The sequence below is a fragment of the Lepidochelys kempii genome, chromosome 7 (genome assembly GCF_965140285.1).
Source record: "Lepidochelys kempii isolate rLepKem1 chromosome 7, rLepKem1.hap1, whole genome shotgun sequence".
NCBI lineage: Eukaryota > Metazoa > Chordata > Testudines > Cheloniidae > Lepidochelys > Lepidochelys kempii.
In genome coordinates this window covers 58,438,069-59,591,501 of record NC_136386.1, presented here as the reverse complement: position 1 = coordinate 59,591,501, position 1,153,433 = coordinate 58,438,069, and the positions used below count along the sequence as shown (strand labels likewise).

General features: G+C 45.4%; 11 protein-coding genes, 1 long non-coding RNA gene and 1 other non-coding gene across 48 annotated transcripts; 8 read left to right on the top strand and 5 right to left on the bottom strand.

The window, feature by feature from the left end:
* Positions 1–11,890: 11,890 nt before the first annotated feature.
* On the bottom strand, positions 11,891–16,365 carry LOC140914661 (uncharacterized). Of its 2 annotated transcripts, none has more exons than XR_013636066.1 (2): positions 14,270–15,622; positions 11,891–13,497 (listed from the first exon to the last, which is right to left on the bottom strand). XR_013636066.1 is itself a non-coding variant. In XM_073353086.2 (2 exons), exons 1-2 carry the CDS (start codon positions 16,352–16,354, stop codon positions 12,961–12,963), a joined length of 1,263 nt encoding a protein of 420 aa, XP_073209187.2. In that variant the 5' UTR covers positions 16,355–16,365; the 3' UTR covers positions 11,977–12,960. The 2 variants fall into 2 exon arrangements, 1 of the variants encoding a protein (XP_073209187.2); XM_073353086.2 differs by lacking the exon at positions 14,270–15,622 and adding an exon at positions 15,629–16,365 and having other exon boundaries at positions 11,977–13,497.
* A 34,132-nt stretch (positions 16,366–50,497) lies between these two features.
* LOC140914662 (uncharacterized) lies at positions 50,498–110,161 on the bottom strand. The gene is made up of 5 exons (XR_012159934.1): positions 109,995–110,161; positions 109,582–109,796; positions 76,008–76,409; positions 63,032–63,210; positions 50,498–50,713 (listed from the first exon to the last, which is right to left on the bottom strand). It is a non-coding gene; the product is annotated as an uncharacterized LOC140914662 (long non-coding RNA).
* Positions 100,375–181,235, top strand: ERCC6 (ERCC excision repair 6, chromatin remodeling factor). Of its 4 annotated transcripts, XM_073353081.2 has the most exons (21): positions 100,388–101,074; positions 110,046–110,166; positions 112,542–112,650; positions 115,459–116,203; positions 129,257–129,385; positions 135,315–135,473; positions 138,526–138,600; positions 144,891–145,026; positions 157,247–157,417; positions 157,993–158,169; positions 159,734–159,850; positions 162,258–162,353; positions 165,049–165,267; positions 168,276–168,386; positions 170,871–170,990; positions 172,340–172,434; positions 175,010–175,155; positions 175,252–175,971; positions 176,559–176,760; positions 178,052–178,130; positions 178,622–181,235. In XM_073353081.2, the coding sequence occupies exons 1-21, from the start codon at positions 100,635–100,637 to the stop codon at positions 179,051–179,053; spliced, it is 4,599 nt and encodes a 1,532-aa protein (XP_073209182.2). In that variant the 5' UTR covers positions 100,388–100,634; the 3' UTR covers positions 179,054–181,235. The 4 variants fall into 4 exon arrangements, with proteins under 4 accessions (XP_073209186.1, XP_073209182.2, XP_073209183.2 ...); XM_073353082.2 differs by lacking the exon at positions 138,526–138,600 and having other exon boundaries at positions 100,389–101,074; XM_073353083.2 differs by lacking the exon at positions 178,052–178,130 and having other exon boundaries at positions 100,390–101,074; positions 178,622–178,674.
* On the top strand, positions 155,491–155,594 carry LOC140915414 (U6 spliceosomal RNA). Its single transcript, XR_012160150.1, has one exon. It is a non-coding gene; the product is annotated as a U6 spliceosomal RNA (small nuclear RNA).
* A 13,206-nt stretch (positions 181,236–194,441) lies between the features above and the next one.
* Positions 194,442–201,845, top strand: LOC140915315 (bone morphogenetic protein 2). Its single transcript, XM_073354901.1, has 5 exons — positions 194,442–194,616; positions 195,250–195,389; positions 196,334–196,450; positions 197,731–197,932; positions 201,394–201,845. Exons 1-5 carry the CDS (start codon positions 194,442–194,444, stop codon positions 201,843–201,845), a joined length of 1,086 nt encoding a protein of 361 aa, XP_073211002.1.
* A 24,220-nt stretch (positions 201,846–226,065) lies between these two features.
* On the top strand, positions 226,066–250,007 carry DRGX (dorsal root ganglia homeobox). Its single transcript, XM_073354899.1, has 6 exons — positions 226,066–226,099; positions 230,953–231,050; positions 231,333–231,434; positions 233,977–234,149; positions 234,264–234,376; positions 249,742–250,007. The coding sequence occupies exons 1-6, from the start codon at positions 226,066–226,068 to the stop codon at positions 250,005–250,007; spliced, it is 786 nt and encodes a 261-aa protein (XP_073211000.1).
* Positions 250,008–293,403: 43,396 nt separating this feature from the next.
* On the bottom strand, positions 293,404–298,011 carry C7H10orf71 (chromosome 7 C10orf71 homolog). The gene has a single exon (XM_073354898.2). The coding sequence runs from the start codon at positions 298,009–298,011 to the stop codon at positions 293,404–293,406; it is 4,608 nt and encodes a 1,535-aa protein (XP_073210999.2).
* An 82,424-nt stretch (positions 298,012–380,435) lies between these two features.
* TMEM273 (transmembrane protein 273) lies at positions 380,436–417,694 on the top strand. Of its 4 annotated transcripts, XM_073353077.2 has the most exons (7): positions 380,436–380,573; positions 385,163–385,216; positions 386,192–386,302; positions 389,234–389,258; positions 399,646–399,711; positions 412,634–412,660; positions 415,841–417,694. In XM_073353077.2, the coding sequence occupies exons 1-7, from the start codon at positions 380,519–380,521 to the stop codon at positions 415,857–415,859; spliced, it is 357 nt and encodes a 118-aa protein (XP_073209178.1). In that variant the 5' UTR covers positions 380,436–380,518; the 3' UTR covers positions 415,860–417,694. The 4 variants fall into 4 exon arrangements, with proteins under 4 accessions (XP_073209178.1, XP_073209181.1, XP_073209179.1 ...); XM_073353080.2 differs by lacking the exon at positions 399,646–399,711; XM_073353078.2 differs by lacking the exons at positions 412,634–412,660; positions 415,841–417,694 and adding an exon at positions 401,296–403,987.
* Positions 417,695–451,909: 34,215 nt separating this feature from the next.
* Positions 451,910–505,713, top strand: VSTM4 (V-set and transmembrane domain containing 4). Its single transcript, XM_073354897.1, has 8 exons — positions 451,910–452,014; positions 457,209–457,607; positions 470,269–470,337; positions 473,179–473,286; positions 479,684–479,717; positions 487,135–487,241; positions 488,205–488,266; positions 505,503–505,713. The coding sequence occupies exons 1-8, from the start codon at positions 451,960–451,962 to the stop codon at positions 505,626–505,628; spliced, it is 960 nt and encodes a 319-aa protein (XP_073210998.1). The 5' UTR covers positions 451,910–451,959; the 3' UTR covers positions 505,629–505,713.
* A 20,475-nt stretch (positions 505,714–526,188) lies between these two features.
* WDFY4 (WDFY family member 4) lies at positions 526,189–765,923 on the bottom strand. 10 transcript variants are annotated; one of them, XM_073353061.2, is made up of 64 exons: positions 765,843–765,923; positions 760,464–760,643; positions 752,938–753,206; positions 737,500–737,614; positions 736,744–736,847; positions 734,784–734,927; positions 732,057–732,246; positions 730,670–730,859; positions 726,916–727,076; positions 724,802–725,254; positions 722,402–722,506; positions 718,757–718,947; positions 714,933–715,546; positions 707,214–707,307; positions 692,412–692,626; positions 690,697–690,809; positions 689,076–689,283; positions 688,635–688,711; positions 687,408–687,626; positions 682,992–683,176; positions 679,353–679,584; positions 676,844–676,995; positions 673,413–673,524; positions 672,436–672,626; positions 670,458–670,610; positions 668,183–668,256; positions 666,722–666,883; positions 665,080–665,171; positions 663,889–663,988; positions 662,786–662,991; positions 661,993–662,162; positions 660,722–660,847; positions 660,051–660,212; positions 658,598–658,795; positions 655,903–656,029; positions 654,845–655,002; positions 649,678–649,916; positions 644,528–644,646; positions 642,636–642,827; positions 641,336–641,475; positions 624,388–624,465; positions 623,099–623,302; positions 620,183–620,219; positions 618,528–618,694; positions 607,810–607,958; positions 605,268–605,388; positions 603,326–603,411; positions 602,128–602,190; positions 587,018–587,060; positions 585,094–585,213; positions 583,995–584,112; positions 581,293–581,402; positions 575,113–575,266; positions 572,628–572,719; positions 563,214–563,426; positions 560,122–560,269; positions 551,434–551,591; positions 548,387–548,545; positions 543,424–543,603; positions 535,610–535,792; positions 534,745–534,832; positions 532,280–532,357; positions 527,886–527,997; positions 526,189–526,800 (listed from the first exon to the last, which is right to left on the bottom strand). In XM_073353061.2, exons 3-64 carry the CDS (start codon positions 753,187–753,189, stop codon positions 526,734–526,736), a joined length of 9,663 nt encoding a protein of 3,220 aa, XP_073209162.2. In that variant the 5' UTR covers positions 753,190–753,206; positions 760,464–760,643; positions 765,843–765,923; the 3' UTR covers positions 526,189–526,733. The 10 variants fall into 10 exon arrangements, with proteins under 10 accessions (XP_073209162.2, XP_073209165.2, XP_073209161.2 ...); XM_073353064.2 differs by lacking the exon at positions 760,464–760,643 and having other exon boundaries at positions 765,843–765,870; XM_073353060.2 differs by lacking the exons at positions 760,464–760,643; positions 765,843–765,923 and adding an exon at positions 760,270–760,333.
* Positions 591,750–598,282, top strand: LRRC18 (leucine rich repeat containing 18). Of its 2 annotated transcripts, XM_073354894.2 has the most exons (3): positions 591,750–592,047; positions 594,057–594,193; positions 597,213–598,282. In XM_073354894.2, exon 3 carries the CDS (start codon positions 597,313–597,315, stop codon positions 598,081–598,083), a length of 771 nt encoding a protein of 256 aa, XP_073210995.1. In that variant the 5' UTR covers positions 591,750–592,047; positions 594,057–594,193; positions 597,213–597,312; the 3' UTR covers positions 598,084–598,282. The 2 variants fall into 2 exon arrangements, with proteins under 2 accessions (XP_073210995.1, XP_073210996.1); XM_073354895.2 differs by lacking the exon at positions 594,057–594,193.
* Positions 765,924–777,553: 11,630 nt separating the features above from the next.
* Positions 777,554–1,017,969, top strand: ARHGAP22 (Rho GTPase activating protein 22). 6 transcript variants are annotated; one of them, XM_073353053.2, is made up of 10 exons: positions 777,554–777,830; positions 806,477–806,676; positions 833,930–834,017; positions 958,409–958,585; positions 983,473–983,680; positions 997,111–997,243; positions 1,004,081–1,004,154; positions 1,006,311–1,006,432; positions 1,011,081–1,011,984; positions 1,016,987–1,017,969. In XM_073353053.2, exons 1-10 carry the CDS (start codon positions 777,797–777,799, stop codon positions 1,017,213–1,017,215), a joined length of 2,169 nt encoding a protein of 722 aa, XP_073209154.1. In that variant the 5' UTR covers positions 777,554–777,796; the 3' UTR covers positions 1,017,216–1,017,969. The 6 variants fall into 6 exon arrangements, with proteins under 6 accessions (XP_073209154.1, XP_073209155.1, XP_073209158.1 ...); XM_073353054.2 differs by having other exon boundaries at positions 777,555–777,830; positions 958,409–958,537; XM_073353057.1 differs by lacking the exons at positions 777,554–777,830; positions 833,930–834,017 and having other exon boundaries at positions 806,657–806,676.
* Positions 1,017,970–1,023,124: 5,155 nt separating this feature from the next.
* Positions 1,023,125–1,148,347, bottom strand: MAPK8 (mitogen-activated protein kinase 8). 14 transcript variants are annotated; one of them, XM_073353044.1, is made up of 14 exons: positions 1,148,255–1,148,347; positions 1,098,929–1,099,014; positions 1,066,644–1,066,810; positions 1,062,091–1,062,220; positions 1,057,694–1,057,752; positions 1,057,435–1,057,573; positions 1,052,376–1,052,541; positions 1,047,068–1,047,139; positions 1,044,650–1,044,832; positions 1,039,656–1,039,780; positions 1,038,408–1,038,510; positions 1,030,564–1,030,641; positions 1,029,562–1,029,654; positions 1,028,350–1,028,431 (listed from the first exon to the last, which is right to left on the bottom strand). In XM_073353044.1, the coding sequence occupies exons 3-13, from the start codon at positions 1,066,763–1,066,765 to the stop codon at positions 1,029,566–1,029,568; spliced, it is 1,266 nt and encodes a 421-aa protein (XP_073209145.1). In that variant the 5' UTR covers positions 1,066,766–1,066,810; positions 1,098,929–1,099,014; positions 1,148,255–1,148,347; the 3' UTR covers positions 1,028,350–1,028,431; positions 1,029,562–1,029,565. The 14 variants fall into 14 exon arrangements, with proteins under 14 accessions (XP_073209142.1, XP_073209144.1, XP_073209139.1 ...); XM_073353045.2 differs by having other exon boundaries at positions 1,028,359–1,028,436; XM_073353041.1 differs by lacking the exons at positions 1,029,562–1,029,654; positions 1,047,068–1,047,139 and adding an exon at positions 1,047,483–1,047,554 and having other exon boundaries at positions 1,023,125–1,028,431.
* Positions 1,148,348–1,153,433: the final 5,086 nt, after the last annotated feature.

Sequence of the window (1,153,433 nt, the reverse complement as noted above, 5' to 3'; positions counted from 1 at the left end):
TAGGTTTTCAAGCAAACACATCCCACCAATGCTGGGTCTAATCCATCCCCTTTGAGCTTTCCTCTTTGGCAGTGGAGCACCCACACAAGACTTTTCAAGGTGATTTTTTCACTGGAAAATGCAGTTTCCACAAATATCAAAATTTCATATGTGAAGATTCCAATTTTGCTCATACTTTTTGATTTTTCCTTCAGGGAAACTGAAACAAAAGCAAACCATTTCCGTTTTTTCCAGTGAACCGACACATTTTCTTTCACGTCTGTTTGACATTAAACTGCATCTGCCTCGGGTGCTGTGGTGCCTCATGGGAGCTGTAGTTCACGTGCTCCCCACCCTCCCCTCCTCCCCCCCCCAATCCCCCCTGCTGCATTCTCCCCTATGGGCCGGACTCCTTGCCAGGCTTCATCTCCCAAACATTTTGAGATTTCAGAATTGAAATGTTTCTGAACTTTCCATGAAAATTTGGAGATTTTGACTTTTTCTCCCAATTTGGTCTGAAAATGAAAGGTGGAATACCAGAATTTCCCGCGGGATGGAAATTCTGATTTTCACTCAGCCTTATATGTGATATTGTTACATGATTTGGGATGAATTTGGGGAAGTCAAAGGGGGAAGGTCAAAACTGAGTTTATAACAGAAAGATAGACACAACTTTCAGGATGGGGAGAGGGCTAACTCCATAATATTTGTGTTATGATAACAAACAGAAGACAAGAAAGCAAGATACCATGGTGCTCTTATGTTGTGTTTGCATGAGAATGCCATTTTAATTCACTTTCACTAGTGGCTTTATGTCAACATGATTTTATGGTCATACTCTCATGTGAAATCTATATCCTGGCAATTCGTACCAAAATTCCCCCAGGCCAGACACCTGTAAAGTTAGCAGGCATGGAAAAGAATGGCCCTTTGTACTAATATGCAAAAGACAGTTTGAGGTCACAATTTTCCTCTTGTAGCTCAAGGATGAAGCATGGAGTTGCGGGGGAGAGGAGAAAGCCTGTCCTACAATTTCATGCACTGCCACATAATTCAGTGATGTCTCAAGAAACCCCCACGACTCACATGGCGAGTCTTTAGTGTGAATCAGGCATAAAATATGTACATGCTAAAGCTGCCTACAAAGAAACATTTTAGCAGATTTAATCAGTCTTTAAAGACTTAAACTCCAGGTTCTTTTTCTTTCCCAGATTTTGGTCTGCAAGCTTTGTCTAGTTAGAGTACTGTGGTTTAATCACTGAGTGCTACAACGTGTCTGCATCTGCAGTCTATGCCAATGTGGAACAACAATAGATTCCATTAACACACTGTAAAGAGCTGCCTTCACCTTCATAAACCAGATTCTCTGGCTTGACCAATTTCCTCTTGGTGCAAGACCAGAAGGGGGTAAAAGATGGCTTTAAACCAGTCCAGTCCCTAAAGATTGCTCTAATTCATGCCCAGCTACAAAAAGTTCCAAGGATCTATTCTGGTAACTGCAGATCAGGTATGGACCGGGGAACCTTGTCTGTATCCCTTTTTGTCCAGGAATGCCCCTAAGCTGGCAGCCAGCAGTGAGATTGCTGTAGTTGTCACTACAGCAGCTCTACACCACTAGGAGATTTCCCCAGTCTTTTGGGGAGGTCTCTTCCAGGGATAGTTAAGATGAGTTTACAGCTGCTTTGCACTGTTGGAACATCTGGATCACACCAGTGAATCAGGCCCTAAAACAATGGAATGGTAACGTGATTGCTGGTTCAGTAAAGTGCTAGAGACACATGTAAATGGTCTACCTTCCTATGCACTGATAAATGATCTGTAGGAGATCCACTTTAAGTGCTTCTGAATTTAAACCTTTGTGCCTTTTTTGCGGGCCCTCCTCCAGTTCACTGCCTAGAGATTAGTGGGGTGCACAGTAACATGTCATCAACATGCAATGATGTGCTGTAGGGATCGCCTACAATTGTTCCCCAAATTCCCTATGTGGTCTGGTCTTCCCGTTGGAGCAAAGGGTTGCAACTATTAATGCAAATTAAATAGGGCTCAACTTCGCCTGTTGCCTCTATGGAGTTCGAATCAGGTACATAAGGCTCAGACGTACAGCCTTTAATCACACAAGGAGTTGTGCCAAGGTCAACAGGGCTGCTCATGTGAATAAGAGGTACTCATATAAACAAGGATTTTGGGATCAGTCACTGCCCAGGCTTGATGGATCGACAATTAATCTAGTCCTGTTCATAATTTGGGGGCAAAGTTCAAAGGGCAAAGTTTTAATAAATGATCCAACTGCATATCAGTAGAGTGTGGTTTTTTTTGTAAGATCTATTGAGTGTTTCTAATGACTTAATTCCACTGACCACTAATTCCAGGGCTGGGGGATGAATTTTGTTGTGATGCTTTATGGGTATGTTGCTGAAAAGATGAATGTTTAAGCAGCTGGGTGGTTCGAAATTAAATGAAACAAGAAAGCGCTTATAAGAAGGCATCTAGTAAGCTACATCGTCTGTGTGTAACCCTGTCATGAATATACATTCCTGATAGACAATAAAGCCTACGCAAGCTGAATAGAACAGGCTGCCCCAGGCTATGACATCAAATGCTGTTTAACACAATTCAGCTCAGTTTAAGCACCTTGCCTCAGATTTTCAATGAAACATAAGGGAGTTAGGTGCCTTTGGAGCTCATTTGGAGTTGGGTGACTATCTCCCTTAGGTCCCTTGAAGATCTAAATAGTTAAGCCCTGCCTATTAGATTTAGGGCAGAGGATGTGTCTTCTGCATGCTCTGTAAAGTGCCTGGCATGCTGTTGGGTGCTGTAAAGCCAACACATCGTGCAGATTTTTAAAAGCGGCCCCTATAATTCTGTGCCGGACAGTAGATACCTAAACACAGAGGCACCCAGAATCAGTGGCCAGATTTTGAAAATGTTGGTCTTCTTAACTCATAATGGCTCTCCACCACCACGTCCTTCAGGGACAGCCTCAGAGAAGAGATTGCTCTGCAATGCTTCTATTGCCCCCATTACCAGACACTAACTGCTATTATCCCTTTTTCACAGATGGGAAATGAAGTACAGGGAGACTTGTCCAGCACCACACAGGGAGTCTGGAGCAGAGGAGGGAAACAAACACAGGTCTCCTGAGTGCCAGGATAGCTCCCTAACCACACTACCAGCGTTCTACTGCAAGCTTGCCAAGACTCACGGGTCAGGGCCCTGTTGGACCCAGAGGGGTGTCAACCAGAGCAGGGGGCCCTTCGCTGAGAATATTCTGTCCGTAGTCCGCCCTGTGTTTAAACCCACGGCCTGCGAGCATGAGAACATACCTCTTAAATGTCTTTTATTTCAGCCTCAAAGTTACTAACAAATGGGGAAATTATTCATCTCAGACGTGAGGAAGACTGGGGCTGAGGCCAGAGGGTCACTCGCACTAGGAAGGCATCCCACAGTGTTTGAAGGCATCTGCATGCACGCTTCTTGGGTGCCCCCAGTCTGCTTCTTGGCAGGTTGCTGGAGAGCTCCAGTTATAGAATCATAGAAGATTAGGGTTGGAAGGGACCTCAGGAGGTCATCTAGTCCAACCCCCTGCTCAAAGCAGGACCAACCCCAACTAAATCATCCCAGCCAGGGCTTTGTCAAGCTGAACCTGATCACCTTTGCCACCCTACTGCACATGGAGAGGAGTCACAGGTGCCAACTGGTTGGGGCACTGACCAACAAGCTCTGCTGCAAGCACGAGCCCCAGTGAACAAGCTCCCCATGTGAACTCCAAACCAATTCATCCTCCTTTTCATGGCAGATCCCCTCACTGGTCTGCATTTATGCCCGATTGGGCACAATTTAAACAATGCATCCAGACAGACAATTACCAGCCATGGATGAGATGGATTGGGATGGAGTATTTTACAGAGCCACTTTGCTGAGCAGAAAGGTACCTTACTGCAGTGGTTCTCAATCAGGGGTACACATACCCCTAGGGGTATGCAGAGCTCTTCCAGGAGGTACATCAACTCATCCAGATATTTGCATAGTTTTACAACAGGCTACATAAAAAGCATTAGTGAAGTCAGTACAAACTAAAATTTCATGCATTTCAGTATATAGAGCAATATAAACAAGTCATTGTCTGTAAGTATAATGTTTATATTCCCATTGATTTATTTTATAATTATATATTAAAAATTAGAAAGTCAGCACTTTTTCAATGACAGTGTGCTGTGACACTTTTGCATTTTTATGTCTGATTGTGTAAGCAAGTAGTTTTTAAGTGAGGTGAAACTTGCGGGGTACTCAGGACAAATCAGATTCCAGAATGGGGTACAGTAGTCTGGAAAGGTTGAGAGCCAGTGTCTTACTGTATTTATTGTAGGGGAAGGAATAGCAAATAGAGGGAAGAATTAACACACATGACCATAGAGATGTGAGTATAAAACTAAAATACAAATCACTTAAGGAAAGATGGGACTTTCAAAGAGCTTAAGGGAGTTAGGTGCAAAATCTCATTAAGTGTCTAGGTATCTCTAATTCCCTTCTTGAAATCCTTGGCTACTTTTTTCTTAGAGCTCTGTGTAGATACCTGGGTGTCATCTCGGCCAACAGCAGAGACTGAACCCAGGTCCAGCAGAACTAACCGCATGAACCGCAGCAACTTGAGTCAGACTGTGTTCTGTGACAGACTCACATCCTGGAGGACATGTAATTCCCACTGACCAATGGGTTACATAGATTGTCAAAGGCAAGTCACACTGCATTCTTCCTTGTTTTCTCATCACCTTGCTCTGTACTCATAGTCATTCTGAGTGAAAGTGTCTCTCTAATGTTTGGAGCACTGAGGGTTGGATTTAGGCCACCAGAGTGTGGTTTCCATTTCAACACAAACTAGCGGTTAAGACTGCATTCTTACCATTCTTGGTGCTGCGTGTTTGCTAAACCTTGTAATGGGCTTGTGAAGAGAAGCATGCTTTCAAACAAAGTACTTTCCCCTTGGAAGGGGTGGCCAAAATGGCCAACATTCAAGAAGCACAGCTTTCAAGAGACGAGCAGCGTGGGAGCATTGTCTTCTCTGCCCCAGAAACATCCATACTAGAGCCATCTCAGCAATCAACTGGCTAATAATGAGAAAAAGTGCACTTCCTATGAGGGATCTTTGACAATCTGTGAAATGACAATGAAAATCTATTGACTCTCAAATGCAGGAAGCAATGAAACAATGTCAGATTTTTTAAAAAAGGAATTCCATATTGTATCTCGGCATATATAAGAGACTTTGGCATCTCAGGGCCTAGAACACACCCACTTAGATCTCCCTGAGGGTGATCTGACATATTTTAACATCAGCAAATTTGCACATCATTTATTAAGGACATTAAATATAGCACTTAGCTAGTAATGAAATATCCCCCTGATTCTTTTATATACAATAACCATTGTGCTTACAGTGACTTAAGCGGCACATATTTGTTAAAAAATAATTATATTTACATGGAGCATTTAAAAAAAGAATTTTTCAAATTCCGGAAGCAGAGTTTCCTCCAACAAGGGAAGGAAATCATTATTTTTTAACTTTAAAAAACCAATGAATGTAATGCTTTAATACCAAGGGGAGAAAAACAGAAAAGGAGTTTCTTCTTAATATAAATACTTCCCTTATCCAATTAAAAATATATATAGGTTGTTCTGGATCTCTGGTGCCAAAAGCAAGTTAACAAAAAGAATACCTAGCTCTTCTATAATACCTTTTGTCAGTAGATTTCAAAGCACTTTACGAAGGAGATCATTTTACATATGGGGAAACCGAGGCACAGAGCAGTGCAGTGACTTGCCTAATGCCACCCAGCAGGCCACTCACAGAGCCAGGAATAGAGCCCAGGATTCCTGCACCCCAAATTTGGTAATCTAATCACTAGGCCCCCACATCTAACACAGAGCCTCTTTTTCCCGGGTGAATGAAACACATCTAATATGCCTTTGGGGATTCATCCAGACATCCCCCATGGTTCTCATTCATCCCCTTGTGACATTCAGAGATTATTCATTCAGAGCATTTGGGGCAATGGGAGAAGACTGGTCACAATGCAACCTTAGAGTTGGTCAAAATTATATCAATTTCACTCAGTCTTTTATTCATAGTTAAACAAACATGCCATCCACAGCTTGACCACTCCACATGGAGTCTATCAGAGCTCACAAATTAAGCAGTGCTGGCAAAGGAACAGCTAGGACTCTGCAGGAAGTAATGAGGGAGTCTCAGTAGGGGGTGCTCTTGCCACAGCTGTTAATAAACTGCTGCCCCAGCATCATGGTTCTGCTGGTGCTTCTATACAATTCAACTGCAAAACTCCCACTAACATCACTGTTGCAGGTTCTAGCCTAGTGTTAGGAGGTTCTATGCTGCTGGTAAACAGCTGCCCTGTTCCACCCCAGAGGTGGCTGCATTTCAGTGGTAGGCAATATGATTCATGTGTGTTGTTTCCATAGCATTCTGTTGAGTCTGCAAAGCACTTTGGGATCCTGTGGAAGTACATAACAATTATTATTTATTATTATTAATCATATTTATCATGGCAGTGCCTAGATGCCAACCAGCAATAGGGTCACATTGCTCCAGATGCTGCAGCAATGAAGAGATGTAGATGGTCCCTGTCCCAAGGAGCTTACAATCTAAACAGACAAGACAGATGCAGGGAGGGGGCAGGGATGTAACACACCAGCAGAATGAACAATGTGATGGCAGCAAAAGACATGTTAGTTCCAGCTATGTGGGAAGAAAAGGGAGGAGAAGGGGAGAGGGGAAAGGTATGGAATGAAACTGAGGTAAGGAGACGGCGAGAGAGGGGAGGGTTGGAGCACACAGCCTCTCAGCATGGGGCAGACACAGGACAATCACAACTGTAGAAAGTTCTGTGCATGACCAGAGCTCCCTGCTATTGCTGCTACTGGTTGGAGTCTTTGGCTCACTCCTCTCTGCAATATTCCTGCAAGGCCACAGAGTGGGGTGGAGAGGGGAGGCATCACTGGGGTCTTAGTGCTCCCATAGTGGGGGCTCTCCCTGCACAGTTCTGGAGACAGGGAGGAGTGGCCCCGGCTGTTGGCACCATTTTACTTCATCCATGCCCCCAGTGCAGCAGGCTGGTTCCACCCCTACCTGCTGCAGTCTCTGGTTGCCCATTTGGTGAATGGCCAAACCTATTCATGTCAAATTCACAGCCAGTTTCGAGTTTATTTTTCAGCAAATAAACTATTTATCTGGAAAATTTCACCCCGCTCTCCGGTTGACCCTATTGCAACTGCTGCTGCTAGCCGCCAGAACAGAACATCTCTCCCTGCAGAACATTATGTTCAGACTTCCCAGGGCTGGGACTGAATGCTGTCTTGGAGCATGCATCCAACCTCTTTGCCAGAACTGAATTTAAAAGAAATTTGGTCCAAAATCAACTTCATTAATATCCTTTTAATTTAAGTGAGAGTCCAGCGAGCGGATGCAAGGGAGGTCAGATGTCCATTAAACCAGTGGATACAGTTACTACCAGCATGGCTGGGGCTGTTGAGCAATATTTATTTCTGAAAGATCAAGAATTCATGTCGAAGCAGAAAAGAAGTTTTTGGTTAGAGATTAATCCTGACCTACAGTCATTTGTGCTGAGGAGGAGCCGGCGCGAGCTGCCAGATACCACGCTAGGACGGTGGAGAAGTGTTTCTACACTGGCCTTGTGTGTTTTGTACTTGTGCCATAGAAAGGGAAGCAGAGGTATACAAACTCCCACAAGAGCTAAACAAACCCCTGCAGCAGTCTGCTTCGTTTCAGTCTCACTGAGCTGACACACCGAGCCCTCACTTTCATGGGGGGGGGGGGGGTAGGGATCCATGTCACTGGTTCCTCATTGATGTGCAGTGAGGCACCGGGCTTAGCAGAATATTCCCTTCCATACTAACAGCCTGGTCCAACACTCAGCAAAGCCAATGGATAGAGCCCCACTGACTTCAGTGGCAGTTAGATTGGGCCCTAACTCACTAGAGACTATTTGGATTTTAAGAAGTTAAATAGGAAAGAGTGTTACACAATTGTTAGGACAGGAAAATTCAGATTCCTGGGTTCTAGTCCCACCTCTTCCACTAACTTTCCATTTTGCCTTGGGCATGTTACTTCATAGATTCATAGATATTTAGGTCAGAAGGGACCATTATGATCATCTAGTCTGACCTCCTGCACAACGCAGGCCACAGAATTTCACCCACCACTCCTGCGAAAAACCTCTCACCTATGTCTGAGCTATTGAAGTCCTCAAATCGTGGTTTAAAGACTTCAAGGAGCAGAGAATCCTCCAGCAAGTGACCCGTGCCCCATGCTACAGAGGAAGGCGAAAAACCTCCAGGGCCTCTTCCAATCTGCCCTGGAGGAAAATTCCTTCCCAACCCCTAATATGGCGATCAGCTAAACCCTGAGCATATGGGCAAGATTCACCAGCCAGATACTACAGAAAATTCTCTTCAGTTGTGTGCTTCGCCACTGTACTCTGAATATAAAGTTTCCCTACCTCCCTGGGGATTGGAAGGCTCCATTAACGTCATTAAAATGTTTTGAGAGTCTAGCGCGCAACCAAATATCTAGCCAAAAATCCAGATTACACCCACTCAGCCTAACCAGAGCAGGCAGGGATCAAACAAACTGTCATCTGCACATCAATTGTCAAAGTTTGACTCAGACTCACAATTTATCAGACCACTCTGTTTTATTAGCAAAGCTGCTCTGCTAATACATTTAGAAGTGAGCCCCCCGAGTGGGGCTTGTGTCTCTTAATTTATACAGTTTTTGGAGAATAAGTTACAGAGAAGTTACAGACAAAAGAAGAAAAAGATTTTAGTCACCACCCTTCAAGATCCCTGAGACCAGTCACGTATCTTCAATTACCTGCCACCCTTAACAATCTCCTTTACAGCTTCCAGTTAACTTAACTAATTGCCCTTCACACCTTCCATTCTGATGCCTGCTTCTTAGACGTGCTGGCTCTATCTTAATTGCTTCTCCATTCAAAAGCTAACTGTCCCTATGTGTGCTCCCTCAGATACTTTGTAACATGTTTTGGCATGCCCTCTCATATACAATGTATCCAGCATGTCCCCTTATACAACGTTATACTTATACAATGTTATACTTCCACAATCCCCCCTTTTGGTCAAGGCTACGCCCATGACCAATGACTTACTGGATTCCATATATCAATCGTTCTTTTTCATTACTTTCACTGGTGACATTTAACAACATTAGATTAGCACTCTGGTTAGGGGTAACCTGATGGATGGTGTGTCTTGTGCGGTTTTGGATACAACAAGAAATCAATTGAAAACACACGAAGATTATTAGAATTCCAAATAGGATAGTCAGGATTCCTTGAAACAACCAGTTTCGCAGACTAGAGAAATTGAATAAGTTACTTATCCATTTCCACAAGGAACTTGGTTCTTCGTGGGGAAGGTATGCAATTTGCTCCAGATGGCTAGCACGATTTATTACCTCATTAGTATTATCAGGTATGTATACACAACATTCTGTTCCAATTAGAGCACAGGTCCCTCCTTTGGCTGCCAGTATTATATCTAATGCCCGACGGTTTTGGAGGGCCACTTGTCGGACCACTCCTGCTTCTTTGGCTAGAGCTTTTAAGCTCTCTCCTGTTTCATTGGCCATGATCTCAACCACCGCTTGTAACCTTAAAAGCCTTTTTGCATGCTGGATTACCCCCCCTACTGGGACTAAAGAAATGCCAACAGCTTCTTCCCAAGTTAGGGGGCTTATGTTATCCACATATCATTTAGCATCTGGCAAGTCCCTCCTTTTTCGCCTGAAATTACGGAGGCGATTTCATGGGAGGGATTGAAGCACCCGGAATTGTGGGAAAAGCTAAGCAGGATAACAGATACCTGACCAATTTGCTGGTAACACAGTGTAAGCATTTTCCCCACAAATCCAATGATGTCCCATTAAAGCTGGGAAGGGTTGACTGCAAGAATTTGACATGTAAGAATTTACAAAGGAGGAATAGTATCCCCCAAAGGGCACAGGATGATTTTCACTGGGAGAAGAGGTAGCATTCACATGACATTTGTAGATGGTGCTGTTTTTCTCAGGGGGCTGTACGGGTAGCAAGAGATTGAATCTTTGGTTTGATCCCAGGTTGAGAGGAAGTTTATCTTTCCATACCCGGTTCGCCATTCTCCAACCTTGTTTGAATAGTCCCATACACCATGGGATGCGATGTATTGGAGACAGCTGCTCCTCCCTAGATTCAGCTCTGTCCCATTACACACCCAGCACCAGTGGCCCTTTCCTTTCACCACACTTATAAGTTTAGGAACATATGTTTTTCCCAGCCCTCAAGTGTCATTTTCCTTCCATGTCTTTTTAAGTGGATAGGGTTCTCCAGCAAGCTCTGAGGAATTCAAAGGGATTGCCATGGTGGGGATACTAGCTTGTGAGTGAGCTGGGATGTGGCTGCAGACCCAGCAATTAGAAATATTCAGGATCTGGGCTATCTGCACCTGTTGTTGGATGAAAGAATTGTCACTGTCACTCTGGATTCCCCAGACCCTCAGGACACAGTAGCTGAGGATTAAGCTTCTCAAAGGACACATGTTGGAAGCAGGACCCTTTCTGGTTCCGACAACCCCTTTCGAGGAAACCGCAGTCACGGTTTTACGTCCACCAGGCAGCAGGCGCTAGGCTCACTACTGCTTCTTGTTTGTTGGGTCCTGCTGTCTGCTTACCCTCTGCTTCTGGCAACCCTTACGAGAGCGCAGATTGTAAGGTATTGCAGGCTGTTCCTCTTTGTCTTCTGGGGTTGAAGCTGGTTCTGCGTGGTCTTGCAGAGGTGCTTGGTCCCCTTGAGGTGGCGCTGGCTTACAATGTGAGGCGTGGATCCATGCAGCGATGCCGGATAATTTCACTGCTGTCTGGATGGTGAGCAGTACCTGGTATGGACCCTTCCACCGGGGTTCCAAGGCGTGCTTCCGAAGGTGGTGCCGCAGGTAGACCCAATCACCAGGCTCAAGAGTGTGACAGGCAGCAGAGGTGGGTTCCGTCGGCCAAGCTGCTCGCACCTGCGAATGGAAGGCGCTCACAGCTTGCATTAACCCTTTGCAGTACTAGAGGAGCGTGCTGTGAGTTAGGTTTAGGTCTGGGGCTGGGGTAATAGTAGCCATTGTTCGCATAGGGCGTCCCATGATGATTTCAAATGGACTCAATTTGTGTCTCTGGGATGGGGATGACCGAATTTCCATAAGGGCCAGTGGTAAAGCAGCTGGCCAGTTTAACCCTGTGGAACTACAGATTTTTGCCAGCTTATTTTTAAGCACACCATTTTGCCTTTCAACTGCCCCTGCACTCTGTGGATGGTAAGGGCAGTGCAACAGGTGGGTGACATGTAATACCTGGTTTAGATGTTGAACAATTTTTCCAGTAAAATGTGTTCCCCGGTCACTAGACAAAGTGGCAGGAATTCCCTTGGTAGGGATAATGTGGTTTAACAGACATTTTGCGACAGACAATGAATCAGCTTTGCGACAGGGAAAGGCTTCAATCCAACCCAAAAACAGACATATTATAACTAAAATGAATTCATATTTCTGACACTTTGGCATTTGTACAAAATCAAGTTGCCAGTGTAGGAAAGGTGCTTGAGGCAAACCCCGGAACCCATGTGTTACTTTTACAGATTTGCCTACATTGTGGCTTTGACAAGTAACACAAGCGGCACAGTGGTGGGTTGCAAAGGAGCTGAAATGGGGAGCCCACCACCCCGCCTTACTCATAGCAGAGACCATCCCCTCCTTGCCGACATGCGAAACACCATATAGCAGGGTGGCTAGAGACGGGTAGAGTGAGAGGGGGGATACAAAGGTACCAGTGGGCGATCGCCAAAGGGAATCAGAATGCAAAGAGCAACCCAAAGCACTCCAGGAGTCTTTCTCTGTTTCTGGGGCAGAATCCTGGAGCTGAGCGAGATGAGACAGGGATGGTGGCATTACAGAGACAGAGAGGGGACCAGAAACGCTTATGGTGAAGGTTTTATAGTGGCGGCATGTTTTGCAGCAGCATCAGCAAGTGCATTACCTGTTGCGGTTCAGTGATGAGACAGAACACAGCTTTATGCAAGCAAACAGGCTGGTCAGCGGAGATGGGCTGTTCTGCCCCCCCTGCCTTCCACCTTCTCCTTTTATTATATTTCTCCCCCTAAGCATTACACACTGCTACACAAAGGAATGTATGACGTTGATTCATATGCTTAGTTACCATCCTCTATCTACTACAATCCTGGTTCTCAGGCCTTGAGCCCAGGCTAAAGAAACCTCCCACAGTTGCTGTCCAAACAATCAAGTTCTCAGGGTTCATATCTAGCCCTTGTCCTTGGATAGAGCAATGTGTGCATTGCTTCTAGGAAACAGTCAGGGTGTGCCCCGCCTGCTTCCAGGTGGAATAGCTAGACATTAACCCTTCATCTCCCCTTTTTTGTTTATTGATAGTTGGCCATCTCATGGTAGCCGCCAATTTGTTTTGTCATGCTATTTAACTCCCAGACAGACAAGGACATAACCTGGGGAGCTTTCCAGGGCAAAATTTTACAAAGTCTTAACAAGGAAGGAATACATTGTACACAGCAACAACAAAAAATAAGCCCAATGATTACAAACACAAAATAACCAAAAGCTTAACATCTGCAATATAATCATCTAAAAGGGGTACACTTCTTTTACTACAATTGTAACCAGCAAAAGGCAATATAAGTATCATTCTACTAAGACAGCAAAGGGTGCCATCACTTAAATTTGCAGGAATATAATTAAAGGTGCATGAACCACAAGTAAAAACCCATCCTGATGGTAGGATGATATGGCCATAATTATATGAAACATTAACAGCATGGGAACAATTTAAAAGGGATTGAGAAATTTTTTGACAGCCCAATGGCACCTTTGTACTAGTGCAGTTAACTACACGCGCACAGGTGACATTGTGAGCCCCGGCCGGGTACGGTGTGTGAAGGGATATAGCCGTGCGAGGCAGAATATAGTTGGCCGGGCCCCAATTAGCCAAGCTAGAGTACTGGGAGAAAAGATTAGCATAAGCAAAGAGCAGTATCTTATTCTCCTTCGGACTTGTAACGGGGGAGGCGCTTCCGAGCCAACCCCTACAGAAAATAGCAGGCACAAAAGGCACACAATCATCACAGAATTAGCAGTGATTTGGGCGAGAATCGCCACAAACAAAGTCTTAGAAGTTTCTGGCTGCTGATCTGCTGCCAGTTTTCGTTGAGCCGTGGCGACCAACGCTTTTACTGCTCCCCATGTCACGGGCTGGCTTGGGACGTTACGCCTCCTCCGTTTCCGTCCCGCCGTTGTCGACTCGGGGGGCAACGCGGTCTCCTCCAAGGTCAGCTGAAACTCTGGTATGGGATTCGACAGCCCCTGGTGCCATGCCATGTTGTTTAAGTGCTGGTCGCACGCACCGGGCTGGAACCCACAACGGTCCTGCAGGGAGAGACACAGCAGCATATCCCCGACCCCAAGTGATTAGAGGTGCTGGGCCCAGCCACTGTGGATCGGGCAGCTGACGGTAAAAGACACGCGGTCTTTCCAGTACCTCAGATTTGTGAAAATGCCGATCCGCAGGGGTCTGCTGATCTGCATTCAGTGTTAAATTATTTAAAGTAAACAAGAGAATATACATCTGTTGTTGAATGTCTCCTAAGGTTCGGAGACGCAGCTCCCCTTGTTTTAATTGTTTATCTAGCAAGGTTTTGAGTGTGCGATTGGCACGTTCAACAATGGCTTGGCCCGTGGAATTATAAGGGATTCCGTGTTTAAGACGGACGTCCCAGCGGGCACAAAAGGTGGAGAGGGCTGCAGAGCAGTAGGCTGGGGCATTATCTGTTTTAATTTGGCAAGGGCGACCCATAACAGAAAAGCAGGCCAGCAAATGGTGAATAACTTTGTTAGTGGCTTCCCCACGTTGTGGGGTTGCCCAAAGGAAACCTGAATAAGTATCAACGGAAACATGTAAAAATGAATAGGGGCGGAATTGTGGTACATGAGTAACATCCATTTGCCACAGCTGATTTGCTGCGGTACCTCGGGGGTTAACGGCATAAGAAAAAGTAGGAGCAGCAGCAGCACAGTGGGGGCAGGAACGAACAATGGAACGTGCATGATCAGCAGGAATGTGAAACTGCCGGGCCAAAACAGAGGCAGACTGATGAAAAAAGGCATGGCTTTCAATGGGGTCAGAAAAAAGGGAATTTACCTGACCACGCAACGCGCAATCGGCGCGTGCATTGCCCTCAGTGAGTGGCCCAGGCAGAGGGGTATGACTGCGAATATGAGCAACAAAGTAAGGGAAATGACGAGTGGCAAGAAGACGCGCTGTGAGACGGCGAGTGAGACAACGTCGATCCAAAGCCTCCTCCACCCCGAGTTCGATCCTCGGCAGCTGGCACCTGATAGGGGACTAAAATCAATTGTGCAATTGACCGTCCACGCGGGAGCGACTGTGGAAGATGAGTCCACACCTGAACCTTAATAATGCCAGTGTAATCAGCATCAATGACCCCTGGAATGACAAAAAAGCCCTGTTTCCCAGCATGTGAGCGAGGGAGAACAAGACCTACAAAGCCGGCAGGGAGAGGTCCCATCACCTGTGTAGGTATGGCACAGACCTCCCCTGGCAGCTGAAAGTCAGTGTCCTCCTGCATGATCAAATCAAGCCCTGCACTTCCAGCAGTTGCTGCCCTCATAGAGTCTACGGATTCCAAGGCAGAGGAGCGATTGCCTGAGTAGGAAACACCCCCGTTTGGCCCTGGGTTCGGGGGGGACCCGTCGCGCGGTTTCCCGACCCGCTACGACACTGATTAGCCCAGTGATAACCTTTCCCACACTTGGGGCACTTCTTTGAGGGTCGGGCTGGTGCCTTAGATGAGCGGCACTCCCGCTGAAAATGACCCTCCTTTCCACAGTGGTAACAACGCTTCCCCTCCTTCCCGGTTTTTCTGAGGGCGGCAGCCAGAACTCCAGCCTTGTGGGCTTGTGTGCCAATGTTCTGGCACGCCCGCAGCATGTCTGAGAGCTCTAAAATACCAGAGACCTGTGCTGCCTGGAGAGCACGGCGGCAATCCTCATTTGCATTTTCAACTGCCAATTTTAACAGGAGCTCGTGAGCTGCCTCAGTGTTATCCACCTGTCGGAGGATAGCCTCCTGCAATCTGTTGGTAAAATCCAAAAAGGACTCTAAGGCACCCTGACGGATACTGACAAAGCTTTTGGTAGGCTTGCCTGAATCCGGGACCTTCTTGAAAGCATGCTGGGCACAGGTGGAAATAATGGGGAAGACAGCCTGAGGGAGTTGAGACTGCATCCCAATAGTAGCAAACTGGCCCTCCCCTGCCAAATGCTCATAAATGATACCTTGCTCTCTATATACCTGGGCTTGGCGTTCTGCCATCTGCCGATACTCACTAAGCCAAATAACATACTGACTGGGTGACAACATCATGCGCAGCAGCGTTTTCCAATCCTCAGGGATTAGGGAGTACCCAGCACCCATCCCTTCAATGAGACCACGCACAAAGGTGCTAGTCAGGCCAAATTCACGAATTGCTTTCTTTACCTCTCTAACCACCGAGTATGGCAGAGTGGTCCAGGTGCCCACGGGGTTGCCCTGGTCATCATTCTGCCAGGTCACCGGGCAAACGGAGACCAGATCAGCCAGCTCCTCTGCTGTAAGATCTGATCGAGCTTTCGCTGCGTGAACCATTTGTTGCACCAGCGAAAGCTTCTGAGCAGATGCAGATGACTCTCCAGGGGGCCCCATGGGGGGAGGGTGATCACACACCGGCTCCGGTGGGGAAGGCCAGGGAGGCGGTGGTAATAGAGGCACTGGGGGCGAAGCAGGGGGAGGGATGGCTGCAGGAGCGGACGGGGGTGGCAGGATCGGCAGCTCCTCTGTTGGGGTTGGAGAGGGCCTTTCCGAGGCGACACGCTGTGTCGCATCGCCAGGAGGGGGGATGGCTGCAGGGGCGGATGGGGGCGGCGAGAGCACCAGCCTCGTGAGGGAGGGTCTGTCCGAGGCGACACGCTGTACCACGTCGCGGCAGAGGTGCCAGGCATGTAAAGCCTGCACGGGTGCCCGAGGCTCTTTGTGCAATGTCTGGCCCAATCGCTCCCAGTCTGCTAGCTTAAGGCTTCCAGCTTCAGGATACCACGGGCACTTGGCACGTACCTCCTGTAGCAGGAGAGTGAGTTCTCGAGCCGGGCAGTCATGCTGAGCCTTACGCAGCAAATACTGCAGCTCATTACAGTGTTGCACTTGCAAAGCAGAGAGGGAGCTTCCCATACTTACCACAATGAAAAATACTCACCGGGATCCACGAAGTGGATGAGTGACGCGTCTGAAACCCTTGCCGGGCGAGGTGAGTGCTGAGGGCCCCACGTTGGGCGCCAGTTGTTGCGGTTCAGTGATGAGACAGAACACAGCTTTATGCAAGCAAACAGGCTGGTCAGCGGAGATGGGCTGTTCTGCCCCCCCTGCCTTCCACCTTCTCCTTTTATTATATTTCTCCCCCTAAGCATTACACACTGCTACACAAAGGAATGTATGACGTTGATTCATATGCTTAGTTACCATCCTCTATCTACTACAATCCTGGTTCTCAGGCCTTGAGCCCAGGCTAAAGAAACCTCCCACAGTTGCTGTCCAAACAATCAAGTTCTCAGGGTTCATATCTAGCCCTTGTCCTTGGATAGAGCAATGTGTGCATTGCTTCTAGGAAACAGTCAGGGTGTGCCCCGCCTGCTTCCAGGTGGAATAGCTAGACATTAACCCTTCAATTACCCTTTGCCACCTCGGTGTCTGCTGCTGAGTGGCCAGTACACTTAACAATTGCCAAGGCAGACGGTAGTAAAACTGCATACAGGAGGGCGGCAATGTAGGGGCTATTCTTGATAGGGGTACCAGTAGAGGTAAGAAAACCTCGAGCCTGCCAGAGGGTGCCAAAGTCATGCACAACCCCAAAGGCATACCGAGAATCAGTAAAAATAGTGGCAGAGAGCCCCTCGGCTAGAAAGCAGGCACGGGTTAGAGCAATCAGTTCAGCCACCTGGGCAGAGGTCACAGAGGGTATGGGCGCAGCTTCTGTGGTCTCAGAGAGAGAGAGACCACAGCGTACCCTGCAAGAAGGTGGCCTTGGTCATTTCTATAACAGTCACATATCTTCAATTACCTGCCACCCTTAACAATCTCCTTTACAGCTTCCAGTTAACTTAACTAATTGCCCTTCACACCTTCCATTCTGATGCCTGCTTCTTAGACGTGCTGGCTCTATCTTAATTGCTTCTCCATTCAAAAGCTAACTGTCCCTACGTGTGCTCCCTCAGATACTTTGTAACATGTTTTGGCATGCCCTCTCATATACAATGTATCCAGCATGTCCCCTTATACAACGTTATACTTATACAATATTATACTTCCACACTGTATAAAGAAGTATAAAGAAAAGATGTTAAGAGTGTGACAAGTCATTATGCAGATCTGGCCTCAGATACACCCCTTATGACTTCAGAGTCAGCCTGGATGTAAATGAGGGAGATTTGGGGCCACAATTAACATCTAGCTACCTAAAGTACCTACATGGCAACCATCACCATAGCAACTGAGCACCTCAAAATCACATGCCCTATGAGGTAGGGCACTGCTGTTATTGTGGATGGGGAACTGAGGCCCAGAGAAGCTAGACGATTGCCCACACAGAAAGTCTGTGGCAGAGCAGGGAATTGGATCCAGGTCTCTTAGGTCCCAGTCTTGCACGCTAACCTCTGGCCCAACCTGTCAAGTCCCTAGCGCAGCACAGCCGAGGTTTAGTAAGGCAGCATAATTCCCCTAGTTTCTAGTGGTGTTTAAGCCATATATAGCTAATATATGTCCAGCTGTGTATAGCTAATGACAGCAACTGCTGTCCCCATATTCCACTGCTGTTCCCAAGCAGATGCTGAATTTGACACTGGATGTTGGATTTCATACTTCAGGACAGCTGGAGAATGGACCATATGCCCAGCTGTCGCAGAACAGAGGAGAGGGAGGTTGGATTCTCCTACTGGCCATTCAAAGAGCTTCACAAGCCTTGGCATCTTGGCCTTAAACAAAGTAGTTCAAGGGGCAGCCAAACAGGGACAGGGAGATATGGGAAACAGCAGAGAGTTTGCAAAAAGATTCTGTTTACATTAAAGATGGAAAAAGCAGCTCAAATCCAATGGAGCTTTGCATTTCCCTCTAGAATTGGGATATTAAAAATAATCCCAGCTGACCTTCCCCCACCTCTCTCACAGCATCTCACGGCTGCTTAAAAAAGAAAACAGCTCCTCAGGGAAGATAGAGCCACACTTTGTTCCATTATATGGGCGGTCTGGGATAACCCAGCCCAGCGAAGTAAATGAACTGGGACCTTCAGTGCCAGGTCCTCAGCAGGTGTATATCCAGCATAGCTCCATTGACTTCAACACACTGATTCACACCAGCTGAGAATCTGAGCTGATGGACTGAACATGGGGAAATACAAAAGGTGAATGTGAGAGGAAAAAGAAAACACACACGCAAGCTGTCACTCCCCACCGTGTTCCCACACACTCTCCCAAACACAAACCGTTTTCCCCTCGCATCTCTCCTGAGTTGTTTTGTGTGTTTGAGCTCTCTTCAGGGAACAGGTATGAGAATGCTTTTTATCATGGGGAAAGTGGGTTATTTTCCCCAGTCTTCTCTGACTTAGAAACCAGTGCAACCATTATTGCTCAGAGTTTTCCAAATAGTTCACCCTGGGGCAGAGCCCAAACATGGCAAAAATGCAGCAGCATCAGCACTGGGGGTGGAGGATGGAGCACAGCTGGGTGCCCTCTGTGCTCATCACTAGCCTTCCCTCCCTGCTCTCCCCCTCTCTCCTTCTTCAGCATCCCTCATCCCCTTACTGTATCCTTCCCCCTCCCTTGCTCCTACGAATTCAGCTCCTCCTGCCTTCCCCTTTTGCCCTGCCTCACATCCCATAACAAAACCAACCAAGCCAAGCGACTGGAGACACTAAACAAAACACACGGAGGTAGCACCCTGTTTGCTAACCATCCCCTTGAGCCCTCTGCTCAGATGTCCACCCATTGTCTACTTGTATACTTAGATCTATCTTAGGGTTTCATGTCACTGCTCATCACTGCGGTAGATGAGCACCTTCCTTGTAAAATCAATAGCAGTGGCAAAGCCCCACCGGCCTCCACTGACTCTCTGTCCTTCTCCCTTTTGTGGGGGTCAAGACTCAGCTTGGAGAAGGGATTTTTGGTTATTATTTGGTGGATTTGTTTCAGGGGAGTTTTGAGGGGAGGGCAGGTGGCTAGGAGGGGGTGTCATATTGAGGGTGTCATGCCTGCTGTGGAGGAAAGGCCTTTGAAAAGAGGACATTTTTGTAGCGTTTCCCCAAGACAGACAGACTCTGGATTGATCTACTCTGCTCTGGAAGTTAGAGCATCAACTCTTCAGGACAGGGACAGTCTTTTACATAGGGTTGCCGACCCTCCAGGATTGGCCTGGAGTCTCCAGGAATTAAAGATTAATCTTTAATTAAAGATTATGTCATGTGATGACATCTACAGGAATACTTCCAACCAAAACTGGCAACCCTACTTTTACAATGGGACTGTGCAGCCCTGATCCTGACACCTCTAAGCACTGCTGTAATGCAAATAGTACTAATTATAGCAATAATTATCATTCAGCCTGAAAGGTGAATGTTTCAGATAGTTGTGAATGATGCCAAAAAAGGGGTTAGCATGGAAGCTATTCTGCAGCCTCCCGCAGAGTGGAGATGGTAGGTAAGCTGGAGTGAGATAGGCCTGAACTGGAAAGCTGAGATCCAGCACTGAATTTTCTCAACATGGTGGGGTGTTTGGGTCTGGGCTTTTGGTTGCCTCATTGTACAGAGAGGACCAGATCTGTAGGGTGGACTTGGAGGGTTAGGTGGCTGATCTGGCAAGACTTTCTCCTGTACACAATCCCTACTGACACAAGAAATACTCACACGAGTAACCCCGTTGAATGTAATGGTAAGGTTTGTGGTACAGGCTCCTAGATTTGCAGAGACTAGAAACTCTGCCTTCCTCTGAAATAAAATCAATCTCCCATAAGTCACACTAGGCCCTCCAGACACATTACCCAATGGATGATAAATCACCCCATGCTGTGACGGGTACCTGTTCTCCATCAGTTGTCCTTTTTCGCCCTTCTTAGCCTAATGTACCACTTCCCCCCTTGAACTCGGCCAATTCCTAACATTGTGCAGAAAAACCCAGGGGAGACCCAACTGAAGTGTCTCCAGCAGACTTTAAGGCTCTAGGAAGTGTGAATTTTTAAAGATGTGAGCTTGGATTTTGTAGTGTTGTTGTTGGTTTCGGTGGAAGCAAGTAATAGAGCTATTCTACAGCAGGAATAATCAGGCTGGGTGGGATTTTCAGCTACTTTTGGCTGGACTGCACAATCCAATCCACTTAGTAACAAATCCTTTGTTAATCTCTCACATATTTCCTGTTGTAACATTAAACGTTGGGTATTATTCATATGGAGGCAGCAGCCATTTCATAGGAATTCTATTGTAAATGAGCAATAGCTGGCGTCCCGGCATTGTAAGCAAACAATGCCTTTTGGGAAGGTTCCTTTCAAAAGGGCTCAGCCAAAGTATTGCTTGTTTTTTCTAAATCAGCCCCCTCACCCCCAAGCCAAACCGTTGCTACTCAGGCAAAACCTGAGACTAATCCTGAGAACGCTGCCTCCATTTTTTATTCTGGCAAATTTGCATTAGCCAAATCTTGAGGCCCTGTTCTTGGATCTGATTCAGGCAAGCTCTCATTGGCCCACTTTCTCTGCTGTGCTGTCCACAAGCTAGTTAAAGCTCGCTGATTTTCTGTCCCAGTCCCAGCAAAGATGAGACCGGCCCAGGTTAGAATAGTCTCCAAAGGAGCATTCACCAGCTGGGGGTAAACGAACACCAATGTACTCCCCAGGGGTGGCAGGAGGGAAACATAGAAGGGGACTTGCGGGTGGTGCAAAGGAAATGGAACAAGGCAGAGAATCCACCCCACTGACTTAGGCAGGAGGTTCCCCTGAGTAAGGACAGCAGGGCCTGGCCCATTCAGAACTTGGCTCTAAGGTTTCTCCTTAACTGTTCACAGCAAAGTCTTTTTAGGGGTGATTGGCCCCCTTGGTGGGGCACATGGGGTGGGGAGAACCAGATGGGGAGGCTCAGTTTAAACCATTCAGACAGTGTTTGGCAAAAAGTTTCCAATACATGGGAGAGGACAGAAACCTGCCTCTGGATACTTCACACACAGGAGAAGAATCATCACTAAGAATGATGCACTCAGCGCTCAGAGCCTCACATGGATTCCCAAGCCCAGTGGCTTTGCCAGCGGTATTTTGATTTGTCAAACAGTCAGGTTTTTAAAATATCCCGGGCTTTTTTTTTTCTTTTCCTTTAAGGTTCGCTCATTGTTTTCTTAGCCCTCACTCACAGGCCATTGCTCCCTGCAATGCATGTTCGGAAGATGTTAAATAACTGCAGGTTTCCTGAACAGGCTCTGTAGACATCCTGAACCTAAACAAACATACACTGCACAGTAAGTCACAAAGCATGTGTGAAAAATGATTTACACAGGAGCTAGCACTGCAAACAACTCTACTAGAGAACGCTTAATCACAGAGCTCCCATTAAAGGCTGCAAACTGGAATGCCAACACTGATCGTCAGGGCAGACTATATTAAATTTACCATTATGCACCATTCGCTCTTCACAGCAGGTTGGCTGAAAACTGTAGCCATTTCTGCAAGCAGCATTGGATGGTAGTTTGTAGTAATTAAATTACCAGAAGTCTTCTCATGGGGGCGATTCTTTCATCTCATGTACCCATGGCAACTTTGTTTTCACTGGCTTGGTACAACGCCTCTCCCAGAAAACTGGTCTGTTTCAAAGAGATCTAAAATGTTCCCCAGGTTTCAGTTATAATTCTCCTCATCTGGTTAAAACAGAGTCCCTCGTAATACGCATCCAAGCAGGAAAAATAATGGGCCTTCAAGTGGAAAAAAAAAAGACAGTAAAACAAGACTAGATTGGAAAGCTACATCTGGGGGTAGACAGATTAATCTTGAGGGAGTGCCGAGAACCCATGACTGCCTTTGAGGTCAGTGGGTACTATGGGTGCTCTTCCCCATCAAGATTAGGCCTATGATCGTTAGACATCAGTTAGATGCAAGTAAATAATTTAAAGTATGTGTATGCACATACACACTTTTGAAGAAATGTACAGTGTCTAGAGAATATTAGTTAATGGACCTGGGATGACTCATTGTTCATGTAAGCAGAGTCAGGATGAGCTCTATCCTGACATCTGGTGGTGAACTGTGGCAAGTTGTGGAAAAGAACTTTAGGGGCTGATCTTGTTTGCATAGGCACACCCACCCTGCCTACCATGAGCCCACAGCAGCCCAAATGGTCACTTTGGTTGCTCTGGGATCCCCAGTTTCTCTATTATTGGGGCAGGAAGAATAAAGTGTTGTTACCCTGATTATGTGAATCAAGGACAGTGGAACTGTTTTATGACAGAGGGAATTGCCATCAACTAAGTAGCACTCACTAGACAAGGGACATAGGTTCCAAAACCCAGTGAATTGAGAGAGGTTGGGTATTTGTGTTTGGTGGTGTGGGCCTGAAACATTGACTGCAACTTCTCTCTCTACTGTGGACTATAAGTGCTAATTTTGATTCTATTAGGAGTCCAGTTACAGACTGCTGAGCTGAATTCATTTTGGGCTAATGGTGCACCAGCACTGAGGCTCCCTACTACAAGCTGAAATCACTGAATGCTGTGTTAAGTAGTGTGGGGCCTGAAGTTATATTGCTGAGCAGTGGGTGGAGCGGCTGGCGGAGTGGAGCAGTTCGCAGGATGGCTGGAGCAGCTCATGGGACGGCTGGCAGAGTGGCTTGTGGGACGGCTGGTGGAGCAGAGCGGAGCAACTCATGGCAAAGGCTGCAGCAGAACCCCACGGAGAGGCGGGGCACTCGGCCTCGGACCACGTAAAGCGCCCCTTAACACCCCCGCCATTTCCACCCAAGCTGGGAGGTAAAACTGCAGATAAACTTTTGAACTCTGGGGCTGCACTGACCAGGGACAGAGACTTTTGGGTTGTTGGACTTTTGGGACTTTGGGGGATTTTGAGGTTGCTGGACTCAAGAACCAAAGGGAAAGGACATGACCCAATTTGCTGGGGTGGGTTTTTGCTTGAGGTCTGGTTTATGAACCCTAGGTGTGGTGTTTTCCCAATTTAATGCTGATGTCGTTTACCTCATGTTATTAAAGATTTTCTGCTACACCAAGACTCTGTGCTTGCGAGAGGAAAAGTATTGCCTCTTTGAGGCACCCAGGGGTGTGTGTAAGATTTTCCCAGGTCACTGGGCGGGGGCTCGAGCCGGTTTTGCATTGCGTTGTTGAGAGGGAACCCCTATGTACTGAACCCGGCCCTTGCTGCTATCAACTCGGCCTGGTAGAAGGGTTACACTCAGATAATGTTGCCCTCTGTTGGAGAGGCAAAGGCACTACATGCTTTCCTATTCCTTCCCAAGCCTTTGAACACAAAGCAGAATGTACTGCATAGATATATTTTGGATGAGTGTGTTGAATATTCAGAAATTATGTGGGTGTGACAGAATTTATTCCTGACAACAGCTTTTACAGATCAGAGCAATGCCGTTCTATCTGGTGTGGTCTGGATTTGAAAGCCACAGTCTATTTATTCCCCCTGCCACTTGCTTCAAAAGATGTTGATATATCTAAGACTCCAAGTTATGCATTTGGTGTATTTCTTGTGCTCTCTTTCAGGGACTGGTCTTCATCAGTGACTTCAGAGAGCTCCAGGATTGCACTGGTGCAATGTATGAGGAAAGCCAGCTATTCTGCCAGCTATACAACATAAGGGTTTTACAGATCCATAAAGGAAGCTTTTAGGCCAGAGTTGCCAAAAATCAGGAACACAAACTTGTTTCACCTAATTTTGAACCCACTTTTAGATGATAGGTTTGAAAGTTCATCCCAAATTCAAATGCTGTTGGGCTCGCATTCTGCTCAGGAGAGGTTGTGTGAGAGAAAGTGTGTGAGAGAAAAACCCAACAAAGAAAAATTTGGGCTGGTCAAAGAATTTCATCAAAACAAATTTCCAGCAGAAAATCAGGGTTTTAACTAAATCAAAATCCGTGTTCTCATGTTGCTGCCATGCTTAATTACACTGAACTGCGCCAGGCACATTTTTCGAATACTCCCTGGGCATCTTACAAAGAGAGCCTTCTATGGTCAACTGTATGACAGTTCTTTCCAGCAAAGGGGTGAGGGTGGGGAGAGGACAACATTTCTCTTTTTCAAAGTAGCCTGAAGTGTTTGTTTCAGTATTTTAATATTGCGAATGACACATGGGAAATCCTACTAGCTCATCAAATTGTGTGGAGACATTGTGTCGTGAGTCCAATGGGTGTTTTAACACAGAGTACAATAGGGTCAGGCTTTCATCTTCAGAGTGAAGAAGGCGGACTTGTTATGATGCCAAGCAATCCACGATGCCTTCCCCCTTTCCCATCACCTTGACCAGCCACTTTCTTGCGCAACAAAGAGATTTTATGATGATTGCATTTTCTCCCAATACTTGCCACTAAGATATAATGTGCAGTGCATACAATGGATGCTGTATGAATGGGTGCATACAAACCAGTCACAATGATATCCTTTCTGCTGATCCTGCCATAAAAATGTTACAGACCAGATCTTCAGCTCATGTAAATCAGTGTAGCTCTATTAAGTCACTGAAGTCACGCCGGTTTACACCACCTGAAGATGTGGCTTAATGTGTGTGCTTTCTTTCCAGCATAAATGCCAGTTGTTGCTCACAGGCTTTGACAAAAGCTGCTTAAAGGTTTTCCCATCACACCCAAAGTGAGCGTTGATGAGGCTCCAAATCCAGAAATTGCTTTCTTTACAACTCCAAATCCCTTTCAAGCTGCCCCTCTGCCCCTAACAGTTTGAAAAAAAGCCCAAAACCAACAACTATATTTAGGCAACTGAAGAAGTGGAACATCTGGGAATAATAATAGCACTCCCACTTGGAAATGGCATTTATAAGCCACCGTCAAGCTGGCATCATCAGGCTGAACGTTTTGAAAAGCACATTTTGTACCTTTCAGACTGGAAAATCACCTGTGAGACAATTTGTGTGTCACCAGGAGTGACACAGGACAGTCACATAGAGGAATAATAGGAATATTCAAAGATCTTAAACTGGAATTTTGAAAGAATTCAGGTACAAAAGGGTTTGTAAAAAAAAAATAAAGGGGTGTCCAAAGCCCCATATGAATTGAATAATTTCATGATCCTTTCAAGATCTATTCAAGCACCAGCCTAAAGCACTGGAAACCCAAAGCCAAGAACAATTTGCTAGTACCTGAGAAACAGGGGAAATGAAACTGACAAGTGTATTTTCAGTTGGAGCTGAGTGACATGCAAAAAAGCAAACAAATAGCCTTGATGGTCATTTGGATCTTTATTCCGATTGATTCCTGGTTTGCAAAGCTAAACTGAGCCCTGGAACAATATTAGCAACATATGCTGTCTGCCCACCCAGCTCTCATTGTGCCCAGCCTGGGGCTATGTGTTTTCGACACATACATAAGTAAAATAACTATCCTTTGCAAAAGGTTCTTTGTAGATCTTGGGAGAACTATTGACCCATTTGTGGTTCTCTGTGATGCCCCAGAATGCATTGCTGCTACTGAAAAATTCATTCAAGTCCAGCACTGTAGTTTGATGACTGGAACTGGAGAAGAAAGGTCATGTTTCAGCAGGGGCCTAGGTTGGTGTAGTGCCAGAGGTTCAAGAATGCATGTTGAACAAGCCTGCTTCCACACAAACGCTAGAGCCCTGGCATGTAACTCTGACCTTTCTTCATCTCCCACAATTTTTCCTGTCTGATGCATCACTCATTCCTAATGAAACACCCTCCTGCTGGCATTGAAATCAGTGGCTAAAATGTCTAGAAAACCAAATGAAAAAGAATAAGAACCACCACCACTATTGGGAAGAGAAGAACAAATATTTAATAATGGGCTCTTCAATCTAGCAGAGAAAACTCAAACATGATCCAGTGGCTGGAAGTTGAAGCTAGACACATTAAGACTGGAAATAAGGTGCACATGTTTAACAGTGAGGGTAATTAACCATTGAAACAACTGACCAAGGGGTGCGGTGGATTCTCCCAAACTAGCAATTTTAAAATCAAGATGGGATGTTTTCCTACAAGCTCTGCTCTAGGAATTACTGGGGGGAAGTTCTCTGGCCTGTGTTAGGCAGGAGGTCAGGCTAGATGACTACAATGGCCCTTCTGGCCTTGGAATCTAGGAAGAAAAAGCTGTGGGGAAAGAAGGCCAAAAATGGTTTTAAAAGGAACTGAACAGAAGGGTCGTGGATTGAGCTACAGAGGGACTGCCTTGTGTATCCTGACAAAGGGAGGGCTACAGATGAACATCCTAACTGGAGAACAGCTTCCCCTTGAAAGATGCTAAAGGCGCCTCAGGAAGGACAGCAAGGACAATCCAGCTATTCTCAGCTGCCTGGAGAGACATTATAGTAATTTGAGTGACCGAAGCATAGGTTATGGGTGTAATAATAGCACCTTTATACACTTCACAAACATTTATTCATTTAGCATGACAACCACTCTTTGAGGTGGGGAAACTGAGGCACAGATAGACCAGATACATGATCATCAGAATCCCCTTCATAGTCCTCTGTGCACCAGTCAAGTATTTACAAGCACAGTTTGCATCACATCGGCCGTTTGCATGCACAAATACCCAGGGCTAGATTCTGACCCCAATTACTCATGTGTCAATACATGGCAACTCCACTGACAACAGCAGAGACACTTCAGATTTACACCTATGCAACTGAGTTGAAAATCTGACCTGGTAAGCTGCATGCACAATCATAGTAACTGCATGTGAAAATGAAGTCCAGTGGCACATGCATCTATTTTATTGTTATTTACTATTCTTGCTGAGTATGGTCTGGCATAAGAACCGCAATCAAGGCCCCATAGTATGAGTACATACTGTAAAAATAATACTGAGACAGTCTCTGCTCCTGGCAGCTCACAATCGAAAATTTACACTATTTAGCATGTCCAAAAAAAAAAAAAAAAGTCTAAAAGCAAGCTTGTGTCCCATCTGAAAATAGAACCCATGAGTCCTGACTTTCAGTACCCCTCGCTAGGACCACTAGACAACTCTTCCTCTTCAACTCACCTGGATTGTTTGCTTGCTTATTACATTCCATGGAAGCTTTGAGTTCAGACTCCAAACTGCCATCGCCTCTCCGATTTCAACTCCCAGACTCACTTAAAAACCCTAAGCCATATCACATTGCAGGCATTTTTAATTTGGGAATTAATACTTTTGAGGGACAAAAGGTGAAATGAAGTGGGGAAACAGGACACGGAAAGGCAAAAGGAAATTGCTTTGCTGCAACATGTTTTATTAATTTTTGTCCCGTCTCTTTTTCAGCTGGCCAAATAATGGTCAGGCCTGATGAAAACCTTGCGCGGGAACACAGGGAGACTCCAGTGATATACACTTGTCAAAGCAAAGACAATCAATTTGGGGTTCCCAACCACCGGATCCTGAGCCAACAAGGCACTTCATGACTCTGTTAACAAAATTAATAGTTTGAACCACATAGAGTGATGTCTATAAAAAATAAACAGCAACAATCATTAAAGGCTTCGAAGATTCAAACAAATGGGAGCCAAAAGGATATGGACTCAATCTCAAAAGACCACTTAGAGCTCCCTGGTGACCTTTTGGCAATTTGATTTAATTTAAAAAAGATTTGTGGGAGGAAAAGACTAAATTAAAAGAAAAAAACACACACACACTCTGCACTGCATTTGACTGATGCTAAAACATCCTAGGTCCCAGCTTGCAGATGGAAAGTCTTGAAAGCCAGAGAGCTGTTCCTGGATCGCTGAACTTGTCTCCTTTTACAGGTGTTTCTTCATCAACTTTGTTACAATGGGGCGCAACCCCTCAAGTTATGATTAGCTGGAAAGACGAGAGCCCTCGTGTCCCTAAGGCACTGATCCTAATCAGACACGTGACCAACAAAAAAGGATGCCTGCCTGCAGAGAGCAAGGAGGAGGGTGCTGCTTTGGCTCCGCCCCTATTACTGCCTAGCAAGTGGTGTCACGGCGGATTTACAATCCCTCCTTCACTCCAGTCACTAGTGCTTGCAGAGATGAAGGGAGAGCTGCCCTTTCTTTCACTGTTATATGCCTGATTGTTAAGAAACCTGTTTTACTCCACTGGCCTCCTCACACCGATCCCCAAGGATGCCGTTCTTTCCCAGCTTCGCCCTCAGTACCCTCTGGTGAAATGAGATAGTTGGAAAAACTCTCCTTTGTTCGCTGAGATATTTTGCTTCAACTGGCATTTTTCCTGTTCTTGCTGCCACTCTTTCTCCCTCCTCCCTGCTAATGAGTCCGATCCTCCCCTCACACACTACAGTGCAAATCAGGAGTGACTGTGGAAGTTCAGGGTGGAAGTCAATGGAGAGCACAGCTGGTGTCAGGGAGAGCAGAATCAGGCCCTGTGCCTCCAATAGGAGGGCAGGAGGAGAAGAGAGTGGGAAACAGAGGTAGCTTTCCCCCCACCATTTCCACAGTGATGCCCGAGGAAGACAACAGCACAAGGAAGAAGCTATTCCCTTCCTTTTCCCTCCCTATACCCATCATGTTGTCTCCGCCAGTGGCAATCGCAGCACTAGAGGCTGTTAGATGGGCAGATCAGCAGTTCTCCCCAATTTGCTTCATCTAAGCTAGCCTGTCAGTCTTGAATCAAATTCCCTTTACTGCTTAACACAGTCGGAGCCCTAAATATCAGTCTGTCCAGTCCAAGCTGCTTCTGATTTCCACGTAAACCTCAGACGGGGAGAATCCCACTGAAACTGCTAACATGATTTTGGTGAGAAAGCCTAAGAGATACTGAAAGACAGCGTGACAGCCACCATCTTGTCCAACACCAGGGATCTCCACAGCTAAAACCATGGGTCTCTGCAACTTGAGCTGAAGAGCCAGGCTTTCAAGATGAGGGCTGTGACAGACCCAGTTCCTCTGTGGATCCTGAATAGGTCACACCCTTTTCAAAATCTTCAGCAAGATGCTATGTTCTGGAAAGGTGCTCAGCACTCCAAGATGCGCGTCCCGTTAGCTCCTCCTGACAGCATGCACATTTCCTCTCTCCTGGATTCATGAACTTGATGTCCTCCTTCACTCAACGTTACAAACATCTTTGGGATTCCTGTTTCTGATTCTAAGTTGCTTTCTTCTACATTGGTTGTCACTAGGGGATGATCCAGCTCCCACTGCAGTCTATAGAAAGGCTTCCATTCACTTCAGTGGGAGCTGGACCAAACCCTAAAACAGTTACAGTTATTTTAGCAGAGTTTTGACAGAGAGCTAAATGATAAATGTAATTTTTAGGATGAAAGGCAACGTACCTCCAGTCAAAATGAGCCAGTCAAAATGAGCTTATGTAAGGGGACTGTTGCCCCCTTACTAACATTCAGTGGGGGTGTTTTAGTTGCTAGCTCCCAGTACTAAAAAGGGGGAAGGGTCGATGGGGAATCAGGACCCTGAGACTGCCAGTCCCTAGGAGCAATGGGGAGAGGCCAATGCTCCAGGTCAGCCTGAATGACAGGGCGGGCAGGCTAATCAGGGAGTCGGGAGGCTGGGGAGTCCCATCCTCCGCGTGAGCTGGACTTGCCTGGGTCAGACGGAGTGGGGCCCAGCTAAGGAGAAAGCAGGGGCCTCAGCTGAGCTGGGGAGCAGAGCTGGGCCAGATCCAGAGGGACCAGAAAAGCAGGCCAGAGAGAGCAGACCCTGTCCTGAGAGCAGAGCTGCAGCCCCAAAGCTAGAGCACAGCCCAGAGAAAGCAGACTTGCCCTAGGAGCAGAGCTGCAGCCCCAAAACCAGAGGCACAGCCCAGAGAAAGCAGACTTGCCCTGGGAGCAGAGCTGCAGCAACCAGAGCCAGAGGGGCCAGAAAAGCAGCCCAGGAAGCAGGTCAGTGCTGGGAGCAGTCACAGAAGCAGCCTGCAGAGCAGACCTGTCCTGGGAGCAGAGCTGTAGCAACCAGAGGCAGAGGGGCCAGAGAAGCAGCCCAGGGAGCTGGAGGCAGAAAAGCATTAGCAGCAGTGCAGAGACGGAGTGGTGGAGCTGGGGCTGGAGTAGTCCGGAGTTGGGTGCGGTGAGCAGCTGGGGAGAGCGAGGGGGACTCTGGGCAGCGGGCCCAGCACTGGGAGACGCCTCAGCCAAGCGGCTCTGCAGGCCAGGCTTGGATCGTAACCCAGACAGAGCGGGGGTGATACAGGGAAGAAGGGTCCTACCACTTAGAGCCTGAGAGCGTGTGACCACCACCAGAGCAAGTGTCCAACCCGTAGCATCCCTGCAGCACAGCCAGGGCCTGAGGAGGGGCCTGGGACTTACAAGGAACAGACTGTGAACGGCCCTGACATTCCAGAGACACTGTTTGTATGACGTTCCCTGCCACAGAGCGGGTTGATATGTTTCCTTTAACCTTTCCCATTTTTCCTTATTCTTTTTAAAATTAAATGTTGATTAAATAACTTGCATTTGCTTTAAATTGTATGTAATGGTCAGTGGGTCAGAGAAGTGCCCAGTGCAGAGAGAGTACGCCAGAGTGGGGACACGCTAGCCCCTGTCCTAGGTGACCACAGCAGGGTTGGGGGTCGAGCCCCCCAGGAGTCCTGGGCCCAGCCTTGTTGGGGTTACGAGGACTCTGCCAGACAGGAGAGTGGAAGGGAAGTCCCTCAAGGGCAGGGAGGCCACTGGGTAAAGGAAGTGGGAGCGAGGACTCAGATCCTTTCGCTTGCCCACTTCACCAGGGTAGTGCAGAAGCCAGGAAAGTTCTCCACAATAGTGGGATTATTCCCCCACTTACACTTAGAAAGAATCAGCTCTCAGCATTGCATCCTGTACTGAGGCAGAGTGGCCTCCCACTGAGCCAGATGGGGAGGGACCACTCTGTGAACCCAGGTGGACAGAGTCAGCCCATGCTCACCCCTCCCACCAGAAGTCAGGAGATGGGACAGGAAGTATAAAGGGCAGATCCTGCAGCTCATTTGGGTTGCAGCCACCAAAGGATACAGACACCTCCTGCCCACTCCCGAGTTGGGAGACCATAGCAGAGCCCCACCAAGCTGAACACTGGCCAGAGTTGTTGGAGCCATCCGCTAGGGTGGATGTCCCGATTTTATAGGGACAGTCCCGATATTTGGGGCTTTTTCTTATATAGGTGCCTATTAGCCCCCATCCCCTGTCCTGATTTTTCACCCTTGCTATCTGGTCACCCTACCACCCACTGACCAAGGCACTGAGGAGTCGCTGGGACTTCCACTAGCTACCTATCATGAAGAACCAGAGGACCCCCCATGGATCCAGGTACACACTGAGGGGAGGGGAGGAAATTGCCCAGGGACAACCGACCCCAATCTGGCTATGTCGCTGCCAAAAACCCAGTCAGCATGTTGCAGCTGGATTCCCCACTGACCCAGTGATGGAACACGCTGCCACTGTCAGGGCCCTGGGCTGGGACCTGGAGGAGTCGGTTGGGCCTGTGTCCCCCTTCCCCCTGCTACCCCACCCCTAGAGTGGCAGTCTCCCCTTTCTGGGCCAAGAGGCCTGCATTGGTCAGCTGTCCACTGGAGTTAGGACACCCGATCCCTTTGTTGCTCTGTCCTGAGTACAGGCCAAGCCACAGAGTATTTTCTGCCCCACCCTGACTGAGGACCTCGGTGCAGAGACTCATCTGCAGCTCTGTCCTGATTGTAGGTGAGAGACTTGAACTGGTTGCCGCTCTGTCCTGATCACAGGCCAGAGTCCTAAACTGTTTTGCCCTGCCCTACCTGAGAGCCTGGGGTCAGAGACTGTTTTGCTGCTCTGCCTTGATTTCAGCCCAGAACCCCTAACTGTTTACTGCCCTGCCCTAACTGCGGGTCAGAGTCATAGACTGGTTGGTGGCTCACCCTGCTTGAGGGCCTGGGGCCCAGAGACTCATTTGTGGCTCGGCCTGGACTGCAGCCAGAGCCATTGTCGGAGCAGCGCTCTGCTAATTCCCTGACTGTGGGCGACGTTCAGTGACATAGTCAAGCGGAGTGGCCTGCCACTGACCCAGAAGGGAAGGAACCACCACTAACTCACTACACATTCCAAACTTGTTTCTTTGGATTTTCAGACCTCCCGCAAATACATTGTTCTCAGCTAAAACAGATCAGAAATCGCTTGTCTATTTTAATACAATAATGCCAATAGCTTTTTACTGATAGTCACACAGCAGGGAATTCCAAACAATGAATGTCAGGAGAAAAATGTTGAAAAACCTGGTTGATTCATTACTTCCTGAATATGAAATAGTTTTTCTGGAATGTATAAATCACTTATTTTATGCCAGAATACTTGTTTTGGTACTTCTTCCATATCCATTATTGCTAACATCAATGAACAGAGCCATTTTTAGTGGGGTCCTCCAGAGACTGATTCTATGCCCAACGCTATTGAATATTGTTATCAATGATCTAGATTATGATATAAAATATTTGTTGGTAAAGTTTGCAGATGACACAAGATTTCTGGGATAGTAAATAACGAGGTGGACAGGCTACTGTTACAGAATTCTCTGAACCTCCTGGTTCAATGGTCACTGTCCGGCACGATGTGTTTTAACACAGCCAAATGCATGGTAATACAACTGGGAGTAAAGAATGCAGGTTACAGCTACAGGATGGGAGACTCTGGCCTTGTCTACACTACCAGGGTAAGTTGACCTTAGTTACGCTACTCCCGCTATGTGAATAATGAAGCTGGAGTCGACATAGCTTAGGTTGACTTACTGCGGTATCTACAGCATGCTGCGTCAACAGGAGACACTCTCCCATCGACTTACCTTTCTCCTCTCATTCCAGTGGAATCCCGGAGTCACCCGGAGAGCGCTCTGCAGTCGATTTAGGGGTCTTCACTAGACCCGCTAAATTGACACCCCCCCCCCGCTGCATCGATCACAGCAGCATTGATCCCTGGTAAGTTTAGACATGGCCTCTATCTTGGACAGCAGAGACTCAGAGAAGGACTTAGGGTCATCTTAGATAATCGCCTCAGCATGAGCTCCCAGTGGCAAAAAGAATTAATGTGATCCTTGGAAGTATGAAAAGCAGGAATATCAAGCAGAAGTAGGGAAGGGATCTTGCCTCTGAACACAGCACTGGTAAGACCGCTACTAGAACACTGTGTCCATTTCTGAAGCCCACACTTCAAGAAGGATGTGGAAATACTGGAGGTAGTTTAAAGGAGGGCCACAAAAATGATGGAGGAGTAGAAAAAAGCCTTACGAAATAAGGTTTGAGGAGGTCAACTTATTCAATTTATCACAGCAAAGGTTGAGAGCTTCTGACTGGACCCAATCTTGCTTAGTTTTTAGTCTGGATGGGTTCATCTCCTGAGGCAGGATAGCTGGAAACAAAAGATCTAACAATATTGCTGAAAGCTCTAAATTCTCATCCTTGTCAGTGTCAGAGGGCTGTTTGCATTTGGAAGTCATTACTGGGTCGCTGTTGACAAGCCAGTTTGGAAATTTTTGAAGACCCACAAGAGTGATTAAAGGATTAGAAAATGTGACATATAGTGATAGGCCCAAGGAGCACTGTCTAGTTAGCTTAACAAAGAGGGGTGTCTTGATTACAATGTGTAAGTAACTGTATGGGGAACAAATATTTAATAATGGGCTCTTCAATCTAGCAGAGAACAGTCTAACACCATCCAATGGCTGGAAGTTGAAACTAGACAAATTCAGACAGGAAATAAGGTGTAAAATTTTAACACTGAGAGGAATTAATCATCAGAACAACTTACCAACGGTCATGGTGGGTTCTCCATCACTGACTATTTTCAAATCAGGATTGCATGTTTTTCTAAAAAAGCTGGTCTAGGAATTATTGTGGAGGAAGTTCTCTTGTCTGTGTTACACAGGAGGTCAGACTAGATGATCACAATGGTCCCTTCTGGCCTTGGAATCTATTAGTCTATGAAATCACTTTTTGTATTTTAATCGGGAATACAACAGAAGAGGAAAGGGTCTATGTTGTTCCAGAGCACTTCGTTTCGGTTTCTACATTTCATTTTAATTTAGAGGAAGATAGTCAGTCACTTTTACAAATGTTTCAAGGCTCTCAGTGCATTCCCATCTGACATCAGAAGATGCAAGTTACCAAGCAGAGCTATTTATGTTGCTTTATTCATTCACTTCCAATGAAGCTGAGACATCTGAACCCAGTCAGATGCACTGACATGATCACAACATGGCTGGTTAATTGCAGTTTGAACGGTCTGCTCTTGATGTACCCCACATACCAGGAATTACACTCTATACTTGAAGGAAGCACTAAGCTTCTTGAAACACATGTCCTTGAGCTCCAAAGGGCATCCTTCCAGTTCAAGGAGGGGTAGTGATTATAGTTTTTATGTTAAAAGAAAAGAAGTACTTGTGGCACCTTAGAGACTAACAAATTTATTAGCGCATAAGCTTTCGTGAGCTACCATGTCAAGGTTCCTTTCCCACTCTGAACTCTAGGGTACAGATGTGGGGACCTGCATGAAAGACCCCTTAAGCTTATTCTTACCAGCTTAGGTCAAAAACTTCCTCAAGGTACAAACTTTGCTTTGTCCTTGAACCCTATGCTGCCACCACCAAGCGTGTTAAAGAACAGGGAAAGAGCCCACTTGGAGACGTCTTCCCCCCAAAATATCCCCCCAAGCCCTATACCCCCTTTCCTGGGGAAGGCTTGATAAAAATCCTCACCAATTGGCATTGGTGAACACAGACCCAAATCCTTGGATCTTAAGAACAATGAAAAAGCAATCAGGATCTTTTCTATGTTGTGTCTCTGAATGCATTTGGAGCCTGTGAGTGTTCAGTATAATTATTAATCACATTTGTTATGGGAGTGCCTATTGCACTACACAAACACAGAATAGTAGACAGTCCCTGCCTTAAAGACCTTACCATCTAAATAGATGAGACATACACAGGGTAAGGGGAAATGTGTGTAATGTACAAGCAGAGTGTTAGAAACCTGCAACTATGGCAGTTATTATTTGTAACTATTCAAAATCATTCCCTTCTGCTTGTTGTTGTTGTTGTTGTTGTTAACTTTCTTCAGCAGTTTTAGTGCTGGTAAAAAAGTACCAGATTGGTGGCTTTGGACAGCAAAGTCTTCTGTTCATTCACAGAACAGATAGAGCACAGATTACTTGGCCCTGATCCTGCAGATTGGGTCCCAGGGGTGGCTGCTGCATCCACATGCAGATCTGTAGAAGTCAATGGGGGCACAAGGTCCACCCACAGACACTAACTTGCAAATCAGGCCTTCCTGTGTTTTCTGTCGAGCACCCAGAATGCTTCTGGCTGCAATTAAATAATAATAAATAGTCATTAATAACAGCAGCTCAAACTCCACCCCTGCCTCACCCCCTCCCAACCCAATTCCAACCCCTTCCCCAAAGTCCCCGCCCCAATTCCGTCCTCTCCCTACCCCGTTCCGACTCCTTCCCCAAATCCCCGCCCCAGCCCCGCCTCTTCTCCGCCTCCTTCCCTGAGCACGCCACGTTCCCACTCCTACCTCTCCCTCCTGGAGCTTGCTACGCCGCCAAACAGCTGGGAGGTAGGTGGAGGAACGGGGACATGGCGCGCTCAGGGGAGGAGGTGGAGGTGAGGTGGGGTCGGGGGGTGGGGAGGGTAGCTTGTCTGCCAGTGGGTGCAAAGCACCCACTAATTTTTCCCCATGGGTGCTCCCTGGAGCACCCACGAAGTCAGCGCTTATGCCCATGACCATGGGTCCCCACCCTCTGCTCCTTCCCTTCTCCTCAAGGCCCCGCCCCCTGGCCTGGCTGGAAGCCAGGCTGAGGTAAGAGCTTCCCAGAGAGCTCAGGCCACTGTGTGGAGCTCCTGATCCACCTTCCCTGGGGGGACAGGGACACAGGCTGGGGGCTGCTCTTGGCCCTCCCGGCCCCCCACCCAGGTCAGGTGGATGGTTTGGGGCTCCCCACAGCTGCCTGGGCCTTCCTAGGCAGCTCATAGAACAGCCTAGGGTGACCCCCATACATCCAGTTTGGGCCAGGACAGTCCCCTTTTTAAGCCCTGCCCAGGACATCCTGACTTTTTTGGCAAAACTGAGCATTTGTCCCATTTGCTCTTGCCAACTGATCTTCCCTTTCGGGGGCCCAGCATTGCAAAGGAAGTTGCTTATGTGCAAAATAATCTATGTATCTAGCTGTTTAAGTCACGCCCATTGGGTAGCAGAGCTAAGAGACACAGATGGATATTGTCTGAAAGTTGACATTTTGACGGAAAGTGTGTGTGTGGGGGAAATTTCCGCTAAGTTTTACACTTACTTTCCCTCCTCCCCCCACATTTCAAACAGCTCTAACGGCAAAGAAGACAAGAGGACTTCCCGGGGGCTTGATCCTGGCTAAGGCAACACTCCTTTTGAGATCAGCTGTACCGGTTCAGGGCTTACAAGGGGAAGGATGTAGCTGCAAACATTTTAAGGGCTGGATGCTACACATGATAGTCCCATTCAAGAGTCAAGCTGTGATGGGATGTACTTGCCCTGCACTGAAGGTGAAGGGGCTAAGCCAGCACTCTTGGCAGCAGAAGCCACGCCCCCTCACCACTGCTGGGCATGCGCCAGGTGGAGCAGTAGTATAAAAGGGAGTCCCTCAGCTCAGTCTGGGATAACTGCGGGAGAAGAAGGATGCACACTGCAGGTTCCAGCTTGGAAGCAGGTAAAACCCCAGACTGCAGGAGCCAGAGGCGACGAGACACAGGCAGATGCCCAGATACCTGCAGATGCCCAAGGGAGATCAGGGACACAAGGAGCATCACAGGCTGAGGAACCCGGAGACCCCAAAGATGCCCAGACAACAGCCACTGGCAACACAGTAGAAAGTAGCCCGGGGGGGATTAGCCGTCATCCCAACTGAGACAGGTGGTCTCAAGCATGGGTCTGCCATACTTTTACCCCGCCCCCGATGGGTGATGGGGTGTACTTGCCCCATGAAACAAGGTCAAAGACGTGGCCAGAAACAAGCCCATCCCTCTGAGGACTGTGTGTCCAATGGGTGCAAAACATAATCACTTTGGTAGCATTTCACACCCACTGTGCACCGGTGTAAATGATGATACACGATAGAGGAAATGCAGACTCAGGTCATCAGGCTCCCGGAGTGATGGAAGTCAGGGATGGTAATGGCCCACTAGGCCATTTAACCCATCCCAGAGGGTCAACGGAGGATGATCAAGTCTCTAGGGAAACCCTTCCACAGCTGAAGAGATGTCACCATAGAGAAAGGTTTATATTCAGCTCTATCCTTCTTTCTTCATCTCTGGCCCACTGCTCATTTCTGTTGTGCTCTCCTTTTAATCTGAGGAATCATTTATTATTTGGCAGAGGGGGAAATGGCACATGGGGATTACTCTGCAAGACATAACAGCAGAACATGAATCAACTGGTAAAGTTTAGAGACCTTTGTAATCAGTCACCAGGAGTCCAGGACTTTATAAATTCCCCACTAATTGTTAAATTGCCATTAATCACGCTGCACACCCTGATAGCTCACAGCAACAGGCTTCTTCCCCAGCCCAGGGAAAAGATTTTGCATTAAGTGATAGTGTCAGTGGCTTTCCTGAGTAATTTCCTGCATTCTTACATCACCAGGAACCTGTAAGACGGCTGCATTACAGTTCAAGCAGCATAATCAGCATCAGATGTGAAACCCAGGCAGGTTCATGGGCTTAAAATGGAGACTATGTCATTTTGAAGATACTCCTCTAATGTCAGCTAATCAGCTCCAATAAAGAGGCTGTGCTCAGTTCATCAGGCTCAGAAGGGTCCTTACCTTGCAAAATCACAGGTAACAGATTGACTTGTGTGACACCAGACAGGTCTAGGCTGTAGGAAAGGGGGACCCTCACATGCTTAGAAAGTTTGGCTTTAGAATGCATCCCATCGAAGCTGCTGGAATGCTTAATGAAAGCTTTGCCGGGTTCTCTTCTACCTGCAGTATCCTCCTCCCAAACATTCATCCCCACTGAGTCCCATCACCAATGCCAGCCATCTGGTCCCAGAACTATTTTTTTCAGTCCTCTTCAAAATCAGTTCCCCCAGCCAGTCCCTCTGCAATGGTAGGACAGATTTACAGTGGGCAAGGAGGGTTGCTCCACGTTAAACCAGTGAACCCAATGGATAGCAAAGCTATCGGGTGCATTTCTGAGCAGACCCTGTGCAGAAGAGGCAGGAAGGCCACAGCAATGCTGCTCTTTTAAGAAGTTCAGGCGTGCAGAAGTGAGGCAGGTGAGAATTCTGTTTCTTTGGCTAAAGGAATGGACACGATCCAGTATCAGTCTTATTGTCCTCTCCCCAGAGCAGTCATCATTTTTAGGTGGCTTTTTGTTAGTTTCCCTTTTGAGGTCTGATGTCCATAGTTATTTTTCAGAACAGATGGAGAAATTAAAGTCTGTCTGTCTGTCTGCCTGATGTTTCACTTTTGAACATGGCAAGAGAAAATGTTCTACTGCTCCCCTGCCTCTGGGGCAAACAAGGATGAACTTTGGAACAACAAGAGTGTGCAAGCTCCCAGCGTTGTGCTTTTCTGGGCCCCCCTCTTCAGTGAATCTATCACAGCCCCCCGATCATTAAGTGCCACTTGAAGGGTTGGAGTTATTAGCCTCTGTGCAAATTGTGTGCTCACAAATGAAAACCACTTGTGTGGGGGAGGGCTTGTACAGCTGCAGGGTGTGACATCATTTCTGTTCACGGCGACTAGCGTTTGCCACCTGCAAACTGAGACTCTACGATTAAAGCAGGGGAGCTGCAGGTCCCATCTGAGAGTCAGCTGCAGACTGGGGCTGGTTCCTTGGCTCCTTTAGCTGTGAGGTCTGCCCTGCCTAGAGTGCTTGGAAGAGGAGAATCCACGAATGGGCGCTACAATGGAGTCTTTGTCTGGAGAGGGAATGGAGCTACGGGTTGGATCCAAAATTCTGAATCACCCACCTTCCTCCAACCGGGGAACAGCCCTCTCATGTTATTCAAACAGCTCGGGGCAGCACTTCACCTGTTTTATGCAGATGAAACTACACTGAAAGCAATGGAGTTACATAGGTGTAAAACTTGTACAGCAGCAGAGAATCAGAGCCTTCTTCAGCAGAGGGAAACGGCATGAAATGTGTAACTCCAACTTCTAAGCGATTCCCACACTGGGTTTCAGGTTTTTTTATTCCAAAGCCAGAAGGGAGCACTGCAATGATCTGGTCTGACCTCTTGTATAACACAGGCCAGAGAACGTCCCTGGATTAATTGCTGTTTGAACCAGAGTTTTGCACCAGGTTTTTTGTGGCATGGTCGAGGTGGTTTATTTTATCAGAATCTTTCTGCTCCACCCTAATTAAAAGCACTTCGCGCCTGGTCCAAAGTGCTATTACATCACAATAGAAAGATTCCCGTTTACTACAATGAGCTTTGGGTGAGACCTGTGGTGAAAGCACATTGCTGGTTTGACTCCAGCCGCACAAACAGTTTGGAGACTGTTACTTCCAGAAATTTTTTACTTCCTTGGAAAATTTCCTAAAAGAATCTTTTATTGGTTTTCCCCTCTTAGTGCATCTCACAGATGTCTGCTTTGATATAGAGCTAACCATTTTTTAACCTTCCTAATACAGTAACGTACCCTTGAATAAACACAGTAAACTGCTATCTGGGGGAGAGCTTGCTAAAAAATTAGCTTGCTGAAGAGAGTAAGTCAGTGTTTCCTTTCCTCCTGGTTACGATACAATCCAGAAGTGCAGGATGGGATTGCTTTGCTGGGGGATCCCATCATCATTCATGGAGTCCAGGTGCTTTCTGAGCACCAGGGGGCATTGAATCATCAGCGCAGAACTCTGCAGGATCCGAGCCTTTCCGTGCACAGATAAATGGAAGATCCAGGCTGTTGGCCCCTTTCCCCATCAAACACCCACTTAATGAAACGGTTAGGACCAAGTCCGGCTCGGGCAAGAGAAATCATGGCCAGTGAAGTTTATGCATAGATGGATTTTGGCTTCATCCGAAGTTACTGCCTTTACTTGGATGCAAATTCATTTTGCATTCAGAAAATATTTTCGACAAGGCCATTTCCTTTCTCCCCTCCGGGGTTATTTATTTATTTTTTTGCACATTCCTTCGGGAAACATTGTAACGAGCTGCTGGGTGTGCACATATGTGTGTGTGCATGCTACTGTCCTTTATTAGATGGAATCAGCCCTGCTCAACTACGAACAGCTGCTGGAAATTCTCCTTCAGCCTACGTAGCAAGGACTAGGCTTTCGGAGCAAGAGACGAGGAGTTCTGTCCCCCGCTGTTTCTGTGAAGTATCAATTGGCTTACTGCAGAGCAGAGTGACAGCTGTGAGGTTCCTAGGCTGCCACAGTTATGACTGAACATATTCAAAAGGTAATAAAGGGAATTGCTTGTTAGGCAAAGCTGGGCCTAAACTGCACCTACCCTCTCAATCAAAAGCATAATTGGTTAAAAATGTAGCAGAAATGTTATACAGTTCAACCATGGAAGTATCACATGAGACCAAATAAAGGTGAACCAGGAAGGGAACATATTCCAGATGATTAAGGCAGAATGCCGCAGGGTTATCCTTCCACTCCATGAGCATGCTGGTACTGATGTTCAGCACTGTCTGCCCCCTGGTGTTCAAGCAATGCACAGCAAAGGAAATCAACAACTTGCAAGAATGGCTGAGTTGGGAATAGCCCCTAGGTATCCTGAGTACCAGTTCAGTGCCTTATCCATTAGACAGGGCTGCCCCTCATACTATAGGCAGAGTTGATAGCACTGCACCCCATGTACCTAACAGGGAGATATGTGTGTGTCATCTGCAAACTTTATCAGTGACGATTTTCTCTTTTCTTTCAGGTCATCAATAAAATAGTTAAATAGTGTAGGGCCAAGAAGGAATCCCCATTGGACCCCACTCACTCGATGACAATTCCCCATTTACAATCACATTTTGAGACCTGTCCATGAGACATTTTTTTAATGTGTGCCATGTTAATTTTATATTGTTCACGGTTTTTTAAATCAAAATGTCAAGCGGTACCAAGACAAACACCTTACAGAAGTCTAAATATATTGCATCAGTGTAAGAGACTTTGGTGTGGGCAGTATGGCCTAGTCATTGCAGCTGGTCAAATATAATGGAATCGAGGGGAGGCCAGGAGGCAGGGATTTCCCTAGACACATACCCCCCCCCCCGGGTGTGGGTGTGTGTGTGTACATCCCTCTGAATTTCCCCAACCTCCCTTCCCTATTACAAAACAGTGTTGCCAATGTCGTTGGTTGGAAATTTGAATTGAAATCGAGAAATTAATACACACTTTAAAAGCATACACAGTATATGAGAAAATACTTGTACCTGAGAAAGCATAATGGGTTTGAAAAGTATGAATAAAGACTAGCTTCCTCATACAGCTGTATTTATGACAATGTCGGCCCATTTGTTTCGGCTATATTGGCCTACCTAATAATTTCAAATTATTATTCGTAAGCAAGGTGTGAATGAGCTCTCCCCTGCCAGCAGCTCATGATGAGCCAGTGGTGGGTGGAAAGGCTTCAGGACCAGACAGTATTTACATGAACACACCTACTCTGCCTGGGTATTCAGCAGATGGAGCTGTGCTGCCCAAGTGATCAATTTTGGCTGGTGTTGAGTTACAAATCACTTTAGTACTGAATGCGGGGGTCATGAAATGTTGTTATCCTTATTGTATGAGTAAAGGGCAGCAGAACTGTGCTTAGCCTGACTGAATGAGAGGGTCTCCCTCAGTGCTTAATTTGTGCCAGGGCTTTCCAGGGCTGAGCCCCAGCACCTCTAGGCTTGGCAGCTCATAGCCCTGAGACCTCTGGGCTTGTCACATCAGTTATGAAACTGACAAACCTGCTTGAGCCCCGACACCTCTTTCATTACAAATTAAGCCCTGGTCACCCTCAACTGAACTGCAGTCCCTAAGCAGGAGGTTTGGATGCCAGATCCTAGTGAAGAGAGAGCGGGTGGGGCACAGGTGTTTTGCTTGGTGGTGTGGGCTCTGCCTAAGAGTCACAGGCACTATCTGACCTGCCCCTCTCGCCTGTTTAGAAATAGAGCTGATTAGGCTCCAAAGAGAGTCTTTTGGTTTAAGTGACCACTAGAGCTGACATCACTGATAATCAGATCTAAGTGCCTGCTGTGGGACCGTTTCTGTAGACAAGACAGCCCAGCCTGCACTCATTGTGAGGTTCCCCTGCTGAGAGCTGAAATCACTGGTTGCTGGGCTCAAGAGACCAACTTGCAGAGGTCACAGTGGCAGGTGGCAGCAGAAGGTGACAGTGCAGGGCCATTGGGGACGGAGTGGTAGAGTGAACAGTGGCATAACAAACAGCAGCCAGAACATTTGGTTGTTGGATTATGTTTTAGTGACTTCACTCCAGAATGCTAGATTTGTGACTGGGAAACTTATATAAATACACGTTTCCTAATAGGCCAAGTTTTTTTAAATACATTATTTGCCAAGGTCATTATCTCACATCATTGCTATCTCGAGAGGTCATTATCTTGGGGAGTTTCTGTACTAAACTTTTTTATTATTATAATTAATTTGTATGTAAGAACAGCCATATTGGGTCAGACCAATGGTCCATTGACCCCAGTATCCTGTCTTCCGACAGTGGCTATTCCAGGTGCTTCAGATGGAATGAACAGAACAGGGAATCATCGAGTGATCCATCCCCTGTCATCCAGTCCCAGCTTCTGGTGAACAGAGGCTAGGGACACTCAGAGCATGGGGTTGCATCTCTGCCCATCCTGGCTAATAGCCATTGAAGGACCTAACCTCCATGAACTTACCTAGTTCTTTTTTGAACCCTGTTATAACTTTGGCCTTCACAACATCCCTGGCAAAAAGTTCCATAGGTTGACTGTGCATTGTATGAAGAAATACTTCCTTTTCTTTGTTTTAAACTTGCTGCCTATTAATTTCATGGGATGACTTCTGGTTCTTGTATTAAGTGAAGGAGTAAATAACACTTCCTTATTAATTTTCGCCACAGTCAAGATTTTATAAGCCTTTACCATATTCCCCCTTAGTCATCTCTTTTCCAAGCTGAAAAGTCCCAGTCTTTTTAATCTCTCCTCATATGGAATCTGTTCCATTCCTCTAATCATTTGTGTTGCCTTTCTATGCACCTTTTCCAATTTCAATATAGCTTTTTTGAGATGGGATGACCAGAACTGCACACAGTATTCAAGATGTGGGCATATCATGGATTTATATCGGGGTGGGCAAACTTTTTGGCCTGATGGCCACATCTGGGTGTGGAAATTGTATGGCAGGCCATGAATGCTCACGAAATTGGGGGTTGGGGCGCGGGAGGGGTTGAGGGATCCGGCTGGGTGTGGGCTTTGTGATGGGTCTAGAAATGAGGACCTGGCTGGTAGCCTCCTGGTGGTGATTAGAAATGTCAGCTGCCTCAGGCACCACACCCCCAGATTCTAGTCCAACATATCATTACAATCAACCCTATTATCTTTATCAACCAAACTTTTTTTTAAAAAATCAGATTGCAAATTAGTTTGACAGGATCTATTTTCCATAAACCCATATTGATTTGCATTAATTACTGTATATACTCGTTCATAAGCCAAATTTTTTTAGTAAAAAGGGAAGCACCAGAGAAGGGGGTCGGCTTATGAGTGGGTATACAGCGGGAGAGGTGGGACACAGCCCCTCCCCGCAACAGAGGGAGCAAGGAGAGGCAGCACAGCCAGCAGAGCCAGAAGGGAAGAGGTGGGGCCAGAGTATCTCTGCTTCTGGCCACGCTGCTCTCCCCCCAGCCTCTGAAGCAGCTGCAGCTCCAGGGTTGGCAGGCTGCAGCCGCGCCTCTTGGCCCCACCCACCAGAGTAGGCTGTGGCCGTGCTGCCCGGGCCAGCCTGCTGGAACAAGCTGCGTCCATGCCACTCGGTCTTGCCTGCCAGAGCAGGCTGCAGCCGTGCTGCCCAACCTGCCGGAGCAGCTCCAGCCAGGCCAGAGACATCCTCCCCTGGCCCTCCCCAGATAAGGTGGGAAGGGATGGGATGGGGAGAGTGTGGGAGTCCCAGGCTAGGGGTGGGGTCATAGATTCATAGATTCATAGATTCATAGATATTTAGGTCAGAAGGGACCATTATGATCATCTAGTCTGACCTCCTTCACAATGCAGGCCACAGAACTTCACCCACCACTCCTAAAAAAGACCTCACACCTATATCTGTGCTATTGAAGTCCTCAAATTGTAGTTTGAAGACCTCAAGGAGCAGAGAATCCTCCAGCAAGTGACCCATGCCCCATGCTACAGAGGAAGGCGAAAAACCTCCAGGGCCTTCCAATCTGCCCTGGAGGAAAATTCCTTCCCGACCCCAAATATGGCGATCAGCTAAACCCTGAGCATATGGGCAAGATTCATCAGCCAGATACTACAGAAAATTCTTTCCCGGGTAACTTGGATCTTACCCCATCTAAAAACCCATCACAGGCCATTGGGCCTATTTACCATGAATATTTAATTACCAAAACCATGTTATCCCATCATACCATCTCCTCCATAAACTTATCGAGTTTAATCTTAAAGCAAGATAGATCTTTTGCCCCCACTACTTCCCTCGGAAGGCTATTCCAAAACTTCACTCCTCTGATGGTTAGAAACCTTCGTCTAATTTCTAATCTAAATTTCCTAGTGGCCAGTTTATATCCATTTGTTCTTGTGTCCACATTGGTATTGAGTTTAAATAATTCCTCTCCCTCTCTGGTATTTATCCCTCTGATATATTTATAGAGAGCAATCATATCTCCCCTCAACCTTCTTTTAGTTAGGCTAAACAAGCCAAGCTCCCTGAGTCTCCTTTCATAAGACAAGTTTTCCATTCCTCGGATCATCCTAGTAGCCCTTCTCTGTACCTGTTCCAGTTTGAATTCATCCTTCTTAAACATGGGAGACCAGAACTGCACACAGTATTCCAGGTGAGGTCTCACCAGTGCCTTATATAACGGTACTAAAACCTCCTTATCCCTACTGGAAATACCTCTCCTGATGCATCCCAAGACGACATTAGCTTTTTTCACAGCCATATCACATTGGCAGCTCATAGTCAACCTATGATCAACCAATACTCCAAGGTCCTTTTCCTCCTCCGTTACTTCTAGTTGATGCGTCCCTAGCTTATAACTAAAATTCTTGTTATTAATCCCTAAATGCATGACCTTACACTTCTCACTATTAAATTTCATCCTATTCCTATTACTCCAGTTTACAAGGTCATCCAGATCCTCCTGTAGGGTATCCCTGTCCTTCTCTAAATTAGCAATACCTCCCAGCTTTGTATCATCTGCAAACTTTATTAGCACACTCCCACTTTTTGTGCCCAGGTCAGTAATAAAAAGATTAAATAAGATTGGTCCCAAAACTGATCCTTGAGGAACTCCACTGGTAACCTCCCTCCAACTTGACAGTTCACCTTTCAGTAGGACCCGTTGTAGTCTCCCCTTTAACCAATTCCCTATCCACCTTTCAATTTTCCTATTGATGCCCATCTTATCCAATTTAACTAATAATTCCCCATGTGGCACAGTATCAAACGCCTTACTAAAATCTAAATAAATTAGATCCACTGCGTTTCCTTTATCTAAAAAATCTGTTACTCTCTCAAAGAAGGAAATCAGGTTGGTTTGGCACGATCTACCTTTTGTAAAACCATGTTGTATTTTGTCCCATTTACCATTGACTTCAATGTCCTTAACTACCTTCTCCTTCAAAATTTTTTCCAAGACCTTGCATACTACAGATGTCAAACTAACAGGCCTATAATTACTTGGATCACTTTTTTTCCCTTTCTTAAAAATAGGAACTATGTTAGCAATTCTCCAATCATATGGTACAACCCCTGAATTTACAGATTCATTAAAAATTCTTGCTAATGGGCTTGCAATTTCTTGTGCCAATTCTTTTAATATTCTTGGATGAAGATTATCTGGGCCCCCCGATTTAGCCCCATTAAGCTGTTTGAGTTTCGCTTCTACCTCAGATATGGTGATGTCTACCTCCATATCCTCATTCCCATTTATCATGCTACCATTATCCCTAAGATCCTCTTTAGTCTTATTAAAGACTGAGGCAAAGTATTTGTTTAGATATTGGGCCATGCCTAGATTATCCTTGACCTCCACTCCATCCTCAGTTTTTAGCGGTCCCACTTCTTCTTTCTTTGTTTTCTTCCTATTTATATGACTATAGAACCTTTTACTATTGGTTTTAATTCCCTTTGCAAGGTCCAACTCTACTTGACTTTTAGCCTGTCTCACTTTATCCCTACATATTCTGACCTCAATAAGGTAGCTTTCCTTACTGATCCCTCCCTTCTTCCACTCCCTATATGCTTTCTGCTTTTTCTTAATTACCTCTCTAAGATGCTTGCTCATCCAGCTTGGTCTACAACTCCTGCCTATGAATTTTTTCCCCTTTCTTGGGATGCAGGCTTCCGATAGCTTCTGCAGCTTTAATTTAAAATAATCCCAGGCCTCCTCTACCTTTAAACCCATAAATTCTTCAGTCCAATCCACTTCCCTAACTAATTTCCTTAATTTTTGAAAGTCAGCCCTTTTGAAATCAAAAACCCTAGTTGCAGATTTATTTTTGTTAATCCTTCCATTCAGTTTGAACTGAATTAGCTCATGATCACTTGAGCCAAGATTATCCCCTACAACCATTTCCTCTATGAGATCCTCATTACTCGCCAAGACCAAATCTAAAATGGCATCCCCTCTAGTCGGTTCAGCAACTACTTGTTGAAGGAATCCATCAGCTATCGCATCTAGGAAAATCTGAGCCCTATTATTATTACTAGCACTCATCCTCCAGTCTATATCTGGGAAGTTAAAGTCTCCCATGATCACACAGTTTCCATTAGTATTTACTTTATTAAAAACATTAAAAAGGGCTCTATCCATATCCAAATTAGATCCCGGCGGTCTATAGCACACCCCAAGCACTATCCCAGGGGAGGCTCTAATAGCTTTCTTCCCCAATTTAATTATTGCCCAGACAGACTCAGTCATATCCATTTCATCGCTTCTTATTTCTTTACATTCTATCTCATTATTGATATACAGTGCTACTCCACCACCTTTACCTTTATTTCGGTCTTTCCTAAACAGCACATACCCTTCAATACCTGTAGCCCAGTCATGACTACTATTCCACCAGGTCTCTGTTATACCTATAATATCTGGTTTCACTTCCTGCACCAGTAACTCTAGTTCCTCCATTTTGTTACCTAGGCTCCTTGCATTAGTGTACAAACATCTTAATTTTTGCTGTTTGGCCTCACTCACATTCTGTACCCTATTAGGCACGGTTATTTTACTACCAGTATAACCTATTAGACTTGTATCTACACTGCCCTTCCTCCTACCTACAGCTGTATCCACTCTTACTTCATTTTCTTTCCACTCTATGCTAAATTCTGGCGTGGAGATTACCTGGACATCTCCCAACCATCTCCCCCAAATTCCTAGTTTAAAGCTCTCTTAATCAGTTGTGCCAGCCTCCATCCTAGAAGTCTATTTCCTTCCCTACTCAGATGAAGTCCATCCCGAGAGAACTGTCCTCTATCCATGAATGCCTCCCAATGGCCATACATCCCAAAGCCCTCCTTATAGCACCACTGCCTAAGCCATCTATTGATAGTCATAATCTTGTCACACCTTTGTTGCCCTTCTCTAGGAACAGGCAGAATCCCACTAAAGATCACCTGAGCCTCAATTTCCTTAAGCGTCCTCCCCAGCCTAACATAGTCTCCCTTAATACTTTCCAGTGAGAATCTAGCCGTATCATTTGTTCCCACATGAAGGATAATTAGGGGATTCTTTCCCGCTCCCTTTAGAATCCTTTTTAACCTCAGGTCTACATCCCGTATCTTAGCACCTGGAAGACAGCACACCCTCCTATTTTCTGGATCAGCTCTGGTTACAGGCCTATCTATTCTTCTCAATAAAGAGTCCCCAATCACATAGACCTGCCTTTTCCTAGTGACATGTGAGGGATGGTCACAGGGGTTACTCTCCTGACCCCCAGCTTCTCTCCCACCCAAAATTTCCCCACCAGTTGCTGTCCCGGCCCGTCAGGGTAAGCAGCTGGCGGGCCGGGACACTTTATTTACTTAGATTTACCTCCATGCCTGTGGACACTCAAGGTAAACAAACCATCTCAGCCACCAGTGGCTTATCCTGATGGCCCGGGAGCCAAAGTTTGCCAACCCCTGAATTATAGGGTCGGCTTATGAATGGGTCATAAAAATTTTCCATTTTTACTTATCCATCTTGGGGGCGGGGGTCAGGTTATAAATGAACCGGCTTATGATTGAGTATATATGGTACATTACCCTCTTTTAATTCTTTATTAATTGAGTCTCATATCAGCTTCTCCATTATCTTGCCCAGGATTAATGTCAGGCCTATAACTACCTGGGTCATCCAGTTTACCCTTTGTAAAAATTGGCACAACCGTAGCTTTCTTCCTATCTTCTGGAACTTCGCCAAGGCTCCAAGACTTATTGAAAATTAACACTAATGGTCCAGCAAACTTCTCAGTCAGCTTTTTTAAAACTCTTGGATGAAAGTTCTCTGGACCTGCTGATTTAAAAATGTCGAACTTTAGTAGCTGCTTTAATATCTTGCTGAGATACTAGTGGAATGGAAAAAGCGTTATCAGATGATATGACCACATCTTCTAATTTTCCCCAAATACAGCACAGAAATATTTATTGAACACTTCTGCCTCTTCTGCATTATTATTATTATTATTAATAATAATTCTACCTTTTCCATCTAGCAATGGACCAATACCATTGTCAGAATTCTTTTGGTTCAATATAACATAAAAATTCCTTATTGTCCTGCTAGCCATAGATTTCTCCTTGTGTCCCTTTGCATCCCCTGTCATTTTTTTTACAATTCCTAACTTCTGATTTATATTCATTGGACACTCAGGAAATGAGGAACACACAATTAGTGACCCCCTGTGTATAGTTTGCTTTAAGTGACTTGCCCAGCTTCACATAGGGACTCTGTGGCAGAGGCAGGGATAAAATCCAGTTCTTCAGAGGAGCAATCAATTACCTTAACCATAAGACCATCCTTTCTCTCTCTGCTATCCCCTGCTTCGTTCACTGCACTCCTCCCAACTTCTGCCACGAATGAGGCAGGGGTCTCGCGGACAATAGCCTCCCTCGCTACACAAGCCTGATCCATCCCCAGAGCAGCTCCAGCCTGGAAAATGAATGGGGCGGGAGATCGGGGGAAATAAAAGTATATGACCATGTCATTGGAGACTGTATTATAATGCAAGCACACAAGGGATCTGAATTAAAGTTGAACGGGCAACCTTAATTCTGGCATTTCATAACATTTGAGTGCTTGAGTTTGTAATCTTAATAATGTTCTTTTAACGTCGTTTGGTGTGTGTAATTGAAGTATATATCCCCAGAACAGGCACCAACGACTCTCTCAGTGAACCCAGAGCATCTAACCCTGAGACAAAGAGCAAACAGATGGTACCCAATGGGAATGTAAGCCTCCCCACACCATCACTGTGTATCACCTTTGATCTGGAAGGACCCCAAGTCCAGTCTCAGTGCAGGACTTCTGAGCTGAGTGGCAACAAAGGGGCCACTCAGTGCCAGGTGTGGGGTGTTTTTTTTAATGTGGATGCCAGTCTAGTGAGTAGAAGGCTAAGACACCAGACAGCTGGCAGATGGTAACTTTTGGTCCAGGCTGACCTGGCTGGATCCAAACCTCCACCTTAGAACTGAATGACTAAATAGTAACCTCCCGGGCTATCCAGGCTCCTGAGGAACTGAAATACTGAGGCATTTTCTGCATCCTTGTGGTGGTTTTTTTGTTTGTTTTTTTCTTTCTAGAAGGATGTTTACACATGTGCTGCCTGCCAGAGCTGGTGATTTAGTGCAGATTCAGAGGCTTCTGTTGAACCAAACATGGCATGAACTTGAGTGGCAGATTGCAACAGCATGGTGGTTTTGAATGTGAATAACGACTCATTGAGTAGATGCAAAGTGCATCAATTAATCTTACTTAAAAGGGGTCTGGCTCACCTGCCCCAAATGTTTGTCTACAATATTTATTTTTGTTACACCAGGAATAATAGCAATGTCAAGCATCTGGGGCGTCACATGCTGTATGTGCAAACTCCATCCCATTCTCCTCTCCCCTAACGTTACTTCTCTTCCAATCACAACTGAAAGCTGGCATGTTACGACAGATCGGACAATGTTTTTCCTAAGTGTTTGGTTGAATGAGAAAAATCCGTGCTGGTTTATTTATCCTTGGATCAGAGGGAATGGTTATTTCAAACTGTTTCAAATTGCTCTAGTCCCCTCTGTACACTGTAGAGAAAAGAAATAAACACCGTGAGCATGGATCTGATCTAATGCTGGTTTTACAACAGTCTAACTGTACAATACTTGACTTAGAACCAGGCCCTTTCTAAACCAAAGAGTATTATTAGTGGGGCTGGTTGAAATATTCTGAAGGAAACATTTTCCTGTTGGAAAATGGGGTATTATTGAAACTGACACTTTCTGTGGGGAATGATTGATTTCAGCAGATGTTTCCAGCAGGAAAATTCAAATGGAAATGTTTCATTTTGGGTCAGCATTAATCTCTGCATCCAACTGGGCTGCTGCAGTGTCTCATAGGAGTTGTAAATACATCTCCCACATGATCCATTCTCTCCTATAGGTCCTGCTCCCCAGCCAGACTACATCTCCCATAATGCACCGTGGTCTCTCCCTGTGGCCAAGGTGTGTCATCTGAGAGAAAAAAACAAAATGTCACAATATTAAATTTCCTATAGGACAGTAATTCCTTTTTTTGACCAGCTGTAAGTATCAGCCTGTTTGTATCTCTTTCCCTAGCTTCCTGGTGTTAGCGCAATGTTTGATGTTATGGTGAATAACCCCCGAAGATTTATAAAGCACAGACTGAAACAAAGCAAATAACCTTCGGGCTTAAACAGCTCAGAGTTCTAAAGGCAGAACCCAGAAGGGAAATGAAACAACTGCATCAAATCGGCCATTCAGATTATTAATGTGAGTCTTTAAAAGAGTCTATTCTGTATAAATTTTGCCCCACGTTGACCCTCCTTGATGCCAGGATGGGGAGCCGCAGACCCGACATACAAGGCAAGTCAATGCAGATGAAGGGGCTACTGGACACAGTGGCCTCAGTGGCTGCCTGGAGGAGTGGGGCACCCCCAGGCTGTGGCTCTCATGCCATTCCAACAGGCTGGAAAGTAACCATAGAGATGCACCTCAACCCTAGCATGCATCCCTCTGTTGGGGAATGGAATCTGTCTCCATAGCCCAGCGGGTTGTTCTGGGCTTGAGAATTATTTTCACCCTCTCTCTGTGTAATCCGTAACCATGTTTTGGAACTGAAATTAGTTCCCGTACGAAATGTGTCAGTGATTCTGTGCATGTTCATTAAGCTTTGCAGCCCCCTGGGTTGTAGGTCAGTATCGGTCACAGTGAGGGGTTTTATCCAAGACAGTAGATGAGTCAAGAACCCTGCATGTGTACAAGGAACCCAGGAGCCCTACCTCCCCTATCCTCTGCTGTAATCACTAAGGGCCATTTCAGGTCCATTAGCCACACCCTGTGTGCAGAGAAGGTTCACTGGGCAGCTGTATCCCAGCCCCCAGGTCCTCCCTGGTATGCAGAGAGAGCTCCCACACTTAGAACTAGCTGACATTTTTCACACTAATTTTTTTTTTGTCCAAAAAAGGGCCTTTTCCCCCCAAACAAGAAAATTACACATGCACGTACATATAGTTTTGGGGCAGTTCTCAATGGAAACAAACATGTTTTTGCTTTTCATTTCCCCCTGCCCCTTTTTCAGTAGCAACATAGAAACAAGGAGGGCGGGGGAGGAAAAAACCAACATGAACAACATTTCAAAAACTTTCTATTTTTTTAATTGAGATTTTTTTTTCCCTCCAAAAACATTGGTGACGTGTGAATTTTATTGTTGTTTTTCCAACCCCCCCGCCACACACACACACACACACACACACACACACCCCTTCACAGGAGGCAGCATGTTCCCACCATGCAGCCTACCAGCAGAACACAGGCTGATCTGCTCACTTCGTGCAGCACACTGTCCACCTTGGGTCACCATGTTCCACACAGGGAACTCTGAGGGAGCCACTGCTCTTCTCCCCTTTACAGAAGGGACGGTAATTCTACTTGGTTCTTATCCAGGTTGCGCTGGGGGGTGGGAAGCTCCTCACTCCTTCCTTCCTAAGTCCTGATCCTACCAATGACTTCAATCGAGCCCTTACCATGCACCCGTGTGTGGGCTCAGCAGAACCTGGCCCTGTGCTATTATGAATGGTTCCAACTTCATGTCATTCCTAGGGCTTCTCTTGACAGATTTGGGTTTCCTTTCTTAAGTGATTAGAATGCACTCACTCCTTTAACACTGAGTGAGCCATGGCTGGTTTTTGTTTGAATAAGGATTTTGTTCTGGCTAAAACAAGCCAAATGGCAATGATCAGATTACCCTGGATTTGTAGGATTTGATCTGGACTGTAATCTGACGCTAAATGGCTTAGAGAGCTGGAGGAAAGGAAGCCCTGTTCAGCCACTGGTGTTTTAATAAAGCTGCTACAATCTATAACTCATCCAAGTAATTGGTGGATAAATTCCCCTACCTTAGCCAAGAAACCCAAGCCAATCCCACCTGAATACTAAAATCATGAAGATAAAACAATGTTTGGAGCCTGCTTGTGGCAATAAATGTCTGCCATGTGTTTATATAGTCTCCACACTAGCAAAGCCCACAGAGACCAAAAATTGCTGGCACAAACAGCTGTAGGGCTAGCATGAGGTACACAGCAGGTAGCTACTGCATCGCCCTCCATGGAGAGAGGAAGCCAAAGAACATATGAGGTCCTCAACACGGCAGTGTTTAAAGAGAATCAGGCCAACTCCTGACTTACACGGGTATAACTCCCCTGAAATCAACAGTTACACCACTATACAATGAGGTCAAGAGGTCAGACTCAGAAAGAGGCTATAAGTGGTTACACTCACCACCGTAGCACTGCTTGGCAGGAGGCTGGGGTGTTGAAGAGGTCTTCCCGTCTAGCACTCCATGTTGGTCACCTCTTTGGCCCTGCGATGGGCTGATTCCATCATGACTCAGCTCTGGCTAAGTTCTGTCTAGTCCGGACCCCTTCTGGGGTGACAAAAGTACAAAACGTCCCAACACAAGCGATGTCTCCTCTTGAGCTATTCCTCAGCCCATCCTTTACGTTCAATCTCCAGCCCCATCCTGAGCTCAGTATTCCTTATGTTGGGCTTGTATGCCCCTTCTTCAGGGCTGCTTGGGGAACCCAGGCCCACCTTCTGCTCTGGATTCTGACCCAGGAATGCTGCATTGAGCGGCTAGGTCTGCTCCTTCAGACATGCTGCTCTTTCCCTGGGCCACGTCCTACCTCCCAGCCCTGTGTGCTTCTTCCCTGCCACCTGTGCTTAACTCAGCCTCTCATCTGGTTCCTAGGTCTCTGGCTTCTCCTTAGGTCCTCCCAGCTCCTTTCTCTGCTGGAACATTAACCCCTCAAGATTGCCTCTCTGTGCCTTGTCCCCTTTCCAGTGATTGATTTGTCTGTGTGGCCTTCTTTAGCATACTTTCCCCAGGTCTTTCGCAGAGAGAGAGGGAGCTCCCTACCTCCTCTCTCCTGGGTCCTCTTCTAATTGAGCTCTCCACTCTGTTCCTGTGTCTTCTTTGATCTTTCCCCCATGACTCTCCCCAGGTTTTCCTGGGGCACAGCGGGATGAGTAAAGTCACAAAGAGCAGCAGTGAATGCTCAAGAAGTGGCAGGAGAGATGTAGGGCCGTGAAAAGGCCTTGTGGTTCCATCAGCACAACTGGAGCTGTGGTTTCCTCTTGGTAAGGACCTAATATCTAGGAAAGAGCTTGCTGTTATTACTAGTGGTGGCCCCCAACCAAACGGCCGGCTCTCAGCACCTCCCAGCATTTGGACTTGCTCAGTTCTGGATTCAAGCATGGCTGGTGTCTGTCTCCGTCATGGGCTGGGCTATGACCCTAGATCTGATAAGCCATAAACATCAGGGAAATCGGGATGTGGGTCCCAACTTCACATCTCGGTCCCCTCACCAATTGTTGATAAATTGAACTAATAAGGTGTCCACAGGGTTAAGAGGCTGGTTTGCTACCAGCAAAGCTCGGGCTGTTCCTCAGATTGATACAGCGACTGCCCACTGCTCCTTGGTGTGGAACAGGGAATATGGACCAGGCATAAGGGTGGACAAGTCGCTTTGGGCAACATTCAGCACCATGCTGCTCCCGTGAACTTTCATGTTCTAGAACCGTACTTGCTTCCTAATACATGTATCCAGTTATCGTGGTATCAGGCACGAGAGTCCATTGGAGATATATTGGTAAACAGATAAAATGCCTGATAAAGGTAACAATCAACACAATCCATCTGATTTATGGTGAATGTGCTGTTATGACTCATTACAAGTCAGTCACCTGTTTTACTGTAACTATAGACCTCGCGAGAGCATTCTCCCTTCCCTTCTGTGTCTGTGATTTGCAATTGCTGCTATACTACAGCCAGACTTCAGGCTCTGTCAAAGCTACCTATCTAGTCATGGAGCCCATCACCTTAGCATGGATTAAAAAAACCAGGAATGGAGCCATATACCACAATAGGCAGAGACACTGTGACTTTTTTCAATATCTAACCATAAGATCAAGAAAAAACTGAGCCAGCCCGTGTCTGTCTGGGAACCCCAGGACAGCTGCTGTAAGGCTCTGTTGCAACGGGTTAAGACGACACCGTTCAACAATCATCTTAGCTTTTGTCCTCACATGCTCTTCAAAATCATGCCGATCTTTATAGCCAGCTGCATACACTGACTGCCGTTGCACTCTGTGAACGTGGATTTGATGCGCTCGCTCTCTCTCTAATACAAATGGTGTTGAGAAAAAAAAGAAGAAAACCACTCAAGGAGCCCTGATCACTTCCTCATCAGGCTACAGCTCTGGCCTCTGTACATCTGGTTTGCACTTGCTTTCACTTTGATTCACTTCATGTTAAGCCTGCTGGTTATTAACTGGAACAAATTGCACTCATGTTCCTTTCAGCTCCGTAATCGGGGGGGAGATTTCATACCCATAAAGACACATTAGATCGGCGCAATAACACTTTTAGGGGATGAGGAAGTAGTCAGAGACTCCTGCCAGCTTTAACACTTTGGATACTGACGCAGGATGTGGAGAGTTTCCCTGAGCTAAAGGGGGAAGTTGTGCCATGTGCCTAAGATACAGTCGCTCAGCTCCAGAAACTATCACTGTCCTCAGCAAACAGCTTACAGGGGAGCTTTCTATCACCGCTCCCTTGCTTTGCATTACACACGTCCCTTTGATGGGGATTAAAAAAGCAAAGGACGGACGTGAAAACTCACAGCGCCCTTGATTAAAAGTAAAATAAGAAACAGAAGGGAAATGAGTCTGGAGATGTAACATTTGCAGCTATAATATAATATAATTATAATTAATTAATAATATGCCCCCTACCATGATGTAGCACCTGCCATGTAAGGAGCTCCAAGTGCTTTACGGACATAAGAAAATTAATGCCCGCAATGCTCTGGTGAGATAGACAGGTGCCTACATTCTGTGGTGATGGACATCTGCCTAAGACCAGAGGTGAGCAAACTACGGCCTGCGGGCCACATGCGGCCCACGGGACCCTCCTGCCCGGCCCCTGAGCTCCTGGCCCGGGAGGCTAGCCCCTGGCCCCTCCCCCGCTGTCCTCCCTCCCTCACAGCCTCAGCTCGCCGTGCTGCCAGCGCAACGCTCTGGGCAACAGGGCAGCGCAGTTGCAGAGCCGCGGCCTGACCTGGTGCTCTGGGCAGCGCGGGAAGGGGGAAGGGGGGGTTAGATAGAGGGCAGGGGAGCTGGGGGTGGTGGGCAGGGGTCCCGGGGAGGTGCAGTCAGGAATGAGAGGGGGGGTTGGATGGGGCGGCAGGGGTCAGTCAGGGGCAGGGGTTCTGGGGGCGGTCAGGGGACAGGGATCCAGGGGTGGTGGATGGGGTAGGAGTCCCGGAGGGGCTGTCAGGGGACGGGGGGGTTGGATGGGGCAGGAGTCCTGGGGGAGCCATCAAGGGGCAAGAAGCGGGGGGAGGGAGGGCATCGGATAGGAGGCAGGGGCCAGGCCATGCCTGGCTGTTTGGGGAGACACAGCCTCCCCTAACCGGCCCGCCATACAATTTTGGAAACCCGATGTGGCCCTCAGGCCAAAAAGTTTGCCCGCCCCTGGCCTAAGACAGATAGATACTAATTAATTTATATATTTGGAAACTGAGGCACACTTTCAGGCCCTTCCCCTGCACTGCTAAAGCCAATCAGAACTTTGCAATTGACATCAAGGAGCATAGGATCAAGCCTAAAGTGGCCAGTTGAGGATCCTCCTTCTTCAGGGGAAGCCCCAAATGGTGGGGGGAGGGATAGCTCAGTGGTTTGAGCATTGGCCTACTAAACCCAGGGTTGTGAGTTCAATCCTTCTAGGGGGCCATTTAGGGATCTGGGGCAAAAATTGGGGATTGGTCCTGCTGTGAGCAGGGGGTTGGACTAGATGACCTCCTGAGGTCCCTTCCAACCCTGATATTCTATGATTCTATATGGCCAACATAGCTTGCTCTAATCTCCCTCGGCACACCGGGCATGTTAGGGGTGTGGCTGGGGCCAGTAGGGCACGGATAGGGTGGGTAAAAGAGGTATGGCCAAGGAGCAGTACTGCTCTGGCAATTCCCAGCTACTAGGACAGCCTCATGGTACCCTGTACAACCAGGTCCAACTTAAGCAGTCCTTTTCATTTGTAAAGTTTAAATGATATTGTGTCAGACACCCAGAAAATGAGGTACCTAAGCTACCAGAGAGGGTCTAATATTTTATCAGGCATCCTGTGGCTCAGGGGTGCTTTATAACTACATATCTATTATTGCTATAACATACTCCAACCCAATTATTTATTAATTACATTGGTTTAAATAATTTTCAATGTGGTGTAACACCATCAGATCACATGGCACTTTCAAACCTAGCTTACGCACACAGCCAGGGTGAAATCAGCCCTTATAGAAGTAAATGGGAATTTAGCCATTGACTTCCATGGGGCCAGGATTTCACCTAGAGTCTACAAGCAGGAGCAGATAACAATACTATCTTCTCTTCACCTAGGGCCTGAGCCAAATCCCACGGAAGTCATGGATTGTCTTGCATCCCAAAGCCCTACATTTTGGGGATCCCTTCACCCACCACAGAAATTCAACCACATGTGGGACAAAATGCCACCGCTGTTAAATAATGCCCAGCAACATTACCCATACACTTTAGGACAGGAAGTGAAGAGGAATCTCATATTCAGTTGAATCTGCAGGGGGGATATTCAGCAGGCAGGCTTCAGTTACCCAGGCTGAACGTAGGATAGCACAGTAGAACACCCCTTCTTTTGTGAAAAGTGCCATGAGCTCTTTAGTGACAACAGGTGGGCAAGACCTGGGTTTTAAAAAGTGACACCTCCAGTGGCACAGCTAGCATGTTGCTGGGCGCTGGTTCACTGCTGCCCCCTACTGAGTCACTGGAATAAATTTGACAAACGTTAGGCAGCTGGTGTGCAGAAACCACTACCTATCATGGTAACCAGTATTGTCTCATTGTTTTCTTGTACTCCTCCTGTCTGTCTGTCTGTAGCCACCTGTTGTCGCTTGTCTTCTTCTTAGTTTGTAATCTCTTTGGAGCTGGGACCGTCTTTGTGTCCCAGGTATGTACAACACCTGGCACAATGAGGTCTAGATCCATGACAGGGATTCCTAGGCACTATGGCAATACAAATTAATATCTTTATTTATTATGAATCACTTACAGCAGCATCTGGGTTTCCTTTCAAGGGCTATTGTCTATGACCATTCTCATTGCTGCAAAGATCTCTGACAGTATCAATCAAAAGTAGTATGCATAAGAGCGTAATTACAAATTTCTTCAAATGCTGCCTAAGCATGAGATTTCAATGAATTTCAATTGTATGGAAAGTCTGAAGAGTCTTGTCATTGCATTATGTGACAAAAAGACAGTTGCTGAATTTCCTAAAGGACCCATCATTCAATTAAGTTTAAATACTTTTTCATTTCACAGTATTTGCAAATTCTCCGAAAATTCATTCTATGCCCAAAGAGTCAGTGCTATATGTTTGGAGAGGATACACTGTATTTTTCTCACATAAAGCAGGGATCCAGCCTTTCTGATAAATGCTAAATGAAACTCTGCCTTAAATAAGGAGCCACAACCAGCACGTCCACAATAAAATTGCAGGCCAATATACCTTCAGGAGAGCCATTAGACAAAGTGACCTCAGATACAAAAGCCATGATGGTGAACTTTTTTTGTTGCTTTGATTTACTGTGTGACTGGGTTAATTTGGTACCACTCAATTGTTTAATGCTGCCGGTAAGATGAGTGGGTGTGTTATTCGTACATGTTTTAATGCTGCTGGGTTGTCGTTACTGTGTTGTTGTAACAGTAACTCATTGGTAAGGCAGGAGTTGTGGGTTTGTTTGTGTGTATATATATATATAGGATAAAATATGAACTGCCCAGCCATTTAGGTCTGCCCTTCTTTGAATAACTTCTTTAGCAGTGCACATAATCTCAATGGAGAAGTTACACAACTTTTTAGGGTTGCCAACCCTCCAGGATTGGCCTGGAGTCTCCAGGAATTAAAGATTAATATTTAATTAAAGATTATGTCATGTGATTAAATCTCCAGGAATACATCCAACCAAAATTGGCAACTCTATTTACCAAGTGCCAAGCAATGACTTGCTTGAAAGGTAGCTAAGAAATTAACAAGCTCTGATGTAAAAGCAGTTAGAGGGTGCCACCTAGTGGCCAAGAGACAAGATGGGTGAAGTGATGCCTTTTATTGAATCAGCTTCTGTTGGTGAGAGACAGAATCTTTTGAGCCACACAGAGCTCTTCTCCAGGTCTGGGAAAAGAACTCACATTTTGTTGTGACAATGGATGGTGGAACAGATTGTTTAGCATAAGTAGCTGGTCCCTTATAATATATGCTATTGAAGGTAGAGTGGCCTGTTAACACCTTTGCAGTCATATGACAAAAAGAGGGGATTCATGTTACAGAATGTTGTAATAAGCCATAAATCCAGTGTCTACCTGGCATTTTGCTGCAATGCTGCAAGTTCCTTTCCCAGACCTGGAGAAGAGCTCTGTGTAGTTTGAAAGCTTGTCTCTCTCACCAACGGAAGTTGGTCCAATAAAAGATATTACCTCCCCCACCTTGTCTCTCTAATATCCTGCGACCGACACAGCTACAACTAGACTGCATACAACCTGGTGGCTAAGGCGGTTCGTATGTTTCCACCAGCCCATTTTGTATGTACACTGGCATGTGTATAACCCAGCCTGCCACCTGTGTGTCCCTGACTCCCAGTCCCATTGCTTCATTCTGCCAGTTCACCTATTTATCTAGAGCCACATTGTGCCTGACCCTCATGCAAGACTGCAAGGGGTGGGAGGGCACACAGGAGCTTTCCGCAGTTTACACCCTTTGTGCAGGGACCAGCCCTCATCTGATGCACTTCAGAAGAGCTGGCTAGCTACCCAGGAGACAGCAGGCTTTCCAGTCCTAAGGGGTGCAGCGTCACCTTTTCTGTGCACTCAGGGGAGCTTCTTTGACTTAATGGTGCGATCTGACTCTGCAGCTTCTGAATCTGTGTTCAGCAGACCCTGGGTTCCCCAGCCCCTAAATTAGACAAAGGTCAAGAAGTTAAGCCTGGGACTCACATGGCCCAAATTCAATCCTGTACTCTGCCACAGCCACCCTGTGTGACCTAGGGTAAGGCCACTCCGTGCCTCAGTTTCCCCATGTGCTGGGGATAACAGCACCTCAGGGACAGCGTGAGGAGCTCGGGCACTATGGTGATGGAGGCCAGAGAAGTACTCCAGACAGATGAATCTGCCCAGCACAGGAGGCGCATCTGGACTCTGGAGTGGAAAATTTCAGAGCCAAACATTTCCAAATTTGGATACCTAAAGTTAGGCCCCTTCCACAAACCTAAATTCAGGTGGCTAATTTTAGGCACCCATGTCTGACAGCGGTGGCCTCTATCTCCTATTTCTAATGAAGCTGCACCCAAATCCCTCAGGAGCTCTTGTACTGGACCTGGCTGAAAACTTTGACAACTTCAAGTTTTGGGGGGGAATTTTCAAGTATAATCTCACTCCCCCGGCACCACCCCCCCACCCCTGCTCTAACTTTTGTTTCACAAACCCTCCATGGAAGAAACAACTGAAACTGAGAGGCTGAAACTTAGAGAGGCTGGCCCGGGGTGTACCCAGTGGAGCCGGGAGTCTCGATGGACACACACTGAAACACCAACTTGCTGCCTGCAATAATTCCTCGGGATTAAGATAAAGGTGGAGACGTGCCTGTTCTGTTTTCTCAGGAAACAAGTCCATGAGGAACTGAAATGAAAACTAGGGTGGTTATAAGAGAGACAGGATGGTCCTGGGACAAAGGCAGGGGTGTAGGATGCAGGAGAGAGGAGTTCAGTTTCCAGCTCTGATGTGATGTCCTGGTTAGCCTTGGTCAAATTACTTAGTCTCTGTAATTCAGTTCCCCACCTGTAAACAGGGATAACAATTCCCTTCTCAGAGGAGCACTTCCCTGGGGTACCCTATGGGGTTAGTTCAGTGAGTCGTCCTCAGAGTCTTCTCCATCTGTAATACACTGACCTACTGCATGAGATCACTGCCATCTAGTGGCTGGTTCCAGCCCCTATAGAGCCTGCTACTTAATGCCAGTCACACTTTTAGCTCCACTGGTCCAAGCCTGTGCTGACTGCTTGGGAACTGGAATGTCAGAATTTCCCCCTGCCCAGACAGAAATTCTGGAGAAAAAAAGTCAATCCAAACCATAAAGCTCAAAAATTCTCATGAGCTGTTCCAAAACATTTCAATTGGGCATTGTCAAAATGCTTCATTTTGTTTAGACTGTGAAATCTAATCTACCTACCACTAAGTCTAAACAAAGTGAATCAAAGTGGTTTATGCAGTGGTGTTGTAGCTGTGCTAGAGTCACAGGTTATTAGAGAGATAAGGCGGGTGAGGTAATCTCTTTTATTGGATCACCTTCTGTTGGGGGGAGAGAGACATTTTCAAGCTACACAGAGCTCTTCTCTGGGTCTGGGAAACATACTCAGAGGGCCCCAGACCTGAAGAAGAGCTCTGTGTAGCTCGACAGCTTGTCTCTCTCTCACCAACACAAGCTGGGCCAATAAAAGACATTAGCTCACCCATCTTGTCTCTCAAAATGTTTTGACATCATTGCAACCAAACACTGACTTTTGCCTGTTGTAAACTGTGTTGAAATGTGCACGACCCCACAAAACATTGCAATTGTAGGGCAGCTGCATTTTTCGACAGAGAAGCGTTCTTTCGAAAACTGTTTGTCCAGATCTGCCTTCTGGCATAGGTTCAATCCCTGCTGATGACCCACGGTGGGGACTGATAGAAAGAGGAGGCCCCTATTGGAATTTGAAATCCTGATGCTTGGGATGAACATCCCTGTACAGGGTGAGTGTGTTGTTTTCCCCCCTTCTAGTGGTTGCTCACCATAGAGGATAACAGCCTCTTACTGCTGGCTGCTATTGGAATTATTCTGCTCGCTAAGCTCACATGGAAAAGATGTGAGTAGTGGTGATGGTAGAGGTCCTGGGTTCTAGCCCAGCTCATGACCCATGGCAAGGTGAAATTACAGAGTAGTAATTAATGTAGGGCTGTTTGTCAGTGCTGGTTGATCAGGGAGGCTATGTACTCCTCTACCCCAGTGCATGGGATCGTGTTTCCCCCTATAGCTGTTCACAGTAACTATAGACCCTGCTACTCAACTCATAGCTAAAGGAATTGTCCTTTCATTCAGGAAGAAGAGGTCTGTGCTGAAGGTCCAGAGTTGGATCCATTCTGAGCCACTGCAGTGGAGAGGTCATTACACATATGCAAATCCCAGGAAAACAATCTGGCCCATATTTCTGGCCTGGTTATTTCTCTCTATGGCACAATGTGGCATTTGATATAAGCAGAAACTGACTAGAGCACAGGGGAAAGAGAGCTCTCTAAAGCTGGGTGTGCCTTGTGAAAAATAAGCAATGACCAACTCTAACATCACAGGGGGCTGGATAAACCTTTTCAATTCAAATGAACCCAAAACTTAAAACAAAATTCAGTGAAAACTCCCAGAGATCACATTGGCTTATGTTAAAACTGGCCAAGACTGTACTGCAAATTCACATAGTGAGAAGTAAAGTTGGACCAGAAATCTGGATCCAAAGAACTTTTGGAGTTTGGATGGAGCCAGATACCTAATCAATGCATTGTGACTGGTCCCTCTTTCCCTATAGGGGGCCAAAGCTAAATCCTGACCAGACCTAAACACCGCTGAACTTTGGGAGAAACCCAGATCTGGATGCTGATCAGAACTTGCCAGCTTGGACCCAGCTCTAACTTTGATTGCGACCACTTCTAAGTTTTATTTCAGAGACCCAGATTCTCCAGAATGGTCTGTCCATTTTAGCAAGCCTCCTGACAAACCTGATCTGTGACAGAAGGTGAAACCAAGTGGATTTCTCACAACTCTCCTCCTGATCTCTGCTCACACTTCCCCAGGATGCAGCAAGAAATATGGCAGGTTGAGGACTTAAACGAGTGCCGGTTAAGCTGCTGCCAGGGCTCAATAAATCATTGTCAGGCAGCTTTGCTTCAAGTCTCTGCTGTGGAGAAGAAATGGTGAGACAAAATTAAATCAAAGGAGAAGGGAGCTGACAAATAATCCAATGCAATTAGGAGAAAGATAAATCAGCCTGTTGTTTAATTCAGAAGAGGGGTAGGGAGGAATCTCAGGCAGACAGGGGCCTCAGACAGGGTCTGTGTGCTAAGTGGGGTCCTTGTGGGACATAACTGACAAAAAGGTCCCCAGGTCACAGAATCCTGAGCACAAATTGGAAAACAATAGAGCTGGGGCACTGTGAGTGACAGAGAGGTGACGGTGCTGAGAACTAGGGGAGCCTGGATGGTAGGAAAGAGCCTGACTCAGGGAAGCAGGAGAGATCAGTTAGCAAACATGGCAAGAGGCTGGGTGAAGTGTAATTGTTCCCAAGAAGGGCAACTGGTTTCCAAGTGTTATGACAGCTGCACAGCTGAGGATGTTTGTGCTATGAGACAACGGATGGCTGTGTGGAAAAGGGAGTGAGGGAGAGGAGCGAATCCTAAACCTTACTTGTACAGATGCAGCGGGCAAACAGTTAGGTACCATGGCACTTTCTCTGCACTGGGGCCCAAGAAGCAGATAATGCATCTTTGAGGACAGTGCCCCATCCCCTTAAAGGAGGAGACCATGGTGGTAACCCTCAACGTGGCCCAGCAAAAGAGGGGGATGACGGGGTGTTGGGGTTCAGCCGGTAGGTTCATTCACAGCATGGATCCATGCGATAGGCATTGCAGAGCTTGTGGGCCCAGATTAGAGAATATTAATTTTAATTTTTAAAGACATGTTAGTTTTCTTCATGGTGTCACTGGCAGGCAGAGTTAAGGTGGTTTGGGTACTTCAACTGTTGTGATACATGAAGGCGGGGGGAATAGCTCCCTTTGATGGACACCAAGAGTAAAGCAAGCAGAGAACAGACACCAAGAGGGATTTTATAGCTAACTGATTGGCTGGGTGTCCATCAAAGGGAGCTATCCCCTTCATGTATAACAGTTGTACATTTCCATTCAACAGCACATTGGGATGTCTTAAGTGTAACCTTAAATCTGAATTTGCAGGTGTGTAGTGTTGTTTGTGTGAGAATTACAACATTCTTGTAATGACTTTAACCCTTACATTACTGATTCAAATATTAAGGTTGAGAGTGCTTAACCTAATCTTTTGCTAGGACTACGGAGGGGATAGGGGGGGCGCAGAAAACCTACTATTTAAAGTTGCCCATAACTATCCATTATAAACACTTATGAGTTCCCACTAAAAGATGCCAAAGCCCCTACTATCACTGCCCTCTGTGGCTGCGTGCTTGCCTGGGCATCAGTGTTTGACAAGCTCCCAGAGCACTGCTGCCTCATCTGCCCTGCGCAACCAGAAACCCAGCCTGCCATGCTGGCCCACAACACCAACCCTCAGAACTCTTCTGTAGCCTGCTACTGCAATGATTTCTATCTGCACTTGGGTGCCACCTACTGGTCAGCGATAGATGTTGCATAGATCATTTTCCCCCATGTTTCAGAGTAACAGCCGTGTTAGTCTGTATCCGCAAAAAGAAAAGGAGTACTTGTGGCACCTTAGAGACTAACAAATTTATCTGAGCATAAGCTTTCGTGAGCTACAGCTCACTTCTCAAGAAAGCTTATACTCAAATAAATTGATTAGTCTCTAAGGTGCCACAAGTACTCCTTTTCTTTTTCCCCCATGTGTGCATTATAGTATTGGAGCATGTGTGTATCTATTTATTTGTTACCAGACATCAGCCGTAGATACAGGGTGGAGGCTTTTGATGGTTACTATGTGATGTAGGACTGTAACAGGGTCCACAACCCACCCCTCTTCCTGGGGCCTGCTTGCTGCCCCCAATAAGGCTTAGAGAGGCTTCAGGGTTGTGCAGCACCCATGTCTTTATTTACCTACAGTTATCCCACCACCAGTGTCTATCTATATACAAGCCTTGCAGGATTAGTCACCTCCTTTACAGGCAGAGTCAGCCTTCAGCTAGAAGGCCTCCAGTTCCCTGCCCTGCCTTCTGGCTCCCTCCCAGCCTTTATAGCTCTTGGCTTGTCAGGCCAGCAGGTGTTGCCAGTCCTCAAACCAGCATCAGGCCTTTTCCATCAGCCCCAATCTGTTTCCCCTGATTGGAGCTGACTGGACAGGGACTAATTAGGTGCTTTTGCACCAGCACTCTGCTACAAGGACAAAGTAGGCTTTTCCATTCTATATCATTCTGCCTCATGCTTGGTCACATTCTGTCTGTGTTGGTTCATTTCCTAGTACACATTGGGGTGCCAGGTGTGCTGCTTAGACTATCAGGGCTGGGGCAGATGAGGATTGGACCTTGGCAGGAAGGATTATTGCTCTTAGCCCTGGGAGAGCATGACACCTGTCAGACTCCTCACTAGTTTAGAAGGACAGCATTTTACACACACACACCGATTGCAGCCTCAAACACCAGCCTCCTTGCTTCACTGTTTAATCATCCATAAGAACAGACATACTGGGTCAGACCAATGGTCCATCTAGTCCAGGATCCTGTCTTCTGAGAGCAGCTATGCCAGGTGCTTTAGAGGGAATGAACAGAATAGGGGAATCACCAAGTAATCCATCTTCTGTCATCCAGTCTCAGCTTCTGGCAGTCAGAGTCTAAGGACACTCAGAGCATGGGGTTGCATCCCTGACCATCTAGGCTACTAGCCATTGATGAACTTATCTAGTTCTTTTTTGAACCCCAGGATAGTCTTGGCCTTTATAACACTGGATCACCCTTGTCTACATGTTTGTTGACCCCCCTCAAAGAATTCTAATAGATTGGTGAGGCATGATTTCCCTTTACAAAAGCCGTGTTGATTTTGCCAACAAATCGTGTTCATCTATGTGTCTCATAATTCTGTTTCATAGTTTCAAGCAGTTTGCCTGGTACTGAAGTTAGGCTTACCAGCCTGTCATTGCTAGGATCGCCTCTGGAACATTTAAAAACTGGCATCACATTAGCTATCCTCCAGTCATCTGGCAAAGAAGCTCATTTAAATGACATACCACAGTTAGTAGTTCCACAATTTCATGTCTGAGTTCCTTCAGAACTCTTGGGTGAATACCATCTGGTCCTGGAGACTTATTACGGTTTAATTTATCAGTTTGTTCCACAACCTGCTCTGTTGACACCTCCTCAATCCAGAACAGTTCCTCAGATTTGTCACCTAAAAAGAATGGCTCAGGTGTGGGAACCTTCCTCACATCCTCTGCAGTGAAGGATGCAAAGAATTCATTTAGCTTCTCAGCAATGCCCTTATCTTCCTCAAGTGCTCCTTTAGCACCTCAGTCATCCGATGGCCCCACTGATTGTTTAGCAGGCTTCCTGCTTCTGATGTACAGTAAAACCCCACTTATCCAGTCTAATCAGGACAGGGACCAGATCAGATCATCAAAACTCCAGATAAACTGGAGAATGGGAAAATGGAATGCTGCAGTGCCATCTAGTGGCCACAGGAGATATCGCCCGCTCCTGGCCCTGGAGTCCTGGTTGTTCGGTAAAAGTGGAGAGACGGTTAAGGGAGGGTTGAATAAACGGGGTTCTACTGTACATAAAAAAAAAATACTGCTATTAGTTTTTGTGTCTTTTGCTAGCTGTTCTTCAAATTCTTTTTTGGCCTGCCTGATTATACTTTTACACTTGACTTGCCAGAATTTATGTTCCTTTCTGTTTTCCTCCATAGGATTATGTTTTTAATTTGTTTTTAAAAGATGCCTTTCTGCCTCTAACCCCTTCTTTTGCTTTGTTGTTTAGGCCTGATGGCACTTTTTTTTTTTTGGCCCTTACTGTGTTTTTTTAATTTGAGAGCATGCATTTAATTTGAGCCTCTATTATGGCATTTTTTAAAAGTTTCCATGCAGCTTGCAGGCATTTCACTTTTGTCACTGTACCTTTTAATTGCTGTTTAACTATCTTCCTCATTTTTGTGTAGCTCCCCTTTCTACAATTAAATGCTGCTGTGGGGGGCTTCTTTGGTGCCCACCCCCCCAAAAAAAAGTTAGATTTAATTATATTATGGTCACTATTACCAACCGGTTCACCTATATTCACCTCTTGGACTAGAATCCGTGCTCCTCTTAGGACTAAATCAAGAATTGCCTCTTCCCTTGTGGGTTCCAGGACTAGCTGCTCCAAGCAGCCGTCATTAATGGTGTCTAGAAACTTTATCTCTGCTTCCCCTCCTGAGGTGATGTGTTCCAAGACAGTATGGGGATAGATGAAATCCACCATTATTATTGAGTTTTCTATTTTTATAGCCTCTGTAATCTCCCTGAACATTTCACAGTTACAGCCACCATCTTGGTCAGTAGTGTATTCCTTCTGCTATATTCTTATTATTCAAGCATGGAATTTCTAGCCATAGAAATTCTATGGTACAGTTTCATTCATTTAAGATTTTTACTGTATTTGACTCTATCTGAAAGAAAGCATATAATGCCACTCCCCCACCAGGACAACCTAGGCAATGAGCTGGGTTTTAACACCATTGCTGCACCTGGTTTGGAAGAGCAAAACCCCTGTTCTACCCGAGCATCTTTCACAGTGCTATGTTAGTGTAACCTACTGGTCAATGGTGAGAGAGGCCCCAAGTCTGATACAGGTCACAGCTACAGAGCCAGGCTCTTTAGCTCAAGCTGTAGCGACTCTTGCTTTTCACTGTGGAGGCCCTCGGTTCAAGTCCTACTGTGCAAAATGGCAACTGTCACCCAAATGCTAAAGCTCAGAGAGGTCTTGAAGGCCCAGGCCTGTACTGGAGGCAGTGCAGAACCACACTTCCACAAAAGAAGCTCTGAGTAGGGTTGTCCTTAAGGCTCAATAGTTCCAAGTCACATGGGGGAAAGTGTATAAATTGCAGCATTCCTTAAACCCTGCTTTCTCTTCCCTGACTCAGAGGGGCCTGGGGGAGAATGGCCCCTGTGTACTCTGAAAGCAGGGACTGGGTTGTGGATGGAAAGCTCCTTGTTTCTGCCCTCCCCCACAAAAAAACCCCACCTGAACAAGAGCCAGGTAGTACTGTTCCTCACACACGCCCCTGTCTTGAAGGCATATACCTTTAAGACACTCAAGTAGGATAATAGGTACAGAAAGAGAGAAATATGGCCATATTGCAACACACACACACACACACACACACAGAGTAAAGTTATAGAAATGCTCCACAAATATAGAGTGAAGGCATTTTATAACTAACTGCAGTAACTGCAAACAGCAGATCCCGGCAGCGCTAGAATGGGAGAGGATGGGTATTTTCTTATACGGGGAATACACAGAAGGATGTGAGACATTGGAGAAGGAGGTGATGCATTACATCTAGTGCAGGATGGAAACCAAGTGAAGCTAAAACTGGGTTGGCCAGCCGACTGCCCTGGTTAGGCTCAAGGGTATCAGCCCCAGACTAATAAGTGCAGCAGGTTGAGATTTTTTGAACAGAAAATATTTCTATTGAAAAAGCAATTTTGTCCAAAAAAAGTGTTTCACAAAGACAGCTTGATTTCAGCTAAATTTTTTCCCAGTGGAAAAACCTGAAACTGGGGTTGGGGGAGGGGCACACGACACAACAAAAACAGCAAAAAACGTCTGTTTTGTTCCATTTTTAATTGCAGTGGGTGGGTTTCTTTGGGTTTTGAAAACTCATTACATTTTGGTCAGCTTCCCCCTTTCCTCCTTCTGCTCCTCCCACCCCATTTTTCCAGTGGGGAGGAAAGAGGGGACATAAGGGGAAAATCTGCCACATACTCCAAGGTGTGTTGAGGGTTACAAAAAAAAGGGAAGGTAGTGTCACCTCCCCTAAAGGTGATAGCTCAGAAAGGAGACACTTGGGGCCAGGTGGCTCCTCCCCAGGAAGAACTAAGAAGGAAAGTGATGCATCATTCCCCTGGCATCAACATTGCTATCTTGGGAGTGCCTCTGCTTGAAGGACTGGGAGCAAAGTAGGGAATGGTGCTGCAGATCTGTAAAGCCTTTTTCACATGCAGCTCCTGCAACGCCCCTCTGTGATGGACTGCAGCACTCCTTCCTTCTGCATGGAAGGGGGGAACTTTGTGCACATACACAAAGCCCTCCTCACATAGACCTCCAGGAGACAACCCAGTCCATTGCTCTGTTTCAGTCCATCTCTGTGCTTTAAGGCATTTCATCATCTGGAGTACAGCGCAATTCGTCTCACACGTTGTCAGGCAAAATCACAAGGCCTTTCACTTTATTTATTTAAGTATTTATTTATTTGTACTCCTACTACGTTATTTGTGAGCTTGCCCCAGTAAGGACTAAGTGAATCTCAGTATTTGGCCCTTCCACAACAGGGCGTGTGCACAGCTAGGGTGAAATAGCGACCGCATTGAAGTCAGTAGGGGTTCCGTCGTCAATTTTGGTGGGGCCAGGATTTCACTCTTGGACTTCTCGGTAAAAGAAAGAAAGAAAAAAAAGGAGCCCTCCCCTCACCCCCATATATACCCCCTCTCTTTCTGACACTGGCAGTTTCAAAGACTAATGTGTGCTTTGCATGAAAGTGGAGGAAGCAGAACTTCTCCTTTTCCTGTGATAGCAAAATTTGACATGCAACAACCTTGTCTATTTCAGGTTTTATGATGTCAAAGATGACTCATGAGATAGACTCTGGTGTTACTGATTAATCTTACTTGTGCACATGTCATTATTTCTCCCTTACGACTTGCCAAGAGCATTTTATTTTTGCTACACTAGGAACAAAATCTTCAGCAGGTCTCATGAGCATTACAAATTGCAAACTCTGTCTCTTTGGCCCCCTGCATTAATTTTCTTCAAATGACACCAAGGGGCCAATATGTTAAGTTTACACTATTGCTTTGACAAAATTTTAGCTTTTATTTATAACCATTTGTGTAAAAAGCAGCAATCTGGGCTTAAATAGACCTGTTGTGGAGGGAATTGCTCTGCCATGCTTGCTCCAAAATTGCTTTCGCTTTCTATACTTGCTGAGGTTTGTGTTTTTGCTGCTGTGTGAATTGTGTCTGTGATGCCTACCTTTTTTCTTACATGTTGGGTTAGGGGGCGGCAGACTATAATGCTATATTTATGCTGATGCCGTTCTCTTTTCCCCCCATCCAAGAGAATTTCTTTACAGACACAATTAGTTATTGATCCTATTTGTGACCAGGCTTGCTTCACTTATGCGTTACTCCAATCTTTTACTGGTGCAAATGGCATAAAATTGGAGTAACAGTGGTGAATCAGGCCCATAGTTTAAACAAAGTCTGCAATATTCAAGTGGTACATAAATATCTCCATTGTGTCACATGGGCCCAGTCTCTTGTCATCATAAGAGAATGTACATCATGGGTTTGGGTCTTATAGTCACATACAAGCCTTAACTGTATTTAGGGGACCACTGAGACAAGGTGTGGAATGCTCAGAGCCAGGACATTATCTGGACATGAGAAAATAAAGGGAGAAGCAGCATGTTATACCAAGTTAATCAAAATTAGAGAAGGCAAAGCCCTATTTGCTCATTTTATACTGATCATCTTGGATGATGGATAAGATTACTCCCTAGAGCAGTGGTTCTCAACCTGCGGCTCACAGGCCGCTTGCGGCCCAATCAGCGCAGAGCTGCGGCCCATGTGACATCCTCAGGGCCATATAGTATTGGATGTGGCCCACATAACACATTGTGGGCCACATATGAAGCCCACAGTGGTAAATAGGTCGAGAACCACTGCCCTAGAATGTATTCTCCAATGCTTGGGTCTCGTATAATTGTACACGACCCAACAAAGGAGAGTCTGCATTTCCCTTGGCCGATAACAATATATAATTCTTGTGGTCAAGAAGTTTCTTGACCTTCAGTCTAAATTTTTTGTTTTACTTAATGTTGTCCTCATAGTCCTGGTAAAGAACTGGGGTCACCACAACATTTCTCCTCAAATATGTTGCTAGATAAGTCAGTACACCATCCCCTTCCCTATCTTTGCCTGTGAATTCAGGGGACCCTCGGGTCACCCGGAAATCTAATGTGTGATTCCAAGTGTATGCACAGGATTACTCTGGCCAAGCAAAGAAAAAAATCCTGAAGAAGTTGTGCATGGATCTCTTATAGACTAAGTGTATGTGCATTAAAAAATCCTGGCAGCAGTGAGGTGCTGTGCTATAAGCAGTCATTGGGGATGGGAGAGACATGTGCCAGACAACTGAAGGAAATGTTAGAGATATATTTTAAATATACCATTGATTTTCCTACCAATGGGATAGAACATGGAATCCCCACAATCTGCCTCTGAGGAAAGCACAACAGCCCCTTCTGCACATCCTGTTCTAATAGAATAGACAGTGGCTCTGACCTGTTACCAAGTTAACGCTACACCTCTGGGTTGGTCATTGGTATCAGGGACAGAACGCTGGACCTCTGCATCTTAGATGCACATCCCTCTGCTAGTTGAGGTAGGACACCCAGCTCTGTATCAGGATCCTCTATGTGGCCCAGCCACCAGCAGCAGGGGAAAAGCACCACACAGTGGTGATCGGAGTATCTCTGAATTGTGTAACCTATGTTTGTATAGTCCCAGATAGTCTCTTGCTTCCTTTTAAAGAGCATAGCTAAATGGAGCAGACTAATTTATCTGCATGAGGAATTGTAAGGGTATATTTTTTAATGTCTTCATAGGCTTTTCTATGGCACTCATTACTGTAGGATCCAAGGAGCTCATAAAAATTAATAATGTGCCCCAAACATCCCTGTGGAATGGGAAAGAGCATTATACCAGTACTTCGGGGAAACTGGGGCATCAAAGAACTCACCCAAGGTCATTCAGTGAAGCACAGACCTGAACAGAACACAGATTTCCTGAGTTTGTCTAGAGTGCTTGACCCACAAGACCATCCTGCCTGTATCTTTATATAGAAGCTTATATTTAATCGCCTACACTAGCCTTAGCTCCATTTTTGAGCTAAGAAGGGCGCTTAGGGCAATCCATATTCCCTTTGGGCCACAACTCTGCTCCCACCGAAACAAAACTAATGGCCATAATTTAATCCCATTACTCCAGGCTATAAGCCTTGGACTACTCCCTGAGAGCCTGCTCAGTCCCTGGATTTGCAGTTGTTGGTTATTTGGAAATCCCATGCACACAGTTATGAATACATGCAGAAAAAGGAGTGGACTGAGGCCCTGATGATCTTACACTGTAGATGGTAGCACCACCGTGCTCTTAAACTCTTTTGGAGAAATGTCTGTGTTGTTCCAACTTACTGCGGTCCCCCAGAACTCTCCCTACCATGTAGCAAAGATGGACTGTGAATGACTCCATGGTGCCCCCTCTGGCCCATCCAGGCATCAGTCACCCAGCAGCTGGTTTCTGACGGCAAGTCATCATCTCTTGTGAAGTCTGAGGTACAGTGCTTTAGCCATCAGCCAAGAGATCCTTCAGTCCTACCCCTTCCAGGGTGCGATGGTCCAAAAGACACCAGGAACAGAACACCACAACTCACATGGTTGTCTGCTTAACCTTCAGTGGGACCTTGCCCTTCTGTTCAGGGCTTGTCTCTACGTAGTCCATATTTCAGCCAGTCCCACAGGGTCTGGTTGTCCCTTCTAGCAGGAGACTCGTCTGACTGACAAGCCGGCTCTGTCTCTGAGCTGCAGACAGGCTTCTCTCACATCAGGAGAAGCAGTGCTCCGCTTTCCTTCCTGGGATTCCCTGCACTGGGCTAGGTCTCCTTTAAACTTCCATCTCCATGTCTGTGACTGGTAGCAGGGCAGGGACAGCTGGGGCCACAGGCTCTCATTAACCCTCCAGTTGCCAATGTGAGATCTGTCCACCCTATCACATAGACATGCTCCAAGCCACTTCAACTCCTTCTCCCTGTAGTCCAGACCAGTCACACCAGAATGGAAAACCCATCTTCTCTATCCATAATTAGGTGGCTCCTAGAATTTGAGAAACTTTTACCAGCCTCTGAAGTGTTATCTCCACTTAGCTACGCACTCTTTGTATATGGACCAGTTTCTAAACAAATTTAGGGCCTAGTCTTGCTCCAGTGAAGTCCATGGAAGGTTTCTCATGGACTTCAATGAGAGCAGGCCAAGCCCAACATGACTGATTCACAGGAATACCATTAAAGCCAAGTGATGCTTTGTCAGGCTGAACTTGAAATCAAGGGATCTATTATCACATGGGATTCACTCTGAAGAGAAAGTTTAGTCTAAGGGACCAATTTTGCTCCTATCTAGATGTGTAAATTTAAACTAATTTCAGTGACTACACTGGAGTTACTTCAGATTTTCACTGACGTAACTGGGAGCAGAGTGAGGCCCAAGGTTTATTGAAACTGAGTACTGAACCCTTTAATTAAAACCAGCTCATGAAGCCATGAATCAGAATAGGCTTTCCCATTTGTACTTGATTAGTTAATTATGAATGTATCAAAGTCCAAGAAGTCACATAAATTGGGATAATTTACATGAGAAATAACCCTAACTAATTAGTTCTAATTGATAGTCATTTTTCCTGGATAACTAAAGCCTCTCTGTTATAGAGCAAGCCAGAAATTCTAGGCCGCTTTGGTAAACTGCCTATAGGTTCTTATCAATTATATCTCACAGAACAGCCCACAACTTCCCATATGTAAATTCACAGCCCTTCAAACAGGCTCAAAACTAGGGCTGGTAGGGAAATGTTTAAAAAAAATAATATTTTTTTTTCTTCAATATTTGGAGGGGTTGCAACAAAACCCGCAAAAATGTAATATGAAAATGGAAACAAGATGTTGAAATTTCCTCAGAAAGGCCATTTTCTCATGGAGACATTTTGATAGAAATTTTGTAGGCAGTTCTATTCAAAATGCCAAAGCATTATGCATTTGATGAAAGTTTTAGGCCCATGTCTGACTTTTAACTATTATTTTGCACAGCACTATATGGCTTCTGTATTGTTGTAGCCATTTATTTTACTAGAATAAAGTATTTTTAGGTTTGAAAAACCTGGACTAGTGCTGTGCAATTTATTCTCAACATTTAAAATGCTCAACAGTGAAGAATTTTCACCTTTCCTTGCAGATTCTAAACTGGTCCCATCTTAGTGATTTTGTGTTGGGGGAAAATGTAACCTCTTTTTCCCTAATAGAATGGGGCCTCTTGATAAGTGTATTCTTTTTCTTGGCACAGACGTGTGACTATCTGCAAAAGGAAATTGTGGGAATATTCACCAAAAAAAATTGCAATTTTATCCCACCAGATGGCAAGAATCAATATGATGGGGGCTAATTTAACAATATGATGGGGGCTAATTTAGCTACAACTAATCAGGAAAAAGATTTTGGAGTCATTGTGGATAGCTCTCTGAAGACGCCCACGCAGTGTGCAGTGGCAGTCAAAAAAGCAAACAGGATGTTAGGAATCATTAAAAAAGGGATAGAGAATAAGATGAAGAATATCTTATTGCCCTTATATAAATCCATGGTACGCCCACATCTTGAATACTGCGTACAGATGTGGTCCCCTCATCTCAAACAAGATATACTGGCATTAGAAAAGGCATGATTAGGGGTTTGGAACGGGTCCCATATGAGGAGAGATTAAAGAGGCTAGGACTTTTCAGCTTGGAAAAGAGGAGACTAAGGGGGGGATATGATAGAGGTATATAAAATCATGAGTGGTGCGAAGAAAGTGAACAAGGAAAAGTTATTTACTTGTTCCCATAATATAAGAACTAGGGTCCACCAAATGAAATTAATGGGCAGCAGGTTTAAAACAAATAAAAGGAAGTTCTTCTTCACACAGCGCACAGTCAACCTGTGGAACTCCTTGCCTGAGGAGGTTGTGAAGGCTAGGACTATAACAGGGTTTAAAAGAGAACTAGATACATTCATGGAGGTTAAGTCCATTAATGGCTATTAGCCAGGATGGGTAAGGAATGGTGTCCCTAGCCTCTGTTTGTCAGAAGGTGGAGCTGGATGGCAGGAGAGAGATCACTTGATCATTACCTGTTAGGTTCACTCCCTCTGGGGCACCTGGCATTAGCCACTGTCAGTGGACAGGACACCGGGCTGGATGGACCTTTGGTCTGACCCAGTATGGCCGCTCTTATGTTCTTATTAGCATCTCTTGAGAAAAGTTCTGTTCCTAGCAAAGTCCACTCATCCTTTCATATAGATTTTTAAGACCATTTAAAGGACCATTATGTTTACGCTCCAAAGGATTCAATTATCGGTAAATGTCGATTTCACCATACACACAAGCCAACCAAAAAAAAAAAAGAGAGAGATTTCCACTGATAATTGAAGTTTACAGATAGGCAAAGAAAAAATGCTGGCTGAGAACTTAGAGTCAAAATCCAGAGACTTATACTTTTTAATTAGGCTTGTTACAAATGGACAAGCCAATGAATAGTAAAAACAAGTATGGTTTGTTAATGTAAGTATATTACCACATGTGAGGCTGACAATTTGCATTTAAAAAGCCATAAAGCTTTAACTTTGAAGCTCAATGTCTACTGTCATTAAATAATTGTCTGACACCCCCAACATAATTCCCCGCAACTGTGAACATTTACATTGATACAAATCTTTTTTTAAAAAAAATCAGTGTCCATCAAAATTATAAGAAACAGAAATAGAATTCTGCCAAACCAAGTCACCTTTCCAATACATTGAGGGCCAAGCAGTTTACTCTGTGGGTATGCTGGAGATCTTAGGGACCTAGCCAACCAATCCAAAATCGACAGAACTTTTCAGGGTAAGTCAGTTCACTCAGGCGGATTTAGAAGTTACAGAGAGAGAGCAATTTACAAAGCAAAATAGGCATTTACCTTGCAGAGAACCCTCAGCTCCGCTCCCTCAGCCTGGTCAAATCTTCACCAAAAACAGCCTGAATTTAGACCACGGCCTCTAGTGGAAGCTTACTGGAGGCATTAAACCTTATAGACCATCTGACATGTAGGGTCAGGTTCATCCCTGGTGCAACTGTCTTTATGTAGTTTCAGAGTGGTAGCCATGGTAGTCTGTATCTTGATGTGGGTGGCCTCAGCCCATAGATCAGCTTGGCTTATTGTGCCATGGAGGGGTTACTTCAGGGCACGATTAGGTCATCAGTGAAGTCAGCAGCCAGAACACTTACTGTGCCCCAGATCCTGTTTCATCCTTCACTGTCAGAGATCGATTAACACAGGGGCTTTAGGGGCTGCAGCCAGGGCCTAGGGCTAAGGGGGACCCTGCAAAAAAAAATACATAATTTTATACAATTCAGTGGTCACCAACCCATTGATCGCAATCGACTGGTCTATCCTGGAGCCTCTGCCAGTCAATTGGGATCTCCAGGCTGCTAAAATCTAATAGCCCCAGGCCCACAGGAGAGATAATCTGGCCCTGTTCACTGGGCTCAGAGCAGCAGAGGGAGCAGGAAAAAGTCCAGAGATGAGTGGGAGCAGGAGAGGAGCCACAGAAAGGACCGCATAGGGGCAAGGGGAGCAAGGAATCCAGGTTACACCAGAAAGAGAAGAGCTAGGAAAGTGGCCATAGAGAAATAAAGCGGAGGACAGTCACCTCTTATTTATAAAGCTGCTATATCAGGCCCATCCTATAATCTGAGATTGTCTGTCTGGTTGCTTTCTGGTGACCTGACCTTCCTACCTCATGCATCTCAGGTCATCAAAGCAAAATAATGCTGCCACGATCAACTTCCAGACTCATGATTCAACCATGCACCACCCCGCAACCTCAGCCAAAACATCAGGTTCAGATAAGGGTCAGGCTGTGGTTTCAAGTCCAAACCAGGGCTGAAGTTTAGTTCTGATTCAACAGCACTGAAATATAACAAGCCATGCTTGCAAGACTGCAGCCACATCTGCACCACAATCAGAAAACAGGCCCCTTCTTGATTTGGATCCAACCAAAACCAAAATGTAAAAGGGTGTGGCACTGAGGGTCTGATTTTAACTCCTGTTTAATGAAAATAAAAATAAGTTTGTGTCTTTACTCTGAACATAAGAGTGGGCATACTGGGTGAGACCAAAGGTCCACCTAGCCCAGTATCCGGTCCTCCAACAGTGGCCAATGCCAGGTGCCCCAGAGGGAATGTACAGAACAGGTAATCATCAAGTGATCCATCCCTTGTTGCCCATTCCCAGCTTCTGGCAAACAGAGACTAGGGACACCATCCCTGCCCGTCCTAGCTAATAGCCATTGATGGACCTATCCTTCATGAATTTATCTAGTTCTTTTTAGAACCCTGCTATAGTCTTGGCCTTCGCAACATCCTCCAGCACAGAGTTCCACAGGTTCACTGTGTGTTGTGTGAAGAAATACTTCCTTCTCTTTTAAACCTGCTGCCTATTAATTTCATTTGCTGACCCCTAGTTCTTGTGTTATGAGAAGGAATAAATAACACTTCCTGATTTACTTTCTCTACACCAGTCATGATTTTATAGACCTCTATCAGATCATACTCTGGTTCACAAAAACCCCAATTTAAAAAAAAATAAATAAAAATCCACTCCCAAACTGCAGAAGTTCAGCTGAGGGCCTCTGTTTTTGCAGCTCTGGCACTTCTGCTAAGACGTCTCCTACTTTGTGACATTTTAATTATTCAGAGCACCAGGGCTCTGCAAGTGGAACATGCTGTGTATTCTCCATTCACTCATTCATTAGTTTTAATTAAACCCTTTAATTTTATTTATGCTGTCACGGACTGATTAACAATTTGCCAGCACGAACCAGGAAGTCTTAAACAGCACCTTGAGAAATCTTCCTTGCTCTAAACAGAGAGGGATGTGCTGTAATAACCGCAGATATGCAGGAATACAGCTCAAAATGCTGAAGGAACCGCACCAGCAGCTTCCCCAATGCAATTTTCTTTTAACAACACATGTTTCAAAAGCCTTAGATGAGAGTCAGGCATGATGAGGCATCCCAGGGACGCAACAGAATTAAACTGCAGACAGACACCGGGAAAGTTCTTTCATGAGAAGGAGAATATGACTGAGTGGGAACAGTCTGATGCATAAGGGACAGCAGGGAAAGTCCCATGTTAGCCAAGGTACCTTGGGACATTTCCAGTCTTGCCAAAAGGACTGGGCACTGTCTATAGCACATTAGGGGCTAAGTCAGATAGGAGTCTCAGTGACTCTGAACAGTAATTTAGACATTAGATCTTTCTTCCTAATTTCTTGTAATACCTTCCAGATTTCTGTGCAAGTTTGCACAATTTACACTTTAGTCATAGTGTCTCTCCAGGTTTTTATCAGGCCCCAGTACAGCAGTTTCAGAACAGTTAGGCTCCTCACTCTGGCCACAGCTTTCCCACTCAGCTCACTCCGATACACCCCTTGTGGCACACAGGGAGCCCCCTTCCCCCAGGGAACCTCCAACTCACTTCTTAAGCTATTTTATGGCCCTTTTGCGCCTCCCAGGAATAGCCTATTTACAGCAATGGCACACTAGTTTCATGTGTGTGATTGGGGGAAAGAAGAAGTTGTTAAATCACTGACCTGTCACCTCTTTGACCCTAGGTTCTACTCAGACAGAGGTCACAAAGAAAATCAGTTTAAGGTGTCAGTCAGTCGTGAACTAAGACATCCCAAGTCTATTGTTCAGCAGAGCTTTCAGAATCTGCTCACAGAAGAACTCAGCGGCGAGCTATTTACAGGGAGTGAATTACCTCCAGTCCCACTCAAAAAGATCTCCCAGGAGAGGACAGCTGGGACAAAGCAGAGCAGCTCAGACTGAATCTTCCTGTCTCATCATTAAGGTTCAGTTTCTGTCCATCCAGGTGCAGTTTGAAACACAAATGAGGCCTCCAAAACATGCTCCAGTAAAAACAAAGGCTTTAAAGAGAAAATAGTGTTTCCTTCTCTTCCAAGACAGGACCATTTAAAACTGGAATCTATTTCAGTGGCTTTTGATTTCTTTTGGACAATCGCAGCCTCTGGTGTTAAAGCAGACAGGTGGCAGATATCCAGCTAACAGAGCCAGGCCTATCTTTTTGGAAGTGAGAAGCTTTGGGTATGTCTACTCTGCAATTAAAAACTCACAGCTGGCACATGCCAGCTGATTCATGGCTCGGGCTAAGATTTAATTGCAGCATCGATGTTCTGGCTCAGACTGAAGCCTCGGCTCTAAGATCCTGTGAAATGGGAAGGTCCCGAATCCCAGAGGTCAGGTTGCAGCCTGAGCCCAAATATCTACACTGCGATGAAACAGCCCCCAAGCTTGAGTCAGCTGGCATGGGCCAGCCGCAGGTTTTTAACTGCAGTGTAAACATACGCATTGATTCCTTGATTTACATTGTTCCTTTCCTAGCAAGCGGGAATTCATGTTATATAGACTGGAACTTCTGGGCTTTACACTATGCGGTTGATCTAAGTCAGACTCACATGTGGTCCCCTGGTTCTGTGGGTATCAAACCACAAGCAACATTTTACTTTACTTTTTCATTGCTGAGCATTAAACCAAATATGAGGCCCAACCTTGCAAGCCACTGTGAGCCCCCAAGCAGCTCTCAGGAGGCACTCGGCACCTGGTAGGATAGAAAAGCACATGGCAAAATGGAGTCAACTTCCTCCCTTCTGTACAGAATGGTCCATTTCCAAAGCAATGGAAAGAAATGTAACAAACTATCTTGATTGTGACTAATCTTCTGAGACAGGAGTTTCAGTTTCCTGGATTTGTGAGCTGTTTTCCATTATCACATTCTGTAGAATCTTAATGTAAAATCTCGAAATTAAAATTAATAATTAGAGGTTGTACACACCAAAGAGGCTGAAGGATTTTAGGATGGTATAAGGATTAAGGCTCCAATTCAGAAAGTCATCCCTCTTCAAGACAATGCTTAAGCAGGTGTTGAGCTTTGAAATCAGTAGGACCTAAGCATGTAGCTTCAAGAACATGCTTAAGTACTTTCCTGCTTATAAGTTACATGCTCAATTGCTTTCCTGAATTGTACTCATCGGAAGGAGCAACAGGATGAAAATGAGTGGGATGCTTAAGTAATTTACTTTAAAAAAAAACAAAAAAACTATGAAGCCAAGTGGTGGAAGATTAAACAACCTTTTTGTGCTTCCATCCCCATGTCCAGAAAATCCCTAAGGTTTGTGAGGAGGGGAGACGTTGGCTGACGGGTAGGTGGTACTCCTGCCGCCTCTCCTCACCCAGTTCAGCTGGTTCCTTCTCTTGCTGCTGGACTGAGGGCAGGTCTACAGTAGAAGCAATACAGGTCTACAGTAGGCTGCACTGTTGCAGCTGCACCACTGTACCGCGTCTGGTGAAGACGCTCTATGCCCACAGGAGAGCACTCTTCCATCAGCTGAAGCTATGTTGGCAGGAGAGCATGTTGGGCGGTGTGGCCAGCGCTTAGGTCATGGAATCTTGCCTCACTCAATGGGCTGTCTTTCACATCCATGAGTGACCTAAATTAGATCGACTTAAGTGGTAGTATAGACCTGCCCTGAGATGCCTGATTTTCTGCCCTGAGATGCCTGAGATGCCCTGAGATTTCCATGCCTGAGATGCTTTGTTTCTCTAGTTTCCAAGTAGCACACTTTGAGTAACAGACAACTGTATATGCAAGGATCATTTGAATGCAGCCACTCTGGAGGGGAACAAAGTAACTCACTGCAACACTACGGCTTAAGTAAAAAATTATCCTATTTCAAATTTGAAGTGCAGAAAGAATTTAGGTGGGCACAGTTTCTTGTAGCTGGAATTTGACAATGCCTGTTCTCGCCTCTCTGGTCATCAGTTTGAACTCTACTGCCCTGCCCCCAGGTGTCCAACCATGAACCCCACCCCTTAAATTCCTTGGGAATTTTGAAAGTCCCCTTCCTGTTTGCTCAGTGATGCATGCAATGGTCTTAGGGCATCTTTCCAGGTGGCCATGCCTGCTCCACGCACCAGGCGATCCCTCGGTTGGAGCAATGCCAAGCTGCTGGACCTCATCAGCATTTGGGGAAAGGCAGCTGTCCAGTTCCAGCTGACCTCCAGCCATAGGAATTATGATACCTATGGGCAGATTTCATGATGCATGACAGAATGGGGCCATGACCAGGACACACTGCAGTGCAGGGTCAAAGTGAAGGATCTGCGGAATGCCTACCACAAGTTTGCGGGAGGCAAACTGTCAGTCTGGTGCTGCGCCCATGGGCTGCCGGTTCTACGAAGAGCTGGACGTGATACTCGGTGGTGACCCCATCTCCACTGCGAAGGCCACTGTGGATACTTCTGTGGCTTATGTGCCAGTCGAGAGTGGACCAAGCCAGGAGGAGGAAATCTTGGATGAGGATGTAGAGGGGGACCCAGAGGCAGAGGATGACTCGGAGGTCAGAGATGCATACAGCCAGGAGCTCTTCTTTACCCCTTTATCCAGTCACAGCGGTCAGAACTTGGCAAAGCACATACAGGAGAGGAGGCCCCTGGTAAGTGGCTTTAATTTTGGGAATCACTGAAGCGAGTTGTTGGGGACAGGAGGGTTGCAGGAAGCAGGCTTGTGTCTGTATGATGCGCGTACCACCACATACCTAGTCTGAGCGGCGGAAGAGGGTGTTGATTGACTCTCTCACTTCACGGGAATCTGCCTCAGAGATCTCCACAAAACTCTCATGGAGATACTGGACAATCCGCTGCCGCAGGTTCAGTAATGATTGTAAGGCCCCGCACTAGCTATTAGCACTGCAAACCGAGCAGCTGCGTGCCTGCCCTCCTCTGCAGCCGCTATCGCAAAACCCTTCCCATGTGCCCCCCAGACACCACCAACACACTCTTATCAACCTCCTAGCTCCAGTCTGTACCCACTGCATTCCACTCCTGCCCCATCACAGTCCAGCGCTGTGGACTCCCAGTACCCACTGCACTCAACACCCGTCCCTCTGCAGTTTAGTCCTGCTGAAGTACAGTATCCACTGCACTGTACTCCAAAGGACAAGGTTGCATATGCTACCTGGACATACACAAACCTTTAACTGTCCCGGGACCCCACTTCCTCCTGGGACCCTCCATTCCCCCATCCCCCACAGTGCTAATGTGGTTTTTTGTTTGTCTCTCTCCTCTGGTGGTTGTTTTTTAATAAAAGAATTGTTTTGGTTTGAAAGCAATCTTTATTTTATTAATTGAAAGCAAACAGAGCCCTGCAAAGCAACAGGCAATTTTCTTAAACCTTCATAGTACATCGTCTGCAAATCACAATCACCTCCTAGCATAACAAGCTCTGCACTCCCGAGCATAGCAACAAATATTAGTTTCAGCTTCAAATTGCTGCCTCAAGGATCCCTGATCCTTATAGCCCCGCACTGTGCCCCTTTAATAGCCCTGGTCTCTGGCTGTTCTAGTCCAGCCTCCAGGTGCTGAGCCTCAGCAGTCCAGCTCTGAGTGAAGCTTTCACCCTTCCCTTCACAAATATTATGACGCGTACAGCATGCGGCTATAAGCATAGGAATATTGTCATCGGCCAGGTCCAGCCTTCCATATAGGCAGCACCAGTGGGCCTTAAAACAGCCAAAAGCACACTCAACAGTCATTCTGCACTTGCTCAGCCTGTTGTTGAACCACTCCTTGCTACTGTCAAGGATCCCCGTGTATGGCTTCATAAGCCACGGCATTAAGGAATTGGCAGGGTCTCCCAGGATCACAATGGGCATTTTGACTTCCCCTACAGTAATCTTCTGGTCTGGGAAGAAAGTCCCTGCTTGCAGCTTCCTGAATAGGCCAGTGTTCCAAAAGATGTGTGTGTCATGCACCTTTCTGGACCAGTCTGCGTTAGTGTCCATGAAACACCCACAGTGATCCACAAGCGCCTGGAGAACCATAAAGAAATACCCCTTCTGATTAATGTACTTGTTGGCTAGGTAGTCTGGTGTCAGAATTGGAACATGTGTGCCATCTATTGCCCCTCCGCAGTTAGGGAAACCCATTCGTGCAAAGCCATCCACAATGTCACACACATTGCCAGAATCACGGTCTTTCGGAGCCGGATATGATTAATAACCTTGGATGCTTCCATCAACACGAGTCCAAAGGTCGACTTTCCCACTCTGAACAGGTCAGCGACCAATCAGTAGCAGTCTGGAGTAGCCAGCTTCAACAGTGCAATCGCCACACGCTTCCCCAATGACAGGGCAGCTCTCATTCTCGTGTCCTTGTGCCACAGAGCTGAGGCGAGCTCATCACACAGTCCCATGAATGTGGCTTTCCTCATCTGAAAGTTCTGCAGCCACTGCTCGTCATCTCAGACATGCATGATGATGTGATCCCACTACTCAGTGTTTGTTTCCCAAGCCCAAAAGCAGCATTCCACTGTGGACAGCACCTACTCCTCTTACCTTTGTAATTTAAGGAATAACTCCACTGCCACTTGTGACGTGTTAGTGAGAGTGAGCAGCATATTGGTCAACAGTGCGGGATCCATTCCTGCAGACCTAAGAGGCAGAGCGCTCAGTATACAAACTGTTGAAAGATGGCACCAAATGCAGACAGAAGCACAGGGATTGCTGGGATGCGAAGCAATGCATCACAGGGCATTGGGACAGGACCCAGGATGCCCTGAAACGCCCTCCGCCTTTCAACAACTTTTAGGGACAGAAGAGGAAGAGATGCTCTGTGGGATAGCTGCCCAGAGTGCACCGCTCCAAATACCAATGCAAATGCCGCAAGCGTGAACATGCTATTGCACAGGCAGCTGACAGTGTGAACACACAACAGCAGCTTCCCTTCAGAGCTCTCTGAGCGGTGATGTAACTGCCGGCGATGTAACTCTACCAGTGTAGACATACCCTCACTTGCATGCAGGATTCAATTCAAATGTGGAACTTTCCAGAAAATCTGGGATACTTAAAGCTCAGTACACAGTAACATGGCCAGAAGCTCATTCACTGGACTATGATTCAAGACACTGGACTCTATTCCTGGTTCTGCCACTGGCCTGCCAAGTGACCCTGAGTAAGTCACTGCACCTCTGTGCCTCAGTTTCCCCATCTGAAATGTGGGGATAATGATGCTTCATAAAGAGTTTTGAGATCTACTGATGGAGTGTCATAAGCCCTGGGATGTTTTCTGTTAGCATTGTGACAGATTTAAGTTCATTCAGGATATTGTCATTCAATAAAAGTTAACCATAACTCAATAAGGTTTGTACCTTTGCGGTACATTGTATTAGAATGCAAATCTTTATGCATTATCCTGACATTGCATAGAACATCTTTAGCAGTAAGACAAGATTAATGCAACCTCAGGAATGCCAGAGGAACAATGTGTGTGAAGTGGATTTTGTAGGAAATACATTGCAGTGACGGGAACACAAGTTCTCCCCTCCCAAGCCAACCTTTTGAAGATTCTGTCCTGAAGGTATCATAAATATAAAGGGAAGGGTAAACCCCTTTAAAATCCCTCCTGGCCAGAGGAAAAATCCTCTCACCTGTAAAGGGTTAAGAAGCTAAAGATAACCTCGCTGGCACCTGACCAAAATGACCAATGAGGAGACAAGATACTTTCAAAAGCTGGGTGGAGGGGGAGAAACAAAGGGTCTCTATCTGTCTGTCTGCTGCTTTTGCTGGGGATAGAACAGGAATGGAGTCTTAGAACTTTAGTAAGTAATCTAGCTAGGTATGTGTTAGATTATGATTTCTTTAAATAGCTGAGAAAAGAACTGTGCTGAATAGAATGACTATTCCTGTCTGTGTGTCTTTTTTGTAACTTAAGGTTTTGCCTAGAGGGATTCTCTATGTTTTGAATCTAATTACCCTGTAAGGTATCTACCATCCTGATTTTACAGAGGGGATTTCTTTACTTCTATTAAAAGTCTTCTTGTAAGAGAACTGAATGCTTTTTCATTGTTCTCAGATCCAAGGGTTTGGGTCTGTGGTCACCCATGCAAATTGGTGAGGATTTTTACCAAACCTTTCCCAGAAAGTGGGGTGTAAGGGTTGGGAGGATTTTGGGGGGGAAAGACTGTAGCCAGACAGCCAGCCCCCCCCCCCCCTCAGACCAGCATTGCTGGAAACACAGGAGGAAGCCGGAACAGGGCACTTAACATATATTCCAGCACAGCCTTTGAAGCTGTGAAAAGCACAGGTGTGCTGCTACAATGTGCCTCTGGGAACATATACAACGATTAAGCTCACAGCAGGCAGAGGCCCTGTGACAGACATGGCTCTTAGCCCCTACTAAATAGCGTGATGCACACACACCAACATCCTAGGTGGAAAAATATTTACCCTGATAAAAGAAATGTCCAGTAGTCGAAACTTATTGTTTCTCTCTCTTCAAGTGTAAACTACTCTTGCGAAAGCTGGCGTCACCCCGACAGACCAGCCTCAATTTGGCATAAGAAAGGAGAAAGAGAATAAAGGAGTACAGAGATATAAGTAGGGGACCTACAGCACCATGATTTTTGAGTGCTTTTCACTATCTATCTGCTGGTCAGATAAGTGACAGCCTCCCAAGGCTTCTGCAGCTAAGAGGGTCCCTAAGCCTTGTCCCTTATTCGTCTTTCCGCGGAATTGAGTGACCGATCCTGGCTTGGCACCACTGGAATCGAGAGATGCAAGGAGGGTAAGAAGCACCCACACCTGATCTCCTATCTTTAGTGTACACATATTTTGAAATAAGAAAAGGAGTACTTGTGGCACCTTAGAGACTAACCAATTTATTTGAGCATGAGCTTTCGTGAGCTACAGCTCACTTCATCAGATGTTTACCGTGGAAACTGCAGCAGACTTTATATACACACAGAAATCATGAAACAATACCTCCTCCCACCCCACTGTCCTGCTGGTAATAGCTTATCTAAAGTGATCAACAGGTGGGCCATTTCCAGCACAAATCCAGGTTTTCTCACCCTCCACCCCCCCCCCCCACAAATTCACTCTCCTGCTGGTGCTAGCCCATCCAAAGTGACAACTCTTTACATAATCAAGTCGGGCTATTTCCTGCATAGATCAAGGTTTTCTCACATCCCCCCCACCCCCATACACACACAAACTCACTCTCCTGCTGGTAATAGCTCATCTAAACTGACCATTCTCCAGGTTTAAATCCAAGTTAAACCAGAACATCTGGGGGGGGGGGGGTAGGAAAAAACAAGAGGACACAGGCTACCTTGCATAATGACTTAGCCACTCCCAGTCTCTATTTAAGCCTAAATTAATAGTATCCAATTTGCAAATGAATTCCAATTCAGCAGTTTCTCGCTGGAGTCTGGATTTGAAGTTTTTTTGTTTTAAGATAGCGACCTTCATGTCTGTGATTGCGTGACCAGAGAGATTGAAGTGTTCTCCGACTGGTTTATGAATGTTATAATTCTTGACATCTGATTTGTGTCCATTTATTCTTTTACGTAGAGACTGTCCAGTTTGACCAATGTACATGGCAGAGGGGCATTGCTGGCACATGATGGCATAGATCACATTGGTGGATGTGCAGGTGAACGAGCCTCTGATAGTGTGGCTGATGTTATTAGGCCCTGTGATGGTGTCCCCTGAATAGATATGTGGGCACAATTGGCAACGGGCTTTGTTGCAAGGATAAGTTCCTGGGTTAGTGGTTCTGTTGTGTGGTATGTGGTTGTTGGTGAGTATTTGCTTCAGGTTGCGGGGCTGTCTGTAGGCAAGGACTGGCCTGTCTCCCAAGACTTGTGAGAGTGTTGGGTCATCCTTTAGACATCATAATCAAAAAGGCTGACAAAGGAGGTGCTGTTGTCATCATGAATAGGTCGGAATATGAACAAGAGGCTGCTCGGCAGCTCTCCAACACGAGTTTCTACAAGCCATTACCCTATGATCCCACTGAGAGTTACCAAAAGCAACTACAGCATTTGCTCAAGAAACTTCCTGAAAAAGCACAAGATCAAATCCGCACAGACACACCCCTGGAACCCCGACCTGGGATATTCTATCTACTACCCAAGATCCATAAACCTGGAAATCCTGGGCGCCCCATCATCTCAGGCATTGGCACCCTGACAGCAGGATTGTCTGGCTATGTAGACTCCCTCCTCAGGCCCTACGCTACCAGCACTCCCAGCTACCTTCGAGACACCACTGACTTCCTGAGGAAACTTCAATCCATCGGTGATCTTCCTGATAACACCATCCTGGCTACTATGGATGTAGAAGCCCTCTACACCAACATTCCACACAAAGATGGACTACAAGCCGTCAAGAACACTATCCCCGATAATGTCACGGCTAACCTGGTGGCTGAACTTTGTGACTTTGTCCTTACCCATAACTATTTCACATTTGGGGACAATGTATACCTTCAGATCAGCGGCACTGCTATGGGTACCCGCATGGCCCCACAGTATGCCAACATTTTTATGGCTGATTTAGAACAACGCTTCCTCAGCTCTCGTCCCCTAAAGCCCCTACTCTACTTGCGCTATATTGATGACATCTTCATCATCTGGACCCATGGAAAAGAAGCCCTTGAGGAATTCCACCATGATTTCAACAATTTCCATCCCACCACCAACCTCAGCCTGGTCCAGTCCACACAAGAGATCCACTTCCTGGACACTACAGTGCTAATAAACAATGGCCACATAAACACCACCCTATACCGTAAACCTACTGACCGCTATTCCTACCTGCATGCCTCCAGCTTTCACCCTGACCACACCACACGATCCATCGTCTACAGCCAAGCTCTGCGATACAACCGCATTTGCTCCAACCCCTCAGACAGAGACAAACACCTACAAGATCTCTGTCAAGCTTTCTTACAACTACAATACCCACCTGCAGAAGTAAAGAAACAGATTGATAGAGCCAGAAGAGTTCCCAGAAGTTACCTACTACAGGACAGGCCTAACAAAGAAAATAACAGAACGCCACTAGCCGTCACCTTCAGCCCCCAACTAAAACCCCTCCAACGCATTATTAAGGATCTACAACCTATCCTAAAGGATGACCCAACACTCTCACAAGTCTTGGGAGACAGGCCAGTCCTTGCCTACAGACAGCCCCGCAACCTGAAGCAAATACTCACCAACAACCACATACCACACAACAGAACCACTAACCCAGGAACTTATCTTTGCAACAAAGCCCGTTGCCAATTGTGCCCACATATCTATTCAGGGGACACCATCACAGGGCCTAATAACATCAGCCACACTATCAGAGGCTCGTTCACCTGCACATCCACCAATGTGATCTATGCCATCATGTGCCAGCAATGCCCCTCTGCCATGTACATTGGTCAAACTGGACAGTCTCTACGTAAAAGAATAAATGGACACAAATCAGATGTCAAGAATTATAACATTCATAAACCAGTCGGAGAACACTTCAATCTCTCTGGTCACGCAATCACAGACATGAAGGTCGCTATCTTAAAACAAAAAAACTTCAAATCCAGACTCCAGCGAGAAACTGCTGAATTGGAATTCATTTGCAAATTGGATACTATTAATTTAGGCTTAAATAGAGACTGGGAGTGGCTAAGTCATTATGCAAGGTAGCCTGTGTCCTCTTGTTTTTTCCTACCCCCCCCCCCCAGATGTTCTGGTTTAACTTGGATTTAAACCTGGAGAATGGTCAGTTTAGATGAGCTATTACCAGCAGGAGAGTGAGTTTGTGTGTGTATGGGGGTGGGGGGGATGTGAGAAAACCTTGATCTATGCAGGAAATAGCCCGACTTGATTATGTAAAGAGTTGTCACTTTGGATGGGCTAGCACCAGCAGGAGAGTGAATTTGTGGGGGGGGGTGGAGGGTGAGAAAACCTGGATTTGTGCTGGAAATGGCCCACCTGTTGATCACTTTAGATAAGCTATTACCAGCAGGACAGTGGGGTGGGAGGAGGTATTGTTTCATGATTTCTGTGTGTATATAAAGTCTGCTGCAGTTTCCACGGTAAACATCTGATGAAGTGAGCTGTAGCTCACGAAAGCTCATGCTCAAATAAATTGGTTAGTCTCTAAGGTGCCACAAGTACTCCTTTTCTTTTTGCGAATACAGACTAACACGGCTGTTCCTCTGAAACCTGATATTTTGAAATAGAGCTCTATACTTTGTTTTCTTTCTTTGGGATTGTGGCTTCAGTTTTGTAACTTGTTTGTGTGTGTAACATCTCTACATTTAAATAAGTAGGCACTAGCAATTTTGTAACCACATGATTAGAATCTAGCTTAATAAATTTTGGTAACCATTTGTGCATAAGCCTGACTTGGTTTCTCTGGTTTACTGTAAAGCAGCCAACACCATTAAAGAACCTCAGCTGTTTTGGCTCTAAAGCCTGGCCATTAGGTGAGAGTACTAAGAGCCTAGCGTTGAGTTGTGCCGCCTCCATGGGGCAAACTCTTGGGGCACCTGTCAGTCAATCCTGGCTGCCCGCTGCGAAGGAGCTCTGAGCTCTAGCAGTTAAAGTCATGGGTGGTTAGGACCTTGGGGCATCCGTCAGCCTAGCCCGGGCTGCCCGCCGCGAAGGGACAGTGCGTCCTAGCGGTTAAAGTCACGGATGGTATAAATGGGCATAGCTGGCACCTCACCAAACATCCTTGGCTGTCGGCTAACACAGACGTGTCCAAACTACGTTTCCCGGTAAACCCAGTTAGAGTTTGGTGGTGGCAGTGGAGATCCAGGGACAAGGGATAAAATTAATTTGTACCTTGGGGAAGTTTTAACCTAAGCTGGTGAAAGTAAGATTAGGAGGTTTTCATGCAGGTCCCCACATCTGTACCTTAGAGTTCAGAGTGGGGTAGGAACCTTGACAGGGTGTGACCCATTCTATACTAATAATCTGCTGCTGGAAACTCCAGATCAAAGAGGCCTCATCTGTATGAAGAGGATGGGCTAAATTTGTCATTGGTGTGCTTTTTCTGAGTAGAAGCCATGATGAAAAGGGATCGTCTGGATAATGCTTAATCCTGCCTGTGTGCGCAGGACTGGACTAGATCTATCGAGGTCCAGTCCAGTCCTACATTTTATGATTCTACGAACTTGTAACCACAAAGGAACACCTAGCGTGGGGTGATTAAAGACTGCTCTTGCCAGAGCCCATCCAGAGTGGGGATGAACTCTGGTAAGCTTATTAGCATGCACGTAGGGGGTTTTATTTGTTTATAACATGTTTTCTCTGTCATGTTTTTTACCTTAAGAATAAAATAGGCTTGCTTGGACAGAACTGCATGGTAACTCACATCTGTAGCTGTCACTCTGATCAGTCTCTGAAGAGAGCACAAACACGGTGAAGGCAGGGAACTGTTCATCCTGGACATACCCCGGACAGTGGGGAATAAGATGCAAGTCTCCACCCAAGAGAGGCAATGGCTGGGGAGCTGGAAGCCAAGAGTGGGTGCTCCTGCTGAACCACTGAGGGGAAATACACATGCAGTTGCCCTGAACTGTAACAAACATACAGTCCTGTAGATATATAGGATATGTAATATAGCCAAGTTAATGTGGGGAAAATCTTAGCTTCTCAAATTTGCTCACATCTAAATCCTTGGTCTTCCACGCTTAATGTTGCATTAGCCCTAGATTTTAGCTTTTAATTTCTAAGCTGTATTGTGGCAGGGAAAACAATTCTATTCCTCAGCAATATCTGGAGTAAGACGTGCTGTTGCCTACCAGCTATACAAATTGTCACATAATTAGCATCTCTCTCCGCTTGATTACCCTGGCATGGCTCTGAGAGCTACTTGTCACTCGACTTCCTGGTACAGAGAAATAAAGAAGCTTTATTTCTGTGGATAGAATTCCCATTTCTGCCAATGGTGCCAACATTTATGCCCTCTTGAGAAGTAATGCATCAGCCTAAACAATTTTTCTATTTTCATCATAACTCTCTAGTTCTGGTATTTTGTTTTAAAAGTATCACTGTGTCTCCGGGGGTAGCACTCCCACTGCTGGGCCAGGAGCCTGCCAGGACTGTAATAAGCTCAGACCTACTTCTGATACTGCGAGGATGATGAAAGCTGGAGATGCTATACTTCCTTAGACTAAAATTCCTTCTGCCCAGCTCTGGTAGGCCTTCCAGGCTGAAGATCCTTAAAGGGACTGTTGGGTACTCAGCACTTCTCAAAAGTTAGGGCACTTATTTAGATGTCTAAATATGGATTTAAGACCCTAACTTTAGGATCTTGTTTTTTTAAAGCTAGAGAAAAGGCACAGATTTTTAAGAATGAGGGTAGTTAACCACTGGAACGATTCACCAAGGGAAGTGGTGGGTTCTCCGTCACTTGAGATCTTTAAGTCAAAATGAGAGCTCTTTCTAAAAAGAGAGGCTCTAGCTCAACCACAAGATATGGGCTCGATGCAAGAACTCAGAAATTCTCTAGCCTGTGCTATGCAGGAGGTCAGACTAGATGATCTAATGGTTCCTTCTGGCTTTAAATAATGAATAAATGAAAATCTTTGCCCAAGCTCTTTGGGACACAGAGTGTCTTTAGATATTTAGTAAAGTGCTGCATCCACTGAGAGTGCTATATAAATAATAACTGTTCCTTAGGCAGAGGATTGTTACTATCTCAAAGCCACCTCAACATGTGTGGGGAGTCCCTGGGTTGCTCATTTCAGAAGTGTAGTAGAACAGGGGGCCATTTTCTTAGGGCATGATTCCATAGTATTCATGGGTGGGACCCCTTTGGAATCAGTGGAAACTCAGGTGCAGAATAACTGCAGGACTCAATACATAGAGACAGATTCCTAGTAATAGACCAAGTCCTAAGGTCCTCATTTGGCCTTTACTCTGTCAAAATTCTTACTAAAGTCAATGGGGATTGGGTCTCAGTAAAAACCAAGCAAGGAATTCAGGATTTGGCTTAATGTAAATAGAACAGCGCAACCAGGCCACAGCTAATAATTCTCACCCACTTCCAGAATACCAACAGCCAATGGCACACATGCCTGAAACAAGTCACGTTGCTAGAGGTACGATCCCAGGAGTGGGAAATACCTCTTTTTTGCCCCTCACACCTTATCCTCAGTCTCAGAGCTTGGTTACACTTGCGAGTTAGAGCACAATAAAGGAGCCCCGGGCACACTAGCTCACTCCCTGTCCACACTGGACGTAGAGCGCTCTGACTCCACAGCTAGAGCGCTCCTGGTACTCCACCTCAGCGAGTGGAATAACGTTTGCTGCGCCTTGGCTACAATGCCCAGGCGTCAGTGTGAACAAGGTGTTGCATTACTATGCTCTGATCAGCCTCCAGAAATGTCCCATAATCCCCTTAAATCAAGTGGTCACTCTTGTCGTCGTTTTTGAATCGCTGTAGGAATGCAGATATGCCCTTTCAGAGCTCTGTTTCTGACAGCCGGCTGCTTATCTGCTCCGAGACAAAGCAACCATTACTGTGGAGTGCTGTGTGTGAGAGAGAGGCGGGGGGAGAAAGCGGGGTCTGCTGCTGTCTGAACTTACAAGACAGCATGCTGACATGCTCTCAGCCCCCCAAAAACCCACTCTCTCTCCCTCCACATAGACACAACACACTCCCTGTCTCTTTCCTCCCTCCTCCTCCGCTCCATTTGAAATGCACATTGCAGTCACTTGCATGCTGGGATAGCTGCCCATAATGCACCACTCCCAATGCTGCTGCAAGTGCTGCAAATGTGGCCACGCTAGTGCGCTTGAAGCTGTCAGTGTAGACAGACTGCAGCGCTTTCCCTACTGCACTCTATGAAGGCTGGTTTAGCTCTACATCTGCAGGTGTAGCCATGCCCTCAGTTTTAAGGACAGTATTTTATTGTACAAAACAGAATAGAGAGGCTGCTGTCCCTTTAAGTCTTGTCACTGACAGGGAAGTCTAGTATCAGCCTTTTCATTAAGGATTTCAAAGGCAAAGCATCAAGTTGCTCCTTTCCAAGTTGTTATCCTATTTGAGCTTCCTCCTAGACCTCTGTTTGTGCAATGCCTCTGTCATAAACATACAGCTAAGGGTAGCATAAAATCCCTCTTTAGCCTGTAAAGGGTTAATTCCTCTTTTAGCTGTAAAGGGTTAAGAAGCTCAGATAACTTGGTTGGCACCTGATCACAAAGACCAATAAGGGGAGAAGATACTTTCAGATCTGTGGGGGAAGGTTTTTTGTCTGTGTCTCTCGGAGCCAGCCAGGAAACAGGGCAGGGAAAAATACATCTCCCTAAGCTATATCTGAACTAAGCATCTAGTATTGCAGAAATAGTAAGTAATAGGAAAGAAATGAGTTAGGTTATCTTTTGTTTTAGCTTGTGAATTTTCCCTGTGCTAAGAGGGAGGTTTATCTCTGTTTTTGTAACTTTAAGTTTTGCCTAGAAAGGAAATCCTCTGTGTTTTTGAGTTTTTTGTTATTCTGTAAAGTACTTACCATCCTGATTTTACAGAGGTGATTTTTTTACCTTTTCTTTAATTAAAGTTCTGTTTCTTTTTAAGAACATGACTGATTTCTCCATTATCCTAAGACCCAGGATCACTTTGTAACCAATTGGTTAGGATATTATTCTCAAGCCTCCCCAGGAAAGGGGGTGTAAGGGTTTGGGGGGATATTTTGGGGGAATAGGAACTCCAAGTGGTCCTGTCCCTGATTCTTTGTTAAATCATTTGGTGGTGGCAGCGTACCCTCCAAGGGCAAAGAGTTTGTGCCTTGGGGAAGTTTTAACCTAAGCTGGTAGAAATAACCTTAGGGGGTCTTTCATGCGGGTCCCCACATCTGTACCCTAGAGTTCAGAGTGGGGAGGGAACCCTGACAGCTTCCACAGCCATCCATGAACAGCTGAGCTCCGAGCAGTTGCTTTAGACACTCTGCCAGTAATCCCACATGGAAGAGGGAATGGGAGGAAGCTCCCAGAATTTAATTTCCCAGTATCATTAGTTCAGATCAAAGAGCATAATTACTCTCTCAAAAGCTGCCTGGGTCACCTCCAGCAAGGATGAAGTGTCATCTTTAATGCACACAGATTAGGGCAAACCACGGGGAGAGCACTACAACTACGTTGAAAAGACAACAATAAAAGACACAAACAAAATCCACCCTGTCCAGAAAACTAATCTTTTTCTGGTTTAATAAACTAAACAAATTGCAGGCAGCCTTGCCAACTAGCCATAAAGGTACTGACAGTGAAGAGAGGGACACTATTTCCCTTCACTTTCTATTCTCCAGCAATAGAATACTGATAGTTACACCCAAGTAACACCACCACTGGCTCCAAAGAAATTGCACGAATGGCACTGTAACAGGGTCAGCCATCTCCTAAGCATCTCCTCACAGCCTGGGGATGTCTGCAGCACCTGCCTCAGTTTCCTCTTCTGCTCAGCGCCCCTTAAAAGCAGCCTACACAGTCCAAATACTTAAAACATTCCCCTTGCTGGGGTCCAGTTAATCAAAACTTACCCAGAGTCTTTCAGAAACAGAACACAAGCAATAGCAAATACTCACCAACAACCACATACCACACAACAGAACCACTAACCCAGGAACCTATCCTTGCAACAAAGCCCGTTGCCAACTGTGCCCACATATCTATTCAGGGGACACCATCACAGGGCCTAATCACATCAGCCACACTATCAGAGGCTCGTTCACCTGCACATCCACCAATGTGATATATGCCATCATGTGCCAGCAATGCCCTACTGCCATGTACATTGGTCAAACTGGACAGTCTCTACGTAAAAGAATAAATGGACACAAATCAGATGTCAAGAATTATAACCTTCATAAACCAGTTGGAGAACACTTCAATCTCTCTGGTCACGCAATTACAGACATGAAGGTCGCTATCTTACAACAAAAAAACTTCAAAACCAGACTCCAGCGAGAAACTGCTGAATTGGAATTCCTTTGCAAATTGGATACTATTAACTTAGGCTTAAATAGAGACTGGGAGTGGCTAAGTCATTATGCAAGGTAACCTATTTCCCCTTGTTTTTTCCTACCCCCCCCCCCCCGACGTTCTGGTTAAACTTGGATTTATGCTGGAAATGGCCCACCTTGATTATCATACACATTGTAAGGAGAGTGGTCAGTTTGGATGAGCTATTACCAGCAGGAGAGTGAGTTTGTGGGGGGGAGGGAGGGGGTGAGAAGACCTGGATTTGTGCTAGAAATGGCCCACCTTGATTTTCATACACATTGTAAGGAGAATGATCACTTTAGATAAGCTATTACCAGCAGGAGAGTGGGGTGGGAGGAGGTATTGTTTCATGGTCTCTGTGTATATAATGTCTTCTGCAGTTTCCACAGTATGCATCCGATGAAGTGAGCTGTAGCTCACGAAAGCTTATGCTCAAATAAATTGGTTAGTCTCTGAGGTGCCACAAGTCCTCCTTTTCTTTTTGCGAATACAGACTAACGCGGCTGTTACTCTGAAACAAGCAATAGAGTTTCCACCCCACTGCCAAGCTGGGCACAGCCACTCCTCCTTGAAGATTTCTCTTCCCTTCGGAGTTCACCTACTCTCCTCTCTTCTCGGTTCCCCTCCCACCGCTGGGCTCAATTCACTTCCTTGCCACAGGAGCTGGTCTTTCTCCTTGCAGCACACACCTGCAGTTGCTTCCTCAGCACAGTTGTATCTTCTCAGACTTCTGTCCTATGTGGCACTCCTAGCCCCGCTTAGGTGAAGTTCAGCTCCCTTTCCTAAGGAACTGTCCTTTCCTCCCTTCTCTCTTCCCTCACTGTCTGGTGCAAATTAATCACATGGTCTCATTACTTCATTATTACCCACCTGGGGAGGTAAGTGGCTCTTGTCACAAGTGGGCTTAGGTCCCATTTCCCCTTAATGGGGCCAGCCACCCTACGATGTTCACCAAGAGCAGAATTTGGCGCTAATGCCTCTACATCTTTAGATCTGGGGGTGGTGTGTGTGTGAAGGATATCAGTCTACCCCATGAAAATAACCACACTGGGGATGCAGCTTCAAACTGATTCTGTTGTACACCATAGACAATAACTAACAGTATTTCTACAGTCTCTGAAATGTGCAGTCCATGATTGTGGCATGCTCTGGAAGCATGTTTAAATGATGATTAGGTTCCGACTCCCAGGTATTTACAAGACAGAACCATTTAACACGGCTGAGGATAACGATGTTGTAAATTCACCCCTGGATAAGGCTGGGGTTTTTGTACTGCAGATGGCTCACCTGTGAACAAGCTTTGGGTGGCAGGGGTCCTTCTTTTTATAATCTATCTACAATACACTTCAGTGGTGCTACAGTGATTGCTGCCTGCCTTAGTAGTAATAATATTTAATGTGGGACCATGGCCCCTTACTGGTGGACTGACATCTGGCCATCTTTCCAATGGGAAGCCCTCCATTAACTCATTTTCTTCTCAAGCTTGGGAAGGAAGGAACTTTTTATTTGAAAGTTCCTCTTTTGGCAACTCGTAAAGCTCTGTATGTTTTTTTCCACGACAGTCTTTGCTTATAGTTTTGCTCCTCATTAATCAGCTTCTGGAAAACAGAGACTGCCCCTCCATGCAGCTGTTTAGCTTTGACAACAGCTTCATGTTGCTCTGTCCTTAAACGCTCCCTGGTCACGCTCTTTCTCACTTGGCACAAAGGCTGTGTGCTCCATACTTTAGATTTGTTGTAGCAATTATTACAAAGTTTCATTCCTTGTACTTAGAAGATGGCAACATAGGCTACTAATGCAAATATCTTTTGCTCACTGGCTAGGATGAAGGTGTTTACTTTTAACCTATCTTTTGAGCAAGAAAGACAGGCAAGAGTACATCACACAGATGCTATACACCCTGCCCTGGTACCTCAGCCAATTTTGGCTATATCTCAAGTTGCTAATCTTTACGGCCATTAAAGGGCTAGAAGCTAGGCAGTGTTGAGACTCCTGAGGAGCAGGGGGAAGAGTGTTTTCTGCACCGTTGCTTGTTGATCGGAATAAGTTCAATCCTCATCATTTTCAGAGCTAGTCACAAAAGCCTTCCCCCAATGAGAGTTAAAGAAAACTAAGTATCATTTCTCAAGGCCAGGTGACTATGAGGAGGAGATGGGAGAAGATAAAAATATCTCTAAGTAACAGTAGCTGGTCCTTGATGAAGAAATGCACTGAAACTCTTAACTTTATGTCTGGTGCAGAAAGGCCACAGTAGTGGGCATGTTAGAAATACCACAAATTAGGCAAAAGAATCATACCAATGTTTTAAATGCTTGGGGTACCACTAGAGCTCACTTAAGCTACTCTCTTGTTAACTGCAGCCCTGTGGGTCCTTCGGTCGTGCCACAGAGATGACATTGAAAAGAGCTGTCAGGTAAATTGCACTGGAGAGATTGTTGCAATCTGTATATTCCCAAGGCTGAGTTGGGGGCTGCAAGAGTGAGGATGTGGGGCATACATAGCCTCACATCGGCAAGAGAGCTGGGGGAGCAGAAAGAAGCTGCTCTCGGATGGGATGAAGTGGAGAAGGGTTTGACAGCTGACTGCCCTGTTAGAACTTCATTTGTGGAGACAGGGTGAGAAGCATAAAGATGAAAGACGTTATCCTTGGCTAGCATGAATAGGAAGACAGAGGATTAGTAGGCAGTCAGTTGCTTGAACTCTGCTATCCACCTACCACACATCTCTCTCATAATGAACAAAATGTTCTGTATGCAGCCTGTCCAATCAGTAAAGTGATTTGGGATAAAGCGTGCACTATAAATGTGTCCTCTTTATTAGAGATAATTCCTTCCTGTTTCTGTGGCACTTCACTGAAGCAAACTGTGGAACAGACAGGCCCAGTGACAGCAATTCCGGGCTTCAGCAGAACAGTCAATGGGCCCCCATGCACGCACAAGCTGCGCCCGCACGGATGCGGTCCAGCTGACATTTGGGTGGTGCTGCACCTGCGCTGGCTGGTGCCCAGCAAGCTGCCGGTGTGGTCAGGGCTTCCACATGCCCACCCAGTAGGGTTGCCAACTGTTTAATCATGGAAACCCAAATACCGTTGCCCGCCCTTTCCCCGCCCCTTCCCTGAGACCATGCCTCTGTCCCGTTCCTTCTCCGAGGCCCTGCCCTCTGCCCACTCCATCCCCCCTCCTTCTGTCGCTTGCTCTCTCCCACCCTCACTCACTTTCACTAGGCTGGGGCAAGGGGTTGGGGTGAGGGAGGGGGTGCAGGATGTAGGCTCTGGGATGCAGTTTGGGTGCGGGAGTGGGTGCGGGGTGCAGGCTCTGGGAGGGAGTTTGGGTGAGGGGTGTGGACTCTATGCTGCGGCATGGGGTTGGGGTGAAGGAGGGAGTCAGGGGTGGCTCCCAAAAGCGACCGGCGCACCCCTCTGGCAGGAGCTCCTAGGCGGGGACCCAAGGGGTCTCCGTGCGCCACTGCCCGCAGGCACCGCCCCTGCAGTTCCCATTGGCTGCAGTTCCTGGCCAATGGGAGTTGTGTAGTTGGTGTTCGGGGTGGCGGTAGCATGCGGAGACCCCCCTCTCCAGGGGCTGCAGGGATGTGCCGACCACTTCCGGGAGTGGTGCGGAGCAAGGGCAGGCAGGAAGCTTGCCTTAGCCCGGCTGCGCTGCTGGCAGCGGTGACCAGGGGCCCCTGAGCCATTGCCCCCTTTGCCCCCCCCCACCCATCGGCGGGCCTGGGAACAGGTGAGCTATTGTTACCTTGTTATATTTACTTTATTTTCCATTATCCTCACGGGTCAATAAAATGGTTTAAAATAACCCATTTTTTAAAATCTGCAACTTGTCTCAAAACACCCACACATTTTCCGCTAGAAAAGAGATGACTACAAAACCACGTGCAGCACTGCAGAGAAAAGTCTGTTCTACAAGGGAACAACTCTACGGTCTAAACTGGCCTGAAATACACAAACTCCCTAGAGTCAAAGTTTCAAAACCACCTATCTAAGATGGCCTCATCACTGCAGTATCTGAGCAACTCCCAGTCTTTACTGTATTTATCCTCACAACATCCCTGCAGTAGAGCAGCACTATTATCCCCATTGTACAGGTGGGGAACAGGAGCACAGTCAGACGAAGGGATTTGCCCTAGGTCACAGAGGGAGTCTGTGGCAGAGGTGGGAGCTGAAACAGATTTGCCAAGTCCCAGGCTATTGGGAAGTCCTTCTTCTCCTCAACCCTTTATCTTTCTGAAATAGACACTCTGAGGATATCTCTATACTAGAAATGCTACAGTGGCACAGCAGCAGCTGAGGCATCCACAGTTTCTACAGCGATGGAAGGGGTTTGTCAGTTGCTGTAGTAAATCCACCTCCCCAAGAGGCAGTAGCTAGGTCGATGGAAGAATTCTTCTGTTGACCAAGGAGTGTCAACACCAGGGTGGAGTCCAGCTTAAGTACATTGCACAGGGCATGACGTTTTTTTCATAGTGCTGATCGATGTAGGTAAGCTGATCTAACTTTCTAGCGTAGACCCAACCTGCTGAGTTCCATGCATGGTGTCTCTGTCTCAAATAACCCTTAGAAGCAATTCTGCCAGTGCTTCAAGTGGCCAACAAAGATCCTGTGGCACTTTTTGCAAGAGCAGGCTTTTGCCCTAGGGTTCTTGCCCTACAATTCCCTCCCCTCCTGCAGCGTGCTCTGTTCGTGCTGCGGTAGCTCCATATATAACATGATGTGGCGCACTCTGGGCGGCCCCAAAAAGGAGCAATACGAGGTGTTTATTTAAATATGTTTATATGTAAAACGGCTTTATAGGACTGAAATGGAAACAAAACATTTCCACTGCCCTGCAGCTCATTTTTGGAGGGGACGGAAAATCCACCTTCCGCCCAGCTGTACATGCCGGGGTACCCGCTGGGGCTGGAGGAAGGAGCAGACGCCCAGAGCGAAAACGTGCCCATGAGGGACATCATCCTCCTAAGTTTCAGAGTACCAGCCGTGTTAGTCTGTATTCGCAAAAAGAAAAGGAGGACTTGTGGCACCTTAGAGAGTAACCAATTTATTTGAGCATAAGCTTTCGTGAGCTACAGCTCACTTCATCGGATGCATACTGTGGAAACTGCAGAAGACATTATATACACAGAGACCATGAAACAATACCTCCTCCCACCCCACTCTCCTGCTGGTAATAGCTTATCTAAAGTGATCACTCTCCTTACAATGTGTATGATAATCAAGTTGGGCCACTTCCAGCACAAATGCAGTCAGCCAGGAGAAGACGCATGCGCAGCCCTACCCCTCTCTCCAGGAGAGCCCAAGGAAGGCAGCGCATGCGCTCTTGCCTCCTGCTCAGGCGAGTGGGAGGGGGGAGCACGAGGTAGTGGCGGACCGGCGCGCTCTCTATGCGCCGGGTGCGTGCATGGGAACGGTTGTTTCTACGCATGCGCTACCTGCGCAGCGTGCCGTCCGGGTCGCGGCGAGTTCCTTGCGCTGAGTTGAGTCTCGGCGCTCGGGGCCGGCGGAGCTGGGGGCGGGGCGGACGCCCCGGGCTCGGCTGCCTCCGCCTTCCGGGGTCGCCCTGTCGCTGCGGCGCGGCTCCCCAGCGTGGGCTGGCTTGGCGCCCTGCCTGCGAGAGCCCGGCCCGCCCGGGCCCATCGCTCCGCCCGCCCGCCCGCCCGGGCCCTGCTCGCGCCGAGGATGCCCACGGAGACAGGCCGCCCGCCGGGCGGGTCCCACGAGCGGGGCCCTGGGGCCGCTGCGAGCGATCCGCGTCCGAGCAGCGCGGGGGAAGCGGGGACTGCCCAGGGGACGGGCCCGTGCCCGTGCGACGGCGACCTGGGGGGCAGCCCTGGAGCTCCGGCCTCCGAGAATGGCCCCTGCGGCTCCTCCGGGGTTCCCGCGCGGGAGCCCCCCCGCACGGGACAGCCGCTGTTACACATTGACAGGCAGCAGATCCCGTCCGTGGCGCCCAGTGCCCAGGTTGCGGAGCTGAAAGGTCTGGGGGTCGACGTGTACGACCAGGATGTGCTGGAGCAAGGAGTCCTCCAGCAGGTAGACAATGCGATCAGTGACGCGAACAGGGCCACGAAATTAGCCAGTGCAGAGGCAGAATACCAATCGGTGCTGGACGATTTAAGGTAAGTTTGTGTGCAGTCTCTTACTACTTTTAAACTCATGTGGTACCTAGTAATAAAAGTTTGTTGAATCATAGAAGTAAGAGATGGAAATGATTATGTATCACTCACTTCACCATCACATCTCAAAACAGTTGATTAGTTGAATCCTTATTACCATTATACAGGTGGAGAACGTGAAGCACATACAGGTATGTGTTAAATGACTTACCTGAGGTTATCTAGCTAATCAGTGGCAGAGTAAGGGAATAGAACCAAGGTTTACCTGATTGTCCACTAGCCCATACGGCCTCCCACCAAGTCATCTTATCCCTCTTCTGACCAGCCAGTGCAGAATTGTCCCACGCAATATATTGCAAGGTGTATTGTAAATCTAAGTGGAGTTATGCTTGGAGAAGTGACCCGGTAAAAATAGCACCATGTAATGTGCTTCCTATGATCCCATAACTGGTGGATCACAGAACAAAGTATCTTGTCCCAAGCTCTTGTAACGATATTCAGGAAATCCGCCCTATAAAAACCGAAAGCTAAAGTGGCATGTAGACAGTAAGGTCTAGAGGAATGGGACTAAGGTTTTTTATACAGTAGCACTTTTGTCTGTAAATCTTTTGTCGGTCAGGAGTGTGGGGGGGAAAAATACTAACCCTGACCAATATAAGTTTCACCGACAAAAGCACCATAGTGGACAGCACTGTGTCAGCAGGAGATGCTCCCCCGGCGACATAGTTACTGCCAGTCTTTGGGGATGGTTTAATTATACTGGCAGGAGAGATCTTTCCCGTCAGCATAGAGAGGCTACACAGGAGACCTTACAGTGGCGCAGCTACAGCAGTACAGCTGTGCCACTGTAAGGTCTGTAGTGTAGACATAGCCTATGAGACATGAACTCCTGAACTTTAATCCTAGCTCTGCTTCACAGTGTCCAACGCAACCACTGTGTTGCTACGTGATCTTGGGCATCTCATTCAACCTCTTCATTCTTTAGTTTCTCTGTTTTTGCATTATTGTTATTTTACAGTGCCCGAGAATTGTTTTTTTACAGTGCATCACAATATGTATAAGACAGCTCTCAAAGAACTTAGAAGACTTTATGCACCTGACTAATCCTTTTGACATCAGTGAATCTACTCACACATGAAGTTAAGAGGATAAATAAGAGTTGTCTGAAATTAGGCCTTAATCTTTCAGTGATGGAGCAAAAGGTGGTAGTGGGTACATGGGGGGGTTGACACAGGAAGAGTGGGGCAAAATCAATACGATAATGCATTTACTCTTTCAAGGCTGGTGCACAGCATGGGGAATAAACTTTTCATATAATCATAGAAATGTAGGGCTGCAAGGAATTTGTGAGGTCATCTAGTCCAGCCCTCTGTGCCGCAGGACCTAGTATACCAACACCATCCATGACAGGTGTTTGCTTAAACTGTTCTTAAAAACTCCAGTGATGGGGATTCCACAACCTCCCTTGGAAGCCTATTCTAGTGCTTAACTTTCTTCATAGTTGGAAAATTTTTCCCAATATCTAACCATAATCTCCCTTGCTGCAGATTAAGCCCGTTACTTCATGTTCTACCTTCAGTGGACCTGGAGAACCATTGATCATTGTCTTTATAACAGTCCTTAACATATTTGAAGACTATCGGGTCGTGTCTCCCCCCCCCCCCCGTCTTCTTTTCTCAAGACTAAACATCCCACTTTTTTACTCATTCCTCATAGGTCACGTTTTTTCAAACCTTTTATCATTTTTATTGCTCTCCTCAAGACTCTCTCCAATTTGTCCACGTTCCTTAAAGTGTGGTGGTGCCCAAAACTGGACACAGTACTCCAGCTGAAGCCTCACTAATGCTGAGTAGAGCAGGACAGTAACCGTCTCCCATAACACCCCAGAATATTAGCCTTTTTTCAGTTGTATCACATTGATGACTCATTCAATTTGTGAGCCACTATTTTTTCTTAGTTGCGTGTGTGTCACAGAAGAAATGGTCTTTAACAGTGATTTAAATGAGGGAAGGTGAGTAGTCTTTTCAGACTAGTTAACAAAGAGTGTTTTATGTGTATGAAGCTGTTTGCAAGACAGTGTGGAGATGGTTGTGGACAAAGTAAGCAAATGGGACATGAAGTCTGGTATCATTGGCAGACTGGATGGGACAGGGACAATGAGAAAAGAGATGCATGTAAGCAAGGGGATAGAGTTGGTCAGAGTCCTGGAGAGTCAAAAAATAAGTGTTAAACTTGGTGTGGTGGTGGAGGGGAGTGAGTGAAAGATTCAGATAGTGAGATAACAGGATTAGAATGACAGAACCCAAGGATAATCTTAGTAGCTGCATTTTTGCATGGACTAGACGGGGGTGATGCAGATGTCAGGGAGGTCCGATAGGATGAGGCTCTTGTGACCAAAATGAGAGGTGATAAGGGCCTAAAGGAGAGTTCTAGTTGTGTAGACAGAGAAAAAGGGGGGATTTAAGTGATGTTACAAAGGAAGCAGCAGCAGCAAGATTTGGAGATGGTCTAGTAGATGTATGGGGTATGGATAGGAAAGAGTCAAAGATGATGTGGGTTACAGACCTCAGTTATAGAGTGGATGATGGTGTGTTCAACAGTAACAGAAGAGGGAGTGGATAGAGTTTTGGAAAAAAGACAAAGTTCAGTTGTGACCATGTTACTTTTTTAAGTCAAAAGTGATAGAAAAGATGCCCAGGAGGAGATGTCAAAGAGAAAGGATGAAGTGAGTGACCGGATGGCTTCAGACAAGTCAGGAGTAAGAGGCAGATGTTTGTGTTGTCAGCATTGATGTCAGAGCTACAGTAGTTGAAGCTATGTGATCAGATGAGATCACACAAAGAAAAAGGTGTAGAAGGAGAAGAGGAAGTGGCCACGGTTATATAGTTCTGTAGGACTCTAGAAATGGGAGAGGGAAGCAGGAAGATGTGTAAGAAGACCCTGAAGGAATGGCCAAAAAGGAGGAGAAGAACTAGGGGAAAGGACAGTCACAAAATCAATAGAAGGACAACATGAGAAGGGAAGGGGTGATCTAAAGTGTTTAGTAACAGCAGAGAGGTCAGGGATGGTGAGGAAGGAGTAAAAGCCCTGAGACCTGGTGAGGAATAGATCATAACTCAGTGGAGCAGCGGAGGGTGGAATCTAGATTAGGGTAGGTTTCAGCAGCCGTGTTAGTCTGTATTCGCAAAAAGAAAAGGAGTACTCGTGGCACCTTAGAGACTAACCAATTTATTTGAGCATAAGCTTTCGTGAGCTACAGCTTACTTCATCGGATGCATAAAGTGGAAAATGCAGTGAGGATTTTTTATACACACAGACCATGAAAAAATGGGTGTTGATCACTTCAAAAGGTTTTCTCTCCCCGCACCCCACTCTCCTGCTGGTAATAGCTTATCTAAAGTGATCACTCTCCTTACAATGTGTATAATAATCAAGGTGGGCCATTTCCAGCACAAATCCCAGGGTTTAGCAAGAACGTCTGAGGAACAGTGGGGGGAGGGGAGGGGAGTAGGGAAAAACAAGGGGAAATAGGTTACCTTGCATAATGACTTAGCCACTCCCAGTCTCTATTCAAGCCTAAGTTAATTGAATCCAATTTGCAAATGAATTCCAATTCAGCAGCCTCTCGCTGGAGTCTGGTTTTGAAGTTTTTCTGTTGTAATATCGCAACTTTCATGTCTGTAATCGCGTGACCAGAGAGATTGAAGTGTTCTCCGACTGGGTTTATGAATGTTATAATTCTTGACATCTGATTTGTGTCCATTTATTCTTTTACGTAGAGACTGTCCAGTTTGACCAATGTACATGGCAGAGGGGCATTGCTGGCACATGATGGCATATATCACATTGGTAGATGTGCAGGTGAACGAGCCTCTGATAGTGTGGCTGATGTTATTAGGCCCTGTGATGGTGTCCCCTGAATAGCTATGTGGGCACAGTTGGCAACGGGCTTTGTTGCAAGGATAGGTTCCTGGGTTAGTGGTTCTGTTGTGTGGTATGTAGTTGCTGGTGAGTATCTGCTTCAGGTTGGGGGGCTGTCTGTAGGCAAGGACTGGCCTGTCTCCCAAGATTTGTGAGAGTGTTGGGTCATCCTTCAGGATAGGTTGTAGATCCTTGATAATGCGTTGGAGAGTTTTAGTTGTGGGCTGAAGGTGACGGCTAGTGGCGTTTGTTATTTTCTTTGTTAGGCCTGTCCTGTAGTAGGTGACTTCTGGGTACTCTTCTGGCTCTGTCAATCTGTTTCTTCACTTCAGCAGGTGGGTATTGTAGTTGTAAGAATGCTTGATAGAGATCCTGGAATATTTCCAGCACTCCTCTGAACAACATACTAATCCACAGAGACCTCCCTACCAACACTACCAAAAGAGGGATTCTAGGTGGACGACTCCTGATGGCCGAGACAGCAGACTGGACTTCTACATAGAGTGCTTCCGCCGACGTGCACGGGCTGAAATTGTGGAAAAGCAGCATCACTTGCCCCACAACCTCAGCCGTGCAGAACACAATGCCATCCACAGCCTCAGAAAAAAACTCTGACATCATAATCAAAAAGGCTGACAAAGGAGGTGCTGTTGTCATCATGAATAGGTCGGAATATGAACAAGAGGCTGCTCGGCAGCTCTCCAACACCACTTTCTACAAGCCATTACCCTCTGATCCCACTGAGGGTTACCAAAAGAAACTACAGAATTTGCTCAAGAAACTCCTTGAAAAAGCACAAGATCAATCCGCACAGACACACCCCTGGCACCCCGACCTGGGATATTCTGTCTACTACCCAAGATCCATAAACCTGGAAATCCTGGGCGCCCTATCATCTCAGGCATTGGCACCCTGACAGCAGGATTGTCTGGCTATGTAGACTCCCTCCTCAGGCCCTACACTACCAGCACTCCCAGTTAGCTTCGAGACACCACTGACTTCCTGAGGAAACTACAATCCATCGGTGATCTTCCTGAAAATACCATCCTGGCCACTATGGATGTAGAAGCCCTCTACGCTAACATTCCACACAAAGATGGACTACAAGCCGTCAGGAACACTATCCCCGATAATGTCACGGCAAAACCTGGTGGCTGAACTTTGTGACTTTGACCTCACCCATAACTATTTCACATTTGGGGACAATGTATACCTTCAAATCGGCGGGACTGCTATGGGTACCCGCATGGCCCCACAGTATGCCAACGTTTTTATGGCTGACTTAGAACAACGCTTCCTCAGCTCTCGTCCCCTAAAGCCCCTACTCTACTTGCGCTATATTGATGACATCTTCATCATCTGGACCCATGGAAAAGAAGCCCTTGAGGAATTCCACCATGATTTCAACAATTTCCATCCCACCATCAACCTCAGCCTGGACCAGTCCACACAAGAGATCCACTTCCTGGACACGACCATCGCTTATTAGCACTGTAACATAAACATCACCCTATACCGGAAACCTACTGACCGCTATTCCTACCTACATGTCTCCAGCTTTCACCCAGGCCACACCACACGATCCATTGTCTACAGCCAAGCTCTGCGATACAACCGCATTTGCTCCAACCCCTCAGACAGAGACAAACACCTACAAGATCTCTATCAAGCATTCTTACAACAATGCCCACCTGCTGAAGTGAAGAAACAGATTGACAGAGCCAGAAGAGTACCCAGAAGTCACCTACTACAGGACAGGCCTAACAAAGAAAATAACAAACGCCACTAGCCGTCACCTTCAGCCCACAACTAAAACTCTCCAGCGCATTATCAAGGATCTACAACCTATCCTGAAGGATGACCCAACACTCTCACAAATCTTGGGAGACAGGCCAGTCCTTGCCTACAGACAGCCCCCCAACCTGAAGCAGATACTCACTAGCAACTACATACCACACAACAGAACCACTAACCCAGGAACCTATCCTTGCAACAAAGCCCGTTGCCAACTGTGCCCACATATCTATTCAGGGGACACCATCACAGGGCCTAATAACATCAGCCACACTACCAATGTGATATATGCCATCATGTGCCAGCAATGCCCCTCTGCCATGTACATTGGTCAAACTGGACAGTCTCTACGTAAAAGAATAAATGGACACAAATCAGATGTCAAGAATTATAACATTCATAAACCCAGTCGGAGAACACTTCAATCTCTCTGGTCACGCGATTACAGACATGAAAGTTGCGATATTACAACAGAAAAACTTCAAAACCAGACTCCAGCGAGAAGCTGCTGAATTGGAATTCATTTGCAAATTGGATTCAGTTAACTTAGGCTTGAATAGAGACTGGGAGTGGCTAAGTCATTATGCAAGGTAACCTATTTCCCCTTGTTTTTTCCTACCCCTCTCCCTTTCCCCCACTGTTCCTCAGACGTTCTTGTTAAACCCTGGGATTTGTGCTGGAAATGGCCCACCTTGATTATCATACACATTGTAAGGAGAGTGATCACTTTAGATAAGCTATTACCAGCAGGAGAGTGGGGTGCGGGGAGAGAAAACCTTTTGAAGTGATCAACACCCATTTTTTCATGGTCTGTGTGTATAAAAAATCCTCACTGCATTTTCCACTTTATGCATCCGATGAAATGAGCTGTAGCTCACGAAAGATTATGCTCAAATAAATTGGTTAGTCTCTTAAGGTGCCACAGGTACTCCTTTAGATTAGGGTGATATGTTCTAAGGTCAAAAGGGATCATTGTGATCATCTAGTCTGACCTCTGAATAACGTAACACATATAACTATAATGTATAACTTCCCCAAAATAATAAGTAAGAGGGGAGTGGGGATGGCTTTGGAGGAGATGAATTCAAAGTAATGATTTTTAACTGCTTTCTTAATGATTTTGGAGCTGAAGGGGAAGGGAGATGTGGTTGAAGATGTGTTGGTTTTGAGAATAGGAAAGACTATTGCTGTGTTTAGCCATTATCCTCATTTTACAGATGAACATCTCACAGTCACAGGGGTTGTGACTATTTTACATTTACGTAGTGCTTTTGAGATGCAAAGCTGGGCATCAGGATGATATATTTTTTCTACCATTAGAACTTGCAAATGTGCCAGAGGCCAATACAGGACCCCCACATAAAGGTGGACATAAGAGAGGCATATTTAGTGGGAGGAGACATCCATGAAGATGTTTTCACTAGTACGTTCCACCCCAAACCTAATTAATAACAGAAAATGTTAAAAAGGTGGAAAAAGCATGGCTTTGCACAATGCATTTGCTGCACATACTGTGGATGGCAACGGCGAATTATGATTCTCCTTTAAAAACACATTGTAGCACTTATTTCATTCAACAGAGACCACTTTGCAAGAGTAAATGTGAATTTATCCAGTGTGTATGTCCTCAAATAATGACAGGTTTCAGAGTAGCAGCCGTGTTAGTCTGTATTCGCAAAAAGAAAAGGAGTACTTGTGGCACCTTAGAGACTAACCAGTTTATTTGAGCATAAGCTTTTGTGAGCTACAGCTCACTTCATCGGATGCATTAATGCTGTAGCTCACGAAAGCTTATGCTCAAATAAATTGGTTAGTCTCTAAGGTGCCACAAGTACTCCTTTTCTTTTTATGTCCTCAAAGAAGCTCTTCTGGCCCCTTGCTATTTAGCTAATAGGGCCTCGAACAGTGTGAGACTTGTTCTTCATCTCTGTTTGCACATTTGTTCATGTAATTTCTGGTTACATTCCAAAGAGACCTCTGTTTGTTGCATCAGCGTCTGATGGTTTGATTTCTGTTTGGCCTAATATTAGCATCTAAAAATATCACTCGGTCTTGCATTGTTATATAAATGAGCTAGCTGGCAGACTAGTCATTCAGCAAGTTATAGAAAAGTGTGAAAATAGGGATAGGTAGAGAGAGAAGCTTGCTTCTTTAATGTATATTTAAAAATCCACTCTCTCCATCATTATTTGTTTGGGCTGGTATGCTTTCCTTTGCATTTCTGATTATTAGTTTGAATGATAATGTATTATCACATGCTGCAGTTGGTCCAATGTGACATCACATGTATTGATGTTGTACACAATGGAGAAAAGAAGAACTCAGTATCTTATATTCAAAAAACGTTAGTTTTACCTCTTATCTGTAGCTAATCAGTACAGTAGGCTCTTTGTGCCGTCATTTCTATTGATGAGACAGTCCAGCCTGGCCCCTCCCGTTTCCCCCCTCCCCGCCAATTTTAAGAGATCATGCAACAGTCATTATTAAATGGTGACACTTTTTGGTTACTATCCACCTAGGCTTTACGTGAGGCAGTGGCAGGTTATATATAAGAATTTGAATAAATATAGTGGCCTAGGCATGAAAGGTTCAGTACTACTGTACCTTCTTAAAATTATTTTACAGCACAATACAAAAATAATTTTATCTGTTAAATTAAAGAGACACTAAGGTTAAAATAAGATTTAAAATAAATGCCATACCAATGTATTTTCTAACTATAGATTATTAAAACAGATTTAAAAAAGAAATCCAACTCTTTCACCGCTTATACTTATTTCTTGCACTTCTCTTACCTTGGATAATAAAAGTAGATTGCCCAGTTTCACTTCCTGGTAGAGCCCTGCACGGAACTATTCTTTAATCCCACTCCTGTTATGTCAGCAAGTCCTGCAGGACCCGTGGGATCCCAATCCCACTGCAGGGCTCTACTTCCTGGTAGTTGTTCATTAGCAGAGTTGTAATTATTGAGTTCCAAATACTGCAGTGCGTTGTTTGTATTTGAACAGAACTGTTGAACATTTTTAAAAAATCATAAAAACATTTTTACAAATGCTTGATTCATTTAAAAAACTAGCCTTTGTAAAATTCAAAGGCCAAGAAAATCAGCATACTTATTTAGAAATCCAACTTTAGCCTTTTGTTTGTTAAAATCTTGGCTATAATTTTTAGATTTAAACTCTCTGAGTTGAAAATGTCATGTACTTACTCTTCTCATTATTACAACTGAGTACTAAATGAACATCTTTGTATTTTTCAGGTCCTGTATGACTTCTTTGAAACAGATCAATACAATTATAGAGCAACTTACTCCTCAAGCTGTCTGTAGCAAAGATATAAACAGAAAACTAGACTCTGTAAAACGACAAAAGTATAACAAGGTGACTGAAAAAAATTAACTTGTGCTTTGGATTGCTTAAGGCGCTGATCCTGTGTCAGGTTTCACACTTGAGGATCCTGATAAAGGGTCAGAGTCTAAACTTGCAGTTCCTTCACCATTTCAACAGTTTTTTGGTTTTTTTGTTTGTTTTTTTTGCCAAAGGTTATAAGAACTTAATCCAAAGCCTCTGAAGTCAGTGGGAGTTGTTCCATTGACTTGGGCTTTGGATCAGTCTCTAAAATTATAGTTCTAGAGCTCGTTTGGATAAATGATTGTAATTAAATTCCTGCAGGGCCTTATGGTGGTGTTTCAGAGTGTTAGCAATGTTATGTGATTTTTTTTCTCCGCACTTGTGTCCATGTTATCTGAAAATGAATTAATGAACAACCAGTTGCAGGATAATAGCTAACTTGAATGAGGTGTTCTTTATTAGCCATTTCTAAAACTGCTGAAGTCTTATACCAAAGGTTCTCAAACTTTATTGCACCATGACCCCCTTCTGACAACAAAATTACTACTGGACCTCAGGAGGGAGGACTGAAGCCTGAGCCCGCCCAAGCCCCACCACCCTGAGGCGGGGGAGGCAAACCAAAGCCCCACCTCCCCAGGCCAGGGAGCCAAAGCCGAAGCCCAAGGGCTTCAGCCCCAGGCAGGGGGCCTGTGAGCTGAGCCCTGCCGCCTAGGGCTGAAGCCTTTGGGCTTGGGCTTGGGCTCCGGCTCCGGCTCCAGGCCCCAGCAAGTCTTAAGGCAGCCCTGGTGACCCCATTAAAATGCGGTCACGATCCACTTCGGGGTCACGACCCACAGTTTGAGAACCGCTGTCTTAGACTAAATCACTGTATAGAAAAACCTGAGCAACTTTGTTTTTATGAGTAGTCTTATTGATCTTAAGACATTAGTCAAATGAGTGAAGTTACGTGTGTGATGTTTACAGATTCAGGCCCTAAATTACAAGTTGCACCCTATTTGTGTTGTAATTTGTGCAATTTCAGTTTTTTTAATAATACTTCGCCTTTTTGAGTAGTTAAAAAAAATCCTTAGTAGGTGAAAGCCAAATTTTTTTTGATAGTGAGACAAATGTTCGTTGCCTTATAAACAGCTAAGAAGTGAAATTATCTCCTGGATAGCTTAGTACTGACATGTGGCAAGTGCTTTATAAGATGGGTATTATGACAGCAGGGATGTCAGTGCTTGTGTAAGTATCTTTTATAACTGCACACAGGTGCACTGGAGGATTTTCAGCAAATGAAACTCGAGGAAACAGCTCATTGAGGATAGTTTTACTAAATTTAAAAAAATTAAAACTTGATCCTCAAATCATGCGCCTCTAAGGGGAGCGGAAAAGATTTAGAAAGAATGAAGTTCATAAGTAATAAAAACTTGTACTGCTTCGTGTGTTTAATAATTTGATCAGTTTATTTATAAATCAGGAAATTCATAGATTCCAAATCCAGAAGGGACCATTTTGATTATCTAGTCTGATGACCTGTATAACACAGTCCATAACCTTCTTGGTCACCTTAGGAATCGTAACTTTGCCACATTATAACACTTACGAGGATAATAAAAGTGGATAAAAGATTATGAAAAAAGTGTAAATGGTGGTGAGCTACGATTGTTACAGGACCCGTAATTTTGAATTCCCTCACTCTTGTATGATTACAAGCACTGTGGTGTTAGTTTTTTGCAAATAAATTAGTTGTCTTCTCTTGAGCTCACTTGGTGTAATAATACCTGTTTATGCATGAAGAAGAACATTAACTGACTGGTTTTGAGTTCTTTCAGTCTCTTTGTGGCAACACATCTCAAAACAAATGTGTTGAAGAGAAGGTTTGTACTTAATTTTATGATTGTAATTAGCATATATGAAAGTGAAGGATTGGCACTGACTGAGCTCAAATATATGCTTAGTGCAAATTTCATAAGCTATATATGGGGCTTTTCTTCACTGGATCCTAGGCCCAAGTTTAAAAAATGCATACCCAAGTGTATGTGAAAGTATCTGATGCACATAAGATTTGTTTGTGTGCACAACCTTAACTTGTGCATGCCCATCTGGTGTTTGCATGTATATGCTGTGCATGTACACCTGAATTAGTGCACTTTTAGAAATTTGTGCCCCAGTCATGATGAACTATGCCAAACTGGGGGTGTGGATGTGTATGTGTTACGTAGAGAAGTATCCACCAGGTGCTGGGATGACGCCTTCCGCATGCATTTTTATCACATAGAACCATATCAAAATTTGAACTTGTTTCAGATGCAAAATGCTAACCTGCTACTTAACATATTAATAACAGCTTGAACCTTGTTGTTTGTAAGAAAAGCAAGTCAGCTACGAAGAGTTTTAAATTTTGTACACTATTGTCATTCAAGGAGCAACAGTTAAAAAAGATCAAAGCAAAACAAAAGCGTCTCCAAGCAGTTCTTGGTGGAGCAGAGACTTTCATTGGAACAAATGATGTTGAATTTCAGGATGATGAAGGTGAGGGAAAATGCCATTGCAAATCTTTTTCTGAGTTTGTCATTTCTGTGTAATGCCTTTTGTTGTTTGAAACTCATTGCCAAGATCTTTGCCAGTGAACATGAGTAAATAAATTTCAGTGGTTTGTTTTCAAAGAGTGATTTTAGGAACACTTAATTCTCTGCACCTGCAGAATTGCAGATCTCAGCGTATCCATATGGGGATTTTTAAAGACTGAAAGTAGATCTGTGCTTAGTTCAGTAGGGAAAGCTAATGCACATTAGAGTATTGGGCTTAATAAATTGGAAATCTTAACATTTTTCACAGCTAATGTGATAAAGCTAACGTAATGATTGAATTACATTTCATAATCAGCCATCAATCAGTACTCACAAAACTAGTTTTTCATATCTTGGTAGGAAACACTTTTTAGAAATTAAAAAATGTTTACGTTATATGAGCTGTACAGTGTGAAAACAGCAGTTTCTTACGGAATACCCTGATAATTGTCTCAATGTTTCCAAGATCAAATCTAACTGAGCATGTGTTGTTGTTTTTTCTTACTTCCCTCTGCAAACCCAGCATGAGTTCTTAGTCAAGCTGGTATCTTTCTGTTTTGTATGTCATCACTAATAATCAAAATTCTGAAGGCCAAAATAGGCACCCATTGATATCTGTGCAACCCCATTAGAGTTCAGTGAGTTTGTACAGGGGTAGCGCATTGAAATTTATAATACTTTTCTGACACATGACTTGAATAGGTTCCTGCTCTCACACTCACATCTGTGTTGGATCTGCAGGTCATGAAGGAGTAAAAAGCAGTAAAGGCTTATTTTTGACAGTAAAAGTGGTAGATTTGAATTGGAATAGATCTATGGAATAAAAATGTGCCACTTCTGAGGGTCACTTTTGTGAATAGAAATACACCATAAGATCCTTCCTTTTATGCTCTGTGCATTAAAACTCAGGCATTTGGTACGAGGAAATGTAGCTTAGTCATGACGAGGTCTTTACGTCTAGTGTATGTTCTTATTTCTGAAAGCTTACAGTTATGTAATCTGGTAAAGTAATGAGTTTACGGAAGTAGCTACATATGTGATTACTGAATCCTTGTCTTCTGTAAATAAATATTTTGAAGGAAATAGTGTTCTGATGCTATGGTCATTAGCTTATAAATACCTAGATATAACATGCAAACATATAAAAAAGTTAACATAAAGCTGTAGCAGGGTATAGTTGATCTTGAAGAGCAATCGTATCTGTTCAAAGAACATTAAACTCAAGTTACTTGCACACCTGCTCATCACACTCAGGATGTGTAGCGGAAGAACCATAGTAATTTAAATAAATGCATTTTTTTAAATTACGCATTAATTTTAAATTAGGTTCCCCTTGAGTGGGATAAGTAAGTGTGCAATTGAATCATTTTGGAATATGGTACAACCGTAAAAAAAATTGACTACACAAATTAACTAAGTTCTATATTTGGCATTTACTAACACGGGTCCTGATACAGAAATGTAGTTAGGTACATTTGTAATCTCACTGAATTAAGTGGGACTACTCATGCTTAAAGTTAAGCACAAGCTTAACTACTGTGCTGGTTCAATGCCAAAGGCCCCAGTCCTACAATCTGGTCCAGGTGTACCCTTAAGTACCTTACAGGATTGGAACTGTAATTTCTGTCCTTCTGGTGGGAAGGCTGAGGAAGAGGAACAGTTGTATTGTGGAGATATTAATTGTAGTCTCATCAAGAAACATTAATAAAAAGGAATCTGAAGGAAATGAGCTTGTGGATGCAGTGTGAGTATCTGGCAAGGACATGAATTGGGCACTGAATCGAAGAAATGGAGTTAAGAGATACCAGCATCTTGTTAACCACTCAGTTTTTAAAACATGAGTTAAAAGTGGTTTCAGATACTGCACCAGTCACTTAGTGTACCTGCCAACTTTTTGTTATGCATCATGTTGTGAATGTATATACATATAGACCAGTGTGTCTGGTGTATGAACATTTCAATAATTTTTGTGCACAGTTTTGTTTTGTGTTCTGTGTAGTTACTATTTTTTTTAAGTCATAATCAGAAGGTAGATGGCAGTGATCTATAGTACCTGTTTGGTAGGGTATTTGATAAGGTAAGAAACTTTGAGTGTATAATCAGCCTTGTGTCCCTTCTCTGATGTATGGTGTGAAGAAATGTCAAGAGTGCAAGTTTAAGAGTATAGCCATTAAATTATTAATTGTAGTGTTGGAAGATCAAGTTAAAGTGGTCTGTGGGAATTTCAGTTTTTTGACTTGTGGAAAGTCAGTATGTCAGAGAGGACGTTAGTGGTACTGAGTGTTGTAATGGCAGTGGGTTAATGCTTGGAGATCGATGATGTGGATATTGACTTAAGTTCTGATTATCTTTGCAGATATGCTTCATGTCAGAAATGGCTGCATTTCAGTGGTGGGTGAAGTGATTGCATTGTGTGTGTAGTCTGGAGATAACATTTTACATGTACAGTATATAGCATTTTTTATCTGACCCTTTTGGCCTTCTATTTCATTCTCTTCCTTTTTGGAATGCTTTTTTTCTCTTTTTCCCTCCAGTTTAGTTTGTATGGCTGGTTTCTCTAACCATTGAATTAGTTGGATGTAATTTTGGTTTATTCTGTACAGTGTATGAGGAAGGGTGCTAGTTTCAGGATTGATGCTTTATATATTATTAAAACAAATAAATTTAAAGGTTAAAACAAACCTGCTTATCTGTTTGAACTGTGGAATATTACTTAGAGCACATAAATGAGTCTGCAGATAAGATATGAATGTTCTGAGTCTCTTTGCAGAGCCTGGTCCATCGTCTCTTGGCAGTATGCTCATGCCAGTCCAGGAAACAGAATGGGAGGAACTCATTCGTACTGGTCAGATGACCCCTTTTGGAACAAAGGTCCCTCAGAAGATAGAAAAGAAGCCGCGCAGGTTAATGCTAAATGAAGCATCTGATTTTGAGAAGTATTTGGCAGATCAAGCTAAGCTGTCATCCGAAAGGAAAAGGTCAGCCCTTAAGAAGGGACCAAAGAATAAAGCACAGGCCAAGAACATTCAGTGTGAAACTCCCACATTAGTCATAAAGGGAAAGGGGGGCAAAACCAGAACCCTGTCAAAAACAGACAAGCGCCTGAAAAAGCACATGAAGAAACTTCAGAACCATGCTCTTCAGATCCAATTTAAGATAGGAATGCCAAAGGAAAAGAGGCGTCCTGAGGTCAAGGAGAAGCTGAGAGGTGAACCAGGAGATGAAAGTGAAGAGTCAGAATGTGTGCCTGATGAGGAGCTTTTTAATCCAGAGGAGGAGGAGGAACAGGAGGAGGCGGCGGCATTTTTTCATGCTGAGGATCATTCTGATTACGAACTGAAGACTTTGCCAGGAGGAAGAAAACATTCAGGGAAGAGAAACCTTAAGGAAGAAGCTGAGGAGGATGAAGACTTCTTCCCAAGCTCTGAGGAAGAGGAAGAGAACACAGTAGGAAATCGTAGAGTAAAGAGATGCAGAGATGATGGAGATGAAGATTACTATAAACAAAGGCTAAGGTTAGTCCAAGAAGGCTTTATATTAGTAACTTTTATAGATGATATCACATACACAGACAGTGGCTGAAATATACCTCCAAGAATTCAGCTGAAGGGATGGGGTTGTAAAATTAAACGTAGACTGAGCCAAAAAAAATATCCACATGCAGACTTCTAAAAGGCTGTTACGATATTGGGACTATTCTATAATAAGTACCTCAGTGTCTGCTATTAAAGAGCCTGCTTTGTGAAATAAACAATTTCTACTTCACTGTTTTTCAGTGTGGCCAAAAATGAATACATGAAAAATAAGGCAGTTTGGGGGATTGTGTGGTATTACTACATAATAATTCTGTTGACTTCTGTAGCACTTTTTAAAGGATTTTGTATGCTTTACAGAGATGTGCAAGTATCATTCCTCCTATTGTACAGATAGGAATACTCAAGTACGTAACTTGCCCAATGTCTTGCGCACACAATCACTGATAGACCTGAGAATAAAAGCTAGGAGTTCTGAGTCTTAGTCTTCTGCTATAACCCATTGATTGTGCTGCCCAAGAGGAAATAACTATCGAATTAGTGGTAGTTTTGTACAGTAGTATTTTTATATAGCCTGTTGAGTGTTTGGAGGCCTTTCAACAGGAAGTTTTGATGTCTGTAGCTGAGTGCCCATTCACACTAAATGAAAATTAGTTTTAGACCCTGTTTTTCTTTGTGCAGCCTCTGAGTGTGAATATGCAGTGCCCATATTGAACAATTCCAGTTACAGGTGAATAACCTTAATTTTTTGTGTATGGGTATTCCTTATGTCAAATCCATGTGCTTTTTTTACCTCACACTGTTTAAATAAATATGCAAATATATTACAATATATGATCAGTATTGGTCATTGAAATTTTGATTTTTGTGCTTAAAGATGCTGTTATCGTGGTCATAAGGGTGCCTGTGTTTTAAAATGGTACCCGCTTACTCAACATACCTGCTCCTTGTGTATATTCAGGATCTTTCTTACCTGCTTGCTTCAGTGACTAAAATATATTTTAGCCCTGTTAAATCAGCACACGTTTGAGGTAGGAAACTGGATTCTCTTCTGGCTCATGTATGAACACCAGAATTGTTATGGAAATGCTGGTTATGATACTGTAGTAAGGTTGAGTTGAATTTTGCACATTAAGCAGGATTCAACCGTATTGTTACGTCAGAAGAACAGAGTATCCTTTCCAGACTTACAGCACTTGCTCTTTGAGTACAGAATTAATTTTCTGAGAATTTACAAGTAAATTGTTCAGTTAGTTTGAGTTAAAATTAATTAAATTGATCCTTTAAAAAATGTAGCACCCTATGTCAGATCACCATTTTTGGACCTGAGTAATCTTAATCATAGAATTGTAGGACTGGAAGAGACCTTGAGAGGTCTTCTAGTTCAGTCCCCCGCACTCAAGGCAGGAGTAAGTATTATCTAGACCAGTGCTACTCAAAGCGGTGTGTCCGCGAGTCATCGACTGCCAGTCTGCGCGCACATTGGGGAAAAAAAATTGCCGGTCCCCCACATCAGATAGCTTGAGAAGCACTGATCTAGACCAACCCTGATAGGTGATTGTCTAACTGCTCTTAAAAACCCCCAGTGATGGGATTCCACAAATTCCCCAGGCAATTTATTCCCATGCTTAACTACCCTGATAGGAAGTTTTTCCTAATGTCCAACCTAAACCTCCCTTGCAGCAATTTAAGCCCATTGCTTCTCTTCCTAGCCTCAGAGGTTAACGAGAACAATTTTTCTCCCTCCCCCTTGTAACAACCTTTTATGTACTTGAAAACTATTATCATATGCCCCCTCAGTTTTCTCTTCTCTAAACAAAACATACCCAATTCTTTCAAACTTTCTTCATTGATCATGTTTTCTAGCCCTTTAGTCATTTTTGTTGCTCTCCTCTGAACTTTCTCCAATTTGTCCATGTCTTTCCTGAAATGTGGCGACCAGAACTAGACACAATACTCCTATTGAGGCTGTATCAACCCGTATCTCGTGTCTTGCTTACAATACTCCTGCTAATACATCCCGGAATGATGTTTGCTTTTATTGCGGTAGTGTTATACTGTTGACTCAATTTAGCTTGTGATCCACTATGACCCCCAGATCCTTTCCTCTGTAGTCCTTCCTAGTCATTTCTCATTTTGTATGTATGTGACTGACTGACTTCCTTCCTAAGTGGAGTACTTTGCATTTGTCCTTACTGAATTTCATCCTATTTACTTCAGACCATTTCTCCAGTTTGTCCAGATCATTCTGAATTTTAATTCTACCCTCCAGCTTGCAACCCCTCTCAGTTTGGCATTGTCCACAAACTTTATAAGTGTACTCTCTATGCCATTATCTAAATCATTGGTGAAAATATTGAACAGAACTGTACCAAGACCGATCCCTGCAGGACCCCACTCGTTATGCCCTTCCAGCTTGACTGTGAACCACTGTTAACTACTTTCATAGAACGGTTTTCCAACCAGTTATGCACCCACCTTATAGTAGCTGCATCTAGGTTGTATTTCCCTAGTTTGTTTATAAGATTGTGCAAGACAGTATCAAAAGCCTTACTAAAGTCAAGATATACCACATCTACTGCTTTCCCCATCCACAAGGCTGTTGAAGAAAGGCTGTCGAAGAAAGCTATTAGATTGGTTTGACACAATTTGTTCTTGACAAATTCACGTTGACTTACTTATCACCTTATTATCTTCTAGGTGTTTGCAAATTGATTGCTTATTTATTTGCTCCATTATCTTTCAGAGTACTGAAGTTAAACTGACTGGTCTGTAATTCCCTGGGTTGTGCTTATTCTCATTTTTATAGACTGGTGCACTGTATTTTCCCTTTTCCAGTCCTCTGGAATCTCTCCCGTTTTCCACAGCTTTTCGAAGATAATCGCTAATGGCTCAGATATCTCCTCAGTCATCTCCTTGAGTATTTAATCAGACCCTGGTGATTTGAAGGCATCTAATTTGTCTACAAAAAGAAAAGGAGTACTTGTGGCACCTTAGAGACTAACCAATTTATTTGAGCATAAGCTTTCATGATGAAGTGGGCTGTAGCTCACGAAAGCTTATGCTCAAATAAATTGGTTAGTCTCTAAGGTGCCACAAGTACTCCTTTTCTTATTGCGGATACAGACTAACACGGCTGCTACTCTGAAACCTAACTTGTCTATGTAATTTTTAATTTGTTCTTTAGTCTCATATTCCAGCTCATTTTCACTGGTGTTCACTATGTTAAACATCCAATTGCTACAAAAAATTTTGGTGAAAACTGAAACAAAAGTCATTTAGCACTACTGCCATTTCCACATTTTCTGTTCTTGTTTTCCCCACATCATCAAGTAACAGGCCTACCCTGTCTTTAGTCTTCCTCTTGCTTCTAATGTGTTCATAGAATGTTTTCTTTTTATCCTTTCTGTCTCTAGCTAGTTTAATATCGTTGTTTGCCTTGGCCTTTCCAATTTTATCCCTACATGCTTCTGTTTGTTTATATTTATCCTTTTGTAATTCGACCTACTTTCCACTTTTTGTAGGACTCTCTTTTGAGTTTCAGATCATTGAAGATCTCCTAGTTAAGCCAGGGTGGTCTCTTGCTGTACCTCCTGTCTTTCCTACATAGCAGGATAGTTTGCTCTTGTGCCCTTAAAAATGGCTGTTGAAAAATTGCCAGCTCTCATTAACTGTTTTTCTCCTTAGACTTGATTCCCATGGGATCTTACCTACGAACTCCTTGAATTTGCAAAAAATGCCTTCTTGAAATCCATTATCTTTACTGTGCTTTGTTCCCTTTTGCCATTCCTTAGAATCATAAACTTTCATTTCATTATCACTTTCACCCAAGCTGCCTTCCACTTTCAAATTCTCAACCAGTTCCTCCGTATTTGTCAAAATCAAATCCAAAACAGCCTCTCCTGTAATAGATTTCTCCACCGTCTGAAATAAAAAATGTCTTCAATACATTCCACGAACTTGTTGGATAATCTGTGCCCTGCTGTGTTATATTCCCAACGGATGTCTGGGTAGTTGACGCCCCCATCACCACCAAGTCCTGTGCTTTGGCTGATTTTGTTAGTTGTTTTAAAAAAAAGCCTCACCCACCTCTTCTTCCTGGTTAGGTGGTCTCTAGTAAGTAATGGAATAAGACAAATGTTTCAACCTTCCCATAGACTTGACTCATTGAAATCTTGTGTATTGGCTACTTTGAAGCCTTTTTTTTTAATAAAGATTAATTGTAATTTTTGCTATTATTTTTCTTAATTGAAAGTTTCTTCTGCTACAGAGAATTCCACTATGAATTGCCCTCTTTGAGAATGATGGCCATCTCCCATTGTTCTCAAAGGAAGTGAGGCTAAAAATGCCCTTAGTAAAGATGTCCTCTTTAAATTGACCACTATGAAGGACATAGGACTGATCTGTAATTTATGAATATAGTATGTGACCTGATTATTTAGATAGATCAAAGCACACCACATAACCTTTTGTATCACGTCGCAGGGTTCACCCTGTGCTCTAGCCTGCTGACAACTACGCCACAGCTTGCTGTGCACTAACTCTGTATTGACATACCCTTGCTCTCTCTAGAGATGTGGGGGAGAGGCAGTTGTCAGGGACTTTATGTGAGGAACCGGATGACACAAAATCAGGCCTTGCAGCAAGGTTCTGAAGTAGTTGGGCCTTCCAAGGAGATGGTAAGCATCAGGTGAGATAGACACCTATTTAGACTGTTTTATTGTTTTACTCTTCTGCTTTTCTATGTTCTTACTGTTAAGATTAAACAGTACTTCAAGAAAGCTGCTTGGTCACTCTGTTGAACGCTGGTCACAGCTCCTGAAGGGAAAACTTGCAGGTGTCGAGTCCAGTTGGACTTGCTGAGAAATTGTAGTTAGTACACAGAAAGCTTTAGCCCAGGACTCTAGGAGCGAGAGAATCATGAGATTCCAATCCAGGGAGGTAAAGGTTGAGGGCCTGTCATCAGAGGTGGTGCACTCAGAGTTCAGAGAAGGTGTGAGGAGGTGCAGCTAGCCCTGTAACCTTGACAGCCACTGCCTCTATTCAATCCTAATAGAAGTGAAGCCTAGCTGTCCTTACAGAAGATGTTGGTCCCAGATAACATAGGTGAAAATGGTTATTAACTCAAGTTCCAGTTGCAGAATCCTTACTGGTGGGGATGCCTTGGCTAGAAAGAATTCGGTTTTACTTTCAGATTGCAGATTGAGAGAGCAGAGCTGGAGTTGATAAGACAATAGGCATGGAATCACATGATGTCACTTTTCAAAGTAAAATCACGTTAGTTATGTAATTCTTCTGTATGGGGACGTCAATGAGGGATTAATCTGGCCCTATGGACATTGCGCAAAGACAGGCCTTTTTTGTAGGCTGTGATAAAGTATTAATAAATGTATTAATTGGTAAAATATTTACTACTTCCTTGAATGAAGCTGTACTCTTCCATTAAATTAGGTCAATATTAAATCATTTTTAATTCAGTGTTTTCATCAAGAGTAATTTATTTTGATTGAAAGTTTTAATATGATTCACAGTTTAAATTCATTCAAACAGATTTTTTAATAATGTTAAGATTGTGACAATTTATCCTTAGCAAAGTCATATCATAGACTACATTTCTTTCAGTTGCTAAAGTTACAATAAAAGCTTAAATGAATTTTAGAAATATCAATAACTGTAATTGCCACCAAAACACTCCATCTCTTAAAAATTTCATAGCTACAGTTATTGTGGCTGTTAAACTGCAGCTGTCCACATTGACGTTTTTACGTTGATACCCCCAGGTAATCTTCATTATGGGAAATGCTACTAGAAAATAAAATGCAATGAATTAAGGAGCATATTAAGAATGCCTTGTAAATGAGAGCAAATAACATTTCTGTCTAGTTCCATGTCAGTTTTTAGTTTTGGATACAAATGACTGGATGAAATTTCAGTACATTTTATCCCTGAGAAAGGAGGGGGAAATCCTTTAGGATTACTTAACAGAGCGGTAGTTTAGGGCTAGATGCTGAGTAAAGTGCTTTACTTTTTAAGGCAGAAAACAAGTCTTAAACATAAAACTTTTTGAGGAGTGGGAGTTGAAGGGTTTGTCCTGCATCAGGGTGAAAGAATTGTGGTGTTGAAGTCTGATAATTAGCCAGGTGTTGTACTGCTATGACCTTCTAGACCAAGAGACCATTTCAAAGGGGAAGTTTGTGTTCTTGCAATAAACAGGCCAAGTATGTGATAGTTCTGGGCTCTTTCTTTTCTTCAAAAGGTTACTTTGAGGAAGCAGGAGGCCTAATTCTATGAAGCAAGATGTAATCAGTAGCAAGGAAGAGAGGAAATGTAGTTACAGAATTGAGCATGCATCCCTCTGTGACTTTAAGTGTATTATCTTGTGTAAAAAAAAAATGGCTTAGTTCGTATGATCATGTTCACTTCTAGTGGCTATAATTGGAGACTAGAACAGCTTGCAACCTACATCCACTCCAATTTATTTTACAATAGCACCCAGAGCCCCCAGTCAGGGTTTGGGGCCTGTTGTGCAGACACATAGGGAAGCATTATCCCAGCCTGAGGCGGTTAAAATCTAATTTTTAAGACAAGGCACAAGAAGTAAGAGTAACAAACAATAAGAGAGGATAAGGATAAGAGGCTGCTAATATATATAACCTCCCAGTTCTGAATCATCTCTAACAGGTAGGTTTGGGGTTTTTTTTAAAATAAAAATATAAATGTGTCGTCATTGCCCACTGACCCTCATTCTAATAATTATTGGCTAAAGAGTTTGTCAGTTTCTATTGTAGAGTCTCATGGTTCTGGTGCTGAAGATCCTGGGTTCGATCCCTGCTAACAGACAGGGTGTCTTTATGTTGTCGCAGTTCATTACACTTAAACTACAGCTCTCATAAGGCAGAGATGCCTAAAGTTAGGCCTATGGAGTCCTAAAATACTGCCTCCTTTTCCTTGTAACTGTAGAGTGAAGACAAAGCTGATTAACTTGAAGATTTAATTGCTTGTGATTAGAAATTGCATGTTTTGCTGATTTCCTTTATTTAAGTTCAGATGATACAAATACAAATAAATATTAGTACTGTGCATTTTTATTTGTAAAGTTTATATACATTTGTATACAAAACTTGTTGGATCTGTCAGACTCTTAGCAAGTAAACATCTTTGGGTTTTCTTGTATCGTATTGTATTGTATCCAGCCCGAACCCAAACATCTACTCAGCAATGTTTAGCCCTGCAAGCCCAAGCCCTGTGAACCCGAGTCAGCTGACCTGGGCCAGTGGTGGCCATGTCTTTGGGGCTTTTATCCCCATGTAGATGTACCCATGGGCAGCTATTCAGGGTTGGAAAGGCTTTTTCCCTTTTCTACACCTCCCGACCAAAGTGTGACTGACAGAGTCCCCTGAGTTCATAGAAGTGCAAATGGCTATTGGCCCCAAAGAATTCAGTCAAAAATGTCAAGACATGAAAACTGAATTGCTTTTTTCCCTGGCCAGGCCAGCATTTACATACCATCTCTCTCCTACCTAGGGAGATTCAGCGATTCAAACGCTTCATAATTTCAGAGGTGTAAATTAAAAAAAGAAAATGCTGAAACAGTACCTTTCCTTGAAGACCTTCTCTTAGACAGAGCATCCTGACTGCTCTTAAAAATGACAACGCCAACATGCAAATGAAGATGTATTCTGGTTCATTCTCTGAATACACCTTTCATTCCAAGCTCAAGTGCGTAATTGTCTGCATCAGTCTTAATTTACTCTCTGAGGTTTGTGCTACTAACTGCATGTATTTCAGCTGCGAGGATGAACGTACCAATTAAATCCACTCATAGACATAAAAAGTCAGATCAGAAAAGTAACACCAAATGGCTCAGTTTAGCAGATTGGAATAATCGATAAGGGATTCTTAGCTGTCTAAAATAGAGAACATATTGTGCTATGGAAGTGTAAACTATATTAAACACTCAGCTTGATTCCTGAATATATGTTTTTTAAATCATATTGTGCTCATTACTGTGCTTCTGTTGTGGAATTTCTTTCTTGGGTATTGAAATAAATGGAATATGAGTTTGCTATCTAAATTCACTCCTATATTAAGAATGATTTAACTGCATGATGGATGGTTTTTCCACTACTTTTGCAGACTGAGGCTGCGTCTGTGTCAGTGCTCTTTGATAACATGAAAAATGAAGAGATTTCTCAATAAGGTTGCTGAGAATTTCAAGCAGCATGTTATATGATACATTAACATCTGTATTTCTTTTTTTGCTCAGTTATCCTAGTAAGGCCTGACCTGGGGTTAGTAAGGAATTTCCCCACCCCATATACTACATTGTACAATTGATTAGGTACGCTGAACTGCTTCTTGCTTGCACTAAACCATCAGATATTTGTCACTGCTGAGGGAAGGATACTGAACTGTATGGCCTGTCTGAACTTCTGTGGCAAACCTTATATTTCTATCCTTTCATTACAACTAAAACAAGTTGCTGCAAAACTTCATTATTTACTTTTAAAGTATCATGGACTATTGTATCTCCATTGTTCCTTAATACAATGCCTTAGCATTATGTTCACAGGGTTTCTTAATACATATGGTAACCTAATACCAAGCTTTAGAAAATGTTGATAATATTGGAGAGAGTCACGAATTGCAGCCATTTCATGTAAACTTGGTACTAATGAAAGGTACGATGACCTGTGGAGGAGATTTAGCACCAAATTCTTTTAATACTAGTTTCTTGTTGTGTAACACTTGAATAAAATAACGGATACAAAGTTTGCAAAAGAGAAACATTCCCAAAGAAAAAAAAACTGCATAATGCACCAACTCAGACTGTGGACATAAAATTATTTGGCACCTAGAAAGTTAGCAGACTTAACCAATATAGTCCAGGCCTCTTTTTACAAAATACGTTTGTGCAATCTGAGACGTCTGGCTTCCAAACATTCCATGGCCAAACACTGGAAGCACTGAGCACCTGCAGCTTTTAGTGACTTCAATTGGATGTAGTATCCTTATGGCTGTTCCTTGATCACTTTCTCCAATATGCATGCTAGGATGCTATATTTATTCCCAGAGGACAATAAACTTTCATTACTTCTTAGTGGTGATTCATATTGGAAGGATAAAATCAGAGATTGGGTCCTTCCTTATCCAAATTACTGCCCAGTTTGCCAACTACATGATACATTGCAGTCAGTATTGTGGCAGTGTAAGGTATTTAGTATGATTATAACCATGTTTCCTTCTCTGTTTGACTTTTCTTGGTAATATTTTTTTCTGGCCCATGTCTCCCTCCCCACAGGTCCCTTCCAGTCCTACATTCTATGATTTGTCAGCATTTATCAAATTTTACCATCGATTAACCATTAATTTGGGGGTTATTGCATAAACCGTGACTGGTAGCTCATCACTGTAGAAGGGAACAGAAAACCCCCGAATATATTCACTGTGTGTGTATGAAATGCAGCATTTCCTCAGCATTTTTAGACAGGGTGAGGGAAAGTACATGTGCTAGTGGCCGTAGAAAATACCTAAACGAGTCAGAGTGCATCTGTCATATGTGCATGACTATCTAAAGGAGTGCAGGGAAATAATGTTACTTACTTAAAAAAAAATTACTTCTTCTGTGTCTTGCTTTTTAAACTAATCAGGGGTTTAAAGATTTTATTTCATGGAATGTGGCCCAATGAGACAGTTTAGGAGCTTGCTTATAAATATTTGTAACCCACTTAATTTTTTGTTAGAAAATTCTGTTAGTATGAAGACCTCAGCTATTCATTTCCCCCATATTCTCATTTTTCTGCATCTACCTCTTCATTTCTTATTTAATGTCTGTCTCTTCTTCATAAGTTTTGTTCTTACAGGCGTATAGCCTCTATACAGTGGAACCAAAGTGCTTTACTAATGGAACTGGCCTCCCTGAAACTGACCAGCATCATGTGGCACTGGTCAGTTTCACAATCCAGCCATCTCTGTAGGTAATTAATTGATGCATAGATGGCAGTAGTCATCTAAGGTGTTGCTCTGCATAGTCGAAGTTACAGGTTTATTGCTGAGTTCCCTAGAGATAGGCTGTAAGGGAATCCTGGGATGGTAACAGTTTTCTAGTTGGAAAACTACCACAGAGCAATGTCTTTGTTCCTTAATTCAGACTTTTTAAAGTTCATTTGAGAGTGTAGTGATTGTCTGGTTTCACCCACATAGGTTCTATTAGGGCTCTTGAATGAACTCTTGCAGAAAAATAAGACAAAAACACCACATCACCTGTAGGTGAACACTTCTCGCAAAGTGATCGCTCTATAGCTGACTTCTCAGTCCTCATCCTCAAAGGAAACCTGCACCGCACTTTCAAAAGACAAACCATGGAGCTTAAATTCATAACTTTGCTAGACTAAAAATCATGGACTGAATAGAAACACTGGAGTTATGGCTTATTAGAACAATCTATAACCCCTGGCAACCTGCCCCCCTCTTGCTTTCCACCCTATGACTGGAGGGGTGTTAACACGCCACTTCACCTTGAGTGGTCCCTTGAAATATGTGTTAACTACTTATGCTAAACAATCTTTTCCACCTTGTATTTAGCTGTGAGACTCTGAGACCAGGTCTACACTATAGACCTGTATCGGTATTACTACATCACTCGGGGGTGTGAAAAATCCCTACCCCTGAGCAACATAGTTATACCAACATAACCCTTGTCAGTGTGGGCAGTGCTGTGTCAATGGGAGAGCTTCTTCTGTTGGCACAGATACCGTCTTTGGGAGGTGAATTAACTAAGCCAACCACAGAAGCTCTCCTGTTAACATAGCAGCGTCTTCACTAAAGCGCTGCAGTGGTGCAGCTGCACCACTGTACATGTAGACAAAACCCTAAGTTTCCCAGACCTAAAGAAGAGCTCTTTGGAAGCTTGAAAGCTTGTGTGTCTCACCAGCAGAAGTAGGTCCAATAAAAGATATTACCTCACCCACTTTGTCACACTTACGCTTGAGATGCAATACACTTTGCATAATACTGAATAATAAGATGCTTAAGAGAAAAATTAAGCATTATAGTGAAGAAAGGAAGGATGAATTTCAGAAGAGGTGTGTAAATATTCTTCAGATTATCAATAGCTCTTTAATCCATCACCCTGTTGTGATGAAATTGAAAATAAACCCTGTTAATCCATTATTTTGCAATAATTTTTTTCTGCTGTTACAGCTGTCTAGTCAACAGAGGGAGCCTGAGCTAACTAAATATTCACGTGTTACTATTCCCACTAGTAAACCTTAAGAGCTCAAATGTTAGTTGCGGGGAGAAATTGCACTGTTTGTTCAGCTGTAATGTTCATACATCATAGAAAGTAGAGAGTTAAAGATCTATTGGGTCCCATCTTGTCCATCCCCTATTGTGCCATTGTAGAATTTTTCTAGAGTATATTCTCCAGTGCTTTCTCCAGTCTAGAGTTAAATGATTCAAGAGCTGAGGCATCCAGCACTTCACTGGGGAGACTGTTCCACAACATAATAGCTATCACTGTTAAGAAGCTTATCCTAGTGTTCAGCCTAAATTTTCCTTAGCTCATTTTCATCCTTTTGCTACTATTTACAACCTTTTGGACCATCCTAAACAATTCATCTCTCTGCTTGTTTGTTTACATTTCTCAAATACTTGTAGGCTGCTATTGTATCCACCTTCTCCCCTGAAGTCATCATTTAGCTCTACATATTTGGTTATTTGAATCTATCCCTCCACCTCCATAATAGTTTTTGCAGTGAGGTGTATAGTTTCCTGTGTGATATATACTTAAGATGGGCAGTAGAGTATTTGCATGTTTCAAAGGGAAAAACTGCAGATTCATTGGGAAAGGGGGACAGATTTTCAGCAGACACAGACTTTCCTGCTAACCAGTTTTCAAAAGGCTATAAGGAAATACTCATCTCATTATCTGGTTCTTACAGTATGGGGTAACCTTTTATTAACTGAAATATTGATGACTGCTTTTGTGTCGTGCCTCCAGAGCAGCAGCATGATAGCACATTTTCCATCTGTCCCATAGCTATACCACCTCATGTGAAAAATCTCTGAATGCGCAAGCTTAGTACAGTTAGATCTGATAGCACTTGGATGGGAGGCTTTCCACGACAGCCTAAAAGCTACATGAAGTGGTGTTAGTTTTTCAGTACTCTTCCTACTCAGTCAATATTGAATCAGTTTCTCCCAGCCTGGAGATTGGGAAACACTGTGCTATTAGAAGTGAATATTTTGAATAAGACAAAACCCCAAGATGCTAACTACTTTGGGTATTAAAGATCTTTTCTCACTTATAAGAGAAGTGAGAACCCCAGTGACTTCTCCAAGTTCCGGCTTGGATAATTACACTGCCTATCTGAAATCTCTCTGTAATTTCAAATGACTGTGATCATTTTCTGCCTTAAACTGTAAGTGTTGAACAGCTAAAGGGTGGATAGCTTATAAGGGGAAGTGGGCTTTTTCTGGGTAAAAGGAGCTATGTAAATAATATTTTGCGTAAAACTTTCAAAAGCACATCAGAGCCCAAGTCACTTTTAAAAATGAATCTTAAGTGCTTAAATCCTGTTGACTTTCACTGAGATTTAGGCTTCTAAATTACTCAGGCTCTTTTGAAAATGTTATCGTTAGATATATGGAAAGAATGCAGTCAAAGTTTATAGAAAAGTGTAATTAAACAAGTCAGTAACATTGAAGACAATAGTGAAATGCATGTACACATGGAGACAATTAAGATGTCCACGTGCAACTTTTGGTATTTCCTAACTTTTGTGCTCTTAACCATGTAATCTCAACATTCTCTTAGATGGATTTTTATTTAATTCTGTTCAGAGATTTCGTGGTATAGTTTGTATGAAAGACACGATACAAAAGCTGTGTTTTCTTTTGGGGGCAGAAACACTAAAGAAGTTTTTCCATTTTCTAATTTAACTTGGGTTTTCCACTTGCTGCATAGATCAGCTTAATTTCATATTGTATTTTGTGACCACAGTAATTGAATGGCGAATCTTAATGTCTTTATAGGAGATGGCATAAACAACAATTGAAGGACAAAGAGGAACGTCGAATGGCAGAAGAAGATTCTGATGAAAGTGACGCTGAATTTGATGAGGGTTTCAGAGTACCAGGTTTTCTCTTCAGAAAGCTTTTTAAGTAGGTATCATATACTTTTAAAATATTGTATAGACTGTTCATGCAAATAAATAGTTATTAGCTGTCATTTCCAAGTACCCTATCCTGTACTCAGATGAGTAATCCCTGTGGCTTCTATTAAAAAAATAGATGGATAATAAATGATTAAGTGACTATTGAGAATATCTATATATCAGCTAATCTAGTGGTAAAAGAAAGATTTAAGAACTGCTTTTCATTGTAAAGAACACTCTGTTCTTGGCAATGCTAATGTTTAACTGGGGTATGGAGTGGAAGGAAACTATTGTTTTTAACTTGAAGATTAGCATACAGTGGCTGCAGCTGCTTTAGTTGTGGTGCATAAAAATTAGGAAAATGTGCACTTGTGTGATGGGAAGAGAGAGAGTTTAAATACTTGGCAAAAACTGTGGGCAAGTCTCATCTTGAGAACTGTTTTATAACTTATGTTAGTTTTATTTAAACCTTGCTATTTAAACTTAGACGAGAAAAAATGCTCAGACATGTTGAGGTTGAAGTCCTGTACCCTACTTGGGGTGTAGAACTGCTGTAGGATTAATAGTACCCTCTGTATGTTAGAACATTTTGTCCAGTCTGATTTTTAAATAATTATTTCATCTTTCGTTTCTTTGATACCATAATGTTGAATGTAAATGCTGAGGGACACTTACAAATCATTCAGCATGGGCTCTTCTGAATAAGCCAATTACAAAAGGCAATGCAAATAAGACAGCTGATGAGTCAGCTCATTACATAACTTCCCTCTGACATTCATGCAATATTGATTTGAGTGTAGCTGTGGCTGGTGGTGTCCGCACAATAGGAAGACCATCTCCTCTCTGGAAAGATTAACCTTAAATCCTAGTAATTAGATCTATAGATGGCTATGCTTTGTAATAGACATTGCATGGTATCCATTTAATCAGGAATAGTTAGTTTTATAACCTTAAAGAAATTACTACTTTTGTCCCACAGTTCCTCAGAATTAAAGAGCGGCTGCTACTCTGAAATCTGAGCTCTGAAAGAGTAATTGAATAAATATCAGTTTGACAAGACCCTGATCAGCCAATGTATCGTCTCCAATTGTTTATACAAAGATAATGCAGAAATCCTCCTAAAACCAGATCCAACTGAGGCAGGCAGCTAAAAATTAATCTTAGAGATATAAGCCTCACTAATGAAGGGTATCCCTGCAAGCATGAGTCAGTTGGCAAAACTTCCTAAGTGGTTAAAAAGATCAATTGAGTTGAATGATTTGTCTGACTTTTAAGTTAAATGTTCAAGTCTCCAATGTATGAAGGCTCTCAGTCAATAGGCATTAAACTTTGAGTTCTGACCAAATTTGAGTACAAAGATGGCTGAATATTGACCTAAGGAAGCCTACAGTCGTAAACTCTACATGATACTTTCTGACACTGTTTAATCGAATCTAAAACACATTTATTCCGATTGGTAGTAATAGCAGATCTTTTAACTTTTTTTCACTAAACTGTTTAAGCAATATAATGCTTCCTCACTGTCTATTCCTGTCTGCTCTTCAGAAAGTTTAGTTAGATCAACTGTGTTCCTACTGCTTAATATAGTGATGGAACCAGGTTTCAGGAATGCCAGTATAAGAACAAAACAAAAACTGGTGAGCAGGATTGATTTTAATAAAGGCTAAGATTTTGGCATGGATATTTTTATTAAAAGTCTCGGACAGGATGCAGGCAATAAACAAAATCACGGAAATGTACACATGGCCAGCATTAGGGAGTAGCAAGCAGGGCAATTGCCCATGGCCCCATGCCACAGGGGGCCCTCTGAAGCTATATTATGGGTGATGGGGCTCTGGCTGAAGCCCTGGGGGATGGGGTTTGGGCTTCGGCTGAAGCCCGAGCCCTGCCGCCCGGCACTGAATTAGTGGAATTTTGAAGAAGTTGCGATGGTCTCGTAAAATCTCAGAATCCGTGACTGACTCATAGCCTTAATTGTAAGCTATGTGATGCAGTGTACTGGCCATTTGAGGCCCCCTGCTGGAGGCCTTATGGGCCTACCACACGCAGCCCCTGAAAAGGAGCAGTGAAGGTGGGTCCTCAAGGCATGCCTAGAAAGGCTGCAGGGAAGCAGCCAATTAGAGCACAGCGAGCTCAATTAAAAGGAGCAGCAGGGCCTGCTGCCTGAGCATATCTGTTCTTGGCTGGGACCAGGAGTGGGACGAAGTCCTGGGAAATGGAGAAAGTCTCTGGCCAACGAGGCTTGGGGGAGGACCTGCTCAAGCAGGGATAAGCTGGAAAAACTCTCCAGGCAAGGAGGGCTTGGAGAGACCCTGTGCAAGCAGGGAACAAGACAAATAGAACCTAAGGAGTGTAACCTACGGTAAAGGATGAAAGTGATGGGACCAAGTGGCAAGCGGCCCAGGGAATAGCAGCAGCAACCAAGTAAACGAAAGCAATATGTGGCGGCTGTCTATAGAGTCCCTCGGCTGGGACCCAGGGTAGTAGGGCAGGCCTAGGTCCCCCCACTAGCCACTGTGGAAGTGGCCTAAGCCCCAAGAAGGGGTTAATACTCTGTACTAAAAGCCCGAGAAAGGGGCTCGAATTTAAACAGGCCTAGAGATGGGGCTGAAGATCCCAGAAAGGGACAACCATTCATTGAACTTTGTTACCCTGGAAGGAGACTGAAGTTAAGAAGTAACCTGGCTGGAGAGCTGACCCACCATAAAACTGCAAAAAGAAAAGGAGTGCCTGTGGCACCTTAGAGAGTAACAAATTTATTTGCGCATTAGCTTTCGTGAGCTACAGCTCACTTCATTGGATACATGTAGTGGAAAATACAGTGGGGAGATCTATATACACAGAGAACATGAAACAATGGGTGTTACCATACACACTGTAACAAGAGTGATCAGGTAAGGTGAGCTATTACCAGCAGGAGAGCGCTGGGGGAGAGTGGGGGGAGAGACCTTTCGTAGTGATAATCAAGGTGGGCCATTTCCAGCAGTTGACAAGAACATGTGAGGAACAGTAGGGGGGGAAATAAACATGGGGAAATAGTTTTACTTTGTGTAATGACCCATCCACTCCCAGTCTTTATTCAGGCCTAAGTTAATTGTATCCAGTTTGCAAATTAATTCCAATTCAGCAGTCTCTCGTTGGAGTCTGTTTTTGAAGTTTTTTTGTTGAAGAATTGCCACTTTTAGGTGTGTAATCGAGTGACCAAAGAGACTGAAGTGTTCTCCGACTGGTTTTTGAATGTTATAATTCTTGACGTCTGATCTGTATCCATTCTTTTACATAGAGACTGTCCAGTTTGGCCAATGTACATGGCAGGGGGGCATTGCTGGCAGATGATGGCATATATCACATTGGTAGATGTGCAGGTGAACAAGCCTCTGATAGTGTGGCTGATGTGATTAGGCCCTATGATGGTGTCCCCTGAATAGATATGTGGACACAGTTGGCAACGGGCTTTGTTGCAAGGATAGGTTCCTGGGTTAGGGGGATAAAGTTGAATAAAGACTAGGAGTGGATGGGTCATTACACAAAGTAAAACTATTTCCCCATGAAGAAAAGGAGTACTTGTGGCACCTTAGAGACTAACCAATTTATTTGAGCATAAGCTTTTGTGAGCTACAGCTCACTTCATTGGAGCTGTAGCTCACGAAAGTTTATGCTCAAATGAATTGGTTAGTACTCCTTTTCTTTTTGCGAATACAGACTAACAGGGCTGTTACTCTGAAACCTATTTCCCCATGTTTATTCCCCCCCTCCACCCCCCACTGTTCCTCAGATGTTTTTGTCAACTTCTGGAAATGGCCTACCTTGATCATCACTACAAAAGGTTTTTTCCCCCCAGCTCTCCGGTTCTCGGGCTTATAATAGCTCACCTTAAGTGATCTCTCTCGTTACACTGTGTATGGTAACACCCATTGTTTCATGTTCTCTATGTATATAAATCTCCCCACTGTATTTTCCACTGAATGCATCCGATGAAGTGAGCTGTAGCTCACGAAAGCTTATGCTCAAATAAATTGGTTAGTCTCTAAGGTGCCACAAGTACTCCTTTTCTTCATGCAGATTAATAGTTTACCTCGTTAATGATGAGTAACATTCCAGGTATGCTTGGGAAACAACTGTTATGCTAATTGGTCTTAATTAAAAACTGCTGTTAAGAACTACTTCTGATCTAAAATCAGTGAAAGGGGCAAAGGTATTTGATTCTTTGAATCGACATTCCTTGGTAGTGTTTGCATTTCAATACTCTTAAATGGCTGTCGTTATCTCATTAAGGTGTCAGACCATAATACCTCTGCTATTGCTTTTGGGGAGGTCCCTAACTCCAGTTATAACTAGTAATACTGTAATTCTGCAAACCTTTCTTCATTTTTAGCTTTTTCCTTCCTGAAAAACGTTGGGTCCATTCACGCTACAAATGTTATGTTTAGGGGGATCCTTTTGTAATACATTTGGGGCATCATCATGCTATAATGTGATCCCTCAAGTGATAACATTTGTGGTGTTAGATGATTCTTTGATCTTCTCAAATCCCTTTTTTCATTCTTATCTCATTTAGCTTTCCATCTAAATACCTAAGTTAAGAAACACATCCCAAATGTGTGTAATGATCAGTAAAACCATAGTAGTCGTTTATAAGGAGTTTGTAGACATGAGTGTTAGTAGGCCAGAGTGTTCCTAAATATTCTTCACTCAAGGAAGGAAAACCGAATTACAAAAGAAAGTGTAAGAGAGTACACTGTATGAACTGTCCCCATTCTGTCAGTAGCTACACCTCTATACTCAACCTCTGCTCCACTCAATATGCATGTTGGAGATACACAAATGCTTCAACCGCCTTGGTATTTCCCTTTAAATGACTTACATTTTTAAGTCTATCTTGCTTCATTTTTTTTCACCTTGTCCTTTCAGTTTAAATTGCATCTGTTTTAATTAGTATAATTCCTGCTTGCACTATTACATATTATTATAAAAAAGCATGTCCTAAAATCAGTCTCGATCTGGCCTCCCAAATCCGACCTTCTTGATTTTTCATTTTACATTCTTTTGTTAATCTGTGTTTAGATTGGGGTGTATTCTACATGACTGTTCATTCTGTTTCCAGTCTTTCACTTTGAATTGTAAGTGCACTGGTATCCTCTAGTAACATATTGCTACATAGATTCATAGATATTTAGGTCAGAAGGGACCATTATGATCATCTAGTCTGACCTCCTGCACAACGCAGGCCACAGAATTTCACCCACCACTCCTGCAAAAAACCTCACACCTATATCTGTGCTATTGAAGTCCTCAAATAGTAGTTTACAGACTTCAAGGAGCAGAGAATCCTCCAGCAAGTGACATCCTACTCTCTGAGACAGATCTTTGTTTCTTTGCCTTCCAAAATATTTTTGACATCTGTCAGCTTTTTCCTTATTTAAAGAGACTGAATTCTGTTAAATGAATTTCTGGTTGTATATAAAATAAACAAGCTTTAACAAACCTAACCCCTCTTGTAGTGAAGCATAAATCCCATGCATCACCAATTACAAACCTAACCTTCCAATTAAGTCTAAATGGTGTATCTTACTAGACCCCTACCTGTTAAAGTTCCGCTTTCTGAAAGGATAATAAAAATGTGGATGTTAGAGCAGCTTCCCAAGTTACTTCTAAGAGTATTTTTTAAAATACATGAAATAAAATACCCTGTAATTACCATGTCTATCAGTTTAATTAGAAATGCTTTAGCATTGCATAAAGAATGAATTTGTCACGTATAATGTCTAAGTGCATCAAAAATGCATGACCTTGTAAATACAGCACTTATGTAAAACACACATGCAGCATGTTACTGTAACTAGTATTAGAACCTTGCCAAATGATTATTTCATGAGTACTTTCTGTTATGATCTGTATTATCAAACATTTGCCATGTTTTTTCCTTGTTGTTGTAGGTACCAGCAGACAGGTGTTAGGTGGCTCTGGGAATTGCACTGCCAGCAGGCAGGAGGAATTCTGGGAGATGAGATGGGATTGGGCAAGACCATCCAGATAATTGCCTTCTTGGCAGGTCTGAGCTACAGCAAGATCAGGACTCGTGGTTCAAATTACAGGCAAGTGCTCCTCTGCAGACTGTCAGTCTGTGGAGCTCAATTAATATTTCATCAGATGTATTGCTGGTGGAGGAGGGTCCTGTGAATTATTAATGACATTTCAATTACATTATTCCTTTAATTCTTTTAGTGGGGGACATCAAAGGAAATTTTTTACGAGACAATGGAGCTGTAGGGCAGGAAAAATTAAACATGTAACACTTTTAATGAATTCCAGGCATTGATGCTTCATGTTGCAGATGAGCCACACTAGAAATTTTGGGTCAATACAATGTCTAAGGTTAGCTTACACAAATGGATTGTTTACAAACTCAATTACGTTAATATCAATAGTTTACACAATATGGAATTTTAAATTAGATGTAATACCTTTAGTTCCATTTATTAAATTTTACATTAAAATATTTGTTCTGGCAAGACACCAGGTGAATGCTTTACAGGAAGTAACAAGCATATTCAGGATGAAAGTCAGAGCTTCTCGTGGGTAATGGAATATCCTTGCAGAATCTTTTTAAAGACCAGAACAGATAAATCTACATCTGTTTCTTCTTCTGAAAGCCATTCTTTAGGTTGACCAGACTTCCATATCACACCCCTTATTACTCCTTCCATGTATTGCTGAGTAGTACCTAAAGAAGGAATTTATTCTTATCTGTGGATGAGACAGATTACCAGAAGAAGATTCTTCTAAATCCTGGAATACCAAGTGCATGCATGATAGTACTAATACTTTGTAGTTCTATAGCACCTTCTAACTTAGGATCTCAAATTACTAAATAGATTTACGAAGAGTAGAAAATAAGTAATGAAAAGCGATTTTCAAACTGAATTAAATCTTTGCATAATGAATACTTAGCACGGACATAAATGCTGTTAAAATGACTTACAAAATATAGCATCTTTCTAGAACGATTTTACCCCCAAGTAGCTTTACTAGCTGGGAAGAGGACACAAGTATAAAGGACATTGCTTCCTTCCCCAGCCTTGAGGTGGGAAAATAACTGATTTTTTTGGTTCACTGGGATTTCCAAAAAATTCACTACAACCAGAACTAAAGCCAAAAATTGTGGTAAATTTCAGAGAATCAAAAGTCAATTTTAAGTTAAACGAAGCATGTCATTTGACCTGAACCACTTTGTTTCTGGCCTTTTAAAAAGTCTAGATTCACAAAGCGGGAGGAGGAGATGATGGTGGTGTCCGTGCCTTTCTTTATAACTTTTAGCCCAGTGTTTAGAGCACTCACTTGAGATATGGGAGACTCTGGTTCAAATTCCCCATCTGCCTGATGTGGAACAAGGATTTGAGCTTGGGTCTCCTACCTCACAGCAGAGTACCCTAATCTCTGGGCTGTTGAGTAATCTGGGCAGACATCTTCTCAGTCTCTCCCATTGAAGCTGTTCTACTAGGTGAGCATTCTAACCACCAGGCTATAGTCATTTTTTCTCTCTCTCCCCTCCCTTCCTCTTTGCCCCCACCCCCTAGTGGCTACTCAAGTATTTTATACAGAGTTGAACAGCTTCAAGAGGAGAGATTGAGAGAGACCTGCCCCAGAGAGAGGAACTTTGCCATCAGGTTATACAATTGGCAGAGCCCTGTAGTTTATTTTCCTGTGCCCTTCCAGACAACATCAGTGAACATGTTAAATTCTGTTGAGATAGGAGTGCTTCTGTTTCAGTACAGGTGGCAATTTTCTAATATCATATCAACAAAAGTATGTTTACCTAATTGTCTTTAGTGCTGTCTAGTTCATGCCCCAATTTCTTTTTGAAGACGGTTTGCTTTTGCTGAGCAGGAAATACTGATATCTTCAGCTAATACTTGGAGTGCTCAAGGTGCTATCACATTTCAGATGTTGTAGACATGATCTGACCAGAATTTTCTCTTTGGCCTTGGTAGTTGGCGGCAGTGGTAGATCTGAAAATACCGTAGTAGCATAATTACTGAAATATCTGCATGGGTTTACTAGCAAAGCATGCTACTAGGCGTCAGGAAACACCCTGCTACACACACAACCACGTGCCTCAAATTCTAATCCCAGCCATGCCACTTACTCACGGTCTCTCCTTGAGTAATTACTTAAACTTTGTAGCCCACAGTAATTTTTCAAAATGTTTTAAACAGTTGTTAATAGTAGTTCAGCTGCAGTAGGGTTAACAACTCGGGGAGTACGAGTGTAGTCAAGTAGCAGCCTTGCTTGTCCTACTTACTTCTTATTTCATATTGCAGTCATTAGTGAGCATAGTGTGTCACAGGAAAATAAAAAGACAAAGTACACACTGAAGCTTAGTTGACATTATTAGTTGGCTGAAGCTATAGAGAGTGTGGGAATGGTGACAGAAGTCGGGGGGAGATACTGCCTTTCTCAAGAAGAGCAAGATATAAAAGGTGCCATGACAGTATGGGTTACTTGTTAGTGATGTCCTTTTATTAAAAAGGTAATTACATCTGTTTCATTTCATTGCGGGAACTGGAGTTGATAGGCTTTGCAAAAATGAGTTTTGAGGAGAACTTTGAATGAGGACAAGATGAAGGTTAGATCTGGGAAACATAAGCAAGTTTTCCTTCCCCCTTGTTAGAGTAATCGATTCCAAGGCCAGGAGGGATCACTGTGATGATCTAGTCTGACCTCCTCTGTAACACAGGCAATAGAACATCCCCAAAATAATTCCTAGAGCAGATCTATAGAGAAACATCCAGTCTTGATTTTTAAAATTGCTAATGATGGCGAATCCACCATGACGCTTGATAAATTGTACCAATGGTTAATTAGTCTCACTGTTTAAAAATTTGCATTTAATTTCCAGTCTGAATGTGTCTGGCTTCAACTTTCAGCCATTGAATGGTGTTATACCGTTCTCTGGTCAATTGAAGAGCCCATTATCAAATTTTGTTCCCCATGGTAGGTACTTATAGACAATGATCAAGTCAACCCTTAACTTTCTCTTTGTTAAGCTACATAGTTAGAACTCCTTGAGTTTGTCACTATCAGGTGTGTTTTCTAATATTTAAATCATTCTTGTGGCTTTTCTCTGAACCCTCTCCAATTTATCAGCATCCTTCTTGAATTGTGGACACCAGAACTGGAGACAGTATACCAGCAGTGGTCACATCAGTGTCAAATACAGAGGTAAAATACCCTCTCTACTCCTCAGGATTCCACTATTCATCCAAGGATTTTATTAGCCCATCTGGCCACAGCATTGCACTGGAAGCTCATGTTCAGCTGATTATCCATCATCACCCACAAATCTTTTTCAGAGTCGCTGTGGCCCAGAATAGAGTCCCCTGTCCTGTAAGTATGAAGTATGTACTTGGCATGACGGATATGACAGAGAGATCAGGTTTCAATAAAGACAGTAATGGCTGGACCAATGTTCCTGGTAAATGTGGCCCCTACATGAGTCGCCTCTATAAACCCTTGAGGCCCCATGGCAACAAGCAAGACAGATTCACCATATCCAGGTGACAGGCTCCCTCTGAGATGCACTATTTGGGGGAAGTCTATAGAGCATTTACAATGTAGAAAGTACTTTCAGATATCTGATTCCAGTCATGGGATGGGAAGTCCACAGAGAGGGACATTGCAATGAGGGCACTAGAAGCCAAATTTTCCAAATTGGGTGTCTTAGGTTATGCCCTAAATAGAAGTTGCCTCATTTTCAGAAGTGCAGAGCAACCCCAGCTTCCACAAAGTAAAGATTCAGGAGCCTAACTATAGACACCAAGGGTTGACAATGCTGGCATAAGTCTCTTCAGGAATCCACACTTCATATAAATGGCCTGGAGATAAGTGTAGCATTTTGTGCTGTTTGTGATGTTTGGGGTTTTGAAGATCTACAGTGAAATCTTGGCCCCATTGAAATCAGTGGGAGTTTTGCCATTGACATCAATGGGACCAGGATTTTACCCCTTAGTATCTCAAGAGGTGCATCTGATCCAGATTGACTGAACGCTGATGAGAATACGATAGGGGAGAAGGGCGTCTCACTTCCTTTGTTGGAAAGCCCTGCAGGGTGGAATTGGAAACTGTCCCTAAAAGATACTTCTGCATGTCATGTCACTTATTTGATAAGGATGGGCAAAACTATTTTGCAGACAGACTGAGCTTACCCTAATACACCATCATGAGTGGTCCTGGATAAAAGGCTGGGAAAGTATCTGTGGCACATCTGCTAATTTACTACATAAGAAATCAGAGTCAGAGACTCATACCATAGTGGCCATAAATGTCTTCCTTTGTCTGTGTACTTGGACCATCGCATAAGCCATACCGTCCCTCTGCCTCCCTACTTCTTCTGGCCTAGTAGTGATTGACTGACACAGAATTAGTTCTTACTTGGCAGTTGCTGATCGCATCAAAATGAGGACCTCGGCATGCATGAGCAGACAAACATGTTCCTTCTCTGCATAATACCCTGGAATATTATAAGCATGGCTCCTGATAGGGTAGACATTGAAGAGGTTGCTGTTTCTGAGCAGGTGTCCAAGTGATTCTAGCTTCCCAGAAGGCATCTTTTGACATATAATTTCAACTGGAAAAGGTTTGTGAACTGCAGTGAAAAGACCTAGTTGTGGATCATTTTATTTATCTCCCAAACAACTGTTTACCAACCTTCTTTGCCCTTCTCACTCTTGGTTACAGATCCTATCCATCAGAGTATATTTGGCTGCTGTTTCATTTGCTGCAGGTAGATACATTCCTGCTCTGTTTTCTGTGCAGATTTTGGCAAAACTTCACAAACGCTTTGTTAAAAGGACCCTTGTCCTTCATCTGGAGTGTACTGAGGTCCTTAGAACATCCTCCAGATTTTTCTCTCACTTCAGTCAGATGCATTAAGTCAAACTGTCTCCAAGAGAAGCATGTCCAAATGGTCAGCTAGTTGGCTGGCTGCATTTTTTGTTGCTTTTCCTCGGCAGGCCTGCTAAGGCATAATTATATTAATCACATGGGTCTTGAATATCATTTTGATGCATTTCACTTTCTCTCTGAGGCTGTGTCTACAGTTTGAGGAGATGTAATTCCCAGCTCGAGAATACATATTCTCACTAGTTTTGATTGAGCTAGTGTGTTAAAAATAGAGTGTAGCTCTGGTGTCAGGAGGGGTTGGCCATCCAAGTATGTGTTAGACAGGTATTTACTCAAGAAGCATAGCGGTTTACAGTGCCATGGTTACACTATTGTATTCCCTTGACATGGGAATTACACCTCCAGCTCAAAGTCTAGACAACCTTAGAGGCAGGAGGGCCTGCTGTACCCTTTCAGCTGGATAACCCACTGCCTGCCAGTGAAGAAAGTGTAAACAACGAGGAGTCCTTGTAGCACCTTAGAAATTAACAAATTTATTTGGGCATAAGTTTTCGTGGGCTTATGCCCAAATAAATTTTTTTGTCTCTAAGGTGCCACAAGGACTCCTTGTTGGTTTTGGTGATACAGACTAACATGGCTACCAGTCTGAAGAAAATGAGTAACTTTGCAAGGCTGGTAATTCACTGGGAGGTGGATTCAAGAGTTAGAAATCTATTATAATTAAAACCCTCTGAGATTTACAGGTCAATATTTTTCCTTTTTTTCTCTCTGACCTCCTCAGGTAGCTAGAATGGATTTTCTCTAAACCTCCGAAACAATTCATCTCAATTGAAACCAAGCATGAGAAACTAGCTGCTGTGGTAATTTTGAGAGTGATAATCCACTGAATATGAATATTTAAAGGCAAAGTTCCTTCTCAATACTGTCTGTAGTGTCCTAACAGCACTGAAGATTTTCAGTAGTTTTATATTAACTAGGTATCTGATAACTACTTTGGCTTGTATTACAAGTCTCGCTTTTTATGTTGCAGTTGAACAAATCAGAAGATGGTAGGATTTCATTAGATCATTGATGAGCAGTCTAATTTCTGTTAGAAGTTTACAAAACAGAATGCCACATTGAGCCTAGGGAAACAAAAAGCCAGCCCTGAAATTTGGGGCTAGACATGAAAACCTGCCTGTCTTCAGTAGGAATCCTTTGAGTGCTGCAGCCAGTGCTAATAATAAGCAGCAGACTCAAATCAGTTAACCATCAATATTCATATCCTGTGATCCATAATGAAAGAGTATGGTATATTGGATTATTGCTCAGATCTCTCATTAATATCGTATTATGGGGAAAAGGCTTCAATAAAAGAAGTTTATGGAGGAGATGGTATGATGGGATAACGTGCTTTTGGCACTTAATTGATCTTTAACTATTCACAGTAAATAGGTCCAATGGCCTGTGTTGGGATGCTAGATGGGGTGGGATCTGAGTTACTACAGAAAATTCTTTCCTGGGTATCTGGCTAGTGAATCTTGCCCATATGCTCAGGGTTTAGCTGATCGCCATATTTGGTGTTGGGAAGGAATTTTCCTCCAGGGCAGATTGGAAAAGGCCCTGGAGGTTTTTCGCCTTCCTCTGTAGCATGGGGCACGGGTCACTTGCTCCTTGAAGTCTTTAAACCACGATTTGAGGACTTCAATAGCTCAGACATAGGTGAGAGGTTTTTCGCAGGAGTGGGTGGGTGAGATTCTGTGGCCTGCGTTGTGCAGGAGGTCGAACTAGATGATCATAATGGTCCCTTCTGACCTTAATATCTATGAATTTGTGGTATGTTAACCCAAGAACTAAATCAATTGTGAATGAAAGTGCCCACAAAAACATCGTATCTCTTGATGTTGGCCTTTTGAGCGCCAAAGAACGAGCCAGGTTGCGCTTCTCTCCCTCTCTCTTCATTGGAAGCTCTTTGTGAGTTCTGATTCAGTTTGTTTCCATAGTTTTAGCTCTTTTTGTTTTTAAACTGTGTTTAAACGCTCTTGAAATTGGGTGAAACTTGCTTGGGTTTGGGTTATATCAGACCTCCAAACTTTGCCCAGGTTTGTGAACCCAGTGAACAAACCTGAACTGATTTTTTTTTTTTTTTTAAATGAACCCCTGAGTTCTAGGGAGGGATTCACAGTTTCAACTCATTGTTTTACATGTTTTTGATCAGAAGCTTTTCCACCAGTGTGTTACTTTGAAATGAACTTCCAGGGAAGGGTGGGTGGGTCACAAACACCTGTGAAGTGGAACAGATTACAAAACTGATCAAACCCCCTGCAAACCAAAAGTGGCAAACTTTACACCGCTGGGGAGATTTTTGGTTTGGAGTTTTGAGTGTGTAGCACTGGCAGAGAGGATTTATGCCAATGCTACCCAAGTGCTGTACCTTGTTTTCTGAATCCATTTTAAATACTACTTCAGCTGCTCAAGTCGAGCTTTCTGTTTCAGTTGTCAAACATGCTATTTGGGCCTGTCCACGCTGGCTGGCTAAACGCTTACCCCATGTGGTTTTAAAGAAACTGCTGAAGTGTACAGGGGACAAAGGATTAGCAGTATCCGACAGGGATTACGAGAGTGATAGAAATGTCAGAGAATTATACTAATTAGGGATTATTCTAAACTAGTTGAGACTGGTTGTTTATAATGAGGAGCCTGTGTTGTTCTGCTGTTTATGAGTAAACATTTGAATAGCCTGTCGCTTTGTTAACTTGGCATGGAGCTTTTCAGATTTAAGCAAAAGAAAAAGAAAAAGCCATGGTCCCTGCCTGAAGAGTTTACAGTCTGAAGAAGGATGGTCCAGTGGTTAGAGCAGTAGATTAAGATGTGGGAGGCCTGGGTTCAAGTCTCAACTCTGCTACAAACTTCCTGTGTGACCTTGGGCAAGTAATTTAATCTCTCTGTGCTGCCATTCCCCATCTTTACAATGGGGAGGATCTCTTGTCATTCTGGAAACCGATACGTTAAATAACCGGAATCCTTCATAAAATGTCCCCAGTCTCTGAAATGCTGTTATCTTTTGTTTGTGGCTGTTCTAGTTTGTTTCCTTCCTGGCCACTTACCAGTAATCTAGAGGTGTTTAGTGACTTGTCTTTAGTCTCTCACAGATAATACCTCTTGAAATGCACATGATTTTCCACCAGTTTTGCAAGATTGAAAACACAGATGTATGTGATTGTGGTAAAGATGACTTATTTATTCATGTTGATGTTTCAAGGTAGAGAATATTTGAACAGTAAAACAGTATCATTTTGTGTTGAGATTTTTCCTGCTGTTGTATCTTCTCTGTGATAGTCTATCAGTGTTTCTACCTGGACTAACCCTGTTGTGTGTGTCTCATTTAAAAAAAAAAAAGAGAGAGAGAGAGAAAGTATTTTCCTTCTGAAGAGCAGGATAGCTATGAATTCAACTATAGCTTCTTGGAGTTTGTTCCTAACAGTATGCTCTTCCTCAGAGAGAGAGAGAGAGAAGGGGGTTAGATGTGAACAAAAGAATTGAGAGCCAGGGAAGTATTAATCCCAGCTCTGACACTGACTTCCTCTGTAGATTTCAGCAGATTGTTTTGCCTGTCTGCCTCAGTATCCCCACTTCTAAAAGTGGTGTTTGATATTGCCTCATAGGGTGTTGAAGTAGTTGCTTATAAAGAGCTTGAATATGAAATGTGCTCTAATTGTGTGTCTTTAATAAAAAGGATACAAGACAGAGCCCAAAAATAGTCAGAACGCTGGGTATTTTTGGTTTTAAAGCTGTATATTCTGTATTACCAACGTAATGCAAAATGTTAGTGTATAATGATGTGGGCAAACACTTTTTTCACAAAAAGATCACTTTCATATCTGACCTCTCAGTCCGTTTTCTGAAAGGAAACCTGCATAACACCTTAAAAGACGAGCCTGGGAGCTTAAATTCATAACTGTGCTAGACACTAAAAATCATGTATGCAATAGAGATACTTTTTATGTCTCATTACACCAATCTGTAACCCTCTAACCCTCCTTTGCCCTATGACTGACCACTTCGTCTTGAATGGTGTCTTGCAACATGTGTTAACTCCTTATCTGTTCCACCTTGTATTTAGCAGTGACACTGTTTACCTTCCCAGACCTGAAGAAGAGTTCCCTGGAGCTTGAAAGGTTGTCTCTTTCACTAACAGAAATTGGTGCAATAAAAGACCTTACCTCACCCACATTATGTATAATAAGATACTTGAGAGAATGTAAGCCCCCATTTGTTTTTAGCCAGCATGCAAGTAACAAAGCTGTTGGCAGTTGATATTTTCGGTTCTTTTAAAGAGGCTTTGTGCATCCTAAATCTGATTTGCGTTACCACAGTGCCCTTTTACTATTTTGTTTGGAGCTTTTCTATTTCTGTATTTATATTGATAAATGCATCCATTAACTGTTCAACTGTTGTAGCTGTACCCTTTACCCCTTTCATCAGATGCTTTAAAAAAAGAAAGCCAATCAATGTCCTTAGCTCGCGTATTCTGCTTGAACTATTGAGTGTCTGTTGGTTATTTTAATGGGTCATTTAATATAGCGTATTTATTTCACATTAATGTTTTCTTCCTGAATGTTTTATTTTAGGTTTAAAGGTTTGGGCCCAACAGTGATTGTGTGTCCAGCCACAGTGATGCATCAGTGGGTGAAAGAATTCCATAGTTGGTGGCCTCCCTTTAGAGTTGCAGTTCTACATGAAACTGGCTCTTACACCAACAAAAAGGTAACATTTGAAAAGTGTGTGTGTTATCTCAGTACATAGGGTTGTATATCCATTATTCCTGAAGATTTGTGTGTATGCTTGACTTTTCAGGGTTTTTTAATTGTTTTATCCTTTAAAATATTCTCAGTGATGTGCATAGATTCTCTGGGAAACCCAGCGAAAAAAAGTGATGACTAAACAGTATTGTAACCAAGAAGTGTGTATTGGTCTCCACATTAATGCATGCTGCCATAGTAAGTAGTGCTATTCTGCTGCTCTCGCATGGAATTTATTGTTCACCATGCCATAGCTGACAATATTCTAACATACTAAAAACCATCCCAGACCCCTTCCAATGTGCCCTGGGGGAAGGGAATCCTTCTTGACCCCCATGTCTGAGGATTAGTTTAACCATGTGCATGTGAGCAAAAATTCCCATACCATGTCATCTAACCCTGTTTACACCCTATTGTGTTGGTGATGTCCATGTAATATTCAACACGTCTTTCTTGAATCTTGTCACATTGGATTCTTCTACCTCCAGAGGCAAAAAATTCCAAACACGGCTCATGCTCTGATGGAGGGAGAGAGTTGTCCTTGCATTTTAACCTAAACTTTTGTCATCTTAGTTTAATTTCCAGGAGTCCACATTTTCCTTTTGCTCTCTTCTAAATCAATGCCGTCCTTTCTAGGTACTTTTGCAGTGTAATGCAAGTCCACATGGTGAGCTCAAATAAATTCCTCCTCTTCAAATTTTTGAGTCTGAAGACTCAATCCAGAAAGGTGCTGAGTATCTTCAGCTCCCTCTCAGTTAAGTGTAGTCTTGATCATTTAAGTAACTCTTTTTTCTGTACATTTCCATAGAGGTAAGGTGCTCTCAAGTAAGTGCTCACCACTGTGCAAGGCCATGGTGTAATTGTTTCCTTTGTCTTGTATATAATTAGGAAACAGTGTATGAAATTATTAGCCTTCTTTTCTGCAGCTGATCAGTGTATCTAAGAAGCTATTTATGTACAGACTAGTGGTACTGGTGAATTCTTCCATCGTGCTATCTTGCATCAGAAGAGCCTTGATCCAGTCTTTAATTCATTCCAGCTACACACACACAGACACACTTCCACTTATTTTTATTTGGTCATTATCTCAGTTTAAATCAATGAGTCCCACTTCCTTGGAGCAGTGACAGTGTATCTTTTTTCTCAGACAATGTCTCTGCTACTCTTTCACTTCTGGAGTAGCCTTTAATTTTATAAAGTTTTATTCCATTTCTCAAACTGATTAAATCCATTTCACATGAAGTTTCAATATTTGGTATTTGTCAGAAAGAAAATGAGAGGAAAATTTAGATTTGTTTTCGGCTTCAGTTTCAGGTGCTTAAATGAGTTTTCAGAATTCAGTAGACCATTTTTAAATTTCTCTTTAAATATTTACTGAATTGTAATATTATTACAATGATATGGCTCTTAATTGCATTTGATTAAGTATATTATGAAATAATCGATATAGTTACAGTACACAGCAAAAAGTGAACAGCACACTGAGAAATGTGCTAATAGCTTCCTGTTGCTTAATTAACTCGGTGTGTCTTCATTCAAGCCCTAAAAGTCTACTGACCACAATAATATCTTGCATGTTTTTCTAAATTAAATCGTACATACTTATTTTACTGTTTTTGTTAATTAATGAACCTGTCTAACTTACACAGAATTTTCACAAGCAGGGGGAGAGGTACACTGAAGACTTCAGGGCTCCCCGCTCTGTCCCACCATCTGAATAATCAAATATCCTCTGCTAATGTCTCTTCAAATATTATGTGTGTTAGCATAGCACCTGGAACCTTACTTATGGACCAGCACCCCATTGTAGTAGGTGCTATACAAACAGAAAACAAAAAGGTGCTCCCTGCTTCAAGCAACTTACAGTCTTAAGTATAAGACAAGAAACAACAGATGGATACAGACAGACTGGGGTGGGGGGAATTACAAGTAAACACAATAATGATCAGCAGGATAGGCTGTGGGCTCTGCACATCAAAAACAATAATGGCACTCAACACCTTGGAGCCCTGAAAGAGAATGTCTTACTCCAGGGTGCCAAGGAAAATCCGCATGGTCTAAAACTCATATACATTTCTCATGGCTATATGCCATAATTTTTCTTACTTACTCCATAGCCAAAAAAGGATCAGTTTGTGTGTCTGATTAAATTAAATCCCTTCGTAAAATCCAATGAAGTGAGCTGTAGCTCACGAAAGCTTTATGCTCAAATAAATTGGTTAGTCTCTAAGATGCCACAAGTACTTCTTTTCTTTTTGCGAATACAGACTAACACGGCTATTACTCTGAAACCTGTGACCTACATGTAGTTTGCTGTTCATCTTTTCAGATTGTATAGTATTTTGATTCAGGGATCGTGCTGCCCCTTTGTGCTGCCAATACTGAGTTCAGTAAATAAATATGAAAATTGTGATTAAGTAAGCAAAACTGCTTTTCTCTCAAGATGAAATTAAAGTGATAAAAAGTAAAATCAGAATCTACCTGTTCTCTCAGTACAACCTAGATGTGTTTGGTTCTTAATTGACAGTTCTAGGACTGGCTTATTAATATAGCAGTATATCATAATGTGTTACTATGTGACACATGAGTTTTGAGCTTGATACTTTTGCTTTTCAGGCAAACAGGATCTGGGAGCCCTGCAGTGGTAGCATACTCTGCCCCTGATTGGGAGGGAGCAGTGGTGGACAACCTGCAGGTCATGGGCCGCACACAGCTCGTCAGGGTAATTCACTGGTGGGTCGCCAGACCATTTGCTTACTTTTGCACAGCTGCCCGCAGCTCCCAGTGGCCATGGTTCACCGTTCACGGCCAATGGGAGCTGCGGGAAGTGGTGGCTAGGCCTGCAGAGTGATTCATGGCTCCTCTGAATTAACCAGAGGTTACAGGAAAAGTGTTAACAAGTTCCAGGGGAAGCTGCAGACAGCTGCCGTTGGCCAGAAGAACATTCACAACAGTAGTCTTGTAAGAGGAGCTCTGGGATGCATGAGAGGGGCAAATGACTCCCAAGAAGCCAAGAGTATTCAGCTCCTACAGTTGATGAATAAAATTTAGCTATATGGCAAAAAAAAATTGAGTAGGAATTGACTTGGCCCTTTGGACATGGTAGTAACTGCATAGTATACTGAAGAGGCAACAGGACAAGAGTTTTATAAATCTTCAAATGAACCTTGAATTCTTTAACTAGAAGTTGAGAAAATACCTAGGTCCACCGTACTATTATTCTTGTACTACCTGGCATCCTGGGATCTCCAAGCGTTTTACAAACATTAACCCTCCCAAAAATTGTATTCACTTTACATCTAGGTATACTGTGCCTCTGAAGCTGTGATTCCCCCTCTCCCCTCCCTCCCCCCAAGTTGCACTTTGCACATTATCGAAATGTAACCATGACTGTTTTCCTGTGAACTAGTACTGGGCAATGCGTTAAGGTTTATTTAGTCCAGTGACACTGGAGCCACCAGTTCCAATGAGTAGATGTGGAAGCTCTCCAGTCTCTGAGAATTGTGAAATGTCAAACTGTTTCCTGTTTCACTCAAGAAAATAGCAGACTTTTTGGCTTTCTGTGACCTGAGGTTTTTTTAAATATACTTGTCCCTTAGTTTTATTCTCAACATCTCTGTCATAATTGCTGAACCTCAGTACTACTCTGATGTGACTTCTGTGCCAGGCGGTGCTCCATGTGCTGCTTTTAACTACTGTCCATCTTCTGGTCTTATTGCTATTTCTTAGGTATAAAAATGTCAAAGGTTCTGAATTGCATAAACCTATAGGGAGATTGTCTAATGGAGACTGGATATAAAATGACTGAAACCTTTTTGTAGTGCCAATTACCCGCCTCGAAGTCGGCAGAATGGTTAGGCATCTCTCCTGGTGCCTAACCAAATTTGCTTGTCTTTCTCACCAGAACTATGATTGCGCTGCATGACAGCTATAAGCCACATTATGGTGTGCATTAATAGATTATTGGTCCATGCCTGAGGTGCATTACCTTTTGCACTATTGGGGTGCTTTTCAAATAGCTATTAATGGCACAATCCTAAAGTGTTTTTGGATTATTAGGACCACTTTTCCTTACTTTTAGTTACCATGAGCCTAAATGGGCTTTCAGCAACATTACCAGCCACTTTCAATTTTCAGGGGAAAAAGAAACTAAACTGGATTTAAGATTTCAAAATATATATCAGTGACTTTGCCTTGCAAGAAAGTTGAGAATTAAATTGTTTTTTAATCAAAAGAACACTGTTGTTTTGCTGAAAAGAAAAGAAATCATCCGTTACTGTTAACATTCAGAAAAGCTAAACACTTGAAAGCAACGTGATGTACAGTTACGGTCACCCACGCCACCTTAACTCTGCTCCAGCCCCAGCAGAAACTCTGAGACCATTTGGCTGAAATATAAAACTGAGGTCTTCCCATTTACAATCATTGACGATACCATGGTCGTTTTGTGACGATAAAGGGTGATAACCCTGGAGTCCAAGTAAAAGTCAAATTTGGATAGTTACATCCTCCTTGCTGAATTCAACCTGCAGTTTGAACTAGATATAGTATTCCTGCCCTAGCCTGCTATGGAATGTTGTGTGCTATGGTATCTCATCCTAGAAAGAGCTTCATTTCAATGATCAGTGAAGTGATTCCTGGATGTGTAGAGTGCTTTGAAATTTTTCAGGATGAAAAAGTCTGAAGAAATAAGCCCCGTATTGAATGTCATAAATAATGTTCCACTTATGGTGTACAATAAGGCCTTTGTATAGGAGAGAATAACATAAAATACTGGTCTCATTAACTCTGTCTCTTGTCAGCTCAGGCTCTTATGATACTTTACAGCCCTGTAGAACCATAGAAATGAAGAGCTAGAAGGGCCCTCAAGAGGTCATCAAGTCCAGCCCCCTGCGCTGAGGCAGAACCACGTAAACCTAGACCATCCCTAAAAGATGTTTGTCCAGCCTATTCTTAAAAACCTCCAATGATGGGGGATTCCAAAACCTCCTTTGGAAGCCTTTTCCAGTGTTTAACTACCCTTGCTGTTAAAGAGTTTTTCCCAATATCTAATCTAAATCTTTCTTGCTGCAGATTTAAGCCTGTTACTTTTTGTTTCCTTTAGAGGACACTGAGAACAATTGATCACCATCCTCTTTATAACAGCCCTTAACATATTTGGAGACTGTTATCAGGTCTCTTCTCAGTCTTCTTTTCTCAAAGGCTAAACAAGCCCAGTTTCTTCAACATTTCCTCATAGGTCAGGTTTTCTAATGTTTTTATCATTTTTGTTGCTCTCCTCTGGACTCTTTCCAGCGTATCCACATCTTTTCTAAAGCATTGCACCCTGAATTAGACACAGTACTTTAGCTGAAGCTTCATTAGCGCTGAGTAGAGTAGGAGAGTTACCTTCTGTGTCTTAAACATTGGACTCCGGTTAATACCGCCCAGAATGATATTAGCCTTTTTTGCAACTGCATCACATTGTTGACTCCTGTTCAATTTATGATCCATTATAAACCCAGATCCTTTTCAGCAGTACTGGCACCTAGCCAGCTGTTCCCCATTTTGTAGTTATATTTGATTTTTCCTTCCTAAGTGAAATACTTTACACTAGTCTTTATTGAATTTCATCTTGTTGAATTCAGACCAGTTCTCGAATTTGTCAAGGTCATCCTGAATTCTAATCCTGTCCTCCAAAGTGCTTGCAACACCTCTCAGCTTGGTGTCATCTGCAGATTTTATAAGCAGACTCTGCACTCCATTATCCAAGTCATTAATGCAAATCTTGACTATTACCAGACCTAGGACTGATCCCCTGTGGGGCCCCACTGGGTACGCCCTCCCATGTTCACAGCAAGTCCATTGATAACTATTCTGAGTATAGTCTTTCAACTAATTATGCACCCACCTTATAGTTTTCATCTAGACTGCAAATCATGTGGAACTGTATCAAAAGCCTTATTAAAGTCAAGATATATCACATTTACTGCTCTTCCCCCTATGCACTAGGCCAGTAACCCTCCAGCTGGGTACTCCTTATGACCCTATTATCCTCTAGATGCTTTCAGACTTGTTTAATAATTTTGTTTCAATATCTTTCCAGGTACTGAAATTAGGCTGATGGCTCTATAATTTCCTAAGTTTTTTCTTTGTTCTCCTTTTTAAAGATATCAATATATGAGCTAAATCCTAATGTCAATGAACATTCTCGCATGGAACTTTGGGGGCAAAATGAGCCAAGTCATGTGCAAGACTTAACAAACAATGCAAGAGCAAGTTCAGTTAACTAAGCAAATCACTAAAATGTACAAACAAGAGGTCTTGCAGCACAAAGATTCTTACTACATGACCAAAAAAACTATAAAGTCAAAATGGTCCAATTCAGATCACTCCAATCATCAAACTTTAAAAACTGCGCAACAGACATTTCCTGTTGAATTTTTATGTGGCATGACAAGATGAGAATTTGAAGTTCAGAAAGAAAAAAAAAAAAAAGCTGTTAGTGCTGGTGACTAAGTTTTGAACTGTACCAATCAGTCTTGTAAATCTGCTGTATTCCTCTCACCCAGGGATAATATATGTTTTTGAAGCTATGGGAGATTAACTTGTTTTTTCTTTACCACCACCACCATTATAAAAGTGGAGCATAAAGCTTTCCAGTAGTGCACTTCATCACTGGGAAAAGAAGAGGGTTGGAAAGACCTTCCTCACCCAACAAAATTCTGAGGGTATGTCTACACTACACTCAGTAATTACTGCGGTGATGCATGTCCACACTACCCTTCTTGGGTCAGTTGTGCATATTCTCATCAGGAGCGCTTCCACCAACCTAAGAGGGGCAGTGTGGGGAGCTGTTAGAGCCTGGTATCTCAGCTCTGCTAGCAGCTCCCTGCCAGAAGCCCAGCTGCCTCCCAGGCTCCCGACAGAGTGCCCCGTTCTCTGCTGGGAGCCAGGGGAAGCTGCCTAGGGCTTCTCACTTCCCCATTCCCCCCTGGGAGTCAGGGTAGGGAGGGGAAGCCTCCCACAGCTCTCGGCCCTGGGGAACGGGGTCCAACTGCCCCAGCTCCCGATGGGGAGCGGGTGCGTAGAAGGGTGCCCAAGCTTCTCGCCTCGGCTCCCAGCTGGGAGCAGGGGGCACCTGGGCTCTAGCTGCCTAGCTTTCTTGTCAGTTTCATGGCACCTGCTGTGAAATTGACAAGACAGCAATCAGCCAATGTAAATAACGAAGTATCTACACAGACACTGTCTTGCGCTAACTACACCGACATAAGCCCTATGCCTCTTGTGGAGGTGGAGTAGGGCATTTACATCGGCAGAAGCAAGGCTGTAGTGTAGACGTTGACATAATTAGGTCGACATAAGCTACTTTACATAAACATAATTGTGTAATGTAGACCAGACGTGAGTAACTAGAGCACCCGCGCACAGGTTGAAGCACAGCCTGTTGTTAAAGTTGCAGTCATCTTTGTATGTCTAGTCAGTTTGAGGCAGTTGAAGAGCAGAATAGCCCAGTTATAAGTGCACAGGAGCATGGCTATATGTCCTCCAAGACAGAAAGGCAGGCAGATTCTGACATGACAATTTACCATGCAGTGCCAGACTTTGAAATCAAAGTACTGCTAATGTGTCTCTGCAGTGTACCCATAAGCAATTTTTGCTCTATTTATAAATAAATATTTGTTCAGAAAACAAACCAAACCAAAGGCACCTTGCACTGCAAAGGAAAAAGACACAATCCATAGAAATGGTTAACTGCAGTATAGTTTCACTCTTAAATTGTCTCTTCAAAAAAGAAATACCTTTCTTTCCACCAGGCTCAATATTTACTGGTGTGATTGTTCATGGTCTGGTTTTGTTCAGATTTTTTTTTATTCACATACATAGGTTGTATCACAGCAAACCCATGCAATATAACACTTAAATATTCAGCAGGAAGGAAGAATGTGTTTAGTTAGAGGTGTTTCTCTGGTGCTCATAATCAGAAATAGGACATGGCCCAAAAAAACGGGTTGCTGCTTGTCAGAATGCTGCCCTGTAGTGGACACTAGACCAATCTGAATTGGGGGGCCCTGGACAATCAGTATTTCACCCTGATTTAGGAAAAAAGATCATTGTTTCAAGTCTGAAGGCAGAAAATACTTTTCTGAATAAAAATGCAAGATTTTTTTTAAAAAGGTTTTCATTTTGTCATTGTTTCTTGACGCTGTCTCTCTTAATACCAGAACTCAGAATTTCAAGCCTAATTAACCACTGCTTAACCCTTAGGCATTGGATGAATTTGTCCCCATTAAGCAAAACTTATTCTAATGCTGTCCCAGTTAGTGCATGGCAATGACTGCTGCTTATCATTAGTCTAAATCGGTTCCCTGAGACATTCCAGTAAAGCAAACATTGCTATTAAGTACATCTTAATTTAAGCAAAATAGAGAGTATTGTGAGCAGATTGCAAACTAAAGACTAAAAATACACCAGCTGATAAAGTAGCATGAATTCTGAAATGCTACAGTATCAGAACAGAATACATAAAAATTTAACACTGAAATCTGTGAAAACCCTCTTCCTTTTAAATTATGTTAAGAGCTGTAACTTACACCATACACCCTCTCAAGTATCCACTAGATACGTTGAAATGATAGGTAATAAATGTTGTAGTATGCATTGTTAAAATTGTGTTTGCTGTGTTTTTCTTCTTTGTCAGCACAAATCCTTGTTTATTAAAGATTTAGCTTGAAGGAAATTTTAATTAATTACAGGTTCAGTAAATCCTGACTAGGAATCTGCTGTGCTGTGTTTAGTGAATGGCCTTCATGTGCCTATGTTTCACTCCTGTTCTCTCTGCTATCTGACAATGTGATTTATGGCTGTTGTTTTTCTACCAGTCCACTGTTTGCCCTCTAGGAGGGATTGGTCTCCTGAGCCTCCATAATAACAGCAGCACTTTCACAAAACATCTTTTAATGACAACAGTGTAGCATTCTGTAAGTCAGGCTAATTGCAGACATACCCTATTAATTGCAAAAACTAGGAGAGGTTACATATTTTACAAGCTTTTAATTTGAAATCGCCCGAGATGATTTGTCTTAAGTGTTTGGGTAGAGATTTCTACAATATTCTGCGATAGGCCATTACTGAGCATCTAGAACACACAGTTACAGAATACTAGGAATGAATCAGGTGAAGTTAAGTTGTGTGTGTGAATCTACGTAGGAATACTACTGCTTCTGTAATACAGAATATTATAAAAAGAGTTCATGTTATGTGAATAAAGGAGCTAATTTCTACTTTTATTTTAACAGTTGCATATGTTACACCTATGTCGGTAGATAATGTTCAAAGAGTAGAAAATCTAAAGTAGGTTGAACTGGAAGAGGTTGTGGGGGGGGTTATGTCATGTCTTCAGCTATATAGGGATCAGTTATAAATTTTTTATTTATTTATTTTACAGAAAGTGATTTGTGGCTTATCAGATGTTCATCTGAATCATTGGGGGGAAAGCAGTGTGTTTTTTAAAAAAAGAAATAAAATTGTGATTTTTAAAAAGCACACCTTTGTTTATAAGCTCAAAGTCTGCTACATACATAATCTTTTTTGTTACGTACCAAGTTGGCAAACATTTTCATGTTTTCTCCTTGGGAATTTAAAAGATCAGAAGACACCCTGGCTGTCATCTTTTTTTCTTTTCTGTTTTTGTGCTGGTGTCCAAAACTTGCTTCTATTAATGTCGTTGGGAAACCTCGCATTGATTTGACTATTGTAGGATCAAGTCCCAGGTCAGCAGTGAATGTGCACCGCTCTCAGAATAGCGTTGAGTAGTGTGACAAAGTTCCTCCTCTACCTTAGTTGGTCTTGTGCTTACTGGCAGATTTGCTCGCCTCGGAGATTCACGGCAGCCCTCAGTTTCGCTGTTTTCATGAACCCACAGTCTAGGTCAACTCCTCCTGTGTCTGATCGGGAGTTGGGAGGTTTGGGGGGAACCCGGGCCCGTCCTCGACTCCAGGTTCCAGCCCAGGGCCCTGTGGAATGCAGCTGTCTAGAGTGCCTCCTGGAACAGCTGTGACAGCTACAACTCCCTGTGCTACTTCCCCATGGCCTCCTCCCAACACCTTCTTTATCCTCACCATAGGACCTTCCTCCTGGTGTCTGATAATGCTTGTACTCCTCAGTTCTCCAGCAGTACGCCTTCTCACTCTCAGCTCCTAGTGCCTCTTGCTCCCAGCTCCTCACACACGCACCACAAACTGAAGTGAGCTGCTTTTTTAAACCCAGGTGCCCTGATTAGCCTGCCTTAATTGATTCTAGCAGCTTCTTGGTTGGCTGCAGGTGTTCTAAATCAGCCTGTCTGCCTTAATTGTTTCCAGAAAGTTCCTGATTGTTCTAGAACCTTCCCTGTTACCTTACCCAAGGAAAAGGGACCTACTTAACCTGGGGCTAATATATCTGCCTTTTATCACTCTCCTGAGCACATATACTAAAATTGGAACGATACAGAGAAGATTAGCATGGCCCCTGCGCAAGGATGACACGCAAATTCATGAAGCGTTGCATATTTTAAAAAAAAAAAATCACTCTCCTGTAACCATCTGGCCCAACCCCGTCACGTATTCTCCACACACACACCCCGCTCAACACCACAGGATTGGGCAACTTGGGATGCAGGCAGTGTACCTGTGACAAGCCACCTGCATTGCCATGGTGGCATCCAGCCTGGTGGTGTATGGTGAATTGGAAAGTTTGTAGGGACAGGAACCATCTCGTCACCCTTGCGTTCTTCTCTTTATTTTGCTGCATCCACTGGAGGCATGCATGGTTGGTCACAAGGGTAAACCGTCGTCCCAGAAGGTAATAACATAGTGTTTCCATGGCCCATTTCACAGCTAGGCACTCTCTTTCAACCACGGCATACTTCTGCTCTCTCAGGAGGAGTTTCCTGCTGAGGTAGATTATTGGGTGCCGTTTTTTCTTTCACATCTTTGGCAAGGGGAATCTGCCAGGATCCCTTTGTTAAATCAAAGGTGGTCAAAAATCGGGCATTGCCCAGGCAGTCAACTAACTCATCGATATGGGGTATGCATCGAATTTGGATATCTCATTCAGCCGGCGAAAGTCATTACAAAACCTAGTGGTGCCATTCGGTTTGGGCACCAACACAATCGGGCTTGACCACTGACTGTGGGACTCTTCCATGACTCCCAGCTCCAACATCCTTTTTACCTCTGCCTTGATCTCCTCCCTTTTTGCCACTGGGACCCGATAGGGCCTTAAAGTTACCTTTGCCCCAGGGTCTGTGGTGATAGGTTTCGGTGCTCCGACCTGGTTTGGTTGAAAACACATCCTGGTATCAGTTGATCTTTTCAGTTACCTTCTTCTTCTGGTTTCGTGTCAGATCAGTGAATATCCTGATCTGCTCCTGCATGTTATTTCCCTGGATCCAGGGTCTCTTGGGCCACTACACACGCTTCTCGTTGGTGCCAAGGCTTTCAGAGGTTAGTGTGATAAATTTGTTCTTGTTTCCGGCATACTGGCTGCCACACTTTGTACGTTACTTCCCCCATGGGTTCAACCACCTCATAGGGCCCCTGCCATTGGGTCAAAAGCTTGCTTTCTGCCGTGGGTACCAACACCATCACCCAATCCCCCGGTTGGAGCTGTCGGACTTTTTTCTGGCGATTGTAATGGGTTCCCTGGGCCTCCTGCGCCTTTTCCAAATGTTCCCATACAATAGGGGTGACCCGGGCTATCCGTTCTCGCATTTGCAATGCATGGTCAATTATATTTCTCCCCTCAATGGGTTTCTTGTCCCAGATTTCTTTTGCGATATTTAGTGTGCCACGGGGCTGGCGTCCGTATAATAACTCAAAGGGGGAAAACCCAGTTGAGGCCTGAGGTACCTCCCGGATTGCACACACAAGGTAGGATAGTAGGGTGTCCCAATCCTTCTCGTCCCGACTTACCACTTTCCTTATCATTGGAATTACTTAGGATTTGCACCATTGTATCTAAACAGAATTTTTTCCTTCATATGTATTTGTTAGCTCTTTTGTGATGAGGTAGTACTGGTCTTGGCATAGTTATTTTATTTACAAAGAATACTTAGTTATTTCAGCTGCTTTTTAACACAACCAGGATCACACACACACAGTTCAGCTGGTCTTAATTTGACATCTTAATGCTGAATTAATGACAACAAATCATTCTGTTTACAGGTGAAACTAATTCGTGAGATGGTAGCATGCCATGGCATTCTAATCACCTCCTATTCATACATTCGATTGATGCAGGATAATATCAACAGCTATGACTGGCATTATGTGATTTTAGACGAGGGTCATAAAATCCGGAATCCAAATGCCGCAGTAACACTTGCGTGCAAACAGGTACTGTACCAGAAAACAAACCAAATATCTTCATTTGTAAAAATAATAATAATAATAAAAAAAAATATTTGAAAAAATAAGCTCAGAATCTGATAGTAACCATGGATTGCTGAATCATAAAGTCATAGATTTAAATCTGAGCAAAGAATAAAGGCATATGTCATGACACTGTCTTTTAAAATCTTGCTTGGATACTTAATTTATTTGGCTTTTTTAAAATTGTTTACAACAGTCACTAAAAATCAATAGTGTTATCATAATAGGATACATTCAAAGTTTATTAGAATTTGCTGTAAATTAGTGTTAAATGTGGGTTTGAATCGTATATATCCAAAACAGATTGTTACATTCATTTTATTTTGTGGCGTATTAATGCTAAGTCCTGTTTGAGCTATCATTTTTGTAGACAACATTTCACAAGAAGCTTATAGCATATTTTCTCTGAAATAAATATATATTTTAAAATGTGACAACTCATTGATGTGAAATTGGATAGTCTCTGCGGTAGGAATCTGTATTACAAGCCAACTCATGAAAATGTCTTACTACTAAGTTGTTTTGTTTTATATTAATAGTTCCGCACTCCCCATCGAATCATCTTGTCTGGCTCCCCTATGCAGAATAACCTAAAGGAGCTCTGGTCCCTCTTTGACTTTGTATTCCCAGGGAAATTGGGAACACTGCCTGTCTTCATGGAGCAATTCTCTGTTCCAATAACCATGGGAGGATATTCCAATGCCTCTCCCGTGCAGGTAAAGATACAGCAAAATATTTTTACTAATTGATGATCATTAATTTGAAGGAAATGGTTGCTGTGTTGTTTCAAAACTCACTTCAAAATGTATATTATATTGGGTGTCCTATGCCCTAATCGAGTAAACACATTTACATACATTATATGTACATACATTATATATACATTACTGTCTGGGTTTCAAACATTAGCAAAATGCTGTAATATTTGAATTTCAGACACCATAGAGAAATGTTTAAATCCATACTGAAAACAGTTTTCATTTAAAAACAAACTATTTCCATCCTATTAATAGCAGGTTTTGTGAAAGTATTTTTAAACTAAATCTGATTTTGGAGCATAAACTGCCTAGGATTATTCTTTCAAACATGAGTATATCTGTTCATCTTTGCAGTGGTTGCAGTTATCGCAAGTATTTTATTTAGCTGACTTTTAAACATTTACCTGCATTGCATTTATTAAATTAGTTATTAGATTAATTGTTTGTAAAGTTATCTGAAGATTAAAAGTTCTATATAAATGCTTAGAATATAAATTATTTCTACTCTAACATTCCTGGTAATGTTTTATGCCCACATTTTTTTTATAATTTTATATTCATTCTGAGTTTAAGTGCTTCCCTTGTCTGAGGCTTGGTAATTTACTAAATTGAATGGCCAGTTTGATTTTTATGTATCAATAATTTATTATATTCTTTGTTTTTCTTTAAGAGAATTGAGGGTATATTTAGCCATTATGTACAGTTAATACCCATCTCACACATCCATTACCCATTACAGAACCATATGCTCCATTTAAGGCCAGAATGACCTTTAGTTTCTGTGATCATAGGGATTTTCTTATACCGATTTTTTTTTAATAGTCTCAAGTGGGCACTAATCTTCACTTATTGTCTGCTACCCACCATTGCTTCAGGCTTCGTTTTGATCTTCAGTCTGTATATGAGCAGTTCTCTGTGTGGTTTTTGGTTTATGCAAGATTACACATACGGATTCATTGATAAAAGGGGCTTGCCTAAGGGGAAGTGTGTCTTACTAGTCAATACATCTATAATTTCTGGTCTCCTTTCAGTGGAATAAATTTCACCAAATTAAGCCCAAATAAATGAATGGTATCTGATATGAGAGAGTCTATTTATTAAATATTATTGTTGGCTAACATGAATTAATTACAAATCACATTGTATTGAATACTAAACAAAAATTAGTGTAACTTCATATATCACAGAATCATAGAATATCGGGGTTGGAAGGGACCTCAGGAGGTCATCTAGTCCAACCCCCTTGCTCAAAGCAGGACCCATCCCCAATTTTTGCCCCAGATCCCTAAACAGCCCCCTCAAGGATTGAACTCACAACCCTGGGTTTAGCAGGCCAATGCTCTAACCACTGAGCTATCCCATATATCCATTAAAGGGTAGAAAATATAAATAATGTGTCTGCTTGTGCCATCTAGTTTTTTTACTTTTTCCTACTCCTAGTTAATGAATCTCATTTAAATAAAAACATAAAACCCTCTACATTAAGAACTCTCTTAAATGCTGTTTTTTTTCCCTTCTAAAGGTAAAAACTGCCTACAAGTGTGCATGTGTTTTACGGGACACCATAAATCCCTACTTGCTGCGGAGAATGAAGGCTGATGTGAAAATGAGCTTGTCACTGCCAGATAAAAATGAACAGGTTTGTTTAAAATATATACAGTGTTTGATCCTTTGCCTCCTGAAGTCCATAGCAAAACTTCAGTTGACTTTGTTGAGAGCAAGTGTGAAAAAAGAACATAGAGAAGTTAAAGCTACACATTTTAAGTTCTCAGTAGTGGTATAAGACTTATGTGCTGGGGAAGTCAAAGTGTGTCTAGCAGCTTGAATATCTACTGAGGTATTTTATTTTGTAGGTATTTATAAATCACCTGATTATCATATCATCTGGGCACAGATGTCTGATGGACTTCTGTAATGTGGAAAGTATCTGTACAGTTTACCACCTCCTCTGATTCAGCATGCAATGCTTCATCTCACCTTGTATTCTCCGCACAGCTATGCATCCATGTTAAAGCAAAGGGCATGTAAGATGCATTCTAGTCTATTTCATGCCAGTTGGTTTCAGCCCTTGGGCTCCTGGAGAGTGATCAGTGCAGCCCTCAAATGGCCAAACTTGTGCATCCTAAGAACAATGCCTGTAGGGTACCTCTTGTTGTATGTTCATTATCAGAGTTATCATTAAAAAATGTTGTTCCTGCTGTTATAAGGTTCATTTGGCCAGCAAATAATGACCGGGGAAATATGGCGTGTGCAATAGTAGTTCAGCTTGCAAACTTGCTTCCATTCTGACCCCCTGTTTGCACATGCTAAGAACCTTCCAAAATTTTCCCTTTTTGGACTGAAATTTTCCATGCTTTTTCTGTGCCTGAAGGTGAATATTTTTTGGAAGGGTCTTGAGCTAAATTCCTTCAGCCATTCTTGAGTTAATGAAAGGTTTGTGGTTTTTTAACAAAAAAGATATCTGTGACTCCCAGGAACCACTGTTTCTAGTATGGGTTAGGGTTTACTTCCTCCCTGCATCAGGCTTTGTTTCTCTACCGGATCCCTTTTTCTTCCTTCTCCCCTTCTTACCCCTCACAACTGCTCCTTGATATGCTCCTCCCTTCATTTTCTACCACCATTAGGCATCTGAGACAAGTAGTCATACTAGTGATTCCACATGGGAAAGTGTTATGGGGTGGGCAGTGAGTTAACAGGGGAGATCATTGTGTCTGCTGTGAAGTCTCATGCTCTCTGTTCAGCCAAACTCTGGAACGTGGTTTCAGTACACTTTAAAGAACGTAGGCTGCTTCCCCCTAAAGAACACATTCCTAAGTGAATTAAAATCATTTGATTTTTCTTGTCAGTCACAGAGCTGTACAAGAGTTTGACTTACAGCATAATGTTTGTTGCCTTGCAGGATGTGAGCGAGTGATTTTGTTCCATTTTAGCCCATCAATCTACGTGAAATATCATTACATGGTCACATTCAAAGATTAATGACAGATTCATAGATACTAAGGTCAGAAGGGACCATTATGATCATCTAGTCCGACCTGCGCAAGGCAGGCCACAGAATCTCACCCACCCACTCCTGCGAAAAACCTCTCACCTATGTCTGAACTATTGAAGTTCTCAACTCGTGGTTTAAAGACTTCAAGGAGCAGAGAATCTTCCAGCAAGTGACCCGTGCCCCATGCTACAGAGGAAGGTGAAAAACCTCCAGGGCCTCTTCCAGTCTGCCCTGGAGGAAAATTCCTTCCTGACCCCAAATATGGCAATCAGCTAAACCCTGAGCATATGGGCAAGATTCACCAGCCAGATACCCAGGAAAGAATTTTCTGTAGTAACTCAGATCCCACCCCATCTAGCATCCCATCACAGGCCATTGGACCTATTTACCATGAATATTTAAAGGTCAATTAATTACCAAAATCCCATCATACCATCTCCTCCATAAACTTATTGAGTTTAATTTTAAAGCCAGGTAGGTTTTTTGCCCCCACTGCTTCCCTTGGAAGGCTATTCCAAAACTTCACTCCTCTGATGGTTAGAAACCTTTGTCTAATTTCAAGTCTAAACTTCCCAATGACCAGAACAGATTACATGTGCTAACCTATTGTTTACCCAGGAGGTCATAAGGGGATTGCAGATTTTAAGGGACATAACAGATACACTGTACAAAGTGCTTCCAATACTTAGTATTCTATAAATTCTACTTTAGAAAGCCCTTGCATTAAGGGAACGTTAAGATTGCAGTTAAGCAATGAAGTCAGGAAATAGGAAAGTGAAGCTTGCATAAATAAATGCAGTTGGAGGAAATTATAAGCAACTGAGAAGGGCACAGAATGGATGCTGAAACTCATCCCTAACTATCGCATTGCCCCCTACAGATACTGTACCTTTTTCTAAATGTTTTAACTTCTGGTGGGCTCTTGTTCTTAATTTTGCACTTTTGGTGGATCAGGAGTTCCTCGGTGAAGCTTTATTCTTTTTGTTGTTGTTGTGTATTTCATATCTCATGAAGTTGATTGGTAACTGGATAAGTGCCCAATTTTTTTTTTTAGGTTCTTTTTTGCCGTTTGACAGAAGAACAACGGCAAGTCTACCAAAACTTCATTGACTCCAAAGAAGTTTACCAGATTCTCAGTGGAGAAATGCAGGTTGGCATTAATTAAGGTAGATGATGACATGTAAGAGTTTAAAGGTAGCCATCTGGATAAAGATGCTGCCTGCCCTTCAGCATTTTTCTAGCTACACTCTGAGCAGGATCTTAGAGGGGAAACAAAAGCACCTCTATACTCAAGATGTCCCAGAGCCCGTTACATAGTAATTAATTAGAGGCTAGTGGTAGAGTGACTGAGGAAGACATAATGTGTTGAACAATAGCATGCATGCACGCACAACTGGATATTGGAACCAGTTTTAGTGAATGAGGGAATGCGGGACAAGGAGTGGGTTACCGTTTCTAAAAATCACTAGGATCTTCATCTTCCACCCAAATAGCAATCACAGTTAAAAGAACTTCTTAACTTTGCAGCTTTTGCCTTAGTACATGCCCTGAAGTGTCGGACCCTCTGTTCTAGAAGTGAAAATGCTGCCTATAATGCATAGTGGTATCTACAGAAGGAATGTAGCCTATAGATTATACTTCATAATTTTTTTAATGTATGAATGATGATGAATATCTACTATGAATGACCATGGATTGTTATTGGGCCAGAGAATGAGAGAGACCGACACTCTCTGTGGCCTGGGAGTTTGTGCAATTACCTAGGATGTGGGAGGTCCAGCTTCAAATCCTTGTTGTAGAAAGACTTTAATTACTTTATCAAAAGTGAAACCGTTTAAGAGAGATCCAAGTTCAAATCCCTTCTCTACATCTGTAAGATGGCAGAGTTGAACGTACATCTCCAACATCCCAGGTGAGTGCACTATCCTGTGAGCTAAAGCTCATACGAAGGGCTTCTGTTTTGGGGGATTTATTAATTTCATTTTTCCAGGTTTATTTTTAAAAAAATTTCAGTTCTCTGTAAATCTCCAAAAATTGGGGGGGGGTTGGGGCTTTCTCTTTGTTTATTCAGTAACAAGTAATATCTACACAGCAGTGCTCTTTAGAAATCACTCTCACACACATGCACGTGTGTGTGTGTGTATATGTATATGTATATATGTGTATATATATATATATATATATATAAATAAAATATAGTCTGCCTTACTGCTCAGTATAGACAAGCCCCTAGGTACAATGAACTGGTCCCGGTGGTTTTCCTTTGTTTTGTTTGTTTTTTTGCCTGTAGCAGGGGTGTTTTATCAGTTAAAACCAAAAATCAGAAGCCCTATTTATAAGGGAGGCACCACCACCTCTGTCTCTTCTGACCATTTTATGAGTCCTTTGATTACTTTTGTCAAAATGCCTGAAAGTGTAAATGAAATTTTTTAGGTAGAAGCAAAACGTTTTATTTTGATATTTTACTGAAACATTTAGACTTCTTTAGCTTGGTTGGAAGTATTTAACAAATGTGATACAAATTCATGAATAGTTTCAACCTGAAACTGAATTTTACTGCAAATATACTATTTAATCTGAAAAATTTCTCTGAGCTCTAATTGGACAATGTGTTCCTTCTGGCTTGTTGCCTTATTTTGTAGGGATGCTAGTGAGGGCAGCTATTTCAAATTGCAGCTTTTGTTATATTGAGTAGTAGGTTTAAGAATGTGTATAACAGAAGTACTCATAAGTTGTTTTTTACCAACATCGTATCTTTATATACGATCTTTATATATAGTTGTCCTTCACTGTCTAAATGTTTGCACATTGATGTCATTGGGCCTTTAACAGATCGGTTTGGTGCTCTGACTCACTCAACTGTACAGTGCTGGGGCAGTTGCTTTTGCAACTACAGTTTTCTGAGTGTGGAGAGAAGGGATTATACTTATGGTATTTTAAATGTCCAATGAATAATTGAAAAGAATCCATCTAATGCAGTGATGTAAACAGTGGTCGTTATCATCACCCTACACACGTTCTGTTGAAACATGTTGAGACAACCCACGCTTAAGTAAGTGTGGATTCTAGAGGTTGTACTTGCCAACATAGGAAACTTTCTTTTCATCTTCAAATTATCTTCCAGCATTTGTGCATTTTTGTCTCGAATAGATTTTCATGATCTGGTTTGTCGCAATTTTGCTATTTTCAGGACAAAAAAAGGAAAATTGTGACCATCTTCCTGAAAATACAGCATCACTTACGAATTTGCACGACTTTTGGGGGAGAGAAATTCATTTTATGATTAAAGAAAAATGAACCAATTCAATAATAAGTGTAACTTTTTCCCTGGGTTCTTTTTTTATTTTTATTTTTAATTTTTTCACTCTTGGCTTAGTTAATGTAAACAAATCAGTTAGGACCCAACCTATGCACAGAAACAATTTGTACTTGTTTTACAAGTCCAGCTGCATGTATAGCAGCCTTTAGCAGGTGTTATATTTTGAATATCTTTGCTGGAAGACCATGTAATGTGCAGCTGGATGGAACTTCTTGGCTTCTGAAGTGCTAGAAAAACTCTGACTAATATGGATTACATGAATGCAGAAACTGTTAGAATTTTTGTAACATTAGCACCAAAATGGGTTCTCAAATAACACAGTATTTCATTGGCCACTGTATTATATCAACTGTATACCACCTTTTACTGAAATGGGAACAAATGTGTACTAGTGTAAAAACCAGAGCACCAGTGTTCACCTGCTCCATGACTATCAGTTAGGTCTATTATTATCTCCTCTTAAATGTAACCCATGGTAGAATGAAAAATTTGCAAGAAAAGGACAATTCTCTCCTGTATTCTGTAGGTTTTCTCTGGACTTGTAGCCTTGAGAAAAATATGCAACCATCCTGACCTCTTTTCTGGTGGTCCCAAGATTTTGAAAGGTGTGCCAGATGATGAGTTAGAAGAAGCAGATCAATTTGGATACTGGAAACGTTCTGGAAAAATGATAGTGGTAGAGTCCTTACTGAAAATATGGCACAAGCAGGGTCACAGAGTGCTGCTCTTTACCCAGTCGAGACAGGTAAGAACAAACAAACTTATTACAGTTATGTAGTAACTGCAATAAAAAAAACCCCACCTCCACCAAATTAGATGTGTGCGTGATCTAAAAAGACCTATAGCTAGAAACTAGGTTATTTTGTGGATTCCTCAAAAAAAACAAAATTCCAAAGTGGGAAATTTTTGTTTCTTAGATGTTGAATAACTGGAGGGCAGACTCTATATACTTCAGATCCGTAAACTTTATTAGCATGATAAGGTATACCAAGTATTGCCCAAGTAAAATATGTCCAGCCAAATATTGCTGTCACTTACGCCAGTGAAAATGAAAACAAGTCCTTTTGAAACCAATGGAGTAACTCTGGATTTACACTGGTGTAACTAGGAGTGGAGTTTGGCACTGTAGTACAGTACAAATAACTGTCTATGATAGGGCTTCACAGTGCCCTGGGCCATGAGTCTATTTCTGATTCAGTGACAGTTGGTTACACATCATTAGGTATTCCTGCCATGTCTTTAATTCTCTCAGAATTGTACTGAGGGTTTTTTTTTTGCTGTTCAAGGGGAGTTCTTACAATTTGGAAGTTTGAAGTAGTATCTTTCTTGAACTTCATAGTTTGGTCGGAGGAGTAAATGCAAATTTCAGCTTCCATTTCTGCTATCACTTCTTTTATAAAGTTGTTCCTTGGCTTGACACTGTATATTTTTTTAATGAGATCACAAGTTTGATTGATAAAAGTAATAGTGTTGACATAATATACTTAGACTTCTGTAAGGCATTTGGCTTGGTACCACATGACGTTTTGATAAATTGCTAGAACTATATAAAATTACCGTGGAACACATAAAATGGATTAAAAACTGACTAACTGATAGGTCTCAAAATGTAAGTATAAATGGGGAATCATCATTGAACACTGTGTTTCCAGTGGAGTCCTCTAGGCATTGGTTTTTGGACCTATGCTATTTAACATTTTTTTTCAATGACTAGGACGAAAACATAAAATCATCACTGATAAAGTTTGGAGGTGACCAGTAAAAAAAATTGGGAGAATGGTAAATAATGAAGAGGACAGGTCACTGATTCAGAGCAATCTAGATCGCTTGATAAACTGGCTGTAAACAAACCGCATTCATTTAAATACAGCTAAATGTAAATGTAGACCTCTAGGAATAAAGAATGTAGGGCATACTCTATCCTGGGAAGTAGTGACTCTGAAAAAGATTTGGAGGTCATGATGGATAAACAGCTGCACATGAGCTCCCAGTGTGATTCTGGCCAAAAGAGCTACTGCAATCCTGGGATACAGGAATCTCAAGTACGAGTAACGAGGTGTTTTTTTTAACCTCTGTATTGTGCTGCTGGAAACCCGTCTCCTGTTTTGGGTCTAGAATTCAAGAAGGATCTTGACAAATTGGAGATGGATCAGAGAAGAGCCAAGAGAATAATTAAAAGATTAGAAAACGTGTGTTATAGCAGTAGACTTAAAGAGCTCAATCTGTTTAGCTTAACAAAGAGTTTACGGGGTGACTTGATTACATTCTGTAATTGGGGAACAAATATTTAATAATGGGCTCCTCAATATATTAGAGAAAGGTATAACATGGACCAATGGCTGGAAGTTAAAGTTGGACAAATTCAGACTGGAAATAGGGCATACATTTATAACAGTGAGAATAATTAACCATTACAACAATTTACCATGGGTCGTGGTGGATTTTCCATCACTGATCATTTTTAAATCAAGATCAGATGTTTTTCTAAAAGATCTGCTGTTGGTATTATTTTTGGAGAAGTTCTGTGGTCAGGCAGGTCAGGGGGTCATACTAGATGATCTTAATGGTCTCTTCTGGCTGTGGAATCTATGAATCCCCAGTAACAAAGAATGGTATAAATTACCTTGTAAAGATGCTTTGTTATGACCTGACTGTTTTTCTGATTTTTCTTGTCCTGTTCTCCTTACTGAATGTTCCAAAGGCAAAGGCTACTGTCCTGCTTCTCTCTTGGGTGATGTAATGTTAGCATCTCTCCCTCCTGTGTCTGTTAGTGTATTAGTGTGTCCATTTTAGATCTACGTTGTTGTGGAAATGAAAACATAGTTTAAAATAAAAAAAATCTCTAGCCTTAACTTTGGATGCTAATGAATGCTGTGGTCCCTACTATTCTTGTACTTTCCAAAAACTGGGTTCCTTAAGAGGAAGGAGTAATGTTTGAATTGTATATCTTATTAAAGCATCTGCAGCATGGCTGTTTTCTGTGGCACATTTGTAAATCTTCAGCCATGTACAGTATACGTCACTATCTTCTTAGGGGCAGAGGGGACAAAAGAGGTCCACCCAGATGACCAACAGTTTTTCCAAACGAGGTGGGAAGTTGAGCCTCATCAGCATCTCCTCTCCTCTCCTGTGTCAAAAAAGTCACTTTGAAGCTTCTCCATGTGACATGGCCGGCTAGGGGAGAACCATTCTCTTGCATGCTCCCCCTGCAGAGTAGCAAAAATAGGCTGAAAAGAATTGTGTGTGTGTTTAATGCTGACAGTTCAGTTTTCTGTCCTCCACTACATGGCTGCCTGGCAGCTTTGGTAACCTTTATGTGAAGTGTCTGCTATAGGCACTTGTACAGGCAGAGCCCATAAAACTGTTCCATCCCACAGGTTCAAAGTGTATATGTGGTCTTCCCTTCTCTGTTTCACAGATGCATGACTTCACTTTGACTCTGCGGGTTCCCTGGAGTGTTCCACACTCCTCCCTGGTAATTGGTCTTTTGAAGCCATGCCCCTTGCTCCACTCTGTCAGGGCAAACACCCTCCTTCCCGACAAGATCATACATCACATATGTTTCACAGCTTAGTATAATTCATGAATTTTCTGTTCTTTAGCCTTCATAAGTCCCCACGATTCCCACGCAGGAGTGCATGATCTATCTCTTCAGTTGCAATTGCTGTTAATACGAGAAATAGTTTTGACTTGATCAGATAGTCAGTTAGTCTTCATACCTGGATTTCATTCAAATCCTTTCCATCACAATAGATGCTGAAGATCCTTGAAGTATTTCTGAGAGACAGAAACTATTCCTACCTCAAGATGGATGGTACCACGACAATTGCATCCAGACAGCCACTTATAGCAAGATACAATGAGGTAAGAAATTGCAACCTGTCCATAAGTTCATGTTGATGATTAATGCCTGAGCTCAGTTCAGAGTAGACTACATTGGGCACTCACTCTGGTCAGTCTGGTCTAAGGAAGCATGCTTTGGGCATTTGAGTTGATTCAGAACTGCTTATCTTAGTGTGAAGGGAAAGAAATCACCATTTTCCCTCAAACTGAAGTTTGGTTCTCTGTTAAAATAAAGCCCAAGACTGAATAAGAAAGAGAACTTCATTATAAAAGAACAAATCAAGTTTAGATGGTTTAAAGTGTGATTATCGTCAGAAAAGTGAGTGAGCAAGCAAGGCAATGCACTCCAAGTATCTACTCCCCCTACATCTTTGTCATATCTGCTGACTTACTTAACAAAATCAAGCTTCTACACTTGTTAGCATAGCAGAGCCAATACACCCATGGAAAATCAAACTAGATTCTTTTCTGTCTCGTGCATTGCCAACAGAAGGGGTAGCTATGGTTTAATTATAGAATCGCTGTTACTTGGGATGAAGAGGCAGAGAGTACACAGCTCAATCTTAAGATCCCAGGAGTTTGTAACACCAACATATGTCATTCTCCACTGAGGCAACCACTGCCATTATTAAGATGTCAGAATGCCTGCAAGAAATCAGCTCCTGAATGAAGAGCAGCTTGATCAAACTCAACCCAGGCAATATTGAAGTTGGAAGGGGGAAATGTTTCAAAGAACTAATTGTAACACTGTTTCTCCACATTCTACTGAAGGTGTATAGCCCCTATTTGTCAAAGTGAGATGAAGCCTCTGCATCTACTTTGACTCCTCACCTAAGTTCCTTGTAAGCTGAATGGCTGCGCAGCAGCCTGTTTAGCACCACGCAGGAACTCAGGGAACCCACCCAGGGACCTGCCGGGGGAGGGGCGCCTGGCCCCAGCCTAGCCCGGCCCTCAACCTGCCACGGCCGGGGCAGCGCCGCTGGCCCCAACTATGTCGCAGCCCAAACCTGCTGGGGCATCCCTACCCCTGCCCGAATCCAGCCATGGCTGGGGCAGCGCAGCCTGGCCTAAACCCAGCTGCGGCCAGGGCAGCGCGGCATAAACCCAGGCAGCCCAGCCCGGACCCAGCCCCAGCCCAGACCTTTTGCGGCCGGGGCATCTCTCCCTGAACCTAGCCCCGGGCAGACCTGCGGGAGCCAGGGGAGGGGTGCCTATCCTGCAGCCCCAGCCCCGGAGCTACCGCAGCAGGGAGGGGCACCTCTCCCCCACACCCCAGGTGCTGCTGGGGGGAGTCCTCTCTCCCTGCCGTAACCCCAAATCACCCCAAACCCCTCATCTCTGGCCCCACCCCAGAGACCGCACCCCCAGCCAGAGCCCTCGCACCCCAACCCTCTGCCCCAGCCCTGAGCCCCCTCCCAAACTCTGAACCCCTCAGCCCTACCCTCATCACATGAATTTTGTTATGTGCACTGATGTGAAGGTGATGTGTCACACATCACTTCCATATTGGTGCACATAACAAAATTCATTCCGCACATGGGTGGGAAAAATTAGAGGGAACACTGCTCCTCACTAGGGGTATGTCTACACTTTGAGCTTGGGGGTGTGATTCCCAGCTCGAGGAGACATAGTCACGCTGGTTCAATTAGAGCTAGCATGCTAAAAATAGAATAGAGCCATAGCAGCACAAGCGGCCAAAGGAGCCAACCGCTCCGAGAATGTATCTAGTGACCAATGGGCATGTACTCAGTCCGAGTGTGACCATCTTTAGTAAACATTGCAAAGCCTTCCTTTCCTTTAAAAAACAAAAATAAAAAAATAAGAGTCCACCATAGCAAGAATGGCACTTGTAACTCAGATACCCCCTTCCAGCTGCCCTCCCCCCCTGCAAAAAATGAATTTAAAAGGCCTGAAACAAACCAACTGACAGTAAAGCCAACTGGAGGCTGCGATTTTTAACCTTGAAATGGGAAAAGTCCACTAAGGGCTTCAGTATTGCCCATCCATTTTACATGGAAGGTGCTCAGAGACAATGGTGATGAGTGATGTTATAACACCTTAAGACAGATAGGTAACTATCTGAAAAAATAATAATTTGACTTGTAAACTGGATCCAGAAGTCCTGGAGAGGGAATACTTTCTGCTTCCATAGCACCTTTCATTAGGAACATAGGAATTGCCAGACAGGATCAGCTTGATGAGCAATCTAATCCAGTATCCTTTCTCCAATAGGGACCAGCACCAGCTGCTTCAGAGGAAGGTGCAAGAAACCCTGTGGTGGGCAATTATGGAATAACTTGTCTGTTGTGATTGGGTTCTGGGTCTCTGGATTATTAATGGTGGTCTTCACTTCTATAGTAAATGTTGAAACTAAATTAACCCCCTTTTCTTTACATAAAAAAGTGCATAATACATCCAAGAGTATAATATGACAAGATCATCGCTACTTCAGACATTCTAACTGGGGTGTTTGCTAAATCCTATCTTGTGTTGCATGTATTACAGGATACGTCCATCTTTGTTTTTCTTCTTACAACTCGAGTAGGTGGTATTGGCGTCAACCTGACAGGTGCTGACAGAGTTATCATCTATGATCCTGATTGGAATCCCAGTACAGACACACAGGTATTTTTGGCTCAGAATGTATCATTTAACGGCTAGGTTTCAAATAAAAATGAGGACTGAAAGAGGTAATCAACGTTATTTTAAATAACTAGTGAGAGATCAGTGTTATGCTGCTTCTGTTTCAGTGTTGCAGGTGTTTGAAAGATTTCAGTGTTTTTCTCTGTAGCTTTCACAATCTCGCATGGCAGGGGAACTGCTATGTCCCTTTTTTCCCCTTAAAAATAAACTGCAGTACCTAATTAGAACACCTTAGAAATTTATTTAATAAGCAGAATGAATGAACGATAAATGTTCAAAACAGCACCGACTGCTGTCTGAATCTCGCTCTAGCTAGGAATGGTCTCTCAATGGAAGTTGCCATTATGCCATGTACACCTGAGGAAGTTCTCTTATCTAATGATACGCAGTAGGACTTTGGGAATTCTGGTCCCATTTCAATGCATGAAGCTGCAGGGACATTAGCATTGTTTTAAAAGGTAAATTCTATTTTTTATTAATCCAAACATGGTTTTTGGCCAAATATTAAAGTAGCCCACACATCCAAAAACTACTTTTGAAATTTCTCTGCTTTCTCATGTGTTCTGATGGGGGCTGCATTCCCTAAATTCATCCTTAAAAACATCCATGTCAGCATGGTAGTTTCCTATTTGATTGTAAATTAAGCCATGTAAAGCCATTAGCTGCTGAGATTATATTTTATACACTGCAACTTTCTTTTGGGAAGAGTTGGGCTTTGTGTAAAATAGCCACGTTTCTAAATAAAATTACACTGCAGTCCTTTTGTTCTCAAAATGCATGTTCATATGGTGTGGGGACAATGCATTCAGTCTCTCTTTAAATGCAAGTTGCCCATTGGAAAAAGGGGGGAAAATGTAGCTCCATTAGACCATCAGCACAGCCCTATGAAACTCCCTTCGCAGACAGTCTGGGTGACCCGAGTTGTTCTGTTTAGGGTATATTTTGTAAGACCTTCCAGTTTCAAGGTAACTCAAGGAGGAGGGAAAACCTGTTGGGATGCACATGCATAAAGTAGAGTTGATTTCTGAAATGGATCTTCCTTGGGAATAAGTTCATCCAAGGGAAACCGCGGTTAGATAACATGCTGGTTCCTTTCTTCTTGAAATTTTACATAGGCTTGTAGATATGGTTACTAGAGTCTTATCTCTCTAGGAAGCTGGTCCATATGGAATTGTTTTCATTTCCTATCAGTGTAGAAATGTGATCATTATAATCTCTTGAACTCTTTGTTAAATTTTCAAAGTAGATTTAAAATAGTATCAGTAGCTGCCTGTGAATACAACCCTTTGCTTCCAGAGGGTGGGTCTGCTAAACACATCTTTATGCTCTAGGCTCGAGAGCGTGCTTGGAGAATAGGCCAGAAGAAGCAGGTGACTGTTTACAGGCTCCTTACTGCAGGTACTATTGAAGAGAAGATTTACCACAGGTCAGTAGGACCAATATTCATTGATAACTGAACTGTGCTGGAGGAGGAAAGGTTGGAGTGACTTGTCCGTATTCTGCAAAAACGAAATCATGTCTGCAACCTTACTCAAGCGAGTAGCAATAATAGTAGTAATAATAATACCTAGCTCTTCCATAGCAGTTTTTATCTGTAACTCTCATAGCAATTTAAAGGAGGTCGGTATGATTATCTCTACTTTATAGATAGGGAAACTGAGGAACCGAGGTGAATGACTTCCCCCAAGGTCACCCAGTAGGCCAATGGCAGAGCAAATAATAGAAAGCAGAAGTCCTGAGTCCTAGTCCAGGACACATTGCGCTGGGCCACACCTACCCAATTAATTTCTATGGGATTATCCATGTAAGCAAAATTAAGCGCATGCTTAAATCATTCTTCATTTTTGCCCCTTATAGCAATCCCCTTGTATACTTAGTAAATCGTAAAAAGTTACACCATTTAGTATTCTAAATAGGACTCTGCAAGTATTTTCTTATTCTGAACAAAGAGAATGCTGTAGAAAAATTGAAATGGACCTTTAGCGTAAGTACATAACCCACTGCTACTAAAAATAATCTAACAGATCTATTCCCTGTGTTGATTCAGTCGGATCAGATTACTTTCATTACCAAAGGAAGGCTACTGCTTTTTTTTATTCCTCTTAGCTGTGCATAGCCATTGCAGCCATTAACATAATGAGCTGGAGTCCGCTAATTCTGATGCACTGTCAACAGAGTTGTGTACTGACACTGAGGAAGTAGAATGAGTACAAGTTTACAGAATGCAGTGGTACACCACACAAGTGTCAGCATAGAACCAATTTCAGTGTTATAAAATGAGTTTTAAATTATTTTCTTTTCCATTACCTGCCAAAACCTGATATTTACCTGGGAGTGCTATTGCAGGTATATAGTCTGAAATCATAAGATTTCTAGTATTATGCATGATATATGTGATACATGGTATAAAAAACAGAATAGCCACTCACCAGACTTTATAGTTTGCTTCTATCCCCAAATTATTAATTTTCCAAATATCAAAATGAATAAGTCCACATGAAGAACTGGTAAATATTTAGAGGTATGTTTAAAATGCATCCATACCCCTTAAAACATATACACTTCTAAATCAAAGCTATTTTTTAGTTTGTTTCACCATTCAGTTATTGTAATCACTCCATTAATGTGAACTCCAAATGAATGTACTTAGGTACTTTGACGTCACTTGGATGTACATTTCTCTTTACAATGGGAACATCTTCTTTCAAAAGGCCGATAAATGAAAAGCTCTAAATAATCCAGTACCAGCACTTACGGAGAGCATTTGCTATTTGTTTCACCATACAGACACAAGGCTTCCGCTGCTAGTTGGCTCGCTTCCCACGGACAAACATTGGTTCAGTTTAACTAGCCCTGACCACACAAAGGAAGTGGGGTCTGATCTAAGGGTTAGAACAGCCATCAGAAATTCAGTTCTTTTCAGAGCGTTGTGATGGACTCACTCTGAGACTTGAGCAAGCAACTTTATTTCTCTTTGCCTCAGTTTCCCCCTCTGTGAAATGGCAGTAATACTGACCAATTTCATGGGGGGGGGGGGTTTGAAGCTTAATCAATTATTGTAAATGCCTTTGAAATCCGCTGATAGATAAGGATTATAAGAATTCTTATTACATTATGCTGTAGTTCAAAATCATGTTAATGTGACCTGTCTTTGAACACAGATTTTGCTAACAGGGCTCTAACACAGTTTCCCTGCACAGTGTTGACAAGGGCCTAACTAGGTTGAAAACAGTGGTGTGAACAAGGGGGAATGGTTTTGAGAACTATTTTGCAACCCTATTAGGCCGTGCCTATTGTGGATGGGAAAAGAGTATTAATAGCTTGCCATTGAATACTGTAGTACAAACGGAGCCTAACTGCAGGGGTGGACTAATGCTAAACAGAAGCCTACATCTACCAATACTGAATGGAGTGTTCTGGCAGCTTAGTTCCCCCAGACTCTGTTCCTCCCAGTCCCTCTGGATGGGCTCTTGGTATTCCTCCAGCCCTGTGGGGTAGTTCAGCCCACACCAGCATACAGTCGGGCTCTGTGCTGCTGCACTGCCTATGTGATTTGTGGCCTCTCTAACCAACATCGTACCATCTAAACTTCATCACTTTGACAATCTCGCCCTCTTCTTTCACAGAGCTTCCTGATGGTTGTGTGGTTTACATATGCAGCGTTTTCAGTTTTAATGTACAAAAAACCCTCTAGCTGTGAAGTTATTTACTACGTAGAATAAATGAAGTCTCATAGGACACTTCAGGATGGTGGGTACCTAGTGTGTTATGGGATTGCTGAAATGCAATAAATTCTTATGGTTAACAATTTAGTGGGTTGTTTAAAAGTTACTAACTCAGATTGTCTTTGTGAAACAAACATCATCTTCCCACCACTTAATTGTTCTGCAGGGTAAAATTCATGATGATAAAGTTTTCTGCTGGAGCACTGTCTTCAGTACTTAAACATCGCTAGACATTGTTTCATGCCAGCAGTACAATTTTATTTAATATTTTTCCAGACAAATCTTCAAACAGTTTTTAACAAACAGAGTGTTGAAAGACCCAAAACAAAGGCGCTTTTTCAAATCCAACGATCTTTACGAACTTTTCACTCTGACCAGCCCAGATGGGTCTCAAGGGACAGAAACTAGTGCTATTTTTGCAGGTACATGAAATCATTTTACCTAAACTGTGAAATCTAGATTTTGTACAAGAGACGATGCAAAATGTTTATTATTATTTAACTTCATACCTATATCAGGTACCGGTTCAGATGTTCAAGCCCCGAAACGCCAATTAAAACGGAAACTTAAAAAGCCAGCTGATGGTGCTTCCAAAGGTGATCTGCATTTTAAGGAGCACAACTCGCCTAAATATGACAAGCCATCACATTCTTCCTCGACATGCCAGTTGGTGAATTCTTCTTCTAAAACAATAGAGCCAGTTAGAGAAACCACAGGAAATTTGGAAACTTTCAACCAAAACAGTTCTGCGAAAGATGGTACACAAGCTACAAATAATAGAGATTCACTGATTAAAGATGAGGAGAAAAGTTTGAAAATGGCCGAGGGGTCTGTATTCCAAGCACTGCCAGGGAATGCATGGACTTCAGAGAACGTGGAATGTTCATTATTTGGTGAAATGCGTGAGGCACCTACTGTAAGTACTGAGAGCAGACATGGTCTCGTATGTGAGACAGAGAGCTCCCAGGGGAAACAGAATGATAACTTTGAAGATGAACATCTAGGTGGTAATCCTCACAAACGCACCTCAAAAACTAAACACAGTATGGATATGCTGACACTTGAGGGCCACAAGAGTAACCCTAAAAAGCCAAAACATCTCAAAGGTGCCAGATTTGAAGGGGAGCGTATCCCATATCTGGTGAAACAAAAGCAGTACAGAAAGGACAACCAAGAAGAGGAGGAAGAACAAAAGAAGAATGATGATTATGTCTTGGAGAGACTTTTCAAAAAATCAGGTAACCTTTTTATTCATTTGCACAACAGTGCCAGACTACGAAAAAGTATAGAAAAATCTACACAAGTGGGTTTCCATTATTGTAATTGCTAGCAGCCACAGTACAATAGGTGACTTTTAAACATTTTCTTTAATGTAAATGGTTTGTTGAAAATATTTATGATTTAATCTTCATATAGTGAAAACAACCACAGGTCTTTTTGGCCAAAGGTAGTAAGTGGGACAGCAGTATGGTGGGGAACACTGGTGCGGAGGGAGGTAACTGAGTTTCACTTAACTGGGAGTTACACTGAAGATAAAGTTGCCCAGATGGATTTAGCCTACATCTAGCAATACAATGGAACCTTACTAATCTGCACTAACAACTGGGAGATCCAGTATGAACGAATGAATTTTGACCCCCTAACGGCAGTAGAAGTGGTTTATTATATTCGGTTCACTTGATATAATAGGAATCTCTGTTATAAATGGATGTATTGAAATGTTTCCACTGACAGTATAAAAATGAATTAAGGTTTTTTTTAAAAGCTCACTGCTTAATTCTTACACATTCTTTCCTCCTCCTGCCCGTTGTACATACTCTGCTAGGAGTGCACAGTGTGATGAAGCATGATGCTATTATGGAGGCTTCCAATCCAGATTATGTGTTAGTGGAAGCAGAAGCAACCCGAGTGGCCCAGGATGCCCTGAAAGCCTTAAAGATCTCCCGACAGCGATGTTTAGGAGCAGCTTCTGGTGTGCCAACCTGGACAGGCAACAATGGTCTGACTGGTGCACCATCCGGACTAAAGTAAGATAGTACCCACATGACTTCTCCAGAGAGGGAGCATTTAACATAGTCTGCTTTTTGTGCTGGTTATTTGCTCTGGATTTACTTCAAAAACTATAAATGAGATACGGGGCTGATTACAGGAATTGTATTGAAATATTAGCTCTCGGATAAAATTTTTGGAAACACCTTACTTTTGAAGATGTGAGTTAAGCCCCTTAGGCACTTTTGAAAATGTTACCCCTGATCACATATAGTTGAGAAGAGATGATATAATTAGAATGAATGAAGGGTCCGTATTAACGAAAGTACCATTTTGGGGTTGTGATCGTTCAAACTAAGCCAGCTTCAAGCTGGATCAGTACCTGGATGGGAAACCTGCAAGGTGCTACAGATGCTGTGCTGTCCGAGTTACTGGATGAGATCCCTAGGTGTGCCTTGGCTGGCTCTGCACACCTCAGAAGGGGAACATGTGTGTACCTTTCCTAGGTACAGCTGGGGCAAATTCAGCAACCAGCACAAGTCAGAGCAGCCTTCTAGGGGCCATTCTGCCATTCAGGGATTCCTGGGGAGGCAGGGGGGGCAGTGCTCTCTGGACATGCCCTTCCCTCCTCTTCCTCCCCCACTCCCACACCAGAATACTTACTGCACTGCGGTGGGTGAGGGGTGCCAGGTACAAGTAACCTAGGGGCTGACTTTGTAACTCAATTTCCTGTGTCCTTTGCACCACTAGAATGGTACAGAATGGATGGAGTGGGTGCCAGGATCTGTCTCACCATCTTCCAATGGAACATAAAACCAAGGTCCTGAGCTCTCCTAGCCTGAAGGATCCTGTGTCACATTCCATGTTAGCCTGGGTGTCAGATCCTAGTGTGAATGTCAGATTATATGGTGCTATCTAAAACTTTCCTTGCAGTTTCAGTTGAATACAGTAAGTCTTCACTTCCTGTCTCAACCTCATGTGTGGTGTTGCCATGTTAAACTGCTGCTACATTTTACCCTAGAGGTGGGCGAAGTTGTAGACAACTTTGGAATGAAAGGCGAATATAAATGTAAATTGTCTTGTGTACTAGGTTACAGCTTCCTGTTGCTCTTGGGCCTCTGATAGTGACAATTGCATCCTGTATGTGAGAACCCCTTGGTCTGTAAATTCTAAGAAATTCTTATCATTGATCGCTAAAGGGGCGATAAGATCCACAATACTTGGAGCAGGTTTTTACAACAGTAATTCAATCAAAGTATCCTACAAAGTGTCACAGTGCATATTTAGGAGAGATATTGTAATAAATTACTTCTCTTGCATGTTTTTTAGGAGTAGGTTTGGTCAGAAAAGGAACCCTACTTTGCTTGTCCCAAATTCCTCCACTACATCTCTTGGAAAGAAATGCAAGGTAAAGCACAAGAACTAGTGCTACTGTATCTTTTCCATGAGTATCAGCTGATTTAGTTGAAACATTCTAGTTTAACTTTTGCTATTTAGGGTATATGTCTCATAAATAATTACCATACTCTGTACGTAACATTCCAAAGCTTTAGGCCTTGAATTACATACAGATTTGATCTTACATCTTGAAAAAGAATCATCAAATTCAGTTTAATCAGTTGCATCAGTCTTTCATTTCATCTTGCTGTGCTCACTCTGGTTCAAGAATAGAGATTTTTTTTTTTTTAAGTTACCCAACAACTGAAATACATAGTCAAGTTGTGAAGTTAGCGCACATTGACTCAAACATGTTTTAATTCACATAATTAACTCCTGCAGTTTGTTGAGGTTGGTTTGGTTTGGTTTTGTGTAAGCCTGAATGGCAGGCAAATTCACCAAGAATAGGTTCCATGGATCTCAAACTCCAACTTTTCCTATCGTGTCTGTGTTTATTTGCAGGATGCTGATATAATAAGGAAAGAGAAGGTAAAGAAAAATGTTTCCAGTGTACATTTTGATGGGAAAATCGAAGGAGGAGAATCATCATCCAGTGCACTAGATTCATCATCTTTGTTAGCGAAGATGAGGGCGAGAAACCACCTTATTTTACCACAGAGGATGGAGAATGAGGGTGCTGAGAATCTTCAGGCTTCTGCTCCACTCCCAACTTCGACAGAACATGACGAATTGCTAGTGGATGTACGAAACTTTATAGCATTTCAGGCTCATGTGGACGGAGAGGCGAGTACTCAAGAGATACTGCAGGAGTTCGAATCCAGGCTGTCAGCAGCACAGTCTTGTGTGTTCAGAGAACTTCTGAGAAATCTTTGTACTTTCCATAGAAGCCCAAATGGTGAAGGTGTCTGGAAACTAAAGCCAGAATTCTGTTGACCCTTTGATTAGGAGTACATCTGTGTGTGCTTGGCCAAAACTCAGCTCCATAAGACTTTCTATTCATCTTTTAAACTGGAAGGTTCTATTTAATTTTGTGTAAATATTTTAATTACTGACTTGTACTGTACCTGGTGCAGCACTTAAGTATGTCTCACTGGAGACATGACTGACCAACTTCCTATTTACGCTATTTATATATAAAAAGTGGCATCTACCTCACAATTGAAACAATACAAAATAACAGCACCTTTTCTTTTAAAGAAATCTTAATGTAGATGGGCTGCGGAGCAGGGGTAGTAACGTTTTATTGCAATAAGAGCCATGGATTTTGCCATGTCGTCAGATTTTTATCCGATTTCTGTGAAGTTCAGTCTTTGTCTAATTTTCTGTATGTTGTTTGACTGGTCATGAGGGTCAAACATTACACCAATGAACAGAAGCATTAATAATGAACAGTTTAGGTGGGTATAGAAAGGTAACTTGTACTGACGCAGTATCAAGAATCATTGTGAGAGACTTTCATCAGTGTTGAAAATTTGTTTGTACTGTTGTTGCTTTCCTTTTTGCCAGTAATTGATGTATGTCACTAAATACTTGGACAAAATTCTATTACCATGAAGGTGTAATTGCAAAAATAAAGAGCCAGGCAGAGCATCTGGATGTGTCAGCAGATTGGTAACAGGTTATAGAATACTTTTACCTTTAAATCACCAATTCAAATCCTGCCAAGTCCCAAAGCACTTGCCTGGTGTAATACTTACTACCATGAAGAGTCCCATTGAAACCAAGGTGATAGTAAGAAGTAAGTCGGTAGTGGGTGATTGGTAGTTGCCATCTGTGGCCTCTGTAACACCACGAAAAATCTCTCCAAAATTGGTGCTAATTGTGACCTGTTTTCAGTCTTGACCCAAGAACTGAACTAGCCGTGGAGAATGAACTGCCCTCACCCTGCTGTCCTGGTCCTTTCGGGTCAGGGCTGAGGCACATTTGTGGGTATATGGGGAAGATTTCCTTGTTGTACCTGTTCTGTGGATAAAAAGAAAACATCCATCTCCATCACTTCCAAACTTGCACTGAATGAACATAAATTTCCTTTAGAGGAAGAAAGAACTGGATTCACTGTAGTCAACCTGACTTCTGTTTCCACCACTGCCATCTTGAGTCTCTCTGCAAGATAGATGCCAGTATGCTACAGAGAGAGATTTTAATGGAAAAGTGGTACAGCTTAATGCCAAAATGAGAAAACTGCATTTCTTTGCAGCACAGCTAAACCATTATTGTATAATTTAAACTAGGAATAACCAATTGTAGTCAGTGGCTCCCCTTATAAGGGAGAAGGGCAAAGATGCTAAGCTGCAGGTTTTTATTTGAGTTCATTAGTAATAAGCAATTTCCCTTAACTAACGATATTCAAGCTGCAAATACAAGCAAAACTTAAAGTTGAATGGTGAAGCAAGAATAAAGTGTTCTACTTTCCTGCTCCAGTGTGATTTAGAAAGACATCTCTTTGAGTTTATTCCAAACAGGCTTTCCTCTGCTTGTGTATTAGCCTAGAAATACTGGGCTCTTGCTTCCCTCTCTTTGCTGAGAGATCCTTAGTGGGACTCCATTACCTGAATAGTGATGCCACACTATGCCATAACTTGAGTTACAGCAGTGCCTTCCCACACAAAGGAATGAGAGAGGCTGCTGAGTCCGACTGGCCAAGAACTGGCATCCCCTCCACACTCAGTTTGGAGGAGGGATTGCTGCAGTTCACGTTGCAGGCTATTATGACACAGTCTCTAAACTTGCCAAGGATTTCCAGTGAAGAGAGGGAAACCAAAGAGCTGATATTTCTAATGCAGAAATATGTAGAAAATGTTGAGTCTGACTTCACGCACCTTGAAAGAACGGTAAAAGGGCACAACCAAATATTTTTTTGCAGTTCCCTTTAAAGTTGTTTGTACAGTTTTTGATTGAAACTGCAGGAATTAAGTGTTTATCTCTGGTGCTTAACAAAGAATTCGAATGCCCTGCATCACATACTGCTTTCATTCTTAAAGGCATATTTCCTATATTAGAGGGAGGAAAGTTTATAGCTCTCTCCTCTGATGTGTTCATGATGTAAAAGGAGCTGTACATGCTTTTATAATTCCTCAACTTTTATGAACTTAATAAAATGTCTAGTAAAAACAAACCTATTCTAAGAGGCTTCCAGTTTTTTGGGGTTAAGTTATATAAGAGGCTTTTTGGTTGGTTAAAAGTGGGAAGACCCCCACTGGAAACCCCAGAAGAAATCATGGTGATCATCTATTGAGAGGTCCATCAGACCCTAGAATATCTTTGAGGATGTGAGTATGACTATAGTCTTAGTTGTTGCATGGGTTATTGCAGGGTTTCTATATGCATGGGTAAGTCTAACTTTACTTACAGTGTTAATAAAACTTGTAATACAGATAAGACTTTGTACTTATGATGGTGTCTGTAGTCACTGTCCTTGGACTTTGTGTGTTCCCAGAGTCTCCAAATTTGAGAAAACCACCAAAAATGATTTTCACTCAGTTGAGCTTGAAACTCTAGCAACAGGAGCTGAATACATGGTAGTTTAATACAAAGTTATTAAAATCAATTTAAATTAAAAAAGGCTTCAAGCGCCACTCTGGTTTGGAGCTGGAGGGGCGGATGTGTCAAACCTGAATGGTGCTGTGACCTTGCACCCTGGGTTGCAACACCCAGAATGGGAAGTCAGACCTAGCCCCGTGGGACAGGAGCTGCTGCTGCTGCAGTGTGACCTTCTGATGAGACTGAGTTTTTCCTCTCTGCACCTCTTCTGTGAAATTGTCTAAAAATTTGCATGACAAAATAATAGCCTTACTCATAGGTAAGGCTATGAGTCTTTCGTGCATTCCATGACTTTCCGGGACTTCCACAGCTGCAGTGGCTGACCCCAGGGTCGCCTGAGCATCTGCGGCAGCCCCAGGCAACTAGTCCCGGTCACTACCCCAGAGCAGCAGCAGTGCCCTGGGGCCTCCCCACCCAGAGGAGCAGAGGCAGCAGTGGGGCCCTGGGCTGCCCTTGCCCTGAGCAGCGGGGGCAGGGCCATGAGCTACCCCCTACCCGGAGCAGTGGCGGTGGTGGGGCCACAGGCCACCCCCCCTGCCCCAGGAGCAGCAGCAACCACCGGAGCACCCCCCCTCGAGCAGCAGCATCTGCTGAAGCACCTCCCCCAGCACCTAAGATTTAGTTAGGGGCAATTTTAGTAAAACTCATGGACAGGTTACTGGCCGTGACTTTTTGTTGGCCGTGACCTGTCCATGACTTTTACTAAAAATACCCGTGACTAAATCGTAGCCTTGCTCATAGATCACCTCCATTTGTCTGCTATAATCCCATGACTACTTGGCCATGACTGGTTTTGACCAGTCTTAGTAGTAGTGGAATTCTTTGCATAAGGGGGGAAGATTTTTCAAAAGCATCTAGCAAGACTTGTGCTCCTCAACCCCTTTGGCACTTCTGAAAAATCTTCTGCTAAATCATTACAGCTACAAAGCTTGCTATGCGGTGGGCCAGATCCTCAGCTGCTGCAAATCAGCACTATTCCATTGAAGTTAATGGAACTATGCCAGTTTACATTACCTGAGGATATGGCCCTTGGGGTCCACCATGTCAATTATTGGCATTCGCTCTTCCCAGAATATGCAATATAATCTCTTTAAGCAGGTGCATACTAAAATCCTAGACAAGTCCAACAATTTCTCTGATTTCCATGGGTATGTTTTGGATCTGAGACTGTAATTGTCCATTTCCCAACACAATAAATAATTAAGCAGTTGTGTTACTGACAGCTCTGGCTCATTAAATATTTGGGAAATGTCTTTTATGCCTGCTTCCGGTCGGGTTTTCTCTTGCTGATAAAATGCTTTTTACAGAGGATGATCTTGTTGGGGTTTTTTGGTCACCGGACTCCATATACTGTATAGCTTCTGTGATGTACTTTCAGAAACCTTGAAGAGAGGAGATATTGACCACTATCCTCATTCTACTCTCCAATTCATAACACGATGGTTTTTGGCTACTTCTGACACCAGTGTCTGGTGATTGCTGTATATGGATAACTGAGTCAGAAACTGCTCTTAGTTACATTGGTGCAAATCTGGATTAGCTCAGCTGAATCCATTTGTCCATATCTACCAACTAACTCAGCTTGATATTGAGTAAATACGGTCCCATATGCAACACTGCCAGAACCAGAAGAGGCACAGGGCGCTTCTTTATGGAGAGAGATTTTCTGGCTTTTTCTTGAGACTGAACATAAAGGAAACCCATTCCTTAAAGAGAGATGCTATCAAATGTCTGTGAGGAAATACCACAGAGGAATGCCTGTTGGTAGCACCATGTTGTGAACATTTTCCAACAGATTGAAAATGCAGAGCCTGAAAGCTGCAAGAAACAAAGGCAAGATACGATGCCGTAAGAAGAATATTGTGTATTTCTCAGTTGGATTCTCAGGAGAAATCTGCTGCCTCTTAAGGAAGCTTTCAGAGAGAAAAACGTCTTGGCAGCCATCGCATATGCAGCAAAAGCTGCATCTTCTGGGGGAAAGTTATGAAAGGGATTGATAGATTGTCAAAATGAAATTGTTAAAATGGGATGGGCTTTAAAATGAGGGCCTAGAAAACACGGAGTACCTGGGGAACGCAGACAAAGCTGTTTCAAGGAAAGGGTAATACCTTGCTCTAATAGAGGAGGCTGGCATTAGTGTTAAGGGGGAGAGCTAGGTATATGAATAAATAGCACCAAGGGGGGATAATGTATTAAGTCTTGCAGTCCCCTTGTGTACAGGGCTGATTCCTTGTGGAATCTATTTAATGCTCCAACTTGGACTGTGGATCTGTCATATCCTCGAAGTGAAGATGATTTAGGCTGGGAGGTTTCCCAGGAACAGCCAGCTGCTGCAGGCAGTAGTGTTAAAAGAAAAGGAGGACTTGTGGCACCTTAGAGACTAACCAATTTATTTGAGCATAAGCTTTCATGAGCTACAGCTCACTTTATCGGATGCATACAGTGGAAAATATAGTGGGGAGATTTTATATACACAGAGAACATGAAACCATGGCTGGTACCATACACACTGTAACGAGAGTGATCAGGAAAGGTGAGCCATTACCAGCAGGAGAGCGTGGCAGTGGGGGGGAGGACCGTTTTTAGTGATAATCAAGGTCCTGATCACTGTCGTTACAGTGTGTATGGTAACACCCATTGTTTCATGTTCTCTGTGTATATAAATCTCCCCACTGTATTTTCCACGGCATGCATCCGATGAAGTGAGCTGTAGCTCATGAAAGCTTATGCTCAAATAAATTGGTTAGTCTCTAAGGTGCCACAAGTCCTCCTGTTCTTTTTGCGAATACAGACTAACACGGCTGCTACTCTGAAAGATAGCAGTAGTGTTAGTGATTCAGTAGGAAGCACTTTTTCTTCTGTCAGTAGTGAGCCATTGCCCCCACATGGTGTTAAGGGGTGCCTGTGCTGCTGGCTGCGATGTCAGATACGATGTAAAAGTAGGTGGCAGAGTAGCAGCCGTGTTAGTCTGTATTCACAAAAAGGAAAGGAGGACTTGTGGCACCTTAGAGGCTAATGCATCCAATGAAGTGAGCTGTAGCTCATGAAAGTTTATGCTCAAATAAATTTGTTAGTCTCTAAGGTGCCACAAGTACTCCTTTTCTTGATGTAAAAGAAGTTACTGACCATTAAAGATCCCATGTCAGTTTTATCCCTAGCCTAGGAGTTGACCCCAAATTCCAGCTCAAGTAATTCTTTTCTTCCTTCCTAAATTTCCCTAAAGTTTCAATTGGATACACTGTGGTTCACTGCCTACCTTACACTGTCACTGTGAGCTGTTAAGTCACAGCAGTCTACTCCAGAGTTGGTGGGTTTCTTTGAAGGATGAATTTCTATCCGTTGGCCTAGGGGACAGAGCACTGGACTCGGAAGACCTGAGTTCTACTCCTGGCTCCACCACTGGCCTAATGGATGAGCTTCAGCAAGTCCTTTCACCCCCCGTGCCTCAGTTTCCCCATCTGTACAATGGGAGTAATGCTGGCCTCCTTTGAAAAGCAGTTGGAGACCTGTGAATCTATTACAGGCATGTTTAAAGACTTAATTGATGCTTCTAAAGTTCTTTTCAGAACCCTAGTGAAGCACCAGGATGTGCCGGCAAACCTAGAGCTGGGAGCAAATCTTCACGGGGAAGGGTAGCAGACAAGTGATTAAAAACACTCATTTAGGGTCCCTTATTCTCTTATCCATTCACGTTCAAAGTAAATGCTGAATTTACTCTTCTTAACTCACCAGTTCTCTCTACTTGTTACCCACTAAGGAGTTGCCATTCTAAGGATTCAGGTGATCTCAGCACTTCTGCCTCATTCTAAATTGCTGATGTGGTGTGAGTCTTGCTCCTTCAGCCATGCCTTTCTGGATTTGTGCTCCTGGAGGACTCTGAGCAAGGTGCTTTTATTAAGCTGAGAGGAGGAGATTAGTCTAACCTCCTCCCTGCTGTGGGAGCTGTTGGGCTGAAGAGAGCCTGACAGGCCAGTTTGGACAGTTCTTCATATGCCAGTGCCTGTCTCCCTCTGGGGTGAGGTGTCGAGTTATGTGCGGAAGAGCTGATGGTGTTTGCACTGTGCCTTGGCTGCACCAGCCCCTTATCCTCACAGAAGAGGTCAAGTGAGCTGCTCAGGCTGACAGTTGTTCTCCTTCTTGGTGAGAGGAGAATGCATCATGGGCTAGCAAAGAGTCAGGGGCTATGCAGCAAAGACAGGGGAGAATGGGGAAGGCTGCTGTGAGGCCCAGAGAGAGGAAAGCAAGCTTCACCCTGCTTCATTCCTAGACAACACACTATGCAAAAATGAAATTAAGGTTGAAAGTATGTAACTAACTTTAAGGGTAAAAATCATTACAGAAATGTTGTAATTACACCAGAACCAAGCACTACAAACTCAGAACTTTGAGTCAACATTACCCTTACAGGAAATCCAAACGTGCTGTGGGATGAAAATGCACAGCTAAGGCATTCAAACAACCTTGACTCTGCCCTGCGTGAATTTCTTGACTACCACCTCTAATAGTGGTGTGACAGCGCCGTCATGACCAACATCAGAGATTGAACCAGTAATCCTCATGAGTCACTGTGCGTTGAGCTAAATAGCCAAGTTCTATAGTTGGGGTTGTAACAGACTCTCATCCTCTAGATCGGGCACTGAGTGGGCCATATAACACACATTGACCAGTGGGTTACACTTACAGCGAATATGAAATTCCCCATGTAACTTCCTCCCGTTACAGGGTCTGTATCTCACATTCATTGTGGGTTTCCCCAGGAGCCAGGACTCTTGGCCGTGACAGGAAATGTCTAGCAGCACCAGGACCTTGTGAAAACTGGAACAATGGTAGCCTTTCCACAGCACCTTGGAAATGCTGAGCTGCCACAATGCCCATGGAAATCAATGGCAACTGCCTGTGCTCCAGCAAAATTGATCTTAATGCTACCTGAAGTCAAAAAAGGCCTTCTCAATAACTTAGCTGTTTCCAACTTGTAGATTTATTTTTTTTTATTTAGCAAGGAAATACACATCAAGCTTTCCTCAGACCACTGGAGAAAGCATCTTGTTTCAAATAGGCCTCCCAATGTACAATCCCCAAGGGCTCTGGGAAATTGCATGGTGTTACAGAACATTAACTAATCTAATGTTAACCACGCCATGTGGTTCCTGAGCTGCTATAAACCATTGACACCAATAGAGCAACCCCAGTTTTCCCCAACTGAGTGTCTGTCCCTCAGCATAGACAACTGTTGTGTTTCTAATCCAGCTGCTGGTTGTGGTTAACGCGTGGTCCCACAAGCAGATGGCAGAACGCTGAGCATTGCAGACCTTGTCTACATTGACTACTGCGTTGTGTTTAACACAGTTAGTGTTACTTGTATTCTAACACGATGTAATCTCCAGGGTGGACAAGTCCCAAGAGGGCAGTGCATCCCTGGATGGAGAGGTTGGCAGAGTTTCCATCTCTCAGTGGGAGGTGGGAAGAGACCAGCTATCAGAAGCAGGCACCTGAGAAAGGTGGGATATTTGCACGGGAGAAAGAGGAGAGAACAGCCAGTAATATTTGGTGAAATCACAAGGACAGACATAGCCCTAGCATCCAGTTTCTATTCTGAAGGCTAACTTCACAACAGAGAGGTCGGACCTGCAGTCCAGCCAGTGGCATAGAAAGCAGCTTGATCCCTCCAGCTGGGGATTCCTCTAGAGGAGGAGTCCCACAAGTGGTTTTAGAGTGGGCACAGGTGGCTCTTACACCAGCGCCCGCTGCAAAATTTGGATCTGGAGGTACATGGTAAAGCCTGCAATATTCAGTGGCGCTCAGAGTCTGGGATTTGGTTCAGACCGAAAGCCAAAAAGGAGCCAGCCATGAGATCTGGAACCAGAGCTGGGTTTGTGTTCTTAAGTTTCCTGGTATTCTGATCCAGGGATTTGGTTTACACCCATCCCTAATGTATAGTTCCTTTTAGACATGTTTGTGGCCGCAAATCCTCCAATTACCAAAAAAGGCAGAAAGAAAAGGAGTACTTGTGGCACCTTAGAGACTAGCAAAAAGGCAGGAAATCCCCGTATTGCTCCCTGCTCAGACTCCACCCCTGCCATGCCTATGCAGATACCCTCACCCAGCCATAATACTATGCACTTAAATTGCACCTTTCATCTAACTCTCAAAGTACTTGACTTACACCACCTAGTGAAAACTCTTATCACCGTAATTACGGTAGGTAGATTTAGGTGGGCTCTCTTCCCACAGATGCCTCTTTTATATTTATACAACTGCTCCTTCCCATCACAAGAGGTTCATTACAATAAGCAGCATATTAATGAAATTCAGAGGTGTAGACACATGGGCAGGACACACCATACGTAACTAATACGTTACAAAAATGGCTCTATGTCTAGTTGGCAGCTGGTATCAAGCAGAGTGCCACAGGGATCAGTCCTGGGGCAGTTTTGTTCAACATCTTCATTAATTATCTGGATGATGGGAATGATTGTACCCTTGGCAAGTTCGCAGATGACACTAAGCTGGCGGGAGAGGTAGATATGCTGGAAGGTAGGGATAGGATCCAGAGTGACCTAGACAAATTAGAGGATTGGGCCAAAATAAATTGGATGAGGTTTAACAAGGAGAAGTGCAGAATCCTGCACTTAAGATGGAAGAATCCTGCACTTAAGACCCTGCACCGCTACAGGCTGGGGACTGACTGGCTAAGCAGCAGTTCTGCAGAAAAGGACCTGGGGATTACAGTGGACAAGAAGCTGGATATGAGTCAACAGTGTGCCATTGTTGCCAAAAAGACTAATGGCATAACAGGCTGCATTTAGCAGGAGCATCGCCAGCAGATCGAGGGAAGTGGTTATTCCCCTCTATTTGGCACTGGTGAGGCCACATCTGGAGTACTGTGTCCAGTTTTGGACCCCCACTACAGAAAGGATGTGGACAAATTGGAGAGAGTCGAGTGAAGGGCAATGAAAATGATTAGGGGGTTGGGCCACATGACTTATGAGGAGAGGCTGAGGAAACTGGTCTTATTTAGTCTGCAGAAGAGAAGAGTGAGGGGGGATTTGATAGCAGCCTTCAACTAACTGAAGGGGGGGTCCAAAGAGGATGGAGCTCGGCTGTTCAAAGTGGTGGTAGATGACAGAACAAGGAGCAATGGTCTCAAGTTGCAGTGGGGGAGGTCTCGGTTGGATATTAGAAAACACTATTTCACTAGGACGGTGGTGAAGCACTGGAATGGGTTACCTAGGGAGGTGATGGAATCTCCATCCTTAGAGGTTTTTAAGGCCGAGCTTGACAAAGCCCTGGCTGGGATGATTTAGTTGGTGTTGGTCCTGCTTTGAGCAGGGGGTTGGACTAGATGATCTCCTGAGTTCTCTTCCAACCCTAATCTTCTATGATTCTATGAATACAGGCTAGCTTTGTGCTGGCATGTGCTAAGTGATACACAGCATGTGATGCCATGTTAAGAAGGACCCCTCCCCTCCCGCCACCCCAAGACAACATAATCTAAAAGCATATCCTTTCAGCATAGACATTAATGATCCCATGACTCTTCTCACAAAAGCAGGGATTTGCCGCTACAACCTTGGCCAAAAAGATCATTCCCATCTACACCAGTGTTATATAGGCTGTAGTGTTTCCCGTCCGGCTGCCAAACTCCACCCCAGAAGTGGCTGCATTTCAGTGCTGCTGTACATGAATGATTTCTTACACCCTTGAGAACTGTCAGCCTGAGTGGTGGAATGGGACTGTGAGATGTTGTTATCCTCATCAATATTTTCTTTTTCTTGGCTTTGTTTTTATGCGACTAACAATTAGCAGTGACGGATTAGTGAACAGTGTTTCTGAAGCGCATGGATTCATATGCAGCCTTCTCGAATGCAACCCTGCTCGCAGTGCACACCAATTGGCTATAAACAGGAGCACAGCTTTGCCACTTAAGTGTATGATTTTATGGTATGAGTGAGGTTGAGTGCCTGTGTGAGTTGTGCTTGGATAGTTGTATTGATTTGTGTGGGTGGCAAATAAAGGGTGTGTGCTGCAGTAATGTGTGTTTGGGGTCATTGTGTGCTGATTGTGTTGTGGGGGGGTTGTGTTGGTTTGTGTCGGAGGGGTTTTGCTGGGAGATTTGTGTTGATTTGTACAGGTGGCAGTTGGGAGCACGGGTGTGGCCACTGAGCCAAGTAATTCAGGATTTGTGTAGTCTCTTGCTCAGATAACCCATGAAATCTTTGCATTCAAATTAGCTGTGGAGTAAGGGTGATGACTGGTTGAGTTAACTCTGATATCACGATGGTCTAGGACTCTTGGCATGGCATAGAGTCACGCCTTACTGCAGCTGTGAACCATGCAGGTGTAATGTGTAAAGTCAAAATGGCTCAGATCTTAACAATTGCATGATAACTGACCATGACACCCAGTAACGATTCACCTTGCTGATCTACTGAACACAAAGAGCTCTCGGCCATGCTTGTAGTTGCTTCCATCGTGTTATACTGACTTACCAGACATTTTAGGCTTCATGCGACACACGTAGTGACGTTCCTGAACTCTGAACAGATGTATCTGTCTTTACAATAAGAATGTACTTTAGTAAAATGCTCAGTTTGGAGAGTTGCCTTATTTTAAAATCAAAATAATGTATACTTCACACTTAGTTTTCACACCAATGTTTTTACAAGCAATGTATTACGCCATACGATAAGCACGCTGTGCCCAGGTATGAAGGATAGCCTGCTAATAATTAGGACTCCAGAGATCTGGGTCAGATGCCTGACTGTGCTGCAGACTTCCTGTGCGACCCCGGCAAATCAGTCAGCCTCTCTTTGCCTCAGTTTCCCCATCTGCAAAATGAGGCTGATAATACTATAAGTAACTGGCTAGTGAGGAGGTGCACCACGGCCCTCAACTGGATGGATTTCTAAGTGCTCAGTTGCGTATCACAAGTCCCATTCTGCTAGCAGCTGGTAGGTATTCTCTTCCTCTGAGTGGTAGTGGCTCGTGCTTTTAGAGCAGGAAGATCTGAATTCTCTACTGGTTGTTACCCCGAAGAGACAAGTGGCCGTAGTGTGCAGCACAGTGACCACCTTGAAGTCCCAAGCAGCAACAGATTTGTTACTTAATACAAATGTATCATGGCACTAAACAAAACAAGTTCTGTAAAATCCTTTCATTCCCTCATATGGAAAGAACCAAAAAGAGGCACAGTTTCATTATTATTAGATCCATTTTACAGCCGGGGGAAAAATGAAATGCAGAGCAATGAAGTGACTTGTCCTAGAGGCAGAGCTGAGAATGCACGAGTTCTGTCCCCCACTACACAACATGTCCTGGAAAACGTTATAAATGTTCTATTAGACACAAGTCTGCTGATACTTCACCTAGTTCCTGAGAGGGGATGGGTTGCAGGCAGGTGGTCCTGTGCAGTTTTATTTACTGAGGTCTCATCTACTCGAGAAAACTGCATTGCTTTGACTCAAGGTGTGGTTTAGCTAAACTGGTGCAGATCCCTGTGTGAATGCTCTTATTTCCATGTAAGAAGGACTTATTGCAGTTTAACATAAATCAATTAGAAATTGGTTTTAGCTCTCTCACTGTAAGCCACTTAAACCAAAATAAGAGCATCCACACTAGAGCCTACATCAGCTTAACTAAATTGGTTTAGACGCTGATTTAAATTACACATTCATGTAGACAAAGCCTGAGAGACATCTGCACAGAGACAGAGGATCTGCCCTAGGATCCTTCGTTGCTTAGTTCATCTGCTTCTGCTGCTCATGTTCTGCCTGAGGTCATCTTCTTATGTGATATCATGCTTAGCTGCCATGAAGAGGTGGATGTCACCTGCTTGGGATCCTACAGAGCGGATGACTCTCAAAGCTGCTAGGCTCCTGTTGTCACGCTGTGTCTTTAAAACTTAAAACAGCACAAGGGAAACAGAAAGGACAATAGCAAAATTCTCCATGCCATGTTGCTCAATTGCATTTCCATGAGATGTTGTTATGCACGATGTTCAGAGGGGCAAATGGCTCCTTTGCTGTTCCCAAAAGGCAGAGATAGACCTGGACAGTGTCAATTCCAGATCCAGAATTTGAGCCTCATACATGCAAAATTTGGGAGTGCTTGGCCAGGGGGATTGGATCAGACCCAGCTGTTCTTCTGTATTTTTATTTATTTGTATTATGGTAGCGTTGAGGCCCCAGCTCCATTGTGCGAGGCACTGTACATGCACATAATGATTCTTTCAATTGTTTCTGGGCTCAACTGGTAGTTGTCCTTCACCTGGTGAGGAAGACCTGGTATCAGGGAACAATAACACAATTAGGCTCCTGGGGTAGGGTGATCAGGTGGCTTAGCTGGCCTAAGATTTGGGCTTATTTCTCATTCCAGTCTGATATTGCATTTTAGTGCCACATCCACGCCTGCTTCTGTGAATTGCATTTTATGAGGCTGTCAAGGTTCCTTCCCCATTCTGAACGCTAGGGTACAGATGTGGAGACCTGCATGAAAAACCTCCTAAGCTTATCTTTACCAGCTTAGGTCAAAACTCCACCAAGGTACAAAATATTCCACCCTTTGTCCTTGGATTGGCCGCTACCACCACCAAATAAATACTGGTTACTAGGGAAGAGCTGTTTGGAAACGTCTTTCCCCCCAAAATACTTCCCAAAACCTTGCACCCCACTTCCTGGACAAGGTTTGGTAAAAAGCCTCACCAATTTGCCTAGGTGACTACAGACCCAGACCCTTGGATCTTAAGAACAATGAACAATCCTCCCAACACTTGCACCACCCCTTTCCTGGGAAATGTTGGATAAAAAGCCTCACCAATTTGCATAGGTGACCACAGACCCAAACCCTTGGATCTGAGAACAATGAAAAAGCATTCAGTTTTCTTAAAGAAGACTTTTAATAGAAATAGAAGTAAATAGAAGTAAAGAAATCACCTCTGTAAAATCAGGATGGTAGATACCTTACAGGGTAATTAGATTCAAAACATAGAGAATCCCTCTAGGCAAAAACTTAAGTTACAAAAAAGATACACAGACAGAAATAGTTATTCTATTCAGCACAATTTTTTTCTCAGCCATTTAAAGAAATCATAATCTAACACGTACCTAGCTAGATTACTTACTAAAAGTTCTAAGACTCCATTCCTGGTCTATCCCCGGCAGAAAAAGCATATAGACAGACCGAGACTCTTTGTTTCTCTCCCTCCTCCCAGCTTTTGAAAGTATCTTGTCTCCTCATTGGTCATTTTGGTCAGGTGCCAGCGAGGTTACCTTTAGCTTCTTAACCCTTTACAAGTGAGAGGAGCTTTTCCCTGGCCAGGAGGGATTTCAAAGGGGTTTACCCTTCCCTTTATATTTATGACAGAGGCCAAGATGAAAACAAAGGGAATTCGCTGCTGCTTCTGTTCACCAGCCGTGTGCGCCCTTTAAACCAGGAGTTCTCCGCCTTTTTCTTTCTGAGGTCCACCCCCAATGTGCAGTACAAACTCCACGGCCTGCCTGGGCCACATCTGTTTTTCTGCATAGAAAAGCCAGGGCCGGCATTAGGGGGTAGCAAGCAGGGCAATTGCCTGGGGCCCCACACCACAGGCTTTGGCATCAGCCCCAGATGGCAGGGGTCCCGTACAGCAGGTCTTCATCTTTCTACCCTGGGCTCCAGCAAGTCTAATGCCGGCTCTGCTTGGCGGACCCCCTGAAACCAGCTTGCGGCCTTCCAGTGAGCCCCAGACTCCAAGTTGAAAACCACTGCTTTAAACCACTGTGTGGATCACACACAGCCAACTTCTGCCTTTTCTTCTCTGAGGCTGGGAACTGACTATAGATCTCCTGAGCCCCACTCCAGTGCCTTAACCACAAGCCCATCCTTCCTTTTTGCTCTAACGAATAGTGCATGCAGGGTACAGAAGGACAAAGAAGAGAAGCAGCTGGAGGAACAGAAACTGATCTCTCCTATCACTGAAGGTATTGCACATTCAGGGAACTACAAACAAATGGCTTGTTTGATGCTTACAAGAGTGGAAATGACACTCCCCTAATTGAGACTGAATCCCTGTGTGTTGTACTTTCACAGTCCTTAAGCTTCAATAATGGGGGTAGGGTGTGGGTCTCATTACAAGACCATCCCTGCATAACCCAGCTGGCCAGGGAAAGCACCATCCAATGGGGTGTTTGATTAGGGAAAGCAGAGCATGCTTAGCACAATTATCAGGTTTAAGGCCAAGGACTGAAAAGGGGGACTGTATCTTAGACCTAGAAAGAACACAAAAGTCCATCTCCCCCGCCCCAACCCCCTTCTGGTGACTGGAGGGTGACTAGCTGCAGCAGGGACACTGACAAAGGCCTGGAATAAAGCATTATGTCAGATGTGTGGATTCAAGCTGCTTAGTCAGCTACTTGTGTGGCTTGTCCACTTCGTCACTTGCAGGAACTCCACCCATGGCCACACCACCACCAAGCGGGTGCTCAGATTTGTCATGCAAAGCCAAGCACTCCCTGCACACTGCCTTATAGGAGCTGGTGGGGTGGATTTCTCAGCCCATTTGGGAGGCTTGGCTGCCAGTGACAAGTACCTCCTGGAGCTCTGCACTCCTCAAAGACTCCAGATCAGAGCACACCTGAGCTGCAGCTGCACTTCTCCTTCTGTAACAGCCAAAGAGGATCTAGTTGACATGGCAGCATCCCAGGGCTGGCGCTGCCTCGTATTGCTGCTCCTGCTGCTCTGTGACCCCGCTCGCTTGTCCAGGGTGTCCGTGCGGACGCAGAGCAAAGGGATTCTCGCCGAAGCCATGCGGAGACTGCAGGAGGTCTTTGACATTGAGGCCCTGCCCCATGATGTCCTGCCTCACAGGAAACCACCCCAGTTTATGGTAGATCTTTTCAATAAGGTGGCAGATTCCAATGGGATCACGAAGGCCCCAGGGCTGCTGGAGGGCAACGTGGTGCGGAGCCTTGAAGACCGAGGTAAGCCACAGAGAGGGAGAAGATGGGGGAGAGGCTGGATAAGTGGGACAAGACAAAGCTAGGGAGGCAAATTCACCCCAGTGTAACTCCACTGAAGCTAATGGGTTTGTGGGGAGAGCAGGGCTGTATCGGGGGCGGGGGGAGAGTGAGGGATTAAGAGTGTGCAGATGTGTACGTATGAAGGAATGTGGAAGGGTGTTGGGTGATGTAAGGTGTTTTGTATATACCTGACTCCTGTAGATTAAACTTTTATATGGAAGCCTTTGATACAAACTCATTGCTACTTAGTGAATGTTGGGTGGGGGGTGGGGCATTCTGAATTCAAAATAAACATAGGTCTGATTTTTTTTTTAATTCTTTTAAAATATCCCATGCACAGAAAATTTAATTTGCTCCATTTTATTAGATGCCTGGCTCTTGCATGGTTATATGCTTTTGGTTTGCTCTGAAGACCTATTTTTAATTCTATTTTCACTTCAGTGTCCTATGTCTATCACTGTTTTAACACACACATTTGAGTAGTTCTTTCTGTTACTGCAGGTGACATATTGCCATTTCCTGGAAAATCAGAGTATTCTTTCTGTGTCTTGTATGTTGGACTGGTTATTAATAATTCTGTTGTTTTTTTTCTAGATTATTTTGATCAGTCTTATTTCTACTTCAACATCTCTTCGGTTGGGAGGAATGAACAAATGCTAAAAGCTGAGCTCCGAGTTTTCAAACTAAATAAAAACCATGTGCCTCAAAAATCTTTTTGGCAACATTTTCTCAAAGTAAGTGGGCGATTATATTATTAACAATAATAACAAATGAATAATTAATCGACAGATAGTGTCTTTAAGTTAAAAAAATCAAGCATGAAAGAAATGAGACTGAAACCAACTACCCCATGAAACTATCCTGTGTTTTATGTGGTTACTGCCAGCAATGTAGAAGTTTCATCTATTTCTTTGACTCCAACAAGCAAAGAAATACAGCCAGGGTTTTGGTTTTGTTGCTATGCTATTTTTTTTTTCCTCTGAACTTTTTTCAATGAAACATCAATGCTGCCAAACAATCTACTGATTTATCTGTGCAAAAGCAAACAGGACAGTTCGGTGATCCTGAAGGTGAGCTCAAACCACAGCCAAGCTATCCCAGATTTTGAGATATTTGCAATCCAGATCCAAATTCTGCAGCTCCAGTCCATCTCGAGGGAATCAGGTGGCCTGCGAACCCAATGGGCAAATATGTGGGGCAATAGGAAACTTGGGACAATATCAAGTAGTCAAAAGAGACAAAAAATAGATGGCCAGGTGATTTTCCATTTGCATATATTTGTTTTTGTGTGGCTCTTAGTACATGAGATAATATCCAAGTGCTGAGAGAATATTCACTGTTTTTTGTTTTTGTTATGCATATTTTCATTATGATTACCAGATATACAGGTTCTTATTTATTACTTACTCCTAAAAAATTACTAAGGATTAGGGGTATATATCTATCGAGGGTTAGAGATATAGATAGATCTATCTGTATGTATCTAGTAGATGTACATTACTTCTTGCCCTTATGTGAAGCTGACCAGAAGCCACTTTTTAGTCTCAGTCCAGGTCAACAGACAGGGTGAATCCATCCTGGAAGTGGAGGAAACGTGTTTCTTTGATGCTGACCTCTTTGCTGGAGACAATCAATTGTTCCCCATTTAATTTTGTTTTGTTGTATTACCATATTCAAGGTGGATGTGTATGAGCTTTTGGACAGAGGAAGTAAGCTGCAGAGAAGAAATCTCATTTCATCCAGACTACTGTCTTTGTATACCGAAGGCTGGGAGGTGTTCAATGTCACGCAGACAGTAAGCGGAGAATTCTTAATTCCGTTGTTTTTTATGCTAAAGATATTGTAACAAATTCATGGCCATGGGCTAGGAACTTCATGGTTGCCACTATGCTGGATACCAAAACTTCAGGGCATTAGCAGAGACAGAACCGTAAATTCTCTAGCTCCAAAGCCACAAGCCTGACAACCTGAGCTTATTAACTGGTAGCAGCGTACGACCTGCAACAGCCAAATGACCTTAACTCTGCTCATAGTAACAACATACAATAACTACATAATTATGATTAAAGCATTTTAATGTTTGCAGTCCCAGGGTAGACGGCATCAATTTCTTAGGAGAAATTCGTTTTTCATTTTCTTTTTATGCTCATGGCATCACTACAGGGCAGAGTTAAGGTTATTTAGGGCTTTAGCTTTGTATTTTCCATACCTTAATGTCTCTAGATCCTTATAAATGTAACCTTAACTCTAAATCTCTTTGGTTTGTAATACATGTTTTGGAGATGCCCTTAAATTATTGATATGTGCTCTCAACCTTATCTCCAGCTGAACCTGTGTTTTTGGTCTGGGGAATTTCACTTAAAAAACAAAATTAACCATCTGATATCAGTATAGATTTGCAACTCATTACTATCAGCCTTATATAATTATTTTATTTTATCTTTAAGATCAGATTCACAAGCATGCTGTGGCTGACTGGTTGAATTACCTCTGAGGTTACAATGGCCTGAGCTAAGAGTGACCTGAGCCAGTGATTTAGCTTTACCTGTTAGTCCACAATCATAATAGTTAGATTCAGCAATTGTTAATAATTTAGCTTGATTGCTAATTTCCTCCGATGTAGCCTGTGTGTGAGATTTAAATGAGTTTTAACAATATGGAAAGTCTGGAGTCTATATTATTCCATTATTAAGATTACTTGGGAAAAGAGAGGTCTGACAAAGGGTTCTAAATTCCTGGCAAGGATCAATTTTAAAATTAATTTTGACTCCTAGATTAATCAATCAATGTACCAGTAAATTCTCCAAAAAATAATTCTGTATTTAAAGGTAAGGGCTGTGGTTTTGGGGAAGTTACACTGTATGCTTCGTACAGCACAAAGATGGTGAGTTCCTGGTTTAAGTACAAAACTCAGTTTAACCTTAACTAGGCAGTTACAACTATTGTCTTCATAATAATATAATATGTCCCGGCAATCTTTTAGGCTATTCCTTCTTCCCCCATATAAACATTGCTTAGTCCTAATGAGATAGACTTACTCAAATGATCCTTTCCACTTTTCTTTTTTGTTCTGAGGTTTCCAAATGGGTGGGACACAGCAGCACTAACCATGGCTTTTTGATCACTACAACTCATCTATCTAAAACCAAAATGGAATCCAACTTTGTCAAGTTTGCCAAGAGCCAGCACAATATGCGAGACAGTAGGAATGCTTTCTTGGTCCTCTTCACCAATAATGACAGACAGAAATCTTCCAGCTTCCTACCCTCTTCCACCGGTAAGATAATGCAACAGTAACTCTTTGAACAGAAGCTCCCTTTAATTAGTTCTGTTACTTCCTCATGCATTTTCTGCAGATAGTTGCATTAGTCACAAGCACTGAAACTGATTCTGGTTTGCCACTGTCAAAAGCTTGCTTTGATATAATCATTTTATTATTTGCCTCCTGTAGTGGGTCACCAGACATCTTAGGCCAGGTCTATAGTAGAAGCGCTTTGCTGGTATAGTTATATTAGTATTCGATACAGGCAAATGTAGTTTGGAGGCAGTTTAGACCAGCAAAACTGAAGCTTATTCCAGCCCCACCATGAGCGAAACAAATTATACTGACAAAAGTGCAGTTTTTCCTGGTATATCTGCATCAACACTAGGTGCTTTTGTCAGCACAGCTATGTCAGTCACAAAACACAACTCATCACATCCCTGACCAACACAAGTATGCTATGCCAGCAAAAGTTTATAGTCTTCCATCTATAGTCCTGGCCTAAGTATGTCTTCTCTTCATGCCCATCATTCTAGTCAAAGGTGTAGAACCAGTGACTTCCAGCCTATGAGCATGCAATGTCAACTCCACCAATATATGGAGTTCTGGACCTCATGGGATGCAAGGTAGTGCTGGGGAAGAGGACAAAAGATGATAGGGAGGGTAGCAAGCAGAAGGAGGGAAAGCAGATATATACACTTGAGGAAGGGAGAGAAGAGGACCAGAAGGGAAGACGGGCTGGAAATGTCACTCAGATTTGTGTGTGTGCATGTGCACGCTCGTGTCCACCATACAACTTTTTAGTAAGTTAAAGAAAAAAATTGGAATTTATACTACAAAGGTTTCCTATTTATGAAATGCATCTCCCACAAAAAATGTGCTGGCTATGAAGCTAAGGTTGCAGGCTCATATTGGGTTTCAGTGCATATTACCTTTCAAGCAGATAAACAACAAACATCATAACACAAACAAAAATGAGAACCCAGGAAATGCAGAGGTAAGGTTTCCCTTCTCAAACAAGGCACTCAAGCCACCTTATCTCTGCCCCTGTAGAGAGATGTTCATTCCATCTGTCCTTCTTTCCCTGTAGACTATTGAAAGCATGCTTGAAAGAACGTTGGTTTTTATCTTTCATTTCCCACAATCATGTCTTTAATACTAAGTGTGATGATTTGTCACTTCTTATGTATCTAACATCCTGACAGGGCCATAAGCAGTTAGCAAACGGAAGTGTGCAGAATCTGTATTCTCTATTTGACAAACCTCCCAGGGTACCTCAGAGGGGAATGCTACTGCTGCAAGTTACAAATCCTCTCAGGAGGTCCACAGAGAGAAGGGACTCGGTGAGCACTAAGCTTGAGGGACAGAAGATCAGGAAGGCATCCCCTTCACTCCTATGGAACTTCTGAGGTCCGCAAAAGCCCGCGGAGAGACTAAAGAAGCTTCTTGGCCCTTCACTCAGGAGGCTCGGGAACCCTGTAGCACTCTTTTATCCAGTGCCAAGGTTCCCTTAGGGTCTGAGTTACAATTTTAGGTCTATCTCTGCAAGGAAAAGGAAGTAGAAAACTTTTCGTTGTTTTATTTAAGTAAGAAAGGGACCTGCTAAGGAAAAATATATTGTGTTTATACCTATTTTTTCTTCTTTGACTCATAATAAAAGCCAAAAGGGTGTTTTGTTTTATTTGTTTAAAAAGGGGGAAGGGTTCTGCTTCTTCTTGATTTACATTAGACTTGCAGGTCCTGTCTGGGCTGGAAGATTCTACATGACTGGAGAGCTTATGCAAATGGTGATATCACAAAATGGAAGTTCAGCTGTCCAGAGGGAAGGGGGTTTTTAGTCGGGCAGTTTAAAACTTTTTTTTTGCTTTTGCTTTTTCTTTGTTTTCTAAAATGTTGATTTAACTGCAATGACTAATTGACGCTTTGAATAAGGGAAGTTTTTGTTGACTGTTCAATACCTCACCTCTTAAACTATAACAAACATTCCTTACACCTCCCACTGATCCTCCACCAGAGCTAAGGGAGATTAGTCTTTGCAGTCCTGATACGTCCAAATAAATAAAACTTAAAAATAAACTTTCCAGCCTTATTTGTACATCAGAAAGGACCCAAACAAGACAACATTGTGCTGGCTCATGAGAACCAGACAGTGAAACTGACTAGAAACAAAAGTAAAACAGACCAGCCTAGTGCCAAGTTTACAGTGAAATTCCGGCTCCCTGTCCAGTAAAAGGACTTTATGTGGTGGCTTGGAGACAGAATCCTGCTTCTCAGTGTAGGGAACCTTTGCCCCATCTACAATTTGTGGTCAATAAATCTGGGCAGTCCATGTTTCTCTGGTTCTCTCCGTTTCTGCTCCACCTTCCTATACAGAGACACAACCAGACTTGGCTCTGTAGTGCAGGGAGCTGTGCAGTCTTCAAAACTTTCACTATTTCCTGACCTTTGTTTTGTATTTTCAGTGCTTTTTGGGCCTTGCATGCCAAGCTGAAGCGAGACACATTCAGACTGGAAATAAGGCATACATTTTGAACAGTGAGGATAATGAATCCTTGGAACAACGTACCAAGGGTCGTGGTGGATTCTCCATCACCGGCAATTTTTAAATCAATATTGGATTTTTATTTTTTTTAAAGATAGGCTGTAGTTCAAAAGGAACCCTTCTGGAGGAGTTCTCTAGACTGTGTTACACAGATCAGACTAGCCCAGTGGCTCTCAAATGTTTGTACTGGTGACCCCTTTCACACACCAAGCCTCTGAGGGCGACCCCCCTTATAAATGAAAAACACATTTTAATATATTTAACACCATTACAAATGCTGGAGGCAAAGCGGGGTTTGGGGTGGAGGCTGACCGCTCGCGACCCCCCATGTAATAAGCTCACGACCCCCTGAGGGGGTCCCAACCTCCACATTGAGAACCCCTGGACTAGATGATCACAATGGACCCTTCCGGCCTTGGAATCTATGACTCTATGAAGAAGTCCTCAGGATTTGGTCCTGAGGGAAGTGCAGCCTAAATGTCTAAGTATTTAAGATTTATAATACTGTCATTGTCTAAGGCTATGTCTACACTACGAGCTGGTAATGTGATCCCCCTGCCTGTGTATACATACTCACACTAGCTATCTTTGAGTAGCAGTGTAGCCACAGAAGCACAGATAGCGCGGTGGAGACATGACTAAGCCATGGGTAGCATGCAACTACCTGCACTATTGCGGCTACCCTGCTATTTGTATTCGTGTTCGCTCAATGAAAGCTCGCCTATGTGTACCCGAACAGGAGCAATCGCACCCCTTACTCATAGTATAGATGTACCATAAGTGTCATTGTCCTTTCCCAGTTTTGTTTAAATCTGTGTGTTTCATGAGGACTATCTCCTTTGAGAGCAATAAACTCCTCCCAACGTATAGACAGAAATACAGTGTTCTTCATGACAAAGGTTTACTTACCCCTGTCATGTCCTCTTGCTTTCAGAATTCCAGCCATCCTCGCCTGAAGATGATACTTCATCACACCTACCTCACCAAAATGAGGTCTTTGCAAACATCAGAGTGAACAAAAGCAGAAGAATTCGGGATACCTCTTCCTTCTCCCACAAAGACAAAATTGTGCCATGCCAGCTCAATGATCTCTTCGTCGACTTCCATAAAATTGGTTGGGCGGGGTGGATCATTTCCCCACGTGGCTACAAGGCTTATTATTGCAAAGGGGCCTGCCTGTTCCCCTTAGGGGAAAGTCTAAGAGCGACCAACCATGCTACCGTCCAGTCCATAGTGCATACGCTGAAACTGACCAAAGACGTCAGCACACCGTGCTGTGTCCCAGACAAACTGAGTTCCATCAGTATTATGTACTTTGACGACAATGAGAATGTTGTCCTTAAGAATTATAAAGACATGGTGGCCACAAGCTGTGGTTGTCATTAACAAGAGCCCATTCTGCCTGCAACTGACTCGCATCTGGACTCAGTGCACCCGTTCTCCACAGCCCCAGTGGTGCTGGAACAACTTCTATAGTGAGGGTGCTGAAGGCGGATACCATGTATTTGGGTTGTTATTGCTACATCAAGCCAGGGGGGTGATAGCACCCCTAGTTCCAGCACCTATTCACAGCTCTTGTGATGTTCAGATTAATAACATGTCAGATCGGGGGGAGCCAGCCAGTCAGCTTTGAAAAGGCTCCACCTCCAGGCTCCACCCATGGGACAGCAGCTGAGAGGAGAATGCTGCCAAATTCTACAGACCTGCTGACTTTTCAAAGGGTCCCATGCTGCCTGGCCTGTGGTGACAATGCAGGGAAGGTGTGGGGGGTGTTTCTGTATATACAAACCAGTGGGACAGAGCGGAACTTGGTTTAATCAGGGCTATAACGTAAAACCCTGAGCATTTTAGGCAGAACCATTGTTAGAAAACACCTCTGTTTGGTTAGAGTCTCGTTGTTGGAGCAGGGAGCCAGGATTCTTGGCTTCTTTCCCAGCTCTGGGAGACAGAGACTGGGAGCCAGGACTCCTGGGTTCCATCCCTAGCTGTGGGAGGGGAGTTACATCTAGTTGTTAGAGTGGGGAAAGGGGAGTCTGGAAGTCAGGACTTCTGGGTTCTATTCCCTGCTTGGAGTAGGGGGCATTCTCTGCAGCTGGTTCTCAGGCCAGGCCAGGCCCACTCCCAGTCTGCATATTTGTCCATTTCCCAAGGAGCTGGGCCTCTGTAGACTGCTCCTCTACGGTTAGTGTCCTTCACAGCCACTTTGACACTAAACTATAGAGACCCCCAAAAGTCCTCCAGGACACTAACAGCACATTCCTCCCCCAGCCCAGCAGATCTGGTGACTATGCTTTAGGCAGGGGCTCTATGGTCAAGTGTGTCTGTGGGCGGATTCAGAGAGTGGGCTGGAACCTGGAGGTGGGAAGGGAAAAGAGAGGAGCTAGGGCAAGGGAACCAGGCATGGGGGTGGGAAGAGAGAGATTTTATGCAAATGAAATAATACATATTTATCAAATATGGCATTGCTCTATTTGCATAGGCTCCAGATTTGCAGGCCTACAGTCCTATAGGGCAGGTCCCACCCAAGTACCAACGGGTCCCCGACAGTGCTGGACAGATAGTGGAAGAGCCGTTCCTCAGCCTTGATCCAACGCCTGCCTGGGACACCAGCTCCCGCATGGGCAGTTGCCCAGCACTGCCCATTACTCTCCCCTGACACCTACTGTTTCTGAAGCAAGAGGGAGACAGACCATGGTGCTCAGGCTGCAGGAACAGCTTTTTCTGCTGTGTGTACATGGCAAATATCTGCTATGTCTTGGTGCCTTTTTCCACTCTGTCACATGCTCTGGACCTGTGTATGTTAAAGGTCAACAATGCAGGACAGACATTAGAAATAGCAAAACACATTATTAAGCAATATTGTAGTTTCTTCAAGTTCAACAGTAACTTTCTGGAGATGTCTGCTGCAGGGAGCTGGAGAAAATATTTATACTGTAAGGAACTATCTTTGTTTCTGTAAATAGCAACTTCTGCAATTAGCAAATTGCCAAATTGTTTTTACTGTATTAAACGAATGTGTGGAATATTTTTAATTAATCTGTAATAGAGTAATTTAATTTTCCAATACAATTATGAAATACGTCTTCAATGTATGTTATTGCAATGTTATTACATTGGTCAGTTTCCCTTCTAAGGCCTGGTCCAATGCTCACTGAAAACAATGGACACATTCCCATTGCCTTCAGTGGGTGCTGAATCAGGCCCTAAACTCCCATGGCAAAACTGAATAAACAAAACAAAATATCTATCCCTATGCACCTGATCCCATAGTCGTTATTCAAATAAAACTCACACTAAAGTTTGCTAGGATTTTTGCCTGAGTACCATCAGCAAGCTCAGATCCACGGGGATTAGCCCCATTCACTTTTCGTGCCGGTGCTTATCTGAGTCCCAAGCTACACTTTTTGAAAGATTGTTTCAGTTTGTTGGCAAGTAAAGTTCTTAAGGACCAAAAGCCCAGTTGTGTTTCTATATTATACACTCCCATGAATATAGAGTTGTATGAAGCTATTGCAATTACATTAACAGATCCAAATTGTAAAGACTCCTGCTTTTTAGAGCCATAGGGTTAAAAGAGACCACAAGTGTCATCTAGTCTAACCCCCAAATGTAGCTCAAATTCACGCCCATTGAATAACTTATTCTGTCATCCATCTAGAAGGCCAATGCGCAACCCATTAAACCACAGAGCCTGTCAATAAAGTGTATAAACTTCAGAGCATAAAGTGATCCCCACCTTGGGTCAGAAAGGCATCTGCTCTTATGGTACAGCGCCACGTGATTAGATGGCCAATTCAGCCCTGGTGTAACTCCACTGAGGACAGTACAGGCCAGATTTCCAAAGGTGAGCTGCCTAACTCATTGAAATCAATGGGAGTTAGGCACTTACAATGCTTTTAAAAAGAATACCTCTGGTAATCCGGCCCTATGTGTAGTTACACTAGGAGTGACTTTGACCTTGAATGTTTTATACCTTCCTCTGAACCACCTGGCCAAGGCCACTCTCAAAGGCCAAAGGCTACCATTCTCAGATCTCCATCTTTGGAAAACTATTAAAGTGAGCCTGTTTGGCCCCAGAGGTAGCTGCATGCCAGTGTTGGGTGAAATGATTCCTAATACCTTTGCTGCAAAAGACATGTTTGATGCGCATTTTGGAGAGGGTTGAGGATTGCTTCCCAGAATGATGATGGGGCAAAAAGGAGCTTTTTTTGCAGGTGACTGCATTCCTGTTTGAAAAATTAATTTCAGTGCTGCTGGGACTTTCCTGTATTTATTATTTCGGCTGCAAGCTCTTTGGCACAGGGACTGTCTTTTTGTTCTGTTTGTACAGCACCTGACACAATGGGGTCCTGGGCCATAACAGCCCACTGCAGTACAAATCATTTAAAATAATGATTACTTGGTAAGGTGCTAAAATCTTGCCTAGGCATCTTTTTATTAGTTAAATATAAATTAATTAAATAAAATAATATAACATTTGGAAAGTGCTTTGAGATCCCTTGGAATAACATTCAATATGTAAATATGTTATGACACTTTAAATAGGAACAAGCAGAGACAATGTACAGGGGGTTAAAGTAAGAGGTGAGCTCCTGCTTCTCTACCTCTCCCTGATGGAGAGAGCAGGAGTCTCTTGGAGCTTTCCCTCCTTCCACCTCCTCACTGGGTTTGCCAACTCACCAGGCTTGGGAATCTGAAGTGGGAGCAGCAGATGTCGGTGCCTAGTAGCAGCTACTGAGGGCTCCCAGCCTTCCCACCCGTACGGGGAGAAGTAGGAGCCCTTGACAGGGGAAGAAGAGGTGTCCCAGCAAGGAGATCCCAATTCACCTCTTCTCTTAGAAAGGTCTTTCTCCTTGCTGGTTCCCCCACCCACCCAGGATGAGAGGGGAAGAACTAGAATCTCTGCCACTGGTTCCCCTTCTCCTGTGAAGGCAACAAAATGGTCCAAGGGACTTTATTCCCTGTCCTGGCACCCTACATTGGGGGGAGGGGCAGTGACTGACTTCAGGAGGGATGAGAAGGGAGAATGGGAGTTTGTGGAGATGGGACTCAGAATGGGAGTGAAACTGGGAGGGAGTGGAGGTTGGACACCACTGGCAAAGAGGAGAACTGCCTACTACTTTATCCAGCTAAGGGAGTTACTCCTTTAGCAAGTGAAGTCTGTGGTTTGGTGCTGGAGGTCTCGGTTTCAAACCCTTGCTGCTGACTCATAGACATTCGTGTGGCTGCTTGTGAGCCTGCTTGAGAACCCAAACTCCTTTCAGATACTGTACATTTCTTCTCCTGCCAATGTTCTCTTCCCCTTCCTGTGCCCCAGCACCACAAGATGGTCCAATGCTGCATCACCACGTAAAGTTGAGACTCATGACAATAGCCAGCAAGATGGGTAAGCTCCCTATCCTAATATATATATTCCTACACACAAAACACTGTTAACTTAAAGTTGCTGTTTTTTTCTCTTTTAGGGTTTTATAGCACTGCCCATCACCATAGTATCTGGGTGCATTCCATGTAGAGACAATAGCAGCAGCGAAAGCCTTCCTGGAGTCTCCGGCTCTTCTCCATTTTTGGGTAAAAATTTGGTTTGGGGTAGGGTTTTTCTTTTCAAGTTAGATTTTATTGCTGTAGAACCCCTATTTTATGAACTAATAGTGGATTGAGGTGTTCATAAAATCAAAAAGTGCATAAAATTTAACACCTCAAAACTACAGGAGTCCTGGTGCATAGGTTGCAGTCTGGTGCACTGCATTACTTTTTGCTTGTCCTTCAAACCACTGCAAAGGGCTTTCCAATGCACCAAAGGCATCGGAATGCGAAGGGATGTTGACTTGTTCTTTGTCTTATGTGTTTGGTTTTTTTCTTGATGAAAAAAATGATTCTTATAACTGGTCACTTGAAAGATTGGTGTTTGTAAAACTGAGGTTCCGCTGTAATATCTTCCTCTCTTTTTTATTGGTAGGGATGATTGGGCTGTGTCGGTGTTAGTGAGTGTCATTCTTATGCGGGAAAGGCTGTTTGTGATGAGAAAATTCTTCCAACTATAAGGCTAGCACTAAAAACCTGGGAACCCATGAGTTTAGACAATATCTGCACGCAGCACAATACAGATCTCCATGCATTAGCCCAATGCCACCAAGAGATATAAGCACACAAACACACTGAATGTGGCCCCCTAATGCAATCACTTTCAATTCAATAATATCCCTCAATGCGCACATCAAAGAGTCACCTGGTTCCTCTGGGACATGTTTATGGGGCCCCTGTTGATTCAGGTGACAGAAAGAAGAAAGTTTTCTATTAAAGAGCAGATATAATTAATAAGAAAGTGATGGCATAGCTGAATACTAGATAATACAGTTCTGTGCCACAACAGGTGAAATATGCACAGCAAGTTACCGCCACTCAGTTCTTTAAATTATTTTTTTTCTGCACCACTCAACATAGTTTCATTATGGCTCATTAAACACTGATAATTAAAATAAAATATATTGGAATTGTTTATCCTGGACTTCGTAAGGAAATGAGGTTCATAATAATGCTGAGGGGAAAATGAGAACTGCTCCAGGACTTGTAATTAGAATAACAATTACACATAAGTTGGCTTTTATTTTTTTAGTAACAAGGTGAATTTTTTGTTGTTAAATAGCTGTATTAAGTAAGAATTCCAGAATAAGAATTGATGGATTTTGGAGCATTGGTTTAGTTTCAACATTTGAACCAGGCATGTGTTTACGTGACCTAATCAAAGAAGTAGCAGGAGATTTGAAGGGAATGTGGATCTCTACCAGAGTAGACAGTATGGAAAAGGGCTGTGACTCACTTGGAGTCTACCTATATCTATTATTATTATTATTTATTAATTTGAATTACCGTAGCATCTAGAAGCCCCAACTCTTAATGGGGCTCCATTGTTTTAGGCACTGTTTAAACCCATTGTAAGAGACAGCCCCTGCCCTGAAGAACTTACATTCTAAATAGACGCAGAGGGATTGAGGGTGGGATCCAAAATGGGATTTAGGCATTGTGGTGCTCAGCATCACAGTGCCTAACTTTTAGGCATCTAGGAAAGGCACCCAGAAGACCACTGCAATTCACCAAGCCTGATTTAGATGGCTAGGATAATAAATGGGAAGACATAGGCATCTAAGAACAGGATCCACAAAAGCCACCACGCTAGGCGGGGAGCCGTCTAAATTAGCCAATGGGAGATGCTGACCAGAGGGGGATGTGCTATGCCCCACCCCCTCACAGAGATAGGCGCTTAAATCCAGGGTGCAGGAAGGCCCTGAGCTCTGTTTAGCGATCCACGAATGGGAACTTGCTGTCTGGGGTCAGGAGGCTTAGGTGCCTCGGCTATTTTTGGGGACATGAATAAGGCCTTCTGCCTTGTCCATACAAAATGGGTAGAGGTGGCAGCCGTAGTGGTGGAGCTACCTATCTGATGAGTTACAGTCCTTACCTGGGATGTAGGGGATCCAGGTTCAATTCCCTCCTCTCCCTGAGGGGACCAAGTATTTGAACAGGGGTCTCTCTTGTCTCAGAAGACTCCTCCAGCCACTGAGCTATGCAATATTCTGATTTGAGGCTTTCTCAGGTTTTCCTGTTGAAGTTGCTCCACTGTGGATAAATTATGAAAGACCATTATGTAAATTATTGTAGTATATATATTTGTCATACAAATATATACATGTAATATATATATAAAAATAAAGCATAGAAATTATAAAGCAGTAGGGCTGGACCTCGCTGAGGATTGTGGGAGCGTTTAGGAGTGAGGTCGAGTGTCGGTGTGCATCACTGTGTGCTCTGTTTTTCTTTGTGCGTGTGTTTAGTTTTATGGTTGTTGTGGGTTTAATTTCAGGATTTCTTTTGTTTTAGCAGGCTTTTATCTGTCCCCTGAGGGGAGATGGAGCCCTCAGTTTCTTGTGGATTCTGAGGGTTTAACCCGTAGCCATGGGTTGCAAATTTTGCCTCCAGCCTCTTCCCCTGTGGAGCAGTGTGTTGTAACTGTGAGGAAGGTGAGTGGGTTTAAAAATGTGAGATCTGCCTCCCGCATGAGCAAGGCTATTGTGTTTGTTGCCTTGCTTAGCAGGTGGTTGTGGAGGAGATTGTTGTGGGGGGTGGTGTTTGTCCGTGTAGTGCAGTGGCTCTCAAACTTTTTTACTGGTGACCTCTTTCACATAGCAAGCCTCTGAGTGCGACCCTCTTTATAAATTAAAAACACTTTTAAATATATTTAACACCATTATAAATGCTGGAGGCAAAGCGGGGTTTGGGGTGGAAGCTGACAGCTCACGACCCCCCAGTTTGAGAACCCCTGTTGTAGTGGCCTTCACGACACCTGCTGTTGCTATCTCTAATGTTCCTCCTTTATTAGGAAGTGAGCAGCTGGCCAGAGACGTGGCAAGTTATGATAAGATCAGTAGCCCTATTAGGCTGATTCCTTTGGGCTGTAAAGCTCCAGAGATTCAGCATGCCTCTCATAAGCAGGTTTGTATGATATTAAACAATGCTTCCCAGGTTTTAGAAGTTTCCCTGAAGTACGGGATTGGGGAGTGTGACTACATTGTGGCCGCTGACACTGAGGACATGGCCTGTTTTCATTGTGGGAGTTGGATGCTTTAGGTCCGTCAGTGCCCTAAGATGAGACAGGCTGCCCTTGGGAATGGGGACCCTGTGCCTGGGAATGTGGGGGTTTCTGAGAGTAAAGCACAGGGTGGGGTGGCTGTGGCAGAGCCTCCAGATGTCTGTGGGGATGTTGGTTGGTGGGGAGATAGCACCCCCTTTACTACCTGGGGGAGATGGCATCACAGGGTCCCTGGCTCCTGACTCAGCGGACTCTTGGCCTGAGCCTGACTGTGAAATGGAGGCTGAACCTGTTGCTATGGAATCGGTGGCCTTGGCTGAGGATTCTGGCTTGCAGGCAAAGCCTCAAAGTGAAAAACAGCCGTAGAAAGTGGAGGGGTCTAGTTTCTAAGGTGCTGTGAAGTGGACTAGTTTGGTCAGTGCAGTTGCCTCCCTGAGCGAGCCATTCCTGATTATACTAATGCTTCTGTTTTCTCGCCTGTTGTTCTTCCTGGGGATTGGGATGTTGACCAGCCCGGCAGTTTTCTTGCCTTTGGGTCTGCTGAATCTACTTTTAATAGCTTAGGCCACAAGTCCTCGTATGTGCTTATGGTAAAGATTCATCCCGTTCGAATGCTTGTTACAGCATCGATGGTGACGGACTCCATCCATCCAGCCTGGCAAACTGCATGCAAGCCTCCAATTGTGAAGAGGAGGGGTGATCTCCAATGGAGAAATCGTCACAGAGCTATAGCCACACATGTGTTTGTGCATCGTTTGGCTCCACAGGTATCCACGTCCTGCCCTTTTTGTGACACGGAGGAGGCGGTTTTTCATACGTTTCTTGCCTGTTCCAGTTTACAGACATTATTTCTTTTACCTCAGAGTATTTTTTGGTTATTGTCCCTTGATTTTTTCCCCCTACTGTATTTATTTTTACTACTAAGTATAGGTTCACAAATAGATGTGTGGTATGCCTTGCAAACTTTATTTTGGGTCAAGCAAACATGGCCATTTTAACAAAACAGACCATGTCAATGATCTGGTACTGGGCTTGCTGATGTTATTCAGTTTTTTAGATTTTTATGTCTTCACTTAGCGTTTAGATATTTTACTCTCATAAGCAATTTGGATCAGATTATTTAGCAGTGGACTATTGGACATGCACTCTGTATTGGGATGAGCGACTTTTTCAATCTGTAATTTACTGTTTTTTTTCTGATACTATTATGTGTTTTAAAAGTCAGTCTGTCTCTCTCTCCGTCCCCCTCACGTCCAGTGACTACTTAAATATTTATCCACCGTGCAATAGGAGAGACTGAGGAAGCTCCAGATCGGAATATCCCAAATCTGACTGGTTACAGCGCTCTCCTGAGAGATGGAAGAGCCCTGTTCAAATCCTTTCTTCCCCTCAGGCAGAGATGGAAATTGATAAAAGTTAAAAGATGGGTGGCCTCCTCCTCCTCCTGCTGGACTTTGAATGGGACCCCATTTGGTAGGCATCCTTCCTGTTGTAGGGCACTTAGGCAGATGAACACCTGTCGTCCCTGGTTTGTGAATCGCCCTGGGGCTTAGGCCTCCAGATGCACTTGTGCACTTGCCCAGAGGCAGGAATGTAGGCGCCTAGGGAACTTTTACCCCAAAAATGTAAGTGCCAACTAGTGAACTTAGGCAAATACAGGGTTCAGTGGGAGTTTTGTGGATGCCAGTGGAGCCAAACCTGGGATTTAGGATTGAGAGGGGAGGGGCAGTATCCTCCTAAAGGCCTGAGGCAGAGAGGAAACTCCACAGAATAGGGGGGCAAGCAGTGACTTCACAGAGACCTGAAGCAGGGGGGCAGCCTCATAGGATGCAAGGAGGCAGTGATCTCACAGAAGCCTAAGGTAGGAGTAGCCCCGAGGATCTGGGCAGGGGGAAGTTGACCTCTCAAGGGCCTGAGGCAGGAGGCAGCCCCACAGGCTACAGGTCTTGTGTGGGTGGGGAACATTTGGGTCCCTTGCAGGGGGTGGTGTTGCAGTTCTCCAAATCCTGATGTTTCCCAGCTGTTCTTTTGTTCTGAGTGTTTTCATGGTGCTCCTTGAAAGGGTGGAGCTGCTGTGTTAGAGTAGGGGAAGACAATAGTGCAGCTGGGGAAAGGGGGCTCCTATTGGGGAGAAAAAGCTTGGGTACATTGTGTTTGTGTGGGTGTGTATAATGGGAATCAGTCAGGAGTGGTTTCCTTTTGCCCAGGCCATGGGCTGGGACTGTGGATGAGGGAAGGTAGGATGCCTCTAGCACGTGCTAAACTGGTCAAGTTGGGCAAGAGCAAGAGCAAGAACCTGTGCTTCAGCTCAGTCGGCTTCGCACGTGCTGAAATACAGTTTGCTTTGTCTAAACCAGAGCATTATAACATGTTAGATCGTCCTAGCTAACAGGGGCCAACCCCCCCCACATTTTATCCTAGTCAAGCCAACACCCTAGTTCTGCATCTGGCTGCCTGGGATAGTTATTATGGAGATGTCACTTACCTCTTTGTAAGGGATGGGTGCTGATGTCCTCTCTCTATGGGCACGTCTACACTGGATAAAAAAATAAGGTGTATTCTTAACTCGGGCGACAAACAGTGAAGACACAGCAACTTGGGTTAGCAGCTTGAGTTTAAGCCTATAGGGCAGGCTGGGGTTGAAGTGGAGCTGCTGATCCAAGTTGCCATGCCTTCACTGATATTTTAACTCAGGTTAGTGACTCCGAGTTAAGAACCCACCTTTGTTCTGCCATGTCCCATGTTTTATGTGACAGCTCCTCTACCCCGGCTGCTGCAGAGGATAGAGCTATGGGAAAGGGCCTCCTTGTCCAAAGTAGTGCCTGGCTGAGGGTGCTGACCAGCCCTGGAGTTCATAGAATTATAGAAGATTAGGGTTGGAAGAGACCTCAGGAGGTCATCTAGTCCAACCCTCTGCTCAAAGCAGGACCAACCCCAGCTAAATCATCCCAGCCAGGGCTTTGTCAAGCCAGGACTTAAAAGCCTCTAACTCCTAGTAAAATAGTGTTTCCTAATATCCAACCTCCAATTTGTCTAGGTCACTCTGGACCCTATCCCTACCCTCCAGTGTATCTAGCTCTCCCCCTAGCTTAGTGTCATCTGTGAACTTGCTGAGGGTGCAATCCATCCTATCATCCAGATCATTAATGAAGATGTTGAACAAAACCGGCCCCAGGACTGACCCCTGGGGCACTCCACTTGATACCAGCTGCCAACTAGGCATCGAGCCATTGATCACTACCTGTTGAGCCCCACGATCTAGCCAGTTTTCTATCCACCTTATACTCCATTCATCCAATCCATGCTTCTTTAACTTGCTGGAAAGAATACTGTGAGAGACCATTTCAAAAGCTTTGCTAATGTCAAGGTATATCACGTCCATTGCTTTCCCCATAATCACAGAGCCAGTTACCTCATCATAAAAGGCAATCAGGTTGGTCAGTCATGACTTGCCCTTGGTGAATCCATGTTGACTCTTCCTGATCACCATCCTCTCCTCGAAGTGCTTCAAAATGGATTCTTTGAGGACCTGCTCCATTGTTTTTCTGGGGACTGAGGTGAGGCTGACCAGTTTGTAGTTCCCCGGATTCTCCTTCTTCCCTTTTTTAAAGATGGGCACTATATTTGCCTTTTCCAATTGTCTGGGTCCTCCCCCAATTACCACAAGTTTTCAAAGATAATGTCCAATGGCTCTGCAATCACATCAGCCAATTCCCTCAGCACCCTCAGATGCATTGCATCAGGCCCCATGGACTTGTGCATGTCCAGCTTTTCTAAATTTCTTTCCTTAGGAAGGGAGGGGAGAGAAGCAGAGTACCTAACAAAGGTCTCAAGCCCCGCCCTTTCCCAAATTTCAAAACCTCCAATTCTCCCCTGCTGCACAACCCAATGAGTAACCCAATCCCTCCCCCACCCACCCCAGCTGGCACTCCCTCCTACAGGACAGTGCCATTCACTGTCAATGTACAGGAGCTCTCACAGTTAATTGGGAAGATTGTCAAGGGGATGCATTTCAATGGCTCTGTGTGAAAATGTCACACCTAGTCCATTTAAGTGTCCTGCTGGTGTTGTTGGGGCTCCACCATGGGAGAGCATTTAGCAGGTGTGAACTGATGTTTAGTGAATGAGTCAACTGTGGCCTGTTATTAAAAGCCATTCACAGAAATAAGAGAGCCTTTCCCTTATTACAATGTACAAGACCATAATGGGAAGTTTCTGTACCTACAAGAGCATGTGTGGATACAGCTGCATGGAGAAACTAAGTCACGCCTGTTTCTTTACTGTAAAAGCAACAGCAAGTGACCTGCAAATCTGGGCTTTGACACTTTGTCAGCATTAGGAAAATGACCTCTTACTGACAACAAGTGCAGCTGAGTACAATTTAATGGCAAGCGTTTTCAAACCAATGCTTTGATGCATTCAAGTCAGAATTATGTCCTTTCTCTGTTAAGATTTAAGGGGTGGAAAATAAGACTCAAATGTTGATGAAATCAAAAAGAAAAAGGAGAAATTTGAGATAGATCAGTTCTGCTACCTACAGGATCGAAGCAAAAAGACCTGCATAGGAGCACAAACTTCTACTGCTTGAGCTAAAGGGCTCCTTTTGTCAATTGGGGAGCAGAAGCAGACTCATACATCATTGTATATGGTCCAGTTACTTAAATGGGAAACACACTTCTTAAAAAAAATGTCCTTTTTCTTTGAAAAACATGTAATGACTTTGCAATCTGGGATTTTTCCAAGCACTTCAGAAAGGAGCAGTGAAAATAGTTTAGTTTTGTTTTTAAAAATTCCTTATTTGCATTTGCTTCTCTCCTCTGGTTATCCACATTATTCAGATTACTTAATATATCTCTTGGGAATTTTTTTGCATCTTTGTATCCTCAATAGATAGAGCAGAATTATGCAGCAAATGTAGTGAGAGGAAAAAATTATTACTTAGCTGAATATCAGAGTACATCTCTTTCTGGATTTATCCAAAGCTAAGCAGTAAGAAATGTCTATTTCACATTGCATTATTTAACTTCCATTTAGCCCACAAAACTTTGTCTTGTTAAAAGTATAAGAAAAACACAGGTTTATTCCACAATTATGACAATGTGAAAGCATTGTTAAATTCTCATAAAATTACTAACGAATCTTTGAAGGCTCCAGGGGATTTGCGCCCTCAGAGTTTACTGACTCAATAATTGCCTACATTCTGATCTGAAAGTGGTTGATTTCTTTTTATATGCCTTATGTATCATTATACCAGATGTTGCTATGTAGTTTTCTGCATGGAGAAAAAGAGTTTGTGTCTAATTAACATGTTGTGTTTATCAATCCTGAGTTGTTTCATGATCTTGTACAATATGTCAGGATTACTTCTGCTGTTCTATGATATTTTCCTTCCTTTTCTAATCCTGCTTTTAGTTTGTTTTTTTATTAACACTCTTTCAAAATAATAAATAATTTTTAAAAGTGGATTTGACACATCCCCGGTTTCCATATATGGAAACAAAATTACATTCAGCAGTAAATTTCCAGTTGTGCTTGAGGCTCAGCCTCTTTTTTTATATAAGCACAGTAACACCCAGTGACCTGCCCCCTACCCAGATCAGGGTCCCATTGTGCTAGGTGCTGCATGTACACAAAGACACCGCCCCTGCCTTGAAGAGTTTGCAGGTTACATAGATGAGCCAGACGGAGGGAAATGCCCATTGTACAGATAGGGAGCTAAAGCACACAGAGATTAAGACCCAGATTATCAAAGATATTTAGGTTGTCTTTCTCTCAGTGATTTCAATGGGAGTTAGGCACCTACCTACACTGGAAGATCTGGGCCTATGTGACTTGCCCAAAGCCAGGCAGAAAATCCATGATAGAACCAGTACCTGAACCCAGAAATTGATCACCTGAGTCCCTACACCAGGGGTGGCCAACCTGTGGCTCCAGAGCCGCATGCGGCTTTTCAGAGGTTTATATGCGGCTCCTTGCAAAGACGTTGACTCTGAGGCTGGAGCTACAGGTGCTAACTTTCCAGTATGCTGTGGGGTGCTCACTGCTCAACCCCCTGCTCTGCCCCAGGTCCTGCCACCACTCCACCCCTTCCCCCAAGGCCCCTGCCCCTTCCCCCAAGCCTGCCATGCCCTCGCTCCTCCCCACCAGAGCCTCCTGCACACTGCAAAACAGCTGATTGAGGCGGGCAGGAGGAGTGGGGATGGAGGGGGAGGCGCTGATTGGCGGGGCTGCAGGGGGGTGGAAGGTGCTGGGGGCTGGAGCCTGGTAGTGGATGGGGGGCTGCTGACATATTACTGTGGCTCTTTGGCAATGTTCATTGGTAAATTCTGGCTCCTTCTTAGGCTCAGGTTGGCCACCCCTGCCCTACACAGTACCTTAAGGAATTACTTACTGTAACTGGAGATTCTTCAAGATGGGTGGTCCATATCTGTATTCCACATGTGGGGTATGCATGCGTGCCATGCTCCTGAGTGCTGAAATTCTTCAAAGCAGTGCGGGTTGACCTGCACTTGTGCAGTAGTTTCCCTCCTGCTCCCAAGAGAGGGTGTAAGGTGAGGTGCAGGTTGAGGCCTCTCCAGTTCCCTCTTATTGCAATTCAACAGGATCCAAAGCAGAGGGGAAGGAGTGTGGGTAGTGGAATACGAACAGGGACCACATATCTCAAAGAACCTCCAGTTACAGTAAGTAACTTCCATTTCTTCTTCAAGTGCTGGTCCCTATGCATGGTTCCACATGTGGGTGGCTAGCAAGCAGTGCTCAGAGTGGAGGGGGGCACAAGGAAGCTGGTAGCAGAAGTGACTGTGGTACTGCCTGCCATTCTTATAGCCACATCCACCGTTGCAGCCTGAGTCAGAGCATAGTGTGATGCAAATGTGTGGACACAGGTCCAAGTTGCCACTCTGCAGATGTCCTGCCGCAGAACACCTATTAAGGTTGCCCTGGAGGCTGCTTGTGCTTGTGTGGAGTGAGCCGTAATACCCTTGGAACGGGGTGGGGGCTCTCTTAGCTACTTTGTTGCGTTCTAATATACATCCCGAAACCGACTTAGAAATCCTCTGTGAAGACACGGCCCGTCCATGCGTACTTTCTGCTATGGCAACAAAGAGCATTGGAGATTTTCTAATGGGTTTGGTTCTTTGTAGGTAGAACGCTAGGGCACACCTGACATTGAGGAAGTGAAGTCTCTCATCTCTGGAAGAAGCATGGGCTTTCAGAGAAAACACAGGTAAGTGGACTGATTGGTTAATACGGTACTCAGAAACAATCTTGGGGAGGAGTTTGGGGTGGAACCCAAGGCAGACCTTCTCTTTGTGGAATACTGTGTACGGGGAGGTGAGTGTGTGTGGGGGGGGAGAGACGTGTCTGCAATCATGGCTCTTAGCTCTCTGAACCTCCTGGCCGAAGTGATTGCCACAAAGAACGCCACCTTCACAGAGAGGTGAGTCAAGGCACATGTCGCCATAGGTTCAAAGGGCAGATCTGTGAGTAGGGGTTACAGTCCCATTGAGTCATAGGCTTAATAACCAGAGGGAAGATCCTGAGCAAGCCCTTCATGAATCTCACAGTAGTCAGGTGTATAAAGACAGAATGTCAGGTGTGTAAAGACCGAATGTGTAAAGACCCTCCACAGGGGAGGAAGGTACTGATTGCTACTAGTACCTGCAGTGAACTAAGGGACAGGGAGGCTGGAGTCTTTAAGGACACCAGGTAGTCTAGGATGATCAGAACATCCACAGTATGAAGCAAATGGTGGTGGTGGTGTATCCAGGTGGAAAAACACCGTCATTTAGCCTGGCAGTAGGGTCTAGTACAATCCTTTCTACTTTGGCTAAGTATTTCCTGGACATGGGTGGAGCATGAACACTCTATTTCCAATGCCCATCCAAAAGCCAGGTTATGAGGTGGGGTGCGCCCAGGTCAGGGTGCTTGCTTTTGACCCCATTCTGGGTTTGGAGATCCTGGAATAGGCAGATTCTGATCAGCAGGTGTGCAGACATGGTTAGGATTTCTGTGAACCAAAATTGTCTGGGCCAGTAGAGTGCTAGGAGGAGCATGGTGGCTTGCCTCTGTTGTGACAGATCTTCTGTGAAGATGAACTTGTGGCAGAAGTGGGATGAGAGGAAAGGCGTATTTGAGGTTGGCCATCCTGGGGAGTAGGAGACCATCGGCCTAGGAATCATGGTTTCTAGATCCCCTGGAGCAATACCTGGTGAGCTTCCGGTTCATCTGGGATGCAAAGAGGTCCCTCATTGTGCAAATATGTTGGTTTGAACTGTGTTGTATATCTCCCATTTGTGATCTATGAAGAAACTTCTGCTTAGTTTGTCTGCCCAGGAGTTGTGAATGCCTGGGAGGTATGCAGCTTGTATCATAATGTGGTTTCCAAGACACCAGTTCTGATGAGATTTTGCTCCCCACTCTTTATTTATATAAACCACTGTGGGGCTATTGTCTGACATTATCTGTACATGGAGTGAGCATACGAGGGGAAGGAAGGCCTTGCACGGTGGATCACTCATAGCTCTAGTAAATTTATATGTAATCTGGTCTGTCTTGTGGTCCTGATGGAGGACATGATTCCTGCTCAGGCCAGGAAACGGTAAGAACAAATTGGAAAGGGGTCCGTCCGCACCGCCCCTTATACTCTCAGTCAGGAGCACGACGGAAACGACTGCGCATGTGCAGGTCAACAGACGTCACTTTGAGGACTTTCCAGACTCGGGCTTATGGCGTGCACATGCCCGCTTAGTGTAGAAGACACACAAGGATCAGCACTCGAAGAAGAACCACAAGACCGTCTTTCACTTGGAACCCAGTAAATCAGTTATAGACCCAGGGTAAAATTTTCATACGTCCTAAATCACTTAGGAGCTCATGTCTCATTGACTTTCAGTGGAACGTAGGCTACACAGGCACATCTGAAAATGTTATCTCTACAGTACGATTCAAGGTACAAGTTCTCAGATCTGCACTTGCAGTTCAAATGCAAGTCTAAAATGTGGGCACAGATTTTGAGAGTTCAAATTTCACTTGCATGACTAAGAATGTGCCCCTTAACACAAAAATAACAAGGTCTGAGCTTTGCAACATATGGATACAAATCTGGAAGCCACTAACTGGGTATTCCAGTCTCATTGGATCATAAAGCATAAACAGAGAGATGAGCAGGAAGACCATCACCATTCCTCTCTACATTTTGTCAGATGACAGCTCATGATTTTATCCCCAGCTCCTGAGTCCACGAGACATATAATAACTTCTTCCTTTCCCTCTTGCATGCAATGCTCAAGCTATATAAATTCTTCCATCTTTCTCTCCATCCATGATATACTGTTGCTGCTGAAATGTTGCTTCTCATTCATGTGGTCACAACTTTCAGCATATCTCCCAAAGTTGTATGTTGTATTTTCTCAAAGAGAGGGATGATTCAGTGACACACAAATGCATCAAAGAACCATGAAAAGGAAACACAAAGGCCAGGTTCACAACCTGGCATAAAAGAATTAGTATCCCATAGGCCACTGCCTGTGACCTTTCCCACAAGGTGATGTGTAAATGCAAAGAGAGACAGCAAAGGCTCAACTGACACTTATTGCTCACATGATGAGCACAGAATGTTGTACGGGAGCCCAGAGAGCACTCCCTAGACAGGTGTACACTGTTCGTATGCGGATCACACACACAGGGTCTGGAGGACAAGCGCATACTGTTTAATCATATGATGTGAACTCCTCAGTCCCCTCAATACCTCAGCGCACAGAAAACATAGAGATCCAAAGAAATGGGGAACAACCATGCCAGATAACACTGCTAAGCTGTATGGTACCTGTATTGTGTATTTGTGGCACCTTAGAGACGAACGAATTTATTACTCCTGTTCTTTTTGCGGATACAGACTAACACGGCTGCTACTCTGAAACCTGTACAGTGTATAAACACCCACATACTGTAAAGCTACCTTCCACCTTTGGGAATGGTGCATTGTTTGGAGGAGCACACTGCAATTTAGTCTGAGCTCTAACATGACACGGCCCCCTTTTTCCACTTTGTCTTGTGACTTCTCTTTAACAGCCATATTTGCTACCTACTTAGCTGTATGCATGAGGGCAGCATACTTGTGCATGTCTGGTTAATCTCACCTCCTTTTTCCAAGCATCTAGTGCAATTTCTGCTTTTCTGTACCATCCTTTGTAACAACATGTTTTGCCATAACCTTTTCACTAGTAGTCAGTAATTTACAATTCCCTTTTATTCTCACATTTCCTCTACTGTGCTTTGGCCTTGTATCTACTGTAAAATTAACCCTGTGGGCCAAATTCTTCTCTCAGTTACACAGCTGTCAATCTGGAGTAACCTAGTGGTAGTAATTGTACTATTTATACTGGTACAAATGAGAGCAGCATTTGGTCTTACGGCTAAATCGGATAACCCATGTAACTCCATTGATTTCACTGGGGTTGCACAGGGGTAAAAGTGAGCAACATTTGGTCCCATAACTACATTTCATACACAAACCTTCATTAAAAGAAAGTTAAGGATGCAACGTTAAACATTCAGCAGGCAGCAGAGGCCAAAGCTAAGGCTGCCTTTGCAATCTAAACTCTGCCCCACTATGTTTGTGCTTCAGACAGTTTTCAATTGCATGATCACATACTAAGTTTAAAATAACACAACTTATTATATTTATTTTTTCTACAACCTTACACATACACATAGAACATCTAAAAGTAGAGGGTATTACTCTGTGTATGCCACACCAACCAAGTCCAGAAAAGTCATTTATCTGAAAAGTACGCAGTACACAGAGGAATAGTGAAAATCTGCAGGCATATCTAGGAGGTGCCGCAGTAGATGTAGGAGATAATGTTATATGCTCTCTTATCTTATTGTTTTTCCACTACACAGATCGTCTTGTGAGCAGGTGCTGTTTTCAATCTGCTCTCAGTATGTAGTGTCTGTGCTCTCTGTGTAGTGTCCAGACTAATCCCTTTCCTGCAATTTGGCTTTATTAACACAGAAATTAACAACAATACAATATAAAGTTCAGCTGAAACCTTCTCCCCATGTTTATCTGCTCCTAGGGTCCCTCCTTCAGAGCTGCTCAGCCCACACCCTAGATCCTCTCTAGAGAGTCACTCCCACAGCCTTATAAACTGGGCCACAAGCCATTTGCCTTGGTGGATCCTCAAATCCTGGTTAATACTTTTGAAGCAGAATCAACACTTGCTAACAAGGTGAGGTATTTCATGCAAACTTTGCCAGCCTATCATCTATTTCTCTTTTATTCTTATTTTCTTTCTTCAAAATGGAAAAAGAAAATATCCTTAAATCAGAATAGCTGGATGACACAAAAATATCTGCATATAACTTTCTGGGTTTCAGCCTTATTTGGTTTATACTTCTGGAGACCACTTTGATTATTTTTGTTAATGTAACATAAATGCGAAACACAGACATTATCCTTACCATAAATCGTAAGAATTCTCGGTGTTAGCTTCTCTGTGCCTCCGTTCCCTATGGGTACAATGGGGGAAAATATCCTTGCCTGGCCTCATAGGGGTGTTGTGAGCATCAATATGTTAAAGCCTCTGCAGTGCTCAGGTACTATGGTAATGGGGAGCAGAGGAGTACCATACATGGCTAGATCTCACCCTTTACTGACCCTTTGGAAGCCATTCCTCATTAACCCTGCTTTGGGGCACAGCTGGGTGGGGTGAGAATGTGACCAGCAGAGAGTTGCTTTGTATGTTGTCAGCCAGAGCAAACCCATGGGGACATACTCCCTGGGAGATATGCTGACTCTGTCACCGTTCATCCCTGTGGATCCTTGATCTCTGCTGTCACATGGGGCTAGGTAAGGAAGGGTAAAGGCAGGGCTCCAGGTGGAGAAGTGTTGCCATTGAGATGGAGCTAACTCTCCGCACTAGTGTCCCAGCCATGTACAGATGCCACCGACTCTGCCTGATTTCTCCGAGGATCTCAGAACATGGAATGGAAGGCTGGGAACTCTGCACTGAGCATTACCTAGAGGATCTAAGAACAATGCTTCGTGGGGAGGCAAACTCAGCTCCTTCAGACACCAGATTCCTCCAGAGCTATCTGGAGCTCTGTGAATACCTTTGAGGGACAGGGAGGGGACTCTGCTTGAGTATATGATATAGCCCAGGCTTTGAAATAGTAACTTTTGCCTTATATTTTGCCTGCTGTCCTAGCTATGGAGCAAATATTTTCATTCCAGACAACACTCCTTATGTGAGAAAAAATATATGCAATCCCCATTAGAGAAAGCAAGGTTTGCTTCCACAGTCAGTGCATGTAAGAATACTTTACCAGAGTGCATTTAATCTGTGCCTTTTAAACCTCCTATAGTTCCTATCATCCCTATATACTGCTTGACCTTATTGCTGCTTTCCATGATCTCCCTCTGATTTGCAGGCTTCCTTATTAGTCTCTGTTTCCTTAGACTTTACCCTCCCACTCCCAATTCTAAGGTCCCTATCTGGGAGAAAGGGACTCTAGCAATGTGGAGAGTTTTTAGGTGAATTAAGATGTCTGCTCCTTAGTCAAAATCTGAACAATGAAACAGTAACAGGATAACAAAGAGAGATATTCACCACCTAGGAGTAACCCTTTCCCTAGCAAAACTCTCTTTGAACTCACTGAGGACTGCAACCTTACAAATTCAGACCAGAAATATTGTTAATAACCTAACTAGGCTGTGTATATGTAATAGAGGTGTGTTACCCTTAGTGTCTGATTGCTGCAGGAAAGAGAAACTTTTCTTGGGCGGAGAACCCGGTGGTGTTTTCCATTGGAAGCGATTTAAATAAAACCTTTTGAAATATGGGTTTAGCTTTAAATAAGCATTTCAGTCACCATCAAAAAGGCTCTAATGTCTCCTGCAGCTTTGATGTTGAACACGTCACATTCTTCATTAAAGCAATCACTGTTAAAACAGAGGGACATAAAGCAACATAGGATTTATTCCTTCATTAAACTGATGATCCGTATATGAAGCCAATTAACATGATGAGTCTGGTGAACATCAAGTGTAAAGAGGTTACAGAAAATTAAAAGCAGTCACCTTGGTCTTTAGCTAAAGAAAGAACACTTTTACATTATAAATTATAAGAGTGTCCAAGCGGGACAAATCGGCAGATTTGGTTAATTGGAAAATACATTTTACTGCACATGAATTAAGGTAACATAACCTTTTAGCTACTAGCCTTTTTTGGTGGCCAGGTATTGAGCATCACCTAGAAAGCAAGTGTTTATGACAGCGAGAGGCCAGCAGCTGCTTCATCAAACTTTGGTCACGCCGAGTTTCTTAAAGTTTTGCCAAATCAAAGCTTAAATTTCCAAAGGAAAAGATTTTCTCCGCGCATGATTTTGTTCGGTCCCTTCAGTCCATGTCTGTGATTTATTGTAAAGACTGGTTTCAAATAAATGTGTCCCTCTCTAAGGTGCCGCAAGTCCTCCTTTTCTTATTGTAAAGACACAGTCTGCCGTCGGGGAGGCGGGTGGGCGCGTAGAGCACAAAAGCAGTTTTGCTGTAAGATTCCAGCGCCAATGGCAAAAGAGAGAGCCTACCCACCAGTAATACGTTTCCCTGCAGTCCCTGGAAAGGCGAGCTGTGCTGTAATGTATTTTTAGCGCACTGAGAGGTGATTTTACACTTGGATTTTAAAATGTTGGTCTTTGATAGTGAGGTGAGAGTGCCTCTTACTGAAACTTCCTAGATATTTTCCAGCTGCACCGACTTGGGAGGGAAACGACGAGAACAATCAAGATGTAATCTGGAGTTTCGTCTTTCCAGCAGCTCCCCCTGACCGTGTTAAATCGAAGCGTCAGTGAAGGGATCTTAATGAAGAGGAGGAAGGGAGGGTTTGGGGGGCTACAACTGGAGCTGTGCTGTATGGGATACCAAAGGCGCTGTCCCAGGTGCTGAAATAAATCGTTCCAATGGAATCTGCTTTATGATTTTGACCACTGGAGAAAAAGACTCCACTCAGATAACTTTTCATTATGTCAAATATACGTTTTATGCATTAAAATTAAACAGGCGAGGGGTGGGGGAATTATATACTGCTTAGTCATCTTGCTTGTTCTTGCAACGGCTGTTTCTTGGAGAAAAGGCAGCCTCGCCCGATTATGAAGTGGGAGCTTAGCGAGAGATCCTTCTGGTTCTATTTAAAAAGAAAACAACTTAGAGCACTTACCCTTACTCCATTTGATCAGCTCTGCCTCCTGCAATACGCTGAACTTGCAGACTTTAAACCGCTGGGGGAAGTGAGACTTGGAGCCAAAACAGCAATGCATCCCTTGACAAGAGCAAGGCCTGAAAGCGCCAGAATGAAGTTATTATTATTTTATTAGGAGTTCTTATGATAAAACACTCTCTCTTTCTTCCCCGTCCTCTCCCCCCACCCCTCACACACACACACACGACGTCAGAGAGAAAGGAAAAGGCACATCTGTCTACATGCACAGGGGTCCTGCAGTGCCAGTCCTGCCATTGGGTGTGAAAGCAGTGGATGTGTAGGGGCTGCAGATGGGAGATTCAGCTTTGACTTTTGAGTTTTGTTGTCTTCTTCTCCTTCTTCTTTCTTCTCTCTCTCTCGTTGTGTGTGTGTGTGTGTGTGTGTGTGTGTGTGTGTGTGTGTAAAAATGACCCTCTACAGCTACTTTGAGGATAAGGTTGGACTAGACCATTGCAGGAATTGGTGCCTGGTCCTGTAATAACCAGCTCAAATTCATAATACAGTTTTCTGTAGAGACTTGCCCGGATGGACAAGTCAACAGCGATATATGTTGTCAGAGGGCGCTTTGCAAGATAGAACACGTGCAGGTTCTAAATATATCATAATCGTGTTAGATAGATTCCATATCCAATCTGTTTTAGTTCTGCTTCACAAATAACGAGTCTGAAACAGACTTTTAGTCTGTGTACACTTCTTTGGGGAAACGTCCAAATCCATGCCTCGTTTAAAGCAGATGTATAGACGAATTTTCAAAGGCGTATTCGTGTTTATTTAATGAGTCCATATATGTGGACTAACTACCTAAAGACCTCTTCGTTTTAAATCTCTCTCTGCTTCTGCAGTTGTGCAATCTCCATCCATCTTTAAACGTGCTTGTCTTTAAACGTGCGGTGTCTTTAAGCTCCCACCAGGTCTGAGAGAGCTTCTGTAGGTTTGCTAGCCCTGACTGCTGTTCCTGCACAGAACATTACAGTGTTTATAAAATATTAAATCTGTGCAGTCTGCCCAAGAAGCAATTGTTCCCAAATAAAATCAGTAGTCTAGACGAAACATAGACACCAGAACTGATCAACAGTTGTCTGACTTGCATCTTCTGATGCATCTTGAGTGGGTCATAATACCAACTTTATTTTCAGTGGTGCATAAATTAATTACACGCATTTAATAACCAAAATATCATTATATTCCCCCTTTAATATCATAAAGGCTTTACGCCAGGGAAGCACTTAATAGTGCAGGGGGCCATAACAGGCCATTATCCTTGTGTAATGCTATTACAGAACCAATTATGCGCCATTATACTTGCTTTTTTTTGCAGTTTATGTGATTTGATCCAATCCCGCGTCCCTGACTTGAAAATTTCATCTGGGTACTTTAAAGTCTAATTTTCACCCGGGCTGAGGGAAGGGCTATCTCCCTCCGCTGAGCCTGTGTCTCGGATGCATTTTAAAAGTAATTGCAAAGGGTCCCGCCGCAGACGGGAAGCGAGCGTAAATCCAGGGACCCCTCGCTGTGAACAAAATCAAACTTTGCTTTTGTACGGTCGCTTGGAAAGACAAGAAGTGTGCAAAGCGGGGCCCCCAAAAACCCGTCCAGTGGGCAATTAACAAGCGCTTTGTCAGACTCCGCATCCAGGGGAAGATGCCGTGTGGTCGTGCATCACTCCCACCAATAAGGGGGCAACCCAAAGGGGATGTACAGAGGGTCTGGGGAGCTCGGTGAAAGCGAAGTGCATATAAAATAATGGGATTTTTTGTTCACATTCCTGATGTTTGCTGAGAAATGACGCTCTTTTTTTTCCTCCTCCACACACCACGTGGGCCATTTGTAGGGCCCAATAGACCTATCCAAGTTACTCACTGTAGACAGCGCTGGAAATAATCAGATTAAGGCCAATTATGCGTGAGATTATAAAGGCAAGTGCTGAGAGGCAGAGCATGCTGTAGACAGATATAAAGACATCTGGCCACTTCCAGAACTCCGCAGAGCCCTTCTGTCTCTGCAGCCAACAACTCACAGCATCTTATTCCAATTAAAAACCACCCCAAATCTTACTGCTGATTTTTACCTCTGGTTGTTTTAGGTATGGAATTTTTTTTTCTGATTATTTACCTTCCGGATTTGGGATGTCACGCTGTATACATTTTACGAGTTATTTTGCTTAAAAGGAAACTGGTGCCCAAACTGAACGCAGCTTCCAGTGGATTGGATCATTTGAAATGAAGACAGCCTTTAGAGTAATGAAAGGCTTTATTGCTATTTACTTGGGTCAGAATAGTTTAGACTGGAAAATAACTTCTTTTTAAAAAAATCAATCCGTTGGTATCTCTAGGTAGTTCTCCTTTGGGTGAGTGTTTTATCTGTGAGGAGAGAGAGAGAGATAGTATTTAGAAACTTCTGTTGGTTCTGAATGCTGTCCGCTAGCAATGAACTCTTTTACTTTCTTCTTTTAAGATCACTGTAAGCAGTATTGGAGGCGATTATTTTCTGATACTGTTGAGATGGGCTGAGGACTCACCACTAAATTTCTGTAGGAGCGCTCAGTTTATTGTCTGTTCATTAATAATTATTTGCCGCCTGATGAAATCTCGCCGCTGGGGTTTGTAGTTGTTTTGTGTGAATGATGGTGGTGGTAGGGGGGTGTGGGTGTGGTTGATTTTTGAAAAAAAAAATCCGTATTATTCCGATCAAGAGAATGACTCTTTGGTGTTTCTTCCGCAGCTCTGGACAGCCGCCGTCCTTTGCCTTACTCCTGGCAATGTTTTACTTCCACTGTCCTCCGCAGTTAGAGGGTGAGTGTTGTGGCACAAATTCGTGTAAGTACCGGAGTTTCCCTTTGGGCGGGGCGGCGTCTGGGCAGTGTACCCCCGTGAACCTTGCAGATTTTGCCATTTCTTGCCTGATTTCCCCTTTCAACGGGAAACAGCAGAAAAGCGCAGCGTTTCCCGAAGAGGAAATATAATAGCACCCCTTGGTGTTTCCTCCAGCCTCAGGATGGAGGCAGGGATGCGGGGAGGGGGTGTGTGTATTTTTTAAAATTTGATTTATGTTGGAAGTGCCTTGTTTTTGTTGTGTCCCTCCCCCACCCCCCATGACATTTTGCCACCTGCCTCCCCTCTGTGGATAGAGAGCCCACAGATCAGCCCCAGGCTAGGAAGGAAATGCTTTCCTTCCCTCCCAGCACAGATGTTGGTTTCACGGCTGTAATCGGGACACTTTCCGGACCCCTCCCCCCCTTGTAGCCAAAGGGGCCGCATAAATCTTTAATGCTATTTTACAAACGTGCTGCGGAGCGGCTAGAAAGGAGAGGACTTTAAAAGGGCTTTTTTAATGATGGTTCTTTGCAGCAATTGCGATGCCACTGTAATCCCGCTATCAGATCTGCCCTGTCACCCGGGCCGAGGCTGAAGGAGCGCCTCTTGTCTGGTCAGAGGCTAGGAATGAAACCAGATTCAACTCATTTAAAGTTCATTTTAGGAGCGGAAAACCCGTGTGGGGCTGACTCTCCCATTGTCCTTTACATGTGCTCCCGATGATTAAATAACCAGTGGAGGGTTCCTACCCAGCTGCCACATTTCCACCCAGCACAGGGGATTCCCCCCCCCCCTTCAACCACCTACAGAACTAGCCTGCAAACACCGAGACTCGGGGATTTCAGCGGACAGAAACTACCCCATCTCTTCACCCGAGCTTTGATGAATCATTAGCCTCGATGTGCCCAGTTTTGTACAGGCATCCCCTATATTCCAGCTATTAAACCGGAGCAGCGTGAACCAAGTGTTTTATACCGGGCTTCCCCCAAACTCCCATTTCACGCTAGACAATTTTGTTCATGTAGCTTATTCCTCAAAACCAAACATGCGGTGACTTTTTTTAAAAAACGACACATCCAGAGACCGACCGTGATGTGTTCAGAAATCAGCCTGAGGCCGGTCTTGGAAATCCCCTTCCTGAAAGTGACCTGTTTCAGAGTAGCAGCCGTGTTAGTCTGTATTCGCAAAAAGAACAGGAGGACTTGTGGCCCCTTAGAGACTAACCAATTTATTTGAGCATCAGCTTTCGTGAGCTACAGCTCCGATGAAGTGAGCTGCAGCTCACCAAAGCTGATGCTCAAATAAATTGGTTAGTCTCTCAGGGGCCACAAGTCCTCCTGTTCTTCTTCCTGAAAATGTCACTTCCCTACTGAAAGTTGTTTTCACTTTAGACGAAGACGCAGAAGCTTGGCATATGGGCAGGAGTTAAGGCTGTCAGCACCCCTCCTACAGAACAGCCTCAAAAATAAATTCTTTCTTCGTGAGTTTTCCCATGATGTGATTAAAAAAAAACAAAACCCAAAACAATCTGGGGACAATATTTTGGCAATTGAAGTTAAACTCTTTTTCAAAGCTCAAAATGCTCTTCTAGTATCTCCCCCTCACACACACACACGCACGCACGCGCGCGCACAAAAGTGTCGTAACTTTTTGTTTGTTTGTTGTAAATGACAATCGATTAGTGAATGACTCACTTTTCTCTAGTTAGGTTTCAGAGTAACAGCCGTGTTAGTCTGTATTCGCAAAAAGAAAAGGAGGACTTGTGGCACCTTAGAGACTAACCAATTTATTAGAGCATAAGCTTTCGTGAGCTACAGCTCACTTCTTCAGATGCATATCGTGGAAACTGCAGCAGGCTTTATATATACACAGAGAATATGAAACAATACCTATTCCCACCCCACTGTCCTGCTGGTAATAGCTTATCTAAAGTGATTTCCAGCACAAATCCAGGTTTTCTCACCCTCCACCCCCCCACACAAATTCACTCTCCTGCTGGTGATAGCCCATCCAAAGTGATAACTCTTTACACAATGTGCATGACAATTAAGCTGGGCTATTTCCTGCATAAATCCAGGTTCTCACATCCCCCCCACCCCCATACACACACAAACTCACTCTCCTGCTGGTAATAGCTCATCCAAACTGACCACTCTTCAAGTTAAAATCCAAGTTAAACCAGAACATCTGGGGGGGGGGGGGTAGGAAAAAACAAGAGGAAACAGGCTACCTTGCATAATGACTTAGCCACTCCAAGTGAGAAAACCTGGATTTGTGCTGGAAATCACTTTAGATAAGCTATTACCAGCAGGACAGTGGGGTGGGAATAGGTATTGTTTCATATTCTCTGTGTATATATAAAGCCTGCTGCAGTTTCCACGATATGCATCTGAAGAAGTGAGCTGTAGCTCACGAAAGCTTATGCTCTAATAAATTGGTTAGTCTCTAAGGTGCCACAAGTCCTCCTTTTCTTTTTTCTCTAGTTAGTATCTCCACTTGCGAAACCGGCTGAGGTACTAAATTATTAGCCACTGTGCGTGCGGAGCGAAAAACTTTCCACTCAATATGCATCATGATTTTCTGACATGCAGATTCGGTCTGTGTGTGCAGTAGAGAATCGGACATGATACCACCAGGTTATTAATCTATGCATTTTTTTTAAAATAGACCCTCTTTCAGAGCCTTCCCCCGGATCAAAATCCACTTCCTATAAGTATCTAAAGCTTAGTTTATGAGTTAATTCTTATTTCCAAAATTAATACACATGCAAAATACACGCCCAGGATAGATGAAAACACCTCCTTATCGCGCATTATAACAGCTCCTTATTAATACAGAACCCTAAAGACATGCCAGGTACAGAGATTCAACATGCAACACATTACACGTAGCGCATATAATACCAACATGCCATTCAACTAATTAGTCGTCGTATTTGTAAATACTTTGTTTTGTGAATTCTGAACAGGTACCATTCAGAACAATATCCGGTGTAAAATATGCATAAAATAGCAGAAAAGAAACATTTAGCTGGGAAAGGGGCCATCTGATCAAATAACTCTTGACTGTTCCTTTGTTGTTACTGAAGGGGAAAGAAAAGAAGTATAAAAACCAGATTTAAACAATACTAACTCCTTGGGCATAGAGACAAAAAAGGTTAGACTCAAAGTGGGGGCGCATGCATTATTTAAAATCTAGACTGTTTGTTTGTCTCCCTACCGCCAGCTCTCAACAAAAGGGGAATTTCCTCCGTTTAACACCAGGGTTTGAGCTGAGACATGAAAGGGCCGTCACTGCTTCTGTTAGAAAATCCTTGTACAAGAATGGACAGGAGTTGATTTTACAATAATACAGATTGCCCTAATGCAACGCCTGTCTAAGATCAGTATCACACAGCCAGTAAAGGGTGCATTTTCTCGCTCTTCAGAGTTTCTATAGACTCCTGGGATTCCTATTATTATAATTTATTTCTAGTGCGGTAGCACCTAGGAGCCTAGATAATGGACCAGGACCCCATTGTGCTTGGAGCTGTACAACCATAAACTCCGAACACATCATTCGGTTTTCGGGGGTAGAGGTTAGCAAACAAAGCATTAGCTCTAGTGTTACTTTGAGTGCTTGTGGGTGGGTGTGTCTAAACGTTCAAATAAAATAAGTTTTGTTGTTTAACAAACATAGAAATGCACTGATCTGGGACTTTTCAAAGACTAATCTAATTTTTAAAATACCTGGTTTGTTTTTAAAAGGGAAATCCGCAATTCAATCATCCATAATGTATGGACCAGGCTCTTGTTTTATTCTTTTTACAATTGTGAATGGGCAGAATGTGAATATTTACGAGTTAGCTGCTATGCAAGCATGCAACTGTTCCCCCTGATCTTTTAGAAACACATACCACTGAATCGCTAGCATAAATTATCGAAGGGAATGAATGCAGTCCGTCAGGTGAAAAGTTCACTTGTTAATTCAGATTCATGCTATAAGTGGTTACTTCTATTTACACTATAGATCATAGCCATTGTGGTTGATCAGGAAATGAAATTAGCTTCTCACATTATCAACTGCATATTATTTACCTGAAAGACTCCAGCCTGACATATAAATGTGTATTCATCATAATGAAACTGGCGCGCTGATAGAGTTCGGACATAATATGTATTTGTAAATGCCCTCCCTGCCCCAAGTTACAGAACAACAATAACCATCTATCCGGTCCCCTCTCCGCCCAAACAGTTTAAAGATAGGTTTCTTTCTTTCTTCCGTCCAATAAGGGGACATAAACCACAAAACACCGATGTCAGGAGTTGAGTGCCTGAAAGCAGGCACCCTCTGTTCCTTCCCGCTATGCCCAAAGTGGTCACCCTGGCTGGTGTGCTACCATCTCGGTTTCCGCAGCAGTGCCCCTTGACTTCAGCGGAGAGTTCTGCTGTGAAATTGATTGATTGCGTCGGCCTCAGGCTCAGGAACAGAAGTTCAGAGCAGAGTGTCCGCTCCCAGCACCTCTGCGCCTTGCAGTCAGACACCTGACGCTGGGTACGTGGAGAGGTTTAGTGGATATTTATAGTTTGCTACATTTTATTGTATTATTGGGAAAGGACAGGCAAAGTGGACATAGGGCCCGCTGGAGATCTCAGCCAGACTGATGTGAATCCAGGGTGACTCCATTGGAGTGACTCCGGATTTACACCGCACCGAGGTCCGAGTCCTGGCCCCAGAGAACTGGTTAGGGGGAACCGCGCGCTGCAGGGAGCAGGCAGTGCAGGGTTCCCAGCGGTATCCTACGCAGAGCGCCACACATTCCTCAGGCACTGCCCTGTCCCTTGCCCCCATAGGTTCTGCCCCCTTCGGAGGCCACTCCACGGGAGACTTTGACGATGGCTTCTTACGCAGGAAACAACGCAGAAACAGAACCACGTTCACCCTGCAGCAGGTACGGGCGCCTCCTTCCTTCCCTGTCCCTGCAGGCTCACCTCCTGCCCCTCCCCGCAGAGTTCAAAAAGCCCCTCGGATCCAGCGGAGCCAGAGTCTGCTCCCTACAGCCGTAAGGTACAGTCTGAGGTGGCTGGCTCAGTCTGCCCTGTGGCTGTGCTGTGCGGAACACAGCATCCAGAGATCCCCCCCTTTACCAGCGTGGATAAACCCCAGCAACTCAGACAGACAGCAAACCCAAACCTCTCCTCTTGATAGATATTTCCTCTCGTCCTTTAACCAGCTGGAGGCACTGGAAGCCGTTTTTGCTCAAACCCACTACCCCGATGTGTTCACTAGAGAAGAGCTGGCCATGAAAATCAACCTCACAGAAGCCAGGGTGCAGGTAAACATTCTGGTGAATTATTTAACTCTAATATTAAAACTGGCAAACTTTTTTTTTCCCTTTTGACATCATGATTGCAGAGTGCACATTTGGCCAAAGAAAGCAAATGAAGACGATCTGTCATTTTCATGATGCACTTTAATAACATCAACATAATGTGGAATATTAGATTAGGTTGATTAATCGGTCATTCATAATTAACTAGTGATAATGTTCTACACTAATTTGTCCGCGTCTCTAAGGTACTAAATTACATCAATGCACATCCATTTCCTTGCTTTGGAAAAAATAAAAAAAGAGCTGAGACGTGATTCTCCAAAGCAGCTAAGACCACTACCAAGCCAAGGGGCTAGTCAATTGCAGGAGTCCAGTTGCCAGAATAGAAACCCTTCTGCATCACTTTAACTTTCCTCCCCTCCCATTACTTTCAAAATGCTGCATTTCTGTGGATTAAAAATCTTACAATGCTATTTAAACAGCTTTAATTTGATCCCATAATTAGCAGGGCCCACAAACACCACTTCTTAAAAAAAAGTTTTGTTTTTTCCCCATATCCATAGATTAACTTTATTTAAGTGTTTTCAAAGTCTGTTGAGCGCTGCAGTCCTGCAGTCGCATGAGATGGATGCATATAGCTTTGCAAGCATCCATCGCTGGTTTTCAAGCCATTCTTTGAGCACAATTATGTATTCATTTTATTTATGGGGCTTTTCTGCATGCTGTCCCACCCCCCACCCACCCCAGTGTAGGTGCTCCGGGTTAAGACTATGCAAAGATCTAATTGTAGGAAATATAATAGCTTGCCTTTTGTTCCCTAGGGTCATGTTAGTATCTCTTAAAACCCAATGGCTGAAGAGCGATAATGGAATTCACTGCAGTAAATAGGGGATTGTAAACAAATTATTTCTCCTATAATCAGATTATGCGATCCTGATTATTAAATCTGAACATGAATCATTGGTCATATACAGGCAAATTAAACTGATTATTATTTGGAAATGAAAATCTCCTTTTGCCAGTGCATTGTAGGTGCTGGCTTTTTTTTGCTTTTTTGTTTAAATAATGTCATTTTGGCTACTGGTGCCTAAAGACTGAACTGCAAATTGAGATAAATGGGACAATTATTGAGCATTCAGAAGTGGAAGATCATAACTTCTCTCTGGAAGGTGCAAGGGTGAGATAGGGGTGGTGACAATTAGATTGCTGAGGACTGGTGTTTAGCCTTCTTGTTGGCTATTATGCAAACAGACAATAGATGCAAGCATTTGTTTAGTCTGCTTTCATGCAGGGACATGGGGAAACACAGAGGATGGGAGATATGTTTACATTTATACCCCTTGCTCATTCAAATATGATTAATGTGCTATAAAGCAGAGTCTTAATCGAAGATGATGTTGTCAAACAATAACTAAATAGGGAAATAAACGACTTCATCATGCTCTTTCCTCAGAAGCAGGCAACTGTCAGTGCAAAGTCATTAAAATATGATAATGAAAAATAGCTCAATTAAATGTTGTTATAGCTGTGACCTTCATTCAATTAAGACACAAGAAAGTGTCTGCATTTTGCTGTGCGTTTAACTGCCCTAAATTTAGTCTATAGATAAAATCATTATTCAACATTTGCTGATACATGCAATTAAAAGCTAGCTAAATAAAAATTAAGTTGTAGGAGAAAAATAATTATAACAACAATGCTGGCCATTCTGTGATCATGAGGTGCATTTCCTGCCTCATGGCTCAAGGGGGGTTTTCAGCATTTTCAACCTGCCTAACTATTTGAAGGATGTAAACACCAAGGGGGGGAGAAGAATGAAATAGGGGGTGGGGGAGAACCTGGAATAATGGAATGAAATTAAGAACATGAACATTTAAGCTGAATGTCAGAAAAAAGTTTCAGACAGTGAGATCTGTTAGACTGGAATAATCTTCTGCAATGATAATCTACCATCCTTTGAGACATTTAAATGTGGACTGGGCAAAAATGCCAGAGAATATACTGTAGGCAACATCCTACCACTAGAAACTGGATGGAAAAAATGACCTCTCATGGGCCTTTTCATCTCTGACTTCTTTGATCCTAACTGAAACTCAGTAAAGATTTATGGCTGAAATCATCTAAGTACTTAGACAAGTCCTTAAGTGCATCTATCCCACACTTTGGCAGGAGCCTAATTTTAGTCACATGCTTAAGTCCCAAAGAAGTCAATGGGAATTAAAGTTAAGCACCTGCTGATATGCGTTGGTCAGTAGAGGCACTGTGTTGGATTGGGGCCTTACTATTGAAGAAAATTGTCATTAAAAAATATTCCTATTGAGTGTTTTTAAACACAGTTTGATTTTCAGAGACAGAAGTAACTGTGTTCGTAAGGGCTTAGCAAAAATCCTGCTGAGGACACACTTGATTGTTTCACAAGAGAAAAGGAGAAGTTTTAGGCAAGCTTCAGATGACTGTCTCTACTGAAATAGTAATTCACAAGCAGCTTTATTGCTTCATGTCTGGTTAAACAGGGCATTCATCATTGATTTCTCTCCTCTTTTAGGTATGGTTCCAAAATCGAAGGGCTAAATGGAGGAAGACGGAACGAGGAGCATCAGACCAGGAAGGCTCTAAAGAAACAATGACTGAGGTGGCACCCCCAGTGAGGAATTTAAATTCCCCCTCTCCAGTTGATCAAACTCGGAACAAGAAGGAGAGCCTAGAGATTCAGCAGAGGTAAGGGTAATGAATGCATTAATAATTTCTCTCTCTAAAAGTACGCACATGCACTCACTTATGTCTTGAATCAAACAGTTCTGTTTTTCTAAGTTACTTTTTCTTCTCTGTCAGCCTAAGCCGATCAGTTGGCCCCACTGGGCCTTTCTTCCCCTCATGTCTACCTGGGACTCTTCTCAACACAACCACCTATGCTCAAGCTTTATCACACGTCGCTTCTCTGAAAGGTAAAGAGTCTCTTTGTTTAAATGTGGAGTGAAGGACAAAAGTGGATTTTTCAGGTTAAAGGGCCTAATCCCAGGAAAAGCCAAATCCTGCCTCTCTGCACTCATGCGGTTAACCTCACTGACTTTGATGGGAAGGAACAGGTGCAGATTGGATCCTTAATTTAATATTTTGCATGATTTTCAGTCAAAGCCTGCTCTCTTTACTCTAGCAGCTAGTCCTATTGCAGTCAATAGTTTTACTCATAGAAGTAAGGCAAACAAAAGTTGGCCCTTTAAGATGTACTTTGCATGCATTTTTTTCAAATTCAAATTTATACTAATAAATTAGTTATACATGTCCTTTTGCATTATACATTACCTGGCACTATTACTGAGTGCCCCACCCGTTCTCTGTGTGCAGTTGCTTATGCAGCAGATATCTGCATAAAGCCCAATCTTTATTTTTCTGCATGGTAGGACTTCTCTAAAGAATTACATTGCTTGAGTGTCAGTGTGTGAGGATATACAAAGGTAATTTCTGATTATTTCAGGCCCATGCACTGAGATGGGAACAGTCCGTACCCACGCCCCTTAGTGTTGCCAAAATGCGGCAGTATGCATCTTTTAAAAATAAATTACCAGCTGATCCATTAGCTGTTCTTTGCCTAGCAATTTATAAGTCTATGGGTGTAACCAGGATGAATTCAATTTATAGATTTATAAAACATGAAGTCCCATAATACTGCCAAGCACAAAGTGGAACATTTCTGTGCCACATACATCTATGTATTAAGTACATTTCATAAGGAAAGTTACCCAGAGTTTAAGTGCATCTCCTGGGAGTAAAAACGGAACCTTGTCCCCTTCAGAATACTCTCTTGATTTGTGTTCATGACACCTGGGCTGGTAACAAGTGTTATCATTTCAATAAATGTACCTTGGTGAATTTTAAAGCAGGTTAATATTTGCTGATGCTGAGCCTGGCATTCTGGGGCAAATCCAGCCCTTGCTTCTACAGCTGCAGAATCCACACTGGTTGTGGAGCCAGTGTAGTTCTGGTGGACAAAGCACCAGGACTGGATTTGGGAGAAGTCACACAGGGGGTGCCCGGGACCAGACCCCAGCTTCAGAGAGGCTGCCAGCATGGCAGTGCTCAGGAATTGGGCAGGAGCACATTAAAAGTTAGACAATCTGCTACTACACAGATCTTCTGCACAAATCCTTGGCAGCAGTGGCAGGTTGGGGCTATGGAGGTTGGCTTCATCCCTTGGGCTGAAACAGTCTCCCTGGAGCAGTCCCAGAGTCTCCGGGCAGGAGGATTCCTTTACCCTAGTTTCCAGGGGACACACAGATTATACAGTCAGCTACTCAGGCTGGGACTTGCTCCCTGAATTGGCTCCAAATATGCGCTTTGAATTGAGACAGGTCAGAACCAAAGCTAGGTAGCTGAGCATTCCCTTCCCCCACAAACTTTGGAGAAGTTTGCACCCAGACCCAGATTTAATGGCTTAGATTAATCACTAATATTTTACTACCCTGCACAGGGGAAAGTCCTGAGCATGACTAGGAGCCCTGGGCTATTGCAGAATGGTGTTAGCTTAAGAAATCCAGGGTGGATTTGCATATCTGTCTGGGGGATAGGGGGAGCGCTAGGAAGGGTCTGTTCTGCCTGGCATGTTACCACGTTGCCAGTCGCAGAGATGAACTGGTTACCTGAGATGCTGCTTTGAGCACAGGATACATTTTTGTCCCATTACATTTTTGGGAGCATTGTATTCTGTTGTATGTGTGTGGGAGTTGGTTATTGTTGTTTGATGTGGTAGGGTTGATTTCTAGCCCTTGGAAAATAACTGTAGCATCCCCTTATGGTGATTGCATGCAAACCATCGTCACCTTTCCCTGACACTGCTCCTTCCCACCTCCAGCGTGTTCCCTTTCTCTGCAGCACTGACTGCAATCCACACAGAGTGAGAAGGGGCTGTGGAGGTAGGAGAGCATGTGGAAGTGGTACACAACAAAGGTGTATCTCAGAGAAGAACACAGCTCTCTCCCTGACCTAAGAGATCTGCTGTGATCTCCATCGGAGTGTCAGTGGCAAAGAGGAAGGAGAGACACCTGGAGAGTGGGGTTGGTCAGCTTCCGCTATGGCAATCATATTAGTGGAGATAGGATGAACCCAAGTTTTGCCACCTGCATCTCTGCAAAGGCCTCCCCCAAAGATCAGGTTTCAGAGTAGCAGCCGTGTTAGTCTGTATCAGCAAAACCAACGAGGAATCCTTGTGGCACCTTAGAGACTAACAAATTTATTTGGGCATAAGCTTTCGTGGGCTAAAACCCATTTTTAGCCCACAAAAGCTTATATCCAAATAAATTTGTTAGTCTCTAAGGTGCCACAAGGATTCCTCAAAGATCAGTGACTGCAGAAGTGGCCCTGGAGATAAAGCAACAGGATTAAGAAAATTATGCACAGGGAGGTGGTTCAACGTGGGCATCCATCTCAGCCTTTCTTAACGGGTGTGCAGGGCACCTAAATGCTGTGATGATGGGTGCAATAAAAAGACAATAGATATGATGAAAGGCAGACAGACTTATCTGATAGGATTAGTCATAAAGCAAATCTCAAAGCAGGCATGTATGAACAGGCAGGAAGGACTGAGTAACAAAAGGTTTGGGGACAATTTAACAAATGTTTTCCCCTTGTTTGTGCCGTGTGATCCCAAACAAACCCCAGTCCCCTGGCCTTTCAGGACATGATCTCTAGCGTGGAAGCCAAACTGAATGTTTTATTGACTCTGGATTTTTTGTGGGAGCTAATTTGCTTATGCTTTCCCAGCTCACTAAAGCCCTGAGTCAGGAAAACACTTAAGCATGTGCTTAACTTTAGCCAAGTCCCATTGAGCAAAACGGGATGTTTACTGGATGAGATTGTCTAGCTTCTGTTATTCAGGAGGTCAGACTAGAAGATCATAATGGTCCCTTGTAGCCTTAAAAATCTATGAGTCTATGACTTTAAATTGTTTCTTGAGTTAGGACCTAGGTTTGCAAATCTTGGACCATATCATACCATCAGTTTTTAGGCGGACATCCTCATTATTAGGACTTATGTTGGGCAAAATACTGGTTTCTGACCACACTGCAGATTTCAGTTGCATAATTGATAAACCCCCTATTTACATCAACAGAAGCTCGACATTTGCAGGATTGAGTCCTCAACTGGTAAATTAGTTTCATGGGTTAAACGGTGCTGGTTTAGAACTACTGGGCAAAATAGTCATGAGCCTTATCCTGATCTCAGTTACACTAGCTTTTCACTAGTGGAATGCTACTGAATTACTCCTGATTTACACCAGTGTGAAAGCAGAACCAAACCCCAGATGTCAGTTCGGAGGAGAAGTAAGGAAAGGAGAGAGAGACACAGTGTTTTAGAAAGTCTGTAAATCATTTTTGCATCTTGTTGAATTCAACCAGCCAGAGGCTTGGTTTGTCCCTCTCTTCTTGCGCCTCACAAACTATGAGTAACTTACATTGATGTGGGAGTTAATTTGTAACCCAGGACAGTAGCAAAGTAGGGGAAAATCCAACCCCCTGGGTAGATATTACTTTGTAGCTATTCCAATCTCCTGGGTAGATATTACATTTTTATCTTTGGTGATGATTGAAGTGGCCTACATGGCTAGAAACTGCTTTTAGAATCACTTTGCAAGAGGAATCAGGGCTGGATTCTTCCACAGTTACTCACACTGAGTAGGACCTTATCTTGCAAGTAGTCCCATCAACATCAATGAGGGGTGTAAGATGCTAGTCAGGGTGAGTAACAGTGGCAGAATCAGGCCTTCCATTTTTTCTTTGAGGGACGGGGAAGGGAGGAGAGGGGAGAATTAAAGGGAGTCTAACTTTGCAGGGAAGATCTGAAGCATTTTTGCAAACTGCAGGAGTCAGATGACCTAAAACTCTTAGGATTTCTGTCATGCTGGCCATGAGTGACAGCTTTTTGAGCCAGCAGAAGTATTTTATCCTGTGGAGGTAAAATGAGGCTCCCAGAATTAAGGTGCCTTTTCTACAGTCAGACATCACCCAGCATGAATCTCCCCAGAACAGTGTTACCAGTGTCTCTGGGTCCATCTGTGGTGGATCCTGTGAATGGCAGCAAGGGCTGTGCATGCCCATGATTGGGAGAACAGCCCCTGCTAATGTGTTCCTTGAGAAGACAGTGAAAGCAGCCTGCCTGGCAAGCAGTGACTCACAGATGAGCCATGCATACCCAGTGAATCAAATGTTACTGGAAAATTTAGGTTATTTTACAGTTCCTAGTGGGAAAAATGATTTGCTGGTCTGTATTGGACTGCTGGGCCATCTAGTTCAGTAACAGGCTGGTATCAGTGGACAATATTTGATGGATGTTTTAAAAGAAGGCAATTCAAAATTAATGCTGCTAATAATAAATGATGATGATTCACCTAGTTAACCATTATTCTACCCCCAAGGCTCATTTTCATCCCACCACCTGAAAGCTGTACAACGAGGGGCAGCCTGTGTGAAGAAACCAAAACATTTTCTTCTCTCTGTTTTGGATCACCTGGCCCTAGTTCTCCAAAGCCACCCACAAATGCCATCTGAATCTGACCCCTTGTGTTACAAACCATCACAGGATGGGGCCTTCCTAGAGGAAGGCAACCCAATTGAGACAAGAGATTTAGGACTAGCCTCATATGGCATAGGGATTCAAGATGAGCTTCATCCTCAGAGATCACCCCTCACTCAGCACAGCTTTGCAACTCTGGCCCGAGCACAGTGAGTGCTACTTCCGACAGACCAGGAAATGTTCCTGTAGAGCAAAACAAAGTCAACCCTGCTCTCTCAGGAAAAGAGCCCCATGCCACAAGACCTCTGCTGGTTCAGGAATTCAGATCCCTTCCAAAGGGAATATTCTCACTCTAAGACCATTCAGGAAGGAAACAGGGCATTGGTACTGTAACATCAGAGAATCGTGGTGCAGAACGTAGACTATTCCACAGAGTAGCACATCTTACCATCAGGAAGTTTTCTTGATTTTCAGCCTATATTCTCCCCATATTAATTGTATCCTATTAACCCCTTCTATCACCTGGGACAATTCCTCTCCCTCCTAGGTGTTTATCTCATCAAATACGGTATTTAGATAGTCATCATCAAGCCACCATGAGAGCTATACATTTGGAAACAAACATTTGATAGTGGGCTCTTCAATCTAGAAGAGAAAGGTCTAACACACTCCAATGGCTGGAAGTTGAAGCTAGACAAATGCAGACTGGAAATGAGGTGTACATTTTTAAAGGTGAGAGTAATTAACCACTGGAACAATTGACCAGGGATTGTGGTGGATTCTCCATCTCTGACAATCTTTAAATCAAGACTGGATGTTTTTCTGAAAGATTTGCTCTAGGAATTATTGTGGGGCAGTTCTCTGGCCTGTGTTAGACAGGGGGTCAGACTAGATGATCACGATGGACCCTTCTGGTCTTGGAATCGATAAATCTATGAATCTAGATGATACGGTTTATCCATTGAAGAATCACCATGGCATTCTGAAATGGGATCAGCCGTTATGAGGGATATGAAGCCTCATGTTTCAGGATACTAGTCATCTATTAAGTTCCTGGGGTTCGGAAATAGCTTGCTTTAGTCCACCAAAGCATCAGGGGTTGGGCACCATCAGAAATTGGACTAGTTGGACCACTGCACTGGTCCACTATGGCAATTCCTGTTTCCCCGATGTTCCGAGATAAATCACTTACCATAAGCCATGCCTATGCAGTCCATTTAGCAGATTTAATTGCAGAGCCTCAAATATGAAGGGGAAATACTAGCTTTATTTATGGGCTGCATAACAATAGCCATCAGGAGAAGCTAGTGTTCTAAATGGAGAGACCTCAGAGCACCTCCTTAATGGATGACAGTATGAATGCAATTCATTAATGGAGAAGAGGTTATTAATGCGTGTAAACAAGAAACTCCGTTTTTAGCGGAAGTGCTCTGCTGTTCTTGTGGCTGAGGCCAAAAGCACGTCCGTTACATTCAGCTGAAACTTCCTGAGAACCTGCGATACATAGTGCAGCGTATGTGGAGAAAAATAATTACACTTGCCAGGGAATTACTTTCATAATTCACTCCCAGCTCCTCTCCGTGCAAGTGATAGCTCGCTCTGTTTTTGTAGCAGCCCCACTCCATGGATAGAGAAGCAGCATTGCACGTGACGTTATATACCAAAGCGGATATTCCAAAGCAACATTGATTAGGATCTTTCACGGTTTGTTTGCTGCCGTGCTTGCAGTTGGGAGCATTATGGAGGCTTCATTGTGTAATGTCCAGTAAACAGGCTAGAAATGTAGCTCCACTGTGCTTCAATTTTTATTATGGACAGATGAGAATTTGTCAAACGTCACTTGGGTAGAGAGAGACTGGGAATGAAACATGCAAGAACCCAGTTATGCTTGAACTGGTGTTTACAAGATGAAAGAAATGTTGTCTAGTGTAAAAAATAGGGGACTGGAAATCAGGACTCCCGGGTACACTTCCCTGGCTCTGTCACTAATTTGGACCCTGCCTCAGGAAAGCACTTAATTACGTGCTTAAATGCTTTCCTCAGTGTGGGACCTTGGGCAACTCATTTAATCTGTCTGGATCTCCTTTTGCTAACCCAGTGCAGTGATCTGGTAAGGTGGAAAAGCTGCTGCTTTGTGCACAGGTGGACACAGGTTCAAATCCTGATTCATCTCTTGCAGAGAGGTAAAAGCGCTGCTGCCTTATGGGGGAAAGGCTGGTACAGTTGTCAGACCTGGGCTCAGTTCTCTGATCTGTTACTAATTCCCTTTGGAAGCCCTTGGACACATGACTTGGTCTCTCAGTGCCTCAGCTCCCCCCGTACAAGGGGTATGCTAGCACTGCCCTACCTCACAGGGATGTTGCAAGGATAAATACATTAGAGAGTGTTAGGTGCTCAGATACCATGGTAATGGGGGCCAGATAAGCAGCTAAGATAGAATGAAGTAAATGGGAATTCTGCTGTTGATTTCAGTGGGAAGAAGGGTCAGGCCCTTTGTGCCATGGCTTTCCTCGTGGGGGATGGCAGCGATGGTGGGAAGATTGAATCCTGGGAAGCCTTGGTTGTGAGACAGATCCTTACTGGTGCAGGTGTTCACTCCGACCTCACATAGCATGGCACAAGTCTACAAGGTGAAAGATTGTAGACCTGTTTGGAGAGGACTTGAAGATGCTTAGGGAAAAGGTGGTGGGGGAGCTGCTAAATTCTGGTTGTTTCTAAGGATTATGGTTGGTCTCCGATACACACGCCCTGCCCTTGTGGGCTTCCCTGCCCATGCAGCCAAAGGCAGAATCTGGCCACAGATTCCTAAATTATTTTTGGAATTGCACTAACAGCACATAGAGGCTGGACACGGACTCCTTGCAGCTGGGACTATCTCTTCTTGTGTATTTGGGCAATGCTTAGTGCATCATGCATACTGCCCCAATAATAGGAATAATGGAAAAATGAGCTACTCTTTAATGTAAAACATGTGAGTACAATTCATGTAACGTGAAAACCTGGTAAATATCCTGGGCCCAAAGCTGTATTGTTTGCCAACCAAAGCTCACACTGAAATAACCGGGCCAGCACGTCAGCTCCGTTTTGCCTGCTTTGTGCTGCTCCAGTGGCAAACCTGGCAGATCTGAAATCCTGGTGGCATTAGACTATTAGAGCCACCATAGCCCGTTCTGTGCCACCCTTTCCCAGCCTCCAATGCAGAGGGTGTGGCTGGAGGAAAAGAGATGTGGGTGACATTCACCTGCACTAGGGCAATTTGGGAATGTGAATTTACAGCAGGCATGAGGCTGCTCTAAGTTACCCCAGGGGCCAGGTAGGCCCTTACCAGCTCTAGGCTGCAAGAGCTACTTTTACCCTCCCACTGATCGGTCCTGAGTGCAGCTAGCTACACTGGCTGTTTGTAGTAGTCGTGGAACGCTGGGTTAAGCCCCCCTGGTAAAGGCAATTTTACTGTGTGGGGTTCATGCTGGTGCAAACAAGTTGAAAAAAAAACAGCTGAATATTATAAAGAAAAAACATTTAAACTCTACTCCCACCCGCCCTTTACTGTAAATTAAACAGCATGTAGTGGCGTGCCACAGCCCAGGGTTTTAAATGAGGATTTCAAAGGAGCAGAAGGTAGTTAGATACTCCATTTCCTATAATTTCAGGCTCCAGCTAAGATTTTCATCCCCACACACAGAATTTGCGAGAGGAAGAGAATCGGTTTTTGGCTTTCAAGAAGATGATCTATTGAATTTCTGAAACTGTTGAGCTAAAATCATATGTATATTTTTTTGAATATTCCTAAATCAATATATGCCCGCTCCACTTCCATTTTCCGAGGCTGACTCTGAACATTAGAACAACGCAGCCTGTGCAAAAGGGTTCTATGTGTAACCCAAACTGTAGTTCAAGTACCTTTCCAATTAAAATGTGCTGTTGGCAGAGACAAGACAGAACTAATTTAATTTTTCCTGTCAGTCTCTGTAGTAGATCAATTAAACTGCCAAGTGGATCAAATATTTCAGACTGTATTTATTACATTAAATATTTATGTTCAGGCTGAGCCTTGAAAGCATGATGTCATATAGGAATGCAAGGAGGTTTCAATCAATTCAGCAGAATTTGCTGTAACTTAATGGAACCCTACTTGTGTAGTTTAATTTAGTATCCAGGAGGCAGAGAGTTCTTGAAATAAAACAGTTCACATGCTGTACTTGAGCAGCCTGATCCAACTCCCTTTGAAGTCAATGGAGGAACTCTCATAGATTTCAGGGGGAGGTGGCTCAGGCACTAAGGGTACATCTGCACTGGAATAAAAGACTCAGACTTGTGGCCTAGCTGCGGCTGGCCCGGATCAGCTGACTCCGGCTCACAGGTGTCAGGCTGTGGGGCTAAAAATTGCTGTGTAGACGTTCAGGCTTGGGCTGCAGCCCCGGCTCTGGGACCCTCCCCTCCTCATAGGGTCCTGGAGCCCAAACATCTACACAGCAATTTTACAGCCCCGCTGAAAACCTGAGCCCAGATCAGCTGACCCAGGCCAGCCATGGGTGTTTAATCGCTGTGTAGACGTACCCTCAGTAATTAAGAACAACTGTTTATTTTCCAGTAGTGTTGCATGCACTCCCAGGTTATTGCAATGAGATAATGGGCCAAGTTCTTCCCTGGCATAATCTGTATTCGCAAAAAGAAAAGGAGTCTCTAAGGTGCCACAAGTACTCCTTTTCTTTTTCCCTGGCATAAGTGGATGCATATACCAGTGAAGTCAATGCGCTTTTCCACCATGGGCCCATTGACAAACATGTAGAAGGCATGGGGACCAATTCTAATATCACTTACGCTGCTTTATGCTGATATAGCTCCACTGACTTCATTGCACTTACTGCCCATTTACACAGGTGAGGTTAGAATCAAGTCTGCCTTCACATGACTTGCTCCTGTGTATTATAATGAAGGGCCAGTTCCTGCTTTAATTTACACCAGCCTGACCCTGGAGCAACGACACTAGTTTAAATTGAGTTATTCTGGATTTATACAGGATAACTGAGAATGGAATTTGACCCATCATCATACAGGCATTTTAGTGGCAAAGAAAATTAGGCAAGCAGTTCTTGGATGAATTATTGATGGGGGTATCCATGTGTTCACCGGGGGTAGTTCAACTGCAGAAAGCCAGTGGGTAATAACAGAACTAATTATTAAGCAAAGAACCTAGATTGGTACTGAAAACTGATAAATATTTTATCCCTTGCTAACCATAGAGCAAAAATTATTCTTATTCGATTGAGTCTATTCCCACTCATCTGAACTCAGCCAGGGTGGCCTCAGAAGGGGAGATACTAATTTCTACCTCCCCTCTCCTTCCATACAGCTGGCCAAATTAATGCTAGCCTCACTTTTGTGTTACCTGTGCCCACTTCTTTCCCTTCCAAAGGACTTTGATTGAGTGGTCATGTTGGGAGGTCGATTATTCTCACAAAAAGGTGGCAAAAAAAATGGACTAGCTGAGTTGGGTGCTGAACTTGATGAAACAGCAGGACTTTTTCCTCTCTCGATTCAGGACCTAATGCTGCTGCCACTGAAGTCAGTGGGACTGTGGGAGTTTTGCTATTGATTCCAATGCAGGCTGTGTCAGGTGCTCTGTGACTAATGTCTACACTACACAATTAAGTCGATCTATGTTAGGTTGACTTATAGCTACTGCAGTAATTACTGCATTCTTTTCGTGTCCACACTACCCTCCTTCAGTTGGTGGTACACATCCTCACCAGGAGTGCTTGCATCGACTTCAGAGGAGCAGCATGGGGGACTGAGAGCTCCCAGCTCAGCTACAGCCCGTTATCTCAGCTTCCCGGTCCCCATGGGAGGGAGCTCCCAGCTGGTGCCTGGCTACCGCCCAGGCTCTCAACTCCCTGTGGGAGGGAATTCTGCTTGGAGGGGGAGCTGAGAGTCTGGGCAGCAGCCAGGCTCCAGTTGGGAGCTCTGCAGGGAGCCCCCCGCCTGGGCTCTCAGCACCAAGCAGCAAGACTGCAGCTGTCAGCAGCACTGCTGGGGTTCAGAGCTGGAACACCCCCTCCCACCTCCATTTCAAAACAGGGACCCTACAGTAGTGAAATTGACATTCTTGTCAATTTCACCACGCTGGCTGTCAGCCAACCTGACAGCCAATAGGTGGTGCAAGTAAAGCAGTGTCCATACAGACAGGGTCTATAGACAAAAAGAAAAGGAGTACTTGTGGCACCTTAGAGACTAACCAATTTATTTGAGCATGCTCAAATAAATTGGTTAGTCTCTAAGGTGCCACAAGTACTCCTTTTCTTTTTGCGAATACAGACTAACACGGCTGTTACTCTGAAACCGGTCTATAGACACTGTGTCACCTGAACTATGTCGACCTAAGCCTTACACTTCTTGTTGAGGTGGGTTTATTAGGTCGGCATAGCAGGTGAGTTACAGCAGCAGAAGGAACACTGTAGTGTGTACACTTACAAAGTTAGATTGACATAAGCTGCATTACGTCCACTTATCTTTGTAGTGTAGACATGCCCTTAAATCACAATGTTACAGCACTTGATGGCCAGTGGGAAATAATGACAGTGACAGAAATAACACAGCATTACTATCTGGATTTTTAAAAGAACTGCTGCATATTAGCATTGATATTGTGGTAGAATCTGCTGGCGCGGTGGCCACACCTGGGTTGGGTCCCATTTTCCTAGGTGCAGTACATATAAACAAATGAATGATAGTTCCTGCTAAGCTTTGGATCAGATCTCATTCTGAGATCTATTTTTTGGATATTTTCTTTCCCTATCTGTTTCTTTGCCATAAGTGAGAAAAAGCAGCAAATTTCTTAAATGCCTGGAAAAACCGACTCATGTTTTTTTATTGTAGAACATCATAGTGCTGCTTCCTTTCCTAAACTGTCATGATGTGCTGCTCTGTGCTGTTAAACTGTTGCTGCATTTCACCCCAGAGGTGGCTGAATTTCAGTGGGGCTAAGCGTACTGATGTATTTGTTTGTGGGTAGCAAAAATTATACTTCATGTTACATACTGTGCAGATTTTGTTATAAATCCCCTTTTTCATGTGCTCAAAGCTTCACCTTGTTACTTAAACTGGAAAGTCACAAAATTCAGTATGCTGTGCTGTTGTAGCCATGTTAGTCCCAGGATATTAGAGAGACAACCTGGCTGAGATAATATCTTTTATTGGACCAACTTCTGTTGGTGAAGAGACAAAAGCTTCAAGCTTACACAGAGCTCTTCTTCAGGTCTGGGAAATGTACTCAGAGTGTCTCAGCTAAATACAAGTTGGAACAGATTGTTTAGCATATGTAATAAGTAATTAGCACATATTTCAAGGGACCATTCAGGGTGAAGTGGCCAGTTAACACCTCTCCAGTCACAGGGAGGGGGGAGGAGAAAAAAAAATCTGGGGGCAGAGGCGGTTAGTGGGTTATAGATTGTTGTAATGAGCCATGACCTAAAAGTGGCTATTCTTCAACAAAAAGACTTTAAAAACAGACTCCAACAAGAGACTGCTGAATTGGAATTAATTTGCAAATTGGATACAATTAACTTAGGCTTGAATAGAGACTGGGAATGGTTGAGTCATTACACAAAGTAAAACTATTTCCCCTTGTTTATTCCCTCCTCTCTCCACCTCCCCCACTGGTAATAGCTCATCTTAAGTGATCACTCTCCTTACAGTATGCGTGATAAACACCCATTTTTTCATGTTCTGTGTGTATATAAATCTCCTTACTGTATTTTCCACTGAATGCATCCGATGAAGTGAGCTGTAGCTCACGAAAGCTTATGCTTAAATAAATTGGTTAGTCTCTAAGGTGCCACAAGTACTCCTTTTCTTTTTGTCTCTGTTCAGTCCATGATTTTTAGTGTCTAGCGAAGTTACGCATTTAAACTCCCAGGCTCATCTTCTGGAGTTGTTGTGCAGGTTTCCTTTGAGGATGAGAATTGAGAGATCAGATACAGAGTGATCGCTTTGTGATCATCCACCTTGTCTCTACCAAATTTAGGGTCTGATATCAAACACCCTCAAGGTAAAGATGTTCAGCCCACCAGGTTTGGGAAGGTTTAGGATCTGGGGTTTGTGCAATGGGTTAGGGCTCGTACACACTACCACTTATGTCGGTATAATTTATGTCGCTCAGGGATGCAAATAAGCCTCCCCCAAGCGACGTAAATTACACCAACCTAAGCGCTGGTGTGGACTGCTCCCGCTGACATATCCATCACCTCTCCTGGAGGTAGTTTTATCATGCTGACAGGACAGCTCTCCGGTCGGCATAGAGCATCTTCACCAGCGGTTCAGCTGCATTGGTGAAGCTGCACTGCTGTTACGCTTCTACACTAGAACACTTGCAAGCACTGTGGGATTAATTTGGAAGTAAGGCACGGCAGAAGTGTTACTTCACCGATCATGAGCTCTGTGTCTAGGAGTATTGCAGGGGTTAAAAAGATAGCTCAATTATATTAATAAACTCTCCACACTTCCTCCTAATTTTTCAGAGAGCATTTTCTCAAGAAGCCTTCCTACAAGTAACTAATGTCCAGTAACTGTCACTGGGAAGTTTTGCTAATGTCCAGAAAACAAACAACTGTCTAAATTCATGTTGACCCAGTGGCACTGAGATTAGCTCTGTAATAGAAAGAATACCTGCTTCATGTAGGTTATAAAATCCATCACTCTGTCATGAGCCATTTAACTTGGATATTAACTGCTGAAATTAACGCAAGTCCTTGGCTTGGAAAGATCAGACAGAGACACTGCATTGCATCAGTTGTGTTCTGTTCTGTCGTTGCCTGCTGGGGATTGGCTGAGGGTAGGATTCTGCCCTGAGTACTGAAGGAGGCACATAGGAGCTGTGGGGCTGCTGGAGCCCCTTGGAGAAATTCTGTCTGTGAAACTCTCTATGGGGAGTGCATGTTGGAGCTGTAGCTCAGCCATCGCTGCAGAGGGGGAAGGGCCCTGGCTCTGCTCTCAGGTTGTCCCTGAACTCCCCATGCCTTTCAGACACAGCCCAAGGAGGCATTAACGGGGATTTCACGCCCCCATTCTGGGATTCTGGCTTGCTCAGTGGTACAAGGGGAGGCAGTTAGACAGCACTTGCTATGGGTTATTTAGCACACACTTGCCAGGACGTCAAGGGGAGAAGTGGCAGCATGGGGCAGGCAGACAGAAAAGGTGGGTATGTCTGGTACTTAGAAAAGGCACAACTAAGTTGCCCTGCTGGGGACAAAGAGGAGAGGGGCTTTCGTTCAGTTTGTCCCAGGCCAGTAAATAAATGTCTCCCCGGCCCCACTGCCCCCAAATCCTCACAAAGTAAAATACAGCTGCACTGATGTAATGGGACTCCTGGCACGTAACCCCCAGGTGAGTCCATCAGCACAATCTACTTCCTTCCAAAGCTCCCCCTCCTATATCCCAGCAGGCCTCAAAAGAATCTAGAATTACTAATATGGCCGATGGCAGGGACTACATTTCCCATCACACCTGATGTTCTGGCAGTTTGTGGGAGCCTGGCTGGGAACCACCCAGAGCCCAGGGGTTAAAGTCAATTGAACGAGAAAGGAGAGCTCTCATCACTCCAGCCAAGGAGTGGGGGCACCCCAAGCTAGGGAGAGGAGGGGGCTCTCCCTTCTGGTTTTAGCAGTGGGGTGGGGAGGAGGAAGCCATGTTCCCTATTGTTTTATCTCCTGCCCACTCAGCTAATGGAGCTCCAGGTTCGGGCCCTAAAGCCAGGTCAACAGCTATACAACCTCAGACCACTTCCCCAGACCTCCGCTCCCCCTCAGGAGTCACGTCCTCTGCCCCAGAGATGTTGTCCTAGGAAAACCTGGCCCCGAGGGCTCCCCTCAATGGGTGGGTACAACCTGTTAAGGCAAACATGGTGCCCATCTAGCTACAAAGGAGCCAAGTTCTTAGCGTGGAACAAGTCACCTTGTATTTCAAGAGACACCCACTCCCCTTGCTCTGCACCTGTGGTACCTCTATCTGGCGTCTTGTTGTCTCTCCTAAGCTAGGAGAATTGGAATGGGGGGGGGCCTTGTCAAGAACAACACAGGAGAAAGTTTGGATCCCAACTTCAGGGTGTTGGGTTCACCTTACTGTTCATGGAGACTTTCAGGTTCAGAGCTAAGAAGGGCCAGATTCCAAGCTGGTGTGGACCAGGGATCCTCTGTTGCTGCCAATAGCATTGAGAGGTTTACACCAGCTGGGAATCGGCCCCGACTTGTGTCATCAACTCGAGCTGGTTGAAATTTATTTGTCAAGGCAGATGGCTTTTCAGCAGGAAATGCCATTTTGATTAAACTGAAATTTTTTCATGACATTGTCTCACTTTCCAATGAACTTTTGTTTAGAAAAAGAATCAGGGGGGGAAAAACATGGTGACGTTTCTGGAAAGGAAACCTTTGACTATTTGCTTCACAACCTCTTTCTGTTTCAAAATGTAATTTATTTTGTATACATTTGTTTTAAAAAAGACCAAAAAAATGGGCAAAATGAACCAGGATTTTTAAATGCTGGGTTTTCATCCCGAACGGTGACAAATATTTTTTTCAAAACCTAGAAATTTTTCAGGGATGGAAAATCCATTTTCCTACCAGGTCTAAGTTATAATGAAGCTGATTGTGGCTTTAGACCCTGTGAAGGTCCAGATCCCCAGCTGCTGTGAATAAGGGTGCCTCTTTTGAAGGCAATGGCGCTGTGGGGGTTATGCCAGCTGGGGACCAGACGCTGGTTGTGACACCACATTATCTGAAGCTGATAGTGGCTTGTCTCTTTCCGCCCCCAGGGAGCCCTCTGTGCTCTTGCTGCGTTCCAGACCCCATGGGCCTCTCCTTCCTCCCCACCTATGGCTGCCAAAGCAACCGCACAGCCAGCGTGGCAGCACTGCGCATGAAAGCGCGGGAACACTCGGAGGCCGTGCTGCAGTCCGCCAACCTCCTGCCGTCCACCAGCAGCAGCCCCACCCCCCCGGCCAAACCTGGCCCGGAGAACAGCCAGGAGAACAGGTCATCTCCGGCCAAGGAACAGATGGATGGGGACAAGAGCGTATGAGGATGGAAGATCCCCCCACCAGCTCCTTGCAAGAAACCCTTGGCCTCAACCTCAGGAAATGCCATGTAATGGACTGTGATGTGGGCCCTTCCAAACCAGATGCCCTGAGGCCACCATGGATCCTGAGGATCCAGAGCAAATACAAGAGGACTCCGACTGCACATCACACATCCCTGCTTTCCTGATGCCACTGTAGATTTATTCCTTTGATTTACTGGCACCTTCTGAGTTTGGAACCGTCTGTGATACCATCTTTAGCCTTCTTGCATCCCAGTGATACCAAATCATCCAGGGCTCTGGCCTGCTCCTACTGAACTCAGCGATGCCCCCTGGCATTGGCTTTGTCAGGAGCAGGATTGACCCCAAACACCTTTGGCCTGGCCTCGGACAGTGCCTCAGGGTAGGCCGGGCCTTCCCGGCTTGGAGTAAGGGACAAGCGGGTCTTTACCTGGCTCTGAGCTTCCTTTGCGTGACGAGCCCCCACTTCCCAGAGGAAAGGTAGCAGCACTCAGGAATCCCCTGGGTGCCTCTCACAGACCATCCGCCTCTCAAAATGGTGGTGCCTAGAAAATGACAGACAGCTCAGGGGGTGGAAAGCCACATATCACTGCCAATGGCCATGCACCTTCGCGTCTGGTGGGGAGGGAACTGGGCACAGGGGGCTGGTGGGGGAGACTCAGCAGTGCTAACTAGTGCAGTGCCTTGCAGAGGGACTCCCAAGCTCTGCTCTCGGCCAAGCCAGCCAAAACCACTGAGCCGCAGGGCTGTCACACAGCATGGCTCCTGCTGCCTCTGGTGCGATGGGGGAACTAAGCCACAGAGGCACTGTGTGTTTGGGGGCTGCCCTGGCCCATTTAGTTCTACCCCAGAGGAGAGCACATAATGCTTTGTATGCCAGTTTTGCGTGCTACTTTCCACTGTCACCAACTTTCACTGAATCTGTCCCAGCCAGCCTCTGTCTGAAAAGCAGAAAACAGAGTCAAACTCATTCCAATCATACTAAAAAGAGTGAAACTTCCATTGAGTGTTTCAGCGGAATACAGTGATCACCAGCAAAATGAAATTGCTAGTGACTGAAATCCCAGCGCTGGGCTCCATGTTAATGTTTTTCCATTGTTTGTGATACTTCCTGTATCCACTATAGGAAACAATGGAAGTACCACGACAGCATGAATAACTCGCAAGCAGCAATGTCAGCATTGTACTGGAGATGGCAGACATTTCTGGGAATTTAAAGGCGTTTTTTAGGTGGGATTGTTGAGCTTTGAAAAAAGTTCTAGGACAATTCCATGCACATTTGCAAATGTGTCTGGAAAGAGAAGGTGGCAAATGGAGTTGCAAAAGGGCAAACGTTTCCTTGTGTGTTGTATTTTTAATAAAGAGGAAGAAAGGATCTCTGGATATTCCTTTATTCTAGCCAAAAGCAGGCTGTCCTATCTCCCGATGCTTGTCAGTTTACTGGAAAGCCAGGAGTACATCTTAATTTGCTGGCTGTATGCACAGTGAGAAGAAGAAAATGACCATACTGGAAATACAGTCTTCTTTCCAGCCCGAAACTCACCCTAAACATACTAGCATATGAACTAACACTCTAGAACTCAGTCTAAATTGCAGTGAAGTTAATGGAAAGACTCCATTGACTTCAGTGGTCTTTGGATCAGGGCCTAAATGAATCAGGTTACAGAGCCAAAATCAGCCCTGGTGCAAATGGGGAAAATTCCACTGAAGTCACCGGAGCTGTGCTGCTTATTGTAAGGGCTGAATTTGACGCATGATCTCAGCCAAGCATTATGTGCAGTGCTGCATTATCCACCCAGGCACTGCGCTATCACTTTGGATCTCATCCTGTGTCATGGTGTGCTGAGAGCCTCCTTAGTTAGACGGGGTGGTGCTCAGCACTTTGCAGGACCTGACTCTTTGGAGCTCTGCTCCGGTGAGCCATGCCTGGAATAGGACCGTGCTGACTGCTATTGACAGCAAAATTCCTGCTCCTGCCTGTAGGATCTCAGCCCAGGAGTTTCACAGGACCTCATGACCCCTTTGGGATACAAAGGGACACTCTGTTGGCTTACGGTGTCTCGCCAACCCTGCTCTTTGGCAGGATTTTGTTAACCCTAAACCATCACTCGTTAGAAAGCAGAGAGGGGGAACGAACATGCAGGCCTAGTCTATAAAGGCTCAATCCTGCAATCAAATGCCCTCAACTCCCATTGACTTTGAGGGGGTCGAGACCCCTCAGCACCTATCAGGAATGGACCATGAGTGAAGGGCAAACACAGGTAAAAGGCACAATCCCGCTCCTGTTGACACAGGCTGATCTGGGATACGTTTTTTAATCTGTCCATCAGTCTGGTCACAAGAAAAATTCCAGTGGATCTGACACTGGTAGAATGGGATTCATTTTTGAATTTGGCCCTTCTTGAGCTTTTTCTCCTGCACCGATGCTAAAACCATGTCCTAACAAAGGGGGAATGTGCAATAGCTTGTGATCATTATTGTTCCAATGCTGCTGAACAGTAAGTAATGAAGATTTCACTGACTATAAATTATGTCTCAATTCAAGCTATTATTATTCATTTAAACAACAGCAACAAACCAACTCCTTCCTACCACCAAAGGAAAAAAAGAGCATATGTCCTAAGGGACAGGGGAAATCACTGTTTTCATAGTGATCTCTCCAGTCATAGTTTGTGTTTTAGATTTCTGGAGCAAAAAAAAAAAAAATCTGTCTCAAACAGGCAAGCCCAACTTCATTTCAACATAATTACTTTGTATTCAGTTACACTCCGGCCCCTCTGTACACTAACTCTTCAATCTAATTGTTTGATTAAACTCGTATTTCCTCCAGAAAGGTACATAAATAAGTGAATTGTTGAGCAAATTAAGAATACTTAACAGCATTGCATCTGAAAAGTAGTTACGCTGATTAAATTTTCTGTCCTTGAGGATTTTCAGGAAATTACTTTTGATCGTCAATAACACAATTAAGTAAACTACACGCACATTAGCATGAATAATTGATAAGAAATTATGTATTACCACAAAGCACTGATTTAATAATTCATGATGCGACACTCTAGTGACTGTGCAAAACGGGATAACATCAAAAAGTCTGCCTGATGTTGCTGGAAATGCTGCAATTACAAATGACACCATAGTTTTGTTGTACAATAAAGAAAAGTATCTGATGCATGTTGTAGTTTCTGTTTGTTTAATAAACAAATAAATTTAGAAAAACAACACCAAGAAGAGTTCTGTATTGTTTTCATTCATGGCAGTTTCTCCATGAAAGGTTCTGTTCTCATATTGATCAAATGTTGATTCTGCTTAACCATCAAAGTTATTGGAATGGGAAGTCTACTCCAGGATACATGATTGGAGCCCTGCTATCTTGCAGTTTTTCAGAACTAGGTGGCTCAGAGCTTTGCAGATACTGTAAACAATGGAAGTTTGTTCCTGTATATTGTAGGGAACAAACTTCCATTGGCCACCCACAGGGGGAATGACCCAATAGGTCTTTTGACTCCCCAGTTTTGGATGATTCTGTGATGCCAATATGATGCCAAGGTGATAACTCCAAGCAGCACTAATTGCAGAATGTGGATGTGCACTTCCTAGGTTTACAGAACACCATCCAGCTGAGACCCCAAAGCAGTTCACAAACAACTCTTGCATCCTCATTTAGAAGAAAGTAGATATTCTCATCCACATTTAACACAGAAAGTCAAATTCTGCTCTTAGTTACAGCTGTGTAAATCCAGAGTTTGGTGGAATTATCTGGATTTACACTTGTGTAATACAGGGACGGGTTTGTCCCACAGAGAGTAAGTGACTTGCTCAAGGTCACAGGGTGACACAGTAGCAGAGGCAAGGCTAGAATCCAAGAGTCCTGAGTCTTGAGCCCCACTTTAAACACTAGACCTCACTCTCTTCCAGACTGGGGAATCTCACTGCAAATGGGATACCCAGCTGCCGTCTGTGCTAAGTGTACTTGGAGATGTCACATAGATATATCAGAGCCATGCCCCTTAAACCACTACTGTAACGATTGTCTCAGTATCGCTATGATTAAGTCTGGCCTTTAAAAGTTTATAACTCAGCTATAAAAAGTCACTCAGGCTGAAACCTGGCACAAAAGGCCCTAGCCCCAGGGGATGATTTATACGCACACAATTCAAAACCAGCACAGATAATATTTTTCAGTTCTGGGAGTAAAAATTAGAAGCCTCAGGTTTGGGAGGCATTTCACATGCAAAGAATTTTTTGAAATGACTTACTTCACTTTGGGCTGAAGTCGATCAACAGATTTAATTGTTCACTAATTGATAACACTAGTGTGAGCCAGGTGTAGTATGAACAGGCTAAATGCACACTTCACTTACATCATCCTGGCAAAGAAACCTCAGTCCAGCCCTGGGCTCCCTTACGTGTGTGTGTGTGTCTCTCTCTCACACTCACACACACACAGAGCTCTGCTGATGCACCTTAGTACTCCTGACCCAGAGCCCACTCTGTTATTCCAGTCTTGGCATCCATCACAAACACAGCTCAGATGATGTCCCTCAACCCCACCCAGTAGCCTCCCCCTCAGCTACTATCCCAGGCTTTACTTCCTCCTCCCTCACACTCACCACTCCATCAACATCCCTCCTTCAGTCCTGTCCAGCACCTCCGCTATTCCAGTCTGGGATTCTACCAAGAGTCCTGTGATAGAGTGCTGAGCTCTGACAGGTGGGTCAGCACTCTGATCACTGCAGCCTAAATTAGTTCCCCCAGTCACAGCTGATAGAATAATTAACTAATCAGAAGGAGACACTGGGGAGGTAAGGAACTAATTAGCCCTCAGCTGACCAACCTGATAAAAACCCCAGGATGGACTTGTTATGGAGGACAAGGACAAGGCTAGCTGAGGCTGCAATGAAGGAGCTCCCTCAAAAGAAGGAGACCTCCTAGGATCCTAGCAAAGAAGGGCTGAATGGAGTAGAGGTTAAAACTGTGGTGTTTCACTACACTGGTGTTGGCGGATGGGGTTAGAATCACATGCAGCCTAAACCCAAAAAGAAAGTGGGTCTGGGCAGATTTGGGGGCATCAGAGGATGGGGGTAGAGCATGGCCCCATCACAGGTCCCGATTAATTGCTATTGTTTCCTGGGAGGTGTAATTTGCCAGTGGAGCCCTATTGAGGAGGGAGAAGATTCACTCACGGAGGAGGCCATTAACCCAGCATGAGGGAAGTGGTAAAGTGGGGGCAGCTTCTCCAGGGATAGCAGGGAACCTTTCTATCATAGCTGTGGTGGAAAATTAACCACGTGTTGTGTTTGGAACAGAACCAAGCCTGACATCCGTTTGTTCAAGCATACGCGTACAGGGAGAGTCAGCCGAAGCTGCTCTGCATAAACAGAAAATACAGGGGTTTATATAGGTGAAAACCACAATTTGTTAAGCACGTTTCCTTTAACAGCATTTCCCCTTATTTGGCATATAGTGCGAGCTTCAACAGCAGCTTTCCTTGTTTGGAATATAGCAAAACAAGCTTTTCCTGTTATTGACAGGTTGTTCTTTGCGGCCTAACGGGTCTTTCCTAATTTCTAGCTGTTAGGGTTACATTTCTTAAACTGTGCTGTTGCAATTGCCTTACAATGGACTTTTCCTGACTCTCTTCTTATGCTGTGTACACACAGTTAGCTTGACCAAAATTTTAGGTCTACTTGGGAAGTTTAGGCCTACTTGGGTCCAGTGGATTTTTCTTCCACTTAGCCACAAATTAAAGGTCCGATTCAAGCCCATCCAGGCGGATCCATTGGAGTCTTTCCATTGACTTTGCTGAATTTCAGATCAGGCCCTGATGCAGCCACTCCAGAGAAATCTCTGATCCCTGCCAAGCCAACTGGCAAGGAGAGATGGGCAGGTGTGCTCTGATTTGCTGCAATGGTATTTCAGAAAGAGCTAATACTGTCCTCTCCTGCATCAATCAGCGAGCCCTCGTTTGCATGTAACTAGCTAACATTGCATCTGGCCTTGGCACTGTGACCTCTGATGGGGGTTAACCATGTAAACTGGCCCATATGGCTGCTGTCAGTCACTCATGGTAGGCTGGTTGGCTGTTACACCACGCTCCTCTGCCTGCAGCTGCTGTTCTGCTGTCATTGCGGCCACCAGTTGCCTAGAGGTCTGGACAGTTGGGTAAGCAGGAGCAGCTTTCGCTAGAAAGTGGCTTAGCATGCCATTCAGCATGGGTAGCTAGGCTCCAGGACTGCTCCCATCCTGAGCCCCAGTTCCAGAGCCCAGGAGCAGCCGTGTCAAGATCCCTCCCTCCCTGCAGCGCCAAAGTCAGTGGAGGCAGGAGCATCTGCCTAAGTAACTCCCAAAGAAGGCAGGTCAGGACTGAGGGCAGAAGGGTGAGATTGACAGAGTCCTGGGCCTGTGGGGGAGCAATAAGGGTTGGGCACACAGGAAAGTAGGTAAGAGATTGGCAGTGGCCCCAATTGCCTGGCGTAAGCTCTTTGGGTCCAGACCCCAAGCCTCTTGACACTACTGCAATATCAATGTGTAATGACACAGCAGTGTCAATGGTGACTGAGTGCAGTGGTTGTTGCACTGGGCTGGCTGCTGTTCTGGGGGACAATACTGTTCACGGGGTTGGAGTTAGTGTCATGTCATGGGAGCATCTCTGTTGGATGGCATCCAGATCTACCAAGTGTCACTGTGATGGGGTCTATACCAACCTCATCCTGGCTCTGCAAGGGTTAATGGGGGCCTGAAAGGCCAAATAACCCATCTGGTTGCGTCTAAAGTGGGGAGAGGAGGCCTAATTAAAGAGGAAGCCCAGCTGGGGAGGAGCTGGGTGGTGCTACAAAGCCTGGAGCAGAACAGGATGATACAGGAAAGAAAGGAGAATTCATCAGCCAGTCTCCTGGCTGTGGAGGAACACAAAAGAGCAGCAGGAGCTGGTGCAGAGCAGGTTATGATGGAGCTGTCTGGAGCTGGGATACACTGCTGGGTAGAGGGCTCATGCAGGGCTCAGAGGTAAAGGGGAAGAAATGGCTCAGCCAGGAAGAGAGAGAGCCTGAGAACAGGAGGACCCTGGAAGGGTGTGGCAGGGGTAGGACTTGCAGGAGGAGGGACCTGGGGAGTGGAACGCTGTCAGGAGCCTGGATGTGAGGGTTGCAGTGGATCAGGACCACAGCCACGGCAGGATCTGGACTTCCAGGGTGTCAAGGTTCCTCCCCCACTCTGAACGCTAGGGTACAGATGTGGAGACCTGCATGAAAACCTCCTAAGCTTATCTTTACCAGCTTAGGTCAAAACTTCCCCAAGGTACAAAATATTCCACCCTTTGTCCTTGGATTGGCCGCTACCACCACCAAACAAATATCGGTTACTGGGGAAGAGCTGTTTGGAAATGTCTTTCCCCCCAAATACTTCCCAAAACCTTGCACCCCACTTCCTGGACAAGGTTTGGTAAAAAGCCTCACCAATTTGCCTAGGTGACTACAGACCCAGACCCTTGGATCTTAAGAACAATGAACAATCCTCCCAACACTTGCACCACCCCTTTCCTGGGAAATGTTGGATAAAAAACCTCACCAATTTGCATAGGTGACCACAGACCCAAACCCTTGGATATGAGAACAATGAAAAAGCATTCAGTTTTCTTACAAGAAGACTTTTAATAGAAATAGAAGTAAAGAAATCACCTCTGTAAAATCAGGATGGTAGATACCTTGCAGGGTAATTAGATTCAAAACATAGAGAATCCCTCTAGGCAAAAACTTAAGTTACAAAAAAGATACACAGACAGAAATAGTTATTCTATTCAGCACAATTCTTTTCTCAGCCATTTAAAGAAATCATAATCTAACACGTACCTAGCTAGATTACTTACTAAAAGTTCTAAGACTCCATTCCTGGTCTATCCCCGGCAGAAAAAGCATATAGACAGACGGAGACCCTTTGTTTCTCTCCCTCCTCCCAGCTTTTGAAAGTATCTTGTCTCCTCATTGGTCATTATGGTCAGGTACCAGCAAGGTTACCTTTAGCTTCTTAACCCTTTACAAGTGAAAGGAGCTTTCCCCTGGCCAGGAGGGATTTCAAAGGGGTTTACCCTTCCCTTTATATTTATGACACGCCCCCCAAATCTCAGCTAGGGTGAAACACTGGCTGGGATTTCTTCCTGGAGCTCTAGGAAAAACAGAGTTAATAAGACACATGCATCTCTAAATATACTACCAAGTACATAAAGACTAACAGTATTTTCTACATCTCAAGGATGATTTTAACCAGTTGATTCTGGGAAACTTTCACGGGAGAGTGCATCAGCCACTTTGTTAGAAGCTCCTGAGATGTGTTGGATGTCAAAATCAAAATCTTGGAGAGCTAAACTCCACCGAAGAAGTTTTTTGCTATTTTCTTTGATGGTGTGAAGCCACTTTAGTGCAGCATGGTCGGTTTGCAGGTGGAAACACCCTCCCCAAACATAGGGGCGTAGCTTTTCCAGAGCGTAGACAATGGCGTAACATTCTTTTTCAGTGACTGACCAGTTGCTTTCCCTCTCAGACAGTTTTTTGCTGAGAAACACTACAGGGTGGAATTCTTGATCAGGTCCTTTCTGCATTAAAACTGCTCCCACACCACGCTCGGACGCATCTGTGGTTACTAGGAACGGTTTGTCAAAGTCTGGGGCCCTTAGTACAGGATCAGACATGAGTGTCGCTTTAAGCTTGTTGAAGGCCTTCTGACATTTTTCGGTCCACTGAACAGCATTTGGCTGTTTCTTTTTGGTTAGGTCTGTCAGTGGGGCGGCGATTTGGCTGTAGTGCGGTACAAATTGTCTGTAATAACCGGCCAAGCCTAAGAAGGATTGAACCTATTTCTTTGACTTTGGGACAGGCCACTTTTGGATAGCATCCACTTTGGCCTGTAGGGGGCTGATAGTTCCTTGACCCACCTGGTGTCCAAGGTAAGTCACTCTGTTTAGGCCTATTTGACACTTCTTAGCCTTAACAGTTAGTCCTGCCTCCCTTATGCGCTCAAGGACTTTTTGTAGATGTTCCAGGTGGTCTGCCCAGGAATCCGAAACTATGGCCACATCATCAAGGTAGGCGACTGCATATTCTCCTAATCCCGCTAGGAGACTATAGACAAGTCTTTGGAAGGTGGCGGGTGCATTTCGCAGCCCGAAAGGGAGTACGGTTAAATTCATGCAGCCCGAGATGTGTGATGAAGGCTGACCTTTCCTTGGCAGATTCATCTAGCGGTACCTGCCAGTACCCCTTGGTTAAGTCCAAGGTAGAGATGAACTGGGCCCGTCCCAGTTTCTCTAATAGTTCATCTGTGCGTGGCATTGGATAGTTGTCTGGGCGAGTTACAGCATTTAGCTTACAGTAGTCCATGCAAAAACGTATTTCCCCATCTGGTTTGGGAACTAGAACCACTGGAGATGACCATGCACTGCCAGAGGGGCAGATTACACCCATCTGTAACATATCCAGGATCTCCCGTTCTATAGCAGTTTTAGCTTGAGGAGACACCCGGTAAGGTTGGACTCTAATTGGGTGAGCATTACCTGTGTCAATGGAGTGGTATGCCCGTTCAGTCAGTCCTGGGGTGGCTGAGAACGTTGGCGCGTAGCTAGTGCACAGCTCCCTGATCTGCTGTCGCTACATATGCCCAAAGGTCATGGAGAGGTTCACCTCTTCCACACCACCAGCACTTTTCCCTGTGTAGTAGACACCTTCGGGCCACTCAGCGTCGTCTCCTCCCTGGGCTATAAACTGACAGACCTTTAATTCTCTGGAATAAAAGGGCTTTAGAGAATTAATATGGTACACCTTAGGCTTTTGGTTGGAGGTGGGGAATGCTATGAGATAATTAACAGCTCCCAGGCGCTCCTGGACCATGAATGGCCCTTCCCACGATGCTTCCATTTTATGGGCCTGGAGCGCCTTTAAGACCATGACCTGGTCTCCTACTTTGAAGGAACTGCTCTCTGGCATGTTTATCATACCAGGCTTTATGCTCTTTTTGAGCATCCTGTAAGTTTTCTTTAGCAAGGGCTAAAGAGGTTCGGAGGGTGTTTTGTAGGTTGGTTACAAAGTCCAGAATGTTAGTTCCTAGAGAAGGTGTAAATCCCTCCCATTGCTGCTTCACCAACTGCAATGGCCCCTTAACCTCACGGCCATATACAAGTTCAAATGGGGAAAACCCTAAACTGGGGTGTGGTACAGCTCTGTAGGCAAAGAGCAACTGCTGCAACACTAGGTCCCAATCACTGGAGTGCTCATTTACGAATTTACGTATCATGGCCCCCAAAGTTCCATTAAACTTCTCCACCATGCCATTTGTTTGATGGTGGTAAGGAGTGGCAACCAAGTGATTTACCCCATGAGCTTCCCAAAGGTTTTCCATAGTTCCTGCCATGAAATTAGTCCCTGCATCTGTGAAGATATCGGAGGGCCAACCTACCTTGGCAAAAATGTCTGCTAGTGCCTGGCACACACTTTTAGCCCTGGTGTTGCTTAGAGCTACTGCTTCCGACCATCGGGTGGCAAAATCCATGAAAGTCAGTATGTACTGCTTTCCTCTGCGTGTCTTTTTCGGAAAAGGACCCAGAATATCCACAGCTACTCACTGAAATGGAACTTCAATGATGGGGAGTGGCTGGAGAGGGGCTTTGACCTGGTCTTGGGGTTTTCCCACTCTTTGGCACACCTCACAAGACCGGACATAGGTAGAAACATCCTTGCCCATTCCCTCCCAGTGGAATGATCCCCCCAAACGGTCTTTGGTCCTGTTCACCCCAGCATGGCCACTAGGGTGATCGTGGGCTAAGCTCAAGAGTTTGGCCCGGTATTTAGTTGGAACTACCAACTGTCTCTGAGGATGCCAATCTTCCTGGTGTCCACCAGAAAGAGTTTCCTTGTATAAAAGTCCTCTTTCTACAACAAACCTGGATCAATTAGAAGAGCTGAGAGGTGGTGGGTTGCTCCGTGCCACCGTCCAAGCTCTCTGGAGGCTTTCATCTGCTTCCTGTTCGGTCTGGAACTGTTCCCTTGATGCTGGAGACATCAGTTCCTCATTGGATTGTGAACCTATGCTTGGTCCCTCTGGAAGCGATGTAGGGGATGGGGCTGTTTCCATTGACTGTGAACCGCTCTCCGCTGGTGCACTGTGTTGGGATTCAGGCTCCGGCTGAGCCTCTTGTGTAGGGTTATCGGCTGCTGCCAGTTCAGGTTCGGTTGGTCCCTTTAGTGTTGAGGTTGCAAGTACTGGATTAAGTGCTGGCAATGGGTCTGGTGTTGGTTGTTCGGCTGGTTCCGGGTCTGGGATTGGTTCCGTCTGGGTCTCTGGGACTGGATCCACTACTGCTGTTGCAGACATTGGCCTGGGGTCTGGGTCCATCACCTCTGACTGGGTCCTGATAGAAGTTTCCGGAACAGAGCTAGGCCTCACGGCTTGTTTAGCCTGGCTGCGGGTGACCGTTCCCACCCTCTTGGCCTGCTTCACATGATTGGCCAAGTCTTCCTCCAACAGCATGGGGATGGAATAATCATCATAGACTGCAAAAGTCCACGTTCCTGACCAGCCCTTGTACTGGACAGGCAACTTGGCTGTAGGCAAATTGAAAGAGTTGGACTTGAAGGGTTGAATCGTCACTTGGATCTCTGGGTTGATTAAATTGGGGTCGACTAAGGAAGCATGGATAGCTGACACTTGTGCTCCGGTGTCCCTCCATGCGGTGACCTTCTTCCTGCCCACACTCACAGTTTCCCTCCGCTCCAAGGGTATCTGGGAGGTATCTGGGCCTGCGGACCTCTGGTGTGATTCCGGTGCAATGAACTGTAATCTGTTGGGGTTCTTGGGGCAGTTGGCTTTTACATGCCACAGCTCGTTACATTTAAAACATCGTCCAGCTGACGGGTCACTGGGGCGAGGTGGGTTGCTGGAGAATGGGGTGGTGGGATGATAAGGTGTCTGGAGGGTTCTTTGGGAGGTAGGTGGGGCCTTGGGCGGCCCCCGGTAATAGGGTGTGGTCTGGGGTTGTCCCTTCTGCTCTCCGCTCCAACTGCGACCAGTTTTCTTCTTCTCTGCCACCTCCACCCATCTGGCTCCAATCTCTCCTGCCTCGATTACAGTTTTGGGCTTCCCATCTAGGATGTATCTTTCTATTTCCTCAGGAACACCCTCTAAGAATTGTTCCATTTGCATTAGGAAGGGCAAATTTACTGGAGATTCAACTCTTGCTCCTGATATCCAGGAATCCCAATGTTTCACAATGTGGTAGGCATGTCGGGTAAATGACACGTCTGGTTTCCACCTTAGGGCTCTGAACCTCCGACGAGACTGCTCGGGTGTTATCCCCATTCTGACTCTCGCCTTGGATTTAAACAGTTCATACATGTTCATGTGTTCTTTAGGCATTTCAGCTGCCACCTCAGCTAAGGGTCCACTGAGCTGCAGCCTCAGCTCTACCATGTATTGGTCAGTAGAGATGTTGTACCCAAGGCAGGCCCTTTCGAAGTTTTCTAGGAAGGCCTCAGTATCATCGCCTGCCTTGTAGGTGGGGAACTTTCTGGAATGGGGAGTGGTACCTGGAGAAGGATTGCTAGGGTTTGTTGGGATATTCTGCTGAGCCTTTATCTTCTCCATCTCCTCCACATGCTTTCTCTCTTTTTCCTTCTCCTCCAGTTCTTTGGCCCTTGCCTCCATAGCTCTCCTGTGAGCAGCCGCTTGGTGTTGTTCTGCCTCTTTCGCTGCCTCCCTTTCTTTTTCCTTCTCCTCCTTCTTCAGCCGCATGAGTTCTATCTGTCTTTCATGTTCCCTTTGTTTTTCCTCAGCCTGAAATCTGGCTAATTCCAGCTTTTGTCGAGCCGTGGATTTTGTCATTCTAACCTCTCTGTTTTTAACTAACTTTACACCCGAGGTTTAGAAATAAACAAACAAAACTTGGCTGTAAAATTTTGCTGTGCTGGAATAGAATACCTATTCTCTGATAGTGATTGTTAGCCTACAGAAAAAGACAATTCCCTTGTCTCTGCTCTGGGCCCAAATCAAAGCAAAAAACCTCCAACTACTTGGAAACCTGCTTACCAGCAGCCTAAAGGAAAAAAAAAATTCCTTTTCAAACTTGTGCTCCTTGTAAAAAATCAAAATCCTAAAAAAAAACCCCTGCCGCTTTTGTCTCCAGGCAAATGGGTAGAACACCCCCCGCCCGTTTACTTTTAGTAACCTTAAATTACAAAAAAGATACACAGACAGAAATAGTTATTCTATTCAGCACAATTCTTTTCTCAGCCATTTAAAGAAATCATAATCTAACACATACCTAGCTAGATTACTTACTAAAAGTTCTAAGACTCCATTTCTGGTCTATCCCCGACAAAAGCAGCATATAGACAAACAGAGACCCTTTGTTTCTCTCCCTCCTCCCAGCTTTTGAAAGCATCTTGTCTCCTCATTGGTCATTTTGGTCAGGTGCCAGCGAGGTTACCTTTAGCTTCTTAACCCTTTACAGGTGAGAGGAGTTTTCCTCTGGCCAGGAGGGATTTTAAAGGGGTTTTTATGACACAGGGGGAGAGTCCTGGGAAGTGTTCAGAGGAACAGAGCAAGGGAAATCTATGAGAGACTAAAGGTGAAACCAGAGGAGGACAGAAGTTGGGTTAAATTGGGGATTTACTGGATGATTGCAGAGTGGAGGGAGCCCTGAGAGAAGGGTGACCGTAGAGGGGTCATGAGAGAGGCCTACTGACAGACTTCCGTAGGAAGGAGTCCATGAAGACAGCTTCAAAGAGTCTGACAGAGCAGACCTTGGACTGGAACCCAGCATAGTGGGAGGGCCTGGGATCCCCTGCCAGCTAGCAGGAAAGTGGCCTGATGCCCCTGGCAGTACAGGGATAAGGACACTTTAAAGCCCTGAGATAAGGGTGAAAGGACCCTGGGACCCAAAGCTGGGGCTGAAGATCCTCCTGTAAGGACGATGGACTCTTACCTGTTGGACTTTTTGTTTTCCCAGAAGGGGTGGGACTGTGTGTGACCTGGTTGGAGGGCTGAGTAAGAAGAAGAGGCTGATCGCCGCAGAGCCTGCGGCTCTTGGCAGGGAGCGATAGAGAGAAGGAGCACCAGATGCCTGCTGGCAGGGCAGCATGTGTTGGAAGCTTGTCCTGCTGCTGCCCTGTGGACAAATTGAAGGCTTCATTGGCCAGGGCTCTCTGGCTCCTGCCTTTTACCAGCTCTGAGTACAAGCACTATTTTTTAAGCCTGCACTTTTAAATCTGGCAGAGGAAGAATGGTCTGGATGTTAAGGCACTAGCCAGAGATGTGGGTTCAAATCCCTGTGCTGTCACAGACTCCCTGTGCAACCTTGGGTAGGTTGCTTAGTCCCTCTGTGCCTCAGTTTTCCCCATCTGTAAAACTGGGATAACGGCCCTGCCCTCACAAAGAAGCTGTGAGGATAAATAAATTGAAGATGGTGAGATGCTCAGGTGATGGAAGGAGGGGCCACTGAAATACCTTAGATAGTTATATGCAAACTTGTTGCAAAACATGCAAGTGAGCTCACTAAATATTTGCATAAAATGTCACAAATTGCTCTGACCACCCTAACTGGCATTTGGGAGGAAGAGTGGCACGGCACCTGTGTTCTAGGTTCTGCTGGCTTTCTCCTTGCACTTTTACGCCTTTTATGACATCACTCCTTCTGAAGAAGCCCAGGGCCTGCCTTCCCGGGAAGGGAGAGGTGATCAAAGGTCCGTACCTGATGGAAAAGATGGGGCATGCCAGGGAGGCAGGATATAAATGTTCCCCCGGGGCAGAATTCACACCTCTGGCCTCATAGCTCAGAGTGGTCAGGGGACTTCAGTGGTGCATTTCATGTGAAAAACTACTCCTGTCACAGCAGAGGGTGAGGAAGGATGGTCTAGTCACGTGGATAGGGACTCAGGAGATCTGGATTCACTTCCCAGCTCAGCCACAGACTCCCTGTGTGACCTTGGGCAAGTCACTTCATCTGGCCAATGAGGTTAATACATCCCCACCTCACAGGTCTCTCATACTAACCAGAACAAATCCCTTCATGGTCCTGAGGTGCTTGGTTACTATGGCAATGAGGGCCATGTAAGTACCTTGATAGGGAGTGCTCCTGAGCATCCTGCTGGGGAACTGGTTCAGGACTGACTGGAGGGAATAGCACCACCTACTGAACTACCCATCCCACCCTCTGCAGCATCTGGGCTGTCTTGGCAGTTTCCCATCCTAGCCCCGATCAGGCCCAAGCCTGGTTAGTGTGAGAGACCTGATAAGATCACAGCATAAGGTTCACTGTGTCTGTGGTTCTTTGGCCTCTGGTGTGGCTGTCAACCACAGGGTGCCATCATGTCAGGTGAAGAACATTGTTTTTTAAAATCCTCACCTCAGCTGGCTTAATGAATTTTCAGAGAAACCAGCACAAATACAAGCTCCCTCAGGAGTGCCTGTAAAGTGTGTTCCCTTGACTCATCCTGGGTAAATACATGGGTAGGTACATGGGAAACAGCAGGATCCAGTGTAGAAAGAAATGTGTGGAAGAAGTATCCCATGAATAGAGGGGGACAAATGGCTGCTGGAAGTCGGATTATAATACTGAATGGTCTTGACTCATTTGTCTGTATCTTTCTCAGCGATGGGGCGTAATTCAAAGAATAGCCCATCAATTTTCATCCTGATTTTGAAATGAGCTCGCTGAGGGTCTGATTGTTTGGGTTCATATTCTAGAGAAGCTTGAGCGGTTGAGTTTGGTACAAGTGTTGGTGGGAAGAGGACCTTTTCAGTTCAATCAGTTGCAGATGCAATGGAAACTCCTACAAAACCAAGTGCAGATGGTTTGAGTTTGTTTTTCATTGGATTGTTTTGCCACATGAAATAACATGAGGTCTGATCTTCATGGGTTACCTCAGCTGAAAAGCTGAGAGGAGACCAGATCTCTTGCTATTTCAGCCCCATAAATGGCTCCATGAGGCATTAAAAAAACCACAACAACTTTGTGATAAACCTAGCCATAAATAAAAACAAATACAAGAAGTAATTGGTGTCAAACCCCTGGTCCATGGGGCAGATCTGACCTGTTTGATGTACTCATGTGGCCTGCATGACACATTCAGATTCTGCAGAATCTCTGCTTTCTCTCATCTAAAAAGTAAACTTCTGGCCTTCTTTATTGCAAAGAAAAGCTTCTGTATATGACCCAAGCATAAAGGACAGTGACATTTGCCAGAGTCTGCAGACAGCCTGAAACAATAGCTCTGAGAGGTGTGAACACTCATAACCCCCCAGGAATGTAATTGGGTTATTAATTATCTGCATTAACTACATCACTGGCAATTATTTCAGCAGCTGGGGTGGCTGAGTGGGTGGGAGTGAAGCTGACCTGGTGGAATTTGAAAGTTGCTGCAGGGCAAGAAATGCAGGAAGAACAGAAGAGAGACAGGCAGGTGTGAGAGAGAGAAACTGAGAAAAGGGGATGTGGGGAAGGAGAGAGAAGAGAAATGAGCAGAAATAGCTTTAAATAGCTATAAGAGTAAGTGAGCCCTCAAGGGAAAATATTGTCACATTCAGCCTCACTCATTGGGAAAATAAGTTATTCTATAAAGGCTCTTAAATCGTACTCTAGTATCTGAGCTGCAGCCAGTAGTGCATTAAGCAATGTGACTAACATCTGTCAGGTGTGATTCAGTCTCCTCATCCTCTCTCCTGGGGGAGAATTGTGTGTGCAGTGGTTTGATAGGGTTCTGTTTTGAGTTGGGAGGGGGACGGGGGGAAGGGGCGGTGTTTGTCTGTACTGCCCTGTGTTTCTACTAGTGAAGTGAAGGCAGGTTGGAGACGTGCACCAGGAGAGGAAGGTGTGCTTAGTTCCTAACTGAGTTTGTTCCACAGCCTTGGCCCATGCCCTGAGGTGGAGGGTTCCACTGGGCTTGATGAGGGCAGTTCTTGACCATGGGACCCATCCCCGAGTCCAGGGCATGGAGTTCCTCGAAGATACAGACTGAGACTTTTGAACTAGACTCTCTAGTCCATGGGAAGCCAGTGCAGAGAGCAAAGGGCAGTTCTGATGTGCTTGTGGTTGTCAGCGTTGCTGAGGAGATGTGCTGCAGCAGTCTGTGCTAGTTAAAAGTTTCCTAAGGGAGGATGCCTTCATGCCCAGCTACGTCACATTTCTGTAGTTCCACCGAGAGGTGACAAAGGAGTGAATAGCTGAGTCAGGCACCTGCTGAGATGGGATGGAGTTTCCTAGCCAACCAGAGAGGATAGAAAATGTTACTCGTGGTCACTGCTACGTAAGAGCTTAGCATCAGTGAGGAATCCAGGAGCAATCCTAAACTACAGACTGAGCTGACCAATTAGCTAAGCTACTAAACTAATAGTAAATAAGGAACATAACTAAGAACTAGCTTGTGCCTGGACTGCATCTCTGTGCGATCCACCATAATACAGTGTGGATCTTTGTCCCCCTCTAGAGGCTAAAGCTCAGGAAAAGGCTGTGAGTCTGCCACTAAAAGCCCAGCAGCAGCAGGTTGTTACCTCAAACAAGAGCAGTCCCTGCTCTTGGAGGTGGAGGCCCCGCATTCAGTACCTACAGGCATCCCTGTGAACGTGCCTGAATTATTTCATAGGTGATATTTTTGGTTTTAGTGTTGTTGTTTTTTGTGAAAGTGGTTGACTTTGTCAGTATTTTTCTTGTTTGTGAAAAATTTCATGACATTTTTCATGGAAAATGTTGTCACAATGGTTACGAAAGCTTTCTGATTACTGAGGAATGAGGCTTTGATACAAACTTTAATTATTAATAAAAAGAAAAAGAGGTGTCTGTTTTGAGAAGAAAGCAACTTTCAGAGCTTGTCTCAAAGCTGGACTCTCATACAGCTCTACCGCCCAGGGGCATTATTACCATTGGGCGTTTGTGCTGTTTGCATCCCTGCCTCTGGATCAAAGCCTGAGAACTACCTGGCCTAGCAGCAGATACGTGTGTGGGCGGGGAGGGGGAAAGGGCACTATGTACCTGCTACTACCACGACAGGAGCAGGGAGTAGGTGAAGCTTTGGATCCAGTCCCCAGTGTCCCAGCCAGGAGAGCTGAACCAGTGTGGCATGGGAGGTAATAATTTGTCACTGGGATAGACCATTAGCCCACAATTCTTTGGGTGCATCTTAAAATCTTCATACCATGAGCTAGCCACAAAGTTCAGTTACCACATAATGACCACGGTCTAGTCTTGCTCCTCCTGCTGTGGGAGCTGTGCTGTAGACTGGGGGTGGAGTTGTGAATTTATACTTGATTCTCAAGGCATAATTCAGGCCTCTCCCCATAATGCATTTGACACCCTCACAGTAAATAAAAGAGCAGACTCAGTGCACATCCCTAGGCAGCATGCTTTGCAATTCTCCACCCTGTAAATAATACTTTACTCTTACACATAAAAAAACCTCCTTTTTACTGTCTGGAAATATCGACTTTAGATGACCATGTTACCACAAAATATGATCTTTCCCTTATACCCAGCAGTGAGATCTTTCCATATATCTCGTGTGCGTATCAGAATTTCCTGTGCAGGTAGCAAAGCCAGCCCTGTTTCAGGTGACATGCTACCAATACTTTAGTAAGGAGGTCCCACAACATTACCCTGACGGGCCTGCCATGACTCCTGTGTCCCAGGAGGGTCCTGAAGTTATGGTTCTGATGTCGTATCCAAGAACTTGGGTTCTAGTTCGGGCTTCCTTGTAATCTGATTTTTTGGTAAATGAAAAATCTTCAATAAGCTTCCCAGTTCCAAATTTCATTAAAAAGGTTGCCTCCCTAAATCTTTCAGTTTTTGGCCCATGAGTACAGTTTGACGGCTGTGCCTTTATAGCACAGCTGTAATGTCAGGGGTAGGAAACAGGTCAAGGAAACACAACTTGTATACCAGTATAAGTCAATAGGATTGTATTTATGCAGAGGAACTAAAGCCAGCTCTTTGATTGGCTGCATGACCTCCAATGTCACAGTATCTGCCTCCAACAATAAGTGGTTGCTCAGCTCTTGCAATCAAAAATAAATATTGCCATTCTTTCCCTTCCACACAGTTCCTCTGACCTAGTCTGTTCCTTATAAACAGGCCCCACAAGGGCTGAAAGATAAGTTATGCATGAACTTGCCTGCAAAACATGGTGATAGCCTGGAAATGGGTATAATGTGGTGGAGGAAAGCATAGGTGTGGGAACTAGTGGTGCGGGGGTGCTGCAGCACCCTCAGGTTTTATGCAGGACCCCGGCCACTGGCCCCCCACTTGGGGCCTTGCTTCCGGTCCTGAGTGGGGCCCTGTGCCTGGGACTCGGGTCTCTGGCCACTGGCCTGGTGCCTGGCCCCCTTCTCCCAGCCCTGTGGCCAGGGCTCTGTTCCTGGGGTCCCAGGCTCCGCTCCTGGCCCCATGCCTGCCCCCAGCTGTGGTCCCAGCCTCGGCCCCCTTACCCCATCTGGGTTCTCCCCGCCCGGAAATACGGCCCTGCTTCCAGCCCCAGCTCGGGGGGGGAGAGAGAAGAGTGGTCAGGGATAGCGGGGGGCATGAGGTAAAAAATAAAAACTGCTTTCAGTCTCCCCGCTGTTAAAAGTATTCCAACGCCATTATATGAAAGCTGAGGGTATATAGCTTCACATAGGTACCTCTGGCTTCTGATGGCATGAGGTTACCACACTCTGCTGCATGCAGAGGAAATAGAGGATGAGGTGGTGTATTCTAAAGGTATTAATATTTGTACATGTGCTGTGGTAACCCCTAGGAGCTCCAGGCATGGCCCAAGGCCTCAGTGTGCTAGGGGCTGTACAAACAACAAAATGGTGGTCCCTGCCCCAAAGAGCTGAAAACATAAGAATAAGGCAAGAGACAGCAACAGACAGGAGGAGCACAAGGAAACAATGAGACAATATTGGTCAAGCAGTGGTCTCCATACAGCAGAGCCCTATTTGTTCTCCATTTTTTTGTAGGCATCACGGCAAAGGAGAGTTTTGAAGAGGGATTTGAAGAAGGAGAACAAGTTGGTTTTGTGAATGTCTGCAGGGAGGACCTCTCAAACATGAGGGGCAGCATGGGAGAAAGCCCACATGTGTTCGTTTGACAATTTAACATGTGGGTGACGAAGGCTGGGGTCGTTGGCCATTTATCAGTATGAATTTGACTGGGTCCCCTTGCTCATGAGTGGGTAAGTTAGGCTGATCATCCCAAAGGAACCCAAAGGCACCACTAGGGTGACCAGATGTCCCAATTTTATAGGGACAGTCCCGATATTTGGGGCTTTTTCTTATATAGGTGCCTATTACCCCCCACCTCTGTCCTGATTTTTCACACTTGCTATCTGGTCACCCTGGGCACCACGAACACTGCTGTAGATAAGCTTCTGCTACAGTTTCCATAAGCAAAATCTAGCATTTTTTTAAATGGCTGCATTTATATACAGTAACCTATTATCACATGGCTACGGCTATCATCACTCTAGTTAGGTCTGAGGTGGTAGTTCATTGAAAAAGCCTATTTTTCAGGACGTTTGTCATTGTGATAAAAATTCCATCTCTTCCAAAGCTTGTCCATCAGCAGAAAAAAGAGGGAAAATGCATTCAGCGTGTGTGTGTGTGTGTCTGGTTTGCATTAATTAAAAATCCCTTTGTTTTAGGAAATCATGTTTGCTGAATGATTGGTCCCTAATGCAGAAGGATCCTGTTACTTATTTTAAAACTGTACAATTATAGAACTGTAATCTGAGCATTTAAAAGTGCTTCAAAAAGATGAATTAAGCACCACAGCACCTCCTCTGAAGTAGGTAGGTAGTTAATGCTGTTAGACCCCTTTTATAGAGGGGTGAATATTGGCACAGATGTTAAATCAGTGATGTGCTCAAAGTCACAGATCAAATTTAGTGGCAGAGTCCCAGGAGTCCTGACTCTCTTTGTTCCCTGCACTAACAAGTAGCTAGCATTCCTTCCCAGTGCTAACATAACTTTACTGCACACCTGCCGGTCAATATATTGCTAACACTTTGATTGTTGTCAAAGACAATTAAATACAGTGAAATAAAAAAGACTTTTTTTATAAAGGATTATTTATAATCCTCCAGTCCCCAGCTGAGCTTGAGTTACTGTTGCGCAAACACAGCAGAGGGAGTTCCTGCCCCGCAGAGATCATAATCTCAGTAGATGAGACTGAGGGGTGGTAACAAAAGCCAGCTGAGTTCTGGGTCATGCTAGGCTACCTGTTTATAGGGCCAGATCCAAAGCCCATTGAAGTCAAGTATTAGTCCTCCCACTGGCTTCTTGCTGGTTCTCTGCCTGCTACATGAACACCTCTGCAGAGAGCTAGACTGGAGTACCCTAGGGGTCACAGCGTGGCCCTTTCTAGAGGCCACTATACAAGACAGCACAACTGGATGGTGGCCACATATTTAGCTAGATCCCCATGGAGTGGCATGGCCACTTCTGACACCAGGTCACCATGCAGTTAGTGACCTAACTAGTTAGAGAAAGAAAAGTCCAGATTCTCCATTGCCCTGCACTCTGTACTGTTTACACCAGTGCAATGAGTGCATCTTACTCCCAATATGGTATAAATGGCTGCCCAAGGCACATGGCAATGGAGAATCAGGCCCACAGTATCCAGGTAGTGAGGTCCGAACAATGGTTAAAGTCAATTAAATCAGGAGGAGCTCTCAATACTCTGACCAGAGAAGGGGATGAGATCTCCCTCTGCTTTAAATGACGGGAAGTCATATGTCCACCACTCCCTTACTTTAACTTCTGAGCCAGAAGGTGCATACTCTATTTATCTTTATGTTTTTGCTCTTCGTATCTCTTGCTATTCCCCTTCAATCCCCACCCTGCCCAAATAACATGCCATCAAGTGGGACCCTCTAGGCAGATATTTATACATGTTTGAATTTGTCCTGTGCTCTGACCCATCAGAAGATACCATGAGAGCCTCTGGGGTTACTGCAATCCACCACCATAATGCCACAGTGTAGTTAAATGCTAAGTAGGGCACTGGGAGGCACCACAGCTGCTGAGTTGAAACCCTCTCTGAAGGCTGGTAACCACCCTGGGGAACTGATCAGCACTCTGGTATAAGAGGAAGTTGGATTTGCCTCAGCACCAGTGTGGAGTCCACAGAAATCCACAGGAGACATTCGTTTCCAAGGCTGTGAGGAAAAGACCATCTCTGGTGCCGATATAGGAATGGAAGAGACTGGCACTGAAACACGTGAGATGATGCTTCAGCCTCCCAACGGGTGACCCAAGCATCTGATGTTATTCAAACCCAGGCCAAGGCCACATTTACAGCCAGCGCTGTGGGAGCTCTAAGGAAGTGCTAAGTAATAAGGAGCACGTCACTGTGGTTGCCTCTCGATGTTTCGCATTGCTATTGCACACACAGTCAGTGCTGCTGAGCTAGGCAAGTGCCAGACAGGGGAATCTTTGAAACAGTTATCCTCTGGCTGCTCTTTGGGGATCTCACGCAAGTGATTTGGTAAGCAGGGTCACTGGGCACAGGAAAAGGGAAGGCACCTTGGGAATGAGCAGGAGCAACAAGCAGTGAACATCCATCAAAATGGTCAAACACCAAATGAGGACAAGTTCCCAGGGATGTTGTAAAACCCTGATGGTCCACCACTTTTCAAGTTTCAGAGTAGCAGCCATGTTAGTCTGTATCCACAAAAAGAAAAGGAGGACTTGTGGCACCTTAGAGACTAACAAATTTATTTGAGCATAAGCTTTCGTGAGCTACAGCTTATGCTCAAATAAATTTGTAAGGCTCTAAGGAGCCACAAGTACTCCTTTTCTTTTCACTTTTCAAGTGATGCTCTCTAAACGACAGACCATGCCCATCTGAGTGGGAGAAGCGTGAGGAGATGAGAGACAGGATCTAAAGGGCCTGTGGTGATTAAAACAGTCCTGAGACGGGTAACTAATTAGGATGCATCTAGATGGGTAGAAAGCTGGCTAGATTGTCAGGCTCAACGGGTAGTGATCAATGGCTCCATGTCTAGTTGGCAGCCGGTATCAAGTGGAGTGCCCCAAGGGTCGGTCCTGGGGCTGGTTTTGTTCAATATCTTCAAAAATGATCTGGAGGATGGTGTGGATTGCACTCTCAGCAAATTTGCGGATGATACTAAACTGGGAGGAGTGGTAGATACGCTGGAGGGGAGGGATAGGATACAGAAGGACCTAGACAAATTGGAGGATTGGGCCAAAAGAAATCTGATGAGGTTCAATAAGGATAAGTGAAGGGTCCTGCACTTAGGATGGAAGAATCCAATGCACCGCTACAGACTAGGGACCAAATGGCTAGGCAGCAGTTCTGCGGAAAAGGACCTAGGGGTGACAATGGACGAGAAGCTGGATATGAGTCAGCAGTGTGCCCTTGTTGCCAAGAAGGCCAATGGCATTTTGGGATGTATAAGTAGGGGCATAGCGAGCAGATCGAGGGACGTGATCGTTCCCCTCTATTCGACATTGGTGAGGCCTCATCTGGAGTACTGTGTCCAGTTTTGGGCCCCACACTACAAGAAGGATGTGGATAAATTGGAGAGGGTCCAGCGAAGGGCAACAAAAATGATTAGGGGTCTAGAACACATGACTTAGGAGGAGAGGCTGAGGGAGCTGGGATTGTTTAGTCTGCAGAAGAGAAGAATGAGGGGGGATTTGATAGCTGCTTTCAACTACCTGAAAGGGGGTTCCAAAGAGGATGGCTCTAGACTGTTCTCAATGGTAGCAGATGACAGAACGAGGAGTAATGGTCTCAAGTTGCAGTGGGGGAGGTTTAGATTGGATATTAGGAAAAACTTTTTCACTAAGAGGGTAGTGAAACCCTGGAATGGGTTACCTAGGGAGGTGGTAGAATCTCCTTCCTTAGAGGTTTTTCAGGTCAGGCTTGACAAAGCCCTGGCTGGGATGATTTAACTGGGAATTGGTCCTGCTTCGAGCAGGGGGTTGGACTAGATGACCTTCAGGGGTCCCTTCCAACCCTGATATTCTATGATTCTATGATTCTATGTAGTACACCATGCCTTATATGTTCTTCCCCCATAGTACATAGTGGTATACTATGGGAGAAGAACATATAAGGCATGGTGATGTGAATGGGGTAGCCCAATAGGACCTTATAAACCCAACATGGACCACCCTTTATTACAGAGCACTGGTAAATATGTAACAAGGGGATTTGTGTCTCTTGCCTTTGAACTCTCCTTGTTGATATTGTAGTATGTGATTTATGCTAGCACAAGATAGGTTGTGGAGCAAACATCCCCAAACTTTTGGGGAAATCAGGATCCACATCGCAATGCTGGCAGACCAGGTGTCATCTCCTGCCAAGGCCCCAGGCTTCACTGAACACTTACAAATACACAGCTGGAAAACGTTTTGCTTACCTGTGTGTTAGCATTATTAAAATAGATATTAGATGTGAAGTCAATAAATATGTGGCTAGTGTTTAGACGTTATGATACGCTTGTAGGATGCTGCATGTATTGATCTCACGTATCACCTCTAAGCCCATGATATAAAGTTATATTGCGTGTTTGCACTGTAAACCTCGGTACTTGTGTAATTCACCAAACAGGAAAAGAAGCATTGATTAAGGTAAAGTGCTTATCCACGGCCCATTGAAGGCAAATGACCTATTATGTAGCATCAAATGACAGAGACTTTGTTGATTGCATTCCTAATTCCCTCCTGGAAGGACAGACCTATGCATGAACTCATCCCATCAGTCTGGACTCTGGAATGGTGGGGATAAAAATCCCTGTCAAGGAGAAACTGAATCTCTTTCACACAGTCTGGACTCTGAGGAGCAAAGATTCCTAAACATAAGCAAAGAGGTCCACATGCTATTTGGTATGGGTTAGCCCTGAAAGACACTTTGAATTGACAGATTACTACAAGTCTGTCACCTTGTGAATGACAAACTGAAACTCATTTGAAGTGAGCTGTAGCTCACGAAAGCTTATGCTCAAATAAATTGGTTAGTCTCTAAGGTGCCACAAGTACTCTTTTTCATTTGTGTATGTATGCTTGCTTGCTTTAATGTGTAAATAACTCTAATTTCTTTTTCCTAGTTAATAAACCCTTAGTCAGTCTATTACAGGATTGGCTACAGGTGGTGTTTTTAGTGTGAAATCTAAGGTACAAATTGATCTAGGGTACCACTCTGAAACTGGTCTCAGGATGAGAAGCAACCTGAATTTTTTGTGATTTGTGTGTATGTATGTAACTGACCATTTATCACTACGTCCAGCTTGCCTGTAGCAAAGAGCTACAAAAGGATCTCATAAAACTGGGTGACTGGGCAACAAAATGGCAAATTAAATTCAATGGTGATAAATGCAAAGTATTGCACACTGGAAAACATAATCCCAACTATACGTATAAAATGATGGGGTCTAAATTAGCTGTTATCACTCAAGAAAGAGATCTTGGAGTCATTGTGGATAGTTCTCTGAAAACATCCACTCAATGTGCAGCAGCAGTCAAAAAAGCAAACAGAATATTGGGACTCATTAAGGGATAGATAATAAGACAGAAAATATCATATTGCATCTCTATAAATCCATGGTAAACCCACATCTTGAATACTGCATGCAGATGTGGACGTCCCATCTCAAAAAAGCATATTGGAATTGGAAAAGGTTCACAAAAGGGCAACAAAAATGATTAGGGGTATGGAACGGCTGCCATTTCAGGAGAGATTAATAAGACTGGGACTTTTCAGCTTGGAAAAGCGATGACTAAGGGGGGATATGATAGAGGTCTATAAAATCATGACTGGAGTGGAGAAAGTAAATCAGGATGTCTTATTTACTCCTTCTCATAACACTAGATCTAGGGGGTCACCAAGTGAAATTAATAGACAGCAGGTTTAAAACAAACAAAAGGAAGTATTTCTTCACACAACGCACAATCAACCTATGGAACTCTTTGCTAGAGGATGTTGTGAAGGCCAACACTATAACAGGGTTCAAAAAAGAACTAGATACATTCATGGAGGATAGGTCCATTAATGGCTATTAGCCAGGATGGGCAGGGATGGTATCCCTAGCCTCTGCCAGAATCTTGGAATGGGCAAGAGGGGATGGATCACCTGATGATTACCTGTTCTGTTCATTCCCTCTAGGGCACCTGGCATTGGCCACTGTTGGAAGACAGGATACTGGGCTAAATGGACCTTTGGTCTGACCCAGTATGGCTGTTCTTATGTTAAGATAGTTCTCTTGGGCTGTCCAGTCTATCTGTGACTCCAGGGTAAGGCTGTTACAGTGATCCAGGAGTTCACACTTATTATTGTGTTAGTGAAATCTAATTATAGAACATACCACCAGTTTGGGGTGTCTGCCCTCCTTTTGACAGTCTGCCCTGAAATTGGCAGTCTCAGTCATGAGCCACTCCAGGCAGCATGACAGACATCTCTACCTAGATCCAGACTTTGCTCCAGGCCTTTTCTCTAGAAAGGTTCAAAACAAAATCCTGGCTCTGAGCAGCCTGAGCACTGGGAAAGTTTGAATTTAGATGTGAATTTAGCTCATCTCTAATTTTAACAAGAAGATGTTGCCCTGGTTTCCCTGCAATTGATCACCTAAACAGGGGAACATGTAGGAAGCAGTAATCAGAGTCCAGGTAGCTCCTATATAAAGGCCAGGCTTGCCTCAACTCTGCAAGCACAAAGATGTTCATCTTCACCAAGGAGAAATCTGGAGCAGAAATGACTCTGATGAGAAAGGGATAGTGATCAGAGTTTAATTAGACGAGCACAAGGAAAAAGCATGCCCCTGAGAAATCGCTGGGCAGGAAGAAATGAGCAATATGGGTAACCACAGAAATAAAAGGAAGGGACAGGAAAGAGCATATGAGACATCTAGTGTAAATCATCAATATCAGAGCTACCAGTCAAGGCATAGGAAATTAAGTGATAAACAACCAGAATGCAGAGATCAGACATGAAGGGAGATTCAAGACATGACCAAGATTCTGCTATTTTGGCTCATTCTGTGGAGCTGAATATTTGAAGCTGAAGTATTTTACTAGGATAAGATATATTGAGATAAAGACTGCATCTTAGTTTAGAATTGGTCTCCATCTTTACCATGCGGTTTTAAGCCTCAACGGAAAGGAATAGAATTGTCTTCTAAAGATATATGAGCTCTCTTTTCAAAGCATTGTTCTGGAATCCCACACAGAAGGTCTTGGTCTAGTCTAGTGGTTAGAGCATAGAATAGGGAGCCAGGATCTGCTGGTTTTTAATTCCAGCTGATTTTGTCCCTCTGCCTGAGCTGTTAATCAGTATTCTGGGCCTGAAGAAATGGATGATATGAATCAGACATAACTTTGGTGTAAAGCTGTTTATTTACAAAGACTGCACAGAAAAAGGCCTGTTCCCCTGAACACAAACAATAATAGCTGGTTTCCATGTTCAGAAATCTTCAAGCCTGCCTCTCCAGTAAGTTCTGTGACCAAGAAGCTCTGTCTTCTGCTGAAACCACACACACCACAAGACGTTGCTCTGCTCATACCTTGCAATGCAGCCCTGTGCCTTGGCTGGTAGCCTCCCATTGTTTCCTGCTAATACTACATAAAAGGGCTTAATTGCTCTTGCATTTAGCTTGAAATAAGGGTGCTTAGCACACCCCTTAGCATTACCCTGATCTGTGATTATCTATAGATCAAAGACCCGCTTGGTGGCAGCCATTAACACCTTCCAGCGTAACAATATACACAACGGTGGGCAATGGTATAGATATTCAGAATTGACTACAGAGCTGATATCACTGATAATGAGAAGCCTCAGACTGACTATACATTGGTAGGTTTCAGAATAACAGCCGTGTTAGTCTGTATTAGCAAAAAGAAAAGGAGTACTGTGGCACCTTAGAGACTAACCAATTTATAAATTGGTTAGTCTCTAAGGTGCCACAAATACTCCTTTTCTTTATACATTGGTAATAGATGGTTTTATAATTCCCACAGGTGCAAATGGGTAGTGACTGTTTTTACTGCTGTGCTTCTCTTGTTTTATGTTTCTTAGTGTGTGGAAGTTTCTTTGCTAATTAAATTGTATTTGCTTTGTCATCGGAACTGGTTCCCCTTTCAGTTCTTCTGCTTAAGAATTATCCTTTATTAAACTTCAGCATCCAGTATTTTCCCCAGAGACTAACATTTGCTACAAGAGCAAATGTATTAGTCCTCCCATAGGCAAGGTCGAGCCTGTGGGTTTGTTTTTTTTAAAATGCGCACAGCTTTTTTAGATCTGCATGTGTAAGAGTTGGTGTGTCAAATGAGTCCCAAAGCCACCTTTAATGAAAAAGTCCAACTCTGCACAGATGCCTTAGGATCATAAATTTTGCCTGTTGGTATCGTATCCAGCTCACCCCGGCACCTACAGGCGCTGGCTTTTTCTTTTGCCTGGGGGTGCTTAACCCCCGCTCAGCCCCAGACCCCTCCCCCACTCCATCCCCCCCAAGGCCCCACCCCATCCTGCCTCTTCCTGTCCCCGCTCCGCCCCCATCCCTGCCTCTTCCCGCCCAATTCCACCTCCTCCCCTGAGCATGCCCTGTCCCCGGTCCTCCCACCCCCAGCGCCTCCCGTCCACCGCAATCAGCCGTTCCATGGCAGGTAGGAGGCGCTGGGGGGGGGGAGCAGGGAGGAGTTGATCGGTGGGGCCCTCGGCAGATGGGAGGCCCTGGGGGGAGCTGGCTGCCAGTGGGCTCTAAGCATCAGCTAATTTTTTTCTGTGGGAGCACCCACGGAGTGGGCGCCTAAGCTGACACCATCATGCTGACTGAATGGATCAGGTTTCTAAGGGCTTGTCTACACTTACATTTTATAGTGCTCTAGCTTGCTGCCCCTGAGTGCAGGAAGTCTGAGCGCTTTAAAGCGCTAGTGTGGACGGGCTCCGAGCACTGGGAGCCGCGCTCCCAGCGGTCAGAGCTAATCCCCTCATGGAGGTGGATTACCAGGAGTGCTGGGAGACCTCTCTCCCAGCGCTCGCACACGATCACACTCGCACTTGAAAGCGCTGCCGTGGGAGCACTCCCGCGACAGCACTTTGAAGTTTCCCGTGTAGCCTTGCCCTAAGGCATGGTCTACATTAGTATAACTATGTCTTTCCACGGAGTGAAAAATCCTTACCCCCTGAGAGATGCAGTTGTACTGGCCTAAGCCCTGGTGTAGACAGTGCTATGTCAGCGAGAGAGCTTCACCCGTCCACATCGCTACTGCCTCTTGTGGAGATGGATTAACTACGCTGACAAGAGAAGCTCTCCCACTGGCTAGTAGCGTCTTCACTGAAGCACTACAGTGGCATAGCTGCACCAGTGCAGCGTTGTAAGTGTAGACCTCCCTGAAGTGTGACAAAGAACACAGTTGCTTCACTCCTTAGGTTCAGTGCTGATGCTGCCAGTTGTTATCAGCCTGAAATGAGGGATGGGGAAGTTGAAGGACGCACTGGGCGTGGTTGGATTTTTAAATGAAATGTTTCTGTGGAGTAAAAACAATCAAGGGTGGGCAGGCTCCAGCTGCATGAAGGACAGTGGGAAAGGAAGATTTTCAGGAGAAAACAGTAACTCCCCCTTTTCCTTCAGACCATCACTCCTGGCTTGAGAGGAACTCTCATGGAATTGCTCTGGAGGTTCTGAAATCCTCCAGTCGGGTTTTTCCCTTCCACTTGCCAGCCAGGATCAGAAGTGAAGGTTCCACAAGCCCCCCCGCAGAAAAAGACTGGGACTAGTTCTTGGAGTACTTCTATTGTGAGTCTGTTCCCCAGAGCTCTCCCGCTGTGTTTGTGCAGACTCAGGGTTCAGGTAGATTGCTTGCATGATATTCCATTGTGCAATCCACTCTTTGGGTAATTATACTGTAACCCTTCTGCCAGGTGGAGCCAGCAGCAACAAGGGCCGGGTTCAGTAGCTAGGGGTTCCTTTTCAACAATACAACACAAAACCAGCTCGAGCCCCCACCCAGTGACCTGGGACAATTACACACTGCGCCCTGGGCACCTCTAAGAGGCAATAAATACTTCCCCTCTCGCAAGCACAGCGTCTGAGTATAGCAAAAACTTTTAATAAAAGGAGGTAATTAACTCAGCATTAATTTGGGAAAACACCACAACTAGGGCTCATAAACAAAAACCATGAGCAAAAGACCCACCCCCAAGTAAGTTGGGTAGTGTCATTTTCCCCTCAGGGTCTTAAGTCCAGCAACTCAAAAGTCCCTTTAAAGTGCCCGTCCCTTCCCTGTACCCCACTCACAGTTGCTGTCCTTGGCCAGTGCAGCCCCAGAGTTCAGAGGTTCATCCGCAGAGTTCACCTCCCACCCTGTGTGGGAGGGGGTGGGAGGGGGTAAGGAGGCACCTTACACGCTGCACTGTTGTCTGTCCACACTTGAAACTGAGCACCATACAACTAGTCTTGAAATTTCTCAGTGATGGCCCATTTCAAGGCCAAGAACTCTAGCTTGTGGATGGGGTAGCAAGTTTCGATAGCAACCCTTTATTACTCCTGCCCCAATAACAAGAAGACTGGGGATTCAACACCAGCCACAACTGATCATTTGGGCAAGCAATCCCATCATGCTGAGTACCTAGTAGGGTGGGTGTGTCCATGCAAACAAGATCAGCTTCTGAAGTCTTTTTCCACAGCTCACCACTAGATGTCAGGGGAGAGCTCATCCAGACTCTGCTTACATCACAAACCAAACCACAGATGCAGTCCTCTTGGGGTTCCCATATCAACAGAACTGAGGAGCTGCATGGTAAATAAATCAGTTGGCTACTTCAAGGCAACTTGGGGTGGCAGCAGTTAGAGGGATGAGGAATTCATGTTAAACAGGAGTTGAGAGCAGTCTGCACTAATCCTCAGCCACAGAAAGACATCCTGATTCACCAAGTTACTATCAGTTTAGTCCGTGTGACGCCTCTCCTGCTGCACCCCATGTAGCACTGGAATATGAGCCAGAATAGCCAGACTCGGGTTGGTGGGACCCCTTCTGGCATGGCTGAACTGGCCCTGCTAGGTGCATGTCTTGCAACTGTCCCTCAGGAGAAGGGATGTCAGCTATTTTAGACCTCTAGTTTGCCTCTGTCCCATGCTGATCTTGTGCTGTCTTGTTTCCACTTCTATGTTATCTTGCCATCAAAGATGTGGAATCCTGAAGCTGGAGTTCTAGACCGTGTTATTTATAACAAATAAATTAACTGGACAGTGATAAAAGCTCCTTATGCCATTAGTTTTTTGTGTCTTCACTTTGCATCTTCAACTCACACTGTCTCTTTCATTTGGATTTGGCAAATTGAGAGGCAAGCGTGGGAGGAATTAGGAAGGGAGGAAGTGGAGAGAGAACAAGCATCCATTACATCAGGACATTAGAGAGAGAAGGTAGGTGAGGTAATATCTTTCTGGTCCAATAAAATATATTACCTCACCCACCTTGTCTATCAGTATGTTAATCAGTTACTGGTCTAGTTAATAGATGGGGGGAAGTAGAAGACATGATCTAGCTTAATTTTAATGAGGCTTTTGACACAAATGCCATTCTCATAAACAAACTAGGGAAAAGTGTTATAGATAAAATTACTGTAAGGTAGGTTGCACAAGTGAATGAAAGACCGTACTTAACGACTAGTTATCATTGGTTTGCTGTCAAACTTGGGGGACAAATCTGGTGAGGATCCCACAAGGATCTGTTCTGGGTCCAGTAATATTCAATATATTCATTAATAACTTGGATAATGGCATGGAGAGTATGCTTGTAAAATTTGTGGATGAGACCAAGCTGGGAGGGATTGCAAGAACTTTGGAGGATAGGATTGGAATTCAGACAAACTTGACAAATGAGAGAATTGGAATCAACAAAGTAAAATTTAATAAAGGCAAGTGCACAGTATTTCCTTTAGAAAGGAAAAATCGAATGCACAGTTACAAAATGAAGAATAATTGGCTAGGTGATCATACTACTGAAAAGGATCTGGGAGTTATAGTAGATCGCAAATTGAATATGACTCAACAATGGGATGCAATTGCAAAAAAGGTTAACCACATTCTGGGGTTTATTACCAGGAGTGTTGTATGTAAGACATGGGAGGTAATTGTCCCCCTCTACCCAGAACTGGTGAGGCTTTCACTGTACTGCGTCCACCAGAGCCGCCCCTAGCTATTCTGGGGCCCTAAACAGCCCCCCCCCCGCCCGCCCGCCCGCCCGCCATAGGGAGGACAGGCCTCCACGGGGTGGGGGCTGGCTTAGGGGGCAGGGGGGAACTGTCCCCAAGCACTCACTGGCGGCGCGGCTGGGTCTGGGTCGCTGCACTTCCCGCTGCTGGTGACTGCAGGCCCAGCCCTGCTGCAATCCTCAGGGGAGTGGGGCTGGGGCTGGGGCAGAGCAGGGGCGGGAAGGGGTGGAGTGGGGCCAGAGCAGGGCGGGGCTTTGGGGAAGGGGTGGAGTGGGAGTGGGTCTGGGGCGGAGCAGGGGCAGGGCCATGGGCAAGAGGCAGGGCAGGAGCTGGAGCAGCATGCAGCTGCTTAGGGCACCAGGCAATTTGCCCCAAATTTCCTGGTGCCCTAAGCAGCTGCGTACTTTGTGTATGTGTAGGGACGGCCCTGGTGTCCACTAGGCACCACACTTTAGAAAAGATGTGGTTAAACTGGAGAAAGTCCAGAGGAGAACAACAAAAATAATAAAAGGTTTAGAAAACCTGACTTATAAGAAAGGTTAAAAAAACTGGGGAAGTTTCTTTCTGAGAAAAGAAGACTGGAAGGGCGGGCGGGCAGGGGGGAATCTAAGACCAGTCTTCAAATATGTTAAGGGCTGTTATGAAGAGGATGGTGATCAACTGATCTCCATGTCCATTGAAGGTAAGACAAGAAGTAATAGCCTTAATCTGCACCAAGGGAGATTTAAGTTTGACATTGGGGAAAAACTTTCTAACTATATGGTTAGTTAAGCACTGAACAGGTTTCCAAGGAAGGCTGTGGAATCACCATCACTGGAAATTTTTAAGAACAGGGAGGACAAACGCCTCTCAGGGATGATCTAGGTTTACTTGGTCCTGCCTCGGGGCTGGAGCATGGACTAGATGACCTGCTGAGATCCCTTCCAGCCCTGCATTTCTATGAGAAGGAAGAACCATGGTTTAGTTCTGTAGTTATCGGTGGGCCTACTCCAACCGCCATCCAAGTCCGTGGGAGAGTTGGCATTGACTTCACTGGGAGCAATGTCTGCCCCTGGCTCTCTGGATGTGCACTGTCAAAACAGACAAGGTGTGTGGGATTGGGGGTACCCTGTCACTCTGTGGGACTTACTACTTACTGAGACCCATACAAGAGCAAGTCTTAGAGCTTGTCTAAACAGAGTAGTACCCTTTAGTTAACAGTGTGAATTAATGTGAACGTAATCAAACTGGTGGAAATCTCTGTGTGGACACTCATTTCGGTTGAAGCTTCAGTGTGACTTATTTTGGCTTAGCTTAAGTCAACTGACATCCGGTTTGAGATAAACCAAAATAAGAGTGTCCCCACCAGTTTAACTGTGTAAACAAGGCCCTCCTGGGGGTTTATAGATGAGAAGCCTGAGAATCAACAACTCTGAGTTACATGGCCTATTGAGTAGGGCAATCTGGTATCTCCTTGCAGGGGATCCTTGGGCCGCAGAGGATAAGCACCATTACTGTGTGTGGGATTCCCACCGAGGGAGCTGGGATGAGAACCCTGGTGCTGTAGCTCCAAAGCCACAGGCCTCTGCCACCTGAGAACACTTACAATGAGTGAGAGCAATAGCTCCCCACACCCAGAGTTAACAGCAAACCGATCTCAGCAGCACCTGTGAGTAACAGGCATCCAGAGCAGCTGCTTCCCAAGTCCACAGCAGACCTGTCACGGCCAGCTCATCACAGGAGGGGAGGGAGGCACCATTGCTAAGGTGGGTGTTTGTGCCAGTCCTGTTGTTAGGGGAGGTAGTTGCTAGGGGGTGTGTTAAATATGGCTGGGGGGTCACTCTCTCCCTCTTTCTTTGCAGCCCTGCCTGGCCTCCTGCTGTGGTGCTGCTTCTGCCTTGGGTTTGGTGGCTGCTGCTTCCCCTCCAACTCAGCATGCCTCTCTGCAGGGCAGAGCTGAGGGGCAGCTAGTACCCACCACCCCGCGGAAGCTGAGTGTGCACAAGAGGGAGACTTGAGGTGGAGGAGGGGATCTAGCTACCTCTCCCAATGAGAGAGAGAGTAAGGATCAAAGATGCATATACATCTCCCTCCCAACAAAGGGGGTGGGGATGACCCAGATGAGCACAGGGGAAGTCAGTGCCCCCATGAGGGGAAGCTAGAGACTCCCAAGGAGAAGCAGGGACACTCCCCCGCACCCAGAGTAAGGGGTAGGACAGGGAAACTAGCAACCTCTGACTTGGTGAAGAGACACCAGGTAAGAGAGAGTGAGATTCCTACTGGGGAGCAGGAGACATGGAAATGGAGACCCATCCCCCAGCATGGAGGACAGGGCAGGAGGAGAGACATCCTCTCTCCATGGAAACGTGGACAGATGTATGAAGATAGTGGAGAGAAAGCCTCAAAGGGGGAGAGGATGCGCCATCCCTGTCTCCCCTCCCCCACAAAGCGGGGATGGGGGAAACAGAGAGACATTCTCAAAGGGGAGGGGAGAGGAACTGCAATGAGATCTCCCAGGGGGTCAAGGGGAGAGAGAGAGACACCCTCCCCCGAAGTGAGCGGGAGGGAGAAAGACTTGCAAGGGTGAGGGGAGAACTGTAGCGGAGACCTGTCTCAAGGGTAGTGTGTGACAGTGAGGGTGGAGACCAAAAGGGGAAGGTAGTGAAATGGGGGAGTCAGAGGGTAAGAGAGATCCCCAGGAGTGAAAGGAAGGGGAGGAGCATGAGATCCAGGATGGGGAGAGAGGGATTTGGAGTGAGCCCCAGGGGGACAGGACATGAACAGGGAGATCCCAGGACAGAAGAATGAGGAAAGAAGTCCCTACTGGGGGGAACAAATGCGTGGGCCAAGGCAGGGGGAGAGTGTTGGGACAGAGGGAGGGAAAGGGGAAGAAAGACAGAAGAGCAGAAAATTAAACTGCAAAAGATGGAGACAGAAGAGAGAGATGGACCTGAAAACTGTGGAGGGAGCAGGCGAGAAATACAGGGAGACCCAGTGAGTTCCCTTTGTCATTTACTAATTATATGGCAATGTGCGTGGCGCTTGACAGATGATGCAGGGCCTGCCCTGAAGAGGTTGTGGTCTAAATGCACACTATGCCAATGAAAGGGAGCAGGCAGCAGTGAAAGCTGGCACGACTGGAATAGAAAGTGGAGCATGTGGCATTCTGTTTGGATCATTTTTATTTATTAATTTTTTAATAGACAACTTGGTGCCAAAACATTGCCTAAAACTGTACACTTAGCCCCCGATCCTGCACATTTCTTTCTTTATTTTAATTTCATGCTTTGTTAAGGACTGGCTCATGAGTTTTGGACTCTCAAGCTTGGTTTTTTCCCCACAAGAATGTGGCTGGCTTTTGAATATCTTTTCTGTATGTTTCTTGTGCAGCTGCTAGAAAATGCAAGAGGGCATGTAGGGCACAGTGGTTTTGGGGTATGTTTGTTGACATTGTAGTGAAACAAGGTTTGGCACGATGACAAGTTAGTCAAATGCAGATGCAGAGAGAATCTTCTTACGGAGAACCCCCCGCCCTGCCTCCGAACCTCCTTTTTCTTAGCCTCCCCAAAGCTTCCTCCAACTATCTCAGTTTTGGTTGGCTGGCTAGAGGTCTGGGTTTGTGATCAGGTGATTAAAGACAGTGGCCTATATTATCTCCTGCACTAAGATCTGCTTGGTGTAGGGGGAGAGAAGGCCCTTAGGGAGCGAAATGTACCTCCGTGCTTCTTATGGTTCATCTGTGCCAGCCCTGGCCCGTCAGTGTAGCTTAGGGTAGCCCACAAGGTGCTCTGACTTTGTGCTAGCCAAGAGCTCCCATAAACTGGGGGAATTCTCAGCTGGCCAGTTAGGGCCTGATTCTACCACTTCCTGAGTGGTGTAAAAATGGGAGAACCTGAGCCAGTATTGTAACAAATACACACAAGACGAGAAAGTGAAGGTTGTCCAGGCAAACTTAAATCGGGGGTGTTCTGATTTTTGAGTACTTCTTCAATTGAAACATTTTTCTTCTTTATGGAGAATAAAAATGACCTGAAAGTGTTTTTTAAAGTGTTGGTTTTTTTCTGCTTGGATTCCACCCCTGCCCCACGTAGAAATACCTGAAATGTAAGAACATAATAACATAAAAGCGGCCATACTGGGTCAGAACAAAGGTCCATCTAGCTCAGTATCCTGTCTTCCGACAGTAGCCAATGCCAGGTGCCACAGAGGGAATGAACAGAACAGGTAATCATCAAGTGATCCATTCCCTGTCACCAATTTCCAGCTTCTAGCTAACAGAAGCTAGGGACACCATCCCTGGCTATCCTGGCTAATAACCATGGATGGACCTATCCTCCATGAACTTATCTAGTTCTTTGTTGAACCATGTTATAGTCTTGGCCTTCACACTATCCTCTGGCAAGGAGTTCCATGGGTTGAGTGTGCCTATTAATTTCATTTGGTGACCCCCTAGTTCTTATGTTATGAAAAGGAGTAAATAACACTTCCTTATTTACTTTCTCCACACCAGTCATGATTTTATAGACCCCTATCATATTCCCCCCATAGTCATCTCTTTTCCAAAATTCCAGTCTTATTAATCTCTCCTAATATGGCAGCCGTTCCATACCCCTAATCATTTTTGTTGCCCTTTTGTGAACCTTTTCCAATTCCAATATATCTCTTTTGAGATAGGGCAGCCACATCTGCATGCAGTATTCAAGATGTGGGTGTACCATGGATTTATAGAGAGGTAATATGATATTTTCTGTCTCTGTATCTATCCCTTTCTTAATTATTCCCAACATTCTGTTCGCTTTGACTGCCGCTGCACATTGAGTGTATGTTTTCAGAGAACTATCCACAATGACTCAAGATCTCTTTCTTGAGTGGTAACAGCTAATTTAGGCCCCATCATTTTATATGTAGAGTTGGGATTATGTTTTCCAATGTGCATTACTTTGCATTTATCATCATTGAATTTCATCTGCCATTTTGTTGCCTCTTCACAGTCTGCTTAGCACTTAACTATCTTGAGTAGTTTTGTATCATCTGCAGATTTTGGTACCTCGCTCTTTACCCCCTTTTCCAGATCTTTTATGAATATGTTGAATAGGACTGGTCCCAGTACAGACCCCAGGGGGACACCACTATTTGCCTCTCTCCATTCTGAAAACTGACCATTTATTCCTACACTTTGTTTCCTGTCTTTTAACCAGTTACCAATCCATGAAAGAACCTTCCCTCTTATCCCATGACAGCTTACTTTGTTTAAGAGCCTTTGGTGAGGGACCTTGTAGTAAAAGGTAATTTCTGAAAATCTAAGTACACTATATCCACTGGATCCCCCTTTGTCCACATGCTTGTTGACCCCCTCAAAGTAAATCTTGACTTTCCCCCATCACACTTAGAACTGAGTTGGCAATCTCAGCACAGGCCCAGGACTGAATAGGCCATGGAGAGCGCATTCACTCAGCCCTAGAAGTTCAGGGTTGAGGCACAGTGTGGAGGATATTCTGTGGCCAAAAAAAGATCACTCTCCAGAGATGTCCATGTGACACCACATTTACCAGCAGGGCTGGATTAACTACTAGGCACAATAGGCCCCTGGCCCTGGGGTGATATGATGTATGGGACAATATCATATCCTACATAGCCTGGAGCCCAGGAGGAGCAGACAGCCTTCAGCTTGAGGCCATCAGATGTAGGCCCACCAGGCTGTCAGACAGAGCCCACCTCCCTACCGGAGCTCTGCCACCCCAAGCCTTCCCACACAAAGGCCCTCTGCTGATCTAGCAGACAGGGGGCCTGCTATCCTGGCCTTCACTATGGCTGGGGCCTTTCTCCTGGGTCTGCTGATCCCTCGCTTTAGGTGGGCGGTGGGGTTGCCACCTATCCAGGTTTTCTCAGGATCATCCCTTTTGGAGGGAGCTGTCCTGGGAAATCTGTCAGAGTGCTCAGTATACACTGACAGCTGTCCAGTTTTGTGGGCTCAGGATCGTCCTGGAGGTCCCAGTTTTTTGTACCTCAGAGTTGGCAACCCTAGCAGATGGCATGTGTGTGTGGGTGGGTGTGGGTGTCTTTCAATCAATCCCTACCCTAGGCCCTTACTGTCCCTTGAGCCAGCTAGTTCCCCGATTTATTGTCTTTTGACTTCTTTTGCACAATTAACAATTGAAATGTAATTAAAGAGAACAAGCTGGGTAACAGCCTTGTAAAACAAGTCCTGTTTATTTTGTTATTAATTATTAATTTGTAAATACAGTTTCATCTGTAAAATATGCCAGCCACAGATATTTCGGGAACAGATGATCCAGTCAGAGACTAAACAATCAGGGAGCTGTTTATAAAATCCATACATGTGGGCCAGTTATATCAAACTGCATTCACCAAAACAAATCCAACATTCAGGAGGGAGAAAAGGCCACTTGAGTTCTTGGGGTGGAGAGGCAGCAGCTGGTGGTGTGGATGCCCGGCCTCAGTCTGAGGAGTGGCATTTGGAGAGAAGGAGTTGTGGCTGTCTAGAAAGGTGAGAGGAGTGAGTTTCAAAGGGAGGAAATACTGGTGCCCAGAACAAATGACTATGGAATCTCAGGTCCCTCTCTGGTTCAGCTTTCAAACAAGCCATGCCCTTTGAGGAAGACCCACCATGAAAAAGCCCCAGAGCACCGAGAAATGCAGCATGCAAAGGAGGCCACTTGTAAGACAAAAAGAGGCTTTTGTGAAATCAGGGTTCATAAACTGTATTCAATCTGCTGTACCTCTGTGCATTCAAAAAGTATGTTGTTTTTGTTAGTCCTATCATTTCTCTGGAAAGGATGAAACCCGGCTTTGCTCTAGATTTATTGGTCTACAACTGGCTTCACACTTCTATTTAAAGTCAGCATTATTCTTTGGGAGTTAGACTCCCGACCCAGTGATTGTCCATTATTTTTTATGAATATTGCACATTCCCCCCCCCCCCACAAGTCAGAGCTTATGTTTACTACTTTTGCATTGTGATCATAGAAGATGGACTGTGCATCGCAAAACTTCTAAGTGCAGTGATGTAAAAAATTTAAAGCAGTTCACAGTTCATATCACTTGCTTTTCCTCTGGTGCACAAACATTTGATGTTAGTAACAAGAACCATTGAGGCTAAGTGATACTAATATGTAAAAATAGAAACCTGACAGTAATGCTACAGTCATTGTGTTGCCTATACGCAGTTTGCTTATAAAAATCTAAAACAACAGCATTTCAAAAATGGATGGAAAGAATAATATGAAGTTTGTCCTATGCCAAGATCTCCAGCAGATGTAAATGGGTGCACCTCCATTGAAGGCAATGAATTTGCACCGTTTTTCACCAGCTGAGTATCTGGCCCCCTATTTTTAAGAATATTAACCATACTTGCTTCACATATTAAGCTTTACTAAAGTGCCATACCATAGCAAACTATTGCTCATTTTCTCATTAGGTATATTTTGATTTTAAGATGTAGTCACATGAAATATAAGCACCAAGCATTTTTAGTTACTATTAATAAATCTAATCTGAATATATATTTTTTTCTGAACCTAACCCAGAATTCCAGGGAAATAGTGTTTGTACCCACTAGGAGTCTGACCCCACAATGAGCTCCATACGGTGGATGGAGTCATTGGTCACTCATGCAGAGTCATTGCCGGACTGGGGTACAGGGCAGTAAAGCCACATCCTTCCCCCCAGAGAAGGATCCTAAGGAAAACTCCAGACACATAACAGGAATTATTTTCAGATTTGTTTTCAAAACTCTCTGTGTATGTGTTTTTCTCTTCTTTCTATGTACACTCTAAGGAATAAAGAAAAGGAGGACTTGTGGCACCTTAGAGACTAACCAATTTATTTGAGCATAAGCTTTCGTGAGCTACAGCTCACTTCATCGGATGCATTCAGATGAATCATGCATCCAGTGAAGTGAGCTGTATTTCACGAAAGCTTATGCTCAAATAAATTGGTTAGTCTCTAAGGTGCCACAAGTCCTCCTGTTCTTTTTGCGGATACAGACTAACACGGCTGCTACTCTGAAACCGCTCTAAGGAATGTCTCCCTCTCAGGTATCTACTATTTTAGAGACTCAACCAGCTAATAATGAGCTTTGTTTCACTGCAGAAATGGGTAAAAAGAAGTCCTGCATGGCAGTATATTTTAGACCTGCTCCTTCATTCCTTTCACACCCAAAGTTCCCAGTGACTTTAGTTAGCGTTTCAGGTGAGGAAGGAATGGAGGACTGTACTCAGTGTTGTTGAATGTTGAATACACAAGCCTTTATTTTGCTAAGACTTGACCAGTTGTGCCAGCACACTCATTTCCAATAGCGTGAGCCAGGCTGTTGAGTGTGCTGGCACAAATGGGTAAGTAGGCACACAAAATATACAGCTACATGTGCAAAGCAAATAAATAATGCAGAGTATGCATTTGCGGGAGAAAAAAGCAAATTGCAACATCTTTGTCCATGCAACTGAATATTTTATATCAAATATTTAGACATGGCAGAATTCAATTTTTATTTTTTTTATAATTTTGACAGATAATATTGATATTTATTTTTAAGCATTTGTTTCGTTTAAATTTTCAGTTGCACAAAATTATGGGTTTTAAGCATTTTTTTTTTCAATTTGTATCTGTTTAAATTTTCACAGTTGCAGGAAATTATGGGGAATCAGACAATAAAGGGGTCAAACAATAATTATTTAATGACAGTAGACTTTGAGATTCAAAAAACTAAAGCTTTATAACTGCAAAAACACAAATTATCATGTCAAAATATACAAAATAAGTATCCTTAAATCAAATTCTAATAAGTTCTCAAGCAGCATTTTTCTTTCTTTGCCTATGTATAATTTTTGATTATTATCGATGGAAATATGTTTTCAATAGCTTGTGTATGTTCAGTGAAATCAACATTTACCAATACAAATCTAATCATTCCAAGCCTAAAAATATTTGTATAAATACGTCATACTTGTTTTGTGCTTGATAAGATGTTGTGTTGTATAAAGGTTGGCATAGCAGACAGGAAAGTATAATGCCTTGAGTGCAGGGGACTGGACTAGATGACCTCTTAATGTCCCTTTCAGTCCTATGATTCTAATGTGGATGGTACCATGTTAGAAGTTTTGCAAAATATTGGCAATAAAAGAGAAAAGCGTTCAACACTGGACTCGTGCCTTACCATACCAATTTGAGAAGGGATATTTGTTCCTGCAACACTCATGTTTTGCAAATGCTTGTGCTCAAAAATGAGCCCCTGTTCCAGGGGAAACTGGAATGCATTTTTCTGAGGTAAAATGAGCCCACGCCAAGTCAAAGATTGCATAGAAATTTGAATTTTCACAGAATATATGCTTATATTTAGACATCTTGTTGAATTTCATTGAAAACCTAAATCTGAGAGCTGCAAACTGGCCCCCAAGTCACAAAATTGCATCAGTTTTGCACACTTCTGCACAACCGTTAAAATATGCATGAAAAAATAATTTAGGGCCCAATCCAAAGCCCACTGAAATAAACAGAATGATTCCCATAGACCATTGACTATAAGGGAACTGCATCATTGAATGGGTGCAATGAATGGCATCATTTGTTTGGCTAGTATAGGTTCTGAATGTACAGGTGTGTGCCAGCGATGATTTCAAACCATCTGAGGTTCACCCAATGCTCAGTTTGGGGAAGTATGCAAAAAAGTGAAGTTTAATCAAACCCCTTTGATCTACGTTGTGAGAACAAGCTCTCTCATGAGAAATCCAGAATTTCCAGGGGCTGGTTAAGCTACGCCCAAGAACAACCTCTGTCAGATTTATTGTTTATAATTCTGTTTTTTGTCTGTTCTTCTTCAACTATAGACAAAAGGCCTGATTCTCCTCTTACTCAATTGTAAATCAAGAGAAACTCTACTGAAGACAACTGAGTTTTTCTGGTGTAAGAGGAGAATCAGGCCTGAAGTTATTCTTCCATAGAGCTTTCACTTTTTCATTTCCTTTGGGGAGGACAAAATGAACGGGGAAGGATAAAAAAAGAAACCAGTGCACAGAATAGAGACATGTATAAGCAGACATATTACTATATATTATACTTGCGCCATCTTGTCACCATGCATTTCTGATTATGCAGATCTTTGACAAGGTACCATCCAGTATAAAGGTGAAAAAAAGAGCTAAAAAGGGTGGTATAAATTTGATACAGATATTTCAAAAAAAGTGACGATCAAAATAAGTTGCTTTTTTACTGCACTTCCTAGAAATTACTAACTTGGCTGTTCCTTGTCACTTTTTAAAATCACAGAATGCACCAGTCCAAAATAAAGAACCACTAAATATTTCTCACTTTTTTTAAAGTTAGTTTTGTGTTTCACTAGAGCTTGGTAAGAAAAAGAAAAGCATCTGAAATACAGTCATCCAAAGTCTTCCCATTCTAACAAAACATATTGCAAGTGCATCTCCTTCCATTTCGCTCCTTGGTAGACTATTTCCAGGCCAAGTTTCAATCTGGAGTGAACTATGTTATAAGTAACTTCTGAGACTGGGGGGGAATATGTGGAAATATTAATCAGTCTTAAAATGCTAGCAGCACTTTAGCGGGCATGTACAGGTATCTCGAAAGAGTAGAGCTGCTGCTTTTACTTTTCAGTGTTTTGATTTGCTTTCAGTTCAGGTGCTGTATTGTATATCCAATATACAATAATCTAGTCATTAAATTCTGGCTTTTCAGTGTACGCAAAAAAGTGACTCTGTCAGGTATATCTGATGTTCACGGCCCGATATTGTCTATTGGTAAACGTGGGTCCAAGACAGAAAGAGTGACGAGTCTTAACTAGAGTTGGCATCTGTTCTGAGACTGTTCTACTCAGCACTCTTACTCTCTGTCACCTGTCACATAGCACCATTCTAAGCACTGGACAAGATCACCTCCAATTTTGCCATCTTTGCGACCCTAGTGGCAAAGCAACAGCAGTAGCAGCAGCAGTGGGTGGTTTCCTACCATCAGATTTGTATTTTGCTAGCATTGCCCCTTTGTCTTATTGATAAGCTGGGGGTTGACCCCAACAGCAAATTTCTTCACAGTGACACCTCTCCCCTTTGGAGATGCAAGCCTTCATTTTCCTTCTCACCCAACCTAGCCACAACAAGATTCAGACTGTAAGTGTTTACAAATATCAAATGTGAGTCTGTGTCTGAATAGATTTATATTTCAATTAATTTATCATTTCAGTTCTTAAGATATCCCTTCAACAGCAAAATCCTCTAAATCGCTGATTGAAATGATGTCCATGTTTGCAGCTGGACTCGTGTCTCTTGTACAATTACACTGAGTTTCCTCAGCATGTTGACTGTGTGAGTCAGATACAGGTTCAATATAGGGTTGACTCTCGAGCAATTGAGCATCTCTGCCGTCTTGCTGCCAGTCTTCAGCTGCTTCTGCTGATGCTCCTGGTACTTTCTGCATTAGTGGAAGAGGTTCAGAGAGTTGGGAAACTGATCTCATAGTTGCCATGGGTAAAGGTAGCGCACTAGGGTACAATACACAAGGAGAATTAAAATTTTCCAAAGAGGCGGTTTGGTGTAAGCCCCTTTCTGAGGAATGGATTGGTACTTGGATGTATTTGCCAGTTTCTGGCTCATAAAAGGTCTTGAAATGAACCTGACCGGATAGATCGACGACGAAGTACTGCCCTGAGTCAGGATCTTGAAGGAGTTTACGCTGAGTTGCAGGTAAAGAGGGTGTGGGGCTTACTGACTGGGCACCTCTGAGTCTCACCATGCTCGATTCTGAAGGAGGGAAAGGCGAACGGGACCCAGGAGATGGTGGAGAATGGATCAGGGTTACGGGGGATAATGGAATCTGTCCAGAATGGGACAGCTTTCTCACAACAGTAGCTGGGTGCTCCGTTGGAAGGTTCTTCTGCTGTGCCTCTATCTTTTTTCTCTTGTTGGCCAGTTTTTTTGCTCGGCGCAGGGCCTTTTCGCTTTTCGGTGGCACCGCAGGTGGCTTGCCCAGCGGTTTCTCCATACAACTCTGTGATCTCTCGTTTGTCCGTCTAGAATCGCTGGTGTCCTCAGTGAGCAGGCTCCTCCGCGTTGACTCGAGTATTTCCTCTGCAGAAATATCAGCGTGGTTCTTTGTTACCAAATTCAACGAAGTGGAATCTGTAATATCCTCTGCCTTCGTTACACTGGCAATTTTCTCTGACAGTGGACTGGTAACAGCGGAGCACATAATGCTGTCTGACCTTGGGCTTGTTACAATGGTACACGCAAGATCATCTAACACAGCAGGTGTTTCTTCCAAGTATCTGATGTCTCTTGAAACATCTCTGGTTACAGGACAATACACATGGTTCTCTAAGACCAAGCTTCTTGCCGGAGAACTTATCTCCCTAGTGATTATTTTTTTTGCACATGACCCACCTCTTCGATTAGACAAAAGATAATTCTTAAAATAATTTGCCTTCTCTTCTGAAGGGGAGCCCAATTTGTTTTGCGCTGAGCTAGCTCCTAAAGCTGATTTTGACCGTGCTAAGTAGTGCTTCGTCTTTCCAACTGTGGGCTTCTCTTTGCTGCGGTGCACACTTTCCTCATTACTTTTCCCAACTTTATTTAATAAAGTATGAGTCACTTCACCATCTTTCCTCGACATCCCTAATGAAAAACTCCCTACATCTTCTGAAAGGGTGGGCTCCCATATCAGTTTGGTGTTATCTGCCCCTTGAAAGCCCATGCTAGCTGGAGTAGATCCCAGTGCACTGGCATCCTCATTTCTGATTAGTGCATCTCTTGCATCCTGTTCTTTTATGTTTCTTGATAATGACCGGTAAATCTCTTGAATGCTAGGTGTACCTTGGCCCTGCCTGTAAAGCTGCTTGTCCTTCTCTACGGTAGCTTCCAATCTGCTTTCTGTTTCCCTGTAACTACTACTGACTGTGTCTTCTGAGGACAAGGACCTAAGCAGAGGTAGCTTGACTGCCTTTATCACAGGAGATGATTTGAATGTGTTGTCTTTAATCAGAAACAGACTGGGTTTGAATGAATTTGAAGAAAGTGATAATGCTGGCTCTTCTGACTGGGAGGTGGAAGTATCCTTGTTGCCTTCTGCTGCAGAATTCATTCTATTGACCTCTTCCCTCTTCTCACTCATCAATCTCTCTTCTGCCATGCTCTCACTCTCACCCTGTGCCACCTTTCCCTCACACCGCTCTTCCGTGCTAGTGTCACAGTTACTAAAAGCATAATACTGCAACTCCTCTTTCCCTACCATTTTCCCTTTCCCTTTACTACTTTCCTTGTCATCTACATTCATTTTATTCCTACTCCTGTGACTTTCCTCAAGGCATGCTTTCTGAAACAGCCGAATCAGTGAAAAGGGCTCCTCCTGAAATGGCTGATCGACTGTGGTCACAAAAGAGTATTCAGAAGAACTACTGCTGGTTTTGCCTTTATTTTCATTGCTACTTCTTACACTGGTTTGATTTGCATTGTAAGGAACACCATCTTCTGCTGATGAAAGAAGTTTGGGGGGTATTTTAGGGTCATCATTTCCATCCTGGCTTTCAGCAGCTCTCTCACTTTTGTGGCCTTGTACACTGGAACTATACATTTGCATTTGCTGTGCAGCTTTTGCATTTGCATTGTCTCTACTGCAGCCTTTCAGTGACGGATAATGTCGACTTTTCCTTAAACCGTGTTCATTTGACTGGTGTCCAGAGATAGACACATTTTCACTGTTCTCAGTGTCTTTCAGTAGGTCTTTGTTTTTTGAATCATCCTGTTGCACATTGTCCTGATTTTGGTAAAATGAAGTATTTACTGTTGCTTGGGGTGAACTTAAAGATAGGTAATTATCTGTGAAGTGTCCCTCTAAATCAGTTTTATTGTCCTTTTCCTGGATACTGTCAGTTTGTACAAAAGGGCCATGGCTTAATTCATCTCTCTCTGCAACCTCTAAGCTACTTTCTTCTAGAAAAGTGGACACTGTCGCATTCATTTTTATACTTTCTTGTTTCATGTTTTCCTTAGTCTTATTTTTCTCTTTTAAGAGAGGAGAGGGACTATAAGTGCTTTTAACACGTTTTCGGACATCCTTCAGGTTGAATAATAAACTTGGTGCTTTAGACTTGTAATTATCCCGAGATTGACAATCACTAAATCCACTTCCCTCATGTTCTTTTGCTGCTGCAGTGTCAGGTATTGGTGGTGTCACCAGCACTGGTTGATTTTCTGTCTCTTGTTTTAATGGTATGATGGGTGTTAAAAGTTTTGTGATGTTGAAAGAGGGACTAATGGATTCAGGGGAGTTTACCTGGTTACCTACTGCAGTTGTGTCAGCAAAAGGTTCGACAGCAGATGGCTTTTTATAAAAAGAGAATTCTTCTCCACTGAGCTGTAACTTTTCATTTGAACTCTCCTGTGCTTTCGCCGCTACCCCTTTTATATTCCTCTGTTTCCTCCATGGTGGACAGATATAGTCCAATTCAGGTTTTGTTGCCTTCTTCTGAGAGCAAGTGACTTGGGACACAGATGGTAGTGGAGGAGGGGCCTTGGATACAGGTGATGTGGGGGGAGCAGGGACCTGGGACATGGGTGCTAGGGATGGACCTGAGACCTGGGGTACAGATGTTGGTGGAACAGAAACCTGGGGTTCAGATGTTGATGGGCCAGAGACCTGGGGTACAGGTGCTGGTGGAATAGGAACCTGAAACTCAGCTGCTGGAGGGACAGGGTGTACAGGTATTAGTGGGCCAAGGACCTGAGGTACAGTTGCTGGTGTGACATGGTCCTGGAATTCAGTTGTGCGGGGAAATAGATCCATTAGGAAATCCTTTTCCTGAATTCTAGCACCTGTGGCCTTTCTGGGTGGTGGTTTATGTTTAGATGTGTAGGATCCTGTAACCAATGGTGTTTCTTCAAAGTGTGTAATAGCCTCCTTTTTTGGTATAATATCTGCAGATTCCTCTTTTTCACTCAGTTTATTATGATGGGCATTCCATGATTCAAAAGCACTGTTCTCACTGTGAAGAAAATTGCCCTTTTTGGCTGGCTCTTTAACTTTCCCACGCCTGCTTTTGACTGTCTTTTTAGAAGAGCTGGTGAGATTTGCCTTAAATACGTTTGAAGTGTTCATCAGTGCAGGATGATAACCATCTGGACCACAATAGCCCACATCAATTTTATTATGTCTTTTCTGGACCTCACGTTTGTCACTGAGCCAGTGGTTATCTCGACACACACCAGAAAATTGGGAAAGTTCCCTTTGGATGTTTAAAATCGCTGTGTCATCCCAGAAAGCCATGTCATTTCCCTGAATTAATCTGTATTTTTGAGAACTATTTTTAACTGGCTGTTTGACTGCTCCCAGGGAACCTTCTGGACATTGGTTTTCAGCCTTATCAAATGTGTTAATCAAACAGGACACTTTAGAGACATGTTTGTTTTTCCTTGGCCCAGATGCTGGCAAATTTGGCTTTTTCCTTTCCACGGTGCTGTTTTTAGCTACTTTTTTCTCTTCTTGAACAGGTTTTGGTAATTGCTGGAATGTTGAAGCCCGTGTTGTATGCTCGTTGTTTTTCAGTGATAACTTATTGCAGATATTACTTTTCTTGATGGCATGGTTTAGTGTCCCTTGGTGAATTTTACTAGATAACTGGTGGGTGATTTCCGGTGAAATGACAAGCTCCAATTCCTTGTCACATGCTTCAAGCTCTGCCACGCACAAACTCTTGAATGCTCGGTCTGTGAGGCTGCATACCTCTCTGTCTGTATCATCCAGGAGGCTCCCTAAACTAGAGGAGTCACTAAGTCCATCCATGTGTTTCCTATTTCCCTGCATTGTCTTTGTGAGTCATGAATAAATTATCCCAAGCATTAATTGCATATGTCAAATAGATAGAAGATTCTATTGGATATTTCCAACTGTTTGTAATGTTTTCTCCTAGAATTCTTCTTCCAGAATGTATTGCTTTATATTAATTCACCTTATGGAATCACAAAACGGGAGTTTCTCCTCTGCAAAACCAACAGACATGAAAATAAAAATGAGCATACACTATACAATCATCCTGTCCTACATAGAGCATCTTCAATTATTTTGATCATATATTTAATTGAGTCAAAATATCAGGAATCAAATAATTAGTGTTTAAAAATATTTTTATGTTGGTCACCTTAAACAGGTATCGCTGGATAGTTCAATCACTGGAAGGTGCCATTGAATTAATAAGAAAGACAGGAGTCCTGACTCAGCAAGGCACTTAAAACCCATTGATTTAAATAGGACTTAAGCACATGCTTAACTTTAACTACTTGTTAGTTACCAAATATTAAACAATACATGGTAAGACTTAATTTTTCCGACAGTGAACACACCCTATAGAGACCTGTAATAACCAAAGATTGAGTAAAATCGGGATGTTATAGGCTGAGATTTCAAAAAATGTGATCCCATAGTTAGGATCCTAATAAATGGCTAGATTTTCAAAAGAATTGAGCACCCAATCGTTCCCATTGATTTCAGGGGTTTACTTGATATCTGACCGCTTATTTAGGTGCTTAAACATGAAGGTTCAGGGTTTCAAGCTACCCAGAGCCTTTCTTCAGGGTTGACTCTGCTTCCTTCCCCAGCCCTGAAGTAGAGCTCGGTGTAACCCAAAAGCTTGTGCCTTCCATGAACAGAAGTTAGACCAATAAAAGATATTCCCTCACCTACCCTGTCTCCATTCTACTCAGGTCCTTGTACTAGCTGCTCAGCCCTGTGCTAAAAGACATCAATAGACTTGCCCCTGCCCTCACCAAGATCACACTTGGTCTTTCAGGACATATTTATCCCTAACATAAACCCACTTGAGTAAGCAGAATTACACCAGAGATAAATTTCGTCCATTGTGTGTTAACAAATCCCAGGCAAATGCTCTTGCTACAAAATATTTTCGCCAAGTATGTTAGAACGCAGTGGATCTGGTATCTTGAAATTGAGGAGACTGCTAACATCAGCATAGCCAGCAGAAGGCAGGACAGCCTAGGGGGACTCCATTAGACCCACTAAACGAGCACAAGCAACAGTTGTTCTCAATTTCCAGAAGGGACAATAACAAAAGGCAATAATTGTTAATAGTTCAGTCAGAGGATGTCTGGGCCTCCCGTTAATCCATTGGTATTATGCAAGTTAAAGGCCACGTTGTCACAGCTTTTGGCCCCCTCTACAGCAGCCTGCTCAGATGGACCAGGGCTTGCTGGGGAGTATTCTGGACCCGGTGGCGGGCTGGTGTGGCTCCACTCTACCTCCAATGCAGAGCTGAGCTTTATAGGCACAGTACAGCCCTAAACTAATTTTGATTCTACCTGTATATATATATTCAGTAGCATGAGCCAGGCTGTGGAATAAAATGCCCATCATAGACCTGAGATATGAAGTCTGGATCCAGATCTGAACTCCCCCTATGTTTTGATCCAGGGTTCCTGTTTGGCCCATCTCTCCTTTAAAGAGGTCTCCCATAGAAATGGCTTGACAGCTGGATGCTGAGATTTCAATAAACTCCCCAAACATGGCTCAGGGGTGGCCCATATCAGGGATATTTCAGGGAAAAGTCTTGCTCAGATGGATTATTCAGATTTAGTTTTTTCTTCAGATTTAACACTTCTTATCCTCTTGCTCTCATTAAAAACTCAGCCAACCTATTCCTAGACTCTCCTGGCTATAGTGGAACCTGATTCTGTCCCCACAGCAATATAACTCCATTGATTTCCGTGGAGCTTATCCCAATTTACTCCAGAATAAGACCACACTCAGGCCCAATACATACTGATACTACATTTCCCTCTGTCTAGGATTTTTCTGACATGGTTTAACCTTCCTAACCCAGCATAAATTATGTTCAGCCAAAACAAAGAGAACACAAATGACATGCCATCCCATTCTTGCTGGGGCTCTTACCTGTTATGTGAGTGGATACTGCAGGCCCATACCTTTTGTGTGATTTTGTCATCCGTGCTTGGGTGTATTTAGAACTTCCTCTCATGCTTGCATTTGGCCTCATTGCTGCCCATCTTTAGTGAGGAGTTAAAAATAGTTCAATGAAGTAGATTTGGCAGATGTAGTGTCGTAATATGTTTTCGACCTTCAGCATTTTTGACCTCTAGTGAACTCTGCAATTCAAAAACAAATTCATTTGTTTGTGTGAGCTGAATTAGGTGTGACTGGCTCATGTATTGGAGCTATTCATTCATTCATTCACACTGGAATAACCATTTGAGTGGCCAATTGCAGACTGTCATTGCTGCTCTGTAATTCTTAACTTAGCACAGTTTTATACAAAATTAGCACAATTTGCAATGAACTCTGATGCTGCAAGTCAGACTAGATGATCATAATGGTCCCTTCTGACCTTAGTAGCTATGAATAATTTCTCTTTGCTCCACTTTTTCAGCTCGAAGTGGAAGTTAGAGGCCTTAGTACCTTTTGAGGATCTGGACCTTAATCCTTAATGCAGCCAAGACAACAGGCTCAATTATTCCATACTGGTTCCTCTGTGCCCTCAGCTTAACACCCCAGTGTAGTCTGCTTTCCCTTGCTGGTTTTTGGCCCAGCGCACCAGTTGGGGAGCTAGGTCATATTGGCAGCCTAATCAAAGGGGAGAGATGTTTTATACAGCAGGAAGGCAGGGAGCTTGTACCAATCCCCTCAGTCTCCCAGCAGCAAGAAACTACTTCTCCCCAGCCCTGTACCCTCCAACACATGAGAAAAACCCTTGGAAATTAGCCAGGTATTAAACGCAGGAGAATTAAAGTAAATTATGTCTGTCTGGCCAAATTTAGAGAGACAAGGTGGGTGAGGTAATATCTTTTACTGGATCTTTATTTCACTGAGAGAAGTTGGTCCAATAAAAGATATTACTTCACCCACCTTGTCTCTCGAATATCCTGCGACCAACACAGCTACAACAACACTGCATACAGCCAAATTTAGTTCATTTTAAAACACAACAGTATTTCATGTATTTTTGCCAGGAGAATCTGGTATTCGCCCAGACAGCTGACAAAAAGGGAACTGCAGGGGGGAAATTTTGAGAGCTATGAAAGTGAACTACAAACTTATTTTTTTTAAAAAAAAACGGCACCAGGAAAGCTACTGCGGCCAGGTTCGACACTTCAGGGTAGTAGGGTAGGGAGCCTTTCATCTTTAGGCTGCTCATTTGATGGCAGCCCAAGTTGATGAAAGCCAGGAATTGCTACTGCATGCTTGGCATTTTGGTAGTCTATGAATAGATGAGGTTTAGTCCAGTTCCACCCTTCTAACACTCAGGGTACGTCTACACTGCAATTAGACACCCTTGGCTGGCCCATGCCAGTTGACTCGGGCTCACGGGGCTCAGGCTAAGGGCCTGATTAATTGTGGAGTAGACGTTCAGGCTCGGGCTGGAGCCCAGGCTGTAGGACCCTGCAAGATTGGAGGGTCCCAGAGCTTGAGCTGCAGCCAAAATGTCTACACTGGAATTAAACAGCCCCATCCCTGAAAGCCCAAGTCAGTTGGCTTGGGCCAGCCAAAGGTGTCTAATTGCAGTGTAGACAGACCCTATGTAGCAGCTGAAGCAGAGAGCAGTGACTGAATGAGCTGTGGTCACTGAGTGCTCCTCCCTCTCCAAAGGGTGGTCCTTCGTGTGTAGAGCCAAGACACGTAAAAGAGGAGTGGTGTATCGGGGGAAACACGCTGCTGTTTCTAGTGCTGCCCCTCTACTGTGGAGAATGCAGCGAATTTCAGGCATGTTTTAGTTAAATATAAACAGACTGAATTTTCCAACATGGATTCATATTCACCAGAAAGGATAAGCAAAGATCAGAAAAAGGAAACAGTACAGATTCCGTATTAGAGATGGGATCAAGCCATAGATAGCGAATCCAGATCTGCACATTCCCACAGTATTCAGATCCAGGATTTTGGTTCAGCCCATTATAAAGATGGGACCAACTGTGAAGTTTGGATCTGAATCCAGATCCAAACTTCACCCAAGTTCAGCCAGGTCTGGATCTGGTGCTTTGATTTCAGGCCCATATCTATTCAATATCTACCTGCCCGGTTGGGCTCTTGTGCCCTTTTGCCACTGTTGTCTTTGGCAATAAAGACAAGATTCACTGCCAATGCACAAGCAACAGAAGAGCAAGTCTTGATGTTTTAAGACCTAAGAGAGTAAGCCACCTACCTGGAAAGAAAACCAGCTAACTACAGTTAGAAAAAGCACTGAAACTGGATTTAACCATTAGCAGGCCTGGCACTGGGATGAAGAACCTAGCAACTAGGCTAAAACAGGATCAGAAAACCTTTATGTGGGCTCCACCTGATAGACTCTCCCTGCTCATGGATACACACTCTCCTCAAAACAAAACTATTCTCACTTATTGGGAATTTACCAATGCTGACCCCTAGAAACTCTAGAAAGGCTCTCCATCAATGTGATGATGAGCTTCACCAGCAAGTGAACCCACAGTGCATCACTCCACAGTCACTGCTGGGTGAGGTGCAAGGTGTTTTCCTCCTTTGTAGTTTGGTTTTAAGGGGAGCATCAATTTAGTCTTGACTCAGGGAAAACTCCCACTGACTTCAGCGGGAATGTTGTATGTATAAGGACCTCTAGATCGAGTCCTGTATGGCTGGGGTTGACTAGATACCTGCTCTGGTGTTTTTGGGGCCCACGCTGCCTTTTTGTTGCCGTGAAACATATTTTAAGTGTGCGCACAGGTAGAGTCAGATGTGGGGTGCTTTGTGTACAGACGTGAAGTAGTAACAGCGGTAGCAACCGAGTGTTCACACTGGCTCGAAGAACCTTTCATCATTGCAGTGTAACTGAAAGCCCTCTAAAGTGGCAAAACTGAAATAAAGGGATAAGCATTTTAAGAATACAGCATAATCTGTTAGAGGATCAGAATGTCAGCAACCTAAAGACACCCAGCATGATACAACAGCTGAAATATTGGACAAAGAAGCTGTTTATAACCCACTGACTAACCTGGTGAAGCCACATTCCTTTACCCTTTTGCACATACATGGCAGCCAGCTGCACTCAGTGAGGCCCTGGAATTACATTTGAAATAGCTGTAAAATTCAGGCGTGGATCAGAATTCAAATTGTTCCATTCAAGGGACTTTGTGTTTGGCCTATTGTAGAGGCTGCAGCAAGGGATAAAGTTTGGAGGTGGATTGACAATACTCTAAAGCACAGAGTTTTCAGTGTAGGCTCGTCTCTGATCTGAAATAATTAAAACACGTGTATAAATGTGAATATTTAAGGGAGCTAACTCTGGGTAAAAAGGCTGAGTTTCTTTCCTAACGGACTTATCGCAGGTTGTCAGTGGAGCTCTTCCATGCCTAGCCAGTTGTGATTAGGAGGTAAGGTTACACAGGCTATTCCTGTTCTGGCAACGATTGAATGTCAGCTTTTGGGCAGGGGCTAGGTAAGCAGTAAACTTGACTGAAGGCTTGTGACATCACTGTTGCTGCAATATCTGAAGACAGGTTTTTATTTTTCTCCTTTGGGTCGGCGTTTGGTTGAAATGTCGCACCATGATGCATCACTGTGGCATTTTGGCAGGGACCCTGCGTGTTACATTGCAGCCTGGAGTCATCAGCCCAGCCTTGCCCTGGCGGGTGGGTATCTTTTTATTTTTATGTGATGATTTCTCCATGTGGCACTTGCTGTATGATATTCGTCTGCAAGGAATTCCAAAATGTGCATCCACAGGGTGAATACTGGGCGAGGTTTATTTAATGGAGTGCTTTGCTTGCACTTACTACTTCCCCAGAGCCTCTCATCAGAGGATTCCTAAGCTCTTTGCAAATAGCAATTAATTCTCACATACCCTGCTGAAGCAGATCAATCTCTAATGAACTGGCCATTGCTTGTGCATACACACACACCGCAACCCTCTGTTTGGTGGGAGGAGAATTGCTCCCCCATGTGTCATAGGTTTCCATTGCTTACAGCTAATGGCTGTTCTCTTTTGGCTCAAGGAGTAGTGGTCTGTTTCTTTGGAGAAGGAGGATCAGAGTTCTTCCTGGCAACAGCAGGGATAGTTCCACATGGCCATGCTATTCAGCACAGTGACCACTAGGAAGTCCTGTGTGGTCAGTCATTTATTACCGTATCATCATCTTCATTTTGCAGATTGGGAAACTGAGGCACACAGGCCCCACTCCTGAAAGCTATTTAGGCACCTAGCTCCCATTGATTTTAGTGGGAGTCGGGCATCTAAATACCTTTTGAGGATCTGGGCCAAAGATGCTTCAATGACTTGCTAAAGGTCACCCAGTGAGTCACTGTCGGGTTGAGACAAGAACCCAAAGCTTCTGTACATAGAAAATCACAGACACCTCTACTCTGGTGTGTGAAGTCTCAACCTAACAGTGGGTGAGCTGGGATGCTTGGAATGAAGAGACCCCCCTGGACATAACGGGCCACAGTCTCAGCTCGATCAGAGCTCTGCTCACCGCAACGGAGGGTAGGGAATCAAAGGTCATTTTTGTGCTCCCTGAAGCCTGGGCCTGCTGGGGACTGTCAGCCCACGGTGTAACTTAAAACCGCCTCAGAAGTGTTTTGAAATAACCTGGGATCAGATAAAAACTGTGGGGGGTGGGGTGGGGTGTAATTCCTAGCTCTGACATCCGCAGCAACGACAGGCCGAGGCATGGCGGAAGGGTGTGTGCCACATAGACAGGATTCCATGGGTTCTGCAGAAAGAGAATTTCTGGGTGGAGATGACCATAAGGTGCAATATGTGAGCAGGCCTGTACCCTGTCCCACCCCCTGTGGGGTCATCTGCAGTTATGCAAAGTGAGCACAAAGTGGTTGTCAATGGGAACCAATCAGATTTTAATCTGGGGCTGGGAGGGAATTAGCATATTGCACCAACACTGCTGAGGTATATATAACTACTGGGTGCAAGACCGTGGAGAATCAGGACTGAGATGTTTCAGTGATTCCCTCCAGACCAGAACAAGGATTGTGAATGCAGAGATTGATCAGGGAGGCAACAATAATGTTAGAAGTAGTGTGCGTGCCTTCCAACTATCCAAGTATAACATGGTTGAATGTTGCAGTGGCAGATGATTTGGAAAAACCCTGGGTCAAATCCTCAACTGGTATAAATGGGTGTAGCTCCATTTCAGCTGAAGATCTGCTCTAACAATGGTATCTTGGACAGCTTGCTCTGAACCATAGCAGAGGCTCTTCTTGACTTCAAGCCAACTTCTCTTATCAGTTAAACTGGTATAAATCTAGAGTAACTATACTGACATCAGGAAAGTTACTTCAGATTTACATCAGTGTAACTGAGAGCAGAATTTGGCCCTGTGTGACTCAAACTACATTTACCTCCATGGCCAACTCCTGTGTGTTACTCATAAGACCATGAGAACAGCCAGACTGGGTCAGACCAATGGTCCATCTAGCCTAATATCCTGTTTCTGACCGTGGCCACTGCCAGATGCTTCAGAGGAATGAACAGGACAGGGCAATTTTGAGTGATTCATCCCCTGTTGCCCAGTCCCAGCTTCTGGCAGTTGGAGGGTTAGGGACACCTGGAGTATGGGGTTGCATCCCTGACCATCTTGGCTAATAGCCATTCATCAACCTATCTCCATGAACTTATCTAATGCCTTTGGAACCCAGTTATTCTTTTGGCCTTCACAATATCTCATGGCAACAAGTTCCACAGGTTGACTGTGAGTCCTGCTGCCCATTAATTCCATTGGGTGACCTCTTGTTCTTGTGTTATGTGAGGGGGTCTGGCTAAGCAACTGTGATCATAACATAGTAAAGGGGGAACATAGCCACAAGGTGACGTTGTGACTAACATGTCAAGCCGAGGGATTTTAAATCTGTCCAGTATTGCTAAGCCCCAACATTGAAGTCATGAGTCAGACCCCCACCAAAATCATGAGCTTTAAAAAGAAATAATTAAATCATGCTTTTTGGTCACTCCCAGATTTTTAACAATTCTCCTTACCAATTGTCTGTGACAATTTGCGTTGCCGGTTCTCACAGGTTTATAGTGAGTATGGCGACTTTGCTCCCCCGTGCAGGAGCACTTGAGAATCCACTGAGAGCAGGGCACCATTGCGCTAGGGACTGGCCGCACACATAATAAGAAATGGTTCCTGCCCTTCTGAGCATGTCTACACTGCAAATGGGAGCGAGCCTCCCAGCCTGGCTAGACAGACTTGTTGTAGCGGGTCTGGCCCTAGTGCACTGAAGATAGCTGTGTGGACACTAGGGCACTGGCAGAGGCTAAGGCTAACTATCGAACTCAAGTCCTCCCTACCCCTGGGATCCAAGCTTGAGTGGCTAGCTGAGTTTCTGCCACTGCTGTCACATCCACACAGCTCTTTTTAATGCAGTAGTTCAAACCCCACTGCCACGAGCCTGTCTGCACAGATGGGGACGCTTGCTTCCAGCTGCAGTGAAGACACACCCTAAGATCTTACTGCAAAGCATGGGGGGGAGTTTGTGATATGGGATCTGCAGGTAGGATTTACTAAACTAGTCTCATGTAGGGGCCACCAAACCTCCATTAGATGGGAATGGCTTTTAATCCCTGCTGAGCTGGGCAGGCTCCAAACAGGTGATCTACAGGTGCAAGCTTTCATTGCTCATTAATAACTCCGAGGGTATTCATTTCTACACAAGCGCTAAGCTGACACTGTTTTAACTGAGGCTGCTTTCTGGAAAGAAAGGTTTATTACATCCAGATCCATTGGAGCCGACACCAGCAGGGCGTGCCATTCTCTGCCAAGACAAACAAAAATCTCACAGGCTTCTCTGCACTTGAAAGTTAGCATGGATTAAGGGGTCAAGCACATGCTAAATCTGCAACGCTCTATTCAGAAAGGGATCTCTCCTGTTTGTCATATGCAAATAATAAAAATGCAACAGTAAAACAAACTGTTAGCACAATATCCAAACCTACTTCTAAATACAAAACCTTCCCAGTCATACTACAGACCTCATCTGCTCCAACTATAGCAGTGACTACTGTGTTATTCTCTGCCTGGATGGGCCCATACAGGGAGATGCAACACATGCATTGCCAGTGGGTTACACAAGTATTTGTGAGACATCAGTAAAACACGGCATTGGGATTCTTGGTTTCTATTCCTGGCTCTTGGAGCAGAATGTGGTCTAGTGGTTGTAGTAGCATGAGTTTATATACACACACTTAATCTGGCTGACATGCTCCTTTTGAAAGACTGCAAAGTGGATGAGAGTTAGATCTGTTTTATTAAAACCATGGTTTCAATTCCCAGCTCTGCCTGAAGTGACCTTGTGCAAGTCCTCTGTTATCTTAGCTGTGAATCTGCTTTATAAGTTCCCCTGAAAATATAAAATGTTGGCTAATAATACGGGCCCAGAGATATCGACAGCGGTCAGAAGAAAAGTAAGCACTAGAAGTCATGGCTGGAGATCAGTGCATGCTCTGTAGCCTACAGGGCATTGTGATGGGAAGTGCTGCGCCCTGGTTTGGTTTCCCAAAATGCACGTGAATGCTGCAGCTTTTCACATCATCCCAAGACTGGCACCAGCAGTGGCCAAAATCCCATTATTTAAGATAAATTCATGCGAGCTGGCAACACTGCTTAGGAGGAAGTTTGAGCGTGACGTGAAAGATAAGCATAGTTCTCATTGTGTGTGTTATATGTCCCCTGTGGCACCTGACCTATAGAGGAGGTGGGTCTATTACAGCACCCTGCTATCGAGCCAGGCTATTTAGCTCGAGTGGTAGAGGTTGGTGCCACAGTGTATTTAGCACCCCCTGAATGTCCCTCAACAAAGGAAATCCTAGCAAGTGGCCTGTTTCGTTTGGAAGGAGGAAAAGATTTGCTTGCAACACAATGCATGTTACTGAGAAAGGTTTTTTGCTCCTCCTGTTTATGCCATCTCCAGAACCTGTGCCCTGCCCATCACCTTTGAAGCAAATAAGATCCTATGAAGTGCAAAAATAACCAGGAATGAAGAGGCAAAACCAGTGTGGGGAACGTGGCAAGGTACAGGACAGGAAGGCAGAGAGCAGAGCGTCAGGGTCTTAGAGAGCCACAGGACAGGGGCCATGTGCACTGCCCTGGGACTGATACAAGCGGATGATATTTAAGCATTGGAGACTGAAGAGCAGGCGTTTCTTGCCATTAAATAACTAACTAGAGGAGAGGTATGCCATGGTGGATCTCTGCAGTGGCAAAGCTAATGGAGAGCCGCCAAGTTCCATGTGATCCCTAGGATCAGAGCTGACAACACAGATCAGAAATCCACAGGCCAGTTTTATCTTGTATAGAGAAATCCTTGTGGCTGTGCTGGGGGATGATCCCACAGAGACCAGGATTCACAGATTCCCAGGCCAGGACAGGCCACTGGGATCATCTAGTCTGACCTTCTGTATAACCCAGGCCAGAGAACTGCTCCCCAATAATTCCTAGAGCAGAAAAAAATCCAACCTTGATTTACAAATTGTCCATGATTGAGAATCCACCACCACCCTGGGTAAGTTGAGGATTCCCCTCGGTTCTGTCCCTCTCTGAAACAGCAGATTCATGCCCCACCCCCGAGACTGTGGAAGAGCTTCTCCAGAGTCAGATGTGTGGGTTCAAACCTCCTTTCTAGTGACAAAATTTGGGCCATGGAGGCAGGTTTTCATCTCCTGTCTTCCCCTCTTCAGTAAAAGGAAAAGGACGACATTTCCCAGAGAAAGAGCGGAGGAAAGCAAAAGATCCCAGAGCAGAGTCAAAAGACACAAAACTCGCAGCAGAAGGTGCTGGAGCTAGACACGAGTGGAAGACAAGTTCCCACAGAGAGGGAGGTGATGAAAGAAAGAAATAGGGCCTGGAAGCAAAGGTAGATAGAGGCCCAGAAGCAGAGATAGAGAAGGCCCTGGAAGGAGAGACCCAGACCGGCAGAGTGACAGCTGCAGTCATGGGGAGACTGCAATGCTACTGAACTCTGGAAAGTGAGAACCAGAGGATGGGGACCCCGTGGCACTTCCCCCTGTCACTTACACAAGAGTATGTGCAGTAAGCATCTGACCTTGGTAGATTTATCCATCCCAGTTGGGGAATATAAGACTGACATCCACCTGAGCCGGACTGCATAACCCCATCCACTACACCTCCGCCCTCTCCTCTTTCAAGTCCAGCCTTAGGTCAGTGAAGTGTCTGAACTCCAGTCCGCCCCAGAAGGAAGTTCAGACCCACCCATGCACAAACACAACCTGAGGAACTAACAAGATGCAGTGGTGTCAGTCAAGGGAGGCCCTGGGAGGGTGAATGTGGCCCCCCTTGAGGTTTTTGCTCTTGCTCAAAGTTCCATAGGCCATGGAGTTAGGGGCCCCGACTGCTGTTAAGCAGTGTTCCTGTACTACATCAGTACAGCTGCTGCCTGAGCAGGCCAGAGCGTTGCTCCTGCTGCGGTGGTCACAACGCTACTGAAATTTGGCCCAGCCACCCCTCTGTCCAGACCAAATTGCCCAATGGTGTTGTGACCTGGGGCCTGGGGAGTCTGTTCCTGTATGTCGGAGTATGGGGCCATCTTCTGAGAACTTGACTCCTAGCCACCCTGGGTGTGTGGTGAGAGAGAGAGGAGACTCCCTGGTCGAGAAAGACCCAGGGTCCCTGTGGAGGGCAAGCAGGGACTAGAACAGGGTCTGTGCTGGTATGGGTTGGGACCAGAATTTGCTCCCCTCACTCAGAAATATCTGAATTGGCACCATTGACCAGACATGCTGCAATCACTTGGTTTTTGCTGGCTCCCCCTCTATCCCTACTTTGCTCTTTTTGATTGTTGAAGTAGGGACTTTGTTGCACTTATTTTTCTTGGGGAGGGGAAAAATCATATTTCTGGATCCTCTAAGGTGTTGAGTGCAGCCAATAAATTTCTAAGTACATTTAACTCCTACTGCAGGGCTGTGTCTAATATTTCCAAGCAAACATTTTGGACGAGTCTACGATGATTTGTGAACCATACAGAACTTTCTAAAGATCCTGTGAAATCCAGAACATCACAGGGTTTATTAACCCAAACTCCTTCATGCACAAAATGGACATCAAGGTTTGAAGTTTGTGTTTCAGTTTTTATCAAAAACAGTATAACACTTTTATTTATTGAGGACCTGTCCCTGATCCTCCATCACTGAATGCAAATTCAGAGGTTTCATTCAAAATGCATCATGGGAAAACATACCCTAGCTGCAAATAGGAAGTCTGGCTTGTCAGACAGGTGCAAGTGATTCATCAGAAAATTTCTCAGGAGCACAATCATAAACCATCGAACATCCTTCTTAAACAGGCACCAGGCGCAGCACTTCCAGGCTACATCCTACACACCAAGCCAGAGTCTAGCTTGACCTGCATCCCATGGAACTTCATTGGGCTCAGGGGGGTATAAGTCCATGGAGAATTAGGCCATAAGCAGATAAAAACCAGTTTCTCCAAATCCAGCCCCTCTTTATGCACTCATGGGACAGAGACTGAGGTCTTTACTCAGTTATTACTCAAACACCCAGGAGATTGTCTGGGTAAGTTCTGACAGAAACCGCGGGCCGAATTTCTTCCTTTATTCCAGATTCACACCTGTGTAATTTCATCAACTCCACTGGAGTTATGGCAGAGTTACAGCAAGGTACATGGGAGCAGAATTTGAGCCTGAGTAGAGGCCTTGGCATCTGAGTCATTAGTAATAACCAGTGTCAGAAAAAGAGCAACCAAACTTTAGGCCTTTTACTGTTAGTCTGGATCCGACTCACTATTTCTTGTTCTCCGGCGATTCTGCATTTCCATGCACCCCAGGCTCAGTGCTAGTTAACACCAGCACAGACATAATCATAGTACTTAAGGCCAGACCGGACAATCATATCATCCAGTCTGACCTCCTGTCTATCACAGGCCACCGACACCACCCCACACCCGCACACTAGCCCAACAACTGAAATAAGACCGAGAGCTGAGCTGAGAGCTGGCAGGGCAAACAGCTCAGACCCGATAGGGATACAGGGCTGGGAGATTCAATTTCCAAGGTTTCTTGCGCATGCTGCAGGAATACAGCTATTTCATTCTGACTCCCTGCTGTAGCCTTCAAAGCTCAGCAGATTAGGCCCTGTCACAAGTGTTTTGCCAACCTAGTGAGGGGGAGGGTGGGGAAGGAACGAAAGCTTCATATACATGCCAGCGTGTGTGAGCCAAAATTACAAAGGAATCAATTTGACATAGTAATATCTTCCCTCTGATTATATCCTCCTCCTCAGAATTTGCCCCTGCCTCAACTGTAATCATATGAAATGAGTATAGCACCAGTCTAGTGGAGGACAGGGCCCTGTTGTATCAACCAGGCAAGGTACTAACAAGCTTCAACAGGACTTTATTTGCAAAGTGGAAACCTCTTTACCAAGCTGCTGCTGCACCCTCTGTTCTCTCTCCCAGCCTCTCAACTCTTCCCCCCTCCTTCCTGTTCCCTGTCCTTTCAGACTCCCAACAGCCAGTGCTCCTAAGTCTAATAATTACAAGCAACATCTAAACACCATAGGCCCCCATCTGCCTACATAGCACTGGAGAGGTGTGTGGAACAGGTGCTCATCCATGAAATAACCTTGAGAGGACAGGACACAGGGCCTTTTTTCTTTTTCTCTCTGTCTTTTATTGTCTCTTTCTTGAGGGAGCTGTGCTCTTGGATTCTCTTCCTGTTAATGAGCAACCCACCAGCGGCCTTCTTCTGAGTGACATGGATGTTCTTCCTGTTTCCTCTTTGGCTGCGTTTGGTGTGGGCTTCTTTCTGGGAGATAGTTGATGGGCTCCTAGGATTTACTGTTCCTCTTTGGGAACCTGATTTGATGATTTGTTCTCAGCGCTGCTGTGCCTATGTCCTAGTTCCTGTGCTCTCTTTTAAGGCAATGCTCGGAGACCTTGACAGTCGGTTGCTTTTGATTTTAGAAATTTATTATAAAAACAAAGAAAAATGACAAGTATCCAGTTCTGACCAGAATCTAGTCCTGCTCATAGATGAGTTTGTTGTCACCCATCCTGTATACTGCATAACTCGCCATCACCTCAGTAAGGCCCATTCCCTCTCTGTGCATCCATTGCCACAGCAGGTGTTTAATCCAGGGTCAAACGTGGAATTTTGGAACCCACCCAGCAAGGCATTATTGTAAGATACTTATTCTCTCATTTTATCCTCCTTCCCTATTTCCTATACACAGCGGGAGTGGGGAACTGGCTAGCAGATCTCCTCACTCCTGGCTCTCCCACCTGCCTGGCTGAGAGGATGGAAAAGGCCTTAAACCAGGTTGTTTCCCAGAAGTGTGCTTGGCTACTGCTGGACGCTGAGTGTCACAAACAGCACCGCTCAGTGCAAACAGGCAGCAACAGACTCCATGGTCCTGCTGAGCAGATGGTCGCCCTCCAATCAGGAGCCTTTTGGGCCCAGGTGTACCTATGTGTACATCTCTACATGCAATTCAAAGGCATGCTCAAGAACTCAGACCACGCAGGTAAACAAAATTACTTCTCAATCCAACCCTTTTGTGGAAACATACCATATATCAAATTCTAAGTCATTCCACAATGGCTCAAGCAAAAAGACTGACAGATTTGCCTGGATAACGATTACAGGGGCTGGTCCATTCTCCACTAAAATCCCAAGCCTGCCTCAACAAAAATCAATAGCAAAACTCCCATTATTTTCCATAGGTGCAGGATCTATGTTTTCCCTTGGCATGACGCAGTACGTATACCTACACTACTTTGTGTGGATGCTACATCACGTTGTGTGGCATTTCTTCCTAGATCTGTGCATTGGAACACAATGTCTTGTACAGTGAAAAAAACAAACAAGGGCATGGCGCACACAGCTGAAATATACCATGGCCAGGGCAAAGGGGGACATCAAAATGAGCTAATTTGGATGTAATCTAAAATAAAGCTGATACCCAAGCAGAACTGACTGTAAGGTATGGCAACACATGTGTGATCCAACGAAAGCTGATGACAGAGGCAGAGCTGGAGAGGCAGGATCTACAGTAGCTGTGAACTGGCAGATTCTGCCGTTTGCTGACTTCACACATTAATTTGATGCATGGCCAGAGTTAATCTTGTTAAGCTTCTTTAGAGACTTTGCTAACAAATTAAAGGGCTTCCGCCCCCTCCCCCCCCATCTAAGTGTAGGACATGAGATATGAAGTTTCCAAGCATTGTTCTGATCCAAATCTCTAGCATATTGTTCCAAATAGCTCCAGAAGTAACACTTAAGAGCACACACAATGCAAGGAAGGGGGGGGGGCTGTGATGTAAAGGAAGCGCTGCTGGGATGTAGCTAGGTGAGAGAGTCTGCACCGCCACCAGGCCTCTTCTATTTGTGACTAGATTACTTGGATTTCATCATTGGAAAATTTAGATTAATCATTCCCAATTAGTGCCTCTGCATACATCACTATTAACAAGCCCAGGAGACAGGCAATAGGGAACTCAGTTAAAGAAACACTCCCCATGTCCATCAGTGACCATGTGGGAGGACAGCAAGGGAATTCTGAGAGAAGGGGAAGCCATAATCCTAAGTCTAAAGGGAGAGGGCACCCTCTGATGATCTCACAAATGGATTCAAATGGATTCTGGAAGGGAGCAAAGATCAGAGCCACCCACTTCATACAGGGCCAGGACTTTATGCAAGTGGCAATCACCCCCAAAACACATGGACACGCAAGCAGTGCACATGCACCTGACAGGCAGCACAACACTCACCATCTGATCATGTTGTATCTAGACACAAATCCTGATGAATGTGCACCAAATCACACAGCTTGCACAAGCCAGCTCGCGGCAAACAACCAACTCAGGCCAAATGCAGCTGGCACAACTTCACTGAAATAAGTGGAGTTACAACCACTTGCCTCTAGGCAAAGTTTGTCCACCACCAGTGCACAACTCACACGCCCACACCCCAAGATACATGCTCTCGGTTACATACGCCATACGCGTCTGGTAAATATTTCACACACCCGGATCCTGAAACACAAACCACCTCACGGTGCAACACAACACACAACTTCCACAAACACCTCTCACAATGGCATACATAGAGGACATGAAAGATACACAAAACTTCATGTGTCTTCTTGCATGCTACACTCCACTGCATTATATGCAGAGAACAAAATCCTAAATAGATAAAAAAAACCCAGCGGCTGAATTTGCCTGATCAAGCAACTCTCACTATATCAATAAACCTGGATAAAGTGAACAAACAAAACCGCATTTCAGGCAAGTGGAATTTCTCTGGTCCTGACTCTGATTTCTTTTTGATCTGCACCCTTGCTCAGCACTGGTAACACCAGCACAGACAATCAAATCCTGAGAGCAGACAAGGCAAACAGCTCAGAGCAACAGGTAAGAATGAAGGATTAGGGTAATCAATTTCTGGTTTACACTGCAGGGATATAGCTATTTCTTACCCACTTTTTGTTGTTGCCTTCAAATTCAGTAGATAAGCCCCTGTTACAAATAGTTTGCTTACCAAGTTGGGAGTGGGAGGCATAACGTGCACATAATTTGAAAACATTCGGATACCACAGTGACAAACATGGTGGATAGATAGATTTAATTGTGTGTAGTCCAAAATACAATGGGATCAATTTTACCTATCAATATTTTTCTGTAGGCTAAACCTTCAGGTCCTTACTCAGGAGTTTTGGTCTTTGTGCAGATAAAAATCTCATTGACTAAGAAAAAAAGTATACGGGCTTCAGTGTTTGACCCCAGGATTATTACTTCTTTTCCATTCCTTTACACCCCTTCTCTATTTCTCCCATTCTTTCTTTCCAGCCTGCGTCTTGGCAATGGTGGTAAACTAGTGCAGTGTCCCTCTGACCAATACCAGTATAAAATTAAACATCTCAATGGCAAATTCAGCTTCCATCAGCCCCATAGGCCCAGGGTTTGAATCCTCTTTCCTCCTCAGCTCTCTTAAAGGGCTGCCTAATTATAGATTAATTAACTAAGCATAATCAGTCTGGATTCTCAAGATCCATCTGAATTATTTGGACTTTTCTTTTTTTTTGCGCTGATGAGCTTTGCAGCTGGGATAATAAAACATGGTTCCCTATGTTGGCAGATTGAGACGTTCCTGTAACAACTGCCCTCCAAAAGTTCATGTCATTTAAGAAATTTTCCAGCAATTAAAATTGGATACATGTCATAGTCCCAGTCATTTATATTGGCCCCTTTGCATTGCCTACACATTTGAACTATTTTGTTTTTTAATGCACTCATAGCATGCTCATTGCATAGAATTTTTCCATTTGTCAAAAAAAGGAAAAATATCCCCCCAAACCCTACACATACCCCCCCCCCCAGAGTTTTAGAACTATCTTTTGTGTATGTAGTAACCAGCTGCAAAACAAAATCTATTTGTATTGCTTAAAGTTGTTTACAGCACAATATACAGTTAAACAACACGCTTAAAGAGACATTCATAACAACTTAGTAACCTTTTTAAAGGATCGAGCTATTTTTTCCATATAACGTTACATTTTATTGCATAAACACTACTGACGTGAAAAATAACAAAAACCCAACAACTTTCCATCTGGAGACTAGGGACAATCCTGCATTCTGCAGAGTGGGAGGAGATGGACAAGAGTAACCAAAGAGTCTTTTCACCTCTAATTACTGTAGGGAAAAATATAAATGCTGCTTAATGTTTCTCGTCTGATCAGTTGCACAGTTGATATTCAAGTGCACACGTGCTCATACACACACACACACACACACACAGACAGAATCATTTCCCTATTTTAAAAAGTCCATGTAATTTTCCCCCTTACCTTCTGTGATCCAGTTTCCTGATCAGAAATAGTACAGCATTGTGCTTTCTTCAATTAAGCCAAAAACGTACCCCACTCTATAGAAAAGTTAGCTTACTACTAACACTTCCCATTATTTATATGCTCCAGGATACCCTTTTTAATATGACTCTTTAATGGGAATAAGAACTGAAAACAAAACAACAAAAAGTAGAGAAGACCAAGCTCTGAGCCCTCACAGACCTGCCTAGCCAGGTGAAATGAAGTGAGCAAGAAATTCAAAGTTACTAAAATGTACTTAAATAGATATCAGGCAGGGGGAAACCAAATGGAGTTCATGCTGGGGAAGAAGCAAACATACGTATTAGAATAACCATGCAGTGTCAAGTAACAGACATACTCACTCATCAGCTATTTTTACATTGCCAGTAGTAATGCTTCAGAGATACTTGGCAGAAAATGTTATGTGATTGGCCGGCCACTGCCAACAATTCAAACCTTAAAGCATTGCGTTTTTAGGTCTCTAGATGGTGGGTGAAAATGTTCATTAAAGTGACCATTAAAGACAATATCTAAAACATGAGCTCATGAGTAACACATGATTGTCCCAATATGCCAGTTCAGAAATAGCTCATTAGTCATTTCATCATCAGGCCTGGCCAAATGTATGCTGCATTTTTAGTGTAAAGACCCCTGCTTTGCTGTCATCATCATGAGCAGCCATCGTGAGAGGGGCGCTGTCATGTTGTTCATTATGAGAATTGCAGCAGGGTATGAAATAATAGGGGGAATACATCAAGAAGTCAGCAAGCTAAGTTTTGGTCTCAGAAATATAAACAATGGGATGTATTCTGAGCAGCGCTGAGTCTGCCAAGCTCCCTGCTGAAGTCACTGAGAGCTGTGGCTGCTCAGCACCAATCAGGACCTTGGCACACTTACTGTAGCAAAAACAAGAGGCAGAACCTTCTTGATTACACGCCTGCTCCCATTGAAGTCAATGGTAAAGCTCTCACTGACTTTGCTAGGAGCAGGATTGGGCCCTGGGCTTGTTTGCATTATAAAAAGGTTTTAGCTACACATGAAATTCACAAGTCATGGCAATGTGAATAATAATCAGAGTAATATAGCACCCTCTGTCTGAGGAACTCAAAACACTCTGCAGGCATTAATGAACTAATCCTTACCATGAGGTAGGTCAGAATCTTTACCCCCATTTAACCCATGGAGAAACTGAGGCACGAATTAGTTAAGGCCCATGTTTTCAAAGGTGGCCTTTACTTGTGGATACCAAACTTTAGACAACTAAATGATTCACCCAGAATCCCCCCAAAGAGTCTGTAGTAGTGCCAGGTCTGTGCTTTAACCACTAGACCATGTCTCCATTGTAGATTTGAGCCAAATCCAGGTCCTATTTAACTCCATGGCATTTTCCCCTTGTGATGCCAAGATGTGGCCTGATATTGCTCATATTTCCAAGTGCTAGTTGCACCCCAGCCCCTGATCATGTATACCATGAGAACTGGAGTATGGAAACACCATCAACTCGTGAGAATTCATGTTTGTTGCAGAATGAGGGTGAAAAAAGAGATCTTCCCCTCAGATCTGGGCTGAAAACGAAAGGCAGCTGGGTGACCTTTAGGCAACCACAAACACTGATGAAGGGGAAACTGTCTCTTTCACACACAGCTCTGAAAAGCTCTGCAATGTCTCTGCTAAAGATAGAACAGTCCCACTGTCTGTGAAGAGAGTTAGGTACAACCTAGTCTCTGCCAACTGCTCATGACCCCTCTGTATAGGTGACTAAATCACAGCTGAAAAGGTCCCTGTGGAAATTAACCATGGCCTTCGAGTGGTGGAAGAAGCAGCTGATTGTTTTATGCAAAGGAGATGGCATGTTGTTCCAGTGCAGTGCATTATTGGCAAGAAAAGCGTCAAGTGGGAAAAGCCAGGGCAGCCTGTTATCTGGAAAAGGCACCGTCATGTTACTGTGGGCTAATAAAAATATCAAATGTGCTTTCCAGACTAAAGATCCTGAAAAGCTCGTCCGAAGCGCTAATCATTCAATTTGTGCAAGTGAATGGATAACGAATAGATACATATACAAACTTTAATACATAAACTAAATGCTGAGATAACTTTGCCTGTTGCTAAAATGAAGCCACCTCTGGGCTGAAACAGCTTAACAGAACACAGCAAACACAATACAGTGGCACACAAGTCAGTAGCAAAAATTCCTGTTGATTTCACTGGATGGTGGATCAGTAACATATCCCTTTAAAAGGGCAATGAGAATTTAGTTAGACTGGATCCTGCACTGAACACATTCTAAAGTTACATAAAAGCTTATTATAGTTTATAAAAATATTTCAATTACAATAATAGATAGATAGATTAGATTATTTAGCTCTTCCCCCACAGTGTTGAGCATCTAGACACAACTGTCCTGAGGGGAGTGCTTGGAAACCAGGAAGTGAAACTGATTATAAACAGAAAGGGAAACTGACCAGTCTTTTTTCACTAGGCAAACTACAGTAGAACCTCAGAGTTAGGAACACCTCAGGAATGGAGGTTATTCATACTCTGAAATGTTCATAACTCTAAAGAAAACATTATGGTTGTTCTTTCAAAAGTTTACAACTGAACATTGACTTAATACAGCTTTGAAACTTACTATGCAGAAGAAAAATGCTGCTTTCCTTTTATGTAGTTTACATTAAACACAGTACTTTACAGTATTTGCTTTTTGTCTTTTTGGTCTCTGCTGCTGCCTGATTGCGTATTTCCAGTTCCAAACGAGGTGTGTGGTAGACTGGTCAGTTCGTAACTCTGGTGTTCGTAACTCTGAGGTTCTACTGTAAGTAAAATGCAAAAATCAAACAAACAGCCTCCATTCTGAAAGGTAACATAGAGGATTTACAGTTCTTTCTGTCTTAATAAACAAAGGGGCTACATAGTAACAGAGGAAAGAAACTTTTAAAAATATCATATTAGTTTTAACAACCAGGAGTCCTTGTGGCATCTTAGAGACTAACAAATGTATTTGAGCATAAGCTTTCGTGGGCTAGAACCCACTTCATCAGATGCAGCTGAGTTTTGTTTATTTGTACAATATCTCTTTGCACAATCAAGTAGAGTAATGTAGGTTTGGTTCTCACATCACATTAGTATGATGCATTATTTATTTAGCTTTACATAGTCCAAAAGCAAGCTAGGGGAAGACAAAGGGTCAGATTCTGGGCACTGCTGCAACCCCTTTGCACTGCTTTGGTAGCATTCAAGTGGCTGCAGTTCCCCTTGGGAGAATATGCATTTGTGACCCTGCGATGTGCCTCCTTGCAGCCACTGGCAGTGGGCCTTTCTGGGGGTGGAGCAGAGATGGGACTCCAGCAATTATGGCTGGCAGAGCAGCCCAGATATGACTGCCATAAATTAGAACAGTCCCTGTGACTGCTCTAACATATGCCAGGCCCACATTAAGTCCTGGAGCAGACTTCAGTCCTGGGCTGTGAGAGGCATGGCACAAAATCAGGCCCCACACTTCTGTTCACACTTACACACATGGCTAACTTCTATCACGTAAGGAGCCCCAACCTCTCTTGAGTCAGGCTATCCACACTGGTGGGTGTCTGTAGGGATCAGGCCTTAATTTCCATAGTAGAAAAGCCCGAATGAGCGAGGGTAACAAAGAAACACAAAGATTCTGTTGCACTGGGATTGTGAAACTGGGAGCAGATGTGCTGAAAGAGAAATGTGATGGAGAGGAGTCACTGCAGAGCACTAGCTAAACAGAGGAAGGGAGCCTACGTTCCAGGAAGCTTGGCTGTTCTTTTGATTTGCGTTGTCTTGAAGAAAAGAACAAACAAAAAAGTCTGAGCTCTTGTCAAGGTTCCTTCCCCACTCTGAACTCTAGGGTACAGATGTGGGGACCTGCATAAAAACCTCCGAAGCTTACTTTTACCAGCTTAGGTTAAAACTTCCCCAAGGCACAAACTATTTTACCTTTTGCCCTTGGACTTTTGCTGCCACCACCAAATGTCTAACCGGGTTTATTTTTGGAAAGAGTCATTTGGAAACGTCTTTCCCCCCAAAATCCTCACCAAAGCCTTGCATCCCCCTTCCTGGGGAAGGTTTGATAAAAATCCTCACCAATTTGCATAGGTGACCACAGACCCAAACCCTTGGATCTTAAGAACAATGAAAAAAGCATTCAGTTTCTTACAAGAAGAATTTTAATAAAAGAAAAAGTAAAAAGAATCACCTCTGTAAAATCAAGATGGTAAATACCTTACAGGGTAATTAGATTAAAAACATAGAGAATCCCTCTAGGCAAAACCTTAAGTTACAAAAAGACACAAAGACAGGAATATCCATTCCATTCAGCACAGCTTATTTTCTCAGCCATTTAAAGAAATCATAATCTAACGCATATCTAGCTAGATTACTTACTAAATTCTAAGACTCCATTCCTGTTCTGTCCCCTGCAAAAGCATCACACAGACAGACAGACCCAGACCCTTTGTTTCTTCCCCCTCCAGCTTTGAAAGTATCTCGTCTCCCTGGATTTGTGCTGGAAATGGCCCACCTTGATGATCATACACAATGTAAGGAGAGTGGTCACTTTGGATAAGCTATTACCAGCAGGAGAGTGAGTTTGTGTGTGTGTGGGGGGGTGAGAAAACCTGGATTTGTGTTGGAAATGGCCCACCTTGATTATCATACACATTGTAAGGAAAGTGGTCACTTTAGATAAGCTATTACCAGCAGGAGAGTGGGGTGGGAGGAGGTATTTTTTCATGCTTTGTGTGTATATAATAAGATCTTCTACACTTTCCACAGTATGCATCTGATGAAGTGAGCTGTAGCTCACGAAAGCTTATGCTTAAATAAATTGGTTAGTCTCTAAGATGCCACAAGTACTCCTTTTCTTTTTGCGAATACAGACTAACATGGTTGTTACTCTGAAACTTGTCTCCTCATTGGTCATTTTGGTCAGGTACCAGCGAGGTCATCCTAGCTTCTTAACCCTTTACAGGTGAAAGGGCTTTTCCTCTGGCCAGGAGGGATTTTAAAGGTGTTTACCCTTCCCTTTATATTTATGACAGCTCTTCTACTTAAATCCGCACAATTATTCCATATAAGGGGAGCCTGAGCAGTGAGGAGCAATAGCTGGATGCAACAGCACCAGTCTCAGCTGAGCATACCCCACAAAAGCAATTAAAAAAAGTCAACAGAATAAACCCATCCATCCCTTGGCCAAAATCCACCCTTCCTTGAACAAAACAAACGGGGGAACAAAGCAGATGAGGGTGGAGACAGAATGCAGCCCATAGGTGGTGAGCCAGCTCTGGGTCTAGAGCCTGATCTCCACAACCGCTCTCCAAGCCAGAAAGGAAGTTGCTCCTCCACACCTGTTATGCAGGGCTTTGGGTAAGTGGACATGGCTACTCACAGATCACCCCTCCACACAGCCACACTGTGGGGTTTATGTGGTACTACTCGTGTTGGGTTCTACACCGAGGTGGGTTTCACCATAAGTTAGAGTAAAACATATTGCTATACGGCCTGATTCAGCTGCTCCTGCTCGTTCAGCAGCATCCAATTGCAGCTGGCTCAAGTACACAAATCAGAAGTGATTCCTTTAGCTTCAAGCCTCACAGACGCCTCTTGGGATCTGAAACTCAATCTGGGCTCCTTCTCTGCGTCACACTAGAAGGACTCTGTCAGCTAAGTTCTGTCATCAGTCCTGGGAAGGTTTCATGACTCACAACAGAGTCCAGTTCATTTCCCCACAACCACATTGAGTGAGATTTGCTCCCTTTGCTGACCAATCCTGCAGAGTCAAACACATACATGGAGCAGATTCATGGAGTACAAAGGGATCATTTTTGCACCGTTGTTTCACTATCTAAAACTGCACTGAACCCAGGAGACAAATTTTGCAGGAAGGGAACTTACTACATGAGGCTGGAAGGAAAAATGGAAACAGCAGAGACGCACAGCAAGGAGGCTCAATATGATGCTGTGCTAAGCTCCTCAGGCCAGATTTACAAAGGCACATATCTGCATTGTTAGGGCCCTAAATACCCTTGAAAAACCTGGCCCCTCCTGACCATCCTGAACTGCCAGTGAGTACAGAGGCTATTGAAGGCATTCAGCGCTTTGCAGGAAATGAAGAGCCTCTGACAAGATCCGGCACTAAAGACATGTCTGCACTGCAGCAAATGAAGACATAGCCAATCTAGTTTAAATCTGCACAAGCTTGTTCCATCCACCCATCCCAGTCCATAGTAAAATGGTGACCATCCGTGTTGCCATGGCTTCACTGCTATTGTTACTTGAGCTCGCTAGATCAAAGCTGGCTCAGGTATGTTAACATGTGCTGCAATCACTCTTCCTGATTGCAGTGTAGATATACCCTAAGTTTGCATCTCTATTCAAAATCAAGGCAGTGGGCACATTCATGTGACAACTCATGTTGATAAGAAATAAGAAACTGTGTGTGAGCACTCCAAATTAACTAGGAAACATTATTAGGCTTTAAAGTGTTTAGTACAAGACAGTGACATTTACCAATGTTAAAACACATGTGCCAGAAATGTTATAAACATCACCTTTACCGGGCATTTTTATAAACCCTCCATTTTGGAAAAAAGACATGAGGAATGCAGCATTATTGGTATAACACCAGTATTTCCTCTTTACAAACTACAAAGCAAGAGCAGAAGGGGAGACTATGGGCTGATTAAAATAGTGATGGGAAACATAAGGCACTATTTTTAGGAAATCATATGAGAGATTGTTTTGAAAGCCCAGCATGCTAGAAGGCTAGTCAACTTGCCTATGTCACATGGTTCCTCTCAGAATACTTCGCACTGTATTATTCCACAACAGACAAGGTGAATCAGCCAGGGCACTTTGTGTTCCAGCCTCCCATCAGCACCTCACTCAACATTTCAGGCAGTACTCTGAATTTTACACAACATGTTGGATCAGATGGCATTAAAGATTCCATGGCATATTTCACGAGGCCAGTAACCCTGTCATGTGCACCAGATTCCAGTTTGTTTTAGAGATGGATCTTATACCATCTTCCCAGAGCCAAACACCCCCAAAGTTGGGAAAAGCTCAAAACGTAATAATAACAACAATAATGATAAATAAATTATTATTAATGATTTATTATTAATTATTATTCATATTTATTGGAACTACAGCCAAGATTGGGGCTCCATTGTGCTAGGCACTGACCAGAGTCATAATCGGAGAGAGTCCCTCAGCAAAGTCTTACCAGACAGAGGAAGTATTTTTGTTGCTGTTTTTTACTGCTGAAGAATTGAGGAGCGGAGAGACTGAGTGACATGCACTTCTGTCTTCTGAGTAACAATTCAGCCCTCCCCAGAAAACCACTGATACAATCTTTGCATCAGAAACACATATCTAATTGGGTTAACTAAATTCTCCCTTCATCAGATACACTCCCTGTCCCAAACTGTTGTGTAGGGTTGCTGTACAGCTGCTGAGTTCCACTCTAGAGGTGGCTGCATTTCAGGGCATGGCTACACTTGCAGATGTAGAGTGCTGTGAGTTAAACCTGTCTTCGTAGAGCGCAGCAGGGAAAGTGCTGCAGTCTGTCCACACTGACAGCTGCAAGCACACTGGTGTGGCCACATTTGCAGCACTTGCAGCAGCATTGGGAGCGGTGCATTATGGGCAGCTATCCCACAGAGCACCTCTTCCCATTCTGGTGCTGTGACTTGTGGGAAGGGGGCAGGGAGTGCGGGGCATTCTGGGTCCTGTCCCAACGCCCCATGATGCATCGGTTTGCATCCCAGCATTCCCTTTGCTTCTGTCCACATTTGGCACCATCTTTCAACGTTTTTTGTACTGCACGCTCTGTCTTTCCTTTCGATGTGCGGGAATGGAGCCCGAACTGCTGAGGAGTATGCTGATGAGTCTCACCAGCACGTCACGTTTGGCAGTCGAGTAACTCCTTATGATCCAAAGTGACAGTGAGGGCTCCGATGATGATATCAACTCGAGTAACACATATGACACAAGTTTGCTTGTGGCATTCACAGACATGCTCACCACCATGGAACGCTGCTTCCGGGCTTGGGAAACAAGCGCTGAGCGGTGGAATCACAGCGTCATGCAAGTCTGGGATATGAGCAGTGGCTGCAGAACTTTCAGATGAGAAAAGCCACTTTCATGGGACTGTGTGAGGAGCTCGCCCCAACCCTGCAACGCAAGGACATGAGATTGAGAGCTGCCCTGATGGGGGAGAAGCAGGTGGCTATTGCAATCTGGAAGCTGGCAACTCCAGACAGCTACTGATCGGTCGCTAACCAGTTTGGAGTGGGGAAGTCGACTGTTGGAATCGTGTTGATGCCAAGTTTGCAGGGCCATTAATCGCATCCTGCTCAGAAGAACCGTGACTCTGGGTAACGTGCATGACACTGTGGATGGCTATACTGCATGGTGATAGGGGTTGAGTGCAGAGGGTTTTTCAGGGCTGGGTGGTGAAGCTACAGGTGTTGGAGGCAGCTGGTGGCGGTGAATCCAGGTGTCGGGGAAAGTGGGTTGGAGGTAACATGGGGGCACAAGGGAAAGAGTTTTGGGACAAGGGCTGTGGGGCGGGGGGCGGGAGGGGCGCAGTAGTGCTCCGCCTGCATGGCTATGAGCGCCTGGATAGAGTCCACTTGACGCTCCATTATGCTTATTAGCCAATCCTCGCTTTGCTGCCGGAGCACCGTGCTTTTATGCAGGCGCTCCTCATTCTGCTGGCGGATCCTCCTTTCACTGTCCCGCCACTCCTGCACTTTTCAATTTTCATTACTTGCATGCTGCATTACTTCATGCAACGTCTTCCTTGCTTCTATGTGGCCTCTTTCTGATTCTTTGGAGTCTTTCGGCCGGTGATAACACAGACTGGCTGAGATCTCAAGGTTGCATCTGTAAAGGCAAAATGCAACACTTACCAGAGGCAGCATTGTTCACACCAGACAGAGCAATGACTCCCCCAAACTTAAGGGCAAGCAGAGTCTACACAATACATAATTTGTCCATCCCAAAGCGAGCGCACATAACCCACAGGAGGCCCAAAATGATGAGTAAGCGTGACTGATTGTTTCATGGCTGTACTGTCCTCCGGGTTTCTTTCCCTTGGTGAGAGCCAACAGCGGCAGGGGGCCCTTATACTGAACACTGTCCCCACATTTTCCACAGGAGTTCATCCTGGAAGATATCTTGCTGCTGAGGGTGACCTGGGAAGCAAGGGAGTGTTTTCTATTGTAAAGCGGATTCCGCCCTGGCCCATATGCAGCTTGCCTGTGTGCACCAATGGTCCCCCCGCCCCTCACGGCACAGTGGCGCGGACAAGTTAGCCTTACTGGGACAAGGAACACAGTGGCACTCCCAAGAAACCTGTGCAAGCGCATTGCCCAAGTTCTGGATGAGACCTTTGAAGAGATCACTGAGGCCGATTACCACGATGTGAGAGAGCACATCAACGCCCTATTCCGCAAATAGGCATGCATGCAGCCCTAACCCTCCTCGCCCAAGAGCCTGCACCAAATAACTTCCTTCCCAAAATAAAAGCCGCTTACCGGGAACCTCCTCTGGTGTTTGTCCTTCCCCAAGCATCAGCCGCTGCGACTGGCTGCATGCATCTTGGACTCCTGTGGACCCTCCTACCTTCCTCCTGACTTGAGAACAGCTCCTGGCTGCATGCATCTAGGGATTCCAGGGTGTCTTCCTCCGCCTCAGCACCCTCACTCCCGCTTTGCTCCTCCTCATCCTCCCGCCCTGTTTAACTGGGCTCTGAAGTGTCCATGGTGGTACTCGGAGTGGACATGGGGTCGCCCTCAAGTATCGCGTCCAGCTCTTTGTAGAAACAGCAGGTCGCAGGGGCAGCACCGGAACAGCTGTTTGCCTCATGGGCTTTGTGGTAAGCATTCCGCAGCTCCTTCACTTTAATCAAGCACTGCAGTGCGTCCCGGTCATGGCCCCTTTCCAGCATGGCCCTTGATATCTGCCCGAAGGTATCGTAATTCCTACGGCTGGAATGCAGCTGGGACTGGACAGCTTCCTCCCCCCAAACACTGATGAGGTCCAGCACCTCGCCATTGCTCCATACTGGGGATCGCCTAGCGCGTGGAGGCATGGTCACCTGGAAAGATTCGCTGAGAGCACTCCACGCCTGGCTGAGCAAACAGGAAGGGAATTTTCAAAATTCCCAGAGAATTTAAAGGGTGGGTCTGACGGTTGGTCACCTGAGGGCAGGGCAGTAGATTTCAAAATGATGGCCAGAGTGGCTAGAACAGGCATTGTGGGACACTTCCGGAGGCCAATCAGAGCGCACTAACAGACCAGGGAGTCCACACTGGCACCACAGTGCTCCAGCGGGGGCGCAGCAAATGTTATTCCACTCGCCGAGGTGGAGGAGCAGCAGCAGTACTGTAGCCGTGGAGTCAGAGCGCTCTACGTGCCTCGCAAGTGTGGATGGGTAGTGAGCTAGTGCACCCGGGGCTCCTTTAATGCGCTCTAACTCGCAAGTGTAGCCAAGCCCTCAGTGCATAGCAGATGCGATGCATACTTGGAGCACTTAGGCGCTGTAGGAGTCAGGAGGGGAATTACAACACTAGAGCTGTTAAAAGGTGGGAAGCTTGCTTGAACTTAGCAGAGTTTTTCACCCTGTGATTTGCCTTGGGACCTTGCTGTGGGTTGTGAAGTGGTAACTGCTGAGTAGAGCTGACCAGAGGACAATTCCATTTTGATTGATTAACTAGGAAAAGGAAACAAGAGACTTATTTACAAGGTTAAAGCAGGTAGACATAGATACACACAAATGAGTTCCAACCTTAAGTTTCAAAAAAGTAATAGAAGCTTCTATAATAAGCAAGCTCTGTATGTCCTTTAGGGCTAACCCAGGCTATGCATTAGAGATCTTTTGCTCATGCCTAGTAATCCTTGTCCCTCGGAGTCCAAGCAGCATAAAGATACAGTTCCTTCTTGCTAGGGTTTTTTATTCCCTTCCTCCCTTGTGCTCTAAGCTCCTAACTCAGTTGGTGGAATGAATCCACTTGCATGTCTCCTTTTCATGTTGGTGGTGGAGAGCAATTAGCAAAGTTTTTTATCCTCTTTAATGTTCCACAATAGTTTCTCTAGTGTTGATGGGTCTTCTCTGTTGGGCAGGACATAACACCTTCTCTTGGAGACTAACTAGTGTGAAATGCTGATGTCTCTCTCCCATCTGGTGAGTTACACAGTTACAGAGGCTCACAATACAACTGCTCAAATATTACCTTATCTGATACAGATATTATAAGTGAGATGAACGCCACCAGTAATTTACAAGTATTCCATAAAGTCTAAATACTAAACATATTCTTAGGGTTGCTAAAATGGGTATTGGAATTATAACACACAGGTGAACCAGACTGATTCCAGCTATGAATTTGTCAGTATTCAGTTGAGGCATGGGGACCTAGGCATGAGCTGGCCCCTGATATGCCAGTGTCACACCATACCATGCTCTGCAGAGCCAGAAGAATGAGTGCTACTGCCGGAGAAGCAGAAAATGAAACTGATGAGCCTTTATCCACCCTCGTAGCGGAATGAAATGCAAAATGTAAACATAGAGCGTCAATCGTGAGAAACGAAGATTTTTTGCATTTTTGCAAAATGATACAGTGAGAACACTAAACAATCTGAATTTGCCATCCAGTCAACCAGGAAGCAGTGCCAAAGAAAATGCAATGTAGAACCCCACCTTTTCACAGTTCATTTTGTTGTACAGCCCTTATTTGAATGCCATGAATGCAAGATTAACAAGCATTCAGATGGCAGGGTACATAGATTATCAGCAACTAATGAGATCAATTGAGTCAAACACAGAAGGGTCTGAAAGATAGCACATGCACTTCCCTGAAGAAGGATATTATTAAATAATGAATCTTGGGAGGAAAGAACAGAATGGAGGAAGAGAAAGGTACAGCTGCATAAAAGACAATAAAATAGAAATGTATGTTGCTACAAAAGAAGGAAGTCCTGATCTCAGGCCAATGTGAAACTGGGTTTATAAAGGCAGACCTAGTGCTGGTTGTAAGATCCTATGGACAATCTGATTTGGAATCCAGACCAGGATTTTGGAGCAGACAGAAAAGCGACTGTCCACATTTTTCTGGAGCTGGACTTTGCTAGGTGAATTGGTGCTGTGTGGATACTCATGCAGTACAGGTATCCCCAATGAAGCTCATCATTTATGTAGGTTTCAGAGTAACAGCTGTGTTAGTCTGTATTCGCAAAAAGAAAAGGAGTACTTGTGGCACCTTAGAGACTAACCAATTTATTTGAGCATAAGCTTTCGTGAGCTACAGCTAACTTCATCGGATGCATACTCCTCCTGTATCCCAGTGCCCTGCCCCAGCCGGTGAAAATAAGCAAGCATTTATGTAACCCTTTATTAAGTTTCAGTGCCTTGAATTAAAGAGCTCCCAGTAATCAGGGACTACTCTGGTGAGTAAAGTGACTCATGGGCCTATGCAGGGAAAACAGTGACATTGACTATATGCAACATTCCAGGATGGCCAAAGTAAAAACACTGAAAACCTCCCCCTAAAGCACTGTTTTCCTCTAATCTCTTGCAGTCAGGGTGGTGCAAGTTCACCTGAGATGATTTAAATCATTCATTTAAATCACTTGACTTAAAAAAAAGATTTTAAAAGTTGGGGCTCTGTAAAACTAATTTGAAATATGTGTTATTGCAACTTTTGATTAAAATTACAATGAACTAAATTATAAATACTAGGGGTTTTTTAATGCCACGACTGGTAGGGTTTTTACTTGAATTTTACAAAACAGTAATTAACAAAATATTGCAAATTAAGGCCCTGATCCTGTAAACACGCATCTGCTTACTTTTATTATTGTGAGTAGTCCGTTTGACTTCCACAGGATTACTCATAGTGACAAAGTTAAGCATGTGCGGAAGTGTTTGTGGAATCGGGCCTTGAAGCAGGTACATGTTTTAACTCACATGAGTAATATCAGTGATTTCACGGGGACTCTGCATGTGCTTAAAGTTAAGCATGTGCTTTTGTGTTTGCAAGACCTTGGGCTACACCTGTATTTGCGTTAAAAACTTTTAGTGGCATAAAAGATTTCTCACTACAAAATAAAATCGCAGCAGTGTTAACAATGGAACATGATTTATACTTTCAGTATATTAACAAAGTTACTGTGAACTTTTTACGCACACTGGCCAACATTTTCAAAAACAGGACCCTAAAGTGAGCCTCCTAAACTTATATTTATGCACCTAAGCCCTCAACATTTAAATTGGCCTAGATGAATTGACGGGCCTATTAATCGATTAGCATGACTCTGAAAGGCGCCTTTCTTGGAAAGTTGCTATTTTGACTGTGAGATCGATGAATGATCTTCGGGCTCCAAAGTGGTGACATTAGTTCATACACATACACTAAAGTGTACTTAATAGAGAAGGTTGCCACCATCGCTCCCCACCTCAACCCTAGCTTTAGTTTATTTTCTGGCCAAGTACTATGCACCTACCTGGGGAAGAAGCTTGCAAACGGGCCTCATTGATATCCACTAAATGTGGCTATGAGTCTTGTAACTGGCACCCTGAAATCTGCTTTGTTGCCTGGGCTTCAGGTCCTCACAAACATACTCCCTCCAACCACTCGGCGGGAGATGGCTATCTTGTGCGAGTACAAGAAAGTTCTCACTAATCAAAAGCTTCTGCTCCATGACAACCTTGTTCACCCACTTTGCACTCGCCTTAAATCCTGCATTCTGGGAGGCTGGAGAAGCTCTTCTGTGCTCCAACTTCAACTCAGAAGACACCTGGCAGATGCAATGGGCAGGCTCTGATGTAAACAACAAGCACCTCATAGGTGATCCCACCATCAGACCCCCGAGGTTTCTTGCTCCGTTGAAGAATGGAGATGACCGTGGAAGATGCATGTACCTGATACACAAATGGAGAATTCAGGATTTGCCACAATGCAAATGCAGCGATCTCTTAACCATCAGACACATTGTGAACAAGTGCCCCATCTTTTCATTTCCAGGAGATATTGCAAAGGTGCACTCCACATCTCCTGAAGCTCTCCTAAGGATTTCAGACCTGTCTATTAACTTGTCAGTGTTGCTACTTCCATATGAAAGAAGAATAATGCACCTAAGGATGGTATTTTCAAAAGAACCTATGTGATGGAGGAGCATAAGTCTCACTGACCTCAAAATGCAAACCCCGATGAAGAGTATAGCCTGTCAAAGCATTTCAGCTTTCTTGGCATATGGAAGTTCAATATACTGGAAGGTGATACTGGTTGCAAATAGAGCATGGACTATTGGCCTGGTCCAGCTCCCATTAAAGTCAATGGAAACACTCCCAGAAACTTCAGCAAGAGTTGGCGAGGCCCTATTTGCTCATCAGGTCAGTGTTTTAGTTTAGTTTGTGTTGTTCCCACAGTAAGGATGTTAATGAGGCCCTGGGCTTGTCTTTGTCAGTATGGATGAACATTGTAAGAGTGAAATTTCTTCATAGAAAAAAATTACTCTGTAAAATCAGAAATTCTACTAACAGGAAACTAATTATAGAAACAATTACAAAGTTTCACTTTAGCCATTTAAGACTATAAAATGTCAAGAAAGTAAAGAACTAGCAACATGTAGATAAAAATCAATTTAAATAAAAAAAAATCAATATTTAAATTTTAAAGACCAGGGGTTTTTTAACCATTATTTTTATCCACCCTGGTTTCAGATGAAGTATTTTAACAAGAACTGTAACAATAAGAGGTAAATAAGAGTTTCAGACAGCTGAGTGATTTTTTAAGTCAGCAGTTTCTCTTTATCTTCTCTTTATCAGTTTTCTCTTTATCTCTTTATCTTTATCTGAATGTGAATTTCAGATTGTATATTCAGTTGTAAGTATTCAGAAATCTCAATATGCTCTGCATTGGTTAGTTACATATTTCATTTAATTTGGAATCAATACGAGGTGATGTATGTAACTAGCCAACTGTGTGTGAATTGTGAATTTCACTGTCAAATACACAATTAAAAATTCACTTTTGAGTATTGAAGCTGAAAATTCACCTTGTTTTAGTCACTGAGCCACTAAAGCTTGAGTATGCAAATGCTCATGGAATGTAATCATGAAAGAACTACAAACACACTCAAACTGAAATTTGCTTTTGACTTCAAATATTTGTAGAAATCTTACACCACTCTAATCAAGGCACTTTTTGCAGGGGATATTAATTCCAGTGACCTGATTCACATCCAGCTTTGCATTTTCTACAGTTCTACCACTTCTGTTGAGTCAGCCTCAAAGCTAATGTTCACCAAACCCTCATGCTCTCCTTCAAGCATTGTCTGAAAACTCACCTCTTCCATAAAGTACTCCAGCTTTCAGACCACGTGCCCCATTTGTTTAGCACTCATGCTATTTTATTTCATAATATCTCTTACACACTGATGAGTTTATAATATACCCTATTTTAGCATTTTCTATAGTGATCAGCACCCTACTAACCAAGCCCTTAAATTAACAATTAAAATTGGAGATTGTAAAATCTAAGATCTCCAATAGTTTTATTTTGATTCATCTTAAATCAATTAGGAATCAACTTCAGCACATTCTGTCTACTGAAAATTGCCCAGTAGGATTATCATGTCCTCTGTGTATCTGCCTTCCTAGCTATATATATAATTAGGCCATGTTTACACTAGCGAGTTAACAGCGACCTAGCTGTATCAATGCAGCTGTGCCGCTGTAAGATCTCTCATGGAGCTGCTCTATGCTGACGGGAGAGAGCTCTCCCGTCGACATAATTAAACCACCCTCAACGAGCGGCGGTAGCTATGTCGGCAGGAGAAGCTCTCCTGCCTACATAGCGCTGTCCCCATTGGCGCTTCTGTCGGTGTAATTTACCTCGCTCAGGGGTGTGTGTTTTTTCACACCCCTGAGCGACATAAGCTATACCAACAAAAGGGGTAGTGTAGAGCCTAAAATTCCAGGATTGTCACTCCATGTGTCATGTTGAGATCTAAAATATCATTTAGTCAGTGTGAAGCAATGGGAACAGCTACAAGGATGGTTGAAGGCTCTTTTTGTTCAGAATGTCACCAGGTTGACTCATCCCTGGGATTCGTGGTCTGTTACTGTCCAGTTTTTCAGTTCTCAGCCATTTGGCAATTTTTTACACACATGACTTTATGAATTACACCGTGTGTCAGCCTGGGCTTTCAGCTACTAGTAGGATCGATAAAGCACCCATCACGTTAGCATCTAGTGCCGTACAAAGAACAATAATAATTGATAGCTTGTGTAATTACCTTCTGCTGATTTAAATCCCATCTTCAGTTGGAATGGGGTTCATTCTTCTTCATTTCTGCTCTAAACTGTTGCCTACCGTTGCCGGACACTCTTTGGCAGCTGGTACGTTCTACCTCAGAGGTGGCTTTTGGAGGCTTCATGATTGTAAAATATGATCACTCTTAGGGAACACTTAGAATCACAGCAGCTTACCTCAGGGGAAGAGAGACACCTCTGTATGCTAGTTTCAGTGTTTGGATTTACACGCAGTGAGGGGGATGACCTGATGGTGATCAAAGCCTTTGCCCAAGAAAGTCCCAGTGAAGCAAGGGGATGTGAGTCAGTATTTAGGAGAGGTTTCAGAGTAGCAGCCGTGTTAGTCTGTATCTGCAAAATGCATCCGATGAAGTGAGCTGTAGCTCACGAAAGCTTATGCTCAAATAAATTGGTTAGTCTCTAAGGTGCCACAAGTACTCCTTCTTTTTGAGTATTTAGAAGAGAGAACCGAAACCCAGCAATGGATGAGAAGCATGGAGGATAGGTTCTGGGTAAGGAAAGGAAAATATGGAGGAATAGACGGCAGGGCAGGGGGACTCCAAAATGTACCGGAAGAATGAAGACAATGACGGAATTTGGAAAATGGAGCTATTACCTGCTTCTAACATGTGTGGGCTTGATATTGTTTCCCATTGACTCCTCTAGGACTGCTCAGGTGAGAAAGAATTCCTCATGTAAGTAAAGCTTTGCAGGGTCAGGCCTTTAATAATGAAACTAACTGGGATGTTCAAAGCAACCTAAGGGAATTGAGCACCCAAGTCCATTTTAATTTCATGCGAGTTGAGTGCTTACCTCCCTTAGGTCCCTTTAAAAATCTCAACCACAGTCAACTGACTTGACCTATAATCTAGCTCCATGAGTAAGAAGGTAGACCAAGTTTTCCAAGCTATATCAGGGTGAAATAGTCAGGTACTGCCTGAACCTTCCCATGAGATGACTTTGTGCAGGTCTAAATGAAATATACCGAGGAATCTGTCTATGCATGAAATCTCCAGTGATTCACAAGCTGCACTAGTAGCATGCGCAGTTATAGATTTTACCACCCGTTGCCTTTGCAGTCACTTCCTACTTTTGTCGGACAATATCATTACTGTCAACTTCTATGCAGCAGGATTTTTGGGTAAAGCTTAAGGAAAAAAAAACAAATTTAAACTGTTGACAAGCTCAAAACACGATAACTTGTTTATTTGTCAGGTTCACACAATGGGTCTGTTTTTCACACTGACACAGGAAGGAAGCCACAGCACACCTCAAAGACATATGTAGTTTCTGGTTATTAAGCAAAGAAAATCTGCCGTAGTGTAGAGCCTCCCTAGAACAGTTAAGCTAGGGGTGGCATATGAACAAACACTACCCATGTGGCTGGGCTTGCTTTGCGTGTCTGACCCAGTACTGAGCAGCCCTGAGGGGAATACTCCTGGGCATTGATATTTAACCCTTCTTCCCCCTCTCTGTATCTTGCCATCCACCTCCTGGTTTATTGGCAGCAACATTGCACAAGGAAATAACTCCACCTCCTGCCTAATCAGGTGCCTAAAAGGCCTTTCAGCAAGAGCCAGTGCTGCTGACAGGAGTGACAAGCAGACAGGAGCTCTTAAAAAGTCAGAAGCCTCCTTTTCTAAGTAAAGAGGGCCTTTGTTTTCTTCCACTCCTCTTTGACAGCCCTGGAGAATGAAGCCTTCTGGCAGTGTTTTCCCCAGGAACTGAAATGAGAAGGTGGTTTTTCAATTTACAGGGAGGTAAGGGCTGACCAAGGGGTGAGATAGCGAGGGCATAGGCGGGTTGTAAAAACTGAAAAATGTTTCACAACCATTTTATTAGATTTAACTCATGCTTTAAAATCCCCACAGAAATTAAAATTGGCTATTCAACCCTACTAGGAATCACAACTTCTATATCCTTCTTGGTTTCTTGTTGTAGTTTTTCACAACTCTTTTAATGAACTTCTCGGATGCAGTGCATTCATCTTTGGTGGCATCTTGTATGTCTGGTACTGCCAGTCCTTAATGATATGCTCATGATCAGGCAGAAGGCGACTTCTTTCAGAACACAAAATTCTGTTCAGTGAGGAAAAAGAACGCTCAACTGTAGCTGTTGTGACTTGGAATAGCAAGAGATGGATTCCTACTTCTTTCAATCTTGGGAAACATAGCACAAAGATTGGGTCGAACCACTAGTGATGATAAAAAAGAAGTTAAAGTCAAATCTTCAGTCGTTTGTCGTATGACATTCCACTCTGTGTTCAAATTCTGTGTTCTGTCCTGAGCACATGGCAGCCCCATTGCTGGTAGTGCCTCACTCCACTTAACTGTTGGTGTTTTATAAGACAGGCATCTGTAAAAGCTACATAGAGGCATAGGCGCTCACTTCTCCTCTTTCATGTGGGTGTTCGACCCCTGCCCCTGCTCCTGGCCCCGCTCCCACTCCACCCCTTCCATGAGGCCACATCCCTGCCCTGCCTCTTCCCACTCCTTCCCCGCCCCCATTCCAATCCCTTCCCCAAAGTCCCCGCCCCAACTCCACCCCCTCCCTGCCACTATTCCAACTACTTCCACAAATCCCCGCCCCAACCCCGCCTCTTCCCCGCCTCCTCCTCTGAGTGTGCCATGTTCCTGTTCCTCCCCCCTCCTAGAGTGAGCTAATGCTGCCAAACAGCTGTTTGGCGGTGGCTGGGTGGGAAATGCTGGGAGGTAGGCGGAGGAGCAGGGATGCAGCGCGCTCAGCAGGGGAGGAGGAGGTGAGGTGCAGTGGGAGGGGAGCTGGGCTGCCAGTGGGTGCAGAGCACCCACTAATTTTTCCCCATGGGTGCTCCAGCCCTGGAGCACCCACAGAGTTGGTGCCTATGCATAGAGTCTGAGTAGAATCCAGAAGTTGCTGTTGTAGATTTTTAAGACTCAAGTCTGTGTACTTTTTCAGCTGGCTTAATAAACACATCTGGTCCTCTTCACTTAAGGACTCAATATAAGTGTATTCATTGGTCAACTTCTGGACTGAAGTCTTTGCTTTTTCCTGTACATTTTCAGTCTCTCTGTTTCTCTCTCTGATCCAAGTATAGCTTCTATTGCTGGACAAAGATCTACTGCAATAGAGAGAATGGCAGTAGTCTTCTCTGAACTTAGTAGCAAAAGTAGGCCACCAGCCTCACTACTTAGATCTGTCCCTTCTGGGTGGATACTTTCCAAAGCCAATAATAATGGTTGCAGTAATTTTAAGACAACAGTCAAGGATCACTCATGAGAAAGCCAATGGGTTTACCCAGGTTGGACTCATTTGAATGTCAGTCCCAGTGTGTCTTCTATTTTTTCCAAGATGTTCAGTCCTTTTGGACTCTTGCTGAAAAAAGAGTATAACAAAGACAGTTATGGCTTTTTAATGTCTTTTGAGGATTCTGCAGCTTGCACTAGAGCTAGCTGGAGTAGACAGCCTCTGCAGTGTTTATAGGAGAGATTAGGGTTACTCTTTTCCCTGAGCAAAGCTTGTACTCCACTATGACTTCCAGAGACATTTTCAGGATAGGTCCACCAATGCACAAGCAGCCATCTCTTTGGGGTTCAGTTTACAAGCATTTAACTCTTCTAAGATGTGGGTTGTCACAAATGCAGCTGATGTGTCTTCTATAACCTGAACATCTAGACGGGCATCTTTTGGCCTACCACTGACATGAAGATAACCACTATGACTTAATACTTGATACCCATTTGCATTGGTGCATTCTTCAGCCATGTATGCACATTTTCTGAATGCAGTGAGAAAGTTCTTCACTTTTTCAACTGCTGAGTCTTTCACTGCTGCACTGCATGCTTCTAACCAGTCAGTTGAGTTTCTTGCAGAAAGATAGGTTTCAGAGTAACAGCCGTGTTAGTCTGTATTCGCAAAAAGAAAAGGAGTACTTGTGGCACCTTAGAGACTAACCAATTTATTTGAGCATGAGCTTTCGTGAGCTACAGCTCACTTCATTGGATGCATACCATGGAAATGTTAATGTCTGCTGCAGTTTCCCGGGAAGGATCCAATGAAGTGAGCTGTAGCTCACGAAAGCTCATGCTCAAATAAATTGGTTAGTCTCTAAGGTGCCACAAGTACTCCTTTTCTTTTTGAAGAAAGATAGTGATCATTTTCCAGTCTTGGTCAGAACCAGTGAAAATGCACTTAACACTGGCCTCCAGTTTTTAGAGTGTGGTATCTCTTGCTTAAGTAGAAAGAATGATGCAACAGCCGTGTTTGTTTGCATGAACTGCGTTTTGAGTCTCCAGCATTCCTAACAGCCTCCTTAAGTACTTCTAAAATTGGCTTATATAGTGACTGGCTTATAAGGCTTTCTGGATGTCAGTGCAGTCCTGAGGCTTGGAGTTTTGCAGCCTTTTCATGTAAGTTGTCAACGTTGGCTTTATTGATCGGTCTGGCAAACCAAGCTCCTCCACTTTTACTATATAAATCCATGGTAAGCCCACATCTTGAATTCTGTGTGCCGTTCTGGTTGCCCCATCCCAAAAAAAAAGATATATTGGAATTGGAAAAGAGAAGAGCAACTGAAATGATTAGTGGTGTGGAACAGATTCCAGATGAGGAGAGATTAAAAAGACTGTGACTTTTCAGCTTGGAAAAGCGACGACAAGGGGGGATATGATAGAGGTCTATAACATCATGACTGGTGTGGAGAAAGTGAATAAGAAAGTGTTATTTAATCCTTCTCATAACACAAGAACTAGGGGTCACCAAATTAAATTAATAGGCAGCAGGCTTAAAACAAAAAGAAGGAAGTATTTCTTCACACAATTCACAGTCAACCTGTGGCACTTTTTGCCAGGGGATGTGTGAAGGCCAAGCCTATAACAAGATTCAAAACAGAACTAGATATGCTCATGGAGGATAGGTCCATCCATGGCTATTAGCCAGGATGCAACACCATGCTCTCAGTGTCCCTAGCCTCTCTTCACCAGAAGCTGGGAGTGGATGACATGGGATGGATCACTCAATGATTGCCTGCTCAGTTCATTCCCTTTGAAGCACCTGGCATTGGCCATTGTCAGAAGACAGGATACTGGGCTGGAGGGACCATTGGTCTGACCCAGCATGGCCATTCTTATGTTTTTATGAAAAAATTAATTCTGATGTTATAATAAAAATGTTTAGTACAGAAACTCCCCAAGATAACGACCTCTTGAGATAGCGACAATGTAGGTAACGACCTTGGCAAATAACGTATTTTAAAAATCTTGGCCTACATCCAAGGCAGTTATGCAAACAGCACCACAGCCCTCTAAGGGATGGCCTTACAGGCTTAACATTGAACAGAAGGGATTTAAAAATACCAGGCGTCCAAACAAACTTCTGATGTCCCAAAATGGGTCAGGGTGCAGCAAGCCAAGGGACAGCTCACCGCCTGACCCAGGCATGGGGCTGCCATGGAGCGGGAGGCACAGGCCTCCTCCACACCCCCTGCACAATGGGAGCTTCTGCTAGCTCGCTATGGAGAGGGATGTTGGGGTAGGGCCACGGAATCCACGCGTACGTAGAATGCAAGTGGCTCAACACCCCGTAAGTGGGACCTGGAGCAATATCTGCTCCCGCAGCCCACAGCCGGAGATAGTGACGGCAGGGGGTCTGCAGTGCAGCCTGTGAGTCAGATGGGGAGGGTGAACGCCAGTCACCCCCGCAAAAACTGGTACGCGAGCTCTCCTAAGGGAGCAGTGACTCTTACCCTAGCAGCATACAGGGCAGACATCCAACACTGCACAGCAACACTGTTCAGGACACAATCTTTGCAAATCATTCTCCTTTCACTTCCCTGCCAAAACACAAATCCAGAGCTATCTGGGTACTTAGATTTATCCAAGGCATTTTACAGCGCACCCTGTGAAATTTTGATGAAAAAACTTGCATTATATGGAATTAACATTAGAGGGATTAAAAACTGGTTTACCGATAGATCTCCAAATGTAGTTGTTAAGTGGGTGATATCAGTGAGCAAGGCCATTTCTCACAGGGTCCTCCAGACAAAGGCGTCGACTCCGTGGGTGTTCCGGGGCTGGAGCATCCATGGGAAAAAACAGTGGGTGCTCAGACAGGAAGAGGTGGGGCTGGGGCTGGGGCTTGGGGCAGGGGGGAAGAGGTGGAGTGTGGGGGCGTGGCCTGAGGCAGAGCAGGGGGTTGAGCACCCCTCCCCGGGAACTCCAGAAGTCGGTGCTTCTGCCTCCTGGGTTTGATTGTGGGTCCAACCCTACTTAATGTTTCTATTAAAGATCTAGACAATGATTTAAAGTCTTTACTGCTAAAGCTTGCAGATGAGACAGAGATTGGTGGGGTAGGAAATAGTAGGGCAGGTTACTGTTACAGAGTGATCTGAATCACCTGGATAAATAGTCACAATGCAACACAGTGTGTTTGAACACAGCCAAATGCGAGGTAATACCTCTGGGAACAAAGGACGCAGGTTATGCCTACAGGAACGGAGGCTCTGTCTTGAAAAGCAGTGACTCAGAGACAGACTTAGGAGTCAGCAAAGATAGTTGCCTTAACTTGAGCATGCAGTGCAATACTGTAGCAAAAAGGGCTTATGTGAGCCCCGGAGGTGTAAAGAGGGTGTAGGGAGTAGAGGTGGGGAGGTGATTTTGCCTCTGTGCACAGTGCTGGTAAGAGCGCTTCTAGAACACTGCGCTAAATTCTGGTGTCTGCACTTCAAGAAAGTTGTGGAAAGATTGGAGAGAGTTCAAAGGAGGCCACAGAAATGATCCAGGGTCCGGAAAACAGACTTACAATGAGGGGTTACGGGGGCTCATCTTATCAGAGAGAAGGTGTGGGGTGGTGATCACAGTGTGTAGGTCCCGACACATGGGGAAGAGCTCTGAGAGCAGGGGGCTTTGCTTCCTGGCTGACAAAGGCAGAACAAGATCCTGCAGCTGGAAGCTGAAGTTAGATCAGTTTAACCTTGAAATCAGATGCAATTTCCTAGCCATGCGGATGATGAAACATTGCCACAGGTGGGCTCACCTTCGCCGGGAGTTTGAAGACAGGATTAGATATCGTTCTGAAGATGTGCTTTAGGCCAGCTCCTGGGAGAAATTCTGCAGCCAGTGTGTTTGGGAAGTCAGGCTGGATGGGTGAACATTTTCGCAGAAAGGCCCAGGGAGATAGATGCACCCACCCCATTAGAACCGTTTTTTGTCAGGGCTCGACGTGCTCAGAGCACGCCAACTGGATCGGGCCCTGCGGACAAGATAGGTGGGAGGACCTCTAGTTTGAGAACCTTGCTGGGCAAGAGCAGTTCTGCATAATGAGAACTTAGGTGGGTTGCACATGCCCACTGGTGGAAATTTATGCATCTAGGGGACTTTACTGTCAGATATTTAGTCAGCTGTGGGGTTTAGGCAGCAGCTGAATGCGGGTTTGAGGATCTCAGGAGAGCCAGCATGTCAGACTTAGGCACCTAAAGTGGCAGGTAGGTGTCCAAGTCCTTCTGTGCATCTAGCCCTTAGACTCCTAAATCTGCACATTTGAAAATGTCACCCTCAATGTTTTTATCTATCTCTCTAGCTGCTAATTGTTTTAAAGAAAACAACCTGAACTCTGAATTTCCTTCTGTTTATGTGTTTAATTCACGGCCTTAACAACTGTAGAAGGCAAGTTTTTGTGGTCAAATATATTCACACATTAATAATTTTCAGAACATTACATGTAGCACAGAAAAAAAAGAATATATTAACAGAAGAAGCCCGCATGGCACACTAGAGATTTAAGTGCCATTTTATTACATATACCGTAGAGTTAAAGTTTTAATTTTCTTTTAAAAGATAGTAATATATCATTTTCACTCACTGTGTTTAAAAATAAATAGGAAAAGTGATTTGTTCTTTGTCTTAAAAGCAGAGAAAAGGGAAAAACAAACCATGCTCGAGTAACATTAACCAAACCCCTGTGAGTTCACAGTAGTAATAAAAGAATTATGTTTGATATTATTAATTACTGCCCTTATATGGCACATTTCTTCCACGGAGGAAGCACTTCGTCTAAGGATCTTGAAGAACTTTCCAATTCTAATTAACTATCCTCATAATTCCCCTGTGAGCTATTATCAGCTCTATTTTACAGATGGGGAAACTGAGGCACAGAGAGTTTGATGGCTTGATTTTCATAGGCCCTGAGCACCTGCTGTTCCCATTAAGTGGTTTGGCGAAGGTCACATAGCTAGTCATTGGTAGATCCAGGAATAGAATCCAACAGTGCTGACCCCCAGCCCGCTGATCTAAGCGGTAGATCACAATGCTTCCGTGTATGTATCTATGTGTAGCAGCATATATACACCCAGAGCAAATACAGTACAAGCTGCTGCTGCTTTGTATGTTTCACGTGGGCGGCTGTGCTGGCAGTGGGGAGCTTTTAAAAGCAGGGAGGCATTCAAAGGCATTGTCTCTACAACCTGAAGACACTTGCCTCTTAGCAGAGATTGTCACCACCCATGCTGAGGATCTCGGTGGCTAGAAACCCAGCACAGTTTCCAAATGATTCTTCAGTCAAGCAGCTCTCCCCCACTGCCTTATGTTGCAGACTGGCAGGGCTATAATTGGAGGTGGGCATGGTAGATATTTTCCCAAGAGCCTCCAGTGGAATAAGTTCAGAGTGTGTTGTCATGATGGACACCCACATGTGTGCCCTAGCAGAGGGGAGGTCAGCCATAGCTCACTAAATCACAGAGACACTTACAATCTAGTTACAGCATACGCTCATAACGCATATTCCCCACTGTGCCCCAGTAAGCAGCTACATTTTTAATGCCTGCGTTAGCTCTCACAACAATTGGTAGCTCAAAGCCTTTCTCTGGAAGAGCTTATGCGTGGAAATGCCACACTGCGTGTAGCTTTCAATCAAACACCCAACGGCCGAGGATTTCACTCTGATATTTCAGTCCCCGTAGAAGAAGCCTGGCCTGCCACCTCCACACCTTCATTGTGATGATTTATTATTTATCCAGCACTGTAAAGGTACTTGGCTCCTGAAGTGCAGTTCTGCTCAGGAGAGTGACTGTCAAAATAGCACTGGGGGGCTCCATGTTTATCAGCTCTCGGCGAGTCCAGATCAGATCCGCAGTGTTGCCGACTCTTGTGGTTTTATGGTGAGGCTCATGAGCTTTGGTGTTTCTCTTAGAGTTTCAGCTCCTGGTTATGCAAGAATCTGAGCTTTCCTTTAAATTTCCTTTAAGCAAATAAATTTAGCCCTTATGATTGCAGAGAAAAGCCTGAAACTGACTATGACCCAAAGGCTCAGAAACCCAAAACAAATAAAAAGAACCCAAAATGTATTTTTTTTAAATAATCATGATTTTTAAGGAGCTGTTTTTGAGCAGACCAGGATACCAGGGGTTGACTTTGTACCTCTCTGGTAAGGGCATGTCTGTCTACTCAGCAGGTGCCCCTTGAAAGCAAGGATGGTCTTGTGCTTAAGGCACTAGCTGGCAACTCAAGCAATGTGAGTTCAATTCTTATCTCTGCTATAGACTCAAATAAAGGATCCCCAAGCTGAGAAGCTGCGCTAGAGGGACAGCCCAGTTATCTCCCTTACTTAAGACTGAGTGTTTGTTGCTCTTTTGCTCATGGACCATTTTGTAGGGTGTCTGAAAGCAAGTTGGTCACAAAATGGGTGGAATCTAGCTAGAGCTGAGGTGGGGAGATCTCTGTTTAGAGGTGGCCTCTTTGGTCCCACACACCTAAACCTTCCTCAGTTTCCCTTTGGGACAAGGTGTGATCAGCTGACTCACCATTCTATGCACTTCAGAAGTGTCCTTACATGGGGTAAATTGATGAGGTAGTTTAAGTACCAGGTAATGAACTAATTAGCTGGGTGATTCCACTCATCAGCTGGAAACAGTTAAGAGGCAGGAGGCAATATTAGGAGGAGGTGGGCTGGAAGGAAGGGTCAGAGAGGCCAGATTGCCCATCCTGTGCCTTGGTAGCAGGTAAAGACTTGGGGGTAAAGGCCTTATGCTGTGGGGAATGAACATTTATAAAGCACCCCAAATAAGCCTGTGGGGTTGAATTTGCCACTGGGGGCTTTTCCGGGATATCCCACTCTCTGGTGTTGGAGAAGGGAGCTGACGAGAAGGTTTGGCAGACCGGGCAACATGGAGCACTGGGTAGCAGACTAGCAGGAGGAGTTACAGAAACCTCTCCAGGAGTTTCTGCAGACCCAGTGACAAGAGAGGCAGTCCTAGTTATCCTGGTGGGAAGAACAACAGAACCTCCTGTGATTTATTATAGGCCAGGTGCAGATGCCACAACAGCTCTTGGAGAAGCTGGTGAGTCCCCTGGCAGGGGGTAAGAACCAGGTGGTGGGCACAGATCTGTGTAAAATTGTCCTGTCAGACAATTCTGGTGCCTTTTTATTAACAGTTGAGAGGGTGGCATCATGAGTGGGATGGGAGAAGAGGGCATGGGTCCTCCAATTGGCTCCCCGCCGCTTGGGTGAAACCCACACCATTGATTTGGTGCTGAGTGATGTGCAGGTAGCTGATTATGATATTGTAGAAGCTGCCATCCTAGATCGAATGAGGCTGCCTACAGAAAGGTCTAGACAGAAGCTTTGAGTGGTGAGGTGGTCAGAGGAGATGTGACCGAGGGCCTTTGCCCAAAAATTATCAGATGGGGCAACTAGGTGGCTGAGGCCAGATGACTGAGGTATCAGGGAGGTCATGGACTCTATCATTTTGGAGCAACTATTACAGAGTCTCCCCAAGGTCACTAGGACTTGGGTGAGGAGACACCAACTTGTCACCTTAGAAGCAGCCATAGAAACTTGTGGAGGCAGGAGTCCCTAATAATCACCTCTCCATTGCAAGGACACAACCCAGGAAGGAAAGGTGGAGGGTCACAGATGGTCAGGCCACAGGAAAAGAGAGAGGATGAGGAGACCCTGCCCATACAATGACAAATTGTATGTGACCAGTGTGGGGGTGCAGGGCACTTGAAAAGGGACTGCCCCTACATGGATTGTGACTTTCCTGAATCTTGTGGGTGGACAGAAACCTTTGCAGGAGAGGGGGGCAGGCAAAACAGATACGTATTGTCTCTGTGAGACTGGCGTTCAGGCAAGGGATGGGTCTTGCTGGTCAGGAAAGACTAAGTGAAGCCCTATTGGATGGTGCTGGGAGAAAAATTAAGAGTGGCGTGTACTGGGAGGAGCAAACCTGTCCAGTGGCCAGAGTACCTCTGGAGACTAGGGGCACTGTTGCGGTTTAGTGATGAGACAGAACACAGCTTTATGCAAGCAAACAGGCTGGTTAGCGGAGATGGGCTGTTTTGCCCCCCCTGCCTTTTATTTTTTTTTTTATTTTATTTTTTTTAAGCATTACACACTGCTACACAAAGGAATGTATGACGTTGATTTATATGCTTAGTTATTATTTTTTATTTACTATAATTTTGGTTCTTAGGCCTTGAGCCCAGGCTAAAGAAACCTCCCACAGTTGCTGTCCAAACAATCAAGTTCTCAGGGTTCATATCTAGCCCTTGTTCTTGGATAGAGCAATGTGTGCATTGCTTCTAGGAAACAGTCAGGGTGTGCCCCGCCTGCTTCCAGGTGGAATAGCTAGACATTAACCCTTCAGGGCACCACTCTGTGCACTTTGGCAGTGTCCTCATGTGGGGTAAATTGATGAAGTAATAGTTCCAGTACTAAGGATTTAACTAATTAACTGGGTGATTCAGCTTATCACCTGGAAACAGGTAAAAGAGAGGCAGGAAGAGACAGCAGGAGGGAGAGGACTGGAAGAAAGGGCTAGAGAAACTCAAGAGCACAGATCTCCATTCCCCCTGCTCTGCGCCTTGGTAGTAGGTAAAAGACTTTGGGAAAAGCATTATGCTGCCTGGAACTGACACTTTTAAAGCACATTGTAAATAAAGCACTTGGGGTTGAACCGATCACTGGCGGAGAGGAGGAGAGGACGGTTTGGGGTAAGAATCCAGGGTGAGGGAACCCTGCCCTGAGACACCTTCTCTGATCTCTACCTTGCTGAAGTTGAGAAGGAGAGTCAAAGAATCAGAACTGACTGTCCTGGAGTTCATCCTGGACCCATTTCAGATGCCTTGGTTAGGGACTGCCTTGGTTGAGTGCTCCCAGTCCCTCAAAGATAACATTACAGGGTACTTGCTAGTGTCCCCACCCCAGAGTTTTCCTATATGGTCCCTGACTCAGTCATATATTTGCAGTAGGGTGCAGCCTTGGGTTCCTCATGCTTGTGAACATTTGGCCAGAGCAGGAATTTTATGCTGTTCAGGAAGTTGCAGTCATCTTTGCTGTCATCTGACTTGTTTTCTGACTGCCTGGCTCATCCCTAATGGATCTACTTCATGATGTTTTTACTTATTATTATTTCTTTATTTCACACTGAGAGGTCCAAACCATAATGGTAGCTCTGAGCCCTCTTGCAGTTCAGTGTGGGTGGGTAGAAGGCTGTTTGGGAATTCAAAACTGGATTTGAATTTCACTTCTGGGGTAGGTTTCAGAGTAGCAGCCGTGTTAGTCTGTATTCGCAAAAAGAAAAGGAGTACTTGTGGCACCTTAGAGACTAACCAATTTATTTGAGCATAAGCTTTCGTGAGCTACAGATCACTTCATCGGATGCATACTGTGGAAAGTACCGAAGATCTTTTTATACGCACAAACCATGAAAAAATGGGTGTTTACCACTACAAAGGGTTTTCTCTCCCCCCACCCCACCCCACTCTCCTGCTGGTAAAAACATGCAGAAACATGCAGAAATGCAGCCCCAGTCCCCTTTCATACTCACTGTATACATGCTTCTGTACTGGGTGTTCTGTACTGGGTGTTTACCACTACAAAGGGTTTTCTCTCCCCCCACCCCACCCCACTCTCCTGCTGGTAAAAACATGCAGAAACATGCAGAAATGCAGCCCCGGTCCCCTTTCATACTCACTGTATACATGCTTCTGTACTGGGTCCCTTCTTGCATGGCAACAACACCTCCATCTTCATATGCTAAACAAACCATCATAATTGTTTCCAACAAAATCTGACTTCCTACTGAGACAGGCCAGACAGTTTATCCTGAAAGAGTCTGGTTCCAAAACTAGTCTGCTTTAAATGATGTTGTGCAACTTCTGCAGTTAGCTCTGTGTCACCCCAACTGCACAAGGAAAAGGAGAGTGCCTTTCACAAGGACTCAATCTCAGACCTTAAGCAGGTGCGAAGTTAACATTTCTCTAGTACCCTTGAGCATGAAAGAGCCCCAAACTATTTACAAACTGCATACAAGACTCTTTTTCACTCCCCACTAACATGCAGATGTTCACTAGGTGGAACACAGCTGCGATTTAATAGCGCGCAGCACCGCTGCATGACAGAGTGTAGGATGGGAAGTGCAGAATATTCATTGAAATGAACAAGAAATGAATTTGGCCACATTTCTACCCTTGCAAAAAGTGCCATGAGACGTTTGATGGCCACGACTCTGTCTTGTATCTCAGCTGGAAGATGGCTCCCCTAAGGAGAGAGTGACCCCATAAAGCCACCTGGGGCATAGTTACAGCACTGAGTCAGAGGGGAGAGCCCCATCTACTGAATAAGCAACTCCACTTCCAGCAGTGGTTGGGCTTTTCCTTGTAGGTCCCCCGTCCAAGTGCTCACCAGGTGCAACCATGCCTCCTTTACAAGATCCTAGCCCAAAGTGAAACAACTGCAGAATCCCAGATGTGCTGGGGGGGCAACAACTCAACAGGGGGTGACAAACGTCTTATCTTCTCTGATTGTCTTTTGCTCAATGTTTCTGTTGGAGAGAGCTGTGAGCTGGACCCCCGCCCATTGGGACCTGGTGGAAGAACTTTGGGGTGCCTGGCTGGTGTCTGTGCTGGGAATACTATGGCACACATTTCCAGGGGTAGCTGATAGCTGACTGGGAGCTGGTCTACTTGCTGCTGATAGTGGGTAACAAATGATGAATTCTGGTAATATGAATATTGTTTTACTGCCACAGCATATGTATGTCCAGAGAAATGTGCATACTCTTCATAAAGGCTGATACTGTAAATAAATGAAATATTAATCACCTTCATCGTCAAAACCATGGAGTGATCCATCTTTATATTATTTGGATGAGGCTGTGTGATTAGTTCAACCCTGACATTTTGGGAAATGATGAGAGCTATATAGCGGGTTGGAAGCTCTAGAGCAAGTGAGATTGTGATTTTAATGCATATTAATGGCCCAAATGGGGGGTGGGGGGGAAGGAAGTTTGTGTGAGTCCCTTATAGAGACAGAATGCTAAATAAGAGGATTCCAGCTGTGCAACAGGAAAGTTAAAATGGTTTGTTTGGATCATTAATATTGCAATGAAAACTAATTAAACCTAGAGCTACAAGGAGGAGCTCATCAGAGATTTGAGCAGAGGCAGCCCGGCATTTGGAGGCCTCCAGTTTTAATGGTTTCTTTTATTCCATGTGTGATAGCAGAGCCCGTTGAATAGAGAGAGGCTGGGATGACCTGAGGATCTTAAGCAGGGGTCTCAAACTCAATTTACCTTAGGGCCGGTGCCAATCCTCAAATCCTCCCAGGGGGCCAGTAATGTCACTGAGGATCTTGTTCAGAAAAGAAAACGTCTATATTGTATTTTTTATTTCAAATTTCTTAGAAATAATAAAACTGTCATACGACTGTAGACAATTCTTCACCTGACAGAGTTTTCAGTGTTTGCCAGATACCCGGCAACGCTTCAGTGCTGTCACTTTGTTGATGTTTGGCCTCAGTGACTGAGCAGTTGAAACCTTCAGGATTACAGCGAGGCGGGCATCAGATAGTTGTGTTCGGGATTTAGATGCTGCATCCATGGCTGACTCTGCCCGGCGACTAGTGATGGTATCTCTGTCCCTCTCCCCTGGCCAATGGAAGCAGCAGGGGGTGGGGGTAGGGAGGCGCCTTCAGCAGACATTGGCGTGTCGTGCATGGCTGCATGTGTCTCTCCTCCACGGGCCGCAGTGGGGAGGTTCTCGGGCCGCAGATGGCCCGCAGGCCGGGACTTTGAGACCCCTGATCTTAAGGGAGTTAGGTGCCCAGCTCCTACTGGAATTCAGTAGAAGTAGTAGCTCTCCTGAGCTCCTTTTGAAAATCCCAGGCACACTCTATGAAGCTTTCAAAACTTAGATCCAAGCCCCCCTTACTAGATCTCTGCTCTGACTCTTATAAATCTGGCAGGTCAGATTTATGATCTGTCTGTAGCCTTAGTGTGCACAATCCTGAATGTTCTCTATGCACTGCTTCCTTCGGTGACTCCTCCCCACCTGACTTGGCCAAGGGAACATGTGGCTTCATCTTAACACCCCACAGCTAAAGCTCTCCAAAGGCTGGGAGAGAAGAAGCACCTGCCAAGAGATTTCCATCTCCTCTGTCTGCCTCCCTCTTTGACTTGGTCTTTCCATTGGACTCCACTGTCTATGCTTCTGGTGTGAACATCAACCCTGTACTTTCCGCCTCCCACCTCTTCATCTCGCTGCCTTAGCAACCCTATGAGTGACACTGCCTCCACTCCGCCCTACTGGTGTCCTCTTCCAGGCATTCATCTCCTCTTGCCCTCGCTACTGCAGCTCCCTTCTCGATGGCTTCCCCACATCCCAGCCCACAGCACTCTGCTGCCCACCTTCACATAAATACAAGGGAGCATCACCCACCGACCTCACCATCAGACTTTCACTTCAGAAGCCAGTTCAAAATCACCTTCACTGTTCAATGAACCCTCCTGTGTTTTGCTCCAGCCACTTTGTAAATCTTCTCTCTCCTTCCCTCCTCACCCATCTAGCTAAGGCCTCCTGTGTATCTCCTCCCACAATCTCACCTTAGCCTTTTCCTCTGCAGCTGACTAAAGGAACCTTCCTACATCTCTCGCCCACACTGCAGCTCCTGGTATTTTCAGATCCCACCTGAACATGTCTCTGTTCATCCTAGTTGATGCCTCCTACTTTCCCTCGGCATATCTTTTATTTTATGTTCGTTTGGTACCTGTAGTGTTTAACTTTGTGAAGGGGAGTCTTCTGAGGAGAACCCAGTGTGGCTATGCCCCACCTACTGTGGAAAACAGAGGTGCAAGGAAAGAACCAGAAGTGGCCCAAAGTACTTAAAAGTGTGATGTCCATCCACCAAAATGGGGGAGAGGAAGACATCCTCTCCCCCAGCTCTAATAGTGAAGATCCTAAGAAATGTCTTTGCAGCAATGCTTAAACCTGCAAGGTGCTGCGGGCTCTTGGCTCTCATTGAGGTCATATGGCACTGAAAGGCATTCACCACCTTGTGGGACTAAGTATGTTGTGCATCGCTCGGCCAGTGCAAGCAGCAGCTAGGAAAAAGCACTGCCACACAGGCATCTAGGAGATGACAGATGCTGCCTGCCTGGTTAGCATTTTATGATTCAGATTGAACTATCTTGCAAAGGCTGCCAGGCAGAATCCAGAGCTGCATGCTATACACACCAAATCACCCAATAGCAAGGGGCTCCTGGACATGCCCTGAGAGGAACTCTTTTCCTGCCTCTTGGCAGTGGCTGCTGCTGGGATTGCAGGATTCCAGTAACACACGGGCTGAGCTAGTCTTTGTTTTTTGGTTTTTTGGTTTTTTCCCCACTGCTGATACCCACATTCATGGAGGCGATCTCAGTCACAGCCCACACAGTCTCCTAGGTCCACCCAGCCCATCTAAGACCTCATTCTTCAGGGAGGGGCTCAGGTTACAGTGCGCCTGCAGAGAGAACCGACATGAGACAAGAGTGTACTTGGGATTGCCCTTGGATATAGGACACCAGACTTAAATTTAGATGTCTGAATTTAAATTGACCCATGCCTCCATAAACCGTTAACATTCATCCTGAGAAATCCAACAGAAGTTTATTGCCTTTGTTCCCACCCCATCCCAAGGATTGGGAGCCAGATAATGTGGTGACATCAGACACCCCTTGCTCTAAATACACTGGGATTCTGAGAAGCTACATTCCTGTTTTCCATTTGCTTTTCTTGCTTGCTCCTCTGATCCAAAGCCCTTCAACACCATAGTTTTGGAATGACAAATACTTACCTAAGCTTGAATGACTAGAATAACCTCACATCCCCTTTTCTGGGGTAGCTCACGTGATGTCAAGATCACCTAGTTCAAAAACAGCCTTTGTATATGTGTCATTCTATGTTACCTTCTCATCAGGCTGCAGCACTTTTGAAATAGCCTCATATTGCCTCCTCACTGGCATAGCTCATATATGCCTTGCCAAGGAGTTGGTAATGCATGAAAAGGAGCAGGTGAACAAGAGACATATTGCTGTGCTCATCTGCTCATTTCCTTTTTACCTCCTACTGCAGATTGTATAGAGCCCTGAAGATCAGGGAGGCTTTGTGTACACCCCTCTCCATCTTGAATTTGCTGGTGTGTGACGCAACCCTTGAAATGTGAGGGAACAGCCAAAATGTGGAACACCTAGGTTATGTTGTGTGTTTCACCACAACTGACTGATTATACTGGGTTTTTAAGGCTATCTTCCTCACTGTGCAAATCAAATAAATCTGGTCTGCAATCTGCTTCGTAGGAGGGCAGGGTGAGGAGTGGCGGATCATGCCCAAGTGGCTAGGGGGGATGGAGGGCTTGATATGGGGGGGTCCCTGCCAGGGTTCTTGTGAGGCACCAAAGAGAGGTTGGGCTAGCAGGTTGAAGGGTCCTACGCGCTGCCCTCATACAAGTAATTCAGGCTGCCCACAGCCAGGCATTAATAATACAAACAAAGCTGGACACTGTGGCTGTCGCTAGGTTATGGATAGTGATGGTTTGCTGAACAAGGAACTGCAGTGAGACAGTCATCACCCACCACTGTCACTGGCTTCTCAGGCTTGACCAGTGGCCAACAATACAGGTCACATTTTCAGCCTGGGTGTCTGAGTTAGGCATGTTTAAGCACTGAGATCCTTATGGAGGAACCTAAAATGGGTGTTTAGATCCCTAAATGACCACATAGGAGTATGTAGGTGACTAAATATGGATTGAGGTCTCTAATTCTAGGCATGCATAGTTGAATGTTGGCCTTCTCCCACCTAGCCTACCCATCCACAGGGCTTGGAAACAGAGCAGAATCCCTGCTGTCCCACCACCAATTCCCCCAGCCACACAGCAGGGCCAGAAATGTGGAGCAGCAGAAGTCTGTCTGAATGAATGTTGTGCTGGTGAAAGGAGCTTCTGGAAAATGCCATCCTCCATTTAGCCACAGAACAGCAGCAAAACAAGTTCCCTTTCAATGTGCCTCAGCCCTACCCTGTAGGAAGCACCTTTCACTTGCTGGTGAGACAGCTGACAAGGGGACTGGCTAGCCTGAGTAGCAGCAGTGGTTATTGTCATGTACACATCTGTCTCATTGGGAACCAGACTGAGAGGCCATCTTTATTTTCCATAGGCCCCTGAACAACCCTCATCTTGTACCATAATGGAAGTAGCAGTGTGGGGCTGGGGAGGAGATGGAGAGAGGAGTATTTCAGTGCAGAGAACAAAGGGAAAAATAAGGAGAACAAACATGAGGGAAATCAAAGGACCCCATACTCGTTGCATCTGATTGAAATGTCTTATTCCAAAGGAATCAGATCGTCCCCTCAAGTGGCTGCATTCAGGTCTCATTGACATCAGTGGGAGATGAGCTCTACTGCTGAGGGGAGGATGGGCCTCAGGTATGTTAGACTATTTGACTATTGTGTCAGCTTGGCTAAATGTGTGTTTCTTTCCCCAGTGTGCTTGTGTAACCCATGCCTGCTTGGTGTGGCGCTCTGTTCCCCACTAGTGGCCCGTAGCCAGTTAGAGATTAAGTCTGCTATATCCTTGGCTAAGAGCCATGTGGCTGTTAGCTCATGTAGTAGAGGCTCATACACTAAACTTCAGAAATCCCAGAGTCTATCCCAGCTGATGGCATTACACTTGCTCCAAGGTCAAGCATGTACAGTCCCCTCCTGAGAGGTTCTTAGGAGATGATGAATTCCCTCAACCTCCACTGACGTGAAGGTTTGAAAAGGAGCTCAGACCCGTGGACAGAATGCCTGCTTCTCAGGACAAGGCAGTATATTTTAGAGCACGTGCAAGCTTTTGTGTGCGAGAATGAAGGATTGTTTTATTTTTACTTGGTGTTTATGGAGGAAACCTAACGGCGTCTAGTGCTTTTCAGTGTTTGTTAACACACAATTCTAATCCCATAGTGGTGTGATTGGCTTGCTTATGCCTATTAGCTCCCTTTAAAGATGCAATAATCTGCTTTGTCTCAGGAGAAACTCATTTGTTTATGCTTAGTCTTAGGGAAAATGTTAGTTAGCATCAAAATAAGAAGCAGTTAAATCTAATCCGATGTCACCAGCGGAGCTCAAATTAAACAAAACAAGTGGCAATTACTTTTAAGCAGAACTAATAATTTGTTCAACTGCCTCTGTTTTAGGTGAATTCAAAAATTTCACTTCAATAGTAGGAGTTCTAGGGGAAGGTGAAATATGATCTTTTATTTAAAGAGAGAAATTAATGTGATGTGATTTGCATGATCCCCTTCTTTACTGTCCACTGGGATGTTTCCAACAAAGGATATTTTTGCTATCTTTAACTAGCATTTTAAATAACGTTGTTTTCTTACCATTGTATATGTAACAACTAGAACTGATTGAAAATGCTATATTTTTACATGCAAAATTTTGACTTCTTAGCAAAAAGTAAAAAAATGAAATATTTTTATTCAGAAATGTTGCCACGGTGACTCATGGGAGTTGTAGTTTGGGTCCTGCATGACTCCATCTTTCTACTGACTAGGCTTCCTAGCTAGAATGCATCTCCCATGGCACACCACTGTTGGTCTCTCCTCTTGCTGAGGCATCATTAGAGTTGCTTGCAATGGTGCATCATGGGAGTATTAGTCAAGCATGGGAACCCTGCCCACAGGACAGAATGGGGTCATGAGGCACACAAACTACAACTCCCATGAGGCACAGCATTGACATTTCCAAATTTAAACTTTTTGGTTTTCAGATGTTCATTTCTGACAGATTCAAAATTTCCCACAGAAGGAAAAAGAACAGGAGTACTTGTGGCATCTTAGAGACTAACAAATTTATTTGAGCATAAGCTTTTGTAGACTGAAACATAGTAAGAAGATATATATATATACACACACACACATACAGAGAACATGAAAAGGTGGAAGTAGCCATACCAACTGTAAGAGGCTAATTAATTAAGATGAGCTATTATCAGCAGGAGAAAAAAAATTTGTAGTGATAATCAAGATGGCCCATTAGACATGATTCCTGATGTCAGATTTGTGTCCATTTATTCTTTTGCATAGAGACTGGGCTTTGCTTCCTTGTTTGTTTCCTTGCAACAAAGCCCGATGCCAACTCTGTCCACATATTTATTCAAGTGACACCATCATAGGACCTAATCACATTAGCCACACCATCAGGGGCTCATTCACCTGCACATCTACCAGTGTGATATATGCCATCATGTGCCAGCAATGCCTCTCTGCCATGTACATTGGCCAAACCAGACAGTCTCTATGCAAAAGAATAAATGGACACAAATCTGACATCAGGAATCATAACATTCAAAAACCGGTAGGAGAACACTTCAACCTCTCTAGCCACTCAGTAACAGACTTAAAGGTGGGAATTTTGCACCAGAAAAGTTTCAAAAACAGATTTCAATGAGAAACTGCTGAGCTTGAATTAATGTGCAAACTAGATACCATTAACTTGGATTTGAACAGAGACTGGGAGTGGTTGGGTCATTACACATATTGAATCTACTTCCCCATGTTAAGTATCCTCACACCTTCTTGTCAACTGTCTAAATGGGCCATCTTGATTATCACTACAAAAGTTTTTTTTCTCCTGCTGATAATAGCTCATCTTAATGAATTAGCCTCTTACAGTTGGTATGGCTACTTCCACCTTTTCATGTTCTCTGTGTGTGTGTGTGTATGTCTATATATATAATCTTCTTACTATATGTTCCAGTCTATGCATCCGATGAAGTGGGCTGTAGCCCATGAAAGCTTATGCTCAAATAAATTTGTTAGTCTCTAAGGTGCCACAAGTACTCATGTTCTTTTTGTAGATACAGACTAACACGGCTGTTACTCTGAAACCACAGAGAGAAGAAATTTTTTAATGGAAAATTGGGTTTGTCAAACCCAAGTTTACACTGGAAAAACAGTTTTGGCAGCAAATTTTCAAGTAGCCCTATTAACAGCACCCTTGGGTTAGTCATCTTCAGGAATTGAAACCAGGACCTTTGGATCTAAAATTAGGAGCCTCCTTTGTCTGAGTTAAAAGTTGATATTTACTTAAGTTTCTAAACTAACAGACTGATAAACTTACATATGTGGTCTAGCCACTACAGGAGGACAATTGTTATGGGAGATACTTTCTAGGGCTATCACTTCATAACCTTTTTTTCCAAAAGATCATATCACATAGTGCACTTGAGTACACGAGGTCCCTTTTTATGGTCAGGTATAACTCTGAATTTCCTAGCTGTTCTTTGGTTGTTCTTTGCAACTACACATTACTGTCAGCCTTAACTTCACCTTCATGAAACTTTTGGCCTAGGAATAGGTAGGTAGATACTCTTCCTGCTTAGCTTGAGCGGTATATGGCTGCTGCGCTCTGTGGTAGAAAAGATGCTGCTGCCAGGGCAATTTCTATGAAGGAAATCGCAAATGTTACCAAAATACACACAATGATTCCAAAAAAAAAGAGGGATGGCAGAAAAACAGATACCCAACCCTTAAAATATAAATTGACCTCTTAATCAACCCATCATAAATACAGGTTTCAGAGTGGTAACTGTGTTAGTCTGTATCAGCAAAAAAGACGAGGAGTACTTGTGGCACAAGTACCCACCATAAACAGTCACTTCCCCAAGGTCCTGGAATCCACCCATTCCAGAAAAAAAGAGGAAAGCAAAGGAGCTGCATAACACAATCCGTGCATCTAGATTCTGTCAGGTCAATATGGAGGGATGGTCAGGCAGTAAAGACCCTTGTAAACAGTGGGGCTGTTAACTCTAACGCCTCCATAAATTGCAGCTGCAGCAGGGAGAGAGGTAGACTCTTAGGTTTTGCCTTGATTAGGAAAAGTGGTGAAGTTTAGGCAGGTCTTATCTAATCAAGACCTTCGTCTTGACCTGGTCTAAGCGCAGTTTGTGTAGTGGTATGACTATGCCAGTTAGGGATGTGATATTTTTACAACTCTAGGCATGCCAGTGATACTCATAATATGGATGCAGTTACACAAGTGTAAACGTGATTATACTTGAATAGCTTATTCCCCTTCCTATACGAGAATAGCTATCCTGGCATAGGCACGCTTATATTGGTATAACTGTGACCACATTAAGGGGTCATACCACTTTAACTATACCAGTACAGTTAAAGTGGTGCAATGTCTGTGTGTAGACAAGAACAAAGACTCTACTAGCCATTAGCAACTGCACCCAATAGCAACACCAAGCTTGTGACCTCCACCTTCCTTCTTCCTATTCATCTTCTGGGGACCTTCGAAGCCTAAGTGGGTCCATTTAACTAAAAACATTAAATGAGAGCAGTTTTTCTCTCTCCTCACTTTCCTTTTAAAAAAAAAAACAAAACAAGGATATTCAGTATGTCTAAAAACCCTAACTTTCCTTTAACCTGGCCTGTTAAAAATTGTAAGCCAGGAAATGGCAAAACTAAGGTTCCTACAGCCAAACTAACTCTGCCATGTTGTACATCTTGTGGTTTTCATGGCCTGTATTTAACAACACAAACAGCAGTCTATTAAATCACACATTTAACAAGAAAAAGGGGAGAGAAAATTCTGCTCAACGACAGTGCTTGCTACAGTATTGTCATGTTTCCTGACGTTTTCATTTTTACTGGTAACCTTAACTTTCCATCAGGGTAGCTATTTACATTTACAGTGTCCTACATAATGGCTAAAGACTGAAGCCAAGATCTTGAGTTAGGCTCCTAAATAAGTTGGATGATTTTTCAAAAGGGATAAGTAAAGAGCACCCATTTTAAGTTAGGAAATGGATAATACTGTGTCACCTGACACACTCCAGAGGGAATTTTAGGTAGGCAACCCACCCAATTCTGATCCCCTCTGAACTCAGGAGCTATGTTTGTTCAAGAATCCAAATGTGTATCGAGACTAGAATTTCATTATTTCTATAGTAGGCCAAAGTAACCCCCCAAATTCATTAGGGAACCAGCCAGCATCTATTTTAAGAGATGCCCCTTATTTGGTGCGTGTTTTTCCGTGATCCATATCCAACAAAGAGCTACCGGGGAATATTGATTTGGATTACAAATTTATGTTTTAGTGGAGGTTCAGTGGAGGCAGTCAGTGGGTCAGGTTGGCAGAGGTGTGTTTGTGAGCTGAAGATACAGGGATTTGTTTAGGAGCATCACAGAGCTGTGACTGTGACATGAGGAGATCAGGGTTTGCCCTCCACCCCATGTGTGGGGGTAAAGGGAAGGGGAACATGTGCCTCTTGAGGATCCAGTCTGCATCATTTTATTGCAAAATTTTGGAGGTTGTCTCAGTAGCAAGGCATGAGGTGGTGGGGGAGGGGTTGTAAGTGGTGAGGCGTGGGCTATGAGGGCTGTCGGTGGGTTTCTGGTGAGGAAAGGCAAGCCTAGGTTTAACTGGTATTGTGTGCTGTGCTGTGGTTGTCACATTTCACAGGTGTGGTGTTCTGTCGGGAGAGTGGGCTGTGTCCGAGTATAGAGCCGGTGCAGCTCTTTTCCTTTAGAGTGGAAAGGCAAAGTGCAAATATGTGTGTTATGGATGCGTTGGGACATTGCTCAGAGTTAAGGTAACGTGCGTTTACCTCAGCTAGGTATTTCTGGGCTTTCCAAAGCTTGAGCTGTGCTAAGATCAATGTTCTGGAAGAACACAAGCTGTCCCTTGGCTACCTTCTCTCTGTATTAATGAGGTTTTTTGCGGTTGAATTTCCTATTTTTTTAACAGAAAGAAAACTCATTGGTAGGAATTAGTGGTCGTTGGGGAATTGTAGCTAGCATGCAGGCCAGCTGGACTACTAACCCTGGCCCTACACACTTGCCACCCTGCAGCTCTGTGCCCCAACGACCCTAGTGTCAGCATCGCGATCTTGGTGCATGCTCCCAGCATGCCTCTTCTAAGCAGATCCCCCACTAGAGGGGCAGGGGCCCCCAGAGTTTAGCACACACAGAAATGTAGAGACAGAGAGGGACTCAAAGCCTGGCACACAAACAGAAGGGGAGAATGTGGGGCTGACAGGTGCCCCTGCCCCTATTCTCACTCCATGTTTCCTTCCCAGTGTCCCTCCCTGTCACCTGAGCCCCGCAGCCCTCTCACCTCCCCAATCGCCCATCCCCATTTATTCCCCTCCCCTTGATGCTGCCCCAAGCCCCTTTCACCCTATTCCCCCCCCCCCCCCCAAATACCTGGCCTGCAAGCACTCAAATGTCTGTTTGTTTTTTTAACCAGAATACTACTATTCCATCACCCCCCACACACACCAATAACCCCCAGCCCTGAGACAGATTTTGGCAAAATGCCTTCTGACTTTTCCAGATGTCTGCTGAAGGCAGAACTTGAACTGGTACCAGTTGGATGGGTGAGATTCATAGGAATACTGCTTATCTCCTCTACTGGTGTGAAAATTGGAAGGATCAAAATCCTGCTAACTCTTCTGACTGTGTATGTTCAGTGTAAGCATTCGGCAGGTGAGCCTGAGAACAGCTTGGCATGTGCCTAAATGGAGAAACAACTTTTTTATTTTTTTATTTTTTAACATTTTAATTTGATTTCTGCCCAAGGGCTAGGGGGTGCCATGCACTCTGTTGGGGTAACCCTCAAGTGCTGGAGACCCTGGTGCAAGGATCCGAGCCCTGGTTTGATCACTATCCGTGTGCAAAAAAGTACTGAATCCATCAATTATAAGGAAAAAGCTGGGGGTTTTGGGAGGCTGGATCTCTGGAATTCCTTGGCCAAATTGCCAGAATTAGGATCAGTGACCCTACCCTGAGCCACGATAAGGCACACCAAAACTCAAGGCAATCCAAGTAACCATATGGATTTTATAGCACTGTGAATGGATGAGCTTTAAACAGAAAGTTGGTCTTAACTTTAGCTATACCAGAGCTGCAGAGTTGGGTCTGCAATAATATCTAAGGATATTATATTTAGAGATTCTAAGGTTTTCAAAAGGAGGCTGGATAGCCATCTGTCTTGGATGGTTTAGCCACAACAAATCCTGCATCTTGGCAGGGGTTAGAGTAGATGACCCTTGCGGTCCCTTCTAACCATATGGTTCTGTGATACAAATCTACTAGGTCCAGCTCATGGAATTTTAGCATTTCCATGGAAAGAGCAAAGACTAAATGCGGTGACAAAGCATCACTTTTACAACTGGCACCCAACATCCAAGTCTGTCCAAGCTTGACAAGATCAGTGTCTTCTACAGACTTATGATTTCAGCTTCCTTGGATAGCAGATTCCTCATAGACCCTGTGTGGAGGAAATCAGATGCAGATGGGAAGATGCCAGTGTCACTTTCCCTACGTCAGTAGACTGGCTTTTACAAGTTGAAGATGCCCACAGTCATAGTCTGTGCACTTCCTAAAGCCCTTTGAAAGAATCTTTGAGCCTAAATTAACACACCCTACAACGCAGGGCCAGATCGTGCGAATACTTAGGTTCAGATCTACAAAAGAATGTAGACATTTAGCTCTCCCTGAAATCAGTGGTTGTGAGGCATCTCAATACATTTGAGAATCTGGGCCTCAATCACTGAGTAAGGGCCCATTCAGGATCAGGCCCTACTAGGAAAGAAAACAAGAAATAAAGGTTGGATGCTGGTGTCATTGCAGTGCAGAGTTAAGGCTCCTCAGGTGCCCTAACTATGCATTTCCAGGCTTTCAGTGGTTTGAATTTCCTTTCAATGTAACCTGAATTTCCTGGGTTGTTAGTGCTCATTGTAGTTATCAAAGCAATGTTCTTGTGAGGCTTTTCCCCTGAAGTTACTGATGTGAACCCTCAACCTGGACTCCAATTGAATCAAGTTTTATGTCTTGGATTTCATCTAAGTTGTACCTGATTATACAGAGGACATCTGCACAGTGCGCTCACTGTGTGCTTCTCTTAAGTACCCTTGATGGGAAGCCCCGTTGCCTTGTCCCTTTTATCTGTACTCCTCATTTTGCTCAGATTCTGTGCTCGCTGCCTGTTAGCTTCTAAATAAAGCTGAGTGTTTACTCTATCTCGGAGCTTTTCAAGTTACCATTTAGCTACTTCAGAGCTATTTTAGGACACAGCTGGGTCTATCAGAAACTAGCAACAATGACATAGCCTGGCTGCCTGGGATGTTTCTTTCATGTTGTATGCAAAACCTACATAGGAAACATCTCATTGATACTGCCTCAGCATGGGTACTTTATCAGCTCAGAGAGGGTGGAAAATCCAGTGCCATCTGCTGATCGGGGGTCACCCCACCCTAGGCTCACTCCCCTGATTATGAAGAGCTTGGCATCTTCCCCAAGGACAGCTGGTTTTGCAGCTCTGCTCTTAGAGGTTTTATAAACTCTGTGGGATTGGAGTTCCTTGCTCCAGTCTCCCAGACCCTTCTAAGAAGATTCTAGTATCACCCCAAACACAGCGGTGTCTCTATTGTGAGTTGTAGTGCTTTGGAAAGTGGTTTCTTATAAGGGGCACCCTCTTCCTCCATCCCTGGCTCAGCTGGCTTTCGGCACTGAAATTCATCATGAGTCCTGTGGAAAAATAGCATGCGATCATATAAGTGACGTATGTATATTCATTATGATACAGTCAGGAGTATAATTAAGGTGGCACAGGCGACCTTAAATCTGGCATTCCCAACACCCAAGAGCTTGACTTTGTAAAATTCTTTTAAAGCTGTGTTTTGCATGTAATTTACTATTTTTTTTTTTTAAATTAGTAACAGGCATAACCAGATTCTGTTACAAGCCCTTGCATTAGCCTCTCATCACGCATTACAAACAGGGTGTGAACTCTGAATTTTCAGCATGGTAGCCACTTGAGCTAAAAGAGAAACTATTTTAGCAGTCAGCATCAGAAAGCTGTTTTCCTGTATGAACCAACCACTAGAGACAGATGAATGAGGCACTGAAGCAGTGGGTTACCAATGCGGGAGTAGACCCAGTTTACAGAAAGCCTAGACAAGGACAAAGATATGGCAGGCTCTTTCTGCAAGACAATGTGGCTAGGGGATTCAGGTTCTATTCTTACCTTGCAGAGTTCCTCTGTCAGGGATGAGATCTTGCTCAATAAAATGGGTTGCGATGAAGCTTAGAATTATTAACACCAGGAATGAGTCTAAAACACACAGTTTCCTGGTTCCCAAAGCAGTGTGTTACTCTAGGCCAAAGTTACAGGAGAAAAGGAATTCTGCAGAAAAGGACCTAGGGGTTACAGTGGACGAGAAGCTGGATATGAGTCAACAGTGTGCCCTTGTTGCCAAGAAGGCCAATGGCATTTTGCGATGTATACGTAGGGGCATTGCCAGCAGATCGAGGGACGTGATCGTTCCCCTCTATTCAACATTGGTGAGGCCTCTTCTGGAGTACTGTGTCCAGTTTTGGGCCCCACACTACAAGAAGGATGTGGAAAAATTGGAAAGAGTCCAGCGGAGGGCAACAAAAATGATTGGGGGACTGGAACACATGACTTATGAGGAGAGGCTGAGGGAACTGGGATTGTTTAGTCTGCAGAAGAGAAGAATGAGGGGGGATTTGATAGCTGCTTTCAACTACCTGAACGGGGGTTCCAAAGAGGTAGGATCTAGACTGTTCTCAGTGGTAGCTGATGACAGAACAAGGAGTAATGGTCTCAAGTTGCAGTGGGGGAGGTTTAGGTTGGATATTAAGAAAAACTTTTTCACTAGGAGGGTGGTGAAACACTGGAATGCGTTACCTAGGGAGGTGGTGGAATCTCCTTCCTTAGATATTTTTAAGGCCAGGCTTGACAAAGCCCTGGCTGGGATGATTTAGTTGGGGATTGGTCCTGCTTTGAGCAGGGGGTTGGACTAGATGACCTTCTGGGGTCCCTTCCAACCCTGATATTCTATGAGAAGTGTGAATTACCACCATTGTCATTAGGACACTGTCTGTATCCCACCTGGAGTTTGAGCTTTCTATGAAATGCTGAAGTGAAACACCAGGGGGCAGTACGTTTGCAGTGCTATCGAATCTTGGGGTGTCTGCTGCCAAACAAGCTATATGACACAAGCCACAGACGGGAGAAGGTGACTTTTCAACCATTTATACATTGGCCAAATCTGAACAGATTTTCGTGGGAATGACAAAAGGCACATGTCCTGAGCTCAGGACCATCACCCCACTGCCAAATTTCACAGTCCTGCTGCAATGCACGCAGATGTTAGAGCTCTTCCAAGAAAGTAGCCAAGAATTTTGCCTCCCTCCACTATACTGTTTGACTGCTGCCTGGAGAAGGGGTAGGAGAATTACTGATCCTGTTGGTGGAAGAGGTAAGAATAGAACACAACTGCATAACACTTAAGCTAGCATCCCTTACTGTAGGCCAAAGGGGTATTTAGTGTGCAAATGCCACAGGAAAAGGAGAGTAAGGGTGAAGATTTCCTTCAGTCTGTATCCAGCTTTAAAACTCAGTGTAGTTATGAAACAGTGCAGGAGTCTGACTGGGATCTGAGCACATGTGAGGTGGGCTGACAAGAGACTGAACTCTGGATGTGTATTAAACAGCATATAATAAATTGTACTAGGCATGCACAGCTAGAGAATTTGCACAGAACAATACCCGGCCACTGGAAATGTTAAATGTCATTTCCTCCCAAACGATTGTTTTCCATCCAAGTTTGAGGTGTTCTGGATTATGCAGCTAGCTAAGTAACATTCATGCACTTAATGTGGTGGTTTCGTCATGTCAAATGGAGATGCACGATTTCTAAAAATAATGGACAGGAATTTTGCGTTTGGAAACGTTTCTCAGGTGTTTTTTTAGCTCTGTGGGAACAGACTCTAACAGAGTTCAGTCAGGGCATGCACTGCTTCTGCACTTTCTTGTATGCCCTGTGTATCTGTCCCCTGAGGCTTTCTGCTCTCTCTTATGCCTTGTTTGGTCTCTGATTGCATTTAACTGTAGGATTCCTCATGTAACAGTCAAGAACATGAGTTTTTACAAGGCAGAGGATCTTCATACTGAAAGGGAGAGACAGAGAGCCACAGGAATGAGAATCCGGCAAATAGAGAGAAGATGGCTGATTCGGAGACTCATACATGGAGATACTTTCCCTTATCATTCCTTTAGAGGTAAGAGAAGGGAGGTGCTGACTAATTGGTGGCGTGGTATTTTCCTTTGTTAATGCATCCAACATCTGTTACTTGGTTGCCCTGCTAAGAGGTGGAATCCTGCACAGTTGTCTGAGCAGCTCAGAGCCCTGACAGTTAGAGGAGATTGAGAAAATAGCCGAGGAAGAGCAGCTGTAAATTCTCAAACGTAGTTCCAGATGTCCGGTGCACAAGAACCCTGATTTTTGACATAACCAGCCTGACCATGTGTCATTCCATTTGTTCCACCGTGTGATGTGATGCAGGGCAGCTCTAGCACACCCCTAGCTCGCTGTGGGCTTGTTGAAAGTACATGAGTAGTCACAAATGACAGCCTGGGGTTCCCTAGTTTTCCTGCCTTGATGGCTGGCTTTCTTGCTCTGACCCTGAGAGCAGAGTATGCCCTAAGGACCTGGCTCAGTGAGAGGCTCATTTCCTGTTGAAGACACTGGAACATAAGGCTGTCTCAAAGTTTCGGGGGGGGGGGGGGCAGTAGGAGGGTTGTTTTTTCCCTCAGTATATCCCCGCAGGAACAGAGGTATGGCTGCTTGGATCTTTGATATTTCTCAGGTTACTCAGGACTAAGGGTCTCCTTGTTTTCCCCCCTGCCTCCAGCAAGAGGGAAACCTGCTTGTGCTTAACTGGGTGTCCGCTCCCTGGAACTGCCAGTCTGTTACCCCGCCCCCCCCCCCCCCATCAATCTCTTCTGGGCTATGCAAGCCCTTACTTTGCCTTACAGGTTAACAGATGATGCATCCCAGTCCCTGAGCCCCATTGAATTGTTCTCCTGTAGAGTCTAGCCCCTTGTCTGCAGAAAACTCACAGTAACACCGGTGTACACAACAGCTTAATCATAGAATATCAGGGTTGGAAGGGACCTCAGGAGGTCATCTAGTCCAACCCCCTGCTCAAAGCTGGACCAGTCCCCAATTTTTGCCCCCTCAAGGATTGAGCTCACAACCGTGGGTTTAGCAGGCCAATGCTCAAACCACTGAGCTATCCCTCCCCCCAGCTTGAATGATTCAACTCTGGGTCAGCTCCTTGTGTAACACCACAAAACTGAGATAGTTACAGGGACAACAACAATACTTGTACTATCAGAATCAAGAGCCAATGGGAACAACAGGGTTACAGAGAAATGAAAATCATAACGAGATTTTGAGAGTCTGAGCTTATCAGGCTGCCTGCGGACAGTCTAAACAAGTTTATCTCACCCTAAATGTCCTTTGCAGCATTTCAGCCATGGTTGGTTGTGATCCTGTTTTCATAAGTGTAATTGCACTGCCCGATTACTTCCTGGATGCAGGGCTGTCTTCCTTGCCTTCCCTTATATAGTCCCCAGAATTCATTGTTTGTCCACAGAGACAGTTTATTCTCTCCTGTTCTGCCTCCCTGCGGATTTCAGGTCCCCCCAAAGACTTCCTATGTAAATGGGGGTTCCATGGTGTTGGCTTACAAACAGTGCTTAATTTACAAGTTGACAGACAGAGGACTACACATCTTTTGTCTGCAGAAAACCTGTTTGTCAACTCTGCCTTGATACAGGCTTTGGAAACATGTTTTCAGTGTACATACCTAACTCCTACAAGCATCTGTACATATGCTTCACGATGACATTAATGCTCAGCATGACCCTGGTTTTCATTAAGACGTCACGTGATATTCTTTATAGAACCAGAACATATATATCAGGATAGTCTTGTAACCTGCTTAGCAGTTGGTATTGAGGAGTCCTTAGGGTCACAGGGTCCTTAAATGTATTAATCATTTTAATATCTCCTCCTATGGAAATCTTTCCAGCTCTCTAATTTTTGTTGCCTCTCTGTGACTCCTCTATTCCTGTTATGCCATCACCAGAAATGACCGTGAGTGAGAGCATCCTATTGATTTATATAATGGTACTATAAGATTTTCAGCATTCTTTATACATCTTAACATTTTGTTGGCTTTATTGACTGGTGCTGTGGGTTGAGCAGATGTTTTCATTGAGCTGTCCACAATGATAGAATCATAGAACTGGAAGGGACCTCGAGAGGTCATCTAGTCCAGTTCCCAGCACTCAAGGCAGAACTAAGTATTATCTAGACCATCCCTGACAGGTATTTGTCCAACCTGCTCTTAAAAATCCCCAATGATGGAGATTTTACAACCTCCATAGGCAATTTATTCCAGTGCTTAACCACTCTGACAGTTAAATTTTTCCTAATGTCCAACCTAAACCGCCCTTGCTGCAATTTAAGCCCATTGCTTCTTGTCCTATCCTCAGAGGTTAAGAAGAACAATTTTTCTCCCTCCTCCTTGTAATGACCTTTTATGTACTTGAAAACTGTTATCATGTCTCCTCTCAGTCTTCTCTTCTCCAGACTAAAAAAACCCAGTTTTTTTCAGTCATCCCTCATAGGTCATGTTTTCTAGACCTTTAATCATTTTTGTTGCTCTTCTCTGGACTTTCTCCAATTTGTCCACATCTGTCCTGAAATGCAGTGCACAGAACTGGACACAATACTCCAGTTGAGGCCTAATCAAAGCGGAGTAGAGTGGAAGAATTACTTCTCGTGTCTTGCTTACAATACTCCTGTGAATACATCCCAGAATGGTGTTTGCTTTTTTTGCAACAGCGTTACACTGTTGACTCTTATTTAGCTTGCGATCCACTATGACCCTCAGATCCCTTTCAGCAGTACTCCTTCCTAGGCAGTCCTTTCCCATTTTGTATGTATGCAGTTGATTGTTCCTTCCTAAAAGTGGAGTGCTTTGCATTTGTCCTTATTGAATTTCATCCTATTTACTTCAGACCATTTCTCCAGTTTGTCCAGATTTTGAATTTTAATCCTATCCTCCAAAGCACTTGCAACCCCTCCCAGCTTGGAATCATCGGCAAACTTTATAAGTGTACTCTCTATGCCATTATCTGATGCCTAAGTCTTTCCCCTGAGTTGTTCCAGTTAATTTAAAACCCAGTAAGGCATGTGAGTAGTTCAAAATATTCCTTCCAACGTACACTACCTTGTCAACAAACAAACTCATCGGCCTTCATGCTGCCCATTTGCATTGATTAAATTAGGTCTCTCTGAAGTACCTCAGTCGTCTTTGGTCTTGACCAACCTGAATAATTTTGTACCATCTTATAAGATCATTAAGAAACTTGTGGCCCACACCACCAACTTTTTGTGATGTTGAAAACTGACCATTTACACCTACTCTGTTTTCTGTTTCTTGGCCAGTTTCTACTCCGTGACAGAATATTACCTCTCTGCCCATCAATGCTTAGTTTCCAAAATAGCCTTTGGTGAGGGATTTTAGAAAAGGCTTTAAGAAAGTCCAAATAAATTATATCTACTACTTCTCCTTTATCCATTATTTTGAGGACATGCTCAAAAAATTCTCATTGATTGGAGAAACTCAACTTTCCTTTACAGAAGTTATACCAATTGTCCACAGAACCTGTTCATATAGGTGTATTTTAATTATGTCTTTAATTATGGTTTCAACCAATTTACCTGCTAGTGAAATAAGGCTCCCTGATTGGTCATTCCTGAGGTCAGCCCTTGCTGTACCAAACTTTTTAAAAAGGTGCATTTGTTGCTCTCCAGTAACTTGGCATTGTTGTTGTTGGTTTTTAATGAGAGCTTTTTTTGTTAGCAGTTCAGACGTGTAAGGTAGGATTATCAAAAACACTCTGCCTTGCCTAACTCTTCTAACCCATTGAAGTTAATGGTAAAAGAGACTTCAAAGAGAGAGGTCAACAATGACTACTTGAAAAACCCCACCTTTCATTCTTAATTTCCTTTGGAGCTCTTGGGTGTACCCATGTGGTCTTGATGTTTTGTTGATACTTAATGTATCAATTTGTACCAGTACTTGCTCATCTGATATCTTAGTCTCTGTTAGTATCTCATTTTTATTACGTGAGGAGTAGGCATCTCCCCAACATCCTCTGTGATGAACATTCATGCAAAGAAATTATTTATCTTCACTAAAATGTCCTTGTTCTCCTTAATTGCCCCCTTCATCCACTTGTAGTTCAGCAATTCTCTTGCAGGCTTCCTGCTTCTGATACACTCATAAAATTTTTTGGTATTTGCTTTTATGACTTGGCCCTTCTCATTTCCATCTGATTTCTTATCTGTTATAGTCTCTGTTCCTTCCTATTTCTTTCACTTGGGCTGGATTTCCCTTCTTTCACTGAACGCTTGTTTTGCTAGTAAAACCTGATGAACCTCTATGCACGACAACATTATTTTTTCCTTGTCTTTTACTTCCCTTTTCATTCAGAGGTTTCCTTGACTCTGTTATGATCACTTATGTCGCCTCCATGCTGAGTCTAACCATTTCCTCACCTTTGCCTAGCTCCTTCATTCATTACAGTGGTGTTGGTGGTGCTCATCAGTTTGCAGGATCAGGTCTTTAAAGACACAATCCTGCAAAACCGTACTCGCGTGAATGGTCCTGATTCATGCAACTAGCCTTATTGACATCAGTGGTGGGACTTCTGGAGGGACTTCTGGATTGGACCCTAAAGGCCTCATTTCCCTTTCAATGTGTAAATCAGGAGCATCTCCACTGAGGTCAATGGAGTTATACTGGTGACAGTGAACGGTGAATGCATCCTTGTATGGCCAGTCCTTCTGTAAGTCTTTATTGGGGTCCAATCTCCCAGTCCTCTCTCAGCAAGCAGTCCCACCAGCTTCAGTAGGAACTTTCAGGTGAGTAGAAGCTGCCATGTTGGGCCCCTGATTTGTGTAGAATGTGCAAAAACATTCTACACAATTTGATTTCATTTCCCCCTTGTTTTGCAACTTCTAGATGGATTCAATTGGCTCAGGGAGATGTTTTCCCTGAGCCTCTGGTGGAAGGAAAGAGCAGCATTATAGCATGCCTCTAATTACAGCCACCATGACAGTTCATATGCTGCGGCAATAAAAATAACCATAAACCTACCTAATCATTAAAGTAAAGCAAACGGCTCCTCACTGTATCATCATGCCCAGGTACTAGAGTTGCTAATAAACCAGGAAGAGCATTGGGGCATTGAAGGAGCATCTATCCTATCTCCACAGTTTCTTAAACAACTTTAGAGGCATATTTTTATTAAGGAGATGCAAGGCAGATGATCTTAAACCTCGAGAAGAGTGTGCGTAATAATTGTGTGCTCCTCTAATGCTCTCTAAAGACCTATTCAGAGTCCATTCTGAAAGACAATAATATATCAAGAAGTTCTGCAAACTTCCCTCCTAATGAACACATGCCAATTTGAGACCAAGAATTCTGGTCTCAGAGGACAAAATAACCACTGCTCTTAGTCTCTGGGTGTTTTGCTACTTTATTTCAGAGCGATTCAAAATCTAATTAAATTTCTAAACTCTAATGAAATTACAGAAGAAAAATCATTTAGGATGATATTATACACAATTACTCATGGCTGAAAATTACAGTTAGCCTCTTTCACCAGGATAGAGTCTCCAGAGAAACCCTTGTTATTCATCTCACATAAATCTGGCACTACTCCCACTATTCACAGGTCAAAGGTAACAGTGGAATTAATTAAACATATATATCCTGCCCTGTAGCTGGATGGTGGGGAGTAGGTAATGGAGCAGAGGGCTGAGCAATAATGACTGTGGTTTGAGTCCACATTTCCCAGATCGGTCAAGAATCAGGGTAAATCCACTGTATGTAAGAGCTTATTAAGCATGGCTCATTCTGATCAATGCTCCTCCTTTTGTGGAGATATGCCACGAATGAGAGCTTGAGCAGCACTGAAGTATCTACATTGGGCGGTGTGTGGTCATTTTCTTGAGCGTCTGAAGCATTTTAGTACGAGTTAGTAAAAGAAAAACCTCAAAAGGGTTCAGATAAAGATGCAGTTGTTTAAATTTGCTTCTCTGAAATACTGCAACATGTAGAGCTGGGCTAGAAATGATAACACTTCACATTTATAGAGCCCTTTTCATCTGATTTCAGAGGAACAGCCGTGTTAGTCTGTATTCGCAAAAAGAAAAGGAGTACTTGTGGCACCTTAGAGACTAACCAATTTATTTGAGCATGAGCTTTCGTGAGCTACAGCTCACTTCATCAGATGTTTACTGTGGAAACTGCAGCAGACTTTATATACACACAGAAATCATGAAACAATACCTCCTCCCACCCCACTGTCCTGCTGGTAATAGCTTATCTAAAGTGATCAACAGGTGGGCCATTTCCAGCACAAATCCAGGTTTTCTCACCCTCCACCCCCCCACACAAATTCACTCTCCTGCTGGTGCTAGCCCATCCAAAGTGACAACTCTTTACATAATCAAGTCGGGCTATTTCCTGCATAGATCAAGGTTTTCTCACATCCCCCCCACCCCCATACACACACAAACTCACTCTCCTGCTGGTAATAGCTCATCTAAACTGACCATTCTCCAGGTTTAAATCCAAGTTAAACCAGAACATCTGGGGGGGGGGGGTGTAGGAAAAAACAAGAGGAAACAGGCTACCTTGCATAATGACTTAGCCACTCCCAGTCTCTATTTAAGCCTAAATTAATAGTATCCAATTTGCAAATGAATTCCAATTCAGCAGTTTCTCGCTGGAGTCTGGATTTGAAGTTTTTTTGTTTTAAGATAGCGACCTTCATGTCTGTGATTGCGTGACCAGAGAGATTGAAGTGTTCTCCGACTGGTTTATGAATGTTATAATTCTTGACATCTGATTTGTGTCCATTTATTCTTTTACGTAGAGACTGTCCAGTTTGACCAATGTACATGGCAGAGGGGCATTGCTGGCACATGATGGCATAGATCACATTGGTGGATGTGCAGGTGAACGAGCCTCTGATAGTGTGGCTGATGTTATTAGGCCCTGTGATGGTGTCCCCTGAATAGATATGTGGGCACAATTGGCAACGGGCTTTGTTGCAAGGATAAGTTCCTGGGTTAGTGGTTCTGTTGTGTGGTATGTGGTTGTTGGTGAGTATTTGCTTCAGGTTGCGGGGCTGTCTGTAGGCAAGGACTGGCCTGTCTCCCAAGACTTGTGAGAGTGTTGGGTCATCCTTTAGGATAGGTTGTAGATCCTTAATAATGCGTTGGAGGGGTTTTAGTTGGGGGCTGAAGGTGACGGCTAGTGGCGTTCTGTTATTTTCTTTGTTAGGCCTGTCCTGTAGTAGGTAACTTCTGGGAACTCTTCTGGCTCTATCAATCTGTTTCTTTACTTCTGCAGGTGGGTATTGTAGTTGTAAGAAAGCTTGACAGAGATCTTGTAGGTGTTTGTCTCTGTCTGAGGGGTTGGAGCAAATGCGGTTGTATCGCAGAGCTTGGCTGTAGACGATGGATCGTGTGGTGTGGTCAGGGTGAAAGCTGGAGGCATGCAGGTAGGAATAGCGGTCAGTAGGTTTACGGTATAGGGTGGTGTTTATGTGGCCATTGTTTATTAGCACTGTAGTGTCCAGGAAGTGGATCTCTTGTGTGGACTGGACCAGGCTGAGGTTGGTGGTGGGATGGAAATTGTTGAAATCATGGTGGAATTCCTCAAGGGCTTCTTTTCCATGGGTCCAGATGATGAAGATGTCATCAATATAGCGCAAGTAGAGTAGGGGCTTTAGGGGACGAGAGCTGAGGAAGCGTTGTTCTAAATCAGCCATAAAAATGTTGGCATACTGTGGGGCCATGCGGGTACCCATAGCAGTGCCGCTGATCTGAAGGTATACATTGTCCCCAAATGTGAAATAGTTATGGGTAAGGACAAAGTCACAAAGTTCAGCCACCAGGTTAGCCGTGACATTATCGGGGATAGTGTTCTTGACGGCTTGTAGTCCATCTTTGTGTGGAATGTTGGTGTAGAGGGCTTCTACATCCATAGTAGCCAGGATGGTGTTATCAGGAAGATCACCGATGGATTGAAGTTTCCTCAGGAAGTCAGTGGTGTCTCGAAGGTAGCTGGGAGTGCTGGTAGCGTAGGGCCTGAGGAGGGAGTCTACATAGCCAGACAATCCTGCTGTCAGGGTGCCAATGCCTGAGATGATGGGGCGCCCAGGATTTCCAGGTTTATGGATCTTGGGTAGTAGATAGAATATCCCAGGTCGGGGTTCCAGGGGTGTGTCTGTGCGGATTTGATCTTGTGCTTTTTCAGGAAGTTTCTTGAGCAAATGCTGTAGTTCTGAGGAGCTCAAGAGGCTTTGGCTGCCTGGGTTTCCTTGCACAGCAGCAACATGAGCTAGGTAAGGATTGAGATTTTCTTAGAGGGTCTGATGCTTCCTGCCTCAAGCTAGGCCGGAAATACAGTGAGATCAGCCTCTCTCATGGTATTTTAGTGCTTCTACTTCTGAACCCAGCTGGAACCAGAAAGCATGAAAAATTAGGGGGCGGGAAATAGTCAACCAGTTTTGTGTGAGTCTTAAATAAACAGATGGACTCAATGCAAGTTTTGGCTCACATTTTATTTTAACCAAATCTTTTTGCCCATCCTTGGCTATGATAAGGCTGCATCCACAGATGCTCTCTTAAACAACTGTGAGTTTCAAAATGTAATTCACTAGCTAGGGAGGAGCTCTTCATGACATGCCAGTCCAGAATGTGTCTGATCAATGCTTGTTCTCAATAGCTGTTTTTTAATCAATTGCCATCCAAGATCAGAGCCGTGGTCCATCTAATCCAGTGTCCTGTCTCTGACAGTGGCCAGCAGCAGATGCTTCAAGAGACTGGTGTAAAATCCACCCCCCATAAACATCTTTTACATAAGAACTTACTCTCATGACCCCAGTTTTCCTACATCTCAGTAACTGCTGCCACTATCAAGCTTTGCACTTGGAAATTTTTACCTCATGTCACTCCTCACACTGCTCCTTTATTCCAAGCACCCTGTCCTGAGCAGCAGGGTGTTTGCTGGTAAGTATGGTAGGTGCTTTTCAAAGGCTACTTCAGGAAAACTGTCATCACAGCTTCACTCCAGACATGTTTTAACAAGCTCTTACTTTACTAACTACAAGTGAACCCATGAATGAACTCAGCTGCTGTTCATCTAGAGCAGTAGTTCTCCAACGTATGTGATTGTGCCCCGCCTTCTTTGTGTCTGTAGTAGTTTATGCTTTCCCCTTCCCACCACACAGGTACATATACTGATTAAAAAAACAACATGCAACTCTGAATCAATGCCTTACTGTTTTTAACGTTTTGTCAAACAGCGCCAATGATCCATTGTAGCAAATGGCTTAACATACAGATGGCAATGACTTTGACTAATGCTATGCAAGCTTAACAGAAATCAATCAAAATGCACAGCACCATCTAGAGTCAAATGCACAGCGCCATCTGAGGAGCTGATAGGGCAGGAGAAATCAGTTTTGCTAATTATTCATTGCTGTGAGTAAAATGTGCACAGTAAGGTTTTTTTCCACACACCCCCCTTAAAGCTTCTCACCTCACCTCCCCTGCTGAAATACATTCCATGCCTGCTCCCGCAGGGCCCGCCCCCCCAGTTTGAGAACCTCTGATCTAGAGGTACCCTCTTCACCCTCTTGAGCACAGGAAAGTCTTGCTACACATCCCCAGTTCCAGCTCCCTTCTCTGAAGCTGCTGGATCCTACTAGGCCACAGAGACCCTTTGGCAGTTCATTGCTCTGTGTCAGCAACTCTTGCCAGGGTTGAAACACCTGAAACACTCACTACACCTAACACACCTGTGTCATAATCTGTATCTAAAAGGTGTCTTGCAAGGTATCATATACACAAACCAGTGACACACTGGTCCCAAAAATCACTACGTGGGGTGTGTACAAAGGGTTATAACTATGTGCTAGAATTGTTTGTTTGGCAAGCAGTGCATAGTCCAGTCTGCCCTAAACAGAGGAATGTGGATTTGCTTGTCTGACCAGCCTGTTCCTCAGGCAGAGATCATGAAGGTATATTTACATCAAAGCTCAGAAGCATGGTAGAAGACAGCGTGGCATTTCCACTCCAACAGGACAGAGAAACTTTTTCTGGGTTTACTTTTTGAAGAATACATTTCAAAGGTTTACTGGACTATAAAGAGAGGGGGAAAGAAGCTGAGCACTTGGAGCTCTGTGAAGGGTCTTGGCTAAATAAAACTGCTACCATGCGGCAAGAATAACTGGTGGGGAAAGTTTTTTGAACAAAGGACTTTAGTCTGTTAAGTTAGACTGAAGTTTTAGATGAATATTCTATCCAGACTCCAGCGAGAAACTGCTGAATTGGAATTCATTTGCAAATTGGATACTATTAATTTAGGCTTAAATAGAGACTGGGAGTGGCTAAGTCATTATGCAAGGTAGCCTGTTTCCTCTTGTTTTTTCCTACCCCCCCCCCAGATGTTCTGGTTTAACTTGGATTTAAACTTGAAGAGTGGTCAGTTTGGATGAGCTATTACCAGCAGGAGAGTGAGTTTGTGTGTGTACGGGGGTGGGGGGGATGTGAGAGAACCTGGATTTGTGCAGGAAATAGCCCAACTTGATTGTCATGCACATTGTGTAAAGAGTTGTCACTTTGGATGGGCTATCACCAGCAGGAGAGTGAATTTGTGTGGGGGGGTGGAGGGTGAGAAAACCTGGATTTGTGCTGGAAATGGCCCACCTGATGATCACTTTAGATAAGCTATTACCAGCAGGACAGTGGGGTGGGAGGAGGTATTGTTTCATATTCTCTGTGTATATATAAAGCCTGCTGCAGTTTCCACGATATGCATCTGAGGAAGTGAGCTGTAGCTCACGAAAGCTTATGCTCTAATAAATTGGTTAGTCTCTAAGGTGCCACAAGTACTCCTTTTTCTTTTTGCGAATACAGACTAACACGGCTGTTACTCTGAAAATTCTTCCTTTTGTTTGTTGGTAACCATTTCTATCTTAAGTCCTTACAGTGGATATCCTACATTCTTTTATTAATAAGTGTACTTTACTTTTACTAGAAACCAGCTCAGTGCTTTGATTGAAACAGAGTGTTTAACTCCAGTTAAGGCAATAAGCTGCTGTGTACTGTCTCCTTGAAAGAGCAGTGAAGAGGATAAGATGTTGTGAGTAAGAACCCCAACTTCACCCAGACCCCATTCTGAATCCTAACTGTGCATGTCTTTTCATAACTGCAATCCATTCAGAAAGGGAATTAAGATGCATCTGCCTATCTCTCTGTGCTCTAGGACCTGGGTCTATCTGGTAATCAGTTGTTTTGACAAGAGCTATTTTAGGACAAGTTTCAGAACCCATAAAACATCCAGGCTAGGAAAGGATGAGAGCAAATCTTTGTACTGAAATCATATTTTCCATCCCCCACAACCCCACCTCACATATCTGTCGCTGCCTGACACTCATCCATCAACTGTGTTAGAGGAATTTCTCCTGGCATGGAATTAAGTGCCAGACAAATCTCAAACTGTTTGGCGTCTGGGTCCAAGCCATGGGACTGTCTGAATGACCAGGTGCTTCTTCCAAGCCCAAGACGCTGAAAGCCTGTTGGTAGCAGGGTGTCTGGTGGCACTGCTCTGCAGTATGAAACAAAAAGGCATGAGATTTCTTTATCAGAGATGCTCTGCAGTCTGTAGCATCAAGAAAATTGAGATGACTTGATTATGAAGTATAAGTATTATGAAGTATAAGTAACATCACAGGGAGAAAATATGAGGTGCTAAAGGGGTCTTTAACCTAGTAGAGAAAGGCACAGCAAGAACCAATGGCTGGACGTTAAAGAAAGATGAATTAAAATGAGAAATAAGGCATAAATCTTACAGTGAAGGTGATTAACGGCTGGAACAAACTCTTTAGGGATGTGGTGGAGTTTCCATTTCTTGATGCCTTCAAATCAAGACTTTCTGGAAGATTAGTGTTAGTCAAACACAATTATTGGGTTCAACACAGGAGTAATTGGGTGAGGTTCTCTGGCCTGTGGTATCTCTGTGACCTCTGACAAAAAATGGACATACCTTAAACCAGGGACAGAATCTCCTGCTTGACTTTAAGGCCTTGTCTACATGCAGAAGTTGCACTGGGTTAATGAAAATCAGTTTTGAATCTGAATTAGTCAAACCATTACAAAGCCCGAGTTTGAATCCTCTTATCTGGATTTAAAATGGGTCATGTCGGACAAACTTGTGTCTCTATATTTACTGACAAACAAAACTGATTAAAAAAATTAAACAAAAACCAACCCTACCCAAACAAAATATGCCATTGCACACACAATTCTCCCCCTAGGGAAAGCATGAGAGAGAATGAACACCAGGTGACAGACATTAGGAACCTCACTTAATGCATGAGTGGAGGGCGCTCAGATACTCCAGTGAAGTGGTCAGGATAAGAACCTGTACAGGATGGAATAAAGTCGAGATTTAGGGCTTGGCTACACTTGCGAGTTAGTGCGCATTAAAGGAGCCCTGGGCACACTAGCTCATGACCCGTCCAGACTGGCAAGGCAAGTAGAGCACTCTGACTCTGCAGCTAGAGCTCCTGGCACTCCACCTCGGCAAGTGGAATAATGTTTGATGCGCCCCCACTGGAGCACCGCAGCGCCAGTGTGGACTCCCTGGTCTGTTAGTGTGCTCTGATCGGCCTCCGGAAGTGTCCCACAATGCCTGTTCTAGCCACTCTGGTCATCACTTTGAATTCTACTGCCCTGCCCTCAGGTGACCAACCGTCAGACCCGCCCTTTAAATTCTCTGGGAATTTTGAAAATCCCCTTCCTGTTTGCTCAGCCAGGTGTGGAGTGCTCTCAGTGAATCTTTCCAGGTGACCATGTCTCCACACACTAGGCGATCCCCAGTATGGAGCAATGGCGAGGTGCTGGACCTCATCAGTGTTTGGGGGGAGGAAGCTGTCCAGTCTCAGCTGTGTTCCAGCCATAGGAATTACGATACCTGTGGGCAGATATCAAGGGACGTGATGGAAAGTGGCCATGACCAGGATGCACTGCAATGCAGGATTAACCTGAAGGAGCTGCGGAATGCTTACCACAAAGCCCACAAGGCAAACTGCCACTCCGGTGCTGCCCCTGCGACCTGCCATTTCTACAAAGAGCTGGACGCGATACATGGGGGCGACCCCACCTCCACTCTGAGGACCACCATGGACACTTCAGAGCCCAGTGCAATGAGGAGGAGGAGCAAAGCGGGAGAGCAGGAGTGAGGATGCTGAGGCAGAAGAATACACTCCGGAATTCCTAGATGCATGCAGCCAGGAGGAAGGTAGCCAGTCACAGCGGCCAGTGCTTGGGGAAGGACAAACGCCAGAGGAGGTTCCCGGTAAGCGGCTTTTATTTTGGGAAGGAAGTTATTTGGTGCGGGCTCTTGGGCGAGGAGGGTTAGGGCTGCATGCATGCCTAGATGCGGAATAGGGCGTTGATGTGCTCTCTCACATCATGGTAATCGGCCTCAGTGATCTCTTCAAAGATCTCATCCAGAACTTGGGCAATGCGCTTGCACAGGTTCCTCGGGAATGCCACTGTGTTCCTTGTCCCAGTAAGGTTAACATGTCCGTGCTACTGTGCCATGAGGGGTGGGGGGACCATTGCTGCACACAGGCAAGCTGCATATGGGCCATGATGGAAGCTGCATTGCAGTAGAAGACCCTCCCTTGCTTCCCAGGTCACCCTCAGCAGCAAGATATCTTCCAGGACGAACTCCTGTGGATAATGTGGGGACAGTGTTCAGTATAGGGGCCCCCTGCCACTGTTGGCTCTCCCTAAGGCACAGAAATCAAGAGGAGAGTACAGCCATGAAACAATCAGTCACGCTTGACCCTGTGCTTACTCACCATTTTGGGGTTCCCATGGGTTAAGTGCACTCGCTTTGGGATGGGCAAATTATGCTATTGTGTAGACTGTGCTTGCCGTTAAGTTTGGGGGAATCATTGCTCTGTCTGGTGTGAACAATGCTGCCTCTGGTAAGTGTTGCATTTTGCCTTTACAGATGCAACCTTGAGATCTCAGCCATCCACGTTATCACCAGCTGAAAGACTCCAAAGAATCAGAAAGAGGCCCCGTAGAAGCAAGGAAGACATGTTGCATGAAGTAATGCAGCATGCAAGTAATGAAAATCAAAGTGCAGGAGTGGTGGGACAGTGAAAGGAGGATCCGCCAGCAGAATGAGGAGTGCCGGCACAAAAGCACGGTGCTCCGTCAGCAAAGCACGGATTGGCTAATAAGCATAATGGAACATCAAGTGGACTCTATCCAGGCGCTCGTAGCCATGCAGGCAGAGCACTACCGTGCCCCTCCCGCCCCACAGCCCTTGTCCCAAAACTCTTTCCCTTGTGCCCCCATGTTACCTCCAACCCACTTTCCCCAACATCTGGGTTCTTACCGCCACCAGCTGCCTCCAACACCTGTAGCTTCACCACCCAGCCCTGAAAACTACAACCCTTACCCTCTGCACTCAACCCCTATGGCCATGCAGTATAGCCATCCTGAAGTGCAGCACTCATTGCACAGCACTCCAGACAGGAAGGCTGAGTATGAGAACAGGACATACGCAAATCTGTGATTGTACTATTCTCCACCCCACCCTCTTGCCCTTTCTGTTTCCCAAGCAGTTGTGTTTCTTTTCAATAAATGAATTTTCTTTTCAGTAAATGGATTTTTTGGCTTTGAAAACATTCTTTATTATTGCATAAAGTAAAAATATCTTAGCCTAGGAAAGAAACAGGCACCGCAAGTCAGCGTAGCAAACACAGATTCCTACTAACATTGGAACCACTGCACTTCACTCCCGTGCAGGACACCAGACATTACTGGTGGCTTTCAGCCTCAAATTGCTCCCTCAAGGCATCCCTAATCCTTGCAGCCCCACGCTGGGCCCCTCTAATAGCCCTGTTCTCTGGCTATTCAAATTCAGCCTCCAGGTGTTGAACCTCTGAGTTCCATGCCTGAGTGAATCATTTACCCTTCCCTTTCCAAATGTTATGGAAAGTACAGCACGCGGATATAACTGCAGGGATGCTGTCATCAGCCAGGTCCAGCTTCCCATACAGAGAGTGCCAGAGACCCTTTAAACGGCCAAAAGCACACTCCACAGTCATTCTGCACCGTCTCAGGCTGTTTGTTGAACCGCTCCTTGCTGCTGTCAAGGCTCTCTGTGTAGGGTTTCATGAGCCACAGCATTAAAGGGTAAGCGGGGTCTCCAAGAATCAGAATGGGCATTTCGACTTCCCCTATGGTGATCTTCTGGTCTGGGAAAAAAGTCCCAGCTTGCAGCTTCCTGAACAGGCCAGTGTTCCAAAAGATGTGTGTGTCGTGCACCCTTCTGGGCCAGCGTGTGTTAATGTCAATGAAACACCCACAGTGATCCACATACACCTGGAGAACCATCAAGAAATACCCCTTCCGATTAACGTTCTTGCAGGCTAGGTGGGCTGGTGCCAGAATTGGAATATGTGTGCCATCTATCGTCTCTCCACAGTTAGAGAAACCCATTTGTGAAAAGCCAGCCACATCATGCACGTTACCCAGAATCACGGTTCTTCTGAGCAGCATGTGATTAATGGCCCTGCAAACTTGCATCAACACGATGCCAGTGGTAGACTTTCCCGTTCCAAACTGCTTAGCGACCAATCAGTAGCTGTCTGGAGTTGTCAGCTTCCAGATTGCAATAGCCACCTGCTTCTCCACCGTCAGGGCAGCTCTCAATCTCATGTCCTTGCACTGCAGGGTTGGGGCGAGCTCCTCACACAATCCCAAGAAAGTGGCTTTTCTCATCCGCAAGTTCTGCAGCCACTGCTCGTATCCCAGACTTGCATGACGCTGTGATTCCACTGCTCAGTGCTTGTTTCCCGAGCCCAAAAGCAGCGTTCCATGGTGGTGAGCATGTCTGTGAACGCCACAAGCAAACTTGTGTCATATGTGTTACTCAAGTCGATATCGTCGTCAGAGCCCTCACTGTCACTTTGGATCATAAGGAATAACTCAACTGCCAAATGTGACATGCTGGCGAGACTCATCAGCATACTCCTCAGCTGTCTGGGCTCCGTTCCCGCAGGCCAAAAGGCAAGACAGAGCGTTCAGTACAAAAAACATTGAAAGATGGCGCCAAATGTGGACGGAAGCACAGGGATTGCTGGGATGTGAATCGATGCCTCATGGGGCATTGGGACAGGACCCAGAATGCCCCGCACCTTCTGCCCCCTTCCCACAAGCCACAGCACCAGAATGGGAAGAAGTGCTCTGTGGGATAGCTGCCCATAATGCACCGCTCCCAAACGCGCTGCAAGTGCAGCAAATGTGGCCACACCCGTATGCTTGCAGCTGTCGGTGTGGACAGCCTGCAGCGCTATCTTTACTGTGCTCTCCGAAGGCAGGTTTAACTCAAAGTGCTCTACATCTGCAAGTGTAGCCATGCCCTTAAATCCATTGAAGAGCATCCACACTTGTTATGTTAAACTGGTGCAAAACCCAGCTTTAGTTAAATGAGTGCAACTTTTTGTGTAAACTAGGCCTACGGGATGCCACACCCTGGAAATCAAGATAGAACCTGTTTATGCAGGCAGGAAACAAAGCCAATCTCTCCTCTATTCTATTCACTGTCCCTGCTGCAACACTGAAAGTCGTAAGATTTTTGGGTTAGGCCTGAGGGATTTCCCCAAAAATCTGTGGTTTGGCAAAGATGCTCTGGAGCCCAGAAAAGCCCAGGTGAGGGAAGGTGAAGAAAAAAGAATACCCCTACTCCTGTATGAATCCTTTTCCTGTCCATCCTGATAGCTCCAGTGTGCACAGGGCCAGCATAAGTTTTTGGCTAGGGGCTAGTCAGATGATTCTTTGTCATGCAGCCCACGCTTAACCAACTCATTGATATAAATAGTGCATATGCAGTGCATGGATCTGAAGACCCCTGCCCTTCTCCAGTTATCCATTGCAGAAGTGAGTCCTATCATCTTGTTCCTTTCATCCCTAGTCACCCATTAACATTATCTTCACAAGGAAAAGGACTATTTCTACATGAAGCCTGATCCTCTCCTGTCCATTGCTAGTTTCTGTATATCAGGGAGGCCTACAACCATGAGAGATCCAAATTCTGGCTCTGAATAGGCAACCCTGACCAAAAGGTTTGGACCGCCAAACATCCAAATTTTCATGTCTCCCACCTCTGTAAAAGAGACACTGGAAACTGGTCCAAACCTCCTGTTTGTTAGGCCCTGAACAGAACACAGTAAGAAAACACAATGGATTCTTCTTCACAGAGCCCCAGGCCAAGGTTTTCCATCACACTACAGCAATTTTTTTTTAAAAGGCAGTCCAACCCCTAGAGAAAGTTCCCTTCCAGAAAAAAGAACAGGAGTTCTTTGTGGCACCTTAGAGACTAACAAATTTATTTGAGCATAAGCTTTCATGAGCTACAGTTCACTTCATCGGATGCATGTAGCTCACGAAAGCTTAAGCTCAAATAAATTTGTTAGGCTCTAAGGTGCCACAAGTACTCCTTTTCTTTTTGCGACTACAGACTAACACAGCTGCTACTCTGAAACCTTCCCTTCTAGAGATGCTCTAGTTCAAACAGGAATACTTTGGGGAAGGTCTCTGGCCTGTGCTATACAGGAGATGAGACTAGTTTATCACAGTCATCCCTTCTGGCCTTTGAAGCCATGAATCTGTTGAAGCCATGAATCTGTTGAATCCATGAATCTGCCAGTTTGTTCTCTGTGTCCTGTCTTCACCCCAAGTCAGCATGTTTTATTCAAGTACATAAAGGTTGTTACTAAGAGGAGGGAGATAGCTTGTTCTCATTAACCACTGAGGATAGAACAAGCAGCAATGGACTTAAATTCCAGCAGGGGAGGTTTAGGTTGGACATTAGGAAAAACTTCCTAACTGGCCGGGTCGTTAAGCACTGGAACCAACTGCCTAGGGAGCTTGTGGAATCTCCTTCACTGGAAATTTTTAAGAGTATGTTAGACCTGTTAGGGATGGTCTAGATAATACTTAGTCCTGCCCTGAGTGCTGGGGACTGGACTAGATGACCTCTCAAGGTCCTTTCCTGTCCTATGATTCTATGCTTCTTGTTAATAGACACGGGCACTGTGGGTTTCCTTTCCAGGCACTGGCTTGGATTGATGTTTTGTCAGCTCATACAAGGTTTCCCCAGAGTCCTGAAAGGCCAGTACCCCTCACCAAGGGGCCAAAACAAAACCCACATCCAGACACTGGGAGTGGTTGGGATCTGGATGTAGATCTAGTGGCTCAGACTTGTCTCTTTAAAGAATATATGAAATAGTTAAAGTTGAGCTCCAAATATTTGGCAGCGTTCAGGGGGTTTCTGGTAGATGGTTATTATTAAATCTGAACCAGGGCAACCCCACATGACAAAGTCACACCCCTGTAGATTTAAAGGACTATTGCAAAGACCATTTCACTACTAGAAAAGGAGTACTTGTGGCACCCTAGAGACTAACTAGAGACTAGCTTATTTGAGCATAAGCTTTCGTGAGCTATAGCTCACTTCATCGGATGCACTACTGATAGTGTTTGCAGTTCAGTCATTGCTGCTGGAAGAAACTTGTTGCTAGGTCAGGTTATGCTAAATAAGCAAGAGGTCTGTATTGGCCTGAGTCTGTTTGCAATCCACCATTTCCATGCCACCCTTTCAAGCAGGGACATGTTTGCTACCTTGAACTTAAATCCAAAAAAGGGAACCGATATATCTGCAAACGCACAGATACTCAGGATGTGGCTGCTGTTTCCTATCACAAACACGTGACCTGAGTTGGTGGTTGTTTTTCCACACTGCAAAAGAAAGAAATCCAGCAAGCTTAGGTGATACTTTTGTGTCACTGAACGATACAATGATCTTCCTGACAAGCTGGATTCCTGTCCTAACTATGTTTCTGCTTCTCTTATGTAAGTGATCCAATGTATTTCCTTTTTGTCTCTTTCCACAGGCTAAATATTTAAGCTCTGGGGTGGTGCTATACTGTTTATCTCTTGATCGTGCTGGTGCTGTTTATTTCTCAGATGGATTATGTGCATGCTGGGTTTTAAAGTTTATTTCTCTGCAAAGTGAAAAGGGAATATTTATAGACGGGGTGGTGTTATTTTGCGGAGCTTTCTAGACAGAGTTTCATAGCTGGAGTGCAGCAGATATATGAGGGATCGGACATGACAAAACAAAAGGCACAGTTCAGTTACATACCTGCTTCTTTGCTGGTGAGAGAGCTGATGGCTGCAGAGCGTTCCCCTAGGGATTTCACTTACAGGGTAAATAAAAAGCAATAGTCTATGTGCATTCTGTGTGCAAGCCCCTTTCTAACCTCTCCATACACCTTGCTTAGCAATTCACATGCCACTCTGGACATGCAGAACATAAAGTTTTCTGGGTGTTCTCAGAGCACCTGCCAGCATCTGGCACATTTGCTTTCACAACAGCCCTCCCATGAGATGGGTTAGGATTATCCAGCCCCATTTTACACATGGGGACACTGAGGCACATTGAGGGGACGTGTCAGGAAGAGCCCTATTAAGAAGGGGCAGAGCAGAGCCTGCAGCTCATGCAAAACATCCAGCCAATATGCAGATTAGCCTCGTTTCTTTTGATTTATGGGATTGGGGAGTCATCTGCTGCTACTGGGGGACACTCCCCAGCCTTCCTTCTCAATGGGAGTAATCACAGGAAACTCATTAGCCTCATACAGCCTCAAAGAGTTACCCCAGTGCAGCTTGCTGCAGTCCCACATGTGCACACAGGTCATTCTAGTTCAACTGCACTGTGGATGCAACTGCACTGAGACTTGCTCCATTGCAGTGGCACCATACAGAGCTGTAAATCCTTTGGCGGAGAGGCAAGGGGCGTTAACAGGGTGTGTGTGTTTTACTCGTACTGCTGTAGCCAATGCCACATCTCTCCACTGCAGATAAAGCTAGGGAGGGGCCCAGATTCCTGTCTCTGGGTGGGTGTTAACATATGGCCCATAGTGATGAAGAAGGAAGGACTCAGTTTGCCTGGACATCAACAGTGCCTGACTCATGAACCAACCCATTAGTCTAACTGTTGTATTCTTGGTGTGCAAATGCCATAGTACCTAGCCCAAATATTTTCCTTTTTCTAATAGCTCAGGAATGATTTCCATCCTCCCTGGATTTCTCTCTCCCCTTCATGTCCATGGGTAGTCTATATTTGTCTCCAGAGTTGTCTGCCCACTCAAGGTTTGCTATCTGCCTTTCCCCCCACTCCACCTCTCAATATTCCAGGACTCTGCCTCTCTCTCCCTCTACCCACTTGCTTTCCCCAGCACTAACAGCACTGACCACATGCCAGTGGTGGCTACTGAGATGCCACAAGGCCATTTGTTGATTGCTGGAATGCTGTGAAGAATGGGAGGGAGGGAGAGATCTGAAAAAGTAAAGAGGCAAAAGGTCTCAAGGGACTAGAAGATGAAAAGAGGCTGGAGAAAGTGCTGATCGCCATGAGAGGTGAGGCATCGTATTGATACAATTCACAGCCAGGTGATGACATGGGAACATTTGACATGGTTTATTTTTCACGTTATTGTTCAGCAGTGAGATGTGAGGGGTGAGCAATTGATGTTTCCTCCACACCAGTCCGCACATCACAGTGCACCACAGAGCCCTGGTTTTCTCTGCACCTTGGCCCATGGACACACCTACACAGTGAAATTCACCAGCAGAGTTGTGCACAAGGGTCCATTTCACATTGCAGCAGTTCACAGTGTGGGTCATTTAGTTATGATTCTATTCTCTGTATTCTGCCCCTTTATATTTAAGGTCTGCTGGGGTGGGGAGAGCATTCACAGTGGAGGTCCTTTCAGACTGAGAGATGCTCTGGTGCTGCTCATGGAGACATTGCATTTGTTCTTTGTTTGTTTGTTGTTTTCTTTAATCTAAAATGCAATCCATCTAGACTGGAAATGCAGGTCTCACTCTTTGTGCTCATGACACAGTCAAACCTTTTCCTTTTCTTTGAAACTGGGTGGATTCACACGAATGTCAGGCTGGATTTCAGGTTCAAACAAGAACTCAGAGCAACACTCAGTTAAAGCTGCTGAGTTAAACCCTCATAAGACAGATTGTGAGCTCTTTGGGACAGGGACTATCTTCCTGTTCTGTGTTTGTTCTGTGTTTTCCAAACACAAGGGAATCCTGATCCATGACGGGCTTCTGGGTACCACCACAATACAAATATATTTGCATTATTGTGCAAATTGCATATTGCACGTGAGTTTGGTAGTGAAGGGAACAGGACGAAGGACCATCAGTTGGCCCAGGTTTGCTTGAAAATGGTCCAGTGGTCGCTCAAAACCAGAGATAGTTCTGTAAAGTTGCAAAGTTATGATCAAGATCTAACTATTTCCAAAATTATGGGGGATTCAGATCTGGGAATTATGTTTGGCACATTATAGAGATGGCGGCCAGTCGTAAAGCTGGATCTGGACTTCTCCAGAATTTGGGGGGTATTCAAAGCTATTCCCTTCCTTTCTGCTGAGAAGTTGCAAACATTTCAACAAACCAAGCTGATTTTGTGGGTTGCAACAAACATGCGAGCAATGCATGGTTTCAGGTGTGGTCTCCATGACACAGCTCTTGTCACGTGGAAGAAAACAACCCGATTGTTTTACATATAAGTGAAGTTAAATTCAGAAGCAAATGGTATTTAAACTGCACCCACTAGCTATTATTAAATCAAATCCATATTGAAGCGTATGAATTGAAAGCATCATCCCAATTCCTATGGGCTTCCAGAGGCCTCCGTCCTTCCCTTTTTAAAAAGAAACTAATAATTAAATCTCTATGTATTAAACTGACCTACATGAAATAGTCCATGTAAAATATGATTCCTGCCATAAAACACATAATCCACCACCAGTTTAATTCCATTAGAAAGCAGTCATGAAGGTCTCTGTATTATGATCATTAGGATAATAAAAGTAATACAATATTACTTTTATTATGTTTGAATTTAAAACATTCTTCATATGAGCAGAAAGAATAATTAAGGGGATGGGTAGAAGGAAGGCTTTTTTTACATTTATAATGAAAGAAGTTCACATGCTGAAGCAAAGTGAATTAAGTTAGTTCTTTGGTTTCTAAATTAAAACCTAAGTGTTCCACACCCTTTCCTCCCTTAGAGCCTTTCAACATCATTTTAATTTCCTCTTTTGTAACCAGGACACTGGTCATGCAGTGTTGTCCACTTTTGCGGGTTTATCATAGCTGTTTTTCATGAAGCCTCAGCTCCTGGAGTCATGTGACTACAATAGGAAAACAAATCATTTTTTAAAAGTAAGTTTACAGCCCTCCTGATTGCAGAGTTAAGTTTTAAAATGTGAACACTGAGGGCTCAAAAAGCATCTGGACATTTATATGGCTTAAAATCTCATGATTTTTCAAGCCAATCTCAAGATTTTCTGAAGCCTTAATATGCAGGCTAGATTTGTTCCAACATAAATCCATTGTCAATCACTGAGATTAATCCAGGCCTCCAGGTCTGGAGCCCTTTCTCTGTTATTAGCATCTTGGTAAAGGAGACAAGAGCTTGCACCCTTCACGAAACACACCGAGGAGGAATGATTCCTTACGTGAACTTTTTAAAATCTGCATAAAAATCCCATCTCGGTGTCTGTGTGCCTAATGCCATCAGGTGCCACTGCTGTCATTCTGAGCAGAGCTAGTCGGAAATGTTCTAGCAAAAATGGCCTATTTTCCTAAAACAAAATTTTTGCTGAAAATTTTCATTTCATTAGAGATTTTCAGTGAAAGACCAAAATCTGGAGGGGCAGGGGGAAATTGTTAACATTTTTTTAGTGGGAAATGTTAATTCCTGCCCCCCCCCCCCAGCTTGAAATTGTCCATGAAAAACAGTATTTTCTGTTTTGCAGAAGCTGATAGCTCAGAATGTAGGCCGCACACGGTTTTGTGGGAAAGGATGGAGCTTGGCAAGTGGCCCTATGATGAAGTGGGAGGTTGGGGCTGAGGGTTCTGGAAAGTTCCCTCTCACACCATCACATTTTCCCTTGTGAGACAACATCCCCGAGGAGACCCCCTCTGTCAGCAATCTCATGCTGAAGGCTGGACTCGTGGTTTAGGCAGGACCGGAGCAGATGTTTTTACTGGGGAGGTTTGCCATGGGTGGATCTGCCTTTCCCAAGATGTTTTAATAGAGTCATCAGATTTGGAATCTCTCGCTTGTTTCCAGTGGGAATGATGACATTTCAGACTTGTCTCCCAGGCATGCAGCCTACAGACTTGTAGAATGGAAAGGCTGATGCCAGTTCCTCAGGAATGTCCCCATTAAATATCATTCTGATGATGCATCTCTGCTTTACAAGGACTTAGATCCATTTATAAGCCCTATGTACAGCTATTAATTGATCATATGTTGTATCCTAGCATGATGCCTTCCAGCTCTATTTATCAGGCAAGTACAGTCACTAGCAGGATACAATACATTCTCCTATATATCACTTTTATTTCAGATTTCTGGAGTGCAAAGGTCTCTGCCTCTGGAACATCCGAGGAGGAGGAAATAGGTGAGTCCATCTCAGACTGTTACCTTCTGTACAGGGGTAGGAGCCAGGAACTAAGAAAGTGCAGTCACAGCAACAGCTGTATTTAAAGGATTTTAGACTTTGTATTTTCATGAGATCATGAAACGGGAATGCAGACCGGAACCCCAAAGGCTTGGAGCAGGGGCAGTATACGGTCTGCGAACCTGCTTTTTTAACAGAGTAGAGCCATCACGTGCTTCGTAAGTCATATCTAAAAACGCTACTCTCTCTCTTCTGCAAAAATTAAAACAGCAGAGTTGTTGAGTTGGGGGCTCATGGCTCCAAGCCTTCCTGACTTTTACATAGCCACTTACTAGTATCCCAGGAAGTATTATTATAATTAAAACTGAAATACAATTGCGAATATAAAGACATTACGCATAGCAATGCCGTAGCCTGGCTTTTAAAATTACTATTAATATTAACATAGCAATCAGTGTGGTACCCCATTATGTTATGTGCTGTACAAAATACACAGTTACAGATAGTCCCTGCCCCAAAGACCTTACAATCCAAATAGACAAGGTCACATGGGATGCCAATGGCAGAATCAGGAACAGCACCCTTGTCTCCTGAAATACAAGCCACCAGCCTCGTCTCTAGCCCACACAGGTTCTCCTACTGACCCCATGTCTTACTGAAGGTTGTTCATTTACTCACTGATTCACAAAGTTCAGAAACCTGCCATGGGTCCCCCAGTCACCAGTTCCAATGAGCACAGTTCTACTGTGGGAGATGTGAATTAGCACTGCAGGTGTGCGGCTGAGGAGGGTCACTAGCTAGCCCCACACATTCAACTTATTCTAAAGTGGGACAACTAATGTGGCCGCCATTTGCCAAGAATAAGGCTCAGGTTAATTTTGGAATCTTTGTCCTATAGCCCCACCCCCCAAAACACCAAATATTTTATTATTTAATAATGTGTATTCAGTGATTTATTTTCATTTCTCCTTGCAGACCCCAAGTATGTTATCATAGGAGTTACCCTGGGAGCCTTCCTAGCAATTGGGTTTTTAGCACTAAAGATCTGCATGATCAAAAGGCAATTGACTGACAGTGACTTTGTAGGTAAGAGAAACATACTCTTGCTTTCTGACTTTCGACAGAAATTCTTCTCACCCATCAACAGAACAAATCTAAACTCCATTACTCTGCTCCCTTGGTCAGAGTAGATCTGTGTGTAGTAAGAGCAGAGTATCTGCTGGGTGGAGCTGCAAAGGGAATTGTGTTTGAAAAGGGGTGCAAATTTCAGATTTGAAATCCCTGGCATCCATAGATCCCCATGTTTGAATCCTGACATGGTCAACTCAGCTTTCCAAAGGAAATAAATTGCATTCTATACTGTGTAAGCATCTTTTGGAGGAGACCTTTTTAAAAAGGGTCCTATCTACTCTGCATGTACGTTAAAGATCCCATGGCACGTTAGCTCTGAGTAGGTGCCTGCACAAGCATCCTGACCAGAATTTCCACTTCCCCCACTGTACTGGTTCCAGCCTTCCTCCTCAGAGGGTACTGTCTGATTCCTGTAACTTCCATCAAGGTATATGCCTGGCAAAACTCTCACTGGCGTCTAAAGAGAGCAGGAACAGGAGCTTGGCTTGTAAGATGCTGTTGGGTTCTCTGGGATGCCAGTTACTGCAGGAATGTATGCTTTTACTGGCTGCAGTATTTAGGGCAGAGAAAAGCTCAGTGGTCTCACTTCATAGCTCTTGGAACCCACACCTCCTTTGGTTTCAGACCACATGACTTCACAGGCCACATAGAGTGTTGAGTTCAAACCTGCAATTTAAAGTGAAACTGAGCTGAAACTGCCTCCTTTCATGTGAATATATAGCAGTTTAAAAGAGAGCATAATTTGCCCCACTCACTTCCCTGTGGGGAGATTTTGACCCTTTGACTTCCCTGAGTGCAGACTTTGGCTCATTGGCATACATCCTCTGCACAGAGAACCTCTCAACCAAGATTCCAAAATGCTTTATGAACTAAAACACAGAGTAAAGAAAGGGATAATTTCTCCCACCATGGAAATGCAATCAGCTCTGGTGCAGGACATGATAACAGCACATAGCAACACTCCACAGCAGTTGAGAGCAAGGAATAAAGAGGAATACCAAACCCTGCTGCAACTATAATGAGAGATGAGGCCGCAAAAAATACTTACCCAGATTGAAATTTTTCCAGAACACCAGTTTTAACAGCCCCACTCTTGCAAAAAGACCCATAGGATTTTTAAGAAGTACAAGATCTCAGGAGCTCAGTTGTACTTGTCAGCACCTCCAATAGCCAGAGCATGGGTTAGAGGGGGACATATTGCCTGCCGAATCACCAGCAACCCCTCATCCAGTATCCTCGGTTTTTCTTGGAGGTCTTGTGTCCCAAGCACTGCAGAGCTGGGCCTCAACCAGTACCCCAGATCCAGACACCCCAGTGCTGAGGGAATCCTTGGAAAAAACCTTCTCAGCCTCATAGCCTGAAAACTTGTGTTGTCTTGAATGACAAAATACTGATTTTTAATACCTTTCTCAAGCCACCTTCTATTAAAAAAAAAAGGCATCTTGAATTGCATTATAGTACAAAATGGAGTCATGATGCAATTTCATGTAACATGACCATGGAAAACAGATAAAAGAAAGCCCCCCCAAAACTTGAGGGAAATGTAATTATTGTGGGACCTAGGACCCAAGCAGGTATTGTCTTTAACAACATTTCTGTGATGAATTCCACTTGGACATTTACATGCCCAATAGCAGGTGAAGCACATGTCATGCAGGGAACTGATGCTAATCTAGCCGCTGTTTAGATGAAGGGAAATTTTAAGCACGTAGCCAGATTGTGCCATGAAAACCATGCCACGTATTAAAGAGGAAAATATTGTGAAAGACATTGGAATGTTCACAGAGAGAAAGAATGAGAGCATGGCTAGGTATTTGCTTTGTCATCCGTATTCTGCATTTTAAAACATTTGCTTCTGTGGTTGGAACATTGTGGTAATCTTCATGCAATCAACAGAAGTAAAGGCTTTGCCAACATGGTAACCACCTAAACCTGTTAGGTCAATAGCACTGCAGGACAAGTAGCTGCAACACCAGCCCCACCACCTAGCTCAGTAGTGGGGATGGCTTAATGCAAGTGGTTTTCAACCTTTATCATTTGCGGACCCCTAAAACATTTTGAATGATGGTGCAGATCCTTTGGAAATCTTAGACACAGTCTGCAGACCCCCCTGCCCCCCTGACAGGTTGAAGACCACAGTTGTATGGTAATGACAACCTTTTGCAGACTCCTTAGACATAGTCTGCAGGACCCCCAGGGGTCCGTGAACCACAGGTTGAAAATCACTGGTTTAGTGGCCTCACCTTCAGTGTGGCAACAGACTGTCTGAAACCACAGGGTCAGATCCTGCTAGGGTTGCCTCACCCCTTTCTTCTAAGGTAGGTAATTTGATTCTATGCTGTTTTGTGTAAATGTGGGTATTTAAAGGAAAACTTAGGCATCCCACTTTATGCTGTATAGACACTGAAGATTAGCTGTTAAGAGGGGAGGCCTAAATTTCTCTTATTGCCACTATATAACAGGTCTAAAAAAATCATGTCCATTCCTCCTAATTCCCTCATCATCATTTATCTGTTCTCAGAATTGTTTTTCACTACATTTGGGGCTGATAAATGAACCAAAACCAGCTGTGGTATTAGCTACTGTGCAGTTTTGAAAAAGCTGAATATCAAATGTTCCAAATTAAAGGGTTCAGAAAGAATTTGGAATATTATAATATAATATATTACATTTTATATTGGGCTTGATCCTGCTATCCATTGTGAGACAACAGTCCCTTTAATGTCAATGAGTTTGCCTCTGTAAGATTTGGTAGATCTCCCTCCTTAGCTACACTACCTGGGTTCTCATGGCCCCATCACCATGGTATCCGAACAGGCCGATCAGCTTTGCATTTCTATCCCTGGTATCTCACATAACCACCTTTTCTTACTGTTCTCTCTTCAGATTCAGACAACAGAGTGGATAAAAGGTAAGGGTCATTGCTGTCAGCAGTTTCTATGGTGCTTTGGCATGAGAAATGTAAAGTTCAAATTCCCCTCCCCCTACATGTATTACTGCTAACACTGACAATGCTTTAGATAGAAATATATAAAGGATACAAACCTGCATGTAAGTCACTAAGGGTGAGATTTCCAAAGGCATTTAGTAGAGTTGGGCAGAGAATGGAAATTCCATTTAGATGAGAATTAAAAAATTTATTTTCAGTCCGATTAGGAACAAAATCCCAAAATTTCAAAATTCTGCCTATATATATATATATATATAAAATCAGAATCTAAATGAATTTTTCCTATGATATTATAATATATAATATAACACAAAATACAAAAATTCAAACCAAACTTTTGAAAGGAAAAATTAAAATATTTTGATTTGAAAATGTTGAAATGGGACCCCTCCTGCCTTTTTTTCTCCAAAACAAAATTTCAGGGAAATTGACACCATTTTGTGAATCACTTTTATTTTAATGGAACTTCATTCTACCACAGAACATTTTCTGACCAGCTCCATTTAGCCACCTAAAGATGCAGATAGATGCCCAGTGGGAATTACATAAGTGCCTGAGCAGGTTGGGGTGCCTGACTGCTATGGAAACAATTGAGAGAGACAAGGTAGGTGAGGTAATATCTTTTATTGGACCAACTTCTGTTGGTGGAAGAGACAAGCTTTCGAGCTTCACAGAGCTCTTCCTCAGGTCTGAAGAAGGTAACCTGAATTTCACAGCAAAATACAAGGTGGGACAGCTTGCTAAACAGAAGGGGTTCACACATGTTGGAGGAGACCACTTATAATGAAGTGAGCAATTAAGGGCTAGCAGGCAGCAGGATGTGTTACAAATTGTTGTAATGAGCCATAAAACTCTGCTAAGTCCACAGTTTTGAGTGTCCAGCAGAGTTATGAATTGAAGCTCCCAGGCTCATCTTGTGAAGATGTTGGGCAGGTTTCCTTTGAGGATGAGAACTGAGAGGTCAGCTATGCAGTGATTGCTTTGTGAGAAGTGATCACCCACAGGTGATAAGGGTGTTTTTGTCTTTTATATTTTTTTCTGTGAGAGTTCACTGGAGAGCATAGTGATTATCTGGTTTCATCCACATAGTTGTTATTAGGGCATTTAGTGCACTGGATGAGGTACATCAATGTTGTGATAGGCATGTGGAGGACCCATGGATCTTGAAAAACTTTTGTGGAGGGTAGTGATCATCACAGCAATGGAGATATGTCTGCAGGTTTTGCATCTTGTACTGGCAGGGTATGGTACTGCCTTGAGTTGGTGTGTCCTGGTCTATGGGGAGCTTGTGTTTGATGATGAACTTGGCAAGACTGGAAGGCCATAAGATGGGCTTCAGGAAAGATTTATTTCCAGATGTGGTCCCCATCAAGTATGGGAAGAAATTTTAATGATACCCACTATGGTTTCCAATGTGTGTGTGTGTGGACGGGGGGTAGGTGACAACTAGGATATGTGATCAGAGGAGATTTTATTTCCGCATTGAAGCAGATTCTCTTGAGATATTTTGATGGCCTGTTTCATAATGTGATCTATTTCTCTAGTGGAATGTCCTTGTTTGGTGGAACCATTGTCAGAGGCAGGATAATAGTCGTGACGGACCCTTGGTCTGACCCAGCACGGCAGTTCCTATGTTCCTAAGAGTGAGTCACAGAACTAAAGGCCAGAAGGGACAACCAGATCATCTAGTCTGACCTCCTGTCTATCACAAGCCACTAGCACCACTCAGCGTCCGTGCACCAAACCCAAAAACGGAATTGAGACCAAGGTATTAAAGCCCTCAGGAGACTACACTCTTTTGTGTGAGAACTTTTAGGCTGTAGAATAGGCTCTCAGGGCAAATTGTGGAAGCTCCATTGCCAGGGACAATTAAAACTGGACTGGACAAAAACCCATGAAAACAGAAGAATTACTTCTCTGCTATGCAGAGCCAGTTAAGGCTCCCTGATTCGATGTCAGCCCAGCCCCAGTATCTGCTAGAGCAACCTAGGAGTTGCTGTAACTTATGCCAGTGTAGAATCAGAAGAGTGGAGCTCCACTAGCCCCTAGACTGCCCCCTACTCTAGGGATGGATGGGTTGGCTGGCACCAGAGTTGGCTATGCTGGCTTTATGCCAGTAAGGTGTTGCCTTCCACAAAGGGTATTCTCTGCTGACCAATTACAGCTTGAATCCAGCCCACAACCATAACAATCCTGCAATGACTGGGGTATGCATGACCTGACTGTTGTTTTTTAGCGTTTAGCTGCTTCAGTGCAATGTTATGGACCCAGTCCTGGGAGGCATTGATCTCCTATTGCTTTGAACGGGAGTCAGCAGCACTCAGTACCTTGCCAGAGTGCTCAGCATCTAAACATTTTATTAAGTATTACCATGACTCAGCCTATCCACCCATATGCTGTACCCCACAGCAATTCAGTTATAAGCACTGGCCAAAATACCCACAACAGGATCAAGCCTGGGAGCTACCGTCCCATCACAGCATCCTCCAGAGGGGTAAGGAAAAGCTCTGACAAAGAGCCCCTAGAAAACCTGGCTGTTTTATACACAAGTGATGTCACTGCCAGTTACTGGACCTTAGCTAAAGTTAGGAGTTTTAGGGTTGAATCCTGCCCTCTGGTTTTGTTAAGACAAGATTCATGGCTGGGCCCCTTTCTTCTCAAGGTTTCCTTCTTATCTCATAGATTCATAGATATTTAGGTCAGAAGGGACCATTATGATCATCTAGTCTGACCTCCTGCACAACGCAGGGCACAGAATTTCACCCACCACTCCTACAAAAAAAACCTCACACCTATATCTGTGCTATTGAAGTCCTCAAATCGTAGTTTAAAGACTTCAAGGAGCAGAGAATTCTCCAGCAAGTGACCCATGCCCCATGCTACAGAGGAAGGCGAAAAACCTCCAGGGCCTCTTCCAATCTGCCCTGGAGGAAAATTCCTTCCTGACCCCAAATATGGCGATCAGCTAAACCCTGAGCATATGGGCAAGATTCGTCAGCCAGATACTACAGAAAATTCTTTCCTGGGTAACTCGGATCTCACCCCATCTAATAGCCCATCACAGGCCATTGGGCCTATTTACCATGAATATTTAATTACCAAAACCATGTTATCCCATCATACCATCTCCTCCATAAACTTATCGAGTTTAATCTTAAAGCCAGATAGATCTTTTGCCCCCACTGCTTCCCTCGGAAGGCTATTCCAAAACTTCACTCCTCTGATGGTTAAAAACCTTCGACTAATTTCTAGTCTAAATTTTCAAGTGGCCAGTTTATATCCATTTGTTCTTGTGTCCACATTGGTACTGAGCTTAAATAATTCCTCTCCCTCTCTGGTATTTATCCCTCTGATATATTTATAGAGAGCAATCATATCTCCCCTCAATCTTCTTTTAGTTAGGCTAAACAAGCCAAGCTCCCTGAGTCTCCTTTCATAAGACAAGTTTTCCATTCCTTGGATCATCCTAGTAGCCCTTCTCTGTACCTGTTCCAATTTGAATTCATCCTTCTTAAACATGGGAGACCAGAACTGCACACAGTATTCCAGGTGAGGTCTCACCAGTGTCTTGTATAACGGTACTAAAACCTCCTTATCCCTCTCCTGTTGCATCCCAGGACCGCATTAGCTTTTTTCACAGCCATATCACATTGGCGGCTCATAGTCATCCTATGATCAACCAATACTCCAAGGTCCTTTTCCTCCTCCGTTACTTCTAATTGATGCGTCCCTAGCTTATAACTAAAATTCTTGTTATTAATCCCTAAATGCATGACCTTACACTTCTCACTATTAAATTTCATCCTATTACTATTACTCCAGTTTACAAGGTCATCCAGATCCTCCTGTAGGGTATCCCTATCCTTCTCTAAATTGACAATACCTCCCAGCTTTGTATCATCCGCAAACTTTATAAGCACACTCCCACTTTTTGTGCCAAGGTCAGTAATAAAAAGATTAAATAAGATTGGTCCCAAAACCGATCCTTGAGGAACTCCACTGGTAACCTCCCTCCAGCCTGACAGTTCACCTTTCAGTAGGACCCGTTGTAGTCTCCCCTTTAACCAATTCCTTATCCACCTTTCAATTTTCCTATTGATCCCCATCTTATCCAATTTAACTAATAATTCCCCATGTGGCACGGTATCAAATGCCTTACTAAAATCTAGGTAAATTAGATCCACTGCGTTTCCTTTGTCTAAAAAATCTGTTACTTTCTCAAAAAAGGAGATCAGGTTGGTTTGGCACGATCTACCTTTTGTAAAACCATGTTGTATTTTGTCCCATTTACCATTGACTTCAATGTCCTTAACTACCTTCTCGTCTCATTTTGCCATATTCCTTTCTAACTCCTAAACTATACATTTCTTCATAATAAACTAAACAAAACAATTATTTACTGCACCTGGGCCCAATTAACCATATTTTCTTTATTTCTATTACCTCAACCCAAACCTTAAATCAGATAACACTGGTATTTCCAGGATCACTACAAGTTTAGCACAAACAATGCCTGTTTCTTGTGATCTCATTCTTTTTGGTCGCATGCTTTAAGCCTATCACTCATGTCAAGATCCAAACTCAACTGAAAACCATAGTTCATTCAGAGTTAACGTGCATCTGTGTTCCTTTAGCTGGATAGGAACAAGTGTAGCCAGCCTTTCCTATGCCACCGGAGATGGCAGCACACATGTCAGATATTCAGTGACATAGCCTGACCCCACCAGAATATGGGACAAAGCCTCTGAACTGATTGGGAGAATGTTTATGTTAATCACTTCTGGGCAAGTAGAGCTCAAAAAGTTAATCAAGTATCAGGGTTTTCTGAAATTTAATCAAATATTTTCTATACACACATATGCATGACAGATGCGGGAGTTTCTCCCTGCAGGCTGGAAGGCTGAGGCAGGTTCACTTACAAACCGAATGGGTGAGAGTCACACAGCTCAGCTTCTCATCCTGACTGTCCCTGAGTTCAAGGCTGTTGAGAGCTAGGCTTTTGTTTCCTCCCATTATGGAAGCAGGGTCTGGTCACAACATTTCCCAGCATTTTGGGATGGGGAGTTTCAGATCTGCGGTCGGTCACTAACCTAGCTTGCGTGTCCAGTTCCTTCAGCTGGAATTGCGGACAGTGACCCTGCTCTTTATAAAGTGCTCTGAGACCTACAGGTGAAAAGTGCCATATGAGAGTTAAATACTGTCACTGAGGCCCTGGCCTGGCTGTGAGACTGCAAACAAAGAGAGGGAAGTAGTTGTGATGCTGGTTTTGTCATGACCATTGCCAACTGGATTGAGGCTACCAAACCAGTATCAGATGGTTGCTGCACCATACTAGTGATCTCTTTTCTCCTTATTCGAGTACATCCAAATAATATGAGAGCTCTTTCACTGGAGCTGGCAAGTGTGATTTACAGCTCAAGTGCAGCCATGGCAGTGTGAGTGGCAGGGGAGACTAGCTGCTCTGAACATGTGCCTAGTGTTTCACCTGGAACTGTGCTCAGGACAGCTGGTCCCTCCTGCTCCATGTCTATTTTTAGCATGCTAGCTCAATCACAGCCAGTACGGGTATGTCTCCTTGAGGTGGACATGACATCTTCCGGCTCCGGTGCCGACATACCCTAATATGAGAGGGGATGGGGAGGGAGCATATGGATCTATCTCCTGCGTATTATCCGGACCGCCTGCAGGGATCTTTAATCGCCAGGAAACTGTCCAAAAGTGAGTTAATTTTTTCTGGAGTTTGCCCTTTGCACGACCCAGTGTGCAGGTATCTGCTGTAAGTCAAGGAAAGTCTCTAGGACCATGTTAATTCAGGTTTTAATGCCATCCCAGAAGCTTGAAACAACTGGGCACGTCCCAAACACATATGCAAGTGTAGCTCCTCCATCCCCACACCTCCAAAATAGATCTTTGGGGGCAGCTTTAATTTTGTAATTTTGTGACCAATACCCCAGAAAGAGGATATTTCTGTTGAATGAGACATAAAGAGAGGTCCAAGGTCATTTCTTTTTCTGATTGCTGTATTCCCCTATGGGGGTAAGATATCTATTGCCAGTTCTTTGGTTTATTTTGGCCTCATTGCAACTATATGAACTCTTTGATGGGTTATTAAGCTTTCACACAGTATAGTTGCCAGTCTGGGGAAATAGTATAGCTCTCTGCAAAACTGGAGGAGTTCAGGCACTTCGGACAGCACAGGTGCTTCCCAGGCCAAATTCTGAGGTGACAGAACTGAATATGTTGCCATATTGCAGTACTTGGCATGTTGTATTGGGGTTGTAGAGAGGTCAGTGGTGTGATCCAGCCTTCAGTTATTAAGTGGGATATATATAGCATGCCACATTCCATCCAGTTTTCCACTTTATCTTCCCCCCAATTTCTAGCAGGGGATTCCACCAGACTGGGAACTCTACACGAGAAGAAGGGTGGAATTTGGGGTGGCATGCAAAGTTGGCCCATCACTGATTGCCTGTATGGATGGCGAGGATTAGATCTTTATGGTATCTACAGTATCCAGAGCCTAAAATAGCTGTGTGATGTAAAAGGGAGGGCAGCTCCTTCTTGACGCTCACCTGTGTAGGCATTTTATTTGTGATAGCGTATGCCCATGGCATGGCGCTGCTTACAAAGGCATGATGGGGCAGCCTCAGATTTGGGAATATAATTGCCCTAGTTCAACTGGTAGCTGAAGTCTCTTCAAGGAAACGGGTGGGTGTTCCCCATTCTCCATACCAGTGGTCTCCAAAGTGGGGTGCGTGCACCACAGGGGGTGCGCAAGACGAGCCAGCGGCACGCCAGCGGCAGCTCTTCTACCTTTGGTTCTGCGGCGGCAGGAGGAGCGCGCCTGCGGCAGCTCTTCCACAAAGCAGCTCTTCCCTTGGTTTTTCTCCGGTGGCATGCCTGCGGCAGCTCTTCCATGTTTTTTCCTGCGGCGGCACGCCTGTGTCAATTTTTTTTTCCCCCTGGGGGGGCGCGATCAAAAAAGTTTGGAGACCACAGCTCCAAGTGGTCTTTAGTTTTAAGGAGATCACTGATTTTCTGAAAATAGGGTTGGGGTGTTTGGTGTGGGAGACTCTTGAGAACATATATTAATCTGGGTAATGCGTCCATGTTACCATGTTTATTTCTCCTCAGAGGCTGAGGAGTATAGTTTCCCATTTACTCTGGTCACTGGTGACTTGTGTGATAATCAGGTCTAAACGGATTTGAGTTATTTGCTTTATATCTCTGAGGATTAGGATTTCTAGATATTTTAATGCCATCGGCTGCCATTGGAAACCTCACTGACTAAGCAAGGCCCTGTATGCCTATTTAGCTAATCTTAACACGGAGTTGATTGTATATCCATGGGTGGCAAGTGAAGCTTCCCCTGGGGGAGGTTAGCTGCCTGTCCCACCTCTTTGTCCCCAGCTCCGCCTGCACTCCATCCTCGTCCTGCTCGGCCCCTCTCCGACATCTCTTCCCATATCCCTCCCCACCCCCTGCCTGCCTGCCGCTCACCTTCTTACTCCCCCGCCAGAACCCTGTGCCCGCTGCGAGACTCCCCACCCATAGCTCACCTCCTCACCCCCCTGCCTCCCCTGGCCTATTATACCCACCGCCCATCTGGAGAAGCCCCTGAACCTTTCAATGAATTCTAATAATTTGGGTATGGACCTCTGTAGGTTAGGGAGTAGAACCAGCACATCATCTGCATACAACATAATTTTTTGTTCTATATGTCCAGTCTTAATACTCATTATATCCACACAGCCCTGGCTTGTGCATGCCAACAGTTCCAGGGCTGTGTCGAAGAGCAACAGGATAGCAGGCAGCCCGTAATGTGAATAGTTCTGAAATGTAGTTATTGGTGACCACCCAGCTGGAGGAGTTAGTGTAAAGCAGTGGTTTTCAACCTTTCCAGATGACTATACCCCTTTCAGGAGGCCGATTTGTCTTGTCTACCCCAAGTTTCACCTCACTTAGAAAGTACTTGCTTACAAAATCTGACATAAAAATACACAAGTGTCACAGCACACTATCACTGACAAAGTGCTGACCTTCTCATTTTTACCCTATAATTATACAAATAAATCGATTTAGAATATAAATTTTGTACATACATTTCAGTGTGATACAGTACTTGAGCCTGTTTTTCACTTGTGAGCCTTGTCTGAAGCCTGATCCTCAGGCGTCAGGGCTGAAACAGGTAAGTTAGCTTCACGGCTGCATTCCATCTAAGGTGCACACCTGGGCTGCACACGTAATTAGCAGAGCTGCAGAGCTGCATAGACGTGCACACTGTACTCAGGGGTGTGGCCACAGGTGGGCCTAGAAGATGGCAGTGGGTTAAGGTGGGGAATAGGTGGTAGGTGGGAGTAGTGGGGAGAGGTGGGGATGATGATGGGGGCGCTTGGGGTGTGCAGGACTGTGGCAACTCCCCCAACCTCTCCCCCCCAAGTCCTGGGGCTACGCTGGCTGAGACGCCTCTCCCTCCCAGCTCCAGGGCTGTGGTGGGGTGAGACGCCTCTCCCTCCCAGCTCCAGGGCTATGATGGGGAGAAACGCCTCTCCCCTGGCCCCAGCCCTGGAGCGGCTGGAAGAGATGCCTTTCCCCCTGTCCCAGGACTGTGGCAGGGAGAGGCACCTCTCCCCCGGCCCCAGCCCTGGAGCTGCTATGGCGGGGAGAGACTCTTTCCCCCAGCCCAGGTGCTGCTGCAGGAAGAGAGGGCTGGGGGGAGTCCTCTCTCCCCGCCATAGCCCCAGAGCATCCTGCACTCCAGACAACTTCATCCCCAGCCCCACCCCAGAGCCAGCACCCCAGCTGGAGCCCTCATCCTCCGCACCCCAACCCTCTGCCCCAGCCCTGAGCCCCCTCCCACACTCTGAACCCCTTGGCCCCACCCTTGCCACACATCACATATGGTGCACAGAACAAAATTCATCTGCGTGTGGATGGGAAAAATTAGAGGTAACATTGCTTCACAGGGCCCCCAGTGATGTGGGACCCTGGGCGACTGCCCTGCTTGCCATCCCCTAATGCCAGCCCTGCATTTGCGAGCCCCCTAAACCCGTCCTGTGACCTCCTGGGAGCTGCAATCCGCAAGGTGAGAAACACTGATCTAGGTGAGTTGAGTTCCCCCTGGAAGACTTCTGCATACCTCCAGGGGTACGTGTTCTCCTGGTTGAGAACTGATGTAGGACAGCTTAATCCAGCTGATAAAGCGTCCCCAAATCTGTGTTCAGACTAATTTTTCTTTTAATTCCAACCCATTACTTCTTGTTATGTCTCACATAAAATAATTTCTCTCACTCCCTGGGCCATATTCTGAACTGGGGTAAATCAGTATAATTCCATTAAAGTCCAGGGATCTACACCAATTTACACCAGCCAAAGTATTTAGTTCACTTCCACTCCTCCTGGAAGTCAATCATTCCAGCCTCTTGAACTTCTTTGTAGAATTTATCTGAGTTTCCCACAATATGTCAACATCTTTTGGGTATTATAGTTTCCAGAATCAAGCACCACATCCCTGGTACAGAAGCACTAAATAAGCAGTGAGAGACACATGCCTTAAAGTGTATGCAGCCCAAAATCACATTGGCAGTTCATTAGGAAGTAATTAACAGCATTTGCCTCTTTATTTACACAGGTACATATAATTATTTAAGCAATAAATTCATAATGAGATGCCTGTAAACACAATGGGATATTTACTAATAGTTTGAAAGCCTAAAAGGTTTTAGGCATCATGCTGTCAGTTAACGAAACAGTCATTTTGATGTCAACTGACAATTATTAGGTGTCATTTAAAAAAAAATTAATAGCTCACATCAGTTTCAAATGCCATCTTGGTGTAAGCTTGGTAAATTATAATGCCTAAAATATCATGCAAGTTTAATGTATTAATAAAAATGTCTGGGCACATTTAATGTTGGCAGTATTTTGAGTTAATTACAGTACGTGGCAGACAGATTTATTTTGACAGAAAGAGACAAAGAAAGAGACAGACAGAGGCAAGGAGAAGGACAGAGAGACAGAATATTTACTCAGAAAGAAAATATACGTATTTTAAAACCTTTGCAATAGCCAGCAGGAATTTTTTAACTCAACGAATCCTGAGCAACACATACACTGACCCCCGCTCCCATACAGCTCACTGTATCAATCACCAATGTAAATCACTCAGTGTGAGATCGTGTTTTAAATGCCATGCACAAGTCATTGGGACATTTGAGGAAGGAGGGAAGGAGCTTGGCAGCTGCATACCCAACTGCCAAGCCCGACAAGGATTTTTTTTTTCTTTTCTTTTCTGCTACTAGGAATAGCCTCTGAATGTTATCTGTTTTTCCATCTCGTTTCTTCCAAGGTATCTGCTGCCTTTGCTAGGCCCTGTGGCGTTGCCAGTAAGGCTGGTGAGATACAGCTTGCTCTTGTGAGTTATGGCTTTGCAGCATGTTTACCATTCCTTTGACTAACACATGAGCATGTGAAATTAATTTGAGCATGTATCATATACCTACTACTGGATGGAATCAGAACTGCTCACTTCTGTGTCATAGTCCCTATACTATTAACAGCTAATGGAGATTCTTTCTCCAGTAGGCCAAATGGTAGGGATTGTGCTTTTGTGACCACGGAGTGCAGCATATGAACTGTCTGTTCATTTTAGGCACATGTAATGCACCAAATCCCCTAGTATCCTGTTTCTCCTAACCTAGCATATTGAGAATGGTTAAGTCCTTGGCTACCACATATTTCTTATAGTACTGTAAATAAAAACAAGCTCCAAGGAAAAGCTCCAAGGAAAATTCCCCTTGAAATAGATGCAAGAGATAATTTAACAGCAAAAAGCATACCATTCTCTATATAACACTACAACATACATAATTTACTCTATTGCAATGTACATCTCTGTTTATATCAAGGGTGGACAAAGCACCACCTACAGGTCAAATGTGATCCATGGAGTTCTACAAAGTGGTTCATGGCCACCTACATTTCTAATATTGAGGTGTTGTTGATAGAAGACATGTCCTACAATGCTACCTGCCATCGTAATCTAATTATCCTCCACTTCAACCAAGATGCCATGTTGGGATCTGTTTTCTCCATGAGTTGAAACTTCCTCTAGCATTTGATTTAATATGGCACAGAAAGATGGTTTTGACTCTTGGCTAGTATCCCTCACTCTGTGAAAGACACTGGGCTTTGCAATGCATGCCTTGACTAATATACTGTACAAACTATTCACACACAGCAGTATACATTCCATCTATACCCAAGTGAGGGCTAAAATCTCAGCAGCTATACCATCCATTGAAATTGTATCTGTTTAAGAGGCTGACACATACTGTACTGTAAACAAGTTCTCAGAGAAGAGCACTCAGAATAGCTAGATACCAAAAATATACTTGCAGAGAAATTCTCTTTCTCTCAGAGCTCATTTCTCTCAGAGTTCATTCCCTTGGCGTGGGGTGGGTGGTGAGTGAGATTATACACAAAGAGAGCAAGACAGGCGGCCAGGAATTTCCTGTTATTTTAACACACACTACAGCTGTTTTGTGGATTTTAACGTTTTCAGCTGAATGTCCTCCTCTCTGTGGAGACTGCCAATGTGAGGGTAATGCCCTTTGTGATGGGGACACCTTTCCATAAGGAAATGGATTGAAAACACCAAGTCATTTCACATAGGGCACTGATTAGTCAGCAGCTAGAAACTGCTTATAACCACTATTCACCCCAGCTGCATTTGAAGCAGTGAGATTATGGAGGCATCGGTAGCAACTCCAAACTTGAGGCTGTGTTGAGATTTCCTCTGAAAGCAGGATTTATAATCCCTCCATTTCACAATTTATGAGTGAATTTACTTTCCACGTGTAGCAGATCAACTCTTCAGAGGCCAGGTGAATTTTCCATCAGATTTTCACGTACAGTTTTGGAGTGGTGCTATTTTAAATTGCCCTAGCTTGGAAATTTGGCTCCTCTGATGCACACATTTCTTTTTGCCTCCCAACAGATAAAGAACCACATTCACCACAAAATATATACACACACACAAACACATTCATTACATTTGAAAAGTGGCTTATTTCTTAAATATTGAGTTATCCCCTTTATTTGTCACTGTGTGTAACTTTGTGACTTTGTCCTCACCCATAACTATTTCACATTTGTGGACAATGTATACCTTCAAATCAGCGGCACTGCTATGGGTATCCGCATGGCCCCACAGTATGCCAACATTTTTATGGCTGACTTAGAACAACGCTTCCTCAGCTCTCGTCCCCTAATTCCCCTACTCTACTTGCGCTATATTGATGACATCTTCATCATCTGGACCCATGGAAAAGAAGCCCTTGAGAAATTCCACCATGATTTCAACAATTTCCATCCCACCATCAACCTCAGCCTGGACCAGTCCACACAAGAGATCCACTTCCTGGACACTATGGTGCTAATAAGCGATGGTCACATAAACACTACCCTATACCAGAAACCTACTGACCGCTATTCCTACCTACATGCCTCCAGCTTTCACCCAGACCGTACCACACGATCCATCGTCTACAGCCAAGCTCTATGATACAACCGCATTTGCTCCAACTCCTCAGACAGAGACAAACACCTACAAGATCTCTATTAAGCATTCTTACAACTACAATACCCACCTGCTGAAGTGAAGAAACAAATTGACAGAGCCAGAAGAGTACCCAGAAGTCACCTGCTACAGGACAGGCCCAACCAAGAAAATAACAGAACGCCACTAGCCATCACCTTCAGCCCCCAACTAAAACCTCTCCAATGCACCATCAAGGATCTACAACCTACCCTGAAGGACGACCCATTACTCTCACAAATCTTGGGAGACAGGCCAGTCCTTGCCTACAGACAGCTCCCCAACCTGAAGCAAATACTCATCAGCAACCACACACCACACAACAGAACCACTAACCCAGGAATCTATCCTTGCAACAAAGCCCGTTGCCAACTGTGTCCACATATCTATTCAGGGGACACCATCATAGGGCCTAATAACATCAGCCACACTATCAGAGGCTTGTTCACCTGCACATCTACCAATGTGATATATGCCATCATGTGCCAGCAATGCCCCTCTGCCATGCCAATTGGTCAAACTGGACAGTCTCTACATAAAAGAATAAATGGACACAAATCAGATGTCAAGAATTATAACGTTCATAAACCAGTCGGAGAACACTTCAATCTCTCTGGTCGCTCGATTACAGACCTAAAGGTCGCAATATTACAACAAAAAGACTTCAAAAACAGACTCCAAGGAGAGACTGCTGAATTGGAATTAATTTGCAAACTGGATACAATTAACTTAGGCTTGAATAGAGACTGGGAGCTGATGGGTCATTACACAAAGTAAAACTATTTCCCCATGTTTATTTCCCCCCACCCCCACCGTTCCTCAGACGTTCCTCTTAACTGCTGGAAATGGCCCACCTTGATTATCACTACAAAAGGTTTTCTCTTCTCCCCTCCCCCCCCCCCCCCGTCTGCTGGTAATAGCTCATCTTAAATGATAACACCCATTTTTTCATGTTCTGTGTGTATATAAATCTCCTCACTGTATTTTCCACTGAATGCATCCGATGAAATGAGCTGTAACTCACGAAAGCTTATGCTCAAATAAATTGGTTAGTCTCTAAGGTGCCACAAGTACTCCTTTTCTTCTTGTCACAAGCTTGCACTGTCTCCTTCTCTGGGTGGACATCACTGTTGAGGGGACCCGACCGCCGGATCCCATGCACTTCTAAGCCCCCGGGGTCTGGTTAGACCCAAGCCACTGTTCCTAGCTCTGGGCCTTTGGCACAATCCCAGCACAGACCCTATGTCTGTCACCTTTCCTTGGGATGTGGGGCTCCACAGCCCAGACACTTGAATTCCCAAAATCAGTGCCCCAGCCTTCCCAAGCCCCCAGTTGCTGAGAGCTCTACCTTACTATGAGCACTCAGAGCTTCTTAACTAACCCCTTCAAGAACAACATGGTAGGCAAGCAAGGAACACACATCACTTTTACTCTCAGGAAAGCACAGGAGAGATACAGATCTTTGCAAAACAACCAACAGTCCCAAGGCACACTTCCCCCGTCCGATCTGACCCCTTCTATGAGTCAAAGGTCCGGTCAGCTTTTCAGGCAGAGTCCCTCTTACCCTCTCTCCCTCCCTCCCTCCAGCTGGGCTTCTGACATGTGGCAGAGGACAGCCCCTCTACCCCCCATTTTCAGAGAGCATCCCCCTCTCTGGTGCTGTTTGCCATGTGCCCAGACTGCAAAATTTGGACCCTCCCCCCCCCAGGCATGTGAGTCCCACATGAAGGAAACCCATGTCTCCTGAGGCAGGCCAGTCCTCATGTGTCATTCAAAGTTGATTGCCCTCGATGGCTCTTTCATCATCCCTCCTTGGCAATGCAGTGTGTGGAACAGACTGACCTTCTCAAGGTCACACTGACATTCCCACACAGAATGACACGTAGCAGTTTAAATGGAAGGCACAAAACCAAACAAAGTTCACAGTTTGGATCAGACATGTCACAATCATCATCTAACTTAATTCCCCAATGGAACTGCCCTGATCAATCAGCTATCGGCCCGCTCTCCTCACACACATCCCTGCCGTTTCTGAGAGCAAGGAGGCCGGGGGCAGTCTAGCGTGTGGGCAGACTGGTGTGGAGCTGTGGAAAGGCAGAGAAGATGCTCTGGAGAAAAAATCAAGAGACCACAAGCCCTGCCTTGCTTTTCCTGCCCACAGACACCCTGTGATTTGCTGCCCCGGCCCTGCCCTCTGAAGATCCACAGGAAGTTCAACCGGTCCCTGATGGCAGGGGTGAGTTAATGGCTGCCGGCCTCCTTCCACCCCACCATTCATTCTCCTCCCTGGCTCCAGCAGCCCTGCTCATCTCCTTGTGCACACGTGACTTTCTCACGTCCCCACTGTAACCTCCACTTCCCGGCTCATCTCCCATAAGGAGCACTTGAAATATTGCTGCTTCACTGCATACTGACTGAGCTCCCCTCCCCATTCCAGCCTCAACTCCCCTCCAGAGCATCCCACTGCCCGCACGGCTTCCCCACTCTTATGGTTCCAGGGCTAGATGCACCTCTGTCCTTGCTAGTCTCACTGAGTGCATCCCGTCAGCTGTCAGGCCCCATGCCTTTACTCCTCACGCAATCCTCCCACTCTTAGGCTGGGCCCGGGACTATAGCACCCATGTATCAGCCGTGGTTAACCAGCAGCTCCAACTGAGTAATGGCACATGTGGTGCTTCCCTCTATGGGAGTTTGTGACCAGTGGTGGGGAAAGAAACAACCCCAGACTTCCTAAAAACCAGGCTAGCAGGAGGTCGAGCCAGAATCCTCAGAGCCAAGGGCTCTGTCATTGTCCCTTCAACATTGTCAAGTGTTTGCTGAAGGACGACTTACCTTGAGCCATTCTTTTGCTTCCTGCTTGTTTTTCCTCACAGCCCCCTGTTAAACTAAGCCCTGATATTCACACAGTAAACATCCCAATAACTAGTGCAACATACAGTATTCTTAAGTTATTGCCGCACAGCTCCACGTAAGTTACTTCCCCTCCCCTCCTGTTGGCCTCCAAAGGGGACGGGTGAGGGACTTGGCTCTGTCAACCCACAGGTCGTCCTGCAGTGAAGAGCTCCACTCTGCCAAACCATAGGAAGGTGGACAGAGCAGAGGTCCCCTCTGATGAGCCATAGGCTGCTCTACAGAAGGGGCTTCTCTACAGTTTCTCCCCACCAAGCCTTCTCCCGTTCCGCAGGGCTGAAGGGCTGCTTTTCCCCATCAGAAAGTTTGTGAAATACAAAATGCAAATCCCCTGTGGCCTGCTTAAGCTACAAGGCTCCTCATCTGCCTACCCCATCCCCGCACATTAGCCCCTAAGAAGCACAGGGGGCAGACGAGGGGAAGAGTTGCTGCCCATTGAGCCAGAGCATGAGCGCTTGCACTGCTGCTAATGAGGAAACACGTTCTGTGTCTGACAAACTTCCTTTGCCCTGCGAGAGGGAAGTCCTGCTCTGATGAGCCTGATTCCCTATTCTGAGGAGGAGCGCTGGAGGAATTGGAGGGAGGCCATGCGCGGTGGCATATGTAATTTTCTAATACAGACTCTCTGAACACATATACCAGAAATTAAGTTGAATGCATAATACTCCTTAGCCCAGGCAAGTGCCACATAATACATGTCACCGTGAATAAACATATTTATTAGAAAATTAGAGAACAATCAAAAGGACGCAATATATATAAAAGAAATGTGCAACTGCAGTAAGAAATAACTACCCAACCCATTCACATATACATATTGCAGAAACAAAAATTAAATATCCCTGCTATACAGAGGCCATGTTGCCTAGTGGCTAGAGAACTGGACTGGGACTCAGGAGAGCTGTTCTCACTCTAGCCTGCTGAGTGACCATGGAAAAAAAATCACTGTGCCTCAGTTTCCCGATCTTTAAAACAGGGAAAATACCACTTAGCTTCTTTGTAAAATTCTTTGACATCTACTGATGAAAAGTACTGTATACGAGCTAGGTATTATTATTATTATTATTTATTTATTACCTCGCACACTTTAATGAGGACACCAAGATTTTCACTGACCTGGGAAACGTGAGGGTTTAAACGGAATTACTACAACAATTCATAGTCAAATCTAATTGTTCAGGTTGGCTGGTCGTAGGTTCCTCCAGCACCACCACAGAATGTACTAACTACTCCTGACCTTTTCCTCATGTCACCATTGTGCTGCTGCCACCTTTCTTTCTGCGGATGCTAGTACTGTACTCCTCCAGCTAACCTCTCCCAGATCTTTTCCAACAGCACTATTCAGACTCTATTCCATCGTTGCTGTCAAATGTCTCTCTCTCTCCCTACTTTACCTATTACCTCTTATCTGCTCTGGCTCCACATGAGGGAGGACATGATACCACCTCAAAATATATCAGGCCAGATCCTCAGCTGTGTCAGTCAGTATAGTTCTGTTGGCTTCGCCAGGGAGGATGTGGCCCATCATTACTAAGCATAAGCCCATAGTAAGGGGCAGTGCATAGAGGATCCCTCAGAGGCACTGTGCCTCAGAGATGCACAACACCTTGTGGGGCTCCCTGCTTGTATGGGGGATGGACAGAGTAATTTGTTATACTCCTTTGCAGGATGCAGCATACTTCACTCATGCTGCCAGCCAGTTCCACTGGCTAGAGTGGGTGGGTGGCAGAGCCATGGTTCCTCCTAATCTTTGCCTCTCCTTGTACCTTGGGGGGAGCATCTGGGCTGCCACTCCTCTGCTCCTTTGGCTGCGGGGGTTGCGTTTGTGGCTGGATCTTACACAGCTGCAAAAGTGAGAAGAATCCTTATTCCTTCCTACTGTGCTGCACAGCCACGTAAGGGCTAGTCATGATGTAGCCCTAGATCACTAATCCCGGGATTAGTCCAAACATTTGCTGAGGCAGAAGAAGAAAATACATTTTGTCAAACTGAACAGAACAAGAGGGTCCTGGGTGTAATTGCTCAGAACAGATGTCAGAATATGACAAAACCTTGGATACCACTGATTTCAGCAACACTGCAGGAGCTCTTCACTTCCCTGGAGCTGCCACGGTACAAACATGTCAAATACTTTTCAAGGAACATCCAAACACATGTTCCTAAAAGACACACAAATTAAAAAAAAAAAAATGAAAAATACAATTTCAACTCCCACACCTGAACACGGCTCATTTTCAGCAAGCCACAGATTCATAGCATCATTGATGTTAAGGCCAGAAGGGGTAATCATCTAGTTTGGACTCCTGCATAAGACAGGCCGTAGAACCTTACTCAGTGATTCCTGAATCAAGCACATAACTTCTGGCAGAGCTCATACCTAGCTTAAGAAAAAAGCACTATTGTTTCAGACTGACTCTGAGTAGACTTTTTTTCCTCAGCTAATAAGTGTGTGTATATCCTCCTATACTGTCCTGTATTTCCAGTCAGGACATTTTCATCCTGTACCCTTGTCTCTATCTTGCTCTCGCTCTCTCTTGATGTGCTCATCTGAACAAATTTGTATTAGACATCAGCAAAGCTAAGTTTTCATTTCTTTTAATTAGCACTAATAATTGTCTAGCTTCTTATTCAGCCCAATATGTGCACTTTGCTCTCTCACACTCTTTCAAGTTTTTAACAGCAAGTTGAAAGAGCTAAACAACACACAAGATTGGAGTGATGGCAAGAAAATTGTTACAGTCAAATAACCACTACCGAGAGCAGTGTGGAAGAAACCATCAACCTCCAACCACCAACCCATTTATTAATGCCCCATAAAAAAACAGGTAGCTCAAATGCATTTTGTATCACCAAACATCAAGGAAATCACCAGTTAAGACATTAAGTTGCAGAGCACCTCATTCCACATACTTGATTTGCCAGTCATAATATCCCAAGACACACAGACTCCATCTCCTATTGCAAATGTTTTGTCAAATTGAGAATAACTCATAATGCACACATCCAATTCCTGACAGCCACACTCCTTTCCTAACTTGTAACTCAGATGTCATGCTTTCTCTTGTACAAATATTATACGTATACCACTACTATATCTTTAACTCTGACCACACTAAGGCCACGTCTACAGTACCCGCCGGATTGGTGGGTAGTGATCAATCTATCCGGGATCAATTTATCGCGTCTAGTGTAGACGTGATAAATCGCTCCCCGATCGCTCCGCCATCGACTCCGGAACTCCACCAGGATGAGAGGCGGAAGCGGAGTCGACAGGGGAGTGGCGGCCGTCGATCCTGCGCCGTGACGACGCGAAGTAAGTGATTCTAAGTCGATCTAAGATACGTCAACTTCAGCTATGCTATTCTCATAGCTGAAGTTGCGTATCTTAAATCGATCCCTCCCCCCACGCCTAGTGTAGACCTGGCCTAAGATTAAGTGTGTTGAGAGAGTGCAACACATAGAGTGACCACTGCTGTATTCAGTTAGCCAGCGAGAATAATCCCAACAGGTTTTATTTTACATGGGAAATACATCAATTTGCAACATGTCCCATTCTACATTCAGCTGGTAGATTTTGGTGACATAATCAAAAGAAAGTTGTGTTCGCTTTTTTAAATGACTGTGGTCCTAATCCTGCAAACACTTGCATAACTTTAATTGCATGCTTACAGCTCCATAACTTCAATGGGACTAGCTGTGTAAGTAAATTCAGGCAGGCGCATACCTGTTTGCAAGACCAGGGGCTTTGCTTGTTTTATAGAGTCCATTTCAGAGAAAAAAGGCTACTTTAATTTGATTTAGTTTAATTTAATTTATACCACAGGGCTGGCCAAACTTATTGACCCTCCAAGCTGCATATGACAATCTTCAGAAGTTTGAGAGCTGGGGTCCACCTGCTGGGGCTCAGGACTTCAGCTTCGCGGGAGGCGCCTGCCGGAACTCCAGGCTTCAGGCCCCATGGCGCTTCAGTTACACTAATGTGACTGCATGCAGAGTCCTGAGCATTATTCCCAGATCTGCTCTGGACTTTTGTGACGTGGGGCAAGTCACTTATCATCTCTGTAAAAATGCAAATAATACCTTACAGGTCATTCTGGGCAACTGCGAGGCATAACTATTGTCCATTATCTTTGAAAACTCATGGCGATCCGGGGAAGTCTCGGACGACTGGAAAAAGGCTAATGTAGTGCCCATCTTTAAAAAAGGGAAGAAGGAGGATCCTGGGAACTACAAGCCAGTCAGCCTCACCTCAGTCCCTGGAAAAATCATGGAGCAGGTCCTCAAGGAATCAATTCTGAAGCACGTAGATGAGAGGAAAGTGATCAGGAACAGTCAGCATGGATTCACCAAGGGCAAGTCATGCCTGACTAATCTAATTGCCTTCTATGACGAGATAACTGGTTCTGTGGATGAAGGGAAAGCAGTGGACATGGTGTTCCTTGACTTTAGCAAAGCTTTTGACACTGTCTCCCACAGTATTCTTGTCAGCAAGTTAAAGACATATATGCTGGATGAATGCACTATAAGGTGGGTGGAAAATTGGCTAGATTGTCGGGCTCAACAGATAGTGATCAATGGCTCCATGTCTAGTTGGCAGCCAGTATCAAGCGGAGTACCCCAAGGGTCGGTCCTGGGGCCAGTTTTGTTCAATATCTTCATTAATGATCTGGAGGATGGTGTGGATTGCACTCTCAGCAAGTTTGCAGACGACACTAAACTGGGAGGAGTAGTAGATACGCTGGAGGGTAGGGCTAGGATACAGAGGGACCTAGACAAATTGGAGGATTGGGCCAAAAGAAATCTGATGAGGTTCAACAAGGACAAGTGCAGAGTCCTGCACTTAGGACGGAAGAATCCAATGCACCGCTACACACTAGGGACCGAATGGCTAGGCAGCAGTTCTGCAGAAAAGGACCTAGGGGTTACAGTGGACGAGAAGCTGGATATGAGTCATAGAATCATAGAATATCAGGGTTGGAAGGAACCTCAGGAGGTCATCTAGTCCAACCCCCTGCTCAAAGCAGGACCAATCCCCAATTTTTGCCCCAGTTCCCTAAATGGCCCCCTCAAGGATTGAACTCACAACCCTGGGTTTAGTAGGCCAATGCTCAAACCACTGAGCTATCCCTCCCCCCAACAGAGATGGAAGGGACCTTGGGAGGTCATCTAGTCCAACCCCCTGCTCAAAGCAGGACCAATCCCCAATTTTTACCCCCAATCCCTAAATGGCCCCCTCAAGGATTGAACTCACAACCTTGGATTTAGCAGTCCAATGCTCAAACCACTGAGCTATATGAATGAATAGTGTGCTATATGAATAGTCAACAGTGTGCCCTTGTAGCCAAGAAGGCCAATGGCATTTTGGAATGTATAAGTAGGGGCATTGCCAGCAGATCGAGGGACGTAATTGTTCCCCTCTATTCGACATTGGTGAGGCCTCATCTGGAGTACTGTGTCCAGTTTTGGGCCCCACACTACAAGAAGGATGTGGAAAACTTGGAGAGAGTCCAGCGGAGGGCAACAAAAATGATTAGGGGACTGGAACACATGACTTATGAGGAGAGGCTGAGGGAACTGGGATTGTTTAGTCTACAGAAGAGAAGAATGAGGGGAGATTTGATAGCTGCTTTCAACTACCTGAAAGGTGGTTCCAAAGAGGATGGATCTAGACTATTCTCAGTGGTAGCGGATGACAGGACAAGGAGTAATGGTCTCAAGTTGCAGTGGGGGAGTTTTAGGTTGGATATTAGGAAAAACTTTTTCACTAGGAGAGTGGTGAAACACTGGAATGCATTACCTAGGGAGGTGGTGGAATCTCCTTCCTTAGAAGTTTTTAAGGTCAGGCTTGACAAAGCCCTGGCTGGGATGATTTAATTGGGGATCGGTCCTGCTTTGAGCAGGGGGTTGGACTAGATGACCTCCTGAGGTCTCTTCCAAGCCTGATATTCTATGATTCTATGATTCTATGAACCAATGCTTATAAAGCACTTGGATGAAAGGTGCTATAGCAATGCAAAGCATTATGGGCCATATTCTGCCATCATGCTCAAGTTGAGTAGAACCTTGTTCCGTGAATCTCACTGAAATAGAGGGACTGTTTGTTGAGTAAATACTATAAGTGTGGAGTTTGCAAACAGGGGCAAATGTAGCCTCCCAGTTCAGTGGCTGCACCATCCCCTTCCAGGAGTCCCTGCTTGCTTCCACCCCACTTCTCACCCCCCTACTCTCTCCCACTCCCCAGTGGGCAGCCCTGCCTGTGTGAATGCGCATTCAGGCCTGATTTCTGTGGGTGCACTTGCACCCATGGACCCTGTCTAGAGCAGCCATTGGTTTGCATGTTGAAAAAGGACATGAAGGGCCTGATTCTGTTCTCATTCCAGTCTACAGTGGTGTAACTAGGATGGCCAACACTGTATTTCAGAAATACTGGACAGCTTTCTTAGTACCACCCTGCTCCTCACCCCCCTTGTTGGCTCATGTCTGTTCCACTTCATGGTCCTCGGCACTGAGATGAGTCCTCACTCTGTGCCCTCCCAGAAGCCTTTGCCTCCCCCTCCCAGGTCCCTACTCCGTACCCCACCCCAGTGATGAGCTGCCAGAAGGTGAAGAACCGGTTCCTTCAGTCACTCCGGGTCTTCGGCAGCACATCCTTCAGTCACTCCAGGTCTTTGGCAGCACTGAAGGGCCCGCCGCCAAAGTGCCGCCGAAGACCCGGAGCGACTGAAGGACATGCTGCTGAAGTGCTGTCGAAGGACCGCAGAGCCGCCAGGTGAGTAGAGCTCAGGCGGGACAGACAGGATGGTCCCGCAGGCCGCATGTGGCCTGCGGGCTGGAGTTCGCCGAAACCCTTTAACAACCGGTTCTAAACCGGCTGCAAAATTTAACAACCGATTCGCGCGAACTGGTGCAAACCAACTTCAGCTCACCACTGCCCCTCCCTACTGGTGAACCTCAGATCCATGTCACTTCCCAGGGAGCCAGCAAGATTTCAGGAGTTGAGAGCCCGGGACCAGCACACAGATCAGGGCCCAGGGTACTGCCCTGGCTGTGCTGCCGTCCACGTGAGACTGTGACATGTGTGGTATCGCTGCCAGGGCATGCATGCTTGCAGCTTATGTTCTGGGTTTTTTTCACTGGGACCAGCATTCCCTTAGTGGATCCCAGTGAAAAAATAAATGACACATTTTCACCGCACTCGGCATGGCTGTACAAAAACTGGCCAGGAGGCAATCCTAGTTGAAATATGGGATCAAAGGCAACCCAAACTGATTAAATAACATATTGCCTGTCCCATACTTAAATAAAGGACATCCCTTACAATATGGGCCTACTGGCAACTGTAGGTGTAATTACCTGGCCTCCAGTGGAGTTACTCCCAGTTTACACTTGTGTAAGTGAGAGGAGAATCAAAGTCCTTAAGAAAAAGCTGAGGCCTAATGACTTGTATTGAATTTCTCTGCTCTTGCAAAATCTATGTTTCTGAAAAATAGTTTGGCTAAAAATTTCTTTGAGGGAGGAAAAAAGACTCATGAAAAGCCAACTACTGAAGAAACATTTCCTGCCTGCCAAGGCTCTGAACAGCTCCTTTTCTGTAGCTGTGTGAAAATGTTTTAGTCTGAAGGAAAAAGACTCTGCAGATCGTTCATTTCCAGGAACTGACACTAGGGGGAGTAAAACAGAATAAAAGGTTGGAGAGAAGTAAAGAAACCATAGAAGAGTTAAAGGAAGAAAAGAATCCGTGTTTTGATGGGTTGATTCTTTGAGTGAGCACTTTTGGATGGCTGCTCCTGTACTCACACTCCCTGTCTCATTCTTTTACACTTTGCAGGTCACACGTGGAATCAGCTGCGATCAGGTATGTTCTACAGAAGGGGCCAGGTGGGAAGAGCTCAGGATCTTCCTCCAGTCTGATGCAGCAGGAATGGGGTGGAGGGTAACACAGAGTCTTTGGTGGCAGCCAGTAACAAAGAGGAATAAATGTGGCCACATACACAACAATGAAGGAGGGCTGTGAGACCCAGGTCCAGCAATTGTAAGCCCAGGTTTACAATGCAGTGTGGACACTCGTGGGGGCTTGGAAATACTGAGGTTTACACAGACCCGGGTTTACAATGGAGTGTAGACATGCCCTTGGCAATCCTGGGCAAATCACTTAACCTTTCTGTGCTTCAGGCTCCCCACCTGTAAAAAAGTAGTAATAATACTTACCTACCTCACAGGAGTATCACGGGGCTATTTGTTTTAATGTTGGTAAAATGCTTTCAGATCCTTGGGTGGAAGGTGATGGGGAAGCCTAAAGTGATTTTATTATGAAGTGCCATTCTCTGATATGTATCAATCAAATGTCAGACCCATAACATGTGTTTGCTAATGTAAATTTCCTCCTGCATAACTCCTTTGCCCAACAATCTTATGTGGATTTTGCATGATCGTTAGGGAAATTAGAATCCGTAAAAGTAAAATACAGAAAGTAAATTTCAGATGCACACACAATCCTGCTTCCCTATGTGTTATGTTACTTAAAGGGAAACTATATCTTTATGCTATAGGCCAGTATTGTGAAATGATTAAGCAGCACAACCAATTTTATAAAATTCAATCAAAATAGCAATGAAAAAGTAGATTGTATCTCTATACCCTTTCCAAAGCCACCCCTTGTGAGTGGGAAAAACTGGAAAAAACCCGGAAAACCCCTCACCTTATCTTCCTTCCAGTCCCTCCCTTCAGATCAACTGTGCCTCCTGCAGAGCACTACCAGTTGAAATGGTTTGCTTACATAGCAAGTTGAGACCCACTGCTTAGGGTAAAATAGCTTGTGCTCCCCTTCCTGCTGTTCTGTTTGTCACATTTACTTCTTGCACTTTGTCATAAACTAGGCCCTGATCCTGCAAACACTTATGCATGAGCTTGACTGCAAGGGCAATTCCATTGAAGTAAATGGCACTGCTCACATGCATAAGTGATTCCAGACTCAACGCCCTACATTGTTAGCTTTCTGTGGCATGACTGTCTTTTACTGTGTCTGTACAGTCAGTGTAATGGGGTCCTGATTCTTGGCTAATGCCCCTAAGAAATACTGTAGTACAAAATTAAAACAAATGTTGCTATCTTTTATTATCAGAATGCATGTTGGAATCCATGTCTTTGCACAGAAATATAAATGTGAAAAACAGAACTATTCCAGGTTTCAGAGTGGTAGCCGTGTTAGTCTGTATCAGCAAAAAGAATGAGGAGTCCTTGCGGCACCTTAGAGACTAACACATTTATTTGGGCACAAGCTTTCGTGGGCTAAAACCCACTTCATCAGATGCATGCAGTGGAAAATACAGTAGGAAGATATATATCCACAGAGAACATGAAAAAATGAGTGTTGCCATACCAACTCTAACGAGACTAATCAATTAAGGTGGGCTATTATCAGCCGGAGGAAAAAAAAAAGTTGTAGTAATAATCAGGATGGCCCATTTCAAACAGTTGACAAGAAGGTGTGAGTAACAGCAGGGGGGAAATTAGCATGGGGAAGTAGTTTAAATGAGCTCCTTAGTCATTTCTGCACCGGACATTATAAATATCTTTTATGTTTGAAAAGCAGAACAGGGTTCCTTGAAGTAATAAAAATAATACATTTATAGCATTTTACATCTTCAAAGCATTCTACAAACATCAGCTATGCCTCAACCCCTGTGAGAAAGGTGGATCAGTATTATCATCTGCAGCTTGCACAAAGAGAAACTGAAGTGAAGCAACTTGATGAAACCACACATCAACTGAGTTTCCCAGCTGGGGTTATGTCACATGATTTCCTGTCTCCCCTGCCAACACTGTGCTCAGTCCTGCAGGCTACTTGCTGCCAGGGACTCTGCATGCTGTTAGTTGACCCCTTCTTGCAGGGATAGATGGCATCTGCAGTCATTTCCACAACTAGATCCACAGGTTGGAAATACATAATTTGTCAATTTGTTAAAACAGGGCAGCTGTAAAGACACAGAGATGTCTTGCCAGACAAGAGTTAACTGTGAGGATCTTTATGACTGTAGAAATGATCAAATAATATTAGAATAATGTAGGGGTTCTCAAACTGGGGGTCTTGAGGTTATTACACAGGGGTCACTGGCTGTCAGCCTCACACATGGCGGGTCTCTGGCTCTAAAGAAAGGGTGCCAAAATAGAAGTTCATCCAAGGTGCAATTTTCTCTAAGACCAGTCCTGAGACTACGACAACATTATAGGACTTACTTCTGGCACCTTAGAGACTAACCAATTTATTTAGTCTCTGAGGTGCCACAAGTACTCCTTTTCTTTTTGCGAATACAGACTAACATGGCTGCTACTCTGAAACCTGTCATTATAGGGCTTGATTGTTCAGCAGCTGAAGAGCTGCATTAAACTGCAGACCAATCAGAATATTAAGAGTGGCCAAAAAAACCCTCATTTATAATTAACAGTCAGACTCACAGGCAAGGGTGGTCCTGGGGGAGGCTTGCAGGGGCTATAGCCACCCCAAAATTTGCCTTAGCTCACCCATAGCCGCCCATCCCAGCACAAAGGGCAAACTTTCCACAGAAGTAAGGATGGCATAGGATGGCATTGCTACCTTTGCAGTTCTCTGCTGCTGCTGGTGGCGGCGCTGCCTTCAGATGTGGGCACCCGGCCAGCAGTCACCACTCTCTGGCCACCCAGCTCTGAAGGCAGTGCCTGCCGCCAACAGCAGCACAGAAGTAAGGGTGGCAATGGCACAATGTGAACAATGATATTGACAAAGTTTCTTCGCCCCCCCCATCCGCCCCCCATATTAAACAGTAACTATTTAACTCAAGAGGCTTGCTGTGTGAAAGTGGTCACGCATACAAAAAGTTTGAGAAACAACTGGCATAATGGATTAGAATGACTTTCCTTCCATTTAAAAAAAATATTTTTTTTATTTACTAAATAACATTTCTCCAGCTCTAACTTTAGTATGTTACCCTAGATCACTGCTGCCAAAGGGAGAGAAATAAAGTCTTGTTTATCTAGGATATTTTTTCTTCTTTTTCAGAGAAGAAGTCGATTTATAAGAACAGCAAAATATAGCTGACCTCCAGCCATTTTGGAATGGGGTACATTCAGACTGGACATTTAACTACTGCTGTACCTGATCTCTGCATCAATTGAAGACCTTCGTCCACGGGGCTGTCTCAGCAGCCCCAAATTCGGTTTTTTGAAAAAGTGAACCAAGTGACTGATTACAGGAAAGGCTTTATAGTGTGCACAACCTAAGGTTATCTCTGCACTCAGAAAACATTGTGCACTCATATTATGTGCCTGAGGGGAATGTATGATGGAAATACACATGAGATGGGCTTTGTTCATTAACAGGTCCTGTTTGGGCTATGATAAGTATATGATTTTTTTTAAATGAATGAAATCAAAGGTGCCCCAAAACTAGAGATGGGTTCAAGCAGCAACATTCATCTACATTGACATTGCAAGCGCCTCAGAGATGGGGCTGAAGGGAGAGAAAATGGCAAGAGGGGTTGCTCAGCCCAGTGCAAATATAGGGGCCATTTGGAAAATGTGGAGTAAGGTTTAGTTTTTGAACACCAGCCCCTTGATGCAAAAGCTACGGGTGTTCTGATTTGGGGCCTCACTTCTGTACCTGAACTAGAAGGTAGAGAAAGGGGATTACTCATGATCTTTCTTTAATATATATTTAGGGCCCTTTGTTTTCATTTTTTATTTTATTTATTTTTTTCCTGGGAATTTATCAGTGTTTATTACCATAACAACAAAAGCAGGTGAAAATCAGTGCAAAAAACTATTATGAATTTTTTTGTGTAAATACCAGGTCTATTTTGGTGGACGGAAAGATGGGGGGGGAGGTATTCAGTAGATTTGAATTCTGTTCATCAGTGTGGTTTGCTGCAGAACTAAAACAGAACTCAAAACACAATGCCACCTCTGAGTTTAAGAAAACAATATATCTCGAATCCCCAATAAAACTTTTCATTTGAATAAACAGTTTACTGTTGTAGACTTAGACCTATTAGCCTATATTTACATTTAATAATTGGGCCACACCATGTGCAGCTTGTACACTCAGCTTCATCCTTTAAGCTGTGAATCTAAACTTTGTGGCTCTGGCTCATCTCTACAGCCACATACATTCTACAATATCATATTTTAATCCTGGGCTTGATTGCTAAATCTGAATTTAGAGCCAGCTTCTGCTCTCAGTTACATCAGTATCAGTCTGGAGTAATTCAGTTGAAATCAGTGGAGTTTCCCCAGTTCTGCACAAGAATTTGTCCTTTTATTCAACAGTGCTTTTAGTGGTGGTAGCCTGAACCCCAAACTGGAAACACTGTGTCTCAATAAGAAGGACTGACCACTTGTTCATGTGTTTGCCGAACCATGGAAACAAAGGCCTCAAATTCAGTAATGAACAGGAGCAGACTCAGTTGATCCTACATGGTTAACCAAGAGCTGAATGAGGGTCTTAATGATCAATGCACATTCATTACTTGGCCATATCATAACTGCACAGCTGTAATGCCAATTTTTTCACCTGTGAAGAAAAAATATGTTTACTGTGTCTAAAATCATGACAAAACCATTATTTGTTCTATACTCAGCAAACTGGGGAATTCCAGATATGTCAGTGAAACTAGTCACCGTGGATCTCTCTGCTTTGAAATACACCTCATCTTTCATTGCTCAGAATAAGGGGGAAATGCAGTCGAGACAAAGAAAAGAGCTATATTAGAATGATTTGCCTGGATTCCCAAGGTGTCTTTTATCCGATTCAATAGCAAATGTTGCCAATGAACTGCTATGTTAACAGATCACCTAAAGCAATAATGTGATACTTGTAAGTAATTTTGTGGGGGTGGGGGAGAGAATAAACCATTGTGTAGGGTATCTATTGATTGATTTGCTTCCTTTAGCATCATTTTAATTAAGACTTCTGGTTTGGAACAGGAGAGAGGATGTGGTCATGGAGGGAAGCTGTACCTTTATTTATCTTTATGAACAACTCTTTCATTCACACCCTTGCAGAACTGCATAGGAAAATGAGACATTACAGGCAGGCAGTGAATGGGCAGGGTTGGGGAGTCAGGGTTAATAATATGGATCAGGTAAATTTAAAGGGCTGAAGAATAATACTCTGTCCAGGAGAACATGGGCTAGGAATAAAAAATATATTATGGATGGGAGTTTCAAAAGCACTCAGGAGTGGCCTCGCTCTGCTCCCATTGAAATCAATGGCAATGTGAATGTATGATAACTCTCCCCCACTAGCTCTGTCTCATAGATGATGGGCATAATAGGCCAGGGAAGACTAACCCTCCCCTGGCGCAGCTGCTGCTACCGTGCCACTTGATGCCTGGGCCATGGTGGCCCCGCCTGTGCTCCACCTCTTTTCCTTCCTGCTCTGCCCCTTCCTCGAGGCCTCCACCACTACTTGGCAGCTGAGTGCTTCCTCTCCTTCACTCCATCCCCCCTCTCCAGAGGTCCCCACCACTCCACGCATCCTCGTGGGCGGTGGAGACCTCGCTGGGGACGGGGGGGTGCAAGGGATGAGGGACGTGGAGAGCGCATGCAGCAGTGGCCTTGGGAGAAGGGGTGTGTGGAGGAGAGGAGGAATGCAACAAGCAGCAACGGGGGGCGGGGTGAGCGGGGGGGCTGGCGTAGAGTGTGAACGGGGCCCCGGGTGGAAGAGGTGGGAGTCAAGCAAAGAAGAGGTGGGACAGGGAGCTAGCCTACCCCAGCGGAAGCTTCACCCACCGCCCATGCTCTGCCTCTGTGCTATCTACTTAGACTGTAAGCTCTTCAAAGCAAGGCCTGGCTTACTATGGGTCTATAAAGTGCCTAGCATACACTTTAATGCACTATGGTCAACATTTTCAGAAGTGCTCATTAATTCTGTATTCTTCTGGAGGGCTGTGACCAATGATGAGCTGCCAGAAGCTCAAGAACCAGTTCCTTCACTTGCTCCAGGTCTTCGGAAGCACTTCGGTGGCACATCCTTCAGTTCCTCCGGGTCTTCAGCGGCACTGAAGGACCCACAGCCGAAATGCTGCCAAAGACCCGGAGCGAGTGAAGGACCCGCTGTCGAAATGCTGCCAAGACCCGGAGCAAGTGAAGGACCTGCCGCCAAAATGCTGCTGAAGGCTCAGAGTGCCACCGAGTCAGTAAAAATTCACATGGGAGCCTCCCCAGCCGAGAGCTCAGGCGGGACAGACAGGACGGTCTCGCAGGCCACATCCTGTCTGTCCCGCCTGAGCTTCCCCACCCCTTTAACAACTGGTTCTAAACCGGCTTCAAAATTTAACAACTGGTTTGCGCGAACTAGTGCGAACCGGCTCCAGCTCACACTGGCTCTGACCCTGCACCATTGAACTCAATGGGACCTCTGCCCACGATCAAGTCCTGTTTGTGTGCCCAACTTGAGACACCTTGTGCCTAGTTGTCAGAGATGCTGAGCACCCAAAGCGCTCAGTGAAGTCATTGGAGTGACTCTGGATTTATACCAGTGTCAACGATTTCAGAATTAGCCCCCTGATATGCAGACAACTACTTTCACTATTTCCTACTGGACCATGCTCCTTCCTCCTAGCAGATGTACAGAATAATGATGGATTGGCTCATTTAGATGAGAAAACAAATGTATACTTGTATGCCACCTACTAACAGTTAGGGTTTCATACACACCATGCATTTTTAACAAAGAAGTAAGCAATCAGTACATTTAGTGACAAACAGTTGTCCAGCAGCAGCTGGAATTGTTCACTAGACAAAGAGAGAGAGTCAAATTCTGCTCCCAGTTACACCACTGTAAATCAGGAGTAATTGCTGAAGTCAATGGGCCTGACTGTGCTCTTACTCATATTGGTATAAAATAGGAGTAATTCCACAGAACTCACTGAAGTTACATTGGTATAAAAGCAGTGGCAGTGAGATGGCAATCAGTCCCAGTGAAACAGGCCGCACTCGTATACATCTGGTAAATGAGCGAAGAATCTTCTCCCATGTTTCCCAAACAGGACACATTGTGAAACATGTCAATAGGCAAAACAGTTGCCTCCTGGATATCCCTTAACTATTCTCCTGCCCATAACTGGAAAATCAGGTCGCTTTAAATGCAGGAAACAAAAATGCCCTTCACTAATCAAGTGCAACAGAAACAGACAATTACCAAAGAAGGGGCTCTGTCTGACTCACCAATGACAAAAAGGAAAAAATATAGCCAAAGGAAAATATATACCTACCACACCAGTATGGCATATGGGTAGAATACCAGAAGACATGACACACATCCACAGAGTACTAATTAAACACAAGACTGAATCAGAGAAAGGTATGAGTGGTGATGGAACAGCAGGTGTGGTTTTCTAAGAGCTGTGGGGCACCTACAATTCCAGTGGGAGCTGTGAAGGTTCAATACCTCTGAACCCCCCTTACACATGTACCGGTCTATCATAATCAGAAGGGAGTGAAATAAAAATGAGTTGCTCTTGGCTATATCATACACAAGGCCCTTATCTTCTCTAATTTGATATCTACGTCCTTATCTGGCCCCCCATTACCATAGCATCTGAGCACCTCACCATCTTCAATGTAATGAACCTCCCAAGACCCCAGAGTGGTAGGGAAGTGTTCTTCCCATTTTATGGAGAGGGCCATGAGGCATAGGGTGGATTAAATGATTTGTTCAAAGCCCCTCAGGACACATACAGCAGAGTATGGAAAAGCACCCTCCCTAGCCTGGGGCTTTACAACTACACAATCCCGCCTCTCTAATATTGCTGCTGGGTGATGATTACCATGTTTTGTCTTACCTAATGCATGCTCTTGTCAGATACCTTAAAATTAGACCCTATAATTCTCTTTTCATTCACAGCAATGTGAACCAGGCGACCCGGCAGAGAACTCTGTGGCATTATGTTGGTATAAATGCAGCCTGAGCTGACACTCAGAACCAAATACAAATGTTCTCCTGCGAATAAAGCCCATCCTCTGTGTTCCTTTTACAAACTTGTTCAGTCTTTGTACACCATGCAATGGGTGGGCATAGGACGGTGGTAAAGTCTAACTTGTAGTACCAGCCCCAGTGCTAACTCATGGTTTCTCCTGAATGTGATCGTCACAAAGGCATTTCACCAGACAGATTATGTTACACTTGTGGCTAGAGAATTAATTCTGAGTTATGCATGATTAAAATTATTACTTTTAACCGTATTCTTCAGTAATTCCAGGATGCTCAGAGAAAACTCAAAGGCCTGGGACCAAATGCAGACACGTTCTCTTGTGACTATTGTAAGGGGACTTGTGTCCCCTTTCTAAAACTCAGTGGGGGTGTTTCAGTTGTCTAGGTCCCAGTAACAAAAGAAAGGGGATGGGTTGATGGTGAATCAGGACCCTGAGACTGACAGTCCCCAAAAACAATGGGGAGAGGCCATTGCTCCAGGTCAGCCTGATTGACAGAGCAGGCAGGCGAATCAGGGAGTCAGGAAGGGTCCTGTTCTCCCTGTGAGCTGGAATTGCCTGGGTCAGACAGAGTGGGGCAGAGCTAAGGAGAAAGCGGAGGCCCAAGCTGAGCTGGGGAGCAGAGCTGTGCCAGATCCAGAGGGGCCAGAAAAGCAGCCCAGGAAGCAGGTCAGTGGTTGGAGCAGAGTCACAGAAGCAGCCTGCACAGCAGACCTGTCCTGGGAGCAGAGCTGCAGCAACCAGAGCCAGAGGGGCCAGAGAAGCAGCCCAGGGAGCTGGAGGAAGAGCAGCAGCCGCAGCCGCCGCCGTGCTGAGACAGAGTGCAGCTGGAGCTGAGGCTTAGTGGAGCTGGAGCAGTCTGGAGCCAGGTGCGGTGAGCAGTTGGGCAGAGTGAGGGGGACCCTGGGCAACGGGCCCAACACTGGGAGGCCTGGCAGGCCAGACTTGGAGGGGGATTGTAACCCCAAGGGGGGACTGACGCTGGGAAGAAGAGTCCTGCCACCTAAAGCCTGAGGGCGTGTAGCCACCACCAGAGCAAGGGTCTGACCCGCAGCATCCCTGCAGCACAGCCAGGGCCTGAGAGGGGGCCTGGGACTTGGGAGGAACAGTCTGAACTTCCCTGACATTCCAGAGACACTGTTTGTGATGTTCCCTGCCACAGAGCGGGGTGATGTGTTTTCCTTTAACCTTTCCCATTTTTTCCTTATTTTTTTTAATTGATTGCTGTTTAATAAATTGTATTTGTTTTGAACCATATGTAATGATCAGTGGGTCAGGGAAGCACCCAGTGTGGAGAGAGCATCCCAGAGTGGGGACGCCCTTGCCCTAAGTGACCACAACAAGGTTGGGGGTTGAGCCCCCCAAGAATCCTGGGCCCCGCCTTGTTGGGGTTACAAGGACTCTGCCATACAGGAGAGTGGAAGGGGAGCCCTTGAGGTCAGGCAGGCCTCCGGGTAAAGGAAGTGGGAGCGAGGACTCAGATCCTTTCACTTGCCCATTTCACTGGGGTAGTGTATAAGCCAGGAAAGTTACCCACAATAGCGGGACCATACCCCTGCTTACACTAGTGCTTGATGACTCATGTCCACTGTATAGAAAACACAGAGCATTTTGGCTACACTGTGCCTCATGTCTTTGAGGTCATTCTCCTCCCCCCCACCATATATCCTGTGGAGCTGCCCCCTGCCTCAGAGACCACTGCTCCACCCCCTCCCCCCAATAGGCCTCAGACCACTGGGGCTACCGCCCTGCCCCAGGCCCCTGAGAAATCACTGCCCTCTCCCAGCTCCTGTGGGGTTACTCCCCCATCTCAGAGCCAGGTGAGGTCTATGTCCTCCCTGGTTCCTGTAAGCCTGCTGCCCGGCCTCAGGCCCCTGAGGTCACTGCACCCCATGTGTCTCCAGGAGGCTGCTCCCCTTTTCATTCTGTATCCTGTGTGACTGCCCCTCTGCCTCAGGGTCTTGAGGCCTCACCACACCCCTAAATTCCATGGAGCTGCCTGTGACACTTCCTGGGGGTACCCAGGGTTTTGAGGCACCTCGCTAGCACCTGCCCTTAGCATGAGGAAGCCCTAGCTGTGCCTGCCAGGGTCTGCTCCCTGACTCCTCCAGCCACGGGCAACACAAGCACTGCCCTCTCAGCCTATGCATGTTAGCCATGGGCACGCTCTAACCCCCTTCTCCGTGGGGGATGCTCAGTGACCTTCCACTGGACAAGCACGGTATTCACAGTGTCACTGCCCCCCTGCCTACCAGTTTCACCCTCAGATAATTGCACCACATAACATACAGCACTTAGATAAATGAATTTCTACTGGGTTCCACTATCAATTTCACAATACATAGAGAGTCAAGTGATCGCTCATAGAAATATTGGAAACAAGTGATTGATCCACAGAAACTAAAATGATACCGTGCGTTCTAGAGCCTAGACTTAGTTAACCAGATACTCTCAGCTATGAAACAGGCAGGCTGTAATCCCTTTTTCATGGGACAAGACACACTGTCAGCTTGGCCAGGCCGCAGAGGGAGTAGAGGAGAGGCAGTGGGGAGCAAAACTGAGGAGCGGGCAGGTGTATTAGTTCACAAAAATTCTGTTGGGGGTCAAAGTTTTGGCAGCATATAGAACCATCTCTGTCCTAAACAGCATTGCAAATAAGAAAATACAGGCAATTATTGCTTTCCTCATGACCGTGTCCAAAGTCTGGGGGTGCAAAAAGTGGAAGACAATGGAGCATATCAATCTATGAAAAGTTGGGGGGGGGGAACATCTCCCTTTGCCCCATGGTAAATGATGCCTCTGGCGGGGGCATCCAGGATTGATCTGGAGGTTACAGAGGCAGAATTAATTGCTGGGCAGGGAACTGATGTGAGGGCGAAAGCTTCTGCAGTGGGGGCCAAACTCCCCTTAATACATTTGGGATCTGAGACAACACTGAGTCTCTCTCACACACACACCATGCGTCCGGGGATGGGCAGGGGGAAATCAACAATCAGAAGACAGACCAAAAAACACAATCAAGCTTTTTAAAAAATATATCTTATGATTTTTGGGCCAGTCTCATGGTTTTGACTCATCATTTTTGATCTCTTGAGGTTGGCAGTGCTGTTACTCCCTGCATGCTGTGATTCAGCCCCCACCCCCACCTCAGTGATTCTTCCCCCTTGTGGCCCGAGGGGGCTGCTCCTTGCCTAATACCCCTGAGAGGTCACTGATCCCCATGTCCAGTGGGGCATGCCCCTGCCTTTGGCCCACGTAAGGATACTGTGCCCCTGCATCCTATGGGGCTGCTCCTCTGTGGTTACTGCCTCGCCCCATAACATTTGAGGCTGCCCCCTGCCTCAAGCCCCTGAGAGGTCCCTGCTCTGCCCTTCTTCCCCCCCAAATCCTCCCCACCCAGGGACACCATGCCTCAGGCAGAGGCAGGCCAAGCTGCTACAAAGGGGACCCGAGCCCATTGCAATGAAGAGCAGCCTGAGTCCTGAGGGGACACGGAGTGAGGAACTGATTTTGAGTGCTGGGTTTGGGGTGTTGGGGAAGTGATTGGTTTTGAGAAGGGAGAGCAGCTTGGTTTGGAGATGGACAGTGGGCTGATTTTTGAAGCGAGAGAGCTGATAGTGTGTATGTGGGGGAGAATGGCCGATGTACTGTGGTGTGGGATTTGTGGGGAGAGTTGTATTGTCATATGGCCTGATAATCTAGTTATTGTGGGTTAGCACAGCTGGGAATAATGATGCAGGCACAGTGATGCCAACTTTCATGATATTACCAGGAGTTTCGTGCTATTCGGAATTTTTCTTAAAGCCTCAAGTCCTGGAGTCATGTGATTATGTGAGACTTCACTTTCATTTAAAGTAAAAAGTACATTTCTAACCCTCATGGTTGCAGAGAAAAGCTTGAAAGTATGACCCCCATGCACCATAAAGGCCCAGAAACCAGACAGCAAAAAAAAAGAACCCCCAAAACAATTACTAATATTATTTATTATTATGTCATTGTTTTGGGGCCTGAGCGGTGATTTTGGAATACTTGGGTTTGGAAATATTTCAGGTATAAGCTCAGCAAACAACAGAACCACATTTGTTTACTAGTGGAGAGAGTACAGAGACAGCCCCTCTGCTGCAGCTGGTACCAACCAGGTCCCATCTTTCCCAGAGGCAGGGAGCACAAAACAACCCCAACTATACATGCAAAATGATGAGGTCTAAACTGGCTGTTGCCACTCAAGAAAGAGAGCTTGGCGTTATTGTGGATAGTTCTCTGAAAACCTCCACTCAATGTGCATTGGCAATCAAAAAAGGTAACATAATTTTAGGAACCATTAGGAAGTGGATAGATAATAAAACAACATATCACAATGCCACTATATGAATCCATGGTACGCCCACACCTTGAATGCAGCATGCAGTTCTGGTCACCCCAAATGAAAAAAGATATATTAAAACTAGAAAAAGGTACATAGAAGGGCAACAAAAATGATTGGGGTATGGAACAGGTTCCTTAAAAGGAGAGATTAAAAAGACTGGGACTGTTCAGCTAAGAAAAGAGAAGACTAAGAGGAAGAGGCATATGAGAGAGGTCTATAAAATCATGAATGGGGTGGAGAAAGTGAACAGGGAAGTGTTAGTTACCCCTTCTCATATCACAAGAACCAGGGGTCACCCAATGAAACTAATAGGCAGCAGGTTTAAAACTAATATAAGGAAGTACTTCTTCACTCAAGGCACAGTCAGCCTGTGGAACTCATTGCCAGGGGATGTTGTGAAGGCCAAAAGTATAACTGGGCTCAAAAAGAATTAGATATGTTCATGGAGGCTAGGTCCATCAATGGCTATTAGCCAAGATGCTCAGGGACACAACCCCATGTTCTGGGTGTCTGTGAACCTACAACTCCCAGATGCTGTGAATGGGCGACAGGGGATGGATTGCTGGATGATTACCTTTTCTGTTCATTCCCTCTGAGGCACCTGGCTTTTGCCGCTGTCGGAAGACAGGATACTGGGCTAGGTGGACCATTGGCTTGACCCAGCATGGCTGTTCTTATGTTCTTAATTACTTTCTGAAATAGGGAACACATGGGAGGGGCAGGCAGTGAGATCATAGAATATCAGGGTTGGAAGGACCTCAGGAGGTCATCTAGTCCAACACCCTACTCAAAGCAGGACCAAGCCCCAGTTTTTGTCCCAGATCCTTAAATGGCCCCCTCAAGGATTGAACTCACAACCCTGGGTTTAGCATGCTAATGCTCAAACCACTGAGCTATCCCCCCCCCCCCCCCCCCCAAGATGTGAAGGGGGAGATCTTCCTCTCAAACTCAGGTGAAATAACCTGCCTATTTGTTCTGATTCACATCTAAAATCAAGAGGCACACCTTAGCAACTGCTAGGGCTTAGGGAAGGCTAGTGAAAACGGGCATCACTGTATGTCCAGAAATGGCTTGTACCAGACATTCCTGAACTCCGGGGGACTTGGAATTGAAACCTGGACTGAAACATGAACCAAACAGAAAAAAACCTCAGACCTGAGCACCCATAAACTTTGGGGGATAGTTTCTAAATCTGGATCCAGAAGGGGTTCCCAATTTTGCAGCTAAAATCCATTCTGCTGGTAAAAAAGACCCTAAATAAATGAGTTTCCCAATTGGGCTAATGCAGCTCTTTGTTCCTACTGTAATGAAATGCTGCTTCTGGAGAGGTTGTCTACCAGGACTGAACTTTGACTTCTGGTCATTAAGGTTACACACATTTCCTAGCTGAACTAAAGGACCAGGTCACTTGCTGGCAGGAAGTAATCGATTCCTAAACCTCACATATGGCCTAACCAAAAGGGAGGTGGGGACAAAGCCACTTTGTGTTAGCAGGCATTGGAGTCAATTGGCTCTCACCAGTATTTAGGGCCTGGGTCTGTTCCTTTGATTTCAATGGGAATATTTTATATTTAGCTTAATGGGAACAAGATTGGCCACTTAAGCATTGATATTTATGACACACATATAAATTGTTTCCTTAGGTAACTTGGGTCACAAAACCCAAACAATTATGAACAAATAGGACATTCAATATATGCTGTAGCTCATCCATTACTAAACACCAGGCTTCACAGTAAGAGCGAGTTTCAGGAAAGCTTATTATCTATGAGGTTATTTGATTGATCTGAAAGGGTTGGATGTGCAGAGGGCACAGAAGGAAAGGTCAAATTACCACTTGCCACTGTTGCATTTTAGATAGAGTAAGATCTGTACTGGCCTCGAGGAAAACCACACAAATGTCAGGCCGAGTCCGGAAGTAGTGCTAGGCCTTAGACCAAACAGCAGCTGTTCGTCCTCTGCTCCCAGCCCTTCCTGCTGACTTATTTATTATCTCCTCCTGCGTCATTTGTCATAATCTCTGACTAGTCAGGCCAATTAATCATGGCTCAGAAAAAATGAGATTTCTCACAAGGAGATTATCCGTCTCTGACAAATGAGGGATAATTCAATTAGCTTCCTTTTCTAAACATTTATTAACTGGTTTGGGTAAATTAGCCCATTTTGTAATTTAGCTATAATTTGGGAAGATTTAAAATATCATTAGGTGCCCAAAATCCTATGTTAATGGAACATTACAGTTGAGATTTTAATTACCCCAGAGAGAATGTGGAGGTAAGAGGTCTGATTCCCTTATGGAGGGGTCTGATAGAATGTCATAGGTACAAAAGCAACAGGGCTCTAGAGAAATTACCCTTAAGAGCCCCAGTTCTGGAAAGCATTTAAGCACAAGCTTCATAACTTTCCTGAATAGAGTGCTTTTCTTGAATTGGGGTCAAAGCCTGCAGAATTTACCTGATAATATTTATCAATTTTTTGTACCATCCTATAGAATCCTATAGTGTGCATATATATACCTACATACATACATACATATACTACCCAATACAGTGGTTCTCAACCTTTCTATACCTGGGATCCCCCTGGGACTTCCCTTCCATCTAGCCAGAGCCAATTAGCAGAACTGGAAGGGCAGGGTGGCCACAACTACCTGCTTGTGACCCTATATCTCAGGGGTGGCCAACCCGTGGCTCCGGACACACGTGCGGCTCTTCAGAAGTTAATATGCGGCTCCTTGTATAGGCACCAACTCCGGGGCTGGAACTACGAGGCACCAACTTTCTAGTGGGCCAGGGGTTGCTCAGTGCTCAACCCCTGGCTCTGCCACAGGCCCTGCCCCTTCCTGCCCCCTTCCCTGAGCCGCCGTGCCCTTGCTCCTCCCCCCGCAGAGCCTCCTGCACACCACAAAACAGCTGATTGGGAGGTGCTGATCAGAGGGGCTGGTGGTGGGTGGGACGTGCTGAGAGCGGGGGGAAGACAGACTATGGGGGGCTGCTGATGTATTACTGTGGCTCTTTGGCAATGTACATTGGTAAATTCTGACTCCTTCTCAGCCTCAGGTTGGCCACCCCTGCTATATCTATTGAATTCTATAAGATAGTTTGGAGAACCTGCTGAAATGTTGTTTCCTGGTTAATTCTGTAGGCTGTTTCTATAATGGTGTTGCCAATTTCATACTAGTGTAATTCTGTTGGCTTCAGTGGAATCATTCCTGATTGACACTGGATCAGAATTAGACTCATTCACACTGGGGTAAATCAAATGCCCTGAAGCCAATGGAGTTTGTGTGTCTAATGTAATAGAACTAGGTGCAGTATAAATATACTGTAATGTGACACAACTCACTTCATCTACTCAATCTGACTAGAGGAGCAGTGTTGAAAGTGTGCTGAAGAGAATGTACAGTAAATAGATGACCCTTCTCTGTGGCTCACTTAGCCCTCCCTTCTTTGTGCTTTGTGTGCATCCAGGAAAATGTCCCAGGAGGAGGAAGAATGCGAACTTCGGGCTGCTTCTGCACTGACTGTGCAGATAAACTCCCACTGATGACAATGAGAGCTCAGTGGGTGCAATGGCAGCCTGAGGAAGGCTGGGTCATGTGAGCAAGAAACAGCACCTTCATTTTGTTCAAATCCTGCATCTCCCATTCTTGGGCTGCTCCAGCTTATGCCCTTTTCTAATTGCCCCAGAGACTAATGCAGGGCCACCGAAACAAAAAGGACACCGGACTGCCTGAGCAATCAAAATCTTTTACAGTGAGAGCCGTAAGAAGCTCAATCTATTTAATTTATCCCGGAGGAGTTGAAGGGATGACTTGGTCACACTGTGTAGCTGAATGCTGTTTAATTTAGCAAAGGTAGAATGGGATCCAGTAGCTGGAAGCTGAAGCTAGACAAATTCAGACTGGAGGGAAGTTTTTAACAGTAAATGTAATTAGCCATTGGAACCATTTACCGAGGGATATGGTGGGCTCTACATCTTATAGAGTCTTTAAATTAAGACTGGGTGGCTTTTTCTCAACCAGGAGTGATGGATTTGATGCAGGAATCTCTGGATGAAATTCTATGGTCTGAGTTATGCTGAAAGTGAGACTAGATGTTCATTTGGTCCCTTCTGACCTTTAAAAAAAAAACTATGAATCTGAGGATTTGTTGCCAAAACACTACTTTTTCACATAATAAAGGGAGTGAGTTTATACGTGTGTGTGTATATATATATATATAAATACAGACATTTCCTTTGTTATTTCTATAGGTTTGCTTTTAAAAATGCATCTCAATCCCAGCAGAGATGGTATACAAGCAATAGATTTCCTTATGTTAATCCAGTGTTTGAGAAACTCCTGGTGTTTTTAGAAGACCGTGTCTAGTAATTTAAGCTCTAAATATACATGGTAAATTAGGTATTATGAGACCTAATATGAATAGAAATGTTTTCACGAGTTACTCAAAAAGTAACAATGGGCTTGATTCTGCATTCAGTTACCTCAAGTTGCTTCACCGCCCTCGCTGGAATTACTACAGGGTAAAAGTGGTGGAAGTGGGAGGAGAATGAGGCCTATTCTATTTTTATTGAAATAGTCCCCTATTTAATTGAAAAATATCAATATATATTAATATGATACAACTCACTCCAGTCTGACTAGTGGAGCAGTGTTGAAATTGTGCTGAAGAGAATGTACAGTAATGCATGACCCTCTTCTTCTGTGGCTCACTTAGCCCTCCCTTCTTTGTGCTTTCTCCAAGGTTGTGTGTATCCAGGCAAAAAGACAGTCTCCCTTTTCCCCCCACTCCACCAACTTTCATGCTTTAAAGCAGTGTACTCTATTGAATTTGGTTATATGCAAGTACTTTTCTAAAAAAATATTATCATGAAGGATTCTATTATGCGAGCCTTGCTCAGGAGAAAGTCCAACTCACCTCAGTGGGAATTCTGCCTGAGTAAACGTCCCATTGAAGTAAATGAGACTACTCTCACCTACTTATAGTTAAATTCATAAGTCTTTGCAGAGTCAGGTCTTATCCTTTGAAAGGTCTTTCATTAACTCTCTAAGGTGTGGTTAACACTACAGGTAAAGCTTTTTTAAACTATTGGGCCAGATTTGCTCCAGCCCTGGTACACCACTTTGGTAGACCCATTCATACTCCGCAAAGGGCTGGGGGACAATTCATAGGCTCTGTGGATGGCCATAGTACGTTGCCACCTCACAAGCCCCAATATAGGGAAGTGTATTGGGGGATGAAAAGGGTGCACCATGGGCACACAGCACTGTGGAGTTTCTGGCTGGTGACATAGCTCAGTAGGAGTCTTCCAGAGGCTATGGTAAATTAGAATGACTCTGGCAGTTCTAATTTACCCCAGGGATTGCAGTATAAATTACATTTCAAGCATGCATGTGCCTTGTCTTTCAGGGTGTGTTTTGAACGTATCCTACCTGTGTGGTTAAACGCTGACACCTCCTTTTGAAAAACTGAGCAGAAAAATATTGGGGCCAGGGAGAATTCTGATATTAGTTCCAATGGTGTAAATCCAGAGTATCTCTGCCAAAGGTACTTAAGATCAGAATCTGGCCCAGGGGGATCAGCAACTTTAACCCCTTTCACATGTTTTATTAACCCACCAAATGTATGGTCATTTACGATGGAAATAGTGAGAAAATGCTACCGATGTTATTCATTAGTGGGACATTACTCACATTTCATCTTAAAACAGCAGTGTGCAGATTTTTTAATTACAGTGACTAATAGAGCATATGCTGTGTTTTGCAAGTAGGCCGTGTTTTAAGTAAGGTTTTGATTTTATTTACTTTCCTAAGGGTTACTGCTGGAGAAGGCAACTATAGTTGTAACATGCAAATGGATCAAAGGAACAGAGAAGGTCTCCATGTATTATCAGAAACATGTGTTTTGGCATGACACAGTTGCAGCTGGTAAGCAGAATGCTAAGATTCCCCAACTTCACTCAAATTCCTCCTTCTCAATTATTATATTTCTCTAGCCTAAGCCTATACCCCATAATTACTGTATATTTTAGTGCATGCCCCATGTACTACTATTTTTAAAAGAGATATAGTCTCCCTTTTTTCTCCCTACCAACTTTCATTCTTTACAGCCAGTGTACTCCTCTTAGAAAATTACTTCCATATGCTGCAGCTTGTATTATGCTTATTTACTAATGGTCATGCTACAGTAAACCTAGTTTCTTTTTGGTCAAATGGTGGATTGCCCATTTCCTGGCAGCCGGACAGGAGTCTGCCTGAAAATCAAGCTATTGGAGCAGAAACTTGGCCACGACAAGGTTTTTAATCAAGCTGCTGCCATGAATAGTTTTTTTTTGGTTTTATCACAGACATTTCATAGAATCATCAAAAACAATGTAAAATTGCTCAATAGACGTCTTTCCCTTGATTATTCCCTATAGGATTGCCTCAGTGCTTTGTCCGGAGGTTTTACACCACATTTATATCTTGCAGATGTCCCACCTTTTGCTGTATCACTGCCACAGCTCAAAAACTAAGCAGTGGCAGGCTGAGTCAGTATTCGCACAGGGGACCTCCAAGGAACACCTCGGTGATGCAGGAAACAGTGTAGGTGGTGCCCTCCTCTGCCAATCACTGCGGAACCAATCCCAGCCTGGCGTTAGAAGGCACTAGGCCGCTGGAGCTGCTCCTTATCAGAGGACGTGAAACAGAGGCTTAATGGTCTGTGGGCGTGATTGAGTATTTAGGTTGGTGGCAGCATTTGCTTTGGTTAACTTGAGTCCCAAAATTTTTAAAGTTTAAGGACATGTTTAATGCTCCTCTGCAATTGCCTCCCTTTCCATCACAATCCTATGTTTCAGTTATTTATGTCTTTGAGTCGAAATTTTCCAGGCTTGGTCTCTGCACCAGGTTGGGAGTTTGTTTGGAGAGAATGAGCAAAACTTGTTCAGCTGTTTGAAATGCTGAGAGTTTTGCCAATGTTAAACACAAAACGAGTCAGAAAAATGTTAATAGCTTTAGCACCATCATGGTTAGGAGATGGCACTTGAAATTTGTCAGAGGAACAATTCAGAGATCAGAGAGGTGTCTTACACTGACCCCCATGAAAATCCATCCAGATTAAGCCAATTTATAAGACATGGGGGGAAGTATGTCTTTACTTGTGCACCAGAATTTGTTTGATTCTTGCTCTTAATTCTGTGATAACCCTGCACACTCTGCAGTCCCGCTCTGCCTATTACATCACATTCAATATGATGCACACAGGCTAGAGCTCCAGACAGGACACAGGCAAAATGGATGTTCTTTGGGGAAAGCAGCACATCAAAATACCTTTGGTGCATTCTAGTCTCACCTCTTCCACTGCACAGTATAAAGAATTCTGCATACTTCCCAACCCTCTATTATTGGGCAAGTCCTTAGGAGGTAAGCAACTATATTTCCCCATCCACTTTGAAGATCAGATTGGTAACGAAACACCCTTTTTACAGATAGGTGACTTCGTATAAACTCTCAGATCTGCCCTGTGACAGCCCATTTTGTGAATGGCAAACCCATGTCTCATCTACGTAGCCATACTGTTGCTAAGAAAAAAAAAAACTGCCTAATGTGTGCTTGGCTACAGTAAAATTTGGCTTCTTCTGAACACTCAAAGCATCCTTAACAAAGAGCACTTGAAATTCCTATCTCCGTTCCTTTTTTAATAGTGGTTTCCCCCATCACAAGGTAGCTGGTCCCTGTGAGCAGAACTGGGCTCCGTGCCCGTGTGTCACAGCTGGTGAGCCCAATCCATCCAATTAAAGGGGACTAGACTACACTGGGGCCTATAAAGGGCTGCCAGAGAATAGGAAATAGGAGATGGAAGGGAGTGAGTGGGACTGGCTGTGCCTGGGGAAGGGAAGCCACTGTGGAGTGGAACTAACTCCTGTGGTGGGTCCCTGGCGTGAAGGGCCAGGTGCTTATGGAAGCAGCCCTGGGGCTACTGCTCCAGGAAGGGAGCATAGCTGACCTGAACTGGGAAGCTACCAGAAGCAGGTGTGCGGGAGACCCTTCAGGGGTGGCCCTGAAGCCCGAGAGAAAAGGAAGGAGCTGAAAGACTGTTTTGTGTAGCTTTGCTTGACTGTATTAAGGAAACTGGGTGTGGCGGCAAGTGTTTGGAAGCTGTGCAGAAATCCTGCCCCAGGACACCTCCGATTTTTCACCTTTAAAGAGATGAGGAAACATATATAAAGACACTGCATCTGTGGTTTTACAAAGGAGAGAGCAAATAAACTCTACCTACCAGACCAGCCTGATTTCCCCCCCTAAAGGCAGCTATTACACATCCTCCTCCATGACATGTGCAGTCCATGTCCTGAAAAAGAAATATACCAACATTAAAACCAAAGGAGTAACATTTCCCTGTGTTCAAAGCTGTGGTGAAATGCTATAAAAGGATCAGCAGAGAACAAAGAAGTGAGGAGACTTTCAGATCAATTAATCAGATTAGAACTTTTATAGGGAATAGGGAGACAGTGGACTGGTTCACAAGTTTGCTTGAGACATGCAGGGAATCCAAAACAAGGAGGGAAAATGTACGGAGGCAGAAGAATTGCTTAAGGTGGTAAATGGGTTTTAAGCAGGAGTGCCAGGATGAAACCAAGAAAAATGCTCTGTCTGAGCTTCAGTCTATTGGACTGGGGAACTGACTGAGGGGAAGTGGGGCATTATTTGGGGGTATTTATAACGGGACTGGACCAAGCTTTGGGGAATGGCTGCTAGCACTACATATTATATTAACATTGCCTGGCACTTTAGGACTATTTTCAGCTGCATACAACTTTCCCTAATGTTAACCATCTTGGGCTGAAATTTTACGTGCTAGGTGTCTGCCTCAGGTTGGACTATTTTGAAAATTTCAACCAAAATGATTCAGCCGGTCCTGGAAGCAAAGCTAGGGGAAAATCCATTGTTTTGCCCATATAAAAAACTTCTGGGGACTTTTTCTTTGAAAATTCTAGCACCCTCATGCTTTAGAGCAGAGGGAGTAGCCGTTGTGTCAGCAATGTGCCTTTGCTGTCCCTGTGAATTTAGCCATGTATTACGCCTCTGAAAAACAGCAGCCTGCACATGCTCTAACCTTTTGGACCTTTGCAGCTCAAAACTCCAAAGATTCCAGCTGCACTGAGCATGCTCCAGTCTGCACGGGCACTGGGGTGAGCAAGACTTTGCCTGAAATTACATCTCTGCTGTGGGGCAGGGTAGGGGTGGGCTATGGAACTGAAAGCAGGGGGATGCCCCCTGCTGGGTTCAGGTAGTGTGGAGAAGGAAGCCGCATGATCTGAATGCTGAGGGGACAAGTACTAGACCTACACGGAGGAGGTTAGGACAAGGAGCTAGGAAGGGCTGGAACTGGGGCAGGGGAGGAGAACTAGGAGTTGGGTTGGGAGGAGACGGAGTGGCTGGGCAAGAAAACTTGGAGCTGGGCAGCACAGGAAACTGGGACCAGTTGGACAAGGAGACTGGAAGTGGGATGAAAAGCATGAGGAGTGGAGAATAATTGGCTAGGACAGGAGAATGTGACAGGGACAGGTTTGAGGAGACTGGGCAGAAGGGGGACACAAGTTTGTGGAGGAACAAACAAAAGAATCTGACCACTAGAGCACACTCCCCTTCCAGAGTGTGGAGTAGAACCCTATGTTCCTGAAGGTCATTCCTCTGCTGTCAGCAGATATCTGTAAAACCCGTGAGAATAGGGTTGCTTCCCCTTCTCGTTCTGGTCCACATAGGGGATGATAACCTACTATTTCCATCAGTTACTCCATTACCTGAAGTGACAGAGGTCCAGGTGGAGGATCAAAAGGTTCCAGCCTTGCTGATGAGCCATGAGGATGTCAATATGTTGCCACCTAAAGGAATTTCTGTTTTAGCAGTTCGCTTTAAAAAAAAAAATCTAGGAAATGACACACAAACAAGTGTTAAAAGAATATTGATAAGGAGACTAAGTCAAGTGCTTAGAAGCTAGGAAATGCCAGAATTAAGGTTGTCTGTACAACCTTAATTTGTCCATATAAAGGGGTTCACTCACCACTCTGGCTCCTCCTTCCAGCTGTCATGGGAATTAGCTCTGCATTGCAGTGCACCCTCTCCAGAGAGTGCCACACTGCCATCACTCCTGCTCTAAGGCCCACATTTCACCAAGGACTGCGGCATCCTCTTCAACAACACAGCCCTCCAGCTGTGCCACACTCTGTGTTCCCTCCTTCTTGGGGTCAGTATCACAGTCCCTCAATCCAGCCACTTCCTCAGTGGCAAATGGGGGCAGGGGAGACCCAGGCCCACCCACTACTCTAGGTCCCAGCCTAGTGATCCTGTAGATGGCTGCCCCTTGCTGCGCCCCCTCCGACTCCTCTGTAGATCTCCCTGGGCCACTTCCCCACAGCCCCCAGCACCCTCTTTGCCCTTGCTTCAGGGCCTTAGCCGCAGATCCCTGCAACCTGCCAGGCATTGCCTTTAGTTCCCTGGGTCTCTGCCTGCAGCACTACTATGTCCAGGGTGCTTCCAGCCCTCCACCTGCAAGGCAACCAGTCCTCCTCCTCAAGCTCTAGGGAGTGATCAAAGCTACTCTTTTCTGCAGCTCTTCTTATATGGGCCTGCCTAGCCCTGATTGGCTGCTCCTATAAGCCCTTCTGTGATCAGCTGCCTCCTGCGCAGCCTCCCTAGGACTCTGTTAACCCCTAAGAGCTCAGTGTGGGGCAGGTGCTCTATCACACACCCTCTTGGGTATCTGCATTGTGATGCAGTCTTTAATTACATGACTGATTACATACTGCCTCCTTAAGTGCCTGGTCCTATTGGTCCTATAAGCCTGAGCCAGGCAGATCCCCCTCCTTCAGTGCACAGGACGGACCTGCACCAGGGATGAATCAGGGATGTGCAGTGAAGGAGGCTGTTGTTTGTAGGACCCCTGCCTGGTTTGTTGCGGAAGTAGGGAGGTGTGCAGTCACTGAATAGGGGACTGCAGGGAGAGGAAGGAAGGTCTCATGGTTAAGGCAGTTGAATGGTGCCCTGGAGAACTGGATTCTATCCCCTCCATTGATTACCATTGAGCACTCATCGCTAAGTGCCTAAGTCACTGAGCAGAGCAATTCCTAAATATCTTTACAAATCTGGCCCAGAGTAGTCTCCTAGCCATCCAGGGATGGTAGAAAGCATTACTTGCAGATGCTGTAAGAGCTTAGCAGCAGTGGGGGATCCAAGCACTCTAAAACCACAGACTGAACTGACCTATTTTGTGTGCATGCTTTCAACCAAAGAGGTATGAACTGTGGCCACAAACTCTGCAACTCTGCACAGCCAGTCATTCATAAACCCAAAAGGTCATGACACTGTTCTTATTCCAAGTCCTAGACACATCTGATCAGTCTACACAGTAATGGTTCTTACAGTATGCACTGCACGCCTTTGAAATGGAAGAGAATTCCTCAGAACTGGGATAATTTCTTTTTAATTAACAAATAATAATTGACCTCAGCATTATCCTCTGAAGATCTCAAAGCACTTAAGTAGCACTGACTAAATAATTCTTACAACAAAGAGGCCTGTGAGGTATGTAAGGGATGTAGGGATCATTCCATCCTGTACTGAAGTGCAGTCAGTTCTGGGGAGGAGCGCAGCAGCTGTTTACTTCCTAATGTGCTGTATAATGTTGCTATACACTGTTAAAGGAGGACCCTTACCCAACTGAAGTTGCAGGAGAGATAAACAGGATGTAATGATCACAGTAGGAATTTGGCAAGAACCCCCGGGTTAAGACCTGCTCATAAAGAAAGCATTGTGTGATCTTTTATAACAACAAGTGGTCAGGATTTTACATGTCATCCAAAAGGCAGCATTTTCAGCAGCATGCTAGCACCTCGTTGGGCCATTTGTTCATTCGTGATTCCGAGGGAGGAGAACCACCAACTGATTCACGGGTAACACTTCCTGAAGCTCATAGGTGGTCTCGCATCTAAGTACTGGCCCAACTCAACCCTACTTAACATACAAGAGCAACTGCATCACAGCACCACAGTTGTTGTTTGAAGAAAAACATTACTTAGAAACAGCAGGTTCCTGCTACCCTGAAGCATCTGTTTTCTCTTTAATAGATGTCAGAGTTCAGAAGCTTCCTTTCTGGCTGGCAACAAAGCCGAGTGGATGGTGGGCTCCTCTGCCAGGGAGATTCCTGAGGCAGAGAAGGCTTCCCTGCTTTTCCGGTGACATGTACAGGGCCATGCACTGCGTGGACACTTAGCATCCTATATAGAATGTTTTAAAAAATGCAAAACAAACCACAAAGCAGCAGGATTTAGTCTTAAAACCGAAGGTTACAGAGAGCAGAACAAGACTGTCGGGGAGGCAGTGGAAAACAGAGACATGGGACTGAATGGCTTCCAACTCTGAGCAGGACAAAGCCGTTGGAGAGAAAACTGGATTGTTTCTGAGAGCTACCGGGAGGAGCTTAATGTTTCTTCCATGTGACGTCCAGTGCCTTCATAGTTCTATCAAGGGAAATAAAGTCCTCTAAAGATGGGCCCAGGCTGCAAAGGTCAGCTCCAGATGTCAACTTGCAAAGATCAGGGGTGGTCGGATCCAGGGTTTTGGTTCAGCCCATTATATTATAGAAGTCATACCCACTATAAAGTCTGATTTTAGATTTCCTCCAAACTTCCCTGAAGGGTCGTGGTTTTAAGAGAGCCAGAGATTGTATTTGGAACTCTCTTTAAATTAAAAAATGGATAGGCACTGTCTTATTTCAAGAAAGCTATTTGGATGAGGAGGATTCTAACTGTATCAAAGTTCTGTGGCTAAGAGGAATGGCACATGATTTATAGGTGCCAACACACACAGGGATGTATGAGTTAGCAGAGGTGGCTGAGTAGGTTTGCTTAAAATGAGAGCAAACCTACTCAGCCACCTTCTCATTTTAATCTTCAGGCAAAAGCCTGAGATCCAAAAGAATTCACTTTCGTATTTCTCCATTATCTTCATTTTTGTACCCAGCTTACCTGGCTGGGTTCTAACTGAATTGGAAAAGGTAGGGCAGAAACACTGTGAAAGAAGCTCTTCTTGTGGTATTTCTGGACCACACAGAAGTAGGTAGGACCAGCAAACTCACATGAGAGCCCTGCTCTCGTGACATTTCCAGCCCATTCTTGCTAACCCAAAAGATTCAGATTAGGGATGGACTGGAAGCTACAACAACGAACCCTAGCACAATGCCCCTCGAACGGCAGGAAAGTTGGGATCCAGATCTGAATTCTATTGCTAGGTCAGACCCATTTCCTGTTCAAGACCTTCTAGATGAGCATCTGATCTCGTGGGCATTCAGCTGAACTGAATCTGAACTTGCGATCTTTTGACATTAGCTTGCCTCTTGTAGCAATATGGCTGTTCAAGGAATGAGTGTGAACACACTGATACTAGCTCTCAGATGCAGAGACAAGCGCCAGCTATCCCATCTAAGGAGTACAGTGCAAGTCTAACATAGTTTTAAAGGCAGTTTGAGACTTGCTTAGGGGTGACAGTCTTCTCATGTGGACCCAGCCGCAGTGATGCTCCCATGCTCACACCCCTAACCCATCAGACTCCTGCCCACTACTTCCTGTTTAAACAAAGAAGATGCATGTTTTATTACCTCCAAGCCCTACTCCAGTGTCAGGTCGCTTTGGGGCCACCATGCTCATGGGGGTAGGGCATGCAAATGCACAGCTTACGGGTTCCTGCCACAGGCTCTGAAGAAGTGCCTGATATGGTTGATCCATCCGTTCCTCACCAGTATTCAGGGTATTTGACACCTTCCCAGTGTTAGGTGGGGGGCCTGAAGCCAAGGAATGGGCTCTGCACTTGATGTATGAAAGATTTCAAATCTGCAAATGACGTTGGCCGCACTGTCTCCAGCAGTGAATCTTTCAGATGCCTGTGCAACCCCCACATTCAACACCATGTTGGAATGGTTATTTTCTGACGGCAGATAATTTGGCACAAGGACAATGTAGTACACTCTCTGTCATTTAGCACACACTGCTCGTGTTAACGCTCTCAGGTTAACTGCTCTGTAATGCCAGTCTGTACAGACTTCCCTGGGATCTCTGCGGGTTTACACTGGTAGCTGACAGCAGAATTTGGCATGGTTTTGACAGTATCATTTTAAATGGGAGAGCCACTTAATGGGAAGGTTTCAGAGTAACAGCTGTGTTAGTCTGTATTCGCAAAAAGAAAAGGAGTACTTGTGGCACCTTCGAGACTAACCAATTTATTTGAGCGTAAGCTTTCGTGAGCTACAGCTCACTTCATCGGATGCATACTGTGGAAAGTTTAGAAGATCTTATTATATACACACAAAGCATGAAAAATACCTCCTCCCACCCCACTCTCCTGCTGGTAATAGCTTATCTAAAGTGATCACTCTCCTTACAATGTGTATGATAATCAAGGTGGGCCATTTCCAGCACAAATCCAGGGTTTAACAAGAACGTCTGAGGAGGTGGGGGGGGGGTAGGAAAAAACAAGGGGACATAGGTTACCTTGCATAATGACTTAGCCACTCCCAGTCTCTATTCAAGCCTAAGTTAATTGTATCCAATTTGCAAATTAATTCCAATTCAACAGTCTCTCACTGGAGTCTGGTTTTGAAGTTTTTTTGTTGTAATATTGCAACTTTCATGTCTGTAATCGCATGACCAGAGAGATTGAAGTATTCTCCAACTGGTTTATGAATGTTATAATTCTTGACATGTGATTTGTGTCCATTTATTCTTTTACATAGAGACTGTCCAGTTTGACCAATGTACATGGCAGAGGGGCATTGCTGGCACATGATGGCATATATCACGTTGGTGGATGTGCAGGTGAACGAGCCTCTGATAGTGTGGCTGATGTTATTAGGCCCTGTGATGGTGTCCCCTGAATAGATATATGGGCACAGTTGGCAACGGGCTTTGTTGCAAGGATAGGTTCCTGGGTTATGGTTCTGTTGTGTGGTGTGTGGTTGCTGGTGAGTATTTGCTTCAGGTTGGGGGACTGTCTGTAGGCAAGGACTGGCTTGTCTCCCAAGATTTGTGAGAGTGTTGGGTCATCCTTCAGGATAGGTTGTAGATCCTTAATAATGCATTGGAGGGGTTTTAGTTGGGGGCTGAAGGTGACAGCTAGTGGCGTTCTGTTATTTTCTTTGTTAGGCCTGTCCTGTAGTAGGTGACTTCTGGGAACTCTTCTGGCTCTATCAATCTGTTTCTTCACTTCCGCAGGTGGGTATTGTAGTTGTAAGAATGCTTGATAGAGATCTTGTAGGTGTTTGTCTCTGTCTGAGGGGTTGGAGCAAATGCGGTTGTATCGCAGAGCTTGGCTGTAGACAATGGATCGTGTGGTGTGGTCAGGGTGAAAGCTGGAGGCATGTAGGTAGGAATAGCGGTCAGTAGGTTTCCGATATAGGATGGTGTTTATTGACCATCGTTTATTAGCACTATAGTGTCTAGGAAGTGGATCTCTTGTGTGGACTAGACCAGGCTGAGGTTGATGGTGGGATGGAAATTGTTGAAATCATGGTGGAATTCCTCAAGGGCTTCTTTTCCATGGGTGCAGATGATGAAGATGTCATCAATATAGCGCAAGTAGAGTAGGGGCGTTAGGGGACAAGAGCTGAGGAAGCGTTGTTCTAAGTCAGCCATAAAAATGTTGGCATACTGTGGGGCCATGCGGGTACCCATAGCTGTGCCGCTGATTTGAAAGTATACATTGTCCCCAAATGTAAAATAGTTATGGGTAAGGACAAAGTCACAAAGTTCAGCCACCAGGTTAGCTGTGACATTATCGGGGATAGTGTTCTTGATGGCTTGTAGTCCATCTTTGTGTGGAATGTTGGTGTAGAGGGCTTCTACATCCATAGTGGCCAGGATGGTGTTATCAGGAAAATCACCGATGGATTGTAGTTTCCTCAGGAAGTCAGTGGTGTCTCGAAGGTAGCTGGGAGTGCTGGTAGCGTAGGGCCTGAGGAGGGAGTCTACATAGCCAGACAATCCTGCTGTCAGGGTGCCAATGCCTGAGATGATGGAGCGCCCAGGATTTCCAGGTTTATGGATCATGGGTAGTAGATAGAATATCCCAGGTCGGGGTGCCAGGGGTATGTCTGTGCGGATTTGATCTTGTGCTTTTTCAGGGAGTTTCTTGAGCAAATGCTGTAGTTTCTTTTGGTAACTCTCAGTGGGATCAGAGGGTAATGGCTTGTAGAAAGTGGTGTTGGAGAGCTGCCGAGCAGCCTCTTGTTCATATTCGGACCTATTCATGATGACAACAGCACCTCCTTTGTCAGCCTTTTTGATTATGATGTCAGAGTCGTTTCTGAGGCTGTGGATGGCATTGTGTTCTGTACGGCTGAGGTTGTGGGGTAAGTGATGCTGCTTTTCCACAATTTCAGCCCGTGCACGTCGGCGGAAGCACTCTATGCAGAAGTCCAGTCTGCTATCTCGACCTTCAGCAGGAGTCCACCTAGAATCCTTCTTTTTGTAGTGTTGGTAGGGAGGTCTCTGTGGATTAGTATGTTTTTCAGAGGTGTGTTGGAAATATTCCTTGAGTCGGAGATGTCGAAAATAGGATTTTAGGTCACCACAGAACTGTATCATGTTCGTGGGGGTGGAGGGGCAGAAGGAGAGGCCCCGAGATAGGACAGCTGCTTCTGCTGGGCTAAGAGTATAGTTGGATAGGTTAACAATATTGCTGGGTGGGTTGAGGGAACCATTGCTGTGGCCCCTTGTGGCATGTAGTAGTTTAGAAAGTTTAGTTTATCATACACATTGTAAGGAAAGTGATCACTTTAGATAAGCTATTACCAGCAGGAGAGTGGGGTGGGGGGAGAGAAAACCTTTTGTAGTGGTAAACACCCATTTTTTCATGCTTTGTGTGTATAAAAAGATCTTCTATACTTTCCACTGAATGCATCCGATGAAGTGAGCTGTAGCTCACGAAAGCTTATGCTCAAATAAATTGGTTAGTCTCGAAGGTGCTACAAGTACTCCTTTTCTTAATGGGAAGGTGTGGCCAGAAACTGATTTCATATAATGTATTCAACAGACCTTGGAATCTGTTTTATGGTAACACCTTGGACATCACCTGCCAGAAACAAGAACAGCTAGAAGCCAAATATTAATTTCTTTATGCAGCTGAGATGGAAATAGAGTGCACTGTTTATAGGGCCTTATATGACAAAGCATTGAAACTGCTCTTTACCTTTATATGGAGTTGAGGAAATGTCTGTGTGCATGAAAGTTTCATTCAATACAACTTTACCTATACTGAACTAATATAATGAGTGTAAATAAAGCATAGAGAGTATCTGATATGATAGAGACTCTAAACAGATTTGCAGAACTTACCAAAACAGATGAAGGGCAATCTCTTCTTTCAGGAAAAAATAACCCCAACTATACATGCAATATGATGGGGGCTAATTTTGCTACAACTAATCAGGAAAGAGATCTTGGAGTCATCATGGATAGTTCTCTGAAGATGTCCACGCAGTGTGCAGCAGAAGTCAAAAAAACGAACAAGATATTAGGAATCATTAAAAAAGGAATAGAGAATAAAATGGATAATATCTTATTGCCCTTATAGAAATCCATGGTACGCCCACATCTTGAATACTGCGTACAGATGAGGTCTCCTCATCTCAAAAAAGATATACTGGCATTAGAAAAGGTTCAGAGAAGGGCAACTAAAATGATTAGGGGTTTGGAACAGGTCCCATATGAGGAGAGATTAAAGAGGCTAGGACTTTTCAGCTTGGAGAAGAGGAGACTAAAGGGAGATATGATAGAGGTATATAAAATCATGAGTGGTGTGGAGAAAGTGAATAAGGCAAAGTTATTTACTTGTTCCCATAATATAAGAACTAGGGGCCACCAAATGAAATTAATGGGCAGCAGGTTTAAAACAAATAAAAGGAAGTTCTTCATTCAGCGCACAGTCAACCTGTGGAAATCCTTGCCTGAGGAGGTTGTGAAGGCTAGGACTATAACAGCATTTAAAAGAGAACTAGATAAATGCATGGAGATTAAGTCCATTAATGGCTATTAGCCAGGATGGGTAAGGAATGGTGTCCCTAGCCTCTATTGTCAGAAGGTGGAGATGGATGGCAGGAGAGAGATCACTTGAACATTACCTGTTAGGTTCACTCCCTCTGGGGCACCTGGCATTGGCCACTGTTGGCAGACAGGATACTTGACTGGATGGACCTTTGGTCTAACAGAATGGCCATTCTTATGGGAATTTCAGCCCAGCATTAATGACTGGTACGCAGAGAGCAACTCTGCCTCAAGAACTGACTCTAATTAAAAACACAGAAAAAACTCTCCTGCTGTTCATAGTGACCTTTAACCAGAACCTTTTCTAACCAGAAATTACAACACGTTAAGCATTTCTTCCCAGACTAAAAACTCGCTCGCACTCAATGAAAAAAGAACTTGGGAGACTATGTGTAACAGTGACACCTGGTGACACCTGCCATAACAGTACCAGCATTAAGGATTTCTGCTTTCTAGAAAAATATATCAGTGTCCACCCAAAAAAAGCAATGCCACTCCAAGCTCTGAAAGCAAAGAGGAAAAAACTGTGTCCATCCCTGGGTAAAAGGAAAGACATGGCAGAAATGACATACTTTCTAGCAGCATGCCACCAGATCAGAAATGGACAGGAACAACAAATGAGCCCATACAAACAAACAAACTCACTCAGTATGAAGTCCCATTGTGAGCAGATTGTACTCACCTGTGACAGAGACTTGCAGGTTTGACTCTCACCTTCTGGCAGCCCTGGTATAACCTGTTATGTTGATGCAGGATTGTTACCTACAGTAGTTTGTGGAACGCTGGTGCTCCATGGAGAACTTTGCTGAAGATCTGCAGCAGGTGACCACACATAGTGCTGGCTCCATCTCCTGTTTCCAGTGGCTTCTAAAGATGCCCAGACAAAGAGGAGCCTCCCTGGATGCCTTTAAAAGCAGCTGGAAACAAGGAGAATGAGCCAGCCTGGACTTCTCCACCAGCAGCCGCTGGAAGCAGGAACTATCCTCGGGGTCTGGTTAAAAATAACCAACTACTTTTCCATCGGAGTGAGTGCTGTAATAGCCACAAGGACATAGCCACAGGGACGTGGTGCAATCACAAATGGGAGAGGAGGCATTCACAAAGCACTTTCCCTGTCTGGCCCTTGCATGGGGGGGGCTTCCACCATTTCCTTTCAGAGACTACACCATTACAGGATAGTATTCTCAATTAGCACATTCTTCCCATTCCTTGTTTCAACCCACGGTGGCTACTTCTATCCCCTTGTACCACCCTAAACCAGTTCCTCTCTTCTCATTTCCTCCTTCAAATATTTCCCGTCACACAAGCTATGTGAAAACCCCAAAGCCTGAGTTTGCATCCAGATCCAAACTTTTCTGAACCTCTAGGGTTTTAAGGTTCAAACTTTAGCTTGGTCCATTCCACAGGGGCGAGGCGGGAACAGCACTTTTCCTGCCATGCACTCCATGGGCAGCTTTGATCTCTGCTTCTCTTGCTTATCTCCAGCAGGTCCTGCAGGAGGTTGTTCCCCACCCTAGCTGCCCCCAGCGAACCACCCGAGCGGGCTGAATGCCATCCTGCCGGTCTGTCTCTGACCTGCATCCTGCAAACACTGCTACGTGCTTGTGCTCCACACTGTTCACTTCCTCCTCCTTGTGTCCCATCCCTGGCGGGACCTACTGTCACCTTTAGAGAGTGAGGAGACCCAGTGAGCCAGCCTGTATTCCACCCTAGTTCCAAGCTCTCTGGGGCTCTATGCTGTTGGATCTTCCATGGCCCTATGAGCACAAGCATGTGGTGGGGGCAGCTGTGAAGTTCAGAAGCAGATCCAAATTCCCCCAATACTTGGCAATGTCCCAGATCACAGGTTTGACTTGGCCTCATCTTTGATCACTAAAAACATTCATTCATCAAGTGGACATTAGTGGCCATGGGAGCGGCTGCTGACTGTGACTTTACAGTCTGCCCTGAGTAGGAGGTGGCACAGAGCTGTATGGCTCCAGGAGCTTCACGGAGCATGCTCACCCCACACCACAATGTGGGTAGCCCCCCTTGGGCCCCTTTACTCCCCCAAAACAGTCATAAGGGAAAGTCACGCATCCCTGCTCACAGCGACTAAAATCGGCCAGGGCTCTGTGGAGGGAGGACGGAGGTTTTGGGAGGGCTGCAAAGAAGGTAAATAGGAAAAGCTAGACTGAGAAGAGCAGCTGGTGGGAAAGGGGGGGGGGGCGGCAAATCCACCCCTCTGCAAAGGGTTAGCAGAGCAGGAGGAAAGTGAATTGAAGCCCTTTCCCCCCCGATAGCTGAGGAATTTGAATAGCAGCTTCTCCAGGGAATGAGGGCTCCAAACTGGGATTGAGAAAGTCATTTGATCTCAGTCAGCTGCCCCAGGAAAGTGCTGCGTAGGCCCTTTCCCGGTTAGAACAGACCCATTCTGACAGGAAACAGGCCAGATAGGTGCTGCCAAGGCAGCGGAAGCTGTATCCAGAGGGTTGGAGCCTCAGGGGGCGTGCATCGGCATATGGAGCTATGCCAACTTATGCCAGGTCAGGGAGAGTCTAATGCACACCCATCAATCTCACTGGGGACCTGTCATTTCTGTGTGGCTACACTGGAAGCTGGCTCCATTGGGAGGCACAGAGATGAGTGAAAACCTCGTCTCAAAAGCAGAAAAAACCTCAATTGCCACAAAGGGATCAAGAAAAGAGATATAGGGTTAGGCGGAGAGATATGTATTGTATAAGTGCAAGCGTTTACCCAGAGCCAAAGCATTTCTATACCCATCAATAAATCCTCACAACCCTGATGTGCAGAAGCTTGTCACATAATGAGACTGTGACACAGAGAAGAAGTGAAATGATTTGCCTAAAGTCACACAGTGAGTCAGTGGCAGAGACAAGAACAGGAGTCCAGAATCCGAGTCCAGAAAGTCCATGGCTTTCTAATCACAGGACCGTGCAGTCTAATACCCTCAGCAAGGTCTGCATTTATGGCTGATGTCTACCTCTGCAATGGACCTACTGAACCCCCCAAACAAAACAGCCCCACAGCTTTGGGGGATTTAAATGCTGCCATCGATCATGCTGCCTATAGGCCTGGGACAGCAAAGTTTACATTGCTCACTGCTCAGTTATTAACCTCAGCCCCATTGATGCCATGGAATCAAAGTCCTGGAAATTCTCATGAAAAAGGGGAAGATTTAGATTGACAGATTCCCATTGAATTCCCGGTGTATTAACTTTTCGTAATGCTAATTCCAGTGCCTCTGTGCTCAGGACCTTCCTGCCTTGTAATTCTCTCTGGTATGCCACCAACATGGGGCGTTCATTTGGGCAACTATGTTGATCTACTGTGATGGCAGTTAATGCATATTCAGACCATTACTGAAAGAACCAGACTGGCCAATGGCCCAGCCAACCGTATAGCACATTAGTAAGCTCCTTCGTTTTCCGTTTAAACCGATTTTTACTGAAAAATTCCTGGGTTTTTCAAAAAATTTTTTTTTTCAATTTTCACCCTTCTTTTGTATCATTCAAATGTATTAAAAAAACTTGTTTTATTAGGAATATACACTACATTGGATGAGATATATGTATTAGGATAATACCTTAATTAGTCTGTGTGTACACACAAAGCTGCCTGTTGATGTAAAGCTATGTGTTAGTCTAGCTAGACACAATAAACAAACAGACACACGCGCAGGCTATGAAGTGCATGCACATCTGAACGTACTGGTGAATCTCACACCCACCACATACACGTTTCAAGCTGTAAGCAGATAATGGTTTAAAGATTTGACACATTCAAATGGGAAGAAAATGAAAATCTGTATGAGAATACGTTTCAAGGAAGTATTCGAAAGTTTAAAAAAAACAAACAGGAGAAAAGGATGAAGTTGAGTGTACACACTGCACATGGTTTGGCCCAATTATTAAATATAAATATAGGCTAATAGTTCCAAGTCTACAACAGTAAACTGTTTACGCAAATGAAAACTTTTATTTGGGGATTAGGGATATAGTGTTTTCTTAAACTCAGAGGTGGCATTGTGTTTTGAGTTCTGTTTTAGTTCTGCAGCAAACCGCACTGATGAACGGAATTCAAAGCATTAATCTACTGCCTACTTTCCCTGCCGACTTTCTGTCCACCAGAATAAACCCTGATATTTACCCAGAAAAATTAGTAATAGTTTTTTGCACTAATGGTCACCAGTTTTTGTTGTTGTGATAATAAACACTGATAAATTCCCAGAAAAAAATTAAATAAAATACAAACTGAAAACGAAGGGCCATATACACCTAGAGCCTCAAAGCTATTTAGTTCAATGGGAGGTAGGCACCTCAATGCCTTTGAGGATTTAAGTCCTGCAGTGGCCTTCACTACCCAGCAGCGTTGATGGAAGTTAAGGGTACTCAGGAATTGCTCAGCACATCTCAGAGTCAGTCCCTCGAGGTGCCCAATTTTCATAAAACAGACACGTATTGCCTTGACTAGAAGATTATTGGCTCCGGCATGGAGCAGCTAAATCAGTACTAATTACCCTAAGCAGGGAAGCCGGGATTCCAACGGGCTTGTACCATGCACGCGTCACACAGGTTTAACACTAACATTTGATGTGATCCTACACAACTGGCAATAAAAGGATTAACTGACACTTCTGGATATTTGTGGGCCGCCAAGTGATAAACACCCTCAGATGGGGAGAGGGTAGGGGCAGTGAGAGACTGCCAGCCTTGCCCCTCTCCCCCCATAAACAGATTGTCTCTCCATTTTGGTGGGGTGGCCTGGAGGAGCCCTGTGTCAGGGTGGGGCTGGCCGGAGATGAGGGAAGAAGGGCACTGTGGTCCAGTCTCAGAACACAGGGATCTGATGAGTCCTCCACTGAAGTCAATGGGACTGCACAGGGTATTAATCAGGGCAGTCCTGGACCCAGAACTGTGCAGCCCCCTGTCCAACTCTGGGGGCACTAAGTCCCAGACGGTGCCTTCCCTTCCCCACCATGTGGTCTGGGGGGGAACTGCAGGTAGAAGAGCTGCTGAGCCAGCCAGTCGGAGCAGAAGCAGAGATAGTGCCAAAGCAAGGTGTGCTGGACATGCAGAAAACTTTCTACAGTTGTGACAGGACTGTCTCTGCCCTGTGCTGTGAGGCTGGTTGCGCTAACCCTCCCCTCCCTTGCAGCTTCCTCACCTGAGTGTCACTCCACACCTGCCCCCCATACCCTGCCCCATCCGCCTCACCTCCTTCCCTTCCCTTTCCATTTCGCTGATCCCCTCCTAACTAACTCCCCAACCCCAAATCATGGCACTAACAGGCCACTTACGGCCGTCGCACTGCTCACTCTGCGAGACCCCCTCTCCCTGCGCTGCAGGGGCCACATCTGTTTAGACTGTAAGCACTTCGGGGCAGGGATCATCTGCTATTCTGCCCAGCGCCTAGCTCTTAGGCACCACCACAATAAACATGATTAATAATTGCTAAAGGATGTGGACCAAAGACCTTGACATCATGTGGCTAAAAATCACTTCACTTTGCAGATTACTCAGCCATGGTATCTGCGCCCGCCCCACCCCTCCAACCCCCTTACTTCCACTGAAATCAGGAGTAGTCAAGGGTACTCAGCATCCAGCAGGATTGGGCCCTTAGGGTGGAACCTCGTGATTTTTTTCCCCATTGAGCCAGCTGGTGCTGCTCCTCTCTGACTGGCACCAGCTCCGGGCTGAGGCAGGGATTGGGGTATGGAAGCGGGTATGGGCTCTGGGCTGCGGGGGTCAAGGCTCTGGGGTGGGATCAGAAATGAAGGGGTTCAGGGTGTGGGAGGGGGATCCAGGCTGGGGCAAGGGGTTGGGGAGGGGAGGGCTCTGGCTGGGGGTGCGGGTTCTGGGGTAGGGCCGGGGCTGAGGGTTTGGGGTGCAGGAGGGGGCTCCGAGCTGGGGCAGGGGGTTGGGGCATGGGAGGGGTTTCGGGGTGTGGGCTCTGGTCAGTGCTCACCTTGGGCAACTCCCTGCAAGTGGCGACATGTCCCTCGGCTCCTAGGCGGAGATGTGGCCAGGCGGCTCTGCATGCTGCCTCTGCCAGCAGGCGCTGCCCCTGCAGCTCCCATTGGCTGCGGTTCATGGCCCATGGGAGCTGTGGAGCTGATGCTCGGAGCAGGGTGGGGGCAGCGTACGGAGCCCCCAGGGCCATCCCTCCGCCTAGGAGCCAAGGGATATGTTGCCGCTTCCGAGGAGCCTCATGGAGCCAGGTAGGGAGCCTGCCAACCCCGTGCCAACTGGACTTCTAATGGCCCAGTTGACTGGAGCTGCAAGGGTCCCTTTTTGACCAGGCGTTCCGGTCGAAAACTGGACACCTGGCAATCCTTTGGTTGTACCACAGGAATTCAAACATCTTCATCAACTGGAGCACCTCTGGATGCACAGATGGACACTGTCAGCTCCCCCCTCAACACAGCATGTGAAGCATTGACAGTAGCCACTCTAAATCAGTTTAAAAAAATTTCCAGACAAAAGATTGCACCCCAGGGGTTGTCTGTGATATGCAGGAAGTCAGACTAACTAGTCCCTGCTGGCCATAAACTCTATGAACGTATGAATTTAACTAAATCAGTGCAATATCTATGTGGTGAGAAACCCTAAGCGCATCCTGCTATACCAGACGATTTGTAGAGATCATCCTCAAATTGTGGTATCACTGATGATGATGATGATGATACCAGACGACTGATCAGTTTGATCATTTTTTTAAGACACTTAGGCCCCATCCTCAAAGATGTTTAGGAACCTAATGGCTATTGATTTCAAACCAAAATACCTTTGAAGGTCCATCTGGGTCCCTTGCCCTGCATCCTGTGTTGCCATTTATAACCCTGTCCAGTGCAACCCAAGAGGGTTGTGTTTTAGACCCACCCTGCACAGCTCTAAATGACAGCACATGATGTCAGGCCCTTTGGTTTTTGTTTAAAATTTCCCAGGAATTTATCAGCTGATTACAAAAGATAAAAAGCGGCTGAAAATTGGTACCAAAAATTAACTTCACAGTTTAAAAAGCAACAAATAGAGAAATATCAGAGTGCTGAAAGTAAAAGCAGTTTAATAGTGCTGTTTATTTCATGAACTACACATTAACTGTGTGTACATAGATGCATGCCCCTGTGTGTCTTCCACTACATTGCCTTCTTTAACAGGCAGCCACGGATTTAGACTTAGACTAATTTATTATCAGCATAAACACATCTACCAAACGTAATCGATTGCATTTTCTTAACATAATCAGTATTTTCATGTACTTGAGTGGTCCAAAATGCGGGTGAAAAGTCAGTTAAAATCAAGTAATAGCATTGGTAAAACCCAGGAATTTGGGGGGTAAAAGTCAGTAAAACATGAAAACAAAGGGCCTTACACCTTCCCCAGGGAGCTGCAGTCAGGCTGAGTGCCATTGTAACCCGCACACCTCCTGGGTGTGGTGTTCTGTCCCTTCTAGTGGCACCCCCACCAATTAGAGACTGAGTTTGCTACAGCCTTAACTAAGAGCCCAGTTACTTTTAGCTCATGCAGTAGAGGCTCCTGCATTTAGCTTCAGAGGTCCCAGGTTTGAGCTATCCCGCCAACTACCGTGGTAGTTGTGGTCCCTGTCACACCAAGAAAATGGAGATGGGCCTGGACTAGACCTGTGACCGGGAATGCACCTAGTGAACTCTACAGAAGCTGGGATCTCCAGCTGGACTCCATCAGTGTTGAGGGCAAACCAGGGGCAGCGTGGGAAAGATTTCAAACTCTTCCAACAATGGAGAGAGGGCTGGAGGCAGGAAAAATGCCCCCTCTTCCCCTTCCAAATACCGTGGCGCCAGCAGGGAGCCTCAGCTGTGAAGAAAAGGAGTACTTGTGGCACCTTAGAGACTAACCAATTTATTTTAGCATAAGCTTTCGTGAGCTACAGCTCACTTCATCGGATGCATACCGTGGAAACTGCAGCAGACTTTATATATACACAGAGAATATGAAACAATACCTCCTCCCACCCCACTGTCCTGCTGGTAATAGCTTATCTAAAGTGATCATCAGGTGGGCCATTTCCAGCACAAATCCAGGTTTTCTCACCCTCCACCCCCCCACACAAATTCACTCTCCTGCTGGTGATAGCCCATCCAAAGTGACAACTCTTTACACAATGTGCATGACAATCAAGTTGGGCTATTTCCTGCACAAATCCAGGTTCTCTCACATCCCCCCCACCCCCATACACACACAAACTCACTCTCCTGCTGGTAATAGCTCATCCAAACTGACCACTCTCCAAGTTTAAATCCATGTTAAACCAGAACATCTGGGGGGGGGGTAGGAAAAAACAAGAGGACACAGGCTACCTTGCATAATGTGAAGGGAGCTCTCCCCAGACCCTTTGCGTCCTGGGAGAGCAGATCCCCAGTTACCCTCCTGGGATGGGTCCCACAGCCACTGCTGGAGATCTCCGCTCTCTTCCCCCACCCCCCACACAGAGCAGGTCCTGGGGGAGGGATCCCACAGACCTCCCCAGGGGGACTGGAGAAACTCCACCGCTCTCCCCTGGCTAGCGGGAGGTGTTGGGAGGGCGGGGGCGAGGAGAGCAAGAGGAAAGAGGCTGGGATCCGGGACGAGGGGGAAGGGGAAGAGTCGGGAAGGAGGAGGGGAGGAGATGGAGGGGAAGGGGAGAAGGAGGGAGGAGAGAGGAAGGGGGAGGAGAGGCGAGATTCAGGCTAGGAGAGGAAACAGAAGGGTCCCTGTGCGCTGTGGGCGATGCGCCTCCTGGCCCTGGCCCTGGCCGCGCTGCTGGCCCAATCGCCCACCCCAGGTAAGGAGCGGTGGGGAGCGGGGGCGGAATCTCTGCCCTCCCCCCTCAAAAAAAACCTGCCTCCCCCCGGCAGCGGACCCCTGTCCGCCGCGCTGGCTCTGGGGAAACCTGCGTCTCAGGTTAAATAACTGGGGGGGGGGGTTGCGGGGCGCCTGTTCAAGGAGAAGTTACAGCCCCCTTGCGCTTTGCCCCGAGCCCACCCCGCGGACGCACCCAGGGAAAGGGGGGCCGCGCCGCCCCGAGACGCGCACCCGGGGCCGGGCTGACTTCGGCCCGTTGCTTGGCACGGTTTTTGTTCGATCCCCCAAGCCCAGCCCCAGCCCGAGCCCGCTGATCCGACTCCTGCCCCGGGACCCGCTTGTAACCCGAGCGGGGTCCCTGCGCTTTCGCAGTCATTTCTTCAGGCTCTCTCTCGGCTCCGGGCCGCTTCGGCTCCGATCAGTTCAGACCCTGGAAGCTGGTGCAGATACTCGGCCCCAAACTCCAGACAATGCCTCAACTTCGTAAACAAAACCGGGAGGAAAAGGAAAAGACACTGAAAGGGTTAAAAACCCTCCCCACCCCACTCCCCCGAATGTATAGTTTGTGACAATTGTCACTTTCTGTTTAACAGGGCAGGAACAACATACAGCTCACGGTATATTAAAAAAACCACAACAAAATTACTCTCTTTACTAACACCTTGTACAGTACTAAAGCTTCAGGAATTTTAAACCTCTAGTTTACTTTACATTAGGTTTGCTGGTAACTTTTTGCATTTCTCTCAGCTTGGGCAATTGAAACTAGACTTGTCATTTTGACTTCTCTACTCAGTTCCACTAACATAAGCCTTGCTTGCTTCCTGCAGAGGGGGTGGGAGGGCTTAATAAAAGATCATGTTTCCAGGGAATTTAAGAAAAAAACATGAAAACATTTCTTGTGTGACTAGAGGTGAATCTGTAGCAGTGAGAGATTTGGTGGACAATTTTCAAATGCATCTAAGTGATGTAGCAGCCTAAGTCCAATGAGAAAGTCCATAGACTTTCAATGAGACTCAAAGTCCTTTCTGAAAATGGGATTTAGGCACTTTTGTAATTCTTACCGGTGACTTCTATGCTTCCCAGATATGGGGTTCACCTGGGCACTGCTGATTAACAAGAATTAATATTCTGATGCGCACACCACTCCAAACCTGAACTTCACAGTGTGGGGATATTGCAAGGAGGGATTTTTGTTTGTCTGGCTTTGAGTTCTGGATCTGCATCTGCCTGTCAAAGTTTTGAAGGATGAATGGAGGTTCAGGCCAAATTCTGGAGCTAGGCTGAGAAGTTTTCTTTGAGAGAGGGGCCTCCTAACTGTTGAAAATTAAAAAAATCTCAGTCCAACTGAAAACATCTGGTTGCTTGTTGTGATCTTTCTTGCCACATACTAATTATTTTTATTAAATATTTTATTATTGTTGCTCAGGGGTGTGAAAAAAACTCCCCCGGGTGACATACATTTGCTGGCCCAAGCACTCGTGTGCACAGTGTTATGTCAGTGGGAGAGCTCTCTACCGTCGGCATAACGCAGCTACACAAACACTTTGACAGTGGCACAACTACATCGGTACACCTGTGCTGCTGTAAGCTTGTAAGTGTAGACCTGGCCTTAGCAGCAGGGGGAAATCTTTGCCAGATGTCCCTAGTGTAGATAGTCTTGCAACTAATCCACTATCCCAGGCTGCCTCCCAGCGAGCCAGGGAAAAAGGCGTTTAGGATAGCCAAAGGAGACAAATGAGACTAAAGCATTGACAATTACAGCAGCCAGTTGTAAATAAAGCTAGACCAGACAAAGGCCCTTGACAATTAGGAATGTTGCAATTCAGACAATGCAGACTGGAAATAAGGCGTACATTTTTAACAGTGAGTAACTAACATTTGGAACAACTTACCAAAGGTCGCAGTAGATTCTCCATCGCTGACATTTATTAAATCAAGATTGGATGTGTTTCTAAAAACTCTGCTCTAGGAGTTATTGTGGAGCAGTTCTCTGGCCTGTGTTATACAGGAGGTCAGACTAGATGATCACAGTGGTCCCTTTTGGCCTTGGAATCTATGAATGTATGAAATGAGTCCTGAATATTTGACTCTTTTGTTTGTTTGTTTTACTTCTTCCATGTACTATAAGTTCCCTTCTCAGGCAGTGGAACAGCAAGACTAAACTCTTGTGGTGAGCTCTGTCTGTGCTGCAGCGTCATCCATGCCACATAGTTTTCATTCCCTGCCTTCCCGAATTGCTCCCCATTTGAAGCAGCAATTGTGTAAAGTCTGCACACTCAGCACTGTGTGCATGCGAAGGTCTGCTGCTCTCTAATTGATGGAAGATTCTCCTCTATTGGAAAGGAACCTGTTACAGCTTGGGGGCTGAGCCAAACCCACCGAAGTCAGTGGGAGGCCTTCCACTGTCTTCAATGTGCTTTGGGTCAGAGTTTTCATTACTGAATGTGTCTACAATATCCTCAGTTTCCCCAAATCTCCTACTGTTACAACTATCATGCTGGCTCCACTGGTGCCCCACTGGCTCCATCAGTCACTATGTTTGCTTGTTTTAAATACAGCATTACCTAACTCTGCTTGCCGCAGGATTAGCTGACACGGTGATTAAAATGCTAGTGGCTTCAAATACATAAAGCTCTCCCTAGTGCTACCCCTGCGGAGCAGCTCTGGTGATAGCAACAGCAGGAAGTTTAAGAAAAAAGAGTCTGCTGTTGAGTGTTTGGACCAAATCCTACATGCCTTACCCATGCAATTGGTGCTCTAGAGTCTATGGGCTTTCTTGCTTGGGAGAGGAGAGCTGAATTTGATCATTTCTTTGGAACAACCCCAAAACCTATCAAAAAGCCAAAAATTTGGACTCATGGACATAAAAAAAGAAAAGAAAACTTTTATACTGGGGCCAATAATCAGGTAGAAGTGATCAGAGAAATTGGAGAAGCAGTTTGAATTGCTTATGCTGGTCTCTGCCACCAGCAGTATCTGAACTCCTCTTTTATGTACTCTGTTGTGTATTTTTTGGCATTGTGTGCTGTCTAGTTTTAAATTACTCAAACAACAGTCTCTTACTCTGGGAAACTAGGCCACAATTAGAGCTGGTCAGCATTTTTTTAACAAAAAGTTTACATATCAAAAAAGGACATCATAAAAATGGTTTGTCCGGAAAAATGTCAGGACCTTTGAATAATTTCCAATAACGTTTTATAGTGCATTCAACTGACGAAAAAACATGGTTTTGGTCAACCAAAAAATTCAAATATTTAATAACGTTTGATAAATAGGTCATGAAAATGTAGAAAAAGCCCTGATATTTTGAATGAAACTAAATTTCTCATTTTTGATCAGCGTTATCCACAACCTTAAAGATCTCATTGAGGGTGTAAGCTTTTTGAGATAGCAAGCCTATTTCCATATCTCACGGTAAAGCACCTAGTTAGTGCTCTGCTAGTGTTAGACAAATAAGTAATAAACCATCATCACCACACTGCAGGCAGGCTTTTCCTGCTATTCAGCCTAAATTTCCTTTTCTTTATTGCAAGCTGCTATTTCTACTCATACCCCGGCACAATCCAAAATAACCTCTCTCCTTGGGATTTACAATTTTCTGTGCTTATGGACAGTTATCATGATCCCTCAATTAATATAGCTGATCCAGACTATGCCTAGCTGGGTCATACATCTTCTTACAAATCAATTCAAATAAGAACCATTCAGTATTATGGGATAATAAGGATGATATTTTTATTTTCCTCTCATTTTCTTTTTTTAAATGGCCCTTATTTTCTAAAACAACCAACCAAACACAAAAAAGGAGAATGGTCTATAAAAAAGGCCCAAAACAGTACAGGAATCCATGGTTTTACTGTAGTGTTTGGAGCCGTTACTGTAATAGCAGAACCTAGCTTTTCTCAGCTGTAGATCTCAAAGCACTTTACAAAGGAGGTCAGTATCAATACCCCCATTTTACAGATGGGGAAACTGAGGCAGAAAGGGGACATGCTTTGCCCAAGGTCAGCCAGCAGCCGGAACCACCAACAGAATGCACATCACCTGAGTCCTAATTCAGTGCTTGATTCACTAAGCCACCCTACTTTTTGAATAAAGGGTCTACATTTAAGTATCTGTGATATGTAATGCTTTATTTGAAGTCATAGCCTACTAAAATAAAATATATAACCACAGCACAACACTCAGTTTCACAGCTTAGAACTAGCACCTCTACTTCCAATACTCCTGCAACAGTAGATGGAAATACTTGACTTGCTTATTCTGAAGATAAGTATATGTTTGTGTTTCAGGAGTTGATGTCAAACAAAATCCTCTACCAAACGCTCATCCTCTCTTGGTTATCCTGTTCCTTGCTGATGTGCTGAAAAAGTAACTGGAAGGGAGAGAGCCATTCTGCCCTTGGTTGCGTATATGCCATTATTGTTTGTACAAATGAGGCAGAGAGGCCAGAATAATACTTCACATTTTCAAAGTGCATTTCATCCTGAAGGACCCCAAAGTACTTTGCAAAGGGGACTGCAAGGACCATTTGTCTGCTGCTGAAATACAGCTACAACTAGGGTAGAGGGCAGCACACTATTCGATAACACATTGGAGACAATCTGTGGAACTCATTGCCACAAGACAAGGTTGAGGTCAAGAGTTTTGTAGACTTCAAAAGTAGATCATAGATAATGAGAACATCTATAGTTATATTAGAAAGGAAGAAATAGGAATATAATCTTTCGTGCTCCAAGGTATAAGTCAAGCACTATCTGTCTGACAAGGTCAGGAAGCAATTGCCTGTATGTGTAGATATGCCATAACTATCTATTACGGGATTTCTTCCACCTATCTCTGATGCAGTTGGTACTGGCCACTGCTGGAGGCACAATAGCGAATTAGACATAGCACTAGTCTGATCCCAGCCTGGCAATTCCTACATGGGGAAAGTTTAGGCAAGAACACTAGGGCAAATGCCTTGAAATAAATGTCATGGGATCTTTAATATCCATGGAGAGCACCCAAGATTTCAGGGTTTAAAAGCTCATCAGAAAGTCTTTATAAACTCACCTGCACAGACCTCAATTTATCTGCCTCAGAGTTACCTGCCAATCTAACTGTTCGCTGATTCAGGTGCTTTTGTGCTGCCATGCACGGAAGAGTCTCACGATCCATTCTCTCCTTTGCAGATATTTGCGAGGCTCTGAATGTGACAGTCTCTCCAGGACCGACAGTGCAATACGCCGAGGGAGACAATGCTACTCTTTATTGTCACGTTTCACAGAAGAGACGGACAGACAACTTACTTGCTGTCCGATGGGTTTTTGCCCTCTCACCCACACAGGAGTATCTGATGATCAAAATGACTAAATTTGGGATTGTCCAGTACTATGGAAATTACACCCACCGCTTCCACAAGCAAAGACTTCGCCTTCTCAAAGAGAGACACGGAGCAACGTACAAATTCCTAATTCTGAATCTCCAGCCAACGGATCAAGGCCATTATATATGCAAAGTCCAGGAAATTGGCAAGCACAGGAATAAGTGGACTGCATGGTCAAATGGCACAGCAGCTACTGAAGTTAAAGGTGAGGATGCATCTGATGCTACTGAGTCTGATCCTAACCTTTTTCTTGCTCATTATCGTTAATTGTTGGTTTTCTCCCCATGTCAAATTAATCCAGAAGCAGGGCCAGCTCTAGGATTTTTGCCGTCCCAAGCAAAAAATTTTTTGGCCGCCCCCGCTTTTTTGTGTGCCCCTGCCCCCGCACCAGCTCCGGCCTTTCCCAACCCCTTCCCCAAATCCGGAGTGCCGTCCCTAGAAATGTGCAGCTCCAAGCACCTGCTTGTTTTGCTGGTGCCTAGAGCCGGCCCTGTCCAGAAGATGCTTGAATTTAGGGGTTTTTCCCCCAAAATCATTTAGAAATAAATACTTAGCTTCATAAATAATAATTACCTCACAACTGAAAAATTAAAGGCAGGAAATCCACCGCCGTAGATTTCTAGGTCATTACCGTAGCTGTTCAGCCAAAATGATGATAGTTAACAATACTTTGCACTCATTCAAGCATAGGTCTCAGAGAACTTGAAAAAGGGACTGAACAATATTATCCCCATTTTAAACCTGGGGAAACTGAGGCACAGAAAGAGTAAAGGTCATACAATGAGTCAGTGTCTGCGCTGGGAATAGAATCTGGCTTTCCTGTGTCCCAGTTCTCCATTCTGCCTGTAGAAACCTCCAGAGAATAGATGTTCCTTATGAGATTGCTTTCATTTCTAGTCCCAGCTGGAAGTAGCTCAGGAGCAGTCTCTCTAATGCAGTTTCTGGATGTTCAGCTCTAGTCTTGTCCTGAAAGTGGAAAAGCACTGATTGGAATGTTCCAGAATTGCATAGAAAGGTTGGGTTGAAATCCAGCGTAAATATGACCTGAGGTGGGCCTTCCAAATCCAGATCCCACACTTACAGCTGCCCCCTCTTAATAGTGGGCCATATCAAAGCCCCTGGTACAAACATACGCAGACTTTGAGAGAGGGTTGTGTTCTGGATCTGGATTTCATAGATTGGGCTCATGTCAGAAGGCAGCTATGCTCAACATTGCAGTGTCAATGCTGGCTGGGAAATGCTCCTCTGCATCTGATAGATGGTCTCCTCATAGATGTGGGTGTGTGGTAAAAGGAAGTGTTGACTAAGTTCATTGGGGCCTGATCCAAAGACTACTGAAGTCAGTGGGAATCAGGCCCTAAGTTACTGGAACTGGAGGGTGTGAATGTCTGCACGACCTACGGGGGAATCACCAACCCAGCACAGAAAAACCTGTCGGATGAAAACTCTGGGGTTCACCTCATGAAATTTCCTCCAGCCCTGTTGGCACTTGATTTGTTGGGTGGGTTTTTTTAAATTAAGAAGCAGCAGTAAATATTTAGGAAAACGTATTCCTAATGAACTAGTATGTGTTTCTGGGGTGAGGGAGGGCATGCACTTGATTCTCCTCTTACTTATACTAGTTTTAGACTGATGGAGCTCCACTGACTTCAGCAGAGTTCCTCCTGATTTACAACTGCTGGGAGATCAGAATCAGGCCCAAAGGTCTCATTTCGTTAATATCTTGTGCCAGAGAAACCTAAACCATGTTTCCCATGGTGCTAGCTTCATAGTTTTAATTAAGCTTCCTATAGTATCTTTGTACTAACACACAGAGGGAGACAAACAGTGCAACAGACGATCTCTATTGATAGCTCATAGACATCACAAGTTTTTGCTTTGCTATCTCACAGATAAAAGACAGAATATGAAAAATATATGATCAGAAATAAATAGCAGCTGCATTTTACCCACTAATGTTTATATGTGCCTTGATTAAAATCAGAGGATTAAAGTAAGGTAATTAGCTGAAGTTATTAGTAGCTGTGGAAGCTTTTCCAAAGATCTAGAGTTGAAGTTCAGTTTGGCTCAGTACCAAATTGTATGAATGTGAATTTTTTCAAAAGTCATAATCTAAAACATCTGATCCTGTTGGGTCTGCAAAATTTGGCAAGATTTCTGCAAGATTTTGTATGCTTCCTGTATGCAGCCAGCCAGCCATAATGTGAGAAGAGTGACCTGATCTGAAATCTCAGATCCAAGCAACCCTCACTTATTTGGGGGAATGTACAGATCCAAATCTGGATCTGTTCTTTTCCTCTGGCCCCTAGCTAACTACCCCAGATCTTAATTCCCCCAGTTTTTGGAGCAGTTCAATGCTAGATTTGCATTTCCCTTTCAATGGTGTCAAAATATCTCTACTATTTTGGCATGTCTGCTTCAGGTCCTGGTCAAAATGTGAAAGGAAGCACAGAGAATGCAAATAGGTAAGGTACCAGGGCGCTGGGAAGAGAAGGGAGGAGAGGATTGTCACACTTCCCCAGACCACAGAGAAAGCTCGTGTTTAGTTTGAGTTTTGGCCAAGGGTGTTTGTCTTAGTTTATCCAAGTGGTGTGTTTGTCCTCAAAGCAGGGCTCCACACATCAGCATATCAACAGTGGAGTTCTGACCTTCCAGCTGCAATTGGATTTCCTATAGAACCTGACATGGGCCTGATCCAACACCCTGTGAAGTCCATGGACAGACTCCCACCAATGTCAATGAGCATTGGGTCGTGCCCACCGACCCTCGTATTAAAATAAAAAGCTCACAGTGAATGTGTGAGAAGCCAAAGGAGGGCAGCAAAGGTGTTAAATGGTGACTTGTGAAAATAACTGAGTTTTCACAGCCAGGAAAACCGATTGTAATCCACTGTTTAGGCTGTGCTACATAGCCCCCTCCAGTGACTGGGGCAGAGGACAGAAGTCATACAACAGCTACTGACTGGAGTCAGTCCTTTAGTTGAGTGATTGAGGATCTTGATTTTAGGGTCTGGAGTTCAAATCCCTGTGACAACCCCTAATGGTAGCCATTACAAAATGATTGGTAAAAATGATTGGTAAAAATGACCTTAAAAATCCACCTGTCCTGAAGGGGGAATTTTATTGGGAAACATGACGTTCATGCACAAAAAAAGGACACTCACCCACTACAGAGCAAGTGGAATCTTAAGATTCAAAATCTGTAAGAGGAATTCAACATAAATCATAAATCCGGACCCAGAAATCATGAGATTTTAAAACAATCACAATTTTTTTTAAAAAAAAAATGCATTTTAGGTTCTTTATGTGCCTGCTGGTTTTTGAGTCACATTTTCCAGCTTTTCTCTGGAGGGCTAGAAATTCTCACAGCAAAAAAGAAAGCTGAGATTATCCTACAATCACAAGCCCCAAGGAGCTGGGGTTTTGAGGGAAAAAGCCACCAAATATTGCAAGAATTGCAATCAAAGTCATAAGAGTTAGCACCCCCAGATGTTCCAAACCTAATCTTGGGGCCAAGTTTCAAAAGTGACCCCCCACTTTTTTTTGCACCGGGCTGAAGCAAATTGCTGGATCTGAGCATCTCTGGAACATGGTGATCTACCCACTCAGGGTATTAGTCTTTGTAGCTCTGACTATGTCAGGTGACTGTGGCCAGTCACAGTCTTTTTTATGACTCAACTGTGTGCAATGCAACTTGACTGCATGTCTCATAACCTTAGCCCTGCTGAGCTGTCACATGTCCAGCCCAGCACCAGTCAGGGTTCCTACTAGGCTTTTGGCCAGCCACGGTGATGACATGCCAACTCTCCTCCTCCCTTCCCACTGCTCCTCCCAGCCCCCATGAAAGAGCCAGCCACTGCTAAAAAGAAAGTGAGGAGGAGAGGTGGGCAGCTGCCTCAGCCTCCCAACTGTGGGCAACTAGGAAGCAGGCTGTGGGCAGTAGATGTGAAGAACTGGTGGCTCCAAGGCTGTGCTGGGCCATGGGCGCTAGGGCTGTGTCTAGTCATTAAGGCTATAGGGATGTGTAAGCAGGGCGTGGGGCACTGGAGCTGTGCAGGACATCAAGGCATTGGGCAGGATTGAGGTGGGCTCCTGGGCTGTGCACATCTCGTAGGAATGCTGGGTGAATATGGGAACTAGCCCTGACTTCCCCTTGGCCCCTGTATCAGCTGCCCCAACATCTCCAATCCCCAAGCACTGAAGTCCTCAAGGACAATGACTCCCAACCTCTCATTCCCCTTGTTCCTTTCTGCATGAGGTCCCATTCCCCACTTCCTGCTGCTCCCCTTCAGATTCACACAGTTCCCACTGGCCCTCCCATGCCACCCCCTCGACCCAGCCACCCTGCTCTACCAACTGCCCCAAAACCATCAGCTCTGGCTACCCTCATGCCCCATCCAACCCCGTGCTTCCTCCAGCTCCCAGGCTCTGCCTCTTCCTCTCCAATCCAGCCACAACGCGGTGTCACCCAGAGAGCTGCCCCAAAATCCCTGCTCGTTTCCTTCTCCACTTCTCATTCGCCAGCCCGAGGTTTCCAGCAGAGCCGGAGAATGTGTATATTAAAATAAACAGATTGCGGGGGCCTCGGCTACCTGCACTTGACAGTCCCTTTAATAAGTCAGAGTGGGCACAGGCTCAATGAGAGTTGCCGTCCATACAGGGAAAGGGGGAGAGCCGGGGCTCACTGCTGTGTAGGGGTCTGGGAAAGGAAGGGGAGTGTTGGCAAAAGCCTTGCTCTGAATTCCGTGCCGGGAGGGGCGCATTGCCAAGCAACCAGCACTCAGCAGCAAGCTGGAGAGAGGCCTCCACGGTTGCTTGGCCAAACTGCGTCTACTAGGGATTTTTTTAAAAAACTGAACAAAGAGTTTTGCTCCTTGCGTGTGTGTTAATTAAACTCTGGGCTGGTGAAAGGAGCCACCCGCGGAGATTGGAGGCCTCTGTAAATCCTGTGCAGGAAGCTCCATTACTGATGTCCTGCTCTCTCAGCAGACTACTTAGCCTGGCAAAGCCCATGGCCAGCTCCCCCGCACCCTAGGGTTGCCACCCGTTTGGGTTTTACTCAGACAGGATGGTTTTTGGCTTCTGTGTCCAGGGGCTATTTTGGGTTGCCAGGTGCCTGGTTTTCACATCAGCCCCTGCTCAACTGGGGCCACCTCCTACCTGCAGGCAAGCTCCTTGTCAGGCTGCAGCAGCTCCTGTCCCAGTCCTGGAGCAGAGGGAACCCAGCTGGGGGAGAAGGAGGGAGGTGGAGGTGATTCAGCGAGCAATGCAGAGAGAGGAACAAGTGATGGGGCGGGGCCTTGGGAGAAGAGGCGGAGCAGGGGGTGGGGCCTGGGGATCCAGTTGCCAGCAATGAGAAAGGTGGCAACTCTTCCACATACTTGAGGGACAAGGGATGTAAAGGAGAATCTCAGCTTCCATTTCATAGATTGCAAGGCCAGAAAAGACTTATGAACATCTAGTGTGACCTCCTGTATAGCACAGGCAAGAGAGCTTCCCCCAAAAAGTCTTACAGCAGATCTTTTAGAAAAATATCCAGTTTTGATTTAAAAATGATCAGTGATGGAGAATCCATCACGACTCTTGGTAAGTTGTGCCTATGCTTAATTATCCTCACTGTCAAGAATTCACACCTCATTTCCAGCCTGAATTTGTCTAGCTTCAGCTTCCAGCCATTGGATTGTGTCATACCTTTCGCTGCTAGATGGAAAAGCTCACTATCAAATATTTGTTCGCTGTGTAGGTACTTCTAGACTATAATCAAATCACCCCTTAACCTTTTCTTTGTTAAGATTGAGCTTCTTGAGTTTATCTATTTATCACTATTAGGTAGGTTTTCTAAGCCTTTAATCATTCTTGTGGCTCTTCTCTGAGCTCTCTCCAAGTTATCAGCACCAGTATCCCAGCAGTGGTCACACCAGTGCCAAATACAGAGATAAAATAACCTTTCTGCTTCTACTCAAGATTCCCCTATTTATGCATCCCAGGATCACATTAGCCTTTTTGGCCCCAGCATGGCACTGGGAGCTCATGCTCAGCAGAATCACTTTCTAGCCCCTTCCCTTGCAAAGAGCCTGGACAACGTATCCAATGCTGCAAGCTTGCTGCCCGTCCCTGGTTCTTCCCAATGATGCCAGGTTAGTCACAGCCCAGCCCAGAGAGGTTGCGAGGAGCTATGGGGCCAGTAAAACCATGGCCTTTGTTCTGGGGGCTGTTGGGAAGATGCTGGCTCAGTTGTCATCTGTAGCGAGCAGCCCCCACCAGGCTATTGCTGAGGGCACTGGGCTACTGGAAACCCCCTAGCAGCTGCGGTCTGAGTCTTAGCCCACTCCTCTGCCAAGGCATCCCCTGCAGGTGCAGCATCAGGGGCTGACTGAATGCAGAGCTGATCCCAGCCCATAATAAATATTTTCTATTACTTGCTTCTTCCTGTCCATTTCAGCTAGCCCAGCTGGGGTAATGCGTTGTGGGCATCTCTGCTGGTGGGTCGTGAGGCGGGATGGGAAGGAGAGATAAGTGCTTTAGCAGATCAGTTCAGGGATGTATGTGCTATCACAGTTCAGGGAAACTGCGCCTGTGTTCCCCCTTTATGGTCCAGCAAGGCCACAATAGGCTCCCAATCCCTCATCATCACCTATTTTAGTCAGAGACCCATGTCTCTCTCTCCCTTCTGACCGGGGTTTTTCCAGACTGCATAGTTCCCTTTCTTATACAGTGATATTCCTAGCAAGCCAGACTGCTTAAGTAGGCCTGCTTGGCTTCTCTCTGGAGATGGTTAACTATGTAAGTGCCCACAGTTATAACTGTTACCACACAGTTCTTTCTAAGCAAGCACATTTATTCTTAAGGTGAAAGCATGACAGAGAAAACAATACAGAACCTATATCCAACACCCCAACCCCAGCCTCAGGTGCCGGCAGGTGCCAGTCCTTCCAGCCCTTCCCTAAGGATTGGGGCTCCCCTTGGACAGATAGGCCTCGCTGCTTGCTGGATCAGAAGGAAGATTCTGAGTCAGTTTAAACTGGGGCGGTTTAACCAAAAGACTTTTCTTGATCTACCGGTCTCTGATTTATCCAATTTGAACTGGTGTATGCGAGCTTCTCCAGGAGGTGGTACCTTGAGGTGCTACAACCTAGGAGAATTTGTCTAATTACCCCTCACTGTTCTTAGTTCCTAGAGGGCTGAGGTCACCTTCCTCGCCTGGAATTATAGACAGTCCCTGACTCATGATGATAACTAAACACAATACAGTAAGAGCCCCTAAAGACATGGCAGGAAATTGTCATGTGTCACATGCCCGTTCCATGAGTATGGGGCTTTGTGGAAGTGGGGATGAGCATGGCCATAGGAGAAGAGGACAAACTGGTAGGGTAGGTGGGGTGGAAGGAATGGGCGTGGGGATGCAAAAAAGGCAAATAAATAGAATTGCGAAGGGTTAGTTACATTTGGGGTGCATGCTAAATGATCTCCTGCAAACCTTCCAGCCCTGTTCAGAGCTGCGTGCTCATACAGTCATTTACAAGTGAAGCATGGCTTAAAATTGGCCATAGCATCTCTGGCATGAATCTGGAAAACTTCAGGGATCTGCAAAGTATTATGAGGAATGCATCCAAATAATGGAGAACAAGATCTGCAGGACTATAAGGCTAACAGCAAGTGAAATACATGGTCATTTTTGTTCCTTATTCAACCAGGTCAGATTGTCAGGCCCTTTCTGCTTATGCAACATTTCTCCGCACAGTTCACATAAGCCACTTAAATATAGCCTGGTCATTAAAGAGATGTTCGTCTGTGTATTTCACATATTGAACAATGGAATTTCCTGAATGCCTGCAAAACAGGCACACATGGATTCATGTGGAACACATGGATAGGGAATGAGAACATGTTCCAGGTAATTGGCAGCAGAACAAAGGACACTATAAAATATGGGCAGGCACCCTTGCAGACTGCTGCTCTGTATCTCTAATAGCCTCACAGACTCATGATACCTGCACTATACAAAGCTCTGAAAAGTCCTAAGTGACAGCTGTCAAGTTGCTGTTAACAGCTGAAGTCTGAGGTTCAGATAAGTTTAATTCTTCCAGGAAAGAAGAAGGGCAAATCTTGAATCTAGCCAGAAGGTCAAATCCTGCTCTCCATATTTACAAATACCGTTAAAAGCAATGACAGGGAATCAAAGTATTGGTGGTACTCTGCCACATCCCACCTGTACCCCCAGCTCTGACCACCTGAGAGATGCCACTGTCTTCTCCTTTTCAGCCTCTCCTCAAGATACACTTCTGTGGTGCATGCAAGAAGCCACCCTACGAATAATTGTTTAGGCTAAGGAACAGTCAAGGATAGTTGACTATTTATCCTTTTGGGGGAGGGGGATTTTTAAGTGAGCCCAAACCCCAAGTGATTTAGGCACTTTTGAATATTCCACCCCTGGCTTGTCAACTCATTGGGGCAAGGACTGTGTCTTTATGTGTTGACAGTATATGGTTGCTAACAATTGCAAATAACTGTAGTAACGCCATATCTCAGGGTAGGTTGTGCCTCTCTTCAGCATATGACCCACTCTCTCCATCCAATTCCACTTAGTGTTGCAAACTATTTTCCAAATCAGGGTATACCATTGGTTTAGATAGTGACATTAAAATACGCTCCAGTCATTTCTTATACAGCATGATATCCACATCAGGATACTGCTTCCCCTCTACACACAGTAGCAGAGGGGAAGACTGGGCTTGAGTCATTAGCACACAGGTGGGTTTGATGCCATTCCTTGAAAGTGCCACAGTTAAGACATAATTTCCTCACAAGAAAGCCAGGTTTGAGCCTTCCTATGATACTGTCTTCTTGGAGAGAATCTCCACCTCTTAGCAGTTTTATCAAAGTATTGTTTAATCTTAACGCTAGGAACAAAGCAGAACCTGAGAGAAGAGGTTACGAAAACAATACAGGATCCACACATGGCTCATATACATAGAGTCCTAGGTGAGCCTACCTTACTCCACACACCCCAATCTCTGGGGTCTAGGTTCACCTTAGCTCAGCCTTGAAGGATTTTTTCTAGAAAGAGTCTTTGAGCTCTCTTCCTGGGCTCTCTCTCTCCCTTACTAATACAAAACCAGTTTGGTGAGCTCTGCAGAGGGTTGGAGCCAGAGCATCAAAGTGAATGACTTCTGATTGGTCCTTGAAGTGTGTATCAGGATACACACAGGCTCAGCTCCTTCTGGCATAGGTGCTGGGGATGCTGCCACACCTCCTGGCTTGAAGTAGTTTCCATCATATACAGGGTTGATACTTTGGTTCAATGGCTCTCAGCACCCGCATCAGTTTCAGCATCAGTGTGCTTCTGGGTGTGTTTTCTGCCAAACCTGCTTGTGAATTAACTCAATATATGCATGCAATAAACACAACCCAGTCAAGATACAATATTCATAAATTATTACAGGTAGCTCCAAATCTGCCACAATGATAGTTGCTATGGTAGCACCGAGAGGCCTGAGCTGAGATCAGGGCCCATTGGGCAAGGCATGGACATTGTACACAGTCCTTGCTCCAAAGAGCCTACAATCTAAACAGGAAAAATAAAGCATGAAAGAAGAAATAGGCGAAGAGAGGTGACATAACTTGCCCAAGGTCACATTGCAGAGCTAGCCCGAGAACCATGGTCTCGGGGGAGGGATAGCTCAGTAGTTTGAGCCCAGGGTTATGAATTCAATCCTTGAAGGGGTCACTGGGGTGGGGGGGGGGGGGGGATTGGTCCTGCTTTGAGCAGGGGGTTGAACTAGATGACTTCCTGAGGTCCCTTTCAACCCTGATATTCTATTATTCTTACCCCTATGCCAGTTCCCTGCCCGCTGGGTCATGCTGACATACTCCCAAAGTACTCTTTGAAATATAGTCTTTCAAGCAGTTTGGCTGTTGGCTGATGAACAGAGCATTAAGTGGCAAGCCATTAGAAAGTCATTCTCTGGAGAGCTAGGTCTGGGAGCCACCTAGCTGGAAAATGATATTCTATCATCAAATTGCAGTTTTGTTGGATTTTGTTTACTGGCAATCCGTGAGTAGGCTCAGCTGGGATAATCTCTCACATGAGGTTAGCCAGAATTGTGGCATGACTACACATCTGTTTGGGGAGCATGGTGAGGTGCTGTCAGTCACAGCCTGGGGGTTCTAGTCCCGCCTGTGTGGCAGATGTATTCTGTGCCTTTGAACATGTCTCTTAGCCCCTCATGGCTGCAGTTCACTTCTCTGTACAATGGAGAATGTAGTTCTCTGTGAAGAGCTGTAGGTGTCTTCTCTCATTATTTTCAAATCAGCTTCTTGCCCCTCAGGCAAGTCTGAAGTTCTTCAGTCATCCTGTGTCACAGTTCTCCCATCTTTAAAATTGACGTGGTAGTAGCACTCACTTGTGTAAGCGTGAGCTGTACTATTGTACAGATGGGAAGGCCAGCTCCTCAGCTGGAGCAGCTCCACTGAACTCATTGATGCTCTGGCCATTTACACCATCTGAGAAGCTCTAGACCAATGTAACTAAGTACACAGAGCTGAACCAGTATTTCAGAGCCACTGAGGTCTGGTTGATAAGGACCTCTCCCCAGCTCTGCTACACGCTGCCTGGCAAGTCACAATGTTTCGCTGTGCTTCAGTTACCATTTCTGCAGAGCAGAGAGGTTGGCCTGGCTCCGCTGGGAGCGGTATGGAAGGGTTTGCACATGGAGAAAACGGAAACCTGTAATTGAAATAAACCATAGGGGGCTTCTAACACTCAGCCCAGAGTTCATTGTGATGGACTGAATGGGTGCTTGTCACAGGGTGGCTGGTTCATTAAGGGAGATGGGCCTCAGTCTGCTTGCGACAGGCTTAACTCACCTCCTCAGGTGGGGAGAATGAAGGTCAGGTGACCAAATCAGGTTTCTTGTGAAGGAGAGGCCTGAGGCGCTGCTAACACTCCAGCATAGAGTGCCAGACATGACAGACTCCTGGGAGGCTGTAGCTGGCTGAGGAAGCAGCTGCAGGCAGTAAAGGGACAGTGTGAACGATAACCCAATACTGGAAAGGTGGGCTGGGGACTCCTGATGCAAGGTCAGGAAACTGTTTGAACTCTGGAACCAATGGCCAGCTGGGGCTGTGGGGTATTGTGTGTATAGACTGAATAGGATGGATCCCCTCAGAAGAGTTCTATTTTAAAAGGATATGGACTGGGTGGGTTAGTGGGGAGCCTTGTGAGAGAGGGAAACTGAGGCAGAATGCTGCAAAGCCACCCCAGGCTGTGTGCGCGCGCGCGCGCTGAGGTGGCAGCTATCCTGGCACAATGTTTTTGTAGGAGTGTCCTATTCACCAGGACTGGCGTGTCCCTGAAATATTTGGGAGAGTCCTAGCTGTTCAAGGGACTATGGAGTTAGCTGTGGAGGGAGGCTAAGCCTGCAGTGACTCCTTTAGCTTTGAATGTGGCTAGAACAATTGTCACATTATTATACACTATCATGTTGAAAAGGCTCCTAACTTGGTCAACCCAAGTCAGTTTTCTCAGGAACTCTTCAAAGCACGTCTCCTCGGGGAGGCTATTTTACTCCTGGCATTTTAGCACGAGACCTGTTATTTTTTTTTAAAAGAGACTTTTGTTGCTGGAGATGTAAGTGGGAAATTAATTATGTTTTTCTCTTCTCCTTGTTGGCCTACAAACTTTTCCAGAATAGTTCACTTTGGGACAGAGATGAGGTTTGGAAAAGTACCTCCCCTAAGACAGAACTTTTGGAGAGTTCTGACCAAAGCAAGGCATCAGAATGGAAACATTTATATACAGCCTCTGCGACAGGGCTTTCTGCCATACTCCACCTACCCCACAGATCTGGGGCACAACTTGATCAAATTGTATTTGTCATGCACTCTGAGAGCCATACTTGAAAGTCACCAGTCCCTGTGCAATACGGTGACCAGATGTCCCAATTTTATAGGGATAGTACCAATATTTGGGGCTTTGTCTTATATAGGCACCTATTAACCCTCGTCCTGATTTTTCACACTTGCTATCTGGTCACCCTACCGTGCAATTGCCTGGAGGGCCAGCATGACCTGATCCCCACAGAAAAAAGGGGGATGAAGGAGGAAGAAAAAGGGAAGCAGAGAGAAGGTAGAAGTAGTTATAAAAGGGGCATATCAATATTTAATTTATCATCATCTACACCGAAATCTTTTGTCCTATTTCCCCATAAATTCTCTTATGTCTCAGGCAAGTCCTCACTTTACTCAGCCTGTGCCCACGCTCACAAGGTAATTGCCTCTCCTGTCCATTTCTGGTGCTTGCTTGCCCCTTGGCTTTCCTCCAACATCCCAGTGTCTTCTTAGGTGTTACCTCTTCTCCTCCCCTCTGGAATGAGCTGGGTCTGGTTTATAGAGTCCCCAGACCCCTCCCACTCGCAGCAGCCTTCAAGAGGACTAGATAACTGGAGTCAACTGCTCAGGTTTTTTTTCCCTCCCCCATGACAGTTCACTCTGCCACAGCACCAGATCAGTCAAACATATTGCTATCACGGATCAGTCTATTTATCTCCTGTCATAGTCCAAGGTGGAACAGAGCTGCAGGCTGCCAGCGTATTCTGTTGCATCATGGAGTGTCTTCCTCATGTAAGCCCAGGACTCAGTCTGGAGAGCTCCCTGCCATTTCTATGAGAGTGGCAGATATTTGGTGCCAAAAAGGATCAAGTCTTGCCAAAAGAGATTTTGCCATTTTATAAATTCAGTTGTTTCATCATGAGAGATGAACATTCTGTTGGACAGTATGGGTGAAGTCCTGGTCCCATTGACTTCAATGGAGAGAGAATTTCACCCCACGTACATAGTCAGTATACCGTGTTTATTTGTCCTTCACAGTGATTTCATCGAAAGCTTCAGAAGATCCCACTTTTGAGAAAAACCATGAGGCCTGGAAATTTTTTGAAGGTAAAGATAACGTTAAATGTATCATTTGTTTACATGCAGTTTCTCATTAAGACGCTGGCTGTAGTTATATTGTGGTAGCAACCAAGAGCCCTGTTTGGGGTCAGAGCCCCATTGTGCTAAGGGCTGTACAAAGCCTGGCTGCTCCCAGAGTGCTTATCGTGAATTACTTAGATTTTCTGAAAGCCTTTGACAAGATCCTTCACCAAAGGCTCTTAAGCAAAATAAGCTGTCATGGCATAAGAGGGAAGGTCCTCATGGATTGGTAACTGGTTAAAAGATAGGAAACAAAAGGCAGGAATAAACTGTCAGTTTTCAGAATGGAGAGAGGTAAATAGTGGTGTCCCTCAGGGTCTGTACTGGGCCCAGTCCTATTCAACATATTCAAAAATGATCTGGAAAAAGGGGTAAACAGTGAGGTAGCAAAATTTTCAGAGGATACAAAACTACTCAAGATAATTACGTCCCAGGCAGACTGAGAAGAGCTACAAAAGGATCTCTCAAAATTGGGTGACTGGGCAACAAAATGGCAGATGAAGTTCAATGGTGATAAATGCAAAGTAAACTAAACTAAATTAGCTGTTACCACTCAAGAAAGATCTTGGAGTCATTGTGGATAGTTCTCTGAAAACATCCACTCAACATGCAGCAGCCAACAAAAAAGCAAACAGAATGATGGGAATCATTAAGAAAGGGATAGATAAGACAAAAAATATGGTATTGCCTCTCTATAAATCCAGGGTATGCCCACATCTTGAATACTGCATACGGATGTAGTCATCCCATCTTAAAAAAGATATACTGGGATTGGAAAAGGTTCAGAAAAGGGCAACAAAAATTATTAGGGGTATGGAACGGCTGCCATATGAGGAGAGATTAAAAAGACTGGACTTTTCAGCTTGGAAAAGAGATAACTAAGGGGGAATATGATAGAGGTCTATAAAAATCAGGATTGGTGTAGAGACAGTGAATAAGAAAGTGTTCTTTACCCCTTCTCAGAACACAAGAACTAGGGGTCACTAAATGAAATGAATAGTCAGCAGATTTAAAACAAACAAAAGAAAGTATTTTTTCACACAATGCACAGTCAACCTGCGGAACTCCTTGCCAGAGGATGTTGTGAAGGCCAAGACTATAACAAGGGTCAAAAAAGAACGAGATAAGTTCATGGAGGCTAGGTCCATCCATGGCTATTAGCCAGCATAGGCAGGGATGGTGTCCCTAGCCTCTATTTGTCAGAGGGTGGAGATGGATGGTAGGAGAGAGATCACTTGATGATTACCTGTTCTGTTCATTCCCTCTGGAGCACCTGGCATTGGCCACTGTTGGAAGACAGGATACTGGGCTAGATGGACTTTTGGTGTGACCCACTATGGCCATTCTTATGTTACAGAGTGTGGGAAACCAGAGAGGGAAAGGTCTCTACTTCACCAAATTCTCATATGACTGGGTTTTCTTTTTAAGATCATTAGGGAACTAATTTGTATCTGGCCTGTAGGCGAGACTGCCATGCAAACAGAACTCAATCCAGCCTGGTGCTGATCACCTCTTAAGACATACCAAGCTTCCTCATCTTCCAGTGACTTCAGTGGAGGCTGGCTGAGTGAGTTTAACACTTCCGGGACATGCAACGGTACACTATAGTAACAACCCAAGCAAATGATGCCTGGTCTGTTGCATGACAACCTTTCTAGCCCTAAGCAAAAACCTGTTCAGTGCAGTCAGTTTGTTCAGGACCTGGCATGCCATTACACAGTTAGTTCTGCAAATGTGGGGGCATGTGAACCTCAACCCCTACATTTTTAGAAGTCTGGCCTGCAGCCTTCATATATCACTTTGCCACAGTGTGTGTCTTTGGCACTTTGCTCTTGCTCCAGAAGAACACTGATTGCAGCGACACCCCCCATGTCGGGTTCTTGGACTGCACTTGTACCTGATAATACCACACCTTTGGTGAGATGATCCACCGGCTGGTTATTTCTAGTGCCCATTATAAAGCAAATACCAAATAGAGTACTTAAGGCAGACTGGTGAGTAACCATAGTGGTACTGGGATCAACCAACCTTTTTCCAATGCATGCCAGTCCAGATTAAGTGACAGGTGTTGCAAATGTTCACAGCTATTCTGGGTATGTGTCTGCTCAGTTGCTGCTATATTTGACAATGTACAAAGGTTCCACTTGGGAGCTTTTGTTACATTCTTTAAAACACAGTTTACAAAACATACAACTGTCCTGGGCAGAGGGAGTATGGACTGGTGAGTAGAGCAGAGGGCGACCAGTCAGGATTCTGTTCCCACCTCTGCCACTTTCTACAAGTCACTTGAACACTCTGACTCAGTTTCCCCTCTGCAAAACAGAGGTAAAACTGGCCTACCTCACCGGGGCATTGAAGGCAATTAGTGTGTGTAAAGCGTCCTTCAATAAAATGGGCTATGTACATTGTTATATGAAAGGCAGGAACAAGAAGAAGCATGAGGCCCTATTTTAGAAGGCAGGAGTTTTCAAAAGTGCTCCATGTTGGCCAAAATCTGTGATGCTCAAATTCTCACTGACTTCAATGGGAGCAGATTTAGGCCAACGGTGGGTACATTTGAGACCCCCAGCCTAATTGTCTTGCTCAGTTTAAAGGTTGGGGGTAAGATTGTAAGAGACAGGTAAGTGCCTAAATCCTATAGACTTTCAATTTAGGTGCCTATGTGACTTAGACACCTCTGAAAATGTTACCCTATGCTATGAGGCAGGGCCTGTTTATTTCTGTCTTGCACAGAGGTGATCCTTTTTCCTGTGTTAAATGTTAATCATATCAAGAGCCAGGCTGAGTAATTCTCTGCTTGCCTTTCAGACCTGTATGTATATGCAGTGTTTGTGTGCTCCATTGGCATCATCAGCGTCCTCCTTTTTACACTTGTCATTCTCTGCCAGTCGCTGCTGAACAAGAAAAAATCCAGAGGTGAGTGACAGACAAGCGTCAGCCCATTGGCACGAGGGGATTGGATTGTAGAAGAGAACAAAAACATGAGAAGGCGGCAGATGATGCAGAGGGAGGAGACAAAAAAAACAAAAAACAAAAACAAAAAAACCAGCTTTCCTTGAAGTTACAAATACAGTCCTCCAGCTTCAAAGGTGGGGGAAAAAAATCCAATTTATTTTCTGCCAAAATTTTGAACAATTTGTACTGACATTTTTCAGAGAATAATTTAGATTTAAAAAATTATATCAAAAAGAAAAGCCATTTTAATTTTGCTTGGCACTGAAATTTGCTTCACTTTGGTTTTCAGAACAAAATGAATGTTTTTATTTTTTCCATCAAAACCCCCCTGAATTTTGTTGAATCAGACTTCTTGCAAAATATTTAGACTTAAACTGTCCCCCTCCCCCTCACTCCATTTTAACTAAAAATGTGACCAGTGCTAGTTAACATCTAGGTTAAAAAAACCCTTTGTTTGAAGAGATGTGTGCAGAGGGTGTGTCTGGGGGGGGGGGGGAAGGGGGGAGAAACAGACTTGCCCTAGGTCTGTAAATTGTATAGACAGGGCTGTACTGCCTGCTTGTCCAGAGAAAGCAGACCAGTCTCTCACCTCAGGATCTAGCCCCACCACTCACTTGGTGGCAGTGGGCAGAGGCTAGCTCCCCTTTTGTTTTCCCAGTTATTACCTCAGACTTCTACTCCATACTCTTAGAAATAGGAGACATCACCAATGTTAATACTACTGCCACCACCAAAGGATCACTCTGTCCTGAAGGCTGTTTAGTATCAGCAAGTGTGAGGAAGAAGTGATCTTTCAAGACATAAGCTAATACTTTTGTAATTCACGTAAAACAAAAACTTATACAAAATATTCTATACCGAAGTAGAATTGTGGCCTCTCATAGATCAGAGTGTGTTGAATCATAGAAATATAAAGGTGGAAGGGACTTCAGTCATTTAGCCTATTTCCTTGCGGATATAATGCTACTTATTATATCTTCTAGGAGGGGGTGTTAAAATATTCACTAAACTTGCTGTTAAGGAGTTCCTTCATCTGTTGCTATTGACTTTAAGCTGTGCTTGGATAAGGCCCACTGACTTCAGTGAGCAGGTTGGTGATCTGCACCTCTGAGGATCTGCCATATCAGATGACACATTTGGTCTATTGAGTTCTGTATCCTGCCTCTGGTACATGTGAATCTCTAATGCATGAGAAGGTGAACCCCAGCAATAATGCCCTTCTAAGCGGAATAAACTTAGAGTCTTTCCGGGAGCAATTGCATTAGCAGAGTCAAAATGTTCTGACTTTTGAAGGACTATATTTTTCAAAAATACAAGTAGTGGTAGAAAAGAAACCTTGAAAAGTGCTAGCAATTTTTCATCGACTGGCTCTAGAACTGGTTAGGGTTTTCAATTTTTGGGAAAAAAAAAATTAAATCTCACTGAAATTTGAAAAAACCCAAAACCAGTTAAATTAACAAATTCTCACAAAATAACTTTTTTTTTTTTTAATCAGTTGTGCTTAGAAATAGGGCTGGGTAAATAATGGCTTTTTGGTTCATTGGCAGTTTGGAAAAAAAAGTTGAAAAAAGGTTTGGTTTTGGATCAACCCCAAACTTTTTTTTTTTAATTTCAGCAAATCAAAAAGTTGGAAAAAATGTGGAGCTAGTCTGAACAAAATGTTTATTTGCCAAAATTTTTTTGACCAGCTCTACTTAAAGGCATTGTTCTAAGCTGCGACTTTGTGGCTGTAAGTGTTATGTTCATGTTTAAAGTGCAGATGTTACTTGAAAAGTGAAATGACTGGGCATTTAGTGAGAAGCTTGAACCTGCCCAAAATCCTGGTTATGTTGAGATCTGGACCCAGACTCTGTTTTATACTTATTCTCTCTCAGTGGGATCTATGTCAGATTTACTGTAAGTGAAAAGAGTAATTTTCCAGCTGCCAGTCTTGCAAACTACCTGGAGATCTGAAAGCCCAGCTATGAAATGCCTCTCACGTTATCCCCATTAAGAGACAGAGAGGCCCTGAAATGGGAACTTAGCTAGTGATTTTCTCTGTGGTGCATTAGACAGAAGAGAATCCATCTTGTTATCTTGTGCTGGCTCTTGAGGACTAATATGTTTGTGTCAGTAAGGAAGGCTCTCATGACTCAAAGATACACACAGAACAGACATGTCGGGGAAAAGAGGGATAATTTATACAGGTAATCTTGTCTGACCATAAGCACATTTCAAGCCGGGGCTGCCTTTTACAGGTGGAGCACCTAACCAAGTTGCTATGCTTCTGATTGATAGTTTCACAGAGTTTGAGGCCTGAATGGACCATGAGATCAACTAGTTGGACCTCTCTATACCACAGGCCATTACATTTCACTCAGCTACTCCTGTGCTGAGCCCAAAGATCCTACTCCGACAAAAGCATTTTAGTCCTCAGAAGACTACACTGGGTGCCACAGGCAGAGAACAGGAGAGAGACCGAGGTGCCACCAGTACCCAAATCGATCTGATTTCATAGGAATAGCAACCAAAAGAAACACACAGTACTTTTCCTACCACTTCAGAGTGTAGAAGAATCTCTGTGCCAAGACAGCAACAAAACACTAACTTAAATGTTTTGTACAATGAGTCACATGGATAAGACACACTGATTTATTCTGGCCGATCTTCAAGAGACATCTGGGAAGATTTTGCTCCCAATTCTGTTTATGGACACTGGGGTAACTGAATGAGCAGCCTCGAGAAAAGCCCTCTCTTGAGCTAGTGCTAATGTAGGATGGGTCCTGGCCCGTGTAATTCCTTCTGTGTGTGTGAAAGCGGTCTTTCCTAGGCTGCCCTAGAATTAAATGAATGGCAGGCTGAATTCAACTTTTATTTAAATCTTGACCATCACCAAGCAAGAAGTGCCAACATTATGATTCTGTATTGGATGGGTGAACCTTACCTGGGAGAGGCTCTCAGTATGCTACATTTTGATAATTGGCAATACTGTTAGGGCAAGTGTCTGCTCAGACCAGCACCCCATGAATATGTATTCTCCTGAGTCCACATTGAGGAGTCACTTTTGGCTTTGTCTCTAGCCCTAGAGCAGAGCCGGAACCAGCCTGCCTCTGAGAATCACAGCTTGGTCCCTTGCTCGGTGGGGATCTAGTCTGCACCACCACTATGCCCAGCCCAGCTTAATCCCCCTGGTGGGCTGGCTCACCTGAGGTGGGAGTGGGGCGGGGCGGAACCCAGCCACTCCCTGCCGACCTGCACAGGAGCAGCAATGCCATGGAAGCTCCTTTCCCTACTCACGGTGTGACACAGGTAGCAAGCACAGGGGAGTGAGGGGCTCCTTACATCCCCTGCATAGGCAAGTACCACGAGTCACATTCTGGCTCCTTCCCATTAAATCTCAAATCTGCCTTTTCTCATTCAACAGCTTCCCTCTCCCTTTGACATTCACATGCAGAACATAACACCAAGAGCCAACTTTAATTGGCTTCCCCAGCTCCCCCAATAATACCCAGTGATATGATCTGCTTACCTTCTCTGGGTCCTTGTGCTCCACACGTCAGCTTCCCCTTCTGGGACAGGCTTCTTCATGATGGGCCCTTCCAGCCAAATCATGCAGCCCAGCCCATCTTCCAGCTGGGAACAAACAGAAAGGCCAACAAAATAGTCATGCAGCAATATCACTCTGTGTCTTCAGCCAGGATTCAGGCTCAATAATCCTGCCATCCCACATCTCAGGGCTGTCACACCTCCTTCCTCTGGGACCTTGTAGGGGGTCCCAGGCCCTCCCTTCCTCTACTGTAGGTCCCAGTCCAGGGACCCAACTGCAGCAAAGAAGATCCAAGTGCTCTGGCTCCTTGCTTCACTTCCCTGGACTACTGCCTACCTTGGGCTGTCTCATAGCTTTTCCTCTAACCCTTTCCTGGACAGTCAGTCAGTCTGTCTCCTAAACCCACTATGGGTGGTCCAGCCCATGCCAGATTCTCTGTCTTTTCTCCAGCCCCTTAGCTGATTCACCCACTAGCTTCCTACAGGCCTTTTATACCTGACTTTGGAGAGCCCTTCCTTGCTCCTATCATCACTCAGGCACCTGTTGAACTCATGCTTCTTCTTATAGGAGCCTCACACCCAGGCTACCATGTCATGATCACCTGACCCAACCCAAGTCCATCACCTGGCAGGTGGATAAATAGCCAAAGGTGAGGCTGACCCCAACTCCCTTAAAGGTCCAGTCCACCTTGTAATAATGAGCAAATCGTATAATGATGTACAGCAGGTGAAAAAGTAGATGTTGTGGTGTCAGTGTGAAAAACCTGACCAAAGTTGTGGTTAGCTTCATGGCACTAATGTGAAAACGTGTAAGACTGGGGCTAATTCATCACAGGTTTAACTCACTGAATTCCGTGGAGTTGTGTCACAGAGGAAATTGGCCCATCACGCAGAGTAGCAACTTGTGCAGTTCAAAAGCCCTGTGTGTCTCTAGTAAAGACTGAAGTCCACTCTCTAATCACAGGACAAATAACAATGGTTTAGACTTTTCCAGATAACCCCTGGATATGAAGGGCTGAATGATCTCCTCTAGGCCACTAAACTCTCATCTAGAGCTGGTGAAAAATTTTCCTCAAAACTGTTTTTTGAGTGACTGCTTTCCTCAAAATATTTCAACATTTCACTAAAAATCTGAATACCTGATAACCATAACATTTTTGGTTTTCAACCAAAACCCAAAATTTTTTGGCCAAAAACTGAAATATTTCATTCAAAATGCTGCCACAGTGCCTTCATCGGAGTTGTACTTTTGATGCCTTATGCCTCCCATTCTTCTCAATTGGCTGGGTTTCCATACCAGACTTCATCTCCCATGAGGCACCATGGCCAGGGAATCCTATGATGCACCCCTCCCTTCACCAAAAGGGAGGAAAATAATGCTTAATGGAAGATGTAGTCAGTCAAAGAGCCTGGCCCATACAGGAGAATGGGGGCATAAGACACCTAAACTATAACTCCCATGAGGCACTGAGGAGCCATTTTGAACGACAATATTTTGGGTATTGGCTGAAATATTTCAGTTTTTGATATTTTGCTGAAAAGTCCAACATTTTGTGTGGGGAAAAATTCTGTTTCCTGACCAGTTCTACTTATATCACGTCAGCCACCAAACAGCTGCCAAGTAGTAACAACGTTTGATGACCACGGACCTGAACTAGATTAGACTTGGGGACCTAGCTGTAGTTTAGCAAGACCATCCCTTGAGTCATCAGCTTTCCTTTTAGTGCTAAAATGCAGTCCTTCAGGACAGGTAACCATTTTTTCCCCAAATGGGTGAAGCATTGTGGGGCCTAACATAAACAAAGATATGCCCACACACCCTGATCAGAGATGTGGGCTAGATTGGGCCCCAGTCTTACACAGCCATTCAGGGGATCTGGGGGAATATGCCACATAAGACCAGGCATCCTGGCTCAGGGCATGGGGAAGAGAATGGGAGCTATATGCCCAACCTTCCCCCCTGCAAGTGGGCAAGGCAAGTCAGAGCTCCACATGGCAGCCAGCAGAGCTTGCCCCACAGAAGGGTGTCTATGAGGCAATATCTCCTCAGTCCCTCCTCAAGGGCGGGGGCACACCACTGGCTCAGGGCTGAAAGAGGGATTGGATCACAAAGACAGCCAGAGTTAGAATAGTTAATGCTAAAAAAAATTGTTTTGTAAGTGATATAAAGCCTCATGCTTCAGGGCCTTAGCCAGTCTGATGATACCTTCCCGGGTGGCAGATCATCCCACATCTGCTACTGTGGGGTTCTTACACCAGCTACTGCAGCAGCTGGTGCTGAGCACTGGCAGGGACAAGATATTGGCCTTTGGTGCTGATCCCATCTGGCAATGCCTCTGTGCCTAAAGCCACGACCTAGCCGTATGTTAAGAACTCAATCAGCTCCTGTGGGTGGACGGTTTATTTTTTACTTCAGGTTTTCAGAAACATACATTTTTTAAAAAGGAAGTTTGGGGACAGAATGCAGAACTGAAGCACCAGGAGAGAATCAAAAGCTTTTAAGACAGATACTCAGCTTTTAGTGGCTCTCCTTAGCCTGCTCTCCCTTGCCTGGGCTAACCACTGGAATTTGTGCAGCCCTGCAATTCCTAGCTTTGTTTGCTACATTCTTTCTCCGTGGCCTTACAATCTTATTCAAGTTAGAATATGTTCTAATTTGCAGCATAATGCATGGTTATAGCTAGCAGCTTTCTGGTGGTAAAAAGTTGGCATCTATACTGTTCCAGGAGTGGCTATGCTAGGACCTATCTGCTGTGTCTCTTTGTAGCGCATAAATCCTGGATATGTGAAGCCACATTTCTTTATTTATTGCTGTTGTTTTTTTCTTTAACAGTGAAGCATTATCTGGTGAAAAGTCCCCAGAACAGGTAATGAGGATGCACTTCTGTTTATTATAAGCTGTTGTACCAATCTTGTTTTATTTTCACTGGGGCTCCAAAAAAGATGCGTAAAATTTCAGAATGTGCCTAAGCGAAAGTCAGTGGGACTTAGGCTCCTAAATCTCTTAGGCACATTTGAAAATCTTACCCGTCTTTTGTATGGGTTGTGTGTAACGCACCCAGCATTCTGTCGTGCACTGTATAGATAATAAATAATGGTGGTGAAGATGGTGACATGGACGTAGGTCCATTCTCAGACATATATTGGATGAAATCCAGCTCTGGATTTCATGCATCTCAAAGATCAGCTGTTCTCATCTCTAGCACAGAATGCACAGCAAAGGTACACAAACATAGTTGTCTCCTGCCTTTGACTCCTTCAGCAAGATCCCATTGTGCAAGTGAAACTTTACTGAAAGCAGAAACTTAGCCCAGCGGCAATCAAAGACACACAGGCCAGAGGCCAGTACTGTTACCATGGACAACTTAGAAAAGCCCATCATAGTCTGGTATGGTTATAAAAGTCAGTGAATCACTGAGACAGACAGAGTGGTAGAAACTGGACATGCTTAGATGAAAAGAACTCTGCAAGGGTCTGCAAGTCGCCTGGAAGGGTCATGGGATGACATGACAATGAGCGGAATGCTTATTGAAGTGGGAGGGAATGTTTATAGCTGAACTCACTGAAATGTGTTTTGATTGGTTAATGTTAATGGCCGAGGTCACAGCCTCCTTTGGGACATTGTTTATTTGAGAGACACTGACTGAGACAAGGGAACAATGGGGGTGGGTGGATTGGAAGGGGAGAGCCCCTGGTTGAAGCTGGGTAAAGTCAGTGTGGTATGCTGGGGGTGAACACAATCCCTCAACTCTGGATTGCAGGAGGATGTCCTCTAGGAGATGGACAGAGACTGCATCCTGATATTCCTGTTTGTGTCTGCCACAAGTACACCATGCCTAGGGCCACAGGCATGAACTTCCAAAACAAATTATCAGGGGCTGGGTCTCCCAATCAGAGAGCAATATAGGCTTATTCCAGCATGGGCTCTCACTGCTGGTGGTCAGCCAGCGTGCTACCAGATGGTAATGCCACCAGCTAGCTATGGTATTTCCTTCCTGTCCACTAGATGACAACATCACCATGTATTTCCTCCCCCTTAAGAAAGCACTTAACCCCCAGTGCATAAAGACTCTGAGCTGTCCCAGCAGAAGGGCTGCTTGGCATGGGCACAATTCCATTCTAGACATCAGAAGGGAGAGAGAAGGCATGAAATGGATGCCGGTGTGACCAGACCATCGGTCCTTGCTGGGATTTGAACCATCAACCTTGCTGGAGCGAAAACTGGAAAAATCTGTATGGCCTCTGTGGCACCACACTTGACGTGTTTGTGTGCAGCAGTTGGTTTGTTAACAGTTTAACAACATGTAACAGTCAGCACTGAATTTAAAAAAGGAGAGCTGGGATCTTACAGGTCTTCCCCTTGGGAGAGCAGGGCCAGGACTTGTGCGCAGATAACTTTACTGCTCCTGTAAATATTTGTGCTGTCGTTCCCACAGCAGGGTTCCTAACACCGGGGAGCAGCCCTTGCAATCACAACATTCCTATTACCATTTACTTTGACCCTCTATGGCAACTGTGACTTTTAGCGTTAGACACAGGGTGGGATTTTCAGGAGTTATTTAGGAGCTCAAGTCCCATTGATTTGTGCCCCTAAATTTCTGAAGACCTGAGACCTACTTACAACCTCAAATAAAAGTTCATAGAATCATAGAATATCAGAGTTGGAAGGGACCTCAGGAAGTCATCTAGTTATAGTGGTGGTACTCCATTAGTTTCAGTGGAGTTACTCTTGATTTTGCAGCTTTGTAGGGTCATCATAGATTGCGGGAGGGGGGAGGATTCAAAGTGCTTGAGTGACTTAGGAACCTAAGACTCAGAAGTTCCTAAGTCACTTAAGGTCAGATTTTAAAGTTATTTGGCACCTAACACCCATTAATTTCAATGGGAATTAGGCACCTAAATGCCTTTAGAAATCTGGCCCTGTCGGACTAAGATGGAACCATTTCTCATCATCTAGTCTGAGCTCCGGCACAGCACAGGCCAGCGATTTTTATTAATGATTTGTGCAAACAGCTTAATAACTTGTGGTTGAGCTGGAGCAGATCTCTAAGAAGGATATCCCATCTTTATTTAAAGACTTCTAAGACTGGAGAGAATCCACCAGGTCCCTTGATAAGCTGCTGCTGTGGTTAATTACTTTGCACAGCTGTGAGGGCAGAATTCCAGTTTTCAGATTGTATTAATCACCGATTCCCAACTCTTGAGTTTCCTGAGATATAAATAATACTGGAACTAAAATAAAAACAAAATAAAATAAAATAAAATAAAAAAATATGACCTACCAGGCCCAGAAGTGGATGCTTCATATCAGTGCAAAGAAAGCAGAGGTTTGCAGCTTTCCAGTGACATAAAGCATTTGTTTCTAGCTCTTATAGTCTGAACGACGTTGGACCTCAACTCTATCACTAGTCCTTCGGTCTAGTAGTGCTTTTTGGCTCTGGTCCTGGACTAAGTATAGCATATCCCAGATCCTGCCAGTGTAATGTTCAATCCCCTCTAATGGGATAATTATTGCATTCATGCATAGCAACCTACCCTACATTGAGCCCTAAGTGAATTCACAATAAAGCAATTGATAGTTCAAGAAGAGTCAATGCAGCCCAAGGCTTTGATGTTACTCTTGGAATGACCTCTGTTCTGTGACCCTCCCAGTCACGGCAACTGCAGCATGGATTCAGAAGAGACAGCTCAGCAGTTCCATCTTTCCCTTCATTGATGATTGCCGCTTGTTTCTGTTTTGAAAGCAGCTCAGATGAAGCAGGAAGGGGAAAAAATTGAAAAGAGATCAGTGGAGAACACAGTGAAAGGAGAAAATTAAACCACTTGAAAAAGCCCACAAGTGCAAAGAGACAAAAATAAGCGTATGGTAGTTAGATACAAAGCCTTGGTAAGTCAGAGTCTGCTGTCCCACCAGTGCCTGGTGTAGCACAGATAATATTGTAAAAATCAAATAGGAAACACATATAACTGAACGCCAGAGGGAAGGGAGGAATGGAATCACAGCAAACAAAAACTGTGGGAGGAAACAGGATTAAAATCAGCAAGCAACAGCATTTTTAGTATGATGCCCTGATCTGACAAACACTTACACATATACCCCACTTTAAGCACGTGACTATTCCCATTGACTCCGGTGTTTAAGTGTTTGCCACATCTGGGCCTTAGTTAACGTATAATGTGCACATCATTTTTATTTTCCACCCTATAATCAAGATAATTTCTCTCCTGGAACATGATCATGAATCCCATAGAATCTATCCAATCCTTCCAGGAGAGACTGATTGAGAAATACTTGCTAATAAAGTGCCTCAATTCAGCTTGGGACTTGAGCATGCATCTAGGGGTGTGAGAATCCATCGAACCAAACCCCTTGAACCAGTTTACACAAGACTCTTGCAAATCCTAACTATTGCATTGTGTATAGCTGAGATCCTGGTTAGAGACAGATCCAACTCTCCACCCAGCCTTTGGGACGGTTCAGATTTGAACCAAAATCCAGGTCCCAATTGCACAGATAGGGCTAGCAAAGGGACTTGTATGGCCCTGATTATTGTCATATCTGAGCACCTGACCTCACAGTCTTTAATGTGTGTATCTGCACAACACCCCCGTAGGGTAGGACAGTGCTATTAGCCCTATTGTATAGATGGGGAAGTGTGGCACAAACTGATTAAGGCCCAGACCCTCAGAAAAGGTATTTAGGATCCCAATTTCCATTCCAATCAATGGAATGTAGGATCTGGAATATCTTTGAGGATCTGAACTCAAACTTGCCCAAGGTCACTCAAGGAGTCTGTGACAGGGTGGGGAATTGAACTTAGGTTTCCTGAGTCCCACAGTAGCACCCTGAACTCTAAGCCAGCCTTCTTTTCTGAGCCAATACCAAACAGCCAGTCTTCCCCTTGGAAACCCCTCCATCTCACCGCCATTGGGAAAGTGTAGATTCTGCTTCAAATCCACGTGCAAATTTCATGGCTTGGTCCAATCTCTTGTTATCCTGCAGCAGTCTGGAGGAGGGAGAGTACTTGATCAAAGCAAACACAGGAGAAGTGGTGCTTTCTTGACATTAATGTGGATAGTAAAACCCTAAAACTCAGCATGTTGCCAGCTCTCGCAAGAGTCTGAAATTCAGAAGCACAGTGCATTGATCCTGTAGGCACCAGCAAAGCAAGCACATGCTTAGAGCGGCACATTTCCAGGGGCGGCATTCCGGCCACCTTTTTTTTTTTTTTTCCGGAAAAATCCACCAATGTACGAAAAAAAAAAATACATGAAGATCAAAAAAATCTCCAGTAGTGCGATAGGAGCATGACGTGAAAACTATCATGTCACGTCGTGACACGGTCACTCATAATGTGAACGTGCGTAAATGTATAAATGTTAACGGTTATTGATTAATTACATCAGGAATCACGATTACTTGTGTGTACTGTGCCGCCCTATCGGCGCCATTCACGCCAATTTCCGTGTCGCGTCGGTGCCAGTGGTTATAGGGCTAAAATTAATTTCAGTTGAAAGTACCATTGCAAAAAATTTAGATTTCGCTGAATTATTAAAAGACCACGCAAGTATAAAAACCAGAAATATTCAGTTCATGTCAATTCTTTTAATTTATGAGAAACTGGGCACATCCGAAGACACTAATGTTTTTCAGGACAGTGTATAGTTGAACCCAAATTGTTTGTAATTGTGATTTTGTTAAAATTAAATGAGTACACTACTAGGAAATTGTTTTATTTCACTAACTACAAATTCTTTGCTTTCATTTTTTAAAAATTTTAAACAGCCAAAAAACAAAACAAAACAAAAGCATTACAAAGTGCAAACATGTGTAAAAGCCAAAAAAGGGGGGCGGCCAAAATTTTTTTTGCTTGGGGCGGCAAAAAACCTAGAGCCGGCCCTGTTGATGCTCAACATCAATAACAGACCCGCAAATCACTCTCTCTCCCGGTGCTCTAATCTTAAGACAACTTGCATGCCTATTTTTTCCAAATTCCTTGCTGTTCTTTGCTCTCTAAAAGCCCGCTAGATCCTATGAGGAAAGCATAATGTGACCTGAAGTACAAACCAGGAGGTGGGGGTAGCCGTGGGGGGAATCCCAAGATTAAAAAAGAATCTTTCCTTTCAACTCTGGACAAGAGAAGCAAGACAAAGACACAGTGTTTCTGAGCCAAGGAGTCTTTATGAATCTCCTTGTTTAGTTTGAGGACCTAGCTTCTAAGATTGCAAGTGCAATTATTGTATCTTCTGGTGCTAGTTAACCCTGCAGAATCCCTGCATTTATAATTAAAAGGGCAAGCCACAAATAAGTTTCTCAGTGGTTTCTCTTTAAAGTGGCCAAGCAGGAATAATAATGAATGAACTGAATTGACTTTAAGCCCTTTCCGATTGCTGCCCTTAACTGGCCAACATCAGGATAATCATATGTTTAAACCGTATTTATGCTCTAACAACGCTTTCAATGCAGAAGAATTTTAAAACAATCAAATTTCCTTTTCATTATGGTTTGAGCTTTCCTTTTTGGCATTGTGCTCAATTAGTCAAAAAAGGCTGTTCAGTTGCGTTGCCTGTTGTTGTTGGGGGTTTTTAGGTCAGTTTCCCTTTGTGGTTTTCATGCAGTAACAATTTGCTGGGGGTGTTCAGTGCAGAATAGTGCAGGGGAACTTTTAAATTGCCCTCAAACTTAGTTTGCATAGCTGAAATTAATTTTCAAAATCACCAAAAAAAAAACTGAACATGCACTTTTACAAAAGCGCTTTTTAACATAAACCTACACTTCCGGCTAAATATTCCAACCATGGTGTCCATCAAAAACAGTGAACCAGATTCTGTTCTGAGGGATGCATGTGTAAATCCAAAGCTTCCGCTGATGGCAATGGCATTACCCCAGCTTTACAGCTGTTTAAAATGAGAATGTGGCCTGATTTCTGTTACTCTTGAGTGGACGATGTGACTGCCTCTTCATGAAGCTTAGTTGAAAAAGCATTAGGATGAATAGATTTTAGTGTTGTTATTAATTATTATTGTGGTGGCTATGAGCTCCAGTTATGGACCATGACCCCATTGTGCTAGGTGCTGTACAAACAGAACAGACAGACAGTCCCTGACCCAATCAGCTTACATGCCTGAATACTTTCATACATATTCAAACCAGGAAGGACTGCTTTAATCCTGGCCTTCAGAACTGATAATCACGCTGGCAAAGCTAAGAGAACTCTGTGGGACTTATAGGCTGCTGAACCGTAGTGGCCCAACGGCAGAGGTCCTCTTTCTACAGGTGTGTTTATGACATGCCATAGCTATCATAATCCCCCAAACCAACTAGTGCTCAGGAGCACAGACATCCTACAGAACTCTAGGTGCTTCCGTTACAGACTAGGGTCCGATGTTAAGCATGTTTGCTCTTTTTTAAGGCACTTTTTGATCCACTGAAAACTGGGGCCAGCTCATGAATCACGCTGAGCATCCACAAGTCCTGTTGAAGAAGAGACATTGGGAGGCTCTCAGCCCCATGCTAGGCCCATAATGACGCTAGTTAATGGCTTAAGAGTAAGCACAGAAATTCTTGACCTTACCTGTAGGGGCTGCAGTCATTCTGACACCTTCTGTGACTGCAGGCTCATGTCCCTCCAGATACTGAACCAAATTCTTCTCTCAGTTCCAAAAATTCACAGGGTAGATGGTCCACCAGTTAGAGTGTTAATCAGAGACCTGATGTCAAGACCTCATGTTGCCACAAACTTTCTATCTGGCTCGGGCAAGTCACATCGGCCCAGATCCTTCAATTCCCAGATCTTCCAACTGCCTAACTCTCATTTAAATCACTGGGCCTTAGTCTCTGTGTGCCTGTGGTCCCCATGAGAAAAACAGCACTTTCCTACCTCCAAGGGGTGGGAGTTTACAAATTGTAACATGTGCAGATACTGTAGTTCTTGGGTCATGTAAGTATCATAGCTAAAGGTACAATTGCCACTGAAATGAACCTGTGTCGAAATCTGGCCATGTGGACACCGTGCACTTCCTGTGGTAGCCAGAGCAGATGAAGCTACAAGTCTATCAACCGTATAGCCTGTGTACTAGACAAGGAGTGGGGCCTGGTGGAGTGGGACAGAAGTTACAAAGCATTATTAGAGATTTTCAAAATGTTTTGTAGTCAGAATCCAAGTCATTTGCCACGGACCATGAAAACATTTTTTGTTTGTGTGAAAACAATCAGTTGGAACACGTCAGTGCACAGATTTCATTCTTGCCATAACCATCCCTTCTCTTCTCTTTGCTTTCCAGCTCAGGGGAGACGGTCACCAGTGTGACAAGTCTGTCCCCGCTACAGCCCAAAAAAGTAAAGAAAAAGAAAGAGAAGGCTGAGCAACCCCCAGCTATCCCAGCGAAAGGTATGAGGCAACTAACACAGCCCACAGAGCTGTATTTCTGCCAAGGGGTGTGATTGAGCAGGGAGGGCAAGGAGTTGGGAGCCAGGACTCCTGGGTTCTATCTTGGACTCTACCACTCACTGCATGAGCTAGGCCAAATTCATTCATGTCTCCATGCCTGTGATCTCCCACGTGACAAATGGGGGCCCTACATACCTAGAGTGTTTCCCACGAGTGCTATGATGTGTAACCAATGTTTGTGAAAGGCTTTGGGCCCACATCCTGAAATGTATTTAGATGCCTAACTTCCATTGATAGGCGCTTAAATGCCTTAGAGACTCTGGGCCTTGTAATCCTCACTGGCAAGGCAGTGGAGAGAGGGGTTTTGTTACCTGAGATCTGCTAGGGCATGTCATGCTGTTTAGACCTGTTTATACATCTAGGGCCAGACTGTCAAGTGCTCAGCACCCCGGCAGGGGGCAGGTTTTCAAATGGGCCCAGCTCCCCTCAGCTCCCATTCATTTTCAAAAGAAAATGCACCCAGCATGCTGAACTCCTGCGAAAATCCTGCCTGGGTTGTAGAGACTGAGTGTTTGAAAGTCCAGTCCTCAGGGTCTAATTTTCAAAGTGGGTTTCCAACTCCATACATGCAGGCCACTGTATGTGACTTTCTGAGCACCATTGCCCGTGTCATGCAAGGGGTGCAGTGTGCCTGGGTCTCATGAGTGCGTGAGAGTCATAGCACTCAGAGACGCCCAGGCACGTCTCTCTACACACAAACGAGAACCATGCTTTGAAAATTGTGCTCTTTCTATGTTACAGGTTTTAATAACAAATGTGCTTCACACTTCAAGACTTGCATGTAGGTTTTTTGCTGCTGTTGCTAACCTGCTATTAATCCAGGTGTATAACTGCTGGTGCACATGCTAAAAGTAATCCCAAATTGCATTATGTGAAGTAATCTCTTGATATTTATTTTTATAGCTCCAATAGCCAATACTTTTCAGAAACCTAAGCTGTTGAAACCTCAAAGAAAAATTATCCTGGTGAGTAGTTATTTTATATAACTTTATTTTCCCCTGTATTTGTTTCTCTCAATATAATTTTGGCAGTATTGCTAACACCCAGTGTTCAGAAAGTTGTGAGATTGGATCAAGAGATCATTTTAACGTCATACACTTTGGATATTTCACCTTTGTCTTCTGGTGCCTGAGCCTTTAGCTTACACTTGGGTCTTGTCAAGCTTTTCTCTGCAATCATAAGGGCTAGAAATGTAATTTTTTTTAAATGAAAGCTGAGATTGACAGGTTTCAGAGTAGCAGTCATGTTAGTCTGTATTCGCAAAAAGAAAAGGAGTACTTGTGGCACCTTAGAGACTAACCAATTTATTTGAGCATAAGCTTTCATGAGCTGCAGCTCACTCTGATGAAGTGAGCTGCAGCTCACGAAAGCTTATGCTCAAATAAATTGGTTAGTCACTAAGGTGCCACAAGTACTCCTTTTCTTTTAGCTGAGATTGAGTCTCACATGCCTCCAAGAGTTGGAGCTTTGAGAAAAATACCAGATAACACAAAACTTGATAGATGGCAACGTTGGTTTGAGTGTTTTCCAATACTAAATATAGGGCCTGATTCTGCTCCAAACTGGGGAAATCAGGAGTAACAAAGGTAAGTGAACTTACCCATCTGTAAAGCTTAAGAGAAAAGAAAACTTCCAAGACAGTTGGTGAATGGGTCTTTAAAACAAACTAACCTCCAGATACTGCTGCACTGATGCCACTGTCTGGCATCCTGACTAATGTTGTCTCATTGTTTCCATGTACTCCTGTCAGTCTGTCTGTAGCCATCAGTTGTCTCTTGTCCTATACTTGGATTGTCAGCTCTTGGGGGCAGAGACTGTCTTTGTCCCGTGTTTCTACAGCGCCTAGTACAATGTGGTCCTGGTCTCAGGGTTAGTCTGCAGGCTCAAATGATCAAGAACATAAGAACAGCCAGTGGTCCATCTAGCCTATGATCCTGTCTTCTGACAGTGGCCAGTGCCAGATGCTTCAGAGGGAGTGAACAGAACAGGTAATCGTCAAGTGATCCATCCCCTGTTGTCCACTCCCAGCTTCTGGCAAACAGAGGCTTAGGGACACCCAGAGCATGGGGGTTGCATCCCTCACCATCTTGACTAATAGCCATTGATGGACTGAACCTCCAGCAAGCCAAGCAGACTCTGACATTTTTCACTGTTGCTAATGAATCAATACCCCAGCAGGGCATTGGGGCACTGTGTCCCCAAAGCTTCTGTTTAATGGCTTTGCTTTCAGATGAGAGAAAAACTGGGTACCTGGTTGTCAGTGGTCGTTCAGTGTTCCATGCCCCTTCATGCATGAATGGGTGCTAACTGTGGAGTCCTGGCCTAATTCCAATTGGGTTCATTAACATCCTGCCAGGTGAGAGTTCCTGGAAAGGCTGTTGCATTTCTCCCCAGAGTGGGCAGGTTTCACTAGTGCAGGGTGTGAAGTTTGCAAAGTGCATGAAAGGAATTACATAAATGGAGGTTATTATATGATCCAAACGCTTTGTGCAAAGAACATTGAGGTCACAGAGTAAAACACTCAAAATCATGAGACTGCTGCTACCCTATAGACTATGTGATATAAATACACAAATGTTAATTACTATTATTCTTATTTATTGTGCCTGGGGGCCGCTGCTGTAGCTAAGATGTTTCCTTCTTCAGACCTCCTATTTAAAGATGACATGAGCAGCCAGACGTAGCCCTCCGTTCAGCACTGTACTTAAGCACATTTGATTCCAGTTGCTTTCGTCTCTCTGGAATGCTGCTGGTGAATCTGGCCCCAAATATTTTTTCACTCTCCAGCCGGCTACATCACATATGGCCCCTGCTGAGGCTCAGTCTCTCTGTCTGTTTTGGAGGTGGACAGGAAAAAAAGGCTTTTCAAAGAAAGTGATCTGCTTCATTTTTCCAAAGTAAGTGAAGACTCCCATTCTGTGCAGTCAGCAGACTCTGGGTTAGTGCCTTGCTGTCAGGCTTTAATCTGGAAGCTGTCTCCCTCCCTGGCTGTCTTTTCTTTCACATCAGATTACACCTGGGGACCCACTGGAGCATGAGGAGTACAGTTCATCTGCTGATCCAGGCTTGTTTTTAAAGAACAGAATTCACCCAACAAAAACAATGTGAAAGTATAGGCATACTAGAACTACTGCAGTGTTAGCAACAGTGGGAAATTTCCCAGACAGGTATTTGCAAGGTGCCATTAGCCTTCGTATATAAGTTCCCGGACAAAGTTTGAACCCAATGCCTGCAGTAAAGGTGTGTGACCACATCCTGGATGGCATAAATTGGCATCATTTTGTGGATTTCAGTGTAGCGACCCAATCTGTACCAGATGAGGGTCTGGCCTAATATCCCAGCAGAGTCGAAACCTGCACAAAATGGATTATACTTGTCACAGCCTCTATATAGACACACTCTAATAGCCATTCCTGGGTATAGTAACCCTCCTCAAACAGCAAAGCTGATTGGTGAAACAATCTGACTTAATATGCCATATAGGCACCAACTCTGTGGGTGCTCTGGGGCTGGAGCACCCACAGGAAAAAAATAGTGAGTGCTCAGCACCCACCAATCAGCTCCTTTCCTCCCTCAGCACCTCCCGCCTGCCAGTGATCAGCTGTTCAGCGGTGTGCAGGAGGCATGGGGCGGGAGGGGGAGGAACGGGGGCAGCAAGAGGCAAAGCGAGGGTGGGGTGTGCTCGGGGGAGGGGGTGGAATGGGAAGGGAAGAGGCGGGGTGGGTTTGGAGGGGCGGAACCCTGGGGAAAGGGGTGGAGTGGGGGAGGGGCCTGGGGTGGAGCGGGAGTCAAGTACCCCTGGGGAAACCACGAAGTTTGCGCCTCTGATAAGCCATGTCTCTTATCAATGAGAAAATGTTGTCCCTTTCATGATGTGGAGTGTAAAAAGAAGACATTACAGACCCGCTGGGGGTAACAGTACATCGGGTCGGAACTGGTTGGACAAATTTTTTAGTTGGAGGAAAGAATTTCCTGTTTTTCCTGATCCGTAGTGTTCTGGGATGAAAAACTCAGCTGGGAATCAAACTGGGTGTTCCACATACACGGGCCTTCCAGACCTGCAAAGCTCCAGTTATGATCCAAAAATAGACATTTTGATGCAAGTTTGTTTTCGCAAAAACATTCTGGTTTCATACCAGTGCAGAACCAAACCAAATTTAAAAGCAAGTGTTGCTGTCACAAGAAATTGTCATCCTCTGGTTGGCTCTAGTTAAAGCTATAAACAGCATGGGAATGAAAGCCTAGGTCCCATAATCAATAACAGTTATTACATCTCTCCATAATCAGATTAATAATGCAGCCTAAATGAATTAACAGACATGAATGTGCAAGGAATTTGTTACACTTTTGTAGCAATTTCCTTATGCCAGTTCATAAAAATTACCAAGAAATTTGTAGCCGTTATGTTCAGATTTCCATCAAAACATTTAAGATGCAAATTTTCAAAAGTGCCTGAAATTTCAGGTGCCCCAGCTGAGTTACTGAAGGTGCGTGCTCAAAAATTAAGATTCCAAATTAGTGAACAGCGCTAAGTAGGCCATAGCAATTTGATCTGGGCTGTTAAAAATGGAATAAAACATATGCCCAAGAAAAGCCCACCACAAGGATTTTGGTTAAAAAAAAATCACTCAAAGAGGTCTGAATGTTAAGGATCAAATTCTGCTTTTGATTAATCTGGTGTGAATCAGTGTAGTTATTGCTATGAGGGTAAGTGAGAGGAAAATTCGGGTCTAATTCTGAGCTCAGTTACAGCAGTGGAAATCAAGAGTGACTCCCCTGAAATCAGTGGAGTTACATAGGCACAGGGGAAAGTGAGAAGGGAAATATTCATTTTTCTCCTTGCAGAGTTTAATGAAACTCAGCACTAACCTAATGCTCCCTGTGGGAATCACCCCACACACACACACGCACTCCTCTCCCCTTCCACACAACAGGGCATAATGTGGCATGTTCCATCATTAAAGTGCTCTAGACATGTGACCACTCATGGCACCTCGGGGAGATGGTCCTTATGATCCCTGATGGATAAGCTGGACCACAGAAATCTTAACTGACTTGCCAGAGGTCCCACAGGCAGTTTTCCATCTGAGCTGGAAGTAAGTCCCAGAGGTCCTGACGCCTGTTTTCTCACTGACCATCAGAGCAGGCTGTCTCCCCCAAGGGATTTGGACAGAAGAACTTCTCAAGAAGCCCAGCACTGTGTGACCCTCAATCACGCATCAGTTCACTCTTTATCTGAGGGCACACCTGAGAAGGAGGTGTGCCATGGATGGAGGGCTGTTTGCACCACTTACTGCATATTTCCTATTGGCATTCTCCCAAGGGCACAGCTACCTATGCTAGGCTAAAGGACATCATAGTAATGCCTTCTGCACTAGATCTGCGTTCACAGGTGCTGTGTGGTCACTTGATGATAGTGGAAAGATAGACTTGCTTAGACAGAGCTGTTGCATTGTGAGCTTCTCTTGCAGCCTCTCCCCATCCCCCAACCTGAGATAAGGTACCACAACTATGATGGAAACAGAGTGCTCGGGAAATCCTAAGCCATCAAGGTAGGCCTCAGAGCCACATTACCAAATAATTCCAGTGTTGTGGGAGAGGTTTTATAATAACCTAAATACCAGCAAAATTGTTTCCAGAGGACATGTGCTTTAGGTTTCTGGAAGGATGTTTATAATAAGCTAGAGAATTTCTTTTGTTGTTAATATGCTAGAATTGGTTGCAGTTGAATTTTACAAAAGAATTAAAGAAACTAATATGGTAACCTGCGTAAAATATGGACATAATCTCAATTGAAAATTAAAAAACCCCAAAAACATAATAATGCATTCAAATCCACAGCCCTGCAAAAAGCCTTTTAAAAAACTTTTCTCAAGTCATATTGCTCTTCTTTTATCTGGAATAAAAACTATATGGTCCCCTTGATGCTTATGCCTTCCCCTTGCGGTCCTTTCCCTTTAGTGACAGCAGGAGATGTGCGCAGATCAAAGGAAGCAGAGATGCTGAAATGCAAGGAGGGATGTATATTTATGGGATGCTAGAAGCTCAGAGAGTAAGAAAGGCCGAAAGCCATGGGACAAATTCTGCCCTCCATGCCCCTGGGGATCTTCTGTTGTAGCCAGTGGGAGTCCTGTCTGCACGTATCCAGAAGTGTTTGGTCTTATGATTTTACGCTTCCTCATCTGTGTTGTTTTGCCTGGCCTTCGGCTGTCACGCAGAGATAGGCTTTGGTTGCCCAAGCCCTTGGAGGAGCACAGAGTTCCAGCTTCAGAACAGAGTCTCAATAAAACATCTTTGATATCTTTCACATTGCTGAGCTTTAGCAAATTTAGGGCCTGAGCCATGAAAGTCAAAGACTCCCCATGGGCTTAATGGACTTTGGATCAGACCCATAGCCTGCAATCCTTAATCAAGCACTGACATGAACACCTAGACATAGGTTTTTAAAGAGAGGAATGTTTGGGGGTTAAAACACAGGATTGGGAATATTCCTTGCTCAGCCACTGACTTGTGTGGCCGTGGCCCAATTACGTAACTTCTCCATGCCTCCAAATTGGTCAGATAAATTATTTCTTACAAATGACTCCCTCAGCTACAGTAGTCGAGTGCTTTGGAAAGGTAAAGCACACTAGCCGTTTCATTATTAAGGGTCTTACTTCTTCAGGATTTGGTTTCCATACCTTTTCCTGGACTTTTCTGATGATGTCACAGCCATCTGAGAGAGGGGAGAGGTCCAGGGCTATAGAAGACTGAGACAGGGCTAAAGAAGTCACTTTGGCTATAGGTAAGCAAGGGCAGAACACTTCCAAAAGCTGATGCAGGCTCCCTTTTCTAATATATGCTTATAAAGCTCCTACTTTTAAACTGGATTTTTTTCAGAGCCACCGGGGAGTTTTGGATTCCCAATTCCTATTAATTTTAACTGGGTGCCCAAATTTTGTTGCAGCTTTGAAAAGCTCAGCCTTAATTATTATTCTGTGCTAAGCGCTGACAATCCACTCAGTAGCTGTACAGTACACAACACTAAGGACAGGCCCTGCCCTGAAGAAATTAGAGTCTAATGCTTAATTCATCAACATGACTAGCCCCTGCAAACATTTCTTCCAAAAGGACAACTCCAAAACCTCGGAGGTGTTTTTTTAAGTCTAGGAGGACAGGAAACCAGTGAAGATGTCCAAGGAAGATATGATTTGGTCATATTTCTTAGTGCATATATTTCCCTATAAATCAAACTTTTCCTTCAGTGTGGCTCCCCATAATAAGCATTTACTTTTAAGTATAGTGAATGTAGTTAAATATTTCACATCACTGTCATCTTCTTAAGAAGACACTGAGAGCGCATGCCTACACAGAGCAGGTTAAAAGCATTACAGCTTATGTTTTCCTAAACAAACATCCCTTTGACGGTTAGCTTCCAGGAAAATGTTCCTGGCACTACAGTCAACCATAGTAACTCCACACTCACTGCAGGGAGAACATGAATAGTATGTCCTAGGAGCTAGCACCATAGCATAATTAAGGGGTTTAAGTATCCGTGAATTAGAAACAATCCAATTACTGTCTCAGAAATATAAGCTTGTGAAATACAAAGACATGATTTTAGCTGCTTTACAAACCCTTGCTTGGTGAAACACTTTCCAATATCTGATTGTGACTTTGGGGTGACATTTTTAAACTAGTCATTTTATAGCTGTAGCCTCTTGCAGGCATGGGAACAAATTCATCCTTTACCTACAACATTGTACTCATCTATGTGCCTTGGGTGAGTGATTTTTTTAATGATTGAATAAAATGCCATTCAGGTTGTTTTTCCCATTACAATTATTAACCTGGTAACAGTGAGGCAGTCAATTATATGCCTAAACTGGTACGTTTGCATGATTATTTTTCCAGTTGGGGTTATACCAGGGATGAGTTTGGTTCATTCCCTGAGTGAAAAGTATGTTGTACATTATATATATATATAGACATAGTGATCTGGTGAGTCTGACCACATGAATGATCAGACATGAGCTCCCCCTTGTTGAGTAGGAGTCAAAGACTGTGCCATGTGTTTTTGGAAAGGTTATTTTTCCCAGGATGTGTCAGACTCAGCTGTGAACTCTCAAGATATTAATGATCTCTGTAGGAGTGATATGAAATTGAGCAAATATACATAGAAAATGGACTGATCCATTTTCACAGTCCCTCTGTCATCTTGAAGCCTTTCATCCAGTCCCATTACTCATCTCCTTTCCACACTAGATAAATCTTTTTTTTTGCAATCTCTTCTCAGAGACACGTTGTAGGAGTTGTGGTGAAATTAGCAGTTGGGAATTTGAGGGGTTCATGAGGACATTTCTTTTGCACTCCCTGAAGTTTGCATTCACATTCAGGTTCAAATTCAAAGCACAATGCATTCAAACCTGTTGAGTCACAGCGGCTTTCACGCCAAGACCAAAAATCCTCCTAGCTTCACATATGAACAGAAACAGTTTGTGAAACCTTGTCAGACCTTTGGATGGAACTGGGCTAAGCACTGAAAATATACAAAACCCCTTAGCAGATGAGGTTTGTGTAATGACATTTTTGATGTGTCTCTCTCTAATGAAAGTCCCAGTAGAACTCTAACCATTTTTATTCCCCTTCTTGGGATCTTTTTAATCCCCATGATATCTTCTTAAGAGGAGGTGATCAAAATGGGACTCAGTGGACCAAATCCATCCCTAGTGTAACTTTGATGACTTTGGTGGCATTATACTAGGGATGAGCTATTACACTGAGAGGGGCTAAAACCTGTTTGAACTAAGGATGGACGAGCCTCCTGCTTAGTGCCAAAGTCCATCTGTGCAATGACAGTGTAGGATTTTCCTCTAGCAGTTACTTTCCTGGTGAATAAAGAATGGGCACATACATTATCTTGGAGAGGGGGAACGCTATGTGAGAGAAACGACCCTTCTGTCCTGGGCAAGCAGATGTCCCCACCGTGGAAAGCTCGATTCATATTTCTAACTCTAAGGACAGCATCTGACATTCCAATGTCATATTTATTGATCCCTTCATGTGGAAACTCAATTGAACCCTTGACATTTCAGAGCTCACATTGGCCAGCAATTGCATTTTGCTTTCATTTCCAAGGACTAATTCAACTTGCAGATCCAGCTGCATCTTTGCAGAAGTGCTAACTTGTCACAAGTGTCTGCATAAGCGATTTTTAAAACTCCTCTCTTCCAAGGGAAAATCTGACTTTCTGGCTGGATTTTCCGCTGGGTATAAAGTGTGGGATTGTCAAAAGCACCTTGGGTTGGCCAAACTCTGCTCTTATTGAAGCCAACAGGAGTTTTGCCAGTTAAACCAGCACCAAGCAGTTTGGAAAATTTCAATGAAAGTGAAGTGTTCTTGTAGGCCACTTGCTCTCAGTGTTGCACACTGACCCCCTTCAGTGGTTGGATCACAGATAGTTGTTGATGAGACTGCTAAAGCCTTGGTTAACAAAATGGGATCTTTTAGCTCAGGCTTTTCGATCCAAGGCTGTAGCATTATCTCTGCTTCTGAATTGTAAACTGTTTCATTGCTCAAACGCTGTTGAGGGTGAAAGGGTCCATCCTCCCTAGCTCTTGGGATCTCCGGAAGGACAGGACTGCAGGAGTCTCGGAAACCTTCTGCACCTGCCCATGCTCCTTTGTGTGGAACATACAAAATGGGGAGGGAGGTCACTCTGCCTCACTACAGGCAGACTGCAAGTCACAGTTTGTAGGAGAAACTCCGGGCCCGTGGTGGGGCAGAGCACAGTCTATAGCCCGGCACCTTCTGGCTGGGGCCAACAGTAATTAACAGTCTATAAGGGAGTACTGTCTCCCTGGGCAGGGCGGAGCACAGTCTGTGAGCTCCAGGCCCTTAGGCAGGGGCAGACCAGACACAGCAGACAAAGCAGTCTGGGATCTGGCGTCCTGGCTCGGGTGCACGGCAGACAAACGCAGGCCTCTTGGGCCTCAGGTGGGGAGGCTGTCACTCCAGAGGTGAAATGGCAGGGAATAGGGGGATGCGGGCCCACCCAACTCCACCGCGTCTCAGCCCAGGGCCCTAACTGTGGCAGAGTGTTCCGCCACTGGGTCAGCAGGGAATCCCACTGCAACACGCTGACTCACACTCCGGAAGCAGAACTGGACCAGAGTCTGGTTCCCCTAGGCTACTTCCTTCCACAGTCTGAGCGTAGGGCTCTGCAGTCCAAAGGTCCTCTGTCTCCTCGGGGTACTCGGCTGCCGGCAGTCCCCACAGCTCTTCAGGGCATTCGTCTGATGGTGGTCCTGGCAGCTCCTCGGGGCATTTATTTGTCTCCTCTGGCTGCAGGACGCAGCTCCACTCAAAGCCTCTTTTGAGATCCTGTTGAGAGCCCAGCTCCCTGGAAGAGCCCTCTGCTCCCTCCGGTGCTCCAGCCCCAGATGAGCTCCGGGCAGTCCTTTTATACTTCCTGTCCAGACTCAGGACTTCCAGTGGGGTGGGGGGAGGGGGTGCGGCGGATGTAGCTCCACCCACCATGGGGAGTGCAGTAGTCCCTCACTTTCCTACTCGGAGGGAGGCCACTCTGTCTCACTACAGTGCCCAAATATGGATTTCAGCACCTCGCTTTAGTCACTCAGGTTTGAATATTGAGCCCAAGTTCCCGTGTGCCACCTGGGTAGCAAGAATCCCCTGGGGCTTCTCACAGTCAATGGGATTTGCACTAGCATTCACAAAAAACAAAAGATTTGGGGGTCATGATGGATAATCAGCTGAACATGTGCTCCCTGTGTGATGCTGTGGCCAAAAGGGCTAATGTGATCCCGGGATGCATAAACAGGGGAATCTTGAGTCAGAGTAAAGAGGTTATTTTACCTCTGTATTTGTCACTAGTGTGACCACTGCTGGGATCCTGTGTCCAGTTCTGATGCCCCCAATCCAAGAATGATGTTGATAAATCAGAGAGGGTTCAGAGAAGAGCCACAAGAATGACGAAAGGATTAGAATACCTGCCTTATAGTGATAGATTGAGCTCCTTGAGTCTATTTAGCTTAACAAAGAGAAGGTTGAGAGGTGACTTGATCACAGTCTATAAGTCTCTTCATGGGGAACAAATATTTAATAATGGGCTCTTCTATCTAGCAGAGAAAGTTCTAACATGATCCAATGGCTGGAAGTTGAAGCTAGGCAAATTCTGACTGGAAATAAGGCGTACGTTTTTGACAGTGAGGATAATTAAGCATGGGCACAACTTACCAAGAGTTGTGGTAGATTCTCCATCACTGGCAATTTTAAAATCAAGACTGGATGTGTTTCTAAAAGCTCCGGTCTAGGAATTATTTTGTAGTTCTATGGCCTGAGCTATACACGAGGTCAGAGTAGATGATCACAATGGTCCCTTCAGCCCTTGGGATCTATGAATAAAACCTCCTCTGCCCCCTGTGTGCTCACCCCATCTGCTAAACAGGGGGAAATCCCCAGAAAGAGCTCCACCGTCCCAGGGCCTGCAGAGGCTCAGGAGATCAGGAGATTGGAGCAGCCAGGAAGATTCCTTCCTGCAAAGTCCCATGTGGCTCATGGCTGCTGAAGGCCTGAGGACTCATAAGAATGCAGTGAGCTGAATCCACCACCCCATCCCCCCAACCAGGGAAAAAAGGTGCAGCTGGAGAAAAGGAGGCTTTAAAGCAGCCTCTTCAGGGGTGGGGCATGCGGTCCGTCAGCCCCACCATCCTAAGGATCTGTAGAGAATCCCGAGGAAAGCTTGTGGCTCCCAAGAGCTCATTCCAAGAGCCCAACACCCAGTAGCAGAACAGCCACACGGAGTATAATGATGCCAGTGGCTCTGCCCCAAAGAGCTGTGTGCTGCTCCCTCCAATCCCCCTGTGCCCCATAAGAGGAGGCAGAAGCTACTGAGCAGGAGTTTGTGCTGCATCTGGCAACATTAACCATGGGAATTCCTACGGGGCATTCTGTAGGGCACATGTATAAGCCACTGGCCAGTGGATGCTACACGTCCTCCCACCGCACCCTCCTGAGAGAAGATGAGAGTCTGTTACAGCCCCCCACTACACATACTAGCTCTTTAGCGCAAGCTATAGAGACTCATGTTTTTCCCTTTGGAGGTCCCCAGTTCAATTCCCAGGGCTGGCCCACATGGCAGCTGTCCCACATAGTCCTGGCTCCAACAGCCTGGGGCTTGCACAAAAGACTATCTGGACTGAGGGTGTCTCTTCAGTTTCATTCCCTTGCACTCTGTGATTTATGCTGCCTTTCTGCAGAGAGGACCAATGATCTGTCCTTGGGCTGGGACAGTTTCATCTGGCCTGGAGAGGCCTGTCAATGCTTTTTGCTGCTGTAAATATTTGGATGTGACACTGTATATTTATGCGTCTGAGCTGCACCATCTGGATAACATCAGCCCTCTTCATGTGGAGCGGTCACAGAGCAGGAGTGCAAAACAGGATGTTACTCAAATATCAAGTGGAAAGGACCCAAGCTTTGTGTCTGGCATGTGCAAAAGAAAATGAGTGAAAGAGTGTCCATTTGGGAAAATACCAAGGAAAAAGTAATTTATAGCATCTGGGCATGGTTGAAAAACTCAACTCTTGAGAGACCAGATTGGATTGGGGTGGGGGGGAGACTTGGAAAGGTTCATGTCAGAGATCATTTGGATCAAAGAAGCAATGTCACAACTCATGTCTACATGTGGCATTTTTAAGCTAATCATCTTTTCTCTGAAGTAGCAATCGACACCTGACAGCACAGTGCAGTCACCCACCCTGAGCTACCGAGTCAGCTGTTGGCAAGACAGCTTTGGGAGTTAATGTACAACTGGTACTGCTTCATTCCCGCTCTCCTAGTCTGTACACACCCCCAGTTCAGTGCAGCCAGGCAGAGGAGGGTTTCACTCTGAAGGGTTTCTGTAGTACACAAGAGCTAGTATAAATTTTATATTTACGCAGCTCTCTGAGGTACCAGTTTGGGACTCATGTATTTGTGCAGGCCAGAAAATAAACAGGTGGTAATTCACCGGGGCAAGTAAATATAACACTTTCTCTCCATCTCGCCCTTGTTAGAGTCATTCACCATGGCAGTCTGATAGTGGTGCAAGAATGTGGAGACACTGAACTTCATTGCTAACATCTGTAGCTGATGCAGTAGTTGCCGAAGTTTTTCTGTCCATTGAGATTTAAAAATGACCCCCAAGTGGAATCGATCAGGTTTGGGCCTCTTTTGCCTCTTTACGATGGATAGAGGAAGCCCAAATGGCTGGTTTAAAAAAAATCTGCTTGTTTTTTAAATTAGAAATTCACATTCAGCAGGGGTTGGAAGCAGAGAGCTAGCAAAATGGTGAGATCACAAGAGCCGAGAGAGTGAAAGTTCAGCTATTAAGAAGTGGGGGAACATGGGCTATTTTGTCAGACTGCTCAAAATTACCACTTTGGATAAAGATATCCTTGCTTAAGGGTTCTAAACCCTTCACTCCTTCAGCTAGAGCTCACAATCAACATCCCTGAGACCTCCCAGAAGTTCTCTAGCTAAGCCAGACTGGACATTCCTGATAATTCTAAGGTCAACATTAAACAATAATTATTTTTTTAAACCTCACATCTTTCAGGCCTTTTTTGTAAGCCATAAAAAAGCGATAAATGGTACAAACCCACTTTAAAAAAAGTCTTTTCCAGCTCAACTCTAACATCTCAGAGAGTGAGTTATGCAGGCTGACTATCAGGAAAGATATAGCTAGCGGTGAGCTCTATGGAATAGTCTCCCTGGAGAAGCCTCATTACTGGAGTAACTTAAAAACTAACCTGAAGAAGACTTGGAAGGAGAATCATGATGGTTCTTCTTAGTTTTATGATTCTGTGATGTATGTTACACTGTATTGATCACGAAGCCTGAAAAAATGATATTTACCAAGATGAAGGCTCTGAATCTAGAAACCTTGCTTTGGAAGTGATTTAGATTCCGAAGAATTCATTTTTGACACCATTTTAGACCAACCGTCTAATTTTCCAAAGTGCGTAGCAATGTGGTCAGTCATAGTTGTGGTTGCATTGCTAACTAACCCACACACTTCTTTGAAACATAGAGGGTGAATGGCCAGTCATTCATTTCTCTCATCTTCCAGCCCTGCTGGTGAGTTTTTTTGTTATTAAGGGGGTGGTACCGTTCCGGTAACAGAGGGGTGGCATTTTCCCAGCTCTTACCTTGCCAAAATGCTATCAAACGTAAACGAGAGGAGGAGTTGCAGAATTCGTTTTCTTTGCCTGCCTGTCTGAAAATGTATTTTCAGATAAGCAAATCAGCAAAATAGTATTAAACACATGGCCAATGAGTGAAATACAGAAAAGTGCCTGGAACCCCCCAACACACATACACACACACAAAACCCTAGATATTATAGGACCTTTAAAATAGTGTTGGCTCCCATGTACTGTTATTACACATCCTCTGCTGAAAGCTGTAGACACTTCTCAATTTTGAACCTCCTGTGTGTTTCCTCATATTTTCAATCAAATTATTACATACTAGAAATATGCATATGGGAAATTATTCTACACATTTTATGGTGTGCTGTTGCTTGTAGCAGTAATTGCAGTACCTTTTCCACTTATGAAAGTACTAATTTTATTTGGTTTTATTGCTTTTCTAGATGCAATTATTTATTTAGTATGTTTTGGCTTTATTAAATTATGTTTACTATAGGAACATCATAAAAATGTATGAAAGCAACACATCAGCCAACGTTGCCCGATGACCTGTTTTGGGGAATCTAGTGTTATTTTTCATATCCAAACATAATAGAATAAAGTAGGAATAAAGAGATAATCTACACTAGAAAACAATGCAATTTTGAGATAATATAATAAAACACCTGGACAATATGATTTCATGAATCTTAGTTCTAAAATTTACATGAGCTGGGCGTCAGGTGGCTATTTTAGGACACACGGCATTTTCTAAATGGAAACAAACGTGAAATGTAATTAAACAGCAGAGAGGAACGCAAACATGGGTTGAGTTTGCCCCTAGCTATTGATTTCTACAAAGCTATGTAAACATTTCCATTGCAAAGGATGAACTGGCAGAGTCTTGAGCAATGCAGAGCTTTAAACTGGCAATGACCAGTTTGCCAAAGCTCACCAGATTCAGTCTTGGAAGAGTCTCCACCTGCATCATGCAATTTTACATTTAGGGCCCACTCCAGTTCTCATTGAAGACAATGGCAAAACTCCCAGTCACTTCAGGCTTTTAGGGTGGATCTCGTGCTGTATGTTTTACATTGTAGCCTAAATGCTTTGCGTATTCTTACTGTTCTGATTAATGGGACATTAAATTAGCAGAGCTCCCTATTTTAGGTTTTGTATTAAATAAAAGCCAGCTGGGAGGGGGGGGTGAGGGGCACAGACGATTATGAAACCTCCAAAGGGCACTTCAGTCTAGCAGAGAAAGGCAAAACAAGATCCAATGGCTGGAAGTTGAAGCTAGACAAATTCAGGCTAGAAATAAGGAGTACCTTTTTAAGAGTTAGGGTAACTAACTGTTGGATCCATCAAGGGATGTGATGGATTCTCCAACATTGGAGTCTTCAAATCAAGATGGGATGCACGTTTTGTAAAAATGATGTTCTAGCTCAGTCACGAGGTCCGAACTTGACACAAGAATCACTGGGTGATCATGCAGGAGGCCAGACTAGATGATCACAATAGGCCCTCCTGGCCTTAAACATCTATGAAAATGAACAGATATTTGATACCCCAGTTTTGCAGCATTGTGCCACGCAGAAATTGAGGTTGAATGGGATTTACTCATGTACTCGAAGATAAACACATGAGTGTTTGCAGGAGTGAGGCCATTGGTCCTAATCCTGCAAACCACCCTTACTCACCCACCTAGCCCCTCTTCCTGTGAGTTGACTTCAACGAGATACCACTTCCTCAGCAGACTCAACCCGAGGACAGGGGTGCAGGAACAGACCTATGGAGAGGATATAATGAAATGAGATTTGTGCTGGAAAAACGCAAGCAAGTATACTGAAAATAAACACAGATACTGAGTGATATTCAAGGCAAAAATGAAGAGAGTCCAGATAATAGCAACAGAAGAGGATTAAGGGACTGACTCAGAGGGAATAGTCACAGAGTCTGAAAAAGAGCTCTGTGTAAGCGCAAAAGCTTGTCTCTCACACCAACAGAAGCTGGTCCAAAAAAGGTATCACCTCACCCACCTTGTCCCGCTAATATCCTGGGACCGACACGGCTATAACACTGCATATATCAACACTAGTCACTTCAGAGTGTGAGAGACTGGAAGACCCAGGATATAGGTCCCATGTCCTGAAACCAGTCTGAATCCAGATGAATTGAACAGTGATATATCACCTGATGGCTGTTCTGTGGCATATTTATAATTAGTTAAATAAAACGACACGTGTTAACTCAGTTGTCTGTATCTTGTTTTGGGTCAAACATTCACCAATTTTAACAATGCTTTAGCCTCTTTGGGGCAGGGACCTTGGCCTAAGTCTGACCTCATCTAAAACAGGAGAGACCCCATTGAAGTCAAGCACCACAGTGGTGTACAGTCAGGGTAAGAGGAGAAACTGGCCTTTGGCTTATTCTGTAAGGCACTGAGGAGAGTTTTAGGTAATGTAAAAACACGGCATACCAATAACAGCGAGTAAAAGTGGCTGCCTCTGAGTCTGATTGTTGTGTGATGGACACTGGTGCATGTGAGGAGCACAGCTGGTAGAAATTTCTAATACTTCGAAATTTGAAAATAAAGGGGGAAATGGAACATTTTTCTGACCAACCACACGGCTGGTGGCCACTTTTCAAATACTGAACTTTTGAATTGAGAAATACAAAAACAAAAATTCAAATTGCAAAATTTTGGAAAAAAAAATAGGTACAAATTCCCCCCAAAAATATTGTCATAAATATAAAGGGAAGGGTAAACCCCTTTAAAATCCCTCCTGGCCAGAGGAAAAATCCTCTCACCTGTAAAGGGTTAAGAAGCTAAAGGTAACCTCGCTGGCACCTGACCAAAATGACCAATGAGGAGACAAGATACTTTCAAAAGCTGGGAGGAGGGAGAGAAACAAAGGGTCTGTGGCTGTCGGTATGCTGCTTTTGCCGGGCATAGAACAGGAATGGAGTCTTAGAACTTTAGTAAGTAATCTAGCTAGGTATGTGTTAGATTATGATTTCTTTAAATGGCTGAGAAAAGAACTGTGCTGAATAGAATGACTATTCCTGTCTGTATGTCTTTTTTGTAACTTAAGGTTTTGCCGAGAGGAATTCTCTATGTTTTGAATCTAATTACCCTGTAAGGTATCTACCATCCTGATTTTACAGAGGTGATTCCTTTACTTCTATTAAAAGTCTTCTTGTAAGAAAACTGAATGTTTTTTCATTGTTCTAAGATCCAAGGGTTTGGGTCTGTGGTCACCTATGCAAATTGGTGAGGATTTTTACCAAACCTTCCCCAGGAAGTGGGGTGCAAGGGTTGGGAGGATTTTGGGGGGAAAGATGTGTCCAAACTACGTTTCCCAGTAAACCCAGTTAAAGTTTGGTGGTGGCAGTGGATCCAAGGGCAAAGGATAAAATTAATTTGTACCTTGGGGAAGTTTTAACCTAAGCTGGTGAAAGTAAGCTTAGGAGGTTTTCATGCAGGTCCCCACATCTGTACCCTAGAGTTCAGAGTGGGGAAGGAACCTTGACAGATGTTCATGATTATTTTCTCTCTTCCTTCCCGCCAACCCCAAGCAAGTTCTAGTGAGGAGTAAACTGGTTTGCTGCAGCGTAGAGCTGAGAGGAAAACAAGGCCTATTGAACCAGATTTTTTTAAAGTATTTACCCATCTAGTTCCCAGTGAAATTCATAGGAGGTAGGCAGCTGAACACCTTTAAAATCTGGCTCATTGGGTAAGACACTACAGCAGTCCTTCGTACTCAGCCGTCCCACTGGGAGGGCCATAAGAACCTTGTAACTATTTATTTTAAATTTAGATTAAATCTCAGGCAAAACGTCCTAACCGTAAGGCCAGTAGGACAGTGGAACAGATGCCTAGGGCGGTTGTGTCAAAAGGAGGCTGGATAACCGTCGGTCTTGGATGGTTTAGACACAACAAATCCTGCATCTTGGCAGGGGGTTAGATATGATGATCCTTGCAATCCTTTCTAACCCTATGGTTCTATTTTGTGGTTCTGTTTTGTAGCCTAAAATTGCAGAGGAGAACTTAACGTACGCTGAACTTGAGCTGATCAAGCCCCATCAGGCAGCCAAAGGTGTGCCCACCACGACGGTCTACGCCCAGATCCTGTTTGAGGAGAACAAGCTGTAAAAGCCGGTGTCTGGCTAAATGTTCTTTGGCCGCGTTGTATTTAATTCTTGCTGTGCTGTTTATTTATAAAAATCATACAAATGTTCTTATTTTTTTACTTCCATTCATGCACTTCCATTTTTTATGAGACTTTTTAAAAAACTGTAGTTGAAAAGAAATGTAGCAAGTGTAAAATGACAAACCATTGCCACAGAACCCCTTTCTGTAGCACTCAGCAGCACCCTGGGTCATTTGCAATGTTATTTCCACTTCCATGCAAATCTGAGATCTGAACACAAAAGAGACCAGTTGAGATAGAGATGTCCATAGCCAAGCAAGCCCAGAAGCTCCGGTGATTGGATCTACCGCGGTAAGCCTGACACCCAGGGCAAGAGTCAAGCTGGTGAGGAATTTTTCGGTGAAAAATCAGAAAATGCCAATTTATCAAAACCAGAACTTTGCCCAGGAAAGAGTTGGTTTTAATGAATTTTTCAACTAAAAAAAAAAATTTCTTTTCAAGTTTTGAAATTGTCAAAACTTTTCATTTTGATATTTTCTAACTAAAGAATTCTGGTTTAAAACTACTCTTTGTTTTTAAATCGAAGCTAACGATAGTTAAAAAAAAAGAATTAAAAATGGTCAGCATTGAAACAAAAGGTTTTGAGATTACTGAAACAAACCATTTCAATTGACCCGAACCAATTTCCAGCCACCTGCCCTCCACATTCCCAATTTGTGAAGATTTTGACTTATCCAGATTTTGGATGGGATTTTTGGGGCGGGGGGATATCTTGAAAAGCATAGGGAAAGGAAAGCTGTTTCCCATCCAGGTCTAGGCAAACTCATCCACCCGCTTCACCCTCTACAAATCTGCCCAGACCAGGGCGGGTAGAGAGTTGAGCCTAGAGCCCCCTAATGTGTTGTGAGTTGGGCCCAGGATGTTAAGACATCTCACTTCTTTCTGCTCTCTGAATTGATGAGCATGGATCCCCTTTCTCCTTTAGTTTAAAAGAAGGTGGGTGCTGAGCCCCAGGGCCTCTCTTTCTCTGATCTCTGGCAAACGCACTGCAGAGCGCTCCACCAGGGAGGAGACATGGGCTGGGATTTTCAAAAGAACGTGTGAGTGTTAAGGCACAACACCCATTGCAGGTCAGTGGCAGTTGGGCTCCCTTCTGCCTCTCCAGGTCATGGCCCATGTGTAATTCGTCTCTGGGTGGGGACACCAAAGCCAAGATTTTCAATGTTAGGCTCCTACATCCCCTTTAGGCTCCTGAGCCCCTTGTTTTGAGTGTGCGGAGCCCTCAGCAGTTCTCTCGGACGTCAGCGGGAGCTGCTGGGGGCTCAGCACTTTTGAAAATCAGGCCACTTATTGAAGCTCCTACCTATGGACTTTGGAGCCGCACTTTTGGGCCCTTATTTTTTGAAAATCTTGACCAGATTGGCAAAAGCTGCATCCTCACGGGCTGGCTGGGCCTTTTTGATGATGTCACAGCCAGGTGCCCAACAGTGCGCAGCTGGGACCCCACTTCTGAAATGGTCAGACGCTACCCTGCAGCCAGTGTGCCAAGCGCAGGGGAAGAGAGGAGAGATGTTGATGAGGGGAGGACACAGAAAACCAGGTCAGAGGTATCTGCAGGGATGGGAGGAGTGGGGAAGAAGGGTGACAACGTAAAGGAGAAGCTCCCCTTTAGCTCAAAAACTACCCCCTCCAAAGTGCAGCACTCCTCACCCCCCTTTCCTTCCCAACCCAACCCAGTCGTGAAACCTCTCTCAGGTCCCATCCCCCCAGATTCCTAACCCCTGGCCCAGGCTCTGAAACCCAATCCACACGCAGGGAGCCTTTCCTGCTTGGCTACCCCCCCTTCAGCGTCCCCGGACCTACACTCACACACATAAACAGGCAAAGGTCAGCCCCTCCCACACAGCACACGCACCTGTTGCTGCATCTGCAGGAACTTTGGAGAGGGTTTGAGGCTACAGGCAGCAGGGGGCACCACACACTGCATGGGGGACTCTAACCTGCCCTTTGGGCTCTGCTTACTGCCTGGAGCCCACCTGCTGCAGGGAGAGGGTTGCCTGATAGCGCTGGAGCACAACCAGGAGTCTCCCAGTGGTAGCAGGGGCTAGTGCACCGAGCAGAACACCAGCCCTCTCCCTCTGCAGCCTTGAGGGCCACGGGCGGCGTGTGGCCTGAGTGAAGTCACAGCCTTCTGCCCTTCCCAAGGGGAGAGGTTTGTAGCAGCAGAGCCAAGGAAGCCACACAGAATTACAGACCAGCAGTAGCAGATGTCCCCGCTGGATTGGACCCGTGTAGATCCTCATTTGCAGCCTATGGGAAGTATTTTCCACTCCTCCTGCACTGGGGATGCCCCTCAAGTATAGCACTTAGCTAGAGTCACCCAAGGCAGCATGAGATGCAGAGTGTGGGTTGGGTTCTATTCCTGTCCGATCCGGATCGGTTCCAACCGGTTAACACATACATTGTAGCTGCTGAAATCCAGCGACAGGCCAAAGTGCAAGGACTGGGAATGGGCACTAGCCATTTTAGAATGACAGTTTCACATCGATGTAGCATGCGGTAGTTAATGCTTCAATTCTGGTATTGCCTGGGGATTTGAACAGTCCTTGCCATTCTGATGAACCTCCCCCCCCCATCCCCTCGCAATGCAGCTTTAGAAAGGCACCTAAGAGCCCAAAGGGCAGGTTAGAGTCCCCCATGCAGTGTGTGGTGCCCCCTGCTGCCTGTAGCTGCAAACCCTCTCCAAAGTTCTTGCAGATGCAGCAACAGGTGCGTGTGCTGTGTGGGAGGGGCTGACCTTTGCCTGTTTAGGATCACAAGTCCCACTGAAAGAAGAAGGTATTTGCACTCCAAAATCCCTTAGTGCTTTTGAAGATCTCTCCCTTGTATTCTAAAATCACGTTCCCCACTCGTTCATTTTTGCCTAAGATTGTGAGTTGATATTTTGTCTGTGGTGGATTTGGGCAAAATTGTGCTCTCAGGTGCACACAGACAGATCACGCCTGTATTTATGGCATGCCCTTTTTTCACTTTGGGCATTCTTACACTGCCTAACCAAACTGACCATGTAAGGCACTACTTTATTTTATTTTAGTCTGTCAAAACAACCTAAGAAATTCCATGCAAAGAAACTACATTAAGAGCACACTACTTAAGGTTGCAAAGTCAAGCACTCAAAAATAAATAAATCAGGAAGTATAACGTTGAGGTCATGTATGCAACTTTAATACTGAGCTGTTGAATATATAGTATGTTACTATACAATTTTTAATCACATTGTATTATTTCTGCAGAACCCCTGCCTCACCCATTGCACAGCTAGGATGGCAGAAGTTTTGCATGTAGAGAGCACAATTTTGCCTTTTATGAGGGTTCCCTTGGAAGAGATTAGTTTTTGTATAAATCAGGTTTTTAAACCTCTTTTTTTAAATGGGTACATAATATTTTACATAGTCAACATAATTTATCTTGTAAACATGGTATGTATAATGCAGTCATCTGTGTGTTTCCATCTTAGCTAAGTTGCTTTGGAAAGAGAAAATGTTAAGAACAACTAGGTAAACTTGTTGTATAATATTAATACCATATTCAGCCCCTTTTCAGAACAACCAATCATTCTCAAGCTGGCCCCAATTTCTGTAAGTAGTTTGTTGCTAGTAACTATTTGAATGAATAATATTCAGGCTTGTGAGCTGTTGAGAAAATGTTCATTTTGCCATTCAGAGGATGGTGTTGTCTATCTAAGTGGGATGATATTTTTCCTGCTCTCTCATTGGGTGACACACATTATGAATGTGAGACTAACCAAAGGTTAACAACACTCTTCCAGTGGAATCTTTTAATCAATAATAATTTGTGCTAAAATTCATGAAACATTCAAGGATTATTATGGACATTTTTGGAACATCTGGTTATCGACTGAATGCCCCCAACAGGTGAAATTCACCTTGTACAGACAACTGAAAAGATGCTTTGTCCATGTGCACACTGGTGAATTTCATTTTCATGAATAGTCTGACCCCATAAACATCAATGAACTGGTCATGTGCTTTTATTTATGAAAATATCCCAAAATCTAGGTTTTAAACAACTTTAGTCACAAACAGCTGGACATTGGGCCCCTTGTTTAGAAAAATGCATTACTCCATGTTTAATCTTTGCCCAATATTTTAATGAATACCTTTGTTCATGTATTAAAGTTATGTGTAGTCTTGCCTATATCTAATTTCCCACATTAACAGTTGATTGAGCTAAATAAATTACCTTTTCCTTTTCGGTGAGAAGTTCAGTCAGCCTCTGTAGAATTTTTTGCTTGCTGTAGAAAGGTCAAATGGATATTGAGTGCGAAATTCCATGATTTCTGATTTTCCATTCCAAAATGGAATAAAACAAAAAAAAAATCTGAATTTCCTGCAAAAAAAAAAAATCCAAAAATTCATTTGGAGTCCCTTGAATCATTTAATTTAGGTTAAATCAAAAGGTTGTCTTTGTGATTTTGACTTTTTTAAAAAAAAAACATATGTAACATAAAATGTTAAATAATTGAAATGAAAAGTTGTTTGTAAACAGAAAATTGAAACATTCCATTCCAAAGAGGTCAAAATTTGACCTTACCAAAACACTTTTTAAAAAATTTCTCTCTTGAAACACAATTTCATCGAAAGCGGAACATTTCCATGAAATGTTTTGCCTTCAGCAAATCAGCATTTTCCAACAGAGAAATGTTCCATAAAAAAAATTCCAACTAGCTCCAATAATTATTGAGAAAGATTCACCAAGGTGCGTAAGCATGTGCTTAACTTTAAGAACGCATTAATCCCATTTTCCCCTGCACACAAAAAAAAAAAAAAAAAAAAAAGAGCCTCCCCTTGTCTCTAGAATGGGGGTGAGGGACATGAAAATGTTTTTATTCATACCTTTTATTCCACAGTATTCATACCTTACCAAGTAGCCACCAAAAGGAACGACAAAATGGGATGGCCATGGGGAGCAGAGGTTAAGTCATTTGGGAACCTTACCTGTTCATTTACAAACGTTCAAATACTTGAGTTCTTGTCAGTTTAACCTTAATTCTGAATTTCCTGGGTTTCTAATTTTTTTCTTTAACTCCAAATGTTCTTAAATGGTAACTTACACTCAAAACATACGCTGTGGCTGCAACCTTAACTGGACCATGCCAATGCTTTTGCATGGGAATTTCCCTAGTTTTTTTAAATGGTCCTGACACGGTGGGCCCATTCCCTCTCATTTCTGTTCCATTTCCCAAGTGTTCAACGCCATGCGCTCAAGCTGCGAGCTGTTGACAATGTTGGAGACTGACTGATGAGGCAGAATGGAACCCAGCACCCCCCTCCATTTCTCCCTCAGAAGTTGCCGCAATGAGAATAAAAAATAGTTTTTTGTACTGTAAGAGGCCGATAGACTTCCAAACAGAGAGAACTCCATTGTGAGCCCAGGTTGCAAGGCTATAAGGGGATGTAATGAGCTCTCATCATCCTCTGCGTGGGCTACCCCACATGGGCAGACCCTGCACTGGAGGAGAGCAGTCATAGACAGGCTGCTACTAGCCTTCCTGAGCAAGGAGTAGGTGGAGACTTCGCCCCTTCTGTGAGCCAGCGCAGAGCAGGAAGTAAGATGTACCACAGCAGTTTACTTCCTCCTGGAGCGAGTGAAAGCAGAGACGGGACTACGCTTGCCAGAGTTAGAGTTCAGCTTCTGCCCTGCTCCTGGGCTATTCCCTTTCTTGGGATGGATGGCAGGGTTAATCTAGCCCGGTGGAGAAGATCATTTGAGGGAGGGGAGGCTGGACTATCACAGCCCCTTTTCTTAGCAGAACCACATACCAAAGCTGTGCTCACGTAGCTCTATTCTTAGGCTTTTCTTAGCAGAGTCCCCCCAGAGTTAGGAATTTCAGAGCACGTTATAGGGAAAAAACCCTGTCCCTGCCCTCCAAATAATGGTCCATTTTTAAGTAGCTATACAATTCATTTTGAAAGACGTACAAACAAGAAAATTCATTGGGCATAACATCCCTTGACAGGAGAATGCCGTGTCCAGTCAATTTAATAGGAAACACAGGGCCAAATACATCTCCGGTCCAACTTTTCTGGCTTCCGTGGAGTTACTGCAGAGTTGAATGTGGCCTGCCCTCCTTTTAGGTGCCAGGAGCTCCCAAGAGGACTCTTTTAAAACCTGATGGAGCAGCGGTTGGACTCTGCTGAATCATACTATTTGGGCTACTCCTTCTGTTGTCATTGGTAAAACATGGCCTGGTGCCGAAATTTTAACAAATGCAGCTCTATTAGCGCCACACCAATTTTGTGGCAGATTGTTAAATGTTAATGAGCTGCACTCTATAGCTTTAAATAGAATTAGAGATGTTTACAGCTTTGCTTAAATGCACCTTGTTCCTCCACATTAAATTTTATCGCCAGAATCCTCCATCAGCAAACAGGAGTAAATCACATTAGTGTCAGATGCTGTGTGGGGGCAGATTCTGCAGCTCCAGGAAAGGGGGGAGGGTTATTATTCTTGATTACAGCTTTCTAATTCATAGGTGTGGCTGGAATGTCGTTATCTCCCCATTTACAAAGAGATCATTTGTCTGAGAATAACTGTAACATCATTGTGGGGTTCTCTCTGTTAAGGACAGTCGACTTATGTCCTCTGCTAGGGCTTTGCCCATACAGCAGAACTCGGAATGAATGCCATTGCGTTAACATGCATGGGTCACGTCCTGAGGTTTTTATTTCGTTTTCAACTCAGTCCTTGCTCAAGCTGAAGTAAAGGGGAGTTTTGCCTGCATAAAACCCAAAAGAAGAGCCCGAGGATGTGACTGGGTTAATAAAGATGCTGCAGGAAGCAGAGCTGGGTAATTCAGAATCAGCATCCCAGCATGGTGCTAAAGAGTGCTGTGCCGGATAAGATGGACATTTCAAATATTTGCCCCAATAGTGATTTGTGGGCCCAATTCTGCTTCCTTGAGTGCTCCCCTGGACCTCAACTCACGTGCATAAGGGCTGCAGAATCGGGATATGACTACCCCATGGCACGTTTGCAAGACTGGGGTGTTTAGTCCCAGTGTGCAGGATAAAATGTGTAATTCCATTCTTCTGTCCTTAATGCTTCCTGCAGTTGCAATTATTCTCCTGGACTTCCTGTGTTTTAGTAATACCACCTACCTATTACGTCACGCTTTTCATGAGTAGATCTCAAAGCACTTTCCAAAGGAAGTCAGTATTACTATCCCCATTTTATAGATGGGGAAACTGAGGCACATAGAGACGTGACTTGCCTAAGGTTGCTGAGCAGGCTAGTGCCAGAGCTTTGTCTAGAAAGCAGGTAATCCTGACTCCCACTCCAGTGCCCTCTCCACTAGGACACAGTAGTGATGCTATGTGTTGTTCCACCCCAGCAAAAGCTGCATTTCATTAGTGAATGATGTGGTGTAAAGGGAGGAGTCATATTATTGTATTATGCCTTATATGAAAGACTAATGGTTTCCAGTGAGAATCCTGCCTGTGGGTTAGGAACAAGTAGTTCCAGAGGAAGTAAGTGTACTCCCACTAGTGCATGCAGTTGTTCTTCCTGGCCGACTTGCTGCCAAGAGGCCAGCATAGCTACAGTAGGAAGTCCTAACAGATTGAAATGGCTGGGCAGGGTCTGGGAGTCAGAAAACCTGGGCTCTATTGTTGGCTCTGAGATCAGTTGTGTGTGTGACCCTGGGCAAGTCACCTTGCCTTGTCGGGCTGCAGTTTCCCCAACTGTAGAATGGCAATAAACACCCGTATCAAAGGGGTACCGTGAGGTTAGTTTAATTCGTGTTGGGAAAATGCTTTGAGGACTCAATTGGAAGGTGCTATAAAGTTTTATTAAAGCAGCCAAAATCATTCAGGAAGAAAGCCACTGCTGACTCCACATCCTGCACACAGCTCACATCGGCCACCCGATCTATCCGAATAAAAAATGTTGCCATGGCTGCCTCCCTCTGCCATTTGCCCTCAGACTACCCCAGGGAATGGGGCAGCATTTGATGGTCTGAGCAACACATAGGAGCCCACCCACAAGAATGGGAGAGAATCTGACGCCAGTTGCCACCGATGGAGTGCAGGAGGCAGCATTTACAGCATGTTGGACTTTGTTTCTGTTACAAAACCTTTCCCACACCTCATCCAAGATAGACAGTGGTGGGATGGGCAGCTCTCCAGCAAACATATATGATGCTTTCTGTTAAAGTGGCTGGGCTCAGGAACTAAGGAAACTGAAATTAGAGCGTGCCAGGAGATTTTTCTTATCACCTCAAAAACTAAGAGGCAACATTTTTGTACCAGAGAGGTCCATGTGAGATGACTGGCAGAATTATATATGTAAGGGAGATGATAGGCACCAACTCCGTGGGTGCTCCGGGGCTGGAGCACCCATGGGGAAAAATTAGTGGGTGCTCTGCACCCACCGGCAGCCAAGCTCAATGCCAAGCCCCGCCTCACCTCCTCCTCCGGCTCCTGCCCTGAGTGCGCTGCGTCCCCGCTCCTCCGCCTACCTCCCAGCACTTGCCGCCGCCAAACAGCTGGAGCAAGCTCCGGGAGGGGCGGGGGAGGAGCGGGAACGTGGCACGCTCAGGGGAGGAGGCGGGGAAGAGGTGGGTCTGGGGTGGGGATTTCGGGAAGGAGTCGGAATAGGGACAGGGAGGGGGCAGAGTTGGGGCGGGGACTTTGGGGAAGGGGTTGGAATGGGGGATGGAGGGGGCGGGGCAGGGGTGGAGTTGGGGTGAGGCCAGGGACAGAGGGGGGGGTCAAGCACCCACTGGCACCAGTAGAAGTCGGCGCCTATGATGGATATTATCTATTCCTCATGGCTTTTGAATACAGTGTATTATGGGAATCATTTAAGTTACAATACCATAACAATTCCACTTTTATACCAGCTTCTATTTAAGGCTTCAAAGCACTTTACAACCATTACACAAGCCAATGGCCAGTTATAAGAACGGCCATACTGGGTCAGACCCAAGGACCATCTAGCCCAATGTCCTGTCTTCTAACAGTGCCAGGTGCTTCAGAGGGAATGAACAGAACAGAGCAATTACCAAGTGATCCCTCCCGTCATCCACTCCCAGCTTCTAGCAGTCAGAGGCTAGGGAAACCCGGAGCATGGGGTTGCGTCCCTTACCATTTTGGCTAATAGCCATTGATGGACCTATCCTCCATGAATTTATCTGATTCTTTTTTAACCCAGTTCTACTTTTGTCCTTCACAACATCCCCTGGCAGTACTTCCTTTCGTTTGTTGGAAACCAGCTTCCTATTAATTTCATTGGTGACCCCTGGTTCTTGTGTTCTGTGAAAAAGTGACTAACCATTCCCTATTCACTTTGTGCACACCACCACTCATGACTTTATAGACCTCTCTCATATCCCCCCTCAATCACCTGTTTTCTAAACTGAATGGTCCCAGTCTTTTTAATCTCTCCTCTTCCACATCTATAGCCGCTTAGCCCTCAAAGTACTTTGCAACCATTACAAAAGCCAACAACCCTGTTTTAATCTGGTTCTTTGGCAGGTAACTCTGGTCTCTTGCTGTCTCTCTACCAGAAGATTTTAACCATAAAGGGTAAAAGAGCATGGCTGGCCATGGCATTGCAGGGGCTTTCTCCACAGCTGTCTCCACCAAACACCTGCTAGTGGTCCACTTCTTCCTGTGACTTGGGGTGCCCTGGAAGGGCTGGGACAGAATGTGATCTAGCAGAAGAACCAAGTCCAAACGAAACACATAGGACTGAACTATCCCACCCTTCCTGGGCCCAATCCTTAGCAAACTCATCCCCTCCCTCCCAGGCTCTGCACTGTACTTTCCCACTCTGCTACAGAGCACTGCCTTCCAGGACTTTCAGCCTGGCTTCTCTCAGGCCACTGACCCTCAGGGCTCCTTCACTGGGGTCCCCCTTCTCCCTCCAAAGCCCATCCTAGGATACCAGCTCCCTCCGGCAGCTCCTCCCTTCCTGTAAATCAGCCACCCCGCTCCTCCTCAGCTGGGTCTCATTGTTCACTAAACCTCACATACCCTCCAGGTGCACTAATTCAGCTCTCCAGCTCCCCTAACCCTTTCAGTGCCAGCGTGGAGTTTCCACACCTCATCGCACAGAACTCCCCCCACACACACACGAATTGCATTGGCACAGCAGGAATCTGACCAAGACAGAGGCAGTGTGTGACTTCTCAGGTCTCAGTGAACATGGATTCATAGCTTTGAAGGCCAGAAGGGACGGTTGTGATCATCTACCCTGACCTCCTGCGTAACATAGGCCTCAGAGCTTCACCCAGCAATTCCCGCATTAAGCCCATAACTTTTGGCGGCGCTAGAGTGTCTCCTGGAAAGAGACACCCATTCCACTGACCTTAGTGGGTCAGGGCTGGTTCCCTTTGGGCAGACTGGATCCAAATGTCAGCTGTGTAGCTCAGGCCAATCTCTAGTCTCTCCTTTACCCCAAGGGGAAATGCCTTCCCCAAAGGGGTGTGTGAGAAAGGGACAGTCTGATCAGAAACACATGGTGGTTTCCAGCAGTACCAGAAAGGATGGCTCACTGGGCTTCAGGAAATGGAGTCTGCAGTCAGTCACTAAAGCCAGAGCTAGTGCAGCCCGCTGCTCAGAGTGTGTTGCAGCTAGAGCAGGTCAGAAATTTCCCGCCAGAACAGAGTCACATCGGAAAATGCCGATTCCTCAGCTCAAAACATCCCATGGGAAAGTGTCAATTTTGGTGAAACGTTCAAAAGAAACCAGGCCGTCCCAGTCCCCTCACATCTCCCCATCCAAGCTGTCTCCCTCCCCCGCCTTCAGTTGCCAACAGTGCCAGTGGCTCCCAATCCCCGTGTCTTCATCCAGTCTCCATGTCCTCCCCAGCTAGCTCATTGTCCCCGTCTCTTTGCCTCAGTGCCACATCAGATCCATTGGCCCTTTCCCCAGCCCCCTCTTACCCTCTACCTCACTGTTCCCCAGTTCCAGTCTCCGTCCCGGCTCTGCACCCAGTCTCAGCCTTCCCCCATCCATTGGCTCCTAGTCCCTTTTGCCTCCCTGGCTCCCACTCCAGTCTCCCTGCCTATCCAGTCCCAGTCTCCCCACACCCCCAACTCCCAGTCCCACTTTCCCTCACCCCCTGCCTCCAGTCCCATTCTTACCTTCCCTGGCTCCCAATCTATTCCTCCTCCCACCAAGGTCCCTCTCTTGTCCCCTCTGTATTTGAATCTCACAGCCTCTTCCTCCATGCTGCCTAGGTGCCAGCAGAGGCCATCAAAAGCACAGGAGAGACAGGCTCCTTGCTCTCAGTTCTGGTGCCCAGCCCCAACCCCGCCTGGTGCAGCTGTTACAGCGCAAGTCCAGCTTCAGCCCTTCAGCCCCTGGCTGGAGCATGTTCAATTGTTCTTCAGTTGCATGCAGAGTCTGGTCACACACAACAGCTGTGAGGGGATGGAGCATGCTCAGTGAGCACAGACTCTTCACTGATTTTAAATGCTAAAATCAAAGAAGTCTCTGCTGAGCATGTGTGAACTACAATTTTCAAAGGTTTATATCTTGGCCAAACTTGGGTGGATTTTCAGGGGGACATGGCCATCCCTGGCAAAAAGCCACATACCTCCTGCCAAATTTCAAATCCAGCACAGCAAAAGGGCACTAAGGCTGGTCAAAGAAAAGCTTGCCAGATTTTTTTTTTTTTAACATTGCAAAGCATTGTATTTTTCCCTAGCGGAATTCTTTGGAAACAGGTAAACTGTTTTGGCTGAAATTTTCAAAAAAACAAAATAATCCTGAGGCACACACCAGGTATGTAAACTTTCAGCCCAAACAGTGAAAGTTTTGCAAAGTTCTAAGCAACTGAAAACAGGGTCTTATAATGGGAAGCGTCAGGCAACCTTAATAATAATAGGTGGCGCTACCAGCCCTGCCTATAATAAGCAGCTCAACCTCCTGATTATCAAAAGTCTGACACTGCAAACTGCTGGTGCCTGTGTCCTGCACAGAAATCCATGGGCACTTTGTGCGCTGAGCATACCAGAAGATTGATCCCTAAAAGGGATCTTTTTGCCCTGCTCATTCTGTGCTGGTGTGGTGCCTGGAATAACTTAAAGCAGCTCCGATAGCTGCTTTAAGTTATAGCAGGCTGCCCAGAATACCCTTTACCACTGTGTGCTATGGCCTCAACCCCTCCAACCTCAATCCTGCCCCCTACATGGGGAGAAGGGAATTACAGAGTACCTGTGTGAGGAGGTCTTTTTCATTCAGCCAGCTAAGAGGCTTTCACAGCCCCCATATGCTGCCATCATAGCACAAGAGAGTCAAAACAGGGATGTCTCTTCCCTGGGTGCCTTGGCCTGTGAGAATCCGTCAGTCAGTGAAGTGAGCGTTCACTATTATCATATGCACGGCACAGAGTGCCCTGCCCACGGAAAGGCGCTCTGCTCTCATGGAAACAAGCATGTCCTTTAGATGGAGGCCATCAGCAAGACAGGATCACAGCCACTTCTGCCACCAGTTTTTTCAGCTGCTCCCCAGCGATACCAGAGACTGGAAGGGCTTCGTCTTTCAAGGGAGCTAAATCAAAAACCCTACTCAGTAAATCATGGCGCGCGAGATGGCGGCAAATGTCAAAGGCCGCTTCTATGTATCACTATAAAAAATAACATTAATTGGGATGCTTTGCAATTTCCTGTACAACCCATAATTAGGTTAGATAAGAAACTAGCAGTGTCCAAGTGCTATAAATGTCTAAATTAAGTTATTTTGAAAGTGCCCAGCACTTTGACATTTGAGAGTTCAGAGTAATTGGGGTATTGAAATAAAATTGCTTCTGTTATTTAAAAGGTCATTATCTTCTTCAGTTAGATATATGAGGACTATTTTCCACTCTACTGAGCCGTTCTATTTGGTACAATTAGACCTGCTTGAGTAGATTTCTAGAGGGCCTACTCCCACTTATCACAGCTCTGGCATGGCACAAAGAAGGGCTTATAAATATACATCCCAAATATCAAATGCATATTCAGCTCAGAACTGGGATCCAAAACCCTCAGAGCTACCCAAAATCCCCCATCGGAAGCCAAAGAGAACCATATGGCATTGGATGACATGTAGTCTGCAACTGATACCTTGAACTGATGAGATCAACGAGTGTCATGCTATTTACAGTGTTGTCGTAGCTGTGTTGGTCCCAGGATCTGAGAGAGACACGGTGAGTGAGGTCATATCTTTTATTGGACCAACTTCTGCTGCTGGAAGGTACAAGTTTTCAAACCACACAGAGCACTTCCTCAGGTCTGGGAAAGGAGGCAGACTAGCTTTGCAAACGAAGGCAGAGGCTGATAGCAAAACAGCCAAAATTCAGAAATAATAGACCCTAATGTACATTGGTGTAGTACCTGATCACACCGGCTGGGGGTCTGGCCCAAAGTGACTCTGCAAGTAGACAGTGGACAGTGGACCACCCTCAGCTTTCCACCAAAAACACACCGCCAAACTCACCCCTTTCATCCTCACCCATAACAATTTTACATTTAACAACACTTTGTCCAAACCATGGGAACAGCCAGGGGTACTAGGATGGCTCTGTATTGAGGCAGAATTCTGGACAAACGCACCACAAAAGCAGTGATATACCTGAGGTACATCAATGATGTTTTCATCATCTGGACAGACAACCTAAACTCCCTCATAGATTTCCACCACAACTTCAACAACCACCACCCATCCCTCAAACTCTCTCTAGAGTACTCCCACACCAGCAGCAACTTCCTGGACACCATGATCAGCTTCAACAATGGAACCCTACAGAAAACTATGTACAAGAAATCCAAGGATTGCCACAGATCCAGATTCCATTCACAGATCCAGCAACCAACTCAAGGACACCCAGAAATCTGTTATCTACAGCCAGGCACTCAGATACTGCAGAATATGTCCAGAATACACACCTTAACACACTTAAAACTGCCTTCACCAAAACAAGGACATTCCACCAGAGAAGTAAATCATGTCATGGAATGGGCCACCCAAATATCCTGAGATAACCTGCTTCAATGCAGAAATAAAATCCCCTCCAACTACACAACCCTAGTTTTCACCTACCACCCCACACCGGAACCCATACAGGGTACATTTAAACAATTGCAACCTACAGTCGATGGGGACTCCCATCCTGAAAGAAATCTTTCTTGAACTCCCTCTACTGGCCTTCAAACAACTCATCATCAGACGCAAGCTCTCCCTGGACCAAGACACACTAACTCAAAGCGGCACCAGATCCTGTCAGAGCAACAGATGCAAAACCTGTATAAGTATCTTCACTGCTACAATGATCAGCACCCCACTCCCCCACAACACACCTTTCAAGATCCATGGGTCCTACACATGACTATCACAACGTGGCGTACCTCATCCCGTGCACTAAATGCCCCAATAGTAACTATGTGGGTGAAACCAGACAATCGCTATGCTCTTGAATGAACTCACACAGGGAAATGATAAGACAAAAACACCCCATCACCTGTGGGTGAACACTTCTCGCAAAGTGATCACTCTAGATCAGACCTATAAGTCCTCATCCTCAATGGAAAACTGCCCAAGACTTTCAAAAGACGAGCCTGACAGCTTACATTCATAACTTTGCTAGACACTAAAAACCATGGACTGAACAGAGACACTGGATTTATAGCTTATTGCATCAACCCACAAACCCCCGCACACCTCCAGCGTTTTTTTCCTTCCTTTCTTCTCTATGACCAGAGAGGTGTTAACAGGCCACTTCACCTTGAATGGTCCCTTGAAATATGTGTACATCTCTTACACTAAACAATCTGGTCCACGTTGTTTTTAGCTGTGGCACTCTGAGGTCAGGTCTACACTACAGACCTGTGTTGACCTAACTACCTTGCTCAAGGGTGTGAAAAATCCACACCTCTGAGCGACGTAGTTTTACCAGCCTTAACCTCTTGTGTAGAAAGTGCTGTGTCAAGAGGAGCGCTTCTCCCGGCAGCATAGCTACTGGCACTTGTGGAGGTGGTTTTATTATGCTGATGGGAGAACGGTTTCCATGCAGCTGTGCCAATTCAGCGTTTTCAGTGTAGACCTGCGCTTAGTGCAGTCCCCAGACCTGAAGAAGAGCTCCGTGTGGCTCAAAAGCTTGTCTCTTTCACCCACAGAAATTGGTCCAATAAAAGATATTATGTCACCCACCTTTTCTCTCTAATACCCTGGGACCAACACGACTACAACAACGCTGCACATCTGCAACTATGGCACTTTCTTACTTAACAGATCCGCCCCCTGTATGTATGAGAGTCTCAGTGACTTTAGTGACTCAAATACGTTTTTACGGTTTTTTTCACTGTGGTTTGTCCCATAGAACCAGTAAAGATGAGAACAAGCATGTGGGAGTCTGTTCCTGATTGGCAGGATTCTGTTGATGATTCTCAATCAGCCTAAGCCCATTGAAGCTCACAGGGTCAAACAGATATCACTGCTGTCATAAATTGGCCTGCAGAGCTTTTGACACTAATGATGAATAAGAAAGAAGTAGCCCAGCTTGACTCTCAGATCCCAGGCTGTTTGCAGGGCTGGCAGCTGGGTAAAAAAGAAATCCTTTTGCTTGTAATCTGAGCAGGTTTGATGTGAAGCTGCTGAGAGCCAATAAACCTGGTGCCCCATGATGCATATTTAGGATACTTTTTCCAAGCCAGCCTGCATTTAATGGGACTATTTCAATGACACATTTAGAAAGAAGAACCCTTTCTCCCTTCTTAAATATAGTATTTCATAAATGCAAGCCCCTTGCCATTTCTGCAGAGGTGAGGGCAATGGGAGTGTTCCAGAGGCATCCCCCACCAAGACAAAGCGAGCAACGAAACACACCCAGAAGTGGCACAGGGTGAGTTCAAAATGCTGCCTTTTTCAGTGCACCAAAACCAGTCACTAATTAGGGCTGAATTTGATGAATAGTTTCACCAAAGAGCCGAAAACATTCATTTCAGCTGTTTCAAAATGAAACATTTTGACTTGTTTGGTTTCAAAATTTAGCTCTATTTTTTAAAAAGGGTTGGGGCTGAAAAACAACCAAAACTGAAACAAAATGAAACCCAAAAAAGTGTCACTTCAGGTTTTTTCAGCTTTGCTTCATTTTGGGTGGGTTTTTTTGCTCCAAGCCAATATTTTTTGCTGATTTTTTTGGTTCAGCCCCCGAGCTGCATAATCAGTTATTTGCTCAGCCACAGTCCCCACATGGGGTGTGTGTGTGTCTCCCCCATTCTGGATAGTCACTGGAAAACCTGATGCTGTTTCTAAGAGCAGGGGTTTGCCAGCTCACCACCCCCTGCCCTAGGAGTGGCTGCCCTGCACCAGTGCTGCATACACACAGCATGGAGTTAGTACAGTGATTTGGCATGAAACGTGCCGTGTAAACGTGAGCGCGTGGGTCAGTGATCCCCACATCCGCTACCTTTGTTCATCACTAACAGCAGCAACCCCTTCCTTTGCTCCCCAAGGTTTCTCCACACATCCGTATTGCCGCCGCGTGGCTGGTTCTACTCGCCCGCACCATGCGGCCCTCTCTGTTACGCTTGGCTTGGGTCTGTGCCTTTAAAAATCCTGTGCATCAAATTTCCAGGTGTCTCATAAAACTCGGGTAGCGTTGGCCTCTAACTGATACTAATGACAACCTTCCTGTAAAGAGAGCACACAAAGAAGGCTGGCCTTCCATCAGTTCCAGCCCCTCTCCCGGCCTTCCCAGCAACCCTGATGACTCTGATGACAGTAATTACTGCACACTCTTCTGGCAGCTGAAAGTGGTAAGGTGACAATTAGCCTGATCCTTAGGTGATGTGCGTCTGAATGCAGGGAGAGCCAGAAACCACATCTGAAGAAGTGGGTTTTTTACCCATGAAAGCTTATGCCCAAATAAATCTGTTAGTCTTTAAGGTGCCACCGGACTCCTTGTTGTTTTTGAGAAACCACATCACCACTCCCACTCCCTGCCCCAGCAGCTCACTGCCCGAAGAGTCAGAGTGACTTGATTTTCCAGGGATGCTGGGCACCAGCTGTTAATTCCAGTAGGTGCCATGGACCCTCTGCCCTGCTGGCCACGCAGTCACCATGTGACAGGGCTTTGTAGAGTTGATAGAAATTGGGCTGGCAGGAAAATGCAGGGCTCCAGGCCCTCGCCTTTCCACCTCTCTCACGCAGGCTGTGTTAGCATGGGTTCCTGCAGGTTCAGATCTGGGAGCGTGGCTCAGTGCATTGGGGCCTGCTGTGATGATCAGATCCAGACTGGGGTTTGGATTCTCCACATTCAAGAGCTGGGATTTTGCTTTTGACTTTTTGAACCTTATGCCCTACAGTGCTTTAATGTCTCACCAACACAACGTATGTTAAGATGAATAGGGTGGGTTAGCACCTTATAAATCCACATGCTGATCCACCTCCATCCCCCAGATTTGCTTTGTGGCTTAGAGCTTGGCTACTGGGAATTTGGGTGTCACAGCAACTTCCCTGTCCTGGCAGGTTTGATGCAGGGATTTCTGGAGCTCCCCAGCACTGGCAAGGAACTGGGACAAAATGTCTCCCTGAAACTAGGGGCTCTGCAGGCACAGCTTTCGACACAGCTTCTAACTTGGGAGCTGGCAGCAGCCCCAAGGAAAGAGCTGAGGCTGGGCAAGGACTGGAGGGGCAGGGCGTGAGGAAGGGAATTACTATGATTAGCAAGGCATCAACTCCTACTTAACTTTAGGGGCCTTCTCATCTCTGCTTCCCTGTAGTCTTGGTAACACCCAAGAGGACGAACCACCAGCGCCCTGGCCAAGTTTATTGATAGCCAGGGGCCAAGATCAACAGGAAAATATAATTCACCCCATACTTATCTTGAAAGAGCAGCTGGGCAGGTATGGGAGGTCAAAGGGCTGGTAAAGGGATGTGGAGCCTTTTGGGTATAGGGCAGTCGTTCCAGTCTAGCCTGAAAAATCTCCTCAGCCAGGGGTTCAGGGCCACAGTGGGAGCAAAGAGCTTTTCTGGTCTCGGGGCCGCAGCGGGGGTGGAGGGGAAGGAGTGTGCGGTGGGGCAGGGCCTTGGGAGAAGGGGCGGAATGGGGGTGGGGCCGGGGGTGGAAGCGGTGGAATGGGGGGTGGGCTCGGGGCTCCAGCCAGGGCCGAGAGCTCTGCTGTGGTCCCAGTTGAGGCTAAGTCTAGAACTCGGCCCTGGCTGGGGCCATGGCGAGGGCCTGAGAGCAGTGAGCAGGGGTGGCAGGCCTCAGCTGGAAGAAACGGGGCAGGGAGCTAGCCTCTCCAAGGGGAAGCTTCACCCGCTGGCCATGGTCTTCCAGAGGGCAGAGGTGTCTGTATCAGAGGAGAGGAAGATTGGTCCAGTGGTCAGGTACCTCGGCGATGTTTAGGCTCAAACCTTCTATTGAAATCAATGGACATTAGGAGCCTCAAAACCTTTGAAAAGATCTGGACCTTAGGCCCTCTGTGCCTCAGTTTCTCATCTGTCCAATGGGCAGAATAGCCCTGCCCTACCTCACAGGGTGTATGATACTAGATACTGTAATGACAGTAAGGTGCATGGATACTATGGGAAGGAGGGTGGGATAAGTACCATGGCTAGAAAGCTGGCCTGTAGGATAAGCGACCCGTCAGAAAGTTTGCGAGTCACTGTCCGGTTTGCAGCGGAAGCTCAGAGCTGTGCAAAACTGACATGCAAAAACTGCTGCTGATCTACATGTTCTCTCTGCCTAGAGGAAGCAGATCCCCCCAGCACTTTGCCAGAGGCTGCACAGCATAGGAAACCCACAGGCATTCAGCAGTTCCTGCTGGCAACGCCACTGGACCTGCGCTCAATCACTTCTGGCTGCCTTGTTTGTGGTCACCCTGCCTAGCGTCCCACAAAGGGAGAGGACTCTTTCACAGTGATACCCACTTCCCGCCCATGAGAGAACATGTGGTGTTTGCCGGCGATCCAAGCCTTCCCCCAGGCTAGTCTCTCATTAGAGATCCAGGCTCTTGCTTGAGGTTCTTGGCACCAGTTCATTTAGCTCCCTCTCCCTGCTGCGCTTCAGGAGACAAGCACTTTGTTAAGGAGGGATGTTCTTCCAGGGCCTGGATTGCTGGCGTCTCTCAGGGAACGCCGTGCTGCTGAAAATCTTAATCGCTAGCTTAGGAGTCCTTCAACAGCTGGGGGACGGCATGACCCTGTACACAGAGGAATAGGTGGGGCTTTGGGTGCCCCTGATTTCCTTTTTTAAAAAAATTGAAGAAATTACAGCCAAGAACTGTGAGAGAAGAATGTTTTCTTAATAGGTTTTGCAAAGTCAGCCACTCAAAAGTGAGGCCATGCCAGATTTAAGGCCGCCCGTGCAAACTTAATTCAGCCCTTTGCGCGTTTAGGTTATGATTCAAGCTTTAAACGTGGGACCCCTGCCTCCTCGTGGGCACAGAATGGGCCAGGCTCAGGAACTAAGACAGCCGCCCAGCATTTCTTTTTATCCTCCTCATTCAGAGGAGCACCTTATAAATCCACACGCTGATCCACCTCCATCCCCCCAGACTTGCTTACCTGTATCAGTGCTATTGGGCAAATACACCCCAGTGCTGGGGTCTTTCCAGGCGCCACCAATGTTCAGGGCCCTTCTGCATAGGGCCTGTGTTCAGGATGAGCTAAGCCCCTGTGATAGGGGGCCTGGCCTGGCTAGGTCCCAGGAGGCTCCCAAGCCTGGGGCGGCACACCATGTGGATGCTGGGGGCTCAGACACAGATGCTACAGCAAGATAGCTGCAACAGGAGAAGCAGGAGAGATCTTCTCCTTCTCTCTCCTTTTCAACTTGCATTTGATTCCTCCTCTCCCTCCGTTTCTCTCAGCAGCAGCCGGTGAGGAAGCGGGTCAGCATTAAATGTTTACCTGGGAGATTCCGGTCCCCAGCCCCTGGCACCCTCTTCCTGAACCCCTCGGGGTGCAGCCCAGGACCAAGCAGCACAAGATGGGTGGAAACCAACCTCTTAGCAATAATGAGGTGCAGGAGTGCCACCTCTGCCCCCTGCTGGATGGACTGTCAGCCCTGCTCGGCGGGAAGGGGCTCTGAAGAGATCATTCTCTGGACTCCAGGCTACATAGACTGACACCCCCCCCCCCGGCACAGCACTGACATCTCTAATGCACGTGTATCATCTTCTCCTCTAGAAACCCTAGTACCAATCCACAAGCAAGACTGTTTCATAGGTCCCAGCTGGTTTCACATGTTAACGCCCTCCTGGCCTTCCAGGGGGCCACACTCCGAGCTCCTGTGCCTGGCTGCTGCTCCATCCACTTCAGTGGGTGAAATTTCCCCCCGAACAGTGACATAATATCTAAACCCTAGCCAGGATCACTCTGGGAGCCCTGCAGTTGGAACCTCCCAGCATGAAGTGTGTCTGAGAGGTTCAATCTACATCCCAGCACGAGGTTTGCGTACCATCCTCTGGATCCAAGTTAAAAAAAACCACACACACAGACCACCATCAATTGAGTACACTGAGCAATTACCATCCTGTTAAACCACACAAATAAACAGCTGGATTTTATTTAACGCAAAAACCACTTTGTACAGAGGAAATTCATGTGCAGTTCAAATGCACGTGCCAACGAGGATCAGTTTTAAACACATTTTGATAGCATTTACCTGCTGTATTCTATACAGTGGCCCACAATTCAGAGCCCAGATCTGTTCCGGTTGAAGAGTGGTAAAATTCCCATTGATTTCACTGGAAGCAGGATGGGACACTGAGACACAGCAGACAGAACACGCACACTGCATTATACCACTGGCAGTGATTCTCATTGGCAAATTCAGTGACGGGGGTTGTATATGCGGCAGGGGCAGGACTAGACCTTCATACCTTTTTACTTTAATAACAGGGCAGAGCTGTATCAGAGGATGTCAAATTCCTTTTCCGCTCCCAACTTGACCCTACAGGTTGCTGACTCTCTTGAGATTCGTTTCACTCCGCTCTTCCTTACAAATCTTGTGTACTCTGAAGGATAATTTTCATTCCGTCCATAGACACCACACAGGGTTGGAGGAGACCAAGAGCTCCTTGTTGTTTCTTCCTACCCATCCACAGCCCAACTGAATATCCTCCCCCTCTCATCACCAACTAGGATCTTGGAGGAATTTCTTGGGAAAGAAAAGAAAAAGAAAAAAAAAGATAGCATTCAATAACAAAAGGCAAAACTGGTGCTGCACGTTTGAGATGCTCTCTGGTTTGTGCAGCAGTTGGGACAGAGAGCGCCCACCATTAAAGCCTGAATAACTCTCACGTAAACTAGATATAGGTCCAAGTTTCCAAAGGCTGGAGTTGGATTCAGAGCAAAACTTTCCCAGAGTTCAACGGGGTTAGGATCCGAGGTTTGGTCTGGCCAATTATGGACATTGTGGCCAGTTGGGATTTGGATCTGAACTGCCAAGAGCTTGAAGATTCATTCATCTCCAATACAATGAAGCACAGCCCCCAATAAATCTGTTTGGCAGACAATGATAGGAATCAAGTTATTCTCTGACATCTCTAAATCCTGTACACACTCAGGAGCCCCAAAAGATTCAAAAGTGCAGGGGACAGATACACCCCCTCCCAAAGTTCCTGCAATCTAGTGATGCTGTTTACAGAAATCACTTGGCTGACCGCTGAAAAGCCACCACTTCTGGAGAGGAGCACAGCACCTGTTTACCAGTGCATAGCGACAGGACAGGACAGGAAATGAGGCTGAACCTCGGAGCCAACTGAAATGGCAGGAGGTAGTTAGTGAGGCAAATGCTAACTTGCTATGCTACTGGGAATCTGACTGGAGTCCAACAGCCTCTTCATTTTGGAGAATAAAATCACAAGATCTTTACAGAGCACTTCTGGTCAAAGCCTCACTTTCACATCTCCCCGAAGACAAGAGATGGCAACTCCAGTGGCCCCTAGCACTGTACTGGGCCAGCGGTTTCAACCTGATTCAGAGGTAGGAGTGGCAACTACGAACAGCTTCCTACAACAGCTGGTTCTTTCCTTGGCGGTCTCCCAGCTGAGTCCTGACCATGCTTAGCTTGGGAGAGCTGACAAGACCATATCACAGGATGGCTTCATCTTATTAGGACACGTGGATATTTTAAGAAATAATAAAAATAAGCGATAACTCAGGACAGACACTTGGAATCACTGGGGCTGCTACTGTGCCCTCTGCTGGACAAACGATACATTGCAATGGAAATTACTGTACCTGGTTAACGCAAGAGCCGTCACTGTGGGATTATTCTTAGCTGGTTTCCCAGTCAAGGTGACGCTGATGTTCAACTCCCGGCAAAGAAGCAGATGTTGCCCCCACTTGTTACCTGCAGAATAAATATTTAGAAACTGCTTGTGGGGCAAGGGTGGGTGTGTGTGCGTGATTATTTACGGTCAGCAAGTTGTTAAGTTGAGAACAAATATATTTAATCTTGGCCTGTGCTGTTGCAGAATAGGCCCATCCCAATTTAATTTGCGGCGATGATAGTTACATGTGCTGACGTGCGGCTGTACCAATTGTGCGCTAAATTGGATTTGTGTATTATTGCTTTCTAAATTGCATGCCTAGTTCAGCAAAATTGTTCATCAGTGTTTACTGGCTCTATGCTTAATAAGATGCCCCAGAATACCTTGCTGCCAGGATATAATGCAGCCTATAATTGCCTACTAAAAATAAATTACAGAAAGCCCGGTATCATCAACTTATCTAAATCCGCTCATAACAGAACCGATAATTAAATGTGCGTGTGCATATGCACACACGGACACACACACACACGCCCCCAACAATGTAACTCAGTCATTGTTACTTCAGTCTTCTTAATCGCCACATTTTGACTTAAAGTTTATTTCCTTTAATGGATAGAATGAGATGTGGGAATATTTAGGCCATCTAAAATCATTCTGAAGTCATTCGAAGAGTTTTGGGAAGCGTCTCGTTGCTGTAATTAAACATCACGACTGGCTAATAATTAATGATGCTGCTTGTGGGTGCACATGTGAGAAAATGACAGATCCTCTTTCTAGATGCCTGGCTGGCTGGTTCTTGCTCACATGCTCAGGCTCTAAGTGATGGCTGGATTTGGGGGTGGGAAGGACTTTCCCCAGATCAGATTGGCAGGGATCTTGGATTTTTTTTTCATTTCCCTCTGCAGCATGGCGTGAGGTTTGCCTGCTGGGATCCTCTGGGCATATCTCACCTAATCAATCCCCTGCCACTGCAGGGGCCACCACTACAGGCATTGCTACACCTCAGTCTCTCCCATCCTTTGTCTGCAGCCACAAGAGTTTTATCTCCTGAGGACTGAAATGATTCAGTCTAACTAAAGTCTCTGGGTTTAACATATGATGGCCCCGACAAGAACACCCTCTTGTGACAGCCCACGGCATGACAGGTACACCTGCCTCAGTTTTCCCTACCCAGTAACCCAAGGACTCTGTTGCCCCCTTGGGGCTAGTTTAGTACAAAACCATAGTGTAAACAGACCAAAGACCATTTATCACCCCCTGTACATCCCAGGACAGCTCATCCTGACATACCTCAGCTTCCACTCTCTGATAGCTTCTACTCACTGGGACTCTATAAGTCTTCTTCTGTCCTTCTGCCAGGACAGGTATCCCAGCCCTTCCACTCTTCCTAACAGGACTTCCCCACCCCCCAGCCTCTCTGCTGGGAGATCATCTTTACCAGGGAAGTATCCCTCACTCCCCCTGTTCCCTGGGTTCAGCTCTCTGGTGTGGAGACATCATCACGTAAACCCCTCCACTGCTCCCCTGCCTTCAGCCCTAGTTAGAAATCCAGCTTAGAGCAAGCAGGCACCTCCCACCTTCAGCCCTCTGGCCCCAACTCTCTGGCTTAAGATCAGACGGCACACCCCTCTTGCTGCTCTCCTTGCCTTCAGATTTCCCCCAGGAAACACATTCTGCTCTGGAAGCCCTTCCTGACTGACCAGGGCTTAAAGCCCAAAATGTGGCCATAGTTTGCATAAAGATATACCTATGTAATTAGATCTACCAACATAATTATATATATGTGATTAGACTGTGGAACTCATTGCCACAGGAAGTCAGTAAGGCCAAGAATTTACAAAGATTCAAAAATGGATTGGACATTAATATGGATACCAAATATCATACGTATCATAATTAGTTCCAATAAAATGTAGGAGGACTATTAAATCTCCTCCTTCAGGGCTTAAGTCAATTTCTGACTACTAGAAACCAGGCTGAGACTTAATTTGGGGGGCAGGTTATCTCACAACTGGCAAGTGAGGATTCTTACACTTTCCTCCACAGCAGCTGGTACTGACCACTGTTGCAGATGGGATACTGAGCTAGCCGGACCCCTGGACTGATCCAATCTGCTAAATCCTATGGTCCTGTGTAGGTGTTTATAAACCCTTCTACCTAAGTGAGTTAGGAGCCAAAGTCCCATTAATGGGACTTGTGCTTCTAAGTCACCAAGGTGCTTTTGAAAATTCCCCCCGCAATGTCTGATTACTGTAGAATATCTTAGTATGCAGATGACCAAGCTGTAAACCTAATCCTGGAAAAACAGAGAGTGCCTTCAGCACCAATGCCTTCCGCAATGAGAGTCACAAAAATAAATGTTATAAATTATACCTGGTCTCTCTCTTGCTCTCTCTCTGTCCCCCATACACGCATTTTAAAATACCCAGGGAAAATAAGGGAGCCCTGCTTTAAAGCTCCCTGGCAGGCGTTGGCGCCTGTATCTGCTAGGTCAGGAACGTTTAACTCCGATTACTTTTATTACCATGACAGCGTTGTAGCTTTCAACACATCGTAGGCCTCCGGCTCGCGGAGCTACCTTTAATAGCTTCGCCATCAGCTCAGCATAACCACTGGCTGTTCAGGAATACAGCTGGGGAAACATAAATAAACCCAGGCTCCAGGGGCCCCCTGCTGGCCTCACACTGCCTTGAAAAGCCTCCCGACTTCACTGTGGGTGGCAAAGGCAGTACCCTGAGCAGAGCCAGGCTCTGTCCCTCCAGCCAGGTGTCGAGTTTGGCACGGCTCCTTCCTGGAATCAGGCCAGGGCACTTTATTACAGCCAACAGCACAGATGTTATGGTAAGATTCTCTGCAGTTCCTCAGGCCCTTTGGACACAATGGGGCTTTCAGCCAGTGTCCTCTTGTAAATAGTTTTGCAGTAGGATTGTTTATTAAGCACATTACGTTTATTGAGCCGGTAACCAGGGCTCACTTAGGGCCTGATCCTGCCACAGGTGAGTACTGAGCTCCCCTGGCTGCAGCATCAGCAGCTCCAGGCAGGATCTGCCCATTGCATTGTGTCTAAGTGCTGCCCCGTATGTCCAAGGCAGGGCAGGCCTTCCCCCGGCTATGCACATTCCACGGTAATGCTGCACCATTCACAGAGCACAAGGCTCTCACAGCGCTGTCCACACACATGTGGGGGAATGGTCTCCCTGCCACCTCTGGGGTGGAACGTGTAGCCCAGGGGCCTCAAACACGCGGCCCACAGGCCGCATCCTGCCCATGGGGTTGTTCCCTGTGGCCTGCCAAGCTCCCAAGTGGGAGCTTCGGGGGAGGTACCCCCAGGCAAGAACAGATCACGGAGTTCTCTGCTCCCCCTCCCCCTGGGGCCTGCACCCCAACTCCCTGCCCTGAGCCCCCTGCCACACCCCCAACCCTCCTGTACCCCAACTCCCTGCTCTGATCCCCCTGCTGCACCCAAAACCCCTGCCACACCCTGCACTCCCTCCTGCACCCCAGCACCCTGCCCTGAGCCCCCTGCTGCACCCCACACTCCCTCTTGCACCCGAGCCCCCTGCTGCACCCCGTGGGCAGGGGCGGGGGTGGAGTGGGGGCTGGGGGCAGCGGGAGGCGGGGATGATGCGGCCCTCGGGCCAATGTACAAGTCCTCATGTGGCCCTCCTGATGATTCAAGTTTAGGACCCCTGGTGTAGCCATTTTGCAGCATGGTTTAGGACAGGAAGCAAGGACACTATTTGGTGGAAAGCAGAGAGGCAATGCAGACCTGACTCTGCCCAAACATTTCTAAAGAAAACAGGTCTCCTGGGTCCCAGTCTGGTGCTTTATGTTCAGTGATGCCCCTGCTGGCTGAGCACTTTGTCATGCTGATCCCCGTGCCGGCTGGCCGGACTCTGGCCCTGCATTCTGACCTGTGCATGCTGGCGCGCCAGGCAGTCAGGAGCAGCTCTGAGCGGGGCAAGTGCACAGGACAGGGACACATGGCTGGCCTGCTGGAATGGCTATGGATCTCCATGATGGGGATGGCACCAGAGGGCAGCAGGGGGCTTCTCAGTGGGCCAGGGAGGAAATGAAAGAGGGTGGGAGGAGAACAGGGCAACAGCAGGACTGGCTGACTGCTCGCATAGGGAGGGGAAAGGCATAGAGCCTAAGGCCAGAAGGAGCCATATATATATACCCAAATAATCCTGGCAAGTGACCCACACCCATACCCACACCCACACCCACACCGTGGGGGGAAGGCAAAACCCCTGCAAGGTCCCTGCCAATCTGACCTGAAGGGAAATTCCCTCCAGCCCCACTTGTGGTGATCAGTTAAACCCTATGCACATGAGCAGGACCCAGCGAATCACGCACCTGAGAAGGAGAAAGCTCGGTGCCCCCTCAGAGCCCTGGCCCGCCCGTCCAATGTCCCATCTCCAGCTGTGGCCGTCCCTGTTGCATCAAAGGACGGACATAAACGAACAACCCAGAACACACTGTGGCGGGATGAGACTCCCTTCCTGATGCCTGGGCAGCTGAAACCCTAAAGCCTGAGCTTTAGGAATGTGAGACAAACGGGAAGTGAGCCCCAGGGTAGCTCTGCACCCCTGCAAAGAGTGGGGGTGAAATGCAGCCCTCCTGGCGTGGCAGCGTTTCACCCCAACTTAGCACATGGCTGTGTGTGCACGCAAGGTGGTGGGGCAGAAGGGAATCCTGCCCTAGCTGTCTAGGTATTTTTGAAGGCCCATCATGGCAGTATCTAAGCACCTTACTTAGCCTTCTCGCTTTTAAAAGTGATGGGGCTATGCCACACTGGCCTCCCCTGTTTCCGTGCCCCTGGCTAGGGCCTTGCTGACCTCCACTTGGAAGGAACTCCACAGCCAGGGACTGGACTGGACTGTAAATCAGGAAGTGTTACTTACTCCTTTTCGGGTTTCAGAGTAACAGCCGTGTTAGTCTGTATTCGCAAAAAGAAAAGGAGTACTTGTGGCACCTTAGAGACTAACCAATTTATTTGAGCATAAGCTTTCGTGAGCTACAGCTCACTTCATCGGATGCATAGTGTGGAAAATACAGAAGATGTTTTTATACACACAGACCATGAAAAAATGGGTGTTTATCACTACAAAAGGTTTTCTCTCCCCCCACCCCACTCTCCTGCTGGTAATAGCTTATCTAAAGTGATTACTCTCCTTACAATGTGTATGATAATCAAGGTGGGCCATTTCCAGCACAAAAACCTGGATTTGTGCTGGAAATGGCCCACCTTGATTATCATACACATTGTAAGGAGAGTGATCACTTTAGATAAGCTATTACCAACAGGAGAGGGGTGTGGGGAGAGAAAACCTTTTGTAGTGATAAACACCCATTTTTTCATGGTCTGTGTGTATAAAAACATCTTCTGTATTTTCCACACTATGCATCCGATGAAATGAGCTGTAGCTCATGAAAGCTTATGCTCAAATAAATTGGTTAGTCTCTAAGGTACCACAAGTACTCCTTTTCCTTACTCCTTTTCATAACACAAAAACTAGGGGTCACCAAATGAAATTATTAGGCAGCAGGTTTAAAACGAACAAAAGAAAGTATTTCTTCACACAACACACAGTCAACCTCTGGAACTCTTTGCCAGAGGGTGTTGTGAAGGCCAAGACTATAACAGGGTTCAAAAAAGGACTAGATAAGTTCATGGAGGATAGGTCCATCAATGGCTATTAGCCAGGATGGGCAGAGATGGTGTCCCTAGCCTCTGTTTGCCAGAAGCTGGGAATGGGCAACAGGGGATGGATCACTTGATGATTACCTGTTCTGTTCATTCCCTCTGGGGCACCTGGCATTGGCCACTGTTGGAAGACAGGATACTGGGATAGATGGACGTTTGGTCTGACCCAGTCTGGTCGTTCTTATGTACACCCAGGATGCTCTGCCCTCAGCTTCAGCATCCCAGAGAGGCATGTCTCTAAGCTAGCTAGTGTCTGCTTCACTGTGGCACCTTGAGATTAGGGACAGGAGCTTGACTCAGACCCAGAAATGAATGGGGAGCTGCACAGAGTCCTGGAGTGATGGGAGGGGTGAACCCACAGTCACTCTGCAGGTACTGGAAAAGAACTGTGGCTGCTGACTGTGGCATAGTGGTCCTGTCCTCCAGGCGGAGGGGGAGAGAAGCTGCCCTGCCTTGCAGCGGTGTGCAGGCTCCTTGCCAGAGACAGCTCATCTCATTAAGGTGAACTCAATCCAGTCCAAGAGCTGGATTTCAAGCCATCTCCTCTCCGCTGCCATGTGCCTTTTACAGGGTACGTGCTCCCCATGCCCATGGGAGAGACCTTCTTTGTGTCTGTAGCAGAGGAGAACCCACCAAACCCACAGACACAAGGACAGTTTGGATCAGGCTCCAGGCTCAGGCCCGCCTCTGGTCTTCACTAACTGCAGGCAAAGTGTAAGAGGTTCCAATCTGGGGTCAGGCGAGGCTAAGCACTTGGACTTTCCGATGCTTCTACCTGAGCCTTTGGCGAAGCTGGGGCTGGGAATTCTCCCTCAGCCTCCAGCATTTCTGCCATGGTTTGGACCAGTCACCGCAACAGCAGCAACTCACCCAGCATTCGGCCCCGCCAGAGCCAAGACATCACAAAGGCTGGAAACCCATGGGTCACTTCAGGACCTTCACCAGAGTGTGATTCAGGTTCAGATCTAGATAGGTTTTGTCGGGGATGGAGAAGGAGGGTTCCCTCAGTTTTTCTGAATCTCAACACCCTTTCCTAGCCCTAGCTGCTTCTCTTTCACAAGTATGCAGTGCACACGACACAGCAGTGTTTCGTTTCAGGATCGTAAGGTTGTACCTTTGTTATCCAGAACTTCTGTTGTGGCTTTTTGTGATCCTGATCCAACATCCTGGCCTGGGGCTTTTGCATATTCTGTCTTCCATAACTGTGTCGGTAAGAAAGGAGGGGTTAGAAAATGCAGAGGTGTAAGAAAGTAAGTCATCAATTCTGGGGCTCGTAGAATCTCTATAAGGTCAAAGGTACGATAGCTGGATCAGAGGTTGGTATTGCTCTGTCCCTGCTCAGCTGTCCTGCTGGGTTCCATGCAATTGCTAGAGAATTAGACAGGGACTTTGTCAGAGAGAGCACTCCCTTGTTGAAGTTCAACCACCAGCCTGAAGGTAGGAGCCTAAACACGCTTCTGATCAACGATGTTGTTTTTGCCTTTGGAATAGACCAGAATGAACAGCATTTTCAAAACAGTTTCTTAGGAGGATGAGAGGCCTCTTGAAAAATTTTGCCCCCAAACCTTCCCCCTGTTCCAAATGATCAGAGCGGGTGAAAAACAACTCACTGAAACACTTTTTTTCCAATGAAAAATGTCTTTTTGATAAACGAACTCTTTCCTTTTTGTCAGCTTTTGTGTCAAAAACACAATTTTCCAGTTTTTGGAAAAAAATAATTGGTACTGAAAATTTCTGAGGACTATTTCAAACAAAATGACATCGTTTGGTTTCTTTCTAAATTTGTTGTGGCGAATACTTAGTGTTTTCCACACCAGCACCACAAATTACACCACTTCAGTTCTGGGTTACGCTATCGCTCTCTGTTCATAATGTGCCTAGGGGGAGATGTGAAGCTAATGAAAACCATTGTCGCCCCACTCAGTATGGGAAATTCTGCCTCTTATCCACAGCTGGCTTAGCAAAAACATGACACCTACCCTCACAATTCCATCTGTGCCTCCCGTGATGATGACGCTACATGTGTCCCACTCCATTACTTCAGCAAAGCAGCAGCAAACAATGACTTCTTCCAGGCCGCAGGCGGTGCTGATGCTTGCCAGAGGCTGGCCGTTGATGGTCCACAAATGTAAATAGGATCCAGCACAAGAGGCAATGTCACCCTAGAACACACCAAGCAGCATTATTTCAGGATCCCACCAACACCACCTGTGGCTGTTAGGCCCTTGTTGTAATCTATGGCATTTGCCCTTCTTCATTTTATTTCTCTTCCACTCTTTTTGTCATAAGAGCTGATCAAAAAATGAATTTTTTTATTCAAAAATCTAGAATTTCAAAGCAAAAATTCTGGAATTTCATTTTGCAGGGTTTGAAACAGATTCACTTGCAGGTTCTTCACTTTTTTTGTTGCATTTTTTAATCAAAAGTTTTATCAAAACGGTTCTTTTTCATTTAATGAGAAATCCAGTTTTTGATAAACGAACAACACTGATAACCATTTTTGATTACGTTTTCTAAAATATTTTCAATTAAAAAAATCACATAAAATTGTGAAATAATTAAAAAAATCGGAAAAATTGTTTTTTTTAAAAAAGGCCATTTCCCTACAAAATGACTTTTCATTTGAAAATTTTCCAGCAGCTCTAGTTAACAGCCTGATATTTTTTACTACATTCTGCTCTTGAGGGACAAAAGTCAGCTGAGGCAGTACATGCAAGTAAACTTCACGCATCAGAACTAGCAAAGAAATAAGAAAAATAACATCGGGTGTTGGAAAGCCGAGGCTGTCAAGTATTGCCAAAGGAATAGGCACAATACCAGTGTTGGAACGATGATGCCTTTGGATGAAGATATGAAGTTTTGCTGTGCATGTGTTACTGAAATATGTTGTAAAGTTGGGAACACCCACAACCAGTCTTTCAGGTGCGACAGTGGAGGAGCCAGATGCACTGAAGGCCCATTAAAGGAAACCATACTCCCAAGGACTATCCAAGGAACCGTATACAATGGAGACTTCTCAGAGATAGCACGTAGACAATGGAGACTGCTTGACTCACATCATAGCAAAGGGTCTTTCCAGCAAGCTGGAAGAGACTATAAAAGAGGGGAAGTGACATCACCGCTTGGCCTCTCTTCCCCCCCCCAGCTCAACACCTGGAAACACGTTTGGAGGTAAAAGGCTGAACTAGGGAGGTGGTCCCAGGCTGAAGGAGAGTCCCAGACTGTATGTGGAAGATCTGTAACCTGCTTGTACTATCCGTCAGGGTGAGACACTGTTTGATTCAAATACTATCTAGTTTATAGAACTCAAATTGTGATTTTACTTTTATTTCTTAGATAACCAACTTTGATCTGTACTCTTATTACTTATAATCACTTAAAAATCTATCTGTCTGCAGGTATTAAATCTGTTTTATATTTTACCTAAAACAGTGCAGTTTGGTTGAAGTGCTTGGGAAATCTGCTCAGGTTGCAAGGGTTGGTTCACATCCACTTTCCTTTATAGAAGTGGCAGACTGGGTAATAAATTTACACTGTTCAGGTTTCTGACCAGTGCAAGATGGTACAGCTCTGGGGTCCTAGGCTGGGGAGCTGGAGGAATTGGCTGGAGCCTCTCTGTTGTTGGTGCTGAGTGGCTGGCAAAAACATTCATATAACTCAGCTGTGTGTGTCCCTGCCTGTGGATGTCTGTGTAAGTGCAGTACCTAGAGAGGTTTACACTTGTCACAACTTCACAGTGTGAGAGGGAGCCCAGGTTGGTAAGCTCAGCGGTTTCCCCAATTCCAAGCTGCACCCCAGGGAACCTGTCACAGAGAAATTCATACATTTTGGCCAAATTACTGAATAATTCCATGAGACTGATGACGATCGTTTACAAGACAGAATGAAGCTGGGAGACATTTTGAAGAACAAAATTTACTTTGCAAAATTCCTCATGACCCCAGAGATTTGCAGAACGGGGCGTGTTCCTGAACCCCAGGTGCCCTTCACTCGGACACCGAATGGTGATGTTCTCTTTGATACAAGGCTGTTGTAACTGGCCAGCAGAACCTGTTCCTCAACAGTAGGGATTTTTACCTAATTGTAATCCCACTCTGTTCAACAACACCCCAAGGACAGAGCGATAGATAGATGCAGAGCAACCAAGCTTGCATGTGGTTCGTATGCCTCCCCTCCATGGACACGTCTAGGCTGTAACCTAGAATGGTAGGCATAGTGGTTTGGCTAGCACGTGTGCAAAAGCCTGAAACCTGCAGGGGAGACTGTCCCATCCCAGGCTGCTCCTGAGTGTTGGGTAACTTGGCTTGGCATTTCTGTTCAAATAATCACCACTACCCCTGCTCCCCACCTGTCTGCAATATGGCAATTGCCAATGCCTCCTTCTGGTTGGGATGGGTTGTAGCTGCTGTAGCATCTAGTGGAAGAAATCTGGGGACCACCTTGGAGCCGAGCCAAAGCCCCGTGCCGGATCATGGGGAAAGTGGTGCCTGCATCATCCCAAAGTGCAAACAGAGCCTCGGGTTCCATTACCGACATTTGCTATTGGTCTACAGCGCAGCTACAGCCATCCTGAAGGCAAGGAGGCAGTCAGCCTGCCGGTAGATCCTACTGGTCCCAACATGCAAGACTCGGTCTTGATACAAGCACCATCTGCTTCACTGAACACTAGACCAGCATTCCCCCAAATAAGCTAATGCCCAAACACCCTGGCAACCCTGAAGGGTTAAAAAAGAAACACAGCCAACAGAAAATGTAGATAATGAAGGGAAAATAATAATAAATTTTGAGGGCTGAATCCTTAGCTCCTTAACTAGATTTCACTAGGTCCTTGCTCTGGCAGAACTCCTAGTGACTTCATGGGAACAAGGGGAGAGTAAGAACTGTCCCAGGATTTGAGCCTTAACTTTTAATGTAGATAATTGTAAGCTCTTTAGGGCACAGACTTGCATTTCATTCTGTGTTTGTACAGTGCCTAGCACAATGGGGTCCTGGTCTCTGACTGGGGCTTCCACTGGGTTAAAAATAGAACTAAACAAATTCATGGAGGATAGGTCCACCAATGGCTATTAGTCAAGATTGGCAGGGACACAACCCCATGCTCGGTGGGTCCCTAAACCCCTGACTGCCAGAAGCTGGGAGTGGATGACAAAGGATGAATCACCCAAAATTGCCCTCTCCTGTTCATTCCCTCTGAACCACCTGGCCCTGGCGGAAGACAGGACAGTGGGCTAGATGGACCATTGGTCTAACCCAGTGTGGCCATTCTTACGCTACTGAGATACAAATATAAAATACTACTACTAATAAACATTCTCATAAATCAGTAATTCACCATGTGGACACTGATTCCTAAACCTCTGTCCAGTTCAGCATCCTCCTCTGCCCCCCAGAATGTTTAGTGTTATGGTATTTTAAAATTATGTTTCACATATGGTTGGAGAGCTCTGCATTCATGGGAGCTTGGCTCACAGTGCCAATAACACCCTTCGCAACTGAGTCTCTCCTCTCCTTGTAATGCTTGTGTGTACAGCTTTAAGGGCAATTGTGTGTGTGCAGTGGGAGCAGAAAGTCACAGATCTCCAAAGCCTTAAGAGCAAGGAAAATGCAGATATTCAAAGCTCCAGGAGCAGCCTCTAGGATGCGGTCTTTATAATATTGCCCCTGATCTATCTACAAGTGCATTTTTATTAAACTTCCTGGGTTCATCCTCCCCGATATAAATTCCATCCAAACTTTCCAACCCCTAGGAACCAGCTAAAATAGAATAGCAGCAGCAAGTCCACCTGCTCCTGGCAGAGGCTGGTGTGTCCTGAAGTAAGCAGCGTGCATCCGGTTTAAATTAACTACTGCTGCGCCTTTCCCTCCTCCTGATTTTGGACCAGGGCTCTTCACATCGCAGTGGAAAAAAATCAAGACAGACTGAGAAGGGTTTATTTGAAACTGCATGGCCAGTACGGAGAGAATTGAAACTTGGGCCCTGGCTACACTTGAAACTCTACTCTGGTACAACCACAGCTGTGCCACTGTAGTGCTTCAGTGTAGACACTGACTACAGCAACGGGCGTGGTTCTCCAGTCGCTGTAGTTAATCTACCTCCCCAGGAGGTGGTAGGTTAGGCTAATAGAAGAATCCTTCCATTGACCTAGCGCTGTCTACACTGGGGGTTAGATCAGCTTAACTATGTCCCTCAGGCTGTGGATTTTTCAAACCCCTGAGAGATGTAGCTATGCCGACGTAACTTCTCAGTGTAAACCAGCCTTTAAACTACTTTAACTGCATGGGAGCCTGGGAGGCTCCGGGATTTGGTAATGGGCTATAGAGTTTTTCAGGTCTACATCGCTGACTGAAATCCAACAGAGATCAGCAGCTACATAAAACCTTTACTTTCTTACTCAGATTGTAAATTCTCCAAGGCAAGATCACCTTCTTGCTCTACTTCTGTACAGCACCTAGCACAACAGGGTCCTGCTCCATGACTAGAGCACCTAGGCACTACCGTATTAAACCTAATAATGTACCATGCCTAACCTGGCACTATGGGGTTCTGGTCCACGACTGTGGCCCCGGGTGTCATTGCAATAGACCTAGCATTGGGGCCCTACTTGCTACCACAGGACAAATAATAAGAGTGTAACACAGAGCTATGTGGAGACTGGAATTTCTGTTTTTCAGCAAATTCCTCCATTTCAAAATTTGTTTTATTTCAAATCAGAATGAAAACAAAGAAATTCAAAATTTCCCATGACACAAACTTTCTGAAAAAAAAAATCCTCAAGGATCAAGCCAAATGTTTTTTTAATAGGTTTCAACATATTCCATTTCAGTTTCAACGTTTTTAAATGTCTGTCTTTACAATATAAAATGAAGCATGTTGAAACGAAAAGTCATTTCAGACTGAAAAATGGAAATGTTATGTTCTCAAAAAACTGAAATGGAACATGTTGACCTTAGAGAAATACTATTCTCATGGTTTCCCCCCCAAAATGAGATTTTATCAAAAATCAATGTATTCCCGCAGGAAGTTTTGGCTTCAGTGAAATGATGTTTTCTGATAGAAAAGCCTTCTGTTGGAAAATTTTCAATCAGCACCGATCTAACAGCTGCTCAATGACCCCCATCAAAGTACTGATTGTCTCAATCCAATCCCTAGTGCACTAATTCCACATCACAACAATCATCACCACTGTCATGGACCCTGCTTGGCCCACTGCTTGGCAAAGGAATCAAGGACAGCATGGGCTATAGACAATGGACCCCACTCTCCCTCCAGGGGAAACCTATGGTGGGACACAGTGGAGGAAGCTTTGGAAACAGATACATTTATCCTCTAGCATCTTAACCCAGCATCTTTCACCAGCACTCCTATTTATTTTAAAATGTGTGGCTTCTCCAGTTTACTTTGCGGGGGTCTGACAAGAACAGTCAAGCGTTGGCCTAACTCTGTGGGAGTTTTACCACTGACCATTGGTATTTGCCATTAAGTGTATGGAAAATCCCACTCCTTGGGCTTTAGTGAAAATTATTATTATTATTATTCATTTGCATTGGAGTCATGGACCCCAGAAGCCTCAGTCATGGACAAAGTCCCCTCACACTAGGTTTTGTACAAATGCAGAAGAAATAAACAGTCCCTGCCCCAAAGTGCTGACAACCTCAGTTGTTAGAGTACACAGATGTTTTGGGACTTCTTATTGCTAGGACCTCAATATACACCCCTAACACTTCTCAGCACAAGCCACAGTACTCTGTGACTTGACAACCGCTGCTCTCTTTTGTGAAGATCAACTGAACACAGAAACACGGGCGTATATAAACAGCCTGCTCAGGAAGCAGAGATTTGGGGGAATTCACATCCAAGCAAGTTGAGTGCCTACAATTAAATCTAATCCAGATTATTTTCATAATGATGTGCAAGCAGCTGTGTTTCTGGGAACAGACTGCAGATGGATTTTTCGTTTCTACCACCATCCCTAATAGGAGAGATTACAAAGACTGGGACTTGGAAAAGAGAAGACTAAGGGCAGAGGGTTATGAGAGACGTCTATAAAATCATGAATGCTGTGGGGAAAGTGAATAAGGAAGTGTTATCTACCCCTTCACAGAACACAAGGACCTGGAGTCACCCGATGAAATTAACAGGCAGTAGGTTTAAAACCAACAAAAGGAAGTACCACTTCACACAACACACAATCAACCTGTGAAACTCGTTGCCTAAAGATGTTGTGAAAGCCACAAGCATAACTCGGTTCAAAAAAGAATTATATAAGTTGATGGAGGATTGGTCCATCAGTGGCCATTAGTCAACATGGTAAGGAATGCAACCCATGCTCTGGGTGTCCCTAAGCCTCTGACTACCAGATGCTGGGTCTGGACGATAGACAACAAGGACAAGTGCAGAGTACTGCACTTAGGACAGAATAATCCCATACACTGCTACAAATTGGGGATCAACTGGCTAAGCGGCAGTTCTGCAGAAAAGGACCTGGAGACTGCAGTGGAGGAGAAGCTGGATATGAGTCAACAGTGTGACCTTGTTGCCAAGAAGGCTAACAGCATATTGGGCTGCATTAGTAGGAGCATTGCCAGCAGATGGAGGGAAGTGATTATTCCCCTCTATTCGGCACTGGTGAGACCACATCTGGAATATTACATCCAGTTTTGGGCCCCCCCACTACAGAAAGGAAGTGAACAAATTGGAGAGAGTCCAGCAGAGGGCAACGAAAATGATTAGGAGGCGGGGGCACATGATTTACGAGGAGAGGCTGAGGGAACTGGGCTTATTTAGTCTGCAGAAGAGAAGAGTGAGGGGGGATTTGATAGCAACCTTCAACTACCTGAAGGGGGGTTCCAAAGAGGATGGAGCTCGGCTGTTCTCAACAGTGGCAGATGACAGAACAAGGAGCAATGGTCTTAAGTTGCAGTGGGGGTGGTCTAGGTTGGATATTAGGAAACGCTATTTCCCTGGGAGGGTGGTGAAGCACTGGAATAGGTTACTTGGGAAGGTGGTGGAATCTCCATCCTTAGAGGTTTTTAAGGCCCGTCTTGACAAAGCCCTGGCTGGCATGATTTAGTTGGGGTTGGTCCTGTTTGGAGCAAGGGGTTGGACTAGATGACCTCCTGAGGTCTCTTCCAACCCTAATCTTCTATGATTCTATGATAGGGGATGGATCACTTGATAACTGCCCCATTCTGTTCATTACCTTGGAAGCATTTGGCACAGGCCATTGTTAGAAGACAGGACACTGGGCTAGATGGACCATTGGTCTGACCCAGTACGGCTGTTCTTATGAGCCCCTTTCTAGTGGAGAGGGTTGGAGGGGGAAGGAAAACAATAGCACATCAGGTAATTGTCTGCTGGCTGAGACCGCTGATTCAGGAACATCCAGAGCCGGTAGACTGTGGATCAGGACTTGGGTGTAATTAGTCCCACCTGGCACAGCCATAACACATGCATGTCAGGAGAAATCATTGGAAGCAGAAGGGTCACATGTGAGCCAAAGGCAGAAGTGCAAGGGACTATACTGCTATGCTTCTCAAGCCAGCTCACAAATCAAGAGGTTTAATCTTCCTATCCAGCCACACACGGATGCTTCTACTTAGCTATTCGTCTATATTGTATTGTACCTTTTAGTGCTCCCTTCTCATCCTTAAGAGTACTATTAGCAACCTCTATAAAAGGGAAAATCAATTGATCAGCATCTCAGGATGTTTTTACATTGGGAAGAGCACCCCTTACATTATCATGAAATGCTCATGGACACATCAGGAGAAAGATGATAAATGAAGTTCTTACCGTTGAATCGTTGATGGCAATAGCAGAGAGACTGGCCCTATGGGTAGGGAGATGGGTGATGTATGTCAGCTTGTTCAGGTCCCATATGATGCAGGTTCTGTCATTGGATCCGCTCACAAGGACGCTGTAGGTCACAGATGCAGCCAGACAGGTCACGGCCTGAGTGTGTCCATACAAAGCCTGGGAGTACAAAGCGACCCCAAACCATAACCAAGCAGCTGGGTTACTAGGGATCCACATTCCCACTGGGATTAGTTTAGTAAGAACATGTGATTTACTCCACAAAATCAGAGTCTAAAATGGAATCTCAAAGCTCCCTTGTCCTTAACTTAAAGATGGGGAAACTGAGGTCCAGAGAGATTAAGTGACTTTCCTAAACTTACCCAGTGAATCAGAGGTGGTAACAGAACCCAGATCTCCTTGTCCTTAGACTTGTGTTATAGCTATTTGACCATACTGCCTCATATAAAACACTTTTAGCTCTGGTTAGCAGTGTAAAACGTCTCTTACCTCTGCCCTTCTGGCCTTATCAAGGTGAGATTCATACTCAGAGGTTAGAGCTGTTCAACATTTGTAAAATTTTTAAATAAAAATATTTTCAATGACATTTTGGAGACATTTCTCCCTATTATTCTACCCGATACAGACCGTCTCAATATTTTTTCTAATACTGAAGATTTGCAAAATTAAAATTAACCTCTCTGGGAACCTTTCTGTTAAACATTACTTTCTTTTACCCCTCCCCCCTATTTTGTAAGCATCTCTATCATAAGAGACACTGCCAGTTTAGCTTAGCCCCAAAATTTAGGTCTTCCATAAAAAAGCCCCTTAATTTTAGTCAATGTATTACAGACAGAAACTAATACATTCATTTCACTTAATGGATGTGATATGCCGATCTGATTTTACACCCAAGATGCAGTGGTGTAAATGAGGGTACAAGGTTTTGGACAACGGAGAATCGGGCCCTACTTGCTTTCTTTAAAATTCCTGGGCCTGATTTTCAGTCGTACTGAAGTCAATGAGTGCTGTGACTCGACTTCCCTGAATGTCACACCAGAGTTTTAATGCGAATTTTAACTGGAGAGGTGAATTCCCCGCTGGCTTTCTCTGCATGGAATAATCAATGAACTTCTAGGGTTTGACTCGGTTCAGCGTGGGTCTCGGTCCTGAACGTCCCTGTTGACCTCTCAGAACACGTATGGTATATACTCTCCTCCTATGTCAGCCCAACTTCTTACTGGCCGCCTAATAAATGCTATTTGCCAAGGTTGTTCGGACAACAGCATTTAAATATGAACCCCTCGGGTCAACATGCTCTGTTGCACCAGGCTGTATGGGACCGAGATGACTTTCAGGTGTCACAGGCATGACATGGGCTTGAGATACAGGGTTTAATATAATTTTAGACCCTATCAAAGTATGAGCTCATGGGTAAAAGATAATGGCAGAAGAGGGGATTTAAGCAAAGCTGTGCAAAGTTTTCATCCCAGCCTTGAAGCCCATTCCCAACTGAGCTCTGGGGGGCTCCAGGCTGTGGAGTGAGTTTGGGGCAGGCTTGGAACTTCAGGGCAGCCTGCGAGCAATTTATGGTTGTAGGTCACAACCAGACAAAACCCAGTGGAGTTTGTTCCCATGCGACACAGAACACAGTGGCTGCTGATCAGTTTCACCTGGAGTTTTTTGGTTCACACAAAATAAAACTTTTTAACTTGTCAGAAAATGCTGATTCATCAGAACTGAGCCTTGTTGCGGAAACATGTTGATTTCGACAAAAATTTTGTTGGGAAAGTTTCTAAGGGTGGAATTTTGGATGGGATTCAAGAGAGTGAGATACACCTCACTCCTGAATAGCCCACCAGTGCAGGCACTCATCTGGGACGTGGGAGACCCAAGTAAGCATCCTGACCACCACGCTACTGAGCCATCCTCTTGCTCCTTCCGTATCTGCTGTCGGAGCTCTTCCACTTATAGATAATTAAATATTCAGTGGCTGCAGAGAGAGAGAGCGACTCCGTGTCTGAATCAGAACAGGGATGTGAGCCTGAGTCTCTGGTTACATCTACACAGATATGCAAGACTGGCGGCGCGGCCTTTGCCGGCCCAGGTTCGCTGATTTGGGCTCCTGGGGCTCAGGCTGTGGAGCTGGCAGTGAGTGCATCTCTGGAGCAGGAAACAGACCATTCACACCAACCTGCTGAGAGCTCTTCTCCAGGTTTCAGACCTTTGCCGTTAGTTTCTTGGTTTGCAGGTCCCTGTTCTCTAAGGCTGGACAGCAGTGCGACAGCACAAGGGAAGCCACCATCACAGGACTTCTCCGTTCAGGCAGAGCCAGTCAGTGCTGCCAATTCAGGGCAGACAGAGCCCTGGTCTCTGATCGCAGTGCTTGTGCACAAAGACTGCACCTGGCCTGCAGCAGTAGTCAGTGGTCTCTTCACCCCCTCCATACACTGGCCAGCCACAAAGGAAACACTGCACCCGCAAAAAGGGTGACTCAGCAGGGGTGTGCTGCGGCTTTGCTGCACCCACTCCACCATGGGTCTGTGCTTGAAAGGCGCAACACAGCTCTTCTGGATGCTTATCCGAACCGGTTACGTGTTTCCCTTGGTGCAGAGTTATGGGAGTGTGAGTCACATGGGCCACTCTTTTTCAGACAGATAAAACTGCACAGATGGATACCGTGGCTATTACGCTGCATCTTCAGTGCTACACAAAACTTTGGAGGCAGCCCGTTAAGAAGGGAATAAGATCTTCCTGCTGAAACACAGTTTCTGTCTTTTACTCCAACTCAAACAAGAACACATTAGTCCCTTGAGAAGGCTGATAAGTGAATAGCATGAGCTTTATAGCACATCAGCTTTACTTAAGTGAAGCTCAGTATCTCAGGGATAACGATACAATAGTTTTGTTCAGCAGAATAAACAACGACCATGAAACAACAGCACGTAATTCACTGGAAGTCATTTAGGGGCATAGTTCAGATTGACATCTAGGCCACAGAGACATCTAAATGATTAATGCCTTCTGCCAGTAGAGACCGAAAGGAAATCCAGGTCATTTTTGGCATTGCGTGATTCACACCGGTACTTTGTGGAATATGGGCAATATCATTTAATTGCAGCATACACATTAGCAACACCGGCTCCTCAAAAGTCAGCCATAAATTGTGGGCCGCTAATGAGACCGGCAAACCAGTAAAGGTAAAACAAAGAACCTCCCTGAACCTTTGCCCAAAACGCAAACTGACCCTGAACTGAACTTTTCTTGATCTCCAAAATGTGTTGCTTAGATTTTACCCTAGAGCTGTTTCTTTCCCTTCCATATCTGTGTCCTGGGTTCTGAGAGGAAACAGACAGGCTAACGTTCATGAGACAAGGCCTTCTGATGGTGTTTTGGGCCTCTTCAGAAGCAGGAAGTATTAGAAACTCATGTCAATTTGTGCTCCAATTTGCAGGGCCAAGAGGTCTAGCTAAATAGATAATATTCTGGGGGCCTCTCCAAGCTCAACCCAGACTCAGCCTTTTGACATTTCCCCATCACCTATGGCAAATGAAATATGTTCTTGTCCTGGACCTGGGAAAACCTGCATTTTTTCCTGAGTCTTTTCTGCAGGAACTAATGGACAGAGCATATTTCTACGGATTGAATACCTTCATGTCTCTCAAACCCCACGAACGCTTCCCCTTATTATTTCACCTGAGAGTATCAGAGGAGAGTTATCTCATTTGGTCTAAGGGGAAAAGGGAACAAGTTGCTGTCTATTTCCTTAGATATCACTGAAGAACATCAAAAGCGTATTCATAAAAGCAGCCCAGGTGGTCACAATTTCAGGCCTGAATGTCTATGGCATTACTTCAGTTTTATGGCAGTCTAAATCCTGGTTACAATGGAGTTACCCCAGCAGAAAGCTAGAGAAAGGCAGTTTGGATCTGGATAGAGATCCATATTCTGCCACTTGGGCCATTTTCCACCTTATGGGAGTGATGGATGAACCTCACAAAGGTCCCAAATTCAGGATAGGTAAAGTATCCAGAACTCTGGTTACTTATCTGAACCTTCTTGATCAGAAATACTGGGCTGGAAATCTGGTTAGAGAAGTCTTACAACGTTTTGGTGCTCCTGCCTCCTGACCCAGCTAGAACAAAGGAAATGGGAACCATTTGAACAATACATAACGACTCGGATGGAGCTGGGTGGGGTGAAGGTCCACGGGCGGTTGGAGTGGAGGGGTATATTTCTTATTTTCAAGACTTGAGGGCATAGCAAGCTATACTAGCATTGCTAAAGTGTGAGAAAAAGACAGACTGCTCAGAAGTCTGTTAGAGGCAGGTACGGCCAACCCCATATGGGGTTACACATAGGGAAGGCCGGAAACAAGAATTCTATTTTACGCAAAAAGTTGATGTTTCAAACATTTGGTTTTGTATCAAACCTGAGACCTTTTGAAATTTTCAGCTGAACACCTGAGAGAATGAAAGAGACACCCACTCACCACAGAACAGCGAACTGCCAGTGGTTAGGGTACTCACCTGAGAGAAAGATCAATCCATGCTGTGAATCACGAACCTGAGCCCCACCCCAGAATAACCAATAGCCCAGTCACTAAACACACACTTACAGTATGGGAGACCCAGAGCATCCTTACTTTGAACCTGAGAAACCTCCCCTACAAAAGTTTCATTGAAAATGACATGTTTCTGCAGAACAACGTTTGTTTTTGACACAATGGCATTTTATGTTGAAAAAGTGTTTTGTCAAAACAACTCTGGGTTAGATTCCCTGAGTCCATTTGTCACTGTCAATGCCTAAACGGGTGGCAGGTTGATATGCTGTGTGATGCCATCTATACCATCTTTCTTTGTCACCCTGATAGAGGAACAGCTTTCATCAAAACCCCTTCCCAGTTCTGATCTCAAACCTGCACTTACTAAGCTGGCACGTCAGGTTAGCTGTGGTACTGTACCTGTCTCAAGTTCAGGCATCTCACTTTGTCCTTGACCAGGGAAAGCTCCCAGACACACACAACGGTGCTCGTTCCAGAGGTAATGACAGTAGTTGGTGTGGGACATACAGCACAGAGGCACTTGCCCCAATCTGTCATGCATTCGAGTGTCACTGTGTTCTGCAGAAGGTAAAAACACTGGCAGTCATTTCTGTGGCACAGATTCGTTTGATTGAAGCCTGTCAATATTTAAACCAGAGAACAGATTTGGGGCCTGAGAACCAAGCTCTCATCTTCCCTTCGAGACTGGGAAAGGAATGTTCCTCCTACCCATTCTTGAGAACCAAAGGAAGGTTGGGATCAAAGGTCAGTCCAAAGAAAGGGCCCAGTCCCTCAAGGTGCAGGACATCCTCAACTCACAGTGAAGTTAGACTAAAGACTAAATTTTCCTCTCAGTTCTGCTCTCACAGCCTGCATGTGTAACAGCATGGTTATGTGTATGTTGGTGTGGGAGTGGATCAACCTTTACCTGCTGGCTGGATTGGAAGGATGATCCAGCAACTAGGGCACTAGCTTAAGATTCAAGGAACAGGTTCCATTCTCTGCTCTCCAACAGGCATCCTGTGTGACTTTGGGTGAGTCAATTAGTCTCTCTGTGCCCAGTTCCTCACCTGTACAATAGGAATAAGCAGCTCCCTACCTCACAGGCATGTTGTGAGGATAAATACATTACAGATTGTGATGCTATCATATTCTACAGTGATGGGGCACCATGTAAGTACTTAAAATAGAGAGGAGAACAACCTGCTACTTACTCATAGGTAGAGGAATTGCTCAAGTGTAGAGGCCGGTGCTTTTGGTGCAGGGATCCCCGGGTTCTGTCCCCACTGGTGACCCCTGGTTGTTTGTGTTTTCCCAGCACATGGTTCGGTACACATTTAGCTTCCCAGGGGAAAGGGAAAGGTTTCTGCTACTTTGAACGTCTGATGAACTATGCAGGGAACTGAACGCTGGTCTCCCGAGCCCCACACTAGCACTGGCCATCCCTCCTTTTAAGAGAGAACACTGCTCTCTCCTTGGCCGCTGGCACTCCAGCATGCATGCAGCACTGCCATGTGTGCTGTTGATTTCTTACAGTAAAGAAGTCAGAGGATCAGATTTCTAGAGCCCTGCATGGATACAAAAATTTGTATCCGCATCCAATCTGCAAGAATTATCTGTGGCTATCTGTGGATTTGCAGGGCTCTGCACCAGGGCTGGGCTGAGGCTCCGAGGCACCTCCCACCCCCCACTGGAGCCAAGTCGGCGAGAGCGCCGCGGGCAGCTGTGAGGAACCTGTGAGGAGTCGCAGACCCTCCACCTACCTTTGGCCGGGCGGGGAGCCTTGGGGGTGGGGACACAGTCGGGGGCTGCTTCAGCCCCCATCTCCTGCACTGAGGGCAGGTGGAGGGTCCGCCAGGGTTCCCCATGGCTCCCTGGCTGGGCTCCACACTGATCTGGCCAGGTGGGCGACCTATGGAACTTCCTGGGGGCTGCTCGGGCTCCCTACCCAGGGCACGGGGAGGGTCTGCCACAGCTCCCCGCCTGGCTTTTACCGTGGCCAGGCTGCAGCTCCAAGAGCCGCTCTCTGCCTGGAGCCACCCCCCTCCTCCCCCCCCCCACACAGCTGGAGCTGGGTCGGGGAGAGCCATGCTGGCAGATATGGGGAGCCTAGGTCCCTCCAACTGCCCTAGGCAGGAGGCCCAAGCAGCCTCCAGCCCGAGTCTATGCCCCCCAGACCCCTGCACAGGGAGGGCTTGGAGGGACCCAGGCTCCCGACAGCTGCCAGCACGGCTCTCCCCAACCCAGCTCCAACTGTGTGTGTGGGGGGGGTGGGGCGGCTCTCAGAGTCGCAGCCCGGCCACGCTAAGAGCCAGGTGGGCAACTGCGGGGAGCCATGCTGGACCCTCCATCTGCCTTTGGCAGGGGGCCTGAGCAGTCCCCCACCCAGTGTCCCTGCCCCCCAGGCCCCAACCCAGGGCAGGTGGAGGGTCTGCGCCACGGTTCCTTACAGCTGTCCGCCCGGCTCTTACAGTCAGATCCCTGCGTGGATACAAAATTTGTACCCACATCTGCACTATCAGCAAAAATGGTCCACAGATATCTGCTGATATAAAGCGGATATCTGCAGATTTGCAGGGCTCTACAGATTTCTAGGGGAAGCTGAATTAGTGTTTTGAATGAGAGCACTGTGCTAAGCTCGGGGGGTGGAGGAAATTGACAGATGGTCCTATCTTAATCCCAGCAGAAAGTTCTGCATCACAAAATTTCTCATCAGGGGCCAAGAGACGTCCTATCACACAAGTTTCGGTTTCAGTGTAACAGACAATATAGTGACTGGAACTAGAGAAGAATTTCAGATCAGTTCGATATTGGCCAAGATTTTCAAGAGGAACTACTGATTTTGGGTGCCCAATCTGAGACACTTTCAGTGGGGTCAGATTTCCAGAAGGTGCTGAGCGCCCACCCTCTGAAAATGAGACCTCTTTACGATGTCTCAAGTTGGGCACCTCAAACACCAAGACACCCAAAATCACAAGTCACTTTCCATTGAATTTCAGGCCAGAAAGGAACATTTAGATCATCCAGTTTGACCTCCTGTATGGCACAAGCCATTACATTTCACCCAGACACTCCCATATTAAAGTCAAAGATTTTAGTTAGGCTAAAGCATTTCAGTCCCCAGCAGACTACACTGTTATGAGCCACAGGCAGAGAGTGGGAGAGACTGAGGTGCCACCAATGACCAAGGCCCCTGCACTGGCAGGGAATTGATTAGGTGGGACATGCCAAGATGATCCCAGCAGGTGATCCGTGCCCCAAGCTGCAGAGGAAGGTGAAACATCCCAAGGTCCTTGCCAATGTGACCTGAGAACTTCCTTCCCACCCCAAAATCTGGTCATCTGTTAGACCCTGAGCACATGAGCAAGACTCACCAAGCATCTTGAAAGAGGATTCTCTGTACCACCTCAGAGCACTGGTCCACCGTCTCCAGTGTTTCAAAACCCTTGGCCTTTGTTCTCATTTACCTTGTCAGTTCCGTAGTTTCCAAGGCAGCAGGTGAAATCGTCAAATCCCCAGCAGAAGGTTTTGTTCCAGAGCGGGGGGATCAAAACTTTGTTTTTCTCGACGGCCAGAATGATTTTCTCGGTATGGATGATCTGTCCGATGGCTCCCTTCGGCGCCTCTGAACAGAAGAAGGAGATCACAGTTCATCCTATTGTTTCTAGAGTGCTAAGAGTGACTTTCCCTGCCCTCGCAAGGTGTGCGTGTCTCTGTAACTGTGCTGGGTGATATGACCAGCATCAGAGGCTAAAAGCCACCCTGGGGGCGAGATGCAGCCACATTCCAGACAGGGCTATGGAAACACATGGACACACACCGGGGGGAAGGCATGTCATGCCAGGTGGCACCAAGTCCCATCATCTATGCACAATGCTTCATTCCATCACATTAAACTTCACAGTGCAAGTGAAGCCATATGGGCCACACGCTTCCTCCTGCTTCCAGTGTTGCCAACTCCACATAGCAGAAAGTCACCAGACAAACCCTGAAAAGTTGCTAGATGTAGCTGTTTAAGCACTCAAAAGGCGTCAAAAATGTCATCGAACAAAATTTCCAGAGAATTATACACACACGCACGCGCACACAGGCAAGTATAGTCACAAAATCATTCACAAGCAGCTCAATAGTGTTAATAAAATCCATTCCATGCTCTTCTTACAATATACTGTTGCACACCAGAAGCAACTACAACAGCACATTGTCATCATCAGGAGGGCGCCCTGAGGTGCTCATTGGGAAGGGCGCTCTGTACACTGCAGCCCAGGTTGGCTGGGGTTGGTTAATTCAGCTGAGCCTCCCTTTCTTGCCAGCCTGGATTGGAGCCGGCAGGTTAGTGAAAGGGAGAGCCCAGAGCCAGGGGAAAGAGGGCATTCGCCTTACCTGAGCTCGGTGCTGTCGGGAGCCAAGAAAGTAGATTTAAAAACAAAAAATCAGGGTTTCCAGGGTTTCATTTCTGGAAAGAGCTAGGCAGCTAACCCCAGGCCAAGCCAGGAGAAGGAGTAAAGGGCAACTGAAAGCAAAATAGCTCCACCTTTGATCCTGTAGCAAGGGCTTCCTTCCTGGAGGCACGGTGCCCCCCACGCATTGGGGCACATGGCCCTGTCTCATCCCACCCCACCTTCCATCCATGGGGCTCTCCTTACTGGCTAACCTGCCTCCCCTGCCCAGCCTGCTTCATTAGCCGTCTTTCCCTGCATCACAGGGTGTGCTACCGGCTATGGAGCGGTGAGAAAGAACACATTTGGGTAAAAACAAGCCCTGGCTAATGTGCTGCTCTCTCCAAAGTGCGCCTGGCTTTAGCAAAGTATTTAATTAGCCTCAACAAATGTCTTTTCCTTGCCTGCAGATTATAGCGATCTCAGCCCAAGCAACCCTGGAATGCGATTCCTTCCGAGGACATGCTCAATTGAGAGGTAATGACATTGACTTGGTGTGCAACAGAAATGTAGTAAGAAAAGCATGGAATGGATTAACACTATTGAGCTGCTTGTGAAGGACTTTGTGACTATAGATATTGGTGACTTCTTTCTTTGAATGTCACTGTAATTGGCAAAAAGAAAAGGAGGACTTGTGGCACCTTAGAGACTAGCCAATTTATTTGAGCATAAGCTTTCGATGAAGTGAACTGTAGCTCACGAAAGCTTATGCTCAAATAAATTTTGGTTAGTCTCTAAGGTGCCACAAGTCCTCCTTTTCTTTTTGCGAATACAGACTAACACGGCTGTTACTCTGAAACCTGTAATTGGCAGTGACAGTTGCTAGATTTGTCACGGGTCACTTTGATACTTATTTTCTCGCTAGGGAAACCAAAAAGTCACTAAATCTAGTGACAAAGTTGCTAAGTTGGCAACACCCACCTCACCCCCTGCAGGGGAAGAAGCAGCATGAGCCACCACTCCAGAACTGATGGGGGGCAGACACCAGCCATATGGGATGGGGTGAAGAGAGAAGAGTCCAGGGCCCACCTGCAGACACTTTGTGTCTCCCCACCCCAGACTGTGGTAGAGTGCTCCCTAGAGAGTGGAGAGGGCGGGCACATGGGGTGAACTAGGGCTGGGAAGGCGTTTGTCTCTGGGAGCTGGCCAGATGGGAGGTTTATGGGAAAGGCTGTTATGTGTGTGTGTGTGGGGGGGGTGTTGTAAAAAACAGTTACTCACCTTCTCGTAACTGTTGTTCTTTGAGAAGTGTTGCTCATGTCCATTCCAATTAGGTGTGCGCACGCCACGTGCACAGTCGTCAGAAAGTTTTCCCTTAGCAGCTCCCGTCAGGTCGGCTGTGAAGCCCGCTGGAGCGGCACCTTCATGGTGCTGGATATATGACCCTGCCGACCTGGCGCCTCCTCAGTTCCTTCTTACCGGCTACTCTGACAGAGAGGAAGGCAGGTGGGTTTGGAATGGACATAAGCAACACATTTAGAAGAATAACAGTTATGAGAAGGTGAGTAACCGGTTTTTCCTCTTCGAGTGATTGCTCATATCGATTCCAAGTAGGTGACTCCCATATCCTACGTAGGCGGTGGGGTCAGAGTTATGGAATCGCTGACTGGAGCACTGCTCTGCTGAATGCTGCATCATCTCTGGCATGCTGGATGGTGGTGTAATGAGAGGTGAACGTATGCACCGAGAACCACGTTGCTGCCCTCCAGATCTCCTGCATTGAGACCTGGGCCAGGAACGCCACCGATGAAGCCTGCACCCTTGTGGAGTGTGCTGTAAGAGCCGGGGCTGGAACCTTGGCTAGGTCGTAACATGTCTGGATGCAGGATGTGATTCACGATGAGATTCTCTGAGATGTGACTGGGAGTCCCTTCATCTGGTCTGCCACCACCACGAAGAGCTGGTTTGACTCTTGGAACAGCTTCATGTGCTCGATGTAAAAGGCTAGCACCCTCCGAACATCCAATAAGTGGAACCTCTGTTCTTGGATATTAGTATGAGGCTTAGGGAAGAAGACAGGCAGAAAAATGTCCTTGTTGGCGTGCAAATGTGACACCACTTTTGGAAGGAAGGCTGGGTGAGGTCTAAGTTGTATGTTGTCCGTGTACGGAGGGTCGGATGTGAAGGCCTTTAACTCCGACACCCTTCTTGCTGAGGTAATGGCGACCAGAAAAGCTACCTTCCACGACAGGTAGAGAAGGGAGGAAGTCCCCAGCAGTTCGAAAGGGGGCCCCGTTAGTTGGGAGAGGACGAGGTTAAGGTCCCACGCAGGGACCGGTTGTCCAATTTGTGGGTATAACCATTCAAGGCCCTGAGGAAATGGGCAACCATGGGGTTGGTGAAGACGGAATGCCTGGCCACTCCCGGGTAGAAGGCTGAAATGGCTGCAAGGTGCACTTTGATGGATGACGCTGTGAGACCCTGCTGTCTCAGGTGCAGTAGGTACTCCAGGATGAGTGGTATGGGCACCTGGAGTGGGGGTGTACGATGCTGAGTGCACCAGAATGTAAACCTCTTCCACTTTGCGAGGTATGTGGCCCTAGTGGAGGGTTTTCTGCTGCCGAATAGGACCTCTCTTACCAGTTCTGAGAAGAGGAACTCCATGGGGTTTAGCCATAAAGCTTCCAGGCTATGAGGTGGAAGGACTGGAGGTTGGGGTGATGAAGACAACTGTGGTCCCATGTGATCAGGTCCAGAAGTAGTGGTAACATGATCGGGGCATCCACCGACAGCTCCAGGAGTGTGGTGTACCAATGTGGGCGAGGCAACGCTGGTGCCACCAGAATCGTCCATGCCCTGTCTCTGCAGACTTTGAGTAGGACATTGTGGACAAGGGGGATTGGTGGAAAGGTGTACAACAGACGTCCTGCCCAGGGGAGCAGGAATGTGTCCGCAAGCAAGCCCTGGATGTGTTTCTGGAGGAACAGAATTGCGGGCACTTTCTGTTGCTCCGGGTGGTGAACAGATTGACCTGGGGAAATCCCCACTTCTGGAAGATGTAGTGTATGACATCCGGGCAGATGAACCACTCGTGACTGCAGAAGGACCTGCTGAGGTGGTCCACTAGTTCGTTCTGAGCTCCTGGTAGAAATGATTCCTCCAGGTGAATGGAATGGGCTATGCAGAACTCCCATAGCCGGAGGGCTTCCCAACATAGGGGAGAGGAACGGGCTCCACCCTGCCTGTTGATGTAAAACATGGCAGTGGTGTTGTCCATCAAAACTGTCACGCACTGTCCTTGTAGTCGGGCCTGAAAAGTTTTGCATGCTAGCCGCACCGCCCTCAACTCCTTGATATTGATATGGAGGGAGAGCTTGTCCTGCGACCATAGGCCCTGTGTTTGGAGATCTCCGAAATGCACACCCCATCCCAGAGCTGATGTGTCCATTACCAGGGACACGAGAGCTGGGGGCTGTTGAAGGAGACGCCCTCGCACACTGTCTGAGGGTCGAGCCACCATTGGAGGGACTCGAGTATTTGCTTTGGCACAGCGACTACTGAGTCCAGGCTGTCATGCCCCAGGGAGTAGATCAACGTAAGCCATGCTTGGAGGGGTCTGAGCCTCATTCTGGCATGCCGGACCATGTAGGTGCAGTCTGCTATGTGGCCAAGGAGACTCAGGCATCCCCTTGCCTGAGGCCTTGAATAATGTCTGCCATCACTTGGAAGCGGGCCTCGGGCAGAAATGCTCTTGCCTATATTGAGTCCAATACCGCCCCAATGAACTCTATTCTTTGGGTTGGTAACAAAGTCGACTCACATTGAGGAGGAGACCCAGTCTCTCAAAAGTGGATCTGACCAATCGAACTTGAAACTCCACCTGCTCCCTGGTGCAGCCTCTGAGCAGCCAGTCATCAAGGTAGGGGTATACCTACACCTGCCTCCTTCAGAGGAAGGCTGCTACAACTGACATGCACTTGGTGAACACTCGGGGGGGCTATCGACAGACCGAAGGGGAAGACCATGAACTGATAATGGTTGTGGTCAATGACAAACCCGAGGAATCGTCTGTGTGTAGGCCATATAGCTATGTGAAAGTACGTGTCTTTCATGTCGAGGGTGACATACCAGTCTCCCAGATCCAGGGAAGGGATAATAGCACTTAGGGAGACCATGCAGAACTTCAAATTTTCCCTGAACTTGTTGAGTCCTCGCAGGTCTAGAATGGGTCTGAGACTGGGCTTTGGGGATTAGGACATAATGGGAATAGAACCCCTTGCCCCTGAGCTCCTGAGGAACCTCCTCCACCAAAGAGCGCCTGTACCTCCTGGATAAGGAGTTGCTTGTGAAAAGGGTCCCTGGAGAGGGACAGGGAACAGGGGGTGGGAGGGAGGGAAGGAGCAGAATTGGAGAGAATATCCCACTTCTACAGTGCGAAGAACCCAGTGGTCTGATGTTATTTGGGACAGGGCATGGTAGAAGTGGGGTAGACGATTCATGAAACAAGGGGAAAGATCCGGTGTCATGGCAGGTTCACTGTCCACGGGCACACCTTCAAAAGGTCTGCTTTGAGCCCAACGATGGCTTGGTCAGGCCTTGGCCGTGCCCAGAGCGGGGATGGGAAGGCTTGCGCCTTCCATTTCTACCCCCACCCCTTCTATAGAAGTCCTGCCTCGTCCGAGAAAGATAGGGGCATTGTTGTTGCGGCTTAAAATGCCTGCGTTGGGTTGCCGGGGTGTGCATGCCCAACGACTTCATGGTCACCTGGGAGTCTTTAAGGCTGTGCAGCCTGGAGTCCATCTGGTCTGAAAACAGGCCTGCCCCGTCAAAGAGGTCTGTGCCACTGCCTTTCCTTCCTCAACTATTGACACAAATTCAGCTCTGGAGTCCATCGGCACCAGCTCCTTACACTTCAACATGGAGGCCCAAGAGTTGAAGTTATATCTTCTAAGGATAGCTTGCTGGTTAGCTATCCTCAGCTGTGGGCCCGCAGTTGAGTAGACCTTTCTTCCAAAAAGGTCCATCTTTTTTGACTCCTTAGATTTAGGAGTCAGTCCTTGCTGACCTTGTCTCTCTTTCTTGTTTACTGCAGATACCACCAAAGAGCAGGGCTGAGGGTGAGAGAAGAGGTACTCAGACCCTTTAGAGGGTACAAAGTATTTCCACTCAAACCCTTTTGCAGTAGGCGGAATGGATGCAGGGGTCTGCCACAGAGTCTTGATATGGCTCTGGATAGTTTTTATCAGTGGCAGAGTGACTCTAGATGGCCCTCTGGTGCCAAAATGTCCACCATGGGGTCCTCAGGTTCAACCACCTCCTCTGCCTGCTCCTGATTGCCACCAGGGACCTCATTGTCAATAACTGTCACTGTGACAGTAGCTGTGTCCGGCGGCAGGTGAGATGGAGTCCAATATGTGCCGGCTATGCCAGGAATAGAACAAGTTGGCGTCAGAGTCTGATGAGGCAGGCCTAGACCTTGACTACCACGGTGGCGCCGAACGATACTGCACTGGAGACCGGTGACGAGGAGCCAGGGTGGGGGACCAGTGCCACTCCCTTGGTGCCAGAGACTGGTGCCGCTTACCCGTTGGCACTCACCTGGTGCTGGAGACCAGTGCTGCTCCCCTGTCGGTGACAGGAAGGCTCGCGTCACCCTGATGGTGCTGGGGAACCCCTCCTGGAGGCTGGTGCTGGCGATTGGTGTCAAGAAAGGGGTGTTCTGGAGCAATGCCATGGAGAGCGGTGCTGATCTTGAGAGGGCAACTGCCTCATCATGGCAGGTTTGCCTCTAGATGGTACTGGATGATGTGGCACTGGAGGCTTGTCTCTACCTGCCGGGGACTGAGGTGCCGTCATGGCAATCAGATCCCTCACAGCTACAAAAGTGTCCGGGGTGGATGGCAGCTCCAACTCTTCCACCCGACACTGTCTCTCAGGGGTATTGCTGGGAACCAGACTCAATGGTTCCCTTAATGGGCCCGAAGTCGACAGCCCCAATTCCTGAGGTTTTTGCACCAAATGCTCCTGCCTGGGACACACTGCTGTCACACTCGCCAGCACAGTCGCTCTCAACCCAGGAGAACGGCCTTTGTCAGTTTTCCTGTGCCACTCATGCAGCACCAGGGAGTGGAATCAGTGCCAGTTTCTCTCCACAGTCCCAGTGCCAGGGAGCGCCAGTGCCGAGGGTCACTTTGGCCCGAGTCCTTTTTCAGCACTGTGTCTTGTACTGAAACTGGGGCACTCCGCATGGACGCGCCCGATGCTGGGTCCTGACAATCAGTGGCAGATTGGGGACGAAGAGCAGAGTCCATTAAGAGCTGTTTCAGTCAGAAATTCCACTCCTCCTTTGTCTTTGGTTGGAACGCCTTGCAGATTTTGCACCTCTCTGTTTGGCGTGCTCCCCCAGACACTTGAGGCAAAAGTTGTGGGGGTCACCTATCAGCATAGGCTTACTGCAGGTTCCGCAGGGCTTGAATCCTTGAGGCATGCCCCGGGACCAAGGGGAAGGATACGGGATTGGGGCTAGACCGCACTCCCACTACCTAACCTTCTAACTAACAACTACAAATCTACTAACAAACAACTACAAAGTAAGCTAAGGGAAGCACTTGCTATGCAAGTGACCGCAGTTCCAAGGACCACCACTATCGTAAAGAAGGAACTGAGTAGGGGCCAGGGTGGCAGGGTCATATATCCAGTGCCATGAAGGCGTCACTCCAGGGGGCTCCACAGCCAGTCTGACAGGATCGGCTAAGGGAAAAGTTTCCGATGACTGTGCACGCGGCACGCACACCTAATTGGAATCGATATGAGCAATCACTCAAAGAAGCACACACAAGTTCTGTACCTTTAACAATTGCATATTTGTTGTTTGGCTCAATCTGTTTGTCTAGCGTGTCTGTTTCGAATATAAGGACCATCTTCTATTCTGTCTGTACAGCACCTGGCACATGGGGCCCTGACCCTGACCGGGCATGTAGGCACTACTGAGAGAGAGCAGAACTGGTCAAAATGTTTCTTTCCAAAATGTTTCTCCGGCCCCTCAAATAGTTTTTATTCCTTCAAAAATGAAAAATGCCATGAAAAGCTTTTTGGTGTTGCAAAATGTCCTGGTTTTTGATGAAACTGAAAACTTGAACATTTCAACTGTCAAAAAGTCAATATTTTATTTTTTCTCCCTATTTCCCCCTGAAGTCAATAGAATGAGTGAAGGGATTTGAGGGTTTGATTGTTTTTAATTTTTTTTCCTTTTTAAATTTTCTAGCTTTTCAAAACTACATGGGAAAAGTTACAGAATAGAAAAAGGGGGGATGGTAGGGAGGAAAATGAAAAAGTGTGTGTGGGTGGGGGGAACCATGGACATCACTCATTTTATTACATTCCATGCAGAAAAGGGGTGGGGGGAGGGAAGAAAGAAGAAAAAACAACATTTCAAAAATTCAAAATTAAAAAAAAGTTTTGCAAAAATTAAAAAACAAAAACAAAAACCCTAAAATGTTTTTCTGCTTTGGACCACATGAAAAAAGAATGACTTCAAAATTTTGAATTTTTTCATGAAATTATTTCTTCCCCTTTTCAGTCTCTCCCTCTCTATCTATAAATAATAAAAACTACATGACATGGCAACATGGACCTTGAAGGGATCAATTCAGTAGTTTGCTAAAATAAAGCTATGCCCAGCTGTAGGGTTCAAACACATCCAGCTCTTTGCCTGGTCAAGGACTTTTCACGGATTTTTACATGGAAGACGGCTGAATTCGTGGCACTGCCAAGCACCTTTGATTGTGACAGGAGACAGCTTCAGAGTTTGCAGGCTGCTGAGCAATGGAGGCACATGTCCAGCTGATCGCAGAGAGGACGCAGCCTCTTTCCCTGGTGCATTCTTGCCCGTGGCATTCCTGGATGGGTGGGATTTAGTGAAGAGCTAAAACAAAGGGATAACACTTAAAAATATATTTAAAACAATCTGCCACTATGTGTAGTGGACACATCTGTCTCTCTGCGGTACTTCTAAACCCCCCATCACCACAGTATCTGAGCACCTCACCAACTTCAGTGGATTGATCCTCACAACACCCCTGTGAGGTAGGGAAGAGCTGTTATTCCCATTTTACAGACGGGGAACGGAGGCTAAGTGACTTACCCAAGGGCACACTGGAAGTCTGTGGCTGAGCTGGGAACTGAACCCAGGACTCCAGAGACCCAGGCTAGCACCCTAACTATGATTAGATCACAAATGAAACGAGTTTGGTGGTCTCAGCCTTGCCCTGTGAATGCCTTCCTATTGCTTTGCCGATAGCTTGATTCCCTCCCAGCTCTGTGCTCTTCCTCGCTCTGATGGGATTCAGGGGAAATGCAGCCATCTAGCCTCATCTCTAGGAAGTACTCAGCAACAAAATGTCTAGAGAAAATAGCTGAGTGGCTTTTCTTAAGGGGGATTATTATTATTTTTTATATCTCCGCTTCTCAGCCTTTCTGCTGCTGTAGCCTTTGATTGTAAGAAGACAGAGCTTCAGATTTTACAGGGTGCCAAGTAAAGGCAGCACAATGAGGTGAGGAAGTAGCCTCTTTCCCCCAAGCTAAAACTAATGTCAAAATGGTTTAACAAGAGGATAAAGATGTTGGCAATAGGACCATGCAGCTCAAATAGCCCCCTCTGCCTACTTCTGCAAATCCGACAGCAATCCTAGCTTCTCCATGAACACAAAGCCAGGGAGACTGGGCTGCACAGGATGCCCAGTGTAGCCTGACTTGTGCTGCTTCCTGACCCGCCGTGCTGATCCACTGGACCAGTAGAGCAATCGGCGTGTGTTACAGGGGGCAAGGCACAGGCCAGAGATCTACGGGTGGCAACACTCCAGGGGTGAAGCTGCTCCGGGGAAAGCCTGCTCTCTTCTAAAGAATCCTTGCTGCTTTGACAACTCTTGGACGAAAACCTGAGATGGAGCCGGTGTGGAATCTTGGATTCAACCCAACCTCACCCCCCCTAAAGTCCGGGGAGGGTTAGATCCAGAGCTGGTCTGGACACTGCAGCTTAGGCCCATCTCTGTAATGGGCCTGAACCAGAACAACCTGGATTTTCTGATCTGAATCCAGATCCAAAAGCCTGGCAACTCGGTTCCATCTCTGCCTAAAAGCAAACATCCTAGATCCCAATGTAAAGTAAAACTTGCGGAGATGCTAGGAGTCAGCACGCCGAGCTGCCTTCGTGTGTGTGTATAATTCATAGATACTGAAGGGAAGGAGCAGGGTGTGTGTGTTCATACATTGTACACACCCACTAGGAAAATAGACAGCTAAATCTTAGGGTCTTCAAGAATGAGAGGATGGCATAGGCAGCTCTAAACCACCTTTGCCCATCTACGTACACACCCTGAACCTGGCACTTTCCTGAGGACTGCCCTGGGAAATGGGAAATCCTTTACTGTTCTGTGGTACAAAGACAACATGGGCCAGAAAGCCCTGTGTATGCGTGTACTGCACAGACTGGAGAAACAGAGGGCCAGATCCTCAGCTGGTGTAAAGCTCCATTACACTGATTTCTACTGGCTGAGGATCTAGCCCAGAGAACAGTGTGTAGGTGTATTTCCTCCGCTGCATGAGACTTTACTCTCCGAAGCTGGTCACTTCCCCTGCTCACAGCTTGTCTTTCTCCACATGCAATCCCACTTCCGGCCAGCAGAGCCTGGGGTAAGCACTGTGCGTGTGGCGCCTTTATGCCCTGGCAAGGTTTCACATATTCTCTGCTGAGATCTGAACATCCCACAAATAAGGGGCGTCTGAAATCCACCCCAGAGCCAGCTCTGGTGTTTGAAAATGGCCCCTTCTTCTATGACGGGATGAAATATTACCCTGGAACTTAACCCATGTGTTTTCTTTGGGTGCATCTCTAATTCTATTCTGTTCTAGACTATACAGGTTTGTATATTACACTCATCACTGTAGTATCTGAGCGCCTTCACTGAGACAGTATTTTCTTCCCTAGGTACAGAAAGGGGGTGATCTCTCTACCACACAGAATAAATCTCACTTCACAAAGGAGTGTGTTGGCCACAGAACACTTACTGTGTGACCCCGGACAAGTCAGTTAGCCATTCTATACCTCAGCCAACTCTGTACAAGGGGCATAATTGCCCTACCTTACAGGAGTGTTGTGAGGATAACCCCACTGAAGATTGCAATGCACTTTGAGATCCACTGAAGAGAAGTGCTATATAGGAAACCGGTATTTTTCATATTATTAAGTGTACGGCAGGGAGTGGAAATCTTCAGACCTGACTCTGAGCTACTTGCACCAGATTTACACGGCTACAACCTTACTGATTTAAGAAGAGTTATGCCCGATTTACCAGATGCACTTGAGAATAAAATCGGGCCCTTAATTTTCATCTTGCAGAGCATTTAAAGGCAACTACGTGCAAATGGTACCATGGACCATAGGTACTGGCTGTCATAGAACCCGGATCAGATTTGCTCAGTTCACAAGTAAAAATATAATTTGTCTAGCTGCCAGCCCTGCAAGCACACCCTGGGCTGAGAGAGTCAAGCTGAGCTCTTTTCTTTTCATGCACCACCATCAGTGATAAAAATTCTGCAGTCCAAATCGTACTCTGAGCGACACCTGTGCAACCTAACTGTCTCTAGTTCTGCTCTCAGCTACCCCTAGACAAACTCTTTGTCCCTCTCTCCCCATTCACGGCTGGCGTTGTCATTTACACCTGTGCAAAATGTGTGTGTGTGTGGGGGGGGGAACACACTACCAGGTCTGAATGAGTCATCTGTTCTCCTTTTTAACCTGCTTCGTGTCCAGCCCCTGTAATTAAAACAACAAAGTAAACAGATGTGGAAGAACAAACGCGGTGCTGTACCTGTTTTGGTATCTGCCCAAAGTTGCTGACAAATCCCAATATGGTGCTTTTAATGAGAGGATCGCTGGTGTTGTTGAGGTCCACCTTGTCTCCGTAGAAGTAAGGGTGAAAGGTATTCACTGCCTCCACTGCAGCTGAGCCATTTTGCTTATGACCAAAAATGAGATCTATCCATTGATGGAGATGTGCACTAACATAGTCACCTTCCAGCGCCTGGAACCAAGAGCCAAAATTTGTTCAATAAGGTGCATCTGTTTTAGATACATTGCCAGGCTGCCCTTCAGACTGGTTGGGTAAATACAGAGCTTTTAGATTCAGAAATGAGCTCCTTTGGATGCTTCTAATTCCTCTTACACGGTCACCTCTCAGCACAGGCAGGCTCAGCGGACATTATCCCAAAGCGGGTAAGTGGGCTCAGGTGCTAACTCTACCTCTACAGACAGGCGTTCCAGGCCTGGTCATTGTCACAAGTCAAACAAGCTCAGTGGCTTTCACCTAGAGGATACTTTGTTTCCATCACACAATCAATGCACGGTCCCAAGAAATGAGTTTTTGCTACTCAGGAGAGGTGCAGAAGTACAGGGGCACTGCAGGTCAGAACAGAGGGGCAGTGGCAGGGCTGGGTGAAGCCCATTGCTCAAATAGCAGGGGGCGCTGCAAGTGAGGACTGAGTGGCATTGGCAGGGCAGAGTTTGCCCTGCCTTGTGGCCAATACAGTGTCGTTTCCATGCTCCCTGCCATCCCTGTGCTCTGGGAACTCCCAGTGGGGCTGTGTGCCACCATACTGCACCTTGAAGGCACTTAAATATTTACCCGGTGCTTTGAAACTGCAACACGCCATGCCAGTGCCACGCGTTACTGACAGAGCTTTTCCATGTTTCTCTGGCCTGACTCTGTGACGATGCCTGGTGCTGCATTAGCGGGTCTCCGAAGAGCACCCTTCCACCCAGCATGCAGCAGAAACAAATGAGTTAATGGGAGCCTGAAGAACAGCTCATTTTACAGAGCAGACAACTAGCCAAATGCAGCCCGTCTAAATTACTCTGTCCGCAGCGACACGGATTAAAGGGTAGCTTAGAGAACAGGCATGTCATACAACCTGAACAACAAAAACACACAACGCCTGGGCTCCAAAGCTGTTCTCCTTAGTGAGAGCAGGTAGCGTATGAATTACATACAGCAAACTGCTTGGTGCTGGTCAGCAAAGCACAAGGAAGCATCTGACAGATTCAGAGGCGACAGAGCAGCTGTTCAGTGTGTGTTTGAAAGTCATTTTTCCCCAGCCCCACTAGCCACAGGGAGACAAACATGCATTTTAACAGCAACCCTGGGGGCTGCTTCACAGTTCCTCATTTTGGGGTGAACTGGCTCATCACAACTTTATTTTAAGAGCAGCTCTTTGTTCCCCATCTCCTCAGAAGCAAGAACTGGGGTGTTCAACGCTGTTGGAATGGACTTTTTTAATGGTCTTCTTTAGGAACTTAGCGAGATTCAAAGAGGGATTGGGCATTTATACAGACAACAAAAACATCCAGAGTTAGGTTAGAACAGTTCTATTTGGGAAAAGACACAAACCCTTGTACTTCAGGGTTCACGCCTACCTCTGACTACTCAGGGTTAGAGTGAGACCTTCTTGGGAGGCCGATTACCCCATATTTCACTACTGTATGAATCTTGCACCTTCTTCTGAACCTGCAGTGCTGGCCATTGTCAGATATAGGACACTGGGCTATAGCCTGAGTCTGACCTGGTCTACTGCAGATCAGTGTATGGGCAATCTTGTAAACTTGACACTGTTTCTTTGGTGAACTGCACCCAGATGAGAATCTTAGCCATTTGGCACAAGGAACATGGCTTTAGTTGTGGTTCTTTAAGTGCCGAGAGCATGCACAGCACTGCACAAGACACCAAAGGCACTGAAGACCTTACAGTCTAAACAGGCAGACAGTGTAAAATCCACTGTGTGTTTCCAGTCTTTTCTATGGCGAGCAGTACCTGACCAGCTTGCAAATATCTATGAACATATCCTCATAACACCCTTGGGAGTCAGGCCTATGATCCCCATTATACAGACAGGGACCTGAGGCTCAGAAGGATTAAGTGATTTGCCCAAGGTCACACAGGAAGCCTGTGGCGGGGCAGGAAATTAAATCCAGGTCTCTTGAATCACAGGAATCCCTGTGCTTTCTTTGGAGGCAGGGAAGAGCCTGATAAGCAAGTCCAGGGGATGTACAATCAAGGAATCCATGTCTACTGGACTCTAGTGGCCAGACCTACATGTATGGGAGCAGGAAGTGGGTATAGATGCTTCTACAACCCTGCAGTGGGGCTGTTTGGGTGCTCCACCCTCAGCCTCCAAATTTGGGTAAGGACTGGTCTGTCCCTGCCTCAGACTTCCTGTGTGATCTTGGGCAAGTCACTTCATCTCATCTGCACAATGGGCTAATGATGCTTCTCTCTCTCCCTTTGTGTGGTTAAACTGTAAACTCTCTGAGGCAGGGGCTAATTCTCACTGGAGAGGTGGCTGGAAACAGAATTCCTGTTCCACAAGAAATTCCAGCATTTCAAAACTTGTGTCCATTCCCAATTGGAACACACTGAAATTTCTGAATTTCTTGTGGAACGGAGAGTCCAAAAACCCTGTACTCTGAAACCTAAAATCATTGCATTTCGATAATGCCAATGCTTTATAAATGGCAACATTCACTATCCTCCATTGTTTTTTGCAGTGCTGTTGTAGCCGTGTTGATTCCTAAATGCCCCAACAACAACTATGTGGGTGAAACCAGACAATTACTATGCTCTCAAATGGACTCGCACAAAAAGACAAAAACATCACATCACCTGTGGGTGAACACTTCTCACAAAGCAACCATTTTGTATCTGACCTCTCAGTTCTCATCCTCAACGGAAACCGGCACAACACCTTCACAAGATGATCCTGGGAGTTTTCAATTCATAACTTTGCTAGACACTAAAAATTACGGACTCAAAAAGACACTGGATTTGTGGCTCCTTACAACAGTCTATAACCCACTAACCCCTCTTTGTCCTACGACTGCAGAGGTGCTAATTGCCCACTTCACCTTGAACAGTCTCTTGCAAGATGTGTTAAGTCCTTACACTAAAAACAATCTGTTCCACCTTGTATTTACCTGTGACACTTTGATTACCTTTCCAAGATCTGAAGAAGAGCTCTGCATAAGTTCAAAAGCTTGTCTTTTTCTCCAACACAAGTTGGTCCAATAAAAGATATGATCTCCCCCACCACATCTCTCTAACATGTTATAATGAATATAAAATATGATATACATATAAAATATTAAAGAGATAAAATACAACATATTAAAAATTACATTATAACATAAAAGTTGAAAACAAAAGGATAAAGTTACTCTTTCCTGTTGAAAATTTAATTGAAACCTGGCACATTCCCACCAGAATTTTGATTTTGACAAAACTGCATTTTCTGATGGAAAAGTGTTCCGTTGACAATGTTTTGATCCAATCTACTCACTATGTGTGTGTCTGTATGATGCCTAGTGTAATGGGCCTCTGATGTCAATCAGGACCTCTAGGTGCTATTGGAACCCAAGTAAAACAACAACAAACAAGAATATTACTGTAGCTTCTGTAAAGAGACTGGTTAGTTAAAGAATATCTTGTAAATTAAATGGACTGGTTTAGATTACTAAAAAGTGTAGCAATATATAACTGAATCAAGTTACTAGGCATGGGGACACTTGAGACCACAGCACTTATAATAGGAAGCAACTATTCTCCATCTCATATAAATTGGAAGATCATTAATTCACAAGCTTTTGTGCATCGAGACATCAGATTGAGATCTGGTTAAATGCAACCACTGGTGATCATTTTCATCATCCTTTTAAGGTGATCAAAGGGAACGTATTTTAAAAAGCATATCCAAAAGCTATTCAGTCATTTTTAAGTTAACGGAGCTAAAGGAAGAGAGGTAGAAATTTAACTCATTTGGGATAGTATTTAGCTTTTACACTAAATAACTGCCCATGGTTTTAAAGCGAAAACATTCAGGTCATTAATCCATAATATGGACTAAATGGAGCATCTCGATAAAAGAAAATAAAGGGTACCACAGAGAACAAGTGTGTTGTATGATCCGTTTATTGCAAGCAACAAAAAACACTTATTAATGGTTCTCATTAATGTTTCTGGGGGTTCCAGGATGCGCTGAGCATTCTCCAAGCAGAAATTAAGCCAAAGCCATTGTCCTGAAGACCGTACAAACTAAGCTGCCAATCACACGCACACATACTCACATGATTACCTTTGTTCAGGCGCACTACCCCATTGAGTTCAACAGGATTACTCACATGCCCAGAGTGACTCACAAGCATAAGCATTTGCAAGGTTGGGGTTTAAAAGACAGAAAGTACAGGACATGGGGGAAACCTACAAGCCAACTGCAGAAGGTGATAATTGGCCATGTCTTGGGAATACAGTGTTTTAACAACAATTTACTTTTTGCAAGGTCCACAGACTGATTATGACGAGGTTGTGGGTATTTAGGGACAGTCAGTTCTCATAGTGCAGGCGTCACAGCAGAAAATGGCCTTCTGGAGGGATCTGAATGCAGACGGCAGTGGAGAAGCTAACACACACGGTGCTGGCAAAGCAGAGGGGAGGGGGCAAGGAGGTGATGGAAAAAGAGAGAAGAGCAGGTAACGAAGGAAGCTGTTTGGAAGGTGAGGATAAGGGCGGAGGGGGAGCTAGTGGAGAGACTCAAAGGATAGTGCGGAGACTTGGTCCGAATGACAGACACGGAAGATAATTTTCACAGCTGCCTTTGTGTGGCCTGGAGTAGGGGATGTGGGTGTGGACAAGAGGGAAGAATGCATCTTGGGAGTGTTGTGAAGGAAGAGACAGCCGGTTTTGCCTAGAGCAGAGGTGGGGGGGGGGGGGGAAGAGACATGGGAAAGGCAAAGATGATCCCCAAGTTACAGGCCTGAGTGGCAGGGAGGAGGGTGATGTCAACAATGACACAGGCGGTGGTATGGAGGGAAGAACAGGAGCTTGGTGCCACTTCGGGGAGAAACGTACAGTGAGACAGTCAGGGGGAGACGCCTCAGACAGGCCGAAATGCAGAAAGGAATGGAGACAAGTCAGGAGAGGCAGACTCATGAGTGATCAATGTTGAGAGGATTGCTGAAGCCATGGGAGTGTATGACATCACCCAAAGACAGGCTGTAGTGGCAGAGAGGAGAGGGCCAAGACGTGACTGAATGCACCCCTGTATTCACACCCTGCACACTATTATAATAAATATGCCCTGGGAGGTATCATTTGAAAACTAATAACTCGCTCGTCAATAATATCATGGTGAAATGTGTGTAGCAATGTTATATGTAAAGTTGTGAACACAAGCTGAAATAATGTTTGAAATGTGTTTACCAGAAAAGTCTAGGTAAACCAGTTTCTCAAAGACAAAGGACAAGTTGACGCCTTTAGCCAGGTGTCATCAAAGTTGGTAGGCCATCACCTATTAAATAGCCATTCTTTAGCAAGGAAGGGGGTCAGGTACAGATCTGAATCTTAGCAAACAGCATGAAAGCTCTTTCATCATGAGACTCCATGACTCCAACCTCATAGCAGGGATGAACTTTATGTAGGAGTAACCCTCAGGAAAATGCATTCAAAAGGGGAACTGGACTATAAAGTGAGGGACAAAACACCACAAAGGTAACTCTCCCTATCCATCTCTGTCTCCTCTACCTAACACAACAAAATAAAAAGCCTCTGGACTTTGGGAGCAGATCCTGGCCTGAGAATTTGGTCAGCAATGTTACTGGGAACATGTGGGAAGGGACTTCACCTTGAACCAAGTCTAGTTAATTAAGTATTAGTACTAGGAAGCATTTTATCTTTATTTCTCTTGTAACCATTTCTAACTTTAAAGCCTTATACTTGTACTCACTTAAAACCTATCTCCTTGGAGTTCAATAAACTTGTGTTATTCTTTCATTAGAACTTATCCAGTGTTGTCTTTAAACTCAACTATGCGGGTAACTCCATTTATCGTAGAGGGCAATGGACCTAATATATCTGGACTGCCCAGGAGAAGGCTGGACAGTGCAGAACACATATTGTTGGGGAAATTCAGGACTGGGAGTGTGCTGGGGTCACCCTGCAGGTAATAACCTAGGCTGCTGGTGTGTGGATGGTGTGTTGCTGACAAGCTACTGGGGTCAGAGCTGCTGGACTGAGCATGTACAGACACTCAGGGTGTGACCTGCCTGCTGTTTGGCTGGTTGTGAGCAGCCCAGGTGGGTGCTGCAGGAGCAAAGTGTTGTGAAGCACCCCATGTGGCAGGGAAAGGGTGACCCAGCCCCTCACTGGTCTGGATTGTACCCCAGAATCTCATACAAGGGCAGAGCCCTGTGAGACCTCAATGAAGAGCAGGGATTCAGGGAGAAGAACCCAAAAAACGGACACTGAGAGCAACGCCAGAGGAAAATCAGGACAGGACAGAGTCATGAACACCACTGGCTTTTTATTTATTTATGCCGAAATTAGGTAGAGCCTTCACTCTCCCCCAATGACCTTATGGGTCACCACGCCATGCTCTACACCACAAGAACCTGCATATCTCACAATTCACAAGTATGTATTCGCACTAAAAAGTCAGCTTCTACTAGCATTTACCCCACCGCGGTATCTGAGGTAACGCAGCTACGGTAATTCCCAGTCTATGTGCAGGGAAATCCTGCACTCTGGACTCAGGAACACTGTGTCATGGGGAAGACAGGCTTGATGCTGCCTATGCATCAGGTCGTTGATATGTCTGTGGTTTGTTCCACATCTGTCAGTGGATGCAGTGTACCTGACTTAGATCACAGCTAGAGACAGACCTGGACCAAAACTCCAGGTCTGAACCACCCTGAACTCTGCGGGAGTCCTGATTTTGAACATTGAGGCTTGGCCCCCTCTGTAATAAACTCGGTATGACACCAGAATGCATACACAGTGTCAAAAGCAATATGTTACTCTTTCACTGACGAGAGCTCAGCACCATGGCACATCCAAGACATCTTGCCCCAGACAACTTCTAGCAGGGGGACTGCAGCATAGCCCATTGCATCCTTAGCTCAGTCCCTAACTGAATGAGATCCTGTGCGGTGACTTTTGGCCGCATAAGCTTTGTTTAATCATTCTGGGAGTTCAACAGTACCACACAGTCTGTCCATCTCCAGCAAGCTCAGTACAGAATCCCCTTTGCTTTCATCATCACCTAATTTTGTCTGTCCCACAGGAGACACTGCAGGACTTTTCTAGTAATTAATAAATGGAACTGACTGTCATACGCCCCAGTATTATAGAGCTGTTTGCTTTCTGACCTGCACTAAAACCAGTGTAACACAGCTGCAACCCAAAGCACCCCTGTATTCACAACCTACACATGATTGTAATTATCTTGGTACAAAACATGCTTGTGAGGCATCATTTGAAAACTAATAACTCACTGGTCAATGACAGGTTTCAGAGTAACAGCCGTGTTAGTCTGTATTCGCAAAAAGAAAAGGAGTACTTGTGGCACCTTAGAGACTAACCAATTTATTTGAGCATGAGCTTTCGTGAGCTACAGCTCACTTCATCGGATGCATACTGTGGAAACTGCAGCAGACTTTATATATACACAGAGAATATGAAACAATACCTCCTCCCACCCCACTGTCCTGCTGGTAATAGCTTATCTAAAGTGATCATCAGGTGGGCCATTTCCAGCACAAATCCAGGTTTTCTCACCCTCCACCCCCCCACACAAACTCACTCTCCTGCTGGTAATAGCTCATCCAAACTGACCACTCTCCAAGTTTAAATCCAAGTTAAACCAGAACATCTGGGGGGGGGGGGGTAGGAAAAAACAAGAGGAAACAGGCTACCTTGCATAATGACTTAGCCACTCCCAGTCTCTATTTAAGCCTAAATTAATAGTATCCAATTTGCAAATGAATTCCAATTCAGCAGTTTCTCACTGGAGTCTGGATTTGAAGTTTTTTTGTTTTAAGATAGCGACCTTCATGTCTGTGATTGCGTGACCAGAGAGATTGAAGTGTTCTCCGACTGGTTTATGAATGTTATAATTCTTGACATCTGATTTGTGTCATTTATTCTTTTACGTAGAGACTGTCCAGTTTGACCAATGTACATGGCAGAGGGGCATTGCTGGCACATGATGGCATATATCACATTGGTGGATGTGCAGGTGAACGAGCCTCTGATAGTGTGGCTGATGTTATCAGCCTAATAACAGGGCCTACAGACATGAAAGTTGCGATATTACAACAAAAAAACTTCAAAACCAGACTCCAGCGAGAAACTGTTGAATTGGAATTCATTTGCAAATTGGATACAATTAACTTAGGCTTGAATAGAGACTGAGAGTGGCTAAGTCATTATGCAAGGTAACCTATTTCCCCTTGTTTTTTCCTACCTCCCCCCTTCCTCAGACGTTCTTGTTAAACCCTGGATTTGTGCTGGAAATGGCCCACCTTGATTATCATACACATTGTAAGGAGAGTGATCACTTTAGATAAGCTATTACCAGCAGGAGAGTGGGGTGGGGGGAGGTATTTTTTCATGCTTTGTGCGTATAAGAAGATCTTCTACTCTTTCCACAGTATGCATCCGATGAAGTGAGCTGTAGCTCACAAAAGCTGATGCTCAAATAAATTGGTTAGTCTCTAAGGTGCCACAAGTACTCTTTTTCTTTAAAGGGATGTGTGTTTACCTCAATTTACATGTAAGCAGTAAACAGGACCATCAAGACAGCAGGGGGAGGAGATGGCAGGAGACAAAGCACTTTGCATTTGAGCAAACACCAGCGGGGGAAGAAAGAGCACAGAGCTTCCTTCTCCACCAGACTCTATGTCACCTTCTGCACAGCTTGAATAAACTTGACTTGGGAGGTGGGAGGATCCTTCAGAAGAATCCACTTCAAAGATTCAATGGACCACAAAAAAAAAGGGCAGAAAACCCCAAGTTCTCTCTTTCATCTGAGAAGACAAAGGCACCAGCACTTTTGGGCGCTATGGGAGAGATTCTGACCATGAAGGGGGTCAGCCACATGTTGCTGGAAGACAGGGGCTGGGGGTTGGGGTGAGAAAGGCCATCTTGAACAAAGCCTTCAACCAAAACTCTCTAGACTAAGTTTTAGACTTTTAGATGCGTGTTTTCACTTTTGCTTGTAGCCATTTCTAACTTTCGCTCTCATCCATGAACTCACTTAGCCTTACACTGCTGCCGCTCCCCTGTCGACTCCGCCTGCGCCTCTTGTGGTGGTGGAGTATGGGAGCCTATGGGAGCGCACAGTGGGGTCGATTTATCGCGTCTAGACTATTTGTTTATTAACAAAGAGCTGAGCTACATACTAACCTGTCTATGCAAGTGGATAAACTTATAAGGGTCTCCATCCGCCCAGGGGGGCAGCTGCACATCCCCCAACACAGTTCCGTCCTGCATGCTGCCTGCAACATTTACAAAGGGAAAATTAGATACAAGAACGAGCCGGAGTCATCGCCCAATTGCAAATGGAAATCGAGCTTTTCCAAAATCCAAGAGAGCTTGGGGGCCTGAAGAAGGTCAGATAACTTCCTATTCCCACTGGTTTTCCTTTGTGCAATTTTGGGTTCTAGGAAAATATGGATGAGGCCTCCTAAAATACTGCAGGAAGCTGTTTCTCCAGGGATTCCCAGTCCAGTTTGGTACATCTAGAGTGATCAAATAGCTGAGAGGACATTTTAGTGAGAATGCAAACTCGCGGGTGCTTGCCCAAAGAAGAACCTGAGAAAGATCTCTCTTTTCTCATCATTACCATAATAAAATCACACATGTTCTCAACATGAGCTCTGTTCTAGCCCTGACTATGGACTGGATCCAGGCAAACCTGTCAGCACCTGCTTTATTGAAACACTATCATTCTATGGGCCTCAGCACTGGCCAGTGCTAATCACTGGAGATAATTGCTAAAACAGCCCATTGCCAGCGATTTTCACAGATTCCTGGATTCCAAGGCCAGAAGGGACCCTTGTGATCGTCTAGTCTGACCTCCTGCCTAACACAGGCCGTAGGACTTCCCTGAAGGATTCTGCCCTATAAAATCTGTAATCATCCTTTGCCTGCCATTACTTTCATAGAGTGTCCCCTTTTTCTTGCATCATGGGACAGTGTCACAGGGATGTGCAAATCAGTTTTCACTGCACCGATCATCACCTTAAATACCTCAGCCAAGTCCCATCTCTCTAGAGCTGGGCTCTGATCACAAAATCCAGACCAAGGTTAAGGTCCGGACAACAAAGATCTCCAAGATTTAGGAGTGTGTGGATTTGGGTTTCTGCCCATTATAGAGACAGGCTGAATAGAAGGTATAAATGTAAATTTCAGATCTACATTCTGGTTCACCCCATTTGGCTCCATTCAGATCAGGGTCTGGGTTCTGATTTCAATCACCCAAAGGGTTTGACTGTGTTTGGGTCCATTGCTTTTCTAAGGTTTCTCCTCTCAAGGCTAAATCATCCTAGGTCTTGCTGCCTGTTAGCAATCTCTCCCTGCCTTGGCTTTCCTTTGCCCATGGCTCACCTCACCTAGACCTTAAATACTGTAATGTGACCAACATGCAGCTGGACACTGACATGGCTGGTTAAGTTGCCTTGGCTGGCATGAATCTGGGATGATTCTCACATAAGGATGTGAAACATTTGTCTTTCCCCTTAATTACTAACCAGCCAATGTACACTGCAGTGAGATGCCTTGTCTTGCAAAGGTCACAGTCTGCGTGCAGAGTGAGCTGCTTATGTCCTGGGTCAGGAACAGAACACTGCCTGGCCAGCTCTTATGTACTGAGAATTATCCTGGACTTCACTGCTGATTGAGAAAGGGCCCATTGGCAGGGGATGCGTTCAGGATACCATTTACTGAGAACAGGAACCACACTCCAGACCGATCATGTACCCTGAGCTTTTCGGAAGGAGGCGAGGCTGCCTGTGGCAGCGCTGACCAATGGGAGAAGACACAGTAAAAAAGAACCACCATCAAAATCATTTAGCAACTCCTGAGCCCTAGATGAAGTAAAAATTACCAGGTGGTTTATAGACCACAACGTGGGCCACATTTTCAAAAGCAGTCACATAAATGCTTCAGCAAAAACCTGCCAGCATCTGATAAAACAGACATTTCAGCAGGCACAGTGAAAACTTGGAAGCACAAGCCCATTTGAGCCTGGAAAGGCAGGATCTGGAGGTGCACCCTTTGTGGGAACAACTTAGATGGCCAGTGTTGAAAGTGTGTCCCTATGGAGCCTTCCTTTAATGGGAAATCTGACCTGCCTGGAGAGGGAAATCTGCAGAAGATGAGTGTAACTGTAGTGTAACAGCTACACATTCTGTAGCGTGGGCTGTGCAGGAGGCCAGACTAGATGATCACAATAGTCCCTGCTGAACGTGTATGAATTCCTTATATAGCTCTTCTCGAAGCACTTCACAATCTTTCCGTGGACTCAGCTCTGCACACCATTAAGGGGAGATCTATTATCACCACTGTACAGATGGGGAACTGAGGCACACAGAGGATAAGTGATTTGACTAAGGTCACACAGGGTGTCTGTGGCGGGGAACTGAAACCAGTTCTCCAAGGACCTAGGGCAATGACCTAACTAGTGGGCCACCCTTGCCAAGCCTTCTCAATATCTCCACAGAAGACAGCCCTAAAATGGGAGACTGAAACTAAATCCCCTTGAAACTGAGATGCTTTGGGTCTGGATCCAAATTTCACGGCTCAGCCCCAGGTCAGCCAGCCCAGGCAGCCAGATCCCATCTCCCAGCACAACGCCGGTAGGAGCACCCACATTCCACCCAGTACTTACCGAATTCAAAGTGATTGCAGTTGGTTAAGAATTCAGGCAAGTAGAAGAACTCAGGGATGAGCTCCCGGACATCACTCATGTTCTCTCTCGACGCCGAGTCCCACGTGTTCTTCACACTGTGAAACATCCGGTCTGCTACATCAAAACTTCCCCCCTGCAGACAGACAGAGAGCACCAGGCAGTGATCAGGGCTGGATTTCCAATGTTCTTTGTGACCTTACACTAACCAAGAGGCAAATGCTGAACCACAGCCTGTTTTCTAACGATAATCTAGGAACATATCAGGAAGAGCCTGACTCTGCCCTCGTCTATGCAGGTGTAACTGAGAGGGCAACCAGGCCTGGAGACATTGTATCCCTTGCAGGAACTTGGAACCAAGCAGAAATGTGGCTCTCCTACATTAATGCTGATAATGATCATGGCTTTCTGCAGCGCCTCTTACATCCAAGTTCTTTACAAACAATGGACCTGACTCTGGGAAACTTCCTTACTCCCTGACTCAGGAAAGCAATTAAACGCATGCTTACATACACCACAGACACATGATTAATTTTATGGGCGCTAAGTGCAAGTGCCCTTCCTGAACAGGGATGGTTTCATAAAATCAGGGCCTTCGGGAAAACCTCCCATTGATTTAAATCGGGAGTTTTGCCTCAGATGGAGGCCATGATATATTTCAGGTCATCATTTTCAAATGTGCCACAGTGATTTAGGAGCACAAGTCCTATTAACTCCCAAAGGGGTTTGTGCTCCCAAGTCACTTAGGCACATCTAGAAAGCCCCGCCCCTCTTATATTTGTACTGGGATCATGACCCCCACCATCAAAACACATGTACTTCTAGCATAAAGTAACGATCAGCATTAAGCCACTTTATCCAATAGTGAAGACAGCCATGCCTCACTTAAATTGCAGAGGGAAATTTGCCCCATTAAGGATTTCGGTCTCATGCCCCTGCTGCCATGGGATCTCCATTGACTGGAAGTGCTCAGGACTTGCCCAGGCACCTAGGTCTTTCCTTGCAGGTCTCCCATCCACGACCGCCCAAGCCTGCTTAGCTAGTGAGACCTGACTCAAAGCGGAAGGCTGTTTTTCTTAACTCCCTCTTTATCCTAGAAACATGGATTAAAGATTCAAAACGGTTGCACTTCAAGTATGCTGACTCTTGGAGCTAAGGGTGTGGTTCCCAGCTGGAGCAGACATACCCCTGCTAGCTCCCATCGGGCTAGCACACTAAAAATAGCAGTGCAGCCGCAGTCGCACAGGCAGTGGCTTGAGTTAGCCGCCTGAGAACATACCCATGGGGTCTAGATGGGCTTGCCCTCGGCATGGCTAACCTCTCCCACCACTGCGGCTACACTAACAACTCGATGACAGTCAGTACGGTATGTCTACGGGAGCTGGGAATCACACCTCAAGTGCAGACATACCCATTGAGACACTGATGAAACAACTCCGCATGGCCTCTAGATCGGGGCTTGGGGTAACTCCACCATCTAACTCAGAATATTTCTCCAAACACCACCACAGAATATCACACCAAATTCTTCCAAGTCCCAGGCAAATCCTGGAGAATATGGGCTTTCCTAGTATCTTTGAAGGAAAGGTTGGATATAGAAGTTACTTTATTGGGGCAGGAAAGATGATCCACTGGATGTGGCAGAGGTGTGGGACTCGGGAGGCTCAGATACTCTGTGTGATCTTGGGAAAGTCACTTATTCTAGTCTGCGCTACAGTTCTGCACTGGCAAAATGTGGCTAGTCCTTCCTTACCGCCTGTGCTGTGAAGATAGACTCTGTTAATTATGAGGTGCTCAGGTACTATAGTGATGAGGAACATAGAAGTACCTGGACAAATCTATGGAGCTCATTTCACTCCTGCTATTTGCCCACTTGTTATAGAGAAGCCAGGAAGCATTTGGGGACCATGGGAACAGTCCTATGCTCAGCCAGTAGATAGCACCCTAAATTCCATCCATAGGGAAGGTAGGAATAATAGGGCAATTAACAGCAGCTTCCAGTTCAGCTACTGTGTTCCACAATCCTTTTCACCAAGAGAGATGGTAGCTTCAGGTACAGTCTGCATTGGATTCATTTATAGCAGGGCTAGGCCTCACCAATCCAAGGTTGACCCTTGGCCCTTCTCATGTTGGGAGACTGGACCAAATGAAAGAGGATCCAGGGATGCTATTTCTGGAAGCTGAATTCTGGCACTGAGCTGCACTTGGGCTAGCCAGACCATTACGCCTCTCCAGAGAAAACGTTCTCACTCAGGCTTCTTTGGGCCTAATTTTATGTAAGGGTTTGGTGATGTGGGCAATTTGTTTCACATATGGCAGCTTCCCAAGCTGGATTTGAGAAGTCAAAGGCCAGGTAACAGTAAACTTGACCTGGATGCCTACAGGCCACACTTCAGCTGACATGAATCCCCAGTGATTAATTTTGTGAAGGACTAAATTTCCTAGCCACTACTTTCCTACATGCAATCAGCTTGCTCTGTACAGGCACTGACATAAAGTTAGTGTAACCCACTGGTGCATGTGTGTTACAGGTCCCTAGCTCTGCTGATCTGTAGCGGATATGAATTGTGACAGCCCGCAGCTACAGAGGGACATCCCTTTAGCTCAAGCTGTAGCAGTTCATGCTTTTAGCGCTGGAGATCCCCAGTTCGGTCCCAGAGAGGGGAGGGGGGGCATTGCATAAGCACAAATAGTGCCAGATTTGCATGCAAGCCCGGAAGGTTCTGTCTGTTGCTGACTTGTTGGGATAACCTTATTTCCTCTGTTTACCTCTCTCCTCCTCCTGTTTGCTTCAAGAGCTAGATCAAGACTAATATGTCCCTTCTATCTAGTTACAGGTGACTGGGGTTTACCTTTCAGTCTGTTAAATATAAAAGTGTCAGATAAGCATCCACGCAGTCCAAAGAGAGGAGCTGTGTGTGTGCAAAGAACGAGACATCTATCCGTCCACCATATCACACTGCAGAGCAAACTCCACCTTTGGGTAAGCAGGTGCATGCCACTGAAGTCAATGGAGCTTAAGTTTGGAATATGGCTGTTCTGCTCTTGTCCCTGAAGATCTATACTAAGCCGCTCCTGGCCGCAGTCCCATATTTATAACAAAGGGAAACACCCAGCTGTAGACTTAGCAAAGCCGGTTTGGATCAGAATTTTGGTCCAGCCTCATCTCCAATTCACAACACCCATGCATGACTTCCACTCCACTTCCTTGTTTCTTACCCCGCCCACTGAGCATCATGGAGCCTTTCCACTCCAACTCAACGGATCACAAACGGACCTCTGACCAAGATCACACAGGCAAGCCTAGCTAGGAGACAATCTGATGCACAAGGTCATCTTGCTCTTGATCAGTATCAAGCAGGGACCCTTGGAGTCAAATTCACATGGAAATTAAAACAGGGTAGAAGGAGGACTATAAATAAATCAACAGCTAACAAGTATCTCATTGAAGCATATTAAAGGGCTTTGTATATTTAATCTTCACACAGCGCACTGTGTCTGGTAGTGATTGATGCTTTTTCATCTTTTTTTGCAGCTTTTATGAGAACTGATGGTAATCTCCTGAGAAACAATATGATTTGTAATAAAAAGATTACCTGTATTAAATAAAAATAATATATACATAGGAAATGCTGTTAGTGTGACAAATCTGGTTAAAGATATTACCACCAAGAAAAAATGTGATTTTTTCCCTGGCTGTCTAATTCACTTTAAGGAAAAGTAATATCTTTAAAACTTAAGCCTGTATTATTTATAAAGGAAGCAATAACTGATTTTCCCATTTCTTATATTAATACATTTATTTGCATATATTTATATCAGAATTAATGGGTTTTCTCTCTCTTGAAATACAAAAACTGCACTGAGAGGGGAAAAGAAAATCTGGAATTACGTTATGCTTTTCAACTGCGCATTAACATAAACTCTGACAGCTTTTTCATGGGCCGCATGGAGTAAGACCTAGGGCTTTTTTCCTTTCAGTGAAGCCATTTCAGTGATCAGGGATTCAGGTTAAATTAAATACTGTTATAGTCACAGTATGATAGGGGCTGTGCAAAGCAGTTAGGCAAAGAGTTCACAGGGGAGAATCTAAGTAAGAATCAAACTGCGCTCCTATAAGAATTGATTCTGTGGGGGCCGAGCATGTGCCATTGATCATAATGTTAAGGGATTATAATACTGGGTCCTAATAGGGCCTTAAATCCAAGGAGCTCAAAGCACTTCTCAGATGGCTATAAAGAGACGAAGCTTTACAAATTCCCAAGAGAGGCTAACCAGTCATTATCTGCATTTACAGGCAGAGTTTCAGTGACTCATCTGGAGTCATTGAGAGAGCTGGGAATAGAACCTACATCTCCCAAGTCCCAGTGCAGCGTCTCAACACAACAGTCCCCTTCCACTCACATTGAGGCCCATTATACTTAATGAAGTATTACAGGCTCTGGAATCCCTTTTCTGTATGCTACCTTACTAAACAAGACTGTCCTAGCCCCCCATGGATTGCCGGGTGCTATCAGCTCTGTGGACTAGGGGAATTAAGATCTCCAGCCAACTCTGCCCTTTTAAAGGGAGTTGGGTCTGAGATGCTGTGTTTCCCATTCAGATGAGTTCAGACTGGCGGGTTTGGAGCAGGCCCATCACAATAAAGCCTCTCCTCTTCTTAAGAGGCAGCCCTCACCTCATCCTCCTTCTTATCCCTCTAATCACATGACTATTTAGTTTCCTTTAGTGTGGGACCCTATTAAAGGTTCTTTCTGAAAGTCCAAGTACACTGTGTGGTCTGGATCACTCTTGTCCACACGCTTACTGACACCCGCAAAGAATTCCAATAGATTGGTGAGGCATGATTTCCCCTTGCAAAAGCCATGTTGACTCTGCCAACATATCGTGTTGATGTGTCTGATAGTTTCTACCAGTTTGGCTGGTACTGCATTATGCACAATGGCCTGTAACTGTCAGGATGGTCTCTGGAGCCCTTTTAAAAAAATCAGCATTACATTAGCTACCTTTCAGTCATCTAGTACAGAGATTTGTTTCAGCAACAGCATGTAGTAGCCCTGCCAGCAGGAGGTGCTACAGTTAGATTGCAGTGACCAGAGGTGATCGGGTCTCAGTTTGAAACATTGCCATTTGAAGGCACAGCTGCAAATTACGACAACACAATTGTGAGGGGCAGGGTTTGAAAAACAGGTGTGCAAAGCTAGACTATTTGCTATAGACATTGCTGCAAGTCCTGGCTGAACCAATCGTGTAGCTCAGGCTGTTCAAGTCTGCTGCTCTCCTGACTGTACCCGAGAGTTGGCAGTCCCTAAGCTGCTACAGGACCAGGTATATGTGGGGGAAAGACAATACCAGCTCTGATTCACATGCATCAGTGCAAGACGAGAGGAACGAGGCATCTGGTGGAACCAGTCAGTGGTTTAACCGGACTCACCTCAACGCAAAATTTTGGGTGCTTATCTAGATCTCGGATGCTTTTGGAGTCATCTACCAATCACACATGAATGCAGCCACACAGACAGGTGGCTTGTTATGGATAAAAAGCATCCCGGTGAGCAGGAGCAGCATTTGGAGTTTACAACAGCGCTAAGTGCTCCACAGTCATTGATGACTGCAGCTAACATATGGTTTGCAGAGTGCCGTGGAAGAGCATTGCCTCAGGTGGTTCGCAAGCCCATCACCCACCGCTGGGAACAACCGATTTCATGGGGCTTATTGCTTAATTAACACAGCACATTATTTACATTAGCTCATTGAAAGAAAAAACAAAACAAAGCAGAGCTGCAGCAAAGCAACTGGAGAGGGATGCGGCCAGCCCTCCTTCACCACACAACAGTCCCTGCAGTGCAGACGTATCCCTAAGGCCCCAAGGGGCATAACAGGTGCACTGGGATGGGTGTGTAAGGCCCATAAGGGTGTGTAAGGGTGTGATGGATAATCTAGCCTCCCCCCTCCTATGACTGGACTCTCTGTTAGAATGTAATATATACACACGGCTCTGATCCTGCTCCCATTGAGGCTTTGCCAGTGAGCTCAGCGGGAACAGGATGGGGCCTCCGCCAATCCCAGACTTTGCCTGTGACATAAGAACGAACGGGCAGCTCATTAGCCAGTGGCTGGAATCAGCTATCGTTTTCTACGTAGCATAGAAGGTCCTTTTACCTGAAGAGAGCAGAAGGTCTGCGTAAATGGCTCCATTCGGACCAAGTACGACGCTACTATGATGGCCGAAGAGTAGTGGGTGCAATAGTGACATTGGGCTGACGGGTCTCCTGTAAATTAGAGGTGATTGGGTCTCAGTTTGAAACATTGCCATTTGAAGGCACAGCTGCAAATTACCACAACACAATTGTGGGGGGCAGGATTTGAAAAACAGGTGTGCAAAGATCCATGTGCAAGGGCATGCCCGATAGGATGTGTGCTCACACAACCAGGCAGGTACACTGCAACCTGGCTACATGTGCTGCCAGTGATGAGCTGCCAAAATCTTAACAACCGATTCCCTCCTCACCCCACGAGGGGGTCGTGGCCTGTCCCCGCCACTCCTGCCCCGCCCCTGCCCCCTGGGACTCCGGCCCCATCCAACCCCCCGCATTCCTTGACGCCCCCTCCCCAGACCCTTGCCCCATCCACCCCCCTCCCCTGTCCCCTGACTGCCCCCAGAACCAGGCAGGAGGGTCTCGTGGGCCACCGAGGTGGGTGCCCACCCCGTCCCTAAGAGCCAGAGGGGCCTGCCGGGGGGCGAGGCGGGGAGTCCCGGCGGTGCTTACCTGGGGCAGCTCCTGGGAAGCATCCAGCAGGTCCCTCTGACTCCTAAGGGTGGGGTAGCTTAGCTAGGCAGGGAGCAGAGGGAGCGACCGCTCCCCCCACTGATCACATCAAAAGTGGTGCCTTAGGCACCGACTCCGTGGGTGCTCCGAAGCTGGAGCACCCATGGGGAAAATTTGGTGGGCGCAGAGCCCCCAACGGCAGCTCCCTGCCCCGCACCCGGCCCCAGCTCACCTCCGCTCCACCTCCTCCCCTGAACACACCGCCCCGCTCTGCTTCTCCGCCCCCCTTCCCCGTGGCTTCCTGCGAATCAGCTGTTTGCGCAGGAAGCCTGGTAGAGCTGAGAAGCAGGCGGTGGCTTGGCGCTCAGGCCCAGGGAGGCGGAGGCGAGCTGGGGCAGGGAGCGGGTCCCCTGCGCCCTCCCCCGCCCCCCCGGGTTACCTGCTGCGGTGCGAGCAGCCCTCTTCGTGCTCCGCCCACCCCAGCTCACCTCCGCTCCGCCTCCACCTCCTTGGGGCTGAGTGCAAAGCTGCTGCCTGCTTCTCAGCCCTCCCTGGCTTCCTGCGCGAACAGCTGATTCACGGGAAGCCAGGGGGGCGGAGAAGCAGAGAGGGGCGGTGCGTTCAGGGGAGGAGGTGAAGGCGGAGCGGAGGTGAGCTGGGGCCGGGCGCGGAGCTGCCGGTGGGTGCTCTGCACCCACCAAATTTTCCCCGTGGGTGCCACTTTTCCACAGGACAACCGGTTCTAAAAGGCTTCTGAATTTAACAACCGGTTCCAGCAAACCAGTGCAAACTGGCTCCAGCTCACCACTGTGCGTACCCCCTTTACATGTGATTGCACACACCTTGAATGTAATACCAGAGGGAAGCACAGGCCCTAAAGGGTCTATGTACCTCACCCCATGCCCCTTGATGTCTCTGGGGTCCTTAGTTGCTATTTTGTTGCATTTGCAAGAGGGTTACCTCCACAGTGATCAGCTACGTGGCCACATAAGGACGGGATGGAGTCCCATGTAATCCCTATGGCCTGGCAGATGATGCAGATACCACGGTGACAGGTGCCTTAACATTAGTGGAGCTAGATCCCGAATGCCCTCCTCCTTCCATGCCATCCTGCCTGCTCCTGCTCCATCCCCCCAGTGCTTAAAGTATGCCAGGTCAAAAGGGGCACAGACCCGGCACACTTAATATAAAATGTCTACCTCTGAGCCAGGTCCCTGGGGGGGCGCACATTTCAGCCCTGCCTCTCGGGGCACAAGCAGCCAGCCAGGGCTGCTGCAGGAAGCAATTCCCCCCTACCCCCAGGGGCCAAAGATATTCTTGGGGGTGAGGGGGTAAGAACCTAGCAGCTAGGGGGTTCCTTCCCCCTCCCTCCCCTCCCTTCCTGTGAGGCCTTTACCCTTCCCTTTCCCCCTCCATCCCTGCCTGGGAGGGGGAGAGGGAACCTTGCTTAGGCCCGCCCAGCCTGAGAGGGGGCTGAAGAACCCCAGGAGCTGCAGGGGGAGCAGCGATGAGGCTGGAAAGGGCAGAACGGTTGGGGAGGTGGGGGGAAGAGTTGCTGTGGGATGGGGGACAGGCAGAGATGACATTGTTTTCATTTTAGTAGAAAATGACAGACCCTCCTCCCAGCGTACAGACCTTTTTCAGCCCGTTTTAAGCCCTGCACCCCCACCCCCATTCTCTCCCACATCACTCTGTCCCCCAGCAAAGCCCCACTCCCCAGGGGCCAAATTGCCTCACTTCCCCCAATCCCCCACTGCAGCTATCAGACAGGATGCCTGCAAGGACCCTCACTGGGCAAGTGGCCTCTGCTGCTAAGCCCCCGGCCCAATACTGGTCTCTGGCCTGAGGATGGGGATGGGACTTAGCAGTGCAGGACACATCGGGATGGGGGACGGGATGGGGGACAGGATGGGAGTCACTCTTCATAGCAGGCACGTCCCAGGAACCCAAGGCCCTCTCTCATCTGACTCTGCCCAAGCCCTGAAAATCAACTGGTCCTCCTGCAGGAGACATCTCCCTAGGAATTAACCTAGCGCCCAAGGGGTTCAGTGGGAGCTGGATTTGTGCCTCCCGTGATTCTCCGAAAGCACTCACCTTCGCTCTTCTCCACCTCATGGTAGCGCTGGATAAATTTGCGTTTCCTTTCCAGTGTCTGAGCTCCCATGGGCTTGGAAAGGTCTCGGAACGTCTGGGGGCTAGCAAGGTTCAGCATCTGCAAGGCAAACGTCGGGGGGGGGCGGGCGGGGGAGCAGCTGAACTCTCCTAGAATCCCACTGACCAGGCTCAGCTCCGTGACCTGCCTAGCTGTGGTGGCTCAGGTGTGTCAGCCACACCCACAGCCAGGGGAATTCACTGAGCTCGGTGCTCACCCCTTCAAACCCGGTGTGATGCCCTTGCCAGCATGGAACGCCTCCCCATTACTCTGTGGGAACTACGTTAACCTTGTGCAGGGAGTCAGTATGGCCACGGCAAACTGGGAGATGCATCACAGCTAAGCCTTGGGCAGGTATAAGCTGGTAGAAATGACACCCGCAGTTCCTGGGGAAAGGGGATGAGCTCTGCCTTCAGAATCACCCCTTTGCTGGTTGGTTCATGGAGTGACTCCAGCATATAGTGCAGAAACCACAGCATATCTGCCTTTCTGGGCAGAGGTTCAATGCTACCAACATCCCCCTCCCAAGGGAGAGGGAAGGATCCTTGGAAGCAGAGGGCGTGTGCCTCCGAGAGCTCAGTGTGTGCAAGGAGCCTCCCACCCAGAGGGTACATTCACACTGCAATCAGGACAGCACACGTAGGCATACATGAGCTAGCTTGGACTGAGCTAGCTCGCAATACATAGCTATGGAGCCGTGATGACACAGGCCAGCTGCCCAGGTCTGTAGGGTCCCAGACGATTGCTGTGTAGATGTACCCAGACTGGCACAGCCTGCATGAAGGGACAAGTGGCAGTACTTGCTCTCAGGGGAGCACAGGGCCTGCTCCCTCCATAGCCCTTTGGAGGGGCAAGAAGCAGAAGGGGTCACAGTCCTGGCCCTGTTCTGAGCCCACTCTCTGGCACAGTCCAGCCCTGGCTCGAGACCTCAGGAGTGGGTTCTAGAACTAGGCCCACCCCAGCGTTCACGTCAGTGAAGAACGCTTTGCATGGCTTCTACTGCAGAAAGTACAGAAAAGCTACTAAGCATGAAGAGCTCACCTGGGAGTGGTAATCAGCCAGGATCCAGGGGAACACAGGGTACTGCATGTAGTCATTGTATGTGCGCCCGGCCAGCGTGTTCAGGTACATCAGGTAGTCAAAGTTACTGATCTCTCTCTTCTGCCATATCAGGGAACAATCATCACAAACCCCTCCTGTGAAGCTGCTCTTGGCTCCATGTTAATCAGTAAGAGCCAACCCGGCGCAGGCTAAACACAACTCATTAGCACAGCCAGTTGGGACATGGGAATGTTTTTATTGGTAAGTTAAAAATTTCTATTTTCTCCAAAATTTTTCTTCACAAAGCTTTTGGGTTTTTGGTGAAAAGCAGCAACAGAAAAAATTGGTGTATGGGTTTTCAATGGAAACATGAAAATTGCCTTCAAAATTGGGCATTTCCAGCATAAATTTCCATTTGGACAAAAAAGCCAGTTTTCATTTAAATGTTTTGAAGAAAAAATAGTTATCAGGTCTACTCGCTACCCATAGCCACTGCATGATTTTTGGTCTTTCAATTTATTGTGAATGGTGCCAGAGTGACTGTCCTGGCAAGTGAAGTCCCCTTACTAATTCACAAAACAAATACAGCCTGGAAATTGACAAGGCAAATTTCCCACACATTGTCCCCTTGTCCCAGTGTGCACAGGGCAAAGTGCCTTGAATCTGACCTGGAGAGATCTCCTCTCTGGGTGAGAGGGGAGTTCATTCTTCTTGTACACCCAGATCTCTGTGCTGAAACACCAGCAAGGGTGCCAATTGTAATGGTAGCTCTTGTGATGATGATTATTAATATTTATGTTGTGTTAGCACCTAGGGGGCTCAATCTGGGATCAAGGGCATGTGCTTTGCTAGGTGCTGTGCGCACACACACACAATCACTGGACATCTGTGCTCCAGAAACTGGATTGAACCCACCAGCTCATTTCACATGCATTAAAAAGAGCTCTCAGCTGGTAACAATGCTCAGATGGTAGCAATGCCCATTGGCCTGGATTCTGAGCCATCAGAGACGGCAGCTGCTTTTAAACTTTGGAAGCATTCTCAGAACTCCAAGGAGCCCCTGTTCAGCTGGGCCACAGTGTTATAAATGCTATAATCAATCAGCAACCTCTATTCAAATCAGCACAAGCCTACATGAGCCTGCTACTATTTTATAATAATCAGTTCACCAAAATGTTAAATAAGTTTTCTCATTAGATCTTCTTCAGACTATGTAATTTGCATACTGGCTGAAACCACTAAATGCTCTAGTGGTATATGTATGTAATAGGCTACTGTATTGCTTTCATATGGTTTGATGGAGAGCCAAACACACACAACTGTTTTATTTTTATCCATGTGCAGGAGAATCCTGGCCAACATCCTGCAGAGCCAAATGTGAGATAGCCCATGGATTTCTACACTGTCTTCTATGGCCATCAAGATCTTTATCAGAGGCATGTAGCCACTGGAAGCTACAGTCCAGGTACTCAGCTGGTATAGGACAATGTCACTCCAGTGAAATCAATGGAGCTTTGCTGATTTACACCTGCTGCAGATCTCCTTCTACACATCCCCTCATCTTGACTAGAGTGGCCATCTTAGGCATCACTGCAGCAAAGAACTAATGCCCGAGGTCCATCTAGCCTGGTGTGCTGTCTCCAACAGTGGCCAGCAATAGCTGCTTCAGAGGAAGGTGCAAAGAACCCTGCAATAACCCAGTGTGGGCTAATCTGCACTCCATGAAGGGTCTCACCCCAATCCCAATAGTGAGAGCTTGACTCTAAACCCTGCAGGATGAGGTTTGTCTTTTTAGCAGTATTGTTGGGGTTCCTGGTACACTGCAGTAGGGCAGAGAGAGTTGGTCCATCCTTTTCTTTCCTCAGCTAGGTACTGACATGGTTTTATTAATCAGAGAGTTAGCCAGAGATCTGTCTACATTTACCTGCCACTTCTGGAGCATTGTCTTTTCCCCTCCCGTGTTCTTCCTGCATGAAACAAAGTTTTTATTGTCACCTTCAAAACCACTGGAGAATGATTAACAAATTACATTAATATTCCAATCCCTCCCCCGCACCCCAACTTCCTTTGAATAGGCTTTGCTCATTAACAATTTGCTCATTTCCCAATCAATCTTCATATAAATATCTGCTTTCCCACCCTAGCCACTTTGGACCTAGAGCAGTTCTGAAAAAAATGGTTGCCAGGTTTGTATTTTTTTAATAATGGGGAAAGTGTATTTGCCCATCCTTGTCCTCTTCATTCTCATAAATGCTCAGCAACTTTTGTTCAGTTTTTTTTTTCTAAATAGCTCTGAAGAAGTTGGGGAAATTTCAGCCTTAAAGGTGAAAGCATCAAAAGTTCTCAGCAAATTAAAATAAGGTGTAGAATATATTTAAATAGTGGGGTGCTACCAAAACCAAGTATGTTGTTCAGTAGCAGTGCCCTCAAACTTATTACCTTGGGCTGTGCTCTTGTCAAATCCAAAAAGTTAAGTAGGGTAGTGCCTGGTTGGTTCTTGGACGGATGTCACCTGCCAAGGGGCGGCCGTGTGGTACTGCTGATTCAGTTGGGCAGCAGGGGCTTTTTCTTAGGAGCACATTGCCCCAGCATGGTGATCCTCTCAGAAACAGAATTACTAACTCTCCAGAAATAAAATCAGATGTTCTAGCTCAACTCCAGCTATGGGCTTGCAACAGGAATTATTGGGTGAAGTTCTCTGGCCTGTGTTTCATGCGAGAGGTCAGAGTAGATGACCATAATGGTCCCTTCTGGCCATAAAATCAATGATCTAGGAGAAAACCTAGAATTTTCTACTTTCACCATCACTTTTTATTTAATGAATTATCAGGAATAAATCCGTGTAACATGACCCTAATGATTATATAATTAGAACCAAGCAATTTATTTTGTCAAATAATTTATTCACCCCAAAAATACAGCTTTGGGTCAAATTTGTCAAATAGTTTTGCCAAAAGAACAGAACAGAAACATTTTTACATTTACTAAATAAAACATTTTGATTTTTGTTTCAAAATGGGGTTCTGTTAAAAAATAGCAAGATTTAATCCCCCCCAAAAAAGGTAAAAACACTCTAAAAATAAATGAAACATTTTGTTCAGTGTGAAATGAATTTTTCCTTAGACTGAAAAATCAATTATTCACCCAACTCTCTCTCTATCATTATCTTGCTGTATAATTTCTATTGGACAAGCTAATGTCTCAGAATAAGAGTATTATTTTCCCTGTTGCTTAGGCAATATTTTTAGTGCAGATTATGGGTTAATCTCTTTGAACAAACAATAAAATCTAGTACTGATTCTGTGTCATGACCTAAAACTCATACACCTCTTTGTGTAATTCCCCTGCGTGACCAGCCAATCAGGTTAAGTTTATAGCAACCATGCACACAAACAACAAGCGTCATTCACATCTGATACGGGAGGATGGATCTTGGCTCTTTGCCCTAAAGACAAGAGGGTAAATGCTGCTCTCCGTTACATGGTGTAAATCAGGAGGGACTCCACTGACTGCAGTGGGATTACTTTGGATTTTCACCACTGATTCTGAGCAGAATTTGGCCCAGGAATTTAGGAATTCTAAAGTAGCAAATTGGGGTACTATAAACACCTGCCATTTGTCACACAGTTCTTACGTTCCTATGTGTAGGTTTTGCAGAGTTTTGTGCATCGCCTCAGCTAGACTTCTGAAAACCCCATAGCACATTCTGGAAGGGAGGAAAGCCTACTGTATGCTACGAGAGGAGTTAAGGAGCTTGTCTGTGGTCAGGTTATGAGGCTGTAGGGGGATTGGATTAGGGAGCCTGTCACGGAGGGATCAGGTTGGGTTTTAGCTGCTGGCAGGCAAGATTGGATCGACCTGCTTCTCATTGGGGTGGATGAGTTAGCAAGGATGCTCAGGATGCTGGCATTAATCGAGGGTCCATGGTGAACTCATTGGTGGGGAATTCTGAAGGAGTTCTGCAACGTATGAACTTGCTGCACCCCCTCAGTCCTTCAGAGTTTTAAAGAGGCACCTCTGTGGGGGGGGGGAGGGTGGGTTAAAATATAAGATATTGCAATCAACTGGCCAAGTGTACATATATTTATGTGGGTATGCCACTGCCCTCTAATGATGGAAACAGAACTGTTCAGCTGTGTGTCATAGGCTCTATATTCCTAACAGCTAATGGGAATTCTCTGAGGGCCACTTAGACCTCTGCCAGTGCCACACAGTTCTAAGTGGTCTCTGCAGAACTTAAAGAGATTGAAGAGTCAACAATGCTCATGAAGGTATTCAAGGCTAAGTCTAGATATTCCCACCTCAAGCATATCCTGTTGGGATGCAGAGGGCTAGACTCAATAGCCCCTCCCAGTCTCAAAGATTCTGGAATTCTGTGCCAGAACATGACGACTCACAGAGGTCAGAATGTTGGCCACAGGCCTGGGATGGTCAAGACAATTCCTCCCACTTTCCTGACCATCTTTCATCAAACAACGTGCCTCCAGCCAATACCTCCTCAGCTAACACAGCGGAGGCTGAGAATAGATCAGCAGCAGCTACCACACAGCAGTGAGTGCACTTAAAACAAAACCCAGGGCTAGTGCCAAAAAGGAAAAGGGGACAGGAGCTTTATAAACATAAATAGCTGAGGGGTGAGTTTACCTGGATTCAACAGAAGTGTCCATCTACTGTATGCTATTTCCAGGGTGCTGACCACTGTAATATCGGAGCACCATGTATGTGTGCTCACGATGATTTACCTTTGCCTGGGCCATCCATGGAGTGATTAATTAATCCCTGTCCCATGAAGATCAGCCTCTGGCCTCACTCAAGTTACAGCCAGCCAGAGCTCTCTGTGCATTAGCAATGGGTGAAGCTCAAAAGATTTCATCAAAGCTCTGGGGTAAAATTCTGCCCTTATTGAAGTCAATGGCAAAACTCCCATTGATTTCAGTGGGGCCAGGATTTCACTCCTGTTGTTTTTACTCAACTATCTGAAATTCTAAAGTCTGCAAAACAGGGCAGGAATTCTCATAAGCAGCAGCTTCCTTGAGGAATTTCCAGTATTTACCTACTCTGCATTGGGTTGAAAATACTCTATGAACAGACCTTGCCCTGGAGTATCAACAATCCAGCTTCTGCTCCCTGCACCAACCAAGAAGAGCAGAGGTGCAGGGAAATAATTGCTTTCCCTTTAAAGTTAGACAGCTTTTCCTCAAGCCTTAGCGAGGTTCAGTTTAGGTGACACGTGGGCAGTGATGCAAGGTTGCTGTTTGACTGTTCCAGTTTACCTGTCCCTGATATTCTTCTACCACTCCAACGATGGTGGGAAAATATGAAATATGTAAATAATAAGAATTTAGGAGCTTGAACTTTTGTAGCACCTTCCACCCGCGTATCTTATAGTGCTTTATGAACATCAGTCAGTTTAGCCTCCCAACCCTTCCCTGAGCATTAGGGAAATATCAATAGGTGACAAGACTGTGGCTGTATTCCTGAGGTGGATAGTGACTGCTCTGTGCCTCAGTTTACCTCTTCGCAAAATGAGGGTCATGCTATCGACCCACCTCACAAGATTGTGGTGAGGCTTAACTCATTTTGGTCAGACTGTGCTGAGACCCTGGAATGGTACAAAAGTATATCTTATATTTACAGAATGCCTTTGACACCACAGGCCTTTTACAACTTATACAGACATTGGGGTACCTTTTCCACTACTGAAATGTAGCACCCAGCCAGAGTGCAGAGAAGCACAGGCAGTCAAATATATTGGGTACACTGTAACCAGCAGTGAGATGGAAGCAGACTGTTTTCACCAGTGTTGGAACTGGTCACGCACACCAGCATTAACACGAACCCTTTTCATGCTCAGACCATCCTGGGATCTTTAATGACCACAAATGTTTCAAACAGTTCCCTGGTTTTACACCTCAAGTGAAAGACAGCACCTCCGGCAGCCCCTTGCACCACATATTTAAATCAGAGCTATTTCTTTTCCCCAGTGATTTATTGGTTCCACTTTGAAGCCATCATACCCGGCCATGGAAAACACAAGCTTGTTACTCCAGGCGTAGGAGAAGAATTATGGTAAATTCACACGTCATAAAAGGAGAAGATCCACTAGGGAGTCATGGTGGAATGAATAACTCCATTCCGAGGGGATCAGAGGCAGCTGCATACGGACAGCAGCTCATACCAACTACTGAAGCACTGGGGTTACTTTGTGGTCATTCTCTCTGCCATGTCTACTCCCTGCTGTGTCTACTCGCCTAGCTGGGTTGCCATGGATCGACATAGGGGATGATATCGTAAGTGTTGTAAGATCAGAACTACACACAGCAAGCACCTGCACTACAGCAGAGTCTGATGAAATGGCCAAATAACTGAAACCCACAACTAAAGCACCCAGCTAGCAAACAGTTCGATCCACTTCTACTTTCCTAACCCAGTTGTAATGGTCTCCTTCTCTGCATAAATCCAAATCTGATATTTCCAGGACGTGCATGCCGCTGAGTCCTGTCCGGCTCTCGTCTGAACCTGCACGTTGGAACAAAACATTATGCTAATGATCTCCAAGGACCTGGGATTCCAGTTGCTTAGGAACAGAAGTTTCACAGGCTGTGGAAGGAGAGTTGAATAGGGTGACACTGTAGCTGGGTAAGTCCTTCGAACCCCTCCTCCCCCCTGCACGCACACACGATTTCTTGAAAGGTTGCCGTTTAAAAAAAAAAAAAAAGGAAGTCGCACTTTAGAATTTACAGGCCTGCGAAAAGCAAATCTGCCCAGGTTTCCCCTGCACACTGGGGTTTTATTTACAAAACCTGGGAGAAGGACTAATTCACTATTCAGAGAAGACTAGATAGAAGACAACTGCACACTGACAGAGCATGGAAGCTCATTCTGCTGCACAGACAAAGCAGGCAGCTTGCGATGTGTACGCATCTGGAGTAGATGCTTCCTAGGTGCCAGCCGGTAAGATCTCATACAGCTCTATACAGCAGCGTTGCAATTCCAGAGACTTGTTTAGATGAAATATTCTTTACTTTTTTTCTGGGGGGGTGTCAGTGTTTGTGCTGCAGGTTAACAGGGTTGTTCTGAATAGGGTGACCAGACGTCCTGATTTTATAGGGACAGTCCTGATTTTTGGGTCTTTTTCTTCTTTAGGCTCCTATTACCCCCCACCCCCTGTCCCAATTTTTCACACTTGCTGTCTGGTTACCCTACTTCTGAAGAAGTGTGGAAAATTAAGGGAATTTAAAGGGAGCTGCAGTTCCTGCTTGCTAACAGAATCCATTTAATCTAAGCCAGTCCCTGTTAGCAGAAACTGTGTTTAAGAGAGTCAGTGAATTAATCTCTCCTTCATATTACGTTGTAGCCGACAACAAATAAACAGTACACAGGAAAATGAATTCTACTATGATTTGCAATACCTGCCAGCTAGTGCGTGAAGGGCATAATGCAAAACACAAATGGCACCTGGTTTGGCTTTTGATCGTGTATCAATCTCAGGTTGGTCTATAGGCCCAGTCACTCTCGTGTCTGGGCAAAAAGCAAACAAAAGGTGTAGCTCTGAGCCACCAGATTTGTAGAGAATGGGTAGCTCGGTAGCTGATCTCTTGTATTTGGCAAGTCTAAGTTACAGCACATGAAAGAGAAAGGTTTATCCATGGGCTCCCTACCCGTATGGCTATTATTTATGTAGCACTAGCCATGTAATCCAGTTATGGATATGTCCCCTGCCCCAAGGAGATGAACTAAAATCAGCACAGGAAGGGGGATGGGAAGAGACTAGAGAAAATGGAAAGGAAGGAGTCCTTAAAAGTCCTGAAAGATATGTACAGCTGAGTGAGCCTAAGCAGGGTCAAGTGGTAGCTAAGGTCAAAGGCAGCACAGAGAGGCAGGGAGCAGATATGCACCCCGTGGCATTTGTGGGAGATGAAGGAGTCTTGGTGTAGAGGAGGAGTCACTGCTGCAGCCAGAGAAAGCGCATTTATTGAGCGAGCTCCAGAGACCAAGCCAGCACTGGCTCAGGGAGCCTGGTGCGGGAGGAGACTCTGAAGTGGGGAGACCTCTACAAAGTACTGTGTGGGAGGCGACTGGGCAGCGGGGCTGATCCCCAGAGTGTTTTTCTGAGAAAGGGGAGACTGGGGATGGGGCAGCACAGAGAGCATCAGGACCAAGAGAGGATCTGAATTCTCCTGGTGGCTGGGGACAGTTCAGCTCCCACTCACCCATCAGAGGGGTCTAAGCAGCTATGTCATATACCTGGCCCTGCACAGGTGCGTAGGGGCTGGGAAGGAACAAGGAGTCCCCACCCATTACACACCCTGCATGGGAGCCAATCAGTCAGAATCATAGTCCCAGTGCTTCAGGGAACATAAGGTCTTTCCCCTCCCTGCACCACCCCAAAGGAGGCAGGGCCATGGTTCTAACCTACACACACACCTTATGCATCGGGTACATCCTGCACATCACCGTTCTGCATGCAACAACGGGGAGACAGGTTGGACAACCCGGAAGCACAACCCCCCTAGGCAGCACAGCTCTGCACCATCTGCAAACTCAGCCCTGGGCTTTAAAGGCCCAATCTAGCCAGGGAGTATGGATAAAGGGGGCTTTATGGTCAGGAGCTTCGTTGGCAAGTCAGCGCCTCCAGCAGTGCCGCCTTGGCACAGGTTCCACGGTAACTCAGAGGGAGAACACCAAGGGTGGGCAAAGAAAGAAAGTTTGCTAAAAGAAAGGTCTGCTGTGTTCCCGAGTCTTTGTTCGGGTGGCAGGGCATGAGTCTCCAGCCCGAACTCTCCGGCTCCTCCCCGGGAGTGTAATTGTGATATCCAATATTTATAATTAACAGCCACCACAGGCTGGCCCCTGCCATTCCTGAATTTTTAATGTCAATAGCTAAGGAGTTGGAGCCCTTTTATTCAGCTCGAACCAGTCCCAGACGTGGCTAAACAAGCTCTCATTATCTCCAACCGCAGACCTCCCGCTGCTAATTAGTTTACCACCATTGCGGAGAGGAAAGCTTTCCATCCCATTTGAGCTGCCTCCTCACCCCAGAACTTCAGAAGAGCTCTAATGCTCAACCTTGTTGGCGGGCTTGGAAATCACAATTGTTGTAAGTATGAAACCCAACCACTACGTTACTTCAAAGGAAACGTCTCTCAGAGAGATTCCAGACGCTTCCTGGAGCCAGATCCTGTGATGGAGATGCACACGGGGCGGAGGCGCGGGGGGAGGAGAAGAGGATATTGCCTTTTGATTGAAGCAATGATGGGCCATATTTTTCAAGGTGCCTAAAGATGCAGATAGGCACCTAAATACCTTTACAAATCTGAACCAGAGTACAACCCACGTTAACCCAGTGTGTGTCTTTGTCCCCCTCGGAATCACACAATGCAGTTTATGAGTCAGCTGCTTCCTTCCAGCGAATGCAGCTGGTTTTTTAGCTTGAGCAATAGAGGCTTATGCATCCAGCCCCCAAAGGTCCCAAATTCAATCCCTACAAATGACCCAGCCAAGGACATCGATGCACAGGCACCCAGAAGGGTTAAACTGGATTCATTATTCAAATAACAGCCCCAGCCACCTTGCCTTCCTCACTCAGGTTCCCTCTACTATTCCCAAGTCCCCCTCCTAGAGCATCCAGGGTCCTGGTACCACCCCCTCCTAACCTCTCCCCAGGACAGTGCAACTTGGGCCCAGAGCTTGGACTCTGAGGTGTTATGAGTAACACAGGGAAGGATGAGGCCAAAATTCATCCCCTACCGTCAGTGGAGTGGCACTAGGGATGAACATCACTGTGGTTATCCTAATGACAGGTTTCAGAGTAGCAGCCGTGTTAGTCTGTATTCGCAAAAAGAAAAGGAGGACTTGTGGCACCTTAAATTTGTTAGTCTCTAAGGTGCTACAAGTACTCCTTTTCTTTTTGTGGTTATCCTGACATCATCCCTTGTTCCCCTTGGAGATTAGCTCCACCCCCTCCCTCCTGAGAACACCAATACAGACACCTTGATTGCTGGGATATGGGAGACCAGAGTTTAAGTCCCTGCCCTGCCATTGAGTTCCTGTGTGACCTTGGGCAAGTCCCCTAGTCTCTCTGTGCCTCAGTTCCCCATCTGTACAATGGGGATAACAGCCCTGCCTTAGCTCTCAGGGGTGGGTAAAGATCAATGCAGTAAAGACTACCATGGTAGAGAAGCACAATAGATGGATAGAGTGATGGGTGTGTATGGGGCTAGACTGATAAAGGCACTGAAATCTATCTAACAACATTAAAAATAAAAGCGGTCGAAAGATGCATTCAACTCTCAGAAAGATTGAAACCCAGCACTGTTTCCCGAACTTCCCAAAGAGTCTGTCTCACTTCTGAAGGCCTGGCAGGGCGCGGGTGACTGGCACAGATACCCTGCCTTTGCATTATTTTGGGCTACGGCATATAATTGAAAGGAGCCGATATGTCTTATCTCCAGTCTGAGCTCCCCCTTGATGTACTTGCACATGATTAATGAGTAGCCAAAAAGCCTGAAGGGTTTGTAATGAAGCCTTTCTAATGGAGAAGTGTATTGTAGACAAATCCATATTGCTTCCCAAACAATCATTCATCAAAGCCGTGATTTGACTCTTTACAATTAAATGCGGGAGCACCCAGATCAGCTGGAGATTAGCCAGCTGTAACCTGTGCTCCTCTCAGCTCCCCAGCAGCTACAGTCACTGTCACTCCTTGCCAATGAATTCTCCTATTTCTTTTACTGCTGATGCATATTGTTAGTTACCTTTGATAGCCTCACCTACTAATAACACCTCTGCGATTGCAGTGTATTAGCAGCCACCTAGGCCTCCATTCAGCAAAGTCCTGTCCTTTATTATGGGCTAGATTTTCAGAAGCACACCACAACTGGAGGTAGATTGGATGTTCTACCTTAGGGTTTTATACCACCAACCATCACCATAGTATCTGGGTGGAGAGGCCTTTGGAAAATCTGCCCACCAGTGTCACAATCGGTGCAGCCAAAGGTTTCCATTGACTCCAACGGGCATCGGACCAGGCCTTATAAGGGTTTTATAGCCTTTCCTGTTGCCCTTCTGTAGCATCACCTCTCAGCTGATATCAAAACATTTTGAACTGCTAGGACACACTTTCCTGTGCTCCCTAGGGGTACGCTGTACCTGCAGCATCCCTGCTCGGCAGTGCCCTCTCTCTGCACACAGGAAGGGCAGCTGCGGGTGCTGTTTAAGGAACACAGACATTCTTTTCTTTAAAAGTCTCTTTTATGGTCCCAAGGTAACAATTTCATTTTAAAGCATTAGATCAAATTGTGTCTAGATTTATGTTGGCTGTTGCACTGTTATAGTCAATGGAAACGGGAAGGTGTACAAAATAGCGCCGGATTTAGCTCTGTTTCAGAGTAACAGCCGTGTTAGTCTGTATTCGCAAAAAGAAAAGGAGTACTTGTGGCACCTTAGAGACTAACCAATTTATTAGAGCTCTTAGGATTTATATATATTAGGATTTAGCTCTGTTATTATGTTTACTTTGACGACAACTCAAGGCCCCCATTCAGCAAAGCTCTTAAGCATGTGCCTAAAGTACACAAGTGCTTTGCTGAACAGGGGCCTCGGGCCCAATCCTGGTCCCTCTGTCCAGCCTGTGTAACCAGGCTGCACTGAGGCAAGAGGGCGCTGCTATACACCTGCCCTCAAAGGGGTATGGCCAGTTGGTCTCTAAAGCATCTGATCTAATTAATACCCTTTTGGACAATATGTTTTTGTGAGGTGAACAAGTGCCCCCTGGGGGCTGGACTGAGACCCACCCCTTATTTCACGCAGGCCACGAAAGAGCTAATGGGTAGCAATCATTTTTATTCCCTATCAGCACAGGCTGGACTGAAACCAGCACCCTAGTGGTGAAAGGCTCCATAGTCCCTATACTCCATCACTAAAACCCTGGGACACCACAGACCAGTGGTTCAAAACCTCCTCTGCACTGGGTCATGACCCCGACACCTATGTGTGACATTGCTGGGACTCATGCCCCCCAGATGGAGAACTCATGCCCCTAGAGAAATGTTGTGACTCTAAAGAGTCCAGTGGTCATGTGTTAACTTCTAATGAGGTCACTTTTTATTTCGAACCAGGGTTTAACAGCCAGCAACCTCAGAAGATTTCACTTGGGCCCCTCCATCTGAATACTCCTTACTGACATAAACTGACGCACTTCTCTCCCCCAGCAGAAAAATGGCCAAGGGGAAAGCAAAAGGCCCCAAGGGGAAAAAGATCACCTTGAAAGTCGCCAAAAACTCCATCAAGATCACGTTTGATGGAAAACGCCGCCTTGACCTGAGCAAGATGGGCATCACCACCTTCCCCAAGTGCATCCTCAAGCTGGCTGATGTGGACGAGCTAGATCTGAGCAGGAACATGATCAAGAAAATCCCAGACTTCATTGAGAAGTTTCAAAACCTGCGCTGGCTGGATTTGCACAGCAACCAGATCGAGAAGCTGCCAGAGACGATCGGCATGCTCCAGAACCTCTTCTACCTCAACATCTGCAACAACAAGCTGACGACCAGGAGCCTGCCAGTGGAGCTAAGCCAGCTGAAGAACCTGCGCACCCTCAACCTGGGCTTGAACCAGATCGACAACCTCCCCACCACCCTTGGGGCCCTGAAGGAGCTCCAGGACGTGGGCCTCTTTGACAACTATCTAACGACCATCCCCAACAGTGTAGCAAAGCTCCCCAAGCTCAAGAAGATGAATGTGAAGAGGAACCCCTTCCCCCAGCCAACAGAGGAGGAACTGTTAATCGACACCATCAAGCGCATTGAAGCCCTGTACTTGGTGGATGAGAAAGACCTGTGTGGCCCCTGTCTGAAGAAGTGCCAGGAGGAGAGGGACAAGCTGAACAAGCTGAAGAACACGGTGCCCACCTCTCTGAGGAAGCCAAATTTTTCTTCCCTCATGACGCCCAACTCCACGGCAAAGGATAACCAAACAGAGTGGCGGTGAAGAGGCAGCATCCACGGGTCACACGAAGGTGGCAGTGTTACACAGAGTCTGTCCATTCGACTCTTACAGTGTCCAGCCCAAACCAATAAACGGCTCTTCCCCTCACCACAGTTCTCTTCATTTAAGGGTTTGCTTGGTGTTAGGTGGAGAGGACCTGCTGTTTCTCCTAAACCAGTGAATGGGCCCCAAAGCAATAGAAGTGCAGAAAAATAAAGATGAAAGAGCATGCTTGGTTCCTGGCTTTTACTTACTATGAGACACCATGGGCCAGATCCTGATTCCTGTCCCCTCTGCTTTGAGCTGCTTCAACAGAATGAAGCAGGAAGCAGCTGCCTGGGGATTTCTGCAGCGTAATGAAACCTCCAGGTAGCATAAGGCTCCTGCAACCCTTCTTCCCCCATCCACCAGGGCCAAGAAACTGCTCCATCCAGCCTATCACCAACTGCCCTCAGTCCCCTGGAGGGCTGTGACCAGTTGGCATGACTTGGAGAACCTTAGGCCAGACAGGCATAAAGGTTGCTGAAAGTTTCCTTTATGGCCCAGAGCTGTACTGGGCAGAAGGACTGGTCTCCAGGATATGAACCAGTTTCTACTAGTTTTGTACAAGATCATTGTACATAGAGAAACCTTCCTCGCATCTCACTTCTGGAGAGTGCAGGCAAAGCTGGATTCTTTGTAGTCCCACTCCATCTGTCTTCTGGGGGCAGGGACTCTGTAGGGCTGAGGGGAAAGCAGAGTGGACAAGCCTATCATGTGAAAGTGTCACAAATCTTTCTCTTTAGGAACCACATAACTGCCAGTGTGCTCCACAAGACAGCCCCTTGGATCTTCCTGGGGACTTGGGCTGTGGAAATTCTCCCCAATGAATAGCACTTGGACCCAACAGAGATAAACCTCAGACTCTCCTGTTGCCATAGCACATGCCCCAGAGCTGCATCTAAAGGAGAATCTTCACTAGCTGTTAACAGTACAGGGCCTATGATACAGTTTCAATTCTGTCCACCAGCAGTCAGTACCGACACAGACACTAGTCAGGAGTAATTTAGGTGTGAAATGCAATGCATAATGATACACAATTCTGACTCCTTGACTGTAATCAAAGAGCCACATTCTTTGCTCAGACACACAAGCAGGTCCCACGGCCTTTCAGTGCTGGATGCTGCATCCGTGTATCAGGGAGCTGAAATATTTATCACAGACATCACAACTGGCCTCATTTCCCCTCGCACGGCTTCCCCATCCCCCATTCACTTCCAAGCTGTCACAGACTCACCTCCTCCCTAAGGGAGAGGGGCAGGAAATAACTCCCTTCTAGCCCAAAGTGTCTTCTGATCCTTCTTTAAGGTGCATTGTATAGTGCCCATAATCCAGGTCCCTCTCTTGCTCTGGCAATCTCGGGGTGGCTGCAGGTGAATTTACAATCTCACCCCCAGTCCCAATCCTGGTGTCCCCATGGTGTGTTTCTCTCTCTTACTTGCTCTCTCTCTCTCACACACACACACACACTCTCACTCTCTTTCACCTCTGCACAGAAATTAACTTGCATTCTTTGTTGCACCTTCAGGGCATACCCTGCCGACAGCAGGCAGACAGTGACATACAGGTGCATTAGACTAGTAGATTATCAAAGCAGCCAAGCCAAGCTGTCCTTGAACAAGGTGCTGGCTAAGGCCACGGCGACATATGGGAGGTGGCAGAGAGTTAAACATATTTAAATGAAGAATAAAATGGGGTGGGGTGGTGTGGAACTGCTCAGTAGTCTAGTAACAGCCCATTCTGGAGGGAGTAAATTGGGACTCCTGGGTTCTACTCCCAACTCTGGGAGCATTGTCTAGTGGTTAAGAGCACTTGACTGGGAAATGAGGACCCCTGGGCTCTATTCCCAGCTTTCAACTACTTTAATATGTTACATGAAACTGCACCTTCATGCCTCAGTTTCCCCAATTTAAAATGATTATTCCTCTCTCACAGGGTGTCGCAAAGCATAATAATTGATAAAGCCCTGCAAGATTCCCAGGTGGAGAGGGCTGCATGAGTAGCAGGCGATACTGCTATCCGATGTGTGTTCATTACACAAGCATTCAGGGGCAAGGAGGGAGAGTCAGGTCCCACTCCGCAGCTTGGCTGAGACAGCAAGGACTGGGGACGCTGTGGAAGCAGCATGTCTATCCCCTGGGGAGGGAGGACTTTGTGCTCCTCGTGAGGGACCCCACCCTCTGACTCAGGAATGACACCAGCAAAAGTGAAGATACAATGAACGCATGGAGTTCTTTGCCCTCCACTTCCCAGAGCAGAAGAGGCGATTATGTAGGCCACTTACTACAGGGAGGCGTTTCCAGGTAGGAGGATGTTCTCTCTAATCCTCCGCTTAAGCATGTGGCGTCTGGTGTCTCCCAGCACACACTACAGTGTGGCCCAGAGAGAGCTGTGCCAGCCCTCCCCAAGCTTCTAGCCCTGCTCCTCAGAGGGGACAATGTAGGCGAGGTCCTCTCCCCTCAAGGGGATAACATTCCAGCCAGATCCCCATGGAGACTAAAAACCCTTTGTGCTTAGCTGTGCTTCCAAGATTCAGAACAGGCAGCATCAGGCTCCTTAAAGCTCAGCAAAGATAAGGCCTAACACAAGTTATACCTTTCTCGCCTACCAGTGAGCCCAACTCCAGCCCAAAGGTCATGAAGACAGGATCCAGGAGGGCTCGGAAAATTACTGATCGATGAGTGCTAGGTAAACATAGGATAAATCTATCCCTATGGCACCAGACCTTGGGCTGTTTCACTCTGTCTAGAGATATCAGTCGCCTAGTACTGCGGAATGTGCTGCTCCACACTGAATCTAGGATCTTTTTTGGCTTTCCCAGAGACACAGATGACTCCCAGCAGAGCTCAGCCTGGGCCAGGACTGGTGGTACTTGTCTTAAGCTGCCTTCTCACTCTGGAGTGTCAGCTTTCAAGTCCCAAAAAGTAACTCTGTAACTGTAAACCTAAAACCAATGATCTGAGAGTAACCAATGGAGACACCTATGTGAGCCTGACAAGGACCAGGGACGACTGCTCAGAGAGGCACAACCTACCCCATTCATCTGATGATGCTCATGCCCCATGGTGATCATTTACATCTCAACACTGTTAACTATTTGGGACCCCCCCACACACACACAACGTAAGAGTTGTTCTCCCGGCTCTGCACAAGCTTCCTGTTCCCTTCCAGGAACAGCTTAAGCCATTTGCTATGCCTACAAAGCTCTGTGGGGTCTGGGGCCCAGTGACCTGCATTAGAACCTGGGTGGAGGAAGTAATGGAAGTGGCTCTTCCTGAGAGATTTCCAGCCCAAACAATCTGGTGGGTTAAGAGAAGCATCCAAACTTCTGAGTGTTTATCCGAACCAAAAGGAGCTGCCAACCCATGGGAGGGTCACCCAGGGATACTGAAGATGCAAATTAGGAGCGTAAGGAAGTATTCCTTGGGCATCCAGCTCAAGAGAAGTTCTGGGTACACAGGTTTTCGGGATCAGCACAGAATACTCACCCAGTCACATCACCCTGTGCTTGGAAATAAACCCACTTGGCAAGGGGCAGCACATTGGGATCTCTACTGTGAAGCTATTATAGTTGGTTCTGCAGCATCACTGTGCGTGAGGCACATCTGTCACTGTCTGCTCTAACTGCCCACTAAAGAGGCCATTATGCAGCAGCAGCATTATGGATTAGCTCTCTAACCTCACGTCATTGACTGTCTGTTCCCTGTTCTTCCCCACACTAACCATCCACATAAGAGTTTACCAATAAAGTCATATTAAGAAGATAATCATTATTAATTAACTATGGATAACAGCTACTTAATGCATCCCTCATGCCTTTGTAATGAAGATATTTTACAGCCAAATGCTTTGGGGAGATTTTGGGATGCCTTTGAACACTCAAAATAGGTTTTAAAGGGAACAAAAATGTTGATTTATAGTGTCCTTTGTTAAAGTAGAACTTATTTCTAAAATTACATTTATTGAAGACAAATATCGGAACGATTGGGAATGATTCCGGCTTATTACCTTATATTCAGGGACTCTTCAGTTATTCCTTTTGCCTTCAAAACAGGCTGCAATGAACAAAATCTAAACAGAGATGAGAAAATAAATCAACATGGTCTTTAAACTGGTTATTATTACCTGTAATAATCACTGAGGTTTAATCCCCAAGGATGCCAAAGCACTTTACAAACTGAGGCCCCTTACATTCAGGACAGCACTTCAAGTCAATGGGACATCTGCTGTGTTTAAAGTTAACTAGGCACTTACATGCTGTCCTGGATAGGGATGGACTTCAGCTTAAGAGCTTCCTGAATCGGAGCCTTGAACTGATATTCAGTCAACAAAGATAAGAAGCACTTCATCCATCACTAAAATGCAGCTGCTTCTGGGGTAGAATCTAGCTGCCGGTTAATTGCCAATGGATATAGTATGCAGCATTTTAGGGCAGGTTTCCCTATCTAACTGAAACAACAAGGTGAATTTAAATAGGAAAAATGGTTCCAAACCTGCAGTTGTTACTTAGGCAAGGTTCCACTGGGGCCTATCCATAGATTTTAAGGCCAGAAGGGATCATTTTGATCAGCTAGATTAAATGATCATAATGATCAATCTAGGCCACAGAATTTCACTTGGGAATTTCTGCATCATGAGCATTTTGCCTTGGTAAGGACAGCCAAATTATACCTAATGATATTACCAGAGCTGCAGTTTTTCCAGACCATCATGGTTAAATTAATGTGGCTGATATAAAAGCAATGTGCAAATCATCCACTTTGTACTCTAATGTCAGCAAAGGAAAACGCCACCAGGACAAGGCAGCTATAAAAGAAAAGCCTTCACTCCTAGACAAAAACGTCACTGTTTAAAAAGTCATGTCAGCTCCATTTATGCCAAAGATTTAAAGTAAAGGCCAGAGAACCAAACTCAGCTTAAGTACCTAATGCTACTTCAAATATTATAAGTAAGAGAGAAAAATCATAATTAATGCTCCAAAAAAATTACAACTCTGCAAGGGGAAAGTGACATTGGCCGGGAGGAATGATGTTTTTCTTGCTTACATGGAACCATCCAAAGACCCAGGAGCTGCAATTTTAGAGTGAACCCTTAGGGTTGTTGTTCGGGAGACACATGTGAATGGGGGGGAATGATGCCACAAGTGTAACACAATACCGGCTGCTGTGACCTCGGTGCTAACGTGCCAGACTTAAGCAGTAATTACCTCTTGAAAGCTTTATTCCTATCGCTGTCATGGAAGACGAGAAACTTGGAATAGCCATTTTTGAAGAATATTTCCAAAGCGATCTCCTGTAAGGATAAACCATTTGTACCGTGAAGACCCCTGATGCAAGGGCTGAGCAAAGCAGAGAGAAACGTATCATTTGCCCAATTTTACAGGGTTTTCAGCACTAAGGGCCAATTTTTGTAATGAGCTCTGTGTGGGTGGGATCACGGGGGACGACTTTCACAATATTCTCAGTCCAATATGCAAGATCCAATGGACTGGACAGAGTTCAAGAGGCAAATGCAAACTTCAAACCTTTGGCCCATCGACTAGTTAAAACAGGTCTTTTACCAAGAAAGTTCACCCCTTCCTAAACTCTGAATCAAGCTCAAAGGAAAACCTTTGAGACATCTCCAAACTGGGTGGATATTATGCTATTCTTTAGTGAAGCTTTAAGTGATTAAAGTTGCCTTGCCCCCCTTCCCCTGAAAATATTGACAATTTGTTTATAAACCTATTATTTATACTGGGCCAAATCAATTTGTTTTTTCCCACTTGCTCTACTAAATGCATTAATATTATTTATTATCTCCACTGCAATAGCACCTACGAGCCCACTGTGCAAGGTGCTGTACACACACAGAACAGACAGCCCCTGCCCCCAAGTGCTTACAATCTAAGTATAAGATAAGAGGCAATAGGAAAGCAGTGATTGTAATAAACAACTCACAAATGCTCTATGGCAAGTTAAGAGTCTGATTCTGAAAGGACTTCTGGTGGGATTCTCATTGCAAGATCAAGGCTAAAAGAGACTAAACAGAATGGGCAACCTTGATGTATTTCTACTAAAGGCAAAGGAGTTGCAGCCATAATGACTAGAGCCAGTGATTTTTTTTTTTTTTTTGGTGAATAGTAAATTTATTCAAAAATGCATGGGGTGGGGAGCACTAAAAGTATTCCTATATTCGGGTTGTATCTGGCTAGTAGTTTTATCTGAAAAAAAAAAATCAGTGATGTCAAAATAAAACATTTTGACATTCTGAAACAGAATGCGGTTCTGCTGAGAAACGTAGCTAACTGAAAGAAATAGGTGAAAAACACTCAAAAAAAAGTAAATGAAAAGTGTGTGGGGGGAATCCATTTTGGGTCACACAAAATGATTCGTTCTACTTCAATTATTTTTGCATTTTTTCATTTTGACAAAAAAGAAACCCCAAAACCCTGAAACAATTCAGTTTCAGTTTAGACCAAACCAATTTTTTTTTTCATATTTTTTGAGTTGTCCCCCAAACGGAAAAACCCATTATTCACTCAGCTCTAGTAGCGGTTCAGATTCACTGTCTGAAAACTTATCCCGCAAGAGTAGGAACAACTGAGATCTGTGTTTTCCTTCCTTGTGTGTCTATGGGAGCTGAGCACTATGGAAAATGGGTCCACTTGCTTAGGAGCTTAAATCAGGATTTAATGGACTGATTTAAGGCACCCATTTTTGAAAATCTTGACCTGAATTATAAGCAACACGTCTCCATAGCAATTCTTCCCTGGTAATACTGATTCAGTTCCTGAGGAGTCATACACTGGAATAACAGGGCTAACACTTTGGCTAGCAGGGACAGAAGTTTCCAACATCCACTGCTAGCAAAGCAGAGATGGGGACAAGAACAGTACTGTAGGGGCGGAGCAAGTCCAATCCTGAGGCGTTATAATGCAAATAGTTTCTGGCAGAGGCCATGGGGGGATATGGGGGTCACATGGCCCCCCAGATATGCTGTTTGGCTTGCACTGAGCATGCCCAGTAACTCTGCTGAAGCCAGCTGCCCTCACTCCACCCCCCAGCCACCCTCACTATTAGCAGGTAGGGTTCAGCTCTGATTCCTGGTCATATTTTAGCACTTTTCTTGCAGCTGTTTCCCAAACAACATGGCATATTGACACCTACCTGTAGAAGAAAGCGCATCAGATGTATCTCTTTAATGTCACTGTATGCGTAACGGGAACATGCCTGATCTCCCATGCCCTGCTCTTTGTGGCATAAGCTGAAAATAAATGGATCGGTGATGCTGAAAGAGGTAAAAACAGAAATGTGTTTGAGATGGACAAGGACAAGCAAGGCCTTTGCAACAAACATGCTGGATGTGGGGGAAGCCTCAGGCATAACCCTATATACAGCCAGCACCATGTAGTCTAGGAGCATCCTCCATCCATGCACAAATGGCTTTATGTACGTTTCTACAGAGCCTGGTATCCTAGGAGGTCTGTGATGTCAGCCAGAGCATGGAAGGTTTCGAGCACCCTGAAGGCAATTTCATACTGGATCCTGAAACAAAGAGGGAGCTAGTGGAGCATGAAGGTGCATCTGGTGTGATCATGCTTTTTGGGACATGCAAGTGGACAGCAGCAGCATTCTGTGCACGCTGTCTGAAAAGCAGTTACACACAAAAAGTCCGCCGAGAAAGGATTTGCAGTAGTCGAGGTGGGAGGAGATGGAGGTCTGGATGAAGCAGAGCCATGGCCAGGGGATGTTGTTGACCACAAAGGGCTCCACTGTGATATCTTTACCCCCATTTGGTAGTACCTTACTTCTCAGATAGTCCCATTGACTTGAAAGGGTCTTCACATACTACTCAGTGTGATAACAGGTACAATAATCAGGTCCAAAATGATCACGCCCTTTAAAAGAAATCCAGTGAAAGCATGAGACGGTGTTTTCCCAGAAGCCGATCTGGTCACTATTTGATTCATCCAATCATACGGACTCATCCGATCACTAACATTTGATCCAGTAGGAACTGGATGTAAAGCAGTGACCATCGATGCAGGGTCAATGAGTAAAAACAATGAGTCACTCACTTCCCAGTGGACTCGGAGCACAAACACACCCATATGCATCCACAGAGCATGAGCAGAAAGCCAGCCTACAAACCCATTTTCAATAGAACAAGAATCATAAAAACGGTGTCAGTGTGCAAAGTATTAATTATGATCCTTTTGGCCTTGGAGAAACAAATAGGAACTTTTCAACCAGTGAAGCAAAAGACTCTTCTAAAGAATGTTCCATATGAATAAAAGATGGGAGAGATGAAGAACCAACAACACTTAAAGACACCAGAAAAAGAGAATAATTTCCATCTGTAATAGGGCTGTCTTCCTATTTCTCTCTAAATGCTTAGCACATTTTGGGTGGTGCTGTAGTATAAATAATAGCCATATCCAGTAAAACAACTCTAATTGCTAAGTACTCCTCACTCTAAACGATGTTTGGAAAATGCTTGTTACTGATAAGCAGGTAAAGATCAATACAGCTGAAGGTGGAAGTCCAGTGCTGGTATAAACCCTTCAGCTCAGTCTGTGATATTCTTACTCACACTGAGCAATAAGTACCTTCTTGTCAAGTAGTGCCATTGATTGCAGTGATCTTACTTGTGCCATGAGTAGTGTCTATTCAACAGGAGCAAGGGTATCGTAATCTGGCCCCATGTAATCCAGGTACTTGAGGCACTATCCTTGGCTTTATGTCCTGTTGAGGCATCTGAAATAAGCGAGGGTGTCTTTCCATGCTGCCCCAAGGTTGGGCGTGGACGCAGACACTGGAATGTGGTCCCTGAGCAGCTCCCAACAGAACTCATCTGTGGCTGTTTGCAGGACTCCAAAGTCCTTCCTTTTAGGATTCTCTCATTGCTGTCCATTCCTCCTTTTCCTGGATCCAGATGTGGTCAGCGGGTTTATTCCTGAGTCCATACCTTACTGCACTGTATTACATAGAGAGTCCTCTGCCTTAGTGGGCTAGAAGCATGGGAAGAGATTGTGCTGTGGCTAGCTGCCAACCTCTCTCAGAAGGGTCATAGCTGTGGGGGCTGTGCAGGAACCCTCAGTCTGTATTGTAGCCCTGGCTCACACTCTCTCGTCCTGCCGGTTGGACTCTCTGTCACAGGTCTGTCTCACCTTCAGCCCATGGATGGAGGTGCTATTATTAAGAATGGCAGGAGTGATTTGGATAAAATCAGACCCTCTCCTCCCCCATCATGAACCTTTACTCAAAGCTCAAGCTGAGCCTTCAGGCCTCACAAAGGTTTGGTCCATTTTTCTCACCCAGTTCCATTTTTGCAGCTGCCTTGCTTTTTCTGGATTCCAGCTGGGACCAGACATGAGAAAGTGGGTTCCCATGAGCCATTCCAGATGGATCAAAAGCAGGAAGCAATGGTAGCATCCAGCTCCAGAAGCCCTGTCTCAGGCCACATTTGGAGCAGCATCCTGATTTTGGGGTGCTTCTCCATACTGACCAGAACCTCCAGCCCCTTTGGCCATTTCCCCCTCCTTAAAGATTAGAAGCACCTTTGCAGCCGGAAGGAAAGCACAGTGGGCCATACTTGGCGCTGATGCACACCCTGTGCAGCTCTCTGAAGTCAAAGGGTTCCCAAAGGCCGGGTGCGTCACTTCTGAGCTTGGCCAAGCGTGCCTGCAGGAAGGGAAGAATGACTCACCTGGACAAGCAGTGCTTGGTGCAATAAACCTCTTCAAACTGGGAGAGGACAAAGTGCTCGCAGATGTAAAAGTGTTCTTTGCCAAGGAGAAGCACCCCTTCTGATGCCAGGTGTCCTTGCACAATCACCACGGAGTATCTAAATGTAACCTAACGTGGAAGGAAGGAAGAGATGTAGCCAGCACTTGGTAATACACTTCGCCTGTACTGTACACTGCTTATCTAGTTACCAATCAGGCCCCCCTATAGCATCTGAGCATCTCGTAAACATTAACCTAGCCTCACAGCACCCCTATGAGGCAGGGAAGTGTGACCCCTATGATACAGAGGGGGAGCTAAGGCACAGAGAGTTGAAATGACTTGCCCGCAGTCACACAGGTATATCTCATGAGTCTCTGAACTACAGGAGTCAAAGCCTTAGCCAGGAGGCCATCCTTCCACTATGAACCAACTCGGCATTTATACCTGGACACACACACAAAGATGTGCTGGTGAAAGGCTTCAGAAAGGATAGTCTGAAGGCTGCAGTCTTCTATTTATCCACTGAACAAATATGGCACAAGATGCATCAATGCAAGCTTCCCCCAGTGTTCCTCACCCCTAACCTAGCAGATTCCCCTCTGGGAATCAGAAGGGAAGTGAGTCTCCCTGGCTCACTCCTTCATTGGTCTCCCTCCTGGGACAGTCAATCAGCAGGGCAGGTAGTGCATGTTGTGGTGTTGGTTTCTGTGGCCTGGATACTTGCCCATTGGGAGTTGACTTGAGACCAATTCATTTCGCTCGGGCCTCCCAACAGCAATCAGGTGGTAATAAGTCATGGTCAGCACCAAGGTGCCATTTGGCCCGCCATGTGCCCAGAGCCCTGGCAGGAACACCGGACAGACAAACCGAATGAGGTTTCCGAACAGCAACACAGCGGGAAAAGCCTCCGTGTCAAATTAATTCTTGTGGGGCACCTACAGGCAATGAGCCATGAGCAATGAGCTATGGCAAAAAAATGAGGCTCTGCGTGTCCCCAGATTTGGGGCCAGCTGATTTCAGTGACCCCCGCCATGAACCTGAGCAAGACCCACTGATGCAAAGGGTAATTAGCCCCCTCTTTAACTAACACACAAACACATACCCATTCACACAGATGGGAACTCCATACAGAAAACCCCCAGGGTACTGCTGAGGTTATCAATCTTTTTTGTTTGTAAAAGGATCTTTATTCACATTACTCTACAGAGAAAAACCAGACACTCCTGTTTGGACCCCAGTGAAATACATAGCTCAAAAAGCACTGCTGTGGGTTTCCAGGGAGCAATGAATGAACTGGGAAAGCAGCTGATATTCCAGATATTTATCCCAATATTATCCAAGCTATATGGCCAGCTGAGCCAGCAAACTCAGGATAGAAAGTCAGGGAGCACAGGAGCTATGGGATTCCAGAATCATCACATTTAAAATGCCTTGGTTTGAGGTCAGTTCTAGAAAGGGCAAAAGTTTTGTGTTTTGTTTTGTACCCCTCCTGAACCAATTCACTCCACTGCAGGGGTGCTGGAACAGTTTGTATAGTGGGGGTGCTGAGAGCCACTGAATCAAGCTGCAAACCCTGTATATGATGGAAACCACTTCAAGGCAGTGGGTGCGGCAGCACCCGAAGTTCCAGCACCTATGCTGGAATTTTACTAGAGCTAGCCCTGACCCACAACCTCACATACTCCGGGAGGCCTGGAATCCAGATCTGGATTGCAAAATTTTGCAACACAAGCTCGTCCTGAATGAGAGACGGCCTGCACAGAGTGCAATTGGACCTGAAATGGATGTAGGTGACAGGACATGTTCAGAAACCTTCAGAGCTGTTTTGGGGAGAACCTCTGCCATTTGGGGTCCAGTGTCCCAAGATCAGCTCTTACGAGATTTTCACCTCCTTGGCTCCAAATGTCATGAAACTGGTTTGTAAGATTTCATCCACATGCAGAATGGGCCTGGAAATAGTACTGGTATCAGCAGGCCAATGGAATTCCCATCCTGATATGGACAAGGTACACAGATTAGACCTGACTCTCCTAAACCTGGATACACCTAGGTTTTTCCCTGCAGGACCTCTCTGCCTCCACACCTAGTTCCTTCGGCCTCAGACACACACATTCCTGGGACCCACCTCGCATAGCCATGAGTGAGAATAAATAGCTCTGCATCTTTGAAGGTGCTCTGAGCACCAACCATTAGGGTGAGTCGGTGGAAGAGCCTAGCATTCCTGTGTGGGGCTCTGCAATCTGTTACAAGGCCCTTTCCATTTCTGGATTCAACACATAACCAAATTTGTATGGGTGGGTGAAGATCCTCTCCCCACAACCACCAAAGGGAATGTGTGCATCTGGGTTGGTCTCATCTCTCATTTGAAAGCCTTTATTCCACAGGTTTATTTGTTTGTTTGTTTGAGAGGTACACCATAGAGCTGGTGAATTCCTGTACTGAACAAGAAGCCATTTTAACATCATCTCTTCCTTTTGCGAGGCTGGTTTTCTCATCTGGATGTCTGAGGCTGGGAAGAGAGGCTCTCACAGCCACCGGGGTGAATGAGTTTAGTGGTACACAGGGCTAACAATACCTTTTTCTCAGATATGACTCAATCACGGAAGTCCTTTCCTCTCTGCTGGCCTAAGCCAAGGTTATAGCTACTTTACCTAATTACCACCCCTTCAGTCCACCCAGGACAGCCAGTACCCGAAACTCTTTCCTCCTCCAATACAGACTTTATAAAACTCCCAGTCCTGAACCACTTTGCCAGGAAAACTGGTTATCAACCCACCTCTGGAGCTACTGATTACATTATACAACCTTTGTATCTCACACTTTCTGTGTGCTCAAGATTTGAGTCTTAATTACCATTCCACAATTAAGCTGGTCCAGCTATGTCCAGTAGGTAAATATGTTACTGATTTAGTTGTATTGATTTAAAAAACCTTGTGTGGCTGCAGTTATACCAGTATAAAGGTACACTGTATCCGCTTAGTTTATTCTCCCTTCTGTACGGGAGTAGCTATACAGGTATAGGTCACCTTTACACTAGTATAATTGCATCCACACTCAGGGTTGTACCAGAATGACTACACTGATATATTTAAGTGGTATAACTTTCTAGTGCAGACAAGACAGATGGAGAAGTGGGAAGCAGCATGCTGGCAGAGCACAGGGGAGGAGCTGCAACTGGTGTTGGTCAGAGTTGGGAGGTGTGACATGCATGGGACAGGAGGAGAGGCCAGCAGGGGTCATCAGCTGCAAAACCAGCCTGGGAGGTCTGAGCAACAGCGTTAGAAGGGTTGGAACCCCTCAAGAGTGCTCCATCCCATGGCCCTGACATAGCCCTGTGGGCAACATGGGGTTAAAAACTAGACTCACCAGGAGCTCTGTTACAAACTGATACAATCAGAAGGGTGTGAAGGTGGGGGCTCAGTCTGCAGAAGATCAGCCCAACAGACTTGCCCCAGTGGTTTGTGGCATGGTGGGAATGCCGCAGTCCTATGGCCTCCGAGCTATTCCCAACCTAACTATTCACAATACCTAGTGGTGGTCATGAGGGAAATGCACCCAATATTAGGTCCTACTGGTGCTCATGGGGGTGTTTTGGAATGGCCCCTGGAGGAGACCATCCAAGGTGGGGCTGGGGCAGCAGGGAATCTCTCTCAGATGTGGGCTGGCGCTGTGAATAAACAGAAGCACTCTGCCTCCTGCATTGTCAATCCGATACCTGTCATTAATGCTAAATCCACTTCTTTTAAAACAACCACTGCCCTCTAGCAAAATATATATCCATGTTGTTAAAAATAAACAAAGCCCTGGGCTGAGGTATTTCTTCCCAGTCTGAACTCAGAGCAAATTTCATTCCCGCCCAGTAACAAAGATCTGACAACAAAGAGGTGTACCCACCGGGACATTCCTGTACCTACAGGGCCCCAATCTAATGAGGTACCAGCCAGCCTGAAATTAACATAGATTAAATAAACTTCCCCTTTTTTTCACAACAGAATCGAGTTCACTGGTTGCTAGAATCATTAATCAATGATGCAAAGGTGACATAAAATAATTGAATAATTACCTTCTAAGGTATTGCCTAAAGCAAGGCAACTACAGATTGTTCCGCTCATTCAGACGCAGGAAAGGAATTAGAGTAGATATCATCTAGAGGGTAAAGGTTTGCTACTTTTTTTTTAAATGAATCTATTTGGATTTAAACAAACACCCATATATCTAACCGGAAGTCCAGGGGCCAGTTTTTAAAGGTGTTTCAGTAGAGCTGGTAAGGAACCAGAATTTCTGTGCCTCAGGGAATTTGGCATTTCAATTTTTTTTCATTCCAAATTGGACCAAAAAGCCAAAAATTTTAAATTTCCAGGGAGACAAAAGGTTTGAAAAAATTTCTTTCCATTCAATCAAAACATTTCATTTTCAACTTTTCAACTGTTTTTTTATAAAGAGAAGATGCATGTCAAATGAAACGTTTCAAAATCAAAAATCAAGACATTCCATTCCAAAAATATTGAAGCAGGATGTTCTGACAGTCTCAGAATCCTTCCTTTTGGGTTTGTTTGTTTTTTCCAAAACAAAATGTTGTCAAATGGACACCCACCCACAACAAGTATCCATTTCAATGGAACGGCACTTGTCCAACCATCAGGTCAACCAGTTAGGAGCCTAGAGTCAGACAGGCACTCAATGTGATTTTCAATAGCTCCAGAGCAGGTTAGTCTAATTCCCATAGATTTCAAAGGGATAATCTGGCCCTGTGGGCCTTTCCCCTCAGCTAAAAGTATGACACAAAAAAACCCCCCCAGAAAAACACCACCACAAAACCATCAGAGCAACAAGTTCTCCACACACCCCACACACAACACCAGGGGGCAAAATATTTTACAGAGCAAATCCAAATCCCATCTTATACATTTTCCAAACAGACCTCACTCACCCAGACCCAGAGGTCTGCTCAGAAAGACAGGCTTTGCATTGTGCCCAGAAGGACAGCAAATTCTTCCTTCAGGATTTCTTCAGGAGGCAGGGAGGTGAATGCCCACCTCTCCTGTCAGCAGCTCCCTTCCCCTATATGCCAAAGAACTCCAGCTGGAGCACATCTGCTGTGGCAGCATGGCATGGGGAAAGGTGCTCTGTCAGTTTAAGAAGGTCGTAGGCCATTTAAGGCCCTACTGGCTCTGGACAGTGGTATGTGGCTGCTTCAAGCACCTCATCTGTCCACCACTAAAGGAAATGAAATCTATTTGACCCCGTCTTTAGTATTAGGGGCACTAGTCTGAAGTTCATCTGTGTGTGAGCCATCACAAGTACTGAGGTTCTGCCAAATTAATTGCTGTCATCATGACTCCACTGAAGTCAATGCAGCCACCCTGGGGAAGGATCTTGCCCATGCACACAGCTCTTCCCATTCACCTTGTAACACGGGAGACCTCAGGAAAGCCCAGGACACAAAATGTAACAGAAGTTCAGTGCTGACGGTCGCTGGGATCCCCCCCCCCCAGCACTGCTCACACACAGTAGAAATGAAACCATGGACTAAGGGGGGCATGCTGTCTGGCTTGGCTGACTTCCTCAGCACTGCTCAGTTCTGTTAGGGAAGGTGTTGTACACAGGGGTGAGAAAAAACATCCTGCAAAACACACATAGTTGTGCCTGTCCCACCCAATTCCAGGTCCCATTCTCATATACGGCCATAGAAACCTGGGGCCATGCGCTAGCTTTGATTTCTGTGCCTGTAACCAGCCAGCTGAGCCCTTAAATTTCCCCTCCAGCCGGTTCCCTTGACTTCATGCCCCTTAGCCACTTGGTAATAACCTTGGCCACATCCCCCCAGCTGGATGTCTTGCTATCGACTCCTCCTCAGCCTTGACCACTCTTGCTGTGAGTAAGACTCACGAGGCTGCTGTGCTAAGAGCCAGGGCTGTCACTCAGGATGGCTGTCCAAGATCTGGGGTCTGTGAAGAGCTCTGCAGATTCAGGGACGAAGAATGGCTCCACAAGCCACTGCAGTGCTGGAGGGAGAGTCTACAGGGCAAAATGCCTCTCGGGGCCACGAGTGGCAACATGGACCACATCTTGGTGCTCCTCTACATTGTCAGAGCCCTGGCTAGCACACGGAGCTGGTGAGCATTTCTGCCCGAGCTAGTGAATCCCTGTCCTTTGCGCTATTAGCCCAGCCACCCAGACTCCAGCTACCTGCTGTGCACCAGTGCTGGTGGGGAAGAGTCTCCTGGCTCCCCCTCCAACCCAGCAAGACGCACACAGGGCCAGCCTTGATTTGACGGTGGAGAAAATAAGTTCATACAAAAACTTTGCCCATCTCTGGCTCCTGCTATCTGAGGATCTCAAAGTATTTTGCACACATTGATTAACACTCAACCCCACCCTTCCCTGTGACGTGGGTGGCCATTGGTATCCCATTTTACAGATGGGGAAACTGAGGCAAGGGGCAAGACCTGACTTTCTCCAGACCAGGGATTGAACCTAGGTATCTTTCTTTCCAATTCCCTGCTCTGATAACTATTCTGGCTTCCTGTCTCCAGTATACTTCAACACTGTGCAAACCCTCCACAGCTGTGTCCCTGTGCTGTGGTAGCTCATAATGGTGCCCCTGTGAAAACTGCCCGTGTCAATACCACACTGAACTGGCAGGTCCCTGTGACAGGGCTGGCGTACCTAGGAACACTGGCTGCATCGAAGCATATGCAGGCCAGCCCCCCTATTTGCCCCAAGTATTAGTACCCTCGATGACCTCACGGCAGTTCACCTCCAGAAGGGATGCCCTGACTGACTAGCTCGTTTTCTACAACTATGTGTCCAGCTCCCTGATTTCTGCTACTTGCTTCTATTGTCCTTGGCACCTTCAGCCCCCTTTCAAGGAAGGGCCTGGTGCTACATCACTGCTAGACCGTAGGCCTCTTGGTAACCAGACACATTACCCACTGGTGCTTGACTTGCTTCTGGTCTCAGGTAACTCGCTGGCAGTTGATGGCTTATTTCCTCTAAAACTCACAATCTCTCCACCAAAGAGAAACCACCCCCTGGATTGTCCTGGTCAGCAAAGCTGTGCTGTTGCTCCTCCTCAGTCTGGGCACGCAAACAACACATTAATACCCTGGCACAAGTAGCCAAGACTTGTCAAGAGCAGGGAAACATTCTGCAGCAGGGGGGCTCAGGCTGCAGATGTGAATCCAACACATGTACAAGAATCAAATCTCCCCTGCTCATCTGGTGAGCCAGGGTTATTAAAGGGCTGGCCCAGGGAGAACAGGCTGGGCGGGTTCACGTCGTGTTTCTCTTGCATCAACCAAGCAATCTGCACAAACACATTTTTCACAACACTCCCTGTCGCACACACACATCCTTCTCTCACAGCCATCTTACACACAGCCTCAGCGTACTGTATATACACACACCACCTAACATGCCTTGTCCCACACACACACAGCTTCCCTCACAGCCAACCTACACACCACCTAACATGCCTTTTCCCATGCACACAGCTTCCCTCACAGCCAACCTACACACAGCCTCAGCATACTGTGTATATACACACACACAGACTAATGCTCCATCCTCCCTACACACCTTGCACAGAGATTTAGATACACACACACATACATTCCAGCACATTACACACACTTACTCCAACATAGAGAAAAACCCTACACTTTGCCCCCCACCCCTCTATAACTATAGTGCCAATTTCATCTGTTGTGAGGATGAGACTGTGACCTAACTCCTGGCCCTGGGTAATGACAGCAGCAAAATTCCTTCACTGCTCCCCACTGCACTCACAGGGGGCAAGCAATTTTCTGCAGCCCTCCAAAGGATGCAGCTACTCCCCGCTTGTGCGGGACTCTACTTGCATCAGAGGAAAAGGGAAGCGGGTGCAGCAAAAACGACCCCCACTGACCCGCCTCTCCCCCCTCTCTTGCTAAGGGGAAAGTGGCCACTGCATTGAGCCTGCTCTCGCCTCCTTGCATTCAGACTCAGTCTCCGCAAGCAGCTCAGAGGGGTGCGTGAGCATTCAGGCTGGCCTATACCCACCTCCTCCTCTGTGCACCCAAGGGGGGCAGGTGACAGTGATGGCACACAAGACATCTTATCCTTAGGCAGTGCAGGAAATATGGCTTTCAGATCAGGTGCCAGCACACAGCAAATGCCTGCCAGCCTGGGGCTAGGTGGAGTTGGCACGAGCAGCTTGCAGACAGTGTTACTCAGCTGCAGTGAGTGCAGCTAAATGCTCTACGAGTGTAACGTCACTGACTTCAGCGGTGTCACACACCAGCAGAGAATTTGCAGCTGTGTGTAAAGTGAGGCTGTGTAGTTGAAAATGTTACAAAGGTTTCTCTTTGATTGTGCCACAGCAACAAAACCTTGTAATGTTATAAAACACTCAGTGCTCTCCAGAGCCACTGCAACCCCGCGCTGGAGCAAATCAATCTCCTAGCTGCCAAGGCATCGCCATGACATCTCTCTGCAATACGGTAGGTAAGCCAGTTCCACTTGCGTGGTTAGAGCGCAAACAGCTCATGAGGCAGCCGCGTACTAAGTGAGCACAGGACAGCTAATGTCACCCCCTACTGCTTTTTTTAATACTCTGTCAGTTTGGCAATGTAGTGACTGCTGCTGGAGGAAAACGTCTGGCATTTCTGATGGCTTCCCGTGGAGTTACACGGAGGAGAGCGAGAGCCTGAAGCCTCCGAATGAGATTAGGACCAGGCATGGAAAACATGTTTCACATTTTCATCCCCTTCTCCTTCTGCTGGGGGTGGGGAATGTTTAATTATGGTGCCTTGTTTTACATGGTACCTACAGCTCAAATGGGATGGGGAGGCAGCGCATTGGAGAGACAGAGCATGACTGCTGTTTGTTGGGAAAGTGCCACAAAAAGCTATACAAAAAAATAAAAGCTCTCTCTCTCTCTGTTAGAGCTGGCCAGCAAATGGAAAATCCCTTCCCACAGAAAATTCTGCTGTTTTGAACATTTTTACACCCCGAATGAGGATGAAAAGTCAAAACTGATTTCTTGCAGGGGAAGGGATTTCCAGAAAAGTTCAGTTTCAGAAGAACCAAACTGGAAGGCTGTCATCAACTTCACTTTCTCCCAGGTGGGCAGCCGGGGAGCCATAGTTTCAACTGTCTTGGTGGAAAACTTCCCTGGGGAGCCTTTTTTCAGTAAAACTGAAATGCTCCCCAGGGAAGTTTTGAAGGTGTGAAAAGGATGTTTTCCATCAGAAAATCATTCCAGCGGCAAATTCCCAGCCAACTCTAATCTAAATCCATATAGAGCCTCCAAAGTGGAACATTTTAATCACAGAGAATGTAAAATCATATTTTTCACGAGTGGCTTTCACTGTTAGATGGACGCAAACTGCTGGGCTTCCCACACTGAAGGGCCAAACGCCAGGAAAGGACCCACTGGAAAGAAGCATGTATAGGGCAAAGTGGCAGAAAATAAGGCCATAGCTACTAAACGTGTATGGGTCTCTCAGAACTCCCTGGAAAATGGCTAATCCCTATCTCTTTCCCACACCAAGAACTAGCCCTTCTCTTAGGGTTTGACAGTGGCTATCATGGGAATCATCTGATGGGGAGAAGTGAGGGTCTCTGACTGTGGCGGAGGGTAGGTTGGGGCTACTGGAAGGAGCCAATTCTGCCTCATCTGCCCCTTGCTGGGACTCCTTATGTCCTCCTTATGACAGGCTGGGTCCTGTCCTCTCCCCAATCCTAGGAGGCATCATGGGGAAGGGCAGCATGGTAAGAGTGGGATCCAGGAGGCACCAGCACTGATGTGGCTAGGTGTGGGACACAGTCAGGGTGGGGACAGGGAGGCTGTGTGCACGCTCAGAGAGTAGGAGTCTGCTCCAGCACACCTGGGGGAGGGGGAAGGGCGGGGAGGGCTGGCTGAGGGCATTAAAGGCATCTCCTCTTGGAGCAACAGAGAAGAAAAGTGACAGCCATTTGACCATCATTTCAAACAGCAGTTATGGCAGCAACAAAGTGTTGCCTGTACAGAACTGGCATGTCCCAAGGCAGCCGGGAAGCGAGTCAAGTGCAGGGCACTGCACTGGGGACTGGGAAAGGTTTCTGGCAGGGCGGAATTGGGGCGGAATCTTAGGAAGCTTGAATGTAGTATGTCTGGAGCGAATGCTGACCCATCCTATCTCCCAGCTGTCGGAAACCTTCCCTGACCCCCTAGACATGGGCCACTAATCTCCTTGCTGAAGGTATGGGAATAGATTTCCAGCAGTGCCACCAAAAACTACAGTCAGTTTTTATTGCCCCTAGTGGTTAAATTTAATGTGATATTTGCTCTTCCAGGGCCTTGAAGTACAAGGGGAAAGTCAAATAAATAACCCACCAGGGTAAGTGCTGATTTTGATTAATATTATTATCTGTATTGTGGTAGCCCCTAGGAACCCCAATCATAGCCCAGGACCCCTCTGTGCTAGGCACTGTACAGAGACAGAACAAAAAGAACCAAAGACCTTATAACCTCGTGTGCACTTCAGGAACAGGTCTTCATATCTGGACAGTCTAGAGCAAATTGTGGGTACTCCCAGGAATACAGATAAAAGAACAACAACAATGGTGCCATTATAGACTGTTCCCAAGTCCCCTAACACCCACTGTCCATTCCCAGCTCCACCACAAAGTGCCTCCTGCCACAAAAGATCTTCCCGGTTTGTCAGACGGTACCTTTTCCCTCTCAGCAAACTCCTGCAGGATAATTTGTCTTTCCACACACAGTTCCAAGAAGTCTTCTGAGTGGAAACTTTCATGTAGGGCAGGGAAGAATGTCAGCTGGCTACAATCCATTCCCCTCTCATCCATCTCCCTTTCTGCTCCATTTAGCATCAGCTCTTCTACATCAATATGAAGGAGATCACAGTTTTAGTGGCAGCCGAATGCCACGAACAGCAACATTAGACTTTCACCCAATCTGTTCTGTCTTGGGAAATGGCATTATTTATTTGCCAAACCCCACTCCCCACAATGGTTAAACTAGGCAAGAGAGAAGTGAAATCTGTTAATTGCTAGGAAAGGACTAACTAGGAACTGGCCCCAGCATTCAACCATAACTCAAACTGAGCTCCGATAATAGTTGAAGATTGGAAAATACTGAAAAAAACATGTTTATTTCCATGTTTGTACTAGCTCTGGCCGATACCAGAAGTACTTAAAAAAAATCAAACAAGAGGCTGCTCAGATGAAACTAGGAAGAACTGGTAATTGTAATATCCTGGGGACACTCACGGAGCCCAGCACATGCTGCAACAGAACATTGGGAGTTCACGTAGTGCTGTGCAGACACTCATGCAGTGCAGACATGATCTGTGTGTATGTTGCATCCCTTTCCCCTACCTTTCATCTGCCTTCTCTATTTAGACTGTAAGCCCCTCAGGGTAGTGACTACTTAGTACTCTGTACAGTGCCTAGCACAAAGGGGCCCCGTTCTCTGTTGGTACCTAGGCCCTACCATAATAAACATACTTAATAATAACAGTTTCACCAACCTACCCTAAAGGTTTGCCCCAGTGCAGCGACATGGGAAGCTGAAATGCATCAAACCAAAAATTTTTACACCCCAAAAACGGCCTTTCTTCCTAAAACAAAATTTTCAGTGACTTTTCCACACTATTTCATTTTTCGCAAAAAAATTTATCCAAACATCTCCTGTATTGACTGAAAAACCAAAACTTAGGGCTAGAAAAATTTGGAAAAAATGTCGACAGTTTAGAAACAAATGAAAAAAAGGGCTCCATTTTGAATCTAGGGAAAAAGAAATAACTTTGAAAAGTCAAAAAAAAAAAATGGGATTTTTACCCCCATTTTTTCTCCAGCTCTTTGAAAGTCACAATCTCCTATTATCATTCCCTAAGCCAATTAGTGCCCTGTTCATTTCCTTTCAAACGATATCTTAAAGGGGTGTCTCATGGCACGCAGCAGAGGATGGAGAAGTAGTGGGTGCAACAGAGAAGGTGCTGCTGTAGAAGGTAAACATTCAGCAAACAACAGTTAATCTGCTGAACACACACCCCTTAAAGGCAAGTGCTTTCCAGTCCTCTCTGTGAGGTGCCTAAATCTTTGATTTTAGAGTCGGTTTCTGGCTTCTTCTTTCTCCCACTGGCCACAAGATAGTAATGAAATCAGCATCTGGTTAAGTGCTATGTGTAATGATACCTTCAATTTTACCCTAAAAAATTCAGATCACTTTAGACAGCAGTAGACTAGACTTGCCACCATATTATAATCCCCGTGACAAATTTAGACCTGGAGTCACATCTGCTTACTTCAGCTCAAAGTTTGGACCTATGAGCTCATTTTCTTCTATGAATCAGTTTAAATGTTACCTTGATTTTCTCCGTGAATTGGGGTAGCTTGGTGAACCTGGAAAGAAAACAGCCATCACTAGAATGGAATACGCAGGCTGGCAACATACCCCAACACCAAGCTATGGCACAGATTGCAGACTCAGAGCTGAGCTGCAAAGAATGCCTCTGAGGGGATCCCAAATGACCAAAACAACATAAAAATGAACATTCATGCGCTACAATCAAAGAGGAAAAGCCCACACTCTTCTTAAAATCAGGACCTCATTGCTGACTCCTGAACAGTGCCAATGCCAGGACAAAGTCATATTCTACTCTATGGAAGGGCTGCAGAATTGGAGCTCCATTTGTAAATCACAAAGACAGGAGAAGCGAATATTCTGAAATACTCAGGCTAAGTCCTTCTGCTTCTTGCGGATAGGAGCTGGATCTCAAATCCTACAGTGATGGGCAGTGACATAAGACTAGATAAGATAGTTGGACACCTGACTCAGACTGCTCTAATTCCACAAGCAAGATTCATTTAACCACTGTCCAGGTCCAGCAGGATGGTCAGTCTGATGCACTGAAGTCTGCGGTGGCAGAGTAACCTTCTCTACATTGGACTTCAGGAAACAAAATGCCACCAGGAGGGCATGCTATAATTCTGGGATACTGCAGACAGAAAGAAAACCTGTCTAATTGCAAGATCTCACTAGGCAGGAGTGTGCATACCATTCCATATAGTGCCTACCAGTCATTCCACCACTACTAAACATGTAGCAGCCTCGCGTAAGCCCCTCAAAAATGGCTAATCTCAATGGGTTTCTGTAGAGAGGCGGAGTGGCCTCTCTCCAAATTTGAGAGCGAGGGACCACTACACTCCCCCTGGTAGGTGGAGCCAAACCTGCCCTGCCCCCCTTACCCGAAGTATGTTGGGGGTGTGGGGGGAGAACGACAGGAAATATAAAAGAAGGGCCCTGCAACTCAGTTGAGCGGGAGTCAGGAAAGGAGAAGGACTCCTCCACTTTGCTGCAGCACCTAGGAGCTGAATCTGTGCTCTGCAGCACCTGCCCCCAGAGGAGGCTGACCTTGAAGAGGAGTTGCCGGGACTGCCATCCGCTGTGTACCCAGAGGATCCAGAGGACTGGGAGATTAGAGAGGTACCAAACCCTAGGGAGGTAGGGAGTAGCCCTGGGGCAGCCAACGACTGTCCGGCTAAATTGCTGGCTGACTGACCCTAGGTCAGCGTGTTGCGGCTGGATCCTCACTGACCTCTCTGCCACTCAGGCCCACTGACAGCAATTCCGGGCCTCGGGGCAGAACAGTCAATGGGCCCCCTAGAAAGGGATGGCTGAGGTTTACGACACTACTTTTTATCCTATTGCTAACACCTTAGAACCCAATATACATAAGTTGTGGCGATGCTTGATGTAGTTAACTTTTTTTTTCCAGTTACAGCACCAGTATTAAACAAATTGTGAGCCTAAATATAAGATGTAGAATTTGTTATTTTGAATTATATATTTAAATTAAATAAATACATTATGGAATGAAATTGGAGAGAGTCCAGCAGAGGGCAACGAAAATGATTAGGGGGCCGGGGCACATGACTTAAGAGGAGAGGCTGAGGGAACTGGGCTTATTTAGTCTGCAGAAGAGAAGAAAGAGGGGGGATTTGATAGCAGCCTTCAATTACCTGGTATGAAATTAATTCTTTATAGTATATGAAGGATCACATACAGTACATATGCTATGGAAAAGGAAGTTGAAATAAAACATACAACACAAATTTTCATTGCTATGAAAAATATTGGACTTTATCTGATCTTGAGAGGAAAAGTCATTTGTATGCATGTGCTGAATGTGGGGCTTTGTATCTTTGGACAGAGAGCAATCTTATTTATAGTGATTTACTGAACTGCCTGAAATCATCATAGCCAAAGATGCCTTCCCGAATATTGCTAAATATTTTTTTAAGATACAAATATGTGAAGCAACAATGGCATTCACTGCATTGTGTGGGTCTGTGTGTCTGTGTGCGGTGCTGCGCCGGCTGGTGCCCAGTGAGCTGCTGCCGGCTGCACTGCTGGGCACGCTCTTCTGACACGGCTAGGGCTTTCACATGCCCACCTGGCTGCCTTTACTGCTGCTGGTACCACCCTGTGCACGCTTAGGAGCCCAGCGGCCTGCCCAGACAATTTAAAAGGGCCCGGGGCGCCCAGCCACCACTACCACAGCAGTGGCCAGGGGGCCCTGGGCCCTTTTAAATCACCCAGGCCCCTGGGCTGGGACGCAGTGGAGTCAGGCGGGCTGGCGTCCTCCTCCTCCTGCCATCCCACCCCTTGGGTGGCAGCATCCCCACCCTAGGCCAGGAGGCCTGTGTAAGTCTACAGCCTGTCATGCTGGGACACTAGACTGTTTGGGTGCTCACCCCTACCTGAGCCCTTAGACTGTGTGTTAGCTGGCTGCCTTAAGCCTACACGCTGAGGCTAAAGCCTGCTCCCTCCTGGGCCCCGTGCCAAAGGGCAAGAGCCCGAACTCTTAATTGCTTTCCACCCCAGCCAAGAGGCTGCGGGATAAAGACTGCTCACTGCCTTGCCCTGCCTCACCCAAGGGGACGAGAGAGCTAGACTGTTCCTGCTGGTTTACCCCTGCTAGCAGGCTACCAAACTATAGACTGCGTGCGGCTCGACCCCGGCAGTGAGGCCCAAGCTCAAAAGTTATTGCCTAATACAGAGAGGTGGAGTGGCCTCCCTCCCCACTTGAGAGCAAGGGACTGCTGCAGTTTCCAACCTTGAGGACCATGACCCAGTGAGTCAAGACAATGGGATTAGGAAAGGAGGACTAGTTGGGCGGAGAGGATTAAAAAGCTACATGCATAGAGTGTTATTTGTGGGTTATTCCAGGGGGAAAGGAAGAAAGAGAATTTGCACATCACATCCAAAAGCTTGTTACCTCGCTTCTCATTCGCATCACTGCCCCATGGGCCCTCTCGAACCGAATCCTCTTCCGCATCCGTTCAGGCCCTTCGTACCCATCGAGACCCCACCGTGGGGCTGACAACCCCGATACGGCTCCCCATGGGCCCCCTCTGGTGAACAGCTGCTCCTCCAGTGTGGCCCAATCTTTTGCCGCTTTGCTGTAACCACACTGCAGCATCTGTAGGAAAGGATCACTCGCATCACTCCGTCACGCTCCACTTTCCCAGACCACCCGCAGCTGTTCTATCTCTGCAATCTCAATGGATCTAATGACCCCGATGAGTTGGGATTGGGATGGAACCCTCCATGGAAACCCCAGACACGGCAGGAAGGAGTGTTGCCAATCCAGCAGGTAGTGACCCTCACTGAACTCTACATGATCAAGTCTAAATACTGGAACTCTTGGAACCACATGGAACCATTTACATTTCACTGAATAGCAATACTCAACCAGATATATTTAACCCAACATTACACAAAGTCACCAAGTAAAATAGGAAACACAAAACTATTTTGCAATAAAATATTAAATAACATGAAATAACAGATATTGACATTGTCTGAGATGAACATCAAAGTTTATGCACCTGTGCTTGTCCTGCTCAGTGTGCATCTCCAGTGACAGCAAATGTTGATATTCACCAAAACACAGGCAGTATCCATACCTTTACAAACATTCTGAATGTCTCATCAGAAATAGCTGGAAATCTCTCCATTGTGGCCATGAATTGAAGTATACCCAGGTTGGGTTTTGTTTTATATGACCGTTCTGAAGGGGAGATGAGATTAGAATTCCAGGGCACTGAGCTCTGATGAGCCAATCAGGAAGCAAAGAGTTGCATGTGGGATTTAACTGTCTGTAAGGCTGAGTTCCATGAAAACTATTATTGACAGCTGAAGAGCCAATCAGGAAACACGGCCAAATTCTCACTCACACTTGCACCGATGTAAATCTGGACTAGTCTTTAAATTACTCCAGTGGAAATGAGGACAGACCTGGGGATGTGCAATCTGATTGGTGACTGATGCTACTCCACAGTACTGTTACTCACACAGGAGGTAAATATAAAATTACTGACTCATCACATGACTGTTTTCAGCCAGTTATGAGCCAGAATTTTTCACCACGCACTCTGCAGGCTGTATATACAGTAGGGACAACATCTCACCTCTGACACAACATTGCATTGACTGGGCAGTCTGAGAAGTTAAAAAATGTCATCTTCACAATAGAAACAAACGATGAGATCTTCAATCCCTTACCTGTACATGATCTTTGTACAAAGATGCGTACAGCTCCTGCCCACTCCTTCTGTACTTTTCCATACATGACACAAAGCCCTGGAGGAAACACCAGAAGACATTGCAACGCTCAGTAACAGGCACTGCATGCACAGGTTTGGTGGTGGGTCAGAAGCAGAGTTAAGCAACCGTTGGTCACTTGGGATTTTATGAGTGTAGACCAGGTGGGTTTGGGGAACTGAAAGCAGAATGATGGGGTGATGACAGGAGTTCTTCTGTTTACAGCCCATGAGAGCAGAGCAATGAAAGGAACACTGAGTGAGCCCAATATATCCATGAACTCAACACATGTGTTGGCCCTGGAATTATTTAGAAGGAGAAAGAAAGTAGAGCAAATAAGGCAATATGTATACACAAACCAGTATTCAGGCTTCCTTTGTTTAAATGAATGAGATAACAGCACAGGAATAGTGCAAGATTAGAAATATTTTTTCTATTCCTGCAGCACCGAGAAACCCCAGCTGAGGTTAAGGCCCCAACGTGCTAGGCGCTGTACATCCACCCAATAACAGAGAGTTCCTGACCCAAACAGTTTACAGTCTAAATAGATGGGACAGACAAGGGAAGGATTATTATCCCCACTTTACAGATGGCCAATTGAGAGTTTAAGGACAATAGCCGGAAAAGTGCCTAAGTGATTTAGGAGGCTCCATCTATTATCAAAAGTGATTTAGGCAAGCAGGAGCCCAGGTCTCATTGATAGTCAATAGGACTCAGACTCTTAAATCACTTCTGAATATGGGACTTGGACTCCTAAGTCACTTAGGTGCTTTTGAAAATTTAACTCTAGTGGTGTGTCTACACAGCCTTGGAAAGTAGGAGTCAGGCTCTGACCCCCCTCTCCCTCCAGCAGGGTCTTCGGAGGTGGGTCCTGAGTACTCCCTGGCCTGAGTCATCTGATCAGTGTGTGGATGGAAATGGGGCTCAGGCTCAAACCTGAGTTAGAGCAGTGTAGACATATCCTAAGTGACTTTCCCGAGGTCGCACAGGAAGTGTGTGGCAGAACTGGGAATGGAACCACAGCTACTGCGTCTCACTCCTGCACTACACCCAAAAGGCCAGCCTCCCTTGCCCCAGGCAGGAGGGTTTGGACTTGTCCCACACAACAATTAATCTAACACCACCTCTCTATTTCATTGACATTTTTATCTGAATGCGTCTCTCAAACTCACCAGCTCTGTGCTAGTCCAAGGAAAGTATAGCCGGAAGGTCAGGAAATATGGGTTGCGTTCACAACTCAGCCAATAGCTTGCTATGTGATCTTGAGCCTGTGCCTATGCACCTGCCTGTGCCTCTGTTTCCCCATCTTTGAAATGGGGACAAGAATCCGGACCTCGCAGGGAGTTGTGAGGCTAAATTCATTAATGTTAGTGAAGTGTTACGAGAGTCTCAGCGGTAGGGGGTTAAAGAAACATACTGGGCCAGATTCTGGGCTCACTTGCACCCGTGTAAATCATAGATCCATAGATTTTGAGGCCAAAAGAGACCATGTGATCATCTGTGTAACACGGGCCACAGAATTTCATCCAGCATTTCCTGTTTGAGTTAAAACTTCACTTTTAGGGAGATCTCCAATCAGGAGTGACACCACCCAATGCCATGCAATTAGGCAGGAGGAAAACTGGTGTCATGTGAGAGCAGAATCAGGCCTAAAGTATTCATCATTATTATTAGAACCCCTCAAACTTTTGCATTAAACTCAAAGCAATCCAAACTTTCCGCTTTGAAATGCCAGGTTTACCCTTTTGGCTGCTTCTGAATATCTGCATCCCAGAAGGGCTGTGACGTGAAAATGCTGTTTCCATGATATTTCTAGCCTGCTGAGAAGCATGTGGGGTCTCATGAGGGAGCAGGCTGAGGAGAGGGAGCAGTGAGGAATTGATGGGTGCTGCAGAGTTACCCGCCCGTTCCTGCTAGAGGGCCGAGCTAAGTACTGTGACTTGTGAGTTCGCTCCTTTTCCCACTCAAACACTAATCATGTAGGCAAATGCCCCTACGTGGCCTCAGGCAAGGTAACTCTTGAGGGCGGGTGTAGTCCTCCCCATCCCTACACCTGCGTGTGCACACACACACACACACACACACACACACACACACACACAAAAGATTCTCTTGAGGGAGACATAAAACCTTTGCTTGAAAACGGTCCTGGCCGCCCCCTGCTCTAACTACTAGACGCTGCCATCTGCCTTTTGCAGCTAGATGCTCACTTGCTTTAACACCTTCCATGCTGCAAGCTCTTTGGGGCAGGGACTGTCTTTTCGTTTTGTGTTTGTACCATGCCGGGCACCACGATGTCCTGGTCCGTGACTGGGACTCCTAGGTGCTACCACAGTACAAATCCTAAATAATATAAGGGTACCTGCGTACACAACAGGTGCCCCAATGTGGCAGTTGCACGCACACAGAATAGACACGCTGTTACTTGTAGATGGTATTTAAGCAGATGAAGAACTTTTTCCCCTCTTAGCAATTAGAGACAGCAACTTGTAGCCAGGAGATGGCTAGACAAGGGGTTTGCTGAACATCAGCGAAGTTGCAGGGAGTTTCACAGACAGTGATGTCTTTGACAGATTGCTGAGGCTGGCTGGGACAAACACTGCACAAAGACCTCAGAAGTGCAGCGCAAGGTGAGGAGAGTACTCAAATGTATTGAGCACAGGAGAATACGATCCTCGGGCAAACTGGAAGAGAAGAGGGAAATACCCTGCTGCCAGGAAGGCACTGAATGCACAGCCCGTACAGGTGATGCTAAGGAGTGTTCCTTTCAGCCATCTCCTACAAATAAACCCCTGACTGCAGAAAGCCTGACTATCACGCAAAGACCTCCATCCCACCAGAACCCACACACAGTACTCTTCCAAGGGTTAGGGAGGTCAGATTGCACTGAGCTGAGTGTACTAATCCCAGCCCTTCTCAACCAAAAGCCATGAATCAGATGGGTAACTTTTAAATGCATAAACTCCGTGCCACTTGGGCAGCGATTCCTCAAAGCAAACTGCCTAGCTGCTGCTGGCGCTGTGCTATAATTGAGTTAACACACAAGGTCTATGTGGTGCTGGCAGAGAACCAGCTCCGTCCCCCTGCCGCGAAGTCCCATTTAGTGGTGTTTCCCTGCAGGAAGCTCCTGTTTTACACTGATGGAAGCCATTACATTTTGTTTGTGTGAAGCATCATTAAACCTGTAATCACAGTTGCGGCCTCACAAAACTAGTCCATAAATTCATATAAAACTCCCATAAAGACTGACCTAGACAGCAATCACTTTCCCATGCTGCCAAGATGGGCCCAGGGCAAAAGGGGAGCTCAGGTTCCAGCATTACAGAACTATGGCAAAAACCACACAGATCAGACAAGAACCTCCTTTATGTGCCTGCAACGGTCAGAGACCCCCCAGAGTTCTAAAAGGCCAGGCCAGGTCAGTGATCCAGCGGCAGCCATATCAAAGCAGTCCATGTTCGGCATTTCAGTGATGCTCCATTGCCCTCAGAGCTCTGATCCAGGACTCCCACAGACTTCCCTAGGCTCTGGATGAGGTTCCAGCCCCACAGGCTTTAGGTATGCTTTGGAGCTGGCAGGGCTTAGGTGTCTTTAGAGCTGACTCCGAGGGAAGAAGGGTTCCTCTAGCAACCATTTGTGGTCAGCTGGGGACTGGTATTGAAGCTGTATCCAACCATCCTCAACCAGAACCACCTATCCTGGAGCAAACCCCAGAGGATTACCACCACAAGACAAGCATGTGTTCACAAAATTAGAAGAATGGTAAAAAAAATCTAGGAGGTTAATGGGAGAGAAAAATTAATGCGTGAGAGATGTACCCAGCAAAAGAGAGGGCAATTCCTAGGCACTGCGATAATATAAATAATAATATTAAACAGATATCTAGATATCTGATTACCATTTCTCCAATACTCTGACCAAAACCCATGCATCTGACCATGTTTTAAGAATATTAATAACTATACCAGGCTTGCTGTTGTCTGCTTTGAGTAAAGACAGAATGATTTTCCAGTTTAAAAAAATCCCCAGAAACAATGTGTCCTGAACAAGATAAGGAGGTTTATCTTTTAACATAGCACCTTGCCTAGTGGATAAACACAATGGTGCTGTTGCAGCATATCTGGCTAAAACTAGAAGTGATAAATTTGTTTTTGTCATTGTTAATATTGCATTGTCAGTATGTGGATGATAATAGTTTAAGATAGGGGCTGTCACATGCATGAGTTGATACAGGACTCACTGGGTCAAAGTCTCTAACCTGTGTTATGCAGGAGGTCAGACTAGATGATCATGGCAGTCCCTTATACCCTTAACATGAAGGAATACATCACCCTGCTACACGTCCCACTTAGGGCTTCTCTACGTCAACATTTAGTTCATGGCAAACTGGGATGTGAATCTACCCTGCACTAGTGCACTTTGTTCTAGTCCTCTTTGCAACAGGACTAGATCAAGGCACGTTAACAAACTGTTAACGCATATCAGCAGAGTCCACCTGGATAGTCAGTGCGTGGCAGGCAAATGCAGGGGAGATTCCCACCACAGCTTACTGAAAACTAAATATTCATATTGACAAGCCGTTAGATGACTTCTTCTTGTCACTTACATTACAAGTAGATTCAGGTTATTTTGCTGCTCACAAGTCCCCTGCCAATTTTTGTGGTTTTACAGTACAATTGGGTTTACAATTATATTTTCCTATTTTAAAAAAAAGTGTTTCCCTTCCCCCTTTTGTTATGCAAAAGGCCCATGCAAACAAGGGGAAAGTGACTAGTGCTGGGGAAAGTGACTAACGCTGGGGAAAAGAGAAACAGACAGCACAAAGAACTGGCAAATGTACAACATAAGCAAACTGAAAGAACAGAGACCCATTTCTCCTAATCTCTGTCAGTGAGAGGAATCGGAGGTACTACTTGTAATAATTGCTCAGCGAGAAGTGTGACTATTAAGTTATCAATATCCTGCGGTACTGAGCTCTAGAAAGTTTTATATCTAATTTTTTACATGACTTTTAAACAGCACCACAGTCCACAAAAATTCATTCTTGCCATAACAAGCTCCCACTGCATGATACAGACGCTGCATGGGTGACACACAGCTCTCTCCTAAAGAAACGTGATGTAATCGCAGCTCTGCACTTTGGTGCTTTCTTTAGAGGAATTATAGGCCCATAATACAATGATCCCTCTCACACACAGTACACTCCAAAGCCAGTAGCTCAGGAGAGGGGGGTTACAACCTAGGAGCAGTGCCAAATTGAGAGCCCAAGTGGCTAAGATCCTCTGTCTGGGCTAATTCTGAATGGTGTTGAGTGCTCTGGCCCTGATCCAGCAATGCACACCTTTGCAGATGAGCAGTCCCATTGAAGTTAATGAGACTACTCATGCTTATAGTGAGACATGTGATTATGTGCTTTGCTGAATCAGGGCCTCCAACTGCTGATATGTGTCTGCAACTTTAATTCTTTTGGGGGGGGGGGGGTAGGGGAATTTATAAAGCAGCTTTCAAGCCCACAGCACTTACATACATACAGCAAAAATAATACCTACCTCTTACATAGTGCTTTTCATCAGTGCATCTCAAAGCACTTTACAACAGAGGTCACCTCCATTTAACAGATGGGGAAACTGAGGCACAAGAAGGTGACATGACTTGCCCACAGTCACCCAGCAGGCCAGTGACAGAGACAGGAATAGAATCCATCTCTCTTGAGTCTCAATGCAGTGTTATATCGTTAGGCCCACTTCCCCTCAGGCAGCATAACGATCTCTAGGGTAGAATGTGGCAACAACCAGAACATTTAACAACGGTACTGGAGAGAGCTATTTCAGTCAAAGTTCCAGGAAAACCCTTGCTTTTATGAAAAGTAGGAGGGGAGATTTAATGTAGAAAAAAAAGTAGAGAGGACTTTGGTCATGTGAAAGAGATCTCACGTCTCAACTCATCTACTAAGTAAGCAAAAGAGCTGGTGGAATTTTTGTTTTCCTGTGGAAAATTTCAGCAAAAGAAATGTTAATTTTTGTCAAATTTCAGCAGAAAATGTGGACTTTTCATTTGGTTTCTAGCAACTGCACATCAAAAAATTTCAGCCCAAAACTAAAAAAAGTGTCAAAAACTGCCAAAAACCCAGTTTCCAGTCAAAATGTTTCAGCTTGAGGCATTTTGGTCCCCCTTCCCCCCCCCCCCCCCAAAAAAAATTATGTCAAAACCCCAATTTTCCATCCAAAGGAAAAAAGTTTCAGCAGAAGATTTTCAGCCAGCTTTAGTAAACAGCTGTTAAGATAAAGTTAAACTAGCCACCGTTGGAACTGATTTGCCCACCCATAACTCGGGAGGGGAGACCAAGGCAGCTTTAACTTGAGAAAGACAAGGTAGGAGAGACAATATCTTTTATTAGACTGACTTTTGTTGGTGAAACTGACAAGCTTTCAATCTCCTGACATCACCTCCCCCACCTTGTCTCTCTCATATCCTGGGATCAACCTGGCTACAACAACACTGCAAACAACAATGGAAGATATTGTATGTAACTTGACCATTGCTATGCCTGATACTATTCTAATAGGGCTGATTTGACAGATGTCACATTTCCTATTGCTGGAAGGATCATTTCTCATTTGGCTTTTCTTTTTTTTTGCACATGAAAGTTTCCCAATCAGACCGTAGATGTCTAAGTAATGCCTAGAGATTTTAAAGAGGACTCGCTTAAATTGGATGGAAAATTCCTGTCCAGTTCTAGGTGAAATGTTTACGTAAATAGTATCGGCACCAGCTGTAGCAGTTTGCACCTGGATGTATGATTTCAATATGGAGGTGTGGATACCACCTCCTATTCCATTCTGTTTGGGTTCACTTACCATCCTGATCACACCACCACCTGAGTGCCTTCCAGAACTGCATGAAGCTACACGCTGGTGATTATTGAACTGATTCTCTCTTCGCTTACATGGGTTTTATCCCTGTGCAACCCTGATGACTTCAAAGGAGTTATTCCTGATTTACACCAGTAGGAAAGAGAGAAGACTCAGGCCCTCTCCATGCTTTATGACGGTTCAGTCACATGTTTTATGTTGGGGAGGAGGAAATGAAGATGATCCTCGCTGTAGACTTCACAGCCCACCAACTCTCTCTCTCCACACCCTGATCTGAATAGCACTTCCTGAGGGAAAGCAACATGGATTTGAGCTGGAGAAATAACGGCAAAGAATATTCCGGCCTTTGTTCAGCAAGATTGAAGAGGTGAGTACAGATTGCATCGCAGGAGAGAATGATTCCAAAGATACAGGCAAGGGCAGATTTACTGGAAATCATGGAAACTTGGGTGTGACCATGTCAGAATTACTCCCATGATTAACGGGCATTCCTGGAGTATCACTGAAGTTGATGGGACTATGCATATGAGTAAGAAGCATTCCTATGACTATACTGCAGGATCAGGACCGATGTACTGATTGTTTTGATGGGTCAGGAATCAGTGTATGAAAGTATGTAATGCTGTTATACATACAGGAAGAGTTGGTGTCTAGCAATGGATTGGCTTTTAAACGTGTGCACCAACTTATTTTACTGGGGTGTGTTCTGTTGTACTATTTGGACTGGATGGTAGACAGCTTTGTGGGTGGAAAGGCAACAACTGTAGGGAGAGTGACAGCTACAGCTGAGGTAGCATAAGCATTTCCATTCTAGGGCCCCTGATTCAGGAAAGCACTGTAAGTGTGAACTTAGACTCACTCATTTCAATGTTAAGGGCTTTAGTGCTTTCCTGATTTGGTTCCCAACAGGACATTTTCAGGTTTCAGAGTAACAGCCGTGTTAGTCTGTATTCGCAAAAAGAAAAGGAGGACTTGTGGCACCTTAGAGACTAACCAATTTATTAGAGCATAAGCGAGCTGTAGCTCACGAAAGCTTATGCTCTAATAAATTGGTTAGTCTCTAAATTGCCACAAGTCCTCCTTTTCTCTTTGAGGACATTTTCAGTTATTCATCACCTCAATCTTTTACTTATAGGCTGAAATCCATCACATTTGGTCTCAGTCTGGGAGTTTTGTGTTTTAAAAGTGTGAAGAGAAACTTTTCAGCCATTTCCAGAATGAAATAAGGAAAAATGCACTCCCCTCCCCCGGCCATTATAAAAACTTGGATTTTTCTAAACAGCTTTAGCTTGGTTCCTACATCACAGGGATTTCGTCCACTGGTCTGGGAAGCTGTTGTGCTTTTTCAAAGTTAGGAGAGTTTAAAAAGACACGTTGGGCATATGCACTGATTTTTGTAACACATGCAACACGTGCGCTTTCAATGTTCAACAGTCTCTGTGCCTGCTTCAGGGACTATTATCATAATGATCATTTATTACTTGTATTTCCGTAGCCCCTAGAAGCCAGTCATGAACCAAGAACCCCACTATGCTAGCCACTGTACAGACACAGAACAAAAAGTCAGTCCGGACATCAAAAAGTCCTTACAAGTAACAAACATACAAAACCCAGGACTGTACCATGGACAATTCACTTGCAAAAGAAAGGGGCTGAATTCCTCCATGGACAGCTCAACTGGCTCTATCACTCAGTCTAACCCCAGTGAAGGACGAATAGTTTTCCCCATTTTACAGAGAAACCGAGGCACCGAGATTTGCCCCAAAGCAGATAGCAAATCAGTGGTAGCATGAGAAATAGATTGCAGAAGTCCTGATGCCCGGTCCTCTGCTCTAACCAATAAGCCACATTTAAGTCTTGCGATCAGATTTCTTTTCTAGTGACTTGCAGGGACAGAGAAAGCCAGATGGTCAGTTCGTAGCAAAGGGCACATTCTATTATTCATCAGGTTACAAATGTCAAGTTAAAGGAAAGGATGGGTTTTTTTAGCACAAAAAGAGAGTTACTCTTTTTCACTAGCAGACACCCCCGTCACTGAGAGCTGTTGGCACGCTCTTATTAATCACAGCACTGTCATCACTGCATAGATTTGATTGTACGTTACACAGCCAAAACTCATTTAGCTTTTCAACAGACTGTAGCTCCAGAAGCTAAATGCTGCATGTAAGCCTTGTGCCTCGACCCTCTAGGAGGCTAATGCATACTGCCAACTGCTCCTAAGGATCATGGACAGATTCCTGGCATCACCAGTTAGCTGGGGAATAGCAAACTTAATGAGAAAAAGCCCCAAATTTCAATTCACCACATACACAAGGGTGGCTTTGCAGAGTTAAAAACAGAAGTATGGTGTCTGTGTTTGACCTTAGAGAACAGAACTCCAGAGCATACTGCACAGCTAAAAGCAGACAGCATGGAAGCAGCATTGACTTTATAGCAATAAAAAAATTACCTAGGAAATTAACACAGGTAGAAGTAGGCTATCTTCTAGTAGGCAGAGAACAAGCCTGGGGAACGGGACAGCTGGGTTCTCTAGTCCTGGCTCGATAATGACTTCTTGTGCGAATTTGGGCAAGTCGCTCAACCACCTTGTGCCTCAGTTTCTCCATCTTTAAAATGGGGATGATGAAACTGACCTTCCTTGGCGGGGAGCGGGAGGGGGGAGCGAGTCTTTGGCATTGCTAACAATAAATACAACCAAGTCTCCTGCTTTCCCATACTTGTACTTCCCACTAGATCCACCCTTGCTATTAAAAAGAGTAACTTTATATAAAATATTTCATATAAGCAGTGCTGCCAATAGTCACACCACTTTCTATTCAGGCTTTTACGCTGCAACTATCACCATGGTGTGTAAGTGCAAAAAAAATTCACTCTGGAACTTCTGGAGTTTTGCAAATTTAAATTCTCCACCTCACAACTCCATCAGTGAGAATCTGGCAGATTTCCAGCCATTTTCCTAGGGTCATGTCTGCACTGCTGGACCTATTCCCTATCTAGTTTCTGGCCAGCTCACTCATGCAAAATACTTCCCACCGCACATCTGCTTTCACCTCTGCTGAAACTTTGTATCTAGATCTCTAGACACACACATTTGAGTAGTCAGCATTTGCTGTTAAGCTTCTTCCTGCATGGAGAACTCTCCTGATCTCAATAAGGATCTGTTTTTATCTACACAAATATAAATTGTCTAATCTTCACAGCTTTCTGCCATTTGGATGTAAAACTTCACGAGAACATTGGCTCTGAATATTAGACTCAAACCCTGAAGCCCCTCTAAATCTGATCCAGTAATACTCTGTTGCTTAAAAGGAAAATACTTCTGGGAAAAAACCCAGAAAATATCCATTCAAGGAAATACTTTTTCATATGATGTGTGATTAAACTGTGGAACTCACTGCTACAGGATGTCATTGAGGCCAAAAACTTAATAATATTCAAACAGAGATTGATCCCTATATGGAGAACAGGAATGTCCAGAGTTATCATAATTAGTGATGGTAAGATATTAGAATGGATACTAAACTTCCTGCGTGAGGGCTTAAAACTGCTCTCTAATAGAGATCAGGATGTGACAATGTTGGTTGGGGGAGGGGTAGGTTATCTCTCATCTGCTGTTGTAGGGTTCTTGCACCATCCTTGGAAACATTTGGTTCTGGGCACTGTCAGAGACAGGATACTGGGCTAGACAGACCTCAGGCTGATCCTATCTAACCACGCTTATGTGCTTATAAATGGCACCTTCATTACCAATTTCGCATAAAAATAGTTACTTTAAAAGGATATATAGATTCTTTATATTTAAGATAGTATGGTGATTGGTTCCATGCGATGATAGATACATAGACCGACCTCTATTAATTCATAATATGCACAGATCTTATATTATTTCCCTTACATTCCTCATACGAAGGTGATAACTGAGCACAGTGACTTGGATATGTTTGTTTGAGAGGAACTAAAAAGTTTTTTTGTTTAAAGTTTCTTTAATTTTCTCCAGCTTGCCACAGGCCAGTGCAATTTAGCTGTGAGTCAATTATCAAACTAGACAATAATATTATAATGGGAATTGTTCAATATACATCATTAATAGCAAAGTGCCTGCTTTCATTGCAGGGGGAAAAAAGTTATGTTGCTATGAGCAGTTTTAAAATGAATATGAAATTCCACACTTCCCTTGTGCATTTAACGGCATGCTAATTTACATTTTAATTACTTCCTAAGAAATCAAAGCATTTGTTGACAGTAGAACATAATGTCAACTTCACGGTGCACTGTTGGTGGATGCTTAATGAACTTAATTAGATAATTAGTTATGTTAATTATCCTTCTATTACAAAGATAAAGATGTTACACAAATGATGCACTTTGCAAAGAAATTTCATAATTATATGTTTGCTTGTTTTAGTTTGGTTTGAAATAACTGAGAAAAGGCCAAACAGAACAACTGGTAAGAAAAATATTTGCTTTAAAGTGTTTTTGGTTCATCTACCCCCATCTTCAGTTCACACGCTTTGTAGGCTGCTATAATCAACAGGTTCCTTCTGCCTCTAAAATGTTCTGTAGAAATCAGCAGGTTCTCCATTTCAGTTCAAATCCCTTGCTCCCCCCCCTAACAGTATTTATCTCCTTGCTTGAGCACCTATATAGCTTACTGCTCAGAACAGGCATGCTCTCTTTCTGCTGTGGTGTCTCCAACACTGTTCGGGAAGTGGGGTGCAAACATCAACCCTGATTTCCAATCCAGAGAGGAGGAAGGACTGGCTTGTGGTTAAGAAATCCCTGGGATTCAGGATAGCTGGGTTCTGCCACTGTGTAACCCTGGGAAAGCTCCAGGGTCTTTCTGTGCCTCAGTTCCCCATCTGTGCAATGGAACGAACATTCCTCTGCCTAGTGGGGTGTTGTAAGGCTGTGGTGATGGGGGTATGTAGGTACCTAGCCAGAGGAATCAAAGAATATATGTGCCATAGTTACAGCAGTGCAATCTCGCTGAAATCAAGGGGCCCTGTTCTACCCTCAGTCACAACTAGGGTGACCAGATGTCCCGATTTTATAGCGACTGTCCCAATATTCAGGGCTTTTTCTTATATAGGGACCTATTAACCCCCACCCCCGTCCTGATTTTTCACACTTGCTATCTGGTCACCCTAGTCACAACCCTGCCCTGCCTCCACTGCTTGTGGGTTTAATGCAAGTGCTGATTACATTCTGTTGAATGCTAGGATCTAGCAGTCAGATTGAGGGGTGCTGGGTCATTGACCACACAGCCACAAAAGAGGTCTGAGGAGGGGCGGCACACTCTACTGGCTGCTCCCAGCATGCCAGAGACAGGCTCCCCACTGTGCTGCTTCTGCTCCACTTGCTGACGTGACTTCAGTACTAGACACCCCCCAAGAAGCAATACTGTGCCTGGCCCCATACACAAGAGTCCAAGATGAGTGAAGACTCTTTGCACCCTCTGTTCACCTCAAGCTCCCACAATGGCCGAGGCACAATCTGGCCCTCTCTACAGATGCAGTTTGGGTGTGCTACGTCCATCTGCCAGTGCAATTTTGCACCTTCCCGTGGAAGAGACTAAAAAATGACTAAAAAGCTAGTCTGTTTCTGCTCTTGCAGTGTAAGTAGCCCGGGCTCAGCTTAAGCTTTTTATTCTGCAGTTCAGAGTTTAAAAGATTTATTTTTCCCCAGCCCCTCAAGGCATCTGTGCCTTGGAGGGGAAAAAAAGAACATACACACTGAACTAGAAAAAGAATAAGGAACCCATTACAATTGTCTCTGTTAAAGGAGCCAAACAAAATTAATCAGCCAACATTAACCCTAAAATAAAATCTAAATATAACCCTAATACTCCTTCCCCCAACACCAAAATCCTGCGCAAGATGTGCTGAGGGTCAACAGACTGGCTGGCAGATCAGAACCCTGCAGGACCAAGCACGAGAGCCCTCGCGGCAGATAAGCTCTCATCCCACACTCCCCTCTGAGATGGCTCTGAAAGGCAGGAATGGAGCTAGACATGGGAAAATCCTTCCCCCTCTTCCAGCTGACAGATCTCAAAGAATCACATGGCTTGGCACAGCACTCCTGTGGCTCCTGCATGGTTATTCAGGCTTCCAAGTAGGAAAAATGGAGCAATTACCAGACTGTGCTCCTTCTCTCCCTCCTCCCACAAATGCCATCAATTGGCTTTGCAAACTCTTCTTTAACCCTGCACACGTTCTGCAACAGATGCACAGGAGCGGGGGGTGGCTAGTGGACAGAGCTGGGGCATGAATGAGAGAGCCCACCCAGCTTTTAGGAGAGTTGCTTAGCCTCTCTGTCCATTACAGTACCCATGGATGAACAGCCGGGCAGTGGAAACGGGGGGTTGATTCATTGTTTGTAAAGCACTGAGATCCTGGGGTGAAAGGTGCAGCAGGAATGGCGAGCCAGCTGGTGTAAATCAGCACAGCTCAATGGATTAGGATTACTTTATGACCAACAATTTGGAAAAAAAAAGCTATTAGAAATGTATTTTTATTACATCAAATACAGGTACTTCTCCACCTTCTATTAGCTACATTCTGGGGAGCAGAGGAATGGATTTAATAACCCAACCAGATCCCTTTCATCTGTGGTTTCTGTGAGGTAAATCCTGAGGGGCTCACTGAGTTTTTACTGACTCAGGGAAATTTCCCCTTGATTCCAACAGGACTTTTGCTCAATTAGGGTCCACAGGACTTAGCCCTGAGTAAAAAGAAGCAGGAATTTTGTACTTGGCCCTAGGATGTTTGGATTTTAAGGTTTTTCCCCCTACTATTTAACCAGTAGTCCTACATTTTTTATCTTATCTTACCATAGGATTTCATACCACCTGCCCTCACCACAGTATCTGAGTGGCTTCCACATAAAACCAACGGGGCTCCATGGACTCCCTGGCTCTTACCCCTTTTCAAGGTCAAAAGCGCTTGGGGTAGAGTTGGTTGTTCTAAGATTTTTCCCCAAGAAAGACAGGACAATACATGAAGGACAATCCCTTTACAGCACATCTTGGAACAACCAGAGTCTTTGAAGAAAGATAAGAAAACATAAAGTTTATGACCAACATTGTCAAACTGAGGTGCCTAAAAGTAGCAACCTACATAAAAACAGCCTGGTTTTCACAGCTGCTAAGCACCCCCAGCTGCCACTAAAATTAATGAGACGTTGCAAGTACTCAGCACCCTCTGAAACTAGGTCACTTTTATTTAGTGTCCAAATGTGGATTTTAAAGCATAACTTTAGGTGGCCATTTAAAAAGAAAAGGCCCTAAATTTGAAAATATTGGCCAGAAGTAGCACATATGAGACTGACAGGTTCGTTAACAATAGGCTTGGAATATGGAGAGTTTGATCTCATGCTTTATTTCCCCTTCATAAATAGAATGTAATCCTCTTGATTCAGACCCCCTGGGTGGAGACCTGACATCCTGACCAATTAGCTCTCCTGATTAAGAGAAGAATCTGAGCTTTTCAAGCAGCATGAAAAGACATAACACTATGCACAATATAGCACTGAAAACAAATGCAAGGACAACTAACAAGTGAGAATCCCTACATGTCATCCCCCTTTTTCCTTCTCCATAGACTTTATTTGGCAATAAGGAGAAAAGAGCAGAGGTCAAAATTTGATACTGAGTTCAATTCCACGTAACCCTAGGCACTGCCAGTATGCTGCCCGCTAAGCATCATTTCCATACGGTCCCAACTTGGCAGCAGGTATTCCCATTCATTAATATTTAGCTAAACCAGTTCTGGGAACTGTACCAAAGCAGCAGCCCTCCTGACCAAAGGCCAACTCCTGCCCACCTTACTCATGTGAGCAGTGCCACTGAAAAAGGTAGAGATGGGTCTGGCCACAGGAGTTATGATATATCTGCAACTAAACCATGGGTTCCATCCGCTGAAGTCAAAGGGAACTTTGCCAGTGAGCTCAACGGGGTGAGACTGCCAAAAGCACCTAAGTGAGTTGGGAGCACAATGATTGCCAATGTGATCTCTGTTTCTAACTCACTTAGGCACTTCTGAAGATTCCCCCATATACTCTATGAATGGATCCTGTATAGAGGGACTGTTGCAGGCTGCAGAGAAGCTTGGAGATCCATTTTCCCGCTTCTCAAGTAGGTCTGGCTGAAAAGTGCTGTTAACTCTCGCAAAGAGAAGTTGGAGGGAGAAGAACATTTGGAATTGTCATTTTGTGTCTCAATGCGAGGAGCAATTTGTCAGCGCTGCAGAGCTGTCAGTCGCTGACATGATAAGGAATAACACCGAATGAGTAATGTTTCCTCCAACCCAGCTCCTTTAATTACAAGCCTCTCCCTCGCAGAAGAGAGACAGAAGATGCAGAAACACCAATTTCATGCACTTGTGCCTGAATAATGTCTCCATGCTGCCTTTTCCAGATGGCAACCTTTTCACTGGAGGAACTAATGATGTGGGCATATTTAGGGAAAAACCAATAACGGAGTCTTTAACCTTCAACAGCAAAAAGCATGTTATACAAAATGTTCCTTGGGATACATTAACAAATATCAATTACATTGCTCACTGAGGTGTAATCAGCTGTAATAATCAAAATTAATTTTAAAAAATAATTAAACAGACCCCAGGGCAAATAGTCGGTGCTCTGGCAGCATGACATCACAGGCTACATGTGTACCTGGGAAGAAGTTGCTCGCTCTGTAACCAACAAAGAGATCTTAAGCAATGAGTAGGATGTTATTCAGAGAAACCTTGGTGAGTGCTGTGGTTATATGAGGGCTGCCATCTTGGCTGACACAGTGGGGACTGAACCGGGGACTCTACACAGCTAAAAGCATGGGGTGGTGCAGCTTGACGTAAGGAGCTCAGGCACCCCAGCTGGGGCTGTAACAGAGCCATCTCCTCTGCCAATCAGCAAGGGAGGGTAGAGACCAGTAACACACTCACCAGTGGATTAAATCCAGGATCTTAGGGGCTGGAACGCATCGCCCAGGATACCCTCCCAATGCACTGCACCCTGCCCTGCAGCATCCTCCATCACTCTATGCCAGGGACCATTTAAGAAGTGCTTGCTAACAGCCACTAACCTGTGCTCTTTACTGGTGATATGGACAAGTGTCCGTTAGGTGCTTGGAGGGAGCCATGACCCCATTATTGCTTCCCAGCCAGAGAAGATAGGAGTGCTCTGCTAACATGGTCCGATTCCAACTAATCCAGACTCACTCCTCTTGGGCAGCTGCATGGACAGTCTGGCTGTCCTTGTCTTTCCCTGAGAACAGCTGTGGAGCTGATGGGGTAGTGACATGCATGCCCTCTGGCCCCACGCCTGGTATACACACTCCTCCTCCCAGCCTGCCTAGTCCCCAAGGAGGGGCCTCCAGCGTGGGCAGAGGAGGAGAGGATAGTGCCTTGGAGGCAGCTGATGGGGCCCCCTGTACCACGTCAAGACAGATGGGGTCCACACAGTGATCTAAACCAGAAGTAGCAGCAACACCTGGGAATGCCTCACCCCTCTCGTCAGTGGGAGAGTGCAATGTTCTATTCTTATTTTCTGCAATTAGGCCTCCATGCAGCAAGGTGTGTAAGCACACACCTAACTTTAAACCCACTGGGACTAATCAAAGATTTAAATTTAGGCGTGCAATTAAGCGTCTTGCTAAATGAGAGCCTTACTTGATTAAAAGCCTTTTAATAAAGAGATGTTACCAACAAAGAACCAAGCCTGAGATGAAAGGAGAGTCTAGAGGTCAACAACAAGACCTGGGCTTAAAGCTGGGTGAGGTTCTCTGACCTCTTCTATGCAGGAGGTCAGACAAGATCATCATGATGGTCGTTTCTAGCCTGAACATCTATGAAAGGAAGCTTAATGGTAATACAGATGCCTATAATTACTACTATACTTATCCCTATAATTATATAATTACTAACGTGATTCTTATGAGAACACCCCAGGCAATCTTAGCTGATGCCTCCTGAACCCAGCCATCCATCCCCCTAAGCTTCCGAGTGGGTGATGTAGGCTAATAATAGGGAAATAGAAATTACCTCAGATTTGCACACTGTTTCCTTTACATTCTTGCCAGGCATCAACCTCATAGCCGAAGACAAGCTTTCGCTCCAGGAACTGGGCTTGCTCTGGGACTGGGCTGGCATTGCTTTACTTTGGAGAGTCTTCTTCTCAGATGCTGTAGACCAGAAAATAAAATGCTTAGGAAGGAAAAGTGGACCCAGGTCTTGAGCATGAGTGGCAGGCTGGCATCTGCATGGGACATGACCCAGTACCATGGTGCAAACTGCACATGCTTTATCTCTGTGCTATCTCACTCACTCATCAGCATGTGCTTCTCAGGCCCTGTAGCCGATGGACCATGTACTACCTCAGACCACACGCTGTACAATTCTGTGGCCAAACATGGTTGCAACCAGCTTCTACTACAAAGCCCTATTTTAGTATCTCCATAAGCTTGGTGAGGGTAAGCCGCACCTCATCCCCACCAACCCACCTGTACTACTTTATTTCTAACAAAACTAATGGGGTCCAATGTACCCCAGGCATAAACTCATTGACCTCAAGAGAAGACAGTGGAGGCAAATTAACCCAACGTCTCCAAGTGTCGCCCTCTGCAGAGATGGGAAGCACCATCAGGAAAACCCTTACAAGAGCTTCTCAGGCTTTTCAAATACTGAAGCGAATGTCAGGAATCACGTGGTCATTCATCTGCAGAGAAGCTCACTCTGCTTATCTCCAAATGTCTGTAGGTGAGATTTGTATGGGGCTCTACTCAGCCTTACTCAGGTTATATTCAGTCTGGTACTTATTCCTGGGGATGTAAGATCCCCTGGAGATGGGAAGCAATGGTGGCTTTGTGCCTTTGGGATTGTGGGCTGCTTCAGGGGGCCAAAATGGCCCCTGGCGTAAATTAGAGCAGCCCTGGGGGTGCTCTAATGCACAGCAGCTTCCCAACTGCTGCTCTTCAATCTGGAGCAGCTCAGAATCACTGCAGTGGTATATGCTGCCAAGGCTCCCCCCTGGCCCTGGCATGGCCATTTCTGAGGAGCCCTATGCTGTGTGGTTGCACCAGGGGAATCCTCTTCCAACTCCTTGTGGCACCAAGCCAATGCCTGTACATCACCAGAGCAGTGTAAAGGGGATGCATGTGGGACAGAATCCCTCCTTCTAACTCTGGAGTTGGACTGAGAAAAAACAGAGTGAGGACCCAAGGTATCTGGCCTATGATGTGCAATGAGAGACTATAACTGAGGCGTCAGCATCCTTCCATTAATCGGGATGCTTCCTGCAATGCCTTTGCTCACTGAGGTAAGTGCTCCATTAAAGAACAGAGACCTATGAAGTGCTGCCAAGCCTTCGTCATCGTCTCTTCCCACAGAGGAGTGATCTCGGCTATCTTCACTTCCTTCTCTCTGTCTCCTGGCTTCACAGAGAGATCTATCTTGTAGGTGTCCTCCAGGGCCTGCCGCCTCTGAGAAATGAGCTGCTTCCAGATGACTTCGACTGTTTTCAGAATCTCTTGCTGAACTAGAAACCAAAGAGTTGTCAATGAGGAATGACCTTCTGTTTGAGAATGTGAAGTCAGCAGCGTAGGAGCCAAAAGTGCCTCTCTGTTATACTGGTGCCAATCTGAAGTGACTCTATTGAAGCCACTGGAGTTACTCTAGATTATCACCATTTTGTGCACTATCTAAAAAGGCCTCTTAGCTTCACTACCAACTCCCTTGTGGAAAATCAATAGGACCGTTCTTCCTCCATATCCAACCCCCAAAATACCAGTGGGAGTAACAGCTGATTCAATCATGCATTGCTCTGGATAAGCACCTGATCAGCTGTCTCTGGACACTTAACATTTGAAATATAAGGTTTAAAGCACGTATAGGACATTTTTTAATCCTTGAGACAGCGTCAATAGAAATCCTGGCAGGATGTGAGCCACACATCAGGGACTGTAAAACTGTTGTGGCCATTGTGACTGGATATTCTACATGGAGATGCAGAGCTATTTTGCTGACTCACTCTGGAAACCAGACCAATTGGATCACAGCAGGAGTATAAAAAATTGAGCCTCTCTCTAAGGCAAAGGAGAACTCAGGGGAGGGTTAAATATTTCAGCTGGGAAAAATCCTAGAAATAGCCAGCTCTAAAGGAAAGTCAGGCTAGGATTTATGTTTGTGGTTATCTAAAAATAACAGGATACCTCAAAAGGGTGTGTGTGGGGGGGTATAATTTTGGACAATAACCTCTGATGTGAGTGCTCTGTGGAGAGCAGAGATAGCTTACACCGCCTTAAAGAGAAGCTGGAGTAAGTGAGCTAAAATAACCCCTTGTGAAATTTCCTGATATTTAACAAGTGTTAGACCAAGGTAGAAATTGCCGAGTGTCCTGCTCTCCCAGTTGGCTCGGCTGCCAGACTGCTGGTGCCCAAATGCTGTCACTTTGCAGGAACAACGGCAACTGACAGCGGGAGGCTCAGAAATGTCAATTTTAATTAAAAGCTTCATTTCCCAGCACAGACCCCTTTCTCGCCCCTGTGCTGGGAGAGGGGCAACTCGCCGTGGGAGGCTCTGGGGGCTGCTGTGCTGAGCAGAACGAGAGTGGCAGCTCTCTCAGAACAGGGAGCCTTTTAAAGTAAAGTAAATTGCACAGAAAAGCTTCTTCAAATTCCCAGTTCAGCGCAGCAGCCCACGGAGCAGAGTCACCCCTCTCCCAGCACCGGGGTAGGGGGAAGGAGCTGCGCTGGGAAATGAAGCTTTTAATTATAATTGGTATATCTGAGCTTCCTGCTGTCAGCTGCCATTGTTCCTGCAAAGTGAAAGCATTTGTGGCACCACCAATCCTCATAGGGGTTTGTGTACTATAGAAGGCTTACTGTACCCATTTCACAGATGGGGAAACGGAGGCACTGTAAGACTGCCCAGCATCACAGCAGATCTCAGGATCACAACTGGAACTAGGACTGTGGAGATACTAACTCCTACTATCATTCTCTGACCACCACATCACAGTTCCCTCTGTTCTCTGAGGTAGCTGTTACACAGCAAAATATCGTCTTATTTCCGTTGTTGTATGCAGTGTTGCTGTAGCTGTGCTGGTCCCAAGGTATTAGAGAGACACCTTGTCTTTCCTATTTCCAAGCACTCGTCAAAGTTGCTTGAAAGATCCCTTTAGACCCACTCCTTGTCGTGCTCCTCTGGGGACAGTGAATTCCTTCGGTCATACGTTACCATCACCCGCAGCAGCGTGACTGTCCCCTCTTTCCTTCTCCTCTTCACTTGGGGCCAGGAAAATTTGGCGATAGGAAGCTAGTGTTGGTTTTGCATCCACACCAAACCCTTCTGGATAGCTGGAGCAAACAGAACAACAGGCAGCATGAGAAACCCAGACCCCTTCAGCATCCCATCAATGCGAAGAATACGAACACTGCACACTCCAGGGATTTCCACCTAACCTCTTATGTTTTATTTACTCAAAAGCCAATATTCCCCACCCTCTATACCTACAGTAATCAGAGCCCACAGCATTTTTCATTTGTAGTTCTCAAAGTACTTTAAAAAGGAGGTCAATAACATTAGTCTCATTTTACAGATGGGGAAACTGAGGCACACAGAGGCACAGTGATTGGACCAACATCACCTAGCATGCCAATGGCTAAGCTAGGATTAGAGCCCAGATCTTCAAAGTCCCAGTCCAGTGCTCTACCCATTAGGCCACATTGCCTCCCCTCCTGTACTTAAGGTAGGAGGCAAAATCACTACAGAGCCACAATTGAGCTTCTGATGACTGATAATGGCCCAATAGTGTTTGCCGCCATCACACTGATGGCTCTCTCTTGCGAGCTATATACCCCTTTCCCCCACCCTTCATCTGTTCTGTCTATTTAGACTGTCAGCTCTTTGTGGCAGGGACTGTCTACTGCTCTGTATCTGTACAGCACCTAGCATAATGGGTCCCTGCTCTTGGTTGATCCATAGCAAAGACCTAGTAAACGTGGCTGACAATAGTAATGATGGTGCTACCACCAAAAGCGTTGAGACCATAACAAACAAGCCTTTGGGTTCAAAAAAGAACTAGATAAGTCCATGGAGGATAGGTCCATCAATGGCTATTAGCCAGGATGGGCAGGGATGGTGTCCCTAGCTTCTGTTTGCCAGAAGCTGGGAATGGGCAACAGGGGATGGATCACTTGATGATTACCTGTCCTGTTCATTCCCTCTGGGGCACCTGGCATTGGCCACCATTGGAAGACCAGATACTGGGCTAGATGGACCTTTGGTTTGACCCAGTATGACCGTTCTTATGTTCTTAAACCTTTTTTTGGAGTGAGTTTACCACAGTATGGGGTAGCAGAAGGCAGGAAATTCAGAGGTAAGGTGACAGTTAAAAGAAATCCAACCATGGTAAGGTAAGAAATGGACAGCATATGAACAACCTTAACTCTGCCCTGAAGTGATGCCATAAACAGAAGAATAATGGGGAAAAAATCTGATCCGTGTCTAAAAATCAGTTTAATTTAATGTGGGTCCACAAACACCACAATGCCCTAATCATAGTGGTATGTTATTGGATGGCGTCACTACAGGGCAGAGTTAAGTCTGTTATGGAACTGTGACAAAGTTCTTCCTCTACCTTGGTGGGTCTTGCGCTTATTGGCAGATTTGCTCACCTTGGAGCTTCACGGCAGCCCTCAGCTTGGCTGTTTTTCTGAACCCACAGTCCAGGTCGACTCATCCTGTGTCTGATCAGGAGTTGGGAGGTTTGGGGGGAACCCGGGCCCGCCCTCTACTCCAGGTTCCAGCCCAGGGCCCTGTGGAATGCAGCTGTCTAGAGTGCCTCCTGGAACAGCTACAACTCCCTGGGCTACTTCCCCATGGCCTCCTTCCAACACCTTCTTCATCCTCACCATAGGACCTTCCTCCTGGTGTCTGATAATGCTTGTACACCTCAGTCCTCCAACAGTCCGCGTTCTCACTCTCAGCTCCTAGTGTCTCTTGCTCCCAACTCCTCACACGCATACCACAAACTGAAGTGAGCTCCTTTTTAAAACCCAGGTGCCCTGATTAGTCTGCCTTAATTGATTCTAGCAGCTTCTTGATTGGCTGCAGGTGTTCTAATCAGCCTGTCTGTCTTAATTGTCTCCAGAAGGTTCCTGATTGTTCTGGAACCTTCCCTGTTATCTTACCCAGGGAAAAGGGACCTACTTAGCCTGGGGCTAATATATCTGCCTTCTATTACTCTCCTGTAGCCATCTGGCCCGACCCTGTCACAGTACCTTATGTGGGCATTTCTTACACTTAAAAGTAATCCAAAGATGCAAAGGTAACAGTAACCCCAAATTTCCTTGGTTTGTCGTGCCTGGTTTTAGGATAATTGCAGTGTTGTTATAATGTTTTTTACCTTTACGTTACTGCTACATACTCTCAACCTTAACCGTTTTTGTCTAGGAATTATTAAATTGGAATAAGAACAAAAACAGATCTGAAAAAGCCATGTGGAAAAGTGGCCCACCTCAAATGTTCTATTGTTTCACTGGATTCAGTTTAGCTAGGATACATTAAATGGATTCCTAAACCTCTACAGAGCACAGAAAGTAACTAGTTCTAGCACCATTCTGATGAATAAAGAAATGCCAAGCACTTGCTTCTTTTGCCAAAAAGACTCTAAAGTTACTCTGCAACTAAAGTTAGTAAAAATTCCTTGGGTATATCACCTGTGAGAAAAGTCAACATGCTGGGGGGGGGGGGCTTGCACTGCTGAAGTCATCAGCAAAACTCCCTTTGATTTCAACAGAGTCAGGACTTCATCCCCGGTGTGCAAGAAGCAGTAATAATAGCAATGAACTCAGAGATGCTTCAAAAGACTCATGCATTGGCTTTCTTTGCTTTAAATCTAGCAGCACAGGAACTGCCATGCTGGAGCAGAATGGTCCATCTGAGTCCTCAGTCTCCAAAATTAACCAGTAACAGATGCTCCCAGAGAACGGCCACCTAAATGCATATGTAATGCATCTGAACAGTAGTATTATATCATGAGGAGAAACGATTTCCAGACTCCCATCTGGTGAGGAGCTGGTAGGTCAATCCCAATAAAATCAACCCAAGCTCATGCAACTGCAGCTGTTTTTCTCATCAGCAGAGGCCGATCGTAATCTGACCATTGCTGGGAATGCACAGCAGACGCATAAAAATGCTCATAAAAATCCAATTCACAGTAGCAGTTAAAGAATCTGTTATACAGTCTACAGGATAGTCCCTGTTTGCCCTCAGGAGCTTTCACCGATTCCTCAGCTATCTAATCCTGTTTTGCCTACTAAATAATTTGCTTCAATATTATCCTGCAGCAGTGATCAACTCATGTTCACAGTATGTTGGGGGTGGGGGGGGAGTATTTCTTTTCATCCGGCTGTTGGTGTGGTGCCTTTAAATTCCATCCACACCTCCTGAGGCCCCCTTCTGTGTGCAGAATTCTTGAGGATGCAACCACTGCAGTATTCTGCTTTTCTGCAGTTCACAAGAAGCACCGTGATCTAATGGTCAGAGCGAGGGATGAGCCAGGACAACGACTCACTGTATGACCTGGAACAAATCACTTTACACCTCTGTGCAGATTCCTCACCTGTCACATGGAGTGGCAATGCATTGTCACCACTGTAAATGTGCTTTGAGATGCTCAGAGGTAGGGTGCTGTAGTAGTGCCAAGTTTTACAGTGTACAGAAATGAAAGAGGAGCCCTGTTTAATTTTTCTGTTATTCCTAGAATTCCTTCTTTTTGTTCTGTGGGGACAGACACAGCTTTGCCTGTCTCCTTTACAGAGATCATACTCAGTAATGATTCCCGCCCCTGCACCTTCATTTTTGCTTTCTGGAGAATTTCATGTAGCAGCAGAAAACCCCAGAATCCAAGCACAAGACATAATAATCAGGGACGAACAAAGCCATTTGGATGAAATAGGAACCAGCCATGACTTTTCCCAGATACAAGTGACATCCACACATGCTCTTTTGTGTTGTTGTCGTCGTCAACAGAAGGTTCAGAAATGATCTGCTTTTCATTTGCACATTTCTCTCTGCTAGCTACAAGCCTACCCCAATTACCTCTGAAGTGGCCTCGAATCTGAATGTTGTAGCTGGCCCCTACGCATATTCCCCCCCAAAGCTGTTCATTAGCTTATAGTGAAAGTTGCTACCCATGTTACAAAAGAAGACGTGCTGTTACCAGAAACACCCAAACAGTGAACACTGCGGAAATCACACACAACGATTACACTAACAATGCCTACTGCTAGTTTTCCGCACACCAGAGAAAAATCCTCACAGATCAGCTCCCAATGAACCCGATCTGCCCTGCAACAAAATATTCCCTGACAACTTCAAAACGCGCACCAACACTGGTCAGCCATCCCATAACCTTCTCACACAGAGTCTGATCCTGTACCCATTGAAACCAATGACAAGACTCCCAGTGAATTCAATGGGTGCAGGACCATGCCCACAAAAAAACCATCCCTAGGTTTGGAGGGATATTTGAAGTCTAGAGACATACTTTCAGACTGGGCCCAGGTCTAGTCTCTGTAATTGCGTGTTCTGGCCTCAGCTGGAAGGGGCAGTGCCAACACACCATAGGAAAGCTTATTCTTGTGAGATATCCAGACCAAGTTCTGAGCCATCAGAGTTTTTAGACGGGTCAGATAAAATTCAGATCAGTTGGGTGTTTTTCTGGAGGTTTACACAATCACTTTTCAAAATAACAAATGGAAATCAAGAGTTCCATTGCTAATACCCGATGCTTCTCATTACGCATACTATTGTATATATTTTTTAGACAACACCTTAGCAATATAACTGGTAGAAGTTGTTCCATCAAATGGTGTTTTGTTTGTTTTTTTACAGGAAAACAGTTTTTTGACTACACAGAATTTTTCACAAAAACATGCCATTGTCAACTGAACACTTTCAGGTTCTCATAAAAATATTGACATTTTTAAATATTTTTTCGTCTTGTTGAAACTGAAATTAAGAAATGCGTTTTATGTTTTTGTCAAAAGCTTTCATGAGGGGAAAAAACCCCATGTTCCCATGCAACTCAATTTAGTAATCTTAATGGGAGCAAATCAGTAAGGACCCGTGGGCCCATGCAAGCAATTACACATGTAGCACCAGACTATTAGACTGGGCCAGTAATTTGTTAGGATGTAGTACATCCTAAATCCCAGATCCTGCAAGGCACTGAGCGCTCTCAACTTCCACAGTTCAGAACGTTTGGCACCATGACCTTGAAAGAGCATGTGAAATCTTTCCTATTCTGTGTGCACCGCCCACTGCAATAAACATCAGGAGAGAAAGTTAATCAGAAGTCACACCGAGCGCAGTGCATATACCTCCCAGAGCTCAGCTGACACAGACAGTGCATAAGGCAGATGGTGAAACTAATATTTGAGTTGTAAGTTGCAAAGATGATGTCCCATTGCTCCTGCAGGGTGTGGAGGGTGTTCCGGAGACTCAGCTGTTCAGGCAGTGATTGCTGCGGCCTGGACAGACAATACAGGATGGCTCGGTTTAAACTGCTGTACAGGGTGCTGATGACAGTTTCCTTTTGGGAAAAGGTGTTCTCCATGACCTGTTAAAACACAGCAAAGCATGATCTGGCACATGGCTAGTACAAGACCCTCTTCCCCTCCACTTCACCTCTCCCACTTGGGCTTCTGTACACTCATTCCACCCTGATGTCCCCTATGATCTATGGGACAAAACCATTCCACCACTGAAGTCCCTGGGAGTTACAACAGGGATAAATCTGGCCCTGTTAAAGAGAGGAAGCCTTTAAACACTGACACTTTCATTGTCTCCCAAGGTGACTATTTGTCTTTGTGGAGGGAAGGAGGGTCTTGAACAGTGGAATTTTCAAAAGCACCTAAGTGACTCAGGAGCAAAATTCCCAGGGTCCTTCAGTGGGACTTGTGCTCCTCAGGCACTCCTGAAAATTGCACCCACTATTCATTGATTCATAGGCAACAATCAGAGGTGAATCAAAGTGTGTCTAAGCTGTTGCAAGTAACAACATGTCCCAGCTCCCTTGGCACTTAAGTTACCCCAGTGCAGATATTCTCAGAGGTAGGCTCGGACCCAGTTACCACCACGTAACTTACTCTCCCATGCATATTCATTCTTGTTTAGTTTGAGGACCAAGTTCAGCCTGGTCCTTACACAGATGCACAGTGAGGCAGGGGGCACAGGAGCCTTTCCCTTTGTGCAGCCCACATAACATCCAGGCAGGCTTGCAGCCCCGGCACTCTAAGGAAACACAGTTCCCTCCTTATTCCTCTGGATCTTGAAGCAGCCCACAAGGGGCAGGTAGGAGGCCGTTTCCTGATGCACCAGTGGTGTTAAGCCAAAGGGCATGCCGATTTCATCCACCTGCTCCATCCTGTTATATATTTGTTGCTGCTATTTTGGCACTGTGCAAGAGACACAAAAACAGTCTCTTCTAGTTTGCCAAAACTTTCCACTGCAGAGCAACAGTAACTAGCTGTGTCATACACAGTGCAACTTCAAAGCACCTTAACCTTTTGGTGTGCGTGGCTGGGGATTTCCTGACTGAATAGCCTACCAGGAGAGCTGGGGAGCGAGGGATCAGTGTCAAAGAGAAAACAAGGATCTCAAGGAAGAGAAGTGAAATCCCAGCTGAAATAGGATCAATGAATCCTCAAGCTGTCTTGGGGTAGATTTTCCGAAGCCATCAGCACCCACAATGAGGGCCAGATTGCCAATAGAAGCTCAGCTTGTCGGGCACTGAGCACTTTGGAAAAATCTGTGGTTAAATAGCAGCTAGGCTCTTTGGAAATCTGGCTGAGCCCTGAAAAATCTTGCTCATATTGGCTGGATTTTAAATGCCAAGTATGATGCATAAATAATTTTTTTTTAAGTCCACTCCTGGTCCATTCCTTATACTTTCAAAAAAGAGACACGGACAAGTATTGGTTTACCATTGACTCTTCTTTACTTGTAACACAGTCTTAGAAAGTTAACAATAAAATGTTTGTGCCCAGCAATTTTGTTTCCTCATTTATCAAACTTTATTTGTCTTCACTGCAGGGAATGACAGGGGGTGGGGGCAGATGGCCACACCTGAGCCATTCTTTTCAGATGACAAATCTGAAGAACTGTCCCAGATTGAGGTGTCAATAGAGGTGGGTTTAGAACAAACTAATTAATTAAACAACAATATGTTCCCAGGACCAGATGGGATTCACCCACAAGTTTTGAAGGAACTCAGATATGATATTGCAGAACTACTAACTGTGGTTGTAACCTGTCACTTTCATCAGCTTCTGTACCAAATGACTGGAGGGTAGCTAATCTGACACCAATTTTTAAAAAGGGCTTCAGAGGTGATCCTGGCAATTACAGGCAGGGAAGCCTGACTTTAGGACCAGACAAATTGGTTGAACTCTAGTGAAGAACAAAATGATCAGACACATAGATAAACACGATACATCAGGGAAGAGTCAACACAGCTTTTGTAAAGGGAAGTCATGGCTCACCAATCTATTAGCTTATTTGAGCGTGTCGACAAGCAGGTGGACAAGGGTGTACTTGGACTTTCTGAAAGCCTTTGACAAGGTCCCTCACCAAAGACTCTTCAGAAGTCATGGGATAAGAGGGAAGGTCCTCTCCTGGATCAGTAACCGGTTCAAAGATAGGATCAAAGAGTAGGAATAAATGGCCAGTTTTCACAATGGAGAGGAGTAAATAGTGCAAGGCCCCAAGGACCTATACTGGGACCTGTGCTGTTCAACATATTCAGAAATGATCTGCAAATGGGGGTAAACCGTGAGGTGGCAAAATCTGCATATGATACAAAATTACTCATGATAGTCAAGTCCAAAGTTGACTGTGGCGTTGCAAAGGGATTTCACAAAACTGGGTGACCGGAAAACAAAATGGCAGATGAAATTCATTGTTGGTAATGCACATTGGAAAAAAAAACAATCCAAACTACACATACAAAATGAAGAGGGCTAAATTAGCTGTTATTATGTGGGTGTTTTCAGAAGACTATCCACAATGTACAGCGACAGTCAAAAAAAGCTAACAGAAATGTTAGGAACCATTCAGAAAGGGATAGACAAAACAGAAAATATCATAATGCCGCTACATAAATCCACAATATGCCTACACCTTGAATACTGTGTGCAGTTCTGGTTGTCCCATTTTAAAAAAAGGGTATAGTAGAGTTGGAAATGGTGCAAAGAAGGGCAACCAAAACTATTAGGGGTATGGAACAGCTTCCATATGAGGCGTGATTAAAAAGACTGGGACTGGTCAGCTTAGAAAAGAGAAAAGGAAGGTGGGAAGAAGATAGAGGTCTATACAAACCACAAATGGTGTGGAGAAAGTGAATAGGAAGGTGTCATTTACTCCTTCTCATAAAGCAAGGACTAGGGGTCACCTGATGAAATTAATAGGCAGCAGGTTTAAAACAAACAAAAGGAAGTACTGCTTCACACAATGCCCAGTCAACCTGTGGGACTTGTTGCCAGCAGATGTTGTGAAGGCCAAAAGTATAACTGGTTTCAAAAAAGAACTAGATAAGTTCATGGAGGATGGATCCATCAATGGCTATTAGCCAAGATGGTCAGGGATGCAACCCCATGCTCTGGGTGTCCCTAAGCCTCTGACTGCCAGATGCTGGGACTGGATGACAGGGGATGGATCACTAGAAGTTGCCTCTTCCATTCATTCCCTCAGAAGCATTTGGTACCAGCAACTGCCCTAGATGGACCATTGGTCTGATTCAGTATGGCCGTTCTTAGGTTCTTTATATCTCAGGGAGCTGAAATCAACAGGGCAGCTGCCTTTTGCCCCTTGGAGGTCATCAGGGATGTACTTGGTAGGTCCCAATTGCAGCAGAGCAGCAGGAGATGGTCCAGCGGTTAGAGTGTTAGCCTAGTACGCAGGAGAGCCAGGTTTAATTCCTGGCTCTGCCACAGACTTGCTCTGTAACCTTAGACAAGTCACTTAAGGTATGTCCACACTAGGAGCTGGAGGTGTAACTTCCAGCTTGAGCAGGTATCCTCACGCTAGCTCTGATCAAGCTACTGCGTTAAAAATAGAGCACAGCTGTAGCAACAGGAAGGGCTAGCTTCCCGAAGTGCGTGCCCAGTGTCTCAGCCAGGTATATCGGTGGGGGACTAGCCCCGGCCATGGCCACACTCTACTTTAGCACACTAGCTCAATCAGAGCTAGTGCGAGTATGCCTCCTTGAGCTGGGAGTCACATCCCCAGCTCCAAGTGCAGACATACCCTCTGTCTCTCCATGCCTTGGTTCCATCTGTACGATGGGGATAAAAGCACTGTCCTGCTATGGACCGGGATATAGGCTGTCTTGCCTAGTGGTCAGAGCAGGAGTCAGGCCTAGGGGGCAGAGCAGGGATCCAGGGTGAGGAACAAAGCCAAGGGTCAGCACCAGAGTCAGCTGCCAGTTACCCGAGCCAGGGGCCAAGCCAGAGTCAGAACCAAGAATTGAAGCTAAGGGCCAGAACCGAAGTCAGATACCAAGTGCCAGAGCCAAGGGTCAAGCCAGAGTCAGGGTCAGAAGTTGGAGGCTAGTGTTGGAGCCAGGACTGGTCACTGATGATTGAAGGGGAGGTGTAAGAGCAGGAACTTGAGGAGAGGGAAGGATCAAGCATGAAGCAGGAACACAGTGGGAACAGGAGCAGAGCAGGAGGCAGGCACAAGCAGGGTCCAATGCAGTCACAACAGGAAACCATCTTGTTGCTCAGACAAACTTCCTGTGCCTCCTCCTGGCTTAAATAGCATAGTTGGACCAATCGATGGAGCCAGGAGATCCTCCAATCAGAGCTCCCGTGGGGGGGGGTGCCTTGGCTGGGGCTATAGCACAACTAGCTTCTCAGCCCAGCAGGTTTCAGCAGGCATTGAGCAGAGGCCAGGATGCAGCAGCTCTCTCAGGGGGTCTTAGGCCTCCGCTCAAGACCCAGGATCTTGCATCTCTGACCTCACATTAGAAAGGATGAGCTACTCAGATACTAGAGTAAGGGAAGCCAGATCATTATTGAAGATAGATTCTCATGTTGTACGGCTCTGAAGTTCTTAGGCTGCAAGCTCTTTCCGGCAGTGACTGCGTGTCTATACAGCAGCTAGTGCTGTGGGACCCTGGTCCATATCCGGAGCTCTGTGGTGGCACAGCAACGCCAATGATCATAATAAAAAGGGGACCATTCTTTGATTTTTTTTTTTTAAATTGCTCAGTGATGAAGGGTTGGATTTTTGTAAAGATATTGTGAAACCTGAGGGTGAAAAAGTGAGATGGTGTGGTACTCCGGGCAGGAACTGTGGTTGCCCGGGTGTGTCTGCACCATGGGACTCTGATCCTTGACTGAGGCCAGTGCAATACAAGCAATGAGGATGAGAAGCCAGTGGATCATGCCCTTTGTGTTGTGAACTCCCAGATCTCAGAGTTAGCATGACATAAGAAACATCAAAATACATCAACAGCAGCAGAAGGAACCCCAGTGTCCCACTCACCACCATGATCTGCTCGGTAACAAAGAGCAGGATTTGCTTAGGGTCTGCAGCAAACATTCCACTGTAAAGCTTCTCCACCAGCTTCTGAGTGAAATAGGAAACGTTCACCACAGACATAGGCACAGCTACTTCCGCCCCGCCGTGAGGGTCACTGTCGCCTGCAGGGAATACAACAGGGGGACAGCGCTGTCAGATGCTGGAGCATAAGCCATGCTACCATCGTGCTGTCCCATCTGAGGCGGGGATATTGGGGGACTCAGACAGGAGACCCCCAAGAACAATGCAGGTGCTGCAGCAATGAATGTTATTGGTTTAGTAGTGGCATAATTCCATTGGCCAATTTGGAATCCATCCCACAGTGGACTGCTCCCCACTACCACACCGAGACACAAGAGGGACAGCTAGTAAGTCACCCACTCCACTTCCTGAAGTGCTTTAGATTTTTCTTAAAGGTTTCCCACTGAAGTAGTGCCCAGGTGCAAGCCCACTCAGGTCTCATCTGAGATCACAGCCACAGCTGTTATGCCTGTAGGCAGGTAATAGCACAGCCAGCGAAGTCCTATTTTGGTTGCGCTAGATTCCATGCTTCAGCTCCATTCTCACTAAGTCTGCTTTAATAACAGCAGCAACCCCTAGAGTTTTTCAAAGGAGGGCCAGAATCATTACTTTCATTTTAGAGATGGGGAAATCAAGGCACAGAGTCAACCACCAGGCCAGTAGCCAAGGCAGGAATAGAACCCAGGTTTCTTGGGTCCTAGTCAGGGGCTCTGTCCATTAGACCCACACTGCCTCCCCTATGGAGTCTTTGCTCTCAATGCCAGATTTTTAATCTTTCTTATAGCAGGGGACACTAGATGGAGAAGCTTGCCGGTCACATGGCAGGACCGCAGTACTTTCAATGCACTTGCTCTTGGGAGCATTTGAATGCCCCATGCAGCCTACAATGCTAAGATACCAGACCAATATTTCAGCTGGTGTTTCTAAATCTCTTAAGAGAACACAGTCAGATACCCCAACCTAAAAACTATCTAGCTGAAGATCTGAAGCTCATCACTCACCTCTCGGTCTGGAGGAGCCAGTTTTCCCACCCCCTTGGCTGATGATGTGGAAGATATCCATAGCAGAACGCAAGACTTCTGTCTGGAAATGTCTATTCTGCTCCCTGGTGGAGTTTTCTGCAGAAGCCTGCACAACCACAGCACGAAACCATCAGCACAGTGCTAACACAACAAAGGGCACAAATGCTGACCACCTTACTCAGCCTTTACTCATGCAAAGTCCACTGGAGATATGACAATATACACAGCTGAGGATCTGCCTCAACTGAGTAAGGATTGCAGGGTATGATCCAATATATCCAGGGTGGTTTGGGTTGAGGTTAAGGGCCCACTATAATCTGGGATGGTTTAGGACCAGGATAATCTCAGATAATTTTAGTGCAGGGTATAGGCCCAGGATAATGTGGGATGGCTTGTGTGCAAGCCCAGAACAACATGGGATGATTTGGGTTCAGGGATGTAAGGTTTGGTGGGACTTGAACCCAGACCCACAGGGCTACTCCTAACTAACATCCCCACACTGCAACAGCCATAACCCAGCCGCACCCTTTGTACCACAATCCACAAAGGTTTGATCCCAGGGGAACATTCTGCCTCAAGGGATCTGACGACAATGGTTTTAGCAATCCCTGATTGGCTCTTGGTCCCTATATCAGCCCATGGGGCCTAGCAGGAAGGGTCCAGGCAACAACACAGATCCCTAGCTAGCTGCTGCGACCACCCTGTTTCTCTGTTACTGAACTCCCGGTATTGACCTTGGTGCTGATTTGGATTCAGGCTCCTGACTGACCCCTGGAATCCCAACACAGACCCCAATACCTGGTATTGAGCCTTGGCCTGATTCCTGGCTCTGACCCTTGGCTTACCTCCTGAATCTGACTCCAACTCCAGATTGACTCTCACCTTGACTCTTGACCCTGATACTGGCTCTGACTCTGGCTTCAGTTACAGGATCCCAAGCTCCTGTCACTAGTCCTGCCTGCCTTCACCCAGGAGCCTGACAGGGGTATAACTCCAGATGTCTTTGGTCCAAATGCCAGTTTCTGATCTCCTGGAGCACCCCTCTTAGGGAGGTGGGAACTGGTATAGAGAAAACAAGGGCTGTCGCCTCAGCCAACCCTTAACCTCATTCTACAACCAAACCTTCACGGAGGCTCTGATAAAGCTTAATGCATTTCTGCCATGCCCTATGCGCTCCTGAGATTAAAGGGATCCCAGCACCATGAGAAAGGCCATCCTCACAGAGAGCAGCAGCAGGACTCCCAGCGACCTCCCAAGAGAACCGGTTCTCTGGAGATTTTCACAGCCCTTTTGGCAGGCTCAGGAGATTTGGATAGCCTGGAGAAGCGTTCCTGCTTTTGACAGCTTCTCTGGACTGAACCCCAACTACTTTTTAAGCCTTCAGAGATTTCCCCCTCACTCGTCTCTTCTGAGTGGATCGGACTCACAGAAAATGGAAGCCAAAATCAAGAGCTGAGGTTCAGTTCTACTTGTCTTAAAACCAGTGACTGGCCTGAATCAAAACCCCAGATCTAGACTCACCTGCACTTGGGATATTCAAAATATAAACCTGGATACTAAATTTGCAACTACTTCCTTCTTTATAGTGGGTCGATCCAAGAACCCCTGCTTTGGAGTGTGTGCAACCTGAGTCCAGACTCAACTGGTGCAGCAGCCATCCATCCATCTGTGCTTAGAAGGGGGTTTATTTATTTATTTTTTTGTCCATTGAAAATAAATGATTTTTTAAGTAAATCAGCACACAAGACAACCCCATATGGGATCTCACGGCATTAATAGAATCCATGGGCTGCCTTAGAATGTCATGTACACATTATAAACGGACAGGGAAAGATTTTTTACTGGCCAAGATCTAACTCCAGCATAATACATTTCTCCAATGCAAGTTACTATTGGTGCTGTGTACAGGTAGTATCCTGCCTTGGGTTATATGAATGCATGCAGCACAGGGGAATCTCTTCCCTACAGGGCAGTTAGGCTTTCAATTCTAGCTGGTTATCCTGAATAACATAACTGGAGGTGCCCCATATCCCAGCAGTGTGGTCTGGCCTCAGGCCCTCTTGATCACATGGTGCTTGCTAGGAGGAACTGCAGACAACCCCTTCTCGGAGTAGAGCTGCTCAGAATTTTTTTTTTTTGTCAAAACAGTTTTTTTGATGAAAAATCATGTTTTTGTCGGAATCTAAGCGGTTTGAAAAACATGCTGATTTCAATGAATTCTCACTGAAAAAAGGAACAAAGCATTTTGATAATGTCGAAGTGGAAGATTCTGACATTTTTCAGAACAGAACGTTTTGATTTTGTCATGTCAAAACCAGCCTTCGAAGTCAAATTCGTTATTTTAATTTATTCTTTTTAAGTTCACAAAGGTCAAACCCGGAACAAAACGTTTCCATTGACCCGAAACAAACTTTTCTAAAAATTTTGTTTTGTGGGAAATTTCAACATTTTTTTTTGTTCTGTTTCAGAAAAGGAAAGTTTTGGAAATTGTGGAATATCTCGCAAAATAAAAAAATCTGGTACCCGCCCAGCTCTATCCTGGAGAACTTGAAAGGAGTAGGTGGGGTGCAGACCCTTCTGAGTCCCTACATCACTGCAGGGTGCCTCCTGTGTCATCCCCCCTCCCCGACTCCCAATGCAGAGTAGCGAGGGTTGGAGTCTACGGCAATGAGACCTCAAGAAGTAGCTCGAACGGGTGCCCCTGTTTGTGCGCCGGGATGCTGGCCAGACTCTCCATCAGCAGGATGCGCAGGAAGTCCCACACTTGCTTCTTGGCAGGGTGCTGGGGCAGTGGGGCAGCCGGGGGGTCGGGACAGCTGTTTGCTTCAGTGGCAGCTGGACCGTTGAAGGGCGACAGGCCTTCAAAGCCTCCCTGAGTAAAGACAGCAGAGACAATGGCACTCAGGGGAGCTTATTTTACCAGCATTGCTTTCTCCCCACAACTGAGCACAGCTGCTACAGAGAGCAAAGGGGAGGCAATGCAATATGGCCATAAAAACTAAGAGCCAGGACTCCTGGATTCTATACCTGCCTGTGTCACACTGAGTATGCCTACCCAGCAGCCGGGCGGATGCTTCTCAGCACGGGCAGATATACGTGCTTTAGGTCCGCTCAAGCAAGTGCCCCAAAAATAGCAGTGCAGCTGCCATGGCATGGGCGCAACTTGGGCTAGCTGTCTGAGAGTGTATCCAGGAGGTTGGGCAGGACTGTTCTCAGATGGCCAGCCCGAGCTGCCACAGCCCACTGATACTTTTAGCAGAGCTAGTGCATGTCTTCTACCTGTGCTGGGAATGACACCTCCAAGCTGCTGCGTAGACATACCCACAATCATTCTGACTATGGACAAGTCATTTCACTTCTCAGTGCCTCAGTTTCCTCAGCTGTTAATATTAACACCAAGAAGGGTTTAGTGATGCCTAATACACATACCAGTGCCCCAAGGATGCCAAATAACAATAATAGTAGCAAAGCTGAAGGATGCACTCAGATTAAAGGGGCTGCAGTATGTGTGAAGCACTGTTAACCCCTCCGCCGACTTGTTTTAAAATCAGGAATGGGGGAATCAGCTGGCAGCTGAGTGGGGTTTGGTGAGTGCAGTGGGGCTGGGGCGGCTGCTGGGGTAGGGATGCAAGGGAGAAGCAACGTCCCCAGTGGGTGAGGGGCGAGCAGCTGGCTGAGGGAAATGAGTGCTACATACTCTGGTGAAGGGGTCACACTCAGAGGGGTGGTTCTTTAGTAGGGAGGATGGCAGTGCACAGGGATGGCCCCGGCCCCACAAGGAGCATTGAGATTAAAGAGTTTGGCTGCATCACACCTGGAGCCGAGCCACCCATTAGTTATCACTGACCAGTGATCCAGGCCATGGCTAAGAGGAAGAAGACAGGGAAGGGTGAAGACACCCAGCAGGGAACACTGGATTCAATACATTGGCCCCTACATTTAGGTTCCACAAAGGCTGACAGCTTGAGGGGCACGGACCATGGGATAGATCCCACAGCTCTGACTGGGTACGACTCACAACAGCATCAGCAGGGGCTCGGTTGGACTACCGGGGCAAAGGTGTCAGCTGGTAGTCCAACCTGGCTCAGTTGGCTCAGTCACAGCCATCCAAGCTGGTTCACACTTACCTGGTGCGCCCCCACATGGAAGACGACACTGGCTAAGGTTTGCAGGAAGTCTGAGCAGCACCACACTGGGTCCTGGGGGTAGCTGTGGTAGATGAGACACAGGAACTGCATGACGTTCCCAGGATAGGCCACCTCCCAGGAGCCCTCTGTACCTGCAAAGGGCTGAACACCGACAGGTGCATCTTGTCAGGGCAGCGCTTCACTTGCACGCGTGCTGAGCTGGCACACCTTGCCTTGTTCTTCTCAGCAGTCCCCAGAGATCTGAGTGGCCTCGGCTTGGCCAGAGCTGGAGAAGTCACGAACGAATTGCTCCAAGGGCCACAGGGAGCAGCTGCTTAGAGCCACGCGTTCCTCTCCTGAGCCTGAACACAGCTCTAACCACAAAGCTGGGGCTTTCTCCACTCAGAATGGGCAGGGGCTGGGGCCCAGAAGCACATTAGGAGGGGCCAGGATCCAGTCCGCAACTCTCAGATCCTAGTCGTAAGCGCAGACAGGGTCCCTCTGAAACCCCCTACTCCCAGCAATGATAAAATGGCCGAGTCAGTAGCTGGCAGCCATCAGCTCCCTGCCCACCACTGTGCTGTCACCCCTTGGGGAGGGAATGGGCTGCCTCAAGCAGAACTCTCCTCCACTCCCTCTGTGGGCCTGCGCACACACAGCCGGCTGCTCACCTTGTTCACTGTGGCCTTAACCATCTCTAGCAGCAGGGCCACTGCCTCTGTGCACAGCCCAGTTTTAAGGACGTCCTCTGTTTGGTGGTTCTGCAGGAGCCACTGCAGCATGGAGTCCAGATCTGCCTGAAGGAAGGGAGAGACGTTCGAGGAGGAGGCTGCTCACAGGGGCACAGCTGCACCCTTCACTGCTTTTGGAGCAGTCTAGAGCGATGGGTGAAACCTCCAGGAGGTTCCTGTTCTTTCCACGTCCAGCCGCATCAGGCACAAGGACAGTAGAACCTCAGAGTTACGCATACTTCAGGAATGGAGGTTGTCCATAACTCTGAAATGGTCCATAACTATGAACAAGACGTTACAGACTTCAGCCAGGGGGAAGTTGGGGCTGCAGCTGCAGGGCTGGAGGATGGGGCTTCTGACCCTACGGGCCATCAGGGCTCCCAGAGGGGGGCTCAGGGCTTCTGCCCCGTGGGAGCACCAGGGCTCAGGGGTTTAGACCTGGGGGGGAATGCTGGGACTTGGGGTTTCAGCACCGCAGCTCCATTCTGGCTTCAGGCCTGAAGGGGGCGCCAGTTATCAGGGCTTCAGCCCCGCAGCTCCACTCCCAGTTTCAGCCAGGGGGGAGCACCAGGGCTCGGGGCTTTAGCTATGGGGGAGCGCTGGGGCTGAAACCGGCACTCGCCCTGTAGCTAAAGCCCTGATCCCTGGCACCCCCTGGGGGGCTGAAACCAAAACCAGAGCCGTGGGGCTGAAGCCCCGATCCTCAGTCGTCCCCCCACCCCTGGCTGAAACTGAGAGCAGAGCTCTCGGCGCTCCCCTCTGGTCTAAAGCCCTGAGCCTCGGTGCTCACGAAGATCGGAAGCCCTGAGCCCCCCCATCCGCCGGGAGCCCTGACCCCCCACACACACACCCTGCGGCTGCAGCCCCAGTTCCCCAGGTGCTGCAGCCCCAAGGCAGTACAGTATTTGCTTTTTTGTGGGGGGTCTGCATTGCTGCCTGATCAAGGACTTCCGGGTCCACATGGTGTTCAGTTGACTGGTAAGTCTGTAACTCTGGTGTTCGTATCTTTGAGGTTCTACTGTAGCTCCAACCACCACAAGCTTCCCCAGCCTGGATGCTTGTGTTGTCCAGGGCAGACGTTGCTGGGCTGCCTCTCCGTTTGGAGCCACTACAGAGAAGCAGCTTAGGAATCCTAGGGAGCACAGCAGGGTCACCTAGCCAAGGTGCAAACTCTCATTCACCCCCCACACCAGCCTTTGTGGGGGCCTTACCTTGGACGCTTCTGGTGGGTCACATTGTGGGGTTCCCAGGAATAGCCCAGAGACCAGCAGGTAGATCTCAGGAAGGTGAATGTGATTAATCAGACATACTTGTAGCACCGTTAGTCCGAAAACTAGGTAGGGGCCATAGTCAGGCATTGGGGGCCCTCTTTTCAAATTGTCTAGAAGCAAAGGAAGAAAACATGCTTTGAACGGCTCAGTTTCCATCCTGCATTAGGTGCAGTGGAGAGGGATGGCTGACTGACAACGACCGGCAGTTCTCTGGGGCCCAAACCACCCTGCCTTCCTACTGTCAGCAACCCCAGCCGTTAGAAGAATTTCTCTGACACTAACAAAATAGAAAACCACCCTCCACTCTCATTCGCATGGTGTGACGTTCTCCTTGTGCACTCCCCAGTCTCACCTGGGGGAGTGAGCAGAACAGGGTTGCAGCGAATCTCAGAGGGACTAGAAGGTGGTGACTGACCAACTCACAGATGTACAGACCAGTTAGACTGACCTCCTGCACAGACCAGACCACACAATCTCCTCACCCAGTGATTTCTGGTCTGGAATCCCCAGCCTGCAGTATGATGGAGAAGGTATCTCCCAGCCCGGCAGTAAGAGATCATCCTGCTGCTTGGACCATACTAAGCTCACATCGAAGTCAATGGGAGATTTGCTATTTTATGCAACTGGACTGGTAGCCCCAGCCGATTGCTTCTGCACCAGGGTCAACATAGTTTTCATGAAACTCTCCCTGGAAGAGGCTATTTTGGGAGCGAGTCTCATATCTGGGACGTACCCATTAGGATATCCAGCCCCATGGAGCTGTTTTCTACCCAGCGCCCGGCCACCACTCCCTCCTTGAACTTGCTCAGTAGTGTGGGATTGTGGAGGAAGTGCAGCAGCAACTTGACCCCTATCACAACGGTGCTTGGGTGCAGATGGCTTTGTGTGAACATGAGGAACCAATCAGGCCCTAGCGCCAGGAACATCTCTTCTTGAGCCCTGGGAGAAACACAGCATGAAAAGTAAACACGTTAAAGACACTGGGGAAGATTTGATCTAGGAGCCTACATCACAATGGAGAGTTTATTCTCTGAAATCACTTAGGCCCTTACTCTGAAGAATATTTAGGTGCCTAACTCCCAGACCTTTGAGGAGCTGGGCAACTGACTTAGGCCCCTAAGTCACTTACGCTCTGGATATCGTGCCCACAATCTGGTGCTAAGGAGGTTCATTAGCTTGTTTGTCCACATAGTTTGAGCCATCTGATCCCTATGAAACCCAATTTAATTTATTCCCAGACAAACTACATCAAGATGGAGTCACAGTTAAGGTTAACATCTCCGTAATTTAGTGTAAAACACAGGACAGGGATGTTGTAATTATCCCAACCCAAGCATTATAAACCTAGAACATTCAAAATTAAGGTTTAAACTTGAAAGAAATTCCAATATGCTAATGTATGCAAATGCACACTTAAGGCACCCAAGCAACCTTAACTCTGCCCTGTAGTGATGCAATAACTGTGTGATTAGGATTAAGACATTGTAGTATTTGTAATCTCAGTTAGATGAAACTGCTTTTTAAAGACACATCGGATTTCTTTTCCCCTCACAGAACAGATATGGAAACCGTGATCTCTCTGATCTGACTGTTTGGCAACTGTGGGAAAAGTGTTGTCTATTTAATAGATATCACTCTAAACCTCAGATATCACACTGGGGAAAAAAAAAACTCTGAACCCAAACTTGACACATTCCGCCTCTCTCTCATTGACTGATGACACTCATAAATGCTAACTGGATGTTGAGCACTGGTCAAACACAGAGAGAGAGGGGGAACCGCGAAGGAGCCACAGTCCCTTCTCCGCCCACTCCATCCCCAAATGGTTCTACTTACTCAGAGGACAGATGAAGTTTGTCTGAACACATTACATCTAACAGCATCTTCAGTAACCGGTTTCGGAGCCAGATTGTTTTCCCAGATGTTTGGCTTAAGGCTACAATAATCAGAAGGAAATAAAAAGTAAAGAGGAGACAAAACGTGTTTCCAGCACTTTGATGAACAACCTTGTTTGTAGCCAATACAAATATAATTGGTTGTTAACTGGGTGAAGTACGTGTGAACATTTGGAAGTGGGGATCCTGCCACTGTAAGTACTAGTCATTTCTGAGTTCTGTTCCCAAAGCCCTACCATTAGGGATGTTTAAAACTAGACTGGACAAAATCCTGGGCAATGAATAATCTGTAGGGAACAATTCTAGACTGGGTGGAAGAGAAGGCTGGAATGGATGACTTCAGAGGTGTTTTTCCAACTCTAAACTCTGTGCATTGAAGTTCAGGCTACCAGTGTCTCCATAATGTATTCTGTTGCGTGGATGTGTTGTATCCAGTAGGACCTCCATTGGGACCACTCATAGGACAATAAGTAACAGGAAGTCAAGGTGGCTGGCTCTCCCAGCCGTCAAGTCAGACACAAATGGGGTAGACATTTAGAAGATGCATGGCTCCTTGCACTGCAATATGCACTTGCCCTAGAGAATGCCCCTTCACCCACATGGGACTCCAGCACAATGCAAAAACTACAGCGGGCCAGCAGCAACAACCACATTCCCATGGAATCCTGGGAGGGAACTTTCACCCTTTCATTCCATTGTTTTTAACCCACAAACATTGCTCTCTGTGAAATTTCAACCAAATGGACATTTCTCTTCCTGGAGACTTGTGAAAACCAGCACTTGAGGGGCTTTTGGTGCAGTGACCAAGCTCTGCCAACCTAACTGCAAGGAGAGATACCAGAGGGGGGGAAAGCATAACTAAGCACGTCACCTGGCTTTAGAACAGACCTTCCCAGACATGACTATTCTCTGTCCCTTTACTACCCCTGAGCTGTTCACAGTAGGGCCCTGACCCAGCAAAGCAATTAATTTTGAACTCCTGAGTAGTTCTGCAGTATGTCCCTCAGGGGTCTGCCCTTCCTGCCCTCCTCTCCCCTGCCCTCCCCGAGCACAGCCCTGCTGCATTTAGGACCTGCCCCAGGGATGAGGGGCAGCATCCATCAGAATTCATTCACCAAAGGGACCTCCTTACCTTCTCCTGGCGGATCAGAGATCCCATCCAGGCATATCTGACTTTCATCCACAGACGAGGGCTTTAAAGTGTAAACAAGGAACAATCCAATCCTTTCAGAGAAAGAGGAAATCATTTTGGTTAGCAGCATTTCCAACTATCACTATTGTACTGTGAGTCTCATGATAGTTGTTGCCTTTCTTAAAGCCTCAGCTCCTGGAGTCATGGGATTATGTGAGAATCTCGGCTTTCATTAATAGCGTACGTTTCTAGCCCTTGTGGAGAAAAGCTTGAAAATATGACCCCCTAATGACTCAAAAATAAAAATAAAAATGATCCCCCCTTTTTAAAAAAAAACCTCATAATTTTAAAGCCAGTTTTGTGATTTTGGGGGCCTGACTCATGATTTTTGAACCAATGGATTTGGTAATATTGGGAAAGCAATACTGCTCGTGCCTGGTGTCCATATCCCCTTGGGAGCTCCCCTCATAGTGTTTCTGAGTGACACCTCACTGGCTTCCAGGCATGCAACACCCAACATGGAATCTCTAGCAGCCCAGCAGGAAACTGCTGTGACAACTCCTTTTCACTTGTGAAATGCTTGAATACCATTTTTCAGTTCTCATCATACATGGATGAACGTTACACACGCACAAAGCAAGTGAGTGATGTGCATTCATCTGACTCTGGGAGTGGTGTTCCCTATAGACTAAAATACCACACTATAAGAACACTCCAGACATTACAACATACTTTAGCATTCCCCCAGGTTCGGGACAGTACAGGTCCCCTGTTTTTTAATGATGCTCGGGGCCTGCTGCACGAGCTGCTCTCCTGGAGGCTGTGGGACAGGGGCTGTCTTTATTTGCTCACACTGTACAGCACCATGCACACTGTCAGATCCAAGCAATTAACAATAAATAAAACTTAGTAAGTTGCAGCCACCCTCATCTTTAATAAAGAAAGAGGCTGCCAATAGAGACTGCATGTCCCAGAATGCAATGCTGCATCCGGACCAGAGTGATTTCATTAAAATCAAGATAGAGCTTTGAATGTTGGCCTGTGTCATCTTGGTGGCCCGCACCCCTATGTGTGAGGGTTGTGGACAGCACCGGATGGGTCTCAGCTGGTCTAAAGGGTAGAGACTGACCAGTCTGGGCATGAGCTATCAAATACTGCAGTATTGTGTTTCAAGCAGCTCTTTCCTCAGACAGCAATCAAGGGTTGGAATTCTCTTCTCCAGAAGGTCCCGGCAAAGGCAGTCTCCATGAGATTCAAGAATAAAATGGCCAGTTGGACATCATCTAAGCAACGGGATCAGACACCCATCAGCCTCGGTAATCTTACCTACCTTGAGTAGTTCCTTACGCTTTGGGTCATCCCACTGAGGTCAAGGGGCTACCTGTGCTATATTCACTGTAAGGGTCACAACTTGGCCGGGGGTGATTCTCACTCACTTGAACAGGGCTGAATTAAATGCTGAATTGGCTGTCAGTGGAGTTTTCCCCTACGATTCCTTGGAAGGGATCTACAGGGATTCTGTCTTTGTCCAGAGCACCAAGCAGGGCTGGATGTGGCGACTGTGATCACACAATAGGATTCCTGTGCTTGTAGGGGGACTGCTCACTTGTGAGCTGAGAAAATACTGCATGGTTGGGGTTACCTAAGAATGTCTTTGGTGTTGAAATAGCCCTGCAGCAGGTAGGAGAAAATGGTACAGATAGTGGTGACTCGTGAGCAGCTGATCTCGATGTCGTTGAGGAGGAAAACCAGTTTGGGCACCATTTGCATCTGGTAGGCGACTTTGGTGTTCCGACATCCATCTCTGCATCAAAGCAAGAGGAACGTTAAAAGCCTTTACTGGAAAGAGCCAATTCTGCCGAGTTTCTGCTAAAAGGGTTCTGCGTTCACTCTTTGTACCACGGACTTCTGACGTTGCCTTGGCAACCAATCAAAACTCCGACAGACAAATTGAATATGTGTCGGAGATGGGGATCTGAAGCCTTCTCAGTGTGTTCCTCCTCCCCCCTCGCCTTTCCCCGGAAACGTCCGCCTTTCAGCGAGTTCAAACAAAACAAAGTTATTGACTTGGAAAGCCCTGAATTGGTGGAAATAAATGCTGTTCTTGTAAAACTCAGCAAGAGACATCAGATGGGATCATGCCTGGCTTTTCAGTGCCAACAGAATGGAATCTACAGGCCTCATTGGGGCAGCCGGTCTGTCTTGCCCTGTCTCTCCAAAAATATTTAACTCTCTCGTAGAGCTGGTCGGGAAATTATTCTTTCCTCTGTGCAAATTTGGGTTGGGGAAGTTCTTAAAAATCTCAAAATTATTTGGTCTAAATTTCAGTTTTAAACCTGAAATCTTTCATTAAAAAAATTGGGGGGGGGGAATTTCACCCTTGATTAAATGAAAATGTTTTGACTAAAAGGTTTTGGGGTTTTTTTTGGCAAAGATGTTTTCAACCAGCTTCATTACTTTTAAAAAATCAAATGAATAAATAGACATCTGGCTTTCTATTAGGACTTGTCTGTAGTGTATCCAGCATACTTTGGGCACTGAATAAATAACCAATGAAAAATAATAAGCCATCTTCTCCCTCTAAAAGTTGAAGATCTGAAGAATTCTGACATTAAATTGATCTCCCTTTGAGGGCATTACGTCCCGAGATTTGCACTGCAGAATAGCGACTGCTCCAACCAGTCCTTACAGATGCCATTTTCCAGAGCAGTTGTGTGCATAGAGCTAGACTGTAACTACCAAACTCAATCATCTGGACTTGTTGAATGGAAACATGTGAAAAACTTACCATCCAGTCTAATCAGGCAAGATGACCTACTTTCTTTCTCTAAGTGCTATGGGTCAAGTACTCTGCTGGTGTAACCCCACTGAAGACAATGCAATGCCTTCAGCTAGCAATTTGGTCCTATGATTCTGCGACATGGCCAACAGAACCAGTAAATGAAAGCTTGGATTTTCACAGGGCCTTAGAAGAGCTAGTTGCCTGCCGTCTTCCATGAATTTTCAATGGGATCTGGGCACATAACTCCTTTAGAGACATTCAAAAATCCCAGCCTAAGCTTATTAGTTCATCCTATCTCTGCCATAGATGCCAACTATGTACCTTGAGGGCCGCAGGATCTCCACAAGATGTGAAAAGAGGGCAAGGTCAAGATTTTCTGGTGCATTTGACCAAAGCTGAAAGACAAATGAAACCAGAGATTTCACAGCTTCTCGAGTTCAGCTCCTTTTTCTCTACTGACATGAGATTAAATAAGTTTTTAAAAAAATCAAACGTGTTTCTGCAGCACATGCCTTCATCCCGAGATCTCAAAGCACTTTACAAACATTAGTGAGGCCTCACAACATCCACATGAGGTAACAGAGTGTGTCTATTACTGATGGTGAAACTGAGGCACAGTGCTATTTGCCTACAGTGAGTTAGTGGCAGAGGAGAATAGAATCCGGTGTCCTGGTTCCCACTTTTTCTTCTCTGACCAACTGATAGCATCCCAACTACACCCATTTGGTTTAAAAACAGATCAGAAAACATGCAACACATACAATCTAGTATGAGTCAGAAATGCCTGGAGGAAGTGTGGCCCAGTGTAAAGCACACTGGCCTGGGACTGAGTGCATTTGGGTTCTGACTCTGTCACTGTTCTGCCATATAAATGAGGTCTCGGTGCCTCCATTTTCCCATCTGCAAAATGGGGACAACAATACTTTCCTTTGTAAAGTGTTGTGGCTGAAAAGTGCTGTATAAAATATATGTATTTTTATACCATGTAAAAGCACATGGATTAAGCTATGTTGGAAAAAATATATATACCATAGAGTACATTTTTAAGTGAACTTAAAATGACATTTTTCAATTTGCATCAAGTGTGTCTTGGATTTAGGGGGAAAGGAGTAAAATAAAGCACAAAAAAAGGATAATTTCAGAAATATGGAAATGAATGATCACGGAGAGAGGGAGAGAAAATATATCTGATCGCACGGTGCACAAAAGCAGGCAAGCTGCAGTTTGCACCCAGATAACGAGCTTCCACAATCACTCTGACTGACATGCCCCAGAGAGATCTGCCATGAGTCTGTCTCTGAAACACGTACTTGTGCAGCCCTGAATAGGGACTATTGCAGGCACTGAGATCACATAACGTGAGCAGAGTAACAGCAGAATGCAGGTGCTTTAGAAGAGAGCTAGAGAACAACTCTGGAGGCTCCTTGTTCTATAAAGATCCTCCTTTATCACATAGCCTGGTCCACCCTGGGGCCTGGAACACCAAGAACTCTTCAGATTCAGCTCAGAGGCACGTGGACAGCAGCAGGACTGTGGGAACTGGCCTGGTTAATGCTCACAAATGCAGAAGCTTCCTCCTTTGCAGGGGTTTTCTGTGGTCAGAGTTCTTGGTCAGAGTGCAGAACAAGGTGGGTTTATTCAATGAGACTTTTTGTGACAGGTCTGGTAGAGCTGAAACTTTTTGCAGGGGAGCCATCTTTACCAAAGAACAACACCACACTAAGTGGAGGTTTGAGTGTAGCCTGAGCCTGAATTGCAGGGCACACATGGTAACACACTCAGCCAATCTGGGACTTTCACCTTTTTCTCCCAGGGGAAGTGCCTAAGGAGCCATCCCTGGAAACAAAGCACTGGAAAACAGATTGCAGGGACCAATCCTGCTTTGGCCCAGTAGGTGGAGAGGGGTGGGAATGGAGGAGATGTACTATAGGTCTCTCCCATCACTAATTTCTATGAAACTGGATTCACCCCATCTGAGTGCATGATAGAAGAAATTCACTCCACTGTTAGGATCCCAAAGCAGGGCCCATCCAGCACATAAGCCCCATTTATTGACCCAATCCAGGGTAGTGCTGACAGCACCACCCAGCAGATGCTCATTTACTCACAGAATCCATCCCTAAGCCCTGACTTCAGTGATGTATAGAGCTTTGTACGGGCCCTCTGCCTTGGGGGGAATTTCACCCTACAAGCAGGTTCCACGCTCCAGAGTAGGAAACAATCTCATATTTGTTCAGCTCCTGGAATGATCAGGGCACTTGGACAACTGATGACGGGGTGGCAGCACCAACAGGACAAGCAATTAATCCCCAGCCCATCTCAAATTACAAAAATACTATTCTGGATCTGTTGGCTGGAGCAAGACATAAAAATAACTTACTCTCCTTGGGGGAATCTAGAGACAGACCCAAACTGTACTGGAATTCAGACTTCAAACACCCCAGGTCTGGACGGTACTTATATGCAGGGTTTTAGTTCAGACCCACACCGGATAAGTTGTAGCCTTCTCATCAGATACAGCCATAGAACGAAATTTATACTCTAGAGCCTCCTTTAATATAGCTAAGGGAACACATACAATATTTAGTAGCTTTACCTCAAAGTTACTGAGAATGTATTGGAATGCACTGTAGTTCTTTATAGTCGAGGATTCCAAGCCCAGCTCTGCCGTGCCTGCTATGGAGAGCACCAGCTGTAAAATCCTGTTGTTTAGCAGCTTTGTCTTCCTCCTTAGTAGGTACACCAGGAGCTGAAAAGAGTTATTGTGCATTCATTGAGCCCAAAAGCTGTAGAAAGCACAGTAGAAAATACAGTCTGCCTCACTGACCTTATAGCATATTATCCAGCGTTATTACTAAATATGACATGCCCAGCACACTCCAGACACAGTATTCATACATGCAGCATAAGACTGTCACTTCAAGCAGTGAGTGAAGTTTTTAAATATACATTGAAAATGTGGGGGGATGTAATTGGCAGGCTGGCTTGCAGGAGGAATTTAACAGCAGAGCAGGAGTATTTTTGGGTAAGAAGCAGCAGGAAGGAGTGAAACACATATAAACTTGTGCTGCAGGAAAGTTACCAAGAACAACGTGTGAATACACATGGAGAGCTCACTACACTGTTACTCATGTTATTAGTTGTTTGTGAGAGGAGCAGATCAAAAATTCAAATTTCAACTTTTATTTATGAGAAACGGGGACACGTTTTTGTGAAAATTTTCTCGTTTTTCAACTGGGTCTAGTCGTGAGTGTTTGGGTGATCGCTGCTGTATCTGGAAAGTGTTCAAGAAGCTCCTGAGTTTCACAAAAGTTAGAAGGAAGGATTATTCACCCAGAAATATGCACCAGAAAGTGTGTATGTGGGTAATTCACCATTGATTAGTCTCCCAATTAGAAAGCTTCAGCAATCCAAACAGAGAGCAAAAACAATTCCATGTGACACAGGTAACCAATCGCGTAGACTGAACAACATATAGCAAAGAGTCAAGAATCCAGAGTCTGACAAACTGCAAAAACTGGCAAACACTTACAAATAATGAAGACAGTCACAGGAATCAGAATCGGATGGGGAAAATGGGCTAAATCCATCAGATCATTCATTCACAATGAATAATTCAGCCAGCTCTAACATTCATTCAAATAATGCAGTGTGTTTTTCCAGATCCAGGGGGTCCTCTCTGTTGCTCTTTTAAAGATACCTTCTATGCACAGTAGGACTAATTATTTATTGAGATCTCTCTTTATCTTGGGTGACACCAATCATTTCACTTACCCAATGACACACTCTGCTGAAACTGCAGACTTGCACCTGATTTCCACCCCAAAGTACAGTAGAATATACATCATCATCTTCTTCCACAAGCCAGACCCCAAGTTCATTCAAAACTCTGGGAGCCAACCCTACTTTCGAAGTTGCACGGTACCGCTGAGTTTGGGGCAGCTCGAATGTTACATCCTGAGATGCAGACTACATTTTTGCCTCAGCCCAGTTCCTAGCAAAAAAAAGACCCTCCACAATTATCACTAACCGTCCCCATTACTGGCAGGCTCAGCAGAGAGAAGTTGAGGACTTCACAGGCCATGGAGAAGGAACAGAGCTCTTGCCCTAAAAGCAGTTTTCCGGATGAGGGTTGAAGTATGCTGACAGAGGGCAGTACTTGGGGGGAGTTTGCACAGCTGCTGCCTATGCATTACCTGCTCTGAGGGTAAGGTCTTAATACAATGGCCAGTGTGACACCTTCCATTTTTCCATTATCGTAACAAGTAAGCGAAGATGCTGTGAATCTTCTGAAGATTGTGAGTCTCATTGGCTGTGTCTGGGAGTGAGCCCTGCCTGGCTGTTTTCACCAGCAGCAGCTGAGCTGTGATGGAGATGATGGGCACAGGATTTAGGGCTCAGTCCTGCAGGTCTTACTCTCAGGCTTTCCATGGGACTAACCTTAAGGGCTGTAGGCCTTTAATGCCTCACTCCCATTAGCTGCAATGGCCTTTGGGCCAGGCCCTCAGAGAGGCCGAGAACACATAATGCAAGTGAGGCAAACAGCACCTGAAACCAGAGGGGCTCATTCTCACCTGGTATCCGCCGATGTGGCTCATCAGCTTCTCACTCATGGGACTGCGGTTCAGGACGGAGTTCAGGACTTTGACTGCGGCGTACATCGCATGGTCATCCCGGGCCATGGCAATGAGGCCTAGCAGAATAGCTGGGCCACCAATAAAGTTCAGGCTGTTAGCTGCTGGGCAAGACTGGAATACTCGTACTCCTGGGGAGAGACCAACAGTTACTAATCCATGCATCGACATGGAACAAATCTAGAGCTGGACATTAATGGGCACATGACTGCAGTACAACAGAGACACCCTGTTACCATGCTGCATCTCTGGGCAGGGGAGAACTTTCATCCCGAGAGCAGACTGCAGTAAATCTCGGAATTCTGCTGCATCTGAAAGTGAGGGCGGTGCGTTTGCTTAAACAACCCAACCAAGAGAGAGATGGGTCTGAGCAGCAACGCCTGAATTGGGATCAGAACTCCAGAGAAAGACAATCTGCAATGTTAGTCCTGGCCATTATTGTCAGGGTAGGGACCAGCCATGAAGCTGGGTTCTAGATCTGAATCTCTCCCACGTTCAAGGTTATTCTGAGCCAGGGTTTTGGTTTGGGCTCATCTTTAAGAAAACGCAGCATAAGAGAGATGAAGAGAAATGAAACTGCAAGAGGAAAAGGTAGAAATGCCATTAACTAATTGAGTCTGGCAAAAGGACTCATTGCTCTACAGTATGTGACCATGACATCATTCCCAATGATGCCTATGAGACTTTGGAGCCACATCCATTACATATATCTGAACAAGATCACTACCAAATGCCTTGAAGCTTAAGGCATTAGAGGCAAGTTATGCCCTCAGATACACGTACATGCTGGGATCCCATTGATTACATTGGGAGTCCTATGTACACATTTCAGGACAGAACATATAAACGTCTGAAGATCCAGTCTGACTAGCCCCAGCTCTCATGTTCTACTTTTCCATTCCCCAATTTGTACTTACCAAATTGGCCCACAGCCACCGATCCAATAGTTCGTAAGGGACCAGCGAGGTGTCCAGCAATGTTTGTAGCCAGGAAAACCGGTGTTGAACTGTCACGAGAGATGATCCCCATCTAAAATAGACCAAAGAGACCTCGTAGGAAACATTGTTGGAGGTTAAATTGGGGGTTGGGGAGCAGAGAAGGAAGCAAGGAATCGGGGATTGTATTTGTTTGGGATTATTTTAGTATTTTTAGACCATCATAGAACATTTCATGTACAAAGATAAACTGTTGATCAAAATGAATAACACAAGGGGATTCAAAGTCAGAACTGCTCATCCAGCCCAAATATCTCCTCCAGCTCCGCCACACATGCCCCTTACTGTTCCTGCTGTGGGTACTGCATTGCAAGGGACTCAAAACAGCAATGTGGATAGCCTATAGTATACGCTTCAAACCCCAGGGACAGCTGAGTGAAATGAGGCACCCAGTGAGAGAGTGCACTCCCCCTTCCAGGGCCAATCAGGCGCTGACAATCAGACCCGCCTGGGTATGATCAAGGAGGTCCCTGCCCCACTGAAACAGGAAAGGCTGCTGAGCAGCAAGGAGAGGACTAGAGGCCACCCGGCTCACAGGGACTCATCGTACCAGGCTCAGAGACTTTGCTGGAGGATGTTGAGTTGAGGTGTTTTAACCAGGGGTCCTGACTGCTGAGGAGCAAGGGCCTCTCTACCTGTTTTACAAACGTTCCCTCCGTGAGACTTTATTAAAGGAGACATACTCATTTGGATTAGTGGGTTTGGTTTTGTTCCCCTGGCCTCCAGGGGCACACCGGCACAGCACACCCCCTCACACAGCCTTAGGCATGAATAACCCGGCTTCTGTCATTATTTCAAGCCAGGATTTTTACACTGCCTGAGCACTGTCAGAGCTCGAGCTGTATGTCCCTCTCCAGCTAAAACGAAAACATGGAGAAGATGGAGTTCAGGTCAAGAGTGCTCGCCGGTAACTTAAGGGTAAAAAACCTTTGGAAATTAGAGCTAAGGTACCCAAACAGCCATACTGAGCCCAGTGTTGTCTCTACTAAGATCCAAAGCTTCTTCCTCTGGATTTAAGAAGTCTTCCGGCAGCAAAATCTGGGAGTGGGGGAGGAATCAGGACTTCAAGCCTGATTTTAAATGATTTAAGGTCCATTGTTACAAATCTTCGGTCCATTAACTGTCACATGGTAGCATTCTCTTTTAGCATCTTGTTGAGTGCTCATGTATGAAATTGTTTGACAAAAAGAAAATTCCTAGGCAAAAAACTTTTTGTTAAACAGAGAAGGGATGTGCAGAGCAATCAGGGAAGCTACCTAAGAACCATAGACTTATAGGATGTGGGAGGCTAAGGAAAGTTTGTGGGGCTGAGGAGCCCTGTACACATTGGGCTGAGGATGAGGGAAATCCTGGAGAACTTAGCATATCTGTAGAGCTACAGGAGTCCCTGGGGAGGTTAGTCCACTACTCCCACACTGCTGCAGTGGGCTGCAGCTTCCTCACAATTCACTGCACTCATAGTTGCTCACGGATGTGACGCAGTGCATCCTTCTCCACCATTTCCTGGAGTCTCCACCATTTCCCTTTCCCTCACATTTGGAACAAAGAGATTCTCTTGGTGGAAGACACCACCATACCTAACCCCCTAGGCATGGAACGGTTCTGCTCTGTACCTTGTTGGAGGAGCTGGTGGCGGTAAAGGGTGTGTGCACATCCAGAGTCTGCTACCATCTGGCTCCCCCATGTAGAACACTGCAGATAATACCCCACCTGACATTTGTGGGTGAGGGACTTGAAGACTGTCTCGGAGGAAATACCGTAGTGTTTGTACTCTAATGCCTCTCGTCGGACTCCCCTGGGGGCTAGACTGTGGCTGGATGAAGGGATGGTCAGGCGTCTCAGATGCAGAGGCATGAGCCAATCAAGAGTTTTTTCCTCCTGGCATCACTCCAGAGCAGAGTTAAGGTTGTTAGAGAGCTTTAACTGTGCATCCCTTACATTGCCATGTCTGCATTTCTTTTAAGAGTAACTTGCATCCTGAATCATGAGAGTTTGTAACAGTTCACTTGGGGATAATTACAAAACACCTGTAACGTTTTTAACCCCTAAGTTATCGATATACACTCAATTTCAACTCCAGTTTTAACATATAGTTTTTGGCCTAGGAATTTTCTTTTTGTCAAACAATTTCATACATGAGCACTCAACAAGATGCTAAAAGAGAATGCTACCACGTGACAGTTAATGGATCGAAGATTTGTAACAATGGACCTTAAATCATTTAAAAATTACAGTCATATGACGTAACCCCCAGGCCATAAACCAACCACTAATTGACTGAGATCAAGAAAAAAAAGGCTCCTATGGGCAAGTTATTCCATAATTTTGTTTTATGAAATTTTTGCACCTTCTTCTGACACATGTGGTGCTAACCGCTGTCAGATATAGGGTACTGAGTTAGATGTACCATAGCCTTGATCCACTATGGTGATTTTTATGCTCCCTGTGTTCTTATGATACAAACATTTGGTTTATTGGACAAATGTACCAACCCAGTTTGTTGGTTATTAGACAACATTTTTTAATATTGATCTGCTCTAGGAATTATTTGGGGGGAAGATCTCTGGCCTGTTATACAAAAGGTCAGATTAGATGATCACAAGATGATCCTTTCTAGCCTTGGAATCTATGAATAGACCTGGATGAATTTTTTCAAGCAAACAGAAATTTTTCCAAAAATGCATTTTTCAGGACTCCAAAACTATTTCGGGTCCAATTTAGTAAATAGTTTCAGCTGAAAAAAAGTCAATATGTTTTGTTTTGCAGTTTTTAAAACAAGCCATTTTGACATTTCATTTCGTCATGCTATTTTTGACTCAAAACAACATTTTACTTAGAAAATGTCCTTTTAAAATGTCAACCATCGATTTGAAAATATTATTCTGAGTAGACATTTGAAGGATTTCATTTGACCTGGCCAATTTTTGTTTGTTTGTTTGTTTTTCATTTAATCAAGAACAATAGGAAACAATTCTGTTTCTGTTTGAAATAAAACAGGGTATTTTTATTTTTCGGTTTGACCATCAAACCCCAAAACCAATTGTTTACTCAGCTCTAGTTCTCAATTACATAGCAGCCTTTGGTGCGCATAGTGTTTAAGAAGACAAGTTTTCTCCTGTAACGTAAATTGGTTCGAATCTCCTCTCGCTTCCTTCAATGCAAATCAGGAGTAACTCCGCTGAAATGAATGGATTTATATTAGTGTAAATTTGGTGTACATGGGAAGAGACTGAGATCCAGGAATTCAGGGAAAGCACCAGAGCGAGGAAGTTACAACAAAACCAGAGACTTGGCTCCAAGAAAATCTAAATGCAAAGGTGCCTGGCTGAAAGCAAAGGAAGAGAGCCTGTGACCTCTTTGGCGATCAGCCGACCGTCCACTTCGTTGTAGCAGCTCTTTATGTCTTGGATGGTGGTGGTAGATGAGCACATGGCGTTGATCCCAAATGAAATTCTCTCCTCTGCAACCAAGGCTGTGAGCTGAGGCTCTTTGGAGTGACCATTAGCTAAAACAAGAGAGACTTTTAAACCCATGAGCAATTTCACATTCTTGGCCCGTGAGACTAAAACAGGTAAGTGGATAAAATGTGGGGGAGAAGGGGGCGTTTAGAAAGGGCTCCACTTTGATCTAACCAGAACCAGAACTGTATCTACATCTTTGCAGCCCAGAAGCTGAAGCTTGCCAGCATGCGCACCAGTAGGAGCTGCACTCAGCTTTTCTCCACTGGAAACTGCTCTTTGCAGATCTTACCACCAGCATCTCCATGAACCCAAGAGTTGAGAGCACGACACACAGTGCAGGTTTCATTAAGGAGGTGTCTGTCACTATATAATTATTCTCATAGGATAAATCCTTGCTTCTCCACACGATCCAAGTAAAGAGCTGGGCAGTGGAGCCACACCATGAAGGACTTTCCACACCCACCCTCTGAGAGCTGGGGAATGGTTTACCCCATAGCGATTATACCCTGTTCTCCAAGTGATTCCGAAGCCCTGTGCTTGGAAACTGTCAGGTCACTGGGTTCCCGGATTTGACTACACCTCACTTGTTACACAGTAGTCTCCCCCTTCTTGGGGAGAGGAGGTGGTGCATCACGGCCGTCACATGGCCATGGAACATCATGGGAAATGAAGTCTGGCTGGGGATCCCAGTCTGTAGAGGAGAATGGGAGCACGAGGCTCCCAAACAACAACTCCCACAAGGAACTGCTGCAGGATCAAAATATTTTGGCTGAAATAGTTTGATTTTCAGGCATTCAATTTTTTGACCAAAAAAAAAAAGAAATCCAAGCTTTCCCTGGAAAGCAGACATTTTACATGAAAAATGTTTTGTTATAAAAAAAACTCAATTTTCCATTGAAAACCAGTTTTGATGAAAAATTTCACCCCTCCCGTACCCTTTGCTTTAGGCTGCAGCTTCAGCAGATGGGTTTGTTCCACTCTTTTCAAGTGGGAGAAGACATCCCCAGCCCACTGACTTCCTAATGCAGAGGTGGATACACTCAGCAGTTGAACAAGCAGCAATCAATAACTAAAATGTACTGGAGATGCTCTGTCTGCCTGTTTAATAATTGAAGCTAACAGTATACTTTAGTTAAAAAGCTTCTTCATTAAATTGAATGTAACTTTGTGCTCCCTGCCTCCCGCTCTCTCCCCCGCTGTGTTGCACCACTCTCCTCTGAGGGCCTGTGCAGCTAAGGAGATTGCTGTTTCCTTTTCTGCTATGTTTTTGTCTAGCACTGCACATCCCAGTTACAAAGGTTCTTCCTTAATGTCTGCCTCACCCAGACTGTAGTCTCCATAAATAACAAGATGCCCACAGAAAATGAAGAGGGTTGGTCCTGTGATCAAGTCACTGAGCTGGAAATCAGGAGACAGAGTTCTAGTCTGGGCTAGGGGAGATTGGCATTCAATTCCAGCTCCGCCACAAAAATCCCGTGTAACCCCAGGCAAGTCACTTAGGCCTGGTCTGCTCTGGCAGCAGTGTGTAAGGTACACGCCCCAGTGAAAAGCAGGCTGCTTCCACACTGCAGCGTATAGCTACACGAGGCAGTGAAAGGCTCCAGCAGCCGGGGGAGGGAGCAGTGAAAGGCTCCGGCAACAGGGAGGCAGCACGACTCTATACTGCTAAAAACAGCCGTATAGATAGGGGAGGCATGGCTGGGGCGTGTAGCAAGCCATGTAGGGTATACACCCTAGGGTTCTGGTGTCTCTGTACTCTACTCGCCTAAGCAGTGCCTCACCATCTATGCTGCGATTTATACCCATGTTAGGGGGGCGTGTAGTGTCTCTACTCAACATGCCACTGACACCGTAGACATAGCCTGAGTCTCTCTCGGCTTCAGTTCCCACGGGTCACATGAGGATAGAAGCACTAACCTACCCAACAGGGTGTAGGGGGAGGGATTCTGAGGAGAAATACACTGATGATTGTGAAGAGCTCAGATACTATGGCGATGAGGGGCATAGAGGCATGACAGATCAATCAATCTTAATTAATTCTTGACTCTGTCACAGATGTCCTGGGCGAGTCACTTAGAGCCAGATATTGAAAAGTATCTAGGTGTCTGAAGATGCAGATAGGAATTCCGGCATTCTTGAAAACCCCACTAGGTCCCTAACTCCTAGCGGAGGCCTCTCTGTGCCTCAGTTTGCCCTGTAAAATGGGGATAATTATTAAGGAACTTCATTCCACTCACTCTCAGCTGTCCTGTCTATTTAGATCATAAGGCCTTATTACACGTCCAGCACAACGGGGCCCCATCTTGTTGGAGGCCTCTAGGCACACTGGTAATGTTAATAATGGATGATAATAATAAACCACGGCAGATGTCCGGTGCAGCACGTCAGAGTCCCCGCTTACCTGGAAGCTGCACTGCTTGGAAGTTGCTGAAGTACCGGGGCCCGAGCTTGTTAATCACCTCCACCGTTTCCCCAGAGATCGACTCTTCAAACAAGTACGTCGGGCCCAGGCGCCAAGCCAAGGAGGACTTCTGTTTCCAAACGCGGGGGGTAGCTATATAGCCATAGATGTCGACGAAGGAGGATGGTTCCATGGAAATAGTGTTCCCGGGTAAGGGCTGTATGTACTGCATCTGCGCCAGAGAAAGAATTCACTTGTGTATCTGCGGAGCTGTAGGGCCTCAGCCCAGCAAGATACTGTCTGTCCTCATCCCCTCTGAAGTCAAGGGAAGTCACAGGTGCTCTGCATGTGACGTCACAGAATTAGGTCCTTACTTGCTGAAAATCCCAGTTACATAAGGACTGACATTAACACGAGGGACCACACTGTTTCACTCAGAGAAGACATAACCACATCAGGCCAAAGTCATCCCTGGTACAATCACACTGACTTGAGCAGGTTTCCACCAGGGATTAATTTGGTCCACTCTTTGCAGCACTTAAACTAGGCTTTTGTAACCTAGTCACCTGATACATCTGGTCTCTCCTTCCTGGAACAAGATAACAGGTAGACCCCTAGTGGGATCAACAGTCTCCAAAGAGTGTTCTGTGTGCTATCGGTGACCTACAGTACACTTCCAGCGATCTGTGAAGACCTTCTGATTCCCATGGGCCTGCTAAATCACCTCTTTGTTCTCAGCTGCTAAAGAGCAGCAAAGAAGCAAAATCGACATTAAATACTTCCCTGATGCTAGATATCCATGTCAGCAATTACTATAGTTGTAACAAGGATGTTCAATAATGAGTTTTGGGTTCCTAACTCCTTAAGCAACTTGGAAATCCTGGTGTTGGCCTCCAGGAATCAGCTGTCACTCTACATGACTATTTAAAGCCCCAGTCCTGCAACGTGTTCCATTTGTGCAGATCCCTGCTCCTGCACCCCATCAACTTCAACAGGGCTATTTGCCAGGGGCAGATCAAGTTACAGAACCGGGGCTTATCATTTAATAACTTGTCAATTTTCAGCTTTGATCGTAATCGAGTCAACATTGCAGCTGGGCTCTGAGGAAGGCTAGTCAACTACAATGCAGCAAAAAAGTTAAGATGCCTTTTTGGACTCTGAGGAGCAATTCTATTGTGCTCCTCTAGATTATAAAATCTAGACTGAGATCTAGATCATCTAAAATGTAAAATCCCCTGGGCAGGGACTATGTACTACTCTGTGTTTGTACAGCTCCTAGCACAGCAGGGCCCTGTTCTTGGTTAGTCCCTCCCTAGGCTCTACTATAATTAACAACTTAATAGATAATTATTTTAGAGCTGAGATTTTCAAAAGCATCGTAGTGATTTATACTTCTAAATCACTTTCAAAAGTACCATCGGGACTTGCACTCCTCAAGTCACGTAGGCACTTTTGAAAACCCCACCCAATGTGTCTTTCTTAAAGAACACCCATCCAGTTCATTTCAAATATAGTAGAAAAATCCTCTGCCTTAATCCCAGATTTAAACGTCCTTGAGGCCAATGTTCTTTTTTTGGGGGGGATAGACTTTAGAGAAGGATCCAGAATCAGGCTTGTAATGGAAACTGTGTAGCAACCATAACTGTAGAGAGGCTACTGCAAATCCATAATGACCTAGGAGACAAGTTTCAACAAGAGGAACCTAAAGGCTAGGTACCTACATTTACACCAGGCACCTAAACAAGCCATTTTCCCCAAAGTGCAGATCACTCAGCAGCTCCAGTTTACTTCAATGGAAGATCAGCATTTTGAAAAATCTGGCCACTTAAGTGCTGAAATATGGACATAGGTGCCTGCCAATTTTTGAAAAATGTTCAGTTATAATCACAAATACTAAGCAATAGTTTTCATTAGGGTAGGGATATGACTTTTATGGGGCCAGATCATCCCAAATCTGTTACTGCAGAGTCCTTATCCTTTCCTCTGAAGCATTTGGTGCTGGGGACAGAAGGAGACTGGATCAGATGGCTCTCAGGTCTGATCCTGTCTCCAATTCCCATGATCCTAAAATCCTGGCCCTAGATATTAATGACCTTTGTGTAATTCTGATTTGTTGCCCGATTTCCTCTTCATTTTCCATATCACGAAAAAAGCATCACTTCATTTCCTCAAGACATGGACTTTGGGCCCATCTCTTATTTTACTAAAGCTTTGTTTTATTTTTATTTTGACTTATGATAAACACATTTGCTGTTAATCCTTTAATCCATTGTGATGCTCAAGGCTTGTTTTATCCATGACTTCCAGTCTCGTTTAAAAGAAGGCAAATTAAATTAAATTTTCATTCTCAGAATGGCTATAGGTCCCACAAGGTACTGTGGAGACATAATTTTTCTCAAGTATGGGAAAGAGAATATTGGGAATGAAACAGATTGCTTTTACAGGAAAAGTATAACACACAGGCAAGCTTTGCGTACATCGGAATAGAGGAGTGAGAAGGAAGAGACCAAGGTTGCTATAAATGAATGACAGCGGAGTGGGGAAGGGATCTAGGGACTGCCTAGAATTGGATGACAGTTTCAGCATGGCCAACCACAAGTGTTTAAAAAGAATCACAAATAAGGCCTCAAAAATATCCTGAGATTGGCTATAAAATCTTGAAATTTAAAATAAAATAACATAAAAATAATAAATTGGTGGTTCTTTTTATTTGCGTTCTTGTTTCTGAGCCTTCAAGATGCACTGAGTTCAAGCTTTTCCCCACACCCAAAAGGTGAAGAAACTATTTTTTGTAATGAAAGCTGAGACACTTGTGAAATGACATGACTCCAGGAGCTGGGGCTTTATTAAAAATAACTAAATTTTGCAAGACTTGCAAAAAAAATCACTGTATTTTGCAATCCTCTTCCCCCCCTCCCTCATTTTGAGCCATCTTTCTTATTTCATATTAACCCATGTGAACATACCTCTTGGAAACAGACCAAGTCTATTATTTGAGGAGAAGAGCTAATTCACAGACGGTCTGATACTAGAGCTGGGAGAAGATTGGCCGGTATGCAGGGAATGACCGCCTGAGGGATGTGAAACTTAGAGTGTTCCATTGGATGCAGCAGGCAGGGCAGGGGATCCGTGGGACACACCAAACCCATAGATGTCTGAGACATAGCGGGAAATCCCATCAGTCTAAGCACTATTGTGGAAGGCTGGGCAGTAACACAGAGGATCAGTGTCTCTGCTCTGCTCCCCAGGGCCTCCTCCTGCAATTCCAACATTGAAACATTCAAAATGACTATTCCCTCTTGAAAATACAGGCCTAAAGCCTTTGCATCCCCAATTTGAGAGGACTCAAAAGTGTCCTGAATTTCAGAGGGCGAGTTCTCAGCATTACTAAGAATGGCTCTATTAAGGTGTTTCAGGTTGGGCCCCCATAATCACTGGTCACTTTTGAAAATCTAAGCCTCAATCTCTAAGGATTCGTGTGATTTCCAGTGCCAGCCTGAGCACCACGTGCTCCAACAGAGATGGACAGCATTGTTCTTTGAGGTCTCCTAGCTGTGGGATTAACAAGACAGGGAGAAACCGACCCAAGCAATGCAAATGACCAGCTGCCAAGTACGGTTTTATGAAGAGAACCTTTACCTTAGCGGAGCCAAGTATCTGTCCGTTGATATATGCCGAAACTATGCAGCTCCTTTTTGTTTCCTTAGCAACCGTCACTGTGAGGTGATGCCACTGCCCTGTGGCTAGCTGTTGGGTGCAGCTGAACTCAATCTGAGTTGGGGCTGAGGGGTGATTTGGGACCTCCATTTCAGGTTCCATGATGTCTGCACAGAAAGAACAAGCACTTAAGCGGCAGGCAGACAGAGCAGAGGCTGTCTTTTACCGTGCGTTTGCACAAGGCCCAGCAAAATACAGCCTCAATCCTGATGCGGACCTCTGGGCATTATTTCAATGCAACTAATATTAACGTACTGACTGGGAAACTGAAGCACAGAGAGGTGAAGTGACTTGCCCAAGATCACAGAGTCAGTCAGTGTCAGAGCCAGGGATAGGACTGCGGAGCTTCTGGAAAGCAGTTATGGAGGGGAGGGAGGGAGCAATAAAAGTCAGTGTATATATTATCTAAACTACTGGAGTCCTATTATCAAGACCTAAGGTTTCCCTAAGCCTCGAAATTCACACAGTGTGTACCGGAGCTGAGCTCCCAAATACCGCCGGCTCTCAAGAACAATGGTTTGTTCCCAAAGTCCTGAGTGCTGTAAAATGAAACTGATTCTAAACAAGACAAAGCCTCAAGTCTTCATTGATTGAGTTGCTATGGAAAGGATCTCTTAGAGGCTGAACAAGTGCAGATCCTTTGTATGTGGTGACTGCATTATGGAGACAGGTAAGCTGGCGTTTTCAAAGGTGCCTAAGGGAGCTGGGCACCCAGCTCAATGGGAATCAGGCACCTAACTCCATTAGACTTCTTTGAAAATCCCAGCTGCACTGTACCCCCTACTCCCAGTCCCAGCCCCTTCTCCCATGGATTAATCAGGGTCACGTGTGAATTACCAAGCACAGCTCTGATAATTGGATAAGAAGAAATGGATAAGTGACAGCCTGAGAATAGCCATTCAAAAATCAGGGAAACTAACTAGCTGTTTGCTTTGGAAGCCAGGAGATCAGGGGGTGTTCACTGCCATCTCAGTCCCCTCTATGCTCCAGATCTGTGCACGGCCCTCATGTCATTATCAGTGAGAATAAGAACAGGTATTAATTTATACACTGCACTATTCTCAAAGACTTCTGGACACCTGGCACAATTTAGCACATTAATTTAGCATCGTCTCCTTCAACAGCAGAATATTAATGGCAAAAGGGGTGTCATTTTACATACCTAAGAAACCATTCTTGTTGGAGAAGACTCACATTCTTGTGGGGAAGATACACATTAGATGTTCGTGCAGGTGCCAGGGTACAGCAACAAGGGGATCTATATTATCTAATACTGTGACTAGGGCAGACATAGCAATAATAGGTTTCAGATAGCAGCCGTTGTTAGTCTGCATTCGCAAAAAGAAAAGGAGGACTTGTGGCACCTTAGATTTGTTAGTCTCTAAGGTGGCACAAGTACTCCTTTTCTTACAGCAATAATACTAGCTCTTACACAGCCACACAGTAACATACATATACAACTGGACTACAGAATTTCTGTTCTTTAGAAGTAACCTAGAATGACGTATTGTCTGTGCGTGCACGCATGCATGGAGACACACCCTCACTCCAGGTACTTCTCAACAACTGGGACTTTGTAGTCCAGTCACAGTAATACAGCAACACACGAGCAAGCTCCAGAACACCTTCTACCAAACATCAAAGGGAACTTACGTCATATTCCAATACATTTCAATGCACTGCCCCACAGCCTAACATAACCATTTCTGTAGGGGCTCAACATGTACTTGTAAGTCACTACCAACTCTTACTAAGCCTAGAGGTGGGTGAAATGGTTTGGCTAAATAGTAAATGTGCCAGAAATGCAGTTTTGGGGCAAACAAACTCATTTGTGAATAAAGGTTGAATTTGGCGAATAGTATCGGACAAATATGAATGAAAATAATTTTTCTGAAAAACACCTAAACGGTTTGCTTTGACATTTTCTAAATGAATCCTTTAGACACTTCATTTTGAAAATGTTGCTTCGAATAGATGTTCAAAATGGTTCATTCAACCTGGATAAAATTTTCAGTTTTTCATTATGTCGAGGAAAAAACCAACAACAAAATCCATTTTGGTTCAAAATGAACGGATTTTTTTTCTGTTCAGTGGCCAAACTGGAAAAAAAAAACAATGATCTGCTCAGCTCTGAGTAAGACAAATCAAATGATTGCTTAAATACAGCCAGATGGCCTCTGTTTTTGATGTCAGGTTTACAGATCCCACCTGGGATAACACAATGCTATTCACACACTGTATAATGGAAGTAGGAGACAGGATCTTTCACACGTGTTCAGTGATTCTCTTGAGGGTTGGGGAAAGGAATCAGAAATGTAATTAAAAAGAAGAATAAAAGAGCACACAATGCACAATGTATCTGTTTAATTTGCAATTAAATCTGCATCAATTTCACTCCACTTTCACTCCAAGCAGTACAAAGTTCTGCTAATTGCAATAAACTATACTGTCCAAAGTAGAGCACTGAAAATCAAGTGCAAAGAATAGAAGTGGAGTAATAAATAGAATCGATATTAATTCTTGGGTGAATTCCAGATCTTTTGGGTGAGTACAAATCTCGTGTGCCTGGCCACTGAGCCAGCCCCAATCTAATCCTGGTAGAGGGGTTGGGAAAGGAGAATGTCAGAATACATATGATTGGTTGTCATCTGGGATATAACAGAGCAGCCTGGGGGCTACTCTAACCCACACTGATGCTGGCACAGATCCACCCTGAGAATCAGGGAGATGTAGCAGCTCCATGTCTTTGCTGTACGAAGCACAAATTCAGCAGGACCGAGAATCTAGACCACCATCTCTGTCCTGCTAGGATCCAGGATTACACTGACTCACACCAGATGATGCGTTTTGGTGTTTGCTTCACGAGCTGCTGACAGTGTTGTACAGCCACAACCCCCAAACACCTGAGGCAGATTGTTTTGTACCACTCTGCACAAGTCTGGCCTGAGGATTTGGCGGAGGGACAGCGAGATGATTCTTTCAGACATGCCTCAAGCTTACTTGGCTGACATTACATATTCCAGTCAGCAGCACTCCCCAAGGGATCACATGCACTCTGGCCCTGGCCCTCTCCCACCCCCTAAAACTGGACTGGGGCTGCACAGCGACCAGACACACCGGCAGCTCCACCACCCCAGGGAATTCTCACTTGGCCAACTAGTGCTGTTGATTGTATGTGGAAGGCACCCAGGGCTAGGTTCAAAAAGCATTTAGGCACCTACATTTTAGGTTCCACTGCAATTCACAAAACTCCCATTGAACTTTGTGCCCATTTCTGCCTCTGGCCTATGTGCTGCTGCCTCCTTCTAGGCTCCTGGGCACCCATCTCCTGCCTAAGCTCCAGAGCGATTCCCAAACAAGGGGAAGACAGGCATTCAGCTGCCTAACCCGTGTGTGGGGTCCAGGCTGGAGGGCATGCTCAGAGATCGCCTCCCAGATCAGGGAGGGGAGGAGGGCCTCCCTTGTAACTTGTATCCACAATGGAACAGCTTCCGTGGGAGAGACTGAAAGACCGCACATCACAGTATCCCATGGCACAGTGATGAGGGCAGATCCCTGTACAAATCCCTTCTCCTCATCGGGGGGGTGGGGGAGGGGACGGGCTTGAATGAGGGGAATCCCACATCCCAGGTGAGTACCCCAACCATGAGGCTAAAAATAATGAGGGAGGTCATCCAGCATCATCCACCACAGCGTGTGACCCCCCCCCCAGCTTCCTTTTCAGAGCTCCTGAGATGCCTAACTCCAAAGAAGGTTCCTGCATTGTGGATCACAAGCAGAGCTAGGTGCCGCCCTGCAGCCCAGATGTAGGCACCTATCCCCACAGGCTCAGTGCACAGCGTTTTTGTTGGCCCTTCCCATTGGCTGGCTTAGGCAAGGAGCTGCCTAGTGCACTGGGTTTTGTGAATCACTGTCAAAGGGGGCTGTCTCTCCCCATTTACTGTCTAGGGAGCGGAGGTGCCTCAACTCAGGCTTTGCAGGATTTTCTAGGCGCCAGGAAGTTAAGCCTTGCGACACCCAGCATCATAATGCTGAAGTCCCTTTGTGAATACAGGCGTCTGATGCTGCAGTGATGGGTGGCAGTACAGAACCCAGAGATAAATAGATACAGGTAAGAGGGGGAAGGGATCTTTGGTCCCCCACCCTTCCACTCCTTTTCCCTTTCGACCCCAGTGATTAGTGGATAGCTGTTTCTGTTTTCCAATGCTCTTTCCAAGGCAGAGGGCTAGAATTCCTTTTTAAAAGGAAAGTAGAGATTGCCCTTTAAATATCTAGTTCCGCCGAATGACTGAGGCCCTGGCCTTGTGGTGCCCAGCGGCTGACCGTGGAAAGCTTTACCCAGTGGCTGGAACTCCACTTCCTCTGTAGAGATGACCAAGGAGCGGTCTGTGGGGGAGAAGCTGACAGCAAAGCAGACAAACTCCTGCTCCATCCTCGACATGTGCCGCACCACGGTGAGGAAGCGCAGGCGGTGGGCATCACGGGCAGAGCAGAACCTGCTGACCAGGAACCAGGAGGAGACAGTCAGGCCGCCCGAGGGTGGGAACAGTCTAGCACCTGCAGGAAGGAAACGAAATGAATGTGAGGAAACAGGCTCCCCTGCCCCGTCCCTAACAACAGGGTTTTGTTCCTTTCATCTGAGGATCTCAGAGCCCTTTTCAAATATTAATCTAGAGCCCTGTGAGGCACAGAGCAGTCAAATGACTTCTCTGAAGTACCCCAGCATGTAAGTGGAAGCAGTAACTGTGGAATCCAGGAGCTTTAATTCCAAGTCCCCCCACTCCCCCCTACTAGACAGCACTGCCTCTCTTACTATTGTGCCAGACAGGATGTGTGTGGGCCAGGATTAACTGAAGAGAAATGTGGCACCTTAGAGACTAACAAATTTATTAGAGCATAAGCTTTCATGGGATACATGAAAGCTTATGCTCTAAAAAATTTGTTAGTCTCTAAGGTGCCACAAGTACTCCTGTTCTTTTTGCGGCTACAGACTAACATGGCTGCTACTCTGAAACCTGAAGAGAAATGGGGTCACCAGGCCACTGACTAAGGAGAGAGACACTTAGAGGTTTGCCTCCTGTGGGGGGAGTCCAGATCTGGAATTGGAACCGAGCTTCCCCAGAGTTCAGAGAATTCTAGAGGTCAGAGATGGAGGAGACCTAGCAGATCCTCCAGGGGCCAATGCAAGATTCTTACAGACAGGATGTTTCCAAGTGTTTTATCCAGCCTAGTTTTAAATGTTTCAAGTGATGCAGCTTCTGTCCCTTCCTCTGGGGGATTATCCCACAGTCTAATGGATCTCACCTGTTAGAGTGTTTTCCTGGTATCTGCCCTGCCTTAAGCCACCCCTTTACTCCTAACAGTCAGAGCAGATGTTGCAGCGTGGCCTGTTGCAGAGAGAGGCCTGAGCTCTATACCTCAGAGCTGAATCTGAGGCAAGAGTTGGGAGGGTGTTGAAGCAGTGGTCTTGTATGCGGCCATCTCTGGCTACCGCAGGATGCCTGAGAACAGGAGGGCTATGTTCATCTTTCTCAGAAGGCTCCATGTGAACCAGCAGGTACCTACCCATTCCAATCCCTCCTGAGATGGAGTGTTCCACATTGGGGCCCATCACAGTGGAGAGCGTGGGGAGGAACAAACAGCTGCAAAACAAAGAAAGCAGAAATTCAAGCCTGTCTCAGCGAGCTATTAAGGACCTGGCTCTGTGCTCTTTCCGCACGCCAACCTCCCACTGACTACAATCCTGCAGCCTCAGCCCCTCAGTGGGTCCAGGCTGATGATGAGGGTAAGAGCATGGCAGAGATGGAGGGGACCTAGCATATCCTCCAGGGGCCAATGCAGGATCACTAGGAGGGCTGTGGGTAGACTGTATGAGTTGCTAGCAGTGCTGCACGGAGGGGAATTATGGGAGCAGGAGGATCTGCTATGACTCTCTTGTTTGGTCCAAAATAAGAGACTGGAGGCTCTGTAAAGTGATACAAAAAGCAGCATGAATCGCAGCAATACCCGTATCCCTCAGGGGACATGTCGAACTCCACGAAGGACGGTGCCAAGGAAGTGCTGTGTGGCTGGAAGTTCCGCGGCGACGTCATGGAGATGAGACTCATAGATGTCTGGAGAGCCATCGCAGAGCCCCTGGACGCCCGTGGGGAACTGGTGTTCCGCGTGGCTAGCTGAGTAACCACAGGATTGTCTGGTACGGCTGCTCCTGAATCTACGACAATAAAGCCCATCATTAGCAATGCACAGTGCTGTCATTGCTTCCATTCTGTAGCATGCTTCTTTCCAATTCATTGATTGCAGCCACAAAGCATGTATCTGATCAGTCACGGCTTCCCCCTCTATGCTCAATTAGTCCTCAGTGGGCTGCAGAAATCTTTCTGGTGCTGCAGAGGGTGTGGGGGGTGAAATAGGAGTGGAGCTGGGGGAATGATGCATTGTTCAGTCAGTCAGCAATTTTGCAAAATCAGAAAAAACACACATTTTTTCACATTGAACAGAAAATGAAATTTTAAATTTTTTGCAGCAAATCGAAAAAAAGCCAAAACAAGTTTCCTTTCAGATCAGACGAAACGTTTTGTTTGGACAAAACTGAAACTTTTGATTTTGATGTCAACGTTTCTTGAATGTTTTTGAACTTTGAAATAAAATTAAAGGAAATTTTGAAAAGAAACATTGGTTCAAACTGAAAAATCAAAACGTTGCCATGGGGGACGGGCAGGGTGGGGGGAGAAGGAGCCGGCGGTGGTGGTAGGGTTTTTTTTTTGGTTTTATACAAACGGTTTGGTGCACAAATTCACAGAGTATTTCAGTGTCAACAAACCTGCATTGGTCAGCGAAAAAAGTTTCAGACAAAAGCGTCCCCCAGTCGTAGGTGAGGTCTGCGAGAAGAGCTCTGAGAAGCAGCTCTTCTTCCCCAACATAGCTCCTCAGGTAGGAGTGCACTTCCCTGCCCTCTTCCTCCTTGGGGCAGGTGCCTAACCCTGCTGGTTCCTTTCCCCACCTCCATCATTCAATAGCTGAAGGGCTAAACCCAACGGGCAGGTGAGTGCTGAGTTTGTGCCTGTGCAGAACTTGTGGGGCTGGTTCTCCACCACCCTGCCCCTTATGGAGTTACTGGCGCATGTGCAAAACACGTGTATGGGGTGGGAATTCTATCATTATGGTTTTGTACCAGTGAGGAGCACAGGGCGTGTGCTGCCTGAAGTGAATAATGCTCCGTATAGATGCACTCCCTCTAGATCCACAGGAGAAGGCAGGTATGCTCATGCCCCCAGCCCAGTAGGCCATACACCTTTGGGGAGCACTGCTGGATGAGCTAGTGTAAACCACCGGTCAGCATCCCACTCTGTGTGAGGATTTGAGTTTATCACAGCCTCAGGGACAGAGTCTATCATGAGCTCAAGCTATCAAACCTCGGCTTTGAGCTCTGAACACTCTTGGCTCAGCTCCTGCTGTTGATCAACATGCCAGTTTGTCACAGTGGCCCACTCTAGAGACTAATGTTCTCTGGCACGCTAGATCTGCGCTGTGCCTGGCTTCTCAGCAAGTAGGTCTGGCAGCAGCTTTCCTTCCCCAGCATGCGCACCCGGAATACCAACTCCATTCTCCACGCTGCTGCTCTCACCTTCACTGCAAGCTGCTTTACACAAACTAGTCTCTTGATACAATGGAGTCTTAGCCGGGTTTTCGCACGCCCCAGTCATGGCTGGCGGAGGGGTCCCAAGCCAGAGGAACTGCCTGAGAACACAAACACCTTTGTATAGGATATATGGGAGCACTGCCATCAATGCATACACAGCAAAGCCCTGAGGTTACTGCCTTCTAGCTAGTGAGGCCAACTTTACTTTGAAAGGCAGAGTGGGACAAAAAATAGAAATCACACTCTAAAGCTTTTCCCCACACAAAAGAATGGCTTTTTGGCGGAATCAACATTTTCCAAAATTAAAGAAAACATTGTTTGTTTCATCTTCTTTTATCCCTCACTTTCTTAACTTGTTTTTTATTGGGGGGGCGAGGGGGGAATCCACATTTGAAACAAAACAAAAATCTTCATATTCATTGTTTTCATCAAATTTCTTTTTTTCAAAAATTCCTGGAAAAGTTTCAAATGGAATGAAATAAATGGATTTTCTCTTATTTTTTGGTTTAAAAAGAAAGAAAGAAAGAAAGAAAGAAAGAAAGAAAGAAAGAAAGAAAGAAAGAAAGAAAGAAAGAAAGAAAGAAAGAAAGAAAGAAAGAAAGAAAGAAAGAAAGAAAGAAAGAAAGAAAGAAAGAAAGAAAGAAAGAAAGAAAGAAAGAAAGAAAGAAAGAAAGAAAGAAAGAAAGAAAGAAAGAAAGAAAGCTGTTTTACCAGCTCTGCAGAAAAGCCTATGTGTACACCGGCCTGGGCATGAGTTTAAATCAGTAACACCACCACACCATATCTGAAATGCAAAGGATAATCAAGAGGCCACTGATTTCATAAGGATCTTGCAAGCCACCTGACACTCTTAAAGGAAGACATTCCTAAAACCAGGTGTCCCCTAAATCCTTAAAAAAAATCAGTTGCCTCTTGATTATCCTCTGCATTTCAGATATGATGTGATGGAGTCGCGGATTTCAACATCCCTAATATTAGCACCACAAGGCTGGTTATATCTTCCCCAATATTTTTCTCTCTCCCAGATCTTTGCTTTGTCTGGTGCTGGCTGCGATTTGCAGACGAAGTTCCACAGTGCCATGAGAAAAGCTGAATTTCCAGCCAAACCAGAAGGAGGAAGCTTTAGAAATCTCACAAGAAAACAATCTACAGCTCAGCTTTGGACAAGATGTTCGGAGAATCTGGACAAATTTGTGGTGCGCATTCAAACCCAGCCTGCACTCCACTCCTTCCAAAGCCCACGCCACACTGGCCTTTGTTAGCTTTATTGGAGACTGTGTGGTCTATTGATGTGAGCAAGAGACTGAGCAATATGACTCCTGGGTCTGTCTTTGACAGTGTGCGCAAATGTGGGAAAATCGATGCATCTCTTTGCACCTCAGTTTCCCCATCTGAAAAACAGGAAAATAATCCTTTCCTCCTAGGTGTACTGCACTTCTTTAATTAATTAACATCTGTCAAGTGCTTTGAGATCCCTGGGTGGAAGGTTCTACAGAAATGCTAAGATTTACTACCCTAGGTCCCAATTCTGCAATTTATTCAAGCATGTCCCTAACTTTCACCCTGTGGGGTGTCCCAGCTGGGTGAAGTGTCTTGCTGAATCACAGTGCTAGTTTGTGTTAGTCTATTTCCTTAAAGGATCCACAGCCTTAGTGCAGAAAGACACTATAAAACCACTTTGCTAAATACAGATCCGGTACCTTAATACATCTGGCTCAATGGATTGTGAGGCCAGCTTCTCAAAAATCCTGATGAGAGGCAGGTGCAATGGGTGGCTGTCATTGTTCAGAGCATGCTGACAGGAGGTTATGATGGTGCTCAGCAAGCCGGATGCGCACATCACCTGACGGCTCTTCTCCGATTTCACCAAGGACTGGACGTGATCGGCCACAGCGCATTGGATTTCCTGGGAAAGCTAAAACAAAGAGAGGGCTGGTGTCAGTGTGCCTGAGACCCTAACTCCACAGACTGGCTCCATGTGGATCCTTGATTTCAATGGGCTCCAGAGAGCTGCAGAGGTCCACCCAAGAGCAGCAGCTTGCAGGATCGGCGTCTACAGCAATGCTGCTTTGATTAAATCCATTAGTGGCTGTGCCATAAAATTCAGCATCAGGAGAGCCCAGCCATCTTCTCCCATCTGACTACTGCTCAGTCATCTGTGGTCAAGATCTCTTGCAGAAACACCATGTTTGTGAAGGGACTAAGGTAGAAGTCAGTCAGTTCCCCTGTATAAGACAGAGATAACACCACTTGCTCTCTCACGATACACAGGGCATGATCCAGCAAAGCATGTAAGCACATGCTTAACTTTAAGCACATGGGCAGTCACACTAATGTGACCTATGTCAGAGTAACAGCCGTGTTAGTCTGTATTCGCAAAAAGAAAAGGAGTACTTGTGGCACCTTAGAGACTAACCAATTTATTTGAGCATAAGCTTTCGTGAGCTACAGCTCACTTCATCGGATGCATACTGTGGAAAGTGTAGAAGATCTTTTTATACACACAAAGCATGAAAAATGGGTGTTTACCACTACAAAAGATTTTCTCTCCCCCCACCCCACTCTCCTGCATTGGCACCCTGGCAGCAGGATTGTCTGGCTATGTAGACTCCCTCCTCAGACCCTACGCAACCAGCACTCCCAGCTACCTTCAAGACACCACTGACTTCCTGAGGAAACTACAATCCATCGGTGATCTTCCTGATAACACCATCCTGGCCCCTATGGATGTAGAAGCCCTCTACGGATGTAGAAGCCCTCTACACCAACATTCCACACAAAGATGGACTACAAGCCGTCAAGAACACTATCCCCGATAATGTCACGGCTAACCTGGTGGCTGAACTTTGTGACTTTGTCCTTACCCATAACTATTTTACATTTGGGGACAATGTATACCTTCAAATCAGTGGCACTGCTATGGGTACCCGCGTGGCCCCACAGTATGCCAACATTTTTATGGCTGACTTAGAACAACGCTTCCTCAGCTCTCGTCCCCTAACGCCCCTACTCTACTTGCGCTATATTGATGACATCTTCATTATCTGGACCCATGGAAAAGAAGCCCTTGAGGAATTCCACCATGATTTCAACAATTTCCATTCCACCATCAACCTCAGCCTGGTCCAGTCCACACAAGAGATCCACTTCCTGGACACTACAGTGCTAATAAACAATGGTCACATAAACACCACCCTATACCGGAAACCTACTGACCGCTATTCCTACCTACATGCTTCCAGCTTTCACCCTGACCACACCACATGATCCATTGTCTACAGCCAAGCTCTATGATACAACCGCATTTGCTCCAACCCCTCAGACAGAGACAAACACCTACAAGATCTCTATCAAGCATTCTTACAACTACAATACCCACCTGTGGAAGTGAAGAAACAGATTGATAGAGCCAGAAGAGTTCCCAGAAGTCATCTACTACAAGACAGGCCTAACAAAGAAAATAACAGAACGCCACTAGCCGTTACCTTCAGCCCCCAACTAAAACCCCTCCAACGCATTATTAAGGATCTACAACCTATCCTGAAGGATGACCCAACACTCTCACAAATCTTGGGAGACAGGCCAGTCCTTGCCTACAGACAGCCCCCCAACCTGAAGCAAATACTCACCAGCAACCACACACCACACAACAGAACCACTAACCCAGGAACCTATCCTTGCAACAAAGCCCGTTCCCAACTGTGCCCACATAGCTATTCAGGGGACACCATCACAGGGCCTAATAACATCAGCCACACTATCAGAGGCTCGTTCACCTGCACATCCACCAACGTGATATATGCCACCATGTGCCAGCAATGCCCCTCTGCCATGTACATTGGTCAAACTGGACAGTCTCTACGTAAAAGAATAAATGGACACAAATCACATGTCAAGAATTATAACATTCATAAACCAGTCGGAGAATACTTCAATCTCTCTGGTCACGCGATTACAGACATGAAAGTTGTGATATTACAACAAAAAAAACTTCAAAACCAGACTCCAGCGAGAGACTGTTGAATTGGAATTCATCTGCAAATTGGATACAATTAACTTAGGCTTGAATAGAGACTGGGAGTGGCTAAGTCATTATGCAAGGTAACCTATTTCCCCTTGTTTTTTCCTACTCCCCCCCACTTCCTCAGACGTTCTTGTTAAACCCTGGATTTGTGCTGGAAATGGCCCACCTTGATTATCATACACACTGTAAGGAGAGTGATCACTTTAGATAACCTATTACCAGCAGGAGAGTGGGGTGGGGGGAGAGAAAACCTTTTGTAGTGGTAAACACCTGTTTTTTCATGCTTTGTGTGTATAAAAAGATCTTCTATACTTTCCACAGTATGCATCCGATGAAGTGAGCTGTAGCTCACGAAAGCTTACGCTCAAATAAATTGGTTAGTCTCTAAGGTGCCACAAGTACTCCTTTTCTTAATGTGACCTACTCAGTGCTTTAGAAACAACCATGAATTAAGGCCTTGATCCAGTAAAAATCTTCAGCACCTGCTTAACTTTAAGCACCGCTTAAGTGCTTTGCTGAATGGAGGCCTTCAGTTGTTCTTAAGCACTTTTTAAAAAACTGAATTTGTGTTGATTTTTAAAGCAGCTTGTAGGCCAGCCAGGATGTAGGAAGGCCCAGAGACCCAAGTGGACTCTGTAGGAGTAACTGTATATAGTATATATCACCATAAATCTTTGTAAGATTGGGGCATTTCTCACAGGAGAAGCATTTGGATGTGTTAAATATTGTTGAGGGAAATAGTTAATACAAACTTTATGTAGTAAAGAATTACAGATGATGACATAGATTCATAGATATTAAGGTCAGAAGGGACCATTATGATCATCTAGTCTGACCTCCTGCACAACGCAGGACACAGAATCTCACCCACCCACTCCTGTGATAAACCTCTCACCTATGTCTGAGCTATTGAAGTCCTCAAATCATGGTTTAAAGACTTCAAGGTGCAGAGAATCCTCCAGCAAGTGACCCGTGCCCCATGCTACAAAGGAAGGCGAAAAACCCCCAGGGCGTCTTCCAATCTGCCCTGGAGGAAAATTCCTTCCCGACCCCAAATATGGCGATCAGCTGAACCCTGAGCATATGCACAAGATTCCGATGACATCAGACATGCAGAAAATGTAGCTGATGTCCACATTCTGGGCTTGATCTTGCAATGTTAATTGGAAATAACTCCACCAGGCTCACTGTGAAGTAGACTGGTATAACACTGGTATAAGTAAGAGGAGATTCACATCTTTGACCATGTAGGCTAGATTCTGAAGTGCTCAGGGCTGGAATTTGACATGTTCAATGCCCACTATCAGGGCCTGAGCTCAGCTCCCATTCAGGCACCCTAAATTAGGGTCAGATTTTCAAAAGTGCTGAGCACCCACCTGGCAGCCCCCACTGCAACATTAATGGCCAGATTTTCAAGACAGCTCCCAGCACCCAACCTGCAGAGCCTTCCGGACAATCTGCCCCCTTATTTTGGTGTCTCAATGGAAATTAAGCTCTTTAGAAATCTAGCTCTAAATCTCAATGATTTATTCTTTTATCTTTACACAAGCAGAAACGTATATTCTCTCACTACACTTATAAGATCCCTTCCGGATCCAATACACATTTCTCTTCTTCTAGCAAGAGGACTGGGTGAGCTGTGGAAATGAATGTCTAGTTTATAACTCTTTTATATTTTTATTGCCGTTTTTTCACTTACTCTTCCACGGGATGAAAACAAATTATTATTTACAATCTGCGTAAAGTTGAAAAAAAGATAAAAAAGATACAGATCTTGGCTAAGTGAAACTATAGGTTTACTCCAAAATAAATCCAATAGAACCATAATGGAGTACAAAAAAATTGATTGTTCTCATTATCACAGCAGCGCTGTCAATATCGAGATTGCCTTGTTTTGAATAAAATGTGCTGTTTTCAGGAATATTAGTTCCAGTAAAATGTTTTTTTAGTGAAAACGTTAATGGTGGCAGGAAACCAGTCTACATTTCCCCATATACATGGATTGATTTTCCTAACACATATTACTTGCACCATGAGTCAGGGAACTGGAGGTTCAATTAGAACACAGCAGGGCTCACAGCTCTGCATCAGATTAAAGTCTGAGGGCAAAATGTCATCTAGTAATTTGCCCGACATTCTTAAGTAGTCCCAGCTTCCTCCTTCTAACAATTCATCGCTTCAAAACTTGGTAGTTGAATTTCTCTCTCTTCCAAATGATGTCGGTTTGTTAGGGGACAGACAAATGCCTCAAAAGGTTCAAAGTGTGGATTCATTTTGACAGGATACGGTCCCCTTGGGCTTAAAAATGAGATAGGCATAGACCCACAAAAAACAAATAAATCTTGCACTCCCCTAGCACCTCTCATTCAAGGAACTCAAAGCCCTTTGCACACATTCATTGAGTAACTTCCCAACACACCCTTGAGGGAGGTACTATTTGATGCTATATCTCATTGATGCACTTATAGAGGGATTTTCAAAAGCAGCTATGGTGCCTAACTGCCCTGGAAATTATTGAGAGTTAAGCACCCGGCACCTTTGACAATCCCATTTGTAGGAGCCTAACACACTGACTTTCAATGAGACGTAGGCTCCTAACTCACTTACGTGCTTTTGAAAATATTACCCAGAGCGAGTAAGTCACACCAAGCCAGGACTGCCAGAATTGGGACAAGAACCCAGAACTTGAGTCCCCTGTTGCAGCCATGAGACACAGTCCCTCTCTAGCACAACAGCTTACTAATTAGGAGCTTACCCATTGGTATTAATGAGTAAGAACTGCTTGAGTGAATGCTTGCAGAACTGGGCTCTGTCATGCCACAGTGCAACTGAAGCCATACGTTATGGCTTGCAGCATCCATGTGTGGTGAGAAGGGGGAGCAGGAAGTAGGCACTATGAATTGTATATACTTCGCTTCCATATAGATACAAAGATGGCTTGTCTGACTTCTTTGAATGAACCATTTCTACCTTGCTTTTTCACCCATGTGCTCCTGGGGCTCTTTCCTGTTCCAGAGGGTCCTGCACCCAGCACAGTTCCTGAGAAGTTCTGGAGTGAGCTTTTAAAGAAATGGCATGGCTTGCACCACAGCTTCAGAGTCTAGATCAGCACTGAGATAAGGGCTGCTGGGACTGCCTTGCAGCCATTCCACCTTGTACTGAATCTCACACTCTAAGCGGGAGTCAGGGCTAGGATGAAAGGTGTCTCTTTGGGCTGCAGTAATTCCTGTTGGGGAATCAGTCGATGATGTCCCTCCCAGCCCCAGAATCAGCATCGAACCATCCTGGTGCTAAGAATGCTAGCAGTGCTGCCTTTTGGAAGAGATGTACAACTGGGGACTTAACCATTAGTAATCAAGGCAATCAAGACCTCTTGGAAAGTTAAGGGCAGAGGTATTAACTCTGGGGTCCTGCCCAAAGTCTAACTCATTGAATTACATTCTGCTTCCCTAACATCCTCCTGCAGACTCGGCTGAATACTGTCTTCTCCACACTGTGTTCTAAATTCTTGTGTAGTGCTGTGCCATCAGACCTCTGAGTCTGGCCTGATAGGTGGATGTAGTGGTCCTGATATACAGTCAGTAAAACCTGGTAGGATCTTTCTGGATGAAAGGCGCAGCAAAAAGAGAACATTTCTGCATAGTTTGCTAGGGTTTCTTGGAAGATTCCATAGTTGGAGCCTGATTTTTAAGCAAATGTACATTTCTGAGAGTTTGGGTGATTCCAGAGAGTTTGGATGGTTTTTATGGAGAGAGTGTGACGAGCACATTACACTGCACCAGGGTCAGAGCAGCACAGTGAGATGATGTGCAGACAGCCTGCAGGTTTTTTGTTCTGTTACAGTTGGGACAGCATCTACACAGAGAATCTCATGTTAAGTCAATCCTGCAGCCCTCCAGATGCTATGACATCTTTGCATGGACATCTCTCAAAGCCGGACAAGTCAGCTGGATCAGCTCCCCTCCTTCAAGGGTAAAGCCTTTGGCAGGGGAGGGAGGGTGCTCGAGAGGAAGATTTGGCTCCCAGCTCCCCAAAACAGGCTGCAGGACCTGCCCCCACACCCTGCCGATCTCCCCAGCCCATGCATCTGTCCAGCTCTGTGCCCCAGGCACATCTCTCTGCAGGCCCTGGCAGTGCAGCTCCAAAGGAGGAATTGAACCCTGACCTCAGATGCCTTGGGGACCCCTTAAAGAGTGTATTACCATAAGCTAAGGAATGCTATGGCATTAACAGAGAAGATGATGTGCCTCCACCCAGACCATTTCACCACTCCCACCCCCTCGGCACACACACAGATTCCAGGCCCAGAGAAGAGTTTCGAAGGACTCCAAAGAAATTGTGCTATCACAGCAGCTGATCTCCTTTTCCACATGGGAGGGGAGATATCTACCCCTTAGCACTCCCACCCCACTAACTGTGTCTGGCAATCCGAGACAATTCAACAGCTTAATAAGAACAGTAAGATACCCCTGATTCAGAGCAGCCAGGTAGGTCCTTCTCTGTCCCTCAGCTACTCCATTATTAATGCTGCCTAAACCCATCTTCTACATGCAGGACACCTGGCTGTTGGTTTCTCTCATCTGCAATTGACTTTTTAAAATTAATGTATAAACATAGAATTAAAGGGAGCCCAGCAAGTCCAAATGAGAATGGCAGCAAGGAAGGATACAGCCTCTACATACATCCCCAGGAAGAAGAGATCAATGCTAGAGGGGGAGGGTAACCTTGTGGTTAGCTCTGGATAGGGAAGATCTGGATTCAGTTCTTGGCTCTGCTTAGGCAAGTCACTCTAGATCAGCGGTGTCCAATACGTTCGCCACTAGCCACATGTGGCTAATAGGCTATTGAATTGTGGCTAATGCATGTGGCTTTTTTATAATGTAGCTAATAAGAAAAATTCAAAACCACAAGCGTGGCTAGCATCGAATTTCTATTGGACACTGCTGCCTAGATGATCTGGGGTGTCCCTTATGGCCTTGAACTCTGTGACTTAGGGCTAGATCCTTCATTTGCTTTGCATCTTGGGTAGTCATTTACATAGGTGCTGGAACTACAGATCCTGGGGGGGGGCTGCCACACCTCCTGTGGTTTCCATCATATAGAGGGTTTCAGTGGCTCTCAGCACCCCCACTACACACATTGTTCCAGCACCCCTGGTCACTTGCACCAGTGTAAAATGCTACCCCATGAGAACAGAGATTATAATAGAATATAGATGCTATAATGGGGGGTGTGGAATCCCCGTCACTGAAGGTTATTAAGAACAGGCTGGACAAACACCTGGCAGGAACAGTCTAGGTTTACTTGGTCCTGGCTCAGCGCAGGGGGCTGTACAAGATGACCTCTCCCAGTCCCTTCCAGCCCTCCATTATATGGTTCTATGATAATGACACTTTAAATCACACCTTCTTCTTTTTAAAAAGGCAGTATAGTGGAGAAAGTACTGGAGTAGGAGCTAGGAGAGCTGAGTTCTAGTCTTTGCTCTGTCATTACTGTGCAGGTCACTTCCCAACTTTGGGCTTCTGCGTCCCCCACTTCCCTTTGTCTTGTCTATTGAGATAGTCTCTGACCCTAGAGGGTTCACAATCTATTACTATGTGCCTGTGTATAGGCTATAGCAGAATAGGCCCCGATCTTGGTTGTGGTCCTCGAGGTGCTACTGTAATATAAATAATAATAGTAAATGCTTATGGGGTGAGAAGTGTCAAATATCAAAACATAACTCATGAAACATGAAAGTGGCTAATTATGACATTGCCACAACGTTATAAGCAGCAATTCACTACTTGGAAAGTGCAATTGTGCAGTTTTTGTGAAGTGCCCTGCTATGAAAGTTAGCAACAAGTGCAAACCATTTAGTTTCGGTTAAATCAAGGACTACCTCCAAAGGCAAAGTAGTGAGAAAAGGCCTAAAAGCAGCACCACTGGGTAAGATGCAAGTAGGTATTAAAACAACCACTGTCTGTCTCTCTGGATCTCAGTATGCTTGGAGTGAGGGAGTCAGCACAATCTTTTGAGAATGCACAGCCTTCTTCCCCTATCCATACAACCGAGTCACACACAAGCTCCCAAATACAACCTGATCACGAGAGAGACCTGCTAAAGGTAATTGCAGCACAAAATGGAAAACTGGGCCAAACTCAGACTGCGGAGATAAAGCTAATCTGTAAGATTGGTTAAATGATGAACTGTGTGACAGGTTTTGAATGAAGGAGTCAACTCCTCCACCTCCAGTCATCACTGAACGACTCTACAAACTGATCACGAGGAACATTCAGCACAGGAATACATTTTAAAAAGTGTTGTTCCCCCCAGGAAATACATTCTTTGTACTTCCTGGTTCACTGACAAGAGCACGGAATGCATCTTTCTGTGACGTCACAAAGACCAGGCCCGGCAGTGACACTTCTGGCATCTGAGAGGCTTCATCCTGGGAAATCATCCAGAAAGCAGGAAATGCCGAGATAACTTTAAAGAGGAGAAGCAATATGTAAAAGTTCAATATAAATATCTTTCTGTGGCAAATGCCCTGCGCCACAAAGCTTGCTTAGGGGGGACGGTAAATAAGTTTATTTTGCCGTTAGCTTTCCAAATAGGCATCAATTTCATTTTGACACTGATGATTTTGCATTTAAGGAAAGAGAATATTTGCTTTGCATAAACGGGGTCATTACAATGAATGGACACAGTTTGCAAAAGCACCAGGGTTGAGTGTTCACATGAGTGATGCTCGATAAATTTCCTTTAAAGACTCAAACAGCACCTCTGCCTTTTTTTTTTTAAGGGCTTTTAGCAAATTTTCATGTCTCATTTGACATCCATATGTTTTTTTAATTGCCAGTAGAGATGACTGCAACACACAACCACAGATCTATTCTCATCAGCTGTTAATTGTCATACTGGTCAGGTCAGAAGAATAGGCTGCTGTGTGAGATCGAGTCTCCTGTCTGTCTTGCTACTTATTATCACTCTCAGTACATTGACATGCTCAGTGTTACTTCAGCAAATCACTGCTTTGGTCTGATAAAGGTCACCAAGAAGCAGCAAATCCAACTGGGAATGGATCCTATTTCCTTAGGTCAGAATCAGAATGCATTAATGTTTATTGAGCTCCACTAATGCTTCTGCAGAGCAGTGCTTGCTGGTTCCCCTCTTTGGTGAAATGGAAGGATTTGTATATGAAGCTGGACTGATTCCTTCAGGAAGATAACTCCATGCTCCATCCCAAAATGTTTTTACATGGCATTCAGACTAGCAAAGTGGTGCTCAGCGCCCACTCATTGTCCATCCCTGCTGTTGAAGAACATGCTGTTCAACTCAGCCCCAAACTCTAGGCCAAAAACCTTCTCCCAGACCTTTGTGTGGATCCTGACAGACATTTTGTTCTCCTTAGAAACAGGCTCCTACCTCTGGGAAAGCTGAACATCTGAGTCAAGATCCACTTCTGAGCTATCAGAGGAGAGCTTTGTCTTCTGTCATCTTCTGGTCTTCAGATGTGCCTCATGACAAAGCACAAGCGCTACCAGCCAGCCAGCTGTAAGAGCCCCCGTGGGCAGAGAGCCCAATCCAGTCCCCAATGAACTCAGCGGAAGCCCTTTCTATGATTTCAGCAAGAGTGGAATTGGGCACAGGGAGCATATGCCACAACACCACCACGGTATAGCCGCATAAGGGACTGAAAAACACAACTGACATCTCCATTCCTTGCTGCAGCTGCTTCCTGGGCTGTCAGGCAGAGAACACATAGTGAGCCACATGCAAGGATTCTTTCCTTGTTTGGAAGCAGAAATAAAGGAGCATTTATATGGCCAAACACATGCCAAAGCCCATTCCCCTTCCAGCAGGTAGGATGCTGCCCGTTTACAGGACGGATACCCTGAGTACATGGGGCCCACTGTTGGAAAGGTCCAACCATAAAACATTCCAGCTACCTCCAATACGACTCCCAAACCAGCGTATGGATGGGAAGGGAAGAACAACTGGCACGCTGTGTCCAGTGTGACGTGCACACAGGGTGCCACAGCCCCCTGCTGGCTTTTCAAGAGGTTTCCTCATTTCCCTTCTATCTGCTACCACTCCACCAGAGTTATTGACAGAGTTATTTATCTGTCAGGGCTCCTTGAGCTACAGCTTTTGCACAAGACCATGACCCCCTGATGCCTGAGTAGCTCGCTGCTCCGCCAGTGGGCTCCCAGCACTGTTCAATACCAGGAATGTGTCAGAGGCTAACACCAGAAAGCTGACACAGCCATGGCAGAGCTTCAGTCTATTGTGTCTCACCCATCACCAGAGAATTTCGGGAGACTACATCATAATCGCGGGTTACACTCGGAGGCAGAAAAACCTCAGAAGCACTAGCTGCTAGTACAGCTTGTATGCAGAACAAATTTGGCCCAGAAATCACAGCAAGAATAAAATATGGAGATTCACACAATCAGCTTCACAGAGTTCATCTTCAGATTATAATGAGACTTCAAATCACATATATTAAGGAAGGCAGCATGTTCTACCAGACAGAAGCAGAGGACTTAGAGACACAGGTTCTATTCCTGTCTGTGTTGCCGATGTGATCTTGGGCTAGTCACTTCACCTCTCTATGCTTCTATTTGCCCTCCCACCCTTTCTCGCATCTGTTTAGATTGCAAGCATTTCGGGACAGGGACTGCCTCTTATTAAGCGTGTACAATGGGGCTCTGATCTCCATTGTTATAATACTAAATAAATTACAACTACTACTGATTCCTTATCCAATGAGAGAAGGGGGAAGAAGAAAAGAGAAGGGAAGGAAAGATTAATAGATTTAAATATGTTATTGAGACTGATGGAATTTGTTTCCCAGCTCTTCATATTTTTAATAACACTGCCATCTACTGAAAGTCTGTGGGGTTTTCATTTTCCCTGCCTCATCCAGCAGAGCTGCAGAGCCAGCTCTGATACAGCGACTTCCCTGACAGCTCCTCTCTCACATCCAATTAACTGTTCTACTTGTTTTTCAGAAATTAATTACAGTAATTGTCGAAATTTTAATAGCTGCTGGCTTGGCTTGCAATGAAGAGTCAAGAAACATCAGCAGTTAATTACACTCCCACCTTCCAGAGATGCTGATGAGGAATCTGGTTTTATTCCAAACCTCCCGTTTATATGCTTGTTGAATCCAAATAGTTCAGAAAAGGCAGCAGACATACACTGGATAATTTGCTCGTTCGGTCAGGGTGTGTGTGGGGCGAGCCTTAAAAAAGGAAATTTCACCTGAGCAGATTCCTAGTTGTGATGAAGCTAACTGCGTGCCCATTTCCTGTTAATTGCTGCACCAGTCTGTAACTCCTAGTAAGAGGCCAGGGCTTGATCCTGATCTTACGTATACCATAATTGCCCTGGTATCACCCCACTGGCTTAAGCGATTGACATCAGTGTAATCAAGAGCAGAATTGAGCCCCAGGACTGCAAACAGAAAAATGCATCATGCATTGCTGGAGAGAGATACCAGGGAAAGTGCTGATCCCAAGTAGGGTAACCAAATGTCCTGATTTTATAGCGACAGTCCCAATTTTGGGGTCTTTTTCTTATATAGGCTCCTATTACCCCCCACCCCTGTCTCGATTTTTCACATTTGCTCACCCTAATCCCAAGTGTTGGCCCAAACAACAGCTGCTGTGTTGTACATGCACGAGATGCGCTGCAGGACAGGTGAGGTGCGGGAAGCCCATTCCCTCTCATGTGGGCTCTTGGGTCCTAGGAGAATGATGCGGAGTGGGGAGTACCTACCCAGATGGGGCATATCTGGATTGAGAAAAGCACCTCCCTGGTTTCTGCTGTGTGCTAGCCAGTGGGTGAGAGAGTTTTAACCCCATCCATAGAGCAGAGCTCACAGCGGTCACTAGTGAGTATATTGCGCCCAGAGCGCTATGCCCGCCACTGGCCTCTGCAGTGGCAAGTGGGAGGCTGCAGGAGGGAAGGGTTTGTAGTTAGCACCAGGAGGTCAGTCCGTGTGCACATGGCTGGAATGCCAAGTTGCAGCACCTCTGTAAATAGGTGCTTTACTAAGGAGTCCATGTAGTTTACATGGAACAGACATGCCTCCTGGGACACCCACAGGAGTGCCACCCCATTTTCCTTTTCCCAGCACAATCCGCCCCCCAGGGATGCCTGCAAAGAGACCCCCATACCACAGGCCCTTACTCTCTCTCACACACACACCTCCCCCCCCAAACCCGTGAAGACAGTGGCAGAAGCAGCTGTCCATATATGCAGCTTACTTTGTTAGATCAGGCCTTTAAATCCACCCTTTATATGTTCTTAACTGAATACATTCACATGCTTTTAAAGCAGCAGCATTAACTCCCGCCAAGATAGACGGTTCTTAGCAATTAATGACCAACCAGGCAAAGCCCTGAGATCTCAACTCCCTCCAACTAATGACATTTGCTATTATTATATATTATTTGTATTATGGTAGCACAGTGGTGCCCTAGCATGTAAGTGGCCGCCCCTTTATATTAGGAACTAGAGGCTCAGAAGCATTCAGCACCCACAGTTGGAGCCACACAGTTTAGAGAAGTGAGCTCAGTGGGTGCTGAGCACTTCTGTGGGTGCTGAGCTTCTGAAAACCAGTCCCTGAGCTCTTTGGAAAATCTGGCCCCAGGACTCAATCCAAGGCCACTACAGATCAGATGTGCTTGGAGGAAATTGATTCGCCTCAAAAGGAGGAAGAACAAGGAGTTGACTGTGTGGTACTTTGCTAGTAGAAATCAGTAAAGCTGTTTGGAGAAGATAAGATCCAAGGTGACCCGTTGTCCTAGACTCAGCTGAATCATACCCAGCCCTTTTCTGGGCCATGGAATGGTGCCCTTTCATTCCCGCCTCCCCTCCCCCAACTGTGCGATTCTGCACTCCCTGGCTCCTGGTGGGATGGCAGCAAGAATCCCAGAATTCTACAGGAGAGGCAGATCTTCCTGGATTTCCCCTCAGCCTAACCCAGGAAGTGCCGGGAGTTTTGAGTATGGCCTTGTAACGCAGCTGACCTCAGCTCCACAAAGAGGCAGGTACACATCCCAAACTTGAAAATTTATCCAAAAATGTTCTTGCCCATCTCTATCTGCCACCCTCTCCATTAAACTTCCACACTGCGATCACATCAGCCTTGTAAACAAAACAGAGTCAGACATAGCCAGTAGTTGGATGGGTGTTGCAGAAAGAGAGGAAGGAGGGGCCAGTAGTGAGGGCACTACCATTTGATACATGGGAAACGTGGGTTCTATTCATGTTCTGCCACAGATTTCAAGTGTGACCTATGACCTTGTCATTTACTCCCTGTGACTCAGTTTCCCAATCTGTCAAATGGGGATAACAGCACTTCCCTACCACACAGGAGGGTGTGAGGGTAAATACATTAGCTACACGGAAGACAAAATAGTCCAGTGATGGGGGCTATAAAAGATAAGAAAGGGTTAATTTAGGAGAGGATGCTTTTGGATGAGATGTGACCCTAAAGTCCAATGCAACTCAGAAGTCCCTCCTGCTTTAACCAACCTGTCCCTTGCCCCTTTATTTGAAAGATGTGGCTTTGCTTGCACTGGCTAAAGAAAGAGCATGAATCCATGCACTCCTGAACACCTCGGGCTATTAACAATCCAAATCAGACAGAAGCCTGGTCTCTGATCACTGTTAATTTGATGGCAGTTAGAGACCCACTCATCTGAAAAGCAGAGTCGTTAGCCCCAGCTGTCCTGGACAAAGTGGGTGTCTTCTTCCGACTCTACCCCAATCCCCCCTGCGGTTATCAATGGATTTGACATTCTTCCTGTACTAAACTGTTCTGTAAGCTGCTGTGCCTCTGTTAAACAGCAGCCATATGCAGCCCCAGAGGTGGCTGCATTTTAGTGGTGACTGAAGTGATCGTTGAGCATAACCAGACCCATTTATGACTAGCCATGGGAAGCACTGAGGACACAGAGGGACCAATCCCTCCGTCTCCATTATTGCTCTGGGAGGGAAATAAATTGCTGCTGACCAGAGGGTGCAGCTTATTCCCCCATCCCCTCGTGCCTGATCAGATGCTCTGGCCAGCTAGTAGAGGGAATGGAACCAAGCCTCCACCTAGCAGCCCTCTTATTTGCTGCAGGGAGTATCCAGAGAGCAGCAGGGGCTGTATTCTGCACCAGATCAGAACCCAAGGACACAGTCTAGCTGATGTGAGAGATCCTTTAATGTGAATGGTGCTATATAAATGCAAGTTTTTAATCAACCCACAGGGCACTGCTTTCCTAAATGTAAAGATCCATTAATTCTGGCTCTATGATCTCCCTGGAAGAAGAGCTCTTCTGTTGTTCTTGCCCCGATGAGAACAATGAACTATTTCTCTGCTAGTTATCTGGACTGATTTCAGTGATGCTTGTGTACAGGAGTGAATGGTACTTAGGGGCCAGGTCAAAGGGGTGGAGGAAAGACAGCTCAAAGCACCATCTAGACAGAGATTTACCTCAGGGTGTTCCTCCTTGTAGAGCTTTGGAAGCAGCCTCACCATGACACAGACAGCACCTGGATGTATAATGGCACAGTTTCCCCCTTCCAACCTGCAGGAAAAATATGAGGAGAAACTGTAACAACATTACTGATAAGGTCACACAAGGTGAGCCAGTTCCCCAGCAGATAACCACATTGTTCTTTGCTTGCATTGACCAGATTCAGTGCTAAAAAATAAACCAATGGATCAGCAACCTGGGATGGCCAGAAACAGAACCACCACCAAGATGCACCCTCTAGAAGCACCAAAAGGTATAACCAAAGCTCAAATCTGACCTTGTGGATCATGACGCGAAAGACACCCAGGTGTGCAGAACCATTTTTCAAATGACCCAGGCTTGAAGAATTTGCTCCAGAAGGAGTAAGCTACAAAAAGTCTCAGATGCCTCCAGAGCCGGTGCCACATTCTCTATTACTGAGATCCCAAGATCACAACCTAGGATCCAGCACTGAGCAAGATCTCTAGGATTCCCCAAACCAAGAGCAGCAAGTGGGGAAGGTACAGAGCGTAAATAAACTCAGAATGCCTTCCTGAGCAACTAAACCCTTCCCCAAACATCAAACCAACTCAGAACCTGCCTAGAGGGGGAGAAAGAATTTGTGGTTATTTACTTTTCCCCACCATTTTTCATTTTTGCCACATGCCTCTGCCCATTCAGGGAGAGGAAAATGAAGCATCAAAATTCACAGGGAAGTCTGCTCACGGCATTTTACTGGCTAGAAGAAGGACATTCCAGTAACATGATGACAGAGCTGCTTTTTCATGAGATTTCTAGCTCAGGCTTTGTAGGCTCAGGATGTTTGGAGAAGCACACAAATTTCTAGCTGAACCAAAGCTCCAGCCAGATGAAAGATGTGGGCTGTACAGCAATGTTCCCTCTAATTTTTGACAGGCCGTGTGCGCAAAAAATTTCTTCTGTGCAAATCGTGCTTCTGTGCAAATTTTTGTGCATGTGGTGTTCTGCCGTGTGCGCGGGGTTTAGGATCTATGTGCGCGCGCACAGCTTAGAGGGAACGGTGCTGCACAGTATTATCAGATACACTGTTCTTTCCAATAGATCCTGGTGGACGAAACTCAGACAGTGTCTGCCAGCGCTATCCGGATGTGAAAATAAAACAGCAAGCGCTATCAAACTGTGTAAAACAGGAAGAATAAATAACAGGATAGGAATAAAAAAGGCCTTTATAATGAAACTAAGAGAGAAAAATGTCTAACAAACACCCTGTTTACCATTTCCAGGAGCCAATGCTAACAGACCAGTGCAAAGTGACTAATGTGAGACACTGCCCCACAGTGACCAATGACTATTACTGCACCCTCAAGGCAAATACTTATTAAATAGTGCTTGCAGAAAAAAATTACTTGTTTGTTATTCTTTAAGCTTAATAAGTCAGCTCCAGTGCAAATGCTGCAATTCCACTGATTTCACATCTACACCAAGGAGGAATGTGGCTCTGGTGTTTGATGGCTAAACAAGCAAGGAGGCACCTTTTTTAAACAAACACAAAATTTTGGTGAAATCCTGGCCCCACTGACATCAAGGGCAAAACTCTCATTAAATTTACTGGGGCCAGGATTTCATTATTTGTAGTTTTTATTCTTTGGCTGTGCTCCTTCGGCCAAATTCATCTGCTGCATAAGGCAGTTGAAATCAAGGGAATTCGTTACACCAGGGAGAAAGTGAGCCCTTGTGATTGGGGATGTTATAACACCGAACCTGCCAGCAAAACTGTAGAAGAGACAACGTCAAGCAGTGTCACCAACTATCACCATTCTATCAATATATGGTGCCTTTTTAAAGCTCCAGCTCCCGGAGTCCTGTGATTACACGAGAAACTCAGCTTTCGTTTAAAAAAGAAAGACGTTTCTAGCACTCGTGGTTGTAGAGAAAAACTGGAAAACCAGCCCCTGCTAGGCTCAAACACTAGGAGGTAAATGAAAAGAGCTAAATTCATGATTTTAAAAAATGTTAAGCCTCTCTCTTGATTTTTAGAGCCTGACTTATGATTTCTGAATGCTTTGGGTTGACAATGCTGTCCAAGTGCCCAAATAGTGCCATAATTATGGATGGGCTAGATCACAAAGAAGAACCAGCTTGAATCTCTGCCCATTCCTGAACTGCACCTACAAGGTCTGCATACAACCCCCCTTCCCCATGATCTTCCAATGGGCCTCACCCCCTTTCTTCCCCACAATCATCCAAAAGACCTGTTCTGATTCTTGGATTTACAAAGTTACCCTAAGCTCAGCTGTAAAAAGTATGTGAACGTTCATAAGAGGTTACAATAACAATGAAACATAGGTCAAGTTATTTTCAATAAATGACTATTGTAATAGGTGCAACAAAACCAGATGGAGAAACTGTATAAGTCTAATGAAAACGGCTACTGATATAAGTCAAGGACTGTGGTGAAATCATATTTGGTACAAAAATAAAATTTGGGAACAAAGTTACTATGCCAAGCTGGGCCTTATGGAAATGAGTTTAACTGGTGGACAAAATAATGAGGACACAATGTTCCAAACCTTTTACTCCTTTTTGGCGTTCTTAAGAAGAGACTTTGAGGGATTAAAAAAAAATTCATCTTCCTCCCCTCCCAGCTTGTTCCCCGACCTGCCAGCATTGCAACTCATCTCGACCCATCTAAGGGACTTTCTTCCTGACAGGAAGCCGGCTGGCCTTGCTCTTGCTTAATGAACTTTGTTTTCACCTGTGAGTGCTGAAAGTCATCACATTAGGACATCCACTCCTCAGCCCATCAGTGGGGAGATCAAATTACCAGCACCACAAAGGCTCCTGTGATCCTATATTATATTCCCTTCCCTTGTTGTGTGACTTTCTTGCCCCGCTGATTCTTTCCTCCTAGCCTCTCTCACTCTCTTGGCTTTTCATCGAATCCTGAAGTCAACTATTCTGTGTTCATCCAAACCTGCCTCGCCTAAGGAAAGAGAATCCAACCAGACCATCACTAACCAGGATCAAAGCAGCAGGTCTCATGGTTGACTTGCCAGCCAAAGCATCCACTTGTAACTAACCAGCGGTCCCGAGTTCCCAAAACATCAAACACAAGACGTATTTCCCCAACTTTTCTATCCTGTCTCTCCTCCTCCTTGGGTTTGTCTGCTTGTTAAGAGCAGGATAAGTGAATGCCCTCTACACACCAGGATGTAATAAAATTAACCCTTTGCTTTTCATCAAGGGAAAGTTCTGAAAATAAAAGACTCTGATATTCTGACTCCAAAAGGAAACAGATTTCAATAAGGTCTGACGACGTTTGTTTTGCACAATCACTCACCAAAGTTTCAACAGAAATACTAGTTTTACCTTCATGTGTTAAATCAATAAAGTTTCAATCTGAATGAAAGCTTTTGGGCTGTTTGCCATGTAAATGAGGAACACCAAGCACTCTGTTTAAAAACAACCCCAAACCCAAGGTTGCCAACCCTCCAGAGTTGTCCTGGAGTCTCCATGAATTAAAGATTATGTTATGGGATAAAACCGCCACGAATACTTCCACCAAACTTGACAACCCTACCTGCATATCACTGTTTAATGTTGGACAGTGAAAGGGTTTATAAACACCTTTAACTCTTTAGGCCTTTCAGAGCAATTTCAGTACAACACCTACCTACCTCCCCCATGATCTTCCAATAGGCCTCATCTCCCTGCCTACCACACTCCAACAGGCCACAGCTCCCGCCCCACTACTACCCTGTGAAAGGCCGTCTCCCTCTCCCCACTGCATGGCCCTGCCCGAGGCCATCAGGTGCCATCACATTGTTGATCCCAAATCCAGTCGGGAGGCACAGCTATTTAAAACTAAGACAGAGGGGGCGCTGGGGACAAAGCGAGCTGCCCCGTTGAAACTTTGCTTAATGACTCTTCAGCAAGTCTATGGATAGGCAGTTGCAGCCACCATTCTGCAGCAGGGGGCAATCTGGTTCCCAGAGATCAGCCTCCATTAAAACAGCTTGCAGCAAAATATTCTCTCTAATCACAGGAACGCAGGAGGGAAAGCACGCATCTGTCACACAAATTGCTCAAGGCATTTGCACTGGAGCCAGAAACCCCCCGCATCTTCTCATAGGCCATAGCCTGTGGATGGAACTGTGGAGTGGTTTCAAAGGAGTTTGTCCTCACTCAAAGAGGCTGCACTTCAGATGAGATTGAAGGGCCCAATCCTGCATGGCTCTGCACCCTGTATAGTCATTTATAGTAGGGCAAAGCGGGCGTGGAATACTACCAGATCAGAATAGCAGGATTTCACACCCACTGGGCACACGGGGAAGTGACTGCAGAAGTCACCAGGCCCTTGGACTTCACCCCCTCCTTTCCCCACGCACCTACTTTTCACTAACTTTTCAGTGCTCGCCTGCAGGTTGGGGCCTCAGAGGCCACGCATGGTTGTTGCACATTGGTTCCCCCTATAGACCTGCCCCACCTAGAAGAGCACCGGAGGCTGCAGCCTCTTATGGGGGAGGCGCGAAAAGGGAGAAGTGGCTAAAGGGAAGCTGCAGGTTCTCAGGAAAGCCAACTGTGTGCGCTGGATTTCCCATGTCTATTTGCAGAGCATTCAGAGCTGAGGCCTAGGCAGTGGCAGTGAAAGTTTCCCCACCCTCTTTGCAAGCCTCTTGGCTTCTGAGCTCAGCACCCTCCTCTGCTGATGCCTCTGGTGAACATGGCTCCGCTCATGTCTCCATGCACCATCTCCTCCAGGCTCAAGGGAGCTCAAAAAGCTGAAAGAGAAGGAGGACTTGTGGCACCTTAGAGACTAACACATTTATTTGAGCATAAGTTTTCGTGAGTTACAGCTCACTTCATCGGATGCATTCAGTGGAAAATACAGTGGGGAGATTTTATATACACAGAGAACATGAAACAATGGGTGTTACCACACACACGGTAACGAGAGTGATCAGGTAAGGTGAGCTATTACCAGCAGGAGAGAAAAAAAACCTTTTGTAGTGATAATCAAGATGGGTCATTTCCAGCAGTTGACAAGAACGTGTGAGGAACTGTGGTGGTGGGGGGGGGGGGGGAATAAACATGGGGAAATAGTTTTTAATGACACATCCACTGCGAGTCTTTATTCAAGCCTAAGTTAATGGTGTCCAGTTTGCAAACTAATTCCAATTCAACAGTCTCTCATTGGAGTCTGTTTTTGAAGTTTTGATGTCAAGAATTATAACATTCAAAAACCAGTCAGTGAACACTTCAGTCTCTCTGGTCACTCGATTACAGACCTAAAAGTGGCAATTCTTCAACAAAAAAAATTTCAAAAACAGACTCCAACGAGAGACTGCTGAATTGGACTTAATTTGCAAACTGGACACCATTAACTTAGGCTTGAATAAAGACTGGGAGTGAATGTGTCATTACACAAAGTAAAACTATTTCCCCATGTTTATTCTCCCCCTTCCCCGTTCCTCACACGTTCTTGTCAACTGCTGGAAATAGCCCACCTTGATTATCACTACAAAAGGTTTTTTTTCCCTCTCCTGCTGGTAATAGCTCACCTTACCTGATCACTCTCATTACAGTGTGTATGGTAACACCCATTGTTTCATGTTCTCTGTGTATATAAATCTCCCCACTGTATTTTCCACTGAATGCATCCGATGAAGTGAGCTGTAGCTCACGAAAGCTTATGCTCAAATAAATTTGTTAGTCTCTAAGGTGCCACAAGTACTCCTTTTCTTTTTGCAGATACAGACTAACATGGCTGCTACTCTGAAACCTGTCAAAAAGCTGAGGCACCCAAAATCAGAGGCCACTTGTATCTGATTGATCCAGCCAGAGTCCCATAATACAACCCCACAGTTCCTAACTCAGTCCCTGGGAGGCAGTACTAGAGAGGGGTCCAAGTAGGGCTTTGCCCTGGGGCACTTCTAAGGCCTAGTGTCCCGGAGTAAGCATTCTAGTCCTTCCCTCTCATAAGGGAACCTAACTACAGGCTGGTGCATCTCAGTGCGCAAAACATGTCATCAGTGACATCGGGGAGGGGGAGCTGTCCACTGTCCTGCTGTCATCCAGCCAGAGCTGTTGCCTCATGACTCCTGGTTGCCAGTCATTCCTCCTGTCCCCTGCTGCTGCCAGTCCCAGCTTGGCTCTCTGCTTCTCACCCAGCCTCTGCCCCAGCTCAGCCCACTGCCCAGCCTGAGCGAGCCCCTTGTCTGCTGACCTAGGTCACTCCAAGTCTCTCCTAGGCCAGGGGAAGAACACTAGCGAATATGCCACTCAGCTTAGTCACCAGAGCATTTCATCTGAATTAGCTGGCCCATCCCCAGTGGGAATTCCACCTTCAGTACAAACCAGGGGATCTCTTGTGACCTGATTGAAGCAATTCTGCTGGCCAAGGAAAACTACAAGGATTTTTCACACAGCTTCAGATAATGCACAGATGAATCACTGAGGGCCAAATGCTGAGGTGCTAACCCAGTCTGCACTTGGCACTTACTCGACCAAGGTTCCTATTAACTTCAATAAGCATTTCCTATGAGTCGGGACATCAAGGTTCGGCCTTTAAAGAAGGAAAATGACTAAGTCACATTTAAAGATAGCTGGAGACGCCTCCCTCCATGGCAACATGACCAGCTCTGTAATCCCTGCCGCCTGGTTTCTAGCTCCAACCAGAAATACAGTGGATAGTATGTAAGAGCACAGGGAGATCCGAGCTGCAGCCAGGGACACAGGAAACTGTCAGAGATTTCCCCTGTCTCTTAAGGGAAAAAATGTAACCGTTGCGGGAAGTCGCTACTTAATAAAAGATACCCAGAAACACAGAACTGACCTTCAAAGTGCTACGGAAATCTCCCGGCCTTCCCTGAATGTCTGGCTGCAGCCCTGACCTTCTTGTCTTGATATATATAATGAGGCAGACAGCATGGCTGCTTCCTTCTTCATGTTTCCGGTACAGAGCATTTGAAATAATAGTGATTTAGGCCTATTTACATTACACCCACTGACTGGAAGCAGTCTTCTATCCCATTGCAGGAGTCAACATTGATTTGGGTGGTTTCAAGCAGAGGCTAAAAAATGGTTTTCAAATTCCAGTGACCAATAGCTTCTCTCTGGTATTTGATCAAAGACACAGGATCACTCTCAAAGATCACCCGGTATGTAATCCAGACCCCAGGGATAAGCCAAAAAGCTCTCGTAGCCCCTTGTCCCACTGAACCAAACAATCATGTGCAGTGCTGTAGCCCTATTGGTCCCAGGATATTACAGAGGCAAGGTGGGTGAGGACAGATCTTTTATTGGACCGACCTCTGTTGGCAAAAGAGACACGCTTGTGCTACACCCACTTTGTCCCTCTGAAGTCAAACAGACATTTATGCTGCGATGTTTGCAGTCATTCACCTTTTATAAAGTGGCATTGTCTGCCAGCTAGAGCACAGGCCTGGGAGTGTGGACTCCTCAGCTTGATTCCTGACCCTCCCACTGACTCACTGTGTGACCGGGGGCAAGTCACACCACCTCTGGGCCTCGGTTTATGACCACTCTCCCTGTGAAATGCAGATAATACTATCAACCTGCAGCTCAGGGGGCTTTGTCAGGCTTATTTTACTACTACATGTAAAATGCTGTGGGGTCCTCAGTGACACCAGAGAACACCCAAGTATTACTGCTCTTGGATGCTGGGGTCTTTCTATAATAAAGAATCAAAGACCTACCTGTCTTCAGGGTCTGCCCATGCCCTGTAGTCGGAGGCAGCTAATTTATTCTCCAGTTGTTTGAAGCTAGTACAATGCCCCTCCTGTTGATCTTGTGGTCGCTTCTGAACATCCCATGGTGGTTCTTCTGCAGCAGGCTTTATCTCCGGGAGGAAGCTCGCCAGATGCAAGGTCCCTTTGATCATATGGTCAAGGAAACTCAGAATCTGTATGCAGATCTTGAGCCATGCTGGGAAAGGTTCTGACGAGTACAAGGCTGCATTCAAGAACTCTGCAAATGTCCTTCCTTTCTCGAGCTGCACGGGGACTTGCTGCCCCTCCTGTGTCCAGAAGCAGCCGAGTGAGCCGAGATCCTCCGCCAGCTTCTCAAAGAGGCCATTCCTTTGGAAGAAGTCACTGTTGATGGGGTCCAGATGCAGAGCAGCGGCTATCCCCTGAAGCGTGTACAAAACAAGCTCCAGGATGGGGCTATGCCCCGTGGCTGCCCATGCCCCAGACGGTGGGTCCTGTAATGCACCTTCCATGTCGGAGAGAAGGGACAGGAGTCCATTGAATCCACTGCATGTTCTGAAAGCCGAATGGCACTTGGGGTTCTCCAGGTTCCTCAGGAGAGACTGCGGCATCAGAGAGAAGGGAGTCAAAGCAAGCATTCAACCTCACATCACCTACGGTATCAAGTGGGACTAGACAATGCTCTCAGAATTTTGATTTCACTGAAATTTCAATTGTTGATCAAAAATGCGGGGGACAGGAGGAATGACATTTTTGCAAAACTTTCCCGCCTGTTTTTCAACCACCTCAAACATCAGCGATTTTAACATGTTTTCCGAAGGCATCTATGCAGCCAGCCCTGCAACTCAGGGATGGTGCTTACAAGGCTCCAACCCAGCAGGCGAAGTTCCAGTCCTAAACACGGCCTGTTGCTACCCTGTTTGGACAAAGCGGAGACCAGGAGTAGCCAACTTCCAGGAGAAGGGAGGATTCATGCTGCTCTTACAGGGAACTCTACGTCAACAGCACTAGAAGAGGTGCCCCCACTGCTTTCCCCAGAAGCCAGAGTATATCTGCTTTACTGCGGGGGGGGGGGCAGCTGCACCCATCTCCTCCTGACTCATAAAGAGCCCCCTGATGAGGTGGGGCAGGTTGGCGGGGTGCCCCAGAGCAGCGAGGCTTGGAGTGAATACCCAACAGAAATGCATGAGGCAGTTCACTCCGTCTCTGAGCTATCACTTCAGGTTGTCTGCAGATGTAGGCAGAGCTCACCACAACAGAGACTTTGCTCATGGTTGTGAGCTTTTCTTCACAACCAGGAGGGCTAGAAACCTACTTTTGTCTAAAAGTGAGAGCTGAGATTTCAGCGTAATTGCCTCACTCAAGGAGACAGGGCTATAGACATGGGCCCACAGTGCCAAGGCCTTAAACCAGCCCGGAGCATTCCACATACCTTAGAGCAGAGATTATTTTAAAGTGGTTTAAGCAAAACTCCTAGAGGCTGATGGGACTTTTCCAACAGAGTCTACTAATGGCTACAACCAATGTATTGAAAAATATTCCACATTCAATTAGCACGGATAGAGTGACCATACAGAGCCGTAATGGCCCATCAGGTGTTAACCAGAACCCAGCAACATAACATGGTCCAAAATATATTGCAGAGAGTAGGTTCTCCTAGCACTAAATAGGCAATAATAGTTTCCTGTCTCCCAGGGACAAACTTAGTTAATGCTTGTACAACCTTTTGGAGACAAAAAGTGCTGTGGGTCTGATCCAAAGGCCACGCATGTCGATAGGAGTCTTTCAGTGATTTCAATGGACTTTGTATCAGGCTATAAATGAGTGCCATGTATCACTGCATGTATTTAAAACCTAAGCCATTCCACTGTAAGTCAGAGATACTTTGGACCTGATTCGGGCCTCACTTACACTGGAATAATCTTGAGTGTAAAAATCAGTGAGAGAAGAATGAGGCCCAGTATATTTGCATCTAACCCATCCCTAACTTTTCCTCCTTGTGCAATTCATTAAATGCAGAAGCCACAAAAGATAAACAGAGGTAACACACTTGGCATTTGGGTTTGTCTCTTGCTACTTCGAAGAGCACTAAACCTTATGTTGGCCGAGAGTCACACAGAAAAGCCTCTCAAATCGAGAGGCTTAATTCCAAAGCCACTGAGGAGAAGCATTTCTATCATAAATATCTCTCTACAACAGGAGCTATTACAATGAGAAAGGGCTTGCCAGAACTGTAGGAAGGGGGACTTTATTACTGTCATTCAATTTCGCATGATAATGTATCAAACCAGGCAGAGACTCCTGAACAGGGAGTAAATTTAATAAGTTGGAGTTGAAGTTATCAGGATGGCTTTGACACATTTCAGGAAAGGTCAGCAGTAACAACATTTCCTCCAGCTCTAACTCAGTTACAATTTAATCGCCTATGAGTTAGTATTCCTCTGTCTTGAATCTATACAACTGGATGCCTGCTGGAAACTCCTAACTCAGTTATAGCTAACAGAATTTATTTCACATTCCATTATTTGTTATTCCTCATAATTGTCCACATGCCACTCTGGAATACGGGAGAGCTAATCACATTTGGGCTCGCAGTTTAACAGCTAAATATATATTAGCAAATCAATCTGAATTTGTGCCTAACACAATCACAGTCCCAAAGGGCACAGATAATAAATTAATTTGCTTACATTATGTTTTAACATGGTTATCATTTGTCAGAATTAGACATCAAAGTTGCATTTGTTCTCATATCAGTTCAGGAGCTGCACTTAACTTCTCCACAAACTATGGCAAAAGTTTGTTTGCTCAGGTCAGAGCAACAGGCTTTGTCCCCTGGTTTGTCAGATTGTTTTAATGAGCACAGTTACTGTACCACAAAGACTAGCTGCTGCATTAGCAGCTAAGAGGGGACTTCAAATACGGCCAGCTAATGAGTGTGGAATGCAATCCCAGCTTAATGCTCACAATGCTGCTGCTTTCTAGTTTGCCAACCAAGGGCCTAATCCAGAGTAAATCGTTGGGATTCTTTTCATTTACTTTATGGATTTTTGATCAGACCCTCTAGGAATGCATTAGAGAATATGAGTAAATTTCTTTCCATCCTCTTTATCACCTTCTCTCCAACTGAAACTAGATCCTTTTCTGATTTACACTGGTATATGTGAGCGATGACCCCATTGAGATCAATGGAGTTACACCTCTGCAAACGAAACATGAATCAAGCCATTTGTTTCATCCCCACACCCAACTCAGCTGCTACCTTTACCCTGTTCTACTTCCTCTGACTTCCTCTTTGCAAGTCTCAGCTTCCTCTCCCATCTGTCTCTCTTTTCTCCTTCTGCCGTAGCTGTACTCAACAGTATGTACACTAAAAGAAAAGGAGTACTTGTGGCAGCTTAGAGACTAACAAATTGCATCCGATGAAGTGAGCTGTAGCTCACGAAAGCTTATGCTCAAATAAATTTGTTAGTCTCTAAGGTGCCACAAGTATTCCTTTTCTTTTTGCGAATACAGACTAACACGGCTGCTACTCTGAAACCTGTCAGTACGTACACTGCAATTCTGTAGCTGTTATTTCTCTATTATCCATCTATTTTAACTCTCTAAAGCATTTTTCAAGACATTGTGGAATGGCTGTTCACACACCAATGATTAAAACACTCAGTAACTAGCACCCAAACAACCTTAACTCTGCCCCTGAATTTGACTTCACCTTCTTGCTGGTAATTAGGCTGGGAGCCACCAGCCATCTAAAAAACCAGGCACATTCAGAGCAGATAACAAAGCAAACAGGAAGCAATGTTAATCACCTTCAGCAGGTCCAGTTTCAGGTACAGCTCCCCTTGAGTGGAAGAGCAGAGGGCCCCAATAATTATGCTCATGTACTCTTCGGTGTTGATGACAGACAGCTGCTCCAAGATGCAGAGGGTGTCACTTCGGTAGCATTCATCATCCAGAAATATCTTGATGTATGGTACCATCCCATAATCTTTTATAACAACTGGGAATCAATCAGATGCCATTTGTTAGTTAAACCATGCTCAGTTATATGGGCACCAATTGATGTCCAATCACAATATGGTTTTGAACACAAAGGCAAATTTTCCATGTCAACTGCGCACTATCACAAGGCTCCAATTGCACACACCTAGTGTGTGTGTAAAAGTATCCAGTTTGTGTGCACAAATCAGTTACTAGTGACAGCACACAACTGGTCTAGTATCTAAGTGGATATGTAGATAACTGGTAACAGGTACCATGCAAGAAAATCCAATAGAAGGGACTGCTGTGTTATTTTCCTTAGTCTACAACCAAGTCATTATATAAATCATCCCAGGGTATCACTACAGAGTAGGTGACTAGGGACAAACTAGGGATTATTGGGGGAGGGGCTCACTAATTGTAAAGATATGAATGTTTTTAAAATAGTTCCTTCTTGGCATCTAGTGAATAGAGCACTAGACTAGGACTCAGGAGACCTGGGTTCTATTCCTGACTCAGAGACTGGGTGACTTTAGGCACGTCACTTCATCTCTCTGTGCTTCAGTTTCTCCTCCCATCCTTTGGCTGTCTTGCCTATTTAGACCAAGATCTTACAGGCAGGGCCTGCTGCTCAGTGTTTGTACAGTACCTAGCACAATGGGGCACAGATCTCAGCTGGGGCATGCAAGCACTACAGTAATACAATTAAACATGTTGTAATAATGTCTGAACTATTAAGAGAAACTTAATGAAATGAAAGGAAATGAACCTTGAAAAGAAAAGGAAATGAACCTTAAAAATGAAGAGGAAGTTTTCCTCTTGGCCTAGTGGATTATGGGGGTTTTCATGCTGCTGCTCTGAAGCATGTAATAAAATTTAACATCCTTGGGAGGGGGAATACCAAAGAAGCCCCCACCACAGTAGCATTTAAAAAGGGGAACTATACAAAAATGAGGAAGCTGGTTAAAGGAAAATTAAAAGGAACAGTCACAAGAATGAAATGTTGGCTAGCTGAATGGAAACTTTTTAAAAACTCTGTCATAGAGGTTCAAATTAAATGTACACCCCAAATTAAAAAAAAATAGTAAGAGGACAAAAAAAATGCCAGCATGGCAAGACTGCAGAGTAAAAGAGGTGGTCAGAGGCAAAAAGGCATCCTTTAAAAATTGGAAGTCAAATCCCACTGAGGAAAACAAAGGAGCATAAACTCTGGGAAGTCAAGTGTGAAAGTACAATCAGGCAGGTCAAAAAAAGAATTTGAAAAGCAACTAGCAAAAGACACAATAACTAAACAGCAAAAAAAATAATAATAAGTACATCAGAATCAGGAAGACTGCCAAACAATCTGTGGGGCCACTGGAGGCTCGAGGTGCTAAAGGAGCACTGAAGGAAGACAAGGCCATTGTGGAGAAGCTAAATGAATTGTTTGTGTCCGTCTTCACTGCAGAGGGTGTGAGGGAGGTTCCCATACCTGACCCATTCCCTTTAGGTGACATATCTGAGGAACTGTCCCAGATTGAGGTGTCAGAAGAGGAGGTTTTAACAAATTGATAAGCTAAACAGTAGTGAGTCACCGGGACCAGATGGTATTCACCCAAGAGTTCTGAAGGAACTTATATGTAAAATTACAGAATTACTAACTGGTATATAACATAGCACTTAAATCATTGTCTGTACCAGATTACTGGAGGATAACTATTGTAATGTGGATTTTTTTTTAAAAGGCACCAGAGGCGATTCTGGCAATTACAGGCCAGTTAGCCTAATTTCAGTACCAGACAAACTGGTTGAAACTATAGTAAAGAACAGATTTATCAGATGCATAGATGAACGCAATTTGTTGGGGAAGAGTCAACACGACTTTTGTAAAGGAAAACCATGCCTCACCAATCTATTAGAATCCTTTGTGAGGGTCAACAAACATGTGAACAAGGGTGATCCAGTGGGCATAGTGTACTGGGACTTTCAGACATCCTTTGATAAGATCCCTCACCAAAGGCTCTTAAACCAAGTAAGCAGCCATAGGATTAGAGGGAAGGTCCTCTCATAAATCAGTAACTGGTTAAAAGACAGGAAATAAACGGCAAGAATAAATGGACAGTTTTCACAGTGCAGACGTAGATACAAGGGTCTCCCAAGAATACGTACTGGCACCAGTGCGGTTCAACATATTCATAAATGATCTGGAAAAATGGGTAAACAGTGATGTGGCAAAGTTTGCAGATGATACAAAATTACTCAAGATAATTAAGTCCAAAGCAGACTGTGAAGAGTGATAAAGTAATCTCACAAAACTGGATGACTAGGCAACAAAATAGCAGATGAAATTCAATGTTGATAAATTCCAAGTAGTACACATTAGAAAACATAATCCCAATTATACATACAAAACGATGAGGTCTAAATTAGCTTTTACCACTCAAGAAAGAGATCTTGGAGTCATTGTGGATAGTTCTCTGAAAACATCTGTTCAGCATGCAGTGGCAGTCAAAAAAACTAACAGAATTTTAAGAACCATTAGGAAAGGAAAAGATAATAAGACAGTAAATATCATAATGCCACTATATAAATCCATGGTGTACCCACACCTTGAACACCGAGCACAGTTCTAGTCTCTCTATCTCAAAAAAGATACATTGGAATTGGAAAAAGTATAGGGAAAGGGAAACAAAAATGATTAGCAGTTTGGAACAGCTTCCATATGAGGAAAGAGAAATAAGACTGGGACTTTTCAGCTTGAAAAAGAGACAACTAAGAGGGAGGTATGATAGAGGTCTATAAAATCATGACTGGTGTAGAGAAATTGAATAAGGAAGTGTTATTTATTCCTTCATGTAACACAAGGACCAGGAGTCACCCAATGAAATTAATAGGCAGCAGGTTTAAAACAAACAAAAGGAAGTCCTTCTTCACACAACGCACAGTCAACCTCTGGGACTTGTTGTCAGGGGATGTTGTGAAGGCCAAAAGTATAATAAGGTTGAAAAAAGAATTTGATAAGTTCATGGAGGATAGGTCCATCAATGGCTATTAGCCAAGATGGTCAGGGATGCTACCCCATGCTCTGAGTGTCCCTAAGTCTCTGATTGCCAGATGCTGGGACTGGACAACAGAAGATGGATCACTCAATAACTGCAGTGTTCTCTTAATTCCCTCTGAAGCATTTTACATTGGCCACTGTCAGAAGGCAGGATACTGGGCTAGATGGACCATTGGTCTGATCCAGTATGGCCGTTCTTATGTTCTTACGCATTAGGTATTGGCCACAGCTGGAGGACGGGAGCCAGAGTAGATGGATCAATGGCCTGATGCAATATGGCCATTGCTACATTCCTGGCTGTCCAACATGATTTCTGAATAAAACATACAAACAGAAGAAGGGAGTCGGATGCTTACTCTGCTGTACCCAGGCCATCTAATACCAAGTATCACAAAGGCGATGCTGTGACAGTTGAATCATCACCTTCTCTTACCAGCATTCCTCACAGATCCCAGGACAAGGGCAGCAACCATCTTCAGCATCACACAGGTTAGCTCTTGCTCAGTGCCTTGCTCCAGACAGGGTGCTTGGGTCCCGGCTGCATATTCAAAACAAAGAGAGTTCCCCCAAAATATCCCACAAGACACCTGGTTACTGGTAACTAGAATTCCTCGCAGCACAAGTGCTCAGCAAATACAACTCCCTTGAATGCTGGCACAGTCTACATGAAACCTACAGCACCTGATAAAATACTGAAAGAGAGGAAGGATGGTCCAATAGTTAGGGGCTAATCTGGAACTCTGGAGACCTGGGTTCAATACCTTTGCTTTGCTACAGACTTCCTGTGTGACCTTGGCCAAGTCACTTAGTCTCTCTGCACCTCAGTTCCCCATCTGTATAATGTAAATAATAGCTCTGCTCTACCACACAGGGGTGCTGTGAGGAAAATACAGTAAAGACTGTGAGGTGCTCAGACAGTATGGTAAAGGGACCTATGATAGATATGTCCATATTGTCTTTTCAGCTGGCAGAATAATCAGAACCTCCTTCCATTCCCAGACAAGACTCTTCATTAAGGCTCATTGACTGAGCACATGTCAGTGACATAAGGATGAAAATACATTAAAGAATATAGTAGTGACCAAAAACCAGATTGTTACCAACCCAGGAAATTCAAAATTAAGGTGATACTTAAAAGGAGGCCAAACACTTTAAAGTCTGAAAACGCACCATGAAAGCACCCAAACCACCTCTGCCCCTGTAGTGAAACCAGCTTCCAACCTTCCTGTCAGTGTTTCTTTTGTACCTAGAGCCTGTTTCCCACGAGTACAACTAAGTGTTTCCAGGATCAAATCCCTACATTGTCAGATGTGTTGGTTTTTTTTAGGAGTTCATACACTATGGCAAAGGACATAGATTCATAGATATTTAGGTCAGAAGGGACCATCTTACATGTCTAAAAACCAACATACTAATGCAATGACCACGCTGCCATGTTCTCATTTGCCCTTTATTATCTTTGTTTATAGACTAGAAATCAGCCAAGAAAATTGACATAACTGAATGGCATTCAGGCAAAGATAGGAGAGAGACTCACAAGCTCACTCATAACCATAACTCCTAACCAGGATGTGAGTTTTCAGGAGCCATGATCTCTTTCCTTGGAAATCTATATCTAAGTAATCTGTTTCATGTATTATGACATAGTATTGAAAGTGGGCCTGCAAACTCCCCGTCCCAAGCGGGTTCAAAATCTGAATCCATCACTTGACAGAATCTTTAGCCCTGATAATTAGAGAAGACCAGCTCAAATCCCACATCCAAATGACCCCATCTTTGGGGCGTTGGAAGTCCAGATCTCAACCCCAGTGTTACATCTGGTGCCCTGCTCTGATTTGTATGTGCTTTGTGTGCATTCCTTGTTTTCTGCCTGCGACAGTAACAATTAGAGCTGTGGCCTCTCATTAAGGATACCTTACTTTTGCAGTGCCAGGCACGGGGTGACTGGCCCTTTAAATGAAGACGGTCTGGCTCCCCTGTCTAGAACAGATGCGCCCAGTTTGGCCAATTAAGAGGGACTATAAAAGCACCTGAGGCTATAAAAAGCCAGGCTGTCGATAAGGAAGGGGGAGCAGGAACAGCAGTAAGTTTCCTTGGAGAGGCTGCCACAGTCCCTTGGAAGGAGGGGCAGTGAGGAACAGGGCCTCTGGGGGAGAGCCCTGGGAGGCAGTGCTCAGTCAATAGCGTACTGCAGTGAGCCCGAAGCAGGAAGGACTGAGCGAAGGGTAGGGGAAAACCCCCAGGGAGCCAAGGACATGCTCTCCTTGTTTTCCTCTCTGTTTGGAAGATAAAACTGGGCCTGGGAAGAGACTCTGGGAGTGGCTGTGGGTGCTCCGGGGACCTTGCAGCGCCCTCGATGAGACAACCTAAGCCTGATTTTCAGAGGGGCTGAATGCTACAGCACCCAGTGACTTTAACTGGAAACAAGAATAGTCAGCACCTGTGAAAGTCAAGCCCAGGCTCTCAAGTTGGGCTCCCCAGGAACCCATTGGGCTCCCAAGGAACACAAACTGAAACGCTAATTTTGGTAACTTGGGCCCCCTTTTTAATGGCTGCCACTGGAGACGAAACTGCTGAGAGGTTAAGTCCTGTGGTTGATGCATAGCCCATAAGCTGGGTCATATGATGCGTGGAACTGGAGAGAGTCGGATTTCAGGAGAAAACTAGTTTGGTGTGGCATCAGCAGCTCAGGAATTTAAGCCAGGGCCAGGCAGCTTCCATACAAACTCTAGCACCTTGGCATGTAACACTGGCCTCTCTACATGCTCAGTGTAGATCTCTTTCCTACAACTCTGCCTGCCCAACCATTCATTGCCAATGAAACAAGCTGTACCTGTCTTCCTCAAGATCTTGGCTTGCTTCCTCAGCTGAGTCAGCAGCTGGCCCAAGAGCCCCGAGTCTCTAAATATGTCAGTGAAGAGCAAGTCCCTCTTGGTGATGCTGTGAAGACACCGCAGAGCAGCTATGGTGCAGAACGGCACCAAGTTCTCCTTTATCAAACACTCAACCTTCTTCAGGATTTCATGGGGGATGTAGGACAGTTCTAGCACCACTGATTCCACCAGCTGGAAGAACTGTATCTGAACCAGGTGCGGTTTGAGGGGGATAATGTCAGTGAACTGGGAGATGGGCTGTAGCGTCCATTCCAAGAGGAAGAAGTTCATTGTGTCCCAGGCCCACATGGTTTTTATAGCCAGTAAGATTCTCCTACAGAGGTGCAGGTCACTGGTTTTCTGGAAGATGGACTGCAACACCTGAAAAGCTTGGAGGTTTTTCACTGTCATTCCTGAGAAACAGAAATCAATCCAGATCATTTTAACCACGCTTATCTCAGGCCCAATACAGATGCCCTATCTGCACCATTAAGGCATATCTAAGAGCACAAGTCAGACACAGATCCAATCTCAGCAGGTATCGGCGCATAGGGGAACAGGCGAATAGTGGGAACACCCCTCTCCTGATCCTCCTCAGGACCCAGAACTGTGCAGGGGTGACCCTCATCATAACTTTATGCAGTGCCCCAACTCCCCTGAGCCATGTGGGCTTGGAGAAGAAAAGTTTCCAGGGAGGAGCCAGCCCCAGGGGCCAGAGAAGCTGAAGCTGGCAGGGGCAGACACAAGAGCACGCAGTGGGTACCACAGGAAGGACTGGCAGGCACGGCAGATGCCATGAGCGTGTTTTCTACAGGTCTGACTCCAGATATTCTCTGTCCCGTGCTGACTTGCTGTTTGCTCCTGGCCCCTCTTGCCTTCTAATGCCCAGTCTCTGCACCTCAGCCTCACTCCACCTGCCCTCCATAGCCTCTTTCCCTTGCCCTGTCCCACTCCCACCCTCTCCTGGTCTCTCGGCTTAGCTAGTCGCCTTCCAACCAAATCCCACTCCACAAAATTTAAACAAAAACAAAAATAGTGATGCTAGCATGGTGCTGGGAAACCATCCCACTGATCCCTCTGTAGGTTCTACCCCTTCCTCCACGCTGGGCCTATCTTGTCTATTTAGACTGTAAGCTGTTCAGATCAGGGACTTTGTGGGTGGTACAATTGTGGGTGGTCCACAGACAGTACCAAATTACTAATCAGAACAGGTAAAAAACTGCATTTAGAGACAATAGAAATGTTTTGAATGTTCTTACAATGTCAGCATTTTTTTATGAAAAATTGTTGGTTTGCTAAGTTTTCATCAAATTTTCCATGTATCCTTTAGGCCCCCCCCCCATCTTGCAAACACTTACACATCTGCATAAGTCCCCACTGCCTTAGAAATAAGAAAGTTTTCAAAAGTGATTTTTTTTAAACAGTCCCACTATGTGACGATGGTGATAGAATAATCTGGGTTTTTTTTACATTTCTCATTGTAAAATGAGAATTTTTTTTTAATATAAGCACAGTTCATGTTTTTTTGAAAAGAAATACTATAAATGAGTTTGAACATTTATATGATATTTTGTCCATTTTCCAGCCAGCTGTACTGACCATGTTATCCATGCCAGGTGGGTTATGACACCTCTCCATTGCAGCTAGCAGTGTGAACGGCAGCTTGTGTAGATGTACCCACACTAGCTGTACTCTAGTTAGCTTGCTAAAAATAAAAGTGAGGATGCAGTGCCCGGGTCTCAGCATTGGCTGCACAAGCATGTACATACCCCAGCAGCGACAGGCGGGCCTGTGCAACCCACACTGAATCCCACAGTTCTCAGTTCTATTTTTAGCAAACTAGCTGCCGTTAAACCAGACATGAGCTGCCATTCATACCCCAGGTCACAATGTCGATGTAACCTTAGTTAACTTTGGAATTTCCTGATTTGCATGTTTAAATTCTCCACCTTAGCACTGCAGGTGCACACATGCGATCATGTACATTTTCTTCTCTATCATGCACATGCTGTGCATAATGATTGCTTTTCCCATGCTAAGCCCACAGTAATATTTGTACGTGTATATACAGTACCAGAGGATTGTGTCTGTTCAAAATCAAAGTGCGGTAGCTGAGGATGTGTAACGTTGCCAGAAACTTTCAGTTCAGTTTTCCCACAGACTGTGAGGCAAGTCAGTATATCCAGCACCTCTTCGACATGGTGGTCTCCTTCACTGTGCGGAGATCCCTCCCATCTAAAAACAAAGAACGGGGTAGTCATATGCTTGTGGCTCAGTAATATTTAAAATAACCGGTCCTTTCACTAACACATTCTACAGGGACTTCAGATACTGAAGTAACAATTTCTCACTTTTCTCCCTCCCCCAGATCCCTCCACCACAGTAATCTGTTATGCTTTCTGTTACACTGATTGGACGACTGATTGAACTGAATTGCTCTCCAGACAATCTTACAGTCTGACTAACTCCAAAGTTGGATTGGGGAAGAACTAAAAAACTGAACCAGATAATTAAAGGGCTGAGGTCAATAAATGACTACAAAAGAGGAAAGAAACTAGCCAATGTTGAAATTAAGTCCCATTACATGTACCAGTAGAAGTGCGATCCACAGCACCAGCTGGAAAAAGGGAAATTTTTCATAAAATATATATCCCGATTTTTTGGGTCAAAATTAACAAATTTATAATTTAAAAAAATCAAAATTTAGAATATTTCAGGCAGCTCTAGAGATCCAACCCAGAATGCTAGCCCTGTACTTAAAAATAAAATAAAAAAAGAAACACAATTAGCAAATATATAACATATATAATTCTTTAGTTTCTACAAAACTGCCTGAGATTTACAGACCCATGGGCCCACTAGAAGGGGAAGACATTGTTTAATCTCAGATGTGTGCTATCCATATGGTATTAGACACATGGATAATGCATTGAAGTCTCTGTTAAGCCATAGGCTGGTTCCAAACATCTCCCAGATTTGCAGTAGCTTAGATCAAAGGGAGAAAGAGCAAGTGGTGAAAAGCAGTCAGCCATGTATCGTGTTGTTACGTCCAGTGCTCTTACGATTGAGACTAATGCAATCTTTCTCCTCAAACCTATTTGTGTGCAGGTGTATGCCAGAACAAGCTATCATTAGGAATTTAAAAAGCCTCAGGGAATAAAAGACCATCTTTTCCCCCTCTACGGTTTCCAATGGGGGTGATGGGGAGCTGGTTGTGACACTGGCAGGCCAGGTGGCAGTTCTTGCCAAAGCTGAACACATTAGCTCAGAACAGACAAACTCATAGCTGGAGACCAGACCAGGTTACTTATGTATTAGTGTTGTGCAAAATAGGTATTGGTTTTATAAGAATGTATTTAGTGTTTAGGCTGTAAGTGGCTGAACGTATTTATCTTCTTTGTAATGTTTGTATGCCATTCTGTAAGGAAATATGTACGTTTTGCTTTATAACTTTGAAAATGTTTGCTCTAAATTTGTGAACTGAGATGGGAAGAGTGTTTTCCCCCTGCCTGTCCAAAAGAACTATCAAAATCAAACAGGTTATCAAGGAAAATCGCAATACAAAGGCTGGCAGCTGTGGTGGAAACTACGTTGGATGGTACAGTCTGGAGGGACCCTCTTAACTTGAGGACGTAACTGTGGGAACAAGACTGCTCAGTGTTTTTGGGGAAACTGGTTCATGGTTATTCCACTGGCTATTGATGTAGTAAACTCAGGGCCTTAATGAAGAAGGCAATAATGGTGGAAACAGCAGACAAAACTGCTTTGTGTTTTGACCCAAGATCAGAGGTGGGCAAATGATGGATTTTTCTGATTTTGTGGAAATTCTGAAGCAATTTATTTTTTTGAGTAATATCCACGGAGCCCATTTAAAAAAAAAATTGTTTCAGGTTGAAAGCAGTTACTGTTTCTACTCTGAGCAGAAACATTTCTTTCAACCTGAAACAAAAACACTTGGTATCAATTTTGAGCCTTTAAAAAAAAAATTTAAATTCTACAAAAAGAGAAAAATTTAAAAGAAAAATTCATCTTGAACTGAAAAATCAAAATGTATCATAAATGTTGATGACATTTTTATTTTTTTCAGAATTTTTTTAAAAATGTTTTATCCTCACTGAAACAATTTGGCAAAATCAACATTTTGTGAACTGTTTTAGTGTTGCCAAATCTGCATTTTTCACCAAAAAAAGTTTTGGTCAAAAAATTTTGCCCACTCTACCCAGGGTAACCCGTGGGTTGTGTCCAGGTGTGAGCATATTAATCCTAGACATGCCCATTGGATTTACCTTTTTACTTAGAGATCTGCTCCATCAGGTGAAATGCTTCCTCTGGATAAAGACTTCACGACCAGGGGAGCCTTTCTGAGCAAAGTGGGTCTGGTTGAGGTCTCTCCTGATATTATCCGTATCCTAGTGTTTGATTAACAAAACCTGGCCTGTGTCTCAATTTAGGTAATTCCCTAACCTACCTCTAGATTAACTTCTTCAATTGGCACTTCCCCTTGTGGTTTCAATGGGAGAAGTTTTCAGAGTAGCAGCCATTTTAGTCTGTATTCGCAAAAAGAAAAGGAGTACTTGTGGCACCTTAGAGACTAACAAATATATTTGAGCATAAGCTTTCATGAGCTACAGCTCTCTTCATTGGATGCATTCAGTGGAAAATACAGTGGGGAGATTTTATATACACAGAGAACATGAAACAATGGGTGTTACCATACACACTGTAACGAGAGTGATCACTTAAGGTGAGCTATTACCAGCAGGAGAGCAGGGGGGCGAGGTGGGGTGAAGAAAACCTTTTGTCGTGATAATCAAGGTGGGTCATTTCCAGCAGTTCATAAGAACGTCTGAGGAACAGTGAGGGGTGGCGGGGGGATAAACATGGGGAAATAGTTTTACTTTGTGTAATGACCCATCCACTCCCAGTCTCTTTTCAAGCCTAAGTTAATTGTATCCAGTTTGCAAATTAATTCCAATTCAGCAGTCTCTCCTTGGAGTCTGCTTTTGAATTTTTTTTTTTTGTTGAAGAATTGCCACTTTTAGGTCTGTAATCGAGTGACCAGAGAGATTGAAGTGTTCTCCAACTGATTTTTGAATGTTATAATTCTTGACGTCTGATTTGTGTCCATTTATTTTTTTACATAGACACTGTCCAGTTTGACCAATGCACATGGCAGAGGGGCATTGCTGGCACACGATGGCATATATCACATTGGTAGATGTGCAGGTAAACGAGCCTCTGATAGTGTGGCTGATGTGATTAGGCCCTATGATGGTGTCCCCTGAATAGATATGTGGACACAGTTGGCAACGGGCTTTGTTGCAAGGATAGGTTCCTGGGTTAGTGGTTCTGTTGTGTGGTGTGTGGTTGCTGGTGAGTATTTGCTTCAGGTTGGGGGGCTGTCTGTAGGCAAGGACTGGCCTGTCTCCCAAGATCTGTGAGAGTGATGGGTCGTCCTTCAGGATAGGTTGTAAATCCTTGATAATGCGTTGGAGAGGTTTTAGTTGGGGGCTGAAGGTGATGGCTAGTGGCGTTCTGTTATTTTCTTTGTTGGACCTGTCCTGTAGTAGGTGACTTCCGGGTACTCTTCCTGGAGAAGTTACGCTGTGGTTCTGCTCTTTAAACAGCATTGCGGTGTTGTTAGTGGTTTGCTAAATGTGACCCTTTGTTATCAGCAGCTTAGTGCTTCATCTGCCCACTATGTTACCTGCATCTTTCTAAAATGCAATTGAAATTTTAAAACAAGCCATCATCACCTCTGAAAATTATATCTAATTACACCCATGCTTTATCATCCCCTAGAAACCCAGTGAAAACTCCATACTCACCTAAGTAAAATTTTTACCAGGAGCTGGTATCCATCATTATTTTCAAACTCCAAAAGCAAAGCTGAGGAGATAGGATAGGAATCCTTCACAAAACATAGGATGATGCTAACTGCCTCACACATGTCAGAAGCCGGCAAGGTGTCAGCCAACTTGAATAGATTCTGAATGGCTATCTTAATGCAGTCCGCAGCTGTGAATAAATGAGGGCACATGTTTAGTACTGACAGCCTGATGTTACAAACAACTGCAAAATCACAGACAAAATGCAACAACATGCTTGAAATTACATTTCCCAATCAAACAGGGCAGTTAATTCCTCTTCTGGCTGGAGAAGAGATTTGGGGGAAGTGGGGGGGGGCGCAGAATACAGGAATACACTGCTAGCTTTAGTAACTAGACTAAAAAAATTTAAAAAACCCAAAAACTTTCATTCCTCAACTCCCATTACATTTCTGTGTTTGACCCACAGAAACACAAGCAGCTTCATGAATATAAATCTGCCCCCAATTAAATCTGCATACTGTGAGTCCAGCCCTTTTAATACATGGTAAGTAAGTGGATGATGGACAACTAAATTATCTTGTATTAAGATCATCACATATACTCAGATAGAGATTAATAGTTTTGCACAATGAGGAGGAGGATACGTTTTGTTCTGAAGCTACCATTGGTGACTGGTCTTTTCCATTTAGTCTAGTAGCCCACCTTCCAAGTGTGATCATGCTGGCAATTCTTAGACAACTCACCTGCTGTCAGGACTACCTCTTACTACACAAGGACCTGATCTTACAAGTAGTGTGAATGAAGAAACCATGTTTGGGCACTTTTGCATAAAAAATAAAACACATTTACACCCTATGAGGAGGTTCTGATGGCAGGATGTTGATTATAAATTATCTGGATTGTTTTTTCTATTGCAGGGTGGAGCTAAGTAATCTTTGCATTTTTTTAAAAGATGAAAACACTCCTAATCTAATGGAAAATTCCCTCTAGGAAGAAGCCAAACTATCACTGGCAACCAGTCAGGATTCTCCAATGCACTAAGCGCTGCAGCTGACAAAATGTCAGCAAGGTGCCATGCAAATATCAGGAGAGCAATACTTAGAATGCTGGGGAACCCCAGAGATGCCAATTGGCTCTGGGTCATGTGACGTGTAACTCTTTAATGTATCTCTTGGCTTGGGTACCTTTGGTGGAAGTGGGACAGGACATGACATGCTGCTGCCTGTAACTTTCTGTTCTATGCATAAATAAAGGACATTGGTTCCCACCAGCACTAAATTGAGCTCTAGTCCAGAAGTTCATGGAGGTACGTAGAAATGAAACCTAGCCAAGTGTGATTTTTCTTAGAGGAATTCATTCCACAGGTGCTCAGGAAAAACCAAACCTTGTAAGTACATGACGGCAGTTTTGGTCTGGGCCTTTGAAATTGTTCGAAGCACACGGCCTGTGGGTGCTTTCCATGAAAGGTTGCACTGGTCCCAGAGGGAGGCCATTGCTATAATTAGAGACTGAAGCTCGGCAGCTGACAGAAGTTCCTCTAAACCTTGTTCCTCCCTGTACAAGTTGAGCATTGTCTGGAAAAGAAAATTGGTTGCAATGCAAATTAAATGCAGAATTTTGGGAAGCATATAAGGGCTCCATAGGCTTGAATATATTGGGTCAAATCTGACCCTATATTAGTGGATGCAGTTCTACTGAAAACAAAAACAGCTGAATACTTTATGCTGTGTAACTAGTTACTGCTATGGCCCCTATTACCATAATATCAGAGCCTCTCCCAAGTATCTAACCATCAGAACAAGAAGATCTGTCTTCATTCCCAGCCTGCAGACGTAACATGATTAGTTTATAGTTCAGGTGTGTAGGGGGCCATGCAGGTGTAAAAATTGGAGGGAAAGATAAATTGATGGAATGAGATTTTCATTCTCTTCTGTAACTGGCCACTTCCAGGGTCATTCTTATCTCTTGCAGCAGGGAGTTCCACAGCTTGGTCCCAGCTCCAGTGGAAGGTCAGTCTCCCACTATCACTGGTCTCTGCTAATTGGTTGACAATGTCATTGTTCTGGTGGAACTCTCATAGGACCTCATGGCTGGAAGCAGAAGTGATCCTTTAAGAAATGTCTTCTGCCCAGTAGAACGTCTCCTTAGTTTTAATATGTAAATCTTTCCTGCACCTACACAATCCCTCGTTGCACCTTCAAATACCTAAGAATAGTGATCCCTGCCTTAATCACATTTAGTAAGGATCTCTGGCCCCATACTTAATACAGGATAGATGGCATCTTTCTACCTTCTCCCTGCCCTTGCTTGTAGCTTATATGCAGCTCACTGCTCGTTGTAAGCCAAGCACATAGCACGCCAAAGGCAGACACATAATAAATATCATGTATTACATTACAGGAGGTCCAAGGTACAGACCTGGTCTCCTCCCATTAGCTTCCATGGGAATTAAGGCCATTTGGCATTTTGCAGAACTAGGCCCTATTTTGTGGGCTGGTCAGAAGATACCACTCAGACCCCCTCGCAATTGTCAGCATCGTCACGTGCTTTACTGTCACTTAGATTTCTAAACAGTATCTGAGATTTTCAAAGCAAACATTTACCTTCAATGGGGGCTGTGTGTTTATGTTGGCATTGGAAATCTCAGCCAATACACGTAAGGGGAAAATCAGCTCGGTAATTCAGTGTAACACAAAACTCTGGGCTAGCCTGTGCCAGCAACATACTACAGATACAATGAAGTACCACTCCAGAGGGAGCCTTTGGATTTCTCTTCTGGCCCATTGAGAAATTTTACTGCTCACACCCTTTAATCTCTCATGAAGGAGGGGTCCAAACTGTACTTATGGAAAATCCCTATTGAACTTGACAGTGATTAAATCAATAGGGCTCCATGGATATTACTCAAACTCTATAGAATCTGACAGACAGTGAGATCCTTTCTCTAGAGCTGTTAAGACAACATACAGAATGCCAGAGAACAATAGCCCCTTGTTCTAGAATTCTATAGGGTGGCTTAAAAATTCTATGGAAAGTTACCATTCTCTATTAAGTCCCATGGTCTTTTTCAAAAGGACTGAATAGGCTGTTCAGGAATCCTTGCTTCTTCCCTATACTCTCTTTCACCACCTTAGTGAGCTCAGGCAATTAATGATTCCTGGAGGTGTGATTTCCAGTCCTGGACTCCCACCAGATCAAAGCTACTCACATGCTACTCAATAGCTGTTAGATTTCATCCCCCCCTCAAATGTCTAGAATATGCCTCCCATGGGTTTCATGGTACAGCCATGCAGCCTTCTGAGTTCTGGGACAGCCAACAGTACACTTACATCACTGCAGACAAAGGCAAACCTAAACGAGACTAAAACAGTGCCCTTTTTCAGGAAATGAGAGACAAGATGGGTGAGGTAATGTCTGTTATTGGACCAATTTCTTTTGGTGGATGAGACAAGGACAATCTCTAGTAGCTCAAAAGCTTGTCTCTGTCTCTTCCGCCAACAGAAGTTGGTCCAATTAAAGATATTACTTCACCCACCTTGTCTCTCTCATTTCCTAGGATCACCACAGCTACAACAACTCTGCAAACATTTTTTTTTTTTTAGGAAACTCATGCAACTTAACAAGCAGGCTCTGACACAGAGCTGCTCAGAACTTTTCATGCAGCACATTTCCCAAGGAGAAATGTGGCTTCAGCCAAAGCAACGTTTTTCCCAGGAATGGGTCAATTCTGATGAAAAACTTTGGATTTTCCTATGGGAAATGTCAGCATGAAGACTCGTTTTGAGCTGATACGTAGGAACACATTTTTGTTTCAACTTAAAAATGTCACATGCCTTTTAAAAAACAAAACAAACTGACATTTTAAGTCAAAATGTTGATTCAAAAGAAAAATGTTCGTTTCCAGCTGGTTCAAAACATAGGAAAACTGAAACTTTTGGACAGAAAAGTTTCAAGCTAGTATTGGAAAGAACAGCACAATCCAAGCACATCCGGCTTAGCATGATAAACTGATTCGAACTCCATCCCAAAGTCTGAGTGAGCACCAGCATCCATTCCTCTTCCAGGGTCCCTGAGCACTCAAAACCAAGGAGCACTAGAGGGGATCCCTTACCTGAACAAACATCTCCTGAACTTGCTCGTCCTCCTCCCTTGTCTCTCCATCACTGGCTTTCCCCAAAGGAAAGGTGAAGAAAAGGTACAGGCACTGCATCAGAGCGACCGGGAGGCCGGATTTGATGATGTTCCACAGCGTTCCCTGAATCCAGAAAACAACGTCACATACAATGACTATTCTACTTCTCCCTGAGTATCTATCCATTTACCCTGCGGCCTTGGGACTCCTGCATCCTATCCCTACTGTCACTCGAAAGTCCTAGACAGTGTGCAGCATAGTGATAAGGTCATGTAGCTGGGCAGTACCTGGTAGGGGGCAGCAGGCATCCTTACAGGACCTCCTACAGCCCACGTTCTGTGTTTATGGCTGCTCCGAGCCGAGATACCAGTGGTTCTCAAACTTTTGTACTGGTGACCCTTTTCACATAGCAAGCATCTGAGTGCGACCCCCCTCATAAATTAAAAACATTTTAAAAATATATTTAACACCATGATAAATGCTGAAGGCAAAGCGGGGTTTGGGGTGGAGGCTGACAGCTTGTGACCCCCCATGTAATAACCTCACGACCTCCTGAGGGGTCCCGACCCCCCGTTTGAGAACCCCTACTATACAGACACCTGAAATGTCCTGCACTAGGAAGTCTGTAGTGGAGTCATGCCAGGGATCCAACCATCAGTCTGACAGGCAGCTCATATCAATGTCTGCCTCATCTTTAGCCACTGGGAACAGACTATAGCAACTGAGATCTGTGATGCTAAGCTGGGAGCAGCATGTATGCAGTTTAGCAGAGGGCTGTGATAACTGCATGTTTGCAGTCTGCTGAGTCATTGCACCTACATTTTAGGAAGAGCATGATTAAAAAAGTAAGAGGCAACCTTTCCAAGAGACTTGACTTTTCTGGCACTAATGAATTAATTTCCTCCCTTCTCCAACAAGGCCTTGTACTAACTAATCAACCGCAGGAATGAGGACGTAACAGTGAGGCTGCTTCGGCTTACAGGGAAGTGATCAGAAACAAGCTAAATAGAGGAGGGGGTGGGTAGTGTACAAAGCTTAGAGACATCTTGTGCTAGATGAAATATCAAACTTTTAAACTCTATGAAGAGCACAAATCGCACCACAGCTATCACACTGTGCCTCTACCAATAAATCAGCCAAAAGGGCCTCTCTCAGTTACGTAGATAATGTTCTTTAATGGCTGTGTGTACGATTTAGTGTCATATATTTGGATGAAAAGAAACCTGTCTGTGCTGCATGGACATCAACTGTCACCTGGCTCTTTTCATAGGAAACAGGGTTTGCAATGTTTCAGAGTGGCAGCCGTGTTAGTCTGTATCCGCAAAAAGGAAAAGGAGGACTTGTGGCACCTCAGTGACTAACACATTTATTTGAGCATAAGCTTGCGTGAGCTACAGCTCACTTCATCGGATGCAATGGAACCCTGGGCCAGATTTTCTCCCTCCCCTGTTGTTGTGCAGTGCTGCTGCTGCTGCCATCCTCCACTCCAGAGGTGGCTGCATTCCAGTGCTGCTGTATGTAGACAGCTTGCAAAGTGCTTTAGGATTCTTCAGGGTGAAAGGGTGCAGATTCCAAGCATGTCAGCAGCAGATCACTAGTGCCCTGCTCAGGTCTCCCCTAGGTGTATAGCTTGGAATAATAAAGCAGGAATGAAGCCGATTCAGGGGAACTGAGCAAAAACAGCTGCCTGGCAGGCAAAGTGGGGCAGAACTCCCCTGTCTTCGCTGAAGGCCAGTTTGTAACCCACACTGGGCATCTTATCTTTGATTTTATGCTTGGAATAACGTTTTGATATAAACTCTGACATTAATGCTCAAGGATAAAGCCTTGGAGACAATACTCACTTACTGAAAACTGGGGGTTTTGTTATTGGAGCGGCTGCCTCACTCCTCTAGCTCCCAGGCCTTTACAGGGAGAAGGTGCTTTTGCTTTCTCTTACCGAGTCAATCTGTGAGAGGAGGTACACCGATCTCAGAAGCACGCAGCCATCTTCCTCTTCCCCTTTCAGCTGCAGCAACCGCGCCACGGCCAGCCGAGCGTCCTCTATCATAACAGTAGACTTCAGTTCCATTAAGGAAGCTGACAGCATTGTACTGAGCAACTCTTAGTGCACTGGGTGAAACTAGCAAAGCTACATTAACTAAGGGCCTAACCCAAAGCCCACTGATGTCAGTGGAAGGACTTTAATAGGCTTTGGATGGGGCACCAAGTGAGCAGTTAGGTAATGCCAATTAGTTGGTTGGTGGAGTTTACAAACTCCCCTGGCAATGCCAACGTAGTTCATAAGCTCTGCCAGCCAAATAGTTCAAGGAATGTACAATGGTCACCGGGAAAGCAATGCAAGGCTCATGATCTTTTGTTTTTATTTTTAAGAAAGAACAAACATTTAAGAAATAAAATGTGAAGAGTTATTACAATGGTCCCCAGGTAGATCAAAAACCAGGGAATGCAGATGGTTCAAAGCAAGTTAACTTGGCACAGCTGGAGCCAGGGCCACAGCTGGTGTAACTCTGCGATGCTCCATTGAAGTCAATGCCAGTTTAAACCAGCTGAAGATCCGGCTTAGTATTTTCTATTGTTGTTTCCCAGCCCTTCCTAAATCCATAGCATAATACATTACAGATGATGGTTAAATTTGGACCACAAAACACACAGGATTGAGCACATCCCAGGCCATGTGCCCTCTGGCTATTACCTGCAGGTTTGCCGTTTAGCTTCTTCTTGATTTCTTTGGTCAGAAGTTTGGAAACCTCACTTGCTAAAAACTGAACGTTGGGGAAAGAGACTATCCCGCCAGACTCTTCCCAGGCCTGAAATACAGAAAATGGGAGCAACTGTTTAGGTGTTGCTGATGCAGGATGTCTGTGTGGCTGGAGAAGCACTTGAGCCCAGTGGGCAGAGCTGAAATTGGCCAAACCAAAGGTTTTTAGCCAATCCTACCAAGATAATTCCTCAAGCAACATTTGCCAGACTCAAACTGCAGGAGTCTGAAGTTAGAAACAAGGTCCAAGAAGATACTTTGAATAATGTAAGGAACCGGTGGTCGTGTGCATACACCACTGCTCCCTACCAGATAGAACTGGAATTGCTTAACTATGTCTCATAGGTCCTATACTGCTCACTGCCAATGGTATCTGTAATTGTGTTGAGTAGCACCCAAACGCACTAGCCATTTTCCAAACACATAAGACACATTCCCTGCCCTGGGGAGCTTACATTTAGAACTGTTTGAAAAATTTTGAACAAAACATTTTCCTATTGGAAAATGGGATTTCAGTTAAGTCTTCCAAAAGAAGAGAGAGAGATTTTGGTGGAATTTTCCATCGAGAAAATCTAAATAAAACCGTTTTGGTCCGTCAAAGTCCTAGGCACCGTGTCAACTCAGGCACAAACAAACCACAGAGGGATCCAGGACTACAACTCCCATGAGGCACAGCAGCAGGGCAGATTGACTCAGAGATAATGTTCACCCAAAAGAAAATGTTTCAGGTTGGCAGACTGAAATGTTTTGAGTCAAGAACATCAACATTTTGTTTGGATTGAATCAGCAAAACTCAACATTTCCAGATCAAAATTTTTTGGAAAGTTTCAACATTTCAACCCTGTCCCAATTTGGGATGAAAACAAATGCTGAAATATCAGAATTTCCTGCAGGATGGAAATGCCGTTTTTCAACCAGCTCTACTTACAGTCTACAAGGAAACAAAACAAAGGGTGGGGAAAGGGACAGGACAACCATTCTCCTCTGGCTCATTAGGTAATAGACTGTGCTTTTGGACTGGGAGCTTGAGTTCCATGTCCCTTATGTCTATGAAGTTCAGAGGTCATAGTAGGCCAGCATAGCGGCCATTGAAATTCCTAGCTGGGTAGGGTTTAGCTACAATAATGTAAAACTAGAGGGGTACACACTTCAATACAGCTGAGCCATATGCCCTGCTGGGCCCTCACCCCCAGTGTGGACAGTTCCCTCACGCACCATTCTCGTCAGAAAATTTTACTGGAAGTCAGGCTTTTCCAGTTTTCCCAATTCTCACCAAAATCAATAGGGTTCTTCCCACTGATGCCTAGAACTTACCACTTCACACTGGAACCCGTGCAGGATATCATCAAACAAACTACAACCCATAGTCAATGGGGACCCCATTCTGAAAGAAATCTTTCCTGAACCCCCTCTTCTGGCCTTCAAACAACCCCCCAACCTCAGCAAGCTCCTCATCAGAAGCAAGCTCCCCACACAACAACTCAAAGCAGCACCAGAATCTGCCAGAACAACAGATGCAAAACCTGCAGACTTAGCTCTAGTGCTACAATGACGAACATCAACCATAACATGCCTTTCAAGAGATCCATGGGTCCTACACATGCATGTGGTGTATCTCATCCAGTGCACTAAATGCCCCAACAACAACTATGTGGGTGAAACCAGACAATCACTATGTTCTCGAATGAACTCACACAGGGAAGAGACAAAACCACCACATCACCTGTGGGTGAACAATTACTACTGCATCATTCAAAACCTTGTTTGCTTCAAGTTCTAGTTTTTTTAGTAGCCAGAGCCTCACAGTGTATCTTGCAATGTGTGAATTTAATGTAGGGAGCAATGCCGAGTACTTTCCCTATAAAGCCCTTTGTGGGACCCACCATCACAGCTCCACCATCAGTACACATGCCAATGCAATTAACCTTGACAGGCCATGTGCTCTGAAAAATTCATTCACAAGACTGAAGATGTCTTTTCCCATAGTTTGCCCGTCAATTCATTTGCAGAATGGCATATCTTTCAGAATTTCCTCCTCATAGCAATACCTAACACACGCAATGAACTGAGCCAAATTCCCAATATCAGTGCTCTCACCAAGTTGTTTGGCAAACTTTGTTTAACTCTAGTCAAAAGTTTCAATTTGATAGCTTCAGAAAGTTAATTGATCCACTAGCTCACTGTATCCCATAACTAAGGAATAGTTTCCAAAGTTTCACCATATTTATCTTCATGCACAATTTGACACATCTTTACCGCAGCTGGTAATACTAATACCTCACCAATGGTATGCAGCTTCATCCACTTAGCAATCAAATATGCTACTTCCAGGGATGCTTTCGGAGCTTTTAATGGCACACTCACTTGTTTTTTCATCATGTCTCTTTGACCGCTCAATAATTGAGCATGGCTTTTGAAAAAAATTATCTTATTTGCACGTTCAGAATGTTTCGTAATTGTAGGCGGGAGGATGTAAGCAGGGTATAAATGAATTCTCCCCTAACAGCTAGCTGGGAAAGGGAGAGACTTCAGGAGCAAACTGTATTTACATGAACCCACCTACTCTGCATAGATTTCCATCGGATGTCGCTCAAAGTGATCAAGTGGCTGGTGCTTGGTTACAAATCACTTTAATATTGAATGCAGGGGTAGTGAAATGCTGTTATCAATGTTGTTGTCTTTATTGTATGAATAAAGGGGAGCAGAACTGCGCTTAACCTGTCCCAAATGAGGGGGTCACCCTCATCTGAAAGGACCTCATTAAGCCAAGGGCTCGAATGCCAGAGCCATGTGAAAGTACAAGGGCTGGACAGAGATATCCCAACCAGGAGATGTGGACTCTCCTTAAGGGTCCCACATCTGGTTTAACCTGTTCCTCCCCATTGCTCAACAATCAATCTATATAGGCTCCATTAGGAGTCTTTTTGTTATTTTAAGTGCTTAAAAGAGTTAACAATCACTTGTAGTGGGACAGCATCTCTGCCCAGCCTCAGAGCTGAAAATCACTAAGAGCTGGGTGGAATTTCAAGGGTCTGACCTGCAGAGGTCACAGCAGAGGCGCAGGTGGCAGAAGGTGACCAGTGAGTGAAAAAGTGGCTAGCAGGGCAGCCAGCAAAGAGGAACCATAGCTGGCAGGGCAGCCATCTATAGCAAGTGCTCAGATAGCAGAGCAAGCACAGTGCCTTCTTCCCCAAGTGGGAGGTGAACGCATACAGCTGCACCTCTGAACTCTGGGTCCTCACTGACCAAGGACAACCACTGTGAGTGCGGTCTGGTGAGGGAGCAGAGAGGGGCACAGTAAAGGAACTTTTGGTTGTAAAACTCAAGAACATGAGGCAGAAGACACTGCCCCACACACACTGGAGTGGGTGTCCTGCTCACAATTTTATGTTTATGAATCCTGCTTGTGGCATTTCCCCTAATTATGGTCTGGTGACTTCCCTTCTCCCATTAAAAGTTTCTTTTCTACATTCAGACTCTGTACTTGCGAGTGGGGAAGTATTTCCTCTCAGAGGAGCCCGGGGAGAGGTGTAATTTTCCCAGGTTACTGGGTGGGGGCTCGAGCCTGTTCTGTATTTTATTGTTGAAGAGGAATCCCTAGATATTGAACCCAGCCCTGGTTGCTGCCGGCTCCACCTGGCAGAAGCATTACAATCGTAATGTATCATCTGTGCTTTGACAGTTTAATGCTGTCATTTGCTAATACCTCAAAACGCAAAACACATAGCTGTCATTGCTCATGCTTGACAAGAGTCCATGAGAATCCCAGTTTTATATATTTAATTTGATATTTTCTTAAGTTAAAACGTAAGGTTCTTTAATATAACTTTTCACAGCAGACTCACTAGCGCTAAGACTTGTTGAAGGTTCACATACACGTTCAGCTGCATTACCCTCCATATCAGTGGGTTGTTGGTTTTTTCTTTGTTTGTTTTTAACTTTTATTGGAGTAACGTTAGTATCTGATGAGGAATCAGAAACACTGCAACATTTACTATTACCATCCACAACCAACTTAACCATTTTGTTTGAAAAAGATCAAACTAACCTTTAGGAATACGTACATAAACCGTGCAGTCGAATACTGACTATCCCTAGAGTCTTTGCTTGGCACTTTTTATGGCACCAAAATCTGTGCATTGCTGTAGTGCCCTGTGTGGGAATACGTTTTAAATCCTGCTCCGCAAAGAACATTGCCCCGGCCAGCAGTCGCCGCTCTCCAGCCACCCGGTTCTGAAGGCCGTGCCGCCACCAGCAGCACTGCAGAAGTAAGGGTGGCAAGATGGCGCTAGTAAGTCTGCTGTGAAAAGTGATATTAACAATGTTTCTTTGTGCCCTCCCACAGAGAGCCTCTTGCGCCCCCCGTTTGCATACCACTGCCTTAGAATATGTGCTAACTACTTATGCTAAAACTATCTGTTCAATCTCGTACTTATCTGTGACACTCTGGGTACCTTTCCCACACCGGAAGAAGAGCCCCTGTGTAGCTCAAAAGCTTGTCTCTCTCACCAACAGCAGTTGGTCCAATAAAAGATATTACCTCACCCACCTTGTCTCTCTAGAATGTTCCCTGGAATTTTGGAACTGATCGGATGTGGTTTTCAAGAGAGTTATCACATTACAGACAGACAGAGAAATGCCACTGAGTTGAGCACAGGGCCTTATTTCACTCAGCTGACAAACTGATTCTTTGGTACAACTTAAATCTGACTAAAGGAAATATTTCAACACTTCAGAAATCAACTAATGACAACAGACACTCACAGCCCAGGGTCTGCAACCACTCCACAAAGCATGGCAAGCACCTCTGAGCCAGTGTATTCTCTCATATTTACAGATGCGGGGGTGGGCGAGGAAAAGACACACCACAGAGAATACATAACCTGCCCAAGGCTGGACAGTGAGTTAGTGGCACAGCTGGCAACAAAACCCAGAAGCCTTGATCTCCCATTCCCTGGTCTGGTTGTTAGATAGTGTGGCTTAGTGAACAGAGCACTGGAGTAGGACTCAGAAAACCTGGGTTCTATTTCCGGGCCTGCTGGGTCAGCACATTATAAGTTGTACTGACTTTGTACATCCTTGCTACAAATGAGCAGAGAGTGTGATTGCATTGTGCCCCTACCAATTCAATTTTTAACCCAATCAATAATATATATATAAAATGTGTGTGTGTATATAAGTGTCAAGCCAACTTAAAATAATGTTCTTGTAACTGAGAACCTGTGTTGTAGATATTTGGTCATATACTGCTTCACCACTGCCCTTGCATGTGACACAGGGGTTTGTAGTGGTGGGGATCATTCAGCTGGGCAAATGGAACTGCAAGAAATCCATGGGGGCCCTTACTGAGATCCAATGAAGTGAGCTGTAGCTCACGAAAGCTTATGCTCAAATAAATTGGTTAGTCTCTAAGGTGCCACAAGTACTCCTTTTCTTTTTGCGAATACAGACTAACACGGCTGCTACTCTGAAACCTGAGATGTAATGGTTGTCTCTATGCTGCGTACCGTTGCCACTTCAGGGTGAAACAGGAATAGATCTCCAATCTTCCTGCTCTGAAAGCACAAGCCCCTACCACTTAGGAGAAGACTCACTAGCCACTAGCAGAATAGGGCCCAGGACACAAAGCTGTGCAGTTCCATTTGGATCCAGCAATGGTACACCCACAGCTTCATCATAACACAGTACTAGTGCAAAAACCTTGCTGAAAGGCCACCATGCTCCCATTGTATACTCCAAGAGAGGAGTTGGATTCAATGGCTAAACATGGGCCACTCTCCCAACTCTGGATATTCTGTCTCCCCAGAACCAGGTGTCATGCCCAACTTGCTCCCAGACTTGAAGGTCAAACCGACTCCCCTCCTTTACTGGTAACTCATATAACAAACCTCAGCCTGAGCTCTCTCGCCAACCCAGAATATTCCTCAGGTTTCTTTCCTAGGACACCTCCCTGCCTCTGTGGCATCGGCCATGCCCAGCTCTCGGATCTTGCTAGCGCAAACAAGCTGCACCTGCCTCAGTGAATCAACAAAATGCACTCAGCGGTTTTACACAGGGTTCTAACTCTACTAACAAGGTAGTTCAACAGAGGAGCCTTGGTTTCCTATGCAAGATCATAGACCTTGTCACACTTCCATTGGGGAGGACTTAATGTTCCTCTGGAGCATCAGCTCCTGCCCAGTGCTGGATGGCAGGATAGGAGATCTTGGCTGGATCAAAGGCCAACCGTATAATAAATCAATAACTCCAATGCTCTCAATAGCATGAAGAGCCACAGGAGAAGCTGTGGGGGTCACGCTGCCCTGCCCTGGGTGTGAGTCACATGCACAATGTTTCCACTAACCCCGTCAGACCGTGGGCCCGGATGACTCATGGAGCCCTTGTGCTCCGCCTGTGAAGCAACCGTCCCCTCCTCCTGCCTACAGCCGCGGGAAACAGAACCAAAACTCTGCTTAAGTGCAAAGGTTCCAAACGTGTAATGGCCATGGAGTGATGCACAAAGGAAGGGAAAAGCAAAGAGGGGGAGGAAGGTACTGCAAAGGGCAGTCATCTTAATTAGAACGAGGAACTGGGGCTTACAAGCCCCCAGGCAACCTCCCGTGGCTGAAAATCTTACGACATACACAAACTGAGCTAGGATTTTCGTCCCCAAGTACAGGCCAGGGAGGGAGGGAGGATTTCACAAGAAAGGAGAAAAAGACCACGTGGTAAAAATCCTGATTCTCTTTAGAGTTAAAGGGCTCAATTCTCTGTGATGCAAATCTGCAGAGTTCTAGGTCATCTGGCCCAGAATGCTCACATTGTGCAAAGTTCTGCTGATTCATCCCAGGGAACTGGGAAAACTCTTCACTGAAAACACTATAATGAACCTATGGCCCAAGGAGTTCACGGCTCCCTTTCTGGATTGCAGCGTAGCCATTCAAGGTTCTTAGGAATTTAAAGTTCACTATCAGTGGGCAGTAGTGAGTTCTGGGAATCCACTTTCCACCAGCAGTCATACTAGGATGTGTGTGGAAAGCAAACGCACAAGGGGTGTGAATATGTCCAAGGAGACCTTGTTTATAAATGTGACTGTCTCTGCACTTCTGCGCGTGCATCATGGGGAAGAGAAACCCTTCCTCCTAGGTGTGCTAAAGATCATTTTTTTCTTCATAGTTGTCATAAATATAAAGGGAAGGGTAAACCCCTTTGAAATCCCTCCTGGCCAGGGGAAAGCTCCTCTCACCTGTAAAGGGTTAAGAAGCTAAAGATAACCTCGCTGGCACCTGACCAAAATGACCAATGAGGAGACAAGATACTTTCAAAAGCTGGGAGGAGGGAGAGAAACAAAGGGTCTGTGTCTGTCTATATGCTGGTCTTTACCGGGGATAGACCAGGAATGGAGTCTTAGAACTTTTAGTAAGTAATCTAGCTAGGTATGTGTTAGATTATGATTTCTTTAAATGGCTGAGAAAAGAATTGTGCTGAATAGAATAACTATTTCTGTCTGTGTATCTTTTTTGTAACTTAAGGTTTTGCCTAGAGGGGTTCTCTATGTTTTTTTAATCTAATTACCCTGTAAGATATCTACCATCCTGATTTTACAGGGGGGATTTCTTTATTTCTATTTACTTCTATTTTTATTAAAAGTCTTCTTGTAAGAAAACTGAATGCTTATTCATTGTTCTCAGATCCAAGGGTTTGGGTCTGTGGTCACCTATGCAAATTGGTGAGGCTTTTTATCCAACATTTCCCAGGAAAGGGGGGTGCAAGTGTTGGGAGGATTGTTCATTGTTCTTAAGATCCAAGGGTCTGGGTCTGTAGTCACCTAGGCAAATTGGCGAGGCTTTTTACCAAACCTTGTCCAGGAAGTGGGGTGCAAGGTTTTGGGAAGTATTTTGGGGGGAAGGACGCGTCCAAACAGCTCTTCCCCAGTAACCAGTATTAGTTTGGTGGTGGTAGCGGCCAGTCCAAGGACAACGGGTGGAATATTTTGTACCTTGGGGAAGTTTTGACCTAAGCTGGTAAAGATAAGCTTAGGAGGTTTTTCATGCAGGTCCCCACATCTGTACCCTAGAGTCCAGAGTCGGGGAGGAACCTTGACAATAGTGGTAGATAAAAAAAAAAACATGACTTCCTGCTTTTCTGCATAGCTCTAAATCCTTAAATTTCTAGCTTTGGGTGGACACTCAAAAGAACTTCTGCAACAGCAAGCTGGATGTCTAACATCCTCAATCCTTTGAAAGTTTCACTCCAAAAAAAATCCCTTCCATAGAAGTAATACTGAATAGCAAAGATTTTCTGAAGCTACTATATACAGTCACTTCTGGCTAACTCCAGTTTATTTCTTGTTGATTGACTGGGGTGTGAACTCCTGAATAAGGCTGTGTGAAATACTGGCAACTTGATACTTTTTGGGGTCCCTTCCAGGCCTACATAGCTCTGATTGCTTGGTGTCTGAAGCTTTTGTGTTTCATTGCAACTTTGTGTTTTTCCTCCCTATCAGTCACAAGAAACTTGCAATGTTTTGCTCCAAAATAGCATCAGTTTGGAGTAACTGTTTTTACACTTGGAAGTGAGTCCATCTTGGATGAAACCCTCAAGGTTTAAAATTCTGGATTTTAAAATTTCCTTGAGACAAATCCAACTTTGCATTGAAGTGTTGCGGAAAAAAAATTTTCACTACTGCTGAGACACTGCCTAAACCGTCCTGGGATGGCCTAAAGGGACCCGTGAGGGAGCTTTTACGAACAATTTCACTTCCACAGGTCTCTGGTGGTAGAATCAGGACTCCCCTCCCCACAGAACCCATGAGGAATTACACTTGCTGACCAGGGGCCAGATCGCAACTGCCCCATGTGGCCCCTTATTGCCAGCTAGGCTGGCGTACTAGGACCGGAGGATAAGCAAGTACCCCACAACCTCCCTTAGGGAATATCCTTGGTCCACTCCTAGAGCCAGCTCCACGAGCTCTGTGTTGCCAGCATTCTGGGATGGGGACGGGGCTGGGGGGGGAGTGGGAGGTGGATCAAGCCAGGAGGCAGAATGGCAGGACATGAACCCCAGTGATTTCTACACCCTTACAGTAGCCCACAGGGGCCACTTCAGAGGTCAGGGATGCCCTAACCCATGCCAGGGCCAAACCAGTCCCCAGTCCCTAAGAGTAGGGGTTGCACAACCAGCTTTTAGGGCCCAATCCTCTAAATTTACTACCACGAGGAGTCTCGTGAAACGACAGAGCCTCCTCGTCCTCGCAGGGGACAGGGTGATGTGGGTGCCTGGGTGGGATTGGGCCCTTGCCTTCTAGAGAAGAGCAGCTGCCTCTCCCTGTCCTCTCCACTCTGCTGCCTCAACAACCTGCCTTTAGGGGTATGTCTACACTGCAGTCATGAGGTGCAATTGCAGCCAGTGTAGACATACCCACGCGAGCGTTAATCTAGCTAGCTTAGGGGCCAGAGCCGCAAAGCCAAAGCAGCTTCACTTCTGATTTCTTTCCCTCCCAACATAGATGGTTTCTCCTTCCCTTAACAAGCCTTGATTCCTGGGTGTGTGCCAGCCCAGGCCAGATACTGACTGGGGGCTGTGGCTGGCCAAGCCTACCTAAGGAGTGGGCGTCCCCTAATTCAATTGGAGCGCAAAGGGGGAACCCAGAGAGAAGCGCAGCTAGCAAAGGGAGAACAGAAACTCAGAGTAAGGTTGTGCCCTCTGCAAGGGTTGTGTGTCACTGTTGCACTGTTCCAGGCAATGCATGGGGAGGGGAGCGCAGCATGGCACAGTGCAACAGTGTTTAAAAAGCACATGGGCCCTGTTGACAGAAACCGGCCAAGCCGATAAGTGCCTGAGTCAAAGTAGAGTGTCTTTTAAAGGTCAAGGCTGAAATTCTGGCCCCCTGGAAGTCAGTCAGAATTTTGCCATTGACTCAGAGGGGCAAGGGTTTCCCCCAACACATACAGAGTCTGTTCAATGCTTGCAGGCAGGAGGAGGCAGGTTCCTGAACTTGGGACAGTCACACTTGTATGTGAACAAAGCCCCAGGGGAAGGAGAAAGTGGCAGCTGAGGGAGGCTTTCACTTTTCACCTGATAGAACATTAACCAGACCTTTGTGCTACAGAAACACACAGGCGCAGTGGGGGAAGCTGCAGGTTTAAAACACTCAGGCTCACCAGCAGCAAATCTTCAAGTCGCAATGGGACCGGACAGGCCGTTGGCTGGTTAAGCAGTACAAAAAAGGAGCGATGGATGAACACAAAGTGTTTGCTCATTCATTCATTGGGTCAGATCATTCATGGCTTCTGAGAGTTCAGACGGCTGCCGTTTGACTGGTGAAATATCAGCCAAACCTGAAAGAGTCATGGATTTTACCACAAGCAACTATTTCTCTGAAAACATGGACTAGAAAGGATGTTACTGATTAGCTGTCATGGGCCATGTTGTACCTGACAGGCACAGGCCTGAGTTAGGGAATGGGCAGAACTGGAGGTGGGGGAGCTTAGGTGTGGATTTCACAGTCCTTCCCGGAGCACGAAATCGAGCAATGCAGGGCTGAAAGGGACCCAAAAAGTCATCAAGGCCAGGCCCCTTCGCAGAGGCAGGGCCAAATAAACCTGGACCATCCCTGACAGGTGTTTGTCCAGCCTGTTCTTAACAGCCTCCAATGAAGGGGATTCCACAATTTCCTTGGTAGCCTGTTCCAGAGCTCAACTACCCTTACAGTTAGAAAGTTTCTCCTAATATCTAACCTAAAACTCCCTTGCTGCAGATGAAGCCCATTACTTGTTGTCCTACCCTTCAGTGGACAAGGAGAACCACTGATCACCATCCTCTTTATAACAGCCCTTAACATGTTTGAAAACTTATCAGGACCCCCTCAGTCTTCTTTTCTTGGGACTAAATACGGCCAATTTTTTTAACCTCTCTCTACATGTTCGGTTTTCTAAACCTTTTATCATTTGTGTGGCTCTCCTCTGGACTCTCCAATTTGTCCACATCTTTCCTAAAATGTGGCACCCAGAACTGGACACAGCACTCTAGTGGGGACCCCACCAATGCTGAGTAAAACAGGACAATTACCTCCCATGTCTTACATACAGCACTCCTGTTAATACAGTGGTTCTCAAACTTTTGTACTGGTGACCCTTTTCACATAGCAAGCCTCTGAGTGCGACCCCCCTTATAAATAAAAACCACTTTTTAATATATTTAACACCATTGTAAATGCTGGAGGCAAAGAGGGGTTTAGGCTGACAGCTCGCGACCCCCCCCCGTAATAACATCGTGACCCCCCGGGGTCCCAACCCCCAGTTTGAGAACCCCTGTGTTAGTACATCCCAGAGTGATATTAGCCTTTTTTGTAGCTGCATCACATTGTTGACTCACATTTCATTTTTGATGCACTAGACCCCCCAGATCCACCTAACCAGTTATTCCCCATTGTGTAGTTGTGCATTTGATTTTTCCTTCCTATGTGAAGTACTTTGCACTTGTCTTTATTGAATTTCAGCTCATTGATTTCAGACCAATTCTCTAATTTGTCAAGGTGGTTTTGAATTCGAATCCTGTCCTCCAAAGTGCTTGCAACCCCTCCCAACTTGGCGTCATCTGCGAATTTTATAAACATACTCCCCACTCCATTATCCAAATGGATTAACAAAACTATTTAATAGTACTGGACCCAGGACCAACCCCTGAGGGACCCCATACACCCTCCCAGTTTGACAATAAACCATTGATAACTGCTGTTTGAATACACAAAAAGAAAAGGAGTACTTGTGGCACCTTAGAGACTAACAATTTATTTGAGCATAAGCTTTTGTGAGCTAAAGCTCACTTCATCAGATGCATTCAGTGGAAAATACAGTGGGGAGATTTATATACATAGAGAACACGAAACAATGGGTGTTACTATACACACTGTAACGAGAGTGATCACTTAAGATGAGCTATTACCAGCAGGAGAGCGGGGGGGGGGGGGGGGGGAAGAGAGAAAAACTTTTGTACTGATAATCAAGATGAGCCATTTCTAGCAGTTGACAAGAATGTCTGAGGAACAGTGGGGGGGGGGGAAATAAACATGGGGAGATAATTTTACTTTGTGTAATGACCCATCCACTCCCAGTCTCTATTCAAGCCTAAGTTAATTGTATCCAGTTTGCAAATTAATTCCAATTCAGCAGTCTCTCCTTGGAGTCTGTTTTTGAAGGTTTTTTGTTGAAGAATTGCAACTTTTAGGTCTATAATCGAGTGACCAGAGAGATTGAAGTGTTCTCTGATTGGTTTTTGAATGTTATAATTCCTGCTGTCTGATTTGTGTCCATTTATTCTTTTACATAGACATTGTCCAGTTTGACCAATGTACATGGCAGAGGGGCATTGCTGGCACATGATGGCATTGGTAGATGTGCAGGTGAACGAGCCTCTGATAGTGTGGCTGATGTTATTAGGCCCTATGATGGTGTCCCCTGAATAGATATGTGGACACAGTTGGCAACGGGCTTTGTTGCAAGGATAGGTTCCTGGGTTAGTGGTTCTGTTGTGTGGTGTGTGGTTGCTGGTGAGTATTTGCTTCAGGTTGGAGGGCTGTCTGTAAGCAAGGACTGGCCTGTCTCCCAAGATCTGTGAGAGTGATGGGTTGTCCTTCAGGATAGGTTGTAGATCCTTGAGGATGCGTTGGAGAGGTTTGCTGAAGGTGAAGGCTAGTGGCGTTCTGTTATTTTCTTTGTTGGGCCTGTCCTGTAGTAGGTGACTTCTGGGTACTCTTCTGGCTCTGTCAATCTGTTTCTTCACTTCAGCAGGTGGGTATTGTAGTTGTAAGAATGCTTGATAGAGATCTTGTAGGTGTTTGTCTCTGTCTGAGGGGTTGGAGCAAATGCGGTTGTATCGTAGAGCTTGGCTGTAGACAATGGATTGTGTGGTGTGGTCTGGGTGAAAGCTGGAGGCATGTAGCTAGGAATAGCGGTCAGTAGGTTTCTCGTATAGGGTGGTGTTTATGTGACCATCGCTTATTAGCACCATAGTGTCCAGGAAGTGGATCTCTTGTGTGGACTGGTCCAGGCTGAGGTTGATGGTGGGAGGGGTTTTCTCCCCCCTCTCTCCCACCTCCCCCTTTCTCCTGCTAGTAATAGCTCATCTTAAGTGATCACTCTCCTTACAGTGTGTATGGTAACACCTATTGTTTCATGTTCTTTATGTATATAAATCTCCCCACTGTATTTTCCACTGAATGTATCCGATGAAGTGAGCTTTAGCTCATGAAAGCTTATGTTCAAATAAATTTGTTAGTCTCTAAGGTACCACAAGTACTCCTTTTCTTTTTGCGAATACAGACTAACATGGCTGGTACTCTGAAAGCTGTTTGAATACGGTCTCTTAATCATCTGTGCACCCACCTTACAGCAATTTCATCTAGACCACATTTCCTTGAGAATGTCACGTGGGATTGTGTCAAAAGCCTTAATAAAAAATGAAGATATATCACATCTACTGCTTTCCCCCCTTCCACTGGGCCAGGAACTGCATCAAATAGGAAGTTAGGTTGGTTTAACACAATTTTTTCTTGGAAAATCCATGCTGGCTATTCCTTATAACCTTATCCCCCAGATTGTTTAATAATTTGTCCCAGTATCTTTCCAGGTATCAATGGTAGGCTGACTGGTCTATAATCCCCATGTCCTCTTTTTAAAAGACAGGCACTATGTTTGCCCTTCTCTGGTCCTCTGTGACCTCACCCATCCTCCCGGAGTTATTGAAGATCAGTTACTCAGAAGTAATCGGTCACCATTCAACTTTTTAGTGGGGAATGAAACAAATGAGGCACTAAACACCACAGCTTTCTTGATGTCATAAGTTATAAGCTCTCCTTCCTTTTCTCTTGCTCCCAATGTATTTAAAGATCCTCTTTTTATTGCCTTTTATGTCCCTTGCCAGGTGTAATTGAATTTGTGTCTCCCAGCACACATGGTGCACTATGCTCCCACTCCTTGCCTTTTCCCAACTCCTTTGGGGCCATTTGGCCCCCGGGGGCGCAATTTGCATACAGCAATCTGTGCAGCTATGTAAAAGCTATGAACAGTCCAGACCTCTGGTTCCTGCCTCCCCACACTCCTATTGCGAAACACTGCCCTGACTAGTTGGGGAGCATAAACAGTGACTTTGGTGACTAATCACTCACACAGCATGAATAGCAAAAACTTGCCCCCAAAATGGACTGCCATCAAAACCAAGACTCTTTTGCAGGAAAATGTCATTGTGGGAGGTGGTGCCTGAAATCTGGATCTAAATGTTCTGACCCATCACTACTTGGATCTTCAATAGCAGAGTGTGACTGTTACATGCTGAGATTTGCAGCTAGATTGAGTTTGAAGCCACAGCATCATTTATGCAGCCATAACGTATTTGAAACTAGGAACAATTTTCTATCCATCCCACTAGGTTCTATTGCCGTGTCTACTGCTGTAAGAGCAGAGCTCCTTTCACCACTGTGGATACATATTTGCCCCTGTCAAACAAAAGCAGCACTCCAGGTTTCAATCAACAGCAGGGGATGCGGGAGATGGTGGGTGTAGCCCCTCTGGAAGCAGCAATCACTAGGTTTTGTCCTGAAAGCCTCTTGCAAATGGGAGCTCTGGGGGAAGCATCTGTAGGAAGTGGCAATATGGTCTAGTGGTTAGAGCACTTGATTGGGACTCAGGAAATCAAGGATCTATTCCTACTTCTGCCAATGGCCTCCTGGGTGACCCTGGGCAAGTCACATCACCTCTCTGTACCTCATTTTCCCCTCTGTAAAATGGCTTAGAGCACAAAGTACATATTGCAACAGACACATGGACTATCAACAGCATGATTGTTACAGTTAACTGGCTTTCGTGCACAAGTGTGCTCTTTGCTTCCTTTGTAAAGCACCTTGAGATCTACCAATGAACAGGGCTGTGTAAGAGCTAGGTATTATTATTCCAAGAATTGATCCGGACATCATTTACTCTGTGCTCTCTGTCCATCAGGTTGCATAAACCAAACAGTTTGCCCATCCCAGCCTAACCTGTACCCAGACCTGATCCGCATCCCTTCTTAACAAGGGGCACCGCTGGTGTAACCCTTCCCATGCCACACCAATTCCATTCCCGCTTTGAAACATGCTCATCCACTGGCAGATCCTTTGCTTCCATCTGCCCAGTCCCCCAAACTACAGCTCCCCAATGTAATCACACACACCGCAGGGGCTGTTAGAAGGGTGGCTGAAGGACAAAAGCACCCCACAAAGGAGCTACAGAACAGACCTTGTAGCATACAAGGCATACCCCCACCCACAGTGTAAATGACGACCACGCTAGGTGCGGGGCAAGAGAGAATTAGGGGTAAAGCCTCTAGCCAGGCCACTAAGACAGCAGAAGAGCAAACCTTTACGAAGAGGGGAAGGAAGCCCAGCAGCCTCCTCTGCTGCTCTTCTGGGATGAGGTAGGGAGACGCCTGCTCGTACTCCAGAAACTCCTTGGCTAGGGTCTCCCACAGGAGAGCAGGGCACTGGTGCTGCCTCTCCCCACTGGCCTCAGGCAGTGCCAGGGCTTCCACATCACTGTCAGGTCCCGGCTCCTGCCCTGTCTCGTCCAGAAAATCCCCCTGCTGCTTTGGGAGCTCTTCTACTGGGTCCATGCCGTGGCCAAACAGACCTGAGTTTAAAAACAAGGGTTATTTTTATGATTGCCAACCCTCCAGGATTGTCCTGAAGTCTCCAGGAATTAAAGATTATGTTATGCAATGAAACCTCCAGGAATATGTCCAACCAAAATTGTCAACCTTAATTATTTTCTTGAAGGATTTTCCATGAAGAGCTGATTTATTGCTCTTTGCACAGGGGAAACAGCCAGACTGAATCTCAGTGGCTTTCTTTTCAGACTAAGGGCAGCCACCAGAATAAACTCTACAGGAGAGAGCACACGGTGTGGGTCTCACTTGTAACATGCTGCACTTGCTGTCTCACCAAATGGCAGTTGCAGCCCATTGAAGGTGCGATACCCAGAAACAGTCTCAACACTCAGAAGCTGCTGAGTAACAGATCCCTGTCGTTAGTTAGTTAAGTCTTTCCCAGTCAGAAAGGCTAATCAGCCCCCAAGCTCCATAGTTATTTTTCTTGGTCTTCTCTTAATCCCTTTCACTTTGTGCACATCTGTTGGGTGTCAGTATGCTCCAAATGGGATGCAGTATTTATATGCAGTCGCACAGGACTCATGTAGAGAGGCCTCCCTGCTCCAAGACACGATCTCACCTGGTCACAAATCACCAAATCACATGGGATGAAGTCCTGGCCCCACTGAAGTCAACGGCAAAATTCCAATAGACTTCAGTTGGGGCCAGGGTTTCACTCAGTGCCTCTTTTTTGCTGCCATATCCCCTTGTGAGCTCAGATGTAACTTTCTGTCCACTGTCACCCCTAAGTCTTACTGCTTCCCACATCCTTCCTGGCCATTTGGGCTCGATCCTGCAGGATGTGGAGTGCTCTGGCCGGCAAAGCACGTAAGCATGTCAGTGGGACTGCTCACGTACTTAAAGTCAAGTGCCTGCTTCAGTGTGTTGCTGGATGGGGTTGTCCTCCTCGGAGCTGCCATGTGTAATGAGATGATTGGCATAGCTTTGCATATAACCCTAACGAAGGGGGGGGATTGATCACTGGTGACTGGAGCAGCTCCCCTATTCTGTGCCCCTCTTCCCCCCACTCAGTCACAGCCTGCCCCCCTTTTTCTGTGCTTCCCTGCCTCAGTTCCCCTCCAGCCTCTTCCTCCTCATTCAGCCCAGTTCCATCTGCCCCTTCCCCCTCCCCCCGTCCACCTCACTCCTTGTCTATTCCATTTGCCATCATCACCACTTCCTCCTCCGGGCAGGTTCCACACTGGCAGCCACTTAACACCATGCAGCACGGCTGCCTCTAGTGGCCACCAGGTGCAACTGCAGCTCAGCCAACCACACGCAATTCAGGCTGGGCTGGGGAATGCATGATACCGGGCTATCCTGCCTCTGCCTTGAAAGGTGGCATCGGGGGAAATCAGGGACCTGCAGACTGTTGAAGACAGCAGGGTCTGGTTACCGCTTTCTACCATCTCTCCTTGCAATCGTTTGTTACATATAAGCTCTCTACTCATTGCTGAGAGCAACCCTCACAAGCGCAACATGCGAATGCTATGGAACTCGCATAGGCTTTACCTGTTGGACAGAGACAATTGATAGAGCACTAGGTTAGGACTCAAGAGACCTGGGTTCTAGCCCTGGCTCTGCCGCTGGCCTGCTGGATAACCTTGGGCAAGTCACATCCTCACTCTGTGCCGCAGTTTCCACGTTTGTAATATGGGGATAAAGACGCTGACCTGCTTTGTAAAACACTCGGATGTCTATGGATTACAAGTGAGGGATTATTACTAGAGGGTGGCACACTTCGAATGTACAGCTCCGCCCACACAGGCAACAGTCAGAACCTTGCTACCACTAGAGCCAGCTGATGCCCATGCAGGCCAGAGTCGGGGAGAGGGACCCACTGATGGGGGAACTGGCCAAAGTAGGGGAGTGAGTCTGCCAGTAGCCTCAATTTAAGCCCACAGGGCGCCCTTCTGATGCTGCAGGCAGGGGAAGCTCTATGGTGCCCTAAACTTATTCTCTCCCTGAAGTCACTGCCTTGTCCCTATATCCAGAGGGTCTGCTCCCTGCCATGGGCCTCTGTGAGGTCATGCCTCACTCCTGTATCCAGAGTCACAATACTTAGATTAGAGGAAATCAGGTTTTTCCAATTCTCACCCACATCAATAAGATTCTGCCCACTGACACCTAGATCATTCCCTGGAATTTTGGAATTGATCAGATGCATTTTTCAAAAAACTACCATGAGACAGACAGAGAAATGCCATGGAGTTGAATGTAAGAGCTCACTTCACTTGCCCAATTTATTAATACATGAACTAACATGAGAGCGGAACCTTTAGTACAACAGTACACTCCACACAAGTAATATATAAAAAAAAACAATGGCATACTTCCTATGCATATGAAATACAAGTTTTTCTACATGGGCTGCTTACTCTTGATTCCAGATAGTTAATAAAAATGTTAAAGGCAGTATAGCCAACCCAAGCAGTCAAAATTCATAGCCCTGCAAAATCATGAGCTTGGCTTAAAAATAATTAGATTTTAAGAAAATACTATATTTGACATTCTTTCTATTTTCTACCTGCTGCTTTCTGAGCCCTCGTCACATTTCCAAGCTTTTCTCACCAACAATGAGGGCTAGATTTTTTATTTATTTATTTTTTTAATGAAAGTTGAGATTTTCATATATTCACATGGCTCTCAGAGCTGGGGCTTTAACTAAAAACACCAAATATCATGAGATTCGCAATAAAATCATGAAAATTGGCAATGCTGTAATCACTTTCAAGATAAAAAATAGAACTAACTGAAAACTGGAAAAAATTCCATGAGAAATTACAATATTTCAGCATTTGTTTTTATCCCAATTTGGGACAAAAAGTCAAAATATCAAAAAGTGTAATGTAACAAAGTTCTGAAAATTTGTGGTTCAGAAACATCAGAAGATTTCACTTCAATAGTTCCAAATACAGGAAACATTTTGACATTTCTGAATCAACATATTTTATTTCAGTTTGTGAACCAAACTGAAACACTTACTTTCAGGTTGGCTGGATATTAATCTGTTTCCCCTGAGGTGCCCTGGTGCCTTATGGGAGTTGTAGTTCGAGTGGCTCATGCCCCCATTCTTCTTTATGGGCTATGCTTCCCAGCCAAACATCTCCCGTGATGCACCACATCAGTTCAACCAGAGAGAAGACCCACCGTGCACCCTGGGAGATGTAGTACAACCACGGAGCCCAAACTCTAAAGGAGAATATGGGACATGAGGCACATAGAAGATTAATGGTGAATTGACTCAAAATGAAATAGTCAACATCAATATGTTGGGGATGATATGAAATAGTTTATTTTGATTTTCCCAACAGAAAACATTTCTGCTGGAAAATTTCAATTTGTTCTCCTGAAACTGTACTTTCTGTTGAAAAAATATTTTGAGGGAAAATCCCCAGCCATCTCTACTAAACATACCTTAAATTCCCTCACCACAACCAGATTAAACTGTTAAAGCTTCATGCTCATTTGCTCTCCAGCACGTATGCTGCTTGTTTACTACTGGCACTTTGCCCAGCTTGGGCACTGAAACCAGCCTGGTCAGTTTCAGTCCCTGGTTCTCATGCAGTAGCCCAGGGCTCCAGTGATGGGGATATTTTTGCCATTTCATGGCTGTTCAGTGGCCCATGTGGAACAAATCGGTGGTCATAGCACTACTCTTTGCTAGCAGTCACAGCAGGAAGGTAAGGGGGAAGTGGACATGGAGACAGAACTATGAGGTTAGTTCTGTACCTTCAAGTCAGGGCTGTAGGTAGGGCACCAAAGGGGAAGCTTGCTCCATCACCGTGGATAATCAGGAGACGTCCGTCTCCAAAGGCTGTTGATCTGCCACTTGTCACCAGCACCCAGTTTTTAAAAAAAATAAGTAATTAATGAAGACAACACCATGCCATGGGCAGAATGTGTGCAACGACAGCACTGCAGAAGATAGACAGGAAGACCATGTGCCCCATGAGCGGGCCAAGCATTTGTCATGCTTCATTTTTGGCTCTGGTAAAACGACATTGCTTGGCCTCAGCCCACTTCTGAGCTGTGTATTGCCTCAGAAGAGTCTGGACTTTCCTAAGGGGGCTAATGAAAAGTGTGTTCAGAGCCAGTCGTTGTCAAAGAGGCAGCCCTTGCCCTTCGCAACAAGTCTGAAGGGCATCCCTTCTTCATAACAGTAGTCTCACCACCTTGGTGGTGGCACTGCAAAAGTAAAGCCAGTTATCACCACCAGGGAGAACACCGGATTTAGGTATTTTTCCGCCTCTATGGCTGGATCCAGCAAATGCTTATTCAGGTTAGTAACACAGTATAGTCCGATGGAACTCAGCAGGATTACTTGCATCAGTAAAGACCAGAGATGATCCAATGACAATAATAAGACTATCTATCTCTTATATGGCACTTTTCATCACTAGACATCAAAGCACTTTACAATGGAGGTCAGGGATCATTATCCCCATTTTCTAGATGGAGAAACTGAGGCACAGAGAGGTCAAGTGACATACCTAAGGTCCCCCAGCAGGCCAGTGGCAGATCCAGAAATATATAAAATTATTTGATAATTGACAAATTTATGAACTCTTTTTTTAAAAACTAAAACTAATTTTTTTTTGTATTAGCCAAGCTTAAATGAGGCCTATTCACATGAGTAAGGCACTGATCGCTTAGGATCTAGCTATTAAGCACTGTTTTCTTTTTAGTTTTGACAAGTTATGAAACATTTTTACATAGCAAGAAGACATGGAACAAAAGTCTCTAAAATACAATAGTGTTTTTAAAAAGGGACATGAAAGTAAAAATATACAAAAGGCCCACTGCTGTCACTCAGAAAGTAGCAGCAAGTAAAAAAAGGGGAAGTGATACTTACTAGTACAATTTTATCTTTTGTTCTAAATGACATCTGTAAGAAATCACAGTGCAAGTGGCTGGGCCTTCTCTGACTGAAAAGGGGCAAATGGAAAATGGGGTCTGGCAGTGAGAAACAATCAAAGAGCCTCACTAGTTGAAATAGTGTAGCTCTTCTTTTGTGGTTCACTTTATGGAGAATAAGTTGTTCCTACACAGCACCAATCCCCCAACCAGACCACATTTTGGTCCACTGTTCTATTCTGTCTACCAACTACTAGACTGCTCAGAGCTCGAGAGATTCAACCAAACGATCTTGTGAAATGAGAAAATAGTCAGTTAGAGACAAGTCCCAAAGCAAGATGCTGGATCAAAACATCTGGGAAGTTTGGCTCCAAACTCTGCAGCCAGGGTTGCTCTCCATAAGCAGTTCTCTGCTCCAACTGTACAATAAACTCCAATGTTCTGGAGAGCACCAAAAACAGCTAGGTCACTGAATCAAAGCTGGAAGCATTCTTGGGTCCCCTACTCCATTCCTCTCCAGCCAGGCAAGGACCACTGTTCTCCAGTGAATACTCAGAGACTAGTTTTAAATGCCCCAAATGATGAGGCTTCAACCAGCTCCATCCAGAGATTATTCTACTGCCTAGCAGATCTCATTTATTGAAAGTGTCTCCTGATATTCAGTATACATTTTCCTTTACTTAATTTCATCCCAAACACTGTAGGTCTATTCACTCTTAACTCCCTCAATTAATACATAAATTAACAGATTCCAAAGCCAGAAGGGACTGTTGTGATCATCTAGTCTTGTATAACACAGCCCAAATAATTCCTAGAACAGATCTTGTAGAAAAACATGCAATCTTGATTTAAAAATTGTCACTGATGAAGAATCCACCACGACTTCTCTCCCTCCTGGCTGTTTGCGCCCTTCCATGCTTGTAGATAGCATCCTATTCCCTCATAATAGTCAGTTGGTCAGATGCTACATATTTACTTTCCTTTATCATTCCATTTAGTCAATCTCTTCTGTCTCCTAATCATCTTTGCTCCTCCTCCCAGAATTCCCTCTGATCTGATCCGTTATTTACAACTTTCAACCATGCATCTAGTGTTTGAACTGGGAATAATATTTCACAAGGAAAATCTAAAAACATATAGATTTACAGTGTGAACCCAGACTATATGCTATACAAAAAGTAAGAACTTAGTTAACGTTGCTAAGTGCAACTCCCCTTCCACGTTTTGTCTTGTCTCTTTAGATTGTAAACTCTTTGAGGCATGCCCTCTCTCTTCTGTGTTTGTACAGCACCTAGCACAGTAGGGCCCTCTCTTTGTTGGGGCCCTTAAGTATTCACTAAACAAAAAATAAGAGAAGATGGACTATTAAACATACTGACAAATGTAGAGAGGGTTGTACATTGTCTGAAGGACAGGTGTCTTTTCATAGGATACGGTCCTTGGTTTCTGCAGCAATATGATTAATGTTACAACATATCCAGTTCAGACACAGCATGAGCAGGCGTGACTCCGTTAAAGCTAATAGATTTACATCAAGATTGAATTTGGCCCAACATGTTCTTCTTATTAGACCACATTTCAGTTGTGCGGGTGGTTTGCTGCCTGTATTTCAAAGCAGGTCTTTCTATACGGCATTTTGGCAAATCATTAATTCTTTCTCAGGTTCTTAAGGGCTTCTCTGTTTGCTTTGCTTTGGACAGCCTTTCCGTGCACAACAAAAACTTTGTTATGGAATGTTAAGGTTTGGCCTGCTTTCGTTCATTCCCCTGGGGCGGGGTGGGGCGGGAAAGAGAGAGCTTGCAATCACCTTGTCAGGTCAGATTCTACATTGATTAATATACCCTGCACACCTGTTAGAGTCAGTCGGAGTAGCATAGGGGATAATGCAGTGAGGAATTGCACTTGTAAGGTGCAGTCCAGCCGTCAGTGAAATATTGTTCCCTGATGCTAAGTAGAACATTGGAAGCTGCTAGTTACCCACAGGCAGCCTAACGATAAAAACTAATCTCCGAGAAAGACCCTCAAGAAGAGTAGAATGGAAGCCAGCTCAACATAAATCACACAAAAACAGAAGTATATGAGAGTTGGAGGCAATTACAGCAAATCAAATAACTCTGTTAACAACAGCAGCTGATACATTCTGCACCTATAATCCCTTTGCTGTCCCTAGAACAGAGAACACAGACTCACGTGTGTATCCCTGCTGTTCCACTCTCTCCCGACAGCCCAACACCATGCTGAACTTTCACAAAAGCCTCTCCCATTTAAAAGTGACTCTGCCAAAACAAAGTGTTTGGTCAATACGACAGACACCACCTGCTTTGCTAGAGCAGTGAACCCGTCACTTCCAATTTCAAAGCAAATCTGAAAAGCAGGTGACATACCTGGGCATGCAGGTTCAGCGACTTCCAAAGCTAGCAGTTGCTATATCCAGGAAAACCGGCTTTTCTTCTTTTGTCTGTGACACAGTTGTCCTGCCAGGCATCCTAAAGCATTCAACAGCTCCCACTCTACTCTTTAAACTTTCCACTGTGAATCACTTGGTTAGCTGCTGTGCTTATTTCCTGGGGAAAGCAGAAGTGGAGAAGCACAAAATGAACCACAAGCTACTGGAGCCAAGAGGCACTCAAACCAGCTCATATGACTCAGAGCAGCTCAGCTGGTGTATAGAGCTGCCAGGGAGCTGGGCTTCTTTCTGGCCCCATACATCAGGGAGTTTCCTTGCTCCAATATTAACAAATAAATGGTGTTTTCTTGACGGTTTGCTGAATTGCTAGGGCAAGGTGCTGGCTTGATAGCCCCGGAGACTGAAGCCCTCTCTCTCCATCCACAGGACATGGGCAAGAAGCAGCAGGAGCTTCCCTCACCAGAGTGCCTCTGATCTGGAGAGGTCACCTCTAAATGCTGTTGAGTCTTTGGCCTCCCCACTGAGCTTGCTAACAAGGGGGTTGCTCGGTGGCTTTATGAAGCTGACAACATAAACTGCATTGATGACACAACTGGACTTGGTGACCCACCTAGGAATAAAAAAAAAACAAAGGGGTTTTGCCTCCCCCCCGACTCCCTTTCATTATAACAACAGGCCTGGATGGATTTTTCTTTAGTTTTAAAGCTTGCCATTTATTTTATGTATTTATTTTTTAACATTAGAAATTCAGGTATTTTCTAGTCTGTTCTACCCAGCAGATTTTGTGGTCAACTAGAGAACTAGGATTATGGCATCAGAGATATCAAGCAAGTGAAACCTGATTAATTGAGGAGGGAAAGGGATTTTATGCAGGGTGTTTAGATCCTTTTGATTTTTGTTAACACTTATTTAACTCAAATGCCTGAAAAATAACTGGGAGGAAAGATGTCCTTGTTAAAACTCCTCCCTCTTCCAGCAAAGCCAGGGCAAAGTAGATGTAACACTCCTGATGTTTCCAAAGCAACACGCCCTCATGGTACTGTACGGAAAGGACTTGGTGTCTGGGGCACAGCTGATTTAACAGGAGAGAGCCTAGGATTTTCCTCTTCTCCTCAGCCACTGGCAGCTCCATTTCCACACAGCAGTATGCCTGGTGCACAGCACGTTCTCCTCGCTGCATGTGTGAGTGCAGTTACCAAGGGGGAAGGCAGTGATTGAGCCAGCAGCAACACATTGTAGGCCAAGTTCCTCCCTTGTGTAAGGCCAGTGCAGGTTAGTCCAGAGATTAATCCAGCCCTGTAGCTCTAAAGCAACCAGTACTGCACCAATGGAGCCTGAGAGAAAACAGATTCCATGTCAGGCCCCACAGACAGATATAGGCCTTGGGCAAATCAGGGTTTGGAAGGGGCAAGCTCCACAAACTAGGCTGCATTAGGCTGTTGGCTAATTCCTTCTAAACCCCAGTCAGCACAAAGCCAGACAGGTAAAGTACAAGTCAGAGGGGATGACGCTCAGGCAGAGAGAAAGAGTTTGCACGGCCCAGGAGAGAATTTCACAAAACATGCCTCTTGCCTCGCTCTGAGACAAGCCTGAATGTTACCATTTGCGCTTATATTTCCCCTTTTCAGTCAACTTAAACCAGAGCCGAAAATGGTCTGTTGCTGTTGGCTGCAGCCATGTGATCAGGGACCTGTTCTTCTCAGACTGTTTTCTCCTATCCCAGAGGGAAGCCCTCGCCTGGTGTTGCCATGACCTCCGGGAGCAACAGGGCCTGGCGAAGAGGTCTGTGCTTTGGGGAGCTGGGAGAAAATCTCCCTCGCTGAAAGCCAGAGTGTAGAAGCCACCCCATTTTTCTCTTCATTTTGCATAGAGGCCAAAGCACCCCTGGGCCTCTCACATCATCCCCACATCACTGCAGCAGAACAGCTGTGATCAAGGAGTAAAAATTGCACAAGGGAGGAAGGATAAGTTTGCAGCTCAGACATGGGCCTGACCTTGGGGTTCAGCTCCTAGCTGTGGCCCAGAGCCCCCGACCCTAAGTATGTCATCTATCATCCCTTTGCCTCCGTTCCCACATCTGTAAAATGGGGGTCATAATCCTCTCTCACCTGCATCTGTTTAGACTGGGAGCAGGACGATCTCACACAGTGTGTTTGTGCAGTGCCTAGCCCTCGTCTCCACTGGGACATCTACGGCAATAATCCCCATTGCTTTAGCAAGGTCAATGCCTAACTCCATCAGGGTGTATAGGAAGTCGGCATGTAACGGAAGTGGTCAGCTTTGTGAACCGGAGAGAAGAGGACCCAGCCCTGAGTGCCTTCCCCAGGCAGAATCCCCAGTTATGTCCATGGGTGCCGGACCTCAATAGGGAGCGCAAGATTGGGTCCCGAGAGCCGGACATGATTCCGAGTCAGATTTCGGTGCCATTTAGTCTTATGGATAAGCTGTGGAACAATGAGGTTGATACTGACCCAAAGACACCTGCAGAGGCAAGGACAGGACCAAGGAGTCCTGGCCTCCATCCAGTCCAGTCCCCTGCTCTGTTAGAGCCCACACCCCCATCACAGCACCGTGCGACATAAATTGCTGGCTGTACCCAACATTCCGTTGACATCAGAATGGGACAAGGACCCGACCAGCACAGAAGCAGCTGGTGGGCTCTATAGCCATCTCCTGAATCCCTAGCGTCTTGGTGGGTGAACAGCAGAACAGATCAAGTCGTTGCCAGTCTGGCCTGCACCTCACAGGAAAGGGATACTGACAGAGGCCACATTAGCCAAGGAGCACCAGACTCATTTGCATTAAGGGAAGGCCTCTCCCAGAACTGACCAGAGGGTCACTCAAGATCAACTGAAGAGCATTCCTGGGACAAAAACCTTGATCCCTGCACGGCCAGGCATCCTCAGGCTGGCTTACCCTCAGAAGACTTTTGGGGGCCTGCTCTGCTCAGCACATTTCAAAAAGCAGGCCCTGTGTGGTTATATGAAGCCAGCAAAGAAAGCTAACAGCTGATCTGCCTGAAATAAGCAATCAGTTATACAGAGACTGCATCCTACTTCCAACTGGATGGGCAAAGCCAGGCATGAGGCAGCATGATGCTGAGAATTGGAGAGAACCCCTGCCCCTTTATATTCTAACCAACCCTGGTCTCTTCTCCCTGCCTTGCAATCACTTAGCCATCCTTACAAGCTAGCTGCCATTTCCTTTCCCCCAGCTTGATGCTCTCAATGGCTGCATGTTTCCTCTGAAAGGACACTTACAGTGAATTTAAAAACAGGTGTCCCAGAAGGACACTACCCTGCAGAGCTAGCCACTCTACCCCTGGCCATCAAAGCAAACATGGCCATGGCAACTTCTAGTGCAGCTGCCAGGACTGCCCAGGTGGAACGCCTTCATCTGCCTAACCAACAGTTCCACAACGTTTGCTTCTGCACTGGGGCGGAACGTCACTAGAGAACAGCCCTGCCCGTGAGAAAGAAATTGAGTTTTAGGCACCATCGAGAGGGCCCAAGAGTAGACTTCGTTAGAATGCTCCACTCAAAATTCTCTTTTGGCCCAAATCCTCAAAAGCGGTTAGGCTTCTAACCTGCAGGACTTTGAGAAGCCAGGCCTCTTTTCTAAAACAAACTTTTCTTTAAAATAAAACAACTTTTCAACAGAAACAAAATTTAAATATTTGAGTTTGGTTTCCTTCCTTTTTTAACTCCACCCTCCCCCCCCCCACACACACACACACCCTTTTTTCCCCCCAGGGGCATCGTAGGGTGCAGGGAAGGGAGAGAAGGGAACAGCCCCAAATAATCAGTTTTTGCTTTTCTGTCAGAAAACTCTGAACATTCAAACTTGTCAAAGCATACTTGCCATTTTCCAGCCAGCTTGCCCCTGGGCATGACTGGTTTGTCAAGGATTTTATAAAAAAAAAGAAAAGGAGTACTTGTGGCACCTTAGAGACTAACCAATTTATTTGAGCATGAGCTTTCATGAGCTACAGCTTGAGCTGTACTCTAAGGTGCCACAAGTCCTCCTTTTCTTTTTGCGAATACAGACTAACACGGCTGTTACTCTGAAACCAAGGATTTTATAGTTGCCACTCAGTGAGAGAAAGGGGTTTTGCTGACATGATGCAAAGATCTAAAGGTTGAGGGGTGCTCTGCTCTGGGAGTTGGGTTCCAGAACCCTCCCTAAGGTTTACACACAGGTCTGGCATGGGAGGTTATTTCCTGTTAGCACAGGTTGAGCTGTTCTCTTGGTCGCTCACAAAATTAAAGAAATTCTTTCCCACAACCTGTTGGTGTTTCATTACTTGAACAATAATTTTGGCTGCACTTCTCACACAGCTCATAGTTTTGTAGGCATTTACACTGAGAAAAAGAGAGATTTTCCCTGAACTGTCTCAAGGCAAAGTTGTACTAGAGGGCTAATACTGCAGTGCCCCCTGCTCCAAAGGCGACTAAAGTACATAATATAGCCGACTGGTTCAAACATCGACAGTAACTCCTCACTTAACATTGTAGGTATGTTCCTGAAAAATGCTACTTTAAGCAAAATGACGTTAAGCAAATCCAATTTCCCCATAAGAATTAATGTAAATTGCCCCTTTAAGTATGCTGACCCCACTCTAAGTACGCTGCCTTTTTAAGTAGATCAGCAAGTTGCGCCAGCAAGCTCCCTCCATCCTGAGCCCTATCCTGTTCCCCCTCCATTCCCCCAGCTCTGAGGAGATGGGGTAAAGGAGTGGGGGGTAGGAGCAGGGGGACACCCTGACATTAGCACCCCTCTCCCCCCCCCTTCCCCAGCAAGCAGGAGGCTCCTGGGAGCAGCTCTAAGGCAGAGGGCAGGAGCAGCACAGGGCAGTGCAGGGAGGGACAGCTGAACTGCAGGGCAATTGATAGCCTGCTGAGTGGCTGCCACACAGGGAACTTAGGGGAGCTGATGGGGGGCTGCCGGTCCACCCTGGTTCCAAGCCCCCACCAGCTAGCTCCAACGGGCTGCTCTTCCTGCAAGCCGTGGACAAAGCAGGCAGCTGCCAAACAACGTTGTGCAACGCTCCCTTATAACTTTAAACAAGCATGTTCTCTAATTGATCAGCAATGCAACAACATTAACCAGGACCACGATAAGTGAGGAGTTACTGTATCACAAAATCCTCTGTGAGATCACAGCGTGGACTTGTTCAATTGCCCTTATTTGGTGACAGGTGCAGCTGGGTTAAAGATTCACGATACCTGAGACCCCGCAGAGGAATTAATGAGTGACTCCGATATTGAGGGTTCAGACATTGGCTTGAACTCAAGAAACCCCCCCGACATTTCATCAAAACCATCAATCCCCCACACCACCTGGAAATCAGTCTCACCTGAAACCACTAGCTTGTGAGCTTCAGCCATTCCTTTTCAAATGCTGTCTAACCTCCCTGCCCCAGGCACACTGATAGGATTTGCGGGGGAGGGGCAGGCAGCCCAGCAGCATTGCCAACTCTTGCAATTTTATCTCACAACACTTGGTGCTTTCCTTAAAGCCCCAGCTCCTGGAGTTACAGAATTAGATGAGAATCTCAGTTTGCACTGAAGTAAATGAATAAGTTTTTAGCCATTCTGGCTGCAGAGAGAAGCTTAACAAGGTAACCCCAGTGTGCCATGAGGGCTCAGACACCAGAAGACAAAGAAACCCAACGTTTATTATTATTTTTCAATCTCCTGATTTTGGGGGCCTGACTTGTGATTTATGAACACATGGGGTTGGGAGGACTGGGCTGCCAGCAGCCACCCCTTTTCAAGAGCACTTTGAACAGGAGGGTCATTGCGTTTGCTAGGGTTTCCAGAAAGCTCAGCTCCCAGTTAGATGCTAATCAGAGGCTAGATTTTCAAAAGTGCCCAGTGCCCCCCAGCTCCAAGTATGGCACTGAGGGGCAGATTTTCCAAACAACTCAACACCCCTCCCCACAAGGCTGGATTCATTTGCAATCTGACCCCAATTGTGGGTCAAGAACCATTTAAATTCTGGCCTGGGTTGTTACATTCTGGCCAGCCAGCTTTTCGCTCCATTTATCTTGAGCAATCCTGACACCTAGTGGCCAGACAGGTAAACTATGTATCACCTGAAGGATACACAGTCCTGGCTGAAGCCCCTTCCATTGAGTAGCCTTTCCTCCCTGGTGCTGGGAAGCTCCAGGACGGGGGGATGGCTAGAGCATTAATAACTGCCACTATAGCCTAAGTGGCCAAATTGTCTCCATTATAATCCCCTGCCTTTAATCACTCCTGACTTTTCAGTATCCTCCACCACCTGTATTAATGAAGCCCCAGCTCTGCCAGACTCCCTGCATGACTAGGGCAGGACACCCCAGCTCAGTTTCCCATAGGGGCAGAACTTTCAGCAGCAGCCAGCACAGAGCATGAGTGGCCGGCCAAGCAAAGGGCATTGACCAGCAAGCACAGAGCTCAGCGAGCCACCACAACGGGAAGCCCTCGCTGCAGTGAGGGAGACAGTTGCTATCTTGGTCCCCCTCCTGGAATTAGTGGCAGCTACACCAACACCTGAGCAATGGACAGTGACCCCCATTGCAGCGTTTCCCTCCATGCTGAGCAAAAAGTAGAACTGGAGATGCTGCCACTTCCTTCATCAGACCCTCCAGCCACCCTCCTGACCTGATGCCAGCGCAGTTGCCTGCCTTCACCCCTCAGTGTTCCTAAGGAGCTATACACACCTCAGCAGCTCCTGTCCTGAGCTGGGCTCAGCGCACACAGGTAAATGCACCCTGAGCAATCCCTGCATGCTGTGCTGGGTGCCATTTTATCTGGGTGCCACCAGGTGGCGCCAGGACAGAAATCCTGACAAGGTCTGCCTTGCTCTGAATGGGTTAGCCCTTGCATAGTTACTGGGGTGCAGTTCATTGTTGCATCATAAATCAGCCCCCTGTACCTAAGATCATGAGCTATTTCTGAAATCATGATTCTTAAGCCAAATACATTGGGAGCTCTGTTTATTTGCCTTCAGAATCATGTTTTCAAGCTTTTCTCTGCAACCACGAGGGCTAGAAACGTACTTTTTAAAGGAAAGTTGGGATGCTCAGTCAATCAATTATTTTAAGGAAAACACCACCCTCAGGAGCTAGCAGGAGCTGAAAAGCTTATTCTATCCTTGAGACTCTGGGCAGAATCATTTCTTGAGTCAGGGTTGCTGCCAGCCAACTGCAGTGATAAGATGCAAACATGTATTTAAGCATTACACTGGGTACAATCTGCGCAAATGGCAAGCACTGTTCTTACCCTAGAGACACATTCGCTCTTTTTTTTAAACAGGTCCTTTTAAGTTTAATTATTCAAGGGCTCTGTTTTTATTTTTAGACTAATAGGTCTGGGCTAGTAACTTCAGATTGAAACATCTTCATAGTACAGAGGGATTTGGAGCCTGAGGTTTGGCTAATGATAAAGACTGAAGTTTGGACCCAGAACTAAACTTTCCTGAAGCTCTGGTCTGGTCCAAAAAACAGCCAGTTGTGGCTCTTTTCATAAAGCTTAAAGTCCAGACAATATCACCCAGTTACCCCTGGGTTAAGCCCAATCACTGGTGTTTAACAAAAGCATCTTTCAGGACACTATACAGGCTTGATTGGAAGACACCAAACAATGGAGAATCCACTGCTTCCTTTGGCACTTTCTTCCAATAGTCTCCCTTACTGTTAAAAATGGGTATATTCGTTTTTGATATATCCTCCTACTTACTGTGGGACTGAGTGTTGTAAACAAACAGCAACCAATACAAATGAGACATGACTGCAACATGGCTGTTCCATATGTCACATGACTGAGAGCCCAGCACTCATCACCAGCTGGATGGAAAGCTCTGGTGAGCCTTAGAAAAAATCTCCCTGCTGGAGGGAGGAAGGGTAGACCCCCGTAGGAGAGAGAGGTGAGCATGATTCATGTTTAAGTGAACTCCTCCTTGCAATGGATCTGTGATAAGCAACCATGGGAGCACCCCCAGAAGTATGGTGGGGAGCTAGGAGCAAGACTGCCCCAACCCACCACAATTCCTTTTAATTAACCTTAAGGAATGGAGTTGTTTGTTGTTTTGAAAACATGTTTCACAATGCCGCACTGAAGCTGTTGATCACTGGAATTCCAAGACTGTTTGTCCTATGGCTGATCAGAATTTTTCCAGACAAAGAGTGTATTCATAAAAAAGGCCTCTCCACCAAAATGAAATTTTTGTCCAAAAAATTGACATTATCCCCTCAAAATGGTGAAAATACCTCATGACATAGTGAATAATGGTTTGGCTCAAACTTTCAATGACAGGTTAACCAACTTTTGTGCTTACTCAGCGCCTAGCCTGCTCTTATTGAGCGCTTTTCAGCAGTAGCTCTCAAAGCATTTTACAAAGGAGGTCAGTATCTTTATCCCCATTATACAGATAGGGAAACTGAGGCACAGGGAGGGCTAATGATTTGCAGCAGGGCAGTGGCCAGGCCAGGAACAGAACCGAGGTCTCCTGAGTCCCAGTCCAGTGCTGTAGGGATTTCGTTAAAGGAAAAATCTCAGTAATTTCACTGCTAAAAATGTTGATGAATCTTTTTTAAATGAACAAAAAATGGAACAGTTTGAAATGAAACCAGCTTTGCAATTGTTGGCTCAATTTGTTCACCAGCCAGCTCTCATTTCCCACCCCCAGGTTCACTCTGAATCAGATGTGCCCAAATGACTGTATGTTTCCTTGAGACAGCAGGATAGTAGCTGCTCCAGAGATCGCCAGCCCCGGCCCACGCTCTCTGAATTGTGCAGATGCTTTGGCTATTGCTGCTAGAAGAAAACAAATTCCATTCCAGGGATGCTGCTTTTCAGTTTTAAACCACACACTTCTGTGGCTGCTCTCTAAAACGAGGACCCCATTTCATCCAGGCGCCCGGCTGACACATACAGGATAACTGACTGTCCAGATTAATGCTAGAACTGCTGCTTTCTGTGGTGGTTGATCCCTGAGACACTGCAAAGGCGGACTAAGGAATACATTGCTGTCATTATTCTCATCAAGTTGGCAGAGCAGCGAATGAATTAAAGTCACTGATCTAAGTTTTCATGTCTCAGACTCTCCATCAACGTGATTTCTGCTAGATGAGCTGCTCCCGCAGCCTGAGCTGGACTGAACTGTCTCACCTGATCATAGAATCATAGAACATCAGGGTTGGAAGGGACCTCAGGAGGTCATCTAGTTCAACCCCCTGCTCAAATTTTCCTCCCCAATTTTTGCCCCAGATGCCTAAATGGTCCCCTCAAGGATTGAATTCACAACCCTGGGTTTAGCAGGCCAATGCTCAAACCACTGAGCTATCCCTCCCCCCTACTGAGCTATCCGAAATTACTCATGTCCTCCTTGAAATCAGAGCGGCCCACTCGGGTTAACACAATGACGCCTGTCTAGATGAGGAGTAATAGCAACTGCAGCAGGTCTGTCACACCCAGAGACTACCAAGCTTTGCAAAAATGCAAGACTCTGTCCCCAATTCTCATGGGCAATCACTTAAATTCTCCCTCAACCTCCCAGAATCTGGACTGATGAAATCCTACGGTATCTTCCACTCATGTAGCCCAGACCCTCCTCAACCTAGGTATGGTCACTGCTTTGAATGGCTCCTCTACAAACCAGTGCTGCTTACCCAAGCATGAGCTTCTACAAAGTGCTTTGTAGCTTACAGTTTATCACAAGGCATCGGTTACACTACAGATTGGTCACAGGGTTATCCCTGGACTAGAGCTTATTTGTACAGTGTACATTTTGCAAAGAGAGCCTTGTGCTGAGGAACACTCTGGAGACTAATGACCTCTTAGTTATCTCCAAAACAGGTCTAGAGCAACCGTGTAGCCTTCTTCAGCCTGCAACAGCAGCTGGTGTGACCCAGGGGACAATGGGGTGGGGGGGGAAAACACTCACCACAGTCCACCTGTTCCTTGGTCCCTCTGCTGAGGCGACCAACAAAGAGGACTGATTAGAGTCGGTTGCGAAGTGGCTTGAACCCAGCCAGCCCATTTCATACAGACCGCCACGCTGCACTCTCACAAAGGCAATGGCTCCTCCAGGAAATAAGCCAATGACTACCTCACCCTAAACCACAAATCATGCCACGCTTGACCAAGAGGCCTTCACACAGAAGCAGCTTTTGGTTGTTAGTTACCTGATCTGAACGTGACTCTTTGACCTGGAGACTCAAATCCCAGAAACCCATTACAAGTCCCTCGAGCCGTTCATACCACAATGTTGGTCCAGCCTTCTCCAGCAAGAAAAGCCCCACAGTTCCCGCAGGCATGGTTACGCCAGCCCTGTAGCTTCCATTGTGAAAGATGGTGCTGTTGCCACTGCTCTGCTGGCTACCTCCAAAGGTCTTGCTGCTTCTTTGGACCTTGAACCCCAGCCCAGGAAGGACTAACCCCCTCACTTATAGTCTGTTCAGGCCCTTCAAGCTCTCTCAGTCTTATAGGAATTATCCGACCCCTTCCCAGCTGGGTCTGATAGTCAAATGGGGCCTGGCCCCCTGGCTCCTAGAGGGAGAGACTAACCGGTTACAATCAAGAACAGCAGGTTCTGCTACAAAAATCAGATGAGCATTTCACCCCCCCCAGAGTGAGCAGATCCTGGGCTTTGGCCCAGCTCCATCTCTGTTGCTGAGTAAGACTATATAAATCACCTATTTACAACATGTCCTTGGCTAGCATGTGGAAGCAGAAGCTGAGGAGGAGGAAGACATCCTTTGCAGTTATTGGCTAGCAGCAGCATTCTGCGTGTGCAGCCTAGGGAAGGATAGCTCCACTCAGCCCTCGAAACAGGAACTGAGCAGCAACACTGGCCCACATGCTCTCCCTTCCAAAGTGCCCGAGATGTTCTGTAGCCTAGAACCACCAGAACTGGTGCCAGCTGCTGACTCGTGTTTGGCGAGTGTTACAGCTACAACACCCTCTGCATTGCTACAGCATCCCCTGTCCCAGGCTTGCAAAGCACTTTACCCAGGTGGACGGGGTACAGGGGAAAGGGCTGGCTAGTGAGCATACCAAGTCAGTGGCCTCAGGTCTAGAGCACTTGTCTCCCAACTTTACTCCTGTGCTCTAACCACTAGTCCACACAACCTTCCTTGGTTATGTTTGTTCTGCCAAGAGCTGCGACTAGCTGCTATGAATGGTACACTACAGAAGTGTCAAAGGCCATGACTTTCCTCTGCCATAAATCAGTAGTTAATAGACATGTAGGTTCAAATCCTCAAAGGTATATAGGCACCTAACAGCCATTGAAATCAATACCTTTGAATATCTAGGCCTTTATTTTAACATTTGCAGGGGAGGCAGAGGGGAGAGCATCCTCTCTAGTTGTTGTGTAGTTCAGGGAAGTTTATACACAGCTTTCCATCAGGAGTGGCGGAAGGTCCCTAAAAGTGGGGGGGCGCCTGAACCGTGGCCTCACCACCCCAGCGCTGCCCCTTGCCCCCAAGGCCCTGCCCCCACACCACCCCTTCCCCACAAGGCCCCTCCCCTCCACCCTCCACTTGCCCTTACAGCTAGTAAAAAGTGAGGGGGCCAGGGCCCCATGGCTCCCCCTGTTCCGGCACCCCTGCTTTCCATCTCTCAGCCCTTTAGATGAATGTGCCAGTGTCCTACAGTAACAGCAACTGTGCAGGATTTGAACAGTCACTGTCGTACTTTCTCTTAGTGGGAGCAATGATTGCGGTGTATTGAGGACTGGGCTAGAATTGCAAGCTAGCACTTTGAGAGTAGAAAGGGAGAGGTCCAAGTCCTGCTTGCAAGCTAGAGCAGCAGTTCTCAACCTTTTGGGGCTTAGGACCCATTTGTAAATCTTGATGGGCTGTCGCGACCCAGTGAGTAGCTTTAGTGCAAAACAATCTGTCTTACTAAATAGGTCTTACCCACAACATAATGTACACATTAACGTAACTGTAAGGCGGTCACGGCTGTCCCTCCGTCCATCTGGGTGGGAGGCTGTACCCCCGCGCTATAAGGCCTCTGGAAGAGCACAATTCAGGGAGGAATTAGCAAGCAAGGCAGCAAGCAGTTAGGTGGCCCTGGCCAGTATTCAGGACAGAGCAAATAAGGAATCTATTAGCCCAGGACCTCGAACAGGGCAGGCAGCAAAGTCCCAAAGTGCTGGCCTGTACTTGGGACAATGCAGTAACCAGTCTATTTGCCCAGGCTCTCAAACAGGGCTGGGCAGCAAAGTCAGGACGCTCGGACTTGTACTCAGGACCAAGCAATAACAAGCCTTAAAGCCCAGGCCCTCACACAGGGTGGGGCAAAAACAGTGAGGGGTCCTGGGTCTGACAGACTGCCAACAAACGCAGGCTTCTATTTCACTAGGTGGGTGGTGAAGCACTGGAATGGGTTACCTAGGGAGGTGGTGAACTCTCCATCCTTAGAGATTTTTAAGGCCCGGCTTGACAAACCCCTGGCTGGGATGATTTAGTTGGTGTTGATCCTGCTTTGAGCAGGGGATTGGACTAGATGACCTCCTGAGGTCTCTTCCAATCCTGATATTCTATGATTCTTGGCCTGTGGTGGGGAGGCTGCTCCCCCCACCCCCCGTGGTGAGATGGCAGGAGTAGGGGAACACAGTCCCATTGACTCCGCTACGTCCCATTCCAGGACTCTAACAGTGGCTGGGTCAGTGGGGAAATCCAGCTGCAACACGCTGGCCGGCTGTCAGTCAGCAACACAGCTGAACGATATTCAGCTCCCCAAGGCTACTTCCTACACTCCCATTCAAGGGGGTTACCTGGATCCGTCGTCGTCTTTCTTGCTGGAGTAAATGGCTAATGGCAGCCCCAGCAACTCCTCGAGGTCTCCGGTGACCGGCAGCTCTGGCAGTTCCTCCAGATCTCGGGCGCTGCAACAGTTGCTGCCGGGTCCAAGCTCCAGCAGCGGGTGAGAGACTCCTTCTCCTCCAGCAGCTCCTCTGTAACTGAGCTGGAGGGCTGTCCTTTATACTTCTGGTTCCTGTCCTGCCCCTCTGCTTCGGGCAGGGCGGGTGTAGGCGTCCCAGCTCTGTCCACCAGGCGGAGGAGGAGAGCCTTGTGGCTGTCCCTCCGTCCAGGAGGGAGGCCATGTCCCTCACTACAGTAATAAGTACTAAATAAGCACACTGCGTGTACCGTAGTGACCGCTCCTGGCCTGCGGCACTGTCCAAGTGGGGCTCCTCTGTCCGGGCATTGCCACCACCAGGGTCACAGCGCTGCTCAGGTTTAGCCCCTGACAGGGGAACCAGCCAGACTAAGTTTGTGTGAGTGGCACTGCAACCTGACGCATGGAGTTGCAGTGCTACTTACACAAAATTGGCCCGACCATGCCCCCCATCATCCAGACAGAGGGGCATCTGGGCCAGACGTGAGTGGCGCTGTGACCCCATGCACCAGGTCACAGCACCCGGAGCAGGGAAATAAGCCCAGCCAGTATTGCGGAAACAGAACTGCCATTGTGGGGTGAATTGCGGGATGGGATCTGCAACCCTATGCCTTCCACAGAACGCTTTGATACATGCAGGTGACCTAATTTTGGGGTGTGACCCACTGGTTGAGAAACCTGTGGTGAGAGGGCTCTGTAGGGAAGCCTGCGATCACAGTCAGCCAACAGCCAGTGGGGTGAGCTTTGTCTTGCTGTTTCAGGGAGCAGCCTGCTTTGTCTCTCTCTGTTTTCTGGTGTTATCATTCTGAAGTCTCTGAAATAAAGCAGTGCTATTTTGCAACCCTCCAGCAAGAGTATTTATGTGTTTATCTAATTTCTCTGTATGTATGCTGCACTTCCCAACAGCTGATGCAGGTGCTGGTACTGGCAGTTGAAGCTGTTATAACGGTGTCTTTACACTCCCCTTGCTGAAGTAGCTGCTGATTTAAAAAGTCATTGCATCCAGGCCATAGCAAAGAACACCTGGGTTGGACCCCAGATCACTGTTACTACTTTCCTTCCCTTAAATTGTGCACATTCCAGCCTACAGCTGGTCTCTTCTACACTCTAGTGTGCACTCAGTGGTATGATCACTTTGGACATCTTTGGAGGCCCAGCCAAATAAAAAATGCTGCCAAGAGAGCAGGCTAAACATTCCCTAGAAGGACCTTTCCTAGCAACTGATTCCTTCTAACTCTCCTCATTGCAGGATTCCCTCTTTATAGGACCTTTTTTCCCAGCTTGCCTTTCTGCAGTTAGCCCTTTAAACTGGGCGGAGCAAAGCAGCTGTAACCTTAAAGAGGCCATTTTTTAGCTAGTAGTTGTTGGCTGACTGCATCCCTCTTTCTCTTCCAGCTGGCAACGGCCTGTTCCAGCCCTCACCTGTGTTTCCCTTTCTAGCAGAAGAGGAGAAGGTCGTGTTCTCACATTAAGTGGCCTGGAGGTGTTACGATCCCTGAGTTTCTCGTGAGGTTAGAGGTTCATTTAACATGATTCCTTGTTGTGTTTTATTTCCCGCGCTTCTGTACCTCCTGCTTTCGGGCAGAAGCTGATGGGCTTAAAAGCCACCAGAAAGGCAGTTCTCGCACTGTTCAGCCTGACTGGAAGCAATGCTGAGAAAGGAACAGACTTTTAGGAGATTTCCAGTGCTGTGGACCTCGTTGCTGCATGAGTCAGGAGTAAGGGCAGCAAAGCCAAGCTTGCCTGAACTGTGATCCTTCTGAAGACTTCTCATCCCTCATAGCCCACCTATGGGCAGAGCGCTTGCTAAGAGGATTGGTCAATGAAAACACAAGTTTTGTTACTTTATACAGAGCCCAGTGCTGACTCATACTTGTACAGGCAAAATTTGCAGGGAGACCAAATGGGTGGGGGTTGCACCAAATTGCGCATTTGGCCTATCCACAAAACTTCCAGTCCCATTGGGTTAAATTCGGTCCTCAGTTACACCTGTGTAAATCCAGGATAGCTCCCTTGCACTCAATACTGCAGATTTACACCGGGCCTCCAGCTCCTAGCCCTAAGTGCTTGCAAGTGGCATGATCCAGCACAGTTCCAGAGAGATGCAGAGCACTGCCAGCTCTCACTGCAGCCAGGGAGTTGAAGGGATGCTCAGCACCACTCAAGAGGCAAAGGGTCTCCTGTAGGATTGGGCCCAAGCTGAGTAAATCTGTGCACCTGGGGCCAGATTCACAAAGATACTTGGGCACTGCTCTGCTGCACTCAGCATTGCAACACCTCACCCCTAGGTAGGGTGACCAAATAGCAAGTGTGAAAAATCAGGACAGGGGGTGGGGGTAATTGGCGCCTATATAAGAAAAAGCCCCAAATATTGGAACTGTCCCTATAAAATCTGGACCTCTGGTCCCCCTACTACTAGGGGAATTCTGAGTGTCATATTAGGTCCCAGACTCCCCACACAATGTGTGGGGAGAGTTAGCGCTGAAGAAAGAAATTCTTAAGAGCCAGCAAGCTGAATGGGGAGTTGTGCCTAAATCCCGTTGACCTGGGCCTGGAGCGCCTGGCCAACACTCCCATGACAGGCACTTCTTTCTGGTGGGGATTCTCAGCCACGAACCCTTTCCTGGAATTAGGCACCTCGGCTAGCTCAGCCCTTGCCAGTGATAAACCCAGGAACAAGACCCTGCAGTAGACAACAGCCCAGTGAGTAGGGCTCTCCCCTGGGATATAGGAGACTCAGGTTCACATCCTGGCTCTGTCTGATTTGGAGCAGGGACTGGAATCCTGGTCTGTCACATCCCAGGGGAGTGCCCCAAGCGCAGGACCATGGGGTATCCTGGGTGGGGTCTCTCTAGGTCCGTTGTTGAAGCTGTTCCACTTTGTAGAAATAATTAAATCTCCAGCCCAGCAGGTAGGGTGCCCACCTGGCATGTGGCAGACCTGGGTTCAAGTCTTTGCTCCAAAGCAGGGATTCAAGCCTGGGTCTCTCACATCCCAGATGAGTGCCCGGGCCATGCCCCTGTCTTTTTGGACAGGTTCTTTGTTGCCCTGTTGTCTCTCCATGGCCCATGGCCGGCCCTCCTTCTGCGGTGTCTAGCAGGTATCAGGTCCAAGGTGCGTCCAGAGCACAGCCTGGGCTCTGCTGAGGCTCCCCCACGTAGCCTTGGGGCAGCCGGGTTTTGGCTTGTGCTAGGGCTCTGATAAGCTCATTAGCTGTGGGGAGATGCCAAGATGGCACGCGCAGCATTCAGGATCCAAGGTATTACTGTCGCCCAGAGAAAGAGGATGCTTCATGCAGTGCTTTTAGCACATAAATTTACTCTTCATAAGTGCTACTTAGCAGTGCAGAGCACTGCAGGGAGGGTGTGCCCCTTGCCAGCAAAATAGCTACATCCCTTTCCCTGTGGCAGAGGGACCTTCTACACCAGGGACCTGCAGGGAGAGGGAAAGGGAGAGGCAGGACTATGCTAATAGCAGCAGCGTGCAGGATGCATCTCAGTTAGCAGGACAGATTAGATTCCCCTCCAGTTAACGGTTTTTCACTGTTACATCATCTCTTTGTCCTTCCCCTGTAATTGCTGATTCCCGGCTTTTCCCTTTTCAGCAGGAGGGGAGGCAGCTTTAAAAAATGACCGCGTGCCCCTGTGCTAAGAGGGAATGATGACATTCCACAGCGCCCAACCTGCAAACCTATGAATGCCGGAAGAGGGATTTTTTTCTTCCCCGCAATAATTGCCTTGCCTTCAGCGATGCCGGTGTGTCTCTCGCTCTGAAATACAAACCCAGCTCTGATTCAGCCTGTGTGCTCTCTGAATGCATTACTCAGTAAGCAACCCAGCATGCCACTTCCCTGTGGACCAGTGCACTTATTATTTCTCCTAATGTGCAACCTTATCAGAGCTGCGAGCTATACACTGCCGTGGTCTTTGTGCCCTTTTCTCTCTGGCTCGAGCAGGTTCAACTCTTGATCTGATTCTTGTCAAATCAAAGCTTCTGTTCAACGCAGCCAGAGAAAAATACTGCAAGGGACTCTGCTTGGACTCCCTATTAGGGACGTATTAATAACACTGATGCATGTCCAATTAGGAGAAGGAGCCAGGTCCAGCCTTGTGTCTCTGGCTCTAGTGATTTATCGACAGTAATTACTGAGGCACTTAATGGCTAGTTTGGATGGGAATTAATTCTGGGCTGGATAAATAATGCATTAAGGTTTATTTAGCCAAATGCAAGGCTTCGCTCCCGAGCCAGTACTGGGAGTGCAGGGAAGTAGATCTTCAGTGCAGAGCAGGCTGGGGAGAGGCTGCTACCGGCAGGACAGGCTGTGCTGTGATGAGCTGCAACAGGGTGAGGAGGCTGGGAAGGAGGATGACAGCATGCTGAAGGCTGCGAGGAAGGTGACGCTGGAACCAGGAATATGTTGAGTCCCAAGATAAGGCAGGCCAGGAGAGGTGAGTACAGGATCTCTTCTATATCTTGGGATTTGCTCCCTGAAAAATACACCCAGGTGTGTGGGGATGGGTGGGAGGTGGGGGAGGAGGGGGGTTGTTCCAAATCAGCACAAGAAGGAAACTTTTTATTACTCTCCATGGTGATACATCAACTGACTCTTTGAATTTTGCCCTGTAAGATGGCTCATATTCTGAATGCTGTTGCACTTTAATTACTGTAGCATCCTCAATAACATGCATCATTTTTTCAAGATACTCTGCAAAGCGAGGCTGAAGCTAGACAAATTCAAACTGGAAATAAGGTGTACATTTTTAACAGTGAGAATAATTAATCCTTGGAACAATTTACCAAGGGTGACGGTGGGCTCTCCATCACTGGCAATTTCAAAATCAAGATTGGATGTTTTTCTAAAAGCTCTGCTCTAAGAATTATTGTGGGGAAGTTCTCTGGCCTGTGTTATACAGGAGGTCAGACTAGATGATCACAAATGGTCCCTTCTGGCCTTTGGAATCCATGAATCTGTGAAAGCAGTGTCAGCTGAGTTGCTGAGGTGTTGCTGAGTGTGCCATCGCACAATTACGCTCCATTGCCAAATTAAACTACATTAAACTAGCAGAGTGAGTTAGTTATTCTTGCAACCGCACTTAGTCAAATGAGTTATTTCTTTTCTGCCTGCGACTTACGAGCAGGGGAGTTGGTCTTTTGATCAGTAGCGTTGTGTGCCGTTTCAGCTCGGAATTAGAGCTGCATCACTTGTACATCACTTCTAATCTGTCCGGAGTCTAAGAAAGGGTATGTGTAGTGAGGTGTGCATATTTCATTACACTGTGTTTCTCTGGAACCATTCTAGTGCAGAACATGCCGTGGAATCTTTACACTTAATACGATCAGATGGACAGTTGTGGTACGGTAGCCTCGCCCAAAGCATCCTGAAGAAGTAGTTGTTAGCAAGTATCTTAGCACCTTATCCCTCCAGCTCAGCAGGCAGAAATGGGAAAGTCACTAAGTGATTGCTGCTGAAGAAGACAAAGGAGGGGAAACCTGTCCTGTTTCTGAAACAGCTCAGAGTGCAGAAGCTTAGATTTGCAAACTTCACAAGTATGGCGCACAGGCAGCACCATGTTACAGAACTGCTGTCCTCTGGCCATGGCTTGTGTCTACCCTCCCTCCCTTAAGATGGATATCTTCTAGCAGAGGGGGTGCATTGTGTCATCTCGTGCTGCAGTAGCAGCTCTGAGCTTGACATCACATTTGCAGACTGTGCTGAGCATCCTCGCCATTCACAGCCTCGTGGCAATCTCAGAGGCATCAGAAATAGAGACTAGATCAGTATCATTTAGACTTGAATCAGTGTGCAGTCGGGAAGTGTGGAAGAAAACCTAAGGTTTAGAAGCTATGTCTACACTTCAAACGCTACAGTGGCACATCTGTACCGCTTCAGTGTAAACACTCACTACAGCGATGGGCTGCGGGGGGAGGTTATCCCTTTGCTATAGTTAATCCACCTCCCCAAGAGGCGTTAGCTAGGTCGATGGAAGACTTCTTCCATCGATCTAGCACTGTCTACACTGGGGGATAGGTCTGCATAGCTACATCTCGCAGGGGTGTGGACGTAAGTTTTCAGGGTAGACCAGCCCAGAGCTTTCTTCAAGCACACCAGCTTTGTAAAATAGGAAATTGCCAGCTGTTTACAAAGAAGGGATAACATTGTAATGGTTTAATAGTTACCTGCAGTAATTCAGAGAGGAGCGCTTCTAGGTGAATGTTACTGTGGTTCATACAGTAAAATACATGTAGCACAGTACAGTATGCATACGTCCTTAAACACCCAAAGTCCATTGAATAACACAGAGTTCCTTAAAATAAAGAGCCTGTCTACAATCTGGAGCTCTGGGAATACATGTGTACGATCCCTGCCATAGTAAATACATATGCATTTGATTTTTCGTTAGACAAATTTTTTTATATGCATTGGGAGACGTTTGCATTCCAATCAGTGCTGCCTATCTACCACGGTACATGGTCCCCATTACTGTAGTATCTGAGCACCTCATACTCCTTACTGTATTTATCCTCACCCCACTCCCCCACCCCTGTGAGACAGGGCAGTGCTATGATCCCTCTTTTACTGCTAGGGAGGCTACGTGTCTTGCCCAAGGTCAGACAGGAAGTCTGTGGCAGAGCAGGGAAGGGAACCACACACACACACACACACACGCCCCAGTTCGAGGCTAGCACGTAACCTTTCTTTCAGCTCATCTTGAAGATAAGTTATATTAGCACTCAACTAACAGGGGTATAGTTGGGGTGAGTATTGCACATGATCCCCATGTGTGATAGATGCATGGACTTTGCTGTAGTTCTGTGGTGCCCTGGAATTGGTGGACAGTAAGCTACCTTGGCTCTGTTAGTATTTGTTTTTCATAGTAAGAGCCATGCGCCAGTAGGATTCTTCTTTTAAGTCAACTGCAGACTTCTGAAAGGCTTGCTGGCCCTGGAAACGAAGGGTCCTCTGTCTATCCACAGAGCTGGGACAGTGCGCACACGCAGGAGGGCAGTCTTCCCACCCACGCAGTTCCTCCTCAGTGTGCTGCTACCCTGGGCCAAATGGCTTGCTTGCAGGAGGTCCGAATCTTGCAAGGTGCCAGAGTGCCCTCTGCTCCTTCTGACCTACCCAGGAGTTGAAGAAGCTGAGCGCCTCCTGAAAGGTGATGAACCCTTTGTAGCATTGGGCCAAGAGGGAAATGGTAGGTCAGTCCCCTTGGCCTCTCTGGAGATTGCTAACAAGGGTCCATGCGGTATCGGTGGTGTAACAGGCATCAAGATCTACGATCCAGCAAAGGAGCACCAGGATCTCGTACTATCAGGGTGGGACAACAGGAGCTAGAACCCTGCAGACAGCTGTGGGTACGTCTTCACTACCCACCGGCTTGGTGGGTAGTGATCGATCTATCGGGGATCGATTTATCGTGTCTCAACTAGATGCAATAAATCGATCCCCGAATCGACACCTGTACTCCACCTCGGCAGGAGGAGTAAGCGGAGTCAACAGGGGAGCCGCCGTGGTTGACTCGCCGCCATGAGGACAGCCAGATAACTCAAACTCAGATACTTCTACTTCTGCTATGCGAATAGCGTAGTGGAAGTTGCATTTCTTAGTTCGAAACTCCCCCGCCCCCCCCCCCTGCAGTGTAGCCCCCTAGTGTAAAATCTGCTGACTCTCAGTGGCAGCTGCAGTGTTAGTTTCACCAGGACCTAGGACTCTAAGAATGAGGGGTCTAATGTCTGGCTAGAGAAAACTAGAAGAGGCAGGGCAGGCTTGCAGGAAGCGCTCAGAACAGCCAGGCCTAAGGACAAAGCATACGTGGGGCTTATATTCCATTTCCACTGCTGTCAGTAATAAAGCCAAACCCTGGGAAGGGGGATAAATATGACTTTAATTCAGCAGGTGTAGGTGTTATTGGGAATGGCACCTGTTCACAGGTGGATTTGGTCTCATGGACCCCTGTTGACTAGACATAGGCTAGCCTGTACACAACCTATTTCATAGCTCACCCAGGAGCCAGCAGGCAGACCCTAAATCTAGTATGGTTCAATGCCGTATAACGCATCAAGACTGCCATTGATTTGTCAGGAGATTTTTACCATGTGCTTTGGGTATTATCCAGCCACAGGCAGTATCGATACACTTTAAAGGGGAACTCCGGATCTGCTTAAAACAAAAGGCCTATTGATATTGGACCCAATCCTGATATATACTTAGCTGGTTTCAGAGTAGCAGCCATGTTTGTCTGTATTCGCAAAAAGAACAGGAGGACTTGTGGCACCTTAGAGACTAACCAATTTATTTGAGCATAAGCTTTCATGAGCATCCGATGAAGTGAGCCGTAGCTCACGAAAGCTTATGCTCAAATAAATTGGTTAGCCTCTAAGGTGCCACAAATACTTAGCAGGGGAGACTGCCTACTGAAATCCACTTCCTTCTCTTGGCTTCCCCTCTTGACCTCTCACACAGTCCCCTCGGCGTTGATGCAAGAGCCTTCTCCGTATCTCCTTGCTGTCAAAATCGGCTTTCTTGTATCTTTCAGCTTCAGCAGCTCTCCACATGTTTTCAAATCTCCTTTGAAAGCCTATTCCACCCCCCTTGCCTGTGTCTGGGTCTCCCACGGCTAGGGTTGTTCAGTTAACTCTGTAATCTTATTACTTAGTCTAGAATATTTCAAGATACAGTTTGAGTTTGGGATGGTCCCAAACCAAGCTGGGTGGGGGAGGAAGGGAAGGGAGGGGAAAGAGAGAGGTTCCAAATTTGGACCTGGATCTGGCATCTTGAGTCCAGCTCTTAGTTTCTATGAAAGATGGTACAGGCAACAAAAGCTACATTGTATTGCTAGAGTGTATTGCCAAAGTTATGTGGTCATTGTGAAGCTGTCTAGAGTGGCTCACCCCTGTGAGTGCCAACCTCAGGGCAGACTGTCGCAAACCAGGGCATAAACCCCAAACTGGTTTATAACTAGATTTCAACTGTGAACTCCTAAAGTACTATAACAGCCTTACCGTGGAGTCACAGACAGTCACCTTGGGCACATCCTCTATCTTGCCAGCCAGGCGAGTCTGCCTTTGTGATAGATGGTCCCTTGCACCTAAAATCACGATATTCAGGTTATTCCCATTCCCAAAGGACCGGTCACTTACCCTAGGTCAAGTGCACCCTATATCTCTTACCAAAGACAACACTTGTAGCCAATCCTGTAATAATCTGACTAAAGATTTATTAACTAAGAAAAAGAAGAGAGTTATTTACAAGGTTAAAGCAGGTGAACATACACACACAGGGCCATTCTTACCCATACGCAAAGTACGCAGCTGCCTAGGGCACCAGGAAATTGGGGGCACCAAATTTCCTAGGGCCCTGGGCAGCTGCATGTTGCTCCAGCCCCTGCTCTGCCTCTTTCCACCCCTGCTCCGCCGCAGCCCCACCCCGACTCCCCTGAGGACTCCAGAAGAGGTCGGGCCTGCACTCATGGGTAAGTAAAGTGACCTGGCCCCAGCCTGCTCCGCTCCCCTGGCTCCCAGCCGTGCCACCGGCAAGTGCTGGGGGGCGGTTTCCCCCTCCCCCCAAGCCTGGGAGCCAGGGGAGCAGAGCAGGCTTGGGCTGGGTCACTCCACTTCCCGCAGGAAGTGTCCAGGCCCCCCGGTCCCCAGGGGCCTGGGGCCAGCCCCCCCCGCTACTCCTGTGGAGACCTGGGGCGGGGCCCCACACAGCCCCCCTGCGGAGGCCTGGGGCTGCGTAGGGCACCAAAATAGCTAGGTACGACCCTGTACACACACAAATGAGTTAGTCTTAAGTTCCAAACGTTGATAGTAGCTGAAATATATGCAAGTTCTATGTGTCCCTTAGGGCTAACCCAAGCCAAGCAGCTTGGGGATCCCTTGCTTATGCTTAGAAATTTTGCCCTCTCCAGATTCTAAGCAGCAATTCTTCTCATCAGGCACTTTTATTCCCTTCCCCCAGAGTTCAAGCAGATGGAACAAGCATGGCGCCGTCTCCTCTTCATGGGCATGTGTGTGGGGTTTCAGCAAAGTCTTTGTCCTTTGATCTTTCACAATGGCTTATTTGGTTTCAATGGCCCTTCTTGTCGGCAGGACCAGCACTTTACATGTAATTAATGCCTCTTTCCTGTTTGGTGAGTTACTCAGTTACAGAGACTTACAATGCCAAACCCTCAATATAACTTTCTACCATAGACTACAGATGTGATCAGTGAGATCAATGCATGCAGCATCCTAGAAGCATTTAATCAAGTCTAAACATATTCTTATTAACTTAACATCTGTTTTAACAATGCTAACACACGGGTGAGCCAGATTGGTTTCCAGCTCTGCATTTGTCAGCATTCAGTGAGGCCTAGAGGCCTTGGCATGAGCTGGCACATGGTCTGCCAGAGTCACAGTCATTACACCCACTAAATCAAGACCATACAGTACAGAAACATGCAGTTGGATGCACATTATCTTTTCATAAGACCCAGTATGGACTTATGTGAGGAGTAAAACCTTATAGATTGAAAAGCATAATGGGCATAATGGAAAATCTTTCATATTGGCTAGGCCTGAGTGGGTTTTGCATTATTCTTCTCATCTGCAGTGTTTTACCTACAGTAATCAGAGAGTCCTGGGTTCTAAAATAAGGGACTGCAGGGGAAAAATGCCTCCTATGTCCACATTCTCTCCCTTTCCTTACAGCGCTGGGGTCTGGGAAGTACGGCCTTCCATCCTGGAGGCAGGGCTTTTTCAATAGAGAAGATAATGATGGCAGATCTCAGGCAAAATCCTTCAGTGCTGAGGAAAGTACCTGGCCCTGCTCACCACTGGATCACTTTTTAAGGTGTGAAAAAGCCCAGCAGCACATTTGCTCACTGGTCAGAGCAGTTGTGAGCAGGTTACCTCTTTAGATGGGGGGAGGGGTGGAGAACAGACTTTCCTGGGGGAAACAGGAGGCAGGTAGGAGACACCCATCATGGACAATATTTCTCCGGTCAAATGTGGGTGCTGGAGCCCTGTGAACTCCCTGTCAGACCCAGGCACTGGCAGTCCTGCTTAATGGTTAGAACTAGGCTGAGGGCACAGGAAACTGGAGCCAACGGTCCGAGCCAGAGTCAGGAACCAGCCCTAGGAGGCAGAGCTGGAATCAGGAACCAAGAGCAGGGCTGAGGCGGGACCAGCACAACGTTGTGCGAGACCAATCACTGCTGCAGGCAGAAGCACTGAGCAGCCAATGATCTCCTGCAGCTGCCAAACTCGGCCATCAGGCAGGCTGGCCAGTCCTACTGCAGTTCATCTAAGCTCCTTGATCTACCTGCAGGGCTAGCTCTCAAGCCCAGATAAAGGGCCCAATCCTGACATTCCTCAGCCAGGCACCAACACCTCCTGCTGCTTCCTTTCAGTGCAGTGTCCTGCCTGAGGACCTCTTCTTTATCCCACCAGCCAGTAAAGAGGAGGACCAGGCTTCTGATGCTTTTAGCAGTGGAAGGGGGCACTCTTCCTCTTATTACGGCTGACTATCCATAACCAACCTGCTAGGCCGATGGCCAGTCATAAGTCTCTGTGAGCTCACAGTTGCATCTCCAGTTTGTGGGCTGCTGTCACAGCTCAGGCCTGTGTGAAGTTGCTGACTCAGCTTGCTGGGTGGATATAAAGGGCTAGCAGCTAGGGTACTACTGGACCACACTGCCCAGCCCAGGGAGACAGCATTGGAGTCCTCAGGTCCTTCCTACCAGGTCCCGAAGTCAGTGCATCAGTCAGAGCCTCCCTCAGCCGCATTTGAGTGAGAAGGAAGCTGCAAGACTGCTTCTCTGGCCTGGTCCACGGTGGAGCCCCGCAAGCACAGTTTTCTTCAGCATGGCTCAAACAGAACCCGGGGAGAGCGCAGTGTATAACACCCATCCTCCACCAACATGGCGGCCCTGGGGAGCAGCAGGGTCAGTGCCATCGCTCCTCCTCAGCATCTCCGCTCTGCTCCCTCTTATAAGAAACCTCTAACCCTGCTCCCCCCACGGAGGGAGGAGAGGGTTTTCTTCTCCAGTTGGGGCCTTTCCCAACCCTTCCCTTCCCCTCCAGGGCTTATGGCTTCTATGTTCAGTAGCTCCCCCTACCATTGGCCAAATGAGCCACAGCGGCTAGCACAGCCCCTACAGTGACCACCTTTGTCGGATGGAAATAAGGGAAAACCACATGAAAGATAAGGGACAAAGTTTTGTTTTAAGGGGCGTTTTAGGGCAATACCACTTCCCGTAGCACAGCAGATATTTTTCTCACGTGTGTACATTTCTGCTGCCCTCAAGCATACAGTGCAGTCATCGTAAGCTTCAATGTAATGCTTAAAATGGTACTTAATACATTTCAACATGGCTTAAAATAAGGGCCAGGCGGTCACCCTAAGGGATGGTTCAGTAAAACATGGGATAGGTGGTCACCCTAATGACCCTCCGTGCCTGACACTTGCTCAGTCATTACAGGGGAAGGACCCCATGTGACAGGATGGACTAGGTCTGGAGGCCCCCTGCTGGAGACCTTGGTACCCTGCTACACCCTGCCCCAGAAAAGGACAGTGGAGAGGTCCTCCAAGCTGCCTAGAGTGGCTGTGTGGGAAGAAGCCAATCAGGACCCAGTAGGCTAGTATAAGAAGAGCTGCAGGGCTTGACTAAGATCAGTTTTTCCTTGGATCTGGAGGAGGGTGTTTGAGGGAACTAGAGCAGAGCAGAGCAGAGCAGAGCAGAGCAGAGCAGAGGCCAAGGGGAACTTGGCACTATCCAGTGGTCCCAACCTGTGCTCTTCATAGAGGAAGTTGAGTTGAGAGGGACTTTGGGACCACAAACCCCCACTCCAAGGGGAGCTGGGCTTCTGGGCATAGAACAAAGAGCTGGGAAGGGGCTAAGAGAATAACTGACAGCTCGTAACAGTAATAGGTTCTTAACTTCTATGCCAAGCAGCCCCTAGAGGAGAATGTGATACATTTAGCCAAGGTGTTATGAGTACATTACAGGCACCGATGTTGCTGACAGCTGGTAGTGCAAGGCTCAGGGAGAGGGGATTCTGGCTGCCAGGATTCCTTTCCCCACAGGTTTCCCCTCCCCTCAGTGGTCACCGGCTGGCAACCCTTTGCCTGCCATCACAGCAGTATAAGCACCATCATTTCCACTGCTGTTAAGAACATAAAAACGGCCATACTGGGTCAGACCAAACAACCATCTAGCCCAGTATCCTGTCTTCCAACAGTGACCAATGCCAGGTGCCCCAGAGGGAATAAACAGGTCATCATCAAGTAATCCATTCCTTGTCACTCATTCCCAGCTTCTGCCAAACAGGGGCTAGAGACACCATCCCTGCCCATCCTGGCTAATAACCACTGATAGACCTATCCTCCATGAATTTATGTAGTTTGTTTGTTTTTTTTAATTTTTTTTTTGAGCCCTGGTACAGTCTTGGCCTTCACAACATCCTCTAGCAAAGAGTTCCACAGGTTGACTGACTGGGTGAAGAAATACTTCCTTTTGTTTGTTTTAAACCGGCTGCCTATTAATGTCATTTGGTAACTCCTAGTTCTTGTGTTATGGAGGAGTAAATAACACTTCCTGATTTACTTTCTCCATGCCAGTCATGATTTTATAGACCACAATCATATCCCCCCTTAGTCATCTTTTTTCCAAGCTGAAAGGTCCCTGTCTTTTTAATCTGTCCTCATAAGGCAGCCGTTCTATATCCCTAATAATTTTTGTTGCCCTTTCCTGAAACTTTTCCAATTCTAATATATCTTTTTTGAGATGGGGCCACCAGATCTGCATGCAGTATTCAAGATGTGGGCATACCATGGGTTTATATAGAGGCAATATGATATTTTCTGCCTTAGTATCTATCCCTTTCTTAATGATTCCCAACATTCTGTTCGCTTTTTTTTTTTGACTGCTGCTGCACATTAAGTGGATGTTTTCAGAGAACTATCCACAAGGACTCCAAGATCTTTCTTGAGTGGTAACAGCTGATTTATACCTCTCAAACCTCCTTGTCATGTGTGCTCAGAATTAACCTGCTGAGAGTATAAACAAAAGATGCAGTTGATGCCAGTTGTGCTGGTGGCTTTGGGCCGTGGAGATGGACTCAGACCCTTTTCACATAGGCCATTAACCAGTTCAGTCTGTTGCAGGATGAAAATTTAGCTAGTTGCTATTTTGTGGTTCTTCAGAGCATCAAGATATTTAAAGTCCAGCAGATTTGACTAGCATGTGTTGGTCCTCTTCTTCCGTATAAACATCTGCTTAATAATCCCTTTTAGGAAGAGATTAGTGCTTTGTTGGTGGGATCTGGGAAAGTAACTGATAACATCCTGCTTCCTAAATGCATGCGGTAAGAATTATTTATGCTTCAATGAGACAAGGCTGCTTTTAAATTTGATTCCCAGAACGGCACCTACATTTGCACACTGAAAGGGGTTAAGTGAACAGAGGAAGAGTTTGCAAGGCAGAACTGATGTTAGATTAGAATCACTCACCCTTTAGGGGAGAGGTTTGTGTTGTGATCTGTCACTGACTGGAGTCTTGAACAGAGCTGGCTGGCTGGTCATTTCATGGAAAAATACTGATTTGTCAGAACTGAAACTCTTCATGGAAACAGGTAAAGTCTGACAAATTTCCTGACACAAAGAAATGGTAACTTTTTTTTTAATGTGTTGGAATGGCTCCTTTTGACATTCTCTTTTTTAGAAAAAGTTTTGGGATTTTGGTTCAAAATGATTTTTTTATCTCAAAATTCAACTTAATTTATTCTATCAAAGTTTTTTTTGAAAAAAGGAGAAGGTCAAAATCAAACACAATGTTTCAAAATTATCTAAACAAAATATTTTAATTGACCAAACAAACTTCTTTCCTTCCCTCCCCCCCACCCCCGCCAACCAAATTTTTTTTTCTTCAGTTTGTTGGCCTGCAAAAGTTTGAGATCTTGACTTTGTCCCAGTTCAGGGTGGGGAAAAATGTTCCGAATATCAAATTTCTCAAAGGATGTGAAAAATGATTTTTGCCTGGTTCTAGTCTTGACTGTGACCTGTCGGGATGGGGCACTGAAAATCGTGGGTCAATATTGAACTCCTTACTTGATCAAAACTCCTGCTGGAGTCAGTGTAGTCCTTTGGCTGCTGGGATTGGGAGTAAGGACTCCTGGATGTCTTTCTGGCTCTGCCATCCATTTCCTCCATAGCCCTAGGCATCAGTACCCCCCACCTCAACCCCCACACATGTACAATAGGGATGATAATACACTTATGCATCTGAAGAAGTGGTGTTTTACTCACGGAAGTTTAAGCCCAAATAAATCTGTTAGTCTTTAAGGTGCCACCAGACTCCTTGTTGTTTTTGTGGATACAGACTAACATGGCTACCCCCTGATACAATACACTTATCAGTGTCACAGGGTGTGCTGAGAGGGAAGGAATGTTTGTAAAGTGCTTGGATGAAAGGCACTAGGAAGGGGCAAAAGATAAGTGACCCAAGGGTGGGGTGTCACTGCTCGCTGTGACACACCAGTCCCTTTGTGATATCTATCTGGAGTGCTGCCTGTATTGCAGGCTTGGAGGCAGGTGCTATAGCAGAGGTGGGCAAACTATGGCCCGTGGACCACATCTGGGCTGCGGGACTCTCCTGCCAGGCCCCTGAGCTCCTGGCCTGGGAGACTAGTCCCCAGCCCCTCCCGTGCTGTTCCCCCTCCCCTGCAGCCACACTGCTAGATGGGCACCAGGGCTGCGAGCTCCTGCCACTCTGAGCGGCATGGTAAGGGGGCGACAGTGGCGTGCAGTGGTGAGAAGGTTAGGCTGGGGGTTCCAGGGGGCAGTTAGGGGCAGGGGGGTCCCAGGAGGCAGTCAGGGGACAGGGAGCAGGGGGCGGTTGGATGGGGTGGAGGTTCTGGGGTGGTCAGGGGTCAGGAAATGGGGGGTTGGATAGGGCGTGGGAATCCCGGGGGGCCTGTCAGGGGCCAGGGGTGTGGATAGGGATTGGGGCAGTTAGGAGACAGGGAGAAGGGGGGGTTGGATGGGTCAGGGGTTCTGAGGGGGACAGTCAGGGGGCAGGAAGTGGGAGGAGGCAGGGGCCAGGCTGCTTCGGGGGCACAGCCTTCCCTACCCAGCCCTCCATATAGTTTTGCACCCTGATGTGGCCCTTGGGTCAAAAAGTTTGTCCACCCCTGTGCTATAGGCATAGAATCATAGAAGTTTAGGGTTGGAAGAGAGACCTCAGGAGGTCATCTAGTCCAACCCCCTGCTCAAAGCAGGACCAACACCAACTAAATCAGGGGTCTCAAACATGTGACCGAGTTATTTCCTGCAGCCCACCATAGGGGCCAACTCTACCGGCAGCCAAGCTCCCCCCACCCCCCAGAGTGCGCTGTGTCCCCGCTTTTGGCGGCACTTAGGACTTTCCAGGAGGGAGGGGGAGGAGCGGATAAGAGGTGGGGCCAGGGTGTGGATTTGGGGAAGGGGTTGGATAGGGGCATGGAGGGGGTGGAGTTGGGGCAGGGACTTTGGGGAAGGGGTTGGAATGGGGACAGAAAAGGGTGGGAACAAGTAGGGGAGGGAGGAGCCTCATGAAAGGGGTGGAGTGGGGGTGGGACCGGTGGCAGTGGGGGGAGGCTTTAATCAAAGTAATACTAAAAGTAAATGCGTATTTTGTTTGAGTGAGGTGCATTACTGAATGTTCATATTTTATTAAAACCCCTCTTCGCATTACAGTTTTAAAAAAGTTAATACATTGACTTTTAATAGCATACTATATTACTTTTTTTTTTTCATTTTTGACTATACTTTTGTATCATTGTATGAAAAGGTTTCAGTGATGTGGCCCTTGGGCCAATGTACTAGTCCTCATTTGGCCCTCGTGGTGACTTGAGTTTGAGATCCCTGAACTAAATCATCCCAGCCAGGACTTTGTCAAGCCGGGCCTTAAAAACCTCTCAGGATGGTGATTCCACCACCTCCCTAGGTAACCCATTCCAGTGCTTCACCACCTTCCAAGTGAAATAGTTTTTTCTAATATCCAACCTAGACCTCCCCCACTGCAACTTGAGACCATTACTCCTTGTTCTGTCATCTGCCACCACTGAGAACAGCCAAGCTCCATCCTCTTTGGACCCTTCCTTCAGGTAGTTGAAGGCTGCTATCAAATCCCCCCTCACTCTTCTCTTCTGCAGACTAAATAAGCCCAGTTCCCTCAGCCTCTCCTCATAAATCATAGGTTTCAGAGTAGCAGCCGTGTTAGTCTGTATTCGCAAAAAGAAAAGGAGGACTTGTGGCACCTTAGAGACTAACCAATTTATTAGAGCATAAGCTTTCGTGAGCTACAGCTCACTTCCTCAGATGCATATCGTGGAAACTGCAGCAGGCTTTATATATACACAGAGAATATGAAACAATACCTATTCCCACCCCACTGTCCTGCTGGTAATAGCTTATCTAAAGTGATTTCCAGCACAAATCCAGGTTTTCTCACCCTCCACCCCCCCACACAAATTCACTCTCCTGCTGGTGATAGCCCATCCAATTAGAGCATAAGCTTTCGTGAGCTACAGCTCACTTCCTCAGATGCATATCGTGGAAACCAGCAGGAAAGTGAATTTGTGTGGGGGGGTGGAGGGTGAGAAAACCTGGATTTGTGCTGGAAATCACTTTAGATAAGCTATTACCAGCAGGACAGTGGGGTGGGAATAGGTATTGTTTCATATTCTCTGTGTATATATAAAGCCTGCTGCAGTTTCCACGATATGCATCTGAGGAAGTGAGCTGTAGCTCACGAAAGCTTATGCTCTAATAAATTGGTTAGTCTCTAAGGTGCCACAAGTCCTCCTTTTCTTCTCATAAATCATGTGCCCCAGCCTCCTGATCATTTTCGTTGCCCTCCGCTGGACTCTCTCCAATTTGTCCACATACTTTCTGAAGTGGGGGCTCCAAAACTGGACACAATACTCCAGATGTGGCCTCACCAGTGCCAAATAGAGGGGAATAATCACTTCCCTTGATCCGCTGGCAGTGCTCCTACTAATGCAGCCCAATATGCTGTTAGCCTTCTTGGCAACAAGGGCACACTGTTGGCTCATATCCAGCTTCTCATCCACTGTAATCCCCAGGTCCTTTTCTGCAGAACTGCCACTTAGCCATTCAGTCCCCAGCCAGTAGCAGTGTGTGGGATTCTTCCATCCTAAATGCAGGACTCTGCACTTGTCCTTGAACCTCATCAGATTTCTTTTCGCCCAATCCTCCAATTTGTCTAGGTCACTCTGGACCTTATCCCTACCCTCCAGCATATCTACCTCTCCCCACAGTTTAGTGAACTTGCTGAAGGTACAATCCATCCCATCATCCAGATCATCATGAAGATGTTGAACAAAACTGGCCCCAAGACCGACTCCTGGGGCACTCCGCTTGATACTGGCTGCCAACTAGACATTGAGTTGTTGATCACTACCCGTTGAGTCCGACAATCTAGCCAGCTGTCTTTCCACCTTAAAGTCCATTCATTCAATACATACTTTTTTAACTTGCTGGCAAGAATATTGTGGGAGACTGTATCAAAAGCATGCCAAGCGATGGACTCTGGAGGCTCCAGCCCTTGGTGGAGTCCCACTAAAAACTCTCATCTCCCCCAGGAATGTGTGCAAATATATAATCAGCCTTAGAAGTTAACCTAGAAAAGTGGTTCTCAACCTGTTCACCATTGTGGGCCACATATGCAGCTCCCTGTGTTGTTGTGGGCCGCATCCACACACATATATATATATATATATATATATATACTACCTGTGTGGACATGAGGATGTCACATTGGCTGCAGCTGTGTGCTGATTGGGCTGGAAGTGGCCCATGTGTTGAGAATCACTGCCCTAGAATTTCCAAAGTTTGTTCCTAGTAGAGAGTCCAAAAGATGGAGATAGGACTGCTGCTTCAGGCTTCTTGGGCTAGACGATCCTTTTCCCACCATCTCAGCTGTGAGACAGCTGGATCCACCATCTGAGAATTCTTGATTTGTCCATTCCTGTCTCATGCCTGGATGTCTTCCCCATTGCTGAGATTCTTATATCTCAGGAATATGCTACTTGCTCCTCTCCCCTGCTTGGCTCTTCTACCTCCAAACTGTTGTTCTGGAAGTTCTGCCTGTCATTCTGTGGAGGGCCCCTTCGATGTAGATCACATCTGCAGTGGTCAACTTTTGCCACACATTCATTGCTTTGCACCACCTGCAATATTTGCAGCCCCTGCAGCGTCTGTGCATTGCTTTGACCTTGACTTCTCTAGTGTAACTACATAGCAACACGTGTTGTTTAAAATAATAATAATAACTCTACCAAAACCAGGCATTCCACTGCACAGGCTTCTCCCCATGGGGAAAGGCTGAGAGGACAAACCGCAGGTGGCAGATGTGTAGAAATGTTTCTTAAGGCAAGTGGGGAAGGTGCTCAGATGGTTGGTGATTGCAGGATAAGAACTTCTATAGAATAGAGTAAGGGTGAACATGTAGTTCTCAACCTCACAGGGGAGTGCTGGGAATGAATGTTTCCGAAGTGCCTGGATAAAAGGAGGTAGAGGAGTGCTAGGTACTGATGTCAGTGCCCCATGTCACTGGGAGCTGTGGTGAACCAGATGTAGCCACCTTGCCTTCCACCACAGCCCACTCTATTATTTGTATTGTCGTATCACCTCAAAGCTCCCATCATGAATGAAGACCCCATTTTGCTAGGCATTGTACAAAAATAGAACAGAAAGACAGTCCCTGCCCCCCAAAACTGAGGGTTTAACAGCAAAGACAGTATTTCTTTGAGCTATTTTTCTTCGTCAACTGTTGTGCAAACACATTATTGTCTGCAAGCCATTACTGTCTGGCTAAGGGAAAGTTGATATTGTATGAGCTGAGTGTTACCTTGTTATGGGTTGAGTTAAAACCCTATTGAGATGGATAGGTATGAACTCACCCTTCAGTTAACGTAACTGTAAGCATAAGCCCCCACCTAAGACAAAAGATATGTCAACCTGCCGAGGGCTTTGGGTGGAGTATTGTTTAGGATAGGTGGGAGAGGAAGAGAGATCACACAGACAAGACCAGAGGGAGAAGCAACAAACGCAAGCAGGGACCTGTAAGCACAGTGGGGAGAGACAGCTTTTGGGTCTAGTGTTAGTGAAAGAGGCTTGGAAGCTGGAAGAAACTGCTTATTCCATTCTTGGTTCCTTCTGCATTTGGAGACACAGGACTTTGTACATTCCTTGTAAATTAACAAGACTGCATCAAAGAAAATACCAAACTCCATATATTTCTCCTTCCTCCTGGAATGTCCCCAGGGCTCCCAACTTTGACTAGCCACTCATAAAAAGGGGGCAACACTATTTTAAAATATTTGCACTTGGTATTTCTAGAGCCTTCTTCACCCAGGAACCTCCAAGCATTGCACAAACACTAGTGACATAAGCCTTGCAAAACTCTTCCCAGGCAGGTAATTATAACTATCCTGCTATTAAAAATGGAGAAACTCGGGCACAGAAGATTAAGCGAGTTCCTGCCAAGATCACACAATAAGCGAAAGGCTGAACTGTAAAGGGAACCTTGTGGCTGTCTCCTGCTGTAACCATTAGACAACACTCCTTTTCACACTCCGGGTATGTCTACATTGCAGTCCTGGGGTGTGAGGTCAGCTCGTGCAGACATACCCCTGCTAGCTTTAATCTAACTAGCTCCGGTCTAGAGCAGTGAAGCTGTGGCAGCATGGGCTGTCCAAGACTGCCCAGAACCCTGGATAACCATTTGTGGCACTAGTCCATGCCCTGCCACAGCTTCACTGCTCTGACACCAGAGATACCTAGCTTAGGTGTGTGTACTCAAGCCGCAATACAGCGTCTTGCAGTGACACTTTAATTTCATAGTTTCTTTTGTGGTGCTAAAAGGCTGAGTGTGGAGCCAGCTAGCTACTGAACATTCTGCAGTGGGCCCAGTAGGAAATCCTTCTCTGAAGATGGTGCTGGTAGGAAAGGATCAACTCCCCTCTCCTCCTCTTCCCCCCTTACCCCCACCCCACCCCAACCTAACCTGACAGCTGGGCTCTGAACACAAACTTCCTCGACAGTACAGCAGAGGCCTCAGTATTCATGATCTTGCAATAACCAAGGACAAAGCTGATGGAAGCTGGGCCCTGACCCATGGCATGTTGAATTCACTCCTGCTCAGCACCAAAAAAAAAAAAAGAGAAGATGCAAAAATCTTCTGTTATTGATTTTTTTTCTTGCTAAAAAAAAAGGAATAATGTATCGAACCTGTCATCTGAAGGTGAAACGCAGCAGAATCTGCTGTCTATTGGAATGGATTATCATAAATAATCCATCATGACATAACCCAGTAGCTAGTATCCCCCTTCCTGTGCTTACCTAACACATAATATTCACTGGCTTTATTTATCACTGAGTGACTAGTGTTTGATACCTGGCAGGAGCTTGCAGCACTGCCCCCTGACCTGGAGGGAATAGGTTATTACCTCATCGCACTCAGCCAATGGTATCTGCGTGGGTTAGAGATGGCTAGACTGAATGGTGTTTCTTCAAAATAGGGCCAACAGCAGCTTTTGCAAAACTCTATTAGCAGTTTGCTTGTTGGAGGGAGAGGAAGTCAGTTCCTGGTAAAAGGAGGGGCACAGAATAGAGGACAGACAGATCCTGAGGGCTGGATTATTATGATGGGGTACTGTGGTAGCTCCTGAGAGCCCCAGTCATGGAGCAGCACACATGGTGTTAGGTGCTGTACAACCCCAAACCAAAAAGATGCGCCCTGCCCCAAAGAGCTTGTTGTTATCTAGGAGTAGGACAAGAGCCAGCAGATTAAACAGAGACAGCAGGGAGTGCGAGGGAACAGTGGACAAGGGATGGGACTGTACTCCGATTCTGCTCTGTCCCAAAGAAGCTGGCTGTTTCTGCTAAATGATCAGTGTCAAAATGGCTACTATTGCCTTAAATTGTCATAATTAGGTTTGAGTTAAACCCCTTATCATAAATGGGGCAGTTCACACCTCTTGGAGCTATTGTCTGGCTGAGCTGAAACACACAACCTGTACGTTTCTAGTGGCAACATCAGTTGAGAGGAAGGATGGTCCAGTGGTTAGAGAACTAGCCTGGGACTCAGGGAAACCTGGGTTCAGTTCCTTGCATTGTCCCAGACTTCCTGTGTGATCTTGAAGAGTCAGTTACCCTCTCAGTGCCTCAGCTCCTAATCTGTACATAGTAATAGCCCTTCCCTACCTAAGGGTTTGTCTTCACAGCAGAGTGAACTCCTAACTCTCCTTCCTGTCCACACACACAACCCTCTCACCTAAGTTTGAAGGGGCTATAGGCTAAAGTGCAAGTCCTGCTTTCGCTCTGGCCGGTAACCCGCCGACTTTGCAGTGAGGACGCAGGGTATATCTGTGCTGGTAGTCCTCCAGTGCCTTCCCACAATTCTCCCTGGTGCTCACAGGGACAGAGAAGTTCTCCCACACATCACTGGGAAGGAATCAGAGCGGCTCAGCTCACGGCAGTGCTAAGATCCTTGGGGTGTGCCCCCAGATGTCTTAGTGCCACACACAGGGCAGCTCAGCACCAGTGAGGATGCAGTCACTCGGGCTTTGGACAGTGGCTGCTATCCCCTGGGTGCTGATCGCCCCAAGCTAACTCTGCAGCATAAAAGGCTGGGGGATTTCAAAGGAACCTAAGTGAGTTAGGTGCCAAAATCTCATTGCAATTCAAGGGGAACTGGATGCATGACTTGCTTAGGTGCCCTTGAAAATCCCCTAGCCTTTTATTCTGCAGAGTTAACTTGGGGTGATCAGCACCCAGGGGTAAGACTTGACTGGAGCCTGCACAGCTTGATCCCCCTGTAACTGAGAGATGAATCAGGCTCTGTAAATTTATTTCATTTACTAGGGAAGTCAGCAGTGGGGTCCCCAGGTCCCATGTGAGATGGTAACAGAGAAACTAACATGCTGCTTCAGTGGTGACTCAGCAAATTCTTCCCTTGCTCTGGCGCTCCAGGTGCCGTGAATTCCTGAACTTGATTTCAGGAGCCTCTGGATAAACAGTCATTCTGTCCTGACTGTTCCATGCTGCTAGAGAGAGCAGAGCACATCTCTACCCCATTGGCTGTAGGGGGAAGGTCCTCCAGGAAAGAGCATCTGCTGGATGATTTTACTTCTTGTCGGGTCTGGATTCTCAGTGGTGATTAGGGTAATGCATTTGAAGGCTTGTACCTTGCAGCTAAGATTGAAGCCCCATCTCTGCATTCTTACTAGTGCTAAAGGTGGAGTTTTGCCTCCCTGGGGACCAATGTGCCTGATTCTCCCCTGCCCCCCAGCTTGTGCCTTGTGCACTCTCTCTTTGCACAGGTATAAATGACATACTGTCAAACCAGCATTTGCACATCTGTTTTCCGCCCTCTTTCCCTGCCTTCAGTAGCATTTGTATAATATCACTATCCAAGCATCTGTGTGTATATTTCAGATCCTTTCTCTTTCTCTCTCATATTAAACTGGAAGCATTCTCTGTTTTCGTGTTTTTTTTTTTTCACATTCTCACAGCTTGCCTCTTGTGTTCTATCCTTCTGGGCAAAGAGCAAACAGGTCCTTTAGATCCTTTTGTTTCGGGTGAAGAAGACACAAAACAAGGTGGAAAGGGTAAAATCTCTAGGAGAGAGCAAAGTCTGTGTATTCCTGGATCTGTAACAATCTGTGCTGAATGAAAAATTGCTACCTGTCTCTACAAACTACACTCAGTTATGTAACTAGTCTGACTAATTGAATAACTTTGTACACCACAGTGATCTTTGCTCACTACAGACTGGGTCCATATTTAAACAGATGACCCTGATGTACCTCACTTCCATTCACTTCAGGCATCCAGTCCCCTCTTAGTAATTTCTTTGTGTTTGTGGTCTTCCAAGATGATAAATTCTCTTAAATTTGCTTTGGGGAAGTGCATCTGGGCTTCCACACTGAGTGGAGATGAAAACAGATGTTCGCAACATCTCCGCGATCAAATCCAAACACAAATACAGATGTGTAGATGGGAGTTTCCAGCCTCCTGAAATCTAATCTGAAGGAAATGCAATAGTTTATGTAAAGGTTTAAGAGTTTTCTATAATGTTCATGTCTTATATATTGAGTGAAATCTTTTCTTTAAGTCTTTCAAAGGTAGGCTACAACCAAACAGTTGAAAATATCACTTGTTCATTGAATCATCTCCCCTTATGTCTCTCAGCTTAAACAAAGACCACCTTACAAATAATGCACTAAACCAAATTCTCCAGTAATACTAGACCAGAGTGCTGAAGGCCAGGAGATCTTAATGAAAATCAATTTTAATGAGTTTATTGATTCAAGCTAACTGTCTATGAAATTGTAGAAGATGACACTTTCAATTGATATTGCATGGCATTGATTTGATTGATTCCAATGTCCTCAATTTAAATAGGTTCCCATCGATTGCATAGAACCTATATGGGAGCAGGTGGGTGCTCTGTGATGAACAAAGCCAGGGAGCTGGGGAGTGGGGCCTTCTACTAAAGGGGCTGCATCATGCCAGTTGTGGGGTGTGTGTGGCATGCACTTGGCCACTAACAATAGGTGTGAGGCCGAAACAGGTGTGCTGGAACAGGGTGGGGGTTCAGGGACTATGACCCCATCATTTTTTACTGGCTGTAAGGGCAAGCAATGTGGGGGAGGGGCAGAGAGGAGTGAGCAGGGCCCAAGGTCTTGGGGAGGTGACCTCCCACTTTTAGGGACTTTCCATCTCCCCTAGGCCCAACAACACATGTCATGTACCACAGGCTATCACACAGCTGACTGAGTGGCAGCCTTCAGTCACACCTCACTCTCAGCCTCGCTGGCTCCTCTCTGAGGGCCTAGATGCAAAAGCCTCCATATGCCAGTGCCACTTCTAGTCCCGGGAGCCTTGTCAAGCCTTGTAGCTTTAAGGTCCCTCCTTCAGTGCTGTCACGGAGCTAACATGCTGGATAGCTGGGTCAGCTCTGGTATGGCTATGGGGCACGTCTGCTTGGGTCAATGGCCCATTGCAGGCTCTGCAGACCACAAAGTAGCTGTGGCTTCAGCTCACTGCAGAGAGCATTGGGTTTGTGTTTCAGCAACCTCTGCATCTTGCAATTGGATTCTGATCTGTTTCCTGGAGAAGCTTAAATCCTCTCTCTCGGTTACTGTGCAGATTTTTTGCATATGGCTACTTTAATTACATTGTTAATGAAAATGTGAAGAGCAAAACCTAATTAATTGGGGCTACTTAAGGAATTTATTGTATTTAGAACTCCAGAGCATGTTAAAGTATTTGCTGAGTCAGCTTCAGGAAGCTATAAAGAACCACACAGTCTCACTACTTCAGTTACCTTCTCCCTTATGCTCTGGTGGTCACTCCTCTAGACAGGCAAACACAACACCATTAAGAACACGATTGAATTGATTGAGGATATATTGGATTGATTGTGGAGTCAGGGATCTTAAATACTGCTGCTCCAAAGAAAGGTGACAACTCCCCCTAATCAATTATGCAGTGATGTCCATGCAGGAAAGTTTTTCCTTGCTGACCTATATGGCGATCACTTTATTCTCTAAAGCATGAGATGTTATTCCCACTACCTTAGCTGTGTAGCCCTAATACGTTGTTAGCTCATTTTAAAATTCTCATCCAAACAGCTTTGCCAACTTACAGATGAGGCTGCTAACCACATGAACCATTACACACCTTGCTAGTACCCCCTCAAACATCAGATACTTGAGGGCTGCATTTAAAATTCCTCTGGTGTAGACACAGCTAGGTCAATGGAAGAATGCTTCTGTCAATCTAGCTACTATTGTTCAGGAAGGTGGTGCTTCTACACTGGTAGCAAACCCCCTTCTGTCCCTGGAGGTGCACTTACATTGCGGGATTATGCCAGCATAGGTACAGCACCATAGCTATGCCCGTGTAGTCCCTGTAGTGTAGATAGGGTCTAAGGCCTGGGCTACACTATTGCGGGGGTTCGAATGAAGATACTCAACTTCAGCTATGCTATTCGCATAGCTGAAGTCGAAGAATCTTGGTTCGACTTACCTGGCTGTCCTCACGGCGGCGGCTCCCCTGTCAACTCTGCTTACTCCTCCTGCCGAGGTGGAGTACAGGCATCAATTCAGGGATCGATTTATCGTGTCTAGATGAGACACGATAAATTGATCCCCGATAGATCGATCACTACCTGCCGAAGACGTACCCTAAGGAAATCGAAAACAAAGGTAATGTGAACAGTTGACACTTACATCCAAGTCACATGCATGTGCTGGTTAACAGAACAGTCCTCCCAAGTGCCCAAACACCCTTAACGCTTCCCTGCAGCAAGTCAGCTATTGAACTAATAGCAAAAGGGGAGGGTAAAAAAGGGAAGATCTGAGCACTCAGCACAAAATTGAGATGCTGAGAACAAAATTAATCAAGTAGCCAAAGGACATGAGAAGAAATTCTTGAATTGCCTCTATGCCAGCGCTAGGAGCCTGCATAACAAACATGAGAAATTTGAATGGCTCATTTATGAGCTTAAATTTGATCCATTTGGTAAGACTGAAACCTGGTAGGATGATTCCCATGACTGGAAAGTTAAAGTCAATGATTACAAACCCATTTAGGAAGGATCAAGTTGGCAAAAGGGAAGGGGAAGTTCCAGAAGACTGGCACAATACCAACTTTTTTCCAATATTTAAAACTGGTTAAAGGGATGCCCTGGGTAATTATAGCCCTATTAATCTGACATCAATCCTGGGCAAGATAATGAAGTGGCTGATATGGGACTCAATTAATAAAGAATTAAAGGAGGATAATATAATTAATGCCAATCATAGAATCATAGAATCATAGAATATCAGGGTTGAAAGGGACCCCAGAAGGTCATCTAGTCCAACCCCCTGCTCGAAGCAGGACCAATTCCCAGTTAAATCATCCCAGCCAGGGCTTTGTCAAGCCTGACCTTAAAAACCTCTAAGGAAGGAGATTCTACCACCTCCCTAGGTAACGCATTCCAGTGTTTCACCACCCTCTTAGTGAAAAAGTTTTTCCTAATATCCAATCTAAACCTCCCCCACTGCAACTTGAGACCATTACTCCTCGTTCTGTCATCTGCTACCATTGAGAACAGTCTAGAGCCATCCTCTTTGGAACCCCCTTTCAGGTAGTTGAAAGCAGCTATCAAATCCCCCCTCATTCTTCTCTTCTGCAGGCTAAACAATCCCAGCTCCCTCAGCCTCTCCTCATAACTCATGTGTTCCAGTCCCCTAATCATTTTTGTTGCCCTTCGCTGGACTCTCTCCAATTTATCCACATCCTTCTTGAAGTGTGGGGCCCAAAACTGGACACAGTACTCCAGATGAGGCCTCACCAATGTCGAATAGAGGGGAACGATCACGTCCCTCGATCTGCTCGCTATGCCCCTACTTATACATCCCAAAATGCCATTGGCCTTCTTGGCAACAAGGGCACACTGCTGACTCATATCCAGCTTCTTGTCCACTGTCACCCCTAGGTCCTTTTCCGCAGAACTGCTGCCTAGCCATTCGGTCCCTAGTCTGTAGCTGTGCATTGGGTTCTTCCGTCCTAAGTGCAGGACCCTGCACTTATCCTTATTGAACCTCATCAGATTTCTTTTGGCCCAATCCTCCAATTTGTCTAGGTCCTTCTGTATCCTATCCCTCCCCTCCAGCGTATCTACCACTCCTCCCAGTTTAGTATCATCCGCAAATTTGCTGAGAGTGCAATCCACACCATCCTCCAGATCATTAATGAAGATATTGAACAAAACCGGCCCCAGGACCGACCCCTGGGGCACTCCACTTGACACCGGCTGCCAACTAGACATGGAGCCATTGATCACTACCCGTTGAGCCTGACAATCTAGCCAGCTTTCTACCCACCTTATAGTGCATTCATCCAGCCCATACTTCCTTAACTTGCTGACAAGAATACTGTGGGAGACCGTGTCAAAAGCTTTGCTAAAGTCTAGAAACAATACATCCACTGCTTTCCCTTCATCCACAGAACCAGTAATCTCATCATAAAAGGCGATTAGATTAGTCAGGCATGACCTTCCCTTGGTGAATCCATGCTGGCTGTTCCTGATCACTTTCCTCTCATGCAAGTGCTTCAGGATTGATTCTTTGAGGACCTGCTCCATGATTTTTCCAGGGACTGAGGTGAGGCTGACTGGCCTGTAGTTCCCAGGATCCTCCTTCTTCCCTTTTTTAAAGATTGGCACTACATTAGCCTTTTTCCAGTCATCCGGGACTTCCCCGGTTCGCCACGAGTTTTCAAAGATAATGGCCAATGGCTCTGCAATCACAGCCGCCAATTCCTTCAGCACTCTCGGATGCAACTCGTCCGGCCCCATGGACTTGTGCACGTCCAGCTTTTCTAAATAGTCCCTAACCACCTCTATCTCCACAGAGGGCTGGCCATCTCTTCCCCATTTTGTGATGCCCAGCGCAGCAGTCTGGGAGCTGACCTTGTTAGTGAAAACAGAGGCAAAAAAAGCATTGAGTACATTAGCTTTTTCCACATCCTCTGTCACTAGGCTAACCTAGTGAGGAGGGCTTTAAACTAGGTTCACCGGGGGAAGGAGAGTTTCAACATGGGTCTATGGATGAGATTACAGGGTTGGTTGATAAAGAGAACAATGTTGGTGTAATAGACTCGTGTAAAGCTTTTGACTTGGTACAGCAAGATATTTTGATTTAAAAGAAACTAGAACAATATAAATATAACATGGCACACATTAAATGGATTAAACGCTAACTGGTAGGTCTCAACATGTGATTGTAAATGGGGAATCCACATGGAATGGGTGTATTTCTAGAGGGGTCCCACAGGGATCGGTTCTTGGTGTTACACTATTTAACATTTTTATTAATGAATTGGAAGAAAAGATAAAATCATGACTGATAAAGTTTACAGATGACCCACAAACTGGGGGCGTGGTAAAGAGGACAGGTCACTGATACGGAGAGATGGGCTCAAGCAAATAATATGCATTTTAGTATGGCTAAGTGTATACATCTAAGCACAAAGAATGTTGGTCATATTTACACAATACAGGATTCTATCCTGGGAAGCAGAGACTCTGGAAAAAAATGTGAGTCATGGTGGATGATCAGCTGAATATGAGCTCCCAGTGTGATGTGGCCAAAAGAGCTAATGTGCTCCTGGGACATAAACAGTGGAATCTCAAGTAGGAGGAGAGAGGTTATTTTACCTCTGAATTTGGCAATGGTATGATTGCTGCAGGAATGCGGTGTGCAGTTCTGGTGTCCATAAATTGGAGAGGGGTCAGAGAAGAGCCTCGAGAATGATTAAAAGATTAGAAAACTTAGACTCAAGGAGCTCAATCACTATTAAGCAATCTATTTAGTTTAACAAAGAGAAGGGGAAGATCAAGCAGTTCCCCTGGAGTTTTAAACTACAAATGTCAGTTTAGTCCTTGATGAAATGTGTGTCCCTGGTAAAGCCAAAGGGTTTACTTCAACCATCTGAATTATTTAGAGACCTTTTGCAAAGTCGACTTAATTCAGTGAGAACTAACTCTTGCTGATCGTACACATGTGCGGGGTGATCTGGTTCCTCCATTTCATAAACATTGAGGGGGAAAAAGGAAAAAAGTTAGTATTTCTTTTGTAAATATCCACCAGAGGGAGCTAGAGGGTACTTTGATGTCCAGCAGGCATGATAAGAGGATGGGGTAGTTAATGTAGACAGGGGAGCTAGTGGTGGTTAAGGATTCTTCGAAACGTTACACATTCACGTCCCATCCTTTATGAAGCCCAGAAATGAATATAAATATGGTGAGATGGGCAGCCCATCCTCCCCCAACTATATCTGAGGCTGGGATTTTGTGGCTATTTGAAGTGGATTCTGTCTAAAAGGAGCTTTTATCCTTTCTGGATATGTGAAAAGAATAAAAATCAGTGAGGATAGTGAAGCTCACCTTGCAAACCACTCTGGAAACACAATTTCCCATGGTGTTTTCCTGGAAGGCTTTTGCTGTGTACCAGACACTTCAAGGGATAATGAAACCACAGGGTCTTCCCCTTGCAAAACTGGGGACTGAGCAGATTGCAGAATGGCCGCCTGCTGGGCCACTATACATGAGACGAGTAGGTTCCTGGGCCAGTGGAAAAGCTCCCCATTGCTACATGAGTGGGGGATGCTGTCAATCACAGAGCTTTCCAGGAAAGGATAATGAGGAAACCCCTCAGCTCGTGACCCTGCAGAGCAGAGTCCGGGCAGAACTGCTGTTGGGTAAGCCTGCCAGAAGTGCTGTTTCTCTATACTTCCAATGATAAGCTACAGGCAGTGGCCCGGCTACTGGGTGGAGGCAGTGACAGGCTTTGCCATGGAGAACAACATGTTCATTAACAGTGGATTACACTGAGGAATTGCAAGAAAAAAATAGAGAAGGCCAGGACCTGCTGTGCTGAGATTCACAGCCCTTCCTGGCCAATCACCTACTAGCCACATAGAAGAAGGTGCTGTGCAGCTTGCAGGGCCATGTACAAAGCGACCAACAAAATTTTGGCCACCTTCACTTCCTCTTTTCTCTGGAGGTGGCGTCCAGCCAGTCCCACGCCATGTGGCATCATGGTAGAGGCAGCAGCAAGCGGCCCAGAGAGCCACATGTGGTTACAGCAGAGGCAGATGCTTTACTACGAACAATTGAAACATGGCAAGAGTAGCCAGCATCGATTCTGTGAGAGCTACAGTCTCAATGTTAAGTGCCTCCCCACTCCAGAGTGACCGTGATCTTCTGAGATCCAGTGCGGCACATCAGCCAAATAAGGTCAGAAGTTACCTCATGGCATCTTTGCTCTGGTCTCATGGCCAAGGACACAGTCTGTGGCTGATTAACTGCTACTGTCAGTAGCCAGTAAGATCACACACAGACGTCTCTGCTGAAATAGCCTGTAGTGGTTTCCTGTCAGAGCGCCCGTGCATCTGGGAATGCGAGGAAAGGCACAGTTGTCTGTTAGAATGCTTCCTCTTCCGACTGGCTGGCCACCATCTTGTGTGTGCCCAGGCCACCTCGGGAAACTTGTGTGACAGCACAACTCATCCTCTAGAGGACAAGACTGGTTGGGTACATGGTAACTGAACAGGAAACACATAAAACTGCATGGCCTCTGGTATTTGCAGTGTTGTCGTAGCTGTGTCAATCCCAGGATATCAGAGAGACTAGATGGGGGAGGTCATATCTTTTTATTGGACCACCGTCTGTTGGTAAGAGAGACAAGCTTTTGAGCCACTATGGCGATGCATGACTCTTGCCTTTGGGGAGGCTGGGTGCGAGCACTGGACGCTCCCTAGAAGTGGGGTGGCCATGCCCCCTGCTCCACCCTGAGGCCTCTTTCCCTGGAAGCCTCACCCATGCTCAGCCTCTTTCCCTGGAAGCCTGCCCCCACTTGGCCTCCTCCCCTCTGAAGCTCTGCCCATGCTCTGCTCCCTCCTGCAAGGGCATCCCCCTCATTCACCATTTGTGTCTCTTCACTGGAGTCCTGAGCAGATACAGAATTTATATTCGCGGAGCTGCAGGGCTCTACTGGGAACCACAGCGGCGAAAGCAGTAGCTTGTCGGGCTGACGCTCCCAGGAGCCAGCACTTCATGCCAGCAGCTCCTCCGGTGTGGCTGTACCGCCGCCAGCCCTGCCCTCTGGGATAGGCACTCGGCTGCCTGGAAACTGTCCCTGCTCACGCTGGTGCGCGCAAGCAGCTCGCACGCTCCCAGACAGGAGTCCCGGCCACACGGTGGTCTGCATCTCCTGGCCGGGACTGTGCGAGCTGCGGATATACCTTTTATATCTGCACAGGACTCTACTCGTCGCCCCCTCCCCAGAGGTCCTTACCCAGCCCACCGGGATGGAGGGATGCAAGTGGCAGGTGGGGAAGGCCATGGAGGTAGGGGAGGAGTGGAGATGGGAAGAGGGCGAGCGAGGGCAGGGCCATGGCCCCAGCGCCCTTTCAGTGGCCGCGCTTCACAGGGAGGTATGCTGCATCATGTTTGGTGTATCCGCCGCCCATGCAAGCCACACAGCTCTCTTCATGTTAGCTCAAAAGCTTGCCTCTCTCACCAACAGAAGTTGGTCTGATAAAAGAGATTCTCACCCACCTGGCCGCTGGCAGACTGGAATAGGCCACATACACTGTACACAGTCCCAATACTCCATTCAGAAAAAGGGAGCTGCTAGGAAACACAGCTGGCTCCTATAGCTGGAAAAGCACCGTGTGTACATGGGAAGGAATGGACTCAGGTTAGTACTAGGGAAGGAAAATGACATGGGTAGTGAATAATAATTGCTATTGCTCTGTTCATAAAACCAAGAGGGAGTAGAAATGGAGAAGACCCCGGGGCACCAGATTGCACTGTGCAGTATATTATGGTATCTGGTACTCCAGTCTGGTTTTAAATGGCCCGAGCTATGAGACTCCCACCAGTTCCTGTGGGGGACTGTTCCATTCTGTAGGCCTCCCTGTCCAGAAGCTTTTCCTGAGATCCAGCCTGGATTTATCTTTTAATTCCACCCCGTTCTACTTCCGTTACCCCTCTGCTTCAAACCCTTCAAAGTGTTTTATACACCTTCACTGACTGAGCCTCCCAACCCCCCAGCAGGGGAGCCAGGGTCATCACTCCTCTTTCACTGAGAAGGGAAGTGACCTGCTTCCATAAGAAATAAAGTGAGCAGTGACGCTGACATGGAGGTGATAGCTAGTGCCTGGATGGTCCCTAGCATGTGCAATACCATTAGAACTGGTAATAGGGATGTGTCTGAATAGTATCAACTCAGGGGTAGACTCCTGAAAAGCAGGTGTTCCCTCAAGGTAAAGAGAGCTGTGCGGGAGAAGCAACCCTGCTAGGAGGATGGGCCATAGAGGGGAATGTAGTGGGGGCAGGGAATCAAGGGGGCATCCCTGCCCAGGAAGCCAGACCTGAGCAGTTGGACAAATAGGCTGAATTTAGAATGTTCTCTTCATACTCAAAATGGCGTCTCCTTCCGTGTTTGGTGCTTCGGTTTCATGCAGCGTGTGCTTGTGTTTCAGCCCGGTCGAAGAGCTTGGTGATGGGCGAGCAGACCGGGCTACCCTCCAGGCCATCATCCCCTAGCCCACAGGATCGAGTGCTGAAGTCTGGCTGGCTGAAGAAGCAGAGGAGCATCATGAAGAATTGGCAGCAACGGTGGTTTGTGCTGCGTGGGGACCAGCTCTTCTACTATAAGGATGAGGAGGAAACCAAACCGCAGGTAAGGCTACACTGTGATACTGTGCACCGGCCCTGGTCCCAGAGGTATGAGTGGGACCAGTCTTCCATTTTGAGACCTCTCTCAGAGCCTTTTCTGGTTACTCCCAGTGCTGGGAAGGCTCAACAGCAAGAGTGATAGCATAGCTAGGAGGCACTACTGGGGCTTTGCGGGGTGGTGATCATGGATACAGAGTGCCCAGGGAATGCTGGGCAATTCCTCACTAACAAAGCAGGTCACCATGTTAGCTCCGCTCCCTGGAGGCAGCAATCTGCTGAGTACCTAATGCTCTTAGGGCCTCTGACCAGACCCAAGGCAACTGGCACAGGGCGCATTGCCAGAGTGTCCCTGCCCGCATGGGATGGAATGGGAGCCCAGACTAGTAAGAAGTGGCTCTGAGGGACAGACAGATTGGAGTTCCAGCTGGAGAGACCCTCCTCCCCCACACACACACGAAGGATGAGGCTAGGAGGAAAGGACCTAAGCCCCGACAGTGGGAGGTAGGAGAAAGCACATCCACAGAGGGGGCTGCGGTTGTAAATGGGATGGATGCTGGGGTGGGAACCAATGGAGGAGACGGACACAATGGATCTGATCTGAACATAGGAATGGCAAGAGGCAATCCGACCTGAGGTCCATCTAGTCTAGTAGCCTGTCTCCAGCAGTGCCCAGCACCAGCTGCTTCAGAGGAAAGTGTCAGAAACCCTGCAGTAGCAGTTGTGAGATAATCTGCCCCCCTCACCCCCAAATGGGTGTCACCCTGGTCTCTAGCAGTTGGCTTAAGCCCTGAAGCATGAGGTTTAATATCTCTTCCAAAATTCTTATGTGTAATGATTATAACAATGGATATTCTGGGTATCAATATACATGCCCAATTGCTTTTTGAGTTTTGCTAAATTCTTGGCCTAAGAACTTCCTGTGGCAGTAAGTCTCACAGGCTAATTCCCTGTTACATGCAAAAGTATTTCCTTTTATTCCTCCAAACTCAGGACTGTTAGAAATCCAGATCTAAACCTTAAGCCCCCCTCAGATGTAGAGGCAGTACCACCTTCAGGATGAAGCTATGGGATGGGACTCCAGAGAGCATAGCGGCACCCTCTGCATGGCTCACCAGCACCGCAAAGAGGCATGGGGGTCAGAAGTCTGCTGCAAGTCAGACAGACCTAGTCTAGCACCCCTGGCTTTCTTACCTTTCCCACTAACTGTTCCCAGACTTCTCAGTATTGCCTGGCAATGGAGCAGCCCTCCTACTGGATCACTAAGGTTTTTAAGTTTCCCAGGTGAATCTTTAGTTTTCTACCCTGCAGCTTTCCTGACAAGGAAGTCCAATTACATGGAATAGTGTGTTATTATTTATTATGGACTAATCTGAGCCATCTGGTTTCAATAAAAATATGCATTGATCACAGTTCAGAAACCACAGTAAATATCTGTCATCTGAATTCTCTTTAATGAAAGGGCTCCCAGCACAAGTTGTAATTGTCAAGGGGTTCCTCTGTTAAACATCTGGATCTGATGGGTCTGTTAAACAGCTGCTGATGTCTTATGCGTCTTGATTTAGAGATAATTTCATTAGTATTGTCCATATAGTCTGTATTTTTTCTGCCCTTATTTTTCATTGCTATCAATCCCTAGCCCTTCTGTGCTAACCCCTCTGTCTCTCTAGATTCTTATATGGTGCCTAGCCTCATAGTATCATAGCATCTTCCAAGATTAAAAAGTGAATACGAAAACAGACATTCTCTCTCTTCCCACAAGTCAGCCTGGGCTGGATTTGTCCACATCTTGCAGGAACATAGGTCAGAGAAGCGGGATTTGTGTTGTGCTCGGAAATGGCTAATGTTCATCTCTCTAGGTAGCATAGGTACTTATCAGGGTATTACATACACAATAATATTTTTATCCTCTCACTCTATGACGCAGGGGTATTAGCCTCATTATACAGCTGGGGAACTGAGGCCCAGAGAGATTAAGTGAATTGACTAAGGTCACATAGAGAGTCTGTAGCGGATCAGGGAATTGAACCTAGGTTTCCCAAATCCCAGATTAGCACCCTCACCACTGCACCACCCTTCCTGTTGACATCCTGCCTCCTCTCTTCTGGGAGTGAGTTCAGTTGCAGGAGCTGGTCACTGTGAGAGCTCTGTGTCCAACACATAGGAACTTTGCTCTTGGGGCTGACAGTTTTAGAGGATGGCGGCTGTCCTGGGTGGTTCCAATCATGCAGAGTGAAACCACCTCCTCCTTAGGTAACCTTGCCCCCAGACCCATGGAGAACTTTGAAGGTGAGGCACGAAACCTGGACTATGTCCCAGCAGTAATGTTTTGCATGAGAACAGGCTCTTTAGCAGTTCATTGGTTCTTGTTGTTTATTCCGTGCCTGGAATTCTAGAGCCATAGAAGTTAGGCTCCAAGGAACAATATCTGTAACAGGAAATCTCTCTCCTACAGTGGCAGGCCCCTTTGGGGTCACCACCCCTCCCACTGACGCAAAACAGACTTTCACCCCACAAGACTCTCCCAGTCAACACTCTAGTCTCCATCAGCTCTTGTCTGCAGACTGGCTGATGAAAAGCCATGATGGATGAAGGTCATGCTGTCAAAGGGCCTTAAACCCACATGGATATGCCATTGTGTAAAGAGCTGCGAACAACACATTTATGCTTCAATTCTTTCCACCTCAAGCATGCTGCTCCCTGAAAAACACAGGCTGGAATCACTTACTTCATTGTTGGGAGCTCAGAGTTTCAGGTTCTTGCTAACAGTGATATGATCTTAACTAGCTGAGGATGGCTCCGCTGGTGTCCGTAGCCAGAGAGCGCACCACGTGCAGTAGTAACCTTGCAAAAATTGTTCTGGCTTGACTCCATGTGTCTGGGATGAAATTCCAGATACCTTAAGGGAACAAGATGTGCTGGGAGTCTACACTACATTGTCTTAAAAAGTACTTCTATTTTCTGGTTTTGGGTGCCACTTGATTTCTTCTAGAAGGTAGTGTGTGTTGTGATTAAAGAAGGGTGCTTGTACTCAGGACTCCTGGGTTCCTGGCTCCGGTGCTGTGTCACTGTGTGATCACAGCCAAGTCACTTAGGCCAGAGATTTGTAAAGATATTTAGGCATTGCTCTGCTCAGTATTGCAACCCCCCCACTAAGTTTGTTTAAATACTTCTACAAACCTAGCCCTTGGGATCCTATGGCATCTTAGGAGTTGCAAAAATACCTTTCAGATCTAGACCTTACCCTTTCTGTGCATCAGTTATCCCTATTTTACAGATGAAGGAATTAATAATTGTCCACCTCGGAGACTGCAATAATACATGTTACAGTATTTTGCAATCCTGGATGACTGAGGCCATGTCTACACTAGTGAGCTTACAGCGGGACAGCTGAATGATGCACCTGTGCTGCTGTAAGATCACTCATGTAGCTGCTCTAAGCCAACAGGAGAGCTCTCTCCTGTTGACATAATAAAACCACTTTACGAGTGGCAGTAGCTCTGTCAGTGGCAGAAGGACTTGTGCTGACATTGCGCTTCTGTTGGTGTAACTTATGTCACTCGGGTGTGTTATGTCGTGGCTGGGGCCAGGAGAGGGAGACGAGAGCAGGGGCCAGGAGCCAAGACCAGGGGCTGATGCCTGCAGCAGGGCTGTGGCTGGGGCCAGCGTCAGAGCAGTACTGGGAGCAGATCGGGACTGGGTGGCGCTCCCTTCCTGCCCTGTTGTGGGGGCTTGCCTGGGCCCTGCTGGGCTGGCCCGGGCCCTGCCATGCTGGCCCATGCCCTACTGCAGGCCCATGGCCTGCTGGCCCAAACCTTGCAGTTTGCAGACCACTGTCCTAGGGGATTGGGAGGCTTCATTTGTTTGGAAAGCACTTTGAGATCATGGGGCGAAAGGTGCCAGAAAAGTTCCAAGTCCTGCTAAAGACAGTTCTGGCACCCAAGTAAGATTTGGAGCATCAGCATCTCAGACTGATTTCTTCCTGTAGTATCGGTGCTAGCCAAGTGGTGTGTGTCAGTAAATGATGTGTTTTTCCTGCTCTGCAGGCATCCATTGCTCCTTTTTCTTTTTTCTCTTTTTCCTCTTCCTGCTGTTGGCATGGGGGAGCCTCTTCTGGAACTTGAGGGCAGGAGGTAGGTGGGTGGAAAGGGGATGGTGGATGTGGTGGGAGGTTTGGCAATGGAATTCAAAATCTCTCTCACTGTAGTTGCGTCTCTGCTCTTCCAGATCCCTTGATGCTGACTTGCTTATCAGGTCCCCAAACCTCTGGATTGACAAGGTCTTATCCAAATCCTCATCATCCTCGGTGGCGGGGAAAGGCCTCCTCAGCATTATCGCTGTCCTGCTGCAGGTTGATGAAGACGCCTCCTGTGGGAGGGGACTCTCCAGCTGCCATGTTGGTTCAGGACCTAAGGACTGTCATGCCAAGGCTGGGCAAATCTCAGCCTTTCTCTTTTACGTGCAGGCATCCAGCAAACCTGGAAAGTGGCATAACCCCTTCGCCGGGGGGGCTCCCACCCGCCCACGGCTCCTCTTCCGAGTTTGCAATGCTAGTGATTAACAGAGAAGGGAGCCTCGCCAAACAATCCAAGTTAATTAGGAGTTCTCCTAAAAGGAATGTTGGGGGAGTGAAAGGGAGTCTTGAGACAGCAGAAGTGGCTCATGGGAGTGTGCGTTTGTTAGGGAAGGTGGCCAGAGGCAAGGAAGAAAGGACGTCAGGGAGAGGATGGTGAGAGAAGAATGTTAAGGAACTTAAGCAAGAGAAGAGAAATAGCTGGTGGTTATTTGGAAGGGGAAGGGGGAGTGAGAGAATGACTTAATAAAGCTAACTGAGGAAGGTCTACTTAATCATCTGATTTTCACTTTCCTGATTAATTGAGTTCCTTTGAAGGACAACAGATGTGTGCCGGAGACAGCTTTCCAGGGCACTCTGGTACTGCAAACTAGTGCTCAGGAAGTTCTAATTTGATATTTGCTGAACAGCTCTGGGGCTAGACTTGCCAGGGATACAGAGTAATAGATAATTAGTCACTGTGCAGATTTTCAAAGGACATATTGGGAACATGCTCAACTTCAAAATTGTATCCTGCTGGAAAACTCTGGTGGCTATTTGTGTGGTGGATGCTATGTACTCGGAATAGTTCTCTTTACAAATCTCTCTTGTTACAGTATCTGCGTCGCTGCGTGTTGCTGGCCAAGCACCTTTTACTGATTGTGACAGGGTGTACCAGGCCCTTTCAGCCCTTCTGCTGAAGGCTTTCCAGTCCTACCACATCCTGCCCTTAGAAAAGGAGCAGTGAAGGTGGGTCTTCCAGGCCTGCCTAGAAAGGCTGCAGGGAAGCAGCTAATCAGAGCACAGCAGGTTCCCTTTAAAGGTGCTGCAGGGCCTGAGCAGGCTAGTTGCTGGCTGGGACCAGAAGGGTGAGGAAGGACTGTGAGACTCTCCAGGTAAGGAGGCCTGGGAGAGACTCTGCTCAGGCAGGGAGCAGACGGAGAACCCTGTGGTACAAGTGAAGAGGAAGGGGCTCTGTGGGAAGCAGCCCAGGGCATAACAGCAGCAATGGAGTTAAAGGAAGCAGCAGGGGACTGCTGTTTGTAAGGTCCCTGGATTGGGACTCAGAGTTGAAGGCTGGCCTAGGTCCCCCCACCAGCCACTGGGGAAGTGGCTTAAGTTCCAAGGAGGGGATAAGACGCTGCCTTAAAAGCCCAAGAAAGGGGCTTGGAGTTTAAAGAGGCCCAGAGATGGGTCTGAAGAGGGCCAACCATTTACTGAATATTGTTACCCTGGAGGGGGTTTGTTCATTCACATGTTGACTGTGTGTGATTTGGTCGGAGGGCTGAGCCACTGAAGACCCGGCTGATGAGAGCAACAGCCAAAAGGAGAGCAAAGAAGAGCGAAGAGTTTAGGTTCATACGTGGCCAACAGGAAGTGGTCACATGAGGGGAGTGCACCCCATCACACTTATGCTTCCTAACAGGAAGTTTATTCTGACATGGTCTGAGACACAGGAAATGCAACTCCTCTCACTTCTAGGTCAGAGGTCCCCAAACTGTGGGGCATGCCCTCCTGGGGTGTGTGTGGAGGAACATGTAGGGGCTGGCCCAGGCCTTGCTCCCCACTCTGCCCTCAGATCCACTCTTGGCCCCAGCTACGGCTCCGTTCCTGGCCCCAGCCTTGCCCCCTGCTCCCAGGAGCCATGGCCCCGCTCCCGGCACTGGTTCCCCGGGGTGGGGGATGCTGACAGGGCAAAGGGTGGGCACGACCATGAAAAGTTTTGGGACCACTGTTCTAGATCACTGGTGCCGGTCCACCCTTGATGAGAAACTCTGTAGAGAGCCATTGCACTATCAATGTTCTTCAGTGACCATTACTGAAAGATTTGAGTGGTTTTCAACCCAATTTCCAGGGAACAAGTGTCCACATCAAAGTCGACAGTCGCTGCACGCACTAAGGCCTGAATGCATAAAAGGAGTTAGGTGTTGTGACAGGAAAATCCTTGTGATTTGTGAATTGCTCTGGGGGTTAGGCAGGAGATCGGAATTGGGAGGCCGCAATGCGCAGGCCCAGAGGCAGAAATACAGACACCTGGAAAACTTTTACTGCAAAAACTTTGCTGCTCAGTGAGTTTAGCTTCCTACAGGGTTTTGTGCATTGCAGTGTTCCCAAACTGGGACACAGGTGCCTAAAACAGGGATTTTGGTGCCCAAAGTCTGCAAAATTGACATGGAAACCAAGCTATCCTCTCAGCCCTAGCTGGGATCCCTCCAGAAGACTGTTGTGACATGTTGTTATGGGGCAGGTGTCGTAGCTTCTGGATGTGAATGATTGCAGCCCTTCAGTCCCAGCAATGGTCAGTCTGGACTCTCCACTAAATTTACTGCTTTTTGTTTAATGTACTACTGCTAATTGATCGCTTCCATTTGTGTGACTCTGAATGGAGAGAGAAGGCTGTGTAGTTCTATATTACAAGCTGCTATGAAGCCTACTACTGTGATATAGTTTCATATTTAAATTCTCTGATAAATTATTGGACAGGTGTACCTATCTTGATAATGGCATTTGGGGTAAATGCTTCCTTGGCTGCTGTGATGTGTCATGCAGCATATTTCACAAAATCTGCATATTATCCAGATGCCATAAAACTAAAGTCAATGAATAGAAGGCAGAAGATAATTGAACGAGTCAGACATCATGTTCCTGAACTGCTGCCGTCTGATGGGTTAGCAAATGCAACAGCTCAAGCTTCCATGCTATACCATTACCATCCATGCATTTATGAGGGATAATTATTAAAATATTGGTTATGACTGAAGAGTAAAATGCTACAGATAAATCTCAATGATTCAGGATTCAAGATATTCCTCCAGTCTGATCCAGCAGGAATATCTGAGGAAGGTTGCATAATGGATAGGAAGAAGTTGGTACCATTTTATCTCTTAAAATGAGATTACCTAGTTCCAAATCTGCTCTGCCATCCTGGAGAGCTCATGGACTAAGTAACTCACTAGAGATTTGTCCCAACCTTAAGAATTTTGCCAGTTCTTCTTTCTTTGGGGAATAAATTCTCCCAGATCCACAAAATGGGACTTGACTCCAGCATTTTCCTGAAACACAGTCTAACCAAATTCTTAGTGCTGATTGTCCTGGTGGCTGTTATGACAAAGTTTTGTTGGCATCGCTATGTCGGTCAGGGATGGGAAAAATACACAACCCCTAGCAACGTAGCTGTGTTGTCAAAACTCCCACTGCAGACACAGCTATGCTGACTGAAGAGTGCTTCTGTCAGCACGGCTAGCCTCCTTTGGGGAGGTAGTGGTACTGTGCTTGCAGAAAAACTCCTTCTGTCTGCATGTGCTGCGCCTTACACTAAGGAGCTGTGCTGACCTAGCTATGTAAATGTGGGCATGGCCAAAGAGACCTGTCAGCCAGCTGACACCCTTCTTTATAGTGTCAATGAAAATGACAAGGATTGCATGGGCCTCAGAGACTAGACCCACCCTCTTGCCTCTAGAAATGGTAGAGGCAAATTGGAAGGGCTGTATAGGGAGAAGTGTACAGACGCTATCATGCTGCACCTTCTTAGATAGAAGACTTGTTCTTCATGGACATCAAACACCTTTCCAGGAAGGAGGACTAAGGTTCTGAATGGCTCTGTGGATTGGTAACTGTTATGAAGCACCTTGCCTGCAGCAGAAAAATTCAAACCCCGTAGTGACTAGTGGATTATGTCTCCCTTAGGGATTTCAAGGCAATAGCAAGGACTAAATGGCTGGGATCATCCCTGAACAAGCACTACATTTGCTTAATAGAGTGCAGTTATTCTCTGTGGGGAAAATAGCATCCTGGACCCCAAGACTTCTCTCTGTGCCTTTGGCTCAAGCATGGGCTGTGCTTAGGGAAAACATCTTCACTCCTGGCAGCCCTGCAACCTCACCCTGGGATTAGAAAGTCAAGATGCATTCTTTACTCATCACAAGCTATAGAGCCTTACTGCACACCTGCCCTTCAGACCCTCTGTCTTCCTCCCCTCACCCCTTCCCTGGTCCTTCCATTAGCTAGTCCCCTCCTAGTTGAACACCATCCATTGGGGCTGAGATGCCTGTCCCTTCCCACCACCCTGGGTCTGGCTGGTCTATGTAGATTGTAAGTGCTTCAGGGCAGGGACTGTCTGCTACTCTGTTCAATGCCTAGTATAAGGAGGCCCTGTTGGTTGGTCCCTGGGAGCCACCATAATAATAACAACAAAAGTCTGCAGGCCAGATTAGACCTTCATTGGTATCTGTGCAACACACTCCTCATACATACATACTCTCTCTCTCTCTCACTCCTCACTGCCTTCAGTGAGTTTGCACAGGTGTGACAGTGATTCAGTGAACAATTCTACTGATGTACATGTAAAAAGAATCCAGCTCCCCAACCTCCCATGGATAGGTTGGCTCTGCAAGGTCCACAGGGACAAAACGCAGCTTCCTGCTCCATCCCTGAGCTGGTTCTGCAGGGCTAATGGGAATAAAAACCCCTTTTTATCACAGAGGTAGGAGATCAGATTTAAACACACAGGAAATAGACTTCATGAATTTCCTGACCTGGGAGGAAAAGACCCTGCCATGCTGTCAGCCCTGGAGAGAGGAAGAGCTGACATCTAGGCTTGTTTAAGAGCAGGCTTTTAAAAGGAAAGGTTTGGGCCCTGGAGGAGCGCTGCACAGCAGGGAAGGGAGAGACTAGTTGTACTCTGCCAATTGTTGCAGGGTTCCCTGGAGAGCCAAGGCTGCATTTGCAATATACCTTCCAGGGCAGTTAAACAGAACTCAGTGTACCATCTACACCCATAGCAGGTTGCATGTGAACCCCAGTAACCAGGCTGGCACTGCTAAGGATTTGGGTGTGGAACCCAGCAATAGACTGAGCAAGAGGTCCCTGCTTTTGCCTGAGCAGAACAGATCACTTTGCAGCTACTCAGGCTTCAGCTTGTTAAATACCATGTTTTGACAGTAACTTTCCTTCAGAACCCAGACAGCTGGCTGCACTATGCTCCCACGCAGAAATGCAAAATGTCTATGGTAAGGCTAACACTCCTGTCCATATGTTGGCTATTTAGGCCAGTAATTTTTTATCCAAGATGCTAAATCAAAACTTTTCCTTGTCTCCCTTCCAGATGTACTGCCATTCACGATGGAGGGATGGGGGAAGAAACGTATGTCAAAAATTTCCCAGATGTCACAGGTGTAACTACACAGATCCCTCTTTTATGTAAATAACCCACATTACCAGAGCATCTGCACTCCTCCCTCATATTTAAAAGTGCAAGCTCTTTCTATTTTGCCTTTGTTTCAAGCCTGTAGAAGAAAAGGCTTGGTGTATTTTTATTTAGGTTTGTTTGTATGCATGCATATAAGGGAAATCTAAGTCCTATGCTATGGGGGCCTCATCACTGTAGTATGTGAGCGCTTTTCAGTGGTCCATTGAGTAACGTGACTAACATCTGTCACGTATGGTTTGTTTTCTCTCTCAACCTAACCCCAGAAGGAGAATTTTGTGCACAGTGGAGTGTTCTGTTTTGATAGGGCTCTTCTTCGGTTGTATTTTTTTTTTTAAATGTACTCTCTGCTCTGGGTTTATATCTGTGAGCGGCTTATTCCTTCACCCACTCACTTCCCTGGTCCTTCTCGCATGAACAGAGAGCAACAATACTTGAAGTCCAAAGGTGCAAACAATTCAATGTTTGTTGGGGTGAACTTCCAGCAAGCAATGATTCAAATTTCCTTCCTTAGTGTCCCCCTTCCCAGCTCTGAAACACAGAGCCTTGCCTCTGTCCCTGTTCCCATTCCCATCACTTCGCAAAACTTAATTTCCATTTCCCCCCCTCTTACTTCCTGACTGACTGCAGACTAAACTTGAGTTCTGCTTACCTGTACCTTAACCAATCATTTTACTGAAATTTAACTAACCAATCCTAACATATTGTAACATGATTATCTAACCAATTATATCCCACCACCTTAATTAGTTTACACCCAGCAAAATTAATTATACAGCAGACAGAAACAATCACAGAACCAGACAGAGATTATACGGACAAACAATAGGGAAATAGGGACTACACTGATAAACAACAAAGAAATGAGGATTTCAAATCCCAGCTATTGATAAGTGAGTTCTTGCCAGACAGGATGCTATCCAAACTAAGTTTCCTTTTACATCTTCTAGGCTCTTCCTTTTCTCTGGAGGTGATGGGCACTATTAGGACAGGATTGTGTTCCTAACAGCCCAATAGCACTTTATTTCAATATGCCTAGTTCGGAATGTGAGGATGTGACCAGTCGCTTCCCAGCTTATGGCTGCCTCTGCTGCTTAGCCAAAGGCTTTAGCCTAAGAACAGCGCCTCAGACTGTCACAGTAAGAGAAGTCCCTTACACTGGCAGACAGTGATTTTGCTTCTTTCTTTTATACCTCTATAACTAGCTAAGTGATAAGAATACAACTAAACTGGTTCTTGTGTTATGTGAAAGAGTAAATAACACTTCTTTATTCACTTTCTCCATTCCAGTCATGATTTTATAGGCATCTATCATAACCCCTCTCTTAGTCATTTATTTTTCAAGCTGAAAAGTCCCAGTCTTCTTAATCTCTTCTGATATGGAAGCTGTTCCATGCCTGTAATCATTTTTGTTGCACTTCTCTGTACCTTTTCCAATTAGAATATATCTTTTTGTGAGATGGAGTAACTAGAACTGCACGCAGCATTCAAGGTGTGGGTATACCATAGATTTATATAGAGGCATCATGGTATTTTTCTCTCATTATCTATCCCTTTCCTAATGGTTCCTAACATTATTAGCTTTTTTTTGACTGCTGCTGAACACTGAGCTGATGTTTTCAGAGAACTATCCGCAATGACTCCAAGATCGCTTTCTTGAGGTAACAGCTGGTTTAGACCCCACCATTTTGTATGTATAGTTGGGATTATGTTTTCCAATGTGCCTTACTTCGCATTTATGAACATTGAATTTCATCTGCTATTTTGTTGCCAAGTCACCCTTTGTCTCTCATTTCTGCTGAAAGCATCCCTCCTCACTGTTGGTGATGCGATCCTTGCCAGGCAGTACAGCGACAGTGTGAAGGGCAGTTTCATGGTCCCTGTGATGATCCTACGGGATTGAGTGAATTCAGAATCAATTTTGTATGCATGGCTTGAGTGTGACCATACTGAGACACAGTACTCTGCAGTTGAGTAGCACAAGGCAACACTGGTTGCTTGGAGTGCTTTGGGATCAGCTCCCTGTTTTGTATTGGCCGCTTACTGGAGTACACAGTTCCTAAAGTTCACTTCACTTTCTTTTTCAGCCTCTTGATATGCTCTTTGTATGTCATTGTTCAGTCATAGTATTCAAAGATTGTACCGTATCATGATGTCTGGAGTTTTTGTTTGGCCTGATGTTTCAGGTGGAATGCATACCATTGTGTTTTGCTGGGATTGGCATTCAGGGAACATGTGTGATAGTATTCTCCAAGTACGCTCGGAGCCAGTTAGGATGAGCTCAAGGTCCTCAGATCTTTCCAGCTGGATGGTGATGCAAAGATCACCTGCATAAATGAATCTTCACAGTAATTCTGGTTAGTCATTTGTGTAGACATTAAATAGCAAGGGTACTACCACTGAGCTTTTAGGCAATCCATTCTGCTGAGTTCACCGTCACCTTTTCTAACCATTCACCTCAACTAAAAAGTCAGTTCTTGAGCAGCAAGGAGATGACCTGGATTATCTTACTATTACTCAAAATTCTTTCCAATTTCAGTAAAAGTGCATGATTGTTTCCAGTGTCATAAGCAGCCAACAGATCAACAAACGCAGCCCTTGTAATTTTACAGGTTTCAAAACCATCTTCAGTGTACTGAATTAGGTTTGCAACTTGGCCACAGCCTGAATATCCTGGGAAGGAACTGGCTTGGTCATCAGTCAGCTGCCCTTCTCATATAGCTTGTGGGTTGAGCCTCCTGCTATTGGTCAAGAGTTTCACAGAGAGCAGAGCATCATGTGTTCACAACAGCTTACGTTGCTAGGTAGATGCTCTCTTGGATTTTGGACAGCGTAGAGCACTCTGTCACTGCTGAACAAATAGAGGAACCCCTCACTTAAAGTCGTCTCAGTTAATGTTGTTTTGTTGTTACGCTGCTGATCAGTTAGGGAACATGCTCGTTTAAAGTTATGCAATGCTCCCTTATAAGTCATTTGGCAGCTGCTTGCTTTGTCCACGGCTTGCAGGAAGAGCAGCCCGTTGCAGCTAGCTGGTGGGGGCTTGGAACCAGGGTGGACCGGCAGCCCCCCATCAGCTCCCTGCTCCCCTAAGTTCCCTGTGTGGCAGCTGCCCAGCAGGCTATCAATTGCTGGCAGTTCAGCTGTCCCTCCCACCACTGCTCTGTGCTGCTCCTGCCCTCTGCCTTGGAGCTGCTTCAGGGAGCCTCATGCTTGCTGTGTGGAGGGGTGGGGGGAGAAGTGGGAGGCTAATGTGAGGATATTGCCCCCCCCCGCTCCTGCACCCCACTTACCCCATGTTCCATAGAGCATGGGGGACACACGACAGGGCTTAGGACAGAGGGAGCTTCCTTGCAGCAGCTGTGGTCTCAGCTTGCTGATTGATGTAAAAAGGCAGTGTACTTAGAGTGGGGTCAGCGTACTTAAAGGAGCAATGCACGTCTCTCTCTCTCACACACACACAGGGTGTGTGTCTCTATCTGCCATGCTGTCTCCCCTCCCTCCATTCGTGCTGCCTTGTAGACTGTGAGGCTACATTAACAACAATGAGTTGACCCTTGAGGGCTCAGCCAATTGCTAGTTCATCATTTAGCAATAAGGCATCCCCTGGGAAATATCCCACCCTCTGACTTCACCGCCTCAACCAGGCTTCACAGTCATCATCGCTGTGTCCTGGTATTAAATTGTTTGTTTAAAACTTATAGTGTGTGTGTGTGTGTATGTATATATTATATAATATAGTCTTTTGTCTGGTGAAAAAAATTTCCCTGGAACCTAACCCCCCCTGTTTACATTAATTCTTATGAAGAAATTGGATTCACTTAACATCGTTTCGCATAAAGTTGCATTTTTCAGGAACATAACTACAATGTTAAGTGAGGAGTCCTGTTTTCAGGAGGCTGTGGTGTCCATTACCGTTCACCCACTGACATACTGGCATTAATTAGACTGTGTGGGGGTTTGCATGGAGGTAGCATGATCAGGTCCATGACTACAGCAGTACAGGTAATTATAATACTATCAGCAGCGTGCACCGTTTGGCCTTTAGCTTGCTGCATTACGGTGGGTTGCAGCATGCAGGCAGCTCCCAGTGGCACAGATATTCTGCCGGCTGGGCTGGCTGAACTACCCATTATCCCAGGCTGGGCCCATCCTGCTCTGGCCCTTTTTAGCCAAAACAAATCTGTCGCAAGCTCCAGTGGACTGGGCAAGGGAGCATGCAGCTGCTCTCTCTTCCCTGGCAGCCTGCACATAGCACCCAGACTCCTAATGTCATTGCTGTTGGCTGGCTGGGTGTGGGCAGAGCCGGAGTCGGCTGGGGAACTGGCCAGGAAGTTGCCATTAACCTGCTCTCCTCGCCCCTTATCATGTTGCGGGCTTCATTCTGCACTGCAGTCCCCATGGCAGGCTGAAGCTGTCTCTGGTGGTGGCACTTACCTGTGGATCCACATTACTGTGTCAGGGGCCCAGAGCTGCAGAACCTGCCTTAATCCTCCTAGCAACTGCCAAGCAGGATCAGACCAATAATTCATTTCATCCAGACTCTGAGAGTGGCAAATACCAGCTACTTCAGAGGCAAGTGTAAAAATCCCCAGGTGGAAAGATTTCTGAGTAACCTGCCCTCAGGAGCAATTTCTTCCTAGCCCCCATCAGCAAGTGGCTGGCTAATGAAGCATGAGGCTTTATTGCCTCTATATGTTTTTATTTTCATTAGTGTAATATTCTTGTTATTCATATAAATGTGTAATATGGGCTGCATCAAGAAAGAACTTGAACCTCGCACTGCGAAATCATTGTCCGTAATGGGGCATTTCCTCAAGAATGTCTTTTGTAAACCAAACACCCTGATAAGTTGAGAGATGAAGCTGAGGATATATAATGCTTCAGTTGTCAGTATCCTGACCTATGGGTCTTCAACATGGCCCTCAAGACTGACAAGAAGTTGGACATCATCCAGATGAAGCATCTGTGAATGATCAAAAATGTCAAATGGGTTGAATTCAAGTCAAATGAAGAGACCTGTCTTCTAACTAATAGGTCCTGCTCTCTCAAACGGTCATCCAAAGCTTTCTAAGGTGGTATGGTCTTTTGCTCTGAATGCTTACCAACTTCCCTGCAAGAATCATTTTCAAATCCCTCCCCCTCCCGGTGAAAGGGGTTTGGAAAAGACCTCCTTGGAAAACCTAAAACACTTTGGCTGGAAGGCATCAACAGACATCTGTCCCTCACAGACATCTTACCTTGTAACATGCCAGATATGGCGCAGGACAGAACATGAAACAGGTGCAGAATGCGTTTGGTGGCCTCTATGCGATCTCTGAGAATTACGTAACTAACTTTTAAAAATCTGGCTATGTTCTTTGCTTATTCATAGATTCCAAGGCCAGAAAGGACCATTGTGATCATCTCATCTGAACTGTATAGCACAGGCCACGGAACTTCCCCCTCAAAAATTCCTTGAGCAGATCTTTTAGAAATGGATCAGTCTGGATTTAAAAATTTGTCAGTGATGGAGAATCCACCATGATCCTTGGTAAATTGTTCCAACGTTTGATTACTCTCATTGTCAAACATGTACGCTTTATTTCCAGTCTGAATTTATCTAGCTTCAACTTCCAGCCATTGAATCATGTTAGACCTTTCTCTGCTAGGTTAACGAGACCTTCATTAAATGTGTTCCCCATATACTTAACTTGATTACATTCTATATCTCTTAATATTCTCTTTGTTATGCTATATAGACTGAGGTCTTTGAGTCTATCACTATAAGGCAGGTTTTCTAATCCTTTAATCATGCTCGTGGCTTTTCTCTGACCTCTCTCCAATTTAGCAACATCCTTCTTGAATTGTGGGCACCAGAACTGGCCACAGTGTTCCAACATGGTTTCACCAGTGTCTAATACAGAGATAAAATAACCTTTCTAGTCCTACTTGAGATTCATTCCCCAGTTGATGCATCCCAGGATCACATTAGCCTTGCTGGCCACAGCATCACACTGGACGCTCATGTTCAGCTGATTGTCTACCATGACCCCCAAAATCTTTTTCTTCAGTTGTAACTTGTAGCAGTGAGTTCCACAAGTTTATTGACCAAATTAACTTTCAGGTAATTGAAAAGGTATTTCCTTTCAATATTGAATGCATTGCCTACTCATTGGGATGACCTCATGTCCTATGAGAAAGTCAAGTCAGAGTGCCTGATAGGATAGTTCTTTACCATTTTACATCAATAGGAACTGCACCTGCTGAATTTTATCACTGGAAGTGTGTGACTTCTCAGATCCCTATAGATAATTGTGGATTGGGACTTTAAAAGGGCATGGGTTGGAAATGACCCATGAAAACTTAGCTGTCTGTTCCCAGGTCAGCTATGTCCTTAGGAGACCTTCCTTGTTGAAGGCCTCATGGTGCTAGGTCAATTTTTTTTTCATCCCTAATTATCTCCAGCTCTTAGGTTACGCTTGCTGTTTTTTAAAATCTGTGTTTCTGCCAACATCAGTATTCAGCATCATCTGCAATTACCGGGGGTGGGGAGAAAGCTTAGCGTAGCAGAATTTTTCACCATCCCATTGATCTTTCCTGCAGGTTATTTATCTGACCTCCTGTGGAGGCTTAGGTGTTGATTGCTTATTGGTCGAAGCCTACTGAGATTTGTCAGAGGCCGCCATAATACTACAAGGGATAATGAACCTTGGATGACACCATTTATAACTTCATTTATGGATGCTGCATTGTTTGCTTAAAGGAAATCTTGTGACTCCAGCTCTCTACAGGAAATTCTATAAATATGTTCCCCTTAGAGAAATGACAGTATGAGAAACATAGGGCTCTGGTGTTAGCAGTAGAGAAGGAATATATGTGTGTGGGGGGGGGGTGGTCCAACAAAGGGACTCCTTGCTCCCCCACCTCACACCCACACATTGGGAGCCATTATTGAGCCAGTGGGAAGCTATACATGCTAGAACTATGGCTACGTGCTAGAACCAAGAGCCCAGAGTTAAGTGTGAGGAGTCAGTTTCAGAAGGTTTGGTTTTTATACACACACCCACACATAAGTTTGCATGCGCTTCCAAACTACCCTGCTGTCCTGAGTCTGGGAAACCTTGGCAGAAAAAATTCAGGAGAACTGTGCTCCTCAAGAGAATACCTCCTGCCACCAGCTCAGAGACCATCCAGACTGAGATTTTTAAATGTGCCTAGGGGATTTGGATACCTAATTCACATTAATTTTAATAGAGATTCTGCATCCAAATCCCTTAAGTGGCTGGTCTTGAAAATCTCAGCCATGGGATTTCATCACTTCTGCTGCATGTGAAGAAAAAAAAAACAGTGTGTGTGTGGGGGAAGAGTAATTAACCCAACATTTAGTTTGATTCTAGATATGTGCAAAGTTTCAGGGGAGAGCAGAGTGTGTCTTACAGTTTCTGGGCCATCTCTAGCTGATGCACTAGTAATTAAGGTGAAGCATATGGTTGAAACTGTTATGGGTTTGTCTGTGTACGGAAGTGTTCTCACACACACACCCCGTGCTCTCTCTCCCATAGAGATTTAACTCTTGGTTGTTTGCCCTCTTGATCTAAAGGAATTCATTCAGGCTGAAAGCATCTCTTTGCTTCTTGTGTATGGAAACATAAAACAACCAATTTTAGTAAATCCTTCCAGCTTTGGCAGCAGATTTCCTGGACATGACAGAACACTCCCCAGAGCTAGCGTCTCCCAGCATGCATTGTTTCTTTAGAAGATGTGTGCCAGAGTAGTTGGGCACTGTACTGTCTGTACTGAGGCTGATCCAAGGCTCTTGTAAGAATTATAGATGGGTGCTTTCCAGAAGAGTGGCAAAGTTTTGATTTTTAAATCAAACAAACAAAACTCCCCAATCTAAGTCGCAGAGTGAACTTTTATAGGCACTGCCCTTCTTGAACATTGCCATTCAGGTAGCAGGTGCTCCCTTGTGTTTACCTGCAATGTTTCTTGATGGGAAAGGGATGGATGGGTGTGTATTTTAGAGTATTTTAAAGAAGCTGTGGGTCTGGCAGCCAGTAGCACAATTCCCTTTGATTCAAGGGGAGCAGGAGCAGGTCTCTAGTTAATTATTTGTTCTCTTTTTGTGTTGAACATTTTATATTGAAAATGATTTAAGGATCTCGAGCACTCAAAACATGCCAGGATTCTGGCTCTGTCTATTGTACTTGGGCGGAGATGGCTTCAGTTTGATTTTTCTTGTGTTTTTCCATTCTCTTCCTTGGAATTGTTTTTGGCTCTGACCTTCCTTTGCTTCCCCATTTTGTATCTTACAGATGCTTTCAGTGTGTCTTCTATCTTAAGTGAACCTCATTCACAGTGTGCTTATGGCTTTGTGGGTGTGTGTTTTTTTGTTTTGTTTTTTGTTCTGATCTCTTTGATTTTTTTTAACTGATCCCCATTCCTTTTTTAAAAAAACAAATAACTTTCAGGTTGGATTTTGATGGTGTTCTGTCTTCTTCCTAGATTCCATCCCCAGGTGTGTGTGGTTTTTGGACAGATAATCTAGCCCTGCATTATCATCATAATTATTTATATTGCAGTATCTCCTGGAGGTCCATTCGGGGATCAAGGCCCATTGTGGTAGGTGCTGTACGCACATGTAACAAAATGGTGGCTGCCCAAAAGAGTTTGCAATCTGAAATGAGGCACATCAGGTGGATGCAGCAATGAGCAGACAGGAGCACAGAGGAACAGTGGGGCCATTATAATGAGTATAATAAGCAGTGATCAAAGCACATTGTCAAGCATTTGCAAAATGTTTTTATTGACTTGTTTAGGATTGGAATTCTAGATTCCTCTGGAGCTATCTCACTGAGATAATGGAGATTAGTAAATTGCCGGATGACACCTGGTAATAATCAGACTTTTCAGCCCAGCACCTAAGGAGCTGACACACTTCTCTGCTTGGCTCCTTGTGCTCTGAGACCTGAAGATTGTTTGCATACTTCCATTTTCCACCCCTTGTGTTGGCAGGAGCATCTATACAACACAGTCCCACTGGCCCTAACAGACCGCACAGCACTTAGCAGCAGCGTGGTGGCAGTTTCAAAGTGGGCAAAATCATACATTATGTAAAGTATGGTGGAGCTTTATCCTGCCACAAACCACTGTGGGGACAGCCAGTCACTTCTGGGAATCTTCTTTTCTTGTCTCTGCTTCCGCAAACAGCAGGTAACCCTCTAAAAATAGCCAGAATGCATCCATGCAATTTATTGATCGAGCAGACTGGACACTCTATCAATGGCATACTGCTCCTACTGTTGAAGCTCTTGTAATCCACTGGACAGAGTGTCTTATGGGTTGCCTGCTGGGCTTGACTGGGCAGAGGATGTGAATTTTGTACAGCCCTAGTTAAAGAGCCTTGGCTCTTTGAGCTGCTACAGCATAAACGATGTGTTTGACTCTGGAGGTCCCTGGTTTGCTGTTGTCTCAGGTTAAAGATGGCCACCCACAAGTTTTTACTGTCATGCAAACACTGCCCCCTTCCAAAAAAAAAGTTAGTAAGAAACACAGGACTCTGACCCACTTTCCTTTCTTCTTCCCAAAAGACACTCCGGCTGATTGCCTGAGATTCACCATGAACAGCTGTCCATCTTTCCTGGGTCAGAGCGGAACAGGAGGTGTGGTGAACAGATTTGTCCCTGTAACGGTGTCACTGCTTCCAAGCCACTGGAAGGAGTTTGGACTCTAGGAGTGAGTTTTTTCCTTGTTGGGAGAGAAATGAGTAGTTGCAGGTTCAGGATATTTTTCCCTAGGCTGCATTGCTTTCCCAATAAGCGTGGAGTTCTTGTTCCTTTGAGCGCAGAAATATATCAAACAACCAAAGCAGCAGCAGTGGAAGTCTCTGGCCTGTGTCATGCAGGAGGTCAGACTAGATAATCACAGTGGTCCCTTCTGGCCTTAGAATCTACCCACCAAGGCTTGAAGCTCATATAGCTCCAGAAAGTGGCTGTGTTCCAGGGTTTCACTCAGCAGTGTCTCTTGCAGTTTGACTCTATGGGCATGAGGAGTACTGCGAAAAAATCCTACCAGCACCAACAGGAGGCTAACATAGTAAAATGTCTGGCCACAGGAGACTTGTCTATATTGGGGTCCATGCTGGTACAGCTGAGCCAGCAGTTGCACTGGTGGGAAATGTTTTGTAACATTCCCTGATGTAGATAGGGTTGCCGGGCGTCCAGTTTTCAGTCAGCATCCCTGGTCAAAAAGGGATCCTGGCAGCTCCAGTCAGCACTCCCATGCAGCTCCCAGAAGCGGCCGGCATTTCCCTCCGCTTCCTAGGCCAAGGTGCGGCCACAGGTGCTCCGTGCGCTGCCCCCTCCCCGACTGCCAGCTCCACAGCTCCCATTGGAAAGGAAAGGGCTAGGAACTGTGGTCGATGAGAGCTGCAGGACGCCCTAACCTCTCCTCCTACACCCCAGCCCCTGCCCCTGCCCCCAGTCCCCTCCTGCATCCAAACTCCTTCCCAGAGCCTACACCCCTCATCCCCTCTTGCAATCCGAAATCCATTTCCCCAACATGCCGGATAACAAAGCTTTTACTGTACTTGGCCTCTCTGTTGACACAATCCAAATGGGGGCTTCTGTGATGTGTAGATTTGTCCTCAGAACTCATTTCATAGAGACGGTGGTAACTCCAGCTAGTATTGACATAGGTTGGATTTGACCAACCCCTGACCCATCAGTGTTCCCATCAGTATGGCTAACTGACCACCCTCAGAGAATGCTCAGGAAGGTACGTTTAGTTAGGATTTGGTGTGTTTTTGTTTCTGGACCTGCTGGAGTTTACTCTGCTTTGGTATACAGAAGTTGGACCCTGTGATATTGAAACTGATTTAAAAAATTGTTAATTTAGCTCCTGAGTAAGGTTGCTAATGCAACCTTATTGACTGGTGGAGAAGTCACATCAATCTGTTTAAATTCAGTAATGTTTCACCACCAGTGAGAGCAGCTGTGGGAATCAATATGCCCTGCCTGTTTATATAGATTCTTCATACCATTCCGACTTTCTATTAGTTTATTTACAGGGTGTTTTACGAAATGCCAGAAAGATTGGACAGTAGTGAGCTAGACTCTATTATCCACCAGAGAAGTCTCTTATCACCTGATGGGAGCTGTTGTGAGAGAGCAACTCCACCCAGGTCAGTCAGACAATATGCAGGTGGGGAAGACCATACTGGAGGCTGCTGTGACAATCTGTCCCTTCGCCATGGACCCATGATCTAAAAGTACTTTCCAGAGAGAGGCCTGAATGGCAAACTGCAGCTCTTGATCCAACCTCTACCTAAATTCAAGGGTGTCCGAAATCTGAATTCAGATTTCAAGCTTGTGTCTTGTGCCTTTTTATGGGCTGGGGGATGAACTGAAGACATGTCACCCTCGATCCACTGCTGATTTCCCACGGATATCAGTTGGAAGTTGGGACAAAGATCAAGGGTAAAATATGGTCTGTCATTAATACGTGGCCTTCTAGTTATTCATGACCTCATAGTCCCGTTCAGCATCACTCTGTTGCTATGTTGTCTCACCACCCTGTATTTCTTTTCCTTCTCCGCCCTCCTTTTCTCTGTCTTTCCTTCTCCTCCTTGTCTTTGTGTGTCTCCACTGTTCTTCCGTCTGCAGTGGAGCTGGTTGAAAAATGGGCTTTTTGCCTTGGAAAATATTAAAGACCATGCACGGAAACTCATTTTTATCAAAAAGTTTCACTGAAAAGTTGGAATTTTCAGTGAAAAAGTGAAAACAAAAACATCTTGATTTGGAGATGTGGTTTAGGTGCCTCAAGGTCCTATTTTCCCCTATAGGCTAGGCTCCCTGGTCAGACTATATCTCCTGTGATGCACCGGTCTCTCTGGCTAAGGTGCATTATGGGAGATGTAATCTGGCTGTTAAGCCCATGGAGGAGAACAGGGGGAGGAGAAAACCACTCTACAACTCCCATGAGGCACCACAGCAAACTATATCCACATTTTGTCCAAAATATTCCAGTTTTCGGGCATTTGGGTTGTCAATGAAAAATCTAAATTTTCTGCAGAAAGACACTTTTTACAAAAAACGTTTAGACACAAACCCAATTTTCCCTCAAAAATCAGTGCTAATGGAAAATGTTTGACCTGCCCTGCTTTAGATGTCCAAGTCTTCCCCCCTCCCCCATTCCATTCTCTACAACGATCAGCAGTTAAACAGCTAATGCTGACACGTCAGTGTCGATATTGGGTTTTGTCTGGAATAGAACTGATTTGGCTGTATTGATTTCCAAACTGCCTGCAAAAAGCCAGGCTGGGGAAAGAGACCCTCATTGATTCCCCACCAAAATGTCCCTGTAGACAACCCTCTCACCTTCAGAGCACGTTCAGGTGTGGGGTTGCAGCCGCTTTTCTAGTTTAGTGCCCCCTTTAGCCATTCTGGTTCCACGATGATCTGTCATTTTCTGTGGCTTCATCCTCCAGTCAGATCATTACTCTTTGTTTATCCCGGAAGGGGAATGCACTAAGTCCCAAAAGAGGAAACTCTAATGGTCTTTATTCTGAACTTTAAGCATGTGCTGAAGTCCCATTGAAATTAGTGAGAGTTAAGCTTGTGTTTAAATGCTTTGCTGAGTCGGGAGAGGGGCCGGAAAGCAGTTCTGAAACACCTGTTGGCTAATAATTCCTTTCCATTGCTCTTTAGCTTCCCTGTGTAATTTCCTTATCCTTTTTCCCATCATTGCCAGCAGCTTTTGGAAGTCCATGTGCCTTATGGCAGGCGAGAACTGATGTAATATGAGAGTCATAGATATTATGTTAGAATGAACAAAAAATAAAATGGAATGTCAGGCTAAAATCTGAGATTACTTGGACCAGAACACACCTGAGCTTTGGGAAAATTTGGAATCTCGGTCCAAACTTTGAGGCTTGTGCCCATCTCTAATTAAAAATAACTGGATGATCAACTCCTGACGGGTCTATATTATATTGTATCTGCCAATGGTTTGCATGTATATGCATCCCAATGAATGGCTGATGAGCACATGGCCTTCAACTGCATGAAAAAGTTTGTTGAGTCAGTTCTGTGCTCTCTTGATAATTTTTTTCCCTTTTAAAGGCCCTTTCTGCGCACTTGTCTCTGTGATAGAGAGTTGAATCATTGTGTTTTCCCAGCGTGTTTGCATTAATGACATTTTAGTGCTCATTGGCATATTCCTGATCTGTGTCCTGCTGACAAATGCAGAGTTCAAGAGGAAGAAGCCAGTTGTTGCAGCTCTGGCATTTAGTCTCATTAATGACGTGGAATGATGGATCCAACAGCTCCCTGGCTAATGGAAGCTGAACTTGTTAAGTTGCCATGTTGTGCTTTTGCAGTTTAGGTGAAGATCTTTGTAGCAATATATTCATTATCTTAATTTCATCTAAATAATTTCCTCCGGGGCTAAACCTGGCATACTGTAAATAATGTGCAAATCCTAGAAGAGAATGGGTTCTCTGTCTAGGAGAGCCAAAATACTGGGCCAAATTCAGTAGACCTGTCTGGGAAGTTATTTCATTTACATGTGATAAATTTCAAGTTTTTGATGACAAACCAAAAGCTCACACAAATTTGGGTTTAAAACGGAAAAATCTTTGGGTTTTTGGGTTTTCAACAAAACCACAAATCTTCATCAAAAAACATTTTTACCTTTAGAGAAGGAAACCCCCCTTTTTTTTTTTTTTTGATGGAAGATTTTGGCTAGCTCTAAAATCTAATCCTGGTGTAAGCAGATGAAACTCAACTGAAGCCAAGGGACTTGTTGTAACCCATCTGTATTTGTCTTGTTTTATGTAACTAGCTCCCTTGATGCAAGTCAAAAACAAGAGGCCAAAGAAAGAGTGGGCCATGGAAACTGAACTCCCTTCTCACCCTTAAACGTGGTCCCTCTAGCTCAGCAATGAGGCTCTTTGACAGGGCAGCACTGGGGAGATTGGTCTCTCCATTAGATGTGGATAAATAGAGGACCTCAATCTTCAGGACCATCAGCCTGATATCATGTTCCACATTGGCGTGAGACTTCCTCATCAACCCCTTCTAGTCCAGGAGGAGGAAGCTTCACAGGGAAGCTCTCTGTGACTGAGGAGTCTTGCTTCATCTATTGGCTATATTGATTATTTAAAATCCCTAATTAGCAAACTGATGAGATCTCTGAGGTTTGATCAGTTCTAGCACCAGACTCTCAGGCCCAGTAGAATTAGAAGTACTGACTGGTTGGAACCCCAACTTGCATGGTGGCATCACTCACCCTTAAGGAAAAGCTGAGTTTTCAATATTTTAACACTGTTAGTAAAAACACAAACGTTCCAATCCAAACAAGAATACAGCAGTAGTGCAATATTAAGTTAAGTTATGCGGTCAGTTGATTCCTATCCTGTGGCCCCTCCCTTGCCTGTGGGGGGTGGGCCTTTAGTTTCTGGTGGGCTCTGCCCACCTTTCCAGTGTTTCAGATGGGCTGCTCCCATGTACCCCAAAGTCTTGAGACCTCTTCATCAGCCTCCTCCTGACAGTTGCTCTGCCACAGGAGCCATGGGTGGGCCATCCAGCAGTAGATGGTCCAAGTCCCTCCCGGAGCTTGGCCAGCCCTCTTAGCACTCTGATTTCAAGCACTGTGTGCCAGCTGTTGGCTTTCTGTGACTCAACTCCATCCTTCCTTTCTCTTTCAAATGAACATTTTTCAAAGCCACGTCAAATTTTCCATAAAGAATTTAACAATTTTTTTTTAAACCCAGGCAAACCCATCTGTTGTAATTATATTAAGTACAGGGGGGGAATTCTTTGAGAATCCAGGGAAATTAAATTGAGAAAATGACATGAATGCATTAAGACTGCACAGTTTCACTTTTGCAGCCCCTGCCTTTTTATTATTTAAAGTCCCAGCAGAACCCCTAACCAGGCTGGGTGATATTATTTTGCTTCCTCTTCTTCTGGTACACTGTTCCTCTTGCTCTCTACAAAGGAACAGCAATAGTGTGTTTCATTAAATATACAGCACAGATGCAGCAGTGTTGCCCAGTGGATAGATGACTGGAACTCGGAAGACCTGGGATCAGTTCTTTGCTCTGTCACTGGCCTTCTGGGTGACGTTGGGCAAGTCACTTTGTCTCAGTTTCCCCATCTGTAAAATATGGATAATGATACTCTGCTGTAAAGTACTTTGAGATGTATGAATGAAAAAGTGCTACATAAGAGCTAGGTATTATGTGCAGTGTAACCAAGGTAATTTTGCTGTTGAAACTAACTTTTGCATTTCCCAACTTTTTGCGATTGTTAACCTTAATGATGCAGCAACATAGGGTTGGTGGGTTTTTTAGCATTTATTATTGTCTGTTCCCTAGTTGAGGAGTCCCATAAAATCTTGAGTGGGTTATTAGTTCACTGGACTGTAGCCTTATAAACTCTGGAGTGATTGTAACATGTAATTCACTGGAATGGAGTACCAAACTCTGGAGTGGATTCTTTCCTGAGTGTCACCATTCTCAACTGACACTAATCTCCCTCATTAAGAGGAGCTGAATAAAGCTCCCTCCAGAGTCCATAGATACCACGACAAGAGTTGACCAGACAACTCCACTCAGACAAGGGGGCTGCCTCCCCCACCACTGTGTTAGGAGTGGACCCGACTCTTCATTCCCTACCAGGTTTTAGTGAGATGCCTGTTTGCCCCCTCTATAGCGACAGGATGATCCATCCATTCAGAGCAGTGAGTTATTTTAATGAAGTGGGCTGTATGAAAGTGAGTCCCAACTCATTGCATCATGAGGCTTGATGAATCCGAGCTTATTTACCAGCTGACGATATTTTCCAGGTCAAGAATTGCTGCTTCGGTAATTTCTGTCTGGTAATTTCAACATTATACACTCAAAGAAAAGAGTAAACTCTTAATTCATTTACATTTAGTACCAGCTGGCTCCTTGGTTTATTACAGTAATTTCTCCAAAGAAAGCAACTGTGCAAAAGACATTATTCCTAGAGAAAAAATTATGCAATAACATAAATGAAAAAATTAATTTACTGTCTTTCCAGCTACCCAAGGAAGAATGCAAAGGTCACATGGCAGGTTTTATTCCTTTAATCGAAATTCTGGGTTCTCTCATCCCCATCAAATACCAGAATTGTGTTACTTGAATAACACAAACTTGGAAGCAGATGGAGAATCTAATTGGGATTGATTTTGATTACCAGCATTGCATATTATACACGCTCCATTGTCTCTTGGGTTTGTCTATTGTTAAAATGATTTGAAAGCCGATAACAACTGTGTGCATGAATATAAATTATGACTGCAGGGCGAACATTGTGTTCTCATTTGGAATCTGGGTGTCATGGATGTTGTAGTGGAAAAAATTGTCACTGGGCCACAAACAGCTTCCTGCAAAGGCAGGTGGGCTCATTGGGGACAGGACATCCATGGGGGACAGGCCCATCTGCCCCTCACCACCTTTCTCATCTGCCAGTCACTCTGGCCCGCCATTCCACTCTTCACCTCACATAGATTCCTAAGAACCTGAAGTGGGAACTTTTTAGCCAGCTCCCTCTGGTCTCCCACAGCAGGACTTCAAAGGGAAGTGCTGCTTCCTCTCCCAGCCCATAATAAGGGGAGGGACTTTCCTCTCCATGGTAATGGGCGGCCCAGCTGTGCACCACTGGGAGATGGTGGATGGCTGTGACATCCCTCTAAAGGCCTTTCTGGCAAATCCAAATATACCATTGAACCATCAGTGCCCCCAGCTGCAGACAGCCATAAACTCTGGGGGCATTTGGACATGGAAGCAAATGGAGTGGCTCAGCCCTCTCTTGAGATACAGCCTGCGATTTTGGGACTAGTGAGAGGAGTTTGGACTGGGATTCAAATTCCTCCAAGGTCCACGGGAGTTTGGGTCAGCTGATCTGCTTCAAATGCCTCCCTCTGCAGCGAGGGAGCCAGTGAGAGCAATTGGGTGTGCAGCACCTCTGAAAATCAGGCCACCTAAATATGGATGTTGGTGTGTAACCTTAGCCACCTGCGAATGAGAAGTTTGGCTTTCAGACCACAATCAGAGAGAGAGAGAGAAGTTAAGGAGAACAGATGTTTTCAGACTAGACGAATAAGAAATGGCATTAGCAGACCGGGAGATACAGGAAGGCTGTTCCCAATGGCAGAGGTAGTGCTGATGTCAGAAATAGAGATCCTTGGAGTGGCGAGTATCTCCTTATCTGACTGTAGAGCACTGAACATGCTGGGGCTCAGTAAGAAATATCAGTTGAGGGAGAGGAGAAGACTCTTGCATCAACAGTGGCCAGATTGTGGGAAAGGACAGAGGAGGCAAGTGTTAGACAGGCAGACCCAGAGAAGGAGGGAGAGACCAGAAAGAAAAGGGTGGGGTGGAAAAGAGAGATTATCAGTGAGAGAGAGGGGTGTAAATCTGCAAAACCCTGTTCTGTGTTCCCTGCTTTCCTCGTGGCCTTTCCCCCTTCACTGGTATTTCTGTGTCCATTACAGGGTTTCATTCCACTGCAAGGCAATCAGGTGAGCGAGCTGACCCCTCATGCTGAGGAACCAGGGAAACACCTCTTTGAAATTGCCCCAGGTAGGCCAGCATTTCCTTTTCCTTCATACCTGACGTGGTCCTGCTCACAACCGCCATTTAACACAGTAACTGACCAGCCAGGCCCATTTCTGTTCTGAGAGGTCTGATGCCATGTGCACAGTATCCAACCATCAGGTTCTGTTGTAGAGCAGCTCAGACCTAGCCTTATCGGCCACGTAATCACTTACCATGGACTGGTTTGATAGCTCTAGGTATGTTTAGGGACACATTCTGCTCTGTCACAGATTTACCTGGCTGTTGGAAGGAAGTTCTTTGGCTTTTCAAAGTTTTCACTGATCCCGTGAAAATAAATAATTCACAATGTTTTTATCTCATTCCAGTACACAGTATTTTGTAACCTGTAGGTGAATTTGGGAAGAAGGACCCATAAGTGGTTCAGAGTCATTTAGACTGGGATGTTCAAAGGGAGCATTTGAAAATCATAGCCTTAAGACTCTGTGGTTATTGTCAGTCATTCTGTTACCCAGGTCGAGTCCTTGTTAGGTCATCTCACAGGTGTCTCCAGGGGCAGTATGTGGCTGACATTTGTCCCCTGTTTCCTGTATGCTCCCTGCAGCTGAAAATTATGCGCCTTTTCATAGCTTCTGGAAGAGAGACTCTTCCCTTTTACAGCTTTATTTTGTCTCACGTCTATTCTGTGGGCTCTATCCCAAAAGGCTTTCCAGAGCTCAGCAATGCAGTTACAGAGATGGATGCAAGGAAGATGAGAGAGCAATTTAGAGGCACAGGCAAGGGGGAACAAGGATGCCTTCTGCTGGAATTTGAAATGCATTTGAGAGCTTCAGGGAGACTGTTGCAGATGGCAGGAGCTGCAGAGGAGCAAGCTCTTACACCAATAGCAGGGAAACTGAGATCACTGCAAGAGGAGAGAGAAGGGAGATAGATGAGACCAGTAAGGTTGGCTGGAGCTAGTTGGTGGAAGGATTTATGAATGAGCTCCTGGAAGGAATGGGGAGCCGAGGAAGGTGTCTGAGGTTGTCCGTGCACTCTCTAGCAGTGGTTTATATGTGCTGGTGGGTTGCTTGCTTTGCTGTTCACATTGTCCATCTCCCCTGCATGGATTAGCTGTCTCCTTCCTTGGTGTTCTGTTTCCCCGGGGTGCTGCTGCTGCTATCGTATCTCAACAAACTCCAGCATAATGCAATTACATCTAAATGGACTGGCTCTCCCAAGGCAGGGTACATTTGTCCAGGCATTGTGCATTAGCACTGGAGGCAGGTGTGCTTTTAACAGTGTGTCGGGGAGCCTTGCTCCTGCTATCTAACCCAACAGGACTTCCATGGCCCATGTTCTATCTTAACTCCTCTTGTCACAGTATCTGGCAGAGTATGGGAGACAGATAGTGCTGAAAAGCTTTCAATTACTGCAGCAGCCAGGCCATCGGAATACGCCACCGCAACAGCATTCTAGTTGACTCGCTAGAAGTTTCCTGGAAGAGAAGGACACTTTCTTCTCCCTCATCACTGTCTGTCATAAATACTCATGTGAGTTACCCATCAGGCAGGCTGCACCACACTGGCTGTATTCCCACACCCCAAGTGGGGGTGGGGGCTGGGTCATTATTTGCATGGGAGCTGGGAGACCTCCAGGAAGTGGGGTAGCAATTAGTACCTGGGGTTCCTTCCTCTAAGCCAGTTCCCCAGCGTGGTGCTATCATAGACTCAGAGAACATAGGGCTGGAAAGGCCCTCACAAGGTTATCTAATCCTGCCCAGCTGCACAAAGGCAGGACCAAGTAAACCTAGAGCTGGCTCTCTATGACAAGTGTTGTCTAATCTGTTCTTAACCTTCAGTGATGGGAATTCCACAACCTCCCTTGGAAGCCTATTCCAATGTTTACCTTTCCTCATAGAAAGTTTTTTCTAATATCTATCCTAGTTCTCCCTCGCTGCAGATTATGCTTATTACTTCTTGTCCTATCTTCAGTGGGCATGGAGAACCATTGATTACCATCCTCTTTACAACAGCCCTTGGCATATTTTGAAGACTCTTCTCAGGTCCCCCTCTCAGTCGTCTTGTCTCAAGGCTAAACATGCCCAGTTTTTGGGTTTTTTAAACTTTTCCTCCCAGGTCAGATTTTTCTCAACCTTTTATCCTTGTACTGCCTGGGGTGTGCCTTTCACATGAGCCATAAAAGCAAAGCTTGGTTATTCAAGATCTCACAGCATCTTTATTAGAGTAGCAATCGGTATTAACCCTGTTGTCCTGGCTGAATTTCAGCTTTTGGCAGCTCTCCATTTGTCCTGCAAATTCAACTGGGGTAAGAGGTTATTTTTTCACTTCCTGCCTTGAACTGTTAGATGGTGTTACTGTGCCCTATTAAACAACCTAGAAGTGGCTGCATTTCGTGGGGTGGGTGCAGCAATCCATGTGACTAGCTTGCAGAGTGATTTGGGCTCTTTTGGGATAAAGACTGCTGTTGGTCAGGAAGCTTGTTAGCCTGCACACAGGGGAAGGGTGGCCTTGTGTTTAAGGCACTAGACTGGGACCTAGGAGATCTGGATTCAATACCTGCTGTTACTAAAGACATCTTGGGTGAGTCACTTAACTTTTCTGTACCTCAGCTCAGCTTGTGGAAAATTTGTATAAAGCTTCCCTACGTAGTGGGGGTGCTGTGAGGCTATGGCCATTAATATTTCTGAGCTGCTCAGACAGCATGATGTTGAGGCTATTGAAAAGTCTGTATTTAGCTAATGCACATCCGCAGAGAGTCACTTGGCACTTGCATCATTGGTGGATGTGGCCTGGAGCTGTCCATATCCTGCTTGCATCGCACCTGCCCCAGGCTGTGTTTGGCCTGAGATGTCATTGTTTTGCGTGTGCTATTTGAAATGGCTTTGGTTGTGGACAGCTCCAGGCCTGCCATGCACAGCTCTTTAATGGATGCTGTATAGAAGAGGAAGGATGGATGATTGTATGGCTAAAGTCTAGGTGTTAGTGTCAGGTCATCTGGGTTTAGTCCCCAGCTCTGACCCAGATAAGCTGTGTGACTGGGGGAACTTCATCACCCTGCGACTCATTTTCCCTATTGTAAAATGGGGGTTATACACTTGCAAGGATAACAATACTCACTCTTCATAGTGGAGTTTGGGATCTTGGGATAACAAGGGCAATCTGTGTGTGTTAATGGTTTTTATTGTACATGTGACTGGAAGGGAGAATTGTTTAAAGAAAGAAATTCAAGACCAAAGTATGTTATCCTTACTGATAATATTGCTGCCACCAGGTGTCTGCAGAAACCCAGTGTCTGGTACAGTGGAAGGGTGAAAGCTTTGTCTTACCTGGTCCGCAAGGAAATGCTGAGGCTCCGTAAAGTCTTTCTGGCACAAGCCACCTGCAAATAAATGTGTGATTAATAGCCAGGGCTGCAGTAGCCTAGTTCCCAGAACTGCTGCTCGGCCTTTATCAGCTTTTCTATGCTGCAGGCTGCTGTAGCAGTGTCCTCAAAACACAGGGCCAGTAGTAACAGCATGTCCCATATTGTAACAGAGCCTGTATTGATTTTCTGCTGCGTAACAAGAGCTAATGATGGGCACTTAGTATTATTCATGTTTCATTGAGTCCCTCTCCAAGCTGTATAATGCAGCTGGGGGGAAGGTTAACTAGGGACATGAGAGAGGCTGTGAAGCTACTCTCCAGCCAAAGGAGAGTTAGACAGCTGGGGGTGTGGCTCGATGACCCACTCCCTGGCAGGCAGAAGGCTGGCTGCATGAGGAGTCCCTGAACTAGAGCCTGATTAAGCTACATGCAGTGGGTGAGTCATTCCTGTGCTAGGCTCAGTCAATCCACAAGCCAGGAGCTGGTCTGGTGACTGCAGGGCAGATGTATAAGCCTCACAGGAGCCATAGCACCTGTTCAGTCTGCCCTTGGGACTCTCCCCTGCCTGATAGTGGTGACAGACTCCACCTGCTCCAGTCCAGCTCCCAGTCCTACGCTTGCCTTGTTTGGACTCTGCTTTTGACTCCTGATTCTGGGTCTGACCTCCAGCTCCATTTCCTGGGCTGACTGCCACTGCACTGACTACTAGGCCCAATTTCCACTGCTCCAACCACTGGCGCACATAACAAAATTCATGTGGTGGGGGTGGGGCCGAGGGGTTCGGAGTGTGGGAGGGGGCTCAGGCTGGGCAGAGGCTTGGGGTGGGTGGGGGGTGAGGGCTTCGGCTGGGCTAGGTATGAGGGGCTCAGGGCTGGGGCAGAGGGTGGGGGGTGAGGGCTCCAGCTGGGGGTGCGGGCTCTGGGGTGGGGCCAGGATGAGGGGTTTGGGGTGAAGGCTGCCCCGGGGCTATGGTAGGAAGAGAAGACTCCCCACAGCTCTCTCTCCCCGCAGCAGCACCTGGGCTCGGGGAAGAGGCGCCTCTCCCTGTCTCGGCAGCTCTGGGGCTGAGGCTGCGGGATAGGTGCCCCTCCCCCAGCCGCGGCAGGTCTGGTCCGGGGCTGGGTTGGGGCCAGGGAAGGGGTGCCTGTCCCCCGGCCGCGGCAGGTCTGGGGCTGGGTTGGGGCCGGGGGATGCAGGTTCAGCCCGGGGCTGAGTTGGGGCTGAGGGAGGGACGTCTCTCCCCCAGCTGTGGCTGGTCCCGGCCGGGCCGGTTCCCTGAGCACCTGCACAGCACTTAATAGGATGCTGCGCAGCCGTGCAGCTTACAGGGAACTTAGGACTGAACCAGGATCTCTGGATCTAAAGGAGTAAACTACTACTGCTGGAGGTGAAGGACCAGCTCTGTTAACATGGAGGCAGTAGCAGACTTAAACCATGAAGGCAGTAGCTGACTCAAATCTGGACAGTGGTGGAAGACACAGCCACAGTGTTAGCCTGGATTACAAGGGCACACCAGGATGGTAAAATGCTGTAAGCAATGCTGGGAGCATCTAATAGAGCAGGGGCGGGCAAACTTTTTGGCCCGAGGGCCGCATTGGGTTTCTGAACTTGTATGGAGGGCCGCTTAGGGGAGGTTGTGCCTCCCCAAACAGCCAGGCATGGCCTGGCCCCCGCCCCCTATCCGACCCACCCGTGCTTCTCATCTCCTGACTGCCTCCTGCCGGCCCTTCCAACCCCTCCTCTCCTTCCTGACTGGCCTGCCCCAGGACCCCTGCCCCCATTCAACCCCCTGTTCCCCACCCTCTGACCACCCCAACCCCTATCCACTCCCCCAGCACCTGACCACCCCCTGAACTCCCCTGCCCTCTATCCAACCTCCCCCCCACCACTCCCTGCCCCCTTACCGCACTGCCTGGAGCACCAGTGGCTGGCAGCACGGCTGCATCAGGACAGGTAGCCGCGCAGCACAGAGCACTGGGTCAGGCCAGGCTCTGCAGCCATGCCGTCCAGAGCATTGTGCCGGCGGCGCAGCGAGGTAAGGCTGCGGGGAAGGGGGAACAGCAGGGGAGGGGCCTGGGGCTAGCCTCCCGGACCAGGAGCTCAGGGGCTGGGCAGGACGGTCCTGCAGACCGGATGTGGCCCGTGGGCCATAGTTTGCCCACCTCTGTAATAGAGTGACATGCTTAGAGATGTAGGGCCTGGTCTCGCTAGAGATCAGGGGGAGCTTTGCTAGAATAACGACTGCTCACAGCCTCTGATCTGGCGGCAGTGATACTTTAATGCCCTGTGGCAAGCTGGCTCTAAGTTCAGCTGCCAGGCCTCCTGGTTTCTGCAGCAGTCTGACACTGGCTAGAAGTTCCTCTGCAGGATCAGGCACAGTCAGCGCTACAATGGAATCTGAATGATAGTGTCTCCCCAGTGCCTCTTGGGATATTGATTTCCCTGGTAAGTTCAGCTGATTTTAAGCTGTCCCAATGTTCCATTTTCAGTAGGGCAGAGATCTCTGTGTTGGCAAGCTTACCCTAGAGGTTGTTATAGGGTGGAGGGTAAAGAACTGTTGGGACCAAGGAAGGAATACACGAATGGGGCTGAGGAGGCAGTTGAGGTGCTTGGCTGGAGGATGGGGCAAGAGTACCTCAGGCCTCTGAACAGCCCCGATGGTAACCAACTGCTATGCTGCCTCCCACCCCAATAGCCCCCGCTGCATCCAACCATGATGAATCAATACACTGACCAAGCCTTTCTGCTGATGTGATAGTTAATAACATTGCTATTTACATTGAAACTCAATGACAACAGCGTTAACAGCCCCTTGAGGTGAATGGAGCAGTTCATACCTCTCCTTAGAGCTGTTGTTTCAGGCTGCCTGCAGACTCAGACAGACATCAGTGCATCAGTTACACTTGCCACATGTTTGGAAGGTTATCTTCAAAACCACAAGGGCTTTGGCAACCCTTTTAAAAAGAAAATTTAGCCATGGAATTACTGCGATTTGCTCAAATTCCATGTTTTGTAGCATGACTTTCACAGCAGATATAAAAGATTATGGGCCCAATTCTGCCATCATTACACTTGAGTAATGGCTTCTAATAAGAGAGTAGCTCTACCAAAGCCACTTTATTTGAGGGCCAGGTTCTGGCCAAATCTTGTGCGGTGAGGAACCCAATTTGGGTCCTATCCAGACCTTGCACAGAGCCACAAGAGACCCTGTTCCCGCATGCACTGTATGCCCAAAAGGGGTGGTAGTAGTGGTGGGGGGGGGGGAAAGGGTGAATGGGCCAGGCAGTGCAGCAAGGATGCTGCCCCCCTTTCTATGGATCGTGTTGCAAATGCTCCCCAGGAGGGCTTCCATCTGTGTCTGCCACATTGCCTCCCGGAGTTCAGCACGCAACGCAGCACCAAGGACTGACTTTTGTGCCTCCAGTGGGTGAGGGCTGGTGCGTATGACTAAAGGCGATCAGGCCATAAGTTGAAAGACATTAGCTTTTCTTTTGTCATGGCAAGATGAACGTCACCCACACACCTGAAATCCTAGAGCTGTGTGTGGCCCAGCAGAACAAGACATGTGAAGTCATCTCATCCTTTCCTCCCCAGTCCTTACCATGTCAGGGTTTAATTAAAATAATTAGAGGGAAAAATTGCTTAATGCCTCCATTTAAATATAATTCAATGTTCTAATTACAGCAGGAAATCCGAATTGCTGCCTGAAGTTCAGTTAACTCCAGAAGCCCAGTGTTGGCAACTGTCTCTGCTTTTCTGGGCATACATTTGTGTGACACTGGGCTTTTTTTATGGTTCCAGACAGGAAGCAGTAAAACTAGAGGACCCATAATCAGCCTTACTTTAAATTGTTGGCCTAATCCGACACACACTCACACATGGTCTCTAAGTATGTCAGTGACCACACTGGCTTCAGTGGAGATATCCCAGTAAGGATTACTTCTGAGCATTGGTGTTTACAGGATCAGTCCCCCAATGCCCTCCCTGTGGCTGGCAGGTCTGAGGAATATTTTAGTGCTGAAAGCCCTGTGTTCTGCTCAGCCTGATTTACGGCAGTTCCAGTTATTATCAGTTACTCCTGAGAGCCTGATACCCATTGCTGCTCACCTACCCCACCCCCCACCCCCATGGCTGGTTTTCACAGCTTATAGACGCAGAGTGTAGATGTGCCATGACTTTAATGACAGGTTTCAGAGTAACAGCCGTGTTAGTCTGTATTCGCAAAAAGAAAAGGAGTACTTGTGGCACCTTAGAGACTAACCAATTTATTTGAGCATAAGCTTTCGTGAGCTACATGAGCTTATGCTCAAATAAATTGGTTAGTCTCTAAGGTGCCACAAGTACTCCTTTTCTCATGGCTTTAATGTGCTTCTCCAAGCAGGGTGTTCTGTTTCGCACTAGATGCATGGGATTGATTCCTCTGGGTACTGTAAGGGGCTCCTGGTGGAGCAGGGAGTTCATAGGGGTTGTATGCACGGCCTCCTGGGAGTATACTTATCACTCTGGGCTGGAAGAAACCCCCCGACTAAAGCTCTGCGACACAGGCCAGTGTTCTCACTTAGTATGTCATGATCTTGACCTTTTGATCTGCATGAAATGAGACTGAAGGCAGCAGTATGACCAGCGGAGTGAGTGCACCCCAGATCAGATTGAGGAGGAAGGAATGCCCCCCTGGGGGACCAAGCCCAAATGTCTTCCCAAAAGCAGAGACACTTCCCCTGGCTGGAGCAGCTTTCATAAACCCCTGACCATGGCTGATGTCATCAGACTCTGCCTTCTTCAGTTTGCAGGACATGTGCCATCTGCTGATTGGCTGTTTGCTCTGCCCTTCACACCCTACCTCTCTCCCTGTCTGTCACTCCAGGACCAGCCCCCATCCTCTACCTCCCACCTTCCCTCCCTTCTCTTCCTCTCTCCCAAATGTCCCTCTTTTCCACTACCTTGGGTGACAGACTGGGGGTGTTTGTGTCAAATTGCAAACTCCATTTTGATGGTAACCTTCCCTTTTACACTGTAACATCAATTAAACCATCCAGGGTGAGTTGGAAAAAAACAGCCTTGTCCTGACAAGTTCTGGGTCTACTAGACAGTGGGTGCTCCGAAGAATGGGGGATTCCTCAGAGAAGATGTTCAGTGAAAGCCATAAAGGGGGAATTAACTCTGATTGTCTCTCAGCTACTGACCCATCCACAAGAACCATGAGCTCCCTACACAAAAAGCTGCAGTTCCCCTGCAACAGCACGTGAGCAGAAATGGGACAGAGACAGATCTAAGCCAGGGGCTTTTCTACTGCCATATGTCAGCAGGAGTTGCTGGAGGGAGTGAAAGCGGAAGAGACTCTGACTCACCTAAGGATGCTGGCTTACAGAAAGCCTGAGATCAGACTGAGAGGTTGCCGTCAGGACTTTATTTTCCAAAGATCTATAATTCCCTAGTGCTTTTAGAGAAAAGTGGCTGTGATTAAGAAAAAAGAAAAGGAGTACTTGTGGCACCTTAGAGACTAACCAATTTATTTGAGCATGCTCAAATAAATTGGTTAGTCTCTAAGGTGCCACAAGTACTCCTTTTCTTTTTGCGAATACAGACTAACACGGCTGTTACTCTGAAACCTGTGATTAAGAAATTCCTTTGCTCTGCATTCACAGTCTGGGGACAGAGAGCTGCCAGTAGCTTCGAATGCTGCTGTGCCTTCACTGGGGTCAGGGTTACAGGACCTTTCCCCAGCTTTGGTTTTTGCCCCTGCCCAAGCCTCCCAGGGTTCAGAGTATGTGCTAATATGTAGCAGCCCTTCTGTATCATTAGTAACAGCTTTGTCTTTGGGAAAGCTAGATAGATTTTTCTCCTCTTACCAAGTGAAGGGGTAAGGGGTGTCTTGTGACCCATCACTCTGGCCCACGTGCAGGGAAAGAGGATTGCGGTGGCTTTAAAGATATTCTGCCAGGAGTCGCACAGACACTGAGCCTGGGAAAACATGCTCTAGAACGGCCCTAGAGCCTGGACTGCTGTCCCTTTTAAGATAACATCTTGGCCTGGGAATAACGTTTGAGATCTGCTTAGCTTTTGTCAATTGCAGGTCCCTTTATGTGCAAGCTAAACACAACCTGAGCCTGCCTGTGTTCCTGTGCTGAATTGCCACCTTTCAAGTTGTGGTCTGCAAGAAGTGGTCTCTTTGGCCCACACTGCAATATCTTTTCAGCTACCTTTACTCATGCAGGTTCCACTCCCATTCTGAGCACTAGATGGTGCTGCTTCTTGCTGCCATGCCTTTAGGGCTCACTTTCAGTTATATTTTATTAAGTGACCAGAACCTTTCAATCATAGCGCTTCTTTAAATGAAAAATTAACAACCACAGTCATTGAGTGATCAAAAGCAAATCATCAATACACTACAGTTCTTCAGTAGCGTTGTCCCACACACACTGAGCTACCACACACTTGGGACTGTGAACAAAGTCTGGCATTTTATATTTTCTTTCTTTGCATTGGCTTTTCACTAAAATGAATTTAAATGATTTTGATTCAGCATCCATAATAAAAGTGACTCAGTACAGGCGAGATGAGCTCCCTTCCTGGGGTATCTTTGTCTGTATAAATCCATGGGGTGTATTTATAGCCCTGAGCACCTGTAGTTCCCTGGATTTCAGTAACAGAACCCAGGAGTCCTGAGCAATGTTTCCTCTAATTTTTTCTACCCATACGAGGAATGAATTTTGTTGTGTGGCACCAATATTAAGGTGATGTATGCCACCAGCAAAAACAAAAAACCCCAGGGCGGCGGGAGAGGCATTTCTCTCTGCTGCAGCCCCAGGGCTGGGGACAGGCTCTATCAATTTCTACTTCCAGTTGGAACATCCTGTCCCTTGCACTCATGCAACCCTTCAGGATCTGACAGTGCTGTGTAGGACTACTGACCTTGGGAGAATGACTCAGCCATGGGACCCCATGGACCCTCTCCAACAAGAGCAAACCACTTCCAACTCCACTTACTGAAAGTGTACTTAGACCTCCTTTCATGCTTTCTGCAGCTGGTGTTGAAAATGGTTTGGGCCAGCCTATACTGGCAGCTAACATATTTCAAGGGGAACCAGGAGGCAGCCATAGTTTGTCAATCATGGGTTCCTTTCCTAGGGTATGCAGGGCCTACGGGCTGCGTCTGCATTGGACATCTAGGGGACAGTGACCCCAGGAACTCTTTTATTCCAGATTATAAACTGATTTTGCCTTGGTTCAGTTATATTGCATGCTTAATCCATCCCAAGTTATGCTGGCTCCAGCTGGCATGACCCTGGGCTCAGGGGCAGTGTAAAATCCCCCAGGAAAGGGGGCAGTGACAATGCAAGGCTCTCACAATCCTGGGACCCACAGCTCCAATATGCCAGCAGGGCTTTTGAAACCCAGGCCTCAAGTTAAAGCTGCCCTCTAGGGTTGCCAGCTTTCTGATTGCAGAAAACCAAACACCGATGCCCCTAGGCCCAGCCGCTGCCCTGCTCCTTCTCCGAGGCCCCACTCTCTGTTCACTCCATACCCCCTCCCCCCTATCGCTCACTCTCTCCCCACCCTCACTCACTCGCTCATTTAACCAGGCTGGGGCAGGGGGTTGGGGTGCGGACTACAGCTGGGGGTGCAGGCTCTGGGGTGGAGCCAGGGATTGGGGTGCAGGAGGGAGCTCCAGGCTGGGGCCAAGGGGTTTGGAGTGTGGGAGGGGGTGCGGGAGGGGGCTCAGGGCTGGCGTAGGGGGTTGGAGTGTGGGATGGAGTGAGGGGTGCAGGCTCTAGTTAACTCAGGCGGCTCCTGGAAGCAGCGGCATGTCCCCTCTTCGGCTCCTAGGCAGAGGGGCAACCAGGGGGCTCCACACACTGCCCCTGCCTGCAGGCGCCACTCCCACTGGCCATGGTTGCTGGCCAATGAGAGCTACAGAGCCAGTGTTTGGGGTAGGGGCAGCACACAGAGCTCCCTGGCCACCCCTGCGCCTAGGAGCCGGAGAGAGGACATGCTACTGCTTCGAGGAGCCAGAGCAGGCAGAGAGCCTGTCTTAGCTCTACTGCACTGCCGACTGGACTTTAAGCAGCACGGTCAGTAATGCTGACCAGAGCCACCAGGGTCACTTTTCAACCAGGCATTCAGGTCAAAAACCAGACGCCTGGCAACCCTACTGCCCTCCCTCTGGAAGCATCAGCAACCTGGCTTCCTTTGGGAGGAAATGCCCTGTAGCCTCTGGTAGCATGCAGCCCCAGCTCCGTGGCTAATAGCGTCTCATGCTGGCATGTTTACTCGTCAGATAGCTACAGGCACTCTCAGGGGCACCCCTTTTCCTGGCTGTCTTTCAGTGCACACACCGGCTTTCAGGAGAAAGGGCTGTTTTAACAACTTCAAACAAATCAACACATGGCCCATTGGGAGAGGAGCATTAAGCCTAAATAGCTTCATAAATAATTTCCTGCTAGCAGAGTGTTGTTAAACTGTATTCACCAGCTGTTCCCAGGTGATTTTCCTTAACACTTTATATTCCTCAAGCCCAGTGTCTACCAACAGGAAATATATATGGCCCAATAGACAGTGTATTGTAACATGTACCCAGCAGCTTGGCTGATGCAGAACAATGGGCCAGGCTAGCAGTACACGGATAGTGTGACCCTTATCTATAAGGATTGGATTAGGGAGAGCCCTTACCTGATCACTCTCGTTACAGTGTGTAGGGTAACACCCATTGTTCCATGTTCTCTGTGTATATAAATCTCCCCACTGTATTTTCCACTGAATGCATCCAATGAAGTGAGCTGTAGCTCACGAAAGCTTATGCTCAAATAAATTGGTTAGTCTAAGGTGCCACAAGTACTCCACTTAAAACTGTAACGAGCTTCACATTATCAACCCCTGCAGCTTCTTCCCAGTAAGCCAGTGCTCCAGCTAGGTGTTAAGGCATGCTCTACTGTTGAGGGCACTGCCTTCAAGATGAAATGAAAGGCCAAAGCCTCTTGTGACCACTGAAGACCCCTCTAGCATTCTTTGCTAGAGCAGCTTTATTGGGTACCAGTGCCCTGGCCAAATTACAATTTATAACAATTGTAGAGGTATTCTGCCTTCATAAAGTTTCCTGCCAATTTCAGTCAGAAGCAGTATTGTTCTTCACTTCCTGACCTGTTCCTGCATGTTGTGCAGTGGGATTACAGTGTGTTTCACCCCAGAGGTAGCTGCATTTAATTGCTGGGTGAATGATCTGATTGATGCAGTTTGGCATATCCCTTTTATGCATTGCTTTGGGATTCTTCAGGATCATCAGTGTTATAGAAATGGGCCTAATAGAGCGCTGAAGTGGACCCAGGGAGACTTGACTTCTGTAAGCTCTGCCACTGACCTACTGGGTGACTTTGGGCAAGTCACTTTACCTCTGTGACTCAGTTTCCCCACATGGGGATAATAAAACAGTCCTTTATAAAGTGCTTTAAGATCTAAAGAGGTGGGTATTATATAAAATAGTGCAATAAAATGGACTATGTGCAGCACTTTAATAGCTCACATTACACTGTAGGTCAGTGGTCCCCAAGGTGGCCGTGCTCATTAGCGGCATTTTGGCAGCAGAGTGTTCGGCGCCCACCACAGTCTTCTGGGAATAGCAATATGCTCTTCCCACAAGAAGGTTGGGGACCACTGCTGTAGAGGATAGCAAATGCCAACCCTGAAATTCCCTTTTACTGAGTAGAAAGAAAAGAAAATCCATGAATGAGCTATGTGTGGGTTTAGGCCCTGATCCCACACATGCTCCCATGAGAAGTCCCATTGAAGACAGCTGGACTCCCCTTGTCTACAAGTGTTTGCAGGATCAGGGCCTGTCTGTGTAATTGATATATGGCCTCACAGCCCTAAATGAGTTAAACACAAGGCTGGTTTCTGGTTTGGCATAACTTGTATTATGGCTATAATGAAGTTGGGCTTGTTGGCCAGGGCCTACCAGCAATATTGAGCTGAGATGGCAGGTAGGTTCACTTGCGCTGTCTTCCCTCTTGATCTCATGCATCTGAGATGTCCCGTGGTCAGAATATCTGCTGAGGCTGCACGTTTTCTTTCACTCTGACAGTGGGAGGAGTAAATCAATGCATCTCCAGGGGGCAGATAATGTTTCAGGTGCAGTATATTAATGCTTATGTTTGTCTTGCCATTTCTTCTTTTAATATTCAATTTATGAGACGCTGCAGCAGAGCAATGGAAGCAGAAAGCTGCTCATGCAGTTCACTCTCAAACGGCTTCTCTTATGCTGGATATTTTCTTAAAGCCACATCCGGCCATCTTAGATTATCATAATGATCCCTTCTGACCTCATAATCTAGTCAGACCTCCTGCACAACACAGGCCAGAGGATTTCCCCCAGCGTTTCCTGCACTGAGCCCCAAAACACAGGGAACAGTGCTGCCTAAATAGGGATCTGAACTCCCACCAACTTCAGTGGTGCAGCAGGGAGCCTTACTGTCTGAAAAAAAGACAAGTACTAGTGGCACCTTAGAGACTAACCAATTTATTTGAGCATAAGCTTTCGTGAGCTACAGCTCACTTTGTCTGAAAGGATGATGTTGTAATGTAGATCAGGCCTGAAATTTTGGCTTTGTCGGGAAAAAATGCTTTTACCAAACCTCTGATAGAAAAAAGGTGGGCTCCACATGCAGCCACAGGCTGTGTGCGCGGTTGCCATTAATTCTAAAGCAACTGATGTTGGGGACATGCCTGCAAGTTTTTGACCCTCCTCCACCACACATTTCAAGTAGCACTGATTTCTTAAGAGTCTGTAGTCTGGTGTCGCTGTCCCGCCCTTGTGTGTCTTGTCCTCTGCTCTGGGTGGCTAGGTTCCCTCCTATTCCCAGACAGGTTGGCCTCCACCCTCTGTAAGCCAGACACCCTGCATAGATATCCCAGCTCCTCACTCTAGGAGGATAACTTGGAGGAGAGACAAATAGACTGTTTAAATGTATGCTTGGGTCGCATATCTTCAAGCAATTCCCAGGGGTACCCGTGAAAGGATTAGTTTTTTGAAGTCAGCTGCCCCCCATATGCCCTAAGGAGCTGAGTCCTGCCCTCTTGGTAAATCAGCCGTCACAGTTGGCCCTGCCTTGTGATGCATCCTTCCGATTCCCACTTTAAGAGTGCTCCTCCACAATGGTCTAACTGCTCCTATTGGTAAAGCTCCCACACCTTTCAACTGGAGCAGCATTAGGCCAACACTAAGCGCATTTAGACCTCCCACCCAGGTGGGGTGGATGAGTGGTTAGGGCACTAGCCGAGGAGTTGTGAGATTAGGTACAAACTCCGGCTTCATCACAGACTTCCTGTGGGACCTTGGGTAAGTCATTTAAGCCCAGATTTTAACAAGTATTTAGGCATTGCTGTTCTCAGTGTTGCAACACCTTACTGATTTAGGAGCCTGAATTATTTTCAGAGGGGATTTAGGCCTTTAAGAGCCTAAGTTCCTTTTGGCAATGGGAGGTGAGCTCCTAAATCAGAGAGTCCTTGCAATGCTGAGTACAGCAACGCCTGCATACCTTTAAAAGTCTATATTTGGGCTTGTCTTCTGGCATCACTATAGTGATGTAACTCCCCAAGTACACACTTATTCTGGAATTATACAGCTGTAGTCATGTTGGTCAATTTCCCCATGCAGACAAGCCCATAGTCTCTGTGCCTCAGTTGCCTCGCTCTACAATGGGGATAATGCTCCACCTCACAGGGTTGCTGTGAGAGTAAACACATTAAGGCTCTCAGATATCATGGTAATCAGGGCCTGGGGTGGGTTTTGTACCTCATCAAAACCCTTTGATTCCAGGGAGTGGGGTGTTAACCCCACCTCCTACACCAGTTCTACCACCTCTCTGGTAGTCAGGGCTGTATGGCCCAATGGCCAGAGTCCTTCTAAATCTTCTTCCCCTGGTGGGATAGCACAGTCTAGTGGCCAGAGTCCCTATAGTGCACTCCTAAAGCAGTATGGCCCAAGTCTCCCAAAACTCTCTTCCCCTGGTGGGATAGCATGGCCCAGCAGCTGGAGTCCTAAAGCAGCATGGCCCAAGGGCCAGAGTCCCTCTAAGTCCTCTTCCCCTTGTAGGATAGTGCAGCCCAGAGTTCATTTATCTCCTTTGAGGTAAGGGAGGGGTCAGTGAACTGTCATCACAAAAAAGGTGGGGGGGTTAGAGACCCCAGGCCCACCCACCTTCACCAGGCTCCAACCCAGGGCCCTGTCATTGACTGTGTGATCCACCCCAGGTCAGAGGGGAATCCTACCACAACACACTGCCTTCAGAGTGGTGGGAAATACCACTCCCTTCCCTGAGTCACTTCCTACCAGTTCTCCAAACATAACAGTCCCTGTGGCATCAGGGTCTTCAGGTTCCCCAGCGCTCCCTAGGGTTCCAACAGCTACCAGTCTGTGGTCCCACTTCCAGATCCCTCATCTCCATCCTGCACAAGTCACCACTGCTCCTGGGCTGGAGCCTCCACTAGGCTTCCTCCATCCTCAACCACCAGCCCTGACTGAGCAGCTCTGCAGGCTTTTATACTTGACTCCCTGTTGGAGCATGCCCAGAAGAGCATCAGGGGCATGGCTTCCTCTGCCAGCAGGGAAGGGTTAACCCCCTCAGTCCCAGTGCGGGGCCAGTCTGCCCCATCACAGGGCCATAGACACACCATGAGTTTCTGTGGCATACTTCCCCTCCAATAGCTCATTCAATTTCAGCTGAGCTCAGATGAATTAATCTCTTACTTTTATACTCAGTAGTTTTCATAGGTGACCTCCAGACTGCTGTTACAGTAACTCTTCACCATTACTCTAGGTGCAGGAGTATGTTTAGAAGGGAGAACCAAATTTAACCAGGGAAGGAAAAGTCACAGCTGCTCTCTCTGGGTGAAACAAACATTTGATTTCTGCCAGACACATAAATAGTCCACCCAACAGACTTCCCAGTGCATTAGTGGAAACAATCTGTGGAGTGGCTAACAACAGGCATTAATTACCCACTGCCATTTGTTTTCAAAATAAAAACTATTTAACATAAGTTCAGTATTTTCAGCCATCAGACTGCAAGCCCTTTGGGGCACAGATCATCTGTTTGTACTGTCCATTACTAGGAATAGGCCTAAACCGAAATGATTCCCAAATGCTTTTTTGCTGTGGTGACTATAAAACACTCAACAATGATTAGGCTGTTTCCCACACTCCCCTGTTTTATACTGAGATTGTCAAATCTTTGGGTATGTGTGACATACAGTATGTATGACGCATAGCGCAATGGGGTCCTGGTCCGCGATTGGTTCTTCTAGGCGCACTCACAATACAAATAAGGTTCATGTCCCCTGACCTAGAACCTTCTGCAGGAGTGAGTCTATGCCAGAACTGAGTGAATCATTGATTGTTTTAGTTTGAGGACCTGCCCACAAAATCTGACAAAAAATGGTTTGTTTTTTGATTTTTGGGGGGTACCAAAATGGAAGAAAAAAACTTCCATTAGTGTTATAGAGGGTGAACAATTTATGAGTTTACCCTGTATAAGCTTTATACAGAGTAAAATGAATTTATTTGGGGTTTGGATCCCATTGGGAATTTGGTATCTGGGTGTTGGAGACAGGAGCACTTCTTAAGCTGTTTTCAGTTAGTCTGCAGCTTTTGGGGGACGTGGTTTGGACCTGGGCCTGTGTTTGTAGCAGGCTAGTGTCTCTGTCTCAACAAGGCAAGGTACTGAAGTCCCAAGCTGCCAGGGAAAACGGGCTCAGAGGTAGTCCCAGCACATCAGGTGGCAGTCCCAAGGGTGTTTCTGTGACCCAAACTGTCACAGTCTACACATACAGCAGCGTGTAGAGTACATACACTGCACAACCTTTAGCACCCGTATAAATAGCAGTGTGCATGGTGAGGCACTGCTTAGGCTAGTAAAGACACGCCAGAGCCTTAGGATATATACCTTGTATGGCTTGCCACATGCCCACGCAGTGTCTCCCATGACTACATGGCTATTTACACTGACTTCTTGCTGCTGGAGCCCTTCCTGACGGCATGCAGATCAAACATAGACCAGGCATTTTGTTCCTCATAATGCTAGTGAAGGAAACTCTGCTCCAACAAGTTAAATGTTTCAAGGTACTTATTTAAGGGGGGAAAAAATCCAGAAAGCTACAGTGATGTTTCTGGTGCAGTTGGAGTGCCTGTTAGTGCTGGCAGCTTAACTGCTCAGTAAAATATACTGACTTGAAAATATCAGCTGGGAGTCATTCTTTGGCATGAAGGTAGGAGAAAGAAAGCACCAAAGGTGTGTGGGAGGGAGGGGGGCAGGCAGAGCTGATAATGTGCCACTCTGACACCTAGAAGGAATTCTAATTGGTAAACTACTATCCGGTGTGTTTATGAACCTGTTTCTTTCTGAACGATCTACTAAAGCCAGTTTGAAGTGGCAGCTGGCCCACTGTCAAACAGCTGCAGGGATCTCCCACGCAAAGCCCTCCTTGTGTTTGCATCTGAAATTCTCCAGAAATGCTACTGTGCTATCAGTGGGCACCAGCTTGCACCAGGCTTTCTAAACAAGACAGGGGAGAGATTGACAAAGATGTGGCATGCAGCGTTGGGCAGAACATTTCGGATTTGTATTTTTCTTTTAAGTGTTTACGTCATGCAACAGAACTGTTGTTTTGGAAACAGAATTTTAAAGGCTTTCATTAACTTTTGCTATGTGTTTCTAAAGTGCCCGTTAGGTAGAGCTGATGTTTCCAAAGTGCTGATGGGTCTTGGCTGCTCAATTTCCATTCATTTTAGTGGTGTTTAAGGGTCTCATTCAGCAGATGTGATTAACTTTATCCTCCTGCGTGGTCCTGGTGATGTAAGTGTAATTCATATTTTGCAACCTGTTAACTTAAGTGTTGAAGTAACGTATGCACTAGCTCAGCCACAAAATCTTGGCTTGAGGCAGGAATCACTGGGTGATATTCTCTGGCCTGTGCTCCACAGCGGATGATCAGCGTGGTCCCTTCTGGGCTTAAAAAAAAATCTATGAATAAAGTTAAGCACATACATTCGTTTCATGCCTGTGTGTTTACCTGCAGTATTTCAAAAGAGCTCAGCATGCAGCAGCTTCTGTGGAGAATGACTGGTGTAAACTTCAGTGGAGTTGCACAAGATTTGCTGCTGTAAGCTTTTGGCGGAAGGGGTTATGGGTTACAGTTCGTCTGTACAGCACTGAGCACAACAGGACCCCAACCTGGTCGAGATCACTCAGTGTGCTATTGTAATACAAATAAACAGTGATAAAATAACTGATCAGACTCAAGCCCTGTTACTGTAGCATGTTTGTAAGAAGTGCAGCTTTCCTTATTTCCTTCGAGACCCTTTAGGGGTGATAGGAACATAGCTTTTTCCGTAAAGAAACTAGAGTTCAGGTCATGCTAATTGTAACTTGTATTTTTAACCAGCTCTAAACATTTACTTTCCCCGAAGCATCCTTCCTCCATCCCCATTTTCTTGGCAGGTGCAGAACCCCCCGACCCCCACCCCCTCCCGGCATGCACATTCTTTCAACGGCTGACTTGAATCCCAGCCAGCGTAGACAGATTGCTTTGTAAATGTAGGATTATAGTGTGCTTGACATCCATAAACCAGAGCTGATCTAATTGCAATCCACTTAAGATGTTGATAACTGCACCCGCACCTAGTACCAGGCAGGCTCTATATCATGCTGAACTCAAGCCCAGTTCGTAAGCTCTGTTTTTGCTTTTAAAGCACCAGGTGTCTGACGCTAAATGCGTCTGGGGAAAAAAAATAAGTGGGGGCTAATGGAGATAAGAGCTTTGAAAGTGGGAGAGTCCTACATTACAGGAGAAGGTCTGGGAGGTTAGGCTAATAGGGTTGGTAAAAAGAGAACCTGCCTTCCTTGCAATGACAGACAATCTTGCAACCCTTGTTGGCCTCCCCAGGATCTGAGCTGTGCTTTTAACATGGCCAACCTGTGGCTGCTGCGAAACTGGTAGATTGTCAAGGGCCTGTCTGCACTAGGGACCCCTGCACCAATGTAGCGACACTAATGCAAAGTTCCTGTGAAGATACAGGCCCCCTGTACTATTGCAGTGATGTACGTTTGACACCAATGCAGGGCATTTACATGGAGTTGCACCAGTCTAGTTACAATGGTGTAGTTTTATCTGCCAGTCAAGTTACATCAGTGCAAAAATCTCTCAAGTAGACAGACCCTGGGTGCTAAGAGTGGAGCATTTAGGTTTGTAGAACCGTGTCTGTGTCATTTGGACCTAGGGTGACCAGATGTCCCAGTTTTATAGGGGCAGTCCCATATTCTGGGCTTTGTCTTATATAAGCACCTATTCCCCTCCCCCCATCCTCCTGTCCTGATTTTTCACACTTTCTATCTGGTCACCCTGTTTGGGCCTGCAAAGCCTAGCAGAAAATCTCATGAGAACAAACTTTCTCGTGCAAACTCTGTTCCTTCTTATTTCTGGTGAACAAACCAGAGTTCAATGGGGTTTGTACAGCCCTTGTTTCTGTCCCCGTGGATTCAGAGGTGTCAAGGTTCCTCCCCCACTCTGAACTCTAGGGTACAGATGTGGGGACCTGCATGAAAAACCTCCTAAGCTTATCTTTACCAGCTTAGGTCAAAACTTCCCCAAGGTACAAAATATTACACCCGTTGTCCTTGGACTGGCCGCTACCACCACCAAACGAATACTGGTTACTGGGGAAGAGCTGTTTGGACACGTCCTTCCCCCAAAAATACTTCCCAAAACCTTGCACCCCACTTCCTGGACAAGGTTTGGTAAAAAGCCTCACCAATTTGCCTAGGTGACTACAGACCCAGACCCTTGGATCTTAAGAACAATGAACAATCCTCCCAACACTTGCACCCCCCCTTTCCTGGGAAATGTTGGATAAAAAGCCTCACCAATTTGCATAGGTGACCACAGACCCAAACCCTTGGATCTGAGAACAATGAAAAAGCATTCAGTTTTTTACAAGAAGACTTTTAATAAAAAATAGAAGTAAATAGAAATAAAGAAATCCCCCCTGTAAAATCAGGATGGTAGATATCTTAAAGGGTAATTAGATTCAAAAACATAGAGAACCCCTCTAGGCAAAACCTTAAGTTACAAAAAAGATACACAGACACAAATAGTTATTCTATTCAGCACAATTCTTTTCTCAGCCATTTAAAGAAATCATAATCTAACACATACCTAGCTAGATTACTTACTAAAAGTTCTAAGGCTCCATTCCTGATCTATCCCCGGTAAAGACCAGCATACCGACAGCCACAGACCCTTTGTTTCTCTCCCTCCTCCCAGCTTTTGAAAGTATCTTGTCTCCTCATTGGTCATTTTGGTCAGGTGCCAGCGAGGTTACCTTTAGCTTCTTAACCCTTTACAGGTGAGAGGAGCTTTCCCCTGGCTAGGAGGGATTTCAAAGGGGTTTACCCTTCCCTTTATATTTATGACAAGAAGTCTTGATTGCTCATCAGTTTTTGCTGATGGCCACACCCAGTGCAGCAACAGAAACACCCACACCTTATTGCCAGCATTGTGACCCAAACATGTAACAGCTGTGAAGATGGTAGATGGCGCCATGTTCAAGATATTTCTTTGGCATAAGCAATTCTCTCTCCTGAACATTATTAGTATGAGCCTGTTTGAGATCCATGAAGGTATCACAGAGGGAGTAACTGGCAATACAGGAGTTGCAAGTTGGGTGATGTTGGGGATCAGGAGGGGATCAAGGGATCAGGAGCTGACATGAATGAATTTGGTTTTTCCTGTATGGCCTGTAGGCCCAGGGGGCGGGTGGATTTCCTCAGGCCTGTGCAGCACTTGAGATCCTCAGATGGGCAGTGCTCCAGGAGCAAAGGGCCTTTGGGTGCAGGGATAGCAGTGGTGTGCCTGCCCCTCCCACCCCCGGTTGTTAGATTTGTTACCTCTGGAACCAGGAACCTGCCAATTAAGACGGGCTGTACTGGGTCAGACCATGGTCCAACTAGCCCAGTATCCTGTCTTCCGACAGTAGCCGGTACCAGATGCTTCATAGTGAAGAACAGAACAGTACAATTATCAAGAGATCCATCCCCTGTCATCCAGTCCCAGCTTCTAGCAGTAGGAGCTTTGGGACACCCAGAGCATGGGGTTGCGTCACTGACCATCTTGACTAGTAGCTAATACATGGACAGAGAGCTAAGTAGCTTGCTTGTTTTATTCAGCTGCTGCATTGCTTCTTGCTCTGACACTCTCTCTATTGCTCCACTACTAGGGCTCTTGATATCTACAGGTGCCCTCTAGTGATCAGGCAGAGAACACACACAATTACAGTCCTCCCTCCTTATTGAGGTGCTACCCCAGCCCCCAACATGTCTAACCTAACATTATAAATTGCCAGTGTAACTAAGGAGGTCAGAATATAGCATCTGAGCACTTCAGACAGAGTGAGAGGATTATTCTGCCTCTGTATCACCCGTCAGCCTTAACTATCAACTATTTCAACTCCAGACTGAGTTGCTCAGGTGGTTTTCTTTGGTGCACAGGGTAACACCTCTCGGGTTTTGGAGTAGACCCTTGAGCAGATGCTTCAGATGACAATTCATGTTCTGGTTCCTTCATGCTAGTAATCAATGGACCTGCAGTGTCCTGAACTTCAGAATTCAGATCAACCAGAGCAGGTACAGACGGTGTCTTTGTTTTGGGGGTAAATCTTGAATCTGCTCGATGTTACAATGCCATATCACATCAGGTGTACCTTCTGAGTTTGGATAGTATCAGGAACCCACTTGTGGCCACCTCAGTAATCTCGAGCAAGAGCATGTTATCCCATCCATAACTCTGTAAAAAGTGTCCACAGTCCTTTGCTTGCACTGATACTGACAGTGCTATCCCTTGCCTTTGGATAGATAGAGACCATTGGTTTTCAAGGTTTTTTCTCCAGCACTTTTCACCATCACAGAAAATGAGAGCAAATTCACAGAGGTGTCTATGTTTTAGGAAGTGATTTGCTATTTTGGGTGCCCAGTTGACATCTTGAGGGTGCTTGAATTTCAGAAAGCGCTGAGCACCCTGCCCTGTCCTCTTGAAAATGAAGGTGACTCAAGCTGGGTACCACCCAACACCAACGTAGGCCTGTGTTCCTTATCCACAGTAGGATCTTCATCCTTTCAGTTTCACCCAAAGGATTCTGTTCCATCCCAGTACTGTCTCTTTTCCTTGCTCCTCTCCCCTGGGCATTACTCAGGGTGCTGCTTTCTTTGTGCTTTAAGATGCATTCAGTGGGCTTTACTATGTCCCTTTAGAGGACGTGCACACATCTCCAGATAATTACTATAACTCTACAGCTGGCTGAGGCAGGAAGGTCAGAAGCTAGGATTAAGTTTCCTCTGCAGACTAGATCTCATGGGCAAGGAGGCATTGTGTTCATTGAGGCCTGTAGCAGCAGCTTACCAGGTGCAGCATTGGGCACATCCATTGCCTCAGCCTACATTCTTCCCAGCCAATTCTATCCCCTCCCCTCCCCCCGATACTGTTGTATTAACTCTCCTCTGCTGGAGCAAAGGCCAATCTTCCAGGGCTTTACCCTCCATACAGGCCTCCCCACAGTGAGTCACAGTCCTTTACAGCCCACCTTAGCTCTGTCTGGCTCATCCACAGGTTTCTCTTATATAGGGTCGCCCCCACAGGTCATGTGACCGTAACATGCCCCCACAGGTCATGTGACCGTAACATGCCCCAGCCTTTTAGTCCCATCACCTGAGAAGTGGGCAAATCCAGACTGAGCCCAACTGCCCATAAAGGGCCAGCTCACCCTGTGACAGGCTGTCTAACTCCCTCTAACTTTTGAGCAAACGAGAGAGTTTAATCACCTCTAGATTCCTAGGTGGTTAGCTTTTGAAGAGACCACCTAGGTGCTCAGATACTGTGGTGTATAGCATGGTATAAATACCTATGTAAATCATCTGAAGCAGACCCCTTGCTTTTTATCTGGAAAAACTTGTGTCAATGTTAACTCATTCCTGCTTTAATTCCCAGTACAGACATCGTAGAAGCCTGATGGCTAGTTTTCTCGATATGTACCTGCTGTAAAGTAGCTGGCAGATTGGCTCATGTCTCTTGCTGTTCTGTCTGGGGCCTACAGTTGATTTTGTTTTCCTTTAGGGATGTACAGTGACACTGACACTGATCACTATCCAACCAAATTCTGTCCTTGAAGAAGGATTTGAAAACAAAAAGAAAGAAACTGTAAACACAGCAGCAGTGTTTAAAATGAAAAAGGGGAGCGTTTTCCCAGCAGCCAGAGCGATGGCACATATGGGCATTGTGAAAAGCACGCAGCAGGATCATTTGGGGGGCATTTGTCTCCACTTTAGGAAATGGAAAGTAAACGCTGCTAAAACAGCCTCTAACAAAAACCAACAAATCATAAAATCCAGAATTGAGCTGCGGCAGGGAAATAGCAGCAACCATAACCGCATGATCCTAGCATCCCCAGAATGCAAGTAGGAGAGCAGAGCTTTAGTCAGTTTCCCCCTGAGTGCCTGCTCTTCATGGAATGGCTGAGTGGGCAGCCTGCAGCCAGCTCCCTCCCATCCGTTCTGTTTCTCTGAGATGGAAACAAGGAGGAAGATCAAGTGCCATGTGATCGGACAGCTCCCCATATGCTCCATTGACCTGAGACTGGGACCTGTCACTCCAGCCAAAAGCAGCTTGTTACTGACCCTCCAAACTTTCCATCTCATTAGGTCCTGTTGGAAATTCATGCATGGGCCACTTTTGAAAAGAGTTTTAATTAAGCAAAGTTATCAATGATTATTGTTTTAGAGGCACCAGTCTCCATTATTAAGGTTGTAGCCAATGGTCCACCATAAGGCTCAGGAAATAGCAATAAAACTGCAAAATGAATGAACAAACCCCTCCCTCTCTCCTGTCCTCTCCTCCCCTGCCCTCAAACAAACAAACAAACAAACAAACAAACAAACAAACAAACAAACAAACAAACAAAGCTGTAAGCCAGGATTCTCAGAAGTAGGAGCCTAAAGTGATGGCTCAAATAAAAGGTAGCTCGTACCAATGCAACCACAACAGAGTAAACACACGTAATCAGTGCGTAAGATACATCCGCGTATGTTACACTGATCTTTCTAGTGTAGACAAGCCCTTAGGCTCCTAAATATGTCAGCTGGTTTTTCAAAAATGCTGTGCACCCAGCAGCAGCAACTGCCTTTAATGGGAGCTGCTAAGTGCTTGGCTCTTTTGAAAATAAGCTCACTTACTCAGGAGTTGAAATCAGCTTTTGAAAATCTTGGCCTAAAGTCCAAGTTGGTAACTGCAGTTCAAGAGAAAGATATACAGTTAATATACCTTTAAAAGGCCAAAATATTAAACACTATGGCAATCCCAAGCCAGTTTGAGTGATTCCCACTAATATTATGCAGAATAATGGTCATCTTTAATTGAACATGATGAGAATATTACTTAGCTCTTCTATAGCACTTTCCATCCTTACATCTCCAAATGCTTTATGACAGATGTCAGTATCATTATCCCCATTTTACATATGGGAAAACTGATGCACGTGGAGTCTCATCAAACAACTTCATTACCAGAGAGCATTTGGTTTCTATGGCTGGAAAGATATGACTATCTCCATATATCCCACAGTACAAATTGTCCTGTGCTTACCTGGGATTTTCCTTTCTTTGAGTGGAAAATCTTTTCAGGAATTACAGTATTGATGTCCCTGCCTTGGGAACTGAATCTTGTCTTTCTTGTGCTGCGCATCTTGTTTGCGAAGGCTTTGCAGCTGACTAATAAAGTATTCATTAGCTCATCAGAGTAACTCTCCAGTTATCTTTTCTTAGAGGTCACAGCTTCTGTTTTTCTGGCTCCTGTTGCAAGATCAGACCTTGCAGGAGGAGATACCTCCTGAGGGGAAGGAAAATGGGAGACTGACTTCCTGATAGGCTAGATCCAACAACCATGGCCTCCTCCTTGGCTAGCAACAAGCAATACCTATCACTTTAGGCTCCTCCTCCTGGATCTGTTGGATATTCCCAGGCATTGAGCTACTGGCATGAGGGCACACAGTAGAGTTCTTGTCCATCTCTGGGAGAAAGTCTGTCATGAGAGCTTTGGAGTCCCCCTTGGAGTAGAATCTGAACACCTTTTCCTTAACCTCAGTGTGAATAGGTTGATGGATGATGTTGCCAGAGTCATCTTTACATCCATGAACACCTCTAGGTGGCAACTCCACTCTCCCTGTTGTGTTCATTGGCTGCTGAGGCAATGCACTTCGATGCTGCATGTTTATGTGTAAGGCCCAAAGACATGTTAAATGGGCTTTTCGTCCAATACAGAACAGTCTTGACTTCCCTCTGGAGTGTTGGAGACCTGGCTTCTGCAGGAGGTGTTGCCACGGATGTTCTTGTTTCTGAGTGAAGTAGTCAGCTCTCTGCAGGTGTTTCTTACTGCCCTGAGCCCCACCCCATAGTTACATTGCTAGATAATATCTGGTTGTCAAATGGATTTGACAAGAAATATACTTGTCAGCTAAAGTTTTAGGTGGCAAATCTTGTGATCTCTAAAACGTCAGATGACAATTGGTCAATGAGGTGCACAATGTATACGTAAAAAGAAAAGGAGGACTTGTGGCACCTTAGAGACTAACAAATTTATTAGAGCATAAACTCACGAAAGCTTATGCTCTAATAAATTTGTTAGTCTCTAAGGTGCCACAAGTCCTCCTTTTCTTTTTACGGATACACACTAACATGGCTGCTACTCTGAACAATGTATACAGAATACATGCAGCATACACATGCTGTTGTATGTAGGATATACTAGTGTATATGGGGTTTTCAGGTTCTGTAGATACTAACAGGGCATATAGAGGGTCCTATGGGTACATAGTGCGTATTGGGTATACAGAGTCTTAGGTTATTAGGGAGAGACATGATTTGTCTGTAGCTTGCTATTTTCAACCTCCCTCTAACCTCCCCTTCTCTCTCAAACCACAGCTATTTTACTGAAATTTCACAGCTAAACTGGATGCAATTCCCCCTCTCACCCCCAATCTATTTGGTAGGAATAAATAACTTTGCAGCTATAATGATGTGAAATGTTCCTAATCCTTTGTTCTTTGAGCATTTCACCTCTTCCTTCTCCTCCTTCTTCTTTTTGCCAACCAATATTTGATAAACATACACTCACACTTTAAAAATCTCTTACGGTAAAGAGCTTTATTTACAAAAGACCTTTTCAGAGTGAGGAGTTTGCTTCTGTGATTTGGAGGATCTTGAGACTTGGTTTTGTGTGAATATGGGAGTCTGAATAAGCCCTGGGCATATAAATTATCGGTGAGATTTCAGAAGCACTCAGCACTGGCTTAACTCTGCTCCCATTAGAAAAAAAACCTCCCTAACCATAATGATAGTTCAGCCCTGGAGCTGGTTACCTAGGGAGGTTGTGGGATCTCCCTCATTGTGGATTTTTAAGATTAGGTTAGACAAGCATCTGTCTTGAGGCTCCTTCCAGCCCTATGTTTCTATGATTGGTAAAATTCCCATTGTCTTCAGTGGGAACAGAGTTAGACCAATGCTGAGCACTCTTGAAAATCCCTGCCTATGTGCATAGAATCAATACTCATTCTAAAACTCCTGCAATGTAAAATGCATTCAAGTGCCACGTGGTCAACACATCAGAAGCTTCCGCCCCCATTTCTCTTGGCATTGTATTTATTTAGACTGTATTTTGAAAAGGTTTCTATTCTAAAAGCATCACAGTGTCACTGTATGTGAAATCCAACGACGACAACCTTGTCTGCATTCTCATGGGACCACTTAGTTTAATGCTCACAAAGAAACAGAGAAAAGCTTCTTGTTGGCTTCCCAAGGTTCCTTGGGACACTTTAGTGTACTTAGAATTTAAATGTGAAGAAGTGACACCTGGTAAACGTAAACATTCATAACACATTCTAAGGCATGTGCATTTCTCAATAAGTGACACTGACATTTGGATTGTTTAAAAGAGAAATGTGTTTAACTAAACAGCGGCCTCTATTGGTCAGCCTGAGAGCACAGAACCATAGAACTGTTGGGCTGGCAGGGACCTTGAGAAGTGATCAAGTCCAGCCCCTTGCACTGAGGCAGGACCAAGTAAACCTAGACCAGCCCTGACAAGGGGTTTGTCCAGCCTGTTCTTAGAAACCTCTTGTGATGGGGATTCCACAGCCTGCCTTGGAGATTATGTGGTACTTAGCAATAGTTAAACCTTAAAATGCATAAAGGCTGAGTACCTGCTAGCCAGAGGCTAGAAACTGCTTTAAAGTATACCTGCTTGTAATTGCTCCCAAGGGCTCATCTGCTAGACAGTGTTTGCTGGTGCACAGTGTGCTCTGACCACAACCCCTGCCCGCTCCTCTCTGACCTGGCAGTCAGGGGGATCTAGTGAAAATGTGTTATATAGAGAGCCCGGTAAGTAGAAAGCTTCCTCTTTCCTGTGGACTGTTTGGGGTTTGGTTTTGTGCTGAACTCAGGGAATTTTGCCAGCTTAATACCCAGGCATTGTGGACAGGTGGTTTGTGTGTCCACCCTCCCACTCCTTGGCTGGAGTGCAAGCTCAGAAAATGAATCTTGCTTCAGAGAAGCGAGCGGGTTCTTGCTTTGTTAATGTTCTTTGCACAGACTTCTCTTTTCTCCTTGTGAAAGGTTTCAGAGATGCTGATGGCTAAAAGGCATTTCCGAACAGGATTTGCCTTCCCAGCGTAGTTCATTTCAGAGTGGCTTGCAGTAGTTTCTGCGAGTAAGAAGAGACAGACAGAATAACTAATTCTCTTGCAGCAGTTGGTTTGGAAAAGATGGACTTGCATCTCCTACCACCTGGTGCTTTGTCAGTACAGAATGCTGGCATTTAGGGATGACTCTCACTAACAATAGCAACAGTGTGTCCAGCAGGGACCTCTTCCCTCTGAATCACCTAGAAAACGAACCTTGACTAGTCGGAGAGCAAGTAAACTTCCACCCTATAATTCATTCTGGGTGCTTTGGGACAATCTCTTCTGCTTTGGGAGCCCAATCTAGAGACCTTCTAGGCACCTGAGACTCTTATTGAAATCAATAGGAGATACAGGTCCTGTATGCCTCTCAGGATCAGGCCTGTCCTGAATAGATTTAATTGTTTTTCAAGATGGGGTTCCTTGTTTTTAAACTCCTCCATAATCTTGCCCCAGCCAGTCTCTCTCTGTCTCTTTGATCCCCTACGTGTCTTCATTGCTGTTGTTGAAAGGCCGTCAATTCTGCAGTTTGGCCTCCTGCCCCCAGAACTGCTCTCCTGTATCTTTCTTTTCCAATCTTTCGCTTGTGCCTCCTAATTTCTCTCCCTCTGCTGTCTCTTATTATTGAGCTCCTCAACCCTAGCTTTTTACAGGGGCCCAGGTGTATCAGAGGCTCAAAGCAAAACAAAGCTGCATTATTGCGCTGTCAAACATACAGCAGGGATACACTCTCCGAGGCAGCAGGTCTTCAAGAAACAGGGACCATGCCTGTTTTAAAACTGAGAGCTGAACGGCCTAGAAAACAAACCTGGAATGATCAGAGTCAGTAAACCTCAGTGTGATTAATAACCTTTTCCCTTTGACCTGAAACAAACGTCAGAATGTGACTGGTGCCTCGCCTGTGCGGCTGGTGCTTTGCTGGGTTAATGCAATTAAAAGGGGGTGTTTAAATAACCCCATGGAATATTGCTACAGTGGCACTGACCTTTAAGAGAAAGCGAGGTCTCCACAGGCCTTGGTGCTTCCCAGTAGAGCGTCTCAGAGATATACTGTTAAGGCTTTAATCTGGGGAAAGGCAGGGGAATGAGACGTTTCTTTCTTCTGCTGACATCGTTTTGCATGAGGTTACATGGCCTTTCTGGTGTCTTTTTCTGCACACTTAGGGTTTACATTCAGAGTCTGTCTGCTGCCCTCCGGCTATCAGAGAACAGGCATCTGCTGCTCACATAAAGCCCCCTCTCGTGGCCTTTCACTCCTTCAGAGAGGGGCGCATATAATTAATAAGCGGTGGAAGTTTAATAGGCAAAGGAGCCAGTGAAATGCGCCGTGGCCAGCCAGAAATATAGGAGATAAAGGAGCAGAGACCCGAGGCAACAATCTGCTAGTTCTCAAATTGATTAGCAGGGTCTGTTTGTGTTTGGGATGTTTGCAGGACTTGGCAGGGAATGAGCTTGGGCTGCACATCTTAGAGGGTTGGTGTGAGTTGGGAAACAAGCAGGAGAAACTGTCCAGCCAGCAGTGTTACAAACGTGCAGGGGGATCAGAGAGAACAGAATGTCTGAGCATCGGCCGATGGCCCGGGAAGACTCAATTTGGGGCCAGCGATGTAGCTCTGGCCCTTTGCATCCTCCTGTGGTACCTGCTGCCTAGGATGCTGCTGGGGGTACCTACGTGATGGGGAGCAGTCTCGTGGGAATAATGATGACCAGTTGGCTGTGAGGCTTGGAGAGACGCAGCACCTGAGATGGGGCTGTGCTGCTGCAAAGACTGGAAAGGCCGCTCTCGGGAGACCAAAGGTAACTTTGCCTTTCAAAATCTCCCTGCAGGCTTCAGAGGCAAGTCTTCCTCCTCCTCCCCCACCTTTGCCTCCCCCATGGGTTGCTATTTTGCATAGTATAATTGCTTCTGGAATGGCACTACCTTCTGGCCTCATTAAGCCACATTGGCATTGAAAAGGCTCCTATCTCTGAAGTTCAGTTTTAATGTCCTGATGTCTGATTCGGTCAGAACGAGAGCCGTTCCTTTTGTTCCCCCCCTTTTACCCAGTGCTGAGATATGTGAGCAATGCTATTCAGCGGCAGTGCTGCAAGGGCAGCCCCTTGCTATGCGCCAGCTTCTGAACCAAAGCAAGCAGTTACATTAGGAGATGCTGGCTGAAGGGGCTCGGCGTGGCGGGGGGGCGGCAGTGGCTGCTCTCAGTTTATTTCACTTTGATTTCAGTCCATCGGTGATCAGTGCACAATATGTACATTTCACGGACTCTGAGTGCATGCAATCGGTGTTCTGTAAAATCATTAATGGGTCGAAACTGGGTCTTGCCACCCCAATTTATTACTTGTCCAATCTTACCTAACCTAGTGTAAGTTGGATATATATGACTTGGGTTTTAGCAGCATAAAGTGGAATGGCGAATTGGGTCATTTCCCCCTATTTTCTGAGACTATCAAATCCTTTGAAAGGTGAGATCACTTCTAAAATGGTTAATAAACAGCCGCAGTGGTAAAGCGCTGTGGGTGTGAATTATATTAAAAATACAGTTCAATCTTTTTTCTTTTTCCAAAATGTAAAGTGAAACTAGACAAATAAACTACAAAGGTTGCCCCGGGGGAGTCAGGCACTGTATTTCTCATCTGTTCCCATTTATTTCCTGTGAGACTTAGCTCTTTTCTGAAGAACAAGACCTTCAGGGGATTAGGAATAGTTTCAGGGTGCAGGTAAGCCAGAGGAGTCTGGACTCTCTGTCTCTGTCTCTGTCTCTCTCCAAGCAGGAGTCCTGACTGGTCCTGTAGCCGTATTCAAATTAAACTATAACACATATTGGAAAGAACAATGTGATTTGGCAACTAAACCGTCAGCAAAGTTGGTCAAACATTTTTCATCTCAAAATTTTGGGGGATGAAAAACTGCTTTTTTTTTTTTTTTTACAATACAGAAACCGTTGTAAGAAAATTACACTTTTCACTGAATCTTTTTGGTGGGTTCATTGAAAAAAATAAATAATTTGTGAAGAGGCTGTCAAAAAACCAAAATTTTTCCATTTTTGACAACCAAAAAAAAAAAATGTCTTTCGACAATCGAAAACCAACATTTTTCAGGTTTTTGATCAAAACCCTAAACATTCTAGGAAATCTTTGACATAGTCAAAAAATGTCCGTTTTCTTTTAAACTTTTCCTGGAAAGTGAAAATAGACTCTTTGACGAGCTCTAGCCTTCAGGGTCACAGTTTTAGTTGTAGGGCAGTGGTTCTCAAAGCCGGTCTGCCGTTTGTTCGGGGAAAGCCCCTGCTGGACCGGACCAGTTTGTTTACCTGCCGCGTCCACAGGTTCAGCCGATCGCGGCTCCCGCTGGCCGCGGTTCGCCGCTCCAGGCCAATGGGGGCTGCAGGAAGGGCGGCCAGCATGTCCCTTGGCCTGTGCCACTTCCCGTAGCCCCCATTGGCCTGGAGCGGTGAACCTTAGCCACTGGGAGCCACGATCGGCCGAACCTGTGGATGCGGCAGGTAAACAAACCGGTCCGGCCCGCCAGGGGCTTTCTCTGAACAAGCGGCGGACCGGCTTTGAGAACCACTGTTGTAGGGTGTTAAACAGATTGTATTTGATTTTGATCTTTAAAAAAAAATATAAAATGTTTGGTACAGCATTAATGCAACATGTAGCTTCTATACGTCCATCACTCCGTACAATTTTATTATTCCAACGAGTCATAAGTCAGCATGTATGAGCTTCATTCAAACAAATAAAAGTTGATACCAAGAAGAAAGCTAAATGAAGAACAAATAATGAGGTGATATCTGTCCAATCAGCTACATTTGAAAGGGGCAGACGCTGAAATGGAGTTAATCCAAACCAGATGAGGCGCAATTTGTCCCCCTGGGCTCTCTCTCGGATGGGAGCTCAGAAGTGGCGAGGGTCAAATCAAGGTGATCATAAATGTGCCTTGTTTAATTTAACTCAGAGACAACAGACACTTGGTTAACATGACTCCAAAGCTGATTATCCCTTCTGCTAAGGCTCACAAATGAGGACCCACGATAAGATGTATCACTCTCCTCACTACAGGTGGGCCCAAACCAAACCCCCAGATCAAAGCAACCCTGAGTTTTGGCTCTGGAGTTCTACTAATTTCATTCCTGGATTGAATGAGGCTTGAACCCAGAGTCCAAACTCTTTGATCCCAGTTATATTGGTATAAATCCAGAGTCACTACATTGACTTTAGCTAAATTACTCCAGTTTACACTGGTACAAGTTAAATCAGAATCTGGCTCTATGTCTTGAAAAGGGGAAGATTAATACACTAATCCACATCGCTCCCCCAACATCATTCCCCGCCCAAGGGGAAACCCTTTCTAAAGAGAGAGCATTTTAGTCAGCACACTTCATTTAGGCTCAGAAGTGTCAAGTGTTTCTGTGTCAGATCTGTACCATTAACTAAGCCTGAAAAGCTTGGCAACACCACAGACTTTTATCCCAGTTGAGATGAAAGTCCAGCATTAGTCAGGCTGTTCTTTATCTACAGAGCCACCTGGCCAGGCAGAGAGGCCAGAAAATACAGTATACGAGTACCTCATACTAACAGACATTGCAGGGCCTTCTTTCCAGCTTAGCCCATTGCAGTGCCTGCCACGGATTATTTTATGTTGAAAGTATACGTGATGCCTCTTTTAGTACAGTATAAATGTTTCCCACTGTAACAACTCTCTCTTTCAGGCTGATTGGAAGGAAAAAGTCCCAGTTAAATTTCTTTCCCAATATTGGTTATGGACAAACAAGCTTTTATAAAACTGGAGACTGGTGCAAGTTTTGTACTGTATCAACCTGATTTATGGGCAGCTAGAGAGGCTGGGTATTTTCCACCTCAATCCATATTAGAGATGAGCCTCAGCTGCAGAACTGGGGCCTGGATTTGGGATCTCAGCCAACTTCTCCTTTGGTGTGGTGCCACTGAAGTAAGATTGCCTGTGTGTGTTTGTGTGTGTGTGTGTGTGTGTGTGTGTGGTTCTGATCCCCATGCTGTTCTCACACCAGCTTCCGTGGAGGTTCTCTCTGGGTCTGTTGCTGCTGCAGCGCAGGGCTGTTGGCAGACTTTGTGCTCTTGGCGGGTGGTTTCAGAGCATGGCTCTGTGCTGCTGTTGCTCTGGCCTTTTGCCCGTGCACTTTAACTGGCACCGTTTGTTGGTGGGCTCTGGCAATCCTCGTGGTGGATGCAGGAGAGATGGCATGGCTTGTGGCCAAGGCACTGACGGTTGCACACCTTGGGCTGTTGTGCTGATCCTGCCAGTTTCAGCCTTGGTAAAAAGAACAGCTCGGTCCGTCCCTGGCACCTCAGGGCGGCTGGCAGGTGAGTGGATTATGACCTGGAGGGAGACCAAATCACAGATCTCCATGTCTGTGAGTGATCAGCAAGGATGTGGTGTCCCAGATCATGCACCCAGGCCTGTGAGTGCCCAGACACCCAACCACATCCTGGCCTCCACCCCATGTCTGCTAAAACCTGCTGGGCCAAGAAGCTCATAGGACTAGAGCCTCAGCCAAGGCCCCACCCACTGGAGCGCTGATTGAAGGATCGCCTGGCTTCACTGATTGGTCCTAACAGGCTATTTAATCCAAAAGGAGGCACAGGAAGCTGTCTGAGAAGCAAGGTAACTTCCTGTTGTGATTGCACCGGTCGCTGCTTGTGCCTGCTTCCTGCACCCCTGTTCCTGATTCCTGACTCACCCATGCCTTTGCTTATGCTCCCACCATACTCCTGCACCATTCCTGATCCTTGCTTCTCCTCCGATTCCTGCTGCTATACCTTGCTTCCATCAGTTACCAGTTCTGGCTCTAATTTGAGTCTTGGCTCTGGCATTTTATACCTTACCTCTGCGCTGACCCTCAGCTTTGATTCCTCGCTCTGACTTTGGCTTGATTCCTGGTTCTGATGGTCGGCAGTTGACTCTGGTGCTGACCCTTGGCTTCGTTCCCCAACCTGGACGCCTGCTCTGCCCACTAGACCTGACTCTTACCCTGACCACTAGGCAAGACTGCCTACGTCCCGGGCCATAACATAAGGCCCCACGTTATTGCTTTAGGAGAGATTAGTGCAGAAAGAAATTTGAGCCCATGCAAACAGCCGTGGTGTGCTTGTCTTACCCATCAGCAGGAGAGAGACCTAAGTAACAAGAAGTCCACTTAATCTGAAATGGTAATGCATGAGTAGCAACATCTTCATCAGAACAGTTAAGATGTAGAAATAAGTGGCAAGGAAAGGCCAACAGCATTTGCAGCAGTGGTTACACAAGTGGGTTTGCCACGCTCATGAAAGGTGCTAGATTCACTGGCTGTGGCGCGGCATCTACGCAGTAGGCTCACTGAGACCGTGTGCTTGCCATGGAGGAGTGATCAGTCCAGTGCTTAGGCATCTTGTCCATCCATGATTGTCAGTAAAGGTGAAGAGACATTGGGGGGATGAGGGAGAGTGACTGCTAGGAATTGGAATGAAACTGGAGAGAGAGGCCACCCTCCAGCTGCTTGCAGTCCCTGCTAGCCTGGGCCAGATTCTGACATGCATCTTGTAGGTGAAAGTGACCAGACCCCTTGCCAAGTCCCCTGAGCCAGGCTTATTCGTTTTAATTTAATTGTATCCCTTCCTTTTTTTGTTCTTGATTTTTTTGACATCAGTTGTTGTTCCCTTAGAACACCTACAGGAAAATATCTGCAAACCTATAACAGGAGCATTTTTCTATAAGTGACTTTCCAATGGGGAATATAACTGTGAAGATCAACAAATATTCCTTTTGCCGCCATTAATTTGGCCATCAGTTTGCTCTGTTTGAGTTAACTCTGCTAAGAGATATATAGTGCATTCACTGCCATAAAAATCAAACCCCAGTGAACTAGTTACTACGAATTCCAAGCTCAGGCAAACATGAGCCCAGACCTTTCAAGTTCGCAGCCAGCTGCCGTTTGCCTATTAGATTTTATCTGGCGTCAGAGTGGCTGTTGATTGCCACTGAGTGCTTTGTGGTTGGATCCTGTGCTTAAGGTCCGAAGTCCAGTGAGCACAGTGAGAGATTGGGGTTTTATTTGAAATATTACAGCTAGCTGGGGTTCCACCTGTAATCTGATGTGGAGAGTTGAGCGGGGAAAGCCATTAAAAGAATTAATTTGCCCATCCAAAGAATAGGGGAGCTTCTGTTGTGATAGAGCAGACAAGAAAATCAGGGAAGATGGTATTTAGCAATACATTTATTGATAATAAATACTTTAAGCTTCATTTAACCTAGCTCAGCCAAGGATCTCAAAGCACTTTACAAACACTGAGTTGGGTCTCATAATATTACCTCTGTGAGTTAAAGAATGGAGTGTTCCTAAGAATCACAAACTTGGGGAAGTCTCTTGCTCACTGTCTTTTCTTTTCACTTTTTTCTCATTATTTTCCAGATTTTTTTCCCAGTTTTCATAGTTCTTATTTTAAAAAAAAAAGTCTTCCACCAAAAAAAAAAGATATGTCTGGCAAACGGGACTGTGGCCTGGTTACTGACTGTGATTTCACTCTTTGGCTTCCCCATGGTGAGGTTGTGCAGAGCCATGGGGTGAAAGATAGCACACTTCTAGCCGTTTGGGTTCAGGCAGTCAGCCGCTGGGCTGTGTATGGGGTAGGTATGCATCTCTGTCACACTGAAATCTCATTTCTTTCATAGGAGGTGTTATGTTTTCCTTTGATGTTTAATAGGACCGAAGCACTTTCCTACAGCCAGGTACCTTTCCTAAAGCAGGCATGCACGTCCTGCGCTGGTATGTAAAGTGATTTCCTTCATCTCAGCAGCTAATCAATATACAATGGCAGCTGTGGGGCTCTGGATGGCTTACGGGAAGGGACCAATTTGTTTGTTTACCTGTACAAGTTCTTCCTTGGCAGCCATTATCTTGTCCTCCAGCCGCTTCAGATCAAACTACTACACAATTAATCATTTCCTGTTAAGATGCTCTCACTGAGAAGTAAAAGCTGTATCATAGCTAGGAAACACCTCTTTCCTGCCAGGCCAGTGCTTAGCCAAACAGCTGAATTTGCAATGGAGTGCGGAGCCATTAATCTCTAGGCTCCATGTCAGCAGTGAGCAGATTATTACCATCAAAGAGCCTGGGGACAGTGTCCGAGGGCCAAATGAACTGGTGAGTGTCAGCCCAGTTCCTCGTCTTTGTCATAATTATAGTTACTACAATTTGGCTGTAGATTTTAAGGCTAGAAGGGACACTATGATCATCTATTATTATTATTATTTATTATTTCTATTACCATGACATCTAGGAGCTCCAGTCATGGACCAGGTGCTGGACAAGCATAGAACCAGATGGTCGCCAGTTTGACCTCCTGTATAATACGGGGCATGGAATTTATTCCTAGATTGAGCCCGAATTGGGAAGGCCATTGGTTAGAAAGAGGATCACTCTAAAGCAGCCGAGATGAGACTGCACAGTCCCTAAAGTGACTTGGTGGCTAGCCCTGCATCCTTTGATTATTTTTATCCTTGTAGTTAATAATAGAACTGGTCAAAAAGGGATGAAATTCCAGGATTTTTTTGTGAAAAATTCATTTCCACTCCCTTTTTTAATTGAAATTCCAAATTTTTAGTTAAATTTTTAAACACTTGAGCAGCTCTGATTAATAAGGAATATAATCATGGAAGCATTCGTGCAGTTTTAACTGTAGTCTGGAAATCCCATCTGTGATTTTGTTTGTTTCCACAAAAGCAAACGCTGTCCTTTTGTCCTGAAGCAAGTGAAACTGTTCCTGTATCAATAGGACACAGAAGTCCCATTAACCTTCATGGGCTCCATCCCTTATGCACCAAAGAGGAGGGAAATTAACCAATATCATTACAAAGGCATTGCATGGTTGCTCATGTGTTCAGGCTTTTGCTCAGTCTCTGTGCTCATTCTAAGATTGAGGCGGGGTGCTTGCTGAGGAAAGCTGGTCAGAGGTTTTCCTTTGACCCTTTTTTTTTTTTAATGGAAAATGGATTTCTGATATAAAACATCTTTTTCCCCGTTTTTGGTTGGAGAAAACAGAAACATCATTTTTGTTTTTCTGAGAGAAACCACCTGCAAAAATTTTGATTTTTTTTCTTTTTAGGGGTTTGGATTTTTTTCACAGAAAATGAAACACATTTTTGAGAGGGTCGAGTACAGCTGTCACTGATATCCATGGTAGTGAAGGTCACTGGTCATCTTGTAGGATTGCGCCCAAAATGTGCATCTCTGGGCATGCTGCATGGGTGGCAGCAGGATAGGGGGTCCCCTGATTTTTCATACTTGCTATCTAGTCACCCTAGGGGTGTTATATGAGGCAGAGAGCAATGGCAGGCTGCTGAGATCAAGTAAAGTCAGCCGCAGGCAGTGTACAAGCAGGCACCAATGTGAAGGAGAAAAAGGAGGCGGGCTATGTGGGAGCAATCAGGCAAGGACAATGAGGATACACTAGCTGCTTGGCTTGGCTGAGACGTTTGGACATCAGCTTCCTTTGGCAAACAGGCAGCCTACGTGCCCCTTGGATGAACTGCCTTTTATGGCCTTCTGTGTTTAACCCCTTGTACAACTGAACTTAACACCTGAAGACTTCATAACTTCCACCAAATCCATGACCTCTGGCTTGTTTAAATGGTTACAGCTCATGGACTTGACTTAGTATCTGATCTGATTTCAGGCTCTCCCTAGAGAGTGGCTCATGTATGCTCTTGGAGGCACCTGCAGTGACATTTCTTCTTCATTCTATTCCCATATCTTGCCTTTGCCGCAGGAAAGTTACCTAAATGGAGGTAAGGTAAGAGGTGTATCTGTGCCACCATCTTGCCCTTTCTGAATGTATCATTTCTGATAAAAACGTTAAAAAAAAACTGTGAAGATTCTGTTCTCTCATCGCTTTCTATCGTTTTCTGTATTTTTGATATAGTGCCTACTTACCCAAATCTCCTAATTGTGTCCTGATTTTAAAGGCATGCTGGTGCAAGCCAAACCTTGTATTGTCTACAGTCAGAACTCACACCCGGGTGCACAGTAATATAAATGCATCAATCAGTTAAATGTGCCGTGCAAAGACTTTCTGAAACAAAGATCTTTTCTCCCCTTTGAAAATAGGATTATTCTGTGGACGTGTTCACATCAAATGCAATCACATTACAGGTCTGTATATGGCAACCTTCCCGCCCCCCCCCCCCCCCGCTAGTCCTGCAGCCCCCCTGCTCCCATAGCTAAATGAGATGCTAGGGTATCTAGGGAGCCAGAAGATGCAAAATGACACTGTTACTCCAAATATAATAATACCTAGCTCTTATATGGCCCTTTTCATCAGTAGATCTCTGAGTGCTTTACAAGGGAGGTCAGTATCATTATCCCCATTTTACAGATGGGGAAACTGAGGCATAGAGAGGGGAAATGTAGAACCCAGGTCCCTAGAGTCCTCTTGCACTGCTCTGTTCACTTGAGTGCACTGCTCCTAGTGACCATGTAGCTGCAAGGGTACTCATTTTAATCTTTGTTACTGGCCCAAAACCTCTTTAAATAATTTCTAGAGTTAAACACACTTTAATATTATGGAATTTGAAGTTCCAGAGTTGATGCATCTCTGCCTACCATTAATTTGTCTCTGGGGCACAGATATAAAAAGTTGTGCTACATGAAAGAAGTCCTGATAGAAATTAACCCCCCACCCCACACCTAACTCCTGCTTTAGTTTGCACTCTAGCATCAACCTACCCTAGATAACTCCCTTTTTTTTATTTTGGGGACAGTCAGGGTCACACTGTTTGGAGTTTACATTTCAAATGGATAAACTCAGTCTGATAAGGGCTTGACACAGCAATGGAAGGAAGGACTCTCAGAAGCTAAGTGATATTGCAATATTAACCCCTTCACAGCCCTATTCATCCAGGAGAACCTTTTAATAAGATGTCTCTTTGAATCCAAGCATATGCCTACAGGGATGGGCAAAACTCATAAGAGTCATGGTGAGTGTGGGGTGAAGGTTTGTTATGGCCAAATATGTCTGGTGTGTCTTTAAATGTCATTGGCTTGACTGGGAAGGACTGAATAACTGCCCAGGGCAGGGATTGTCTGGATAGCTGTATCTTATGCTGTGTGGATCACATTATTGCTTATTATTTATATTACAGTAGCCTCCTAGAGGCCCCAGCTGAGATCAGAGCCCCACTGTGCCAAGTACTGCATGGACACATAGTAAGAAACAGACCTGCCCTGAAGATTTTACTGTCTGAGCAGAAAAGACAGACAAAGGATGGGAGAAAGGAAGTGCTATTGTCCCCATTTTATACTAGGAGTTTGGAAGGCTCAGGAAAAACTCAGGGCTTGTTTGCAAGGGAAGAAAATCTGGACTCGCTGTTCCTGGTTAACTCCATATATGGTGTCACAGTGAAGGGCAACTGCCCCTGTATTCCCCCTCTGTGGTCTACCAAGGTCACCTGCTCTAAGCTGACGGCTCCTCAGTCATTACGTCTCTCGGGTAGAGACCACATCCCTCTCCCTCCTGACGTGAGTTTTGACCAGGCTGCACAGTTCCCTGCCTACACTGTGAATTTCCCTGCAAGCCAGGCTGCCTACAAGGCCAGCGCCTCTGCTTTGCTCTCTCCAGAGGCTATGACCGGGTTAATTGCCAGTATTTAGAAGTTACCCCACAGCTCTTTCTAAGCAAGCATGTTTATTCTTAAGGTGAAAGCAGGACAGAGAAAACATATTAAAAACAATAAAAGAACCTACAAGCATGCTAATAAGGTCACCGGTAATCACCCCATTCCAACCTCAGGTGCTGGCAGGTGTCAGTCCTTCCAACCCTTCCCTAAGGCTTGGGCGGGCCCTCTGGACAGAAGGTCCTGTGTGTGTGCTGGATCAGAAAGCAGAGCCTGAATCAGTTTAAACTCAGGCTGTTTATCCCAAAGTCCTTTCTTTGTCTGCTGATCTCTGGAGAACCTAGTATATGTGAGCCTCTCCAGGTGGTGTGACACCTGTCTGGTGGGTTACAACCTGGCTGATTTGCCTCAATTATCCCACCCCCCCCCCACTGTTTTCAGTTCCTGAAGGAGCAGTGGTAGCCCTCCCTCCTGGAGTAGGACACAGTCATACATAAATCATTCATTTAAAACAATAGATCCCAAAGATACTTAAACTAAATTCAAGGTCTCCCAAGGATTTGCAGGAAATTGCCATCTCTATCGCATACGGACATCCTCATTCCAGAGTAAGAGTGCCTTATTCTGCTTTAAGGTAATTTGAAATAAAGCACTCTGACCCTGCAATAAGAGCATCCACACAAGGAGTTAATCAGCAATAGTTAATCCATGTTAAATTCACACGCTGCTTTATGCTGGATTAATTTTCAGGTATAGGCAAGCCCTACGTGACTTGATCAGTGTGACCTAGACAGTTTGTGGCAGAGCCAGGAATGGACCCAGGTCTCCCAGGTCCCAGGTGCCTTAGCCACAAGGCTGGGGTTATGCCTCAAGGTTAAGGCCAAGATTGTGCCACCTTTTCTGTCTGGAAGACTCTGAGCCCTGGTGAGCCCTATCATAAAAAATAAAGATTTGGTGATCAAGATGGATTAAAATAACTAAATATTCCTCAACAAAATCTCAACCAAACTAAATTACACCCCTGGTACGTTTATCTTGCCACAATGATAATTAAAGTGGGGGAGACTTAACTCTCTCTAGCTGTCTGAATGGTGTGAATGCTATGGAGGGAAAGGAGTTGCTCTAGGGTGATATGATGGACTAGAATGAGTCTTAATGGAATGTAATTGATAAAGGACTATGTTGGCTTAATACCGTAAAGAAGTTCCTGATGGTGAGGTTTATTAGACTGGAGAAGTCCTTTGGAAGCTCCATTGCTTGGCACATTTACAACAGGACTGGAGAAACATTTCAGGGAAGGATCCTGTACTGATCTGTTGTGGGGGGGATTGCACAAGATGATTTATGAGGTGAGTTCCACCCCTATAGTCTCTGATTCAGTAACTGTCTTCTTAGAACCTGTGCTGGGACATGTTCTCAGATTTGGAGGGATTAACACTCCTCTGTGGCATGTGTTGACAACAGCTGTATTGTTGTTATCAACTGGTTTCACTGTAATTAATATTTTATCCTTGGGTCAGACGTTAACGTTGGATTGCTTGTGGCTGTTGTAGGTGGTCACATTGCTGTTAGCAGCTGCCATAAGCAAAAGGGCTTTTGAGATCCGTTACATTGACTAAGTTCAGTGGCAGGACTAATTCCTGTTTGTTTAACCTGCTTTTTGAACGTTTTGTTTATTGCTGGGATAATAAAGTATCTTACACCATTGACTGGCTGTAATTTTGTCTCACAAAGCATAAAGGTTAAACCAGCAAGAAAACTCACGTGTTTTAAAAACTATCTACACAACCTGTGCCTCTCTCTTAGGTAATTCTAAGGTGCGATCACTGTGGTATCTAAGAACCATAAAATAATTACCAGAAATATTATGAAGAGAGATGAGTCTATGAGTCAGATGTTTTCCAGAGTTTGGGTGAGATGAGATTTGGGGTGTTGATTTGGCTTGTTCTTGAGAATCCAGTTAACCAAGAAGTTTGGACCAGATGCAAATCCAAACCTGCCCTAAATTCGCAGTTGCTGTATATTTTTTGGTGTTCATGGTAATTTCTAGGAGCCACAGGCATGGACCAGTACCCCATTGTGCTAGGTGCTGTACAAACAGAGTCCCTGCTGCCACGAGCTGACAATCCAAGTATAAGACAAGAGACAACAGCTGGACACAGACAGACTGATGGGGGAGTACAAGGAAACAATACTGGTCAATATGACAGGCAGTGGCATCAGTGGGCTAACGATTGGCAAGTTTTTTTAGTAGCCATCAGTTCAGGAATTGCTGAGGTTTTCATTTAGTCCTCTCCCTAGTAATCAAAGGTATTTTAGATGATTCTGTCTGAAAGGCTACTACAAATCCAGTGGACTTTTCACCACCTCTGTGGTCTGTTTAATTTCTGCCACTCACTCAGCCCAGGTAGTAAAACAGACACTGTAACAACCCAACAGCCAGAAAGTCAAACTTCATAACTCAGGTGGTCTCAGGAGGTGTGATATCACCTCTCTGCCATTCCTTTGTAGTCAGAAAAATGGGAGTTCATTGGAGGGCAAGAAACAACTCAAACAGCATTTTAACCAAGGGGGTTGCAGTATGCAAATGAACTGAGCCAGCCCTCTACTGCTTGGCTGAACTGCCCCGATGTCATAATCCTGACATTGATCAGAAAGCTAGAAAAGCCAAGGCTGGGACATGGGCAGTCAGGCCTAGAAGGTAGGGCCGGGCCAAGGGTCAGAGCCAAGGTCAGACACCATGTACCAAAGCTGAGGGTCAGAGCCCAAGTCAGAAACCAGGAACCAGGGCAAGACAGAGGAATAGGGTCTGTGACAGCAGCCAGATGAGAATCCACCTAGGTGGACTCCTCCTGAAGGTCGAAACAGCAGACTGGACTTCTACATAGAGTGCTTCCGCCGACGTGCACGGGCTGAAATTGTGGAAAAGCAGCATCACTTGCCCCATAACCTCAGCCGTGCAGAACACAATGCCATCCACAGCCTCAGAAACAACTCTGACATCATAATCAAAAAGGCTGACAAAGGAGGTGCTGTTGTCATCATGAAGAGGTCGGAATATGAACAAGAGGCTGCTCGGCAGCTCTCCAACACCACTTTCTACAAGCCATTACCCTATGATCCCACTGAGAGTTACCAAAAGCAACTACAGCATTTGCTCAAGAAACTTCCTGAAAAAGCACAAGATCAAATCCGCACAGACACACCCCTGGCACCCCGACCTGGGATATTCTATCTACTACCCAAGATCCATAAACCTGGAAATCCTGGGCACCCCATCATCTCAGGCATTGGCACCCTGACAGCAGGATTGTCTGGCTATGTAGACTCCCTCCTCAGGCCCTATGCTACCAGCACTCCCAGCTACCTTCGAGACTCCACTGACTTCCTGAGGAAACTACAATCCATCGGTGATCTTCCTGATAACACCATCCTGGCCACTATGGATGTAGAAGCCCTCTACACCAACATTCCACACAAAGATGGACTACAAGCCGTCAAGAACACTATCCCCGATAATATCATGGCTAACCTGGTGGCTGAACTTTGTAACTTTGTCCTTACCCATAACTATTTTACATTTGGGGACAATGTATACCTTCAGATCAGCGGCACTGCTATGGGTACCCGCATGGCCCCACAGTATGCCAACATTTTTATGGCTGATTTAGAACAACGCTTCCTCAGCTCTCGTCCCCTAACGCCCCTACTCTACTTGCGCTATATTGATGACATCTTCATCATTTGGACCCATGGAAAAGAAGCCCTTGAGGAATTCCACCATGATTTCAACAATTTCCATCCCACCATCAACCTCAGCCTGGTCCAGTCCACACAAGAGATCCACTTCCTGGACACTACAGTGCTAATAAACAATGGTCACCCTATACCGGAAACCTACTGACCGCTATTTCTACCTACATGCCTCCAGCTTTCACCCTGACCACACCACACGATCCATTGTCTACAGCCAAGCTCTGCGATACAACCACATTTGCTCCAACCCCTCAGACAGAGACAAACACCTACAAGATCTCTATCAAGCATTCTTACAACTACAATACCCACCTGCGGAAGTGAAGAAACAGATTGATAGAGCCAGAAGAGTTCCCAGAAGTCACCTACTACAGGACAGGCCTAACAAAGAAAATAACAGAACGCCACTAGCCGTCACCTTCAGCCCCCAACTAAAACCCCTCCAACGCATTATTAAGGATCTACAACCTATCCTGAAGGATGACCCAACACTCTCACAAATCTTGGGAGACAGGCCAGTCCTTGCCTACAGACAGCTCCCCAACCTGAAGCAAATACTCACCAGCAACCACATACCACACAACAGAACCACTAACCCAGGAACCTATCCTTGCAACAAAGCCCGTTGCCAACTGTGCCCACATATCTATTCAGGGGACACCATCACAGGGCCTAATAACATCAGCCACACTATCAGAGGCTCGTTCACCTGCACATCCACCAATGTGATATATGCCATCATGTACCAGCAATGCCCCTCTGCCATGTACATTGGTCAAACTGGACAGTCTCTACGTAAAAGAATAAATGGACACAAATCAGATGTCAAGAATTATAACATTCATAAACCAGTCGGAGAATACTTCAATCTCTCTGGTCACGCAATTACAGACATGAAGGTCACTATCTTACAACAAAAAAACTTCAAAACCAGATTCCAGCGAGAAACTGCTGAATTGGAATTCATTTGCAAATTGGATACTATTAATTTAGGCTTAAATAGAGACTGGGAGTGGCTAAGTCATTATGCAAGGTAGCCTATTTCCCCTTGTTTTTTCCTACCCCCCCCCAGACGTTCTGGTTAAACTTGGATTTATGCTGGAAATGGCCCACCTTGATTATCATACACATTGTAAGGAGAGTGGTCAGTTTGGATGAGCTATTACCAGCAGGAGAGTGAGTTTGTGTGTGGGGGAGGGGGGGTGAGAAGACCTGGATTTGTGCTGGAAATGGCCCACCTTGATTATCGTGCACATTGTGGGGAGAGTGGTTGCTTTGGATGGGCTGTTACCAGCAGGAGAGTGAGTTTGTGTGTGTATGGGGGTGGAGGGGTGAGAAAACCTGGATTTGTGCTGGAAATGGCCCACCTTGATTATCATGCACATTGTAGAGAGAGTGGTCACTTTGGATAAGCTATTACCAGCAGGAGAGTGAGTTTGTGTGTGTGTTGTTTTTTTTTGGGGGGGGGGGGTGAGAAAACCTGGATTTGTGCTGGAAATGGCTTACCTTGATTTTCATACACATTGTAAGGAGAGTGGTCACTTTGGATAAACTATTACCAGCAGGAGAGTGAGTTTGTGTGTGTGGTTTTTGGAAGGGGGGGGGTGAGAAAACCTGGATTTGTGCTGGAAATGGCCCACCTTGATTATCATACACATTGTAAGGAGAGTGATCACTTTAGATAAGCTATTACCAGCAGGAGAGTGGGGTGGGAGGAGGTATTGTTTCATGGTCTCTGTGTATATAATGTCTTCTGCAGTTTCCACAGTATGCATCCGATGAAGTGAGCTGTAGCTCACGAAAGCTTATGCTCAAATAAATTGGTTAGTCTCTAAGGTGCCACAAGTACTCCTTTTCTTTTTGCGAATACAGACTAACACGGCTGTTACTCTGAAACAACTTCCTGGTGTCTCATCCAGACTTCAGGAGAGCACCTGGGCCACTCAGGGACCCTGGGAGCATGCCAGTCATGCCCTCCATGGGCAGCACATCTGGTGGTGCTTGGTCCCAAAGTGCTACGTCTTCAAGAAATGCCAGAGACAATACACTATCAGTTCCTGCACTCCCAAATTACTGCCACTCAGATACCATGCAGGATGGGTTGAGTATTTCAGATGTCATGAAACATTGTAACAGAGGAAGAATAGTCCAGTGCTTAGGGCGCTAGCTTAGGACTTAAGAGAGAGACAGCTTCAATTCCTTGCTCTGCCACAGACTTCCTATGTGACCTTGGGAAAGTCACTTAGTTGCTCTGTGTTTCAGTTTTCCCATTGGTAAAATGCGGATAATAGCACAACCCTACCTTCCAGGCATTTTGTGAATGAATGAATACATTAAAGACTATGAGGCACTCAGGTACTACAATAATGAGAACTATAGACATACCTAATATATATGGATATCTGTCTGTGAGGTCCTGTGCAATATGGCTAGATAGGATATAATATGTAGGATATAACGCTATTTGGCATTACTATCCGATAGTGTGTTAGGAAATATATAGCATATCAGAGAGATTTATCATATTTAGATCCAATAGAATATGGCATATCATGCAGTATTTGTAGATACTTTGCAATATAGCATAAGCTAATGTAGTCAGCATATACAGTGATGTATTAGAGTGGCCACGATAGCTATAGCTAAGGCTGCATAACAGTTTCCATTCTAACTCCCTGTTTTCAGCCATTCCTAACTTTCTGAATTGCTCACCTTCTGGGCAAATATTTTCTAGGTGTGGTCTCTGCCCAGAGGTGAAGTCGTGGGGTGGTTTTTGGAAGTCTGAGCAAAATCACTCTTGCCTTTTGAGAACATGAGGAGAATGACAATTAAAATACTTTTCCTGTTATTACAAACATTCTTATGACTGTGTTTGGAATGGCTCTGGCGCAGGAATGAGTGGGAGCGGAAAGCTGAGGTCTGGAAGGGAATCAGCCTTCGTTTGAGAGAAATTCATGTAATTTTCCTGGTGTAAACTGGGTTTGATTTGAGAGTTGTGTGACCTGTTGAAAAATTTATGTGGTGCACTACATTTTACACAAGGGATATTAATTAGGTCAGAAAGTGTGTGTCTGGGGCCTGGGTCCCATTTAAATCAATGGGAACCTTTCCATTGAATCCCATGAGTTGGATTGGGCCCCTAAGGAAGACATTGCTGCTCATGTGTGTGATTAGATAATTTAGCTGTGAAGTGAAAAATGGTGCAAAAAGGCATTGGGGGCCAACTCAAAAGGTCCATAAGCACTTAAAGATGTGAGGTTTTCTATGCATTGGGTAAGGTAAGGAGCTGAATAGAGTGCTTGGCTGAGACTCTGTGGAGCATTTAAGGTGCTTAGGGGTTAGATCGGGGTGGGCAAACTTTTTGGCCCGAGGGCCATATTGGGGTTGTGAAACGGTATGGAGGGCCAGGTAGGGAAGGCTGTGCCTCCCCAAACAGCCTGACCCCCGCCCCTATCCGCTCCTTCCCACTTCCTGCCCCCTGACTGCCCCCCTCAGAACCTTCCACCCATCCAACCCCCCTTGTCCTTGTCCCCTGACCTCCCCAACCCCTATCCGGACCCCTGACCCATCCATCCCCCCAGACACTTCTTGTCCCCGACCGCCCCCTCCCAGGACTCCCGTCCCTAACTGCCCCCGCCAGGACTCCTTCCGCTATCCAACCCCCCCTACTCCCTGTACCCCCCCCCGAGACCCCATCCCCATCCAACCACCCCGTCTCCTGTCCGCTCCCCTCCCCAAACCTCCATCCCATCCCACTGCCCCCTGTCCCCTGACTGCCCCCTGGGACCTGCTGTCCTCCCTTTCCCCCGCCCCCTTACCATGCCGCTCAGAGAGGCAGGACAGGCTTGTTGGAAAGCCTGGGAGGTGGGCGGGCGCAAGCCGTGCTGCTTGTGCGGCAGCATAGCTGCAGGGGTGGGGGGACAGCGGGGGAGGGGCTGGGGGTGAGCTTCCCCGGCCGAGAGCTCAAGGGCCGGGCAGGACAGTCCCGCGGGCCGGATGTGGCCCGGGGGGCATAGTTTGCCCACCTCTGGGTTAGATTATGCTGTGTGTTTGGTTCTTCCAAGACACCAGCATAAAAGCCAACATTTCAGTGGTGTGTCTTTCTGCCTGTGGGAAGAAAATGCCCTCTTATCTGTATAGTATGTGGGTATGGAGGAAATCATTGCAATGCAGATCCTAGAAAGCAGAGAGCCAACCATATCAAATGTCTAAGGATCAAATTCTGAGAGGAGCTGAGCATCTGAAAATGCCACTAAAGCAAATAAGAGCGTCTTGTCGCCAGTCGCTCCAAAGGTTTGGCCCTAAGCCAGTAGCAATGTAGTTGGATCAATAGGACAGGAAAATTAGTGTAAGTGCAGAGGAATGGGGAAAAAATTATAAGAGCTACTAGTGTGCATCCGCAAAAAGAAAAGGAGGACTTGTGGCACCTTAGAGACTAACAAATTTATTTGAGCATAAGCTTTCGTGAGCCGAAAGCTTATGCTCAAATAAATTTGTTAGTCTCTAAGGTACAAGTCCTCCTGTTCTTTTTGCGGATACAGACTAACACGGCTGCTACTCTGAAACCTGTTAGTGAGCATCTGAGACTGTAGAAAAAAGTGCATGATATTGTATTACAGAAACAATGTGTGATCACGTCCTAGAAAGCTATTGTAATCTTAGAGTTGTCTTTTGGCCCAAATAGCTAGCCAAAATTTGGAGTCTTGCAGGGTTGTTTCTATTAGGGTGAGAAATTGGTGAAGGGAGCTGGGTCTGTTCTTAGTGTAATGTGATTTGTTAAAAAAGTATGCACTAAGTCCTGTTTCCCTAAACACAGTGGGAACAAACAGCAGGTAGTTTCCTTGTTCAGAAATTTCCAACCCTGCCACCGTGGTGAGCTCTTTTCCCCAAAAGCTCTGGCCCTGTGCTTCTTCTCAGGGTCACACTCACAACTCCTCCTGCTGACTTTAAGTGACAGAAACCCACAGGGGCTACAACTGATCCTAGCTACTGTGTTTGCACCCAGGGAAATCCCTCAGTCCACACAGGATGGCTGGCCATGCAGCTTCATGCCTTTGTCCTGCAGCCCCCAGCTGTTTTTACTACATAATTGCTCCTCCTGTTGAGCCTGAAAGTGTGCTTGGTGCCCTTTGGCTTTAATTAGGGCTGGGATTGCCTTTGGTTCCAACATCCCCCACTTCTTCTTCATGAGCATCTTGCAACATAACAGTGCTGACACAGGGCGACAGGCAGGGTTCAGGTTGAGCGTGCAGCTTACCTTTGGCATTGCCTTTGCAGTGTCTTCCCTGAAACACTATGTGACATCTGGGGGGTGGCCAGTGCACAAGCACCCCATGCAGCAGTGCTGGGAGCTGACATTGTGGCCAAACACATGGGGTGGATTTGTACTCGTGTAGACTGTCATGGGATTGGTAATGCCTGCTGTGGGTCTGAGAGCTTCCAGTAGAGAGCCCAGAACACAGTGCATCTATTCAGGGGGAGAAGGACCCACTTAACCCTGCTGGGATCTGAACCTGTGGTTCCACTGGTGCTTGGACTAAGCCAAGGAACAGACAACTACCATACCAGGGCAGTGTCCTGTCTCTGCAAGCGGCCAGCACCCAGAGGGACAGAGGAAGGTGCAAGAAACCTGATAATACTAGATAGGAAAGAGCATGCCCAAAGTTCTGTCCGGCCTCTGTCATTCGATGGCCATCCCATCCTACCCTGTAATCCACAGCGATTGGTTTCAGTGTAATGAGGGGATTTCTGTAATGGATTAAGAAGTTTGTGCCTCCCTGTTGACTAAACCTATATGTGGGGAAGTCTCCTTGTGGCTCCCTGCTCTGGGTGCCCCTATCCAGCAACTGTGGGCACGTGCCTTGCTGATTAGCCCCCAAAGTTAAATGCTCCTGGGGAGTAAGAGTAGCACAGGGAGAGCGAGCACTACTGGCCCTTTTTGTCTGCTGAGAAACCATGTGAGGCATTGTTCCCTGCAGCCTCGTCTCTGGCACTTTGTCCAGCCTGGCCTTAAGTGATTCAAGTGATGGGGCTTCCAGTGTTTCCCTTGGGAAGCTAAAAATGTAGCAACATACTCATTGTGGGGAAGAGAATGAGAGTCTAGGGGAATGCTGGGAATGCAGACACAGATGACAGCAATGGGGTATGGGAGGGGGCTCTTACCTGACTGGTCGTAGCTGGTTTAGTCTGAGCCATAGACATGCCTAGGCCAGATTTGCCCCTGGTGTTAACAGCATTGACTTCACTGGAGTTCCCAAGGGAGTAGTTTGTGTGCTTCTTGTTTGATGGGTTGCTTTTTTTCATTTGGGATCTCTGACACTCCTGTGAATTAACCTGTATTCTAGAGAGGAGGAGGGGTTTCGATGTGCGTGGGGAGAGAGGTCCGGTGTGGGGGATGGAATGTGAAGTCTCCCCTTTACAAAGGGGCTTAATTGGCTAGGTATGCTGCCCCTAGAGTTGCTCTGGCTGTTAGATTGTGTCACGGAGAACAGAGCTGGAGAGCTGGTGTGCTTTTTAGCACATCTCTTTGTGTGCAGCCTCTGAGATCCCCACTCAGCACCATTCTGTATCCTCTCTGCTGCATGCAGCCCAGCCACCCACGTAAGTTCATGGCCTTATCAACTGCATCATCTCCCCCCCCAGCCCCCCCCCCGCCCAGGGCAACAGCATCCTGATTGTCCAGAATGAATGGTACAACCTAACAGCAGACCTGAGCCTGCATTCCTAGCCTCTTAGCCCAGCCCTGGGAGGGCTGAATGCCATCTGCTCCCACTCTGGGCACGACAGGTGCTCAGGATCTGGACACCAGTGAAGTGAATTGTGGCTGCTAACTCAGGATCAGGCATCAAATGCTTGGATATGAATAAGCTTCTGCTTTGTTTGACTTCAGTACTCTGGACTCTTCAGAAATACTCTGTTTGGGTCAAACCCAAATATTGTTTTGACTTTTCAACGCTGCCACAAACTGAACAGTGCAGTTCTTGGCACAGCTTTAATCCCATCCCTTTTCAAATGCTGTCATTTGATCGGTTTTGGATTTGCCATTTTTTAATTTCATGCAAAGTACCCCAGGGTCTTGTGTTGGGAAACAGGGGGCAGAAGTTCTTGTTTCTTCTACCAAGCCCTCAGATCGCAGTCATTGCAAAAGATGAGGGTCAGACCCTGCTTTACTATCCACCTCCTCACTCACTGGCAGTTCCTTCCCCAGCACTCTCCTGAGGAGCTGGTAGGATTGTTAATGGACCATTAAATATCACAAGTGCTTGGCAATTTCCTCAGAGCACCTCAAAGCACTTTCTTCAGCGATTTGCATCTCCCATCTCTGGGCTAGATCTAAACCCTGTTGCAAGGGTGGTACACAGCTGTGCCAGTCCAACAGCAGCACTCTGTTAGCTGCACCAGCCTACCCTTCTTTGTCCCCATCCCATCAGCTTGCTTGCAGTGGGGGAGTATGGGCCTCATGGAACCTCTTTGCCTCAAAATGCCTGGACTCCATATGCAGGATGGCCACACGGGCAGATGTGGGGGACCTTTCACTCCCTTGTGCCCCTGTGTGGCCATGTAGAGCTTAATAAGAATCGCTCCCTCTGTGCGGTAGCATCGTGCACATTTTGCTGTAGGGATACTGAGGCACAGGGTGGTGCAACTTGCTCACGGTTGCACAGTGAGTCAGGGCAGGAGTCCTGTCTCCCAGGTCCATGCTTTAACCATATCTCCCTCTTGGAAGAAAAATCCATGTATGAATTCTCAAGAACCTCAGTTTTGTACACGGTGCCTGGCTGAAGTGGTGAGATGATCTGCCTACAGTCTGATGTGTGTGTGAAAGTCTGTGGCTCTAAGACAAGGCAGTTCTACTCAGAGAAAAAACACAGCTTATAAATCCAGATACCATCCATTCTACCATAGCCTAGGGCAGAAGGGCGGAAACTCCCTGTGAGTGGGGGTGGAGGAATAGGAGAGGGAGTGAGGGGAGGTACTGAAACTCAGCCGGGGGACAGCTAGATCCAGGCTGGGGAAGGAGAGTCCCTACTCCTGGGCTCATTCTAGCACCCCTTCCCCCACCTCACCCCCACCCCCAGCATGTGAGTTTATGTGGGGGCAGAGCCCCCACAATATTTCCATTGTGAGGGCGTTTGCTCAATCTACCCGCTGGGTCTGCCACCCCTGGCCTAGTACATATTTGCCAGCAAGTTTCCCAGGGAAAGGTTTAATAAGCTGGCAGCACAGTAGCTCAGCTCTTTAGAAGGGCACATTGTACATTCTGCTCCGGCTGTACGTGACCTACTGAAGTTCAGGTTCAGTTCCCAGCAGGACCTGTTGTACAGAGAATTCCAACCGGAGTAATTACTGGACAATTTACTAGTGAACTTCATGGCACATGCAGCTAGAACAATAGCTGGTATTCCCAGAACTGCACTGCTGAGGAAACCTCACACAGCAGCTGTAAATCTTTGGCTATGGCCCCGGGTTTCACAGACTCAGAACAATGCAGTGATGGGAAATGAATATATTGCTGCATCCATCGGCTTTGCTTTTCGCCCACTGCCAGCAGGCTTCAGATGGTGTGCAAGTCTCATTCATTCCCACTTTACAGATGGAGAAACTGAGGCACCGAGCAGTTAAGAGTCTGACTTTCAGAAGCCTTGAGCACCCTGCTTCTCCAGCTGAAGTCAGTGGGAGCAGTGGGTGCTTGACATCTTTACAGTCAAGGCATATGTGACGTGTTCAAAGTGGTGCAGCAAGTCAACAGCAGAGCTGGGAAGGGAACCCAGGAATCCTGCCTCCCAGTCCCTCCGTGTTCAGCAAGGCACACGCTTAACTGCAGCGATGAATTGGAGGACTGGTGCATAGTTCTCTTGGCCTGGTGATAGTGTAGCTTTGTTCTGTACTGTGCAGTTAGGGAAGGGGTAAAAACCCATGGGGAAGAAAGAAGTTGCAATGGGGAATTAAGCAGTAACTCCCTTCTTGTGCCCTATAGATTCAGAAAGTGTGCAGAGAGATCATTCGCATGGCAAATGTGTGGAGGGGGAACACATTTTGATTAAAAATGAACCACCAAAGGTAATTCCATATTATATCCCCAGGGGCCTTGGTTTCCTTCTGCCTTGGAATGTTGTGAATGTTTTAAACTGCAGTGAAAATCTCCCCTCGAACAATCACTTCTGTGCAGTTTTTAATTTCCTTCATACTGTGCATCCAATCCTTTGAGGGTAAAGGTGTAACATGGCTCCAGACGATGGCGATTTAATATAGCTGAGATAGATGGAATCCCCCAGAAGGGAAGGTCACTGGGCGTTCTGGATAATGTCTTTAAGGACAATTGAAAGAGCAGATCTAGGTGCTCAGAGCATGACAATTCCCCCCGCCCTTTTAGTCATTTCTCTACCAGCTGTAAAGTCATTGTGTAGTATGAGAAGGGTGCACAATCGGTCCGTAGGGCAGTAAAATGACCTGGGCATTGGTTAAACACCCATTCTTTGCTGGATCTTAGCAAACCCTGTTGTGCGCTGCCTGTAACCGTTCCGCTTAAGCCACTGGAATGTGAGGATATTACATTCAACAGCAGAGGAGGTGCAATTTACCAGGCTGTACCTGGAACATTCAGTGATTTACCTGCACTCACAGTTGGAAATCATTGTTAAATCAACAGCTGCCTGCTGTTACTACAGGGTCTAATGGTGGGAGAGGAGGAGAAGGAGACAGTGCTAATCTCAGATCCCACCATGTCAGCCAAGGCTGACGTCTTAAGAAAGACGTGCATGACGGGAATATTCAGCAGCAGGACTGGTGAATTCTGCCAGGGCACACATAGGGCTCGGTAATGACTCCATGCCTGCATGAGTATAGACTGCATGGCTGTCAGTTAAGCCACAGAGCTGTGTGCGGGGAGAATAAAAACCAGCATCTTTGACTTGAAAAATCACATGGAGCCTCCCTTAGAGCAGCCGTATTAAGTTTTAGATGCTCCTTTGCAGGCCTCTCCTTGTGAAAGTTGCAATAGACTCCATTAGAATTCTCCATCTCCTTGCTTGCGCTTTGATCAGTACCAGTAAGCTCGTCCCAGTTACAGAAGTCTGGTAGACCTGTTGTTCTGTTCCAAAACTTAGATGTCAATTGGAACCAGTGGGAACTAGCTGGAAGCTTTCAGCTGGGGCTTCCATGAGAGACCTCAGCCATTAGGAGGTCTCATAACTGAAACCATTTACATGGGCTTGATATTCTGTGGGATAGAAGACCAGAACTAGCACAATACATCACAGCCAGCACATTACAGCATTCAGCAGCAATAAAACAATACATTCAAATATATTGCACTGTGTGCATGTAAATGCAAATAAACAATAGCCCACAGGGCCTGGGCAAGCTTGTGATCCTGATGTGGAATTTGTGAAATCAGCCATGGTGCCAGCACATCTGAGCAAAACTAGAACAAGTCAAGAGAGATGCAACAATTTGTGCCTGGATTGGCAGCTATGCGATAACCCCATTTTGCACTGCTCATGTTAGGGGGAGGAAAGGCAGGTGTGAACGGTGTATGTCATCTTTTCTCCTCGTGTAAATATCTAGTATAGAGAACGAATACAAGCGCTAACTCCACATCAGCAGAGGTTTCAAGTTGTCCATAGGATATTCCGGATTGCTTAGTGCAGTGTGCTGAGCATTGCATGGACCAGGTTTATATCCTAAATGAATCATGCAAATGGCTTTCCCTTTTGCTAGGACTAGTCTTCCTCCACCTTCCTTAATGCAGTCATGGCAGGTCTTTGCTTTGCTGTCATTTGATATATGCTGACGTTTATGGCAGCTACAGTCTGTTTTTACAAGGTGCTAACATGTTTGTATGTTTAATGTTGAAGGATTACAGTCTTCCTTTTTCTGATACTACCCCAAGAATAAGGGAAAAGACTCTCCATGTAATACATTCAGTACAAGTCCCCCAAAAGATGGTAGCTGGAAATTTGTGTGAATTAATACCTATGAGTGTCCACGTGGATTTAAAAGGAAAAGGAAAAACTCCACTGAAATCAGATGGATAAATGACATTTTATAGAGATCCCACTTTATGCTACAGCATTTTATATTTAAAGTGCAATGCTAGTGAATGACAAGCTATTATTATAATTATTAATATTCCACTAGTATTTAGAAACCCAACTAACATCAGGCCTCATTGTGCTAGGCATTGTACAGACGCATAGTAAGAGACAGTCCCTGCCCCAAAGAGCTTACAGTCCATTTAACAAGTCAGAGAAAGGAGATATTAATATCCCCATTTGACTGATTGGGAACTGAGGCCCAGAGAGGGGAAGTGACAAGTGCAGAATCCCACAGGAAGTCTGCGGCACAGTCGGAACTGGCTCTAGGCACCAGCAAAGCAAGCACGTGCATGGGGCGGCACATTTCCAGGGGCAGCATTCCGGCCATCCTTTTTTTTCGGGGCAGTTGCGCTCTTGGAGCAGTGCCACTTAGACGGGACGAGGGTGCCGTGCCCCCGGTCACAGCAGGAAGGGGAAGCCCCAGCCCTGGGATCCTGAGCTGCCAGGGCCTAGCCGCTACTTGGGGAGGAGAGGGCGAGTCCTGCCGGGGAACCAGGGCTGCACCGCCTCATCTGCGCACTGGCTGCTGCGTTGCCTTGTGCCACCCCTTATATCGGGTCTTCTCTGCGCAGCCAGGCGGGGGAGGGGGTAAAGCCCCTGCGGGCACTGGGAGAAGGTGATATCAGTCCCTCCGCTTCCAGTGCCCGCCTGCGAGCCCCAGCCCCACCTGAGCTTGGGGGGGCAAAATATCTAGAGCTGGCCCTGGGCAGATTAAGGACTTGAACTCACATCTTCTAAGCACAGATGGGTGAAATTTTTTAGCTAAATTTTTTTTCAGTTAAAAATTCTGATTTGACGACATCAAACTGTTTCTAGTTGAACCAAGTTAGTATTTAGAAATTTCCTTCAATTTTATTTTAAAAATAAGGTACAAAACCAGCTCAAATCTGAAACAAACCATTTCATTTTAGGTCGAACAAAATGCTTTATTTGACCCACAGCCATTTTATTTTTGATTGGCTGAAAATTTTAAAAAAAGGGGGGGGGTTGGGGGTCAACCCCCAATGATTTCTTTTTTTAACTTTTCGGAATTGCCAGCAACCCCAAAAATTGCTTAGCTGTACTCCCAAGTCCCATTCCAATCCATGACCAGCAAGAACCTCCTTCCCCAACAAAGCAGAGATGTGCAATTCAAGGAAGCTTTCAGATGTTTGGATGTTTCTTTGAACCTGCTTCTGAAAAAAAAAAAAAAGGGTTGGCTTCTTAAGAATAGGGCTTGGAGGGAGAATCCTGATGCAAAACATCCTGCTTCCCGGGACATTTGGGATCATGGCCGGAGTCAGCAAAGGAAAGATGCAGCTCCAAAAACACCCCAAGCCTGGCTTGTTGCTTCAGCCACGTCACCCTCCTCTTTACATCCCTCCTCCAGATCCCCTTCTCCAGCATATCATACACAAACAGGCTTGTCTTTGCTTTCAAGGCCCTTCACAGCCTATCCCCACCATACTTATCTGATACGCTATTGAGCCCCTGACCCCTACCTTTGCTTTGTTAATGGTGACAGTCTTAATTGTCCATGGATCAAATTTTCCAACATTTCTGCATTTCCTCCCGTGCATAGGAGGAGCACCCTGAAAAATTCTACCTCACCATCCTTCTTAAAGTTCTCCTCTGCTGTGATGCCTAGAAAACGCTTGTCAGCTGGTGTGCTGGGCCCCTCTCACTGTTCTCTTGTGCTCTCCTGCTGTCTGCTGTATCCATCTGTTGTTCTTGTGTCTAAGCTGCTTGGGGCAGGGCCCATCGCTTTGTGCTGGGTTTGTACAGCGCCTAGCACAACGGGGCTGGGGCTGCGAGGCACTATCACAGTGCAAATCACTGAGGATAATGAAAATTTTTTTAGCCCCCTACAAAGGGCTTTGGGAAGTGTTTGTGTAACGCCGACAGACCCCGGTCGTTGTTGGGCAGGATCGAACCTGGGAGCTCTGGAGCTTAGTGCAGGAGCCTCTACCACATGAGCTAAAAGCCAACAAGCTGTTAGCTATGGTTGTAGAGCAGACTCATTTTATTTCTCTCTTTAAGCGGTCTCAGTGCCATGAGATGGGACAGAACACCACACCCAGAAGGTGTGTGGGTTACATTTGGAATAGTCCTCACTGCTTCTGAATTGGCTTTTGCTATCCTCAGGGCGAACCCCTCTGGCCCCAGGACTCTGCTTATCTTTAAAAGAGGTTGCTCCAGTCATTTGCCAGCAAGGAGCGCAGTTGTTTTGCTTTGACTAAGGCCAATTTATTTGTTTTTTCTCCTTCTCATGGCTACTTGCCAGGGAAGCAGGCAAAGGTTAGTACAGCAGGAAGCATCCGGCTGGTGCGCGGCACTTGATGCCTTCCCAACTGCTGCCCATCAGGATGATGGATTGCCTGGGGGCCCGTGAGCCAATTCAGTTCATTCCAGTACACGATGCAATCTGCTGGGGGGGCAGGACTAATTGAAAGAGAGTCTCAGTGAAGGACAGCAGCAGCCACATCCAACTGCAAGCACATAAAGCCAGATGGAGAGCTTCAGAAGGGGCTTTCCTGGCAGGGCAGTGTTGTGTTGCGTTATCCGAAGGCAGCTTGTTCTGTGCAATATAGGGGTGGTTATCACCACGCAGTGATTTAGGAGGATTCTGCTCTTCTCCCCTTTGGGAAGCAGCAGTTTCCGCTCTCCTGCTATTAAACGCTAATTCATTTTGCATTAGCAGCTGGGTTGTAAAAATAAGGGAAGACAGAGTCGCAGCTCACAACATCAGGCCATTTAAAATGTACAGACTGTGCTGACTTTACAGTCTCTCCAATGTCCTAATCAGGTACAGAGCCTTGGAAATATAAAGCATAAATATAAAGTATATATAAGTGCTAAGTATTGGTACTGGGGTGTTATTGTAATGGCCTGGCGAAAGAGAGAGAGAGAGAGCATGTGTTCATGGGCTGTGCTTTTGGACTCAAGCTCTATCCTCCCTATACCAAATTCCCAGTGGCCATGGTGCTCACTGTTATAATATGGATAGGTTCAGCAGCAGGCAAAGGGCTTTTTATTAAATTGCCTGCACTACGAGCAAAAGCTCCAGCAATCTGTGGCCACCCCAGAAGGCTGATTTTCCTAGCAATACTGACTGGGGTTTGCCAGAGCCATTCTGATCATGGGCCAGATCCTGGTTCACGCAAAGGCATCTTTGGGCACCTCTTGTCAGAGACCGGGATGTGTGCATCCATGCCTAGTGGTTAGAGCAGGAGTCAGTAGCCAGGAATGGGAACCCAAGCTCGGAGGTCAGAGCCAAGGGTCAGAAGTCAGCAAGCGGAGCGAAGGGCAGAACCGGGTTACCTGGAGAAAGGCAAGGAGAGACCAGGCTGGGTCGAAGGCTGAGCAGTAGCTGTCACAGTCATGGGCAAATGCTATAAGCAGCCACTAAACTGCTGCTGCCGGGCTTAAGAGCTGGTCTGCTGTCTCTTCGTGCCAGGCAGGCAGCCTGCTACAGGCCAGCTGCCCTCCTTAGGCTGCCTGGAGACTGGTTCTGCTGCAGGCCCTGATCCCTGACACCTCTGTTGTCTCCCTGCCACTGAGTAGTGCTGGGATCTGGGATAGACAGAACCAGAGCCATGTGCATTGTTTGCAGCAGAACCCAGTGCAAGGCTCCTCACTTGCCTTTGGGGTTTGCTATGAACTCAGGACAGCCACACCTAAAAGTGCATTTGTCCCCTGCTTGCAGGTCTGGTTCATGGTTTCTTGAAATAATCAGATTTCTCGTTTCAATTAAGAACAGCTGCAAATTAAGCAGTTTTGGCAGAGCTTTGTTCTAAAGCTTGGGGGTTCATTCAACGCCAAAATTCAGAGTGATTGTGAGACTTGGATTAGAAACACAGGACTGGAAGGCACTTTCTAGGTCATTGAGTCCCGTGCACCGCTGTCACAGGCAACCCCCTCATATGATCCCACTCATAAATTTATCAAGCTCCATCTTGAAACTGGACACGAAGTTGGCTGGAAACCCTGCTAAGCCAGCTGGTTTAGAATCCCTTATTTAGAACCTTGGTTGCATCTCCCATCTGAAGGACAGTGCCTGTCACAGCACAGCACCCCTTACCATCACACAGGGGTATCCCCTACCTAGCTGAGTGACCAACCTCACTTTCCAGGGAACCTAGGTCTCCCACGGAGGTTCCCCATCCTGGCCTGGTCCTCACAGAGAACAGCGAAAGGTGTTGGCCCTGTAGGTCTCTTAAGCAGCTTAGCTAATGCTATTGCTCTCATACAAAGTGCCCGCGGGGCTCACAGTGTGCATAAGCTCTGCCATCCTATTAGTATTCCACTCTGAAGGAAGAAGTCTAGATTAACTGCTATATTAAATGTTTAGGCACTAAATAATATAGCTGGGGAGAAATGCACTGGGTAGTTGTCTGTGCTATTTAAGATTAAGAATGAGCTCTCAAAAATGGATACTCTCATAAAGAACCAACCTTTCACACAAACTTCCTCGTGGCTGGATTTTACTAAAACTAGACAAGCCATTTACAACGCACACTTTGCTTCTCTACAAAAGAAAAAAGACACTAAACTTTCTAAACTACTACATGCTACAAGGGGCCACAGCAATGGTTCCCTCACCCCACCTAGCAATATTGTTAACCTATCCAACTATACTCTCAGCCCAGCAGAAGCAGCTGTTCTATCTCGGGGCCTCTCCTTCTGCCCCTCCACCCCCACGAACATGATACAGTTCTGTGGTGACCTAGAATCCTATTTTCGACGTCTCCGTCTCAAGGAATATTTCCAAAATACCTCTGAACAACATACTAATCCACAGAGGTCTCCCTGCCAACACTACAGAAAGAGGGATTCTAGATGGACTCCTCCTGAAGGTCGAAACAGCAGACTGGACTTCTACATAGAGTGCTTCCGCCGACGTGCACGGGCTGAAATTGTGGAAAAGCAGCATCACTTGCCCCATAACCTCAGCCATGCGGAACGCAATGCCATCCACAGCCTCAGAAACAACTCTGACATCATAATCAAAAAGGCTGACAAAGGAGGTGCTGTTGTCATCATGAATAGGTCGGAATATGAACAAGAGGCTGCTCGACAGCTCTCCAACATGAGTTTCTACAAGCTATTACCCTATGATCCCACTGAGAGTTACCAAAAGCAACTACAGCATTTGCTCAAGAAACTTCCTGAAAAAGCACAAGATCAAATCCGCACAGACACACCCCTGGAACCCCGACCTGGGATATTCTATCTACTACCCAAGATCCATAAACCTGGAAATCCTGGGCGCCCCATCATCTCAGGCATTGGCACCCTGACAGCAGGATTGTCTGGCTATGTAGACTCCCTCCTCAGGCCCTACGCTACCAGCACTCCCAGCTACCTTCGAGACACCACTGACTTCCTGAGGAAACTTCAATCCATCGGTGATCTTCCTGATAACACCATCCTGGCTACTATGGATGTAGAAGCCCTCTACACCAACATTCCACACAAAGATGGACTACAAGCCGTCAAGAACACTATCCCCGATAATGTCACGGCTAACCTGGTGGCTGAACTTTGTGACTTTGTCCTTACCCATAACTACTTCACATTTGGGGACAATGTATACCTTCAGATCAGCGGCACTGCTATGGGTACCCGCATGGCCCCACAGTATGCCAACATTTTTATGGCTGATTTAGAACAACGCTTCCTCAGCTCTCGTCCCCTAAAGCCCCTACTCTACTTGCGCTATATTGATGACATCTTCATCATCTGGACCCATGGAAAAGAAGCCCTTGAGGAATTCCACCATGATTTCAACAATTTCCATCCCACCACCAACCTCAGCCTGGTCCAGTCCACACAAGAGATCCACTTCCTGGACACTACAGTGCTAATAAACAATGGCCACATAAACACCACCCTATACCGTAAACCTACTGACCGCTATTCCTACCTGCATGCCTCCAGCTTTCACCCTGACCACACCACACGATCCATCGTCTACAGCCAAGCTCTGCGATACAACCGCATTTGCTCCAACCCCTCAGACAGAGACAAACACCTACAAGATCTCTGTCAAGCTTTCTTACAACTACAATACCCACCTGCAGAAGTAAAGAAACAGATTGATAGAGCCAGAAGAGTTCCCAGAAGTTACCTGCTACAGGACAGGCCTAACAAAGAAAATAACAGAACGCCACTAGCCGTCACCTTCAGCCCCCAACTAAAACCCCTCCAACGCATTATTAAGGATCTACAACCTATCCTAAAGGATGACCCAACACTCTCACAAGTCTTGGGAGACAGGCCAGTCCTTGCCTACAGACAGCCCCGCAACCTGAAGCAAATACTCACCAACAACCACATACCACACAACAGAACCACTAACCCAGGAACTTATCCTTGCAACAAAGCCCGTTGCCAATTGTGCCCACATATCTATTCAGGGGACACCATCACAGGGCCTAATAACATCAGCCACACTATCAGAGGCTCGTTCACCTGCACATCCACCAATGTGATCTATGCCATCATGTGCCAGCAATGCCCCTCTGCCATGTACATTGGTCAAACTGGACAGTCTCTACGTAAAAGAATAAATGGACACAAATCAGATGTCAAGAATTATAACATTCATAAACCAGTCGGAGAACACTTCAATCTCTCTGGTCACGCAATCACAGACATGAAGGTCGCTATCTTAAAACAAAAAAACTTCAAATCCAGACTCCAGCGAGAAACTGCTGAATTGGAATTCATTTGCAAATTGGATACTATTAATTTAGGCTTAAATAGAGACTGGGAGTGGCTAAGTCATTATGCAAGGTAGCCTGTTTCCTCTTGTTTTTTCCTACCCCCCCCCCCCCCAGATGTTCTGGTTTAACTTGGATTTAAACCTGGAGAATGGTCAGTTTAGATGAGCTATTACCAGCAGGAGAGTGAGTTTGTGTGTGTATGGGGGTGGGGGGGATGTGAGAAAACCTTGATCTATGCAGGAAATAGCCCGACTTGATTATGTAAAGAGTTGTCACTTTGGATGGGCTAGCACCAGCAGGAGAGTGAATTTGTGTGGGGGGGTGGAGGGTGAGAAAACCTGGATTTGTGCTGGAAATGGCCCACCTGTTGATCACTTTAGATAAGCTATTACCAGCAGGACAGTGGGGTGGGAGGAGGTATTGTTTCATGATTTCTGTGTGTATATAAAGTCTGCTGCAGTTTCCACGGTAAACATCTGATGAAGTGAGCTGTAGCTCACGAAAGCTCATGCTCAAATAAATTGGTTAGTCTCTAAGGTGCCACAAGTACTCCTTTTCTTTTTGCGAATACAGACTAACACGGCTGTTCCTCTGAAACCTTTGTTCATTTGATTATTAAACATTGACAGGCTAGGAAAGAATTAGAGTGAAAACTCCATATCAAGGTAATAGGCCTCATTCACATCCTGTTACTGAGATTCATGTCAGAAGCACCTCTTAAGGAGTTAGATGTTCTAATAAGCCATGTTTTATAGAAAATGGGCTCCCCTAGCCTGAAGCCTATAAACTGCTAGATAGTGGGCAGTAAAACCAATTGCTCTAAGTAGACATAAAACTCTGTAACATTGTTCTCAAGCATCTCAGTGTGATGCACTGAGAATGCTATGGTAATCTGAAACTAAAGCGCAGTCATTCCTTCCATACCAGTCTCTTGGCTTGTAAAATGACAGCAGAGCCAGCTCCAGTGAAAAGCCAACATGGCAGGGACAGCATTGCCAATGTTTCCAAATTTGGATAACTCACATTAGGCATCCAAGTCCAGGTGGCACCTAAATAAGAGGCCTAATTTTCAGAGCCGCTGAAAATCAGGGCAGTTATTTGGTGGCTTAAATGTGAATTTAGGTGCCTATTTCTAGGTGCCCAGGTTTGAAGATGTTTGCCATATTGTTTGGGCCATCACCCTCCCTTCTGGTGTCATCTTGTTTTGCTTCTTTTAGATCATAAAAGAAGCACGACAAGAGGGTAGCTCTCCGGGTGCTGTGGACATTGTCATGCATGTCTATGGAACTGCATAAATACTAATAACAATAATGGTTGTGACCTAATCGTATCAAAAACACGGACGATCTCCTATCAGCATTTAAATGGAATTGTTTCCCATATCCCTTAGGCATCAAAGTGCAAGGAATTGTAAAGCAGCAAAGGTTTTCGCATGCATGAGGGTTACTGTGCGTACTCATGTGCAAGTGAGCCATAGATGCTTTAGGACGGAGAGTGAAGCTCTCAGAAATAGGGTTAAGCCGGTTGCTGACCTCTCGGATTGCCCCCAGGCCAGAATGCAAGGAGACTGGGTTTAACCACTAGAGCAGAAGTCATTTGTCAGGATCAGTCTGGGGTATTCCACAAGCAATTTATTCTTGTTCTGTTTTTTTGCCATCCAACTAGCTGGCCTTATGGGGTACCTGTATCTCTCTCTTCCTACCCATCTCACACACCAGATGGTTTGTCAGATTTACTATAAAGGGAATTTCAATACCACACGGGGCACTCCCAGAAATTTTCCACATGGTATGCACTATCAATCCATGTGGAGCCATCTCTGCCGCAACCTTTGGTCCCAGCACCTTGCCAGCCTAATCCACGCTCAGCCACTGCCTTCCAGCCCGGTCCGCCCAGGTGCACTGTCACTCCCCATTCCAGAGAGGGGACATGGGCTGCTGGAAGTGGGGCAAAGCTGGGTAGGCTCCTGTGGGGGAGTCTTGGTGCAGGAGCCGGCTCCACAGCAGTGGTGAGGAGAAGCAGTGCTGCCCACTGCTTACTTGTGTTGGGCCCTGCCACCCCTCCATCGCGATGGGAGGACAGTGGGGCCAAAATTGAGTGAGTGGTGTTGCGACCTGGTGCCCAGGGGTTGCAGCACTGCTCAGGTTTGGCCCTGCAGCTCCCGCATACCAGGTCGCAATGCCACTCATGCTGGAATGGCTCCAGGGCCATTGAGACCCCCATGCACCAGGTCACAATGCCACTCACTCAGTTTTGGCCCCGCCATTCCCCCATCACGACAGGGGCCAGGGGGCCCAAACCTGAGTAGGTACCGGGGTGGCCAGTGCTGGTACTCCTCACCACTGCCAATGGAACATAACATGTGTACACTGCCCATGGAACATAACATGTGGGTGCCAAGTTCTGCTGCTCCATTTGAAACATCCCCAGGGTGTCCGCTCAGACAACAAACGTAATTCCAGTGCCCACTATCCAAACACTCCAGCTAGTCTAGTATCTGCCCCTTTGCTTGAATCCACTGGGAGACTGTCCTAGCATAGGTGGAATTACACCACTTCAAAGGTCCAGGTTAAACCTGGAGAAATGTTCCCTCTAACTTTGCACACATTTCCATGCAGAAATGCCACTGCTGCTGTCCCAGCGAATGAAAATCTCTTAGAAATATAGATGGGAGGGACTAAATCAATCACATCTAAGCCACCCATTGCTGGAGATCAGTGCATGATTGTCCCCAGTGGTATATTTTCCTGGGCTTTGTCCTGTTGTTGTTTAATCATCTTGAGCCATTTTCCTTGGAGCTTATTCCCCAGCCTGTGAGAGTCCACTGTCAGAAGGCTTTCCTATTATTCAGCCTACACATCCTTTTCAGAGTTTCATTTGATAGTTTCCTAGTTTCCATATTACCTGTCCTCAGTTCCACCCCAGTACTCCTAGTTGCTCTCCCTTGTACCGTCCCCTTTCTCCTTGAAGTTTACACCTTTCAGAGAGGGTAGGTTTTAAGACCAGAAGGATCCATTATGATCATCTAATCTGGCCTCCGCATACTACAGGCCACAGAACCTCACCAATGATTCCTCCATCCGTTCGTGGTGGACCTAGACCGGTTTTTAGAAAGGCATCTCATGTTGATGCCAAGACTCCAAGTGACACAGAACCCACCATGTCCCTTGGTAAGCTGCTGCAGTGTTTAATCATCTGCTGTGCTACGGACCTGGGCCTTATTTTCAGTTCAAATTTGCCTAATTAGTAGATAGATATCTGTAGACTGTTATCATGCGCCTCCTTCATTGCAGCTACACCTAGAAGTATTACATATTTTCTGTATTGCGGTAGCAGCTAGGAGCCCCGCTTATGGCCCAGGACCCTATTGTGCTAGGTGCTGTACAGACATAGAACAAAGAGGCAGTCCTTGTCCCAAGGAGCTGACAGTCTAAATTTAGTTCTTTTGGACTTTCCCTATCAGGCAGGTCTGTGCGGTCCCTCAGCCATTTTTGTTGCCCTTTTCCAGATTCCCTCCAGTGTCTTTCTATCTTGTTGGTATTGGTGATGCCTTGGGCTGAACATGTTGTTCTATGTATATAAAGAAAATGCGCAGCTCCCGTGCAAACACTTATCTCGCTGCTATTTACAGTAAGCAATTTGGGGGAGGGATTGTGTTGATCTAGCTCCTAGCCCAAATTAGTGCTGCTAAGGTACTGTACCATTTTATGCACTTGTATCTAAAATAGACACTACATTTGAATTCCATATGCTGCCTATTTTAGCCCTTTAAACAATGGGACGTTGCTGCTTAAAGGTGCCAGGTTGACAGCTCTGTAATACAGAAGTCCTCTATTTAGCTGCAGATCAGGTACAGCACAGCATGTATTAACCCAGGAATGTGCCTCAACTAACACCAGGAGATGTTTACCTGCAGAGAAGATAGGATCATTTAGAGTAGTGGACCAATATTTTTAGGAATGAAGCAAATAGGTTTTCTTGCCACAAGGGGGAGCACCGCAGCAAGGCTTCACAGAGACTTCAAGCGGGAGAGAGCCTCATGGTTTGGATTATTGAGAGGGTAGCATTCTTCTACATACCGGAGTCCCCAGGAAGGGGAATTGTGCCCCTCCAGTTATTCTGCCCCCACTTATTGTGAAGCATAGGCGATGAAGATGAGAAAGCCCTGCTGGGTCACACCTAGCCAACCATTAGCCCCCCCTCCTGCGTTTTTCTGATATCTTTTAAAGGACACAGTTGATGGGTTCTCTATCAGCGATACACATAATTAAGGATTTATGAAACCAATATCACAAGGCTGCCTATTCAGTGAGATAGCCCAGCCACCCATGTGCTGGGGAAGCCCAGGGAAGAAATAATTTCATTGATGAGATTTTAGTATTGCTTAGGCCTGCTCTACATTCCATCCGTTTAACAAAACATTATAAAAATCAATTTTGTTAATTCGACACCAGATCAAGCCATACCAATATAAATGCTTTAATCTCACTATAACTGTGGCCTCGTGAAGGGACTGGCACCATTTTAGCTGGATTCCTTTTCGAGTATATTTAGTTAAATCAGTGCAAAAAACTGAGTGTTGACAAGGTCTTTATGCTAAGTGATCAGATTGTGCACCGAGAGCAAGTTTGCCTCTACATTTAACAATTTTCCTGTTGCTTGACTCTTCAGTTTAACATTAACAATGAGGAGTCCTTGTGGCACCTTAGAGACTAGCAAATTTATTTGGGCATAAGCTTTCATGGGCTAAAACCCACTCCATCAGATGCATGGACTGAAAAATACAGTAAGCAGGTATAAATATACAGCACATGAAAAGAAGGGAGTTGCCTTACCAAGTGCGGGGGTCAGTGCTAACGAGGCCAATTCAATCAGGGTGGATGGGGCCCATTCCCAACAGTTGACAAGAAGGTGTGAGTATCAACAGAGGGGAAATTATTTTTTGTAGTGACCCAGCCACTCCCAGTCTTTAGTCAGGCCTAATTAGATGGTGTCAAGTTTGCAAATTAATTTCAGTTCTGCAGTTTCTCCTTGAAGTCTGTTTCTGAAGTTTTTTTGTTGAAGAATGGCCACTTTTAAGTCTGTTATTGAGTGTCCAGGGAGACTGAAGTGCTCTTCTACTGGTTTTTGAATGTTACAATTCTTGATGTCTGATTTGTGTCCATTTATTCTTTTGCATAGAGACTGTCCGGTTTGGCCAATGTACATGGCAGAGGGGCATTGCTGGCACATGATGACATATATCACATTGGTAGATGTGCAGGTGAACGATGTGCAGGTGAACAAGTCCTCCTTTTCTTTTTGCGAATACAGACTAACACGGCTGTTACTCTGAGCCCCTGATGGTGTGGCTGATGTGGTTAGGTCCTATGATGGTGTCCCTTGAATAGATATGCGGACAGAGTTGGCAATGGGGTTTGTTGCAGGAATTGGTTCCTGGGTTAGTGTTTCTGTTGTGTGGTGTGTAGTTACTGGTGAGTATTTGCTTCAGGTTGGGGGGCTGTCTGTAAGCGAGGACTGGCCTGTTTCCCAAGGTCTGTGCAAGTGATGGGTCGTCCTTCAGGATAGGTTGTAGATCCTTGATGAAGTGCTGGAGAGGTTTTAGTTGGGGGCTGTAGGTGATGGCTAGTGACATTCTGTTACTTTCTTTGTTGGGCCTGTCCTCTAGTAGGTGACTTCTGGTTACCCTTCTGGCTTTGCCACAAGGACTCTTCGTTATTTTTGCTGATACAGACTTATGCCCACGAAAGCTTATGCCCAAATAAATTTGTTAGTCTCTAAGGTGCCATAAAGACTCCTTGTTGTTTTTGCTGAACAGACTAACATGGCTACCCCTCTGAAACCAATCACCAATTTAACATTTCAGCTAACAGTTCTGTGTGTAATGAGGCAACAATTAACCTCCTCTTTGTTCAATGATAGCTGAAACAATGGAAAACCACCGCTCAAGGGCTAGACAGCATTGAAACCTAGGTAGTGTCTTGCCATGCAGCCACAGGGGTTCCCCACAGGTCTGATAATAAACACAGGGATTGATCTGAGTGCAGCTGTGTGTGTGTGAGCACGCGAGCGAGAAGAGACAGGTTGGAACCACAGAGTGTGACCCTGAGAAAAAGTTAAGAGAGAGAAGATTTGGGCAGAGTGCCAGCTGAATGAGGCTTGGAGCTATAAGCAAAGAAACTGTGTCCTGTTTGATTCCTGCTTTATTCAAGGAAAACAGGCATTTGATGCAATCCTATTTACAAAGAAATACCTGATCTATCAATTTCTCCTCTTCACACAAACAAATCTAAAGACCGTGAAATTGGCTAACTGCACAGGCCAAAAGTGGTAACTCTATGAAAGTATCCAGTTTTGTTTTGTTTTGTTTTTTTGACAACCTGTGTTGTAGTCTAAAAGTGTAGTCATTTATTATTAGTGTGTAACAAGCAAACTCACAGAAATTAGCAATACATAGTACTTAAGACAATCTAACACGTGTGAAGTGTAGAAGCTTGGAGGAATTGCATTGATATATGTAGTGGAACGGTAGCCTTCACTAAAGAGGTAATAGATCTAGTGGGTAGGGCACTGGGTTGGGAGTCAGATGATGTTGGTTCTAGTCCCAGCTCTCCCACTGGCTGGGGTGAATCACTCCCTCTTTTTGAGCTTGTTCCGCCTCACAAATCTAGTCTGTGTATATAAGTAGGGCTGATCAGGAATTTTTTGACAAACCATTTTTTCAGCAAAAAATGCTGATGGGGCATCTGCCCCACACTGGTGGAGAAAGGGTTAAAAGCAGCCCTGGGGAGGCTGCACAGCAGACAGCCAATCAGTGAGGGGCTGCAAGGAGCAGCCAGTCAGGGTAGAGCAGGCCGATATATAAAGAAAGCTGCAGGGCAGAAGAGTCAGTTTCCTCTTGGGAGCCAAGGGAGAAAGGATTGGGTCCCTGAAGGGCTGAGGGAACCGGAACCGGAACCGGATCGGATCGGATCGGATCGGATCGGATCAAATCAAAGGAAGCCTCAGCCTGGATACAGGGGCAGAGGAGGTTCTAGGGCTATGGGGAGGTGGCCCAGGGAAATGGATGGTGGGGGTTGAAGGAGATGCAGCATGTGGCTGCTGCCTAGAGGGTCCCTGGGTTAGGACCCAGTGTGGTGGGCAGGCCTGGGTTTTCTCCCTCACCCCTACTTGTCGCTTAGTGGAGTGGCCATTGACGGGCTGCAGTTTGCCCCTGAGGCAAGTGGCTAGAACCTTTGGCTGCAGTTGGCCACAGAGGCGAGTGGCTGGATAGAGGACTGCTGCTCCCCTGGAAGAGGGGGGAGAATGGAATGGGGCACAGCTGGAGGTCTGTGACCTGAAGAGGAAGCCACAATCCTTGAGGCGACGCGGGTCCGGAACAGAAGTAACAGCAGGCGAGACACCACCAGAGGAGAGTGCCCTGCGAAAAGACGAGTTAATTCCCAGAAAAACCAGCAGGAGGAGCCTCGGTGGTGAGGCAGAACCGTTACAGTCAAAACCAGAACTGTTCATGAAATAGGAGCCGTTTTGATGAAACTCCCAACTTTAAAAATGTTTTGAATAAAAATTTCTGAAGTTGTCGAAATGCCCTGTGGTGTCGTAGCTGTGTTGGTCCCAGGATATTAGAGAGACAATGTGGGTTACCTTCAAAGCTCTGTGTAAGCTCAAAAGCTTGTCTCTCTCACCAACAGAAGTTGGTCCAGTAACAGATATCACCTCCCTCACCTTGTCTCTCTAACATCTAAAGAAAATGTTTCCAAATATATGAAATGTGTTGACTGACCTGAATTGAAAACTTTTTTGGCTTGTATAAACTTTTGAGATTTTCATCTGTTGTCCCAATTTGGGGAAAAAAATTGATATCTAGAAAATGCTCACGGCACGGAAAACAGATTCCCATGGCACGGAAAACTGGAAGCTCATCAGAGCAGGGCCTGGCTCTTGTTCTGGGCTAAGAACTGTCCACACGTACATTTTTAACAGTGAGAGTAATTAAGCATTGGAACAATTTGTCAAGGATCGTGGTAGAGTCTCCATCACTGACCATTTTAAAATCTAGATTGGATGTTTTCTCACAAATCTGCTCTAGGAATTATTGGGGGGAAGTTCCATGGCCTGTGCTATACAGCAGGTCAGACTTGATCATTACACTGGTCCCTTCTGGCGTTGAAATTGATTGAATCTGTGGGGGGAAAAAAACCTATCCTGGCATGTATGTTTGTTTGTTACCTCTTGTCCTTTACACCACCCCGGCTGTGCGTTTGTCTCAACTGCTTGTTACGTCTGCGGGCTCTGTGAGCCAGGGGCTGTCAGTTATATGCTTGTAGAGCACAGTGAGGTCCTATTTCTAGCTGAGGTCTCTTGGGTACCACTGTAATATAAATATTAACTCTTTCCTTGGCTCCATTATGCTCAGCAGTGGCTCAATAATGCATCTTCCTGGGAATTCACAGTGCTTCCATAACCCTTGGCACGTGGAAATACCCAGACATTTTTCAGGTCAGCTTATGGGAAAATTCGCTTTTCCAATCATTTGTGCTTTGCCCGGTAAGAAACTTATGGGAAAGTTTCAAATCACTGCCCCCATTTACAAGGCAGCAGAGCAGGGCAGTGAAAGGGTTGTAACGTGGGCTGCCCTGAGACCCCATCAGCAATTCCAGCTGTGTCTGTGTCTGGGTCTGTCTGAGACCCCCAAAGCCCCAGGCACCAGCTTCTCTTGTCCATCATTGTTTTCCCAGCTGTGGGAATGCTTAAAAATATGGCAAACCAGGGGGAAATTTTTTTTTTAAAAAGGATCTACAGTTTTCAAATCCTCTTTGGCTGGAGTCCCGAGCCTTTGCTGTGGGCAGTAACTCAGGGCTGTACACGGCATAGGAAATATATACGCTGAAAAAGGAGGGGATTTATTTTTAAAGAATGTTTAATTCTGGGAGTTTCTTTCTCACAGCTCCACGTTCCCTTTGGCATCCCGAAGCCGACACTGCCCTTTCTCCCTAGCCTGGCCCAGGACGCGCCTGGCTCATTCATTCCACTGGGCTATTATTAATAGAGATCTTTCCCTTGTTTATTTTCATTCTTTTTCTCTCAGCTGTGCACCAATCTGCTTTCAGTGTTCAGGGAGCTCCAGGCGGAGGACAGAGAGTCTAGTGGCTGGAGCGCAGGCCTGGGAATAGACATCCCTCTGCTCCCAAGCACTGATCCCAAAGCTAACACCATCTTGCTCAGGGGCTATTTGCTACTCACACCAATGTTTGCAAAAGTAGCTAGTAATTTTGGGAGCCCAGCGTGAGCCCCCTTGGTTCTGCTTTTCAGTGGTGCTGAGCCCTCACAGCTGCCATTGACTTCAGTGGCTGCAGAGCACTAGGCCCCCCGCCTGTGCAGGTGCCCCCTCAGAACAAGCATTCCCCAGAGAGAGACCTGCTCCAAAGGCTGCCCTCCATGTAGCTCCATGCTCCCCCACCTCCTGCTGCCAGGTCACCTTCCCACCCTCCCCTCCACTGCAAAGGGGACAAGCAGAAAGATAAGGGAGAAAGAGGTGAAAGGAAGAGAAGAGGGAGCAGTGCAGAGTAAGTGGCAAGGAATGTGAGGGAGGGAATGAAAGAGGGAAGGTATAGAGTCAGAGGAGGCAGGAAGGGAAGGGGAAAACCCGAGAGGGTGCTTTATTCAGCTTCATCCCCTCTGGAAAAGCAGGTCCAAAGTCCCCAAGCCACTGACCACATTTGGAAATGTTGGCCGCCACCTCCTTCTGCCCTGTTTCCCCCATCTGGGTGTGTAGCACATCTAGCGCAGCGGGACCTGAGCTGTGACTGGGGCCCAGAGGTGCTACTGCCATACACGTGATACGATTACTGTAACAGGGGCGCTCACCACCCCTGAGGGCTGAAGCTCCTGTTGCAGAATTAGCCCCAGCTGGCAGAGATCAGGGTAATTCCCTAGAAAGGGCAGTGGGTGGCTGCAGTGAAGGGGAAAATGCTGGGAACTGCAGGAAGTAAAAAAGGCTCCTGCAGGCGAGACCCTGATACTGGGTGGGGCTAGAAATCCAAAGCTTCATCCAGGGAGGGCCTGCGTGTGGTTTCTAAAGCAGGAAAGGGCCTGGTGGGGAGTAGGGTGAACTGGAGACTGTTGGGGCTGAGCAGGCTCCAGCAGAAAGGGCTGGGGTGTGGGTTTGCTCTTCAGAGGCTACAGACGGACAGGAAGAGCCTGTGGGGTAAAACTGATGACCTGGGGCTTGGGACTTTGATTTATGGGAATAAACCTGGACCCTGGAGAAGGGCTGGGGTGTGGGCAGGACAGGTCAATGTCATGTTTGTTGAAGACGGCTTTGAGGAAGAAGTGGTTAGCAGGGGAGTGTGGAGACTCCCCCTGCCCATGAGAGGGCTCGCAGGAGGCAGCTGCCCACCTCCAGTGCCAATAAGTACCTGTTTCCCAAAGAGCGCTGCCAGTTGCTGTGTGTGTGAGGCGCATGGGAGAGGCTAGCAGTTCACGACCTCCAATGAATGCCTGCTCACAACTCTTACATCTGAATGTGGAGTGACATTGGCAGTATGTTCTCCTGTGGATCTGATACAAACACAAGGTGTTTCCCTCTGCATGGGCCAGATCCTCAGCAGGTGTAAATCAGCATAGTTCCCTTATGCTGATGGATGCCAGCTGTGGCGCTGGCTTTCTGGATCATACAAATAGCTTGGTGTTAACCCTTAGTCTGGACCATTCCCGTGTGCTCTGCCTGCCAGATCAGGTTCTTCCTGTGTGTCTTCAGCAAATAAAGGGTTAACCAGCAGCTCATCTCTGGGTTACATGGGTTGCAGGTGGTTGTAGCTGTGATGCCCAGGGCTGAAAATGAAGCCCAGGCTTAATATAGCACTCTGGTGCCATGCCAGCTCTGGGCATGGGCTACCCTGCTGGCCCCTGTCTGTCTGCCTTGGCTGCACTAGGCACTGTTACTAGTGCAGCTCTACTCCATGGGGGCAGTCTCAGAGCAGCCCTGGCAGCCGGAGTTCTTACCGTCCTGGGGTATAGACCTGCCCTGAGTGTGCTGTGATGACAAAAGCCTCCTGGCGGGGCTGTACTGGGGCTCCTGTTCTCACTAGTTGCACCAGCAGTGCAACTGCGAGAGATTGCCCAGGCAGGGGGGAAGCATGGCCTAGTGGATAGGGCATTGAGCTGGGACTTAGGACACCTGGGTTTAAACCCCAGCTCAGCCACAGACTGCCTTTGGGTATGTCTAGCTCAGCCATAGCTGGACCCAAGCTAGTTTTACTGTAGCTTAGCATAGCGGAAAACAGCAGGGAAGATGCAGTGGCATGGGCTTCAGTGGGGGGTATTTCAGTACCCAGGGTTCTAGGCAGGCTTGATCAGGCTGCTAACCCCTACCAGGGTCCCATGTCACTGTGTTTTCATGGCTATTTTAGCCATACTAGTTAGAATAAAGCCAGTGCAGGTTTGCTGACCCGAGCAATCACCCCTCTGATTGCAGCGTAGACATCATTTAATCTACCCTTTGCCTCAGGTCCCCACCTGCATCCTCCAACCTCACGGGGATGTTGGGCAGGGCGAGGTGTTAAAATCCACTACTGTATACACTACATCAACCAGGAGGGCCACATAAATATCTAGACAGATCAAAAACCAAGACTCATGCAGACGCAGCCCAAGGCCTGAATTAGAAGACAAAGAGCTTGAGCTGAATGATGTCTCAGTGGAGAAGCTCTGGTATTGGGAAGGTTAGTTTTGTTCATTGGGCCCTGTTGATTAGTTCAAAGTGCTGGAGTGTTGCTGTAATGAGATGGTGGTTGGCTATCATAGAAATGTGAGTGGGGAATGTGCATGAAGATGGACTAGTTTAATAAAGGCAGTCAAAAGGCGTACTTGCTCCAGCACTAATCACTGCAAATCCATCCAGAGAGGCCATGGAAATGAAGAACTGTCATTGCAGCATCCAGCCCCGGTTACCTGCAGGTGGGGAGTGAATAAGAGAGGTGGGGGAGGGGTAAGAGCCAGCCTGACAGGGGGCAGGGCTGGGTGAAGATGTTGGGGAGACAGGGGAGGAGGAACTAGAGTGAGAGACAAATCCTGGCTCTGCATCCACCTCCATACAGTTTTAGTGACTCCGTGGGTTACCTGAGTTGTTTGCCCAAAGTGTAACACCTCCAGCTACTGGTTGGACTGATCCCACTGGAGTAAAAGATCCACCAGGTATTGTTTAGTAAAACTAGGGAGCGTCCTTCAGAAGGGGTTTGTGGCCCCACTGAACTGTCAACCTGACCCCGCCTGTAGCCTGTTTCATGACAATGAGCACAATCATCAAAACGTAGCTTAATTACAGCGTAATTTCTTCATGTGTAGCCTAGGTGTAAGATGTCGATGAATTTTAACTATATGGAAAGTTTGAAGAGTCTGTGTTGTGCTGTTAGCAAAAGCTTTCAGAGCTACAAGACTAGCACACGATGGTGTGTTTCTTTAAGGGCCCAATTTTTAATTAATTTAAACTTTTAAAATAGTGAACAAATTTACTTGTAAATTCTCAGAGAATTAATTCTGTGCCCAACGAGTCAGTGCTGTACATGGGGGGCGGACTCGCTGTGTTTTCCATGCATAAAAAAGAAGTCAAATCCCGGCTTTTAGTGCAACACTGCACTCGCCTTTAATTATGGCCTCACAACCTAGTAATCTGTGTTCCTCCTTCTTCTGAAATCAAGCCCTCCATCGCTCAGCTCAATGGCGTTTCTCTGTTGGTCTGTAACTTGATCATTTTTGAAAATGGCTTAGGATCCGTTCCAGAACTCTCGGGAGTGTTCTAGGCACCAGTGGGCAGAACCCTGCTGATTTTTTGGTGAACACCGGAAAAGCCCCATTTGCACTAAAATCACCATTTGGACCCTCATGGTTCAGATGCGAGTCAGTGATCTTGCAGGGATCCGTGGCAGGGGAGCAGAGTGACTCTGGAAACGGGGGAGATGCACTGACCTCAGGGTTAGGTTTAGTGGCCTCTCATCCAACTCTGGCCAGCCCTTGCCCCTACTCTGGTCAGCTAGATACCAGAGTATTTTCCTTTTCCAGTTTTCACCAAAATTGCTGAGGTTCTGATCAGGCAAAGACCTGGCTGGGTGTACAGCTCAGCCACGGAAGCAAAGAAGTATTTTTCTCTCTACTTGTCTGATGGTGTCCAAAACTCAAGGTAATATTCCAGTGCCATTTAGAACAGGAATGTTGCCTTCATGATCTGATGCCTTTGCATAAGCAGCCCAAATGGCAGTGGCTTTGCTGCTGTATCCGATCACATCGCACATTCATATCCAATTTGTTGTCCAACATCATCTCTCTGTGCTGGTACGCAGTGTAGCCGCTGTTTGTCGGCAGGAGAGAGCTAGCTTTCCTGCCGACAAAAGCTTCCACTCCGAATGAGCAGCGGTAGCATTGTTAGCACGTGTGCCTAAAAACCCAAGCCAGGAGCTAGGTCCCATGGTGCTAGGTGCTGTATATCACTGTAATGAGAGACAGTCCCTGGCCTGAAGAATTTGCAACCTAAACAGATAAGTCAGATGGAGGAGGAGGAGGTGGTGGTGGTAGTAGTGGTAGTATCCCTACTTTACCTATGGGAAACTGAGGCCCGGGGAGAGAAAGTGAAGCAGCCAGAAGACCATCATTCCTCTCTAGCCCTTGTGCGTTAGCCCATCGGGGGCAGATATCATTCGCCTTTTTTACAGTCCTTCTGACAGTTTTGAATCCCTGTGACAGTGTTAATATCCCAGGTGATTTGAGTTAATTTGGGGAGAGTTCAGGAGACACTGAATCTGGTGCTTTACTCAACTCCAAGCACTCTGCCTCTCCAGCATTTCCTTCCTTTGCTGAGTCCATAATCTCATTTTAAAAAACCAACAATCCAGTTTGTCTGGGATGATTAGTTCTTTACAAACCTGTGTTGTCTCTGTTGTTCATCATGTTTGTCATCTTGTTGCTTAGTGATTTGCCCTGGCCTGCCTAATATTTCTTATTTGGTTGGGGAGGAGTCAGACTTGGGGCAGTAGCTCCAGGATCATTCTTCTTTCCTTTTGTACTATACTTATAAAGTAAGGATAATACTAACCTAGAGCTTCATGTTTATCACTGTGCTTGATGAAATGTGACAGCGATTGGGAGAGGAGGGAGATGTAATCCAGATCCTACTGGTGAAGGACAGGCCCCAACCACATAAGATAAAGGAGAATCTTTATTTTGGTATTGGCCATGTAGGGTCTATGGCACACAGGAGAATTTTGTTGATTCCATCCTGTAGAGGGCAGTGATGTGTGTGTATACACACACACACATACATACACGCACACAGTCTAACTAGCAGCATTATTCATATTGAGGTAGCTCCTATAGGCCCAATCAGCTATCAACCCCATTGTGCCAAGTGCTGTACACACAAATAACAAAAAGACAGTCCCTGCCCTAAAGTGCTTACCTGGAAGCATAAGAAAAGAGACAAGACGTGGGGAGACAGATGGCAGGAGCACCAGATAACAGTGAGACAATTATGAGTACCACAGTAAGAGAATAATGGGAAATCCCCAAGGAGAAGATCCCAACGCTAACGTTTCATTTCTGTACAAAACAATGCCTTCACCTGCTGGTCTAGTTCAATGTCACGTGCCACTCTGATGTCACTATGCAGCCAGTGATGTCCATGGTGGGGATGTCCACAGCTTTCTCTCTCAGCTCTTCCAACTAGCACAGCAATCCCTACTGTCCTGCTGGGGTAGGGCTTTCAGGCTGGGCTTCTCCAAGAGAAGAGCTGCCTACTGGATGGCCAGGCACCAGAGTAATGTCATGGCTGTTCAGCACACTGATGTGCTGCCTGCAGGGTACAGTGACAGTAGCTGGAGACTAGTCACCTCCTGTGAATGACTGCCTACAAGCAGGTTCTCATTATTCCCACCTGATCAGCTCTGAACCAAACAGCTTCACAGCCAGTCCTGAGTCACCCTTGCGGGTTGCAGAGGGGGCCCATTCCAACACTGCTGGCATCCTGTTCCATCAGCAGATTGTTACCCACTGGTGTTTAGGGCTCCAAAATTTCTGCTGGTCTTCACTGTGTCTGCGACCCATGTGGGATGCAGAGGGACCAGAGTAATATCTGTGCCACATTCATGGCTGAACTATCAGTGCTCTGGATTCTGAACAATCTCCATACCCCAGGCTTTGCTCAAGGAATTTCTCTGACCTTTAGCCTTCACTCCCCAGTGTCCTGGGAGAGGGAAATCTCCATATCCCTCCTTTTCTCTTTCTTTATTCCTGTCTCTATTCACTGCCCCTTATCTCCCCCATCCTCATTTGTCCTTAGGAAAGTGAGATGTGAAATTTAGTGGTATTGCTTTAAATAGGTTGTGAGCCCTTTAGTGGCACTCACCATGTTTTCTATTTAGAAACTTGCCAGAAAGTGAGGTGTATATTTTGCTAGGCCTTGCTGGTTTATGGTTAGTAAACACCGTTATTTAGACCCCACTGTGCCCATGTGGTTCCTTCATATTGTGTGCTGTGTAAAGAGCTATGAAAAGTGACCCCCTAAGCCCCTGGGGTAATAGTACCTATTTTAGATCTGCTGTGGATAGTATAATCTCTACTTCCCACTTCCACGCAGAGAGTGGTGGGAGACTGAATGATGATTCAAGGTTACTAGCTCTGAGCCCTCTCACGCAGATGCTGTGGAGTCTTTACTGTCATGCTGAGACTCCAAGAATGGGCACCTAAGGCAACTGTCTGGACTCTTCATGTTTATATCGCCTACAATCAGGGGGTGTGCCCGTTGAAATGAAAACATCTGGCGCCTAGTGACCAGTCAAAATTCTTAGTGTGTATCACTTGGTATTACAGGCTAGTGCCTAGAGCCCCAGCTGCAATCAGGGCACCAGTGTGCGGGTAGGAGGCGGTCCCTGCCCCAAAGAGCATACAATATACATAGAGAAGGAGGGAGAGGCAGGGTTATTATCCCCCTCTTACAGATCTGGAAGCCGAGGCGCAGCTTGACTTCTCTAAGGACCCACAGGAAGTCTCTGGCAGAGCCAGAAATCAAACCCAGGTCTCCTAAGTCCAAATCCAGCGCTTCAATCCCAAGAACAACTTTCCCTCAGGCTGACCGTGAAAAGTAATGATGCCCAAACGAGATGGTTTGGGGATTCTGCATTGCCTAGTACTAATTGTTGTCAAAAGGTCTCTTTAGGGATCCAGCCTGTGTTAATATCGTTATAGGCGCCAACTCCGTGGGTGCTTCAGCCCTGGAGCACCCATGGGAAAAATATGGTGGGTGCTCAGCGTCCACTGGCAGCCTCCCCGATCAGTGCCTCCCCCTTTTCCCTCAGTGCCTCTTGCATGCCGGTGATCAGCTATTCAGTGGCATGCAGGAGGCGCTGGGGGGTAAGGGGGAGGAGTGAGGGTGGGATGTGCTCAGGGGAGGGGTGGGGAAGGGACAGAATAGGGGTGGGGCTTTGGGGGAAGGGTGGAGTGGGGGCAGGCATGGGGCCTGAGGCAAAGCCAGTGGGGAGCACAGCACATTAGAAAGTCAGCACCTCTGAATGTCAGTTGCCGAAATGAGCATTTAACCATATCACCCGTATGTTATAAAATGCATCCTTGATTTTAGCTAGGTTTAGTATAAATGTAGAGTACTTGCTGTAATATGACCCCTCAGCCCACATGATCCCAGAGGGCATTATAAATGGGGTGCTTTATGATCTGTTACTTACACACACACACACACACACACACACGTATATTAAAAGAACACTAAGGTTGCCAAGTGAAGCACTCAGAAGTTAGGAAATTTCAGAATTAACCTTCCCCCTGCAACATTAATTCAGCCCCCTCGTATGCATGCATTATGATACAATCTTTAATGACATGATCACATGCTATTTTCCTCCACAGGATCCCTGTCTCATTCAGTGCACAGAAAAGATGATGAGCCAGCGTTGTGCAGTGAAGGAGGCTGTTGTCTGTAGGACCCCTGCCTCATTTATTGCAGAAGTTGAGAAGGGTGCAGTGACTCAAGCTGGGGATTACAGGGAGAGAAAGGATGATCTCATGGTTAAGGCAGTTGAGTGCTGGGGAACAGGAGTCTATCTCTGCCTCTGCCACATAGTTCCTGTATAATGCTGGGAAAGTGACTTAAACCAAACTGTTCACATGTAGGCACGAACAGTATGTTCCTCATTTTCTGGATGCCCAGCTGAGACCCTGCAGTCTGATTTGCAGAAGTGCTGAGCACTCTCAGCTGCAACTGATGTCAATGGGAGCTGTGCGCTGAACATGACAAGTGCTATATAATAAGTACTTTGGAAAGTCAGATCCGAGGTGTCTTTCCCCTTGGGGCTCCCTGTCCAAGTCTCCATCTCTCTCCTCCCACTTCCAGTCCCAGTCTTCTTGCCCAGCCAGTCCCATTTCCTCTCCCCACAGCTCCTCATCCAATCCCTCTCTTCCCCCGACAATGGCTCTTCAACCACTCTTCTACCCACACCCTGCAGTTCCTCAGAGCTCCCAGTCTCCTTGCCCAGTCCCTGTCTCTCTTCCCCACCTCTGAGTTCCACACTAGGCGCTATGGGGGGGATGGCGCATGCTCAGCAAGGATGGAATCTTTTGGTTTTAAGTCTCTACTGAGCATGTGCGAGGTTTGATTTTTCTCTCCCCCTGCCCCCGGGTTATAATTTGGCCAAATTTAGGCAGATTTTCACAGGGATACCACATCCCTGACACAAAGGCCCACCCTCCTGCCAGCTTTCAAGCCCCTGCTCCAAAGCTTGGAGGCCACTAGAGCTTTTCAGAGAAAAGATCACCAGATTTATTTTAATATGGCAAAACAATGTGTTTTCACTTATTCTCAGAAGTGGCTGAACGGTTTTGGCTGAAACTTTTCAAAACAGTTCAGCCTGAGGCAGTCACCCAGCATGGAAAATTCCAGCCTGAAGGGTTAAAGTTTGGCAAAGTTATAAGCATCTAAAAACAGGGTCTTATAATAGGAAGTGTCAGGCAACTTTAATAACAAGTTGTGCTACCATCTGCACCTATTAATACAAAACACTAAGGCTACACGGTTCAGCACTGAAAAGTCTGGCAATGCCAGTCTTAATTTGGCCCCTTGGTTCTTTTGTATCATGAAATTACAGATCCCCGTCCTGGGCCGGATGCTGACTGCTTAGCCTTGCTGCACCAATACAAAGTGGCTCCTACCCATCGGGGATCCTTACATAGCCTAAAACCACTGTAAGCTGGCATAATAAGTGCAGCTGGGTAGAAAGTGGTGTGACAAGTCCTTTCTGGCAATCCACAGCTTCTGCAGTTTGGTTTAAGCTTCCCCTTTGAATCAATTGGCAGCAGGGCTGGTAGGAACAGCCCAGCAGCTGCAGATATGGTCTACACAGTTAGATCGCCAATAATACTGTATATTGTATGTGTATCACCAGTCCAGCAGCCAAGGGCTGAAGCCACCTGGATTAAGTTCCTCCTTCCCGTAACTCTAGGAAGACCTGAGGAGGTAGCTTCAGGAAGCATTCTTACATACCCTAAAATAGCCAACCGTGGCTCCCAGTCATGAATTGCACAACAAAAAACAGAATTCTCTGAAACCATGCGCAGCTTCCAAATGGAAAGCCTCTACTAGAGGGGGGCTGGGGAATAGCAAAACAAGGAATTTAGACAATGAGGAAATATTTTGGCCCCCTCAGTACCAGAAGGATGCTGATCTATTGGAGAAGGCCATCAGGTATCATTAAGGAGGTAGTGAGTCTGAAATATTGGAGTAGGCTATTAATATTTTGGCCCTCTCTCTATCCCCCCTATGGTCTGCCCAGGAGGTAGGTGGTCATTCTCCCTGAACTATTCATATTGAGACACCACAGGTTTATTTTCTATCCTCGTATAAGCAGGGGAGTAGTCCCGCTACTATGGGGAACTTTCCTGGCTTCTGCATTACCCTGGTGAAGTGGGCTAGCGAAAGGATCTGAGTCCTTGCTCCCACTTCCTTTACCCAGTGGCCTCCCTGCCCTCGAGGACTCCCCTTCCACTCTCCTGTCTGGCAGAGTCCTCGTAACCCCAACAAGGCTGGGCCCAGGATTCCTGCGGGGCTCGACCCCCAACCCTGCTGTGGTCACCTAGGACAGGGGCTAGGGTGTCCCCACTCCGGGGTGCTCTCTCTGCACTGGGCACTTCTTTGACCCACTGACCATTACATACAGTTTAAAGCAAATGCAAGTTATTTAATCAACAATTAATTTTAAAAAGAATAAGGAAAAATGGGAAAGGTTAAAGGAAACACATCAATCCGCTCTGTGGCAGGGAACATCACAGTGTCTCTGGAATGTCCGGGCAGTTCACAGTCTGTTCCTTGTAAGTCCCAGGCCTTCTTCTCAGGCTCTGGCTGTGCTGCAGGGATGCTACGGGTTGGACACTTGCTCTGATGGTGGCCACACACTCTGAGGCTCTAAGTGGTAGGACCCTTCTTCCCTGTGTCGCCCCCCCTGTCGGGGTTACGATCCAAGCCTGGCCTGCAGAGCCTCTTGGCTGAGGCGTCTCCCAGTGCTGGGCCCGCTACCCAGGGTCCCCCTCGCACTCCCCAGCTGCTCACCGCACCCAGCTCCGGACTGCTCCAACCCCAGCTCCACCACTCCGTCTCTGCACTGCTGCTGCTGCTTTTCTGCCTCCAGCTCCCTGGGCTGCTTCTCTGGCCCCTCTGCCTCTGGTTGCTGCAGCTCTGCTTCCAGGACAGGTCTGCTCTGCAGGCTGCTTCTGTGACTCTGCTCCCAGCACTGACCTGCTTCCTGGGCTGCTTTTCTGGCCCCTCTGGCTCTGGTTGCTGCAGCTCTGCTCTCAGGGCAAGTCTGCTTTCTCTGGGCTGTGCCTCTGGTTTTGGGGCTGCAGCTCTGCTCCCAGGACAGGGTCTGCTCTCTCTGGACTGCTTTTCTGGCCCCTCTGGATCTGGTCCAGCTCTGCTCCCCAGCTCAGCTCAGGCCCCTACTTTCTCTTCCGCTCGGCCCCACTCTGTCTGATGCAGGCAAATCCAGCTCACACAGAGGATGAGACCTCCTGACTCCCTGAATAGCCTGCCCGCCCTGTCTTTCAGGCTGACCTGGAGCATTGGCCCCTCCCCATTGTTTCTGGGGGGTGTCAGTCTCAGGGTCCTGATTCCTCATCAACCCTTCCCCCTTTTTAGTACTGGGAGCTAGCAACTGAAACACCCCCACTCAATGTTAGTAAGGGGGCAACAGTCCCCCTACACTCAGTATATGAGTGACTCTTTCCATGCCTTCCTGAACCACCTACTGCCTAGCCCTAAAGGCAGTGGTGGAAAGCCAGAGGGGAAACTATGGCATCCTACTGCTAAGGGAGGACATACTGCTGCTTCTGGGAGCTGCGTGGAGCCACGGCACGCGCAGAGCGGGACAAGCCGCAGACCCCACTCCCTGACAGGAGCTTGAGGGCCGGATTAAAACATCTGAAGGGCCGGATGTGGCCCCCGTGCTGTAGTTTGCCCACCCCTACCCTAAATCTAGCCACAGTTGCCATCTTTTGGGGTGCAGGTCAGACTAGATGATCATAATGGTCCCTTCTGGCTTTAAAATCTAGCACTGTGGTGGCAGAACATAGCTACAAACAAGGTCCTGTGTACCGTGTAGCAGGCCAAACCTAAATTCCGCAGCAGTGGGCCTAGCGTCTCACACAGCAGCGCAACTAGCGGGAGATTGGGGCCGCTTTACATATAGCTTAAAAGCAGAGGATTTTATTGAGTTCCCTGTGAAAGTAAATATGTCCTGGGTGTCATGTGCCATCGAGGCTGTGTTCTGTGTGTGGTTCTGTGTTGGTACAGCACCTCGCACAACGGCGTCCTTCTCTTGATTCAGGCTTCTGGATGCTATGGTAATATCCATAATAAATAACAAATATTAAATTCTCAATGTGCTGTTGAGCTCTTCACTGGAAATGCATCGCAGAAGCAGCCAGGGAGCTTTTTGCAGCTGGGGAGGGACAGTTGGCGCTCGGGGCACTTGTGATGATGCAGGAGGCAGTCTGGAATTGTGAGGCTAAGCGTGTTAGCTTGTGATGAAGTGATCGACAGTGACTTAGTTAACCATGTTGATCCGTACATGGTTGTTGCATTCATGAGTTAATGCCCCAGATCCCCTTTCTTGGAGCCATTGTCTCTGGCTGTGCAGAGCTGAGCAGACATCACTGTGTTAGGTGCACTGTTTGGATGGTTTTCTGCAGGATAATGAGAGTGAGCACCTATGTTTTCCATATGACAGCTTGGACTGTGGAGTGCAATTGGGGGCGCTATGGGTGGATTTGTATAGTATATGGGGCTCTAGCTAGAACTGCCAGGTTCTAAATGCAATGTAGAGAGGCTACAGTCCACTTCCCCACAGTGGCATGAGCATGTCACAGTATTCTACACCTTGGGAGCCAGGCAGTCTAAACCCAGACTAGCAGTAACCACACCTGTTGGCCTGTCTACATTAGGGAAATGACCAAGATGTTGACAGCTGCCACCAGCAATGGGTCCCCCTTGCTAGGGTAGATAGGGCAAAACATCTTCCAGCACCAGCACTGGAAGCGTGACAGACTTCCGGCTCTCCATCACTGCCACTGCAATGCTGCTGATGAGGGCTTTGTCCCATCCACCCTAGCATTGTCAGCAATGGGACCTTTCATAGCACAGCTGACCCATAGGGCCTGATCCAAAGCCCATTGAAAACAATGGGAGTCTTATCCATCAGACCCTAAAGGTTTGTCTACACAGCAGATTTAGTTCTACTGGTATAGTTACACCGCTATAATGTCCCATGTTAGGCTAGAATAAGAGTGTCTGCACAGGGAGTTGTACTGATACATCTATAGTACTTTCATTTCACACCCTACTTCATACCAGTATAACGTCACCATGTAGATAGGCCTCTAGATGCTAATCTAGTACCAGATACTACTCTGAGTTCAGCCAGCATGTATGAAACTTTCCATAGCAATTATGCTGAGTATTTTTATTTTTTTAAAAAACAGACCCTGATCCTCAGTTTAACGGTGAGTTGACGTATATGCACTGATTTTGACAGAGCTACGTCAATTTACACCAGCTGAGAATGTGGCTCAGCATCACTGTTTTCTGCATTCTGGTTCCTTTACAGCACCTTAAAATAAAGACAGCTTTTGTTTGATGGAATCTTGTTTGAAACTGCCTATTCTTGCCAGGACAGTCCTGACTGTTATTGTCCCTGAAGAGAGCACTATTTACCTGCTGTCAGTTCTGGAAGAAGGGGGTGGAGGGAGGATCAGCCACAAAGAAGGGGTCCCACCTCACTCTAAGTTGAGGACTGACTAGGTCAGGTGCAGATCAAGAGCAGAATAGCAATTTAACCCTTGAGAAACATCAAGGAAGCTGCTTGGTTTGGAAATCTCCCAAGAACATGCTTTATGATATTTCCTCCGCCTCCTGCTTTTTCATGAGACTCAAATACTGCACAATCTCTTTGTCTCCACCCGAGCTGGAACAAGTGGAGGGATGTGGAAATGTAAATGCATTAACAAAATGATCCAGCAGGGCTCTGATATTTCAGTGCGATCGCATCCGCTAATTCAGCAACCATTGGAGACAAAGAAACTGCCCCTGAAGAAGTTAGATACTTGGGTGAGGCTAACAATGTGATCAGGACTCTGTTCATCAGTATGGCTTGGAGCATTGCTTGCAGCATCTACAGAAACTGGAAGACACAAGAATTAAGAGGAGCTTTGAAATTCAGTGTGTGGCTGATTTGCATCTTGCTATTTGATTTTTTTTTTTGAGCACCCTCCCTTTATTATTCCCATAAAGGCCTCTGGGGGCTTGCATGGCAAGGCAGCCAAGAAACAGGCCAGTATCGCTGGATTGCAGTATGTATGCACAAGGGACAGGGCAGTGTGCGAGAGAGATTCAGCACTGGTGCTGCCCAGCGTGGAAATGTTCTGTGCTTAAACAGGGGACTTCAGAGCCCACTGTGCAGTCCCTTTCCTCAGGATTAAAAAAAAAATAAGTGAGTGCCTTTGTTGCAGTGCTAGGTCAGCCTAATGTCAGAGCAGCAGCATCATGGGGGGAGGGTATGTATTGCCAGACAGAGTCCTAAAGAGCTCCCGCCCCCGGTGTTTCAAACCATCTCCATTTGGAGGGCAACTCTAAGGCTGTGTCTTCACTACAGAGTTAGCCCAGGATCTTATTTGGGTGTTGTCCTCAACTCCCCTCCCGTCCACACAAAAACTCTCTGAGTGGGGTGTGGTGATGGTTTTTAACTCGGGCTAGCTGGCTTGGCTGGGGGCATAAGCTAACACCTGGGCTGGTAACCTGCCCACTTTGCAGTGAGGATGCAGGGTAAACCTGATAAACCAGTGCTGATAGCCCTCCAGTGCCTCCCCATAATTCTCCCCCAGGTGCCCAGAAGGACAGACACGTTCTCCCACAGTTCACTGGGAAAGAATCATAGAGCAGCTTGGTTCAGTGCAGCACAAAGAACCTGGCATGTGCCCCCAGATGTTCTTGGGGGACACAGGGGAGTGCAGCACCAGTGAGAACACAATACACTAATGGGAAGGTGGTTGGGGCAGCTAGCTTCCTCAGTACATCACTCAGTTATCAGTGGGTCTGAACTAAACCTCCTGATGTGAACCACTCAAACAGAATCCAGATCTATGCTTTCAGGTGGGGCCTGTCTTGATGAATGGGCAGCTGCCTAGGTAGCACCCTGTCCAGACCTAGGAAAAGTTCAGATCTGGATTGAGACCTAAAAGTTGCAGCTTGGGCAGAATTCTGCTTTTAATACATTCTCCCCAAGAGCTGAATCCACAGAAATTGCAAGGGGGTGGTCAGAAGGCAGCAAGAAGGCAACTTAGATACAGTATAGCCAATTCTTTTTTCTTTCTTACAGCCCCAGCTCCTGGAGTCATGTTATTACCTATGAATACCTTTTTTTGGAGAGCGAGGTTTTTAGTTCTCCTGGTTCCAGAGAAAAGCTTGAAAACATGACCCCATAAAGGCTCAGAAACCATCAGGGAAATAAAAACATTCTCATGATTTTTGCAGCCTGACTCAAGATTTTGGAATGTCTGGGGTTAACCATATTGCAGAAGCCAGATTCTGCAGGAGGAGAATAGACTCTAGCTTGTCACTTCATTTAGAAACACACCATTTAAATATAGATCAAGATAAAAATGCTGGCTGGAAATTTTAAATGCACTTTATGCTATGTATTAATCTATGGTATCAAAGGGGCTTTCAACACATCATCCTCTTCATTTTAGGGAGCCTTAGGGAGTGAAAGAAGCCAAGGGGACTGTCCTGGGGAATGTCTTACATTGCTTTTCTTCTTTAAAGCTTTAAAAAAATATGGGCCAAATTCTTCTGTCCTTATCCAGGGAAAACTCCCAGGAATGTCAGTGGGATGCTAATAAGGAGGACAGGAATTGGTCCAAAATTTTAATTCCAGTTTTCAGATGGATAGCTTTGCAAAGATGGCTAAGGGAGTTAGGAATCCCCCTGGAATTCAGTGGGATTTGGGCACCTAACTCCCATAAATCCCAGCCCCAATGTCCTGCAAATGCCCTCTAGGTCTCCGCCCAGGACTTTGAAACAACCAGCAAAATTGTCTGTATCCCTGGTTTTACTCTGTGCCCACGGGGATGCAGCTTTGGGAGTTCAGTCATGAATCCACATGCATGCAGATAGGAACAGTGCCGACCTTAGACCCCAGGCTTGCTACTGGGACCACACAGGTGCCAAGGTTCCCACTGTGTGGATCTGTTTGCAGGATCAGAGACACAATTATGTCACTTTGTTGAGTCACGGTGCGTTGCTGTAAGGAAGTCCTAGTAAATTACAATGGGAACACACCAATAAGACAATAAGGCAGCCTTTCTAAATTGCTATGAACTTTTATAAGTCCAGACATCATCTCAACCACAGTGACTGGAATCAATGATGCTAAAAACATGTATTATTTTACTTGCCTTTCGTAAACAGTTACTTGCCCCAAGCAAATGAGTAAGCAGGAGTTTGCAAGGCAATGGTAAGGATATATAGATCCAGGCTTCCCAGAAGTATATTGTAGTCACGTAGTTTTTTAACCGAGTCTGAGATTCTTTTGTTCTATCAATACAATTTATACATAACTACAGAATAAAGCCATCCTGATTTTGAAATATAATGTGTACAACACAAAGATTATTGCACAAGCTATAAAGACACCTCTAAGTACAATTAGAAGACACTCGCTAATTATTGGAATGAATGAGGTAATATCTTTTATTGGACCAACTTCTGTTGGTGAAAGAGACAAGCTTTCGAGCTACACAGAGCTCTTCTTTGGGTCTCTAATATCCTGGGAACAACACGGCTGCAAAAACCCTGCAGATTGCTAATTATTTGGCAGTTTCAGATAATGAGAAATCTTTGCAAATGATCCCCCTCTCTCGTTTCCCCACCACCACCCAATGTATACATTTATTCCATTCATTAACATATGCCTCTGAGGGAGGGATGCTGAATGACAGGCCAGGGAGAGCTTTGCTGCAATCATCTTTCTGTATGGCTGTCTCAGGGCTCACTTAGCTCGACCCCTTTCACACAGCATGTACCCTGCCAAGCAGGCCGCTTCTTCACCAGGCATCCTGCTTCAAAGGCTCTGTCCCTCCACCTGCAGTCACCCTATAAGCTAGGGTGACCAGGTGTCTAGTTTTCAACCAGAACGCGGGTCGAAAAGGGACCCTGGTGGCTCTGCTCAGCATTGCTGACCAGGCCATTAAAAATTCTGTCAGAGGTGCTGCAGGCCTAAGGCGGGCTAGTCCCTACCAGTCCTGGCACTGTGCTGCACCCCGGAAGTGGCCAGCAGGTCCAGCTCCTAGGCGGGGGAGCCATAGGGCACCATGTGCTGCCCCCTCTCCAAGCACCAGCTCTGCACTCCCATTGGCCAGGAACCCCAAACCCCTCATCCCCATCCCCACCCGAGAGCCAGCACCCCCAGGTCGGAGCCCTCACCCCCTCCCACACTCCAACCCCCTCCCGCACTCTGAATCTCTTGGCCCCACCCCCCCCCAGTCTGGAGCCCCCTCCTGCAACCCAAACCCCTCATCCCTGGTTCTACCACAGAGCCCGCACCGCACAGCCCAGAGTCCATACCCCACTCCCACACCCCAATCCTCTGTCTCAACCTGAAGCCCCCTCCCACATTCCAAATCCCTCGGCCCCACCCCCCAGCCTGGAGCCCCCTCCCGCACTCTAAACCCCTCATCCCCAGCCCCACCCCAGAGCCCACACCCCCAGCCAGAGCACTCCAACCCACTGCCCCTGACCACTGAAAGTGAGTGGGAGTGGGGGGCAGCGAGCCACCGAGGAGAGGGAATGTAGTGAGTGGGGGGGTGTGGCCCCGGGGAGGGGGAGGGGGCGGGGCTAGGGTGTTCAGTTTTGTGCAATTAGAAAGTTGGGAATCCTACTATAAGCCCTTGTTGCTGGGGGACAGAAGGCACTTGTCTTCCCCCCTGCCCACATACACACACCCATCTTTGCTCTTCTCCCTTCCTCTTCAGTTGATTTGCATCCTGCAGTGGTAATGGTTGGAAGATGAGTCAGCAAGAAGAAGTACATGGACACATTGCCTAGCTGTTGTTGCCTAGCACATGGACACATTACCTAGCTGTTGCTCAGATGTAAAAACCCCAGGCCTGATTCTCCAGTGCCTGGTGCCTAGACTTTCACACTCACTTTGCACAGCAGGAGATAACAAGAGAAAGTCCTCCACTGCTGTGTTTCAGTGAAAAAATCCCAATGTGTGGGTGCAACCAAGTGGCTATAGTGGATGGGGATAATTTTCATGTCTGTACCACTATCTCGATCAGCCACTTCTCTCTTCCTCTCAGGCAGTGAAGTAGTCTTGTGTAGCAGCTACAGCATGGAGTCTGGGAATGGAGACACCCCCCCAGTTATGTTCCTTGCTCGCTAGTAACTCACCGCATAACCTTGGGCAAATAATGTCAGCTCTGTGTGCAGCAGGCTCTCCATCTGCGAAACGGGGGGTAATTGTGCTTAATCCCCCCAGCAGAGCTAGCGGGGTTGGATTCGTCACGAATGGTGCTTTGAAATCTCTGGAGTGATGGTGTCATGTGATCCCGTTACATAGCACAGGGATATTCAGATCCCAAGGGATTTCTGTTACATGGAGCCCTTTCTAAAAACACCTGTGGCATCTGTTAAGTGAATCAGTGATCAGCAAGGAGAGCCCATACAAGGCGGGGTAAACTTCAGAGTTCAGATCTTTCCCTGAAGCCTGCAGATTTCAGCAGAAAAGTGTTTCTGACGTGATTGCTGGCATGTCAGACAGCTGGAAGTACACAGCTGCGCCAGTGCAAACAAAATAGACACAAGGTGTAACTCCCACTCCCCAGGGCACAGGCCCCCATTGTCCTTACAGTGATATATACGGATAGTGTGTGTATATTATTGTCCTGATTTAAACGTATTTGATGGCTGACTGTTCTTGTTTGATGGAGACAAACCAAGTTCTCTCTGGAAATCTTGGGGTGGTGCCCCATTCTGGGAAGCAAGGGGTGCAGCAGTAATGGGGGGTGCGGCAGTAACTCCAGGAATTCAGCTTCTGCCTGCTAGATCCAGCGTCAGATGCAGCTGCAGGTGGGGACGTGGGGTAGGCCCTGTGGCTGGCAAGTGTAGGGGGTGTGCAGTGACAGATCCTTGGAAAGGCAGGTCCCTAGAACCTGAAATAGGTCTAAATTTGGCCCTGACTAAAGTGCAGGGTGAGAAATTCCCTTCTGGTCGTTGTGGTTTCAGCTGAACTTTTTTGCCAGGAATGAAATGTAGACAGCTTCCTCCAGCAAAAGCCCACCTGCTGTATCACTCTGTGGGAGAACAGTAGGCAGCGATGGGGAGACGAAGAAGCCAAAGGATAAAGGGGAAGTTATAGTTGTACTTTTGTTCTCTGAATCTTTCCGTGTGCTGTGCTGTGACAGCAGGGAGGAGGAGGAGGCGTGGGGATCGGGAGTGAAGTTTTCAGAGAAATGGTCTAATTAGTGCTTTAAAGTAGCCTGATTCTGAGGTAAACACATTGGTTGTGAGGGGAGAGGTGTTGCAAATCCCCAAAATGTTTCAGCCATCTGTGGGAAGAGGCATCTGCACCAGATTGTGTCTGCCATAGGGGAGGTTTGGATTTAATTCTCATTTTTAGAGGAAAGAAATCTCCCTCCATTAAATCTAAAAAAGGAGGAGGGCGGAGGGGGGGAAGGGGGAAGCAAAGGGACAGCTACTAATCATGACCTAGCAGGGCTTTGGGTGGGGAGGAGTGAGAGAAAAGGCAGCACTTGACTGGAGGAAGGACAGTGCAGTGCAGTGGTTAGGATACTAACTTGGGACTCAGGAGACCTGAGTTCAGTTCCCTTCTCTATAGAGACTCCCTGGGTGACCCTGGATAAGTCACTTAGGCCAGGTCTACCCCAAAAAGTTAGGATGACCCAGCTATGTTGTTGCTCAGGAGTGTGAAAAATCCACCCCCAGGAGTGATGTAGTTAAGCCAACCTAGCCCCTGGTTTAGACAGTGCTAGGTATACAGAAGAATTCGGAAGTGGATTAACTACAGCAACGGGAGGGGTTCTATGCTGAATAGTGAGTATCTATCCTGCAGTGTTTCTAGTGGAAACATAGCCTTAATCTCTGTTTGCTGCAATTCCCATTCTGTAAAATGGGGATAGTAGTACCCCATAGAGAGATGTTGTAAGGATAAATACATGTGAAAAGATTGTGAGGGGCTCAAATACTACAGTAATAAGTATCATACATCGATTGTGTGTATTTGGCTTTATGAAACTGGTGCTCTCTTGTGTGTGTTGTATCTTTACATTTTCTAGGCATTCAGTGTGCACAGTTCAGCAAGCTTCCTGTTCTCAGAGCCCAGTGCAGAATGTCAGAGGAAACCACAGACTGTGCTCTCTTGCATGAGAGGACTACTTTTGTTCTTTCTTGTTTTGTTGTTCTCGTCATTTAAAATAGAGATAGTTGTGTCTGAAAGTACCACTTTGCTCTTTGTATGTGAGGCAACATAATGGACCAAGGCATAGTTCCCGGTTTGAAATGGGGACAGATGGAGACTGATGGAATAATGGACAACTCTTCACTCCTCCCCATCCCAATATCCCCACCATCACCTGTCATAGGGTAGCTGGCCCGTTAAGGGGAGTTGGATCCAGCCTCACCAGTGATGGATCAGCTGCCTCCAGGCTGAGACTGATCAGCTAGAGATTAGGTGATTAAAAAAGTCAGCAAGGAGCTCAGTTAAGGAGAGAGCTGTCAAGGAGCAAGGAGGATCTGGCAGGAAGCTTCTGGGCCAGGGGAGAAAGGAAGTAGGCTGGCTCCTGGGGCAGACCCTGAAGCAGAGTATGACTCTCAGGCGAGTGGCCTGTAGAGTGGAAACCTGCAGGGAATAGATAGGCCCCTGCAAAAGATCCTGGTTGGGGAAAGGGATGATTGATGTGCTGTGCTAGCTTTTATGTGGAAGAAACAAAGCTGGAGCCCTGGGGAAAGGGCCTGGCCAGATTCTGGGCATGGTCCTTCCTGGCCTGGGGATAGATGGCCACCATTGCACATGGTCTGACCTTGAGTGCAACAGGTGCAGTTAGAGGTGGTTACTGATTAAAAAATTGGATTTTTTCAGCTTGGGAAGCCTGAGGTATCAGCAGCTCCCAGGAGCAGCAGCTAGCTAGGTCGCTGCTCTGTTCCAGTATAGTGAATCCAACAGATTCCTCCTCAGCGCTTCATTGGACTATCTGGGCTCCTCCTAGATGTGGAAGCCGCTCAACAGCGGGAAGATCTTCCACCAAAGGCAGAGCACCTCTAATCGTCTGGGTTTTCTTAGGCCTTGGAGCTTGAATTTATGAAGCTCTCATTATAAAATATGGATGTACTAAGAGCAGATTGATTTTAAAAACCTTGACTCTGGCTACCCACCCCGAGATGGGCCGGTATGTGGGCTTTGTCACTTATTTGGGAAGGCTTCAGTCAGAACCCTTGCCTTTCCAGGCTAGGGAGCAACTCCTCATCCAGGGTGTTAAACCCGAGCTGAGTTTGGCCAGTGATTGATTGTGGAGGTTGGTAGTGGGTTACAGATCCTTTTGCCTCCAGGTGACTAGTTTCAGTATTCACCAGAGTAGTGGTGACAGAATTCGTACAAGCAATAGCTTTATCCAAGAGGCCAAGGAAATGCTAATCCTTGGTATTATTTATGTAGCCCTTTTCATCAAAGAGCCCAGAGTTATAAAAGTGGGGTATCCGTCTCTCCTCACTCTTACAGGTGTGGAACCTGAGGCATGGAGAAGCTAACAGACTTGCCCTAGAGCACACAGTGACTCAGCGAGGAACAGAATCCAAATCTCCCAACCCAATCCTGTGGTCTGTTCACGGTGCCATGCTGCTGCTTCTTGCAGCTGAACTGCACCCTGTGACATAAGGAGGCCGCTGAACTCCAAAGAGAGGCAGTGAATGAGAGGTACATGGGTGGCATACTTTCCTTGCCATGTTGTGTGCTGTCTCTCTTGTGTGGAAATAGAAGACTTTAGGTTCCAGGGGTGCCAAACCAGCTCTGGACTCCATAAAGTTCTCTAAGGAAGTAGAGATGGTGAGGGTACAGATGATGATCTCTTAGGGCTTGTCTACCTGGCCAGTTCATGCTCAGCAAGCTAGGGTGCGAATGTACCGTGCACTAGCCTGCCACTCACTCACTGGCCCAGTGGACACTGCTACCACATGCTAAAAAGCCATATAGTGTGCTTTGACATAGTGTGCTTTGAAACAGGAGTACATCAAAGCTCTCAGGAACTCTAGTGCATGGTAGCAGAGATCACATGGCCCGTGAGCACATGGCAGGCTAGTGTGTGGTACATTCACACCCCGGCTTGCCGCGTACTAACTGATCACATAGACGAGTCCTAGATGAAGTTAGGAGATGTAGGTGAGTAAGAAAAAAGATACACTAAGTGGCATTTGATTCTGAAGGGTAAATGTTGCCTTAAAAAACAGACATGCTGATGGAGCACAAACACCACGGATTTATTATTTATCATGATTTGTACCTTTATATTGTGTTCCACTCAAGATTCTCAAAGCCCTTTATGAACTTTAATGAACTAAGCAGTACAGCATTCACATGAGTCAGGGTGGTATTATTACAGTTAATTTAAAGGGGGGGAAACTGAGGCAGAAAGAGTTGACTTGACTTGTCCCAGATCACAGCAAATCTGTAGCAGAGCCAGGAATCAATTGGCTGACTCTCAGCACTTGACAATGCTTCCTTTTTGGAGAGGTTGCTAAGAACAAACAAGAGGGTATCCCAGTATGGTAGTATGAAGGTGTGTGGTAGCACATTTTCCACTGGGGACAAGAGCTGGTTAATAGGCTCAGTTTTTACCCTTCCCAGATTTGATGGATTCTCCCCCCCCTCCCCACCTTCTTTCTTTCCTTCTTAACATACTGCTGGTTGCTGTGGCAGCTGAGTAATGCAGAAGTTCTGCCTGAAAAAATGCTTCCTCCTTATATGATACTGTACATATTGTTATGGAAATTGTCCTCATTTCCCCTGAGCACACTTTAAATAACTCGAACAGCAGTGCTAATGAGCAGAAAGATATCTGCAATCCCCACTGTGCAACTTGACATACTTTACCCCACTCTGAATTCCATTTGCTCATCATTGAGCATTTTAAAGATCTGGTAAAATAATTGGCTTTCTCTCTTTGGTCCAGTCATTTTGGTCTTAGCACTTGGAACTAAAAGGTCAGCTTTGGCTGAAACCTTGCTATTGCAGCTATGCCATTTTTCACTGCCAAATATCTTAAGAAAAGCAAGTGTCTCCGAAAGGGTAAGTCATGATATTTTTGATGTGTTCAGTGTTGTGTGTTTTACTTTAAATCACGGGAAAGGATTTATCCTGTATTAACATGCAGAGGGAATAGAGCTATGCATGCAGCAGTTCGGTTAGCAAAGGGAGCTTTATTCTGCTCTGTACATTTTTGATCTGAGATATCGTATGTGGTGGTGTTATGCTTTCTACATTCAGTAAAACCAACTAATCAGAAGAATGTTTAACCCTGTAAACACTGCATGCATTTTCTGTCACATGGACTGATTTTCTATTTCAGAACAAAAAACCCATGTGGTGTGTGTTCTGTTTTTGTCTTTTTCATGTAAGTTAGCTATGCATCTGAACAGGGATAACGCGCTCTCTAGCATTTTCATTTGTGTTAACAAAAAGGAGTTGCATGTTTCTCTGGATTGAGATGATAACCGATAACGACACAAAATGGAAAAATCGCATTTTCTCCAAGCACCTTCCCTATATTTGAGAGACATGAGTGCATGATTGTACATAGATTTTTGGGTGGTTGTGTTGATGTTTTCATTCAGAATGGCTGTCTGTGTCTTCCTCAGCAATGTAATTGTTCTGCATTCAGGTAGATGTATAGCTGTTTGAGAGCCGCTTGCTTCTAGCATTGTAAAAATTAACAAGGCTGTAGCCTTCAGCATGAGAAATCACATTAAAAATAGGTTTGACTCATTCTGCTGCTTATCTCTGTATTGCGACTGGTTATCTAGCCGTCAGTCTGGATGCGAGTCCCGCAATAAGGAGAACAGCAGTGATTTCTCATAGTAGGGAATCAACCATCAGTTCCCTAAGATTTGTCTTAGCTACCTAACTAAGCGTTTATACCACACTCATTCCCATGCGATCCCGTGGGATCCATCACTTGAATGGACATTGGTTCTAGGGCGAAACTCAGAGGCAGAATCATGCATTTTAAAAGGTGATTTAAAGTTGGACAAAGGATTTTGAACATGAAAATTGTCTTGTCCTCAAGCTGTCTTTTCTATCGGGCTGGTGTGGACTAGGTGACCATGCAGTCAGAACTAATGGAGTCAAGGAATGAGAATTAACCAGTCTGGACCAAGCAAACCTACTGCCATTGGCTGGGTCTGACTTTTTAGGGATGACTTTAAATTTTTGGGGGATCCAATTTTGTTATTTATATATTTCTTGGAATTCAGAAAGCTTTTAAGGTGCCCTGTTAAGAGACGGGGAGAGAGAGAGAGAGAGTGTGTGAAAAGAAAAGGAGGACTTGTGGCACCTTAGAGACTAACACATGTATTTGAGCATGAGCTTTCGTGAGCTACAGCTCACTTCATCGGATGCATTCAGAGCGTGTGAGTGTGTGTGTTAAGGCTTTCCATCTGCATTGTTATCTGGAGCTGTTTACTTATCTCTGGCTTGACTCCCATTCTCACACACACCTTTCTAGCTTGAGTTAAGTGTTGGTTTAAATTCGAGCTGTCTAGCCCATCGAGGGGGCAGGATGAAGTCTGAAGGCTGACACTGGAGCTAGTGATGCAAGGGGGATGCATCACTTGGAATTACCGTCTGGGGGTGGGTGGGGTGGGAAGGGACAGTGTGGCTGCTCTTCCTGGAGCTAGGCTAGCTGGACTGGAGCGACTGCAGTGTCGTCACTCGAGTTGACGGTTGCAGTGAGCACAAGCCACAGAGAGAGGGGGGAATTACTCCAGTCACATTCTGACCTGAATTGTAGTAAGTGTTTTGATCCAAGTTCTTGCTCTGTATGTGTGTGTGTGTGTGTGAGTGAATGCCCAGGAGAGGGTCCTGGGAACAGCCCGCATCCCTCTGCTGTAGGACAGGTTATCCCAATCGTGCTTCACCAAGATGGGAGCCACGGTTCAGGGAGGTTACAATGAGCATTCCCAGACATGGAGGTAGGGTTGCCAGGTGTCTGGTTTTCAACCAGAATGCCCAGTCGAAAAGGGACCCTGGTGGCTCCAGTCAGCACTGCTGACGGGCCTTTGAAGGTCCAGTCACTGGCGCAGCGGGGCTAAGGTAGGCTCCCCGCCTGCCCTGGTTTCACGTGGCTTCTGGTTCCTTCCCAAGCATCAAGGGAGCAATGGATGTGGTTTTACTGGCCCCATAGTCCAGCCCTAGGAGGCTGTAAGATGCTGTAACTAAGCTGGCACCATTGGGAAGAGCCAGTGGCAGGAAGTGGGCTTGCAACATTGAATATGTTGCCCAGGCTCATTGCAAGGGAACACTTAGTGTTTAACTGGAAGCTGAGATTAGCTGTTACGTTCCTGTTCCCTGTGTGTGGCAGGGCTGACTGTGACCTCAGGCTTTCTGGGACTGCCACAGCTGGCTCAGCCAACAATGCAGGACTCTTGTACCTAGTGAGTCAGTGATGCTGTGCAAATCCTTAGGAAGCAGCAACCCAAACTCCTCTTCCTGGGCGTGCGCGCACTCTGATTCTTCCTGGGCCTATCCCTGATTCCTCTCTCTGCATCGAGTGTGCATAGACTCATCAGTCTCTGTAACCTGGACAACTCCTCAGAATAGCTCCTGCTCAGAGACGTGGCTCAGGAGAATCAGACCCCTCACGCATCGCTAGGCCCAAACCCAAACGAGCTCCTTTTGCTCGTTCATCCTCTTCCCATCCTGCTCTGCCTCCTTCCACCCCAGTTCCTGGAGAGGAGCCACCGAAACACCATGTGAGAGCCCATTGCCACCCTACTCGCTGCTAGTTAGGTGTCCCTCTGCCCCAACACGAGTGGTGTCAGAGGGAAGCTGGATTCCTGCCAGTGTTGAGGAGTTCCATCCGGTTCCTGTGTGCTTCCCTGCTGCACTCCCTCCAGAGCTCACTTTGATAGCAAAGGGCTTTTCCTGCTGTCTGAGGCAGGAGGCTGCCACTTGTTCCAGTAAGTAAATGTGGCTGTTAAAAGGCATTAAATGATTCTAAAGTGTCCCGGGCTTTGTGTCAAAAGTGTGGTTGCGTTAAGGCTAGTGTCACCTCAGGCTCCGCTGGGTCTGTCCTCACTCGCTACTCTCAAACCTCTTGGCAGAAACATCTGTAGTGAGCGGTGGCAGCTACCATCCCCCATGCCCGGGAATGGCCAGAGGGCAAGGAATGGTCCATGGGCAAGAAGCCAACCTGGTCAGTAGGAAGCTGGGAGGGCAGGAAAGATGTCTTGTGCCTTGGAAAGGTCAGTCCTCTCTGGAGCCAGAGGGAAGACCCCTGGATCCAGATTCAGCTGTGATGGGATCTTGCCCAGGGTCACACAGGGAGTGTGTGGTAGAGGGGGGATTAAATCCAATTTACCCTATCACTCTGTATCTGTGACCTGTGCTCTTCATTATCTACCACTCCCCCAATTTTTGTGTCGTCTGCAAACTTTACCGGTGACTATTTTATCTTTTCTTCCAGGTCACTGTTAAAAATGTGAAATAGCGTAAGGCTGAGAACCAGTCCCTGTGGGACCCCACTGGAAACACATCCACTTGACAATTTGTTACATTTACATCATTTTCAGACCTATCAGATAGCCAGGTGTTCCTTGTAGCATGTTTTTCCAGGGCTTTGTGCAGTGAAGTTCTAAACTGTACTTAAGTGTGTACATGTCCCATGGTGAACTTTGCTTTCATCCCATCCTACATCACCCCTGCTCCCTTAGGCAATTCCATATCCCTCCTCTCCTTGGGCCTGATCCCAGCTGTGACAGGAGCCAGGGCCGCTACGTACCCCTTGCTATCAGGCCCTTTGTTTTTGTCCTGCTCTCGGCTTTGTGCCTCTGTTCCCACTTGGACTCGGCTGCCATTTCCCGTGCATGGAGCATCTCTCCTTCCCTCCTTAAAGGAGAACTGCAACCCAAAAGCACAGGGCCCTTTCTTGCTGCTTTGTTCTTCCACAAACAGTCATGGGTGGTGAATAAAGAAAGGGGTCAACGTTTCCCACAGATCCCACCCAGCAGTGTGTTTTTAGCCTCTGTAGCATGCACTTATAAACCCGCCAGCATTACAGAGTCTGGAAACACACAGTTCAGGGGTCCAGATACTTCACCCTGGCCAGGTGGAAATGACACTTCACTGGTATCCCAACCAATCTCAACTCATGTCAGCCTCTGCCAGCTACACACAAACACCCCACTATAGGTGCTGTCAAGGCCAGGAGCAACAATGTTTTCCTCTTTGCAATTTGCCATTAAAACCCACTTCTTTCTCCAACCTTTCGGAGCTCCATCCTCAGCAATAATATCTCCGCCTTCTCTTGCCTGAGCAGTTTAATGAATTGTACAGTATTTGCTGGCTCTTTGGGGAAAGATCCCTCTGTCTCTATGTATCTTGTCCAGCCCCGTGTACACTTGTAGCGCTGTAACATGGGCCACATCCTGAGCAGTGCTGGCCACCTGCAATCCCCACTGGAGTTGCTAGGAGTGGTGAAATTTCAAGGTGGGGCCCTGCAACAGTCAAATCATGAAAATCCTTATTGATTTTATCCTGCCTGTTGATTCCAAAGGGAAAAGACGTTTCATCTTCTCCGAAGATGTTGTTTCCTTGTCCTCCTCAATTCAGAAAATTAATAATGCATCTTCTATTGCCGAGTGATTCCAACTCTGCTGCAGCGGTAGATTTATAGGACTTCAAAGTCAGATGATTAAGGATCAGCTTCAGTTCCTAGCCAGACAAGCAAAACAATCACTCTTTTAAAAGGAGAGGACGCGTTCACTTGTGCTCTGTCATGTTGCGGTCACACTCATTGTGTTCAGCAAATGGGTCTGACAGGGAGATGCTGTGTGCGTGAGACAAGTGACGGGCCTGCTCCTGATGGCAGAGGCTCTGGCTGCTAGTTGGGAGGAGCAGTGAGCCAGGGCCTCAGAAGTTCTAGTGATTCCCACTCCGAATCACAGTGGTGATGCTGGATGCTCCCAGTGTCCCCACCATGTAGGTGAGGGATTGGAGGCACCGAGTGTTCATCTCTAAGGACACAGGGGAGTCCTGGCTCCTAGGCCTGTGCTCCGCCCACTCAACTGCACCCTTCTCTCTCCCTCACTGATGTGGCCTGGTTGTTCCCTTCCCCTTGTGTGTGCAGAGGGGTGTTTATGTGCAAGGAGGGGGATTTCACTGAGGCGAGCACTGGTTTGGCTGCTCAGCCAGCAGAAGCCCAGTACTTTGGGCGCTCTGGTGTGTGAGGGGGAGGGTGGCCAGGACTGGAGTTCAAGAGAATCGTAGAGCAGCTGCTGTTCCCATTGTGATCTCTTGGGAAGGGGCCCTAAAGCCTACGGCTATTGTGATTCGATATTAGTACCAGTCCAGCCAACAGCACGGCAGCAATCCATTGTCATGGGTAGCTGGGCTGGGGATTGAATGGCAACTGAACGCCAATGCAAGCTCTGCTGCTACAAAGGCCCAGGTGGCACTCGTGGTGTTGGGGAATTATTTTCCAGGCTGCATCGTCCGGGTTCCTTCCACCTCACTGTTTTCCCCATGCACCTGGTGGATAATGTAGCAGAGGAAGCAGAGCAGGACCATTACTTTTAATGGTGGGGGGAGGGGGATGATCCTACCTCTGTTATATAAATGTGCCTTCAGGCCCGGACTGAGATCAGAAGGGTTGGGTAAAGCTTGCCTTGCTGCTGTTCCCTGAGCTGTCCCTGTTCTGTGGGTGCAAGGAATAACTTTCTAGGATTGTTAGGCTGGCCCATCTCACCCAAAATGAATGTAAAAACTCCAGCCTGACAGGTGCCCTTAGGCGGAACGTAATACAGGGAGACTCTTGACTCTTTCCAAATCCTGACTGCTGGATTCTGCATGATCGGCCGCTGCAATGCTGAGGGAGGCCAGAAGGCAGAGCTCAGCGCTCCTGGCCCCCAGAGATTCTGAAAGGAGTTGGCGGGGCGCCTCTGAGACTCGTTCAGTGAGCAGCTCAGGTAGTCAGGTGGCTCCAGCATGAGTCCATACCGTGAGGGCTGTTAAAATGTTAGCGGTTTCTTTCTTCAGGCAGCAGTGAGCAGCTGACCATGTGGGATTCAGGCCACTCTCTCAGCGGGGCTCTGCGACTCGTCTGCTAGCGAGCCCAGCACTGCCAAGAAGCACAGCGCTAGGGAAGCAGTGTTGGCCAACACGCTGCTATGCCACTCAGTGAACTGTGCACGTGCTGCTGAAAGAACAGTGACTCTGGCTCATGAGTTAAAGCTCTCCAAGCAGGGGAGGAGCCAGCCGGTAAGAAAGTGATGGGCTCCCTTAGTTGTGTTGTGGGTTTTTTTTTTTTTTTAAAGGAACTTCCCACTGTCCAGAGCACTCCTTTGGTCAGCAAGCTGCCTGCTTCCCATCCCATGCTGTGGGTGCTTCCCTGATGTCCCCAGGCCTTTCTTGTCTTGCCTTGCCTGTTGCTCTGCCCCGTTTCATGCCCTCCTGCACTGGCATTGTGCATTTACAGCATGTGTCACTGGGCACAGCCCAGGGCAAGATCAAAGCTCCCGCAGCGTTATTCCTATCCTGCCAGGAAGTGGCGTTTGGTTAAAGCAAGGCAGTAGGACTTGGCAGAGCTGGGTTCCATTCCTGGCCTGCCGCCGATTGCTAGGTGACCTTGGGCAAGTCACTAAAGGCCAGATTTTTAAAGATGCGTAGGTGCGTAAAGATGCAGATCGGTTCCTAGGTGCGCCTCATATTTTTAAAACCACCAGTCAGCTGCATTTAGTCTCTCTGTGTCTCAGTTCCCCTTCTGTAAAATTAGGATGATGATAATCAGAACTAAGTGAATAATCCATAGCACATAATGGACTCCCTCAATGTAGTCTTGTTTTCAGAATTTCATTGTGCATGACCAGTCTTTGATTTCCTCAGAGGTATTCGTTGTTCTAAACTATTACCCAGCTCATTTCTATGAATGGATCTTGGTCTGTAGGTTGTTTGCAATCAGTGTGGTGTTGTTATTCACTGTCTGAAGTGTGCCATTCAAGCTGTGTTGGATATTTTTGATTGGATGGGTAGGTAACAAAGTATTGTTCATATTTCCTGATCGGATGAGTCTGAATTTTAGGCTTGATCTGCACTTATGTTAGGTTGACAGAGCTACATCAGGCGGGGTGAGAAAAAGCCACAGCCCTGAGCAATACAGTTATGCAGACTTACCCCCAGTGTGGACGCAGCTGTGTCGACAGAAGAATGTTTCCATTGACTGTCGTCTGGGGGAGGAGGGGGTTTTCCTACACTGATGGAAAAATCCCTTTCCTCAGTGTCCTCTGCATCTACGCTACGCTGGCATAGCTACAGTGCCCTAGTGATGCCAGTACAGTCTCCAGAGTGTAGACTAAAGCCCTGCAGAGGGACTGTCTATTATAACAGGAATTAAAGGGTTTTTTTACATGGTTTAAGCAAGTTTTGTTTTATTCTTTCGGAGGTAAAAATTATGTCTGAATTCCATTTATATATAATCAACTTTTTTTTTTTTTTTAGTATCACGAGGGAATCTCTTCTTGAGGAATCAAAGGTTTTTGCAGGTGGGAGTGGGATAAAAATGTAAGAAACAATACAGGACGGTTGGGAGCAGGTATTGTGAGGTGGGATGGGGGCAGGATTTAAAAAATAGTCCCGCGCAGGGCTCTAACATAGACCAGTCCTTAGAACTGAGCTGGTGTGAAGAGCTGTTTTTACTGTGTGCCTGCTTCTGAGAGTAGGGTTTTATTCAGCTTTAACACAGATTTTTCAACATCTGCGGAGCCATCAAAAGGAACAGTCTATACACAAAGCCTGCTGACAATGTATTATGAATATTTATTCTTAAATAATAATCATTAGTGGTAACTACTATTTTAATGCATAGCTGTCCAAAGCCAAAACCTTCTGGGTATAAGAAACAAAGGCAAGATGACTGTGAAATCCACTGAGCCTGGCTCGTGTCTGGAGTCGGGGGCCCTGCTGTGTAACAATATGGGGTGTGGCTTCAGGCAGGGGCTGAAGGCCATTCTTCACTTTGGGCGGCTGGGCTGGGGATTTGCAGGGAAGAGCAGACTGTGCCTGGCTGCAGCTAATAGCCTGCTCTCACTCCTGTGAATCTTGAAATAAAAATACTTGTTAAATAGACGCGTTGTGTCTTTAACGAGAGCCCAACGCAGCTGGCTGTGGCCACAAGCAATGCAAGTGGCTGCTTGTGGCCCTGTCATTTTTACTTTAAAGTCACATCCTTCCTTAGCAACTCACACGCCAACCTGATTTCCATCTATGGATGCAAGACTGGGAGGGCACAATTAAAGGCCATCTCATGGCCCCCCACCTTTGTGGGATCAGACAAATCACAGAGCTGGCAGTGATTCTCTCTCCAGCAGTACCAGCAGCGCAAGCAGTTATTGCATCTCCTTGCTCCCTGCGTCCCAGTGCTTGCACGGCAGATGCATAATTCATTCTCCGGAAAGCCACTTTTGTAATGTATTATTAAAGAGGCAGTGGCCCAGCAGGTGTCCTCGAGGTAGAGAAGGCAGCGCACGGTAGGCAGAGGCTGCCGTCTTAAGGCTGATCGAGAGCTCTTTGTTTCGAAACAGAACCCGGAAGGCTTGTTGATGTACCGCGTCACTGGCTGTGCAGATCTGGTCTCCTGGTTGTCATCCTGCCGTTAAATGTGGAGACACAAATCCTACAACAAGAGCCATCCCTTGGGCAAAAGACTATTAAATTCTCTCTGCTCAGCCTGAGCCTTTTCAAGACCATAGAACAGAGAAGCCCTCTCCAAAGATTTTCTTTGTTTCTTGCTCACAATGTATTCAGTGCACCAACTAGGCCAGATTCATCTCTGGTGCAACTCGGGTGGGTTTACACCACGGACGGATTGTTCAGATACGTATAGAAAGACATGAGTCTCTCATATGTACAGTGGCTAGCACCGTTGGCAATCTGGAGGATGCTTTCCCCACTTCTCTCCCGAGTGCTGAATCTGTCCGATCTAATCGGTGTAGCTAATCTTTTATAGATTGTGTCATGTGGACGAAAGGTGCCCGACTGTCAGCCGTGGAGTTTTCTTCTGTAGAACTAGCACAGCACAGGCTGCAAAGAGGAAGACTAAGAGCTGCTGGAGATGGGAACTATCTCTCTTGGTGTGTTTGGGCGGCACTTCATTGGCATTCCCGCAGTCTGCATAATATGAATAAAGCTTTTTCCCAGTCACCTCACAAATGTGCTTTAACCCTAACCTGGAGGGAGTTCAGCCTATCCCATTCAGGCTCCAACCTTTCTGCTAAGACTTCCAGCAAGAAGGACAATTAGGGTGTGTCTTACAGCAAAATATACCTAGGTCTAGGCACCTGGACTAGCTTGTGTATGTGTCCACACTGCAAATCCACACTCAAGCCAGAGCCAAGATGCTGCATCCACCCTGGTGCTGCACTCACCCATGTGAGGTGCTGGGACTTCTGGGGCCATGGTTGATTCTCAGCTCTGTGCTGTTCTATGAATTAATTTCCAGTGTATTGTGGGACAAATGTGTGGTGCCCGGGACTGACAATGCAGAAGTGCTCTTAGCTGCCAACTAAGTAAAATAAATCACTTCTGGCTTGTCATGCTTTAGACTTCCGTCTACAGTCTGTGTTCCATCCAGTGCTAAGACTCAATCCAGCTGATGACACTGACCTGTTCCAGTTGTTGGCCTTAATGCAACTCTCATTTTGGCAACAGGAGGCCGATACTGGGTGCAAGATGCTGTGGAGGTCACTTCAGCAGCAACTTGTCACTATGAGAAGGTGGGGGGGGGTGGGTCATGCCCTGCTGGAGGGATCATGCAGCTGCATGCACTGGAGACAGCTGATGCAGGTTTTAATAGCTGACTGGAGGTTCTGGAGCAGGACCTCAAGCACAGAGTGGGGAGATCACAGCCTTGACCATCAGTGGCTCCAGAACTTCTGTATAAGGAAGGCCACTTTCCTGGAGCTGTATAAGGAGCTTGCCTAAGCCTTGGAGCACCAGGACATGCAGATGAGGGGGCTGCAACAGTCCACAAACAGGTTGCTGTAACCCACTGGAAGCTGGCTATCCCAGACTGCTGGGGGGTCTGTGGCTAATCAGCTTGGTGTTGGCGAATCACTTGCCAGTGCTGTGGTGATGGAGGTTTGGGCCATCCACAGGCGATGAAAATTGCTAATGTCCCTGAAATAATGGTAGGATTTGGACAAATGGGGTTCCCAAATTGTGCTGGGGCCATTGATGACACATGTGTGCCACTTGTCTTCCCCCACCCAAGGTGCATGTGAACATGTCAACCAGAAAGGATCATCACACGGGCCTTAGAGGTAGGCCATAGAGGGACCTTCATGAACACCAATGTGGGGTGCACTGGCAGGGTGCATTGCTGGCGTCCAATGCAATGGCAATGGCAGCATTAAACCCCAATGTGACTTCCAGTGGGAAATCTGAGATGCAAGGGGAACATGCCGTGGAGAAAAGCTACTCCATGGCTCTATCTATTCCTGAATTTCTGTGGGATTCAGGCCACAGGAGGAATCCAGCTGAAGAGCTGTTGCAGGGCATGAGGGACGGGGGACCATGCAACAGAGCTGGCACCCTCCCCTCACCCAGTCTGGACTCCTCACCCCTTGTGGGCTCCCATCTGTTCCTTGGTGGGCATGGGAGAATATTTTTCTACATGGGGACTGCAGGATTTTGGTCATGCAGGCTGGGGATGGGGCAGCCCTGGGAGTGTGTGAAGTTCCTCAAACCACGTGGATGTCTTACTTTGCTCGGGGGGTGGGGCAGTTTGCAAAAATTCTCTTGAGTTTAATGAGCCATTTTTTCTTTTATTCTACATTGTGGATTTTCATGGGAAGTTTAATGTAAAAAACAGATTCTTGTGTCAAGTCCCCTGATCATGGGTGCCTGGACCACACAGAATTCCCACTGGCTCAGCTGGGAGTTTTGAGTATACAAGTCTTTTTTGAACAGAAAACATATAAAAGGCCTGGAGTGACCCAGAGAATACTGCAGCAGGGACAACCAGAACCCAAATCTCAATAGTTTGGAGAGCTCATTTAAATATAAACCCACAGTTTGAATGGGCTTTACATTTGGCAGCATGAGACTCCCAATGGCTAGCAGAGATATAGAGGTATTACCAGCAGGCATTGTTATGCTTAGGAAAGGTAGTATCAGTTTCAGCGAGAACAGAGGTCTATGGTGGAGATGAGTGTGATGCAACCTACTAGTGAGAATGGAAGGGCTTTCCAGGACACATCTTGACAAGTTAAGTAGTTAAGTACACCAGTCCTTCAGGCTATTCTGGCCTATGCCACCAGACAGAACTGAATCCTTCCAGTGATCACCTCAGGAGTGGCTAGAGAAGGGGGCTGATGTGTTTGAGGCTGCATTGATGTGTCTTTGGGTGAATGCTAATATGTGCACATGTGGAGGGGTCTCTGTGTGTGGACAAGTATAGGTTTCATAGTTCCATGGTAAAGCCAGAAGGGAACATTAGATCATCTAGCCTGACCTCCTGCATAGCACAGGGCATTAAATTTTGAACCCCCCCCCCCAAATATTTTCAGAATGGAAAATTTATCAAAGCAGACCCTTTCCTGCAAACAGTTTTGGGTTTTGATCAATCAGATTTTTCCAACAAATTTTTTTGTCAATTTTCGGATGGCTCTATTTTATACTAAAAGTATATGGTTGCCTTCTGCTTATAGGGAATAAAACACACAACCAACAGGCCAAATTCTCAGCTGATTTAAGTGGTGTAGTGCCACAGACTCCAATAGAGCTATGCCAATATTAATTCCACAGTCTAAACCTACCTAACCTCTGAATTGGCAATACTTAGCAGACTTGCTTATTAGATTTGCAGTAAGTCCTCACTAAAAATTCTAGACACTCTCTGTTTCTGGTCATGCTGGAAACCAAAATTCTGCAGGAAGAACCTTTCTTATTTAGACCCTTCTGGTTTCTCTTCTGGCCATAATGAAGAAGCCTAGAAGTGCGCAGGATCAGGGCAGGAATAACCTCAGAGGTCTGCAGCTTTGGTACAGGCCCATCTTTGATACACAATCCCTTCTGTGGTGGAGAGCAGTGGCCTTCTGTAGCATTGTCTCTTTCAGCATGATTTGCAGGAAGGCCTTCTCCATGTAGAACCGCCAGGGGAATTACCCGAGTTTGGAATTTGGCCAGGGTACCTAAGCTAATACTTTTTACCTGCCGTGTGTATGTCAGCCATAAAAGGGTTAATCATCTCTTAGTAGTTGCTAGCCAGCAGTGTTCTCAGTTCAGGATTCGCCAATGAGAGACAATATTCTGATGTAATGTTCAATTTATCTGATGTGGTGCTGTATCATTGATGGATATGATTTTTAATGTCACTCATTCCTTTGTTGGGGAGGGTGGCTTTGATGAATCTGGGAGGAGACTCCATATTGGGTGCATGTTATGTCACTTATATTTAATAGAAGTTAGTCTCTCTCAATAAACTCAGTTGTTGTTGTTTTTAGTTCATAGTTTCATAGACTTTAAGGCCAGAAGGGACCATTATGATCATCGAGTCTGACCTCGTGTATATCACATGCTAGCAGATCTCACTCAATAACTTTTGCATCAAGCCCATAATTTCTGTTTGAACTAGAGAAAGACATCCAGTCTTGATTTAAAGACTTCACGTGATAGAGAGTTCATCATATCCCTTTGTAAGTTGTTCTTGTGGTGTATTATGCTCACTGTTAAAAATCTGTTCCTTATCTGAATTGTTTAGCTTCAGCTTCCAGCCACTAGATCTTGTTATGCTATTTTCTGCAAGATTAAAGAGTTGTCTGCTGTCAGAAATCTTCCCCTTGTAGATCATGAATGAGTCACCGCTTAACCTTCCCGTTGGTAAACTAAGTAGCTTGAGCTTCTTTGGTCCTTCATTATAAGGCATATTTTTCCAGACCTTGAATCATTCTTGTAGCTAGTTTCTGAACTCTTTCCAATTTTTCAACATCCTTTTTGAAGTGCAGACATCAGAACTGGACAAAGTATCCAGTGATGGTCTCAGTAATCCCTTATATAGAGGTAACACCACCTGCCTACACCTACATGATAGTCCCATGCTTATATGTCCAAGGATCACATTTGCCCTCTTAGCTACAGCAGCACACTGGAAGCTCACGTTCAGCTGGTTATCTACCATGATCCCTAGTTGACCTTTGGACTGTTAAATATGGTTTCTCTCTCACTCTTGCAAACAGTGCCATAAGGTCTGTAATGATCACAAATAGTCAGGAGGGACCTCAGGAAAGCCCAGCACTATGGGGTAACACTGGTTTAGAATTGACTTCCAACTACTGCACCCTGCTGATCTCTCTACCCAAGGACTGACTAGGTCCAGCCCTTCTTAATTTAAGATTAAATCTCAAGGGGCACTTTGCTTCCTCTGTGATGCATGGATAATAGAGCGAGCAATGCTTGAATTGCTTCCGCTGGTTTTGGATTAATATCCAGGAATCCATTCGTTTTCTTTAAATATTTAGCTCTTGCGGAACTGTAACTTTTTTTGTTTTGAGAGGTGTATGTATATTGCTTTGTTATGCCTCGTCTCTCTCAGGTGCGTGGCTGGCTAGTTCTTCTTCACGTGCTCAGGGTCTAACTGATCCCCATATGTGGGGTTGGGAAGGAATTTCCCCCCACGTCAGATTGGCAGCGAGCTTGGGGGGTTTTCGCCTTTCTCTGCGGCAGGCGGGTCATTTGCCAGGATTATCTGGGTATCTCACTTAATCATTTCCCTGCCATTCTGGGGGCCTCGGCCACTGCTGCACCTAGGTCCCTCCTATTCTCTGCCTGTGGCACATGATAGCGCAGGTGTTCTCAACCTTCTTCTTTCTGAGCCCTCCCACAGCATGCTATAAAAACTCCATGGCCCACCTGTGCCACAAGAACTGGGTTTCTTCACATAAAAGCCAGGTATGGCATTGGGGGTAGCAAGCAGGGAAATTGTCTGGGGCCCCAGGCTGGGGACGGGCCCACGAAGCTACATTGCTCAGGGTTTGGCTGCAGCCCCAGGGGTTTCAGCCCCATGTGGTGGGGCTTTGATTATCTGCCCTGGGCCCCAGCAGGTCTAATGCTGACCATGCTTGGCCGCCCCCCTGAAACATACTTATGACCCCGCAGGGGGCCCCAGGCCCCTGTTTGAGATCCACCACTTTGAGCTGTAATACTTAGGTCTCACTTTGGTTGTTGGATTTAGTGTGAGGGTGCTGGGTGGTGTTGGTGGCCTCTGATCTACAGATGAACTAGTGGCTGCTTCTGGCCGTCAATGCTATGACTCTATAAGAACTTCACAATGTCACCAGCTCTCATGGATTTTTCTTTTCTTTTTTTTTTTTTTTTTTGCGAGTCTTGTGAGATCTGATATCCATCTTAAAGTGCCAGTTCCAGGAGTCATGTGATCATAAGAGAATCCCTTTTTTAAAAGAATTAAAACTGAGAGTTTCTGGCCCTCATGATTGCTGAGAAAATTTGAAAAATGTAATAATCTCTAAAGGTCAAAAAATCCCTGAACCTCTGAGTTTTTTAATTTGCCTTCTCTTTTGTCATTAAAAATCTCATGATTTTTAAGATGCTCTCATGATTGCAGAGAGGCAGAGGGCTGACTCATGATATTTGAATGCTTGACAATGGGAATTTTGTGCACAGCACATCAGAGTGTTATGGGCCCAGCGTACAATTGGTACTGTATTGGGGCACCATATTACAACACAATAGATTGTGTCGTAACACAGTTTGGTCTTGTCTCTGTGGCCTGGTTCTCCTCTCACTTGTGATGGCTTTAACATTAGTGACTTCAGTGGAGTTACTCCTGATTTATATTGGCACAAGTAGGGTTGCCAGGGGTCCAGTTTTCGACCGGAACACCCAGTCAAAAAGGGACCCTTGCGGCTCCGGTCGGCACTGCTGACCAGGCCATGAAAAATCCAGTCAGAGGCACAGTGGGGCTAAAGCAGGCTCCCTGCCTGCCATGGTTCCGCATGGCTCATGGAAGCAGTGGCATGTCCCCCTCTGGCTCCTAGGTGTAGGTGCTGCCTCTGCCCCAAGCGCCATCTCTGCAGCTTCAATTGGCTGGGAACCATGGCCAATGGGAGCTGTAGGGGTGGTGCCTGCGGACAGGGCAGTGCGCAGAGCTGCCTGGCCACGCCTCCACATAGGAGCTGGAGTGGGGACATGCCGCTGCTTCTTAGAGCTGGCTGAGGTAAGCACCACCCAGAGCCTGCCCTCTCCTGCACCCCAACCCCTTGCCCCAGCCCTCATCCCCTTCCAAACCCCTCGATCCCAGCCCAGAGCACCCTCCTGCACCCCAAATCCCTCATCCCCGGCCCCACCCCAGTACCCTCTTTCTAGATCATTTATGAATATGTTGAATAGGACTGGTCCCAGTACAGACCCCTGCAGGACACTACTATTTACCTCTCTCTCTTCTGAAAACTGAGCATTTATTCCTACCATTTATTCCTATCTTTTAACCAGTTACCAATCCTTGAGAGGACCTTCCCTCTTATCCCATGACAGATTACTTTGCTTAAGACCTTTTGGTGAGGGACCTTGTCAAAGGCTTTCTGAAAATCTAAGTACACGATATCCACTGGATCCCCTTTGTCCACATGCTTGTTGACCCCCTCAAATAATTCTGGTAGATTGGTGAGGCATGACTTCCCTTTACAAAAACCCTGTTGGCTGTTGACTCTTCCCCAACTAATTATATTCATCTATGTGTCTGAGAATTTTGTTCTTTACTGTAGTTTCAACCAGTTTGCCTGGTACTGAAGTCTTGCTTACTGGCCTGTAATTGCCCTTTTTAAAAAATTGGCATCACATTTGCTATCCTCCAGTCATTTGGTACAGAAGCTGATTTAAATGATAGGTTATAGACTACAGTTTTGTTTTGTTTTTGTTATGGTAGGAGTCACCAGATGGCGGTTACATTGTAGTCCAAGTTTTTCTTATAGTGCATGCAAGTTTTTAGTCTTTGAAGCAATGGGGCATTGTATTTAGTTTATTGTTGTAGGGGAGCTGTGGCCAGCAGCAGGAGAGTTTTCTCTCTGCCTTCATTGCTCCAGCTAGAGGTAAATCTTGATACTGGTTGCTCCCTGGGAGTTGTTCATAGGTATTGGGCTGAGAAGATTTTTGAGAGAGAGGATTGCCTGCATGTTTTTTCTGACCAGCTCTGTTCCAGGGCTGGTGTATGTTTAAATAAAACAAGTTACATTAAGAATATACCAAGATTCAATGTCCTTGATCTCTCCTCCAATGGGAAGCCAACTTGGAAGGCTCTGGATACGTGTGGGTGTTCAGCAGGGAGACAACATTGGTTAGCAGTGACCTACTAATTCTGGAAGAGGGGCAACAATATCTTCTAGTCTATTCCTTCTGCAGATGTCTCTTTAAGAGGTTGCCACAGTGCCCAGTTTATAGTGAAATCTGTAGCTAAGAGGTTAGCACATCATGCTGCCAATTCCATTAATGACCTGGGTTTCTAAGTGAACACATTTGCATTATGTTAGCAATTCCCTATCAGGAAACCTATTATTCTGGTTTTCAGCCACAAGAGTTTAATTGACTTGAGTGAGCCATCACTTATTTGATGATCCAAGCCCTGAAGCATCCTCATTGGAGATATTTGGAATGTAAGCACTAGAGTGCTCATGCTCGGGACGAAGCACTCAAGTCAAGGCAGAGACAGAATTGTGTCACGCAGTTACCAGTAAATGCTGTATTAATCAGTTTAGCTCTTGCTCCTAGTGCTAATTAGCATTGTTTAATTTATATTTGGAAAAAGAAAAGGAGTACTTGTGGCACCTTAGAGACTAACAAATTTATTTGAGTATAAGCTGTAGCTCACAAAAGCTTATGTTCAAATAAATTTGTTAGTCTCTAAGGTGCCACAAGTACTCCTTTTCTTTTTGTGAATACAGACTAACACAGCTGCTATTCTGAAACCTGTCTTTATATTTGGAGTAGGTGCTGCCTGGCTTCCTGAGTTAGCTATCACTGTGTTTGTGGGGCTTTCATCTCTTGCAGCTAGTTAACAGTACTTGATACGGACAAAGCCCAGAGCAGTACAGCTGAAGGTCTTTGTTAAACTGGGAACTACTGACAGCACTGGCAGTAGATATTTTCATGCCCTGCGCGCCCCAGCTCCTGAAACATCTCTGGGGAAGAGGCCAGCTGGGTCTGTGCTGATGCTGCTGAAAAGGTAATGCCCTTTAAGTAGAGTTGCCAGATGTCCGGTTTTCAACCGGAACACCCCGTCACTGTCTGGGCCGTTAAAAGTCCATTTGGCAGCACAGCGGGGTTGGCAGGCTTCCTGTGTGGCTCTTCCTGGCTCCCGGGAAGTGGCCGGCATGTCCGGCTCCTAGGCAGAGGGGCGGCCGGGGGGCTCCACATGATGCCCTAATCTGCAAGCGCCGCCCTGAGTGCCAGCTCCGCAGCTCCCATTGGCTGGGAACTGCGGCCAATGGGAGCTGCAGGGGCAGTGCCTGCAGGCAAGGGCAGCATGCACAGAGTCCTCTGTCTTCCCCTCCACCTAGGAGCCAGAGGGACATGTCACTGCTTCCCAGGAGCCACCTGAGGTCAGTGCTGCCCAGAGCCTGCACCCTAAACCGCCTTCTGCACTCCAAACCCCTGCCCCAGCTCTGAGCCCCCTCCCACATCCAAACTCCCTCTCGGAGTCCACACCCCGTCCAGTACCCCAATCCCCTGCCCCAGCTTGGAGCCCCCTCCTGTACCCCAAACCCCTCACCCCAGCCCCACCCCAGAGCCTACATCCCCAGCCAGAGTCCTCATCCCCTCCCACACCCCACGCCCCGGCCCGGTGAAAAAGAGCGAGTGAGCAAGGGTGGAGGAGAGCAAGTGATGGATGAAGTGAGTGGAGGGCAGGGTCTTAGAGAAGGGGCAGGGCAGGGGAGGAGTGTTGGAGAAGGGGCAGGGCAAGGGTGTTCGGTTTTCTGCAATTAGAAAGTTGGCAACCCTACCTTTAAGGGGCAGACAGCCTTCCTCCCCACCTCCAAAAACTGGGCTGGGGGCTGTGGGGCCAGAGTTACACTGGTGCAAGTGGTTTGGTATGCTAAAAGAAATCAGCTGCACATAAAGTCTTTGCCAAACCTTGGCCCTGACTGTGCAGATGCAACAATAGAAATCGCCTTCCTTTTGTTGCTAATTACACTTATTTTTCTTTTTCCCATGGGAATGGCAAAAGGCTCATTCCTGATCCTAGGTCACCCCCAGCCAAATTTCAAGTCTGTGCTCCAAACCCAAGGACATTAGAGCTTCCTAATAAAATGATTTCAAGATATTTTTTAAACATGTGCAAAACAAGCACTGAGTCTGTGTATAACAAAAGGAAACACATGTTAAAAGGGAAAGGGAACCCAGCATTTATTTGGAGAAACACCACAACTACGAATCAAAAGCAGGTAGCCATAAGCACACACCTACCCCACAGTACATTGGGAGTGTCTTTTGCTCAGTTCCCCACCTTGCAGTGTGAAAGTCTGATGAACAAATGTCCCTTTAACACGCTGCTGCCCTTTCCCTCTGCTGCATGCCACTCACAGTGGGTTGTCCTTAGTCAGCAAAGAACCAGAGTTCAGAGGTGGGGTCCCCTCCTACTCCTGAACAGGATGCCTCCACTGGCTTATTTCTGCTGGCGGATCGCTGTCGCTGCCATTGCCTCTGCTGCTTGTCGCTCGATGCCATGTTCTGAGGTTCTGCCATTTAGCCCAGCTCTTACGGATTTCACTGGGTAGCAGGGAACCTCTATGCTGCTGCGTCTTGTCTTTCACTGCATCGCTGTGCTCATGCTAAGGCTGACATTGGTCATCTTGCTCCTGCTTAGTCCTGCTCATCAGCAAGTTCAGCTCTAGTAGTCACTGACCAGAAACAAGCATCTCCATTGAGACCCGTCACCACTGTCTCTATATACTGGAGAGGGCCAAGTGACATCTAGGACTCTTTGGAAAAACCTATCCCCACCCCTTTTTATCTTCAGAGGAATTTGGAATCTCTGCTCCCTGCTGAGCCAGTGAGGTTCATTTTACGGTGACCCCCTCAATCAGGACAGGCTAAGCACAGTTCTGCTGCCCTTTACGTGTATGGTAAGGATAACAATATTTCATTACCCCTGCCTAAAGTGAACTGTAACCCCAAAACAGCCAAAATAGATCACTTTGGCAAAGCAGCTCCATCTGCTGAGCACATAGGCAGAGTAAGTGTCTATATGCAAATATAGTCTGCTCCTGAAGTCTTTTCCCACGGTGCATCACTAGATGGCAGGGGAGAGCTCATTCAGATCCTGCTTACATTTGGTTAACTGGATATGTCAATTTATCTTAATTCAGCTAAAAAGAAAAAAGTGTAAGCTAAAGCAATATTAGCCACTCTTACACTCAAATAAAGAGTATCTAAACATGGATTTGCACCAGATTAACAGTTTAAAAACTGATTTAAATTGAACTGGTACAATTTTCATGGTTAGTCAAGGCCTAAGACTTGATTTCTTCTTCTTTTGTTATGTGTTACTTACATATGCTATTCCTGATCATAGCATTAGCCCTGAGCTCAGGGACAAACCACACTGGTTTCATGTTCCACTTGTAATCACTTCCTGTATCTTATGTACTAGTGCAGTTCTGATGGGGCTGGGTTTCTATTTGTGTTATGTTTTGTCCAACTCTTTGTAAATCAAACCACAGTTCTGTGGCCTTAAGCATGTTGTTGATGCTTCTCTAAAGCAGTTCTAGGGAATTTGAAATTCCCAGAAATGTTGCTCTGAAAGCACCGGACAAAAAAGTTAGCTCCTGCAGACTGGTGAGTTTATGGAGAGAGCACGACGGAGTGTGTGTGTTTTGCAGTCTGTCCTCTGGGACTTGGGTCTGGGACTTTTGCTCCTAAATCTCTTAAGTGTTTTTGGAAATGCCACACAAAGGGTCACCATTTGTGGAGAGCAAGACTAAGGCTGCGGTTGTCAAAAGAGCCCATGAGAGTTAGGGGTCCAGTTCCATGGAAAGTCAGTGGGAGTTGTGTACCCAGGGTTTTTTTGAATACCCCAGCCGATGTAAATGTGAACCATGTCAGTTCATGACCAGACAGACTCTCAGCTGGAGTTAGTGAACGCTCCCACACAACAAGGGGTGTTTGATTTTGCAAAATATTTTTCCCCAATTTTGACATGCAACGGAAAAGGTCTCCTTGAGAAACCAGTCAAACTCATCCCAAGCCGTAGTCCCTGATTATGTGACACATCCTGTGGTAGCTTTTCAGCAAATCCCCCTAGGTGGCTACATAAATAACTTGCATATTTCTATAGAAAAGGCTGCTGCTATGTTACCCACCAGAACTGAGACAGATAATACCGTTCGGCTCCTGGAGCTCATCTGTTTCACTCGACCCTTTCGGTGTATTTGAAGAATTCCAAAGCACTTTAACAAAATGCTTCACTCATATCTTGGTTTCATACATTTTCCACAGTGTGATCGAGAGCAAAACAGCAAGCCAACCAACTTCCAGAAACCCACTCTAGCAGCTCCCGGCTCAGCTCTGCCTCCAAATGGATTGAGTCAAAACAAGTGTAGGATAGGACATGTACTTAACAGCATGTCCCCTCTTACTGTCCATTCTCTGGTAGGGTCTCTACTGCAAAGTTCTGTCAGCGTGGCTATTAGCTGGAGATGTGAAAAATTCTCATTCCTCGGTGATGTAGCTCTGCCAGCACAACCCTGGGATAGACACGGCTCTGCTGACACATACATGCTTCTGTCAGGTTAGCTAGTGTCATCTGAGGAGATGGTGTTATTGTGTCTGCAGAAGAACTGCTTCTATCAGAACAGACAGCATCTACGGTAGGGGGCTGTGCTGCCATAGCGATGGCAATATGTGCTCTGTATTGTAGACCTAGCCTTAGCTCTTCACAGAGCTCTTCCAATCCACACGCCCGCTGCTTGTTCCCCTATCCCTGCCTCTCCCTCAGGGCCTTCCTGCGGCTCGTATTTTTTTCAGATGATTGCAGCCTGCCCCAATGGAACTTTCCAAGATCAGCTTCCTATTCACCTCTCACCTCACGGATGCTTCTGTTCCCAACAATCCTTCCCTTCTGTCAAAGGGCCAACATGCAGAATAAACAGCAGCAGAGAGGAAAAGTCACCCACTCCACGATCATCCCATTATCGTTAGGGATGGGCCAAAATCCCACATCCCACGCCTCCAGCTGTGAGTTATCTGGATCTGGGTATTGCAGCCTGAGTCCATCTCTAGCCATAATGGTGTTCGGTGGGGGATCAATGCCAGCCATAATCAAAGGCAGTGAGTGGCAGGACTGAAATAGTTACTCAAGTGACTGTCCCAAATGCTGCGACTGACCCGCTCCATAGCAACCATGCATCTCCTGCTCGCACTGGGACACCTGATAGTTCATCTGTCCTTTTTCTGAAATCCAAGATCAAGACTGGTTTTGTGCCACCTTGCGGAAACAGATCCCCCAATCTCGTCAACTAACCTTGGAAGAATTCATCCACCTCATTGTTTACCTTATCTCCTTAGCAATGCAATCTTCAAGCCCTGAATGCGTTAGTCACCTTGCTGGCAACCACAAAGAGCAGGCCAGCAACGAGGAATCAGTGCAGCCCATCTTTTTAGCTGTGGATGCTAGTTTTGCCCGTTTGTCGAGATCATCACTGCTGCTTTCCTGCAATCAAAGGCTGCCTGTCGCAGCTTCCCCAGCCTACACAGCAAACAAGTCATCATGGTGTGACCATTTTCCTCCACCCCCCACGCTCCCGCCAACACTTGGATATGCAGCCTGTAGCTTCCATTCACTTCCTACCAGGTTGCAACAGTATGCAACACACACACACACACACACACACACACACACACACACACACACACACACACACAACTAGTCCCCTGCAACCCACCTATGAACCAGTGCACACAGTCATCCATGTGTAATGCAGAAATACACACTCGCACACATATACACACATATACAAATGCTCAAAACCTCTGACACACATACATACACGTACACACAGCAGAGCTCTGTGAGTAATGGGGGAATGGCAAAATCAGTTGGAAATTTTATTCTGAAAATATAGTGGAACCCTTTAAATACATTAAAATATTAGGAATACTTGTGGGACCTTAAAGACTAACACATGTATTTGAGCATAAGCTTTTGTGAGCTACAGCTCACTTCATCGGATGCATTCAGTGGAAAATACAGTAAGGAGATTTATATACACAGAGAACATGAAACAATGGGTGTTACCGTACATACTGTAACGAGAGTGATCAGGTAAGGTGAGCTATTACCAGCAGGAGAGCGGGGGGGGGAAACCTTTTGTAGTGATAATCAAGGTGGGCCATTCCCCACAAAGATGGACTACAAGCTGTCGGGAACAGTATCCCCGATAATGTCACAGCAAACCTGGTGGCTGAACTTTGTGACTTTGTCGTCACCCCTAACTGTTTCACATTTGGGGACAATGTAAACCTTCAAATCAGCAGCACTGCTATGCGTACCCGCATGGCCCCACAGTATGCCAATATTTTTATGGCTGACTTAGAACAACGCTTCTTCAGCTCTCGTCCCCTAATGCCCCTACTCTACTTGCGCTACATTGATAACATCTTCATCATCTGGACCCATGGAAAAGAAGCTTTTGAGGAATTCCACCATGATTTCAACAATTTCCATTCCACCATCAACCTCAGCCTGGACCAGTCCACACAAGAGATCCACTTCCTGGACGCTGTGGTACTAATAAGCGATGGTCACATTAGCACCACCCTATACCAGAAACTTACTGACCGCTATGCCTACCTACATGCCTCCAGCTTTCATCCAGACCACACCACTTGATCCATTGTCTACAGCCAAGCTCTACGATACAACCGCATTTGCTCCAACCCCTCAGACAGAGACAAACACCTACAAGATCTCTATCAAGCATTCTTACAACTACAATACCCACCTGCGGAAGTGAAGAAACAGATTGACAGAGCCAGAAGAGTACCCAGAAGTCACCTACTACAGGACAGGCCCAACCAAGAAAACAACAGAACGCCACTAGCCATCACCTTTAGCTCCCAACTAAAACCTCTCCAATGCATCATCAAGGATCTAGAACTTATCCTGAAGGACGACCCATCACTCTCACAGATTTTGGGAGACAGGCCAGTCCTTGCTTACAGACAGCTCCTCAACCTAATTTAGAGAAGGACAGGGATACCCTACAGGAGGATCTGGATGACCTTGTAAACTGGAGTAATAGGAATAGGATGAAATTTAATAGTGAGAAGTGTAAGGTCATGCATTTAGGGATTAATAACAAGAATTTTAGTTATAAGCTAGGGACGCATCAACTAGAAGTAACGGAGGAGGAAAAGGACCTTGGAGTATTGGTTGATCATAGGTTGACTATGAGCTGCCAATGTGATATGGCTGTGAAAAAAGCTAATGTCGTCTTGGGATGCATCAGGAGAGGTATTTCCAGTAGGGATAAGGAGGTTTTAGTACCGTTATATAAGGCACCGGTGAGACCTCACCTGGAATACTGTGTGCAGTTCTGGTCTCCCATGTTTAAGAAGGATGAATTCAAACTGGAACAGGTACAGAGAAGGGCTACTAGGATGATCCGAGGAATGGAAAACTTGTCTTATGAAAGGAGACTCAGGGAGCTTGGCTTGTTTAGCCTAACTAAAAGAAGGTTGAGGGGAGATATGATTGCTCTCTATAAATATATCAGAGGGATAAATACCAGAGAGGGAGAGGAATTATTTAAACTCAGTACCAATGTGGACACAAGAACAAATGGATATAAACTGGCCACTAGGAAATTTAGATTAGAAATTAGACGAAGGTTTCTAACCATCAGAGGAGTGAAGTTTTGGAATAGCCTTCCGAGGGAAGTAGTGGGGGCAAAAGATCTATCTTGCTTTAAGATTAAACTCGATAAGTTTATGGAGGAGATGGTATGATGGGATAACATGGTTTTGGTAATTAAATATTCATGGTAAATAGGCCCAATGGCCTGTGATGGGTTTTTAGATGGGGTAAGATCCAAGTTACCCGGGAAAGAATTTTCTGTAGTATCTGGCTGATGAATCTTGCCCATATGCTCAGGGTTTAGCTGATCGCCATATTTGGGGTCGGGAAGGAATTTTCCTCCAGGGCAGATTGGAAGGCCCTGGAGGTTTTTCGCCTTCCTCTGTAGCATGGGGCACGGGTCACTTGCTGGAGGATTCTCTGCTCCTTGAGGTCTTCAAACTACAATTTGAGGACTTCAATAGCACAGATATAGGTGTGAGGTCTTTTTTAGGAGTGGTGGGTGAAATTCTGTGGCCTGCATTGTGCAGGAGGTCAGACTAGATGATCATAATGGTCCCTTCTGACCTAAATATCTATGAATCTATGAACCTGAAGCAAATACTCACCAGCAACTACACACCACACAACAGAACCACTAATCCAGGAACCTATCCTTGCAGCAAAGCCCGTTGCCAACTGTGTCCACATATCTATTTAGGGGACACCATCATAGGGCTTAATCACATCACACTATCAGAGGCTCGTTCACCTGCACATCTACCAATGTGATATATGCCATCGTGTGCCAGCAATGCCCCTCTGCCATGTACATTGGTCAAACTGGACAGTCTCTACATAAAAGAATAAATGGACACAAATCAGACGTCAAGAATTCTAACATTCAAAAACCAGTCGGAGAACACTTCAATCTCTGTGGTCACTTGATTTACAGACCTAAAAGTGGCAATTCTTCAACAAAAAAACTTCAAAAACAGACTCCAGCGAGAGACTGCTGAATTGGAATTAATTTGCAAACTGGATACAATTAATTTAGGCTTGAATAAAGACTGGGAGTGGATGGGTCATTACACAAAGTAAAACTATTTCCCCATGTTTATCCCCCCCACTCCCACCCCCCACTGTTCCTCAGACGTTCTTGTCAACTGCTGGAAATGGCCCACCTTGATTATCACTACAAAAGGTTTTTTTTCTCTCCTGCTGGTAATAGCTCACCTTACCTGATCACTCTTGTTACAGTGTGTATGGTAACACTCATTGTTTCATGTTCTCTGTGTATATAAATCTCCCCACTGTATTTTCCACTGAATGCATCCGATGAAGTGAGCTGTAGCTCATGAAAGCTTATGCTCAAATAAATGTGTTCGTCTCTAAGGTGCCACAAGTCCTCCTTTTCTTTTTGCGAATACAGACTAACACGGCTGCTACTCTGAAACCTTAAAATATTAGGTTTTAAAATATTTAAAATAAAATATGTCATTAAAATATTACTCCGTCTGTTTGCTCAAACATAGGCATTAAGGTGCATGCAGTTCCAGGCATGCACACACATGCAGAGCTAGGTGTGCACAAACACACGGGTGTGCAAATACACACAGACACATTCTAGGCCGGGACAGGCAAAGCTTAGTGGATATAAAAGGAATGTAGCTGCCTCTTCATCCCAACCTTGAACTCTACCTGACCCCAAAGTTTTACTGAGCAGCAGAAGTGTTCTTCTAACGCCCCTTTATTTTCCATTTCCATGTACAGTGGGCCCTATCCTGTTCCCACTGCAGTTCTTGCTGTTGATTTCAGTGGCGGCAGGGTTGGGCTGTGTACCTTCACAAGAATGGGCGGACTCCACCTTTCTAATGCTGGCTCACAAGAGAACTGCTTGGGAAAGCCAAGCTCATTGTGGGTGCATGGCAGGTGAAGTCTTGTTGCGGTGGTTGGAAAGTGGATGAGGAATGACTCCAGGTGTATGAATCTGTTCTTGTGAGTATCCCTTGTGGGAATTAGCTCTGTGAAGAGAGACACCCAGTGGAACTGCGGCTGTAGCTAGCTTGGAACAGGAGCACAGAGCAGGGCAGTTTTGATAGGGGGTGATGGCAGACTTGTGCTTTGTTCTGTAGTTCCTAGTGAATTTATATCTCCAGAGCTCTGAAACCAGCAGTAAAGAGGAACAATGGTCCAGGGAGAAGAAAGAAGGATGGTCCAATGGTTAGCTTGCTGGCCTGTGACTCAGGGTTCATGTCCCTGGTTCTACCACATACTCTCTGTGTGACCTTGGGTAAGTCACTTTGTCTGTCTGTGCCCCAGGTCCCATCTGTATAATGGGGTGATAGCCCTGCCCCGCCACATAGGGGAATGTGAGGTTAGATACAGTAAAGTCTGAGATGCCCAGGTACTGTGGTGATGAGGGCTGTATATATACTAATAGATAGATCTACTGAACAGTGCAGCACTGGCAATGTTAGAGAAAGCTTCCCCTCCATGCAGGCCATGAAGGGACCATCTCTAGGAGTTTGTTCTCCTTGCTGTTCTGTCAAGGGCTTCTGTATTGAAATAGCAATAAGGGGGTCAGTTCACCCCAGTTGCGGGCATGGCTTTGTGAGGTGTTGTGGATATCCACTTGCTGACACAAGCTTTGAGGTCACCAGCCAGCTGCTGAGAGCACTGCTAGCTAGGATCACTCTGTTACCTAGAGATGAAAGGCTCCATATCCCATTACCAGTGCTCCTGGGGCATCCAGTCCCTTAAGGTAATGGGGCTCTAACTGAGGGAGTGGGTGTTGTACATGATTAGTGCATTTATGGCTATTTACACAGTGACTGCTGACCTTTACCAGGATACACAGAAGCAATGAGTCTGTAGACTCCCCAGGCAGGGCTGGGAAAGCATTCATGTCTGGTGACATCTGCAGATCAAGCCAATGTATCCTGTTGTGGACTCAAGCGCCCTGGTGGAAAGCTTCTATCTAAGGTACATCTGTGACCCCCATTAGTGCAGTATCTGGAGCACCTCACGCTCATTAATGGATTTATCTTCACAAAACCCCTGGGAGATAAGGCAGGGCTATCATCCCCATTGTAGGCACAAAGCCACCAAAGATGGTGTCTAAGGTCACAAGGAAAATTGAACCCAGGACTTCCAAATCCTAGGCTAGTGCCCTAACCACTGGACAGTGCTTCCTTTTCTTCCCCTCTGTAAGTGCAGGCAAGACCACCCCATCACCCACCCCCATGGAGCTGCCCACGCTCCCAGACTGTTTGTAACAGGATTTTTTATAAATCTAGTAGTGAAAATGACTCTTAGCCAAAGCGCTGGGAATGCCTGCTGTGGTAAACGCTGGCCCAAGCTAAGGAGAGATGGCTGTGTGTGCACAAGGGCCAGTCGTATTTGGACAGGAGATTGATTAAGGATGTTATGAGAAGTTCTGTTAAGGTGGGGATGGGAGTTGTCTATGTTTACCTGTGTCTAACAGGGTATTTTCTCCCCCTACACGAGGCAATGCAGTCAGCACCCTGTTCATTCCTCACAGTAAGAAGTAATGGCTGTACACAGTCACCTTAAAGTTTCCACTGAGGGGTGTAGACAGCTCAGGGCTAGACTATTCTAACTACTATGGGCTTGAATTTGTGCCTTGAGTATTGCAGCTGAACATTAGTTTATATTAGCAATGGACCCTTTCCACAAAGTACAGATTCCAGTCTTGAGCCAAATGAGGACTTTTTGATAAGCGTTTTCAGTTCAGCCTGTTATAGAGAGAGAGGAGGCTTGAGCTCAATATCTGGATCCAAACTTCATATAGCTATAATGAGCAGAACCGGACATCGCCAGACAAAGAAGTTTGAATGTCAGATCCTAATCAGAGTTTTCCCAAAGACCCCGGGGTGTTTGGATTCGTATCATTATAAAGATAGCTTGGAGCTACAAACTTTGATCTGAAACCCCAGAACCAGATCCATTTTTGGCTCAGGACCAGGAAAAGGAGCAGCCATGAATTTCAGGCTAGGATCTAGATTTCAAAAGTTTGTGGGGTTCTAGCTTTGTGGGTTTGAATCTTGCTAACATCTCTAGTTTCTGTGAATTCCAAGCCTTCCAAAAGCTGATGCATATTACAACAAAATAAGGAGACATGCCCTTTGCTGGACAAGTAGTGAGGTATAATTGTAAGGGGAACCCGCTAACCTGTCCTGCTCGCTGCCTCTAGGCTGCAGTGAGAAGAGCCAGCAGTGAGTGGGAAGAAAAGGAACATGTCCAAAATGTCATTACAGAAAAGTCCCCTTTAGATAGGGCAGCAGGTGCTCCACTGCCCTGCATGAGCCTTAAACTAACATGTCCTCTTCTAAGAACCGTTTCTGAAGCACACTCTATTTTTCTGCCTTGTGTGCAGCTATAATTACTCTGCCCATCCCCATGTGACTAGTGATGATGGGTTTTCCCACAAACAGCTGTAGGTTCACAACCATGCTCCTATTTAAAGTACCCCTAGGAACTTTTGCTTACTTCACAATTGAGCTCCCAATTAGAGTAAATTTATAGGCCCAGTTATCACAACAGGGGATTGTAGCCTGATCCTCCTGAATCCAAGAATAGGCTCCATGACAGTTGCCCAAGCAAGCCAAGACCCTTGAAAATGAAGCTCCCTTTTTAAAAATGTCTACTCTGTTGGGGGAAGCTGGGTTACTCAATGGTAACCCATTGATTCCCCCAGAAGAGAGCCTGGAAATTGGGCTGGGAGCGACATTCTCTGAGGTCGTTGTCAGGTGGGGTGTGAGAGTGAGGCCTGTGGACTCTGCTGTAGCTCTGGTGCTAATGGAGGAGTCGGGCTACACGAGGACCTCCTCATCCTTTGGTTTTCTGCTCTGGTGGGTGTGTGTATGAGGGAGAGGGCATCCTTGAGGCCCCCCTGCATCCAAGCATGGTGATGTAGAGCCTCCTCCTTCAGAGCCAAAGCGGCAGGCAGCAGCAGCTTTGGCTTCTGTTCCTGAACTCTGGTCTCCTTTTGTAACCTGCGAGGCTCCCAGTTACCATGGTGATGGGTACGGGGTCAGTGCTTCGAGTAATAGTCGGGCACGAGCACTAAGGTAGGGACGTGGGCTCCCAGAAGGTCAGCAGGAAAAGGGCAGGTGGATTGTCTAGCCTGTCATCTGTGGTGGGAGGGGACAGGGTGGGTTACTCAGAAAGCAAGCGACTGAAGGGAAATAAGAAGTGGCTTGTCGCAGGGTGAGCTGTCTTTTTATGAGGGTCGGGGCTCAGCTGCACCTTTGCCATGGTTAGCTTATCTCCCCGGGTGGAGGGTGTGAGTGTTGAGGTCATCTGACTAAACCAGGCTGGGTGGGGGGTGGGATTGAGAGAACAGAGGGGGAATCCCTGACCTGACCTATATAAAGAGCGGGAGGTCAGGTGGGGAGCTGGGAAGAAGCAGGGCAGGTAGAGACTGTGGCATCAGATAGATCAGTTCTGACTGTCAGAAGGCAGCAAGCAGGGGGCATAAAAACCAGAGCTGTATCTGGGCTTGGTGCCTGATTCTCCCCTCTAATAGGAATCCTAGTTCATAAATTGTACAGGACGTAAATCATCTGAAAAATCCACACTGTGAAGCTGGCTAGGAGGCTGGTGTGAGAAGGGTCAGACCTGCATGTTGGGAGGGGAACCCAGGCTTTCATTTCTCCTACAGTATCTACACTGCCATGCTGCCTTATTCTATGTGCTAAAATTCCATCGGCTTCTTGGTTCAAGTTAATTCCTTTTTAGAAAACAACGAAACCCTAGGAGCTTGGATTCATGCAGCCCCTTTCGTTTTGCAAATCAGTGCCCGGCCTGTGAGTTTGTTTAAGCTAAGCAACAATTAATAGTGAGAACAAACATTTCCTTGGCTTACAGGCAGCTTGTAGCCCTTCCAGCACACTCCCTTCACCAGATTAACTAGGATTTAGTAGGTGTAAATTCTGTTTATATTAAGGTAATTCCATAGAAACCAGCGCATACCATTGTCCCTATTCTTATCTCTGAATTCCATGAACAAGCAATCTCGGCAGCTCAGCTCAGGGCGACAGTTCCTGCTTTTTCAATAGACCTAATATTCCAGAGACAAGTGAGTACGGAGGTGGCAGTGACAGAATAATAAAGACACTGTCCACGTAACAAAGTCAAAGGCAGTCTCTGTAGAAGGGGGAAACTGCAAGCCATTAGTGACAGCTTTTGTGTTGGCCAGTCTCTTCATCCCCTAGGTAGAAGTTGCTCTAGTACATCTATTGTGTGTCCTCATGTGGGCTCTCACTGGAGTGTATCCAAGTCTGGGGCACGAGGTGGGGGGAGGGGAAGATTCCCACTGACTGCAGTGGGCGTTGCATTGGGCCTTGTGTACTGCAGCGGAGAGGAAAATTGTAATGGGAGAATGGGCATGGATGGTGGTACTCTGAGCATCCCTGGGTGAACAGCATACAGGGCAGGCTGTGTGTATTTGATGTCCTGGCCAATAGCTTTTCTGGGGTGTCACCAGTCAATCCTGTACGAAGCAGAGGTAGGCCTGGATCTGAATTCCAAATTGGACCCCATCCTCTGAATTTCAGACAGGAGAGTCAGGTTCAAATCTTAAGCTCCCTAAAATGCTGGTTCTGGGGTGGATCCAAAACCAGAAGGGATGGGAATGCGGGGATGGCACTCTTCCAGCTCCAGGTTCAGAAGTGGCTCCAGATGTTGAAAATCTCATGAAAACAGCTGGTCTTGTGAGATTTCTGCTGCTCAAGATGTTAAAATCTCATAATCTCTCTGGCTCCTTGATGACCGCTCCAGAGGTTCCAAGGGCCATCCAGACTAAGCCTGAGCTCTATATCTGGTTCAGCTCAAAGCTGGAGTCTAGATTTGATCTGGATCTTCCTGGACATGGCAGGTTCTGAATTCTGCCTGTACTCTCATCATGCAGCATGTCTAGCTTTCTGATCTGCTCCAGTGATGATCTTGATTGTTAAATCTATCACTGGGGTAATCGTAGCCAGATGCCCACATCTTGATTCCTCTCTCTTGCAGCATGTGACTTCTACAACTAGATTGTCCAGCCCCGTCTTCCCTCTGGCGCCCCAAGGGCACTGAATCACACTAAAGAGGATGGAGCCAACCCTCTCCATACCTCAGCACAGATGGGTATAGCTGGCCGCTGGCAGGAGGGCTGGGTTGCACTGTCCTTAGGATAATGCAGATTACACCTATCCCCTTGCATGTTGGTGAGCCTAGTGGCACGTTCTGCCAGCAGCACCCACTGGGACACTGGCTTCACGCCAGGCCACGGACATGTGCCCTATGTGATCCTGTACATCAGTGCAAAGTGGGCACCAAGCGAACCCAGCAAGGCTAGCTTGGGCGAGGCCTGTGGTGGTTTTAGAGACAAGGGTTCACTCCTGGGCTGGACGCTAACCGAGGTGTGTGTTTTGTTTTGCAGGTGGTGCGGGGGACCGAGAAAAGATGCCTGTCAATCATGAAGCCTTCCTGCTCATGGCTAATTCCCAGAACGAGATGGAAGATTGGGTGAAAGCCATCCGGCGGGTCATATGGGCTCCCTTTGGTGGAGGTATTGCACATAGCTCACATGCACATAAATTAAAACTGTTGCCTCAAGGTAAAACATATTCTTGTGATACTAGGGTACATGTAGCACTGTAAAATCGCTGCAATGCCTAGCTAAACCCTCCTCTTCCTGAAGCTTTGTAAAGCGCAATTTGGGGGTGGGGGTGAACGCACATTTCTCCTCCTCGGCAGTATGTAAAACTGCCCTCACCAAAGAAGCTGATTGGTGGAAGAAATAACATTGTATTATTATTATTATTTTAACTCATTGTTTACAGCTATTTTTATTCCCTAGTCCCTGACTCTGCCTCCTGTTTCCTTTTTTTGCTGAGAAGGCGGGTGTCCAGTCACCTCCATTCTCCACCACTGGGCCAGATGCCCATTTCCAAACTCTCAGGACATCTGAAAGGCAGGGTCACCTTCCACTTGACAAAGATAGGGCCCGATCCTGCAGTCTGCGTGCAAGTGAAACTCCCATTGACTTCAGTGGGTGTCTTTGTCTATGTAAGAACTGCAGGGTCAGACCCAGGACCCACCTGAGAGGGTAATCAGTGTTGCCGACTCCTGTGATTTTTATCTCCAGTCTCACGATTTTGATGTTTTACCTAAATCCCCTGCTCCTGGAGCCCTGTGATTACACAAGACTTTTTAATGCTGAGATTAAGTTTCTGGCCGTCCTGGCTGTGGGGAAAAGCTTGAGAACATGACCCCTGTCTAGCCAGAAGGCTCAGTCATCACAAGGCCAATACAAAACCCAACTTCTTTTTAATCTCATGATTTTTATGCCTATCTGCTGAATTTGGCAGGGACTGACTCATGATTTGGAATGCCCAGATTCGGCTGTATTGAGGAATGTCGGGAGGCAGCGGTAGTCTCACAGTAATGTCTCCCTTCCTCTGAGGCCCTGCCTACCCTAGGCAGAAGCATCCATATCCTCAAGGGTATTTAGGTGCCTAACTTCCATCACCATCAATGGGACTTAGGCACCTAAATACCTCTGACAAGCTAGGCCAAAGGCCTTGCTGCCTATCTGACTGTGGTCTTTGCTTGCGGTATCTGTACAGTGCTTTGTAAAACCCCTGGGATAGCTTTTGTACCATGGGCATAAGTGTCCATCGCAATATCTAGGACAAGGCCTCTGCCCCAGTTTGGTTGGATGTAATCTAATCTGCAGCGGGGTCCCCACAAGCAAGAGGATGCACTGATTCAGTTGCTCCTCCTAAGCCCAGTACGCAGTGCCATGCCCACATTTTCAGTTTACCCCAAAGATGCTTCCTCCAGGGGTGTCAGGAATCCCAAAATGCATCGGTGCAACCACAGCTAGAGGTTGTGCTTTTGATGGAGCCTTCGTAGGTCTGTTAGAGACCACTTTAGCTGGCCCACACAGCAAACACTGCAAGGAAAACTGAGACAAGCAGCAGTTCAGTGCAGGAGATGTCTCTGTGACAGTGTCCTCCTCCAGGGCAGATGGCGTCAGTTTTCCTGCTGTCGTGTGTTTGGGTATTTTTATTGTCAACATGACCAAGGACTTATGACTCTCTTGAAGTAATGTTAGGCTGACTTCTACAATTAAGGGTAAATCCACTGGCTCTGGACTCAGCATTGCCAACCCTAAGGAATCCAAAAATCTGCATTTAGGCCCAAAAAGCTCAAAATTGACTTCAAAATCAAGAGGTTTTTTAAATACATTTTTGGGTATTTTTGCTTGGCTTTCTGGTTTCTGAGCCTCCGAGGTGCACGCAAGCTTCCAAGCTTTTCTCTGCAACCATGAGGGCTAGAAACTTGTGGGGGGGGCGGTTTAAGAATTAATTCTGATGCTCTCCCATAATCCCATGACTCCAGGAGCTGAAGATTTAGGGGAAAAACAGCTATAATCAGACTGAGAATAAATCATGAGAGGTGGCAACGCTGTAGACTAGGAGCAGGATAATAAAGAAGGAAAGGCAGTGTGGTTCCTCTGTCACTGTTTTCAGACACACTGGGCCCAACCCAGCTACCAGGGATGTCAGTGAGAGCTAGATTAGGCCTTGTAATAATATTAATATCTAGCTCTCATCATCAGTAGATCTCAAAGTATGTTACAAAGGAGGTCAGTATCCCTATCTTATTGTATAGGTGAGGAAATGGAGGCACAGAGCAGGGAAGTGGCTTGCTCATGGTTACCCAATAGGCCAACAGCAGAGCCAAGACTAGAACCCAGGACTCCTGAGCCCCATTGCACTGCCCTATTCACTAGGTCAGAGAGCCATTACAATGTAATTGCCAAGCAGTTGGGAAAAAAAATTCTGGTCATTTCACTTCAGCTCATTGACCAGTATTAATTGTAAATAATGCCTAACCCCATTCTGGCTATCATACCTGCCTGTTTTATCTATGTCTCTTTTCCTTTCCCTAGTATTTATAGCATGCCAATCACCAGGAGATCTAGTTGCTACATTCATTTCTGAAGTATTTATCAGGTTTTGAGGAAATGACCAAATTCACACACACCCCTTTGCCTGGAATCAGAGCAGGGCTCTTTGTATATGGTATTTCAGCCTAGCTCACGGCATGGGAAGGCTGTAAACAAAGCTGGTCTTTCGTGTTTTAACCGAATAATTTTAACTCCAAGTCTTATGTGTCGACACGTTTTAATATTTGAAACTAGGGAGGAAAAAATCAGGCTTTATTATTATTATTATGTAAATATCCAGCCCTGGAGAAGGTTGATAGGATGTGAAAATGAATTATGCCAAGATAAAAGGGGCGGCTTAGCCACATGCTTTCATCTTTGTGGATGTATTGAAGAAAGTCCTCAATCAAAGAGGATGGGGGACATGTCGGTGCGGACACACGAACCGGCACAGCCTTTCAAAAAAGAATCTGAAAACACCCCAAAGCTGCTGAGAATCCCACCTCATTAATTGGAGACCGGTGCAGACTTAAATGCCACACAGAGTTTATGCTTTGAAACAACTTTTAAATTCGGCCTTAAAATAAAATCCGTGGGCTCCTGAGCCTGTTGGAGAAGGCTGGCTTGTTTAGGGCCTATGTGGTTTCTAACAGGTTCCCCTGTGTCTAGTCAGTTGCAGCCAGAACAGAGGTTTTTGGGAGCTCAGCTTTAGAAAGGAGCTGTGTGCACTAGGATTGTTTGTGGCTGGTTTTTATTTTAAAGAGCAGACATTTAAAATGAATGGATACAGCTGGGCTGTGAAGTGTTATCCAGGCTTCATTAAAACTCCAGCTGACCCTGCCTCACTCTCTCAGGAACAAATCTAGTTTGCACCACTGACGTTCATGGAGTTACTCTGCATTTATGCCCCGTAGCCAAGAGCAGAATCTGCCCGTTGTGGGGCACCTGTGTGTGGCTCCATGACAGACATGCACGTCAGACCCACAAATGCTGCTTCATGCCTCCCCTTCTTGCCACTAGGGGTGCCCTTCTCTTTAAATGGAGAGTTGCCTCCAGTCCCCACAGTCCTGCTGTTTTTTTCCCTATTCTCCCTTACAGCGTGTTTGCAGCAGCACTGCAGAATGGTGCAGTGTGGTCTAGTGGTTACAGCACAGACTGGCGATGCAGGGTACCACAGACTTGCTGCACAATGCTGTGTTTTGCTGCACCTTCCAGCATCCACCAAAGCAGCTGTGTGATGCTGCTTTGGCGGAGGGGAAGGGTGAGGTTTTCGCTTCAGTGGGCATGGTAATGTTTGCTCATTCCAGTAAAAGCCAGTGAGTATTGGCTGCTTTAAGCAGGGCCTGGCTGGTTGTTCACTTCCCCCGCGGTTCTTGTTCCTTCATTGTCTCACCTAATGAAACCCCGCTCAGGTTGGCTGAGGGATTGAAGCTAGGGCATGTGCTTCTGAAAGCATGAGCCTCTGTTGCCTGAAAACCCGGGCATGGGAGCTGTGAGGCTGCAGCTAATGCGTAGATCTCTCTGCTGGATCAGTGCTAGCTTGGCAGAGATCCAGACTGCGTTAGGCTGGGCTACACAGTTATGTATTTCCTTTCTTTTCTCTTCCTCCTGATCTCTCTGGACATGGGTGGCTCCCTGCTCCCCTTTCTCTCTTCCCCCTCATTCCCCCTGTTCAGTCTGCGACGCAATGCCTGCCCTTCTCTGCCCCCGGCAGCCCAGCTTATTCCCCACCCCCGAGCCTGGCAAGGTCTGGCTAGCTTAGATAGCATCTCATCTCCACGCTAGGCCTTTCTGCTGCCACTCCTGCCTCCTGGTCTCCTCCCCCAGCCCCCAAGTACACAGATCTCCCTGCTCTGGGGCTGTTGCCATGGCCATAGCTAGCATCAGACCACCAGGGGCAGGAGTGTGCTTGCCTCAAGCAGAATGAGCCAGCCCTGCTTTAAGAACTTGTCTACACCAGGAAATTGACAGGAGTAGCTCCGGGTTTGCCGTCTGTTCTGCAATGCAGCACTTTATTCCAGGGTAATTAGCGTGCTCATTCTGAAAAAGAGCGTCCACCCAAGGAGCTGTTCCAGTCAGTTGCCCCATGTAGACAAACCCTAATTCGCTGAGACCCTCCGCTCAGCCGACAGGGGAACCTTGGATCCAGATCCTCTAATCTGGGATCTGTCCAGGGAAATGCAGGAATTCCCAGAAACGGTGAGGCAGCTGAGTGACCTGCCTGGAGCACCTGGGTCCCTGTGTCTGTGCCCTCACTGCTGACTCGGGGATCACCCCACCCAGGCTGAATTAATGACTCTGCCTTGCATGGAAGTTGCTGTATGAAGGCAAAACACGGTTATTCTGGAGTGCCAGATATCCCCATCAGACTCACATGCCCACTGGGAAGCTGGGCAGTTTAGTGGCTAGGACACTGCGCTCGGATTTGGGGAGGGTTCAGATCCTAGATTAGCCCTAGATTCAGTGTGATTTGGGGTAAATCATTTAAACTGTCTTGTGCCTATGTTTTCCTTGTGTACAATGGGGATTTCCCTGTGGGACTGTTGTGAGCACAGAGTCCATTCAGGATTGTGGGTGCACACAGTACTGTAGCAATATGGGCCAGGTAGATGGCTCCTCTTATCTTCACAATGCCGAGTGTAATTACACAGCTGAGATGCTGCCCTGGAACGAAGTGGAGGCCAGACTCCTCTAGCGTTGTTCCATCCATGTCTCTGTTGTGCAGGCACCGTGTGTGCCGTGTTTTCCTTCCTTCACATGGGGCAGGGAAGGGTGCACTGGGAGGCGGGCTAGAACCTGGTTTGCTCCCTGAGCAGCTGCTGGGTGTTTGCCTTGCCTCCCGTGTGTGGTGTTATCTCTGCACAGAGATACAACTGGAGCCTGGCTAGTTTTATCACTGTTTGTTCTTCCAACCCAGAGTCAGTGTTGTCTGGTGGTGGGAGACAGACTCAGGCAATGGAAGAGGAATAGAGGAGGGGTCTGTCTTAAGGGAATGGATGAATTCAGAAAGATCCACCTGGGACAAGTGGAAGGACAAAGTATCTGTGAGGAGGTTATGATCTGCTTAACCCCAGTCAATATCTGCAGCAGCAGAAGTCAGGATCTCCTCTTACAGATAGAGAAACTGAGGCACGGGACTGGGAGAAGACTGAGTCCGGTATGGGGCCAAGCTATCTGCACCTCTCCCCCCCAAACACAGCAGTCTGTTCCGCATCTTCTTTGCCTCTCAAGTCTGCCCCTGGAATACAATGAGACCTGATTTACCTAATATCTAAGGTACCCCTATGGGCTCATTGTCATAGCGTCTGGGCACCTCACCATGTATTTATCTTCACAACACTCCTGTGAGGCAGGGCATGACTATTATCCCCATTGTACAGATGGGGAAACTGAGGCACAAAGAGGCCAAGTGACTTGCCCAACATCACACAGGCTGTCTGTGATGGAGCAGGCCTAGATCTCTGGCTAGCACCCTCACCATGGGGCTGTCCTTCCCTTTGGCTACTGTCTCTGATCTGTACTAGAGAAGAGATAAAGATGGACCTATTAATCAGATCCTGCATAGACTTCAGACTTGCAGAAAGCATGAGCCCTGGATCTGACCCTGCGCTGGTCCACTGCAGAGGAGGTTACCGCTACTGGAACAGGGCATATAGACTCTTACAAGGCAAAGACTATGCCTGGAGTGAACAGCAATGGGATTTGTGTTCCTAAGTGACCTAGGGGGCTTCCACAGCCCTGACTCCTAGAGCAGTGGTTCTCAAACTGGGGGTCGTGACCCCTCAGAGGGTTGCAAGGTGGTTACATGGGGGTCGTGGGCCTTCAGCTCTGTGGGCAGACAGCCCTGAGCCCCCATTACATTAAATTACTCTCCTGTTTTTAATTTATAAGGGGGGGGGGTCACACTCAAAGGCTTGGTGTGTGAAAAGGGTCACCAATACAAAAATTTTGAAAACCAGTGCCCTTGAGTTTACTGTCTAGAGATGAACCAGAGCTGTTCCATTTCTCAGGGCTTCATGAGAAACTCCTAGGTTTCTGCCATGTGGGGTTCACTCCCTCCACACATATGACTTTTAAGCTTCCAGAAAACAATTGACCAAGGGCTGGGGTGGATTCTCCATCACTGGCCATTTTTAAATTAAGATGGGACGTTTTTTCTAAAACATCTGCTCTAGGAATTAATTCAGGGAAGTTCTCTGGCCTGTGCTACCCAGGAGCTTAGACTTGGTGGTCAAAGTGGACCCTTCTGGCTTTATAGTCTGTAAAGCTATGACTTTGCAACTCCGCGGAAACACCCAAGCTTTGCCTGGCTCCAGATAGAGATGTGTGACAGCCCAGGAATATGGAAGGTTCAGAGCAGTGCCCAGCGGTGTGGGGCACCATGTGAAGTGTGTTAGCACCACTCCAACCAGGGAGGGACACGCGCCCCCAGAACCTTGGAGCTGAAAGCTGCGGGCAAGGCTAGTGTTTGTGCTGCTGCAGAGAGTGGAGACAATGAGCCAGATCCCTCAGGTGCTGTAAATTGGACTAGCTCTATGGCTTCCACCAGCTGGGGGCCTGGCTCATTGTCTCTTAGCTTGTGAGGTCATGGGTACCAGGGGCCAAGAATGGTGTCTGCTGGGCAATATAGTAGCTTCCTTATATATAGTGGCAGGTATAGTCACAGTGCAGCACGTAAGTCCTTAGGGCCCATGAAAGGACAAGGGCTTGTACTGTGTTAGAGGGTGTGCTGGACTAGCCCACAAACCACAAGCTCCCTCTATTGGCTAGAAGTAGTCGTACCCTGTTTCTGTGCCACACAGCCTCTTCTGCACTACTACAGTGCTAGTAAATTATTAATATGACAGTAGCTCCTGATATCGGAGTGTTCTAACAGGATGTCTGAATGCATATATGTAAATAAGGTGCCAATAGATGGCACTCAAGAATGTGTAGCATAGTTCCTGGATTTTGTGGGACCAATAACACTTTTTGTGTCCTGCAAAGAGATTCCTCTTTACATGGAGCTCTCAGCAGCGGCCAAAGGCCTCAGGCCCCATTGTGCAGGGTGGACACAGAAATCACAATCCCTTCCTTGAAGATAGTCTGACTGCAGCACGTTTTTTTCCCAAAAGAGCCCCTATTGCATTACAAATTCTCATCAACAGGCTCGTATGTGTATATGCACCTCAGCCCTCTACTGGAGACAATCAGAACTGCTCATGTCTGTTTCATATGCCCTGTACTGCTGATGGTGATTCTCCTCTAGATCAAGTATGAGGGAGCCTGTGTTCGTCAGAAGACTGATCTGAATTCCATTCCTGTTTGCCATAGTGTGCCACCACCAAGTGATAACGGTGAAATCTTAGATGGCCACAGATTTGTTACATTAGATTTTTTAATGTCTGCCTCCAGCCCTGCTAGGGGCAGTGTCTGGGGGCTGACTCAGAAGGGGAAGTGCCCCCTGACTGAGTCATTCACATTACTTCCTGCCACACTCTTGGTTTCCCGCACAGGCCTCCTCTGCGAGCACTGGCCATGTTTGTGCGAGGTTTATGAAAGCTGACAGGCTCAAAGCCCCCCTGGCTCTCAGAGCAGGCCATGGCAGTGGGTGATTAATAGGCCAAATATGTACCTGTGGTGTTTCTCAGCTTGCAGGCAAGTTTTTTAATATCTCTGTGTTGTTTCTTTCAATGTTGCGAGAATCTGTATTAAAGGAGAAAGGTAGCTAGCTGCCTGTAGGCAGCAGATTTAACCCTTTGTGGGACCCTCCTATCTCTTCAGCTACTCTGGGACCCTCATAAGTACTGGAAGCTCCCTCCTCCCCCCAGTAGTAGGCCTTCAGCTTTACAGTCCCCACCCACCTGCTATCTTTTGGGCTGCGGGCCGTGGCCCACTCCGTCCTGAGCCTCTGCTGAGACGGCTCAGAAAAGTTTTAATTTATTTAAACAGAATTCCTCATGTCCTGGTTCAGGAATGCCTGAATGCCACAAAACAGGGCAGCTTCCCTGCTCTTTCCATCCTCACGATGTTTTAATAGACTTCTGAACCTTCCAGTGCTTTTCCAGCTCCTCTGAGGTTCTTCCTTGCTTGCCGCTAAGGGCTCTGGCTGGAATCCAGCTGTTGCCCTAGGGGTGAAAGCCACTGCGTATCTCTGTGTTGTAACATTCCTGACCCATGCAGGCTCATTGTCCACTGGGATTTAAGCTCCAGGAAGTTGTCCTCCTTTTTCCTGATTCCCAGGTTAATGCTGGATCACCTGGCCTGGTGGAGGAGGTACAGGAACTGCAGCAGGCAGCTCACCTGTGTACAGGAGTTTCAGGGGGAGCAGCAATGGGCCTGTTACTGATCTCATTTTGATCTAACTTTACCAATTCTAGGCAAATTGAGCATGTCAGACCTGAGACAAGATTTGTTCCTGCCTCATTAGTAAATGCCATCTGAATAAGAACCTGTGCCGCTTTGTTGTTATTAAAATAGCAAGCAGAGGCCCCATTGGGCTGTGTATACCCCTAGTGAGAGGTCACACTCAAAACAGACCAGACAGATAAAGGGTAGGAAGAAGACCCAAGGCACAGAGAGTCTACCTAAAGTCATACAGCAGGTCTGTGATTAGAACCCAGGTCTGACTCCCAGGCCAGTACTTTAGCCAGAAGACCAGCCTTCCTCCTGATTCCTGGACTCCTCCTCTGGCCCTGTTATGCCCCAGACTGCAGCAGGAGACAGGGGGCACAGTGCTAACTGTGTGTGTTCTCTTCCCCACTACCACATCCCACCCTGCGGGGGAACGGACAAGGACACTGACTGAGCCTGGGGTCAGTTCTCATTTTCAGCATCAAGCTGGACGCTGCTGTTCAGTCAGGACATGTGGTTTCTCAGTGCAGGTCGGTAGCTTCCCCATGAGCAGTGAGTGATTCAACTTCGCTTGTCCCAGTTTCAGAGAATAGGATTTTTCCTAGCTGGACAGACAGGGATGCAGTGGAGTTAGTTGCCCACAAATATCTTTAGCAGAAGGCAAGCTATGAACACCTTCCATCAGAGAATCTTAGTCTGGATGGAGAGCACCATTGGTAAATCAGCTTCCCTACCCTCTGGTGAACTAGAGAAGTATTAGTAGGCACAGAGCAGTCACACAGGGGAAGTCACTGGCAGAACTGGGAATGAGTCTCCACTGTTGCCCAGTTCTGTGCTTTCTTCTAAAGCAGGGGTGGGCAAACTTTTTGGCCTGAGGGCCACGTCGGATTTTCAAAATTGTATGGAGGGCCGGTTAGGGGAGGCTGTGTCTCCCGAAGCAGCCAGGCGTGGCCTGGCCCCTGCCTCCTATCTGACCCCCCTGCTTCTGGCCCCCTGCCAGCTCCCCTGGGACTCCTGCCCCATCCACCGCTCCCTGTTCCCTGCCCCTGATTGCCCCCTGCCGCCCCATCCAACCCCCCCTCCCTCATTCCTGACTGCCCCCTGGGACCCCTGCCCCATCCAACCCCCCTGTTCCCCACCTTCTGACCCCCCCGACCCCTATCCACACCCCCGAGCCATGACCACCGCCCCCAAACTCCCCTGCCCTCTATTCAACCCCCTCTACCCCCTTACCACGCTGCCTGGAGCACCGGTGGCTGGTGGTGCTACAGCCGGGCCGCCCAGAGCATCAAGTCAGGCTGCGGCTCTGCAACTGCGTTGATGGCTGCCCAGAGCGTTGTGCCGGCGGCGCGGCGTGCTGAGGCTGCAGGGGAGGAGGAACAGCAGGGGAGGGGCCGGGGGCTAGCCTCCTGGGCCAGGAGCTCAGGGGCCAGGCAGGAGGGTCCCATGGGCCGGATGTGGCCGTCGTTTGCCCACCTTTGTTCTAAAGGGAACGGAAGGCAGGCAGTTCAGAATCAGTTCACAAGTAGGAGGAGTTCGGGGCTGCATTGTAAATGCAGATCTCAGAGGAATCATCAATATCTATTCCAATCTTTTTGTAATTCAAAGTGCCAAATGGCAGCCATTCCAGCCTCCCAAGCACAAACAGCTCCATAGATGGGAAGAGTAGGTTACTGCATTGCGTGTCATGGTTATGCTAGATTTTTTTTTTTTTTACCCGAAATTCACCCTTCACATATAAGAAAGAAGGTTTGGCTTGTTCAGTTATGCTTTGTGTTCATTGCAACTTAAATTTAGATGTAAGAGATAAGACCATGCATGAGAATTAGCAAATAGATTGGATTCTCTTTCTGAGCCTGAAGGATGTAGCAAAGTGAAACTATGAGTGTGAAATTGACTCAGCAATGAGAGGTTTATGGGGGTATGCTACCAGCAGAGCCAGATACTCCTGATGTTTGGTTTGGAGAAGCACTCCAGTGATCACTCCATTCATTTCCCAGGTACCCAAGTTGCTGAGGTCTGTGGCCCTGGCAAGGTTTGGGGGCACTGGTTTTGATTGGTACTTTATGTGAAGTGATCTACATATCACTGGTCTGAAAAAATAATATTCCCTAGTTCTTATCTATTGCTTTCCATCCCGAGGTCACAAAGCAAGTTACAAAGGAGGTCAGTATGATTATCCTCATTTTACAGATGGGGAAATTGAGGCATGGGAAAGTGGTCACCCAGCAAGCCAGTGGCAGAGCCAGGAATAGAAGCCAAGTACTGAGTGCTGGTCCAGTGTGCTACCCACTAAGTCACAGATTCACCATAAGTTCAAATGGGTCCAAGCTGCAAAATTTGGATCCAAAGCCAGCCTGCAAATCTAACAAAGTTCAAGGGCTTTCCAGGGTTTTGGTTCGGCCCACTAAAAAGACAGGGATCAGCAGCAACATTCAGACCTGGATCAAGCACCAGATTCTGAACCCCTCCATCATCCTTGCAGTTGGCTCTGGGGGCAGGATTCCAAGCCCTTTTCTAATGATGAGGCTTTTTAGTGGGAATAGATGTTATTGTGTAATACGTATTTTGATCTTCACTAACACCCAGTATCCATATAATACATTTCTAGGCAGCAGGGAGCTCCAGATGAAGTGGAATGGGGAGAGATGTTCCTATCTCATTTAGCTGCTTTGTACAAACAAAACTGCCATTAAAGTCCATGGAAGTTGAGGGTGCCTACAGCTCTGGGAAATAAGGTCTGGGGTCCAGACCCTCCAAGCTAATACCTCACTCGTGGGAGTGAGATGCCAGTCTGGACCCAGCTATCCCAAGCTGGACATCCAAAAAGTGAACTAATGATAACTCTGAAAATTTGGACTTTAATCTCTTGCCTCAGTTTCCCTATCTTGAAAATGGGAGACAACCACATAAGTGAGTTGTGAGAATGAATGAATGTGAGAAGTCCCTGGATGAAAGGTGTGATGGAAGTGAAAGGTTTCATAGATGGGACCATTGTGACCACCTGGTCTGACCTCCTGTGTAACAAAACTTCACCAATATAAGTCCTAGAGCAGGTCTTTCAGAAAAACATCCAATCTTGATTTAAAAATGAACAGTGATGGAGAATCCACCACAACTTTTGCTAAATTGTTCCAATGGTTAATTACCTTCACTGTAAAAAATTTACATCTTATTTCCAGTCTGAATTCGTCCAGCTTCAGCTTCCTGCCATTGGGTCTTGTTATACCTTTGCCTGATAGATTGAAGAGCTCTTTACCAAATGTATGTTTCCCCATGTTGTTATAGCATTGTGTGGAGGATCAAGTTTTCCAAGGAATATTTGTTCAGATCAGATCACTGCTGTTCATTTGAAAGGTATTTTTATGTTGCTCTCAACATTTCATTCTCCAAATATTTCTTGTCGTTGTTTAGAGAGAAGCAGACTAATAAGTGGCTAGTTTTGGCATGGCACTCTGGATGTTGTGGCTAACCAATGCTCAGGGCTGTTTATCATCTTTCTGTTTTCTCCATGCAAACAGTTATAAGCTCAGTTCAGAGAATAAGCCGTGCAGAGTCCGCTGCAGTGTAATTTACTGCGCTGTTTAATGAGGCTCCTTCCCATCATACTTCAGAGAGATGGAAAAACTGTTTAGACAGGATTAGTTGAGTCTCCCCCATTGCTAAGGGAAGATGAGCAGTTATGTTTAATAACCTTTCAGTGCTTGCGCTGTGTCTCATGTTTGTCCTAAATGCAGGTCCGGTTGACACTGCTAGGTTATTTCAGTCAGCACACAGAGGATTCTGTACGCTGAGGCTTTGATTTTCATTCAGACACCAGTACATTATTCCCTGGTCCAGAATACTGGGCCAGGGTGAGGTGGAGTTTTGTTAAGAGGATCTATCCCAAACATTTGGGAGAGCAAGGAATAGAAGGGAATAGTTCTGTGCCCAGGGAAGGATTGATAGATCATTTTCTGCTGAGTTTAGCAGTATGACTGATTGTTCTTAATTATTTGATTGGCAGCTTTCTGTTGGCATAAGGAAGTGATCCATCCACCTGAGTTTGGCTGGGTTAAGAGATGGGCCTTATTGGGATCCAGGAACCTGGCGCACTCCAGATAGACGTGTGCCAGGGTTTCTCTCACGCCGCAAAAGGGGCAGGTGTCCGGGATTGGGGTGAACTGCGCCAAGTACATGCCCGTGCTCACGGCCCCGTGAAGGAGCCGCCAACTGATATCCCCGGCAGGCCTCGGGACTAAGGTGGAATAGAGGCTGGCCCACCGGGGCTCCTCACCCTCTAGAGGTGGCAGGAGGTCCCGCCACTTTGTGTCAGGGCAGGACGTGAGGGTGAGGACATGAAGGCTGTGGAGCACGAGCGTGTAGCGATGTTGTTTTGGCGCGGTCTGGAACTGGACCGGCTGCAGCTCGCACAGCCGGCTCACGGTGAAGGGGCGGGGGGGGTCATTCGGGTCCACGGGGTAGGGGCCCGATGAAAAGGTCCAGAGGGCCTGGGGTGGAGGGTGGGCGGGGCGCGCCCTCTCGCAGGACCTGGTCGAGATAAACCCGAGCAGCGGGCAGCAAAGCGGTCCTCACCTCCTGAAGTACGCGCAGGGCAGTACGAGGTCTGGATTGCGCCGTGCGCTGAGCGAGCGTCAGGGGATCCAGCCAGTCTCCCCGGTCGTAGTCCAGGAGGTCTCCGACTTTGGTGACTTCTGCCAGGACCAACCTCTGGCGCACCGAGGAGGACTCCGCCACCTGCACACGGAGCTGGGGGTTGTGTAGCAGGGGCTCCGCGAGGAGATCTTCCCCCACAGAGGCCGCCACGGACCTGGTCGCTGTGAACAGTTTCCAGGTCCAGAGGAGGTCCTGGTAGAAGACCGGCAGCCCATAGAGGTCTCGCGGAAGACCCCTCGGATGGAGATAAAGGAGCTGCCGGTCATATCGGAGCCCTCGGAGGCGGCGCAGGAAGGCGTGCGCCAATATGCTCCACGCCGGACTACCTGCACCATAAAGGAGCCTCTGCAGGGCTTGGAGGTGGAAGACATGGAGTTGAGTGCGGAAACACTTCAGGCCCTGCCCTCCCTCCTCCAGGGGTAGATGGAGAACCCCTGCAGAGACCCAGTGCAGTCCTGACCAGAAGAACTCCAGAATCAATTTCCGGAGGTTGGCCAGGAAATCCGGGGCCGGAACCAGGATGTTGAGCCGGTACCAGAGCACGGACAGGACTAGTTGATTGAGCACCAGTGCCCGCCCTCGAAAGGACAGATACCGGAGCAGTCCTGTCCATCTCCGGAGCCACTCTACCACCCTGCCCTCTAAACCGTGCCAGATCTCCGGTGGAGACAGATGCGTGGCAGAAAGGTAAACGCTGAGATAGAGCAGCGGACCTGCGCTCCACCGGATGGCTTGAAGCGCGGGTGGGAGGGAGCTCGCCTGCTGCAAGTCCCTACCACCAAGCCAGAGCTCTTGACCCAGTTGACCCGGGCGGAGGAGGCTGCCGAGTACACAGCCTGGCAAGCCTCCACCCGCGCCAAGTTGCCCGGGTCTGGACCACGAGGAGTACATTGTTGGCGTATGCCGACAGGACCAGCTGCAGCTCCGGCTCCCGTAGCGCCAACCCCGTCAACCTCCTGCGGAGGAGACAGAGGAAGGGCTCGATCGCCAGAGTGTACAGCTGGCCCGAGAGGGGGCACCCCTGCCGTACTCCTCGCCCGAAGCTGACCGGTTCGGTCAGAGTCCAGTTGAGCCTGACCAGACACTCTGCGGAGGCGTACAGCACCTGGAGAAAACCCACAGACTGGGGACCCAAGCCAAATGCTCGCAGAGTGCCCAGGAGATACCCGTGATCCACCCTGTTGAACGCCTTCTCCTGATCCAGGAACAGGAGGGCGAACGACAGACCGTCCCTACACCCAAGTTCCAAAAGGTCCCGGACCAGATATAGGTTGTCGAAGATGGTGCGGCCCGGGACAGTGTAGGTCTGGTCTGGGTGGATCACGTCCGCCAGCACGGACCCTAGCCGCAGCGAGATGGCTTTTGCTGCGACCTTGTAGTCTGTGCTGAGGAGCGAGACGGGACGCCAATTTCATAAATCGCGGAGGTCCCCCTTCTTTGGCAATAAGGCGAGCATGGCTCGCCTGCACAAAAGAGGGAGGACCCCGCTCTGCAAAGACTCGGCCCAGACGGTAACTAAGTCTGGGCTGAGGACATCCCAGAACGCGCGGTAGAACTCCACGGTCATCCCGTCCATGCCCGGAGATTTATTGGTGGGCATGCGGCGGAGGGCTTCCAAGAACTCGGCCAGAGTGAGAGGCAGCTCTAGCTGGTGTCGGTCGCCCGCGCTGACCGTCAGGAGTTCGTCCCAGAGTACTCTGCAAGCGTTAGGATCGGTCGGATCCGGGGAGAAAAGGCCTGCGTAGAAGGCCCTGGCCCTCCCGCACATCTCCACCGGATCCGTGAGAGGGGTGCCGTCCTCTGCGAGGAGGCAGGTGACATGCTTCTTGGCCCCCCTCTTTTTCTCCAGGGCATAGAAGAAGCGGGAGCTGCGATCCAGCTCCCGAAGGAGGCGGATGCGGGATCGAACAAAAGCACCCCGGGCCCGATGGGCCTTAGGAGGAAATTCTGGATCTGAATGTGCCCAAACTTTGAGGGAGGTCAGATCTGGATTAAAACTTTAAGACTGGGCCCTACCTCTAAAAAGAAGCAAAACAAACCCCAGGATCTTACATCCCTGAATGTAGCAGCTTGGGCCCAGAATCAGTCTACCTGCACCCCCCTGGGGAGCTGTGAAGGCAGGCAAGTTCCATTCACACGGAGTTGGAGTGGAGCCTTATGGCAGTTCCTGGGGGTTCACCGTCCTGGAGTTCTGCTGTTGGTTTCAGGGTTGAATTTGGCCTATGGCAGATACCAAACTAGAAACCTGCCCAGGTTTTTGTGGGGGTTTATGAGCCTGAGTGAACTTCCCAGCAAGCCTGGGTTGAGTCTCAAAGCTTGTAAAGACATGTGCAGCCAGGTCCCTTTCCTACAGCTGTGGTCCCTATGGACTAACTGCTCGTGAGTGCATACCAGGAGACTCCACCCCCAGCCGTACATTGTGCCGAAGCTGGGGTATCAGGGACCCAAACAGCTCAGCTCAGCTCCCCAGCAGAACATCCATGGTGGGTTTTCTTGCCACGTAGCTCTGGAGATCAAGACTCTAGCAACAGAACAAGAGCAGCCCAGGTAGTGGCAGCATACGCTTCCCCCAGCAGCCCCTTTTCCCCGGGGAGAGAGGTGGTCAGTCTCCGTTGCCTAGCTGGAGAACCTAGTGCCAGTTGTGCTGGTCATTTGTATGCAGTGTTGCCAGCTGAGGTAGGCTGCTGTTAGCAGCTAGAAATTGAGCCCTTTGGAAGCCAGGACCTGGTTGCTGAGAACACAAAGGGCTCTGGCTGTAGTTAGAGCAGGAGGGACTTAGGTAGTTTGGGCTTGGATGGGTAAAAGGGAACACTTGCACCTGTAGGGAGCCTGATGAGCTAATGAGGTAACTAGCTCACCAGCTGGATAGCTCTGAGAATAAAGCAAGCAGTAGAAAAGGCTGAGCTAGGAGGCAGGAAGGGGGTTCCATGTAACTGCTGCTATGTTATGAAATACCTGGCGTATAAGCAGTAATAAAGAGATGGTACCCTTGTGGACTGTGTGTGTCTGCTTGATTCCCAGAGGTCCTGCCAGCTAGGGGTTCCAGGAACTGAAGGGATAACCCATTCACACCAACTCTCAAATCCTTCTCATGAGTCTAGCAATACTGGGTGTCCTTCATCAATCCACAGCTCCTGCTTAGGTGAGAATCTCAGCTTTCATATTGATTAAAAAGTATGGTTCTTGCCCTTGTGCTGGCCCAGAAAAGCTTGGAAGTGTGATCCATGTCCAGCCTAGTGTCTCAAAACCCAAAGACAAAAGAAAAATCTCATAGCAGTTTGGCCTTTGATTCATGATTTCTGCGTGCTTTTGGATGGGGAATACTGTATTCAACATGCATCCTGTCCTTCTGAATTAGACTGAGACCTACTTCACATGGAGATCAGATGGTAACAGTGGCAGATGTAACTGCAATATGACATTGTCCTGCTGTTCCCATGCCCTTGTACTGTACCTTGAACTGTAGGGTGGTCTCCAGCAGGCAACAACTATGAGGCATCTGCCATTTTGTGTTTCAGCTGAGTTTAGGGTGACCCAATAAAATCCCAATAAAATCGGGACTGTCCCGATTTTTAGTCCCGCGTCCCGACTGATGCACGATATTGCGCCTTTGGCTGCTCTGGTGGGTTTATTTTTTGTTTTTTGTTTTTTTTTTTGCCTTGGCAACTCCGGCCTCTTTTTTTGCTTCCCGCATGTGTCCTGATATTTTGTCCATTTCATCTGGTCACCGTAGCTGAGTTGCCATATGAGCCAGTGTGGTTGTTTTGTCTCTCATGGAGCCTTTGTTTGTTCTTCCTTCCTTCCTTTGATGAAGCATAGGGGTTATATCTTACCTAGTGCAACTGGTGATGTTCTCATTATCTGTATAAATGTCTGATCAGTGTCTGAATCCTGCTAAGGTCTTGGCCTTACTTGTACCTAGTAACAATGAGTCCCACAGGTTAATTGTGTGTTGTGTACAAAAGGATTCCCTTATCAGTTTTTTGGGTGCTGCCTTTCTATTTCATTGAATGAGAGAGGGTGACCAGGGATGACCCTCTGTGCCCTATGAGGGGTTAGTAATGAAGCACTATATACAAAAATAAAAACCTCCACATGCCTTTTCCCATCCTCTGGGCATCCATCCCAGCAGTTCCAGTCTCTCTTATCTTGTTGTTAGTGCACATGATACAATTTGGGGCAGTGTTCCAGGAAGCAGTGCCAGAAACCTTTATGAATAATTATGGGACCATCAAGTTATCACCCATGCTTCCTACTGACCTCCAGAAGCTCATGGTCATGTTTTCTGTAAGCTGTAGCCTGCCATATTCACCTGGTGGGACAAGAACCAATTCCAGGTCCTTTGCAAACATTTTCTATTCAAGAGTTCAATAGTCTAACGAACACTGAGTTTTATTATTGTTACTGGGATCACAGCAGCACCTAGAGGCCTCAACCAAGATTATGGCCCTTGTTGTGCTAGGCGCTGTACATACACATAGTAAGGCATAGTCTCTGCCCCAAGGAGTTTACAGTCTAAATAGACAGGATAGACAAATGGTGGGAGGGGAAACAACTTGCCCAAGGTTACCTAGCAGGTCTAGGATTAGAACCCATGTCTTTTGAGTCGTGGTGGTGGTGGCGACCACTGGCCCACAGCACCTCTCAGTGCTTGAACTCTAACTGTCTGACTGTGAGGTAAGTCAGTAGCGTTTCCCCTATTTTATATATGGGGAAACTGAGGCCTAGAGAGGTGAAGCAAGTTGTGCATGATCATGCATCATGTTAGTGTTATAATCAGGTTTAGAAAGCCCCTGCTGGAACCATTAGACTTCTCAGTTCAGATTAATGTAAGCTGTATGAATGACTTTATATGCAGTATTTTGACCCCAGATATCCAGAAGCGAATAGGCAGCTACATTCATGGGAGTTATCTGGGGGGAACAGTTAGCCAAACTTCAGCACATCTCACAATTTTGGGGTGATGGTACCGGTGGGTTATGGATCACCGATCCACAGTTCTATGATCCATTTTTTAAATGGAGTGAAGTAAAGCTACTGTATTGTGTCCAAGCTCTTTGGAACCCACTGGTCAGTGTGTTACGCGTTCTCCTGCTGTGCTTGATCCAGAGGGTGGGTGGATCTCTTGGCTCAAGCTGTAGCAACTCGTGCCTCTAGCCTTGGAGGTCATGGGTTCAATATCTGGGGTCTGCCTTCACATTTGCAAACCCCTCCCCATATGGCTGGGCCCCTTAGTTTGTTCTGTCCTGTTGACTATCCCACTCAGTGCTTCACAGTAACATTGGGTAGCTTCTGTGGAGATGACTAAAACAAATGTGGTTTGGCCAGTAAGGCTATGCTGGGCCTGCTGCTCAGACTCTGCCTCTGTTAGACTGTGTGAGAAGCTACAAATTAACCTGGAGCTGAGTGGATGCCCCATGACTGATTCAGGTGGGGAGGGATGCATTTCTGACTCTGGCACTTGATATTCAATCAAAATGTTAGGTGGGGGCAACAGACTGTCTGTGGGGCAGCTAATAGCATGAAGGGACCAAGAGCATGACACGCAGACAGCAACTGTTGCTGAGTTTCCCCCGGCTATCAGGAATAGATCTGACAAGCAATTAGAGCATGAATATATTACACAGCCTATAGGGGATGCCTTTGTTAAAACTTGCGACCCATACTTAGCTGTTTACACAGGCTGCAGCATGGAGGGTGAGCAAGATCCTACCTGCCTGTCTGTCTCTCTTTCCCCTTGCTGAGGTTGCTGGCTAGCTCTGCATCTCATTGGATATTTCAAATGCTTTCTTCACAAGTCATAATTAATGCTGAGTCGTGGAGCTGAGACCAGATGTGCCGCTGAGATTATCTCCCAGGGCACACCGGCTGCTCTCCGCTCTCCAGCGTTGGGTGCATGGAAGGCTGCCAGTGCTGGGACTCAGAATGTGTCTGATGCCTGAAGTCAGGACTTTCTTTCTCTGCCGCTCCTGCTGTCTGACGCTGCCTGGCTTCTGCTTGAAGCTCAGTGCCTGCCATGTAGCTGAGTGCTGCACAAGAACCAGAGGTACGCGACAGTTTTCCAGAGCTTACTGTTGTTATGGTTTCCTTTTGCTAGAGGAAATGCAGATCTTTGCATTAATACTTGGGGAAACTCAGACACAGGCTAAATATAACTTTGATCTTTACAGAGGTAAAACAGTGAGGAGGATATGGTCTAGGGCCAGAAATACTGTCTCCCCCCCCACCCCCCGACCCCAAACAAACTGCTAAGGAGGTTTTCGGGGGAGTTTTTTGCATCAGTATTTGTGTGTGTGTGTGTGTACGAACAAGCATGAGAGTGAACATGTCCTAATACGTATGAAGGATGGTCTTTTGTTGAAGGGACTAGGACTAAGGAGATCAGAGTTCAGTTCCCAGCTCCACCAGGGATTCCCTGTTTGACCTTGGGCAAGTCTCATAATCTCTCTGTTCCTCCAGTCCTGATAGTCTGTTATGTCCCTTTCTCCCACTCTGTCTGCCTTGTCTAGTTAGAGCATAAGCTCTTAGGAGCAGGAACTTCCTCTGTGTGTGCATGTGCACACAGTGCTTTGCACAATTGGGCCTGTAGCTGCTACTGAAATACTAATGACGTGCACTGGAGAGTGTGTGTTGATATACACAAGTGAGGAAAACGAGTATGTCTGTGTATGATGGTGAATGTGTGTTCATGTGTCCACATGCATGGAGATGAGCATGCATGATGGTGTGTGGGAATGAGGGGTGTGTGGGTGGGTGTGTGTGGCTGACCCTGTGCCCATCCGTGATTTTGTGTATGTGAGAGTGACAGATGGGGGGTGGGAGGAGTGTAAGAGATAGATAGTGCAGGTGTCCGTATGTGGGTTAGCATATTATGTAACCCTGTGCAAGCTCTTGGGTCTGTGTGTGTTTGTGGTCATTTATGTCTGAGTCTGACAGATGTGTGTGAGTATGCATGTCCATGGTGAGAATATATGTGCATGCAAGGATGAGCATGTGTGCTTGAATCTGTCTCGCTGTGTGTGTGTAATCACACACACACACACACATTAGCTACACACACCTGCTTTGATCTTTTCACTCTGAGCACATACTGAGTGTTGTGTTCTCCTGGAGCAGCAGTCTGAGCTAAAGGGAACCAAGATCTGCCTTCCTTGTTTCTCTCTGTAGTTTCATTGGGATGGAGAAGATATATTTTCTTCCCACTGCATGTCTGAACAGCATGTTTGTATGCCTGGAGCTGGTGGGTGAGCTCTTTAGGCCGGGACAGAGAGCCAGTCTGTGAGTCAGTGCATCCTTGCTGGCTTGGTTTTCTGCAGAGATCCACCTAACTCTTTAAAGAACAGAGGCAGCTTGTTGGAACTCCCCAGCCCCCAATTGTTCTAACCCATTTGTCTGGTATCTGTTGGATCTTCCAGAGATTAAAGATGTGGTCCCAGGCATGTTCTTTTACTGCTTTGAAACCAAACAAAACGCCTGACTCTAGATAAGGACAGGACAAGAGGAGTTAACTGTTTAGGTGCCAATAGCTTTGGGCCTGATTTCTAGCCTAACCCTGGCAGGCGGGTCTGTAGGCTGAGTGGCATTGGCTCCCACATCTGCTGGGATGGGAAGAGAGAGCAGCGCAGGGCAGTAACATCTTCCAACAGGATCATCAAAGACTGAGAGCAAAGCACTGCCAAATTCAGCGGGAGCTGCAGGCACCGGTGATTAAAAACAGGCCTGAGCCTCCAGGAGCCAACGGATTGAGCTGAGTAGAATTGGCTCTTAGTTTGCTTTTTGTTTCAAAGTGAGGACAAAGCCAATCCAGCCTCGGGGTGGGGGAGGTGACTGGACCATGTGGCTGCCTCCTTTTCACAAGCCCTTGTTGGGCAGGGCTGGATGAGTTAGGAGATGCAGAAGGGAGACCAATTCAAAGAGAGCACGGTAGCACCTCGCTTTGTACCCTCCACCTCCGGTGGTGGTGTGGAACGCCGTGCCCGGGCTCCGGATGTGAAAGCACCAGCTGACACTGCCTGGGGGTGTTAGCTGGAGGTCAGTAGCAGACCCCGGAACTGCTGTATGGTCTAGCAATTGGGGGCAGAGCACAGTGCCACATTGTGGGGAGGAGAGGCCTGGGGTCTGCTCCGGAGCAGCAATAAAGTAGCTTTAATCCCATCGTCTTCCCAAGAGGTGGCTGAATCCTCACCCACCTTCCTCACAGAGTCCATATTGCCTCTTCTCTCCCTCCCAGCCACATGTGTGTAGCCAGAAAGAGAAAGGGCCCTGAAAATCACTGGCAAGTTATGTGGGGGAGGGGGACAGGCAGGGTGGAGGGAGAGGGACGTGTAAGCATGGGGGTGGGGAGGGGAGAGATTTGGGAAGACGGGGCTGGTGGTAGAGGACAGTTTGATTTCTGATAGAGACTGGAGCTCCCTGGCAGGAAGGCTGCTGTCTGTGACACTGCCCCTGAAGTCTCCCATAGCTTGAGCATCCTCTGAACATGGATCTCCTTTCCCTGAAGAAAGCAATTGTAACACGAGATCCTCAGTTCCAAGAGGAAGAGGGGTGCTGGTGGGAGATAATGGGAGATGAAGCCTTTCAGGGCTGCTGCTTGGAACATGGCAAAAGCCAGAAATGACTAAAGGAAGAGGGGGAATCGTCTGGGCTGATTTTGAACCCACTCAACACATGGGATCAAAAGTTCAACTCAAAACCAGGTGGTGCTAGGAAAGGAAGCCTGGAAACAGGCAGAGTAGAGTGGAAAATAAACAGAGGCTGTGAAGGGAGCTGCAAAGATGGGGGACAGAATCTAACAGAGTAAAAAGTCTCTGCTCCTCCGTTCATAGCTAGTGAGCAGCCTTATTATTGGGGTACTCCAGTAACTAGAGATTCCCCTTATGTGTCCATTTGTGTGTAGACAAAACCTACCTTCCTGAGAGAGGCCAAATGCACCCTGCTTGTTGGCAGCCTCAGCAGGGAAGTCAAGACTGTATGGGGCTATGGAGACATCCCTTCTCACCTGTAGAGTCGGGGTTGAGCTGTGGCTATAGGATAGTGTAGGGAAGCATGTTTTGCTGCTGCCCATGCTAAAAGTGTCAGGTGCTGTGGGGACTCTGGACACCAGAGCTGTCAGTCCAGCACAAAATTCACTTAAAAACGTAGTTTTTGGTTTTTGAAAGAAGACCTCTTTTAGAACCACATACAATGCTGAGTGTCATAGAGTAGGCACTTCTGTTTACCCTGAGCCATAACACAAGAACAGGGGGCCCCGGCCGCTTGATTAGTTTAAAAAGCAACAGCTAAAAAAAAAATAAAAATTGTTTTTACAGAACTTATTGTTAACCTGTGGAACTCCTTGCCCGAGGATATTATTGGGAAATATAGCTAAGCTTCACAAGTGAATTAGACACTGATATAAATAAGAATTTAAATCTGCATGGACACTGGCTAGGATTAGAATGACAAGGATGACCAATCCCCATGCTTCCATAAACTGATCACTAGTTGGGATCAGCAGGGGAGTTCCTTCCTGCACACCAACCATGATACAGTAATGCACAATTAGGTATATTACCGGGGGAGATTAAGCCTTACTCTGAAGCCTCAACTACTGATCATTAGCAGAGACAGCGTCCTGGACTAGTGTACAGAATTGGGGCAAATATGGATCGTATATCTGATCTAGTATGGCAGCTTCATTGAAAGACAGTGAGTGGTGGCTGGGAAAACTTCCTGCTAGGAGTCCTGCACCAACCATGAAAGCAGCAGTAAAATAAACATGGAACATGAGGTCCTGTGGTTAATATTGGAATAGTAAGTGGGGTGTTAAAAACAACATAATCTAATAACGCTGACTGAAATGTTTTCTCTGGCATATTATAATCTTATGCACAGAACATACCTGACGTTACTCCTAGGAAATTGGCTCTGAGTACAATAAGAATCTAGTTCTGTATGCTGCTGTATTTTCAGAGCCATAAGATTAATTATGAGTACAATGGAAAGTCTCCTATTGACATCAGTGTGCTTGGGATCAGGCTGCATATGTGCCATGGTCTGGTTGCATCTGAAATTGAATAGATTTGAGGATTATACTCTTTATCTGAAATCTCTGTTCTGAGCAGGGTCAATTGCTTGAATGCTGCTGCTCCTATGCCCCCACGGCCACATCTTGAGCAACAGAACTAAGGGTTCAGAATGCATATGTTAGGCCATGCAGCTGATTGGGGACCCTAACAGTGGGGATTGACCCTGGGACCTTTGAATCTAAAAGCATGAGGCTGTAGTGTCTGAGCTAAGAAATCATGCTCTGTTAGCTCCGGCTAGAGCAGGCCCAGCCACCACTAGAGGGACACAGAGTGCCACACGGAGTGGGTTACATACATGGAGTAGGTGTGGCTTACATTTACACATGACTGTACAGGAGCATACTGTATGTATGGCTCATTAGGGTGCATCCAGTGTGTGTAAGTAAAGGTGCATATGATTGAATAGTGTGGGTTGCTGCTTCTTCTAGGAAGGCAGCTTAATTGTGTTTATGATGGAGTTTTTCAGTTAATTTTCAGTGTGTGTGTGGTGGAACAGGTCCATGGAGAGGCAGCATTTCAACTGCACCCCCAGAGCCCCTTCCACGTTCTTTTGGGTTGGAGTATTTGATCTGTAGGGATATTACACTAGGGATTTTCTCTCAAGAAAACATGACTCCATTTATACAGCACAGTGCAGGACTGTCACTTGCTATATGTTTGTACAGTGCTTAGCACCCTGGGGCCCAAGCTGGTGGTGGCCCGAGATGCTACTGCAATATATGGTAAATAATCACAGTGAAGGCCGCAAAGGAGACTGATTAGTTAGCTGAGATGGTTGAAAATGACATGTAAAAGTAAAGGCCCCTGGTCAGAAAAGATCTTTCACAGCAGTGAGTGTGTTACCACTAATTCCTGGGTCTGTGAATGGTTCCAGCATGGGTTATTACATCCTGCCTGCTTACCGTACCCCTGGCAGTGTCAGTGGGGGACATTAGTCTTCACTTCCTGTCCCAAGCTTCATTTCCTATCCTAGCTCTTGGGCTGGGTTGCTGTGAGCTGTTAAATAGCAGCTGTGTCCCTTCCCAGAGGTGGGTGTGTACCAGTGGTAGATTCTGATGTGCCAAGTCAGTGCATCTATTTAAAAATGGGGCTTTGTTGTCCTTTGGATCAAAGGCACTGTGTCAATGCAATCACTCAGTCTAACATAAAGATGGAGAATAGCTGCAAGTCATCAAAACCAGTGTTGAATTCTTTTATGCCTTTCTTGGGAGAAAATTTTGCCCTTAGTTGGGCACCTGCCAATGACCTCAGTGGAAGCTCTTGTTGCATATGTCAGGGCAGAATTTGGCCTATAGTATTTTTCACTCTAAGTAGAAGAAAATTATGAGTTTGTAATTTTTCCTGGTTGATTTTTGCTGATCCAGGCAATAGCTGGATCCATGTTCCAGTTTTGCTTCCTTCATGTGAAATATAACTCCCACCCTGACCCCATCCCATCTGCTGGCTTGTGGAGAATAAAAATTAATGCCAGCGTGCGTCTCTCATTGGCAGGGATCTTCGGGCAGCGATTGGAAGACACGGTGCAATACGAGCGGAAGTACGGCCTGCGGCTGGCCCCACTGCTGGTGGAGCAATGTGTGGATTTTATCCGGGAGCGAGGCCTCACCGAGGAAGGGCTCTTTCGCATGCCTGGTCAAGCTAACCTTGTCAAGGACCTGCAGGATTCATTTGATTGTGGAGAGAAGCCCCTCTTTGACAGGTAAGTTGGTATCTTAGTCGCTCAAGGTGAGCACCAAACTCTTGATCTTTAACACATGTCTCTGTAACATCCCTGGCTTCTGATAACATCCCAGATGTGTCAGTCTTGGAAGATGCTAATTTCCGCCTGTGGTTCTCTTTATTTAACACGCTCTCTATGGGCTCAGTCCTGCAAGCTCCACTGGGCTCTGGTCCAAGGTGCTTAAGAATGACCTGAAATTTGAGCATGTGCCTAGCTGATGAGACTGCTCATGTGCTTAAAGATAGGCACGCGCTGAAGTGCTTTGCTGGGCCGGAGTGCTCAGCAGTTTACGGGATCATGCCATAGAACAGATGTCGCATGAATGACACTGTGTCTGAGCAGGGTGTCTGACCACCTGTTCCCACAGGGTCCTCTCGCCACGTGCTAGATCTCCAGCAAGACCTAGGCTGGTTCGTTCTTCCCCTTTGACTGATCTGAAGTCTCAGTCAGAAGCATCAAAGGGATGTCCCCTGGCCATTACACCTGAAGTGTGGAGAGCTGGTTAACAATTGTCCATCAAAACAATTTTTTTCAACAAAAATGGCTTCTTGATAAAAATAGAAATGTTTGCCCTGAAATTCCAGCAACTGGAACAGTTTTGAGTTGAAAATTGAAAAATGGCTGCTTTTGGTTGGGAGAAAATTGAAACATTTCTCCATTTACTTACACAAAAAGTTAGAATTTTGACAAAAATGTTGATGATTTCTGGTTTTATTGGAAATTTTCACTAGGGGAAAACTCATTTCCTATCCAAAAATGAGGCGTGCATGCGGGGCGGTGGGGGGGGGGGGGTGGAGGGAAAGCAGGCCCACCCAGACCTGCCAAGTGACTTTCATAGTGTCATCAAATTTAAGGCCAGATGCTCTAGCCTGACCTCCTTTATATCACAGGCCACCAGCCCCCGTGCACTAAACCCCAGGACCAAAATGAGACCAAGTGGTCAACCCGCAGGAGATTCTTATGTGCCACAGGCAGAGACTAGGAGGGAAAGAGGTGCAGCAGGCCTGAGGTCCCCATAATGGCTGGGAAATGATTGAGACATATCCAGATAATCCTGGCAAGTGACCCGCACCCCATGCTGCAGAGGAAGGTGAAACCCCACCCCAAGCTTGTTGCTAATCTGACCGGTGGTGAAATTCCCTCCAATCCCACCTATGGCAATGGATTAGACCCTGCACATGTGAGCAGGAACTAGCCAGTCATGCACCTGAGAGAGAGAATGTTCAGTGCCCCCACAGAGCCCTGTCCTGTCACATCCAATGTCCCATCTCCAGCCATGGCCACCCCAATGCTTCAGAGGAAAGAGATTTAAAAAACTCTCCCAGAATACAGAGTGGAGAAAAATGTCTAGCCAAATACACCCAACATTGCAGCCCTGAGTCTCTCCTGAACATACATGCAGTTTGTCAAACTGCACAGTGCTTTTAGAATTGGGCCCCCACCAGTGACCCTGCACAGCTGAACCCCTGGGAGATATGGATCCAGGTCCAGATGCTGGGGGAGTTTGGATCCTAATATCGTGACCGTGACCTGTTGCTAGTGATTTTGCTGGGTGAGATAATTTTCACTGGTGATCTAAGCAGCACTTGAACCCAAGTCTTGTGGCCAGACCCCTAGCAATGATGCCACCATCTCATTGCCCCTGCAAGCCAGCCTACACTTTGTCTGTCTGCCCACCACACTCGCTGCTGCAGGAAGAGGTAGCATGGGCCTGAGTGGGGGACGCAGGGTTGCTCATTTCCAGCCTGGGAGGAATGTCTCTAAGAGTTTACTGAAGACATTCTTCTAATTCTTCCCTCCCCATCTCCACTTCCGGGCCACCCATCCTTCCCTCTTTGATTCTTAACCACAGTCAATATTTGCTCGCTCAATGGCACTATCCAAGTGGAGTCCACCCCCTCCCCCACATGGCTGGATGACTCCTTACACTGTAGTTCAGCTTCCTGCTGGGAAGGGGGAAGGGGATGGGAGGGAAGGCACGTGGCTTCCATCCTCCAGCTCAGCAGATGGGAAAAATCAACCTGCCACTCTTCTGGGTGCTTGCAATGGTGCTGCTGGGAATGAAACCCCATGAAACTGCCTCTGCTCTTCTCTTTGGGGAAGTTTCGATTGAGTGCACGCCTTCCTCTCGCGTCTCCTAGGGCTTGTCTGTATGGGGATACTCAGGAAAGTGAAGATGAATTAGTTAAAGGCGCAAAGTTAATTTAATTTTCTTTAGCTTCAGCCTCCTTCAAAGGGAATTCAGCTGCAACAAACTGAAGTCACTTTACTTCTGAATGAGATTGTCCACGCAGGAGTTTAATGCACTATAACTTCACACCTTTAGTTAATTCAGCTTGTCCCCTAGTACACAAGTCCTAAGATAGCTGTAGCTCCAGACCAGGTGCAGCCCTGGCAGTGTTAGAGCAAGCTTCTCTGACACTCTGATACTGCTCCCACTGAATTCAATCCAACTTGCAGGTGCCTATCACAGGGCAGAAGTTGGCTCTTTATGTAGGGAGAAGTGGCTCTGTTTGCTTTTGCAGAAGAGACTTGGGTCTTGTGCTTTCCAAGGGAAAGGGAGAAGTGGGGGTGAGAGGGGTTGATAACACAGCTTGTGAGCTAAGCTGGTTTTAGGAGATTTTTCTGCCTTCTTGGGCCTGTTGAGAATTTGCTGCTGGCATATCTGAACCCAAAGCCAGATTTGGAATTGAGCTCAAACTGTGAACCCCAATTTCAGCCTATCGTGGCTCTGATCACCCATTTGCTGGCCCATCTCCTCTGCATAGATGTTGTTATTCTGTATTACAATCAGACCTTTCTTCACATGTGCCCAAGAAGCAGAGGCCCAGCTATGGTGGAGACTGTCATTGTCCAAACCGGTGCAAGCTTGGGAGTAAACTGGTGTAAACTCCTGTTTTGAGGCCCTTATCGTAGGGCTTGTCTTGACTACTGGGGTAAATGGACTTACTTTACACTACTCCAGCTGGAGTTGACGTAGCTTAGGTCAACTTACTGCAGTGTCTTCACTGTGCTGCATTGACGGAAGACGCTCTCCGGTCGAACTCCCTTACACTTCTTGGAGAGGTAGAGTACCGGGGTTGATCATAGAGCGCTCTGCCGTCGATTTAGCGGATCCCTGCTGCATCGATTGCTGCAGCGTCGATCACCGAGTAGTGAAGACCAGCGCTTAGTTTGAGTAGCTTACTTCAGTTTAGCATGAACCTCTTCCTAATCGACTCAAGTTACACCAAAGGAAAAAAAAAAAAATCCATGGCAAGGTGAGCACACAGTATAGCTAAGGCTGGTGGGAGCAGACCAGCAATGAAAGCGCACGGTATATAGCTAAAGCTGAAGAGAGAGGATGGGGAGCAGGATGACCAGCTCCTTACACGTCTAACTGTAATATGTAGGCAAAAAAGGTTCATGATCCTCGAGGACTTCAGTTTGTGTGACATATGCTGGCAGTCTCCGGCTGCGAGTACTGAAACATCCCTGGAATTTCTAAATATTGTAGGAAATTGTCACCTAACTCAAAGTGTTACAGTGAACCCGGGGGAACTCTAGATTAGACCTTGTCGTAACAGATAAAAAGGAACTGATCACAGAACTAAAAATTAAGGGTAGCTTAGGTACAAGTAATCATGACTTCATCACGTTTATAATGTGCAAACAGAATAAAGTCCAGTCCAGTGATTATATATATACACACACACGGGTGCTTTAAAAAGGCCAATTTCACAAAGCAGGAAACAATTTTGAGTCAGATCTGCTGACAGGAATAATTTAATCATAAATTGTTTTAAGAACATGGTACTTAGATGCCCAAAAAGCCAATGTTGAGGAATATAATTATAGCTGCTTTCACTGCCCTTTTAAACCAGGTATTTTTTAAACCAATACCTTCTTCCTCACCGTTGGCTTTCTGGGCATCTAAGTAAAATGTTCTTATAACAATTCCCAACTACCACTCCCATTTATTTCTGTCAGCAGATCTGACTCAAAATTGTTTCCTGCTTTGTGAAATTAGCCTTTTTAAAGCGCCGCCTGTATATGTGTGTGTGTGCGCACTGGACTGGACTTTATTCTGTTTGCACATTATAAATGTGATCAAGTAATGATTACTTATATACTCTGTGTGTGTGTGTGTGTATGTGTATGTGTGTATATATATAAAAACAAATGGAAGAAAGGGAAAGTTGATTGTAAGGAATATAAATCAGAAATTAAGAATTGTAGAAAATTGATAAGGGTAGCAAAGCTGTGGCCAGCAGAGCAAAGGACACCAAGGCATTATACAAGTATATTCGGAACAAAAAAAATCCTGACAGTAGTACTGGCCCATAACTAGATGGAAATGGTAGAATTATCAATAATAAAGCAGAAAAGGCAGAAGCGTTGAATAAATATTTTTGTTCTGTATATGGGTAAAAACCAGATGATGTAGTCTCGTCGTATGACGATAGCACCTTTACCATTAGTATCTCAGGAAGATGTTACACAGCAGCTACTAAAGTTGGACAGTTTAAAAATTTTTAATTGGTAGAGCCAGATAACTTTCCTCCAGGAGTTTTAAAAGAGTTGGCTGACGGACTGGCTTGACTTTTATTGTTGATTAGAATACTGGCGAAGTTCCAGAAGATTAGAAGAAAAGCCCATTTTGTGCCAATATTTAAAAGATCTAAATGGGATGACCCATGTCAGTCTGACATTGATCCAGGGCAAGATAATGGAGGGGCTGAAATGGGATGCAATGAATAAAGAATTAAAGGGGGAGTAATATAATTAATGACCATTGACATAGGCTTATGGAAAATAGATCCTTTCAAACAAATTTGTTTTTTTTATTACAAGTTTGGTTGATAACAGTAATAGTGTACAGTTGTATGCTTAGACTTCTGCAAGGCATTTGACCTGGTACTGTACAGCATTTTGATTAAAAAAATTAGAATGATATAAAATTAACATGGCACACATTAAAAGGATTAAAATCTGGCTAACTGATCGGTCTCAAAATGTAATTGTAAATGGGAAATCATCATTGAACAGCTGTGTTGGTTGTGGGGTCCCGAAGGGATTGGTTTTTGGCCCATGTTGTTTAACATTTTTATCACTAACCTGGAAGAAAACATAAACCCATCTCTGCAGGAAAGCTGCAGAGAGTGGGAATCCTAAGGGATCGGAGACAGTTAGGAGTGAGCAGGCTGTGACAGAGTCTTGGGAGTCAGGACTGGGACTCCAGACAGGGAGGGGCTAGAAGGGGCCTGCCAATGCAGGGAGGGACAGAAATGTTTGTTTTGTGGGCTTTGTTCTAGGACTTTGGTTTGGAGTTTATTTTATATAAATAAACCCAGCCCCCAAGGAGGGGTATTTTTGACCATAAAAAGCCTAGGTGAAGTTTTATTTGAACAGCCCAAGAGGGAAAACTGAAGCATGTTGCTTGTAGCATGACCCTGAGGCCTTGAGGGCGTGCATGGGAGGCAGCTGACCCCATTAGAGGACAGCACAGGCAAGGGGACCACCCCGTAGAATGAAGGCAGTGGGTAGTGCTTGGGCAGGGGGCGTGCACAGGACTGCACTGGTGACACCTCATCTGGAATACTGTGTGCAGTTCTAGTTTCCCATGGCTGAGAAAGATAAATTCAAACTGGAACAGGTGCAGAGAGGGGCTACTAGTGTGGTCCGAGGAATGGAAAACCTGCCTTACAAGAGGAGACTCAAAGAGCTTCATTTGTTTAGCCTAACCAAACACAGGCTGAGGGGAGATATGATTGCTCTCTATAAATACATCATTGGGATAAATACCAGAACAGAAAAGGAATTATTTAAGTTAAGCACCAATGTGGACCCAAGAACAAATGGCTATAAACTGGCCATCACCAAGTTTAGGCTTGAAATTAGACCAAGGTTTCTAGCCATCAGAGAAGTGAAGTTCTGGAACAGCCTTCCAAGGGGAGCAGTGGGGGCAAAAAATCTAACTGGCATGAAGACGGAGCTTGATAAATTTATTGAGGGGATGATATGATGGGACTGCCTACAATAACACAAGGCAGATCTGTGACTGCTAGCAGCAAATATCTCCAATGGACGGCCGTGAGACACTGGATGAGGAGGGCTCTGAGTTACTACAGAGAATTCTTTCCCAGGTGTCTGGCTGGCGGGTCTTGCCCACATGCTCAGGGTCTAACTCAGGGGTCTCAAACACGCAGCCCGCGGAGTTATTTTCTGTGGCCCGCAATAGCTCCCCTCATCCCCCACCTCGGCCCCCCCATGGGTGCCGCGTCCTTGCTCCTCCACCTACCTCCCACCACTTCCCGCTGCTCTTAGGACTTTCCAGGAGGGAAGGGGGGAGGAGTGGGGACACGGAGCACTCAGGGGAGGAGGCGGAGAAGAGGCGGGGCGGGGTGGGGTGGGGCCTCATGGAAGGGGTGGGGGCAGGGCCAGGAGCAGATCGGGGGGGCTTTTGTATTTTTGTATGAAAAGGTGTCAGTGATGCGGCGCTTGGGCCAATGTATTAGTCCTCATGTGGCCCTCGTGGTGACCTGAGTTTGAGATCCCTTGTCTAACTGATAGCCATATTTGGAGTCGGGAAGGAATTTTGCCATGGGTCACATTGGCAGAGACCCCGGGGGGTTTTGCCTTCCTCTGCAGCAGGGGCACTGGTCACTTGCAGATTTAAACTACTGTAAATGATGGATTCTCTGTAACTTGAAGACTTCAAACCATGATTTGAGGCCTTCCATAACTTAGCCAGAGGTTAGGGGTCCATTGCAGGGATGGGTGGGCGAGGTTCTGTGTGATGTGCAGGAGGTCAGACTAGATCATCATGATGGTCCCTTCTGGCCTTAAAGTATGAGCCTGAGCTTGGTGGAGGAGTGCATATGGGCCAGGAGAGTGCCCAGCATTGCTAAGGGGGAGGGGAGCGGACAGTGTGGTAAAGACAGTGGGTAGCCCACAGAAAAGCTAAGGCAGAGAGGAGCACATGGGCAAGGAGAGGGCACTGTGTATAGTGAAGGGTGTGGGCAGTGCACAGGCCAGAGCATTGCACAGTATAGCTAAGGCTGCGTTTCCGCTTCCGTTCCTGCCTCTGCAGTTTCCATTCCTTCTGGCCTTTTCCGTCCTTGTCAGAGAGCGTCCTGGCATGGTCTCGCCCAGAGGTGAATGTTTTTCTGCAGCTTGGAGTGAGATTCAGTCACTTGCTTTTGGGGTGAAAGAAATCCCCTTTATGCCACACCCAAACCTTGCTAAGAGGCCTTGTTTGCACACATCACCCTCAAACTGTTACATGTGGAGTGGGGAGGAGCAGAGGCGCTGTGCCCCCTCACAGAAGGGGACAGGACGAGAGGGAGCAGAAGGAGCCTGGCAATTCATGATGGCTCCATGCCCTCTTCTGTCCTCCCCTCCTAGGAGCAAGGATGCCCCCCTGCTCCTTCCCCCTGTCTCCCTGTAACGCCTGGGAAGGAGGAGTGGTATGAAGAACACATGGAGCTCCCCTCTGTCTGGAAGAAGGAAGGGGGCCCTACTGCAGCCTGGAGGGGTTTGAAGAACCCCCGTGGTGGCAGAGGGGTAATTGTGAGGTGGGCACAGCTGATGGTGGGTTGGGCAGATGGGGAGTGGGGGGAGATAGATGCAGAACTGATGGAAACTGGGGGATGAATTGATTCATAGATTCATAGATATTTAGGTCAGAAGGGACCATTATGATCATCTAGTCTGACCTCCTGCACAATGCAGGCCACAGAATTTCACCCACCACTCCTAAAAAAGACCTCACACCTATATCTGTGCTATTGAAGTCCTCAAATTGTAGTTCGAAGACCTCAAGGAGCAGAGAATCCTCCAGCAAGTGACCCGTGCCCCATGCTACAGAGGAAGGCGAAAAACCTCCAGGGCCTTCCAATCTGCCCTGGAGGAAAATTCCTTCCCGACCCCAAATATGGCGATCAGCTAAACCCTGAGCATATGGGCAAGATTCATCAGCCAGATACTACAGAAAATTCTTTCCCGGGTAACTTGGATCTTACCCCATCTAAAAACCCATCACAGGCCATTGGGCCTATTTACCATGAATATTTAATTACCAAAACCATGTTATCCCATCATACCATCTCCTCCATAAACTTATCGAGTTTAATCTTAAAGCAAGATAGATCTTTTGCCCCCACTACTTCCCTCGGAAGGCTATTCCAAAACTTCACTCCTCTGATGGTTAGAAACCTTCGTCTAATTTCTAATCTAAATTTCCTAGTGGCCAGTTTATATCCATTTGTTCTTGTGTCCACATTGGTATTGAGTTTAAATAATTCCTCTCCCTCTCTGGTATTTATCCCTCTAATATATTTATAGAGAGCAATCATATCTCCCCTCAACCTTCTCTTAGTTAGGCTAAACAAGCCAAGCTCCCTGAGTCTCCCCCCATAAGACAAGTTTTCCATTCCTCGGATCATCCTAGTAGCCCTTCTCTGTACCTGTTCCAGTTTGAATTCATCCTTCTTAAACATGGGAGACCAGAACTGCACACAATATTCCAGGTGAGGTCTCACCAGTGCCTTATATAACGGTACTAAAACCTCCTTATCCCTACTGGAAATACCTCTCCTGATGCATCCCAAGACGACATTAGCTTTTTTCACAGCCATATCACATTGGCAGCTCATAGTCAACCTATGATCAACCAATACTCCAAGGTCCTTTTCCTCCTCCGTTACTTCTAGTTGATGCGTCCCTAGCTTATAACTAAAATTCTTGTTATTAATCCCTAAATGCATGACCTTACACTTCTCACTATTAAATTTCATCCTATTCCTATTACTCCAGTTTACAAGGTCATCCAGATCCTCCTGTAGGGTATCCCTGTCCTTCTCTAAATTAGCAATACCTCCCAGCTTTGTATCATCTGCAAACTTTATTAGCACACTCCCACTTTTTGTGCCCAGGTCAGTAATAAAAAGATTAAATAAGATTGGTCCCAAAACTGATCCTTGAGGAACTCCACTGGTAACCTCCCTCCAACTTGACAGTTCACCTTTCAGTAGGACCCGTTGTAGTCTCCCCTTTAACCAATTCCCTATCCACCTTTCAATTTTCCTATTGATGCCCATCTTATCCAATTTAACTAATAATTCCCCATGTGGCACAGTATCAAACGCCTTACTAAAATCTAAATAAATTAGATCCACTGCGTTTCCTTTATCTAAAAAATCTGTTACTCTCTCAAAGAAGGAAATCAGGTTGGTTTGGCACGATCTACCTTTTGTAAAACCATGTTGTATTTTGTCCCATTTACCATTGACTTCAATGTCCTTAACTACCTTCTCCTTCAAAATTTTTTCCAAGACCTTGCATACTACAGATGTCAAACTAACAGGCCTATAATTACTTGGATCACTTTTTTTCCCTTTCTTAAAAATAGGAACTATGTTAGCAATTCTCCAATCATATGGTACAACCCCTGAATTTACAGATTCATTAAAAATTCTTGCTAATGGGCTTGCAATTTCTTGTGCCAATTCTTTTAATATTCTTGGATGAAGATTATCTGGGCCCCCCGATTTAGCCCCATTAAGCTGTTTGAGTTTCGCTTCTACCTCAGATATGGTGATGTCTACCTCCATATCCTCATTCCCATTTATCATGCTACCATTATCCCTAAGATCCTCTTTAGTCTTATTAAAGACTGAGGCAAAGTATTTGTTTAGATATTGGGCCATGCCTAGATTATCCTTGACCTCCACTTGATTGGGACTGGGCAGACGCACTTCGATTTGTTTTCCCTGTGTTTACCCTCATCCCATGTCTTGAATTTAGAAACATTTCATTTACATTTAAATGTACTGGCGCTAGATTGTGTTGATGTATTTTGACTTCCAGTGGTACACTTTTAATCAGGCACTTAGTTATATACTTGCGCAACACAAAGTGATCCGTAACTTGCGTGCTTTCTTTAGATAACTTGTTTATGTGCTGCCCAGTACTTTTCCAAAAAAGGGACTGTATGAGTGAGTGTCAACATTTCGGTCAATAAGAAAGAGAAATTAGACGTCAGTTTTTCTTGTGCGTTTAACTTCTAATTTTAATTAGTTTTAATAGAATGAATAGCATGCTGTTTGAATCTCAGTACAGTGTATTTGTATAATTAGTTTGTTTGTTTTCAAGATTTAATTGGAATATTGTATAGTGGCACAATTAACCTTTTATTTTGAGATTAATAAGTACAACCCGGCACACAACTCTTGAAACCTTGCGATCCCTGGCTGATGGCAGGCTCACTAGAGAGCAAACCCCTGAAGAGCCATTTGGCCTGCCAAGATTTGGACATTGCTTTATCCAGCCCACCTGAAAATGTCCTTGAATACCACTGCTGTAGGTAATTAATTAATGCTGTGGCATTACTATATTTATTACTGCCAGTTAAGTGTTGAAATTAAAATGGTTTTGTTTGCTTCGGCTTTCATGCAGCTTTACAGTTGGTCTATCACATTTAAAACCTGGAACTGAAATAACTAAGGTGATTTAACAATAGAGTGTATGGCATCAGACAGGGTGGTGGTAAAACAGTAAAGGGAAGGAACTGAATATGCAAAGAGAATAACATCTGCAGACTCTCATCAAATTTAATCCAGCCCTGCATGTGATAAGCTATGGTACCTTGCAGGATAGTTATTAGAACGGCTGGAAATGCACGGGCGAGAGAGCCAGAGGGTTGATGCTAATCTGCTGCATGGAAAACATGGCTGTCCAGTAACCCCTGAGTTCCACAGCTGTGTGTCTTGCATGCAAGAGCAAAAACTGAGAGGTTGGATGGAGTTGTTAATGTTACAAAAACTGATGACAAAGCAACCAAACAAAATAGAATGGGGCGTTATCGCAAAGACGAGGATTTGAGGTGCTCGGCTCTACCCCTCTGGTTCCCCATTGTCACCAGGTCTACCTTTCTTAGAAGTCTTTGAACATGTCAGAGTAGGAGAGCCATTTGGTATAATGTATTTAGACTTCCAAAAGGCCTCACACAAGGGGCCACTGTAGTACCACTAGAGTAGTCAGGGGTGAGAGGCAAAGTGTTGCCCTGGATCAAAAACTGTCTAGGAGTCAGAAGGAAAAGAGTAGGCATAATGGTCAATTGTCATCACAGTAGAAGGTTAACAGCAGGGGACACCAAGGTTCCAGACTAGGGTCTGTGTTCTTTACTTGATTTACTTCAGTTAATTGATTACTTACGAATGATCTGGAAAGGCGGGTGAGCAGCAGGGTAGGAAAATTTGTAGAGGACATAAAGTTATTTAGGCGGGACCAGAGAGGACTGGTGAGAAACGTCAGAGCAACTTCAACAAGCTAGGGGAATGGACAACACAATGGCAAATAAAATTCAATGTTGATAAATGCAAAGTGAGGCACATAGGAGGGAATAATAGAAATTACTCAAACCTTACAGGGTTTTAATTAGCTCTGCCCACTCAAGAAAGGGACCTGGGTGTCATTGTTGATAGCTCAATGAACACCTCTGCTTAATGTGCAGCTACAGCCAAAAAAGGAAACAGGATGTTAGGATGCACAAGGAAGGGGATTAAGAATAATATGAAAACATTATAAAATCATAGAAATGTAGGTCTGGGAGGTCCTGGAAGAGGTCATCAAATCCAGCCCCTTACAATGAGGTGGGACCAAGTAAACCTAGACCATCCCTGACAGGTGTTTGTCTAACCGGTTTACAAACCTCCAGTGATGGGGGGTGGGATTTCACAATCTCCTTTGGAAGCCTATTCCAGTGCTTAACTATCCTTCTAGTTAGAAAGTTTTCCCCAATATCCAACCTAAATCTCCCTCACTGCAGATTTAGCCCATTACTACTTCTCCTACCTTCAGTGGACATGGAGAACAATTAATCATGGCTAAGGCTGCAAGTTTGTCATGGAAGTCACGGATTTCATGACTTTCTGTGACTTCTGCAGTGGCCAGCGCACCTGGCTCAGGGGCAGCTCAGGCACCGGCCGCTGCTGGGGCAGACTTGGGCCACCGCCCCTTCCCCACACAGCAGAGTTTGGGTGTGGAAGGTGGCAGGGGATTGGGGCATGGGACAGGGTGAGGCAGGCTCTGGGCGGCGCTTACCTTGGGTGTTCCCTGGAAGCGGCGACATCCCCCTCACTCAGCTCCTAGATGGATATTGTTGCCAGGCAGCTCTGCGCGCTGCCTCAGCCTGCAGGCACCTCCCCGGCAGCTCCTGGCCAATGGGAGCTGCGAAGCCAGTGCTCTGGTTGGAGGCAGCATGCAGAGTTGCCTGGCTACGCCTCTGCCTAGGAGCTGAACAAAATAGGTGTTAAACACTTCCGCCTTCTTGATGTCCTCAGTTATTAGCTCTCTTTCCCTGCTAAATAGATGACCTATACTTTTCTTCATCTTCCTGTTACTCCTAATGTAATTAAAGAACCTCTTCTCATTGTCTTTCATGTCACTTGCTAGGTATAACTCATTTCTTGCCTTAGCCTTTCTGATTTTGTCCCTACATGCTTGTGCTATTCTTTTGTTCTCCTTTAGCAATTTGTCCCAAGCACGGTCAGCTTGTCTGGATAACCCAGAAAGCAGAACCCTGAGCAGAGCAATAGGAGCTGTGTGAGTGGAGCAGAGAGACACTGGGCTAGTGCTCCAGTGTAGAGTATGAAACAGCAAGTGCCAAATGGCATGGCTTGGGAGGCAGAGGGCCCCAAAGCCAAAGGGGGGAACCTGGGCAGGAGTGTCACCTGCCGTATGGCATGCAGGGCGCAGACAGCTCAGAATGGCTGAATTCTGCTCCGACAGTCACAGCAATGGGCACTGGCTGGGGAGAGCGACAACTATCAGAAGTGGCAAAGGTTACACTATTGTGCCAAACGCTGGATCAGTTTGGTTTTTAGAAGGTACAAAGCTTTATTTTCAGCACAGCAGTCACAACAGCATGCTCTCCTGGGCAGCACACTTCTCTGCTCTCCGTACTTCACAAGAGTGTGCACCCCCCACCATCCTGCTTCCCCCGCTCACCTGGCTTCACACACTCTCCCTGACAGATGCGGAGATTTTTCCCATCACCAACAGGACGCACCTGTAAGCAGCTGAGCAACGGAGGCGCTTTCCTCTCTGATCTAGTGCTTTGTCTCTGTCACGCTGTGTGGTGAGGAGTGAGGGCATGAATTCTGGGGCAGGCCATGGCAAAGGAATGCGTGGGCTCCCAGATGGCCTGCCTGAGCGTTTTGTGACTCCCTCAAGTAGATTTGCCCATGTTGGTTGGACATGTGGCAGGAGTGCCCTCCTCCTCCACTTCTCAGGGCCTGCCCTTTCATACATCATAAGAAGGGCCTGTTAGCCACCTCCCTGCGTTCCTCCCGGAGAAGGTGCATAGGGCTTGTGGGACAGTCAGCTTGCAGGTTTCTAAAATTCACCCTTCTTTCCTCCTGTTGCAGCAACACGGATGTTCACACCGTGGCATCCCTCCTGAAGCTTTATCTCCGAGAGCTGCCAGAGCCCGTCATCCCCTTTGCCAAATATGAAGACTTCCTGTCATGTGGACAGCTGCTCTCCAAGGACAAGGGAGAGGTTAGTGCTCCTTCTACCCTTCCTCCTTTTACCCTCCATGCCATTCCTGGAGCCTCGCGACTCAATGAACAACAGCCTCTCCATTTTCTCCTCCAGGGCCTGAGCCAAAGCCCACTGAAGTCCATGGGAACCTTCCCCGTGACTCTGATGGGCTTTGAATCAGGCCTTAACAGTCTAAGCTCCAGCTTGGAGCAGGCGTCTTTCACAAGTTAGCCTTGAAATCCTGTGGTTCTGTGTCCATTGTGCACGTTTTTATGTACTCTTGGGCTATGGCTGTTTCTTCCTTAGCAGGGCTATCCCGTAGGCCAATGATCCCCAACGCGGTGCCTGTGGGCACCATGGCGCCCACCGGGGCATTTATGTGCGCCTGCCTACTGACAAGGGAGCGCTTCTGCTGGACAACCCGCCGCCGAGGAGTGCAGCTGCCGGACAACCAGCTGCCGAAATGCCACCTAGGAGCGGCAACGCCAAGAAGCGTCACCTCTGAAATGCCGCCGCTGGGCATCCGGCGCCCACCACACTCTTCTGGAAACCTGACTATACTATAGCAACAGAAAGGTTGGGGACCACTGCTCTAGGCGTTGCAGTAACAACTGAGAGTCAGGAGAGCTGGGTTTTATTTCCAGCTCTGCTCCTGCCTTGCTCTGTGATCTAGGACAAATCCATTTGCCTCAGTGTCTCATCTCTTCCTTGAGGATAATAATTCCTACCGCACAGGGGGATGGGGAGGTTTTTCGAACTGACGTTTGTAAAGGGCTTTGAGTTTCTCAGAGGAAAGGAGCCAGAAAAGGGCAAATTATATTTTCCCATGTGGGTATGAGGGGAAATAACAGCACCTCTACAGCACCTTTCATTTGAGGGTCTTTTCTTCAGCTTCTTCCCTATCTTATTCCAAGCAATGGAAGGGACTGAAGGAGCCCTCCAGCTCTCTGGTGGTGGTGGAGATTCGGGAGGGTTGTTCCTCCCATGGACTTGTTAGGTGGGGCAGGGTGATAGACAAAGGGATAGATCTGATCCAAGAGTCCTGCTCCTATCCCTGTGATATCTGAGCTCTCTACTGGATGGCGTGTCAGAGCTGCTGTCGTGTGCATGACTGTCACTTTCTAAGTGGGGATTTTACAAGCCTGATTCTAGTGTCTGCCAAAGAAGAACAGATGCCTGTGGAGTCAAGAGTCTTGGGTTCCATCACCTCTTCCATGTATGTGTGGTCCATAGTACAGGCCCATATCTCCCTCTGTTAGCTGCTCCTAGTGGCCTGCAATACAAACCTGCTGCTTAAAGCGAGTTGCACAGTTAGTTATGCTCTAGCTCAAGTGGCAAAGGTCTGCGTAGTGATGCCGATGGTCCCGGATTCAATCCCTGCTGAGGCTGTACAGGTGAGGCCACCATTTGTAAAGCATGTGATGCAGCTGCCAGGCCTGGGTTCTGTATTCAGCACACAGATTTCTTACTCTATGACACAAGCACAGCTGCTCTGCCTATAAAAAGCAGCAGCACTTCAGATGGTTTAGTTTGGTGGTAATGTGGACGGGGTTTAACCTGCACAGACTGCGGAGAGAGATTTGGATTTCCGAAGCCTGTTACACAAGAGCAGACTCAATGCCAAGTTTGGCAAACATCATTTTATATCCTCATTTAATTTATAACCGACACAGTTGGCCTGTATTTGTCTGTCCTGGCTGCAATGATCTGGGAAGCAGCAATCTGAGTTGCTTTTGTGTGAATGATGCGAGACAGAATTGTATTGGATTATTCTGTCTGGCATAGAACATTGCCAGTGCCTTGGCGGTGTCTCTTTAAGCCACTACTGAAAATGCACTTGTCACAACTTCTGAGCTGTCAAGAAGATTTGGAGTCTCAGTGTGGGTTGTTTCCTTGAAGGAACTGGAACACACGCAGCACGGACAGGGATTTCCCCAAGTCGTTATGTGCCCAGTGGCGCCGATAGCACAGTTTAGCATGGAACACTGCACTGGCCCATAGAGCTGGCTGAACTTTGTGTGGAAGGTTTTCTTTCTGAAAAATGCAGTTTCATTGAAACTGAAGTTTTTCATGGGGAAAACGTTGATTCTGATGAAAAATGTCAGGTTTCCCCTGGGGAATTTGAAACCAGAATTTGTTTTGAATCAATACTCCCAAAAACAAATGTTCATTTTGACTTCAGCCATCAGTTTTTCAATTTTTCTGAACGAAATGAAAATCTTTGTTTTGAATTGGATGTTTTGACTTAAAAAGTCAAAATGTCTTTTCATTCAGTTTGTTTCAAACTGAAAACAACTGATATTTTAAGTCAAAAGGTCAATTCAAAACAAAACTAACAAAAAACTTTTGCTTGAAAATATCATGACCTGTTAAATTGAAACAAAAACTTTTGTTTTGTTTCAAAAAGTTGGTTTTGAAGCCGTTTGAAATTTCCCATGGGAACTGAAATTTTTTGGCCAAAAACTTTCTTCATTTAAAATTTACGCCACTAAAAATGTCTCTGATCCTTTGCGCTGTTCTGTTTTGAGCAAAGATGGGTATCGTTATATAAAACATTTAGTACTGCTCAATGCATCTGCCCTCACCAACTGCAGCAAACCAGCCTCAGGAGCTGTCCTAAACTTTGTGTGTGTTATCCAGATTGCTCAGAGCTCCCCAGCTTCTCTTCCAACACTGATCGAGGCCCCTCAGCTCCGGTACAACCCCAGTGTGGCGGCTATCATGCAGGCAGGTTTTTAAGAGCGTCCTTGAACGATGGCTGGCATGGCTGTAGTGCTGTAAATGGGACAATGGCAGGAGCACAATCTTTCTTTCTCAGGGTATTTTGACGCTTTGGTTCTGGTCCCAGCCAGTGCAGGGCAGGGTAGTGCCCAGGTGCATGAGAAAGAAAAATTGGGGGAACACTTTGAAACTTTTTAAAAAATCATGTGAGTTCAGGCTGAGCTCTCCTGGTAGTATTTTTGGCTTCTCCATTTCCAAATGGAAGCCAGCATTCATGGAATAAATAAGCTAGTAAATGATTTTGAACATTTAAAAAGGAGATTTGGGGCAAAGATGTGAGTTGCTTTGCTAAACCCTGGTTCTCCTAACCCAGCTGGGGGCTCTCATGTTAGCCTTAGTCTGTTTTGCACCTTGGAGATTCCTGAAACCTGTCCTTGTGAAGTAGTCTCCTGTAGGGATTGGTGCAAAACACGGTAGTTTACATTAGTGTCATGCCAGAGGGTTGAGCCATTGATAAAACACACTGCACTAGTAAGTGAAAGAGTACTGGAGCTAACTGGCTCTCGTGGACGATCCCAACCATCACGCATGCCCAGTGCTATTAGACCATTTGTGCCTGGCGCTGTTTGCATTCAGGAAGATGGCTTTCACACTTTCCTGTGGTGGAGGTGCTAGCCCCAGGCTTTCAGCAGGGGTTGGTCTCGTTGTCAATGGATGCCAGCTTGTGACAAAATGACAAGTGCTCCTGCAAAGTCTGCAGCAGTAAAGATAGAAGTTTTATCTGCCAAATATCTGCATTGTGATCGGTCCGTGGATGCTATCTTTCTAACCCCATTTTCTCTGTCTACCGCCTTTGGGCCCTGCATCAAACTAACCCTCTAACTGATGAGAAGGATCAGGTGCAGCTCTCATTGCAAAGCTCTCTGCTCAGTCCTGTGGGGCCATGGCATGGAGCAATTTATCAACACACAAAGCCGGATTCTGCCCTGACCGATACCTTTGAAGCGAATAGGGTTGCACAAAGTGAAAGCCAGGGAAGAATTTGCCCTGTTAGTTCAATTGCTTGTAGATCAGGCCCATCTCTAAAAATATGGTAAAATAACTTGTTTAGAGTAACTTAAAAACTGAGCTGAACTTTCATCCCAAGCTACAACTTTATCTGAATCGAACCTTTTCAGAGGTTCAAACATCTATGGCTGGCATTTTCACAAGTGACTGGTGATTTTGTATTCCACAGTTTTTGACACCATTAAACAGGCCTGATTTTCAGGAAGTACTAAGCACCTGTTTTCTCTGACCCTTTTAAAGTGTCTCAAGTTGGACTTCCAGATATTAAAGCACCCGACTAGTCACTTTTGAAAATCTTGGCCTTTAACTTTTTCTTTTTAATAACTAGATTTCTGTGCACTCCATGTCTTGGAATTTACTGGATTAGGCTGGGAATGGAAGCAGAAATAGTGAAATATTACAAGAAGGGTGTTTTTCTCTTTCTTTGGACGATTTTCTGAAGCTTATCAAATGTTTTTCCCTAACCTGTGAAAACTAGCCTCTTTTTTTGTTAAGTTTTCCTATCACTACTTAATAATCCATAATTTAGTGTCCTCAAATGCACTGTCTGGTCTATCAGCACAAGAAGGAATTGTTCTTCCAACCGTCTGCTGTGTGGGAGTTTGTTAAATCTCTAGGAGGACGTTGCAATACGTCACAGGCCTTGTCTCCTTACATTTTAATGTGAAAATCCAGCTGTCTACCCCAAATCTATGGTGGTGAAGAAGGTTGTCACAGCTCGTTGCATGAAAAATGGAGCAGTTGCCTGTTGTCCGTTTTTAAAACCTGCGTTCCTGCCAAGCCATCAGTTGCACTGTTCATAGCAAACTGGTAGCTAAGCAGGCAAATAAGATGGTCAAATTGTGTTGGTATCTAAGGGCAGATCATAACTAGCTAAGGCCTGTCCTCCAACCATTGAAGTCCATGGGGCAGTTTCCACTGACTTTAATGAGTGCTGACTCAAGCAGTAAAGGTTTAGTGACTTGATCAGTATCTACTGGTGCTTGATGTACAGAATTTTTCAACCCCTTCATTTTGGACAGTATGTGCTTTTTCTACTGGAGGAATCAGTCTGCTCACGTGGTGAACTGGAGAGCATGTAGCTTGTTTCACTTCATAAACCACAAGTGTGTTTCTTCTCCCCCCACCCGCCCTTTTCTCTTTCCCCAAGGGAGTGGGTTTTTTCAGAAAATTCCAAGCAGGAGTTTTCAGACTGGGGAACAGCCCAGGTACTCTGCTCGGAGATAACTCCTGCTGCTTACTATGCAGATGCGGCGGTCACTTTCCAGCAGAACCAGTGAGGTTCTGTTGCACAAACTGGGGCAAGATTGGGCGGGGGGGGGGTGTACAAGGTGTGTATATTCCAAGAGGTGTGTATCCCTGCTTCATGGGGATGCAGTGCGCATTGGCTCATGGGGACCTAGGGGCAGGCTACAGGAGTAGGTGGTGCCCTACCACGCAGCTTGTTTTTTCCCAGTCCCCCAGCGTTACTAAAAAGGTGACCACATTTGGTCAAGTCCCATAGAAAGGCACTAAACAAGAAGCCCCACAAAGCCATTTTTGCAGTCACTGCTCAGAGTAGAACTGCCTGTTAGGCATGAAACTCGGTGTCAGGACTCCTGGATTCTTTTCCTGATTCTACCACAGTGTTGCCATGGAGGAGTCCTTTTGCCTCTTCATGCCTCAGTTTCCCTGCTTGTAAAATGGGAATAATACTTCCCTACCTCTCCAGGGGCTGTTGAGGCTAAATCCATTGGTGTCTGTACAGTGCCTTGAGATTCTTGCATGGAAAACATCCTGGAAGTGCAAAGGGTCATTATTGGCAGGAGTGAGTTCTGCTTCTCCGCAAGACAGGGATGGTGTAAGTGCTGTGTTACAGGTGGGAAAACTGAGTCACCGAGGTGCAGTGTCTTGTCTAAGGCCAGTGGCAGAATTTGTGCTGGTGAAATTGGGAGATGCAGAGAGTAGAGTTGGATAGTGTCGGGGGGAGGTGCCAGTGGGTCACAGAGCTGGGGATCTCGCTGTCAGATCAGTGCCTCCTTACGTAAATTGATGGCAGGAATTGAGTTTGCAAATCAGTGGTCAAATTCTAGGCCCCCCTCCCCCAGCTATGCACATGAAGAGCTATTGGAATTGGAAAAGGTTCAGAAAAGGGGGAAAAAATGATTAGGGGTATGCAACAGCTTCCATCTGAGGAAAGACTAATAAGATTGGGACTTTTCAGCTTGGAAAAGAGATGACTAAGGGGGGACATGATAGAGGTCTATAAAATCATGACTGGTGTGGGGAAAGTAAAACAGAAGTGTTATTTACTCCTTCTCACAACACAAGAACTAGGGGTCACCAAATGAAATTAATAGGCAGCAGGTTTAAAACAAACAAAAGGAAGTATTTCTTCACACAAGGTACAGTCAACCTCTGGAACTCCTTGCCAGAGAATGCTGTGAAGACCAAGACTATAACAGGGTTCAAAAAAAGAACTAGATAAGTTCATGGAGGGTAGATCTAGCCAGGATCGGCAGGGATGCAAAATCATGCTCCCTAGCCTCTATTTGCCAGAATGGGAATGGGCGACAGGGGATGGATCGATGATTACCTGTTCTGCCCATTCCCTCTGAAGCACCTGGCATTTGGCCACTGTTGGAAGACAGGATACTAGGCTAGATGGAACATTGGTCTGCCCAGTCTGGCTGTTCTTATATTCTTATTAGTTTTGAAGGCAGCATTGAGCAGGTAACATCCTGGGGGTGAGGAGCCATCGCCTGCAGCAAAACAGTGCAGATCCTTGGAGCCCAGCACATGGGGCTTGCACATACCCAGCTTCACCTCCGGGGTGGGTGTGTTTGAAGACAGGGTGGAGCTGGTAGATCTGCAATGTCATTATCTCTCTTCCTCTTTCCCAAGGTAGAGTGCACCACCCTGGGGGGGTACCAGTTTGCTGGGGGTGACAGGGCATGCCCACCCTGAGGTTCCATGGAGCACCCCACTTTCAATGTCTTATGGCATGGGCTTGGCTGAGGGAAGAGGATTTGCCCAGGCTGCACTCTGCTCTACATCACTGTTCTTGTTGTTTGTCTCCTCCTGTAGGGCACCCGAGAGCTGGCTAAACAGGTGAAGACCCTGCCCCAGGCAAACTACAACCTCCTCAAATACATATGCAAGTAAGTGGCATTAATTAGCGCCCAGGAATGCCAGAGCTGCCAATTTTTGTTCGGCTTCATGTGACATCATAGGCAAATGATTTAATGAGCCGATTTGCACATTTGAAACTAATTTGCATATAACTAAACTCCTGCTTTAAATATGTGTGTGGATTCAATGCTCATGCAGTTCTGATAAATGAAGCGCTTGGTTTATCTCGAGGACAGGCTGCTCTCACCCAGTGCCCTGCCAATAGGCCTCGGTATTAATCACATTTGTTATGGTAGTGCCTAGGGACAAACCAAGAGTGGGCCCACACTGCTCTAGACACTGTGCTAATGCAGAGGAGCAGACAGATCTTGCACTAAAGTGGTTACAGTCTAATTAACTACTTATGCTAAACAATCTGTTCCATCTTCTGTGTGGCTATGACACTCTGAGTACGGTTCTCCAGCCTGAGAAAGAGCTCTGTGCACGCTCAGAAGCCTGTCTCTCTCACCAACAGAAAGTGGTCTAATAAAAGATATCACCTCACCCACCTTGTCTCTCTACAATCTAAATAGAGCATCCCCCATACTGTAAGATAGCAAGACTTTGGGGGAGGGGAGGCTTTTCACCTCAGTTTTTTCACCCTTTTCCACAAAAATGAACTTTGTTTTTCCTCAGATGATTTAAAAAACAAAACAAAAAGGGTGGTGAGAATAGCAGTTCTTCTGGGAATGGTGGTTTGCTCCTTTCTGCCGTGTTCCTGGGTAAGAAACGGCAGGAATTTGCTCAAATTACCATTGTGAATTCCTGGAGAGACAAGGTGGGTGAGGTAATGTCTTTTATTGGACCAACTTCTGTTAGTGAGACAGACCAGTTTTTCGAGCTACACAGAGCTCTTCCTCAGGTCTGGGAAAGGTACTCAGGCCATGTCTACACTACAAAATTAAGTCGACCTAACTTGGTCGGCATACAGCCGCCACAGTAATTACATCGCTTGTGTGTGGTCTACACTTTTCTCCTTGTGTTGGCGGTGCTCATCCTCACCAGGAGCGCTTGTATTGAGTGTACTGTCAGTGTGGGGCATTGTGGGAAGGCTTCTGAAAGACCGTAACAGTTGACATAAGTAATACAGCATAGATAACCCTGTGTCGACCTAGCTACATTGACTCTACGCAGCTCATGAAGATGGAGTTATTAAATTGGCATAGCTGAACAGTTATGTCGACAGGAGCAAAATTTACATGTAGACACTTTCATAGATAGGTCTATGTAAGCAGCTTTGTGTCAACCGAAGGCCAGGTCTACATTAGAACTTACTTTGGTATAAGTGTCACTCAAGGGTGTGAAAAATCCACACCCCTGAGTGACATAGTTATACTGACCTTAACCCCCTGTGTAGAGCTTCTCCTGCCGACATAACTTCTGGAGTTATTAAGCCGATGGCTTAGAGTGTCTTCACCAGAAGCATTACATGCAAGTTTGTAGTGGAGACCTGCCCTAACTCTGTAGTGTAGAGCAGGCTGAAGTGTGTCACAGCTAGACAGATATGGAGTTAACACACATTGCAACAGCCCATTCAAAGTGAAGTGGTCAGCTAACGCTGCTACAGTCGTAGGACAAAGGAGGGTGAGGGGGGTTACAGATTGAGCCATAAATCCAGTGTCTTTATAAAGTGTCTGATTTTTGATGTATAGCAGAGTTATGAATTGAAGTTCCCAAGCTTGTCTTTTGAAGGGGTTGTGTCGGTTTCCTTTGAGGACTGAGAGATCAGATATGGACTGGTTGTTTTGTGAAAAGCTTTCGCCTACAGGTGATGTGGTGTATCGTGGATCCTTGTTAAAAGAGGCGAGAACCTCAGTTTTCACACAGATTAAATGGTCCCATGTCTGCTTCACTAGTGACCGCTGGCCCTTTCCTCTTCCCACGTTCCAGTGGAATTGGGGTTACTATTATTATATATTTGTCCTGTGGCAGCGCTGAGGAGCCTCGGTTATGGCCCCGGGACCCCACTGCGCTTAGTGCTGTACGAACAGATCCAGACAGCTCCCGCCCACGGAGTTTACAGTCTGAGACGAGAGACAACCGGTGACTGCAGGAGCACAAGGAACTAGTGAGATGGAAGGTTTCGTGTGCCATTTACTCCTCTCTCTCTCTCGCTGTGTTTTCTTTTTTCTGGGGGCTTCTGAAGATTCCTCGATGAAGTTCAGGCTCACTCCAGTGTGAACAAGATGAGCGTCCAGAACCTCGCTACGGTGTTCGGCCCAAATATACTGCGGCCCAAAATGGAAGATCCAGTCACCATCATGGAGGGTAGGTGCTCTCATTAAGGTCTCATGTTCTGGACCCGCAGGGAAGCCGCTTGTAAAGTGTTGCTGCCAGAAATAAGATGCCATTTGTCATATACACTACAGATAATGTCATGGGGGGGGGCCATCACCGGCAGCAAGCTGGGCATCCTCTCAGTCAATGCCTGTGCATGGGCACACCATTTCCCTTAGTGCTTGGAACAGCCTCCCGTATCACCTCTGCAGTGAGGTAATATGGGAGTATGTACCTCAGGGTTGGACTCAGCCGGCCAGTGCCATTGCTATTTTTAGGCGCTGGCTTGAGCAGAGAGAGTGCGCGTAGGTCTCTCTTAGCTGGAAATACGCCTCACAGCTGCAGTGTAGATGTACCCTTCCAAGCGTGGGCTTCCAAAATGCTTGCTGTGCTGAGAACATGTGGGACAAAGGCAAGACCCAGGGCATCAGTTTAAAATCACTGTTAGTTTTGGATCAACTTGCCTTTAAAAGTCTTTAATCTTAAACTTTACAAAATCCCTAGAAAAATTCTGTTCCTGACATGTCCCAAACAAATCGGTTGCTTCAATTCAAAATGAGGAGGGCAGAAAACAGAGCTTAGAACGGAAGCCTGGACGCAGCCATAACTATGGAGTCGTTCCTGACGCTGGCTCATAAAGCCGGTCCCACCGAGGGGATGTCCCTTTCCTGTGTTTGTGGCTCAGCTAGAAAGAGAAAAGTGCCCACAAATATCTGGCTGCGCTGCAGCTGGCTCTTCGCTGCATGCAGGGCGTCCTTCTTGCAATCTACTGCAGGGATTGCTGAGCTGGGGAGAATGGAACGTGGCATGATGGGGTGAAATAGGCTGGGAGAAAAGTGTGGGCAGGGGGTGGGGGAGCCAGACTTCTCCTCTTCCACATGCTCTGGGCTTCCAAGGCATGGGCTCTTCCCAGGGGGGCAGTGTGGCTGGTATCATCTCAACACAGATGGGGCAATATTGAGTGTGCGAGATCCACAGTAACTGCTGTCGGTCCAGCCAGCGCAAGGATGGCTTGCACAGACAGGTCTGTATCGCATGTGTGTGCTACTGCCCTGCTAGTGGATGGATTTAGAACTACTTGACTGTGTAGCTCCAGTGGTAGAGGCCTGTGTTTTCAGAGCAGGAAGATCTGAGTTTTCTCCCTGTTTCCATGAAACTCTGAGAGCAGCACAGTGACTGTTATAAAGTGGCTGCTCGTTTGTTATAAGTTTTAGCCTGACTGTTCACACCACCCGAATCACACCCCTAATGCAGACCTTGCTGTACAAATGCATAATCTTAAGAATAACATTTTCATTGCCATTTGAGCTGAGTGCAGATTTGTCCATTCAAGACCATGTAAGTGCAGATCTCCTGGGGTGCAGAACACTTTCTCCTTCCCGTGACTGGGATCAGCACCAGCGGGGACCTAGTCCTGTTGGGGAGTTATAAATATCTGTTGTTTGATGAAGGCTGATCCAAGGATTTGTCTGAGAAACCCAGGCACAAAGCACCGGGCAATGATCAGCACCTAAAAAGCAATTCCCCACTTTAATTCTTTCTTGTTCTGTGATGATCTGCTCATTTTTCTTCTGAAGTTGAGCCCCTTCAGTTGGGGATGCTGGACATTGGTAGCCAAGAAATGGGGACTTGGGTCAAAGCATTTATTACCAAGCATCATTTCTGGAATATAGGGCAATCATAGTGTTCCAAACATATTCTGTGGGCCCTTCAGCCAAGTTCAGAGGCAATGTGATATGGTGGTAAATGGCAGTGTTTGTTACTCAGCAGTAAATCAACGTACCTCAGGCCATCTTGGCTGTACTGTGCACCTTCTTACATCTCCTGTTGGTTGTTTTTGCTACTTTTCCCTCCCCTTATGCCTTTCTCAGTGTATAATTACACCCACCCTCTTACAGAAACCTGTAATGTACATTGTCAGCTACATCGTCTCCTCGCCCAGCCCTCTGCTTTTATTAGACCCACGAGAGAAATCAGAGAGGCTATTCAAAAAGGAAGGAGGCTGCATAAAACTAATCAGAAAACAATGAGCTGTATGGCATCAGATGTTCCCTGCTCTGTACAAGTCTCTGTCACAAACATACAAAATTCCCTATCTCTGAAGCATGTCCCAGCATCCAAAGCTTGAAATATCCACCTCCTCAAGGGCCAACAAAGGTCTTGGGCGCTCTCTCTGGCTGCAGTTCTGCTTCAGAGCCGAGGAACAGCCTACTGCTCCATGGAACTGTGGTCTACAATCACAGTGGTGCACATCTCAGCAAGACACGTGCAACCAATGCTGAGCAACAGGGGCAGTTCTGCTGGCGCCATCCAACGTCTGGCACCAAGATGCTAATTGCAAAGTGGCTGAAATCTGCCCCTTGCTCTGTTCTGAACTCCAGGAGTGTCAGGGGAAGTGTGCTATGCGTGATGGAATTACTTCGGCTAAAACAGTCATTCTCATCCTCTGAAAAGGAGCTGCCTTTAGTCCAAGGTCCAAATGAGCTTCCTAAAGACACAGAGAGTGGGCACCCTCCTTAATTAGCAGGGGACAGTTCTCGAGCCTGTGTTACACAGGGGAGTAGACTAGATGACCACAATGGTTCCTTCAGGTCTCCCACTCTATGAATGGAGGCCTAGGAGGTTAAGGCTCAGCTTGCTATGGGCCCAACTTCACCCGGTGTGTCCGACAAATACCACTGCCCGCTAGTGGCTGGAGGCCAAGCAAGAGGACATAGGCCATGTTACCAGCAGTAACTTTGACACTTAACTTAAAGGGGAATGTCTCTGAGACCCTGTGCTTTGTGTTGAGCTGCACATGTTGGGATTATTCCCCAAGCTCACATGGGTGATTAGGTGTACCCACACCCACTCACTGGGGTACTCTGTCCCTCTCTAATGGTGGCTGGGCCACACACAGAGGATGATGAGCCCTTGCTACAGCATCTCCTGCCTCAGCTGACAGACCTAGGTCAGTGAGCTGAGTCCCATGCTTTTAGAGCCAGAGGGCCCAGGTGATGACGACCCAGGGCATGTTACGGAGCTCAGCTGCTGATCATAGTGTTTATACTGTATGTACATTTCCACAGGTTCCTTACTTGGGTGCACTCTTCTCAAACTGTCAAATGAAGTAATTAGATACTGACTTGAACCGGAATCCTGGATTCAAATATCTCCAACCTGGAGAAAAGCTGGGATCCCGCTCTAAACTTTGCAGCCTGTGACCATGTTTGGAAAGAATACATGTCGAGTCCTAAGCAGACAACATGAAGGATGCTTTATGTTACTGTCCATTGAGGGCAAAAGATCAGTTAGATATAAATGGTGGAAGGGGGAAGGGATTCTGCCTAATATAGCTGCTCTTCAGCTCAAGGAGTAAAGTGGGATCTGGCACGGGCTGCCATCAGACAGGATATTGGGCTAGATGGACCATTGCTCTGACCCAGTATAGCCATTCTTATGTTCTGTGTAAAAAGATACAGAGAAATACTCTGAGCCATTAACAATATACCTTTAAAATGGGGCTTTTCTTAAACATAGAAACCAAAATGTTTAAAGTTGGGGCCCTGAATCCGTGTTTAGGTACCAAATAAGCAGTCTAATTTTTATAAGTGTTTAGTTCTCCCATCTCCTGTGGACTTCAATAGAAGTTGTAGGATCTCAGCATCTCAAAATATCAGGCCTCTTATTGAGTTGTTGTTATTATATAGTTGTAAGTACATATTTTTAAGTGCCCATATTTGAAAAGTTTGGCCTTATTCTTCATTGATCTTCAACAAAAAAGATAAACTGTAATTAATGAAATTGCTGTTGATTGTGATTTTCTCATTTATATGGTAGAAAATACTTTGATAAATGGCTTTTTCTACTAGTTTCTGTTTCACTGCTGAAAAAACAATTAGAGCTCACTTATGAATTGGCCATTGTTAATTTTCTGACATTCTGCATAGAGTATTTTGCTCAACTTTGATGAGTTAAAGTAGGGTAACTCAACTGAAGTCAATGGAGTTACATCAAAAATGAATCTATCCCAGTAATTTAAAAATCTTATTTCTATGGCACTTTCCAAACTGATATGTAAACGAGGGGTGACTTTGTCTATCTTGAAAAGCAGCCACTTTTGAGGTTGGGACATCACAGGTGTTTAACACTTCAGGACAGGATTGAAGATCACAACTCCTCCATTTGGAACAGAAGTATAGAAACAGGTATTTGGATTGAATGGTGCAGAAAACCATTTGTTCTGCTTACATATGAGAATCCACCCATCCACATAACCTATGTACAGGAAAATTACACTGGTGTCAAGCTTTCTCCAGGATTCTTTGCTTAACTAGGGGAGGAAGCATGGTTTAGTGGTTAGGGCAAGGGGGACTGGGAGTTAATGATCTGTATTGTGGTAACTGGTCTGGATCAGGGTCTTCTGTGCCTCATTTCTCCCCTTTCTAATAATGGGAACAATGATACTCACTCCCCTTCTGGAGTCCTTGAAGGAAAGGTGGCCAGAGTCCTTGCTATGTATTGCTTATAGAGACCCATTGTGCTTGGTGCTCAAGGACACGCCCCTGAAGAGCCCGGGGGTTTCTTTCAGATAGAAAACGAATATCCAAGGCCTTCTTGTTTCTCGCATTAAGTTCTTGCCTCTGTTCTCTCCCCGCAGGCACCTCGCTGGTCCAGCACTTGATGACAGTGTTGATAAGTGAACACGGACAAATCTTTGCCATTTCCCAGGCTGATGTGGCCGGGGCTCAGCCCGAAGCCCGCTCTGTGCTGCAGCGCAGCATGGTGGAGTGGATCTCCGAGGAAGATGGGGAGGAGAGCAGGTCGGAGAAGAGCGCCTCCAGCCCTGCCGACTTGCCTTCTAGCAGTGCCATGGTGCCGGACGCCACGCCCAGCTTGCTGGCGAAAAACGCCCCTCAGGAGCACAGCAGCAAAGCCACCCAGCCTGCCACCAGCCCCAGCAAGAGGGTGCAGACATTACCCACCTGGAAGTACTCCTTCCGGCAACAGGGGGCAAGGTCTGTCAGCCCCAAGCTGGGTAGCTCATCCTTAGACATTCCTAATCTCTCCTCCAGCGGGAACTGGCTGATGAATGGACTATACTCTCTCCGAGGCCACCGCCGGACGTCCTCTGGGGAGCGGGTGAAAGACTCAGGTTCATCCCAAAGACTCTCCACCTACGACAACGTCCCCTCCTCCAGCCTCTCCCTGAGCACACACAGCATCGCCAGCACTGCCTGGTCCACCTCGTCCTGTGAGATCTCTGTCGTCGATTCTGTCAGCAGCTGCCCGGCCTGCCGGGCCAGTGACTCCTCTGCTTTAAGCTCCCTCAAAACGGAATGGGCCACTCAGGGCTCGCTGTCGCAGAGCGAGGTCAAGACTGTGGACCTGGAGAACAGCATGGAAAGGTTCGAAATGTGCATCAGCAGCTGCAGCGAGCAGAGTGACCTGGCGGCTGCTTCCAAAGACTCAGCCAAATGTTCCAGGGCTCTGCAGAGCCTGGTTTCAGAGCTAAAGACAGGACTGAGCAAACAGAGGACTGAGTATGAGTCTAGTATCAAAAGGTAACACGACTGTCAGCTGTGAGCGGGATCTCTCACTGCAGCATTGTCCTTGTCTGAGCAATACATTCCTGCTCCAAACAGGGAATAGACCCAGTTCTGCCGCAATGCGCCTGAGCTGCAACCTGGGGATTGAGGTTGGCTTAGGAGAAGGGGCTGTGAAGTTTAGATACAGATCTGGATCTGATCTCCCCCAAAGCTCAGTGGTAACTGGTTCCGGCTTCGCTCCCATCTCTAATATCTTCCAGTTAGCCACAGCTGAAAAATGAGATTTCCGTTCTGTGGGAAATTCCAGTATTTTATCATTTTCAGTGGACATTGGAGGGGTTTTAGTTCAGTCTGTTGGCCTCATGGGAGATGTAGTCCAGCTGGAGAGCCCAACGCACAGGGGGGAAGAGGGCATGGGGCACCTGGACTATTACTCCCATGAGGCACTGTGGCAGCTCAGCCTGACGCAAAGACTGTCAGCCCAGCTTGAAACAAAAGCTTTGGTTTAAGATTTTTACCTGTGGAAAATTCCACCAAAATCCATCTTTTCTTGGGCGGGGGATGGAAATGTGATTTTTGACAGAGCCCCATTTTCCAGCAGGAATGTATTTCAGTTGCAATTTTTAGACCAGCCCTACTTACAGCTTAGTTCTTGTACTTTCAAAGCTTAGACATTCTGGGCTGAGACTCCTCTTTGAGTACACACACACACACACACACACACATATTTGCTCAGACGTTTCCTTCGCTAGAAATCTGGCTTTGCTCCTTTCTTTGATGCATTGTGACTTAGCCCTTCAGAGATGCACAGAGAAATGGTCATTTCTTCTTTAGTGCAGCCTGCTTTCCTCAGCCATCAGGTCCCTTACAGATTGGGACGTGGGTTGCTGAGCCTCTGCCCCTGCTGGTTTCCAAGCTGGAGTTGTTTATAATCATCCCATCTTTGAAGAGAGTTTTCCTTTCAAAACCAAGCAGCTTGCACACAGCTCCCATCCCAATCCAAGGGACTCGTGCACATGTGAGTGAGAGCTGAAGTTGGCCCCAGGCATGTGGGAGGAACAAAATCTTAACTCTTTCATGTGTCCCCCCTGCAAAACATCTGGGTGGATAACAGGTGAGGTGGGAAAAATGGGGGTTGCCTGGGAATGGGGGAAAACAGCCGCCCAGAGCAGCACATTTCCCCCACTGCAGAGACTAAAGCCCAGGTAAAGGTAGAGGAGGGAATGCTGTCTCGGAAAGTGCTAACCCACCTTGCATAACTCTCCTGAGAAAAGCCTGAGCTGACTTCACTCTTGCATGCTGCATGTGGAGTCCAAGCACTGGCTGCCAGTCTACACTAAGTGCTGGCCTGGCTGCCTGGGCCGGGGGGGCGGGGGGCGGTGACTGGGTACCCCCCCCCCTTCTGAGTGCATCTGCAACCATTTGCATAGCTAGTGCCCACTTCTGCAGGAGCAGTGGCTCAGGCTTGCAGAAATGGACATGCAGCCTGGCGGAATTAGATGAATTTTGGCTATGCCTCCTTGCTTTATTTATTTAGGAAAAAGCGATGGATTAAATCCATTTGTCTAAAAACCTCTTTCCTGGCTGGTTGTTTTGGATCTGTGGCTGTGCTTGTGTGGTTTTCAGAGCTCCATCTCAGTAGCAAGGTATGGTTTAATGAGGAACTCTGCGCTTTTATTTTGTGGCGCAAAGAGAAGCTGAGCGTGTGTGAACGCACTGCCTGGGGCAGGGGCAGGAGTCCCTGTTGATGGAAGGGCTGCTGTTTGCCTGTTTTCTCTCTCTCACTCATTCTTAGTCAGAAAGAGGCAGGTTTTATAGCTGCCCTGTGCGCAATCTGTGCCATAGCAATTTGCGGGTGTTAAAATGACCAGGCTCCCTCTATTAGAATACCAGGTGGTGAAAGGACAGCTACAGCCAGGACTGCATAGCAGCAGCTCCAGGAAAGATTCTTTCCTCATGGAAAAGTCCTGTAGAGTGTAATAGGGATGAAAGCTGTAGGGCTGCATAGAAAGGTACTCAAGTAATTTAGTATTTTAGCCGAGAATGAGACTCGTAGTGCAGGCTTTTCAGCTGTTTTATAGAATCGCACGAGGGTGTGGCGGGCGGGTGGAGGATTTAATTGGCACGTCAGTGCTATAGGATGGTTAAAAATTCTGCAGTAAGGTTTGAGTTTTCTTCTAAATTCTCCAGGGCTTTTCCAAAGCAGAAGCTGGATTTTCTTCCCTAGCTAATCTGCTGAGTGCTAGGAAAACTGCCTTGGACCGTTATTTGTTTCAGGACATATGTGAATATTCCCAGTTATAACTGTAGGACCCTCCAGCAGGCCAGCACTCAGTCTGTTCAGCAAGCGAGGCAGTGGTCTGCAAGATTTCCTTGGCATTGGGGCCATCTGGGTAGGGAACAGAAAGGGTGCCAGTGGTTGGCCATCACCTGGCTGTGGAGGAGGATTAGTGTCCTGGCCAACTCTTAAGTCTGTCGGTTATTTTTGATGGGAGGTGCTGTTGATAAGGCTGTGATCCTTAATTGGAGGTGATGGAACTGCTTTGAAATAGCTTTGTTTCCTTGCATAGAAGAGCATTCAAAAGATACTTCTGAGCAACTGTTCATCCAACCCAAGGAGACTTGGCTGGAGTTTAACTCACACATGAAGCTACAAAGAAGGCCCATAAGGAGACCTGGGTTGCAGACTATTAGGTAGATGACTGGTAGGCCACTGTGTTCCCAGACACAAACGTGGTGGAGATGGAGCTAAGGCTCAGAGAATGTGTTGATAACTTAAGGGTCAAAAACATCATAGCGCTGTTATTGTGCCAGACTGACAGTATCCTGTATGTCCTGGACAAACCATATGGAGTTTAGATAAGTTTTTTTGAATTGGATTGTGTGCCTTGATGTTGAAAATGCCCTTGTTCATGATGGTGGTGGATTGTATGTAATTTTTCTAGGGACTCAACTAATGTATATGTTAGGACCATCAAAAGACTTTCTGGGACAATGTGTGTAAAGTGGGTTTCTTAGGAAATAGCTGGGGGGTGAGGGCCATGCAAATGACCCACTTGGACTCCACCCTTTTGAAGCTGGGCCCTAGGGAGGAAAGAAAAACCCATTTGCTACTAATCACCTGCTCCTGGAAAGTCCATGTCAGAATCCCTGAACTGTGTAAAGGGTGGACTAAACTTGTTCTGAGCAGAAGCTGTGATGAACTTGTGACCACAGAGGAAACCCCATGGATGAAAGTTGAGACTGCTCCTGCCAGAGGCCCCAGTAGGGGGGTGGTGGGGAGTTCTCTGGTAACCTTATTAGCACATGTGTAGGTTCTTCTATTGCTTTTAATCTGCTTTCTCTGTAGTGCTTTTATCTTAAGAATAAAATAGGCTTGCACAGGAAGAACTGTGTGATACCCTAGAAGTATTAACAATCCCCGTTATCAGTCTCTGAAGAGAAAACAAACAGATGTGCCTGGGCAGCCTGTCTCTGCAGCCTGGAAGTACCTCAGTCAGCAGGGAGCAAGATGCAGGTCTCCCCTCACAGAGGTGACCGCTGGGGAGCCAGAAGCATGAGGCGGGGTGCCCGTGTTGCAGCAGTGAGGGGAAATACAGGCGCAGGTACCCTGAATGGTGACAGTTATAATGATCCCAAAACCAAGCATTGTGCATGCCTGACTCTAATGAGGCATAGGGTTTAGAGGCACAAGGTTCTGCGTTCCAGTCCTGCCTGGGCTGTTGGTTCATGGTGTAGCCTTAGATAAGTCCCTGGGGTTTTGTCTCCGTTTTCCCTTCTGTAACGGAAGAGTTCTAGTCCCACCTGAGCCACAGGTGCTGTGAAGAGAAGTTCATTGATGTTGGCAAAGCACCCCTCTACTCTAGTGACAGATGCCCTAGAAACACCACTGAGGAAATTTAGTTTGTGTTCTGAGCAAGATGTGGATGGTGTTGTGTGATTGACAGATGGGGCCATGTTTAATATGTTGTTTTTATCCTCATTATTTAACAGCTGCTTCATTTGCAGAGCCAGGTCCAGCCTGTGCACTGAATGAGGCAGGTGTGCTGTAGGGAAAAATAGTCAGTGATCATGTAATTAAAGATTGGATCATTCTGCATAAGCCCAAGGGGGCTGAATTAAAGCGTCTGTTTAGCCTTTTTGAGTGCTTGACTTTGCGACCTTAATGTTCTTCTGATGTAGGGTTTTTTTTAATGTAACTTCCTAGAGTTATTTTTGCCATTAAAAAATTAAATGTTTATTATGCACAACTGCAACTCCTTTCCCCGTCAATAAGATTTAAAACTCCAGCATTAAAGGATATGTTTCACCTCTGGAGCTACACTCAGACCTATTTTAGTCAGAAGCACCGGGATTCGATCTCATATGAACCTGTCACCATAGGGAGATGCATAACGCACTATGCTATGCACAAGTCACCCGTGGGTGACCTGTACATGAGCTGGCCCATGTTAGAGACAGTCATGCTGCCTCTCATGCAAAAGCATGCTCTAATTGAACGGGATTTGGGCTCCATTCCCATCAGTGAGTAGAGAGCTATGATTCTTTGCTTAATAAGGGTTCTGAAGGGCATAGACTTAATAGAAGTAAGTCTAGAACTCCTGGTTTCCAATGCAGGTTACATTCCTGTAGGTATCTCAACAAGGAAAAGCAATGGCATGAAGAAAGATGAGAGTTGCTTAAATTAATTTTTACTCTAACCCGTGAATGGATTGATTTGTAAATTCTGAGAAGGTTGATTGATTGTCTGCCCACAAAGCCTGTGCTGTAAGTTTGGGGAGGACACGCTGTCTTTTTTTATACCCAAAAGAGAGGTTGAACCATTGATCAACATACAAAACTTAACTCAACGTTACCTCCCAAGTTATAGTTGGTACCTCCATAACAAACCCCACTGTTGGTGGCATCACGTTAAGATGTTTGTTCTAGCTGTCATATGGCAAACGTGTATATTTCATGGCAGTCACCGTAGCAGTTGTCGAGACTAAAATGCTCTTTGTTTTCTCTTGGCTTTAAGAATTGAAGAAACAAGCGCTGACCTGAGAAAACGAGTGACAAGGTTGGAAGAGGAGTTGGACCAGGAGCGAAAGAAATACACAATGCTGGAGATCAAACTGAGGAATTCGGAGCGTGCGCGTGAAGATGCTGAAAAGAGAAACCAGCTCCTGCAGACAGAAATGGAAGAGTTTTTTTCGACATTAGGAAATTTGACTGTTGCAAGCCGGGGAGCTAAAGTGGCGAAGTAAAGGCAGCAGAAGTACACTAGCGACCGTGTTTTTTAATTCCAGCACAAGTCATTTTGTTCTGGGTTACTCGTGCATCATGAGTATTTTTGCAGTGAGTCCCTGCTCTTAAGGATTTTTGCTATGTTGTTTTGTTTACATATGCTATAGTATTTGGGCTGTCAGGGAAACTGACTGCTAAAGGCAGTGCTTGAAACTGTAGACCCCAAATTGCAGAGAGCTGGGCCTCTCTTTCCTAATGTCAAAGGGACAACTCTGTCACTGCAGTCATAGCACTGTCTTTGGCTTTACTGGGCCACCCTTTGCTGGTCCAGAGACAACAGTAATGCTCCCAACACTGCTGCCATGGCCTAAGGGAGCGGCAGGCAGGCTGGCTGGCTGGAGCTGAAGGAGCACGTACAGTTCCTGTGGAGGAGACGACACTGCTAGCCTGGCAGCGGATTTAGCTCGTGATGAATCAAGTTGAACTTGGCAGGTTTTCCAATCTTCATGAAATTTGTTTAAAAATCTGCTTGGTGAAAGTTCTTATTTCTGTACTTGGTATTATTTTATGAAGGGGTTTTGCAAAACTAGCCGACAAGCACTCAAAGTGTCAGACTTTCACATGCCTTCATTAGTCACCCAATTTCTAACCCCCAACCCAGCCATGCCCAAACTATGACTCTAAATATTATTATTTGCACCAAATGTGACTTAATAAAATATGTGATTAATAAATACCTTGGAGGGGCAACCTCCCTGGAGCTTGAACTAAACACATCTGGCCACAAGGGTCCTCCGCAGCCAGGCTCTTCTCTCTTCTTCGTTCTGAAATGACGACTTTACCAATAATTGTAGTAATGAAGCTCAACATGGGGAGATGAGAGAGATTTCTAACCTCCTTCTTGCTTTTGTTTTAAATGAATAAGCCCTTGTTAGTTAAAGGCCACAGCATTGAATTACCAGAGCGGTTACGGCAGTAGAAGAATAGTTTTGAATGTAGGCCTAAAGGGACCTGACTGACCCACTGGTACTTGAAGGCTGCTATTCTCTCAACAGCTCTAATGGAAGAGAGAGAGAGTCTGTTCCTTGCCAATTTACCCCAGTTCTCCTCTGGGGAATGCCACTCTCCGAGCTAGAGGTGACAAATCTATTCAGTCCTGGGTGTGGCTCTCAATAAGGAAGTTTGTATCAGCTGTCCCCCCCGCCCCACTGCTAAGACATGGAGAGGGGGCACCAGCTTCCAACCAATACTGAGGGGGGGCCCAACTGCCCACCGCAGTGCAGTGCTGGGTCCTGACCCCAGGACCATGTGCACCTGCACATTGTCACTGACGTCACCTGAGCGTCATGAGCTCCCCTTGGCTGGGTGCAACATGCCCCATTCTTCACGCTGTTCTGCCCCCACAGTTTCAGTAGCCCGCATAGGAGAAATTGGCAGCAGAGGAGGCCGGCACTGCTAGCCCCGACAAGGGCTGGGTGCCCAAGGGATGCTTTGGGTAGGGTTACAGTGCTGGGGCTGCTGTAGGATTTTCAGAGCTGCCCAGGGTCTATCACGCTTTTGAGTTTCCTCTCCCTAACAGGCTTTTCAAGACTTGATGGATTACATTTAGCTTCCCCTGTGCCAACCCAGCCTTCCCCCCTGTAACCAGCAGGAGAGGCATGCTTTTCTCCTTTAGCTAGTCCATGCCGCTTTGTTTCCTTTTGGCTCATGTGCACACCCATCCCACCATTCCCCTTTCTTCCCACAGTGATGAACGTGTGGCAAATGAGTTAAGCAAAGTGAAACCCCTTCCTCTGCCAAACACTCAAACCTTGCTAGGCTCTGGCAGGAGGGCAGCTTCTGTTACCACGCTGGATACTTTAAAACAGTGACTCTCAACCTTCCCAGACTACTGTACACCTGTCAGGAGTCTGATTTGGCTTGTGTACAACCAAGTTTCACCTCACTTCAGAACTACTTGCTTACAAAATCAGACATAAAAATGCATAAGTGTCACAGCAAACTATTGCTGACAACACACTGACTTTCTCATTTATCATTGAATTATAAAATAAATCAATTGGAATATACATACCGTACTTACATTTCAAGGTGTAATATATGAAGACATTGCCTGTATGAAATTTTAGTTTCTACTGACTTTGCTAGTGCTTTTTATGTATAGAGCTCTGCAAATCTGCAGCTATCCACTTTATCTCTGCAGATCAGATGCAGATACAATTTTATGTAGCCTGTTGTAAAACTAGGCACATATCTAGATGAGTTTATCTACCTCTGGAAGACCTCTGCAAACCCTGGTTGAGAACCACTGCTTTAAAACATGGCTCAGTGTGAAATTGCTGAAGTAACAGCCACACACCCCCTCCCCTGCCAGCAACGGCCTTTCCACACCCAGCCTCTGCCCCAGCGCAGTGCTCTAAAGAGCTGTCGATCAGCTGCTTGTTCCTGGGAGTAGCCTGCCATCTGCAGGGCCTGAAAAGGAGCCGTACTTGTCAGCATTTTGCCTTGGCAATTGTTTCATCTGACTCCATTCCAGCCACCTGACACGCACCCACGGGAGTTAGGATCCAGTTTTTTTAAATTCAATGTATAAGTAACATTTGAAGTGGCTCCTTGGTCATTTCAGGCCACTTTTCCTACAACATTATAAAACAAATCCCTCCTGTGACTAGACAGCAAAGGCAGGAGGGATACATGTTGTACTAGCATCTCCAGTGACAATCAAGGAGACCGCTCCATAATGTGAGCAGGAGATTTTCCTCTCTGTGGCACTTGATCCACAGACATAGCAACCAAATTGTGATGTTTTACATCTATGGCCCCCATCACGACAGTAACTTGGCACCGCCCCGTCCTTCATGTAGTTATCCTCACACTGCCCTGTGAGGCAGGGGAGTACTACCGACCCCACTGCACTGATGCACAGAGCGGCTAAGTGACTTGTCCAGGGTCACACAGGAAGGCGATGGCAGAGCAGGGAACTGAAGCTCTCTCCCAAATCCCACATGAACCATCCACTCTTCCTCCATTACTCTCTGGCACCTGCACAGCAGCCTCTGTTACATGAAGTGGTGGTTTCACTTAGGCAAGTCAGACTGGGCTGACAAGGCAATTCAGGGCGCCAATACTGCCCCCTGCTGGCTACCGTGTGCATAAACTTCTCTTTATACATACTATCCAGTTCCTATATGGTGCTTTAGATTGGTAAAGATGCCGCTAACCCTTACGGTTGCGCAGGACACGTTCAGTTCAGTCTGTCCGTTAACCACTGCAGTGGTGTCTGTCAGAGGCTGCAGGCCATTTGAAACCCTAGCTGGAGGAGCTGCTCAGTGGGTGTTAACACTGAAGCCTACCAATGACAATTCCAATGTTAGCCATTCACAGCTGATCAAAGCATGCAAGAAAGAGGAGGGGCATTTTTTGTGCATTTCTATGCCATCTAACAGCTGTGGTGTTGGGAGGTACCACCACTTTCTTCCTTCCCCCCCCCCTCCCCACACACACCTCTGCTCCTACGGGAGCCAAGACACTACCCCAAAAAGAAACAGCTACAGACTGGGGGAGATGAGCTCCTACTGAGGTTTGCATGAGGCTGCTGTTCTAGGCTTTCATGCTCCAGGGACATAAAGGAGGGAGCCTGGTTTACTCAATTTTTTGGGGTACCCATACGTGCTGGAAGAGCCAACAGCTCTGTTTGTTTCACCTTGACAGCTGAAGTAGCTTCATGAAGATTTTTGGCCCCTGCCCCCTCGTCATCAAGACTCTTTCATGCAGGTGATGATCCTGTGTTAAGGCAACCCCCAAAGAATGATTTGGCTTTGACCCAGCAGTGAGTGGAGCCTATTCCACAAGGGACAGACTCATTCTTACACTCTTCCAAAAGATGCAGGCCTGCCATTGCAATGGAGTGCATCCTTGACCACCATCCCACGCAGAGAAATTCCCTTCCACCCCCCTCTAAAACAGGTGGCACGTGCACAAGGCCAACAATGGGGGAGGGGAGAGGAAGAGAGGCAGGAAATGAAATTAACAATGAAGCAAATACAAGACTCCGCATGAGGCAACAAAGCCAAGCGGCTGCAACTCAGGAAGGAGGAATGTTCCTTGGGTCCCAGGGCTGAATGGAGAGACAGCCAGCGGCCGAACGGCTTTATTCGGTTCTTTGCTTGCCATGCTTCTAGTGTGTGAAGCAGGGTCATTAGAACCCAGATAGCCACTCCTAGAATTAATGACATTTTAAATGAGTTTAATACTTTTAGGACCCCTCCCCCAAAAAGCAAGGCACACTGTTCATGCAAGAATCTAGCCCCTATCTTTATATCAGAACTTGTTATATTCAAGGGGAAAAAAAATCTGTAAACCAAAGAACCCCCCCCCCCCCCCCCGCAAACACAGGGTCAAGATAAACACACTCTTCTTGTTGAAGATTTCTTTTGATTTATTGAGAATCCCAGTCAGTTAATGAGCTGAGATCTCGGCAGAAATTTACAAGGGATCTCTATGGGATGCCAGTTGGCCCCCTTCACCCTCCCCATCCCGAGCTGCATTTTAGCCAGAACTGAAGGGAGAGCAAAGATGATAAAATACAACCGCCAAGGGTTCAAAGCACTGCTGGGTTGCAAAACCAAAACCAAACCTGAGGTTTCAGCTAGACCACAGCCACATACCTTCCCTGATCTGGAACTATTTGACTAGACGTCACCAAAACCAAAGCCACCTAAACCCAAAGCCTCAGGCTGAGCTTAGACGGTCACTCCTGCTATCAACATTAGTCAACTACATGGCACCTGCTAAAAATTTATTTGAATGCTTTTGCAATTAAACAGCAATCATCGTTAAGTTACCAGTATTTCCTCAGGGGACATGCCGCTAATACAGCTGTCCCCATACACTTTACTCAAGTGGCACAGACTAGATTAATGGTAACTTTCATTTACAAGGCACCTTTCCCTCTGAAAATACTCTACCCATCAGAGACACACAGCAGTGGCTGTAAGAAATCTCTCACAGTTTAAATAACTCTCCCGAGTGTGCTGGAGGAGAAAGCAGAGAGCTGCATTAAGATAGGGGATTGATTCATATGCCGACTTTCCCATGGCACCGTCACAGGGATCTCTCACAGCAGTGCAGTGAGCACCAGTCACCCAGAATATGTGAGAGGCTCTCAAAAGAGGCAAGTCTTTCTGTCCCTCCTCCTGTCTGGGCTTCCTAGAGCAAGCTGGAGTGTGAGAATGGGCCTGTGCACAAACCTGAAGCCCCGGGCCCACCTTGCCTAGGATGGGAGCCTGAATCCCTGGAGCCACTGCCTGGGAGAGCAGTAGGGAAGCTTCAGGAGGCCTGTTAGAGGTGGTGGCAGGTGGAGGGATCAGGGACCCAAAGACCCTTACTGCACTCTCTGGCATCAGGGTCAGTGTTGTGTCCAGTGTCTACACCCTTTCAGATCCATCCCAGCCCTGACCAGGACACACGACCTTCTCCCCACTCAACAGGAGACGCTGTTCCCATACAAGACACTTGACAGAGGAGGGTGGAGGAGCAGCCACAGAAATGCCCTTGGTTCTCTCCCCAGCCAAATGCAGGGACAGTGCGGCTGAGGGGTAGATGCACAGTCTGAGGCCACAGCTGAGCTGCAGAGCCTGAATCACCCCAGTGGGCAGAGCTCAGACCTCCAACACTGGAATTCTCCTCAGGAGAGCAAGGAGTGCTGGGAAAGCCAAAACGGGTGGGAGAAGGAGGGGGTGGTGCATTCCCCTGTTGCCAGTGTCTGACAGATCTGGCTGTGCCCTCAAGCAGGCTGACATACCCACCGTAACAGACCTGGGCACCATGAAGAACAGAGTCTTCCCCCAAACGACTGAGGCAAATACACGGTGCTTTAGAGCCCCAGAGCTGCAATGAAGAAACACTAACTACAGAGTGGTCATCAAACAACTTTTTATCCTTTTTTATTTAAAATATCATTATAACCAATTGACATACTAGATAACAATGTATACATTCCAGTGGTGCACGTGTCATGACCGATGGCATAGATGATAAAAACCACAATGATCTCAGTATTTCCCCACCAGTGGCTTATTGGGAAGGGGTAGAAAAGAATGAGGGAGGGGAGGGTGGCACATGGGAAAGAAAACGAACTGTCATTTTTCCATATTTAAAAGGTGTGTCCTTCCCCTCCACACTTCCCAGGACAGAATACATTTCCATATCCACATTGAAGGGGGCAGGAGGAGCGATCACGAGAATTCAGCCAGTTTTGCTCAACTTTAGTAACAAGTTAAAAGTTTAAGAACTCTCAAAAATAGACTAGATATTGGGCCTACAAAAGTAATTCATCTGTATGCAAAGCTTACCAAGAATTATTCCTTTTGTAAAATGTAAAGGATGGACTGATATTACTAGTTATTTTTACCTACAAAAAACAGACTACAATAATAGAGTCACCAATTTACATCTAACACAATTTTCTGGATGTACATTATTGTATGTGAGCTATATGTTACACATGAACATCGTACGGGAAGTATACATGATACATACTTACGGATATTGTCTCAACATTGGCCAATAGGCTGGGCTTTTTAAAAAGGGAAATGTACTTTATGTTTCACATTCAGGGTAGATCCAATAGTGAAGGTTAGCTCTGTTTACTCAAGAAAGCACAGAAAGTTTGTGTGAGGTAGTTCCATAATAAACTAGTTTCACTTTTAGCAGTGGAAGTGGAAATGTGTGAAGTTAACTTTATTCAAAGAAAATTTCTGTAATGCAGAGAAATATAAGATGGGGAGAAGCCAATCAAATGTTTTACTGAAACTCATTTAAGAGCACTTAAGAGCAATTAAGTGAGCTGGAAAGTTTGAAAAGAGTTACACATGCAACATATTCCTCCAATAGGAACCTCTAGCCTTATTGAAAAAATGCAGATGACTTCTAATTCATCTCCATTCTCCAGTCTTCCAACTTACTTATAACTATGTAGGGAAAAGTAGGTCAACTGAAACATTAATGGGAATATACAAAGAGCTAACACAACAGAAACTGCTATAAAGTGGGTTAGAAAAATATTCAGCTATTGGCAGTCCATCCTGGACTACTTCAGCGACTCAAGTCATGAAAACCAGACACAAACTGGAATGTTCTCTTCCTCCCAAATGTTCTGAACTGACAGTGCGTATAACACTGTTTATGTGTACTACTAGTATTTTTGACGGTTTATAGGAGTGTATCTAGGTTTGAGATGGGTGCATTGTATGTTTAATGTGGGACCAGCACAGTCATGTGTAGACTAGAGACTGGCCTGTCAGGTGCTTAGATCTTGCATTCGAACTTGGAATGTGTTAGTCTGGGGGCCAATGCTGCTATCACAAATCTACACATCTAACTTCATTGTTCTACTTACTTGTGCAGTATACCAGTAGAGGGCACTGTCACCCATAACCTGTAAAATCAAGGCTTGCTCTATCCTAAACAAATTCCTTGGCATTTTATAGATAATTTGTACAGCTATTCTTTTGCTTTGTGGGGATTTATACCATGAAAGCTGCTATTCCATATATAGCAAAATCTCTTCTAATTTAGATCCCCAAGCTGGAAAAGTTACCCTGGATCAGAGATTGGGCCATTTACCTGAATGAGCTAATTGGTGGAGACTGGGCCTAACCATGTTAGCATACAGGGTTATTAAACCAATCAGTATTGTTGTATGATTTAAACGGACTTTAGCTGATTTAAACACACAGAAGTTTATATAAGATAAGATAGCTAAAGACAGTCTGCCTCCTTGTGTTGCACTGAGTGAAGTCCTCAACACACAAAACAGGTAGAAGCACAGGCAAAGACAGTACAAACTTCTCCCACCAGTGTGTTTAATACTGACCTGGAAGGACCCACTTCTAGGAGGAGTTGTCTGTTCAGTCCTGGGACTTGTTGCAACTAGCCAGAAAGCGTGAATTCATTCAGTTCTTAGTGGGCAGGTGTCCACCTCAATTGACATAGGACATTAGATGTGGGTCACTTTCGTTCACTACTAGTCTAGGACTCCAGCTGCAGTCTAGCCCAGAGGTGGAAAAGCTGTGTATCTTTTAGCACAGACTGTTGGGATGGAAACATTATGGAACTATTTATCAAAATAATAAACCAAGTTCAATGATACTTAACACATCAGAAATATAACGTGTATTGGATATTAGACATAATGTGAGAACAGCAATGGACAGGACAATTCTAAAGAACAAGCAGGACAGTTCTAGCTAGCCACCTGCTTATTGTTTGCATCCATATGCAATTGTTCTTGAAATATAAAATGAATTTCGCTGACTAAAAAGAGAATTCAGACTAGCAAACTGTTGCAATGGCTTAGAACTGCAGAGCCCTAACTTGGCCTGGCTGAGCGGGCTTCACTGGAAATTTGCCAGGAGCCTGTGATGGGCACCTAATTTGCATAAGATACAGACCACAATAATCTGAATACTTATTAGAAAGGTGGGACCCAGGAGGACTGTGGGTGCTGGTATGCCCCATCCTGACTGAAGTGGTCTCTTGCTCTATAAATGGCCTCTTCACTTCCGGTACCTACTGCGGGCAGCACTAGAGAAATCTAAGATGGGAGGGGGAGTGGGGGGGGCGGGAGAGGAGGAGGAGCCAATAAAATGTCTTACTACAACTCATTTAAGAGCACTTAAATAAGAGCAATTAAGTGAACTGGAATCTAAGACGAGGGGTGTGTGTGTGTGCCAGAGATGACTACCATTCCAGAGTTCAGCTAAAACAAGAATGATTGGGGCCAAACTGTGCTCTGTTACACTGACATAAACCAGGAGTAATTTCATTACTTGTAACTGAGTTACTCTGGATGTATACACCAGTGTACCTGAACATAATCTTGGCCTATATAATGATGTTATCCTGTAATACATGACCAAATACAGTTGGCTTTATGTCACAGTTTAAAATTTGATAGACACAAAATAAACTGCCCTGTTGGTCCAAATACAACAAGAAAAAAAGTATGCTTTACTCCAATCCCCATTGTATGGCCTATCAGCTTTTAGGTAACATACAGTTTGGCGGGGTTCTGTAAAAATAATTGCCTTAGTAAGTGTGTGTTTTAAAGCTCACTACTGAAATATCAGATATAAGTGAGAACAGCAAAACTACACACCGCTATCGCTTACCAGTGGTCTAGCCAGGTAGCGAAAATACAACTTTGCACTTCAACAACTGACTGTCAGCTTTCTTTGAGACATTACTATTTCTTGCAACCCCTTCTTTTATTTTTTTAAAAAGTCTAATTTCTGTTAAATATTGAAAACAGTAAAACGTAATTGGGGACGATAAAGTGGGTAAAGGCAATTTTCCCTCTTCCAATTATAAATTTGAAAAAGGATATTTCTTCTATTTATCCAACAAATTCTAAAGGACCAGACATTGAGCAGCATTAGTTTCATTCTTGGATGATCTCAGTAGCTATTTCTAGACATTCTCTTCGGCTTTGTGCCTGGCCAAGACTCCTGTGCTTTTCGTTTAAAAGTTCATTTCTGTAGGTGTCACTAATTTAAATCCCTTTCCACATTTTAATTCACTACACAAAATATTTATCTACACAAGGCAATCAATATAGCTTAGGTTCTTGAGAAATCTGCACTTTTCAAAGGAATAAACTCCGGATGATTGTTTTACTCATTCATAAACAAAGTCAGTCAGTTACACACAAATCATTCTGTAAATATAAAATGTAAACAGTTAACATACTTCTGTAAGGAGCAGCACCATTTTACATGACTACTTAGCAAGTGATCTACATGTTTGTTTGTTTGTTTTTTTAAAAAAAGAGCATTGACAGCTGGGGCTTCAATGCTGAAAGATACTGAACATTCATGGCTTAAAAAGAACCATTATTAAGATTTCTGCTATGCTGGTCTGACAGTGAAGTGAAAGAGAAAAACGATTTATCCAGCATTGCTATTTCCCCCCATTTTTACCATGGCATATATTGCTCTCTTAATGCATTAGCTACAGAAATCTTACAACCTGAGGTTCTCCCACCAGTGATTGGTTTACAGGAATAAGTTACTCTGGGTGAAGAAAGAGTGGTCAAAAAGATGGGGTTTCCTATACACACACCCAACACAAAACTGCTCTATCCTAACGCAGAAAATAAGGAACTTAAACTCCAAAGAACCACATGCTCTGTGAAAGTATAACTACAGGTATAGTTTTCCCTGTTGGCAATCTAGATATCCTGGGCCTACCTTGTTTTTTGTGTACAAAAACAGGCTAACAGCTAGAAGAAGTAAACAGTTTATTTGCATTGCAACGTATTATTCATGAAGTATCCTCTTTTTGTTTTATGAGATCATAAGCTTCAGCATGCCACAGTTCTGCCACCATATCCTTTTGGCAGGCTGGATACTTCTGCAGCTATAAAGATATGCTTTGCTTTATGTTTATGTTGCCTCTCAGATGAGGTGACTTTGCCATGGGTCATAAACGGTTTCCCTAATGAAACTCACTAACTGCTGCTTTTATTCAATTGTTATAGGCAAGTAGACAGAATTAAAGGATTCTGTGTTTACTGCTACCACTACAGTAGCTATACCCAAAGCTATGACAGGCTACAACGTATTATTTCTCTTCCACATGGGTAAGACAAGTGACCAAGCATATAACTTTGAAGGATAATCATGAACAAAATATTTGGAAAAAATTCTAATAAAAAAATTGAAAAACCTATAAAATCTTAAATACATGATACGGCAGAGACAACATTAATGTGTGCTTTGATCAAACAAATCTTACAAATTCAGTAAAAAAAAGTTCAGCAGCATAATAGTAAAGCAAATATGCAGATTTCTTAAAACCATGATAAAATTATCAGGTTTAATATTTTACAGAGTTAATTACAGCAAAAAAAAAAATACATTTTTGTGGCTGCTTTTAACACAACTTACAGTTTAAAATTACAGCACTTTAAAATGAATCCTACAATTATTTTTGAAAAAACACTCAAAAATAATACCACTGATTTTCTTAAAGGTGCCCTATCAATTACTAAAGGACTCCCCTCCCCTCCCCCCTAAAAGACCAAGTAGTCATCTACAGCAACCCAGAGGTCCAGCGGATGTTTCCAGACTGCTGTCAGTATCAGAGGCCAATGTTGGATCTGTTGACATTGAAGACACATCATTGACAGATGAAGAAGACGACGGATGTTGTGAACCATTGATCATTGCTGCACCTGTGCTATGAGAAACAAAACAGCAAATCAGTTGCAGATACAGTTGCATGGTTTAATACTTGCATTAGTACTTCTCGCTCTACTGGTCATTAATTTTTCTTGCCACCCAAGAAGAGATTTCTTGGAGTCCATTATTAAATAAGATTTAAGGATTTTTTTATTTAAGTGAAGGGTTATATTTCTGAACCATTAATCTGTGCCAAAAACCATGGAACTTCCAGTACAGGATGCTTGTAAATCTGAGATAAACACTTACAGCTGAGTGCCAAATTCGGAAGTGTGGCTGAGAGAAAAAGGAGGTAATGGCAAGTAGTTCTACATAAGCCCAAGAAGATTTTCCAAAACCCTAAAAGCAGGCGCCTAACTATACACTTAAGCCTAAAAGTGGCTGAATTTTCAGAAATTCCAAGCATTCATCAGCTCCATGACCTCAGTGGGAACTGCTTAGTGCTCAATACTTCTGAACTTTGGCCACCTAAGAAAATGGTGGTGTTGGAGTCAGGACTCCTGGTGCTTTACTCACTTTCAGCTGCTCAAGATTACATAGGGAAACAATAGCAGTTATTATCCCACCCTGTGCCACAGATCCTCCAACCATGGAAAGGGGGTACTCTAATGACCCAGCTGTATTTGATAACAAAAATACAAGAGTGGCTTCCAAAGGCCGTTCTTGTTTAGAAAATAATTATTCAGGCAAACAGTACAAGTGAGAAATTTGATCTCAATATTTAGTAGACATTAAATGCAAGTGTTAAAGTGTACTTTTATAGTAGCTATGCAGAGATGTAACAAAGTTACAATGAGGATTTTAAAGCAAATTCAAGAGGAAAGCAGCTTGGTATGAAACAGTTACAAGTCTCATGTCTAATCATGAGCTATTGAACTGTGGCAGAAAAGTTATTAAAATATATAATGGGATTCCCAAGAGCAGAACATAAGAAATTAATGTCAAGTAGTGAGGAGTTGCTGATGGGAGAGAATACCACAGAAAATAAAAAGGGGTATTTCCTGGAGCAGTGTGAGGTGCCCCAAAATTAAAAGACAGAAGAGCTGAGGATGGGAACAAGCACTTTGAGCAGCATGCTCATCAGGATTAGCCAAGATTTCAGGAGGGTTTGGTAAAGGCTGACCTCTTTATGACATCACATTGCAGTTTTCTACATTGGCCAGGCAAGCCCAGGCACTGTTGCTATAAGAATTTGCAGGAGGAAGACGGAGTCTCACTGAAATACAAACAGTGGGCACTAAATACTTTTGAAACTCAGGCCAAGCTTATTTAGGAGGATAAGTTTTGGCATCCACCTTGGCGTGAATGCGTTGATTAAATGCCCGTCTCTGATGATGCTCACTGGAATCTCATTAGCTAGTCACCCTTTTGGGAGACACTGATCTAATGGATGAGCAGAGAGGGCTAGCAACTGATTTCTAATCTGAATTCTGCTACTGACGTATTGTGTTACCGTGGCCCAGATGCACTGTTTTCCACCTGTAAAATGGGGATATTTATTTGTATTGTGGTGGCTCCTAAGAGCCTTTGGGTATTCTACACAGCAAGCAGAAACCTGCAACAGCTAGTCTCTGAGCCTGGGTCTACAGACTTGGGCTTATGCTACAGTCCTAAAGACAGCTGTTGCAGCTTGGGCTGGAGCTCGGGCTGTGAAGCCTAGGTGGGGTTGGGTCCAAGTCCATATGTCTAAACAGCTATTCTTAGTACCGTAGCAAGAGCCTGAGTCTGTAGACCCGGGCTCTGAGTCTCGCTTCTGAGGGTTTCTGCTTCCCGTGTAGCTGCACCTTCAATCATAGGAAAGAATCCCACTGTGCAAAGTGCTGGACAAATAGAGAAAGAAAAAAAAAAAAAAAGACAGTCCCTGTCCCAAAGCCTTGCTTCATGGGGGTGTTGGGAGGGGTAGTTAACTAATCTCTGTATAGTGCTTTACATTTCCAAAGCAGAGCACCAGCATCAATTATCACCACTGATGAAGTGAATTAGCTGAAAACAGCTTCTGCCAGAGTGTTCTTGAAATTCTAGAGTCATACTTTGAGCTATATTAACTATTACTATTCGATCAGCTTTGCGCCTTTCTAGCTTACCACATAGATCAGGCTTGTACAGTGCTTTTATTGTAACCAACCTAAAGGGGCTGGTTGTCCACGTATAACCCCATTCTTGGTCCTTTCCTCCAGGTCCATGACCTCCTTGTATATCAACTCTGTAAACATGACAAAAATAGTAGTTATACCAATCCAATACTTCAAACCAATCATTTTAATAAGATGTGCATTCATCATTAACATTCCAGTTTCATAGGATTATTACTCTTCAGTACTATTTTTAGACAATATTAGACTACAAAGAAGATAGCAAAGAAAGGAACATATTTAGAACTGAAAGTGATGCATCAGTTTACAGCACCATTCTGCTGCAAGGTCAAAGGTTTGGAGCTCACAGAATGCACTGAAATTGCTCACCGCTTGGTAGCTGATTTTGTCCGGGTCGGTTTGAGATGGAGGACGTTGAAGTAGAGCCACGAGGCTGAGGCAATCCATTCACTCAATGTTATGGAGGCCTCCTGCACAGGTGAACAGGTCTGATGGAAGAACAAGGAGCGCAGAAGGCCTTACCTAGCTGGGATTAGGATGGCTCAAGGCAACATTTTTGAGAAGAACTAGTACCCAGCAACACCACGACTCTTTGCTAGACAGACAGACTGTGTTTATATAAGTCCATAACTATCCCCTTGGAAGCAAACTTGGGGTTACGTGCCAAGTTGCAAGACTGCTCTGCATCAGAAACCATAACATTTCTTGAAGAACAAATGTTCCCCTGCCCCAACCCCATCACGGATTTTCCTCACTAGTGCAAATTCATGCCATGGCCAAGCCTGATGCACTGAATGGTGTTCAAACAACCTAAGTGTTGAACGTTACTGGTGCTGGACTGCCCCTCCCTTCCCAGATATCTTTGCCTGAAGGATCCTGGATGATAGCTAACCAAGGCAGTCTCGTCCAATCTTTTTTTCTTAGCAGAGGCCTAGCCATAACTTGTTTGAGAGATGCTGGCAGATAACCCTATCTGAGATGTGTGGACAACCCTTTCCAACAGGAGGATCAGATATTGATCAGCTACAATATCCACAGATCCAGGTCAGATGAAGGTGGGCACAAGGACACTGGCTGAGACTCACTAAGGGATAGCGGTATAGCTGTACCATCCCAATCTGAAGGTCACCATAAATATCCAGAAGTCACTCTGGATCAGATCATCCTTTTCTGTGGTGATTAAAAGCCACACACAGGATGAAAAAGATGCCTCTAAAGTCAGCAAGGGGTGCTCTAGGTTGATAAGATGGCCAACCACCCAGAGGAGGTTTTGGCTGGGTAGAAGCACTGGTAGAAGAAAAGGACCAATACCTTAGATGCAAATTGTCAGTGACAGATTAAAAGTGGCAAACTGAAGTGATTTCCGAGTGCAATATGGAGGAAGGAATTGTTTAGGAGCCACTATCAATGGTCAGAGACAACAGACTGGGGTAGCATAGCAACCCACGTGGCTACCCGCACTTGGCACTAGGCCAGGACAGAGGTATCATACTGTGTTTCAAAGCACCCTTGGAGGTTACATCAGTCTCCTTGGGAAGCTCATAACTCCACATCTCTTACCTCAAGAGGGAAATGGAAGAGCCATGGCCTCACTCTTGAGGTGATGGTGATCAAACCAGATTAGCAGAGCATTTGCCTTCCTTTCCAGCTTGGCCCCCATGTTGAAGACTATGTCCAGAGTCTAATGGCAAAGGGCTCCAGACTATCTGCGGTAAGCCTTTGGTTGGCACAAGGGCTATACATTCTTATGCTAGCAGGTCAAAGCTGGCATCTGCATACACAGTGAAATTCTCCGGGGTGGACCATGAAGCACCCCTCCTACTTCCTTCTCTTTCTGACAGTAACGGTTGAACTTTCTCCCAGGTATTTTAAGCACCTAAAACGGTACCAGTCTATTCAATGCATTATATTCGCATATTAAATGTAGCACTTTACACTTTAATGCTTCTCTGGATCCATCTTAATGGATCCTATCACTAATCCTAATAAAAACCTCAAACAACTGAAAATTAACTAGAAATTTTAGATAAACAAGCAAACTCTGCAAGTAGAAAAACATGGTTCCAAGCCTACTTGCCATGGCAGAGGAACAGGTGATGGTTATGGTGTGGGACCTTCTACAACTTTACTTTGACAGCTGAATCTGCAACATGATGCACAGGGTCAAAGGGCTCAAGAGACACAGCACGTGACTCATGTACAAAAGAAAATGCAGGCTGCTCTGAGCTCCTGCTAAGTGACTCTGCAAGATGTAACTGATAGGGAAGGAACTTTGTGCCTGTTATTCCTCAACACAAGGCAGGACTACTTTCGCCAAGTCTGTAACCTGAAGCTGACCAAATCCTGTCATATGCTAGATCACAAGGTCCAACTGGGGAGGGGGCATGGGTTGGGGGCAGGGTATTCTGGTTATTTGTAAAGAGACTTTTCTAAACAAACAAACACAAACATTTACCCCTGCCTGCTCACCAGTGCAGTGAATGACACAAAACCTAAGAGCAAGAAATCTAGGACGCAGCAATGAAAGTCCCTTCTTTGTTCTTTCAAGCTTTTAAAACCACAGAGATTCGGTAATGCATTGAAGGCAATTGTCAACAATAGAGGCTTGGATCAAGGACTTCTTTCTACCAAGTTTGCATTCAGACCTCATCACAAAAGAGTGAGTGGTGTATTTACTGTTACATAACGTATAAATATATACACATACATGTGTACATACACACACACACACAAGAGGATAAAAGTGTGACATTTGCTATCAGCGGTCTTCTGATTTAGCAATCAATTTTGATAAACTTATGGAGGAGATACAGAAAAGTGCAGATCTATAAGAGGTAGCTGCCACTTGCTGCGAGCATATTCTTTAAAATCCAAGAGATACAAGGTCATTGAGAACAATATCGCAAAACCTACCATAATGTTATCGGCTGTATGACTAAAGTCATAAGGTTAGTATCAACTAGGTAGTATACAGAAACAGCAGATGAAAGTACCTCTTTGTTGCATAGGTTCTGTGAACATACAATGGGTTTTGTGCAAAAAAATTCAAGAGTAGAGGCTTTACAGAAGGCTTCATGATCATGCATGCAAGTAACCCAGAAAGAATGTATAGGCTTTAGTCACTGCTGTGGTGCTACGCCTTAGTATTGCCATAGGTATAGCTATTGACGTCTGTGTGGGTGCAGATGTTTAACTGAAAGAAAACACTGGCCTACATTTACCTTCCGCAAGTAATGCTATATGTGCGAGAACACGATCTTTGTGACAAACACTGGGCCTTTTGAGGTAAGGGGGCACGGTGGTATATCAAGAGTCATGGGCTTTGCAACTCACAGCAATGCTGCTCCTTTTTTTTGTGTGCTAAATTTGGCTCTATATTTGTCTTGTAGTTGAGGGTGGTTTTCAGATATTACTGAAAGGTTTTAAAACAATTTGTTGTAAAACAGATTTGACCTCTTAACTTCCCATGACAAACAACTCAAAAATAATTAATACACTGTTTTTTTCCTTCAGCTAAAACTGTGACATCTCTATTTTGTACCACAAAAAGTCATGACTTTCCCCATTTTTTCCCCAATGATAACTGATTAGTCTCATCTACATGGAACCAAAAATCCACCTTTAATAGCAGAAGTGTATATCAAATTGCAGCGTTTACTTTTGCTGAAGAAAAATTCTATTCGAAGAAACAGCTGAGGAAGCTCTGTAAAACTAAAGGTGGCTGAGCCTCTTTCAGACAATGCAAGTGACGATAAGAAGCAATTGAAGCAAGGAGAGATTATAAACCAAATGCGGCGTGACAGGAGAATATATATGAACTTGGTATTAAGAAGCGAGACTGCTATCAGAAAATTAGTCTGGACGTAGGCCAATGCTTGTTTCCTTAAAGAGGAAAATGCAAATGAACACACTAATTTTCCCCTCAGGAGAAATGTAAATGAACGTATAAACACCCTATAGAGGAAGTAGGGTTGATATTATGGCTACAGGAGAAAGCCTATTGGTATGCTAAGTTTCCTCCCATCTCTTTTGTGGATCACCTGCATTACTGAAAAAACTTCTCTTAGCAGGGAGGCTTAGTTGACTCCCCCCCCAACCTACTCTTTGCTCAGGCCTTGGCTACACTTGCACGTTATAATGCAATAAAGCTGCCCAGAGCGCTCTAACTCACTCCCTGTCCACACTGGCAAGGCACGTAGAGCGCTCTGACTCCCTGGCTAGAGCGCTGCTGGTCCTCCACCTCCCCGCGAGGGATGAGGTTTGCTGCATAGTGGGTGAGACGCTACAGCGTCAGTGTGAACGAGGAGTTACAGCGCGGACTGCCCTCCAGAAACGTCCCATAATCCCATTAACTGAAGTGGCCTCTCTTGTCTTCCAGTACAGGAGCAGCTGCTTATCAGCTCCGAGAAAAAAACAAACAGCTAATGTTTGCTTTGAGTGAGAGAGAGAGGGGCTGGGAAGGGGTGGGGGGGTCTGTACTTACAAGACAGCATGCTGACACACTCTCAGCACCCCAAAAACCCACTCTCTCCCCCCACATACACACAACACACTCCACCCCACCCCCTGCCCATTTGAAAAGCACACTGCAGCCACTTGAACGCTGGGATAGCTGGCCGTAATGCACCACTCCAATACCTCTGCAAGTGCTGCAAATGTGGCCACACCAGTGCGCTATCAGCTGTCAGTGCGGACAGATTGCAGCGCTTTCCCTACTGCGCTGTACGAAAGCTGGTTTAACCCAAAGCGCTCTGCATCTGCAAGTGTAGCCAAGCCCTCAATCTGCAAAGCTTATTGTTGACACACCACAAGCTGGACCTGTTCCCCCAGAATCTCAGCATGCTGCCTCTACAGGAAGCAGGGGAGAGTTTAGGTTTCTTGGTGGTAGGGAGGCCTTAGAAGTGGAGAGTGAATACTTTGCCACTACTTTCCCGAAGCATTTTAGAACTGAGAAGTTTTACCACCATAACAGAAGGTCATGAAGCAGAATACGGATGTGCACCCAAGCCTAGGAAAGTTACTCCTCTCTGACAACAAGTGTTAGCAATGGCTGTAGCTGACTTGCAAGGTCTTGTCTACCTTATGGAATTTTAGGGGGAAAAAATATTCTCACCAATTTTCCAACTTTGTTTCATCAGCACTGGTGTTAGTCCTCATGTAGACATGTACAAGTCCAGCAATACTTTAGGCAGCGAGAACGGTCGCTTTCTTTTAAATAAAAAGCTACCATGTTAATTAAAACTTGCTCCTTAGAAGGGTTAACTAACACGGCAGTAAACGCCTTGTCCACTAAAAGATTCCCCTGAGTGCAACTGAATGAAATGTTTACTTACAGTGACTGTGGTTCTTTGAGATGTGACAGACGTGATTCCACTTAGGTGTGTGTGCGCCCAGGAGTACTGGTAGAGGGGCAGAGTTCACACCTTGCGGCAACAGTCCCCTCCGCTCGTTACATGAGGCGGTGCTGCCCTGACCACCCGTCGGTTCCTTCACTCCGAACACTTGAAAATGAGACTCCAATGCAGAAGGGACAGAGGGTGGGTCTTGGAATACAAGTCTGCATCACATCTTGAAGAACCAGAATTACAGTAAGTAACCATTTCTTCTTCTTCAGGTAGATGCAGCTGTGTATTCCTTTTAAATGACCCAAGAAGTACCACGCCCCAGGAGGAGGGGCTCAAAGTCTACCTAAACAAGGACTGCAGGACCGCTCTAGCAAAGCTTGCATTCACCCTGGGCTGGAAGATGTGGTTCTGGCATAATGGTTCAGGACAGGGGCCACTGTCCCAGCCACGAGACGAGCGCCAATCCCAGTACCCGTAACAGTCCATCGAAGGCCCCCAATGCTCGTCAAGCAATGGACAATGGGGGGAGGACGACCCTGACTTGGATGCCAAGGAGCCTCAGGATCACTGGGATGAGGGCAGAGCGAGATCAGAGGCAGCAAGTAACCAGTCTGACTTGTCCATCATCCAGAACTAAGCAGGAAGCAGCGCTGCCACTGGAAGCAGTACCGTTGGTCCTGAGCAAGCTGGTGCCAGAAGTGCTATCAATCCCAAAGTCAGCAGCGGTACTGGAGTGTTTGACAGCACCAATTTCAAGGGCAGCGAAAGGTGCCACAGTAACATTTGCAATGCTGACTGCAACGGTGCTGAGGAGATTCACTGTACCCAGGTCCCCCAGACCAATCCCAGTGCTGGCCCTGCTTCCACAACCGTGAAAGGGGAACATTGGGGTCCAGTGCCAACTGACCCAAGGGTCCAATGGCTTGAGTCGACAGGGTTATAGATGACACAGCCCTGACAAAGTCCTGGAATAAGGGCAGGTCGGGGCCGAAAAGTAGACAATGTGCAGCTGACATGGAAACAGTCAGTATTTGCATCTACCTTGTCCGTACCAGATTCAATGGCCAGGCAGAGGCCAGAACCCAAGTCAGCAGTACAGGGTTTCTAACCTCCCTACTCGGTACCAGGGAAGGGTTAGAGGTACCCACACCATCCTGCGCACTGGCACCAACTCTGTGCTAGTTAATGCTTTTCCTGGGGAAGGCGGAAGAGGTTCCCCAAGACCTGGAGCAGCCTCGATCGGTCTTATCTGACCTTTTCCTCCATGCAGATAACAGGGAATGTCTCCTCCGTTTCTTCAGAGTGTGCCTGCTCCTGAACACAAAACAGCTTCACTCTTGGAACCTGAAGGCGATCTCTGACCTGATAAGGGCTTTGGTTCTGAAGCAGGCCACACGGCTTGTTCAAGCAGGTGCTGCTTTAGGCAAAGGTCCCGAGCCACTTGAGTCTATTTCTTGAACGATCTGCAGATTGCACAATGCTCTTTAACATGGGCCTCGCTGAGACAGCAAGCGCCATGTGGAGGGATTGCTGGTGGGGATCACACTCCCACACGAAGGACAACATTTAGCCCCCGTAAGAGCATCACTGAAGAAACTAAACTAATAAAATTAACACTAAGCTAACGCTAAGGGTACTACTTCACAGTATATATAATAAGAAAAAACTAAACTAGCTGAAGGTTGTGAGGTTAAGACCACACAGAGCCCTGACTCCAGCCACAGATGGTAAGAAGGAACTGAGGGAGGGTTGGGGCGGCGCTGCCTCATGTAACCAGGGGAAGGGTTATGGCCACGAAGTGTGAATACTTCCCTTCTCCGGGTACTGGTAGGCAAATTTCTTAGGTGTGTGCACACATAGCGCACCAAAGCCGAAGTGGAATACTCAGCTGCATCTACTCGAAGGTGGTGTGGATTCCCTAGTTCAGATACGGACCATGTGTAATCAGACCATTTCAGGGAGCATAATTAAGGAATAAAACCATTCCCAAAGCCATGGTTCAATCCTTCAATCACACTTCCAGAAACAGTGCTGAACATGATCTTGTCCTTAGCTACACTTGCAGTTAAAGCACACTCAGTGCCAGGTCAGCTTCACTCACAGCTGACACCATTATCAGCAACAAGTAATTTTCCTAGGTTAGACCAGTGCCAAGGGTGAAAGCATGTTCTTTATCTCCTGGACCAGGGCAATCTTTACTGGCCAGAGACCCAACCATCTTACCTGATGTCTGTATGAACTTGATCTATGCCATGGAAGAGAACTACTGTACCATAACTGTGCCTTTAAGAAGGCTCAATAACTAAACTTAATTAGAATTGGAACCATGCTATGTGCAAGTCACTTAACATATGAATTCAGAAGAGGTACAATAATGTAACCTTACCATATACTTAAATATTATGCAGGTTTCTGAGCTGTGAAGGACACAAGCTACTAGTCATTCCAACTTCTTAACAGAACTCCGGTAACACAATAATCCTTGTATTGGATGTCAAGCCCCAAAGAGAAATTTAAAACATTGTTCTTACCTTTCCATTCTTCTATTGTGTGCTCTCTTTCATCTAACTGCTTGTCTGGTATCTTTGGTGGAGGCTGCAAACAGAATTGATGCATGATAAAGAACTCAAATAACTACAGTGAAATGAAAGGGAAAATGCACATCAGCTAACCGGAAGGCTGTTGTATAAAGAATAGCTTTCAGAATCCCAACCCAATCTTTTAAACATACAGCATCATGTCTGACCAAAACTGTTAGAAACATAGTGATGGAGAGTTCAATCCTTGAGGGGGCCATTTAGGGATCTTTGGCAAAAAAAATTGGGGATTTCTCCTGCTTTGAGCAGGGGGTTGGAGTAGATGACCTCCTGAGGTCCCTTCCAACCCTGATATTCTATGATAGTCATCTCATGTCTGGCCACTTTTCTATACTTCATGTGATGTTTCAGACGCCTAGTGATTAATAGTTTTCCTCGCATTGTTACAGTTATGTTTGACAAAGGTGGCTAAATGGAGACGTATCTAGGTACAGCATCTTCCATGCCTGACTGCCCTTTTGCCTCTTTGGGACATTTACTGTAAATATTCTGTAGAATTCTAGTTGCACCATTTACATGAAATCCTGTTTAGGATGCTGAAGTGTCTTCTTCAGTTCTTACTAGGTCACAGCCAACTACCCCTTCTATTCAGACACTTATTTTTCATCTTATTTCAATAAACTAGAAGTTAATTGTTTAAAAAGTGATATATTTTTATGTTTCAACTAAATCACATTCACCAGTGGTGATATTTGACAGCACATGCTCCTACACTAGAGTTTTGCCTCTGGCTCCTATTTTGTTACTTAGTGTTGAGATACTACCAAATTGCCCTAACTAGTAAAAATACCTTCTTCCTCTTTTCTTACCCAGGAGTCAATGGCTCATATTCCTGGTAAATGTAACAGGTATGCATAGGAATGACTGAGGCAAATATTTGGTTTAATAAATCCAGGGCCTGATTTTCAGAAGATTTAAGTGTGATATTTGCATGTCTTATTTGTAGGTACAATCATCATGATTATGCATAGAAATACAGGTGAACCACAACTGCCTGAAATTTTGGCCCCTAGAGAGAAAATTCTAACAAACATATCTACCAATTTCAGCTATAATTCTGACAGCTGCAGGTCAGAAATGTAGTGCATTATTATTGCAAGCAACTAAACCAATCACCACATTCCAAGTTTGCTTTCTTCCGTAGAGTATCCCATTATCAAGAGACCACAGCCAAGAACTTACTGCTTCTGCTTCAGATGGATCATACCAGACATTGATGTATGGGTGCTGCAGAGCCTCATCCACAGAGATTCTTTTAGAAGCATCTATAACCAGCATTTTTGATAACAAATCCCTTGCTTGACTGGCTGCAAGAGTGAAATTTTCTATTTAGGTTTATGCTGAATCCACATTAGACAATGTTTTAAATCTTATGAACAGACACACTTAAAAGGCTTAGCAGAGAGCAGACAAATTACAGTTTTAAGGTCTGCACAGAATTCAGGATTTAGCAAAGCTGGTACTACATTAAAAAGCAAAGTCAAAATAATGAGTAAAACTGATAAGAGAGTTTTGAATTTATGTCACATGTAACAAGAACAAAATCTCACATGGAAGACTAATCAGTACCTGGACATTGTCCTCCTTCATGCAAAGGAGGCAACATGACAACTGGACATGTTTTCACGTCTGATAAGTTTTATTGGTACATATATCGCCAGTGACTAGATGGATTTATTGAAATTGCAATTTCTGGGGGGAAAAAAATCAGAAGCTGGACAGCTACCAGAGGACTAAAAAAATGTCCATGTGATAGAGAACATCAAACAAAGTAAAAAAGAGAAACCTGGTAACTAGTATCTGATAAGTAACTATTCCTTAATATGAAGGCTTTCCTCCTGCCCCTCTCCCCAAATAAATCTGCCATCACATACAGGATGAGTGAATTCAGAGCAACTAAACTCTAGATTGGATTCAAAAATTGGCTTGTATATAAGCCTTGTGACATGGAGTGAAAATTGGACTAAGTATGAAAAAAGGTTGATAGATTCATAGACTTTAAGGTCAGAAGGGACCATCATGATCATCTAGTTTTACCTTGTCAAGGATGAATCCCCACTCTGGCACTTCAAATGCAGAAGGTGGGGGCCCGCAAGGATTCTAAAAATTAATATGTGCCACTCCAGGCTTGGTAAATGCTACCACCACCCAAATGCAAAAATCCTCCTTGGACCCAGGAAGGAACACTTGGGAATTCCTCCCTGTGGGGTACCCTCAAGCCCTTTCACCCCCCCACCCCTTTGGGGAAGAGCTGAGAAAGAAACAAAGGAAATTAGCTGTGCTACCGGCTGATCAAACATACACAAACCTCTTGGGACACCAAAAATCCAATCCTGTTCTTAAAAAAAAAAGGTAAATTTTATTAAAAACAGAAAGGAAGAAAATACATCTGGAACTTAGGCTTTTGCTAGATTTTAAAATAGCAATTCCAAAATTAAGCACCCAAAACAGCTTTCTTGGGCGTTAAAGGTTACAAGCAAACAAAAACATCTGGGGTTAGCACAGGGAAGTCCACAAGCCTTAAAAAATAAACAGAAATAAACCTAATTGCGTCTTTCTAAACATTCCTAATTTATTTACATATTTGTGGGGTTTCAAATAAGTAATTCTAGGAAAAATCTAATGATTTCTCATCCCTGGCTTAAAGCTGCTTATAGCGTAGTCATAGCCCTGACTTTGCTCTGTTCCCCTCCTCCCCCGAGAACCACCACAGACATAAAGGGAAAGCTTCCTTCCCCATTTTAAAAAGTTCTAGCCTTCCCATTAGCTCTTTTGGTCAGGTGCCCCTTTTCTTTACCTAGGGGATTTTTTTAACCCTTTGCAGGTTAAGCAGGCAGATAACAGCTACCAAGAGGGATTTTACAGCTAAGTGGCTGGCTGGGTGTCCATAAAAGGGAGCTTCCCATGCCGCCGCCCCCTCCCCCATTTATCACAGACCTACAAATTGCAGCTGCATAATCTCTCCTACCCACCCCTGCAATAGGCCCATAATCTCTGGCTGTGTTACTGAAATCCTCACATCATGACTTAAAGGCTTCTAATTCATATCAGCAAATGACCCATGTCCCATGCTGCAGAGAAATGTGAACCTCCCCCACCCCGCCCCCAATGTCTCTGCCAATCTGACCTGGGGGGGAAATTCCTTCCTGACCCCAAATATGGCAAACAGTTAGACCCTAAGCAAGTGGGTGAGATCGACCAGTGTACTGAGGAAGAAGTCTCCAACCATACGGTCAAATTATCAGTGTTGGGTACAATGTTATTTAACGTCTTTATTGATCACCTGGAGGAGATGGTGAAAAAGCAGACTAATTGGGAGGTGAGGCAGAGCAAATTCCAACCAGGTCAGAGAAACAAACCTCGAGGAGCTAAACAAATGGACAGGAAATAAAATGTGACTGAACGAGGGGAAGTGTGTAGGGCTAGTACAGCTAGGAAAAAATATCCCTATCCTTTTAACAAGCTGGATATACTAGGAAAGCAATTGGGCGGGAGCTTGCAGCGTAATATTGTGGCAAACACCTAAAAAGGCCAATGACATGTGAGATGCAACACACAGAGCCAACATAAAATGAACCTGGGATGCAAGTCACCCCCTACGCTGTACCCCTCCTGCAAAACCACAACCATAGGGGAAGGCTGTATTTAGGCATCTCAGTGCTGGAAAGAAACAGAATGGATGAGAATTCACAGAATCGCTAAAAAAAAAAAAGCAACTAAGGGGGATGAAGAGGGTAACTGAGCTTAGTTGTGCTGGTTCACGACATTAAAAAGAAGGGAATCTGAAAACCAGTTTACAAGAGTTTGACGTGTGAAAACACTGAAGAGGGAAAGAATCATTTAGGGCTGTCCACAGAGGTAGAACTACGAGTAAAAGGGTGAAAAATGTCTAGACAACAGGGGGAAATATTTCTGACCGACTCTGGAACTGAACCATAGAACAGTCTCTCAAAATAATGGGTGGTATCCATATCACTTGAGTTACCCAGAACTCAACAGGATAAAGTAATGTAGGAGAAAGTCTCGTAGTAGCTAGGAAGTGTTAGGGTTAGGAGAGGGACACGCTAGATTATAACTTTTCAATATATAGTGCCTAGGATTCATAGATTTTAAGGCAAGAAGGGACCATTATGCTCTTCTAGTCTGACCTCCTGTAGACCACAGGCCAGAGAACTTCCCCTAGATAATTCCTAGAGCAGATCTTTTAGAAAAACATCCAATCTTGATTTAAAAATGGTCAGTGAGGGAGAATCCACCACTGTCCTTGGTAAACTGTTCAATGGTTAATTACTCTCCTAATTAAAAATGTACTCTTTATTTAGGCAAGGATATTTAGAGAAAGTAAATATAAGTAAAATCTTGTAGACAGCAGAGCTAGTCATATTAGGGAAGCCATACTAAAATTCAGTTAATTCAGTATAAAAGCCTCTATCACTGCAAGTGTTTATACAATGTGGAGCTTCCAGTGTTTCAAAATTACCTCACTGCATAAATAAACGGTACAAGAAACCATTCTCCATGTGTAATCCCAGAGGCAAAGAGGAGAGTTCTGAGCATTTCAGTGTTTCCTTTCTTCTTCCCAGGAATCCTCTTACCCCTAAGTGGGCTATGGTCATAGTGCTGGTCAGTCCCTTCCTTGGCTGATAGTGGAAATGAAAAATCGCCATTTGAGATACAACCTGGGCTATCCTGAGGACAGGCAGGGGCTATAATAGTGAGCACTTTCCATCCTCCTTTGAGTCTCAAGTGACTTTTTCCAAAGCTCTGTAAGACCCGGCAACAACAGACCATATTGCTTGAAAGCACTACCAGGTTAATCATCTTTTGCTAGAGTACAAAATGCGATGAGCCCATGCTAGTCTACGGTGCTAAGTAGCAGCTAACTTCTAGCACCAAGAAATTCTTATTTCCAGAACGAAGGGATCCCAGAGCCAAAGGCATGGTTAGACAGGATACAAAAAAGGGACGTACATTACATTTACATGTTATCATATATGTTACTTTATCTCTAAAGAGAAAAGAATTCTGGCTACATAGCTTACAACAATTGCCTTCTTTTTTGCCGTTTCCCTCCACCCCACATTTCCTCCCTCAGCCACACCCCTCTCTAAGCAGTTTGAGTGTCAGCTATAAAGGAAAATATCTGTTTCTGGATAACAAAGAACCTACTACAAGAATACATAGCAGTAGCTCAGGAGAAAACAAGAAAAAGGAGATAGAAGTAATCCCAGCACATACATCCCTTGGTAACAACATTTTAAAGTTTAACTCTTTAAAAGATTCATCTGATAATGGACAAAATGTATACTTTCATTCACGAGGTGTCAAATATAAAGGAAGGGTAACCACCTTTCTGTCCACAGTGCTAAAAAATCCCTCCTGACCAGAGGCAAAACCCTTTCACCTGTAAAGGGTTAAGAAGCTAGGATAACCTCACTAACATCTGACCAAAATGACCAATGAGGAGACAAGATACTTTCAAAGCTGGAGTGGGGGGAGGGGAAACAAAGGGTCTGTCTGTCTGCGTGATGCTTTTGCCGGGAACAGATCAGGAACGCAGCTCAGAACTCCTCTAAAAAGTTAGTAAGTAATCTAGCTAGAAATGCATTAGATTTTCTTTTGTTTAGTGGCTGGTAAAATAGCTGTGTTGAATGGAATGTATATTCCTGTTTTTGTGTCTTTTTGTAACTTAAGGTTTTGCCTAGAGGGATTCTCTATGTTTTGAATCTGATTACCATGTAAGGTATTTATCATCCTGATTTTTACAGAGGTGATTCTTTTACTTTTTCTTTAATTAAAAGTCTTCTTTTAAGAACCTGATTGATTTTTCATTGTTCTTAAGATCCAAGGGTTTGGGTCTGTGTTCACCTGTACAAATTGGTGAGGATTTTTATCAAGCCTTCCCCACAAAAGGGGGTGAAGGTTTGGGGGGATGACATCTCCAAGTGGGCTCTTTCCCTGTCCATTGTTTAACACGTTTGGTGTTGGCAGCATAGGGTTCAAGGACAATGCAAAGTTTGTACTTTGGGAAAGTTTTTAACCTAAGCTGGTAAGAATAAGCTTAGGGGGTCTTTCATGCAGGTCCCCACATCTGTACCCTAGAGTTCAGAGTGGGGAAGGAACCTTGACACGAGGCTACTACAATATGAAAAATGATACAACATACATGATCTTACCTTTAAGTTTGTTGTGCTCAGAATCAGCTGGGAAAAGTACATCTGGGAAGAGTTTCTCAAAACTATATCCAGCATATTTAGGTCTGTTCTCCACATAAGTCCGCACTGTTGGCTGCAATTTCTTCATGAATTCAGGGCATGGTGTTCCTAGCTGCTCAATAACTTTATTCCACTGATCAATATCTAAGGTCAAGCAGCTAAGAAAAACATAGCATGGCTAACATCCAGCATAAAGGCTATGTTAAAACAATACAAAATATCTAACAGAGATGAAGGTAGCAGGCCATAATAAATAAAAAGACACTATCAGCTTGTTCAAGAGAACAGTGATGATGAATAATTGTAAGCTTGGCTGAAGAGCAGTGCAGCTAATATTGATTTTACCCATAAAATATCCAGACCTGCCAAAGGATACACTTGTAGAAAGTACAGGGAGTTAAAAACCCACTGAGCTAAAGCAAATCTCAAATATAAGTTTAACAGAAACCTACCACGTTTACTATTTGTATAATTGTCCAGAGAGTTGAATTCTGTTTGATTCAACTCCCAAATATGCTAAGCATCATTAAGGCATTAGAGGGAAAAGCCACTCATTGGTGTTTTATCTATATACTCAATAGCCTGACTCAAGCTCTGGCTGTGCAACACATGAAGTGTGTACTAATTAGGAGAGAGGTCACATTTGGGCAAGGTAGGTGTGCACAACAGGGTTGAAATCCTGGCCCCACTGAAGTCAATGGGAACTCTGCCCGTGTTCCTACCCACTTAAGTGCTAGATACTACAGTCATGAGCACATTATAAAATGCCTATGGAATACAGATGTATCTAACAAAGCCCCATAAATATATTGCAGTTCTCATTTAAAATGTCGTAAGTGCAAGAAAGTTCTAATTCCCACAATAAGGCATAAAATGAAAGCCAAGTGTTCAAACTTGAATGAACAAAGATCAGTGCATAAATAAGAGGGGCCTAATTTAGCTCCCTCTAAAGCTAAACAAAAACTGGGACTGTTCAGCAGATGTGGGGGAAAAAAAAAAGCTATTTTTATTAAGACACCTTAACCTTGGGCACGCATATTTCAAAATTTGGGCCCTCAAGTCTTAACATAACAGAAAGTGTGTCCAATTCAATAAGGTACTTGTTGTGTTGAAGTATGCAACAAAACCCACAGAAGTGAATAAGATTACTCATGTGCGTGAAGTTAGATATATTTAAGATGTATTTAAGAAATTAGGCTGAATCAGGGCCAGTGTCTCAAATAAATAACTGCAGCCCCGACAGTTGGATAATGCAGAGCAAGACCGATAATTCTGTTCCTATCTGGAAATATTGGAAATAAAAATGTAAGGGTTTGGGCTTTTTCCAGTAGCTTTACCTTTAAAACCAACAAATCTGGAATTTAATGCTTGGTTTAACCAATGAAATTAGTCAAAAGGGTTTGGGGGAGGAAGTGAACAGAACTCTGCACAAACAAAACTTCTGACTCTTAGTAATGTTTACTGGTGATGCAGATTCTTTCAGTCCAGTTTCCATCTAACAAGTCCTCTGCTGGAAGTATCTTTAATATGGCAATACCCAGAGAGAGAGACAACAACTCATTCACTGAATGGAAACACAGGTCTGGTAGGTATTTCTAAAAGATGCTTTGAAGATTCACTTTTTACTATATTTTATATTATATAGATAGATAGATAGATAGATAGATAGATAGATAGATAGATAGATAGATAGATAGATAGATAGATAGATAGATAGATAGATAGATAGATTTATCTATCAATATATTCAGCTATCTAAGATCATCATCTCTGGAGCTTTCCTTTAAAGTAGCGTACAAAGCGTAACCTGAGATGTGACACAAGCTGGACTGGTTAGGAATTTTTTAAATGTCCACTTACAAACACAAAAAGCAACATTGCTGAAGTATTTAGACAGTAGCTGAGATTAGTAGAATAGTAGATCACTCCACAAAATGTTCAGTTAAAAAGGAAAATCAAAACATATAATAGGTAAAGCACTGTACAACAAAAGAAGTCCAACTTAATTATCGCAACACCCAGAAGCAATGGATAGGCACTATATAAAAATCTAAAGTGAAAATAAAAGGGTAAAAACCTCAGTGTGTCCAAGTGGATAGCTTCTCATCTCTCTAAAGTTAGTCTGCATGAATTGCTAAATGCAGCACTGCAAGCTACAGTTATTTACTTTGCTTTTTTAAAAATGATATTCCCATAAACAACTTTGTGACAATCAAAACTAAAAATCATGAACTCACAAATGGTATTTTGAAACAGTAATTTAAACAACGTCGTAGCAGTCAGCAGTGGAGCAGACAAAGTCTACTCTGACATGGACCTGAAATGCTGCTGTATGTTTGGACCTTTCAAAACTACATCCTAGGCCAAAGGTAAGGATACGATCTGTACCAGGAAATAAAACACCACCTTTGATCATTTCTCCCATGATGCACCCAACTGACCAAATGTCAACTGAAAACAAAATGCAATGACATTAACATAAAAAGGTAGTTATTAAAATAAAATAAAATTAAAAAATAATCCACACATACGTGAAGTAATTATAAAAAAGCAGTGTACAATGGAAATGAGTGAGGATGAATGTGTGCTAACTACGGTACCAGCAGAGACTATGTCCTACTGCTAGATGCAGCCTGAGTATAACTGAAGTTCTTACCTCAACAATTTTTGAAATGTATCACAAAAAAATTCATGTCCATTTAAGAAAAAAATTGACCCATATGCATTTTCATGAGAGAACATTAGAACATTAATCACCTAACTAATTCAACCTGCTGCAGAAGCACAAGGATACAGTCCCTTCCTGGAAAGAGGATTTTGTGGCAAACCATTTCGCCCATAATGCACCCCACAGACCATAAATCCACTATGTTTGTAGCACAAAAAGAAGGAAAAGCAAAGCAAACGGTCATTTAAAATTAAAGAAGCATAACATGACTGCATCCTATCAACCGCAGACAGCACAGGAAGGAAAGAAAGAAATCATCGTGGTATTAAGCAATGAAACTATTTTAACACACAGTATCTTTAAGGATGATCTTTTCATCTGGCTCATAAAGAAAAGTCAGAAGAATAGCCTTTTGCTTAAAACACTGTCTAAAGATAAAGTGAGAGAGATGCACACATATCAGACAGTTTAAAGCCCATCTTGAAGTTCTGGGGTTTGAAATAACATGTAATTATTTCCACAAATAGATTTGCTTGGAATAGCAAAGATAAGTATATTTGTTTACATGTTTCATGGTGCTTGCAAGAGTCAGTCATTTTAAAGCTAGCAAACCAAATTGTTGTTTGAAAGAAGAAAGCGTGTTTCAGTAGTGCATACTTTTAGAGCAGAATTTATGGGTTACTGGCTAAATTCGATTAAGCAGGAACAGAAGAAACTTTTGCCAAGTATTTCCTGAAAAGTGTTTTACTGTGCAATTCTCTCTCCCTTTAAACAAAAAGGAATACAAGCAGTAAAAGATCATTTAGCATTTTAGAGGATCAGTTAACAAGATTAGTATGTTCCTGGAAGTAGTTAGACTAGAAATAATTGATTTAAAAATACTCCTCCAGCAACATCGGAACATAATATTGTCTGATACAAAAGAAACAAACACTCATAATAATACAAGTTTGTATATAAAAAGTTCTTAGACTTTCTGCCCTACCTCTCACTTTCTCTCAAAAAACCTCAACAACCGTGGAAGACATCCTCACTGAAGTACAAGTTTACTTTTTACAGGTATGCCAATTTTCTTTGCTACTGTTGCTGATTTTTATGCAAGAGTTTTCTTGAAATCAGAGTGGTGAATTTTTATTATTACTATTAGCTCCTTGTCAGACACTAGCTTAGAATTTCACTGAAGTAGAAAACAATGGGTTTTAAGTGAGAACACTTGCATAATAAAAGCATGTGCAATAGTACTGAGTTAAACAAACTACAAACAGAGCAACTTTTTACTCAAAATATTCCCTTTCCCCATGTTTAAGAGTTCCTCTAAAATATTACCTAAATCAATCTCCTGATTACAATCACACCTCTACAGATTAGGTGTTAAAATTAAGGGCCTGGTTCATTTTTAAAAAGTTTGTTCCTTTTAAATCCCAGATCATAATTACATGAGTTGTGGCATATAAATCGCCACTACATTTGAAGATTGGTATTAATATTGTCTTATAAACTGTTTTCAGGTATTTAAGACCAAAGCATTTTTGGCACAAAACTGAAAAAGGTAAAATTTTGTTCTTGACAGTTTACCGAAGATTGTAAATGGTTGTTTCACCTGCAAAGCAACCCTCTGCTCTCATGAAGAGAAATGCACCCGAACCCTACTGGAGATAGCCTGGGTCCAAAATGATAAAAGTGAATTGTGTGGAGGGAAGAGCAACAGTATATGAGCATCAAGGATTTCTCTTCATGCATCGAAAGCCAGGGATTTTAACAGGCTCAAATGAGTTAATGTTAGAAACAACTTCTTTGCTCACCCTTCAAAATTTCCAGAAGTTTGCTCTGAAGAACACTGTCAATTACAAAGGTTTCTTTACAAAGATTCTGTGAAGCTAAAATTTAATCAAGCCTTAAGAGATGGTCTCAGGAAGTTTGGAATAAAAGATCTCAGGTCAAAGATGATCTCGATTAAACATTTTCATATCACTTTTCCTGTTCTTCTAATTGTGAGAAAGTGTCTGTTGTCTAAAATCCCTACATGAGAAGCACTTACTCCTAATTAAATCTCAAGGGGGGGGGGACTATGTTAAAGTGGAAGTAAAGTTGACATTACATATTGGTAATAAAGGGTAAAAATTTTACAGGAATGTTTGAATTTCCTGGATTTATAATACTTAGTTTCAGATAATCCCTGTAATGTTTTTTATCCTTAAATTACTGGCACACACGCTGAACTGTAACTCTATTTTAACAGTTTTTGGTCTGGAGCTTCTCTAATTTGTTTTTTAAAAATTAAGATTTCATACAAAAACACTAAACAATAAACCCAAAGGGAATGCTACCATGTGATATTTCTATTAAAGTTGCATACTATCAACCTTAAATCTTTTACAGCTCTTTTTGATCAGTCAACGTGCAATAGTAAATCTGGTCCTTAATTTACCCAGTCCATATTTCCAACATAAGTCTGTATTTCCACTTTTTAACTGGCCAGTGTGTTCTGACTCCTTTGGTGCACCGGGGAATCTGCCACTGAAATTTTAAAGTGTACTAATTCTTGTATAAGACGTCTGTACTCACCAATACATTTGCTCCATTCCAGAGTACGTTAGAAGGTAATTCCTGTCAACAGGCTGGTAATACTATTAGCCCCCCAAAAGACAACCCTTATTTATTTTTTAAAAAGGAAATCTGCTGCCAGATTGGGATTTACATAGTTGTCTCATACCTAATTGTACAACAGGCCAAAACAACACAAAGGATGAGATGTTGCTTTTAAAGAATGCTTCTTTCTCATGGAAAAGTTCTGTTTGTTTTTTAAAAAGGTTTGCTTGTCCCTTTTCTTCTCTAATTAGTCACTTTTAAGCCCCAGAAAAAAAGAAATAAGTGCCTGAGCTAGCCTGATCAGCTAGGTAAATTCAGAGCAAAAAAACCCTTCACCCCTTGCTTGCCTCACTCAGCACTGGGTTTCTAAATAATAACAATGCATAGCTCTTACCTAGCTCTTTATACAGCATTTTGGAGGAACATACACACTAATACAAGCTAACAGTCTTAGGAGGAAAACATAACCCCAGCCTCACAAAAAACTATTCACTCACCCACCTGGAATAACTTTTTCATCACTGTCTTAGGTTATGTCTACACTACAACTTATGTTGGCATAACGTATGCCACTCAGGGGTGTGAATAAACCACCCCCCAAACAATGTAGTTACACGAACAAAAGTGTCAATGTAGACAGCGCTATGTCGCCAACGTAGCTACTGCCACTCGCAAGGACAGAAGTAGTTAAGCCAACAAGAGAGCTCTCTCCCATTGGCTTAGAGCAGCTACAAGAGAAAGCCTCCCGTGGCACAGCTGCATCGGTGCGGTTGTGCTGCTGTAAGTTCTCTAGTGTAGCAGTAGCCTTCATAAGGGCAGCTGACCAGTTTTTGTTCCTAGGCTTATAAATATTAAACCAATCCGGGGAAATCAAGAGATGAACTGATTTGCCCAACACCACACAGTAGCCTTAACGAGCCTAGAGTAAGTTTTCAGAAAGTTTCCCCGTCATGCTGAAAAAAAGGTTTAGCTCCACTGATGGCAGCAACATTAGGAGCCCTAAAACAGATAAGCGGATGACTGCTGACAGCACATTCAGCACCATGTCATTTAACCATGCTCAGAGTTGGTCTAATCAATAAGACCTGCAGCTGCTGATGACCCTTATAAATTAGTGAACTGGAATTTTTTCTTGCCCTTCTGCAATAGTATAGAACAGCAAATCTTCCAAGCTAGGCAAGAGACCTTGCTTCATCTTATTTTTAATAAATTATTTTTATAAATTAGGCCTCCCTATGGTGCCAACATCAGTGGACCTGAACTAGTGACAGCAAAGAAGAGAAATTGTTGCCCAAGGGTAAACAAGGCTGCTGAGCCAGTGGCAGAACTGGGAACAGAATGCTGTTATTTCAGGAATGACAGCCAGGGTGTTACACATTCCAGACAGTACCTGAATACGTAACTTCCCTCAAACAAATGTTGTCTGGCACCCCTGTTACTTTCTTTTACTACTACTAATATAAAGAAAAGGAGTACCTGTGGCACCTTAGAGACTAACAAATTTACTTGAGCATAAGCTTTCGTGAGCTACAGCTCACTTCATCAGATGAAGTGAGCTGTAGCTCACGAAAGCTTATGCTCAAATAAAGCGCCACAAGTAAAGCGCCACAAGTACTCCTTTTCTTTTTGCGGATACAGACTAACACGGCTGCTACTCTGAAACCTACTAATAATATAGTTACAGATGAAGAGCCAGAGGAAGAGTATCACCAATTTAAAGTGATAAAAAGGCTAGCAAGAAAAGGGAGGGAGCGAACACTGGCCTACCTCATGAACTTTCTTTGGATCTCTGAACCTATAACTTGTTATGGACCCCAATAGAACACCTCTTAAAGAACATGCTCTGCATCATTATGGCAGTTGCCCTGGTAAATTCTTTTACACTCAACTAAAGAGGAAGCTAATTTATTAGAACTAGCACATTTTAAAATAGAAACAAATTAATGCCAGTAGTGAGTGGGCTCAGCTTGCATATCCCTCTTTGGAGTGTCTCTTTCAAGAAGTAGCAAATATATTCCAATGTAGCCTTTTCCTTTCTTATGTCACTTTAGGAGAAGTATTTGCAGTCACATTAGTTACCAACCTGCTCAGTGATGAACTCTCAACCCAAGATATTCTACAGATTAAGGCAGATACTACATATGGGGAAAGTGCATTTCTCAATTTTTGCAGGTGAAACAAACCATTGTCCCAAGTAGATTATTTATCTTTTTAAACAAACAAGACCCCCAATTTCTTTTTTAGATCAAATGTAAACATTTCATATAGGTTTTATTAAATATGAACTATTGGGTGTAACTATATTACACATTTTGGCCACAGTGTTACTTTAAAAAAAAGTGTCTACAGCTTGAAAAACATTAACATGTAAAATGTGGTGTGCCAAACAAAAAATAAAAGCTATGTCAAAGAAAGACTATATTTGCTGACCGTTTTCTTTGTATCCCATCCCTAGGATGACCTCTGGTGCTCTGTAGTAACGAGTCACTACATAAGGCGTCATCATAAAACTAGTTCCTGCAGTTCTGGCCAGTCCAAAGTCAAGAATCTTCAAAGTGCAGTCTGATTTTACTACTATATTACTGGGCTTTAAATCCTTAAAAAGAAACATCATACATGACTGCTAAGACAAGAACAAAACACTCTGCAGTTCACACCTTAAAGAAAATAACCACTGGCATAAAAAAATGAAAAACTGGGCCATTATTATAACTTCATTCTTCCAATTTTTTTTCTTGTATGAATTAATGTTTATATCTTCAGCCAACCAAAGAATTAAACCTCTGGTATTACTCTTCAGCAGTTTATGTAACAAGTAGGGGGAGAAAAACACAACTAATGTTACCAGATATATTAGCAATGTTTGAAATAATTTGGGGTTAGTATGAAATGTTAGCACTCAGACAAGTATTACAAATTGCTCAAGGGAATTATAGTACCAAAGGAGAACAAAAATGGTTGAATTATTAGAGATAATGTCACAGCAGGACTTTTCATCCTAAATGGTATTCAAAACACGAAGATTCTTACGATTTAATCAAGCAAAACTTTTTATAGTTAAAATGCATCTGTTAAAAAAAAATGAGTTACCCTTCATCAACTCTATCAATCAAGGTTGCATTACCTCTTGATTTGTTGTAGATATTTCTCTGAATGATCAGAAGGAAATTCATGCTTGCAAAGGTTTGGTTTGCAATAATGATTTGGTTGGTCATCAGTTAACCAACTTTAAGTTTAATAATGACAGAACTCTGAACTGCCATTGCAAAAACTTCCAGAAGAACTTCCTGCACCTTTAAAAACAGGAATCAAAATACCTTCAAAAAGAAAAGGAGTACTTGTGGCACCTTAGAGATGAACAAATTTGAGCATAAGCTTTCATGAGCTACAGTTCACTTCATCGGATGTAGTTCATGAAAGCTTATGCTCAAATAAATTTGTTAGCCTCTAAGGTGCCACAAGTACTCCTTTTCTTTTTGCAGATACAGACCAACACGGCTGCTACTCCAAAATACCTTCAAAATTTCAAGGCACATTAGATGGAAGATTTGCAACTGAACTCTTCAGTTGAGCTCTATAACCAGATTTTGATTTTCCATTGCCCCTTTTAAACTCAGTCTCCCAAGATGCTTTACAAACCTATGAGCTACATACTCACACAGCATCTACAGAAGCATACAAAGCAACCATTTTGTTCTAAGCCATATCTTCCACACCTTTAGCTGTCAGAGAGCAAATGCTGGCCATAACATCAGAAGGTTTGTCCGAAAAAAAATCATGAGATCTCTCATTCCCACCTAACTGATCACTAGAGGAGTGATCCCCAAAAGACAGACTTATCATGGGATATAAGACCAAGATCTGGCACCCCTTTGAGAGAGAGAAGATACTGATATAGGTAGTTTTTAATATGGTAATTTTCAGGCTTCCAGTGAGCCTCTCAGATATAAAAAAATGCTGCAACACTTACTACAAAATATAAAGTAAATCAAACTAGTGTACAGGAACATGTGAAGTCAGTCACCTTCCCATCTCTCCCTAAATCACATGCTAGGAGAATGTTTTTGAAAATATGATGCATAATGAAGGCTTCTATTGACTCTAGAGATTAGTATTCTGCTTATAAGATACTCAACATTTATTTATCTTATTCAAGTGTGATGAGGCATTTCAGCTACTTAAGACAATACTTAGATTGTGCTGGAGTTGTGTTTATATCCTGTTTTAATAGTTACTGTTGTATATATGCAGGTTTCTATTATAGGGATGGAATAATTATAGGACCTCTGGAGCAGTCCTCTTTCCCCATCAATAAATTATGTGGCATCTCAGCCTGCCACAATATTGTTGTATTAACCAAATTCATTCTCTTCAAAATTGTGAGGCTAGAACTGAGGAAAGAATTTACCATCATCATCAACAGGAAATAATTCCATGCACACACTCACACAAGGATGCCCATGTCATTTGCACGCAGAAAGTTAATGCCTACAAAAGCATATTCATTCTTCAATTTCCTTCCAGTATCTGACCTCCAGAAAGTCTAGAAAATTTGAATGCAAATACAAATCAACAAGACATGTAGCCTAACATGCTTCAGAATTCTCATGGCTAGTACTGCCACAAGGTACATTTTAAAATCTCATTCAGGTGTACAAATATACACATTTTCATTATAGCAGGAGCTCAAAAGCCCGATGTGGGAGTGATGCAGTGGTTAGAGCAGGAAATTGATATGAAGACTCCTGGATTGTACATCCAACTATCTTACTGACATTCTGCGTGACCTTCAGCAAGTCACTCCAGACATCGCTGGGACTCAGCTCAATCACCATCTTCCACCTGCAAAATGGAGGCTAAAGCATATTTCTAGAGCTGTTGCAGATTCAACCCTTGTAAAATGCTTTGAGTATTCTGGGAACAGGTGTTCATGTACAAGGTATTAATAAGGTTAAGCTATCTATAGTCAAATCTATACTGAGAAGTAAAGATGTGAAAGCTATGCATTTTAATTATAAATGTGTGCACTCTGTACAATTTGCTTAGTCAGTAAAAATTGTGGGAGCTTTCCTTCATTTTTAGCTTTTACACTGTACATGTATTGTGTTTCTGGCATGTTAGTGCATATCAAGCATGTTACTGCTTAAAGCAAGTATTTCCACAAGCAATGCAATATGTCCTGCATAGAAGCATTTATACAGCACTTTACACCCTCAAAGCATTGTGCAAATATTAACTCTCAACCTATATGAGGTAAACTTTACTAATTCATAGAGAAGCTAATTAACCCAATTACGCTTCGTTAATGGCAGAGCAAGATTTAGAACTCAGGAGTTCCTGACTCCCAGGTGCCATGACATACCAAAACTCCGAACGCACCACACACAACCACAGAAAAAGATAATATGGGATGAACAGTGCCAACAGGAAAATTGGCATTACATATTAATGATATTGTTGCTGAGGACCTAGCTAAATAAAATCACTGCTGAAACTGTGTGTTCTACATAAAGCTAAGGTCCTTTGCAAATAATCCCTTTTCTTCAGAAGGTTTGTTGTTATCTGCTTGATAGACACAAGGAACACTAAAACTTTATACCTTTAAGTACAAATGATTAATCGATGCAAAATTAAGCAATGTAACATTTTTCATGAACAGCAGGCTGATCTTAATATGTCATAATATGAGGACCTGCAGGTGAAATTGATCCATCTGTGTCATTCAGAGCCATTAACACATTTAACGCATTCAAAGATCATTATTTAATTTGTGCTAAAAGTCTGCCTTGCCAGAACAGGTTATCTTGTGAATTTATGCTGCGAAGCAATTCAAATGCTTCAGGAATGTCAGTACAAATTCTAAATTACAACTACCAGGAAGCACTGAAGCTAGATTTCCTGATTTTCAAACTATCACCCACCACCAATAATATCTGGACTGAACTGAACACTGTAGTGGAGAAGTAGCTCCTGTTATAACTAGGATTGCATAAACGTTTCCATTCACCTGCAGGTTCTCGGAGAGCAGGGGCTCTGTGTTATGGTGTGCTTAAAAGGTCTGAAAGGAGACTGCCCTGCAACTCCTAAAACTGACAGAACAGGGGCTCCCTCCTATGTATTTCAACATGGGTTAGGGGAGGGCATTCTTGCCAAGTATATCCATTCTATTGGGATTTCTTTTCCTCAGCGAAAAAACCCTAGGAAAATCCATACTATAAACCTCTGAAAAAGATGAAGCTTCTAAAGCTAAGCACTCAAAAGACAGGAAACGCCAAGGTTGCATGTGTGGCCTTTCTTTGCACCCCTGGGTGGATGCATTATGATGGAGACTTTGACGACACAGAATAGTGTCACAAAAATCACACAACATAGTATGAATCAATTTTTTGGCACCATCCTAAATAAAGAAATGCAATATTCTATAGTTTTTTTATCTGGTATGCTAAGGGTAATACAAACACTGAAATGGAAGAGTAAATGGAAAAATAGTAATAGCACACGAAACTACAGGTCAAGTACAACAGGGTAAGTATATCAGAATAATAATAAAAACGTTCCTGGCATATACGTATCCAAGTAAATTACCTTGGATAGCTAACAGTCTCATCTCCCGAATTGCACATAAGGAAGGCTGCACTGCTGATTGAAGAGAATGTATAGTATATGGGTGCTGAAAAATAATTAAATGCATACCGAGATGGGACCTTATTTAAGAAGTCAATACACAGATATATATAATTAAATATTGTAACAATGAAAACAGAATAAGCAAACAAAGTATTATAAGTTGCTACATATTACTAAGATTGTAAAAAATATATATATTTTATTTTAGAAATCATACACAATTATGTTCCTGTAGACAGTACTGTAATGCATGGACAACTTAACTTCACAATTTCCTGACCCGAGTGCCTAATTAAGCTACCTTGACTTAATATAAACAACACAATGAGGAAACAGTTGGGAGGCTTACAGGATAGAATTTTCCAAGCTACACGGTTGTATAAAGTTTCACTCACAGGACTAGACAATATTTGATTATGCAGAGAATTTTAGAGATGTATAATGTGTTTGTTATTTTAAAAAAAATGCAGAAATAAAGATTACATTATGATAGTTTAAAAATATATGGAATTTCAGGTTTGGTTACCAAAAAACGAAACAGAAACTTAGTTGGTTTAACCAATTAGTATAAAAAGTCACTCTTTTCCAGGTATTCTTTCCTTCTGATATCCACTGGGATAAGAATTCTACTGCAAATTAGAGGAGATGATGCAACCTATTATACAGATTTTGGACAATATAGTCTAGCCAAATTGAGATCCAGTTGAGGATGGACTCAGACTTTTGTTTCAAATTTAAACACACACAATGCAGTCTTTGAAAGTATATATACAGTTTCCATATTAATAGAATTTTTCCTGGCTCCTTAATACTGAAGGCAAGAACATTAGGTGGATTTTAAAAAGTATAGTATACCACTAACCCTATGGATAATCCCAGCTGAGTGAAGATGCTTGATACCACACAGCATCTGATAAAGAAGGTACGACATTCGTTCATGGTCTAGCTCCATCTGAATCACTTGGCAGAGATTTGCATCCATGAGCTCCATCACTATGTAACTTATGAAACAACAACAACAACAACAAGTGAGTAATTAGAAGATAAGGTGTATTGTCTGAAGTCCATTCCACTGCATATGTTTGTGACAAGTTACAAATCTGGGTAAAAATTAGACTTACACATCTTGAAATTCTTCCAGAGATTTCTGTGGTGTGAACACATTCAGCAGGCCAATTATCTGTGGAGAGAAAAAGAAAACTCACAAAAGGTCAACAAATAGATTTTGCTTACCTGTGCAAAAACACAAAATTGGTGGCTGGAAAGAAGTAAAACTTGACCTAAGAAGTCTCCTGATCATACAAGTGAACTTTGCTCTCTAGTACGCATAATCCAATAGTCATTGTTAAGAATTGTGTTTACCAGCTTTCCAACTGGTGCCAACCCTCCAGGATTATCCTGGAGTCTCTAGGAATTAAAGATTAGTCTCTTTACTAAGTACTCCTGTTCTTTTTGCAGACACAGACTGACACAGCTGCTACTCTGATTTCTAATTAAAGTTATGTCATGTGATGAAACCTCCAGGAATATGTCCAACCTAAACTGGTAACCCTATTTCCAACCTAACCTCTGAAGTCAGAGGCTACAACACTTTTGCACAGTAACGCGCATGATCACTGGCAAAGTGCATGTCCAAATAAACTGTCCATGTATTAACAGGATGAAGCGACACAGGAAGGTTGAAAATCTTCTTTTGCGCCCTGGACAACTGGAAGAAATGAAGAGGACTCTGTGCCGTACCAGAAGTTTTGTGGTGTTCAAACTCAAGGTGAAATATAACTTCTAAAAGAAGAAATTATAACACTCATGGAAACTGAGTGATGGAAGTAAGAGTTACATTGCCAGGCAGCCAGAACGGCAGATTAAAATGCTTCAACTGAAGTGAACGGGTTGCATACAGGTTCTCTAAGGACAGCTACTGCAGAGTAATAACCCTTCAAGAGGTATGGCATATTTACCTGTAACATAATATTTCATTAGAAATTAATCCAGAGGTAGATTAGGAAGCACACTCAGTGTTTGTGATAAATCAGTGGTGCACTTCATTTAATAAAGAAAAGCACAAGAATAAGCGAGCAGAAGAGGAAACCAGAGCTTCCAAAGGAAGGACGGCTGGAAGAGGAAGTAGCTTGAGTGTTTGCATACAAGAAGGGCATGAGTTACTACTAGTCACCATGATTACTGATGCTGTGTATGAAGAGGGAACACAGTTATGCTGAGCCCAACCAAGCCTGTTATCTTCTAGCTGAGGGACAAGAAAATGACATAAGCACCACCATACAAATATCAGATCTTTGTATGCTTAAATTGGACACTGGATTTACCATTTCATTGCAGGAGGGGCTAACTGTTTTACAGTTAAGGTAATTTATAGTAGAGTCATTCAAGCAACCAATTTACTGCTTTTATAAATGCCACACTATAATTCCCACCAAATTCAGCATAAAAAGGAGAAGACTCTGATGCATGAAAGATCAGAATATTTTGGCCAGCAGTGCTGGGGCTGTGCTTGTGCCCTGGATGTCCTCATCCTCTCCCCGACTTAATGGGATTAAGGGCAAAGTAGGCCCCAACTGTCCCTTAATTCCTTCACCAATCGAGAATCCAGATGGTACAGGACTCCATAGTAACAGGGAAGGAGAACAGATCACGGAATCCAAGTGGACACAACATCTCAAAGAACCACAGATACTGTAGGATAAGTCATCGTTCTCTCTTCCTAGAGTGATTGTCCACATGGATTCCACTTCTGGTGGCTAGCAAGCAGTGCTCTCAAATCAGGAGGTAGGTGCTAGGAGTCCTAGTTAAATGAGGATTGCAGGACAGCTCTACCAAAGTGGGAGTGAGATCTTGAAGCCACAACTAAGGAGTAGTGCTGGGTGAAAATGTGGACTGATCCTCATGTAGCTACCCTGTGAATTTCTGAGATGGGCATGCTTTTTAGAAAAGAAGCCAAAGCTATCTGAGTCCTGGTAGAATGGCTTCTAACCTGCATGGGTGGATCTAATATAGCTATCTCATAGCATAATTTAATACAATTAAATATCAACGTAGACAATCTTTGGGTGGATATTGTTGGACCTTTAATCCTGTCTGCAAATGCTACAGACAGCCTGGGAGTGCTCCTGAAGGAGCTGTCAAGGTAATTCGAAAAAGCCTTGATCACATCCAGGGTGTGCATTTTGGTTTCCTTCCTGATTACAGCAGGGAAGAAAACTAGCCAAAAATAGGCTCCTCAAGTGCCCATCATTAAGTGAAACAGCCACATCACAAGAGAGGCAAGTTTTGAATGCTGGGGAGTTTGTTTCAGCCATAGCTGCTAAATCCCAGTACCAGGGAAGTCCTTAATATAAGTTTTGTTTTGCATTTTTTTTAATATTGTCAAAGGGTATAAAAAAGAGAAACACATTATGCCAACTATGCTATTTATTTATGTACACACACACACACAGGGGTATCAAGATCACACAGCAAGTAGATAAGTAGATCTTGCAAGGCTTCCCATCTTGCAACCATAGGTGGCGAGAAGGAACTGAAAGATGGTTGGCCCCATGCACTCCTTGTGCCCTCAAGTGGGGGAACACTAGGGCACCCAGGTTACTGGTACAGCCCCAAAGGACATTGCTGCAAAAGAATCAGATCTCCTGTGCATTGAATGCCTGCACACCAGAAGTGGAATCCATGTGGACAATCACTAAATTATAACCCTACAGCAATCAATGTTTCAGAATTAACACAGGATGTTCCAAAGCAGCTTTGTGAAGTTCAGTGCAGTTTAAAGAGTTTGAACATGCTTAAGATGTTATTGCTCTGCGTCAGAGTGGTGGTCATACATTTACCACCTCCTCTCCAAACCACACACACATACATGTATGAAGGGCCTTTAGAGTAAGACTAGCTGCACTGTGCTTTAGAACTAGTTTGTTTTCTCTCCAGCCCCTGCCTATGCTTCCAGACTGAAAGGGCTGGGATGCTGCTTCAGCGATATCAGAGGAAGAACAGGCAGGCAACTGATAAACCCTGCCCAAGCAGAAGCTTCCCTATTACAGGTAAGTACAATAAGACAGTTTGAGGATAGAAGCCAACTTCCACAGATGATAAGCGATATCTGCCAACTGCAGTGAGTGGATGGGGAATGCAGTGCAAGGTCAAGCAACTGCTAATCATCAAGAGTCACAGAGCAGAAAGGGCCCGTTGTCATCATTATATAGTTTGTGGTAACATCCAAAATGAGCGTGGAAGTTTCCATACACAGAGGGTAACAATCTCTGGCTTAGAGATCATACAGGCAGTATTCTCAGTGTGGCACTGCAATGGTGTCTGCGGTAGAAGGAAGCTTCTCTTGCAGATGGTGGCCCTCCTCGCCTATCAGCCTGAGGAAGCTGGAACTTCCCACATGGGGCTCAGGAGAGGAGGTGGTGAGGACAGCATGCTAGAGGTCTGCTCTGGGTTAATTTTACAGCCTGACCCAGAGCTAAACACCAACCCGAGCACAGACAATCCAAACCCGACCCAAGAGTGTTGAGTCATTTTCAAGTCAGACCTGAACCTGACACTTCCCCCCGAACCTGCGTCAACTTCATCCTGTCCTTGGGGCTCGGCCTTGTGGGGGCTTCCTGCTCCACATACCTCAAGCCCACAATCCATCTCCAGCCAACTCCTGGCTGTGAGGTTAGCATGGTGGTGACTGCATACCCCATTCCTGGCAGCCACCCTTGACATACTGCACATGCTTTGGAAAAAGAGGCACTGAGACTTGTCGGCACACTAACACCGCAGCACACAGCGCAGCAAGGTGGCGGTGGTTAGCAGGAGCATGACACGCAGGAGAATGGCACGCGGCCACTGCCACGCCAGCCCCAGGGGCAAGAGGGGGTGATCAGAGATTACCCAACCTGACCTGAGAGTGGCAAGGTTTTTAGACCCAATCTGACCTGAAACCAACACTTGTAGTTGGATCCCACTGGGTTCAAGTGGCGTATTAAGGCTCTATAGCATGCAGCCCCTAGCGAAGGAAGGAGCTGGCTCCTACCAGCTATCTCCAGGGCAGTTCTGAGAAGCAGCCACTTGGCCTATCAGTACCTCTCCTGCTCTGCTCTGATTTTATTGCCATCTCCAGAACCTGAAATGCTCTGCTGTTGTCCTGCAAGACCACCTGGCCCACTTGCGCACCAAAATCTGCTGCCACTTCTATCCCTCCCAAGCAGACTCTTTAGCAGATGCAGCACAGAAGGGAGAATGGTTACCTGTAGTACATCAGCCAATTGCCTGCCTGTACCACACCTAGCAGAGCAGCACCATGACTCCAGCCTTCAGCCTGGAAGCAAGGGTGGGGACAAGAGTTAAGGAAAAGCACAGTGGTGGCACTCTGAAGCATCCTCCTACACTTTATATGCACACAGGCCACCCCTTAAACACATCTCTACCCTATGTAAGGTGTTACCCTCTAGAGCCACCTATACGGTACCTGAAGACCTTTTTCTTAACACAAACATTTAAGGCAAGATTCTTCACTTACATTTTTGTGATTTACACACTTCATGAGAACAAGCTCTCTGTAGGCTCGTTTAGCATGGGTTTGATTCTGAAACGGCCGGCTTAGCTTCTTGATTGCAACATTTCGTTCCAGGATGGCATCATAGGCTGCACTGCAATTAAAAGTAGACCGTTGTTATATCATTTCATGGGTTCAAAGCACTTTATAAATTCGTTATTCCTTAGACATGCTCTTTCATCTCAGAGAGAAGGAAGAGCATTGTTCCCATTTCACAGATGTAAATCTGACACTGGTTAAGGTACTATCCCCAAGGTCACACAGCAACTCAGCAGGTGATCCAGAATTCCCATTAATATTAAACTCCAATACAACGAGTGTACAAGCGAGAGTCTCCCTCATAATGAGCAATAACTGTGTTCAGAAAAGATTTTCCAGCTTCACAGTTTGCCAGTCTTACACAGCTCCATCTCCTCAGACAGTAACAGGAACTCAGAGCCCCAAAACATCAAAGCCTCCTTAACTGAAGCCAGAGAATTCCTGCTACATGCCAATGGACATCAAGGCATTGTAGATTAGACTACATAAAAATACAAAGACATCAAACATGAGAAACATGTAGGTTTTTACCTAAAATCTACAAAAGGGAAGGAGCTTCTGCCATCAGGCTAACAGCTCCAGAGTGCTTAGGTACTCTGCTAACCACAATTTTATGGTACCCTGGCCTCCCAACTGGAGAAGCCACCTGAGTGGCAATATCACAATACAAAGGGGGAAAATGGGTTCAGGAAGACTTAACTGCCTGACACCACCGATTTTCCTTGATGATGAGGAAAGTTGAACGAGTTGCAAAAGGATTCAATCCAAATTTCTTTCTATTTATGGCTTAAATTCAGGACACTAATATTACCTATTAACACAGGCTGTTAACTTCAGTTCCGTTATTTTTCTTGCTACTGGTGAAGATCATTACAAGGGACAATTCCCATGCACATCACCACACCTCTGTGACAGGCAGGCACTGAATTTGTTTGCTGCAAGACGCAATATGACAGCTGTATAGAGTCAGTAGATATTTGTCAGATGCAAAGGTCTTGGCAGCTGTGCATTACCGAGGGTCACACGTTCAGTGAAAATCGGCTACCAGCAAATGTTCAGTGGTTATTAAATTAAACCTAGCTACTTTAACAAATATGTTATAAATCACCATCTGATTTGGACCATAGTAATCCAAAAAGTTAATCAAGACTGACTAGACTCTAATGAGAATAGAAGAAACATGAACACACATTGGAGATTTGCATTGGTTTGAAGTCCCCCTTAGTAAAGATGGATTTTTTTTTTTAAATGATGGATGGATGGATGAGGAAATGAAAAGTGAAGAGGGGTGGGCAGAGATGGATTCCAGTACAGGATTCCTGCAATATTGCATCAGTCTTTGCACCCCTGGATCACTAGGACACAAGTCTGTGGTGTCTCAGTCTACCTCTAAGTGCATGTTACAGTTGGTCCCCTTTGCTTGCACCCTAAAATGCTCAGATAACACTGTGATGGGAAGGACACAAGGACAGACACATACAAGGATTGCACTGGACTAGAGACTGAACTCCTAGACTGTCTCTCCAGGTAAGGATGGAGGCATGCAGGCAGGGCAGATAGTTGAGTTGATGTCCGCATTGTATGCATTCACAGAAAGGCAAAAGCTGGATGTGGAAGAGCCCTATTTGGGCATCTAGTTCATGCTCCTGTCAATATTGTCCCCTATTGCATATGGTCTACTTTTACATGCACTGAGTTAGAAGCTGTGATGGGGATTGTAATGAGACAGAGTGGCCTCCCACTGAGCCAGAGAGGGAGGGATCACTCTCTGAACCCAGATGGGTGGAGCCAGGCCATGATCACCCTTCCCACTGGAAGTCAGGAGGCAGGACAGGAAGTATAAAGGGCAGGTCCTCCTGGAGCTTAGTTTAGCTGCAGTTGCCAAAGGAGACAGATGCCTCCTGCCCACTCCTGAGCTGGGAAACTGCAGCAGATCCCTGCCAAGCTGAACACTGACTAGAGCTGCCTGCTACCAAGGCACGGAGGAGTTGCTGGGACTGCCACTGGCATTCTACCCAGATGAAATGGAGGACCCCCCATAGATCCAGGTACACCCTAAGGGGAGGGTAGGAAGTGGCCCAGGGGCAGCTGACCCCAGTCTGGCTGTGTTGCTGCCAGAGACCCGGTCAGCATGTTGCACCTGGATTCCCTGCTGACCCAGCTGTGAAATACTTCACCACTGTTAAGGTCCTGGGTCAGGGCCTGGTGGAGTCAGGTGGGCTGGGTTCTCCTATCCCCGGCCACCCCACTCCAGGGGTGGCAACCTCCCCTCTCTAAGCCAAGAGGCCTGTGTTTGTCAGCTGGAGCTAGGACACCCAACACCTGTGCTGCCTTGCCCTGACTGTAGGCTGGAGCCTTAAACTGCTGCCCCACCCTAACTGAGGGCCCAGCCTTATAGACTTGTGCTGCTCTGCTCAGATCATGGGCCAGAGCCCCTAACTGTTTGCTGCTCTGTCCTGACTACAGGCCACGGCCATAGACTGTTTGCCGCCCTGCCCCGACCGAGGGCCTGGGGCCCAGAGACTGATTTGTGGCTTGGCCTGGATTGCAGGCCAGAGCCCTTGTCGAAGCAGTGCTTTGCTAATTCTCTGACTGTGTGTAACGTCCAGTGAGGTGGAGTGGCCTCCCACTGACCCAGAGGGGGAGGGAACTACTGATAACCTATGACAGGGGTTCACATCATACCAATCTTGAAAGGGTTAATGAGGCTGAGAAGGGAGCCAATTAACTTAATAGGTCACATCTGAGGGGAATTAGGCTGGATGAACAACCCCTGATTGGCAACAGGGCCCAACTGAGAAGGGACAGGTGGGATTATGAGAGAGCCAGGAAGTTGGCAGCAGAAGTGGCTACAGTCACTCTGTAGCCTTAGGGAGAGAAAGGAGGAAACCAAGGGGAGAATAGAAGCAAATCATAAAGAGAGCACCCCGAGTTGCACAGAGAGAGGGGCAGGGCATGTGGATGAGCAGCAGAAGGGGGTCATAGACCTGGCAGAGCTAATCCCCAAAGTGGCCGGGAGGAGATGCCCCAATAGTGCGTGAACCCCGTGACAGGAGCCTTCTGCCTTTTCCCTTGAGAACCTATTGTACAGTCTGGATGTTCTTCCAGAAATTCAGCCTGAGTTTTCCTTTGAACTCATCCCATTGCACTTAGTAATACTCACTTTTAATACCTAAACAATTCCTCTTCCTCACTGTGTCTACTGCCTTCAAGTATTTGACAAGTATATCTACATTCCCTATCCCCAGTTTAGCCATGTTACGTACATTTAGATTTTACTCTCTATCTATTTAATAATTCTTAATACGCCTTTCTGGTATTAGGGGCTCCAAACTGAATATAACTGCGAAGAAAATTGTCGCTGTCCTTATCCATGAGAATGTAGACCCACGCAGAATTTACATTAGCTCTTCTGCTACCACATCACAGTGCAAGCTCCTATTTTACTTTGCTGGCAACTACCAACCCTAATAATACCTTGTTCAACATCGTTACTCTTCAAGAGTCTCACTTGCACTACTTGCATTTTTTCAAAGATATTAGCTTTCCTTTGTCCATATGACTCTCAGAAATTTACACAGTACTTTATAAATACAGATTATAACAGGTTCCATTGTAGAGGTTCAGGCAATTTTATTTCTTGCCCATATTCCTAACTTCATTAAGTGTTTTGTCATTTCTATGTCCTCTTGGTATCTGCATTATCTCCTGATTTAGTATCAGCTGAAAGCGAATGCTCTGTTTACATCTTCTCCCTGATCATTCAGAAAAATATAAAATAAGCCTGGACCTAACACTTATCCATGGGGCAATTCCAGTTCTCTGCCTGAAATTACTATCTTTAATCTACAGCCCTCACCTAATTTTCAGTCCATATGGCACTGTTCATAACCAAATCAGTTAAGGTAGCTTTAGGAAATCTGGCTTGAAAATATGTCAGACCTTCAGTGTTTTTGTGGACAGACAACTTCACAAGTACCAGCTGGCTGGTCCTGGGGACTGATGAGCAATGGATTCACTCAGTTTCAAGCAGCTACCAAGCTACTCTGAGAACTGTAAGCATGTACTACACCAAGAGTGTGCAAACAAAGAGCAATGCTGGCTTCTACTCCATTGCAAACAGGGTTGGGTTAAGTCACGGGGAGGGGAAATCAGTTTTTTAGCACTATCCTAATCTTCCAGGCCCTCATTTGTTTGCCAAATTACAGAACTCTCTCATAACTGGCAGTGTTTGTATTGGCTCCAACCTTGAACTGAAGGCGATGTTCTAGGTTAGAGGCAAGATGCACTGGTTGAATTGGAGAGGGAAGGGGCATTACATGTCATTACAATTAGTTCCTCACTTTGAGGATCAAATTTTCTCACACACACACACCATCCTACTGTCTCTACCCTATCTTTCAGTAAGATACAGTAGTCACTTTCAATTTTCTCTTCTAAATTAAGATTATTTATGCTCAAATTTAAAGAAAACTTACCATACTATTCCTTGTGCCCCTGATCCTATAGGTTTTAAATTCTGATATCGTTTTAGTACAGTGAAAGTAGAATCTCCAATCTCTACGCTGTAGAAATTGCTGTCACGTTTGCTTCTGCTCATGACGACAATTTAGTTAGAGCGCTTCATCCAAAATTAACTCTCAACCTGTAAAAACAAAAAAAAACAATTGTCAAACTTTTTGGTTTTTTAAGTATCAAAATACAAAAGGTTACCTTTTCAGAGGATTTCTTCGCCTAAATCCACTTTTGTCAATTGTATAGGGAACATCTCCAATGAGATGACACTAGATCTGCCACTCTGAGGTTTAAGACTGTAAGGCAGGGGTTCTCAAACTGTGGTCCACGGATAATTCCCTCTAAGGTACGCGCCTGGGTGGCCACACGAGTGAATGAAGGGCCACTCACCTAATTAGTGGGACTTGCACAGGCATGGCTCCACCTTACATGCGTGTCTTCTCCAGGGTCCAGGCACCTAATTAGTGAAGTGGTGGCCTTGGGGGGGAAATAGGGGGAAGGGGGCAGTGGGGTGAAAAAAGGGGGTGTGGGGACTTTGAGACATGCAGGCCTGCGGTGGCTGGAGAAATAGGCGACTTTCCCCAGCTCCAGGGCTGCGGCTGCCAGGAAGAGACGGACCGCCTTCCCAGCCCCAGTTCTGTGCCCGCTGCGGTGAAGGAGAGACCTCCCTCCTCCACAGCCCCAGCCCAGGAGCTGCCACGGCAGGGAAGAGAGGGCACATCCATCACATTAGAAAGGTAAGACTACTTGTATTAAAATGAGTTGTGTGCTTTTAGTTATAGAACAAAATTTTTTTTTTTAATATGGCGCTTTTATCAAAAGTGCTTTACAGTAGTTCGCTAATGGTACAAACATTCGGAAAGATTAAGTGGTCTGCCAAGACCCTCACCAATTTTCAAGTGGTCCATGGAAAAAAGTTTGAGAACCACTGCTGTAACGTCTTCAGGACAGAGACAGTGTCTTTGTACATATCTGTCCAGCCCCAATCTGGATCAGGGTCCCATGAGGGACTATTGCAATAGAAACAAACTATTAATATACCTCCTGAGGCTAAAAACTAAATCCTACCTAACAGAGGCCTACCACAGCATTGCACTACCAAACCTGAAACAATGTGAGACTGCAAATCAAAGAGTTCCAGGGAAGGAGTACGATTTACCTTTTAACCTAATAAGAGTAACTTTCAAATGCCCTGGAATTTAACAGTTTACAAAAACTGGGGAAGAGGTCTGATTAACAGACATGGACAAAAAAAGAAGTGATCAGTGAAAGGAAGGAAAAATTTATCTTCCTTCACAGGAAGAAAGGAAGTCTTACCGTAGGATACATATTCCTTAAAGATCCCTAGGTTAAAGTTGCACCAACAAAGAGTCAAAAAAAATATTAATGTTACGTTATGCAACCTTAACTCTCCTCTTTTCTGTATAGGCACTGCCAGAGTCTGAGATTAAATAATATTTCTCTCCTCTCTCCTGTGCATGGTTGTGAATGAATTTTGGATGAATGCTAACTGTGCAATCTTAATGTTATTTTAATACAGGTTTTGTGTGGAATTAATAGTCAATGGTCCTTAGAAGGGTATCTAATATTAAAACCTCTCACACATTTGATTAGAACAAGAAGTGTTTGACTCTAATGGCTAAGAAAGAGCATGTTGTTTAATACATTACTTTAGTCATTTATTCAGCTGTTTAACAGAAACAATGACAGGTTCTTAGGTTCTATGCAGCATTTTATTTATTTGTATTATATATACTTGCTTTATTTTAAGACATTTGAAAATGGGGACAATGTTTGATTCAGAGAGAATCAGAAATTGGTGTTTGTGGTTAATCTATATACATAGAAGTCATACTTTTAGTGTAATCTATTAATGTGTTCTAAACTTAGAATTCTTCAAGAATCTAAAAGTTCAGCAAATTCAGTTCTCAGTTAGCTGTTCTGCATTCAATTCAGCTACCAGCTCCAATAAAATAAAGGGAACTACAGAGGACTAAAATGGTGTATTTTTAAATTATTTAGTATATTATATAATCTAAAATAAACTGCCATCATGGGCATCATCTATCTGAGAAGAAAGGCTTGTGAAACTAGCTCTTTGCAACTGTTAAATTGTATCTGTGTCACACAAACCTCAAAGGCTCAATTCACTAACTATAGGAGCTGATGTCAGCTCACTGAAGAGGATGTAGAGGTTCCCCTTCATCAGCAATATGGAAAGCCTCACTGGAGCAGACAGGACTGTCATGAAGACAAGAAAGGAAAGCTGTGTACAAGTTCTGAGCCCACACCATAAACAAAGGATGGAGACAAGTATACAGATCTGTATTTACTTCCCTTAGACCTGTAGTACATGACTCCACCAGTGGCTGCTCCTCCTTTCTCCTGCTCTGTAAATGCTCATCAGGGTTTTTGTTTTGGTCTCTCTCCCTGCTCATGGATGAGCTTACCTGCTCGCCTGGCTTCAGCCCCAAGTTATATGGTGACAACTCCCACCCTGTTCAGCCTCCAGACTATGGCTTTCTGACAAGTGCTTTTGTAACTCAAACCTAGCACAGTGAGGAGTCGCTGCCTCTTCCCACAATCCGCTCATCACCCTTCTCACTGTCAATCCTGCTATCCTAATACCCATGCTTGGTGTCAGCTCAGATTCCACTCCCCCACACTGAGCCTGGCACCAGTTTTGTTGGGTCTCTTCCTTTACAGCAACATCTCTAAAAATCTGTCCTGTCCTCCTCATTGCTATGTCATCTCCACCTCCACTACAGCAACAGGTTCCTCCCTGGCTTCTCAGATGGACAACTTGCTCCCCTCGACCACACCCAAAATGTTGTTTTAGGGATCATCTTCCTCATGACCTGTTTGAAGTGCACACAGATAACACTGCTGCTCAAATTCTCACATTCTGCATCCCTAACCTTCAAGGCTCTGCACAACTCCATTCCTTTTTCCACCTCATTTTGTCCTATTTCCCCCCTTTACATGGAGCAAAGGAAACAAACCCCCAAACTGTTTCCTTTGTATACTTGGGTTTTTCTTCCAAGATTCCACTAACACTTCAGCCTTGTTATATTAAGGGATAGCCACCAGGAATCAGCAAAATTGCACAGTCAACACCAGCTAAGCTGCAATTTACATCACTTGAGCTTACCTTCTGTATAAACAAGGCTGTAGTAGTTTCCCCTTCAGTGAATGATTATCACCCTTTTTTTTGTTTTGTTTTGTTTTTAGGAGGAGGAATTTAAAAAATACATTTAAGAAATAAGCCACCAGAGAACAATACAGAAACAAATGCATCATGTTGAGACTGGACCTTCATATAGTGTACCCCAGCATTACACAGCGGATTCCAGACCCATGAGATTTACCACAGAATCCTCCTCTCCTGGGGGTACAACTGTGAGCCAGAATTTAAGCTTTTATTTTTTAAAATACAATTTGGTTCTAGCCCTCATAACTTGCGCATGAACCAACCAAACTGAAGTAACATTGTTTTTTTTCAGTCTGCGCACACTGTATGAAACAATAGTAGTAAGAAGCATGAACAGCCCCAAGTGTCTTAATTCCAAAACCTAATGATAATATAAATGTCACTTTAGTTTACTTGTTTTAACACAAATGACCAGGAAATGGTCACATTTCAGCCCCACACAGCCTCCGGAGGCATATTCGTTAAAATAACTACAAAAACCCTTTTGGTTTAAGCCATTCAAAACATTCATTTGTAGTTCCATAGCAGGTACATCACTGCTTCAGTCTACAAGGCTGAAGTATTTTTATAGTGTGTCACCCCATACCATTTGTGGAGCTTGAGTGAGCAGATAAGTGCTGTCTAAAAGGCACAAAGCAGAGGCAATAGTTGGGGAACTAAAATTACCTGCTAATCTGTCCTTGAGACCCACCCCAGTAGTAGAGGCTAGGACAGAAGAATTACCAGGCCAGAGGCCTTACTGACACACCAGGGCAATCAACAGCAGGTCCGGATAGCCTGCACTTGGCTGGACCCCCAAACATGTGCATGGAGAGATACATATGTTTGGAGAAGGGGAGTGACTCCAGGGCACTGACTATAAGCAGGAGACACAACCTACTAGTTGCTCCCTGCAACAGAGGAGGAGAACATTTGTTTTTCAGTCAGGCCAATGCAGAGCACCCAGAGAAGAGACTGAGCCGCAATACTATGCTGCGCCCACAATGGTGCCTGCCAGCTGAGCCCAGTGGGCCTCCTCTGCACCGGGAGCCAGCTAGAGACCCACTCCAGCCAAAAGGGACAGTTACCAACTTTCCAACAAGGAATGCACTAATCCTCCTGATCCATCTCCAACTCCACTAGCCTTAGGGAGGCTTGGGGTGCATTTTCATGGTTTTTTGAAGGGGGTTCAGAAATTAAGGGAGTGTTTAATTATTGCTGTGTGACTAGTTAGTAGTTATCCCCGATTCCCTTGTCTTTCTCCTCTGTCCTTGGTTCCTGACCTTTCCTGTTTTTATTTAATTTTCCCCATTCTTTCCCTGGAATAAAACATTTGCCTATTCTTAAAATTGGTTCCCTATAATTATCTGCAACTTCCTAGAGGTCATAAGGTCTACTGTATTACGTACCTGGCCAGTAGCTGGCCTCACAAACTCAAAGAACCCAGGGTCGACTGATGCTAAAATGGGTCAAAAAGCTCCTGAGAAGGGAGGATTAAAGGTTTCTACCATATATGGTGACTGGGAATACCTCAGGAGACAGACACAAATATATAGGTAGATCACCTTTTAAAAAAAAGGTGCATGTACTGTGCTTTTGGGTAATGTGCTACCTCACTTACATAACCAGAAGGTCATGCCAGTTAACCATTAACAGTGGGCATTTTACATTTTTTTGGTGTGTGCTTAATACTACCAGCAAACTACAAAACTGCAGAAATCATACCGTTGAAAAACAGACACAGTAGGGAATGCAAGTATTCAGAGAACTCAATCACCCCAAGCATATGTTGTCTGCTTTTATCCCTAGAATGGCAAATGTTTCCAACTGCTGTAGGAGATGGCATACAGTTTTAGTAACAGGTTTGGAATACTGCTTTTATTCTTAAATTACATCAAACTTATTCAACTGAAAGTGTTTGTATTAGAACTTGCCACGGGCACTGTGGTTACGTGCTGATTCTTCTAGGTAGGGGAATAGTTTATAGCCAATATTATTTTTTTAACAATGAAGCCATAAAAATGCATTGTGTTATCTGGTGGTTCCAGAGGACAATAGCTAGTGTATGCCAAAAAGCGTGTGCACTCATTTTCCATGCAATGTTAGTTCATAAATTTCCAGTGACTTTGCCTGCTTCAGGTTTTTGAGTGCCTACAGATTTTATTCTTTAGTTTTAAGTACTACTCTGATGTTAACCAGAGCCATTTCTTCAGAACAGCTGTGATATTATTTAAATAAGGGTTCTGGGTTGTGACATTTGTAGGAATCCTTGTTTTAGTAGTGCTGATGACAGATGGCTAAAAGGTTCAGGTAAATCCACTCTTGCAGAAGTGGAAGGTGAATGCAAACAAATTCCTGGTAATAAGTTTTGCATTCAAGCTGGGTTTTTTTCCCCCTTCATACATAACCATAATTCCTTTTTAAAATTAAAAGCTAGTTTTGTATCTGGGATTAAAGTTTGACTATCAGAGTCTCAGAGGTTTTCCCCTATATTCACAGATTCCAAAGGCCAGGAGGGACCATTGTGATCATCTAGTCTGACCTAGACAAATTAGAGGATTGGGCCAAAAGAAATCTGATGAGGTTCAACAAGGACAAGTGCAGAGTCCTGCACTTAGGACGGAAGAATCCCATTCACAGCTACAGACTAGAGACTGAATGGCTAGGCAGCAGTTCTGCAGAAAAGGACCTAGGGGTTACAGTGGACGAGAAGCTGGATATGAGTCAGCAGCGTGCCCTTGTTGCCAAGACGACCAATGGCATTTTGGGCTGTACAAGTAGGGGTATTGCCAGCAGATCGAGGGACTTGATCGTTCCCCTCTATTCGACATCGGTGAGGCCTCATCTGGAGTACTGTGTTCAGTTTTGGGCCCCACACTACAAGAAGGATGTGGAAAAATTGGAAAGCATCCAGTGGAGGGCAACAAAAATGATTAGGGGACTGGAACACATGACTTATGAGGAGAGGCTGAGGGAACTGGGATTGTTTAGTCTGCAGAAGAGAAGAGTGAGAGGGGATTTGATAGCTGCTTTCAACAACCTGAAAGGGGGTTCCAAAGAGGATGGATCTAGACTGTTTTCAGTGGTAGCAGATGACAGAACAAGGAGTAATGGTCTCAAGTTGCAGTGGGGGAGGTTTGGGTTGGATATTAGGAAAAACTTTTTCACTAGGAGGGTGGTGGAGCACTGGAATGCGTTACCTAGGGAGGTGGTGGAATCTCCTTCCTTCGTGGTTTTTAAGGTCAGGCTTGACAAAGCCCTGGCTGGGATGATTTAGTTTGGGCTTGGTCCTGCTTTGAGCAGGGGGTTGGACTAGAGGACCTCCTGAGGTCCCTTCCAACCCTGATATTCTATAAGAGACCATATTTAGCATCTCTTTGGTAACAATTGCTAACTGTGTAGGATTTTTCAGTGGTTTGCCTGAACGACAGGTATAGCAGATGAGTACCCGGTAAAATGTGGTCACTAAGCAACGCTCTGCTCAGTACTGTACAAAACAGAGTCGCAGCCCCCAGGATCTTACAATCTAACAAGAACAAATGCATGAAAACCACACCTCACTGAGATCTGACGGCAGGTTTCTGGACTGGTAACATCACACCTGCCAGTCAGAGAGAACAATGGAGGTGGCTTTTAGCACAACTCCTACTGACATACAAGCACTTGGTTGCCAAAACATCTGACCTACAAACTGCTTTAGTTAATACCCAGAGTGTGGTAATTCTAACAGGTAACCCATCAGTCTAGAACACCCTATGCATGAGGCTAATTAATGCTCTCCTCCCTCCCGACCCTTACTCCCCCAAACCAAATAAATGATAGGCTTTAATATTAGGGTCTTTACCGAGTTACTTTGTTGTTCTTTCTGCTGCTGCCCTCCTGGGCATACAGAAGGCCCACCTGTTCTTGCTGGGCCTTCCACCCCTTGCCTCCCCCACCCACACATCTAGTCTGGTCTGCTCTGTGCCCTGCTTTCCCATTCCCCTCCAGAGGAGGTGACAGTTATCCCTTACTCATCCAAACAAATTTTAAGCTTGCTCAGAGCAAGCAGGTTTAACCAAGCCTCAATTCAAGTGCAAGATATTTTTGCATCAAAGGGTTAAATCAGTGAGAACAAAATTTCTACTACAGTTGGATTGTTTAACTGGAGGAAGGGAACATCTAATTTAATAAATAAAGGTTAAACTATTAGTTTTCGAATTTGAAATCTTTTAATCCTATCCAAAGAGGTTTTTTTTAAAGTTTTACCAGAGCTATTCCAATGTTCCCCAAAGCCATTGTTGACACGTTGCCTCACAATCTGGAGTAATAGTTAAGCAATTCAGAAATGCCCCTAATCCTTCCAAATCTCAAGGATTATATGACTATCTGTTAATTCCACACAAAATATAACATTCATAGCACCAGCAGTGTAATTATGATTCTGGTTTAAAAAAGAATTGGGTAGGTGTCTGAGGGAGATGATTCAGTGACAACCAGGCAGCTGTAATTAAATGTGCCTGCACCCTGTTAAAAAAAATATTACCAGTTTAATTTCACAATCAATCATGACAGTTAGCATTGGAAAAATCGAGAGAAACGAATAGGTAAAGAACAAATTAGCATTTCAAGTAACAGACCGCAAAATCCATACAATAATATTGTACTAAAACACTAAAAGTTAAAATCCTATATCCTGTATATTAGGTTCTTTTAAAATGATATTAAGAGGCTTGCCTTCTACCTGAACAAAACAGAACATAACCCAAAACTGTTCTACACCTTTCCTTTATTCAGACTACCCTGTAATTCAGTCAATTCCCTTAGATGTAGGTGTATACTTATTCAATTCTTTTGTCAATTAAAGAACCTTAGTGAGCTATGGTTTTCAATGCATGCTGATTCTAATGATACATTCACATTGTAAGCCAAGAAACTCTGCTGCTGGTGAAAAAATCTCCATATTATAAAAGGTATACTTCATCTATTTTGCAGATCAAAATGCTAATCCCACTTTGATTTTGCTGCTTCCCAAGCTCCAAACGTAATTGGCCTTCATAGACTTGGAATTTCAAATGTTCCTCAGCTGGCTGTCTTCTAATCATTCAATTTTATTTTCAAGCCCTGGGAGTTGAGTAAGAAAATGAGATGGAGAGCCTTTTTCCAGCACTGAGATTGCAAGTACATAAAAATTGTTTAGTGGGAGAAATAAAAGAAATAAGCCACTAAAAATAAACAGCCCTGCTCTCCTGCTTTCAATAAAGCTGAACATATCCTGCATGCTCAATAAGCCATTACTTCAGGGAAGGGGATTATTTTCAAATCCTGTACAGAAGATAAGGGGTTGAAAGAATTCATGAGAAACTTCACATTAACAGGCACTTTGGGAATCAAACTAAGCACACCACAACACAAACAAAAACACACAGGCTAGATCTTGTTGGAAATGTTTCCATCTAACAAACCAACGTGTATTGACCAGCTTTAGCTCTACTTTCCACACTTAATGTTTCATCTTAGTCTTATACTTATATATAGTGCCTTTCACTCCAAAGTGCAGCCACCACTGAAATACAGACTCATCCGCGGTGGAAGAACACTACTGTTTAACACCCATCAGAATGCTACACTGTTCACGGCATGAGAGAAGGATGAGTGCACTAAGGCTGCCAATTTTGGTTGGACCTATTCCTGGAGATTTCGTCACATGACAATCTTTAATTAAAGATTAATCTTTCATTCCTGGAGACTCCAGGACAATCTTGGAGGGCTGGCAACCCTAGTGGACACCCAACTAATGGCAAGGTAATATCTGGTACGTATGCAGGAAGCAGTATCCAATCTAACAGCAAAATAATAGGTACTTTAGTAACAGGTCCTGGGATTCCACATGTAGCTAAACTGATACAATTCAACTATATGTAGCCAGAACTATTGTGGTTAGGTTTCTTATTGGTTCCTTAATTGAATACATAATTTTCCTGTGATGCACATCTAGGTTCATAGTCACTGAAGCACAGGAAGGCATAAACCATGTCTCCCAATGACACCAGCAAATAAACTCTGAGGAAGGGCAGACCATGTCACTGGCAAGCTGGGGAGAGCAGAGGGAAAGGATAGCAGTGAATGTGCTTTTAGTTTACAGCTAGGGTACGTAAACATGGCTCCATGAGCACATTCCACCTTCTTATCTTGACACCACACCAATTCTTGGGATTATGCCTACAAATTGCCTGGAGAAGGGGAAGTCACGCTTGTGTTGCACCTTCTCTTCCCAGTGTGACGAGAGCTGACAGAATAATTGATGGGGGGGGGGGGGGGAGAAGTTGGTGACCAACCCCCGCCCCAAATCTGAAAAACAATTCAGTTCATTTCAAACAAACTTTTTTTTGGGGGGCGGGGGCGGTCAATTAGTATCAACAAAATAGCTAATCTGTAAAACGTCCAAACAATTTGACATTACAATTTGACCTCCCCCTCCCCAAATTTTTTTTTTAATTTGTCCAAAACTATTTGACAATTTCAACCCAAATTTGCTAAATAGTTTTGGTTGCCCTTAAACTGCATTTTTCAGCAAATTTATTATTAATTAAAAAACATTTCCCAGCTGGAACCATGACAGACTTCCTGCTAACAGGAATCTGTGCATGAGTTTATGCTGGCAGAAGCCTGTGTACGCGCCAGGGTGCCGAGCTTTAATTCTGTATTATACCTTAGAGCACACCACAACAATTTTGGTTGCAACATTTTAACTTCATCTACTGCTTATCTGGTGAAAAAAGTTGAGCAGTGAATGAAATTCGGGTTGAGAGATCCCTCAGTAAGTAGCTACCTACAGTAGAGAGGAAATTAATGCAACGTATGTTTAGGAATGTACAACTGACTCTCCCGGAGTAAAGCAGTGGTCCATGAGCCAGTATGCAAGTTTCTCAAACAGTAGCTGAGCAAAAAGGAAATGAAAAGGGGATGGGTGAAAGAAAATATATGTGCATCTATCCAGCTGTACAATGCTGTGTATGGCACAGTGTGAAAACAATTTTCTTCTGGACTTCCAGAAGCAATAAATTAAAATTAATTTACCCTTACTATCTCAGTTTGCAAAACTTCACTGTTATTAGTAATCAAACACAGGAATTGCCAGACTGGATCAGACCACAGTTCATCTAGTCCAGTATCCTGTCACCAACAGTTGGCAGCACAAGATGCTTCTGGGGCAGATGTAGAAACTTCTCAGTAAGCAGATGTGGAATAATTCCCCTCATCACCACTCACATTAGATCTCAAGACATCCTCTAACTATTAGAGATCCGGATAAGACATTAAGTCTGAGCTCAACAGCCTTTCCACAAAATTGATCAATAACTTATGGTAACTCTAGATATTCTTAAAAAGAAAAGGAGTACTTGTGGCACCTTAGAGACTAACAAATTTATTGGAGCAAAAGCTTTCGTGAGCTACAGCTCACTTCATCAGATGCATGCAGTGGAAAATACAGAGGGGAGATTTTATATACACAGAGAACATGAAACAATGGGTGTTACCATACACACTGTAATGAGAGTGATCAGGTAAGGTGAGCTATTACCAGCAGGAGAGAAAAAAACCTTTTGTAGTGATGATAATCAAGGTGGGCCATTTCCAGCAGTTGACAAGAACGTGTGAGGAACAGTGGGGGGGGAGATAAACATGGGGAAATAGTTTTACTTTGTGTAATGACCCATCCACTCCCAGTCTTTATTCAAGCCTAAGTTAATGGTGTCCAGTTTGCAAATTAATTCCAATTCAGCAGTCTCTCAGAGTCTGTTTTTGAAGTTTTTTGTTGAAGAATTGCCACTTTTAGGTCTGTAATCGAGTGACCAGAGAAACTGAAGTGTTCTCCGACTGGTTTTTGAATGTTCTAATTCTTGACATCTGATTTGTGTCCATTTATTCTTTTACGTAGAGACTGTCCAGTTTGGCCATTGTACATGGCAGAGGGGCATTGCTGGCACATATCACATTGGTAGATGTGCAGGTGAACGAGCCTCTGATCGTGTGGCTGATGTGATTAGGTCCTATGATGGTGTCCCCTGAATAGATATGTGGACACAGTTGGTAACGGGCTTTGTTGCAAGGATAGGTTCCTGGGTTAGTGGTTCTGTTCTGTGGCGTGTGGTTGCTAGTGAGTATTTGCTTCAGGTTGTGGGGGGGCTGTCTGTAAGCAAGGACTGGCCTGTCTCCCAAGATCTGTGAGAGTGATCGGTTGTCCTTCAGGACAGGTTGTAGATCCTTGATGATGCATTGGAGAGGTTTTAGTTGGGGGCTGAAGATGACAGCTAGTGGCGTTCTGTTATTTTCTTGGTTGCGCCTGTCCCGTAGTAGGTGACTTCTGGGTACTCTTCTGGCTCTATCAATCTGTTTCTTCACTTTAGCAGATGGGTATTGTAGTTGTAAGATCGCTTGATAGAGATCTTGTAGGTGTTTGTCTCTGACTGAGGGGTTGGAGCAAATGCGGTTGTATCGTAGAGCTTGGCTGTAGACAATGGATCGTGTGGTGTGGTCTGGATGAAAGCTGGAAGCATGTAGGTAAGTATAGCCATCAGTAGGTTTCCGGTATAGGGTGGTGTTTGTGTGACCATTGCTTATTAGCACTGTAGCATCCAGGAAGTGGATCTCTTGTGTGGACTGGACCAGGCTGAGGTTGATGGTGGGATGGAAATTGTTGAAATCATGGTGGAATTCCTCAAGGGCTTCTTTTCCATGGGTCCAGATGATGAAGATGTCATCAATGTAGTGCAAGTAGAGTAGGGTCATTAGGGGACGAGAGCTGAGGAAGCGTTGTTCTAAGTCAGCCATAAAAATGTTGGCATACTGTGGGACCATGCAGATACCCATAGCAGTGCCGCTGATTTGAAGGTATACATCGTCCCCAAATGTGAGACGGTTATGGGTGAGGACAAAGTCAAAGTTTAGCCACCAGGTTTGCCGTGACATTATCGGGGATACTGTTCCTGATGGCTTGTAGTCCATCTTTGTGTGGAATGTTGGTGTAGAGGGCTTCTACATCCATAGTGGCCAGGATGGTGTTTTCAGGAAGATCACCGATGGACTGTAGTTTCCTCAGGAAGTCAGTGGTGCCTTGAAGATAGCTGGGAGCGGTGGTAGCATAGGCCCTGAGGAGGGAGTCTACATAGCCAGACAATCCTGCTGTCAGGGTGCCAATGCCTGAGATGATGGGGCGTCCAGGATTTCCAGGTATATGGATCTTGGGTAGCAGATAGAATACCCCTGCTCGGAGTTCTAGGGGTGTGTCTGTGCAGATTTGTTCTTGTGCTTTTTCAGGGAGTTTCTTGAGCAGATGGTGTAAGTTTCTTTTGGTAACCCTCAGTGGGATCACAGGATAATGGCTTGTAGAATGTGTTGTATGATTATCCTATTTTCGATGTCTCTGACTCAAGGAATATTTCCAACACACCTCTGAACAACATACTAACCCACAGAGACCTTCCTACCAAGACTACAAAAAGAAGGATTCGGGGTGGACTCCTCCTGAAGGTCAAAACAACAGACTGGACTTCTACATAGAGTGCTTCTGCCGACGTGCACGGGCTGAAATTGTGGAAAAGAAGCATCACTTGTCCCATAACCTCAGCCATGCAGAACACAATGCCATCCACAGCCTCAAACAACTCTGACAGTTCATATGTATGTCAAATCATTTTTGGGTTCTTGTTAAGTTCTTGGCCTCAACATCATGTGGCAGTGAGTTCCAAAGTTTACATTGCACACTGCAAAAATGCATTTTCTTTTATCCATTTTTAAATTTTGCCCCTTTTAATTTAATTGAGTCACCCTGTTTGTGTGTTATGAGACAAGAACAGAAGCTCTCCATCACCCTTCCCTATCCATCATTATTTTATATTCTTTAATCATGTCCCTGGTTATGTATCCTCTTTCTAAGGTAAACAATCCCAGTCTTTTCAATCTCTCTTCATACAAAAGTTTTTTCTTGGCCCTTGATCATTCTGGTCACCGCTCTTTGGTCATCTCATTAGTTCAGCAATATCCTTTTTGAGATGGGCTGAAAGAATACTACACTATTTCAGATGAGGCTGCACCATTAATTAATATAAAGGCATTATAATATTTGTATTATTCAACATCCCACTCCTTATGTATCCCAACATCCCAGAGCTGCACACTGTGCAGAGGTCTTCATTGTGATATCTAAAATTATGCTTTGGTCCCTTTCTTGAGCTGAAATTTAAAACATTAAGGTGAACAAACAGTTTAATTTTCTTCCTCCAATGCAATACTTTGCATTTATTGACACTGCACTTCATTTCCCATCATGTTGCCCATTCACCTAGCTTTTCTGGTTTTCTCTGAAGTTCCTCACAGTTCTCTCTGGTCCCAACTAATCTAGACTATAGCTACACTATAGTTTATATTGACATAATTTATGTCATGCGGGGGGGGGGGGGGGGGGAGCGGTGATTTGTGCACTCCACTTCTTTTTCCTTAATCCAGAGGCAGGTAGTATAGCCCTACTGAAATTTGTATCTACATAGATTCAACTGTGTGGTCATCTCCACTCAAAATTTTTATCCCATCAGATTCTATGTAATCCTTTAGATACAGCACTGCTCCCCATCCTAGTTTGTCTTTCCTGGGTAGTTTGTAACCAGGTACAGCAGCATATTATTGATTTTTGCAATTTACCAAGTTTCCATATGCCTGTTGTATCAGGGTTCTTGTCCATCACAAGGCATCCTAGTTCACTTTTTTTGCTTTTAAAACTTCTTGTATTTGCATGCAAATACCTCTACTTATTCTTGGGTGACTGTTTTAACGCCTTAATTTGAAATCCTACTGATTTTACAGAATTTACCACTGTGTTCTTATCCCATCCCTGTTCTGCTATCAACTTTTCCCCAACTCTAAGTTTAAACACTCACCCCCTTTTTTAAAACACGCACCAAGAGTCTGATTCTGTATAAGACTCTTCTTCCCCAAATAAAAACAAACCCCCACTTCTTTACATCATCTTTTCAACCATGCACTGGGACCCTGACACCCTCAACCTAGCTGAACATGCAGCATGTCAGAGAAAGCTACCACGGAGGCCAAGACATAAGCCATCTTCCTAGCAGCTTAAACTTAGCTTCCAGGACCTCGATCACGTATCGCTGCATCATTAGTACCAACATGTACCGTGACCACAGGTTCTTCCCCAGAAGTTCATTTCATGATGCCTGCCACAAGTGAAGTGGCAATTCTCATTGTCACCACATACCCAACTCTCCAACGTTTCTCATGATCAAATTACCTACCACCACAGTCTGCCTAAAGTTGGGCATCTGACCAGTCCATGTCAAAAATGGTCAAATATTTTAAAGCACCACAGCTGCCCGGGCTCCCCAGGCCAGTCTTATCCAAGTCGGGCTCCAGCTTCCTGCCTGGCAGGACCTCGGCCCATGGCAAAAAGTGAATAGGCCAGGCCCATCCACTTTCACAAGTGGGAGAGACATGGGCCTTTGCCCCCCCCCCCAGCCATTCCAGCCCCCCTGCAATCTAAAGGCTGGGAAGCTAGATACATTTTTAATAGTGAGGGTAATTAACCATTGGAACAATTTACTAAGGGTCATGGTGGATTCTCCACCACTGACCATTACTAAATCAAGAGTGGATGTTTTTCTAAAAGATCTGCTCTGGGAATTATTTGGAAAAGTTCTACGGCCTATGTCAGTGGTTTTCAACCAGGGCCATGCATACACCTGGGGTACGCAGAGGTCCTCCAGATGGTACAACTACTCATCTAGATATTTGCCAAATTTTACAACAGGCTACATAAAAATATATGCGAAGTCAGTACAAACTAAAATTTCATACAGACTAACTTCTTTATACTGCTCTATATACTATACACTTAAATGTAAGTATATTTATATTCCAATTGATTTATTTCATAATTATATAGTAAAAATGAGAAAGTAAGCACTTTGTCAGTTATAGTATTGTGACACTTTTGTACTTTTATGTCTGATTTTGTAAGCAAGTAGTTTTTAAGTGAGGTAAAACTTGGGGGTTAAGCAAGACAAATCAGACTCCTGAAGGGGTACAGTAGTCTGAAAAGGTTGAGTGCCACTAGCTTATGTTATAGAGGAGCAGGGTGGATAAAAATAGATTTTTTAATTTAAATTAGGTTTTTTTCCTCAAAAAGCATTTTATCAAAAAAAATCCATCTAAAGATAGTTTTGATTAACCTACATTACAGCTCAAAGATATCTCATCATGGAATGGGCATTATAAATTCTAATTCTATAGTATGAGACAATATATTCATGTAATGATTAAGAAAAGTTTTGTAAATGAGTTCCAAAAGTTCATGGATTAGAGACCCAATCTTATGGGGTTCCAGGGGCTTCTGTATAGATTATTTAGGTTAATCTTTCTATTTACCCAATGGCACTCAGTGCTCAGTCTAGAAGATACCATCAGAGATGCTTAGTTTTGCAGTTCTCAAACTGTGGATTTGTGTCTCCAGAGATAACATGCTTGTTAACAGCAAAAATGTTTTTAAATATATAATTATAGATAGATAGATAGATAGGTGAGAAATATCAGACCTCAACCCTACTGTCCCTCTTCAAATTTGTGTACACAGAGTCAATCTCTTATCTCTCTCTAAAACTGCAAAGTTTCAAAAAGTTCAATGAATAGAAGATTGGTGGGGGCGGAACAGATCTGGACAAGGAGAAGTAGTCTGGAGATAAATGTGAGAAGGGAGGGACAGGCAGTAGAAACAAAAGTGAAACTGTTTAAGCAACGTATTCCAGAAGTCTTGAGGTCTTTCTGAGTGCGGCCTTCATTGATTTAAGACCAACCATACCATTCTCTCACTAGAAGGGAAAACCTATAATGGCAGCAGGCCAGAGGCAGATTTACAGTGAAACACAGGTTGCCCTGGTACAGGGCCCTCCAACGACAGGGGGCCCCAGGGCTGGACAGCTGCAGGGGCAGAAGCTTGGTCCTGCCAGTTCCTCGGGCTCCTGCTACAGGCTCCCCCCCACCATCAGCAGCCAAGCTCCCTCCTCCCCCGAGCGTGCCGCAGCCCCGCTCCCCCTCCCCCGTGCTTCCCCTGCCGCCACACAGCTGTTTGCCTGCATTCAGGTCACTCGGGGAGGGAGGGGGAGGCGGCGGCGAAGAGATCAGGGTGGGGGATGATGGGGGGACTTGGGGAAGGGGGTGGAATCAGGGCAGGGCAGAGCAAAGGTGCCGCCCCCCCCCGCACATACCCCCCAGCCGTGAGCCGCTATGGGCCGTGGGCTGGGACCACCCCCACCCCCCGTCCTGACTCCTGCACCCCCCTCACACACCCTCAGCCCCCTGCGCTCCAACTCCTGCACCCACCACACACACCCGCACTCCCCACCCCGAGTACTAAATGGGAGCTCCTGCACCTCCCCCCACATTCCCACCTGCACCCCTCGCACCAAATGGGAGCTGCCCCAAGTAAGTGCTCCACATCCCAACCCCCTGTTCCAGCCCTGAGCCCCCTCCCACACCCTAACTCCTGGCCAGACTCTACACCCGAACCCCCAGCCTGCACCCTAACTTCCTCCCAGACACTGCACCCCCCAGCCCTGAGCCCCCTTCCGCACCATAACTCCTGGCCAGACCCCGCACTCCAACGCTTTTTTACATTTTTTTTTTTAATAAAGCGCTCTTATCCAAAGTGCTTTACAATAGTTAGCTTATGGTACAAACAATATTTGGAAAGATCATTAAGTGGTCCGCCGAGACCCTCAGCGATTTTCAAGTGGTCTGTGGAAAAATAAGTTAGACCACAAAAACAAACAAGGTACCACACTTTATTTTCATTTTCTTCCTATTACTTATAGGAGGGGGGATGAAGAAAAAAAAAGAATGAAAAATTGGGGGACGGGGGAGAAGAGGAAGAAGGAGAGAGACAGAGAAAATGCTCTTCTTCTTGGTTGGGTCCTCAGGAGGGGCCCCAAAAATGAAGCTGAGCACAGGGCCCCACTAATTCTAAATCTGCCACTGCAGCAGGCCATAAAAGAGACCCACTTTGGGAATATTTTAATGAAGTTCCTCTACCTGTGGGGAAGACAGGCATACGTGCAAAATGCATACAGTGCAAGAAATGCAAGGCCTGGTTGCCTGAATGAAACAACATCATAAGAAGTGTTCCTTCTCAGAAGGAAGCTGCGTCGAAGATGATGAAAGGAACATGTCTGAACATGCAGGATCTTCAGGCTGGTAAACTTTTTTATTTCATACTTCTTTCTTAAGGACTGTCTTCCTTCTGGACTATTCTTGAATTCTCATGTTTGAGCAAAAAATATAGTTGTTATTCTATGGTACTATCATTTTAGATGCAGTTGTGATAAAAAAAATAAATAGCTGAAGTAGGCAGATCCTCCTTTTACACTTTCACCTTTAAAGTAGTACTGAGTGTCAGTGAATGCAATGAGTAATACTAAATGAGCAGTATGGTAATAATAATTGAACAACTACATTGACTTTTTTGTTTAGGAGAATCCATCCTCAACATACAGGATTCTCAAGACTATCCACCTTCAAGATCACCATCATTTTCTATAGTTTCAGAGTTATCTGCCAATGATAGTGTTTCAGTCACATCATGTATGTCACATAGCCACAGTATATCACCTGTAGCAAAAAGAAAAAAAAATCTCCATCATCCAGAAACAACCATAGATAAGTATGTGATAAGAACCAGCAGATTACAAAAAGAGGTAATTGATGAAAAAATTGCCCAGTTTGTTTATGCAACAAACTCTCCTTTCTGTGTGATTGAGAACCCACACTTCATTAACATGGTTCAGTCATTAAGACCAAGATACAGTCCACCCAACAGAGCAGATGTCGCAGGCAAATTGCTGGATAAAGTGTATGAAAGAGAAATTAAGCAGTGTGCAAAAGGTCTAGCGGGTAAAATTGTTAACCTGAGTCTTGGTGGGTGGAGCTATGTCCACAATGATCCTGTTCTATGTGCTTGTGTGACAATAGAAGAAGAGAATGTCTTCCTTACAGAAACAATTGATACATCAGGAAATGCACACACAGCAGAATACTTACAAGAAGTAGCAGTAAAAGCTATAACAAACTGTGAAAAAAATTCAAAATGTCTAGTATGCAACTTGGTCACAGAATGCTGCAAATGAGAAGAAATTATTTAGACGAGAGTCCCAAGCCAACAACATACAGTTGCAGTGCTCATTTGATGCACCTCCTAGCCAAAGACTTCCGTGTTCCAGAAATCAAGGCTAATGTTGTTGAAACTGCAAAATAATTCCGTAACAACCACTTTGCAGCAGCTGCTCTGAAAAAAGTGGGAGGAACCAAGCAAACTCTCCCACAAGACGTGCGATGAAACTCAGTAGTGGACTGTTTTGAGCACTATCTCAAGAACTAATCTGATGACAGTTTGTGAACAAAATCGTGAAAAAATAGATGGCACTGTCACAGCCAAAGTTCTCAACATTGGGCTTAAGAGAAATGTTGAACACATGCTGAGTACCCTGAAGCCTACTTCTGTAGCCTTGAACAAAAATGCAGGGAAACAGCGGTTTTATTGCTGATGAAATTTGGAAGGAACTGAGTGAGATCTTAAAAAGAGAAATAAAAAATGACCGAGTTAAATTACAAGCATTAAAAAAAACAAATGGGACAAGCACCATCTCCAGCTCATTTTCTTGCAAATATTCTCAATACTTGGTACCAGGGTCAAACCTTAACTGCTGAAGAAGAGGAGTTGGCTATGACATGAGCATTCAGCAATCATCCCTCCATAATGCCTACTATAATAAACTTCAGAGCTAAGGGTGAACCATTCAAGAAATATATGTTTGATGATGATGTTTTAAAAAGAGTCACACCAGAGACTGCTGAAGTGATAATCTCACTTTAAGTAGCAGTAGCTGGTGTAGAAAGAATATTTTCTTCCTTTGGACTAATTCATTCCAAATTGAGAAATCGTTTGGGACTTGAAAAAGCAGGCGAGCTTATTTTTCTTTTCCAGATTATGAACAAACAGGAAATTGAAGGTGACGACTAAGTTAGCTGCAGAAGCCAATATTTTAAGTTTCTCATGTTGTCCTGGCTGACAGTCTATTTGTTTTTTTGTTTTTTTTTTAATATTTAAACTATTTTAGTTAAACAATTTTAACAAAAACAAACCTGATTTTTAAAAACTTGAATGTTTAACTAAATTCAAAAATTCTTATGCTTGTTTTGTTAAATTATAAATTTGTTGTTGATAAAAAAATCCAGAATACATAATGTTGTTTTTGTTAAATAAAACAATTTAAATGTCTGTCTGGTGATGTTCTCCTCCTAATACAGCATAGCAAGAAAATCCTCCAAATATTAATGATTAATCTGTTGAAATGGAGATAGTTCACCTCCCAATGACTTCATAAATATCTGCTTCAATTACCTTTGGTAAGTGAAATAACCAAACAATCTTTCATTTTCTGATAGAACTGTAAAACTAACCTGAAAAGTTTTCAAAATAAATCACTTTAAAAATGTATAGTGTGTACCTTCTAAAAATGAAACCTACATCTATCTGAGTTGTGAAGAATATGTATTAAGGTTATAACAACCAACAAGAATGCACTTTTATGTAGAAACTCATGATTAAATCGAGTCTTCCTGACTAGTGATTTAAATCAAATCCACTCTGTCAGGAGATCAGACTATAGGATCACAGTGGTTTCTTCTGGCCTTGGAATCCATGAAACAGCTAGAACAAACATTGTGTGTAATATTCCAGACAAGGAAGATGCTCCACTTTTAGTTAAGTCACCTTTCCCCAACAGGTGGCATTGCTGTACAGTGAGCAATAAAGACATTTAAGTAGGCACCATGATGCTATCAACAAGGTAGGCCACAACTTACAGAGTATTCTTGCTGGATATTTGACAATATTTGATCACAGTCAAACAACAGGTAGTCAACTGACCAGTCAATTGACTAGCTTGCCAAAACTGTGCCGGCCTGTGTCTCGGTGCATGAGGAATTGCCAGCCTCCACCATCTCAATTGGAAGGAGGACATTGTTCCCCCTTTCCACCTACGTCCCTTCCATTATGAGACTAGCTTCCTCAACTGGAGGATTAGGGGAGTCAGCTCTGATGCAGGCCCACTCAACAGCATCCCTATATGCCGCATCTACAATGTAGTTCCACCTCTCTGTTTCTCCAGGTCACCAACTCTAGCCTTTTAGCCTCAAGATACTGCGCCTGAGAACTACTTGCTCCAGTGCATACATACACCACACGGTCATAAGGCAAGTGGTTGCATATTCTGCACTCTGTGCATTAAAATTAATAGTGCCCACCCTGACTAGTCTGCTGCTCATCTTTTGCCTACTTAGTGTGATAGACCCAGGCAGGGCTGGCTCTTCACTTTTGTCCGCCCCAAGCAGGGAAAAAAACTGCCACTGCAGCTGCAAAGGAGAGAAGCTGCCGCCGATTTGCTGCCGCAGCGAGCAACACAAAAAAGCTGCCGCCGAATTGCTGCAGCGGCGGGAGGGACTGCCACCCCAAGCACCTGCTTGGAACGCTGGTGCTTGGAGCCAGCCCTGGACCCAGGACAGTTGGGTACAACAGAGTAGTGGAAGACAGATATACTGGGCACTGGATTAGCAGTTTTCTGTTCCCTGACTGACCAGAACAGGGACTGATCCAGGCTAATGAGAACACCTGACTCCAATTAACCTGCAAAGAGTCAGGTGAAGCCAGCTTTCCAAGCAGGTGCTTGGGGCGGCAATTAGAATGGGGCGGCAGTCCATGTCCCATGGCAGCAATTCAGCAGAAGGTCCGCCGCTTTTCCCGCCACTGTGGCTTTTGGGCAGCAGCTCTGCTGCACAATTCAGCAGCGACTGCTTGGGGCAGCAAAATTGCTAGAACCACCCCTGCTTCTGATACTATAAAAAGGGCTCACTCCAGTCAGGTTGAGGAGAGCCAGGGAGCCAGAGGAGAGGAAGTGAGGCTGAAGGACTCAGTAAGGAAGACACCCTTAAGCTGTCAGTAAGGGAGCCCTAAGGTAAGGGTGAAGAAGAGAGAAGTGGGAGAGCTTTGCGGAAGTGACCCAGGGAAACGCAGAAACTCTGGCAGTGAAAGGTCGGCTGCCAACAGCTGCTGCCATTAGGGTTCCTGGGCCGGAACCCGAAGTAGAGGGTGGCCCCAGGTTCCCCCTAACCTGCCACTATAGAAACACCTCCTGGGAGGGGAAGATAGGCCCCTGTCAGAGCAGGAGGCTAAATTATTATGGAATAAACCAATAGGGACAACAGAGACTGTGGGAGTTCTCTCAGCAACCTCCCTCCTTGCTGGCTTATGATGAAAAGGGCTCAGAAGACTGTACCCCTGGCCCTAGAGAGAGAAGGGCTACATGGAGGGTCGCAGTGAGCCTCTGAGGCTAGCATAAACTGCCTGGAGGCGCGGGACCCACAGGAACAAGGTTGGAGCTCTGCCACAATAGTTAAACTGGGTTTTGACCAACTAAAGATGCATTCAATTTTTTGTTGTCTGATTATTCAGGGACAGGTGTTGTCATAAATATAAAGGGAAGGGTAACCACCTTTCTGTATACAATGCTATAAAATCCCTCCTGGCCAGAGGCAACATCCTGTTACCTGTAAAGGGTAAAGAAGCTCAGCTAACCTGGCTGGCATCTGACTCAAAGGACCAATAAGGGGACAAGATACTTTCAAATCTTGGGGGGGGGGGGGGGGCTGGCTTTTGTTGTGCTCTTTGTTTACGTGGTTGTTCTCTCTTGGGACAGAGAGGCCAGACAGAAATCCATCTTCTCCAACCCATCCTAATCCAAGTCTCCAATATTGCAACCAGTATAGGTAAGCCAGGCAAGGCGGATTAGTTTATCTTTTGTTTTATGTGAATTTTCCCTGTGTTGAGAGGGAGGTTTATTCCTGTTTTCTGTAACTTTAAGGTTTTGCCTAGAGGCGGATACTCTGTGCTTCGAATCTGAATACCCTGTAAAGTATTTTCCATCCTGATTTTACAGGGATGATTTTTACCTCTTTTTTTTTTTTTTTTAAATAAAATCCTTCTTTTAAGAACCTGACTGATTTTTCCATTGTTCCAAGGTTCAGGGATTTGGTGATGATTTTGTAACCAATTGGTTAGGATATTATTCTCAAGCCTCCCCAGGAAAGGGGGTGTGTCGGGTTTAGGGGGATCTTTTGAGGGGAAGATGTCTCCAAGTAGTCTCTTTCCCTGTTCTTTGTTTAAAACGCTTGGTAGTGACAGCATACTGTTCAAGGACAAGGCAGAGTTTGCACCTTGGGGAAGTTTTTACCCTAAGCTGAAAAGAATAAGCTTAGGGGGTCTTTCATGCAGGTCCCCACTTCTGTACCCTAGCATTCAGAGTGGGGAAGGAACCCTGATAGGTGTGATTCTAGAAGTTTTAGTTTGTCAGTCAACTAACAGTTAAGCATTAAGGGGAAATGGACTCTAAATTTAAACTCCCACACAGTCAAAACTGCTCTGTGCTCACTCTGTCTGCTGAGCTCTCACTTGGCATGGAATCTCTTTGCTTGAGAAAGACCTACTGTTACCTAGCTCTGTAAACAGAGCTACCTAGAATAAAGCCTAAAGACCTTAGCTCCTTCACCTGCTTATTTATTGGTGCCTTGTCTCCTGAGGTCTGACTTCGAAACAGCCCAGCACAATGGCAAGCTGAAAGAGCCTAGGGACTGGTCTACACACAAAAATTTGATAGTCCTAACTACATTGCTTGGGGCTGGGAAAACTTTGTGCTTTGAGAACTGAAATTAGGTCAACCTAACTCCTGGTGTACATGTGGCTAGGTGGAAAGAAGGATTCTTCCTTAGACTAGCTACTGCCTCGCAGAGAGGTAGGTTAACCACTTCCATCAATGTAGGAAATGTCTATGCTACGACACTATAATGGCACACTGTAACCTTGAATTTTAAAATGTTCCCAATTATTACATTGGTTTATTGCATTCTAAACTTTAACAAACTTAATTTTCAGGTTTGAGTCTCGAAGTCAGTTACAGACAATTTAAGTTAGTAGAGGACCTTGGATGACACTTTGAATGATAGAACTAAACTTTATTTAAGAGAAAAAATGATTAGTTAAGCAAAGAGGCATGCAATTGCCATTTACACAAGTACTACAATTACTCTCACATTCAAAGACAGAATGGTGTATCAATGGGTGAGCAGGCCACTGACAACAGAATGAAGTATAACTCATAACTTAATGGTAACCCTTTTGGTGTTAACTGCGGTTCTCCGGCATTTTATCAAGGCTTCTCTTTTTTTATAACCCTTTATAACAGTAATTAACAATAAACCTATCAATTACCACATCTACATTTCTGCCAGCTCTTTACATTACACATTATTTAAATTAACATCTGCAGATCTTCCCAATGCTATCAATACAGATAGCATTTTAATATTACAATCTAAATTCTCAAACACTCATTAGAAATCCTGCTAAAACCAGTTATAACCAAACTTTGATTTTCCCATCTCACGTCTCCAACTGCTCTCTAGCTTTTGCTCATACTAATACATTCAATTTCCCATACTCCTCTATACTTAGCCTACCTTAGGCCAAAGACGAATTTCTACTAATTTCTTAACCTAACACATTGTATACGCTACAACAGCTGCAGGTGTGCTGCTGTAGGGTAGACACACCCCAACACTAAGGGTATGTCTACACCACAGCTGGAAGATGTAACCACAGCTTGCGTAGACATGTCTGCGCTAATTCTGAGCAAGCCAGCGCACTAAAAATAGCAGTGGGGCCATGGCAGCACAGGCAGCGCCTTGCCATAGTCATCCGAGTACAACCCCACCGCAATACCAGCCTACGGTGCCATGGCCACGCCCCTATTTTTAGTGCACTAGCTCGATCGCATCTAGTGCATGTACATCTATACCTCCCAGCTGCAATGCCGACATACCCTAAGGGTTCAAGAATACTTGAGAAACCTAAACCTAGTTTAGAAACAGGCAGACTTAAAATTCTTCTACAGCTAGTCTCCATATGTGAGTTAAACGTAGTTAAACTAGATCAGATAAACTTGCCTCTTTAAAGTTTAAGATTCTGTTCCAGTTTCAAGTGATATTTATAGAAGCACATATGGGAAGAAAGAAAAAATGTGGAATTAAAACGTTTCCTATTAATGAGAAAGCTAACATTTGCCATCACCAGCAGGGAGTCTGCTAGAATGTTGTCACTGGTGGCAATGGGGGAGAGATCCCCCCAAACCATCTTGTTCTCCCTCCCATGGCAACTACTGAGCTTTTCTTGAAGACATCAGACAAGTAGGGTTTTAATACAGGTGACAAAAAGGTGTCATACAAAAAGCATCCAGGAAGCAAAAATTGATTAGTTTCTGAAACATCTTCCCCCTTCTCTTTCTTAAACATCTGTACAAATTCCATCAGAAGTGTTTCATGTTAAGACAAACCAATCTGAGAACCGCATTAGTCTACTACTGCAGGCCAACACCCTACACAGACTACCGTACAGACATAGATTTGAACATCTTCCTAGTGCAAGTGAGACTGAATACTGTTAACTGAAGCCATTTTTATAATATTAGAAAATAATATAAATAAAAATCCCTTTGGCAGAGTGTCTCCAGTAAATTTAATAATGGATCGTTAAAGTTTTTCTATTGTTAAAACCTGCATCAATTCTAGGAAACAACGTTACGAAGACTGGAAATAAGAAATGCATTGCTGACATCTCAGGATCATAAACCACTAGTGCTCATGGTAAATTTAATGATCTTATGGCCCAAGAATAAGATCACTAGGCACTTTGTTTTCCCTGAATGAGTCACAGCTTTTAATTGACTCTGTGCCTCCAAAAGAAGATTGTCAAAGCAATGAAATGTGTCATTTGCTGCTGCCTGCAGCCATGCCACCTTATGCTGTGATGCAGTGAATCTCAAAAGCTAAGTGGAGACAGACTGGGTCAGCATTTGGATGAAATACCTCCCAGATCTATCTTCAGGCACCTCTATTCTACAGATGCAGTAGTCGCACAGCTGCTGATATAGCATAGACAATTCCTACATCAACGTAAAAACCCTTTCTCCTCAAGAAATGGTAGCTAGTAGCAGTAGGAAAATTCCTACATCAGTGTAGCCGTGCCTACATTGCGGAATAGGTCAGCTAAACGAGGGGTTCTCAACATTTTTCTTTCTGAGGCCCCTCCAACATGCTATAAAAACGCCACAGCCCGCCTATGACGCAACAACTGTTTTTCTGCATATAAAAGCCAGGGCTGGCCTGAACTCACAACCCTGGGTTTAGCAGGCCAATGCTCAAACCATTAGGGAGTAGCAATTGCCTGAGGCCCCATGAAGCTAAATTGCTCAGACTTTGGCTTCAGCCCCATGCAGTAGGGCTTTGGCTTTCTGCCCTGGGCTCCAGCAAGTCTAATGCCAGCCCTCCTGAAACCTGCTCATGGCCCCCACAGGGGACCCCTGGTTGAGAACCACGGAGCTAAACAATGGCGCTCATAGGTGTCAGTTTTTCACACCCCCCCCAAGTTGATCTAAAATTTTAAACATAGGCCAGGGCTGAGTGTCGCAAGACATGGTTTTGGCAATACAGTAGGTGGGACTCTGGTTCAGTATTAACTCAGACACAAATGAGACGTAAAATAGGAAGTCTTGTCCACACATGATCACGGAAGAGCCTATGGACCTTTTCACAGGTAGGAGTTTTAACCTCTAGTGTCCTGACCAAATCCCAACTCTGGTAATTGCATATCTTCCTAAATTCCCCCACAGTTGCATATTGGTATAGGATTCTTCTATACTTTCCATCTTCAATTTCTATGGACAGCCAGCATTTGGAGTACTCCAAACCTCAGGTTTCACTATCTAAAAGTTTCTAGCTCTTTTATTTGTGCGAAAGATCTTGAACATATGAAGTGACAAACAAAGATTCAAAGGTTCACTGGTTTAGGGTTCAACATTTGTCAATAGTTTCTGCTGACAATCAGTTATTTGCCATTCATCTCCTGTACCCTGCTGATGCCCTCCGTTTTTCCTAACAGGGCAGAAGAGAGAGCGAGCAGACCTTAAAAACAATTCATAGCTTTGGGGGCAGTGACATCTGGACTTCTGTTGATAATGCCAATTTTGCTGCAAGCTTGCTCCCAGTACCATAGCTGGCTTCTTTGCTGAGCAGCTGTGGCCTGTGGCCACAAGGAGCTGCACTTCAACAGCATGAGAAGCAGCACAGTCTAGTAGTGTATTAACATCAAGGCATTTCTATATCTAGCCCCTAGCGCTGACACTAACTCACACAGTAGCTACTATAGAGAGAGAAATAATTGGCTGATTACGTCCTTCCATCACTGGAAAATGCCCCGGCTTTTTTGCTGGCCATCCACTGGTATTAGTTACCTCAATTCCCTGCAGGGATGAGCTTCAATCACTGTTAGCTCAATTGATTTGTGTGCCTGTGTGGCCACATCCCACTACAACAACATATTCAAAGCCAACAGCCCCTCCATTGCTGTCTTACAGAGCAACAGTTACTGTAGAAGTGTCTTGTTTGGTCACCTTTCAGCACTCCACTGACCAAGGGTCAATTTGGCTGGAAGCTGCTACCTCCCCCCAGTCAAACAGTACTAAACAATGTACAGAGTTCACTTGGAAGCTATTTTAAGAGCCCTCTACTTCTATACGCAGACCACTACTTCTCCATACTGATGTGGCAAGTGTCACTTATCCTTTCTACCTGAGTTTCCCCATAACTGAAACTGAGATAAGTACAGTGGTTGCCTTTAACTGTTGAATTGCCATAGATAATTAATTAATGTTGTCTCTACTTATAAGAATGACAGAAATACACAATGAACACTGCAAATACTGACACAATTTGATCTAAAGCAATGAAAACTTAATGGGCGACTACTGTATTCCCTTTTAAAAACTAAGTTAATATTTGTAAAGCTTCCAAAGGCTGGGAACACCCCATTTTATCTGAGATGTTTCCTTTGAAAACCTTTACGACATGCTGCCAACTATGCACATATTCCAGTAAGAGCAGCAGGTGTTCACTTCTGCTGCAGGAAGCGATAGATAGTTGAATAATTCCCCAACCAATTTTTATATTCCCAGCTGGCATTAAAGGGAGTGTATGTCTCAATAACTTAAAACAACATTACATGGACACACAATTTCCTACATTTATAACACTTGTTTTCAGTACAAATTACAGAAGTTAAGGCTAACCTTAAAAGAAACTAACACGTTAAGGTACGAAAATGCACAGTAAGAACACCCAAACAACCTTGCCCCTGCCCTGCAGTGATATCATTTAGCAACTCATACAGTTATAATTAATGCCTATTCATGCTGGAGAACCCACATTAGAATTATTTCCTACTGATGTCAATATAAGATGTCTGGGTGCCTTATGTTAGGAAATTCAGCATTAAAGCTAACCTTAAAGGAAATCCAAAATTTATAATACTTGTTTTGGGGATAATTACAACATCCATATAATGTTTTATACCTTAAATTACTGACGCATACTCTCAACTTTAACTCTATTTTAACATAATTTGCATTGGGATAAATAATCAATAGTCACTCCTGTTCTCTAAGCCTTTCACTTCCATCTCTACCAGATACCAAAAGGTAATACATATCACCACTTTACCCAACTTGCTCTCTAATGCAAAACCTAATGTGATGTTTGCTACCATGGCACTGTGATCTCTTCTTGTATGTTATACCTATTGCCCCTACCCTGTGTTTGTTTTGTCTTTACATTGTAACCTCATAGGGGCCAGGACAGCTACTAGTCTATGTTTGTACAGTGTCTACCACAATAAAGCCCGATTCTTGCGTGATCCTTGGGCAGTGGGCACTAATGTAATACACATGACTAACAACTTAGCTTAATTACAACCCAATATTTTCAAAATGTCTCCTATGCATGAATTTTCAGAGAGCCTTAATTATATGGAAAGAGTTTGTTATTACATTTTTGGTCCCAATTTGTCTCCATAAAAGAAGTGTTAACTTAAAGGATCCATTTTAAGTTAAAATTAATTCAAACTAATCAACAGAGTAAGTTGCAAATTCTCAAAAAAAATTATTCTGTACTCATAAAACAAGTTCTATAATTTGGCAAGAATATGCTGTATTTTCATAAATAAAACAGATTCAGCCTCAAGTACAAGACTCAACTCACCTTAAACGATAGAGACCAGTGCCTCCATTTAAAAAAAAGAAAAATACATGCTCAATTAAGGGCTTGTCTACACAACAATTAGACAATGGTAAATGCGACTCAAAGTGTATTAACAAATTGTTAATACAAATTGATATGCACAGCAGCACGGTGCACACAAATAGTCAGACCACAAGTATCAGAAAGGTAGCCGTGTTAGTCTGGATCTGTAAAAGCGGCAAAGAGTCCTGTGGCACCTGTGACAAAGTTCCTCCTCTACCTTGGTGGGTCTTGCACTTACTGGCGGATTTGCTCACCTTGGAGCTTCACGGCAGCCCTCAGTTTGGCCATTTTTGTGAACCCACAGTCCAGGTCAACTCCTCCTGTGTCTGACCAGGAGTTGGGAGGTTTGGGGGGAACCCGGGCCCGCCCTCTACTCCAGGTTCCAGCCCAGGGCCCTGTGGAATGCAGCTGTCTAGAGTGCCTCCTGGAACAGCTGTGCGACAGCTACAACTCCCTGGGCTACTTCCCCATGGCCTCCTCCCAACACCTTCTTTATCCTCACCATAGGACCTTCCTCCTGGTGTCTGATAATGCTTGTACACCTCAGTCCTCCAACAGTATGCGTTCTCACTCCCAGCTTCTTGCGCCTCTTGCTCCCAGCTCCTTAAACACGCACCAAAAACTGAAGTGAGCTCCTTTTTAAACCCAGGTGCCCTGATTAGCCTGCCTTAACTGATTCTAGCAGCTTCTTGATTGGCTGTAGGTGTTCTAATCAGCCTGTCTGTCTTGTCTCCAGAAGGTTCCTGATTGTTCTGGAACCTTCCCTGTTACCTTAAGCAGGGGAAAGGGACCTACTTAGCCTGGGGCTAATATATCTGCCTTCTATTACTCTCCTGTAGCCATCTGGCCCAACCCTGTCACACATCTTATAGACTAACAGATGTATTGGAGCATAAGCTTTCATGGGTGAACACCCACTTCGTTGGATGCAGCATTGGTTGCATCCGACGAAGTGGGAATTCACCCACAAAAGCTTATGCTCCAATACGTCTGTTAGTCTATAAGGTGACACAGGACTCTTTGCCAGTTAGACCACAGTAAGTTAGTGTAGGGTAGATTCATACAGTCCAATTGTTTGTATAGACAAGCCCTAAGTTAGGGTTACAAAAATAATTCATAGTGACCCTGTCCCAAGCTCCAAGGATGAAGTTAGTTACATTTTGAGTGAATGCCCCCAAAAAATCCTTTTTCCCAACCACCTAAAAATAGCCACTTGTGGGATGGAACATAGCCAGAGGTGGTTGTATTTAATTTGTGGATGAAGTGATCCCTATACTATAAACTCCTGTCCTAACTCAGTTAAAGCTAAACTAGTTGTTGGTGAAATGATTTGAAACCCATGTATCATGAATACCACAGAAGTCGGGACTTCTGAAGACAGAAAAGTCCTGTAAACAACTTGAAAGTCAAGATGGCACTATCCCATGATATTATTTATTTATTTCTTTTAATAGAAACAATAATTTGGCTCATAGAAAGCGAGTTGACTGGTCACATGGTGCCAGCTCTTATTTCTAGCTTCTACGCTGCACCAGACAGGCAGACAATATTTTCCTAGTATTACTTATCTCTGAGAGTAACTATTGTAACATTCACAGGAATCAGAGTAGCAGCCGTGTTCGTCGGTATTCGCAAAAAGAAAAAAAGAGTACTTGTGGCACCTTAGAGACTAACAAATTTATCTGAGCATAAGCTTTCATGAGCTACAGCTGAATGCATCCGATGAAGTGAGCTGTAGCTCACAAAAGCTTATGCTCAAATAAATTTGTTAGTCTCTAAGGTGCCACAAGTACTCCTTTTCTATTCACAGGAATGTTATGCAATCCATGCAGGAAGGGAGGTGCACTGACAAATGCACTGACAAATGGGAGGGATTGTGTCCACAAGCCACTCTCTCCGCTATGAAAGAGTTTGAGGACTCTCTCTTTGGAAGCATTAGGCTTACCCAAATCCAACACTGCAGGCAGGAAATACATTTTTCATTCAAGCCAGTATGCTTTCCAGGAGATAGAGCTCGGAAGTCCTTGTCTGCATTGCAGCAAGCCATGTGAATATGCACAACAATTCCCCCCCTCCCCACCCCTATAATAATGGGTTCTTCCTACAGTTAAAAATAGTACAGCAATCTTGCTGTTACCTAGGTTAGATCTTGATGAAAAACAAAATTTGCATTTCTCTTCTATCAATTCAAACTGGGAGCAGACCCCTTATAAGCTGCAATACCTAGAAGCATTCAATAATTTGTTTTCCTCCAGTTATCCTGCACTTCTTGACTGAGTCATTATCCCTGACCTCACTGTATTAGACACATTATTCATATTCTGCTCCAAGATTACAGACATGTTTTACTATTTGTAACTGTTCACCAAGAAAACAAAAAATTCAAAGAAAAAATGCTATAATTAATTTCTACCATTCAATTTCCTACCCCTACCCCATCAGCTGAAAAACTTACCTATCTAGCCTAGACAGTATGAAGATCTTAATTTTTTTCACTGTAACAAAAACTTCAGTGTAGAAAATAAATTTGTTTCATGCATGTATATGCAAGAAGAATCTGTAGTTACTGGTATTATTTAAAGAAAAAGCTATGCCTTAAACATTTTAACTGTATTGTATGAGTAGGGCTGCATATACATAAAGGTATTCAAGATCCAACAAGTTTTACATTATATTTTAATACTCATCTATGAAGAAAAAAGATGTTGATTTTTTTGTAGTGTCATGCCATGAAGAGGCATTTTGATTTTAATCTGCACCTGAATTTATTACTGAACAGCTCTCTGGGGGGGGGGTGAGGTGGGCAAGCAATGTGAGAATTTCCCTGGTGAGGGCTATAAAACATCTCTATGGGAATATAGTACCTTTACAAAAATAAAAAAAAACAAACTATGGGTTGATGCAGAGCTGGGGGAGGAAGGGAAAAAAGGTTATAAGCCCCTATCTTCAGAACATCTTTTGTGCTATGCTGTAAATTTTATGTTTTAAAATGAAAGACTTTAGGCTCAAAGAAAGTAGAAATCTGTTTCCTTCTAAACTGCGGCAGGTAGCCACATCCAGGGATTTGTTATAAATGAGATGTAGTCCACGTTGCCGATTTTATCTTCTATATTTCACAAATATTTTTAGAGCACCACAGATTGGTACAGAACTATAAGACATGATCCATGATGCAGAAAACCTGCAGTTTACTAGTCAACACATGGAACAACAGCTCAAGTGAGGTCTACTCTGCACTAAAAGTTTTGCTGGAATAACTATTCTATGTCAGCTATGAACATGGAGTGCAGGAGGAAAGGAACCGCACCCCTGATACAGCTCATAGCTGTGCTGGCAAAAAGCCCCAGCGTACATGTAGTTATAACAGCAAAAAAGTGCGTTTGCCAGTATAGCTTATTTTATTTGTGAATATGCTCGCCCCCTGGCAAAAGATCAATGCCCTCAATACCTTCCTAATCCTCCACATCTCCTTCATCCTCAGGGGATCAGCTGCGGCCAAGGTCCCCCTGAACAAGGCTGACAGCACCATCAGGCAGCTGGTGAGGAAATGGCTCTACCTTCCCCAGAGGGCCAGTACTGACATTTGTATTTCACACAGGCGGGGACCACGTGCCTTGGATGGGAGACCTGTGCAGAGACGGAGTGATCACTCAGGTCTTCTGCCTCCTGACATGCCCGGGCCCGATGGAGAGGAGCATCGCGGATGAAGCCATATGGGATGTGGTCAGGAAACGCATCGCTAGGGCCCCCTCCGAGCAGGACGTCGCCACTTACCTGAGTAGCTTCCTGGAGGCCGAATTCGGGAGAGAAGGGGAGACCTCTCCTCTCTTTGGTGCTGCACCCGCAATGCCTCGGGATGTCTAGGAAAGAGGATAAGCTTTCACTGGAAGTAGTGCGAGGAGCGCCAAGAGCACTTAGGCTGCGCATAAAGACCTCGGACCACACCATCATCACCCCGACCGCCAGAACAATGCTGGAAAGAACCCTGAAAGATGCCATCCATTGCCACTATACTGAAAATCTCAAGCGGAAACCGGACCAGGGCAAAGTGTTCAAGGTGACCAGCCAGTGGGATGGCAGCAACCACTTCTTCCCTGGGGGCAGCTTCACCAGGCCCAGCTCAACTGCATTCCCCTCAACAGAGACATCCGCCATGGAAACCGGGACAAGCCCTGCAAGAAGTGCGGCTACCCCAACAAGACCCTGCCCCACGTCCTGTGTGGTTGTAAGCACCACTCCGGAGCCTAGCGACTCTGCCACACCACCATCCAGAACCAGCTGGTGAAAGCCATCCCACCATCCCTGGGAAAAATCACCGTCAACTCCGCCATCCCGGGAATGGATAGCTAACGGCAACCCGACACTGTCGTGACCAATGCAGAAAAAAACCACCACCTCATGGTGGACATCACAGTGCCATTTGAAAACAGGTCCCTGGCCTTCCATGAGCCCCGAGCTCGGAAGGTGTTGAAATACACCCCGCTGGCCGACACCCTCAGAGCCCAGGGCTATGAGGTCCAGATCCATGCCCTGGTTGTGGAAGCCCTGGGTGCGTGGGACCCCCCCACAACAAGCTGGTGCTGAGAGTGTGTGGAGTCAGTCGGCACTATGCCCGCCCGGCTCATGAGACAGCTCATGGTGTCCGACACCATCAGGTGGTCCAGAGACTTCTGCACAGAGCACATCATGGGACACCATCAGTACTAGGACAAGTAAACAAGTCCGCTAGTCAGGGAAATAACCCACTTCCTCCCCTGACAAACCAAGGGACACACCCCACCCATGTATCTATTCGCTATAACAATACTGACTTAGACTCTAAATACATTCTATGGGTGGCTTACCCGAGATCACTTATTCACTGACACGTTAAAAACTCCCGCACCCCAATCTGGGTCTATGCTGGTTATGGGCTATGTATGTATCTTGTGAACCTTGTAACTGATTGTGTAAATTTTATTTTAAACATTAGCTTTAATAAAAATTTTAAATATATTCAAGCATTGCAATGGGAAGCTCATGTTTAGTGGTTTCTAACATGACCCTTTAAGTCCTTTTCATAGTTACTGCTTTCCAGTATACAGTCCCCTGTTCTGTACATGTAACATACATTCTTTAGTTCTAGATTACAACCTTGCATTTGGCTGTATTAAAGTGCACACTGTCTAAATGAGCCCAGATTGGTCTGCACAACTGGTGAAGTGGTAAATATGACAGGTCAATTTGTGAGTCCTCTGCAAACTTTACCAGTGATAATTTTATAAATTTCTTCCAGATATTGATCAAGATATTTAACAGCATTGGTGCAAGAAAAGATGCCTGTAGGACCCCATCAGAAGCTGCCACTGGTTGATTCCCCATTTAGAGTTACTTTGAGGTCTACCAGTTAACCAGTTTTTAATCTATTCAGTACATACTACATTAATTTTGAATAGTGCTAGTGTCTTTTTTTTTTTAAATCAGAACTTCACTTGTTTAGATTTAAAATAAAGAGGTGCCTATCCAAGTCTTTAGGCACCTTAACATCACTGACCCAATACAATCCCAGCAGAATGAGTTATTTCAACAGGAACTCAAACACCTACAGAAACTCCTTTCCACCCCTTCATTGTTACGGGAAACATGCCTTCACCCTCTCCAAAACCCTAACCAAGTTTTGAAGCATGCCCAAAAGTCACCAAATCTAGGCTTTTTCAGACCAGGGGAGAGAGCAAGTGTGCCAGAGAGTCTCAAGGAATGTCCTGCAAGCCTCCACATTTCTTTTACAATGAGGGGGATTCAGGTCAGCCACCCAGATGACCATAGCTGTGGCAGTATGGCACAGGGAAAGAGGTAATTCCTCGTGCAGGCCAGCCCCAGGTCATTTAGGACTCTGTGACGTAATAAACACTTTAAATTCTACCCAGAGACTGACGGGCAGCCAGTGCAGATCCCAGCACACTGGGTCACATGCGCCCAGAAAGATGCCCTGCTCAATAAGTGGGCTGGCTGCATTCTGTACCATTTGCAGGCTCCGAATGATTTTTAGGTGCATCCCATCTAGAACATATTGCAATAGTCTAATATTGAGGTAACAAAGACATGGATAAGAGTGGCAAGGTCCGCACCCAAAAGGAAAGGTTACGATCTCCCAGCCAGATGCAAATAGTAAAAAAAATGATGATTGGGCCACTGCTGTACTATGACCGGTTTGGGGTTTAGAAACACCTCTACGTTGTGAACCCTGTTAACTAATGTCTGATATTAGTCATCCCTTCAGCTGCTTCCCAACACACCATCATCGTCTCGGTCTTGTTTGGGGTTGAGCTTCTTGTTTGATACTAAGTCAAACATCTTACAGAAGTTTAAGTATTATGTCAACCAAATCTGTAATCTCATGAAAAAGTATCAAATCTGACAAGACCTAGCTGCCATAAAACCATTTTGACAGGCAACAGTTACATTGCCGTCCTTTACTGACTGTACCACGTCAGGCTTTTCATCATTTACGTCAGTCTAACTGGCCTACACAGTTACCAGAGTCTTAATATATTTAAAGGGCAAATGTGAATAAAATAATTTTTTTCAACTCCTCTGAAAATTTCTCAGCGTTCCAAGAGTTGTTAAAAACCAACATCAATGGCTCTGAGAGCTCCTCTGCCAATTATTTTAAGACTCTTGGTAGTAAGTCATCACCTCCTGCAGATTTGAGAGTGTGTTACTCTAAGTAATTGCCATTTAACAGCATCCCTACTTCCTGTCAAAATGGAAAGCATTTAGTTATCACTGTAAAATCTGAATACATCATCCTGCTTCTTTCCAAATACTGAACAGGAATATTCACTGAACACTTCTCAATTGTTACTGACAATTTTACAGTCCTCATCGAATAACTGAACTATACTATGGCACTCAGGGACATAGGGAGGAGTAGGAGAAGAGACAGAGTGGTAAGCTAGAGTAAGTTTACAAAGGGCCTCTGCAGTGAAAACAAGGAATTTGATGTTGTAGGGAACATGCACAAGGCACGGGAAGGCAGAAAGAGGGTCAGCACTGCAGGACAAAACAACTAAAAGAACATCTGCTGGCTAGGGGAGGAGCTGGAGAAGAAGTCATCAAGGCATGATTTTAGCAGCAGACTTACAAAAGTCTGGATGTAAGGAGAGAAGAGGGGAGCATAAAGATGGCAACAGATTTAAAACCAGAGAAGACGGGAAAGCTGTCAACGAGGACAGGGACTGAGGGACACAGAAGCACTCAGTATTCGACTAAGTTGATGGTTGCCATTACAGAGGAAGGGTGATCCCGTGGTTAATGCAATAAATAAGGACTTGGGAGACCTGGATTCTATCCCCTGCTCACACAGGAAATCTGAAGCAGATGTTACCCTGGGCAAGTCATTTAGCTTCTCTGTACAATAGGGATCGTTACACTCCTCATCCCCTACCTCACAGGGGTACTGAGAGAACAAACATTAAAAGATTGTGAGGCACTATGATGATAGGGGAGAGTGCATATAAGTATTTAAGATAGATAGTGGCAAATGCAGAAAAACAGTTGGAGACATGAAATTGGTGAGAGCAACAGATCTGGGAGTAAGCCACACGAGTGGTAGTTGGAACTGCAGAAGCAACTGAGGTAGCCTACAAGGAAGAAGAGGAGGAGACCAAAGGCAGGACCCTGAGGGTCATCAACAGATGTAATGATACGTGTGGTGGGCCTGGAAGATGAGAAGCCTTTACAAAAGATGTGTATGGAACAATCAAGCAAGTTAGGAGGAGAACTAGCAGATGTCTACCACCCTCACCCATTGAAAGGATAGTGGCCACCACCTATCCTTACCCCTTTCTACAGGCCCAAATTGAAAAAAGTATAAATGAATAAAGAAAAGGAGTACTAGTAGCACCTTAGAGACTAACCAATTTATTTGAGCATTGGTTAGTCTCTGAGGTGCCACAAGTACTCCTTTTCTTTTTGCGAATACAGACTAACACGGCTGCTACTCTGAAACCTTTATAAATGAATAAGTGTGCCATGTACTGTGCTCTTTAAAGAAATAAAAGAACAAATTCAGGCTCTGGCAGAATTCAGGAAAGATTGAACTTCTGAGCCAAGACTGGTCTAACGAGGATACCTTGCAGCTGCCTAAGGGGATCAAATACTGAAGGTGGGCGCAAGAACATTGTTATTAGTTAAGTGTCCATGTATCTGTAATGTTGTACTCCATAATACTTTATGGGATATGACATAATTGGAATATGTTTTATGCTACATGTGCATGTAACATCTCTGTAAAGGTTATGGTCTACTGAATCTATTCATCCTATTTGTATACATATAATCATTTTTGTATTTGAAGTTATGAATATTGGCTGTATACTTGTCTGATTCTAAGTAGGTTTTAGTGAAGCAGTTGGTCAGCTTCCTGAGAAAAGACTATTCTCCGTAAGTGCCCAATCAAGAAGCCCTTAAGCCAACAATGAACTGGGAGACGCCAATCCACATCTGAGCTTTCCCAGGAATGTGGCTTGGCTGGTAAGGAACTCAGTCATGCATGGACATGTAACTTGCCCAGGTGACTCCAAAACTCCATTTTGTGGCTGGACTTTGCATAGGTGAGAGGAGGGGGTCTCCACTCACAAGAGAAAGTCTATTTAAACCCCTGGGAGACTCCCTCCATTTGGTCTTCAGCTGGATAAGAAAGAAAGAGCTTCTCCACCCCCAAGTATACCTGAAAGAAACTGGAACAAAGGACAGTAACTACAGGAGGTGTGAGTGATTGCTGGGACCCAGAAGTCACCTACTACAGACACGCCTAACAAAGAAAATAACAGAACGCCACTAGCCGTCACCTTCAGCCCCCAACTAAAACCCCTCCAACGCATTATTAAGGATCTACAATCTATCCTGAAGGATGACCCAACACTCTCACAAATCTTGGGAGACAGGCCAGTCCTTTCCTACAGACAGCCCCCCAACCTGAAGCAAATACTCACCAGCAACCACATACCACACAACAGAACCACTAACCCAGGAACCTATCCTTGCAACAAAGCCTGTTGCCAAATGTGCCCACATATCTATTCGGGGACACCATCACAGGGCCTAATAACATCAGCCACACTATCAGAGGCTCGTTCACCTGCACAACCACCAATATGATATATGCCATCATGTGCCAGCAATGCCCCTCTGCCATGTACATTGGTCAAACTGGACAGTCTCTACGTAAAAGAATAAATGGACACAAATCAGATGTCAAGAATTATAACATTCATAAACCAGCCGGAGAACACTTCAATCTCTCTGGTCACGCGATTACAGACATGAGAGTTGCGATATTACAACAACAAAAAAACTTCAAATCCAGACTCCAGCGAGAGACTGCTGAATTGGAATTCATTTGCAAATTGGATACAATTAATTTAGGCTTGAATAGAAACTGGGAGTGGCTAAGTCATTATGCAAGGTAACCTATTTCCCCTTGTTTTTTCCTACCCCCCCTCCCCTCCTCAGACGTTCTGGTTAAACCCTGGATTTGTGCTGGAAATGGCCCACCTTGATTATCATACACATTGTAAGGAGAGTGGTCACTTTAGATAAGCTATTACCAGCAGGAGAGCGGGGTGGGGGGAGGTATTTTTTCATGCTTTGTGTGTAGAAAAAGATCTTCTACACTTTCCATAGTATGCATCCGATGAAGTGAGCTGTAGCTCACGAAAGCTTATGCTCAAATAAATTGGTTAGTCTCTAAGGTGCCACAAGTACTCCTTTTCTTTTTGTAAAAGGAAGCTTACTGGGTGAGGATTTTATCTGTATTCAGTTTTATTACTTTAAGACTTAGACTTGTGTGTTTTATTTTATTTTACTTGGTAATTCACTTTGTTCTGTCTGTTACTACTTGGAACCACTTAAAACCTACATTCTGTATTTAATAAAATCACTTTTTACTTATTAATTAACCCAGAGTATGTATTAATACCTGGGGGGGGGGGGAAGGTGGCAAATAGCTGTCCATCTCTCTCTGTCAGTGTTACAGAGAGCAAACAATTTATGAGGTTACCCTGTATAAGCTTTATACAGGGTAAAACCGATTTATTTAGGGTTTGGACCCCATTGGGAGTTGGGCTTCTGAGTGTTAAAGGCAGGAACACTTCTTAAGTTGCTTTCAATCAAGCCTGCAGCTTTTGGGGCACGTGGTTCAGATCCTGGGTCTATGTTGGAACAGACTGGCATATCTGACTCAGCAAGACAGGGTGCTGGAGTCCTAAGTTGGCACGGAAAGCAGGGGCAGAAGTAGTCTTGGGACATCAGTCGGCAGCTCCCAAGGGAGTTTCTGTGATCCAACCCGTCACAGCGTCACAAGACATGGGCGCTACCCAGAAGAGTTTATATTGCAAGGACATATCTATATGGCATGTCAGTGAGCAGCAAGCTGGGGTGTAAATCTACAGCGCTCTAGCATGCCACACGCTAATTGCCCATGTGGACCCTGCTGCTGAATACTGAAAGTCCCCTAGTGTGCTTAGACCTACAGTTGTAGTTTAACACAAAATGACTTTTCCAGCCAATAATGTGGAGGAAGCATCTGACAACACCGCAGTGCACGAATCGGCTCTTTTGCTCCAACAATACCAGCTTCCCCTTTGGCTTTCTCCCACTCCCATCTTTGAGCCTTCATCATGCTACTATTCCTCTCCATGCCCAAATATAGGAGGGCCAAGATTATAAAAGTGGCTGTCTAAAGTTAGGCAGCCAACTTAATTTGACCAGATTTTCAGAAGTGCTATGAACCCACAGCTCCCACTGATCAGTCACATAGGCACATCAGGAAAGCATTCAGACAGCTAATTACTGTGCCTTCAAGGAGACCAGTTACAAACTGAACACTTTACTATTACAAATACCACCATGCAAATACAACCAAAGTTACTAGACTAGGCTTCATTATCTTTCCCCACACTCATCTCTAATGTTGCATTTAGATTTCAGAAATTAACAAAAATATTCCCATCAGTGCTAGTGCCACTCTAACAACCATATCATTAGCTTTACTTTCAGGAAATCTGACAAACTCAGCAGTAAAAATACTTCCAGCCACAAGAAGCCTGTCTTTACCAGGGCTCCCACTGGTTTAGCTGAAATGGCAAGAGTTTTAGTGGGAATTTTTTGGGTAAATTTCCCCACCACAGGAAATGCTTAGAGTTGCATTTCCAATGAAATCGCAGCAGGTTCATATATTCCACAGATGGAATCCAGTTTGAGAAACATGCTGTCACTAAAACATCGCAGCACTTAAGTTCAGTTCCATACTAACATTCAATGAGCTGAAATAGCTGTCACTAAAACATCGCAGCACCATTCAGTGGAAACACTTCTGCAACCTGCACACTTAAGTCTCTTTTACAGTGAATTTTATTTATATTGACAGGTTTCAGAGTAACAGCCGTGTTAGTCTGTATTCGCAAAAAGAAAAGGAGTACTTGTGGCACCTTAGAGACTAACCAATTTATTGGAGCATAAGCTTTTGTGAGCTACAGCTCACTTCCTCAGATGCATATCGTGGAAACTGCAGCAGACTTTATATATACACAGAGAATATGAAACAATACCTCCTCCCACCCCACTGTCCTGCTGGTAATAGCTTATCTAAAGTGATCAACAGGTGGGCCATTTCCAGCACAAATCCAGGTTTTCTCACCGTCCACCCCCCCACACAAATTCACTCTCCTGCTGGTGATAGCCCATCCAAAGTGACAACTCTTTACACAATGTGCATGACAATCAAGTTGGGCTATTTCCTGTACAAATCCAGATTTTCTCACTTCCCCCCCACCCCCATACACACACAAACTCACTCTCCTGCTGGTAATAGCTCATCCAAACTGACCACTCTTCAAGTTTAAATCCAAGTTAAACCAGAACATCTGGGGGGGGGGGGGGTAGGAAAAAACAAGAGGAAACAGGCTACCTTGCATAATGACTTAGCCACTCCCAGTCTCTATTTAAGCCTAAATTAATAGTATCCAATTTGCAAATGAATTCCAATTCAGCAGTTTCTCGCTGGAGTCTGGATTTGAAGTTTTTTTGTTTTAAGATAGCGACCTTCATGTCTGTGATTGCGTGACCAGAGAGATTGAAGTGTTCTCCGACTGGTTTATGAATGTTATAATTCTTGACATCTGATTTGTGTCCATTTATTCTTTTACGTAGAGACTGTCCAGTTTGACCAATGTACATGGCAGAGGGGCATTGCTGGCACATGATGGCATATATCACATTGGTGGATGTGCAGGTGAACCAGCCTCTGATAGTGTGGCTGATAGCAGGATTGTCTGGCTATGTAGACTCCCTCCTCAGGCCCTACGCTACCAGCACTCCCAGCTACCTTCGAGACACCACTGACTTCCTGAGGAAACTTCAATCCATCTTTCCTGAGGAAACTTCAATCCATCTGGTGATCTTCCTGATAACACCATCCTGGCCACTATGGATGTAGAAGCCCTCTACACCAACATTCCACACAAAGATGGACTACAAGCCGTCAAGAACACTATCCCCGATAATGTCACGGCTAACCTGGTAGCTGAACTTTGTGACTTTGTCCTTACCCATAACTACTTCACATTTGGGGACAATGTATACCTTCAGATCAGCGGCACTGCTATGGGTACCCGCATGGCCCCACAGTATGCCAACATTTTTATGGCTGACTTAGAACAACGCTTCCTCAGCTCTCGTCCCCTAAAACCCCTACTCTACTTGCGCTATATTGATGACATCTTCATCATCTGGACCCATGGAAAAGAAGCCCTTGAGGAATTCCACCATGATTTCAACAATTTCCATCCCACCACCAACCTCAGCCTGGTCCAGTCCACACAAGAGATCCACTTCCTGGACACTACAGTGCTAATAAACAATGGTCACATAAACACCACCCTATACCGGAAACCTACTGACCGCTATTCCTACCTGCATGCCTCCAGCTTTCACCCTGACCACACCACACGATCCATCGTCTACAGCCAAGCTCTGCGATACAACCGCATTTGCTCCAACCCCTCAGACAGAGACAAACACCTACAAGATCTCTGTCAAGCTTTCTTACAACTACAATACCCACCTGCAGAAGTAAAGAAACAGATTGATAGAGCCAGAAGAGTACCCAGAAGTCACCTACTACAGGACAGACCTAACAAAGAAAATAACAGAACGCCACTAGCCGTCACCTTCAGCCCCCAACTAAAACCCCTCCAACGCATTATTAAGGATCTACAACCTATCCTAAAGGATGACCCAACACTCTCACAAATCTTTGGAGACAGGCCAGTCCTTGCCTACAGACAGCCCTGCAACCTGAAGCAAATACTCACCAACAACCACATACCACACAACAGAACCACTAACCCAGGAACTTATCCTTGCAACAAAGCCCGTTGCCAATTGTGCCCACATATCTATTCAGGGGACACCATCACAGGGCCTAATAACATCAGCCACACTATCAGAGGCTGGTTCACCTGCACATCCACCAATGTGATATATGCCATCATGTGCCAGCAATGCCCCTCTGCCATGTACATTGGTCAAACTGGACAGTCTCTACGTAAAAGAATAAATGGACACAAATCAGATGTCAAGAATTATAACATTCATAAACCAGTCGGAGAACACTTCAATCTCTCTGGTCACGCAATCACAGACATGAAGGTCGCTATCTTAAAACAAAAAAACTTCAAATCCAGACTCCAGCGAGAAACTGCTGAATTGGAATTCATTTGCAAATTGGATACTATTAATTTAGGCTTAAATAGAGACTGGGAGTGGCTAAGTCATTATGCAAGGTAGCCTGTTTCCTCTTGTTTTTTCCTACTCCCCACCCCCAGATGTTCTGGTTTAACTTGGATTTAAACTTGAAGAGTGGTCAGTTTGGATGAGCTATTACCAGCAGGAGAGTGAGTTTGTGTGTGTATGGGGGTGGGGGGGATGTGAGAAAACCTGGATTTGTGCAGGAAATAGCCCAACTTGATTGTCATGCACATTGTGTAAAGAGTTGTCACTTTGGATGGGCTATCACCAGCAGGAGAGTGAATTTGTGCGGGGGGGTGGACGGTGAGAAAACCTGGATTTGTGCTGGAAATGGCCCACCTGATGATCACTTTAGATAAGCTATTACCAGCAGGACAGTGGGGTGGGAGGAGGTATTGTTTCATATTCTCTGTGTATATATAAAGTCTGCTGCAGTTTCCACGATATGCATCTGAGGAAGTGAGCTGTAGCTCACGAAAGCTTATGCTCTAATAAATTGGTTAGTCTCTAAGGTGCCACAAGTACTCCTTTTCTTTTATTTATATTGAACATTAACTTCCTCTCATAATATGTTGTAGTCACTTTCTGCATCCATTCCACACACATAACAAAAAAGAAATGGTATATATCATCGGGTACTATTAGGGTTAGTTGTAAGAAAATAAACTTAGGTAGCCTGAGATGAGATACAAAATAAGCAGTTGGAAAGACAGGCAGGCATCTTGAAGAGGAAGCTATGTTGAGTAGACATTCAGTTATCAGATTTCATGTCCACTAATCAAGTCTCACCCCAGGGATGAGCATGGAGAGGTGTAGTCAGAGAACAAGAACTAGGTAGGTGGCAGAGCTCTTGCTCTTTGGGGCAGGGAGGGACCATCTCTTTATAGTGTGTTTGTACAGAGTCCACCACAGTGGGACTCCTGGTCTATAATTGGAGCCCCTAGGAGCTACCACAATACCACTGAATGACAGCAGCAAGAATATTTGTGCTGGAAAAGTCATTCCCATAGAAGTTAGGAAACTTAGAAGGGCAGAAAACAATCAGCTTTTTAAAACAGAACTTTGGGGAGTGGGGAGAGAGAAGGAAGAGAAGAGATGATCAGAACAGATGAAGAGGCATAATTGAAAAGGTCATTTTAGAAACTGTATGCAGTTTTTAAATAAGCTACTGAGATATCAATGCATCATTTTTCTAACTAATTCTGACTGGCCAGCAGCTACTACCGGAAAAAAAATCATCGATTATCTGATATTACAATTTAGAAAACAAAAAGCAACTCTGACTTTCCATCAGCCTCTCACATTGCAGAATTTCCCTGCATCATGTTATGAAGCCACACTCTATAGCATTATGGTAACTTTAGCACCTAATTAATGGAGATTCCATATTCATACCATTACAATGTTAATGAGTACAAAAAAAAATGCAGCTCCGACAATACTTTTTGCCATCCAGTATATATCGCAAAAGATCTAAAAAGAAGTTATGATAGTGCCCTTCCCTAGTAGTAACTCTTGGAGCCAGTTTTCCAAGGGGACTATTTCTTGCAAACCAAGTAGCTGCCAAATAGGAGCCCTGGTTAAATTATGCCAGTTTGAAAAACTGTGAGCTAACACCCTATTTTTTTCAGATAGGGTCAAGGAGAAGTAATTTCCGCTTGTACGTTTCTCAGTTTACAATAATTTAAGTGATTGTAACTGTATAGAAAATTGATCTTTGAAGATATTACTAATTGATCTAAAAAGTAGCACAATACTGATGGGATTATTAATATATGGTAGCAGACCACTGAAAGTCGAGCAAGTGCCATTCAGTGGTGTTTAAAATCTCTAGTATTAATGATTTTGCCATTTTAGCTCTTTGTGAAATGGCAATTCAGTTTATACATAGTTGATTGACATGCATGGTGAGGTTGCCTTGAATGCTTGCCTAATTTTCAGCTGTCACTTTTAAAGGCTTCTGGACATCTGCTAAATTGTGTATTGTAAATGCAGCCATTTCTCAGATGTTTAGTCAAATGAAAGCTTCAAAATGCTCAAAGGGAAAAAGCTGGAAACGAACTACTCTGCTTCTTAAAAACAATCTTGTAATTTGCATAGATATATGAAAGCAATATTGGTTTTATTAACATTTTCACCTTCCATGCTGCCTGTGGAACTGAAGAGTTGAATTCCACAATGATTGAAGTTCTATTAAATCTCACTTAAAACACAGATCAGGAATTTGAGATAAGTAGTAAATCTTAATTGGGAGAACACTGCAGTAAGGTTGCACTATACCTTTACGACTGTACGGGTCTCTGAGGAGTCTGAAGCTCATTTCTAAATGAAAAGGCCTGTTGGTTTGTTGTAGGTTCCCCCCCTCTTTCTTTTTTCTTTGCATAGTATTTAAATTAGGTCTTCACAGATCAGATGGTTATGAGTTGAACAACTTCTGGTTCATTGCCTTAGCTTCTGCTAGTGCTGACATAAGTTTAATGAGGTCTCTTGATTGTGCATTAATTGACACTGAAAGTGCCTACCACTCAGTCTAATGTACATCTCCATTATATGATTTCTCCATTTACCTTATGTCACTAATAGACAGGCATGAGACAATTTCACAGCCACAGACTGACCTCTGAGCCCATTTCATGCAGACAGACAACGCCACCATCAAATTCAGTTACTGAGCAATCTTCCATCATATGTTGGAGTTGACTCTCCTGTACCACAAAGAATCGATAGCTACACTACAGAAGATTCTGATGTACGCTATGTATTTGCAAAGTTAAAGCTTTTTAAAGCTAGAACTGCAGCCCATTTGGTAAAATAAGACTTGTTTAGAGTGCTATCAGGACTCGTGACTATAGCAGGAGAAGGCTTGAAGTGCAGCTGAGGTGCTTTTCCGGAAAGAGGGAAAACAACATATTTCTCAACATACTTGCTGGCTGGCAGTCAACGTTAGTCAATCGTCGTGTCAGCCCTTTAAGAACTATGCTGATGTTGTATGCTACGCTGATACTAGATTTTTGTAATGCTGGCCCACAGTAAAAGGAGCAGAGAAGGCAGGGACACACATAGTGAGGACCACATTTGGACTTTACTGCAACTTGTATATGCCCTTGATTAGCTGGAAAAATAAGGCAGGAAGGTTGCGCTCAGAAATGGGAGGAGCAGACAGAAGTAGATGTCCTCAAGGAAAAATGAAGACTACTTAAGATATATTTTACTCCTTTTAAGTTTGAGGCCATTATATAGTTTTTCCCCATGCATACACGGTATTCATTTCCTATAGAAAATTCAAAGACAAGTCTTTGACTTAACAGGCTTGCTGAACAACCAGACAGCTTTCTGCACTAAAAAATAATTCTAAAACATTTGACAGGCTTTCCACAGAAAACAAATATACAGCTTTAGTGAAAAACATCTTGAAAACTTGGTGGCAAAATGTAACCTAATATAAGAACACAGTGTGAGCTGTTCCATACCTGCGAATTGCCTCAGTTGTTCAGGAAATGTCATTGCTGAAGAAGCTTTAAAGCTAGATGTAGTTTAACAAAGCTGTCTCAGTATGTTATATACAGATGACTTTCTTGGATGGAAGAGATCATGAAGCCCATTAATATTAACCTACTAATCTCCCTAATGATTGTAACCATTTAAGTGTCAGATTTATGAACTCATACAGTTAGTAACTCCATTTCTTAATTTGTGGTCTTGTGGCGAGGCATGAAGGAAATAAGCATCTGTTTCCCTCTGGGACAGCTTTGGTCTGATCTGAATGATGGAACACCACGACGTATATGAAGCCTGCAAGACCTTTTGAGAGTCAGCAAAGAGAAATAAATTATCTTTTCTTGTCTAACACATACTTGCCGTGATTTTCAATATCATTACCACCTAAATGACTCAATACTGTAATATGCTCTACTTAAGGACTACCTTCTGAAGACCGCTTGGAGCCTCCAATTAATATAGTTTTTCACCTCTTAAGTGCTACAGGCTGATGCAAACAGCACCTGTACTGTGTACTGGATTTCAATCTGATTGTGGGCAACAGCTCCTCACCCACCTGTAGACGAGGCAGAGAGCAAAAAGGGTTTAAAACGTGTGATTAGCTTCTACCATTAGATATAAGGTCATATTCACTTTGGCCAAGTACACGGCATGACTAGGCCTGAAAAAATGAGAAGTTGACATTTGTCTTGTCAACAACAAGATTTTAAAACATCCAATCAATCCTTTTAAAACTAAACTGGGACATTATTACACAAGTGTTATTTTGCAAGTTAGTATACTCAAAGTGCACAATAAAAATCTTTTATTTACTTCATTTTTGGTGACATAACTAGTTTACCTCTCTCCTCATTTTATACCCTTAAACAGCTAATGTGGATTTTTTTCACTTGTTTAGTTTCCCAACTGTAAGTAGAAAAAAGAAAAAAAAAAACTCTGCAAAATGTAAAGCTGTGCTAAGAAGCTTGACACTTAAAATTTTCCATCAACCCCCAAAGAGACAAGTTCCAAGGATTCATTAACATCCTGTATTGCAAGAACCATACAAACTCAAAATGCAAGATAAGTAAATAGCTATATTATATTTGCAATCCATGTCCCTTATATGCCAGGCATCCACAAGGCTATATTGTATTAGGTTTTGCAAGGACATGCTCTGGATGAAGCGATTAAAAAAAAAAAAGACGACTTACATTTTCATAGACTGTCTGGTAAACGTGTGTATATGAACCAGAACCCTGACCCTACAGTGCTCCACTAGCACAGCAGGGTGCCACCCCTGAAGCTTAGGCCTATGTAGACCCAGTTGCAGGGCAGGGCCCTACAGCATACATTCTTTCAAAATACTAATGGAAAAGTCACCATACATTCATAGCCAATGGGACCACATATATGAATAAGTTTATTCACATGCTCAGGTGTTTGCAAAAAATCGAAGCCTTAATTTCCCATGCTTTGTTCTTTGGCTATCTTTTTGCCGAATTCAAGAAAGACACTCTGCCATACTAACAAACAATGCTTGGGGAGGGGATCTAAAATTACAACAAAATTTCACACTGATATGAAAAAAAAAAGAAAATAAAAGGATAGACAAGGTAATTTAAATCATTACAGGCTGATTCAAAAAAACCCCATCACTAGAAAGTGCTATACATAATATACCAGTTAACTACACGGGACTAGAATGGCAGCAAATTAGACTGATGTGAGGAGTCAGATTGGCCAAGCAGTAGTGAAATACATTAAAGCAGTGGTAGTGGACAAAGACTCCAGGAAAAAGGAAAAGAAGAAGTCCACTGGGACCCTGGAGGGAAGGAAAAGTAGGGGGAGTCCACCAAAGTAAAAAAGAAAGTGGCCAAGACAACAGGACTATAAGGTGGACAGAAAGCTGGCTAGATAGTCGGGCTCAACGGGTATTGATCAATGGCTCCCTTTCTAGTTGCAGTCGGTATCAAGCTGAGTGCCCCAAGGGTCAGTCCTGGGGCCGGTTTTGTTCAATATCTTCATTAATGATCTGGAGGATGGCGTGAGATGGGAACAGGGAATGGGGGTAAGAAAATTGGAATCATGTTTTGCTAAAGGGGGAAATGGGAACAGGGAATGGGAGTAAGGAAGTTGGAATCATGTTTGGCTAAGGGTAGGAATGGGATCAGGGACACAGGTGTAAGGCTCTGTGGTGTCAGAGCTGGGAAGGAGGATACTAAGGAAGGAAACTGGAATCATGCTTGCTGGAAGTTCACCCCAATAAACATCGAATTGTTTGCACCTTTGGACTTCGGGTATTGTTGCTCTCTGTTCATGCGAGAAGGACCAGGGAAGTAAGTGGGTGAAGGAATAAGCCCCCTAACAGACTGGACCCTCAGCAAGTTTGCAGATGACACTAAACTGGGAGGAGTGGTACATGTGCTGGAGGGTAGGGATAGAATACAGAGGGACCTAGACAAATGAGAGAATTGGGCCAAAAGAAATCTGATGAGGTCCAACAAAGACAAGTGCAGAGTCCTGCACTTAAGATGGAAGAATCCCAGGCACTGCTACAGACTAGGGACCAAATTTCTGCAGAACTGCTGCCTAGCCAAAGACCTAGGGGTTACAGTGGACAAGAAGCTGGATATGAGTCAACACTGTGCCCTTGTTGCCAAGAAGGCCAATGGCATTTTGGGCTGTATAAGTAGGAGTACTGCTCTGTTCCCCTCTATTTGACATTGGTGAGGCCTCATCTGGAGTACTGTGTCCAGTTTTGGGCCCCACACTACAAGAAAGATGTGGAGAAATTGGGAAGCATCCAGTGGAAGGCAACAAAAATGATTAGGGGACTGGAACACATGACTTATGAGGAGAAGCTGAGGGAACTGGGATTGTTTAGTCTACGGAAGAGAAGAATGAGGGAGGATTTGATAGCTGCTTTCAACTACCTGAAAGGGGGTTCCAAAAAGGATGGATCTAGAATGTTCTCAGTGGTAGCAGATGACAGAACGAGGAGTAATGGTCTCAAGTTGCAGTGGGGGAGGTTTAGGTTGGATATTAGGAAAAACTTTTTCACTAGGAGGGTAGTGGTTCACTGGAATGCGTTAGGGGGAGGGATAGCTCAGAGGTTTGGGCATTAGCCTGCTAAACCCTAAGGACTGTGAGTTCAATCCTTGCAGGGGCCATTTAGGGATCTGGGGTAAAATTGGGGATTGGTCCTGCTTTGAGCAGGGGATTGGACTAGATGACCTCCTGAAGTCCCTTCCAACCCTGATATTCTATGATTCTAACCTAAGGAGGTGGTAGAATCTCCTTCCTTTGTGTTTTTTAAGGTCAGGCTTGACAAAGCCCTGGCTGGGATGATATAGTTGGGGCTTGGTCCTGCTTTGAGCAGGGGGTTGGACTAGAGGACCTCCTGGAGGTCTCTTCCAACCCTGATATTCTATGATTCTATGACACTGATCTCATGGGTATCAAGGAGAGGAAAGGATCAACAGTATCAAAAGCAGCTGAAAGATCAAGGAGGAGGAGAAGGCTTCACCAGGAAGAGATCATTGGAAACTCAGAGAAATTTCTTTGGAGAGATTATACACGATTCAGAGGCTGTTAAAAGCAAGGAAGTAGAGACTCCATTTGTAAATGGCTCATTTGGGAGTTCAGATGTAGCGATCTGGGCAGTACGCAAGCCTTTTGTGAGACCCCTGAATAGATAACAATCTGCACTTCACACATACCTAGAGGTATTAGGGAACTAAAAGCTCTGCCAGAATTACATTTGGTGTATCCATAGTAAAATGGATCTCTTTATGCCTGGCCAATCTGACCATCAAACCTACTGATTATCAAGGACAAACTTCCAGATTTAGTTTTACAATCAGAGATGAAGCAGTGAATCATGTCCAGCCCTGGAACTGAAGTAGAAGTAAGCACTACTCAAAATTTGCTGAGGCTAATGCATTGGGTATCTGTTGCTCAAGGCAAAAACTACAGGGGAAAAAGGCTGCTTGTATTAACAGAAGCAACCTATCAGGTCTCTTCGCCAAGTAGCTCAGAGTAGCCCTTTGACAGGAGAGGGGTCAGCCTGATATTTTCAGACACTCTGGAAGTTGAATCAAGTTCTGTTTCTAAATCACTTAAACAGGTAGAGATTCAAAGGTAGGAAAGGAGAGGACTTCCTTCCAGAAACACAAATATACCTGAAAACAAGTTATTTTAATTTTTGGACCTACTTTTAGTTATAGTAGTAAAAAGAACAGGAGTACTTATGGCACCTTCAAGACTAACAAATTTATTAGAACATAAGCTTTTGTGGGCTACTGCCCCCTTCATCAGATGCATAGAATGGAACATATAGTAAGAAGGTTTTTTTTATATATATACATACAGAGAGAGAGAGTTACCAAACAAACTATGAGAGGCTAATTAATTAAGATGAGCTATTATCAGCAGGAAAAAAAAAACTTTTGTAGTGATAATCAAGATGGCCCATTTAGACAGTTGACAGAAGGTGTGAGGATACTTAACTTAGGGAAATAGGTTCGATATGTGTAATGACCCAGCCACTCCCAGTCTCTATTCAAACCCAAGTTAATGGTATCTAGTTTGCATATTAATTTAAGCTCAGCAGTTTCTTGTTGGGGTCTGTTTTTGATGCTTTTCTGTTGCAAAATTGCCACCCTTAAATCTTTTACTGAGTGGCCAGAGAGGTTGAAGTGTTCTCCTACTGGTTTCTGAATGTTATGATTTCTGATGTCAGATGTGTGTCCATTTATTCTTTTGCATAGAGACTGTCCGGTTTGGCCCATGTACATGGCAGAGGGGCATTGCTGGCACATGATGGCATATATCACATTGGTAGATCATAGAATCATAGAATCATAGAATATCAGGGTTGGAAGGGACCCCAGAAGGTCATCTAGTCCAACCCCCTGCTCAAAGCAGGACCAATTCCCAGTTAAATCATCCCAGCCAGGGCTTTGTCAAGCCTGACCTTAAAAACCTCTAAGGAAGGAGATTCTACCACCTCCCTAGGTAACGCATTCCAGTGTTTCACCACCCTCTTAGTGAAAAAGTTTTTCCTAATATCCAATCTAAACCTCCCCCACTGCAACTTGAGACCATTACTCCTCGTTCTGTCATCTGCTACCATTGAGAACAGTCTAGAGCCATCCTCTTTGGAACCCCCTTTCAGGTAGTTGAAAGCAGCTATCAAATCCCCCCTCATTCTTCTCTTCTGCAGGCTAAACAATCCCAGCTCCCTCAGCCTCTCCTCATAACTCATGTGTTCCAGTCCCCTAATCATTTTTGTTGCCCTTCGCTGGACTCTCTCCAATTTATCCACATCCTTCTTGAAGTGTGGGGCCCAAAACTGGACACAATACTCCAGATGAGGCCTCACCAATGTCGAATAGAGGGGAACGATCACGTCCCTCGATCTGCTCGCTATGCCCCTACTTATACATCCCAAAATGTGCAGGTGAACGAGCCCCTAATGGCATGGCTTATGTGATTAGGTCCTATGATGGTGTCACTTGAATAAATATGTGGACAGAGTTGGCATTGGGCTTTGTTGCAAGGATAGGTTCCTGAGTTAGTGTTTTTGTTGCGTGGTTGCTGGAGAGTATATGTTTCAGGTTGGGGGGCTGCCTGTAAGTGAGGACTGGTCTGTCTCCCAAGATCTGTGAGAGTGAGGGATCATTTTTCAGAATAGGTTGTAAATCTTTGATGATGCGCTGGAGAGGTTTTAGTTGGGGGTTGAAGGTGACAGCTAGTGGCGTTCTGTTATTTTCTTTGTTGGGCCTGTCCTGTAGTAGGTAACTTCTGGCTCTGTCAATCTATTTCTTCACTTCAGCAGGTGGGTATTGTAGTTTTAAGAATGCTTGATAGAGATCTTGTAGGTGTGTGTCTCTGAGGGATTGGAACAAATGCAGTTGTATCTTAGAGCTTGGCTGTAGACAATGGATTGTGTGGTGTGTCCTGGATGGAAGCTGGAGGTATGTAGGTAAGTATAGGTTTCAGAGTAACAGCCGTGTTAGTCTGTATTCGCAAAAAGAAAAGGAGTACTTGTGGCACCTTAGAGACTAACCAATTTATTTGAGCATAAGCTTTTGTGAGCTACAGCTCACTTCATCGGATGCATACTGTGGAAAGTGTAGAAGATCTTTTTATACACACAAAGCATGAAAAAATACCTTCCCCCACCCCACTCTCCTGCTGGTAATAGCTTATCTACAGTCATCACTCTCCTTACAATGTGCATGATAATCAAGTTGGGCCATTTCCAGCACAAATCCAGGGTTTAACCAGAAAGTCTGAGGAGGGGAGTGGGGGTAGGAAAAAACAAGGGGAAATAGGCTTGAATAGAGACTGGGAGTGGCTAAGTCATTATGCAAGGTAACCTAAGTTAATTGTATCCAATTTGCAAATGAATTCCAATTCAGCAGTCTCTCGCTAGAGTCTGGATTTGAAGTTTTTTTGTTGTAATATCGCAACTCTCATATCTGTAATTGCGTGACCAGAGAGATTGAAGTATTCTCCGGCTGGTTTATGAATGTTATAATTCTTGACATCCGATTTGTGTCCATTTATTCTTTTACGTAGAGACTATCCAGTTTGACCAATGTACATGGCAGAGGGGCATTGCTGGCACATGATGGCATATATCACATTGGTGGATGTGCAGGTGAACGAGCCTCTGATAGTGTGGCTGATAATATTAAGCCCTGTGATGGTGTCTCCTGAATAGATATGTGGGCACAGTTGGCAACGGGGCTTTGTTGCAAGGATAGGTTCCTGAGTTACTGGTTCTGGTTGTGTGGTATGTGGTTGCTGGTGAATATTTGCTTCAGGTTGGGGGGCTGTCTGTAGGCAAGGACTGGCCTGTCTCCAAAGATTTGTGAGAGTGTTGGGTCATCCTTCAGGACAGGTTGTAGATCCTTAATAATGCATTGGAGGGGTTTTAGTTGGGGGCTGAAGGTGACGGCTAGTGGCGTTCTGTTATTTTCTTTGTTAGGTCTGTCCTGTAGTAGGTGACTTCTGGCTCTATCAATCTGTTTCTTCACTTCCGCAGGTGGGTATTGTAGTTGTAAGAATGCTTGATAGAGATCTTGTAGGTGTTTGTCTCTGTCTGAGGGGTTGGAGCAAATGCGGTTGTATCGTAGAGCTTGGCTGTAGACAATGGATCGTGTGGTGTGGTCAGGGTGAAAGCTGGAAGCATGTAGGTAGGCATAGCGGTCAGTAGGTTTCCGATATAGGGTGGTGTTTATGTGACCATTGCTTATTAGCACTGTAGCATCCAGGAAGTGGATCTCTTGTGTGGACTGGTCCAGCCTGAGGTTGGTGGTGGGATGGAAATTGTTGAAATCATGGTGGAATTCCTCAAGGGCTTCTTTTCCATGGGTCCAGATGATGAAGATGTCATCAATATAGCGCAAGTAGAGTACGGTCATTAGGGGACGAGAGCTGAGGAAGCGTTGTTCTAAGTCAGCCATAAAAATGTTGGCATACTGTGGGGCCATGCAGGTACCCAGAGCAGTGCTGCTGATTTGAAGGTATACACTGTCCCCAAATGTAAAATAGTTATGGGTAAGGACAGTCACAAAGTTCAGCCACCAGGTTAGCCGTGACATTATCGGGGATAGTGTTCTTGACAGCTTGTAGTCCATCTTTGTGTGGAATGTTGGTGTAGAGGGCTTCTATATCCATAGTGGCCAGGATGGTGTTATCAGGAAGATCACCGATGGATTGTAGTTTCCTCAGGAAGTCAGTGGTGTCTCGAAGGTAGCTGGGAGAGCTGCTAGCGTAGGGCCTGAGGAGGGAGTCTACATAGCCAGACAATCCTGCAGTCAGGGTGACAATGCCTGAGATGACCGGGCGCCCAGGATTTCCAGGTTTATGGATCTTGGGTAGCAGATAGAATATCCCAGGTCGGGGTGCCAGGGGTGTGTCTGTGCGGATTTGATCTTGTGCTTTTTCAGGGAGTTTCTTGAGCAAATGCTATAGTTTCTTTTGGTAACTCTCAGTGGGATCAGAGGGTAATGGCTTGTAGAAAGTGGTGTTGGAGAGCTGCCGAGTAGCCTCTTGTTCATATTCATGACGACAACAGCACCTCCTTTGTCAGCCTTTTTGATTATGATGTCAGAGTTGTTTCTGAGGCTGTGGATGGCATTGTGTTCTGCACGGCTGAGGTTATGGGGCAAGTGATGCTGCTTTTCCACAATTTCAGCCCGTGCACGTCGGCGGAAGCACTGTATGTAGAAGTCCAGTCTGCTGTCTCGACCTTCAGGAGGAGTCCACCTAGAATCCTTCTTTTTGTAGTGTTGGTAGGGAGGTCTCTGTGGATTAGTATGTTGTTCAGAGGTATGTTGGAAATATTCCTTGAGTCGGAGACGTCGAAAATAGGATTCTAGGTCACCACAGAACTGTATCATGTTCGTGGGGGTGGCGGGGCAGAAGGAGAAGCCCCGAGATAGGACCTTGATTATCATACACATTGTAAGGAGAGTGATCACTTTAGATAAGCTATTACCAGCAGGAGAGTGGGGTGGGGGAGGTATTTTTTCATGCTTTGTGTGTAGAAAAAGATCTTCTGTACTTTCCACAGTATGCATCCGATGAAGTGAGCTGTAGCTCACGAAAGCTTATGCTCAAATAAATTGGTTAGTCTCCAAGGTGCCACAAGTACTCCTTTTCTTTTAGGTAAGTATAGTTAGTGGTCAGTAGGTTTCCGGTATAGGGTGGTGTTTGTGTGACCATCGCTTATTAGCACAGTAGTATCCAGGAAATGGACCGCTTGCATGGATTGGTCTAGGTGGCCTAGAAATTGTTGAAATCATGGTGGAATTCATCAAGGGCTTCTTTTCCATGGGTCCAGATGATGAAGATGTCATCAATGTAGCACAAGTAGAGTAGGGGCATTAGGGGACGAGAGCTAAGGAAGTGTTGTTCTAAGTCAGCCATAAAAATGTTAGCATACTGTGGGGCCATGCGGGTACCCATAGCAGTGCCACTGACATCATTCACATGCACATCTCCCAATGTGATATATGTCATCATGTGCCAGCAATGCCCCTCTGCCATGTACATTGGCCAAACCGGACAGTCTCTATGCAAAAGAATAAATGGACACACATCTGACATCAGGAATCATAACATTCAAAAACCAGTAGGAGAACACTTCAACCTCTCTGGCCACTCAGTAAAAGATTTAAGGGTGGCAATTTTGCAACAGAAAAGCTTCAAAAACAAGACTCCAACAAGAAACTGCTGAGCTTGAATTAACATGCAAACTAGATACCATTAACTTGGGTTTGAATAGAGACTGGAGTGGCTGGGTCATTACACATATCGAACCTATTTCCCTAAGTTAAGTATCCCCACACCTTCTTGTCAACTGTCTAAATGGGCCATCTTGATCATCACTACAAGTTATTTTTCTCCTGCTGATAACAGCTCATCTTAATTAATTAGCCTCTTACAGTTTGTAGGGCAACTTCCACCTTCTCTATACGTGTGTATATATCTTCTTACTATATGTTCCATTCTATGCATCCGATGAAGTGGCCTGTAGCCCACGAAAGCTTAAGATCTAATAAATTTGTTAGTCTCGAAGGTGACACAAGTACTCCTGTTCTTTTTGCGGATACAGACTAACACAGCTGCTACTCTAAACCAGTTATATTAGCGTATTTCCTTAATTTAAATCCTTCCCACCTTAATATCTATGTTCTCTAGAGCCATTCAGGGAATTATAAATCCAAGGCTAAACATGTTTAAATTGGTATTATGCTTGTAAAATGTACATTGCTATTTAAGGAGGGAGGCGAAAATGGCTCCATCGAATTTAAAAAAAAAAAAAATACAAATATCTGAAAGCCAAGATATAAAGCATTAGGGTGGCCCTTAAACCATGACAAATTACAGAAACGTAGAGCAAACACACCTTACATTGCATTATGCTGCCCATCCTCCATCTTGAGCCATTCCACCTGTTCCTTCCTCTGGCAGCTGCAGCCACTCCCTGGCTCCTATGGAGGAGACTGTGAGGACAGCTGCAGTCACCAGAGGAGAGAGCAGGTGAACAGGCATGACTTATAAGAACCACCAATGGCCGGGGTGGGGGGGAGAAGAGGTTGCTCCTGGCAGTCAGTCAAGAGTCTCTTTAGTGGAGAGGAACATATTTGCTTCCCATGCAGCTTTTTAGTAGCAACTGCTGGTAACCTGTGGTCTCTCTGGGCTCCTTGAGTTCTGCCTCCCTCTATACTCCCGTCCCCCTCCCTGCACACGTGGAGACAGACTCCAGGGAGAGGATGTCCCTCTAGCTAGGTTCTTGGGGTTATTTTTATAGGAACATTTCTGGATGCAAGCAGGCGCTTTAAACTGGGATGCTGCCTGTCTGTAGTACTGCTCTTTTAAAGAGCTCTCTCAGATGTCAGAGCAACACCAGCATCCTCTAACTCAGTGGTTCTGAACCAAGAGTACATGTACCCATGGGAGCAAGCAGAGGTCTTCTAAGGGGTACACCAACTCATCCAAATATTTGCCTAGTTTTACAACAGGCTACATAAAAAGCACTAGCAAAGTCAGTACATACAAATTTCATATTGACAATGACTTGTTTATACTGCTCTATATACTATACACTGACATGTAAGTAACAATATTCACGTTCCAAATGATTTATTTTAATAACTATATGGTAAAATGAGAAAGTCAGCATTTTTTTCCAGTAATAGTGTGCTGTGACACTTGTATTTTTATGTCTGATTTTGTAAGCAAGTAGTTTTTAAGTGAGGTATAACTTGGCGACACACAAGCCAAACCAGACTCCTGAAAGGGGTACAGTAGTCTGGGAAGGTTGAGAGCCACTGAACTCAAGCCAGAAGAAGTGGAGGCAGAGGCCAGGAAAGAAAATTTGAAAACCCCCTCCTGGATATTTCAGAAGCGCTGGTAGAGTAAAAAAGTGACACTTCAATAGAAGCCCTGCTATCCGTCCCAACAGGGAATTCACACTGAGTTTTGGGAAAGGTTAGGCAAATTTAATGCTGAACATGCACAGCTTCATACACAACTTTCTACCACCTTGATTCCCTACATCAAATCTATATTCAAAAATTAGTTGCCTGAAAAATCATAGCCCATTCTAAATGTAGTGACATCTTGCAACATCTGAATCTGAAGTTGAAACACTGACGCCAGGAAAGAGGGAGTTTAATAATGGAAAGTAGGAGAAACTAATTTATAAGAATTAGGGCTGTTGATTCATCGCAGTTAACTCACACGATTAACTCAAACAAAAAAATCGCACTGTTAACAGAATATCAATTGAAATTTGTTAATTATTTTGGATGTTTTTCTACATTTTCAAATATTGATTTTTATGGCAACAGAATACAAAATGTACAGTGCTCACTTTATATTATTTTTATTGCAAATATTTGCACTGTAAAAAAGATAAATAGTATTTTTCAATTTCACTTCATACAATTAATCTAGGGCAATCTCTTTATCGTGAAAGTGTAACTTACAAATGTAGATTTTTTTTTTGTTACATAACTGCACTCAAAAACAATGTAAAACTTTAGAGCTTACAAGTCCACTCAGTCATACTTATTGTTCAGCCAATCGCTAAGACAAACATGTTTGTTTACATTTATGGGAGATACTGCTTCTTATTTACAAGGTCACCTGAAAGTGAGAACAGATGCTCGCATGGCACTTTTGTAGCCGGTGTTGCAAGGTATTTACGTGCCAAATATGCTAAACATTCGTATGCCCCTTCATGCTTCAGCCAAAGGACATGCTTCCATGCTGATGATGCTCACTAAAAATTAATGAATTAAATTTGTGACTGAACTCCTTGGGGGAGAATTGTATGTCTCCTGTTCTGTTTTACCTACATTCTGCATATATTTCATGTTATAGCAGTCTCGGATGATGACCCAGCACATTCATTTTAAGGATACTTTCACAGCAGATTTGACAAAACACAAAGGAAGTAACAATGTGAGATCTCTAAAAATATCTACAGCCCTCAACCCAAGGTTTAAGAAACTGAAGTACCATCCAAAATCTGAGAGGGATGAAGTATGGAGCATGCTTTCAGAAGTTGTAAAAGAGCAACATTCCGATGCAGTAACTACAGAACCCAAACCACCAAAAAAGAAAATCAACCCTCTGCTGGTGGCATCTGATCAGATGATGAAAATGAACATGTGTCGGTCCACTCTGCTTTGGACCGTTATCAAGCAGAACCCGTCATCAGCATGGACGCATGTCCTCTGGAACGGCGGTTGAAGCATGAAGGGACATACGAATGTTTAGCACATCTGGCACATAAATATTTTGCATGCCGGCTTCAACAGTGCCATGCGAACGCCTGTTCTCGCTTTCAGGTGACATCATAAACAAAACGCAGGCAGCGTATTCTCCTGTAAATTGTAACAAACTTGTTTGAGCAATTGGCTGAACAAGAAGTAGGACTGAGTGGACTTGTAGGCTCTAAAGTTTTACATTGTTTTGTTTTTTAATGTAGTTATTTTTTTGTACATAATTCTACATTTGTAAGTTCTCTTTTTCATGAAAAAGATTTCACTACAGTACTTGTATTAGGTGAACTGAAAAATACTATTTCTTTTGTTTATGGTGCAAATATTTGTAATAAAAAATAAAGTGAGCACTGTACACTTTGTATTCTGTGTTGTAATTAAAATATTTGAAAATGTAGAAAACATCCAAAAATATTTAAATAAATAGTATTCTATTATTAACAGCACGATTAATCACAATTTTTTTTTATCACTTGACAGCCCTAATAAGAATGGATTTTATTGTTGCATTAGGCAAGACTTTGAATCAGCTTTTCACTTCCATCCCTTGCATTACTACAGATGCTATTTTGGGCTAACTAAAATTTTCAGTTGTTGTTCACCCATAAGGAAAGGCCTTTGAATAATGGTAATAAAATGAGGATAGTTACTATCATAATATTAAGCTGTTAGCCCTTCTTCAAGGCAACAGTGTGAGGCCCCAACCAAACACTCCAAAAGCAATATGAATACTGATGTTATTAAATGGTTCAGTGGATTCATTATTTAACACTGTTTGGCCAGCTGGCGTGGATAGGGCCACCCCACTTCAAGCAGTGATTTCAAACATAGCTCCCTGTAGAGTGTGAATTAGGCAGCTGTGGCAATTTCAGATTATATTTTCTTCAGAAGTCCAAAGTATACACATACATGAATTCAAAACACAAAATTAGTCTGTTACTAAGCAGGTATGACACCAGTATCCAGGATTTACTACTAATACATGTAGGTCAGCATTGCAAGCTTTTCAGATTACACAAATTGCATCTGAATTTTGTGCTAATGAGTATAAAGTTAATCATGAAAAGTTGATGTAGTATCTCCCAACCGTGGGGATACCAGGCTACAGCAGAAGACAACCACTGGGGGCAGATAAAGATTCCTGACCCTTCAGCTTTCTAGCCTTCTGACTGCTAATGTGATCCCACAGGTCCCATGCCTATTTACCTGGTCTCTTTGAATGTTACACACCTCTCTCGCTCTCTTCTCACAGCAATCCCGAGAGCAGCTGCTCACAGGTAAATTCATGCACACAGATACACAAACAAAAGCGGTAGTCTTATCGGCCCAACCATCCCACCCCCGCCCCCCCATATATGTACAATCTGATTCCACAGCACTTAAGCACAATGCATTATGGACCCCATAGAGCCACCAACCTCTCCCCAGGCAGTATGTAGAATGAACATACTTGCTCAGAACATGCTGCTCAGAACAGCAGAATCAAAAACAAAGAAAGATACTCAGAAAGGAAGTCAAATTCATTACATTGTCCAAAAATAAGACTACTTGTGGGGTACAATATATGCAAAGACCTGTGAAACAAACAAACATTCTTCTTGGTTGGAGGCCAGTATGCTGATATATCCTGTGGCAACCTGACTGTTCACGGAGCCTAGCTTTCAAAGATCTGCCTAATTCAAAGTGAACTAAAACTCTTATCCTGGAGATAGCAGGAGAGGAGCAATTTTTTTTTTTTTAAATTAGCACTGGTGGACTAAAGTTGCTGTTTCTCTCTCTGCCATATACTTCCCCACTTTTAGAATAAAGGCAGCAAGAAGTACACACATGTACATGCTATCAGCCCCAAGAAAATTTTAAATTCCATGTTTGCTAGAGGAAGAGGAATATGGACAAGCAGAGAAGTAAACTGGGATTAGGGGAGAACAATGGGTGAAACCTAGAACATTGTGAGTATCTTGTTCAAGTAAAGCCCTATTGTGTATATAAAGCCTGGTGCCATCTGGAATTCCCACTGCCTATGGAGCTGGCATATGAATTCCAGGGCAAAAATCATTGTCACAAGTGTTTAAAATGCCATGAGGTAGGTTTTGCATACTTTGCTAGTATTAAAAATCCAAGGCTTGTAGCTGTTCTATTGACATTTCATTCAGCCTTGAAATATCCTATTTATCTACAATGAGTAAGGTTTATTTTGACAGGTGAATAATTGTTTTTCAACATCATTCACCAAAGTCAATAGTTGAAGTGTACTGTCCAGATCTGGACTGGTGAGTTTACATAGCCATTCTGTGACACTAGTTTAACTGAAGAGAACATACTTTCTGAAAGAGGCATAGATGAGCACAAGAACAATGACCAACACTTACTGCTGGTACTGTATGTTAGATATTGGGGGGGGGAAAAAAAAAAAAAAACAGTAGTAAGTCATGATTAAGGCTGCGTATCGGTCATGGGTTCTGTGACTTTCCATGACTTCTGCAGTGGCTGGTGCTGGTTTGGGGGCTGCCTGGCTGTGACACTTGCCTCAGGCGGGGGTGGGGCGGGCTCCCCAGCTCCCACTAGTATGTACCTGCAGCTCCTAGGCAGAGGGGCCAGGGGGCTCCACACACTGCTCTCACCCACAGACGTCGGCCCCGCAGCTCCCAGTGGCTGGGTTCCCGACCAATAGGAGCTGTGGAGCCCCCCTGGCCACCCCTGCCCTAGGAGCTACAGGGACACGCCAGTCATAGCTGGGTACAGAGCCTGCCAGCCCCACCAACCCTGCCCCGCCCCAACACCAGCAGGGGTCCTGGGCTGCCACTGCCGAACCCCCGCCCCCCCCCGCCAGCATCAGCGGGGGTCCCAGGCCGCACACCGCCACCACCCACTCCCCCTCAGCGCCAGCGGGGGTCCTGCACCACCTCCCCTCCAGCATCAGCAGGGCTCCCAGGCTGCCTTCCCCCAGCACACACAGTGCCCTCGGACACCGCCCCCTCCCCCCAAAGTACCCACGGCCTCCCACCCCAAGTGTTAGTTAGGGGTATATGGTAAGTCATGGACAGGTCACAGGCTGTGAATTTGTGTGTACTGTCCCTGACCTGTCCATGATTTTTACTAAAAATATCCATGACTAAAACATAGCCTTACTCATGATTCACTTTAGAATTAGGTTTATGACGACAGCTGTGCTATGGGGACCATGTGTTGCTTTGCACAGTAAATTCTCTAGTATAGACAAAGGTTTGCAGCTAGGTTCTCATTCCTTAAAGCCTACCATTAAAGGTACTGAAACTTACTGTGGTGGGGTTTTATGCTGGAATGATCTACTCTTAATGGAAAGTATCTGTGAAGTACTTAAGATATTCTGTATTCTTAAGAAACTTGTTTAATTAAGAATAGATTAGACAGCATACATTTTTCAGACAAACTATTGAAACAATTAAGATGGAAAAGAAAGCTATTCATCTAGTTTCAAGACTTTTTAAAATCTGTTTCAGAGTAACAGCTGTGTTAGTCTGTATTCGCAAAAAGAAAAGGAGTACTTGTGGCACCTTAGAGACTAACCAATTTATTTGAGCATGAGCTTTCGTGAGCTACAGCTCACTTCACGAAAGCTTATGCTCAAATAAATTGGTTAGTCTCTAAGGTGCCACAAGTACTCCTTTTCTTTTTTAAAATCTGTGTGTCAACAGGAGGATATTGAAAAAGTATACAGTTTACAAAACAGAATACAATCAACAGCTTACCAGCTGTTTGTTAAACGTTACCAGAAATGTCTTTCCTAAATTTAAGTATTTTTGCAAACCTTCAAACTGTGTCCTGAATTAAGAAATTAAAACCATTTCACAGAAGTCACTTTTCTGGGACAAGCATCATTGAAGAGAAAAGTCCTAGAATGATACAGTCAGAAAAATAAATGCTTTATTGCACTACACTTTACAGTGTATTGTCCAGCGAGACTTCACCACGGATGGTTCTCTGACGAATCCTATTATCACAAGGTACCAAATGACACCTTGCCAACTATTTTTTTCAGGTCAGTTTTGTCACACATAAGCTGTGATCAAAACGGTTCCATCAGAAGACATCAAGTGTAATTCTACAGTTTGGCAAAGGAGCTGTTAGGACAGCAGATTAAAAAAGTATTCTTAGCAAAGTTCTCTTATAGAAATAACAGGATAATGAGAGAGGGAAAAAGACATCTTCCAAACCCTTAATCCTTTCCCAAATAAAGGGGGAGAGGGAAAAATATAAGTTAGATGGGTGTTTCAAGAAGGCTTTAATGTTAAAGTATGGAATTAAATTCCATTAAATTAAATTAAACCATGGCTGTTGACTACTTAAAAGTACTAAATTGCAAAGCAGGTTCTCAGTTTTGTGTCACTGTATTGTTATGTAATAGCAATATTTCACCCTATCCTCAAAATTCAGAAGACATACAAGCAGAAAGTTTGTGAAAATCTAGGGGATTTGATCAATTTTCAGAATTTAAAAAAAGACAAGACATGTTCAAGCCAGCTTCCTAAGAAGTGCTAACAGCAAAGATGAAAAAGCTGACACAAAGCTGAGTGGAACTTCTTACTCATGCAGAATTCACATCCAATCAGGTATAAAATGCACCCAAGCATATGAAGCTGCTGAAGTTTTAAAATGAAAATATCAGTTTTCAAAGTAACTTTCCTCATTTCTATTCTTTCGTAATAGACGAAAACCCTAAAAACCTGGGCACTCTTCTGCTTCAATACTTTAGGTGCGGAACCATTACTTGTTGTCATACAATACGAGACAAGTTTACCCTGGAGATACTGGCTCTCTGACAACCCCCATCCTATTGACATAGTAGTAATGGAGTTTAAATAGGCAAACTGGCAGCCAATCAAACAAGTATGCATTTGACACTGCCTGCTTTCCTATCAAAATACACAAGAAACCCTATCAGAGTGGTTTCTCCTATAGCACAAAATTCAAGTGGTCTACTAGGTTTAGTCTTTTGCACAAATATGCTAGGAATCAGTCTCAGCCCATTTCAAGAAATCTGCTTATACAGAGCACAGACTTATATTTCGCCTGCAGTTTTGGGCCTCACTAACTTGAAGGTGAGCAGGCTGGAGAGAGGAGCAGTAAAACAGAAGGCCAGTAGCACTGGTTAAAAGATATTTAATGTTGGTGATGTCACAATTTTTATACTGGAGTTAGTGTTATGGGTGGGGAGAATCATACTTTAATATCCTCTGATGGGAGATGCACAACACTGAAAATGAAGCCTGCTCTCTAACAGGTATTTTTACCCCATCTCAAAAAGGAGGAAGTTCGCTTAAGTGGCTTAACTGCTGTGTGCCTCAAAGTGTTAAGAAAAGTCAGTAGCAGAAAAAAAAATAGAACCCCAGGTTCTCCTCTCTCAGCTTTCTTGTCTGCTTCCTCATCTAGTGATCTGGAATAGGCATTAAGTTCTCAATAACAAAAGGGAGCAGACAGACAGAAGAGCACTGCAAGAAATATGGAGATATAAAATAGCTGAGAAAGGACTTTAGATTTAAAAAGTTAAATATTGGTATGACAGTTCATTTTAAAACAAAGGAAATTCCTAAATATCTTAATTTTGAATCAAAGTTGCTTGCAGAAACCAATGTGAACACTCAGAACACAAGTTCAGAACTTGTCAGTTAAGTCTGTTTGCGAATATTACTTCTCATTAAGTTAATTTGTACTTTAGTAATATAAGACTCTCAGATATTTTAGTATTCCATGAATTCTTTTGTCTAAAGGTATTTATCACTAGTACCTTATAAACGAACAACAAATTCCACTACTAATATAATGATCTTCTCATGGTCAAATCTGTCATGGCTTCCTACAGTGTGGTACAAACAGGAGAAATTTTGGGTCAGACAGTAGACTTCAAGATAAGGGCCTTGATTTTTCAGATGTTTTAGAAAGTGCGTTGCCCAGGTATAATGGTCTATAAATAGGAACTACTACTAAAGGATGGTATTGTGGGTTAGCAGAGCAGGATTGCTCTGTTCCTCCCTAAGGCCCCAAAAGATAGCCTAGCACTCTGTCCTAGCAGGGAAGACCTAGTAACTAGCTACACACATTAGAAGAACCATCGGTATTTGATAAATCAGATGCTACAGTGACAAGTGTGAAAAAAAATACAATTTTTGTACAGCAGAAAACAAAATTAAAGCATCATCCCCTACATTTTATAATCTCAAGTTTTCACATTTTTCACCCTATTTATATAATTCCTGGGACACACTACACTTTAACATATATCTCAATGAACTTTAATATGTCTGATCTCATTTTATTCCAAACTCGACTGCATTATTTGTATTTTAAGATATGGCAACATCTTGTCACGTTGCAATTATTAAAAAAAAGTTCTGTTCAATCAGAGCAGTACTAGTGACTTTTCTATTAAGCAGAAATGGGTGATTTTAGGGACAGTCTCTTGATGAACTAGTGAGGGCAATACACTGTTGAGGTTGGAAGTAGTTAAAACTGTTTAATAATTAAAAAGAACATCTCAAACTTTGGTACCCCACAGAACCTTCTTACTAGAGGCTATACACAAACACACACACACACCACTAGATACTATATAATGCCACCAATAATTGTCTTTGTAGATCACTAGACTAATTAGTTCAAATAACTGACCTTCAACAAAGCACCTCCATTCAGGAAAAAATAGTTTAAAAATATCATCTTTCCTGTGTTCAACTACATTTAAAAAAAAAAACAAAACAGCTATTTCCCCACATCCAGAATATCCTAAGCAGTGAATGTAATTATGACTTGATTTATGCTGATCAACATACCAATATACTATATCTTTTTTATTATCGACCTGAATATAACATTCAAATTATATATGAGAAACAATGTTTACGCACTTTTATGCTTGAGATTTTATAGGCAAATCTCATGAAGTTCAATGTTAAGGCTACTCTGAAAACCATAACTTTGCCCCGTTGCATATATTATGCTGCATTACATTATAGAGAGTGTGTCTCTGTGTTTTTTTTCTTCTCTTTCTCTCTAAATATTTTATAATGAGTTAGTGTAAAACAAAAGTTACAGATGCAGTAGAAACCAGAACGTTGAATTTCTCAACTTGGAATGTGTCATAAATATAAAGGGAAGGGTAAACCCCTTTGAAATCCCTCCTGGCCAGGGGAAAGCTCCTCTCACCTGTAAAGGGTTAAGAAGCTAAAGGTAACCTCGCTGGCACCTGACCAAAATGACCAATGAGGAGACAAGATACTTTCAAAAGCTGGGAGGAGGGAGAGAAACAAAGGGTCTGTGTCTGTCTGTAGTCGTCTTGGCCAGGGACAGAACAGGAATGGAGTCTTAGAACTTGTAGTAAGTAATCTAGCTAGGTATGTGTTAGATTATGATTTCTTTAAATGGCTGAGAAAAGAATTGTGCTGAATAGAATAACTATTTCTGTCTGTGTATCTTCTTTGTAACTTAAGGTTTTGCCTAGAGGGGTTCTCTATGTTTTTGAATCTAATTACCCTGTAAGATATCTACCATCCTGATTTTACAGGGGGGATTTCTTTATTTCCATTTACTTCTATTTTTTATTAAAAGTCTTCTTGTAAAACACTGAATGCTTTTTCATTGTTCTCAGATCCAAGGGTTTGGGTCTGTGGTCACCTATGCAAATTGGTGAGGCTTTTTATCCAACATTTCCCAGGAAAGGGGGGGTGCAAGTGTTGGGAGGATTGTTCATTGTTCTTAAGATCCAAGGGTCTGGGTCTGTAGTCACCTAGGCAAATTGGTGAGGCTTTTTACCAAACCTTGTCCAGGAAGTGGGGTGCAAGGTTTTGGGAAGTATTTTGGGGGGAAGGACGCGTCCAAACAGCTCTTCCCCAGTAACCAGTATTAGTTTGGTGGTGGTAGCGGCCAGTCCAAGGATAACGGGGGTAATATTTTGTACCTTGGGGAAGTTTTGACCTAAGCTGGTAAAGATAAGCTTAGGAGGTTTTTCATGCAGGTTCCCACATCTGTACCCTAGAGTTCAGAGTGGGGGAGGAACCTTGACAGAATGGTTGAGATTTTATTCTTCTCTCTTTTATTAAATTAGTTAAGGGGCATTTTTTTTTTTTTTTTTTTTTAAGAAAGCAAAAAGAAGCCAGTGTGTGAACACACCATGGGCGGAAGGGGGGTGTCAGAGTGAAAGGTTAGTTTCTTTTACCTGATGCAGCAATTTGTACATGTGTATACGTACCATTTTCAAACTTCCGTAACTATGCTATGTCTAAGTAACATTTCTATAACCATACTATTTTAAGGATCAGGGTTTCGCCAACCCCATTTCTGACCACTAGCTCTGGACGAGGGCTTAGAAGGGGGGAGGAGGGAATCACTGGTTCTGCAGCCATTTGTACTTCTCCTTCAAAGCATATTTACATCTGACAGGTAGCGGGACACTGTCCTTTGCAGATCATATCACCACCATTCCCTTTTCAACAGCTTCCTCATGGATTTCAGCAGCAGATTTGAAACTGCTGAAGTTAGAGGATACAATTGTACGACTTTTGAAAGATGGGTTCCAGGCTTTCCGGTAATGTACAGTGACAGTATTCGTTTTTACTTCTAGGAGTTGATACAGTTACCACAGAAATAATTCTGGAATTGAAGTGGGAGGTTGGGGGTAGGAAGGAAACAAAGCAAGTTAATAATAAATTATGTGATTTTATGAACCCCATTTTAGGGGGTTCAGCCAGGCCGGGGCGGGTGGGGGGGCGGAATGGTCTACACACATTCCACTGGAAGAGATTCAGCTTTCCCTTACAATATCATTAGGAATCACGACCCAAATCCGCACAAAAAGTCATACACAGGACTCATTTTACTGAGGTGTGTACCTGAGTGCTGTCCTGGACAAGTTATATTGCCAAGCATCAGGGCTAATAATTAGGCTTAAAAAACTGTCACTGGTGGCTCTGTCTAGCAGTGCTTTTTAAAAATTTGTCCTACTATAGTCTTAAACTAATGAGCTTTCCCGGCACCTGACCAAATCAGGCCCACATGCACACGAAGTTTGAACTTTTACAAGGAGGGCGTTAAGAGTTTATAGAAAAACAAAAACCCAACACATTTCTTTATAAGCACTTTGATTTGATATCACAAAAAGTTGTCAAAAATTATTAAAATAAACTAAACACCACCATTGCTTTTGTTTAGAAAGAACACGAGAAATTTCAGAATAAAGGATATTTTTATTCAGACCCACCCCACAGAACAGGACTTAGCCCTGGTCTACACTAGGACTTTAGGTCGAATTTAGCAGCGTTAAATCGATGTAAACCTGCACCCATCCACACGATGAAGCCCTTTATTTCGACTTAAAGGGCTCTTAAAATCGATTTCCTTACTCCACCCCTGACAAGTGGATTAGCGCTTAAATCGGCCTTACCGGCTCAAATTTGGGGTACTGTGGACACGATTCGACGGTATTGGCCTCCGGGAGCTATCCCAGAGTGCTCCGTTGTGACCGCTCTGGACAGCACTCTCAACTCAGATGCACTGGCCAGGTAGACAGGAAAAGAACCGCGAACTTTTTAATCTCATTTCCTGTTTGGCCAGCGTGGCAAGCTGCAGGTGACCATGCAGAGCTCATCAGCACAGGTGACCATGATAGAGTCCCAGAATCGCAGAAGAGCTTCAGCATGGATCCAACGGGAGGTACGGGATCTGATCGTTGTATGGGGAGAGGAATCCGTGCTATCAGAACTCCGTTCCAGTTTTTGAAATGCCAAAACCTTTGTCAAAATTTCCCAGGGCATGAAGGACAGAGACCATAACAGGGACCCGAAGCAGTGCCGCGTGAAACTGAAGGAGCTGAGGCAAACCTACCAGAAAACCAAAGAGGCGAACAGCCGCTCTGAGTCAGAGCCCCAAACATGCCGCTTCTATGATGAGCTGCATGCCATTTTAGGGGGTTCAGCCACCACTACCCCAGCCGTGTTGTTTGACTCCTTCAATGGAGATGGAGGCAACACGGAAGCAGGTTTTGGGGACGAAGAAGATGATGATGAAGTTGTAGATAGCTCACAGCAAGCAAGCGGAGAAACCGGTTTTCCCGACAGCCAGGAACTGTTTCTCACCCTGGACCTGGAGCCAGTACCCCCCAAACCCACCCAAGGCTGCTTCCTGGAACCGGCAGGCGGAGAAGGGACCTCCGGTGAGTGTACCTTTTAAAATACTATACATGATTTAAAAGCAAGCATGTGAAAGGATTACTTTGCCCTGGCATTCGCGGCTCTCCTGGATGTACTCCCAAAGCCTTTGCAAAAGGTTTCTGGGGAGGGCAGCCTTATTGCGTCTTCCATGGTAGGACACTTTACCACTCCAGGCCAGTAACACGTACTCAGGAATCATTATACAACAAAGCATTGCAGTGTATGTTTGCTGGCGTTCAAACAACATCCGTTCTTTATCTCTCTGTGTTATCCTCAGGAGTCTGAGATATCATTCATGGTCACCTGGTTGAAATAGGGTGCTTTTCTTCAGGGGACACTCAGAGGAGCCCGTTCCTGCTGGGCTGTTTACCTGTGGCTGAACAGAAACGTTCCCCACTGTTAGCCACGGGGAGGGGGGGGTTGAGGGGGTAGCCACCCAGTAGGGGGAGGCAAAATGCGACCTTGTAACGAAAGCACATGTGCTATGTATGTAATGTTAACAGCAAGGTTTACCCTGAAAGAGTGTAGCCACTGTTTTATAAAATGTGTCTTTTTAAATACCGCTGTCCCTTTTTTTTCCTCCACCAGCTGCATGTGTTTCAATGATCACAGGATCTTCTCCTTCCCAGAGGCTAGTGAAGATTAGAAAGAAAAAAAAAAAAAAAACACACTTGTGATGAAATGTTCTCTGAGCTCATGCTGTCCTCCCACACTGACAGAGCACAGACGAATGTGTGGAGGCAAATAATGTCAGAGTGCAGGAAAGCACAAAATGACCGGGAGGAGAGTGGAGGGCTGAAGAGAGTAAGTGGCGGGCTGAAGACAGGGCTGAAGCTCAAATGTGGCAGCAGCGTGATGAGAGGAGGCAGGATTCAATGCTGAGGCTGCTGGAGGACCAAACCAGTATGCTCTAGTGTATGGCTGAGCTGCAGCAAAGGCAGTTGGATCACAGACTGCCACTACAGCCCCTGTATAACCAACCGCCCTCCTCCCCAAGTCCATAGCCTCCACACCCAGACGCCCAAGAAGGCGGTGGGGGGGGGGGCCACCGGCCAACCAGCCACTCCGCCACAGAGGATTGCCCCAAAAAAAGAAGGCTGGCATTCAATAAATTTTAAAGTTGTAACCTTTTAAAGTGCTGTGTGGCATTTTCCTTCCCTCCTCCACCACCCCTCCTGGGCTACCTTGGTAGTCATCCCCCTATTTGTGTGATGAATGAATAAAGAATGCATGAATGTGAAGCAACAATGACTTTATTGCCTCTGCAAGCAATGATTAAAGGGAGGAGTGGAGGGTGGTTAGCTTGCAGGGAAGTAGAGTGAACCAAGAGGCGGGGGGTTTCCATCAAGGAGAAACAAACAGAACTTTCACACCGTAGCCTGGCCAGTCATGAAACTGGTTTTCAAAGCTTCTCTGATGCGTACTGCGCCCTCCTGTGCTCTTCTAACCGCCCTGGTGTCTGGCTGCGCATAACCAGCAGCTAGGCGATTTGCCTCAACCTCCCACCCCGCCATAAACGTCTCCCCCTTACTCTCACAGATATTGTGGAGCACACAGCAAGCAGTAATAACAGTGGGAATATTGGTTTTGCTGAGGCCTAAGCGAGTCAGTAAACTGCACCAGCGCACCTTTAAACGTCCAAATGCACATTCTACCACCATTCTGCACTTGCTCAGCCTGTAGTTGAACAGCTCCTGACTACTGTCCAGGCTGCCTGTGTACGGCTTCATGAGCCATGGCATTAAGGGGTAGGCTGGGTCCCCAAGGATAACTTTAGGCATTTCAACATCCCCAACAGTTATTTTCTGGTCTGGGAATAAAGTCCCTTCATGCAGCTTTTGAAACAGACCAGAGTTCCTGAAGATGCGAGCGTCATGTACCTTTCCCGGCCATCCCACGTGCATGTTGGTGAAACATCCCTTGTGATCCACCAGAGCTTGCAGCACTATTGAAAAGTACCCCTTGCGGTTTATGTACTCGCCTGCTTGGTGCTCCGGTGCCAAGATAGGGATATGGGTTCCATCTATGGCCCCACCACAGTTAGGGAATCCCATTGCAGCAAAGCCATCCACTATGACCTGCACATTTCCCAGGGTCACTACCCTTGATATCAGCAGATCTTTGATTGCATGGGCTACTTGCATCACAGCAGCTCCAACAGTAGATTTGCCCACTCCAAATTGATTTCCAACTGACCAGTAGCTGTCTGGCGTTGCAAGCTTCCACAGGGCTATCGCCACTCGCTTCTCAACTGTGAGGGCTGCTCTCATCTTGGTATTCATGCGCTTCAGGGCAGGGGAAAGCAAGTCACAAAGTTCCATGAAAGTGCCCTTACGCATGCGAAAGTTTCGCAGCCACTGGGAATCGTCCCAGACCTGCAACGCTATGCGGTCCCACCAGTCTGTGCTTGTTTCTCCGAGCCCAGAATCGGCGTTCCACAGCATGAACCTGCCCCATTAGCACCATGATGCATGCATTGGCAGAGCCCATGCTTTCAGAGAAATCTGTGTCCGTGTCCCGATCACTCACGTGACCGCGCTGACGTCGCCTCCTCACCCGGTATCGCTTTGCCAGGTTCTGGTGCTGCATATACTGCTGGATAATGCATGTGGTGTTTAATGTGCTCCTAATTGCCAAAGTGACCTGAGCGGCCTCCATGCTTGCCTTGGTATGGCGTCCGCACAGAAAAAAGGCGCGGAACGATTGTCTGCCGTTGCTCTGACGGAGGGAGGGGCGACTGACGACATGGCTTACAGGGTTGGCTTCAGGGAGCTAAAATCAACAAAGGGGGTGGCTTTACATCAAGGAGTATTTCAGGCAGGACTTCACGGAGGGTTCCAATAAGAAATGGTGCACCTAAGTTATTGTTCTTATTGGAACAAGGAGGTTAGTCTGGCCTCTGATTGATACATGGCTAGATTTACCTTGCTGCACCTTCTCTGTGAGTGACTGCAGTGTGACCTAGAGGAATGAGTCCCCTAGATGGGGGGGAGGGGTGGGGGGGGGGAAGCAAATGAGTACAAAACAATTCTGGTCTATTTCTTGTTTTGATCCACTCCATCTATCTTTTACATCTTTGGCTGGCAGCAGACGGTGCAGAAGGACTGCATACCATCCACATCTCATGGCTGCCTGGCAGAAGATGATGCAATAGGACTGCTAGCAATCCGTATCGCCTGCCTGCTCACCATAAAACGGTTCAATAGGACTGACTGCAGGACTAAAGAGAATGACATGGTCGAGTCACTCCAAATTTAGTCCCTGTGTCCATGTCTGCCCAGGCGCTCCTGGCCGATGTGGCCAGGAGCACCTCGGACATGAAGAGGACGGCTACCAGTCGTACTGTACCGTCTGCTGCCACAAGGCAATGGGTTGCTGCTACTGTGTAGCAATGCAGTACCACGTCTGCCAGCACCCAGGAGACACAGGGTGATGGTTACCTGAGCGGGCTCCATGCTTGCCATGGTATGGCGTTTGCACAGGTAACTCAGGAAAAAAAGGCGCGAAACGATTGTCTGCCCTTGCTTTCACGGAGGGAGGAAGGGAACGGGGGCCTGACGATATGTATCCAGAACCACCCGCGACAATGTTTTAGCCCCATCAGGCACTGGGATCTCAACCCAGAATTCCAATGGGCAGCGGAGACTGCGGGAACTGTGGGATAGCCACCCACAGTGCAACACTCCGGAAGTCGACGCTAGCCTCAGTACTGTGGAAGCTCTCTGCCGAGTTAATGCACTTAGAGCATTTTCTGTGGGGAGACACACATTCGAATATATAAAACCGATTTCTAAAAAACCGACTTCTATAAATTTGACCTGATTTCATAGTGTAGACATACCCTTAGAATGGAAGCACCTCAGCCATCACAACGTTATCCCAATATATATGTTTCCATATACACATTATGGTCTTACTGCTTAAAAGCTAAATCTTGGTCTTATAGAGACATTAGTGACTACTGTACTGTATGCTGTAATGCTTTCTATAGTATGCTTAATTAAATAAAGAGACGTTGCCAGAGGTATGTACACGGCCTTTAAAAAAAAAAAAAACCCACCACACACAAATCCATAATTACAGTGATTAGGCCTTCCAGCTGTGCTGTGGAATTAATGTTTTTCTCCTTGTTCATCTGAAACATGCACACTCAGGAGTTAGTATGTAGTATCACAACCATTAAGTAATTTAAAGTTGCATTTTCTGCTAATATCCATTATGGCATTAGTTTATGGTACCCAAGAGTAGGGGATGAATAAGCATTTAGTGTGGTTGCACATCAAGCTAGTTCTATGCAACTGCAAAAGTACAACAAAATAGGCAACACAAATGTGAGGATTAATCATTATACTGCTAAGTCTATATGCAATGAAGGTTGATTGAAATACAATATGGAACATTAGCAGTATCTTTGTCCAATAACCATTGGGGAAGATAAAAGCTTAGAAACACTATATTCTATTTTAAAATGTTAGAAAGATTAATGTATGTGACATACATAGTTTAGATAAATCAGTTGATCTCATACGCTGATGGAAGAGGTAGGCCGCACTATAACAAAACTTGTACACAGAAATAATAAACATCTTTCCCAAGCTTACAAAAAAGTTAAAAAAGGTAATGGTAACACCTGATAGACATTATTTTGTGATATCTTATACACATCAGCCACAGACCATTGTTAATGCTGAATACATTACATGAGGGTAGAGTAGTGGACTTAAGGTGAAGGATGCCAGTGTTCGGAGAAATTCTGGGTTTCAGTCTCTAGATAGTAAGATATATTATTGTTTGGATATCAGTGAGTTAAGTTTATAGAGCACTTTGGGATGAGTGTTATGTCATTGTAAAAAAAGTGTATAAGAAGAATTTATACAAGTTACATGCAAAAAGGACATACTTACTGTGCAAGAGGGATTTCAAATCAGCACCCCGTCTTTCAGGTTCTGACAACTCTGTCACTCACTTTATAGGTACTTCAGCATTAATCATGGATCTGTTCTATCTCCCAGACTCCATCAGCTCCAAATTCCCTCCTTTTGTAGTGGAGTCCTTCCAAATATGTTCCTCCTTCAGAAGGCTTCTTAAATTCTAGGGCAGCATCTGGGTCCTGCTCTAGGGTAGCCATTTTGGAAATAAATGGTCAACTGGAGTACTGTTCAGCTCCTTCCTTTATGATTCGAGCAATGGTTTCTAACTCCTGCCTGGGGGTTGGTATGCTTTGATATACTCATCCAGTCATCACATCGATTTTGCATCTAGCAGATCTTGTGCTTCAATTTTAAAAAAGCATCTAGCCCATCTGGCTGCAAAAATAACCTTGTTTATATGACCAGACAGTGCTGTTTTGCAGAGTCTGCAGATACTATATGAAGCAACAGCACTGAAAGGTGTAAACTGTCCCATTTTTCTAAGTAAGGTGTTAATTCTGAAGCATAATGATGTTGGTTCAAACGTCAAAGTTAATATTTGCTGATTATTTCTGCAGAAACATCCAGATAATGTTAGCTGTGCAGAGAACATGAGAAATGTCTATTATTTTTGTGAAAATGTTTGACTCAGTTTACTCACTAGCTTTTGTACTGCTAACTACTTGAGAGCAAGGTATTAACTTCTTTCCAGAGACTAGGACATAATCAATGAATTCATTGGATGTGGGTCAGGTAGATATGTTTGGGTTGGGCGAATAGTCGACCAAGAATTGTGAACATGTGAATGCATATACCTTGGAGATACAAGTGCCAGCCAAGGGGATCTGTTGGATGTAGATGGGCAATTATTCATCTGACCACAACCCCTTTCCCTCAGCTGAACCAGAGGGAGGAGCAATATACGTGAAAACAGCATGACTGTGACTTGAGACAAAGGACTAAAAGTCTTAGGAGACAGGGATAAGTAAACTGCTCTCCCAGCAGATGGGGTAATCCAAACCAGGACTGTTAGGTAAGGCTAGGGAGGTTTGCAGCAAGCAAAATGGAGAAGACTGCCTAGGAAGGAGTACTGTGGAAAGGGATCTGGGGGTCACAGTGGATTGATCACAAGCTAAACAACTGTTGCAAAAAAAAAAAAAGCAAACATTCTGGGATGTATTAACAGGAGTATTGTAAGCAAGACATGAGAAGTAATTCTTCCGCTCTACTCCATGCTAATTAGGCCTCAACTGGAGTATTGTGTCTAGTTCTGGGTGCCACATTTCAGGAAAGATGTTGACATATTGGAACAAGTCCAGAGAACAGCAACAAAAATGATTAAAGGTCTAGAAAACATGACCTATGGGGCAAGACTGAAGAAATTGGGTTTGTTCAGTCTGGAGAAGAGAAGACAGAGAGGACATGACAACAGTTTTCAAGTACATAAAAGGCTGTTACAAGGAGGAGGGTGAAAAATTGTTCTCCTTAACCTCTGAAGATAGGACAAGCAGCAATGGGCTTAAATTGTAGCAAAGGCGGTTTAGGTTGGGCATTAGGAAAAACTTCTTAACTGTCAGAGTGGTTAAGCACTGAAATAAATTGCCTAGGGAGGTTGTGGAATCTCCATCATTGGGGATTTTTTAAGAGCAGGTTGGACAAACACCCGTCAGGGATGGTCTAGATAATACTTAGTCCTGCTTTGAGTGCAGGGGACTGGACTAGATGACCTCTTGAGGTGCCTTCCAGTTCTATGATTCTATGCAGTCTGCCTTTCAGGCAAGAGCAAAGAGGGACACACCTAACCAAGCAAGAAGAAGTTGGTGAGTGAGGGGAGAGAGATGCTTTTAGGCTTTGCTTTACTTTTTAATCCAATGTCCCTAAATACTGTATTCCAGCTGTTTTGAGAAGGCTGACCTGCATCACTGAAAACATCTGCTGCTTGCACAGCTCTCAAAGGCAAGTCTCCAACAAGGTCCGTGCTCATCTAGACCTGCTGATGGAGCTATGGTGAAAAATTGGACTGCTGAAGCTAGGGACCCAGTCTCTGAGTAGTGGATTGGCTCCCCACTTCAAGAAAGTAGAGGTCCCCAGGCCTAACCCTATGGGTATGCTCCCAGGAACAGTACATAAAGGTCAGAAGCAAAGCACATCCCATGGATCCGTGACAGGATGCAAGAGAGGTGAGGCACTAAATGCTCCTAAATAGAGTTTTAGAAGCTTAAAATGAAGTAAATAGAAGGGCTCTAACATGCTGTCTTTTCCCTCTAAGGCTGTCAATATTTAGCCCCAGCTTTCAACCAAATTTTCCACTAACTGTCCAGGCAGCAACTAGCCATTCCTAGGCTTCTCTGCCCAGAAGGAAAACAAAGGGCAGAAACATCAGTGGTCTAAAGATCACCCTCCATCATTTTTTCTACTGTGAGCTGCTGAATGCAAGTTAACTTTATCAAAACCTTGATCCTGCAAAGGAATCTATGTAGACAGACCCCTATGCCCAAGCAGATGGAGGTCAATGCTGCTGTCACACCACACAAGTGTAAGGCCCTCCCGCTCTGTCATGGAACCCTCTGGAGTATAGAGGCTTAAAACATTAATTTCTTCAGAGCCATATTCTACCCGCAATCTTTGATTGCAGAATCTTATTGGTAGCAATGAGAGGTCTGCTACAGATGGTGGAGGGTGGAATCCTGCTGCCCCAGCCCAGGGGTCTTAAGTGTTCATTTGGTTTTCTCCACAGCATGACACCTCCGGCTAAGTCTGTACTTTCTCTTTTCCAGGTTGCTTGAAGCCTATACTTTTTAGGGTACCTTTTAAACTTATCCTATCTGGATTTAGGGATTGTGCCTTTTTGTTTGTCTTTTTATGATGTATACAGGCATTCTGAAAGTTTTCAATGTGTTCTTTTTCCTGCTTTTATTATTATTTAACTTCAGAAATATTAGCAATGTTAACTCTGGTTTTACTGGAGAACTTCGTGGATGTCTCAAGGATGTCTATACTGCCGTGTGAAGCATGACTGCAGCTCGAGCAGACGCATACGCAATAGCAGGGTTAAAATAGCCATGCAAATGTGGCAGCACAGGCTTTCAGCCTGGGCTGTACGTGCATGCTGGGGACCCTGGACATCTACTTTGTCTGAAGCCTGTGCTCTCACATCTACATGGCTATTTTTAACGGTGCTAGTGTGTGTATGTCTACCTGAGCTGCAATCACACCTCACACTGCACTACAGACATCCCTCAGAGCATTGTGTGCTCTCACATCTTAACATTTCCTTTCTACTCAATGTTAATTGCTAAAGTTAAACAAGTTTTAACAGAAAAATAATTGAAACAAACCCAAAAGGCAAAGTTTAGCAGTCTAAAAATTCTGTTCTCAACTACTCAACCTTCACTCTCTTGCGATCTCATAGTTGAACTAATTCTCAAGTCATCATAGCATCTTCAAGGATAAATGAGACCTGAATTTCCAATAAAGAGTAGATATAAACAAAAAAAAAACCAACCCAGGTAGTTTTTAGTGAACAAACCCTCAAGGCCCCCCCCTTTTTTTTTTTATAAATAGATCATATGGAACATAATTTCAATTGTTTTTCCTTTGAAGGTGACCTTCCTGCTACCTTTTTACCAGTCTCAAACAAGGTGATATACAATCTTTGGGTTTTCTATAGTACCCAAGTCAAATATCAGGAGCTCTAAGAGCCATGCAGTGCCCAATTGTATAATGGCACTATACATCTGAAAACTGGCTAGCCAGCAACAGCTCTCACCCACATTCAACTTAAAGTAGATAGAAGGAGGGGAAAAACAACAAGCAGCTCTCAATACATTTGCATTTTACACAGATGGGAAGTTCTCACAGGAACATGCAAAGTCAAAGAAACACCTCAGTTTTTAAGAGAGATAATAAAGACTGAGCATACAAACAGCACATTGGGCATACCCTACAGTTTCATGTTATAGTTCCCTTTAATTAAAAGGCATATCATCATCCAGAGCTGCAGTCATCAATATCTACCTCCAATAAATTGTAAGAACTGAACACTTCAAACCACCTTATTGTCAACATGCCCCCTTGAACCACAGATTCAGATTCCAGTTGATAAACTCAGTCCCATATTTCATGCAAGGGGTGGGGCAAAGAGAGAGAGAGAAAGGTGGTGTCTCTAAAGTTATCTACTATGCATAGATATTAGAGGAAGAGATTAAATAAAGATGACTTGCCACTGGAATTCCAGTGGAAATCTTTCCCTGGAGAGAGGCCTTAACTATCAGTTTCTAAATATTATAAGATACCATTAAAATAAGCTATTTTTAAACCACTGGCTGCGGTTCCCGGCCAACGGGAGCTGTGGAGCCTGCGCTCGGGGCGGGAGCAGCGCATGGAGCCCCTGTGGCCGTTCCACTGCCTAAGAGAAGAAGGGACGTGTCGCAGCTTCCGGGGAGCCACGTGGAGCCAGGTAGGAAGCCTGCCAGCCCCGCGCCAACCAGACTTTTAATGGCAACCCTATTGAAGATTTGTATTGGGAGATATCAGAAATGCCAAATTCTAGAGCTTTCCAGTTGGTAAACTGCCAGATAACACAGCTTTTACTGTATAATGATTAAATTTGTTAAAATAAGATACTTGACCTTATAAGCAAGTCCACCTACTGGATTTACTAAATAAACTGTACCTGCATTTCTAAAAAACTTCAAAAGCACTGCTCCCTAAAATTAGCAAGTTTGACAAACCATACTTTTTCCTAGAAAATCCTTTTGTGACTTTTTTAAGACTCATTTTCCTACTCTGGAAAGTGAATCTAAAAAATGGCATTGTGAAGTTTAACATTTGGTCTCTCTCATCAACTCCAGTTCAAATTTGGTCAGTATACAAAAACAGATTTCTCCCCCCCAAACTGCCAACTCTGAAAACTGATCTGGAATCTGAAAGCCAAGCTGGGTTCCTTCTGGCTCCTGAATCATCAGCAATGAGGATTCTACAATCAGAAATCTGGTTAGCAATTCTGTCAGTGATGATGCACAAACCAGAAGTGAATCCTGTTCATCCTACCACTGCTGAATTGGCTCTCCAGGGCCAACAGGAGTAAAATCTTATTAGCAGCAAAAAGCAAGACTATATGGTTTTGAGTATGCACAGGATGCAGATTTACCACATAAGATGCTGCCCTTTTTGCCCTATAGTCCTTCTTAAAAGACTATAATCTCATTCTGAAAAACGACTTGTGCATTTCCAAAATTTTAGATCTCCATTGTCCATTCTTCCACCCCACTCTCCACACTTCAGGGTAAACTGATATTTATTCCAAACATTTCGAAGTTAAACAACTCTGTCAGAACTTAGAGACAATCATGCTATGGTACCTGCTAACAAAGACAGAAACAAACTCTCACTCCAATACATTCAGTGAGAGAAACAGGACACTCAAAAGATGTGTTTGGATGAAATGGAATCAGTTATTAAGTTTTTGTGTACGTGAGTTTGTATCAAATACAATCTACATCCTTCAGACCTCATGCTTTTTCAGGAAAAAGTCATTTCTCTGAAATATCTCAGAGTCCGTCCCCAGAAGCCAAACTCCATGCCCGGACATTTCATCCATCATCACAAACAGGTTCCCTAATCACCCTCTCCCTACATGTGTAAATCGCACTGCTTAACATATGAGAAACTAGACTGGACACCAAACTAGTAAGTGTACAATAAAAATCCTGCACTAAATTCACCACTCTGCCAGTACAGGGCCTCAGAGCATTGTGAAGAAAACAAACAGTTTAAAATACATATACATACGAAGAAAAATGCATTGCTCTACGCATTAGAACTTACTTGATAGAAACACTGAAGAGCGCCACTAGATTCAGATGTGAGAAAAATAATTTAAGATGGCTGCCTCCATTGACTGAGATCAAAACAGAGGCATAGGCATATTTGAATTTCATCAGCTGTGTCTTTGTTATTATATATTCTTCTTCATGGAACGTACAATTTGAGGGGTCTAAAAAGTCATTGAACTCACTTTTTGTTAGTACCCTTAGCTAGGAATTTGACCCAATATTCCTTCAGGCTACAATCTGAATTAATTCTAAATAAATTCAATACTTGAGTGTGCACCAGTTTATGTAAACAAAATAAATCATGCTACAGAACTGTTTTAAACACCCGATTCATCCAAAGAGGAGGCATTTGCCTGCAACTCTGAAAATTAAACTAGTTTTTCAATGAATTAATCGCAGACTGTTACCAAAAGTAATCTCCAAACCTGTAAACAAAACCAAGCTGTAATACAAGCTTGAAAAACTCTGCTCCCACACTTGCCCTAGAGCAATTAATTTCTTTAGATGGGTGAGTAAAACATCATTTGTGTTTACATAATTATGGTCAGGCTAGGTAAAGCAGATATTCTGCCTGGGCTGAAAAAATATTCATAATAATTTTGCAAGGCCCCTCTATAAAACACTGAAATTCAGCAAGACTGTATAAACCCAACTATGCCACCATAATTGGGAAGAAACAAGGCTTGTGGGATTCACATTTGCAGCTTATTAACAGACACCAGTTAACAGACTCTTACACTTTGTATTGATGGAACCACTGCACAGAGAAATCTGAAGAAATGAGAAGCTTTCACGAAAGCTTATGCTCAGATAAATTGGTTAGTCTCTAAGGTGCCACAAGTACTCCTTTTCTTTTTGCGAATACAGACTAACAGGGCTGTTACTCTGAATTCTGACACTAGGAGAGATAGAGAGAAGCTAGAGGAGGGCAACAGAAAAGCTGCAAACAAACACTTCACTCACTTTTGACAAAAAGTATCAGGATTAAAATGCAGAAGAGACAAAAAATATTGCCAAACTCCCTAAGCAGCTGTCTTTGGAGGTCAAATATCCCAGAGGAACAAAAAGGCATTTTTTCAAAAGCAGTGATTTGGAATGTTGTTACAGATCTCATTCACTTCAAACTGCTGCACTCTTCAGCAACTCAAGCCTCTTTCCCCAAAAAAGCTTACAATAAAATATGAGTAGGTTTGGATAAAAAATAATTATCTGTACTGTAGATGTTGATAAATGCTGATTTTACTGTAGACAAAGAAACCAAAGATACCTCCAAAATTTACAGATATGCCAAGTAAGAAAAATGCTGCTTGAGAACTTCTTAGAGTTTGACTTAAGAATGTTTACTTTGTAGATTCTGGTGTGATGTTGACAGTTTGCGTTTTAATGGCTATAATACTGTAACTTTTTTAATCTAAATGTCTACAGTTATTAAATTATTGTCTGACCAGCCTCCACCATTTCCCACAACTGCAAACATTTAAATCGACCAAAACAAATACTTTAAAATAAAATTTATATTATTTGTCAAAATTATTTAAAAAATTAAAATTAAATTCTGCCAAGCCTACATTTCAGACAGGTATGTAAGATGAGAGAAGATCCTTCCACAGCTTGAGCTTGGGTTACCTTGTTCCCAAGGAAAAAAGTCCCTCTGTTGTGCATTGTGCCTAATGCTTGTACTGCCAAACCAACAAAGAGATATTCCTCCTCTCTCTCCCCCCTGCAAACATATCCCCATGTTTTGTATAGCTCTCCTGATCCCCAGTATGTCACCCAGCCCCTGTGCAACAATAACCCAGAACAGCTGTGGAGAGCCATCCCCCTGCTACTGATTAATGTATAAAATTCAAGAGGGGTGTAAGGTGCTGAACAGATGATGAAGGTCCCTGAATCAAAGGCTGACAACAAGAACCCCATGTGTACAGACCCCGGCCTCTGGTACCCCTTCTTCCCACCACTGTCCTCTATATCTCCTCTTTCACCCCACTGTGATCACTTCTCTCTCCAGCTGCCCCCACTATTGTTACTGCAGCCCCATAAGAACCAAACATTATTGCACCCCTCGCATGCACCCCACTAGCTGCCCCGCCCCAAAAAACCATTGGACCTATCCCTTTCCAGCCGCCCCTCCCCCCAACAACAACCAAATATTATTCCACCCCCTTGCAACGTACCCCCACTAACTGCCCCTGCCCCAAGGCCCATAACACCTATCCCCTTCCAGTTGCCTCCTCCCTCGTAAGCCAAATATAATTGCATTCCTCCCCATTACATGCATCTCCACTAGCTGCCCCTCCCCCACGGAGCCCCCCCAGCTGCCCCCACCAGAACATTATTGCACCCCGTCCCGCTGCCCCTCCCCCAAAGACCCACATACTGTCCCCATACCCCCGCCCCCACAGAGCCCTGTGCTGGCGCCGCACCCCTCCCCCAGCCCGGAATCGCGGCCCCGCCTCCCCTTCTCCAACCCCAGATCAACAAAAACATCCACAGAGCGGCCGGGTCAGGCCCACCCCCCGCGCCGAGCCGGGCCGGGCCGGGCCGGGCTTCCCCGCGGCCCCAGCCCCGGGACAGGCCGCGGCCCCGCACTCACCGCTCCGCCGCCTCCTGTCTCAGCTGCGGCCGCTGAGTAACAAGCCGGGGCCGGGCCGCGCGCAGAGACGCAGCGCCCCGCCCCCTGCGCCGCCGGCCCGCGGGGGAGGAGGGAGCGGGAGCTTCTCCTCCCCCGGCCCTGAGGCAGTCTAGCCCACAGGCTCCGTGTGCTGCCCCCCGGGACAGCCCCCCAGCTCCGCGTGCCCCCCCCCGGGACAGCTTCCCCGCTCTGTCTGCCCCTTGCACCCCCCCGCTCCGTGTGCCTCCCCACATGCTTCCCCGGACAGCCCCCCCGCCCCGTGTGCCCCCCACATGCCACCCCAGGACAGCCCCCCCACCCCGTGTGCCCCCTGCATGCCCCCCGGGACAGCTTCCCTGCTCTGTCTGCCTCCCGCACCCCTCACTCTGTGTCCCCCCAGGACAACCCCCTCCTGCTCTGTGTGTCTCCCACATGCCCTCCAGGGACAGCCCGCCAGTCTGTGTGCCCCTCGCATGCCCCCCGGAACAGCCTCCCCACTCCGTGTGCCCCCCCAGGACAGACCCCCCTCAGCTCCGTGTGTCCCCGACAGATTCCCCTGCTTCGTGTGCCCCCCGCACAGCCTTCCCACTCTGTGTGCCCCCGCATGCCCCCCCAGGACAGCCCTCCCCATACCACATGGCCCCCAGAGACAGACACTCCCCCCAGCTCTGTGTGTCCCCCCCTGCATGGGACAGATGCACCTGCTCCATGTGCCCCCCCCATGCTCCCCAGGATAGCCCCCACTCCATGTGCCCTTTTACATGGCCCCCCCCAGAGAGATCCCCCCACTCCATGTGCCCCCTGTAGGCCCCTCAGGACAGCTCCCCTGCTCCATGTGCCCCCTGCATGGCCCCCTGAGACTCCATGTGTCCCCCCTACCCGGGATAGCCCCCCCACTCCATGTGCCCCCCAGACAGATCCCCCCACTCCGTGTGCCTCCCCCTGCATTCCCCCTGGCCCAGGACAGCCTTCCCGCTCTGCGTGCCCCTCCACACACACCCCAGGATAGCCCCCCCCACTCTGTGTGCCCCCTTTCATAGACCCCCAGGACATCCCTCCTGCCTCCGTGTGCCCTCCCGCACAGGCCCCCAGAACAGCCTCCCCCACCCCCAGCTCCAGGTGCTCAACCGCACACAGCCCCCCCGGCTCTGTATGCCCCCCATGCCTGGGACAGATCCCATCGGCTGCTCCTCCCCGCCCTGGCAGGCCCCCCAAGACATACCCCTTCGACTTCATGTGCCCCCCCCGGGACAGACCCTTGCTCTGTGTGCTCCCGCAGCCCTGCCCCACCAGGTTAGTTCCCCTGTGCTCCATGTGCCCCTCCCACTGGACAGCCACGGCACCAGAGCCCCACTCCATGCCCCCTGGACCAGACCCCCTAGTTCCATATGCCCCAAACAGCAATCAGCCCCCCCCCACCAGCTCCGTGCGCCTCTCAACACGGATCAGTCCCCCATGCTAAGTGTTCCTCCCCCAACAGGGACCAGCTCCAAGGGTGACCACCTTTGTTGGATGGAAATAAGGGAAAACCACATCAAAGGTAAGGGACAAAGCTTTGTTTTAAGGGATGTTTTAGGGAAATACCATTTCCCGTAGCACAGCAGGTATTTTTCGGGCATGTGTACATTTCCTCTGCCCTCAAACATACAGTGCAGTCATCATAAGCTTATTTAAAATGGTACTTACCTGTTTTAAAACATTTCAGCACATCTTTGTGGGTTTTTTTATGTCAATTCATAAAACTCTTTACGTGTCCAATCAAAATTAACGTTAACTTGAAGTTCAGCTTTAACAGCTTCAATATTTAGCAAGTTTCTGCAGTCTCTCCATATCTGTGTATCAAGGAAAATATTCTTTCCACTGCTGCATTTGAGGTTGGAATGAACATAATAAATTCCACAAATTTTAAGAATTTGGGAGAAGAATAAGCAGGCTACCATAGTTCAAAGTCCTGTCCTTTCCCCTGCATACGGTACTCACTGAATCTTTTTTGCAATAAAACATAGCAGTGCTGCCCGTGGTTAGTATTTGCTGTTTACTTAGCCATTCATGAACCTTTCCCTTTCCAGAAGTTTTCTAAATCAGTCCTAGCATTTCCTGACCTGTGTTACAAGTGCAAAACCAAAGGGCCAGGGTGGAAAAACTTCTGAATATTTAATGTTTTAACAGCCAAAGTGTCAAATGTGAAGCAACATCCATGATCTTTATTTTAGGTGTACAATTCAGCATAGTCTTAGGTGAAGCTTTTTTTATTTTTATTTTTTAGCTTTGTGGTTAGTTTTTATTAAAAGACCATGTTTCTTCAGGCTGAATTCTATGCTGAAAACAAGCTTCGATCAACATTTATGTGGCTTAGTGCTCATCTGCACAGATCAGATTCGGCCTTCCCTTGTGACAAATCAATGAAATAAGGGAGTCAAGGAATGTCCCTTAAGGTAAAGGACAGGTGATCATAAGAACGGCCATACTGGGTCAGACCACAGGTCCATCTAGCCGAGTATCCTGTCTTCTGGCAGCGGCCAATTCCAGGTGCCCCAGAGGGAAAGAACAGAACAGGTAGTCCTACCAGACCCCCCCAACCTCAGTGTGTTGATTGGTTAGTAAGACTGACAGAGAACCAATTTAAAGGAATGTCCCCCTACCTGCATCTATCATCGGGGTTTGTTGTCAGACACTTAAAAAAAATAAACCAACTAGGATGTGTGGGTGTAAACAACCAAGGTATTTATTAAACCATCAACAGTTCTAAACAAGGTAAACCAGAGGTGAACCAAATTAATAGGAACACAGGTAAAGCAAGGACCCTCACAACAGGTGATATAAAGGTAAGTACAGGACCAGTAGTATGTTGACTGTGACTGGGGGTAAGTTCCCTCCCCTAGGACGGGACCCAGGTAAGAGGACTCTCGAGACGACAGGACAGCTCCGGACTCCATTCAGGTAGGTGGTTTCCTGCCTTTCAGTAAAAAGGGCAGGAAACTATACCTCAGGAGGGCGAAGAAGGGCAGCCAAGCTGGATTCCTAGTTATTGTTTGGGCATTTCAGGATGGTGCACCAATGATGTTAAGCACCGAAGTTTTCCCCCTACATTCCCCTCCTTGCCAGTGAGGGACCCTATATTGGGAGTTCCAATGCCGGCACACAATTACATGGGGGCACATTTGGCACACCTTGACTTGTGCCTCAATTTACCAAACTTATGTTGCGACCACCTGCATTGCGCTAGATACGGTACAAACATTACAAATTGTAACACAAACAAAACAAACAATGCATGTGCAAGCAAATGCCAGGCATCCACCACTTTGGTGGGGTCGGAGAACAAAGATCTCCACCATCTGCTGGTTGAGGCTGATTTTTTAACCCTTTTTAGGACTGCTTCAATTTGATTGGACGAGTGGTGGACAGTGATTAAGGTAGAGCTACCCCGTTCCATCACTTCAAATGCCTAGTCAGCTCAGGATGCTCCATTAGTTGACTAATGAGTGAAGTATTAAGGCCCAAACTGAAAGGTTCAACATGGTCATACTTGTAAAATGAAGTCTTGATGTTTCTGTATGTCATTTGCTCTGACTGAAAATCAATATCACATCCCTTAATCATCAACACAAAGCATAAGCACAAATTTGAATACACATTATTGTTGATGGCATTAAATGTGTTTACCACCAGAGACTTACAGGTACTGTGGAGACATACACAGTTGTCATTGATCACCACCACCTGAGAATGTTCTGGTGTCTTGGGCTGTAGCTCGTAATGACACCTGCCTTCATCTGTGCTTAGACAAGTGTGCTTCCCTAGGAATACCTCTGATGGACATAGGTACCCCTGATTATCTTCCCATAAGCACAAGCTGACATCTACCACATAATAGTCTGTCCATTCTCGGATTACCCAGTGGGGGAGAGCGGTAGGCATCATAATGATGCCATTTGCTATGATACCAAGAGGGAGCAGCGAATGTGCCCATTGGACAGTGCTGCTCATAATTGTTAAGACTCGAGCTGTGACCACCTTTGTGTCCAGGTTGTACGCAAAGTCAAGGAGCTTCCACCAGGCATGATGTTCAGCCTCAAATGGAGAGACATTCTTATGCATGATGTTCCTCAGTTCTATAGATAGGGTTCCTTGAAAGCCTGCCCTAAGGATACCGCTGGACACAGTTTGTATCCATCCTTTTACCTTGGTATAAGCAAGGGCCCAAGACAGGTTACCTTGTAGACCTTCGACACCCTGCAGGATCCTGGTGGTATCCTGCTTTTGGGCATGGTACCAGTCCTTGATGACAGTGGACAAGTCATATCCAAGGTCACCAATCTTATTAAGGGCCTCAGAAAGGGTCTGGTTTAATGCGGCCACTTTCCGACCTAAATTGCTAACTCTACGGCTAGGGACCCAGTTTCTATGGAGCTTACAAGCCCAAGTCCAGCTCCAACTCCTCCCATGATCTTAGCGGCAAGGTCTCGTCTCCCACAATCTCGGTACCTGGGCTCCGCACCTCGAACCCATGCTTCCCAACCTAGCACTGCAGATCTTACAGAAGGCAAGCATTTAAGTTCCATGCTGCTGACTAAAACCTGCAGACTGACGCTGACTCTCTTGACGGAATACCGAGGGTCTGAGATGACGAGACATCTAAGTTCTCATTTACCACTATGGTCTGATGTGACTGATCTGTGGGCAGGGGTGGCAGGTTTGTAGAAATTTTGGTGGTGCCCAGAACCCACCCCCAAACTCTATCCCCCACTTGCCCCAAATTCCACCCCCCACCTGCTTAATGCTCTGGGAGGGAGTTTGGGTGCAGGGAGGAGGTCTGGGGTTCAGGCCCTGGGCTGGGGCAGGGGATTGGGGTGCAGGACAGGTGAGAGGTTGGGCTCTGGAAGGGAGTTTGGGGGGGGAGGAAGTCTGGGGTGCAGGCTCTGCGATGGAATTTGGGTGCTGGTTGCAGGCTCTGGGGGTGGAGGAGGGGGTGAAGGGTGCAGGCTCTGGGATGGAGTTTGGGTGTAGGCTCTGGGCTTGGGCAAGGGGTGCGGGTACAGGTTCAGGAGGGGGTGAGGGGTGCAGGGGGTTCAGGAGCGGGTGAGGGGTGCAGGCTTTGGGAGGGAGTGCGGAGGGCTGGGGTGCAGGCTCTGGGCGGGATTTGGGGGACAGGAGAGGG

Excerpts from the sequence above, each read along its gene's own strand:
- LOC140914661 (XM_073353086.2), bottom strand. The coding sequence starts at position 16,354 with ATGGGAAGCTCCCTCTCTGCTTTGCAAGTGCAACACTGTAATGAGCTG. Across the intron at positions 13,498-15,628 it reads CATACTCGGTGGTTAGAGAG|GACCGTTGTGGGTTCCAGCC; the intron begins GTAAAGAAAGCA and ends CTCTCCCTGCAG.
- ERCC6 (XM_073353081.2), top strand. The coding sequence starts at position 100,635 with ATGCCCACGGAGACAGGCCGCCCGCCGGGCGGGTCCCACGAGCGGGGC. Across the intron at positions 168,387-170,870 it reads TTATAGCAAGATACAATGAG|GATACGTCCATCTTTGTTTT; the intron begins GTAAGAAATTGC and ends CATGTATTACAG. Across the intron at positions 170,991-172,339 it reads ATCCCAGTACAGACACACAG|GCTCGAGAGCGTGCTTGGAG; the intron begins GTATTTTTGGCT and ends TTTATGCTCTAG.
- LOC140915315 (XM_073354901.1), top strand. The coding sequence starts at position 194,442 with ATGCGGAGACTGCAGGAGGTCTTTGACATTGAGGCCCTGCCCCATGAT. Across the intron at positions 194,617-195,249 it reads GCGGAGCCTTGAAGACCGAG|ATTATTTTGATCAGTCTTAT; the intron begins GTAAGCCACAGA and ends TTTTTTTTCTAG. Across the intron at positions 196,451-197,730 it reads TGTTCAATGTCACGCAGACA|GTTTCCAAATGGGTGGGACA; the intron begins GTAAGCGGAGAA and ends TTTTGTTCTGAG.
- DRGX (XM_073354899.1), top strand. The coding sequence starts at position 226,066 with ATGTTTTACTTCCACTGTCCTCCGCAGTTAGAGG. Across the intron at positions 234,150-234,263 it reads AGCCTAGAGATTCAGCAGAG|CCTAAGCCGATCAGTTGGCC; the intron begins GTAAGGGTAATG and ends CTTCTCTGTCAG. Across the intron at positions 234,377-249,741 it reads ACACGTCGCTTCTCTGAAAG|GGAGCCCTCTGTGCTCTTGC; the intron begins GTAAAGAGTCTC and ends TTCCGCCCCCAG.
- C7H10orf71 (XM_073354898.2), bottom strand. The coding sequence starts at position 298,011 with ATGCAGGGAAATAGGAAACACATGGATGGACTTAGTGACTCCTCTAGT.
- TMEM273 (XM_073353077.2), top strand. The coding sequence starts at position 380,519 with ATGATCTTCCTGACAAGCTGGATTCCTGTCCTAACTATGTTTCTGCTT. Across the intron at positions 385,217-386,191 it reads ATCCGAGGAGGAGGAAATAG|ACCCCAAGTATGTTATCATA; the intron begins GTGAGTCCATCT and ends TTCTCCTTGCAG. Across the intron at positions 399,712-412,633 it reads GTGAGATACAGCTTGCTCTT|GTCACACGTGGAATCAGCTG; the intron begins GTGAGTTATGGC and ends TACACTTTGCAG.
- VSTM4 (XM_073354897.1), top strand. The coding sequence starts at position 451,960 with ATGCGCCTCCTGGCCCTGGCCCTGGCCGCGCTGCTGGCCCAATCGCCC. Across the intron at positions 452,015-457,208 it reads GGCCCAATCGCCCACCCCAG|ATATTTGCGAGGCTCTGAAT; the intron begins GTAAGGAGCGGT and ends TCTCCTTTGCAG. Across the intron at positions 457,608-470,268 it reads AGCAGCTACTGAAGTTAAAG|TGATTTCATCGAAAGCTTCA; the intron begins GTGAGGATGCAT and ends TGTCCTTCACAG.
- LRRC18 (XM_073354895.2), top strand. The coding sequence starts at position 597,313 with ATGGCCAAGGGGAAAGCAAAAGGCCCCAAGGGGAAAAAGATCACCTTG.
- WDFY4 (XM_073353060.2), bottom strand. The coding sequence starts at position 760,315 with ATGGTGTTGGGCTGTCGGGAGAGAGTGGAACAGCAGGGATACACAC. Across the intron at positions 666,884-668,182 it reads GAGATCCTGCGGCCCTCAAG|AGATGGATGTCGGAACACCA; the intron begins GTACATAGTTGG and ends GCTTTGATGCAG. Across the intron at positions 535,793-543,423 it reads TTGCCATCAACGATTCAACG|GGTGACATTGCCTCTTGTGC; the intron begins GTAAGAACTTCA and ends GGTGTGTTCTAG.
- ARHGAP22 (XM_073353053.2), top strand. The coding sequence starts at position 777,797 with ATGTTGAGTCCCAAGATAAGGCAGGCCAGGAGAG. Across the intron at positions 777,831-806,476 it reads GATAAGGCAGGCCAGGAGAG|CCCGGTCGAAGAGCTTGGTG; the intron begins GTGAGTACAGGA and ends CTTGTGTTTCAG. Across the intron at positions 1,004,155-1,006,310 it reads CTCCTCAAATACATATGCAA|ATTCCTCGATGAAGTTCAGG; the intron begins GTAAGTGGCATT and ends GGGCTTCTGAAG.
- MAPK8 (XM_073353041.1), bottom strand. The coding sequence starts at position 1,066,765 with ATGAGCAGAAGCAAACGTGACAGCAATTTCTACAGCGTAGAGATTGGA. Across the intron at positions 1,052,542-1,057,434 it reads CAGCTGGGATTATCCATAGG|GATTTAAAGCCCAGTAATAT; the intron begins GTTAGTGGTATA and ends TTTCTTTTTAAG. Across the intron at positions 1,047,555-1,052,375 it reads GATGGGATACAAAGAAAACG|TGGATTTATGGTCTGTGGGG; the intron begins GTCAGCAAATAT and ends CTACAAACATAG.